At 37.2% G+C, this 877,550-nt stretch overlaps 5 protein-coding genes, 8 long non-coding RNA genes and 1 pseudogene across 20 annotated transcripts in view; 5 read left to right on the plus strand and 9 right to left on the minus strand.

Annotated features, from left to right (window-relative positions):
• Positions 1 to 2,257, plus strand: part of LOC111927915 (uncharacterized) — a 4,508-nt gene extending 2,251 nt beyond the window's left edge. For both annotated transcript variants that reach the window (XR_002863820.2, XR_002863821.2), the window contains exons 3-4: positions 1,656 to 1,742; positions 1,834 to 2,257. This is a non-coding gene — a long non-coding RNA (uncharacterized LOC111927915). The remainder of the gene's footprint in view (positions 1 to 1,655; positions 1,743 to 1,833) is intronic.
• Positions 2,258 to 40,799: 38,542 nt separating this feature from the next.
• SCRG1 (stimulator of chondrogenesis 1) lies at positions 40,800 to 47,396 on the plus strand. The gene is made up of 3 exons (XM_023948455.2): positions 40,800 to 40,888; positions 45,488 to 45,750; positions 47,279 to 47,396. Exons 2-3 carry the CDS (start codon positions 45,515 to 45,517, stop codon positions 47,331 to 47,333), a joined length of 291 nt encoding a protein of 96 aa, XP_023804223.2. The 5' UTR covers positions 40,800 to 40,888; positions 45,488 to 45,514; the 3' UTR covers positions 47,334 to 47,396.
• On the minus strand, positions 46,471 to 57,628 carry SAP30 (Sin3A associated protein 30). Its single transcript, XM_086890285.1, has 4 exons — positions 57,147 to 57,628; positions 55,788 to 55,910; positions 53,055 to 53,153; positions 46,471 to 51,050 (listed from the first exon to the last, which is right to left on the minus strand). Exons 1-4 carry the CDS (start codon positions 57,447 to 57,449, stop codon positions 50,928 to 50,930), a joined length of 648 nt encoding a protein of 215 aa, XP_086746411.1. The 5' UTR covers positions 57,450 to 57,628; the 3' UTR covers positions 46,471 to 50,927.
• A 229-nt stretch (positions 57,629 to 57,857) lies between these two features.
• LOC147653042 (uncharacterized) lies at positions 57,858 to 60,479 on the plus strand. Its single transcript, XR_015287170.1, has 2 exons — positions 57,858 to 59,099; positions 60,096 to 60,479. It is a non-coding gene; the product is annotated as an uncharacterized LOC147653042 (long non-coding RNA).
• Positions 60,480 to 61,337: 858 nt separating this feature from the next.
• On the minus strand, positions 61,338 to 67,090 carry LOC147653043 (uncharacterized). Its single transcript, XR_015287169.1, has 3 exons — positions 65,479 to 67,090; positions 64,241 to 64,281; positions 61,338 to 62,302 (listed from the first exon to the last, which is right to left on the minus strand). It is a non-coding gene; the product is annotated as an uncharacterized LOC147653043 (long non-coding RNA).
• A 40-nt stretch (positions 67,091 to 67,130) lies between these two features.
• Positions 67,131 to 73,224, plus strand: HMGB2 (high mobility group box 2). Of its 2 annotated transcripts, none has more exons than XM_086890287.1 (5): positions 67,131 to 71,007; positions 71,451 to 71,621; positions 71,779 to 71,924; positions 72,018 to 72,192; positions 72,681 to 73,224. In XM_086890287.1, exons 2-5 carry the CDS (start codon positions 71,472 to 71,474, stop codon positions 72,834 to 72,836), a joined length of 627 nt encoding a protein of 208 aa, XP_086746413.1. In that variant the 5' UTR covers positions 67,131 to 71,007; positions 71,451 to 71,471; the 3' UTR covers positions 72,837 to 73,224. The 2 variants fall into 2 exon arrangements, with proteins under 2 accessions (XP_086746413.1, XP_086746412.1); XM_086890286.1 differs by having other exon boundaries at positions 67,131 to 70,929.
• A 7,361-nt stretch (positions 73,225 to 80,585) lies between these two features.
• Positions 80,586 to 150,739, minus strand: GALNT7 (polypeptide N-acetylgalactosaminyltransferase 7). 2 transcript variants are annotated; one of them, XM_086890288.1, is made up of 12 exons: positions 150,554 to 150,739; positions 119,593 to 120,047; positions 104,730 to 104,896; positions 98,803 to 98,933; positions 98,456 to 98,535; positions 96,116 to 96,298; positions 93,035 to 93,152; positions 90,967 to 91,089; positions 88,733 to 88,951; positions 86,773 to 86,871; positions 85,371 to 85,499; positions 80,586 to 82,837 (listed from the first exon to the last, which is right to left on the minus strand). In XM_086890288.1, exons 1-12 carry the CDS (start codon positions 150,677 to 150,679, stop codon positions 82,700 to 82,702), a joined length of 1,968 nt encoding a protein of 655 aa, XP_086746414.1. In that variant the 5' UTR covers positions 150,680 to 150,739; the 3' UTR covers positions 80,586 to 82,699. The 2 variants fall into 2 exon arrangements, with proteins under 2 accessions (XP_086746414.1, XP_086746415.1); XM_086890289.1 differs by lacking the exon at positions 96,116 to 96,298 and adding an exon at positions 96,451 to 96,633.
• On the plus strand, positions 149,370 to 227,492 carry LOC147653044 (uncharacterized). The gene is made up of 4 exons (XR_015287174.1): positions 149,370 to 149,983; positions 182,456 to 182,656; positions 186,470 to 186,581; positions 222,414 to 227,492. It is a non-coding gene; the product is annotated as an uncharacterized LOC147653044 (long non-coding RNA).
• On the minus strand, positions 153,413 to 171,254 carry LOC111927911 (uncharacterized). 2 transcript variants are annotated; one of them, XR_015287171.1, is made up of 6 exons: positions 171,074 to 171,251; positions 170,508 to 170,957; positions 169,646 to 169,774; positions 163,662 to 163,822; positions 162,707 to 162,833; positions 154,124 to 156,409 (listed from the first exon to the last, which is right to left on the minus strand). It is a non-coding gene; the product is annotated as an uncharacterized LOC111927911 (long non-coding RNA). The 2 variants fall into 2 exon arrangements; XR_015287172.1 differs by lacking the exon at positions 170,508 to 170,957 and having other exon boundaries at positions 153,413 to 156,409; positions 163,662 to 163,786; positions 171,074 to 171,254.
• GALNTL6 (polypeptide N-acetylgalactosaminyltransferase like 6) lies at positions 178,732 to 602,958 on the minus strand. Of its 4 annotated transcripts, XM_023924965.2 has the most exons (13): positions 459,407 to 459,734; positions 445,845 to 445,903; positions 442,670 to 442,778; positions 423,260 to 423,398; positions 406,661 to 406,827; positions 258,425 to 258,610; positions 252,098 to 252,281; positions 221,509 to 221,626; positions 214,668 to 214,775; positions 201,351 to 201,572; positions 194,181 to 194,297; positions 187,809 to 187,958; positions 178,732 to 182,055 (listed from the first exon to the last, which is right to left on the minus strand). In XM_023924965.2, the coding sequence occupies exons 2-13, from the start codon at positions 445,881 to 445,883 to the stop codon at positions 181,888 to 181,890; spliced, it is 1,707 nt and encodes a 568-aa protein (XP_023780733.1). In that variant the 5' UTR covers positions 445,884 to 445,903; positions 459,407 to 459,734; the 3' UTR covers positions 178,732 to 181,887. The 4 variants fall into 4 exon arrangements, with proteins under 4 accessions (XP_023780733.1, XP_086746416.1, XP_023780734.1 ...); XM_086890290.1 differs by lacking the exons at positions 445,845 to 445,903; positions 459,407 to 459,734 and adding an exon at positions 602,665 to 602,958; XM_023924966.2 differs by lacking the exon at positions 445,845 to 445,903 and having other exon boundaries at positions 459,407 to 459,730.
• LOC147653045 (uncharacterized) lies at positions 338,182 to 343,984 on the minus strand. The gene is made up of 3 exons (XR_015287173.1): positions 343,178 to 343,984; positions 342,842 to 342,930; positions 338,182 to 340,994 (listed from the first exon to the last, which is right to left on the minus strand). It is a non-coding gene; the product is annotated as an uncharacterized LOC147653045 (long non-coding RNA).
• On the minus strand, positions 549,656 to 565,820 carry LOC147653046 (uncharacterized; annotated as a pseudogene).
• Positions 602,959 to 634,545: 31,587 nt separating the features above from the next.
• On the minus strand, positions 634,546 to 657,088 carry LOC111928373 (uncharacterized). Its single transcript, XR_015287175.1, has 4 exons — positions 656,234 to 657,088; positions 651,235 to 651,370; positions 650,027 to 650,080; positions 634,546 to 636,154 (listed from the first exon to the last, which is right to left on the minus strand). It is a non-coding gene; the product is annotated as an uncharacterized LOC111928373 (long non-coding RNA).
• Positions 657,089 to 770,672: 113,584 nt separating this feature from the next.
• On the minus strand, positions 770,673 to 833,700 carry LOC147653047 (uncharacterized). Its single transcript, XR_015287176.1, has 3 exons — positions 833,407 to 833,700; positions 823,632 to 823,719; positions 770,673 to 773,551 (listed from the first exon to the last, which is right to left on the minus strand). It is a non-coding gene; the product is annotated as an uncharacterized LOC147653047 (long non-coding RNA).
• Between the last annotated feature and the right edge of the window lie 43,850 nt (positions 833,701 to 877,550).

An 877,550-nucleotide genomic window follows, 5' to 3' on the forward strand; every position in this document is an offset into this window, starting at 1 on the left:
TGGGTAGTGCCTTTGAGCCTGTGCTCCAATCTTCTCCCTGTACCTTTGCTCAGAGGGGTTCATATCCAAGAAAAAGCCTTGGGAGGCCCTTTGATAACCTGCATTCAGAGTGTCACAAAATAATTTGGCCCATCTACTCAAAAAAATGTCTTTTTCCCCAAAATTGAAGGGCTGTATTTTCATGGGGCTCACTTGTGCACAGAAAGTCTCATTTATGAATTCACTACATGCAGTGAAAATGTGCCCTTTTTGTGAATAAAGCTCTGACTGTCTGCTAACAGTGCTAACACACTGACATCATTCTGCAAACATTTTCACGTAATACAGTCTCTGACAAGCTTTGTTTCCACTCGGGTCAAATTACTTGGAAAAATCACACTTTTCCCATTAAAGAATCATTTTCTCTTTAAGGAGTTTCCAGTGTACTCCACCCCACCAACTTCCAGTTGGAGCTGGCTCACTTTTCTCGGCCCAGTTCAATGGCCGGAGCCCAAGCAGCTCTCAGTGCCAGGTCAGGTGGAAGCCAGGCAGATGCACTCAGTTCAAATATTAATCAAGATTACAATTGCTTAAGCAATTTCAACTCTGACTACAGTCTCCAGCCAACAGAGGTTAGAAAGCTCAGCACTTTGGCGAACAAGTAACTTGGGGAGACTTACAAGGCAGCAGTTTTACTCCCTACATTTACCCAGAGATTGAGAGTCAGGTGAGTCTTGCACGAGGGTTATTCGAACAAGTAAAAGCATCCTAAGCTACCAAGTAAGGTCCATCTTTGCTGGTACACTCTGGGTACTTCATATTTTCTAACAGTACAAACCCAGCTCACAGAGACCAGTTTGTGACACAAATAAACTGAGAGGAACAATTTTGCCTACAGTAGGAAGTTGTCACAAATATAAGTGGACTAGCAGTGAAGGCTTGATGAGTGCTTTGAAGATGAAGAGTGAAGCTAATTTGTTGTCATATAAATTATCCAGTGGCATATTTTCAGAAGAATGAAAGGTCTTTTTTGTGGCTGTGTGTTAAACTGCACACTAGGTTGCGAAATGGAGCTAAAGGAACAAATTAGCTTATTTCTGTATGTGTCTGCTTGAGAGTATCTGGAAAATCTGAGCTGGAAATCAAGTTCAATTCTAATTTTACCAAACCTGTCCAAATTTTGGGAAGGCAACTTAACCAAAAACATCTCTGCTCAAAATTTCAGAAATTAGTCCTTGTACATTATCTTTTCTACAGGAAAAAAACTTGATTTCAAGAATTTTGGCTTGATTATTTTTGGTGTGGCTAATGACCTCTGTGTCACTTCCCCTATGAAATCTTCACTCTGACACCTTTATACTTGATTCACTTCCTGAATTACTGAAAATGCTAAAGTCTTTTGTAAGTCAAAAGTCAAAGTTCAAGCACCGTCCACATGCAAACTTGTGTCTTTCAAAAAACTGTAAATGTGGACTCTTCAGTCTTCTCACAAAGATATATTTTGGTCCTAGAAATAATTTTCTTCTATTAGCTGTTTTAATCTGAATTACTTTCCTTTTCTTCTTTTTTCTTTTTCTTTTTTCTTTTTCTTTTTTTTTAACACCAAAATACAACACATGTTTTCATAGGGTCTTTGCCAGCTTAAAAAAATGTATTTATTTTTATTACTTTTGCAGAAAATGGGTCATTTTCTGGTTATCCCCAGTCTACAGATGGGAAAATGCAGCACAGATACTGTGAAGTGGGGATGCACTGGACTGATGGTGAGGCAGGGAGAGAACCTACACCTTCAGAATCTCAGTACGATGCTTCAACGTGATCTGAGCAAAGTTGTTCTGCCCAATATTTTTATAGGTCTGATGACAGTGTGAAGAGAGTGGAGTTCCCTTATAAAGTAATTTCTGTAGTCCATGCATCCTATGAAGTGGGAAGAAACATCAACTCAGTATAAACTTCTTCAAGCAAGAAAAATAGCACTGTAGTAAGAGCTCTTTGCCATTCAAACAATTTTTTTATTTTTTTTACTTTGTCTCCATTCCTTTCTGCACATTATTTGTACCTGCATTGCTACTCATATATCATTCTTCTAAATATCCTCTTGGGGAATAGGCATGTGCTTTCTCTGTTTCTTTTTATGTTACCAATGTTTAGAAGTTAGAATGTGCTCTTTTACCTAAAAAAAATATTGTCATAGGGTTGCTTCTACGCTAAGGTTGTTGCTATCCTAAAATGTGCTTTATTTCAATAAAAATTGTCTGTGAAGATGGATGCAATGGTTGCTGCATAGACACATAACTTGCTTCCTTAAGGAAAAACAGAAGCCACACAGCAGGGATGAATGACATAGATACTGCACAGAAGCACAGGGAAAGAACCAGAACCATCCTTTATTTATTTGTTATGAAAAAATCAATACGTTGTTTTCAATTATTTGGGTTATACAGAGACAGGAGGGTGGGAAGAGAAGAAACAGAGGTGGGAGAGAAGAAAGGAGGAAAGTGGGAAGGTGGGAAAGCGGGAAGGAGGAAGAAAGGAGGAAAGTGGGAAGGTGGGAAAGAGGGAAGGAGGAAGAAAGGAAAAGGGAGGAAGGGAAGGAGGGACTACAGTTAGCCACTAAATCTGATCAAGGGGCTGGCTTTCTAGGATGCACAGCAGAGATCTAAGGAGACATGAGGAATGTGATTTTGCCGTGGTGTTAAATGGCTTCCAGAACTGACCCTTGTCAAGTGACTACAACCAAGGGCAAAGCAGGAATGCCACTTCCTTCACACATCTATGGAAACAGGCTGTAAGAACTCTATGTTTGAAGTGAAAAGTTCCTTTGGGCTGTCTGGCTGACTTGTCAGTGATGTGCATTTGATCTTGCATTTTCAGCCTTTATCCAGGCTTGCACTGAGTAATCACATTGTTTTACAGAAAATCACAGATATTCACATGGTGCTTTGCTAGCACACATTGAGGGGTCTTTAGTTAAACAGCTCTGTTTAAATTGAGCAACTGCTTCAGGATTAAATTCTCCATGGATTCCATGCCCCTCAGTGTTAGCATAAGCATGCTCAGCACAGGAAGTCAGAAAAAAACCCCAAACATATACAGATATAAGGTAATCAATTAAGGGTCCTTCCTCTTTGGATGCAAATCTCTGTCATCCATTTGTTTGACTCATTTGGAGAGAAATTAACCACTCCTTAAAAGTGCATATTTCTTTCAAATTGCTCTAAAGGGACTCTAAAAGGATAATTTAGATTTAGAAATTTATATTATAGATGTCTATAACTGAATCAGAGTCTTAACAGAGGCAGCAAAGGTTGTGCTGATAATATCCTTTCTTGACTAAGCTGAGGAGATGTTTGCTAATGTCTTGAAGGTCCTGGCTCTTTAAGCTTACCCTCAGCATGCTTATCATCCCCTGGCAGCAATGAGTTCAGCTCAGGAACTCAGAAGTGTTTGCAGCATCTTGTTTTTTCCTAATGTCCTTCTGGGAACACAGGATCTGGAACTGGGTGATACAGTGCCTGGTCTACCATCAGCCTGAAAGGGCCCACCCTCTTACAAGGATCCCCAAAACACCAGGCTAATGTGACACTCGTCCAACTCTCAGCTAAAACCCAGCTGTTCTGCAGTTTGGGACACCAAACTTCTGCCCAAATTGTCAGGAGTGTGCTGGCATCACCAGTCTGGTGGTAACCAAGGGGAAAGTCAGGTTCCTATCTAGTATCAAATAAATCCATATATACCAACACAGGGGGAAGGAATAAGTTTCCTGTCTCCACCAGCTCACAGCTGGACTGAAAAATTAAGCTCCCATTTGCCTTTTCTTCCCATTCCTCCTTGATGTGCTTGACATGCTTGGCTGCCCCACCTTCTCTGGCTTGAGTTCCTTGCCCAAAGGCAGGACAGGCATTGGGGCACACAACAGCAGCAGTGGCTGGGATGGCTTCTCCAAACCAAACCAACACAAAAAATCTCTATTTCCAGGTGCTGCTGACACCCCTAGAGGATTTGACTCCTGGAGATGCAGCAAAGCTCCAAGAGCCACAGCCTGTCTTTTGGCTGGTTGGGCTTGGCAGCAGCCCTGCAGGGCCGCGCTTGCCAGTCACAGCACACATACCCTACCCAGCCCCAGAAATGTTTGGTTACCTCAGTACCCTGACAACTTTTGCTTTCAGACCCAGCTCCATCTTCCAGTAGAGACCTGTAAAGAACCCTTTCTGCTCTCATGTGACATAACATATGGGTGCTCTTGTGTATCACTCTTTTTCTGATCTGCTGTTGTGGGTATCAGAAAAACCTGTTCTCACCCCTAAGCAAAATCTCCTGGCAATGCTCACAGGCTGGCTGGTGCGTTTGGCTCATAGACATTTCTCACCTATGTTGCTGCAGGACACACCACAAAGTCCCCTGGGATGTGTCAGGCTGAGGTGGTCCACTCCTAGTGAGGCTACACCCCAAATTCACTCAGTTCAGTCAGCACAGATTGTACAACACTCAGAAATATGAGTCTTGCCTGAATTTGCCCTCAATAGACACCAGAGTTAAAGGCATCCTTTCACCTCTCTACTACAACCCTTCCAATTATTTAAGAAGAAACAGAAATCCTTTCTCCGTAAAGAGCCCCAAAAAGGTGTGCAACATGATACAGTCCCATGTGAGCAGGATTTCCTGCCTGACATCTGAACATTGCTTAAGAATTATTTAGCCTATTTTTCCTTCTAGCATGTAACATGAAGTTTTCCATTTGTTACTACTTACAAACAAGTATCATGACTAATTTGACAAATAACTCCAGATTGAATACCTCTGCTGGAATTCTTCTTTAAAGACTACGTCATTCTGGACTAGTTGTTGAAGGAGAAACAACATCCTTGACAACAGATAGAGAGAGGAGCTCCCAGTTCTCACTAGGAATTAACTAGATTTCTTCTATACCTGTATCATGGTTTAATCCTGGCTGGCAACACGGGCACTTCCCCACTTGCCACGCTGGAATGGGGGAGACCTGAGAAGGATAAAAGTGAGAAAGCTCGTGGGTTGCAATAAAGACAATTTAATAAATAAAGCAAAAGCTGTGTAGACAAGCAAAGCCAAACAAGGAATTTATTAACTTCTTCCCATGGGCAGGCAGGTGTTCAGCCCTCTCCAGCAAAGCTGGGCCCCATCACATGTAACAGTGGTTTGGGAAGACAAATGCCGTCGTTGCAAATGTCCCTCCCATCCTCCTTCTTCCCACAGCTTTATCTGCTGAGACACCACATGGTCTGGAATATCCTTTGGTCAGTGCAGGTCAGCTGTCCTGGCTGTGTCCCCTCCAAAGTCCTTACACATCCCCAACCTCCTCCTGTCACGGTACGCTGAGGAGCAGAAAAGGCCTTGACTTTGCAAGCCCTGCTCAACAATAACTAAAACATTGCTGTGTTATCAACATTCTTTCCAGGAAAAATCCGAAACAGCCCTCTACTAACTACCATGAAGAAGATTAAGTCTGCCCCAGCCAAAACCAGCACAACCTGTGCCCCCAGGTTTGCTTATATACATGGATGAAATTTTGTCCCCACAGATCAGAGAAATCAGTGGGAATTCAGTTGCCAAAGTGAAAGGTTTGAGAATCAACCCAAGATGAAAATGATGTTTTTCCAGGGTAATTATAAATTATCAATGGAAGAAGGCAAGCCTGAGATTTGTCTTTGAAGAGAGGCTTTCCTGAAGAAAACTGTCTTAATTTTCCTTTAACTATGTATATCAATAATGAATACAAGACTAGCAGTCTAGTCCCATGATACTGAATAAATTACTACCCACTGGATCATAAATCAAGTGTTTGCATAATTTGGCTATTTACAAATCAAGTCTCAGTCCAGAAACCGCTTTTTCCCAATGCAGTCATTGTAGTTAAGCGAATACTTGGAAAACACACAAGATCTCATCTATTTATCAGTTTCTTTTCAAACAGCTGTTCATATCTGTAGTAAAAGGAAAGATGCAAAATGTTCTTGGACTTTATTCAAAATATGAAAATTATCATAGTAACAGTGGGAACAACAAAAACCTCATGAAGGGGATCCAGCTTTCTTTTCACTGGCTCTCAGGATACAGATGCCATTGAAATAGAGTCTCCCAGGAGGATGTTTTGGTAGCACAAAGCTAGATCACCTTTTCCTGGCCAAAGGATGGCTGCATATGGAGCAGCTGGTACATCTGATGGCTCGTGCCCAGCTCTGTCCTTACCTCCAAAAAACAGCCCTGCAAGTTGCTCTCTACTTCTGGAAGGGCACTAGTAACATATGCTGCTTCCCTCAAAAGCTAATCTAATGAAGGGTTTTGCTGCTAGAAAAAAAGTGTGCTGAGGGATTTATGGAAAGTTGGGCCAGGACTTACTCCAAAGATGGTATTGACCCGAATTCCCTCAAATGTACCTGTTGGAAGACAGGGACAGGTGACTCTGGAGAGTTTCTATCTTTCCTTACAGTCAGTACAGGAGTTTCACTCTGCTCAGATATCCAGTTATGGGCCAGAGTCTGCTCAGAGCGGGCGTGCACCCCACATCCAGAGTGCTGCAGTATGCTGCTTTTCCACCCGCCTAAATGGCAGGGTAAGGACCAAAGCAAAGAGTCAGCTTGCTTGGAAGCCGTGCCTCCAACCTCATTCCAAACAGATATGCAGAGCCATAATATTGTACTTAGAAATACATTTGAGTTTCCGTGGTCATTTTTAGATGCAATAAACTAATGAGAGCCATGAAAGCTGGAATCGGCCACTGTTCTCATTTCCAAGATAAACATCTTAAAATACATTATGAACAAAATAAAGCAGACCAAGTTGCTAGTAAGGTTTCCAAGTGTAGGTGGCTTGTTTTGAAGTTCCATTAATGCTTTTAAATTTGTTTTGGTGCCAGCCTGCAAAGCAAAAATATTCCAAGAGATAACATAAAGGTACATAGTCAAAGGAAGAATAAACCCATTATTCATCTACTGCAAGGCATTTGGCCACAATGAAGTAAGAGATGGAGAATGGAAAGTTGTTGACGTGTCCGGAAGATGGAGATTATTTTGTGGAGTGTAGCACAAAGTTTAGTGCTATCTATAAAAAAAAAAAAGAGAAAAGATTGCTGGGTTGTGGGAGAAGGAAACCAGCTACACATAAGACAAAGGAAGCTCTACAGTCTCAGCAATGTGATCCTGGGTTAATTTATCCAAGTTAACCAGTGTGCAGCCATGCCCTTGGGCAGGATACACAAGATATTTACTTCTCACACCTGCAAACCTCTTTCCATCTCCTCTGGAATAACCATAAAACCCCCAGTAAAAAAAAGAACACCTACAACTATAAGGTACTAGAGGATGTAAATATTCTAATTTTTTAAAAAATTCTGTTCATTAGCAGATAATATCAACTTCCAGAGCAGCCTAGGAAGTGACCCACAACTTGCACTAACATCAGCAATCCATTCAAATCTAACTGAGGAGGAAAAAGAACTGCAAAGCTAAGGCTCAAAATGAAACATATGAACAGGTTATAGGAGTCCCATTGAAAAACATTCAGCATCACAAGGCTCCTGGGAAAAGAGCAGCTGCCAATACTTGAATAATACAGCTACTATTTGCAATTCCTACATCTCAGCTTATCTTTAATTTAACTTAATTTAGTTTTAAGAATAAAGAATTAATCTGCTTAACAAGGAATTCAAATCCAAGACTGCTGGATTATTGACTTATAAAATATAAGCTTTCACAGAAATAAAAGGAAAGGAATGTCTGCCTCTTTGGAATCTAACAAGGGCAAAAACATAAAAAATGGAAAGTTCAAATTTTGTTGAATGACTGTACCTTGTTTTCTTAATTTTATATATATATATAGGTATATATAAAAATACATACATATATATAACAAATTACATATATATATGATTTGTCTATAGCTAAGTCAGCATACATTATAGCAACATTTAAGAAAGGACTAGTATTCATGAAACTTCTTTCTAATTTTATTGTTATTAAAAGCCATGCTCAATAACTGTGTCAGTCCTGCATGAGTGTCACACTGCAAAACACGCTCTACTCTTCTGGCTCACATCTATGGTACTAGACACAATAAACTAACAAATTAAATAATAGATAACAAGAGTTGACCAAATCTGATTTTGCTGTGATTTTTTGATACTGCTAATCTCCAACAGCAGAACAGCATTACAGCTGAAGATCTGTAAATGAGAATGTACTCTCAGTGTTTGCTGGGGGAGCACATCTCCAGTCCCTCCAGAGGTGTTAGCTGGCTCTTGATGCCTGCTGGGAACAGCCAGCTTGCCAAAGGAATCCCTCCACCCCCAGATCCTGCAGAGAATACCTGGAGGAAAACAAAAGGAGGGTTCAAGAAGGGGTCTGAAGGTCTGACACTTATGCTCAAATGGTTCTGTGCAAACTTTTCTGATGATAACAAGTCTCAAGCTTTGGCCAGTTTTAACAAAGCTGAAGGCTCCCTGGCTGAAGGCCTGTGCTCTCAGGGAAGCAAGGAGTGTTCCAGTGCAGCTACACAGCTGATCCCAAAGCAGCAGCTCTCCACAGATTTTCCTTCCTCAAAATTTAGAGCCAGAAGATAAATTTCAGCTGTGCCCTGACAGTGATTCAACACATACATCTAAAACCACTGAGCATCAGGTGTTAGAATTCTAATTTTTGAAAGAGTTCTTGATTAATGCAGTGTTGATAAATAAAATTGTTATGTTAACACAACATGTGGTCACTAACTCATTAGGCTGTAACCCCTCACCTGTGCCTCAGGACTGTGCAGTGAATCAAGCCCCAACCCATCCAGTTTCCTATGGCTTTGGGGCTGTGGGGCTGGATCCTGGAGGCAGCACCACAGGTATTGTCAGATGATGCTCTTCTGCTGAAGCTTTACTGCCTGAGTCATTTACCATTCTGAGAAGCAGGTCTAAGAGGCTTGTTTTACAGACATGGTGGAAAAGACAGCAGTAGAGAAGAGACAGCAGGATTTTCAGAGGCTGTTTTTCCAGAGCTGAGAAAGCGCATGAAAGGGTCCAAAAGTGGCACTTAAGATTTAGAGTAATCCCTCTGCTCTCCAGTGCCCTGAATGGAACTTCGTTTGTGCAGCATGTCTACCAAACAGGTGTCTGAACTAGTTATAGAGTTATATTATTACAATAGTAATACTGATGTTAAAATGGTCAGTGAATGTTAATTTAAATGTTAAAAAGAACATATTTTGAGGTGGATCAGTTTCTGACTTCCAGTGCATTGTGCTATAAATTCCAATACCTAGCTGAGTTATTGCTGGTTTACACCAGTGTAACAGAGCAGATTTTGGTCTGGATACAGCCTGATGAGCAGTAATCACATCCTTCTGCTCCCATAACACAAGCCTCATCACTCCAGCTAATGGGAAATTTTCATCCATTTTGATTAATGTGCAATTCTTGCTCAGGACTAATTTAGACCATGCAGTGCTGAGAAGGTTCTAGCCTGACCTTTCAAACACACCTTGGGGGGCCCTTTGGAGAGGAGCAATTTATTTTATCTGTAGTTACCACAATTCCAATTTTGTGAAAATGTTGTGTCCTCTCACATACAGTTGAACGGAAAATAAGAATTGGAAAAATGAGGTTTTATTTGCCCAAGAAATAGTTCAGCATTTCACGTTCCCTACTTGAATATTTTATATCTGCCATGCATGTGTGTTTTAGCATGCAGAGATTTATATTTCAAACCTGAACCACAAATTCATCTCCAGTAATCATCAATCTTTGGTAAACTCAAATCTGAACTTCCATCTCATTAAAAAAAGCTGAACTCAGGTGGGGTTTTGCCTGGTTTTATGTTCCATTGTAAAAACATTGCATGCCCATACTCAGAACTACTCAGTGAACCAGCCTTTAGCAGGCAAGGCTCTTTCCTAGTGGTCAGGGAAATAAGGTTCTGCTCAGCAGGGATGACAACTGCATGGGTTTCTCTCCTTCTTTAAAATACTTATCCTAGGACTGTCAACATTTATTGTCAAAACTAAAAGTTTTTACTTATCCTAACATCTGAAGATATTGTGGTTTCTAAGCTGACACTTGGCTTACAGGTCTTCTCCATCATTTTCTAGATCACACTTTCAGCTGATAGGCAGGATTTGAGTGCTTAACTCCACTGATCTGCATCTGACATCTCCAGGTGGAGACAGCAGAGTCTCTGCAGCATAACTGCATTACTAAAACTCTCTCAGGGTCAGGGTCTTACTGTTTGCCTCTGGTACTCTCAGATTCTTCCTAATAAAAATTTCCAGGAATATACTCTGGCACAAATTAGAAAATTAACACCCTCCCAAGATATTGATTCCTGATTTTTCTCACTTCTGCACAAGAAATAACATTTTGTTTTGTTGGTTTGCATGTAAAAGCCGAGATTTTAAACTTACTATTAATATTGTTATTTGAAAGGCCAAAGAAGAGAATTTTCAAAATATTTTAGGATTCTAGGACATATAATCCAGTTTATTCAGATTGGTGAAAGATGTTTAAACCGAAGTGGGATATATGACAGCCTTTGCAATCATGGTCAAAAGTGTGTCCTTCTTCAGTACCAGGTTAGAAGCAAGTTAGAGCAGCAAAATCTGCCTTTGCATTTCAAACACAACAAAAGGTACTCAGACCACACCACTGAAAAAGCAGAAGTATCTATGAAGAGTAAGGCTACATTCTGTGTTCTATATGCCTCTTTATAAGTCTGACCATAGGGGAGAAGAAAAAAGAAAAGGATGTTTTAAGTCTTCTTATGCGTGTTAATGTGGATTTTCACTGATACAAAAGTGGAATTTGTCTTTGGCAAAGGGAATAACACTGTCATCTACCTTCTGTGACTGGAGAAGAGAGCTCATCTCTGAAGAGTTTTCCTTAAGAATAATTACCCAAGACCAAGCTCTCTTGCAGGATTGACTTTTGCAGTGCTTTCTAGTCTGTGGTATGGCTGTACCCCATCTGTATCACAGGCTAGCCCACAGAATAAAGAAAATTTAGTTCTAAATAAGGGCATTATTCAATTAGCTGCAAGTTATCAGTGTGCCATAATGCCAATGCTGTAAACCTGACATCCCAGAAAAAGGAACTGTATTCCTTTTGTAGTTCAGGATTAAAGGTGCTTTCTGGGACTTGTTTGCTGACTGGCTCCTGAGACTGTGGTACTCATGAAGAGCAAGATACCATTCATGGAGTATCTGAGCCATTGGCCTGTGAGAAGTTTGCTTTGAAAATACTATGTTTGTAACAATTATAAAGATTTCATTCTACATTTTAGTGGGGCTGTAGCTGCAGCTTAGATAAACTGATTTTAGACCATTTACCAAAGAAAAATATTTGAAACTTGCGTGGCTGATAATAGTCTTTGGCTCAGGCTTTTTGGCCATTGTTACTGACTTCAAGGTCTGACTGCTGAAATCTGGTTTGAGGGGAGGAAAGAAAAGAGGAGACAAAACGCGGCAAAAAGCCTGGCAGGCATAAATTTTGCTTTTCAGAATGTCTGTGCTTGCAATCAGCAGCCTAAAAAGTTCTGCTATGATCATCAAGAGATGATGTCTATCAATCAGTCTTTAAACACTGCCCATTAGGTTCTCTTGTTGAGGATGTAACTGAATCTACAATTCCCTGAAGGCTGCTTTCAGCCCATTTTACAGCCAAAGGAGAAAAAAGGGAAGTTCTTTTGCTTTCCAATACATTAAATGGTGTGGATCAAAGAGATTAATATCATGGCCTAAAAAGTTATTTTTTAGAGATATAATAGAATCTATACTGCTACTTTTTTTTCCCCCCCATAGAATAGTTTAAGATATAAATCAAGTCACATAGTATTGATATATAAGAATATATTTGCAGATGTCACCCCTTAGCATAAAGACTCGATTGCTAAGTGTTTTATATTCTGGTACTGTAGGATTTTATACATTCATGCAAAATGCATTATATTATTCTCTGAGTTTAGATTTTTTCCAGATGACAGGTGTTACTTTTATGATGCCCTGAATGGAATGACAGAGTAAACTGCCGTGATTTATACTCCACCACAACCAGTGATACCGCTGTCACGACTGCTGCTCTTTCTCATTACACAACGTCATGCACTCCCTTGCCTAGCACCGAAATAAGTTGCAGCATTCCCAAATGCCAGCACCACGAGTTGATTCCCATCGTGTGTCTTGCTCATTCACCCTGGGAACTTTTGGGTTTCAGACCTCGGTCTATAGCTCCTCTTACGGATGGTTTCCATTCCGTTGCCTTATCTGGGGTATACACGGTATCTCATTCTTCATTTTAGATGTACTGTTTGGAGACAAGCACCAAAACAATAAATCATGGGGCTAGGTTATTTTTAGGCCACATTTCCGAATCAACATTGAGACTTTTTCTGAAGAACCTGCACAAGGAACTTATTGTGTGCATACACAAATAAATGACACAATTCAATGGTTTAATACTATCTGCCAAGTTAAACTACTGCAGAGCAGCTGTGTACATTTAAAATGATCCCTGGCACTTCTGAAGAGTTCATAAATCAGCAGCAACATACTTTCTTCCAATTAAGAGAGTTAAAGGAAAAATCAGAAATTAATGTGTCTAGGACATAAATGACATCCCTATACACTTGTGAATATGAATCTGAAGAAAAAAAAAAAAAAAAGAAGAAATCACTGCTCTTTACATTACTAGGATTATAATAGTTTTTAAATGCCCATTTCAGTTGTCAGAAGCATTGTTTTAAGGAGGCTTGCTTGAAGCAAGCCAGTGATATTAACCCAAATCTACTGAAGAAATGAACAACAGTCATAAGCCAAGCCCAGAAGTACTACACCAATGCCTCAAACTGAGGCTCCTTCCAATAAGACTAACATGAGAAATACACCCTGTATGGGCAGTAACAAGTCATCTTTTAGAACTCACTCTGAAAGCAATTGCTAAAATACTACTTATTGCTCTAAACAATCACATTGTCTAGTTCCATTCTCTGAACTTTCCTGACAATCTGCTGGCATCATTTGAATGTCCAAAGGGCACAGAGGGGAAGCCATATGAGGAGCAGCTGAGATCACTTGGGTCTGCTCAGCCTGGAGAGGAAGAGAGTGAGGACAGACCTCACTGCAGTTACAACTTCCTTGTGAGGGGAAGAGGAGGGGCAGGCACTGATATCTCCTCTTTGGTGACCAGTGACAGGACGTGAGGGAATGCCCTGAATTTGTGTCAGGGGAGATTTTGCTTGGGTATCAGGAAAAGGTTCTTCATCCAGAGGGTGTTTGGGAGGCCCCAGGGAAGTGGTCACAAGCACCAAGCCTGACAGAGCTCAAGAAGCATTTGGAGAAGGTTCCTAGGCACATGGTGTGACTCTTGGGGCTGTTTTGTGCAGGGCCAGGAGATGGATTCAATGAGTCTTGCAAGTCCCTTCCAACTCAGGATACTCTGTGATTCTGTGGTCAGCAGCAACCACCACACAACTGCTCAGTGACTGTGCCATTGGCTCTTGCACTCTGCTACAGCAAACACTGTAGAAATGCAAAGGAGATAACAAGCAGCACTGAATCTTTACCACCCATGGCAGTCTCTTCTATTTGCACTTCTTGCCACTTCTTGCCTCCTCACCTTGTTCCTGTGTCTTTTCACAACAGTTATTTTGTCTCTTGCTGTAGCTGGATCTTCTTCCCAACCACATTTGACATAGTTTTTGGATACAAGCATCAAAAATATATATTTACTTCTAGTTTAGACCTCACTAAAGGAGGCAGAAGGAAGAATAAGTGCATTAATAAAAATACTTAAAAGTTAAAAAAACCCCTCTCTCTAAAACAATGTTATGCAGAAACCAACACCCATCTGACTACTTGCCCTTCCTTTCCAGGAGATCATTCAGGTATATTTCAGAAAACTCCATTCAAAACAACCTTGATTCACCCCACTCTTCACTGAATGGTGTCAGCAACAATGGTGTCCAGCGCTGCAGGACACACAGCTCTTGCACAGATGTAATTTGAGGAACACGTAGGTTGGAAGGCAACACCTAGAACATCCTCCTGCTCAAAGAAGGCTGTTAGAGCAGGTAGTCAACACCTTTTCCAACCAGGTTTTCAGTATCTCCAAAGACGGGGATTGTACAGCCTGCTCCGGGGTCTGACAACTCCTTATACTGAGCTGGGATTTCCTGTTTTCCAGTTTGTGTCTGCTGCCTGTCCTCCTTTTGCTCTGCACACCCGAGAGAGGACTCCATTTTCTGTATACCTTCCTGTTAGGAAGTGATTCCCAGCAGTGGGCATCACAGAATTGAATTTCATTATTACAGTTAGTTTACTCAAAATCTAGTATTTCCATTTAAATACTTCCTAGGATCCATAATTGTTTCTCTCCACGCTCCAGAGAAAGGATATCTCCTTTCACTCTGTGCTCTGGCAGAGTGGAGAACTGATACATGCCTAATTGCCAGTGTGTCTGGGGCAGGCTTGAATCTGCTTCCTGTTAACTAAACCATCATTGCACATTTGAAACACAGAATCGATGTTAAAGTGTGTCCTCTTGTTTTAAGCTTATAGTAATGCAGACCATTTTTGTGGTAAACCAAGTGTGGAATGGATAAGATTTGGAGGACTGGGAGACAAGTCTGGGTCAATGCTGCTGCATATTGCCATAATGAGTCATAACAAGATTTAGCTGTAACTCTTCAACTAGTGCATAAAAATTTCAGCATAGTATGATGCTAATTTAATAAGAAATAAAAGACTGGCTTTAATACAGATTTGTAAAAGGCTTTGCAAAAATGCTGTATCACTTGATTCTTTCATGGCATTATTTCCTCTGCCAGCTGTCTCTGGTGACAACGATACATTTGACAATTCACACAAGGAGACTTTAGGCCTGGAAAACTCTAGGAACTGAACAACGAGACATTTCCAGCTAACAGCGTAACCCTCTGGAAACCTGACAACCATTCAGGACTGCTATAATTCACTTTGCAGGTTCTTCACGGCTCACATTCATTTGACAACAAATAATTCCCATTCTTCAGGTGAAAGTTGATTTATGCACATAATGTGTGGATGTTATGTATATACACATCAGGGGGCGAGTCAGGTGAATCACACCCACCAGCTGGAAACATGCCAACACATCAGCATGTCCCTCAGGCCTTCTGTGGAGGGGATTCTGCACATTGAAATAAACGGTTTTCATAACTAAGGCTCTCCCCCATCACTGTACTCTTTTCCAGCCTCCCCAGGAGCAGTCAGAGGATTTGCCTCTTCCATGGTTATGTGGACAGACCAGTCATGGTGATATGAAAATGATTGCTATCACCTTTGTGCGGTTTCCCCTCCACCTTGGATCTAGTCAACAGAAGTTTCCAGAGGGAGCATCCTGTGATCAGCAAACCAAACCGGGTAATGATGAGAAAGCTAAGGCACTTTGTAAATTTCCAGCGACAGAGAAGTGGATAGACTCAGTGTGTCAGTAGTACAAAAGCAGTGGACAGGGCTGAGACAAGAAATGGGCTTAGACATCTCAGTCCCCACTGTTAGGTCTCTTTCTCAGCTGCAGCTTGCCCAGAATGTAACACATTAGTACCCTGGTACCCCCTACAACTTCTCAGGCCTGATCTGAACGGCACTGAACTGCTTTGCCTGGCCACAGATAAGCAGTTTTGTACTCAGCTGAGCTTAGCACCTCCTGCACTCTAGCCAAAATCTCACTGAAGTGGTAGGCCAGGTCAGGAAATAGCATGGAAATCAGAGGTCAGGTGATGCATTGTTATTTAGGTACAAAATTGTGATTCTGAAATCTTTGCTCAGCTGAGCCCTGTAGCATCAAGCTCAACAGTCTTCCTGCTTTTTAAAACTTTTTAAAATTCCCTGGCAGCTACATCTGCCAGGATTTCAGGAGGACTCAGCTCACCTGTTAACCAGAGAGAGAAACTAGCATCCAGAGAAATTAGTGCCCAGAGAAGATTCTGCAGCAAGCCCACAAAAACACAAACTAGCCTGTTGCCAGGCTTCGATTCCTCACAAGCAACAGTGCAAATTGCCAGATGGTGACTTTGGGGGCTTCTCTCCTAGGGCAACCCAGCTTTCTCTGTGCACAGCCTGGGAGGATGGAGAGCATGGCAATTGTTCCAGAGAGCAGGCACCTCAAACTTCACCAGCTAGGTCCTCTTCTGGCCCTAACACTTAGGAATCAAATTCCCCCCCTTGGGAACCAAAAAAAAACCAAACAAACACCTACAGTTTAATGTGATAAAATGTTTCATACTTTCCAGTTACTAAATGAGTAGGAAATGGAAGAATTTCCATTCTGGAAAGTTAAGGAATTGTTATTAGTAAATGCAAGTAATGGTGCAGAGTTTAAATTTCTGAGGAAGTCTGTGTTTATCTTGGGGAAGATAGTAGAGCTGATCTGTTTTCTAGATTTTTGTGGCCCTGATGAAGTAATATTTTGCAAATGTTGTTTACAGTTTCTGTCTTACAGTACTATGCTGTACTATGTATATATATGTATATGTATACATGTATCTCCTTAACTAGACATTGTATAAGGAATCCATATAGGATGTGAAAAGCTAAAAATGCTTTTGCAGAATATACATCTTACTTTGCCAGTAAGTATCTGACATAGATAAGAGATTTATATTATGTTTTTATGGTTATTTTTTTACTTTACAGTCACTGCCAGCAGGTTTAAAAGACAAAATTTTAGTTAAAGCACAAAATATGCAGACTTACACATGAAGAGTAGTATGATAAACACAAAATGCTTTCAAATGATCTTAATTTTGCCCAATTTTAAAAAAGGACACACTTCACAGCTGTAGAGCAGCACATGGCTAGATGGAAAGAAAATTCCACCAACTATTTTATCAGCTGGCTGCCATTCTCTGTATGTGAGCCAATAAAAATGGAGAATTTTATTGAGAAGCAATAATTTCCTCTATATCAACTCTTGCAAGCTCTATTACATCAAACCCCAAATGTGCTCACAGAAACAAAACACCCTTTTAAATGTTTTCCCAAGATATGAGGCAGCCATTCCATCTATCATTTGGACCCCACTATTTTAACCAAACATGCTCATATCGAGGAGGCAGAGGTCTGAGCTGCAGATAGCACAGCTATGCAGAAGGACTACAAGCTTTGTAAGGCTTTACATAATTTGTTTGTTTGTTTTTAATTTTGGGGCTCAACATAGTGAGCTATCTTGGATGTGCTGTAACACAGCTCTAAAAGGTAATGGCAGGAAGGGCACAATTTTATTGAGCAGCTCTTGTTACACAGAGAAGGGATGTGAAAAGGTTTTCAACACAGGAAGCCAAAGACACCCTCCTGACCAGAGGCAACACTTCAAACCTAATGAAACACAAGTTAGCTGACTAGAAGAGCACCTGCATATTCCCAGAACCATTAGGCTGTTGGTCTCTGGGACCTGACCATGTGAACCTAAATGGAAGTCAATTTTTGATGGCTTTGGAAGGCATTAGAGCTGGTCTGCAACCATTTATGCCTTTACTGCAAAGCTTTGCTGATGTGCTAAATTTAAATAATCTCCCATTTTGCAGCTGGATGAGATGGGCAAGAGGCTGTCTCTTTGACCTTGGTTTTATATGACTACAATAAATGAATACATTCTTTATTTATATATATTTTTCATCCATACAAAACTGCACTAACTCTGCAGACACTCAAAGGCCTCTGAAACCCTAGTTGAGGAGTTTGGTGGAAGACAAAGCTGTGCTGACTGAAGCTGACTGAACCCATGGAAACCATGAAATGACCCAAGTCAGTGCCAGGCAAATGTTGAGTTATCTCACCTGAAAAACTTCATCCAGCTCTTGTTCTCTAACTGCTTACCACCAAACTACCCATCAGGAAACAGTCCCAAACCCTGACTGGGTCCTGGAACTACATGTCAGTAGCTGCTCAAAAGCCAAGGTGGTGGGAAGTCACACTATGTCCTAATAGGAATGTACCCAGGAAACTGAGCCTAGGCTCAAGAATTTACACTTGCTTTGATTTACCAAAGAGTAAACCCTCACTCAGCACTCTTTCATTGAAGAATAGAGGCAAGGACACACCTTTTTTACAATATTTGTGGTAAAATATCTATCTCCATTAGAAAAGCACCCTCAAACCTGGGAAAATATGCAGCAGGAAAAGATGTCCTTCTTTGTCTTTCAATCAAATGTTTTTAATGCAGCTGAAGCAGTCATCAATAAATGAACATTGATCATAACTGGAGAAAGAAAACAGCTGTGGACACCAATATGAACAGCCCTGCTGTATCACCTCATTTAATGATCCCCTGCTTTTGCACTTGATATTTACCTCTTTGAAGGTGAGTCCCATCCCCCAGTGATACATCTTCCTTTCTTCGTGCAGACTCAATATACATGATATGGTTCATTAGTCAGAGTTTTCCCCAGTTTGTCTGCAGCTGGCATTTCTGTATAACAGAAAATGAAATAAAGCATACAGTAGTCCAATTAAAATTAAACTTCCAGCAGTATATAAGCAGAGAAGTACTTCATTTTCTCAAGGGTGCCTAGCCTGACATTGGGGACAGGGGGATGGAGCCCTATCACTGAATCTCTGATCTGTCTTTACAAAGGTCCCCAGTGATTGATTTTAAGAGGTGCTGGCTCTGTTTTAGCTTGACTTTGAGCCTCTATTTCCTGGTGAAATAGGTCTCTCAAGGAGCACTGGCAGCCTCAGTGCTGTCTCTGCACTGATCATTGTGGGTAAGTGCAGTGCCACTGGCAGGAGAGAGCAAGCAGTGGGAGTGAGAGGAGCTGCCATCCTGCTGTGCATGGGCAGAGAGAAATGAAGAGGAGGTGCTCCAAACACTGGGCTTGGGTGCTGCTTTCTCTTCCCTTGGGACAGATTTAGACACACGGTGTTCTGAAGGAAAAAAGTTCAAAAAATTAAAAATGAAAGGAGTTTCTGCAAAAAAAAAGTTGAAATGAAATATTCTGGCTTTTCAAATGTTTCCGTTATGTTCTTGACTGAAAACATTGCTAGGAATTTAACCTAAAGCCTCAGATAGTTTCAGTCAATCCAAAGCTGCATTTCAGGGAATAGAGATACCTAACATATGTCAGTGCAAGGCTGCTGACCATTTTTCCCAACAGAATACTGGAGCTCTCATATGTCACTGAGAGCTTAGAGTATAACAAATTTCTTTTTGTTTTTAGCAATTTCCTTTAGTGCTCAGTGAATTACCCTGTCACACATTCAACAACTTGTTTTCATATTGCTACAAGCAATTCTGCCAGATGAAATTAATGTAGTAAAGTGTATTCTCAGTTTTTATTAAGCTCTCTTGGCTGAGGAAATATCAATATTTAGTAGGAAGATGGGGGAGGGAATGTAAGCACAAAGGTTTCACTTTTCTCTCTTGTATCTAAAAAAAAAAATAAAAATTTAAAGTATTTAGTTTTATGAATGACAGATCAATTCAGATGACTGGCCAGATTCTGCTGAGTACCAATTGCAATCACAAAGATTTCAGGCTTTTTATGCTTTGAAGTTAACAGAGCTGGCACAGGCAGTACTATAAAAAGAAGCAAATAACCTGAAAGAAACGTAAGGGCCACAAATACTGTTTAATGATGTGACTTTGGAGACGCCTATGTGAACAAAGTAATTAAAACCCAGGCAGTAGGGAGAACAGGAAGAAAACTGAGAAGCAGTAATTAATTTAAAATATTATGATGCTTCTCACTGCAAATTTTGTGATTTTCACAGCACAGCAGAAGCTCGAAGTAGTGCCTTGTACCTTCAAGATGCTGATCTCTGCAGGATATAGACACCTACCCAATAAAGTATATATAATAGATGAATAAAAGAAACAATTGTTTCTACTTCAGCATGATGGTGTGATGGTGAACTTTGATGGCATCCTAGTAAAACACATAACATTTATTGCTGTGATAAACTGCTCTTGAGGGAGTGATTTCCCTGCCCTCCCAGCTGGAGCTGTCGTGCTGCAATGACAGAGTGGGTAAGGAAGGGACGGAACAATAGAGAAGTCAAGGAGCTGGAGCCTGACCTTAACAGAGTGGGTGGCATTTGCTGCAGTCCAGAAAAGCAAATAACTCACTCAAAGGTGATAGATTTTACTGGGGAGTGGAAATAACAAAGCTGAGAAATAAAGTGGAGCAAACATGGTATGAAAGCATATTAAAGTAATTGAAGGAGGGGATTTACTTTTCAATGGATTCAGCTGTTCATGAGAGAGAGAGAGGAAAAGCAAAAGAGGGGTGAGAGAACAGAGGAAAGAGGAACAGAAAAGGGAAAAAGAGAGAAGAATAAAAATGGGGAAAGAAGGAAAAAATGAAAAAAAAAAAAAAAAACCAAAAAAACAAGGCTCACAACTGCAAGGTGTTCTTGATTAAATGCATCACTCAGTGACACGTCCAAAACACACCAACCCACTTCATGGAACACCTCGCCTGACAGCAAGGGTGTAATTGAGTAGTTGGAACTGGAAAATTTGTTTCTGTTTTCCCTTTTTGAGACTAGGGTCTGCAGGGACCTACGGCCTACAGGAGCAACATCCTCCATGGCCTCCATCTCAGTCAAGAACAGGCAGGAGCAAATCCAGGTTTTAAAAGCAGAGGGAAATTTGTTAAAACTTTCTCTTTTTGCACATGCGTGTGTGTAGAGCAACTACCTGTCTGTTTTACTCATTCTTTCCCATTGCCCCATTTTCCTGAGCAGGAAAAAGGCTAGAGTTCTACTCACTGATCTAAAAAATTAAGAGTTGCTGTGGTACTAGTGACTTTGACCCAGTTGCATTTGCTGTGTGCAGACAAAACATGGTTGCAATGTGCACGTTGGGAACTTGAAAAGGTGTCAGCTTTACAAAGCTGAAATAAATCAATGACCTGACTGACTAAAGAGTGGTATTGTTCAAGGATATTCCATCTGCTTAGCAAAATATCACAGATTGATAGGAAAAAGTAATCTGATTGAAAGGAGACATGGAAGTTCCAATAAGTTTTAGATATGCAAAGAGAATGAAAGAAAAAAAAAAGCATCAGTGTAGTCAAGTTATAAATTTATATCTCTCATAACTGATTTAAAAAGGAAGGTAGGAAAATAGATGAAGTATCCATTGTCTATTCTGCAGGGGCTTTATTTCTAAAATGTGTATAATAAAAGATTTTTTTCAATCAGTTTGAGGTACTTTTATGGCTCCTGTTCATATTGCACTAAAGTGCTTCAAAATAGAAAGGTATTTAATTTTACAATGTACATTTGAGAAGCAGATGTCTCTTTTGCCTCCATGTTACAGTGGGGGAAACGCTACAGAAATATTCTGAGTTGATGTCAGATGGGATACGTCCACTGATAAAGCATGATGAAACTGGAAATTTCTGGGTGAGAATGTGATTTGCTGGTCACCCTTTCCCCAGGAACTAAAACAACTGCCTGTTTGAATCCATTATCATTATTATTATTATTATTATTATTATTATTATTGCTATTATTGCTACTACTGCTACTATACAAAGGTGTTGCTGGAGACTACAGATATCCAAATGTCTTTAGACCAGCAGACAGGAGAGAGCTGATGCATAACACATTGATAAGGCATGACAGCTTATACACTAAGACATTCTCAATTCCTAGAGGATAAGGACCATGAAGCAGCTGCTGGCCCCTGCAGAGGCTGTGTAGATTCCAGTGCTTTGTGGCATGAATCAAACCTAAAGACGGACTTCAGGTTGACTGAAAAGAATTCAAAGTACTGTTACACTCGATGACTGGTAAATTGTCATAATTTTCAGATTGTTCCTTAGCTGGGGTGACGAAAACCAGGGGCTGTGCTAATGGTCACTGAAGGAGTCATCAGATTAGATGTTTCTAAGCACATTGAAAAGTTTTAACTTCTTTCTGTTCTAGACAGAATGGTAGGGCAGGGGAATTACTCATTAAGTCACGTAATTAATTAGAAGGATATGGCCATATACCTCTGCTGTATAATAGTGCCATGATTATTATTTTTTTTCTTAAAGCAGTGTCTCTCAAAAAGCTCAGTGGCGACCAGCAGCTTTCTCATCTCACATCCTGTTCCATCCTCTTCCTCCCCGGGCTCTCAGGCAGGAGAACTCAGCCACCAGGATGCTCTGGAACAGGCTGCAGCTCCCCTACCACCAGGCTATGCCACTGTGCCATGGTGCCACCAGGGGTGGTCTCCCCTTCCTCAGTAGCAGACCTGGCCCAAATATCCTGTCTTTAAAGGAGAGAGGGTTAATGTTAGTTGGGACTGGGGGACAGAACATTTGGGGAAGCCCAGTGAAAGCCAAGGCAAACACACCTGAGAGATGCTGCTCCCCAGGATGCCCAGAGGCTCACAGCAAAACTCCTTCTCACACCCTTGTCTCCATCCTCCTTTTCCCTTACCTGCTAGCTTTGAGAATCCCACTTCTCAGAATATTATCCTACCTTTTTTATTGCAATTACCCTTCAGGTCATCAGCAGGCTCCTTGTAAAACTGTAAAACATAGTGTGGTATGAACAACCTCTTCTGTAGAAGGAAAAAGAGGAGAGATGATCACAGCAGCACAGAGATGGGATGTTCAGTTCTGTGCACATCTAAGAGGAGCATGATTTCCAGCTGCAGCAAGACAGCATTTTTATTTTTGCATCTCTAGATTACATTAAGGCATCTTGTGCTGGAGAGGCTGTGCTAGCAAGTTGTTCATTCATTTGTGCAAACTACAGACACCCACCAGGCACAGAGCTCCTGCAAGACTCCTTCCTTTTTGATCCCAACCCCAAATGATGTGCTGCAGTACACAGCATAGCTCTGTAAACACCATCACTCAAATCAGCACTTTTTCTGTCCAGTTCATATAATTTCCTTTTTTTCATAATTTTAAATTCTGTATTTTAAAAATGTATGTGCTTACATATATATACATATTTATTTACCAGAGTAATTTTTATTAATGAATCCTTTATGTCTTACAACTCCTGCAGAGCTGATAATTTGCTAGAAAAATTATAACGGAAGTATCCCATGGAAAGCTTTAAAACCAGTTTCCAATTTGTTCTTTGCCTTTGTACACAGTCATACAAAGACTTTGAGTGTGCCAGTTGTTTGAAGCAAGTTCTTTTAATCTTTTCCTCTGTACCAGAACCAAATCTGCAGTTTGAGCTGCACCAATAGCTGTGACTACTTAGGTAAGTCATATAATACCGTCTTTTCCAGCAAAAAAAGCACTTCTCTGTGGAAGAAAGACATAAATCTCCCCAGAGAGTAAATTTCAAACCTCTGGGATGCTGGATCGCCTGAATGCTTGCTGAAAGCAGACATAAAATAAAGAGTCTGCATTTAGGAATGGCACGGATGGTTGAGGCAGCTCCTTCTTCCCTCCGGCTCAGCTTGCTCCAGGTATTGTTCAGCCTTGGACACACTGACTGTCTCAGGGAACTTGCCTTCTCTGATTTGGGCTGGCAAAGTTGTTCTGGGCTCTGGCCCCTCAGCAGGACCCCCTGGAGCAGGGGGTGCTGCAGGTGAGGTTTCCCACCTGAGTAAGACACAGCCCCTCCTTCTCAGCCACCAACCAACCTGTCTTGCAGGGGAAGGCTCAGCATGGTGGGGTGGTTTTTCCTTCCTGGTGGAAGGTGGACACATTTCTCTGTCAGAACCACTACACTGCAGCCACTTTTAATATTATTTGTGTGCACATGTTCAGTAGGTCCTTGTGAATGCCACAGTGAGACTGCGATAGAAAGTACATATAAACCAAAATACGCAAAATAAGTAATTTTTCATAATTCAATATGACATCCTTCCTTTAATTTAAACCTAATCAGGGAATAAGAAACTAAAACCAGCTGTAAGCATTCACATTACATCTCTCCAGGGAAACGTACATAAAGTTAGGATTTGTTTTCACCCAATGGAAATGTTGCGATTTCACACAGCCACTCTTTTTGTTTAAGCTGCTTCTTTATTACATTTTCCATAACAGAATTTACAGTCTCCACAAAACAAAAAGCAATTCCACGGCATTTTCCTTGCCTTACCTTCTCCTGCTCGAAACATGAAAAGATTAAACACATAAGTGTTTCTAGTAATCTGGCTATCTCAGCCATAAATTCAACAGGCAGCAAAGATTTTTTTTTTTTATCGGTAAGATGTGCCTGAAAACTGTGCATGGCCCAGCATGATACACACATTTCCTTTTCTTTCTTTTCTTTTTTTAACAATTCATACACTAAATAAGCTTTTAGGAAACCACATCCAAAGGCGTTTTAAAGCTCTCTTCTCCCACATACATCAATCCTGGCCGGCAGCGCAGAATTAAAATGCGTGGTGAGCTCAGAAACGAACACTTCCAAAGCTTAAAATGTTCCACCGAGCATTCCAGTAGGGAGAGCACGAGGGAATGCAAGCCCTCCCAGCACAAAAGGACACGGCCCCCAGACCAGAACCCAACAATTCCTCAGCTGTTGAAGGCAGCAGGGAGGGGCCTGGCCGCAGTGTGAGACAAGCAGAAGCCTGTATCCTCTGCACCCAGCGGGAAGCAATAATCTGATTACAGCCCCTCTGAAAGTTGGTCACTAATGAAAGTTTTAAGAAAAGTGCTCTGCTGCTGAAGCTCGCTCAGATAAAGCGCTCAGTATTTGGGAACAGCGATGCCTCATGAGTCCAAAGGTAATGCCAGCAACAACCTCTTAATCTGTACATAATAATCAGGCAGAGCGAAAGGCTGACCCAAGGCAAAGTTTAATGATCAAGGCTGGCAATTAGAGCTATTGGTAACAATTAGTTTTTCTGCAAATGTGCTTTCCATGGTGGGAAGTGTAACTATTAAATTTCCAGACATTTTAAACTACATTTTTTTAAAAAATGTGACATTATCATCTATAAATAGTGCATGAGGCCATTACCTGAAGTTAAATGAAGGAGTACTGGCAAGATCTTGCAGAAAAAGGCAACAGATGCAATTGTGACATTTGGCTATGATCACAGAAAACACAAGTGTTTTCTTCTTTGAGTACGGGAGGAACTTGGGGAAAAATAAATGTCCCTCACAACAAAAGAGTTTGAACATGACCTTGTAGAGGAAGGAAATCACAAAGTTACAAATTGTCTCACCTGAGAGCCAAGAGTGGTGCTGTCCAGGTTTAGAGGAGGACAGACAGGTCTTGCCAGAGTAATCCCCCAGAGCAAATACCTGCTTAAGTTAAGATAAGCACATAAACAGGGTCCACGTGTTGTCCTTTGAGATGTGGGAGCCCAGGAGTGTGACTTCCAATACCTTGGGTGCAAGGCAGGGGGAATTTGCAGCCACTGACTTTCAGGGGGGCGTCAAACATGGCTGGATGCTCCCCTCCACTCCTGAGATGCTGGCTCTTCAGGTTGCAGCCAGATTATACCAAGGCTTTGAATTTCTGACACACTCAGGAGAGAGAGTGGGGGATGAAGATGTCCCTCGCACTTGGCAGCACTAGCAGCACCCCACTGTCCTGTGTCAGTGTGATGAAATCCTCCTGGAAGCCGCTGGAGCAGCACCGTGTACCTCTTACTGTGCACCTGTAATAGTAATGTTGAAACTGAAGTGTTGACGTGTTTTTCATTAGGACAAAAATGTGATTGTTGGTTGGAGTACAAGAAAGTTGTGGGAGGAAGTGGGAATTAGGCAGTAGAAGGAAAACAAGAGAAAGACACCAACTAAGAAAGGCCTGGCTTTGCCCTGTTTTTAACAATTGCCTGCTCAGTATTTTAGGTTTTATATACATGCATCATAAAACTGGTAACCTTTTCCTTTGTGTTTTTGGAACCTTCTTTGTCTTTTTTTTTTGCCTTCTTTTTTTTTGTCTTCTTTTTTTTTTTTTCCCACTAGCAGCAATTACATATTTAATTCTAAAGGAAAATGAAAAAGAAAGAGAAAAAGAGAAATATGAAAAGTAGGCACTCTAAAGCATATTTTCCGAGACCATTAATATATGCCTGAGGTATACAGAATAGCAAATTTGGACCTGAGGCAAGAATTCATGGCCTCCTAAACACACACATTATCATGTCTTAAAGATGTAGTTTGGAAGAGTTAGACTTCTAGTTAGCAAAGACAAAAGCATTTAAAAGTTCTGACAGCACAAATGCATTTTATATATGGTAGTACATAAGCTGAAAAATACATCTGACCTATATAATCAAATTAAATTATTGTTAAATTAATTTGGAACTTATCAAGGTTCCAGAATTGTTCTTAAGAAAAATATTTATACTTGTACATATATATATATATATATATATAAAATAGGCATAATCCTGTGTATGACACACAAACATTTATAAGACTTTTTCAGCCACAACTGATAAATCAAAGTAGCTTTTCTCAAAAATCCTAATATCCATGGATCTAATATCCATGTAGTTCAAATCAGGACAAAGCAAATCAAATACTATTCATGAGCAATCACCTGTACATGCAATTCTTAAGTTTTATCTATTATTTGGACATTCCCTCTCTTGTGGGTGATTGTTTTCTCTGTTTGTGTTTTTTCTTTCTGCCTCTTTTTTTTTTTTTTTTTTTTTAAAGCCTGGAAACTGCCACAGAGAAGTCTGGCAGCTATAACCTCCAGCTAACTACTAGCAAATGCTAACATGCTGTAAAGTGGAACATTTATACAAGATCCATCTGGTGCATACAAGTAGGAATCCAAGATTTAAAGCCGTTACATTGTGCATGTGCATTTACACCTTCACCAAAGCTGGCAAAAAGAGTAGATTTTACCCCATGACTCCAGTAGTAAAAGGAGCGGTGTGAAACATGTGCTGACCTACGCTCCTCCATCCAATTGTAGTTATTATACACCGCTCTTTGGCATGTTACATCCCAGGCTTCATGCCAGGAGTAAATTAGTTCAGTCCTGAACTTGCCTATCAGAAATTAAATAGTACAAGAGTGAAACATGCCTATAAAGGATTAGAGTAGCTGAGCGTTTTCTTTTGATCAGTCGTGCAGATTTAAAAAGGCAGTCCAGCGGGTCTGGTAAACCCAGCAATACTCCCATCAAAAGGACGTCTCAGTTGACTCTTTTTGCCATAACCGAACAGTAAGGAGGAAAAAACGCCTTTGAGCTGTTTGCCATTCTTCGTGAAGCTTAGACTTCCCCAACCATTTGCCTGAGATTTCAGTCTTTTTCCAGTCGGTACATTCCCATCCCCTCAGGCAAAACAGACCTGGGTTTGTTAGCAATATTTTGCTTTTTATTTATACAGGAGGTATATAAAAGAAACGCGCAGAAAATAAAGCATGCAGAAATCAATGACAAACATATCCAGCATCATGCTGAGAAAGAGGGGGAGAAGGTTGAAGGGAAAGGATACATTTACCAGGGAAATTCAGGTTCCCTTCGGAAGCAAGTCCCGATGCTTAAGGCATTCACTCGTGCCCTCTGCCGTCTGTCCCGGCGAATTCCAGCGCAGTGAGCGCCTGTCCCGCAGGAAGGCAGCTGTCCCAAAGCTCTCCGGGCTGGGGGAGATGCCGTGCTGCCAGCGCCTCGGTCCGGCTGCCAGAGCCTCGGTCCGGCCCGCACCGCCTCGGTCCGGCTGGCACCGCTTCGGTCCGGCCGGCACCGCCTCGGTCCGGCCGGCACCGCCTCGGTCCGGCCGGCACCGCCTCGGTCCGGCTGCCAGAGCCTCGGTCCGGCCCGCACCGCCTCGGTCCGGCCCGCACCGCCTCGGTCCGGCCCGCACCGCCTCGGTCCGGCCCGCACCGCCTCGGTCCGGCCGCCGGCGCAGCGCGGCCCCAGCGCAGCGCGCCCTGCCAGGCTCTCCCCGCTCGGGAACACGGCCCTCCTCAGGTCACTTCAACACCAGGTGGCACCAAATAACAAGTTTCAACAGTGTGCCCCGTTTGGTTTGGTTTCTTGTCGTTTTGGGTTTTTTCTGTGAATTGGTGAAAAGGTCTCACAGAAATGTGTGACAACAACACATTAATAGACACAACATAGACACAACAGACAAAAAATCCAGAGAGACAAAGAAAACCCCGCAACCAAACAGGCAAACCCAAACCAAACCCCTAACAAAGCTCAGAATGAATCTGGGGTGAGTTCACCCAGAGCAATACCTTCCTCCAAACGGTGATGGGGAGAGATGGAGGGGCAGACGGGCACTCCCGGCCTTACCTGCCTGTGCCTATGCTCATCCCGGGACCTGACAGCAGTAACTATCTCAGCAGCTCACAACAAAAACACATTTCTCCTGGATAACTGCTACAAAGGCACCACATTTCTGGCTGGGGCTCTCCTTGCCACCACCATCTGATAAAACTGCTCAATCAGACCTTAACGTGCTAACGAGAGCAAGGCCAGTATTTTGAGGAAAGAGAAATCATGTTTTTGGGGCAGGTGCACATGGGACATGCTGGAGAACCAGCAGACGTGGTTTGTACCCTGCACTTTCATTCTTGGCAAAAGCCAAAGTGCAAACTTTACCTGCTGGGCACAAAAATGGGTCATGCACACAGAAAAGGGTGGCGCTTTCTCCCCTGCAGGATATTGCCTAGAAGACCAATGGCACAGGAGGCTGAACAGGTTGGTTTGCTTTTTCATAGAATTATAGAATAAGCTAAGTTGGAAGACCCACGAGGATCATTGAAGTCCAACTCCCCACCCTGCACAGAACAGCCCCAAGAATCACACCATGTCCCCGAGAGCATTGTCCAAACACTCCTCGAACTCTGTCAGGCTTGGTGCTGTGACTTTTCCTCCCTGTGAAGCCTGTTCCACTGCCCAGCCACCCTCTGGGTGAAGAACCTTTCCCAAATATCCAACCTAAACCTCCCCTGGCGCAGCTCCATGCTGTTCCCACAGTACTGCCGTAGGTGACTTTCCAAACTAATGGCAAGGAAAACCTGATTACGCGAGGTTAACACAGTTATTTTAATGATTGTCTTTTACACGTGCAGGTGTTCAATCTGATACCAATTATTTAATTTCATTTCCTTTGCAGGATGCAAAGGGGAGCGATTGGAATTTAAATATTCACATATTCCAAAGGACAGAGGCTGCTCATAAACTCATATGCAGAAACTTAACCCTGAAGCTTTTCCAGGTTCTGACAGTAAAAGAAATTCAAGGTGCTGTTAGAGACTGCCCAACAGATGAAGAATGGATATCCCAGCCGAGAGCTGCTCTCCCACAGGATGAAAACACAATCTGTGGTTACCAGCTCTCACAGGACACACATCCCCATTGCCCCAGGGCAGTGCAACAAGGAGGGCTGGGCAGTGGGAGGCAGAATAAAATACACATTATCTCTAATAATATGGCTGTTTGTACTATACACACACCCTGTATGGCCATTGTGCTATCAAACTAACCCCATGGACAGATTCACATTTATCCAAATGTAAGTTCTCCAGGCAATGAAAAGTTTGGAGTGTGATTGGCACTGTCAGAACAAGCAAAGAACCAGCACAAAGTCACACATGAGCCACCTGTCTGCTCAGTGAAAAAAGTTGTGTTCAAGTCAGGCTTTAACTAAATAATAAAAAAAGTTTCAAATAAGAACTAATTTTGAATTAAGTCAAACAGCCTGTTTAAAAATATCAGTAAGGAAAGTCAGTTCTAGATTTTAATACTTACCACTACATTTTGAAAATGAAGTTGTCCAAAGCTGATTATATAAACCCCATTTACTGCCTTCTCATATAGTAATGAGGTGCAATTTCTACAATGTGCTTCCTGTGATGCCTCTCCTTTCTTATTTATACTGCTGGGGTACACTTTAATCACACCTATCAGAAACTCTGCTAGCTAGATGTCTTCAGACTGTCAACTAGGCCATGAACTTCAAATTTATTTTTTTTTAATCTTAATGAGTAATCAGGCAGGATCACACTTTGAATTTTGTGTTCTTAAGTGGCAGAACTGGCATCCTTCCCAGATTCAGTAACACTGGGGGTGTTCTCTCTCTCCACCACTGGAGAGACAAAGTGCCCTGCTGTAACTTCCTTCCTTTCAGCAGAGATTCAGGAAGGATGGAAGGAGTGATGCAATTCTGCAAATTTTGGGCTTAATACCTGCAGGTCAGGATCGCTGTTCAGGGTGATGATGATGATGATGGGTATAAGAAATTGAACACCAGCTTCACTAAATTATAACCTTTTTTTCCTGTGGCAGTTGTATTTTTCTATGGTGGTCATTTAATATCTAAAGCAAATCATTATTTCGGTTATATTTTTATTTTTCACAGGGTGAAAAAGTTTAAAGAATCTATTTTCCTTACTAGCCCAATCTCCCACTTTCATGCTCTGAAACTGCCTGGCTCACCAACAAATTCAGCTCTTCCTCCATTCACATATAGTTCCATAAAAGATAAATTAAAATAACTAAACATTGCTTACATGGGTAGAAGGTGGCAAGATTGGACACCAATCACACTATATGGAGAACTGGGAATCAGATTCCTCTGATATAAGATCAAGGGCAAGTTCCTAAAAAGTCTGAATGAAAAGTTCAAGCAAATCAAATAAAGAACTTTTCTCAGAGAACTACTTGCATGAACGTGACAAGACCATGTTCTTGCGTATTATGTGAACTTAGATATTTTCAGTGTGTTTGCCTCTGAGAATTAAAGAAATGCTTTATATTCTACAGAACCTTGCTATAACTTCTCATTTTTCTTTATAACCAAACCCAACTAATTTTCAAGAGATGGATGCTTAATAAGATTTGCTTTGAGAGCCCTGAAAACCTCTGATATATTTAATCCATAAGATCTCACATGATGGATACAGACTTTATATTTTCCTGAACTGTACAGTCTTTCTTTACCTTTTAATCTTGTGCAGGAACACCTCCTCCATCATCAGGCAACTACATTACACTTTATAGACTAACCTTTATTCACAACCCCTTTTTGTTAGAAATCTCATTTCCCCGGGAAAGCCATCAAGGAATGAAGTTCCTCAGCATTCTGACCTCCCCTCCCACACATATCTAACATACTTTTAACAATGATAACAGACCAAGGGCAGACAGTTCCAGGGAGCTGGTATGGGGAAGAATTATCCCCCTCATCCATAGCCACCCCAAGCAGAACCAAGCCTTGGGGTTTAAATTTAAGACAGATCCCAGCCTCTGAGCAGCCAGTGTCAAAACAACCTGTAAATGACATATAACCTCCTCAATGCATAAACTGCTAAAATAAAACCCCAAAGGAATATGTGATGCCTACCAACGTGACTTTTTTAGAAAAATCATTACCTAGTGATTAAGTGACCAGCTAGGGATAAGTTGGTCACTCCAAGGCTGATTTATTCCTCCTCAGAATCCACCTTTTCTATGCTCTGTACGGTTAACAGCACTCGTATCTTTACATTTTCAATGCCTTGGGGGGGTCTGGGTGGTGTTCTCTGAGTTTTATATATGATAGGACAGTGATAGAATTGGAACAGCAAATAAAGATAAGAAAAATTAGCAGATCAGCTATGCTTAGGTTTGTTTTCCACACTGAATTAGGCTCACCAGCAAGTAACGTGAGAGCAAAAAGGAATCCTTATCCAACAGGAGAACTTATGAAGTTATTAATTTTGTTAGATCTACCATGTAGAATTTAAGCAAAGAGCATTGCAGTAAATACTGCAGGAGTATTCAAACCACAAGAGTCTTCACACTTTGCATAAAATCCAGCTTCACAGAAATTAACAACAAATTACCTTCTTATTGGATAACTAAAAGCCCTCTAGAACTGGCAGAATGAAGACCAGGATTTAAGTAAGCCTTCCTATGTTTATTAAGTTGGTGAGAAAGCAAACCCAAGAAATTTAGTGCAAAGAGCTTTCAATCATGAATTTCTCATGATGACTTTATAAATGCTGAATACTCACCACATGGAAGTCAATTTGCTGCTTTGCATGCCAGTTATTTTCAGGGACACGTTTGCCAAACTGTAGAAGCTCTTTTAGTGACAGCTTATCTTTCAGGCTACAAAAACAGTCCCTGAATTGTGCTAATGTGCTGATACTGACAAAAAGCAATCCGGTAACACTGACTCGGAATTACACAAGTTCAACAGTGAGGAGCAGCATTGGCAAGAGGGGTTAAAAGGAAGTACAACTCAATCATTTCACTTGAGTTGTGAATCCCAGGGAGATAGTCCCATCACAGCACAACAAAACCAATAAAAAGATGTAGGAAACAGGGACTAGTTTTTTGAACTGGTTAATCAGCTCTCTCCCTAACAAGTGTGCCTCAAGAAGTGTGAAGAATGCTCATGCTTGGGTTGTCACCCTGTGGACAGAAAGGTTTCTCTGCAATTTTTTTGAACTATTAAAATAGAAATCATAAGCCAAAAAGAGCCATGTCAGTCACCTAGTGGGAAATCTGCTGCAAATGTATGTTACACAGACAGTTAAATTTTTATGCTAAGATATATTCACAAAAGCCAGATGAAACTGTTTGTATAATTTACAAAGGTGTCTTGCAAATACAATGATTAAATATTTTAAGGAGAAAGGCAATGTGCTTTTGGATGACCCTGCTTGGGCAGGAAAGTTGGACCAGATGAGCCACTGTGGTTCCTTACAGCCTTACCCAATCTGTAATCCTCTGTAATAAGTCCTGATTAATTTGGTGGTGAACAGGCTTAGGGCAGTATGTAGAATTTATTAATTTTATAGAAACATTTACGTAAGTACACATATGTCAAATTATTTTCTTATTTTCCATGTGCTGGGTATAACTTAAGCTTAACAAATGCCAAGGTTGCTGAAGACAACAGTAAATTGCTTAATTGCTTTAAGCAAAGTTGTCCTTTTTCTTGGGAAACTTACTGTCAAAACATGCTGAACTCTACTAGTTCTGTACTGAAGAGCTGAATAATGTTTACCTAACACTCTCCTGTCAGGTCTTGCTAATACAATCAAGAGGCTGTGCAAAGAATGTAAAGTAATAATTCACTTTTGGATATTCTGAACATGATGCATTTAAGTCTCTGTTGAAGCAGGGAGAGTCTGGAAAGCATTTTTGATGATGCTTTGGATTAAATTCTCAGTCATGCTAGCGACCAATGAAGACTGCATAAGAAGGAGCTGAGGACCTGTATATACACATATATTATATACTGCATAAAATATACCTTGTAAAGATGTATATTATTTTCAAACCTTGGAAAACAGATCTACTGTAAGATGATGTACAAATTTAAATACAAAGTTAAAAGCTCTGCAAATTATTTACAGTGATAACAAGAAACATGTAACAATGATGTAGTCACCTAAGTGCCTTTGAAGGAGCTACCAAGACCATTGGTCATGGAAACCAAAATGTGGTCCTTGTTGACTTGAGGGTCATCAAAAAAAGCATATAAAGACATCATTTATGTCTTGTTTTCCTATTGAATTAGCATGTATAAATATTGAAAAATAAGACAACATCAGAGTAATATACTTAACTGTAGTGACCAAGTGGAATGATGTAAAAAATATTCACTGCAAGCTGTATACCCCAGCGAGAGAATTATTATCATCCCTGTCCAGCTTCTGCTCAGAAATGACAATTGATTAGATGAAATGAATTTTTCCACAAATAACATTCTTTGTAGGTTTTTCTGGATTATGGTGCCAATAAACTACAACAGTAAGTGGTCTCCTTTAGTAATTAAAGCTTGCTAAAAATCAGCTGCACTGACATATGTTACAAATAAGACCATCTTATTTGTATCTGTTGAGTGTCAAGTCTAATATCATTCAAAAAAAGCTTTCAGCTGTGATTTGCAGTTTTGTTACCCAAAAGTCTAGGAAACACTCTTTCTCAATGTCAGTTATGAATGCAATCTGTAGCTCATACACAAAAGACACTGAAGTTTTGTCTTGTTTTGAGTGCAGAATAAAAGTTTGAATTTGAAAGTGATTTCAGTAAAATTCCTCTTAATTAATTACATTAAAGAAACAGAGACAGTATTTTGCCTAGGGCCCACAGCATACTCAACCCAGCCCTTCCAGCAGCAAGGCACGCTGTCTCACTTTGCATGGAGAATGCTGCAGACTGTGGAGATGCTCCTCTCATCATTTCCATCCTCTGACAGAGCTGTGTCTGCCTGGACCTATCTTTTTAACATATGTTTCAAAGGACTGCAGAATGCAGTACCTGCCAGCAGCAAAGTTTGGGTGAAACCTCCAAATTTCTTGTGTGGGGCTTCATTTGGGGTACATACATAGATGTAATTAACAAGTCTTTACAGTCTTAATCTCATGAGACATGAAATACCACAGATACCAATAGCTCTATTAACACCAGTGGATTTGCTAGCTATTTTGTACTGTCCCCAAAGCTGGTATCACTTGCTATCGGTAGCTGTAGGATTCATAAAGACCTGAAAAAAAACCAGCTGCAGTTCTGCTCGGGAGCTACAGCCCTTTACATGTACAAAACCTCTGTAAATCAACTTGAAGTTACCAAGGGACCATGTAATTGAAACTAAAGGTAATAATTCCTTGGATGAAAGAGGCCAGAGGGACAACTTCCCAAAAATAAAGCAAATATTTAAGAACTGTAACTATTACTCTATGTTAGTTATTAGACAAACAAATCCTCTTCCTGTCAATAAACATCTAAAATGGCCTCATTATTAACTATCAACAAATGAAGAGGTTCTGTTGAGATTCAAAGGCAAAAGACTTTTCAGATTTTATACCCCAAAACTATTCCTGGCAGGTAAAGCAAGTGGAAGAACATCACTGTGAAATGAACTGTGACCAAATGCTAAGAGTCATTCAGCTTCTATCACAGCATCTGCAGTTTTCAGAAAGCTTTTGGTAAAAATTCCTCATCAGGGGCTCCAAAGGAAACTAAATTTTCTATTCATACTTACTGTTCAGAAACAAATGGTGGCATACACAATCACTTGCCACAACACAGAGAAGTTGCTGTTCTTCCAGGGCATCTGGGCTGTGACCTGACAAAAAGTGATAGGGACAGACAAGGAGTCTGACAACAAAAGATTTTCTTTGTAAAACCACAATTACACAAGCTCACTCAAGATGGTGCAGTCAGTATGGGTGATTACAGTTTTGAGCCTATGCTGCACTGCTAGCTGATTTTCATTTGAGTGAGGGGCTGAAATCACAGAGTAGATGAGGTTGAAAGAGACCTCTGGAAACCAAGGAATCCAACTCTCCCACAAGCAGGGTCAGCTACAGCAGTTTGGTCTAGCCTGTATTCAGCTGGGGGTTTATATCTCTAAGGAGATCTCTACAGTCTATGTGGTCACTGTTTTACACTCCTCACAGATTCTTTAGATTTTGAGGTGGAATCTCCTGTGTTCAAGCTGATGTCCATTGCCTTTTGTCCTGTCACTGGGTACCACTAAGAAAAGTCTGGCACCTTCTTTTCCCAACCTGCATCAGATCTCTATCTAGAGAGACACACAAGATCTCTCCTTGGCTTCCTCTCTCCAGGATGAAGAGTCACAGCTCTTCCAGACTCTTTGTACGATAGATGCTCTGGTCCCTTAATCACCTTTGTGGCCCTTCACCAGTTTCACTCTAGTTCATCCACATTCCTTTCACACTCAGATCTGGACCCAGAATTCCATGTGTGTCTGAGCAGTGAAGAGAAGAAGGATCACCACCCCAGCTTGCTGACAGCACTCCTCCTCATGCTGGCCAGGATACTGTTGGCTTTTTTTTCTGCAAGGTCCACTGCTGGCTCCTCCAGCTTGGTGCCATCAGATGCTATTCTCCAAAGCTGTGTTCCAACCACAGCCTGTTGCAGTGCATGGGGTCATTTTTCCTCACATACAGAACTTTGCAGCTGCTTTTGTTGAACATCATGGTGTTCCTGACAGCCTATTTCTCCAGGCCCTTTAAATGGCAGCCTAACCATTAGTGGCACAATATCCCTTCTCTCTGCTCCTGATTCTCTTGCAAGTTTCCCGATAACAATAACTTCCTCACTCAGTTGTGGGCTGCCATCTTCTTCCCATCTTGTTCCTTTCTAAGGCTGTCCTCCCTAGGGTGGCCAACCTGGGAAAAGATGCTTTTGCCTCACACTTGAAACTTTTAAGAGCTCTCCTGGCTGTACAGCTGGGGTGAAAGTCTGAAGGCTGGACAAGCCTTTATGGTACCACTGCAACACCCCAGAGCTGAGTGCCCTGCAAACAGCCTTGTGTAGGGTCACAGCTACCCAGGGACAGGCAAAAGGCAGCAGTGTGGTTGAGGGCTTCAAAAGTCAGTGCAGCAACCATAATTTTTTTGGTGGTGGTGATTAAAGAAAACTAAGTCAAATTTTATAATTAAGTTTGCAAGTTTTTTTTTTTGTTTTCATTTTTATTTTCTTTAACTAGACAGAAACTAGCACAGGTGACAAAGGCAGAGGTATTTCTTGGTTTTCTCTCAGACTCCTGGCACCAGGCAACTTCAGCAGCTGCAGGATACTCTGCATCCTCTGGGCCAGGTGCCAGTTATTAAGTGTCAATAGCTAATTCCTAGCTAAAGAGTAAAAAACCAGGCCTGAACAAAACCCAGTAACATCCTGAATCATTAGAGAATCAGAGCAGGCATGGATTTCTAGGTATCGGACAATATCTGTGATAGCTGGGCATAGTGTCTCAATTTCAAATAAATTTTTGAATCTTTCAGACTCATTTGCCAGCTTGAGACACCAAACTTTATATATTCACACTTAAAACATTGACTCATTTGGCCTGTCTGGAACTGATAGTTCATAACATCAGCAGATTCTGAGCATGCTGCATCCTTCTCTGCCTTCAGAGAAAAAGCCAGCAGCAGCCTGAGCATGCCAACAGGCCATGGATCTGAGGAAATGCACTAAAAGATGCCTTTGATTAGCCCAGTACTTTGGGCTCTTTTAACCAAGCACGGACTGCAACCTGCAGAAAAAGTTGTGAAAACTGACAGTAAAACCAGTAAGCCAAAAGTCAGAGAGAGGAAACAAAGGGGCTCTGCAGAAAACACAGCTGGAAGTAAAGCAGTGCCCAGAAACAAAGGCAAGAAACAGAAAAAATGTTGGATTAACAATAACTACTGTGCAGAAGAAACAATGAACAGTGTTCCAAAAAACAGATTAATCCCCAGGCTAATGCAAGTACAAGGTATAAAGCAAATTATCTAATGCAAGAATTGCAAAGGCAAGTTTAGAGTATTTAACAGCACATTTTCTTTAAAAGAAAAAAAATCATGAGAACAAATGAAAAAAAATAAATTACACAAAATAAAAGCACAGAAACTGTTTCCAAATACTTTTTCTGACTGATAGAATAAAATATGAGTGATGAAAAATGTGACATGATGGGTATAACACGAGATATAGTTGTTTCACACTTACGTATATTTGCAAAATGAACACAGAAGATTTTTATCTTTGCTTAAAAGCCCATTGTGCTAATGACTGAATCCAAGGTCCCCTACCCACTGTGATCCTGTAACCAAATGATGACAGCAGTTAATCTTAGCTCTGCTGGCACTGTCACTACTACCGGCATTATGTCTCCAAGGTCTTTATGCATCCCTACAATAGTTACATTCCTTTATAATCTTCAAGTACAGTTTTAGACTGCATCATCTCCCAAAATCAGGTTCTGAGGCTTCTTACGGATCTCCTTATATGAGCTCTACACATGAACGAGCTAGTTAACTCAAAGATAAGGTGGTATCTTTAAAGAAGATTTAATGTGAGTGGAGATGCATCACTACTTCTCACTGTCAGCCTGCAAAGAGCTTAGTGTTGGTATCAAGGATACAAATAAGATGCAAAGTGCTTTTCATTGACAGCAAAAAGCTAAACCTGTGTGGCTCATGTTAAAAATGCAAAGCACATTTTAGAGTGCACTGAGTACTTTAAAAAAAAAAAAAAAAAAGATGAAAAAGATCATTTTCCAAGGGCATGTCACACAAATTAAGTCTAGAATAATGCTATATGTCAGAGGCAGCCATGGTTTTGCAGCTGAATTTCAATGCTGCCTTTTCTTTTTTCCATCTCACCCTACCAGGTGCCGTTCTCCTTTGAAAACTGCTCCTCTCTTGCAGATTGCTGCTGCTACCTTGTCACACCCCCTCCTGCCTCCATCTGCCACTGCCTCCTCATGGGCCATAACTTCTCGCTGACTTCAGCCTGGGGAAGAGAAAAAAATCTGCAAAGTAGCTCTACTTTGCATCTTACTTCTAATAATGCCATACCTCTTCAGACTGAAACAGGGATACGTGTACATCTAAGAATGTCTCCAAATAAAATGAGTCAAACACAGTTCAGGATTATTCTCTCTACACAGATGAAGGAGGCTGAAAAAGCAAAATTTCCTTATGGTTCTCCTGTAGATCCCAGATGCCATGGTAGGGAACAAAAAGGCTCTTGCAATTTTCAATAGCCCTCTGTCACAGCTGGCACCCTGCCAGCCTGTGCCAGACACCGGCTGCTGAGCCCGCTGGGGATGCGGTGCTGGAGCAGAAAGGCCCAAGGAAACCGAAAATGAAGAAAGGGCCATCAGGGCTGGAGACAAGGAGTGAGACAGTCAGTAGAGAAACAGATATTCAGGGCAATGGGTCAGGGGCAACGTGGAGAAAGGGAAAAGAAGGTAAGATCTGGAAGTACTGCAATGCACTTTGCTTTCTCCCAGTGCAGGCTCCCCAGCCCTTCTATGGATTTCCCATACCTCACTTTTAACTCCTTAAAGGGTTGTTTTACAGCAGACTTAGTGTCCCCCTTTTGGGTTGCATTTCGCTGATGAAACTCCTCAAAACTTTTGCTTCCTCCAAATCCCACTTTGCTTCTCAGTCTCTACTCTGTAGAAGCATCACAAGGGAGAAAACTTTGTCTTGTTCCTGAAAGTTTTCAGTGACTGAAAACATCGTACATTGAACTATGGAGAAGAGCAAAAAAAATCCCCAGCCTAACACCAACTTTGTTAGAACTGTCTTTTCCCAAAATGCAGCAAGGCATCTCCTGCAGAAAACTATCCCTCACATACTTCACTTTATATACAAAACTATCAGTGCACTGGACTGCTGTCCACACAGGGCTCTGAAAATGTGTTCTGAAAACATATATGTTCCCTGGAAAACACAAGAAAATTTAAACAGAAAGCAAGGGAATAATCCTAATACACTTTTATTACACCCTCTGATAAAAACTTCAAATTATTCAGACTAAAATTTATTTGCAAGTAACTAAAAAGGTATTCAGATCCACAGAGCTTCAGCACACTGTGCTCTTGCTCCCTTCTCCAAGTTTTATCCCTGCTTATATATAGCCAGTCCCCTGCTGCTGTACATCAGCACCAGGCTCGCAGCCTCCTCCCTGCTCACGGGGAGAGCGCTGCCCTGGAACACCGCGTACTCCCAGCGGCTTTACCATAATCTCATTTAAGGCACGGAACGCTCTGGCCGTGCGCTGCACCAGAAAAGAATTTCTGTAGCAAGGCAGAGGGAGCAGCAGGCATTTTGTCACCCTGAAAAGGCAAGGCTGTCCTGTTCTGACAGCCACTGCCTGCAGCTATCTCCTCCCTCCCCTTTTAAGTAGCTATGTGCTCGTAACCACAGCGGCAAAAAACATCATTCCTCGTGTTTCTAGCCAGGGTTAGAGGCAGAGGTACAGCCACGCACCTTGTTCTCTCCATCCCGGCTGCCCATCTCCAGCACAGAGCAGGGAGCACCCTGCTGGATGGGACCACCATGAGTAGGTAGGCCCAGTTTCCAAAGGTTTGCTCCTAAATAACTGTGCCATTTACCGCCTCTCTTTGCTGAGGCAGCAGAACATGGGATATACACCTTATACAGAGGCCCGAGCTCACTTCTGGCATATAATAAATCAAACTGAACAAGCACCAAGACATCAAATTGTAACTGAACCAGCTGAGTAGGGGCACGTTTTTGTACTCCTAACAAACCTCTGTACTGGAAGCAGCCCAACAGACAGAAAATGAAACTCTTAAAACATATCAGAATCAAAATAATGCACACAAGAAAAAAACAAGAATTACGGCTCAACAACCATCCTTCTCTATTGCCATCGCAAAAGAGGTCCAGGATGGCTACAGTAGAATAAGAATCAAATTGCAACAGAAATATGAGGACATATGCTTCACCCTCAAGACTATTTTCTCATTAGTACATAATATTTCAATTCCATTTAAGATCATTGTTTTGTGTTTTTATGGTACCAGATCGTTTGATTAATCTGGAATTAGTCTAAAATAACTTCCTCTGAAATAGTGTTCAATGTAATGCTTTACCTCTTGATTAAAACACAGTTCAGTAAAGAATATGATGCACGGCATCATTGAGCACGCTGTACTAGAAATCTGGTTAAAATAATTAAGGTTTTGTTTTGGGTTTTTTTATTATGTCAGTTTCAGGAAACTTGAAAGGATCACAAAGTCAAAAATTGAAGCATTTCATGAGATTGTTGAGTAGGACTGCTCTTGTCCACCAAATGCAAAATAAGGCACCTGTCTAGAAACCATGTTTTATTGTCTGCACAACCCCAGAAAAGTGCTCCTTCCCATTTCCCCCAGCCTGCTCACACTCCATAAGCAAGACAACGTTATTCCAAGGATCTTTCCTCTTCTCTTGTTTTGGATGTTATGCTTTGCTCTTTGAGGAGACACCTTTGCATCAGAGCCTGGATGAATGAACTGTTTCCTGCTGGAAGGGACATGTTACATTTTTGCCCCAAGACTGGGCTGGCAAGGGATGGAGAGAGGAGGCTCCTGAAGCCCATCCTCTGACCCGCTGCTGGAGAACAGTGCTCACCACTCACAGGCAGGAGTCAGGACAAACAAAGGGCTGCTTGTACAGCATCTCCCATCAGCCCTCCCTCTTCTCATCCTCGCTAGCTCTAGCTCTCTCTGGGCACATCTAAAAAGATACAGCTGCCAAGAAAGTGGAAGGGAGTGAACCAGAAGATAAAGGTACGTTTTGCTCCTGAAATTATCCTTGTCTACTTGTTCTGCTCCTTCTAGTTACAGAATACAGAATTAGAAATACATATGGGAATACGCAGAACAAGATTTGGGAGAAACTGTTATATTGCAAGCAAGAGGTACCATTCAAGACAGTTGCATGACTGGGATCCTGACCAAAATAATTCTTTTACTTTCTTGCTTTTCTTCGAAGTTGGATACTACATATTAACATCTGAAGTCACTAAATAAACTATATTGCCTTCCAGTGCTCAATATACGTATAGAGAGAGGTGTCTTCACAATGAATTGCTGTCTTAAAGAAAACTAATTGGGGTTTAATGAGAACTCAGTTTCTGGAAAGAATCATGGTATTGATGACAATTACAAAGCAGTAATTCACTGAATTCGTCCTCAGTGGAATAGCTGCTGTACTTACAGTGCACCAACTGTTCAAGCAAAATAGATTTAAGAAATTTTTTTAAGGGAAAAAATTCTTTACAATATTATGTTATACAGTTCTTGTATAATGACTTTTTAGTAATACATTAATAAACCTAACTATCGAGTACTAACACCTAAATATTGAATAATCAGCATCTCACAGGTGATTGTGAAAGGCAAACTTGACAAATAAATAAACACTAAAATACATTTCATTTTGAATAAGAGAAACAATTTTAATATGTATGTGCTTTTTAAGTGGAACTTGTTAACCTGGCACATGCCACTGTAAAGACTGGAGAAGAACATTTGCCAAAAGTGTACCATTTATGTATTTCTTGTTTTTGACGTTAGGCAACTAGAAACACAGCCTACTTAAGGGGAAAATAAGGGTATATTTAATGAAGGATTGATATTTTTAATGGTTGATAGACCAACCTACAAATATTTCTATTTTCCCAACCACGCTCTAGAAGTGCCAAAATGCACATTTTGTGCCATTTCTCAGTTTTCTCTATTTCCAATACCTGAGCTCCTACTGATACTGTGTGACCTTCAAAGGAGATCACTTCTCATGAACTATTATTCTGTCACTCTTGGACAATGAAGCCGAGATTTGGGGTTTTCTCTTCAGTCTGATTTACCTCTGCATCTAGCGGATCCAAAGACTAGATGGTGCCAAATTGCTTGGCAAGATAATTCAAACACTCTTAGCTGAACAAGCAGAGACAGGACTAATTCCTGACTCATCATGCATATTCTCACACTGACCATTTTCCTTTAGGAAAAGCTCCAAACTATTTCAAACACTTGTATTCCCAGGTACATTTGGTCTTAAAACTTACACCACGTCAAAATAATCAAAATTAACTGAAAAGAACTTACGCAAATGCAAGGAACTAATTTTCAGTATTTTTAGACGGCTTTATTCCTGCTAGAATTTGAAATGATAACATCTTGATAGAGCAAGCTGGTCAGGCTTAGCATGCCTGACACTGCTATATTTTCAGAAGGCTCTATAAAATAAAGAACTGTAAGAGGATGCTTGCTGGTAATGAATGAGTCTTTGAGCCACATTAGTGATTGGATTTGTTCATCACATTTTCCTGACTTGTTTTATGAGAAAAGCCTATCTTCTGTGCTCTGCAAAAGCAGACAATGCCTTTGACACCCATTTTGAAATAAACATGCACATACCAGCTCTGTTCTTTACCTAGGCAATCAGTGACACTCCAACATCTGTTCAACTGCACACAGAAAAAGAAGTTGTAGCTGTTTGTCAGACAGAGATGCTGCACCTGAAAGGTCTAATGAATTTACCTGCATTGATCCTGTGCAGGGAGCTGATAAAACACTTCAGCTCCCTGGCAATCTGTCATCTGCAAATAGGGACTGTTCAACCCCAGGAAAGAAATAACCATTTGAAGAAAGGTCCTTTGACAAAAAGTTTCTGTTTGGTTATGATCTTAAAAAAACCCAACAAAACAACAACAAAAATAAAAAAAAAAAACCCTGAGGAAATATTTAAGCAGAAACAAAATTCTAATATTTTTTGTGAATAACAATAATGCTTATCACCAACGCTTATAATTAATGTTTATCACATGTAAGATGCATAACTGGTCAGAGGAGCTGTCTATCCAGCATGTTGACTTTGCTAATAGTGGTTTTGGCACCCACCCATAGAAACCCTCCTGATGACACACTACAGCAATATCCTATTATTTTTCAAGACAAGTAGCGAGTTACAGAATCACCTTAAAAACAGTAGGTCGTGATTTTTGAATCTAGCAATTTGACAGCGCATAAAGAATGTGCCTATTTTCAGGATGAATGTGCCTGTTCCTCAGGAAGTGAATTCCTGCAAATTTTCAGAAGATAGGCAGCTGCCAACAAATTTAAATGAACATTTCAGTTGAACTCCAGGTAGAGGAAGATCACCTGAATTATTAGAAATTAAAAAAAAAGTTCACAAGAGCAAAGTATCATGAATGCCTCATCCTCAGTAGAAGAACACAGAATAATCCAATCACAGGAAATAAAGGCACAAACCCCCGCTTCCCAATTTTCTCTTTCATGGAAATTTTCTTCCATTAAATACTTAAATAATTAAGCTCAACTATTTGAACAGAAGATTAAATTGTACCCCCTGAAGAACTGTACACTGGCATTTTTCTAGGTATAGTATAACCAAATATTTTTCTCTTTAAGCATTAGACTTCTCTGAGCAGAACCCTCATAACTAAAGTGTTTATACTCCTACAAAATAAAACCATAAATATAATAATACAGATTCTTCACTCAAGTCTAAAAAACACCAGGCAAGGTTAGAACAATGTTTACTTTATTTGAGTAGTAGTTTTGAGGTCTAAAACTAATAAAGACAATATGTTATTCAATACTGCACTCTGAGGTAATTAAAAATAGATCCCCAAGGCTCCATTACTAGTAGTTTATAGGAGTCTTCTACTCAAAAGTTCCCATGCAAGTCTGTGGAAACTAAAAGAATTATTCAATGAATTTTGCTTCTACAACAGAAGCCCAAAAAAAAAAATATTACCGAAGAGCTTATTCTCACTTCACTCGTGTTTTTTTAATATATTGGCCACTTTTTAATATTTTATTTGGCTACTGATGTTCAAAAAGCCCAAGTTTATATATAAAAATAAATAACCTAAAAGCTTTGAGGTGTTGTATTTTATCCCTAATATCAATCTAAATTTTCAGGTTTTCTTACATGGCATTTTATTCATTGGCTGTAGAAATGGATGATAGGATAGCTGCAGTGGCAAGAAAACTACCTGAGAAAAATTACTAAAAAATACTGTAGATTTATATATTTAGAAGTTTACTGTTTGTTTTTCAAGGGTGATCTCAAGATTTTTACAAGGCAACCCATATTATAGTCACACGTACAGCTGGCATACCTCATTTTTTTCCTTATCTAGATAATATCTGCATCAAGATATCTTAACTTCACCTTTGATGGTCTTCGATTATGCATTGCCTTGCACCTTGTTATTTTTGGGTTAGCCCATTCTAATCTTCAGCCCCGCAAGGAAGACCAAGGCAGGCCCATAACGTTGTGTCACAATATCAATTCCAAAGTGCCAACAGGATGAAGGACAGCAAATCTTCCTCAAGTCTTACACAAGAAAAATAATGAGCACACAGGGAGAGTGCTGGGCAGAGCTAGTTATTCTTAGGTTCATTTTCAGAGCAGAATTCCTATTTAAATTCAGTTAAGATAACAGATCCATTTTGTTTGAGCATGAGGAAAGGTAAAAAACCCACTCTCTTTCCTAATATCAATAAAAGCTCAGTTGAAATGTTGTTCAAAAGCCTAATTTAAAAGTGAATGCAAGTTCAAGGATCCAAAGCTTTGTGGTATGGTCAGACTGTGCAAAGCAGCACAGAATAGCAGAGCTCATGTTAAACAAAACGATGGAAAGCCTAGTGGCCAGCAGGAGAGTTTTGGAAGGGATAAATTTACCCCACCTTCTAAAATGCATCATTATGGTTTAACTACCATAATGACCTCCAGTGGCAAGACTCAACTAAGCAGTCTGCAGTACTAAAAAAACCCAGTAAAAGAAGATTCTCCATAATGTTGTATCATACCAAAGCCCAGGACAGCACTGCAGACAGCTTTGGCTTCCTCGGCTGCTTAATGCCTCAGTTTCTCACACAGCCCATGACACAGAATTCAATCAGCAAGCAGTTTTTCCACAACTTTGATGGGGAAGGATACTATTTATTTTACGTGGCTAACTCTTGCTTTGACAGGCAAAGTGGCCAGGAAGGCAAGGACACACACCCAGACATTTCCCCCCTGGTTGGTAGCAATCGATACAATCACTTACACCACCAAGAAAACACGACCAGCTCAAAGCAATTTTCTCAAGGTGAGAGGCCAAAGAAACAACAAAATTGCCAGCATCAGAAGCCTCAATTCCCAATGTAAGGATTCCCAAGGTTGTACAGAAAGTAATGAATATCAATTCTGCTGCAATATTATTTACCTCCTAGGAGAAAACACTCTCCAGCACTCAGGCTTAAATGACCATAACTTCACAGGGAAGAAAAATGCAAGGCAGAAAGCAAATCAGGGAAAGAGGTCTGTTCAGCAGCAATATCTGTGTCACATACCTCGTTTCTCTTTAGCACCCTGCTGTGGGAAGCTTGGCAGAAATGAAGATGGTCTCGGTGCTGCTGCTGCTGAGCAGCCTCCTGGGTACCCCCGCCGTGCCTTCCCAGCGCCCTTCTTGTTACAAGAGGGCCCTCAAGGACCACAGCTGTCACACCATCCCTGAAAGCAAGGAGAACCTCCGACACGTCGACGATGGTCTGCAGGATCACTTCTGGGAAGGGAAAGGCTGTGAGGTGATCTGTTACTGCAACTTGAATGAATTGCTCTGCTGCCCAAAGTAAGATGATGCTCATTTCATGTAAACTTGTATAGTTCTTCACAACTGCCCGTTATACTTCCCTCATTTTACAGTTTCCACACGTGGAATAAGCTATCATTTTAAAGCACTTCATCACTTCAGATGGCTTGAAATGATATCAAGATATAGCCAATTTTCTGTTACTATCAGTTTTGAGGATTTCTTTTTCAAGGGCTCACCTAGGACTTCCTTAGCATATCTTGTAAACCTCCCTGTCCTATTAATAGGGACTTCAGCATTTGAATCACCCAACTTTTGACTCCTCTGTTTGATCCAAACTAAGTATAACTACATCAAACCCTTATTCACAGCATTTTGCAATGAAGATGTTTTCAGGACCACAAAAAAAAAATCCTATTTTAATTCTGTTCCACGGAAGAGAACTGTAGTGCTATTCTAAAGTGCATGCACGTATGTCAGTTGAACAAGTAATTCTGTAAAAACAGCTGTTAAAAGCAGAAAAGGAAAGGAGGGGCATAGGAGCTCACACATACTTAAGGCAAGGCAAAGATTGAGCCCAAGAACATCAACACTTCCCCAGTTTGCTCACACTGCTGACAAAGTTGAACAGTGAAATTCTCACTGAACATGAGGGGGTTTGCTGTTGTTACATAGAAAGAACATAACTAAGTTAAATGAATACCATCAGCCTATAATGGTTTTAGGTAATAAAATGTATTAAGAGGTACTATTTCATTCACCTTTTCAGCAACAACTTTTATTCAGTTAATTTTGATTAGAAATATCAACAGTTCAAAACTTACTAATACTTCAGAGGCACCAAAATGTGATGGCATAGTATAGGCAAGCAAAAATGATTTTTTATATGTGCTCCTCTTTACACTCATTTCTCAAATCCCCTAAAATCCAATAAAGGCAACTTTTCAGCACTCCTGTAGGGGACTCAAGTTGAACCAAGTGGGGAAGACTGCTAAAGCTAAAAATCTCACATTCAAACTGAGAGCAGGGTTTAAGTAAGTTCTTCATCCTTAACTTTCCCTAAAGCCAGATATGGTGTCCGCACCCTGAAGCACACTTTGGGTCTCTAGCTTCGACCTTTGAGCAGCATAGTAAAACCTCTTCCTTTGATAAAAATATGGAAGAAAATATTCCTTCCACCATCCTGAGATACACAAGACCTGCTCTGCATCTGTGCTCTCGGGACAAACTGCACCAAACCAGTATGCGTGCACATGCCAAAGTCCTTTATTTTGGTAATATAACCTATTTGGTAAATTTATTTTCTCAAAGTTAAAATACCAGGGTGGAGTTCTGCAACCTCATCAGCCAATGAAAGTTTTGTCATTGTACCCACAGCAGAGGTAGAAACACAGTATCTTCATCCAGACCTGCACTTGCATTTCTGGAAGGACATCCCACAAAGTCAGTAATCACACATATATCATGATACATGCTAAAAAAATATCCACAGTGGGAAATGCATATCACACTAAAGCTCTAATAAACAAATGATCTAATTGTTTAAATATGTGATCCTATCTTTCAGGGATATTTTCTTTGGACCAAAGATATCTTTTGTGATCCCCTGCAACAGTCAATGATTCAAGTCTGCAAGTGAAGATAACAGACATCATTCTACGATCATTTAATAAAGTTTTCAAGGGAAAAAATGGAACTACCAACAAAAAAAAAATCCTTTCTAACCACAAGTCACTGCCTCACTTTACACTGTAGAAAGAATTTCCTTTCTATACCTTTATGGGATATCAAATATTCAAGAAATTTTCTTTTCAAATCCGATAGCTGAGACAATTTCCATAAAACCATTTCCATGGTTTAACAGACTGTACAAGCTCTTAATGTATCCTAATAGGCATTCCCCAGGAAAAAGCATAACTCTTCTTACTTAGCACAATATCCTTAGCTAGTATGGACCAAGAAACTTCAAGCTTAAGCCTTCATGTTGTTAGGAAAATGACTCTCAGAGCAACTTATGGCAGTGAAGCTTCCTATTCCATTACTGCCATCACACTTTTAATGCTGTTTTGACCTGAAGTCACTCGGTCCCTGGCACTTTGGAAGAGAGGTTCACATGTTCTCTTTAGGCATCTTAAAATACATGCACATACAAAACACATCTATTTCCATATTTGAAAGTATTTCACTGGAATAAAAAAAAAATAGTAAAAGTTGACATTAACAGTACTAAAGCATACTTGGGTCTTATGCTTAACTGATCACCTGCCTTGACTATGCAGTCTCTAAACCTTTAAACTGCTTAATCTTCGCATTGAACATCTAAAAATATTAGAAAAACAGATTTTTTAATCAAGCTGTTTGAAATACAGTACCACAAAATTAAGTTAAAATGCTGGCTTTTTTAGGCTAGCCCTGTAAGGCAATAGCTACAGAAAACACAGAGATAATCATCTTAATTTTTAAGAGGTATTGTGAGAGATAGATACGTATCTATGAGATTGTAGATACAAAGAGACATAAATTTTTGACCGTTTTTGTTATATGGCAATCTGTATTGGCAGGTGCTGAGAGGTGACCACATAATTTTAAGCAGAGTAACCTGCACAAGCCAGGCTTACAGGCAGCAAGCCTGACTTGCTGCCTTACACATATGAACTCTTTAGCTATCAAGTCAGTCACATGGAAAGTGTGCAAGTACTGAAGGAACTGTGCAGTCCTGTCTATTCAAAAAATTCAGTGTTCATCTCAATCTTACACACTGAACCAAACTGCTACCACCAGTTTACCACACTTACTTCATGTGTCAGTATAAAGTATCGTGACTGCTTTTCTTCTTGTTAGTAAACAAGGGTTGGATATTGGGTGAGGGGGTGATTATACACAGCCAATAATAAATGTTTCAAGTAAATCTGTGTGTATTATTTTTGCCCTAGTGACTGCTAAACCGTTTGCACCACCAGGCTTTTCAAGCCTCATTTATGTAATTATTCAAGCAAATTAGAGTAATTAGGACTTCTTACCAAATAACCAACCAATAGTAAAACCCCATAAATCTGGCAACCCAGTGAAAATACCTGGTCGGTGCTCTGCAAAAAAAACTTATGCTATGCGCTGTTGTGTAAAGTCCTCTCCAAGCTTTTAGGGTATGCTAACTTCTGTTGTTTGTGCCATCTAGTTTCTACAAGAATCACGTTGCATACGCCTGGCATTCACAGCTTTGTAAAGCAGCCGTAGGAAAAAAAATTAAGGCAGATACAAAGCTGGGTACTGAAGCTAGTGCCTTTCAGTTACCTTTCTTCCGTGACTCCTGGAAAATCCACTCGAGCAAAATTTTGCCACTTTCCACCTGCAGCAAGATAGGGTCACTGAAGTTACACTACTTTTAGACTGACTTTCCATAGAAACTTGCTTTTGTTTCTTTCCCCACTCTACTTCCCTCACACAGCTTCTTCTACAGGTCCTGCCAGACCTAGGTGGGAACATTCAACCCTGTCAGGCACTCAGAAAAAAACTCTCTATCCTTTAGATGTCCTATCCATGACTATGTTCCCTGGCTTTTTATGTGACTTGCACTTTTGAAGGCAAGAAGCTTGAATGTGTGCAAAGGACATTTAGTAAACAAATTGACTGCCCCTGTAGTGAAATGGGCATGAAAACATATTGTAAAAGGAGCACCAATTTTAGCTGTCACTAGCTAGATATCACTGTCTTGAACTTAGGCCAGCACTGCAGAACTGTATTGTGGAAATACATAAAGCAGTACAAGTAAAAGAAATCATAGCACTGAGAGATACTGGGAAAGCAGCCAGTTTGAGGTTAGGGTTTATCATCATTCAGCTCTATGCAAGTGTCACAGGTCAAAAAAAGCAAAGTGAAGCATTTCAGTTGTAGTGACTCCAGCAGAGTAGTAATTTTCAAAAAAACTTGAAAGACTAACATCAGGCAGATTTGATCACAGACATACAGCTTTCTCATTTTTCCCAATTTAAAAAAAAAGCTTATAAACATCTGATAAGGTCAGGAGTTACAATGAATGCTAACTGAACAAGCTGAAGCCATATCCTCCTTAGCTTTAAGATGAAAGCTATTTTCCCTCAGCTTTTTATTCATCCCATGTGCACAGCTTTAAGCAGAAAGAAATCATAATCCATACACCACACACATTTAGACTGGCACAATAGTTGACAATACAAGAAGTCATTCATAATACCATCTTCAACATCAGAATTTTCTAAGACAATCAATTAAAAGCCTAAGTAATGCTGGATATTATTCTCCATAAGTTACCATCAGTTTTGGGTTTATTGAGAGGGGGTTGCTCCTTTTGAACAGGCCTGAGCTAATCCATGCAATGAAAAAGAGACCGTGTGCCTGTCAGAAGAGACTGTATTGACCCCACACAGGCTCCACTCCCATTCTCCAATTAAGCTCTTAGCAGCAGTCCACGCAGACAAATGGAGAAGTCAGCAGGTAAAGGATTTCTTACCGAGTCGAAGGATTTCTCAGCACACTAAGCTGCAGCAGCCTCTTCATCTGTACTTACAGCTTTGAAATTCAAGAGCTGCACTTTTTTCCATTTTAATATAGGAGCAGGAAGGCCTCAGTGCTTGGAAGCATGGATCTCCACAATGACAAAATGAATAAACAAATCAGAAAATCTTCCAGTTCCTGTTTCCAAAGCGGGCGGGGGGGGAAAGTGTTATTCAGACATTTCTGCCCAGCTAAGAACAGAACTGACACTTCAAGCCTTCTATCTTAGGAAAACTAACCTATTGCCAAGTCTGCTACAGCTTTTTCTTTTAAAGGCATTGCATCATGAGCACTTGAGGTACATTTGTAAATATATCCTTGGCACATTTTAATTGAAAAATATTTTAATATTATTACATAGTTCACCAAAGCTTAGCTATTAGGTACAAGTATCATAGAATCATAGAATATGTTGAGCTGGACGAGACCCATCAGGATCATTGAGTCCAACTCATTAAAATTACAGACGCACCCATTTGAGCAACAATATCAGCAATATTTATTTAAAATACTTTTGCTGAGGAAATTTGTTTCATAAGAGATGGTTTTCAAACAAATCAGCAAGGTTATGAAAAATAAAACAGACAAACTCTCTCAGGAGAAAAGTTACAAAGAAAGCTTTTGCATATCAACAAATACGCAGTCTTTTGATTTGCAGCCTGAGTCTCAGTCCCAAACTTTTCTGCCTAATGAACTCCACTATCCATCTTTAGATCTGGTTTGTTCTTGTCATTCTTCACCGAGTAGATGAAGTATGTTAAGGTGTCCTTTTCATTCACTGGAATTGTCCTAAAATGGCAGCCAATTATCTATAAAGGAAGAATGCAAGGAAATTAAATAATCACTCTTACATGTAAAAACTGAAGATTCAAATTTAAATGTACCACATTAAAGTTTAAAAGACTGATTAAGAAGCTTACAAAAAAAGGAAATGTTGCCTCTCTTCAGAAGTCTTTAGTGGTCATAGCAAGGTAAACAGGAACCATTTTATGGATAACTGTGAACTAAATGCAGCAGATTGTACCCCTAACTTCCAAAGTAAAAAGATGAGAAATTTTTCAGGGAAAAAAGCACTCAAAGCTATTAGAACAAGCATGGGACTATCACGACATCTGCTTAGTTAAAGCTTGAATATAACAGTTTAACTACAGAATGACTACAGAATATCAATGACAGCACAGTTACGAGAGGCTACTGCTCTGCACTCAGCTTGGGAGGGGGTGTCTGCATCAAATCACATACAGAAACATCTAACACAACACAAGGACTATCACAGAACTATAACTGAACATTCAGCTCGTCAAAATAGAGCTATCAATGAAAATTCACCCTGCTGTAACCATTAAAATATGACAATCTGTAAGCAGTTCTTGAATCACTTGTCATTCCAGCAGTCTCTTCCTTCATCAAAATGAACACCAGCTTTAAAAGAAAGTTGCAAAATATTGTAACCGAGTCTGCTCTCTGGCTTTTTGCCAGATTAGTAGATGAAAATTATGAAGAGAAAAACATGGGACTGCTCACTTAAGCACCACAGGATTTAAGAATAAATGCTTAGCCTAACTAAAAAGTTAGGAAGCTTTCCAAACTCTACCCCAAAAGCATTCACAGACAAGCTGTTTGACACAGTAATGTGAACTTTCAGTAACAGCTAGAGCAGTGTCCATGGTATGTGAGGACAGATTACAAGGAATCCAATGTACTGTATATTAAGGAAGCTCTGTGGTTATGGCTCACAAGTACCTGCAGGTCAGTCAAATCAAGCATGTGGCAGAAGCAGCTTTGCCCATGCACACCATGCAACATTGGAATAACCTAGTGCAAATATCAGCAGATCCTTTGAAACACCTGTTTTGCAGAACAAAAACTGCTCGTGCTTTTTCAAATCACAGTCCTTCTAATTCAAGAGCTAACCTACATATAAAAAAATGGAAGACTGATTTTGTATTCTTACACTTAGTAGCAGCAGGACTGTTCTTTTACAGTTCAGCCTTGAGATCAACCATACCTTTAAGAGCCTTGCTTTTAATCCACACAGATTAAGGAGAGATAAGTGCAGACACTGTTTTCAAGTACAGCTGAATGTATCACTGATCAAAGTGAAAAATCAGTAGCTATACCTTCCTGTTAAGATCACCAGCTCTTCACTTATTTACATCAATATGCTGTGACTGCACCTTTGCAGCACTAAAGAATTCCTTTAAAATTGCACTCATGTGAAGCAAGGATACTAACATACAGCTGTACTGACATGCAGATCCAGCACTTTTAGAAACAGTAAACACCACAAAATTCCAGTTTTCTGACAGCAGATTCCAGTGGTTTTAACAGAATTAATTATCAACATAAGCACGTTTTTTCAGGTTTCTGTACTTTACAGATACAGAAACCTATGGCTGCAGTAACTAGCTTTTTAAAGCAAAGTCTGTACCTTACCAGAACTTCACTGACACCTCTGTTTCTAGTTATTTTCAGCAGGACATTTCAGGTGAAGCTGTGATTGATGCACAGACAGAATACATCCATGATTCTGTGATACTCAGGGGCATGAAGATCATCTTACTGTTCCAGCTCAACACTGTGTTGAGCACAGCACACATTCCTTCTGGAAGAGTCCCTCCTCTGGAAAGAGCTTTTACTTTTGATTTACTTGGCTCAGGAGCTGTGGCCAATGAAGGAAGCTAGATAAGCAGCTCCCTTTTGTTCTCCTAAAATCCAGATTATACAGGCACTTTATGCAAGGATCACAGTGTATAGAAAACCACATGCCACAGCAAGTTGCATTTTCTATTATGGGAAACACTCATACATACTTCAACAAGCTGTGCTTTGTTAAGTCCTGGTCTCGTCTGTAGCTTGAAGTGTCTTTTGTACCTTCGAAGTGTGTTTACTTGTAACTGATATAAATCAACCTAGAAGAAAAGAGGGGGAAAGGGAAGAAAACAATCTAATATAACTGAAAAAAAATTCAATCATTAATAGTCGCAGAAACATTTTGGAAACTCACAGATACGCAAATGTAAACAGTCAGCTCAGCAGATGTCATTCTGACAAAAAACAAACTCCACCCTGCACCTTCCAGCAGAAAGGAAAATAGCCCAGCTCAGTTTAAGAGTGTTTTGCTATTATTGAGCATGCCTCTACCTTCCTTTAGCTGTGGACAGCATTTTGAACTCGCTACTGTACTTTCATCAGTTCTGGGTTTTTTGCTTGCTTCCCAGTTCCAGCACAGTAACACAAAGCCCAAAAGCAACTTTTATATAGCATCTATGAAGATGCTGATTTAAAAGATGCCCCTATATTGTGATTTCAGCCATTAAATCTTATGTATATTACATACAAGATCACAGCACATCTGCACCGTGAAAGAGCACATATTAGAATCAGGACAAAGTCTGGAGCACAAGCGTTCTTGGCTTCAGTTGAGGAATGAAAACAATTGCTCTCGCTCTCCAAATGTATCCCTGCTACACAAGCAAAATGCAGGAGTTATGTGCATGGGCATAAAGGTCTAAAACTCTTTCTCAATGTCAGTCAACAGTTGAGAGAATTACACAGTCCTCTCAGGGATGCAAATACACAGCCTTAATCCTTAAGTACTGGGTCAGTTTTGAATCCTATGCACTCTGATCAGTCACTTCTCCCAGCAACAGCTTACCCTCATATCCTCCTTGACAACCTAAGAGAGCTTAGATGACTGAGAGGGAGAGCAAGCTCAGAAAGCAACCTGAATGAGAAATTCGATTAGGTCAGTTGCAATTACAAAAGTATTCTCCAAACTCACTGCATTGAAGATTGATGAAGGCATTCACTTTTGCTTTAAATTCACTTAACAGCCTCACTGCAGAGCACTTAATACAGCAGCCCTACAGCACACGTGGCAGCCTGGCCACACTTGAAGTGAGGCCACCTTGCATGATAAAGGATTGTACCCTTTGGCATTTCTAACGTTTACATGGCATTAAATTCGACTTCCCAGTTGAATTTAATGAACTTCACAGTGGGGAAGCCACCCTTGCAGCATCGTGCAAAGGAGGAGCAGCAGCTTTTCACCAAGCTCCAGAAGCTACCAGTACTGCAAGAGTTTCTTTTCCTCCTGTAGGAATCATTTCTAATCAGTAAAGATAGTCATGACTGAGATGGAAGCTGGAGAGCCTTACAATCCTTCAGAAGAATGATACTTTTTTTCCTTAGCAAACTGGATAATAACTGAAAATAAAGGTGGTCTAGGGCAAACAAGTATCTAAGGCATACAGTAATTACAAGGAATGAACATACTGCCCTTGTCCAAACAAGCCAGCTGACACTCCTCAAAAACAGTTCCCAGTTTACTTTTTTGAAATAATACTGTTAAGAAAATAAAGATTGTTTTCTTGTTCTGGAGATACCCATCAGTTGTGAAATGTTTTATAATCCTGGCATAAGTAAACAAAACAGGCTTCCAGGAGAGCTGCAACTACACAGTGTTGGAGAGCTACCTGAAGTCACTCGAAGCACTAGCTTTAGAAAGGACTTTCCAAGAAACAATCCCAGGTATTTAACAGACAACATCACCCAGCATCAAACTACTTTCAATCTACTAAAATCCTCTTAGCCAGAGGCTTCAGACTGGAGCCTTGTGCCTAAAGGCACAGATTCCTGCACAAAATTTCCTCACATACTTGCTGTTATCTGCAGATGCTGACCATAAGGGTGCCATTAAATTAACACTTACAGAGCAATTTATGAAGAATGTTTTAACAATCCCTCTCAGAAGGGACCACATAGGCATAACAGCCTCTGCTCAAAATTAACACACTGCGGAGCACCTGCTAAGAAATGCTGTAGCAGAAATAACCCACAGCACGTGTAAGAGAAAGAGTGCCTTATGTTCATGACTGACTGTTTACACTATGAAAAAAAGTTGAACGCTTTAGTTCCCTTATTTTAATGGGTCAGATTTCACTGGAGTGCAGTAGAGAAAACAGGCTGAAAAGACATGGTATTCCTCTACTCGGCTCCTTCACAGCAGAGTTTCCCAAATGGCTCTTCCCCCCACAGTGGGGCTGAAACAAAGCCAGCATTAAACTCTCAGTGTTTAAAGTGACTACGACAATGGAGTAATTACTGAGAACCACCTGCAATACATTTAGCACAAAATAAAGGTTTGAAGGGACAGGACAGAAAAGCATTTATATCCCAAGCACTATGTGCAATTCCCTTCAAGTTGTCAGGTCCTGCAAAAAGATAAGAGTTTGATGGTATGTGGCAAAGCCCTAAGGAAGAGAGGAAGCACTAAGGAGGAAGAAGCTGAAAACAGCAGATTTCCGAGATAACCATCAGACACTGAAAAATAAACTTGCTCACTGTACTCTGCACCATTTAATCAGAAAACGTGCCACAAAATTCAGTTAAATTCTCTTATATGAAAACAGTGTGAATCAAGAATCTTCCCCCTCCCACACATAAGGTAAACTGTAGAAGTGGGAGAATGGTGTTGGTGCACTCAGTGACATTAAGAAGCTTAACACAGCAACTCAGGAAAAAAAACCCAACTGTTCACCTACCTCTGGAGTGTCGATGTCCTGCACTGGTGAGTCACCATCATCATCGCTGCCTTTCCTCTTTCTTCTATTTCTCACACTCTGAATTAAATTTTTGTGGAAGTCACAAATGTACAGATGTCTTGCCTAGAAGAATAAAACAGCATCCTTCAATCAAATCCGCGTAGCGGATCTCTCCCAGACTAAAGTGCACGACAGACAGACAACCCTTAAGCACTCGCAGCCGCAAAGTCGAGGAAGCTTTTCTACTGGCTTTTTCTAAATGGAGAGCGTGCTGCAGCTCCCTGCCGCCGGCCGGGCCCCGAGCTCGCTGAAATGCTGCAATGGGCCGATGCAGCAGTGCCAGGCTGCGGAGCCACGCAGCACAGCCCTCCCTCCCTCCCTCCCTCCCTCCGGCCGCGCATCGCACGCCGGGGGCCGGCCAGCGCGCAAACAAAAAACAAGCTTTCGCTTGTTCTCTGCACGGCTAAGAGACGGCTCTCATTTCCCCAGCTATATCCTCCCCTCCTTGTTTTACTTCCGCTACCCGGCGCGGTCACGAAACACACTTATTTTTACTTTCTTTCTTTTTAACAAGTTTTCCTTTCATGGGGATCTGCACGCTTTGGGAGATCGCCGCGCGTACCAGCCCGGAATGCCCAGGTCCGGGTGCTTTAAGGGCAAATGAGAGCTCGGGGCAGCGTTAGGGAGCGGGCAGCACAGCCGGGCCGGGGTCCCCCGGGGCGCACGCAGCCCCGGCCCGGGCTCGGGGCGCTCCCGCCGGCAGCCCCACACCGCACCCCTTCTGGCCCTCCCGCGGCACCGGGCGAGGCCGGGCGCTCTCCCGGCTCCCGGGCATCCCACCCCGCTAGAAGGCGGCCGGCCCCTGCCCTGCCCTGCCGTGCGGGGCCCGATGGCTGCCGAGCGGAAGATAAAGCGGCACGGGAGACGTGCGGCGCTGCAACACGAGGCGGGGCAGCGAGCGCGGCCCTCGCCAGCAACACAGACAAACTAACGCGCCGGGAGCCATGCAGGCTCCGCTCCGGCAAGCGGCCGCGCTGATCCCCTCTCCGGCTACAGCGGGGCACACGCAGCCGATGCCCAGGCTCCTAGGGCTAGAGGGGACCCCGGGAGCAGGCAGGAAAGGCGGGCACTGTCCCCCGCCCGGAGGGACTTTCAGGCAGTGCTCCCGTCGCGCCAGCCAAACTCGGCCGTGCTACGGAGAAGAGGTGGGACGGGGGAACGAACACCTCCCTGCCACCGAACACCCCTGCTCCCCAACTAAACTTGTTTAAAAGTCCCCCGAGCAACTAAGACACGGATGCCGCTTTTGTCCGCCCGCCCCGGCGGCTGCCCTGGCGCGTCCTCCCCTCGCGGACTTACGCTCTTGTCCAGCTCGATCTTCACCTTCTTCTGCGAAATGCTCTTCTGGATGCGCTTGCTGAAGCTGGCGTTGCCGGCGGCGCGGCCGCATCGCTCCCCCTCCTCCCGCAGGCAGCACAGCTGCCCGGCCCCGGGGCCGCCCGCGCACCCGCCGCCCGCCGAGCCCGCGGCGGCGGCCGGACCCAGCCCCGGCGGCGCCGGCGGCGGCGGCACCTCCACGGCGGAGCCCGCATTGCCCACCACCGCCGCGGCGGCGGGCTCTGCGCCGCGCTGGGTCACCTCCTCGGGGGCGAAGCCGTTCATACCCGGCGCCACCGCCGCGGCCGGCGGGATCTCGCCCCGCACCAAACTTCCCCGGCGAGGCGCCGCGGCCCGGCGGGGGGCTCCCCCGCTCCCTGCCTGCCTCCCTTCAGCGGCGGTACCGGGGCGCAGGTCCGCCCTCGAGAGCGTTCGGCCCACGCGTTGCGGAAAGGACTCTCCCCGACAGCAGCCGCCGGCCGAGCCCCGCGACTACCGGAGCGGCGGCGGCGGAGCCCCGCGGGCCGCCCCCCTTCCTCCTTCCCCCCCTGTCATGTGGAGACTCTTCAGCTGTTTCCTATGTAACAACAGCAACCTGCCGCCCCGCCCCGCCCCGCCCCGCCCGCCGCGCATGCGGGCTGCGCCGCGCGGCCCCACGGGAAGCGCAGTTCCTGCCCCGGCCGGCGCGGCCGCGGCGCCTGAGGGATCGCGGGAGCGCGGCCGAGGCATCGGCTGGGGACGGCGTGCGCTGCGGCAGCCGCTTCTTTTTAATGCCCCGCGCTCCGCTCACTTTCCCTCCCGTACGGAGGCCGGGCCCGTTGCGCAGGAGCGGCGGCAGTGGCTCATCCCACTTTTAAAAAGCGCCGTGCGTCAGCCTCTGTTTTCCCCCCTTCCCGCGCCTCCGCCGTGGGACGTGCAAGGGCGGCCCCAGAGGGTGTCGAGGGTCGGAGCTGCCGCTGGCACGGCCGAGAGCGCACCCGCGCTCCCAGCGACGCGGGGCCGGCCGCCTCCGCCGCCTCCTCCTCGCTGTGCCGCAGCACCTCCCCCCTGTTCACTTGTTCTCGCTCTCGACCGGCACTGCTCGGGCTGCTCGTTCCAGATCCTCTATCTCCTGCCTTCCGTCTTCGCCTCTTCCCTCCCTGCCCTCGCCTCCTTTCTTTCCCGCTTACTGCCGGCCATGGCTGGCAGCGGCTCCCGCCGGCCGGAGAGGGCGGGCGGGCTGTGCGGGCGCTCCTGCCCCTCCGGCTGCCGGAGGGAGCTGCCCGGGAGCCGCAGCGCAGCCGCCGCCTGTGTGTCTCTCGGCAGAAAACAAACCAAGCTCTGGCCTTTGTTACAGCTGCTTTTACAACACGCGTAGTCAGGGCTCCGTCCTGCTCTCCTGTGGCAAAGCCCTCTGAAGACAAAGGCGATTTAGAGTGCGAGTTTTCAGTTTCGTCATTTAAAAGGACTTCCTTGCTAGTAAAGGTGACTGTAACAACAGAAAAGACTTGAGAACGCAGAATTATTTTCGCTAATGATGAACCAAGACCTTGCTGTGCACACGACTAGGTAAAACAGATACTCTGAAAATACTTGCCGAAAGCAGGTATTTTTAGTTTTGAGGCTTTACAAAGCTACATAAGGGATGCGTTGGCATTAAATCACTTAACAATTCAGCTGTTGACAGCAGAGTGGCAAAAGCAGCAAGCTCTGATCTACTGTCCTTTCAAGCACATTCAAAGGAGGCGCAAGGAAGGGAGAGGTTTTGCTTTCCCTTTGAACTGCCTCAAATATTCCTTTAAATCTCCGAAACGGAATCTGAGCTGAGCGTGCTCAAAGCGCAGTGATTTAATCGCTGGCATATTTGACCGCAGCGCTTGCTGTGCGTTTCCAGCTTGAAGAAGGAGAGGGGTAGCAGGGAGGCTGGTGAATAATTCAAGGAGACACAGATCCTGTGTAAGCCAAAATTCTGCGTGAGCCGGGAACGCGATTATAGAGCAGTTTCAGTTTGTACTGCAGATGGCTCCTTAATCTGCTTGCGTAACCTGGTATTAGAGAATAAGGGTAGGTCCCACTGTCGCAATTGAATGAAGGATACAGTAACTGAAGCTGAACTGAGCATAAAGTCACAGCAGCTCTGCACGAGGCACGTTTTAGCCATTAGTGAGGGCAATAGGAGGAAAGTTGGAAAAAACACTGAACTCTGCTTTGTTATCAGCCAAGCTGAAGACTGTATAATGCCTAGGTTTAATTCCACGCTCTGCTGCTGAGCAATCTTGGGCAGCAAAGGTTTAACTCACTTTTTGAGTTTCTTGTGATTTCAAACTTTCGAAAACTATAGTAATATTAAGATTAAAAAAAGAACAAAAGGCCCAATGACAATCAGCAGACCTTAACATTTGAGAATATAGGAAGCATGATCTGGGAAAAGTGGGACAAGGATGAGTTCCAGGAATTCTTCAGTGGAAATCTGGGTCATGAACAGCAATTTCTAGACTCTCAGACTATGTCTTTTGAGGTCCCTTTGGTTTTTTTTTTCAGATGGATTTTCCCTTGGTGTGAGCATAAAATATGTCAGTCTGGGTCTGGCTGCTGTTTGGTTTGATGGAAAGATCACTTGCGCATTTTAAATGTTTCTGATCCTCTCTGTACAGTTTGTGAGCAGTTAAAAGCCTGATTATGTTACCCAGCCGTGCTTGCCAAGCTGCTAATTTCTATGCAGAATTTCAAGTAAAGTAGTATCATAGTTTCATGATTAGGTCACAAAGGGAGAGTGTTGGGACTTAGAAAGATGGTTCTGCTTCTCATTTTCACACCTGTGCCCTGTGCTTCTTTGTGCCCATAAAAACATTTCTGTGGCAGCACAGCAAACTCTATTGGGTTACAAACTAGACTAGCTACAAGAAAAATTGTTTAGATTTAATCCTGATCTGCTTTACCACTCTGTTGCAGGATGCCCCAGCACACAGGATGGTGCAGTAGAAGAGCAGGACTGTGTGACTGGGGATGACCACCTCATTTGGTATGAACGCCTACTTACAGGAACAAAGAAATCATGTCACTTTAAATCTTGCTTCACATGGGGGATGAAAAATACAAAGAGCTGCAGCTACATGGGCGTATCAGACAGTATGAGGCTTACTACAAAATGGATTTGCAAACTTTCATGAAGCTTGGGCTACATGAAATAAAAAGAGAAATCATTGTGGAGTATGTTGTCTAAAATAACAGTTTTTAAACATAAACTCTGGTACTGGCTACCATAATTATTTGGATATAAATAAAGCATGTATGCAAAGATATTTTAAATAAACATAAAAACATGCAGCACTGCAACCATACACTGATTAAACTACAAAAATTAAATCAGTTCAAAGGAAATAGCAGGTCTAAACCAACTACCCTGTACTCGACATGTCGCTAGTACTCGCAGTGGAGCTGTGTAGTACAGAAGGCAGCAGTAATCTATATCCCTTGGGGGTGCCAGGAACACAGCATGGATGACTTGTAAGTGACATGCAGAAAGAGCAGGAACTACAGCATCCCAAAAGGTCTGTCTGAATTCACAGCTCCCAGGCTCTGAAGTCAGCAGGACTCAGTGGTCCCTCTTGGCACCGATGCAGGCCAGGCACAGGTGGGAGCCCAGCAGCTTGTGCTTCTCTGAGACACCATATGTCCCAGCTCCTGTTAGCTTTTGATTGATGTGTTTTGTAATTTGAGAGAGAAGAATGATAATCAGATACAGCACCTTGGGTATATTGCAAGCACGCTGCAAACACCTTACTAGTAATCAGTCCTGGAAGATAAACGTGGCTTGCAACTTTGTATGCATTTCCATGGCATAAAGTTCAGCTGGGGAGGATGATTCCCTTCCCTAGCAGGTAGCATTCACTTGAAGTCCAAGGGTACATTAGTGCACTTGTGTTAAGCACCTGAAATTATCCTGTTAGCAAAAGGAATAATAAGGAAAATTATTGGTATACATTTTTCTCAGCAAATGCACATTTTATTTGTTATGCACTTTACCTACTTCAGTGAAAAAAGATCCCTTTGAAACACTCGAAAAATTCTGTAAATTCCACCACACACCCTGGTGGTTTTAATAAAAAAGCATCCTACTCGATAAGCATTCATGGGCTGTGATAAAGAACAGTGACAAAACTTCTCCTTCCTTACTAGAATCAAGTGCTAGTCTTTTTATTTTTCCTTTTCTTTTTTTCTGTTTTTTTTTTTTAATATCTCATTTTCCTTTCCCACTCCAGCACTACCTAACCTGCTACTGCCTGTTGCTCTGCTTCCAATTTATTGTTCAGATTTGTTAAAGCATAGACCCAAAGCATGGGAATATTGGAACTTGCCTACAAATGGTTTTGGTGGAGATTTTTTTTTTTTTCTTTTTACTTCTTTACAAGTTTTAGGCTACATTTCTATACAATTTCAGATAATTAATTGTATAATAAAACTTAATCTATATTAGTACACACAGAGCTTTTTGTATATGGTTCAAGAAGTGCAGTAATAGAAAAAAAAAAAAAAATCATACCTTTTACCAGGATTATTTCCAGGTCTGAATCCACCTGAAGCCAGCTTTCTTTTTTAAGCATTCAGCTTTGTACAATGGAAACTCAAGATGAATGAAAGAGTATATATAACAGAGACTTTTTTAAAAAGATTTAAAGCAGTAAAGAAGGTCCAAAGCTACACACATTTTATTTTAAGAATAATTTAGGATTAAAACTGATAAATCCATGTACTGTAAAAGTTTTAAACTTCTGTAATACAGTCCCCTTAATGGTTTGTGCAAATTGTCCTTCACAATAAGCCATTAGTTCCAGGAAGCATCAAAGGACCTTCTCGTAGAAGGCATCGTCCTTATATACAAAAATTATGTTATGTTCTTTGTTAAATGTACTTGACAAATTATTCATTGGTGGACTTAAGCAATGAAGGATGAGTTAGGAAAGAGAGTTCAAACACAATGACCACACAGAAGCAGAGAAGCCAACCTCCAGCTTTGCCTTGGGTACCCCTCAGTTTCAACACCCCTCCTCCTCCTCCTCAGAAGCCTCCACTCAACCCAAGTGCAGCTCCATCTGCTTGTTTCACAGTCACTGATCTCTTGTTCATCCAGGTTGCTTTGATTAACGTTTTGTTTCACACTGTATGAGATCGCACAGTTAGAGTTAGAAAAAGACCCCACTAAATCATCACTTGTACTCTTCAGAAATGAAAAAGTAGCTATCTGGAACCTATTGTGGAAAAGTATCACCCCCAGAGGTTTTGTGTAACACAATAAAAAATTAACTACTAGTAACAGACCAATGTAGTATATTGCTTAAGAATTATTTTTTAATCCCTTGAAATTTAATAAAAAACTTGCTCAGATTTTTTTCTCTGTAAGATAAACTGTCATATCTTTTCAGTAAATTTTGCTGGTCTCTAATGCACTCTTGATCCCACAAAAAGCACTGTACATACTCTGTGCTACAGTCTTGCATTTTGTGAGACACTATTATCTTGTTATAGAAATTCAGATTTGACAATTGCTTTAATCTCGTGCTTTGTATAACGCATACTACACCATCTTCACGGTTTTGTCAGAGGATCCTGGAAACTACAGGGCTCTGTTACACCATCATGTCCTTGTTTGATACAATTTGTTTTACTGAAAGGAAAATAGGAAAGTTTTGTAGCCCTAAAGCCTCTTTGAGTGTTCTTGTCATTGCAGTACAGTTATAACCATCTCTAGGTCTGACTTAGCTCTTGTTGAAATTAACAGCAGGTTTTAAGTGCCTCTTAGGAACAGATGAACACTTCCACCAAACCATCAGTTATTCACTTGGGATTCCCTTAGTAAAAACAAAATAGTCTGATAATAATGCAGACACTTTTATAGAAATAAAATTAATAAAATGACATGAGTGTTTGGGGTTTCAATGCTTTCCTGACCTCCTGCAGAGCTCCTTCTGGGTAAAAGATATAGATAGGCTTATACTCCAACAAACTGAAACATAACAATAATTCTGAACAGCAGCTGGTTTTTGCTGATATTACTTGACAATGAACCCTTAACTGAGAATGATGAGGTTGGAGGAGACCTTCAGATCATCAAGTCCAACCCAGCCCTAACACAAACTAAACCATGGCACCAAGTGCCACATCTAGTCTTTTTTTAAACACATCCAGGGATGATGACTCCACCATCTCCTTAGGCAGACCATTACAGTATTTTATCATCCTTTTTGTAAAATACTTTTTTCTAATATCCAATCTATATTTCCCTTGGCACAGCTTGAGACTGTGTCCTCTCATTCTCTCGGTTGTTGCCTGGAGAAAGAGACCAACCCCCACCTGATCACAACCACCTTTCAGGGTGTTGTAGAGAGCGATAAGGTCACCTCTGAGTCTCCTTTTTTCCAGACTAAACAACCCCAGCTACCTCAGCTGCTCCTCACAGGGTTTGTGTTCCAAGCCTCTCACCAGTCTCGTTGCTCTCCTCTGGACACGCTCAAACGTCTCAATGCCCTTCCTAAACTGAGGGGCTCAGAACTGGACACAGCACTCCAGGTGCGGCCTCACCGGTGCCAGAGAAATATTATGGGAAGAGGATCAGCTAAAATGTTTTGCAAAGTTTGTCACCAAAAATGGCCACCAGGTAGAATGTCCTACATTCCTATATTTGAATAGTACTTACTGCTATTATTCACATTCAATACACAGTAGCTGACCAAAAGCATTGCTTCTTTATTAGATATTGTTGTTCATCTTTAATGCTCTCAAACCTCAACTTCTTTACTTGAAAGATAATATTAGAATCTCAGCTTTCATACTGATAAAGCTACCAGCCTTTACAATTGTGAAGGCATGTCTGACTCTGCTGAAGGACATACCCTAAACCACAGAACACTGAAAGAGACCCTCACCCTCCAGTTTCAACATTAAAGGTTTTGAACAAACATGGGCTTAGAAGTTGGTGTTTTGGTTTTTTTTCTTTTCCCAAGTATTTGGTTATTAATATTTATTAACTTTATAAACACCAGAAATGAGACCAAACTTCGCTATTACAGCTATTTACAGGAACTAAAGAAAATCCTCACCTCTCTCCAGAAATGACTGCTGGAGCAGGATTTTACATCATCTGTAAATTATGTCAGAATTAGGAAAACAATAATACAGATATTTTACCTCATAACTTTCACCTCTTTGTTGTGTGATTATCTGTGTTTCTAGTTATATCATGAAAATCTGTTAATTTAATCCCATCTTTACAAAGTAAACCTTAACTACTAGAAAATGAGAATAAGTTCTCTGCTTTTAGTATTTGTACATATTCCAATAATTTAACATCATATAAATGCTAATTATATATAATATATACACTATATAATATATATTTTATAGTATATATATAGTATAAAGTGTAGTGACAAAAATTGCACAGCATGATCAAGCCTTAGAACTGGAGTCTATTCATCAAGGTGCCTTCTCTCTTAAAGGCTTACATTGAAGTTGAGTTTACAGATACAGATACTTTTGTTTTTCAGCTTTTAAAAAATGGAAAGATGTGTTTTGGGTTGCTATTTAGTTTCTTCATAGCTTTGAATAAACAAACTCATCTTTGACAGGGAACAACTTGAAATTTCTGCATTTATTTCTTCAAATGCAGAACAGTCACTCCCTGATTCTTTTTCATTTGCAGCAGGTGCTTATCCCTACCAGTACTGAGGGAGAGATTCCACTTAACTTCACACATGGTCACACTAAATGATGAGGATTTACCACTGTCCCACAGGTTTATTATCAAACTTCAAGTTTGTTTTGTGTTTTCTTTCATAGGAATTGAGGCTCTGGAGTAGAAGCATTACCTTTTGACTGGTATTATACACAGACACATTTTCTAGTAGCATAATAGCTGTGAAACAACCTCCCCTGTTACTGTAAAGTACTTTAGCTGTATAGAGTAGGGTAAGAAATCAGGTGCTATAAGGAAACAATACATTTATATCAGCAGTTGCTGGAAAATCCCATGAGAACCATGACTAAAAATTAGACTGATGATTCAATGAACAATTTCAAAACTTAATGAACATTTTCTTTCTAGTCTCAGATCACCTATGTATCCTGTGGTCATTTTGATGACACATATCACAGCACTAGTTGCCAGAAGTAAATTACTCTCCCAGCAATATCTACATTAACAACAGCAGCTACACCACAAACACTTGAGACCCATTTAAGTTTAATGAGACCCACTGAATTAATTTAAGCTTTCCCACTATCTGGATGCAAGACAAAGACCAGTGTGCTGATGAATACCACAGTGCTTATGAGGTACCTGGTTGTTAAACCTGGTTGCTTATCTTTGCTGGCTCCTTTCTCTTGCAGCCCATGACACAGAGCCTTGTTCCCACTATTCTTTTTCTCTCCCAGGAGACATTAGAGCTGCAGTGACATAGGAAACAGATTCTCCTGTCAGGTTCAGCCTCATTTTAAGTTTCTAGCCCACATGATCACAGAAGGAATCAGTCCATCAGACAGGACAAAGGTACAAACAAAGCATTCTGGTTTGTTCTGTAGAAATGTATCAATATTTGTAAGTCACCATGGGTTGGCAGGTACTGCATTCTGGCAGCAGCAAGCAACAGCAGCTAGTTTCAAAAGCTGGACTGTGACTACAGCCTCTTTGAATCTCCTCACTGGATGTCACATCTCTAGGGCCAGATGCAGTCCAGCCCTTTACCTTACAGCTTAGAAGGAGAAAAAAAAGTTGTCAAACTATGCTCTCCAATTCACAAAAGATAGAACAAGTTTATTCTTAAGAGTAAGTTGTGTATATGTTTCAGGCAAAGTACCAATGTTTACCAATGCTGGAAGAGTTTAGGGGTGGGGAGAGAAGAACAGAAACTTTTTTTACCCATTTAAACCATATTCCTGCTGTAAATAAGGGCTATCCACATTTCAGAGCCCCTCTAAGCTGCCTGTGAGACTATCCAATACATAAAGACAAATTGCTGCTTTCCTCTCATACATGAAAAAAGGGATTAGCAGTATGGCAAAACAAAGAAAAATTTTAAATATCTTGAGGGGAAAACGTTGCATGAGTATTACTTTGAATGTAAACAAGAAAGTGAGTAAAAGCCAGGTGAATAGAAAAGAAAAAAAAAAGTTAAAAACTTATAAACAATGCAAAAAAAAGGTTACTGTCAAATTAAGACTGAAAAAGTTCAGGTTTTGAACAGTTCAACAATTATTGTGAACAGGAATTGCTATTGTTTCTAATATTATCTGTGTTAGCACCAGAAGATATTTGTTGCATTTATTTCTTAACATATGACCACTGCAGTTGCAGCCTTCGCTCTGCAGCTGTCCTGGAGAGTGTCTCATGCAGGCTGCCTTTGTTTTAGGTATTGGGTACACAGCACAAAGTCAAAATAAGCTTCTGAGCTTTCAGACTAACCCAGCCTGGTGTAACTAACACAGCTGCATTTGCCTATGAGCTGCTTAACTGGTTATGCAGGCTTTACAATGGCCTGCATAATAAAACTCTAATGTTTAAAGGGTAAATATATTTCATTTTTACAACATACATATTATTTACATGTTATACACCACCAGAAAAACTAGGGAACTTCTAATACATTATCTAAAATGTAATTCTTTAAGATATTGACGGAAATACCAGTTTTGTAAACTTTTAGGCAGCAGCAGTTATATGTGTTTTGATCAAAGTACAAAGAAAATAACTGCTTATAGCTGGAGCACTACAACAAAATAAGTTTTGTGTTGAATTTAGGTAAGCAGTAGCTTAAATAGTTTTGATTTTTGCTTTTCATCCTAAAGCTCCCACCATATAGCTAGTGAGAGATGCTCACAAAAAATAGGCCTAAAACACTACTGCCGTCTGTAGACTTTGTAATTCATATTAAAAGGGTTTTCAAAGCAGTGACCTACTTAGATACTTTTTGTGTCTTGAATTTTAATATTTTTTTCTGTAACAAAAAACCCCTGCTGATTAAAGCTAAATTTGCTTTCTTTCAACATCTTCCATTCCTATTAGTGAAGTTTGATTTGATTAAAACCGAGAGCAGTCTTACCTCACTTTCATTATTCATCCACTGACTTTTCAGGACCAGAAGAAGAAAAAGAAATTGCCTATCAATCAAGAGTGATAACTTTCCAAAGCAGAATTTTACTGCCATTAGGCTACATTAAAGCATATTCCATACAGGAATTTGGTTGGTAGGAGATTTTCTGAGAAGTGACAGCAGAGCTTCCTTAACCAATGGACTGAATTAAAACTGACAGCATCGCTACATAAGTACACCAGAATGAAAGTTTGGTCATGCAACTGTAGTTCACAATCTCCTCAGCTGAACAGTATCTGTTGTAATGGATCTGCTGATGATTTAATTCAAATAAAAGGCCTTTGTTCCTTTCTTCCCTTGCTTTGTGCACACTGACACCACTATCCAGAAAAAGCTCTAGAAGCCAAGAGAAAAGCACAGAAGCCAAGAGATATAGTATGACAGAAAGCAGTATCACTCCCATCACACATTTTTGTTGTCCATGACATACTTTTCTTTAAATCCATTTCTCGGCTCTGTAACCTGGTCTCACCCATCTGGTCTTTCCTCTGCCTTCTACCCAGCATTTCTAGCCTCATTGCTTATTCTCTCCTCACTTGCAGTTTACTGAAGATTAGTCTGAGTTAACAATAGCACCCCAAATTGTGGAGCAGATTAGAAACTCAGGAGGGCTCAAAGCCAGGGAGCTATAAAACCTGAGAGTCATTTAATGAGCAGAATTATTCACACTGAAGTAAACTCCATGTCCCGGCATTTATGCTTCTTCCCCACAACTGTCATGCACATGTGGTTAATAAATTAACCATGCATACCGACCAAAGTCAATACTACATAGGTCACTGCTTTAAGAAGAGTAACAGTGACTGAATCTCTGGAGACAGAAACTGTGTTCTTGCCTGAAAAGGAACAGTGTGGCACAATGAAAAACAGTGACAGCTTATTGTGGAAGCAGAGAAACGCTTTTCCAGGCACGAGGGTGCTGGGAGGAAGGTACGGCTTTGGGAATGACAAGTTCCTAACATCAGCATTCTTGTGTGGGGCTTTCAGCATTGGCACTGATGAGGGAAGCTTCCAGTGTCATGTTCAAGCATGGAAAATTCTCAATACTGCCTTCCTTGTTGGAGGACAGACAGATGTTAAGGAGTACAACTCTTTGGTTTCTTATGTGTCCTGTGGTGTATGAGACAGCATGATGTAACACTCTAAAGTGTACAAAAGCTTCCTTTTCCAGGTTAGAAAATTTAGAGATCCTAATTTCTTTCGTAAAACATTTGATTAAATAATTTGCAGGGCAGATCTCATTTTTTTCCCATAGCAACAATTATACTTTCTCACCCCACCTGCTTTTCCACAATAATTTTCTTCATATTCTTAGAGCAGATATAGAAACAGATGCAACAGCACAAACCTTACTGTGATTACATCACAAAATTTCCAAAGACTGTTCCAAAATATTTTTTTTTTCCATGAATGTGCTATATTAATGTTACAAGAGTGAAAATGTTAATAAAACTTACCTAAAGCTTTTTTTCCCCTCCAATAACTGACAGAGAGTGTCTAGGTCAGTCTGGCAAACAAACTTTTACACCACAGATACCAATGGCTGTACTACAATTCACTCAGAACATACTGGCATTGTAAAATTCTACCATCTTTTACGAAATTTTATTTCTTTAATAAAATAAGTGTTTAGGAAAACACTTCACAAGAAGCTATCATACAGAGGTGGTTTACCACCAAGTAAATGAGTGACCCATTTGGCAGCTTAACTCATCAAAGAAAATAGTGCTTTCCATGTAAAATATGAAGTAAAGGCATCTTTAAAGCCACATGACAAAACAACTCTCTGCAAAGTGGCTAGATAGACCTACATAGAACTCAGTACCACGGAACTGAGAACATTAATTTGCTACAGAGAAGCAGTGGAATACAGCAATAACAAGCCCAAACTGGAACATGAAACATTCCCCACATAAATGTTTATTTTAGAAGGTAAGGAAGGCTAAGCTTTATTTGTATGCTAAACACCATCAAAAGTAATAGCCACATAAATGAACTGATTGAAGATTTTGGATAACTGGCTTGTGAAGGGTTTGACACCTGCAGAGGGAATGAGTGTCTGTGGGTTGCTCTGTCAATTTACCTCCATATTACTCTCTTCTGTAGGATTTTGGCTTTTAGGGTTGCAGTTTAAAATGAAACAGGGTTAAAGGAGGCATTTGCTGTCACATTAGTGAACTGTTCCATGTGAACCTGTACTTACTTACTGAAGGGAAAGAAGAAAGGCTTGAAGAACTGTACCTGATGTTCTTATACTGAGCAGCTCTGAACGGGGAACACTGGAAATCAAGACATTGATCACTCTCACATCTGCAGGTACTCAATACTCTCCCATAGCATAGGGATTTATTTTTTCTTACCACTGAGGAATGTTAATGTGATTAAAGCCCTACTGAAGGCATCACATCTTCAGTAAACAAAGTCATAACCTGCTTTTCATCAGGGCTACAAACTATACCTGAAAAAAGTGTTAAAAACCACTTAGACTACTATGAATATTTACCCAAAGTAGAGAACTGGATAAAAATAATCAGAAGAAAACCAATGTTAGTAAAACCTGTGTCGTGTTGTCTGGGGTCACACTGCAGTGTGACTACATGTAAACTTGAGTTTTCTCCCAGAGGGCCAGATTTGCTGCTAGCGGTACACTTGAAAGCATTAATGCAAACCACAGGCGTGGTTTGCTCCAAAACCAGGGTTCGACCTAGATTGGGTCCCAGGCTTTCCACTGCCGCAGCTTGCACTTTACAGAGAGCGCTAAGCTCGGAGGGCCGACACCTTCTCTTCTCAGCGCCGTGCCTCTGCCCCGGCCTGAGGGAACCCACCTCTCGCAAGCAGCCCTAGGCTTTTCCAAACCCCTCCAGCCTGGGAGAAGGGAGCAGGAGATTTCTCAGCTCAGGGATCGCTACAAGCCACAGACTCTCCTTCCGCGGGGCACCCCGGACTGGAGCTGGGGGCGGGCACCACCGCAGCGCCTACCCCGCGGCGGGGCGGGCCGGGCCGGGCCGGGCCGGCTCGGGGGCCCCCAGGAACGGGGCTCGCTTGGGCGCCGACACCCAGCTTTCAGCCCAGTTTCACAGGCAGCAGCTGCTGCCCGCCAGGTCCCCGCTCCACGGAGGGAAGGACGGAAGGAGAGGCGGGCAGAGCTGAGGACCGCGCTCCCAGCACACGCTGCCCAGCCCGCCACCAGCCCCGCTCCCTTTGTATTTTTAAACCACGCTGCGGCCCCCGCGCTCCGCCCAATCAGGTTGGCCGCAGCCCCCGCGCTCCGCCCAATCAGATCGGCCGCAGCGCCCCCGCCGGCCAATGGCAGGGGACCCCGCGGTTTTTTAAACCGTCCCTCTCCCCCAATCGCCGCCCAGCGCGCTCCGCCCAGCCCCGCCTCCCCGCTCTTCTCACCTCAACCGGTTCCAACGGGTATGAGCGCCAACGACCCCCTCGCGCTCGACCTAGCCCGGGAGTAGCCCGGCAGCTGACGTCATAGCGCCAGACAGCCAATCCCGTCCTGTCCCTGAGGCAGGGGGCGGAGCTCCGGGCGGTTTGAACAGGCGCGGCAGCCAATGGGCTGAGGCGGGGGGCGGGTTCTCGGGCGCCGCGGGTCGGGTTGCTGTGGCGGGCAGTGCCGCGGAAAACAAGAGGCGGTAAGTGCGCGGCCGGGCTCCATTCGGCAGCAGCACCTGAGGGAGCAGAGCCCCGCGCCGCCCGCTCCGCTCAGCCAGGCAAGGCCCGCGGAGTGTGAGCGCGCCGGGAGGGACGAAGGGAGAGCGGGAAGGAGCGCAGACCAGCGGCGGTCCTGTGCGCTGAGGCAGCGCGGGGCTCCCGCGGTGGGCGGGCGGCACGCCCGGGGCTGACGGGAGGATTCCTGGCGGGCGGGTCGGGCCGGGAGGGCGGCGGCGGCGGCTCTGGCCCCAGCGGGCAGGGCTGGGGCACGGGCGCGGGGCCGGGCGGGCTGGCCGCTGCAGCCGCCGGCGGGGCGGGGAGAGGCGCCCGTGGCGGAAGGTGCCGCGGCCCCGGCAGGGGGGGCACGGCGAGAGAGGGGCTGCGGCGGGGGCGGGGTCGGGCGCGCTGGGGCGGGAAGGCGCTGGCGGGCGAGAGGCGGGAACGGCCTGAGGGAGCGAGCGGCCCCGCCTCACGCCGCCTCTCCACCCGCCTCCTCCCGCAGGGACCCGTCGCCGACCTCGCCATGGGCAAAGGCGACCCAAATAAGCCGCGGGGCAAGATGTCCTCGTACGCCTACTTCGTGCAGACGTGCCGCGAGGAGCACAAGAAGAAGCACCCGGACTCGTCCGTCAACTTCGCAGAGTTCTCGCGGAAGTGCTCGGAGCGGTGGAAGGTGAGCCGAGCCGTGCTGAGCCCTTGCCGGGCCAGCCCCCGCCCCTGCTGCGGGCTGCTGGGAAAAGATCCCTGGTAGCAGCTGCTGCTTAGGCGTTAGTGGGTCAGTAGCTGCTTTATCTCATCCAGACTCTTCTTTCCCTTCCGTGTGTCCACAGACAATGTCAAGCAAGGAAAAAGGAAAGTTTGAAGAAATGGCTAAAGGAGACAAAGCTCGTTATGACAGGGAGATGAAAAACTATGTTCCTCCCAAAGGCGAGAAGAAGGGAAAGAAAAAGGACCCCAATGCTCCTAAAAGACCACCGTGAGTGTTTCTGTGACTCCCTTCCCCCACACAGAAAAAAGTATTAGTTGTAATAGTTCGATACTTAACTTTAATCACTGTCTCTCGCTGTAGATCTGCGTTCTTTCTTTTCTGTTCTGAACACCGTCCGAAAATAAAAAATGATCATCCTGGCTTGTCTATTGGAGATACAGCAAAGAAATTAGGTGAAATGTGGTCTGAACAGTCGGCAAAAGATAAACAGCCATATGAACAGAAGGCTGCAAAACTAAAGGAGAAGTATGAGAAGGTACAGTAAAAGTAGTAAAACAGAGTTAAAGTTGTGGAGCTTGCTGTAAAGATGTGACTTGTGTCTTACACCCAAACCATATGGAGTTTACAGTTCTCAATGCTTCTGTCAACCTCTGTCAGGCTTTAAAAGACATGGAAAGGTGTGGTGGGGCAAGTATCTGGAACCCTTACAGTGAACCTAATGTGGGTTTTGCATGTCTAGAGATTTTACCAGTAAGATGCCTTACTACCAGAAAGCAGGTCACCTGCTTGCTAAAATAAATATAGTCAGACTCCAAAGCACTGGGGTCATAAAATCCTTCAGACTGTCTGCATTGCATGTTCTTTTGCATAAAGATTTAAGCATGAAAGTCCCAAGGTGGAAATTCTGCTTTTTTGCATGCATTTTACCTGATCTATGCAGTACAGTAGTATTGAAATACCAAATCATTACAAATTTGTCTTCAGTGTTCTATTGCTAGCAACTTAACAACACTTTTCTTGCAGGATATTGCAGCATATCGTGCCAAGAGCAAGAGTGATGCAGGAAAAAAGGGCCCTGGTAGGCCTGCAGGATCTAAGAAGAAAGCAGAACCAGAGGAGGAGGAGGAAGAAGAGGAAGAGGAGGAGGAAGAGGAGGAAGAAGATGAGGATGAAGAATAAATGAATGTCCTGCTGTAAAGATTTATGCTGAGAATCCAATATTTTGATAAGAATGTGAACTCAAGTGCAGCTCATGGTTAACTTCAGTATAAAAATCTGTACAGAATTGTGTATAGGTAATGTGGCTCTTTGTAGGGAGACTTCAATTTATAATGTAAGCAGTAGCCAAGGGCTGCTACAGTTCGGTTTGGAAAAAAAAAAAAGTTGTTGAATGTTTCTGCTGTTTCTGCGTATTTAATGGTTTTGTTGAAATTCAGTGACTGATAGCCAGGTGTTTCTTTTTAGCTAAATAAAACAAAGGTAGCTTAATAGCTGATCTTATATTTTGTAGTATTTTGTTGCATTGTATTACTTTTTTAACAGTTTTGTAATAAAATGTTGTACATGACTCTTTTTGTATTCATGATGTTTCTGAGAGGCTGGGCACCCCCAGAATGCTGGAATCCTGTGTGGGATACAGTGTTCTTAGGCTCTTGCTGTTACTGCAAAACTGGCACGTCCCTTAGGCATTGACTCCTGGAGCTTTTGCTTAAACTGATTTCCTCTCCCACATCCACTACAGTTAGTTAAAAATTATGCTTTCCTTGCAGTAGCTTTTGCCTGTGTTACCTTGTGGGTGAAAAAAAAAAATCTTAAGTAGTGAAGTTTTTGGTAATGACTCCTGGATTATCTTCTTTCCCCAGACTGCTGCAGCACAGGTCTTTGTTTTGGCATGGTAGCTGATAATGAGTGAATGTTTGGAACTTTCTCTTCCAGAGGTCAAGGGTCACTGGCCTTGGCTATAAGACAGATGTGTTAGAGGCATGTCTTCCCAGATGTTGCCTACTCCTTCCTTCTCCCCCTGGCTCCAGTTTTAGTGGCTTCTCATAAAATACACAGCTTGCAGAACAGCATGAAAAATGTTGGAATGTTATCTCCACACATGCCAGTAGAACGCTGCAGAAGGAGAAGGCACTTGTAAGGAACAAGTGCTCCTGATACATTCCTGTTTGTGGTGTTGTAACAGTGTCACCAGTTACGTGACTTGTTTGCTTTCACTTTTTATTTTACTTCAGTATATAAAAAGGCTTAAATCTAGATACCTAGCAATATTTTCAACCGGGGAATTTGAGATCCTACAGCTGAAGTAAATAGCTTAGGTTTAATTTATTGAGCTAAATACCAGGAAATAACTTTTATTAGCCCTTGAAAGCCCAGCCCTGAAATGTGTAATGTCTAAAAAGTTAAGTAATATAAAGGGCAGGCTTCCAAGATTTTGTTTAAAATGCCTCCCTATTGTCCGTTAGCTTATGAAGTAAATTTGTGTCCCATCGTTGTACTATGTGTAAGATGAAAAGTGTTTTCAGGACTTTAATATGGTAAATGCCACTGGTAGGTCGAAGATAACATAGCACATTCTGGAACAAGAGGCCTGAGAAAAACACTTTGTATATTCTTGTAAGCATGGAAATTAAGTAACTGTAAAGGCAATTCAAACATTTTTATACTGGAGTAGGTGTTAATCTTTGAGAGCCTTAGAAACCCGGAGTTGCTTTTTCCTCCCCTGAGATATTTAAGTAGCATCAGAAGGATGAACTGCTGTTTTACATGTTGGACCTGCCAGAGATCACTTGGCACAGGTGAGATCAATGGCTCCATTTTTCAGGCTCAGGTTTCATGAAGCCACAGGCATAAACTAGAAGTAAGGGGCAGTGATTCTGTGCACAGCACCTCCAGAATATTTTTTTGCTGTAGAATTTGGAGTGCTACAGCACCTTGTTTCCTTAACTCAGAAGTTCTTCCATCTAGAGACAATTCCCTGTTATAGTGTATAGAAGCAGCTTCATAATTGAAATAAAATAATAAAATTAATAAATTATACTAAAAAGGAGAATAATAAAAAGAGAAATAAAGTAAATGATGCAAATAAAAAACAACCAAATAATGCCCAGCTAGTTTCCAAAGAGTGTCCTTCAGCCTTTCATCCTAGTTATATGCTGACTCTTATGGTATCAAATACCATAGGATTAAAGGCCAAGTTTGGTCAGTTGTGGGGGTCACCTGTCCCAGGTGTGTCCCCTTCCAGCTTCTTGTGTATCCCCAGCCTCCTCGCTGTCAGGGGAGCATCAGAAGCTGAAAAGTCCTTGATGAAGTGTAAACACTGCTGAGTGACAGCTAAATCATCAGTGTGTTAACATTATCCTCCCCCTAAATGCAATACCCTGCACCATACCAGCCACTAGGAAGAAAATTAACTCATCCAAAGCCTGTGCATCCACAGAACCAAGACGGCTGCCAGACTGTCCTAGGGACAGTGGATGCTCAAGATACAGTAGCAATGCCCAGAAGAAAATTTTTAACCTTGTAGGGGGAGTTTCAGGCAGTTTGCATGACAAAATTTTTTAATGGAAGAAGCATGGTGAAGCATCTGTCTCAAATCCAAGTGTAAAAGAACTTGAAACAAAATGACAGGACAGATGGTATTCATCCAAGAGTTCTAAGGAAATTCAAGCGATGAAATGGCTGAACTTTGAACCATACTTTATTTTTTTTTTTCACTTAAAACTGTCTTAAGTGCTAGATGAATGGAAGGTCAGAAATACAACACTAATTTTTAGAAAACATTCTGTGGAGAAGCAGAGAGCTTCAGACCAGTAATGTCCACATGACAAGTCGGTAGGAGCCGCAGTACAGCTAAGAGCTGCTGGACAAATGGCCAAATAGAACTTGTGATTTCACAAGAGGAAATCCTACTCCATAGAGCTGTAAATATTCCTCAAAGTAATCTGCGAACCTTAAGGTAAAGGAGATCGGGTAGTTTTGTTCTACTTGAGCTTTTTTGGTCTACTTCTTATAAAAGAAATAAGTCACCATGGAAGATCTTGCATGAATAACAAGACCTAACAGTGAAGATCTGCAAAGCCAGCCTGCAGCCTGAAGTGACAGAACAGTAAAACCAACAGGTGAAATATGGTGCTAGTACAAATTGTATCACATGTTAATATGTGTTCCCCTATCACATGTGAAGGGGGAAAAGCAGGCCTAACATTCAAGTTATGGGTAATATGGGGTAATATTACAGTAGTCTGGAGGGGCTGCTGGAGTTGTAACATAATTCTGTGAAGACATAATGAATGTTTGCTAGAAAAGCAAATAGCATGTAAGGTGTTATCAGGTAAAAGAGTTACAAACAAAACACATGTTCAGTATTACCTTATCATTTTCCTAGAGGAATATAAGGTTTCCTTTTTCTTAGGTCATCGAAGAACAAAACCTATTTAGAAAGCTGGTCTTGTTTTTGCAAAGCTAAACCTATGGTCTGGAAAACTGAAATTGTGCACGTGTATGTGTGTGTGTGTGTGTCTTGATTAGAGCAGCTACAGACCTGGGAACTGACTTCAGTAGAGATAGGCTTTAAAACTCCTAGAACACTAATGCAGTTACAAATGATCGTGGAGAGAAAAACAGAAAAAAAATAAAATAGGAGTTCTACCTTTGATTAGCCAATGATGTATGGAACTTTTTCATAACAGTATTGTAGGCATCTGGTGTATAACACTGGTACATAATCTAGTACATATTGTTCAGTGATGGACTGTTTACTGTGGTGGTGACTGTTGCTGATCCCACTTCACTTGCCTTAGCACAGATTTATTTTTGTTTGTTTCCTCATTTTGGCTTCTATTTCTTTACACATCCTGAAACTGCTAAGTGTTTGGCCAGCAAGCTCCACATTTCCAAAAGTTGTTTGGCCTCTTGTATGAGCCTCATCACAACCCGTCTGCTTTTCCGTGATCCTATTTGAATCCAGTGTCAAGAATCCCATAACAGAGCCCAGATGTTGAGCTCACTGCTGCATTCTCCAATGCACACAGCACTTCAGGGATGTATTAAGTCTCCTAACTCTGGAATAACATAAGATTCAGATCTACCTGATAAAAAAGATGACTCCCTACACAAATTCCTCAAATTACTTAATTGTCACAGGCCAGCACTAATTAGTAAGAGAATCTGTACATTGCTCTGATTATCCTGACATCCTGAAATCAACTATCTCCCTTAGCCTCAGTGCTGGAGAAGCTCCTGATGTTCCAGGACTGAATATGAAGTCAACTACCAGAAAAACCTTTATAGCTAAGTGCATCCAGTGTTCCACCTCTAAGTTGTATGGCTATTGTCAGTATTTCCTGGCCTAAACATCTAGTGGTAAAGTTTGTACCCATAAATAATTTCTTCAGCAGAGCTGGAGGGATGATGTTTGTACGGACAAGACCACAACATTCTGAAAGGCTCTTTGAAAAATGAGCCCTTGATGATGTTATTGTCAGTGCTGCTACCTTGAAACCAGCTCCTGGCTGGCTGAACTCTGCACTGACCACTCCTTCAGGAATGAAGACCTTTAACAAGCCTTCATAATTCACTTATATCTCACTGATTTGTCACAGCAGAGGAGTGCACTGCAGAGCCAGCATGCCTCTTTAGAAACCTTAAAACTATTTGCATAAATCAGATGACATGTGACTAAAGTCTGCCTAGATTGAAGCAGCAGTTGGACAAATTCTATACTATTAAATAGAAATACCATCTCTAGACAGAAAGTGCTGGAGTTATATAGTGCCAGAAGCAGAGACAAGGTTAGACAAGCATCTTTGCATCCTTTCACTCTGCCCTGCACTCTGACTGCACTGAGCCTTCTGACCTCTGACCTGAGACAGGCTTCTGTGCTACCTGGGCTTTTGATCCTATCTTGGATGTGCTTAATGTTTTAATGTTACATTCAGTTCTTATCCTAACTCAAAATATTTTTCAGCTTGCCCATGATAATTCTGGAACATGGACACCATTTTTCTCATAATGACTTGGAAGATAATGGGATAATGTTACAGGGAAAAAAAAAAAACCAAAACCCCAGGAGTGTTTCTTATGTCCAAGTGGAAATGGCACATTCAATATTACTTTAATAGTGTTAGTATCAATAGTAACCAGACCCCACTCTGCAACAGTTACAGAATTGTTTTCCTCAGCAACACCCCACACCATCTTACCTTCTCTCCCAGATGGCAGGACAGACAGCTTTCCTCTCCATTGCCAGGTTGATTAGCTGCATCTCTAGAGGTTCCTTGGCATCTTCAAGGCATGTAGGACTTCATTTCTCACTGCAATCAAAAGAGCAGCATGACCAGAAGCCCTTCCAGAGCTGGGCATGCTTTTTCTCCTGGTCAGCTTTTCCCAAATCTCTGCTTATGAACTCACAGGAATCTTCCAGAAGGCTTCTACTTTCATCTGGTTCTACTTTCTTCCACAGTTTCTGCTGTCTCAGAAATAAAACACAAAAACTGCATTTGTAGCTGTCTGTTGGGCAATTGTGATGGCCTTGAGGGCTCTGGCAAGGTGCTGCAGCCTCCCCACAGGCTCAGGCTGGCAAAGCTTGCATTGCCAGGCAGGGCTCGGGGTCTCTGTGCAGAATGACACAGTGGGACAAAGTCCCTGGCTGTATGGAGAAGTGTTTTCATCAGCTTGCAGTGGGGTGTTTTCACCAGCAGCCCTCAGAAGTGCCAGTACCAGTCTCCATGGCTCTGGCCCAGCTGTTTCCCAAAAATGCTAATGTTGTTTCCCATGCCAGGTCTAACTCAGGGAATGTGCACCCCCACACACTGATGATTCAGAAGACATTGTACCCAAAAACCTACTCCTGTCTAATGTCAGGGCTTCTAGAAAGATACTGTCCTACTTTATTTTCCTGGGGAAATCCTCCCACACATTTCAAGGGGAATGGCTGTATTTTGATTCCTATTTCCACCTCAGTGCCTTCACGTGGTTCAGAAAGCCCATTCCAAACTGTGCTGCTTCATCTGAAGGCTGTAGTTTAACAGCAGTCTGGGCATGCTGCCTTAGTTGACTCACACTGCCACCACCAGCCCTTTTCAGGGAAGTAAAATATCACCTCTCCATTCATTTTCCCTTTCCCAGGGACATTCAACCAGAAGGCTGCTATTGCCATCATGCTCATCTCAGGCATTAGTTTGTTTTTTATTATCAGTTAGAGCTGTGCTGCTTCTCTTACCTCTCTGTTTTTGTTTTTTTTTTTTAATGCAGGAGTCATTACTCTTGCACGAGAAACATCACAGAGTTGTTTGGATGTTAGATCACTGGAGGCAGATCAGCTTTCACACTGAACAACTGCATTCACAAGAGCTGCTGGACACATGCAGCTCTCAGCCCTACTTTAGCTGCGCTCCACTTCAGAGAGGACACTGTTCTTGTCCCTGAAACAATTGTGTTTCTTCTCTGTGAAGCATATTAGTAAGAAAAAGTAAGGCTCTAACATGCAAACAAACCTTTTCATCTTGGTGTTTCAGCAGCTCCAACTCCTCCTTACAGCCTTGGATGCGTGTCACCTTCATTGACCCGTTGACTGAAGGAACATGCACTTTTCACCAGCCAGTTCAGACCCACCAGCCACCACAGACCACTGCTTTGCTGGAGAGTCTCTATCCACACTGCTGTTCAGAAAAGCCACAGAGCAGTGCAATGAGGTACAAATTCCAAGGGTTGTGCAGACACCTTAGTTTTAATATTACCAGGCCCCATGTTACGTGGTCATGGAGAACACTCCATTAGTTCCTCCACATAAACAACAGGTTAGAGTTTTAAGATTTAAAAAAACAAAGGTTACTTACCATTACCTGGGTTACAGGGATGTCAAATCCACACAAACATTTCTTCCCACTTCTCTGCAGTTCCCACAGCTGAGGGAGTGGCGAGGGAGACAGCTCACACCAGTGCACACACCTGAGGCAGCAGTGAGTGAGGCTCCCCACGACAGGAGGGCCAAACCGGTGTCAGACTTCAGGGGTCACTTAGAGTTCTTGCTTTGGATATTATTCAAAACCCAAGGGAGCCAAAATCACCTACATTTTTTTTTTGATAACCTATCACTTTTTCTAACCAGATTCATTCTATGTAGAGAGTCCTTTTATATAGGGCCAGCCAAGCTGCACAATTTACTAACTTACTGCATTAACACTGCAGGAGTTCAGAGTAGGCTTGCAGGGTAAGTAAAGTCAATAGTCAGGGGACCAAATGCTGGCAACCAGTTCTGATGTTCCCTGAAAGTACATATTACCCTGGAAGATAACCACTGACACTTCTCAGATTATTCTCATAAAAGTAAGCAGGACAAGAATTCAGAACACAGCAAGGTATTCTCATGCCTTTCATAGCAAGGAGAACAACCAGAAAACAGAAACATTGCTGATTAGTTTTCCCTTGAGAATCCCATTTTTAAAAATACCTGTAGATTTCACCACTTAAGTTCACTCTTAGAACTTGTGTCTTTCATGCCCTGATTTAATGACATCCTCCTTTGCTAAGGAACCTTCCCAGGAAAAAATGAAAAAAAGTTTGATTGAAACATGTTTCTTGGTGGAAACATAAATGAACTAAGATAAGACAGTAAAAAAACTACAAACTACACCTGACCTTTGGTTCTACTTTCAAGTTCATTTTCTATGAGCATATTAAATCTACCAAATTATATCAGGGCAGATGATACAAAAATCCAAGTATGTCCATGTGGCAGTTGTCAGTGGGAATTTAAGTTTTCATTTCACTGGAAAAAAACCTGAGTTCTCACAGGTGCAACAAAAGGTTGTTGCAGATAAAATTTAAATAAATGTAATATTTGTAGGTTTCTAACGCTGAAGTTTTCTAGATTTTGATATATGTGGGTTTCTATAAAGATAATAATCCATTTTTACTCTGTGAAAGTATAGTAAAACAAAAAAATTCAAATATTTTATTTACTTCACCTAAAAAACAAGCAACCCATGAGTAAGATATACATAGGTTTCCCAGATTTATCCCTAATAAATTTTTTAAAGATTTATACAATTTCTACAGAAACATACAGTGTATCAAAATCTGCATAAATCAAATTTATAAAATATGTAGAAATGCATAGTGACATTATCATCAACTTACAAAGCAAGAATATGGGAATTATTTTTTTCCAAGCCGGCTATAGTAGGAAAAAGTCATTACAGCAACAGCTTTTTATGATCTCATGTTTTGTAAGGTTTCAGTCTCACATACAGATTCATATTCACATACAGCATCAGCTTTCAATGAATTGCACATAATACCCATTTAAAATGCACACCCGCACAATTTATGTGCCACCATTCTTTCTCTTATGCATAGTTGTATGATTAAATTAATCTACCCAACACACAAATGGAGTCAGTTTTCACACACACAAGGAACAAGTACTGGCACAAAACCTTCTTTTCCTTTTTTTTTTTTTTTTTTTTTCCCAGTTTCTCCCCCCTTTATTTTCTACTTTTCATAGCTCTGAAAGTATAGATGAGAAGTTTAAAGAAACTAGGAAAGATCCCAAACTAACAGATCAGGGCAGACAGATCTATTAAGATCCAACTCTGTCACCAAATATGATACATAACCCTTGTTAACATCAACGGAAGCTGCATGCAATGCTATTCTAGACTTCAGGGAAGTATTTAGTCATACTTAATCGTGTGATGTGTTATAGGGATAACTGTTATGGAATCAGTACACTGATGTCAACATTTAAATCACAAAATCTGGACAAATGAAGTGAGGATAAGTCATTTCCTCTCCACCTCTCTATTCATTCAGAGTAAATATTTATACTCCTAAGGGATCTCACATCAACTCCTTTCCAGAACATTTTTAGAAACAACTTCTTCACATTCTACTCTGAACACTATAGCACCAAGCAGTTGGGTTTGTAATCCCTCGGGAGAAGTTGTAAATGACAGAAATAACAAGAAAAGTAGTACGAACAACTGTACAAACAGGATTTCCATTTCTCTTTTTGAATCTAAATCTGGTATCCAAACTGGCTGACAGATGTCCTTGTGACAAATTATGCAGATGTGTTAAGTATCTGGATTTTTTTTCCTAATTACAAGTTTTAGTCCACCTCTAAGTGATGTTCATTCAAAATAGCAGTATAAATGAAGTATTTGATTCTTTCCAAGTTCTACATAATTGTGTAGCTCGTTTGTTTTTCTTGTTGGTTTTGTTTATTTTAATTATTTTTATGTAAGGCATGGTTTAAACAAGCAAATTAATGCTTATAAATTCTTAACTGGATTCATGAGGGTGCTTACCTCCATCAAATTGTACCACAATAGCACTAAACTCTACAGTCTTCCTTCCACTGTACCAAGCGTTTGGCTGAAGCAGAGCAGCCAAACTGGCAATAGAAATTTGTCTTTGTTAGCACAGTAATTACATGGGGTGGCACGGTTGGTCCCTACCCCTGGTGACAGCTCAGAACAACCCACTGTAGATTTCCAACAAACGCTTTCCTTGTGAAAGAGAGAAATGAAAGAGGCACTAAATACGTCGAAATTCATCTTCCAAAAAAGCAGCATGACTGTGAGAGAAGGCCACCCTGGCTAATAACCTGTGGCAGTGCTTAGTAAGATGTAAAATTAAATAAAAATATACAACAGGTTGATAATCACCAAGTTCTATGAAAATCTGATTACTCCAACCTTTTCAAGTGTGTGTAAAAAAACTGCCTTCAGACCCCTGAGTGTAATCCCAAAGAAGACGACAACGCTTTTAACTATGTTCCTATGAACCATAGCTAACAGCACATTAATTTACCAACATCTTGAAACAAAATGATGTAAACATCTACAGAGTTTAAGGTAAAGCAGTTTTGTAAACATTAACTGCGGATGATAATGTTATTGTAATAATCACAGTTCCTCTATGTCCTTCATCCAAGCCAGGAGGCTCACAACTGTACAAAGTTAATAACTGCAGCAGTTTTCAGGCTTTTTTCAGTCCTGTACAAATGAATGCGTCAGTAGGTAGGTTTTGTCTGTCTACACACTAAGGATGTTGTTCATTTCCCATTTTTGTGTTGCTTTACTGGAGTCACACTCTGAAATGAAAACTTGATGGAGGACTTCGGAGCGATCCAAGCACTTCCCTGATGGAATGTGAGTAAATCTGTGCAGATTCTGAAAGACAAAACCACCAGGAAAATGTGTTGGGTTTTTGTGTTGGGTTTATTTTTGTTTGATTGGGTTGGTTTTTTTTTTTTAACATTTTCTTTCTCTTAGGCAACAAACTGCTAAGAAAATGAGCAAAACTCTCTCTAAAGTGCTTCTAGCCTTTTCATCTATCCTGTAAGCAAACCAAAAGATTTTGAGGACAGCTCTATGAGGACTTCACTGGGCAGGCCCTCCTCCAGTAAGCCCTCACAGAGAGCAACTGCACAACACCAACATTAACCACACAGGGGTAAAAAAAGTACTAACTTGGCTCCCTGTTTGGCTGGCAGAAGGAAGAGTAAAGAGTTAGTTAAGTGTGGCTTCTGGAGCAACAGGAGGCTGCCTAAGGAAGTGCAAACCTATTGTGCCAAGTGCATCTCTCGCACATCTGTCTCCTTTCACACCCACCATGCCCCTGTGCTCGAGTCTCCAGTGTTTGGTCTGTGGCTCCTCTCCCTCTTGCTGACCTCACGTGCCAGAGGCAGCCCTGGCTGGCTGACTGGCTGCATCCAGTGTGGAGGGGAAGGGAGCAGAAGCAAATCCATGGCACTGGGGCTGTGCCGGGGCTCTGCAGCCCTGCCCCGTGCACACAGATACCCCCGGCATGGGGAGCCTATCCATCACCCCACACACATGTGCACAGCCAAATGTTGGTTCACATCAATACTTGGCTCCTGCCGTGTGGCCAGACATGGAGGACCTCTGGCTGGAGAGAAAATTTATGTCTAACAAAAGCAGCAGGCAGACTGCCACCAGCCCTGGTCTTACAGGCACTGAAGCCATGCTCCTGCTCAGTGATCAAGCAGCACATGTTACAAACTGGCACACTGTGTCAGAGACAGCCAACTGACCAAACAGATAAAATCTCCTTGCAGCCTTCATTTACACAAGGCCACAAGATTTTTCAACAGTCCATAAGGGTCTCATTCCTACACCTTTGCCATTAGAAGAAACAGCTATAGCCTCTGTACTGCACAGCAGTGTGCCCAATTCAGTATTTGGTTACACACCCTTGGTGGTCCTTTCATTCTCACCCTTCTTTTTTTTTCCTTCTAGAAGCCAGTCAGTGTTTTGTTCTACAGCCCAGACTGCGCTTACTGGGCTTCCTTATAACTTGTGGTAATAAGCAAACAATTTCAGAACTGGTGTTAGTGTAGAGGAAATGGATGGTGCATAAATGAGATTCTTAGAGAGAAGCCAAGTAACATGCTGGGACATGCTAGAATGGCTGGAGAGCTAAAAACTGCTGTGTGTTATTCTGCTGAATATTAAAGGTGAAGTTGGCACTTACCTGCCACTGCTTATTGATTTTTACATTTCAGGTTTAAAGAAATTTGTCTGTCTATCCAGCACAGGGAAGCTGAGCTGGATGGAAATGGCATTATGGCACCTGGTATTTCCTAGCTCTATGCAAACACTAGAAATTGTGGAGTGGCTTAAAGGATAACAAATAGATTTCACTGCACTCAACTGTGCCTGTATCTTTTAGACAAACAACAAAGAATCCGGATAGCCAGCTAATGAATTAATAAATATGCAATATGCTAGCTATATAAGCTGAAGAAAAACTGACATGGAATAGCTTCTTAGATGTAGAACCAAGTTATATGTGGCTATATCCAAGGATAACGTCACCCTTAGACTATTCAGTCTCACTTTTTAGAGACAAACAGAAATAGAAACTTAGATATTTTTAAAGTAACACTAACAAAGCTTATATGAATAGAGGACTTACAGATGTAATGACTAAATAGACTGTAGCAGTTCTCACATGTACAACAGCCAAGATTCCAAGTCCTTATTAAAAATTTATAGTTTTTGCAATAGCATTGTAACAGCACCACACCCAGGATTAAGAACAGAGCATGTTACTGTTTCTAGAGAATGTCTAATGAACAGGAAGTGAAATACTGAAGAAGACAAAGACAATACAAAAAGGCATAGTAATCTTATGTTTAACTGCTTCTATGTAGGCTGAAAAATATCTTCAGTCTTTAAACAGAGAAACACTTCAATTTAGACTGCCCAAAATGAGACCCATACTGACCCTAGCTTCTAAATGCACTCCAGGATTTAAGCCATCTTCTCACAGCATATATGAAGTAAAGAGGCTTTCTTGATACAAAGCATACAAGCAGAGAGGGTAAAGGCACTAAAAGCTTTTATAAAGTCTTCTCACTAGTAGTGGACGTGCTTTGCTTCCTCTGAGTCATATGCTAGCTCCTAATATCTCTGTGGCAACAACTGTAGCCTATGGAGTTTTCCTTAAAGAATTTGCTACAGAAGACAGCAGAGTCACTAAATAAAAAGATCTTTCACTAGAGGAAGCTTTTCTAGCAGGCATGTATTTCTGAGAATGTGCCATTAACAATTTACTCGATTTGGTTAACCTTGTCATAGATCCTTATATTCCAGGTATACATAAAACAATCTTTTAAAGGTGCAAAAAACCCAGTATGAAATCTAGAAATTTATTTTCTTCCATATATCTGTTGCATACCTTGAAGAACTGCCACTCCTTGAATTCATTCTGATTACAGTGTGTAATCATAATTTTGGATCCATCTGGTCCTTTAGTTAAGCACTGATCATACTGCATGAGTTGATTTGCTTCGTTGATTCGGAAAAGCTAACAGAAAAGAAAAAGCCATTTTTGTAACAGCTGACTCAATGAGCATTTTAGAAACACTGAAAATACAATGAAATTGCAACATTCAAAACATTTTCTGGTTTTATTACACTCTTTACAACCCTTGAGGAGAGTTCTTTATTTTGCCTAACCACATTTACTATCACAATACTAAATTTCATGGTAAACTTTCCTGTAGACTTAGAAGGGCAAGAAACATAATCAGAAAGACAAAAATGGTAGGGATTCCTATTCAGCAGACTTCTAAAAGTGTTTGATTACAAACCTTCGTATGATTTGATGGCCAAACAACCCATTATCTTTATAAAAGCCTGGTAGCAAGTCCTTGATCCTGGACAGAAATTTCACGTGAAGACACTAAACTTCTGGCATTTTAGCCATGGAGGAAATCAATCTAAGTCATCCAGATACAAAAAGATTATCCTAGCTACTTCTTACAGAATAATTGCTACAGGGTTTTTTGGGTAGCATATGCAGAAAAAGTAGTTTAGGGAACATTTTCATTAAATATCAGAATAAAAGAGACATTTCCAAGGGCTACTAAGAGCTAATCCATATAGGATTTCTAAAAAACATCATCCTGAATGCAATTTTATGATTGCCATGACAAAACTGCCTGGTTTAAATTTACATGGGCTTAAATAAGGACTTTAAATTCTGAAAAATATTCCAACCAGAAAAGAAGATATAAAGACAGAACAGCATGTTTGTGCGGTAGTGTGGGTATGTTTGTGAAAATACAGGTCAGACACAATAAAAGCTTGGGTTGCAACCATCTAATAGTAATTATCTTCTGTCAATTAATTTGTAAATGGAGCAGAGACAAATTTCTGTTCATTTTCTTCTCTCATGTGGTGGAAGATGAGTTACTGCACAAAAGTGTTTTATACTTAGACCAAAACAACTTCATTACAGTGAGTGACTTTTTTTCCCTAAAGGATTATTAAGCAAAGGTAAGTGGTGAAATCAGGAGCAATGCTTAGAGCTGAAGCAGTGATACTGTTGCTTCTTCATGTACCTGTTTCTCTGAAGAATGGATTACGAATTTGCCTTCAATTTCATACCATTTAAGTTTGAAATGCTATTTTCAGACGGCTGTATTTTAGCAATGCCAGTATGCTTATGGAAAACCCTAATTCCCACCTCTGTAGCTGGCACCTAGGTGACTTCATGTACAGGCTTATCATAAAACCTGCCTGTTATCAATCCCTAGCAAGCAATTCTCCTTCAGACTTGCCTCCAAGCTCCTTACCTGATTTCCTCCCATTCTGTGGCACGGCCCAAGCTCAACAAAGCCACCGTTGGTGTGCCCCATGCTGTCGATGCAGTAAGACGTTTCAAAGCCTCTAATCTGGAAAAGAGGTTTTGCACTCAAAGTCAGTCTCAAGGGAAAAATAAGTGCTAAGGAGTTCAGAAAATTCTCACTTATCTCTCAAACCAGAAACAGGTATCTGACAGAGAGATTAGACAAACCTGTGTATGAGATTTAAATACTGGTGTTAACTGTTGTGGGAGATGGAACTTCAACCTGCCTGTGCTAATTTGCAGGCTCTTCCACGAGTCAGTGTGCTGATAAAATCAGAGTTGCAAAGCTCAATTCTAAATTAATAACACCAAAACATAGGACTTTCAAGTATTTTAATTTATCCAATTTCCTATCAGAGCATGTTCCATCTCCCAGGTCTTCATAATTAAGCTTAGGAGCTCAGGTAAGTTGCTTTCATCTTGTGGATGAAGAGAAACAGGATGTAGACAAGTTATGCACGGCAGCAGCAATTACCCACAGCCAGGCACAGCCCCCTGACACAGCTGCTCAGATGGACCTTCTGCAGCAGCAATTACACAGAAAGAAAAAAAAAAGAAATAAAATTGATGATGGGCAGGCACAGGCACAGGGATAAAGAACTGCAGTCCTGTCATAAAGCATGTCTCAACTACTGATTATCTCACTCCCTTCTCAGAAGGGCCAACAAGAAGCTTTATGACACAAATAACATTTTTTCCAGACCTATTTTCTTTGCCAGAGCCTCTTTCCTCTTTGTAATGGTATAAAAAGTCTGGAGGACTAAGCTCAGACTCTTCCAGGGAGCGTTAGGGAAGATGAAGCCCGTACTTTCATACCCTAGAGTTTGGAAATGCAATCAGTGTGGTGTTACAAACGGGGGGAGGTGGGACAGGATTGCTCAGATGTAGGATAACAAGCAGCCTGTGAAGAAGAGCTGAAGAACAGCTTGAAGAGCTGAAGAGTTCAGCATCTCTGAACTTAGAATTCTCCTGGTGCTCCACCAGACCCAATTGCATTTATCCAGGATGATTTCCTGCAAGGTTACCAATATTATTTTATGCTCTTCAGATGCTTTCACTTTGGTGAACAGTAATATTTAGTGTACCTTCCAAACTCTTTATGTAGATTCCAGAGGAAGCCTAAGGCTTGTATAGTAGCTGATGCTTTGTGCTAACTTTTAGGTAAGAAATCAAGGAGGCATTGTTCATCTGGTCCCTCATACAAAAGATTATTTGTACTCCCTTTCACCGTGCACATGCTCTGTCTCTTTATCACTAAAGGTGTGGGTTAAATGCCAGAACCAGAAGGCATTCACCTGTGACATGTCAACTCTCCCTGCCGACCACTTGAAAGTGCAGAATTTGTAACCACATTCTTAATTTAGTCAACTCATAATTGTATACACTAATGCTGGCAATGATGGTTACAGAATTACATCAAATTACTACATGCAGGGAAGGGGCTTGCTGAGGCTGTAAATGTATGAGTACATCCCAGTCTAGCAAACACAGACAGAAATTAACTCCACCTGGATTTCATGATCTCTTCTCTAGGCCTTCACACAAAAGGTATTTTCACCTACTAATTTCCACAAATGCTCCTACATGAAGGATTCACATTTTTTTCTTTTGAGAAAACTTAAATTCCAGTTTTGGAAAAAAAGTGCTTTGGACAGAGCTAGACAAAAATTATCCTTCAAGGACCTGTGGAACTAATGAAAAAAATCACACCTGTAAAGGTAGATATAATTTTTTTCCTGGGTTACATCTCTATAGCTCTCTGATTACTATCCTATAGCTTAGTATAAAAGTAATCATGTTATGAATGAATATCCTGTTCACATGTCAAGTAACAATTGCTTCCTTTTGAATTTACAGTTTTTTAAAAAAAGCTCCTAAAATACATAGGCATTATGTGCTGTACCTACCTCTCCCCAGTCCACGTTTTTGGGTGGTAAGGGATAATATGAAGTTATATCATATGCTATTTCTTCCATAAACCACTTAAAACTTTTGCAGTTGTGATCTTCACGGAACTTTTTCAGCTCAGATATATCTCCATAGGGTAGCGCTTTTGTCTCGGGCCGGCTGGCATAGAAGTAATCTTTGTATTCATCCCACCACACTTCTACAACTCTGACATAGTTCTGTGAAGAATAAAGACACTGCTGTCACCTCAGGGCACACACAAACAGGCCAGAAGTAACTCCTTGTTAATAACAGAAATTTAAGGATTTATCCTCTTAAAAAGTGACAACACAGTATTATTATACAGCACTAATAATTTGTCACTATCAGTACAAGACACGTGAATATTATTTTCAAGTGATAGTTCAGGACTGAAGGCAGAAAATTAAACTGGGCTGTTTAATGAGAGTGCAAAGTCTTTTTCTAAGATTAGAAGTTGTTCATTTGAAAATAAAGACTTTTCAGTTACAGGTGCAATGAAGTGCTGCATTCATTTGCTGCTGTCAGAATTGCAATTCATACTTTCTATTCACCTTCTACAATCTATTAATGAGGAGAATAATATGCATTGGTCCACTAACAGGCAAAAAAATTCAGTCTTACATGGGTCAGCTACTTGGAGAAGGGGGAAAATTTGGTATAGGTCACTTGGCAACAAGCCTCTCCCTCACATATTTCTTCTCATTCTCTTTGATGGCCCCTATCTCCATATTATCTGTACACGTTCTACCTCACTTGGTCCAATTCTTCTAGTGTTAATGACCTGGTGTTAAAACAGTCTTAAAAGATCTGACTAAAGGCACAAATTATTTTACTTTAATCCACATCCAGCATAAATTGAACAAAGCTATACAAAAAGAACATTTACTGTGAGGATGGCAGGGTTAAAAGCTATTTCTACATCCTGCCTCGTACAGAGAAGCAACTTAATATTTAAGAACACTCAGCAGTGCTTTTTATATTCAGTAAGCAGGCCAGCAGACTCATGTAAGGTGTTAATATATGCAGTAAATATTTTTGATCAGCTTTTAAGAAGATTGAAACGATTTTTATCACTTCAGACAAGGCAAACTAGCATCTTGCCTGCGCTGAGCAACAGACTTATCATTTTCTATCTTGTTGCCCATTACTCTATCTCTACCCCCACGTATGTACCCCTGGGCTCCCCTGTACTAGTCCTAGTCCTCATTTCATCAAAATGTTAATAATCCACATTACTAATATGGGACTTTTTCTGGGGAGGAATGCTGGGAGGTGTTGGGGGTGTAAATTAGCCAGATTAGTTTTTTATCATTCAGCTAGGCTGGGACACTGCCTTTGGAATTAACTGTTAGAGAGGCTCAAGCCATATCTATAACCCTACAGGTACTCACTGTCTAGGGAGATTACTCTGGGATTGGAATTTACAAAGAGCTGGGTCTTTGGGAATGCGATTTACCAATGCCAGAACGGAGTGCAACAGAAAGCTTAAACTGGGCAATAGAAAAACTTAACAGGAGGGCTTTCTCTCTTCCTGCTGATATATGAAAATGGATATAAACAGTTTTTCTTGAGCCAGATTGTCTCTTCACATACAGAACTGGCTCATTTGTTTTCTGGAATTTCTGGAATGTCTAATTTTAATCTCAGGGCTTGAGTAATACTTCAAGCACCTGCAGTATACCTCAGCAGTTGCTAATTTATGATGTAAGGCAGAGCATGCCATCTTCCCAGGTGTCACTTACTGCCTCTTAACTAACAAATGCAGGCACAAAAGTCTGAGAGATGCTAGATTCCAGGATTCACTAACTTGGCCTAGGATCATACTCATCTTTATTAAGATAAAGGGGGATTTCAAGCCCATGATCTTCATCTTGAGGAGTGCTATGGTTACTAGAGTTGTTCATACATACTTGGGCACAGTGCAGCAAAGGCTGGAGGTGTTGACATTGAGTAATAGGAAGTGCATTTGTATCTCAAAGATAGTAGGGGAAGGCTTTAGAGCAAGAAGACAGGTTCTAGGATTCTCTACTCTTAATAACAGTGGGATTAACAGGAAGATTATTCTCCTGGGGGGATGATCATCTGAGCTTTAGATACTAAATAGTTTGGATGAAGTGCTCTCTAAATTGCTACTGATAATTTAAACAAATTTATCTAAAACTGTTCTTATCTGAAATCCAAAACCACCTTCAAGGCTGCTTCAAAACTGTACCTTTAAGGTAGGAGAAGACCCAACGTACACAGGGGGTGGATTTCCTTGCCAGCCCTGCAGACGATAGATGTGTCCAACACGAGAACAGGGAACAAACAGCAGTTTTCCACCACACTGCCAGATCTACAAGTTAAAACAAAGGTATTATTAATATATATGCACAGGAATTTAAGACAGCCAAATAGATTATAAATTATGGAAGAAATGTCAGCTAAATTTCTTACTATACTATCATATATTTATGTATTTTTTGCTTCAGATGTAAGCATAGAGAAAATAGTTCTTTGAAATGAAAGGTATACTGAGTACACTTTCAACTCACCCAGGAATTTACTCAACTAAAACAATTTTTTAAAAAGCTTTTTAGAAAGTTGGGCATCTCATTCCATCACTATTTTAGAACAGCAGTAATGAATGAGTGCACAAAATCAGGAACTGGGTAATTTTTATTATGACAGAATTAATGATATTTTGATTTTATTAAAGTAATTCACATGCCATCACTAAGATGGGTTCTGGTTACATGCTGATATAAGGATGTTTTAGGTAACCCATTACTCCAAGTAGAAACAGGTATTTATTTGACTACAGTAGCTGGAAATAAAAAAATGGGTAAAATATATTACTATTCTGAAATTCCCTCACTCCCACATATCTCTGGATAACCCCTTAATGGGGAAAAATAAGCATATTTAAATCAGAATTTAATTGCTCATAGTTTGAAGAAGTTTAATTGTAGCACTAAATCCTAATTCAAGCTAACTTTGTGAATGTTTCAAATTAGTCTTAATTCCAGATCAAAAATGTGATTTACCAGTATTAGGAAAGATGGGCAGAATATCTTACTTTCTTCATTGCATCATGATATTAATGTTCTTAAGTTTAATCAAAAAACCTCCTCAGGTATGCAAGGCCATTAATTTTATTTGCTATCTAGGAGACAGCACTTAAGGCTGATAAACGTTTAGTTCTTCCAAAGATTGGTTGTGATCTGCACAAAACCAGATTGGAGGTCTCTACATAACGAGCATTTCGATTACAGAACTACTGCAAGTAATTTCAATCATGATTTTAATCTAAGCAAGATGAAGAATTATATGGATAAAGACCCTGTGCGTGTAACATCCTCAATAAATACACTTTGCATATGGATTTACAGCTGAGCAAGTGCACTCAGAGCTTTCCTCTAACTCATGAAGAGCAAGAGTAACTAGGAGAGCTCTGAAGGTACTTCCTGTAAAATTCAGCTACAATTTCACAGATCACTGCTGAGGCTATAAGACATATACCTTCACTTTTGTCTGTTAATTGGGACTGATTCCTGCTGTCTGCACTTGTGTCATTACAGACTCTGAAGCTACAAGAAGCTAATGACGATCATCTCAGGTTTCCTGCAAACTGAAGAGCATGCATGTGCCTAGGAGTGAAAATAAAATCCTCCTCGGTGGTTATGAATTATGCAGTTAGTGTTTCAATTATGAAGACCTCTCTTGTAAAGAAGTTCTTGAAATTCTGAAAAGTATATGAAATAATTTTTCACTCACAAAAATGGCGGGGAGGAAGCAGATTACTTTTTGTTGCACCATTTTATACTTTACAAGTGCACATGCATAAACTGAGGACGATGAGGACTACTCATTCTCAATCACTGCTTTCATTAGAAACAACATTTTTCTATACCCACTATGAGAACATACAGTTTCCTCCCATCAAATTTGCCAGTCTGGTTTCATATTGGATATTTGGGCAGTTAAGGGTGCAATCCCGAAGTTTTTACAAAATCCATTTAGATTGATTATCTAAATAATTAATAATTTAGATTGATTATTTTAGATTTGATAATCTAGATTACACATAATTTGGGTTTCAGCACAAAGAGACCTCTCTGAATACTTCTGTCCCAAAGTCCACAAGGAAACACTGAAGAGACACATCTCTGTCACATCTCCTCACAAAAAAACCTGGGCTTCATGAGGAAGAGGTAGGTCTATCTAAACTCCAAACAGAAGTATTTACAGAAAAAAAACCCATCTATTTAATCGAATTAGTTTTCACATATTTGTGTTACCTTGTAAGAAATTTCAAAATTTTCACCACCCCAGATTTGAAGCCCTGGATCATAGAGACCCAGTTCAAAGAAGAAATCACGTTCAATGGCAAACAATCCACCAGCCATTGCAGGGGACCTGAAAGAGGAAGACAGTGTAAATCCTTCTGCCAAAATGATACAACAGCAGTCAAAGAAAGCTTTAGCAAAGAAAGCAATTGAGTTAACATATAGTAGAGATCAGGTAAATGGCAATACACTGAAAAATCATAAAGCTTTGTCATCAGCTTGCAGCAATTTTCTGAAGTGGCATCTATATAAATTTTAGTGAGGTCACAGTTTTTTATTATGTTGAGGGTTTTCTTCTACAGTTGATTTATTTAATTAATGAATTTGATGATAGAAAATCTTGGTCTGAATTTTCCACTCAGCCAGTCAAATAACTTAAATAAAAAATGAGATGAGAATCAGTGTGATGAGATATTTCTCTCTTAAATTTTTTTCTAGTTTTTGAGATAATCTGAAACTGCACACAGGTTTACATTCTGAGGAGCTGCCACATTGGAACACACTGTCTATTACACAAGTAACAGAGTTTTTCTAGCTTTCTAATCTTCTAGTTCTTTTCGTCCTATTAGGAGACACTTTACATTATACTCAGTAAAATTTTTAAGAGGGCCTAGATAAAGTAAGACAAAGTTCCCATTTTGGTTTAGTTTTTTTTTTTTATATTTTTTTTGGTTACCTCTTTTCATGACTTTGTAAATCCCTCCCCATATATTCAATCAGCAAGTTTTAATGTGTCAAAAAGATACCATGGTCTGGATTACAGTTTGTGCAGGTTTTGGCTGGGGTAGAGTTAATTTTTGTCACAGTGGCTGGCATGGGGCTGTGGTTTGGATTTGTGCTGAGCACAGGGTTGATAATATGGGGATGTTTTTGTTATTGCTGAGCAGGGCTTGCACAGAGCCAAGGCCTTTTCTGGTTTCTGTTCTGCCAGGCTGAAGGGGAGACTGGCGGGGGGTGAACACACAGCCAGAACAGGTGACCCAAACTGACCAAAGGGATATTCCAGACCATGTGACATCATGCTCAACATATGAAAACTGGAGGAAAAAGGAGGAATCTTTGGAGTGATGGTGTTCGTCTTCCCAAGTCACCATTACCCACGATGGGGCCCTGCTCCCCTGGAGATGGCTGAACACCTGGCCTGCCCATGGGAGGCAGTGAATTCAGTCCTTGTTTTGCTTTGCTTGTGCGTGTGCTGACTCTAAGAATAATTATCAGTTTAGTTGCTGTCCAAACTGGGATCTGTCATTGAGATCACATGCCAAGGTACTGCTACATGTCCCTTTCTACTTATTGTCTACTCTATTTTCCTCCAACGCTCCTTTTGTGTGCTGGGGGTCCAAAGGTTAAGAAGCCAGAAGACACAGCAGGGGGAAGCACTTTGCACAGCACAGCCCTGTGGCTTTCCAGCACGTTTGGTTTTCCCCAGCACCATGAAGACTTGGCAAGTGTAGAAGCCTCAGCAGTTTCAGTCTTGGGCTCCAAGATGCTGCCAAGTGTATTAAAGAACACAGTAAAACTCACATAAGCTCGGTAGTTAACTTCATAGGATACAAAGAGGTAAGCACAGTTACTGAAAGAAGAATTCAGTCCCGGGGCAATTCTCACGTTACAAAAACGTTGCCTCAGCGCTTTAAGCAGTTGAGGATCTTTTTGTTTTCTTTTTAAGCCAAGCAATCCTGGCTACGGTTTCAGCAAGACTTTTACTTGGTCTTACTTGCCTTGGTATTGCTGAAAGAAAATGCACACAGCCTGGACACAAACAGATGCAGGGCATGTCTCTTTTTAAAGGAAGCATTGTAACTCTGAAGGTATTATTAAAAATAAAGTCATCTTTTAAAACATTCTGAGAACATGTGTTCTGTGTTTCTGGGAACAGTTTAAACGATTTTAAGACCTGTTTGGATGGTAAACACAGAGCACTATAGTAATGTTTGAAATAGTTTATTCCCCTCTAAGTGAATATTAAAGTTCCAATGCGGACAGCTTTGTCAGAAAATGGTATTATTTAAACTGTATACAAAACAGATCAAAGCTTCATAACTTGCTTGCATGTGTTGCCATTTTAGCAAAGAACAATCATGGGTGGGGATAGGGAATTACCAACATCAGTTCTTACAATGTCTAAATCATATATACAAGCAATAGAAGACATTGGATTCCGAAGATGTGAAGATTGCTTTCAATTGTAGTAATATGATTAGTTAAGTGTGAAGGGGAAAGTAATAAAAAACCAGCAGAACCACAGTCTCCCAGTATTGAAAAGCCATCCAGAAACCGTAGTTTCTACGCTAGGGTTTCCAGGCAGTTTTTGTTTTCTGGGAAGAAAACATACCCCACTACAAAGCATAATAAAAAGGCAGAAATTCTGTGGAAATTATTGGAGTTTTCCCACAATAAAAGGTGCTGTTTTTATCTTTCTTCCTTTTTTTTTTTTTTTTAAATGTTATGTGTAGTATATTAAAGTTCTTAGAAAATATCTAGCCAAGATTCTTAAACAGTATGCTTCTTTTTCAGATGTGATCCATTGTGAAGCAAGTAGGAGAAATATGACAAAAGGAATTTTTTTTGATACACATGCATAATCCTCCAGCTGTATGCATGCATCAGGCCATGACAGCAGGCTACAGATTTTATGCATTACCGTCTATCAGAAATACTTCCAGCATGCTCGTTATTTCAAACCAAACGGTTAAACAAGCACTGTTGTTTCTAACGGTACTTTAAAAAAAATATCATGGCTAATTAAAGTTTTCCCTGGCAACACAGTTATACAATTTTTCACTTTGCCAAACGGAACCCAGAAATTCTGATGTGCACTCTATTAACCACACAAGAGCAGGAATGGAGGGGCAACACAAGGTAGCGAAGATATTTTGAGCAAATAGTTGTGGCAAACAGGTCTGACTAAACAAAGCAGCTAGTGTGGTTAGAAATGTGAGGGTGCTCAGGCTAGAAGTACATGCAAGTTTTAGTGGATTAATAGCGACGTCAGGAGAAAAAAAAGAAACGGGTAAGTGATTTAGTGATTACCGATACGGTTCAGTTTTTGTCTTTCTGCTTTCCTTCTCTCTCTTGGTCAAGGGAACCCTCTTCCATAGCATACTCCAATCCCACGCTCCTCTAGCAAACCCATCTTCGTCACCACCCCCTTGCGGCACAATCTTAAAAGTGTTGCCATCTATGACATCTATGAGCGGCACAGTGCATGTGGTTCTGCGGCGCAGGGCAGGTGCGGTTACGGGCACGGGCCCGCGTGGCACGCGTGCGCCGAGCGTGGTTGGTGGGGAGAGAGGGGTGGGGGGAGAAACGACAGGGTTTAGACAATTATTCACTATGATTCACAGTATGTAAACAGCTCGCTTTACCGATAAGGCTCAGTTTTATGTTTTCGTTTGGACTTTTCCTTGTGGCTTAACGGAATTCGTTTCCATAGCAAACTCCAGTCCCAGGCCCCTCTGGCAAAACCATCTTCATCCCCACCTTGTTGTGGCTCAATGGAATAATCATTCCCATCTATGTAATCTATTAGAGGTACAGTACATGTAGTTCTGAAACATTTATAGAAGGGAAAGAAAGAGCAAAATACAATTTCAGAAGAGTAATCTGTCTAATCTGAAATTTACACCATTAATTAAGTTTATAGAAGATTTGTACATATATTATGCAGTGTACATAAAAAGTCACCTGTAAACATACTATTAAAAAAATGAAGCCTCATTAGAAGAAAAAAGAGATGGTCTTTTCTTTACGCTGTTTTAAGATGTTCTGAAAACAGAAAAGTTAGGTCAGAGAACGATAATATATCAATTGGTTTATCAATACGTTTTCCTTTGTGTGGTCATCTAAAAAAGCACTGCTGGAGGCAACGAAGGAACCCTCAGGGGGCTGGGTTTCTCACAGTATTATTATTTCCTGTCATTTCTATTCATATCACATCTTAGCTGTCAACAAGTATGATAAACACTTAGCTTTTACTAGTGTTGGCACAGATTTCCATTATACTGTCCTATTCAAATGCCCTGAAAACCCCAAAAGTTTACTTATCCTTACTTATTCAAGTAAGGATAAAAAAAATCAAACACATTACTAGTGCTCTCCTAGAAGCAGTTTTCAGCAGAATTCTTCCTGTTTGATTTGCAATACACTCCTCATTGTGATCTATCACACACAATATTCACCAAGGAAAAGACATTATCTTGTTTTTCTCCCTACATTTTTCAAATGAGTTTCCCAGTGACCCAGGCTGGAGCACTTTCACCTTTTTAAATGAAACTTCAAGAGACAGAAAAGGCAGGGAAGAAGAGACATGCTAACACCATGCTGTTTTTTGAGGGAGAGGCAGCAGGAGGCTGCCAAGCACTGTCTGCTGGCACCGTGTGCCTCAGCATCTCTGGTCCTCCTGCAGCCTTCACCTCTGTGGGCAGTGCTGGAGGATGCCTCTAAAACCCCCTCTTCTCACCAGTTTTTCTTGTGTAAAACAGTAATACACAATGGGAGCACACAAGCCTTTCCATCTTCCCAAGGATACTTTCTGGCCCAAATAGTGTCTTGGTTGAGTTACAGCCTTTGAAACACACAGAACCCAATTCTTCAAGAGAATTCTGGTAGCACAGCAGGTTAACAAATAGTTTTTAGGATTAAGCAGCTATTTTATGTGATTAAAGAGTCTAAACATGCACATGGTTTCCTAAACACACATACCACTGACCACACAAGCTAGGAGTGCGGTAGCACACACCAACAACAGCATTTCAACAGCTGGAAGAAATGAAAGCCCTGGAGATCTCTCTGCCACCTCTCCAAGACATCCCCTCACAGTGCAGGCACTTCCAGCACAGCCTCAGAGCCTGTGCCTGTGGCAGACACAGGCTCAAGCCTGGCCTCGCTTTGCTACAGACAACGTCCCAGAGCACTTCAGAGGAAACAAATAAGACCAAACATGAGTAAGCTATAAAAGCTCTTGAGATCACAGGGGCTTTAAACTCCCATGAAATCAAAATGTTTATTGCTACTTTTTCTCTACCAAAAGCCACAGTTTTTTTAGTTATTTTGTTCAATCATGCTCCTTATTCAGCTAGAATAGAACATTTCAATATAAGTGCCTCAGCTGTAAAAGATAAGAGTTATATATAATCTACACTAGACAAAATCTTCAGTATGCCTATTAAAATAAACTACCTGAAGATCAATTTGCCTGACTATATTCCTTCCTCGTTATGTATCTTTTATGCTGGAAGAGAATATAATAATCATATGGAAAATATTGATATAGATATAAAACATATTAACTATACTTTGTAAAGTGAAGATTATTACTGTTACTTTTTCTTCCTAAAAGGCCAGACACAGGAAATAACAAGAGAACATTACCTGTCCTTAGATATAGGAGCTATAAGTGGTGCATACCAATTAATTCCCACCTCACAATGGGCATCAAGGTAAACCAAAACCTTTGAAAGAAAAAAAACAAACAAACTTATATTTCTGTATGCAACATCATGATTTAATTAAGCTTATTTATATTGAGATACATTCACATTATAAACAAGAAAATTAAGATAAAATGAGTAAAATTTATCTCTATTTATCAATATTAAATTTTAATTTATCTATTTATCTCTATTTATCAATAATTTCCTCATATCTGTTGAAACCACCACGGCCTTTCCCCCTAAAAGAGAAAAATAAGACAAACTTGTGAATGAACTGGCTCCTACCTGTCCAAGTTTAGCTTTCTGGGCTCCAATGCTTCTAGCTTGGATCAAGCCTTCTCTCCTTTCATTTCGAAATACCTTTACAAGACCATTCCACTGCTTTATATAGTCATCCAGCCTCTCTTGTAAGTGTGCTATCAGATGGCAAAGAAAAAATATTTGGTGAGGTTTAATAATAAAGACTTTTGTGCTCTTAAGGTAACCCCAAAAATACCTACAGACATTTACAAGAACCTTTAGTTCAACCACTCACAAACATTAAAACTGAGGAGATCAAGACCACTGACCTCATGGCACAGGTTTGTGTCTGGCACATCTGAAGAAATGGCAGCTGAAGTGGTTGGCCACACCACAGGGAGCTGGGTGGACTACTCAGTCGCTTCAACCTAGCACATAGTGGCTTTCAGGTTTTCATCTGTATTCCAAGCAGCCAGAGAAGTCTCTACACTTCAGCACACAGCCTTTCCTCATCAGATGATGTCACGTGTACAGCTGAAGACACTTTTCAGTTCAACATTTCCCTTCACTCACTTTCTGCCTCACAGAATTTTCGGTCGGTCTATTAGTAATCTGGAAACTTGCAGCAGAATCCTACCATGCTCAAATTATTGCCCTCCTTCATCTAGACCTGTTCCCTCTTGTGGAGGTATTACAATAATATTTTAATGAAATTAATGAGAATAATTGGAGGGCCAGAAGTGCATCGTGCTGAGGAGACAACAAACCTTTAGCCAAAGGGACTTCTGTCAGTAAAGGGCGAGTGACCACACCAGAACCACAGTGAGCTATGCTTAAATGGTTTCAGATTTGTAGTTGCAGATTTGTATTTGCCTTGGCCAAATTTCTCTGGAAACCACATTCCTACCACACAGTTTGAGAAAAGGATCCTAGTGTTGCTTAACATTTTTGCCCATAACAGATGATGCTGTTGAGAAAACTCACGAAGGCAGAAAGGCTGGTAATCAGGCACCTGCTGCTTGCAGCTATGCTGATCTAGCTATTGGTGTTTGTTAAAAATCTATTTTTGTACTCAAAGGCTCAAAAGAATTGCCTACAGCTTCAGTTTCTCTCAGTCAGGAACCAAAATAAGCCACCTAATCTACAGCTGAGGCATCCTTGCACTGATTTGCTTTGCACCACTGTGAGGGGCTGATAGATGCCATGCCTGTGCTGATCTAACAGGAGAGGGGACATGCAGAGGTGGAAGCAGGAGGATGTCCCTTTCAGCAGCACCATGCCATCAGGTTACTTCAGCAGAAACATTCTCTGCAACCTGAATGGAAATGATGAAGTCTGCAGGCTTCTGCAACTTATGTTTTGGTACGTTGTATATTCTTGTCAGCAGTATTTTAAAAAAATAAATAGCTTGAACAAAAGCTATGTAATTGAAAAGGAAATGGTGTTTCTTGGAAGTGAAGTTTCCAATATTGAAAATGCAGCAATTCTACCAAACAACAATCTTTTGAAATCACTGTCTTTTGATACTCTTATTATCCTTCCTCTCCACCTTTATAAAAGAAAAGGTTTTCTCAGCCAAGTTTTATGTATTCTCCTTTCCCACACACATTTAAAATTTCTTTTGTAAATCCTTGTGCATTAGGAAAATTTCAAGGATACACAAATGTCAAACTAGAGAAATAACAATTTTATCACATATGCTGTATAGAAGAACATGCCATGTAATAAATAAGAATGTATGGTTTGATAGCTGTGATATAAATTTTTACAGGACAAAATCAACTGAATTTTGAGGTCATACTGAAGTGGTACTAAGAGAATCTTTATACCACACCATTATTTATGCTGTAAATTCCAAGCATATGTTACTGAAGGACTGTCAGGAATGTTTTAAAGATTTAAAACCTGAAGTTATTTCCAGCTCTCCTGCCTATGAGGCCAAATGTTTTACTTATCAAATGTTCAGCTATGTAAGGCTCAGAGGGAGCTGTAAAAACCTGTCATATTGATTGTATAAAGCTTTTCCACAGTACAAGTCTCAGGACCTTGCAGTCCATTATCTGAAACCATGCCAGGGTTAGCAGCAAGTGCTATTTCCCACAGGAAAGATGAAATTTTCCTCCTTCCCATCCTACAAAGCCTGCATGACAGTAGTGTAAAAATCCTGATAGTTTTATAGTCAAAAATATTGTTTGGCCAGCATTAAATTTTGTTCACCTAGAATGTGTATTTATGACATCTGTCAACAGCCTTACAACAATCTGGTTTTTGTTCAAAAATGTATATTTTACCTTTCAAAATATTATAATCACCAATCTGGCTTTCCCCTGTTTGAGTTCCTCTCTCATGTCTACGTGCATGATTAAAGCATGAATCAGTGTCTTTTAAAAACACATACTTTCTCCAAAGGACCTTAGGCACTGCAGATTACAAAGGGGGAGGAGGAGGAGGAGGAAAGCAGTTTTTTCCCCCTCAACTCATGGGCAGCAGTCTGAGAACTAGAAAAATAGTATCAGAAGTGCTTCCTAGAGCAGCTGCCTCCTGCCTGAGGAGTAGTCCTGCCCTGTACTGTAATACTCTCAAGGTGGGGCTCTCAGCTCTAACACAAGCACTGATTACTGCTTCAGTTTCCCCATGGCAAGCACCATTACACAGGTTAATAAAAATACTGCTGCCTGCCTATGCTCATTACTTCCCCTTTGGTTATCTCATGGGATGCTGCATCAGTTGGAAATAAGGAACATGTAAGTAAACACAGAAGGTAGACAAAACCTTTAAATGCTACTAGGAACACTGGCATTTTTTACCTCACAGCCACCCTTTACAGATGCACAGGCTACAAAAGCAGTTCCAGCTGAGATGTCACCCTCTATGTTCAGAACACAAGCAAACTGGTGCCCAAATACATAACAAGCATTGGAGACCTATACAAACAACTGTAATTGTAGGAAGCTATAGAAAATACAGTTTTATGAATTCTCATTGCCCTCCAGAACAGCTGTTTCCTTTACACAGCCAGCATTCAGAGAAGAATAAACTGCTTCTATTGAGAATAGAAGAAAAACTGGGGGAAAAAAAACCCTCATGTGTAACAGCCTGGCCTCATTGACACTGTGGCAGGAATTGCTGCAACATTTCTTGGACTCTAACATGAATTAATACAGAGGTCTCCATAGAAAATGGAGATAGAATCATTCCATTAGCTTGGCAATCTTCTTGTTACTGTGCTCTTTGTACTCTGACAAGGGAAAAAACGCCAGAGTAGAATTCAGCACATATCTCTGCACAGTTCTCCACAGTCCAAAGCCTGCTGTTTGCAGGAGAGATTAAGGAAAGAGAGTTATTCAGCAAAAGTACTGCTCCAAACTGACTTTATCCTAATAATTTTAACGAAAAGGACATTTTCCAAGCATTTCAACTGCTCCCCCCATAAGACATGACATATATAAACTTCTATGCAGCTGTAACTCTCTTCTGATGAAAAAGGATTTCTCATAAGGAAAGGGGCTTTTTCTCATAAAAGGCAGGGGCTTTTAGGAGGCAGCCTTTACAAGTGTTTGCAACTGCTGTGCTCCATTTTAATTTCATATCCCCCGAGAGGGTGGCAGCTAAGAAATAAGGACAGTCACACTGAACATGAGCAAACATCTACCCAGTCCAGCACATGGCACTCAGCACTGGGCTCCAAGAGCATAAGGTGGTCTGCTGGGTGGAGAGCAAGACATGAAATGTGCAGTTTGGAAGTAGGTGGGGAAGAAGAAAATCCTGTATCTGTGCTGTCAGCATGACTTTTCTTCTGGCTGAAAAAGCAAAAAGCTACCAGCAGCTCTGCTGTAATTAAGAGTGCTTGTATTTTGCAGCTCTCCTAACAACTGGTGAACTCTTCAGGCAGCTTGGCACACTTTGTAGCTCATACTAGTCCATCCCTCTCTCCAGGGAGAAAGAAGTAGAGCAAGACTCTGCTCTCTTGGCCATTTTTCATCTAGAACATAATTTGGATTAATGAAATTAAGTTAATTATATTTACCAAGTAATAGCCTAAAGGTATTTGAAGAACTATTATAGTGAACTAGTGCGATTGCAGCAAGGTGTTTAGAGATATACTAGTCCATGCTTGTCTTACCAGTCACTCATACCTGAGAGAACTGCACCTCAAGCTTTCTTTATTGAATTTTTTAATTTATGAAAGTTATCTGGAAAATTGAACTGTGAGAAATTCAGAGTCAAGGCTCTGCTGGATCTTAGGTCCAGGCTGTGTCTGCTAACCATTCATTCATGAGAAGAAAGCTAAAAAGTTCTGTATTAAAAAAAAAAACCAACTTAAAAAATACTGCTTTCTTTTAAAATACGTCATATAATGGAAAAATAGTACAAGTTGTTATGCCAGAAGAACTCATTCCATGAACTACATATACGTGGCACAGAGTCAGCTACAAGTCATGTGAAACCCAAGTATTGAAACCTATCATTAATGAAAAATCTGGTAAGTATTCTAGACACAATCAGTGTCACAGTTACTTTATACAGCTAAGTCAGTCCTAGCTAAAAAGCAAAAACACAGCATATGTCTGCTGACTGAATTATTAAAATTATATCCCTTAGGAGAAAGGATATTTTTGGTTTATAGCATGTGTGTATATCTAAGCCAAATTCTCAACAGCTGTTAAAGGATACAGAAGACTATAATTTAGCATTCAGTATCTTTATTAGACTAAGCCAAGTTTATAACACAGGTAACTTTCCCTCTCCTGTTAAAGCAAACAGAAAATGACACCTACCTACAGGTATGATGCAAAAAATAACACACAATAACTATTTTTAATTGTGGCTTATACTCCAAAAAGGCTACCTTAACTATGTGATGAGTTAATTAAGAAAATTCGTAGTGAATACACCCATAGAAAACAACTACCATGAGACTGGAACTGGGAGAAGCCCAGATAACTTAATAAAAAGGAGAGTTTCAGAAGTCATCTGTTTTCTGTGCCACTACACAATTCAGCTATGAAAACAAAGATGAGGGTATCCTGTGCTGCTGACCAAACTTGCCTTTGCTCAAAGCCATCATTAACATTGTCTAGAAGAGACTGTCATGCCACACAGTCAAAATTATGTTTTTATTTATGTGTCTACTCCTTCTCACTGTCAACATCTATTCAAGAACCATGCTACAACAAAATCGGATAGAACGTGCAGCTTTGATGCACTATTTTGAAATTTGTTTAAAGTTTGAAAACACTCTATTTTCCTCTGTCTCAATCAACTTATATCTCTAGGAGACCACTTCTTAGTTCCTCTCTGTATTTGGCCTTCTATTGCATTAATGCTGATGATAACACCATGACAGGAAGAAATAAAAAAACAGTGTATGCTTACATTTATAAGACAAATATATGCAAGTACAAATACATGCATCCTGATTATAAACCAAGATCAGAATGTAAATTATAAAGGAAGAAGAAAATCTCTGGACATATGTTGGCATGCAGGACTCAAAGAAAGGCAGAAATTAAAATATATTTTAATTCTTAAAAGATTCCCCCCTTCAATAAGAAACAATAAGCAGCTTAATGTGATGTTTAATTAAAAAAGGATTTTGGAAATGAAAAAGATTTTGAAAATGAGTCAGAATAATTTGAGTCTAGGTAGATTTCTATTATAGTTAAAAAAATGAGACATCTATAATCCTATATGCAACAAAGGAAACCTGTTACTCCTGACAGGCTTTACCCCTTTGATACTCTTCAAACTACTTGTTTTCACAAGAGCTAAGAGAGATACTAGCTATCCCAGCTTGCTTCTACACACTACCCAAAAACTGTGGTAGAGAGCTCAAATGACTGTGAAGAAACAATCTTTTCTCTCATAGTCAACTGAAATCATGGCAGATAATAAATCAAAAGAAAACTATTTCAGGAAAACAAAAAAATTCTCTTTTTCTACAAAGGAGCGTGTTAATATTCCAAACGTACCTTTGTTGCTAAAATCATCAATCAGAACAATTTCTGCCAAGTATTTTCTTGGTGTTCTCTTGATGACACTGTGGACTGTCCTCATGAGTGTGGACCACCCTTCATTATGGAAGACGATGACAACGCTGGAGGTAAGCAGGTTATCATCATAATGCCAGTATTTGCATCTGTAAAAAGAGCTGATTTCATTAGTTTTCACAGTGTGACCTACAACTGCTTAACAGCTTCCTTGTGCAAATGAAGTCTTCACTGACAGCTATCCTTCAGGTTTAAGAGAGACAGGATATAAAAGGTAATACAGCTGAAGTGCATCAAGATACAGATACAAATAAAAATAAAAAGAAGACTACTGAGGACAAGTTTCAGACCTGGTTCAATTTCAATGAAAATCTTATAAGATATAACACATGGAGAAAAAAAATACAAGAAAAGAGAGAGATAAAAAAACCCAAACAAAAATAGTGTAGACACTAAAATCTTTTTTCCTGAGGCGTTAGAGATGATTTAGAAACAAGCAATGTGAGTACTTCCAATACCTTCCACACTTTCCAATAACTCTAAATCACATTTATCATCAATGGTTTTCATTTCCAATTGTAATGTCCATTTTCTCAACTGCACCAATTATTTCCTTAACTTGAAATTTCCCTACTGATCACTAGCCCCTTGTCCAACTATAGTAATATAGTTCCTATCACCGAACATAGAGACATAGCACTTTTGATTTCAATGGAAAAATCCTTCCTTTTTTCATCTTTCAGCAAATTAAGTCTCTACTAGAGAGATTCTGACTTTTCAAAGACAGCTATCATGTATTAAGAAATTATTAGCAACAAATAAAAACTTCTAAACTTACAGATGCACAAATTTCCCTAGTTATCTTTAGAGATAAAATTCTCTTAGAATAAAAAGCTTAAGTGCACAGAAACATTGCTGCTCCTGAAAAGAATTACCTTAATCATCAGAGATCAACAGAGTTTCTGAAACTACATTCAATTAAACATGGAAATAATTCACATAACAGACCCACAGGTATTTAAAGAGTTTCTCTAGTGAAGGATGCGTTTCACTTCTCAATGCATCAATAAGCATTTCTCACCTCACAAAAAATAAGACATTGCTAGAAATATACTGTTAATTTTATCCCTGTGGGAGAAGAAAATTACAGAATCAAAACAGATTATAACAAAATTTTATTTAATAAGGCATTTAGCTTTTAGGGTCTGCTGTAAGCAACCTCTGAAACAGCACAATCTCTACAAGTACAAATTACTGACTGAAATCCCCCAGCTCGATAGTTTTTACGCCTGAAGTAGCTGCAGCTAATCATAGTTACCAATAAAAAAAGTGCTAGACTGGCTGTTTAAAAGGTTCAGGCCACGGATGCCTTCCTTCCACAGTTCTCTCTCAAAGATTCCAGCTGATTACAGATTGCAGCACTTCCATTTCCAGCACAAGCATTTAAGCTGTCAACAACTTACTTAGCCATCTGCAGAGATAAAATGGATACTCTACCTAGGTGTGCTCAGTAGGCTGTGTAAAAGGAAGATTTAATATGTTTAATAACAGATTTATAACAGAACAGTGTTGCTTCACATACATTCTCAGTACTAATTTTGGTGATATGGTTATGTTAAAAGGTGGAAAACAGGGTGTTATACTTTCAAAAACCAGCATACCAGCTGAATGCCATTCAAGAGGACTGTGTACAAGGGAGCAGAATAGCACCTTTTGTCTCAAAGCAGAAGGCAGGAGCTGATGCAGCTTGCATGGTGCTCCTGCCCTGCACCTGCAGCAGTTTAGCTAGGAAACGTTTTTGCTTATTTCTGAATAAAAAGAGAGGGACAGCTTCAATGTTTCAGACTGCCTTCAAGGAAAAAAACCAAAAAAAAAAACCCTTGGAAAAGAACTCAAATCTTTTGGTTGCTTATTTCTCCCTCTTCCTGCAGTACAGGTTAGTCGTGTTTGTGAACAAAATGGTGAACAGCATAAGAATGAAGGACAGTAAGCAACTCTGCACAATTTAAAAAGGTAAAATCTATTACAAAAGCCTGAATTGACCAATACATCCATGAACAATTTATAAGCATTTTTTGATCTGTATTTAATACATTTTTTATACACAAACCCAGAGGTCTAGACAGGCTTTTTGCTACATAGCCAACTTAAATCTCCTCAAATCAGGTGTTGTTAAATGTGCCGTTTGCAAGCAGTGAAGCACTACATTTATATCTCTAGTAAGATCATGCTTCCAGCTTTTTCCAGACACTTTATTTCCCTTATTAGACAGCCCACAGACCGACTCATCAAGCCCATAAACTCTGACAGGCTGCAGTAACTCCTGTGCACAGCCTTCTTTCTCTACTTGAATTGAGAATTAGGGGTTTGAAGTACAGTAGTTGTTTCAGATATGTGAAATTAATAAATGTTTAATCTGTGGCAGTTTTTTTTCAATAAATGTGAATGTTGCTCAGGTATTTGAGTGACAAAAGCCAATAGCCTCGGCTCTCATTTCCTTCACATCTAACAGGGAAAGAAGCAGGGAAAGCATTCCTCAGTGGAGCCTTTCCTCAGTGGAGCAGCACTGACATCCAGTGGTTGGCAAACCACATACCAAGAAACAATAAATTCACTTTCCTTGTGTTTGAAGCTGAATTTTACAGTACAGATTTCCCTGAGAATTTTAGGCACCGAAAAAGGGAAAAAAATCTGCCTGAATTTCCATGAACGCTCTTGATTTTTAAAAGAGAGGGTGAAGTAGATATGAATGCTCAGGCAAAAGCAGCAAGCCATTGAAAACTGGCACAAGCAGATTCAAAGTACAGAAGGGTCTCTGACAAAGAGGATTTAAATATTTCAAGCTCTAGCTTCATCCCCTGGGTGCTTCATCCCCTGCCCACATTCTAGCACAGTGACCTTTCAGGTGTAGCCTGCAGGCCAGCTGTGGCAATATACTATGCACCAAAGTAGTAAACAAGATCACTTAAAAGAAGGTATTTTTAATTCTTATTGATAGAGCTGAGAGGATGGCACATTGCAGCAGATATGCAGGAATGACAAGGAGCACCCTTAAGCCAGGCTTGCCTCTAGACACTTCACATTACTCTTCCTGAGCCCTGTAAAGAGTTATTGCACAGGAAAAGAGGAGCAAGTGTGCACAGATTTACAAAGGGCTGGCAACACCTTCCCTGGGCAGTGCTGCAGGGAAGAGCTGCTCTGTTTGTGCTCCCTTTCCTTGGGGAACTCATGGGTGAAAGGAAACAACACCTTCAGATCAGTCCACAAATAAAAAGTTTCCATTCTGCAGTCAGCACTGGTACTACTGGGGAAAAACAGGACTGACTCATCACTGAAGCAAGACAAAATCCTTCAGAAGGCACAGTTGTGATCTAATTGAGAAACAGGGTGAGTAATGTTTTTTCTGTCTATTAGCCTGCATACTTAGGATGTGAATTAGTTCTACTCCCTCTCCACCCCTGGAGGCAACAGTGGAGAGGGAGCTTGTGCCACGCCAAAGTCCCTTTTCCCTCAGTCACAAAGCTGTGCAGCAGCCACACAGCGAGGAGTGTTTTTACAGGAGACCCTCTGCACAGGGAGGTGAGCATCTGGGCTGAGTGCTCCTTGACTTGGGGAAATTTCTGCTCTTACAGCTTTGTGCTCTATTCTTTGGTGTGCTCTTAGGATGCCCTGCAGCCCCACAGTCGTGATTGTGGGTGCATGGTCCAAGGCTGGGATGACCATACAGACTTCTCTGTTAGGTACCACTGAAGATGCAGATACAGACTCAAATTTCCTCAGGCTTGAAAAAAGCCAGAAGCGGAGTCTGCTTTTCCTGGAAGAGTAATCCAACCATGAACAAAAATGCAAATGAAAAAGGACAGCACTTTGACAGCAATTTAAGGGTGAGCTCCATCAGATAGATATTTAGAGAGCAATTTAAGATCTTGAGCCAACAGAAGTGTTTCTCCTGTCATGCTGAACCCCTGACTTTGCCAGAATATCAGCACTGAAGCTTCAGAAGAAGTAAGAGGTATCATGTCTCATGATTCTATATCCCAATACTATTTTCCTTGTGTCAGCTCTGTAACCTGCACCTGCACGTACCAAGGACACATCAGTACCCTCTAGATTTTAAAGCACTGTACTCACATGCTAAGACCAAAATGTACCAGCACAGATTCCTCCAAGAAGGCAGGCAGGTGCCATCACATTCCTGTAATCACTCCAATAGCCAAAGAGCTCCTGAGAAGCTAATCAGCTGTTGCAAGATGAGGGACCTGAATCAGTATAAAGCTGAAGGACTCAATTTATTATCTATCCTGAAATTGAAGCCAAAATTTAAAAATGCAATTTCTCTTCTCCATTAATATAGAACTGTTCACAATTTTAAACTGTATTTTAAATTTTATTTCACATGTTAAGTGGTATGAAATCCATAGATGCATTATCACCTATTATAATTGCTTTACAGTGCGTGCATTTTTCTCAACTCTTCGAAAGAGTCCACCACTTTTAGCAAATCCTAAAAATAAGTTAGGAGATCTGTTTTCATTTTCAGTTTCCTTTTTTAGTAAGTCCTGTTCTTATCTTAAAAGGAGACAGGCATCCAGCTGACAGCATGCTGTTTACATACTTTTAATAGGGAATTCAGGGCTCTTTGTTACTTTAAATCCCCAATTTATTATGACTACTGCAGTGAACTGAATCTAACCCCTAGGAAGATGGATGGGAATTTTTTTTTACAGAACACTTTCTGTTTGCTCATCTGTATGGTTGACATCACCAAGGGCATGGCTGCTTAACACCTGCAAAGCAGAGGGATCATTGCCTAAGTCTAGAGTAGACAGAATAGACAGAAACATATCACAGAACTGGGCATTTCTTTGTTAGGATACAACCAAGTAAACCTAATGCTAATGCTGGATTTGTTACCTATGAAGCCTTGAGGGGCATTTTTGTGCACCAGCAACATCAAAACGAGATTATAGCAGTGGACTTACAAAACAGGGGTTCTGGAAGAGAAGTAAACAGACAACCTGAGAAGGACAGATTCATCAACCGAGTGATTTTTTTCCCCTTCAGCAGACAGCAGCAAAACCTCTATTAAACACTACCAAACAGCTTAAACCTACGCTGAAACAGCATTTGCTATTTTTAAAATAGCTACATGCTTTGCCCATTTCCATTCCTGAAGTAACTTGCAAGGCTGTGTGACTACATTTTATTATTAGTGCCCTTGGAAGCAAAATCTGTATCTGCTGTACCTCTGAAAGCATCATTATCCAAATCCAGGGCAAGGTTTGCATAGAAACCCAACATTAGCGATTATAAATGAATGAAAGGAATAACCTTTGCAATTTTTCTAATCACAAGATTCTTGCTCATACTTATCCAACACTGAAAAATCCCCTATCACTTATCCAACACTGAAAAATCCCCTATCACTTATCCAACACTGAAAAAAATCAAAGCAATTAATACCACAGGGCAGGAAAGCTGGGGTACCTAGGTGGCTAAAATAAAATCTTTTCCTTAGGGAAAGGGAAACTCCCATACAGGGAGACAGAGCAAAATGCCTCTGCTTTCCTGTTTTTGTTTAAAGGGAAGAAGACCTCACAATTCGTGAGGCCTTCTGCAGTCTGGTGACACACTGTGGGTATCGTGGGGAGGCTGTGACGAATTTTAGATTTATCAAACTTTTACAGGCTTTACCAAAACTAATATAAACAACTAGAAACAAACTTGAGGCAGTGAGCTCGGTCCCACAGAAATACTGTATTTCCACCATGCCTTGCTCATCAGATATTGAACCTTGAAGTTCCTACCCATGCACATCTGCATGTACTACATGGACTGCAGTATAACTTGTATCATGCACATCTATTTGAATGCCATAGCACAGTACAGTCTGGTTAACAGGAAAAACACAGAGAAAAAGGAAAGCATTTTGTTTTTTAGCTTCACAGTCAGATTACAAAATTTGACTCATTTGACGAAACGATTCCCCCACACGCCCCAGAATTTCCATGCCGCAAGTTGGCACTTGGAGGGTTACACAAACAGCTGCAGGAAATCACTCACACTCTTCTCTGCCCTTCCACTGAAGTTAGAATTTAAATATACTCCAGGTGCTGTGCTAGATATATATTTTTGTTGAGTAAGAGGTCATGTTCAGAGCTTGGTCATCTCATTTCAGATGCACACACACAGAGGTACGTAAATCCAACTACAGATAAGACAGCTGGTGCCTCTGTCAACCTCTTTGTACTCTCTGGGTGAATAATTTCTCCCTCCAAACTTAACATTTGAAATGCTAGCAGCCAACACTAAAGAGACAAAGGATCCATTTTCTCCATAGTTTTCATTACTGAGGCCTGAAATGTTAACAGAAAATGCTAGGTTTTGCTTGAAGGTGAATGCCTGGAATTTAAATCTTTCCTGACCACATGAGATGCTCTCACAATACATGCCTAATTACAATTTAAACACCATTTTTTTCCCCTCCAGGAATCTTGCCAGCAGTACTGCAGTGGAAAGCTAGCCTTCCTGATTTAGTGTGACCACTATAATTCACCTGATTCTCAACTCCAGCTCTCACTGAGGTGCACAAAAATTTATGTGCACATTATAGAACCAGTTTTCTTTGTTAGAGAACAGTTCCAGTGTATTATGTGGCATTGGAATAAAAGATTTTCCCAAGGTACCAAGTGAAATGAAACCGAGTCCCTAATGTTTCATTTCCAATGATATAGATACCAAAAGTAATTACTAAAATCCTTTTTCTTGTAACAGTATCAAATATGTAATTTGCAAAGTGCTATAATTAAGGAACTAATCACATTCCTGAAGAAAGCAGGTTCCACTCCAGAGCCTTTGTATTCAACCTCCTTAGCTACAACAAGATTGACTGGACAAGTAACTACTTACTGTAAGAGGACATACTAAATTCATGTTATTTGCCCAGAGTAATAAGACTGTCCATTTCTAATGAGGAGCCAAGACTCATCTGACTTATTTCATACCCTGAGTAATTTGTTAAAGATTTTGGTGTTTTTTAACTCCAGTCTAGCACTAACAATTTTCTGTACAATTCAATATTTTTAAAAGCTTTTGGACCATAAAAAGGGTCCAAGCTGGCACAATCAAACTATGATAGGAAAAATATATTAGTATACTAACGGCTCTGCCTTACTATCACACAGCTCTGCATGTATGTATTCTTAGTAAAGTTAGAAGTCTGTTTTTGGCAAAAATTCCCTCCTTTTTATATACTATAAATAATTGAAAAATGAAACAAACATCCTTCGAAACTACATGTGCAATTTTAAAAAACAAGCCAATTCTCATTCCCTTTCGTTTTATAAAACGAGCTGCAAAAACAGCTGTCCAAAAATAGACTTCTGTATGCACACAACATTGTACTCAGGCAAGGAAGAGTCACCTTTTTGGATTTTTCAACAAAAGCTCATTGCCAGCTGTTCTGATTGAAGTCAAAGGCGACCTGTGGCAACAGATCCAATTATTCAAGTACAAATTTGTACGGCCCAGGGGTTATGCCCTGTAACAGCAGTAATGTCCTTACAAAGAAAAACTCAAACTGGATAATCCACAGAAGGAAAAAAACACTTAAAAATATTTATTCTGCCACAATCATACTGACAGATGTGTGTGGGTGATGCAGCTGGAATTCTGTCTCACTCTGATGAGTAGACAGCATCTATTTACTTTTTATTATACAGACAAAAAAAATCCAGCAAGAAATTAATTTGTCTCATGCCATAAATATTAATGATGTCTCCTCTCCCAGTCAAACTATTCCAGATAAAATTCCTTCAACACTTGTCAACAGAAGCTGTCAAAAAAATCTAGCTTAAATAAAGTCATAAGACTAAACCCTTCTGGGTCAGTACATATGATTTGTAAGCAAGTCTTCGGTGGGTTGGGTAACAACAGCAAATCAAGCCTGAGCAAAGCATGTTGAGCTCTAATCCTTTTTTTCAGCCAACAGAGTTAATTACCCTGGCATGAAATCTGATCAGTACTACGAACATCCTTGGCTTAAGGGCTCTACACTAGTGCAAGTTTGTTAACAGGAGAATCAGGGAGTTTCACAGTGCATCACTTAAAATATACTGCAAGAAAATGCTTCTTGACTTCAAAAGAGCAATAAGCATGTCTCAAACCTAGCAAAATACAGGAATGGAAATGGCAGGTGTGGACAGACATTTCACAGTGGACTTCAAAAAGGAAAACTTACATTGATTCCTAGAGCTTTTGAGCTTGAAGTATAAAAAGAGGCTACTGCAACTAATGCATCATAGATAAGTATTTTTTAGAAGTACTGAATACAGATTCCTTGGAACATCTTGCACTGCTTTGGTCTTGTCTAACCAGATGCAGCTCCTGTGAGTCATACACTTAACAGCCTCTTCTCAGAGCTCCACATCTGTGGTCATCAACAGTTCTGTCCATCAGGAAGCTTTCTCTCCCTTTTTGACTCCTCCATGCATTATTTACATGTCTCCTTATATCTGCCATAAGAAGTTAATGATTTTGGGCACTACAGCTTTGCCAAAAAGGGCCCAGGAATGGCATCTTTGAGGACAACCTCCCCAAAACACAGGAGCCGTCCATTCCCACATGCAGCAAGTCAAGCAGGCATGGCAGAAAACCCACCTGGCTGCACCAAGAACTCCAGAAGGTAGAGTAGGGAAGGTAGAGGCATGGACTGGCTACCTAGAAGGAGTACAGAAATATTGCCTGAGCCAATGAAGACAACATTAAAGGCAAAGCTTTGTAGAGTTGAAATCCGTAAGATGGAAAGTGCAACGAGAAGAGCTTGTAGGCTAAATAAAGATTAAAGAAAACTTGAGTTTGCTGATAAAAGAGATGAAATTTTGTGTCAAAGGACACATAAAAGACTGAGACACTCAACATCTGATTTCCTTGACTGTTTCCTTGCAAGGTTTGCTGTCACATCTCCCAAGTCCCTGAGTCCAGGGGCAGCCTGCAGAAGAGAAAGAATATCCACTGAAGAGGAGAGTCAGGGACCACTTCCCTGGACATATTACAGCAAATAAACACAGCACAAGTCCATGGGACTGGCTGGATGGCACCAGAGGGCACTGAGGAAGCTTGTCATGTCATTGTGAGATCATGCTCTACCATATCTACAAGGTCCTGGTGCTTGACAGTGGCTCCTGAGGACTGACTGAAACGAATTCTTGCCCACCTTCAAGAAGAAGGATCCAGGAAACTATGACCTTGGATTCACTAGCACCAAGTGAAATTTTTGGAACTGATCAACTTTAGTTAACTTTAGTCCATAAAGGACTGCCTTCTGCTAGAGCAACTCAGAGCCAGTTTACTAGAGTTTAAATGTGCCAGGGATTGTTTAGCCTAAGGACAAGGGGAAGCCATCAATAGAACCACACAGAAGTCCTGGATGTCCAAGGAAGACTCAGGCAGCACCCATGTATGGAAGAATTGTGATGTGAATGAAAGAATCCGAGCACCTCACAGGACAGAAGACACAGGCAGGAGATGCCTCCTTTTGAAAAGGGGAGCTGTGAAGATGGGAAAGACAGCATGATTAAAAACCAGATGCTGCTAGCAGTAAGACACAGATTCTTTAAATGCACAGGGTGGTGTCCAAACAAGGTAAACAGAAATGAGCATTAATTCAAGCTAAGTGCATGTAAATAAAAACATAGAGTTAAAAAAACCAAACCAACTAAACAAACCCAAAACCCCCAAACCCCAAGTTTGAGAAGTAGCTTACTGAAGTATGAAAGCTGCTATTGAAATATTTTTTTCAAACACCAGGATGTCTAGGATGTCTGCCAGAAAGTGTGTTGGGCTGATACATGATCAAAATGAAAAGAGACCACTTCAGAAGCAGGAAAGCTAAATTAAGTACTTCCGTTGAACTCTCAGCAGTGCCCAATGCCAGACACCCTGAGAAAAGAATAAAAAAGAGGGCAACTACACAGTGAAATTTCTTACTAAATAGTCCTATCTTCAGATAATTTGTATGATAGCTTCTACTGGAATTTTCTGCCATGAATAGCCTAATTGCCTTTTCTAAAAATAAACCCAGTATTTCCTAAACAATGCAACACGAATTGACAAACCATGATAATGAACTGCTGACTCTACTCTTGCTATCAAACAGAGGAACACACAACACCAATTTTTATCAAAGGGCTCTGGGGTTCTAAAGAATTGCAGACCACTTAGCCTGACTTCTGTGTTGAATAGAATCTAGTAATAAATAACAAAATTAGTAAGCTATAGACACAGCTTTTGTGGGAAAAAAAAAGCCATGCCACAGAAAAATATTATCATATTTTGAAGAAATCAAAAATTATGGGGACATGAGTGAGACTGTTAATACAGTAACTGAATTTCCAAAGCATTTGGTGAGGTTCTTTTCTTTCTTTGTAGACACAGTTCTTCATCAAAGTATGGCAGATCTCTTAGGCTAATAACTGCTATTAATTCCAAATTGTAAGCGAGTCTGCAACTTTAGCAGCATAAATGACTGTTCTGGGAGCTAAGCAGTCCACCTCCTCTTCCAGGTCATTCCTGAACAATAGGAAAGTTCTTGGTAGTTGCAATTAAAATGACTATAAACAGCTGCAGAATAATTCAAGAACACTATCAAGGAAATGAGCCAGCAGGAGAGCTCAGTGCAAGTACAAATGATTGTATATGGAGTGCTAGACCACTCAGTGCATACACTCAGTGACAGATCCTGAACTCTGCATTACCACTGGGAAAAAAACAATAAAAAAAAATAAAAAAAATTAAAAACATCTTGGAGTCGAATGTGGGTATCAGAATCCTTTCAGAATTTTAGCTCAGAGTTAATGAAAAGGGAAATAAACCAGCAGGAATAATAATGATGGAACATGAAACATTTATATAGCACCTTCATGGAGCTATCTCTGATATTCCCATATCACAAGGCAGCAGAGTCACAGAGGCACATAACAGTATCTGTGTCTGGAAGAAGAGGTTAAAACAAGCACCACATTCTGCAGTCACTGACTCAGGATGTCATTAATTTCAAGGCTATAAATGCATTCAAAAGACAAGTCTGTGCACAGAGAGAGGTCTCTGAAGCATGACAACCCTGTTGCAGTTTTTGGCTCCAGTGTCCCAGTGTACTGGTTGCCAGGAATGACGTTTATCCATTCTTGTGTGTTTTCTCACCAGCATATGTTTTTGGCCAGAGCTAAAGTTGTCAAGAGAAACAATCACTGGTCAGACCTAGTATAGATGCTTTATTTAAAATTAAATTTTACTTTAAAATACTCTGGGCAAGTGGTTCATTATATTGGTTAAACAACTCAATACTTGTTATTCCTAGCAGCAATTCTCCATGGTTATCTCTTGGGGTGTTTTTTGAGAGGATACACCTTGTTACCTGGCAGCATTCACCTTCACACCTTTTTTATTTCCTTAGCATGGTGTATTTATCTTGGATCCAAAATAATCCAGAAAAATTATCACTCTACTTTTATTTCAGCTCTACCTCTGGGCAGACTCTCGAATACAAAAAAATAGAATCCAGGGAGCAATTAAATGAATATCCTTCTTTCCAAAAGCTAACATTAATTTTACTGCAGATCTGATAGGAAGCAGGGATAATGTGTGAAATCCAATATAAATGACTGCTCTTAAGGGGCTGCCACCTATCAGGATGATAAAAATAGATCAAAAAAAGGTAAAAATCACCAGGTTTAAAGAAAAAAAATTTCTTCCAGCTACTGTACAGAGGTTTAGGCAGGGCCTGCTAAGCCTGCTCTACTTCTCTGCTGCTAGAAATAAGGTGGAAAACTGGTATTTCTCTGCCATTATCCAGTTTATGTTCCCCCAGGCCCTCTTGCAGAGTGCTGAAAGACTGCAGTGAGATGAGCCATCTTCTAAATTTTGTACATTGATTTTTACATATCCCCATACATTCTTGATTTTTTTAACCAAACTTATGACTTGTTGCATGTCAACACAAGTGCTGGGCATCAACACTGAAATTTATTGGTTAAAATCCATAAATCAAGATTATATAGTACTGGCAAAATGGAAATATTCTGATGTACCTGACAAAAAACTTCAACACACCATCATTCCTCTCTACAGGATACAGCAACAATTAAGGCTTTTTACAGCAGCTGAGACTGCCCAGAATCACCAGAAAAGTTCCTACTGAATCAATAAAGGCAGCTGGCAAATCATCCTGGCAACATGTTAGACTACAAAGTCAAATCCAAACATAGCAGAATTGAATCTCCTTCTATTGGCATTTCTTTCCTCTTCTCCCTCCAGCAGGGACAAGCCCTGAGGCTACATGGCTTTTAAGCTGAGAGAGACAGTTCTTGCAGCACTATTTCACTCTTGCTAGCACAGCCTGGGAAAGCATTTGGCATACTTCACTGAACAAACCTGACTGCACAGGGTAACGCTTCAAAATTCAGATGCTTAAAGAAAGAGAGGGCTGAAGGGAGGTCTACCTACCTCAGAACAAGTATTTCAGTCTTTACCAGAAAGATCTTCCTCAATTAGAAATGCCAAGATACTATTAACAAAATAACAAACAAAAAAAAACCCAAAAACCCCCACAAAATTACTGTATTGCTCTTTGGTAGGATTAAAGTGAATGTTGAGTGGCCTTACCTGACACTAATGTCTTTTTAAACAGATCAGTGGGAGGAAAATAAATGGTGCATCCAATAGATAGCCTACCTTTAGCTGGATTTCTCTCTGGTATTGGGGAGTGAGCAGGAAAGTGAGCATGTGGGAGCCTGAAAGCATATCAGCTGAAAATATCAGCCAATCTCACACTGCTTCCCCTCTCTTCTGTTCCCAGCAGACATGCAGAAGCTATAAACCTTTAACCTACTTAGGCAACTGCAAGCATCCCAAGTATTCAATGCATAAAGTAAGGGATATAATGTTGCCTGAAAGATACCTTTTGTTCACATTGTTTTTTCGTGCTGTTTTGTTTGCTGCCTCTGAAGGTTAAATCATTAAATACTAAAACCTAACTGATTTGAGCTGCTGGCTTTGACCTTAGGCTTACCTACAGCTGTGCTTGAAGGAAACAGTTTCTAAAATTCATCTTTTCACGGCTGTCCCTCCCCTTCCTCACAGTATTTAATAATTTCTGGGAATATCTATTTATTAATGTCATTCCGAAAAGAAGACAAATTCGGAGATTACACCTAAAATACTTCAGGAAGCTAGAGGTGTGGAACTATTTGGGAGATACCATATGCTCTCTGATGCCCTTCACCTTGATCAAACATGAAGGGGTGGGAGTACTTAAGTTCTGCTGCCAAAGATATGGCAACTCACCTGGGCAGAGGCAGCCCAGTCCCACCTGCATGTGACACGCTGCCACCTCTGCTTTGCTGTCTGTAAGGAGTAAAGAAATGCTGCAGCAGAAGCAGCAGTGTCTAGGGAATAACCTCCTAAAAAGAAAAAGCTCACCTACACAGGTTACCCAGAACATTTCTTCCCTTTCAGAAAAATCTCTTTAGTAAGAAGGACCAACTCCTGAGCACAGCACAGGAAGAAAAACAAAGTGAACCCCCAGGACAGCTGGCACTTCCTCGCCACCAGCAGCAGAAGGGCACGGTCCTCTGCTCTGACTGCCAGCAAGTGGAAACCTTTAGTAAGTCAGCTGAGGAACACGGCACTAAGGAAGAGAAATGCTGCACTCTGCGTGCTTCATTTGCTTCCAGTGAGTGCACACCACACAGCAAATTCAAGCAGCTGCACATGCATGGGTATGAGTCAGACCCACAGCCGGCCAGTTCTCTCCTACCTTGCAAAATAAAAAAAACACTCACCATACAAGCCCAGAGCAGAGCCCCAGTAAGCAGTCAATGAACCACCAACAGATTATTTACCACAGCTGCAAACATACAGCCCAGACTGGCACCCAGTCCAGGGATCAGCATAGCTTCATTGCTGGGGATGAGGGGGGAGAGAAAACTGCAAAGTACTTATCATCATATCTAACTTCATACACTGCCCACAAAACCCCAACCAAAATACAGACTAAAAAATACCCTACCGTTAAATCACTTTGCTCAGAAACCTGTCCCTAGCAGATATTTAACAAAGAAAATAGTATCAAATGCAGATTAACCTGAGAGCAAAATTGGCTTCAACATATATCAAAAGTCAGAATAGACTGTGTAAACTTGTTAGTAATTCTTGAGTAATTCCAGAATTTTCCCAGAACAAATTAGACACCCTTTCAGCACGCAAATAAATGTTTTTTCTAAGACTGCTTTCCTCTTTAGGGCAAATGCTGTAAGAAACTGTTGGAAGACTATTCCAACCATCACTATGGCAGACCCATACTTCTGTTACTGCAGGTAATTAGGCAGTGTTATTTAAAGAGAACAGTATTTGCTTCTGATCTCTATTTATGCTCCATTTTAAAGGCATCAGAGTAAATCAAAACTGAGTAAACTAACTAGCATAGGGATGTCTAATAAAGATAATTCTTCCTTCCTGAAGACAAATCTTAAGAAGTTATGGATTAAGAAAAGATATGACAATGAAGACTATGGCTATCCATGGAACATGCAAATACATGCAATTAGACACTGAAACAGATGACTTCAGAGATCAATCACAAGAGCTTAAGTATTCACAGAAGGAATCACTGCAACAGCATTAAGAAGGATATATGGAAATGTGGTATAGTATAGCACTCATGCCTTCAGTACAGGAAGCCTTAAGTGGCCTAATAAATAATATTTTAAGCATCAATTCAGATATATGGAAAGCAGATAGCTGAATTCCCATATAAACAGAACCAAAAGAACACAAAAGGTTTGCTTACTCTTCTTGACGCAAGTCATTAACGCTCCGATCTAGTGAGATCATATCACTTGCCACCATATTAAACCCAAACTCTTTAATGCTGGCTTGAACGGATTCTTTGTAATCTGGTCCTAAAACATATGGCTTCGCTTCCTCTCCAGGGCCACCAACAACTCCATGAGGCTCGGGCTCTTTGGGTTCAAAATTACCAAGGACTCCAGGTCGTAACACAGGATCTGGGTACACAAATGTCTGAGGTTTAAATGTGAGATACTGCCTCTGGATGATGTTTTGCTGCTTGTTATCAACACCATGATGATTTAGTTCATTTTTGGCCTTATTTTTCCTTCGAATGGATTCCAAGTCCACTTCCACACCTTCAACATGAGGCCAAGGTACCACAGGTTTGAACTTCTCATTTCCTAGTCCGTGGTCTCCTTTGTTTGGCAGGGGTCTGTTGGCTTCTTTGTCATCCTATATACACACACAGAGAAACAGCAGACCATATCAATTGATGATCCTTTATCTATTTACATCCAGTAGCTTAATGCACTAAGAGTTGGTACTAAATACGTGTCGAGCAAGCATGGAAAAGTCTCTGCTGGGGGGCTCAATGAACACTTTTTACTGAAGCTGCTGACTACTGGAGAACATGACCAGCTGTTGTCCACACTTACCTTGGTGAGTTGCTCCTTCAAATGACTGAATGCCCAAAGCATTCCCAAACACCAAACACTCATATAGGACATGCTTGCCCGAATGTAGGTTGAGCTGTAGCTCAAACTGATGTGCAAGGGGCACTGACAGAGCGTTCCATGAAGGAGATGACAGGGAGGCAAAGAGTGCCACAGCATGGAATCCTTGGTCCCACTGTCAGACAGGGGGTGTTTCTGAGGTTTCCATGGCTCAGAGCTCTGCAGGGTCTCAGTGGCTGCTAGAAACAGCCTCAGCTAGGAAAGAGTGCTGTAACTACGAGAAATGTGGCACACTCATCTGTGGCAGCTGTGAGCCACACATAATCCCTGCCCTCCACACACACCCCATCCCCCCAGCTCGCTCCCACCAAACACCTCCCTCTGCTGCAACAGCTTATTTACAGCTGGGAGGTGATGATGATGGCACTGGGGACAGCAGGCAGAAATGAGAGCAGCTGCATGGACACAGGCAGACCTGCCTGGGGGGGCAGTGCTGGGGCTGAAGAGAACTTCCACAGGCACTGGCACCTCCTGCATCCTTGTTTAAAACAATTTTACTGCACTCCTGCCTCTCTCCACATCAAGAGATTTGAAGTTCTCACTGGGAAAAAAGGCTGGCATTTTGAAAACTGCTCAGCATTTTCAGTGATCAGTGAGGCTGGTGGGGTTAGAACAAGGGTGGGTGATTTTGGAAGACACAAGCCAGAAAGGCTTTGAAGTGTCTGAGTGTGAAGTCTCCAGAAAACAACAGCACCACCCATGAAAGCACTCCAAAACACACAATCACAACTTTTTCCAGTACTACTGTCCAAGAGTATTGCAGGGATATATTGCTGAAGGTTCAGATTTCCTGCTAAAAATGTTTATTTGTAAGCAGGACAAATGTTAGATCATTCAGAAATCTGCAGGAAACAACACTCATTTTAGCAATGTCTCAAACACAATTCTGAGATCAAAAGGATGTCACCCATTCAAACCTGCTGAAGGCAGGTTCACAGTGAGATGGGGTTTCTCAGAGGCTTGTCCAGTCACATCTCTTTGTCCAGATTCTCAGGACAACCTGTTCCAGTTGTCTGACTCAGTGAAGGTTTTTTCCCTCATACCTCAGTAGAAGTTTCTCACACTGCATCTTGTCCTTTCACTCTGCACCCTTCAGAAGATTTTATTTCCATTTGCTCTGCAACTTCACTTTTTTAGGGTGAAAAGATGCACTTAGATTCCCCATCAGACTTTTTTCCAGCCAAACCCAGCCTCCCTAGCAGGTCTTTGCTAGGTCCTCTGCATCTGTGAACATCTCTCCTGTGTTGGGGCAGCGTGGGAGAAGGAACCACACAGAGTTCCAGACAGCTAAGCTCTTTTTAAGGTATCCACCCATTATGCACTCTGCTTTTACTGCAACAAGGGTACAATGCTGACTCATGTCCATGTTCAAATAAACCACATAATACTTCCTACTATATCACACTATTTTCTTCATGTCATTCCATGTAGAAAAAACTTCAGAAATGAAGAAGAATGCAGTATATAATACTTCTAGGTTAACATGATAACAATGGGAGTCAGACTGCCTCCAGTTCAAAATAAGGAGTTTATTCAAGAAACTTTCTGAGTTCCTGTTTGTTATAGTTTAAACAGGGAGGGCATACAGCATGCAGAAGTGTTACATTATTCTGTTCTTCCATCATCATTTTTTCAGAAGCTCAAAAGTCAGTGCTAGAAAAGGGAAGTTTAAGGGCATGTGAAAAGGCATATTTTGCAAGAAAGTTGAAGGCTGTCATGGATCTAAATAAAGCCCTGAGAGGACTTTTGAAGAGAGCATGATCTCACACGCTAGTAATCAAAAGGAAGGCTTTGCCACTAGACTGTCAGAACACTGCTGAGCTCCCAGCTCACATCCAATTCCTGCTCTGAGTGCGGAGGCAGCTATAAAAGCCAACAAGCCAGTCAGCATCATTGGGAAGGATGCTTAAAGAAAGCATAATTTTGACTACATAAAATCTGATGCATAAAAAACTGACACATGTATTCAGTAATATTTAGTTCTAGTCTCCACATCTCAAAAGGAGTCAGAGAAAGTGCAGAGTAGGATAACCAAAATCAAGGAGAAGGTAAAAGGTATTTTGAGATGAAAGACCAGAAAGGACATTCATCTTTCATCTCAAAAACCCTGCAGTCTGGAGATGTGATGGCTGAAGGGTATACAACTGAAGTTCAAAAAAATCATGAAAGTCTTGGATAAACCCAATGGAAACCCACTGTTTACTGTGATGGATGACAGGTCCATAGGGGGATTGTAAAAGGGCTGTGAGAAGCCTTCTGAAAATTTGAATTAAACAGCTGTAGATGCTGGAAGAGTCCAAAGGGAAGGCAGCATAGAAAGCAGCCAGGTTTACACACTGCCATTCTCAGTCACCAGCCTGGAGCATCAGTCTCAATCAGACAGGAATTTATCCCCTTGGTTTGTGTGGAATTAAATACCATTTCATTCCACTTCCATTACCTATAAAACAGTTATGAGCTTCCACTTTGCCAATTCTTTGATTGAAGCATCACACTTTTGAAGGAAATTTGTTTATTTTGCTGCCGTCAGAACTATGACTTATCCTTTATTACATTTAGCCTCATTATAACTGTTATGCACAATTTGCTTTATAATGCATTTATCAGTAGTTCCCTTCTACGCACTAAATATATTTCATATTTGCTGGCCTGGAAAAAAAATTCATAAAACAAGGAAATGATACACAGAGACACACTCATTGACCTCATTCCTCCATTCTATGCACAGAGGACAAATGAGATAGAAAGCATTTGTTGTGGGTTAACCCCTGCAAGCAGCTCAGCATGACACAGCTGCTCACTCCTTCCTCCCTACCCCTGGCCACATATCTAAAACACAGCAATCACATGGGATGCTATGAGGAAACTCTACTTAATCTCAGCATTTTATGGACATTTAAAAAAAAAAAAAATATAAGAGGAACTAGCAGTATTTAAGTGCATGGTTATTTCTCCACAGATAAACGAAACAAGGATTTTCCAAATACTCTCTGGAAAAAAAGAAAAATCAAATCACAGTCAAAGAACTACTTCAGTCACATAAACCACAGTGCCTTAGGAACTTCTAGGGCCTCTTCTCTCTTTTATGAATAATGACCCACACCCCCTTTTAAAAGAAAAAAAACTAATGACATATCAAAAATCTGGAAGAATTTTTAATCAGTGTTCCTCACCGATTTCAAGTTCGGCTGAAGTAAAAGTAGCCATACAACAACAGCTAAACTGGAAGGCATGTGTATATAAAAAAAGATAGACCACAACAACCTTTCTAAAGTGGCAAAACAAGATGGTCTGAAAATTATTTTAACAGCTTTGAAAGAGCTAGTAACAGCAAAGTGAAGGGAGGGCTCAAGAAGTGAGCACAACATGCATCTGAATACAGCACTTCTAGGCTGTCCAAAAATGAGGGGAGAGAAGCAAAACTGAATTTTCTCACATCTGAAGACAAATAACAAAACCAACAATATCTCATTCCATCTTTATAAAAAGGACACATAATACAGAAAAAAGCTTTTTCCACAGATCGTTACTTTTTCCCATAGGGTTGGACCTAGGATTTCCTACCAGCTTTCTAGATCCAGCTTGTTGCATGCTCCTTTACTTTTAATTTTTCTTTTACTCTTTAGGGAAATATGTATGAGTAACTGCAATGGGTGTTTCCAAAACAGTGATGTGATATAAATACAGTCACTACCTGACTTGCAAATAAAAAATGGGGGTTATACATTGTCATTTTATTTCACAAATTAGGTGCCTTATTGCAGAAGACAGGAATGCAGTTGAAGGTATAGAAAACATAACTATTTCCCTTTGAAAACATGCCTATAAATTACACAAAGTAAAAGGAAAGACTGTGAGAGGTCTTAATAAGGCTGCAAGATCAGTCATCTGGTAGGAGGGCTGTAGCTGTAGCTGGCAATAAAACTGCCAATGTGAAGGTTGCATAATCTGCTTTTCTTCAGTAACTAGTTCAAGACTGGCAACTCCCTAAAACTCTCTATGAAATAATGTCTGAAAAAAAATTGATGTTATAAAAGTGGGTTTGCTTCAGAATTTTCATTTGAGAACTTCAGAATAAATAAAATAAGCAATGATTCCCTCAACAGAGTTGTCTGACTCTCAAAGGGTTCCATCCCATAAGACTTGACACCTCCCACCCCAGCCATGGTAGCCTCCATCTGAGCAATTAGAAATTATACCTACTGCAGGACCAGCTGCAGACCAAAAGCACAGGCAAATGGAAAAACACCCAGCTTCTCAAGCAAGGATAGAGATCTACGGCACTTCTGCTATCACTTAAAAAAAAAAATATAAAAAATAAAGCCTTTTCAATCACCACAACTTTTTGCACAAAAAAGTCTGTTTTAAGCTCCACATGCAGCACTGCTCCTAAATCATATTTTGCTAAACCTTCCATCAAACCATTTTGTCACAAGACATCTCCGTTGACTCAAATTAAGGCTGAAGTTGGACCATGGGTTGTTTCTTTCATCAGAGATGAGCTATGACGTTCAAGCCATCTGGCTTGAAAGGGCCATTTGCTGTCACTGTGCCTGGGCAAAACAGCCTCTATCCTGCTATGACTCCTCTCAGTGTGTTTCAGAGGCACTCCAAAGGTGATGGAATACATACTTACATGCTCAGTAGTTCCTACAGTGACTTCTAAAACTTGTGGAAAATTAGAGCAGACCATTTATGAGAACTGCAGAAACACAGAGATAAATACAATTGGACACTAAGAGAAAATTTTTAAGTTTAAAAATGCATGTTTGTAAAACCAACAGTTTGCTAAATCCCTCCATTGCATGCTCTGTGCAACCCAAGTGAGAAACCATGCTGTTGATGGTGTTTTTCACCAGCAGTTTCAGGAAAGTATACATCTGTAAGTTATATTCTTATGTTCACAGTTGCCCTCAATTTGGGCATATACTGACAATACAAAAGCCCATTATGCAGTAAGTACTACCTTCTCCATAGTAGATTTCTGCCCCCTTAAATATCCTAGGGGAAAAAGAACAAACTTAAACAAGACCAATTCATATCTACCATCCTGGAATAAATTTTGATACACAGAACTACCACAACTAGAGTTTGTACCACAAACACATTGCTATGATGGCCTCTCCAAAGATCAAGTAATCTAATCCTACAAGACAACAACCATGACTGTTATTTTTTTTGAGTCTTCAGTATGAAACTTGGCCAGAAGCCACTTATGAATCACAAAGTCCAAATGATTAAAAAGAATTTTGATGATATAAACAAACAAGCATTACACTATATGCATATTTACATGTGCATGTGTATATATATGTGTGTGTGTATATATGTATAGATATATATATATGTATATATAAATGTTCTACTCACTAAAAAATATGTAACATCGAAGTGTAAATGAGGTGCAAGGTCCACAAGCAGCTTTGGAGAAATGAGTATTCAACAGTGCTTTTATACTGATGTGTTTTGTACTCCCACCTGTATCTGAGGAATGGCAAATAAAACGTTGTGGGCTGGTTTTTATTTCTTCTTCTTTAGAAACTTAATTAAAAAAAAAAAAACAACAAAATAGGGCAACTTCATCCTTCACCTGTTTTCTAGATTTCACAGCATCTATCAAGCTGATTGGCATGTGATACACTACTCATTGCCCTCCACCATTCTTTATCCAACTTGCTGTTTTTCTTTTAGATCCCAAGTAGCTCTTTGAGAGGAAAGAGTTTTGGCAGGAATAGATGCCCGTAATAAAACTGCTACTCATCAGCATTGAGTGAAATCCCTCCTCATGTCCTGTGTGATAAGGCAGAACTGGACAATCACTAGTACATGTTCTTCTACAGTACAAAAGTTTCCGAGGTTTCAGTAGATATCAGCAGACCACAGCCATTAATACTGGTTCAGCCCACTGAGAGAATAATAAAGTAGCAGCACTTTTGAGACCCCAAATTACCTGTGCTAGCCAAGGCGAAACAATTTAGTGGGGAGTAAGATCAACAATTTTATTCTGTTTGATAGCTGACATTTCTGAGATAGGAGAGCATTGCTTGTGGAAAAGCAGCACATCCAAATAGAAGAAGGGCACATAGTAAAGGAGAGGATCTGTTTGTGGAGATGTGAATTTGGTAACAGCTCAATGTTCTGCTATAATGAAGGAGTTTGACAGAATTTAGCATTCAAGTTCCGAGTGACTTGCATTAATCTACATGAGCCTCTATCACTGATTGCAATTAATGGATAAAAACAACCTCTTGTTATCCAGTAATGAGTCTAAAAATGAACAGTATTCACTAACATCTGAGGTCATCTCTGCTGGTGTTTGAACCCGTGAGTTCAAAAAAGACACTGAGGAAGATAACACTTAGTTCATCAACTTTATTTCATTTTTTGAATGGTTGCTCCAAGAGTTCCCTGGGCAAAAAAAGACCAATTAGCTCTCTGTGTCTTCTTGGTTACCATTTGCTTTGTCATGGCAGAAGCATTCATCTAGGACTGTGACTTCAGACTAATCCTGCATGCTGCCATGGTCTGCAGCCAACATTTCACAAGGTCATTCACAAGGCAAAGAAAATGGTATCAAGCTATGGAAGGCCTCAGATAATAAATCCTATGGAAGAAGGAAGAACACTTATTTTCAGTTTAAAGACCCTGATTCCCTGGTTATTTGCCTAACAGAAGGGAACATAATCAATCCCAAGTTTCACCTGTTTACTTGCAGAATACCTTGTGTTAAGATCTGTCCAAGTGTGGATGTCAGTACAATACTAATCTAAGCATCCCATTTAAATGAAATTGTTCTGTTGTGATATTATCTTTCACTTGCAAGGGGAGCTAACGATACTTCTGTCATTCTCTTTGGCCTTGCTGTGTAAGTATCATTCAAAACTCAGGCAAAGTAATGCAATCCTGCCACATTCAGCTTGCACTGCTTTGCCCCCTGTCCTTGCTCCTCACTCCCTCTTCCAACAACACTGCTCTCCCTGTACCCACTGCTGGATATGTCTCTCCTGGGAGTCTGGATTTTCTACAAATGCAACTGTCACACTCATAAGCTTCTGGTCCAGACTGACCAAGTTCCTTTACTTTGGGAAGTTCAGATACCTTCACTGAAAGCAGAGACTACCCAAAGACTGGCCAGACTGCTTTGTGCCAGATTCAGTTTCTTACAAGGGATGCCACTGGTCACTCAAAACTTACAAACTTCACTCTCTCACCTTCAGAGACATTTAAGAGTACAAAAAAATGACGTTGGAACGTGGTCTGTACCTTAACTATTTTACATGATGCCTCCTTAGGAGAGGTGTGGTACTCCTCAGATTCCTGTGTGACAAGCAGTTTCACAATTAGACTCTGCCTGACAAAGCAAGTAAAAATAAAGACACTGAGTGCTTCAGAACAAATTACTGCAAAAAATAGCAGTCTGAATGTCCTCATTTTCAGTAGCACTCATTGCTTGGGGAATACTGAACCAGCTCTTAAACCTACCAATCTCCTTCCTCATTGCTTGAGATCCAACCCTTACTCAGCTTTTACACATCCCATCCTGCCACTCCTGGTCCTGTCACACTACCCCTGGTGCCATCTGTAGTTGAACAGTCAGAGTGTGTTAAAGAAGCCTTGACAGAGATGTATTTCACTCAAAGCCCCCACTTATGCCCAAGAACTTGACAGAGTTAACCATAAGCAATCATAGACTTATAGAATGGTTTGAGTTGAAAGAGGACCTTGAAGACCACCTAGTGCCAACCCCCCTGCCATGGGCAGGGCACTTTCCACTAGACCAGATTGCCTGGAACTACATCCAACCTGGCCTTGAATACCTCCAGGGATGGGGTGTCCAACTTCCTTGGACAACCTGTTCCAGTGTCTCACCACCTTCACGGGAAAGATCTTTTCCCTAATATCTGATTTAAACCTACTCTCTTTGTTCCTCTCAATGTACCTCTCCTTGTGGCTATGGGGAGTACCATGTAATCTGGATAGAAATTAATGAGACCTAAAATAGAAAGTCTCAGATAAATACCTGAATAAATTGATATCAAAGACATCTGTCCTTGATTTTGCAACTTAAGGCTAGTTTTGAAGCAAGCAAAATAGTCTCTTATCATTAAGATTACAATCACTTCCAAGTAACAGAAATATTCTTAAAGTGAATTGTAAGTCAAACTGCTGCATTACCTAAGGGGATGCATTTAGTCTCTCCCATGCTCTAGAAACGCAAACATGTTGGCACCAGTAACCTGTGCAATAAAAAGAACACAAAACTGTATCTGCAACTTCTTGCTGCAGGATAACAGAAAAATTTTTAGCTGACCCTTGATAAGAAGTATGATCCAAAGCCACTTAAATCCTCTTACAGACAACACACTAAAGATGACAGAAAAACTTTAAACTCACAATAGCAATAGCAAGAATTTATTACAAGTCTATAACAACTAGACTGACCAATATTTCCAGTAGAAGGAAGCTGAAGTAATCATAGAAACAGAGAATGGCTTGGGCTGGAAGGAACTTTAAAGATCTCTCAGTTCCAACCCCCCTGCATCTTCTACTAGACCAGGTTGTTCAAAGTCCCATCCAATCTAGCCTTGATCAAGTAGGACAGAACATAAAGAAGTATAAAAGCAAGTACCTCCCTACACACTGCATCTTTCCAGGTGTGTTTTTGCTCCTTGCTAATTAAATGTTTTTCTTGGTTGCATCCAAGAGCAATTTGTCTGGTCCCCAAGGAAGCAGAGACCACAAGAGACCTGCCTGCACTAATCCTGGCTCTCTTCTCGACACAAACTGAGGAAAGACAAATACTGTACATCACACAAGATAAGTCAGTTTAGGTCAAGCACTTAACACTGGTCTAATAAACCACCAGCCGACCCAGTGACTGTAGAACAGTCTGCCACCAACAGCTTTTCAAACATCCATAACCTTCCTTCTTTCTCTGCCCAACAGACAGATGCATTTCTACATACTGCAGCCTACATTGTCATTAGCATGGATTTAGCATGGTATTTCAACTATGAACTTCTATCACCCACATGAATTCATTCTTAAACAGAGACGGCAGTGACTCAGAGCCCCAAGCCAACAAACAAGCACCTGTTTGCTATATTTACCCCCAAGTACACCATATGGGTTACTATAGCATAGATGAGACTCGACACAGATTTAAAAAAAACAAACTAATTTGTATGCAAGTTGACTAATTTCATGCTAAATCCAGCCATTTGACATTTTATTGTATTTCAATTGTTCAGAATGCTGTTATAATAACAGCCAAGCTCCATGAAGAAGTCAAAGAGGAGGAGAGCAGCAAGCCCTGGGGTACAGTTCTCCTACTGCAGGACCAGGGAGAAAATCTGTCCCAGATAAGCAAAGCCCATCAGACTCTGACCTGTCTTTCCAAGATAAAGTCTAGTTTCTTGTCTAGTCTTGAGAGCAGAGACACTAAGGACCCAATCAATTTCAGTTCTCCTTCTGAAGCCACTCTCCACATCAAGTCTTAGGAGATGACAAGTTGCATCTGTGCACAAAAAAGCCAACACTTATTGCCTAGAAAATTAAACATTTTTTTCACGTAAAAAATGCAATGATAATAATTATTTTTCAACTTCTCAACCTGTAGGGTGGCTTGCTGCACAAGAGGATCAGCAAGATGACTTGCTCCTGAAGCTGGTGTGCCAGCTACTGTAGGTACCACAGGAGGAGTAAAGCAGCAGATGAACAATGCATTTCTAAAATAAAAGTGCATGAAAATGGCTTCTAGGGACACAGCCAACTCCAGAACAATGTTTAAGCAGAAGGCTATGGGGAAATCTCCAAATACTCAGAATTCTGGTGGCTTCTAATCAATATCAAATGCCACCTTCTGTTCTCCTTTCAATTTCACTCAAATTTCCAGTTTTCCATCGATGTTTTGATGAAGATGATGCCATTACTTATCCTATTTGAGAAGGGCAGAAGGTGAGGGCCAGAAATTTTTCCAACTCTTTCTTCCAGGCAAAAGATAAACATCACGAAATCTCTTCTGAAAAATAGACTGCAGAAATGGCGGCACAAAATGCACGATGTTTTTATCCTGTGATAGGAGTACCACATTTGCACAGGGCTATGTGGCTTGGAGGAATACAATCAGATTTTGAAAATAGTATTTAATCAGAAGCATACATGAGCTACAGCAAATTGCTTTGCAATACTTTGAATAACTAATACCTTTCTGGCCCATGATGCAAGAAAAAAAAAAGGAAAGCATACCACAATTAGACAACTGTCCCCAGCTTTTCTTTTTTACTGGGATTTTATGAACAATTAACTGGAAAAATTAGGAGTATTAAGAACAAAATGGACAATTGCATGAGACATCATCTCTATGCTGAGATGACTGCAAGATGTAAAAGAGCCTCTGGATTTCAGTTCTTCATGACTCGTGGAGTATTTCTTACCCTCTTCATTAAAAAATGCATTGAATTTTTTTACTGTCTTTGCACTGTAATGAGAGGCTAGCATAAGAGGGCATTTTCTTAGTAATGTAGATAGGCAACTTTAATGATTAATAAAAATTAAGAGGAAAAATAGCCTTGAAATACCTGAAAATAGCATTGCATTGATGTCTTAGCAATGTAGTATATGCTGATCCATGTAGCCTAACTACTTCTACAGTATTATTCTACTGCTGCAACATGTATACACTGTCAAGTGCTTGGCAAACAATTACTTTTTGCAATCAAATGGAAGAAAAGGGGAGAAAGCAGACATGAGAATGAAATATTGTAATATTGCCACAATCCAGAACACGAACACCTCTGTCACAAGGACTTTCCTCTGGTAATTTCTCACTTCACTCTGTGATCACTCTGTGATCTTCAGCTGCACCACCTTTGTCTCCTGTGCCCGGCAGCTGGTACCACACTTACACTCAGTGCTTTGTTACAACTGCTAAGAACCATATTCCACAGCCCTTAATAGTTCAGCAATAACAAACATCTCCTTCCCATCCCAAAAACCTCCTTCGTCCTTTTTTCCTGGAAAGCTGTGCCCTCCAAGGGGAAAAGGCTTAAAACACAACATCACTCAAGAGCTTCAATACAAGATTTGTTCTCAACATTTCAACATTAAATGAAGCTTGTGACCTTTCTAGTTGAATCATTGTTCCTTCCACGTTCTGTTTCACTCTAGGAATATCCTTCATTTCATGCATATGTTTCAATGAGATTTTAAAAATAGAACTCATGCTTATTCATATGGGCATCAGGAATTTTTAAGAACTGCTAAGATGTCCTCTGTCCAGCTTCATTTCCTTCCAAAAAGGAAAAAATTGTTCTCTATTTCCTGCGTAGCACTATTACACAGTGAACTAGGAAGGCTTTTAATTTTACCAAGACCGAGACCATTTTAGGAATGTTCCCTATAAATTGAAGAAAGAAATAGATAAAACTGTTTCTTTTGGACTGAGACAATCAAAATTTAAGTAATTCAGTTTTAAGCTGTAGAGATAAGCAGGTAAAAACAAGCTGTGCTGGTTTTAGCTGGGGTAGAATTAATTTTCTTCCAACTGGCTGGCATGGGGCTGTGTTTTGGATTTGTGCTGAGCACAGGGTTGATAACGTGGGGATGTTTTTGTTATTGCTGAGCAGGGCTTGCACAGAGCCAAGGCCTTTTCTGGTTTCTGTTCTGCCAGGCTGGGAGGAGACACAGCCAGGACAGGTGACCCAAAGTGACCCCCAGACCATGTGCCATCATGCTCAGTATGTAAAGTGGGGAAGAGGGAGAAAGGGAGGATGCATTTGGAGTGATATTGTTCATCTTCCCAAGTCACTGTTGCATCTGATGGGGCCCTGCTCTCCTGGAGACGGCTGAACACCTGCCTGCCCATGAGAAGCAGTGAATTCAGTCCTTTTTGCTTTGCTTGTGTGCTTGGCTTTTGCTTTCTGCATTAAACAGAAGAATAAGTCTTTACCTCAGCCTGTGAGTTTCTCACTTTTACTGATCCAATTCTCCCCCTGACCCCACTGGTGGGGGAGTGGGCGAGTGGCTGCATGGGGCTTGTCTGCTGGCTGGGCTTAAACCACAACACAAGCATTCCCTTTGAATTAAAACAATTACGATATATAATCCTTAACTTTACTATAGATAAAATCCAGCTTCTATTATTATTCAGAAAAAGCCTCAGAAAGAAACAAAAAACTATCATCAACCATCATATTCTCAGTGGCTGAGGGCAGCTTTTCTGGCACTCCAGGCATCAGCTATCAACACTGAACTGGTTCAGGCCTGCAGAGGAAGTTCATTCTTGTCTCTCAATCATCTGGGACAGATGGATATTTAAAAATTGTGCATTTCTTTTATATAACTCAGCAAGTAAATGACATTTACAATACAATAAATCCATCACCACGCTTGATCAAGGGATGCAGTTTTCTGTGCTGTATCTTGTCTGCCTCAATTTTTAAAGACAGATATGTCAGTCTCATTTCATATTTCTTGCTATTATGGAGAAAACTGCAAGATTAGATTTTCATTTACCTTGAAATATTCAAGTCACCATTCTCAAGCTTTACCACAGTCTATTCCTGTCTTTTTTTAAAATTGCTTTTTAGAATTTGATCAACCCTACCATTTTGAAAGCTTCAATGAAACAGCCAGCTAAAGCAAAAAAATGCATTGTATGCAAATTATACATACAATCTAAAACCCGCTTCTGCACGTTTCCTTTGAACTCCCCAATTATTTCAAAAATTCAGAGTATTTCTGTAATTACCTTGTGTACTGCTTGACTAGACAAGAGAAGGGAAATAACTTGTGATCTCTGTAATTTGATCTCATCTTTCCTTGGCCCTTCATTCCTGGTCTTTCCTGCATAGGAGAATGTGTGTGTTATTTGCCAATAAATTAGTTATAGTCTACTGAACCACTGAGGTAAGATAAGTTCTTATATGCACCAAATACTTAAAAAAAACCCCAAAAAGTCAACACAGTACATGCATTTGAAGCACAAAAAAGAAAAAAAAGCAACACTAAACTAATAAAAACCAATTTATCGAACAGAGAGATGAATCTTGGTAAGTAGACTACTCTTTCTGTGACACATACAGCTAGTGATATTGCTTGTTTTGCTGTGAGGTAAACATGATGAATATAAAAATCTATCATATAGCTTTGCTTTAGAAGCCACATAATGTGCTAGCACAGCTGGGGTATCTGCACCTTTTAGAAAGCCAGCAAGAATGCTATGATATAATCCACAAACTTCTTTAAATGGGCTCCACTAAAGCAGCCTGCTCTCCACTGTGCTTCCAGCATTGCACATTTCTCTGCACTTGCCATGCAGTATCATTTCTTTGGAGCATGGAAGCCACTGTGGGCTCCTTGAGACCACAGCACCAACCAGAAAGGCAGACATGTTGCACCTGAACTTCAAGTAATGGACTGCCCTGACATTTACTTTGTTAGTGCAGATGATCCATGGTGCTGCCACAACGTAGACTTGAAGCTGCATGAGACTAATGATCAAAACTTTACTCTCTAAGTCAGCACTGGAATCTTATATCCCACTGCCTTCTCTTAACATGGTCAACTTCTAGCCATGAACAACTTCTGAGGGACCTCCTAACATCTGGCAGATCCAGAAGAGACTTTCAACATGACCTTTGTGCTTCCAGCTCAGGTACACTATGGCTGGCATTTCTGACCACACATCTGGGGAAGATGCAAGTGAACAGCATTTTCCCATCTGCACTGACTCCTTGGCAATGGGACTGTAGCATTCCACTGTTCAAATTAATGGGTGTACAACACACACAAAGAAAGGCACATGAGGCTCCTTCTCGTGCAGAAAAAATGGCAGTCAGTTTTCTCAGCACGGTGCCTCTGCCTGCAGGATACTTTCACCGTCCAACCAGCATAGCAACAGGCACTTCTCTGAAGCAAGGCAATCTTTCCAACAAATGCTCACTTCTTGTTAACACTTTTGTTATGAAATCTGAAGTTCTGGCAATTCAGACTCTCCATGTAAATACTGAGAATGGAACATTGGCTAAAAATTGATCTCAAAATGACAGCGAGCCTTTCCTCAGGGTATAATCACCCCAGTAATGCTATTTCCATCTGGAGTGACTTCCACAAGCCCTAGGCATGTGCACTACTTGTGGTTTTCAAATGGGGCTGCTAATAACCACATTTATGAAAACTGTGCCCTTCACTTACTGCATCTAACATAGAAGAGACATTACGAAGTCTACTTATGATCTATCCAGTTCATTAAATGGGTATTTAAATTGGAACACAGTTCACTGAATCAAGAGCTTTACGTGCTAGCCTTGCACTTCAACTTCTAACAAAGACAAATTTGTTAAAGCCTGTCAGAAATCTCAATTCAAAAGCCCTCTGCAGTCCCTGGGAAAGAGAGTCTGTTGTCTCTAACACAGCAAAATCTGGTCTGCAGCTGGAAAACAAAGAGTCAGTAAGGCCGTTCATACTTTAGTCTGACTGGGAAGTGAGACAGTGCCTCCCTGGAAGAGGAACTGCAAAAGAAGAAAATTGTCATTATTTCAATCTCCAATATAAGAGAGAAGCTACATACATCAGGCAGCAAATATCACAGAAGGATGAACTGGCAAATGTACCAGGACAGGACAGTAAACAGTACAGAATTGCTTACTGTACATCACAACAGAATCAGTAAAAGAAACAAAAATCCTCAAGGATGATACTCTAATCAAAACACACACACACACACACACACACAAATCCACTGTGCTTTGCTACTGCTCAATAACCTGCAAAACTCTTACCTTGAAAAGAGTAAGGAAAAGCAATATAAAAGAGCCTCTGTAGGAGACCCTACATTCCCATGGTTGTCAACCACGCCAGTATTATTGCTGTCAATAATCAGTCACCTTTTGGGATGACGTGTGAGAAGTTCTTACACTCAAATGAGAACAGCACAACGTAAGAAGTATATGCTCTGTTTAAAAAACTGTCATATGCAAGTTATCCAAACCAACATTTTCTCAGTACATTACTTTATTATCCGATATAGACTTGGACAATTATTGTCAGTTAAGATAGAAAAAAACCAGATTGATTCACTATCGTACCAAACATTTCTAGTAAATTATATAAATAGAACAAAACAAACAATGCAAAAACTCCACCAAAAGTGGAACTTTTTGCTTTTCAATTCACTTCAATTTAAAAATAACAGCTTAAAAATAAGCTACTAGGCAGCTTTCCATTTTTAATAATTTCAACAGAACATGAGCAGCATAATTCTACGCATTAGCTGCTGCTTTAGACATAGTGTTTTACCTGGAAATAGCATATTTGCCTTTTGTTTAGTATAGTACTTCCAGTTCTATAATTCCTGACAGTATGGCAACTGCAGATTTGTAAAGGAGGTCAAATTTATATAAGATGTGGCAAAGGGAAGAAAAAATAAAAATCACTTGCCCATTCTTCCTACAGTGTGAAGAGGCTTTAAGCTAACTTTCCCATTCAATTTAAAAAGCAAAGTTTGGAAGGCTTCTGAATGTCAACACTGATGCATTACAGGGATGTTTATCTTCCCATCACTGCAGATATACAGCAAAAACTGAACAGAATATTTTCCATCTCTGCTGCAATGAGGACTGTGGAGCAGCAGAAATATGAATTACAAGATGCACCTCAGTTCTTGCAGAACTGGTTTATGAAAGCTGTATTTTTTAGCTGCTGCAGACGAGCTGCCTTTACATTTTCGTTTTTGCTAATTTGTTTTGGATTTAAACTTCTGTCTGAGAGGTGCTGGATATTTCAGGCTGATGTTATGGAGCGGGATGGCTACATTTTTGCAGTCATTTTACTTCTTCTACACCATACAGTTTTGTCCTGTCTGCGTGCCAACGTGAGCACCTTTACACCCACACGCTGAGCTGGATCAAGGACTCCCCACAGACAGCTGCACAGCAAGCCAAGTGAATCTGGCATCTGTAAGCAGGGTAAACATTGGTGCTGAGCTAGCTCAAAACAGGAGTGGGGCAGGGGGAAAGCTGCTGGAAGCGAGGGGTAGCTGAAAAACAGAGTATGAAAACACAGAGAAAGCTGCGGCCTCTCCAGCTGCCTTCAACCATTACCTGTGCACAGGAACACAGAGGGCTCAAGGGCTGCCCATCCTCAGAGCCCTCTCAGCACCTCTAAGGGACACCAGGGAGAAGAAGGACGTGCAGAATGGCAGCACAGCACCTGCCTGGCTTGAGAGGATTGGCTTCTTTTGTACTTTTAAAGCAACTCAACACAACTCAACTACAGCACTACTCTGAGTCCACAGCAGGGCCAGAGGGATGGAGCAGCTCTCCTATGAAGGCAAGCCGAGACACTTGGGGCTGCTCAGCCTGGAAAAGAGAAGGCCTTGGGATGGCCCTAGAGCAGCCTTCCAGTACCTAAAGGGGCCTACAGGGAGAGGGACTTCTTACAAGGACAAGGGAAGGGCTTCAAACTGAGGGAGAGTCAGTTTAAATTAGATATGGGGAATTAATTATTTGCTGCAGGGGTGGTGAGGAACCAGAACAGGTTTCCCAGAGAAGCTGTGGATGCCACCCCTGGTAGAGTTGAAGGCCAGGCTGGACGGGGCTTTCAGCAACCTGGTCCTGTGGAAGGTGTCCCTGCCCACAGCGGGGAGGGTGGTACCAGATGATTTTTAAACTCACTTCCAATCCAAACCATTCTATGGTTTTTGTGAACAAAACAAACACCAACAAACCTTCCTCACCAAGTGCTTCTCCTTAAACATTTCTTCTCTTTTGGAGGAGGCCCACTTGCTATGCTGAGAAAGCAGAGGCACAAAAGGCAGCACACTTATGTCCCTATTGCTTGTGAGGTCAGATACTCACTGAGTATTAAGAGCATCAGGAAAAGAAAAAAAAAAGGAAAAAAAAAAAAAAAGGCAGACTTGCCCAGTTGTGTGGTTTACTGAGCCACCACACCCAGATCCTGTATCAGAAATAATCCAAGTGGAAATAATCCAAGTAGGAGAAGCCCACAACAGTAAAACAGATTATTTGGGGTGGGGTGGGTGAGAGGTGCTGTTCATCTTCCCCATAAGCCTGTGACTGCTCTCCCAGGGATTCCTGTGGTATTAATGGTAATGCAGGAACACTGTTATGCTCTACACAACAAAGTATGTTCCTGTTAAATATCCTTAGTGATACAAATCCCCCTTTCTTCTTTCAAACCAAATCTAAAAACAAAGGATTATTTTCTTTCTTACTACAGAACTAAGGAGAGAGCTGCATCTGCGTGTTTTTATATTCCTGGAGGAGAGGAAAGACGTGTATAATCAGTGGTTGCCCTCCACTAGCAGAGGGCACTTCTCACTTTACAGGAAAACTGAGTCTAATAGTTTTTATTAAAATATATATATATATATACCTGGTGACTTTTCACAGTATGATGATTTGAACATAGATTTCTAGGTGCCCAAAGCTACCCTTTCCTTAGAAAGTGTACCCAAATGTCAGGCAGAACTCCCTTCCATGTACTTTCTCACTCTTGTATCCAATCTTTTATGTCTCTACAGCTGGATAAGAAAGGGTATTTATTAGGGAATGTGCCAGCCTAGTGCTGGCATGTCTTCAGTCTGCAGACAAAATAAGTTAAGAAATCAAAACTTTAAAAGCAAACATTAAGGCAAAGGAACATCACGGAGGTTAACATGCAATAGGATAAAATCAGCACCAGTTGTAAAACATTTGAGTGGCCAAAACTGTTCTTTTTCATGCAGTTTAAAGCTTCTTTGAGTGCTGTAGACCGTATAATATAAAATCAGTTAAGGAACATTAAGGCATGACAGAATTAATAAATGCATGCAGGGCAGAAAATGGACTTCTACAGGAAAGTTGTTGGGGTTTGGTGTTAGGTTATGAATAGATCTACTAAATATACACTGCTGAAAAGTTTCCACATGCAAAGCCAAAGTGACTTACAGAATATCAGAAACCTTAACCTCCACATCAGTAGTACTCGGCTTTAAAATAAATGCCCATGCATTACAGTAAATATATAAAAAATATCATGCTCTGCAGTAAAGAAATCTCACATTGGAGAGTAAAATGAAGAAAAAAACCCAAACAATTATTTCTGACATGAAAAAGCATCCTCATCAATGAGCATTTTAAGGCATCAGAGTCAGGATTATTTTGCTAAGCTAATAAAATACATTTTTAAAGCATCACCTAAAAATTATAATGAATTCTGCTTGCAACATTATGGCTTTGGTAACATTAAGTAGTACATTATGGTTGCTAGATAAAACCACATTATAGATAAAAGTTCTGTCTGTTTTTTAGAAATTAACAGCTGTGAAACCATTCCTGAAAAATTATGATTGCTGGGATTAGATTGCAAACAGTATTTTGACAAGTTATCAGTACAGAATAAATTCTTGCGAGTATTGTACAAGATAAAACCTGTTCAAAAACCTGTTCAATCTGCCTCTCCTTTGCAGCAATGCTAACTGGCCAAGTCTATCAGTAAAAACTTTGGTGCTTAATGTTTAAGGCTGTGAATTCTTCTTTAATCATAGACATGAGCTGTAGAGTTTAAAATGAAAACTTATTTTTCGCATAAAACCCTTAGCATGTTAAATCCTGTGACAAACCTGTTGGAAAATACATTGCCCACACTATTATAAAGTCAGGAGGAAAAGTCTGACCATTTGTCTCCCTTACTTCCAGATACCCATGCCACTTAATACCTTACTGCAATGCAAAAAAATTCTTAAGCTGCTGAACAGGGGGTCATGAGAATAAGCCTAATTAACTCCCCAAATTCCTGCACAGAATGAATGATGAAAACCAACATGAGCAGGAAGAAAAGAAATGGAGTAAATGAGGTATTCATCCTTCAGCTGAGGATGAGATTGGAATAAGAACGTGAAATAACCAAGATACAAGCAAGAGCAATGCATCTCAAACATGGACTTGTGCTGGCTGCAGTCAATCAATGACCAACCACACCTTTGTCACCTGATGCAAACATGCAGGATTATTTTTTAAAGTTTATTTTAAAGAAGAAAAAACCACATCATTGTTTCCAGTAAGTATAAATGTTAAGAACTGAGAACCAGTGTCTCACACACCTCACTAAGAGTGGAGCAGCCTCTCTGTTCTTGGCTTAAGAGCAAAATCATAACTGGGCACCCCTGATTACCTGCAGTCCCTGTGTGCATTTCATCACACACACACACACACACGTGAGTTGGCTTTGATTTAGAAGTTATGCACCCCTGGGAAATATTATCAAAACAAATGACTCCCAAAGAGGCACAAGGCATCTCTCAACCACAAGATCTAGGCATATGAGAATCAGAGAAAAGGGGACATAGGATAGATGAAGTGTGCTCAAGGACAACAGATTTCAAAGAATTCTAATTATTTTTAAAGTAGGCCAACCCCCAGGACATATCCATTTCATCCAGAAAAATTAATCCAGCCTGCTCCTGCCATCCTCTTTTCCCAAGGCCCCTCAGGCATACACAAAGATTAAAAGCTACATGAACTATCCTGGCAGTCTGCTCCCTTTTATCACAACAGCTTGACAACTCCCCTGTCATCACCAGTCTTGGTAGAAGATAATAATGGGAGCAAAACTTGTTAACTCTCTGAGAGGTGACTGATGTGCCTATTCATGCAAAAGGTAAACCTGCTCTCTAAGACAGAAACTCTGCATCTTGCAGAGATTTCTCCCCCACTGTTTCTCTACACAAAATAATGGTGACGACTTTGACACTTTGGACTCCTACTCACTGCTCTTTCAATGAGTATTCAAGGGTCTCATCATCCACTGCCAAAGCTGGGCCAGAGTAACCATTTGCCCCAAGTCTGGCATCAAAGTCTTGTCTCAGACTTGATTCCAGCATCATGGATAACTGGTCCCTTTGGGGAAGGTTTTCAGGTGACCCTGAAGGATGACATTTTGCCTGGACTCACTCAAAGAGCTTCACAGCCTCTCTGTCAGGTTAACACTTCTCAGCCTTTCCTAGCTCGAACTTCCCTGTAGTGTTTATATAAATAAAAAAAGAAGCAAGTATTTAAGTAAACACAGTGAGGGACAGACGACTCACCAAGATCACACGTATGCATCCAAGGAATTAATTCACAGTCTTACTTCACCAGGGCTGGAATATCTCTGCAGAAAGTACTCAAGACCACTTTACTAACTTGGTAAATCTCATGCTGTAGCAGTACCTTCCTTACTTCAACTGAAATATCAGAACTTGGAGCTGAAAATCTCCAAAAACCTATCCAAAAGGCAGCAGGAGATTCTTACCACTCACCAACAAGAGCTAAGGCACAGAAAACCCATGCAGCATCCTTCTGTATTTTTGGGCTCCTGGCTACGAACTCTGAGATTAGAAGTGTGTGGTACATTCACTATGGCCAGAATCTCATATTCCATCAAAAGAAGCAAACAACAAAAACCACCTACCACACTTTTCAATCTCTGCTGTTTCCTGAGATACTGTTTTCCTGATATTACTACTGAAGGTCTTGGCTCTGTACAGGTGGAACATACCTCATAGAGGGGAGGGAAATAAAGGTGGAAAACATGGAAGAGGTGAGAAAAAAACCCAGCGTATTTCATAGCTGCAGTTTAAAGCTTCTCATAGACTTTGAAATGCTGGAATAACACTGTGGAACATAGAATAGCAGAGCCAGAGCAGGGGAAGCAGTCCAATAAAAGCAATATATTACAAGCCTTGAAGAGCTGACTTCAAGGCCTCATTTAACTGACAGTGTAGCAAAACTTGTTTCAAGACTAAAGTGTGCAGAGGACAATTAACTTTCTCTGAATAACCCCTTAATACTGTCTTTCTTGATCCTCCTTCCTCAATAGGAAAAAAAGGGAACTTTTTAAAGAGGTAGCTTGGTTACTTGTTTAAGGTTTTGCTTCAAAATGTTATTACAGATGAGACATTTGCTACAGCAAATTTAAAATCGTAACTACTTTCTCTGCCATAGCTAGAATTCTTATTAAATAAATCAAAAGAAAGACAATGCCCCAACATCTCAAAACCATAAAGGCAGGAACTGAGAAATAAAACGAGATGTTATGCTTTGGCCCTTTCTTCATTTATTAATACTTAAAAAGAAAATGTTTTACTGCAGGTTAAAACCAAAGCACATTTTAATCCCCAAACTGTGACAAAAATGCTTGAATATGAAAAAGACTATATTTGATTTCATTAAAAAGATCTTTTTTTCTAAATTTTAATTTTTTTTCTAAACTGCAGTACTTAATACCTTTCTGCCTTATTAAAAAGATCAACTGAAGTCATAACAGTTCTTGCTGAGCCATTCTCATTGCCAACTTCTTAAAAGACAACAAAAATAAGTACAAAACTTTGTGGGCTGAGCACCATCTGCTCATGCTGCAATTTCATTAACAATTGTATTTTGAGACTGTCACCTGTAAAGCAAGTTTTCCCCATGTAAACAGCATGTAAACCAGTACACTGTTTTTGGTTTTTACCTTCCTTCAATTCTCTCCTGCTTCCCAGAGGTTCACACATCAGTGCTGACTGCTGCTATTTGCACCTGAATGTTGCACAGGGAAATGAAAGGAAAAGGCATTGCAGCCTAGGAAAGAAAGGGCAATTCTAAAAAATGTTACCATGTTCAAGGATTAGAATGAGGGATTCAAGAAGACACAGTAAGAGGAACTTAAAAGAAGTACAGGCCACCATAGAGCAGCAAGCAATTAGTTTATTATAATAGAGAGAAAAAATAAAAGAGCAATTTGTTCTCTTGCAAAGAGGCATGCTTATGCAGGGAGAAGCATGCTTAATTCCTGATTAATACAATTCTTTTTAAAGCATCATCTCTTAATTGCAAAAGTAGCCATTTTTGTTTCAGTAATAATGTCTGCATGCAGCTTGATAAGAAAAGTATTTTATTCCCACAAGGGAATCCATGGGTTTTCAGAAAATAGGAATTTTGTGCTATAAAATGCACCTGGAAGGGAAGCACCAATCTATCTCAAAAACAGCTCACACTATTTTGGGTTTTTTCAAATTTCAGACCTGCTAATTCAAATTATATTTCAATGACTAAGCAAACATTCAAAACTATTTGATCCCAAGCAAGGGGAACACAATAAGGATGCTTATTTGAAAAACAAAGGTAGAACACAAGTTCTACAAGACATCAGCTCTCTCCTCCATGTCTTTGTACAAATATTAACAACAAAAAAACTCTTTTCCCACAAAAGCACATATCTTCTCCACAAGCTCCTTCACAGAGGAGGAAGCTAGAATAAGCTGATAAATTGACTGGAAGTTGGTTAACAGTGCTCCAGTTTTCAAAAAGGACAAGAAGGAGGATCCCAGAAACTACCAGCCCATCAGTCTCATTTCAGTGACTGGTACAGTTGTGAGTAGATTATTCTGGGAGGTGTTGAAAAATGCCTGAAAGACAACACAGTCCTCAGTCACAGCCAGCATGGCTTCATGAAAGGAAAACCTGCTTGTCAAATCTGATTTCCTTTAATGACAAGGTAACCCAAGTAGTTGATCAGTGGAAGCCAGTCAATGTAATCTTTTAGGATTTCACTGAAGTTTTTGATATCCTCTCTCAGTATCCACATGCACAAAACATCCATCACACAGCTGGAGAAGCACCTGGGTGGGGCAAACCTGGACGTATGTACAGCCTCCAGCTGTGCCTCCCAGGGTCCCTGGGTTATACACAGGATTGTTTTTATACAATTTGTTATACACAGAATTGAAGTTCCCAGCCTCTTGCCTGGGGCACCTCTGCCACCCAGAGCTCCCTGCACTTTATGCATTCCATAGCACTGTCCAGGGGAGCACCAGGCACACCAAGGGCAAAGGGGGGGACTGTCCCACTCTGCTCTGCCCTAGGGTGGCCTCACCTTGAATATTGTGTCCAGTTTTGAACACTGAAACACAAGAAAGACATTAAACTATTAGAGAAGATCCAAAGGACAGCCATAAAAGTGGTGAAGGGTCTTGAGGGGAAGCTGTATGAGGAGCAGCTGAGGTCACTTGGTCTGCTCAGCCTGGAGGAGACTGAAGGGAGACCTCTGTGCAGTCACAAATTCGTGTGAGAGGCAGAGGAAGGGCAGGCACTGATCTCTGCTCTCTGGTGACCGACAGGACCCGAGGGAACGGCCTGATGCTGTGTTGGGGGAGGTTCAGGCTGGATATCAGGAAAAGGTTTTTCACCCAGAGGGTGGCTGGGAACTGGAGCAGGCTCCCCAGGGAATGGTCACAGCACCAAGCCTGACAGAGTTCAAGAAGAGTTTGGACAGCTCTTGGGCACATGGTGTGACTCCCAGCGATAGTGCTGTGCAGGACTGGGGGCTGGACTCGATCATCCTTGCTTGTCCTTTCCAACTCAGAATATTCTGTGATTCTATGTTGCTAATTTTAAACTAATCCTCCAGAGCAGACATTTGTTTTCCATACTTACAGAGTAAATCTAGTAATTGAATGTAACTGTTGCCAGACTTAAAGTCCTCTCAGATTATATGGCCTAGTTACTGTAAAAAGCATTCTCTCAGCCTCCCCCCCTCCCAAGGTAGAAGTCAAACCTATTAATGTAACAGCTTATCCTGCCCTATTTCCACTTGGCAGTCTCCTGTAATGCTGATTTAATATCTGACAAAAATAGGACAAAGACGCTGTCATTTTTGATTAGAGAACGTCAGCTCAATACAAGCAATTTTAACTCTGCTGAGCTTGGGTTAGGGAAGGTGAATGCTGTTTGGCCATGTGGAGAAAAATCTACATATCTACTTCTGGATAATGCTGTCCTCCTGATGACCCAATGAGTCTTTTGCAATAACGAAATTTACTAGCATCAGAATTTCTGCTACTTCAGCTTAGCCATCCATATTCACCAGCTTTAAAACTGAGAGTTAACTATTACCTAGAATTTTATTTAAAAGAGGAATTTATTACATGCTATTTTCAATGCCCCACTATTTGGCCCCTAAGCAGCACAAATTACCACTTCTGTTTTGTTTTTTTCCCCCAAAACCACAAATTACAGCCTACCCAGTCCATGGTGTTGATCCCAATCTCTGTGGTGTTACAGTTTATTCATTAAAAGTACTGCACCAGACTAATAGTTTTACCTGTGTGATCCCCAAAACAGACACGACTGCTATGTTTTTGCTGCATTATCTTACCTAAGTGTGCAGAGTCACCTTTCAGCCTATGCTGAGGACCCTGCCAAATGTTCCCTGGATACTCTAGATGCCTCTTCTCCTGCAAAATGGGATTCTTGCAAAGCAAATGCCAGTCTCAGCTTAAGATCTTTGATTTTTCAGCTGTTGTGTTCTTTTACATTATTCACAAATGGTAACACTTGGGGCTAAAATGGGACAAAAGGAATCCTGTCACATACATAAAAATGGTGCAAAACTGCTCTTTAAAGAAGAGTAGACATATACATAATTAGAAGTCTTGAGATAATGAGTTTTTTTTCCAAACTTAATACAAAGGTTTTTGAATGATAAGAGGGCTCAAGAAATTTTTAATACAATTTAAATATGTATACTAAATTGGACATATCATATAGGCTTTCTTTTTTTCCCCTATTTCTTCACAGTATTTGCTCTGTGGTCATTGATTCTGCAACATAACTGGAAGCGCTTGTCAAATGATTTTCCTTTTAATATGATAGTGATTGGGGTTTTTATATACTCTCCCAAGGGTTATAGATTTTTACAAGCTTTTACAAAGCAAATTTAGATAAAAGCACACATTAAAAAAATTAGCATTTAATATCTCAAAACATTTTGCCTGTTATTGTTGCTAGCAACACAAAAGATTAAGAAGTGATGGTTACTTTCTACAGCAGCAGTACTTTGGCTATAGCAAACTCATTACCTCGCTGCACACAGTCTTCAAACCAAACTTGTTGAGCAGAAAAGGTTTGCCAAGGTGTTAATTTCTGGTGAATGTCACACATGAAGCAGTGACTTATTACAGCTCTGACTGTAGAAGGCAGTGTGGCCATGTGTAGCCCTGCACCTGTACAGAGCTTTTCAAACCCAGCAGATGAGTGATTGTGTTCAGCTTCCAGATAACACCAGAGTAGCAGAACTGATGCAGTGTCCTTTGTGTTGGTGTCACTCAATTACAGAAAGGCAAACCGGTTAAATAAGTGACCAATGTATAGATAACTATACAAAGCAATTGGAGAGAGATTATTTTGTCATTTAATCACTTAAGTACCACCATGCATTACATTTTTTCCAAGTTCAGAAAACTCGAATCCATTCAGTACTGAACACCACTGTCCCTTTTACATCTGTTTTTTTATCTTATTTCAATTCCTGCCTTTCCTACAGTAATGATATCAACTACAAATTCCTGTGTCTCAGTTTCTGTTCTAAGCACACTTACTCCTTAAGGGAAAGCAAACAATTTCCTCTGGGATTTCCACACAAAGAATCTAATTTAAACCACAATAACACTTCAAGTTCAGTCTGCAACTTGTCATTAAAATCTCAGTGACAATCAGGCCAAGGTATACAGGATATTAGCAGTTCTTAAAGTGGGGGAGAAGCGGTGTCACCAGAAAGCTCAGGAAATGTCCATTCAGCTTTTATTTCTTCTTTATTTTCACCTAAAGCTTCTGCCTCCACATCATAAATTCCCCATCTTCTATTGGCCATGTGGGAATTGTAATGTTTAAACTTGGCAGTTGGTGAAGGCCCACAGCCCCAGCTGCAAGATCATCATCTGGTTTCCTGAACCAGAGGGATGTGCTAGAACTGCCACCTGACCAGGGCACTCAGCAAAGGCTCCTCTCCCTGTCCAAGGGCAACCACTCTTCCCCCACTCTAGCACGGCTGCCGTGACATCTGGCAGCAAAGACAGTGAGCTGTCCTGGCAGGGAGGCGGGAGACTGACCTCACAAGCTCCTGTTAAGCACATCTGGTACCCGACACATGCACAATTTCAGGCGTGGTAGGAGGAAGGGGTTCAAGTACACGTTGAAAAACCCCTGCAACACAGTCGAGGAAGTCTGAGAACTATTGATAAACAAGAAAGGCCTAAACAAAATCCCTGTAAAGTCATGTCACTTACAGAAAATTAAATGCCTTCAATATATGGCAAGTCCATTGGTGGCTCAGGTGTAGTGGCTCTGGAAAATGCTGAATTTACTGTAATGCTTCAAATCTGAAGCACCAGATTCCCAGATACAAGGCCAAGCAGCCTGTGCCAAATTTTCAGGAAGTTCTCCTCATTACACTTGTGAGCAGGATAGACTATGGAATTTATTTTGTGGGTCTAGCAATCTCATCACTACATTTCTTCATTTCTGCCTTGTGCAAGGTCAGGCACACACTTCCAGCAAATCTTTCACTATGTTACTAATCTCCCTCTGGACTCTAGGAACACACTGGACACTCTTCCTTACTGTCCTTCACATAGACAAATGAATAGGGTCATTTGTAATTGGTCACATTTGGAGAGTTAAAGTTGACGTACAGTACATTTACTCCTTTAAATAAGCTTTCAACTTTTCAGTAACTAATCTTTCTTTACTGTTTCAGCCCATTGGTTCTGCCTGCTGTACTACCTACTCCTTGACAACAGCAGCTTTAAGGCTGTACCTCTGAGGCTGATCACTAGCAACCCATCTCGCTGGAGAGCAACAAATACTGTAGCTGGGGTCCCTACAGCAATCTTGTTAGGATGAATGGCCTCAGTGGTGTGATTGGCACATGGTGTGACTCCTGAGGTGCCCTGTGCAGGACCAGGAGCTGGAATTGATGATCCTGATGGGTCCCTTCCAACTCCGCATATTCTGTGATTTTGTGATTCTCAATAATTTCCTGCTGTCTCTAGAACTGTGACCCCTTGATCCAGAAGACCAGAAGGTATCAGAAATCATCCAAAAGACACAACATGGTAATCAAATCAATGATTCTACATAATTTTTTTCTCACAGCCATAGAGATCCTACCTAAATATTTGGTAGTCTTGCAATCCTCACTCTCAAATAGCAGCTATCCTTACTTACATAAAAGCAGACATGCATTTAAGACTCTGAGAACAGACCTTAATATATTTTCATTGTTTCGATTTCATTTAGATCAGAAACTGAAAGTTCTTAAGTGTCAGTTAGTTTATTGTCTTTAGATATTTCTGATAGTGCAAATGAATACTTAAAATCTCACTCCAAACCCCGCAAGCACTTTTTCCTCAAATAGATTCTCAGAGGAAGTTCCAAGCGGGGTTACCCAGAGAACAGTTCTGTCCTCCCAACTTCTGCATGTGCATGAGTGAGAATCTTCTATTGGAAAGAAAGGCATTATCTCCAGCTGTCTGTATTACTGTTATTACCACTTTGTTCTCATTTCCTTCCACGTCTTAAACTACCACTTCTCCACTTTCATTTTTTGTTTTGAAAACTCTCTGTACATTAATCATTTTTACTTTCCAGAAGATCTCTGAAATATTTTAAATCAGTAAAAAGAAAAAAAAGGTAACATGATATTTGAAAGTATTTTTAAAGGTACATATTTATAACACTAAAAGATCTTCTGCATTACCTATTGTCTGATGCTGCAAGCAGGAAAACATTGAAGGTTATAAAAAAGAACAATACAGCAAATCTTTTCATCTTTGCATCTTTAATGCTTTGGTGTTATTAAAAAGTGCCCATGGTTACAATGCAGAGAGGAAAAGGCTACTGCCTGAAGTTAGCTAAAAAAGCTAAATTCTATTTTAAGCTCGTACTGTCTGACAAGGAATTTCGTATTTGTTGGTTAGAGCTTTTAGCACAAGAAAAGGGAGGAGGGTGTTGTATGGGAAGATTTATCTGTCATCTTTATCTTAACAAACTTTTGGGCAACTGACAACAGAGCAAACACACACATTGCTACAACTGAACAAAGAGCACAGCACTGCATTCCTGAGAAGCAGTTAAGATTAAACTCCCACTTTCCTTATGCTGAGGCTGTAGCAAGGCACACGCTGTTCCCAGGTGTTGCAGGGAGCACACTCCAAGATACAAGCTCAGCTCTGGGGTCAGCTCTGCCTCTCCTAACACAATGCAGGGGATGCAGGCCCTAACCTCTGGACATATTCCTGGCCTCTGACAGCTTCTCAGTAATATGCCAGAGCACTGCCAGCAGGAAACACAGTCATATGTTTACTGTTTAACTCATATCCTTTACCTGAGCAGCTTCTGAAGTGGAAAGCACTCCAACCCAAAACATGAATTTAGTAATAACAATAACGTTTCTCAGAAAATGATTGAAGCAGCATGTGTTACTCTCATATATATATATCACAATGGCAAGTAAACAGCTGATCTAGCTAATGAATCAGATATTCTGTTTAGATTTCATCTTTGACAGTGTTTACTCAATATAATTGTATTTGTTCTCAACAAAGACTGAATTATTTCCTGAGATGGCTGTCATGGATATTTCCTCCTCCGGTCAAGACCAGGTAATCAAGACAGAACACTGCTTTATCAGGGGCAGGACTGTAAAAACTCTTGCAATTCCTTTACTGGTACACAAACTCGCTAAAAAAGACTTCTGAATTAGACCTCACATGTGAAGGGAAGTGGATATAAGGGTTCAGCCCAAAGGACTCTGAGCAAAAGCCTTTAGGCTCATGAGAAAGGACCGCATGATGCATTACAGCACCTGAGTAAGCTGATACAGCACAAGCATACCAGGGCTACGGTACTTCAGTGGTCACCCCAGAACAAGCACCTGAAGAGGGTCACTGCCCTACACAACAACCACATTTTTGTTCCCCAATATTGTCCCTTTGAACGTCTGTTCACAGTCTTTTCCTGAGCAGGAAAAGTAATTTGACCGATTTTGATGCAAAATGTCTACTGCCTGACATTTTCTTTGGAGGTATACAAATAAATTCCTGAAGATTTTTCCACACAGAAAATCCCACGTTGTGTCTAGAAGAACAGATTACAGAAATTTCACCACTTAATAAACTGCTTATCTTCAAAAAAACCGCTATGGCCTATTATCTCAGCAGTAACTGCCAAAATACAGCAAACTGTAACAGCTTCAGAAGACAGAGCATCTGCTGAAGGAGTCCAAAGTCATTTCCAGTTTTCAAAAACAAGAGTTCTGTCAGCTCACTTGCCTTACACAATTTTCCAAAGCAGCCCACTAGAGAGGACCAAGATCATTAGTGAACACATAATAAAAGATCCTTCTTTAAGATAATCACTGGAAAATTTTATGACTTTACCAAGATTATTTTAATCTTGGCTAATCTTACTTCAAGCAGATCTCCTTAAGTCCAGTTATGTTCCTGAGCTCTAAAACATCTGGTGAAAACGGAAGAATTACTTTGACTCCTTCTAAGACCCTGGTGTCAAAGGGTCAGATTATTTTCACCTGACTAATACAAGGCCATGGCAAGGCTCATACTGCAGATTTGTCCGTCTGACCGCCTGAAGCATTTCTGGAAGTTAGCTGAACCTCGCATATCACCTGTGCTCCCACCCTTTCGGCATGGGAGACCTGCACCACCAGCTGGGTAAATCCAGCGCCTTTTGGCTTTCCGTGCTCTGCTCTTAAAATACCCGATCTGCTGCTTCTCCTCGGCCAAACCTTCCCTTCGGTCACTAAAGCGTCGGGAAGCCGATCCGCGGCAGCCAGGTGAGTTGGCGAGGGAACACCTGCACCCTTTGTTGAAGCTCTGGGGGACCTTAGCAGGACACTTACGCAGGGAGCACCGGCGCGGTAATTTGGGGACGGAAAGCCCCCAAAGGGAAGACGATCCCACGCGTTTGGGGTGCCCGGGGAGGTCCCGGGGAGGGCAGGCCCCCGGCGGGACGCTGCCCGCAGCACCGCGCCGGTGGCGGATAGCGGCGGCGCGCTCCCGGCGGGCGGGGGGGCTGCGGCGGCCCCGAGCCGGGCGGGGCGGCGCGGACCGGACCTCGGCCGGGCTCGGCCGCCCGGGCACCCTCGGAACGCGGCGCCCCCGGGCCCCGCCGCGGGCAGCCCCGGGACGCGCCGCCGCCCGGGCAGGGACGCCGGCTCCGGGGGCCGGATGGGGCCGGCCCCGCCGCTCCGCGTTCCCCTCTCGGGCCTGCAAGGCTCCGCAGGCCGCAGCCCGGGCAGCCGCCCCCCGCCCGCCCGCAGCCGCCTCCGGTCACATCCCGGGCGGCGGCCCCGCCACCCGCTCCGTCGCGCCCGCCCCGGCGCCCGGCGCGGCCGCGCACTCACCCGCGTCCGTCCCGGGAGATCCGGCTCTTCGGCGCGGGGCGACAGCGAGGACCAGAGCAGCAGCAGCCCCAAGAAGCTGCCCGCCAGCAGCACGGCGCGCAGCAGGAAGCCCAGCTTCAGCCGCATCCTCCCGCCCGCCCTCTGCCTCCCGCCGCCGCGCACGCAGCGCCCGGCCCCGCGCACCGGCCGCCTTCCGCCCCCCGCGGCACCGCACGGCACGGCCCCGCCGCTCCCCCGCCTCCCCCGGCCGCCGCTGCTCTCCGGCAGCCGCCCGCCTGCGGAGGCTGTCCTCTCCCCGCCGCCGCACGTACAAACTTTCTTTCTTTTTTTTTTTTTTTTTTTTCTTTTTCTTCCTTCCCCCCTCTTTTTTTTCTGCCTCCCCCGCGCCGCCCCGGTAGGCTGCGGGCTGCTCGCTTGCCTCCCCGCCGGGCGCCGCGGCCGGGGTGATGCGGAGCAGGAAGTGGGAGCCGCGGTTCCACGTGGCCGCCCCGCACCCGGGCGGGAGCGCCTCGCCCCGGGCCGCCGCTCGCTCCTGCCCCCGCCCCGGGCGTGCGCTCCGTGCACCTGCTCCCGCCCGGAGCGCCGCCAGCAGCCCTCCGGGAAAACGGGGAGCGCTAGGACAGCTCCACTGGGGCTTGGGATTTCCCTGTTGGGTGGGCAGCGCTGCTCGGGCACCGACTTGTAAGGTGCAAACCTTTGACTTCAGGGGTTGTCATGCGGGCGTAGGTTAACGCAGGCCCGTTAATTGTTGTGTGCAGCCTGGGCAGAGTAGAACTGGAAAGTCAACAGATTTTTCTTGGGGATAGCCGATTAAGTACAAGATTACAGAGATGCTATCAGCCCCAAAGCTTGTGTGCTACTTTGTTACTAATTTTCTGCACTAAAAGGCATCCTATTTCCTCCTTTGAAAGAATGGCACACGTGCACGCACACACACACACAGCAAACCTGATAATGTAAGCTCTCCAAAAACCAGAGCGATGCAAAAACAGTATTTCCAATGTAATACTACTTTTGTCTTTTCTGTGTATTCCGTACTGTACCCTTGCTCCGATGTTTTTCTGTTCTATTTCTTATGTGCGCTGGGAAGGTATCAGATCCACGGATTTTAACATTAACGTTCAATGATAAGGACTGAAGAAATGAAACAGGATATTACACCTTGAACAGGATAGCTTTGGAGGAAAAAAACGCCTACACCTGAGTGACCTTTGTAGTTGGACACACCTAGACACAGAAGTCTTTGTTTATTCATATGACTTGTGCTATAGCACTGTGTGATGTCTTTTTTTTTCTTTTTCTTCCCCATTCTGTAAGATCAAGGTATGAGATGTAAACAAATGCAGTGTTTAAGGCATGAGCAACAGCTCTAATCCTTACAAGTGTTTGCACAGCCCTGTGACTTCCACAGGAGCACAGAACTGCTTTCCCCAAAGCCCCCTCCCTGTCTGCAGTTGCAGCAACCACACCAATACCTCAACACAAAGATTTAGGTGACTGTCTTCAGGTAGATAACAACACCTGCACAGGGCTTGGAGGGACAGTTAGGGGTTTTTTTGATGGGAAACACACAGAGCTGAGGTGCCCAGCTCTGAACAGATCCCCTGCCTTGCTGAGCTCAGAAGGAAAAGGCAAGTTTGGGCTGTAAACTGTAAAGGTCAGTAGGCTGTCAGAGAAGAATAGAAGCATCTCCCCAGCTCTTCCTTCATTCCTTAGGGAGACTTTATTGCAGTAAACAGTGCTCTTTCCTCATGTTGTTTCATTCTTCATTTTTGGCATCCCATTTTAATGTCCTATGCTGTTGCTCTCAGCACACTCATGAAAAGTGAGAAAAAAATATTACTTATAGCACTGCATGGAGGGTACAGCCATGGGATGATACTGCTGCTGGTGATACTGCTCTGCTGCTGCTCCTCAGAGCTGAGAGCGGTGGGGACAGCCCTCTGCGTGCAAGTTGATATGATGAGAGCTCACATTTGTAAGGCTGCCTGCCAAAACTAAATTTGGGTTTGAGGATTTTTTTTTTTTTTTATATGGAGGTACAGGTTCTGCATGAAGCCATAGAAAAAGGTAAACCATGCATCTGTGATTTCATAGAAAGCTACATCTTTGGAAGATGATCAAGAGCTTTGTTGTTTTGGTTTGAGATACCCGAAGTCTCGCTGTCAGTGAACTTCCCATTAGCTATCCTAGGACAATGGTTTCTGTGCCAGGAATTTTAAAGCCCCCTGTGTTTTATCCCGAAAGAGAAGTAGCTGATGCCCACTGGGAGGCAGTACGGGCCAGTGGACAGAGTGTTCATGCCAGCCAGCCCCTCTCTCTGCCGGAACCACCAATGACAACAGATTGGAGAAGGTGTCATGTTTCTGTTTGACCATTATACCTGCCAGCCCTCATTCCTCAACAGCGAGCATCATCTACCTTTTTTCTTCTCACGCACAGGTCATGCCGTCTGACTTCAGAAGTATTAGGTTAATACTGACCTTTAAAGCTACTGAAGTAGCTTTATTTCAGTTGTATTCTCATTAAGGATGTGCTGAAGTTTCAAATTCTGCACTTACAGTTCCTCCTATCTAGTAAAGTGCCTAAGAAGACCTACAGAACATATTTTCTCTCTTGTTGAATTTGTATCAGCTAAGACAAAAAATTAAAATTAAATTTGGCATTGGATTGCCTCCAATTCTATTCAAAATTCTCTATTCAAAACCACTTTTCAAAGTCTTTTACAACCTGAAGAGAAAAAGAAGCAGGGTTAAACACAGGCTTTAGTTTCACTCAGTTACAAAATGTAAGTAAATATAAATTTATATATAAAAATATAAGTATATATAAAAGTAAAATAAATACATAATATATAAGTATATATAAACCATGATGCTTTTACTATGCAGGCAGTATTAAAACAAACCACAATTCTGTTATTAGAGAATTAATCAGTTTCTGTTAGATTGATGTTGAGTCATTCAAATATTTCAAACAGGCTGTCACAATGTTTGTATCTGTATGTGGACATCTACTGCTTGTCACACAGAAATCATATGTTCACTTCTCCATGTATGACTCCAGATAAATATGCAATGGCATTTAAGTCATTACAAAGCCTTGCTGCTCTTGAACCAGAGACCTATGGTGACCTGGAGGTGAGGTATCCGATTACCAATCCCCTAAGCCATGCATTTGCCGTGTAGATGGGGATTTGGGGGATGGTGTCTGGAGCAGGGTCACTAACCAATGTCAAAACCTCATGGAGTTGCTTGCATGGGACAAGTGTCTGGATGTGGATCTACCCCTTAACTCTTGTCCTGAGTATCTCACCACAAATACCACTTCGCTTGTTCAGAATGCAAAGTCTGAAAGGAAATTCCTACAGACTTTTGTACCTCTCAAGGTGAAAGTCACGTTTTACAAAGCTCCATAAGCTGCTGTAAAGGCTTCACTGTACATAAAACCTCACATTTTGCTCATTTGAGGGTTTTCTTCTGTCAACACATAGACAATCCTTGTAAAATCTGCAGTTCAGAGACCAAATTTTATTTCTACTTAGTGCAGAGAGCACAAAACACAACAGGGTTTTTTTTTTTTTGTCATGTAAATAGGTTTGAAATTAAATCTTTGAAATTAGCAATGGTGTGCTGGTTTTGGCTGGGGTAGAGTTTATCTTCATAGCTGGTATGGGGCTACATTTTGGTTTGGGGCTGGAAATACCAGGATGTTTTGGTTGTTGTTGCACAGGGCTTGCCCAGAATCAAGGCCTTTTGTGCTTCTTACCCTATCCCTCCAGACAGGAGGCTGAGGGTATGCAATGAACTGGGAGAGGACAGGGCTGCCTGCCACTGATCAAAGGGATATTCCAGACCATATGGCATCATGCTCAGGATAGAAAGCTGGGGAAAGAAGGAGGAAGGGAGAGGGACATTTGGAGTGATGTGTTTTGCCTTCCCTAGTCACCATCAGGTGTGATGGAGCCCCGCTTTCCTGGAGATGGCTGAACACCTGCCTACCCATAGGAAGGGGTGAACGAATTCCTTTTTTTGCTTTGCTTGTGTGCATGGCTATTCCTTTACTTATTTAAATGTCTTTATCTCAACCCAAAAGTATTCCCACTTTTACCCTTCCAGTTCTCGCCTACATCCTGCCGGGGGTGAATGTGTGAGAGGTGGTGTGGTGCTTAGTTGTCAGCTGGGGTTAAACCATGACAAATGGATTCGAGACCTCAGACAGTTACATTTCCCTTGGATGTTTCCAGATATAACTACCAGCACTTCATTAAGTGTAGTATTTCTCTACATGATACACTCGGGGCTTCATGTAACGGCAAACTTGGTCATGCTTTGATTAAAGGAAGTGTTGGAAAGTGCCAGCTGGCAGAAAGTTGCCTTCCTAAACGGAACACACTCAACACAAGCAGCACCAATCAAACTTTCCAGCTCCATATGATCTCTTTTCCCATCCTGACCTTCCATTTAGATGGTCATCTCTGAATAAAGCCTTTGCTGTTTTCTGCACTGTTGCTTTGGATCTGAGGTGAAGCCATTGACACTTAAGAAAAGCTCCTGCAGTGTCTTAGCCCTACAGCAGATTTACTAGTACTGCATATCAGAGTGCTGGGGTGTCCTGGTGGAACCCAAGACACACCTTCTCCAGTTTTCATCTGTGAAGGTGGGAACTCAACGTGTGGCTGAAGATGCCTGACCAGATCTCCCTCACTTTAAGTTAAACTCATACTCCCTTCTGACAGCATTCCCAGCATTTAAGGATTTGAAGAGAGATTTTGGATTAAGGAGGTGGTCACTGCTAGGAATAATCCAAAGGGCACAGTTTGGCATACATTATGATGAATATTAAGTTATGCCCTAAATATTTACAACGCATGAATATTTAACCTCAGAGCTGACAAAAAGGAACTAAAGTACAGGATTTTAAATTCTTCTTAATTTCTGAGATTGTTTTAAAAGTACTTTAATCAAATAAGTGCCTCTAGGGAGTACTTAATATATGCTTTTGCAACTTAGACTATGATTGCTAAATCTTCACTGTTTTGTGTTCATGATCTCCAGTCTTTAGTACCATTCTTCCTGTAATTCTCAATTATCCTTCTTTTTTTTAAGCCAGCAGTTTAGCCATGCATGTCCTACCAAAAATTATCCCTCTTTATTTCAGCATTTGAATAGATGCTTTTGGCAGAGTGCTGTTCGCCTCCTTTGCTTTTCCTGTCACTTTTATGAAGAATGTGTTATGAAGTTCCTGTCATTACACTTAGCCCCCATACTCCTGTCATGCCTACTTAGTCTGTTTTATTCCTGCAGTCTCACCTCTAGCTCCTCTTCTCTTTTCCCACACAGCAACAGTAAGCAAGCTCATTATTTTGCACTGGTCTGGATTCTACCAGTGTCCGGAAGATTGAAATATAAAATGATTTTTTTTCCAGCTACCCTTTCTGATAATGAGTACCAGTCAATGTTTACGAATTATGTTGTATTATTAATACTGCTTTTGTCTAAAAAAAATTAACTTCTTTTGCACCTACAAGTCCTCAAAATATCCACACTGATGAATGTTGACAATCCTTGACAGATTTAGAACTCATTAAAATAGTGGATGGGATGGTCTGTTACGTGGGCGTTTCATTTAAGTATGAGAAGAATTGGAATGATTCTGAGCACGGTTTTGCCATTTAAAAAGTAAAATATATGTTTTTAATCACTTTTCAAAGAAACTCTCACCTGTATTTTGAGTCAGACAAAAGTATGAGTAGTCATATACGTAGACTAGTCTCAGGTCTGGAAAATTTCCTTTTCCAAGGTGCCATATTTCTGAGCATTTCAAACAGAAATTAACTTGCATCATTTCCTGAATCTAGGGCAGAGAAAATTGAAATAGGTTGCTGCAATTTCTGTTATGCTGAAAAAGTGAATGCTGTAAACACCCACAATTTCAGATGCTGAGTTATTTTCTAAAAGAGTTTTCAAGTATTGTAAATTAGTGGAGTTAATTTGATGAAATTGTCAGTCTGAACAAGAACCACAATGCCTTTGAGAGAGAAAAATTGAAAATTTTACAACTGTAAATTAATTAGATTTCTGTACTTCTTAGGAATTTTGTTATTTAGTGATAAACTGTTGACAGTTTAGCAAATAAACAGCAACTTGAGTATTATAAATTCAGTGTCATTTATCAGCTATAAATGTTCAGTAAGTCTGACACAATTCTTCTCAGGATGTATTCTGCCATGTTCAAAATTAAACAAAACCTAACTGCTGCAGATATGAAGCATTTGTAAAGCATTAGAAAAGTTAAATAAAGCCAACGTGTCAAATCTGCACAAGATAAAGCCTTAGGAAGTTTCACAGACAAATAAAAAAAGACACTTAAAATTGGTTACATGGAAAAGTGTGGATGTACAACACTGACTAGATGCTAAAACCAGGATATGTTTTTGTTCCTTAGCTTAGTCACCATTTCAGAAAAAGTGGCCTGACTCATTTTACATAAATGCATAAAAGGTCCATGAATAATTACTGGAAAAGACCAGCCCAATAGATAGATTTATACACTGAATAACATTGCAGCGTTCTGCCAGACTGATTTTCACACTGGGGTCCTGGGGAATGGGAATGCTGTCTGCAACAGAGAATGATAGCAAGACTACTGCTGTTAGCCATATAAAGTATGTGGCATATATCACAAACTGGTAACTGGAAGTTAAGGTTCTTAGCAGCAGTGAATCAGAAAAGCATTTCTAGGCAGCTCCAAGCTTTCTAAATTCTTTGCAGATTTCAAAAACCGTAAGTTCAATGTTATTGGTAGTTGGAAACAAACACCACAATGCTGAGCAGCCTCTTTTCTTAGGAAACTGCCATTTGGAGAGAAATTCTCCAACAGTAGATTATTTCTATTATGTATTGTCTGACACCAGGTTGTATCGATTAGTAATTCAATGAGATGATTCCTTTATAAAAGGCATGTTTTGTGGGAATTGCAGGCAATAGCAGCTGTTGTATCATAACACTGCACACATTCAAGTCTTCTACTAAATATAATCATAATGAAATAGATTTCATAGGGCCTTTAGTGCACCATGTAGATTCAGAATTCTCTGGTAGTTCCCCTTTTCTCACGTCCAAAGCTACAGACAGATATTCTGACTTGGTACAAATTAAATGATTTCTAGCTTTTATTGCTTTAGCTCCAGTATTAACATAGTTAATTATTTCAAATTGATTTTTAGTATGTTTTCCATCTTTTTCCCAAACTGAGAGCTCAACAACAACAACCCAAAAAACCCCCAAACAAACAAGAAAACAAACAAAAAAAACCCAAAAAAGAAACAAACCCCCTAAAAACCAAAAAAAATCCCACCCCCCCCAAAAAAACCCAACAAAACAAACCCCCCCCCCCAAAAAAATCCTGAAAAAACCCAGCTCACCAAAAAAAACCCAAACCCAACCAATTAAAGGGAAAAAATTATTAGACATGTTAAAAAGATATTGAAATGAAAGTGAAGTATTGTAATAAAGTCATCATCTTGGCAAGCCAAACTCCACTGCTTTACAGTCACCCATGACAAGTAAGTGTGATAATGGCAGGATCTCATCCATCTTCAAATACTGCAGGTTTCCAGATCTCTCAACCCTCTTTTTCTGATATATAACAGTGTGCTGGTTTTGGCTGGGGTAGAGTTAATTTTCGTCACAGTGGCTGGCATGGGGCTGTGTTTTGGATTTGTGTTGAGCACAGGGTTGATAATGTGGGGATGTTTTTGTTCTTGCTGAGCAGGGCTTGCACAGAGCCAAGGCCTTTTCTGGTTTCTGTTCTGCCAGGCTGGAGGGGAGACTGGGGGTGCATGGGAGGCTGGGAGGAGACACAGCCAGGACAGGTGACCCAAAGTGACCCCCAGACCATGTGCCATCATGCTCAGTATGTAAAGTGGGGAAGAGGGAGAAAGAGAGGATACATTTGGAGTGATGTTGTTCATCTTCCCAAGTCACTGTTGCATCTGATGGGGCCCTGCTCTCCTGGAGATGGCTGAACACCTGCCTGCCCATGAGAAGCAGTCTGTGCTTGGTGTGCTTGGCTTTTGCTTTCCCCCTCAAATTGTTATCTTTTTATTATTTTGTCCATGAGTTCTCTGGGTTTTACTGTTCTGATTCTCTCCCTGATGCCGCTGGTGGGGAAGTGAGTGAGCAGCTGTGTGGGGCTTGGCTGTTGGCTGGGGTGAATCCATGACAAACTGCAATGATTTAAAAACTAGTTGGCTGAGTAATTGAATTAAAAACTTTTCTAAATTCCCACATGTGTGCAATTAGCAAGAAGCAGATCTCTAGACTGTACTTCTGTTTTTACTCTGGCTTAACTAGATCTTTGTTCTGAGTAGTGTGATTAAATCAGGGATATCCTTTAGGTTTAGATAGAGTTTACAGAATGAGTGGGAAAAGGTTGATGTACAGTTTTGTCCCTAAAAAAAAGTCACTTGTTTCAATTTGAAAAGCATATTTACAGAGCAGAAGACTAATCCAATTAACATTGCTTCAAATTAAACTGAAGAATCAATGATTTACTCTTATTCCCTGATTCTTATTCACTTATTCACTTATTCTTATATTATTATTCCCTTATTCACTGATCCTTTGAGTAATGAAAGCTGCTCCTGTAAACCTTAGCCCAAAGTGAAGTTTATTTAATTCCTGATTTACTATCAACAACTCTGACTTTTGTATATATCCCAAAATGAACACATTGTCTATGTAATTAATTGTTTTTTCTTTTTCCCTGCAAATGGTGCTTTGGGACAAAGCAGCAATGATAGGAAAACTTCAAACTCAATTAAAGCATGGTGATTTACAGCAGGACTTTTGTAGATTGTTGTCTAACTGCTTGAAAAACCTGGAAGACTTCTTACTAACCTCCAGGATACAGTAAGTGAACATGTCTTCAAAACATTTTAGATTTAAATAAGCAGATTTATAATATGACTGAAAATGAGTGTAACAATTTGCCTCTCTTTCAGGTTTATATCCAGTCTCTCCAAACTTGCCCTGCCAAGTCTTTGGTGTCAGGGCTGATTAGAAGAAAGTAGGAGATAGAGGCACTCTTCCTCCCAACATTTAGGTCAGCTCTGATACTCCCTCATGTGTATCTAGGCCACGTCTAATTAATCCCAGAATATTCCATCACTGCTGGATTACCTCTGTCAACTTCTCCCTTAGAAACCTGGCAGCAAGGATTTTACCTTAGGTGAAGATTTTCCCTATTCTAAAGGCAACTGGGAGTGGTTTTTTTCATTGTTTAACTACATAATGTTTATGCAACAACTTACAGAGCCCTTAGGATCTGAAGTATTTAGTAGAGGTGAATAGCTTCACATGAAATTACTGGAACATTGCCAGATTTAAACACAGCCAAGATTTCACCCCCAGTTGTTTTCAGGATGAAATTTACCAGCCCTCTCATCTCCAAGTTTGATGCTGCTATTCAAAAGAATCACATAAGTTTTATTTCCCTAAGCCAAATGTGAATATGAAGTGCTTAATCTAACTAAAATCAGAAAAGACAAAAGATCTAGAAGGCACAATAAAGATTCCACCTAAAAGCCTACTGGAGATTAGCAAAAGTTAAGGAACTAAATTGTATATTTGCGCTTTAAACTGCAGCCTGCAGTCTGCCATTGTCATTATTAGAATTACATAAACAGTTTGCAAAGACATGTAACAGCTCCAGGAGGTGCTTAAATCAAGAAATCCAACACGGTGGAGCAGTGGATATTCAACTGTTGACTGCTGAAAAATAACCCAGAGCACTTACTGACACTGCATCCATGTCCTGTGTATCACAATAGTGAAGCACAGAATCACAGCACTAAAACCAGACCATTAATTAGCAATGCAAAATTTATATGCAATTATGCATGGTGTTGCCTGTCTGAATCTGCACCACATTTGTATACCGAGGGTGAAATATCGTGACTTTTGGAATCAGTGCTCTGTAAACATGCATTCATCTGTGCAAAAAGCCAATGAATTTTTTCTTATTCCTGATGATAAAGACATGACAAGACAATTTACTACTTGCAGAGCAAGAGATACCTGTTATTGGAGACCTATTAATATGCACTCTAAAACACAGGCAAAGAACGGCCCAGGCATTTTTGCAGTGGGTGAGGTATGTTTTTTAACTCCACCCTCCACTTCTCAAATTTTGTCCTTGCAATCTCCTTTAGTTAAACATCAAAAGGATTTTCACTGCATTTTGTACAGGATTGTTGTGAAAACCTTCCTTTAAATACTTCTACTGATACCTTCAGAATTATTTAATGCTAAAAATGTAAATAAGATGCAGTAATTTGTCACATACTCATTCTCTTTTCCTATGTAAGTTGATTACTAAAGCAGGAAATGCTATTCATAAATGCTCATGACTAACACACTAAAAATCCATATAGTAAAACTTTTTTTTTTTTTTAACGTCACGAGAGAAATAGTCAATTCAGTATCAGGCACAAGTTTTGCCTGAGTTAAGATCTCCCTGCCCTCCAGATGTGCAGTTGTGGGTCACTGACATACTTAGCACATGTATTTGAGAAGTCATGTTTTATTTCATATTAGAATAGGAAGGCAGATTTTCTGAGATGTAAGGTGACTGCACCTGCAGCAAAAGGAAAATAGGTGTATTGCAACCACTGCCAATGCAGAGAAAGTGCCAAATCCTGCTGTCTTGCATTTAATGTCTTAGCATGAACACACAGATAGATAAAAAAACAATGTCATTTTGATAAGTGAAAAATGCACACTGACTGGTGATATGCTATTAAAAACACTCCAGCTTAGTGTAAGCCCTCACAATTCATATTTCTCTTCCAACAAGACAAGTCCCTACTATGGTATTGGACTTCACCAGAGGAGAAGGGCTCATCTTTTTTGTCATGGCCCACATTTCTGGCTGTATCTAAGAGTCCTTTAAGCATATGTGGCTCTGCCTGAATTTTGGTCATGTAGCTCAATTCAGAGCAGAAGGATGAACTATGCTTCTCCTGGTATTTTTAACTGTGATAAGCTTCCTGATGCCATGCATTAAGTAAGATACCAAAATAAGCTTGATGGTGTGGGACAGTACCATTACTAAGAGATTATAGCATCTTTGTCTTTTTGCTTTGGAGATTTACCCCTTCTTGTGCTTCATCACTCAGTTCAAACTCTGTACAAATTGTGCTTTAGTGGTGATAGCAACATGAAGACCCAAAAATACTCTCTAATCTCTTGTAATTCCCCATCACGTGCAATGCCCACTAGGCTACTAAATTTTTGCCATCTCTTCTGTGACCAGTATCTCAAACTCATCAGCCTTAAGTAGCAGAGCAAAAGTTACAGTTATTAGAGTTAGCTATAGTCCTCATGAGAGCATCTTGATGAGAAAGGTGTGTTATTTGTCTGGATTCTACAGGCTGTAAAGTTGGAATGTTATTGCTCTGTATGAAGCAGAAAAACATGAAGTTGCTATTCAAAAAGTGTATCAGTCATCTTCATTTAAAAATGCCCTTCATTCAAGAATGTGGATTTTAGACTCAGCTAGGCATAATTTTCCTTGTAACACCTACAGAAGTTAATTAAACTTTACAATCCAGACAGAGATGGACTATTAGCTTAGACAAGAATGATAAATAACTTGCACTCTGAGAGAGTAAGTACATATAGTACATGTAAAATGCATGCTATTATTTTAAAAAGAGCTTTTAAGTTTTTATGAGTGCCTACATGACTTGCATTGTTGTTGAAAAATTAAAATAGTTCACTGTATGCCTTGAATGCTAGAAATTGGTTCACATCATAATAGCGTCCTCTCTGACCATTCAAAGTTTTCACCCTTTCCTTCCTTTCCCTTTACTGCCCTTTTGTTAGTCTGTCATTCTTTCTACTCCCTCAAAAAAAAAAATAAAAAATATTGTTTTATATATTATGAATTCCTCATTAGGCTCCTGATACCAGGGTTCCAGTTTCCTGGTCAATTATCTGGGTACAGTTAGATGATTCTGTCCATTCAATTATGCACAGTAATCACCAGTAGGAAGACACATGTTTCACCGTGCACCATGGTGCATGGAAAGCACCAGCAATAGCATCAGCATTTACACTTGTTACACAGACTAAGATAAAGCCAGACCTTTTCTAAAGCTGGTGTCACAGCCTTCTCCCTGCTACTTGCAGGTGTAGGAGGATCTTCTCACAGTGACCAAACTTGTCTCCAGAACTTTGGGTGATACCAGGCTGTCACTGATGAAACCTGAGACCTGGTATAAAACACAAACAACAGGCAGAGTCACTCAGCAAATGGATGTCATGGTTCAAGAGCTTCTGACAGTCAAAGTCCTTCACAAATACCTGCACCCTGCCTAAGTTTATGACTTTGATGTTCCCCAGCTCTGTGTAAGAGCACATGCCTTCATTACAGCAATCCTTGTATTGTGCACCAAAACCTGAGCTCTAGAGAAGTGGCAGAAATCAAGCTAACTTGATTTCTGTTCTAACCTTCACTGCTACATCTTCACATAGTAGTCTTAACATACCCTACTTTCCACCAAGTCTAAGCTCAGGGGTTCTGGGGATGAGCATCCTGATGAGCTGTGAACCAAGCTAAAAAAAAAGAGCTTCTCTTTTCTTTTGACATAATAAAGGCCTGGTGTCCATTGTTGGTTCCTTCAGATCTGAAGTGCTGTCTTGTCCAACTTCTAAAATAAAGTTAAAGAACATCATTATGTAAATTGATCTGTCCATAAATCCTTAGCAGAAGCATCTGCTTTTCTTCATTCTCTTATGATGTTGTGTTTCAAATTCAATACATTATTTTATGTATCCTGCTGACAATGTTTATTTTAAAGAGCATGAAACTCTCAGTGCTCATCTATTCTTCCTGAATGCTGACAGTGCTCTGAGCACTGCACTGGCTCTCTGAAGCAAGAGAAATTAAACAGTCATATTAGAAATGGTTCTGCTTAACATCAGGACAGAGATTACCTTGCCTTCTTGTTTTGAAATTTCATGTATGCAAAATGCAAAAAGATCCTAGGAGCTCTGTAGGCTTAGCAAGGAGTACAAAGTTTGGGTACTGTTATGCTGACCTGGTTCAGCTCTTTCATTCTCTTCCTCTGTTGTCTTTTTGCTTGGTACGCTGTCTGTTGTGTATCCTTTTCCTGTGTTTGCTCAATTGCCTTGCACTCGCCAGTCCATGCTGTTATTAGAGCACCTACAGGATGGGGCATGTATTTGCAGTCTCTTAATCCTGGAAGAAGTTGAGATCTCAGGCAAGCACACACATGCACACAACAACCTACTTATCCAGGATTTCAGTATGTTTTCTATAGATACAAAAATCCTGCAGGAATTTCAAAAGGTGTATCTGCACTAATTAAAATCCGTATAATTTGCATGCCAGAGCTTTACTCGTCACCTCAAATTGCCCTCATCCACCCCAGTTTTAGCATTCATATCATCCTGCTTTGTTGTGAAGACATTTGAAAATGAGTTTCAAGCTCACAATCCATCTCTAAAGCAGTAATGAATCCTGTGTCAATTTTTGTTTTCAATAAACCAGCTTGCATGGCAAGTCACAGCTTTTATTACTGTCAAGTTTCTTAATTCTGTAAGACTCCTGAGGCTGGAATACCTGCAGCTGTTCAGGATCATTGACTAGGTATTTAACCTCTGAGAGTATAAGAAACTTTTGTGCATCAAATTCTGCATAATGCTTTTTTTGGGTAGTATTTTAATAAGCTTTCATCACTGTTTTTGCCCAATTATTCTTAAGGTCCACAGGCTATATGCTGAGTATGTATAAATCATGCAGCTCAAAATACATCGAAGAAACTGTATTCATCAGTCCCAGGATTTGGCTTCTTACTTCCAGTTTTACCATGCTTTTCTTTAACTAATCTTGTGAATGCCTTAACCACATCCACTTCCTACTGTACTCCTCTCAATCCCTTTCAATTACCTCCTTCACTTATAACATCCCCTCCCCCAATTATTTCCTTATAAATCCTTTTAAATCCTAATTTTTCTTCTCCTTTTTTTTTTTTTTTAATTAGCTAATTGTTAGAAGCATTTGTAACTCTTTTAAATTGTACTTCTGAAAGCATTGTGGTATGTTGACTCTAAGGGCTAAAGTTTCTAAGCAGCTTTCAGAATAATGAGATTTGTGGGCATGACTCCCTTGCACTGCTATAAAGATTTACTCTTTAGCGTTTAAAGAGTTCCAAAAAATCAGTTTTTTTGTGCTGCTGGCTTGTAAACACCGTGCTTGGAGCATGGATCCTTTATGGCAGAGTTATCTTTTTCTTTTTCAAATTACTTATTGCGCTTGAGGAGCTTGTGAACATCGACCCTTAACTTTATAACCCAAGGGTGTGTCATCCTTAGCAGCAGCTGATATATGCTGTAGTTTTTTTCTAATTTGCCTCCACTCTGCACTTAGCATTTGTGTGCATAAAATATTTGCACTACAAATTTCTTTAACAGGCAAGTCATTTTCTTTCTTTGCCTGACCACATTTCCACTGATAAGTAGCAGAAACTTGTAGATACCTTATGGAAAGTCTCAGTCCAATCAAAAATGGTAGACTCAACGGGCCACACTTCTCAAGTTAGCAATGCCCAAAAAGTTAATCTAAAATGTTTGGGTTTTGCAGACAATTGTTCCTGACATTTCATAGTCCATTATGCTCTCTACTGTTATTTCCCATCAGGTTGCATGACAAGTAAGCCTTCCTCACATGGAACTATTGCCTGCAGTACGCCTGAGCTGCTGATTTGGGCCGGGTTTGCTGGGTCTAACCTCAGATACCTCTGTTTGCCTTCGCAGTGCTGCTGTAGCACAGGAATATCAGAGTGCCAAACAGGGTGAGGTGGCTTCACTGATTGCACCGGCTGGTGCTCGAGTATTTGCACTGCCTGAGGCCAGCCCGGCACTCCTCCACCACACCTGCTGCTGTGTGTGCCCTCCCTGCGTGCTGGGGGACATTTGTCAACCTGAAATCCAACTTCCTGATGCAATCCAGGATGCAGCCACGTATTACTGCTTTTTTTTCTTCCTTCACCTCCCCTGGGACAATGAAACCACATCTCATCCTGCTGTTTTCTTCTGAGCTAGTCAAAGCTTGGAAGCCTCTTGCACATCAAAAATGCATATTGTGCTACTGCTTCCTCAAGATATCACCAGGTTTTGAGTGCCACGGTTTTGCCCCATCGGCAGCTTTTTGGTTAGCTGATACCATTAATCATGAGCTATGGGAAACATAATTACAAAGAACTGGAGAATAAGAATGCTATACAAGTCTCCTGGAAGGGAGGGAAGGAGAAAAAAAAAAAAGCAGCTATCTAGTACACGTATAGGTTTTCACACATGGCCTCATTTGCCTTCCACTTTCCTCAGGAATTACGCGATAGTCATTTTACGATGACCCTGTTATCATAAAGTTATACATATGCCTAAGTAATTTGATAACTGTGGTACTAAGGCTTATGCTGTGTCTGTCATGCTGCCCAAAGCTGCATAAGTATATTGACTTTTCCATAATTAAAATAGCAATACCCATTCACTGGAATTAATTGTTTGCTGAAGAAAAACATAACCAGAACTGTTAGCTACGGATTTTCACAGACCCTGGAAAACGTTAAGGTTACAAGAATAACATGCATAGACATGAAAAGCTGAAAGACAGGTAGAAAGGTAAAGAATTGAAAGAGTTAAAAACTGTCAAGTATTTCCACACATTAAAGTGTTTAGAAGGCTTCATTTTTATCTATTCTTTACACCAGCTATGCTTTTATACTTATTTATTAAAGCCTTTACATCTTAGTAATACTACTGTCACACCAAGCATTTGTAGGTATATTAAAGTGTTTTCATTTTGAAGAAAAAAGCCTCCTGCATTCAGAATCACCTCCTTGCTTAGCATGCACTGGGAGTAGAGAAGGTTGCAGTACTGAGGATGTGTCTGCATCCTCAATACATATTCCCATTTATCACCTTTTAACTTCTCCCCTTTAAATACAGAGGCTTTGGGGAGGGGTGTGGTGGTGGCATATTTTTTTTTTTTTTTACTTCATTTTGCTGCCCAGTGATGTGACTTGGCATGGCTGCTTTAGGGGAGGCAAAGGAAAGGCGATTGGAGTCGAGCTTTTTTGTGCCTTGGCCAGCACAATGTCTCAGGTCAGTGAGCTGAGCTGCCTTTGCTGCTGTGCATTCACCTTCTACCCTGTATTAACCCCTGCAGCTTTAATACACCTTTTCCTAGAGAAAAAAATGTTTTTCTTCCCAACATATTTGTTCTCAGATATAGTATTGACAGGTTTAAGGAAGCATTGTAGAAATGCTTTAAGCATGGGAGAGTGAATTCCTGCAATCACATACAGCCTTAAGCATGAAAGGGTGCATCAAGAATTGTAACGCTTTAAAAAGCTTTCCACTCAGAAGGTGATCTTGCCTGGATCTGCTAAATTGATCCAACGGTTCCTACAACACCAGGATGTCACAAGGGGTGGGACCAAGTTGTGTCTGAGAACCCCAGATCTGGTACTGCAACAAGCACTCCCAACAGCAGCGTGCTGTGTTTTATATCTGCTCTGCCAAGTGCTGGACTGGGACAGTGCAGAAAAGAAGCCAAAGACAAGATATTTTCTCCTTTTTGTGCCGGCTCTTGCAACTCTGGGGCTTTTTCCATAAGGCCTCAGTCCTTACAGCCTTGTAAGTACATACTAGCTGTGACAAACCACTGAAGAAAACCACAATCTTCCCATCCTTGCTCCCCAAGCTCTGTCACCCTCCAATCCCCCCTAAAACCATGCAGGATGCTTAAATAGCCCTAAAGGAAATAAAAACACATTAAAAATATGTTTTATGAGATAAACTGGAAATTTTGTGTGCTCGCCCTTGGCAAACTATTTTGTCTTTTCAGCTTCAGACTTGTGCCTTTCCCTTTGAGGATAAAGGGTTTCCCAGGGTTTCTAAAGGACTCCAGTGACCTTTTCTGGACTCAGCTGGCTTTTTCAGCAGGCAGCACTTCTGTTGCCATGGCAGTGGGAGCCAGGGCCCCAGCTCTAGTCAAAAGGGTTGGTGGATTTCTTCTGAGGCATCACTGCCACAAGTAATAGACCAATTAGGTGAGGATATATAGATACTGCCTGGGTTATCTGACATGGCCTATATTTTGCTACAGATAGGTAGCTAAGGCATTTATGGAGCAAATTACTCCTTTGTGAATTTTGTCATGCAAAAGGTCTACTTTGAGACCGCTTCTATACTTAACTTCACTGTGGCCTGAGAACATGTGCTTCAAAACAGTGAGCGGTGGTGCAAACTATAAGGGGAGCATAGCAGCTCCATCTTTTTGGGGAGAAGCCAAATGCCAATAGGCATTCTCCTTGTAAACCATATTTCATTAAGAACTAGCAGACTTCTTGCCCCCTCCACATGAGCAGCTGCTGTTCACAGTCAGTCACAAACCATCCAGCACTGCAGAGCCACACAATTTTCACTGGGGTTTGGCTTTGCAGATGGAACATCTCCACGCAAGTAAGCTCGTATTTGACCCTTGCACCCATCTGTCACCATTACAATCAATAAAGCTTAGAGAGAGGCCTGCAATCCACTTTGTGACCAGATGCACTCTAATGACAGCAGTACAAAATTCCCTTGTGCTAGTTCACTCAGCTCACAAGATACAGAAGGACCAAGAGTCTGCCCCAGGGGTATGCACTGACTGGGCTCTTCCTAGCCCTTCTTTGCTCCCTGCTGATATCTCCCCTCACTTCTCCATAATATTTGGAAAAATAGGTGCTCTGTGCAGGTATTTTTTGATTCTTTTTTTCCTCTTCAGTCAACTGATGAGATCATATGTTTGGGTTTCCTGGTGTTGGGTTTGTTGGGTTTTTTTCAAGAAAACCAGAGAAAAGAGAGGGACCAAGATCCATTCTCAGTGAAAACTTTCTTCTTTGGTGAATGTTAGCAAATGGTGCAAGATTGCTAAACTAACAAAGAGGTTATGTTTTGTACATTGCTTAAAAGTAGAATATTTATGAGCTTATGTTGGTTCTCCCCAGAAAAGCAAATAAAGACTATCTATCTATTTTAAAAAAAAAAAAAAAAATCTAAAAAAAAAATCCACAGGAAGCTAAACACACCTTACATGTCACATGCTATGAAAACTCGGATCTAAATCACTACTGCTTTTCACAGAATATAAATTCAAAGATGCCAGACAAGGTCTAATCCTTTTACTTACAGAAAACTGCTTGGCACACAAATAAAAAAACCTTAGTTAAAAAAAAATTTAATCTTTAAATGCATACATAAACTGCTGTTAAATAGTCTGGAAATTGCTGCTCTTCTGGGCAGAGTAAATATTTTGTGATACACTGTTGTCTCTTCATCTGAAATGCAAACTGTTTTCTTTATTACTGATATAATAACACTTTTTTAAAAGATGAGCTTCAATATTTGCATATATCACCACTGTGCTCAGATACCAAGTAAAGAATATTTCAGTAGGCAAATAATAGAAAAATACTTAGTTCCCCTTCTTCAAACATGTGCTTTAGAAGGGGATTGTTTTGTTTGATGGAAGCTCTCAGGGGAACTGGAAACACAGACCTTATTCATGACTAGATTTTCCTTAATTTCATCACATATGCATTGACAAGACTGTTCTGAGAATCACCACAGCTCCAGCCTTTAGGTGTAAGCTAGCTGAATGTTATCTCAGTAATGGGTCAGGTGAAGATCTAATGCAAGAAAAAGATTTTTTTTTCTCATGAAACAGAAGTTCAGCAATACTCCCTATACCAAAAGTAGCTAGTACACAGGACATGAAGTTTATTGTTCTTGCTTTTCATTTACTGGAAATTAAGATGTGGCAGCTCCTAAACCAACATAGCCATTTCTTAACAGAAAAGCTGTGTCTCACCTCCATCCCCTCCCACAAGCTGCAATCTTAGAAAGAATTAAATAGACAGTTCTTGCTCTCATGTCTACAACCCCAAATGACTTAACAAACTCCCTTCTGATACTGACACTTGACTTGCCAATATCAAGAAGTTTAATCACTGACCTGATTTTTGGTTGGTGTGGTCTCATGTCAGTTGTGTGTCCCAGTCCTTGAAGAGTCGGGGTGATACCATCTTAAAGAGCCACAAATGCAGGTTTCTTGTCACGAACACAGAGAAGGCTCAGCTGGTCACTAAGGAGGAGGTACAAACAAGACCCCAAGTGAATCAGCTGAAAAAACCGCAACCCTGAGCATATACTTGTAAAGGGTTGTAAAGATTTACATAAATCTTTGACATGGTCTATTGCTAAGTGGGATTGATGAGGAGCTGTCAGTTCCTGACTCTGATTGCAGTCTCCTGTGCTGATGGTACCAGCATAGACCCTTCCTGGGTCACCTGAAGTATGTGGGGTGGCCTAAGGAGGCACTTCAGGGGGATGTCCAATGATGACTGGTTTTCTGCTCTCCACTGGAGTTCTGGGAAGCACTGAGGAGATGACAATAACCAAGTAATCCAGACAAAGTGCACATCATCTCCTCTAGTTGAGGCAGTAGCTATAGAGCCATCCTCTGTGGCAAAGAGCTGTGAGGAATTAGTTTGCAGGTGCTACTACCAGGGTTAGTCCCCCACAGCTGCCCTTTCTGAAGCCTTCCCACTTAGGACACACTATCCTTCTTATCAGATTACTTCCCCCTGCCAAAATAAAAGTTTGCCCTGGCATTTCCTTAAAGTAGAAGCTTATCAATTCTAAATTGGAAGGCATGAAATAAAACAGTGGTGAATGTCACTCAAGGATCACTTAGGCAGAAGGAAATAAACACTACTAACTCCTGTGTTTTTTCTTCTTAAAAGCAAAAAATAAAAAGGAGTTAATTAGAGCAATCATCCAAATGCAAACAGACACTCTCTTCTGCATCTACTCACCAAAGCTTCCTGCTGAAGAAGTCACTACAATTTCCCTTCAAAAATCAGAGGGCAGATACTGGTGCTGACCAGGAATGCAGACATATCTCCTTCCCACCTGGCTGTGGCAGCACATTGTCCAGACCTCAAAGCAATTCCCATTGTGCAGACAGGCAACACTCTTCCAACCAGTGCAGGGAATTACCAGTCAGAGAAGCAGGGATGTAAGCACCACCAGTGAGCAGATAATGTTCACAGATGTTCACAGCTATTGCCCAAGCTGGTGGTGCACAGGCATTTCATGGTGGGAATTCAAGGGCAGCTGCCCCATGCAACGCCTAAGGTGGAGCTGTGTTTGCAGGCTGAGATCTTATCACTGACCTCCTCTGTCAGAGATCTCTGCTATCTCTGCAAGAAAGTGCCCAAGGAGCAGGACCACAAAGTGCTCTCACTCTTCCCCATCCACAGACACTGCAGAGGAAGGAGGAAGGCCAGGAGGTAGGAGCCAGGCTTGGATTCTCTCCTTGACTAGCAGGAATACATGAAAGCATCTCAGCCTGGAAGTAAGAGTCAAAGCAGAAACTCACCCAATCTCCCTGTCCCTCTTCCCAAGCTGAGAAGCTGCATTTGGAGTTGATAATCTTGCTCCAGTAACTGTAGTGTAACTCTCATTTCTCACATGCTTGCAACCAGGAACGGGACATTCATTCCAATGCAAGATGCAGTTCTTTCTCTTCTCCCTGCAACAAGTCTTATTACTCTCCTAATACACATGTACCTGCAAGAGCTCTTTAAAGCTTTTTCCTTGGAGGTTTGCACCTGATGTTATCAAAGGTAATTAGATAATTGACACACAATTCACAGAAGGCTCTCTGGTTTCTTTATACATGGTATTTTCCTTGGGCTGTGAACTTTAAATGATGCAAATGGCATTGTTTAACAGCTTTTAACTTTAGGCTATATTAAAACTAATGCCTAATTGATCTTAATGTATCTAAACCACTTTATTGTTCTTTTGGTAATAATTCTGCTTTGTTCCTAGTTGCTCCCTTTCCAAGGGTTGTGCCTGTAATGTTAATGACTCCAGTCTGTTTAGGGACTTGATAGAAGTTTTTGTTATTTGTCATAGCCCCATGACTGACAGTTTGTTTTGCTGCTATAATCACCGTTTCAGGGGGAAGATACTTACCAAGATTTGTTTAATAGAACTGCCTGTAAGAAATTAGTCCCAAACAGTTTAAGAGGAAAGGTTAGGTAGAAAATCACAATTTTTTTCCCTGATTGGGCTGTCTTCAGTTTGTATTTGACTACAGTATCCTTTTAGCTCTCTAGTCAAGGAGGAGTCACATTTTCAATGCATGCTTATGGTTCTTTTAGTTTTGCTAGTTTTGATGCTCAGAGATCCTTGGAAGAAATGTTCACTCTAACTGCTCCCTCAGAAACAAATAAAAATTATATTGTGTCCACTTAAATCTTACCACAACTCTGCCATATGCAGTAAATGTCAGGGATGGATTTAATCAATGATTTCCAACTAGAAAGTTTTAGGATAGATGTACAGAACTGATGAATTGAAGTGTATGGGTATGCATAAAACTAAGTTATAGCACCTAAAGAGGCACAAATTTTTTAAAAAAGAAAAATAATTAATTTCAAGGTAAATAATAATCAACTATTTCTTAGTTTTTGAAGATGATTGATTGACTAATACTATTCATCTATATGACTCAAACTTCTTCAGTTAATCCTATTTATGAAGATATATTTTACGTCTTTATCAGTTGTAGGTAGAAGAAAGACTAGTGGTGCTGGGAATTTCTAGGGATTTTTTTGTTGTTGCTTTTTTTTTTTTTTGGTGTGGAAGTGGGACAAATAAATCTTGACTTACATGACTTTTTATTGGAATCAAGTCCTCACAAACTTTTTCAATGCTTCCTAACTTGTCACTTGAGGACTATTATGTGTATACAACTGTTCTGTCCTCACTCCTTTATTTCTCTTATTTAGGTGGCCATTCAAAACACGATTTATAGTATTGCCAGAGCTAACAGTGCTCTTTGTTAAGGGAGAGGACTTTGTTTTCTCTTTCTGTTGATATTACATGGTTGGCACGGCTGGAGCTGTGGGAATGGCAGCAGCAATATGGCCCTGGGTAGCCCCGCAGCTGGTTGGGCTTGTCCGGTTCTTCACCCACTCGACACAGCAGGTTATTTTAGCAGCAGGAGATGTACAACAAACTGAAAAAATTATGCTGTAGCTTCTGAGAGGTATTTATTAATTCAGATCATGGTAATTTTTTGAAACTGCTGTTTAGCAATCTTTTACTTTGCGTAATACATCCAAATATAAAATAGGACAGGTGCACAATTTTTATTCCATAGTTCAGCTTCTTAATTACAGTCCAGAAATTTACAGGCATGTGCTCTCTGTAAATCCTTTAAGCATGTCCTGAAAACATTATTGTAATGCATCATTAAGTTGGTCAGTTTCTACAGCTGTTGTTTAATACCATCTAAGCCAACTATCTCAGACTAGTCAGCACAGAAGTGTATATTTTAATTTTACTTATTATAATGTATATATTACTAATTGTAGTCTATTGTATAATACTTTAAATGCACACACCTGAAAATATTTTCCCCATTTTTTAGAGAGCTATATTTCCTAAATTACAATAACCAAATATTTTGACCTTGTTTCACAGAAAATTAGAAAACTCTGCCTTGCTTGTTGATTGATCTCTACTAGCTGCCTATCAGCCCAGCTCATTACTGGCTATCTTGCCTACTGGCATTGGACAGGGATTACACAAAGTTGTCTCCAGTTCTTCTTGGCCCTTTATATATAGTTTATAATAGTTGAATTGCCAGGAAATATTTTGTCCTGAACGTTGTTTAACAGCAAGTGAAGGCTGTAATTCCAGACTCTCAGAAAAGTGAGAGAAATGGATATTTTGCAGGATACCTGCAGGAAAGTGTGTTTATTCACAGAGATGCCTGGAAAACACTCTGACCGTCAGAAAGACTAGCTGATAAGTAGAAGCACCTCAGAGGCTCAGAAGGGACCATGTATTTCTATTTTGCTACCTAGCACTTGTTAACAATAGATGTGTGTGCGTGTAGGTGTGTGTGTGTGTGTGTTTGTGTGGGCTGGACTGCTGGAGGTGTTGAGAGATACCAATGAACCACATTACCTGGAGAGCTGGGCAGTATCGAGCTACTTCAATCAACGGAGTTTGAGGTGGAAAACTGCAGGTCAGGCCAAAGTTGGAAGGAATGTACACCTTGCCAGGATAACACCAGTGCAGAACAATCTCCAACCCCAAAGAACAGGTTTGTATAGCCATGCTGCTATGTTTTTTGTATGAAAAACTCCCAGCAGAGGCCTGATGCATCACTATCCTTCCAGGTATAGACTACCATGATATGCTTTGATGTAGAGCATTAGCTGCAACTTGGAGGCTTATGACAGGAACAAAGGAAAACAAACTTCAGAATCATAGCATCATAGAATCATAGAGTGGTTTGGGTTGGAAGGGACCTAAAAAATATTATCATTCCAACTCCCCTGCTGTGGTTAGGGACGTCTCTTCCCTTAGACCAGGTTGTTCAAAGCCCCATTCAACCTGGCCTTCAACACTTCAAGGGATGGGGCATCCATTACTTCTCTGGGCAACCAATGCTAGTATCCCACCATCCTCACAGTAAAGAATTTAGCCCTCTCTTTTCCAGGCTGGAAAATCCTAATTCTCTTAGCCTTTCCTCACAAGAGAGGTGTTCCATCCCTCTAGCTCTGCACTTGCTCCAACAGGTCCATGTCCTTCCTGTGCTGGGACCACAGAGCTGATGCAGCCCTGCAGGTGGGCTCTCAGCAGAGCAGAGGGGCAGAATCCCCTCCCTCCCCTGCTGCCCACACTGCTCCTGGTGCAGCCCAGGACATGTTTGGCTTTCTGCACTGTGAGTGCCCATGGCTGGGTCATGTCCATTTAGGGGGTCTTGTTTTTCTTTTGTATGAAACCCCCATTCCTTGGCTGACAATCCTTTGGACAGTGCATTTGTACAGCCTTTACACTAGTACCCTGCTTTCCTAGGAACTTTTTTAGTGAAAGGACAGGGTATAACTTTTATCCATATGTTCCAGTCACAAATAAATTCTGGAGGTGCATAAAGACATACAGGAAATCAGTGAAATGATTCTCTTCTAGCAGGAAGGAAAAGGCGATGTTTTACTGCCATCTCTGCAATTGTTGCTTTGATAATGGGAATCATTATAGATATTGATTTTGCTGACATGCTGGGGAATAAACAAGAGCCCTGTACATCTGCAAGCAAAAGGCTGCTGCACATTAGACAATCTCTCTCTTTTTGTAAATAAAGCCCCTCTGACTCTCTGCAGCTTGACTAGAGGTAAACTTGTATCATGTACTCAACACAGATTACACATCCACTTCAGATTTGGAAAAATGCCTTCAGTTAAAGTTGTTATAACCCCTTGGTGGCTTATAAAAAAAAAAACCCACTTTAAAAAATATTTGTACTCAGTTTCTTGTATTCATATTAGCTCAGTAGGGATAATCAAATAACAACTTGAAGTCAGGAAGTTCAGCTGCTTCTAAACATTTGTACAAAGGATATCCACTGAATAAGGTGCTTCCTGTTCTTACATACTCCTGTCTCTGGGCAGCACTGAATTTTGAAAATGGATGAGAAAGTAGATCACCAATGCATTTTTTTCCCCTCAAAGTTATTTGTCTGTCTGTGCTCTGATCTATAACTCCTCCATGGACAAAATCTGTAGTGAGACTACAGAATAATAATGATAGAACTTCTCCCTTCTCCTCAGGTGCCTTTCTCCTCCCCATCCCTCTGCTAGAACAAGCCAGGTACCCCGAGGCAGAAGGGCCTAAGGCTCTGCCAAGTCAAGATCAAAGCAGCTTTAGTCAATCTTATCTTGAAGAAGGGATGTGCAACAGCAGAAATACCTTTGGCACAGAGCAGAAAGGTGGGAAGAAAGAAGACCAGGATTCTGGCAGATAGTGAAGGGAAGAAACACAAAATAGAAAAATAGCCATAAAATAACTGAAATGCATAAAAGAGGTGAATGCTGCAAGGAGCCAGGAAGGCAGAACCACAACTTTTTTTTTTTTTTTAAAAAAAAAAGGGGCTTTTTTTCTTTTTTTTTTAAGAGCTGTATGTGATGTCCGAAGAGAAACGCTTGTTATCTTGATCTGTAAAGGGAGTAGGCAGAGCTACTTCACATTGATCCAAGTTGACATTGCCTAGGAAAATTTAGCTAAACACCTTTCTTCTTTCAAAAAAGCTTGAGATACAGAGAAATCTTAAACTGAGGTTAAAAAGTGGACCATAATGTTCTGCTTCTACATACTATCTAAAAAGTATCCTCAGGAACACATACACCTTTGGTGGAAAATGCAGAACAAACTCAAGGGCCCATGTATTTCACAATCAATACATTTCAGATGAGGCCATTCTCCTTATTCTAAATTTAAGTCCTTGCAAAAGGGCTTGATTGCCTTCCAGTTCCTGAATATTTGTGATGGAAATAAACATGCAAGCCCTGCTATGAAGAGGTATCCAAAATTATCAGAGGCTGGCCCTTGTAGGTCATACTTCCTTCATATACGGAATTAAACCCAATTCCAATGTTTTCCATTTTACCACCTATTTCCTCCTTCCTCTCTCAATTAAACTGCCAACTCCTAATCTCACCATTTGGCCTTTCACCTCCTTGAAAGCTCACAATTCTTGATCTTCTTAATCTAGGATCATTACCATCAATCACTCCTTTAGGCTAGTCTTTTTTTTCACAGAGGGATGCCAGAGGCCTACAGATATTTTGGGCTGATTGTTTTAGTTCTGGTTCCAGTTGGGGTTTTTTACTAAACTGTGCCTAGTGGTAAGGTTTGCCAATTAGATGCTTCAGAGTGAATAGCAGAAATTTGCTTGGGCTGTGGTTCCCTCCAGGTTGAGTCATTTAGTGGGTAGATCAAGGATTAACTTAATTAAATCAACTAATACTTTGACAGTGTTAGGGATCCTGACAGTGTTAGGGATCCTGATAAGATTAATGAGGACTAAGGTTAATGAGGACCGAATTTTCCTTTCCTATGTCTTAATATCTTTAAGATAGTACCACTCACCAGACTTGCCTCACTGCAACTCCCCTTACATTCCATTATTCTGTACACTGTCCATGATATCTATCTCTCGTCTTACTCATCTGCTTCTATAAAATGCATCATTCTGAGTTTTTCTACATCTTTTACTGAGTACAGGCTTTTCTGCTGGCCCACTTTGCAAGGCTCCTTCTCATTCATCTATTCCCTGAAGCATCCACTGAAGTGGCTGCACAAAATATACAAACTCCTCTTTATGTATAATTAACCTACAGTGCTGTGGTAAACACACCTTTAGATAGCCACAAATTATAATTGTTTTAACCCATGTCCTCTTTGCTCCTCTGTTGCCTGCATTGTTTTCATAAGGCCCACTGAAGCACCTAATGCACTGCCAGGTTCAGTGGAAAAGAAAAAAATACTGAGATAACAGAAGCCTAAGAAACAAAGAGAATCTTAAGCCATACCAGATTGCAATGTTTGAATGCAATTTTTTCAGAAGCTCTTCCTAGATTTTTTTCTCCTCTGGCACTGTGCTGTCCAAATGCTAGTAACACCAGTTTCAGAAGTCCTGCCCCACTGATATTAATGATAGATGGAAAGAACAGAAAACCAAAGAGGAAATATATTTTCTGAATGCTGCCAAAGCTTTGGAAATGTGATGCATTTCTCTGAATTTCTCTAGCTAAACTTTCTCATTATTTGTTTTTACATATGTTTCTTACCTTTCAGACATTTTTTCATATGTTTGGATTTTCTTAAATCCAGTGCATTCAGAATTATAACAAGGAAATATGAGGAGAGAAATATTTCAGGAGACCTAAGAACAGATTTATGTACTACATGTGGTTAAAAAAACCCAAACAACCTGTCAGCAGCTAATCACACAAATTCACTACATTTTTTTTAATTAAAAATCTTAAATAGAAAGTACTACACACTAAAGCTTTAATAACTCTATTACTTATTCATCTAAAATTTTCCAGTCGAAAAATGCTATCTTAGGAAACATTTAGCAAAGTCTCTCGGTACTCTAGACATAATAAGTATTTTCCTTTGGGTTTTTATGTTACCTTCTCTTATATCTTTCCTAATTTTTTAAAGGCTTTCTAAAACTTTAAGACAGGGCAAGATCCTGAAAATGTTATATAAAAACACTCTTGGACTCTTGTGCTCTTTTTAAGAAAATATGGAACATATTTGGGAGTGGGTTAAACAAAGGAATAAATGAACATTATAATACTAGTACTAGCTATAAAAACACTACTTCTGGTCAGCTTGTGTTGTTTTTAAGGGCTTTGAAATTATTTCCCTAACAACCTTGATGGATTAAAAAAGAAAAATAAAACCATTATCATATTCCTTTCTTTTAACATACATGCTGTGTTCTCTTGAAATGCACTGGGTTATCAGCATCACAGATGCTCTTTAAATAGCAAATGGATGCACCCCTGGTGTCAGCCACACTGAATGCTTGCCAGTACTGCCTTCCTAAAATGATCCATCTCCAATCCATCCAGGTAGGCTAAAAGGGTCTCCCTCACTAAGTCCCTTGCAGAAGTTATCAGAAAAAATGCAAATTAATTGTGATTATGACTTTTTTTTTTAAACAAAGGTAACATCCACTCCTGCAGAAGTGCCACCTATCTAATCAATTTGGTCAAGCTATTTATACACATTTCTATGTGGTATAAGATTTCACTAAGGTCACTGGAGACAATGATGCCTGGTAAATTGCCAGTAATCAAAGGTTGTTAAGTGCTTGTCAGCTTCCATTCAAGCTCAGTCTATCTTTATCATTAGGCAGACTTAGTTCAGCAGCTAGAGACCATTTATTCATAAACAGATTGCACTCAGGAATAATGCATTATATTATTAAAATATCCATATTGTGCAGAAATATTTGTTCTAAAGCAATCTCATTTTTCTGAAATACGACTTTGGCCAATGAAAAGTGAAGCCTTGTCATTTCTCTGCAAGAAGGCTGCTCTCCCACACATGAAAGGCTTTGTTTCCCAGCTCCTCCTCTCTCCTTTGAGCTCTGTACCCCAAGGCCTCTTTAGTTTAGATTCTGGAATAGATGCAGGAAAAAAGCATGTTATTTTAGAGTTTTAGTTGAACTTGAAGTTTATTTCAGTTTTTCCAGTTGCTCTCTCAGGTTGTAGTAGTTTGCTGGCCACAGAAAAAATGGTCAAATGGTCATCTAACCTTAAATGGAAAACATTTAGAGTAGATGAACTCTGAAAGATACAAATATTTTCTTTTCAGACATCTTGATTAAAGCCATAAAATAATCAATTGAAAAAAACTGAAACAAGTCATTAGCTGGGGAAATCAGTATAGCTCCACTGAAATGATGAGCCCACATGACTTAATTCCACCCATCCACTACATTTAAAATATGTTCATACTACATGGTATTTAAAAAAAAAAATCTGTGAAGAAATTTCATAGTCTTTTGAAGAAACGTGTTAGAGTTAAATGCTCCTGGAGAAATATGAGAGGAAGATACATGTCCCTAACCTATCAAACTGTTCAGAAGTTTATTGGCTGGAAAAGATAAGGTTGCAGGAAGAATTAAAGAAATTCTGAATGGTAAATTAGTAATGAAATACTCTTACCAGTGGAAACCTTTGGAGAACACCCAAGACAGACTTGAAGTGAAAGGTAGTGATGATCATTTATTATTAATAAAACTTTTGTTGAAGGAGTCCTGTGCAAGGACTGTTCTCTTTGTCCACAACATCTGACTAGCAGTCACACAGATTGCTTTCTGACAAGAACTGCTAGAATTTACAGTTTCTGATCAGCTACAAGTAAGTGGAAGGCTTCCTTTGGCAGTGTAAGGCATTGTGCAATATGACTCAACAAGGGCTGTAAAAGGAATAGAATTTCTTTGCCCTAAGAGCAGCCTAGCTCCCATCAGACATCTCAAAATCAGACCATTGAGATGCAGTCAGACACTGAACAATATAACCCTACCAATCTGTTCTGGTTTAGCAATCCTCCTTTGCCTCTCTATTTTGGGCATACAGTGTTGCTTCCAAGACTGACAGTTTGGGGCCAGTTACAATCAGCAGCTTGAAGGCTGCATTTATACTTGAGGCAGCCATTTTCTTCTTTTCCCAAACCCTCTTTCCTCATGATCAGGCTGCAAATAAATGACGCTGTGAGCACCCCATCTGGGAAAATGGACAGTTTGCAGAGGCTAGGCTGGTTCTGTGTACTGACAGCTAAACAAAACTGAAGCATCCTCATACTGAAACCTTATTTCTTCTGTTCCTGAGCACACCATATCTTCAAATTAAATTTAAATAATACCTAAACAAACTCACTTATTTTAAAATCATAAGATGACAACTCTATGGACACCCTTTAAATTATTTGAAAGATCGCTTCAATAACTTGCAGCAATTGCTCAATATATTGGAAATTTCACAATTTCCCAAGTGCATGCATCTTGAATGCTATAGGACTTAATTTCCCTCCTAAAACTTTTGTATGACCTGCAACTACAAGATACTGCCATAAAACAGCACACTGGTACTGGTTCTGGTACTGGAACCATCCGCTGGTTGCAATCAATGCTCTTTGTGCATAAACAGAACTTAAGGAGAAATAAACAAAACACAGTCACTCCACTCCCTTAAAATAGGGTAGATTGCACATCAGTATTTTGGTTAGTCAGCCACCTCACCAGCATTCAAAATAAGCAACTTAATTACAAATGCTATTTTTGGAACCTGAAAGGAGTTACAGCACAGAGGATGTGATCTATCTGCATTTATGGTGCTTTCATCTCAAAATTTGTCTTTCAAGCGAAAGCCACATATTTACTTGATATAAATTTATACTCACTCTTACCTTGTACAATCTCAAAGTTATCAGTCACATTCCACACATCACTGTGAACTGAGAAGAACCACAGGCACCCTCCCCAAAATGTTTTAGAGGCTTCTCTCTCCAACAGCTTGATAGGTATGAGGGACCCATCATGATCATCAGTGTGACGGAAGTCTGTGTTAACCTGAATGGTGCCTGTGCCTAAAGTACCAAAATATTGTAATGTGTGACTTGCTTGCACTTCTTGTTTCATCCCTCATGACTTCTACAATACCATTCACTTGCTCACTCTTGAAAGTTAACATGATTTCTATCACAGATTTCAAAAACTCTGAAACCACCTAACTGATTTCCTGTCAATTTTTCTTTCCACTCCTCTGTGTCAAGAGCTCTGCAAGATCTTTTAAACTGCACTGCAGGGAGTCAACATGCTTCTAGGTGATGGCAGCATACCAGTATTAATTTGACTGTCCTGGTTTAGCATGCACTATGCAATTATTTCCCACTTTCCTCCTGATTTTTTCCCCCAGCCTATTTTCAATTTAATTTATACGTTGGTAAAGATTCTACCTTTAAAAAAGACAGATAGACCACAAGCCTTCCATTATGCTGCAGCTGCTGCTGTTATATTTGTCACTAAAAAAAGTCTCACCCTGTGTGACAATGGGATTTGAATCACAATTGCTAAATATATCATATATAGAAATTTGATTGCTTTGCTTTATTTTTCCTGAAGGGGGAAAATGTGAGGGCAAAACCGTACAGTTTATTTCATGCTTCACTACAGTGTAATTCTAGACCCTAAGATTTCTACCATTCCTATTTTGGTAATGAATGGAATGTAAAAGGGAGGTATTTAAAATTAATTGCAGCAGTTCTGAGGGTTAAACCTGCTTAACCCAACCTTTTATTAAGAGAATGTCAACAGAGCACATATCTTGTCTAGGGAGTGCTGGGACATCATTATTCTTCTACCAGCATGTTTAATTCTAAAACCTGGGATTTCTTCAGGTTCCTGTAGGCGTCATGCACACCATAAACCCATCCCAAATCATAGCATCTGTTCTGAGCTATTCACTACAGCAGGATTTGACCTGAGAAACTCTAGAGTTTTGTTTTACTTTATTAACTTGGAGTACTTTTAAACAGTTTTTAAACAAAGTTTTTCCCTTGACCAGCAAGGGAATTTTCAGCCTGAAGTTCTCAGCAGCATCCGGTGAGGCTCTTGGCCAAGTTCTCCAGATACTGTATATCCACAAGGACAGCCTGCTGGCTCTTGCTGTGGCATTTTCTTAATCCTCAGAACAGATTTCCTGGATCTAGGAAATATAATTCCTGACTCCTTTGACCCAGATGCTGGCAAAAATGTAGTCTGCAGTCTGTATGTAAATAGGTGTGTTCATTTTTTCTTTTGTTTTCCTTCTAGGAACTGGCCTTGCTGTTAAATTTCTCTAAAACAGTCATATTAATATGTTCAAAAATCCACTGTTGAGTTTCAGATAAAGGATCACATCTGTTCATGAAAATCTTCTTCTCAGCTGGGTTGCAATCTATGCAGCTGCTGCTTACCGGATGGAACAAAGTTTTGTCCTACAGGAATGAAAAAAAAAAAATAGAATTAAGTAGCAAATGCCAAATCATTGGAAGTGTTCTAATTTTACAGAACATGGATTAACACAGCCCTGTTTGAAACGATTTTGTGGTCTCTGTGCACTAACCCTGTGTAACAACAACAGCTATTATTAGAAAACTGTATTTCTTCCCTTGGGCTATTATCCTTTATGAAAGTGGGGATTCAAGAAAGAGGGAGACATCATCTGGTCTTTGACTAACAACCGCATAATATAATGAAAAAATAGAATGTCTTTTAATACCTTTGCATACCATGTATTTGCTTGGAGCCTATTTAAATGTCTGAACCTGAAAAACGGATTTGTTTGGGTTTTTTTAAGAGAAGTCTTGTTCTCGACAGTGTTGTGTTTCTTGGCAGGGCGAGCTGTAAAATCTTCAACTTGGTGAAGACATTAAAAAAGAAATATTAACTGAAGAGGTGGACAGATGGACACAGGATTGATGTTCTCATCCCATTCAGTGCCTGTGGACTCGCTAGGACCAGCCACTGAAATACACTCTCTCCTAATAAGACGGAAATCCTAACACTGATTTAGCTCCATATGGAGATTTTGAGAGGGTAAGCATAGATTAAGTTGCTTTAAAAAGCATATTTACAATGATTAGTTTTATTAATTTTACTTCATAAAACTGGAGTGAATATTAAGTAACCTGATGTGAATCTTTGTGAAAGCAGTCCGTTTAGCAGGTGGTGAGTTGGGTAGTTTCAATATACTTAGTTTATGTAGGCGAGTGTTTTGAGAAAGACAGATGTGAGAGTCATTAGATGGTTTGAAAGTTTCCAGGGACTATACTGCATCTGTTCAAATAAATTTCAGATTACTCTTGGTAAACCACATTCAGGCTTTTCCCCTCCATGCCGATGATGCCCTGACAGTATTTTAATACTAATCCAGGATGTGCCTGCTTGCCCAATTTGTAAGAAGGAAAAAAAATCTACTTGTCAAATTGCAATTGATTAAAAACTCACAGAAGTACTTTGGGTGCTGAGCAACAACCATAGAAACCTCTCTTTAAAAATACCACACATTAAAAAAAAAAAAAAGTATGAAAACAAACAGAAACAGAAGCTATTTAAAACCACTTAAAAAAATTAAGTTTTTTTTATCTTAATTTAGGAAAGATTAAATCCATTAATTTGTGGTTTGTGGAAACATGGTGAAGTACAATGCCTCTTTTTAAAATTAATATATGAAATAAAAAAAAAAAAGTCAGCTCTGGCTGAGGGGGTTGGTGTTACATCTCCCTTTCACACTGTCTTACCTTCAGCATCAGCCTTTTCCCAAAACCAGTGGATGAACACACACCCCACCCTCCCCACCAGACTGAAAGTCAGAGGGATGCCATCAAAGTTTACAGGACCAAACCAAAAGAGTAGAGGCCCTACTCTCATGTTCTACAAGGAGAGCAGGCAGGATACTTCAGCTTGCAAGAAGGGGGTAACTGTATTGTGTACAAAGGGCTACTGTGTCCCTGCTAGGATGAGGTGGGCCTGCAAGAACTGCCAGGCACCCTATGTGGTGTTGCAAGCACCCATCTGCACTTTGCCATCTCCTCCTGTACTAATAAGAGCTTGATGGAGTGGCACTGCATGAAATCAGGACACAGTGACTGTGCCATGGCCACCCTGCCTGAGGTGGGACCTTGAAGGAAGGGGGCATACCATTTTCCTTGCAGTATAGCTGGGCATGAAGGCCAGCCAAGCTATTAAGAAGCCAAAGTTGGAATACTAGAAGCTTTAATAAGATAGCTGGTACAAGAAGAAAGGAAACAGCTTCAGCACAAAAAGGTTGCTATGAAAAACACTCCAGCCTTCTCAGAAAGCTGAAAGTTTCTTGTAGAAATAGCACAGGCAGGCAATTTTTGAGGGAAGCCTTATTGGTGCTTTTATTTAGAGTGTCTGGTTATTAAGAAAGAAAAGTGTCTTTTAAAAATAGGGACAGAGTTACCACTCTGGAAAAACTTCTGGCTGACTTAGCTATATATAAAGGCCTATTAATTTATCATCTCAAGCTTATGCTGATTTAAGATCAATGCCTGGTGGTCTTATCTTCCACTGGATTTCAGTGGAAACAGGCCCAGGACTTCAAGGGGTAACAGTTGAATGCAGAATAGTTTTTTTTTCTTCTGCATGAAGGCAAGCCTGAAGATTATTTGCTGAAGGAGAAACATCCTCCATACGATAATTGGTCTCGACAGTTCAGGGGGGTTGGTAATGACACACAGAGCTTTTCATTTCTTATAGGTCACTGCTGTAACTACGGCCAATGTCAAGAGCAACTGGAAGTCATTATCAGCTGATGGCTGTGGTAGTTTATCTGAAATTAGTTGGGAGCTCCAGTGCAGTTTTAGCAGGACTGATGTCCACATGATAAAAGCCACTATGACATGTTTTTGTCTGAGGGAATAATCTATGCACCTCCCATGTGACGAGTAAACTGACTCTTACAGTTTGTCCCTGCAGCTGTCAGGACACTATGAGCAAACCCCTGACTTCTGGGCACAGTTTTTGATGCTGTCAGTCTAACATCTATCATAATCACTAGGCTAAGAGTAAAATTACCATATAATGAAATTGATTTTGCACAATTGTTTCTTTTTAGAGACCTACTATATCGGCCCTCTCGTGGATACTTCTGCTCTACAAATAGCAGTAGTGGGCCAGTGGTACATAAATTGAATCATACTTTATCAGAATCAGTGCACTACCTGTCAGCCCAGAATGATGCTAAATTGAAAACCAGAGGCATACTCCTTCACTATGAGGAACATAAATAGGCACTGCTCATCATTGGCTCTGGCATGCTTAGGAATATCAAACAGACTCAAAGAAATGGCTTTAGCTTGGGAAGCTAAAGCCATTCTCCCAAATATCTAATAATTACAGGTTCTTTACATGTATCTAATATCTTACATGGCTCCAATATGGTGCCAATATTTTTTGTCCTGGCATTACTCACATTCTTCTATTTACAACCCACAGCAAAGTTTGGAGTACTGCTTTGATTTATTCTGCTCCATTGCTTCTTACAGGGTTTTCTCAAAGGTATACTTGGCTGTAGAACAGTATTTCAGATTGGTCCTAAGAAAATTGATTACTTAATATTGCAGACTTACAAGACTTTCAAATAGCTGCCCAGATGTAGTTTAAGCAATATGGGAATAAGAGCAGTTTTTTGACACATGTTTATTAGTGGTAGTTTTGGCTTAATTCATCTGAAAAGAATGTGATTTGCACGCTCTGAGACTGCACTGCAATGAGAAGCAAAGTGCATGTAATGGGGATAGGCTGTAAATTTTTTCCAGAAGAGCACTCCTTACCCAAAGTAAAATATTAATGTATTCTACTTGCCACTAAAATATTTAAGCTGTTTTTATTCACCAGGATCCAAATCCAGGTTGTTAGGATTTCTATGATATCAGAGTATGGAATCTCAAAATAGAGCCTGGCTTCAAATTGCATTTGCAGCAGTTTGTAATCACTTCATAGTTGTAACTTTTTATCAGTGGCCCAAGGATGCAAATGGTCATGAGAAGAGACTCATCTTTAAATGAATGAAAACCTCTTCTAGTTTTATAGAAATAATATGGCAGCATGGTAAGAAATGCTTCATATTATGTATCTTATCACACATTGACAAGCGAGGTCATTTCTGCTAAAGCATGAGAAGAATTTTTGGCAGGATGAATACATGACCATTAGGAAGCTACAGTGTCTGTAAGTGGTGCAGAGAACAGAAGACAGTGGCTGACCTACTCTCTGTTTTTTAAAAGGGAATGCTTCCTTCTTAACCACATTATTATTCTTATTTATTTAGGGTGCAGATTCAGTAGCATACCATTCCCTAGGTAAAAGGCTCCCGTACAGATCCAGTACAGTTTTTTGTTTTGTATGGGGGAAATCAATAAAAGATCTATTGCCAAGATGCTTTCAAAACTGGAAAAGGATTATATCACATAGAAGGTTTTTAGAGCTATAGCTGTACTACCAGAAATCTCTAATATAAATCTGCCCTTTATCTGAGGAAACACTACTGGAAACATTGAAAAATACTTACCATGTAGCAACCTAAAACTAAACTTAAAGAAAACCATGTATATATAGCTCTATTGTTCTAGTGCAGTTTCTTAACTTGAAGGTTTATGCAAATTGACCAGTTTGCTGTCAGGTTGGGATTACAGTTAGGAATGTGTCAGTACTTCCATCAAAACAAAACTTTGTGGTGTTTCTTGCTGAGATGGAAATGCCTGTCTCACATTGAGAATTTTTATACGAGCCCTGTCAGCCTTCTGGAAATTAAAAATGAAGCTGTGCAGAGAATTCAATAAAACTTACACCATGTATTTTTTCCAAATGTCATTTTTTTTCTAGGTACCTGCTATATTCTGTCCTCATCAAAGGTGATGAGCTTTACAGATGGTAGCTCCAGACCTGCATTTTGTCTTATGAACCAGCTATATTAAGGAACAATGAAATGCTAAAGGTATGAGCACTTTTTGATTTGCAGCTTGGGTAGGCAAAAAGATAAATAGGAAGGGTTTTGAAGCAGAAGAGATTATTACAGCATTATAAAGTCAGATAGGCAGCAATACAACCACCACAATTTATATCCTCCAAATATCTTCCCCATACATTCTAACTTTCTTACAAGTAATACCTCAGCTTCAAAGGGATTACATTTCTGGAAGATCCTACGGCAGACGTTGATTTGCAATATAAATAAGGTAAAAAGGCACAAACTAATAAGTAGGCACTCAAACCTATTTTTAATGGTTCTGAATTAGTTTTCTACTATACATATTTTCAAACTATAAAACAGTATTGAGGTTTATCTGGCAAAGACCAATTCCTGGTACTTTAGCCTCAGCTTCAATAAGGTGAAGGGCAAGGCAAGTCAACGAAGACTGAAGCATGTATGAGAGAAATCCTCAGCGCTTCAGAGAAATCCTTATTCTGAATGGAACACAGAGCCTATTAGTGAAATCTTTAATCAAGGCAACTTGCTTATAAACTATTAAAAAACCCTAACAACAACGACAACAAATCAGTAGCATTACCAGGACTTTTTACCATAACTGAAGCTCTGACAGTCTCTTACTTGACTTCCTGTTTCCAGTGATTTATAAAAATGGGCTGAAATTCAGCAGATCAAAGTAGTGTCTAAGCTGCTTATCTTTAGTTTATAAACTCCTGCCTCCTTTGGGCTTACAGCAGTGCTTTTAATATTTTTTTTTTGTTTGTTTGTTTGTTTGGTTTTTTGTTTTAGTTTGGTTCCTTTTGTTTGTTTGTTTATTTTGGTTTTTTAAGGCAGATTTTTCTGCCACTTATAATCTTTAAAATGTAGTAAAATACATTTAACTCATGAACACAAGAGTGTCTTGCTGCTGTCACATTGGATGAAAATATTTCCAACAGTGCCTCTGTTAAAATGACACAAGCATCTTGAAGCGCCAGAATGGTAAAACACCTTTCAGGGAACAGATCCAATACAGACACCCTCTGAGCTGGATCAGATCCATTTTCATTTCAATTTGACCTAAATATCTGAATGCTCAAAGGGAACACATTCTAGAGAGATTACCACAAAATTAAATTGGAATAGGATGTGGTGGATTTTGAAACACAGTTTCTTTGATGTGAAAGCACAAGCCTGTGCTAAACTAGACTCAAGATGGTCTGAACCTCCAAGATGCCCCACAGTGACTCTGACCTTCCTATAGCTCCAGTGCTGGTTTCCCTTCATCCCGTGACAGTCATACAGTGTGACAGGGCTGCTGTGTGAGATGGCATCGAAGCAGAACTTCCTGGTGTGTAGTGGCTCCCCAGGGCGGATGTCTTCTCTCCAACCAAAGGTGAAGAGCTGGGAAAACAATCAGACAGTACAATGATAATTAATGATTAATGAAAATTGATTAATGAAAAACATTTAAAATAACACACAAAGCTTAATGCAGAATACCCTTTCTGCACATCCCAGATGCTGGTTGAACAAGGTCCTGCCTTGTGTACGATTCAGTGATGCCAACAGCCTTAACTGAAGTGCATCAGTAGCCATGTGGAATATACCCCAGGAAGGCACAATCCTGATGTCAGGGAAGGATAAAGTCTCTAGTGACACAGTACTGCAGAGACAAGAGGGGACATGCCATATTAAAGCCATTAGTTACCCCAGTTAAAGCAGCACCTGTATGCACTAGGATTTCAGCTACCTAGGAGTCAGAAAGCTGCCAGCAGTGATGTTCCTTTAGCTCTTATTTGGGTCTAAAAAAGCTGCCCAGAGAGATCTTCCCATCACAGTCTCTTTCCTATGTATAGTGAACAGTTTCCTTCTGTTTACAGGGGACACTGTTACCATTGCCTCTCTCAACTGTCTTTTTTCCCCAAACAACACATGCTAAATGATCTTTCTGCTGTGAAACCTGTGAGCTACAGGCAGCTTGTCAAAGACCTTTTTCTCACTGCCTGAGAGGAGTCATGGAGGGTCACAGTTAATAGAGGAATCCTTCTCAATTAGACACCAGCTGTCTGAAATGATGCTGTGACACTGCAGTCTTTCAATCATCAGATGAAGGTGACAGGTCTGACAGCATCAAATTTAAAGAAGTGGAGTGCATTTTCCTTTCCATGGACCAATCCTTGCAGAAAAGAGGTTGCAAGCTGTAAATTATTACCTAGAAGTTCTGTCAAGAGCTGAGAGGTTCTTTTCTTTCTTTTTTTTCTTTTCTTTTTTGAGTGAGTGCTATTCTTTTGCTTTCTGCATGACTTTTGATTTGCCACAGAAAAAAAAAAGAAAAAGAAATGTAACACTGAGAAAGTGAAGCTCTCTTTAAATGAGCAAACTTTGCTAGTAGAAACTGTTCAGCTGAAATGGTTCAAGTGGAACTGCAGGCAGGCTTGTCGTCCAGAGAAGTAGCTCCCCATACTGAGTTCACCTCCCCACACTGAATTGAGACTGTCTCCAACACATCATCTCAGCTTCCTTTTGACCCTTATCTAGCACCCTGCTCCTCTACTGTGTACATTCCCTGATAGAATCAGCTATAAATTGAAGCTTAATAAATATCATGTGGATCTGATCTTGAACAATTCTGCAGTGGTTCCCAGGTTTTAACCTTTTCATTGCTATAGTTACCTTCTTTCCATGGTCTTCCTAAAAGAAACACCTCTTAAAAATACTGTATCTTCAGTGCTGTACCATCCTCTGAATACTGCATCTGAAAGGTGTTAATGTCTCTCTTGGCTTAAAGGTCCTAAATATAAGCAAATATCTGAATATTTACCATTTTTTTCTGTGTCTTATTGTGAGCCCTTGTTCTCTCTGTTAGCTGCTGTTACTCCCTATTTATATCTGCATTATAGGTTTTCTAGGGAATGTTTTCTTAATCTGTCTCTGTGTCCTGGTTATGTCTTCTATCTCCCAGAGTGCATTTTACATTTATCTGCAGTAAAATGCAGTGGACATCTTTAACCTTATTTTCAAAGCAGTTTCTGCTTTTCAAAAGGTTAAGTCTTTTTTCCACTTTTATTCACATTTCTTTGAAGCATCATCATGGTCTCCCTACAATAACTTATCATTTCACAAGCAAAGACATGAGTAAGATTTGGTACAGAAAAAAAACTATACTGCTGTTTCTTCAGGAAAAAAGAAGCCTGAGACAATTTTCCTTTAATGAAAAGCCAACAAAAGCCATTTTCTCCATCTTATCCTTTACCTTTCCACAGACACGTAATAAACCTAGAGTGCGAAGTGATGAATAACAAATACCTAGGGGAATGGTGTGGAACAGTGCTTCTGTGATATTCTCACTCTCATTGCCACTATTGCAGAGAGAGATCCTATTTCAAGACCATCCTCATCTTTCCCAGTGGGTGGCTTGCCAAATTTCTCATTCTGTGCATGAGTGGTGAGCTGAGGGACCAATTCTTGCTGCTCTCTGGACCTTGGCCTGAGAACTACTACCCCACTGAATGAATGCATCGGTACACCTGAAAGAGCTCAAGCCAGCCTTTAAACCAGATCATACTGATCCAGACTTTGCTCTTTCCACTCCTCTGTGGTTTCTGAAGACTGCCAGGGCTGTGTCCTGTTTGCAAGTCAAGACATAGTAACAGTAGGGGGGTTTTATTCCCTTCCACTGAAAACCAGGATCTGTGTAACACTAGATCTCAATGTTTTGACTAGCTTAGATTCTTTTTCCTCCTTCTTTATCCTCCAGTTTTTAAAAAACTGTTTTATTTTTAAATCAACAAGTATGTCTTCTCCCTAGTGATATTATTATAGAATCAACTTTGTTAGGGTCAGGAAGTCAGTTTTAGGACTAAGAGAGAGAAGAGGGGAAAAAAACCCCAAAAACAGAAAAAAAAAGGTTATACTTCTCCATATAACCAATTAGTATTAAGATCTTGCAATTACAGACACAACATGAAGGTGTACAGTATATCCAATCTCATAATTCTAAACTTTCCTCTTTTAAACAGCAATTTTCCTCTAGTTAACACTGAATCTGGCAAACATAAAAATTATCTCTCTACTGCATAATGTCCAACAATGCTGCATGTTATCAGCTGGAGCCCAGAGTACATAATGCTCTGCTTTGCCACCACTTGTCACTTCGGATTTTATTGTTCCTTTGTTAGGAACAAACTATGTCAGATTTTACAAGAAATGGCTGAGCCTTTTTGTACCCTTTTTGTACTTCATTCATTCTGACTACTTCTTGATTTGAAACAAGGCTGCACAAAATTCTCAGACACATTATTAACAAACAGCAGGCTGAATATTCACCTGTAACACATAGGGTTGCTGTTCACTGTTTCCTGCTGGACCCAAGAAACACTCTGTCCTGGCTCTCTCTGGAGGAGAATGAATGTCCTGGACGTTCATTCTCCTCCTTCACCTTTTCTCATACCAGAGTCTGTAAAACATAGCCTCATCCTCTGCATTTGCAAGCAAGCAACCCCTCAGCCCTCGTGCTTTGCCTTTTCATGTAGCCGAGCCCTGTCATGCAGTAACTGGGAAATACAGCTTTCCAGCTTCATTTATAATTGGCACAGGGCCTTGAAGAATGATTGCCTGATAGAGCCATTGGCCTGGGACTGTCTATAGGACAAAGGCCCTTTTGATGCCATTAATGCTTTCCAGCCTGGCAACGTCGCTCAATTACTCGCTGTCTGGCTGGGGTCCGTCAGCTGGCGCTGTGCTTTGACTGTGCCATTACACTTGAGGGGACAACATGTACCCCCATCCAAAGATGAAATAATACATTTCACAGCTGGGCTCTGGCTTGAGCGATATCTCCAAGTAGAGAAGAAAGAGCTGGGCACTTGCTGAGCCATGTTAGAGATGGTGCCTGTTCACCCATTCCCTGGCAAGGCTGGGGAACTTGATAAGAGATAGATGCTATTTTCCTTTGCTGTTGGTTATCTGTCCAGCATAGCCTCAGTTTCTCCTGAAGCTAAAAGCTAGCTTTGTGAAGACAGAGATGGAAGGATGCAGTGCTATTACATATCCTTTGTCCCTTTTCTTCCCCTCTGGTTCTTAATTTTGGGAATGCTTCCAGAAATCACAGCAACACATCCTCACTTCTTACCCATCTCTTGTTTACCAGAAAGCCTGCAATCTCCCCACAAAGCTTTTGACTGCTGCTTGCCCAGCGGGGCTTGCACAGCCCTGAGGTGGAAGGTCGTCTTCTTCTCCTGGGGTCTGCTAAAAGGCTGTGCCCCTCGCACGGTGGCTGAGACTGTCAGCTTTTAATTCCTGCCCTGGTAACATGACATGAATCAAGTGGCACAAAGGATCATCTCTGCCTGGCACCGATGCCTGTCGGACTGGTCACATTAACCTTCTATAGCTCGCCACTGAACTCTCTAAATTTATACCAGATGTTACAAGTTCAGCTCAGCATCAATCCATGCTATACAAAATATGATAACAGAATACTCGATACCTTCATTAATACTGCCAGTTTCTACTAGTGTATGCAGAACTCATGGAGGCAACAAAATCCGTGAGATATAAAGAAGGAAGAAGAGTTCTGTGTGGCTGGCCCGGGGTTTGACGCCCCACAGACGAGCGTGACAGCAGCGCAGGGCTGGCTCTGAGGGGTTCTGGCCGTGAGCGAGGCTGGTCCCGAGGGGCTGTGGCCGTGAGGGGTTTTTGTCCCCCGAGGGGCTCTGGCCGTGAGGAGCTGTGGCCGTGAGCGAGGCTGGTCCCGAGAGGCTGTGGCCGTGAGCGGGGCTGGCCGTGAGCGGCTCTGGTCCCGAGGGGCTGTGGCCGTGAGGGGCTGTGGCCGTGAGCGGCTCTGGTCCCGAGGGGCTGTGGCCGTGAGGGGCTGTGGCCGTGAGCGGGGCCGGCCCTGAGGGCTCTCCCGGGGCTGGCGGCAGGCCCTGAGGGCGGCCGGCCGGTGCGGCGGCGGGCCCGTTCCGCTGGGCCGCGCTGCCCCCTGCCGCCCGGCGCGCCGCACCGCAGCCGCAGGGATGAGTGAGGGGCTCCCGGGAAGTTCGCCACGTTCTCCGGCAATGCGAGAGTATGCGCTGCTCCCCAGCAGCCCCGCGGAGACGATTCGTGTTGTCTCCCTGGGACACGCGTCGAGCACTGAAGTGCTTGAGGCTTCCCAGCTCTGGTTCTGGGATCTGAGGAGCTGGCTGGTTGAACTCCCTTCATGTTAGCTTCACCTACTGATTCCAATGAAGTCACTTTGTGTCCTTAACACAGAGTAAGACTTTTAGATCCAGACTGATCCCAAACGTTGTAGCACCCTGGAGTACGCTGAAATATGGATTCCTCCCTTCTCCCTTTGTACCATTTCCCCCTTGTTCCAGCTTTTACTCTTTCAAAGGATATTTCAAGCTGCCCATTTCTCTGCTAACATTTTTTTCTTCTCTCACCTTTTCATCAAACTTTTTTTCCCTCCTTTATTGTATCTGCCAGCCTCAGCATTCCCCCGTCACTTCTTGAGGAGGGTTTGGAACTCTGCAGATTTTAAAGCCAGAGAACGCTATGATGGGTCTAAGTCTGGACCATAGACCTTCCCTTAGTTAACTGCTTGAATTACTGTATGCCATAAACAGAATTATATTTATCTTGTCTTGGCACCCTATTCCCATGCAGTATCTTTGGTAGCTGTCTGAAGACATCTTCTTTCAGCAACTTCCTTTTTTGCAATGTTGGCACTTACCTAAATTGTGATAATCCTTCAGAGCTTCTCAGTTTCATGCACTTGCAGCTCTCCTGCATTTCTCGGTATCCTCAGAGTATCTTTTTTTGACATCAGCACTTCAAATACCCCTCAGGACTCCTCTCTCCTGAGTTTTTAAGTTTTTACTAAGTGCCATGTGTGACTGCCAGGTCAATTCTTCTCCTCAGCATTAGGAATCTTTTACTAATCTGGGACCTTTTCCTGTGAAAAACTTGCTCCCTAAATTTGCTAATAAATAGCTGAGTTGTACTTTTAATCTGGAGTCTCCTTGCTCACACTGGCAAGACCCATAGCCTGTAAGTCATGATCCTTTTCCTCTGGCACTCAAAATGAGTAAAAATTGAGGTTCTTTTCCTCCAAACGCCTGAGAACTAATAGTTTTCTACCTAACCAACCTAAATAAAAGCTTTTTTTGAGTCTTTATGATTTCTTGTCTTTTGAAATGCTTTTTTGCTTGCTTTTACCCATTTATCTCATTTATGCTTCATATTTGTTTAAAATATAACTGCTTATTGAGATAAAAGAATAAAAATAGACAATGTCTGGAGTTTTAAAAGGCCTGGTACTATAGTTAAAATATTTTCAGGTAACTCAACCAAAATCAAAATATTTTCATGACACAGGAGGAGAGAATGGGACCTCAAAAAGCTCTCTGGGCATTGTAATTCCTTTTGGAAATGAAGACAGCCCAGGTAGCTGTTGGAATTCCTGAGGTTATGTTAAGGAGTACTCTGTAAAAGCCATTAAGGTCAGTGATAATTAAAAAATTATTTTTACACTCTGTTTTACCTTAAGAAAAAGATAAGCCCTCAGAAAATGTTTAAAAACTGGGAAAGAGAAGCAACAATGTTACTCTGTTTTTTCTCTTTCCACCATTAAAATACCTGTTCATGTGACCATGTTCTTTCTGAGCCGTCCTTCACACAGATGTCCAGCCTCAGCTCAGTCCCTGTGGCTCCGTGTTTGCTGTCCACACAGAGGTTGGCTGCCACGTTTCGAATCTGCAAAACCAAGCAGCAATATTTCACATTAAACTGGGCTGCAGAATTGAGCTTTCAACGTAAGGGGGTTGGAGTTTAGCTCTGAAGGACTTGAGACTGATCATCAGTTATGTAAAACTGGCAAGAATTACTTTTAACAGGGTAGAGAGCCATGTCCTGGAATGAACTACTCCTTTTAGGAGCAGCTTCAGAAGAAGCAAAGCTTGAAATATTCTGCTTAACAATGAAAAGTAGGTCTTATGAAATATCTTCATGCAAAAAAACTAAGAGAAAAAGACTCTGAGAAGTTCAAAACTTGTCTGACTGCTTTTTCCATCCTGTGAGAGCAAGAGAGACCAACAGTATTAGAAGGAACAGATTTCTGTATGAGTCTCTCCCAGGCATGGGAGCAGTCCGTATGCATTCAAAATCCAGGCATGCCCTGTTCCAATCCATGCTCTTTCTTTGACACAATAACACCATTGTAAATAAGGTCACACATTACTCCCTGAAGTGCACAAAATTAAAAAGTACTTAACAAATCTGCACTGAAACTTAAGCTTTTAAAAAGTACTTAATAAATCTGTACTGAAACCTATGCTTACCCATGGAGGTTCCTCCTGCATGCCTGCTGCAAACATTGCAGTGTAACTTGTTCTTAAAAGGAAAATCTTGTTCTTGAGGCTGAAGCAACTGAGTAATAATTAATCTGTGACTATCAATTATACCAGTTATGCACTACTGCTGCCATGTAAATTTTCTTTGAAACTTTGGGTTGAAAAGTAGATTTTTGAACAGCCACCAAAATGAGCAAAATCCTAATGGATTCTAAAATCCATGCACATTTCTCCTTGAGTACCTTAGCTGGGCTAGTTAAAAATCCTTTAGACACCCCCATAATGAAAAGGATTTCTTCAAAAAACTTACTCTCTGAATGAGGTAAATAGAAACTGAGTAATCAAAGTGCATGGAAACATGCACAAATTATAAATGTATACTATATAGAAAGCATTTTTTGACATTCTGGATGCTACTTTGATCCTTTTAAAAAAAAAAGCTAGATGCTGAATGGAGAAACAATTGAGTAGCCATTTGTGCTTTTTCCTGAAAAATACTTTAGAAGTCACTGCTGTTGCCATAATATGCTGGACAAATGTACACATTGCCACTGCATACCTCACACACATCCTAAGGATGGAAAACTTCTCAGCATTGCACAAAACATTGCAAGGAAGGGAAATCCTTGTGCTTCTGGCATGCAAGACACATGCCAGAGCTACTCTGCTCTTTTTCTGATTCTGGAGGTGTGGAATCGACTCTATTAACCATATTCAAGAAAGATTTACACAGATGGGAAAGCAACAGGTAGTGAGAAAATGTAAAAACTGTCACTCTCAGGAAAGGTTTCAGGAGGTGCATTTGCTTAGCTTAGAAATTTGTAGACCGGGAAAAAGATGGGGGAGCATCAGTTTGAACAAATACCTCCAGAACCTTTGCTCCTTCACCAGAGCTCAGAGAAGCATTAAAAAAAAATTGGATCAGCCCAGTCCTAGGATATGTTTTTCTTTTTTCAATACAATAAAAGTTGCTAAAGATAAGATAAAACACTAGCTGTTCATACACACAACCAGATACAGAAATCCAGCACTGGGCAGCCCCACAGTAAAAAAGATGAAAGGTAATTAGTTCTCAACAACCTTCATTTTCAACCAGCAAAAGAGGCAGGAAAGAATAATGAAGAGAATAGAATTTAATGTCATATTTTTAAAGTTTCGTGTGAAATACCTTCTCCGAGTATAATTTTTTTGGAGAATGTTCAATCATTTCTCAATGTACTTATATTTCTATTGTATAGATAAAGATTTCTGGTTAATAGAAAATTAAATGATACATCAGTTCAATTCTTACAGCATGCAAGTTAATTAAAATGGAACTGCTAACAATTGCCATTAATAATTGGGGATATTTATGTGATTCAGAATTGTGAAATGACAGTGAATACACTCCACATCCAATTATGCTTATTGCATTAAAAGGCTTTCATAATTTTGTCTTGATGGCATTGCTCCATCCCAATCTGTCATTTGGACTGTGCAGAAAATGTGTTCAGTCCATTTCTGGAAAAGGCTTAAGCTGAAGCTACAGTTAGTTCTTTCACTGCTGGAATCTGTTTCACGTACTTTATTTCCTCCCCTCTTCCCTCTGCTCCTGAAAGGTTTGCTTGAGTTAGCTTTTCCTGTGTTTTTTGCAGCTTACATGCTAGCTCAACCTTTTTTCGTTTCATCCTTTCAGCTGCAGAGGGGTCATGGCTAGTTTTTTGTTTTCTTTTTGTAATAAGGCATTTCAGTTAAGTCTGTGCTTTTGTTCTCTAGCACTTCTGTGTGGCCTTGGCAGTTGCTAGAAACTGAACTGAGCCATCATGCCAGAGACACGGGGAACATTCTGCCAAGCATCAGCACCACACAGCCTGCAAATCCCCTAAGATGCTTCCATGGACAAAGGAAGGAAAGCAGAAGCACAGGGGTTTTTTGGTTTTTTTTTTCTCATTTATACAGGAATATGCTTTTGAACTGCTTTGTCTTCAGTCACACAGCACAATGGATTTAGGATTTTTGAGGTTATGAGTTACAAATAAAAAAACAAATAGCTAGTGTTCCTAACATGTTCCCAACATTCCTATTTGTGCAACTGCAAGACCAGGGATGAACAGGAGGCAGATTTTATCAGCCATACATGTAGGGACATACAAAACATTTTTGCTCAGCCTTAAATGACATCATTTGTACACACAGATAAGCATACAGGAAAATCACACTTCCAAGGACTTTGATGTATGCACTGACAAGGATGGTTAATGGTGATATTAAAGGCTGTTTCAGAATTAAACAAATTCTGACAGAAGCACAGGATGCTATCTGTAAGTCATTATTTATACTTAGTTCTTGAAATGCCATCCTAACTCACTCTGGGCACTGTAGTCCTTACAGGGAGCAGATGAGGTGTAGAAGCATAGAGAATACAGCATCCTAGAGCCCGGCAGTTATATTGACCAATATTCTTTGATAGTTCCAAAACTCTACAACTTTTCCTGGGCAAATGAGTTCCTGCAAGACTTGCTGTTGAGGTAGTAGCTGATGTCCTGGCTCCTGCAGCCTCGCCCCTCCTGCACTGGAGCCAGGCTGTCACTTCAACCTTCATGGAGCCAGGGAGGGGTGAGGTGGAGCGGGAGAGCCAAGCTCCCAGGGGTTCTGGGAGCTGCCCTGCATGCTCATCATGACATGAAACTGTCTCAGCCAAAAGCAGAAAGAGGGAAAGTGTAGCAATCTAAAGACAACTGAAGGTTCAACATGGTCATCTGTGAACAATGACTGTGGAGATGGTGTTAGGACAATCCCTAGGGATACAGCAACAACAGAAGCACCTTGTGCAATCAGTTTGTAGAATACTCTCCCTATATCTGATTTAATGTCTTAAATATGAAAATGGCCTTAACTCTTAGAAGACATTAGCAATATTCATTTATGTTACTTTTTTTTTTTTTGTTTGAGCAGCACTTAGAGACACTTTTAGTGCACTGCTCACATTCTCAGATAACCCTAGGGCCATCAATGTCTATGGATCGAATATGGAAAAATGAGCCACTTCTCCTGTCAACTGATACACAGTAATTTTAGAAGTATATATCCTTTGTGTGAGCCATAAAAAAGAAAAAGTCAAAGGTAAAGAAGTCAAGCACTGCCAAGAACCTCACTGAAGAAACACGGGGCTCTTATTCAGTGTGACACAGATCCTGATAAAAGAATTTGAACAGTCCAGCTGTGCAGCACTTGGTCTGTGCAGGGTGGGGTTATATCCCTTTTGTACAACAGATGTATGACACTTGCTGGGCTCAGATTGACTCATTAAGGATGAGGATGACACATTTTAAAAAAAGAAAAATAACCAAAAGAGAAGTTAGTGAGTTCTTAGGCTTTCATCTTTTTTCAAATGTGCCACTTGACTTTATGTGCGACATTTTCATGTCAGTGCTGTAAAACAGTTCTGTAAAATCCATACGTGTGGGGCTGAGAAAGGAGTATTCTCGGGTTCTACAGCATAGCACTGCTGCAGTGACTGAGACACTTTCTCATTAAATTATTGAAGTTCATGTAACAGCAAGTGAAACCAAGATTGAATTTTGACTTTTGACTGAGTAAAACAACTTTTTTTGCACCACCTTGACTGTAGAACTAGTGAAATCTAAAATAAATGACAATGTCTGATATTATGTGATTTATTTACTGTAAAATGTGTTTTCAAAGATATTGGAAACTGTGATACCTGCACAATATATTCATGCTGGATCACAGATTGTAGATTCATGAGTACTTCCTAAGAAAACACCTCGTGTCCAATTCACACCTATTGTTTTAGGTAGTAGGACTTAAAATACATATTAGAAATAAATTATTCTGTCTTAGAAAGAGCATGGGATGGGTATTACTGCTTTCATCTGGTACCAGACTTCCCACTATATTCAAAAGAATAAGGAAAAAACCCAATTGAAAACTTTCTTCTTTTCCATGGTGGAAAAGAGTACAGTTACCTCACTCAAACACAGAACTGACAGTCTCACTAACCTTAATCTGTCTGGATTTGCTGTTACAATGCTCTATGGCACATATTTCAGATGTTACAAGGCAGAACAGATTATCAAGGGTATGTACACCCTGCCAGCTACAAGGACAGAAGGCACATACACACATAAGAGATAAGGCCATGATGAGTGTAGTAAAAAACATTGCTTTGTGTTTTCCAAATGTCCTTCTTTTCTATCATAAACACATTTTTTCAAGAAATGTAAGAGTCAGATTTTAAATAAATGTGTTTTCAAAAAAAGAGGAGCTGAGCAGAGTCTGTTTATGAGATGTCTGCTTTCACACCACATGCTTTTCCTAGCTAGATATCAAAATACTAGAGCCAAACTTGTCTGCGTACTTCATTGTTTACTTTCTCAGACTAGCACAGGCAAGCAGATGTAAAGTATTTCCAAATGGAAGCAGAGAGGGTACTAAATGACAGTCACTGTTGGCACAGACTTTTGGTGTGTATAATCAGCAAGGTTTCTAGAGCTGCATGATTCTTACAAAGCAGTAACATTACAGTCTGCTTCCCTCTTTCAGCTTCTCACAGCCACTGACCTTCAAGGTTTTTCAAGATCCTCACAAGTGCCAACAAATTAATTAGAACTGCACAGGAATGTGACAGTCTCAGAAAAAAACAAGAGAAGTAGGGCTGAAAGTTCTCTTCCTGTTATTTTAGAGAAAGTGTGTTTTAGACAAAAAAGAAAATCTTTGGTCTTCACGTCCTTCCTAAGAACTTAGTGAATGCTTTTAAGGCACAGATTTCACACTGCTGATATGATTTTGCTTTATAGAAAAATTAAAAAATAGTTGGGTTTATGCAGAGATTATATTAATATTGCTGTGAAAAGAATGAATCACAAGCTCCTCCTCTTAGACCCTTTTGACTGAGTTAAGGATTGTCCAGCTGGCCAGAGAAATTACACATCTCCTGATCCCAGTCCTCCACGGACACCCATATATTAATGTGAAAGATGGTGAAGGAAGATCACAGTAGAAATCACAGCAATCTGATCCAGCCTGACTTCTACTGATAAATTCCTTACCTCTCAGTACACATTAATTTCATAAAGCTTGGGTATCAGGACCAAAAAGAAGAAACTTAAACAACAAAGGAATTAATTACTGCCAAGCAGTAGCAAACAGTAAGACATCTATATTGGAGTTTTTTTGAACGTCTGTAACTGATAGCCTATAAAGAAAAATTAAGGACTGTTAGTACCAGAGAAAGTTATTTTAAAAAGCTCACTATGAGGTAATTTGCCTTTCTATAAAGAAATTATGGAGAACAGTAGAGGTACCTATGTCTAGAAGCCTATGGGAATATACAGACCACTCTATGGATCGAATATACCACTGGGAATATACAGACTTGTGTCTGATCTTACCAAATGTCTTGGTCAAAGTTTCAACTTCATCCTCTGGTTTCAAATATATAAGTTAATTTTCTTATAGCCCCAAGAACATCTCCCAAAAAATCAGTGGAGGCTAGAACTCACAGTACAGATATGACTATGGTTTTTTAAAAAATAGCACAATACACTGGAAGAGTGAAGCCTTCTTTATATATCTTAATGAACTGAGAGGAAAAAGCCCTCTGTTTGTGACCTCTCCATGGCGTGAAGCTGCTGCAGCTCTTGGGGCAAAAGGCCACAGCAATTTTTCAGTGCAAGTAAGGAAGTAATTTCCTCTCCCAGCACTCTGTATGTTCTCATTTCTTCTGCACAAAAACTGTCAAAGCAAGGCTTGCTACAGCTCTGTTCTTCAGAAAGGTCTGACTGCAGAACATCTTTGATCACAGGTCGAAATTTGCAGCCGGCTGTTTGCTCAGTCCCTGCTCTGGAGTTGATGCTCAGATATTGGCTTCTCTTTCGTGGTCTCTCTCTTCCCTCATCCATCAATGAAGATATTGTATTTGTCTGCTACTGGTATTCAGTAATGACAGCACCTACAGCATGTAGTGAACAGCTGAGCAAAATCAGTCGTTTTCAAAGGAAAGTATCCAGGCCTTGCTTGTCACATTTCACACGTGAGCAAACCTAACTCCATGTCCACACAATTGTCCTTGTAAGGACAGAAGGAGATATGCCAGTAGATATACAAAAAACCCAAAGCAGTGGCTTCAGACCTCCTTTTTACTAAGGTGACTTTCTGAATCTAAAATCTTCTGTGACATGCAGTAATGAGTGCTACATACTTTTTTCCTCACTCTTGTCCTCATTTGGCATACATCATATGCCCTGTACACACAAAGTTTTAATGAGCTACAAAACCAACAGTTATAGTTCTAAGACATGACAGTTTCTCATTTTAATGGATAGTTCAGGGATTGTTTCAACCACTGTGAACTTCCTTAATAACACTACTTACCATCAGGTTTCCTCTGATTTAATAATTTTAATTTCCCACAATCTAAAATGTTAGATTCATTTAAATTTGATCTATTCCTTACCTCCCCCCAGGCAGCAGGTGGAGGCTCAACAGGAGGATAATACTTGGGGACATCCCAAGCCACCGCAGCCATGAACCACTTGAAATCTTTACACTTAAGGTGCTTGCGCAGCTCCTTCTGGGCAGAGATGTCACCAGTTGAGAGATGTCTGTACTCAGGCCGTCGCTGGTAAATGTACTCTGCAAACTCATCCATCCACGTCTCAGCCACTCGCTTCAGGTTCTGGGTGGCACACAAAGGGTAAACATTAATTTCTTCATGTTTTGAGTGAATGATATTCGTAACAGGGAAGATTTTAAACAAAACAAAACAAGAAATCAGCATTGCACACTGTTTTTCTGCTTAGCTGGTCGCATTTCTCAGTCTTAAAACCTGGAAAAGTTCCAGTAACCGTACGCTATCTTCATTACAGTGTTGAGTAAACACTACAGAGTATTAAGTACCCTGCTTTCCTGCTGGCTCTGTGAGAGACAGTCTTCTGTCTGTTGAACATCTTATTTTCCTTCTTTCCATTCTTTATGCATATTCCTCATATGGGTTTTTGATTAATGATGGATATTAAAGAGAAATTTCCTTTCAGCTGCTTACATTGGTCCCTGTTTTTTCCCTGTTAGTTCAGATCTGCTAATGTGGAAGAATGGTCCAAATTCTTCTTTCTGATGTATTTCACTTTGCATTTGAAAGGATCTGAATTTCAGTCTGTCATTATACTGCTTAGTCACCAAGAAATTCCTACCTAAATTTTGGGGTCAGGTCTTACAAGTGAATGTTTGGGGGCAAGCAAAGAGGAGTTGATCTGAAGAAAAAGACTTCCTGGGATAGGAGCCACAACAACCTGTGGCTTTCTGCACTCACTTGTCCTGTGAACATATCTAAGACTATTCACATTCCATGAAACCCAGTTCTGGCTGTGTTTCACAAAGTCTATTTTTGTTGGCATTTTATAGGAAACAGAATTACCTGTTTTGCTGCATAAGAATTTATTCAAATTATAATTAATTAAATTAGCTGCCTCAAATTATAAAATAAAACAAATAGCATTGCAAAGAAAAATTCTGGGTAGACTTACGAGATATATTTTATTGTTGTTTACCATGGAGAAGGGGGCATTTTTTTGCTGTATTTTTTGTTCTTAAAATTCCTCCTGCAACTCCATGCACAAAAAATTTATATGCAGATCTTGTAGTGGAGTTTGGGCTTGGTCTAGTCTGTATTGCTATGGCTGCCCAATAACCTTTTATCCCACCAACAAAGCAACATCTCTCTGGATAACATTGAGACACTAGGGTATTCTTGTTGCTTTGTTTGTAAAAACAAGACAATCAAGTTTTATAATATTCTTTTTGTAGAACACTAACTGCAAAATGCTGAGATTCACTCTGTAATAAGCTGGAGGACAACATACATCTGCTTATCATCAACATAAGGTAATGTTTCTTCTCAGAACATTCTCTGCATCTAAGTAAGCTGGATTCATACTCTGCCTTCAAGATTCATTGGAAAATTCTTCTCCTGAATTTTATTAATCCACATAAACTGAATGTCTCTGATCTAATAAGGCTTATCTGAATACAAAGACAGCAAGACACAGAACAAAGAAAGTAGTTTTAGCTGACACTGCAAGATAACTTTCTATGTGCTTTCTCTCTGTGAAGCAAATATGTTAAACCTGCAGGGATAAAGCAAGTAACATTAAAGCAGTGTAGGAATTCACAACACTCATATCCTTATTCAAAAAATGGCTTGTGCCCCACATAAGTTTGGCTTGTGTTGTAATTTCATGAAGACCTAAATAACTTTATCAGAAACTAGAATTCAAGAACAGAAACTGGGTAGGACAAAGAAAACCACAAAAAAAATCAAGAACATCATCTAAATTATAATCTCACCTATCTGGCAGAAAACCTGTAACGCAGAAATTTTCTGACAAGTGAAAATGATATGTGATGAGATTTTGTACATGAGGCAAAAAAAGAATAAATTATTAGAAGCATTAAGAAAAAAGCCAAAATAATGAAAGTATATGTGATTTGTAGCATATCTTTCACTGCAATGCTGCATAACTAATTTGCTACAATGCAAATGCAATTTAGGACTGTTCTATAATATGGTTTTTTGCAATCACTTCATCTACCAGACTATTTTCATATCTAAAAACCATACTATAAAAAGAGCCATACAGTAAAAATACAGTAAAAATAATAAAAAAAATTCTCTTAGGAAAGAAAAATTCAAGTTAAGTCTTGCACCACATCACCAGTATTAAGAGTAGTCTCTGATAGACTTTTTTCTTTAGTTACTTGGCTGCACTAAAAGGACTGCATTCTGCTTTAGATGATTGTTACTGATAAAACATGAGTCCAACAAAAATCTCGATATTACACCTGGTCACTAACTCAAAATTCTTATTCAACAGTCAAGAACTTTTTGTTTTCCAATAACACCTTTATAACTATTTGGGTTTCATGTGTGTTTGTGTGTAAACCCATCTAACACTGTATTAAAAAAAAAGTCAGTTCTTCCCACTATTCCCCAAGTATCAGGCAGGACACTTTGGACAAATCTATTAAAAACTTTGCTTCCCTGCTCTTCCAAGACCACTTTTTCCATCATATGCTAAAGATCACCTGTAATGAACTTGTATATTATCCTTACTATGTTTATTCATTGATATTAGAAGCCAAACCCTTATGAGGCAGCTCTTTGAATTTCAATAAGTTTGTTTTAAAAATGCAAACTCCTGATTTGCTAGCTCTAAATCTCCAGGCTACTTATGATCATGACCAAAAGGAACACTGTGTTCTGGAGTGGTGAGAAGCTGTTTCTGAGGCAAGCACTCAGCATCTAAACAATTTAGTTTTAAAGAGGTTTGTTGATCTCAGTTAGCCTGGGTTAGCATTTCTTATCCTTATTACCACTATGCAAGCTCAGAAATCACCATACTTCCTTTTACCAGAAATGTGTCCAGACTAGTAGAACTCCCCATACTTGAATTGAATGCAGTCAGGAAGAGCTGCTGTACTGAAAGCTGGTTTGGTGCAACATTGCACAGGAAAGGGAAACATCATTTACATTCTTATTTAGAATGCGCTAACCCAGCATGTTCCTGGAGCAAAAACATGGGCTGTCCAAGGTGACATGGGTGAACTAGTAAGCTGAAAATCCTCATTCTGTGGCTGTCTAACAGCATGATGAATTGCAGAGAACCTCTTAGGATCGTAACTCTTCTCTGCAAATTATGGCAGGGAGCTGGAGCACAACCAAAATGAGAGCCCTCATATCTGAGCACTTTAGGCCTACCAATCAAATGACTTACTGCAAGGTAAGGATGTGATTTTGAGTCCAAGTCTTCCAGAGCTGCCATTCCCATAATCTGGGTGGATGTTTGACATAATGGATATAGGAAAGACAATTGTCACTTCCTCCTTGCTTGACCCTTAGGTGAGGCTAGATACAATCTGAGCATGTCATATAAGCCCCATGAGTGGGAATGGTCTTGAATAGCTACCCGATCTTGACAGAGTCTAGCTGTAAACCAGGCTTTAAGCAATTTGACTTTGATATGATTTTACTCTGTGTACACTGCCACAGAACTTGCATGTCAAAGAACTTTAAGAGCCTACTAGATTAGGTTGTGTTTTGTGAACGTCTTACAGCATCATTTAAACACTCATTTAATTTTCATCATAATGAGACAGTTAAATTTCAGTGGAACTAATCTTCAAATAATTTAGAGTCAACAGGAATTAGATTTGAATCTTCTTGATTTCTATCTCCTGTTACTATTTATGTAATCTTCTACAGAAAACTCCTTTAAATGCCTGTTTCTCAAATGGCATCAAATATCACTATAGGAAGAACCAGTTTTGGTATATCTTTGTGGTAGATCGCTCTTGCTTGGATTCAATCTGAAAATCTCATGTAAATGCATGTGGAAAGGAAAAAATGAAAAATAGAATTATAGAATCATTTAGATTCAAACTGACCTCAAAGATCATTGAGTTCAGCTGTTAACCCAGCACTGCCAAGTCCACCACTAAACCATGTCCCTAAGTGCCACATCTACATGTCTTTTAAATACCTCCAGGGACGGTGCCTCAACCACTTCCCCGGGCAGCCTGTTCCAATGCTTGACAACATGTTTCTACAGCTGAAAATGGCGGAGCTTAGCTTGGTTGACAAATTCATTGCAAGGCTACAGATGTCCAGATTGGTTATTCTTCATAGAAAAAAAAAAGGAAAAAAAAATTAAATAAAAACAATTAAATGAAGATCAAGTAATTATTAATTATTTACATGAATTGACACACAAAATAAAGAAGTCATAAGGATTCAAAGTGGACATCTGAGGAGTTTCTCAGGACCTATCCAAGAAGAGCAATGACAATTTGTTCTCTCTTTTGTCATTTTCAGTGAAAAGTTTCTGTATGAGTCAGTCCCAGTGGTATTTTCAGTAGATGCATATTTCTATATGTTAGGTTGTAGCAGCAGTCACAAAAAACCCTGTGAGATGAATACAACAGTGACAGCAACCACACTGAATCATCAGCTGTCATCAGTTGCTCATTTATGCATTCTTGATGTAATTTTAATCACTGTTACAATTTTACTCTCTGGTAAATTCTTTACCACTAGGCTTACATTTAGACAAGTTTTTTTTAAGTTTATATGAAGTCACTGATTTTACTTTGTAGTTTTACCCAATAATAGTCTACAAGACATTAAGTTACAATGTCACTGACACATGGATGTCATGGTTTAACCTCAGCTGACAAGTAAGCACCACACAGCCACATACTCAGTCCTCCTTAAGGGGGTGGGAGAGAGAATCCACAGAATGGAAGTGAGAGAACTCAAGAGTTGAGATAAATAGAATTTAACAGGGAAAGTAAAAACTGTGCACACAAACAAAGCAATTCAACACTTCCCATGGGCAGGCAGGTGTTCAGCCATCTCCAGGAAAGGAGGGCTCCATCACGCCTAATGGTGACTTGAGAGGACAAACACCATCACTCTAAATGCCATCTCTTCCTCCTTCTTCCTCAGATTTATATACTGAGCCTGATATATGGTCTGGAATATCCCTGTGGTCAGTTGGGATCAGCTGTTCTGGCTGTGTCTCTTGCCAGCTCCTCCCCCTGATTGCTGGGGGATGGTGTGAGGAGCAGAAAAGGCCTTGACCTAGTGCAAGCCCTGCTCAGCAATAAGGAAAACATCTCTACACTGATAAGAGTTTCCAGCACTAATCCAAAACACAGCCCCATACTAACTATTCTCAAGAAAATTATCTCGATCCCGGCCAAAGCCAGCACAGCAGACTTCAGTAAAAGAGTTTAAATCAACTTGACTGGAGAGAGACAAATGAGGACTTCTGCACTTGAAAAAAGAAAATTTTTCACGGGCCATTTTGTTCAGTGAGTAAAGCAGATACATCTCTGTGATTGAGTGACTGTCCTTTTTTTAAGTGTGTAAGATCACCTGTCATTTTCAAGAGACGTGATATTACTCAGTGAGAAGAACGCAGACACTGGCCATGAGAATGGAACAGCAGGGTGAGACAGAGACATGTCAAAGCATGGGTCTATAAATATTAGCTTCAAGCAAAGTTTAACTGGATTAGTCCCTTATATGAGAGGGGCAGTTCCTCATTTTGTCACCGTGGCTGGTGTGCTGGCTTGAGATGACAGCACTCCTAAGAGAGCTCCTGAGCTATACTGCAAGTCAGCACACCTCCATTCTCTAGATGCATCTTTTCAAATTAACATTTTGGATGCAGCAGTTGGACCAATACAACAATTTAATTCCTGTTCTTAGTTTCTCCAGATGTTCTAAAGATTTTTATCAAGTGTCACTAAAGGAGCACAATGGTTCTATTTGTTTCATTTCACCTGCATAACCTGTTTTTTCTTCTTTTGTGTCTATCTCACTGAATGAAACTGGCCCTGATCTCAATCAATAGACTTTACTTTTGCCAATATTAAACTACTGTTGGAACATTTGAAACCTGTAATGAGATCCTATTGTCCTGCATTTAATTGGAACATTTTCCAGGAAGCTAGATGTTACCAGTTGGTATTTGTCACATAAGCCAGGACATCAAAATCACTTTCAATTACACCAATCAAATATGAATCTCCACAGCATGTCTGAGGCCCAACTGTATTTTGGTTGTGAAATGCAAGAGGGAATATTACTGTTTACTTGCCAAGAATAACACAACAATCTTGGCAACAACTGACATATTTATCTCTTCTCACTAGTAAAATTCTAGTGGGATTATTTTTACCTCACCTCTATCATTTTACTAATTTAAATTTTTTTATTTTTATTTTGTGAAGCACGGTATTGTTGCTACTTCAAAATGAGTGTCCTGTTTACTTCTAAAAGCAGCTGCATTTAATTTGGCTGGAAATAATATAATACACAGTTTGTTTTGTACAAAATGTATTTAAAAAGTGCATTGGGATCTACTCAGTCAAGACAACTCTATGGTCCTCTGGAATATGGGTAGCATAATGTTACAATGAATCAGCACAGAGAAAAGAACAAAGTATGACTGGAGAAGCTCATCCAATAAGTATGGATTAATATGCCAGAAGCAGCAGGGTACAAAACTCCAGAGCGCTCACGAGGAGAAAAACAATACCCTCAATTTTGTGCAAAGGCCCTTCCATCAGTGTCAGAACACATTTACAATTTCTGTGTATTTCTACAGCAGAAAAACAATAAAACATTTCCTGGACAATAACCACAGTCTAGTGATGTTCAGGTTTCAATACTTTACCCTGCCCACATCAGTTAATCCTCAATGGAGGGTTTCATACCTTTCCCCTTCTTCCCTAACTCCCTTTTAATTTACACAGTGCTACTGTTTGTCAATATTTCCCCTTCTTGGGTATCTTATTTTGGTTCTTTACACATAACTAGGTCTAAAACTTAACTAGGTTTCATATCAGAAATATTTATGTAAAAAACCCCAAGAACGAGCAAAACCCAACCAAACAAAGAGATGTCTGCAGGCATAAAAGAAATGCATCTGCATGGAAGACAGCATTCTAACTAGGTGACAAAGCTGGTGTGGTATATAAATAAATCTACGAGTTAGCACAGCTGGCAGAGAGGCAAGAGCCTATTTATTTTCAGCCAGTTGTCTGCAAATACCTAGAATTGAAATTCTACAGACGTCATCTGAAAACAAAAAGGATTTCATTCTCTCTATAAAAGTCTGCATCTCCACCAGGTACACAAAAATAATAATTTAAGATCCATGCATTGGATCTTGCTCACATGAGGCCAACCTACAAAATTTGGGGGCAGAGATGTTTCTAGTCATAGTGAGGATGCTGCCTGCCCCAGCTCTGTGGCTGTGAGGAAGCCGTGGAACACAGAATGACACTACAGGAACATCTCCACAGATTTGCTGGCTGCTGCCATGCTTGCATACAGACTATAGCCTATCCCTGCAGCTGAGCCGGGAAGAATTCCAGGGTTTGACTCCTAACAGATTTATTTAGCCTTGTAACTTCAGTTCCAGTGCTAGCCTGTGGAGTAAATCCTGACAAGTGGCTACCACCACTTTGATGTAGTTATTGTCCAAGAATATCTAGTTCTCCATCTTCTTTGTGATTTTTTTGGACAGCTAAGCTGTCTATCAATTGCAGTCATTAATGTAAAGCAAAACTTCTATTCAGATTGGAGCAAACATAAAAAAAAAACAAACAAAAAACCAAAAATTAATTTGCCTTTTTTTTAAGATTAGAAGATCAAGGAATCACAAAATGGGTAATACTGGCAGGGACCGCGGTGGGTCATCTGGTCCAGTCTCCCTGCTCATCCCAGAGCACATGGCACAGGGTTGTCTCCAGATGGGTCTTGAACATGTCCAGTGGGGGAGACTCCACAACCTCCCTGGACAATCTGTTCTGTTGCTCATTCAAACAGTAAAGAAGTTCTTCCTCAAATTCTTTACAAGAAGGTGGGACTTCCTGTGCATCAGCTTCTGCCCATTGCCTCTTGTCCTATTGCTTGGCACCACTGAGCAGAGCCTGGCTCCATCCTCTTGGTACCCTCCCTTCAGATACTGACAGACATTGATGAGGTCCCCTCTCAGTTGTCCCTTCTCAAGGCTGAATAGACTCAGCTCCCTCAGCCTTTCCTTGCAAGAGAGATGCTCCAGTTCATTCATCATCTCTATTGCTATCTCCAGAAGCTCCATGTCTCTCTAGTTCTAAGGAGCCCAGAACTGGACACACTGCACTCTATGTGAGGACTCGCCAGGACTGAGTAGAGGGGCAGGATCACCTCCCTTGACTTGCTGGAATGCTCTTCCTAATGCACCCCAGGTCACCATTGGCCTCTTGACCACAAGTCACATTCTGACTTACGGACAGCTTGGTGTCAACCAGAACCCCCAGGTCCTTCTCCACAGAGCTGCTTTCCAGCAGATCAGCCCCAGCCTGTCTGGTGCCTGTGGTTATTCCCTCCATAGGTACAGGACACTTTGCAGTTGCCTTTGCTGAACTTCAGCTGGTTCCTCTCTGCCCACCTCTCCAACCTGCCAAGGTCCCTCTGAAGGGCTGCAGAGCCCTCTGGGCTATCGACCACTCCTCCCAGCTTTGTGTCATCAGTGAACCTGCTGAGGAGACACTCAAGTGCCTCTTCATTCTAGTAATTTTGAATGAATGAATAGCTTAAATAATACTGGGCCCAGTGACAGGTATCCAACTAGACCCTGTGCTACTGATTACAGCCCTCTGGGATCTGCCATGCTTTCTCCAAGAGTCAGCCCTCTATCCAACTCACTGTCCATCCATCTAACCAATTCTCCTTGAGTTTGCCTATGAGGATATTGTGTGAGACCGTGCCAAAAGCCTTATCAAAGTCAAGCATAATAATTTAAATATTTTCTTTGGTAAGTACTATGTTTGAGATCTTAGTTTAATTAATTTTAATGATGAATTTATAAATCTCTTAATGAAAATATTACAGTGGAACATAACTGTATTGTGTAATAATCATAGTTCTCATATATTATAGCAGTGCTGTTCTAAGAAGGTGATTCTTGCTTGATTCCTAAATAATGTGCCTATTCTAAGCTGATGTTGCACCTGCTTACTGTGGCTGGTTGCTGAAACATGACTGACTTTTGGCTACGGTTTTTATGCTACATAGGTGATGACAAAAGTGTCAGCAGTGCTCCCTGAACAGAATGCCACATCTATCCATTCACATCCTGGTCATGAGAAAATGTAGCCATCACCTAACTGATTGTCCTGATTCTTTAATCTGCCTGGAAAAAGAATAAATATAAAACATATAAATATATGTTTATACAAATTTTATATAAATTTTAAATTTTAGGTAAATATAAAACATTCATGGACTACTTTAAGAAACTCCAAAATATTCTTTGCAGATGGAAAAAAATAAACCCAAACAGTCATTATATTAAAGGAAACTGAAAAAATTGCATATGTGGCAAGAGCACCAAATGATATAGTTTAAACAATTTTCTTTGAGGATCCCTTTTAAAGCCAGAGAAAAAGGCTGAGACAATGGTTCAGGTGGGAATCTGAGCCCACCTTTACCAGCTAAAATTCTGAACCCAAATTTGTGCAAGTTCCAATTCAGAGAGTAATGTAATGAGAGAAATGTCATTGTGCTTGTGCCTGATGTGCCAGAGGATCACCGTACTGTGGGATCCCATGTCCTGGCAGGCAGGGAGGAATTCAACTTAAACTTAGGATTCACCACCCTGCTGGGTTAGCATCCAATTAGAATTTCAGTGGGATTGCCCTTCCCTTCAAAAAGGCCTGATGGGATAATGTTCGATAGTTAATCCTAAAATGCTGTGTAAAATACCTGCAAAATGAAGAAATTCTGTAGATATATTTTGAAACTTAGTTCATCTGCATATCCTATGGAACAGTGAGATTTTATTGATATATTTCTTACAGCTTTTTTTTTTTTACATAAAACCACAAATAGAAAATTAAAGAAAGAAAATAATAAATTGAGATACACCTAGAAGAAAATGCTAAGAATATTCTGAAGTCTAATTTCATAGGTAACTGGCTAAAAGTAAATGGCTTAGCTAGAATTGTTAAAAGGGAAGCAACAATCAGAAATACAAAAAGCAACTAAAATAATCCAGTAAAACAATTCAGCAGTTTTTAAGATCTGAGGGTTTTCTTTCTAAACACGCCTTACCTAAAACAAACAGGCAAAATTAGTTATTATTTACTGCAGTTTTGTGCAGAGATTGACAGGTTTGGAATGACTGAATTATGTGTTGGAAATATGAATTATGTGTTGCTTCCAGGTTATAAAGTGGAATCAGTGTTGACGTCTGCATGCCTATTAATATTTCTTTATGTGCAATTGCCTGTAAATTTTACACTGACTGCTTTCAGCAAGCAGCAATATCTTAAGACATCTTCAGACAAAATATATTCAGTCTTTTTATCTACAGTTGATTGTCAGAACTTGTTTATAAATCTATCATGCATGTTTATGGCTTCCTTTAATTTTGCTCTGCATCACCAAGCAATATTACTGACTGTCTTATTTGTGTATGCTTTTCAATTAATGTGGGATGTGGCAGCAACCAATATGCATAAACTTTCCAGATCTTGAGTGATAGATAAGACAGAAAATTGATGTCATAATCCATTCTATTGTGTGTGGTACAATAATGATTATTTAGTGATGGGGAGGTGCAACAAAGTTTTTAATAGGTTTCTGATTTATTAAGGCATACGTGATTTTCAGAGCCGGTTGCAGCTCTCTAAACAGATATTGAGGTTGGTCAAGTGCTGCATTGCTGGCCAAAACTGTGTGTTAAAACTCACTGCTAAAAGATAAAGAGAGGTGAAATCCCAGGAGAAAGTAAAATGCTCACTTTAAAGATTATGTTTTAAGGATAAACATAAGCTGAAACAGCTTGTAAGGAAACCCATGGCATGATTTGGGCTATGTCTGAATTTGTCTGGAAGCTCTGTTCTCTTCCCAATTCCAGTCGCCATTTCCCTTGTGCTGGTGCTGGGGAATAGAACGGGAAAATTTGTCAACCTTTTATGCAGTATCTGCACAAGGGAAAATTCCCCCTTGATTAACGAAGGCCTCTTGTAATCATTTATAGAATTGGAGCTGGGCTTTCTAGAGCTCTTTCCTTTGTGAACTGCATCTCTGGCACGCTCCTTTAAACAGCAGAAAGTGGAAAAGGATTAGTAAAAATCTTCGTAGAAACTACTTAGTAATGAAAAGTACTTCTTTTGGCAGTAGGGATAATATTTCCAGATATTCTTGAGAGTGTAATTCATTATATATTTGAACTGGAAGGAAGTTTTAGATAAAAAACTCATAAAGTATAGATTATAATCTTTGGATAATATAACATTTGGAGGATAAAGCAAAGACAGTTGAAATATCCAGGCCACTCCTGTGAACAGTTGCCTAATATTATCTTGGCTAACAGTTCCATTTGGGGCTGTCACACTGAAGATTAATCTGTCCTGGATTGTCTTTTTCTGGCAAGGATGAGTAAAAGAGAATATTTTCAGATTTAAAATTACACAGAATATGATGGGTCATGGACAAAATTCTCTTCCTTGGCTAGTTATTGAAATAGCCCAAACCACCAAAACATATAGATGCTATTGTGGTCTCGTTAGCCTTGATGCAATGCAAAGAATACTGTACTGGAAAGAAGCTGTGAATCTGAGAATTCATAACTGTGTGTCACAAATTTACCTAAGCATCATGTTTTGGACTGTCACAACACAGAAAAAACGGTCCACTTTTTGAATGGAATGATAAAATCCATCTTTTCCCACAAGTTACAGGGATCAGTCTGTGCGTGGGCAGAGATATCAGTTTTATAACTGGAAATGCTTTTCAGTAATATTTCATGAGTGATTAATTGACATCGAGCTAAAATAAATAGTACAGGGAGGCTGCAGGCCTCCTGGTGTCTACCTGATGGTTGTAGGCATTCACACTGCCACCATAAAAGTCAGTTAAATGCTGAACTGTGCAAGATGCCAGTAGTACAAACAGAAACTACTGTATTTCGCTCCTACAGGTAGTGCACGAGACAGCATATTCTCTAATGAGATACTATGTGCTGTAACAGAAGGAAACAGAGACTGAGATTTGAATTTCTTATTTCCAGTTGTGTATGATTTTTTTGCAGGGAATATCATAAATGAAGCAGTTTCATTCAGGCAGTCCAAAAATCTGGATGGGGCAACTCTGAGAGGACACAGAGCTATGCTTGGGGAAGATATTAATCTGACAATTTAGTCAATATAGGTTTTTCTCCCACCACTAATCCCATTACTGAATTATGTGTCACAGTGTCTACACTGATGCCCTTTTAAGGCAAATTCTTCTTTCTGTCTAGCCAGCTGTCAGGCAGCACAGGCAGCCTTTTTTTTCTGCTGCAGTCAGTACAGCAAGCCTGGTCCTGTGGTGCTGAAACCAAGGGTATCTCTCCCTTAAAGCAATAAATTAATTCTTTTATTCATACCACATTTTCATTATTAAGAAAAAACTATGATTCATAAAATATTACCCTTTGGCAATAGGCAGACTTTAATATTAATGCCATTTTATTAAAAAGAAATAATCCTCTAAACCAGAAAAGATTAAACTCAAGCATGAATAAATACTAGTATCTTCCTGGAAGCTACATCTGTGCCCTTCATCTCCGTTCTTTTGACATCCTGTGAACATCTCCAGAAAGTTACAGAACATTCTCTCTTGAGTGAAAAGCCCCTCATGGATATGAATGTTCAGTAGTCTTTGAGAAATGTCTAGAGGTCTTGCAATTTCTCACTCTCACAGCTCCAAGCTGGCTGTATTTCACAACCAGATTTTACACAATAATCAGACAGTTGCTCAAATAATTGTTACTTAGTCCTTTTGCCTCAGAAAACATCCCTTCCGTGAGATTCTGCCTGTTCTGCTGACTGATAAGAAAATGTGCATTCAAATTGGTCCTGCATATAAAAACTATGACTGACAACACTGTGCAATTTGAGAACCACAAGCCTTAGGTTATTCCTAGGTTCTTTTGAATCAGAATGAAACGTGCTTCTGTGCCGAGACGTCCAGCCCTGTAATTTTAAGCTTCCATTTTATTCTTGGCAATCTTATCTCTGAAAGGCAGAATAACTGCAGTAATTGCACATCTCATTTCAGAAAAATAAAGAAACATTCATTTTCCATTTTAATAGTTTACTGGAAACTGGTTCACAAGGAATGAAGAGACTGATAATGAATGAAAATGAAAAACATTAAGACCCAATTACTCACCCGTGCCAGGCTGGTTCCAGAAGGGACTTTATACGGGACATATTTTCTGTAGATATGCCCAACTCGAGAGCATGGAACATCATACATGCCACCTCCACACATCCACACCTGGAAAGCAGACAGAAAGCAAATGAAAGAATGATTACTGTAAACAAATGAGGCAAAGAAAGCAGTTTAACTAATGGATATGTGAAAATAACGTATCATTCTGTGCTGACCCCTCCTACAGTCATGGTGGCCCTCTTGGCATGCTGCTAACTGGGATATAGTAATGTGGCAGACTCTCCCATCCAAAATCTCACTGTGCAAAAGCAGAGTATGTTCAAAAGAGAATGATAAAATACATAGAAATAGAAATAGAAATAGAATAGTTTGGGTTGGAAGGGAGTTTAAGTTCAGCTGCTTTCATTGTGCTTGGCTGTTTGTGTTAAAGTGGGTATATCTGCCTGGTCCTGGAATTCAGCCCCTGACTGACTGTGCTATTCATACTGTGAATGGAGAAAATAGGGGTTAGAGTGAAGGATTGAATTACAAAGTGATTTAGGTAGCTGCTTCTTATGGATCATTTTTGTGTCAGCGCTTACAGTCCCTTAGCAGTTAGCCATGGCATCCAACTGAGACCAGATAATGAAATGTTTGAGGATCTAACCTCATTACAGAGCAAACTTAAATACACTAATGTAAATGTCTAAGGAAAGCTTGAAACCAGTGAAAGTGAGGCTTTCACTGATGTGCAATCAGGTGGAGTTGAGAGCTACTCAGGAAGCTGCTGCTCACTAGCTCCCATCACAGAATTGACTAAGGTGTAGGAGCTCTGGGTAGGTGCCTCTGGACATGTCATCTGCTCTCCTAGTAAGCACAGTCCTTCCCAGGGAGGAAATTTACTGCATTGGGAATAGTGACCCAAATGAAAGATCTGTCTCCATGCCAAAAGAGCTTATTACCACCCAGAGCAATCTTGCAGGTAGTCATGCCATGAGGACATGAGGATCATTTTCTTTTAAAATAAACACTTCATAAAATCTGCTTCTTAATTAAGCCTTTAAATCCTCACCTGTTTCATCTGACAGCAGGAAATTCACTGGAAAATGTGCATAAACATAGTAAAATACCATAAAAACAAGAGAGTTAAAATAATGTTATTCACTTTTCTAAAAATATTTCCTTTGTATGTTACACCATTTGTACTTCTTTCAAGTGGGAATGTCCTGTCTGTGGCTGTCTTCAAACAACCCAGCACACCAATGAAAGCACAGACCTATGTTTACTATTTGTTCTTGCTTTTTAAATGGAGGTGTCATTTCAAAGCCTAGACAAATTATTAGCATGATTAATCAAAGCTTCTTAGCCTTTGAAGAATGGACAGCGTAGCAGTGTGACTCAAAGGTCAGTCCCAGGACAAATTTAAAAGACAAGAAAGAAGAAATTATATATATATATATAAAATATATATAGTCCAGCATTACTTTAACTGAGGCAATGAGAGCTGCAGTAGATGTATATTGCATTTCCTCTAAAGCAGTAGGGTAACAGTTTTAAAAAAAAGAAACCCCAGTCAGATATGCTGAGGCAATAACAAGCAGGAGGACATAACACTGTGTTAGGCTTATATTTGATAGATATAAAACCTGTAAATGCTTTGCTGCACCTGAGGTATGCAGTGCAGGGTAATTGAAATGAATCTTGGGCTGCCTTGAAGGACACTTAGCAGCTGTTCCTGTTTATCTTTTGGCTTCAGAATGGTATTAAAAGCATTTTTTATATTTTCCTGAGAAGATCAATTCTGGCAACTTTGTCTTTAAAATGTGCATTTTTATGTCACATGCACTAAATACAAGAAATTGGAGAATGACTTCTGCATTAAGTATTACAGACCTCCAGAATGCCATGAAAGAAATTTAGGTGGTGTGGGACATTTGGCAAAATTATATCAGAAGCAATGAAACTCTCAGGATCGTTAATGTCTCCTTCTTAAAAAAGCAATGAATCTGGTCTGCAGCTGAGGTATAAAAAACAAAGATGAAACCAAATAACACAATTCCAGCTTGGAAAGATCAAAAGAGTAGTTTATGTGTCAACTAGAGACTATCTCACAATTTATCTTTATATGGCTCCTTCCAACAGAAGGTTGCAAAACACTTTATAGGGATGGTTGAAAGCAAAAAGCAGGCATTAACACAAGCTGTAAAAGAAATTAAGCTGTTGTTATGTGGCTTTGTTCCTGACTGGAGTTTAGATGCCACAGATGTATTTTTTGGCTCTGCTCTACAGCTCCTGTGGGTTTTTGGGTGAATCACTCTCTTTTCACATTACTTCTTTGTCTTTAAAATTGAATTTTGCCTTCTCTTATGGTTCCCCCACCTTATCTCTCTGGTTTATGAGTAATCCAGCCTGGAAACTACCTGGAAAATGTAAATACTGTGCATGCAAGACTGAGATTCCAATCCATATGCTACACTGCAGTCATAATTACTGTAGTAAGAGACTAATGATTTTTGAGCAGTGGAGGATGTGTCACTGGGAAAAATGAACATAAATATATAGCAAATTATGCAAAGGATTTAGAGGGTACTGAATGGACTTTGGATTAGGTTTCAAAACAAATTGAGAAATATACTGCTGCTGAGTGTCTGTAACAAGAGAGAAAACAGTGAGAGACATTGAAATGAAAGGGAAATACAAACAGTAAACTGGTGGAAGAGGAATATAAAGCATTTCATGCAAAGACGACAACTTGGTGCTCTTCATACTGTGCAAGAGGGATGGACTACAAATAGGAGAACTGCATTACAACAGTGGGGCTGAAAAAGCTGTAGAAAATAAGAATATAAAAATTTTATGAGATTTTTTCAGTCACTCTTCTTGAAACATAAGCCAAAAGAACAGATTTGGCAGTTGTAGAAAAGGAGAAAGAACGGTATTTTCCTGTGAACTTTTACATGCAGTGAGAATGTTCTTCTAAATGAAAAAAAAATTGAAAAATAGGATTACTGACTGCAAATTTTCAGTCAATGGGTTTGCAAATTGCAAAATCATTTACTGGAAGTGCAGTGGGATTTCCTGTCAGGAAATATTAAAACTGTACTATGTAAACTGGGAATTGAAGACTGTGGGTATTTCAACAATACTCACCAGCACCTCTAAAATTCTGAGAAAACTGGCAATATTCCACATTTTTAGTTCTTCATATAGATTACAACTGCACTGACAAGTGGTAATGCTCCTCTACTGCCTATCTCCTGCCAAGATTGACAGCTGTGGAGGGAATTAATGATGATTATGATGATAATGATGATAAAGAAAGGGATTAAGAGACTTGGAGGTGTGTTTTGGAAAACAGGGATAAAGAGAATATGGAAGATGTATTGGTATGGATAAGGATAACACAAGTATAGATACAGATGACTACCTTCAGGAGGCTAAGGAATCACCATTAGCATTTTTGTTAAGGTATGATTTCCAATGCCTAAGGAATGTCTAGTGTAACAGATTGCATTGGGTTTGCATGGCCAGGTTTTGGTAGCAGGGGGGCTACAGAGGTGGCTTCTGTGAGAAGCTGCCAGAAGCTTCCCTCAAGTTCAACAGGGTCAATGGCAGCTCCAGGATGGACATGCCCCTGTCCAAGGCCATCAGTGATGGTGGTAGCGCCTCTGGGATAACAGATTTAAGGAGAGGGAAAAGCTACTGTGCAACTTGAGCCAGACAGAGGAGTAACAGTATGTGAGAGCACCAGCTCTGCAGACATCAAGGTCAGGGAAGGAGGAGGAGGTTCCCCAGGTGCTGGAGCAGAGATTCCCTTCCAGCCTATGGTAAAAAACATGGTGAGGTAGTTGTGCCTTTGCAGCCCATGAAAGGTTCATGGTAGAGCAGAGATCAGAGATCCACTTCCTGCCCTTGGAGGACCTCATGCTGGAGCAGGTGAAGAGTGTGAGGAGTCCTCTCCCTGGGGAAGAAGGAGCAGCAGAGACAACATATGATGAACTGACCATAGCCCTCATTTCCCTGAGAGTGAGGAGGAGGAAAAAATAGAGAGTAAAGTTGACCTTAAGAAGAAAGGAGGTGTGGGGGGAAGGTGTTTTAAAACTTGGGTTTGTTTCTCATTGCCCTACTCTGATTTGATTGATAATAAAATATTTTTTGCCAGTTTTCCCATGATGGTAACTGGTGAGTGATGTCTTCCCTCTCCATATCCTGAGCCACGAACCTTTTGTTTCCTTTTTGTTTTTTTTCCTATACTCACATAAGGAGGGGGTGTTAGAACAGCTTTGCTGGGTATCTGGCATGCAGCCAAGGTGAACCACAAGGGTCTTCAGGAAACACAGGACATTAGTATCTTTTGCCAGTCTGTGCTGTGGTGATTACTACATAAACTGTACCTGTCTAACCAATTTAAATTTAGGATTTCCCAAATAGTTGCTTTCCTTGTTATTGTGAAGACACTATTAATCAGGTGAGTTCCAGTGCTTTGCCAGCTTTCAGAAGTCTAGCACACACCAAAGAGAACTGTCAGCAAGAAGTCAAGCACCTTTTTTATTTAAAAAAATTGATCTTGATGCTGCCAAAAAATAAAATCCCGAACACTTCCTTACATAAAAATTAATCTAAGCAACTACTTAATGGAGAGGTCATATTTTGAGACAGTCTGTGGATGCATCACCATCACCAGAGTACTCCAAATAATTATTTGCCAAGCAAATCAATGTAAGATGTGGCATCAACACAGGGCAGCTGTCTGACAGCACTTCCACAGGCCATAGATGTGGGTGCTCTAAGAAAGAGTAAATTGTCATCTCTAGATTCACTCAAGTGAAGCCAAGGAAGATGAGGTGGTCTAGTCATCTGGCTTTTTCACTGACTTTGGGTCAGCTTGCAAGTCCACCATCTAAGTTGGTGGACTTTACTAAGTTTTGTCAACAGATCTGGTAAATTGGACTGTCTGGCTAACTTGTCCTTATTTAAGTAAGTTTTAAGTTGATTGAATCTATAGCTACAGTAGAATCTGCTGAAGCCGAAACCTTTCCCAAGCTGATAGTGGTGATTCCGACATAATAAACCCCACTCTTTCTGTTTATCTCTTCCACCTCTCTAATTATTCTTCTATTTTTTGTTATTCCAAACCAAACAGCAATCTTCCTCTTAAAACTTATCTTACATGTTCTAAATTCTTCCAACAGGAATTTACTCTTATTTGACAGTAATTTTTAAATATTATATTTTTCTTCTTTTAACACTAGTAAGAAAGGACAAGGACCCTAAGGTCATTATATACTGAGATAGATCCAGAGATATGACTGAAATGAGACCCAGTGTGACACAGCTGCCTCCAAAGAAAACACAACAACAACAAAAAACAACAAACTCTCACTTGAACAAAACAAAACACACTGGGACAATGTGGTGTTTCAATTTCCAGTTGTGTTATCATGGTTTCTATACAAAGTCTAGAGAAAACAACAAGCATATTCTTTGCAAAGATGAATAACGGGAATATTTGAAATAGGATAATAAAATAATGGGTCACCTGTCAGAGACCATTGTGACAGCTACAAGCAGCTACTTATATTTGCCTCTGAAAAAATCTAAATGGACAGAAGATAAATCAATATATTCTAAACATATGGTCTAGCTATTGGGTTTCCCCTGCCTTCCTGTTTTATTTTGCTGAGGTATAGAAATGATTTGAAGAAACACGAGAGTAAGCCAGTTAATGCAAAACATTTTGCAGTTCTTGGAACTCCTGTAAAGACAGCTTGTAACACTGTACATTTCATTCAACAGAATGGACTCAGCACTGTTTTAATTGCAGCTGAAACTCAGATTCAGCAAGATATCTGATATTAGTCATGGCTGACATGCTAAATTTATTTAAAGAGCTTTACACTGACAGAGTTTGGAAGTAGACTGGAAAGATCCTGGAGCTAAATTTGAATTGCAATTTCAGTTCCAAGCTTTATCCAAATATATTTGACTCAAATCATCTGTGTCATGAAACTTGTATCAAGTCCTTGAAAAACTCTGCACGTAGAGACCATGAGGTAAAATTTTTATGTCCTTGGGTATACTGGAAAATAAACTCAGTTTTCAAAATTAGACATGTTAGTCCTCAGCAAAATAATACAAATGCCTGTTTTACATGCAGAAAGAAACAAGACTTTCAGCTCTACATGTAAATGCCAGCTGATTTCGATACACATGTCCACATACAGGATATGAGGGTATAATATAACATGGCTGGTTGTACATAACCTGAACACTTGGAAACTCCCTGTATGTCATTACAATAATTTACATGAGATTTTAAAAGATCTCGTCTGGACCAGTGAGCCTGCAGACAACAGCTCATGGCAGCTGAGCTGCTCCAGTGATCCACTGCTACTGAAAGGAGTCTTTCTTCCTATGACTTTCTCTATTTCCACCCATTTTCTTGAGCTGACTCCAGGGGACCCTGTTCCCAGAGATGATTAAACTTGTTGATCTGGACAGAAAAATTATTCCATTTTCTTTTTTGCTGGATTAATTGTCTGTTGGCTTGTTGAACTGAGTTCAACACTTGGTCACAAACACAGCATCTGAGCGAAGGTAAGTGGAGAAGACTTGATAAAAGGAAAAAAAGTAGAATTTCATTCTTTGACACTGGTAGGCTACCACATTTTCAGAGGGAGCTGCACTCTGTGATTTTTGTATGGCTTCTGGAGCAATTGCTTATGGCACTGTGGAAATTCCTAATGAAAAGAAGTATTGTATTAAATTAATTTTAGTTAAAAGACAGAAGCCTGGGTGAATGAAAGTATCGTGATAACACCAGCAAGGAAGTATTCTGTAAAGTGGCTTGATGACTTACCTTAAAGGAGATTTCATACTGTTCTCCTCCCCATATTTCTAATCCTGGATCATAGCCTCCCAGCTCCCAAAACCATTTCCGGTTAACGGCAAATAGACCTCCAGCCATTACAGGAGACCTGAAGGATGAATAAAGCAACACAAACAATAATGAAGATGTTTGGACTGTGTGTGTGTGCCCCTCTGGGTGTTTTTGTATGAATGTTGTTTGAATTGTGAACCTATGAAAGGCACAGATGAACAGTAGTGTAACCAAAAAATATTTACCTGTATTCATCCAAAAAGGAGCTCTAAATGAGAAACAGGCAATGTGATTGATCTAGAGAATGGTGGACAGTCATGCACAAACTCCTTATTAAAAAAGAAATTCCCAATAAAACCGAGCCAAAAAACCAATACCATTCCCCCCCCCCCCAAAAAAAAAGTTCTGTTTGTTGCTAAGTAACAGAGAAGAAAGGGACTCTGGAAACCTGCCAAAGTATTTAATGAGTTTCAGTACTCCATGTGAAGTAATGTGCATTTGAAAGTGAGCAAAAGTTTTCAATTCATTTAAGTCTCATAGGTGCTGGCTAGAGTAAGGCAGAAAGGTGAAAGAGGATAGCTGAAGAGAAGCTGTTGGGAGTTAAACATCTGCCTTCCTAAGCATTTAAAACTCCTTAAGTGTGCCTCACAGTGGTAATGTGACTTATAGGCAAATAATTTGCTATGCTTCCCATGTTCCCATTTATTCCATTAATAAATATGTGGAATTTTATTCAATTAACTTAGTCTTTTTCACAGACAATATAGAAAACAGATGAGATATTTAAAGTTATTGTTAGAGAATATGACAAAAACATATTGCAACTTTATAAGCAGGAATTTTGTATTGGAAAACAGGCATTTTCTCTTTTCTTTTTCTTTCAGTACCAAGAAGACCATGTTCCTAATGCAGTAAATACGTTGACAGCTCTCAGGATTCAAATGTTGCCCTTCAACTGGTTCCTTAAGTTGTGGTGGAAGGGGAATACCAAGGCACCTATGCTGAACAAGAGGAAAACAACATGTTTTAGAAAGTCCAACCCAACTATGCAATTCCACCAATGCAGATCAACACCAGCCTGATGAGTTTTAGAGCAAGAGTCCAGAAGGAACACATTCACGCTGATGTCTAGCCAGAAAGAGAAGAAAAGACAGAGCCATGGGAGACCTGGATGGCTTCCAGGCAATATTTCCTTAGCAGAGAGCCAACATGAAACTGGGTCCTATGCCCCGTGTCCTGTAACAGTGAAGCCCCAGGGGAAAATTATTCCATCCTGGGGCATTTTTGTTTTGAATTACTGCTGGTGGTTTGTTTGGGGCTATGGAGCAGATGGTATCATCCTGGAAGTCCTGACTGGAAAATAAAAACTTCCCCCTTTGGCACTAGTTTAGGATTTGTCAGTGAACTTGGGACTGGTAAATATTTCAGGAATCCATGCATAAGTTAGAAGTTTATTGAAGAGCACATCATGTTAATGGAATATTCTGCCATATTTTCTCTGCCTTAACACTTTTTTATACTGCTGTCTTTTATCCAAGGCAATAGAGATGATAAAATAGCAAGCAAACAGCTGAGTGGTCTCTGCCACCATCAGGCAGCCAGTGAATCCCCACACATCAATGTTAGAAAATCATCTCCTCATTTGCATTCATGGTAATAAAAGACATTATGGATAATTTTCCTTTCACTTTTATACAGTAGCTTAAAAAAATAACATTAAGCTACCCATTTTCATGACTCTTAAAGACTAATTTCATTTTCCTTTAGAGATTACATTTTTAAAAGCACATAGAAGCTTTGAGAAACAAAGCTCCATGAAAAAAAACCCCAAACTGGCAAGGCTGTGCACTGTAACATACACTGAATGCTAATACTTTTTTACTTTTATTGACATTTCATATTTCAATATTGACTGTATTTCCACATATGAAAAAATTTAGTGGAGATTTTATTAGAAACCTTCCCCTGAGGATTCTGACTACTACAATACATTTTCAATTCTTACCAAAGTAAATCTAATTACAACATGTCCTTTTTGACTTCAGGTTTTAAATAATCAAAACATAATGCCCTTTTATAAAGAAGAACTTACATAGAGAATGCTTACAACTAAATTGCTACTGATAGAAGAATTGTAGTCCCAGAAATCACTGGGAAAATGCAGGATTTCTCTAATTCTCATAGATACTATATCTTTCCTAAGCATTCCTCTCAGCACAGTGAGTGCCTATAAAAAAGGCAATTGCTGCAGGCAAATCAGACGGAAGATAAAAAAATCACAGATTTAAAATTCCAAAATAATTGGCCATACTTACAAATTATATTAGAATTGATAGATTTTTCCAGTGATAAGTATTGAGTAATGAAACCCCTTGTTCTTTAGATGTGGAAGTTCAGAACATTTATTGCAATTAACAAAACTACCTAATGACTGGAACAGTAGAAAACTCATGATTTTTGCATTTGCTTAAAACAAAGAGAATAAATTGAATGCAATGTTGCCCCATTAATTCCTATTCCACAAGATGTTCTGACATTTGTTGTTTTCTAGGAAGAGCAATGAAGGGGAAAAGCAGGATGGCCTTTTGGTTTTCATTAGAGTGGAATTAGTAATAAGCTGTGTGAAACAGAGTGCTTGGCACAGCATGAATTCCACTCCATGCCACAAGCAGCTACTGCTGAACAGGCCTTAAACTGTCTCCAAAATATGAAGACAAAAGTCCAGTCTTGCAGTCATGGCCGATATGAGAAGTCCTTATGTATCAATAGGATCACTTACACAGATAAAAGAACTGCACTGAGGCCAAAGGAGAAGAATTAGTCTCTTGTTTAGTGGCTTCTGTATAGAAAAGTCAAGTACAAAGCTATGTTTGTAGAAGTAATTTTTTCATGAAACGTCCTACTCAGATGCTTAAACAATCAGACTTGAGCTATTCTAGCATAATATTATGTGAGTAATTACAGTGGAAAGCTGTAAAGTGCTTATGGTCAAAACATTAAAAGGACAAAGACTCCTAAAACATCAGAAAAGCTGGAAGGGTAAGGTTGCTAAACTTAAAAATATTTGTAAAAATCCTTCCACATGAGAACTACCGCACAGACTCACTGAATATACATGCAAGAACAATAGTGTAAGTAAAAGCTAGCTAATCAAAAAATGACCAACCTGGACAAAGACTGCTGTGCACCGACAGAGAAAGAATCTGATTTAGTTAGAGTGTAAACTCCGCCCCCACCCCTACAAAATTTGCTTTGCAAAAAGGATCAACCGAGAAAAAGGCAGCAAGTGCTTCATATGAAAAGACAGCTTACAAAAAGAAACTGCACTGAAAGAAGTGTAGCACTAGCTCAAACTGTAGCCAGCAAAAATTTTTATAACTGCTTGCAATTAACATGCAGAGGAAGGAGATAACCTCACCTGTGAATTTTCAAGGTAAGAGAAAAATGACATGAACTTCAAAGGAGTTGAGTGGAAGCTGCTTGCATTAGAAACAAATGTGGTATGTTGCAAACAATCGAGCTGCATAGCAGGGTTTAAGAATCATTACACTGCAAAAGTGATACATGCAGTGGAACTAAAGGATTTGTGAAAAGGGAAGAGAAGCTTTGACAGCCTGTGGAAGGAAAAGGAGGGAAATGAAAGTGGGAAAGCACTTGTGCTGGATGATGTGTACAGCAGGTACACTGATAGGAACCACCTGCCCAAAACAGCTGAAATTTGGCCATTATAATCAAATCCAGGGAATGGCACACATTGCACTCTGCACCTCTCTGTGTAACCCAGACTGATTAAAGGCTCTGTGCTGAACTACTGAACAGAGACGGATGAATGCTGGAGAGAGGAGTCCATCTCATGCAGGATACATCAGACAAACTGACCTTCAGTGCCGAACCCACTGGCACATTATACAAAAACAAGGGAAACAGCCCACAGCAGAAATCAGGAGTGGTCCTGCTGACCTTGTGGTATCAGGGATGTAATGGAAAAGAATGAAAGGGGTCAGAAATGACTGGTGATCTACTGAATGTAGCTTTCAGCTAGGCTTCAGCATTTTTTATAATAAATTTCAATGTCTTGTTAAGCAAAAAATGTCCCTTTCACCCTAGTGATACCACATGAAGGCACCTCAGGAGGGGGGATAAATTCAGGTACCTTGTTTCACTGGTGACTGCTCCAGCTCCTCTCTGCGGGGATTCCTGATACTGTACCAAAGCTTCTTAAAGCAAATGGCAGAAGCTGACACTAATCCTGCATAAAAGTTCTAAAAAACCTGAAAATCAAAATTTATGTATGTGTAATATTAGTGACAGACTTGTCTACTTGGAGGAAGTGAAAGCAGAAGTAAACCAAACTGAAATTAAGATGAGTTGATCAGATGGCTAGAAACTGATGAAAGTTAAGAAAATAAATGACAAAAGAATTTAGTGGTTGCTCCATCTAAAGACAGTTTCTATACTGCACATAGAAAAAGATGTCAAAGTAGTTGAAATGAATATTAATAAATCTTCCTGAATATCCCAAGAAGTAAAAAAAGTGGACTATTTTATGTACTTAATTAATTCTCTAATCAAATATAATTAAAATTTATTAAAAGGCATTGTTTTATCCATCCTAACAACAGAACCCATTTCAATGTTTACAAAATCATCAACATTCAGGAAGTAAAACCTGTCTCTGTGACATTAGCTTAAGGCAGTTACTCTTTCTTTTTTAACTCAAGTGTCCCTTTTTCTGAACAATTTTTACCCTACATAAATGTATGTAAACTACCAGTTCAAATTATCATTGTGCTGAAACATGTTTCAAGCAGCCAAGTTGTATTAAACTTAACTCCCAAGTTTCTCTATTATCACATTTAATTTTTAAATTCCACTTCATTTTTTGGAAATATTAAGATAAAATTCCATTCTCCAAATGGTGAGCCAGAAAGCTGTGGAGAATCAGCTACAAAGAAACCTCTAAAAGTGCTTGACTTCCAGCTTATAGAAGTTTCCACTGTAATTTCATCACACATTCTTATTTTTCTGACCACATTGCTAAACTTCATTAAAAAATTTGTATTGTAAAAAAGCAATGAGTCTTTATGTGGGTGATGAGGCTCTTTTAGCCTTTTCTCTCATATTTAGGAAATTAATGAAAAAGAGGTGAGCTGGGTAGAGATGGAAGACTCTGAAGAAGAGGCTTCCCCTTCCCATAATTACTTCTCATAACCCAAGGGAAATCTGTCTGAGTTATTGTTAGAGGAGATCTACAGCACTCAAACTAAGCAGGTGGGTCAGCACAAATGAGCATTCTGAAGCAAAAAAATAAATGAAAGCTTCTAAAAATGTCCTGCAGGCAACAGTGTTTAGAATGATAAAATCAAGTAGCAAATTAACAGCTGGAAGTTACAGTAAAGAGACAAATCTAATACAAGCAGTCCCACAAGACTGAGGCCTGAGTGCTGCAAAAGCAAGAAAGCAGAGTTGAGAGCAGCACCTCAGCCGAGGCACATTCATGTCATGAGGAGGGATTGATCTTGGACATGTGGAGTTCAGCAGCAGCAAAAAGTCCTTTAATCTATTAGTAGGAAGTAAGAACTGCTAGAGAAAACAAAAATCAACATCTAAACACAATTTGAAACAGCTGTCAGTTTAGCACCTTTTCATATTGATGGGTATTATCTGCATTCGTAGTTGTCCCTTGAAAATATAGTATTTGAAAATTAAATGTAGAAATAAAGATAGATTGGAGGCAAAATTGTATCAACTGTCCCTAAAATAGGAACTTCAGATTTCCTGGATTTTGCTGAGCTTTGATTTGATTCTTTGTTTCTATGAAAAACACCAGTTCATTAAATTCCATCACTACCTCCGAGAAAGTTCTCTGAGAATGTATGGGGGCAGTATCTGAACAGAATTGCTATCTAATGTTTTCTTCCCCTTTTTAGACAGAGAGAAATAAACCAGAGAATTATCTTCCAGAGCTTACTTTTGCTTTATTGATTTAATTAAGCCCAGTATAGCATCATAAGCAAAGTCTAAACTCAAGGGGAAAAAATTTCTATTTCATTAAAGATAATAAATTATTCCTTTTGAAACATAACCCCTGGATTGAAAATAGGCTCTTATTTTCAAAATAATCCTTTAATTCAGACTTTGTCCTCCCAAGGCAGAATCCTAGATCACAAATCCAATCAGTCAGAAGCCTGCTGTCAAAAGTTAAGATGATCTTGACTAAGTTATTTGAGTGACTATAGCTCTATGTTTTCTAGAACTCTAAAACATTATGTACTTATTGCAGATTAAAGAAAATTAAAAAGACATCACAGTCCACCCAAAATAACTTTGTACATAATGTGTACACCCAGCAGCTTGGGTGGTTTTAGGAATGACCAGTGAGAAAAGAAGCCCTTCTGATAAATACTATACACACTACTGTATAGCACTACGTGCATATTTGCAGCAGTTGGGAACTTCGAAAAAAGACCAACAAGGCAGCTGAATTGCAATCACTGCCATAAACTCCACACAAAAGAGAAGCCTTTGCTTGTTCTGCATCTCCTGCAGTATTTCAGGCTCTGGCTTTGTGTGTGCAACACCAAATTGATTCAGGTGGGCAAATAAGTGTTAATATTAAAGCACTGCAAGGAAATGGCACCTACTGTTTCAGTGGTTTTTCTGTTCTATTCCTGCCACTGTTCACACATCAGATCAGACTGAATAGTTAGTGAAGGTCATTTCCAGAACACTTCCAAGTTACAAAGATTTTGAATAAGTGGAAGTATGGTTAAAATAATCTTCTCCTGATTTTTTAGCAAAGTCTCTAAAAATACTGCTGCCTATCATCCTGATGGAATTGGCTTTTCTTCAGGGTTCCACAGACCACCCCTGGTGACTCTGACTCAAGCAGACAGAACTCTCACACTAGGCTAACCAGATGAGACACACAGTTAATGGTATGGCTGTGATCTGCCACGGAGCTGAGGATCTGGATGGATGTTATTCCTTTGATCAGTTCTTCCATAGTTCTGTCAGCAAATGCCCCCACTCTACCCTTATGCACAAACACTACTTCAAATGCAAGAAGAAAGTGGGAACAAAAGGTACTTTTAATATTTCATTTATGTCTGTCCTTGGGGATTAATGCAGAAGCCTGAAAAGATTCCATGCTGACAGGGAGGGAGGCTGGAGCTTGTGTAGCAGTGCCATCACTAAAGAAAGCGGCTCATCCATTTGCCAGTGGTCAAAGATTTCATGAGCATTAAGTTTTAAGAAGACAAAAAAAATTATGCCTGAAGAGGTTAATATGCAGCCAAAGGTATTCTGGGATCCTGGAAATGCTCTCTTAAATGTGTCACTGCCATTTATTAAAGCTCTATAATTTACTGTGTTACCTCATTATGGAGGGTAATGGGGAGCCAGGCATTAGATTTCTCCCAGTCTGCACCAGAGGCACAAGAATATTTTCTTGTAAAAACTGTGAAGCAGTGAAAGCAGTTTTTCAAGTACAGAACTGACAGAAAAAACACTGGAAAGTACTTCACAATGGAGCATGAAGGAGCTGAAAACCGATGAAGTCGAGCACTTGATTGTCCCATGAGAGCATCTACTTTTAATTTGATGTTGTAAGGATGGACAGACTGTGGAAAACCAGAGAAATGAACCTTACTGGTATATTATCAATTGCAGTGAAATTAAGCTAAGTATGTGAACTCTGCACCTGACTTTGAAGGCAAACACAGATAATCAGTTTGCCATGGAGCTCTGCTAATTTGCACAGGCCATAGTGGAAACTGCTGAGCAAACCACTCTGATCTCAGAGCTGGGAACAAGAATCCCTACACAGTGCAAGTGAGACAGCCAGCCTCTGTCATCCAAGGAGCTGCACACTAAAACTCTCTTCTAGCTGGAAGGTAGAGGATACATTTCTAAGAACAGCTAGCAAAAGGGGACCTTTGGGAGTAATTAAAAAGCAGGAAAATGGGGGATGATATGAGCTCAAGCTGGACTGGGTACATTGCTGGCTTTTAGGTGACTCACCAACAGAGACTGCAGCTGCCTTGCAAGCTTTTTCTCTCCTGGGTCCAGAAGCTCACACAGCCCAGATACTCTGGTGCCAGCACTGTCCCACTGCCTGCCATGTAACAGCACATGGAGGGGTCACCCTAACCTATAGAGATCTATAAGGAAAATACTGCAAGAAAAGGTTGAGAACTGAAAAAAATAACATCTAAGCAATGAAACCACATTAACTCAATCCCCAAGACTCCTGTCTCCAGAAAACTTACTTCCAGAAAAAAAATATTCCTTTGCATTTACCTAAATTAATAATATATAAAAAAAAAGAAGGTGTTTTGGTTATTTTAAGAAATATCTCAAGATTTGGAGAAATTGATTTCGGCAATCAATAATGCCCAAGTCATTAAAAAAAAAAAAAAAAGTGCTAGAGATAGTCCTATCACTTCAGAATTACATTAGAAAGCATAAAAAAAGGTGTATCAAATCCTGAACTGGCAGGAAGGTAAGCTGAATAGTAATAAGAGCTCTTGCAAGTGGTGAGAAGATCACAGAATCTTCTGGGTTGGAAGGGATCCACAAGTAAATGGCTTGTACAGAGATCAAACCCACACCTTTGGCATTATTAGCAATGTACTCTAACCAACTGAGCTAATCTAACCTAGACAGGCTTACAAAAAACCTAGACAGGTTACAAAAAACCCACCCCTAAAGCCACCAAAAACCAATACAATAAACACAACAGAAAAAGCAAATCCTTAATCACATACAATCAGAAAAATCTTTGTCAGAAATGGCAGCCACTGACCTCACTGAAACTAATTTAATTTGATCTCCATCATTGGCCACATTCACCACCTCAAACAAATGGGGTCCATATCACCTAGAAAATTACTGACAGAGAGTCTCATTAAGTAGGTGGTATTCATAGGAGGAATTGGTAATACTGTTATCATTTTACAGACTACACAAAGAGTGCTCTGTGCTTCTGATTCAATGGGCTTTTTAGCTCTGAGAAATAATTCAAACACAGATTTAAAGATGACTCAGGGTCCACTTCAAGGCCTTGAGTCCTCACTTTCCCCCAGCTTCTCTGCCTCAAAGGTGGAGGCTGTCCTTGGGGCCATGAATTGAATGTCAGGGGGAGGTTGAGGTGCTGCTTGGTGTCAGCACACAGATGGGTTTCAGGCCTCAGATCACCTGTTTCCCCCAAGGAGGTGAACTACTCCAGCTGTCCAAAAACTTCTCGCCATGGGACATTACTTTAGCCCCACACATCACCTCTGTTTATGCTGCAGTAATTTACTCTTAATCTTTGAGATTATCATCTGTTATTTGGCTGCCAGGGTCAGCACAGATTATGCTGACTGAATAAAATCTGTACACCTCCAAGGGTGTCTATGTGTGTCTATACTGTTACTATAACTTACTTTCTTTTTAATCTCTTGATCTGAATCTCCTGAATGCTTCCACTCTGTCCTACAGCTTGTTTCCCAACTCCCTGTTTGGGAAACTTTGCCATGTTCCCTGCAAAACTCAGAGGATGCTTCTCTCTGCAGCTGGTGAGAACTGGGAGCGTGGATCTCACCTGCAGGTTTCACTCCTGACACTTACTTTCGTAATTAAAAAAAATCCCTCACTACCAACTAAACAGAATGGAGAACTATGATGCCATAAAGACCAAGATAATACATCTGAACATTTTGCTAGAGAAAACATTTTCAAACCACTCATTTCCAGCTAGCAGAAGAGAGCCCATAGAAGGCACAGAGAACAGTAATTAGGTGAGTCTGACATTTGTTGTCCTAGTTTGTGAAAATATTTTCCTAAAAACCTCAGTTGTACAACACAGAACCGACAACAGTAAATTGTTGGCTGTCATTACCCGCAATAAGACAGAATAGTTATGTCTGTAAAGCAGCTACTGTAGCACCCAGCCATGTTCTGGTGGCAAGAGAAAAAAAAAAAGCCTAATGAAAGATTTAAAGGAAGAATGTTATGCATGAACCTTCTTAGACAAGCTATTAAATACAAATTGCAAAACACAAATAAGTACATTATGAAACACAGAACTGCAGGTCAAAGATTGAAATCATTAGCATAGACAGAGTTGCATTTAAAGCTTTCATTCTGAAGCTATACACAGGATGCTATTCTTCTAAATGCTACATTTATAAATGAAGATAAAATGAAACAGAACACTATGAATATTTTCTTCTCATACCTATACTTTAAAAGCAGAACCGTGCTTCTACCCTAATTAAACAGGATGTTATTCCATTAACAATTAATATTAGGAGCAAGTGGGAAAAGAATCAAGCCAAAGGGAAAACATCTGCTTTCAAGTATTGCTAAAAGAACTCCATTCATAACTTAGTTTTTTGATTAGTGATGAGGCTTAATCTCCCCACAGAGGCAGAAAAGTGATATGGTCACAACTAAATGGTGTTTTGGGCTTAGGTGAAGTGGATTCCTGACAACATCTTTCAATCACTTGCAGGTGCAACTATTCCTGGAGGCCGAAACCTGCTCTACCTGGAAGGTACAATTTATTGACAAAGAATAATAGCAAGAAAGAAAGACTAAGTACATTTTCTCAGAAGAAGAATGAGCTTCACAGAGGTCAGCATTTTGTCTTCATTGCTTCTCTTTCCAGAGCAGGGAGAACAGCTTCAAGCAAATCTGACACAGCATGCTCTGCATTAGCAGTTTTCTTCCTCCATACATCACCCTGTCTGTACCAATACCCTTTAGATACCTTCCCATTAATCTAGGAGTGGTTTGTACACCTGTGTTTTCCAAGGAGAAAACTCAGCTAAACTACTCCAAATCCCCATGCAGAAGCAACAGTCCTCCTCCTGCATCACAGGGGAGGAATTCACCTTGAGACTTGATTTCGCTTCCTGGGGGATTTCATAAGTCGGAGGGAAATGGATGCAAGAGATGCACCACCTGTTTGGGGTTTTTAAAGACACACCCTGACTGCTGTAGGACACAGACTCTAATTACAGACAGGTGCCATCTGAAGTGATGACTAGGAAGAAAATTAGGAGACAATGAAAAAAGTCTTCCTATTTTTGTTTCAGTAAATTGAACGACTCTGAAATCACACAGCAGATGCAAGTGCAAGATCCATGTATGCATTTCTGGTAGTTCTTCAAGATCATCACATTATTTACTGTGCACTAATAATAAAGATGGGTGCCAGGCAAAACTCCAAGTGAATAATGTCATTCTCCACAAACTCTCATTGCCATGAGCAATAGTGTCCACATGATGAACACTGTGCAACTGAGCCAATATTCCTTCACCTCTCTGTGGAATAATGAAGTTCACTCCACTGTCAAGATCCATTCAGAGCATGTGTGTATGTATTTCATTATCAAGACAAAAGCCAACAGCCAAGTATGCAGCAAGAAATATGTATCACATTCTTGACAAGTAATGTATGTAATAAAAAGCTCCTGTTTCAGAGAAAGGAATATAATCAAGAACATTTTTTTCCTCGCATGAAAGATTTTGAGTTCAGTTTTCCAGCTACAGTTCCATTGATGAAACACAGCTAATTTGTACTCTAGGCGGAGATTAATGTAACATCTTTTAAATATATTTTCTAGTAAGAAGTCAGCATACGATCTATTGCAGTAAGTAGTAAAACACAGAAATAATCCATTTTCAGGAAGTGCGTGGCTTGTCTGCTGATGTAAATAATCCTTTGAAATACCAATTCTTGCAAAAAAGATGTTTGTTTAGAAACTGATACATGAGGAGGGCTTTCCTCAGTCACTAAACCACTCTAGCTGGGCCTCTATACTGACCTATAATACTGAATAAAATGTTTTTAGGGCTATTATATAGGAAGCTACATTTAAAACAATTCTTTGAAATATTATTTCATACATGGCCCAAACATTAAATCTGAATATATTGTTTGCATTTTTCTTTGAATTGCTTTACAGTATTTTAAATCTTAAAATAAAACATTTTCAAGTTAAACACTCCCTGTTATTGTACGCCTTGCAAACCGACTTTATCACAAAAGATTTCATTATTATGTTATGTTTCCCTCCTAGGAAACAAACACATAAATGAAATACATCAGTGAATTAACAACACTCCTCCCTCTATCTCAGTTACTAAATTAAGTCCCTTGACTGAGCTGGAGAATTCAACAAATCACTAAGCACTTATCTTTGTCTGTGGAAAAACAATTTTCATAGCAAAAAAAAAATAATGGTACACAAGTAAACCACCACTGCCATTGAAATTCTGTACAGTCCTCTGTAAAATATTAAGGGCTGATGAACTTCAGCAAAAGTTTTCTCCTTGATCACGTCACAAACTGCCTTTACCTGATGCAAATTTCAGTAAATAAAGGGGGAATAATGCTACAATTGTGAAAAACCTGCCCTAGTCACCATTGCAACAACTCAATACTATCCTCTTTTTAATGACTTTTGCATATCAGAAGGGTATAATATCCCCCCCCTCTCAGACCTCTCTGTTCTGAAGTTCATCTGGAGTCTAGAAATGACTAGTCCATGGTTCCCAGACATGGTGGTCAAATCTGGACATGGCAACATGTCCATGACAGATAGGCAGACTGGGATATCCACCTGCAAGTTTTATGAATGTTAACACATCACAGGATGAAAATGTAACTTTATTTAACAATTTAACACTTTCATTCTTTCTGTCACAGTACTGACTAACTAGCTATTTGCATTTATGCTTTAAACTTCTCCTCAGCTGTGGCACTCTTTGCTGTTTAGTGCTGAATTTCATGTTATTTCCTTCAAATTATTTCTTCAATTTCCCAGGACCAAACAAAAACTGCATTTTGACTATATTCTCAGAGACTCCCCTGCCAATGCCAGCTTTCTTGGGTTTTGAATATTGTTCATATAATTAATGAAGACACTCAACTGTGTAGTTCTGTAGAGCCATTTCCCTCAGGGACCTGCATCAATATTTGAGACAATCTCACAGTTTAAAATCAAACCATTCAGAGCTACTCTTTGACAGCAACTTCTCAGCTTGTCATGTGGTCAGCTGATGAAAAATACAGATGATAAAGGTGTATCCACACTCTACCAAATTTAGGAGAAAGCAATACTGGCAACACCAAAAACCTTGGAAGGAAGATCACAATCACTGCCTCCCAACTCTTTAAAGTAGCTAAGTTCCTAATACGGCTTCAGGTATCCCTGTTCCCAAAGGAAAAGAACTCCCTGCTCACTCCTCTAACCCTCCCTGCTGTAGCCTGCAGGTGTGTGGTCTTATCCCCATGCAACAACAGCTTTATCTTCCTCAGACTGCTGAATTCACTCAAGCACTAGAAAACTAGATAATTTTCCTGAGTGCAGTAGGTTTCCTTGGGTTTACATGGCTCTTGGAGGTGGGTATTGTAAAGCATGAGAGGCAGCACCAAGCCAGCAGTGTGTCAGTTTTGATTCATGATCAAAAAGAGGGTTATTCAATACTTTATGATTACAAAAATCACAGAATCATCAAGGTAGGAAGAGCCCTTCAAGATGATCTAGTTTAACCATCAACCCAATGCCACCGTCACCACCCCTGAATTAGGTGGTTTAAACACAGATCAAGTATTCCATGCTATCTACCATCCTCCTTTTCTTTTCCCTTCTTCCCTCACCCAGAGTGAGTCAATAAACCTGTCTCTTGCCTGTCCCAAAACTTAGCAAGCATACATAACCTTGCACACCACACAAATCCTCCTCCTCCTGCTCACACTAGATCAGATTTACAAATCACTGGGGTAATCCCTGCATCTGCTGTACCTGTTAGAGTGCTCCTGAAAGCATTCTAAATTTTAAGCTGCTTCTAAGACCCAGAAAAATATATGCCCACCTTTTCCAGTCACGCTGTATCCAATAGTATCATTGGCACCTGCAGTGATGCCCCAGATCTGCAGGTTTCTGGGTGCTTGAAATCAGAGCCACACAATCACTCCAGTTCTGGAAGGATCTGGGGAAGCCACAGACAGCACAACCTTTATCCCAAACAACTTTTCCCTGGCTCACCTCCTCTGCTTACTGTTACTATCAGAGAGTGTAAACCCCAGTTTGAGGACAGGAAAGCATGTCTGCAAGGTGCACTCAGACTGATGACACTCAGTATTTCATTTGGAGAACACCAGCTGGAGTGTCCCTGGAGCCAACTCTGACATCACTCCTGCAGGTAACTAATATGGATGGATGGCTAATTTGGCTTTAAGCCTGTCCTCCAGGATGTTTTAATTTGGCATCAATCTTACTTCTGACAATGATAAAACATAAGAACTCTAACAAAACATTTGACTTCATGCCAGTGTTTCTGATTGTTCTCATTTATTTGCAATAACTGACATTTACATTCAGACATCTCAAATTCATAACCCTTTCCTTGTTGAAACCAGCTTATTTCTTAGGGTTATGAAATATTTGCATGCACTTATCTTTGAGTATCTTTGCCACTCAAAATTATTTCATTAATAATATTTTGAAATTTATCTTCATGGATCAGAAGTTCCATATTTGAACTGTTCTTGTTGTGACTCGTTAACCAAGTATGATACTGCTCTTTATCCTTGCTTTAGTGTAAATATCCTGTTGGCCATTTGCTTTCCTATAAGGCTTGTACACAGAAAGCTGAAATGTATTTTCCATGTGTTTTTAAGACAATAGAACTCCATATCCATCAGCTGAAGACCAAGTGAAAGAGATTCTAGTTTCCATTAAATATTGAAAATTATTTATAAATTTATAAATTTATTTTTGTATTATTTACTTAAATTTATACACATGACAACTATAGATCCAAAAATATTTTACAAAATGCTTGATTTTATTTTTTTAATTTTTTTCTGCCAAAGAGCTAATTGACTAGTTAATTTAAATTACATAAGTTATAATGAAAGCTAACAGCTGGAGAAAATGGGGGGAAAAGGCCTAAGATATGGTAGCAAAATTTGGACTCAACAGTGTCCTCTAAATATTCCTGTTTGAAGGCTCTACAGTAAGTCACTTATCTTTCTGGAAGTATCTAGTATTTCTAGAAGTATCTTTCTACTTCAGTAGGATGCTTTCATAACACTCAAACTTGTGATGCAAATAAAAGCTTTTAAGAAAGACCCTCTTGAAAAGCTCCTCATGAAAGGTCAAAGAAACAAGAAGAAATTTCTTTTAATTAAGTGCACATGGAATTAAAAAAATAATTTTCTTGCTTCATTTCTTAAAATTTTGTTTCAATCCCAAGAAGTGTACACATTGTTTTTTCAGAGACCTTCAAGGGTTTGTTTTAGCCATCAGCTAAACACAAACATCCGTCTCCCAAAGGAAAACCAAAACCAAAGTGGTTGGCACTGACCAAGGACCAGCAGGAAAGCCTATTTCTTCCACCTACCTCAGTCATGGCAAAGACAGAGGTTATGTATTCTGCACACCTCATAGTAACTTTTGCCAAAGAGTAGAGAGTTCCAATCATTGTCAAGAATGACAATGCTTTTCAAATTAAACCAGCCTATTCTTATTGAAAGGAAACCAACTGGGAATTCTCTGAGTGACCAGGACAAAAACATTAAAGCACCTAGACACTTAAACAAAAACTTATCTAGCTCCCAAACCTGAAACATCACCCCCTTTTTAGAAAAAAAACATAGCTCTACCAGTAAGAACAGTAGATCAAACACTAGCCAAATATTCTTATTATTATCTTTGTAAAAACTAAATTAATTTCAATTTCCAAAAAAGGTAAGGCATGGAAAAAGAACAACCAAAGTATTTAACACGTGGAGAAAGGGACAGTCCTTCTGTTTCTCTTAAAAATGAGATAGATGTAGGCTAAGTTATATATCAGCATTATTTTATGTCTGTCTGTTTTTAAATGTCTTGAAAGGTTTAACTTTTGGCCTGTTTCATATCATAGGAGTTTTGGTATTAATTTGACTAAGACTAGGGTATCTTTTCCAGAGTTTTCCAGCCCTGGCTTGCAGGTTCCTGTGAACTATAGTTGGTATTTTAAGCTGCTATTCAAGTACTCACAAAACAATGAATATATAATTGGGACATTTCTTTTTTCCTGTTTTTACTCATTGCTTAGCTAATTATGCTCCAGAGACACTCTCTGGCTAAGCAGCAGCAATGCTGAATAATTCAGAAATGAGGAATATCAATGTGCAGAAAGGAAAGCTGTCATGAAAATCCCCAAGGATCTGCTTCAGCTAACAAATCTCACAGCACGTCAGTGACCAGCCCTGCCTCTGGCACTGTCATGAGCCTCTACTGCTCCAGCTATTGTTTTTATCTACAGATTTTCTGTGTCCCAACAAGAGACTCTCCAAAACACTGCATTCTTCAGACTGAATTACCTAACTTTGAAAAATGGATTTAGGACACCTAAGTTTACTTTTCTAATTACTGTCATATGTCTGGAAGGATGTGTATAGTGTTAACATTACTCTTACAGGGACAAAACCCAGAGAGAGATGAAAAGGTTCAGAAAGGCAAACTTGTCCAATGTAAATATTAACAGACATTGACTTATGGCTAACACCAAGATTATTTACACAAACAGAAAATATACGAGACACAAGAAATTTCAAGGTGCATTTTGAATATCAAAATGCTAGTCATCCCTGTCAGACTCTCTTGCTAAATTTGCTTGCTAAAATCTTGCTCACCAGTAGCATATGCTCATCTGTGGGTTTCAGAAATTTCAGAATAATCAACTGGAATAATTCTTCCCTTAAAATGTAGGGTTTTTTCATGCTATTGCACATGAAAATCACATTATGAAAATTAAACTCACAAAAGAAAATTAGTGCATTTACATCAGCTTTTTAATAAAAGCATATCTCTTAAGGTATGATGACAACAGGGAGTTCAAAATAGGTTTTAACTAAAATTCACATGGGCTGCCTCTCCCCCAGACAAACTGTAGTTTATATGTAGAGGTGTTAAGTGTTAGATATATTGTGACAGACCAAATAACTCAAAACACTTTTCCCAACCTACAGGATTTATTCAAAATACTTTTGACTTCGGCCTCCAGCTTTACAATAACGATTCCTAGGGCTTTGTTACTACTATCATTGATGTTACAAATAAGAAAGGAAACTACAAAGCTATGTTAATTTTAGGCTTCATTAGAAATGGAAGTAAAAAAAAAAAAGACAATGCTTATTGAATGAAAATGGATTCAAGTATTAGAAAAGCAACATAAAAGTTCTCAGGGAATCTTTCAAGTACATCTCACCTTTCTGCTCTTCCATACACCTTGATTCCATTACTTCGTCAGAGCCACGACTGGATCAATAGAAGATTTGCAAGAACAGCTGCCCCAGGTAGCTGAGATATGCAAGGCCAGATTGTTCAGGGATGGAAGAAACCAGCAACAGATAGGCTTTGGAAAGGGCAAACACAACTTTAAGATCTGCTAATACAAGATCTTTCCAGCAGACATCGCTCAAGTGCTGAGGACTGTGTGCAGTATGATGTTGCATGCAAATCTGGCCTGCACTTTTCAAAATGGAGATGTGAACATAAACTTAGAGCTCTGCTGGAACCACCAGATGAATATGGGGCTCGTATTTTCTGAGAAGAGGCTGCAAAAGGCCAAGGAAGTGAAGATTGTTACAGGATGTGAGCTTTCTTTAGCAACAGACCAGGAATTATCTGACAGATCAAATATTTTTAAACATCCTGGTTAGGATGTTTAGGTATGTTCAATTAATTTCCAGAAAGACCAGCATTTTCAGAGAACTGAGGCATCATCTCTGCAGCTGTCAAGTTGCAGGAAGCCCTCCAGTCCTGCTGGTGTTCCTGCTTTATGGTTTGAACTCCACAACTTTCTGCTTTTACCCCTTCTCTTGGGGTATTTTTTGATTTTCTATTATGTTTGGAATGTCAAAACATACAGAAACGTACAAATTCATTTAAGTTTCATAATTATTTCTTCTATTTTTGTCAAAGAAAAGCATTCAAAATTCAGCTAACTTGAAAACTACAGAGATTGTCTCACTAGGTAATTAAGGTTTCTGCTGGTGCCTATTGTTTACAAAGTGCCTTTCAATTTTCATTCAGTTATCTTCCACATTTTTGGAAAATTTCTGTTCCAGCTGGGTAATAGCTACTTTTTCATTCAGAGCATGCTTCTATTTTGTGTTATTATTGTAACTATCTGAAGAAATTGTTTAGAGAAAAAAAACAAAACAAATTCAAAAGAAACCTACATCATCTAGCACCTGAATTCTAGCACTGCTTAACACAAACTTCTACAGAAAAAAGATATTTATTTCTAAGTGGTTCATATGGCTTTTTTGTAGATGCACCTGATGTGGTATCTAGATCTAAACTGATCTAAATAAAATTAACGGGGTGTGTGTGGGAGTTACTGTTACTAAGCCCAAGCAGCAAATTTCTAGTTTCACCGTTCACTGTACTGTATTTATTCTTTATACAATAACTAGGCAGATTGTATACTTAAGGTTCCTCATAATAGTTAAGATTTTACCAATTTGTTTTTAGTAGGAAGCTTTCTGAAGACAAACTTGCCAATGAAATGGAAGTTAAGTAGAAATGTCAGTCAAAAGATTCTAAGGTGGTGGTAGAGAGGACATGACATCAGCTTTCACAGGTGAATGCCCCATCATAAGGAATGAGAAAGCAAAATCTTTGGAGAAAACTAAGGTATGAAAGAACACCCTGTGCTCTAATTTTGTATCTATTTAATGTTCTCACTTTCCCCCACTGGAAATGTGGATGAAGTTGTAGAGTCTCAAAGACAAGAGAAGAACGGACAGAACCCATCTGAGATGCGAGACAGTATCCTGACTTGTGAGGAAAAGGGGTGGGGTCAGCTGGGATTTGAAAATATTTTGTAACCAGGGCCAAAGGCTACAGGAAAAATAAATTCCAGGACTGCATTTGTCCTTTTCACAGCTGTTACCACAGTGGAGATTCGTTATTATCTATCATCATCAGTTCTACAAACAGCTTTTCTCTTCCTCTACTGCTACCAATGGATGACACTATTCTGAGAGAAATTCTCATTGTCAGTCCACCTTGACTTTGAACTTTTTGTTACTGAATTTCAGACTTTTTTTTGCTAACTTCCAAACTGACACTGGGATTTTTTTTTTCTCCTTTTTTTTTCCTTCTGGATGCAGAAATAATACTGATAATCACCTGATGGGTCATCTGAATGCTCTGCTACAAGAGATCTTTATGTTTGTCTTTTTAAAAATTACTTCTCTGACGCTATCATTCTTGTTATGCTATTAACCTTTATTGAGTTACACAGGAATAACTTTTTCTAGGTGTACTGTGTATTTGGCTATTGGATGTTCTCATGCATTCCCACTGAAAGATAGATAGATAGTTTAGATAGATTAGATAGATAGATAGATAGATAGATAGATAGACAGATAGATAGATAGATATCATTTCCTGATTTAAAAATTCTTCTATATTTTCATTATCAAGAGCAAAGCTAATACTCATAGGTCAACGAGTTTAAAATCAGTGGCTTCATTATATAGACGGCCAAACAACTTTTAATAAACCTCACCTGAAAACTGTGACTATAAATGAATAAGAAAAGCTTTTACAGGCAGAAACACTACTTAGATTTCATTTAAACCAACACTTTAAAGGGACTTTGTCCTATCAGCCAGTAGGTGGAGATGTAAGTCCAGTAAAAGCAGAAAACAACTATTTGGCAGTCCTTGATACAATTGAAGGTTTGTATAATACAGCTTAACCAAGGTTAGATTTCTTAATAAGTATTAGATGAGACAGATGAAATCTGTCTGCAGTTAAAGTCCATCTATCAGCCTTCCTTGTCTTACAGCCTAGGGCCAGCTGTGCCTGTGGAGATTAGGAAACTTTCATATCCAACAAACTATTAATGAAAGTAATAAGGCAAAAAGCTAAATAGGTGATGAAAAAACATAATTTTTAATACACAAATATGTAAATTCAAGTAATTTTAGAAACTTTATCAGTATCTTGCAATACCACATTAAAAAAACATGGCAGTATAAAAAAAATATAGTCTCAGGCATTCCAATACCCACATTTTGATAAGTTTTGAACCCTTTCATGCCTACAGACATTATAAGCATGTTATTACCTTCCAGTAAATATATGAATGTTTTTAAAGTATTACCACTTCCATTAAGATAGTCACAATACTCTGTCTTGGCATTAAAAATTTATTAATCTATTAAATTACCATTATAGGAACTCATACTGGAAATTAGCTGCAATAGCAATAATGCCTTTTGATTTACAAAAAAACACATCTCTTAACATCACTCTTCTATAGAATAATAATATCCCTATATGTAGCAGAAATGGAAATACAAGCAAATGCAGTAAGTGTAAAAATTAAGGCATCATAGTTTACATTCAGTGTTTATAATAATTTCTTTGTTTTGGTTATGCTGTTTGGTTTAAGGTCAAATGAAAACACCCCTGAAATAACAGGGCCCATATGATTAAGCCATATCGACTAATAACATGTATATGACTGACAAAGGACTATTCGTCTCCCCTGAATGCCCTTTGAACAAGTCAGGAACAAAGACTGTGCTTTGAACAGTTTTGCTGTTTAAACTGTCATTCTGTCAAAAAAATCACTACATGACGGGCTAGGCATTAAAACCTACTGCAAAGCAGAAAGCTGAGGACTTGAAACATTTCCTGTGGACTGAGAGCTTAGGGCTTGTTCTCCTTCAGGGTGCTCTGGGAGCCTTTTCAAAACCCCTGCCCCATGCTCCCCTGAGGGTGGTCTGAAAACACTCCTCCAAACTACTTTCTTCCCTGCTGTTTACTTTTTCCCTGGGTATTTTGAGAGGTCCTTTGCATGTCTGCAGTGCTTTGAAAAGGAAAATTATTGCTACTGTTCTCCCACTGTGCTCTTCCTGACTTACCACCATCTCTCCACTCCCAATTCACTGCATGTCCACACATCATTTGCACTCATGGGAAAACAGAGTGGTTATTTGCCCTAGAACAAAAAAGCTAGGGAAGTGCTGCAGCATCAGCTAAACTTTCTGCTGGAGAACAAGGAGAGTGGAGGGCATGGGATCTCCTCTCTCCTTGCAGGCATCTCATTCTCTGTAGGGGGCAAATGGACTTCTGTAATTTCACGCCTACAGTGCCTCTCCAGCCCTGAAAAATAACACTGATGCACCGTCTTAAAAACAGAAAACATCACAGGGGTTGATTTTCCAAACAATTCACTTGAAGAGATATTTCTGTGCTGTTTTCCCACAAACAAAAGAGGTACATTTTGAAATGTGTAAAGCTCATACAAGAATCTTGTTCCCTGACAAAGGATACTGTCTTGGCAGTTTATCAAAGAACTAATGTCAACTCTTTTGAGTCTCATTTGTTCCTGGTCTATCAAGAGACATGCATAGCATTTTATAAGTAAACTAACACAGCAAATTTCAGAGTGTTTATCATAATTTTCACTTCACAGGTTGCAGGAGGCATTTACCTTTGCCTCTTGACAAAAAAACTTGTCTTGCAGCTAGAATAATGATATTTTGGTTACTTACATGAAAATGAAACAGATGCTGGTTTGTCTGGGGATAATTCAAATAAGGTAGTCATCAGGTCAATACCCATATTGAACTCTCCTAAGACTGTAAATAAAACACGTATTCACTTTCCTCACTCAAGTCTGAGATAAATGGATTCACAGATAAACTGCCAGGGTTAAAACCTGCAGAAATATTGAAGGCACATAATTGCTGTCACAGAGATGCAAAACCTGCTGATATCCTGTAATCAAAATCAAAGTAGAAATTGTCTTGAGATCATCTGCAGACATTGTCCTGTACCTGATTCAGTTCAGTGTTGCACTAAAATCTGCACAGTGCAATTCAGCAGCTCCATGAGGTGGAGGGCTTTGTGCATAACTGGATCCTATAGGAATTGTGTGTGCCCATGAAGTCCTAGATCTTGATCTTAAGGCTGGAAATGGACCTGAAGAGCAAGCTGCTATTGTGCTGTAAATCAGATGCCATCTACAGGATGTGGAGGAATTATTTGGTGCCATTTTATAAAGGTTTGTTTAGCAGGAAGCTGAGAATTTTTTAAGGGCCACAGTGCAGTACACACTGCATTTCTGGCTGAGAAAATAGATTTTTGGAAAGCCAGGGACTTCACATGTCTCGATTTCTGGCATCTGGACCAAACAGACATTATTATAATCAGGATTTAGAACAGAATTTGCCATTTGCACAAACCTCAAGTAAAGCTCAAGTGACATTGCAATAGGTTGTAAAAAACTGGAGGGTTAAGCAGAATTTAAAAATCTTAACAAATTGGAGAAGTGAAGTAAAGGAAAAAAAAAAATAATTCCAAATGTGCAGATACAAAATATCACACAGATCTGTGGATAATGAAGACAGACCACGTTTGGACATGGCAATTGAAACAGATATGAATTTAAATGCCTTGTCTTTACACATGTAAAATCTGAATTACAAGAGGAGGATGATAAATACTTGCCTAGATACCAGTTCTGCAGAAAATGATGTGGAGTTTACACCACAGCAAAAGCCTGGCATGAATCAACACTGTCCAGAAAACGTAAACAGGAACAGTCTCTGAGAGAGGCAAAGTCACCCATCTATTCTACCAGACTTTGGCTGGTGCTGGTATACTCTCAGGATGGAAAGAGTGTGCAAAGGAGCAAAGACAATCATCTGAGATAAATAAAACATTATTTATTATGGGAGGCTCAAGGAAATGTTATCATTTACTTGAAAATGAACAAAGAACTTATCTGACATGAGTCCTCAAGTACTTAAAAGCTCTGCTCCCACTGTACAGTCTATGTGATTTAAAATTTGAAGGGGTTAAAGGCATGGCAGGAAAGTTTCTGATTTGCAAGAATAGTACTGAAACACTGGGTATATACAAATTTCTTTCCCATCTCCTCCTTTTTCATGCTTCCAGCACACATTGCATTGGCAGTCTAATTTTTTCAGAGCGGAAGCCAGATAAATCTCATTACCTCAGAGCTACACCAAGATAGTTGGATGGACAGAATTATTCCATGCAGAGTCAAAAAAATCAGAAGGTATATATTGTCAAGTGAAGATGCTTCTATGTCATGCTTAGTCAATTACTGCCTCTGAAAAAAGAACCATGGGCATTGGAGGAAGGCCCAGTGATACTGTGGAGCTCCTGCAGACCTCACAGAGCAAGGGGTGAATGACACACACATCCCACCCTGGACAGATGCTAAAGAGTATCAATAAACCTGGGCCAATGAGCATGTGTGGATCTTGCATCAATGTACAGATTTGAAAGTGGTTTGGCACAGAGCAGTCCCATAAAATTAATTGGTTCAGCCTTTGTGCTTTCTTCTGTTGGAAGCAACTGCAGCACTAGATTGAGGTTTTAGACAGCAGTAGATAATTTTTTAAATAAACCACAACAACCAAGCGGATGCAGAGGTTTCTCCCAAATTTATGCTGATAGACACTATAAAAGGTAAGAGAAGGGTGTTGGTTTTCTCTTTCTTAGAACCAATAGGTGTCACCAAATTCTACATGAAAGTTTCAGAGAAAATGGTTTAAAAAAATATGAATAAGAATAGAAAGAATTGCTTTAAAAAGGTGATTTATTTTTCTTTATGGAAAGCTGTTCAGACTTGATTTCATAATTTTGAAAGTGAAGCCATCTGTGTCAACAGTATGGTGATAGTTTTAAATAGCTCACCTGTATGCACTGAGCAATATAGCTCTGTCTCCTTCTTGGCCACCATCCTAGTCTTTTTTTATGTAAAGACGTATTGAAATCATGCCCAGAAGCTACTTCATTTTCTAATTACTGGTAGTATTCATGACCCATTCTATGAATCTGCCCCAGCATATGGGCATATAGACTGTCAAGCTCCAAAGGTGATACTTGTGTGAAATAGCAGGCTAACAACTCTACAAGCATTACACTCAAGATGTTTATATTTTTATGCTAAATATGATGCTCCAAGTATTAAAGAAAATTAGAAATATGAGTTTAGGCATTAGGAATAAAATTAGTACTCTTTTGTCTTGGGTGGCATGAATCACAATGACCATTTCAGTGAAAGGTAGTGTATCAAATCTGAATCAACCCAATTCAACTAGCATGTAGAACTTGATGAGTGATTTATTTCCTTGACTGAAAAATAAAATTAAACCAGCAGCAGTTTTTTATCTTTGAATTTTTTTTTTTTTTCATTCTGACAGACTACACTCTCTGTAGAGCTTTCTCCTCTGTACTGGTCCTCAGAGAAAATGTACAGGTTGTACAGAACCTCTACACTGAAATCCTACCAAAGGCAGGAGGAAATGATTCGATATGAGCATATGCACACTCACAAACTCTGTGTTAGTGTTGGTACCTTTCATTGAAAATAATTCTGATATTTCAAGGGGCCATGGGTGGATGACAGTTTGTAAAAGCTATTTTTATATCCACTATTGTTATCTCTGTATAGCAGTCTTTTACAGACCATAGCTTGTCAAAACAATAAATCAAGACCGTAACTTACACAAACTTGTGCTGGTTGGAGACTGCATCACTGTAGAGTAATGCCTTTGCATAAAACATTCCTATTGCACAGTTCAAAACAGTAGATTATACTCAGGCTTTAAAAAAATAGATGATTGTTTCTGGTTGTGAGAGGTTTTATGAATATGTTTATAGGCAGAAATCAGCCATAAAAGACATAGGCTATAAAGCACTGGAAGCTGTAGAACAGAAATCATTGTCCAAAGCACTTTCTGAACTTCAGAAAACGATAATAAAATTGTAAAAGTACTTGTCAGATTTGAAATGCAGTCTTAGCAAAGACTTTCTTTGCACCAACATGTTGTAAAAAGTATGTATTTAAATACTGAATGTAAGGAGCTGCAGAAAAAGAGTATTTCTGAGAGTATATCAAATTCAAATAAAAGAGCATCCGGATGACAGTTTGCAAAATAATAATGTGATTTCAGGTCTGCTATTCAACAGAAAATGCCAAGTAACCTTCCAATCTTACACACAACTAGCTACATTAGGGTCATAAATTACATTCAAGGTTGAGAGCCTGTGATGCAAGGGAAAAGAAATATGTACTGATCACCCAATTTTATCCCTTGAGCATGTCCAAAATTTTACCCAAAAGTACATCCATTAAACATAAGTGGCTCCTATCACTGTGAGAGCCTTGTGATGGTGGAGTGATTCTGTTTCTATATTATAAATAGGACACTGAGTATAGGAACTAAAATGTCAGGTGTCACAAAGTTGTTTCTACTTGCTTGAATAGCTCAGTATTTGCAAAACCATTGTCCTAGCCCTTTGCTAGAGTTATATGGCTCTTCAGCTCTGTATACCTTCAGGGAGGTCTGGAGATCACAGCTCTACATTAGGAGGCAAAGAACTCTTGGAGAGTAGGGAATGGCCACACACTAAAACACTTCTAACTTCCTCAGATAGGTGCTAGGAGTGCATCCTGTAAATAGCATAACACTTCTCTCATTGGTTAAATTTTCCATCTTGAGCTGCAATTCAATAGCAAATTGTTAGGTTTCACCTTCACCTTTCTGTCCTTCCTCCATCATAAAGTTACACCACTATAAAACTGCTCAAATGAGCTCTGCAGCCCATTCCAAACAGTTTTTTGAGTTGAACTGATGTTTTCTTGTCTGGTTAAAAGTATGTTGCAGCTGGCATGAAACTGATGCCAGTTTTCAGATCAGGCATGTGATAATATGAACTGATGTAATGTAAGTGCTGACAGAAAATAAAGAACAGTCACCCCCAGCAGGCCTGAGCATATCAACCCCCCACTTTGAACTTCCACAGAGCTTTTAGCTCAGACAGGCTATTAAATCATATAAACTGACGTGCTGTATATCACAGTCCATTATAGTAACAAGGTTATCCTATTAGTTTAAGTGGCGATCGCTTGGGTTAGGCAAACTCTGCTGGAGACCAGAGCGTCTGCACCACGGAAAGGAACAGCCAGGAGCGTGCTCCCATGTCCCAAACCTGTGTGTCCTGTAAGGGCATGCTCTCAAACCTCTGCTGTGACAGAGGAACAAACCAGCAGGTGAGCCAAGATGACCCTTGCCACAAAGCAGGTAAACATCTCTGGTCACAAAGCAGGTAAACATCTCTGGTCACAAAGCAGGTAAACATCTCTGGTCCTCCCTGCTTATAGACTAGAAGAAAATGTCCCAAGTGATCTCCAATTCTGCTGAATGATCACTGATCCTGGGATCAAAACATCAAGCATCATAATAACAAGATCATGACTCCACAATTGTCTGACAATTTCCCACCATGCATCAGAGCACCAATTTGAGTTGTTTACACAACCCCACATGCAGCAGAGGAAAATAGCATCAAGCACCCTTCCGAGTCTATTTAGGTAGTTGTACACAAATTGCAGGACAAAAATCAGTACCATCACTGCGGTGACCTGCAACTGTGACAGATCACTTGAATGCAATATGGAACTTCTGTTGTTTCTGTGGCACATGAAAAAGGGAAATCAAGGAGTTCACGGACTTAGAGTCTGGTGGAGAAGGCAACCTTATTAGGGGAGAAGTCCAGTTTCCATGCCTATAAGGATTCGATACATCCTGAAAAACAGTCACACAGATCTTTCAAAAAAAGCACTAATCTTAAAAGCTACAAGAGATCCGTTTATGGAATAGTTGTTAAACTTCCCTATATGCTACAATGAGCATAGAAAAATATCCAATAATTCACATGGGAGCTTTGACTGAAAGAACATTTTATATGGCTGAAGTTTGGTTCAGTGAAACTTACAGAAATTTGGCATACTCAGTGATAAATTATATGTGAACCAAAATGATAAAATTTGTGGATGAATGCTGCCTGATCCAAGTGCAGTAACAGATTTGTCATATGACTCCCCAGTTGGTGCTAGTACATCATCTGTACCTGAAATTGTCTCCAGAAGCTTTTGAGAATGTTTTACAGTCTTAAAGTCAAAAACACCAAGCCAAATCTTGGTGTAAAGCTACTTGTTGTGAACAGCTGCAGAGTGCCTGAGAATGGGTGAGAAGTGTATGTGAGAAGAATCTGAAAGCTGCAGTGAAGCTCCAAGTTCTGTCACAGCAAAGGATGGAGTTTCTGCCCCAAGTGGCACTGCAGGTATGGGAACAATAAATCATGACTACTCTCACACCACAAATGGATGAGAATGTCTCTTCTTCACAAGAGGGATTTTGAGCTGGAAGACCGTGTTGAGATAGATGGCATCCAATGGCAGAGTACCTGGTCAAAACTGAGCACAGTGGAATACAAACAAAAAACCACAAATCTCAGGAAGATATTAATTCCAGAGCACTAGCTGAGCTGGCTGAGCTTAGTAAGCTCTGTGAGCCTGTCATACCAAGAGCCTACCTGCCAACACTTCAGCTGGTTGTGTCAGCTGCAAACACGCTGCTGGTGTCTGCTGCAGCAGTACTTTGATCACGTGCAGATGGAAAGCAAATGTACCATGCAGATAATACAACCACTGCTCTTAGGTCTTCTGGAGTTTGATCTGGTTTTACGTACATTATTTCTAAGGCTGATGTGACCTTTTCTGCTTCACACATATACTTTGTTGGCATTTTAAGTGAGGGGGAAAACTCATCAGCACGCTTTTTGGATCATGTATACATTATCTGCTGGTGTTTTACTAAAAATGCTGGCAATTTTCCAGTTCATTAGGGATCATCTCAGATCTGACTCTGCTGGCAAGAAATAAAACTATTACGATACCAACAGTAAAATATTTAACCTAAATAAAAAAAATAAAAATCCCTACTGCTTACAAAATACTAGCATAATAATTATGGTGCTGGCTGAAGCAATTTCTAGTTTTAGTACATATGTACCTAAAGGAAAACTGTTCCATATCTTTTATTCCACAGAAGTTGTCTTGGTCAATTAAGTTACTGATGAGTAAAATGGTTTGCAATGTTTACTGTATTTGTTGTAAGCAAGGTATTAAAAACCTGAGATCTCAGCAGAGAATGCCCTAGGAGAGAAGCAGAACTGACTTTGAATTAGGAAATAATTTTTCCCCCAAGCAAAAAATCATAGTGATTATTTAAAACATATCTATTCCCATTTGCCATTCTAGGCAGAGGGTACTTTTAAGCAAGCATATTGTCCTAGCTCAGTGAGCCTTCAGTCCTGCTGGCACTGTGGGGACAGACATGATGGTTCCTTGTGCAGTGCTGCTTTTCCAGCAGCCTTGCTCTGATGTGCATCCTGTTATGGGGAAAACAAAGGAAGACTCTCATTGATTTGTGTAAGAACTGGGAAGCTTTTCCACCTGACAACCACTCAGATTACAAGAGATTTGTAGGCTGCATTGTACTGTATGTTGTTCCTTGAGAAGCCATTTATCTGTCTGTGTCTTACGCTGGCAGGGCAAGGTGGGTAACAATTGCTGCCATGCTGAGTGGAACAGCAGCTCATGCAAAACCACCACATCTATTCTATACTGCACAAAACCTCATCTTGCTAGAAAGTTTCCTATGAGAGGCTCCTCTTCATCCTCTCTTGTCTTTGCAGCAAGATTCTGTAAGATGCATACTACAAACAAATGTGAAACAACTGATAAGCAACCCTGGCAATAGAGAAGTTTTTCTTATACACACTGTGACTGCTGAACCAAATTATACAATGGTTACTTTCAGTAAGTGCCAAGAAACCACAACTGCTCAGAGAACCTAGAAGATTCAGAGCAATTTAAGATCTAGCAGCTCTGGAGTGTTATGTGATTGCACTAGCTACATCTATGTTGTGGTGCAGTGTAGCAGGGCACCTTGCCCCTCAGAAGAGCTTATCTGTGTCTTGTTAGCTGGTTTAATAACTCAGGGCATCTTACCCTTCACAGGAGCTTGCTAATTGGTGAAATAACTCAATCAAGACAGCTTGTTTTGCAGTGAATTTTTTTGATGCCATGAAAGTAATGCTTCCAGCTGTCAATAGATATCTTGCTGTGGAAATGAGATCTGGAAAGATAAGCTGGAATTTCTGACTGACAGTTCACTTTACAAACTATAAAAGCTACACCAAACTTTCACAAAGCAGAAGTCTTCTGCATGTTCCCTGGAAATGTGTGGGGCTTTTTCCCCAAATCTGGGACACCTACTTCATGGTTACTCTCCCAGGGGCTGAGTGAAAGAACTGTACACTATCATTATTTTGGTGGTAAATTACATTGCCTCTTAATCTATACTAGCTCTTTGCTAGCTTTAATATAGGTACCTCTACATTGTGCACTGTTCTATGTAATCTACAATTTCTCTCTGTTTTATACTCTGTAATAAGTAACTCTGTTTAAGGCCTTTTTTCTGTTATTGCCTATCTATCCAATAAACAACTCGTTTTATAATAACCTGATCTGCCATCCTTAGAACTTGCAGGCTGGAGTGATTTTAGGTGCAGGCCATACTAAATTCAAACTGCTGCCAAAAATGTAAGGCAGGGCTTGCCTGAATCTCCCACCTGATCAGTAACAAGTTGTCACATTGGCACCTAATGTAAAGAACTTCACTGGCACTTATGCTAATGCAAGATGAAGACTGAAGGGCCTGGATGGAGATAAGTAAAAAGGAACAAGTAGAATAATGAAAATGAGCCCATGAATGTCACAGTCACCTGCTTCTCCCTGCTGGTCATTCCCTGGTTATTAGTCAGAGACACAGTTCTGTTGTTGTTGTTTCCAGGTTTTGTTTTGGGGAGAGGAGTATGCTGAGGTTTCAAACAGCCATAACCTACAGTGTGGAGGCTGAGCCTGGGCTAATGAGTGTCAGCCCTGCTGGGATGTGCCTGTGTGAGAGATCTGGACACTTTCCCACATTAGAACCATTTCTGTCTGTCCTTTCTCTTCTGGTAAATATTAATCCAAACTGATCCTTACTTAAAAATAATTATAAGAAAATATAAGGAAAAAGGACGTACCTTTGTGAAAAGAAGACAATTTCTATGAATGAGCTGATCTCTACAATACTGGGATCAGAGGCTGTCTTATCTAAAATTATTTAGAAATCATCTTGGCAGTGTTCAGGTTTGACAGCTCTGTGTTTAAATTACAGCACTGCATATACAGCAGCGATATAAACAGTTATAAACAAAGCATCTGCTGGGTGTAACGTGGACTCAGCTGCTGATGCATGTATTGCATCAGCCTCCAGCAAATAAAACATTAAATAAATTTTCTGTGAAATAAACAGAATACCTGTCATTGCAATCACTTCTTGTCTGATGCCAATACTTAACTACAAGTATGTGCCTGTCTCTTATGTACAGTCACTGAGCCAGGTTTTGTTTCCAGGCACAGCTTGTGAATTCTGCAAATTGTTGCCTTGATATTTTTTCTAGTTTTCAGGTTTTATAAGCCTGTATAAAACCTGTTTTCTTCTATTACCTTTCATTAGCAGTAAGTGGCCTACATGGAAATGTCTGGGCTTGGATTGTGCTACAGTTACATTTCTTTGCTTACCCTTCTTCATGTTCCCACTCTCCCCTTTATTGCTACTTACTCAAAGGGGTCGCTGGGATCAGCTCTCTGGAGCTCTGGAGGAATCGGTATTCTTTTGTAGTACATTTCCCAGTCAAAAGCTCCTCGCATGGCATCCCCCGCCTGTGCCTCGTAGCCAAAGTGATTGTGGTCAATGACATCGATCATAGGACACACGATGGTTTTGTGGTTAAGTGCAATCTGGTCTGAAAAATGAAAGCAGAAAATAGGAAACGGCATGTCTAGTCAAGCCATCTATCATATTACTGCAAAGTGAATCCCACAGGTTTCTGATGTTTGAAGATTGTTCACTTTGTGCCCTACGGCCCCCCAATAATTCGATTTTTCAAATCTGTATCAAACCTTTATTTAAAGTAGAATTAATGCAGTTGGGCAATGATTAGAAGTATTTATGGTTCTTTAAATAGAAGCACATCCCTGTGAGACCCACAGGAGTCCAGTTATTTGTATCTCTCTCATATTGCTACTCTGAGCTGTCCCCAGTCTGTCAGCTATGGAACAAGCCAGCAAGTAAATGGTAAAAATACTCCTTTATCTGTGGGGATTGTGTATGGGAAGCCACTGAGAGAGAGATTTATTCCTAAATGTGAATCTCAGCCCTTGCAACCATTCAGTCACTGTTCCTGTGGCTGTAGCGTGCATCAGCTTTGAAATCAAATGCTCCAAATTAAAGGCAAACTCCAACACAAAGAGCAAAACAGAGCTTGTGTCCTTCTTTTTGTACCAATCTTTAAGTTATAAAGAAAGCTCCACAGTATTATTCTTACCTGCTTTCTAAAGAAAGGGGTTTAGTTTTGCTTTAAAAAAAAAAATTAGAACTGTGAGGCTAAATCAAATTCCCATCTCTAGCATAAGCTCAGCTGGGCCTGAGTCTGCTTTGGTGAATCTTATTGCTTAATCTTATAGAGCTCCTCTGAAAAGAAAGAAAAGAAAAAAAGATAGGCCAACATCAAGAACTAGGCAGAAGAATAATGGTTTGAAATGAGGAACTGCAGAGAAAACCTATAGCTGTGTCGACAGGAAAGGACAATAAAAAACTACCGATGAACCCTCAAAAAAAACCCCCTAAAATCTTAAAATTCCAAGTATAATAAAATTTTTTCTTTGAATGGCATCTTAGATTCTTTACATGATTTAGTACATTTTAAGGCCTATGTGGAAAAGTTGTTTTATGGATTTTTTTATTTTGTTGTTTAGATTTCACTGATGCTTGATAGTACCCTAAAAATAATCCGAGAGCTGAGTGTGGATTGAACACTTAGATAGGAAGGCAGGTAATACTGATGTAATGATTAATTACACAGATTCTGCTTCCATGCCTCTGAGGGACAGAAGGAAAAAAAAAGATTATTTTCACAAAACATCTGGGTCTTTATATTTATTCTCAGAAGTTGAAGTTTAGAAACACTGTCCAAATCAGGGATCAATGCTGCTAGTGAGAAATTACTGTGACGGGAAGTTCAGCACGCTTTTACATCCTTGTCCTTTAACGGTGAAATAAATTTAAAACACAGGCTCTCACAAAATTCTAGGAAACTCATCTCAGAGATAATGGCTGCATTACTGTTGCTATTGCCAAATATAATTGCATTCACTGGCACACTGTATAGTGCTATCTGTGATCATTATATAAAGTCACTTTTACATAATCTCTTTCCTGTGATGGCCCTCCTAATAGTTATATGGCTTCTAACAATCTGTCTCTGATTTCCCCCTTCTAAATTGATTGGAGTAGAGAAACTAAATGGGATTGATTTGTCTGGAGCAGGTCAAAGGTAGACTCATAGTGCTTTAGCATCCTTCTCTTCATCTTTAAAAGCTGCTGTCTTTAAATACAATGAAGGATTTGAAGTTTCCATGTCACATGCAGAGATAGTCAGGGGGAAATTTATTTGAGCAATGCTCAAGCTCAATCTGTCTTCATTTCTGCAAGTCTCAAGAATTCTGCAAGTATGATAATGCTTACCTGCCCATTTTAGTATGTTTCTCAGAACTTGCTGCTCAGCTTCCAAAACATTTTAGAGATAAGGAAGCACAGGAAAATCTTGACTTTTGATGAAACAGGGCTGTTTGTAATTGTGCAAAAGACAAAGCAACCAAACTTGCAGTCTCAATGTTTCCTTCAGTATGCTTAAAATAATGAATTTTACATACATACTACTTAGGTTTAAATGTAGTTCCAGTATGAATTTAGGAAAAAGAAAGAAAAGGCTGTAGGGCTAACTTATATTTGGTGAGCGTGGTGGTATCACAAACTTAGAGATGCAAACATGCTGCTGCCTTTATCAGCCACTGCTCTTTCCTCCACCTGCTCCTAATGCCAGACACTGAATGTCACAGCTGAAAAGCTTTACAGTTTCTTTTTCACTGCCTTTACTCCTCATCCTCTTACAGATTCTTACTGGTCTGAAAAGATCCATTATTTCACTACATATATGTTTCAGTTAAAGGGAAGAACAAATAGATAAGCATCACTGTACATGCAGAAATCTTGCAGATTTGAGGGAAAGCCTGGGAACAAGAGGGGACATTGCTCAGAGCTTTCTCCCAAGAAATTTTAACCAATACATGCATACATACATACATATTTATATTCAGCATTTTTAGGATCAAACAGAGTAAGCATATATGGCAATAAACAGAAGTTTTCAATATTGGATGAGTCACTATCTCAGAATATAGGTTTTACCTACAGGTTACCTTTTTTATTTCAAACAGGGCTAGATAAAGTAACAATGCCAATTTGACAATAGTCTCATTTTTGCAATTTTTCAATGCAAATATTTTTATTATCATACTTAAGTATGTGATTACAGATAATGACAACAGTTGAGTGACTCAGCAACTGAGTTGCTGTAAGTAGTTGGACCCTCACCTTCTCCTCTGTCAAGCCATATATCATACACATGTTGTGAAGATGGAAAACAAGCAGATGTTTTGAAAACTTGCTAAGAATAATCCGAATGTGATATATTTTTAATTCTTAGACAGGAAAGGAATCTGTTTTAGTAAACCTAGTTCTGGTAGCCTATGTCACTATTGATCTACTGTCCATCTTTCCTCTTACTGCTCCTGTAGGAACATCAGCAGAAGGAAATACATGCCTGAACCTTTCTGGTTTGCCATTCAAATTTCTTACCTGCAATAATTGTGTAACTGTGATTTCACACTGCACTAAACTCTCAACTGCTGGACTCCAAGCCACACCTTTCCTTCTGCTGAGGAGTGACAACAAACAGCTGTGTTTGCCAAACCTTTTACATCACTACACCTGCTTACTCAGTGACCATCAGTCAAAACTCTCTAGTATCTCAGAGTGTCTAACTTAAGCTTAAGAGCCCCTTTAAAGAAAGAAATAATCTAAATAAAGTTTAAAGAAAATAAAGTATTTTACACCCATTTTTAAGAAAACAAAACAAAGGACTGTAACTGAAAACAACTGTGGCTCAGCTCCACAAAGCCATTTAGATACCCTAAAAATACTGAAATAACTCAGTCTTCCTTTGGTCTAAAAGCTGATAGTTAATTCTGAAAAGATAAATTTGATAAAAAAGATAAAATTACTTAAATAGCTCTGAGAACCATCTTTAAGTGATTGCTCTTGGTTCCTCACCCCCTTCTCTAACTTTCAAGGTCTCATTTGGAACAAAACCTGGCTTGCAACAGTGGAAACAGCTGCTCCTCTCAGTAAAGACTGCCAGTCCAGAGCAGGGCTGAACCATGTATTTGCTGAGGATTTTTCACTACTCATGCCAGGTACAATCAGAGCTAAAACACAGCAGCTTCAAAGCAACAAACACTCAACATGTCCTCTGTTGTGGTTTCCCTGAATGACTTTCAGTCACATGCTGTGCTGAGTGAATCACAAAATACAACTTCAGATAAACACTTGAAAACATACATTAACTTTACTATTAATATTACTACTATTGTGCATCATCCGATTTCAGTAGAGTAAGTATTTGCTATCTAAAATTTATAGGAAAATTCTCTTATTCCTTTAGAAAAACAGGGCACAGAGAAAATATAGGTGTGTGTTCATTTTCTATTTGTCCTTTTTGTAATGCTCTACTTTTTCTTTCAAAATAAAACAGATTTGATTCTGGGCTTCAGTATTCCTCAAGACTCATTTCTAGGTCCTCTGGGTGGTTGGTTATCTACAGGTATTCTACTCTATGTGGAAAAATCTCATTCCTCTTGAGAACTGAGGGGTACTGATGCAGTTGCTCTCATCTTTCCAGTTTCTGGTTTGAGGCTGTGGGTTCAATACCCAACTGCAACCTGGCTGCAATTATGAATCCTTTCTCGTCATTTTTCGGTTTTTACAGGGTGAAATCTAGCTAGATGTATGGAACAGATTACCTCATGTGAGATCACACAGGCTAAGGGATCAGACCCAGCCAGAATGGGTTTATGAAAGTCTGGTCTTGCCTGACTAACCATCTTCTATAAGCAGGTAACCTAGTGGATGTAGAGAAAGGCTGTGGATATTGTCTACCTGGACTTCAGTAAAGCTTTTGATACTGTCTCTCACAGCATTAGATGCACTCTTCACTGGATAAAAAAAGTGGCTGGATGGCCAGCCCAGAGAGTCATGGTGAATGAAGTTAAATCCAGCTGGTGGAAGATTGGAAGTGTTTTTCCCCAGGGAATCAGTACTAGGGCCAGTACTTTATAACATCTTTATCAATGATCTAGACGAGGGGATCAAGTGCACCCTCAGTTGCAGATGACACTAAATTGGATGGGAGTGTCAATCTGCTGGAGGGCAGAAAGGCTCTACAGAGAGATCTGGACAGACTGGATCAAGAACTGAGGCCTTTGGGTCCTAGCAACCCCATGCAGCTCCACAGGCTGCACACCTGGGAAGCAGCCCAGAGGAAAAGGGCCTGGGGTGTGGTTGATAGCAGCTGAACATGAGCCAGTGTGTGCCCAGGTGGCCAAGAAGGCAATGGCATCCTGGCCTGTATCAGCAGTAGTGTGGCCAGCAGGAGCAGGGCAGGGACTGTCTCTCTGCACTTGGCACTTGCGAGGCTGCACATCAAGTACTGTGTCCAGTTTTGGGACCCTCAATACAGGAGGGACAATGAGGGGCTGGAACAAGTTCAGACAAGGGCAATGGAGCTGGTGAAGACTCTGGAGCACAAGTCCTGTGAGGAGCAGCTGAGGGAGATGGAGTTGTTCAGCCTGGAGAAAAGGAGGCTCATGGAATACCTTATTGCTCTCTACAACTGATTGAAGAGAGGTTGTGGTGAGGGGGCTGGTCTCTTTTAGTGACAGGACAAACAGAACTGGCCTCAACTTGGATTTCTCTCTGCTCCTTTATGATATTTGTGCTTCACATGAAGACATGGATGTTATTTTTAAAAATGCAGATGTTGTGAATGAGGGTGAGGGGGTAACAAGAGGAATAACTGTATGCATGATTTGATATGGAAGCTAGGAAGGATAAAAATTTGGAATTTTGTACATTTTCTTATTACTGATCTGAAGAGAAACTAGTTAATAGTTTTTTTCTTGGTCTCTACTGATAGCTCATTAGAAGAACGGCACATGTTGCTGCAAATGCTTTATCAGCTTACTGTGTGGCCCCAGAGTCCTAACAACACAATTCAAGGAACAATAACCATTAATTAGTGAGACCATAACCTTCTGTGTACTTACAGAAGACTTTTTTAATGAATACAAATTTCTTTATTAGGCAACTCAGAAATTTTCTTTGTTTATAGTAGCAAAAAGCACTCACTTTGTAAAGTATATGTACTTTGCATGTAGTCAGGTGTGTAGAAAAGAGAACATTGTTTCCTGAAGTGAAATCGTAGACTACAACAATTGATTCTTTCCATTCCTTTAACTAATGGAGCTTTGCTGGCTGCAGCTGGAATCCAGCAAAGCAGTCAATAGCAAATCATTCCTTCTGAGCTTCCCGTTGTGAATGCTATTGCTATTGGATTTAACACTGAGGCCTTGGATATATTTACAGCAAAAACTGTTTTAATGCAATGTGGAAAACTAGGAAGGAGTACAATACCTTCTTAATAAACATTTTCATGTGTATAGTAAGGACATAGCATTATACTAAAAATAAAATAAATTATAAGCTAAAGCAATACTGCAAGATTTTACAAATGCTTTAGTCTCAGGAAACAAAATGCAGCTGCTCACATTTCTTGGAGTTCTCTCTCATCCTGACACTTCAGAAAGATCAGAACTGCAGCAGAACTCCAAACACTTTGATACAGTGCATGTCCTGTTTACTGTGGGACATTGCTTCACTTGCTAGTTGTATGTTCTGATTTTAATGTCTGATGAATGCTCGTGCACTTACTGAGCAAGGGTGGTAGCCAATTCACGTTGACTTCACAGTGGGAATCCAGAAATGTCAAGACTTCTCCTCTAGCCAGCGAGGCTCCAAGCAGTCTGGTCCGAATGAGCCCTTCTCGCTTCTTGGTACGCACGATCCTCACCTTGGCAAAACGGACCATGTATTCCTCCAGCTTCTCTTTTAAATGTTCTAGAAAGAAGGGCAAAGAAAGCGTCAGTGGTGCCAGGCCTGGAGGAGCCAACAGAAGGACAGGTTGGTGTACAGCCTGCAAGTTACTTATCTATTTCCATCCCTAGTCACCTCAAGTCCTCCAAACTCTGCCACAAATCCTCCTGAGATGGTTGAGAAAGTGCAAATACTCTCTCTATTTTATCACACAGAGGAAGACACTGACACTGCTGCAGTTGCTACTGGCAACCTGCCATCCACAGTATAATGGCCAAAACAGCTACAGGATATTCATCCATTCTCTACCTCCTGCAGCCCAAAGCCATATAAACATTCTGGCATGCCATTTTATAAACAGTGTCCTTTCCAAGTCAGTTTCCTATATCAGCTTATTATGAAGAACTATGCATGGAAATAAATTTAAAAAATAAAACTAGCACAATGAGGTTATTTTTGTAATGGGAAGGAAAACAGACATGAAGAAAGATCTTAATAGTTAGATACCAGCATGAAGCACACAGACAGCTAACTTCCTAATAAAATTAGGCTGCAAATGTAAAGTAGTTGATAGGTTCTCTGATCTGTGAAATCTGGTTCTGTTTGTATCGCAAAACATCATCTTTGGGAGCATTTTTTCTTCTGACAAAAAGAAAACAACAAAAAAACACCCTACAGTTTTGCCTCTTCCTAAGTACATCTAAAACACAAGTCCTGATCTTTTGCCTTTGCTATAACACCTCAGCTTAACACTAGTTACTTTGGGAAAATATAATTTCATTCATCAGGGGAAAAGGGAGAGAAAGGTTCAGTCTCTTATAATTAAAACCATTGATAAGCTGCATTAGTGATGCGAAGGATTGCAAGCTAAGTCTCATGGAAATGGCTTTGCCAGGTTATGTTTGTTTCTGATATCAGCTACTAATCCTTTGGACTTTTATGGACAACACAGGCCTTGTTCCTGGTTCTTACATCACTACAAATTGCAAGAAGCTTGCTGTGGACTAGACAAAAGGATTTCCATTCATCAGTACCCTGGAGTATATAATGCTGACACACAAATTTAAGGCAATGAGCAAACAAGTCACAGCAGACAATACAGGCACATCGTGTGTAAAAATAAAATTAAGCTCCAGTGAAAAAGAGCTCCCTCCACATGTTTCTTTTCATCTTGTTTTTTTCCTAGCTGACAAACACATACAACTTTCCAAAGCTACCTGCAGATAAGGAAAAAGTAGAACACTGATGTGTGTTTAGTGAAAGAGTACTACATGGGATGATCCTCCATATTGAGGAATCCTGATGCAGAGTGACACAGAAGAGGGACTGGGAACATCACACTGCAAGGAACATCACACTGCAGTGATTACAGAATAGGTTGGGGCTTCTAGGAGGAGAAACTCAACACTCTGGAGACATCCTGAGTCAACAGAGAGGTTTGTGCTCATACTGCCTGGGAGAAGTATTAGGTCAAGTGAGGAAAGCAAAGTCTGAGACAAAAACAAAATTAATGAATGATATTCAGATAAATACAGAAAGTTTTTGTCTTCTGCTCTGTGGTTGACTGTAGAATACACATTTAATTTCCTAAATAAGAAGGAAAGAAGTACCCATTCTTCCATCCCATTTCGCTATTTACATGCTCACTAAAATCCCAACAGTAACAACTTCAAGAGGTGTTCTGTTTCTTGAATGGTGGTTTTTGTATGACCAATCATATTCACAGGACAAGGCCTGTGTGCTACTCTGCCTCATTTTAGCTACCAGCTACAATTCAGTTTTGTGACTGAACTGAGGTTTATTCAAGCCCTGGATCATTTTGTGCCCACAGGCAAGACTGTTTAAAGTGTATATTTATTGAACTGTTTTCTGTTTTTATGAGCTCCATTGAGACTATTCCCACAGCACAGGAAAATAGAAGAAGGGAAATAGACCTTAAAAACAAAGATACAAAGACCTTGCAGGTAATATAAGAAAGTCTGTTAGGGCTGTCAGTCTGGATTTTTTTTCTATATTGTAAATCGTATCATCTAATAGCCATGAAAAATGAAAAACCTCCAAAGTGACAGGTTGTTACATATTTCCAAAGTAAATCAAATCTAATCAGTTAGGTGCCATAGGTTCTGTTAGTCCTCAGACACCAGAAATTTCCTGTGGTTCTCAAAGGTCACCTAACCCTTCTCCTTTTCCATCCACAAATCTTCAGTTGTTTGTGCTGAATAGTGCATAGGGACCCAGCACCAAAAGCAAGACCACACTGCTGCACATTGTTTTAGACAAGCACTACTAAAAAGAATGGGGTTGCTCAGCCAGAACACACCTTTCCAACTCTAGAAGCAATCACTAAAGGCCTTGGCTATAGTACAAATCCCCCATTATCACCTGCATACCCTCGGAGATGGGTTCACTGATGAGACTCCAGTGACCAGGAGCTACTACACAGCTCTGAGTTTCATTATGTGTCAGACACAATTGCTTTACTCTTCCATGTTTCTAGGCAGTTTTCCTCTTTGTAGGTGAAGGCAGCTACCAGAAAGCATCTAAACCCTCTGATGGAGAGAAGTAGGAGCCTTACTTGGACAATCCAAATTGTTTGTGGTGTTGGTAGGCTCCCTGATGCCTGGAGGCACACATGAATTGGGCCTTCGGTAGCTGGGTGTCACAATGGCTAGGGTAAGACCCTTAGAGCAGGCAGTTTGAATACAGCCACCACTGATGTCTAAATGAACTGGTACAAATGCACTCTTTTCATGATTCTGATTGTTATCACTTGTCTTGAGCCAATTTAATTCACTGAAATTCGGTTTCATACAAAAGAATTAATTTCATTCCTTCCACATCTTTCAGTGAGCAAATTCTGAAAGCTGAGTGCCTATCTTCTCAGGAAAACACTTCAGGGAGAGATGATGTAAACTATCAAATTATGATACATTCTTTTCTGTTATTATATCAATTGCTAAATAACAATAGAGTTGAATAATATGATTTGATTGTCATTAGTTGTATTGGAGCTTGAAATCTATTAAATCAATGGTAGTTCATACTGTTCTTTCATTGCTTCAGATTCCTTGCAAACTCAGGAAAAAGGTCTCTTAAACTTTAAATCTTTTCTTTTCTTTTCTTTGTCAAGGATAATATCGGAAATTCTGTGGAACAAACAAAAGCTATGTACAATCTTCCTTCCTCTCACTCAGATAGCTCTTCACACATTTTAGACAGCATGTCACCTGATTTGTGAAGAACTGCATTAAAACATCCAGCATATCTTTTGATACCAGAAGTACATATCCCAAAATTATTTTCATCTACTCAATTAATCCCATGACCAAATGATTTTATTATTTTCTCCTTGCTGCTTAAGGAACAAAAAATAAATAAAAATAAATAAAGTTTACACATCTTGTTTACACAGAATTCTAAGTGCATCCTCATTTTGATGTATCTGGAAGCAGTAAGGAAGAAAACAAAAGCAATAACTCGTGAATTTTACAGAGCTTAGTTCAAAAAGCGACATTAAAAGATCGGGTCTACATACAAAACAAAGTATATGGATTACTAGAGATATGCAAGGTATCTAAATTTTATAAACTAGTTACATGTTAGAAATATCCTAACAGTAAGTCATGACATAGTCAAATAGAGGCCTGCAACAATACCTATTCTATCATTAGTTTTGAGATATGGCAAGGATGATGGTTTGGGAATTTATTTGGGAAAAAATTGTCTATAACTACAAATAACTAGAAACACATTGCAAAGTATTTAAGTTCAATGACCAACTCCAATATAGTTGTGAGAATGAAGATATCTTATGGTGAAGGAAACAAATCCCCTTTTGGATCCATAAGTAGCGATTTTTAAAACTTAAATCATTACAAAAGTGCTCTCATACTCTAATTTGTCCTGCAATGGCTTGTGGCACTGTTTCTAATTTTACCAATCTTGAAAAGCAAAAATAAACATTGAGTACCAGCCAGAGACAGTAGAACAGTGGTAGTTTTAAAGAAAACTGCAGTATTTTCTACTATTTATATAAATAGTAAAAACGTATCTTTCATTTTTAACCACATTTTTGGTTGACAACCAGTGCTTGTGATTACTAACAAATTTAGGTTTTTAAAATCTTGTCTTTTGCCAAATCTATTGGAATGAACTTCCCCTTTTCACAGAGCTCCATAAATTTCCCTCACAGAGGAGAACACCAAATATTTTATTTCCTAAAGTACAACTGCATTTTCTCACAGACCCAATCTATTTTGTTGCTAATGCTACCTCCAGAAGCATCATCTCACACTCAAATCCTGTATGTTACACATATACATTTACAACTAAACAAACTCAAGTGCACAAGTAAACATGCATTAATCAATGTTGCAAATTGCAACAAAACTGCAATTCTAGAGAAATTATTTGTAAGAAATTATAATGCAGTGTGTAAAATAGAAAGCAACCTTAAATAAAAAGGCATTTAAATGTCCAGAGGACAACACATTCTGTCCATTCATTACCAAAGGAAACAGTTCAAACAGATTTTCCATGACAATAGAACAGGGAGGTAGGGTACTTTATACTCTGTAGTATTATATAAATTATATTTTTTGAGTTGAGCATGAGAGAGAAGTCAGTACTGAAATTCCACAATAAGCTATAAATGGTACTTTTGCATATAAAGAAACTAAAGCCCCTTTCATTAGAGATGGGGAGCAAATATCTAATTTGTAATTTAAAAGTAAATACATCATACTTTTCTTTACAGTGCTGATCAAATGAATCCCTGAATCATAAGTTTGACACATGCCAGGCTAGGGCAAGAGCTGGCACAAGAGGTGACAAATAAAGAATAATGCATGGGCAGGCTGTTTAGAGGCTGTCAATGCTCTGACAAGTGATGATAAAGGGAAGTATTATGTCTCTTCTAGTGACAGCCTGTAAACAAATTCTCCATTGTAATTGTTCTGTATGGACCTCCTCTGTCTTCATTTAAAGTCTGGAGAAGTTTTTCTAAAATAATAGCAGAGACACAATTGCTTGGTCATAATAATTAGAGATCTACACAAGCAGAGTACCCGTTTACTAAATTTGGTGCCCAGAAATAAATTGGAAACCAGGGTTCTGTCTCTTTGACAGAAAAAAAATCATGAAGTAGTAAAAAGCAGGACTGAAATTCTTCTCTCATGTTGGGATGCATACAGATAATGCATTTCATTTTCACATTAGGACCCATGTTACTGTGTGACAAAAAATGTTCCTCCAGGGTTATTGAGAATGCGTTAAGGGAGACTTAGAAGATTGCGTGAAAGCCAGAGCTGGTCTTCAGGATGTGCTTGACTTCAGTATGGATCATGAAAAAGGAAGGAAAATACAGAGAAAATAAAGCATTTTGTTAAGCCCCACTTCTGTTCAGCCAGTCAAGTTCACCCCAAATCTTTGCCTGTAACAGAGCCCTTCTCCACATCTGTAGCACCTCAAATTTCTGCTCAAAAGTACTGACAATTTCTCTTAAGGATCACTGACCAGCAAATTAACAAACAATTAAGAACAGCAACAGTGTCTGCTAAATGCCTGGATAAACAATTTGAACTAAATCTTGTTATTGAACTAAATATTGTTAACCTGAATTAACGGAGAGGTATATAATTCCATGCTCTGCCATTCCCAACATGAACCATATGAAAATGGTGAAAAAAAACCCCTTACTGTAATAGAAAAAGTATATTGGCCTCTCCTGTTAGCACAGGCATATGGGAGGAAGCAACGTGGCCAAAACTGTAGTAATCTGTGGCCTTCGGTCAGTAAAACAATACACAAATTACTATTTCTCTTGGTGAAAATTAAGGCAGTAAAATGGTTATTTTGCCTTGCAACAGCCACAAGGCCAGCTTCTTTAAGGCCAGCTCATGAAAATTTTTCTCTTTTTTTATTCTCTGGCCAGCAACAAAGAGCTTTGTGCCAATATGCACAGACAAACCTGCAAGTACTCTTATGCACCCTCCAAGTCTCTCATAGTGAGAAGAACCTCCATCACCTTATTATGTCCCTTTCTGCAAGATGGGATTATCTTCCCAGGTAAAATTAGCAAGGATATCCCCCTTTCATTTCCTGAAGCCTTGAGCATACCTTTTCCCCAGAACAGCTTAATCTTTTGATGACTGAATTAAGCTTAATAGAAAATACATAAAGGAAAATTGAGTGGCTGATGGTTATTCAGTTATTCCTTGTTTTCTGCTGCTATTGGAAAAAATAGCCCCCTCCAGTGCACTGACATTTTTTTTTACTTTCACTGCCTGTATGTCTGCTACCATAAAAGCAAATCAGTCTGAATAGAGAATACAAGGTGAGGCTATGAATTTGGATACATCATATTCCTTTCTTCTAGTTTCCCTTTAAGTTTCTTATTTGCAGAACATTGATTGGAAGTGCTGGTTAAACACAGAATGGTTGTACAGTCTGTACCAGGTCAGCTGCCACTTTTCATAGCCAAGTCAAAGTCTACAAGAAGGACAAGTCCCCTGGTTATAACTCTGGGTAAGCTAATCCACTGCTGCACTACCCTTCTTGTGAATAAATCTTTTGTAAAGTCCAAACTGAATCTTCCAAGCTGCATCCTGGGGTTGTTGCCTCTTATTATACCATCTGCAAGTATCAGGAAGAATTTAGTTTTGTCATCTCTGCAATTCCCTTTCAAATTACTGTGGGCAGATGTTAGATCACCACTGAGATGCTGCTTTGCCAGACTAAACAAGCTCAGGTTTGTCATCCTCTTTTCAAAGGTCACATACTTTTGGCCCATGACAGTCCTGCCAGTCTTCAGCTAAGCTGACTCCAGCTGTAGTCCTTGAATTGCAGAGCTCAAAACTGGATGCAGAATTACAGCTCTGTGCAGAAACAACATGGTAAAAAGCACAGTTTAATTTTACCTGCTTACTCTCATCCTAGCATATCCCAATCCATTTTGTCTTCCTGGTGATACAAGGCCAACACTCCCTCCTATTCACTTGGTATCCACTATGACCTTTGCAGGTCCTTATATCACACCAGCTAGCCAGTTTGCATCTTTACTGGTACATGGAGTTATTCACCTAGGTGCAGAATCTATCACTCCTTGTTGAACTTAATTGTTGATATTTTTTTTTGCCTGATCCTTGAGCTTCCTGTATTATTTGATGTATCAATTTTTTCATTTTTGTATCATACACATATTTGCTGGGGGCAGACTGTCTCATTATGCAAGTTATCAGTGATTAACATTGACCTCAGCATTTACCTAAGCTATTCTGACAATCCTGACTAAGGAAATCTGGAGGAAGGATAGGGAAGTTTTCTGCCAAACAGATTTTAGCATCTGATCCATAGCCATTCCAGACAACAAGAAGTCCCAGAAACAGACAGGTAGTGTGGAAACTATTTGGTATAGTAAGTTCTGATACAGACTGATAATTAAGAGAAAAATTCAAATCTACTTAACAGCAACTGGCTAAGAGCCATCTTATTTTAGCACTAGGTAGCCCAGTCTTTCAAAACAGTTTTGCACACCAAAGACTAAGGTCACTTGAGATCACCATGTAGTTATTGCTGATCTGGAAGTAGCACTCCTTACAGAGACACTTGTGCTAAACACTTGGAAACTTGTTTTGGCTGTGATGTTTGGGTTAACTGGCTCTAGTCAAGCTAAAATTCAATCCCTTTTTTTTGATATTAATAATGAGTCAAGCTAAAATGCAGTTTCTTTTTTTGATGTAATAATGACTCAAAGTCGTTGCATGATCTACCACAAGGCTGTGGAGAGTACCCTGAATGTTCAACACTTCTGTTCATTTCTTGCACTTCTATGACTATGAACTCCCAGATAGCACCCTCATTTTGATGTTTGATTTCAACTACAGCCTGTTAAAGTTGAAAGAATCTCCAAACTCCATAGTACATCCACATTCTTTTGCCACAACCTGAGAAGGTCAGCATTACTAAGAGCAAGAGGCTGAACAGAGCAGATGAATACAGCTTGATTTCATTCAGGAGAGACTTGAGGTAAACTCTGAACAAATCTGTTTTGTTGTGCATGGACTTTCATACAGTCATGAAAGGAGTGACGGGGACTGCAGAATCTGTGAGGCAAGCTGGATTTGCTGAGACTTCTCCAACTATAGCTCCATTCAATGGAGACATGCAGAGATCCTGGTAACTCTTTGTTCCACTTCCCTGAGCCCAGATAATTGTGACTTACCAGTCATTCTGTCACCAGCAGAGAAGTGCCTTTGTCAACAAGCTGAGTGCTCAGGTAATTGAACACCTAGATATTAGACGCGATGACTGCTTACAGAGATGTCACTGAGGCATCATTAAACTCTTCAGGTAGTTTCTCATTCTAAATTTTTGAGCAGGAAGAGGAGTGAAACACTTCATTTTTAGGTTGCAGTAATGCAGCACAGTAAGTCAAGTATGCCACCTCATAGGCAGCTAGGGCTGGCTTGGTGGTTTGTTGATAGTACTGACACAGCTCCAAGTTTCTCCTCCTTATAAGGAAACAATGAAAGATTTTTAAATGGATTTATTCCAATTGCCAGTTGTATGAGGTAGTTCTCAAAACTTTCAATGGCATTGTAGTATGGTAGCATGTCTTTCCTACAGCTGATAGCAGGCTCCTTCATTTGCAGAACATTTTGCTCCCTGGAATTGCTTTACCACAAGAGCAGCATGGCTGACGGAATAAACTTCAACCAAACTGGGAAGAATTTCTTCCCAGTGTCATCTTGGTAGCCCTGAGCTTCATGTGACCAAACAAGTGTGCTCAGGGACACACTGCTGATCCAGGGGATGAGAAGGAAGGCAGAGGAGGTTGCAAAAGCTTTTTAAATAGATTTTTATTTTTTTTTTTTTACAACAGAGACTTTACTGTGTATGCACTTGTTTTGGCACTTTCTTACACCCCTAATTCAACGGATGTTACTGTGGCTACAGCTCGAACAAGAATTTGGACAACTGGATTACCTGGCAGGGCAACTATTTCAGTATACAGTAAGATAATACAGAAATGTACAGCTGCCTTTATAGGTCTTTCTCTGAACACAATTATCACAGACCTGTCAAAAGCATGACCTTGCTGCACAAAAGTTTGATTATTTTTAACAGGTCTGTTTACTACAGAGGCATTTATACAGTAACTTGTCCCCAAGGGAAGTATATTGTGAGGTTTCTTCCAGGTTGCAAGGCCAATTAGAAGGTTACTTGGAAGTGAATCCATGAAAGAGAAACTTTCCTTGAGATCAATACATTACTCACAAATGCTATCCTCTTTCTTTCACAGACACAATTTTGCATCCTGACAATATTGATTCTTAAAAATTGTAAATGATGACCTGTCAAGTAGCACTTCCTCTTCTAATGTATTTTTAACACTGCAAACAGCCTTGCAGATTTTGAGACCTGTTTTTAGGCGGACATTTTCTCTGTTTTGCCTGACACTATCTTTGACAGATTTTCAGTTCTTCCTCCAAAATATATCACTGACTTTTGCAATAGGTGTTTTCTCCAGAGAACATTTTTCTCTCATTCATTCATTTTTAACCTCTCAAATGCCAAGGACAGATTGTATTGGAGAACTGGTAGAACACCACTGTGAGCATGGCAGTGACCTTATATTTGCAGAGGACCGTGACACTGGTCCTTGGGAGGACTGGAAACAGGAGTCACAGAACACATGCAATTACTTTTTAAGTGGCATCACGTACTGGTACAGCTCCCTACACTGAACACTTATTTCCCAGTGTAATTTTACTGATATTCTAACACATTGCAAACCTTAGGCTTGACTAACCTAAAGGTATTGGAATATAGCCATCTACTCACAGAATCTTTGAATAACCCCCTGACTGACTGAAAGTGCTATATTTCTGTGGTTCTTTTTCCATTCTATGTGCTTACCATCACAGGTGGGTCAGGTCCTAAATAGAGCGTGAATTTAGTCCTTTCTCTCAAGAATTCATTGAGGTTATTTTCCTAGTGCACAGGATTTTTGATATAAATAAGAGAAGCCCTTGAAATATACTTTGAAACTCAGATTTCAAAACACAAATAGATCATGGGCAGTACCTTTTTTATTGTCTTTGAAATTTGATATTCTATCAAGAAGTTGATCTTGTCTTCCAACTTTTGTATTGATATTTTTCTTTTAAAAATGCCCTATCTGACAGAGGAACTGGAGTTCTGAGGTATCAGATCTTTCCTGTGGAGTGATGAATTTAGCTATGCTCTGCATAGTGCAACAGGATAAAACACTTAACTGCTCAATGAGGTTTCTCTGACCTACTGAAAGAGGCCTCAAATTCCTAGCAGTGCAAATGCTAGAAACATGAAGCCATAGACTTCTAATTATCCTTCATATCTCCTGAATTTTATTTTCTATAACAAAGCACCTGGCAATGGTGGACTTTTTTTACAGGTGGAATGCAGGTCTCGATAAGCTTCAAGAACACTTATTGATGAAGCAAGTATCCAGTTACTTCTCTCAATTGTTGCATTTCATCATCCAAACATTTTCGTTTCTTAGCTGTTATTTCAAGAGTTCTTCCTTTTTCAATTTTATCCAGAGTGGAAATACAACCCTTCTTCTGGTACTTCGAAATGAAAAACTTTCTGTTTTTTACTAAGCTAGAACTTTAGCTCTTAAAACTGTTTCAATCATTTAACTGCAGAAGTTAGCCCTGTTAGTCGTGTAACCTTTGCACTCACTGCTATGTCAAGGAGCACAATGAAAGAAGATGCACTTATTATTACTGAAGGGGTTTTCAGAAAGCTGCAGCCCATGGAAATTCTCTGACAATGACTGGCAAAGAAAAGCAATCAATTTAAGTCATGTTTTTCAGATTAGGTCAGGTACCTTGTTTACACCATTTCATTATTTACAAGAAAAAGTTTGCTTCCAAAATTAGGTCTATTGAAATTTTAAAGTGAAGGAGTTTTTTGAGTCACATACTTTTGAAGCATGAGAATTAATTATCAAAAAGGAAACCATTCTCTGTTCACAGACTATCTGCTATGATGATGTTCCTCTACATAATGAGGCAAACACTGATGCATAATTAGGCATCTTCTAACATCACTGTGAGCTATTAATCAAACAAGAACACCATGTTTTATCATGAATATAGGATCAGCTTTTCCCTTTTTATTTAAAACAAGAAAAAGAATCAATAAATGAGCTGCTACATAAATCAAGCTTTGGAAAGGGAGACACATTGAGTTCTTTCTTTTCTTTGTTATGTTTTCTTCCTTTGTTTTAAACATTGAATCAACCTGTCTTTTCCTATCTCTCTCTGTTGTGACAACTGTTCTGCAGTATCACTAATGCTCTTCACATTCTCTTTAGTCTGGCAGGTTGCCTCATTAAGGGTAAGAAAGAGAAAGACATATTGAATATTAAATGAGCATCTAAGACCTAAAGTTTAACTAATTAAATAAATATTATATTAAATATTAACTATCAGATCCAAGCTCCAGGCAGCTTTCATACAATGACAAAGGGTTTAGGCTCAGACTATGCCCGTATGTTTCTACATATCTTATTTTCAGTACCCCTCCACCACTTTCCCTCACCCAAACAGCTGTCTGTCTTGTAGCATCAAAAGACAGAGGACACAACCTAGTGTTTTTTTACTTTACATGGCATCAAAGTTTAGGGTAATACAGTCACTTGTGGGTACAAGGAATCAGGATGGCATGGACTGTTCTTAAATCTCTCTGGAAAACTGAGCCTTAGGCATGTTCCAGCTTCCTACAGATAGCCACATGAATCCAGATTCAAACACAAGGTTTGTTACATCTAGCTATATATTTTACTTGTATAAACACAGTACTGTCCTAGTGATCTTTTCAAATCTTTCATAAGTAAAGGATTAATGGACTAGCCAGTATCAAGTGAGAAATAAATACTTGGCATGAACATATCTTGCTCACAGAAAGTGTAAAGCTATTTCAAAACTGGAATGGTTATAGCTGCTTTACAGCATTTTACTGATCCTTAAAGATGGACAAAATGCTGTCATTCTGAACATAATTTTCACACCTTTACTACTGTTAAAACTGCAGATTATGGATTTAATACAGGACATAGCCTTTTATTTCATAATTCCTCGATATATAAAAATTACCATACCATTTAAATCTACAATAGCAATACCTGAATTTAAGAAATATCTGACTGGAAAAACAAAAGATTGTATCATTTTCATTTTAAAGCACTTTTTACTGATTATTCAGTAGACTGTCAATATCTTGACTGATCTAAGAAGTTCCACTGCTCCTGACCAGAGCTATAGGAATCTTACCCTCATCACTTTTTCAATGAACTGGAAGTGTGGTTCACAAGCTGTGTATCACTTACACTTCTCAGTTTTGTGCTGGTGTGAGGTTTCCCACCTTTAGCAGACCAAGTTGGTTTTTTTTTTTAAAAAAAAAGGTGCAACAAAAGGAGTGGGAAAGTTATGGCCATTCCCTGCAAAGATTTTTTTAATCTATGTGTCCCTTTGCACAGCTGAAAACCAGCCATGTGAAGATTTACTGCGGTAAGCATGCTAAGTGCAATGCAAAAATAAATCAGGGCAGAAAATATTCTCCCTGGAAAAACTTTTCACTGTGTGAGTCACATTTCAAGAGATGTACTGTGCTACCCACAGACAACCTCCTCCAGCTACTCCAAATTACACAAGTAGCAGTATCTTTCCAAATATCAACTTACTCATCTTTGTGGTGGCTCCAGCAAGGACTTTCCTGGGAAAAACACAAGTATTTTTGCATTTAGCTGTAGTTTGATCTATAGAGTTGGTAGGTTTTTCCCATGGAAATGTTGCAATCACATCTCTCTCTTATTTTTTTCCAGGTTTTGTTTAATTTTTTGTAACTTATTACCTAAGGTTTGTTTCTTTTCTGTTTCTTGTGAGGGCATAGCTTAGGCCCAAGTAGAACAATTAGGAAACAAATGGAATAGGTAGAGGCAAAAGCACAGACAAGCAAACAGAGAAACCACCACCACTGATCCATGTACCAGTTCTGTAACTATTTTCATATAGTGAATTTTTTAGAAATTGATGAAAAATTGAAAAAAATGAAACTTGAATAAATTTTCTGATTACCTAAGACATTCCTAGACCTTTTTATCATCATCTGAAGCGGCAGATGCTTATCAGACTCTGGAATGTAAGCTGTGACAACACTTATACACCAAGAAATGTGTTTAGCTTAATTTTAAAACTTCCTGAGAGCTGTAGCCCTGAATTTTTTCTAGAGCAATGTTTCCATGTTCATATTTTCTTGAAAGCAGCTGAAACGAAGTTAGAGCAACAGAAAAATAACAGGGGAGTTAATACAGCTTACAGTGGGCAAAGCTGAATACAGGAACATTATAAAAACCCAAAACAGTGGATAGCACATAAATAAAAAGTAAAATAAAAATAGCCACCAATATTCTGACATGGATATGACTTCTATTCATACCAGACTATTATTCTGCTGTAGGGTTGGGCTTTTAGTTCTGCTTTAAAGAGCACACTGTATTTTAGCAATACATCCTGTAATTTGGTTCACTTTGTGGCTTGGTGCCAAAGGGGAAATACTTAAAACTCAGACAAAAGAACCCAATTTCTAGAAGAACAGCTGGAGACGTTGAGAAGAAAGATACAACATGCTACCTGGTTTCTTTCACTGACACATGTTCAGGTTGCCACAAGGAAATTCTCTCTAGGGTAAGAGACTCCCTTAACTGGAAATTTTCCTTGGTATGAAGGTGATGTGCTTCATTTATGAAGATTTCCAGGCAGCTTTTTTAAAGCAAGAGTTTTACACAAGTGAAAATTTCAGTTACAAGGGAATTAAGGATTGAAAGAATCATTTATGTTGTAGTTCTGTGGACCACTGAGTGTGGCATGGGCAAGTGCTAGCAATAGATCACAGTTTTTATAAAAAAAATTAAACACATCAGGACATGGGACTTGTGCTGTCTTGAACTTATTCTATCTTCATTTGCTGTATCTCTAAAAATACATAAGGAATATAGATCATACCTGCAACTTGCTTAAAGAGCTGATGATTATTGTCCTAGCTGTAATACCACTGTTACTTGTGGGAAACTGGCTGCTGCTCATCCTGTGTTTCTAAACTTTAGCTATACTATCAGGTTTTTGTCTGTTGCATTTTGTTTAGCTGGGTGTAGTTGCATGGTTCTCTCCCTAAAAGGAAACCATTGCATCTACAGGGAAGAATTAAAGCACCTAACTAATCAGGTCTGGGAGGAAGAAAGCTTCGTACTCCTGATGAAAAAAACTCAACTCAGTTAAGCAACTGTTACACCTAAGGAGGGTGAGAATATCACCAGAGAAAAGGGTAGATAATAAGATGCTGGCTTAAAACTACTTTAGTAGTATCATTAACAACCACAAGGAATAATTAGATAATTTACATAAGTATAAATACAATTTAAATTGCACTAAGTTAACTGACTGTGATATCTTGATTAGGCAATTAAACTCTTAGATCAACAGTACATTTTAATTCTTGGATACAAATGTGTGCTCTTTTGTTTACCAAAATTGTATATAAACTGTATATATAACAGCACACTTACACTATGCTTTTGGAAGTATCTCACAGAGTGTGAGAAAATCAAAAGCACTTCAGTTTCCTTTGAACATGTCCTAGAAACTTTTCATAATATCTTGTTTCAATAGCCCTACTGTGTATTTAGTTTAACAACTACTCCAGCAAAACACTGCAGAATATCTTGAAAGCGACTAAGTCAGCAAGGCCAGTATTTCATCTATTCGTCAATGTCAATATTGTTTTTACTTTTAAGGCCCTTCACAGCCTCCAAACACCAGAGCTATCTGTTTCATCAGACAAGAGTTTACCATGGGACTTAGGGCTTGTTAATGTAATGATTCAGTATCTGCCATAAGACTGAGGAAGCTTCACACACACAAGCAATTGCTTTATACATTTATCAAGCTTATGAAAATGCACTTCATTTTAAGTCAAGATCTTCTGAAAAGGACTTTCATATAACACAAATAATTTGTGAACTATGCAGGGAAAACTTCAGCATATACAAAAGAACAGGAGGTAGATATAAAAATATAAAGCCATCTCCATATTTGATGGCTCAGATGAGCTCCACTACAGCTCAGCTAGCCAGGTACAAACTCTGACAGCTGCTGTTCACCAGAGCTGCTAGGGTACTGTGGGACCCCAGCTGAGTCTCTGTCTCATTTCACTTTTCCTGCATCTCATTTCTGGGGAGTGTGAAGGGCTCAAGATCACTACCAAGAGGAGCTTTAAGAACTGCTGGCTAAGCAGGGAAATTTCTGATTCCAACGAGTCAGTGTAGCCTAAGGATGGCACAGGGCAGCACAAAGTCTTTAAGACATTGTCCCCAAGCAGCAGTACAGACATTCTACCCGTGTGTGTATACACATGAGGGCGGGAGGTGACAGCAGGTGGGAAATTCACTCTCTGTGAAGCTCCTGTCTCACTCTGGTGACTGGTTAGACAACAGAAGTGAGCAAATTACCATCTCAGCTGGCTAAAGAGAACAAATACTTCAACACAAACTGAGGGCTATTTATTTGGTAGGAACCAATTTAATACCATTACCAAGTTTTTCTAAATATTTCTGTTCACTTTGAACTTTTCACCAAATTAATATTTAGACTACTTAATTTTTTTTTTTTTTTTTTTTTTTTCAGTGAAGGCAAATTTGCTTGTTTTCCCCAAATTCACCTATGTTTTGAACAATAACTGGAACTCTGAATCTATTGTATGCTTCTGACTAATTTAGTTTTGTTTTTTTCTCTAGGTTTCACATTTCTTCATAGTCTCTCCTCCAGAGCAAAAATGGATTGATTGCAAAAAAAATGGAGAGGGATTTTAGTCAGTTAAATATGTATTCATACACTGTCATACACTCTACATTATTGCCATTATAACTATGTTTACATGAAATTAAAGAATAAGATTAGACTGTGGGCACTGTTTTAGGGAAAAAGGCAACATTTTTATTTTTCATTATTATAAGCTAAAATTAATTTCCTTTTCATATTTCTGAATGAAAAGGTGATTGCCTTAGTAAAACTGGAGAATGGTTATTATCAGTAACTTTGTGAAACACTTAGCTATTCAGCATTGGAATGACATTATATATTTCATGTAATGCAAGACTTACTAAAGTGCCTAAACTAAAAAGACTCTCCAGGACTTTTTTTCCTTTTAATATTTTATAATACTGCCACATGCACTTTTAAACACCCAATTAATTTTTATGAACGTTCTGATTTTTTTCTGAAAACAAACCCAAGGTATGTAGTTTTAAAACCTGTTGCCTTGCACTAAAGTTCTCCTGGAAAACTTCAGCTAATATAGCAAAGTACAAATAGTCATCTGATTCACAGTATCATCTCAGGTTTTTCTGTCATCAGTCATGAAAATTCTGTATCAAGGAATGACTTACTTGTTTTCTTTCTGTTACACATTCCAGTTAGAAACAACACAGCATATGACCAACCATAAATACACGTGCCTAGGCTTTGGATTTATTTTCTTTTTAATTTTATTTTTTTTCTCTATCGCTGATCTATATTTCCTCATTTTTCATGTCATTTAAATGACTTGCCCTCTATCTGGTTGCTGCATTTTCCCCTGTAATTGCCAAAGGAACACCTGCTCTTGAATCCGACCTTTCTGCAAGACAATGTACAGTTGGAAAACTGTGACTGCTGTTACCACAGATCAATACTTACAGGAAACATGGAATGGTATGCCCTGTGGCAGCAATTAAATTACTGCCTTTTGCAACTGAAAATTTCTCCCCAAGTATAATCTAGATCCTATAAATGTTCCTGCTGAGGGAAAGCTGAAAAGACTGCTTTCTAAAAGACCTCACTGAAAGATTCATGTTCTTTTTACTTTGCACAATTTATCCATGCAAGGATAAGTTATGAAGATACGCTTTAGCAACAATTCCTCACATTAAAACCTTCAGTCAGCTATGAATTGCACACATTAGGCAGGAAGATTTTTCTACATAATGTAAAATTTTCACAGTTCAGCCGCGTGTTGCAGAGTACTAGGAAAAGAGCTTCCATTTATTTAATCGCTAAAGATCCCATTGCCTCTTTATCTAAAATGAGAGGAATTTATTGTAGTCAGGTGCTTGTAGAAAAGTTTCTTTGCTTACATTTATAAGTCCATACTAAAAAAATATGGCTAAGCTAAATGCAGAAAATCCTTAAACAAGCAATAACCATGCCAGATAAACTAATTGTTAAGTAATTGCCAGAATTCTAAAGCTCTTCAAGCATTGAGCGGTCCTTGGTAACAATGAGAGGTAAGTATTTAAATACTTTTGAAACTCTCATAAGTAAAAAAAACCAAAAAAACACAAGAGGTAAAAATATTCTGACCTCACTTCTTGCTATTTTTCTTCAGCTAGTTAATTTCTAAAAGGGACCTGAAAGATGGAATTGGATATAATTAGTGAGCAGTATTTATCACTGTACAAGGGCTTAAAACCAGCGTATGAGTACTGACTAGCCAAAGCACTGTTACTCAGATAAGGAGGAAAGTGGTGAGCAAACCCAGAAGTTTGAGTATTGCTATTAATTAGATTGCATTATGTCATCAATATGCATTGATTATTCCAAATAATCTATGCCTAAGAATTATTCTCCTTTATGAACAAAACATTTTGGTCACTGGTAGTAATTAAAAATCTCATGCTCCTTCACATGCAAACTGTTTTTCAGGTTTTTTTAGCTACTTTGTAGGTAACAAGTAGAAATAAAGTTTGCACACCCACAGCTTCAGGCAGATGAAGACCATGATGATATATTAGAAATATTCAGCATGTTCAGAAAAGGCTTTTTAATTTTTTAAGTAAGTTTGCAAATGTTACTGGATAATACAATCCAGTAATACTAATAATATGGAAGCAGATCATCTCTGGCAAAAAATACAAAAAGACAAGTGATCCATGATCTTCACAGATCTCAAAAGGAGAATGTTCATCTGCACATCCCAAGCAAAAATCTTAGAAGATGCTCTTCATAAGAAGTGATAATTATCACTTCATGACTCATGACATTCAGAATTTATCATCAGCTTCCAAGCTAGCTGCATGCGTTATTGAGATTATTATCACTGACTGACACTGTGGAAACCTTTCTCTGGAACTGTTTACAGATTGTTAAAATACCAGCCAGTAAAGCAGATTTTGTTGGCACTTATTCAAAGGCAAAAACAGGGGGAAAGAGGTAGAAAATTAACAGAAATAGTTCCTTTTTCTCCAGCTGACTGTAACCAAGCTGTGGTCACCAAAAACTATCCAGCAAGTTTTGAGACAAATTTCAACAAAAAGGTACATAGCTGCATTTCATATGCCACAGAAAGGATGTTTTTGTAGCCTCTGATATTTAAAGTGCTGGACTAAACATTTTATCTCTGCTTTAATGCACCTTACTGTTAAACTAAAATTACTTTTGTTTAGTTAGTACATGTAAATTACATGTACACATTGAAGAAACTCTTTGGTCAGGAGTAAGTGTACTGTAAGCAAAGTTATTGCAACATCTGCACAAATTAACAATCTGATCCAACAGCTTTAACTCTGACAAAGTTCCTATTGATGTACCTAATGTAGTACAAGGCAATTTAAGTAGAAAAATGACTTTTTGTCATTAGGCACTATTAGACTTGAAAAACCAGTAAGTTCTTCTGGCCAATTTAGCCTTAGTAGAGTAATTACCATATTATATCAGCATTTGTAGCTCACTGATACTCAGGTTGCTGAAAGTCAGATTGTGTGGAGGATGATTCCAGCTCTGGTCTATGCTACTCTCTTCCCTATTTTGAACCAGCCTTCTGCAGCCCCTGCCTGGATAGGTGGAAACCAGAGCCCAGAGAGCAGCAGCTACATGTGTGGGCAGTGAAATCAGGATAAAATTAGCCATGCACTCATATCTTTATGAGTCTAGGGGTGCCTGGAACTCTGAAATTTACTTGACCCTGGCTGGCTGCAAATGCTGAATATAAGATCATACCAAGTCTAGCAGATGAAACTAGTTATAACTAATTTTTTAATAAAAATTCCAGTGGTTATTATTTCTGAACATTGGTCCATGAAGAATTCTAAATGTCAATATGAATTTGAATTTTGCATTTTCCATGCTGGAAAAAAGAAGCAAACAAAAAAAGTAATACTCCAAGTTTGAAATGGACTAAGCTTAATGAACATCGAATCTGTTTCCCAATATGACAGTTTAGACTGGTTTTCCAAATTATTGATCTGTATTGATGAAAACTTGTGAGTCTAATGACTTGAGGCACAACCTTCACTATCATATTATGCCTTATGCATTAGGAAGTCTTTTTGGAAAAAAGAATCAGAATAAGAAAAAAAAAGTGAAATAAAAATAAACCTTGGCACTGATACAGTGCATATAACAAAGGGATTTAAAATAGAGGCTTTATCATTAAAAATTCAATCACGATGCAGCTATTTAAGCACTGAAATGATAGGTACTTATTAATTGTGGGCTCAAATTATGACTTATCTAAAATCTGATTGTGCAAAACCTTTGCTATGTAAGGCTCTTTTGGGTGTGATTTGTAGCTTACTTCAGCCCAAGTCTGCTAAGTTTTCTACAGAGGCTCACTTTTTTTCTCCCCCCACCCTCCCTACACATTTAGTTTTATAATTAAATATTTCCCCGTCCACATTTGCAAAATTAGACTAGTTTGTGGACTGAACAAATGGAGTTCAGAACTTCAGTTATGATATGGGTCTGAAAGGAAAAGGCTTAGACCCTAGAGGACAGAGATCTATGATGTTTGAGCTAGATATAGGAAAAGAAAATGCTGATAATAATGTTAATGCAAGATTATTAAATAGCCACTCCTAGGTTTTAAAGATATAATAACAGTGTATTTTTTATTTCTTAGGTAACACTGTCTTGAAGTGTCCTGTAGAAGATAACTCATGGTTCTTGTATTTAAACAAGGTAATCCTTTCCTTACACTTAGAAAAACCAGAAAAATAATGAATGGAAATTCAGTGTTTGCTAAATCACAATAGCTCAAACATTTATAGATGTGAAAGGCTTTACATGAATATTTCTGTGAATAACTTAAGCAGCACACAAAAATTTCAAGGATTGAATATAGACATATTAGATTAAAACATCTTTTGCTACCAATGTTAGCAAGGGAAGTTCCATCCTTGAGTAAGATAAAATAAACAGAAATATGCAGAAGAAAGCCAGCTTTTGAACAGATTGCAGGTGATCCAAGTTTATGGGCAATCTGCTATAGACATTGGGTTAGCAATATTTTACAGACAAAATAAATACTGTGCAAATTTGTTTCAAGGATGCTCATAAACCACACAATGAACACAAAGAACAAAGTTACTATTTGATACAGTCAGCTCCCAAGAAGGACCTAACCTCTTTTAGTTACACAAGTTACACTCCTTATTCCATGACTTTGAGGCAGCACATCTAAGCTTTCTCTGAACTTGTCATTGTAACAGCTTTCCAGTTATTCCACCTCCCAACAAACTGGAAATGAAAGAAATTCAGCATCTCAGTATATAAACCATGTCTGATATAAATGTTTACACACATTACAAGCTACTGAAATCACTACTTAAATCCTACCCTCGCAGCGTATTTTAAAGAAACAAGACAAAATACAAGGAAATGGCATAATTACAAAAAAAAAAAAAAAAAAAAAAAGAAAGAAAGACAAGTTTGCCTCAAAGCTTAAAGCAATTGGATATTATCAAATGTACTTAAAATTCAAATTGATTTGAAAACCAAATAAGAAGGTGGCTTTTGGGATTCACTTCGAATGCTTAAGATTTACCCATGTGTGAAACTTTGAGGTTTTTCCTCCAGCAATGGATGTCTCATAGAAAACATGAAGTTTCAACAATTTAGTACAAGAATCATAATGTTTTTTAATTAAGGATTTTTTTCTAAAACCACAAAATTATGAAAATTCAGTCATAACTGAATTCTTGGTAAGGCAGGAAGCCCTGGAATAATGCTGATAATGCCTATTCAACAAAAATAAATGTCTTTTCTTTGCTTCAGTAGTACTAGTTGCTCTACAATAATTATTTTTGACTGACCTTTAGGAAAGAGTAAACATTCAGAGCTTTTACTGCAGGCACTAACAATTTGGACTTCCCAGAAATGCTGAAGGAACTCAGCATCTTTGAAATGCTTTGCTTTTTACAGAAAGACAGTTAACATTCAAGATCAATACTACCTACACTTTGCTGTCATAACTAATGCAGGATGTCTTGAAAGACAATAAACTAAAGTTTCCTTTGTTTCCCATTCAATTTTTGTACTATGAATAATTATTTTATGATTTTTAGAAATAAAATGGAAATAAATAATATTATTTAAAATAGCATCACAAATAACTACAATTCAAAAGTGAACTGTTCATAAACCCCTGAAGATTTATATTCAGATTTCTACCATAATTCAGAACATGCTTTATTAGTCAATAGCATTTAGAAAGAGTGAATGCTGCACTCAAAATACTGACTGTTCATTAGAAGTACGTATCATTAGAATATCTCAGGGTTAGATTATCATGTTTTCTGGCAGTCATAATTCTGGGATTCAGAGTAGTAATTTCACCCTCACCAGACACTGTAATAAGTGGAATAGGTTATCATCAACCTGTTGATCTGCTGTAGGGCAGATCAGATCTCCAGAGAGATCTGTACAGACTGGATCAATGGGCTGAGGACAACGGTATGAGGTTCAGTAAGGCCAAGTGCTGCCTCCTGCCCTTGGGTCACAACAACTCCAGGCAGTGCTACAGGCTACAGGGAGAAGGGTGGCTTGAGAGCTGCTCAGCAGTGAGGGTCTTGGGACTGCTGGTCAACATGGATATAAGCCAGCATGTGCCCAGGTGGCCAATGGCACCCTGGTCTGTACCAAGAATCACGTGGTCAACACGACTGGGGCAGTGATTGTCCCAGTATACTTGCTCTGGTGAGGCTGCACGCCAAACCCTGTGCTCAGTTTTGGGCCCTCTGTTTGAAAAGGACATTGAGGTGCTGGAGCATGTCCAGAGAAGGGCAATGGAGCTGGGGTTGTTTAACCTTGGGGAGGCTCAGGGTAGGCCCTGCTGCTCTCTACCGAAAGGAGGTTGTAAGGAGGTGAGGTTCTCTTCTGCCATGTCTCAAGAGAAAGGACAAGATGAAATGGCTTTAAGTTGCACAATGGGAGGTTCAGATTAGATATTTAAAAAAAAAAAAATGTTTACTGAAACAGTGGTTTGGCATTGGAATAAGCTGCTGGGGAGATGGCAGAGTCACTCTCTCGAGGTACTCAAGAGATGTCTGGCATTTGGGGATATGGTTTAGGGGCAATTATAGGGGTGCTGGGTTGGTGGTTGGCCTCAATGATCTTGAAGACCTCTTCCAACTTTGATGATTCTGTAATTCTAAAGCTACTGAAACAACTTGAAAATATGTTGCACTAAGCTACTTTTGGGATGAGTAGCAACAGCAAATGATTTAGACATAATTCCAGCCCAGGAAGTGCACACGCTGGAAATGACCTCCAGCCCAGTCATTTATAATGGAAAAACTCACAAATAACATCTGCTATGAGCTTTTCAAAATGCTATTTAAGTGAGGGAAATTGTCTGAAACTCTCAAATCCCAGGTAAAGTCATTTTACTGAGATCAACAGCAAGCCTCCTAAAGCTCAAGACAAGATTTCTACTTCCTCACTCAAATTTCAGATCTTTTACACAAACATACCCTGCAATGATTCTTATGGGTCAAGGGGGTATATAACTCTACCCTTGGCCATTCCACTAAGTACAGAAGTTAGCATTACAGTTCAGAAATTGATCTTGTCTTGTAAGGCCAAGGCTGTAAAAAAATGCACACATAAGCTCATATACATAATAGGCTAGTAGTATTCTAAAAAAAATATTATTCTTATTATGTAATTAATTGTTTTACTCTGTTGAAATTAGTACTGCCTGCTCTTACTGCCTAGTCTCTTACTGAAGCGCTGTCCTGGGCTCTTCTCAAAAAATCTTCTGCTGAGGTCTGAAAGTACATTTTTGAGCTTTTCACTAATTTGTAAAAAAACTCTCCCATCATACAAACAAAGAAGATGAAAAACCCATTTGTACAAAGCCCCAAACTCCTGTGTCTACTCTGTATGCAGCATGAGGCATCCAAGGACAAATAAAGGAGGCCTTACAGTACACGGGTGTTCTCATGATATAGAAAGTTACACGTATGCACTTGCTCTATCATGATTTCATGCTCTACAGACCTCTCTTGCCAGAACTCACACCAATTAGATGATATCCTGCCTAACCTAAGAAAATACCAGCAGAAGTTGTTAAAACTGTACTGTGGAATCCCTACAGGGAAGAAAAAACCATATATATAAAATTTAAGTCATTTTGCTCTGAAACAAAATCCTATTTACCACTTTAGTATCTTAATGAAGAAATACAAAAATATCATTTCAGCCAAGTGGCTTTTCCATTTCTTATTTACTGCAGATTCAAAACCTAAACACAGTGTCTTGTCAAAACTGAGCAGCAACATTAATCATGAGCTATAAATATGAATACCTGACTAAAAATACAATTTTTTTTCCCACACAACCTATTTGCAGTACTTTTGTTACTAAGCAACAAAATGAATAAAATTCTTCTATTATCCAAAACACTTGCATTATTGCCAGGGTCGCCTTAACACAACTTTATTATCTCAATTGCTTCACTTGCTGAGAATGTGGAGCAGCAGATTAGGGATAATTAGACAAGGAATGAATGAAACTCTGGTGCAGTCACATCCTGAGACACAAATGAAGTATTGATTTTCATGATTCTACTAACAGCCATTTAATATGCATAGCTGCTAAACATTTGAATTGATATGACTTCATTCCCAATATGTTGTTAAATGTATTCCGGGTTCTGGCTGAGCAAACGAAGTTCAGCCTTTATGACACTGCATAGCATTCATGGTTATTAAACACAGTTAAGCAATGCAGAAAAAGTGTGAAGGTTAAAGGAAAGCTCACCAGGGCAGCTTTAAGTATGTCCAGGTTTCTCAGGTAGGATGAATGGGAAAAATGAGATAACATGCCTTTACAACATGAACACTCATGCATGGCATGTAGCGCTTCTCAGCATATTTTCTAGCATAAATCATGTATATGTTTTATTATTGGGGAAGAAAATAGCGTGCAAGCTAGGGAAATTCCATGATGTCCCTATCAGAGCATTGTCTAACACAATTACGTGCCAAAAACTGTGTATAAAGTCGTGTTCTGAGAGAGGTTAAAATTGACTTCTAAAAATGTTTCAGAAACGTTTTTGCCTTTGGTTATATCATTACAGTACAGGTAACAGAAAAATAGTAAAGTTAACCTAGATTTATATTCATGCAACTCCGTGTTGAATTTTCTTCTTAAACTCCAGAGGAATTGCTTCTCAAGATTAAAAACTGGTTTTCTCAAACAGCTTAAGAATTTTTTACAGCACATTACTCAAGGGAGAGGTACAGAGGAGAAAGGGAAAACTGCTATGTATAATTGAGATTACAGAGATTTCTATAAAAAAATCACATGAACTCAAATATTCCCGAGTTAGTAAGGCTAATGCCTGTAATTTTATGACTCCTAAATAAAACAGATCAAATTTTCATACACTGTACTCTAGCATAAATCTAGATCAACCACAGTGCCCGAAGTACTGCCTTGTAATAACGTCTTTGAATCTAAGCCAGAAGATACAGCACTATAAATGAGATCATATCCCATTCTGCTGAGTGGTCAAGACCTCACTGCTCATCCAAAAAACTCAAGGGCAAAACCAAGAAAAATAATGTACTGGGAATCAACAGGAGAGAGCCTGGTTCATTCTCATTCTAGCAGACAGACTTCAAGACCAGCCACTGGAAGTTAACCTGAAAGGCCTAAAAATACAGTGGCTTTTTAAACTGAGATCCACTCAGGTTCATGTGTCTACATGAGAGACTTGGTGTGCATTTGCTTAGGCCACTCTGCAAACAGAACTTACACTATCCAGCTCCAAAACAGACACCATTTCTGCACAACAGAATTGTGCTTTTGTGGACTTAATGCTATGACCACAATTGCTGTACAGCTTTTGGTTCACATTGGATGTATCTGGCCTGCTGAAATCCAAGTGTCTCAAGCATATACCTCAAACCACTGCAGAGTTCAGAAACACTAGAACTCCTCTGTCATTTAAGAATTATAATGAGTTTATGTATTTCTAGGTGAGCATGTTACTTAAGTGCCAAAAGTGGAGATGTCAGCCCACTGCATTACTGGCACACTGTGCTCATTCTCAGGCAATAAGCCTTTCAGCACAAGAGGATGCTCAGTGCACGTCATGATGGGATTTTGGTCTGTGACAGAGGAATGAACTCAAGGGAAGTAGAGGCCCTAGGGAAACTTTCTGATACCCCATCACTACAGACATGTTTCAGACTTACTGTATGTTCTGCAACAGATTAATCAATGGTGCCAAGCAGAGAACACGTGCTCTTTCTGTCACCAACATCCTCAGAAGTAGCAATGAGAAACAATTGTTCAGGTTTGAGAGCACAAGGGCTAGTGCCAGCTGGGGCTATAGGCTTATTTTGATTCTAACAAAAACAAAGTCAGGAAAAGAAACAGAAAAAAGATTCAAAGCAAGGATTTGATAGGTCAGGGAATGAAGGACTTGCAGGGCAGAAAGCTGAGGACAAGTGCCTTTGGTACAGAGTGACAGGGTGTATGCCACAGATCTGTTTGTGTGTTTATCTAAAGGTTAGAAGAGAGAGGTTCTTTGTATGTTAGTTTGGATTGGACTTTTTAGAATGAGGGCAGTATCAGGTATGATTGAGCTCACAGAAACCAGCTCATTGTGAGTCCTGAAGTGGAGAGCCGAAGCCAGTGTTATTCTGGCTGGTATATTTCCAGTGGTGGGCACGCAGGTGACAAAAGCTGTGGCAGATGAAGCAGAGTCAACTGTGGGTTCCTCTGGTGACTCTCTGATACCATCAGTGGTGTAAAAAGAAGGGGCTGGTGTGGTAGGAGAAGCAGTCTGACAGCAGTTTTATATCCAGCAATATTTTTTGCTAGCTAAGGAAATAGCAAGCAGATTTTACTAATTTTCTGTGAAATTATTTGGGTTTTTTTAATAAGGCAAACTTCACCAACACATCTCATCATAATTTGAACTGAAATAACTAATGGGAGTTAAGACAGGGATCTTCTAAACTTTCCTGTGTCTGACACTGCAAAAATGCTAGGCAAAGACTTAGCATAATTTTGAGTTACACTAGGGAAACAATTGTTATTTTGCCAGGAAGAAAGGAAACATCGAACCCTCCTTGTGATGTCTCCTGAGGGAGTTACCCAACACAGAAGTGAAGGTAAGGTTGCAGTTTCCTGTCAAGAGTTCAGCTGCTGATAATTAGGAGATATTTGGGTTATGAACCTAAGAGAAAAAAACAGGATTTCAAAAAGGAAACAAAACCTCAAAAAGTCCAGCTGCCCTCTGGGTGGTGGAAAAGATCTGGTGTTCAGTGCACCTGACTTCAAGAGTAGTGACATAATCTTCATCAGTACAAGCTTCAGACTAATACCTTGTACAGCATGAAGTCTCCTTCCAATAAATAAAATATAAACTGTTGGAAACCATAGACAACAACATTTTGGCTCTAAACAAATGTCATATCTAACACCTCAGTCCAACAAACACACTTAAGTTATCTTTCAAAGCTGTAAACCACACTTGGCCATAAGTTACATTTATAGAGTGTTCAAGAAATTCACCAGACTCATGCCAAGAGGCCTTTCAAAGGGAGAAATATTGGCTTATATCCATTTTGATACTGCAAGAGTAGTGTTTTTGAAAAAAAAAAAAAAGCAAGTCTTTTAATTCATTGCTTTTATGATAGTGATTTGAATTTTAGAATGGTTTAACTGCACAGAAATAATTCTTTAAAAGTACTTATTGAAGAAAAAATGAATTTTGATAGCATGGTCCATAGTAATGTAAACTGGATGGTAGAATTACAAAGATATATCCATTGCTGTCAGACTAAAAAATAATGAATATATGGATACTTCTCAAATATTTCTGTGAGCAACTTACACATAGTAATCCGCTGTCACTTTTAGACAACCGATGTACAAAAAGATCTTCTGTCTTGATGTATAAAAATAAATACTAAGAAGAGACCCACAAAAACTCCTCTGTCAAGTATGTGTGTCTTGGTCTAGGACTGCAGTCCATGGAACCCACCTAAATATTTGCAGCACCTAAGTAGCCAGTAACACATTTTTCAAGGCTCCCAGCACTGTGCATATCTGTGTGCATGTGTGTGAGCTGGCACATGCTATATCCAACTATATGGCAAAGATCCGCTTTGCCTGATAAATGGTCTCTATTTCACACCCTGCTGCCAATATTGCATAATAAAATACCCCTTGGACAAAATATGCAACCAGACTGTGGAATAAAAACTTCCACTTCCACAGGGAAATTACATTACATACTGTAATTCACAAGATTTCCTTTCCTCTGGCAAGTATAATGGCATCATTTTCACTCCCACATTTACCATACTTTAAAAGAATAGTCTTGGCCTTTCCTACCATTTGCAAGAAAGTATGTAACTCCAGAAGACAGATCTGAGCAGTTCTTGCCAAAGGCATGCAAACAAGCACTTGTAGCCTGCCCAGGATAATGAAGGCATATTACATAAATCCCGCCAATAGAAGTTTCCAACCAGAAGCAAAGGGCTGTATGCTGGTTCTTTGGAATGCCACTTAACAGCAGCAGTCCCTAAATGTGCAGACATGCACATGTATAAACACTGCAGTCATTAAATGCCTCAACAGGGAGAGAGAAAGCACTCTCCAGTATCCTAAAAAGGATGCTGACAGAGTCTTTGTGTCTCCATCTATCTTAAAGGCCTTTACCCTCAGGGGGGGATAATTCAGCCATATAGCATGTTTAAAAATTGTCATACTTGCCCCTAGAGAGATCATTTCCTACAGTATGGAATAACTTACATTTCCATTCTGGTTTAGCCTCCCCTCCCCCCAGTATATTATTTATTAATGCATTCTGCAGATATGAGCCAAAGAATCTCTACCAACTTATTTGCTGGGCTGGCTTTGTTTCGAGAAGCAATTCTGCTGAATTGCAATACAATAAATGCTGTTCAGTCATTCAGAGCTGCCTTGGCTTTTCACAGCTAGCAAGAGTGAACAGACAAAAGCATCAGCTATGTGACCACACACAAGAAAGCAGTCTAACAGTTCCATTCTAGATTACAATGACATTTTTTTCTGAATTATTTTATACGGTACTGATTAGACTACACTGTGACAAGAAATAGACATACAGTAACTTGTTATTCTAGCAGCTATTTGCACTCATTGATCAATTAGGTCCATGTTCCACAGCAGTAATTAAAAATTTGTCATGGTGTTTTTAACACTTTCAGTAGTAAACAAACAAATAATTAGCTTGGATAATGTTTCCAGTAGCCCTTTCCCCTGTTTTACCGCTTGCTATTTAGCTGAAAAAATGACTTTTCTGTAACAGTAAAGTCTGTGCTTTTAACAAAATTTTGAGATGCAAAAGGAACACTGTGGAAGCTATCAAGTGGCAGCAGCTCAGAATCTCAGTATAAAGACAATAGGAAAAAGCCTGAGTCAGCTCAGGCTTAACATAATATTTTATTTTGCTAGCCATTTCACTTTGGTCGTCCTTTTCATCTGTAATAGACCACTCCAAAAACAAGTACTTTGTGGTGCTACTGATGTAAGACCAGCAATAGAGAGCAAAACAAAATAAGAAAATGATAGTTCCATAGTACTGTCAAACACATTTTCTGGACATCACTCCCTTAAAATATTCTTCCTGATTCTTCCACAACATATGGATACTAAGTCTATTAAAGGAACTGGCTGTACAAATTCCTACAAAAAGTAATAGTACAGACATTGTACTATGAAATACATGCAAATAAATTATTGAGAATGTCACCTGCTTTAGCTCATAACTTTTACATAAAATCTTTAAAAGGAATTTATTGAAATTCATTACTGGATTGATATGATTTATACATAGATGATAAATACCTGAAAGCTGAAAACTTTGAGGTCTATGTTTTCAATTTTGTACTCTCCCAATGAAATCAAAAGCTCAGACCCTTGCGGTCTGAATGACTACAATAAAAAAATAATCTATGATACAGTTTCTCATAAGTCCAAGAATATATCCCTCTTTTCAGAGTAAAACACACTGCAAGTAAAACTAAGCAATAAGTAGATATTCAAGCTCAGCTAGAGAGATTTGCACAATCTAACGCATCTAATGCAAAAATGTCACTTTGGTGGAATATAATGGACAATGATGAGTTAGGAGACGGTACAATACAATGCATGAATGCTAATTATTTAATCTCAGAACTGAGACAGCAACAGTGGCCAATGGCAAGAAACAGCTTAAATTGTGTCTTGGCCATTGCAAAATCAGAGAATCACAGAGTGGGGAAGGTTGGAAGAGATTACAGGGGTCGTCTGATCCAGCCTCCCTTCTCCAGCAGGGTCATCCCAGAGCACATGGCACAGGGTTGTGTCCAGATGGTTCTTGAACATCTCCAGTGAGGGAGACTCCACAACCTCCCTGGACAATCTGTTCTGGTGCTCAGTCACCCACACAGTAAAGAAGTTCTCCCTCAAGTTCAGGTGTAATTTCCTGTGCATCATCCTCTGCCCATTGCCTCTTGTCCTATTGCTTGGCACCACTGAGCAGAGCCTGGCTCCATCCTCTTAGAACTCTCCCTTTCTGATACTGACAGACATTGATGAGGTCCCCTCTCAGTTGTCCCTTCTCAAGGCTGAACAGGCCCAGCTCCCTCAGTCTGTCTTCATAACAGAGATGTCCCAGTTCCTCAATCATCTTTGTTGCTCTCCACAGGACCGTCTGCAGGAGCTCCCATTGAGGAGCCCAGAACTGGACACAACACTCCTGATATGTTCTCACCAGGGCCGAGTAGAGGTGCAGGATCACCTCCCTTGACCTGCTGGAGTGCTCTTCCTAATGCACCTCAGGTCACCATTGGCCTCTTGGCCACAAGGACGCTGCTGGCTCACAGATAGCTTGGAGTCCACCAGGATCCCCAGGTCCTTCTCCACAGAGCTGCTTCCCAGCACACCAGCCCCAGCCTGACCCGGTGCCCTGGGGTTACTCCTTCCCAGGTGGAGGACCCCACATTTGCTTTTGCTGAACTGCAGACCGCTGCCTGTGTCTCTGTGGTTTTGTTTTGTTTTAATATTTGTTTTGGTTTTTTAAATTTCGGCTTGTTTCAAAGTATACATTTCATCTACAACAAACCTGATACCTCATCCTTAAAATAATCCTGGTCTATGTAATAAGGTATTGCAGGTTCCTGCTCCATGCAGGAGTAACCAGACATTGAGTAAACAGACACAGCTTTTTAGCTGAGTGACTGACTACTGAGCTCATTTCAAAGATATGCTCTTCATGAACAAAAATCTGTTGGTAAAGTCAAGAGTAAAACAGATATAGTAACTGAAGACAGAAAGCATGAAAAAGCTCCCAAACCCATAATCAGTTGAAGTTGTCATTTTTATGTAAGCAATTCCTACAACAGAATTAAACCAAGAAAATATAGTTAAGTCACTAACTGTAGCAGTGGGTGGTAGGTGGGCATGGGGACAGAAGTGGCATGTCAGGTGACTCATAATGCAAATTCAGGTTAGCAGTCCTATTGAAAAACACCAGAATTAGTAACATATATAGCATACAATAAGTATGTCACAATTAGTAACATACATAGCATACAATCAGCACTGAAGAAGACTGCTGGCTTCACTTCTGCCACCACCTGAGTGTCTTGGATTTGCTTCTAAGTGTTCTCTGTTTTAAAAGCAGAATTTCTTTCAAATAGTGTCCCTGTAGTAGCAACTGGTTGGTAAAATTCAGTTCAAAATCACAGTTTTGACTCAAAATTATTCCTCTCCCTCAAAAAACCTCAAACTCCTTAAAAATATTTCAAATTAAAGTGAACCTTTAAACTGCATTTGAAATGCCATCACATCTTGAAAAAGCCACCAAGACTCTGGAATTAACTTTTCCCATATGTATCATGCAGACAGATTAACTGCAGCAAACATTGATTGGCTGCACTTTTAATTTTGCTCATTTTGCTCGTAAACATCACATGTTTAATCTCAATTTTTGATACAGCTCACTTTCCTCTATGTGTATTACAGCACAAATCAAAGTGAAAATATTCCTTAAATTATAGCAAAAACTCAGTTCAAAGTTTTCTGGCAATTTTACAAAAGTCTCATCCATAAAGGTCTCCTAAAGACTTTTCTCCTTGCTAAAGGTGTGATGCATGCAGTGCTGTGTGAACTGCAGGATTTTTTTCAACCAGTTCTCTCCCAAAGTATTTTTTTTTTGGTGTATTATCTTTAACTTGCAAATTGTAGTTGTTTGAGGACAAAATCAGACTGCTGTCAATTCTGCCCCAGCTATTTCTATCATCTATAAAGATTCTTCAACTATTTGAAACAATTTCTTGCTAAAGAGTAAAGATTTTTTTCTGTTGTTGCAGTGAGCTGAAGGTTCATGCTTCTTCATGTGCAACTTTGCAAAAGAAACTAGACTTAATGACAGTGCAGTATTAACTGGGGTGTGACAATTAATTGACAGTGTTTATTAAATGGGGAAACCATTTCTATTTTCATAGAAAATAAAGGAAACATTTGTTGATTTGTGCTTAAATGATACTATGAATTTGCCATTACTGATTCCATAGCACACTTGCTTTTAGCTCTTTCTGATAATTTTGGTCTCAAAGAGAGGTTCAAACACAGGCAAGGAATCTTCAGTGTGATTGAATGCTCAAAGTCCTTCAGTACTCCAGTACGTTGGATTTATCATTCAGAATTTCAACACTGTTGGATGAAATGAAGAAAGCTCTTGTAAAACCTCATAGATCAGAAGAGAAGTGAGCTATACTTCTGGCTGGGAAGGCATTATAGTAATGCAGAAAATTTTTCTTTGGTGATATTTTAAAATACTATATTTTCCTTAAAATTTAATGTTTCACATCTTATTTTTCCAGATGAATTATTTCTGAAAAAGGGTTGATAAATCTACAGATGCTAAAGTTGAAAATCATCTTCCTAAGAGATATTGGCCTGGAACAGAAGAGTGTGCGTGCACTTAGAAAAGATATTCAGCACCCAATATGTGTAAGTCCATTTATGGTTCAATAGTTCATAAAAGAAATGATGCAAGAGCTATTCAAATGGAAGGCTTTACCACTCATAGATATATTATGGTAGTGTGAGAGGAAAGTGAAGCACTGTGAAGAGTGAACCTCAAGCACAAAAGCGTCACTGGTCACCAATAGAGTTGATCTAGAAGTCCTTCCAGAATTTGGCAAAGTTTCAGATGTGTGGAGATTCTTTGAAGGTCATGAGCTGCCTTGGACATCTGCACAGAAGGGAGTGACAAGTCTCTAGGTACATAAAAAGCTGTTTGTAAAGGAAAATATCATCTCAAATCCATGGTAGATGTAATAGAACAAAATGGGCCTAACTCCTTGCAGCAATGTAGATTAACATTAGACTGTAGCAAAACATTTCTCACACAGAGCACTGGAATAGATGGCTAGAGAAGTGAAGACATTCTCTCCATAAAACCAGATTAGACAGAAGTACATCATGAATCATGTCTGTAAAGGTATCTGACAACTTCTCTTGAATGAGTGATTTGCTTTGTGCTTGGTCAGCCTAAAAAAATGTGTAAGGTTTACAGATTTAAGATTTAAAGCTGCTTATCTTCCCAGAAGGCAGCATAAGAAATTTCACAACTACTGTAATTTGATCAGACTGAAAGCAAAAAGCAAGCCTTTTTAAGTCGCCTGCAATAAAAGTGCTCCCGTTTCTTCCAGTTTACAGTGGAAAAGCACTCTAGGGCAGCAAGTGGTGGTCTGGAGCTGCCCTCTTCATGAGCTCAGTGGGATAGAACAAACCCCTTCATCTGTAATCTCCTGATTCTTACCAGTTTTAGGAGACCTTTCTTTGGGCAAGTTTTTGCATTAGAAAACTAATTTGCAGACCAGAACAGTCATTTTCTGTAATCCTCATGAGCCACTATATTAAAATCAAATCCTTCCTGCCATGCACAAGACCTCAGTGGCTCCTCTGCAGCTGAGAAAGCTGTGCAGGCTTCCTCTAGCACACCTGCTTCCACATCCTTCCACTGAATTTAAATGGAATCTCTCCACAACTAACTGAATGCAGGTGAAAAGTCTGTGGTGCAGGGGAAACAGCTGCAGGATATTCCATATACTGACAGTGCCATTTCATATTTATATCTATATATAAATATAAAAAGGCATTTTAACTATCTTATAATGCCAAATATTCATGTTATTTTCTTATTTTTAGATATATGCTTAAGACAGCAATCAGATAAAGCAATCAGTGAGAATACTCCCAACTCTATTTATGGGTATAAAAATATACAGTTGCTGTCTTTACAGAGAAAAACAAGATTTTCTTTATTTGTGAGCTTGTGAATATGTGACAGAATTTGTTGTCCTCAGATGCTTCCTCACAGCCTCAGGAAATGAACAAAATCTGACACTCTTTGGTATCTGATAGCTGCTAGCCAAAGAAAAAAAGCTTCCCCACTCTTTCCATCAGTTTGTCCAGTCTGCAGGAGGAATCACAGATGTAATTATGAGTTCAACAAGTCTATCTATCAGAAGAATGATTCAACTGCTCTGTTCCTGTCTCAGATTGACCAGGTATCACAGCACATAATCAGCTTCAGTGGTAATGGAGTCTTGGGCTAAAGGAACAAATACTTTAAGAGTTCTTTAGCTTTTTATCATGTTTAAACTTGTATCAGGGTTATTAAACTTTGGTTCTCCATGGTTATCATTTGCTTGTTTTCAATATGAGAAATTCACAAGGTTTTCCTTTGAACAGAACTGACTCCAGGATAACACTGGAACATCCTGAAAAAATGCTTTGCAGGGGAAATTAGACTTTCACTTGACTGATTAATAAAGCAGTGCCTTTATCCTATCTAAACTCCTCTGTGTAGCTTTAAAGTCTTCAGATGACTTCATGGTCTGTACACGGTTTCTGATTCTAGAGACCAGAAAGAAGTGTCACTACCTCCTCATTTCTCCCCAGTTTTCAATATACTACTTCTATCGCCTAAAATCATACCTCTGAAAGGAACTGCAATAAAAGATTAAAAAAAATGCAATTGTTCTATCAGGGAGGAATGACAAACTCAGGCTATGTATGAACATTTAACAAATATTGAATTTCAGAGCCAGATACTTGTCATTCATTCCTATCACACCTTTCAAATTCACACAGAACAGTTTGTTTAAGTTAAAGGAGGTTAAGTGAACTCAACTTGAAACACACAGCTTTTACTAATGTGCATCTCAGCCTACTTTTTTTAGCCACTGAAAATTATACATAGTATAAATTCATTTTTTTTTCACTGCCAATCATTCACTTTCTAAAATAGAAAGAAGTATCATATGTGGATTTGACACAATCTGTCCTGAATTTGCTCTATCTTCTTCCATTAAGATCTGGTAAAGATCATACTGTTTATTCAAAAGCATATCAGATAAGTTTTATATGACAGAGACCTAGAAATGTGAAAAAATTATATAGCTACAGGATTAGAATTCAAAACTATCTGGTCAAACTGGAGGGATGATCTGAAGAAAAAGGGATTTCACTCAACAAACACTGAGGGCAAACAAGCAGTTGTACGAAGACTGGACAGGAAACATTTTCCTTCATCTAGTAGATCCTTAAAGCGATTCTGTGATTCCTAGTAGATCAGAAGCTAAATAAAAGTAAAAAAAAAAATTAAATTACTATGAAAAGACAATATTTATAGTGGTAAAAAAAAATCTAAGCAAGTAAGACTTGTATAAATGTTAGCCTTCAAAACAGGGAGATGAAATCCACAAGCTGCCTTCAGCATTGACACAATCTGAGGTAAAATGCTGTGCTCACTCTTGGGCACCACTCATTGTGACCACTATCTGCAACTGGAGTGGCTCCAGAAAACATAAATGAGAACAATTAGGGACCTAGAAAAAATGAGCAAAGATTATATTGAAACTAAAATTGGAAGAGAATACTCTCTCTTTTTACCCACGGCATGTAAGGGAAGAAGGAATGTGTTTAAAGTGCAACAGAGTAAATTCAGTCTAGAACTACTGAATGGGAAATGGGAAATACCAAAATGGGAAGCAAGTAGAGAATAAACAAGCATAATAATTCTGGAAGCACCACACTGGCAAGTTAGCCTAACATCTCTCAGCAGGGACAAGCACACAAGCATCCTGTCTTGAAATGGGAGACAGACAAGGCAGTTTCATGAGGAACCTTCCAATCCTGCTATCCATGATTTGCTATGGGTTTGTATGCTAAAATCTGAGAGAACAGACACACCTGAGTATTTGACTACAACACACCATCACACCAGACATATTACAGTAAGGAACTGAGGTATTTGTATTTGTATCTGCTACGAAAAGTTCAGCTGACTTCCATTTGCAATAACAGCTGCAATCTTATTAAATACTAGTAATCTTTCTAGCCCAGAAAGTTGATTTATAATATATGTGTATTTGTATATCTGTCTACTGCACCTCACAATAGTGAGAAAATGCTTGTTTCTGCTTTGGTAGTTTGGCAGACTCTGTCACTTTCAATAAATCATGTGATCTCTGCTGCTAAATTCCTGTTCTTGAAAGCCAAATTGTTTATATTCAATTCTATTTGATTAGGATGCTGGGTGAATGCATTGATTAATAACTATTAAATATTCCAACATCATGGTGAAGGGACTGCAGAAAAGTTCACATTCAGAGGAATAAAACACCGGTTTTAGAAGTAGAAGAGGTATCTCCTACCATTTAAGAAAACACTTTTCATAATACAGATCACAAATTTTTACTCAGGGATTTCCTCTTCCATGTCTAAAATGATAGGAATGTTCCACTTCCAGGGCAAACTGAACTTGGATATCAAATGTCAATATGCTGGGATGGATACAATCAGAATTGTGCTGATTGTAATGCTATTCAGCTGCAAATTTGCATTTCAGTTCATGGTAATGGACTGACAGAACTGAAAACTAGCAAGATGGAGCCATGGAAGTTTATATGCATTATTCCCACTGACACACAGACTATAGCTAGCACACTTCCTGCTGGAGTTTTTCCCTGATCATCCCTGTCTGGTTTTTGGTTGTCGCCAGAGCTGTCACAACTGCAGAAATCTGGAGTGGGAAGGTAGTGCCAGTGGAACTGCATCCAAGGTGTGACAAAATCACCAGCAGATACAAGTCTGCCTTCACTTTAAAATTGAAAGTGGGGTCTCAGGTGGAGCTTCAAGCACCTGAGGAGGTCTGTTGGTTTATCACAGCACTGGTCTGTTGTACAGGAGCTGAGGCTGTAGGTAGGTAAAACCAGGTAGCCTGTGAAACAAGGATCACTGTGACATACAGCTCACAGTCTGTGTCTATACTAATGAAACACTGCCAAATTTTGCCATCAGGTCAGCTAAGGATTGGTGACAACCATGCTCTTAATTTCTTTCAACCTCTAAAACCATCACAACAACTCTCAAACTTCATAACAGGAATAGTCTTGGTCCCTCCCAAATCATGTCTAGGAACTGTTTCATATGGTTGGTTATCTCAGCCTAAAGCTGTACCAGAAACCCTTCTTCAAATCTGAAGTGTTTATCCATCTAGATCACTGAATTTTAATATTCATACAAGTGTCTGGCACTGTTCAGCTTACAGTTATATTTCTTGCCACAAATACTTCAGGCATCCCTTAAAAAAATAAATGAAAACTGGCATCTACACCAACAGATTTTTTAACATTATTCCCAGTTTTGTTGGGTTTTCTGCCCTGCTTAATACAGAGTGGTATCAATTCCAGAATTTATAGGAGAAAAATCAATTTTTTCCCACATGTAATCAAGCTTCGAGTTAGTAAACGGAAAACACTGTTAGCTGCACATGTTCCTATAAAATCTTTCTTGATCTTCTGAATGTACCCACCTTTTAACAAAAGAAGTTCAATTTATTAATTACATTTATTCTCCTTCTCTTTCAAAATCCAAGGATGAGATTAGTTACAGTTTCTTTGGCTGTGAAATATGGGTACAGAATGTAATTATTTTGTCAATAACTGCCTACAAAAGTAGGCACAAATTCCCTCTACAAAACAGTAAGAAAAGTGAGAGTAGTTTTTCTCCTCATAAAAGGAAAGTACTACACACATTCTATACAAAATGGTATAAGAAAAGCAATGTATCTTAACATAGTCTGGAAGCAAAGCAAACCCATTACGTATCTTTATACCTCCCATTTTTGGACCACAGAAATACAGAACACTTAAGAGAGCTTTTGTAAAGCACACAAGTGTGTAAATATTGCAAAGCAAAGTACTAATGCCCTGTCAGACCACGTTTGGATCTGCTGCAGAATTCAGAGCAAGATAAGGTGCAACAACCTGATCTCACATTCAGACCTTCCATGCAGCTCTCAAGTGTGTAGAGCTGGATTCCTGTCTGACAGATTTCCTAAGTCCCTCTCAGTTTAGTCACCACTACAGCATGAATAACACATTGCAGCTCTCTTAATTTCAACTTAATTGCAGCTCTCAGACTTCTGAACACCCAGCGTGCCACACCTTAATACACTGCAGTGGGACAATTAAAAGAACTTTTCATAATGGGATCTTGGCAAAAGAGATTCAGCACCCGAAGGATTTAACTTGGAATGTTTTAGAAGCAAAAAAAGACTTCCACTCCATTTTGATTCAGGTGACAGAGACAGAAGAAAGTTTGCAATAACAGAACAAGTTAATGTGAGAAATCAATAACTTAATAAATAAATACCAGTTAAATGAACTTCTAAATTCCTATTTAACAAAATCCCTTTTGAATGATTTGTCTCTTCTAAATTCTGCATATTTTACAAGAAATAATACAATGTATTATTTTATTGCAGTTGTTTGGTTTTTTTCCTTGTGAATGAACTATTATTACACTACCGTTTTTAATTATATTTGCATGGTGTTAATTGACACAGAGAATTAATTGCATAAAGGCCAATTCAAGGTTTCCTTCATGGAAACTGTTGTAAACGAGGCCGATCACTTTTTCTTTAAAAAGTAAACTCATTTATTAAAAAAAAAAACCCAGAACAGCTGAAAGTGAGGCCCTGGGATAAGCCCATAAGCCTGCACCAACAAACTGGATAACAAGCAGCCTGGTACACCCCGCACACCACCGCGACTGTGTGCTCCTCAGGACTCGAGTTCCATCAGAAGACCCATGTGCTGGGCACCCAGGGGGTTTTAAAGTCTCTCACGGTGTGGGATTGGTGCATTTTTCAATCTGAATGGTCTTTAAGACCATGCAATCTCCACCAATCATTTTTGAGACTCAATGCTCCATTGGTCCATTCCTTCAGCCAGCAAGGATCTGCAGTGTCATCTGAGGTTGTGACTTCATTGTCGTAGAATGTTCCATTCTGTTCTGCCTTCATTACCCTCACAGCCCAATCTATTGTTCAAAGCCGGCTACCACACGCCTCTGTACACCCGTACAATCACACACAACAAACAAACATCACTGTAACTTTAACTTTCTTAACCAACTAGAGACCTGCATTATTTATAACAGAAACTACTGAACTTTGCTATATCCCCAGAAGTGACAACCTGCTGGCAGGGACATCAGCCCTGGAAAGGGTGTTATTTCCAAACAAGGATGAGGGAACAGACCAGACTATATAAAAAATGATCAGAAGCAATTCTCTAAAATCACTGACTTGAGAAGCTTGGAAAGATTTACCAAGATACATAATTCTTAACACTTGATTGTCAGTGTTGTTTCTGTCAAAGTAGCGTTCCATGGACTCAATACCTGACCACACAGATTACAGGATCTTCACAATTAGAAATACTCGATTACCTTTTGATTCTTAGAGAAGTAAAAAAAAAAACAAACCAAAAAAAATCCAAACTTGCAAATCTGGGAATTGATAGGTACTTGTGAAGTGTTTGTATACTATTAAGCATATTTAAGCCTGAGTTGTATGGCTATGATGGGAAACTAAAGCAATTATATTTTTTCAGATGAGATAAAACCTTGCTTGTTTTGAAGTCATGGTAAGCTTTCCTTTTCAGCTAGAACTGCTCATGCATAACTAAAACAGGCTGTGACTCCTCTTTGTGTGTACAGGGGCCCTAAGATCCATTAAAGATGATGTTCCATAAACACTTGAAGATTGTAGCTCCAAAAGAAGCAATTTGCCCACACTTTCTCCCCACCACTTGATCTTGTTCCTCTCATGCTAGCACAAGCATTTATGCAGCTGTGTTGTAAATCAGATTAGAGAAATCCAGGTCAAAACTATCTTGTTTATTTATTTATATTTATGCCATTTTGCTTTTAAAAACATTAGAGAATTACTCCTAATGGCATGGCTGGAGATCAGGGAAGCTGATGATTTTTTAGCTAAGGAAAAGGAATGATGTACAGACAATCAGAAATGTGCCAAAATTAGGCATGAAAGCTGTTAGAGTCAAGAATTTAATCAGCTGTCCAAATGTCCTCTCTTTTAGTAGTATTTTCTTCACAGAAAAATGTAATTAATTCAGTTATACATTAATTCAATCATTTATTTACAGAATTTAAAAGGTTTTCTGTTCAAGAACTGCCAGATTAATGAATTAAATTGTACTATTTACATTTATGTGATTTCCAGAAGAACATAGTAATACTTGGGAGACAAAAATTTGCTTTAGTCTGTCTTAATAATTAAAAATGAATGGCTTTTTTTTTTTTCCTCTGTGCAGAGGTCAGCTTTTCTCTTTAATCCTGACAAATATTTATTTAAGCCTGAGGGATATTGCATAATTAGATTGATCTCAGTTGATTTTTTTAAACACAAAGCAGTAAACCCACCTGACAGTGGTAAGAACCTGCAAGATACAGTGAGCACAAGATGTGACACATACTATTAGTGAGTTCACAAAATCCTTGCACTTCACTGTTTCAAAAAATAAATAAAATTATTGTAGTGGCTTTGTACCCAAATGCCTTCCAAGCGTGACTACATGTGCGCATACAAAAGCACATTTCTCTGCATGGTGGACAACAATCCCATATCTTTACACCATTGTTTTGATGTCTTGAAAACTTGTTGTCAATCTCCCACAGGCCCACCAAACCCAGTTTACTTAGTAGACTCCTCTCTCACATAGTATGGTCTCAAACTTGAGTGCTTCTCTAAGTAATCATCAAGTTTACTTGGAGTTAATGGAAAAATCATGAAAAAACCATTTGGAGTGCTGATTGATGACTCTTCTCTGGCATTTGCCTGTGCTTTCTGTGCACCTATCTCACTTAATGTCCCTAAGAGTCTTCAATTAACTGACTATAAAGTTATTTGTACACACTTGGTTTAAGTGTATTGGATCACGCCATAATTTTAGCTTTGAATGAACCTACTGGACAAAGGCTAATTAAACTAACTTCTGGGTCATAACATACTCGTTACCACTAAAAACATTATTTTAAATGGAAAACAGTCTAACATGCTCTTAGAGGCTGCAGAAAAAAATTATATGCACAGTACTAGTATTTATCAGAAGAGAGTCAAAGCATACTGTGCTCTGACTGCCCAAAGGACAAATGTCCATTGTAACTCATTCTGGGAAAACTGAGGGAAACAGTAACCCCTGAGAAACAGGACTTGAAATCAAATCAAGGAGTTCAGAATTCCACAGCATTCCCAGCCTGAACCAGTTCCTGGGAAAAAAAGGAGTCCTCTCCCAGTGAAATCCAGAATAGCAGGAACACTCCGACAGCTCTTTGGGGGAATGCTAATTTATTTAACACCTATTCTAATTAATATTTAACACAGCCCAGAAGGGCTCTCCTATGATTGTATACGGCCGACTGGGCTCTGGAGGCCATCTCGGGCAAGCCTCCTGGAGATAATCCAGACCTCCATGGTCTCCTGGGGAACGTTTGTGCCACTGAGCTTGGGCTGTCCCCAGCTGGCTCGGGCACAGCATCCTGGGAGCCCTGGGGTGGACACTAGTGTCTGCAGGACACTTGTGGCTCTGCCACCTGCTCCTGGGAATGCTCCTTTGGCTCCTGCTGGGCTCCCCTTTCTGCTTCACAGCTTTTCCTGGCCGTGTCGATGCCCTGGGACATGCTGGGACTGTCCATGTCCATGGCATGTTGCTGATCTTGAAGGGAGCAGGAAGAGCTGCCCAGGGCTTCCTCAATGTCCATCAGACGGAAGGGCTTCCTGAGAGGCCAGGAGGGATCAAGGCCTCCAGGAGTGACCCCCTGGGAGGGAGGCAGGAACTTGGAGTGAAGGATGGGTCCCTTCAGGCAGAGGATCTTGAAGGGCTGGGGGCCCTCAGCAGAAATGGACCCTCTGGGAAGCTGCTTGGAGGGACACTGCATCTCAGCAACGGCGAGGTTCTCAGAGGGAGGGAGGGAGGCGGTCGACAGCAGGGAGGGGCTGGCAGGCTTGGATGCCGTCACAGGCAGGGGAGGCTCCTGGAATGCTGGATCTCTGATGGCCTGAGCTTCTCAGAGGGATGGTCGGTCTCCGATGGAACCTCCTCACAGGGCTGCAGGTTGTCCCAGGGATTGTCAATCTGGTGGGAGCAACCTCTTGGAGGGATGGAGACCCCGGGAGCAGCAGGACGAGGCACAGCAGGGCAGGTGGCCTTGTTTGCTCAGCCGCTCCAGCTGTGCCCATGGTGCCTGCCACATTCTGGATTACAGCAGTGCTGATTTCCCACACGGAAAGGAGCCACATTCACGCAGGGGCCGCAGCAGCCTGGGGAACTGGCGGGAGCATCCAGATACTTCAGAGGGGTTGTGCGAGGCCTGGGGGCTCTGGGAGCCACAGGGACTCCTGGGCTCCTCCATGGGCCCCTGGTTGCTTGTGAGGCTTCTGAGTCCCAGCCTGCCGCCCCCATGCTGGCCAAGAGCCCACCAGACAGCCACGGTGGCCAGCAGCAGGGCAAGTGCAGCCAGCAGGACACTGACTTAAAGCCATATTCTCATCTTACACATCTATAAATCCAACATCACCTCTTGCAACCACATGAAAAAATATGGACATAGCTCTTCGTAAAAAAAAAGAATGTAAACTGAACTGCCATACTTAAATGGATCGCAGGTTTGATAGCACTGGTTTACAGCAGGTAGCGTGTAGGAAAAAAACCTCACAAATAAATGATTCAGCATACTTTTAAAAACTGACACTATAGACGTAATTAGGATTTTTCTATGCTAAGTCATTTTCATGGATAATTCTTCTATTTTTGCCTAGGGTGCCTAAATAATAGCAAAATCAAGAAGGCTTAATTTTTAGAATTGTCAAAGATGAGCCTTATCTTGCCACATTTAACAGACCACGAGACAAACACAGAGAGGAAAGTGACTTGTTCAACATTAGGCAGCAGCTGCACAAAAGTTCAGAAGCAATATTTTATCCAGAGTCCACTGGACGAAAGTCACTATTTTCTCATCATAAGGCAGCAACATCTCTGAAAAGGTCCTAGTTCATCAAAATAGTTACTATTTAATATTGAATATGTCAGTATTACAGAAATCTTATTAATAACCAAGATGGATTTCAAGCACTCAGATTCTGAGTAAAATAGTTTGAGAACAGTTGTAACAGAAAGGTAAAGAAGCGTCTGAAACAGCAAATGACGTTCTGGTGTAATGTGCAGAAATTATAAAAGACTTCAGTGGAACAGAGGTGAGAGAAGATAAAAAAAATAATAGCAGAATAATGAAGTTATCCTTCAGAGACAGAAAGGGTCATAAACATTGTGTGAACTCTGACATTTAAAGGGGAGATTTAAACAATAATGAAACACTGAACACAGGGCATTGTATTCAATAAAATACATGATACAAAATATGTTATGTCTAGAAATTGTCTAAGAAGCAGAGTAGACAAACCTTGAAAATAATAGTGAGTAAATAATACCATTGACATACATTGAATTTTGTCCAAAAGCAGTACTAAGACACTGCTGTGTTTTTATGTATAGATCAAAATATAATAAATATAATAAAATTTTCAAAGAGAAGCTGTAAGGTGGTGCTGTCAAGTGCCAAAAATGAATGCTGGCTTTTCCCCTTCTTTTTTTACTCTGAATATCCAAAAACCTTTATTATTATAGGTAAGTACAATCTGCTCTCCTCAACTACGTATCGTGTGGCTGAGGGATTCTATCCTTGTGGAAACACTGGGCTACAGTGTCTGTGGGAACACCACCACCTTAGCCAGTACTAGCCAAGTTCATGGAACAAGCCTAAAAGAACTTGATACATTTTAATGTTTTCCATGCAATAACCTATAGCCAAGATACCAAATCCTTGGAAGCAAGAACATTTTCAATGAACCTGAGTGGAGATGCCTTGGCAGACCATCAGTTACCTCCAAATACACTGCCAAGGAAAGATCACAAATATTCATGTTATTTCAGGCATTTTCTGTTGATCATGGGCCTACTCTGCCTTGAGTACAGCAACAAGACCTTCCAACCTTGCACAGACATCTCCCTCTTCACCTGGTGCCAATACTAATATATCTGGTTTCTAATTTATCAAGTGTTTAACTCCTTTTACTGTGTACTTGATGGAAACATAAAAAAAATAACACCCCAGAGTATAAAAAGTGGAATCTTTAAACATGCAATTTTTTTCTACTAAGCTATTATTATCACTTCCATGGATGATTTCATCAAATCCTACAGAAGAGTTTAAAAGACTTTAAAACTGGAAGATTGATTGGTAAACAGGAGTTACCAGCTATGGGCTCATTATTCTTTATATTCCAACCCTGAACTGGCCTTTAAAAGACAAATTTCTACTCGGTTGTGTAGTTTCTGCACCATGGCCCCATGATTAATTATCAGGTGCCACATGCAAAATCCAGTATGATGGATTGTCTGCTCACATCAGCATAATTACTAACCACAGTCATTGACAGTCCTTGCTAGTGGAGCAACCAACCAGTAGGATTGAGAGGTGAATGAAAATACTTTGTAAGAAAGGGCAAAGAAATGCAATCAGATAAAGGTAGACAAAGTGTGGCATAATCCCTCAGCTTCAGGAAACAACTGATAGCTGACAGCAGAGGGAATAATTCACGACAAACTATGTAGGAAATGCAAATGCTGAGTCTGTAGACTCTCTACACTTAAACTTCAATACTTTGAATTTGAGTGTTGCTTAATGATTTCTAAAATTTATGTCTCTTTTTATGATTCTTGATGGAATGAATTATGGTTATAATTGTAAACACTTGAAAATTTTGAAACTTGGAAACTTTTACATGGCTGTTTCTTCTTAGGGTAACAAAGAAAAATTGGATTCTGAACTATGATGCATTGTAAAACTTCTGAGCATTACATTATATTTAGGCTGAAGCTTCACTCTCAGAATTTAAAACTGAAGTCAGCAGGTGAACAATAGGACACCTTCTGATGGGCTTAGACACTCTGTACTATTTCACTCTTCAGTCTAGAACAAATTCAGTCACACAAAACAGGGTTCTCGTAAGTCTGACATCTAAAGGGAATGCTTTATGGAAGAGACAGCCAGGAGCATTCAGCTCTACAATCTGCTATAAACAGAAAACTAAAGTAGGCATATTTGTTTTCACCTAATGAATTGGTCCTTTGAAGCATCACCTTTTATTCTCCTAGAGCAAGAAGGAGAATTGTTTTTTTTAATGGAATTATGAATAATTAAGGACAAATTAAAATTGCTGGGGTTCTAGAAGAAAAATTCTGCTGCATGGAAAGCTGTATATGGATGTTCTTTTGCAATATATAATAGTACAGTCTTCAGTCATAAATTGAAACAATCACATGTGAGTGGCAGGCTAAAATGAGATAGATTTTAAAGAAAAATGATAAAAAAAGATGTCTTCAGGCAGTTTTCTAGTAGCATTAAGAACAACTTGTGCTTGGTTAAAAAGGGGACTTCCCATTCAATGATCCAATTGCTCTCAGCTGATTCAATCAGGAGTAACTCTAAGTGTTCCCCACTTACATCGCAGGTAACATCTTTAGTAGCTATATTACATTCTTGTACTTTTTTACTAATAACTGCAGATGCAAAATTACAAAATGAGATTAAGCATACAGAAATTCGTACAATCTCCTCTAAGGTATTTAGTTGCAATCTAATGAACTGTAAAAAGGAACAAAAAGGGGTTTTCTATTTCTACTGCTGTTTTATAAACTAAAGATGTTTTATTGAAGAGTTTTCCATTTTTATAAAATAAATGACAGCACTGAGTGGTAAATCAGCATGTTAAAGTATGAAGACAGTGCCAGCTTGAAACGGCTCAGAACCATTCTGAATATTGCATTGCAAAAAGCATACATCTCATTCATTCTTAATAAAAGTATACTGTGGAACTTTACTTTGAACCCCCACCTTTTCTTTATCAATATGTACTCAGTAGGCCAGAAAAAAAACTTGTAATTTACTTTACCTACAGTAAAGATGGTGAGGTTGTGCAAGTTCTAAACCAGATGACTATACTGACAGAAACATGCCAGTATTTCTGCAAAACAAGTAACCTGTGGAATGAAGCTTCTAAATACCAGTCATGGGTTTACCTCACAAGAAATGTTAAACTGCAGTAATTAAATAAGCTCTCTTCTAATGACTGAAACTTCTCTGTTATCAATACATCTTTGCCAAAATTTTTCTTGTAAGTAATTTGACATGTTTTACTATGAAGACCTTTGACTTTTAGAGGACTGAATCCTATGTATTTTTTTCTATTCCAAGACTACAAGTTCAGTTTCACAGGCATCAGGCATTGGAGGAAAAATTCCAGAGAAACATGAAAGCACCTTAAAGAAGTAAGTGGGCTGTATGCATCTTTTAAAACAAATTCAGTCACATCACAAACCCACTGACTGAGTATAAGCAGATTCTCCTAAAGATATGTCCATAGCCTTCATTCTTATTATGGAAATCCTTCATAAATGTGCCATGGAACACGTTGTTGAAGATATAATTGCACAAGAAATATGGCATACTATTTTTATATATTATTTCCAATATATTTCACACTATTCTGGTCTATTTAGGAAAGGAAGCAATTTAGGTTTCAAAACCAAAAAAAAATTGACCCAATATTTTTTTTCTTAATAAGCTTAAACACATCAGAGCAAGAAATTCACTAGAACTTATAAAATTAAAAAAGTTACAATTTAATTAATTCATTTATTGTTACTTGAGTTACTGCTCTAATAACATTATAACCAATATGGCCTGATAATTTAGAAAGCAACCATTACCATTAAGGGAGATTTAGTTGATGATGTCAAACTACAGAAGTTTTCTGAGCCTAAGAAGAGCAGTGATCATCTGTGATATGCCCCAGTACAAACTATGCAGAAAACCACAAACACCTACAATTTTAAGTCCTATGTTAACAATGGTATACAGAGTAAGACACCGTATTTATGCTGATTGTCTTCCATTTTCCTGTGTCTGTCCCCTTTCTTTTTACAAGTGGATAAAAATATCTCTCTTTTCTATGTATATAAGGTTCTCTAAAGATTTTTAAAAAGTTTCCTAATAATGTATAAACCAAAGAATTTTACATGTATGAATTCCCATTGAACCTGTGCACTAGCAGAGGGGAAATTCCTAATTATATTTCTAGGCTAAGTGAAAAACCCAGAAACAATGTTCAAAGTTAACTGCTTTATTTGCAGACTGCACCACCTTTCTTTAAAGACTCTTAGAGACTGATTTAAGTCAATAAAAAACTTCTTCAGCCACAAGCATCAAGTCAGAATTTTTTAATCAATATATGATCATATCACCTTACACAGCAGAAATGCCACACAATTTTATTTTAAAAATTATACTCCTACTAAAATTGAACCTTAATCCACTTGAAGTATAAGATTTAATTTTTTTACTCTAAATTGTAGAACCTCAATTATCAGTTTTAAATTACAAGTGGAATGGCTATAAAGCTGCACAGGCTTTACCTGAAGTACAAGGACTTTCCACAATAAAAAGTACCTGCATCCATGTAGAGGAATAAAAAAATCTTAAAATAAATTTTTAATGTAATGATGTAGAAACAATGCCTTTATATTCAGCCTTGGAGGAGACACATGTGACCCATTACCTTAATTTCTATTATATGCTGTCAAGGAAAGCACCTATATCCCTGCGACCACCTGGAAACAATTTTCCATGTAAATCTAGTCAAGGCCCAATTTAGGAACAAAGCACCATATGATGGACAGCCCAGACTAAACAAGAGGCTTTAAGGGAGCCAGCAGTTGACTTCAGGAAGAACAGTGGAGGAAGCTGTTTTTTTTCCCAGACTGAAAGAACTGCCCAGAAGTTTTTCAAATTCCAGCTACATTTGTTGTGAAAACTATTTTAACAATGGTGATCAAATCTCACATTTCAGTATGTATAATGATTACTTAATGATCAGAAGTAACTCCTCTCTCAATCATTCTAATAATAATTGTGGGCTAAAGGAATGTGTTGAAGGACTTGACAGTATTTCTTCTCTATAATTTGAAATAACCTACTTTTTAAATAATGAAAGATAATTTAGATTTGCTTAGAAAAGTGTAGATCCTCTGCATTTTCAGCATACCTGAAATCCTGTGGCTTCATAAGTATGTCCAAATTTTTGAACTTTATATGCAGCAGCTAAACACTGTGGGATTCCTCAGTTTAGTTCTATTAATTTCCTTGCTTGGTATTACAGAAAGATTTTGACAAATACCTTAAGAATAGAAGAATTTGATATTTTAGAAATACAAAGGCAATCAATGCTGTCTTTTCCCCCTGCTCACTATTTTTTTGCCTGTTCTTTTCCCTCTCTCATTTCATATTTTCTCCAAAATTAATCTACAGATAATAAAAAGTGAAAGAAACTTGTCTGCAAAGACACCAGACTGTTATGGGAAAAAAATGCATAGGTTTATGAATTAAAATCTCTTTAAAAACAAATTTTATCAGTTTGACTTGAATGGCACTCACAGTAGAAGTTACTCCATATTGTTTCCTTAAAAAGAAAGAAAAATCAAATTAATAATGTGTTTTATAATTCCTACTTATCTTCCTGTAATTACTAGATAGGGATTAAGGAAAAAAAAAAAAGAAAAAGAAACTCAATGCTGCAGTATTTGAAGTTTGCTTAAAGGCTTTAAAAGTTATATTTATCTATATCTCTCTGTATAGATATAAGTAATAGTTTCCATATTTTTACAACATTATATTAACATTTTTATTATACAGCATCCAAAACTGGAGTTGAGAGAGCTGTTGCAGTTTGCATGGAGTAATGATGAATGTGTGGCTAACAGAAGCAATGTGTTTCCTAATTAAGTACGACAAAGAGGTATTATGGTAATGCTCTATGTATGTCTGGACCTTCACTCGGCAATAAAGTGATCAAAAGAATTTATCAGAGGAGTGCATTCTAAATCAGCAGTAAGGGGGAAAGACACATAGGAAGAAATGGCACAAGTAAGACATTAAACCCAGCTTAGGTCTCTGGTATGGCAGATATTTTTTTTCTCTGGTTCCTAATTTTCAGGGTCTCAAAAGGTCTCAGATTTAGCCTTTATACTTGAATGGGACAGAATTCTAAAACCCAGCATAATAAAAAAGTTGCTTTTTTGTCTATTACATGGCAAGAAAAACCTACTGTGCCACAACAACTTAGAAATTTAAATAAAGATGCACATTCAAATGTAAATGCACAGCCACAAATATATCCTTTTATGGAAGTATGGTTACATACTAAATAATATACACTTATACACCACATGTAATTATTTAATATAAATGTATACTTTTAAATGTGTGCGTGTATACAATTACACGGGGTCTGCAGCAAGGCTAATAAATGCTCACACCCATAAAAGGAGAAGTTCAAGGATTTATTCAGTTTTGTTTTATTGAAAAGACACGGTTTTTGCCTCACTAATGCATCAGACCAGCACAACTACACCACTGTTAGCTCTTGTAAGAAAAGCTATGAAAGCTGCCTACTTTGTGGTAAAGAAAGACTTTAAAACTCTATCTTCAAACTCTCTTATGCAGCTACAAATTGTCAGAGAACACTTCAAAGAACACCTTGGGAATAACAGGCTTCAGTAAGAAATTATGAGAATGTATAGGTGAAGGACACCTCACCAGGACAAATACAGGAAAAGTCAGCGTGTCTCCAGGAAAAGGAAATCCTGCCCTGCTAAAAGTTCAGACTTCTCTGCACTGAGCTAAGGGTGGTCTAGCTGATATAGTCCACTTGGACTTCCATGATGTTTTTGAGTAATATAGCAAGCCACAGCCTAGGATGAAAAACCTGACATGTATAAATAAATGTGCTGTGACTGAAATACATCCTGTTGAGAGCAAAATAAAAACCTTATTTCTTACAGCAGACTGACAGTGAAGTTTTGCTATAGTGTGTCCTAGAGCCTATACCATTCCATATATTAAAAACCAAGGGGCAAAATGCATAGTGACATTAGTTTGCTGATGATAAAGTCAATGGCTAGCCATGAAGAATCCCAGAAGAATCTGTAAGAGGAGTTTGGCCATATTCGGGCCAATGAACCATCACCCAACTGCTGCAGCAAAAGTCTGAAAACCAGTGTTAAATATATTTGAAAAACACCTTTTTAAAAAGTGTCTATGAAAAACCTATCATTTCTTCTCCTGTTACATTACTCTCTCAGAGGTAAATTTAAATGCTCTTTTCACTGCAGTGGCAGTTGGAAGATGGCCCTTTTGCCAAATGAATGGGAGGTTTTCCTTCATCAGGATTTTGCCCCATCTGATTCTCATGTATAAAACTAAGAAAAATATTAAAAGTGATGGTAGCTTAAGTTTATAACAATTTAGATACTAAATTATTAATCTCCAAATGTAAGTCAATAATACAACTTGGCTGAAAAACGAAGATTTCTCATATCCATTAGATTAAGACCTGATGGCTGCTTATGCTTATTTAGGGCTTTCCCTTTGTTCAATCTACATTCTTCTTTTGTAAATCTGACTGTACAATGACTCAATGTCTGCATATGTCAGTGTGTCCATAATCTGTCCACAGTATTTGTCAGTGTGTCCATAATAACTGAACAACTCTGGAAATCCTGTATTGATCCCTATGCTCAGTTTCAAACAGTTTCTTGCATATCTTCCTTTACTGATGTGATTGTGTTTAAGAGAAAATATATTGTTGCTTTTGTTTCATAAGTAGCAGCTGGAGCTGGAAATGGAAGATTTTGTGAAGTCTTTCAATAAAGAAAAGAGTCGTGATAAACACATATAATTACACTGAATTTCATTTGTTAATGAAAGTTAAACTGATTTCTTTAGAGACAACCAGGACGAATGCAGAAAAATTAAGTCAGTAATAAGTTCTTTTTATTAAAGAATTTTGTACAGATCTTTAAGATCTGTAAGCAAGCACATGCTGACTGAGTAATACAAGCTCTGAAAGATGAACACCAAGTTAAGCTTAACTTTACAGGGAAAGCACTAGATGTAGCTGTCAAAATTTTAAAAACAAAAATTGCATAAAAAAATGCAAAACTAGATTGTTTACAAGACAAAATCATGCCTTTGGAACCTAATAAACAGAAAATGACTTGTTATTAATTAAAGAAAATGATACCAAAGTTCCAGAATAAGATCCAGCTACTGCAAACCCAGTACGTGTGTTGGCAGCATTTTTTAGGACAGCAGTAATTTAGAAGATGAAAAGGATGTTATAATAAGGAAATTAAGTCATATTCTATCTCCAGGGACTCATTGCCACCATCAGAAAAGTGAGAGTTATGGATTGGATTTATAAGACACAGACATGTTCTGTATAGATCATAAAACTAATTGTGAATTGCACAGAAATAAAGACAATGAGACTCATTGCTTTCATCTCATGGGGAACTAAGTAGACAGAAATAGCACTTTTAAGCTATAAAACATGCCTAATCTGCACAAACCAATGGACCTGAAGAAGAAAACAGGAGCAACAGAAAAAAAAAAAGCCACTGATAACTAACTTATATTATTACATATGTCTATGTAATTTCTGCTTTACATCATCACTTGAAATAAATGAGCTGTTTGACAAATTTTGAAAAAGAAAGGACTGAAGAGCAAGGGGAGTAGAAAAACATGGAGATGGTTAACAGTTAAAAAATGTTTTCATTTCCACTCTTTCTAAACCACCATAACATCACCAGTTGTAAAGATCACCAATAGCTTCTCTGGCACATAATAAATGTATGCACATAGATAATGGAATGTGAATTGGCTGGATTATCTTCTGCCTGAAATTATGCAGATATAAAAAAAGTCTACACCATCATCTTCATAGCAAAAGAAAGGTAATCAGAAAGATGTGCACTTCTCTGCTTTATTCTAGGTTAAAGAACATAGTAAACAAAGTAGAACCATTATACACTAGATTCTTAGAACTGTCATTTCAGTTTATGATTCTTTACCATGCATACCAACAGTATAAACTTTAACATACTACTTTTAAACAGTGCGGTATAGCATCAAACAGGCAAAACTAAGCTCTTGCAGGCTATCATTATGATAAAAGCCAATTAAATTAATCAGAATCAAAAGAGAAGGCACTTTCCCTCATTCGTAATTTGGAAAGTGAAAAGCCCACTGGGATACACATTTTTCATAATTTCAGATCACGCTTGACCTCACCTCTTTTGTTTAACCAAGCCTATTAATCAAATACATCCCAGAGGTGACTAATGATCTTTCAGAATTCTAATAGAAGCAGAAAGTCAAGGACAGAGCAAATTGATCCACATCACCCACCTTATTAAGTTTACAATGCTGACAAGGCTTACCCCATTTTACTCAGAATTGTAGCCCATATGTTTATTTTAAGACTACTGCTTAAGATTACAACAAGTTTACACTGTGCCTCTCAAAGGACCAGATCACAGATTTTTGTCTCAGTGGAATACATCCTTTAAAATCTATATTGTAGATTCTTTCATTCAGATACAAAGTTAAGAGACAGCTAAAGTTACTTTATAAACTTCCCTGAAACACATAAGCAGCTTTTTACATTGAATGACCATTGCAGATCATCATGTCAACGTACTTTTAAGAAATAATTTACATCAACTTTTCCACATGCTTTTGTTCAAATAAATGAAGGCAAAATTAAGTTTACATCACATTCAATTCTCACTCTTCAAAAGTTTAAGCGGATTTTTGTACTCATATGAGCAATGTGTTGAAAAGATGCTAAAATGTGCAGCTAACAAAAAAAAAAGGTCAAGCAGGACACAGCAATAAACAGTATTACTGTTCTTCATTGGTCTCACAAAACAGCAGATAGATTTTTCCAAAAAAGACAAAAATTGGAAATAATCTTTTGCTTATGGGAATGCTTACTCATATGGGAAGGGGGTTTCCCCAATGCTTTGCAGATCTCTGATTAAGAGGATTAGAACATAATTTGTTGTTTAGATGGGTTAAACCAAACCTACCAATGCAATTTCCCCCCAACACAAACAGCGATAGGAACAGAAGTTCTACCTTGGGGCATCAGTGTTTAAAGAATATTCTACCATCTTACACAAGAAATTTGAAGAAGGAAGAAGAAACATTGTTCTTGTGGATGAATGCCTACCCACGATATCAGATTGATTACTGAGAGTTGAACTGTCCCATTAGTTACCACACATAGTGTGTTTTCCCACTTTAAAAGAAAAAAAAAAGTATATATTCAAGAAAAAGACAGCATTTGGGGCAGAAATGGGATGTGATTCTGCTATTAGAATAAATTGAGAGTATTTCTTCTACCACTGAACAATGTATTGGTCATATTTACTGCACAATTTTCTGATTCAGGAATCTGTGTGCATATCTGCTGTTAAGAATTGTGTCATGTCTGGCAGAAAGGTGATGCCATGAACATAGAAAAATGAAAGATTCAATTCAGTAGGTACTGAAAACCCGTTGTGGAGAAAGATCCATCATTATTCATGTTTTAGATAGCAAGCACAAGAATGGAAAAGCAATAAAACAGAGACCTCTAAAATTCTGTGATTTTTCACAAAAGAAAGAGAAAAAAGACAGAACAGTCAGAGATTTACTGCATGCTTTACTGGTTGTGCAGAAAAAAAATTATTAACAGAGGACAGAAAACTACAAAGAGTACATAAAAAAGGAGTGAGAAGAATATTGCCTCAAGAAAATTACTTTCAAATTACTTCTTTACAAATTATGCCTTTATTTAAATACTGAAGACATGAAAAGTAGTATGAAAGAAAACCTCAAGAACACTATGACTGCACCAAAGGTTAAAGGAAAGTGTGAGATGTTCTTTGTTCAGAGCCCTATTAACCAAAATCTTCTCATGTCTGGGTGTGAATTTCTTTCCTAGTTCCCCATTGCTCCTGGGAAGGGCCTTAATGTCTATATATATAAAAATCACATAATCCCATATTGGAGGTAAAAAAGACTGCTTTGCTAAACACTTAAGAGAACAGTCATAGTTCTACTCCCTGGCCTCCCTCTGCTAAAACCAGAATTGAAACTAGAGCATCAGAGGTTGTTCTTACCCAGCTTTCAAAAATAAACTGAAACATATTAAAACTTTGTCTACAAAATAGCTTAATTCTTTACCACATCATGGATACATCTTTCAAATAGAAAAGCTTACTGTAAAACCATTGGTTTGGTATTGAAATTCAGAAGCATTACATGACCAGAAAGTCTGAAAACTATTGATGAAGTACACATAAGTTACCAGAATTGTAAGTAGTGAGAGGTAGTGGACCCAAATTACTTTTAATTTTAATGAAAGAAAAAAATAAAATTATAATTCTTCTGATCAGACATCAGATGCCTGAAAACTGTTATGACAGAGAAAAAGAATTGTTAAAACTACACATAAAACTTTATCAAATAATCCATTATGGCTGACTATGATTTGAAGAATCATTTTGCTCATCTTGAAGATAAGCTGATTTAAGACAGCCTGCATGGCTTCACCAAGGGCGAGTCCTTGTCTGACCAACTCAGTGGCCTTCTGGGTTGGTGTGACTCCATCAGTGGACAAGGGAAGGGCTACAGATGTCATTGATACGAACTTCTGTAAAGCCACATTCATCCCTACTGTCCTTGTCTCTAGATCTGACACAGAAGAATTCAATGGGTGGGCTGTTTGGTGGACAAGGAATTGGTTGGACAGTTGCATCCAGATCATAGTGGTCAACAGTGCAGAGTCATGACGGACACCAGTGACGAGTGACGTCTCTCCAGCTCCAAACTGGGACCAGTGTTAATTAGAACTTTCATTAATGACATAAATGAAGGGCTCAGGTTTCACTTTATAATAATGATACTATTTTTGCCATAGAACTGGCTACTTATTGAAATTTTTTGCTTTATATACTTCTATTTTGTTGCATTTTGTTCTCCAGTTTCCTCCCACAACAGTCAGCTATTTGTAGTCACTATCTCTGGAGATATTTCAAAGTCATCTGACAGTCTTGGGTAACTTTAGTTGTCCCTGCCTCATTTTGGACAAGATGACCTCCAGCAGAGGTCCCTCCCAACCTCCACCATTCTCTGAGTCTGTGATGGCTTTGCAGAGAGCAAGATTGCAAATGTAAGCAGATTCAGAGCAGGAACATTTCATGATGTGAACCAAGGATGCCGGGGAGATTTTCATTAAAAATGGATACCTGCTTCAATTTAAACAGTATTGAAGAGGCCTCCACAGAACCAAAATGTAGAAAAAGAGTTGATATTTAGTGAGTCATGGCTCATATTTGTCTGAAGTGATTTGCTGATGAGTATGGTGTTTTGCATTACTCTGCAAACTGCTACATTTTCCACCTGCATTGAAAAGAAAGGTTTGTAGTGTAAATTCAGGAGAAAAATATATAGAGCCAGGGCAGATAAAACTAACCACTGTGGTCTGGAAAAATTTAATACTGAATCAAAGTTGTATTTCACTACATTTCATGAGTATGTTCACCGTGCTTATAACAGGGCTAGGGTGCTTGCCTATCTCAGGACAGTGAGAAGAATAAAGATGCCTAGATACTGATGGAGGCAAAGAGGTGAAAACAGAGCTATATCTTGCCTTCTTAGAGCAAATGACTTAACTATCAAATTATGTATAGGGCAATCCACCTGTGGAACCAATCACTGTGCAAGCAATATTAATCTGCCCTAAAATGTTCCAGGTCTGAAAATCACTGTGAAAGGCCATGGGGCCCAGCAAGGTCCCATTGGTTTAAGCTGTGCAACAGCACGGGGATATCTACATGAGCATTTCTGAAGGAGACACACTCTGGGCTGGTCTGTAACACTTCTGTTAGCAACTAAGTTATTGCCACAGTCTGAAGTAAAATTCTGCCTTCTAAAGATTTCATTAGACTTAAAAACTTCAACAGATATTGAATGCATTGACTGGAATCTGCTATATGCCTCTAACTTTGCTATCAGTACAGTAAGTAAAAATCAATGCTGCATCCAGCTTAGAGCTGATCAAATTAAGGTGTACAAATAATCAAATCATTACACATTACAGCAATTATTCCTATGCCAGGTAAGTGACTAAGTAAAAATTTGCAAACTAAGTATAATCCATTAAAAATATTTTCCATAATTAAAAACAAAAAACCAACATCTGGTTCCTCCAACATGATAATACAGTTCTTTCTATATTATTCAAAGCACAGGTAACCCGTATTTAATGATGATAGCCCAGCAGTCCCAGGCTGTTAGTGATTCTTGAAGAATTCCTCCAGAGAATAATGAAATTCAGTATGATTAATGATTTAAATTAACCCAAGTATACTGATAACAAGTATTTAATTTTTGAGAAAATGATGTCAGAAGCTATGCTTTGGTAATTTACTATAATGCAGTTTTTTGAATCAAATGAAAAGTAATCCATTTACAATAAAGACAACTGAATAGGCATGTGTACAGAACTAAAGTAGTGCCATCCCTAATTAATGTCCCCTGGTAGCAAATCTATTAGTTTAGTAACTGGAATTCAGGAGGATGCAAATGAATAAGACTCTGGGAACAGTAACTAGAACTAGCAATATTTATATAACTAGTGTTTTCATTTATATTACTGAACAACAAAGATGCATTAGAAATTCCATTTGGAACTGAAGCCTATAACAAAATCATCAAGCAAATTACAGCACATGTTGTCAGTCAAAGTTCACTAAATAGCATGAAACTAACATGAAGAGTTTACATTGCCTCATCAGGACATCACAGGCTGTCTTCACAAAATATTCTAACCTGCCAATAATAATCATCTTACCACTACTAAGCAGCACGCTCAGCCCTTATAGCCTGCCCTGGCTTTCAGCCTCCACAATTTCCATGAAACCTAACTGAAGTTAACTACATGAATTTTTTCCTGACACTGTTTTTTAACTGTCACATATTTTTATTGTCTGCATATCTACTGATAAAAAGAAAACAACTTTCTTCCTACATCATTTTACTTGTGTATCCTTACATTGTGGGGTTTGTTTTTTTTTGGAGGGGTTTTGGATGTAAAAAGTAAAATTTGTCTGACCTGAATGCTTGGGGGCTTTGGTAGGTTACCTTCACTTACAGAGGCAGAGCAATTATTCATTACAAAAATCCCATTCAAATCCACTGGAATCCATTGAAAAGATCCACTGCTCTAATAGCTATGTAATAAAGTTATAGATTTTTCTTCCCAATGGACTAAATTATATATCATGTTGTAATAGGGTGACATTTTGGTGTTCAAAACACATAAAAGACTTCTGAACTCACAAATGCTTTTCATCTTGCAAGATCAAATGATTTTTATCCTTTATCCTTCATCTCATTTTCTAAGCAGTAGAATTTAATGCTGTTAACCCTAAACAAAGGGGTTTACAAAGCAAAAAGGGAACAAAATAGGAAGTTGATCTGAGGAATTTCTATTATAAATGAAACAACTGTCAAAAGTGAAGGGAAATTGTATAAGTTCTCTATAAAAGTAGGGAAAGTTTAGTAATTTTGTTGTTTAGGTGTAGAAAAAATTAAATGTGCCCATGTCTGTAATTCCCAAATGTAGATACAGTCTCTGTTCACAGCAATAACTACTTTATGAAACAACTGAAAAAGGTAGCTTTTATTTTACCAGGAAAAATTTAGGGACAGAGTTTTCTCCTTCCTTCTCCAGTTCAGTGTGTGCATTAAGGTACTATTTGAAGCTCTGAGGAGAATCTGTCTTTAGTATTTGTGATTTTGTGAAGTGTATCACTGCAGAGAAACACTAGCAATCATGATTGTGCATGTCCAGCACATTCAGAATTTTCAATGAGCTCTGCCCTTCCAAAATCAACTATGGGGCTCACATGTAATAAGTACACATTGTACAGCTCAAGTCTTACTGCTTAGCACCCACATCCTGTGGGCAAACACTTCAACATGGACACATCATTTCATCATTTCAGATGACAACAGTCCAAAATTTTCTGCAAAAATATGATGATGATGATGATTGCAATGAAAATCTATTTCGCAGTATTATTACTGGAATGAGGCTAATACTTTTTCACATGGTTATTGTTATTAGGAGGATCACACATCATATCTATATATGACCAACTCAGTTGTTCATTCTTTTAACCAAAACACTCTTAATCTTAACTGTATAGAAATAACACCATAGAAAATGTTCATTAAATGTAATAAAATGCTTATGATGTCAAGTTTTTCTTGCTTTTAATCACAAAGTTTAACAACAACTACAAAATCCAAATCCAACACTGTATGTAGTGAGAAGGTTTAGCTCTAAGTATGAGTGTCCATTTAATTCCCCTCTGAATTTGGCTGCTGGATGGAAAGGAGTCTAAGCTCCTGCCAATGAAATATCTAGAATCATTGCTATGGTACCTGATAACATAGAAAAGAAAAAAGAGTAAAGCAATTTTCATGACTCTCATGAAGGAGCAAAGTTTTTAAAAAAATGAATCCATACTTTAGAAAGATTAAAGTATTCAATTTCTTATCGGTTCTGCCTTAACTTCCATAGCATGTGTTTCTGACCTAGAGATGGAGGCTAGTTCTGGGAACTCAACTGCTGCTCAGTCCCAAACTGTTCTGCTCACTTTAACCTCTATTCTCCCTACACATTAAAGAATTGATTGGCCTCAGCAAGACTGATACTTGTCCAATCACACATCAATAAATGAAATACCACTTTTGATTTTAGAATTCACAGAAGTTATTATTACATCTCATTGTGAGAATATGACTGATTTTTCCTGAGATGAAATGAGTCTTGTAACTCATAATTTGCCTTTCAGAGGCCTCATTTCAGGGCATCTACTGTACATAAATAAACATTCAGCTTTTAAGTGTAAGTCTGTACAGTGTGGCTTAAAATTTAAACAACTACATTTCCTCACTACAGAATTTTAAAATATATTTTAAAAATCTGTGGAGTTGATCCAACAATTTGTTCAGTTGCAAAGAATCTTATTTAAAAGCATAGTCCTAAAAAAACCCAGAATACTTAATTTTCATTCAATCCTTTTTTAAGTGGTTGGTACAGATTTAATTAATTAATTAAAACAATACAAGTATTAAAGCTCAGCCACAGCACTGAATGAAGTATCTTGAGAAGTCCCCTCCAACCCCAACCACTTTGTGATTCAATTATCACAATTTTTCAGTAATAATAGAACAAAGGATTCAGTAATAAAGTGAATAAAGGATTGGATCACTTTTAAGTGAAAGACTTGTTCAAACAAGTCACTGCAGCATGGATCTGGCCCATCAGTGTTGCAGACTTTGCAAATTTAGGCAAATACATCCCCAAGCTCTTTTGGAACAGACTTCTCTGACACGTTACTGACCTTTTGCATTCTTTTTCTGGAGGGAAATGAATCTTGATATCAAAGGCTCATGAAACAATAACAGTATGGCTCTTTCTTGGTTATTTCAATGGTATGCTGTCAACAGGAGGGTTTATGAGCCTAATAAATGTGCGTTCATGCAGAATAGGGAAAAGGCCACATTTGCATTAAAATTCAATTTTAATTGTCCTTATTCTTTATTGATTCTCTGTGAATTGGATCTATAAAGAACCATTCTTAAGCAGAATGAAATTTGACAAATAGTATAGCTGTGTAAACAATTTCAGTAATTATGGCAGCAATTATTCTCTGTTTTATCTCTTGGTAGCTTTAAAGAGAAAAGAAAGAAAGTGATGAGAGCTTTAGACACCCTGCAGAGATCTCAGCATTGTAAAAGTCAGAGAAGCCAGATATAAAAAAAATATGCAACGTGGGTTTAGCAGAAGATAAACATTGTCCCTCTCCTGATTTTCAGACAGGAAAACCTTTCCTAGTCAGAGGAATCAATAGACTGAAATTAAACAAACACATAGGAAAAATGCCAGCCACACAAAAACTTTAAACAAGAGCCTACAAAGTTATAGCAGTCACAAAATGTAATACATCACCACATTAATTATACAACTACTAAAAATCATACTGGCATTATCCTGTCTCTAAACTCATAGAGAAATCAATCACTGTTCTGGATGATAATGAAGACACACTGGCAGTGAGAGATTAACTCTTCAGACAAGTTCTGTTCTCTTCTGTAGAGGTCTGGCGACACAGCAAATCTCTTAGTCTGAAACTGGCATCTTCAGTGCAGGGTGAGAGGAAATACATTCTAGCTGCACTAGTGTTGCTCAGAGCATGGCTTCTGAAAAACCACAGCTATACTGCATGCAAGTATACAAGAGAGATCCGATTATGATAATATTCATTTCTAGACCCAAATCTCATTAATCATCCAGGATCCAAAGTGTAATAACTGCATCCCAACAGAGCACTACTTGCCAGTTTCTCATTTCACACTACCTACAAGCAGGGCCACTGGGAGTATTATCTTACACTGTGGAAAGCATGGAGACCAAAGCATAGCAGTGAATTCTGCCTCAGAACAGAAAGGTTTAAAATGGTTAGAAACAATACAAAACGGCAGCCATTTACTTTAGGAGTTTAAAATACAATGTAAAAGACACACACAGAGAGAAATCTAGACAATAAAACAACAAAAAGGACCCTGCAAGGAAAAAGAAGTCTATGAATTCAGAAAAAAAACCCCAACTTCAACAGAGGAATAGGAGCAGAACCTTTATGACTAGAAAAGAAAATAGTAATGCACTGCAGAATACATTACTGATGAGAAGCTAAACTAATTTACAAGTTTCTTGGTCTTCCAGCTTTTTTGTTTTTCTGACACTCTGAGATACTTAGGAACTGCAGAGAAAGGAAAAATATTTTCATTATCTGTGCAGGAGAAGCTGCTAGAAAACAAAGATATGTTACTTAGCAAATCATACATAAATAATTCAATTAATTGTTAAACAAAACCTGAAGCAGGTTTATTTACTGCAATATTCCATTGCTCACAGCCTCATACAAAATACTGGAAGTTATGCGTCATTTCTCAAAAAGAATGTGTGTCACGGTATGTGGCCTTCTGTCCTTTCATAGATTAGAGCCAGATTGGAGGACTCTGTCCAAGAGAGTGCATCATGTTTAAAAGCTTTGCTAAGTGAAGCAGAGGTTACTTTTCTGATTATCAACCCTATTATACATTTCTACCCTTCAATGTGCTCTAAAAGCAGAGAAAGGAAGCAAAATGTATGCGAAAGAACATGAATGTATAGGTAGAGTTTCACTGAGACTCAGCTCTAGAAGCACCAGCAAGCATTAGTTGCTGCCAAAGTGCACATAATGCAGCTTAGGGATAAAACAAAAAGGCAACAAGAGAATAATAATGATGGAAACACAGAACTGTTCAGGTTGGAAAAAACCTCTAAGATCATAGAGTTCAACTGTGAACCCAGTGCTCCTAAGTTCAACATCTACCCATCTTTTAAATGCCTCCAGGGATGGTGACTCAAACAATTCCCTGGGCAGCATGTTCCAGTGCTTGACCACCCTTTCAGTGAAATTTATCCTAATCTCCACTCTAAGCCTCCCCTGGCACAATTTGAGGCCATTTCGTCTTGTCATGCCACTTGTTATCTGGGAGAAGATGCTGACCCCTTTCAGGTAGTTTTAGAGAACAACAAGTTCTCCCCTCAGCCTTCTTTTTTCCAGGCTAAACAACCCCAGCTCCCTCAGTCATTTCTCACAGGACTTGTGCTCCACACCCTTCACCAGCTCCGTTGTCCTTCTCTGGACTTGCTCCAGCACCTCAAGGTCCTTCTTGTAGTGAGGGGCCCAGAGCAGGACACATGACTTGAGGTGTGGCCTCACCAGTGCTGAGTTCAGGGGGGACAGTCCCTGCCCTGCTCCTGCTGGCCACACTATTGCTGATCCAAGCCAGGATGCCAGTGGCCTTCTTGGCCACAGCTGGCTTACCTAACTTGAACAATCAAACGATCAATATCACCAGTAGATGAAAGACAGGCATTTTGTAGGGGTCCCAGCACAGTCTTATTTTAGAAGAGATTCACAGCACAAGCAGCTGCAGAGTCAGAGGTGGTCTACCCGCACAGCAAATCCTCACAGCAAGGATACACCACGAAATACAGTGCTTTGCAAGCACTGAACTAACTCACCAAGAACTCCAATACTCCCAGTATTTAGCATCAGACAGCTGACAACCCTGTTGCCTTTCTATATGCTGTAGACTCGTTTTTTCAATTTTTAAAATCCAGAGTGCAGCAGCATTGTTCTCACTTTGTGGGTCAAGAGCTTCCCTCTGTCAGTGGCACCCATCACTGCCTCTGTTAATCCATCAGTGGCAGCCACCCATAAAGCAGTTGTTGCCTCCACCCCCTGTTTGCAACCCCTCCTGTGTTCAAATAATAATTTATTTTCTTGTGTCAATATTATTATTAATTACCTGTCTGGATTAGCAGTGAAGATGTGTTTTATCAGGCCACACAAGTATGGACTACTGCATGACTAAAATATAATTAATCCATTACAACTTTGGAGAGCTGATATATAGGGTAGTCTTGTGCTAGAAAATAAACCTTACTGAAGCACTGCTAAGCACATGAGAATGCTAATATTATCAGAGAATAACAATCAGATTTTAATATTGAGAACATGAGTCTAATTACTATGATTTTGCATTTCTGGTACCAATCAGAAATTTAATCCTATCTTTCCCTCAGAGCATAAGTAATTGGATTTAATTATGTAGCTTTTGTTTTGAGGGATGAAGAACTGTGCTTCTTATTCATGCCCACATTTTATTTCTCAACATTTCATTACAATTGACCTGTTTACTCTGATGCCTTTTGCCTCCCCTCCAAATCCTACAGTACACTGTGAATCAGTTAATTTAAAGACATGAACAGAATTTCCCTGGTCTCTGATTCTCCTGAAATATGTTTTGTTTTATTGTCTTCTGGGGAATACCTTGCTGATAAGGCCCAAATTCTAAAATCAAGATAGCACTCCTGATATGCTGTTTAAAAAATGTATTCCTTTCACGATGCCTCTGGCAATCAGATATATTCATTGCAAGCTGCTGATGTGTGCATTCTTAGAGTGCAAAATATTACACACAACCAAGCACTACAAACCCAAAAAGACAAACAGAAGAGAACTGCTGATAGAATTTAAGTCCTCCCAGCCTATGGAGGGGTCTGCACCTTATTTATACCCAAGAATCTCAACAGATGAGTAACTGAGTAATGAGGTAACATTGCATCAAGCAGTATTTTGAAAATTAGCAAGTTAGGGCTAAAGTCAGTAGAGATTGTTGATGAGAGCAACAATATGGTGTGTGAATGGTTTTGCTACATAGCAGAGTTAAAGGATTGATTGATTAGTCACAGTAAGAGTTGTTTGGATTCTGTGTTTAAGAATTAAGGATGGAAAATTTTGCACAACCAACAAATAAATGAGGAGAAATTGTAGGGAATATGATGGATGGTTAATATTTAAGATGCTAGTAAGATTTTTCAGGTGCTATAACCAGGTCACAACATTAATTTTTGTCCTTAAAACATTGTGTCCTTAAAACAACATTGTCCTTTTGTCCTTTTTTTACCTTTTGGATGGTATTCTGTAACTAAAAAAAACTTCATATAATCACTTTCAATGTGTTGTAAGGTAATCAGATGATTACAATCTGTAGAAGAACATGACTACAGACATGAAAGAATTCTAAAATGGATCAGAAATATCTCACAGCACTGTGGCCCAAAGTAAGGAGACTGATTCCTTGCAGAGGTGAGTATGACAGAAATTTGTATTTTGCTTGCCCTGTAGAAGCAACCTGAGAGCTCTCTAGGTGACAAAGGAAATCTACATAAAAATGGATGAAGACTTTTAAGATAATCAAAGAACTAGGTCTTTGTGGCTTGTTCACCAAAACTGAAATTATGACAGATATCTAGTTAACAGTCTTGTAAAGATGTAGACCAAAACCCAGTTGTTTTGCAGCTAACAAAATAATACATACTACTTGATTTTGTATATATGCTTGTACCACATTAATTATACTCAAATAGAATAGTTTGCTCTGAGAGCATAAAAAATGTCTGGTCACATGAAAACATGCTTTATACAGGCAAAGTTCATGTTAAATAATATGGACTGCAAACCACTAGTATTATAACCAAACAGGTCCTAATAAGCTTTCCCTAGAAAACAGACACTTTTTTTTTTTTTACATATACAGCTTCAGAGATAGGCTGATGAAGAAAAGTTGCAAGACTCAGAACTAGACTGCTTGCTCAAAAAGGAAAAGGACCTAAGCACACCTGCCTGACATCACATGAAAAGTAAAGACTGCTTATACATAAAATAATTCCATTATTATCAGTCATTAGCTGAACAATAAAAAATAAGACCTTCTTGAAACTTATGGTATATGTCTGTAACAAGAAACAGCACTTACTTTCTGATTTAAGACAGAGTTACAAATGTACAAGGTTGCCACACTGACACAGTCCACTAAATATTCCCTCTCCAATGAGAGGAATATTTAATTTCAAGATTAAGAAAAGTGATCCATGGCCTTGTCATCCTAAATAAACTATTATAATAGTAACATTGTTTTAGTGTGGAACATAGCAATATTTTTGGTAAATGAGTCTTCCCTCTCCCTGCCACCAACCACAACACACTCTCCCTGACTGCTTTTTTTCCAAATGCGTTTACTAGCAAAACAACAGACCCACATTTTTAAACAAACTTAGAAATATTATAGTAGTGAACCTCAAATATTTGAAAGAAAAAACAGTGCTATCCAGTTTGTTAGAGGTGCATTTCTTATGTTGCTTTTCAGTTTGAGCGCCAGGCACTAAATTTGGAGGCTGGATCCTTATACAAGTCTCTCAGTAGCTGCCAGAACCACTTCAACATTCCTCAGTTCAACGTGCAGAAAAGAACTTTCTGCTATGGGGATGAGTCCTAGGCCATTTTTCACAAATAAAAAGGCTTCAGGAAACTGGGAGAGGGCTGGAGAGACAGCTTGGACAGTCAGACTCTGCTCATACTTCTATAATAAATACTCTTCATCCTTGAAAGTGCCCCATTGGAATCAGCCTGACACTGTTACATTTTCCCACCCTTTCCCCCCATCAGCTTGTATTCCTGACATTCCAATGCCTTTCTTTTAAAATTTTCCTCTGCTATCAGCAGGTTGTAGCTGCAACATCATCTTGCATCAAATTTTCTGCAGCAAGTATAATGACTACCAGGTCTCTGAGAAATAATATGAAAAAAAATCTACAGAAGCAGGACAGAACAAATTAAGTAAGAATTGATGTTTCAGAAAAAGCCAGAACTCAGACATAATATGCAAAATTTTTGCCTATAAACTATGGGAATAATTGTACATTATCAACCCACAGACTTCCTACATTGACAAGATACCACAGGGAATAACACTAATTTCAAGAATGCAAAACCACTTAAGGGAATCTCTTCAGTGAGTTCATCTGAAGGTTTACTTCCCAATTTCTTAAAATATCCTATGCAGATCAATAAGATTAAGTCAAAGACCATGCACAGAAGCCCCATGTTACTGAAGCCACTGGAAATGTCTAGGATCAATAGAAATTTATTATTATTAATGCACAAAAAATACTGAATTATTAAAACAAAATACAGCTCTTTTGGTTATTTTACTTAATAGTCAGACACCAGGCAATTTTACTAGGCATCTTAAAATGTATCCTTAAAACCAAGTACTGTTAAATTCCTTTTCACCTCCTAAGATTATCAAATATATTAAATATTTAATATTCATAGTCTTCTTCTGGGGTAGATAAATACCATTTTCCTGAAATAAGTATGAAAACTCTCTGGGGTTTGTTTTCTATCCCCGAGACTGCTGATAAAACTGTATATGAAGACCACTAGAGGCTCCTATAATAATTACCTCCTTCAAAAATTATTTCTTTCTTTCCCTTGTATTCTCCACATTCACATCTTTATTTTCTCACATGAAAAACTGGTGTCAACCTAGGTTTCTGTGGGCTTAGACATAAGCGGGTATTCAGAACTCAAAGTCACTTTGACAGTAAAGATTTCATAAGCAGCCCTGCATACACAAAAATTGCAAATCAATGGCCTTTTTTTCTTTGGGGCATGTGAACAAGTAAGTGCCTTTTTGATGCATCTCAGCTATTCAACCTTTAAATCTTTTAAAGATTGGCTTCTAATTTTAAATTAAAAAATATTTTCACAGAACTTTTGAAGCTTTGAAAAGATTGTCAGATGTAAAATTTTTGTATAGCAATAATTAGGATAAATAATTTTTGTTTTTATTCTATTTTTAAACCTCTATAAAAAATATTTTACTGTTATTATAAGATAAAACAGAGGTCAACTTGCATATCCAGACTTTAGAGAACCTTAGATTCTGTGACTCTTGTTGCTTTTAAATAACCTAGCAACATCTCTTTCTCAAGAATTGTGATTAAACACACTTATACAAGTCTAACGTGAAAAATGGAGAAAATAATTAATATACTCTGAGATGTGTAATCTATTGAGAAATTCCTACTGTGTCACTTCTGAATGCATTACTTTTGAACAAGTTATTTTAATTTCTATGTATGGAATTATATGTTCAATTCTGGCATTTATCTTGTAAATGAATTCAGTGCTTATACACAACAACTTATGTACTAGAGCTGCAGTGTTGTTATACCATGAGCTTGTCTACAACACAGATATTATGAGGTATATCTTCTTCCCTCCACCACAAGCACTGAAATTTCAAGTCCAAGTTCCTTGAAATACTCTCTTTTTCCTTCTGATCCAATATTTACTATGGTTACTGCCAGTGCCTGACCCTGAAGGAAGCACGTATCACGTTCGCTCTTTACATCATATATATTAGACTGGGCATGAGAAGTTATCTTCAGCATTTCTCTTTCCTTTTCAGCTAACTTCTAGCTACTTAGGTGTATCTAAAAATATTGAGAGGGTCCAGCTACAAATACAGCTAGGCAATTATTGGCAGGGCAGAGAGTAACTGCTAGACCCTTCTTATTAGCCAAGTTTAAGTAACAATTGCTAAGCAAGCAATTCTCTTGATTAAGCAGTGCTGTCAGTGGAAGATTTAGGTAGAAAAACAAAATACCCATTTCACAAGGAATTTGGACTAAATAATCAGTCATGAAAATGCCAAAACCATTTTGCAGAGTCAGAACACTGACTTCCAGATGACTTTGATCACTCAACAGCGGCACTGTACGCACGGGAAGAGACAGAGAAGAAAAGGAACAGAGACTGTTTTCTTCCCTTCAAAAAAACACTACGAGCTTTTCTACTTTTTAACAAACAACAAAGCTACACATACTCTCGTGCTGAGGAGTACCCTGCACTATACTCCATCACAGAAAAATCCTTTGCAATAAGAAAATGATATTGTATATGTACTAACTATTGAAGGACTTAGAATTTATGAGTTTTACCATCTTGTCTGATTGCAACTTAATCCTTAGCATTCTTAAGCCATGCAAATCAAAAGGGAAAAAAGTTAATTTGCCTGACTTCTTGTATTTAGCGTTTAGTTATTTTTTTAAAACATCATTTTGGAGAGCTTCATAAATTACTCAGAAAATACAGTACTGAAATGTTTCTATATAAAATAAAATAACACAAGAGAACTTCTCCAGGTCCCGTCCCAAAAACATTAATAACTTGTATAACATGAAGAAATGCATACTTGATTATTGAGAAGATATTTCAAATAAACATACATAATAATTGGAAGCTTTTTATCTTCCTTTTTTTGCATCCCTTGAAAAATCATCTGCACTGTAAAGATGTGACCTATTATTTGCAAAGAACTTTGTATCTTCTTCACTGGAAACTTTAATTTCAGAAGATTCAGTCTATGACTCTAGGAAATTTGGATTCTGTATTTAATGAATATTGAGGAAGGATTTAAAAGAAAAAACTTAATTCCAAAAGGAAGGCTAACTAGTAAACAACATTAAGACTTGACATCAAAGCTATCATTAAACATCAGCTGCCCGAATACAACTCCAATTATTGCAGCATTTTTGCTTACTTAGTGGCATTGAAAAACATGAGTAAAATAAGAGGAGACTGGAAGAAAAGCCAGTGAAAAAAGAAGTTTCATACATCTGACTTGAATGTTAATTGTGTATGAGACTGTAATACTCCTTAATGAATCAGTTTAGGTGGTAAGTAGCCTTTAAACACATTTAAAGCACCTGTGTAATGTATGTGAGCCAGAGTCTTTCAGCGTTTAAAACAGTCACTAATAATCTATCAAACTTACAAGAAGGTGAAAAAGGATAAGGTCAAAGATCTTATCCCCAATTAATTAGCATGGAATAGTCAGCAGAAGTGCCTATGCACTTACACATGCAGGGCTTTAGGTTACAGTAATTACTATGAACTGCAGGAGACTTCAGAATCATCTCTGTGGCTTTTCTTCTTTTTACCAATGAATTCATTAATACCCTGTTTTTATCAAAGCACCTTTTCCATGCAAGAGAGAGCAATATATAATAATATTGATATTGATACATTCTGACTATGAAAACAAAGTAAAAATATGTAGTAAAGAAAATAATTGAACTGGAACCAAAGATAATCTAACTTAAATCTTCTGTAGCTCTTGAAGTTTAGTAGTATTTAAGAGGTATAAAATTAGTTTTTAGAAACTGTCTTTCAAAGCAACCACCACTTAGCCATTAAAAACTGGCCACTGGTTGTTCTGGATCATTTGCAAGAGTGGAAACTGCATCTGATTCACAATCACAAATTTACAGGAATGACTTCACAGAATTCTGTAATCTTCCTGCAAGATGTACTAGCTAATAAACAGCAATTAAAATCCTGGAAACCACTAGTTCTTTCTTCCAATAATGAAGATGAAAAATGAAAACAGAAATAATTAGGGCAAAAAAGTGCTTCATATTTTTTTTTTTTCTGTTTGTGTTACAGAAAACATTTAAGCATCTATTTTAGGAAAAAAACCCCAAGAAAATATTAGTTCTGTCAAATCAGCTTTCAAGTTTTGTTCATTAAAAGCATTTTAAAAAAAATTTTGTTAGCAGATATCCTTGCTTCATAACAATAGATGCCTCTGGAAAGATTAGCGGCATCTTTTCATCAGTGAGAGGCACTCATAACTGGAATGGTAAATAATGCAGGACTGACTGCCTTTCATGAGAGAAGGTCTGGGTATTAGCCTGTTTGCAAATCTCTTAATTTACAGTGCCAAAATTAGACTTTTTCTTAAATTATGTACCAAACATCACACTGCCAGCATTTAGAATTCTGAACTCCGTGCATTTTGAAGAATTTGGTACTAATAACCAAAATCTATAGATATTGAGTAACTCATGTCAATGGAATATTCCCCATTTGTGGTGCTGAGTGATTGGAAACAAGAGATGTGAAATCCAGCAAGGAGAAGCAAATACATGCCCTAAGACCCCTTTACAGACCCAGATTCCACTCGATGATGTGTCATGATAGCCTTTGAAATATTTACCAATTAGCAATTTCTAAAAATACTTTATGATGAAGAAGTGAAGACAGAATAATTTTAAACTCCTGGGATTGTAATCTTTGATTTAATTGGAGATGCTAGACATCAGGAGCAGTGTAGAAGGGAAAAGAGATCTTGCATTTTCTTACCTTGACAATACATAAGGAATTCAAACAAGGCAGCTATTGTCAAGCACAATCTACTGGGTGCATGTAAAGCAAAAAAGGGACATAGACCTGCATTTTATTCACCTGACCATGTATATTCACAGTCAAAAAAACACAAACAAACCCTAGGAAACAAAACCAAACCAAAACTCCAGAGGGATATAAGAGAGGAAAATTTTAAGCAATGTTCTTCTGATGTTATTTCTTTTAAATTGGTTAAATCAATTCTTCTGTGAAACATGTTAACATGAAAAATTTGGCATAACAGCTTAATTTGTAACTTAACTTTACAGAACATTATATACAGAATATAAGAGGAAAGCACTGCACAATCAACACTCTTTTTCAGGAGGAAAATTGGGATTTGCATCTTCCCTCCAAAAAATTAGAAACAAAAGTAATTGTTCCAGGGTTGAATTCCTGATTACATTAATTTTCTGTTGTATGAAGGAAGGAGCAAAATGTCACAACAGGTTTTTGCTTTTGGAATAAGTAAATTAACTATTTCCTTCATTAAACTCTGCTTAGTGCATTTTGGATTTTGCACATTAATAAACACCTTTCAACTTATTTTTTTTTGTGTTAAGTAGAATCCCAATGAATAATATCAGAACATTCCAGTGCAGTGGCAAATTGTAAATCCTGGATACTAGGGATTCACTAGCATGCATTACACTAGCAATTATTTTTGTGGAATATTCAGAAAATATCAAACTGTAATTGCCCTTAATATGCTTAAGATGGCAGTTATAGAGTCTGTGAAGACACATCTTTGAGAGCCAGGAAAACAACTTAATATGTGGCAGATTAAAGAGGTACCAAGATAGCAGCTAAAAATTGCTTTTACTGAGTTTAGAAAAATGGAAATTAATCTCCCTAAACAACTTTATCATCTCTGCCAAAAGAATCATTATTGGTGGGGAAGCAGCAAGATACAAGTAAAACACTAGAATCATTGTATTTAGTGCTCTTAGCAATGACCATAATTAGCCAATAATGATGTGGCTATTTTTTGTCTTACATACTGAAGTCACAGAAAAGGTTTAATAACATCCTTTAAGGAATAGCTTTTCTCTTTCATCACTCTAAGGAATCTGAGCCTCTGGAACAATACCTAGCCATTGTGTATATTATAATGATTCAATCTTATAAGCTTGCAAGCTGAAGAGGAATTCACTGTAACAGGACCACAGCTGGAATTAATCCAAATGGATAAGACTGAAATAAACAGAATAATGCTTATTTATGTAAAGTGAGAATTTAATCTCTGATTTAATACAGGTCAGGATATCACTAAACAACAAAGAATAATGATTATGTCTTTCTAGTTTCTTCATGGCAGTACTTCAGTTCACCTTAGAAACTGAAATGATTTTGCTCAAACTATTCTGTCAAGATGCAGAATAAGCTCAAAGATTCAAAGCTGACAGTAAAATAATTTTAGCCTAAATTTATTCAACCAAAGTTAAGAACTGTGGAAATGCTTCCCCATATACCTGGTGATACTATACAGGTGCATAAGTTAAAAAAAATAATTAAAGAATATTAATAATAAATACATATATACACATATATTAACTTATATATTACTAAACATATATTTCTATAGACTAATTTGTTTCAAGGTCTGGTATAATATAAATGAAGTGTTCAGGATAAGTCAGTTCCTTACAAATTCTAAAGGAAAGCTAAGAAATAGTTCTGTAAAGAAAAAACCTACTTTTTAAGTGACAGTTGAAGCACAACAAACATCAAAAGAACACAGAGGTTTACAAAGTTACACTGTCTAGACACTGTAGGGAACCAGAACCAGGGAGAAGAGCAAGGGAAGAGAAACAATTTACTGAAAGGTTAACTGAAAGCAAGTCTTTTCACACAGGAATTACAGACTAGCAAGACCTTTAGGAAAATAAATGTGGAGTATTTTTACATATGCTTTTCTTCTTAAAAGGAATATAAATACTGCTATTTAAAAAGGCATGTCTGACTATTGCATGTGCTTGTGTCCACAGCCAAAAAGAATATCGCATGCACTGACAGAGCTGCTAAACAAAAACAGTTTCTGCATCACAGTATTATCTCCAGTCAGAACTACAATATGAGAAATAAAGGTTCATGTCTAGAAGAACTCCACAGAAGCATTCAGAGATATGCAGAAGGAAACAAAAGCACAGGCAAACTGTGCCTGGTAAAACCTTACATTGCAAGAAATAAAATCCTATTACAACAAACCTAAAAACCTAGCATTGGTGAAATTTTTAAATTATTTTTTAATTTTAATTACTTTATTTATTAGCACTTAAAAAATGTCGATAGGTGATATGGAAATGACATTTTTTATTCTTTTCCAATTTTCAAATATTTAAGAACAAAAATTTACGCTTTGGATTTCATGCAACACAATTTGTGACTTCTTACTCTTTAGTGTCTTTCAACATATCCACCTAAAGCTAAAGAAAACCTTCAAAACATTGAAGAGAATGAAGAAGCTGCTTAGCTCCAAGGTTTTAAACTCTCCTCCAAATACACTATCTGGAAATCATCTCAACTAAACTGAGAACTTGATAATATTTTCTCATTGCACGGTTGGCTAAATAAAGAGGTAACGAGATCTTTTGGTCTGAACACAGCAATGAAAGGCAGAAGGAGGCACAAGTTTAGAATTTCAAGTGAGCTTTTCTCAGTTTTTTTAAGACAGCCCATGGGGATTGCTTTAAAACTAGCAAAACCACTTTTACCAAGTGTTGTGGCTTTTTGCTGGTGTGAAGAACGCGTTAGTCAAGGATGATCACAATAAGCAGTTTTGCTATGCAAAATTTAAATGACCTCTGACTGAAACATGACAGACTTTCTATAAACTTACCAAGATCCTGCAGCTCTTCAAATCAACACAGGATTGACAACCTTGATAACTACTGACACCTGAGCAGCTTGTGCTACAAACTGGAAAAGGCACTCTTACACCTTATCTTCAGAGTTAGCAATATACACCTTTTATCAGAGCAAACACTCAGAGTAACTGCCTTTTCCCTTCTAAAGTGCTGCAGAGAAACACTTTAAAAAGCAAATCATTTGCCCTGTGAAACATCAGCACTGCTGCCATTTGTTCTTCTATGACTGGTTTGCTTCTTTATATTAAAAAAAAAGATGATACACATCCTTGGTTTAGCTCCGCTATTAAGTCAATACTGGAAAATTATTATTAAAATAAAACCTTTAATATTGCACACAATATTACAATATAGATGGAAGAGTCTCATATTTCATATGGGAGGTAATGGTAAAGACCAAAGAAAAAGGCACTTCAAAACACAGTATTTCACAAATTATCAGAACACTACTAATTTTCACTCTTCTAGTCTTAAAACCTGTGAGATATATATCAAGGCATTTCTTAGAAACCCATGAGAAAAGAGTCACTAGAGAATTGTGGGTAATGGGAACAATAATGCCTGCACTAAAAATTCCTTTGCCTTTCAAAAAGAAGATCAAAGAAAAATATTAATCAAAATGAAAAGTTTTTTTTTGTTTTTACTTTTTTTTCTGTTCTTTTATATATAGCATGCTCCAAGGTTTCAGTTAGGTGTTTTAATTTAAAGTTAATGCTGCTCATGAATAGTTATTCTGAAATAATTTAACTTTTTTCTCATTTTTTCCCCTCTTCTGATACTAGAGATTGTATGCTGCTTTCTAAATAGAATGAGAAACAGCAGAAATAAAACCTTGTCTTATTTTGCATTTGTAAATGAATTAGTGTATACGAATTGTCAAGAAAAACAGTGCTCAAGAAAATTGATTCTTTGTTCAATGCATCATCATGACTGTACAGGTAAGCAAAAGTACAAAGAATTGAAAAAAATTGCCCCTTCTCATGGCTATTTTTACATAATCCCTTTGTAGGTAATCCAACAAATTATGTATTTCACAAATTATCTACCTTTAAAAAGGAAAGGTATCATACTAATCCATAGTGGGTCTACAACACTGCTGTTAAGAAATGCTCAGTGCTCACTGGAGGCATTCTGTAATTATTTTATACCAAAAAAATTGTAATGTTAATGATAACAATGTTGATTGAAAATCACCAATATCTTGTTTTAATTCTGTTTTCACTATGTTAACATTCAAAAACTAAATTATTAGTCCTGGAATCTTCCATGTCATGGTCTTAATGAAGAATTATTTTAATTTTCTAATCATCAGATTAACTTCAGAAAATGGCTCAACAGCTTCCGAATAGCTAGAAAAAATTATCTCTTCGGTGAAAAACAATTCTCAGCATCTTTGTTTTGGAAAAAACCAAAAGCAAAAAAAAATCCTGTAGAGAAACTTTGTTTTCAAAACAGATAAATGAAATTTGACAGATGGGGGTGTAGCTTGTGCAGAAGTTTGGGTTTTGTCATTTTTATGGCAGTCTTTTCAGCAAACTTTGCATATATTCCCTAGAGACATAGATTTTAGCTGCTAAATTCCTTGGAGCTTCCCTTCAGTTTTTCTTCTTTATATTCCTTGTGATGACAGTTTTAGCGAATATTCAAGAAATGCTTGTCTTTCTCAAGACAAGCATTTTACAAATATAGTCTGTATCATACATTGTGCTATTTTACAGTTACTAAAACAAAGAATAATATTTGGATTAACTTGTACAGAAGATCACACTTGGATCATTACAGTACTCATCCCTGAGAACTTCTGAAGTGTAAAACCAGTGTTAGGACTCATCTGGATCAGGAATTTTCAGAGAAGATGCGGCACGTACCAAACACGTACATGTGCTTCTTTCCATGACTCATTCTTAGGCAATCTCTTCACAAGGAACTCAGTGACAGCTACATATCCATGTCCAGAGATTTACTGCCCCACCACACATAAACATGTTCTCCATAAACACATATTTATTTGGGAAACAAAATATGAACAGGAAAAGAGAAAGAGAAAACAGACAAATAACCTTTCTGAATTATAAGTAGCTAAAAACTTGTTTTGATTTACGTAAGTAAATCATTCACTTACAGTAAAGATAATATTTCCACTGATAACCTTTATTTACCTGTTTTTCAGATATTGAGAACAGAAAAATAAGTGAGGGGTTTTTTCCTTATTTTAAACAACTCTTTATAAAAAGTACTATTAGTTAAAACTAACATGTGAAATATGTTCTACTTTTGCTTATGAACATAACAGTGCAGATCTACATCTGAGTGCTATCAGTATAACTACTCTGTAATAACTGCAATTCTTTCAGATACTATCATGACTGAAGACATAACAGGCTCATGCAGAGGTATGAATGAAAAGCTAAAAAAGGTCACTTACTGAGGTTGCTCTGCCAAAGACTACGACAATTTCTTGTATATATTTGCATTGCCATGATGTAAAAATAAACAACACACCAGTGATCGTCTTAGCAAGTCCTTCATTATCATTATCCAGTCATTTTGTGGCAACACTCAGGAACAGATGGGGAAATGTATGACATGCACTATCAGATCCCTATCCTGCTGGTAGCAGCCAATTATTCAAGCAATAATTCAAAAACCTTTTTATTTTGCTCTTATCTTTCATAGAATTCTGGGGTCACATTATCAACTACCTTTCCTTTGGAAGAAATAATATACAAATTGAAACTGTGTATATATCTATGTGAAAGACTTAAGTTCCAATCCCTGAATATTTGACTGCCAACCACAAAAATAGTAGTGGCTTGATGTATTCATCTCATAGGTTTTTATTCTACATATTCAGCATCATTGAGGAAGCAAAAAATACTACTTAAATTCCCAAGAGCTTTAATATGAGTAAGTCTTAAAGCATTTCAAACAAATTCATATCTGTAGCTGATACTGAATCATATTAGTGAAATTAATAAGCTTAAACTAGGACTTTTTTTATTAAACTGAATGTGCATTTGCATAATTCATATTCAGATACCCAGTTGCAATTTGCACTTTGAAAAAATAAACAGTAAATTAATCATATAATTTTAGAATCATCTGAAATGTAAAACTGCAATTTAAAGAATAAAAATGAATATTTTAGCAGTACAAAAATACATGAATTGGCAACTTCAATAAAATTAACTTTTACTAGAGTTAGAAGGACAACAAACTTTTATGAATTGAATTGAGATATACATCAGTTACAGAAGCCCAGCAAAAGTGTACATTGAAATGGGCAAAAAGTCTGTGAAGCACGATTTTCACAGGGGATGTAGTATAGTTCAAAAGGTAATGAATGCAACATCAATTTTGAAGTTACATCAAAACCACTTATCTTGCTTCAAAACTCTTCCTCCCATTAACTTCTTAACATAGTAAATTCTCAGATTATAAGAGAGAATTAAGATCTGTGTATTTGGGCCTGGATAACAAAATTGTTTCCTGTTCTGGTCTTCATTTAGATCATACCTACAGAGGGACACTTGCAGGAAACAATGCAAGAAACTGTCTTTTGAACACAGATGCATCAGTTAATAGCTGAGACACTAGCAAAATAAATCAGCACAAAACGCCTATCCTTTGCATTCCATTCTAAAATCTTCTTTCTCAAAATAAATAACATCATGGAAAACTGTCTCTTTTTTTTTTTTTTCTTTTTTTTTAGAGTATAAGATTACTGGGCTAGAGTAGAGAATAATGCAGAAGCCTTTCTGTTCAAAGAGATTTTAGTGGTTCATCTGGCTGTGGACCTTCAAGAAGCTGCTTTCTACAAGAATGTGGCCTAACATGCCTTTAGCTTGGCATAAAACATGAGTTTATCTTTAAAATATAAAGTACTGTTCTGAGACAGAGTTTCTTCAACACACTATTCCCCTACCCCAGAGAGCAGGGTAATATATAATCAATACCATGGAATATACCCCAAAACAACCCCAAACCCTGCCCCACTTTATGCTGGAGCTGGCACACTTATTACAGTAAATCATGCAGAAAACAATTTAAAAATTATTATGCTCAAGCTATTTCATATGCTGGGAGTGAAGCAGAAAGTCCATCTCAATACTAAGTCATCTTTGCTGTACAAATAATATACCTCAGACCCCAAGTTCCTAAAACTGCCTTTTCAGTGAGTATTGAAATGCCATTAACCACAAGGACCCTAAGTGAATGGAAATCTAAATCTATTTATCTACCAGGTTCAACTTAGAGAATAAAAGTTGCCATGTTACCATGTTACCACATTATGTTATTGCTTTAAAATGACACCACTCATAAAGAAAGCTCTAGGGCCAATTCATTGCGAGGAGTTTCATCTATTATATATTTTCTTGATAGCATCTGATATTACCAGTGTCAAAGTTGTAAAATCAAAGCTAGAGGAAACATTTTCAAAATTTATGTTTGCCATGCCTTCCAGACAGCACATCAGGGTGCAGGCTGAACTTCAGTGCATTCTGTAGCACAGACTCTGTGAATCCACACTGCTTCCTGCAAAGTATCTGCTCATTCAGGAGCAGCATGCCTGGGTGGCCCAAGGACAAGCCTGCCACTCTGCAAGCAGGGGAGATAAGGGGTGAGGACACAGCATGCTTGTTCTTTCCCCCTTGGTGTGCTACAAGGCTCCCTTGAATTGGAGGAGCTCAAGAAAAAACCCTATGCCCCTACTGGGAAAGTAACCCAAAATACCACAATAAAAAAAATATTTGCTGAGCACCATTAACCACTATAATTAAGTATAAGTTCAAAAAGACGGAATGTGAAATGTAAAGATGCAACAGAGGATCCATATTGGTTTAAGGAAAAGTATTTTCTGTCATTCTCACTCTTTTTTAGCATTAACATATGACCAGCCATTATCTTTTTGTCACTTCATTATAAGGACTGTAATAAAACACTTAAAAACCCCATTCAAAAACATGATGAGCAAATCCCAGCTTGTTTTAGGAATTTGTGTGTCTGAGCCTGTCATATCATAACAATAAAAACTTTCTAACTTAGATTAGTGAGGCTGGTTGATTTTAGGAAAAATGGATGGTTTGGAAATTATTTTATTTGTTTTGAAATATTTTTAAATTTTTGTTGTAATTAAAAAAAGGATTTAGATCCTCTTTCATTGAACACGTATTCATTTATGGATCAGAACTGTAGCCTCTGGGCACCTGATATTTCACATGTGAAATCTGTAACCTCTTGTATAGTGGACACCACCTCTTTTTTATATTCAAGTAATAACAGTGATTAAGTACTGATTCTTGCCAGTACTCTTTGAATTAATGCAATTAAGTGTGAGTCTTAAGCTAGTCACAAAGACTCAATGTGATTGCCTTCTCATGAAGCTGTAATGAATAAAATCAAACAGCAGGAATTCCTCTGGAAACAATGAATAGTAGCAATCTTCTTCATCTTATATTACACTGACTGCTTCATATAATTTCATTTCATTTCTACATAAAATAGAGAATTCTATTGTCTGCTCTGCTGCCATTTCTTTTGATATTTGGAATATATTTAATTATACAAGGTCACATCTGAAAAGATAAAGCTCTCTGGAGAGAACAAAATTGAACTTTCCCATATCAGATCACTTCTCTCTACAGAAATGAATTCTTTATTACCCCAAAATTACATGGTATTATCCTGAAATGACATGATATGTCTTATTTCTCATATAGCACATTCCTGGAATTAGGCTTGAATATAAAAGAAAACTAATGGTTCTGAGAATTGGCTGCTCCAAAGGCTTCACTCTTTCATTACTCACTCTTGATAATTGGCAGTCCACAGTAAGAGAAGCAGGAAGAAATATGCCAGTTGCATTTAGAGATGGGAGTTATGGCCTTTTCTTTATAATGTTGCATAAAAAATTATGGCAAATTACAACAGCTGTTACAGATGTGCTAAACCTGCCAAAGCTCTGTTTGTGCTAAAAGATTGCTTTTCCCCCCCAGATTCTAAGTGTACAGTTCATCAGCCTTTCAAAGGCCTAAGAAATGTTTGCAATGGGCTGAAAGAAACAGGAAAAGAGTAATTAATGTGAAGGTAAATGCCACCTAAGATTAAACGAGATAATTTCTAAAATTACTTTTAATCCCCATATAAAGTACATTTGAGAAAGAGACCCATCTCATAGCTCTATATTTTAGTCATTAATACAAATGCTGAACTTTCTGAATTGTATCTAGCACTCAATGTGTAAATAATGTGTAATAATTGTATCTAATACTCAAAATGTGTAAATAAAATGAAACATCTCTTCCATTTTTTCTCTAGATTTACTTTTTAGCCACTTACTGTGGTTTTATAAGACAATAACTGCTTTACAAGTCTAAAGGGAGCTGCAGAGCTGTTGGGGTTTGATACCATGTAGGTGAGCTTTAACCAAGCCCCTGGTTACCTTCTGCACCTTGAGGCATTTAGTCTTTTAGGATGCACCCTCAGGACAGCCTGCAATATTCTTTATAAAGTACTGCTTTTGTTGTTAATAGTTCAACATTTTTAGATCTGTAATGGGCTTTAAATAGACTGCAAACTATGAGCAACCTCTGCAGAAAAATGCATTTACAGATTCAAGGTGCTACAAATATATTGAATGTACAGAGGAAATAAGGGACTGCAGCTAAAAGCAGAACATTTTCAGTCTGGGCACAAGATTACAATGCTCTCATTTCAAAAGCCTGTGCTTTTCCAAGATATGCAAAACTGGCAAAATCAAAAGTAAGTTTTATGAAAGCTGTGGGTGCAAGCTCGAAAAGGCTGTGCTCTGCCAACCAAGTCACAATAGCATGCCCTGTCACAGCACACATGCACAGCACAATGCTTACTAAAATTTTCTACATTCATGGAACTTTAATTAGACTTTAAACTTAAATAAACTTAGATTTCAAGCTCCTCTTTCCATTAACATATTATTAAACACCCACAGATTTCCCAAGTCTTAAATTAAAAAAATGGGGCTACTCTTTGATATGTCTTTCTTACAAAATTTTCAAGGCATTATGCTATGTACAAGTGTTTTTTCAGATGTTTCATAATTTATTACTTTCTTATTTATATTTGCCTACTTAGCAAAGCTAAGCCAAGCAACAACAACAAAAAAATGAGATGTAGAAATAATTACAGACTGAGTTTTTTGAACAACTTCAGAACTATTTATCAAAGCTAAAAAAACCTCAAAAATATTTGGACTCCTGAAATCTGAGAATAGGTCAGAATCATTTTCATGTTCAAGAATAAACTATGATGCAAGGGAAAGTGAATATGAAAATGGTTTTGAATTCACTTCTCATATTTTTTTAAATTTATTTTTATTTTTTATTTTCTATTGTTGCACTGTTGAAGTGTTTAATAGAAGCTATGATTCTTCACAGAAGAAATTATTGACTTTCAGAAAAATTTATTTTTCCAAGGGGAAACACTTAACAAAAAAAATTATGAAGACCCTCTATGTTATTTTCACAGCAGAAATTATTTTCCTTTTCTTGGCTAACAAACGTCAAAAATAAATTAGCTGCTTTGTTGCAGAATCTGTAAATGTCAGTCAAGTCATGATCTGAAAGGCAAACAGAAAACTGAGGCAGGAAGAGTCATTCTGTTTTTATAACAATTAACTCTTTCTGCACACAACTACAGTAAAAACCAAAAAGTAGCAATAAATAAATGACAATTGGTCTCAACATTTAACCCTGGCATTGGGGAAATGATGTGGGCTTTGCAGCAGATCCTGGACCAAAAGTAAAAATTACCATGACAATACTGCTAATTTCACATAAGTAGGATATATCCCACATTTTATGGAACTGGAAAGGGACCAGACTTCTGAAGACTAACTTGTCTATAATTTCTGCTGTGGAAATAAAGAGAGAAGGTGGCAATAAAAGACTGAGATATCCCACTACATATGAACTTTTCTATCTTTTAAATAATAAGTTATTATTTTCATTACTTGGGTAGTCTAGAATTCTATTTTTAATTGTTTTATTAATCTCTTTTTCCCAAGGAAAAAAAAGAGGATCAAAAGTGGACCTTGATTACTTTGGAGCACACCTTCAATCATTTGAGACAAGTCTTCAGATTTCTGTTTGGGAACAGCAGAATTCAGTCACAAATAATTAGAGTTCTCACAAAGAATTAATATGATGGCCATTTAAGAGTAAATCTTCATCACAATACCAGAAGCACAGTAGAAAAACACAAAAATGGCTTTCTGTTAAAATCAATCCCTTCCACTTTCCTAAAACAACAGCATCTCTTTTCCCATAAATGTTTCTCTCCCATTAAATACTTACTCACTGATCCATATTCTGTCTACTCGGACCATACCTTTAGAAATTATTTTCCTTGGAAAAATAAACTGTTGAATAACTGTGGTTGTAATCTCAGGAAAATTCCGTTTACTAACACAGCTGTGTGAAATTGTCTAAGCCTGGATTTTTTTGTATATCATTTATATTGTGTTTCATTGTAAAAGGAATTTTAATGTGTGTAATTTCTCAGCTTCACTTTTATCTTGAATCAGTTTGGAGTAGAAGTCCTTTGTGGGTTCAGTTAGCTCAGCATCTTCGGAGAGATTGATAGCAGGTAATTTCTAAAGCATATGAGAAGAGATGAATTTGCCATTTTATCTTCCTATGCCTCTCTCTGCTTCTACAAGTGTGACCCTCAGTGTCCTGAGGTGAAGGGCTTGCCTACATATTTATGAAACCTCAATGAATTTGCCTTAATTTTTTCCAGTCTTGCAAATCAATACAAGCATTTAGCACCCGTGACACTTGCAGCAAAGCAATTTCATATTGTTGGACATTCACACTACTCTTGTACAAAACTATCCCCATTCAGCACTGCCACTTCTGAACTGAGAGCATCCCACACAGGATTCAACTTGCAGCTGGATCAAAGCTACATTAGTGGCATAACAAGGTCTCCATTTTGTTTGTTCAACTCCTTTCCTAATTTACTTTTATGGCCACTATTTCAGAGTTAACCCTTCAGTCAATATTTCCTGCTTTCAGCTGTATCTAAGTTGGCACCAGTGCATTAAACAACACTGAGGAGGGGAAAAAAACAACTTAAAATACATAAACTATAATGTTATAACTCAAGGAATTGAGGGAAACTTCATCCTTATAATAAATACTATGTATATATGAAGACTGGATCAGAATTTTGCACATGCACTAAATCTCTAGGCACTCTGCACAGGACTAATTTTAGTCAGCATAGCTGCCTAAATCTCTTAGTCAGCAACACATCAGAGGGCATTTTTAAAATGCTATCTATTTTCTGAAGCTGGTTCATTTTTTGTATCTAAGAAATAACTACAGTCTCTCTTTGAAGAAGTCACCAAAATCACAGATGACAGAGTCTACATCAGATCTTTGACTACTGTACACTGCCAGTTTTTAAGATAACAATTCTAATCCACTCTTCCTTCTCTCCCTCCCCTTTGAGAAGAGTTATGGAACTTTTCAAAACTTTGTAGAAATTTAATGAGATAATTTACTGCTACATTCCCTTTAAGAAACCTTTAATTTCTGGAACTGTCAGCAGATCTTATCCATGTAATGTAGCTGAAATTGTCTCAATCACTGGTAGTACAGCTTGAGGTGCTATGTCATTCCCATCACCCAGACATCAGCAATTCTCCTGTCCCTTCACCCTCCAGTGCCTGAGCTACTACTCCAGCTTACTTCCAGTTAGTTTTACTAGTAATGAATTTTGTAATTCAGCTTCTATGAACTCCCTCAATTCAGAGGCTTAAGGCATTTTCTGCAGGAAGACCTGCATCCTCTTGATAAACTTTCCTCACTTAATGGGTAATACCAGCATATACCCAGTGCATATCCCAGCTGTCCAAACTAAAAGAAAAAGACCCACAAAATCTTTTTGCCTTGCAGGTATCATATTCCATGGCTATTCTGAAGGTGAAGCAGTGTTATTGTCTTCATGGCTGCTGACAAATCAGTCTAGTTAGTTCCACCAACATCCTTAAAACAGTAATACTGCATCTAGAGGTCATACTTGCATAAACCTAGAAGACATAAATAAAAAAGGAAAGTTGCATCAGCTGGTAGAGTGAGATATGGCATGACCATTGTTACCACCACCAAGACAGAATGATGAAATGATGGAAACAAGAACAAAGAGCCTGAAGGAAGGACATAGAGTGGTGCACCTGAAACCTGAAAATAGTGACTTCCAGTAGAACTTCAGGGGGATGTGTTCCAAGAAAATCCTGTCAGAGATACCTCAGTCTTGGCTACCCATTTAATAAATAAGAACATTTTGCACTGAATACCCTTTCAAAGGGAAGAAGGAAAATACTCTGGATGCTAAAAGATCATATCTCTATAATGCTCCTGGAATCTCATGATAATCAATGGCAAAAGAGTTGAAACTGAAAACTGTCAGACAGATATCACATAGCAAATACCTAAACCTTGCAACAGAGGGCAGGACCACCACATGGAATCAAAAAGAACTACTGCCACACCGTGGTGGACGGTAAAAAAAAAAAAAAAAAAAAAAAAAAAAAAAAAGTAATTTCTTTATCAAAGGAGCCTGCAGGACATCACTGGTTAAAGAGAAGTTTTCGTTCTGTGACCACTCTGCTTTAATATGGTACCAAAAATAAGGAGAGAACTGTGCAGTTACATGAAACATCACAGTTCACCTCCTGGGAAATGGCTGAGCAGTCACAATGCCACGTTCATGTAACAAAGAATAAATCAGACAAAGGAGCTGGTTTGCTGGAAAGATGACAGCTTCTGACTAAACATCTGCATAATAATAGGCAGAAAAGTAAAAAGAATTCAATAGATATTTTTAATAAAATACTACATTTTGTAAACATTGTATGACTGGAGTAAAATCATACATATGCTACCATATGGCAGCTGAAACGCTTGTCTCTTTAAGATGCTAAACCAGCTTAAAAAAGCTAGAGACCTTAAAGGTGTAAACCAGCAATGTATGCAATAAAATAATTAATTTGTCGTTAAAAATTTGCTGAACAATTTTTTCAAGCAACCTGTCATTTCAAGTAGAACATAGCAGTTGATGCTATGAAAAGCAAAGATATAATTCTTAGTTCTACTTTATATCCTCTACAAAAACCAAAAAAAATAGGATTAAAGAATCGTTTAGGTTGGAAAAGGGTTGTAACATCATTGAATTCAACCCAGCAATGCTAAGTCCACCAGTGAACCATATCCCAAAGTGCCACATCAAAATGGCTTTTAAATTCCTCCAGGGATGGAGACTAAACCACTTCACTGGACAATCTGCTCCAGTGCTTGGCAACATTTTCATCAGAAAATTTATTCTTATTATCTAATCTAAATTGTGATTTATATACACATACATGTAAATACAAATTCTTTTACTCAAAAATTCCTCTTGCATGCATAACAGAAAAAAAGAACTTAATCATGCAGTTCTTTTTAAGAAAACCCAAAGAACATTGATTGAGATCAGTACTTACAGATTGCCTTTGCATTTTAAACTTACAGCATTAGAGATTGCTCAAAAGTAGTCCCTAAAAGACCCAAGCAGTTTAGAGAGGGATTTGAGAAAGTGATATCTTTTTGAAATGTGTGCAGACATGTTGAAGAAATGTTGAGGAATACCAGAGGAAACACATTTTTAATGTTTTGTGAAACTTTCAAAGGCTGTATCCAGACTGAAGGAGAATGAAAAAGAAGATGAAAATCAGACTTTTGACAGCTCTGCTTATCACTACAGGCTGCTGAGAAAGCAAGCTCTCCAGAGGCTGAGAGCCAGAACATGAAACAAGCATCTCTCAACTTGGTGGAATACACCAAACCTTGTTTCCTACAAAAAAGGAAAAAGATTAATTTCTCCAGTATTGATACTTACTTTCTCCAAATGGGTCCCATTAGTGAAGTTGTTTAATTTTCAAATCAAGTAGCAGTTTTTGTCATTTTCAATGCTATTGAAGTCCATAACTGAAATAAAATTAGATTTCTTTAATTTTTCCTCCTACTGTTAGAAAAGCTTTTGCTTTTGTAACTTAACTAATAGTTTTATTAGTTGAGTCAAGTACAGCTTTAGAGAAAAGAAACTTGATAAGGTATGATTTTCTGCAAAATGGAGAAAATACATTTCAATTATGTGGAAACAGAGACAACAAAGCAATTAAATTCAACAAATTAGGATAAGAATTATGTTTAATTGATAGTTTCTCAAGTTTACCTGATACTAAAACAAGCACATGATGTTGCAGAGGCAAAGTTTACATCTTTTATGATCAAATGCTGTGCAAAGCCAGTTCTCAGAGATGGAAGGGCAGGGAGCAGAATCAGCTACTACAATGACATGCTAAACCAGGCATACTTTTGTCTCCTATCCTCAGGCATTGCAATGGCACCGTTAAAGTGCCAGCATAAGTAGAAACAAAGGCATTCAAAATGATATGCCATATCGTTTTATTGTGTACTTTTATTTTGGTGCATGCATTTCCATTCCCACATGCAGCTGAATCCAGTCCAACAGTCATTGCAAGAAATGTAACTATATTATAGCAAAGAGTGGAAGGATTCATTCCAGCAGCTTAGGAGACCTGTGCTTTGTGCCTTGAGGGATCAAACATGCCTTATTACTGACTATTTTTACACACTTCTCATTTTAGGGACTTGTTTTGCTGATCCCACAAAGCTTTCATCTTGCTATTAAGCTGCTCAGAAGAAAAGTGGAGTATTTGGCCGCAATCTCTGAGGATGACCAATGGAAAAGGAAAAGAAACGTCTTAGGTACAATCCTCCCTGAGAGGGAGTGCTAAGTCTCTGCATGCAGAAACCAGCAGCTCCCCCACTCCTGACCTGATCCAAGCTAGCACTCTGCCCAGACACTGAATAGTGATTCTTTTATGGGGACCGTTTGCATTCTCTCTGTATTCTTTTATAGCACCCATAGAAGCCAAAGTGCTCCTAAGCTGTTGTATTGCTTTGTGACAGCAGCACTCAGGAGTGCCACCACAGAGACAGGTTATACCTGAATCACATACTGCTGTGCTCTCAGGGATTCCAGTTCAGTTCACCTGCATGTTCTGGATGCATATTAGAAGTCACCAAGATATGCTATTTCCACATAAATCAAGATTTGGTTATTCTAAAGTCTTCAGTTTTCTCAGTTACAATAAAATCAACAAAACACAACCCAACAACACATCATCAGCACCTCCAAAATTCCTTCCATGACTTGTATTTATTCTCTCATAGTGATGGCTATGATATCTTCACTGACTTTGCAATGACTTTGTTGGTCCATTCATTTTTCCTGAGTAATCCTGGCCAGCTCTTAAGGATTTCCATAGCTCAGATGTCAACTAATATTGGACCCTAAGAACTAAGAGCTGAGGAACACATAGGAAAAAAACCCAAAACAATCAGAGACTGACAAATACTCCTTAGGCTATCTTTGTAATGGAAGCAGGAATTAAAAAAAAAAATAATTTTTTTTTGAGGTGACACCTGGAAGCCTTCTCTCTTTATCACCATTTTTCAGTACCTTCCTCCAACATATACCATCATTTTTTTTCCCCTGCTACTCTGTGCAGTCTAAATTCCTTTTCATTTCCATTACTGTGACCAACCAGACTTTTTTCTTGCCTTTTAAACTCTCACAGTAAACTTGGAAGCACCAAGTTTAGCATTATACATTACACTTCAAGGTCAATTGCCTTGAGATGGTTTTCACAAAGAACCAGTAGCCCAGTGCTTCAACTATGACCAGACTAAAGATGATTTGGCACCACTCAGATTAGTTACAATATTCATGACTGAAAAGAGAGGCTACAAATTAAAACAGAGAACTGAAGAGAAATGGCGAATTACTTTTTCAAACATCATCAAAATTAGAGTATCAGCCTGAGAAAGCAATGATGCACATAAAAAACTCAAGTCTGTTCATACAAGTATTCAGGATTTGGAACAGTCAAAGCCAAGTTACTGTTTTAACCTCTATTAAAGTGCAACCTAAACTCTGATATTAGCCAGGTTCAGGTTAGCCTAATACTTAGTCCTGGTAGCTACTTTTGTTTCTCTTTGCAATGTGGGTAGTTTCTCATGGAAGAAAAGCAGGATAATTTACATGCCTTGAACACAGTTTAATATGTAAGTTGACACAACTCTGATTTTTATTGTGGCTCTAGCCCTCTATTGCATAGCAATAATTATTTTACTAATGGTATAGCACTTTCTATTCCTTTGGAGGGCAAACTATATTTAATTTTCTGAAGCTCTAAATATCAAATTGATCAACATAATAAAACACAGAGCTCCCAAAATACATTCTGATCCTTTCCTCCCAGACCATGATTCTACTCCTATCTTTTTCCCTTCAATTTTGATTTCATATAGGGAATTTTGGTGTCATGATCAAACCTGCAAATGTTTCAGTTTATTTACTCACATATGAGAAAAGACTGAGGGAACTGGCACTGTTTAGCCTGGAGAAAACTCAAATGTCTCTGTCAGTATCTGATGGGAGGGTACCAGAGGATGGATCCAGACTGTGCTAGGTAGTACCAAGCAATACAAGAGGCAATGGGCAGAAACTGATGCACAGAAGTTCTGTCTGAATACAAGGAAGAACTTCTTTGCTGTGACAGTAACTGAGCACCAGAACAGATTGCCCAGAGAGGTTGTGGAGTCTCCCTCACTGGAGATATTTGGAAACCATTTGGACACAATCCTGTGCCATGTGTTCTAGCATGACCCTGCTTGAGCAGAGAGGCTGGACCAGATGACCTCCAGTGGTCCCATCCAACCAGACCAGTTTTGTGATTCAGCTGCATATTCAGCTGAAGAGTTATGCTGAAGTTGGTAGGAACATTAGTCTCATAAAGATTACTACCAGAGTTAGAAATTGAGGGCACTGAACTTTCAAATGTACCAAAAATATCTGGTGAAAGTGCTAACTAAAACAGTCATAGCACCAATGACAATATTGGGTTTTTTTCTGGTTGGTTAGTTTGGGGCTCTTTTTGTTGATTTTAATAAAAGCTACCACTCATATTTGTTTTCCTTTGCATAGGTCTCAGTAGTGTTCTTCAGGTAAAGTATTCTTCAGCTCTGAAGTGCCCACTTAGTGAACTTCGACAGGTATCTGTATTGAAACAAACCAGTTGAGAAGAATTTCTATTATAATGAAGAAAAAGAAAAATTTCTTCTCAGATCCAAGTATCTCTGTTCAAATATTTTTATTTCCTTTTCAAATGTATTCTGCTTTCAATTTAAAATTTAAGCAGACAACAAGGATAAAAATTTTAAGGAATATACCATGAGTTGAAAGAGGTTTTTGAATAGTAGTGGATATGCCATTTTGAAACTATTTTTAGTTGTGAAAAGCAAACTGAGTAAACCTAGAGCCAGGCACAACAACAGGTAAGATAAAATATGATTATGGTTCGAGTACAGTAATGCTGAACCTCCATTATAAAATGAATGATTATAAAATGATTAATTTCCACTGCTTTTTCAAAAGGAAATTTAGTTCTTGAAGTAATTGCATAAGCCTTACAGTGTTTTGCTATGGCTTTCAAACAGATGTGTACTAAATTAGAAAAAAGCAAGATTCTAAAATGATAAAGGCTAAAAAAAATTAAAAACATCAGAATTCAGGTAACTAAAACACAATACTCAACTTTGCATGTAAAAGTAAAACTGCTTCATTTTAAATCCTGTGCTATTTCATTTTCAGCTGAACTCCTAAAAGGCTTATTTCCTTCTGATACTGCTCCAGTTGCTCTCTGTGGGAAACTATAGAGTTTATATATTATTCATCCAACTAAAAACCCTGAGGCAGGACCCCTATGGAGACTCTTCAGTAATTGGTCTCCAGATGCTGGTGATATGCAGTGCTCTAAAAGTCCTTAAACATCATGAGAACACAATTCCATCTGCTTTTCAAGCTGCGCATGTTTAAAGGAACAACACAGACTGCTTACCCACATTTTCAGGCATCTCCTACAGTATCTGATTATTCATGAACTCATGTGCATCAAGCTACAAAAATTTATGTGGCTAACATAACAGCTTAAAAATTTTCAAATTAAAAAAAAATCACTGTATTATTTAATAAATATCTGATGCAGCTGAGCAACCTATCCACAAAAACAGTACACAGCAGCAAAATCATCAACTGCTTTAATGTTCCCAGAATACACATAAACAGGAGGTGGAGAGTGAAAAGCTTAGCAGTAATCATTCTGCATTAACATACCCTGACAAGATGCAGGTATGTGCAGTGAAAGTTCATTTAGCATTTGAACTTATATCCTGAAGAAGTAAAAATATAACAACACTTAAATCTTAATTTCAATATGACTCCAACATGGACATTTATGCAATCCACTCAAATAGGACCTTGAAGAAGGCCTATAATTATTTGGTTCTCAACTTGAATGGTCAATCCCTGTATTTTCTTGGATTCTGCAAACTTGGAATAATAAATTTTAGTAATCCTTTTCCAAGAATACTAACACACAAAGGATATTAGTTTTCAGGACATGTCAATTGTGAGCATCATTTAAATGCTCAGCATGCAAATTATCAATGATAACTTAATTAGATCTGCAAAGCATGCTGACATCAGTTCCCTAACAGCCCTTTCTCCTTTCTGTCTGACTTTGACCTATTTTCAGGGTTCCCTACTTCAGCTTGTACAGTATCTGTTCTTTTTTCTAAGTCTCACCTAATACTTCTGTTTCCCTCCACTGCCATATTGTATTAGGCTTGAAAGGCAGCAGTTCAAGGCTGACAAACTAAGTTCACCTAGCCTAAAGCTTCTCTTTGACATCAAGGTCAGCAAGATGCAACTCATACAACTTGTAACCTAGTGCCATAAGTTTGTACTGTAGACACATCTTAGATGCATGAAAGTCCTACATAATATGAAATTAGAGGCTACTCATGCTAGAAGCAGCATGGACTAGGAATCATGGTTGACAGAAACATGTTTCTTCAAGAGTGGTGAAAGTAGAAACTAAACTGGGTAAGCAATGCTACATGTACAAGGGTAGTACACTAAGCAATAAAAAGGAGTAAAATACATAAAACACAACCTACTTGGGAAAAAAATTAATTTTGTCACAAAATGATGAAGCAGCATAACATCATAAGTCGGGTTCAGGTCTTCAGGATGACAAAGAGGGAGACAAGAGAACCAGCTGCTGCTTAGTGATTGCAAGTGAAAACAGATTTCTCAGCAAGTTTAGGCAGCAGCTTAGAGAACATCAAACATTGCTGTCACTGCCCGCAGTAAAGCAACCTTGCAACAAACACATGCGGCAATGGTTTTGTGGTGCTTGCTTATACAAATTCTTACACCTGTAATGAGGCTGCTCTCCAAATCTCTGTACACAAGGACAAATGTACAAGAATAAATCAGTACAGTGCTCTAGTCTGGAGAATGAGTCTAACCTAATTTTTATTTTACTCTTTGGCCAGACATGATTATTCAGAGGATGCTGTCTTGACCCTTAGAGCTGGTAAAAACTTTAGATCCAGAATTTCTTTGCCTCTTACTGTCTCAATGATAATGGTGAGAACATGGCAGTCCAAAAATAAGGTGTGGTAAAAAAATTTTATTTTAGCAAAAAAAAAGCAACTAAAATCTTCAACCATGACATCTTTTATCTTCTACTTTGTTTAAACAAGTAAGAATTTTTAATATTTTTGACTTCCTCTTCTAGAGAACATAGAGTCTTCTGAAACTCCTCTTGAGAGTCTCCATTTCAGATCTTGTGAGAACAAATATATTGTTTTTCTAGCTAAGCTACATACTTGTTTTGTCAATTCACATTTGGAGGCAACACTCAGCAAAATATAATCCTGTATAAATTTACCACCTTAATCACCTTCAAAATATTTATATTCACATGGGATGACAACAAGGTGATGAGAACTCAGTACCTCCTACTCTACAGAGCATTCTCCCTTTGACATAATTGCTCTCACATCTACATACTATTTTCTTACTAACAGAAACCAAATTAACTTAAAGACGCTTAAACTCAATCCAAGAAAAATGAAAACAAGTTATTTTTCTGCACAAGTACAAAAAATATGTCATTCTTAAACACACAAAAACGATACCTGTGTGTTTGTGCCCATGTGTACATTTACCAGCTGCAAGAAATCTTCTCCTTTGCAGAATTTTTATCACTCTGGAAATCATGATTCAGAGTTTTTACAAAGAGCTGGGTAAAAAATCCTTCATGTGCATATAGTGGAAAAAATGAGTGCATATAAATTGTAAATAGCATAATCAGATAATTGAGCTACAAAAAAAAAAGCTACATAGTGTTCAAAAATACAATATTTGTAGCAATTACAAATTAATATTTGAAACACCTGCTATTCAGAGCACTTTAAAGGCATTCATGAAGTACCTGATGAAGTATAGGCAGCAAAATAAATATACATTTTCAGCCTGCTGTTTGTCTTTTGCACTTACAGGCACGCAACACAGCTGTATTTTTCATTAAGATTTGGAAAATTCTCTGATGCACTGAGACTCTCTCTTATACTTTTCCTACATCTTCATTACTAAATTTTATGGTCCAAAAAGCTATCCACAAAGTTACCGAGTTTTTATTTATGAGGTTCTATCAGCAGGTTACGTAGATCTGAACAACACCTCACACTCAGTATTTTAAGTTTCAATTACAAATCTACTGTTTGAATATTTCTCATAAACAGGGCGGAATTCTGTGATTGTTGTACTGAAACACTTAAAAATATTTATTATTTGCACTTATTTTTTACTCTATACCATCAACCCACTGGGAAAATGACACTTCACTGTGAGATGACTTCCACATGGAGCAGCTAGGGAAATGCATTTATAATGCTTGGAACGTAAAACAGCAGTTCAGGGAGTTATGGCTCACAGATGAGAGTTTTGAAAAGATTGTATTAATTTTCTTAGACTAAATCACTGTAGTAGAATAATCAAATTTGTGACTCTGAGGAACAAGGAAAATAGTCTCAGGAGGATTTGGAACATGAAACAATTACAGTAAAAGGCAACTTTATGGATTTCTGTTTACTGTAGTTGTGTCCCAAACCCCTTTGAATGAGGCCTATTTCTGAACAGATTTGTTGAGGGAAAGCTGAAACAAAGAAATCAACATCAAAGCACATGGAATAAATTTATAGAATAGTCCATTTTTATACACAGTTGGCTAAATAACAATAACCTGGGAGGGATTTTCATGTGGACTTGGAATACATTTGGAAGGCAAGACTAAAGCACTTCTTTCCATAATTAATATATCTGGAAATCAATGTTATGAGAAAATAAAAGCAATTGCATTAACATGATAAACAACATGGGAATATTTTTCCTACATCACTTCAAAGGATAAAAATTTACCATCAGTTGGGGCATTATTTTGAATTCAGAATCAAAAAACATATTCTATAGCTTATGGTTGGCTTGCCAGATGTAAAAGGCTCTGCTTACATCACTGTAATATCATTATAGGTTATAGTAAGTAAGTTTATATAGTCTAACAGTATTATTGATTATGAGAAGTTACTATAGCTATACAATATTGATGTCTTTTTGTCTTTTAATTGGGAAAAATGTTTGTGAGAGATGACAGTACAATTACAATCAAAGTTAATGGTCCTCCCGAACACAGTCAAAGAATAACAGTTCTAAGACTGCACTAATGAAATGTCTTACCTATCTTCTGTAGGAAATACTTTTAGAACTAAAGAGTTCTTAATATATAATGTTTTGAAGGCAGCATGACTTCAGCATCAACATGCTGTGTTTGTCCCTCTTTGAGCATTCATGTTTCATTAAAACTAAAAGAAGACTATGCTTTTCTTCCTACAGCGGGCAAAAAGCTCTTTTGCACTATAATAAATGCTAGAGTATGTACAATGTCACCACTAACAACTGTACATTAATTGGGCAGTGGGGGTGGAGGGAAAGCAATAAACATTCTCTAGGCCTATTAGGACATATTTCAAGTGTGGAAGACCATTATATGCCTATAACTAAGCACTTCAAAAAATTTTTTGTCTATTACATGTACAACACCATTTACACAATGTATATTGAAGTTGTCTTTGCAAAGTTTGAATGGAGGTATAAATAAATAAAAGCAGTAGACCTCTTAAAAACAGTATAGAATTATTTAACAGGAAGAATACACTTACCTACATGTCCAACCTTTCTAAACACCAAATAGATCAGTAAAAAAATTATCAGTTTGCTGGAATGCAATCCTTTTATCTCAGCTCCTCTGAATTCAGATTAAGTCTGGTGCAGTTTTAGTGTCCAAGTAGACAGAACAACTATATGATAAAAACAGTTCCTGTTAAGGAAATTTGGATTGCTTCTGTCACATAGCAAATGGATGAATTTGGGTAGAAACACGATACAATCTGACTTTAGAGTTTGGTGTTTCCAAGCCTTTCTGGAGAGTCCAAGAGGTTCCCTGACTGCAGTGCTGCAATGCCAGTCCCGATACCTCAGATGGGTGGGGCCATCTGCCAGGGACCAGATCTGGCTTGCTTTTATCCACTGAAGGCAAAATTACTCCAACCCACAACCAGAGGCAATCATTATGGTGCACTGCCACACTTCCATTGCTCAGTGGCAGAGTATCAAAAGGAAACAGCTGGGTATAAAGCAATCCTTCCACAACAATGCTTTCACAGCTGCGGAGGAACCACAGGCAAAATTGCATCTGGAATATATTTTTTCTCAGTAATCAATAAATCTGATCTACATGACCTCACCAAATGACATTTTTGAACATTCATAGTATCTTGAACAAATGAATTCCATGTTGCAATTACACTTCATAGGATAAAGTGCATTTTTTTTCCTTTCATGCACTCAACCTAGTAACTGTTTATCTCTATTCCTATGTCAAGACAATGAGAAATACCATCAATATGTTGTTTTGCTGTCTTCTTTTGCACATACCTAGCGTAAACCTGGACTACTTAGGTAGTTTTTAATTCTTTACTGTGAGGGTGAGACACTACAACAGGTTTCCCAGAGAAGTTGTGGATGCCCCATCCCTGGTAGTGTTCAAGGCCAGGTTGGATGAAGAATTCAGCAACCTGGTATAGGGGGAGGCGTCCCCATCTATGGCAGAGAGCTTGGAACTAGATGATCTTTAAGGTCCCTTCCAACCCAAACCAGTTCTCAGTAACTCCTTCTAATGATAACTGCAGATTTTGGCTTGTCAGCACCTACTGTTTCCTCCTGCAGACCATTTTCTGCTGTACTGCATTATGAGCTGCAGACTCAGATTGCTCCACTATGCGGGGATTCATTCAAATATCACCAGAGGCAAAAACAGAGCACTGGAGACAGCATCAGGAGAAATATCGTGGCACTGCTTCACAAAACAGGGTTTCTGAGAAAACCACAGACAAGGCAAGGATGAAAATTGCTAGAAAGGAAAATTCCTGAAAAAACTAACCTGATGTGGTGGAAAGACACTGTAGTATTAGGGACATAATGTAACTGCCTTAAGGAGATCTTCATGACTCAAGGAGACTTGAATCAAAAGAGAGTACTTGTAAGAACAATAATGTAGTACTATTACTCAGCTAGATTAATCATAAGGACAAAAGGCCCAGGCCAGCCCAGAGCACTGGATGAAACCCACCCTACACTAAGTAAGCAGCTGAAGCAATCTCTACACCATTATTGTGAACTGAAGGGGGATGAGAATCCCAGAGGGCTGGAAGAGGGCACATGTGGTACCTATCTTTATAAAATGCAAGAACAACTGAGAACCTGAGAATTTACAGACTAGTCCAAATACATTTGATCCAAATACATCATTGCCCCCCCAAAAAAAGACAAAAAGAGCAAATTTTAAAAAGCACCAAACCAAAAAGAAGAGCAAAAAAACATAAGCATCTATAAAATAAAATGAGAAACAACCACAAGTTTTCCAATAGCAAAGTATTACAATTCAGTTTTGTTCTTAAACAGATTAACTGCCAACTGGATAAGACACTGTAGAATAAGTGAATTTCAGCAAGGTTATATGACATGATGTCCTAGGATTTTTGCAATGAGCATTGCCTGATACCCACAAACTTTTCAGAACAAGAAAGCCTTATGATATGATATATCATATATATGATATATCATATCATAATTATATATTATATATAATTATATATATCAATATTATATATCATATACATATATATATGCATAAAAGTAAAAAAACAAGCACACAGCTGTAGCAACATAAAATTAAGAATAAAGGGATTTGGATTCATTCATAGTCAAGGAAGACTGGGTACTTCACAGCTGTTCACGAGTAATAGCACCGTAAGATTTATAAGCATCAAAGAAAGATTTGAAGACAATTGTGAAGAATGTAGAACATGCAAGATCAGACTGATGCTTACTAAGACTCTGCAGCAGGGAATTGGCCAGAATAAAGTTTGGATATGAAAACTAACAAAATTGCCATAAGCAAAGATTTGTGTTGAGGATGAGAAAAAGAGGAAAGAAAAATACAAAATAAGAATGGAATCAGAATAAAAACATTTTGAAAAAATGCTTAATTTCATATGTCAATATTTTAAGGATTGCATAGGCCCTCCTAAAATGTAGGTACATAATCTGAGTAAGAGGCAATGTTTAAACACTCTGTTTTAGTAAATAAAACATGGAATCTGGTGCAAATGGTAGTTACATATCTGCAACTACAGGTAAGAAAACATCAAATAGGAAAACACACACCTTAAAGCTGACTTGCAGCCATGGATTTGATAATATCATAGCAATCATTTTACCTTACCCCCCCCACCCGGATATTAGCATTCAAGAGCAGATGTAAATAATGTAAATACTTGCAGATTCTGATAGATGCTGAAACATATTTGATCTCTGGTTTCATGCAAGAATATAGTTATAGTGAAGGCTGAAATACTAAAAATACAAGAAAAAAGATTATCATAGGAAAAGAATAAAGAACAAAGATGAAAAATTCAGGAAAGCATGCAATAACTTAGAAGCAAGGAGTGAAGAAAAAAAATCTATAAAGGAATAAGAACCTCTCCATAAACACACACAAATACTACAGCAAATATACTATAACGCATATAAAAGGACTTTTACCAAAAAAAGGGTGAAGATACCACAATGAGGTGTAAAACACAGATTGGGGCTCTTGATGGCTAAGCTTCTAGGATGTATATAGAGTATTAATGAAGAATGGTTTAGATCTGGCTGGAAAAGGGCTAAAGCTGCTTACTTGCTGTTTTATGTACACTTGAAGACAAAGCGGTATCAAGCTGTAGGCAATTAAAAGTGAAAACCAAAACCCACTAGAAATAGGGGAATATCACCTCCTGGAACATTGCACTTGTGAAGATGGGAATCCCATGGGAAAGGTGCTGTGGAGAACAGACCACCTTCTTTTGCAGTAGGCAGTGTTAGTCTGAACAGAACATAGACAATATAGGGCAATATGGTAATAGACTCCCAGTGGGAGAGCCATGTGTCTGTTCTGCTTTAGGAGGACATGCGCGCTCACTCCAGGGAGGAGGCAATGCAGGAAAACAGCAGGATGAGCTGTCAGCTCTGACTCCACTGGGGCATGGGAGGATCTTCTGCTCAACAGAACGTATGGTATTTTCTCATTTTCTGTAACAGAAACTGAAAATGGGCCTGCCCTTGATGGCCTGTGGGAAAATGCAAACTATATGGAATCTGACACACAGGTTTATTTGTGGTTTTCTACTTCTCTATTGCTGAATGTTTGGATACTAGAGGTTAGCTTTCAGGGGATGGGAAACAGCAAAAAGCTTCTGGACTGGGACAGCTCAACACAACAGCATGCCTTAACAGCACAAATAAATATTCTAATTTCATACAGAAACTGGTTCTTATTCTTATCTATAAGAATAAGAAGTTACCAGTGTTTTTCATTTTGCTTCAGGATATTTTCTTTCATTTTTGTAGCCACAAATTTTCTTTTAGCTTCTTTGAAGAGCCTCCTTTCATGGTTGGTATGACTTTCTAGACTGTTTCCAACTTCCTTATCCCAAGAAGCAACAGGTGGGATTGTCGAGGTGCCATAGGTCATGGGATTCTGTTACACAGAATAGCAGCAGTAGTGTCTTACTTGTTTTTCCTGTTACTCCAGAAACAAGTAACTGTTTTTCCAGTTACTCCTGAAGCACATTGAGATGGAAGAGAACACTGAAAACATGTGACTAAGGATTTTTGTGCAGTAAGCTGTGCTATGAGCAGTGGTGAGTTTCCAAAGGGAGGTTTGCTGCTGATGCTTTCTGTTTGGCTGCTCGAGGACCTCTTGCAACAAAACACATCAGGCTCTCTCATTCACACACACTGGTAAACACACTTGTCCCATTTGTCAATAGTTCTACAATTCCAAGTGTGGGAGCCTGATTTGCTTCCATTTGCTCTCCCATAGGTGGATTTCTCCAGATCCATCCCTGTGACCTTACAAGCATTGAGGGAAAGCTAATGAAGGAAACATAATAATCTAAGGTGGTTTATTTTTTTAAATCACAAAACTGAAGTTAATATTTATATTCAATTTTTTTTATCTCTTTCACTGACCTCCTTCATTTTTATTTTTATGTACTTCTCTATGTTCACAACCATGTTACTATCTTAATTAACAGTAGGTTGTTTTCTTGTGTGTGTTAGAATTACTTTCATAAGAAGGATAGAAGAGAAATTTTATACCTCAATTATAAAATCTCTGGAAAAATTGTATTTTCCAGTTGAATCTTAGTGAGAAAAAAGTCAAGGTATTTAATTCACATTTAGCAGAGAATTGTCCTCAATAATTAAAAAAATAATGAAAAAATGCAATTTTGTTTGGACATCCACAATAAAAAGGTTGAATTTCATTCTCAGTTGCAATATACTAAATATAGATGAACAATCAATGATGAAATAATTTTAACAAAAAATGGAGAGGAGACATTAGAAGTGCCTTCTCTTGGAACAGAGGAACAACGATTCAAGGCAGGCCTGAACAGCAAAATATATCAAAAACAGATCTTTATTCCCAACATTGCTTTACAATTTCTGTGAACTTACTGGATATTCAGAAAGTACCAGCTAGACATAACCATAACTTATAAGAAATATTTAATACCTGTAAATGTTTTAGGACTGTGATACTGACCATTAGAAAGATGAATGGAACAGTGGTACAGAAATTCTCAGGAAAGGAAGAAGAGCCACTTTATAGTTTATTTAAAGCTGATCTATACATACTGCTGTTACTCCACTGACTCACAGGAATTAAATAGTGTATCAGGTGAGGACCTGCCCTCAGATGTGTTCAATATGGTGTCACAACACAAATTTCACACAGAAACTAGATAGTAAAGCTCTATCCACTATTTTCCTAGAAAAGCAAAACTATATGAAGAGTCAGTGGAAATATTTTACTTCATATTTGAAAAATACTTTAAATGAGTATAGACATACATATGTAAACACACACAAACACACAGACTTGTCAGAATAGAACACTGACAATGCCCTCACAAGATGCAATTATTGGGTGGGTTTTTTTACTGCTTTGTTGTAGAAAAAGACTGCCTTTGACAACATATCAGTTTATACATCTTGGATAAACATTTTCATATAAAAATGTGAATCTGCAGAGATGCATCTACAGTTAGAAATAAATTCCACCTTCCACCATATTCTCATCAAGTTTTGCACGTCAAGAGTATTATCGAGAGAAGAGGAGAAAGTTAGATGTAGAGAAATTGCAGGCATGTTGCTGTGCTCATTTTAAAGCTCCTTTCCTGTCCTGAGCTCCTGTCATAGACTGCACAGGTGTACAGGCATGGATATTTCAGTTCACAAAGGCTGGTTCTTCTGTAAGCTAGTGGGACCACAGAGCACAAATATATTTCCTCTGCATTATTTTTACATCTTTCTCTTTCCCACCACACAGCTACCATATAATTCCAGAGTACCAGAGTTGAAAAACTGAACAAATTAAAGCATGCTCACCCTGCATTGACTATGTCCCAAATTACTGCAAATACACAGACAGAACACTCAAATTCTACGATTTAAAATGTGTGAAATGATAATACATTTGTGAAAGGAATTCCTCACCTTCTCTTTGAATGTATATAACAGATTCAATCAACAAAATAGCTGAAGGTTTTAAAAGACATGTAAAATGCCCCATTTCCCCGTAGAAATGTCACTGTTTTAGTTCATTAGTCCATCATCTAGCTCATTCAAGAGAACCTCAGGCTTGTGCACTGCAGGCTGGGCAAAGCAACTCACCTCCTGATAGCAGACTATGAATGTGCTGAAGGACCAAATATAGAAACACAACAACTGCAGGTTTATCTAGTGTGACAGATGTATCAGGTAACACTTGGCCTGTTGTTCTGACCAGACACCACCAGGACTCCTGAATCAGAGGTCCTTGTCCCTTTACAAGCATGTGCACTGTGCAGAATTTAATTAGCACTTGTATAGCTGTTCACTAGGAATCAAGATAATTAACTGAGGTTATCTTCTGCTTGAAAATACTGTTAAAATGCCTAACCTTTAAGACAATGCTGACCCAATAGTTTTCACTGCCATCTAAAACAGGCTTATCAGGTGCCAAGGAAATCAAAGAAAATCAAGAAATCTGAAAATCAAGAACCTGGCTATGATTATGATGATGCAAAAAAATTCTGAACAGACTTGCTCATGACAAAGGTGTCTGAAAAGTGGCTGAGCAACCAGCATACCCCTCAGGATACAAATCTCTAGGCTGGTATCAGCTGAACAATTCCTGCTGGCCTGCACGCCAACACCTACATATCTCAGAGGTAACTAAAAGCATCAAGAAAGAAAAGACTTTAATGGTGACCATTTCAGGTACTAGCATTATTATCACCTGATGGTTTAAAAGCTATAGAAATCACATACAAGTTTATATAAATGCTTTAGCAATACTTTTTCTCCTTATTTAATTAAAAACTTGAGTTAAAACCAAAGATCTCACTTGAATGACTTTTAATTATATTGATTACATTAGATGAACAGCATTAATTATTAAAACATGAGAAGCTAAAAGAGCATTTCTATGTTCTGCTTTTCTGTGGTACACAGGCTGAATGATTAACATAGGATGAAAAAAAAAAAAAATGACCAAACCCAAAAAATAGGAAGCAAATGAATTTGGAAAGAGAAGTAGAAGGAAAAATACAAACCAAGCACATTCATTGAGAAGAGGTACTTACTCCTTCAATTCATTCTTCAGAGTTTTGTGACTGTTGAATAGAAAATATTTACCAATTTATTTTTGTCCACAGGGAACCACAAGCAGTAAAACTGACAAAATGCACTGTAACGTTCAGTACCCCAAATATCAACTCACCCAATAAAGGAAGAGCAGCCTACCTATTCAGCCAGTTCCATTAGTCTAGAGATATTGATGGTGTCATTTCTTCTGGCTGCTTTCACATCAGTGATGAAAATAAGGGTCTTTCACAGTTTTTCACCCCTACACAATTAAGGTTGAGCCAGAAATGTTCACCAGTAGCATAATTTGTTCTGCAAACTGTGTTAAAAATTGCAAAGCAGTTTTTGCTCAGGTCAGTCCATCAATACATCATATTTCTATACATTTAGCACTGAACAGGAGTTGCAGCAGTGAACTGCCTCTCACCCCTCACTCAGCATGCCAGATGAAAGATCTACTAAGTAAAGATTTTACAAGTCCTGGATATTAATCCAATAAGATAATATTTCTATTCCAGCTTTGGAAGCATTGTCATGTGTAGTAACTATGTGTTTCTGGTCCTGCCAGCATTTTCACACTAACCAAAATCTTGTTTTTGTCCCTAAGATTACACATGCAACTAATAACAGATGAATGCTCACTGTGCAAAATGGAGATATCTGTGCATGAAGCCAGTGAACTCTTTTCATCCTGTCAAGTGAGAGTAGTTTGCAATTGTTTAGTACACACACAGAAGTTCTGAAACCTGAATGCTCACTGCCGGGTGAGCAGTATCTCCTATTCTCCTGTGTAGCACAGTTTAGTGAGTTTCTTGCTTTAAGGAAGAAAACTGCACTTAATTGGAAGACTAAAATTACTCATAGTGTCTCTGGAAGTCTGCCAGATTCTTTTCAGTGACACTTACTGTAATCTTTAAGAGCTAAAAAAATTTAAATAAATGCCAGTGAATGTCCCAAAAATTTAAATGCAACATACTTGCATTTAATATACAGAAATAAATCGGTACATTCCAAAGCTGTTGAGACAGAAATGTTATTATATTTTAAGCATATTTTTTGGAGGGGTGGGGGGGTGGGGAAGGGAAGAGATGTGACAGCTTCCAAATTACCTTTACAAAATCAATGGTGTGTTAATGGAAAATGTATCTTTATGAAAGCCCAAAATCCAGAGTAGTAAACTTGAAAAAATCTGCCAGCTTTAAATAGCAAAAATCCAGAGTATAAAGACTGGCCAGCTAATCGTTTTGTAATTCTAGACTATTGTTATAAATTCCATTGTCCAGACTATTCAGTGTGAGCAATAAAAAAATGAGCATATCAAAGTAAAACCTCCTTATTTCAAACATCATTCTGCCTTGTTGTGTCTTACAGAGAAATAAAAAAAAAGAGAACTGATGACTACAGTAATTGGACCTCTATTTACAAGTAAGAAAAAAAAAGGGAGCTGAGGGACTTTCTTAAAAAAGGCCTTTTTTACCATTGCCTGAAGCTTCATTCTTTTCCATTATGCTTCTACAATATAAGAAAGTGTTTATCTCATACACATCAAAACATTAAAATATAGTCAGATACAAGAAGGACTGTGCTTCAAATGCAGACACATTTTTAAGTGATGCCTTGGATTTTACATAAATGTATAAAGCTTTTGACATTTAAGTTTTAAACAGTCTTTCAGTCACTATATTTAAAGAAAGAACAAATACATAAACACCAGACTGGAGTCACACTCATTCCAAAACAGATCAAATTTTGAGTCAGATGCGGTACAGCAACAAGTTTTTGTGACACTCCTTGCAGTCACTAAGACTCATGAATTCACCACTTTGTCATCCCAGTGAAAAAAAAATCAACTAGAAAAGCAAAAATATATCAATAGACAAAATGTGCATATAGCCCCATGGGTAACAGATCTGCTCTCCTTCCCTCAAAGAGTATGTTTGCACAGGGTCACATTTTAGCGAAACATTGAAATAATACCATGAATATCTGGGTAATCTGCATTTTAAACAATGTAGTGTTTATATATTAGATTAGAAGATGTGTAAATTAGATTTTTTTTTTTTTGCTAACCATTATGCATTCAGTAGTCTGATCTTTTCAGAAAAAGGGTTTTCAAAGACATTAGTTTCCCCAGAAGCAGAACTTGATGGACACTCACAACTATTTTTCTTGCACTATAAGCTTAGTGCATCTCAAAGACTTTTTGTCATCTCTGTCTCCATTATCAGTTTCAGTAAAATGATTTACACTAGGTCCTAGAGAGCAGAGGGAAAAAAGAGAAAAAGAAATAATAATGAACCAATTGCTTATATCTTTGATCATTTCATTGACCCAGAAATCATTCAAGCACAGATGTAATTTCAGGCACACGAATAGCACTATGACTCCATTAGAAATTGCTCCTGGAAGTGTTAGAGTATTAGGCTTTGTCTGGAATAAAGACTAAAAATCTCAAGCACTAAGCAAAATGTAAGGATTTCCCAGTTTTTAAATAAAAGTCTTCAGTTTTTTCTCATATACTCTTTATGCACTTTATAAATACTTTTTTTTAGCTAATGATAGTCTACAACTTCTAACTTTCACTTAGAAAATTTTCTCTGAAGACTGACTAAAATGCCACAAAAACTTAAACTGATGAGGACCTAAACATCCAAACAAGTGTAAGGAAACAAGACATTCATTTCTATATGGCCTAACATTAAATACACCTCAGATGAGGGAAAAATCTCCCAAAAAACACAAAATCACAACCAACAACCAAAACCTAAATTCCAAATTGTAAAACATTCCTTCAGTTTGGAGTGGAACTCATGAATATACTGGGTTGCTGCAGTTAATCTGAAAATGAAACCCCAGACTGAATATACGTACAAATGGAACAATGTCTCATTTACTCCCCCTTCTCCTTCCTGTTTGGGTGGAGGTCAAATAAGCTTGTGACATTAACATCCTCATCCAGTAAAATCACAGGAGGATTCATTAAAATGAACCACACATGAAGGTGGGCCAAGCAATTTTAATCTGCAAGAGATAATGTGTTTTAAGCCTATAACAAGGCTAAAAGATAGACAAACTGGTAAAACAAAATAAAATGAAGGAAAAGTTTTCAAATTGAATGAAAACTGCATTGAAATACTCTCTTGATAATTCATCTGTCAGCCTTTAGAATACAATTCATGCTTCAACACAATCTCAAGAAAGGACAATGCAATAAGAAAATAATAAAAGCCTTCGCATATTATTGGACTTCAGTAATTAGAACTCTGGCCATTCAGATATCAATATTTAAGATATTCTAATATCTTAAAGTTCTGGCCATTCAGCACTTCACATGTTGAGCATGCACTGACCCAGATCAAGTAATGTGTACTTTTGAAATTTTAATAATGAAAAAAATTATACAGCTAAAACATGACCTCCAGGGCTCAAGAACTTGCTGTGCATAGAATTTTATTCTTGCAATCAAATATATTTTGTATACAACCACTGACTTAATAAAATCACCACTTTCATTTATTAGTTTTAGTAGAACATATTTTTAATGTTGTGTCTTAATACAGTTAAACCAACACAATGGTTCAGATTTCATCCTGAGGAACATTACACTGCTAATCTCAAAGATGAAGGACAGCAGCAGTTAATTCTTATGTTTTGAAGCTCTTTTAATACTTCTGTGAAAAAATAAACAAACCCCCCCCAAAAATGTAAGGTGTTTTAAGAATTACATGTAGTTTCTGTTTTCTTTACAGAGTTATTAAAGATTGAATCAAACCTTGCTCCTTTATTATCAAGCTAACCCTATAATTGGTGAATTCTTCACAGAATGTTCTTGCAGAACAGTGCTACACAAAATACCTTTCCCCCAAAGGGAAAGTATTATATATATTATATTAATACAATATTAAACTATTACATATTTTAAGTATTTAATAAAACACTCAATTTAGCCAGGATTTCCTCCCCATCAGAAGTTTCCAGAATCTTACATTTAACCTAATTGTACTTTGGTACTTTACATATTTTCATGGAAGACACAAACATATTTTGTAAGGACAGTTTTAGAAAAAGAGGTGCTTCCTCAACTAGGACCACTGCATATTACTGTGCAAGATTGTTGCTTACATTCTTCTAAACCTCTTGGACTATTACTTGAATGCAGAATATCTGAGATAGTCTTTGACTTTCTAGCCACACCACCAGCACATTTAAAAAGAAAGAACAAGATGAAGAGAGTACAGATCATTTCCACCTAAAATAAAATAGTTATGCATGAAATAGTTTCAGATAGAACATCACAGTCTATAATTAAGAATGTGTCAATGAGGGTACAAGAATATGAGGAAAAATCACTTATCTGATACAATGCTTTGAAGGAATGTCTTTGCTATAGTACCATCAGACCTGGCACACTGTTTTCTTTTGAGACTGACCCTTCCCAGCAGTAGGCAGGATTTTGATTTAGATCATGCATGACAAAAAAACAAACCTGAACTAACCAAGAAAAGGGTGGGCAACCATCACAGAAGGAACAGGCACACTGGAAAAACATTCCATTCTCATAAAGGAGAGTTACAAATATTAGGAGATTGGAGAACCTCTCTTATGAGGAAAAGCTGATAGAGCTGGCCCTGTTTACCTGGAAAGAAGGAGATCCTACCAGTGTATACAACTATCTTAAGAGTGGGTGTGAAGAGACTGGGACAGACTTTTTCAGTGGTGCCCAGCAACAGGATAAAAAGCAATGTGCACAGAGTGAAACACAAGAATTTTTATCTCAATATTAGGAAAACTTTCTTTAGTTTGAGAGTGACATAGCAGTGGAATAGCCTGTCCAGAGATCCTGGACAACCTGTTCTAGATAAACCTGCTTTAGCAGGGGTTGGGACCAGATGATCTCCAGAGGTCCCTTCCAACCCCAAAAATTCTGTGACTGTGATTTTGTTACTGTGAATAAATAGAAAATTTATTTATTCATTAAATATATAATCACAGTCACACTGTGATTTCACACTGATGTAAATAACACCTTTAGCACAAAACAGATTTCCACATACGGAGCGTCAGTTGCAGCCATCATTGACAACTGGAGAATTTTGTGGAACTCAAACACAACTACAGTAATTAATTTACTTACTTTCTCATTTTAAAATCTTTATCAAACAGATGTATGTGGAAATACTCAGACCTTTGAATACATACCTCTGGTACAAATAATCATTACAAAGAGAAAAGATCTACTGAAATGTATAGCTCAGCTTTTTCTTTAAGTGCCAGAAGGACTCTGCAACAGGCACATGCTGGGCTGCCTTGCTCACAGTCCCTGCAGATTAATGGGTGTAGCAGGGGAAGGATTTGTGGAAAGCTACTCACAGCTTCAGCACTGTGGCCAAGTGCTCAGCTGTTAAGGACTGTGTTAAGCCAGCAGGGAACCTTCAATTTCACACGTGAAAGGATGAAAGGGTAATTTCTGTGCCAAACCAAGGCCTTAAATTAAGAGTCTGATGCATCTCTAATTCTATTTGACATGAAACACACTCTCAGAAGGGTTAGGCTGAATAAGTATATTAAACTGAGCTCTATTTACTAGATTATGTATGAGAAACTGGAAACACAGACTCTGTAGGAAAATAAATTTTCTTCTTTGCTCCCAAGGGACTGGGAAACAAAGAATTGCCAGAATTTAGCATTCAGGAAATTTGATTCCAATGGACCAGTTAGTTGTTAACAGATATGCAGAGATCCAAAAACAAGGACTCAGATGGTGGCCTGTCATCAACAAAGGTGTATTGATTTTTAGATGAGAAACTGGCCCCCTGCTTCAATTAAAGGGAATCTGGTAAATACAATGCTCAGCTAGCACATGAAAGTAATATTATAAACCTCTAAACTCTCTGACACGGTGAGTAACAAGTAATGAAAGAAGGAAAAGCATATTTGGGGAAGTTTTCACTAAACCACTCCTGTGAAGTACCTCCTAGCATGGAAGAAATAAAGAAGCTCAATACATACTATATTAAATACTGGGTACACAAATGGCTATTAAAAAAATAAAGAAGCCCCCACTGTTTCAGAAGACCACAAATATTCCCTAGTCAAGTAGTCTAGAAGTTCTGCTTACTTTCATTTTTGTATTTGAAAAAGTATTAATGTAAGTCATCTAAAATCAAATTTTCAAATAAAGGTTCCACAGCTTGTCTTGACAATTAGTTATTATGTAATGCACACCACATGCATGAGAATGTGCATTCTATATTTTCAGACATCCATAGAATCTTTACATGAGAAGGATTCATTTATATATAGAAAAATAAGATTCTTGAGAGACACACTTGATATTTTAACTGGGCCTGCTTACTCAGCAAATATAAAATTAGAGTGCCAGAGAGAAACCTCTTTTAATCTTTCTCCATTTGCCCACAGAGTACAAAACTACCAGTATGTAGAATGAAACCAAACAGTATCAATTCAACTAATCCGAACAGACATAAATAAAGACTTGTCTGCATTGCCAAGTCTGGCACAGGAGGAAAATAGAACCTGAGATTACTATTTTTAAAAAAAAATTAACTTTAAACTAGTAATTTACTAAATTAAACTAGGGAACTGGTAGTTCCCTGTAGGAACTAGCAAACTTTTAAGCTATCCAGGGCTGGAAGCTTTCTTTGTATAGAGCAGCAAAAGGCTGTCACGTAGATCTCCTACTCAAAGCATTTAGAGAGACAACTTTGCAGCTTCTGGTTGCAATTTGTTACCAACAGTGAAACAGCAGTAATAGTTGAGGCTTCCCAGCCACCAGACTTCTAAAAGTCATTATATGGTTGACTGACATGGCAAAGGGTCAAGCAAATGCTCACCTTTACACATTTGCTGTAAGAAATGAACTATTATACCCTTTTCTCTATGGAATGCTCTTTTGTCCTCTTTCCCCACAGCCTGTCACAACCTAGCACTTCTGTCACTTTCTCTTCTGAGCTGTGTGTCATTCAAAAGACCCTAAAATGCAGAAGAAATCCAAGCTTTTAACTCTACTCGTGCCCTGCTATTCTCCAGCCCAGACCCAGAGAAGACAATGCTAGCAGAGCCAAAGCCCTTTTCTACTGTAGCACTATGAAGCAACTAAACCCCACTCTGACTCTTGCAGCAATTAGCAGAGACAGCCTTGAGTGCATCACCATCCTGAGAAGCAGGATCATGCCTTCCTCTGCTTTCCAGCTACTCACTTCATCTGTGCTGACCCTCAAAGAAACTGCTGAAGCACATTAGAAAGACAAGTGCTAGTGCCACAGCAAATGATTAAGAGATGAAGCTACTGCTTCCTTCTTCCCAGGAAACACTTGTATCTTATACAATTACTTATATTGCTAAATCTGCACTAGGAAAAGCTCTTTAAAGATTTACTCAAGCTCAGCAAAAGCACTGGGTATGAAAGCACTGTGAGTGCAGGGTGTATATCTGTAGAGGGACCACGGTCCCATCTTCGGTCGGTGGTATGAGAGTGACTGACAAGAGTCCTGGATGGCCAGAGAGGGAAGTTTCCTTAACACATTACAAAGGAAATCAGTGGTTATTCCAAAAATTATGTTGTTTCTTTTTCCCAGGGGCCACTAATGCCAAAATAATAAAGATGAGGAATTTTTAAAGAACATTTACAGATACGGGAAAACACTAGGAGACTGTTTTTCCAGGTAAATAAGCAGCCTACTGCTACTACTTATGCTACAGCTGAAAAATCAGAATACATACATTGACAGAAAGCAAATTTGTGAGACCTGAAATGTGAAGCAAAATTCCTTCTTCATGCCAGAAAGAAGTTATATGAAGTAGAATTCAGAATCAATACCATGCTGACAAAATGCTTCCTGGTAATACTCTCAGCTCTTTACAATGAGGTTTTGGGTTTTTTTCTTATTTCAGAGATTAGTAAATGTTTTTAAAAGCCATAAAGAGATGTCCAGAGAAAAGTAAAGAAAAAAATAGGGCAAACATAGACAATACTCCACTCAGCAGTCTTTGAGTCTAACCAGTTTTGTTAAAGGTAGTTTGAATTTTCCAGTCTTACCTTGAAGCCACTTACACTGTACCAAACACAGAATTGCTCATTATATTATACAGCTGCATGACTTGTGTTTTGTAAAAAATCTACCCTTCCTTTGGTTTGTTTAGAAACCAGTTTCTACCAGATTCAACTGAAATTCTCTAATATAAAAATAAATAATGTTTATTAAGGAATGGGTGCTAAATATATTCACCTCATACATTAATGTGAGGATGTGCAAGTATATTTAATCAGTGGCAGGCAAACTTGGACTTTGTGATACATACTTATCATCAAGATATGCTTGTAACAGTACATTTGAAACAGAAAAATACCAAATTATATTTCATTACATTAAAAAAAGCATAAGAAATTACAGGAATTCAGACAGAATGAGGAAGGGCAGAGCAGTTGTTCTAAAGAAGAAGTCTATGCACTTACATTGTCATGGTTTAGGAATGGTACTCCCTAATAATGTCCTCACTGAGATTCTTGTTCCCCTTCCTGCTGGGCAGGATGGATTTGAGAATTGGAGACTAGAGGTGAAGATTATGAGCTAAGAACAATTTACTGAAAAGAGCAATGAGGTAAGAAAACAGTAACAGCAACAACATCAATAACAAAAGGTATAAGACAAAGAAATTATTTCCACAGAAAGCCCACACAATAAACACCAACTGGGAATCCCTTTTCCCCAGAAGAAAGAAACCATGACATGAGGTGATGTAGAATAACATCAGAGTCCCAGCCATGCTTCTCCCAGTTACTGCAAAAAAATTAATCCTCTCCTGGCAGAATCCAGAATATATTACCCTGAAATGAAATATGTACTTTGAAAGCTTAAGTGATTTGAACTAAGACAAATATCAAAATTAATTGATATAATTTTGCATATATTCTTAGCAAAAAAAATTAAAAAGTCTTGCTGCTTTTGAAAAATGCCACATCCATTCCTTAAAATGTTGCTGAAGGAAAATAAACCTGTGAGGCTGAAGTACAAGTCTGTGCCATCATCATCATCTATGATTACAGCTCTATAATAACAGCTAAGGAATTTTTATTCCCACTGTATTATCTTGCAGTTGCTGGCTTGGTCAATTAAATTAAAAATTAAGACTAAAACTTTAAAAAAATGAAATAAAAAGAAGAATAAATCTCAGAAACTCATTTCATAAAAGGAAAGTGTGTATATGCTTATAAAAACATAGTAAAAAAATTAAACTTTGAGTATTTGATTTTTCTTTCACATTAATTTAACGTAGCTGTGAACTGATACCACTAAATGATCCACCTCCAAAGTCCACAGTTATAATATGAGTAGTTTTTTTGGCACACATAACTGACAATTATGAGGGCCAGCTCTGTTGTCCAAGAGAGATGCTACTGAACTGTCAGGGAAGCTTGCCAGTGAAAGTGAGACAGAAATAAAGTACTTCAGAGCATTCAATCAAAACACAGGACTGAATGCCCATAGCATTCAGTCACCTCTGTTTTAAAGAATTTAGAACAAACATAAAACTGTCTAAATACACCTAATAAATTATATGCTATAACTATCTGGCAGTTACAGCTTAAACAATGAAAGCCAATTTATATATATACACATATAAAAGGAACAAAAGTTGTATAGTTTTACAAGTGTCATTTATGCTAGATAAATCAGTGATATAAAAGATCCTCCATATGGTTTCCCTTCAAAAAGAAAAAGAAATCCAACATACAACTGGAGGTTTTCTAACACATTTGGCTGTGAACACAGGAACGTGTTTTTATGTTTTTCTCAATTGTTACAAGTCAGAACTAAGTGAAGGAAAAAGTAATTTGCATCTATTTTTGTACTTTTTTTTTTTTTTTTGATTCTTTGTCTGCTTTAGTTTTACTCTCTCACATATACATGTAGGTGAGACACTGAAGATAGCTAAATACATTTTTTGAGCCTTACATAAAAGCAAGATTTCCTTATCCCATATTGATCAAGTTGAGTATTTTTGTTAAAAGAAACAGGAACACATCTGTCCTTTGTGAACTGCCTTGTTGCAAATAACTCATCTTTTTTCCAGGTCATTTCTCCAAATAGGCAAGCTGTTTTAAAACGGAAGTTGAGCAACCAAACCTGTTTAGGTTCCCTCACAACTTTAAACTGTCACCAGATTCAACAGGCACGTGCTCTAACACATTCCAATAGCAAAAATACATCACATGATCCGAGCCAGAGCACAACCACATGGAGCTGCACACACCTTACCATTTTGAATAGGAGTCACTGGGAATCACTGTAAGCACAGCTGCACATACAACAGTACCTTCACCTATGAGTTACTAATTTATGTAACTATCATTTATGGGTTTTTAAACTGAAAACCATATCTTGACATTCCCAGCCAGAGTGGAGATGATTCCTATCTAGAACTCTACTAAAGTGTAGCAAGCAACATGAACTGCAAACTGATCTCAGCTTTTTTGACCAGGAATAAAGTAGAAAAATAAAATAGCTTAATCCCAAGCAAAAGAAAGTAGTGTACAGAAGTTAATTCATATCACTTACAGAAAACACACATGCTTATTTCATCCTTAAACTCATTTATAAGGTCTAAATATTGCAACACTAATCCACTATGGAGAGGAAGGATCAATAGCCTACACCACCAGACATGCCGCTGATGTTGATACAGTGGGACATACATACTGGGTGGCATTCTTCTACACACAGCTCTGAATTTCCTGAAAAATTATATTTGTAAAAAATGGAAGTTTGGAACTTAAATGTATTTGACACACACAAATATTTGCTAAATTGCTGTTTGCTTCCTGTTGGTACATTTCTTCCTTCAGATATTCTACTCAAAGATAAGTTACTCACTACTGGATCAGGCATTTACCCTCCTGTTATAACCAAGCCCATATACACAAGCAAGTTAACTGCACTTCCAAAATAACCCAAATGAAAACTAGAACCATGAAAGAAAAGAGACTGAAGAAAAGGAGAGCCAAAACTGCACGAGTGCTCTGCAGGGTGGCACCAGTTAACATCTCACTTTTTTGTTTCTTTAAACATGACCTTCCTTATCTTTTTTTTTTTTTTTTATATTGTCCTTGTCCTAGCATATTGGCTTGTCAGAGCCTGAAGTGCAGATGATCTGTAGCCCAATGAAATTTGCATGTGATGAATTCCCAGATCTCTAAGACTGATGCATTTTTACGCTTTTAATAATAATAATGTAACTTTATTGGCTCGTACATTTGTGAGGAAACTAATGAACTTTTAAATGTAGTGTCTCCTTGAGGAAAAATAAATGTGTTAGAAACTGAAAAAAAAAATAAAATTATTGCTCAGAGCTGCCAACTATGATGGAATGGTGATGAAACTAATGAGAGTGAAGACAAACAGAAGCAACACAGAGTGAAATTTGGCTTTAATTCTGATCATATACTTAGAGATTCTCAAAGTCTCTATCCATCCTATGAATGACTAGTCCTTTCTGAAAAGGACAAATGTTTTTAACCGTACCAGATTGAAGAATCTACTAAATAGAATGTGGGTAGAGCCACATACATGGACAACATGCCAAACAACACTCTAAAGAAAAAAGAGCCCACAAGTTTAAATATCAGTTTTCGTCATGTCTCATTAATTCCATCTTTAGTGACACTTAGGTGCTCAAATTTTTATTACGCTCATACCACATACTACTAAAAATTGAGTTATACATTTAAAACTAAAACTCAATTTCCAACTTACATGTAAAAGCAGAAGGAAGAAAGAACAGAATCAATGTTTCATAAAATTAATTCTCTAAACTTAAATCCTTGAAAAATGTGGTACCAACACTGGAGAATAATAAAAGTAGCAACAGAAAAAAAAATATTAGTTAGACTTACCAAACTTTTTTTGGTGGGTGCAGGGGTAAGGAGGGTCCATTATAGCAACATCTAAGGTGGAATCAAGTAGAAATGTTATACCAGGTACTGTACAAACAGTCCCTACCCATTAACAATTTCATCCAAAAGAATGGCTACTGAAGAGTTAAAATGTTGCAACCAAAATATACAGATATTTGTATATAGAAATATACAAAAATATACAGGTAGCAGGTCAATGGCAAAAGACACAACTGCCCAGAGCTGCTTGAATTCAAATTTGTGCTGTTTGCAGGGACCACCCTCCTTGAATATCAAATGCTGCTGCAAGAAGCAGTCCACAAGAAACCCATATTTATATAGGTTAAATAAAGGCTTCATTTCTGATTGTGTTTCATAAACAACTACAGCTTCTGCACTCATCACCGGCCTTCTCTAAATAAGATTTGTACCAATTCTACTTGCTGTATTCGAGTAACAAATTGCACTTGGAACTGAGGGCAGAATCTGCTGTATTTAGTCCTAAACACTGAAGACAATACCTTAACTGCATACCAATGCAGAGATGTTCTGTTATTGTTGCTTATATTCCACAGATGGTACAGATTATCCCCTGCAGTTTATGTCACCTAATAGTACTGTTTATATTGCACCATAATCATGTCCCCTGCTGAAAAATAAGAGCAGATCTTGCAACATCAGTATAGTCAAGGTAGAAACATTCACAAAAAATGCAGTTCATTCATTTTTATATTGTAAATTTCACTACTCAAAACTGAACTAATTTGGAAGTGATAATAGATTTTTTTTTTTTCTGTCCAAAATAAAAATGAATTTATTTTTCACTCAGATTTATGAGTAAGTTGCACAAGTTGGATTTTATTTATTCTACCCGTCCCATCATGTGAGTTAGATCATTCTCCTCAGGACAATCAAGTAAGAAAAATTAATCCTTTTTTTCTGGTAATTCAGGCATGGTAAAATGTGCATATGCAGTCAGGAGTAGTAAAATCGTAAGAGAATTATTTATAAAATCTTACATTCTTTTACTATAAAGAAGAAAAACAAGAAAAAGGAAGGAAGTGAAACTCTAATGTAAGACTCATGATGTTACTGCTGCGCTGCACTGAGACTCTATCAATTCAAATGGTATTCTTAAGAGTAACTCCACCTAAGAGAATTTCCAGGTTAAAACTTGCATGAATTTTTATTAAGGTTCTAGAGAGGGAATTAGCGTGAAAAACTTTCTGATGAGATCTGAAATGACAAAATATGCTCAGAAGTATAGATAGGGCTGCTCAAATGTGTTATTTATTAAGCACAATTTGCGAATATTAATCACATCTAGTGTGGGGTTTTGCCTATTTTTAAAAAGATATATATCTATGAGATGAAAACTTCTTCAGAGGTTTCTGTGTGATCACAGTTCAATGTTTAAATATACCTTGTTAGTAAGCTTGTGTACTGAATTGCACTGAAATCTACAACAGATGACACTGAGTAGCTCTTTGAGGCATGTTACAAGGAGAAAGGCGTTTAAAGGAAAAAAAAAATGATAACAAAACACAAAGCAAAAAGTTTCACTTCATCAATTAGATATTTTCCAAAGGTCAAAACTTTTCTGTGCTCAATTAAGAGTCTAATTAAGGTGGCTGTAACACTGATGACTAAGCATCATGAAAGATGGCAAATCTGTAATATCCCTTTTAGTCTAACCAAAACCCAACAATGACAGTCTGTGGGAGGAAGCACTGTTTTCATTTCCAGTTATCAGTGTCTTTGGAAAGTTTTTGAAATTTGTGCCCAGCTCTTTAATTTCCTAATGCACCCTGGAATTAGACTAATAATACAGAATTGCTACTGAAGTTTTGTGCATTAGTTTTCTGACAAATTCTATAGTTCAAGGTCACTCCTACAATTATATTTTCCTTGTGGGCAGGCACAGGTGCCTAGATTCACTGTTCTGAAATATCATCTTTTTCTGGCCTGTTAGTGTCAACAAGTATCACAAAGTGTAAAGATATGCTTGGCAAAGCTGTCACAATGCATGACCTTTCTGTAGCTGAGATAGCATTTGCAATATTGCACAAGATTACCATCTAAGAACATGTTTATTTGGCACCTATTAGAAATGGGCTACATTCCATCTTCACAGATGGCTCTAAGTATTCATCACTAAACTATTATGTAGCTTTAGAAACGTGAGAGTCAAGGGCAGGGTTTCTCATATGAGAACATTCACATGTTGTCACATTTAAGTTAACTGCCATTGTAATTTTGCTGTGAGTTAAATTAACCTTTAAAGTGTGAAACCAAATTTTGCAGACAGGTAAAGGAATACTTGTTAGAGTGACCTACAAGGAAAGAACATGAATTCAAATGCCTTGAGAATTTTCTGCCTACTGCTCACTTTCCCTCCAAGGGCTTCAAAGTAAATATCCTATTGTATGGGTAAGAAAAAAAGTGGAATAGTGTTTCCAAAGATGTAACACAATCTATGGTGAGTATTGGAAACGTGATCCTGACACCCAGTGCTGTTTATCTCCTGTTCTAGACACAAAATTTATCTGCCTCCAGCTGACTTGCACACAAGTTGGATGCTGCAAAAAATTGAAACTTTGCATGTTTCCAGCAACTGCTTGCCAAATCAAGTCTGTTTGCAGATTATTTTTTTTTCCCTGAGACTTTTAAATGGGAATTTCCTAAAGCTCCAATGAACAGAGTTGCATGATGACAGGCATTCAGTAGGACTGGCTAAATGGAAAAACATCTTGCCTAACATACTTATATTAAAATTATGTAACATTTAAGTTCACCTAGATATAAAGGCCTTTAATTTTAATTCTAATATTAAAGAAAATATTAAATTATGTTCACTAATGGTTAAACATTAAATTAGAAATTTTACATTTTTTTACATAATACTGTATCAGAAGAAATAAAAGGATGGTAGGATGATCTCTTATTTGTAGGAAGAGTTTGCCTGTGCTGTAGAATGAGATACCAAGACTTTCAAGCCAGCAATTTGCCATGAGGGGATTCAAAATAATGCAATTTGTAAAATAGGACTGGAGGTTTTTTTGTAAGCTTCAAGAACTAAGAGAATCAGGCTTCTTTTCTTTCTCCTGTTGCTGATATTTAACAATCTCAGACAAACAGTGGCTGTGCTTCCAGTGCCAGTCAGTAGAATTCAGGTAATGCTGGCCTCCCCAGGGAAGCACTTCTCACCAGAAGTTTGAAGTATGCTGTGTTAGAGACAAGTCTTACAAGCACACCACAAAAAGGGTGTGCAAATGCAAACCAGTACTGGGATCTCTTTGACCAACACCACTGCCAACAAGAGAAAAATTCAAAATTTATTTCCATTTTAGAAGCGTAAGCTTCTTTAAAATAAACATTTATGTAGTGTTAAATTGAATAAGGTATTGAATTCCTGTTGAATTGATGTTTGTCAGAAAAAGTTTTTTGCCTGTGATCTGATTCTGGTGTTTGATGAAAAAATAATACATAGTGGTATAAAGTCAAACTCCAAGGCTATACTGAATGACTGAAGATACAAAAGGACAACTAATATATTTTAAAATATGGGCCACTGAATTTTAAAACATTTGACAGCAATCTCTCTGTAACTAAGGAATGAAGAACTTTTCCATGGCTAGAGACACCATTTATTATTTTTATTTATGCCACCAAACTAACATAAAAAATGTTCTTAAAGATTGCTACTGATCTGTTATTTCCCTCAGTGTGTTTATGCAGTATTTGTGAACTAATGAAGACTCCAGCGTATGACTTTCTAATAACAATGGGCCAATTACCTTATGGCATTTCTGTTTGGTAATGGGTTCATTGAAATATTCAAAATCAAGAGTAATAAGCTACAAATCTGTAATGGTGCCAGCTTACAGTTGCCCCAAAGCTTATAGTTTATGCTTATAGCTTATGCTTTTAAAAAAAGAAATCAAGCATACTTTAAAAAAAAATTAATCAGTAAACCAACTTACTAGCAAACAAATGAAAAGCATGCTCAAAATAGATTTGATATGATTCAGACAGTTTCTTACTGAAGTTTAGATATGTTTTAAGGTTTATGCACTGGAGCCAGCATTGAAAACACTATAACAACAAAATTGCATCAGATATTTAACAATGTGGAATTGCAATGAAAAAGTATCACGTTTGTAACACTTGAAAGCCATTGTACTGTTTGTCATATCAGTGATGAGTCCTTGATACAAATCCTATAATAAATTTTCATTCAATTAAAAAAATGCAAACCAGCACCTTCTAGTAAATATTTTCCTACGTGCCTTTTTTCTCCTCTCAGACATTAAGTGAAGAATCTGATATATATGACCTGTGGCCATGAATATATAATTTTTATTCACATTTCAGAAAGGCAACATATTTACATGTCACCACTCTAGCTGTGTTATTTTTATAGCTTTTGTGAAATTCATGCACAGATTGTCTCATGGGAAGCTCTAAGTTCTTTTATATGCTTATCTATGCTTACCCTTTCACTAGTATGTAACTTCCAGTTTTACTTCCGAAACGGTGAACCAAGAGCTTACCCAAAAAGTTCTGGGCCCCTTTGCCCCAGCATCTATCCTTATGGTACTGGTAACACAATACCTTTCTGGTACAGGGATAATACCATAAAAACCTGCAAGTGACATTACAGACAAGTGGGACCCACTTGAATTTTGTTTATAAATATCAGATTTCCTTGGAGAACTCATTTCATTGCAGCTGCAACATAACTGATAATGAAGAACCTAATTTCCCCCTTTCTTCTCTTTGTCAGTTCTAGTTTTCACTAACTGTGAAATCCTAAATTTCCTAAACTGTGCAATTTGGACACTTGGAGATTGTTTTCAGCTGCTCATTTCAGTGATGGTTTTCAGCTGAAACATTTTAGTGTTGAGTGATCCATTACTATTTCTAGGGAAGAAAGGTTTAATACAACTATGATACACATTTCATTAAAAAAAAACCCAAAAAAACCAACTGCAAATGACTATCAGGATATCAAAACTCACGCAACATGCTTTCTCTATGGAGTTGATACATTATTTTTATACTTAAATACTTAAATCTGAAGTAATCTCAAAACCCCCTCTTTTTCCACATTAGGAAGAAAAAACCTTAGAATCTAGGCAAAAGAAAACTTTTGTGATGGACATGGCTATCATTTTCAACCAGATATTGGCACAAATATAAATAACTTTCTCTTCTAAGAGGTTGTATGAACATAGTAACATTTCCAATTATTCTTAATATTCATCTATACAGTTCTAGACAGAGGAAATATATGGACACTTTTAAATAAAGGAGGATGGGAAACAACCTGTTGTCAGGCTACTGCCAGTATCTCTGAAAGATGGGAGTACATGGAGCAAAATCCAGTCATTGTTTCTTTTGAAGATGGCAACTTAAACCGAGTGACAAGCTATTAGTACTTCAATAACACCAAAAGTGCTAAAAACATATTTGTAAGGCCGCAAAAAAGTCTCAAAGCAAAGCAGCCTCTCAAATAAAGTGAAATTTCCTCTCCTTCAAGGCAGACCAGTACAGGTTTTGGTGAATGAAACAGGTAAATCAGTCAGTCTTTAATGACAAAGTCATTACATTAGATCACTTATTCTAAGGGTTTTCAGCTAGCTTCTAAAACTTCAGCACTGGCTGAATTAAGCTGATATTGAAGAGCCAGTACTGCACATTAAAATAATGTTTGCTTTTAACACAACTGTTGGAACTTTCTCCTTTTGTCCTTAATCTGCACTGTCTACAGTCTCAGTTAATAGCTGCCCTCTACCACTTCAGGAGCTTTTTGAAACATGATTGTAAAAAGCTTCAAGAGAACTGTTGCACAAGTGTAATACACTGATACAAAATATCTGGCTGAATTCACATCTGCTGAACTGGGACCGTTATTTTATTAATTCCCAGAAAACTGATTCAGCAAATAATATGGAATAGTGCTAAGTAATACTGAAACAGCACCCTAGTTGCATGAAATAAGTGTAAATGGGATGATTTGGATAGAATTAAGTGGGTTTAATGAGGTGATAAACTAAAATAAATTGTTAATCCTTATCCTTTAATACATCAGTCATCAAATGCACAATAAAAGGATAGACATAGACTTGAAAACATGTAGGTAACAGCTACAGATGGCTTCAGGAGACCTCAAACCAAACAATCCCACAAAGATCATGAGTGCAACATGACTTCAGTCAGAATGATTAGCAGTCTGCTAATTGAAATGAGACACTTCAAGTGAAAATCACTGTTTACATGAAAACACTAAACAAGATAATTCTTATAAAGCCAGTTGGAATTAAATGGTATTATTCAATCTAGGATATGTGTCTTTCAAATACATGCATCATCTGCCCATACATTTATGTCCACATGTAAACCATATCCAAACATAAAACTTCTCTACAATCAGAGTAGAAGTCATATGTTCTACTTCTTATGTCTCAAGTTAACGTCAAAAACTTGCAAAACATGTCTCATGTTATTTTAAGAAACAAACAAAAAAATTTAATTCCCTGATGGAAACATCAGACATAACTGAATATGTGAAGTGCTGCAACGGAAAAAAATAGTATCAGCATTCCTAAAAGAAAATCTGTAATTATCTGTAATCTACATCAATACTTTTAAAGTGGTATAGCTGCCCCAGAAACATGCATGAATAATTCTGCAGCTTACATCTGTTCATCCTCTCCAGTCAACTGAGCCACCATGACTTGGGAATAAATGAATCCTGCTCTGTGGGCCAAATCATTAATCAACCTTGCCACATCACTCCATTTTTCCTCAGTAGCAAACCAAACTGTAGACACCATGTTTGTAAAGTACATCCAGGAGGGTATCATAAGCATAAAAAATTAAGAGCTTTTAAAAGCAAACAATACAAAACAGCAAAGTAAGATATAATACAGATAAAGCACATAAGGAAACCAGAGTACCATAACAGTAATTCTGAATCTCAACAATATTTTCATCCTAACTTCTGCAAGATCAAATTTATCTGAGCTGGTTCATATGAGAATTTCATAATGAAAGTATTTTCTGCTTTTTCTCTATATAATCCCATCTCACCCCATTTAATGATTTTTCACACAGTTCCTAAAGCTACAGGCTTGTGTTTGAATTTGTTTTACATTTGCTCTAACTCAAACCAGTTTTTACTAAATTTACATAGGGAATGGACTTCTATTTGTTGTGGGGATGAGATTTTTTTTGTGTATGTTTTTGTGGTTTGAGTTTGGTTTTGTTGTTTTTTTGTTTGAGTTTTTAGTTTTGCTTGAGAAACAAACAAGCAAACAAAAAACCCAACCAACAACAAAAAACAAAAATAAGAAAACAAACAAAAACCAAAGGGAGTTAAAAAGGGAGAGCAAGATGGAGAGATATTTACCCTTTTAATTTTCCAAAACCAGAAAATTCCAAGATTCTTTCCTCAGAGGACGATCTGGAGTTCATATAACACAATAACAAAAAGTGAAAAATGCAAATGCCAGAGGGAAAAAAGTGATGATACTCTTCCTTTATGAGAAACCAGACAAAAATTCATGCAGATTCCTTAGGAATCAGCCCATTTGGAGGTAGTTTGCTCTTCTGCTCCATTCTCCTACCCCACACAAAAGAATAATTTGTTTTGGACTTTAAAAATTCATATTAATGGGAAATCAAAATAAGAGAATAATTTATGGAAGGTCTCTCTCTAACAAATCTTATTTAAGAAGAAGTAGACAAATAAGTGCTCTCTGAAAGTGTGGCTAAGGAGACTAGCCTGCAAATCCAAAGACAAAACTGGAAGCCACCTCTGTTAGAGACCAGTTTTCATTCAAAAAGCAAGCTTTCCCTAATATAACAGGGTTCTGTTAAAATTATTTTGTATATTAGTCTGAAAAGTGGGAAAACAATTGTGGAAAATAAATTTCATTATATCTTTCTCACCTTCCTTTCCTAGGGAACAAGGAAGTACAAAATAACTTATATTCTTTATATATATATATATATATAACTATATATATAAAACTATATATATAACTATATATTATACATATAGTATATTATACAAATAACTTGTATTCTCTACTGCAGTATTTTTGGCTATGTCTCATGAAAAATGAAAATTTGGGTCCTTTGACCGTCTAACTAACACCTATTGATATATAAGGTTTGAAGCAGAAGATTTGGTTAGTGAAACAGATTTTATGTTAGATTATGGTGTCAAAAAAGAGGGCGTCTATAATATCTCATTGAGAATACATACGTCACAAGACAGAGGCAAACCACCACTTCAAAAAATATCAGCATTTACAAAGTCTTCCCCATGCCTAATAAATGTACAGTAAGATGAAATTTGCATGTATTCATCTCCTTCCTGGAATTTCAAAATATGCATGCCCATATCAATAATTACCAGTGTATTATTCCTACTGGCTTTTTTATAATTTCTCAAAAAAATTCACTACTGACCAAAAAGTGTTGATCTAGAAATTTAGTCTGGACTGTCTTCATGTTACATACGAGCTTCAAAACCAGCCGTAACTCATAGGCATCAGAGCAAACAGCCACTTTGGTACTTGGAGGGGGGGGGAAAAAAACCCATCACTATTTTGGACTTACATATGAAATACTTTTCAAGGAAATCTGCTTCCTATAAACTCAAGTCCATTGCTGTTGATCTAATGAATCCATATTTCTGTATTTGGGATGGTTGTCCAATTCAAACCATTCATTAAGGGTCACCTGTAACTAAACAGAATTAGAGAAGAAATAAAAGGAGGCCACAACTTCATTTTTCTGTGTCACAGGAGAAAGAAGCCAGATGGAGATAGCCAGAGGAAGAAATTTATTCTGTGCTATTCTGCCAAGAGAAAAAGTAATTCAGACAATTTCATAGAAAATCAGTCCCAGTGCACTATTTAATAGATTAGAAGCCTTTGTGTAAAACAGCATTCAATCTACTGTGGGTGTCAGGCTTAAAATCGAACAGGCAATTACACACATCTAATTCAGAAATAAATTATTCCAATTGCTTGAAAGTACCTATAAGAATGTATGCTTCATGGAATGCAAGGAAATTAATAAAGCCAAAAGATTAATGGAAACTTCAGAAAGACTACAGAAGTTATCCTGTGCTGTGAATTTTTACACTGAGTGACCAGTTCATCTTTCCACTTGAGTTAGTTGATCTGACAGTAAACATAACTTAGAATTAAATAAAAGAAGATTAATCAGACCAACACTAATTTTAACTTAAACAGAAAAAATATTAAATTGAAATCAAAAAATCTGTATTTATTTCAAAAACATTTAATCACAGGGCTAACACAAAAATAATTAATCCAAAGTTTTCTTTCAACCTTGTGACTTCCAAGACAATCCTTGATTTCATGCAGCAAAGGTACAAGGGCAGAAGAAAAATTGCAAAAGCACAAACCAGGCCTCCACTTGTCACTGATGCACGGGCTCTAGCCAAATAACATTATCCAAGTCTACATGCCTTTAATGCTAGGAAAAATTCTTTCCAAGTCATTCTGTCTTATGGTGGACTTTTCCAGAAGTGCTATGTAATTCCTTTCAAGAAGGAGTGGCAACAGTGTGGTGCTTTTGTTTGTCCTTTGAAGTAGCAACAATGGAAGGGAGAGAGTTAATCACTCCCATCTCCTGAAATAGGGAACAGTTGCTGTGCTTTGGGCAGAATTCCACTGTTGCTTTTGTAAATGTACTAATGAGCCATTGTCATAGTGGTGCCAACCTGGCATTAGCAGCCACCATAAATTTACTGCAAGAACACTGCTGTTTGTAATTAGCTCTTCATTACACAATCAGGCTGATTTAGAGAAGCTCTCATATGATTTGCTCAGCAAATGAAGCAATATAATTACACCTCAGTTGAAATCAACAAATTAGACTGCTGTTTGCAATTGGCTGTATTATATGCTGTTAGCATGCTAGCAATTGCAGGCCTGCTGTGGCCTTTAGCACTTAAATAAAGTAAGCATAATTAAAGTACTGAATGTTTTTGAATTTGCAAGATCAGCTGTGTAATAGTCAAAATTCCTTGCAATTAAAAAAGGAGCCAAGATTTATATGCCTCAAACCCTCCATAAACTTAAGATTCCATGTTGCTAACACCTAATGATACATATAAAAATCACTTAAAATTGCAGTGAGGAAATAGTCAAGGAGGTCACCCTTTGCTTTGCACCATTTTTGCTTCATCATGATTTATTCTGCAGTCAGCACTGAAGACTTAAGTCGATTCTGATCAAAAGGAGCAGGGAGATATTAACTGACTTTTTTTTTTACATTATTAATAAAAGTAAATATTATTTTTGATTCTTACATTTCATAAAACATTTTAGAAATGTCCCCATTCCAGGTACATGACTTCATGTCGATCTCTTGGATGAGTAAAAGCAACAGAGGATGAATTCAACTGTTCAACTGTTTAAACACCACAAAACTGCCTAAATGGAGTGGTTAATCAACAGGAGTTCTTCCATACCATGATCATTTGGGGCTAGGCTGTAATAGGATACCAAGAAATGCAGTGCTTGGTTTATTATTCAGTTGACACAAACTAACATGAAGAAGCAAAACCATTCAACAAACATTAGCAATGCAGACAGATGATAATGTGTAGAAAAAACCCTTGAAGACAGCATGCTTAGGAGGAAAAGTCTGGTGTAATTATTTATATTATGCTACTCTAATGGATCAGCTAGAAATTGGAATGTCTGGAAGATACTATATTGACAGACACTAAGGAGGCAAACCCCGTAACAAGTCCAGTATTTGCTATTACGAGCCAGCTTGACATATTCACTGCAGCAATGAGGGATAATCAACTTTTCCACTTTGTTTTGACAAAACTTTACCAGCTACCCTTCTTTACATGGCAGGGCTACTACATTCTATGGGGATTTGGCATTTTGTTGGTTTGTCAGAAGTGATGTCAAGTAGCTCGGTATTTGCAGTCCATATGCATAAAGATCCTACTTGAAAAAATATCTCAAACCAAATTATATTGACCAGCAATGATTTGAGATATTGAGCATCACTAAAGCAGGTTTTTCATTATTAAAGAAACAGCCACATTAAGACATTTATCAGTCTAACAGGACAGCTCCAATCCTCTCAGTATTTTTCAATTTAACATCCAACTGTGCAGCAAAAACTCTTTTTTGTTTTGCTGGCTTGGTGAGGTCTTTTGGAATTTTATTTTTATTTATTTTTATTTTTTTTTAGTTTGTTAGTTGGAGCTTTTTTCTGTTTTCTTTTGGGGTTTCTTTGGGCTGAGGGGTTTGGCAGACAGTAAACAGAGTCTGATATTTGTGGTCTGATCAAGGAAAAATAGTACTTTGCTACAATTTAATTTACATCGGTTAGACAAAAAAGAAAAAAAGATGTTGTGGAACAGCTTGCAAAAATATATGTGCCTAATAATAAATTCTCTTCCAAAAATGGAAGCTTGCCAAAAAGTAAGGCTACTTTATAAAACCAATCAGACATGAAAAGAGCAGAAATCTTTGCATGTTCAGTAGCATCTGTATCCACTGTAAAAAAGTTTGTGATGATTTTCACATTACAACTCCCACATAGCACAGAGATGGTGGAAGATCTGTCTAAAAATTAATCACTAGTAGAAGAAGCTATAAAAAATAATACAATCAGTATCATAATGCCAGAAGCAAAGGCTATCCTATGTGGAATTTCAACATAAAATGGTCGAGCTGCAGCTCCAGCCCACAACTATCAATCAGCATTTGGACACTAGAAAAAAAAACAGGGAGCAAATATAGCCTCAGTATTTCAAAAGAGTGTCTTTGCAGGATCTGGGAAACAAGAGCACCTAAAGTCTGACACCAGTATCAAGAAAACTGACAGCAAGTGGAACCAAACACAGAAGCAATGCACATATGGATAACATATCATACTATATGTATGCTGCTTTTACCTAACATAAAAGTAGAAAGCAACTGAAATGTCAGGGAAGGAAAAATCCCTTCATGAAAGAATTACTGCCTAATCACAACATTAATGATAGGCAAATGCTAGTGTTCACATTAGAGCAAAGACAACACAAATTCCACTGCTTTTCAACTTACACATATATCATTCAGAAAGGAGTTAATAGTGAAATTAAAATCCTCTTGCTGGCAAAAAGCCTAGTAAAAAGACTAAATTCTTTCATCAGTAACCGGATGGCAGATGGATTTCAATGCAGATCAACAAAGTAAGTCATATGGGAAAGGAAAGGCTAACTTCAAATACATGTTGGATTGAGCTGAAAACTACTACAGAGAAAAAAAATATTGACAATAGATATAAATAGGCATATCAGTGCAAAAAGCATCATAATGTTCACTGGGAATCAAAATAAGAATCAGAATGCAAAGAATATATAAATCCAAATCAGTTGTGTGCCTGAATCTTTAGTAGTATCTACAGCACTTTCTCTTCTGCCACCCAAGATCCAAAACACATAAAACCAGCAAAAGGTAAAAAAGAGATGTTAGAAATAAGTATTTCTGAAAAATGAATGATAGGAATGGTAAGCAGACCAACACTCTTCAGTGTAGAAAAGAGATGACTGAAGGCAAGACTTATGTGTGAAATCAAGAATGACAGGCAAAAGGTGGAGTGCTAACCCTGCTTTTGTTTACTGATTCTCATTTTGGAAGAACTGGCAAGTAGGAAAGCAAAAGTAACTGAACTAAACAGACACTGGTTTTATACCACATGCATTTAAAAAAAACAGAACTCAGTGCTACAAAGCATTGTTCAAAATAATGACATTAGAAATTTCTAGAAGGAAAAGGAGGTACCATGTTCTGAAAATAAAGAAATTAGTACTTCATCCTCAAAAAGTTACTAAGCCACAGATTGTTGAACAAGTATTTCATTAAACATCATTCCTTTTTTGACTTGTTCTACTCTCTCAAGAATGTATTATCAGCCTAGTAGGAAGGAATGCAGAGCATTGCTCTGATGGTAACATCTATATTCCACCAGAATTAAGAAATCACTGTGCCCCAGATATCCAGTACCACTTCAGTGATAAATAACTTATTTTTGGCCAATGGCATTGCGTCACCTCAAGAACAAAAACAGTATGATGATTGCTGATTTTCTGTGGATATTCAAATGGGGAAAGCATATGTTTTTTTGGTTCTCCAGTTACTTTAGAATAACTGAAAGACCTTCTATAGGTATTAGTACTTTTTGCTACCTATAAATCTGGTTAGTACACTTATTTTTATTATTTTAAGATTAGATAATCACAATAAAATCAAATTGAACATTGCATCTAGCACCGAAGAGAGCCTCATTTATCATGATGTTGTACTGTAAAGGGTACAACAAAGTGGAAAAGTGAACTCACCAGTTGTTTTAATGTTCTCATTTAAGGTCTGATTGCATGACAACCTGTTTTGAGCAAAATTCAAGTTCATATGAGCACAAAATATATGGAACAGCTAATATTGAGAGTGTGATAAAAGGAGCACTTTTTGGGGGGACAAATATTTTACAAAATTCAAAAAAGAATAATGATCAGGATGACAATATAAGCTTACACTGTTTATTTTACACTGGCTGGTGACTATTACATCATTGAGAAAATCTCCTTTTCACTTCATGAGCATTAAGACATTTGATCCTAGATTATTCTAAAGATATTAATTTATTTTTACTAGGTGATTTATATGACTTTAAAATCTGTATTTACATTTGCTATTTTTGTGTGCTTGTCACAAATATAACAGCTCTTGATAAATTTGCTTCACTGCAAGAAGCTGTTATTCCTCAGGCAAGAAGCAAACATTTCAGTACCTTAAAGAGCCCAGTATGAAAAAGAATCAACTTAATACCTCTGTAAGAGTATGCTTTCTTTGAAATCCACCTGTAATAATACTGCGTTTCTGACAAAACTTGTTTTAAAAAGACCCTAAACATTTCATACAAGCAATGTGCTACAAAATTTGTTTTGAAGAAGTACAGTCTAGAGACTTTTGCAAGCAGCTTTGTTAATTAAGCCAGTAATACATCAGAATAGCCACAGTGGAAAGTGGAATGTGTTTAGGCATTCCAACTAGACCTGGCAGATCTTAAATTTGCATATTCAAGATTTAATGAAGATAAAAAAATTGCAAGGGGGGATGTGCAGGATGATAAAGCAGTTAAAAATCAATTTATGCGAGATAAAAAGATTATTTAATATAAACAAAGACATCTAAATTATACAAATAAAATAATTCTGAATACCAATAAAGATACTGCTACTTTCACAATCAGAAATACTTTTAAAAACAGTAAAAAGTATATATGCAATCCTAAAATAACTATTAAAAGAGAACAGTTTTCGCCCCACAGATTTGGTTTATAATATTTAATAAATTTAATAAATTTATTAAATATTACAAATTAAAAAAATTTAATAAATATGAGATCAAGTAGAAACACAAAAACTTCTAAATGGACCTATGGACACACAAAAGGCTGAGAAAAATGTTACATATCTAAGAACTTTGTATAATAAAAATAATGTGTGTACATTGTGTACTTATCATGAAAACACTGTCAGTGCAAGGAGAGATGCAAAAGTAGTAAAAAAAAATTAAAATTCTGGTTTTATTTTTTACTGCATTCTTTATCAAATAAAAGGGATACTAAGTTATAACTGCAGTTCCTAGCAGGTTTTTTTTTGATAGAATTGTAGTTCAGTTTTGCAGAGAGCTGCCTGCTTTCTTCCAATTTTTCCCTTCTGGGTAAATTCACCCAGAAGGTTTAAGATGCATTTACTTTTCAAGCATACACAAGGTTCTCCGAGGTCTCTTGCAAAAATGTCACCAATGTGATACTATGTTTCCACTCTTTATCTCTCACAGTTTCATGTCAGAAATAAAGTAATTCCCTCCCAGTTTCATACCATAAAGAAAGTAATTTGCTTTAGCACTTTTGGTTGTCATCTTCACAGTGCAAACAAAACTGCTAACTAGGGAGGGAGGTGGCATGATGCTTTGATATACACTACTGATTTCACCTCCAAAAATTAAGTTTGACTTGTGTTTCATAACTGGAATAAATTTGGTTGCCTGGGTCATGATGATTTATCCTTGGAAATGACAAGACAAAATGAGCAAAACTCACTAATCTAAGGAGCCCAGGAATTAATGTCTGTACATAGCTGAATGAGGAATTAATTGAAATAAAATGAAGTTTCCAAACCACGATCCAATTCTAACAAAAGTGTTCCAAGAAGTACTGAGGTTGATGGCATACACATTGACATTCATGCTCTGGAAAGAAACTTTAGGAACCAACAAAAGAGAGTGGGATTAATAGCGCACATTAACATCAAACAGGAACAGTTTACTGCTCTAAGTGATCATTACCTACTTGGAATATCATAGTTTTGGGAATATATAATGTTACAAAATTTTGAAAGCTATTTCCATAGAAAATTATAAGCATTTCCAAAAAGGTACCACCTGTTATGCTAAATGAGAAAGGAATTAAATAATTCATGCAAAGAAAAGCATACCTGCCTCATATAATGGCAACCTTCATTCAGACTGAGCCATTGCTTAATATCTGAGGTATTGCTACTAGTTACCTTTAAAAGCTACAATTAATACTAATTGTTTATGAGGCATTTCTTTTTATTTTCAATGTAGTTTGTAATAATTCCTACATGCATCAGTTGAGACAGGAACCATACTAGACATACATAGAAACACATCTCAAAATAGTTCCTGCCTCAGAGAGCCTACAGCTGACTGTAAAATCATATGACAGGATAAAATGATAACTGAAGAAACTCAGCCCTAAAGGGGCCATTGGCATTTCTTTCTTTCATTTTACCTTGCTGCTACAGGATGTGCATCTGTTCTCTTGCTAGGTACTTGAGTGCATTTAAAACATTTTGAAAAAATATTTAAAGTCTAATCTCAGCAATAGTTTAACAGTATGTTTCAAAAATAAAAAAGGTTTTCCTTGTGTCATAATTTCTTAATTCCTGCCTTTTCTGTAGGAACTGAGAGGATTTTGCTGCTGTTATTAATGGGCAGTTAAGAACTACCTAGAACACAAAATGTCTCAAAAAATTTAAGATGAATACAGATACTGTGCTCTGCCTTTCAATAGATAATTTATTTAATTTATAACTTATTTAAAAACCAAATTTGTGTTAATGACTAGAATAAGAATAAATTCTGAGATGCAAGAGCAATTAGGCTTAGCTAAAAGGGTAGGCAAGACACCTGTGCCCATATATGTCTGCTGAAAACAGACTTCTGCTAAAATTATCTGTTTTAATTTTGCCTACACACCCTGTTTAGTTGTCACAACAACCTGTGCACCCAATCTCTAGCATTACCGATGCAGTGTTTAAGGAGCAAATAGGAGCAGAAAGGAATAAAACTTGTATTTTATTCAAAAAACTACTTCTCTAACTTGGTCAGGTCAGAAGCCCTTAGCACTCCATCTCCACATGCACCAATTGTAACATCATTACAGATTAAATTAAAATCAAACAATCACAACTGAAAACAAAAATGAGGATATTCTTGGATATAAGCACAAAGCTTTAGAATAAACTGCACAGAGAACATAACTTTCAAGAAAGGAAGGCAAAACAGGTTTAAAAAGACTCCAGTGTCTGAACAGCTAAAATCAACATTCACCTCCCAAGGCAAATGGGCTGTTCAATGCCAGAGCAACAGTACTCCTGATGTGAGACCACATTTAATGCAGAAATTATACTTGATCTGCATTTTTGAAGTCTGGTAGATGCTGTATAGTTTCTTGATCAGTGTTCAAAAGAGCAGTACATTACAAATTACAGTATAATATGAAGATTAATATAATATGAATATAAAACATACCATGTCATCCAATAAATATAATTAATTACTATAAAAGTATGTGCTTTAAAAGTTAAGATGATGTTTTAAATAACCATAATGGTCTGAGATGAAAGTTAAGCAATGTCAAGAATAGTTCATGCCTTTTTCTACTTAACTTTCACTTTCTTGCTTCAGTCATAATACATAGTCAGCTTAAATCACCCCTGACAGTACTGAGGAAAGGCTGCAAAAGCAGCAATTAGGAACATTGAAAACACACAAATAATTTATTGTCACCTTGGGAACAATTTGTGCCTGATTCTAAAGAATAGTAGAGTCCATCACATCGCAAGACAAGTCCAGACTGACTGTCAGCATCAAGAAACAAAATTGGGGAAGTGCTGGCAAGAAGGGCAGAAGTGAGCAGAACCTGTGGTGAAGCCTTTATTGGGGAAGTAGGAGAGCATTCTGAATAATTGGCTCCCTTTTTCCTACCACAAATAACACCTTCCTGTTAATCTCCACCATATGCATTTTACATTCTAGCTGCAATGCACAACTTTTTATTAGAAACAAACCCAAACAAGAGTTGAGGGGATTTTCATAGTGAGAAAACACTGAAAAAGTTATGATGGGGTTTAATGATCATGTACACCAAATGGAACACCTCTTATTCACTTTCTTTCTTTATAATCTAATTTATGCTATGATGCAATACTGGTATACTGACCAGTATTGTGTGTCATTCTTGGAAGCACCCTTCAATTTATGGAAAGATTAAGCAGTTGAATAATATTGTTGAATAATTCTATTAAAACCAAATTAGGTGCTCAATTACAGTTGTGTGACCAAAATAACTTTACCATTTTAGCTCTTCAGTCATAGTTACTATTTTAATGATTTATCAAATTCCTTTCAAGCCTAACTGTTATGCTGAGGCTAGACATAATCTGGAATAAAGCACTAATATAATGCCAGTAAGGGCAGCCAAGTTAGGGAAGAAACTTGCTCTACAAAGCTGCTGACCTTCCACTTCATGTTAGGATTGTTGACCTTCCATTGATTAATCCTGGTGTTCTTTCTGCATTAAACAGTTGAGGAAAGCCATTTATAAAATTGTTTCCCTTTGGTGTGGGCAGTTTTATCAGTATAAAAGCATTTATACTGTTAATTCTTTTCCAAAACATGGGACTTACATAGCTACTGTAACCCTCAAGGTATAAACTGCAGGCAAAATACCCCTAAATGCTTTAATTGTGCTCAGTTTAGGCTTAAGAAAAACATATGTCTTGCATTAGTTCCTTTAGTGACCTACCTGAGGCATGCCCACCCACAATACATCTCTTAAAGCTTGCAACATCCACAGAACAGAGCTTAAAACAGAAGTTAAAATTCAGTGGCCATTAAAATATAGGGAACAGAGGAATTCTTGGTCATTTGCCTAAGAGCTGTATTCCCAAGACAGTGGGTATTCAACAGTAATAGAATATAAGCACAAGGGGAAGACACTAAACTTCTACAACAAATTGTGCAAAAACAATTTAAACTTTGCTCATTATTCATTGTTTGTATTGTACCACTGGAGTATACCACACTTGACACACGTCTTGTTTTCCTTGCATCCAACAGCCAACAAACATTTGTCTAACTGTTCAAACATTGGAGTTGTTAACATGTGCTTTGAGACACCACAAACTGAATGTATTCAATTGCTGTGTGATAATCTGCTGGCAAGGCAAGAGATCCGACCAAAGCGCCAGGGAACCGCGTACAAGTTTAAAACACAAAACAAGCATAAATGTATGCAAATCTTGAGGCCCACCTGAGAATGTTCCCACAGCAAATCTCTTTTCCCAGCTCATATTATGTTAACAATAAGATGCTAACATAAGATGTTCCGTGCCTGTGGAATATCACTGGATACCAGCAGCAGCGATACTCACTTGGCATGAAGCTTCCCAGATGCATAATCTTATCTGCTGGGTTAGCATTCCAGCTGGCTAGAGGGACTTCTGAGCAAACCAGTGAATGAGATGCTTTCTTTGGTATGAGACTGTCATATAAATCAAAGGGAATTTTAAGGAGGCTAGGTTCATTCTGCTCAATTAGATAAGATACTGTTGGCTTCCTGGTTGAAAAAATTATTTGAAAACAGACCAAAAAAAAGCTAGTTTATTACACTTGCAAGTTTACTCCATGATATCAAAACACCATACAGACAAGAATGACTTTGGACTTAAATATGCTCACAGATGTCCAATATCAAGAGAACAAAATCAAGACAGATCTTAGAGACAATTAAAAAAGCTGGAAACAGGATTAAGGTATAAAAATCCTCTCTCCCTCCAAGACCAATTTAATCCACGACCCAATTAAAAATGTTTCTTATACCAGACTGCTCAACCGAAAAGAGAGAACTTCTAAATCAGTTTCCCAGAAATTACATTTACATTTGTCTTCTACCTCACTTTTTGCTCAATTCTATCATTCCTAAAGCGGCAGAAGCCACAATACTTAGCTATACTGATCAGACAGCAAATATAACTTATCAAAAGCAGCCAGCACTCACTAGCTTTCAGCATAAAATTAAAATACTTTTTGTAACAGAAGCCCACTGACATGAACAGAAACAAACAATGAAATCAACAAAGTAATCAATGAGACATATTATTCTGTATTTTTTTCTTCAAAGATCAAATTTTTCTTTTTCTCTTTTAGCTCCCAAATGCATCTTGGAACACAGCCCTATGAACTCATAGAGCACAAGATGAAAATCTTGATGCTGCATTAGATGTCTTTGCATATATCCAGGTTATATAATCCATATAAATTATTAAATTAGAATTAACGTGGTAAAATACACAACATGAATGTAACAATACCATCTTGATGCTTTTTTCTAGATGCCATCTTATCCAACAGTGTTCCCTACAAGTTGCCCAACAGAAAAGAGACAAGCATGAGATAGATCTATATATAGCTGGAAACACACATTTCTATTGCAATGATTACAAAGACAGTTTATTTCTTCTTGTTTCCACACAATAAATTCCTTACTTATGTTTCACCCTAAGGTTATTTGCTTTTCATTATCATCAGCTGCACAGATTTTTTGTTCCATTTAAGAAGGAAACTGCCTAGATGAATACTATACTCTCTTGGCTAATTCTTCTAGCTTACTCTTTCTCATACATAATCAATCTACCCTAAGCCTTTCCCTGTAAAACAGGCAATACACCACAGAACAACATGCCTTCTGGGATGAAGATTACATCACTGACTTTTTACCTTAACGCATCAATCACTCCACTTCAATTCTCCTTGACAACTACTAGTCCCCTAAAGCCACACGGAAAAACAGTGAAGAATAGCATTTTATATCATCCCAGAGCTGCTTCAGCAGAGATCCAGAAATGAGCCGCTTTGCATCCCTTTGATTTCTCTTAGCTTAATCTAAGTATTTTAATTAGCCCCTGCATTTTCTGAGTCTGACACAAAGAAGGAAAATCAGATTTCCAGGTCATTATTATGAATTGCATCACTCCTTTCCTTCTGCATTCACTATGCTTGGCTACTTCTTGGCACCAGCCAGGCAACCATCGCTTTTGTGACACATGGCAAGGCAGCTGTTGAACTCCTCATCAGAGCTACTGATCTTGGTCCTGAAGCAACTCACTTCTATTTAAAGCATAGTGGGTTGACCCTAGCTGGACACCAGGTGCCCATCAAAGCCTCTCTGTCAGTTCCCTCCTCAGCTGAAAAGGGCAGAGAAAACATCATGAAAAGCTCATGGGTAAAAGTAAGAATCGGGAGAATTCACTCACCAATTACTGTAATGAGGAAAACTCATTCAATTTGAAGAAATTAGTTTAATTTATTACCAAGCAAACCACAGTAGGATAGTGAAAAAATAAAACCAAATTTTAAAACGCCTACTCCCTTTCCAGATTCAACTTCAGTCGTGATTTTCTCTACCTCCTCCCCCTAAATGGCACAGGGAGACAGGGAATGGAGGCTGCACAATCAGCTTTGGCTCAGACACTCACTCCTTCCTGCTCATAAGGATGACTTCTCACACTCTTCCCCTGTTCCACTGTGGGGTCCCTCCCATGGGAGACACTTGTCTACCAACTTCCCCAGCCTGAGCCCTTCTTATAGACTTCAGTTCTTCCGAAACTGCTGTAGCACGAGTCCCTTCCATGGGATGCAGTTCTTTGGGAACAGACTGTACCAGTGTGGGTCCCCCATGGGGTCACTGCCAGAAAACCTGCCCCAGTGTGGGTTTCTCCATGGGTTCTGATAGGACCATGCTCCCCACCGTGTAACAGCACCCTTTGACATTCCCCTGCTGCTCCCCCATGGACTGCAGGGGCACAGCTCCCTCACCATGATCTGCATCATGGGCTGCAAGGAAATCTCAGCTCTGGCACCTGGAGCACCTCTTGCCCTTCTCCTTCCCTGACCTTGATGTCTGCAGATATTCTCATTCTCACATATTCTCATTTCTCTTTTCTCTGCCTGAAATTGCTCTTGTGTCGCTAAAGGACATGGAATGATTCACACAAACACATCTCAGTGGTATGACAGGAAAAGAAGTAACTTTATTTTCTGACTCCCAGTATTTATAGATTCTTGACAATGACCAGGGATTGGATAACTAAGTTACTACCTTCCCAATCACACTGGACATGTGAAACATCCATCAAAGGACGTTTCTTAGAAGGAATGTGCAAACACTTACGTTTATAGTTACTTTCCTGGGAAAGTAACTGAAACTATGAAAACAAGATCAGAAGGCTTAGTTTTCAGGGCAACACTCTTGCAAGTTACTTAAATCTGTTAATCCCACAAGTGCTACTACCAAAACTGATGGGCTTAGGCCTTGGCCTGGTCCATCTTGGACTTGGCTGGCATTGGCTCTGTTGAACCTGGGGGAAACTTCTTCCAGAAGATATCCCTGTAGCCACTCCCACTACCAAAATCTTGCCACTCAGACCCAAATACAAATATGAAAGAGAATGCCAGCTTCAGGACTCTTCAGTAATATTTCCCATGAAGGTGGAAAAAAGCAAGTTCTGAGACAGTTGGGCCTGTGCAGACTCAAGAAGGGACAGCTGAGGAGGCATCTCATCAGCATCTGAAGGGAGGGTGCCAAGAGGATGGAGCCAGGCTCTGATCAGTGGTGCCAAACAATAGGACAAGAGGCAATGGGCAGAAACTCATGCACAGGAAGTTCCACCTGAACTTGAGGATGAACAGTTTTACTGTGTGGGTGAGCAAGCACTGGAACAGATTGTCCATGGAGGTTGTGGCCTCTCCCTCATTGCAGATATTTAAGAGCTAGCTGGATGCAATCCCATGCTCTAGGATGACCCTGCTTGAGCAGGGAGGTTGGACCAGATGACCCACTGCAATCCCATCCCATTTTGTGTTTCTATGAATTGTGTTGCTCAAAGTCTTAATGTGTTTCTTCACACAGTACATTTCTGTAACTCATTTAAAGGAGAGAACTGGCATACCACAGAAGAGGTATGCTCTTTTTAGCAATTTTAGAACAATTCATTCTCTCAAAAAACACACACAAACATCTTAATTTATACATTGACAAACCAAAAAAAAGAATAATTGAATTCAAGAAAAATGTCCAAAAAATTAATATTACTTGTTTCCTTGTGTGTTAATTCTAAAAGCAACAGATCTAAACAGCACATATATCTGACAACAATCCACAACGTTGGATGCGAACATTCAGTAAGAATCTTATTACGGAAAGAATAATTCAAAAAGCATTATACATCACTTTTCACAAAACGGCTTGAATAAAACTGTCAAGCAACAAAGGATGCTACTTTCAGATAATCTACATTGCTCAAAATTCTGGACTTGTTTTTCTGATATATGTCTCTGGGAATACGAAAGTTACTATATTGTTTATTTCTAATATTTAAGTAATTCCATTTATATTCAGTATGTATGTATTTCTAACAGTATGTTAGAAATATTGTATCAACATGTATACACCACGCACTAATTAGAAAACTAGGACAACCATATCATTCCAAAGCTCTGTCCACCTATCTAAAGCAGACAAGAAGAACTGTAGTTAAACTGTATTTGTATACAAATACACTCAGAAAAACTGCAGATGGGAACTTGCTTTTAGATGTGCAATCCGTACTTGATTAATAATAGAATGGTTTGGGCTGGAGGGGACCTTAAGGATCATTCAGTTCCAACCCTCCTGCTATGGGCAGGGACATCTTCCACTAGACCAGGTTGTTCCAAGCCCCATACAACCTGGTCTTCAACACTTACAGGGATGGGACATTGGCAGCTTATCTGGAAAACCTGTTCCAATGTCTTACCACCCTCACACAAGGAATTTCTTCCCAATAGAATATCTAACCCTGCTCTCTTTTGGTTTAAAGCCATTCCTATCACTACCTGCCCTGCCCAACTCTCTTGTAGGCCCCCTTTATTGGAATTTTTCCAATTTATTTTCCAATAAAAAATTCAATATTTATTCCCCTTTACTGGAAAGGCTGTTCTATGGTGTCCCAGAGCCCTCCTTTCTACAGACTGAACAACTCCTCTAAGCCTATCTTCAAGAAAGAGATGTTCCAGCCCTCTGATTCTACAGTGAGAAATTAAGAAAAATACTGCTGATTCATCTTAAAACACAATGTTATGCAGCAAGGTAAAACTTGAGAAGCAAATGCAACCCAAAGTTTAAAATACATATCAGAATTATGTTTCTAGTCTTGATTTTTTTTCTATCATCCTTCTCTGCTATGATTCCCCTCTTTGTTTCCTGCAAAACAAATTCTCATTCTTGTTCCTCAGCTCACTGCAGATTGCACTGATCAAGATCCCATCAATAGACATTTTTTCAAGAATAACTTCACCATCATCCCTATTCTTTTTTCTCAGCTACTGAAACCTGGAATCATTCAGTTTCTCTGGGATTTGGTATCACATTCCAAAGCTGTGAAGGGGTTTACATCTTCAGGGACACATTTTGGAGAAAAACCCTAAAAGAAGCAAGAAGATCATGATGTTAAGAACACAGCCTGAAGGATAAGAGTGAGAACAGGAAACAGAAAATCTCTGGTTTTACTCCAGCACTTGTTGCTTGTATACAAGCAGGAATGTAACTCTGCTTACATGATTCTGCTATCTCTTTTGTATTTTCCCTTCTAAAAATAAGAATGCATATGCATTTAAGCAACTTTACAGAAACACTGCAAGGATGCATTACCAAAACTCACACATGCATCTGAAGTACAACTTACAATAGCAAGATAGGTTAGACAGACACCTTAGAGTTGAGAATTATTTGATATCAAATAGTGTGCAGTTAAATCATTGTACCCCAACCTGCCTCACAGCTCATGCTGCTGCTTCAGTAATGCAGAAGTGCCACACAAGTTACAATTTTCACACCACAGAGAAACTACTTTTATGCAGCTAATATGTTGGAATAGACAGTGACTATTCTATCCTGAAATAAAATATCATCTGCCTGAAGAAAAATTGTTTGGGGAATGAACTGAAAGTGAAATGACTGTGTCACATCTTTTTAAAGATTTCATGGTATGGCATGCAGATCTTTGGGGTAAGGCGGGGAACAAGTTGGCTTTTTGCCAGGGGGAGGGGCAACTGTTCTTGGGCACATGACAGGCTTTTTTTTTACCCAAAGCATGTTGCTAGAGTTAGACTCAGTATATTCCAGCATAATTGGACAGCCTACAAGACATACAAACAACTTAATCACAGATCTTTTTCTGACAACATAACTAATTTATAGTAGGACAAGCTTATCCCTCCTACCATATGAACTCTAAAAGCACCCAAGGACAAACAAAGCCCACAACAGCACAGTGAAATACAAGTGATTGTCTATATGAAAAAGGAAGATGACCATGACCAACAAGCATGCTAAAATAGTTTACCATCTCATAATTGCATACACTTTCCAGAATTTCAGACTCTTTTGAAGGATTCCCAAACTCTATACCATGGAAATAAATGAAATTTGCTTTTAATTTAATTTTTATAACTTTTTATAAATTTTAATAAGTTTAATAATTTTTATTTCATTCATGATTTAGGCATAACATCTAAAAAATATGACATTTGTTCAAACTCCATGCCCTGACCATGAAGGAAACTAAGTTAAAATAGATAGCACTTCAAAAAGTTACAATGAATATGGGACATGAGAAAAAAAAAAGCAGTTAGGTCACAGTTCTTGCTGAAGCTCTAAATTCAGTTACCTGAACCACTTATAACACTCTACAGAAATAATCAATTCAGTTCAAAAGTAATAATCATCAATTTCCTTCAAAATTTAATCACCTCTACCTCCGGAGTACACACAAAAAAAAAGGGCTCCAGGATAATTGGCACCATCAACCTCCTTTACATTTCACACCCTTACATTCACAGCTGGCACAGATTGTCACTCACTAAGAAAATGTTTAACTCTCCTTCAAAGAAAAAAAACACAACCAGGAACTATGTATAAAAAGGATATGTCAGGTCCTGTAAATAACACACTGACTAGATGCATGTATCTGAATTTGGCTCACTGTATACTTCAATGCCGTGTTCATGTATTTATTACATTATTACAGTTTGTAGCACAAGGTTTGTTTTTTATCATTAATATCAAACTGCCACTACAAAAACACAAGAATGAGGTTTGCAGACAAGCAAGAACTTCAGCTAATGTTTTCAAACACATTCAATAACTACAATAGTTTTAGACTCAAATGTAGTAAGGATTATTTTCACTTTTTTCCATTTATTAGCATAATCTGTCATTGCTTTCTACAGTTCTACTGCAATAGGTAAACCACTCAAGAACAAGACTAACATCTGTTCTCGATTGCTTTGTACTGTTAAAGGAGACTGATTTCAAAAATATTACATTTGCTTGTACATAGCACATCTTTCCTTCTTCAAACCAGGAAGTGCTTTATGAAAGACTATGGGAGTAAGACCCTTAAATATACTTTTTCAAATTCTCATAAATTTATCAGTTATACCTGAAATATGTTTTAAAACATCACCACTTTCCACTAGAACTGTAGAACACTTTTAAAAAGAAACTTCATAAAGTTAGAATAGCTACAAACATGAGTGGATTTTATTGACTAGAAATGGTGTACCACAAATAATGAGCAATTAATCTGTGTCTCTTCTGTGATTAAATGAGGCAGAAATGGAGTAAGATAAACTCATGTTTATCCTGCTAAATCTAAAGCACTAGGTTTGCCATTTTGACAGATGTGCATAAACAGCACTTTTTACAAAGAATGTCAATTCTGTTTTCTAAATTCAGTATGTTGCCCTTCAAATGAAGGGGAAGAAGAGGCCTTAGGCAGAAATCATCTTCTACATTTTTCGAGAGATATCTACCTATTAAAGAATTTAGATCCCTAGCAAAAAAAAAAAAAAAAAAAAAATTAAATTAGGAGATATTGTAGAAAAATATCCTGAAGTAACAGTAGGAGAAATTAAATTACTTATGTTAAAAAACCCAAACAAACAAAACGCAAACAACAAAACCCAAAATCTCCCCAGCCCCCACTCTCCTGCTTTGGCAATATCAACACCCAGCTTTGAAAGCCAGAAGTCAGCACAGACTGGAAAGCCTTCATCCCTGAATGCCATACACATGCTTGCAGTACATTTTACCTAGTGGTAAAATGGGTTTTCTATACCATACCATACAAAAGCAAAATCCACAGCAATCACCTGTTCTAAATAGTTAGTGTATTGTGTAGTTCATTCTGCTTTCATGAAATATTTTCTCATTTATCATAATGCATGTTTTCTTGAATTCGTGAGGAGGGCAGATATAAGGGTTCCTACAGCAGGAGAACAAAGGTTGCTAAGTCACTGACCAAAAATGAAATCAACGTATTTGTTTGCCTCTGTGTGCTGGGTGTCTCAATTATGTAGCAACCCTGCAAAGCCACAAAAACCCAAGTGCATACTTGCTCTCATAATGCATAAACATACAACTAGATGAAAAAGGGGGAAAAAAATAAAAATAAATCACCACCCCAAGTAAAATGAGTTTATACCAGTAACTTGAGAAGGCAGAGGAGAATGCTAAAAGCTCTTTGCATGTACCAAATCAAGCTTTGCTTCTGTCATTCTTCACTGAAATTTTCCACTGCACATGGAACTTATTCTAATTTAGAAAACATGGTTTGACCCAGTACTATTAAAATAAATACTTTATATTTGCACAATACAAGTTATTAATGCTTGCTTCACAAATCAGTAGCATTTAAAAAACAAACTGCGCATGACAGAGCCATTAAAGCTTTCAGCCATTTATAAGCTTCATAAAATTGCCCATCTGTCTGAAAGATGCATGAGCTCAATTTGGGAAATTGACACACACAGAAAAGCCCCCAAAGTTGACTGAACGTCTGGATAGTGATTTCTGAGAGCAACAACATTCCTTTTCAAGTTAATCAAAATTATGATTGCATTTTTGTATAAGAAGATTTGTAACTAGACAATTCCATATGTCACAAATGCTTCCTGTGAGACACTGAAGATGCACAGAGCAATGAATAAACATGCATAAGTAGACTTTTGATTTTTGACTGCACAAAACAAAAATCTGCATAAACATATACAACACTAAACAAATAGATGCCTTTGGCAACAGGGCTTCCATTTATTCGGAAAAAATAAATAAAATAAATAAAAATTATGAGGAAACTGTTTGTCATTATCCAGGAAAGAATCATCTGAAAAAAAAATAAAATTATGTACTGGGTTACCTCAAAAGAAAAGCATCAAGATTAAATTAATATAGATGAATTTCAGCTCTCAATAGTCTAAGAAAATATTCTGTAGGCACTTTTTATTTTTTTAGAATTCATTTCAATTCATTTGTTTTCACAGAAATGAAGCTGTTTTACTCCATCAGTGAAGCAAGGTCAGAATACCTATAGAACACTTTATGCATGTCTGATTTTGGCAGGGTTACCAAAAATCATAGGGCAGGACAAACCTTTGTTCTTCATATATGAAACTTTGAAGGGATTCATCTACTAACCTCATCACAGGTTTTTTTCTTCTTTCTTTAGGATGTGTTAAGACTTGTAAACTGAAGACTTGCTAGCAATCCTACGTATAAGAATCAGTCTAGAAAAGAAAGGCATGTAGAAGTTTTGGGAAAAAAACAAACAACAAAAAGGCATTTAATTAGCAACCAAATCAATATTCTCCCACTCATCTCACAGGAAAATACTAGAAAAAAATGTTTAGTCTATATAAAGATAGAAAAATAGAAATATTTTTATATTTAAATATATTTCTATATTTTTATATAAAATTTTTTCTAATATTTATATCCCATATCTGACTGCAAGGACTTTTACAAATCTTTTAGTAAAACACAGTGTTTCCTTACCAGAATTCTGGGTTTAAAACTCTATTGTGAGTGACAATCAATTTCCTGCTTTGATCATTTCACAGCTTTCCTTCTACCACCCACATTCTTTTCCCCTCTTACTTTATGTGAAGTTTAGTACCAGTGAATTAACAGGAAAACAACTTCTCTTATGTTATTGATAATACATTTGGAGTGTTAGTAGGTTTCAGGCCCACCCATGATTTACAAACAGGAAAAAGGACAAAACATAATACATTTATAATACAGCAAAATGAAGTAAAAGGTTTTCTGAAATTATTTTCTTTAAGAGGCATAAAAGGTAGCTAGGGACAATACTATTGCCTATTCCTTAAGGATGTTATTTTGCTTGATGATTACAAGCTTACTTGAAAGTCTACATTCCAGAAAAGTAAAATATGTTTTTAATTTCTACTTAAATGAACTCAAATGTTGCATTTAAGGCAACCTTGACTGTAACAAATGAACATTTTTGCAAAGACTAATAGGATGTTAATTTGAAAGCTTGTCACACTTTATTAAACTGCGATGAACTTTGAAAACTCAAAGTTGCTATCTCTTTCTGTGTACCATGAGAAGATAATGAATTATTTAAAGATAACATTGAAATAACACTCATGCATGACAAGGATCATGAATAAACTTCAATTTTAAATTAAAGGAAATTTTCTAAATAACAAACAACTAATACTTGGCAAGAATCTTTTTGCTTGATACTACAGCAAAACCTAGTTGATTAGCTTATGAAAAACAGTAGTTTGTAAGATCTCAGGCCTGTTCTCCTGATTCCTAGTAACAAAGCACCACCCAGAAAAGAAAACTTGATCAGTTTGGATTTGATTAGATAGAATGTTTGCAAGAAGTCCAAAACAACAGACTCCAGCTTCCATCCTATATTACCTGTCTGCAGGTTTTAATTGTGAATATTCAGGGGATATATAATTTGTATATGTGAAAATTAGTTAATATCTCCATTACACTACTCAGTGAAGTTGTAGAAGTAATATATTTGGAATACTAGTTAAGAATTGCCTAATGCAAATAAGACAATATAAATTCTTAAAGCTTCTAAAGAGAAATAAAAAGTTAAGAAGAAACTTAGACAAGAAGAAATGTATGGAAATGGTAACCTTTTCAAATTTTTCAGAAACTAATGTGCATCTTTTCCATAGCTCATTAACTGAAGCTGAAGAAGATAACTGTGAGCTAATTGTTCAAGTCTCTTGTCAAATTGTTTAGTCTATTACTGCAATGTAATAATGCTTTTTCAAGTGGAAAGTAAATAGTTCATGTTTCAGAGAAAAGCCAATGTAGAGACCAATATTTATGCAGAGTTAGAAATTTTCCTGTTTACAAGATCAAACTTGAGTATTCCACATGAGGAATTTCAAAATAATGTAATTTCAGCCATAATTCAATTTAACCCTAAGGAAATGTAAACCAAAGCTGAGATGCATAGTAGGAAAATTAGCTACATGAATAAATGTGCTTCTATTATTTCAAAATTACTCAGAGTAACTACACTGCTTTAAATCCAGACTTACTTGAGCTAAGTGGTATCAGGAACCACACTTGAAACAAGCATGGCATAACATTTTTGAAGCTGACACCCAGAGAACACAATTTTGCTAATTACAAGCTGCTCATTGGTTCCCATCTCAAGAATTCCTCACATGTTCACATACAGAAGGGATGCATTGTGGAGGCATGATGCACACCCAGCAAACATTTCATAGGGTGGGCAACTAAAGATAGGCTGACCAATATAAAAACAAAAGCTTTGTATTCTGACTCCACATGTACTCAACAGTGAAATTGCTTCTCTATTATAAGCAATCTGATCAACTATGTGAAAAGTAAGAATTTATTCTCATATTAATATTTCATCACTAGAGTTTTAGTTTTTTACAGCCATGTTGTATTTGAGTTCCCTGAGTACAGGCAGCATTGGGATGTGGGAGATACTCCTTAATTTATCCCAATGCAGACACATTCTCAATTCTTGTCTAGGTAAAGTGTAAAACTTCAGTTATTTGAAATTCTTCCCACTTCTCACTTTCTCACAACATGACAATACTTTTACTCCAGCAAACGAAATGCATTTTGAGATGAGCTGCAGTTGCCTTCAAAATGACCATTATTCTTCTAAGCTGAACTCTTGCAAACCTCAGGCCAGCCCTTTCTTTAACCACTGATAAAGCCATTCTGTCAAGTCAAAATGCCTTCAGTAATGAAACTGCTCTTGCAAGGTACATAAAGGAGCTAAAGGTAAAATCTTGTACTCTGTAATTTCAGGAGAAAAACTCCACAACAGAATTTATAATGTTAAATTATCGAAATTGAGAATGTAGAGTGAAGAACAGAAAATTTGGTATTACAGACTCAAATCAGTTTATTTCAACCTATGCACAGATATCTTTTAAGTAGTACTTTTTACAGTAATAATATTTTGACCAGAAGCAAGTCCAAGTTTCATGAAATTCAAGTAACTGAGTGCATTGTAGAGGGAATGAAAGAAGCATTTTATAGCTCAATATCACATATATAAAGATGTAAATTCTGAATTTAGTTAAATCTCTAGTCAATATAGACATCTTGAAACTGAATTTGTTTAATTTTCTATTTGGCCTTTTACTTTTTTTTTAAAAATCACTTTAAAATATGAGACTGACCTTCATAAAGGGTTAAAAGTTCAGATTTATTATTTTTTTTCTATGTAGAGCACATGATGTAGAAAACATGATGACGTTAATATCAAGGTCAACATTACCTTAAACTTTGCTGTATTAAATTTTGCTCCAGGAAAGTTTTGCTTATGCTATCAGTGAAATGAACAGTGCAACTCAAGTTGCTGGGATCACTCTGGGTTCCAGGATGCTGCATTGAGCAAGTGCAAGCCTCCACAAATTCTTTAGCAAGCCGAAAACATCTCTCTTTACTTTTGTATAATTACTTGACTGCAGAAACAGGCTTCCCTGCAGGTAAGGCTGTGTGTTCCAGGTAGAATTATTTATCTAGAAACCTAACACATTTATATGTGGATTCACCCTTACTTTCTCACAAATTATGTCATATATGAGCTATGCCTAGCACTGCAATTTTTGGAGACGTGAGCTTTCATTATACTGAGACTTTCTGTCTATAGCAGAGATTTCTTATGACAAGACAGTCATTTATACCATATAATTGTCACGTTCGTTTCAACAGAAAGTTACATCTAGCCATGATCTGATGCCAAGCATCCATATATTTGAATTTCATGTCACGTTACATAAACCGTCTAAAAACAAAACACAGGGAATTTCAACTTCATGCAATAGCATGTATTCCATGGAAAGTGGTACAGTCTGAAAGTTTGATAGAGTTGCTTTGAGCACAGACTCTCTTCCCTTACTCCACTATTATTGTATAATGTGACCAGTGTAGTCAACAGAACTGCAGCACAAAAAACCCCAGTCACACATCCTGTCACCTTCCATGTCCAGAGGAAAAAAGCATGTTACTGGCACTGAAGTTCACTGGCCAGCTACAGCTCTGATGAAGTCCTCACAGGTTGCTTTTGCACACTGATTTCCATGTTATTAATCAGGGCTATTCAGAGGTCTGACAGAAACCATATGGTACCTGATAGGGGACACCATGATACTCTCCAATGAATGATGCAGAAAACAGACCTAAGCAAGGGGACAGATACAGGAGAACATAATATAGAGAAAAATGTGAAGGGACTGGTTCATCAGCGTGAAGGAAAATTTCCTAGTCCATCATTTTCTACCAAAAAAAGATTTTATTGCCGGTGACAGGAACTAGCTATAGAAGAAGCTGTTTGGTACTAAGTTTTCAAATCCTTTTTTTCCCTTGGCAAATCTGAGGGATTTTTTTTCAAACTAAAATACTACCTAACAATTGTTACTGCTAATAAATTTATTGTTGCCTGTGGCATTGTTCATTTTTTTCTTATAATAGGTGCTGTACTGGTTCAAGAGAATAGAATAGTTCAAGATCTACAGGACAAAGTCAAAAGTCTTGGTAAGTCAACTTTACACTCATGGGCATACACTGCATTAGTAACAGTTTACAGGTCTGACTCTGCTAATAAGGTAAAACACAAAACAAATAAAGGTTGAAGTAGAAATCCATCACATGTTGGCAACCTACATGAGCTATTTAAGTAATTAATTATTCAAATCTATGATTCTCCAAAGTTTTAAAACATTAATTAGAATTTCTAGGGTTCCTCTGTAAATGGAAGCTGTCCCATAACAACCAGTGAAAACTTGGTGCCTTTTTAATTTTGCCCTTTCCTTTAAAACTCCTGCCCACATTCTGCTTCTTGTAGAGAAGCTTCTTGCATCTTCTTTTCAGAGCTCTGTTGGCTGACAGACTGACTTCAGAACAAGCTATGTTAACAAGAAACACCCCATCTTTACAGTCAAACCTGCAAACCAATGCTTCCCACCTTCCATTTCAAACAACCTTCACACAATCCAAAAAACCTTCCCAGAAATAAAAAGTCACTTTCCACAAGGCTCATTTTCCCAGAAACCAGGATCACAAAACTAGAGCTTCACACAAAGCCACTGCAGATAGTGACAGTGGTGTGTTTGTTTATCCAATATAAAGGTTCATTTTCCATATAGGTGACAATGAATCTGATAGGTCTTTAACTTCGAGTTTGAAATGCAGAGCTTTATATGAATCAGATACTGGATTTGCAACCCCAAATCTATCACAAAATCAGAAACACTTTCCATGCTTTAGTATGTAAAATTATGTACATCATTAAAATGATGTACATTTCCACAGCTTTCTAAGGCAAACTAAGTAGAAGCCTTTTACCTTCCTCCCTTTTATAGTGCTTGTTAAGTGAAAATTCATTTTTTTTACATTTATTTGAGCACCTCCGAACTTTCAGTTCAGGTCCCTTTCATCTCACAGTACACCAACATTCTGCCATTTGTGTTTACAGTATAAATCAAAGCTAATATTTTTGCCGAAATGAAGTTCCACTAAATCAGACATTTTTCTCCTACCTGTTGTTTCACCATTTTTAAATACACTCTCTACAAATTACACAAATAAAGAAATCTTTCAACTGTGTAATTTTACTTAAATCTACATTTCCTTCTGTCACAGATAACTTCTAATATTCATGTAGTCTTTTATATTAAATCTGTCCATGACCAAATATTGCACTTTCATGTTTCATAACATTTGCTTATCTCCCTTATAATACCAAGCCTTTAGTCTTCATTATATATTGATATTTAAAGATGTGCAGCTGTCCTTTTACTTTTATAACATCTAAATGTCATAATTTATGGGGAATATTATGCATGAACTATCTAAGGATTTTGGTTTTGATCATAAAAGCCAAAGGAGCGCATATGAATGTGCATACAAACCTGCAGACAAATCAGAAAACACTCGGTATCTAGCTGTTCACTAAAACATTTGTTATCAAAAGTTTTTTTCAGTGCATTTCAGTGTTTATATCTGCATTAGTTAGAAGGAAAAAAAACCTGGAGCCTTTTTTTCTTTCATCTTTTACACAACTTCCAAATTTCTTCTTTTCTCATTTACTGCTTCTAATAGGAACTGACTTTTCATAGCTTTCTAAATGATTTTACAAAGGCACAGCAGGATTAATAGAAAACTTTAGAGAAAAGTGTTTGTCATTTGATCACTACTTTTAAAATACCATTGATTTTGAAATACTTCATTTACACTTTTGGCTATCTGCACATGATGTTTAAATGGCTAAAAAAAACTCCCCCCCTTTAATATGAAGTTATGGAACAAGAATGGTATACACATTACTTTAATAAAATATAACCGATTTCATAGAATAATGACCATTTTCAGCTATATGGCATACAAAACTTCATGAAGAAATTATAAAAACAGGTATGATTTTATCACTAATCACTCTACTGCCTCAACACAGCAGTAAACTTGACTTGCAATGATTCTATGAGTTTTGACAACACCTGAACACACAAACTTAATTTATTTTCTAATCTGGCTTCAATATCTTTTATGCTGCTTTACTTCTCTCAGTCTCAGAAAGGCAAATAAAGGATAAAAAAATGTGCCACTTCTTAAAAACAGGTTATCTTATGAACTGGGAGGGGACATAGATATCAGCCAGCATTTTCCTAGTATAAAATAATCCAACTCTATTACCTGTGACCACCTCATAAAGGAGAATAAAGAGCACAAGAAAACACAATATAGTCTCAGTTAAATAAAGTTTAGAGGATCAAAAATACAATTAAACCAGTGTACCAAAATGATTCATTTGACCTCAAATTCAGATTGGATTCAGAGTAGAGAGTGCAGCAGGTTTTTGTGCTATCTCTCTTCTTAAAACATACAAAATGTTTTATATGTTCATGTTCAAAAGTGGCAACCATTCACAAGCACGTTTCTGAACTTTATTTTAATAACACAAATAAACAGAAGTAAATAATTTTCCTGGTACTGCACTTCAAGGTCCAGCTTCATATAAATCTGCTTCATACATTTCTTTCAGTTTTTCAAACTTATGTTAAACATTTCTATGCTACATGAACCATTTCCAGCAGAAAAATATTCCACTGAACAGATAGCTTCATATAACTGGAAATGAAGAAGACTACAGAGATTTTCACAGTGTTATAGCAATAATATTACTTTCAGCAATCAGCAGAAACTAAAAGCATGCAAGAAAGAGCAAGAGCTTGTTTATTGGCATTAATTCTTTTTCTAATAACCTGGAAGTAGGTAAGTTTTAAAAAACACTAACATATTTTAAGATGTATCAACAATAGTGATTATGATCTTCATTAAAAAATGCTACAGAGTGTTATCATATTGAGCAAGCATGCCTCAATAGTTGCTATTTCAGCCAAAAAGAAAAAAATACCCAAAAAAGGAAACAAAAGAAAAAAAGCTTTTTTTTATTTCTGAAAAAATACCACATAAAACCAACTTACAGACTTCCCCATGAGTTGTTTACTGCTAGGAAATTGTTAGCCTGCAGAAACAGCCTGGTCATGCTGTTTTACAGGTCTGATTTCAAAAACTTTCATCTGCGGTCATTTCATAAACATAGAATAGTGAGAACTGTACTCACTTTACAATTTCACTTAAATTGCATTACAGCTCGAGAGGCAGTTCATCAAAGGACATATTGCACGGAAAACAGCAGATATGAGAGGGCAAGATAGATGTGTGCAGCATTTATCTTTCTAAACTCTGAAATATCAATTTAAAAGAAAAAAACCTTACAAAAATTTTTCTGCTACTGCAGCACTCTACTAATATTTCTCTCACTCATCCAGGGGCTTCTTGAAACAGTAGGTCAGAAATCTACTCCTTTGAGTTCCTAGCTGAGACAAAGGTTTTAATTAAAACATTAGCAAAGGGTACAATTCTCTCTTTTGCTATCAGTCTGCTCAGAACAAAGCTCACATACTCACCAGCAACTGATGTTACAATAGATACAGAAAACTCACCATGCAAAACACTGAAGCCAAAGGTCTTCATGCTTAAACTTCTAAAGGATGAACTGAAATTTGAAAAAAAACCTCAAAACCTACATATTTCCTAGTTCCATATCCATATCACGGAGGAATTTTACCTAAAGAATTGTTTAAATTCACTTCAGGATCTTGAGACATTCATTTTTTTGTGCTGCATTCAAGAAGTGATGATAGCACAAGATATTAAGTGATTGGAGTTTCTTCATTTTACTATATATAAATGATGTAAATTTTGATCAACTAATCCAACACATTTTTTTCATATTCCATTCAAAAGAGCCTCATTTCTCTGTATGGCTATTTTGTACTAGTATGCAAATCTGCCTAGCTCAATAAAATTCCAGGATCAAAAGCTAATGAGTTGCATCCAAAATGGTCAAATCTGATATCTTTTCAGAGTAATACAAAAGTGGAGGGAAAAGACAAGGAAATACTAAAATTTGCAGTATTTCAATAATAACATTCAAAAGACAACATTAATAAAGACTAATGAACAGTTGGCAGTCTCTCTTCCCTTTGACATGAATTTCAGTCTTCATGCCAAGTAAAACAAAAGCATCTTATAAACGTTTATCCCTGCTAACAATCCAACAGTACTTCAAGACTATTTTTGTTTGCCTTCAGTTTCTCTCAGGACCACACTGCATTACAAATTTCAAGTTCCAACAAAACCAGCCTTACCTCTGTCGCTGAAGTCATCCACCAGAATGATCTCTGCGATCAGGCTGTCTGGAGTGCGGTTTATGATGCTGTGGATCGTGCGCAAGAGCGAAGTCCAGCCTTCGTTATGAAACGGGATGATGATGCTAGTGTTTGGTAGTGTTTCCAAATACACCTTGTGCTTACAGCTGCAGAGGCAAGAAAATACTTGTTTAAGCATATTGAAAATCTGAGTTGGCTTATCCTGTCATCCATTTGGGCCATTCAACCAACATGGTTTCCAGCATAAAATTCAACAGTGCAATCAGGCAGTACTTTCATGTGAAAACTGCTGGATTGCTTAAAACACATTGCTTACAACAGTGAATAAATTGGAGCAATGAAAAAATTTAAGTGGAATGAGTGAAAAAAATATAACTGGCTGGGATTCTTTTCCTTCACTGAAAACTTTTTCCTGCAATATGACAGATGACATATCTCCTATGACATCATTTCCAAAAACCAAATCCTCTTATCAAAAAGAATGCTGAAGCATAATATGAGGCTAATCTGAAATGATTGTTTGGTCTAGGAAGAGATAAACTCCGGAAAACAATTCGGTATTATCCTGGGTGATATGTGCTTACAATATGAAAAACAACAACATCCTCACGTACAACTCCAACTTCACATCTACAGATCCAAAATGATTGCTCCTATTATGTATTGAGATAAAACAACACACCATTCTGGAAATTCAGACTTATAAACAAGGAAATGTAAACAAGCTTTCATCTTTGAAAGAAAGCACCGTACATTCAACATCTTAATTGCACAGCAGCTATGTAATATCAGTGCTAAAGCTGTTTTCAACATTGAGCTGTTTACACATTTCAGAAAAGAACTGTAATACTCAAAAATAAATAATGGCCATGCAAATCAGTGTTCCCTAATATCCAAAAGTATTTTATGACAAATGCCTAGATTACTGCAACTGATAGGATTGCATATTTCATGTTTTGTTGAAACAAAAGAAAAAAGGGACACATTCTTCTGTTGTTTACAAAGCCTGGCGTTTTCACCTCTGGGGACAGAGTAACTGAAAAATTTCTCATTCTTCAAAAGAAAGTCACACCCTGATAAAGGTATCCCTAGAGCAGAAACTGTCAGCTTTGCAGTAAACAAACAAAATTAAAAGTTTAGCCCTGTAAATTCTAGGTTTAAAAAAAAAAAAAGTATAGATATCTTTGCTCTTTGTCAGAAAGCTTAACTATGAATATCAAAAGCTGGTATAGGATATAATTTTGATTTACACATATTTGTAGCTTAGTTTGCATTTCCTCTTTATACTTACACTTCGAAATTATTATTTACCAATACACCATACACACCAATGAAACAGTCCAAAGAAATAATAAAAACTCACAGCTACTATAGTTGTATTTGCAAAATATTAACTGTTATGTAGCTATAGACTAACTAACTAGTTTTTAGATACTTTTTAAAAAAAGTTAAATTTGTAGTTCAGACTTATCTTCCTAAAATACATTGAGATTACAAGCCATTTCCTGAAATAATCACTGTAGAAACATTTTAGTAAGCAGCTTGCTGGTAAAACATACATGAAGACTGGAAAAAGGACAGATGCTTTGCAATAATGTGGAGTTCTGGAGAAAACAGTGCTCATTATCTAGAGACAGAAAAGTCTATATTTAGTCTATATGAAAGTGTTTTGTGAGAGAAAGAAAATCTACTGCAGCAAAAGAATTTAGTAGAAATTCTTATTATCTGTAGGAAGAAGTACAACCAATGAAGCCCATTATTAATACATAGTTGTTTCAGTTGGCAAATTAAGAAAGTCATCTACCAAAAGCAACACCTATTGTTGGCAGCTGTTTGTCAACAGTGATGTTTTTTGGACTAGAAGAAATGCAATTAACAGACATACATGGAACTCTGTTTTTGAAAGCAGAAGTTTTTTCTTCAGCATTTTTGAATCCTGGTAAATATTATTTCAAAACTACTAGTTTTCAAGTTTCCACCCAAGCCAAAAAAACAAGCAAAAGAACCTTACATATGTCAGACTAACAACTTCAAAAGGGTAAGAGGAAAAAAAACACCCAAACACATTAAAATGCTATTTCTGTTTTAAAAAGCCACCTCTCCAGTATAACAAGATATCTTTTGAAAGCAGTTGTACTGAAATCTGCATGGTTAATATTGTAACCTTATGCATGAAAGGATGGGGTAGGTCGTGGGATTTGGATATTCTCATTGACAGTTTCAGAGTAATTGCATATGCTAAAGTGTTAAGAAGAAGCAACACTGATGGATTTAGTTTAAAACTATTCCATTATTCCTCCTGAACAGATTAATCTAAAACAGAGCCACACTTAGAAGAAGACAGCATCTTGCACTTAACATTTCTCCATCATTCAAATGAGACTTTAATCCTCATTTACATTTATTTTTGATTGCTATTGCAAAGTTATCTGGCTATATGCAAATTGATTTGTAGTAAGAACCACAAACCACCAAAACGTCCTTTTTCTGCTTTTATCAAAAAACTCTGGCCATATTTCAAATTCATAGAAATGAAACCATAAACTTCATCATTTTCTGCTAGGTTTCATAGCAGTGCTTTACTTGCATTTCTTCAGCAAGTGGAATTCTATTCATTTTTAGCCTCTTGTTCTCTTGACATGAGACTCTAACTGCAACAGAAGATCACTGTTTTAAAAATCATAATATGAAATCCATTTTATTTGAAGTTCTATTAACCAGTGTCCATATCAGAGGGCAGCTAGCTCAGTGCTGTGATGGGCTGCAGGACAGACCTGATGAACAGTTGTAATGCTCAGGAAAGGCCCATGAACTGCAGCAAAGATGCAATTAGACCTCCACAGCTGAGACACTGACATACCATGAGAATAAAGCTATATATTTTCATGAGAATAAACATATATAATGCATGCACCATTTGTTCCAAGTCCAGGAGTGTGCTTCTTTAATATCCTGAGTTTTAGAAGAGATGCCAAATACTCTGGCTGCAAAAAAAACTACTTGAAAGCTACAGACATTGCTTCTTGTTTTAAAAGGGAAATTCTTGAGTCTCCAAAGAAATGAGAAATTGCAATTCAAGGTTCTTTAATACTTCCTGAAGAACACCATCTTACCAAAAGTTACTAAAATAAAAAATAAAGCAAGGTTTGCCGGAGAAAGGAAAATTGTTATGTATAGAAGATTACCAATTATATAAAACTGTCTAAATTATGGCATACATGTTAAATGAAACTGACTACCTACAGAAATACTTAAAATACTACTGAGCAAAATAATATTTTTCCCAGAGCCTAAAAATTTTGGTGGAAAATCCAGTCAAACTTGTATCAATTTAGCAAATTATAGTACTTGCACACATGAACTCCAGTTGTCATCCTCCACATAAAGACACTGACGATTACTTGCACACTAAGTGAACGTAGGCTTTATATGCACAGTAAGTATTATTTAGGTAGTTTGAATGGCAGAATAAAGTGCCCAAAGAGCACACTGACTTTCATTGAGGCTTGAAATAGTAGAAAATCCATAGAGGCCTGGAAATAAATCCTAAAATCAATACTCAAAAAAGGTTAGTAGATTTAAGATGGACAGATAGGCAGCTCAGCCAGTTTCAGTGAAGTAAGGGTTTGCTCCAAACATAACTCAGCACAGAAAAGATTGCAATGTAGCTGATGTCAATCAACATTACTTTAAGCCTTCCTCTTAATTATGAAATCATAGCTCAACTGATAAAGGCAAATATATTACTGTAGAGCTTTAGTGTCACATCATATCCTGATTAAGAAGTTAAAAAAAGAAAAAAAATCAGTGGGAAATTGAAAAATGGATACAAATATGAGGTCTTTGAAAATAATTTTAATAGGAATGTGTTATTTGCTATTTTTAGCTTGTTTCTATCAGGACTAGTTTTTGCCTTAGTGGCACTTTAAACTGGATTAACTTTTAAAATAGCATATGAAAACTCTGCACAAAGAGGACTGATTTGAATGGTAAATGAAGATGAAGACAGGTTATTTGACTCTGTTAACTCATTCCATATATATTATAAAATATCTCATTTTTATGGGATATATATATTAATCTAAACATACACAAAGTTTCAAAAGAAAAATTTGCCATGATATTTTATAATTTTGGGATTGAAGTCAGAAAACCAAATCAGGCTACCTGAAATTAGTATATCAAACTGATTTTTCACTTTGGCTTTGATCACTATAATTTCCATGAAAGTGTTTTCTGTAATCAGCCATGGCTATGTATGTACGCTCATCATTTCCATACTGGTAAGAGGATAAATACTTAAGGATGCAAAGAGCACACTATTTGACTAGTCTTCCACTATTTTCATTATTTTTCTCCTCACTTTTATCCTTACCTCCATACCTGTGTTCCTTCAGATAACCAAATAGCTCAGTCTGGCATTATTTTTAATGTTTAGTGTTTGAGGAACCACTCACTTGGCTCAGAAACCTCACACTGCATCTTCCTCAGCTTACCTTGTGCAGCTACAGGACTCCTGCATTAGTGCCTCAAGGCACTCAAGGCAATGCAGCCTCCTCATTAGTGGCTGATAAGAGGCTTAAGTGCTCAAGGTTTGATGCTGTCTTCCACAAATTATTCCAGGAAATCCTGGTCAGTCGGCTTAGCTCACATCTATGCTGGTATCTCTAGGCATGGGCCATGCTACGCTATCAGCACCCAGTGCAGTGTAGCAGTAAACATCTGCACATCCTGCAGCTCATCCTAACTGAATAGACCCAGGCCTCCAGTCTTCTCCAGAGGGTGAATTTGGGATTGTTCCTAGCTCTACAGACTGCCAGACTAGGCTGGTGAATATAAACAGCTTGCCCATTTCACAGCCAGGACTGGAATCCAGCGACGTATGGGCATGTTATCTCTCTTGTCCTTTCACCACACAGTCTCATCATATGCAAGTAACTTGCCAACTCTTAAGAGCTTTAAAAGACAGTGGCCTTCAGTGTTTAGGACTATGCTGCCTGATCATCTTCATCTTATGAAATCTCTTAGCAATACTTTCCTTATTGGAGACTGGGAATCCACCTTATGGCTGAGTTCACCTTCACTATTGCCAAGTGACACCTTTGGCCACACAAAAAAAGGAAAAAACTAGCTCATCATTATTCCATGCAGCAAGTTAATTATTAAACCAAAATAATTTGCTTCTGCAGTATAATTTTACTGCATGCTGGTCTTGTTATACAGGCAAATTGGGAAGAGGATGTCTATTGTGTTCTCTAGGTGAACACTTTTTTAATTTAAAGAAATTATATAGTTTAAATTTTTACATCCTAGACATGTTAGCAATGCAGAACTCTTCAGAAAGAGTTCAGTCAAGTAATTACCTTTTGGTTGTACTTTTCAAAACAAACAAATGGCTGCCACCAAAAGATATTATTTTAACCCCTATGAAAAACAAGGTTGTTTATTTCTAGAGGTCAGTATCCAAATGCCTGAATCAACAAGTTGGGAGGGGATAAGGGGATGAAGAAGCAAAAGTATATATACATGGGACTCGTGGCAGGAATACTGTTCAGGGGGGTAAAGAACCTGACAACTGAAACTAGAAAAGGGCTCCTACTCAGCAAAAGTGTTTTCTGCATAATCTTAATAGAATACTACAGACTGGCCTTAGTAATGTACAACAGAAGCTTTCCTAAAGATGCCTCTTTTATTGCATTTAAACATATTTTAGTGCAGCACACTAGCACTTATTCATGGAACAATGCTGAATAATAGGCTCAGCACCCAAGGTTGAAAAATTGAAAATTTCATGGAATAATTAATAGATTTCTTCAAGCTTATTTACTGAAGTCTTTAGTCTCAGAGTAACTTCTGTGTTACATCTGAAATCTCTTGGTAGATACTTAGCAAGAAAATAATCATGATAAGCAACAGTTATCTTGGTATTTAAGCAGCTCACAGCTGTATTTTCTTACTGAAATTATGACTACTATTCAGAACAATGGAAGTTTAAAAGAGGACATGCAAGGAGCATTATGTATTGCCACTGCACAAATACTCAGAACTACTAAATAACACAATGTGGACTTTGCCAAAAAATATTTAATAAATGCCAACACTTGTGTAAAAAAGACCCAAAACCCAAAAACTGGCATCAAATGATAAATATGCAGATGACTCAGACACAATGTCATTTTCAAGTTTATAACAAATCAAAAGTTATGAACCTTGAATTATACTTTCAAATATTGCTATACTCCATAAGTTTAGTTTCTCTTTCCAGGATATTTCAGAACTTAATATCTGGTATTTCCCATCAAAGAATATCCTTAAATCATTAAATTAGTCCCGCAGAGACTTCTGGTTGAGATTTTTACAAACAGAGGCCTGGTATACCAGTCCACAAGCTGTTTCTGCATTGTCAAGTTGTACTTACCGCTTTGAAAATCAATCTCTGTCCAAAGAATCTCTTTCCTCTCTCTCTTCTACTAGAAACATAATTAAACACCAATAATACGTATGATTCAATTTTATAACTTATTACTCTTTTCAAAAACTGAACTCAGAAAGCTGCACAATAGTGTTTATTATGCACACCTGCCACAGAGATGGCTACTTATGAAACCCAAATTCTTTACAAAAAAAAATTTTAAATACATGTAACTGACAAAGCAGAAATTTTCACTAGCTTTGCATGTTGCTCCTACAGTTTGGTTTTGGAGCTGGGCACTTGGCTCCAGGAGTTCAAGGCTTATAGAAACAACACACAGTCACACCCTTAAATGTGCTTTAAAACACTCAATGTTTACTTAATTTTTCCTTTGAGATACAGAAGTCTTCTGCAGGGTTGAAACAAGAATCTAAACCAAGTTTCTGAACAAAAGAATTTAAGAGTTGGCTTCAAACTTGCAGGGAGACTTTTAGAAGGTTAAGAAAATAGCAAGAGGTTCCTCTATTCATGAAATATTAACCTGCCTGAGGAATCAAAAAAACTATCCCAGGAACACCATGAAGCTGTCTGCAGCAGGCACCTTTAAAATACAACCTGAAAAACGACTATTCATAAAAAGAAAAGTAGTGAAAAGGAGTTATAATTACACTTCTTATTCACTACTAAGATTCCTAAGACTATTACCATTCCATTTTGTAGGTTAACCTACTCTACTGGGCACAAATAACAGCATTTTTTTACTTCAATGAATAAGAACAGGTCTGTTTGCTTCCCTGATAATTTCATATTTGGGGGGAAAAAATGGCCTCATCACATGAGCTTAAGAGAAGATGCAGAACTTCCAAATCCTCCCTCCTTACAGCTGTACAGTTAACAGAAACATGCAGAAATATACTGCCTCTGTAGAAGACAAACTGCAAGAATATAGGCTTCTGAAATGATGAGAAAGGAGAGCAGGGCTAGCACCGTTCCAGCCACTTGACACCAAAAGCTGATTCATAAAAGCAGCAATTTGCTTGACCCTGCAGACATATCGACAATGTTTTGTTCACATTAAGGGATACCACTAGCAATGCTGTGGTCAGTTACCAGGCTCTGTGCCTTCCAAACACATCAACAACCTTGAAAATTGCCCTGATAGATAATAACATAGGAGAAGTTAAGTGTCTTACAGACATCCCTTTGCTGGATTGAGGAAACAAGGAAGCAGCCTATTACTGCAGTTTCTAGATCATAAAAATACCCCTAATAATTTTCTCCTCTTATAGGAAGTGCTAGAGAAAGTAAAAGCAAAACAGAAAGAGATTTTCAGCCTTTTTCCCTCACTGGCTTTGTCAGCTCTTGCTCTCTTAACTGAGCTGCTTTTTCAGATCTGACCTTTTCTTTCCCTTTATTAAAAGAAACTACAGCACCCACTGGGTCTCCAGGTACTGACGAGACCCCTATAAGCTACCAGAACAAAATATTTCTCAGTGAAATTTACATAGTAATTGTCTTAGCACGTCAAAGTATTCAAATTACAGCAACAAGCTTCAGTCACACCATGTTTCTGTTCCAATCTAGTCTTGTCAGCTGAGCCTGATTAAGTAGTGATAACTAGTAATTTCTCCTGCTATTTGACAAGGCAGTAAAATTAGCTTGGGTGTGAGTTGACAGCAAGGAAAGTAATCTTTATTTTCACAATGACTCACAGCTGGGAAGCAAGCAAGCATTACTGGGTATGGGCCTCCATAAATGTCACAACACTTTACCAGAACAAATAAACCTTCTCCAAAACATTAGTATTATTTTGATGAAAAAGAAGAAAAATAAATTGTACAGTAGAAATTGTTTATGAAATTGCTACATAAATGCATTATCAACATGTTTTGGGAGCTAAGGAGGTAAAGTCCTGTTCTCTGTGTAGACTTCCGTCAGTATGGAAGTCATCAGAACTGATAGAGCTGAATTAGGTGCTTGTTACTTTATGTCAAATTGCCTCATTTTGGCCTGTCATGTACAGTCTCTTCAGCAGCACTCTCTGTCTCTGAAGAAATCAAAGTCTCTGAGTTTGCCTTGCTTTGTCCTTCAAAACAAAAAGTTTCTCTAACCAAGGGATGAGTCTAAGAGTCAGATAAACTATATTGACATAAAGCACGTTTATGTTTACAAAGTTTAGTTTTATAATACAGTGACGTATAAAATTATCATCGCTTATGGAAGATGTTATATTTTTTTTAAAAAATCATTAATATGCTTAAAAAGATTTATCTACTCACCCATATGTATTAAATCTAGGAGGCTTGGGAAATAATACATGTAGTCATTTTATACTATCTCAAAATTCCTCATTATCAAGTGCACATAAGAAGGCATCCTGCTACTCTATTTATATTTTAGCTTAAACCTTACACTTTGTTACCTATGAATTTAAAAATATCAGACCAATTTATTTAATACATGCACAAGCAAACACCCTTGAAACACTTTTTTTTAAATAATTTGAAGATCAGAGAAATAACAATCTAGTTAAGATTTGTTCATTCAACCCTAGCATACTTATCTGATTGTCTCTCACAAGTAAGGCAGACCTCAATACGATCAATAAAAAGCCTCTATTTTGAGTCTAAGGTCATTTTCCTGGCTGAAGAAGAAACAGATTTAGAATTCAGGTTTTTGTCACTTCAAAGTGCATTTTAAAGCACACTATTTCAGGAAGAAACCAACCTGTGACATTCAAGTACCCTTTAACTTCTGTTACAGAATTCTTAGTTATCTTCTTACCACTTGGCCATATATTCCAAAGGTACCCCAAGGCACTCTCTAGAAACTCAGCCACTCCTCCCAGTTTTGTATCAGTCCTCAGGTACTTCTCTTAATTGCAGTGATCATTCAAAGACCATTGAAAGGAGCCTCAAATAGCCATCAGTTTCCTCAGCATTCCTGGGTACATCCCATCAGGCCCATGGACTTACTATGTCCAGTTTGCTTAAGCATAAAATACTTAATTTTCAAAGACAGTCTCTCTGTGATCTACCTCCATCTCTTCACCTCTCCTTTTCTCTGCAATATGTGGTCAAGCTTACACCTCTCAACACCATCACCTGTACAAAACAAGAGAGGTAATGGGCAAGACAGTACTAGGTTTGAGGAGTGTTTATAATACTGAAATCACAGTTGGTAAACAAGGGAGCAACAGCTGTTGGACCACATGTACCAACAAGATCAGTAAATTCTCATACCTGCTACCACATCCTGTGGCCAGCACAGCCTCCAGAAAATTGGAGCTCAAGAAGCTCACTCACAACCAAATCAGGCAAAATAGAAGTTGTTTTTCCATTCCAGTATTGCTGCACATCTGCTGTCCTTATTACATGAGGTACAACAGCTAATTGTGTTGCCATCGAGAATGTACTGCCTCACCCAGGTAAGGTATACTGAGGCTCTCATAAAACTTCTGTATTAACAACATATCACTTTCACCTATGAACTTCAAAGACATAAAACCCCAGAATATCCCACATTCCACACATCTTAGCAAAGCTAGATGCACTTTCCAATTTTACTATTGTATTATTTGACAGTTAGAAGTTCAAACTTTAACCACTGCCAAATGCTAATAGACTCGGCTATCCCAGATGTACAGAAATGGCTGGAGGGTAAATATTCTTCAGAATTCCAGTCCCCATGAAGTTTAGATTTCACAGTTATATTTACTGGAGCTTGCTATTTTCTCAGCAGCGTGGGAGGATTTACTGGAGTCTAAGTAACATGCAAGGCATCTAAACACACAAGAACTACTTTCTCCATGTGTATAAACAGATTATTTCTTTTATCAAATAATTTTCAGTAAACAGGCCCATCAGGCTTGGACTCTCCTCACTGGCCTATTTAACACTGCAGCCTATTTCTCAATAAAAGGAGGAAAGAGGAATCATCAATCTTCAGCCACATTTTTGCTGTTGCTGCCCTAAAAAATAAGGCACACAAGCACCCAGAAAGCACTTTGGGAATTATTCCATGTTATTTGTTCCTTTCAATAGATATCCTGCAGAGAAAGTGACAGCAGGAATGACAGAGACAGAAAGCTATAGGTTTTCTTAAAATATTCCTGATCCTGTTTTGAGGAGCTGCACTTCAAATGTGATGCCCTGAAGCAATTGCAGAGAACAATCTGGTCAGGCTTGGAAATGGGGACATTGCCTATCCTGTTTTGGACCACATGACTTTTCACTTTCACTACATTATTCAGCAGCAACACAAAACAGTTTGAAAAGCGAAGTAATAATCTCCAGCTTTTCCACTACCCACTAAAAGCACACCTTGAGTTTAAACAGGTCACTCTCTGGCCAGGTAAGTTAAAAGGCAGGACAACCTAAGCCTGTTTTTGAGATCATATACTGCAGAGGGAATTAATTGGAATTTATCTAGGAGCATTAAAGACAAACTTCTAAATTTTAGTTTTAGGAACAATATACATAGGCTAAATTGTGACAAATGCACTGTATTTATAAAAAGAAAGTAACTAAATACAATGCAATGACCCCTTTTTATGAGATTCAGGTATGTACTACTGCCTACATATGTATCTAACTATATCCCTTTCCCACGAGTTTAGTAATACCAGAATTTTTGAAAAGTGTACCAAAACAGAGATCAAGAGCAACTCCAACTCTGTTAACTCTGCAACTATTCTGAAGAAACACAAAAATGGAGTCAATCAAAAAACATACTGCCCGGAGAAATCCCATTTAGAAGAGGCTAAAATGAGCCTCTTCTAAAAATACAATGGAAAGCAACCACAATGCATTCAAATGGTTGAGAGAACCATTCATGCATTCTCTCAGCTTCTGCAACTGAAAAGGAGAGTTTCAGTTATGCAGAAGCCATTGAATGAAATTTGGTTTTGTTATTAGAAAGAAATTAAACCTCATTAGTGTTCAGGACATAGAAGATGTAACCAGCCCTTAGCTAAACACTCTTATTTCTTTGATTATGAAAATGCATTTCTTCTGAAGGTTGTGAAAAATTTAATGCCTAAGAAAAATACTTCTGGGAGTGACAGTGAAGGGCCAGCACATCAACAGCAAGACCAGCAGAAAAGGATTGGAAACACTGACTCCAGCCCATACTAAAAAACAGACATTACAAGAATCAGGCTGGACATTTTGAATGCACAACAAGAATGCTAAGAACTTAATTACCAAACAAATCTATCTATGTGCAGAGAAACCTTAGTAGGTTCAGATTTTTTGTGATAGATTACTCAGGCAAGCCAGGGAGTATTTGCACATCTGATCTGACTACCCAAGACATAGAATCATAGAACCATGGAATAGCTTAAGGTGGAAGGGATTCATAAGGATAATTAAGGCCCTGCACATGATAACTCCAAGAATCACCTCATTTGTCTTAGAGCATTTTCCAAACATTTCTTGATCTCTGTCAGACTTGGTGCAGTGACAACTTTCCTGGGGAGCCTGATCCAATGCCTGATCACCCTCTGAGTAAAACACACCTTTGATCTAATATCCAGCCTAAACCTGCCCTGATGCAGCTTCATGCCATCTCTTAGGGTCCTGTCAATAGTAACCACAGAAGAGACATCAGTGCCTACCCTTCTTCTTTCCCTCATGGGGCAGACTGCAATGAGGTCTCCATCTCCTCCAGGCTGAACATAGACTTCCAATTGACCTCAGCCACACCTCATACAGCTTCACCTTTAGGTGCCTCCTCTTCACAATGCTCCTCTGGATGCTCTCCCATAGCTTTTCTATCTCTCTTACTTTGTCGTGCCCAAAACTGTATATGGGACTCAACATGAGGCTGCACCAGGACAGGGGCAATCCCCTCCCTTGCCTGGCTCACAAGGTTATGCTTGATGCACTCCAGGATATTATTATCAGTAATTAGTCTACAAATTTTTTGATAAGAGGAGACCTGCTGTTGAAATTAAGATATACAAACATATAAAACAAGGTATTTTAAATTATAAAACTTGCAAATGTATTTCTAATACCAAATTTATTGGTATTTAATTGGGACTAACTTGAATTGCTTGATTCAATAATGAAAAGCTTAAAAAAGGGATTGTCAAGTATAAAAAAGACTTAGGAGCTTGAAACAGGATAGGTCACAAAATTTATATTTACTGTTCACAATAGAGGATTGCAATCCTTCCCCTAAGCCTCATTAAAATCACATTTAGAGCTATTCAAAATGTGAATCAGATTCAGTTTTGTTTGTTTGAACAAAGCTGGTATGAATAGCAGAATATTTGATAATGTGGAGAAGATAAGAATTAATTTCAACTGGTACATTCAGCATTAGAATACATAGCACTTCTCTTTCTACAATAGAAAATACTGCCAACTTTTTCCCTAGCATTAACAGGTTTGTTGTATTCTAGACTACACAAAGTAGCACAAAGCACTGAGTGAAAACACTCTTCTTGTGAGTTTTAAAATATTTCTTATATTGGTACAGAATTTCTAATCCTTAAATATTAATGCCATTTCTTTTTTCTCATTACTATTCAAAACTCAGTGTTGACTTTCTCTTTGGGTGACCAGAGTTCTTCTTTTCACTAAAAAAGTCCTGAAACCAAATAAACTGAGGTGATAAGTCTCTTTCAGATTGTTATTTAGAATTAGGGGGAAAAAAAAAAAAGTCATTTTGCTTGACTGTTTCTTTGTTTAAACTTAAAGACACAGGTGATTGTGGGCAGAGAACAGAGAATTAGCTAATGTAGCTTGACATCCACTATGCCAAGGCTTTCACACAAGAGTGGAACAGAAGCAGGACATCAAAGACCAGTTAAAAAGAAAAAAACATTCTTTGAGCACAGCTATGAGACACAAAAAAAAAATACTATGGGAGATATTAGAAGGATGCAAAAAAACATATTAAAGATGCAGGAATGGACAATTCCGCCTTAAAACAGAAGTTAACCATTTCACTTCGCTACAGACTTTTTTTTTACAGCCCAAACATTTTGCTGTCTTAGAAAGGGAAGAACAATCAATCATAACATCTTGCTGATGTCATGCTGAAGTATTTAAAATATTACAGGAAAAACAAGAGTATTATTAAACTCATTTGAAAACCTGAATTTCTCAGGGCTCAATCATCTAAATATTTGTTTAGTTCTAACCATCCCCCTACAGAAGGTGTTATTTTCAAGTTCCGAGCCAAATTTCCAAATAAATTCAGAAAAAGAAAGTATATTTGGATTAAAAAGAACAAGTTTTTCCTGCTGTCTTTGCATACTTCCCAGAAAACCAAACACTTGGAAGTGGTTCTTAAAGTTTCTTTGGTTTGACTTTGGAATAAAATATTTTTGAAGTTATTTTAGAAGAATGTAGAAAATACTGCAGCTGCTGTTCTGATATAAAGAAGCTTCTATTCAAATTACAGGATTTACCACTCCATTTTGTTGCATTTGAAGGTTAATTTTTCTGAATTTTCCCTACCGATGGCAATAAAACCATTCGGTTTGGTTCTATAAAACATTTCCTAGACAGTATTTTCAAGAAATCCATCTTTAGCAGAAGAAAACAATTTTCCCTGTGCAAATGGAATACACTAAAAAGAGACAGAGGATCAAAACTCAAAGTGTATAATACTTGCCTCTCCCATAAATTTGCACAGATGACAGCTAAAGGCCTCAAAGCAGTTAGAAGCTCCACAATACCAGACCCTTTATGAGGTTCAAAAACTGGCCAAACTAGTCCTGCCTGCTACACCACACCTGATTTAGCTACTATAATGCTACTGAAGAGCACCCTTTTCTCAGACAGCAATTACATAATTTTCCAATAGTTTGTCTGAAAGCAACTCTATTAGTGGCATAGTTTAGCCCCAGCCTCTAGCACGGATGACAGGCAAATTCGTGAAGAAAATGAACTCTACCTCAGCCAAAACCAGTACAATGACATGTGAACTACTTGGCATTTCATACACGCTTCTGAAGAAAGGAGACATTTCCAAAAGTGAAGTGCAGTTTCAGCCTGGCCATACTTAACACACAGCAGCCAAGAAATGTGTTTGTTTCTAGCAGTAGGTCAGAAAGCATTGCCAGATCTCTGTGTCTCTTGGAAGTTCAAAAAACACACTTGCTTCAAGGTATAGCCATCAGAAGTATTGAGCCCAGCTTTGTCACCTTAATTGATGCACTACTTAGTAGGCAATTATAGCACAAGAACATTTTTTCTCTTTACCTTTAGATGGTAAGTGATACAGTCAATTAACTAATGGGCTACTTGTACTATGAGTGTTTAACATAAGGAAGGTTAGAAGGCCGTGACTCAAGTCAGTTCAGTCAGGAGATTACTAAAATACCCACCACACGCAATTTCACTGAATGCCAGAGGAACCTAGCTGAATCAGAACCTGGGAACAATGCAGGCACCTAAGGATTCAACCTTCCCAAATGAGATGCTTAGGTGCAAGTCAGAAGAAGATTTGTGCTGGGGAAAAGAGGGCAGAGAAAGGCTGGGGTGGCACTGACTCGTTCCTAATGTGCCACTTCTGACAGCACATTGCTTCTGGGAACATGCATGAAAATGTCAAGGGACTGTGAGGACAGCAGCAGGTGAGAAAGAAGTTGCCAAAAGACCAATTTACAAAACCACTAAGGGATGACAAAACTGTCAGATTCCTTTTGTGTTTATTAGTCATTATCCTCGGCAGTTTTGGTAACAGAGGAGGTTACTAAATGAACGTATTTATTATACTGACAACATAACCTACCACAGCTTCAATATTATACAGCTGTACATTAGAATTCAAACTTCTTGGAAGCATTCATTATATAATTTCATGTAATTTGTCAAAGCAGAAAGCAAAGAATGTATATAAAACATACAGTGTGTTATAAAAATTTAACAATTTCTTTTTACTTAATGTTTGCAAACAATACTAATATATTGCTTACAAATAAAAAGTTTTTTCTCAAAACAATGCAACAATTAAATTAGACAATTAACAGTTAAAACTAAATTAGAAACATCTCTAACAAAAGGTTAATTCCTCTGCAGTGAATTTCTTTTTTTAAACTCTTACTATGCAAATATTTATGTACTATTCATTCTTTGAAACAGATAGCACATTTGACAGAAAAGTTGCCATGATGTTTCTCTTCTCCCTGCACTAAGAACTTCTGTCAAGCTCTGAAGTTCAGCTCTGTTCTCTGAGAGCTTTTCATATCAAAATAAGTTAAGAAGTGGGATGATATCTTAACATGAATCTTTGTATAATAGAGAGAATTGTATCTGAAGGAAATTACAAACACAGTCATGGAGACAATTAGTTTTGTCTTTTCCCCATACACTAGCTGCGTAACAACTACATTTCCCCAGTTACAAGAGGGGGAAAATGCCAGGTAAGGACACAAATCAAATCAGCTCCCTCTTCAGAGCTTAGATGTAGAATCACTCTGAAGGACAAGAGCCTGGAGCCAGGAAAAACAAAAGCACCCCTTTTCCTGTAACAGACAGAAAGTTCTATTCTTTCTCTAAAGGAGCCAAATATTAAAGAACACAAAAAGTGAAGTTAGATTTGCTGTAGTTGTTTTCCAGAATAACCTTCATACTCTTTCTCTGTGTTATATTAATGATTTGGGGAACAATACCATCATTCAGTGCCCCCAAATTCTGCCTGTGCATCATGTACATTCCGTTTTTACATAATTCTATAGTGGTTAAAGCTGAATCATCAGCACTTAGTACCTATTGGATTGTTTTAACTTTTAAATAACAAAACAGGAGAAACACTTCACATACACAGCCAAAAACTATATACATGTTGTCACTCAGCTCCACACCCCAAAGAACTGCAGCTATTAACCAAATGAGAACATGAGAAACTATGTGAATGCCTTTCAGCCCAATTCACTACACAGAAATTTAATAAAAATCCTTCTGTAATGAAAAGAGGCCTTTTATAGTCTTAATGCATAACTAATCAAATGAGAAGTCACTTTAAAAGACAGAGCTAACAACAAAAAGACAAATCTAACAACAGTGGTAAATTTTGCACTTCCTATAAAACGAAATGATTGGTTTTTGTTGACTGCTTATGTTTTATCTTCCTGGAAAACAACTTATTTAGAGATATACAAAGATAAAACTCTAAAAATTAATTAGTCCAGGAAACAGTTTACATACTTAGGATGTCGGATGTCTGGCAGGGATCGTTCCAGTGCTATGTTGTTGCTAACAAATATGTTGAAGCCATTTTCCCTATAAGCAGAATCATCATGGTCTTCCTCTGTAAGAGGGTACGGTTTCCCATGTTCACCTTTCCCTATAACAAAACAAAACAATTATTTGCCTCAAACTGACAGCAAAATGTGTACTACAAAGACAAGAGAAAATGTTACACTGAACTTCATTTAGTACACTGTGCCTGGAACACCTCAAAGAAATTTCTTGCAATGTCTTTACCAATACTCCTGTTATTTCCAATACCAAAACAAGAAATAGGTACAAACAACAAGATTCAAATGCTCCTCTGAAGTCATCCAATTCATCTAACTTTCCTCTATAAAGACACACAGTCAGGTTAAAGCCTTTTCATATAGAAAAATTTGATTGTAAATTAAGACCTTTCTTTTCCGTGGCAAAATGATGAACTAATGGATCAACTCCAGCAACATGCCTTTCAATCACTATGAGGAACCTGGTTATTGAGTTAGTTTAGATTAGCACCCACTCATTTTCAGAATTAAACTTTAGCACTGAAGTTTAAGGCATCCAACTTTCCAGAAGAAACAATAAGGAAACCAGATGCTTTGCTCTAGGCTCCTTCAACACCCTTGCATTCCTAGGGACAAGACAGATGTATTCAGTGTTTCTGACGTTACAGCACTGTGGAGTTGTTCAGAAACTGGTCACTTTGTGCTTCCCCAAAGAAATTATCTGCTTGTTCCCTGGCAAAGCACAGACTTTCCATTCCAGCTTTTTATTCCCAAGTTAGTTCTCATCATCAGTCACTTGGCTTGCTTAGTGCCTACCTCAGGCTACTATACCTCTATCTCTTCCAGTAAGAGAGCAGGGAACTAATAAAAGCACTACAAAGAATTTCAGAAAATAAAAGCCTTCAGTTCTTCTCAGCTACATTTATTCTTCCCATTCTTGCAGAGGATGTACTCTTCAGAGTTTCAAAATCTTTCAAACCTATTCAGGTTCTCAAGAACATACGCTTTCCTTTACATCTCATTGATCAGATTATATAACCTCTCTAGCCTTCTTCCACCAGGCTCCCTCTTAAGAAAATACCTCCTTCTACCTGGGCTCTTATAGAGAAATTAATCAGCTGGATTCAATAAGTGATCAAGGGAATGTGATCCCTGGCTAATCAGGAGCAGCTACAGGAGTGGATGAAGAGGAAAGCAACCAGAAGCTGAGAGAAACAGTGGTATTCTTAAAGCCCATAAGCCCTTGTGGGTGCCCTATTTCACACTACACAAGCACAAGACATTAAAATTAAAGGTGCTGTAGTGACTCAATTCTGGAATTTTTTCAGCTAAAATAGTAATTTTTTTATTCTAAAATTTGTGCATATATTTTAAATTTCATTTAAATTCTTAATGAAAACAATTACTGTTACTTACAAGGGGGGAAATCAATTCCCGTCATGAAACTCTCTCTGTCTATGCTACTTCATTACTGACAGGTATCTTGTCATTCTTATCTCCAAATGCATGCAACACACTAACATAATACAAAATCTGAGACTATACTTCTATGTGAATCTTTATGATTTCATACTAATGAAAGTATGAAAGGGAGGAGGCATGATTCTAAAAAAGCAGCTAATGACATACGCATTTTCAAAACAGTTTTCCGTTCTTCCCCATCAAATATGGTGCAATACTACCATGCACAAGCCAGAAGTATAGTTGTTATATGGTTGTTATCTAGAGCAACTCAGGAACAGGCAGAACATTCCCCTGTCATGCTGTGTTAAGTATTGCACCAAAAAGCTTTTGCACTTATGCAGTATAGCTCAGCTATGAGGTGCACTACAAGGTGTGAAGCATGACTCTTTCCTAACACTTCATTGAAATACACATATATAGCACAAAACGAGGCTTATGCGCTTTTTGGAATGTCATGGCTATTTCTCCCAGCTTTTTGTTTGCTTGCTCTCTCACCCTGCAGTTCCTCCTGATTAGCTAGGGATCATTAGCTAGGGGAGCCATCTATCAGATCCAGCTGGAAGCAGTTTGCTAATTTCTCTAAAAGAGCTTTGGTAAAAAGAGACCATTCCTTATGAATAACCTTGGAAGGAGAGAAGTAGGGAGCTCAGAAGATAAGCATTAAAATAAGTACAACTCTTGGGTGATGGTTAGGCTTGAAGGATTCCCTTTGTAGAGAAAAATGCCATGTATAAGCCTTCTCAGCATTAAAAAAACATCATAAGCACAGAAAACTCTCTTGTCACTGATTTTCCTTCCTAGATGTCTCACAGTAATTTCTATCACTGCACAATGGTTTTGAGGTAGACCTATGTGCCAGGATAAAAAGGGGAAATTTCACAATGTAAGAAAAGTAAAATTCTGGTGAAAAGGACCCTGATTAAGTATCATTTTAAGTATAATTATTGGCTACAGAAGACTACTTTAAATCTATTGAAGTATTGATGTATAAAATGTAAGCACTTTTATACTGTCTCTTCTGTCTGAAGGCAAAACAGCAATACAGAAAGTACAAGAAAGCTATAAAGTAGCCTGTAGAAACTGAGAGTAAAAAATCTGATAGTGAATTTTTTTGCCTCTTTACGTCTAAAAGGGGACTCATCCAAATGTGATGGCTAAAACCAACCCAGCACTAAGACTTGTCACTAACTCTCTGAGGATGGTTTACAATTCCAGTAAAAATAACCTCATAAACTAAGGACAATCAGAAGTTTTAGTTCAGGATTTTGATTTGTCACGGAAGTGAAAAACCCAATAGCACAAGAATGACACATATATTCTACCTGGGCCCAAAAATCCCATCAGAATGCTCCACTGCATGGGAAGCCTTACAGCAATGTTTAATTCATACAGTGCTGTCTTACCTTTGTGATTACAGAATTATTAGTCTGATTTTTAACTCAGTAATCAACGTAAGCAAGTACGAAAATATGCGACGTTTTCTTCTAAAGGCATATGACAGTTTTGGAGTTAACGTCTCTACATTGCTTAATACTGTGTTATTTTAAGGGTTAAATGCTTCTCCATAGGTTTTCACATTAAAAAAAAAAAAAAAAGGTGAAGTAAGATATTGGAGGCATCAAGATAAAGTACTAGCTTGACCAAGTATTAGATACTCTATAAGGATATTTCAGCCCTACTCAGGGATGTTACAGTCTCCTAGGAAACCATACACTGTATACCTAGCCCTAAAAATTTTCAGTTCTATTCTTGACAACTTGTGAGAAAAGATAGTTCAAGGACACCTCAGTTAGGCATCTTCTGCTTACATATAATGCAGATACAGCAGGAGGAGAATAAACCCTCTTGTTCAACAGATGGTTCAAAGGGAAGATGGTTAAGATGAAACAAGAATATAAAAACCATTCTGTATACTCAGTACAAAAGTCTAATTGTAGAATAATGGCTCTGGATCAGCTACATTGGTATATTTTCCAGGTACTATAATTATAAAGAGAACAGTGATATTGTTGGCAAAATAGATCAACTGTAAATCAGTTTGAAAATGCAACAGGAATTCTGCACTACTTGCATATGCAGTAGATAGGGGACCTTGCTCAAAACTATAAACAACAAATGGTTGTTTATAGTTTGTGTGCAACAGGTTCTCATTTCAGGGTCTTTTGGGTTTTCTTTTCAGGTTTTTTTTTTTTATCATTCAGATGAACATTATTTATAATTCAGCAGGCCTGGTAAAAAAGATTGGCTTTGCCATATAAGTTCAAGAAGCTAAGCAATTGCTTGACATCTTAACACAGGAAACCAAGTGGATAAAGAACATAAGCCACTCAGTGTCTGTGGGGAAGAACTGTGTACATCTGAATTATTTACTGTTTATACTCACTGCTATTAGATTACTCAGGCATGACTACACAGCCATACCAAGTCAAGACTATAATTCACATAAGTATTTAAGCACAGCCTTTAATTCAAGCATTCAAGCATCCTTTAACTCTAAAACAGTAGTAGGGAATAAGAATTCTCCATGTGCTAATTGCTTTAGTACATACAAGGATTTTATTTTAATACTTAAACCTACAATTAAGTCTTCTTACTTACAGTGCACTATTATTTTATATAAGTTAATTCTGCCATTCTTTAAAATATATATTAGGAATTATCTCTAAATATTCCACCAAGAATTTAGCACAGCTCAGCTAACAAGCTCATCCTCTCTCATGGAAGTTCTCACAGTCTTTCAGTACAGAACTGAAGTCCCATGAGAGGAGACTGATTGTAATTCTTAGCAAAGGTAGACAGAGAAACACAAACTCCAAACGAATGCAGTCACACATCAGCCTCAAAGATAGTGAGAAGTAAAATGGGAAATGAAGATCAGCAACAGAATAAAAACATTTGAGTCAGATATCTTACATCATTTTGACACATAAATTTTCACAAAACAAACCTTTTTGATCCCTGATATGGCAACTAGCCAAGTCAAAGGGCAAAAACTCTGTTTAAAGCAATCTGTGGTATCTTTTACATAATGTCTGAAGTTTTCCTAGTGCACAGTTGTATACAAGTCTCCCATCTTTCACTGTGGAGATCAACTTAATATTATTTAGATAAGTAAAACAGATTAGCAACTCAAACTGTCAGCCCATTCTGCCTTTTTGGAAGTGAATTTCCTTTTGAGTACAAACAGAATCATTGTATTCCTGATTTTTCCTTTTCCTCACAGACAGGAGAGCAGGGTGCAGAATTACATTCTCCTTTCACACTAGAAAAGGAATTGTTTGTTTTGAGCAAATGCTGTTTGTGGTTTTGCATATTTATGTTAATTTCCAGTAAAATGGATGAAAATTTTAATTTAATAAGTGCATGAATGATCTTTGATAATTTGTTACTGAGACAGAAATTAAAACAGCATGTCTCACATTAAAATAATTCCCTTCATATCAAATGGAACTACCCAAATTGAAAAAAAATGTGTAGGTGTATATTTATATGTACATAATACGGCTTTTCAGATTGAAAGTAAACATTTTTCTAACTGTATGACCAGTAAAACAATGGAATAGGCAATCCAGGGAACTTTGGGATCCATGTATACGCATGCAAGAAAGGATAACATGCCTCAGAGAGATGGTTGATACAACTCTGGTCATCTATTGAGGTGGATCCCAACTTTAAATTTCTATAAATGCTATGAGAAATAGGAGGAAAACTGACTATAGGTTTCCTCAGAGTCCATAAAACTTGCATCAGAAACAGAAATACATTTATCTCAAGTTTATTCTACTTTTTCTAAACTCCTCAGAGTATCTCAGTTGTACAATTTCATTACCCTAATTTATATTATAGGGAAAGGAATGTAATTGATTTTAAATCAATGAAAATATGATCAAAAGTATATTTTAAAAAATATTTAATCACTACCTTGTAGGAGCTTAAAAAGGCACTAAGATTTACAACACTTCTAATTATTTATTACACAACTCTGTCAAGGTCTGAGGCAGTATAAAAGGCTTTTTCTTAGCATTAAAGAAGTAATCAAATCTTACTTATGCAAAAGCCTTGTCAAGGAAATCCTGAACAATAAATTTTCACACACAAATAAATTATTTCATTATAAATGTATAATAAAATGTATTTATTACACTTTCAGTATCGAACTATTACAGAAAACAATCAAAAATTCACTCAGTTTTCTGTTAGGAAGCATTAAAATCCCTACTATTTTATCCATCTTCAGATGACAGTAGTACATACAGGTTTTCTTTTCCAAGGATCATGTAGTCCTTGGTAAGTGGTACAGAGATGTTATCAGGAGCAAATATGAGGCTTTGTCCTCTCTGGATTGCTGCTACAGTAATATGATGTCAGCAGGAGAAATATGAACTAAATTGCTTCTCTCTTCAGGAATAGCTTTGTACAAATAGCATAGGTTGGGAGAGAAAGCTAAAAAAAGCATAAAACTTTAAATGTTGTTATTTGCCTGCCTGCTCACATCCAGAACTAAACAAAAATACCTCAACAAGACAATCAAACCACAAGAATAAGAAACCAAGAAAACCTCCAATCAACCAAACAAAAAAAAAAAATCAGAGAAGAACATGCTCCTTAAAAAAACAGGAGAGTACATTCAAATTGTACTGTACTTGGACCTTTGGAGTATTGTTTGCTTATCTATTCAGATAAAAATGAGAGGAACCTGTTACTAATACAGAATGAAATCCCTACTTACAGCAGTGATGTGTTCTGCCATTCCTCAACCCACAGTTGGTAGGAAGTAGGTAAAGGAAGAGCACATCCAAGAAAGGAAATGAGAGGCAAAAAGAGGAACCTCTCAAATATATTTATTTTACAGATGTTTGAGAAGCATTTCTATAAAAAGAATATACAAGTGGGGGAAAAAAAAGGAAAATTACAGCTTCGTAACTTTATTTAATATAATTGCCAGATTTCCACATATTTAACAGGCCTAGGACAACTCTTCATGTTAATTTAAGATCATAACCCCTGTGTCAGACTGCAAGGGAAAAAAATGGCTCAAGATTTTTTTTTAAGACTTCACAAATCGGGAGAAGCAGATTACCAATACTCTGTATACATGAAGGACATGTTAGGATTTCATGCACATTTCTTTAAACTGGAAACAAGAGAAAATGATACTAAATGACAGTAGGTCATGCTGAGAAGCACAAAAATGATAAGTAGTAGTGGCAGTGAGCAGAAGAATGTACCAAGTGGAGCAAGCAACAACAACATCTGGAAGAGTATCAAAAGCCCCAGGTCACAGCACAAAGCTCTGGAAACTTCATCTGGGGCTCGTTGGCTCACAGAACTCCACAGTTCCCACAAGTAAAGCAGAATTTGGCTCAGGAATGGGGGACAATCAGCTGGCCTAGCTGTTGCCTTTACAAAAGGGATTGAAAAATTATTATTGTTATACTTTAGGAATTAGCTTTTATATGTTACCTGTTTATCTGTAATAAAATACTGTTTGTTGAGTTAATTAATTTGCAAGAAGAAAAAATTAGCTCAGTGCTCTTGAGATTAATTCTTGCAGGTATCTAGGCCTTTTACTGGATGTCACTTTAATATGCAACCTGGCTTTTACTGTTGGCAGTGGTATTGTAGCAGAAGGGTATTATACAGGTAACCATTTGAAAAATCCAACTCTGTATCTTTCAAATAACCAATATGAAATGACTGACATAGAAACAAGAAACTGTGGTTATATATGCATTTTTTCAATTAGTCATTTTCAGTTAAGTAATCAATAATTAATTTCTGAATCTGACAGCCTGTACTTTAGGGAACATTAAAGTACCCCTCCCCCTTTTCATTTATTTGAAACATTAAAAATGCAGCCTCTAAATTTCCAACATAGACATTGCAGAGTAAAAATACAATGTGTATGTGTGTGAGGGAAGTGATTGTTTTAAAATATATCATGAGGTAAACCAGTGGGATTGTTTTGTTTTAGCAGAATGACTGCATACGAACCCTGAAAAGTCAACTGCCCAAAGGCTTGAATAAACATTTCACAAAAATAAGAAATAGAATTTTTCTTAAAAGATATGGCTTTTAAAACTTGCTGCAAGTACTACAATGGCTTGCTGGGTGGAAAGACTCATTCTAATCCCCCCATTTCCACTTTAATAAATCTAGCAAAAATAAAAGAAAAAAAATAGACCGTACTATTTGGTTTGTCCAGTGTATTTAGAATGCCACAGTGTACAATGCCTGATAAGCAGCAACACATGCTGTTTTGATATGAGTTGCTCTATCACTGCAGCAGAGAAGCAATATCCTCAGTAGTATTCTGCAGGCTGAGCTGAATCTAATCATAACTCTGTAGCCAAGGGATGCACAGTACATCTTCTATTTAGTCTAACTACTTATCACCAAATGCCGCAGCCAGCAGAATGTTTTTTCATTTAACATTAGAACAGACTGGCTGTAGATCATTAATCAGAGCCAAACATTGAATGAGCAAGCATGTGAGGAACAGAATTCAACCATAAAAAAGGCCTCACATTTTCATTTAGTAACTGAAGGACCTGCTAGGATAAAAAGTATCTACTACGGAACATGACCTGAAAAAAGATCTAATAATGGTAAGGTATTTGTTTCAGTACTTGAATGAATTAATTCATACAAAATGCCTCAAGAATGGCATTCTAACAGTCTCAAATACCAGAAAATCATATCTAATTAATGTGTATGGTCAAACAGATATCTTTAAAAAGCTCAGACTAAAGTGTCCATAACAGGGTTAGATACAACAACCAAAGAAATCCACAAAATTAATGCAAAATTACAGTTTCACAGGTAGTGTTTCAAATGATAGGGTCGTAACAGCTGTAATTAACATAAGAGTTATCCTTGTTCCTCTGTTTTTCTTCATTCTAAGACATATAATAACCATGTACTGTTTACCATATACTATCATAGGAAAACAAATAGGATGTTCCATGGAATAAATTTCTTAATATGGAATATTTCTTTTCCCCCCCCCCCCTTTTTTTTTTTCTTTCTGGAGCTAAACTAGCTCCAGAAGCTGTCTTTGTGGCTGCCATATGAAGAAGATGGAATAACCTGAAAAAATGAGTGTGAGTCAACAGTGTACAACAATGTAGTCACTCTTGTACATGAAGCATTATTCCATGATGTATACCCTCCAGAGAACACAAGAGCTGTCATGGCTCCCAGTAAATTTGGATTTAACCTGTAGGACCCCTACAAAAAAATCCCCAAATTAAATAAACCACAAACATACCCAAAAAACCAGCAACAACAAATATATAAATATACATATACATAGGCATACACATATATATATACACACACATGCAGATATATATAGATATATATAATAACCATTTTTACATATGGAGATAGTAAATATTCACAGTTAAAGCTTGAGGCAGACCCAAGAAGCAGAACTAACCCATCTGATTCCCCACATGTTGACTCAGTGACAAGGACAAACTTATTCCTTCTGCAAGTCTGAGAAGAATGCCAATAAGCAAGCAGTGTTTGCTCACTCAGGGCAAGTTTCTCAGGTAGTACAGAAATGATTTTTTGCTTTTTCAGGTCTGTTCAGATTTATACATTATAAGCTGAGTATGCAAATAATTACCAGGGATAGTATGAAAAACAGGCACCCCTACAAATTCAGAGATACAAGAATTATCATCAAGGCAAGCAATATAAACCCAGATGAATGGCTGAGACGAGTAATGCCATGTTCTTGGGACTGGCCTGTGTAAGTACTTCTTACTTAGAACAAAATGCATTTTGTTCTATCACACCCAAGGTAACACTTTGGATCTCAATGTTCTTCTCTTTTTTGTGTTTTCTTTTGGCAAATCATACACATTTCTCTGGTGAAAACTTTCGATACTACATACACTGCTCCATTTACTCACTATCACTGCACTTGACAGCCACTGCCTTTCCTTCTTCTTATAAAAGACACTAATGCTGCAATTGTTAGTATTGCCTTTTATCACACATCTTTAAATTCATGATAAAAGGCAATACTAACGATTAAATACATGGTAAAAAACCAATGCATGGTTTTTAAAATGGTTTAAAACGCATTCTTTATTTTAAAGAGCTCTACAACTGACTGGCATTCCAGTGGTAAGGAGAGCTAAACTTAATGCTTGACCTGCTCTGAGCATAGTACAGCTCTCCACAGCCCTTTTCCTCCCTTGCCATTGATTCACATCTTTCTGAACAATAAAAGTCTAATTAATGACAACTATTTTTCAAATGCCTGACACAAATTTGAGCAAGATTCCTGTACTAAAGCCAACTGAAATTTCCAGTCAATATATGCTGTCGAATCAGGCAGAGACAGAAATGGAGACTTCGTGAACCACCTTCAGCCAGGATCTGAACATATTTTCAACTAATTAGTTTAAAATATTTTCTATTCAAAAGGACAACTCATCACTTACAGAACACAACTAAATATTTATCCCAAGACCACATTTATGCATAATTCAATTGGAACCCAATAGGTCCATTGGGAACTTCTCTGGAAAAGTTAACTTATGAAACACTGATGTCTGGATTCAGCCAAAAGTATTTTCTGATTTTTTTTTTTTTAATTGTTGATAACTGGTTAAGAGAAGCAAGTAAAAAAAAATTTTGTATGTATTTCTGCATACATTTAATTTAATTTTTCCTGTACTTGCTTAAATAGTATACCAACATCTTTATAATAGTGAGGGAAATTATGAGAAAGGACTTTGGCTGGATTAAGAACTGATGTTCTACTGTGGTGATTTGACCCTGGCTGGATGCCAGGTGCTCACCAAAGCCACTCCATCACTCCCATCCTCAGCTGGACAGGGGAAACAAAATATAATGAAAGGCTTGTGGGTTGAGATAAAGGCAGGGAGAGATCACTCACTAACTGCTGTCATAGGCAAAACAGACTCAAATTGGGGAGAAATTAACTTATTGCCAAGAAATGCTCAGGGTCTCAAAACATCTATGTATGACTTCAGAAGCCTCGAAAAAATAAGAAAAAAAAGATAAAAATATAATCTTTATCACCATTTATTACAGACTTTAAAAAATTGTTCACTATATAGACTGGGGGAAAAAAGTAATTTCAATACTCAGCTGAAGTGGCAGCATGTTAGTAACTTGCTTAACTTACTCATTAACAGCAGCTAATTAAAATGTCAGCCTTCCAGAACTTCAACTACTCACAGCTTTCACTCTTTTTGCGAAGCATATGAAGTTTGGGTGTTTTTCCAGTATTACCATTCTAGTGAAAGCTGGGAACAAAATAAATAGAAAAAAAATCCAAATAAACTAATGCTATTTATTTAGAGGCTTCTTTACTTTTTGTGTGACAATACTAGAAATAGATTAGTCTCTCAATGAAAAAGTCCTTGAAGTATCCAATAACCAGAGTTGCTCAGAAAGGAGATCTGGGAGGACAACAGAATCAGTACCCTTTTAGAAAGGCTGCAACTTGCCCTCTGGGGATTACTCCTTCCCCACTTTACACACCAGTATCCACTGTGTTTTAGATCAGTCTCACCTCTTGTAAACTGGCATGGAATAAAAATGCAAGAAGCAAGTAAAAGTACCAGTAACCTCATATTCATTAACAGTAGTTTCCAAAACACACACAAGCTATCTAAGTACTTAGCATGTAAAACAGAAGTAATGGTCAGGGTAACCTGAAATTACTTCAGCTATCTTTTAAAAATAGAAAAATGTAAACCATTTCATGACAAATTTCAAGAGTAAGACTGTTTCCATGTTTTAAGAATACCTATAATAAACATAAATATGCATCTTGATTTTTTTTTTTAAAAAACTGAGCATTTTTCCACTGAAACTCCTGGCAAATTTTACTATTCACATTTCAAAATCACCTGCAGAACTTTCAATCTAAAACATGTCTTAAAAAAAAAGTAAAAAAGTTTATTTCTACCTTGTAGCTCACAGAACTTGGCAGGTTGGCAGAACAAAATGTCACTCCCAGAAATCTGTTTTATTTTTCTACTTTCTTTATATTAGGAGGAGGATAGATTCCCCCAGACAACACTTCACTGCAAGCATGCAGGGCAGACAACTTTGTATTACACAATCCCATTCAAAAGGTAGCTCTGTTCCCTGAGAAGCAGTGATTACAGGGCATAACTTGATGAGCTAGTGTCTATAAAGTAAATTATAGCAAAACAATCATACATCTCTGCCTTTTCACATATATTCACTGGATGTCAGACAAATGGTTTCACCAGTCCAATAATTTTCCTCTGTCAGCTTATTTAATGAAAACAGGAAGGAAAAGAAAGAAAGTCACCTTACACATATTTCAGTCATAAACTGCATTCAGATAACTATACCAGACTTTTTTACTTGCAAACTTAATTCAAATCCTCAAAAGAAAGAAGCTATGACAGGAAAGTAGGCACTATTTATTGGGTTTTATTCTTTTTTTTTTTCAAGAATCTAAGCATCTTGTTGGCTTTTTGAAGTCAAAAAGGTTAAAACAATACTCCAAAAGTGTTTTTGTGTATGTAGCTATGTCCCCTGCTTCTCTCCTTCTTTTCCATATTTCAGTTTTCACAGCAAACTAAGCAATGTTTCTTTGTTCCACTGAGTCAAGCAATAATTGCCTTGAAGTGACAAACTTGATTGTTTTTACACCCATCACAAGAGCTAATAAGATCAATTTAGATGGTCTATAGAGCTCTCCCCCTCCTTACATACAGACAGGTCTAGCCTGAAGGTCTCTAAGCTTTTTGGTTATTCCAAACTCTCTGTAAATAAGCCCCATGTTTCTGAAGACTATGCAGATAAAATCCCTTTTCCAGAATTACTACAAAACATCTCTCTCTAAAAAAAAAACAACAAACAAACATAAAACCAAACCAGCCAAGTACCTAGCAAGAATTCCTACTAAACATTACTTAGATAGGCCTGAAAATGTTTAAGCACAAAGATGCCAAACAGAGTCCAAATCAGAACCATCATTCTAGAGTGCAAATGCCAAATTAAAAGACCCATTTTAGCTGACACGTCCTCTCATACCCCTCACTCACAAAAAACCCCAAACACAAAACTTCTTAAGTCAAGTTTCCTCTTTTTTTAGGCAGCAACTCTATTAAATCCCCAAGTATTACCCATTAAATACATTCAACAATATCAGCTCTTGATCACTAATACTGATGTAAGTCCATGAAGACAGGTCTTCACCACTTTACTGAACAGGTAATACTAGGGACTACCATAAGCACATGGCATCTGCTTCTTATTGTTTTTATTTTTTAATTTTTTTTTTGCTTTGGTTTGTTTGTATCTTTCTTTTTAAAAATGTGTGAGCACTCAAATCAACATTCAAATACCATGGGAGAAAGTACTAAACAGTAAACTTTGTTTTCTTAGAGATTTGAAACCACATATCCCTGCACAGATGAAAATACAGAAAAAGATGAAAGCCTAGCAACTTTAATAGTTCTTCTAAGAGAGTACTTCTTGAATTTTGGACACTGGTTTCATTTGAGAATATGTATCACTGATACAGTGAGAGTCAATAGCTATTTCTTGCCAAGTTTCTGGAAATACAATTTTCTTCCTGCCTATCAAGGTAAAAATCAACATGCCAATTCCCAGCACAGAAAAGCACACAGAAGATAATTTTCAGTGTTCTAAATAACAGGAGTCATATTACAAAGTCTGCTTCTTCCTCCTTGGTCAACCTGGTAGCTCTTAAAAATTAGCTTTCTAATTACATTTAAATGGTTTAACTGCTGAGTTTCCAAAGTTCATGTGTGTGGTAGGGGCGGGGACAGGAAAGAACAGGGAAAGAATCACATTTACTTCAGCCATAAAAATGGCCTCATATCTGGCCAAGGCAACAGAGGCATTGTGCTTTAAAATAGAAGCTTGGCTCTAACTTACAGCCACCTATAAACTGTTTTTATGGATAGATTTAAGTGGCAAGAGTTAGTCCTGTCATGTACAGTTTTCTGACAGAGACAAATTTTGTGCAACTACAGCCTTATACTTCCTAGCTTCTTCTGCAGCAATGTAATATAAAGTTGTAACTTGAGATCCAGTGAAAATGTGTACCCAAGCTACCACTCAAATAATACTGTGATATTCCATTTCACAATCTGAGGAAGCCACTCTGAAGTTACCCAGAGAAAATCTTAAGGCCTTACAACAAAAAACCAAAACACCAAACCATATTTTCTAGCTATCAGGGTTTAAACTTCTAAAGAAAACACCACTGAAAAAAAAAAAATTCACTTTCCAAACCAGTATTTGAGAGTATAATAGTTTTATTGTTCTTGGCACCCAGCTCCAGGCTGATCTCACTGTTTTCAATTGGACATCCAGACCATTAAGAGTGGTAGAATCAGATCACAGTCTGTAGCCCTTAATTTATGGAGCAAATGCATTTTAATACTTGAAACACTTTATGTAACTGCAGTAGATTGCATCTATCTTTCATATTACACATCCTGTATGTGCTGTCTCCTTGACAAGCCATGATTAACATTACTGCCTAGAATTTTTTAATCGTGTCAGACTTGCATTAAGATAAACTGACAATCATTTTTCTCTTTTATAAACAATACATTGTAAACTGCATGAACCATATTCATGATTAATGCTATGAACAATTAAGTTACGACTGTTTATTGAGACCTTGGCTACCACTACAGTTCCAATTATACTGGAAATTCACCAATTTTTCTAAAGGAATTGCAAGTTCAAAGACTTAAATTAAATTTAGTAAACTTGTTTAATATATAATGCTGACAAAATTCCCAGTGCATAATTCCCTATGAAATATGGCAAAAGTAAATCAGTATTTTAGCATACACTTCTCTTCCTGCACAAATTTTATTAACATTTATCTGTATAAGTATTACAGAACTAATTTTTTTCATAGACAATTGGGAATTACAATTACTTTTGTTTTTTGTATCATGCTGTCTCATATTTTCTAGAAACACACTGGCACTAGGCTTGACCAGTTCTTCTGAATTTAAGAATGACCACTATTCAAAATTATTACAAGGATTAACCAAATATTTTAGCAGAAGTGATAGAAAAGGATCACCAGTGCACAATTTCTTTAAGTGACACTGAAGTAAAATTTCCAGTGTTCACTATTTGTTATTGCTGTACTAAAGTGCTCGTGTCTTTTGCCTCTTTTTGACATTCTACCCCAAGAATACAGAGCTCCAATCTATTTCTACTGTCATCACAAACATGTACAGGTCACTTATTTTTCAATATCTCTGCTTAGCTTGTTTATAAAGCTAATCTGTATAAATGTTTGTTTGTAGAACTATAGAACACACCGTCTGTTTGTTTATAGAACTAATCTCTGTGAAATGCCTTCACTGAGGCATGTAAAGGTCAAGATCTTTAAAATCCCTTTCTCCCAGTCAAGGTAACATTTTAAAGAAGCAGAAAGGTAAAGACAATACTGAATACAGGAAAGAATTATAACCTTAAATCCTTCCCTCATCAAAAGGCTTCCACATGCTATTTAAATATACAAATAGGAGGAATAAAGACTGCAAATGGCTCAGTAACTGCTGGAATAGACACTAGGTGTTACAGTACATTCTAAAAGGTTTTTCCTTTGAGATCTTATTAGCAGACAAGATCAAAATGGCTCAACAGTCAAACATGAAAGTATTGACAGCCATATCTCTGAAGTCACATATTCTATTCCTTAGCCAATTTCTTTTGAAGACAAACGGTTTTCTAAATTTATATTAACACAGCTTCTTATATTTTACCATTCTTTCAGAAGTTAGTTTGTTACACTAAATTTTCAATCCAGCTCATAGAATGCAATCATTTCAGCATACACATGCAATCAGGCAAAAATACCTCCAAAGCATTAGAAAGAAAAAAATGAAAGACTGCATTTAAAGAATAAAAATTGAAACCAAAGACCCCTTGCAATATATACTCCTTCTACTTAATCTTATCAGTTATTAATATCACTGATAGAATTGATTACATGCTTTCAAAAATAAAACCTTATTTTTTTCCCTTTTTCTATTCAATCTGGTACCCTTTTGTAGCACTTTACATTTTAAAAGTTATAGCTTGTAGTTAGAAATAGGCTGTCATGATCAGAAACAGCACCATATCTGAATATAAACATTCAATCTGCACTTCTTTAAAAGCCCAAGAATCACACATATGAATCCTTCCTCTTGCCTGAGAAGGCTTGTAATTCATCATTACTGCTACTACTTGTAATTGATGCTAAAGCTGAGAATTTCTCGAGTGAAATAGATAAAACAACTTTCAGAAATGGCAGAACAATGACATTGACTGATTCTTGAGGACTTTTTATCTCACTACCCAGGACATAAAGTTAGAGGTGAAATCAACATGATGTCTTCTCATGGATGCTTCTGAATTACTACCCTAGGCTTTCATGGCTCTCTCCTGTGAGTCTCATCCCTCATGGGAGCATTGAGGGATCTCAGACTCCTAGTTCTGCACAGAAACCATGGAAAACCAGTGCTATCAGAGCCACAGAAGCTGCCATGCCCTGAAATGAACATCTTGGTAGCAATGTCTTTGGACTCCTCCCTATACAGAGGAGGGAGACTTCCCTATGTATGATGTAGGGAAGTCTCTGATAAAACAAAGAAATGGCAACTACAGTAACTGATTCATGGCAAAGCCAGACGTCTCAGCATCCAGGATTTCTACTCTCTGTAGAGATACAGGTAGATTTACAGTGCCCTGACACAACAGACCTTGTTGTAGCTGGGCTAATCCACTCACCAGGAGCTACCTGGGTCATTGCTACACAGGTTGCATTCATGTAGGCTACACCCACCACTATGAAATACAGAAGACACTGTTTATTACTTACCAAAACAAAAACTGACAGATGTAGGATTTGCATTTGTTTGCAGTTCTCATATTTTTAATGCAAATTAAATATATTATTCATCAAGGCATGTCATCAGTTGTATTCCCAAAGGAAAAGAAATCAATAGAAACAGGTCTTCAAATTCTGTTTTCTTGTCAAAAAGCTGGAGTAAATTATCAACTCCACTAAAGTCAGTTTCTCCAATTAGCTTATTTTGTTCCCTCCCACTCCATTGTAATATCTGATTCACTTAATGGCTCACTTTAGAAAATGGAAGCAATTAAACTTCTTTTTTTTTTTTCCTTCTTTCTTTCCAATGTATTTATCACAATTTTTTAGTTAGGAATTATTTTTTTTTTTTAAAAAAAAGTTATCTTTTGCTTTCCTTTTCCTATATTTCAGTCACTGCTTTTGAGCTAATGACAACAGTAATATTCAGTAAAGAATGGAAGTGATTGGGTTGACGTGGGTTGAATGAACTTAATTTTCATTTCACTACATCTATTCTGTATTGATAAGATTGTAAGAAGTATATTTAAGTCATTATATATTCCTTTCTGACACTGTGTAAATAAGAGCTTGGATAACTGGTAACTAAATGAGTAACTTCCCTGTTCCCCAACAGTATAATAATTAGTACTTCTGCAACACAACAGCATTTCCTTGTCTTCTTGAATTCTATCAAGATTAACCAAGTAATATTGTTAGAACTGGTTTGGAAGTCTTGACAAGCGCTTTTAAATTAAGTTCTGGTTATGTGTAAAGTTTTGCTTCTCCATCCTTCACTTCAAGTACCTTCTCAAGTAGCATCACCATGCTAACACCATGTGAAGTAACAACAGAAGCATCATAAACAGACATTTAAACCTCAGGTGTTCCAACAAAGCCCTGAAAAATCAAAAGCAACACAAGCTCATTTCAGGATTTATATGCAAGATCATTTGTAATTTTAGAGACAAAAAATGATGAGCTAAAGAACTTAAAATAAACAAAAATAATACCTTTTTCTTCTGCATGTCTTGCAAAAGGCTTTACTCTTAACTTCAAGAGGAGACACCATTCAAATTCAGAAACATAGGTTTTAATTGGTGGAATGAAAAGAGATCAAAATATTTATCCATGAAACAGTACTAGTCATGAAGAAACTAGTACCTCTCCTAAATTATGAAATTCACATTCTCAGTGCTTAGGAAATTGTAAGCTATAAACAGCCAGACTGAATTAAAAATATACTTCTTTTCTGTATGACAAGCATCAACTGCCTTTCCTGAAATATTCCAAGAAGCCCTTTCATATTGTGCTTTCAGACAGATTTTTAACTAATAGTGTACTTCAGCTAATGTTATTAGGAAGAGAAATTATATAGTATGTCCTAAAAGAGTGCACTGATGATAAAGCTTTGCATTTGTATTACCATATTGTGATTTTCAAAGAAAAGAGCATAAAAAGGTATTTTAATCTATTGAATAATGATGAAAAATATAAATTATTTAAAATAGATCTCAAAAATGTCAAACTTAGCAAATAGCAAAATTAAAAAAAATAAAATTTTCTTAAAAAATGTAAATAAGAATATCTTATTATTCACATGCTACTACAGTTATCATGTTGGGTTTAGGACTGGGAATTACAAAGCTACTTAACATGATTTTTCACTTTCTCAGCCAATTCCATCCAATGCTTTACACTACACATTGGCAATGCTTTAAGCTATCCATCAGACAATCATAAGTATTACTGCTATTGTCCAAAATATATGGGGTCCACATTACATATTTAGAAACTAAAAGTACATTGACAAAGCACCCATGCATGTCCATTCCAACCAGCAAACATGATATTCCCCACATATATGCAAGCTTCCACATACATGCTGCTTTGTATACATTCTCTCTTACATATTTGTCATTTTACATTTCGCAATTTGGAACACAGCAATTGATCTGACAGCTACCAAATTGCCTAGAACAATTTCCTTCCCCTCCCTCCCTTTTTTACCTTCTAAGCACATGTGGGAGGAAAGGATAATTTCTTTAGTTAGTGATCAAGATTCAAAAGAGGGAAAAATAGCTTACAAAATTAACATACACTTTCAATATTTTACTAGTTCTAGCTCCTGCAAAATTAAGTACGTACCAAGTCTTATGAATCTGTCAACGAGATACAGTTATAGAGATATTTTGGGGGAGGTTTTGGCTGTCTCAAGACAGTGGGATCAAGACAGCATAATTTGTTTTACAATAGTAGATTGGCCTTTGTAAAATAATGACTTTCAAACACTGATTAAGGTGTAATTCAACTGCCACTTCTCTTCCTTCTTTCTAATTTAATTCATCTTTTGTTGAATAGTTGTACATTATGTTGTAAAAGAAGAATTCAAATCTGAACATGCTCTGATGACAGAAGAGGAACACAAACCATACTCTCTGCACGTATGGGATGCAGCACATGAGGGTACATTAAAATTACATTACTCACTGTAACAAAGTGTCCTTCAGTCTATTTGCAACCACAATTTTCTCCCTTTTTCAAATAATTGTAGACTGTCAGAATGAGATGAAGTTGCTTTAGCACACTAAAGGATTGGAGTTTGACAATGGTAAAAGTGTCAAAGGTTCTTGGCAGCTATCGGTATTGAACACAGGTTTTGTTCATTGATTTAAGGACCATTTGGATTTTTTTGTAACATATCCACAGTCCTTTTGTAAACCAACACTCTGTCTGGTCACAGTCTGACAACTGACTTCAACATGAAAAATAATTTGTTGATAACATTTTTGCAGATTTTATAATCATTGAACAGTTACTAGCAGGAAACACATTGTCACTTGGCTGCTTTCAGAGATAAGATATTTGTGCTTGGTCTGACCTCTTAATTCAGAACATAATGTCCTTGTGATATTGCTGCAATCAAAAAAAAGTTGCTAGGAATGCCTCTTAAAGGACTCAAAAGAACAAATAGTCAGAGAAAGAAAGAATGAGTAAACAAACCACTTTAATTTGTTCTGAACTCATGTATACCTGAACGCATAGCATCTTTTTGAATGCTTTCATAATCATGCCAGTCCTTCCTTTTCAGGCCATCAGTCCAGGTAAAGAGCTGTCCATCTCCCAGCCCCAAAGGAAGCGTCTGTGAAAAGAGTAAATAAACAAACAAATAAATATATACATACATATGTGGTTCACGTTATTACAAAGGAACCCTCATAATATGGCAGTAGCCATATCCAGCTTATTTAATGCAAATACCGAAACTTTACTGTGGTAAATGAAGCTATTTTTCTAACTACTGTGAGAAAACAGTGAATTTAGTTCTTGACAAGCAATTATTTGAAGCGTATCAAACATCTGGACCCTAACATTTCTCTTTCCAGCAGTGTTCTGATATGACTGCCTGGCAATAAGCTCATGGAGATTAAACGGACCACTTAAACTGAACAGGTTTCAAAAATACCTATATCCTTCAACACATGAAGGACTTTGATTTTTATTCCTTAAAATATCACTTGTGCAAAATTGGAGTTATATTTACTCTGCACTTTACAATGTTCCCCTTTAATTTTTTTGTAAGGCTTTTTTTAATAGCTGCTACTAAGTTATTGTTATTCATACAAGGTCAAAGGACTGCCTCAAAGGCACAGAGCAAAGAAATTCTCAAAGCACTTTCAAATCCTGTACATCTTCATGATAAGCAATAGGGGGAAAAATACCCCAAAACACACCACCATCCCCACAGAACACCCAGAAAAGAAACCCCCATACAAGGTGTAATTGGTAAGCTGACTTCCCCTTTCCAAACTCCAAATTCCTGGGTAAAGGTAAAAACTGCTTTTTGTTTCTATGCAAGATTATATTCCTAGAGTTGTTTTGTTTTTTTTTTCCCCTCCCCATCTCTTGATTCTCTCTGCTAAAAGCTAGTATTTTTATGAAAATTAAGAATTAGAAGTACATGAAACATGGATTCATTGCTAATAGGAGTAACATGAAAATTCTAGCTCTACTAATTAAAGGTTTAAATCAGTAAGTTGTCCAGAAAAAAAAGGCATATATGATATGCATTCTAGAAATGCTCTCAAAGTTATGAGAAAACACACTCAAAAAGCAGATCCAGGGACACAACATCTGATCAGCCTTCTACTAGGAAACATTGGAAGACCCACAAAAATCTCATGCCTGTGTAGCAGTGAAGCTTTGCACTTCATGTTTGAAGTTTGGAAACCCAAATACTAGACTCACCCATATTCTCTTACTGATTTTATACTACTGGCTGCACAGAACTGGTTGACACTTAGTGACTCCACGTGAAATTGTCCCACCATGGTCAGTCAGGGTTTCTTTTTTCTAGGACAGACAAATATTTGCCAAACTACATGATGCAGATCTGGTTGCTAAGCCATCTTTAAAACTGGGTTTCAAAGGTCTTTTGATTTGTAAGCAAGAAGTGAGGAATGCCAGGCATGACTGGTTACCTTCAAGCAAAGGATGCTAGAAATCCTGGCTGATAAAGATTTATTCTGAAAACATCTGCTTTGGGTCAGCTGAGAATGCTGGATATTCAGGACATAGTGTCCTGAGCTCAGTGCTCTCCAAAAAATCCCTGAAATACTGAGGAAAATCCATCACATTCTGCTAGCATGGCCTACATTTCTAAGTTTTAATATTAAAGGTAACCTATGTTACCTTTGCCATACTGCAATCTAGTTTGTTTATTCTTCTATTACCACTTTTGCAGACATATTCCAAGAAAACACTGCTGTCATATTTTAATATGATAAAAGTCAGAGGTTCACACATAAAAGAACTGAAGAACTTAATACATCCTGATAAAAATATGTCAGGTTATCAAAACATCTAAGTTTTCATGTCATTAAAATGAACTCATTAATTTCAATAATTCTTGAGTTCAAACAAGGCTAATGTTCTAATAGCAATATTAAATTGCTTGGGCTTAAAAGTCAAAACATAAGGTAGAACACAGGCTGCAACAGCATTAATCATGATTCTTAAGCACAAATTTCTAAAATAATCCACTCTGAAGAAGTATCTGGTTCCTTAAAAGTCAGACCCAGACAGATTGACTTCAATTAAACTTGTACCCTTCTCAGTATAGGTACAGCTGGTGTGAATCACTTGGCTCCAAAACTGCAAGACTATTGAAACTACCAGAAGCAGGATAAAGCTTACTTTTGCGAGCTTTTATTCCTGTGCTGTCTTCTTTCCCTAAAAGTAGTTATTTAAATGGAAAGTTTGCAGAAGACTGAAAGAAAGCTGTGTAGTAGAGTTTACAGCTGGTTTCCTGTTATCTATTTGCATTTTGATACCATTACTCTTTAAAAATATTTATTACATGCAGTTACTTTACCTGATAGCATTTACAAGTCTAATGTACCAGGAGACTCTCTTGCAAGCACAATATAGTTAAATAAATATATCCACTAAAATTATTCTATCAAAAGGATAAATATAAATCCAAATATCATATGATAGACAAAAACTAACAGAAGTCTTGCTGTGGCTCATATTTTGGAACAGTAACATTGCTCTAAGAGGAAACAGGAAACAAACCATTGTATTGGTGCCATTGGAAGTTCCTGTTTAATAACTGAGAGTATTGTTTGGATTGTTGGGATTTCTTTTTAATAAATCCCTTAACTCCCTCATGTGCTACCATTGCAATTTTTCAGCTTCAACATCCTTTCAGTGTAAGGGGAATTCAACAGAACGCTCTCGCGTGTCACTTCATAAAACCAGTATTCAGACATCTCAATGCTGACTGAACATTGTGACCCCTACAGGGACTGGACTTCACAAAATTCATTCTGTGTACCCACTAGTTTCACCTGTGCAGTGAGCATGAAACAGGGCTTAGGAAGGGATGTCGAACTGCACAGATAAATTCTTTGGGAAGAGCAAGAGTTTTGCAGTGCAAGTTCTTTAGCTCTGAAGAAATCTGAACTACCTTCAGTCCCTCAAGTAAATATCTCCCTTGTCAGCAACTGAAGGAAGTTGTTTTTTTTCTTTTTTTTTTCAAGTTGTTGTTTAACAAGATACAAAAGCACTTGAGAAAATAGGTTTCTCCATTTCAGTTTTGCCTAAGGGTAAACATATTGCATTCTGTAAGACCTTAAAACACAGTTTTTGGAATTTTTAAAAACTGCTAAAAGGCTCCATTGTGAAACTAAGTATGCTCACAGACCTCTTTTATCCAGATGATAATGACTGGAAAAGCTCTCATTTCTAAAGCATTTCTAGCTGCTGAAGAAGAAAAAGAAAAAAAAAAATTTCAGTATTCTTATTCTAGCATTTGTGTTCTCCCTATATACTTTTCTCTCTCAATTCTCCATCTCTTTTGCTACCTTGATAATTTAAACTGTTTTACATCAAACTAGAAGCAGCCCTGGTTTAGTTATACACAGGCTGACTCTCTGGCTGAATAGTAACAACCACCAAGTGTTGCTACTTGCAAGTACATACAAGAAAGCCCATACAACTCTACATCCCATCTCAGAATGACATGTTCTGAGTAGGTGAATACGACATCACAAGATTGATTGTGCTAATGAATCTGGATTCTGAATTTTTGCTGAACACATATTTAACCATAAACTGATGGACTTGAGTCAAATAAAATTAATGACAACACATAAGTACAAATGCTAAAGAAGGCAACAAAAGGAATTCTTCCTTTTCGGGGTAATGTACAAACAGCTAGACCAAAATATTAAATTTATGCTAGAAAATGCCTAATGAATTCAGCAAAAATTGGTTTAGGAGTTTAAACAACTAAATAAGGTTGGGTTCTAACCCATAAAAGAAAAAAAAAAGTATCAAGGGTAATTAATTTCTGTGTAAGCAAATTATGGAACCATACATCACAGGAGACATGGTATTCTGGAAATACACATTTGCTATTTGCACATCCTGGGTTTTTATGTACGTAAATGGCAGCAACACTCCATGGATAGTGTGAAGTGTTAGTTCCATGTGTGCCTGTAAGAGGACTAGTAGGCTTTTGGTACATGTAAGAGCCTTAGAAATGGAAAGCATGACTTCAGAACATTATGGTTCCTTCCAACACATGTAGGAAGGCTTCTTTCTGGTGGAAACCAAGATGTGAGAAAAGACTCAGGCACACCTGCCTCTGTTTCCCCCCAGGTACCTTATCATAACATAAAAGTAAAGCTTACATGTAGTCTTTACTGACATATCAATACATAATGGTGAGAAAACAGCTCAGCTGAGTAGCTGAAACATACTCAGGGTTTTCCCCTCCAAAACATTTATGTAAGTCACCCACAAAAAGTGCAGTCTACTTCTACAGCCCTTAGTCTCGAACTCATGAACCATTTTCATCATTGCAGAACTACTGCAATAGCAAATATCCCATTGCATACAAAGTGTTGGATTTTGACTGACTGTCAAAAAAATTCTACAACAATTTATCATCCAAAAATTTGCTACTTGTAGTACTTGCCTCTGAGTTACATATTTTTAAGTGTTTCAGTCCAAAAGAGATTACCCACCTACAGGAACGTTACATACAGCATCTGCCTTACTATTTCATTTTCACATTAACCTCAAATCTTTTGGGATGCAAGACTGATACAGTACTACATAAACTGAGTAGACTCTTCTCCTCCAGAGAAGACTTAACATCTGGTTCAATTACAGAGAATATGATAAGCACAAAAAATAGCACAATTACCAAAAACTCACTCATAGACTATTAGATCCCTCAGAGAGGAAAAAAAAAGCTTCTCTACTTTGACATTTGAAAGCTTGAACTAAGGAACAAGTGTCTTCATTGAATAATTCATTTATTTTTAATTTCACTCTGTGGAGGCAAATAATTAGAGGGGACTCAGGCAAGGGAAGAGGATATATCAATGGAAATGCACCTTTTTTTAAAAAAAAAAAAAATTACAGAAATTACAGATTTATTTTGAGCCTGAAGATTTCCTCACTGGCTCTAGGGACGTTTTACTAAACACCAACATACAATTGAATACTGCACTAACAAAACATCGTATAATGATCAGCAAAACCACTTCCAATTGTTTAATGAATTTTAGGAAATAATCTTATTTAGACATAAGCACTTGTACACACTCAGGAAAAGATACACATAGGAAATAAAAGCAGTGAAGAGGTACTTAGACACCTTTGGGGATATTTCAGGAAAAGCATAAAAATAACCACTGTTTGATTCCTCTTTGTTCTTGAAATAAAAGCTTCTGTATAGTGTTTGTAAACAGTTTTGTGTAAAACACATAATTCACTACTTTTTTTGTATCCTAGTATAGATCATTCTCAGGACTCTAAGCTCTGACCAACTACTCTGATCAAAAAAGACAATAACAAAAGAATCAGAACTCACTGAGCAATTAATTCCTTCATCAAAATACAATTAAGGATAACTTTTTAAGAATGGTGTCACTGGGTATAATACCACACGTTCATTATAAATCAGCTGCAAAATCACAATATGCTCATTTACCAAATTTCTCTTCTGGTATTATCAAAAGTATATGAAGGCAGACATTCTCATGAAGCTCCATCCCCAGCAGTTGGGAAAGTCATGAGAACAATTTACTTTGAAAGATTTCCCCTTTTTCTGATTATGGTACATTTTTGCACAAGACCATCAAAGTAAAATCTTAGCACTGTAGCAGCCAAATCTGAAGTGCTCAAGCAAATCCCTTCTGGTGCAGTGACTGGGTGAGCAAATTAAAGATGAATACCAAAATATTATTTCCCTTAATGATGTGATTGATGTTAGGCAGCCTGATCTATGGAAAAGGTGTAAAACCCAAACACCACATTATCTGATGTCTACAACTTTATGCTTAAGCTCTGAACACTGCCTGTGTGGCTCTTCTTTCCTGTATCTCTTCAGTGTTAGACTGAAAAACAAAAAAGGTACCATATCTGAACTGAGATCTGCCTATAAGTACCATGCACAGGGAACAGGTACAATACAGCCCCTTAAGTGTCTGTGAAACTCCCATCACCATAAAATGAAAGTATTAGAGGCAGCAGTTTGGATCAACCACGAATATTCCCTGAAGACAGCAGGAGCAGGCATTGCATGGCTTGAAAATATCAGCTGATAGTTTTGAAGCTCCAGGCTACATGTTTCCTGCTCACACCCTACTCTGGGATTCTGTCCCTCTAGGTGGGGAGCAGTGGCTGAAGTACATGCAGTGGCAGGCTTTGGGGTGGGCAGCAGCTGCCCTGCACAAGGGGAACCCACATCTCGATGCCATCCACAGACAATTCCCATCGGTCCTGCACCCCTGCTGGACAGCTGCTGCCTGCCAAAATTGCTGCCCATTGGAAAGACACCGAGGATGAAGCCAAGGCTGGCCAGTAATATGTAGAGAAGTACTATTTGTTACCAAGAGAAGGTGGTAAAGACTCTAAATCTAGAATATTTCCAAAAAAAAATGAAAAAAATCAAAATATATTGAGATATAATTACTGCCTTTTATTTTTACTCCATTTTATGTACTTTTAAAACACTTAAAAAAATGTGAATCTGAATTGTTTTCCACATCTTTGGCTTGAAGCCATATAATAGAGACTTTAGCACATGATGAATTTCTTCATATGCTCAGATTTCCTGTGCCACTTGTTTGCTATGCCACAGCAAATAAGCATTCATTGCACTGACATTTACATTAGTAGAAATAATTAGCCCAGCACATCAAAAAAAGGGCAGCACTTGATTTAGTCTGCGACATCTGAATGACTCAAGGTTATTTCATTTTCGAAACACTTATATCACACTTTTTGTGCTTGTACACTCTAGATTATCATGGACAACCCAGTAACATCATGCCATCAATTCCAAATCAAAGCTGTTAATAATGTTATTTAGAAAATGCCAAGCTCCCCAAGCATTTCATTACAGAGACTTTTATAGACAGGTATAAAAAGCTGTTACTGCTGTACTATGGTTATATATTTCAGGTCACAAAACTGCAGCAAAAAAGCTGAAGTTAAAACACGGGCATGGAACTCCAGAGAAGTTTGTACTCCATGTCTGTTGGAAGTGAAACATCATGAATTGCCAAAGGTGACCTACAAAGCCTGGCAGTGAACTCTGGCTTTCCAAATGACACAATTTGAACTGACTGTAGGACAGGAGGGAGAGTCTAGACTTAAGGGATCATAAAGAAAAAATAAAATAATAACAACAATAAAAAAATTATCCTCAGACCATGCAACTCCCATCTCTTTCTACCTGCTGACCTAAGGTGCTGATAGATTTGCTCAATAAGTAAAATAACCAAACCTATCTTTTCTTGTTTTATTTTCACCCGTCTCATTTCCAATTCAAGGAAAAGAAGCCAAACTCAAATAACTATCATGGACTTAAAAGAACACATGCTGATCATGGGCTGCTTCTCTAGGTCTTCTTTTCCAACTGAAGATGACTTTGACAGCAAACTTTTTTTTTCAGCTGAAGCCCTTTGACAGCAAAACAGTCAGCTTACAGAAGAGCCTGTATCCATATTGGACTATTCATTTTTAGGAAGTTTAAAACTCATACTTGAAATCGTGTTAATGCTGCATTTTTTTTAACAACTACCTTTTTCAGAAACTATTTTTAACATCAAAATATCTAAAAGGGGTTTGAAGAGACTGAGCAGGATTTTTTGCCAGTACTGGTTGGTTTTGAACCAAAAAAGATCTATAAGACCATTCTGATGAACAATATAAACAATGGCTTCAACTGAGTCCTGGAAGAATTTATTATATGCTAGATTTCTGGGGTGTTTAACTCTACACCACATGGATACAGAAAATTTTGGCTTTTTTATATAAACAGCCTTCTTCTCCTTAAAAAAAACAAAACAAAACTGAAAACCAACACAATACCAGATCACAAAATTCAAAACAGAATCCTATGTTCATGGAAAGAACCACATTGTTAGTAATTTTGTAATTTCCAAAAGGCTGAATAATAATGATATGAGAGTATTTTTTCTTAATAGATTCTCCAGATTTTTCCTGAAGTTTAGAAAAATTTCTTTAAATTTTTACTATGCTAAATGTCACACTGTTTTGCACTGACTACGACACTGAACACAGAAAGTGCTTTTGTAGGATTCAAGTGTCAGGTGTTTTAAGCAGGAATACATTTCTTGCTTTATCTGTTCTGTGGTGATTAAAAATCTTATATCCTTATGTAATTTACCTTTGCATTTCCATTATTAAAAGAGCATTCTCTCTTAGATTTTATAAACAGTAAAGAATGTTCACTACAGTTAGGTTACCCCTAATGAGTAAAATTTAACATATGTGTTGCTTCATGCAACACTTTTTTTTTTAATCTCCTCTGGTGCAGCTCTTATAAAAATACGAATTGCAACATAACTGGAACATTGTTCAAATCTCTATGGTACAACTGATATCATCTTTGCAGCAAACCTGAAACCACTGATCCAGTAGACCCAATAATACTAGAAAAAAAGATATCTACCAATTATTGTTGCCGATCGATATCTTCAACAGAAATAGCTATTTTTTGTTTTTTTCACATTCTGTTATAGGAGAAACACTGTAAGAGAAAGGTCAGATGCAGAAACTAACCTCAGTCAAATTTGCTACCTGGAATGTTTTAGCACAACTTATTTACAAAAAATCATTTTCCATAGCAGTGAGATAGTATATTCTATATTTCCGACTACAGTATAAGGTGGATCTTAATTTGACACCTCCAAGTGTATGTAGAAGCTAACAGTATTCTTGGAGTTTCAAAAAGACAAGTACTAGATTTTTTAACAACTATTTTAATGAGCTTTAAATTACAATCTCTACAGTTACATCACCATACAATGTAACAGCTCAGCATACAGGTGAAATACAGTAACTTTTCATTTTATGTAGTTGCACATTTTTAGAAATAGTAGCGAAATATGTATAGACGGAAAATATGAATTTGTTTGAATAGTATTTTTAAAGTCTCTTGCTGATCTATGCCACAACAAAATTCATGTTCCATAGGTAGCTATTTGCAGAATGCTCAAGCTTTTGGCATTAATAACCAATTTTGTAATTTGCAGTTAATGTTACACTGGATTTAAGAAAAAACCAAAATGTTTAGTTAACTAAAGTAATGAACCCATGTTGGAAAAGAATTATCATCTTGCACTTTAAGGAAGACCTTAAACTAATCTGCCCAAATGATAGAAAACACTCTTATCAGCAGGTTTCTGATGCTGCAGCATATGCATTTTTATTCGATGTCTCAGAATTCTTTTCTTATGTGGGCACTGGATAGTAATTTCCATTGTCTAAGAGATTCTCAAACAAAGTTCAGAGGCTGCTGCAGAAAACAAGCCGATTAAACATGACTGACAGGTTTACATTCTTGTTCAGTCATCTTAACACAAAGCTGATAAGGAGACCTCTTGCAAGGTGTTTGGAAGCATTACAATTTCTGTGCTTTGCGTGAACTCAATGCAGATTTACTGAGACCAAAGACAGTCTTCCTAGTGCTTCCAGCATACTGAAGTTTGCACCCCAAGGCACTAAAACTTTTGGTGGTTGTACATGTTCACCGATCACCGTGGAAGTTTGAGACTCATCTGCTTAAAACAGTTCCTAGGCTCTGAGCTGAAGTCATTGTTTCATTTCTCTATGTAAAGTCAGAGTGCATATATACTGCATTTTTTTCCCATTCTCCACCACACCTCTTTTTACTACTATTAATAGTTCTTAGTTTTTTTGGATTTTCACTTTATTTTTTGTTTAAGTCTAATCCTGCTTTCTCAATCTGACTTAGCTCCATACTTGTTTCATACTCAGGTTCCCAATCATTACCTTTCTTGTAAGAGTTTTTAAGTCAAGCTATTCCCATATTTATTCCTTTTTTATGTGACTCTCGAAAAATGACTTAAATTGAGAGAGATTTTACAAAATAGCACTGTTTAATATATTCCTTTCACGTGAGAAAAAGTTTTTCACTCTTACTTCCTAGCAATGGAACAATAACGAAATGATATAAGAAATATCATATTAAACCAGATTAGATTTTTCTCAACTTTAAATGAATCCAGTCAACTGCAAGAACAGGTAAATTAATAACACCAAAATAAATAGACTATAAAATAAATACAGAAAATTTAAAGGATTTTTCATATGGAGTTCAACAATCAATTGCAGACTCATGAAAATGCTTCTGGAAGTTCCTTTCAGGTATAATCTTACCCCACCTCAAATCCGGACTGGGTATGCCTGAATCACATTTGCCCTTGCCAATTTCCAATAGCAGAGATTGCACAAGCACTCAAGGCAATTTCTTTCAATATTTCATTATTCTTGCAATTAGGGAATTTCCTCTTTCATCTAACCTGTGTTACTTGCCATAATTTAAGCCTTTCATTTCTTTGTTCTTTTCACCAGGGGCAGGAATGACGTATTTCCTTTCTAGCAGCTACATTTTCATGGACATGAAAATTGTTTTCTCTCCTAGATTAAATGTTCTTATTTTTTAAAGTTCTTCTTAGCTGTTGTTGCTGACCCTGAAGTATATGAAACTTTGAGAACAGCATTACTTTGTTAGTAATTGGATAAGGCTAAGAATATCCGATATAAAATGCTTATTAAAAACCCCCAAACAAACCAACAAGAAACATGATTATTAAATGGATGAAGAACTAAGACAAGTACCAGGAGGCTACATTTCCTAAAAATAAGCAAGATTAAGTTATTTACTGTAAAATACTTTTTCTCTCTTTGAGAATAAAATAACCTTGCATACCCATGTTGTGCTTCATGAATACTTCATAGTTCAAATCCAACCTAAAACTATTTTATGAAGCAGCAGTGAATTCCCTTAATTAAAGTGGGCAAATGACTGAAATGTTTATAAATAATTAAGATAGTCAGGATTAAATTATGTTATAAACCTAAAAAGACACTGAAGTTTAACAGGACTCATACACTTAAAATTACCAAGCTACTAGCAATTTTGATCAAACATGTCTTGTACTTCTGGTTGTACCTGAATCAATGCTGAGTTTTCCCCTAGCAGTGAAAGCATATTGAAAGAATTCACATATGCAGAGAAATCCATCCCCATGTGGGAAAATAAGAACGAGTGAAAGGAAGCAAGAATTATGAGAGGTTCAAATCCAAACAACGACCTTTTTTTTTTTTCTCTGAATCAAAAACTTTGATATTGGACAAAACTGATGAGATCCTCTGCCTAATGCTATTTAAGATGACCTTTCCATTTTATGCCAATAGTTTTCAATTAAAAAACCAATCACAGTATATTTCACTAAAAGCAGTGCTGTGATTAGTTAAATCTAATTTTATCAATAGCCAGAATGTGAAAAGCATATTAAAGTATAGGAGAACAGCTTTGATTGATACACCGAGTTTTAATTTCTAGTTCCTCGTCTCCCACTCTTTTGGTAGGAAATGAAGGTTACACATCATTGAGCAGGGTAAGCTACTGAAGCTCAAATGTAGCTTCTAAGATTTGGCTTTCAATTTTGCCCCCCCCCCGTTCTATGGAGACACCAAATTGACAGGTCTGGAACTATGAGCAAAGTTTTGAAACATAAAATCCTTTTTTTTAAAAAAAACAACAAACAACAAAGAAAGATGAGCATTGAATTTAATTATCATAGTTCTTTTGGAAGAAGAATCTACATACCCCTTTGCTATGGACTATTTTTATAGATTTTGAAAAAGTCCTCCTTAAAATGCAAAATAATTATTTTCCAATGTGAGTTTACTTCCTGAGTTAATTAAGATATCCAGTTTTCTAAGAACTAGGACCTATCCCACATCCAAAGCTAGGCGTTTAAATTTGTGTTTACATAAATGAGTGTAGTCATTCTATTTTTCATCAGTATGTACAGCTCCTACAGATGTTACCTTTTAAGTCTGAGAATGCTAATGTTAGTTACTATACCTAAACATCTTGTAGCTCAGACCATCCTGTGGCATTGCACCAAGGAATTCAGCCTAAGACTATGCTCAAGAGCCATTAAATGCTGCAAAAAGACATGGCAACCAGAGAAATGTTACTACACACTCCCCTTTGAGAACAGGTGAAGTGAGGTGTGCCAGACCCTTGCCATGACCCCCTGTCTGAAGGCCAGTTTCCAGCAAACTCCAGGCAGCAGAGCCTTCTGCAGCCTCCTGCTGGGCCACAGCTGTGGTACCAGTTAACCCAGGCCCTGCGGAAGCTTTCATCCCAGCAGGCTCACGTCTGCCTGCAGGCTGGCTTTCACCAGGCCTGCCTGAGAGCTTAGGAGAGTCTCCCTTCTGTCTTTGCAAAGTCTCTATGCATAAACATAAAACACTTTTATTCCCTTCACACTACCTTGGCTGAACTCAGTGTCCTTATGTTCCCCAGCAGAGCTGATAGCCAGCTATGCTTCAGTGGCTCTAAGGCAAACTCCAGGGCTCCCTAAAAGATCAATTCTCTCTACAAGCAGGGCCATTATTACCATGTAGACACAGAGGAAAAATTATATTGTGACAGCTACCACCATGAAGTAGCTGGTCTTTAAAAACTGACTTTTTACTGATGACTAGTTACAATTACGGGGATTAATATTATTAGTCCCCCTTTTCTCTTAGATGGATATTTCAATACCCAAAAAGATCTGAACTTCAAAATTTCTCAGATCAGAAAAGGAGTCAAAAAGGAAACACATTAAATTGTCAGTTTAATATATATTAGAATCCATGGACACATTAAATTTCACTTTTCATCTATGAATATTAAACATTAATGAGGTTTCAGGTACAGAGATATTAAAGTGAAACATCAGAGAGCTATGACTTAGCTCAAATGCAGAGAAAGGAAGGAAGCTAATAAAGGTCAAAACCACAGAACTACCATAAAACAGAACATACAATAGAAGAAAAAGAGTAATTCAAGAAAACTTGATATTAAAGGGGCTATTAAGAACTGTATACACATTTTCACAAGAAGAATTTTCATGTAAAACACAAAGAAATGGGAAGTAATTAAATACATAGTTCCGTTCATGTATAATATTCAAACTGAGACACAACAAATATTTCTTGAGTTACTTGAGAACAACTTGTGGAGGAAACTGAATTCCTAAGCACAAACAAAATCATAGTAATAGCTGCATCCACATCTCCCTTGTTCCTCCCATGACTCCTGTTTATATATAAAAATAATAATGCAAAAACACAGACACACAGGGATTACACAGAAAGGTTAAGTTATATGCCCTGATTGCATGACAGCACACACAAAATACAAAGAAAGAAATATCTAAGAATAAACAGGAAAGCAAAATATCATAGGCCAACCAAGTGACAGCATACTTTTTGTACATTTATAATTGATCTTTCTTCCTCCATCATTTATTCCACACCTCCCTACAGGTATAAAAGCAAATACTCCTTTCCTCCACTCTGAATATAAAAATTTCTAGTTATAAATGAAAAAACAATCTGGGAAATCTTTAAAAGTATTGTGTAGCACATTTGACAGAAATACAGTGAGGCAAAATTCAACACTAGCTGTTCCATAGACAAAAAAACACAACAACCTGAAAGTCACAGATCTCCCTAACTTTATACAGCAACTAGAACTGTTTCTAAGTTGTACTCATGGATGTAACTCTGTAAAATCAGTCACAAACATATGATGCCTAGCACAGCACATTCTGAAGACTGTCAATAGTCAATTTAACTGAAAATTTTCATTTCTAAATGTTCTATTAGCAGTCTGATAGATATCTTTTCTATTATCACTCTGATATATGGTGGCTTGGCACACATACTATACAATAAAATACGAACAGTGCAATAGTAATTTGTACAATATCTCAGAATTACATTTAGAGATAGATATATAATAAGGTATTTTTATTACCTTACAGCATCTATCATTGTATCTGCAGTGACCAATCTATGTGTCTTCAAAAGATAGGTATCAGTATCTGTAACTTTAGATCTTAGATAAAGCCAATTGAAGAAGCCCATCACGTAGGTAAAGTTGATCAGGTCACCGTGAATCCTAGATGAAACAAAGCTGACAGAATTTTCCTCCAAGTAATTTTCTGAACAGCAAAATCTGAGCCTCCAGAAACACCTGTGCATAGCCATGTGCCTCCCTGAGTTTAGACTGGTGAAGCCTGTTAAACCTCTTATTGCAGGTGAATTATCAAACCCAGTCAGGGTGAAGGAGAAGGAATAAATTGAAATTGTGCTCTTTACTGTGCTCAGCATGAACCATGTTAACAGAAGGAAAACAAAAGGATTTAGTTTTCTGTTACTAAATTAAACACCATCACCCCTGCATTCATACTAAGTGCAAATCTACTGAACAGAAGATTTCTTTTTAAACAGAATTTCACAGTGCAAGCAAATCTTAAGTTTTTACCACGGTCAAACTGTCAGAAGTATTATCAACAAGAGTTGCAATTAAAGTTTTATTGTAGATACTTCACTAGGACAGTGTCTAACATCCCTAGTTAAGAATCATAAGCCTACAATGCTCAGCAGCAAAATCTAGTTTTGGCCCAGATGTGTTTACAACTAAAGCAAATGAGAAGAGAAATACAAGCAATGAGACAGTATTATTCAGCATGGAAAATTATGTTTTCAGTACACTATGAACCTAAGTAGTGCTAAATTCAAGAATCCATCATCACAAAACAGGATTTCCTTTTTAATTTAGGAGTAGTTATGTTATTTCATATATCTGTACCCTCTGCTCCTCTGAGGCAACACAAAAGGAAGACCAAGGTTTATACTGAGATCCATGGACTAATGAGAATTAGTATTTGAAGATTTAATAAAAGAGCTGGGGTAATCTCCAAACCACTTGGGGATTAAAATCAAGAAGAGAATGTTTAATGTTTTATATTAGGGACAACAATGAGACATAGTCAAGGCACTAGTCTTTTCATTGTTCTTCGTCATTTCTAAGGAGAAAGAGACAACAGGGACTGAGATGCTAATGCTTGAACAAATAGTCAGCTCTATGGATCAGTAGAAGAGGTTGCATGTCCCTGAAAATATGGGGAAAGAACTTTAAGTTTTTTGATTTGTCTCCAAACAAGATATCATAACACTATCCTTAAATCAGAAATAACTCCTTAGCTTGCTGATTTTTCTTGTAATTGGTCTGGAAATCTTTTAAGGCACAATTTTCTTTACACAAATCATTAAACATGCCTCTTGGGTTTTCAGAGTCAACCAGACCCATGGACTCCTGCCTCCCCAGTACCTCTATGTCACTCATGGCTTTGACGACAAAGGTGATGACACCAAACTACACTGTCAGTAAAGGCCTCATGTCACTCTGCTCTTCCTGGAGAATATGCACGTGCTGCAACTCTTTGTCAGGTCTGTATTTCACTGATTGCCTGTATCAAGCCTGCACATGCAAACCCAACAGAAGGTGCATCACTTGGGCACGACAACATCTTCCCTGTAACATGTCCTGATTTGGTTCAGTCCTTCACCCATTCCATTTTGGAATGTAAACATGCACCAGGCCTGTGTCCACAGTTTCATTTGCATAAGCTGCTCTGTAATCACTACCATTCATTAATGATTAAGGCAGTACTTGCCATCCATCTATGCTGAGGTATTTGTCAGTCAGATGGTCTGTGTTTAGTACCACACATAAATAATTCAAGAACAGCTTCTTTTAATATTTTGGCCACCCAATTCCAGTTCAATATACAATTCTCACTAATAGTGAGACTAGTTCTCCTTAAGCTGACCTGAAGAGGAATTAAGAGCTTTAGGAGAAAGTTATAAACTAGTCTTTCTCATACCACAGGGGACAAAATGCCCTGCAGTTATTGCCAACAGTTTCTTCTGAGATGAAAAATAATCTCTATCTAATATCAGTCTCTGCAGCAAGTGCAACTTAAGGAATTCCTTCAATAAGAAATTCAAATAAAGCAATTAATTTAACTCAAGACTCATTCAATTTCTGCAGCAACTGACTATAACTTGTTTTTCATCCAATTATGTTTTCTACATCTCTTTAAAGGATGGGATCATCCTTTGATCGATCACCAGGTTCCCATAGCTAATGTACATGTGGAAAGAGAAAATTCACTGCAGAAAAATCTTCTGGGAGAATTTAATCTGAATTTTTATTTACATATAGCTTTTATCTTTTTCAATGCTTTTATATTATTTGAAAAACTGTGGTTCTCAAAACATAAATCAGACAACCATAATGTGATTGTTACGATTGCTACACTAAAATGTTTTTCACAAACACTATCTTAGTTACTGTGGTGGCAAATAATCACATTACAGTCATCTTTAAATGTTTCACAGTTGTTAGAATGAATTGATACATTAGGAATCTGCACTATGTAAGGTACTTTTAATACTGAATAGTTTTGTCAGACTCCAACATCTTCCCCTGTAGTGTCTTGTCAGGGAGACGCAGACCTTACCCAAGTGACCACCATGGCCAAAGCAGGCCCATCCATGGGCTTGGGGCCAGTCCCCAACCCACAGGCAGCCGGCTCATCCCTGGCTCATCCCTGTGTTCCAGGATGATACCATCCTGCCATCTCAGCCTGGCTCTCCCCTGATCCTGACCCTCACACCTGTGTGCTGCTGGCCTGGCCTGGCTGTGCCACCAGGACCCCAAAGAGTGGCCTGGGCTGACAGCTGGGCACATGCTGCCCTTCACCACTTCTGCATCAGCAGTATCACTCGCTTTCCCAAGGTCAAAAAGCCTGAGTGTACATTTAAAAATATGTAACTCACCAGAAAGCTGGAGGTACCCTATCCACGGGAATATAAATCGCAAAGTGGGTTGTTATATAAATGGTAGTTAATACGTAGCACAGTAACTACTGAATTAATGAATTGTTACATAATGTGAAGTAAAATCAGCTAAAAAGTTAACAGCTGCCACCACCCTGGATCACCCTGGTGACTGGAAAGTAAGGAAGGTCAGGAGTTCTCTCCAGAAAGGCATTCTTGTGGCCCGGGAGCCATCCATCCGCTCGGGTCTCGGCGGGATAAACCCAACAGGCAGCAGGGCTCAGAGCAGAGCGCCTGCTCGGGTGCCTGTCCAGCGCTGCCTCTGCCAGGCGCCAGGCCCGCGCTGAAACAACAGCAGACGAGACCAGCTTTCTGTGAGGCACCCCAGTTTATGGTGACCCAGAGGCTCCCCCAAAGCACCTCTGGTGAAACCACACAGGCAGCTGACTTCCAGACCCAAAATGAGTCATTTACAAGGGAAACACCGCACTGCTTAGGCCATAACGCGCTCAATTAAATTAATGTTCCTGAAAAGAAATGCCATAAACAGCAGTCTTTCTTTGAGGAAAATACAAGGCTACACTCAAGCAGTGTAGCAACTATGCACTAAAAAGCAAAAGAAAGACCAGACATCACAGAATAAGCTTGCCTTAACACATCTCAGTCATAAAAAGGGAGGAAAATGGTAAAAAAACCCAAACAATAAGGGAAGGGAAAATCATGAAGAAAAATCATTTGCACCGCATATAAGTCTGAAAATCAGTACTGAAAAAAATCCTGTCATCTATCAGAAAGATCCAGATAACTGAGATATTAATAAATGAGGCACTACATGAAAGTGCTGATAAATGATGTAGTTTGTTGCTTTTAAAAGGGTAATAGTCTGACAGAGTGGGTTGCAGATAATGAAAGGTGGCAGGTTATACCTGCAGTAACACTTTTAAAACTGCTTGGGAGTACTTTTGGGCAAGGGAACATGGCCTTTTATAACAGAGAACCATTATCATGCTTTTGTCCCTTACCAGCTAGCCCACATACATTTCTGCAGAAATTATATCTTAATTATCAATTCACCTCCAGTGTTTTCCATCCAGATGTTTTGTTTTGGATACCAGGAGCTGCACTGTTAGGATGCTGGCCACTCTGTAACAGATGGAAGTATCAATAATTTGGGGTATTACATGCAATGTAATTACATTAAAAGCAGTGCTTGGACAAAGTGTTAAAGCAAACCAGTCAAATGTCAGCTGTCAAATTACATCATCCAATTTCTCTGTTCCAAAATACACGTTAAAAAAAAACTGAAAAAAATAGAAAAATATATAACTGTTTCATATCTGCTAAACAGAGTGGACTGACTTAAAGAAAAAAAAAAAAATATAAATACATTACCTGTAACTCTCCTAAATTTTATTTTGAATTTCAAAATCAAACACTCAAATGCCAAGACAAGAGGTATTACTGTAGTGTATAGCTGAGCACTGAGGTGCACACAAATTTTCATTACTGCAGTTAGTTCACAAGGTTTGAATCACCAGTAGGTATATTTCAATTCTGGTACAGTAAATACACATAAGAGACACAGAAATACTATTTAAAATGAATTAAAAGAATTAAATTATAAAAAGAATTAAATCTATAAAACAGTCTTTGCAGACATAGGAATAAAGCCTGCACTGTCTATCATTTATACATAACCACACATAACTACATGGCCTGGATGCGTATTTACTGACAGCAGAGAGAATTTAAATGCCAAAGGTGTTTCCTATACCTTCCTCTTACTTTCCATACCCAATACCAGCACTACAAATACAACAGCAATTCAACCACAAATACTGAAGTACTACAGCTACTATACAGTCAAAAATGTTTGCAGACAGAATAAAACCTTTGTGGTCTCTACTAGATTCTAAATACCATCTTATTGTTTTCAGCATAATTCTCACAACTTAGTGTAATACACACGTTCTGCACAAATCTGTATCAAAGCTGTGACCTTAATTTGACATTAGAGTTGCCTTTGGAAAAATGTGACCTATGTTTCAAGAACATATAACCCGTGAGTAGCTGCCACAGGTAAGGTGTTGACAGGTTATTGGGATGCCTGTCACCTTCTTAGATGGCTTACACAAATGTCAACAGTGGTGAATGTCATCTCAACATAAGGACTTGACCCTTAAAAGAAGGTTTTGCTAAAGAGCATTTCTGAAGTGACACTGTGTAGTGCAAGTTATAAGAATCAAGAAAAAATTATTAAATGAAGTTCTTTTCTTGCTTAGCCAAGATTTTCAAAGAGGATCTGTTCATGTAAGAAAAGATGTGCCTCTGAGTGCATCCTAGACCTTCCTGGTCTAAGGAAGTGAGGACAGAGAACAGACAGAAGACTTACTATGTGTTCTCACTTCTTGTGATGATTTAAAACTTTCATATGCCCTGAGCCCCTGATCTTTTTTTGCGAAGCTCATGCTCCTTATTTTATATAAAAAATAAAGCCATCTGCTCTAAAAAAAGGTGGAAGTTTATGCCACTGAAAAAGTAAATGCATTTTTTTCTACAAAAGAAAGTATATTTTTGTTAATGTTTTAAATTTAATATAATACTTAAGCCAAATTAAGAAGAGGTAGATGTTTATCTTAAAACAATGTCGTTGTTGCAATAAGAATGCCCAAATCTTCTCTTGGCAACAGTAGCACTGGAACACAGGTACTGATGACTCACATACTCTTGAAAGTTTTTTCATGTTTCCTTTGTGGCTCCTCTAAATAACAAATTTCAATCAAGTTTCATAGCAAAACTCTCACAAAAACTTCAACCGCACCCGAGGGACGAATGTTACATCTGTGATACCATCCACATGCTTTCCTTACGCATTTGTTCCTATGACTTTTGACTCTATTCTTGCTCAACAAGCTGAAAAGTACTCTTTTGATCACAAATCTGTCTTGAAACTAATTACTGCTTGGTGCATACTGTGTTTTCCAAGACTGCAAATATTTTTAAAGTCAAATTGAAAGGGATGGATTTCTTATTTTTAGAACAGTTGTCGACTTTGTTTTTCCAGAGCAGATACATAATTAAAAAGCAAAATTAAGGAAAATTATGACCACAAACATAGGTATAGCATTTAGGCAGATATTATGAAATTACAAATGCATCCAGAAAGAGAAATTCTTGTAGGTCAGAACAAAGCCTGATTAATAGCACTGACAACTCCATTTTCTTTTCTTATATGCTGAGTATCTAATAAACTCACATAACAGTCCTTGCTATCTTACACTGCAGAAAAGTACCTACTCAAGGAACGTGACTGACCCAAAATGTGGGGCCCACAGCACAACAAAGTAGAGCCACTGACTCCATCTGTTCCCTAGAGAAGTACATCTTATTTGCACAGATGGGATGAGTGGGACTAAGGAAAGAGAGTTGAATTTCCAGCTGAACTCATGGAAACAGTCCTTTTAAAAGAAGAGGATGTTTTCTACTGACACCATATGTCATGTATTGATGTCATATATTGAAAAATACTGGGCAAAGTGTCCTCTCTGCCCAATCCAAATACTCAGCTTGAACTGTAAGGACACTTTCTCCAAGTGCTTTTAAAATTGGTTCTTGCTGTAAGGTTCCTCTGCTGTGCCTACGTTTGCTATCTGCTGTATCCATGAATGGGTTAAGCTTGGTGCCTGAGTGCTAGCAAATGCTGAGGGAATGTCCAGATGAGTGACAATGGGGCAGAGATACTGGGAGACCCAAGCCATGTATTTCAGAGTTTAAACGTGCCAATCAGATTATTTAAAGAAGAGATGCTGAACCAAAGTCCCAAGACTACAAGAGTGGCCAGAAACTCTGAGTAGAAACAGCTAATGCTTCTCTCCTTAGGCTGAGGGTTTTGGAACAGTTTAGACCAGCAGTGTTGTGATCACATGTATGGACTTGTTTTGAATGACGAATTTCAAATTACATATATTATTGCTGCTTTCTTCACATAATCTCTGGAGTTCTGGTCAAAGTTTGGTTTTTATCACTTTTGTCCTTCCTCAAGTCAGGTTAAGTTTCACCTATGAGAGTACATTTCTTTTACTTAAAATTGGGCAACACTACATTGCATCATATTGCAGAATCCTCTCTTTCTGTTTGAATTAAATTAGAATAACCAGAATTTATTTACAGTTACTTTTCAGATGTGCCAAGAAAGTTAGTAAGTAATAGAGTGGATTTGGAGCTTTTACACAGGAGCCACGTAAATAACTTAGCTGCTAATACCACTTTGGACTGTGACAAGCATAATTATCAAATCTCAGTCTTTCCACCTGTTCTTCCTTCAAATTGTCTTGAACACCTCTGAGTGTCCTACAACAACACAAGGCTCCTGTGCAGGTATCAGGAAAGCTAAACTTGTACTCTCACTTCCTCAGGATCTGGTGAGACAAAGAGAGAATGTACACTGAAACACGACAGTTATAATCAAAAGCTTTATTTGACATGACCATTGTGGGGTTTTTTTAAACAACTTTTTACTTCAAAAAAGTGTATTAATATGTAACAGACCTAAAGTAACAAATTATTTCAGATTTTTGCATAAATATATTATGCACATGCATAATACACCTATGTAAGATATACATAGTGTATCTATAATATTTTTCAAGTTATGTCTGACCTTTGTTTATGGTGATTTACTTATTATACAGTATTGCGTTGCATCTTGGTAGATTTTGTTAAAGGGGTGCATATTTAACTGTAAACTAACAAAAATCTACACATGCTCAATGCTTACGGAATTATAAAATGCACACTACTAAAGCTCTACAAGAAAGATGATGAACCACCACATTTCAAAACTGAAGCACAGCAGCTTGCTTGTGTTATTAAACATCTTACACACTGTGACAAGTACATGACCTTTCAAAGATCATAGAATGTTTTGGGCTGGAAAGGATTTAAGCACCATCTCATTCCAACTCCCCTGCTATGGACAGAGACACCTTCCACTACACCAGGTTGTTCAAAGTCCTACCCAGTCTGGCCCCCAACACTTCCAGGATGAGACAACCACAACTTCTCTGGGCAACAAAGTGCAGTGCATCACCACCCCCACAAGAAGGAATTTCTTCCTAAAACCTTATCTAAACCTACCCTCTGTCACTGTAAAGTCATTACACCTGCCTGTCATTAAAAGCCCTTGTAAAAAGTCTTGGACTGGAAAGATAAAAAGTGTGAATACTGCTGATGGAAAGAACGTGTGTTTCCAGACTAGCAAACAATCGTAAATCTACTCTGTTTCTGTGCTTTTGTCTAAACACACAGGCTAAGGAACACATTCCTTCATTGTGTCACATTTTTAATTTTAATTTGATACAGTGTCAACAGGACACAGTGAATTATTATTGCCAGTATGGTAATGCAGAATGCAGTTCATTGGACATGATCAGGTCTCAGGACTGACATCTGTCAGGTTCTCAGCCTAGCAGCTAACTGTGTGACTGAAAGTGAAGTGATACCTTCAGCAATTCCCCACCTGCTCACAACCATTATTAACTCCTGTAATACAGTGATAAGAGTAGAGACCAGATCAGGTTCCAGAGTGAAGTCCAAATGTAGTGGATGGTCCAGAAATCAAAGTGGAAATGAAAGGGATGAAAATTAAAAAAAAAGAAAGAAGGATCTGCTCTACACATGTTGACAGTACAGAAGACAGAATATATGGAAATGTTGTTTCCAAATGAAATTTTTTTGTCATTGACCTAGAAACTGTTATTCCTACTTCTGCCATCATCCTCAGGAATATTCCAACTGATTTGTGAAAATACATGACTATGCATGCAGACATAATGATCAATTTTTCCTCTGTTCACTACTCAAAACAACACAAAAGAAATTCCAGATTGCTTGAAATGGAAAAAAAAAAAGAAAAAAAATTATAACACAAAACACTTTGAGGTCAGGAGTGTCAAAATGAACCATTTTAAACTTTCAAAACCAATTCTGTTCAGCTCAGTTCTGATGCTGTACATCACATTGCTTATAGTGCCATCTGAAACGTAAAATTGAAATATATTTAATCAAGAGGATTCTAGATTTGAAATAGTCATTCAAAATGTCTTCATTTCATTCATATGATCCCCAGATAAGACCTAGATGACACGATCCTGTCTGTGGCTGGCTAAATCCCCATGGGCTTACACCCAAGAAGATAAATAAATAACAAGAGAAATACATGATACATGGATGATAGAATTTGACCTGTCTGAACAACCTCTAGTATATTTTAAACTGAAAACTTACCAGCTTCATACATCGTAATACTGATACTATTATTTACATGCTCATTAAGGTAAATAATATGCTGCAGTTCAGTTGTAACAAGAACTGCAGACAGAGCAAATACAAATGGTGAGAGTCATTAGTGTCAGGGCAGTAATTTTTATTTTTTTTTGGTAGTGTCTGAAGAATTATAGGAGAAGATAAACTGCACTTGAATTTTTTTTGGTTTAGGTCTTTCAGTCATAATCGTTGTACCAAAAACTCAGTGATGCTGAGACTGAAGCATGTGATATAGAGTACATCCATAATCCTTAAAAAAAAAACCTCCTGGAAGATAAAGAACTGAATAGGCTGTACAGCACATAGGTCAAGCTTTCAATAATGAGTTCAGCTGCTTTAGTGGCTGTTGGGATAGATTAGACAAGCTTTTTCCACAGACTTAAAATCATCAATATATACCACTTTCTTTATCAGAATTCTGCAGATGCCTCATTTCCTTCTCTGATAGCATTACTATACTCTCACAAGAAAATACTTCTAGTCTCAGGTGTCAAATTTCTGAATGACCCACACCATTCCATCTAATGCAGATTTATGAAATGAAAATAAATAATGCCTTTCTGTAATTATTGTGGAAGCCCTACATTTAGCACTTCTTTTGAGTCTTTTGATTTAAAAATTTAATTTGTTTATCTCAAAGTGATTTTATGATCATCAAGATGTTTTTCACATTTCTGTCTAAAAACTTTATATTAAAATTCTGCCTAGTCTGAAAAGTTATATTTGTTAGAATAAGAGCAATGAGAACTACCAAATGCATCAAGACCTCTATATTGAGGAAGAATTACTTATATTAATATTAACAGTTCATGATAGATTCTTTCACTAGGTATCTTCCCTGATCTTTTCAGCCCTGTCCAAAACAGTGGATAAAACACTAGTTTAGACTCTAATACCTAATTCCTATTAACATTAGTAACAAGAAGCATCAGTCTACTAAAGTGAGAAAAAAAAAAGAAAATAAATTTTAGGGATTCTACGCTAAATAAAACTTAAGACGATGATACCATAAAGCTACTGAAAATGGATACTGGACTAGGTTTTCTGTGAGGCACAGGTTTCAAATATTTATTTAATTGTAAACCTTGTTACAGGGACCACTGGTCCTGTAATTTTACTATTACAGAATTACTGGTGTAATTCTTTAAACCTTTCAAAGTTAAGGCTCAGCTCTAAAAGTTTCTCATGCTATAACATTACAACAAAATATACCTTTGGATTTGTATTAGTACTGTAATGACTTACTGCAATAATGATAGTTATAACTTCCATGAACAATACTTACAAGGTATTATGAACAATAATTATATTATATATTCTATAATAATATTAATTTATATTATATTATTTATATTATTATATGATAATAATATTTATATTATGTTTTCTGCAGAAATAACAAAATTACTTAAAATCAGTTATTAATGCCTTGATGAACAACTAAGAATTGGTAGAAACATAGGTAGAAAATAGGATAACATCAGTATTAAAATTGTTTTAGCATTTGTAATGAAGTTGATACAACAGAATACAAGAGCTGCCCTTCAAACCTTCATTTTCCTACCTACAAAAGAAAGAAACGCTTCAAGAATGAGTCTTTTGGGCACTATGGCAAGCCTAAAATAAAAAAATCAAACCCACAAACTATAGAAGAAGAAGTTGCTTTGCTAAAGGCAACCATTTAACTGAGTTCTAAAAATTTAATTTCCTATATCCAAAGAAGCAAAATCTTCATGGGAATTTTCAAGATACCCTGTCTCAAGTTATGAATTTGATTTTAACACGTGAGAGCTATTTATGATCAAAACCCTCTCTGTAAATTATAGTAGCCATCTTGTATCAGAAGCCTGACTACCAGCAGCCATTCTCTGTCTGGGAGTCTGTGACAGGGGAATCAAGAGCTTTCTACACTTAACAGTTTCACTGTACAGGAGTGATATGTTTCCTACCAGCATGGCCATTAACTCTGAACATCCATTTAATCAGGAGCTGATGATAGGGAACTGGGTAAATGTCAGCAGCAGAGCAGCAACAGGGACAGATCCCATTTTCTGTTTTAAATGGCATGTTTCTTTGCAGAATGGAGTCAAAATGGACCACCAGGACCAAAACAAGACCAGTAAGGCCAGAAGTCACTGTGAAAAGTGACCAAATGCAAAGACTGAGGTGTAGAGAAATAAACCTGCTGTTATGGTGAAGTCTGACATTCAAAAGCTGGATTTCAAGGTTCATGAAACACAACATCTGTAGATGACAGTCCAAAGTGCCTCTAAAAAAACAGATCTTCAGCTTCTCTTCAGCATTCTTATTTCAATTTTTAAAAAGTAAAATTCACAACAGCATAAAGTGCTTCTCAGTAAAATACTCAATTGCTAAGTCTGTGCTCTGCTTTGTTTTATTAACATGGAGCCTTTAAAGAATGGAAGTAATTCACAGCTGTGGAAACATAAGAATACGGGCATTGGGCAAATAGTAGCACATACCTCAGTGACAAAGTAATTTAATTTTGAAATGCGCATAACATCTTTTACACATGTGACTCCACCAAAAGGCTATCTTGAAAGGCAGATCAGAAATACTCGTGATGAAAGCAGAAGAAAGAGATATGAGGCACTTGGTAGGTCAACTGTGCTCTGGTAAATGTTAAAAGCAGAAGTGGTCCTCATAATTTTGATACCCATTATAATATTTTATTCTAGCATTCATTCTAAACCAGTAAATTACATTATCTTATCAAAGAAAAGACATATACTACTGGATGAATGCTTCTTTATAGGTGATTTTATCCTTCAGACTTACTTTTCACTTTACACTATTTTCATATTTACAGCTTGGAGGCTATACATAAAAAAATCTGCAACACAGCTGCACTGATTGTGTATACATAAAAGTAATATAAAAAGGAGTTTTATCTCAGAGCTGCTTCTTTGTCTCCCAAAGCCTGATTCCCCATAGCCCAATCTGCATTTCTCAATAGTAATCTTGCTATTACTCATCCTATTTCCACTACCACAAAAACCTGTCTTGCTTTTTATCCTCCCCTGCTTCTGACATTGATTAGGAGAGGACTGTCTGTATGTGTGGGCTTATGTAAGTGTGTGGTTTATGTCTAAAAGTATAGTAACTGCTTTATCTTAATTATGTACTCTTAGTAATCACTGATACAGAGAATTTATTTTAAATTATATAGCAAAGAAATGCCACCAAAATTACTTCCACTGGTTTTGTTTCTTTTTTACTTAATAGAAAACTGTGAGTAGACAGACACCCATAATTACCTGAAGGTGGATGAAGTATTACTGCCACTTTTCAGTTAGTATTTTCTTCAAATCCAATAGTAGAGCCATAATAAAATAATTAAAGCTATCTGGAATGGATTTCACTTCAATGACCCTTTTATAGACATTATTTTGTTGTGTACTGCAACATAAATGAAGCTTACCTGGGGAAGGTATTTCCAACCAGCAATTCCCAGAGATTTCTGTAGTCTAGTTAGGTAAAGAAGAACACTTAACAAGTTTTTCTCAGGGACCTTTTAGCTCTTCGTTCTGCATGGTATTGACTTTCTCTTTTCAAAGCTCAACAATCGCAACATTGTCACACCTTGAGGACTCAAAAGAAAAGCCTTTTCTTTCCAAAGAAATGAACAAACCCTTGAAGAAAATGAAGTGCACCACCTTTTTCTCAGATCTACAATGACTGAATCACAAATATCATACAATATGAGCTCACAAAAAAAAATAAATTCTGAGTAGTTTGCTTTAAATAATCCTTATTTCACTCCTACACACTATATTCAAAATCTGGATAATCATATAGCTGGATAATAGCAGTCAGGAGACAGTACTAGACCGAGAAGCGGATTAATGTTTCTTGCTATGTTGTTACAGACTCAAACTGTTGTAATTCACTTGAGCTCTGTGTATAAAGACTTACATGTTTTGGCAGGTATATGTGATTCCTTCCTTCTATCCCCTAAACGTTGAATGTATCACAGTTGCTGTATTTATTACATAAACATAAGCCCTCTTTGGTGAACACTCTGAGGCAACCTGTACAGACAGAAGTGCTCTGGAGTTCAGGATCCCACCAGGGGAGGGAGGAGAGCTTTCGGAACCAGCAAGATCTCAGCACTAGAAGCGAGAGATGGGGCACAACCCCCTATTCTTGAGCCGGCAGTGGGGAAGCTGTGACCTCTGCTGGGTCAGAGGCAGCTCTGACCCAGCAGCATGGGTGTTGCCAGCAGGGACAATGCCTACCTTCACCTGGAGATAACTCACCCCCACAGAGCAAGAGTGACCAGGAGCAGGCAGTTCACACATGCAGAATATGGATAACCTACCCACTCCAGAGCTCAGCTGGGATCATCGGCCTCTGGGGAGGAGCTCTGGTGTGGTATCCACTCAGTGGGAAGCCAAGCCATCTCTGCTCACCAAAAAGGATGTACTGCCCCAGCCAGAGCTCCTAAAAACACACACAGCCATCCTAGTAAAGGCTGCAGAGGGTACTGATTTCCTTCAGTGGGCTGTAGCAGACAGAGCAATCGTGACAGTGACCAAGTGGATGGCCTGCTTAACCTGGTAGCAGAGTTATGGGATGAGTTAGGTTAAAGAGTACTAGAGAACAAGAAGGGGAGATACACTATTCAAAGCAAGCTCTAGCCTACCTCAGGAGCAGCCACTAGAAATAATTCAAGATCAAGGGGATCCTCTATTGGCCCCTCCGCAAGGAAAAGGCAGCAGTTGTAAAGAAAGGAGCAAATGGCGGGTAGTCCATGCTCAGAGTGGCAAGTGCAATCCTTCACCCACTTCACTTCCCACAGGTGCACAATAACTATGAGGTTTTCTATGTCATGGATGAGTAGGAAACTGCTGGTCAAACTGAAGGGAAAGAAGTAAACAGGCAGAGCTCATGTGCACAGGTGACCTGGAAATAGTATAGAGATGAAGTTTGGTTGTTTAGAGGTGAGGAAGGCCAAGGAGAAGCTGGAATGAAACCTGGCAAGGGATGCAAAGAATAACAAGAAGATCCTTGTTCTACAGATTTGTGAGCCAGAAAAGAAAGGTCAAAGAAGGCTTAACGCCTCAATAAATAAGGATGGTAAACTGGTCACAGTGGATGATGAGAAGACTGACATACAAAGCCTCATAGTTATTGTGCATATATTGTCCACTTCTGTGGGAAGTGAAGTGGGTGAAGGATTGCACTTGTCACTCTGAGCATGGGCTACCCTCCATTTGTTCCTTTCTTTACAACTGCTGCCTTTTCATCAGTTACATGACCACTTGAGGAATGGGAATCTATGTAAGCCTGTGGGACCTGATGATACTCATCCCAGAGTCCCGAGGGAACTGGCTGAGCTAAAAGACTGCCAAGCCACTGTCCATGATGTAGGCATAAATGCTATCATTGAGGGTGAGGAAAAATATTTCATGGAGAAACTTTCAGGAACCCTTGGAATTCTCTTTTGGCAAAGTCCAAAACAAAGCAAACAGTTATCTTGTTTGGACAGCATATATTTGTGGAATCAGCAGTTAAAAACATTTAATACTTATCATACATAAGAGAAGAATTAGCTTGCTTTTTTTTTTCTTTTTTTACACTCAACTGTATTCTGAAAGGTCACAAGATAAGTTGCAATTACCAATTGATTTGATGTATAATATATTACAGTAAAGTTCCCTCCATTAAATCAAGTGTTTACTATGTCTGCATGGGAAAATCTTATGGCTCCTAAAGATGTCAGTGTGTTTCTTAGGATACAAAGGTGAGTACTGAAATGAGTACAGCAGACTTATTCAAACTAAGATGAAAGCATTAGCTGGAGAATTAATGGCTCCATCACAAGCTAAGGAATGAAGTGACAGGTGACAGTGAGTATGTTTGGTTACAGGAGAATGTTGTACTATCTGAAGAGGAGAAAAAATTATTTAGTGGTTTTATGAGCTTTTAAACATCATTTTTCAAACTAAAAAACCCCCAGGTTTTTAAATTCTTCATTCCAAAAATGAACAAACTAAATACAAAATGAGTTTAATTTTTCATGAGCATTTAGTTTAAAAACAACCATTTTTCATATGCTTATGCTCCAACCCAAAATAAAAACTATCTATGTATAACTTGTAAATTATAATCTTTCACTGCTATAAATGCTAAAAAACATGCCACCATTTTATTTTCTAGAAAGGCTGGCAGCAGGAAAGCAGTATAAGCTGGAACTTCAGACACTGGCAAGTAAAAATTAAATTTATACCTTCTCTGTTTGTGAATTATTAGATAGTGTAGGAGAAGTCATGGATATTTGATATCCAGTAAGCTGCCACATCAGCTAGTCTCACATCAGCCATCACAGTATGTATTACTTCAGCAGCCTCATAGTCACATGGAAAACTTATTTTTTTTAACAGATCTCAAAATTCTAAGGAAAATCATGCTCATTCACACCATCTAAGTAAGAAATGTTTCATCCTTTTTTCGATTTTTGCTAATTCAAGAGTTTACTAACTCAAAATTTTTTACAGGATCTAATTATTAAAAAAAATTTTTAAACCTCCAAAAAATCCTTGAAAGAGCAGAAGAAAAAGCAGAAAAGCTCAGAGTATCAATCAGCTTTGTGTGTGCAATTAAACACTGCTAACAACACACTTGCAACTAAATTGTTGCAAAGTGAATTCATTTTTTGTAATAGAAAAAAAATTAAGATAAGCTATTATTAAAGGCATTATTAAAAATTATACATATTTGTTTAGAACTAGTAACACACATTTTTAAAAAAAAAACAAACCCCAGAAACATCTAATTTGGTGGTCCTGAAGCAAACACCTTTATATAGATACACATATATATAGATACAGCATCAGACAGCATCAAAACATACTTATGTTACACACGCAATTCTTCTTTCAAACAGACCAACTGTAAAAGTTCTTGATCTTTCTCTGGAAACTGTCAGCAAAAGCTGATGTTTCCTGAAGTTAAAAACCCAAATTGAAACTATGTGAACTGGACTGAGACCAATCTCATTTCACAAAGCTATTCAGTGACCCAACGAAGAGCCAAAAAAGCTCTGATAACTAATCATGGTGACCTTATTTACACTGGTTATTTCATCATGATAGATTATATATCCTATTGCCATTCTCTTGAGCTACACAATTTCCCAAAATAAATAAATTGTAAAGTAAATTAAATCTTTTTTTAAATAATGCCAAGCTGTATTTGTTTCACTTGGAGGACACTGAGAAAAATCAAAGATTAACCAGAGTAGAGAGATGAATTCCTGATGTGGAATTAGATTCACCTGTGCTCTGAACTCTTGCAAAAGGAAATAAAAACCATGAATACTGGTTAAGCAGTATCATTAAAAATAAAGAAAACAAAATGTGGTGGGTTTTTGCACCTGTTGTTTTCACTTCCAAGGACCTTATGCAGTTAAAAATGTAGCCTCTAAGCAATACAACCTTACCACAGGGTTATCACAGATTCACAGAAGGGCTGTTGGAAGGGACCCCTGGAGGTCACCTCATTCAAACCCCTGTTCGAGAAGGGCCATGGAGAGCAAGGTGCCCAAGATGATGTCCAAAGAGCTTTTCAGTATCTCCAAAGGTGGGTATTTCACAGACTCCCTGGGAAACCTGTAATCCAGGCAGTTTTCTTTCAAAAACTCATTTTTTCTCATCCTTAGTCTAATTTTTCCATAAATTGTCTTCCAGGACCTGAGTTAATGCCCACTGATATGCTGTCCCATCTTTATTGATTTGTGCTATAAAAATCTCTCTAATTTTAGCTCTTAAAAACCCCCTATGACTTGTTAACAAATTAATTTTGTCAACTTTGAAATGCTTCCTTCACATTAAAAAAAAAATCTATCTCATTTTCAAAAGCTCATTTATAAAAACATTATAAAATGTTTCTAGTTTTCAGAACTCAAACACAACGCAGAAAAAGAGAATCTGTCTAAACCTGTAAATTACAAACCAAAGCATTATTACAATTCCTAATGATGAAGTAATTGAAAATTAGCAGTTTAGCATAATTTATCTTTGCAGTATTTTACAATGCAAAAGGGCACCAAATTTGGCCTAATTTTCTACACATGCAAAATGAATATCTTCCAAAGACTTACAGGGAAAGGACAGAAACAGTGAAAAGAAACCATTCTTACCCCTTCTATGGAAAAGAAACTTCTAGGGGAAAAAAAAACCCTTTCCCAACTAAGAATATTATACACTAAACATTCAAAGGTGATTGTGATGTCTTGGCAGGAAACATTATTTAGGGCATTGTAACAAGTCAGTAGTGCTAATTATCAATCATGGTTAAGCCTCCTTGTTAACAACTAGATTTTTATGAAAATATATTTAGTATCTTTATTATTGTACAATATCTACTATTCGAAATACACAAACCTTATTGAGAATGGCTTCAGATACACAATAAATAAAAACAACTTCACCTCTTGAGCTTGGAGGAGGAGGTGAGGAGAGGGGAAGAGGCCCAATTCACACACACCCCTCCATAGCAAGGGAATGTGCAGTTTTGCTTCCAGGTGATGGCAGTATGGGTTTATCAAGGTATTGCCTACCCCCTATCAGGTAAAAATTATGGGATTGAGCATTCCCAAGTAAAGAAGAAAGATGAATTCACATGCCCTCTGAATCCTGTATTTCAAGGAACCATAGTCCCTCAGTTTGAAATATGTAGATTAGATGTGAAATTGTTTGTCAAAGCCTTCACTAGATGTAATGACATAATGAATATTTTTTTATTGATGGACATGGAATTTTACTAGAATTTATTGCTGAAATTAGGCAAGGAAAAGAGATGGTTGCCTCCTCTGGGAAATCATAGAAACTGACAGATGTTATTTCCAATTTTAAACTACTTTGAAATTCCCATAGCATTAAAATTCCAAATAATCATTTTCAAGTGTGTATCTCTACTCCAAAATCAAATAAGAAAATAGACATTTTATCTCTATGAAATTAAAATTCATGATGAAAGAACTCCACCTTGTAGCCATTATCTCTGCCATACAAATACATTTGCAGCTTCATCTGCAACCAAATAAGCCATCAGTTAATAAGGTACCCTCCACACATTTAAATATATACCTAATATTAATGGTCCCTAACTACTCCTGAGACAACAGCAGGACTGATGATAAATTTCATCAAGTTAAAGTAATTTCCCTTCTATCTTTTCCTTTCCATGTCTACTTTTGCCCTGCTTATGAGGTAACGTTATTCTTGAACTTAAACCACATTTTTTCCTATTGTCTGGTATGCAAATTATCTTCACTGCCTAATGACTGTATTTTGGATCAGGTTTTCTAAAGGAGAAAAAGGAATTAAGTCACAATACCTTCCAAATGCAATCTCCAGCAACATAGGTGAAATCAGGACCCTATGAAGTCATTTGCCTCATTTCTATATTAAATCCTGCTTCCACTGTCCTGCTTCCAAAATATCTCACCTAGTGATCACCATCAGATCAAATTGTACCGATTGTCTTCCCACTCTGTTCTTTTGCCTTTTCTTCATAAACCCAGTCCTAGATTCATTCCCCTCATCTCCTAATGTGTACTCATCTCCTAATCTTCTAAGATTTTGTATCCAATTGTCTCCCTTCCTTTTCCCATGTAAGTTATGACGCAGACTTTGTGTGCCATATATTCAATTTTAAGCTTGCCTCCACAGACACCATATGTTTCCAACCTACTAGTCCACAGGACTCTGCTCTGATATTCTATAGAATGACCAAGGTTAATAATGCAAAGTGACAAGCAGACCTTGTTACCTAGGAAGAACTGAAACATTTTCATTGGGAATACTAAAAAGTGGTATTACTAAAAGTTTTAAAACTTGCCCAACTTAGGGCCTATGAAGCAGACAATAAGGATGGATTTGATAAAATCCCCGACTCTGAATAATTTTACCTTCCTGTTTCAAAGTAGGACAGTAAGACTATTAAAGTAAAATAGTATGTATAAATAAGCAAAATACTTTTTTCTCTACTTGAGGTTTCTGAAATATGCATTTTGCCTGAAAAATCTCCAAATATTCAGCCTGATGCAGGTATTTTACATTATGAATTCCTACCATTATGCCTTATACTCAGTAGCGTCGTTAGCCACTTAAAATAAAAAATCCTACTGAGAAATACTGAATAAACCTAACAGACATTTCATCAGTTCTACTTACAGTAATTGAGTGCAAAATTCTACAATCTATTACAGTATAAACTGTTGGACTTAAATCACGGAAGTTCCTAGATTGCTCTATTACAATATTAACGGTCAAAGCTGACAAAAGGAACCTCCTGTCAAAAATACTAAAAATCAAGTCGAGATTTAAAAGTATTTGGCACAGGAACTGCAATTATTTTAACAAAGCAATGCACACTTCTGCCATACAAATTACTTTCAATTATCATTATTTCATTAACTAATTTGCTGGTTTTAATGATATCAAAAATTACATAAAGGGTTTTTGTTTGGGTTTGTTTTTAATGTAGTATTTCAAAACCTGAGGTTTATATAGAAATAATGCATAATTTTTCTTAAAAAAAAACTATCTCAGAATGTACTATTACACCCCTATTTCTAAAGAAGGCTACAAATTTATGCATGTGTACATGAATATATATACACATATATATGAAGTGTGTGTTTAGGAAAGTAGTTTACTACAGTCAGAATACTCAGCACAGAGATAGTCACTACAAAAGGCTGTCAAGAAAGCTGAGTTCTTTCCCTTCCACAGGCAGCACATTGCTGGCAGAAAGCAGATGTTCCCCTAATTTGTCACTCTGAAATTTTCTGAAACAGGGTCCTGAGCTTCCTTCTGAAAACTAAGCAGCATTGACTCTTTCAAAACACATTTGACTGAGTTGCTGTTGTACCTGATCACTCACTGGTTACAATGCATACGTGAGATAACAGAAAGCACAGGTTCAAAACCCCCTCAAATAAAGGGGTGCCTATTCCCATGCCCACTTGATCTCCACTTTCAGAAGACTGACACAGCCAGTTCATGATAACAGACTCTGCACTCATCCTCATGCTCCTGTAGCACACCTCCCTTGCACCACAAGAAATCCCAAGGTTCCCTCTGGATCACAAGTGAGCATGTAGGAATTGACGTACCTCCATGATTAGGCTGTTCATTTGGGAGGATGGAGAACTGGGTTCAAGACCCTGCTATTATGAATGCTTAATTTAGAATACTGAAATGTTCATTGCTGTGGAATCTGAAAGGCTGCTTTCCCATCCCAAAGGGCTGCCTTAATCCCTAGGTTACAGAGTTCCTCTCTCTGGCTTAAAAGACATTTAAGTACTTAATTCTAAATAGAACAGCTCCATCATGAAAGTCTCTGAAAGGACTAGTCAATTGTTTAACGTGAAAACCTGAATGTAAAACCCCTGCAAAAAGGGAGTAAGTGTGACTCCAGTCTCTTAAATATTTCAGCAAAGTATTTTAAGCAAAACCATTTTACACCACCTTTTCTGGAAGCTCATCAGTGAATTTTAGGACATCATATGCATATCACTATGGAAAAGGAGTCGTGAGCATCCATGCCACCCATCCACTGTTTTCACAAATAAGGCCACTGGTGCAAAGGTTCCTTGCAGTTCAACTCACTGGTCACATTTTTTAATGTTAAATTTCTTCTCAGCCATGAAAATGCTGAGAAGCACCAAATTATCAGCTTATACAAATATGGAATTTGAAACTCAAAATCCAAAGGAGTTTTCTTCTCAGTACTTGACAGGTGAGGTATGAATACATTGACATTTAAATGCTTGATTTAGATGCCTGCAGGGACATTTAGGCACCAGCATCCCTCTTGCAAATTTTTCTCTTAAACACTTTAAGATTTGCAGACAAACAATACTTGTAATAATGAATTTGAAGAGTTTAATAATAATGTCATCAACTAATCTGCTTAAATTATCTCTGTTCCTTCAGCTAAACTGAATAAAAATGTTGCTTTTAATTCTCAAAGAATCACAGAATCATAGAATGCTAAGGGATTGGAATGAACCTTAAAGATCGTGTAGTCCCAACACCCCTCCCATGGGCAGGACACCTCCCACTAGACCAGGTTGCTCAAAGCCTTATCCAACCTGCCCTTTAACACTGCAACCTGTTTTAGTGCCTTACCCACTCTCAAAGTAAAGAATTTTTCCTAATATCTAACCTAAATTTCCCCTCTTTCAATTTGTACCCATTACTCCTTGTCCTACCACTACAGTTCCTGATGAAGGGTCTCTGGCTTCCTTCAGATACTGGGAGGTTGCTATGAGGTCTCCACCCAACCTTCTGCAGGCTGAGCAGCCCCAACTCCCCACACCTGTCTTCATAGTGAAGGTGCTTCAGTCCTCTTACCAACTTTGTGGCCCTCCTTTGGATTTGCTCCAATAGCTCCATGTCCTTCCCACGTTGGGGACCCCAGAGCTGGACACAGCACTCCAGGTGGGGTCCCACAAGAGCAGAGCAGAGGGGCAGAATCCCCTCCTTTGATTTGTTGATCACACTGCTTTGGATGATGTTCAGGATACAGTCGGCTATAAGGGCAACAAAACCCCAAAATCCTTAACTTAAAAATCTGGTGAAGATCACTAAGACCCATAAATGGTCCTGCTATATCATTCAGAAATTCACAGTATTTGAAATAAAGGGAGAAAATAATTCACTAAGTCTATCATGTCTTATACTGCTTGCATATAATAAACCTAAAAACAATTTTACAAAGTATAAGCAATTGCTTTCTTTTTGTCACAGGTAAGATTTACTACCTTTCATTTCAGCCTGGGGTTGTATAATACATAATGTAACAGCACACTAAAAGCATGCATGCTTTTTTTTATGTAGAAAACAAAAAAGAAGAAACTCAACCCCCCCCCCAAAAAACAAACTTCAAAGAAGAAAAAGAGCCCTACAGTCCCCATGTAAGATGTTCTGACAGAGTTCAGAACAATGCCTGCTTGAGTGACTGAGCAAACTTCAAAGGACCTGGTCCAGCAGCTTCTAGTGATTACTGCTAGTGCTCTGTAAGCAAGGTTTTAATAAAATTGCTTTATTAACAATTTCCATTCTATTTTTCATTGATTTTTACAAACAAATAGGCTCACACTGCATTAAAGTGCTCTACTTTTCAGCCCGATATGGGTGGATGGGTTTTAGGAGTAAAAATGTATCAATGTCTTGTTCCTACAAGAACAATGTGGTAGTTAGAAGCTGGAATTCAGAGCCCCTCTGCTTCCCTAGTAAGAGACTACAAATAGCACTCATCTGTAACATTTCCTAGCTTAAGAACATCTTAAGAAGCTGATGAGAAATTAAGAGTGTGGTTTTACTAGTCAATTATTCTATTTCTCATATTACAAGGAAAGATTAACTTCAGGAAATCTTTCGTTTGGATGCCATGCTTGGAACTTCCATTTCTTAGCAAAACATAATCAGTTGACTGTTGAAAACCTTAAGAATAAGCTCTTACTTGATGTCTTTCACCATTTCACTTCTCTAACATTTCATATAATTAACCACTTTGCATTTCTTCACTATGAGAATTTATGTAACATTCGCACTGCTGTAAGCATTTTCACAAGATGTGGCAGTAAACAGCTTAACTGTTCTATTCATGATTCATGTGACTTTTGGGGAACAGAAATATCACTAAAAAGCTTGAAAAATCCTGTACGTCCTTCTTATAATGGATTTTATGTGAATCTTTGATTTGCATTATATGGTACATATGTTTTAAGCACCCAGGCTGGACTTATGAACGTAAAAACAAATCACAAGGTGAAGGGATTTCTGCATAAGAACCTTGCTCCCAATACTGGGCACTCACATCAGGTCACTGAACAGGCACCAGCATCTTTAGAGATCAGCACACTGAGAAATAAATGGCAATGAGAATCACTGTGTGAGGCCACTAAAAATAAATTATAAAAACAAAAAAAAAAATTGCCTTTACTTGGTATGTAATTACATTTCTTATATACTCATTTATTATTACTTATTTATTATTCATATTTTTAAAGTAAATAGCTCTAAATGTACTATAATCACATATAGTGCAGAATATAAATCTTTTATGAAAATTCAAGCACTGTCATCCTATGGAAAACAGAGAACTTGTATGAAATTACTGTAAGAAATAAAAGTATGACACAATTTAAAGAAATTGGACAGGACACTAAAAGGCATTTCATAACACTTAGGTTAATTAAATTGTAATATAATTTTCCAAAGGAAGTGATGATATTTTATTAAAACACCAATAAAAGCAAGGAAGGAAAATACGGTATATGCCTATACCTACAACATAGTATTCCTCTGTCTGGGTTACATTTATACAGATTTTGGGGGAGAAATAGGAACTAACTGCCCTGAACTCATAGAACTGAGGTTTCCCAGGTCTTCTACTGGCTCACAGCTAGTCCATGGGACCAGTGTAGAGCTACTTCACCCTCTGGAGCACAGTAAACTAGGCACTGGGTGCTCAGCAACATCTACTGTGCTATCAACCCTGTTTGGTGATGTAAGCTTAGCCACCAATGGCCACCCATAAAGGCCAAAATTACACCATGGCATTCATCAGCTTGCATTCAGCACTCCACAAACACAGCCAAAGAGTTTTCCATTCCTCTCAGCAGCAAAGCCACCCGGATCAGTGTCAATGATTGACAGTCAGCTCACATCGATCTGCAAAAGGTTCCTGTGGTTTCTTTCAGCAGAGTTTGAGCTATCGGCTCTAAAGGCTTCTGTAGCTGCAGAAGTCAACCGGCTGCCGAGGGCTCTCCCAGTTATGGTGCGTTATGCCCAGACAGCCTTGCCTGGCTGTGATGCTGTGGCATGACATGGCACATCAAAGAGACAGTGTACCCAAAGCAGACACAGCCTCAAAGCCGTTCAGTCACTTCAGCACAGTGCTCAAGACTGACGGGTAAGCTCAGCCAGCCTCCACAGTCCTTCGTTATCCAATTTATGGAAATCTTCAAGGACGACTGTGAACACGTTCACACTGCAAACCAGTATTATAGCACCTGAAATAAGAAGCTTACTTAAGTTTTAAACGCAGCATTCTTAACAGTAAACTTCACCAGAATATAAAGAATAGAATACCCTATCCTTCACACTACTTTACTGTATTCTCATCTATTTCAAAGCAGTTTGGAGGGAATCCAAAGAGCTACCAGATGCTGTTTGCTGTTCCCCGATGAGAACCACAGATTAAATCACAATAACAGACTGCAAATTAGAATTAGAAGTGATACATCATAAATCTCTTTCTTTGGTTCCACTCTGGGCTTTGAGGCTTCTAAATATGATTTTTGTATTTTTTAATAAGTGCTTATATTTTCTTTTGTTTTCTACAGCTGGTTTCTTTGGCTACTGTTCATGCTGCCCCAATTGCAAACAGATATTATTCCACATATTGGCCTGTGCAGCACTGCTTGCTGAGAGCATATTTTAATTTACATTTCCAATACTGGCACAGAGAATTGTGCAAGGCTTCTTGCATCCATATTAGTGGAAGGTGCCAATAAGCACACTTGGGATGTGACATTAGACACATCCAGGCCCAGCACAAGTCAAAATTAAGATAATTAATCTCAGTCTCACCCCAAAAGAGACAATGAACATTTCCATCCGATCTATAGACAATCATGTTTTGAGTAGAATAAATGTCTGTATTCTGACTGTAGCAGCAGAAAATCCTAAGCAGTGAGAGATCCATCCTTAAATCTACAAATGCCACGTGGTAACACTTGGTGATACTTTACTGGAAATATTTTTCCATTCATCATACATTTTCTCATCAGTGAGGATTCAGAAACTTACACGTATTTTATATTTTCCCATCAATGGAGAAATATACAAAAACCTTGTAAATTTCTGTCTACTTGGATTTTTTTCCAAATGACACAGAAGACCAGACTTTGAGTGCTGAGATGATCCTTTTTATATTATGCACATGACCCAAACTATTCTTTTTTCTCAGTATGTATTTCTCCTCACTGTGCTTCCTAAGTAAATATACAGAAGCATTGAAACTATATCCAATACCATGCTATTCACCAAAAGCGTCAGACAGCACTTCTGACGCAGATATATTTGAAAAGCATCCAGAGAAACCTTTGAAGCTAGTGGGTCATTTTGCCTCTCCTCTGAAATAACAGAAATAAAGCTCCTTATCATTAAAGGACAATTTCTTATTTAGGAAGCGAAGATTTTTTTATTGTTTGAATTGTGACCCACTACTCACCTCAAAGCATGATACAGGTAGCCCATGCCATTTATCATTTCTGGTCTTAGTTAATATCTCTGTTCACAGAAGCAAAGGTACATAATTAGCAAATAGCACAACTTCTGCACCTCACACATCAGGAGGGCTGCGATGCTGCACTCCTACCATTATTTCAAATGCCAGATTCTCTAAGGCTGATGTGATAATAACACACTTTCAATTCACCAGCAGTAATAGGAGCACTGAATCCTTTGTACAGCAAAATCACAAATGAAACAAAGGAAAACTATGAATGTATTAAGATTAGAGAAGACTCAGATTTAACTTAAATGTCATGATTTTTTTTTTCTAAATGTTAATACTGGAAGACAATACTTAATAATAGCTGTTCTGCCACCCTAGGAGTAAATGCAGATAAATTGGACAAGTACTGAACTTTTAATAAACCAGCCCATTAAGTACTCAGGAACTCTTCTGTATTTATGTTACAGCTTTCTTGCCACTTTCTTTGCATCTGAGAACGCATAGAAGACTTGCATTTAAATTTATCAGCTAAATGCAAAGCTGACAAAAAATTTAAATTAAGAGTAAAGCACAAAAATTCTTTAAAAAGTTGACAGTTTCAAAATTGCCTCCCTCAATCATTCTATTTTATTATTACTTTACTACTGTTTTCTACTGCATTTTACCCTATCCCCTATATTCATTATGTCTTCACCATCCTCTGTATAAAACAATCTGGCCTTCATATTCAAAGTTTTCTATGACATCAAATTGGGCTTTATTCCAGTGGCAAATAAATTCCCACTGTGAAACCTCCCTAAAAGCTTACTTTTAGATTTAGTGTTTCAGGATACCTTTATACCTTGCTTTGGGGAGATGGGATTGTAGGGGTTTGGGTGGCTTTTTTCAGGGGGATGGTAGTGGTGTGGCTCTTCCATGCTATTATTGTAATTTTACACTTCATCATCATATGCTACATTAAAGAAAATATACCCATCTACTACAAATATTTCCAGCATACTCATTAAAAAACAAACAAACAAACCCACAAAAAACCCCAAATCCCCACACTAGGATCAAGATATTTGAAAGTTTAGTTTTTTAGTTCAAGTGAAACACACAGATTACTCTCAAATTCATTAACCTGTCATTTTCAAACTATCCAAACCTGTTTCTTCCAAAATGTTTTGTTTTATGATTTGAACAAATGATTCATAAGTAGTCAAATGTGCCTTTTGCACCAGTACATCATATAGTTTTGGAAAACAATGAGCCAGATCTAAGGTTAAGACAGAGGAGTAATATTATTGGAATAATGATACATAAAGGGATGAGTGGTAAGATGACAGACTTGCTCTTTATAAAAATAAACGTGAGATGATATTTGCTAATTGAAATTTCTATAGTATGCTAGAAAAATCACAGTACAAATTCTTTTGCTTTATCACAAATGCAATAATATTGTGACAGGAAAAGTCTATGACAGATTTCTAGCAAAAATAACCCATTAGCTCCTTATGGTTGGTTACTTTTTTCAGCATTTTCCTTCAAATATGCTACTAGGGCTGCCAGTTGTCATGACATATTATTTATGAAGCATATGTCTTTTCTTAAGCACTGTTCTTTTTATTGATTTTTTGACAGGTTTTACTTACTGCCAGATAATATACTAGAACATTTTACTGGCATTGGTCATGTTAGAACTGTAAATTAAAGCATTGTGATAAGGATCTGGAGCTCATTAACTCAAATTTTAAGTTAGGCCACAGGAAAGTCATGGTATTTGATTTATTAGGAAAATACAACTTCCTGTATTTGAAAACATAGCTGACTATTTGAGGCAAGACATGCCAAAATAATAATGACAAAATGATTCATCTGCATCAAGAACACTATCTTCTCGTAAAACAAGGTAGGATGGCAGTAATTATATCATTATTAGACAATTTTTTGTTTCATTGCTCCCAATACTTCAATTTTAAGTGCATTTACTTAACAGGACACTAAGTACTTATATTAACCTAGAGATATAAAAGAGGGAAATTTTATTTAATCTTTTCTGCTTTATTTAATTATCTACACTACAAGCAGAGTGATATATATCCAGGTGGAGTACTGTGTTAGCTGCTAACTTGCAGCTGTATGCAATTATCTTGTGCTGTCTGAAAGTAGTTCAGCGAGCTTCAGTATCTCTGCTTTGCTGTGTTACCCAAATCTAAACAAATATTATTCAAGAAGCTTCTCATTTTTCAGAGAGTGAATAGGACATGCTATTAACACATTAAATATCTGTTAGAAATCTCTAGATGAAATCAACATACCAGTAATTCATCAGTGGAAGTTTTATCTAATTACTTCACTGATACATGAGTGGTATCATAGGAATATGAAGAGCAATAGCAGTGAATACATACAAATTGATATACAGGTCTAATAAAGACAGTGTAATTCATGTAGAAATCTGTAAAGTCATGACAACAACAATTCAGGTCAGCTCAATTCAAGGCAGAACAGGTGAGCCTAACTAATCTGGCAGTCATATATTCTGATTGCAGTACAGTGGTACCCACAACAGTCAGGAAAAACTAGGCGATACTTTAAATGTTTTCATCAAGCTACCCCACTTCTCACTACTGGGAAAAAACTCCAACACTCAAACCACTAAATTAAAAATGTAGACTTCTCTAGTATTATATTATTATTCCTTTTACTTTTCCCTTTTTTCCTTTTTTTTTTAATCTTTTTGTGTCTGGTGGATACAATTACGCCAGAATTCATTGGATGGAAGAACTGAAGGGATAATAAATCTCTTCACAGTTCTAGCGCAATTACTGCAATTTGGGAAACAGTCTAAGCAGAAGGTTGAGCTAGCTCAAATTCAATCAAATTCAATTTGGGAGCTCCTCCAAGGCCATAAACTGGCTCAATCTCAAGACACTTGTTCTGGCTTTTGGAAGCTCAGTACTGCTTAAAAGTTTTTCATAGTCTGGAAACTGAGCTCACCTCAGAGGTTTCTCTGATGAGCCCATTCACCTGTATATATACATATATATATATATGTATATATATATGTTGAATGTATATGAAATTGCTTATGTTCAGCAAACAAACACCTACTAAGCAGAAAACGACCTATAATTATTACATCGATTTAAAGACTTTCTGGTAATATTTAATTTCAATTAATACAACCATCACGCAATTTCAAGGCAAATCAACAAAATCCCACACTAATGCTACAGCTTCTTCTAGCTACAAGGCAACAGGTGTGCAAGTCCCAAGATGAGTTCTCTGGCTGCAGCTTGGCAGCTGCTATTTATGGGGTCTCAGGAAAGACACTTTCCTTCAGGAAGGTAATATTTACGACTGTGCTGCTGCTTCTGCATCTCTTGCAGAGACTGCCTTTGAAAGACTCAAAGGGGAGGGGATGGCATGCCTCTCAGGCTTTGCAAGATACACCCTGGAAACACCTAGGAATTTCTAGATTGATGAGTTCTTTTAAACAACCTCTTTCAATGTCATGCTTTTGGACTTCCTGCATGCATTTAGTCTAACACCTATGTGAAATTATTTTGTGATTTCCTGATGTGACGCTTGTTTTCATACCTTATATTTTGGTAAAGATAATTGTAAATATTTATTTTCCTGCTCCTCAGCAAGAAGTCTGGAGTTCTAGAAAAAAAGAGACCAAACTGAGCCATTTCACCTAAAATTACAGACCCTCCCAAACTGACATAACTAGGTCAAGTTTTCTGATCTCCTATTTTGTTACCTTCCTTAGCATGATGATAAATAATTAGTAGTTATTAACCAAGCTCCTGGCTTATTCAAAGGAGATCAATAAACTCCTCCAGAAGACAATTCAGCACCTTAAATTAGGCTTTTGCTAAAGAATTGCTCTCTGGAGAAGCCAAGCTCTCTCATACACTTTGAAGAGATTCTAGGGAGATTAGTGAGGTAATTTAGCCTGCTAAATTAGATACTAACAGTCATGCCATATTGATATCTTCTCCTAAGTCTGAATATAGTGCAACTCCACTTACATATTTCAAATATGAATAGGTTGTGTTGCTCATCTGCATTTAAACTGTTCTCCAAGGCAAATAAAATTGTACACATGTTACCTTTACATGGACATCCTGTTAAACATAGTGATTATCATTAGTATATTTTACAATATTGGTACTTTTAAAATGGCTCAAAGCTCCATTTTCCATGAGTAATCTCATAGATCAAGTTTGGTGATATACTCAATGATTCAAATTTTCTTAGGACTGAAAAAAAAATAAATATAAATGACCTTAATAAATGTTCTTATTTAATACTCATTTGATTGATTCACACCTACAGAATTAAAGACAAGAAAGGCTCTTTTTCAAAAATGAAAGAATACAAGGTACAAGTTTCCTAAAGTAAAAAAATTGATTTTTGGTCAAAATATCTAAATCTAAAGATAACTTGTAATGTCACATAAGAACTTGAACCTCAAAAGGGGTAGAGGAAAGAGAAAGAAAATAAGCTAGTAACTGTGTGAGAAGGAAACCACTTGGTCAGTCAAGGACACAAAAAAAACAATTATCAAAAAGTAGTGGGGTAATTCAACCTAAAGTAATTTTTATTCACTGCCTGCAGCTTCTTGGTAAACTACAAATCCATGATTTATTAATAAAATATTTTTTATAATAAAAGTAACTTTATAAGACATGTGATTCCAGATCTGCACTTTCCCTGTCCCAGAAAAGAACACTGGCAATAAAACTGAAGTCACTTTCTAAGGCCTCTCTCTTGCAATGTCAAAAACCATGAGAGAAGCACAGGTGCAATCACCTCAGAAAATGAGTCTGCCTCTCTATTCTTGGCCATCTCTCTCCCTACTGCAACTGTATCATTATTCTAAAATGGTATGTCAGTTTTTCAATTTACATCCTGATCTTGGCCATAAAATGTTTCAAAGCCCATCTAAGGATGTATATGATTTATTGGCCTACTGTAATCTATGTCACATTAAATTAAGTAGTAATATAATTCATTACATTTTTAAGACTAAATACTTCTTCCTATATTATTCTATTGGAAATAACAGAAATAATTGAATCCTTGACATAAACTCTATAAGAAACATGAATATGGGGATTCTGCATCTATATTCTTTACACTTAGCAAACTACAGAGAGAGACTTATTTTACATTTACTTCTGTGCTGTATGGTGTGTGACACATCATATGTGATAGGACAAGAGTGAATAGTTTTAAGCTAAAAGAAGGGAGTTTTAGATAATATATTAGGAAGAAATTCTTCTCTTGGAGGGTGGTGGAACAACAAAACAAGCTGTCCAGAGAAGCTGTGTGTGCCGCATCCCTGGAATTGATCAGGCCAGGTTGGATGGGGCAGCAGGCAATCTGCTCTAATGGGTGGCACCCCTGACCATGGAACCAGATGATCTTTAAGGTTGCATCCAATCCAAACCATTCAATGATGACTCTAAAATGTAACCATCCAAGGAGAGCTGTTACCTTCCCAAATTTTAAAAGAGAAAATAAAATTAATAGTCAGTTAGATGATCAATTTCGCACTATAATAACCTAATGCTTTATTTTTATTCAGAAGATAAATTAAATATTCTGAAGTTTTTCACTAGTTTACATTTTCTTCTTCAAGTTCACGTTGCAATATCATAACTGTCAATTAATGATCCAAGAAAAAATATCTAATACTACACAAATACAGAAATTGTATCCGCATATCACTTCGAAGTGTTTTACAATGCAATGAATCTTTTATTAGCATAATCTTACACCATTATTCAGTCCTGCATACCTCAGTCACTATTTTGCTATCTAGCTGACTTCAGCTGGGATATATTGGGATCTTCCCAGTGGCTGTTGTAAAAACTGTGCATTTGTGTTGGTAAGGCTGAGAAAAAGATTAAGCACTGAAGTGTGTAGAATAGAGTAGCACTTCCAACCACGTCCAGTGATGACACTGTAGCTGCAGACATAAAATAGCCTTATGATTATGTTAATGGACTTCCATTTCCTCCTTCAGAAGATAAACAGCTCTATCTGTTTCTACTGTATTTACAATTGAAATGTCACTGATTACTAGCAAGAGAGCCCAAATTATATTCTTAAACAGACTCAAGAGCTCTCTTACACTGTACTGAAGAGTTGCTGAAGAACAAATAGAGTGACATGAAACAGGTGGCAACACTGCCAGACATCTAACCTAGCTCCGATGCACAGAGCAGCTGAAGAGAAGAGCACACAGAAAGCAAAGCTGATTCAATGTCAAGTGTCAAAGCAGAGTGAAAGCAGAAGATCTTATTTAAATGTTCAGCCCACAAAATCACTGCAACTTGGAACACCTCTGCATGTGCTGTGCTGCTGACACCCTTACCCTAATTAGACTGGCTACTTCAGGATGCCAGCAGCTGCATTCCTTCCTTTCCCCTCTACAGTAAGAGTTTCTATTAATAGGAAGGTTTACAAAGGCATTATAGAGATAAAACATTCTGCAAATCCATACTCTGTACTCTGTCTTATTAAGACCCGAAGATGTGCTTTTTAAACCAAAACCATAGCCACAGAAATCAACAATTGCTACATTTATGGCAATATATATATAGCCGTGATCACATCGCACAATCAGGGAAGCAGCAATCCCTGTATTTGAAAAATAGTACAAAAGAACATCTGAAAAATGCACAAGATTATTACAGATGTGATAAAAAGCAAGTCCTAAACAAGTGTTCTGTCAAATAAGAAGGTGGAGTAAGCAAGGATAAGGTAAAATCAAAATTTTTTTCAAGAATTAGGAAAACATTTTAAAGTGGTTAACATGTTGACAAAATATTACCAGATAAATGCTACAATCATTTGAGTGAGACTTTATTGAGACATACTTAGAGAGGAAAAGCTCTATAGGACCACAGAAAATACTGACTAGGGAATTGTATTGCAGGGAAATATACAAGAAATTAAATATAATATACTGAGTGTGGACTGAGTTACAAAACTAGCACTATATATGCTAGAGATTGTACATGGAGAAGCTGTACTGGCAGTTTTAGTGAGGCAATTGATACAGGTAAACACAGAATACTGTAAATATGCTGCTAATCTCTATGGTTAAATTAGTGTGATAGCATGAATGCAGAGCAGTAAATAGTTATTCTGTAATGCAAGAGTAATAGGCATGACCCAAATTAGAATGAATTAATATACACTAGAAAAAAAAATATTACTGAAAGAGCATAGTAATTTTTTACGTAAGTAAAGGATAAGGATACTTTTCACATAAGTACATAAGGAGAGCTAATGAAAACAATGAAAAGTAGTTACTGTCAGCACATGACAAAATAGCTCTTGAAGTATGAAAAGAAAAACAAGCCTAAATAAATGCAAGCACATTTAGTGAGGCTAATTGGGTTGTTTTGCTGAAAGAAAGGCAACCAGGTCAACATCTTAGAAAGTGTTCACAAAAGACCTGGAGAAAGGCAGAGGGATAATCTAATGAGTATTCTGTAGAAAGCCATAAATAACTTCAAAGCCATTGGAACTGAGTCATTCAACGAGACCTTCCTTCGAACCCCATCATCCACAAATGCAAGTACTGAATTATGGAGGGCGCAACTATTAAGAAAAAGAGGGCTCCTCCAAGACACATGAAGTTGTTGGAAACACAGGGGAAAACAAAACATGGAAAAGAACAAAAGACAGTGTATTATGCAGGGTCAGTCCTGTTTCTATGGAGTACAGCAGTGTGACCAAATGACACCCAGTTAACATTAATCATGCAACTGCTTTCCTTAAAGTGAAATGAAGTAACAAGCTCTATCTAGAAATAAATGCAAATACTCACGTTGATTCTTTTAATTGATTTATAGTAATTTTCACAGCCAAATGTCTGTGACTATTAAAAGTAAATAAAGCATTGGTTAGGAGGTTAGCTGGACTCTTCATCTGGCTTTTATTTAATTTTATGATAGTGGTCATAGTTTGACTAGGCATTTCAGGATTAGAATTCAATCCACAAAGCAGGTGACTAAAGAAGAAAACTTGTTTTCAAGTATCTTTGAGGATCTAGTCCCTCCTCCAGCTCTTTTTGCTCCAACTTAAAATTAACAAAGAGGAAAATGGTGTTATGGACCCATAGTCACTATGACATTACCTCCTGTTGACTTGTATACATGTTTTGGGAAAACAGACACTATTGCATAGTTATAAATCTCAGGTTGCAGCTTTTTACACAAACAGAGATCAAATACAATATGGGATGTTCCACACATCCTGTGCCATAATGCTTGTTTTCATGAAAAAAATGCTTTTTTTCATGTGTTCAAGAGCTCTAAACCCACAAAAAAAGAAATTGTGAACTCTAACAAGAAATTTAAGCTATGTAAGAATGATGAAAAGGAACTCTTACCAAGACCACTTACAAAATGGAAAAAAAAAACACCCCACACTTTTTTTTGTACTAGTCATACAGATAAATAGCAACAACAAAAAGCCTAACTCTGTAGTTTCAGTAACTTAAAAACAAGGAATGGAAGTAGCCTTATAAAAACTTCTGAGACATTCAAGGCAATGTTCTAGCTAAAGAATATTTAAGGTTTTTCTTAGTTACATTTACCAACAGTCACAAACTTACATCTTAAAATCTGAAACGGATCAGTTTGCCAATCAAGACAAGTGGTTTTGGAGTGGATTTATAAGGCAGAAGTGCATGAAATGACTGCATTGACAGAGCATGAATCACAAAGAAACTGCATCTCTCAGGATGGTTATTACAGAATGTGCTGTCGTGCTATTTGAGTCTCAGTGAGCAAACTTACAGTGCAGTCACCACTTCAGTAGTGGAAAGAATATAAGCTCTTGGGGGTTTTTTTTTTTTTTGTTTTTAATTACTCTCACAGTCCATGCACTACAAACATTTTCTATAACACAAAGTCAGATCATAGAAAGATAATCACTTTTACAGATAACAGGAAACTAAAGGTTTACATCACATCCAGCCTCTAGAATTCCAGCCTGTTTCCTTGAGACAGCACTGCTCACAATATAACTGGCTAAGAGACTATAATTACCCCTGAAAACATCTTAGAAGCACAACTAGAAATTTAAGTAATTACTGCGCAGATAATATTAGTAGTAATTTTCTTTTTTTTTCTCAAGTACTGATTTAACTTTTCAATAGAAACTTTTCAAGCCACAATTAAAACTTCTTTGGGAAAGTCAATTTGATACACAGCAAAAAGCACTACAGAATTATCTGGCAAAAATCACGTATACTAAAGTATGTATTTTTATGGTCCTTAAATATGAGAAGTTGAAAAGCAATTTTTTAAAACTCTCTTTGCAATGTCAAGTGGTAACATTAGAATCTGCTTTTTAAAAGTCCCATTTATATAGTCTTACCAATCTCAGAATTGTAATTTTGGCTTTGTTACTATTCCTTTTCACCCCTCAGAAGTCCTCTGCTAGTCACAAATTATCAGAAATTGCTTATTATGTTGAAAATCCTCCTGGCTTGTTGGGACAGAAATTTAATGCAAAACAACAGCAAGCAATTTAAAAAAAACAAAACAACCCAAGCCTAATTGTGATAATCATTCATCTATGATTCCTTGAATCATAAAACAAGAACAAGAAAATAACAAGGACACTTGGTATAGAAAAAAAATGTAGTATGAAGTACAAAGGTGATCCATGTGAAAAGGGTATTGTTTCCTCTTGCATTTGGAATAAAGCTGACAGAGATATTTCTAGATTTCTATGCTTACAACAAGGTTCGATTCAAAAATACAGAATTAATTTGTAACTTCTTTTAAAATTTGTGTCAAAATATAATTGTGGCATGGCACTTGTTCTTTTTAGAGTGTTATTCATTTTGATATTTATTTATACATATTGTTTGGGTTTTTTACTCCAATGAGTAATAAATTAATGTATTTTCTTAGTTTTCTAACAAAAAAAATTGTTTTCTATTTAGTCATCAAGATTTCAGCTGAATATAAATATTCTCTTGGTTTTCAGAATTATAGTAAATTATTTGCACAAGGGTTTTGTTTGTTTTGTTTTGTTTGTTAATTATCAGTCTCACTTGACATCAACAACACTAAATCTAGGTACCAGTTTTCAAGGATTCATCAAAGAAAGGGAAGGGCACCAAGGTATTTATCATGCTGGCAAGCTCAGCGTCTTTCAGCTCTGCACAAAACAAATAAAAATTAATGTCTCCTTAAATTTGCTGGGAGTCAGTTACGTGTGTAACTGTGCCATGGTGTAAGCCCAGCTGGAACTAAGCCCCACACAGCCACTCTCTCGCTCCCCCTGCTCAGTGGGATGGGGGAGAGAATCCAAGGGTAAAAGGGAGAAAACACAGTACATGGTGATGATAGTAAATGATGATGATGATGATGATGATAATCAAAATTCAAATGGAAAGGAAAATAGCAGGAAAAAAAAAAGAGATAAATAAAACCCAAGAAAGACACATAATATAAATGAAAGACAACTGTATACTAGCAACTGACCAATGCAGGGTATACCATATGGTATGGACCCTCCCTCTGGCCAGTTGGGGACAGCTGCCCCAGCTGAGTCCCCTTTGCTACTCCTTGTGCACCCCCAGTCTTCTCACTGGTGGTGTGGGGTGAGGACCAGAAAGGACCTTGATTCTGTGTAAGCCCTGCTCAGCAATAACTAAAACATCCCTCAACTATCAACACTGTTTCCAGCACAAATCCAAAACATAATCCCACACTAGCTACTAAGAAGAAAATTACCCAAGATGAAACCAGTACAATCTGGAAAATATACTTTTCTAAACTAAGTAAATTAATTCTCCTCCCTTTCCCTTTTACAACTGCTTTAACTGCTTATACTGTGTCAAAAAATGATACCTTTTATCTATGGTTAAAAGGGAAAAAATCTGATAAAACAACTGACTGGGCAAGGGGCTGACTTGAAGCATAAAAGAAATATTTAATACAGCTGAATTCATGCCTTTCTTTGGTATATCTAAGCCATTCATATATAATTCATTTGGAAACCTGACATTTGCACAAACCCATCAGATAACCGAATTCACAAACCAGATATAAAAAAAATAACAGTTTTATAAAAAGCAATATTGCTGATCCTACAAATCAAAAAGTAATTATTTGCCTCTCTATTCAATCACAGATATGGCAAAGAAATATAACTTTCTGAAATAAACAAAAATTTGATTTATATTTTCTTTATATTTGAAATAGCACATCAAATGAATGCTTTTTGTCTTTGTGGATCATAGGCTTTGTTTGTTCCTCTCATTAAGCTAAAAACACAGATTCCCAAATGAGGACAGAAAAATGTCTTTCCTTCTCTCCCACTTTACTCCAGCTCCTTCCTACAGAAGCATACAGAAGCTTCCCACAAGCATACTAAATAGTAAAACATTTCAAAAGCACTACAAGAGCTGCCAGAACCAAAAGTATTACCGCTTTAGAGGAATATTCACAAAAGAAGATGTCTGTTGGGGCAGTGAAACAATAGTTAGCAGAAATTATAGCTCTGGTACAGTTTGCACTGTACATTGGCTCTGTACATTGCCTTACTTGCCCCGCTGCCTGCTTAAAAGGAAGATGCAGCACAAATATTGGTTCTTTACTTCCAAAAATAAACTATTGTTGCACAGAAGTAAGAAAACAGAACAGAACAGAAAGTATAGCTTTCCCCCTGTGCAACAGCTATGTTTTGAAGAAGCCTTCTTCAGATTGATAGAATTCTCATATATATGACTTTTTTGAGGAGTGGATATACCAATGCTGAATGGCTCCATCTAATCATTATGTTGTGTGAGATTTTCTAATTTGCCAAACCTAAGAGAGAATAGTGATTGTAATAATTACTTTAAAACAATAAAGAACACAAACTCAATTTCTTTCTCTTCTAAAAGACCATTTTTGAAGAGACTTGGATGAATACAAAAATTTTAAAAGGAGATTTTCTGTCTTCTTTATCCAACATGATCAGCATTCAAAACAAAGATGAGAACTTGCTCAAAAGCTGTGTGCTGTATCTTTGGTTTTGGGTTAGTGATTGAAGGCACAGAGGGATACCACAGATATGATTAATGTATTTGCCTTAACTCCTGGCAGTGAATGTGAGTAGAGAGCACTATTTCATACATTCTATATTTTTAATCTGCATGAATATTTTAGTCTTTGTAGTGTCAGATGTCAGTGTCTCCACTCGATAGTCACTTAGTGAGGTGTAAAGTATTATATCTAACTGTCAGAAAGACTTTAAGCTGGGGTTGAGAGATAAATTGTTCTTTCTTTTGAGACTTCTAAATCTTATGGTCAAGCAAATAGCTCTGCTTTCAGACATGCCCAGGAAAAAGTAACAGAGCAAAGCACAAATTCCAGCTCTGTTGAAGGGTCAAGAAAAGTTAAAGATAGGTAAATTTCTAAGCTATCATGCAATGTAGTAAGTGAATAAAGCATATTAATTTCTGAATTAAAAAGATCCTATTATTCTAATAGGTGCTTTTTTTCTGATCAGCAACAAGCACACATTTTTCCCTCTTGATGCTTTAACCTATTACCTCTTCTACTGAGACATCATAGTTAGCAACTCCTTTGTACTAATTACACTATATTAATACTATATGAATATAATATAACCTAATTTGAAGTAATAGACTGAATAACATGACTGCATAATTTAAAGTATTTCTAATTTCATTTCAACCTTTTAGTATTTAAAATATTTAATGTCATAACATCGAGTCTGGAACATTGTCAAAATGAGTTTCCAGTGATGTCACTAGCAGTGAAGCATGAAGAATTCCTAGCTATCTTGGTCTAAATTTTCTATTTCTGACTATAAGTCTTCAGAAGAAAATTCAGTTGTGACTGATAATTTTCATTTACAAAACCAAAAAATGGGGCAAATGCTGTTCCAGTTCAAAGTAAGGAAAAAGGATAAGGAGATTTCAGTTTTCAGATTCAATCAGGAATTAACTTTGAATGACCTTTTCTCCATAATGGAGATGGTACCTTATAGGTATGTATGTTGGATATAGATCCATACCTTGGAGAGCAGGATTCATAGAGGACCTGGCTACACTTCAACAACTGAATATATCCTTACCTTTGACCACTAAAGAACTCTACATACAGACCACCCCAAAAGAAGCAATGTTCAGCAGAAAATTTGTAATGCAAGACCCCCGTTTTGGTGTTAAAAGCAGGAAGAATGTCCTTCCTTGTTCTCAGTTCATGAAAAACACATTAAGGTTAGAATACTATGGATTACACATTTTAAATGCAGCACTTCGCTGCATGTAATGACTTGAGAATGTTGTAAAAAGCATGTAGCAAGAAATGAATAAAAGAGAATGCTCCTTAGCACTAATTATCTTCTAATTTTTAGAATGTAATTATGGCAGAAAAAGATTATAGTACTTACAATTACATCTTTTTTTTTACCCAGAACAGATTTAAACCTAGTGCTGCTCCTAACTTTCCCATTATTTTCATTAATCTTTTCATATTCATTTCACACTTACACTTATCACACACAATTGCTTTCTAGCTGTGAGCAGTGTACACTTCAGACATCAGGGCTTTTTGCTCTGTTGAGCCAGTAATTCAAAACTATCTAGCTAGTTTTTCAATATTTTCACATGTGCTACGGGCCAGGGAGTCTCCAATCAAAAGATCTGTAGATAATGAAGAATCTTACAAATGCACTACACTTTGAATCTCTAGAGGAGATTCTAGCTTCAAAATCACTCTGCAAAAAAAAGAAGCAACTTTGTGCGTTACTATTTGCAGAATAAAATTTCTGAAATGAAAATCCGAAGTCCAAGCTTCCTGCTCCTACCATGGGCAGAGTTTACAGATGTAGCTTGTTTCTGCCGTGCATTAATTGTTTTCCAAGAGGTTAGATAAAAAACAAGGGCTAATACACCTGGAAGGGAAAAAACAGGCTCAGGGGAATCTTAGCAATACACCAAAGATTGACTGTCACATATATGATGCTAATATGTAAAATATAGATAGTATCTCCATTTCCAGCTGACAGCACTGTGCTGTACATCAACTGGAGGGCAGGATAAGAGCTCCTCCTTCCAGCAGCAAAGAGGATGAAAGAGGATTATTTTGTAACATCCTAATTCTTTTGGGTTTTGAATTTTGCCTTCAACATATTCAGAAATAGGCTACTGGGAAAAACAGATGGGGGTGCAATTAATCGATGTGGAACTCTGTAACAGAATTTATTTGAGCATCATTTACCCAAGGCCATGTCTAGCTCTCCTGTGGCAGCCTGCCACTGAGGGTAAGATTGCTTTACCAGACAAACCATGGAGCAGTCAGGGTGTCAAGAAGTAAAAAGGGAAAACACTGTCATCATGATCAGGGAGACTGAAGTTGCAAGTACTCCTGGGACTGGAACTCAGATGAGGCTGGGAGACCAAAATCCCAAATTTCATTCTGCCAGTGAGCTGGTATTTATATCCACTAAACAGCACACAGCACCCACTGCTGATGACAAAACAGGCTTTAAACACATGATAAGGTAATATAGTGGCTTCATTTACAAGCCTTGAAGTACAAAAAAACCCCAAATGAAACAGAACAAAACAAATAAACTGAAAAAAAGGACAATCGTGATGTGTTAGTATTCTGTTTCTCCATCCAATCTACTACATTTTAAATTAGTATGACATGGTGACTTTTTAAAATCAAAACAGAATTCATAGCAGGTAGTGCACAATAAGAGAGACAAGGAATTCTTTGGTCTAGAATCACTTCCAATGCCAATAGCACAATCTTGTCATACACTCTCTTGTTCACAGAAACTCTTGGCTAGACTCCATCTCTCTATTCAAACAAATACTTTAGTTGTTGCATTTTGTTCTGTTCATTTATTTTGAAATATTACATGCAGCATGCAGTTTTAGAGTTTCAGATAAATAATTCTGTCCTGTTTCTCAGCGCTTTATGCTTGAGAAAGACCAAACTGTTTGACAGGCTTCATAAACTTACATCTTGAAACAATCAAGTGTTTTACATACAGTTACTCTATTAATGCTAGATTACTGTTTGCTTTTATATGCAATTATACTACTGTACCCCATACACACACGAAAAACTCAGCCCAGGAACCAATAAATAGTGTTTCTGTAGGCAGATCTAAAAGACATTTAAGGTGCATATCAGCTGTCAGCAGTAATGTGATGCTGTCACAATTCTCCTGTTCTTTTCCATGCCACGTTCTCTCCAAATGTCTCTACTAAACCTAATTGAATGTGTCCTGATTTAATTTAATCTGGGTTGCCCTCTATCAGTAACTCTACTGCCCTGCTCAGACTCTCTATTGATCTAAAGGCCTAGATACACAACTGATTTCACACCAGGAGATAAGTTGCAATGCTGGTTTGAGAGATCATGTGTTCCAGCCCTGACTAGAATCGAGTGCATGTCAGATGGCAGAGGAAGGTTTTCCACAGATTTGGAATTTTTCAAATCTTCAGCAATTTGAAAAAAAAATTGATGTGGACAGCTAAGGAACACAGTCCCTCACATGTGTAAACAGGACATGCCTAACCCTGAATGCCTTCTTGATCTAGACAAGCAGAGGGGCTAGATACCTGCAAATGGCAAAGTTAGCCATGCACTTTTCCATTCCACACAGAGATAAGGGAAGGTGAACCATTTAACTAATAAAATTAAATCCAACAGTTCAAAATGGTTTTATTTCCTGAAAATATATTATTAATGTTAAGAACTTCCTTTCCCAAGGAATTTACAAACTAATGAAAAATATAATTTCATTTTTGGCTACAAAAGCATCAGGCTACAAATTTCTAAAAATGAAAAAAAATTGAACAATTTATTCTTATGAAAACAACATACAGATTTTTTTTTAAAGGTAATTCATTTAAAAATTCATTCAACAGTTGATTTGCTTTAGAGATTTGAAATTTCTTTTCCAGGTAATGGAGTAAGGAAAAAAGCTAAATAAAATTCCACTAATACACCTTTTTGACACATTTTTTATTAACCCTGTGGGGTATGCACCTTCCTATTGCTTACATAAGAAATGCATACTGTATCTCAATTTTAACTGAGAGAAAATTGTTTTAAGCCACCATAATTATTTAACATATATATATATCTCCCTTGAGAGAGAAGAACACAGTCTTGTCTTGTTTAAACAGACAAATTAAAATTAAATGAAAGAAAAGTCCAAAACTTAAAAGACCAAGCTAGATTCAAGCTCAGCTGTCTCAGTGAACTTTTTTTTTTACCAGAAAAATCAGTAGAGAGGTGCAGGTAACACAGCCACTGAGGAAGAGCAGCTGATGGGTCAGTCAACTAAACAATGACAGTGAGCAGCAGAGGAGGACAGCAGGCACCCTTTCCATGCTTAAACTCAATGTAATGATGTTGTGAAACTGTAAGGGTTTTACAATCACACAAAACCCCTGAGTCATCGTCCCCTCCAAAATTTCCTGACTAGGCTTTCTATTGGAGCTGTTAAAACAATGGACTGTCTCCTGCCACTTTGGAAGGAAAACAGCCCCTGACAAAGACTGAGAGACCAAAATAGAGGAGATGAGTTTAGTATGCACATTAGTACAGCCCTGACATTTAATAGCATATGTGATGAGGCAAAGAGAATATTAAAGTATTGACCTTTCCATTTAATTCTTCAGCATAATGACAGGATCTGGGCTTTATGATAAATTTCTAAATTATATCTCTACTTCTAACTTATTTCTTGCATATCTCTTTGTTTATTACTTGTATGCTTAACTTTTGCCCTGCTAACAAGTACAGCCACTTAGTTATCATGAACAGTCATGGGGAATTAACTGAAAATGCAGAGATACAAACAGGTAAGTAGGTAGATTAGGTAGTGGGCTTCTTCTAGAGATTTACTGTTCAACTACCTACAATGTCAGAACACAACCTGAAAGAAGTAAATTAGAACATACTAATAATTTTTCATACTGCAGTAATTAAAAAACAGTCATGCAGGTATGGCAAGAAAGAAGACATGCTGTAGGATTACAGCTTATTGGGTATTTTTTTCTTTTTTCTACTTGCCAATTGCTATGAATTTGATTTGGTGACAGCCACATAAAAAGTCTCTGCATGTAGGTGACAGAGAGTGTCCTTGCAATAGGGATGACACATCTGCAGTAATGGGAACGTCCCAACAGTTTCAGGGAGATCTGAAATAGCTAGGAAATAGCCAATGTAAGTTTTGGGGAACTAAGGTTAGGAAAGAGGGAGAAGCTGGCAGACTTATTTGAATGACTGTGCAGAGACCCACAGCAACTAATGGGCATTGAAAAGCAATGAATAATCAAAGGGGAGGCTCTGAGGGGATGGAGGACATCAGAGAGGGTGTACAATGGAGACCAGAGATGGCTGATGTGGAGACAAGGACTGCAGAGCAGGTGGAATCAGAGCCAAGAGATGTGGCTTTAAGGAGTCCATCAAGACTGAGGACTTCAATAAATAATTGAAATGGTATAGGATTTTACTGAGTCACAGCACATGTAAACCTGCACATCTTTATAAAGAAGGATGGGCACATACTTCAGATGTGGGCAAATTACCACATAGGCTAAGTATATACAACCAATACTATTACTTACATAGCAAATCTGGAAATTAAAATTCTTTGCTGAGTCTTCAGTGCAGCTTTCTCAAACATCATAAACTGAAACCTCATTATTTTTGTGCAATTCTGTTGAGTCCCTCATCACAATTGATACATTGTCAAATAAAAGGTGTTGGCTTGGATTTCATGTTCAGCCCGCTTCCTAAAGTCCATCTTCTCATCTTCATGGACTTCATACTTACTAACATTTTAGATACTTTGCAAGAACCCTTCCTGATGCTGCCAAGGAATAGAGAGGGAACACATGCAAACTGCAATTTTCTCTTTGTAATCTCACATTCATACAGTTTTAAGAAACTCATCATTATACAAAAGCTCAAAAACTTGACCAAGTCTGTGATGCCGTAGTATAAAGAAAGACAGAAGCTTGATAGAAAATTACAGAGCCATATGGGCAATGTACATCACTGAAAATGATACTGCTGTGATCAACTGCTCTCAAAGTACAGCTTTTTGATATTTTTGTTTCAGAGCTACTGGTGCAGCCTTTTTTCCCCCTTTAATTCACAATTATTGTAACTGATTCTAGTTACAATAAAATTAGCAAGTGAAAATGACTGAAAAGTCCAGTGCATTTTACACTTTTTAGTGTATACATCACAAAACATCAGCAAATTCCATCTTTCCCCTCCTCACTTTTGTGCTGTTTTCTGAACATGTACAAGTACTACACGCTCTAAATGGAACATGTTAGATTATAATTTAAACTTCAAGAGTTTCCACTGAAATATACTACTTCTTTTAACAAAATCACTTGTAAATTCACAAAAAATTCCCAGTTTGCTAAATTTATTCACAAGGGAAATAACTAAGATGAATTACATCAAGGACGGTATGTGTCAACAGGATGCAGATTTTTCCATCCAATATGTTATTGTAATTTGCATGTAACATCATTTTTGACAAAAAACCAAATTCTTGGTGTTCTGAAGGCCAGAGGTGAAATGATCTGTGGCTCAATCAATAAATACAATGAAGGATTTACAGACTGACACCTGAGAAAAGGGACCTTTACTGATGTAACTGACAGACTGATGGCAGATTTACTAGCTGTGCTGTAATACAATAAATTTGACTACAGCTATAGGCAAATCAGATTATGAAATACTGCCATGTCAAAGTATTTCTCAGAGATGTCCCCTGATGTATAATGGCATGTCACCTGAGAATGTTAAATTCTCTAGTGACCTATTCTTCATTCAGATGATGAAAGAGCCCAATTAGTATTCCTTATTTAAAAGTTCCACTGCACTGAAAAATGTCTTCATTATCTCACATCAGACAACAGCAACTACAGAACTGCAATATTTAAAAAAATATATTGCTCTGAAATATGAAATATTACTTATGAAACATAATGCTGTGTTACATGAGAAAGGCAGGGTACTTGTGTACTTGGGATGCAAAGATAAGCACAACCACCTCAGTATCTGTATAATCTCCTTGAATGCCCATCTCTGTGCGTGGCAAAGCTGACCTTGAATACTGCTTATACTGACTAAATCCAAATTTTTATAGTCATCAAATCTAAAAACTTCTAAGAAAAAAAAATAAAAATCCTGTGACATAAATCAGTTCAGTATCACAGAAATCTATGGCTTTATTTCAGCTAAAACCAGGTGGAAGTTAATTCTCTGGTTTCTATCTAGAATATTAATAATCTGAAATGCCACTTCTGCAAAGCTTATGAATATATAATTTTATGAGAACTCTTTTGAAGTTAATGGAAGTTCATTTGAATTTATATACACATGAACAAAAGTATATAGAGGATCAGTATTTAAGTCCAGAAAAAGCCAATAATTATTGATGAATGGAAACAGTAAGTCAGTATAGTAACACTTCATGGCTACCCTCATCATTATTTATCAAACTTCATGTTAATTTCTTAATAAAAACAATTAATCCCCTGCTGTCCTTCTCTCTCAAGATTTAATTATCTGTAGCACTGACAACAATGCATGCATTCAAGTACAAGTTCTCTAATGGTAAAACAGGTGCAACAAATCAAGTGTTTTTCTTCAAAAAGACATTTTTACAGGGATGAAGCATAATAAAAAACCAAAACATTTCCAGAAGCTACAAAAACATATATTAGATTCCTAAAGTAACTAAAAGGGAAATAAATTATCATGGAGCAACTCAGACAACCCTGATTTACTGCACAGATTAATGTCCACTGCCACAGATTTCCCTGCTGATATAATGAAAAGATCAGATTTTTGTTTTGCAGATTTTGCCACTGAAGAGAAAGTTCATGATTGATTCTCTCTTATCAAGCCTAAACCTTGTGTTCAGAATTCAAGACTTAATTCAGATGCCATACCTTTTCCTTGACTACTAAGAAAGCTGGGTCTTTGAAATAATTTTTTAAGTGCCTTCCTGGCCACAGATGGATTTGAAGAAGATGCTATTTATTTTCCAGAAATGAGTATTGCATAAAGTTAGCTCTACAAAGCTCTCAGTGTGGTGAAGCAATTACTCATGAGCACGTGTAACTCCACTGCTCAGGATCTATCATCAAATGAAAATAAATACACAGCAGTAAAGGACAAGAAATGACAAAGAATTCTCTACATAAGAAAGAATTTCAATGTGAATTTAGTGCAGAAAATATTTTTGGTCAAGAACTGATAAGGATGTCCCATTTTGCAATTTGTCTGCAGTATACAGCATCTCCAGTTTATATACATGATTTCACAATGTAAGAATTAATTCTTAAATTAAGAATTCCTTAAATGGGAACCCACAAGTGATATGAAGACCAATTAAGAACTGAATAAAATGCATAGAAAAAAAGCCACCTCTGTACAGGCACCAGTGAAACAGAATCACAACCTCAGCTGAGAACAACTTTAAAATGTATATATCTCCTTATGCAATTTGTATCACAAAATCTGCACTGCCTTGGGACATTAATTCTTATTAAGAACTAAAGCTGAAAAAAAATTCCTCTAACTTGAGGTGCAGATATAGGGAAATTAAGAAATTTCATTAATTGGAACAGTTTTAAGTAGTTAGCTGTTGGTTCGAGCTGGACAGTGGAACTCAAGAAATTCTAGTGATAAATCTCTAAATCCTGTTCATGCTCATATCTAACCTGTTAATTAAATCTAAACTAAGATCTAATTAAAAAACAAAGCAAAACAAAACACAACAAATAAACAGTTTGCCTAAAGTTTTGATAGAACCAGAGCTCCAAGTGCAAAAAAATTGATATAGAATTCAAACATGGAATTTTTTGTTTCATTGAAAGAGAGTTAAGTTACATTAATCATGAGACTACACTTTCCCATCTGGCTGTATACCTTTAAATAAAGTTATATGACAGACCCTAAAGTCTTGCCACTCATGCACCCGTGAAACTCAGGATCCTTCTTAAAATATTTTGTGCCAGAACTGAAAAATAGCTTCTTGCCTGCTTTTTATACTGTTGTTTACAAAATACACTATTTCTGACTTTATCTGATCACTTAATGTTTTCCTTGAAGATGCTTAGATTCTTAACTTCCTACATTTTCATGCTTAATTTATATCAAGTACTTCTGGGGTAATGCAAACAACGCATTTTCTTTAACACAAATGTTCACACCACACTTTTAGTGAGTACTTGACAAACTAGAAGGAGTTGATATTATATATACTTTCCAAATTTTTATACTGACAGTCTTTTTCTTGTTCTTGAAAGTCTGTGTAAAGTTATAAAAAATCCAAACTGCTCAGAGCTTCATCCACTAGGATAAATCTTAGGTCCATTCTGTTTTCTCATCTAAGAACAACATGTTCTGCCACTACATTTGATTTTTCTTACATACTAGTCCAATTAATTTCTGAACCTTTGTTTAGTTTATACTTTTCTGCTGTTAATGATACATGATCATAACCCAGAACTTCTGTTATTTCAAAACACTCTGGCTTCCTCTTTAATCTCTTCAAAAATCTGTTTCTTACACAAATAACTCAGCTGTCTGGAAATGGCTGCCTGTAGTTTTGCCTTCTCCTTGCCTCTTTGATAACATAAATTAATGATAATGCTATTTTAGTCATATTTACAGCTGTAAATAATCAGTTTTAGTGCTGATCAGGATTTTTTACCCCCTGGATTATAGTATATTTTCCTCTAAGGTATTATTCCAACAATTATGATAAATGGAAATGCATTTTTAATCAACATAGTCAAGTGTGATGGGAAAAAAGAACACTAATTTGTGAACTGTATTTCCTGTGGAAGACAAACTTGAAGTTATATGTTGCATGTTTGTCTACGTGGCTGAGTGTGAAGAAGAAATCACAAGTCATACTCCTCCTAATTAAGCCATTTTTCTAGCTGACAACTGTCAAACCCATCCCAGAAATTCATGAATATTAAAGTGCTGTTCACTGGCACATTTGGCATTTTGAAGCTGGGCAAATAAAAGTCATGAAATATGAAAGGAGTGCCCCATGTCATTTTGTAGAAAATGTTGCCATTAAGATGATGCATGGGAAAATTCACACTTTCATCTTCTGGGAGTACTATACTATATTTTCTGTATTACTTTGCTTCAAAAGCATTACTAGTGGCTTACAGACTTGCACCTTTGGCAGAAAGAAATTTATGAAACATATTAAAGTCAAAATTTTAAATGCCTGTTAATATTGATATATATACTTACCTAAGCCAAGTGCATATTTTTATTTATAATGGAATTCTCTGCTGAGAGAGCATTCTAGTGCAGCTCTTTTTCATACCTTTTAACCATGACACTTAGTCATTAAATTAGTCCTGAAAAAATCTGCTGATTTTTTACAATTAAAATCCACCACAGAATACAACAGGAGGAGGGAACTTTTTTAACTTTGTAGTTCAGACACTTCAAAACTTTATCCATGTTTTGGTTCTCACATTTTGGATGAGCACAATTCTCAGAGAATTCAATTCTCATCACAGAACATACTTGCTGGCCTAAATCTGCAAAGAAGATATTTCAGATTTCAAAGTAAGTATTTCAGAAATACTAGATTTCTCCCCCAGCTTTAATAATATAAAAAATATATTAATTGAGTCTGCCTGGTTTATGTATCTAAACAAATCAAACAAATCACCTGATTTATATTAGGAGTTAAATACAATAACAAGACCTGTGGTGTAGTTATCTGATCTATATACTAGCATGCAATTTGCTAACAATCTGAATGTCTGCTCTGTCACTCACACGTTTAAAACATTTTAAATCCCTGTCAAATTCACATTGAGAACTATGCAAGGCACCTACCTGGCCCTGGAAACAGCAGTGCCCTAATGGTCATGCCCATGCAGGCCCAGCAGCTTCTGTGGCCCAAACTCCCTTGCTTAAACTTGAAATACTAAGGAAGACTGACATTATTCCCTGGACTTCACACATGCTTGGAAGTACCCTGGAAAAGAGGAATCCTTTCAAGAAACCTCAGACCATCCCACCAAGGGCCCAAAAGCAGGCTTCAAAGTACCATCTCTAATAATTTTCACCATCTTTGTGCTACTGTTCGTTATTTTGGGTATCTTCATCATTAATTTATTCTCATACCCAAACTGCTTTCATATACAAATAAAAGTTGAAATGCATCCATGAGCCATTCGAAAACATGTAAAGAAAAAGCATATCTGATGAACAGGTCAAGAAGGAAGAGCCTTAAATTGCTGCAAGATGCATGGTTAGACCACGAGAAAAATCTAATAAAGCTTTGACTACACATTGTTGCAAGCTTTCAAATTTAGTGTATTTAGATTCCTTTGAAAGAGGGGTTCCTGAACTAATCCTGAGAGACAAACAAAAGCTCCCTAATGTTTTTGTGTATTTTCCCTCAGAAAAACAGCATTCTCATGTTCCATGCAACACTCTGTACTGTCCTCATTTAGTAAAAAGATTCACTGAAGCCTGTAAAAACTGAAAAAGCTGAAATATTGAACAATTGCAAAAATCCAATTTATAGATGTATAAAATCATTATATAATCTCCTTTTAATGTCTGTATAGTAATGTTTCATTCAGTACTTTTTCTAGGTACAAATAAATTTATTTTCCTGATTTTTCTTCTCAGAGGAAGGTATAGAATAATTTAAATCATGTTTATCCATAAAACGGTTTAGCAACTTATCTGGCAATGCTTAATTGGGTTTTCGGATTAAGACAAAATCTGCACGTTATTATATGCAATATAAGTGTCTGTTTACAGCACCTTATGCATAAATTATCACCTTGAAAAGAAAAATGAGTTTTTCACTTGTTCCAGGGAGAAAAAAACACATGCTGTTCTTGAAAGCATATTTTACATTAGTAGCAATATTCCAGAGAAATAAGCTTTGATTTCACACTGACGACATGAAAAAAGAACCTTCGTAAGTTAGCCAAATACTTAAAGACACCTTAAAAAAGGAACTGAACTTATGAGAGACACTGTACACAACAAACTTTTCAAACTCAAGCTTTACTCTGACACAAAGAAAGCAAAGAGCATCTACGTCTTAGCAGCCACTGTACTGCTAAGTACTATGAATATTCTAATACTATTTTTTCATAGTTCATTTTGAAGATGATATACCTTCTCACTTGCAATCCTCTTATAGACCCAAGCACTGAAATTTCAGATGGCTGAATAAAGCTGGTAACTGTGGCATGAACATTTTTAAAACTTAATTTGCCATGCTACAAGAATACATCTTGGTAGTAGCTTTGTCTTTCAGGCCATATCACTAGTGCATCTTTGTATAAACATCATCTGTGAGTCACTATGCAATTAATTGTTAAGCATATATTGTAAGTTTCAAACCTCTCTGGTTTGACATTGACAAAAAAGGCATTATACACATGTTTTGGGGAACATTTGCATCCCTAAACTAACAACAAGGATGGAATAACAAAGATAGCACCTAATTGCAGAACTGATAGCATTCAACCAACTCAGACTGAAGAATGGATAGTAACAATATAAATCTATCTATATTAATGTTCTTATGCACATATAAAATGTCACCCATAGGCCCTCTGAACATGTTCAGTGGGTACACAAAAGTACATGAGAATGATGTAGTTAGTACTTGCATTCATTTAACTCTTGACTCTTCAGGCTCAAAGAAATAGAAATACTTGAAGTGGCAATGGGTTTCGAAGTTTCTCCACTCTTATCTGTAGGAGTCAATTCACTTCTGTGGTTCCACTCTTTTCTGGAACTTTCTAAAGGAACCTGTCTTCCCTCTGCCCCTCAGTGTAATTTTACTCAAGTCTAATTCTGGAGTACCTGAACAGGCAAATATTCCTCTTCAGACATACAAGAAACAAGACAGCATTTCACAGGAACTCCTGTCAGTCAGTCATGAATTACAATGCTCCACTCTGAATGGCAATAGACGTTGGATGCATCAATTAGTATTTCCAGTTAATGGAATTCTGTAAATTTACTGGAAATTCCTAATTGGTGCATCAAAGTACAGCATCCAGCATTCTCATTAACACCTTCCCCAGGAAAACCCTATCCACCTGCTCAGTGACTTGGGCAGGCATCATTAAGGGGCCACAGTTTGACTGTCTCAGCAGTTCTCCACTATCTATATTTATCTGCCATATAAAAATGATGTATTTCTTATGACTGCTGATTATACTTTTTTATTTTTTTCCTTCTGGCGTTGGTTCAACTAATTAAACCCAACAGAAAGAGAACAATGAGCTTTTTGGGAAAGTAATATTGCTATTCAATTTTCATTTTGTTTTAAAAAAGTATTTTTAGCATTTGAACTTAAAACCTCCGGATCCTGGCATGTCTGTGAGCTATAAATCAGTACATCATTCCATCAATGACGATTTAATTAAGATAAAAAGGCAGCCAAGTATTTGTTTCTTTATATAACAAATAGCCCCTAGGAGTTTGTGATGGCATCCTGTATGCTTCCGAAAATACAGAGGAATAGAAGAACTGCTTAAATATGCAAGGAGTTTCAGATGACATGGTTTGGAGTAAAGGACCCTGAAGATACTTTTGTGAAAGAAGACACTAATATTTAGTAATTGGTTAATCAAATCCTTCTTTAATAGCAGATTGTTTTTGAGCTCATGTATTGTAAAAGCACTCAGAGGCCTGCTGTAAATGAAGACAGGAAAAAACATCCCTTTTGCTGTAGTCCATACAAATGACTGCTGCCCTTTTGGCTTGATAAAATGATCTGCAATAAATACTCCTCATGTTCCTATATCTTTAATAATTCACTTGGAAAAGGCAACAATAGCTGTAGGCACAGTCTGTTATGATTAATGGCAAAAGCAGTGGCCTTTGTGTAACGAAGCCCTACTGGTTCTAGAAGTTTTCAAGGTCAAAATTTCGTTTAGAAAAATTCCATTTATGTTATATGTACTTTAAACATGTCCAAATTTTCATGTGTACTATCTTATAGGAAGGAGGATGTAAAAAGAATATCATGAAACTTCAGATTAATAAAACTCATATTCACTTCAAGGAAAACTGCGGTGGGAAGTCAAAGCTTTTGTCACCCCTCTCTTAATATGTGGTGGAAATACAATCCCCAGCTCAGATAATTCTTCCACATTATCATTTTTTTGCCACACTAATGATCTCCACATAAGGCTGAAGCTAGATAAACTACCTTTAGCACAGGTCTGTTCAGAAAACGAAATACTAATAAAATAATCATGCTGTGAAACTTCAGATGTCATTATAAAGAAGGACTTATTTTTCAGGCTGCCTTAACAAATAGCTGTACCAGAAGAGAATGGCAGCTTTTGATGCAAAAGTTTTGCCCTTAGCCTTTATAAAACCTGAGAGATTTATCACTTAGAAATTGCTATCACTTACATCCTGAAACATTCATCATGCAATATGAAAGATAATTATCGCCAAACTTTTTGCTATAAATATATGATACTGGTGGTTTATGTTCCCATATTATTTTTAATAGTCATGGCCATACATTTAAACAATTTACTACACTTAAATGTCTTCACAAACTAAAAGGGAACAATAAAATTTAATGCAATATTACATCTGTCACAGAGCGCATATGCTAAAATACTTCACAAAATTAAAGTTTATAGCAGTGGTAAAAGGAATATAAAGAAATGTAGAAGATCATGTAACAAATAAAAAACCCCTTCTTTTATACTGTAAGATGATGAAGAAAAGTATGACTACTCATAAATACCTAAGATTAAGCCTAAAACAGAACAAAAACTGTTCAAAATAAAAGAAGCTACATGCAGACTCCATCAGAAGTGATGGAAAAGATTCATAAGTAAGGAAATGGCATAGAAAATTACTAAAATAGAGAGGATTCTTATTTCCAAGGAATGTAATAGAGTTTTTCTGTTAGTCTCTGGTTCTTACAATCACCCAATGTTATGAAAAAACTACAGTTCTAAAACTTACTTTGCTAAATAAATTTATAATTTCTTGAAATTTCTTTAAAAAAAAATTAAAAAAACCAGACAAACAGCAACAACAAAACAGAACCAAAACCCACCCAAAACCTAAAAAAACTGTGATCTGTGGAAACCTAAATGTTTAAACTCTATGTTTGGACATGGTTTAGAAGAGAACACATTACTTTCACAATCTCAGGAAACTGTAAAAGATCTTCAGTACAACAGTTATAGACAGCAAAAATCATCCCAAAATTCAAGCAATTTAGGGATAAAAGAGGATTTACAGCTGCATTTGGGAAAACTAAGCTTTTTAGGAAATTTTTTATGACATTTTGAGCAGTATAATACACAAAGAGCCTCAGAATAGGAGGGGGGAAAGCAGGAAAGAGAGGCAGGGCTTCATATCCTGGTCATCAATATGCTATAGTGCCTGGTACTTATGGATGCACAGCCTTAGGATAATTTGCACAAATTCATCTTTGTCTGTTTAATTTAGGGTAACTGACACACAGCAGAAAGGAATTTGCGTTCTTCCAAGGATGAACTAATGTTTGGCTTACAGTTCTGTTATGGGTCTGGATGGCAGAGAAACTGGTACAGAACTGTTGCTTGCCAGCAGAACTGGTGGGTTGCAGTCTTTAGTGCTGTTGATGCCTCTGCTAGAAGAACCTGATGCACTTCCCAGTGTCTGTGAGAACTCACTTTGCAAGAGTTAATGTAGAACTAACAGAACCAAGTAAAATGTATTTACAACAGAGTGAAACAATAGAAACAACCAGCAAACCACCATCATAAAAATCACATATAACACTGTAAAAAGATATCTTTAGTCAACTGCAGTCATTTATTTAAACAACTTAGATCAACAAGATCTAAAAAGAAAGAAAAAAATTGAAAATTGCATTTCAATCATCCAAGAGCAAGATAGACTTGACGTAAAAAATCATAAAAGAACAACTGAGTTTGTATTCTTATAGTAAGATGAGCTTTAAACTTAACATTTCAGTCAAAATTAAAATGAGGAATCACAAAATCATCACATTTAGAGGCAGAAAAAAATAAAAAAGGGAATAAATGCATATTTTACAGCAGTAAAAATAAACTCCAACTAGCAGAACCAAGCCTGGCTCATGACCTGGTCTATTAAATCAGGCAGTACATCATTTTGGATTAGTGCAAAAAACCTGAAAGATACAGTCCTTGTTTTATAGTTGAGTATTATAAAATAAATTGTAAAGCAGCACATAATGACAAGGTGCAATATAAAGGTCTAAAAGTGAAATAAAAATGGACAAGTAACAGTTGACTATGATTGCTTAAAAGAAACAAGATGTTTAAAAGTGCTCAAAGGTGAGCACATCCATAAGATGTATTGACAGACAAGAGGATGTAAAATGTTCCAGAGCACATGACAACCAATTTAATCACATTTCAAGTATATTTTTGTACATTAAAACTATATTAACAAGTAACAAGATTTAGTTAGGACACCAAGATGTAATAGTAACTGATCTGAAGTACCAAATGTATGATTACATAGGTATCTTAAGACTCTGTAATACAACCACTGAGCATACTGTGTCCATACAGACCATTTATAATTTAACTCCCACAAAATTTTACACTCCTATTGACTTTGGTTAAAAGAAAAAAAAACACATTAACTCTCTGGCTGCACATTTTGATACCTGTTGGATTTTTGTATACAAATGCAACGTAAGAAAGGAGAGCTATGAATGTTAAATTCACTTTCATGGACTGAAGGATGGAGGCTCCTAGTCCCTAAAGACCAGGACACTCATTCAGTAATGTTTCTATTTGTTCACAAAAAATATTTAATGTGACCTTCAATAGGTCAGTGACTAAGATACCACATTATGCATCTTCTCCATTTTTAACAGTCTAAACACAAAAGTTTAATGAAAAACTTCCATATAAGAAAAACACAATGTTCAAAGTAATAATTTTCCAGTGCAAGTCCTCATAGGTATCAGTTGGAGCCCTTAGAGCTTTATAAAAAGAGTTCAAGCTTGTTTTGCAATATATATCTCAAAAAAAAAAATAAAACTTGGTGCTTGTGTCAGTGAAGGGAGTTGTAAAAATGACATTGTGTAAACTGCCTTCCTTCTACTTAAAACCTACTGCATGTGGAATGATGGGCAGGGACTGAGTGCCTGTACACACAGGAGCTGTGCAGTAACACTGCATACTTCTGTCACCTTCAAGAGGCACAGGGGAAGATGGGGCACTGAGCTTGATGATCTACGTGTGTTACTGATTCAGTGATTTTTCCAAGCAATTTACTAAGTGCTACACTGAGTCCATGTCCTCCAATATCCTACTGGTGACCACTGAGAAAAACAGAACCTTCAAACTGGTCTCACTGGCATAAAGGGACACTTAAAATGTAAAATAAATGTAAAATAGGGGCAGATGGAAGTGCAAGAGGGAAGTCTACAGCTCAAAAAAACTTTTTAAAAAAAATTAAGTTAAACACCAATCAAAAAAAAACCACACTAGTTAACTAATTTATATTTTTAAACAGTATAATATTCTATTTAAAAATAATTTATTTGCCTTTAAAAAACAACCCAGATGACTAAACAGCATCTTTCAGATTCAAAATCTGAATCTAGGAAAACAGAAATTCCCACAGATGAGACCCAGAACTCAATCAAGTACTGAGATTCCTCTTGTAAATAAGGAAGGGACACAACCTACAGCAGCAGACATTTGGAAAAGAATTGACAAAAAATAGTTAAATTCACTTCCAGTGTGCCTTCTCATCAGAAAAAAGAGAAAGAAAATGCACATGCACTGTAGGTGAGTTAAAGAAAAAGAGACTTCAGACAGCAGTTAAAAATTTGTGGGACAGACAAAAATAGCCTAAGCACCCTTCTTCCAGAAAAGTTGTCTGTATTATAGCATAATAATTCACCATCAGTAAAAATATTTTATAAAATAAAAGGAACACTACTGTTCATATCTCATGGGATAAGAAGCTGTTAAGATAATTTGATAATCTATATTTAAAACACCTAGAATAAAGGCTTCACCAGGTCAATATTTCATTGGCATTTTAATTAAATAATTGGTTTAAATTCTAAACTGGGAAGTGAATTTATGATCTTATTTAAACAGAATAACTGAGGTCATCAAATGACTTTTAATTAAATTGTTAATTGATTTTTCTTTAATTCTTTAGGATGATTGATGGCCACACACTTAGTTGGTACATTTGTTAATTACCATCATGAGTCAATTCCATACAGTGCACTTGGGTACTACTGCTGTAGTAACCTCTGTAATAATAAAAATAATTTCATAGTTTTGCTATATCATTTTGCGTTACTCATGCATGCTTCTTGAGGCAGTTTATTTTTAAAAAATTGGTAAGGTAGATCAATCTTTTGCATAGGATGTAGTCTACAAAATTAACCTGCAGGTGAATTAGTAGTCCAATCATTTTTTCCAGCAAATCTTGCACCAATTGACTGAATAATCTTTCTTATGACTTCCTTATGTTCATTTCATTTTTTGAAAATTATACAAGACAAGATACCTTAAACTTCCTTTAACAGTTGGTGTAGAGATAGCAATTTTTTTCATATGTTCTCTAGCTTGATTTACAGAGTTCTGTAATCTCCTTACAACAGACCTTCTGTGATTATGCACTAAATAAAGACCTAGAGAAATGACAGCTTGTTTTCACACCTAAGTACTGCTATCTGTCCTTAGTTTGTTGACAGCACAATTCCCATTACCACCAGCAGTGCAAAAAGTAGTGTAACTGCTTCACCTTCTTTCAGTGTAAGATCTGGATTTAAACTTTAGGCTGAGATAAGCAATTATTGCATTTCCTAACACAGTAGGAATAAATAAGTAAACAGTCTCTGCCTTTTTCTTAACAAATTCTATACTAATGAGAATATTGCCAGAAAGATACAAGCTTCCAATGAGCCTTTCTGAATATCTAACAATTTACCAGCAGTAGTTCTTCTTTCATTTACAAAGTCAATTAAAAAAACCCAAACCAAACCAAAAAACAACCCCAACCACTAAAAGAAGTGAGTTCTCCACAGCTGACTGGAGCAGTTATCTCAGCCTATCTCAGTAAAAAGATTTTACCACCATGTTGGTGGTCATGACCATCAGGGAAGGCAGAAAATTATAATTAATTTTTTTAACACTAATACTAGAAAATTGGCAAAGGCTGTATGGAGAATCTAGACTACCACATTTTTGGTCATGTGTTTGACTACTGTATATCCAAGAACCAAACAGAAATTACAAGATCCATTCTGTTGTTTTACCAGTGATTAATGTGCGAAAAACAAACCTTTGACACCCACCATCAAGCAGGAAACACTATATGTTCAGAAGAAATGGGACTGTCTAGGCCACAAATTAAAAAAAAAAACCCCACCAATATTTTTCAAAGTAGGGATAAATTTAGATCTGAAAAAACACAATGTGGACACAGTTAAAAAAAGCCAACCAAAACCAAAACAAATGAAAAAACCCTAAGCCACAGACAAATGCATAGGAAGCTTATTTTCTACAGAGTTCATTTTGACCACAATTACTTTCTTATTGATTTCTTTGGTGTTTTTTGCTGAAAGGCAGAAAGTTTCATTTCTCTTATCAAGTGATTATTAACGCTCTGATGAAGTCCAGTGTTTTACTTGAGTCTCCATTTTTTCAGAAATATCTGGTAATTTTTTTCCACTGTTTATCCACTGTGTTTGAGCAGATAAATGGTTAGTTAGCACCTGTCTCTACTTTGGACTTCATTTGATATTAAGGTTTGCTAAACCAAGATGTTTGAAGTAGATTGGGTTTTAAATCAGGCATTCCATCTGTAGCACATGTAATTCTAGGTTTTCTTTTATAAAAATAAACGTCTTCTGTTGTTACAGCATGTCCAGGAAATTTTAAAATCAGAAATAAGTTAATAAAAAGAATAGCTCTGGAAAAAAGAAACGCAAGAAAATTCAGAACAGGAAGAGATGCAAGCAAAAGATTTTCTTCCTTTTAAACTTTGACACAAGCAGGGGTATGTGAACAGATTTTTTGCTTCATGTGGGCAAGAAAGGGGAAGAAATGGAAACCTTAGAATTATTTGCTGGGTGCAAACAAGCCTTTAGGAGCCAGCAGAGAAAGCAGAGACCACTCAAAATTCTTTTTGAGAAGATAATCTCATTATAGGTCAATGGAAAGTGAGAAAACGTTGAATAAAATGGAACAAGGTTCAGTGTAGTGGATTTAAAACTGTGACTTTATGAAAAGTTTTTGCTTCCATTTTAAAAAATATTTTATCAGTCTTCAAATATGCCTGATTACAAAGAGGGTGGCCATTTTTCCTCCAAGTAGCATTTCCTAAGAACTGAAAATAGCCAGCCTTTATGAAAATGTCTTCAGACATAAGTGTTATGCTTATGTTAGTGAAATAGATCCTCTTTCCTTATTTTCTACATTAGTAGTTCACTAACAGAGGAACTAATTAAAGACACACAGTTTGTCTTCCTACAATGATTTTCAGCACTACAATGTACTCCCTTGTGCTCATTTAGCAAAATGTTCTGAGCCCTTACAAGGGACAGCAAACAGAATCGCCCCTTTTTCAAACTCTTTCAGGACAGCTAAGCTTGGAGATTTGCATGGACAGGATGACTCACAACCCTAACATTTATACAGCCTGGGAAGCAAAATTAATTTCTTTCATTTTTTTACTTTCCTACTTAAAATCATGAAACAAAGGCAATGAAAGCAGTCCCACAGCTTACAGACAGAAGTCAGGAACTCGTAGGGCACCTAGAAACCAGGAAAATACAATACAGGGTTCAGCACAGAAACTTCACAGTCCTTCAGATTGTTGTGATTCTGTTATCTTCCTCCCAATTCTTTCTTTTATTTCCTCTATTTATATTTTTGTTACCTAAAGGCTTACACAAAAGCCTGATATCTACCCCCCAAGGAAACTTTATAAACTACAGACTATGAATTGTAGGGCTTTTTCCTCCATTTACATTCTTGCTTAGCCAGAGGCAGCAATTAACCCTTACAAGCTGTTTTACAACATAGACCATGTCTTCCTATTTTATATTATGCTGTCAGCACTTAACAAATTATCCTAATAGCCATAAGATATACTCCACAAGGAGTATAAACAATTCACACACCATGTTTTGACCCTTCAAGTACAAAATGTGACTCCAGGTATTTTCGCTGCTCTTTAAGAAACTGAATTCCATCTCAACAAAACAGAACTGGATACGCGGAATCAAAAACCCTTATAGTAAAATAACAGTGAAAAATAGAAAACTATGAAGATGACTGCAAGTGAAATTTTAAGGAAATGATGCCTGGGAAGGATGCAAATGAATTAGTCTATGTTGCCTACAGAATTATATTTAAAAGACAGTGCCACACTCCAGGTTCTGATCCCTACGCTCTGTAATTGGTATTTACTATTTTAAGTCAAAAAGCAACTTATTTGTGGTATATTGTGGGATGATCATTATACAACTTACCAGTAAAGACACTCCACATGAAAAATTCATACTTCTAGATTTTGGTGTCAAGAATATTTAGGGCTTTCTGTTAGTGAAACACCGTCCTTGACAAAAGTGCTCTTGGCTTTAAGTAATTGCAAAATCAAATGTCATCTATTTCTGTCAAATGAAAGAAAAGGAAAAATACTAAGAAACTCCTCTTGCTGAATACCCCTCTGCACACCAACTATGGTTATGCTAATGGACCCTGTCCTCAGGTCATCTGTTCAAATTAAAGAAACTGCCTCACAGTAAGAAATCTGCATAGATTGCCAATTGTTCTAGTTCATTACCTGTTAGCAAATGTGAAGAGCCAAAGCCAATTCTGACATCTATGTGTAATGAATTCATTACAATGCCTGGCACATTTAGCTTTGGGAGAAAAAACAAAGGACAACAAAAAGGAACAATGCAGATTAGATTTTTATTAAGAACATTTGTTGAAAGGATAGTTGCTGAATAAATTCTCAAAATCTTATTTCAGCCTTTTCTGAAGTCTCATTTTTTTAGTAGTTTATTACATAATTTGTTTCAGTTTTCAGATGCACATATATAATATTTATAGCAATGTGGGTTAAATAAAACAATGTCTTATCAGTAAACCAACATGTGGCTTTCCATTTAACAGATTATTCTAATATACGACTTTTGATTTGCCTGAATTTCAGGAAAGGTGACTGTAACTTGAACATCCCCTCTACAATACAAAGACATGTTTAATATGAAGTCTTACAAAGAAATAAAAATCATTAGATAAAAGTTTTATTTGGGGATAATTTATAGAGAGAAACTGACATTTTTTCTAACTGTTTGTAGTATTTAGTCTCCAGATGGAACATTGTTTAAATATTCAGAATTTTAATTATTACATTTTCAACAAACTAGTGTTTTTAAAATATAATCTCCAAAGAGCATATTAACTCAAAATGAAATAAACTCTGCGTGTCCTACACATTGCATGTTCATTTTTTTCTATCAAGGCAATTTAATTGCCCACACATACAACAAGATACATTCAATTCATAATAAGGTCCTATATGGATCATCTACAAAAGTAGTATGGGTGAGAGCTTTGTTTGACATGATTAAACAGAAGCATGCAAAATTCCAGACTTAGTGTGAATGGGAAGCTTCAGTACCCTAAGTATGTGTTTGATAAGGGACAGGGCTGAAAATAGCTGCCCAGCAAGTCTTGAGATATGTTGGGAAAAACCTTTAGCAAATGAGGTGGGCAAATAATTAACAAAGTCTTTCATGCAATATGCAGTGTGGGAACTCATTGCAAATGGCTCTTTATGAAATACATCAGAATGTTATTCCGTGTTTTTATTTATGATTTATTAAAATTTGCAGGCAATGTCAAGGCATTTCTAGGGGAGCAACGCTTTGTGATCCAATAGAAGAATACAGAGTATTTTTAAAGAAATAAAGAAAATTAATCAGATGGGATATTAGATCAGTAATGACAACTGCAAGATTTTTAAAAGCCTCCTCTTTTCAATAAATGGGAGAAGGACTACCTTGGCAGTGCTAAGTAGCCTCCTACTCCACTTTGTAGACTATTTCTCCTTGAGAGCTAAGAGTTCCTGAACTGAAACACCATGTATGACCTATCATGAAGTATTAAAATCAACTGACCCTTGGTGCTTCCTGCACAAGGTATTCTGAAATACCTTTGCCTGGAGCATCCCAAGTATCTCAGTGTTTGCATCAGGCTGATGAGCAATACACACCAGCACTGTTCCATCTCTCCTCTTCAAACCCTCTTGCACAGGTAGCTTTTTGATTTTCGTAGCATGGCCATCTCTATGCTGCAGTATCAGAGTGCCTGTCCCCACGGGGGCTGCTTGTCTCTCTGATACAGGAATCCCACATTGCCCAAAGGCAGCCAGTCACATGCTAATAAAACCCTGTCAGGGTCACTGGAGTGCTACCCATGTGCATCAACATGACAGCCACACCCACTCTCCTGAAAATTTACAGGCAAAGGGGTTCTTGATGCAGATTTTCAAAAGGATTGAGCTGTTACTTGATTTCAGTCTTTCAGATGTACCAATGAGAACATTTGGAAAAGAGGCAGGGAGGGAGGCAGGGAGGGAGGCAGGGAGGGAGGCAGGGAGGGAGGCAGGGAGGGAGGCAGGGAGGGAGGCAGGGAGGGAAATCTATGACTGCACATCATCACTTAATCAGATTATTTAACTGCAGTGGTTTGGGGTTTTTTTAAGATAACAGTATCTCTTAGCTTGAAGAATACAATAACAGATTTTTAGTCACTTTAGCTCAACTTCTGACATAATAAAGTAAAATATGGCCTAACTGAACAAACCAGCATTACTGGCCTGTTACGGACTATATATCTCTTCAGGAGGAAAGGCACACTCTGTACACATGCAGAGCCTACCAAAGTAAAGAAACATCAAATTTCACAGGTCCAAGATTAAAAAGTGCCCTGAAAGCTTTTTTGCATCTACACTAGAATAGATTTTAAAACTCCTCTGACTCAACTTGTGGTGCAAGTCACTGAGCTTAATGTGTGTTTATTGTGCTGACATGACGTGTTCTCTGCTTTAGGAATGCAAGTGACAATCTGTTAGTGAAATAAATTAAAATTTAATGCTAAAAGATAATAGTCCCTGTCTTAAAAAAAAAAATATACTGCACATTTTTCCATTTTCTACAGCTGTATGAAACAGAAATTTAATCAGATGATAAAAGGTTAACAAAATCCCTCCAGAAAAACTACAGTCACTGACTAACTGGTTTCCACTTTTGTTTAGCTATTTCATTTTGATAAGCTTTTATCCCCAGGTAAAGCCAAAATGATGCTGCTGTTCTTATCATTACACTTGATCAATCTTCCCCGCTTCTGAGGGGGAATCCTGTAAACCTTCTCTTTTCAGCACATCCATCAGGCAGACAAAACAAAAGGTAAACCTGGCAAATACTGCTTGCTCAAGGTAAGCATTAATCTTAATAGCTGGCTGTAATTAGGAACAAGATGTATAAACTGACAAAAAGCAATAAATAACTTGGAACCAGAAATGTGCTAAGATTTAAACTCAAAGACTGCACTTGGCCTTAATCTGCTTTAGTCACTTTGCTGGTATTCCTCCATGTAGTAGCATTTAAGTCAAAATAATTGTAGAACAATTAATATGTAGAGTTTTAATGTTTCACATTACCAGTTACTGAGAAGTCAGCTCAGGATTTCACATGCTGCACAGCCTGGTGCCCTGCTCATTTAGTAAGCCATCTCTAGACCTTCAAGATCTATCTACCACCTAGAGAGAGCTAGACTAAAGCCTGAAATCCCTTCCTGGGGCTCTGGCTGATCACTTCAGGCTCCTCTCTTACCTTTCTCCTCCACATCTTTGGTTACAGTAAGAACTTCCAGTACATTTAATATAGTTCCTGTGCATGAAGTAGCCTACTTGTTTCCACTCCCAGAGTAAATGGACCATTACCTAAACAGCTTGAGAACTTCCCCATGTGTACAAGGCACCATATGAAGAACTGCACACAGGCAAATCAAAACTGATCAGAACATTTACACACATCCCACAAGTAGAAACGTTTGTTAAAAGGTGACTGCGTCACAAGAAACCAACAAGCCAAAGACATTTCAAGATTCGGCAAGAAGCAAACTAGATTTTTTCAGAGAACTGTTTAAAATCAATGAAACACCAGTACAAGAAGGTTCCTGCCTAATTAAACAAAAACCAAACCAAAACAAAAAAGTGGTGGCTCAGTGGTTATTTATAGCTACCAAAAACTGCTGTCAAAACAAACAGTAATGTTATGTGCTGTTTCCTAGATATAATGGAAATAGGCATTAATGTGCTTTCTTTTAGTCCATTCCTATTGATCAAGAAGAAGAAAGATGAAGCAATTTTCTCAGCCATGCACCAATATAAGCACAAACACCAGAAAGATTTACCACAGTGTGACTGCTACTATACTTTTGCATCACCAAATCCAGCTTCTCCTCAATCAGGAGGCAAAGGCTGACTTCATTCCAAAACACGGAAGTCCATTCCCTATCTGACAGATAATAAATAGCACTAGTAGCATAAAAAGGCTTCCCTGATTTACCATGTTCACTGTGTAACTCAAAAATCAATTTCCTGAAAACACACTGCCCTGAGACAAAGCATTTAATTGTGATACATGTTTTTGAAACACCAGTGACCAAACAGTTGCCAGATAATGGAATCAAAATGGTGTAAGTTAAAAAAAATTAGTCATTATATTTTAATGTTATTCAGTAAAAATAAATTAGCTTAAGAAAAAGCTATTTAAAACATACAAAGCCACTGTTAAGAGAAAAAAAATCCCTTCTTCAGACAGTATGATGTGGGTTAGTTACATACAAATATTATTCAAGCTTCAGGGTTTTAAAACAGATCTGTCTTATACCCTAGCCATACTGTTTCAGACAGTTATTACATTAAAACAGTTATGAATACAGTTCATGTAAAAGTTCCCAACTTTCATGTCTTCAGACTTAACTGACCTCAACAGTATAACCAATTCTATCACCTACATAAAGCTTTCCTAATAAATTCACAAAAAAATACCTTAACCAACATTACCACAAAGTAACAAGGGACATACAGCCTTTTTGTTGTTGTTTGTTTGTCTTCCTAGGAGAAATGTCAGCATAGTCAGAATTATAGAATAAACAAAGCACAAAGATAAAAAAACGAAACACCAAAAAACAAACCTACTATTGATTTTTAAATAAATGTAATATAAAGAGAATGTCAACAAAATAATTCAGCTACTGCTTATGTGATGAAAAAACAGGAAAGCAGAATTAAATGCTGTCAGCTGTGGCACACTCCAACAACTGAACCACAATTTATGTTTATTCTTTAAAATGACTCAGGTAATGAAATCAAAGCATAACAGAAATGGTTCTTTTTCTTCGGGCAGCACAGTAAAAATGTCAAATGCAATGGCTGTCATAAAAAGGTAGGAATACAGAATCATCATAGAATCATTTAGGCTGGAAAAGACCTCCAAGATCATCAAGTCCAACCCTTAAATAATCACTACCCTGTCAACTAGATCACAGCACTAAGTGCCATATCTGGTCATTTCTTGAATGCTTCCAGGGACAGTGACTCCACCATCTCCCTGAGCAGCTTAATGCTTAACAACCCCTTTCCACAAATAAATTCTTCCTGATGTCCAGCCTGAACCTTGCCTGGCTCAGCTTCAGTCCTCACTTCATCTGATCCTGTTGCTGTGTGCTTGGGAGAAGAGGCAGACCTTCACCTGGCTCAGCCTCCTTTCAGGCACTTGTAGAGTGTGATATGGTCTCCTCTGAGCCTCCTTTTCTCCAGGCTGAACAAGCCCAGCTCGCCCAGCTGCTCCTCACAGGGCTTGTGCTTCAGAGCCTTCACCAGCTCCGTTGCCCTTATCCATCAGAAGATGCAATCTACCTCATGTAAAGTTATAGGTGCAAATCTAAATGGGAAACTCTGCACCCACAGAGCTGTGCCAAGGGCACTCTTTGTCTGTGACAAGTAAATTTTTCATACTCTTAATGTCCAAAAGAAGTTAGGAGTAGCTATTTACTGAATTCGTAAACTTAAGTTTACATGCAGAATTGAGTGTTTTTTCCTGTGATGGAGAATCTATTGAAACAACGTTCTGTGAACCAGGAAAACAGATTAGCAAAAATAACAGATCAAAAAGAAAGGTTACTAATATTTTTTGTGATTTACTGTGCTTATATTCAATGGTGTACACTTAGCAGTGCCACTCTTGGCAAAAGAAAAAAGCTTCCCATGATGGACAAATACAGTTTTTCAAGTGGAGCTAAGAGTGACCACATGCTTAAGGACACAGAAAAGCATCACAATTATCTTGAAAAGAACACCTATTATCTGCAGGCTGGACAAAAAAAAAATTAAAAAAATCATTTCATCCATTTTAAACAGCTGAAAATTATTTTGTAGCTTTCCCCGAGACAGAACTCTTCAGACACAGGAGGAGAGAGATACACTACTTGATCTTGCTTATGAATGCTGACAGCTATGGAAATTTTCTAAAAACTTTCATTAAATAGAGTATCAGTCATCACAGACCAATAAAGTCAATAAAGGGTATTTTTTTGCATAAAGACAACTAAAAACAGCTGTATAGTAAACAGAACTGCTTAATTGTGGCCAAACTGAAGACAGAAAAATAGCAAAAGCCCCATTACTTGGATCCTTATATGAAAAATAAATAATCTCTAAAATAAAACCAAATTCAGAAAACATTCAATATCATTAAGAAAGGCATGAAAGCAAAAAATGTTTGCATATAATTAAGTTTATTCAGTCCCTATAATGATGTTGTTCTAGCAAATTATTCATATTTTAATTCAAATAACTTTTCCTAATGTCTAATGGAAAGAACATAAACTGGATGGTGCTGTCTACATATTGAAACTACAGAAATTTAAATAGTAATCTCAATAACCTAAATGCAACATATGTTTTCCTCTACTACTAATTCAATTGTATGCTACGTGGAATAAAAAATATATACACTGTAGCAATCAAAAATTTTATTTCCAATTGGCCGTGAAAAATCCAACATGTAAAAATTCTTTGGTGTACCTATTTTTCCCTAAGTATTTTTAACTAAGCTACCCCTTCCACGTTTCTCTTAAATATTTGTACACTTACTCAAGAATAGTAATATTTAAGCATGTAGTGATTAGTGTTAATAATGATTTAAAACTGGTGTTCTACATATGAGTGTTATTATTGCATTACCAAAAATATTCTAAAAAATTAGTTCCATCTTTTGCTTCAAGAAATAAGCTTGTTTAAACAACTGCATTGAAGACCAACACTTTACTTTGTCTTTGACAGTAGGAAACATGACTCTGATGCCTAGGGTGGAGAACTTCTTCTTGAGATATGGATCTGATGCTGCTTTCCAATCTGATGCAATTTGCTTACTGTAATATCCAAGAGGAACATCTTTCAGAAATACAAGAAAAGATAATCTGGCCTTTTAAGCACAGACAAAAAATTAATGAACAGTAACGATAAATGGATGTGCCATTAGATAAACATAATCTGAATTCGTGGAAGAGTTCTCTCCCTATATATGCTTAAGGATGTTGTTTAAAGGCTAAAAAAGAAGTTCAAGGGTGACAGGACCCTATATATGCTTAAGGATGTTGTTTAAAGGCTAAAAAAGAAGTTCAAGGTGGCAGTCAAAGAAAAAGCTGTCAGCTATGGAATTCATAGGGCAATGTTTTGCACAGGAAAAAGATCCCCATGTGTAGATATTTAGGAATGAACACCTATAAATTACAATAATGCATATGCACAGGTAAGTAGATACTAAAAGAAAAAAAAAACATTCAAAACACAGAAGATGGGATCCAATGATCATATTAAAGAAAAAAAAAGATTCCATTAGTGTACAAGAATTTAGAATGCACATTCTCTATATCCAAAGAAAAGCAATACCCACTTGAGAAGCCAGAGACAACTGTGCCTCTGTGATGAATGAGTAGATATTCCCTTTAGAGCAAAGAATTAGAAGAGAATGAAGAGACTGAATATTCACCAGCACTGGGAAAGCACTGAATTGGAAAGAAAGATAATAAATATATCTAAAAAAAAGCCAAATATGGAGAAATGATAAATATGGGGATGTGGGATCAAATCAAACTAACAGTCAAATAACAAAGAATAATTAGTTTGAATTATTCTCATTTTTGCAGTAGGCAATTCTGAATGAACAGTCCTTTCAGAAATCTAATTCAAGTAACACAAGCTCCCTGGCTGAAGACTGAGATGGGAATTACATTACCTAAGATATCAGGATAGAAATAAATTTATGTGAGACAGATCATTTCCAGGACTAAAATCACACAGTCTTTTCAGTATGGTACACAGAAGTGAACATCATCAGAGAAGGAGGAGTAACAGATATTTCATGCCCCTCTACAGAGATACTGACCCAGAAATCAATCAACTGGGTCACACCTGCATTTTTACCAACTAAGGAAACTTCTACAGAAAAGTCATGACCAGTGAGATCCCTCACAAATACAGTAAATTTGCCTCCCTAAAGTGTGTGTAGACCATACAACTACTATGCTAATTTGGTAGTGGAAAAGCAAGCTTTACTATTTACTATCAAGGCATTCCATTTTTTAAGACCTTTAGGAAAATGTGATGGATCCAACTCAAGCTCTTGAGAAAGCACTTGCTCCTCAGGAAAGCAGATTCTGCAACCTGTTCTTGTTCAAGGGACTGCAATGATCAGCTCTAACCATTGCAGTGACCTTTGGATGATTGCCAGTCCTGAAAAATGTATATTCAGAACTTGACTACACACATCATCAACTATGATCACTGCAGATTGAGAGGATAATCAATCAATTAGTTGCTGAGACATATAGACTGTATTTCTCAATACAGCGATATGAAACTTTATGTGGTATTAGTAAAAATGAGTAAATAGGGCCAGGATACCAAAATATTTCACTGATGGGAAAGAAAATTTCAAGATCCACTTTCCATTTTAGAAATTCACATCCTTTTTAACACATCAAAAGTCACTGAATGTCATCTACGCATTTACTGAATTCCTACTTTGTTTTGAAAGCCTGTCCAAATTTCTGAGAGACTGACACATGAAAAGATGGAAAAAGGAACACACATTTAAAGCAACCCACCCAACAGGCAAAACAATCAGAAACAACACACTACAATTACAGCAGCAGACTTGCTGCTCGTTTCAAGTGTCTAAGCCCTCAGCCAGGTCCTCAGTGCTTGAGGCTTATATTACCATTTCTAAAACAAAAGTGTTGATAACATACCCAGTTTTCAGCATAAAATATATCGATTTCCTTTGGAGGTAGAGTATGTGGCATTGATCTGAGCACTCGTGATAGACAGCATGTTGTGACTGATAAAAGGCATTGTTCTTAAATCCACTTGTCAGGACTAAGAAACCAGATGCAAGGTGACAAATTAGAAAAGGTTGAGAGCTGGGGGGGTAAATTTTGAGGTAGTTGGCTCAACAATTTGAAAACAATTTTGTAGAGATTGCCTCATTCCCTTGCTTCTTAAGAGGGAAAAGCAAGCAATTGCCTAGATATCTGTTGGAACATTTTAACTCTTAAACTATGTATCACTGAACATTCTGTTTCCACTGGCTATCAAAAATCTTCTGCAATTAAATGTGAAAACAGATTATTTCCCCCAGCAGCCAGCTGTGGACAAGAGAAGTAGCGAGGTCAGTGGATTTTTTTGCTACCATGAGATTATACATAGTAAAGGTTTGGTAATCAAAAACAGACCGTAAGCATCAGCTGCTTCTGCTTGAGCCTCACAGATGTTGCTCATTAGTTGTGGGTAAACCATTCAACACTAGAAGAGAATTCCACTCAGTGATCTAAGTGCTGGTGAACTGCACTAGAATAAACAAAACAAATTCACCACTAAATGTAACAAAATATCCAGAACAAGAAAGTACTCAGTACTCTGGGAATCATTTTTACAGATGCAGTTTAGAACACAGGAATGTTGACTAAAAAAAATAGCATTTAATTGAGCATAGATCCAGCTTCCCAAGGGTAAAGATACCTCAGTTCTCCAGCATACACCATCCCTCAGCCCCTTTCTGTTCAGTGAGTGAGCAATGCTTTGTGTTGTTTTTGGAGGAAGGAAACTAGTATGCACTGGATCATAGAAAAAAGCCCATTTCTCTAGACCAAAAAGGTATGAAAAAATAAAAGAAAATGCTTGTTTACTATTATTTTAGCATTACAAAGAGTTGATTGAGGTGCATCACCTTACATTCAGCAGATTTGTGCTCCTTTAGCTATTTTAAAATCATTGATTTCCAGTACACTCAAGAGTTTGAGAAAATTAAGAGAATGTGCTCTTTTTTTACTGACAGTGGAGATGAGAAAAGAGCAAATTCATTTGCCTGATTTAGTCATATTTTCATATTTCTAATAAATCAAGAAACCATAAATTTTAGATGGAAGGCATTATTTGATTTTTGTAGTTCACTGATTTGTCCCATTCAGAACTTTCCAAGATTCTTGAAAGTTTCTATTCACAAAAGGCATTACTGAAGAAAATCAGTGTTATTGATGTTTGACAAGCAGATAAAACTCATTCTCAGTATACATAGTATCTCAATACCAACATTCATCAGATCTCTCAAATGATCTTGGTTTTAAAACCTTCCAAGAAAACAGCATCATCTAAGACCTCTAACAGTCAGCTGGAAGATGAAGTTAAAACATATTGTAGAGAACTGGAAATGTAAGACCTAAGCTTAGGTTTTCCTTTTCTTCACAAGGTTACCTGAAGATATCTTTCACTTACATCTTTGTAGGAATCTATGAGTGTTCTCAGTCTGCAAACTAAATATAAATGTGTGCACAAACTTGGAAGGCAACGTAAGAGTCTATTTGTGCTTTACCTTTAAATTAAAGCACAACAATTAAAACTTGCATTTTGGGGGAATAAAGTTTATGCAATCAGAGGGCACAATCTTTAATGCTGGAACAGCTTGCTTCAAACTGCACAATAAACCTTTATGTTTATTTACCTCTTTACAGTACCTTAGCACTATGTTGCTTCCAGGACACTAGTTTCACAAAAAGATGTATGTATTTAGAAACTTACCCAGTGGCAAGATACAAATACTGAACTTATTTAGAAGGAAAGAGTGAATAATCAGAAAAATCATTAAGAGTGCTGACGTGTTTAAAAACACACAAGTTTTTACAATGTGTTGTCCTGAGCTCTTACAGCACAGATAGTAAGTGAACAATTCTCATTGATTGTCACTAACACTGATTAACAATATTGCTCATTTCTTGATGACCACAATCATATAACTCACTAAAAAACAACAGAAGAAAAATATCTGAATGATAATTGCTTTTTACAGATCAAAATCAACTCAAAGAACAGAGATGGCATCCCCCTGATAAGTTACATTTAGATCCTCACATTACAAGTCCTCTGAATCTCATCCATATCGCCACAGAATTTGTTGTCTATATGAGACAGCTGGCCCTTAACTGAAGAAGCACAAAATGACACAATGATGCATAAAAGTAACAACACTGCTGTATGACCCTTTGTTTTCTGTATTACAGGGATTTTTCAGAAAGGGAAGAAGCAAACACTTTACATCTTCATTTCTCTATACCCATAGGATTATGAACCAGAAATCAGTATCTGACTGGGTGTATTCAGGTTTGTTTGGCAAGGTTTTGGTAGTGAGAGGGCTACAGGAGTGCCTTCTGTGAGAAGTTGCCAGAAGCTTCCCCAAGTCCAAGATGGACCTGCTGCTGTCCAAAGCCACCAGCGATGGTGACAGTGCCTCTGGGTAACAGATGTGGCAAGGGGGAAAAGTTACTGTCCAATTGCAGCCAGAGAGTTGAGCGAGAAAATCTGAGAGCAGACACCAAGGTCAGTAAAGAAGGAGCCAGAGTAGTGCTTCAGGCAGAGAGAGCAGTGATTCCCTCTCAGCCTGTGCTGAAGATCACAGTGAGGCAGCTGTGACCCTGCAGCCCGTGGAGGTCCATGGCAGAACAGGTTTCCACCTGCAGCCCATTGAGAAATCCAGGCCAGAGCAGGATTCATCTGCCCTGCCCAAAGGAGGCTGTGAATCCATGGTAAGCCTGTGCTTGAAGAGGCTTCTGGCAAGGCCTGTGGTCCCATGGACAAAGGATCCCACGCTTGAGCCTTGGAAGGGCTTATTTTAGTAACAAAGTAATTTCTCCAAGATGAGTCTGGTTTCCCCAGAAGGATAACAGGTGAGTGATCTCCCCCTGCCTTATCTTGACACTTGGGTCTTTCACTATGTTTTCTCTCCCCTGAGCAGATGAGGAGAAAGGTGACAGAGAAGCTTGGCTGGGTACCTTGTATTGTACCAGGATCAACCCACCACACTAAGTCAATCAGTTTTTGGACTATTTCAATGCAAAGTACTCCCTCGGTGCAGTGGCTAGAGGCTCTTGCTGATGCTGCTTCTCAAACTTTAACTTCTGAATTCCTTCAACTCCTCAAAACACCCCCTTTAGAAGCAACCAAATTCCTGCCCTGCTCTGAAGCAGCTTCATTTAACTCGATACAAGAATGACTGACTTTTTATAGTTAAAGTCTACTAAGTGATTGGATTTTGGTATTCTTAGGTTTGATAGAACTATTAAGAAAGTCCCTTGCAACAGATGAGCTGTACCCAAAATAAGCCTAATGGATTATCAAAGTCTCAAATCCAGTCTGGTAGATTTTGCCTCAAAGCTTTTCACAAATGCAATGACCCATGTGGCAAGGACAATTTATAATCTTCAGATACAGCTCTTATTTTGTCAACAGCTGGGGTGAGATGATACTGAACAATACCAGATTGGATACTGGCCTTGGTAACCAATCTCTAAAAGCCAGGTAGAAAGTCCAGATATACACAGATACATTTCCCCTGTCCATTTGGCACTTTTTTGGTTTTTGTTTAGTTACAATCAGATGAGCAGTATTCCAGAAGGCACTCCTTATTCACAGCCTAACACATCTTTGAGATTCTTTACCTCTTTTACAACTGATCAAGGGTCTAGATGCACCTGAAAGCACTACTGTTCATGTACATAAACCTAAGGAGCAATTTTTGACTTTTGCAGTCACTTTGGCTGTCTAAGATTTTGCCACTTCACCTGACAGGCAAAGGCTATGACACTGTGCAAAGGCTCAAACAATATAATTGAAAAAAATAGACAGTGTGATAACTTTTGGTAGGCACATCTGGAGCTACATACACATAGTAAAGAACTTAAAAGTCTTTCAATGCATCTGCAAACATACACATCAAGAAAAGTCACTGATATACTCTTTCTTTAAAGAGGAAGTACACTAACATTCTGGTTCTGATGCTCAGTTACCCATTTCAAATACATAATAATGTCCTCAATATTTATGCAGCACAAAAAAAGTACAGAAATACTTTAGGTTTTGTGTTTTGGTGGTTTTTTTTCACCAATACTGTTTGCAGTTCTGTACAAGATATTAGCTAGAGACAAATAACTACAGAATAACTGTATATCATGCAAAAACATTTTCCTAGGAAGATAACGAACATCTTTCCAAGTATAATGCATTTAAATCAGTTTTCATATATACAAAAGTTATCAAAAATATAAATTGTCATGACAAAAAATTGCCATAAACTGAGTAGAAACTTTTGTAATCTTGATGGGTTTGATACTATGCAAATGATGTATCCATTTACTTTATTAATAAAACATCACGGTATTACATAGAGACATATTTTGCACTTGTGTTTTTGAGCTATTTTTAAATTAGGTTAGATTTGACAAGGGACTATTTGTGGTAATGTGGTAATTAAGATTTGAACAGATGTCAGCATTAATAAGGGATTCAAATGAGGTGTAGGGAGATAAATGTACTCTTTTAGCTGCACTGGCACACCAGGCATCATTGAGAGGCAATGACAGCATGGATGCTGCAGTTCTTTTTTCACCAGAGTTTCTGAAAAATTCTCCAGCAACTCAGGTTTTCTGATATTCATTTTGCATAATCTTTCAGAATCTCTTGATTTTAAAATACATTACCCTTCTATCAATATTTATGACATTAAAGAATTTGATTGATATCTTATAATTGCAACAGTCTTTCATAACAGAAATTATTATCTTTTATACCATTGCTCATCCCTTTAAAATATAATCTTATTTTCTTAGTCTCTTTGTTACAATAGGTTGCTTAAGCACATAATGATGTGAGCAACACCTTTCAGAAATTATAAGCTAAATTCAGAGACAAGTCCAAATTTTAAATTCAGTTCAAAGAAACCCATATTTATACTGTGTACACTAAACTAGAATAAGTAGTACATAAATTCACCATTAGCTAATAAAGATGAAGAAAGGTGAGCTGATTATTTGATTTGCAGTCCCTCATTTAACCTGTATCTACACTGGTAAGTAAACTTGGTGAGACATCACTGTCTGCCCCCAAAACTAACTGATACACCAGATGCCAGACTCTCTAAACCCTCAAATCAATACAGCCATCTCCAGACAAATTTGGCAGTGGTGACCATCCATTCTAAGCCCTGAATCTTGTTGATGCACTGGTGGCTGACATAAGCAACACCACATTCTGATTGCCAGTGTTCTAAGCCATGCCTTGGCCCCTTTCTTAACATTAAGTCAGCAAATCCATCTGTCTATTTACTGAAATATTGCAGGTGTCTTCCCTGTCTCACAACACAAGCTAATAAAATTTTTATTTATAAAAAATAAAAAAGGAATTTATAAAATTCCCAACTGATTTCTCCAGTGCTGATCTTTTTCCAAAGGTGACTTCAATGGAGTTCGGATTAAGAGAAGAAACAGTGTAAGAAGCTGTCTTGAAAGGGAAGGTTGGTTGGTTGTTTTTAAAAATGTCTTATTGGATAAAAACTATCTTGTTCTGGTTTTGTTCCATTTCTCATAACACATCTCACAGCTACATTCATAGCATCATATTAAGAACCTCTTTCATTTAGAAAATCTCATTAGAATTTTCATGTCTCATTACAAACTCAGAGAGGAAGATCCCTAAATTTGACCCATAACAGTTTATGCAAATGTATTTCAACCTATCAAGCATTCATTATACTTTTAAAATAGAAAAATAACAGATTAACATACAACAATAAATTGCCTCATTACCATGCAAAAACTGGCATGTGTCTAAGCAACAACCTCTCTGCAAACTAAAACAATTTATACTTCTGTCCCTGTGATCACATACTCAGAATATAAGGCAAGAAAAGTACCATTACAAAGCTTGGGACATTTAAGCTAGCTGTTGGAACTGGTTCCTGTCTTGTGCAGAAATCATGATATGCTGATTAGATTATAGGCACTACTAAGTCAGGCTTCATGACCCTATGCAATTTCTGGAAATAGAGAGAAAGCTGAAACAATGCTCAATAGGAATATTAAATAGAAGTGTCTCTGAAAGAACAGAAATTTCTTGGGGAAAAAAGCAAATTCACATAGCACTTCAAATTACTACTGGACACTAGTAAAAAGATAATGCTTCTTCTCAATGAACACAGAACTGATTCTTATGAACTTTTTCTTTTTTTTTTTTTTTTTTTTTTATGGGAAATTAGGTATCAGTTAACTTAAAAGCAACATGTTAAGAATGTGCCAAATTTCAGAAATACTGTCATTTGCCTAAAAATCTTCCAGACTACCAAGTACATGAAACACGACCGGACTGCTCTGGACCACAACACTCCAAAAGACACAACCTGGCATTAAGTGTCAAAAACTATTAGAATGTATCAGGCAAGTGTGTTGACATTTTCTAATCTTATAAGCAACCTGAGACTCAATGAGATAAGAGAAGGCTACAGGCAAAAGGTTTATAGGATTTGTTAAAAAAAAAAACAACAAACCTGTCCTGGAGTAATAGCATACACATAGGCAAAGCCTGAAACTGTGTCTGGAAAATCACACAAAAATACAATCCACATTACATTCCTTTGCAACTTTACAGCCCCTAGTTCTTGTTTGATGTGGATGAAGAAGTTGACAGAATCCTCACTGTGCTATGGACAATGCTATGGACAGATAATGCAAAATACTGCAAGAAACACTCCTGAGACAGAAAAGCAAATAGGATTAAAAATCTACATTCAAACCAAAAAGACACAAAACCCGGGTCGTGTGTGTCAAGGAACACAAATTGCAGCAAGGGAAACTAAGCATATAAACTGTGCTCAAATTTGGAAGAAAGTGCAACCAATGGCAATATGTTCTTGTCTTTGCAAGGATCAAAAACTGAATGTGAAAACACAGAAAAGCAAGCATGGCACTAGCAAAAAGGATCAGATAAGTAACATTAGTCCAGTGAAGTTCTTCACAGAGGACTGGACAAATATTGAAACAGAAAACACTCAGTTTATCAGTCTGAATGGATTGAGGACTTTATTATTTTCTGGTTACACTGACACAGAGGCCAATATGTGCCAGGTGCAGTAATATTAGGAGGCAATAGCCATGGGCAAGCAGAAGTGTTAATAATCTTACTGATACAACATTTGCTCCAGTCCTGTCTCCAGGAATACAATACTGAAATAATGAAATAATTTCAGAGAAAAATTTAAAGATTTTCTAGATTTCTGCATCTGAAGTTAGTTGTCCTGGTTCCAGAGGACCAAAACCTGAAGTGTTCACCAGGGGAAAAAAAATCTGTGAAAATCTCAAAATAAAAATGCCCCTTCACACACGACCTACTTGTTGGGTGCTTTTCCTTATTTACAGGTGTAGTCTAAAGTATCACACATTGCTATGTCAAATCCTGAAACATGTTCACCTGTTGATACCCAGCACAGCATTCTCTGTTGGGGTCATTTAGATAAACTAGCGGCTCATTATCAAATTGAAATACACCTTTTATATGAGATATTGTACTGCTAAATTTTGGCAACGCTTGAGAAAATAACTGAGAAATCTGTGTGCAGTTCCTTAGTGAGTGCTGCAATACAATTACACTTTTTTCTCAGTCATTTCCAATGGATTATTGCTCACACTCTGGCGAGTTTCTGGACTCCCAACAGATTACTGCTATAACATCTGTTTCCTCAGCGCTCATTTCACTGCCCTTTGCAAGGTAATTACTCTACCAATCACTCTGTTTTCAGCAAGATAAAGAACTTTTTTACATAATTCTTGTTTCTCTGGCCTCCATTACACACGGACAACCAATCTTATGTGGGAAAGGTGGCATTTATACAGTTTTATCTTTTTATTCTCTTTTGCAGTTCAATTCAGGCAGATAGATTTCTATTTTGTACCATTTGGGCTGGCAAAAACTGCCAGCACACTGTAACCCATGCTAATCCTAGTCCTGCTTTCTCCATGTGTTTTTCCCCATGTCACATTATTTTATTTCCAGTTAATGATTAGCAGCAGGAGTGGTTCCCTTCTAGTCCTCTTCCAAGCACAATAGATTATGAATATTGTAGTTTCTTGTAAAGGGGGGGAAAACACCCCACAAAGCAAAAGCTCTATTATTTTTGCATAAACATTTAAAGCACACATATTTAAAATGCCAGTAATGTCAAGATACCCCTAATGCAGAAGTTAATTTCTCATATGGCATTACATTAGCCAGTTCACAAACATACCTTTTGCATTATCCAAGACATGCATAAAATATCCCCACCACCCAAAGAAAAAAAAAGTCCACAAAACACACTTCCTCAACCCCCACACCCAATCACCAAAAAAAAAAAAATCAAAAACCCCAGGTCCTGAAATGTAAAATGACTTAAAAATCATCATAATAATAATAAAAAAAACAACCAAAAAATAATTGGTTTTGTTTTCCCTCTGGCCACAGGTTCAGCATAACATTTTGGAAAATTCCCTCAGTCCTGTGATTTTAAAGAAGTCTGCTAACATCAGCAAAGTATTCCCACACAAATTGTTAAAACTGCTACTTCTCTCAAAAACATAAAGGAAGTTTCTTTGCTTTCCCAAATGTATCTAGATCTGCTAATTTGCCCAAAGACAGTGTGATCCCCTTTGACCTCAAGATTTCTATTGCAGTGCCTGAATTTCTGTACACATCATAGTGATGGGAACCTGGAGATTTCCAGGATCACCATAAACAGGATTTTCTGACTCATCACTTAGTACCTAGGATCCTGAAGCAATATCCATAACAGTATGGACTGGAAAGCACTTTTTCCCAGGTCACAACTTTACTGTCCCTCTATATCCCCAGGTATTGTTTGACCTAATAAACACTCTCTCATACAATGAGCAACAAAAAGTGAAAAGCTCTGTGTGAGCACATGAGTAAAATGCACAGAAGTTAATTAACTTATAAAGGATTTCCAGCTGGTAATGATATATATATTCAACATAGTTTTATATAACATTTTTTGAACTAAGCCAAAAACCAAAAGCTATGAATACAGCAAATGCTCTTAGCAGTGAAAAATGCTGAACTAGAACAATAGCACTAAAATGAGCTTGCAGTTTTAATTACACGTGACTTTTCTTATGAAGAAAATCAGAAATTAAGTGTCAGTGTGACATTTCTACAGGCTAAGTTTTAGCAACTCTACATAGACCAGTTCCAGACATTTCAGGAGGTGCAATATTGTTATGAATTACAAGATTAAAGACAATTCTCACAAATTCTGGCAAACACAAACAATTTCTCTGCTTTGACACACAAGGCACAATGCCTCACTCTGTCTCTATTGATAAAGCTACCTGAACAAGCTAGCAAACCTGCCTTAATCTGCTATCCAAATATGGCATAGTCTGTCTGTAGTTTTGACTAAATGTGGCCCTAAGTGATTAAAGTATCAGACCATCTGTATGTAGAACACTCTCTCAACAAACACATCATACAGGAAAGTTATTTCTTCTGATCTACATATTTATGGTAGATATATATTCAGAATAATAATTTGAATAATATATTTTCAAATATATCCACTAGAAAGTCTTTTCTGTGAAGCTGTCTTTAGCTGTGGGATGCCAGATAAAGCTGAGATGCAATAAAAAAGGAAAAACACCTGCTTTATGTTATATCGATGTTTGATGCTAAAGAATAGTAATGAGCTTCAGAAATTGTGAGCTTCAGGCTATGTCCTTAGTCACACTGGTTTAGAGCTTCTATAAAACAGTTAAAAAAACAGCACTGAGACAGGAGAAAGCTATGCTGAGCACCTTGGATGAAGAGAAATGGAAAAAAAAATCTAGAAAAACTATTGTAATCCTATTTACTCATAAAGAAATAGAAAATATTTTCCTGTTACAGGATGATGACAATCTACAGTTTTCAATTATTCACAGCATTACTTTAATGTTAATGAGAAGGAGATATTAATGTTTTATTGGGTTAAAGGAGTTTATTCCTGCTTACAAATTAACTATGAGCCTGACAATTCCTTATTTATATTCTGTTAAATGTTTTCATGTTTTAAAGGGCATTTTTTTTATCACTCACAGTATTTCATATCCTGTGGAGGCTTTTGTTGTAACGACTGGTTATAACCACTGTCCTTTAATTAACACTGAATAATATAACGAATATATAGACCGAGCTCAAAGTTATTTTAGCAACACCACATCAGGACCATGAAAGGCATCAAATAGTCACACACAGAACCTCTATGACATATATTTTTGCAGGTTAGCTCTGAGAACCTATTTGTCTTCACTGAACTCCTGAAGATGGGAATGATTATATTGGCATTGGTATAATTCACTGGAGACACTGACGGAGTAAGAGACCTCACCACAGCATTTATCTAGAACTGTCAGGTCAGAATGTTGGTTCTTGGCCTTTTAGGCAAATACATGGTCAGCAGACAAAAATGTCTAGAAAGGAGAAATGCACTATCACCTCTATCAATAATTACACTATGTATATTACAAAGCACTATAAAACAATTTACTACGTATCTTCTAAAAAATTTAATAACTTAAAGGTCTGGTAAAGGTAAATTTCATCCACTAGAAAACCATGGTGGATGAATGGTGGTGTTTTATGTAATGGTTCAATGCAAGTATTGGCTTGAAGAAAGTTGTCTTTGACAAATATACTTAGATTATTCAAAGTAGAACAGTACAGAAAGAAAAGGTTTGCCTTATTGAAGAATTCCCAAAATCATTTTATTTTTTCAAAATTTATTAAAGAAACTACCTTACCATGAAATAAAATCAAAAAAATTTTCATGGAAGATTATGTATTAGTGATGGGAAAGCTGAGAGAAGAATCTGTGGTCTTTTCCACAATAAGCAACATTTTATGTTTTATAGTATCTCTCTTGAGCTCTGCATTCTTCAGTAAGTTCAAAAAAGGATATGAAGAACTAAAGTGTAATGTCACATGAAAGTTTAATAATTATTTGAAATTATTCATAATAAAGAAAATTAAAGCTAAATGGATAAGAGGGCTTGACAAAACAAACAAAACTGAGCATTGATAGCATAGTTATGGTAGTTTTATGGTAAGTTGTAAATTTGTTATTATCCCTTAAGAAAAAAACAGATATTGTAATCTCTTTTCAGTAGAAGCCAGAAGGATAAAAAACTTCTGGAACTGTTATAAAGGAAGAGGGAATAAATTATTATGCCACTAGCTATATAATAACTACAGTGGCTGAGCACCTTGAGTACTGTAGATTGTTCATCCCCTTCTCAGAAACATGTGACTAAACTAAAATTAAACTAAAACCTTATATAAAGGAAGGGAACAAAGGTGATCAAAGACAAGCAAAGAGAACAGCTTCAAGATTCTTCTGATTAGTGGGCTACAGAATCATGAATCTTATAAAAAAGCTAATGAGCTCTTTATTGTTTCTCGTAATGCAAACTATAGCAGAGCACCCTTGAAGTAACAGAAAAAAAAACAACCAGCCATCAACAAAATACTTTCTCAGATGTCACACAAACTGTGAAATCCATTCTATTTGGTAGATTCACAGTGTTTCTGGATATCCCAGCTGAAGGACCACTGAACAGACTGAAAAAAGTAGCTTAAGAGTTAAAAGAATGCAGGAGTTGAGTCTTTTCTGCATGTCAAGACATTAATAAATAAACATTACAACTAAAGGACTTCTCAGTAAAAAATATAAATACTATTTCCTTTTTGCCACTGAGCTAAAGATGGTGCCTATTCTTAGAAAGTTTAACTTGAAGGAAAGATTCCTAGAAGGTTCTTAAAGGGTTACTATATACTGGACAGTAGTAAAATTTCATTAAAAGGCCTTCATCTTGTAGAAACTTCTGTTTCTTTCAGATATTCTAAAAAACAAAAGAAAAGCTTTCAGATTACAGAAGGTTACTCAAGAGACCCTCAGATGCAGAACTCCCATGTAAGAAACTTAACTTTACATTCAACTTTTAAGTCTTTCTACAAGTTGCTTTTCTTTCAGTGAAATAAAGAACAACTTCTCATAAAAGTTTTCTGCTACTTTCCCTAGGAGAGAAAGGCATCTTAATGTTTAGAGGGTTAAAGACAATCCACATAAACCAGTGAAGGAAGTATAAGTGAATGCAGAGAAACTTCAAAATTAAATTAGGAAGAGAAAATTTACTGCTTTACAAAAAACAACCCAAAACCCCACCACCACCATCCACACACACAAAATCCATGCAAAAAACTCCAACCATACATAAGAGAAATGAATTTATCCCTTCATGTTAGCAATTGTTCCATTGGAAAAAAGACCCAACACATTTATCACTACACTTAGTAAACAAGAAGTTAAAGCATCAATATAATCTTATATAGCACATTTTAGTCAGGATCGGAGTAACTGCTGACCTGCTGCCATTTAGGTTTGCTAAAACTGCAGGTAAATGAAATAGTCATTGCCCCACCATAAAAAAAATTATGAAATCCAAAAAAGTGTCTCCAAACCAAACATTGCTTTGACAAGGAATTAATCCAAGTTACCAAGTAATCAATGCTGCTTGACATTTTTAAATAGTAATAGTGGTAGATTTTAACCATGATAAGGATGTCATTAAAAAAGCTGACTTTGAAGAATAAATTTTTGACCTACAGCTTTACTTCCATTAGTAAAAGAAATAAGCAAACTACAGCTTCTACAGCAGAACTTGATGTGGAAATATCTGCTTCACTGCACCTCTGCCATCAAAATAGAACAACAAAGAAGCATTTTGAGGTATTTTATTTGAAAGCAAAACAAACAAAATGGAAAAAAAAAAAGGGAAAATTGTTGGTTTCTGTAAAGACTTTCAAACACATCCAGGAAATTAATCCATTCTAAATTATACCTATTTTGTCAGATAAAAGAACATAGGTGAAAAATATCCATAGATATTTTGACAAAGTGTTCCTCATTTTGCAGTACTAGCATGCAAGTGAACAGTAGGTATATGATTTAGTTTATGGTATCTGATATAAAGTTACAGGATTTGCAAAGGTTTGTAAAAAAGAACATACCATAAGATAACATGAACAAGTCCTGAAATCTTCATTCAGAAATTACAATCTAATTTCTTTTTGAAAGGACAATTTTCTTTATCTAAGTTCCCTTCAATAGCTATTTTAAAGGTATTATGACACTTTAGTTCTCAAGAAGCTTTCCCTGAATTATAAATCACAGTAATATAAAATACATATATATATATATATGACTTCTGTCTGTGCCAATGATATTAAATCAGTGTACTTATCGTCAAAGAAAAGACATCTAAGAAACAGACAAAAGTTTGAAATATCAATATGCAAAGAAATAGTTAAAAAAAAAAAAATTATCACAAAATAAATCTTCTGAGCACTCCTAACTTCTAAGATCTAAGAAGTCATTTTACATTACAGGACTGGATCCTACCTCCTTCTATCACCTCTCACACAGACCAGTTTAGAAAACAGCGTAATTAAACTCTCATTTTTATTTAAGGAAAAAATTGCTCCTAAACTCTTGTGTTTGAAAATATGGAGATATTTGGATAGCCTGCCAACCCTGAGATAGTACTGAGTGCCACTCAAGTGACAGACATCATGCAAACAGCAAACATTCACAACACCACGGGCTTGCGGGGTTCTGGTACTGGCAGCAACTCTCATAAAAAAAAAACCACAAAAAACCAAAAAAAACCACCAAACAACAGTAAAAAAAACAAAGCCTTCAAAAGGAAAAGCAGTTTACAGAGAAGTCAAACCAGTTTCTAGTTTACAAGTGTGGGAGAGGAGAATCTTGCTGCTCCAGACACACATTTTGAAATTAGTTCTACTCACAAATTGGATAACTGCTCCCTAGATGCAAAGGAACACACACGCACATATGCACACGCAGGCTTTAATCACTGCTGAGACTCCACTGAGGCAAGCACATTTAGAAACTGAGCGTGTTTTTTAAAAAGTGCATTCCAAAACTAATATTCTCATGCATTCTTCCATGCAAATGAAAGACTCAGGCATTCTGAACTGATATTATCAGCAAATTTAAATGAATTAACATGTTTTAAAACTCTTTTATTCAAAGAAAAAGAAGTCTGTGTTAGCAAAATTATTAAAGAGTCTAACCACTGCTAAATATACTACACATTTTCTGATCTCAGTCACAATTTTTCAATATTTCAGTATTAAATCCACTGGCATATATACTACTTATTTTAGAAGAATTCTGTAATGTCAGAACAAATAAAAAGACTTCATTGAAAAAGTTTTATTTCAGAAGACAAGTATCACAAGGTGATTAAAAGCAAGATTTGTTTATGTCTTCTATTGGTTTGAAAGGAATAAAATATATTTCTAATTTACTGTCACTTTCACAGGAAATTATATTTTATTCTTAACCTTACTTTCTTTGTAATGCCTTCATAAACAAGATGAGGAAAAGGAAATTCTCTTCCTCTTAAGTTTTCTGTGGAGAAACTCCTCTCCCCAGCTTAAAAAGGAGCACCATGAAATAAAATCTGACAGCTCCCCCCTCAACCACACACAAAAAGAAGAAAAAACAATGGCACTTAATTAATTATTAAGTATTAATTGATACAAATTAAAATTAATACAAATTATTAATTAATTAAGCTCAAATCTGGCTACATAGCTTCCCAGAGGTTTCAGATATGCTGTTTTTTAACTGTTCACTAGGTTTCTGCATTAGTACTGGCCATATCTAGGTCAAAACCTCTACAAACACCAAGAATGGCTGGAACATTGGTTTGATTTAGTACGAAAGGAGCTCTACTATAACCCTATTGAACTGTTGATGTAGTGTGTTGGCCACCACCAGTAAAAATAAATAAGGTTTCATTTAAACCTTTCTCTGCCCTACAAAAGAACTGACTTATCTTGACACTGAAATACAAAGCATCTGGGAGATCACAGGGAGCTGAGTAGTGAAAGCTTTACCTCCTCCAGGAGGAACCATGTGGGTGGTACTTTGCTGTCAGCTGGGAGAGACCAGATACCCACCAACAGAGGGGAGCAGGGACAAAAAGGAGTAGTATTTTTGTCATTTCTGAAGACCTTTTTATGGCATGAGTGGTAAGAAATCTGCTACAACCCAAATAGCACTACTTTTAAAAGAGCTGAGCCTTCATCATGAGAAGTGGTGTCTGGGATGTTAGAATGAACCAGAGTTTAGATAGCCATTCAGCAGCCACAGCAGCAAAGGTCAAGAACAAAAATCAACGGGAATTAGATAAAGAAAGCTCATTTGCAGCCACAAACTATAACTAATAATGAAAAATACCCTTATTTGTCATTTGGAAACCACAAACCACACAATTCTGGGGTGTGGGAAGGTGTGAGGAACAAGGGAAACTGATTTCATTTGCCCTCACAGACAATATAGAAATATTTACAAGAAAGCATTTTCAGGATTCAATAGCCCAGCAGACAAGCTCCTCTGCAGTTTTAGGCACATGGAGATTATGCTTTCTCAGCTGTTGGTGAGAGTATGTATGTAATGCAATGTAACATTTGTTCTGTTAATGGTAACTGGATTTCTAGACATGAAAAACGCAGCTCTCTTGAGACAATTTACTAATGCGAGAATAAAACTGTCACGTTGAAGCCAACAAAATTTTTAAAGAGTATTCACACTTGTGCTGCTACACAGCGCACAGCAGTCACTAATGCTTAGGTAATCAATACAGAATTATGAGACTGGTATTTTTCTTTTATGGATATCTTTGTAATCAGTTCCCTGGTGTTCTACCCAATGCCCTGCAAAACGCTTTAGAGGAAAGGCTCTTTACAGAGTGACTAAATGAAAATAAACCTACCTGTTTATTAATTCAGCACTGGAAACTTTTTCCTTGTGGAGAACTGCCAGATGAGACAGGGAAAAAAATTTTTAAAACAAAATGTTGGAATACACAAGAGGTAAAAGAGGGAGAATGACCAACTCACTGCTTTTGAAAAAAATGTGTGTAGCTTAAATCCATTTTGAAATCTGCACACATTGTGATTTATACAGTGTTTAAAAGATTCTTCACTTTAATGTTTTAGAGTGTGTAGACGGCACTGAATTCTGGAGTTTACTTGTTCCTAAATGACGTTCCAAAGTATACATGAGACTTTTATGAATACACATATACATACTTTAACTCCAAGCTGGGATTTGTTAAGACACCTCAGCATCAGATAGGAGTCTTGCTCCTGTCTCTGTCTTGTCTGCCAGATGAGATCATAGCCAAGATGAAAGTAGATTTTGGGACTTATAGTTGCTATAATGACTCTGCATCACTTCATGTAAACTGTTTTGCAATAAAGAACTAATGCTAGTGATAAAAAGACACTGTCATCTGTGATTTGGAAACCAGAATATTACAAGGTCAAGGGGAATGAAAAAGAATTGTAATTCCAACACTCAGAGATTATTGTCTTTGTCAAATGCACAGCATTTCACCAGGAATAACATTACATTTGAAGCTTCCAATAAATTAGTTCTACAACAATAAATCAAGGAATCTCCTGAAGAAAGATATGTTATAGCCTAGGATGCATATATGTGGAAAAAAATAGCTTTTCTTATGTAAGAAAGAAAAAATCAAAATAAATTAAGTTATTTTTACATATTTCTACACCTGTTACTACTCCTCTTAGTCAATAAATGAACTGCATGGAATCATAGAATCACTGTGGGGAGAGCAGAGAGAGCAATAACCATTCACAAAACACAAAGCACATCACGTTTAAAAGAATGCAGCCAAGACATGCACAGAACTCAGCCAAAGTTACAGAAACAAACTTGTTTCCAAAAACTTTATATAACTATAAATATAACCTCAACCATTTACAGAAATCACATGGAAAAATTATTGAATTTTTAAATTAACATTAAATATTTTTTTGTGACTACAGTGAACAGTTTTGATTATATTAAGAAGATTTTTGTAAAAATTTCAAGATATGTCAGTTTCAGAATATAATGACTTCTAGTACCTATGAGGTGGTTTTTTATGTTCAAGTGAACACTTCAAAATCTGTTCACAGATTTGCTGCAAGTAAATTGCTCAAGAGCTATTTCTTAAAAAATATTTTAAAAATTGCCTGCAGTGATTATACATAAATCTTGTAAGCATAGATGTTTATAGTCCACACAAGCCTTTTTATATCAGTATTTTCACATTTTCTTAGTCAATGATTTGTACATAAAGGCCAAAAAAACCCAGGTACTGGAAGAGAAACATATTGGGGAATACATATTTGCATATGCAAAAGGAGAAGAAGGTATTTAGCCCAAGGTGTTCTACACAACTTCTATTCTGATACAGTCCATTTTGATGAAAGTTCCACATCCATCTGTTTTATTACTACTAAACGTGGCATGCTCATTTTTACAAAACAGTGGGATGAAGCTGCCTGAGACAATAAAAACACAAAACCCACAGCAAAACCTTTCAATAACAGTGAGCCACATCTCAGATATTTTGCTTCAATGCTACATAATCTTTCCACAGAGAAAGTCTGATCTTACAACAGTTCTTTCTTCAAATTCTCACTCTCTACAAAGAAAGTTTACTGCATGGAGAATTCACATGGAATGACAGAAATTTCTGACCTAGTTAGGTAGAAGTTTTGAGATACAACAAAAGAACAGGCAGAGGAAGAGACTATATCTAAGCTAGTCAAAATGTTTTAATTCAAATTTTGGCTATTTAAAGTAAAAAAAAAAATGGGAGCATAAAGGTAAAAGGATAGACCTACTTCTTCCCTTTAAAATAGTGTTTGCAATCACTAGACCAATATTATTGGATTTTTCTAGTATGTATGTAGCATTTATTTGTATCACATTTGCAATTTTATAACACAAAACCACACAAGAGTCATATGCAAAAGAAGATAGAAGTTGCAAAGTACATATATTGTCAGGTATTCTCTTTTTTTTTTTCCTTTTAATTCATTGCTATTGTGGAAAAATAATTTGCTCAGAAAACCACTTTTTTTGTGTTTCAGAATAAAAAGCCTGTGAAATAAACATTGACCTATCTACCCAGGCAGGTTGGAGCAGTGAAAGAAAAAAAGTCTTATTTTCTTAGGAAAGACAAACCAGTTTCAGTCAAAGATTAGCTCTAGCTTTGATTCTACATGTAACAGAGACCAGAGTGGTAGGGAAATGGAAAAGAAAGAAAAAAGTAAGGAAGAAAAACAAAAAAACCAAAAAAATCTACAGTTCCTTTTTTTTTTTTTTCAGCAGGGCTTCTACATTTGGGAAGGAAGAAACAACACTAATAACCACCAACAAAAACTATACTTTTCGTTATAACACTAAAGCTAACCAGAATTATAGGCTAGGCTCTTTAAAAATCTAAGTGCAGTGAACAGAGAAAGCACTGCAGTTAGAAGTTCAAATAATAATGGGGAATTAATATGTGTATACATGAAATATATAAGTGCACATGTTTCATAAAATAACTTACTTTTCAGATATAAAAATGTAGCAGTCCAAATTCTGCAGAAAATAAACAACAGAAAAGTCTCACGATTCCTTCCTGAACTGTTAGTAAACATACGTGTTCTTTCAAGGAGAAGAAATACCATGACTTACTACTACCAAGGGTTAAGATAAAACTGAGGTTAATACTGAGAACACCAAATAATTTTATTATAAGTATAATCATTTCATATATCCAGTTGTGCCACACATTTATTTAGCATCCTCTTTTTCCTTTTGAAATTACCTAGTTATCATCAATATTGTTGGCATCTGTCATGGAAGTACTTGGAAGATAAAGGACAAGTGTTTTGCACTGCCTCTCATCCCTAGAACCTCTGTGTGACAACTTAAAACAGGCTTTTTTGGTCTCATTGGGGAGACAACAGTCCTCAAATGTGTAATAATCACACTACTGTACATTATATGGTCCATACCTCTCACCTTTCTCTGCATATACTCTTGTGTTTAGAGTGGATGAGAATTACAGAGCAACAAAACTATGTAACTCACTATTATTAAGCATTGCTGCAATAAAGGTGATTAATTTCATTATTCTAAAATACCTATGCTTTATTGCACATTTAAGAAACATCAAATTTCACATATTACCTTTATAAATATATTATTACTAAAATATTCTTTAAATCTCCTTTTGTTTAATATTAATTTCATTTTCTTCAGCTTTCCATGAGTTTTAACCCACAAACAGTGGGTTAAAAAATTTTCATGGCCATTCTGCCTCCAAAGGATTTACCTGTCTCTGAGAAGCCATATAAAAGGAGATCTTCATACAAACAAGACATTCCATTTACCAGCTGTTTCCCATGCAGGACAGATTTTGCCTTTGAAAGGTTTTAACAAGCCTGCTGACTTTGGGCTGCCTTGTTCTCTGCTCTCCATTGATCATGAACCTTCCCAGGGTGCTCTCTACCTGCCACTAGTTATTGTGGGGTTGCCACACTGAGAGAAGCAAATCCTCTTGTAAAAGCTCCAATTTTATGACTCTTAGCCAGAGCTTCTTTATGAAAGCTGTCACCAGCTGAGAGCACAGACCATGCATCTTTTTGTGGAACAAACTCACTAAAGCAACAAGAACAAAAGACATGAATTTAAATTCCGTATTTGTTCCTTTTTTTTGTTTCAGTTTTTTACCTCTAAGTATAGCCAGTGACTTTGATGAGAAAGACCAGATCCTATATGCAAGCCACTGGAGAAAAAGATTTGTTCTTATTTATCTGTGTAGATTTCCTCTGCATTATGATAGGTCTAGTAATAATACAAGAGAGTGACTGGAAGATCCATATGAAAACACCAAATAGATTACAACTCTCTAGGTTATAACTGTTCAGAAAAACACTTATGCATATCTCCCAAGGACTAGAAAACTCAATCTTCAGAGTCACCAACACTCTGTATTTTGTAGTAACAGCAGCTGCTGATTCACAGCGATTGTCCTGCAGCAGATTTATTTGGAAACAAGTATTCAATAGTAAAATAAAAGCATATGAACAATTTTTCAGCTCTATTCAGTGAGGATGTATTAATAATCCTTTATTGTTAGGAACACTAGAGGCAAAGACAATACATTATAATAGTCAAAAAGATAACGGGAGATTAATAAAGTGAACTTCTCATTATTCCCTTTCCATTTATAGTCAATCATCCAACTGTATTGACAAAGCTGAAATATAACAGCTTGCTATATCATTAGTACTGAGGTATAAGAACAGAATTTGAATAAGTTGGGTACAAAGTGAGATTAGGCAGTTTCTAATTAATACAGCATTTTAGGCATATGTTTCAAAATATTCCATCTTTATTCATATCCTCTGTCTTTGCTTCCATGCCATCAATTCATTGAATTTCTCTTTGGTTATGAACTGTGTTTTAGTTTTTATACTCTTGACTTTTGCTGATCTTACAGCAAAGATCCCCCCTTTTTTACTCTCTTTTTTAACTCCCTTTTATTTCTATCTGGGGCTAAAAGAAATTTCCTGGAAAAAGTCCCCATTCACCTTTGCAAGACAAGGCATGTTTGTTTTCCTGTTACTCTTCTATCAACACACACATAATCTCCTTGTCACATCCTCTACACATGCACCTAGAATTACAGATTACTGCTTGTAAAAAATACAGTAACTCATTTTTATAAGTTGCTTCCCCACATTATCAAGAAACATTCTGTAAAATGAAGCAGGAAGTAAAATTATTTTCTAATGTTGTTACTACTGTTTTAGAGCACCATAGTTTTAAAAATAACAGTATGAAAGCCTTTCATTCATTGTTGTCTCTGGAACAGATTTGTGCATTTGAGACACGGTAAATAAAAGACTTTTTTTTTATGTCAGCAGTTTAATACAGATTAAGACAGTATTTACTGCAAGTACATGAGAAATAAAAACTATTTTTTAGTTTTACCTTTATTCAGTCAAGAAAAATGGGATCCTATCCACTACAAGATAAAGAGAAATTAAATACTACCAAGGAACTGATTTCTGCTTGGCTCTCCTGTAAGGATGCAAGAGGAGAATCCTCAATTTCTCCAGTGCTCCTTTTTCATCTGTCAGGTGATGTAAGACATCACCATCATTTCTCTTTCAAAGGTTACTCCATAGGGGCATTTTCACTGACTGAGCCTGTGGAAAAGGACACAGATAAACTACTGAAACAAAGGGATAGGCACAGAGACCTTATATTTAAAAAAAGATACCACACGGAGTTCTGTTTTATAAGAGTACGGAAAGGGGGGAAAAAAGAGAAATTACCACAGAATCACAAAATTGACAGGGTTGGGAGGCGCCTGTGGAGATTATCTAGTCCAAGCCCCCTGCCAAGGCAGGGTCACCTGGAGCAGGTAACAAAGGAATGCATCCAGGAGGGGTTTGGATGTCACCACTACCTCCTTAGGCAGCCTGTTGCAGTGCTCTGCCAGCCTCAATCTAAAGAAGTTCTTCCTCATGCTGAGATGAAATACCTTGTGGTTTAGTTTATGGCCACTGTTCCTCATCCTGTCAGTGGGCACCATGGAAAAAAATCTGGCACCATCCTCTTGGTATTTCTATACATGTCTACTGTCATATGATAATGTATTATAGTCTACTTCCACCTCACTTGGCTTAACCAGGTCTTCTTCCTGGCTGGTTCAGGCTCTAAAGTTGATTGGTGCAAAATTCTGAACCCAGTAAATTGTTTTCAGACAAAAAGACCTAAGAAAGAAGGTACTTTTTGCAACTGAATTGTCTGCATCAACAGTGTGAAATGAGACCAAAGCAAAGCTGGAACCGTTCTGGCTGTTCCAGAACATTCTGTGACAGGTAACAAAAACCACTGCTAGTATACTATCTCAGGGGAGAGAGGAAAAAAAAAAAATATAAGGAGGCATCTACACCAAAGTTAAATACTAAACCATTTTAACAATAACACAAATGAGCAAAAAATGAGCAGAAACTCTTGTCCATTTCAGTTAAATTTTAATTGACAGGTAAAGAGCCAAAGGGAAGTGTATCTTTTCTTTGATTATGATATTTTTAACCATAGAAGTTCTCATGGGTAAAATAATAATAACAAAAACAGACCATATTGCAATTAAACACTGAATTTAAAATAAGTTTGAAAATTATGTGGTATTCTGCCTTCCATCTTTTTTTCATTTGCCCAGTGAGAGATCATAGAATTGTTTTTAACAAAATATTTTGGAAGGTATGTTCTTTCCCCCCTAAATAGTTTACTCCTGCTGCAAAAGCCAAAGACTGTATACTCCTTTTAAAAAAATCACTGTAAGTTAAAATATAAAACAGAATAACAACTCATCTGCTATGTTCAAGAGAGAATTCACAGGCATGACTGCACAAAATGAATGTGACTTCTTATGCAGGTTATCACAAAATTCTCCACAAAAACAATACATTTTGGGTTAATTAAACTGATGTGTAGATAGATTAGATATCCCAGATTTCCCTATTAAACATACTGTCTGTTTGGGGCACAGCCTCTGTATCTCCTCAGTGATATTTATTTACCAAAAAAAAGTCACATGAGAGTGGACAAAAGCAGAATTATCCCTACTTACTCCATATTTAGCATTGAGCTATTTAAATAAAACCCAAAACTTCAGGATAAAAACCTCTCCTTTAAGAACTGAAGGCACTAATGCATTTTTAAAGGGTGAAATTCCCTTTAAACCTTCCCTTACACTTGAATGTGGAACATCAGTTAGAGGACACAAACACCAATTGGTGCATGCAATGAATCTAATTTTATCGTGAGGACAAAAGCTCAGTTTCACATAGTCTGAATTCTATTTATGTTCCCATGACTTTTGGTTCTGGAGCCTTACAGGCAGTCAATAAAGAGAAAAAGATGAAGTGCAGATCTGGGTAGAATTTAGGTCAGTTGGATTTACACGTAACATCCCACCTCTGCAAGCTGTTGTGAGCCACCTCGCTGACTTTGAGAGTTCTGGCTGAACGGAACAAGCTCAAGGACGAGACTGTTTCAGCAATGTGTAAACAAGTGATCTACCACAGAAATGAAATCTTCCCTAATCAAATACTTTGCATTAATCTCTGGAGAAAGAATGACTGTGTGGTAAAGTTACTTTTAATACACCGGCTGCCTCTCTTTACAACCAGTACCTCTTAAAGATTGCTCAAAGATATAAACAAATTTTATGTAAAATTACCCAACCTCTGCCACACAACCTGCAAGTAGTTTTGACAGGAATTTTGGGGGGGTTTAAGTCTCCAGTTTTGAAATAAGTCATATAATATGCTTTTAAGGTTAAGGCTTAAACCTTAGTGTTTCACAGAACTATTTTTTTTTTAATTGCACAATATAATGCCAGTCTTTTCAAGCCTTAAAAAAAGGCATATCTCTCATTTTTAGCCTAGGGCTTAAAGGAACCACTAACCTAGGAATCAAGACTTCTAATTCTAAATCAAAATTTAACACTGAGGAAATAAATTCCCTATATCAGAAAGGAAACATTCTTGACATGCATATTTATATTGAAATAGAATTACTGTCCAGCACTTAATTGGTCAGGACATTAGTACGGTCTTGATGGATGTAATTCTTCACATGTTGAGCAAGGAAGGAGAACAAAAGAAAACAATTTTTTTTGCCTAACAATTTAATATATTAACACCCCTTTTATTAACAAACAAAAAACAGACAGTACACAAAGGGAACCCTCAGATGTATATTCACAGAGATGGGCAGGAGTGCTTGATCAGAAGAGGCTAGAACAGGCAGACAGGACCTTGGATTCTTCTTGGCAATTTTGGGGCTTCAAAAGACAGTTGACCTCAGCTCAGCTGTGCTTCAAAAGGAAAAGCAGTGAGGCACATCTCCTTTGAAGCTACAAATCACCTTAAGAGAACTGGGTCAGCGCCATGTACTTCTGAATCCCCCCAAGCACTTCGAAAGCTAGAGGGGAAGTCTTTAATACCATCTCTGACTGCTTCCAGCAAGATGAAAGAAACTACCTTAAGTTATACTCAAAATATCGAAAATTCTAATTTTTTGACCCTTTCTTCTAGAGATGTAACAGTGTGACTTCATCAGGTTTAGGAGCTCTGTTCACCAAGTCATTATCCAAGTCAGGAAGAGATCCTGACATTTTAAATCCTGTGTTCCCTCAGATTTTCTATTTGTGAATTAGAAAGGAATGCTTCAAAATTATAATAAAGAATTACTTCTGGTATCAGAAACAGCCATAATTTCAACCCTTTTCAGAAGCAGAATGATACAACTGTTCTGCTCCAGGGAATACCGATGTGAGGATACACAGCACAACCACAGATACAGCAAGTCAAGCGCAAACTATTCTCTTGCTCAATGCCCCCTAGAGATGACATTTAAAATTAGAAGACTGTATAATTCTAAAAACCTTCCAGTGACTGTCAGCTCTGACTAGAACCTCGTTTTCTTTAAAGACACACATTTTTGTGTAGCACAGTGATGCTGATTAGAGTTATCAGATGACTAATGAAATCATATCAAATGCACAGTTTAAATAAAACTAACTATAGGGCCTAACTTCATAAAATATTAATTATTTATCAGAATTAATTAATTAATTATCAGAAATTCCCATACAAATTTCTCAGCTCCATGATCACAGAACTTACTAGAGGGGAATCAATCTACTGCACACCTACTTGTTTGGTTTTTTTTTCCTCTGACATCTGGATAGGACCAAAGGACTAGAACATCTCCCCTCCAGCTTTTTTTACATCCCATCCCACAGGCAACTTAGGGTTTGTCACATCCTCCTCTTTCACTATTATGACATTTAGCTGTATCACTCTTGTGACCATCTCCTTTCAAATATATGCCCAGTTGTGGAAAATTCAAATACCTAGGCCCATTTTCTTCATGCATTAATGCCTCACAAAAAAAAAGACAACCCTATGCCTAACTCATTCAAAGACTGTTTTCTTATGCTGCTTTTGTTATGCAGTCTACCTGGAAATAAAGTTATGTGCACATCTAGAGACAGCATGAGAAACATTTTCCTCATATGGGAAAATTCTTTACTCATCAGAAATACTCACTGTCCTAGACTGACAATTAATTCTTGAAGCCATAAAGCAAACCATTCAACCACATTTTGACATGAGTGAAGACTGAAATACTCCAGGATTTTGCTTTGAAAAGTGTGGAGGTTGACTCTGACCTTTTGGGCTGCCCCTGAGAGCTGAGGTGCTGGCCCATAGGGATGTGAAAGTACCCACTTTCCTCTGTGTTAGAGAGACAGGAGGGCCCCTTCTCTATAACTGATTCATCCATTTGTGGGTAATACACTGCTACCAAGCTGCTGGAATATGATGTGGGGGCACTTGGAACCACTTTCCTCCATGTGGCCATTGAGCAATAGACATCCTCTGGATCTTTAGAGACCTTACCACTTTTTAGATTGCTACAGACGACTTCCAGCGCTGTTGATTCTCTCAAGCACTGGATACCGCCATCTGCAGTGGTCCACTTCCCTAGGGAGTTCACAAGATCTTCCTTAAGCAGGTATCTTGCCCTCACATTTGAGGAGCCATCTCCAGAGACTGCAAATTGCTTCTTCTTTTCTGATTCCTCTTTCAAGATCCCAGATCTCTTTCTGATCCCAGATCTCTAGCAAGGGATCCCAGTTGTTTGGCTTCATGACCTCGTAACAGCTGGCTGTCGGCCCTGTTGTGCCAGCATCGAAACAGCCAGGCAGAAATCCACTCACCTGGTGAGCAACTGTAATCTTTTCACAAGTCTTGAAGTTCTGATGATGTCAGAGACCAGGTAACTGGTTTCCTGTTTGATTTGTTTCACTCTTTTCCATTTCTTTGTTGAAGGACTGGCTTCTCAGTCTGATCCCTCTTCTAATTTCCCTTCTGCTTCTTCTTTTTTCTCCCTTTCTAATGGATGATATGAACATGTAGCTTGCCATATCCTTTTTCTTTTTCTTTTTTTTTTTTTTTCTAAACTACTGGGGCAATTACTGTAGTAATTGTTGTTTGAGTCCCTATCTGAGCCATAGTGTCCATAACAGATCAGCACTCTACAGAATACTACAGTCCCAGTACAGGGTGAGAAGCTGCTGGTTTTCACTGGGGTAGGCAAGGCAGCCTTTTATCAAGTCATGTCTCAGTGTGCCAGGGTTGGTTACCTGTTCAGGTGTAAAGTCCCAGGTAATGGGAGCTGATAACCACTCTGGGAACCTGCCCAAATCCTTCCACACACCCTGCCAGCCAGGAACTGGATGCCTCAGGGCAGATTTCAGTACCTCCTCACCTAAAATTTGTTTTCTCTTACAACAGGATGACACCAGATCTCACAAACCCTATAGTGTGCCAACAGTATTAGTATCATTAACAGTACTAAGCAGCACAAATAAGGACGAGTAATGACCATGGAAGCCTGCATTATAAAAGCATTCACATCAATCTCAGGCAGGGAAGAGGAGGTCCATTCCCTCACTGTCCACACAAGACAGCTCCTCCTGCATAACTAGGCTGTCAGTGTCAGGGCAAAGCACAGAGCCATTGCTTGTTTGAGCACATGTTCCCAAACTCAGCAAAATGAAGAGATAAGCAGTGCAGCTGGCAAACTCCATGTCCCACACAGGAGTAACTGGATAACTGGTTGTGTCCCCTCCCAGGATCTTGCCCAGCCCCAGCCCCTTGATGGGGGAATGTTGAGACACAGCGTTGATGCTCTGCCAGCCCTGCCCAGCAGTACCCAAACACTGGGGATGTTACCAACACCTTTCCAGCTCAGCTAGACCAAACAATAAAAGGAAAAATTCACAATAAGCCATCTCAACTTCCCTTTGATATTCTACAAACATTAAATCAAATATCATTCTAACAGCTCAATTCTGCAAAAAAAGAGCATTTTGCTCACAAAACAAATATGTATGCAACCACTCAAAAGGTTTAAAGTCAGAACATGCAGTCTGCTTTTATTCCCCTCAGAAACTTGTCCAGAGTAAAGAAGATAAAGCCACAACTTACAGAAACATAAGCACATGACTGGGTGTGTGCTAATAGAGAGTCCCAGCATATCCAAGATGAGCTCACTGTGCAGTAAAATTGACACCTGAGCAGTGAATCTAACACCATCACAAGTCCTTAGACTTTCTAGGCTCAGCCTGCAAACCCAGACCACATGGGATCAGCAGCTATGTGCTAGCACACTCACAATAAACCAGGGGCATCAGGCTACACTGATTAGAAATGGGAGAATCCTATGCCAGATTAAGAAATATATGCCAATATGTACAGCAAGGATTGAGGCAGATTCACACTTCACAGCCCAAATTTTCATCCTGTTTGTTAATACTTCACATAAGTATTTGCTGGATTGTCTGGCTACGGAGATCATGGACAGTACCTCTATGGAATTTAGTCAGATAAAATGAACACTGTTTATCAGTCAGGACTCCCCAAATTTACGTGTATTAAAAATATGAGCACCTATCATTCTCACAGAAGACAGAATTCATCAGAGGGCACTCCATTAAGGAAATAGTGTATGAAAAGAGACACTGCTGAAAACAAATAGACTTTGAAACAGCAGAAAACATTAATCCTTTACACAGAAATTCTGAGTTTGCCCCCTCAATTACCAATACCTAGAATGACATGCTTGCTTGAAAACTGACAGTACACAATAACCCAGCCTCCTGTTAAAACTCTCATCATACATACTGTGCTCAAACCAAATAATGAAGAGGATCACACTTTCTCCTGTAATGACATTTAACTTCCTGTGCTTCAGATGGCTTTTAAGCACTGCATTTAAGATCCTTTGCTAGGGTAATCTGGCACTTGAGATCTTTGGACTTTTTTGCTTTAGGAGTATCCACCAAACTATATCCATGCTGCCATTCTCATTATGTCAATTTGGAATGGTGGAATTTCAGTCTGAACATGTAAAACTTACTCTGGACCTGAGAATCTTCTGCTTGCATTTATTTTATTCATTTTTTTTCTACCAGACAATGAAACAGGTAACAACTATAGCTATATCAGCTAAAGGTAAGGATATCACATGATAAAATGTGCAGTTACTCTAATTCATAAACTCTATCATTTTGATACATACATACACATAATTAGGAACACATAATCACATTACAAATAACTAAAATGGCCATTTTTTCCCACCTTATAATTACTACTACTGAAAATTGAGAAGACTGTAAATGAGATACATGCATCTGAAGCCAGAACAGAGAACCCTTCTCTTTTTGCTGTCTCTACATAGTGAAGATTTTGCCACTTAGACAACAAAATCTCAGCTTTAATTTAAGGCACTGCCAATTAAGATTGAACACAATATCCTGTAACTAGAAATGAATGGCAACACCAGTCATGCCCTCATTGTATCTTAGGTTTCATTTGGAAATTATATTCCCTGGATATCAAATCTTGTACACCTACATGTAAGGTAACAGTCATGCTAATCTTGTCATAGTGATAAAAGTTGCCAGCAGTATGAAATCTTTATCACAGTTATTTTTCTGCTTACCTAATATATAAAACCAGTAAGAGACATCACAATGTCATTTCCCTGTTATTTTCCTCAACAATAGGCAACGATGGGAACCCTCTAATTTTAAAGCAGTCCACTTTGCCATATTCCTTTAAAATAATGGGACTGCTCAATATACAAGTTTAAGCAGAGATAAAATAAAATAAACTTGCAAGAAGGAGCGTCAGTACTCTGGAAGAACAGCTGCTTCAAGTGGCATTTAATGTTCCTATGAAATTTATTGCCAGAACCCAGCAATTTGAGAAAATTAATAACGTAAGAAATATATGGTTATAAAAAATCATTTTAGCAATAATTTGTAATCAACTGATGAAATTCATAATTTAAACTCTTACACTGTAAATTGCATGGCTCACTTTTAAACAGCTAGGAGAGAATTATGAGATCTTACAACATGCTGTATTAACCATTATTAGCAAGAACTGCATAAAAAAAAATCATATTAAATGAGTTAACCTGATTTCAGATTTGAAAAGGTATATTTATAAGACAGCAAACATCCTCAGTCTTCCAGTAAATTCTAAGATAAATGCATATTGTTTATAGAAATTATGGAAAAATATTTATAAATACAAATGGAAGGACTCAAAATGGTATGTCCTACTGATTTACATATGATCTTGTTTTCCATTAATCAGATAGAGTTAGGCTCCCAAGCTGAATTTAAAAAATCAAGATTTAGCTCTCTAAGGATGTGGATCTTAGGTGTTTAAATCACCTGTGAATCAGGGAATATATGTTACTTCCATTTAAGCATGGGTAGCTTTTCAAAAATGTAACTTACTTGTGCTCCTAAGGAATACATTATCAGACCATGTTAGAAAACAGTATTTTTACCACTGAATGAAACAGTATTTTTACCATATGTATACATATATACAGATATATGCATATATAAAATACGGTGTTTCATAAAACCTTTTTTTAAAACTTTGCCGGAATTGTGTTTTATCTATAGCTGATAATAAACAAGAAGCATTGTGAATAATTTTAAAGCCTGTATTAGAAAGGACTGTAAAGATCCCTACTTTCTACACTAATCTGTCCCTGGTATTTCAAAGCTGAGGTTCTTGGCACTACATTTTAGGAAGATGGTTGATATGCTATGTACGAATTTACAAACAAAAATGCTAAGTCCATCAATGTTACCTAGTTATAAAAATTACAGATCTAAGAAATTACAAAGATTCTATGTCAGGAAAAGAAGAAATTTTCTTAAGAATAAATCTTGTTTTAAGACATAAGAGTATCCTATTTGAAGAAAGGATTTTAATTGCAGTAGCATTCACTAATAATTAGATATGGTTTTTTTCACACCATTTTTTTTCACTAGAATGAATTAAATTAATTTATAAAGGAATAATTTGGTAACATTTTCATTAGCTAAACTAATGAATTAATTAAACAGTGGTTTAAAATGATGGAGCAATGATTTCCAAAGTTTACTCTGGAATGCTGTAAGATTGTGACAGCACTTTCTTGTTAGAAATTTGCCTTTTGCACTTTGTATTTCCACAGCACGGTCGTGAAACAAACATCTGTTAGGGTTTGGAATACATCTATGCCAAAGGTCACTACCTAGAGAGTGAACAGCTGCACACATCCATCTGGGCAAACCCTGGCCCTTTGGCATGAAGACACATTACATCATCAGCAACATAAGACAGATACTGGAAACTTTAGGAAAATTTGGCTTTATATTTCTAAAATGCTACTAGATAACTGTGCTGTGTATGAGGTTTATTTTTAAATTATATTCAAGTAATACCTCTGAAATAGATTTTCATTTGTCTAGACAAAATTCCTTATGCCACCAACTACTATGTCTGATTAGATCAGATTATTCTATGGTACTTTAGAACCAAAATACCTTCACCAGACTTCACACAATCACTTTTTCTTTTAAAGTACACATATAACAGGGAATTATTGTTTTGGGGTTTTTTTTTGAGAAAAAACACACCAACACTTATGCTATATATTTAATATGCAAGTCCTCCCATACATGAGTAACTTCACTGGTTTTCGTATTTTCACTAGCTCCAATTAACAAGGAATTCCAATGGTCACTGTAGAGAAGTTGGACACATGATTTCTGTGTTGGAAGAGTAACCTCATTATAATGGAAAGACTGGAACTCCATTCATGGAAAACATCCATCCCATTCACGGCATCCAGCAAGTGTTTCCACTATCACAGATCTCCTGTTAAGGAGTTTTTTTCCCTAAAGCCACCTTGGAAACCATACACAGCATATAAATCCTGCTATGACATGACAGACTTACAGACATGCCTGTAAGCAATAGTTTGGTGTGGTGCCTGAAATAATGCTCTCCGTCCTTAAGATCTGTGATCATGGATTTTCATCTGGGGAAGACTTTGGTCTTTGCTGTTTCCACTCAGGTGAGGTTTATACAGGATAGGCCTAAAATACCAGAGTTAGAGCCAAATTAACAAATGGCACCATAAACAAGCAAAGTAGATGGAATTTCAAATCCAGGAGTTTCTGTTACACATCATTACTAATCTCCAATCATCATAACTGATACCAGTTACATTTAGTTACTTGGGCAGTACCAACTCAAGTATCTGGCATTTTAGGTGGGCTGCTGAGGGAAGTCATTCTTAATTTAATCAAGCAGGACATTAATTTGAACTTGTTCAAGTTGTAACTTTACAAACACACAAAAGTTTTTGTTTTCTTTGCAATGCACAGCTAATACAGTTTTGGATCCCTCTCAGCTGCAACAATGGTGCATTGCTCATACCCAGACCAATGCTCTCGAAGGAACCTCTTTCAGAACCTGAAGTAGGTAAGTTCCTTATTTCTACCCCTTTTTTTTTTTAACTTAAAACTTCTCACACCTCATTTTATCAATATTGACACACTGTCCCAATTTTGAAATTGCTGGGTTAAAATCCTGGGCTTAGAGGTAAGTAGGCTTTGAAATGCTTCATCAGATATGAATCCCAAAGAGCTCCTGCTGCCAAATGGCACATACATGGACCAGCTGTATACTAGTGGGTATTTTCTTCAAGTAGAAAAAGTATGCACATCTAGAGAACCTTGTAAGATCTAGTATTCCTAATTATGGTGACAAATAGAAACTTTGAAACACCACATTTGACAAAACTTCTTCAGGTGTTTCTTGCTGCTTTTACCAGTTGCTCTAGCTACAGTTTCTATTTTTAAAGACTCCTTTCAAAATATTCAGGAAAGAGCAGAGACTGCCATTAAAATTTGCTTTAAGACAAATTGCTGATGACTAGAAGATAAGCAGTGTGTCACACTTGTTAGACCTTAATGCACAGAAAACATACTTTTTCAAATTTTAAATGCAGTATTTAATTAACAAATTTAGATAAGCCCAAAATGTGGAATGCAATTCAATAAAGCACAAGATCACTGTACTGATAGTGTTGCATTAGCATGCATGCTATTGTATTCACAGCATGCAAATCTCTTATACTCTTTTGGGATAAAGATTATGGTTTTCAGAGATTTTATTTTTCCTTCTCTCTCCAAACATGAAGGTTGTATTTTTAACTGTTACTGGAAGCTCTGTGCTTCAGCATCCAAATCAGCATCTCAGCAATCAGCATCTCTGCTGATTTTCTCTAAAAACCTATAAAATGGCAGCCACTAGAAATAAGAAATCCAGTTCTTATTGGGACTCCCATCCAAATCTCTCTCACTGACACTCAAGTCAGGCTAGAAGTTTTAAGACACTTTCAACAACCAGGTCAAATTTATGGATTAGGGTTTCAGAACTCTATTCCTTTGCTATAATCATGGAGGCTAGGTGGGGCCTGACTTGGAGTTCTTAATTTGGTTGTACAATCTGTGCAACAATGTAACTTCATAATATCACACAGCTGCAACAGTATCTCCACACACACAAAACAAACCCCTACATGATTCTGCCCCTGCCTATGAATGAGGCAGGCACAGCCCATCTCAAGCTGAAAAATAAACTTTCACTAAAAAAAAAAAAAAAAAAAAAAGTAACCTTTAGCTACTGAGCAGGCTTCAGTAAAGTATTCCATTGGGGGTGGGAGGGGAAGGGGAGAAGAAGAAACTCACACAACAAAAATACCTAAATATTAAGCGCTAATCTTCCAATACTTGAATCTTTCTTAATGACAAGTTCCATTACACCAGATGTCTGTCTCCCCCAGCTGTCCTACACTCCGAAAGAAGTGGCATGAGCATGAAAAGATCAGGAAAAAAGACAGAATGCTACCAACTGCACAAAACTACCGGGATGATATTCAAAATAAAACTGTTGAGGCATCCCAGTTGATGCCTTCATAAAATCAGCAATTAAACCCTAACTCACTGTCCTTGAAAGTAGTGAGTGCAGCCTCAATTAAAAGTCCTACATATGTGCAACAGTGAGTTAGCAATTCTTTTTGCCATTCTCTCTCCTTCAGAGCTCATTAATGCACTGCTGTTACTCCCCCTCCTGCAGATCATCTTTTATTTTCACTGCATCCAAAGTAACTTCCTCGTCTGCAAAGTCGGGATTTTTTTCTTTTATTTCTGACTATTTCTTTAAATAGCTTACAGTTTACAACTATGAGCTGCTTCACTCAGTTCTAAATGTCTACATAGAACATACTTCCTCATGGGCATTCCCATGGAATCCAAATTACAAAGAACAAATGCAATAATCTGCTTATTTCTTCCTTTCTTCTGTTGACTATCAGATTTAATCATTCTTAGAATAAAATAAATCAGTCTAAAAGCTCCAGGGACTATATTGCTTAGCCATCCACTATAAAATTATAAAAATGAACAAGTGCATAAAAAACACTTCATGGAGGCATACAAAGTTTTGTGCTTCTGCTGGACATTCTATCTGTGTGTTTTCACTTGTAAATTTACTTTATTTAATTTTTCTGTGAAGGAAAAAAACCCACTTTATTCTTATTGATGTAGTCCATTTTCCAGCCTGTAAACAGTGCATTTCACTGGCCATTTTCATGTCCCTACTTTGTTTACTGAGTCGTCCACATACAGCATCCTATACCACATGTCACCTATGGCTAATGCTCATTGGGTCTGCTTTCAGTGTAGGAGGATTCACACAAAATATTCCCAGGAAACAAACAGATTTGCTCTAAGTCCACCAACTCTCCTGTTTCTCTCTTTGGAAGGGTGCTATCAGCATCACATATGCCACTTATTGGAATTTCAGGGGAAAAAAAAAGTTCTATCTTGGTATTCATCTTAGGGATTTCACTCAGTGACAGGGTTTACAATCATAGCTTTTTTAATATGGTGTATCAAAAATGATATTGCAACAGCACATGAATCTTTAAAGCTGCTACTGAAAGACCAAACACTGAAGGATTCCTCCAAAGAAGATTCACCATAATCTGCTCAGTGTCTCCTTAAGCAGTTTCAGAAGTCCTTGAGTATTAAAATACAATGCTTTTTCTGTTATATAAACTGAATCAATAAACATTTTCGTTCATGAACATGATGTTAAATGTCATTTATTGTAAACATTCATTTCAATGTTTTTTTTCCACTAGAGTTTTTGCATTTTCTTTCAGCTTTGTAGAATTTAACAGCAATTTTCCCTGAACTCCAGTAGTGTGATAAATTATTGAAGATTCAAAGAGACAAGTTCCTCAACACGTTAGAATTACTCCTGAAGTCAGTAAAATTACAACACTTTATACCACTTAAAATCTGATACAGGTGTTTTAAGTGTTTGTCTGCAATTTTGTATCTCTCTGGAATATTTTTAATTGAAAATGAATCATGTAAACTGTTAGGGCTGTCATAATCTTTTATATGGCTGGAATTTGCAATTCTGCAACCAAACTACAATGAGTAGACTATTACAGCATATTAAAAAGATAAGAATTCAAGATCAGATAGTTTTATAGCATGCCTCGTATTAGTACTTTTCTCTCCATTCTCTTAGCTAAAATAAAATGTACTTATAAACAAAGTAATTACTAGATTTATATACACCAACATTCATATCTAACACAGACATGTTATACATTAAATGTGTCTATCTTTTGAATTTCAATTCCACAGCCATAGAATCAGCCCTGTCTCATTCCTCCCCCTGTGACATTAAACATTACGAACGCTTTTGGTTGGGATGATCACAGCTAAAAAGAATCATACCTAGTACATAAATACAACATCTACCATAGTTTTCTGAAGAAAGATAAATGGAAAAAAAAAGAAGGAGAAACAGAGACCAAAAAGGGAATGAAACACTGCAGTTACTTCTCAATATAAACTGGCAAATGCTGGAAGCGCCACTGAGAGATTTCAGATACACTGAGAATCTAACAAAACAATAAATTTTCAACAATTAGAAAGAATGCCAATAAGAAAAGCATGATCTTGATTGCATAACAAATGTAATTGCAAGCTTGGGTCTCGAAAATACACAATACTGCTCTTTCACACAGGTAAACCTTTTCTCTCTGTTATTACTTGTAGTTAGTTTCCCAATAAGATGTGTCCCTGAATGCACATTTGTATACTTCTGTATTTTCCTACAAAAAGTGACTCTATTTCCTGCCTGCTTCAGTTCTCCTCTGCTTTACAAAATGTCAGATTGTTTTAACTTACACTGTCTGCAGGACTTCTCTGAGCTCGATAGAAACAGATGAAAAATAAAGCTCATCCAGACAGGCACTGCTATCAGCCAAGAGACAGCAGACATTTTACTTGGGCTCTTAGGGAGTGTTGGTAGTTCCCAACTCCATGCTGAACAGCAGCTGTTGGCTTTGAGAACAATTCTCAAAATTGTTGTAAAATCAAACAGATTACATCACAGATTTTTCCGATATGTATCTACCTCATTGCATGTTTCCACACTTGGCAACAGCCTCTGGCAGTAGAACTAAGTGGCTTCTCAGGCCAGGGCGGCTCACAGGCACACTGCTCCCAGAAGGACCTTCCTGGCTGCTGCTTGGCCCCAGCTGGGAGCCTTCTGTGGCCCAAGACATAATTTTGTGCTTTTTAATTCAATATACTTGAAGCAATGTGAAGGCTGTGGTGCAACTCATCTGTGCCTTTATAACACAGTGCTAAGGAGTTCCACTGCATGCCATAGGAGGATGAAGAGAAATTTTAGGACAAAGATGTTTACTTGGATAAGGCTGAAAGACCAGAACATAGAAACAAACTGAATTTGAGAGTACAGAAGCACAATATCATCCCACCTAATACCAATTTCCTAGTTAAAAAAATTAATCCAAAATCTATCCCAACATTTATCAATTATTATTCTCTACAAATCACTACCATTATGCTGTTTCCTGCTAAAATAAATGCATTAATACTGCAGACCCTTTCCTTTTCTCATCTATCTTTACACTGAATAAACTTAAATGCCTTCATACTCCGTATAGTTGACCAGAAATGAAATAGCTCTAAGGATGTATAATTATATAAAGCAACATACTCTAAATGTATTTATGCCTATTCTAAATTAAGCTCCTATATCTATTCTAAATTAAGCTCCTATTATATTCAGACATTGTTGTGAATGTTCCTACAATTTAAAAAAAATCTCAGATTTTTTTAGGAAAGATTGTGCAATCTAGTTTACTTGAGCTGAGGTTAATTAAAAATTACCAATGTGTGATATAATCAATTAAAATAAACTGCCTTGGAAATTATACATGCTTTAACATACTTTGTAAAAATATTTTGTTCCTTAATTCTTAAATGCTTGTTTCTTCCATCACCTTCCCAAACTGGTTAAATAAAAACATATCATAGAAACCTGCCTCTTGGTTTTTGTTGGTTTTAACAAGAATTGTAACAGTGCGATTAGTGTATTTAGTGTGGATTTTAGAACACTAAACAGACACAAAACAAATGAGAGCAAATTCCTTCACCTTCCTTTTGCTTCCTTCTTCCTTGACCACGTCCTGCAATAAAGGTCTTGCAACCTCCTTTGTAGCAGAAAACTCAAAGGTGATGTGATTTTCTTTTTTCACACTCTTGTTCAGTTCCAGGCTTTTAGCTTTTCACTGGTAATAAATGCTTTCCTTTTTAAGGAAGGATTCTTTCCTGCCACTGTCACATCACCTTCCTCCTGAAGTCTCCTGCCCCATCACTTTCATATTTTCTCCCTTCCCACTGCCTCTTTTATGTTTCTAATCCACTGTAACCGCATCAGAAAATGAGTTCAATTCATCAATGTGTTAAATCACAGTAGATAGCCAGCTTATTTTGTATATAAACATATAAACCACACACAATATTATGGAAAGTATTGCCCAGCTCCAAGCAGTTAATTCTTACTAGTTCTCAGATCTGTGGAGAAAGGCAGAGATAAAGGAATAGAGAAACCCATTTGTGCCTCCAGCTAGTTTCAACCAGATTAACTTTTAATATCTCCTATATTTTACTTTTGTAAGTACAGTTCTAAACCTAAGTCCACAAATATCTCTGTTTCTATGCCACACACAAAACAGGTAAATAAATCAGTCCCTTTCCTTGGCCTGGTTTGCTAGCAGCTTCTCTAGTCAGTACTTAAGACAAACTACAAGATTTGCCTTTTCTCTATAGTGCTTGCCACCCATACTCTTTCACATCGTGAGATTAACACTGCAAAGATATCATTAGGTACCTTGAGAAAACAATGCACATTCAGGTAATGTCCCTCCTATAATCTATCTTACATTGGACAATAACACAGTATTTCACGTATAAATCAAACACACTTTAGGTAGACAAAAGAGGTTTTCCATAATACTGACCTATGCCATGGAGAAAAAGAAAGGAGGGCACAAATCAAGATGCCTGCAGGTCACTCATTAACTGAAGCAGAGAAAATCCAAAAGGCTGGCTGCCTTTCAAGTCACATCTCTAAAAATCAGCAACATCAAACTTAGCTCCTGTGCTCTCAACAGTAATTCATAGCTTTTGAAAGGAGGACTTACCTATTTTCTTTTTAGTAGAAAATACGTTTTTCTAATAGCAAAACTGGGAAAGACCAGGTATTAGTCAACCCAGCTTTTCAGTATGAAGCGCTCACTTTACAAAGCTTGCCATCCATCTGGATTTATATCTCAATTACTTTAATTGGATCTCCCAGAAAAAAAGGCACCGAATGGGCACTGTTCAAGTTCTGTTAAGAATCTTTTCAATGTATTTATGAGGTCATCAGCATCCAAAAAAGAATCTTATGAGAATTCAAAGGTGGAGGGCATGGGGAGAGGAATAAAAACTTCAAAGATCAATAACTTCCAAGACCTTCAAAGGGTGCAGGAGATTAGGATTTTTCTAGTTGGCCAGGTCAGAGAAGTGTTTTCCTTCTTCACTGTGACAGTGCATAGCCCTCCTAATAGAGGCATGTCAGTGTAAAATAAACACCTTTTGCTCCAGCCTTATCATTGTTCTGCTCCCTGACTTTTGTATAGCAAAGACCAAAGATGATTCAGCTTCCAGCTCTGAAGTCAGTCCTGTTATTGACTACACTAACAGCAGGAGCAGAACAGAAGTAGATTTCCTCAAGAAAGAAAATTCACTCTATGCTGCTTTTCTTTTCTGGCTTACAGTGATCTGGAGCAGACAACACCAAGTACTCAAGCCTTCCACCTGAGAAATCAGGAAATGAAGCTACTACACCTGAGCTTTACCAAAATAATAATAATAATAATAATAATAATAATAATAATAATAATAGCATTTTTGCAATTGATAATCTTGCCTTCTTGCTACCATTCTTTTGCTTGAGGAAAAGAATTTGCCTAACAAGACCTTATAAGCCACAGCTTGTATTAGGGGTGAATTAATATTCCAAGGGGGAAAAAAACTGCCATGTAATTCCTTCCAAATTAGTCCATTTCTTTCAGTAGCTTTGAGGACACTTTATTAAGGCACTACTGCAGGTGAGTAAGATGAATGCAAATAACCCATCAAGTAGAAAATGCTCTTAGAAGTACCATTGGGTGCTAGATCTGTCTTCTTTTTACCTATATTTCATATAGCAACAGCTGGCACTTGAGACCAAGTCATAGTAGCGCCAAATCACTCTGTCATACAAAGGATTACACTTTTTGCCAAAAGTGACACCATTTGCTCAGATTCTGATTTGAAAAAAATGGTGAGGAAACTTCTATAAACTATGAAAACACTTCTTTCCCTGCAGTCTCTCGTGAGTTTGTGACCTTAGAGTAAGCAGGACACAGCATGCCCTCAGAGCTCCTACTCACGAGATTACTCTGCTGCTGTGTATTTGAACATGGATATCCACTGTGGTAAGTCGCTGTCAAAGGCAGTTAATGCACTTAGAATGTGGAACTGGTGTTACCTTTCTTAACTTGTTTGTACCTGGATAATATTGATCTGTTCTCATTTTTTCATCATCTTTCTTGAAGAGAATCTAAAGGGACCTGAGGAGAAAAATCTCTGTTACTGTGGATTAAGGGATTGACTGTCAGGAATCTCTCATAATAATGCAAGCTCCTTGTGGATGTCTTCATGATGCAGACCCTTGTGGGTCCCTTCCAGCTCATGATATTCTAGGATTATGTGATTCCTTCCCACTGTAGGAATGGTTTTGCTTAACCACCTCTAATGACTGCAACTATTCCACAGACTGCAGGAACACTTCTCACACTGCCGGGACAATGAGAAGTTCACTCAGCTGCCTCCAGTAACTGGAACAAAGCAAGTTTACAGTACAGGTAAACCTCACTCTATCCCTGTTCATATAGAAATTGCTAACTGTAAATTAGCAGAATGAATTACCCATTTAGCTCATTGTGTAAGAGCCTTTTTCTCTCAACAAAAATCCCACCATCATTATATCCTCACACAAATTTTCTGTAATAGCACTCTCTCACTGGAAAGAAGGTAAGACCAGAAAACATGAAAGTTGCCCAAACCAAGAGTGAATGATATCCCAAAATATTAATGTAGTGAATATTTGATATTACTGATGATTTTTTTCTTTTTTCTAAATCAAATGGTGTATTTCACTTAACTTACCTTTGGTGAGTTATATTTAGCAATATTTAAGCTGACTTCTCCTTCATGGTTTTCATGTTCTGAAATTCCAAATCTCCCAATTTAAGACAATGACTAAGGAAAATATAAAATAACCAGATTCATCTTCCTCTCTTACTATATCAAGAAAAACAAAAAAGCTTAACTAAAACTTTTTTTATAAAAACAATGAATTATCAATCACTGTGTCTGACCCAAGTATTCTTTCTGTCTAGAAATTTTTGCTATTATATTGCTTAACATGTTAGAAAACAAACAAAAAATATGAATCATTGTTTCAATACCAGGCAGTAACTATCTTTCAATCCTTGCTAACACATGGGAAATGAATTCATTCTTTACTGAAAGCACTGTCTTACTCCACTGGGGCTGTTTGTCAGTTCCTCCAGGGTGACACTAAATCAAGTTGCAAAGTACTGTAATGTAAATCACAGCCTAATTTACTTGTCACTGTGTTGTGACACTTGGTTAAAAATGCTTTTTAATTGCAAAGATAAATTATACATTAACAATTCTTGGTGGCAGTTTCAATACTGCATCAGATTATTTCACTCTAGAGAAAGGAGCTGAACAACTACACAACCACAAGCTATGACAGAATACTTTTAAATTGTCGGGTTGTTCAGATTGATGTTGTTGGTAGTGTTGTGATGATGAGTTCTGTCCTCCACAAAAACAAAAGACATAATCAGTCTTTTATATTCAGTAACTCATGAAGAAAAAGTACTCTTGTTTTCTTGAACCTTCCAGATCACTCCAGCTTCTTGCTTGCAAATTTGTCAGACTCCCTATAGTAATATGAACTGGTTCTCAGTCATACTGAAAAATAAGCCTTTCTCTATTCTATAATCTAGGACAGGGAAACGATTGAAAATAGAATAAAATATGGTTATTAAAAAAAATAAGGAAGATGTTGAGTAATCTTTAGTGATTTTGACTATCTTCACCTTTGGAATTACAATTCTCTCCGCACAAACTAGGTTTTTCCTGCTGGAAACTAGAGTGGATCTGGCACCACCCTGCAGCTAGTAGCCAGCAAGCAATGATCAGTAGTCAATGTCCTATAGGTAAAACGCTCCACATTGCCATTACTGGCATTGGACCAGAACAAAGCACTCCTCAGAACGTGAAATTCAATCTTACAGCTCACCTCTACCCATTGCATTCCATGCATGCTATTCCTCAGTCATGCAGCTCACATGTATGTCTATTACAGCCTACTAGAGTGTAGGGTGCTCTAAGAGATGTGTCTGTGCCCCCCACAATCACAGAACAGGTCACGCTGGAAGGGACCACAGGGGACCATCTGATCCAGCCTCCCTGCTCAAAAGCAGACTCATCCTAAAGCACATGGCACAGAGTTGCATCCAGACAGCTCCTGAGTATCTCCAGTGAGGGAGACTCCACAACCTCCCTGGACAATCTGTTCTGGTGCTCAGTCACCCACACAGTAAGGAAGTTCTTCCTCAAGTTCAGGTGTAATTTCCTGTGCATCATCCTCTGCCCATTGCCTCTTGTCCTATTGCTTGGCACCATTGAGCAGAGCCTGGCTCCATCCTCTTGGCACCCTCCCTTCAGATACTGACAGACATTGATGAGGTCCCCTCTCAGTTGTTCCTTCTCAGGGCTGCACAGGCCCAGCTCCCGCAGCCTCTCCTCATAAGAGAGATGCTCCAGCCCCTCAGTCATCTTTCTCACCTTTCACTGGATGTGCTCCAGAACCTCCATGTCTCTCTTGTCCTTAGGAGTCCAGAACTGGGCACTGCATTCCACATGAGGACTCACCAGAGATAGGTAAAGGAACAGGATCACCTTCTTTGACCTGCTGGAATGCTCTTCCTAATTTACCTCAGGTCACCATTGGCTTCTTGGCCACAAGGACACTGCTGGCTCAGGGACAGCTTGGTGTCCACCAGGACCCCCTGGTCCTCCACAAGCTGCTTTCCAGCAGATCAGCCCCTAGCCTGGTGCCTGGGGTTATTCCCTCCCCAGGAGCAGGACCCTGCAGTTGCCTTTGTTGAATTTTGCACTTTTTCTGCTACTCTGCAACCCAGAAGTCTGCCAAACACAACTTGCAATATGTGAGCTAAGGATATTCTGTCAGTAAGGTGCAATGTGGATGTATGACAGAGCTTACAGAGACGTGACACTGTCAAATAAGAGACATTACCTGTTCACTTTTAGACCACAGAAGAAAGGTTTTCAAGTGGGTTTCTTTTTTAGACATATCTTCTGATTCCACTGAGCTGATGGTCACCTCAATTTTGATGGTCTCAAGGACAAAGCAGACAGACTGAAAAGAGCTCATCCAGAAGGGGAGAGAGAGTCAAGAGATGGTAGCCCTCTCTCACACTTGCCATCTTGTCCTTATGTCAGACATTTGATTCTGCAGGAAATTGCCACCCTCTGGCCTGCACCACCTGCTGCAAGGCGCTCACCAGGTGTTTCTTTCCCCAGGCACGGAAACTGCCTCACCCCATTGGCTTGGCTAATACTCTAAAAGAAAACCAGCCTTTTCCTAGATGTCCAAGGTGCCCTTCTCATTGCCCATCAGCAGGGCACAGGGTCTTCCTGTGCTCATGCTTTCAAAGCCTTTGCTGTTACCCCAGCCGCTAGGCTGTACATCATCCTCACAGCAAGTGGCACCAGGACACTGTCTGCACAGCAAGTCATCACAATTAGTTGATAATGAGTCTAATAAAAGGCCAGGGCTGGGCCCTGCACTGCTAGCAGAATGCCTCTTCTCACAAGGCACAGTTATCAGCACCGACAACACTGTTTTCACTGGGTACAAAAACGCTTCAACCATTGCAGCAGACAAGGGCATATCAATGGTTAGGGTCAACTGTAGGAGCCCTGCTGGTGCTGCAGTGCCCACACCAGAATGAAGCCTTCCTTCACAGCCACTGCCCAGCCTTTGCTGTAGCTTCCCCTGTGTACAAACACCAGAGGCAGCCAACTTTGGATGCTTTCTGGCACACTCCAAGAGACCTGAAACTTGTATAAGGGATCCTTTCACATAGTACATGTGGAAACATTTTAATGAGATATTTCTGTCAGAATGACATTGGGAGCTTCAGAAAACAAGCTGAATCTTTTATGACAAAAACACCCCAGACTACTTCTTATAAATTAATTTCTGAGATTTAGACTGCTAGCAAACTGCCCTCCTCTTTTCTGACTCTTCTAAATGACAATGAATAGATTTAGAAATCAGGAGGCAGATTTTCCTGTAATAATCAAGTATTTAAACAGCATGTAAGAGCTTAGAAGACTTCTTAAAAAGTACATAACCATCACTGAAATATGCAAGTGCTGACACCTAATTCACTGGCTGTGTCCTGAAACACAGTTGGTTGGCATTAGGTTGTAAATTATTGTTCCCAGTACGCATAATAAATCTGCTTATTAAAATTCCCTTTCTGAATATTTATGCTAAGTCTGCAACCTCCTATGCATAAGAGACCTGTATTATCACACAGAGTAACTTGGCAGTTTCAAAGAAACCTAACGTAATTAAATCAAGCCAAATCAGAAATGAAAGAAAGTACAACCAAGCAAAAGGCTGACACCCTGAACTTCCACAACACTGCAGCATTAGAAGCATCCAGAGCACTAAAACACAAAGCTCCAAAACACTGATTCAGAAAGTCATTCAAGAATTTAACTCTTTTGTACTTTGAGTTGTTGTCCAACTCAAATCTTTATTATTAAATAAATTAGCCCTTTAGAGTTTGTTATCTCTCTACTTTTTGGAGTTTATTTTCAGTGTGTCTTCAACAAAACAGTATTTAAGTGAGAAACAGCAAGAAAAGCCTGAAGACACTGATTCCTGCTGCCTATTACTTCAAAAACTGCTTAGTCTACTTCATAAACTAGTTAAACAGTCTTCAAGGATTCTTCATCCCTTAATTATTGCTCTGACACACTATTTCTGCATGATTTTTATATTTAAAAACCACCTTCACATTTTCAACTTGATCTATTCCTGAGCAATTTTTAATTTTTTGGAGTCTGCAGCTGTGCTGTATGTTTGCAGGTGGGTTGTGGTTTTTTGCTGTAGGTTTGGTTTTGTTTTTTTTCATTTTCCTCAATGACAAAACATGAGAAGCTCTTTTAATTTCCTCTTGTGGGCTCCATCTCCCCTCCTCTGGTCACCCAGGAAGTCTCTCAGCACATATGTTTACACTGATCATTCAGAAATACAGTATTCTCAATATGTAGAAATATCTACAATATAAATATTCTCAATATGTAGAAATACAGTATTCTCCAATGTGTAGGGTTGTGGAAGCACTTCCATTACCCCTTCCTCATAAAACTGCAGTCACACATGTTTTTTCCCTACAGAATCTCATCAGCAGATTGCAATTATTTAATAATCTCATGACACTAGGTTTGTTCTTTTTTCAATTGATACTTCTAGGCAATGAGCTCTTTTTTGAAAAAATTTTTAAACTTGAGATAAAACACATTACGTATCTTTGTAGAATATGATTTGATTTCCATTTCTAGTCCTTACTTTACAAGAAAATTAAGTTCTTCATAGTTATGAAGCATCACAACTTTGCAATGGAATTATTAGCACGATACAGTTCTAGCAGTTTATCAGTGTCATGAATATAAAATTTGTGCATGTAATTTTCATATGCACTTCCATATTATTAATTTTTTGCAAACATTTATGATTACAATGTACAGATGCTATGGAACTTGTGCGTGTGACTATAGGAAAAAAAGGCAGAAAATTAGAACAGTAATAGTAGAATTAATAGTATTTGCAGAAAGTAGGTAACTCTCCCTTCCCACCATAATTCTGATGCCAACAACAAAATCTACACTATAATCAGAATAAGCTACACATAAGCTCTACACACAAGTAAAAGTATCTCACTACCAATTTGACAGTATTAAAGGAGCTTGAAAATGGCTGCATATGCATAGCATTAATGGCTTTGTAAAGATGCATAATGAAACAGATATAAAAAAATATAATTTTAAATTAGAATTTTAAAAATGCTTTGCAAGAAGCTAATTTTTTATCCTTCAGGGAGAATTTTATGTTGATTTTATAGAATGTAGGAAATCTGTGTTATTTTTTCTAAACAATTGTTTTGAACTCAAACCCAAGTATTTCAAATCACAAAGCAACCTGAAACATTTTGCTCGAAGCCACAGCAACTTCAGTCTCCTTCTTGCAGGTCTCAGAATATTGCCAGATGCCACAGAGCATAAGCTGATGCTTTAAACTCACTTTAATTCTCTCCATTTTGAAGGAAAAAGTATCATTTTTCCCATTAAAAAAACTGTGAAAATTTTAAGTACATTATTAAGTATCATTGCCAATCTGCTGCTGCTGCTGCTTTATTTCTCTGCCTCCCATCCTTTGTCTTTTCCTTCTCTTCAGCCTCAGTTTTCAAGGGCATATGTAAAATTCTGTATACAGTAATTCCTGTGATCTGGTAAGAATTTAGCAAGAATTTATAACACAGCCTTGCATCTTTACTCAAAAACATCTATTTCTGCATATAGATGGACAAATTATTTACAAATTCATTGTGACAGTTGTAAGTTTGCAAATGCAAACCATGCAATTTGGGTAAAACACTGCAGTTAGAGGATGCAACTGAATTCAATGTGAAAGAGAAAGAGGCAGAAAACATATGTGCATTTGTGTGTGTATCAAGAAACAGACAAATTATTTAGATTTTACACCTAAAGTGCCTAAATACTATTATTATTCTGAAGTGCTCATCATATTCAGTATTCCCACTGAACAAGTTTTACTTGTTCAGTACAGAAAATCAACTCACACTCTTCTTATTACTGGATGCTGAAAGGACATATTTACAGAATCTAATGCTGTAGATGTACTTAAAAAACTAAGGAGTTTCTCAGCAAGTATAAACTTTTACAGCTCCATTAGCTTGCAGTTACAAATTACACAGTAACTGAAGATCAGTCGTGTTTGGCTTTTTGTATTTTGGTTCTTAACCTCAAACAAAATTCTTCTAACACTAGCAATGTACCAGTAATACAATGGAGTGTTTTTTCATGTTGTTAAATCCCACAAAGTCCAAATTAGCAAAAAAATATTCCATTATTGTAGAGAAAGTTAATATTGGCTGCCACAAACCATGCATCCAATGCCTGCTGGCCTTAAATAACTGGTGAGTTGAGAGTTGATGTTCCCAACACAGAGAGAACTTCTCTCTGTGGTTTTGTGTGAATTGATTCATACGATCTACCACTAAGACAGCAGAGCTCTGTAAGGACCCACATGACACCAAAGGAAAGATAATCTTTCTAGCCTTGTTGCCATGAGTAGGGTCAGGTCACAACAATCCAAAGATCAGCTGCATGTGAGCTCCTGAGTGCTCTTCCAAACTGCCCAGCTTCTCCCAGCACTTCCCTCTGACAAGCAACTCCTTGTGATTCAGAGCAAGGAACGAAAGCTTCCTCCAGACCTGCTGTGAAAAGGTCTGGAAGAGTAGAACACAAAGGTGGGAAAACCTAAAGCTGTCCTGGCTCACACTAACAGTGTTTGTGTAAGCAGCATTTGTCATCATCTGGTGCACCAGCCCTGTTGTGTAGTATACTCCAAACTTACACAGAAGGCACACAAAGTGCTGACTGCTTTGAACACGGTGACAATTATTTATTATGTACAAGAAACCTTTAACAGGAGGTGTGCTGTTAGTGTTTGCCTAGTTCAGTACAGTTTAAAGTTTTGAACTGGCCTGATACATCAGTCTTCTAAACACTCTCATCACAGCAATCTCTAATTCACTATCTGATATACACATATATCAGTAGATATGTGTATGTATCTGTGTATAAAATATATATATATATACTCAAACTAAGTTATAGCAGTCAATTAATTACAGTATTTTACTCAAATTCCATGCTTTGCATTTTTTACCTACCTGAAATTGTCAGTGCACTAACACATTCTCTTCAGTCATTGCCCAGAATAACAAATCATATGTGCCAGGGGAAAGTGAAGTACACACTACAGACAGTGCTCAGCAGGTATTCAAGAAAGCAGAATGCCAAGAATTACTAGAAAGGTAATAAACGAACATTACTTTGCTGCTGTGTAAATCAAGGTCTAACTACATTTTGAAGGAGGCATTAAATTTCATAAACTATAGTAGTACTGGGAACAGATGATCACAAGCACACAATTTGCCTTCTTAGAAGGCAAGATTAGACCGACTGTGATGCTCCAGCTTGGGAAGATAATGACTGAGGAGAAAAGACACAGATGCTGAAAACCTCAAGAAATCATTATTGATACAGAGGATGAGAAGGGTACAGGATTATTCACTATTTTAAAACTCAATTAAATTCCTAGTTTTTCAGTTGGTAACAATCTGTAAAGAATATATTCTCTAGAAAGCCCTCAATACAGCAAATCTCAGTACAATAAAATCAATCTCACCAGCTGAGAGAAATGAAGAGAGCAGAGAAGTCCTCCCACTGCTCCATGGCAAACAGGGATCCAAAGCAAATGTGGTTCTAAAAAGCAGAAGTTCAGATTGTCTTTATCTAACAAAAATGCAAATATAAGAGATAGTGACAATGGAGGCCATGTACTTTTCTGATGAGGATAATTTTGATCAGCCTATCAAGGACCAGCATCACTAAGATTTGTTCATGTGCCTAATCTGTATTGTCCTGAATATCCTTTTTAGTAGTTCCAGAGCATCCTGGAGAGAAGTGACAATAGGAAGAGGAGTAGCTGTAACAAGGTCAGAGCACACAGAGGGAACCAGGGGCAAAGAAATTACTCCAGAACAACAGAGACAGCACTTCCAATGTTCCTTCAGCTCACAGAGGAGATGATGATGATGGTTTTGGGGACAGGGGGAGAAAGAGAACAGTACTTCAGATGGAACTGAAGGGCTAACAAAGATTCCTAGGAGAGAAGTAAAGAGAGAACTTTTCTGTGATTCAGAGAAATGTCATGGAAGCTCTGAAACTGGTAAAACACATAAGGGCACCAAAGCAGGGGGTAAGTTCAGTGGGGGAGAAAATGTGACCCTGAGCTGGCAGGCACAGGAAACTGGGGGGGACAGAGAAATAAAACAAAGGCCAGCAGGGAAGATGGCAACAAAAATCATATGTGTTTTAAAAAAGCATCACAAATACTTTATTTAAGCTGGGGGTGGAGGTGAGATGAATCAGAGCTCTCTTAGAAGAAATAAACCCAGTCTTCCACAGCTTCAGTTCTTGCAAGGAGAACAAAGAAAATCAAATGAGATGTAAATTTGCACCAGATGCAAACCTTCACACAAGACCACTGCAAAATACATGAAATGAAAGCATATTCTCTAATCTGTTTGTTGTTATCTTGGAGTATTGACCATCAGCGGCTGTGTTTTCTTCCCCAACAAGTCCATTGGTATTAAGTGTTCAGATAACTTGCTCTTTCTTTCCAAATCTCCTCTACCAATCCAAATATTGCGTATTTCAAATGGGCACACAGCCTTACATTTAGTTCTTAATTAGAAAATACAATGATTCTGTCTCATTCCTAAGTGAACAGGGATACTTATTAGTCTGATGATTAAACTTAGACAGGTTAATTAAACCTGCTTAAATACAGCTTGCCCTTTAAGCTATAGTTAGAAAAAAAGAAAAGTCATATTTCTGAGTCACAGGAGTTAAATGAGTTCATTAGTCAGGATTTGAGTCAAATTCTGAATTGATGTATAAAGGCACAGGTCTGTTGAAGTCAACTGTGTTGCTACTGTCTGCACAATTGAGGAACTGACTCATTATTCTGACCCAGCTGTATTTGTGTCTTCAAATTTAAGTGCATTATTCTGTTGGCAATGATTAAACCACCACAACTCTCCAGCAGGTGAGGGCCATGCCAGTGATGAGCTCTTAAGTACTGATGTAGAATCAGAGAAAAAAAAAAAAGTTACATGGGTCCAATTAAGACAACTTAAGAACTTCTGTGTGGTGCCAGGATGATTTCAAGCTATAGGCCAGTTAAAGACTTAGTCCTCAACACTGAGTAATTTTCAGGGAAAAAAATTTCTTTAAAAGTAAACGTGCAGTGACAGTACATTCATAGCTGTGAAAAATGCATTTAGTGCTGTCATACTTAAAAAGGAGAAACCTGTAAAAGCTGCAAATTTAACCCACTCAACGCTCATTTAATGAAATGCTTCTGTACAAATATTTATTGTCTTCCAACAGAAGTGCACTTATGGACTAACCCAAGCTCCTGCATTCTAGTTTGTTTTATTTGAAGTAGGGTTTATGTATCACCAACTATTTTATTGCCTGCAGAAAGGCAATTCACATCTTGCTGATTATGGAAGTTGGTATTGATATTTCATACCTGATTTAAATGACCTTGGTTGGTGTGTGTGCCTAACTTCAGATGTTTCTCTTGCTTGGCACACCACTGCACATGGTCCAAACACCCTCATGGATAGCATCAGGTAGAAATCCTGCCCTCCACAAGTTTTCAAGGCTGATGACACGCTGTGGATTAATGCCCCTAAACACCTCTACTCCTTGTCACCCCAACCAGCTGTCAGGGAGAAACAGAGAGGCCACAAGACACACACTCCCTCTGCTTCTCCAGGAGCTGGTCAACAGCCACCAGTTACTGAGTCAGCACTTTCTCATCAAAGCCATGTTCCTGACAGCTGACTTCCTGCTTGTGAAAGACTTTCTATCTTCAGGACAGCCCATAACTACAGGACTGAGTTAGGCTTGCACTGAAACACTGTCAGTACAACTACTGCCATTAGAACAGTATAGGAAATTATCCAAAGCCAGGGTGCACTTAACAAGATTAACACTTAAAAATACTAAAATAATAAAAAGATTACACTGAGTTGTCAGATGCCAACCAAATTAATTAATTCCCAGCTAAACACTAGAAGCTCAGACTGTTAAATCTAGGATTCAACACTGGCAAATCATTTTGTTAAAACATGGAAAAATACAGAAACAAGAGGAGGGATTGTTGAAATCGTGTAGAGATACATCTGTGCAGATCCTATGAAACTCATGTTTCATCACTGAAAGTCAATCTAATTTTAGATTTTTCAATCTATTTTGGATTTTTTTTCTAGAGGCAGTTGTGAAGTACCCTGAATCACCATTTAATAATGTCTTTTGCTACCTGCCCAATATGTATGCAACAAGAAACTTTTTTTCTTTTTATTTTGTTGCAAGCAAAATACATCAATACATGGGCAACTACAGGAAAATTTAACATTCAACACTAAAGCAATAAAAAACCTGTGCAAATTATATAAACCAGTAACTGACTTTAATAAGTTCATAATTTTATCAGCATATTTTCTAAGTATTGCTTACCTGATTTGTGCAACCACAAAATTTGGCCTCATAATCAGTAAAACCCTCAAAATGTGCAATATAGAATAAGCAAACTGTAGTTCACATAGGTTAATTTCAAACTGCCCCATGGAGACCATTCCCAAATGCTTTTCATGTTTCAGGGATCTTTAATGACCACTGAGCCAAGCTGAGCAAACAGAACTCGAGCTGAGAAATTTGGGCTAGATTTAAGGGAAGGACAGAGATGTCTTAATTCCTCATTTTTTAATTATTATTATTATTATTGTTATTATTATCATTATTATTATTTTAAACTCTGAGGAAATGTGAAACAAAATGTCTCTGAATAATTGAATTGGAAATTCCATTCAGCAAGGTTTACAGGTCTTCATGCCCCTTTTGATCAATCTTTCACTCAAGTCATAAATTCAACATAAGAAGTCCTTCAGGCTGATCATATGGAAACCCACGCATATGGTTAGGTGTAGAGGCACTGAATTCCATTTCAGTAGGAATATATATATAGATATGTATGTATATATGTGTGTGTATATATATGTATGTGTATGTATGTATGTATTTATGTACACTTATTTCTATGTATAAACACAGGCTGGGGATGAACAGATGGAGAGCAGCCTTGCCCAGAAGGACTTGGGGGGTGCTGGTGGATGAGAGGCTGGACAAGATCTGGCCATGTGCACCCACAGCCCAGAATGCCAAACGTGTCCTGGGCTGCATCCAGAGGAGTGTGGCCAGCAGGGAGAGGGAGGGGATTCTGCCCCTCTGCTCAGGCCCCACCTGCAGTGCTGCATCCAGTTCTGGGGCTCCAGCACAGCAAGGTCATGGACCCGTTGGAGTGGGTCCAGAGCAGGGTCATCAAGGTGATCAGAGAGATGGAGCACCTCTCCTGTGAGGAAAGGCTGAGAGAACTGGGATTGTTCACTCTGGAAAAAACGAGGCTTCCAGGTGACCTAATTGCAGCCTTCTGTCAGTATCTGAAGGGAACCTACAAGAAAGCTGGGGAGGGACTTTTCACAAGGGTATGTAGCAGTAGGACAAGGGGGAATGGTGTAACTTTCTCTAAAGGTGTCAAATTCATTACAAAATTAGAAGAAAGAAACCACAAAAGAACAGGTACAGAAAATCACTAAGGATAAGCAAAATTTTAGTTACTAACTTTGGCTGCATAAATTCTGACTTTACATTAAAACATGAAATTATAGAACAAGTTAAACTAATGTGTGTGGGATTTTATTTAATATATCTAGCTCAACAAATAATGACTTATTTTTTCACAGGAGAATCCAGTATAATACGCTGCTTTGGCAACAGAGAATTACATTAGAAAATACATTCTAAATAGGTAAATGCAGGGCTAGGACTTTCCTCAGAACTATTTTTGATTAATTTATTGTCTTGCATTGTGCAGTAATACAAAAAGCCAAAAATAATGAATTTTCTGTATCCTTTACATTATTTCTAGTCAATCAGCAATAGCAATGGTGTGAATTTGCTTGGGATTCCTGAAATATATGATTTTGTTTAAATTTCTACAAGTCATGGACTTGCATACAGCTAGATGCTGCCCCCAAAGCAGAAATGGATTATTATATTTTGCTTTACAAGGTCTGTGGGATCATACATTCTTCTTTTCTTTTACAGGGGGTATATTTGGCTGTAGACAGAGACGATATTCCTCCCACCCTTTATTTTTGTTGCAAACTACTGACATGTTAAGGACCAAAATGAAAATCTACTCATGTCTGCTCTTAGCAATTACATCCCCCCACCCCGTTCTGTGCTCTTCTCCACCAGATAGGTTTCTTTATCAGGTAGATTTTTTCATTTCACATTCATCTGGGAATCCCACTTAATCCAACTTGCTATTTTGTTTCCTTTTCACTCCAATACCTGAACAACCTCTTACTTCTGCACAGATGGGTGTAGAGGGATTACTGCTGCAAAGGGGTGTCAGACACTAGAGCAGAAAACTCATGGACTAGCAAATCCCTCTGAAAACAAGAGGCACAATACCTCAGTATGGCAAGAGTCTGTCATAGCCCGTAGGAGAGAAGAAAATACCGGCTGTTGTCTTCCAAAAGGTAACACTGTGAGTAACATTTCAGGGTTAGTCTGTCTATATAGTCAGAAGAAAAGTAATTCCAATACTCCCATATTATCCTCACAGGAGTATTAAGATGATTAAAAGAAAAAAAAGAAAATTAATACTATTGCATGGTGTTCTAACAGCAATTTCTGAATTTATCGAATTCCTCGAATTTGATAAAATTCCTGGGTGTTCAGGGTATACCTGATCTTTAATAGCTCTGCAAACAGACAAAATACCTATCTATCAAACCATGGAATAGAAATGAAGTGCTGATAGCATGCATTGCCAGGTCACGTTAATTTCATCACAGAAACAAACAATAGAAACTATGCCTAGATCAGACTGGATTTTATTTCTTTTTAAAATGCGTGAATTTTCACGTGAGCAAATGCAAAGGCCTACACTATAGTTAAAAACAAGTTAACATTTATCTGGAAACTCCCTGCAGAACTAAACAGAAAAATATTTGAAGTTTCTCTACTTCCCATTAAAAGAGAAAAGAATTCTGGTCAAGAACAAAGAGTAAGACCATACTATGTCCTCTGTGTTGAGATTTATACCTTCTGAACCAGGTGCAAAGAAGATGTGAAACACTGCTGTTCTATTCTGATAACATTTTATTCCCACTTTAAGAGCACAAAAGTGACAACACAAGGTTAAAAACCAAACCAAACCAAAATCCAAACAACACACAGGAAAATTGGTCCCTTATGTTTAAAGGGCGGATTAAAGCAAAAATGAAACAACAACAATGACAAAAAAAGCCCACAGCACACGAATATTGAATCCTTTAGTCCTTGAAAAATAGGTAGAAAAGTTTCAATAATGTAAAATCACCTTGAAAACTGAACTTGAAAGCACCAAGAAAAACCCCAAATCAATCACTTTCTCCGTAATATGCTTACCTCCATTTGCTGGATGAATCTTGTATTTCATTGTTTTCCAAACAACTACACTGCTTTACTGCATGTTATCCAGATTTTAAGCAGAAAATTGTAAGCTTAAACAGTAACCTTGATGACACATTAGCTTTCTGGGCTTGGTCCGAAACTTTTCATTATTATTTCATTTCAATGTATATATCTGTAGAAATTGTAACACTTTAGTGTTGTTCTTTCAAGCACTACCAAAGTAGTTATGTAGAAGATACGAATCATGTTATTCCATTTCTGAAACCAGTCCCATTATAGGTTAATGACAGAAGCAGCAGCAAAGCACAGGGCACTGCTCAGAGATTACCTGGCCTCTGAAGGGAGAGGCAGCCTTAGCTACAGTCAAGTCTTGCAACTCAGCCAGTGATCAGCATCCCCACCAAACCAGGCAGTCCCTCTGAGCCTCCTTTTCTTCAGGTTAAACAACGCCAGCTCCCTCAGTCTCTCCTCATAAGACCTGTGCTCCAGATCCGTCACCAGCTCTGTTGCCCTTTTCTATACACATTCCAGTGCCTCATTATCTTTTTGTAGTGAGGGACCCAAAACTGAACACAGCATTTGAGGTGTGGCCTCACCACCACCCTTCCCATTATCTCCCTGAGTAACCCCACAAAAATCCCGATGGAATTCTAGTTACCAAGGCTTTAGGGGTCATCAGGGTCCTGTCACTGGTCCAGTGGAAGGGAAGCACACCTCATACAAACAAGAGGCGGCAGATTCTGCACAGTTCAGACTGTGTGTTACATCCTGGTAGAATTAAAATAGCTGAGTTACAGAGCTGCATGCTTTCAATTGCCTCACATTATGTTCTTTGCCTCTTTAAGGGATTTTACACATGTAAAATAGAGACCTCCAAGTTTAAAAGTTCTTGAAGCCCTAAAAACATCAGCCTTCATTTTCATAAAGTTCAACTTGTCTTCCTTTAACATGGGTGCATATTGACCTCAGGGAATAATTTTTCTTTGCACCTTTAAAATATCTATCTATAAAAGACAGTCTAAGGACTACATTACAATTTTGTCTAATAACTTAACATCTGACTAAGCTCTTCCCTGTCCCTTACTTATAAACATTTCAGATATTTCTAACTTAATAAAACACATTTTTCCAATTTTTGACTTCACTCTTAGATGCATACACCAAAAAAGTCCAAAGCACAAGTTAGTTATCTCCAAAGTCTTATCAGAGCCGCACTAGTTCTGCCAGTTGTCATGTCCCCAAGAATTAAAAAAAAACAAACTCTGCATTCTTAAATCAACCAAAACAAATTTACATAGTATTTAATGATGAAAAAATATTGCTGTAACAGTTCTCTGCATATGACATGGTTTTACATTTTTTGGCTCAAGTTATTCTTCTTAGCTATAGTGGTATGCCTCTGTTAGCATTAGCGGGGATTACACAGACAAAACAAAGACCAAATTTGGCTAATGATGCTACTCTGCTGGCAGAACACAGAGACTGACTAATCTTCAAATAAATTACTAAATTTATTCCTTTTCTAAACCATGATGACAAGATTTGACAAGCCCTTTTTTGTCAATGAATGGGTCTAAAAAAGCATCTGACAAAATAACTGCAAGGAAGAGAGGTAACCAGGAACTCTTGACGTGTACAACCCAGGGAGGGTGCTTCAGGACAGGCTTTGTTGATACCTACTATTTCACAAAACGCTGAGGGCAAGCTAAATTTTTTTGCTGCTAACCTAAGAGATTTGATACTGTATTTCCAGAATTGATGTGAAATATGCTGACCTCATCTGCAGGCTTCCTTAGCTCAGAAATCCACCTCCCTCTGGACTGCTCAGGAGCTAAGCCAGCTGCACTGAACCTCGCACCCCACACCCAGTGTGGAAGCTGACCAGGAGACCCTGTCTCTTCAACCAGATAGGTAACACGGATACTGAGCAAACTGAAAGTTTAAGCCACTTGAGAGACAAGACAATGAAATAACATACTGTCCCTGGGCGATAACCAACAAACATGAATTCATGTGTACACTCAGAAGGGAGAAAAGTGAGCATTCTTACTGGAAAATTGCCTGAAAATTGGTTGTTTCTATCTCCAGAGAGATGAAAACTGACCCCCAGCTCCCTTCAGGCGAAGGAGGGAACTGAACCTGAATACACACATGCTCTAATTGCTATATTAGTGTCTGAGAGAAAAATGCTAAGGAAAAAAAAAGACAAAATGCCACTATGTCTGATCTAGATAATGGATGTTAAAATACTGTTCTAGGGTAACCATTGAGGAAAGCTGTCAACATCTCCCTCAGCCTGGCTTCTTAAGAAGGATGCCACAAAGGAATCACATGCTGAGCAGCTTTGAGCAGCATTTTTTGCAGCAACTTGCATGTTCATTCCTCTGTCCCTTTAAGTCATCTGGGTCACAAATAAGAATATGATCAAGACATTTAACCCTGAGGGTGAGACAGGCTTCTGGATCACTTTGAACTTGCCTTAAGCACCAAGTGTTGAAAAGCCCAGCACTTTGAACATTCAGACCTCTTTTCAGATCAAGTCTTAATTCAAACAAATCAAAGGACAAACTCACAAATTCCAAAGGTGGATTTCATAGATTGATCATCATAGGTTTCTACAGCATTACCAGAGCCAAGACACCACCCCAGGGCTCCCCAGTTAAAACTCAAGCAAGGTTTCAAAGCTGAATTTTGTGCCCTGAAGTCCCATGTCCTAATTGAGAATTGGAATACCCTATGCATTGTCCCTGCTTACCTCCTTAGATTTTGGAGACATTAAAAAACAAAAATCCTAACAATTCTACAGAGCAGCCCATGTGCTAGGGGTATTAACAGGATTGGGATCACAGTAATTACTGTATCCTTCTACAATAGTTTACTACAGCAAATTTTATAGAGCTTGAATGCAAAATAAAATAAGGAAAGAGAAAAAGAAACAATCTAGATGACAGTTCCAGGAAAATTTGACACCTGACATGCCAGAAAAAAATTCCAGTGGTTGAATTCTGATCGTTTAATTCAGTCAGAAGCAGCGACTGAGTGAGGATGGGGGAAAATGCAAGAAAGACAGACCATTTTTCCATGAAAGCAGCATTTTGCAACACATTTCCTTTTCTTAGTAGCCATGAACACAGTTTTCCATGGCATTTTTTTCCAACCATTAGGTTTCCAACAACAATCTAAAAATACTATGCTCAAAATCAGGAAATTTCACAGACAGCAATTCTTCCTGAATATTGTACTGAATCATCTTTATTTTTTTCATTGACAAATTCCATCCTGTTAATAGGTGTTAATCACAACTTCATCAGTATGCAGAGTGTCTTCTATTGTGTGGATGTTCATTACAGGTAATTTGGCAGCTGTTTTAATGTGTTATCTGTTGCAGCAATGTAGAATATATAATGACAGCTCTACTTTCTGAATTTTTATTTAGTCACGAGTCTCTTTTTCCCTACAAATATTCATTTCGGGTGAAAGCAAGACATGATGCTCTGGTATTAACGAGAAAGAGGAGAAGCCTGGTGTGTTTTACGGGTAAGTAGGATGATGTGTTCTGTGTCACCTGACCAAAAACCAGGAGAAATGAAAGGATTGCAAAGGTGAAGTCACAGTCCCTGAAAACCACAACCCTGTAGTCCATTTAATGTTTACTGCATGGGATAAACCTACAAGGAGCCTGAAAGGAGGAACAAGGCCACTGCAATAGCTAGCACATTTCTCAAACTAGTATTTTTTCTTTGCAAATGAACTACTTATTGAAACACTGAGGAGGACAAAGAAACTGAGGCAAGCACACACAAAATGTGTGGCTTTCCCTGAATCTGTTTACCAATTTGAAAAATACAGGAAACCTGTTGTTTACAATTTGTCTGGTTATACCATATCCTTTTGGCAGTGTATTTAAACATGCTCTAATTGAAACTGGCTGTGTTTTAGTTTTGGACTACGATAAATCCAAAATAATTTGTCATTTTCTTACTGGCTTCTATTAAATTTCTTAAAGAATGAACAGAAACATATTTCAATTCACTTAACCATTTAATCCTGAAAGGATATTTGCCTTTCCAACTGTGAGATTATCATAGAATCTCCAAACAGATGGGTTGGAATGGACCTTAAAGATCACCTTGTTCCAATCCCACTGCCATGAGCAGGGATGCCTCCCTCTAGACCAGGTTGCCCAAAGCCTCATCCCATCTGGCCTTAAACATCTCCAGGGATAGGGAGTCCACAACTTCTCTGGGAAACCTGTTAGAGGGTCTCACCACCCTCACAGGGAAGAGCCTAATGTCTAATATAACTACCCTTCTTCAGTTTGAAGCCATTCCCCCTTGGTCTGTCACTACATACCCTTGTGGAAAGTCCCTCTGCAGCTCTCTTGTAGGCCCCCTCTAGGTACTGGAAGGTGCCATAGTGTCCCTTCTCTTCACCAGGCTTAACAGCTCAAATTCTCACCCTGTCACCATAGGAGAGGTGTCCCAGCCCTCCCTCCAAGTTAGTGACCTCCTCTGGTCTCATTCTGACAAGTCAGCATCTTTTTTTTTGTGTAATACAAGATTAGTTTTGCATAAGTTTGGTACATGAGCCGGATATTGAGTAGCAGACTAGGCCAATTTTGGGGTAAAAAAGTAAACTAACTGAAAGTAGTTTGCTTTTTCAGCACTTCAAAAGAAATGATTAAAATAAGCATGACATGCTGAAGGTCTCAATTACAAATGTTATTATGTTCTTGAGAAAAGGCACACAGGTTTTCAATATGTATGCCCTAAAGCAGCCTCTGATTCCCTTATATTTTGCTGGTTTTTTTTCCCTGCCAAAGTCAAACTTATTTAAAAGAGATATTTCATGAAATAGTCCCTTACTACAACAGAAAATGCAATGTCTTGCTTCTGTAAATTTCTGTTCAAAAGCATTACTGCTTTCCTCAAGTTGTAGAGCAGATTTAAAGAGAACAATAGTCTCTAAAAATAAACATAATATATAACAGTCTTTCAGGCAATGTCAAATGCAATAGGAAAAGAGTGATGAGAGTTCTCCAACATGAGTTTTAATGAATGTTTTTTTCTCTCTTGTGTCAGTGCAAGTATCATTTATTTTTAAAGCAATCGGTCACAGTTTTCTGTTAGAATGATGGCCTCTTGACTGATTTTGTCCAAGTGCAGACAATAAAGAATAATAACATTGCCAAACTAGGAGTCAGTAATGAACAAAATTTGAAGTCAACTAAAATGAAGTACTGTATGAACTAGAATATGGGCTATAAGTCTTCAGACTACAGGAAATAAGCCAACCACTAACTGACAAGGATTAGGAAGAAATAATTTTCCCTGTGAGCATGATATTCCATAACCATCAATCAGAGGAACCAAAAAGAATGAAAACACTACTTTCTAACACCTCTTACTAGACAGGGCTGGAGAGGAGCTGATGAGACAAATATAAAAAAGCCAATTTGTGCAACACAGAAGTTCATATTTTATAAATATAGAACAATATACATAGTGTATATATATACATATACAAGAATGTATTTTGTAAATATACAACAAAGATACTGATTATTCACTGTAAATAAAGTGAAAAGGGCAAAAAGTTACAAATAAAAGCTCATAGTTACAAACAAAAGACAAGCCATATTTACTAAAAAGTTTACATAGTAAAATTAAGTAGTAGTAATTTTTACCTAGTTCCTAATACTGCCCAGATTTTTCAAGTGAGCTTTTACAAGTGGGGAACCTTTCTTGGGAAACCTCTGCTTCAGAGGACCTCTAAGACACAGCACATCACTAAACTATATGAAGAAGCTCATTCAGCTCTCGATATGCTCTCCCATTACCACATGACTTTTTACCACTCCCTGATGACTACATGTACAGTTGATTACCACATCATAGAACCTGCTTGAAATCAGCTGCTTGTGCAGGGAGACTGATTCATGGCTCTTAACTGCTCAGCAGCTGGTCTAAGGAAAGTGATAAAATTATGGAATTGTGCCCCCAAATAAGTATAATGAAAGCCCCCACACTGATAAAATGCACTTCAAGAGACCACTCGGAGACATCCAACAAGTCTGAAGTAACAAGTCTTTCAGGTGCATGTGACAAACTCCCATGCTCTGCTTTATTACAATTTCAAGCAGCACCTTAACCATAAACATTTCACCACCTGGAAAGAAAACCTGATCATATATGTGGTCATTCTACATCGGTTATGACATCACAAGCTCACAGGCCATTTGAATGAGGGCAGTCACCGACCTATGGAATTTGACTCCATTTGACAATTTGGGAGAGGGAGGCAGTTGGGTGACAACAGGAGAGTGGTTGTTCCACAGACTTTAAATTTTTTCCCCTTTTCAGCTAGGAGTGCTTGAATTGAATCAGAAAATTTCCAAGACAGACTGAAAAAAAGTCAAATTAGGACCTTCTGGTTCTTAGGAGTTGTGCCTTGAAAAATATGAGTGTAGTAATCTGTCAGAGCTGCTGAGAGTTGATATACTGCAGCCAGATTTTTCATGCTTTCTCCCACCTACTATTGTTCCACAGAGAGACACCTCAAGTAAATTTGGTGACAAAGTTCAAACGATAATTTTTTTCACCCCCATATCTAGTTTTCTTCTTGGAAGGAAAAACGAAATTAAGGAAACAGACAGTTTTCCACAGCAGAAATAGTTCAGATTGATTGCCTGTGTAACCTTGATAATTTAATGCAAGACTGAAAAATACTTCAGGGTGTCACTAATCTGGATGACAAACCTCTCTAAGGTTTCTGTCAGACTCATTTCTTCACTTTCCTCTAAAGGAGGAACAGTAGAAGAATAACACCATACACGTGGAGATGAAAGATAAACACAACTATCTTATCCTAGGAGAAAAAAAGCTTGCATATAGGCAGCTCTGTGCAACAGCTACCAGAGAGGAAAAAGTCTCCAAGAAATCATTGTGAGGTAAAGCTCAGCAGTAACATCAGTCACACAATAATCACTGTTCATCTGGTTCTTATGTGACACTCTCATCTGCAATTAAGAACCGCTTTCCAGAGGAAGACCTCTTAGGTGGATCTTAAACATAAAGGAAGCTAATGACACAAAGCTGAATAACAAGCTAGACACCACAAACGGAGGGACTGAAGAGTCATGAAGACAGTCTCAGACATCAGGAAACACAACAATATTTGGTCATCCACACTATTTCCCAGCAAGAAATGGATTTCATATTTGGAAAAAAATGAACCTATCTTATGACAGCTTAGCTTCTCAGAACGAATATTGCTTATCATCATTTCAAACATTTAAAAACAAATGGGAGTATCTACAAATACTGCATGTCAATTTTTAATCAAGGTAGTTATACTTTTCTAACACAGTATTCTACTATTAATTTTTATGCAAAATAACCATGAGCAAATACAGCATCATGAGGTGTTGGCAAGGTTGATCCTGTAAAATCTGTTTGAATTATCTGTAACATAATTGTCTGCTGGCACATTTTAAAATAGCCAGGGCTACTCCTCTGAGAATGAATACAATATGAACACATCAGCTGGTTTGTTTCTACCTGTAGGCTATCTATAGGTAGACCACAATGTGAAAGACTTTGGTGGGCGATTTTCTTAGAGGTATAGCTATATAGCTATAGATATATACATACACACTGAAAAAGGCTACCACTATAAAAGTAAGTACTTCTTCTATTTCTTTGTAACTCGAAATCATCCCTGCTTACAGTTCAAATAGAATTCATAAACCAAGAAGAGTACACTGAAATTTTGATTGAAAAATTACAAAACTGAAACTACTTGAAAGAAAGGCTGCTGTTTGGATATATGGACATCTCCTCCACACAAGACTTACACATCTCCCCCATGCATGAATAATATGCATGAATTATATTTAAAATTCATTAATGAAACCACACGGAAACCACTGTTCTTTGTTTTATTAAGAAGATGCAACCCTTATGCAATTACTATTATTTCTAATAGATTCTTTTGTTTTCTCTCTCAAACTGAAAGGTTTTGGGTTCACACTTTTCATTCCATTTGCTTACGAAGTGCCAAATAAATTGTTGGCATTTAACTGTCAGGATGAAAACACTTTGTGCAGGACTGTTAGCAACCATCAGCTCAAAATTATTTTTTTTAAGACTTCATAAATCTGGCTTTACTGAGTAAAAGCTTTTCAAAAACAGTTCTACCATTAGATTAATACTACTTGATCTTATTTTTAAACCTATAAGAGCTGATACTTTTGTAAGCTATTATTAAGTTAACTGTCATACTAACCAATTTCTTTTATCCACAGTAAAGACTCAAAGTAATCAGTGGTTCAAACTTCTCCCTCAGCCACTGCTTTGAAATATCACTTTCAGGGATTAGAAAAGGTTTTGGGATCAATGCCTTCCAAGCCTCAGCCTCCTAACAGATTTTCTTCAGATGATTGTGATGTTGCCCAGGGTTTGGTAATAGACATTATTGCTAGAGTACTTCATTGTGTTCACTGGTGTTCAAAAACATATTTTGAAAACAGCAGGGAGAATGAGGATTTGAGAGGTTGCTTGGAGCACAAAAGAAAACATGAAAGAAGGTATAAAGGTTGATAGTGGATACAAGTCAGAAGAAACTGACTAACAGATGGCATCCCAGAAAAGACGGACTCTCTCTATGGCAAAATTGTGTCAGTCCAGATGGTGACTGACAGCACTGATTACAAAACTCAGTTCCCATTGAAGGCAACAGAAGCTTTACTCTGGCAATGGGGATTATGCCAATGGAGTTCATTTTTTTTCAAAACCCTGTTGATCTTTATTAAATTCTCTACAAGAACTTGTACAGATCTTAAATTCAAGCCTTGGTCAACAGTATAGCTGACTGGATCATATTGCAACTTGCATGTAAGAGCTGGGACTACATAGCAGGCATGTACTTAAGAAAGATAGAAATTAAGACAATTTCTACACCACATATAAAGGGGCAGTCTAGAAGCAGATTTTAACAAGTAAGCAATGATTCTGGACTTGGGCAAAGCATTTCACACTGCCCTGCATGAAATTCTTGTCTCTAAACTGGAGAGATATGGATTTTATGGCTATACCACTCAGTGGATATAGAATTGCATGGATGGATGGACAGACAGATGGAAAGAGTTGTGGTCAAGGGTTCAATGTTCGAACAGAGAGCAGCATTTCTCAGGGGTCAGTATCAAGACAAGGTGCCATTTAACATCTTTGTAGGCTCTCAGCAAGCTTCCCAATACCACCAACTTGTGTGGTGCATCCAGAGGGACCCTGAAAGCAACTCCAAATACAAATACAGGTTGGGCAGAGAATCAGTTGATTGTAGCCCTAGGGAGAAGGATTTGGAGATGTTGGTTGACCAGAAGCTTGCCATGAGCCAGCAGTATGAACCTGTAGTGCAGAAAGCCAACCAAATCCTGGGCTAGATCACTTTCATATCTATCTGTACCCAAGAGTTCAGGTTATAGGGTAATGAATGGACAGCTCTGTAGACATTCCTCAGAGCAATTTGAATATTTTAACGTAATAATCTCCTCTTTGTATGCAATATAGATATTCAAGAAAATATTTCCTTCCAATATTAAACAGAAAACAAATCAAAACCTACAACCCTTCCAAGGTGTTTCACACATATCGAAAAATACAAAGATCTCAGACTGAAGATGTTCCTTATGACATTTTACCATATTCAACATGACCATGTTCAACATTTCAAACTGAGGAGGAAAAATTTAACATTATTTTGAATAGAGAAAAAGTTGCATAAAAATCAAAAGTAAAATAACTATGCAGAACACTCCAGGATCCTACTGCTAGTAAGCAACAGAAGATGGAGATTAGTGCCCCTGAAGTATCCATTAAAGTTTCAAATATTGAAATTGTTTCTTCAGTCTCCCTCAAATCTTAACTCATACACCAAGACATGCATTTATAATAGGAAAATACATATTATTACAGTTATACTTAATCTAGGGTGTGTAGTTTCTCAGTGTTCCATACCTCAAATTCACTGTAGAGCAGCAACATTGAACCTTTCTGGCAATACTACTCTTTCTGGTTTATCAGAACATTCTCTGTCATCATGAAACTCATTCAAAATTACCTGTTCCACAACTTGATTTCCCATCAGCAACTACTATGGACAACTTTAACTTAAACATTATTAGTTTAAGAATGACTGTTGTAAGTTATACAAACAGGTCTATTCAGCTAATTAGCCGTTTCTGGCAGTAAACAACAGCAAATTCTACAGAAAGCTATAAATACATGGCAAACAAACCACTTCCCTAAAATACCCTTCCAGGCTCCAGCAACTGATGGTTCAAGGACACTGCAAGCCAAAGGCACTGTCTTTATCCCCAGTGAATTTTTCCTCCATGAATGTATTCAATTATTTCTTGAAGCCATGTAAGCTTTTAATATCCACAATCCCTGGTTCAGAAAGCTCCACAGGTTAATAATCTATTGTACACAAACCTGCACATCCCATTTGTTTTGATACCAGTACAGTATTTAATTTGATGCTATAATTTCTATTGAAAGAAAGAGTCAATAAAGAGATGACTGCATATCTTTTCCATGTTACTCTTAGGTACCTCTATCATATTACTCAGATCTCCCATCAGTCAGACAATGAAACCTTTACTTAATTTGGTGTCCCTTACTAAGGAGGTTGGGATGGGTTATCTTTTCTATCCAAACTGTGATGATTATGATTGAACAAGAATTGTACAATATTTGAGAGTATACAATGAATTTATGCAGCAGTCATAACGATGTTATTCTCTTTGAAATGAAAGCTAACATTGTCATAAAACTAATACAAGCATCAAGAGCTCCTTCCTGAGCAGCAATTACTGTGTCAAAAGTTATTGCTGCATACGTAAACCTAGGATTATTTACTTCCCCATAAACATTATTTTATAATTCATCCACATTTTTCTTTAGAGGGCTAGACAAAGAAAGAAGATTATATGGAGAGATCCTGAAATATAGCAGCAAAATTCTGCCAATAGTCTGCCTCAAACTTCCCACTCCCTTATTTTCTCTCTATTCCATTAAATAAGCTCTTTTCACTACAATGGATCTTCCAAACACTGGCCATTGAATGCACAGATCATTGTTTTATGCCTCTGTTTCCTAGACATGGAACATCTTAGTTTTCAAGCATTTGGGAATTACCTTAGCCTAATAACAACCCCAAACCATAAAAAGGTTTTTATTTTACTTACTGTGATTCTTCAGAAGCAATTGGAATTAATCTTTTTGGTCTTGTTTGCATTTTGTTTTGCCTTGCAAATGGCTTAATGTTCAAAACCTCTGCTCATTTCAAGGAGCTCAGTCACTGCCAAATCATTGTTCTCCTAAACAAAGCAGGAGTCTTCATTTTAAGAACCAGTTTTAACTCTCTTTAAATAGATAATATGCCACTAAACTATTTGCAAACATTGTTCTGGAGAAGTGTATTATCTGTCTATTTTAAGTAAATTTCTGAAATTTTGGTATAGTTGCAATTTTAGTCCATGATTTGAGCCAATTTTCAGCTCTTCTTCCGGAAGACCTATTTAACAAAAAATAACAGCCACAGCCTAAAGTTACTTGTAAAACTTCATGAGCAAGTCAAGCTTCCCAGGCACTGCCAAACCTGTGAAGTCCAATATCACTGGAGACTGGCCAATACCAGTTTTATTGATATAAAATTGGGTTACTAAAATTTTGCTATATAGAGCTGATTTTTGTTAGTTTTTTAAATTTGCAGCATAAGCTGCTGATCATCTTGTAATCTAGCAGAGCAACTACAGTGCAGTTTTGAACTGAAAAGTAGATTAGGTTAAAACAGAGACATATTTGGGATGAGAAAAAAACATCCCTGCATTTTGAAAATATAAAATAAGCCCTCATTCCAATTCAATTATAAAGCAGAGCACATCAAGTAACACTTTTACACTTCCAAAAAGGAAAATAATTGCAATAATTGCAATAATTAGGGATTTTTACAAGAATTTTACAAGAAAAATTTAAATGCACTGCTTTTACAAATGAAGTGTTGGGAAATAACTAGTATCACAGAATTCTCCCACTGCACCAGAAAAAACATCCTTCAGGCTGCAGAGAAAGCATGAATATAGATGTAGTAGCATGGGCCTGTATAAACCTGGGGGATTGTAGAAGGGGTGATTGCAGTGACTCCTAACATGCCATAAGCAGCACCCACACCTCACTACACCTCCCCTTTATATCAAAAAGATATAAGTGCCCTGTATTCTCAGAGCACTTGCACAAAAACACGACCCCACGTAAAACCAAAGAGTACAAGATAGAATCTTGCCTCAAGAAGGGGAGTTAGTTTTCTCCATGCAAATGCAAAGCATGCTCTATTCATATGTTTCCAATTCACTGTAACATTAAAAGCCCACAGGTCATGCTTGTACAATGCAGTTAACGTAAAACTAAGAGCTTACTGCAATCAAAAGAAAATACACCTCGCTGGCATTACTTCAATAATTGACCTAGCCCAGGGTCATTTTAAAACAGTTTAAATGCATCATTAATCCAGGTATTCCAAAGCAGATTTACTAATATGCTATAACAATTTAAACAGAGAAGCAAGGTTGCAGTCAGCATGCATTTAAAAAATAATAATATAATATCAAAATATGCCAGACATGCAGAAACCAGAACACGAATGCCGTAACACAAAAGAGAAGGTATAGGAAACACAACAGCAACACAACTTAGAAGTTCAGGACATATATTTGATGGGACATATTTTCTTTATTATTTTCCTTGAAGTATATTTGCATTACTTGCATGTTTCCTTCCTATCACTTCCATTCTAACATTCTAGCACCTTCTCCACATTTATTAAAAGATAGTAGCTAGTCTCTTGAACAACCAGATCAGTAAATTGGAGATTAATCTGTGATATGAAGAAGGTTACTAAATGGAAGAGAAGGTCATTTGTTTGATTTCTGATCACACATACCAGGAGACAAGGAGATTAGCAAAGTGTATTATAAGGATGGCAGCCCTGGTCAAGTGTTTTTGAATGATCTTGTCTATGGTTTCCTAAATAAACATACACACAAAAAATCTGTATGTGAGTCCACTGTCTAAACAGCAGACACAACTAACATGAAAGACTGGAAATAATCAAGGGCATAAATTAAATGAGCCGACATCATTATTTACTACAGATTTCAAGACTTCTCAAGTAGAGGAAGAAAAAACATTCAGTAGATAGTTGAAAGTTATGGCTGTTCAAAAGCTGAACATAAAGTCAAGCCCACATGCAATCTGTTTTTAAAGAGGGATGAGAGACAAAAAACTCCAAATTTATTAAAAAAATCCCCAACTTAAAAATGCCAAAGACACTGTAGATTGCGCCCAATTTATACTCATTAACATATGCTTCTCCATGTATTCACATAGTGCTTTTCACAAAATTGTTCCATTCCTCTCAAGATTGTTAGCACGTTACACTAAGAAAAATACATTCCTTCTCCCTGTAGGAAGCAAAGATGGTCTCTTCACCTTCTACCCATAAACAAACATATACAAGTACACATATACATGCATATACATATAAGTAAAAGGAAAAACTCGAAACCCACACTAACAACTATCTCAATTTCTTTAAAATGCATTGAAGAAGAGTTTCAAGTCTCACTGAATTTTAGTTTTAAACTTAATTCAGAAAGACTTTGACAAATCACAGAACAAACATTTCCACAACACAAGAAAGTGGCATATTTTTCCAAAATTTATGTCTTTGAGGGGTTACAAAGTGCACTGACCTGGCCTTGCTCTCTGTCGTTGTCTAACCCTAGCCAACAGCCAAGCCCCATGCAGCCACTTACTTCCCCACCAGTGGGATCAGGTGGAGACTTGGAAGGATAAAAAACAGGGAATGCAATGGGCTGAGATAAAGACAGATCATAGAGAACACAAAAGTCACGCGCCCAAGCAAAGCAAAACAAGGACTGAATTCGCTGCCTCCCATGGGCAGGCCAGGTGTTCAGCCATCTCCAGGGGAGCAGGGCCCCATCGTGGGTAATGGTGACTTGGGAAGACAAACACCATCAATCTTTCTTCCCTCCTCTGTATATACTCAGCATGATGCCATATGGTCTGCAATATCCCTTTGACCAGTGTGACTCACCCGTCCTGGCTGTGTCTCCTCCCAACCTCCCATGAAACTCCACCTTCCTCCCCAGCATGGCCATATGAAAACCAGAAAAGGCCTTGGCTCTCTGCAAGCCCTGCTCAGCAAGAACTAAAAGATTTCTATATTATCAACTCTGTGTTCAGCATAAATCCAAAACACAGCCCCATATCAGAAACTATGAAGAAAATTACTCTAAATTGTCTCAGCTGAGACCAGCAGAATCTCTCATGTTCATTTGTCATTTACATCCATTCCAGATGCAGAAGCAGGTTGCTGCTTAGCATGATGCCATCTCCATTTCCTTGTTCCCAATATAAAATGCATTTTTTCTTCATTGCTTCTGAAGGAGACATCTGTTGTGAGTCCTGAGCATCTGAAGAAAAATGTCTCTCACATGTTCATACTGAAGTTGCTTCAAAGAAAACACCTTTATCTTCAGTGACTGCACTATTGTGGGGTCTGCACACGCACTACAGCACTTAGAATTTTGCTGAGAAACCACCTCAGTTTTACAAAAAGTAAGTCTCACATTAATAACTACTCTTTGTCAAATAGTTTCTTTCAACATTATGTTTAACAATGGTTTAAACAATGTCTCAGCATCTTTACTGCTCTTGGTGCAGCCTCTCCTCAGGGAGCAAGAAAACAGGGAAGGGACGACAGGGAAAAACTACAGAAGGTAATGGACCTTGTTTCTAGGCAAATTTATTATCCATCCCCCTGCAGCTTTGCTGCTTCCCCTGATGGAGCTCCAGAAGTGTTCTGTCCTCCTCTGAAGCACTTCCTGCTCAAATGGCATGTCTGTCTACATTGCTAAAAACGGCAGATTTCAAAATCCATTAGTATAAGCGGTTAGTGGAGGTGATCACAACTTCACTTTCATGTTGGTAAAGCCTAGGCTAACATGTCTGTTCTGGCTGCACTTACATTGGGCTTGTGTTTCTTAAATGGATTACTTTAGGGAAAACAGAGATCTGAAACCACACTCCTCTCAATATAGTTCAAGCAGTATCACTCAAAATAAAATCTGACCTCCATGGAGGCAGGAGCATCTCCATGTACTTGGAGAAATTTCCACTGCTTCACCATTATTGGAAATTATGTCAAGGATGCCCAAGGATGCTGGAAAAGATTCAATCTGATGTGAAACACAGGTTACATATACTGCAGGAATATTTTGCTGCGAGACTTTTGTATGCAGTTTTTTTAGTTTCTTGCTAATTTTTAGAGACATCACAAGTATTTTTTATTCTCATCTGTGTTGTGTCTTTAATGATTCTGTAACTTTAGAGGAGAACTTGCTGTTCAATGTCATAAAAGTTCTGAATTTACATTTTTATACTGCTGTTATAATTATAAAATTTGATCAGCAATTTGAATGTCACTTTAGTTTATATTGAGCAATTTTGCAAAAACAACATCCATTCAAGTCTGTCATTCATTTAGAACTCAGAGCAAATGCAACTCAAAATGTAGTCATTTATCAGAGTCTGAGAAAAATATAAATATACTGCTTGTTGGATGGCATTAATGTGTCTTTTAAGTGCATTCTCCGTGCTAATGTGAAACTACTGCTCCATAGAAAAAGCAATCTAAAAATTTCCACAACTCAGTCCAATACAGTAATTTACCCAGGAACTAAGTGGAATATCAAAAGCATTAAATAATCTGAAATGTGGAGGGTTTCCCCCCAAGAAAAAGCAAATTAAAAAGAAAAAAACTGGCAAGAGATGGAAATGTGCTGCTAGGCTGAAAATAAAAGCGGAAAAAACACACTAGGCATTGTGCTCTCATATTAAAAAAAAAAAATAATTAAAAAAGTCAATTATTGCATTAAACCACGTATTAATTCTGTTCAAGACAGATGATTCAGAACTGGGGAACCACTGAAGCATGGGGCTTCAGCACTGGATTTGGTGTAATTTACAGTCTCTCCTCAAGTTATCTAGTAGCTGTCTCTGGCTAACTACTACCGCATCTGTGTGGGCTTTGCCAGGTACGAGTGAAGTTTTGCCAAGGAGGAAGTTAATCTGCACAGAAGGTTTTCAGTTGCCAGCATCTTCTGGAACTGTCTCTTGTGGGTGGGGACATCACAAACCTCTCTAGTCCATGAGCACTGTTTGTCCTTGCCTCCTTGGACACAACCAAAAAGTTTCAGCAAAGTTACAGAAAGTTCATCCAAAAATTACATTACAACCGCAAATTTTAGACCAGGGACTGGAAGATAAAACAGAAAACTGCCTGTGACAGGAAACTGTTTTATCTAAGGCAAAATTGGGAGACTTTAATCACAGTGAGGCCAAAACACATGGGATAAAATATCTATCTCACTAAAGAGGAGCCGTTAACACTACAGGGCCTGTATTTCCCAGGCATTGGCTCCGAACAGAACACAGGGAGTCCTTCCTCTTCCCCATCTTCATCTATAAACAGAACTTGTCATCTATGAAATGTTCTTTCTTGTCCTAAATATTTGTTTCCCTTCTCCTAGTACTTAACTGATAGAAAACTATTTACAGAGAGCAAAAATAAGTAAACCAGCTGGAATTTTCTAAATAAATGTATCTGTTATTCCAAATACAAGTATGAAAAATTATGCTTCTTTAGGCAAATGAGCACCTTAAGTTAGTCTGATAAATCTACACTTACACACTTCAGTAAGCAATCCAATTTCTAAAGCACCTTGTACTAATACTGGTGTCCTGACAAAATTCTAGTTTAGATAATTACTCTGCCTAGCTAAATCTCTTAGCAGTATCACATGCTGTCATAAACCACTGTGTAGCAAAGAAGAAAACTGCTCAATTGCCATTGCTTCTTAAGCACAGAATCAACGGTTTATCACTGATCAATGAAACATTTAAGTCCTACAGGCCAGATTTTCTAGTCTACTACATCCAATTTACACTGTAAATTTTGCATTACAAAGAAACAAATACAAAACAGCTACTGGCAATGCACAGGAAACTGCACTGGACATGGTAGCTCTCATGTGAAAGAAACATGACAAGTTTCATGGCACTGCACTTTCATGGCACTGCCAATGGCACCAATCTCCAAACTTCTTGTTGCAACAGTTCTCATGGGGGTGGACTGTTCACATGGCTCTGAAGATGACACAAAAATATTCTTCGAGTTATTCAGAGAAAAGTCTGTCATCAGGGTTATACTGTTCTGGAGGTGGTTTCAGATGACCCAATGAAGCATCTGCCAAATACCATTGTGTACTGTCATCAGGGATTTGGCTGAAAATTTCTGGCATGGGAGGGTAACCAATAGCTGGAGGTGATGGTGGGGGAAAGGGATGCTGTAGTTATCTGTTAAATCCACATGTGATGAGAAAGCCTCACATTTCAGCTAGTGACTGCTTCCTAAGGGCAGTGGTGTTCAATAAACAGGATTTGACCAGAGAAAGATATAACAGGAAATTCCTTCCAATAGTATCTGCCAAGAGATCTTAAAATGACACCATAAAGAAACATCGCCCCTGTGAAACATGACAGCTCTGACCCTGTGGAGTACAAGCATCCAGAAGAGAGTGGGATAGTGTGGCCTACATATTTCTATGTTAGCTGGACATACACTTTGTCATTTTTGTTCCTGCAATTCTCTTTGTTACTAGTTTGGTGATTAAATAGCTGACTTGAGTCACTAGGTGTTTGCATAGACTTGGAGTCATGCCATAGAAAAATGTGTGAAAATCATGGAAATGAAGGTAAAGAATTTGAAAAATTAGAAAGATAAGCATGAAGTCCTGTTAAATCCCTGTAACAGATTTTCTTCCTCTTCTTTACCTCTTGAGAAAACCATCACAAGCAGGTCTCTCCCATGGTGGTTCTTATAATTAAAAGGGAAAGGATTTCTCTGTTGAAGCCATATTTTGAATAAGACTATCCGGAAAAGTATATCACATAGTGAAACCCTTGCAAATGTGACAACTGTCAAAATCAGGTTGAAATCAATGAACCATTGCAGAGCTTGACCCCAAAAACCCATTTACATTACATGCTGATTGTGGATGGAATAAAATTAATTTTCCTCACAGCCGTTGGTAGGGGACTGTATTTTGGATTTGTACTGGAAACAGGGATAATGCAGGGATGTTTTTGTTGTTGCTGAGGAGGGCTTACACAGCACCAATGTCTTTTCTGCTTCTTGTAGTGCCCTGACAGTGAGGAGGCTGGGGCTGTACAAGAAGTTGGGAGAAGATACAGCTGAAAACAACTAACCAATGGGATATGCTATACCATATGGCATCAGAGTCACAATAAAACTGAAGGAAGAGGTGACAACAGGAGCGATGGCATTTGTCTTCTCAAGTAACTGTTATGCATAATGGAGCCCGACTTTCCTGGAGAAGGCTGAACACCTGCCTGCCCAGGGGAAATGGTCAATTGATTCTGTGGTTTCTGCTTGCCTGTGGGGCTTTTGCTTTACCTATTAAACTGTCTTTACCTCAACCCACGAGTTTTCTCACTTTAATCCTTTGGATTCTCTCCTCCATCCCACTGAGATAGGAGTGGGAGCGCAGTGGTGTGGTGCTTACTTGCCTGCCAAGGTTAAAACATGACACACTGGAATTCTCAGAAAGAAGTTCAGAAGGCTGCCATCTCCTAAGGAAGCTTCTTCATATTTTAAAGAAACCATTAAAAGACTGTGACTGTTAATTTTTTCAGTCAACACAATTTGACCATGAGGTACATTTACAACACGTGTAGAAATTTTAGTTTGGGATTCCTGAATTGCATTGCATTTAACTTGCTGATCTCTGAATTAATTTTTTCAGACTAATTTAAAGTAGCCAAGATGTCTGCTCCTGGCCCAAATCCATGCAAACAGTCAGTACACACATAGTTTTACTGCAGTCAATTGCTATAAATGTGTGCATCAGCATATTGCTAAACAAAGACCATAAGTTACCTGTCTGAGCATTAAAAACAAGGGAAAAGCTGAATTGTTCTTTCTTCTATACATGAACAGGCACCTGCCTACACACATAGCATACACTGTGCAGTCTGGCTCCTGACCAGGATGTACCTATAGTAACACTGCAGTCCTTTACAGCCAGACACAAGAGAAATTCCTTGCACAGGGAGATGAGGAAGTTCAGGAAAGAACTGAGCATCGTGTCCCAGTGAGGGGGGAAAAACAGGTATTCCCCTCCTAGTAACTGAGCAATTTTGCACCCCACTGCTTCAATAAGGCCATGGAATTCCCTTCATCACAATAGTCTTTCTACAAGTCCAAGTATCGGCATGCACTGAGGTTTCTTGATCTTGTGTTTTGATTTGGATTAAGCCAAAATGACTATGCACAATAAATTAGCTGAAATGCATTACAAATGCTGAGTTAAACAGAAAGCAAATTAAATATAGAAACCAGTCTATTTTATCCTGTAAGACATACTCTACTTAGTAACACTCCTGAAAATTGATAGGTATTAAATTAACCACAGGAGGGCTCCCTCTGGTATACTGAATACAACAGAAGCATACTGTTTTAAGATACAATACTACTTTTGGCAATAAAGTAACAAAGGTTTTAGAACTCATATTATATTTTCCTCTGTAGGCTCCAATATATACAAGGCAATGAAATTATACATGAACAATATTGCTAAAAGAACTGAATTACATGTTAACTGTGTGACTTAAAACACCTAAAAGGCAAACTCAGGTTGCTAATGCTCTGCATTCTAAGGCACTAAGCTCTGTTTTCCCATACCAGGTACAGGAACTCTTATAGCTGACAGACCAGCGCAGCAATCAGCACAGCAAATTAACAGGGCCTTAGAATAAAAGAGTATTGAACACACCAGGTCCCAGCTGCTACTCTGAGGAGAGAAGTGATGGCTTGCTAGGAACAGCACATGCATAGAAGCTGAGCTGAGAAAGTGAAGCTTCATATTATCAGTATTTTTTATGGTCTGACAGGTACTCTCCCAAAATAGTACAAATAAATGTCAGCAACAGTCAAGCAGCTACTTTTGTAGACTTGAGCCTGTTTGTCACTCTATACTTGATTTACTACTCTGCTAAAGAGAAACAAAACTCTCCTGCCTCATAAGTTTACTTTTTTTGTGAAAGCAAAGTAAATAATTGAGACAGTGGAACTAAATACATAAGTACCCAACAGTGCCCTAACAGTGTAATAATAGAAAATAGGTGCGTATTTATGTCCTAACCAAACCATATTTTGTACAAGATTTTGCAGCTGTTGAAATCAACCAGAAAATTAAGGGAAATACAGATGGGGGGACAGAGGAGGCAAAGAAAGTTGTGCTCTCAAGATCTTCTTTTGTGCTCTCAAGATCTTCTTTTATGCACCGGAAGCAGAATTTGCTACCCCAAGCTTTGTACTTTGTTGGCATCAACAGTGAGTAGACAGAGTTAACTGTCCTGGAAAATTTATGATTATCAGAACCTGTGTGCTATACAGTGATAAACATTACATTCCTGGGTAAATTTAAATTTTCACTGCTCTCGCAGACTTGAGAAACTAATGACTGTTTGCAAGACAGGATTCAGGCTGAAGCTCCTTTCTGTATTCAGAAGACAAAGTCAGTACTTTCAGAACCACCAGACTTAGTAAGTCGATTTCGTGCCTGTTTGCCAACTACAATAGAGGCCTAGGACTTGTAAGGACTAAGTTCTTATCCTAAGGAGTTCATTTAAATCCATACCTCGCTATCCCATGAGAAAGGTGTAATCTTGGAGCTAACCAGATGGAAGCACAGGCTTCATAGGACAGTGGAAAGAGAGCTCTATGATTATCCCATGGAACAATGTTTCCCCCTCGCAGCACAGCTTTTGCTCTTTGCTCTGGACACCATGCACAAAAATAACAAAGGGCCAACACCATCGCCAGTTTGTCCAGTGGAAGTGCCTCATTCAGGAGGTTGAAGCAGCACCCCTCACTACACCACAGCATATGTGAAACAAAGCCAGAAATCTACCTTCTTTCCTTACTTTATACCTCATGAGGCATTTCACTAATGCACCTCTAAGTATTACAGAGCTACTGTGACTAAGAGATGCTGCTGTTCAATCCAATTTTAAGTGAGAACACTTGACACCAGGAAGCAGGGATGTGATAAATGAAAGAAAATACAAAATGAAGTTGAAATATATTAGGGGTTACTTCACCAGACTGCTCGCCTTTCAGTCACCACCCACACTTCCATATGAACAGAAAGAAACATATATCATAATACCTATATAATACCTATATAACAGACACTGGAGAACTGCTGCAAGAAATTCAGTACTTTTACTTGAAGTTATGTTTCATATAGTGACAGTGTATGAACAGACAAGGGTAAAGCTCTACTGTAGCCAAACAAAGTAACACTAACTTTAAGTAGCATGAGATAACCAGGTTTGGACCAGGATTACATCCTACTGGTTACACTAAATTGTTGCTTTTCCTTCACAGGGAAAAAAAACAAAACTGAAATTAAAAGTTTTATCAGCATAATTTAGTAACCAAACACCCTGGTCTTGGAATTTTTATTAAAAGATCATTCAAGATACTTGCATCACATACATAGTATCTCAATGACAAAACAAAAAACAACTCCCCCTCCAAAGCTGAACTAACTGTAAAAAATGTAATCAAAACTCAAGGACACCATAATGTTTTAAGGAATTTTTAAGACTTCTTTTTTAGAAAGGCAATAAAAATATCCTATTCAATTTCCCTTAGTCCCACACTATTGCAAGGAAGGCAGTCTTGGAAAGATTAAACTAGAAATAAACTATATTTTTTTTTTCCTCGTGTCTACCATTTATGCCAAACTGTATTTTATAGAAATCAGGTTGCACCACATAACTTGGAACCTTTACATGTACATTTACCCTTGAAGTTCCACCTTAAATAATATGATAAACCAGAAGTAAATAACAATAACCAAATTACAAAAAATCAAGCCTATCAAGTTCTCAAGTGAAAAAATGACAGCTTTAAAAAGTTTATATTAAATGAAGGTTCATAGAGATTAATAATTTTTATAGAATTAATGTAAAGTGATCAAAATCATTAATGTTGTCTGAAATCATAGTTGTATCATTTTCTCATTTTTCAATTTTTCCTAAAGAGCTTCTCTACTCAGAAACAGAACTGGCACAATGAAAAAAAATTCTTATGTAACTTATTGCAGCACTATTTTCATGAAAAAAGTCAACTTAGTTTGTCATATTAGAATTTCTAGATAGCAGTAAAGAACACAAGTGCCTCTTCTAGGCACTGGAAATGACACAGTCCCCAGGGGACACTGTTCTACCATTGATAGAAACAGACTATTTTTGCATTGTGGACTGCTTTTAAACAGCTTCTCTGCTTACTGCTGTCAGGATATCAATACCTCCTCCATCAGACTGCCATCCCTCCTTCACTCCGGTGCTGTGGCAAGCAGCTGAGGTGCTGGGAGAGGCTGACAGAGCCCTCATTCACAGGGAACTTTGGGGATGTTTGTTTCAGCAATGAAAAAAAGCTTAATTTAAAACTAGTCAAAACATCATTTCACCATGCCATCTCCTCAAAATCTCTAATGATCTATAACATGAATTTAATTGTTCTTAAAACAAGACAGCACATTTATAAACACTACTGTCAAGGTCAGAATACCAACTAGACACACTCATTTTACCCACGAAAGCAAAACCAGCCTGTAACTAAGTTATTGAAGTCACATACAGCTCTGCCTCTCTCCCATGGCCAGAACACACCACAACAGTCCAACTGTACATCACTAGCATGATGTGCTGATTGTATACACATACCTTTGTAACCTAACATGATCTTGGGATAGATAAGAAAAATCTGCTGCAATTTCAGTAGGTCTGACCTTTAAACTTGTTTTAAGTCACACTAAGTATCAAGAAATTGAATCCCTCAAGGGCAAAGAATAACTGTGCTGAGTATTTAAATTCTTGCATCTGCTACTAACTTAATAGAGAAAAAGAAGTTGCATTTCTACAAGGATACTAATTCTAACGCAGTCCTTTCTAGTATGACCTCATTTCTAGAGTAGTCACAAAGAAGTCTTACAATTTTCTTTATATTTCAGGGAGTTCAACTCAAACTCGTAATTCAATCCCTGTTCCTTGTAAGTATTTTGGGTTATAATGTGCACATCAAAAGACTTAAGTAACCTATTTGCATTACTTGTCCGTGCTTCAACCTTCCATCCTCACGGAGTAATGACACTGCCAACATGATTTCAATACTTACCATGATAACAGAATTACATTAGAGTCAGCTGTAAGGTTCAAAGTTTCACTGCTCATTTTTATTGTTTTTCCATTAAACAGTCCCATTACTGCTCAATTAGTATTCAGACTGGGAGAAAAGGGAAGGGGGGGAAAAAAAGGAGAGAAAAAAGGAAGCTACTACAAAGACCTTTTCAGAAAACTTAGGATGTAAAAATTTTTGGATCTCATTAGCAAGTCTCACTAGTCCTTGACATATGCTTAGCTGTTTATTTCTTATACCACTTTATCCAGAACCTTTTTTTTTTTTAATAGAAAAGCTCCCTGTGTTATCAAATCATATTCTACCTAGAGTGCACTCATGAACATTAGAAATTTCAAGGCATGTGTGTTCTCAAGAGCCATGCAACACACATGGTAATCATTATTTGCATTGCATACTTTCCTAAGTCACAAAGTAAATTAGAAACTGCAAAGACTGCAGTGTGCACCTTGTAAACTAATGACAGACACTTATGATCATGTATAATTTTCTTTCAGCAGAAATTACTTCCAACTAAATTTTACCACCTGACACCTACTGCATTTTAAAACCCATGGAAACATAAAGTAAGCTTCAAATTAAGAAGCTATCCTTAACTTCCTCCTCTAGTAATATTCAGCATATTTCATTAAAGTTATGATACTTTGGAGGACTAACTTCTGTAATGGATACCCTTATTAACAAAGAATCAAATATGTTATAACGCAATTGAAGCCATTGACCATACATGGGTGATGACCCTTGAAATGAAGGCTACTAATACACTAAAATGATAAATGATGCCATCTAATACACTCTAATGTGAAGGCTATGTTAGTGGTAAACAAGCTAAAAGATCATACGATCCCATAATTTCTTACCAATGATCTATGATACATTCATGTTATATTCAAATTACACTGACAGTTACGGTGTAGGAGCATTGTACTGTTGAACAGAACAAACACAAGCTTTGGTAAATTACAGGCAGGGTTATAAAGAAGTGCATTACAACAACTCCCTAAAACTAAACTTCACTTAACACAGGTCGTACTGTGATTTATGAGCCATACATAAACCCATCAAGCTGTAGAATAACTCAAGCAAAAAACAGTTTATGTCAACTGCTCTTATTAATAGCAGCGATCGAGAAAACCGTAAACTGAAAATATTTGAAAGTTCTTTGTGGCATCACTCTGACAAGCAGTTTAACACAGCGTCGCCACATCAGGTCACAATAGTAATATTCAGAAAAGAAAAAAACAATGCCAATCACTCCTGTCGAATTTACAACAGGAGAGGAAACAAAAAATCTCGGTGGTAAGACATCTACATGGATCCTAAGCAATTTCAGCGGACCTACAGCCACACACCAGTTCGAGAAGTATTGCAGAGAGGCAGGCAAACAAAAGTTGCAGTAAAACCTCCACTTCTTGTAATGAAAATTAGAGCCCAGCATCACGCTCAGCTCACCAACGCAGCACACAAAATCCCACGTCCTCCTAATTTCAGAGACAGCCTCTGTTCCCGCTCACCCCTTGCCCTTCCCGGGGATGCCCAGCCGGGCAGACTGGGATGCTCTCACAACTTTCCTGCGCGGCGGTAGGACAGGCACACGTGCTGCCGCTGCCGCTCCGCGCCCCGGCCGGTGCCGGTGCCGGGCCCCCGCAGCCCCGCCGGGGGCCGGAGCCGGGGCCGTGCCCCGAGGGGCGGCTGCCGCCCTGCGCCCGGCTCCGCTCCCGGGAGGCTTCGCACCTACCTGCGGCTCGGCGGCTTCGGGCGGCTTCACCAGGTGCTTCTCCTTGTAGAGAGACCAGAGGCCGATGTCAGGCAGGAAAATCAGAGCCGCGGTGAAGAGCAGCGTCATTTGCAGAAACCTCTTCTGTTTCCTCTTCATGGCCAAAGCCGGGCTGCTCTGCTGGCGGCGGCGGTGTCAGCTCCCCCAGCACCGCGGGGCCAGGTTCTTCCCTGCCCGCAGTCCCTCGGAGGGGCCCGGCGCGGCGGAGAAACTTCGCCCGCCTCACGCCTGCCCACCCGGAGCCCGGGCGGGGCCGCCCCCCGCAGCGGCGGCGGCGGGGCCGAACCTGGCGGCCGCTCCCCCCGCCCCGGCGCGGCGCTGCGCGGCGGCCGTGCCGCTCTTGGGGGAGTTCATGGACCCACCTGCGAACAGAGCGGCAAACAACCCGCCACGCAGCGGGAGAGGGGCAATAAATAAATATATATATATACAGACATATATATGTATATATATATATATATTAGAAAAAGAAAAAGGATGGAACAGCCTCACAACCCGAGTCCAGTAAACAGCGTGGGACCGAGAGCTCCCCCCTCTCCTCCTGGCCGCGCAGAGCCCCCGCCGCTGGCCGCGCCCGCCCGCCTCACGTCCCCCTGCCTGCCCCAGCCCGGGCGGGGGGGGCGCGGCATCATGAGCTCATCACGCGCAATTTGCTAAGCAAGAGTTCATTAAAAAAAACCCAAAAAAAAAAAAACCCAAAACACAGGAGAAGGAGAAGAGGGCTGCTGCCGGCGCCGCGGCACAGCGCGCCCCTCCGCGCCGTGGAGGCGGGCAGGGAGGGGCGGCCCTCGCCCCCCGCCACCACGTGCGCCGGCCGGGCCGGGGACGGGCGGTGTCGGGCCCGCCCCACCGCGCCTCCTCATCCCGGCCGCTCCATGTGCGCCTTGCGCCCGCTCCGCGCCGTTCCCCCCGGCGGGCGAGGCGCTGAGCGACAGCCCGGCGCGGGGCCCGCGGGCCGGAGCCGGGCGATGCTGCTGCTGCTGCTGCTGGTTCTGCCGCCGCCGCGCATCGGGGACGGGGCTTGCAATTCCCGTTCCGGTCCGTCCTCCTCGGCGCTACGTGAAATGCGGGGGGAACCGCGCGGAGAGCCCGCGGGCGGCTCCCCGCCCGGGGCCCGGCCCGCTGCGCCAGGCGGTGCTGGGGCGCTCACCCGCCGGGGGCTCCCCGGACTCCCCTCGCAGCGCCGCCTCTCTGGAGCCCGCCCGGCCGCAACCTGAGCAGCTCCAGCCTTCCCCGAACCGCGGGGGGCTGAGGTCACCCCCGCACTTCGGTAGCAGCACCGAGGGAAGGAGATGTTCAAAGCGATGTCGATTTGTTCCCAGCGTGTTGCGGTCGGACCCGCCTGGGCTTCTGTTCCGAGTTCAGCTGCTCGTTCTGACTATGCAGTGTAATTACCTTGTCTTTGCAAACTCCTCTCGGCAAAACCGGAGGACACTCGGGTTAAGCTTACTAGGACCTACAGCCCTTTCAGCTTTGTCACATCAAACAGTGGGGAAATGTGTATCAGACTCATGACAATGACACGTCCAGAGCGATTATTGAAAAACAAAGCTGCCTCTGACTTCCTTTCTTTCTGCCCCATGTATAGAAAGCTGTCACTTCAGCTACAGTCTCTGTTCCTGTTGGTGGCTGAAATATTTCTGAATGTCTAGGTCTTAATCCTGCAGTAAGAATTTTCTTTCTGTAACCACAGTACATAGCTATGAATGGTGAGAGTCCTGTCCTTTTTCCATGGATGAGATCGGTATTGTCCATTCACAGAACTCTCTTGTTCAGGAAGCATTTCCTACATATGCATAAAATAGTATAAGAGGCAGTAGAAAGGTTATTTTTTAGGAGAGTAGCTGGAGATAAGGGAAAGCTTGAAGGCAGAACAGGAAAACTCTGAACAATGAAGGTGGGATGGGAGTAAACAGCATAATGCTCTTTACGTAAAAGTAGGACTGGAAAGAATCTTGCCAGGTCAGCTCCTCCGTGGCTCTGCCCCAAGGCACAATCAACTACACATATGTGTCGTTCTTGACAAGTGTTTGTCTAACCCATCCTGAAGTCCTCCAGCAACAGCACCACTCCAGCATCTTCAGGCCATCTGTTTTGACTTGCCATTGCAAACTCTTCCTTGATGTACACCCTGAACCTTCCTTGCTGTGATTTCAGGGTATTACATTAGCCACCAAAGGGACAGCAAGCAGAGTATTCCCCTCAGTCTTAACACAGGTAAAACCTACTTCCAAAAGCTGTTCTTTAGATACTCAGGACATCCCAAGAGCTGATGTATCCTGCTTTCATCAGGACTGTCTTCCACAGATTTGTAGCTTACTTGAAGCCCAAACCTGGAGCTAATAAGCTGCTTGAGGTCTTGTAATTCTTTATAAGAAAAGAAGGATAATTGTGCACATGTCACAGTGTGTACTCTTTTCCCCATGCTTCTGTATGGAATGCAAGCTTTGGTTGTAACAGCACTATCACTTAGTGATAAAATTTAAGCTCTGGTTGGTTTTGTTTCCCTCAAGATCACCTAATCCATTGATCGTATTTCTATAGCTGAATATTTCTCCATTTTGTGCTGTCTCTATTGAATAGAACTACTTTTTCCAAAATATTCATCCAGTTTGTTAAAAACACTTTAAGCCTACCTTCCACTGTCATATATAAGTGTAATAAATTTGTTCAGTTCTGCAATCCAGACTATTAACAAGAACTTTAGCTCCTCACAGAGCTCCGCAAAATGTATGTTCCTACATTTAGGAGAATGCTGTTGATACTTTACTCTCTGTAGTTTCCAGACAATTTGAAATACCTAAGTAAACTAATCTTGCTTAGAAGATTGTTACGTGCAAGGCTTTTCTGTTGTCTTGGTGATAAAGGATGTACTTCATTGGTACCTTTTCACCCCTGCCAGGCTATAAGGATGTCACAGAGGATCACCAAAAAGGATATGCAAGCATTTACACTTTTTTATTTCTGCTGCTAACCAAGTTATTCAGTTCAATTGAATTTTAAAAAGTTGAGTTTATATTCAAGAAATGAATTAATCCAAAGCAAAGATTAAAGTACTCAGAAAACCAAAGGGCATTGATCTTGTCAGAAGAGAAACTTACTTTTTTAGTTCATCATCCAGAGTTAGGAAATTTACCAAGCATATTGGAAATTTTGATTCAGCTGTCTTTTTGTCTGAAGACATTCAGCCCTGATGTTCTTCCACTCAGTGCAAAAAGCATAATAGCTAAAACCATCCAAGTATAGAAATGATTGCTATGAGATCATATAATAATTGTGTAGAAAAAGTAGGACTACTGGCAGGAAAGATTTAGGAGATGTTGCATCTGGAATTCCACAGCTTGCCAGTTATGTCTGCCTTTGGAGGTTGAAGTGAATGCAGACACTGACTCTCAAAGAGATGAAATTCAATTTAGTTTCCTGAATCCTGAGAACAATTTGGTAGTAAGGGTCATAGGCCACAAATGGCTAATTCATGTCTGCTTTGTAAAGAATTAAAGGCATGTTTTTCAGCAAATATTTTTTTCATATAGTCTTGAGCCACCTAGCCTTATTAGGCAGTGCTGAATTTTTAAAGCACTAATCTAGTTTAAAGGAAGGAAGGAAAAAGAAAACATTACTGTTGTGTGAGTTAAAAACTGCAAATATACAAGACATGCAGCAATAACTTACACTTGCCCTAGAAGAACTTGCAGTGGAGCTGCAGAATATACAATTTCTTCAGTGGGAATATGTTCAAACCTTGAGGTATTTGATGTTTGAAATCTCAAGCCATAAATGATAAATAATGAAAGCGCAGCATCATGAAACCATTCACATGTTGGTGCCACAATTTAGTGTATTGGGGAGATATTTTCGTTTCCACTCTCCCATGTTCTCCTAAGACAAAACTTTCACGAAGATTTCTGATATGACCTAGGACAGAAGAGTGTAAAACACCCTAACAGGGATAAGAACTACAAAGCAAGATGCCATGAAAAGCTGTTCAGCCATGTTTCCAACCGAGAAGCTGAAGTCCTCCAATATAAATTTTCTAAGATTATGTGTTTATGTATAGAATTACTCAAAAGGGACCCCAGGTCATGGCTAATCAATTCTACTCATGCAGGAAATCCACTATTCAGTCCCTTTACTGCAGAAGCAACACTCTGCCCTCACATGAAAGACAAAGTACCCACCTTTGCATTCACTGTTACAAACATCAGAGGTTGATGTGCTCTAAGCAGGGGATGAATCTAGTAAAATGATGATTAACCATCTGCAGTATTACCGTATAAAAGAGTGTATAAAGGTAATTGAATGGGAGTTTGCTTTGATTATAGTGTTTACTTCTGAGTAACGCAGGATGTAAAATCACCAGGTCTGTTCCCATGATTTTTTTCAATCTGCTTGGTGGCAGAAAGTGTTGCAAACCACTCTCAAAGGCAGGAAGAAGGGCAAAGAGATCTGTCCTTTTGCTAGTACAACCCTGTTTTGAAACAGAGTTGCAGTCAATGGTTCTGGTATTTAGGGGACTGACGTGCTTTATCACACCTTGTTTTCATCCGCAGCCATCCAAGGGTCTCTCAGAGCAGCTCGCATCCTCTGTGACTTGTCTTATGATCATGTAAACCTCAAGAGAAAGGCATGATGCTAGTAGCAGAGTAGAAGTGGAAATTTGATGTGAAACAAAAATTACTCTTTTACAGAAGTTCAAAATCCAAGACCCCCCAAACTCCCACAGAGAGCCTTTGTTTTCAGCCTTCTGCAGAGAGAAGTTTCAACATATTCACCTCAAGAAATGAAATTAAATACTTTTTTATATGTATACTCGGGCTATAAATAAAAATATATATAACTTTTTTTTATTGACTTTGTAAGTAATTTGGTCCTCCTCTGCCTCCAGTTTTGTCATCAAGTTTCAAATCATCATCACATATTTGTACTGCTGCTGTGGGAATATGTCCTGTAAATCTCATTTGTTGGGGTTTTCTTGGAATCAAACTCTTGTTCTTAAAGTTAACTAAGAAATTCAGCTGAAAGAGAAAGCTAGAGGCCCATCTACACATATAGGAAATCAAGAAATTCAGTTCTCAAACTCGAGAGAAGTTCCTTTTATCAAGGTTTTTGGAATTTGGCTTTCTTTTTTTAAAGTTACTAGTTATGTCAATATTGCATAGAGCCAGTAAATTTACTGAAGTATATCAAAAACATTTATTGAAGTTGATGCATTTGTAAATGTGAAGACCTCTTCTTCTTAGCTAATGGAAATTTTCTAGCCATAGTACTCTTAAAGGTCCATTACCTTAAAAAAAGTTTTATTAAAATGAAAAAGCTTAAATCATATCAATTATTATTGGGGAAGTTGTATGTCCCATCCCACATCCAATTCCCAAGCCTTTGGTATTTAGAAAACAGCATTACTCCTATTCCAGAATTATAAAGTTTGATTAAAATTCAGAAGAGAAACTCCAGAAAAGTCACATAGAACTTGAATGAGTAATGATAACACCATGAATTATTTCCACTTTCAGAACTTTGTTCTGTTTGACTAGCTGGATGATGGATGATTGCTTCTTCATTGTTGCTGTGCCACTACAAACTCAAGAAAGCAAACAAAAATGCTGATGGATCAGACTTTTTGCCAGTTACCTCACAAGCTGCAGATTCACTACTGCACAAAAGAAATCACTGAAATGTAAGGGTAATCAGAAAAGTTTATTTTGAGAGAGAAAATCAGTACAATGTCAAATATTTCTAAATAGCTCAGTAATCATAAAACACTGATGTCAGGAAAAATAGTTGCTCATTCTTCCTTTCACACAAATCCACAGTAATTTGGGCCTAAATATGGTACAGGAACATGGCATTTGCAGAAATTTGGATGAAAAAAGTTATCTTCTTTTAGATCATCTTTTTCAACAAACAGAACCATTGGCTTTGCAAGAACAGAAAAAAACTCAGCTCTGGGACAGCTAGGAAAAGCATTTTGCTTTTCTGAAGATCAGCCCTTCTTTTCAGTCTTCTTGCTGTCCCACTTCAGAAACCTTGCTGTACATTTTCCAAGTATCTAGTAAGGTCTCACATCAACATTACTGTTTTCACATGCAAGAGTCGCCTTTGTCTGATAATGCACAGATCCTTTACACTTTTATCACACAATCTGATGCAGGTTGGATCTAAAATAACTTCATATTACTGGAAATAAAACAGTACATTCTGCAAAGCTTCCTTAACAAGATTGAAAGTCTCATCTCACCAAACTTGTAAAATGTGCAGAATATATCAAAAGGTAGCAGATGTCACCTTCAGTTCCGATTTTTCACTAGAGGCATCGCCAACAAACTTCAGAGATGTCTACAGTGATAAATAGGAGAGCAGAATGGACTAGAGGGAGCTCTGCACTTCTCAGTTGCTCATTTGCCTTCTGTTTTGTTTTGGGCTGATGCTGGGCTGGACTAAGCCTGGGCCCTGCACTGGGAACCATTTATTTCAGTTAAAAAGGACGAATGGGTGAGATGGCACCAGGTCATTCATACTTTGTCACCTCATGCACTCCCATTCTGCTGAGCATCACATACCCCAAACCCCTGCCATGTCCCTGCCATTCCCTAGGGTACATTACATGTCTTTGAGGTCTGACAAAAATTATTTTAGTGGTTTGCACAGAGACCTCAGGTCACCTCAAACACTGTAATGGCTTGCATCTTTTTCTCTCCCTGTTGTGTCAGAGCTCAAGACAGAACTCAACAGCTTGAGAAGTGGGCACACTAAAATGTTAGTTTGCTACTCAGAGTTCAAAATGACATGTAGTATTTCCCTAGCTTACCAATGATTGCCAATTTCTGTGGCAACCTAGGACAACGAATGCTGTATAAATACTTTCTGCATTTGTAGATGAACAAATTGTCAAAGAGAATTTAAATGAAGATCATAATGCTGACAGTTCCAGTTCCATCACTGCAAATTTCTAGTATATATGTATATAAAAACATGAAGCAAATAAGAAGCAGCTCATTTCTGTAACAGTAGTTAATTGAATTCCATCATGTACTGTAGAAAGGCATAATGGATGCCACAGAAAGCAAGATGATGGTCTTTTATTTTGGGTGCAACCCAGCAATTACTTAACCTGTGTTCTAATGACTGCATAGTGCTCCATCATTAAGAAGAAAATTTCATTTTATTTAAAATTATAATCACCAAATCCAGTGATTTCTGATGAGCTGTGTGAATGCGATTTGCAATATTGATTCTACCATATTCAAGTAAGAAAATAAATGCTGAAAGAAACAACGCTCGAGATAAGTATATTAGAAAGTATTTTTGTAAGGAATTAGTAAGCTTTTTCTGTTTTTTATGATTAACATTTGACATGCAAATGCTGAAGAGCAGAGATAAGCCAAGATAGAACATAAAGGACTAGAATGCCACTCAGGAAAAATGCTTACTAGTACCTATATTACCCATAGCTGCTGTCAGGTTGATCTACAGTCTTACTAACCATATATTTCGTATTTCCCATGGAAGATGTTATTCATATTTCAAAACAGCCTTCATAAGAACTGGAAGACTTTTTTGGATATTGCAATTCAGACATCACAAGCTGTCTTTTCAGTCTCAGACTCCATTCAGGCTCATAGGATATTCTGCTGTAGTGGGACTCTGAATACATTAAAGGCTCAACAGAAGACATACAGACATCACCAAATATTATGAAGGTGAAACTAGCCAAAGAGTTTCATCAAAAGCTGATAGAAAATTTCTAAGTGGAATGTTTAATTTCAGTGAGTTTCACATTAACACAAAAGTGAGAAAACAAATAATGACTATCAGATGTAACTAAAAAATGTTACATGTATCTAACTGGTCCTAAATTTAAAGAATCTGAGGGTGGTGTTAATTTTTTGTGGTTTTTTTTTTTTGGTGGGGGGAGTGTTTTTCTGTTCAGACTCTGAACAACAGACTAGCTAATAACTACCAAGAAACTGAGGGCAAAGAAAATTTTTTGACTCCACAAGATCAGGAGCAGCAGCAGCAGCCACTGGAACTACAGTAACTTACTTGAGAACTGAGAGTGCTTAGAGAACGCTGAAATGTACATGGGGAAAGCCAATAACATCCTCTGCTGCTGCAATGTAAATCAATAAGCATTTTGTCCTGTCCTATCACTTCAGAGTTAGAGCTCCTGAACACATTTTCATGGCTTGAGGTTTTTACTAAAAGTAACAACAAGAACCCCTTCATTCTAGCCACAGCAATCAGGAGTAAATGAGAAGTGAATCAGGCTAAAGGTAGTTGTTTGTGTGGCTTGGCAAACATATTTTTTTAAAAAGCTAGTGTTCTGAAAGATAAACATTTCTCCATGGTATTGTCCAATCCTAATAAATGTAATACAGAAAATTTCCCACCTCTTTATTTAGAGGAAACATTTTTTTATAACTAAGATACTGAGGACCCTCCATACCTTGGGGAGGTAATTTTAGTCCTTTAGTACAATATCAAGACAATCATTAGATGTTCAAGAATAAAAAATAGCTAAGAATAGAGCCAAATGGATTTTCAAAAAACATTCATCCTGAAGTTAATGATAAATTTAAGAATAGCTAATGTTAAGAGCTCTTTATAAAGTGATTAATGAAATCTGTCAAGAAGTAAATCCCAAAACCTTTAGAACTTTTTCCTAGTACATGCATCTGCAATTTCATATACAGCAGAGGAAAAAGAAAAATAAAAAAGGAAGAAGCTTTCTGCTGTCATTATAGATTCTACTCAATGGGAAAAAAATTCTGCATTTGAGTTGATGTGGGAGCAAATCGATTGATTAAAAACCAAAACAACAGAAACCCACCCTCACCAAACTGGAAAAAAAAATTAAAAGATGAAAATTGCAAAGGATCTTTTAAAATTGGAAATATCAAACAGCTTTAAGACTTTTATAAACCAAGTTCAAAGAAAGAACTCCATTCCAACATTAAGTACTCAATTTTGATGCATACAAACGGTTAGCCCAAAATTAATGTTCTTTTTCAGTTTTTCCTTTCAGCCATCATCCTCCTTCTCCTGCCCACCTGTGTTCCCACATGCATGCTTAGTTGAGGAGCTTTCACTTACGTTCTTCCCATGCTTTGAATGACCTTGCGTTGAGGACCTTGGCACATTGTGAATGTACATGTGTAATATTGGAGTGCATTGCCCTGATTTGTGTTTTTGACCTGAAGAGTAGACAATAAGCATGGGAAACCATATCATACTAAGGAAGACAAAAAGTCACTACAGTTTGAACACCTCAGCAAAAGGTAAGACTTTTGAAGCTTCTTGTAAAATCTTCAAGCTCATCTTCTCAAGGTTTCACACTTCAGTTAAATACTTTCCAGCTTTGGGAAGCCACTAAAACAGCTTGCATTAGTAGTATTACACCTAGTATAAATGGTTCAAGCTTTTTAAGACTATTTGGCATACAAGGCTATGACTGAAGGCAGCATCAGCCTATATACATAGGAGTTAATATGACAAATCAGGCTACTTCACAATGAAAGGCCTCTCTTCAGATGACGTTTATCTATAAGAACAAGTTAAATTGTCATCTCTCTTTTAGGACTCATACTATGGCATTCTGTTAGCAGAGAACTTCCTTGCCAGGAAAGTGGGCCCCATCTGTCATTCACCCTTCTTGTTTCTCAGCAGAGTTAAGAAGCCTGACAGTTTCCATGAATAACAATGACACATACTCTTCTATCTTGCAGAGAAGCACAAATTTTATTGATGAATACAGGGCGGGGAGGGGGGAAACCCTTCAGTGTTTAAAGAGTTTTCTGAGCCCTGTTTATATCTGGTTTTGAGTAAAGATGTAACTGCCATTGTGTGTGTCAATGAACCCGCTTATTGCTGATCATTGTTGCTGGGCAATTGCTGACCTAGGCTCCTGCAACTAAGGACCTGTTTTCACACAAGTCTTGGTTTTGTAACTAACACGCCCTGCTTTCACAAGGATTCTTCTCTCTTTGGGCTCCAACAGCTTTTAGTATATAGTTCTTGGCCATGCAGGTGCATCTGCACTTAAAAGTTACTTAAGCACAGTTTTAAAAGTATCCAAAACTCATAGCAGAGAGGCATGTTTTGGGGGAGATGCTCACAGACAGCATGTAAAGAAAGTGGTTTTGCTGCTATCAGTGATTTTCTTGGTATGTTTAAGGAACATAATTGTATAAATATGATTATAGAGACACATCTATACTGCCTAATTTTCAGAAAGACTACACCTACCTGTTTGGTAACGGGGTTTTTGTGTCAGTGCAGAAGACAATGGGAAAAAAAATTTCAAGAAAGGGAAGTTTACCCCAAGCTTACTTAGCTTTTGTTATTAATAGTGCAACACTATGTCAATCACTGGTCAGTGTGGTGTTAGTCAACTGTTTATTAAGCTCACCCATATCCTGTATGAAATGTTTTTATGAAAGAAAAAGGGAATCAAACTGCATACAGCCCTCTATTTAGATGCACTTTTTATAGCTGGCATGATTTATTTGGTACTTTGTGGTATTTTGGTTTTTTTCTTAATCTCTATTCTTGAACTTCTGACTGCATTCTTTCAAGTTAACTGAGAAATACACTTACATCTTTAGGGGTATGCACTATTTCAGATTGTAATTTAGATATACATTTATTTTTTATTTTCATAAATCTATCTTCACTGTGTAAAATTCAGCTCTTGTGGAGGCTGATCAAGCATTAGTCTTTGGTAAAAATGCTGCTGAATAATATGTTAAATCTTGGCAAAAAAAGAGGCATATGCAAATGAAATTTTGAGAGCCATCACCAAGAAAGGAGAAACTGAGGAATATAGGAAAAGATAGAATATCTTGAGGACTAGAATAATAAAAGTGAAACAGAGTTGAGAATAGTTTGAAACAATAATGTATATAAAATGTCCAGAAAAAAAAAAATCATGAAAATTTGGAACAAACTTTTGGCTAGTAGACTAAAATTTCATCAAGAATTCGAGGAAAGCAACCTAACTTTTCTTTGAAATTGTTGTATCTGTTTGATTAATGCTACTCCTCCTCCTCCTCCTCCTCTGAAACTCTCCAGATTCTGTATTGCCCTTCTAGTCAAGAGCCAGGAGCACTTTCTTACCTAGTTTTCTAATTGTTCTTTTAAGAATCAGTATTTCTAAACCGGATCCTTTTGAAAATGCTTGCAATTGAAGGTTCTGATGGCTTAATCCCTTTGACAAGTCAGCTGCTAAATGAAAAGAAGGGAAGCAGGCATAGTGTGGAAAGAAATTTTTTCTTTTTCTGTTCAACTGAAATGCTATTGAAACCAAGGGTCAAAATGCCTTTTCAGGGAAGCAATAATGCTTCTTCTTCCTGCTGGATCACTCACTATGTACCAAGTCTCACAAGTTTACTGTATCATCCCTAGCTGATTCAGATCAAAGGCGCAGAATCAGAAGACAAAATAGCTCTTTAGATGTTTGCTTGCTTATTTCTGAAGCAAGAAATCTGTGTCCATGGCCTGAGTAGTTTTGATCAGTGTCACTTTGAGAAGTGCCAAAGTTCCTCAGTGTATATCATGATAAATTCAAATATGAAAATTCTACATTTGGTGGGAATTTGCCTCCTAAATTTGCCTCCTAAAACTAAAGTTCCCAGTCCAACAAGGTCTCAAATACTGTGTTTTTTCATGGCTGGGATGTCAGGTATTTTGCATGGCCAAAGCTTCACTGAAGTTCAGCAAAACATTACTTGGCAGTAAGTTTCAGAAAATTACCTCTCCAAAATTCTACTTTAGAAAGAGGGTGCCTGAAGTGAGATGGAACTAGATTTGACACCCTTTTATTTTATTCATATGGCATAGTCACAAAATTCCAAAAATTTGAACTTCATAATGTAGCTCATGCATGAGTTGCCAATATTTTGGAGCAGAAACTGTTTTGCAATACGGTCTGTCACGGGCAGGCTTGGTTAGTAATACTCCTTGGGTAATACACACCTAAATCTGTATCAGGTAGAACAACTGATGGATCCTTCACACAAAGCGTGTCCTAAAGCTAAGAACTCCTGTTTCAGCTTCCAGTGAGCCTAACAATGTGAAGTGTGTTATGTCCTCATTTGAGGGAATACTAGGAGATGAGTAATGTGCGACATGTCAGTATGTGCAATCATTTTGTTGTATTTCAAACTGCATTAAAGGTTATTTTGAAAGGTATTTTTCTTAAAGAGATGGGAGAAAGGAGTTAGCCCCTTTGTGGAAGACAGCAATAGAATTTAATAGCTGAGGCTAGTTTGGAAGTGACACAGTATGAGACATGAAATTGATGGTATATTACAGCTTTCAAGATGGAATCGACAACAAAAAGCTTCACCAAATCAGTCTACAATTCTGCAGTTTTGATATACATCCTGAGATAGTTCAGTAAGAAAACACATTTTTTATGCCTAGCTAAAGTTCATAAACATAGGAAAGTGATGATGAGGTTAAAGTAGTTTAGAAAGTTAGTGTTGTTCAATGAGTATGAATGTACTAAACCAGCTACTTCACTGATCATGTAAAAGAATTTTCTTTTTGGTCATGTTTGTATTTCTAAATAATGTCTCAAAAATGCATTAATTTGCAAACTTGAATTTTGATAGCTTAGCAGCCTTTCTACTCTTAGTAAGTATTTCTGGATAAAAACATCACGTTCTTTTAAAATTTTGTGACTCTGAAGTCATACTACACATAGGCAGGGTAGAGATATCAATATAAAGACATTTAAGTTTAGGATTCAAGTAGTATGATGAGTGTCAACAGTGCAGTTGCAGTTACAATTGGTAGCTCCATGGTGGAGCCAAAAGCATGAGCTTTACACTTACTGCTGAGAGAGAATAAGAAACGTAATGTGTGAGAGCATTCTTCCTACAGGGTAACTCAGTTCCAGCATGCCCTACAGAGCACTGATTTCTTAAACTGAGCTGCAGCTGAAGTGTGTCAGAAAGTCTGTTTCATTACCTGAAATAGCTAGTTGTTTTTGTAGTGTGCCAGTCATCAAGTTTCATTGCTGCTGAGTGTAGATTATATCATGTCACAGCAAGGGGAAAATTTCCATTTCAAACAAACAAACAAAGCCATTTCACAAAGAGTTCAGACTATAATCAAGTGTCCTGGGGACAATCAGCATTTTTGATTTCAGATAAATACTTTTGTACACCAAAGAAAAACATTGTTCAATATAAAGCATCTTAATTGAGATGAAGTGCATAAGTCATTCATTTACTTAAGTATCATTCCAAAATTAGCTTCATAAAGCAAAGGGTATTTTTTCCTATTCACAAGCATATTTTAAAATATAAAGAACCATTTACATCTGGTTTTAGTGAAGCATTGATCTAATTTCCAAAACTGAAAGCTGTTTTGTTCTTAGAAATTATTACTTTTTAAGTGTTATAAACTTTTATGTTCAGATACATATTAAAGTAATATGAACAAAAATAATGACATAAAATTAAAACAATTCTAGGTTATTTTTGTACTAGCAATGTACAGTTATTTAATGAAAAATAAAAAAGCATCAGATCTAAAGTCATGACTGAAGCTTGAATATGTTCCCCAGTTCAGGACAGATTATCCTTAGAAGGAGAAGAGGTGAGTCCTAATCCATTTCTTCTTGTCACATTGGGGATACCCAAAGGAAAATGCACTACCAGTTTATTACATTGCTAGTGAATTTGTGGAAACAGAGTTCAAATGACAAACTGTGAATCTGGATTAACCACTAAGTGTCTCTAGGTAGATCAGCCTATTTGTTGCACACGTGGGAGAACAGTCTCTTAAACCAGTTCAAAGCAGTTGAGAGAGAGGGCTGCTTGTTGTTGCACAGGACAGTATAGTCTTATGGCTTTGTGAACCTTCACTTTGAAAACTTGTCAGAAGAACTCACTTTTGTCTGATTACAATGGGTTACTTCTTGTTCTAAAGCAAGAAAAGAGTGTACTCAGTTGAGGAGCCCAGGCTCTAATTCCTAGTCACATCTGGAGAAGATTCCTTTGGCATTGCCCAAGTTTTGCCTGCCTGGCTTAAAGAATTAGCAGTATCCTCCAATGTTTCTCTGACAGTGTCCTCATTGATAATTAGCACTCTAGAAATGACATTTCTCATTTAAGTGTAGTAACAGTGTGTCACTTCCACAACTTTCTGGAGACAGAATTTTCAGGACCGTGACCTTTAAAAATACTTATAAAAGCAAATGAGCTATGAAAACGGGTTGTGTTTGTTTGTATGTGTGATAGTCATTCAGTACACTAGCAATTAGGGAGAATATCCAGTTTTAGGTTGCACGTGCAACAGGCACACACATCCTCTACTCATTTGGGAAGGGGCACTTCCATTCAGAGCTAGATAGAGAGTGCTAACAGAGTACATTTTCATATATAGCTGTTGGTCTATCATACCCACTCCATCTCCATTCATTGAAAGCATTAATTTAAGCACTAGATATTGAAACATACATTGCGAGTTGGTGGTGAATTTCCATTTGTCTTAGTGTTAGAGGTTAAGTAAGCTCTGAAGTAAGATCAATCCTGAGAAGCACTGTTTTAACTAAAATATACCCTTCTAATTTGTAAGCTCTTCAGTTAAAAGATGCATGTAGTTACACAGTATTTCAGAGATGGGAGATAAGAAGCTGGAAGCATTACCACAGCTCAGGTGAGAGTGAAGGCTCTTAGAAATAAGCACAAGATACTGTGCTAATTGCCTGGAGCAAAAGTAAAAATGCAACACTAAATTGGATGAAACTCTAAAGCTGTATGCTGCCTCTAATGACATGCTTTCACCAGAGTCTGCTTTAACAGCAGAAGATTTCAGGATATTAGCAAAGTTTTTATTGCAGCTTGATTTGTTATTTTGAGTGCTACAGACATGCTACTGTTTGCATAGCTGGTGCAGAGTGTAAAATCTGTTTTTGCAAAGGAGTGTACCACATCCCTGTAAGGGAGGATGCTAGCCAGTGAGCTCAGGCTGCATTTCCACTGATTATGGTAATGAACTAGCGGTCTCAGGGACTAGCTGGGCGTCAAGGAGGCTGTGTGTTACCAACAGGGAGAGAACGGTGTCGAAATGACAGCTGTCATGCAAACATCTACTCAGCATATTGCAAACAAGTTCAGCTGAGCTGACAAGGAATATAAAACTGCCTGTGTAACCAATGCCAGTTGTTTTGCTAAGGAAGAGAATTGTTATGACTCATGAGAAGAGCAAAGGAGTTGCCTGAAATCTGTGAGAAAAAGTCAGACAAGTGTGATGCTAAGAAGTCACCAATATGCGGCTAACCAAGATAAAGAAGGTGGTATAAAAAAAAATAAAAGGAATCACTCTGTACATGAAAAATCTGTACCTAAATCAAGCACTCATAATGTGAAACCTCAATGCATATGAATCACTAGAGACATAGAGTTTTAAAAAACAAATATAGGAAACTGTGGTAATTAAGAAAGATGATAGAAATAATTGAAAACAGTTATTTAAAATAAAACATTACCAGGATAAGGTAATTTTTAACTAATTTTCCAACATGCATAAAGTAAAGTTAGATTTTGGGAAATACAGATTTATTAAAGCATATAGGGTGCCAAACAGGGGAATTATAGCAATGTTAAATAAAAAGGTAACATTCAAGCTCAAAAGATAATGTTTTTACTGCAATTCTATTTTAATTTGTATTTCCTATTTATTTGTATTCTAATTTAATTCTATTTTAATTGTATTCACTAAAGATTCATAATAACAGAAATGGATATTGTTTCAAACCCTACAGACCAATAGCAATAATGCAGCTGCCCACCCATTTTTCCACAAAGAAAAAGAATATAGTCCCAGACACTAAGAATTGTGTTAATACACAAGATATCTATCCAAAGGGGTGATTTCCTCCAAAACAAGGTCATTATAAGTCAAATGGGATAGAGAAAAATATTTAGAGAGAAAGATGTCAAAAGAAATTTGGAAACTCTTTTGAAAAAATATGGCTAGACAGGAAGAACCATGTGGTAACAATATCAAGGTAACAATGACATCCAAAGCGTGTCCTGGTTCAGCACAATGCAAGGCCAGTACTTAAGAGTATAAGAAAACAGTGGAAGGAAATGAAAAATAAATCAGTAGAAACTTAACATATACAGAATAAAAATATCTGATAAAGGAATTTAAAGGCATTGTGAAAAATGCATGGTAAGATGGGCTTAACTAATCTTAGCAAGAAGATTTAAATGTTGCCACATCAATTTGGTGAGTAATTAGGTGTATTTTCTAGTGCATGTGGCAAACTAGCAATCTGCAGTGAGAGACCTTGCAACTGCTGCTCCTTTCCCATCTGCCCTCTTCCCTCCCCACCTCCAGCAGCCTAATTCAAGTAGTGCCTGAGTATCTTCACAGGGAGAAAACACTGCATGAAACTGAAAAAGGACAAAATTAAGAAACAAGCACAGGAAATCTGAAAGCACAGACACTCATACAAGAAAATGCATGTATTTTTAATAATGAGTAGGATTAAGCATTGCCATGCTTTAGTTAATAGGATGGGTGGGCCCACCTGCTCTATTTATGGAAGACTTACTTTATTCAGGAATATTTTCTCATTCAATACAGTGTCTTGGGGAAAAAGAAGGACCAGTTAATATAAAGGTCAGGCCAAATGTTCCAATAATACCTGCATTCAGTGAAACTTTGAGTAATATCACTGTAATAGCCCCTTCTCATGTCTTACTTATTAGAGGAGATAAATCCCTGGCTGTATGCCCTGGGCCTACTTCATGTTGTTAATCACTTTGTAATTTCCCCTAGAGAACATATTGACTAAATTGCCTCAGTTTCAGAATATTCCTTTCCCCCTTTATATCTCTGTGAAACATCTATAGCTTTTCTCTGTGCTGAGAAAAAAAAAAAAAACTTCACTTCTTTGAATATTTCAAGGTTTCAGACAAATCTCGGTCTTCTCAAATCTGAAAGAGAAGACATATCCTTTGGAGAGAAACTCCAAATTTGTATGAGGCTTCTAAAGCCCTTTCTCTATAGTAACTTGGAAACTGCTTCCCAGAATTCCAGTTCCTTCCAATTCTTCTTTCTTCACCTCTAATAACACTTTAGAGAAAGTTACCTCTATGAAAAATAACTTAATAGAAAAAGGAAATTTCCTTTTCTTGAAATACCTTTCTTCTGTAAGTGCCTCAGTAATCTTTCTAGTTTGGTCAGTTGGAATGGAAAAAAAACCAAACATGCTATTTTAATGCAGTTTTATCTGCTGCTGAATATAGAAAAAAAGCAGGACACAAATAATATTAAAAAAAAAAACAACCCTACAGCTTGTGTCTGAAACATGACATTTCTCTCTGGAATACCATGTCATGAGCTGATATTGCTAAAATTGAATTAAAGGACAATTCTTGGTAAGAAAGCCTAAGGCAGAAATTATATCCTTTGCTGATAATGTGGCGTGAAGCTGGTATAACCAGTCCCAATTTAAGGCCATATGATGGGGGTCACCTGCATCAATATATTTTGAACTTCAAAGCACATGCTTTGGTGATCTTTCACAATGTAGAAGCCTTACCAAGGATTTATAAGATTAATCAAGGCAGAAAAGAACTTAAAGCGTTAACACAACAACAGTAAATGCTAGCATAATTCTTCCTTACTATAAATTCATGTTTGAAGACCAAAATCCACAGTCCCTAAGACTGGGACTCTTAGGAGTGGTGAGCAATAAGGATGAAGGAACACTTCACATCACAGTGCATCCAAAGTGCCTCCATCTAGTGCTGGGATGGAAGAAAAGCTGTGGTGTCAGGCTTGCTGGCAGTCCCTTTCTCAGCTAAGCAGAAGACTGGCCTATAAAATTATGTAAAGCATAGAAAAACCTATGTTAGTTTCTACTTTATGCAACGTATAATTTTTTTTCTGTCTAGTGCTTCAAGGCACAAAACATTTGTTTGATTTTTCTTTGGACTTAAATTTAAACTCTCCTTCAGGGCTATCAGATGAGCTGCCCAGAAGAAGCTCAATGGATCTTGAACCATAGCAGGTGCTGAATGGATGTGCTTCCTTGCCAGTTGCTGTGGCATGTAGCAAACTTGCCTTTATTGCCTTCTAAGGCAGTGAATCTGCCCTAGTTTTTCACCACAGCCCCAGGCATGCTGCTGATCATTTAGATTTAAGCTTATTGGAAGTTCTAAATGTCTCTCACTTCAGCTACCTGTAGATTTTCAAAAAGATGCAGCTGGCAAGTTGACTCAGAAATCTGCCTCTAACTTAATCTTAATAAATTGCATTTAGCTGTTTTATACAAAAGATTTTAGTTAAAAATACATTCACTGGCTTTGAAGCAGAATGTGAATGAACAATGATGAGTGTCAGAAGCTGCTTGTAAAAAAATATTGATTTTCTGTAGATAATAAATCTGAGTATTTAGAATATATTACTACTTTATATAACCTTAGGAAATAAGGTTTTATCATTCAGGGTATATTAATACTTTAATAATATTAAGGTATTTCAAAGTATTTTGGGGTTTGTCCTTTCTCATAATACCTTTGTGAGTGGGACAGATAAAATAGACACTGCAAAACGCACCAGTTTACTTCTGTTTTGCATATAATTTATGAATACAATTATAAAAGTATATTATATACACACACAATTTATATAGACAGTAATATTTTGTGAAGGCTGTTTCAGTTTGTCCTTTATTTATATAGTCCACCTCAAGTGTGAAGCAAAAACTCTAAAATTACCTTAAATGTGACTGTATTTGCTTTCAAAGGAAAGCCAAGCAACTTCAAACACTCCCAGTAACTAATTTTTAAAACATACCCAGTAATTTACATATCTGAAATAATAATCTAAAGCATGACCAAGATAAATAGTTGCAATTTAAAAACTGTGGACCTGACCTAAGCTGCTTTGTAATTTGCTCTTAATAGTGAGGGTTTTATAAATAATTGGTGTAAAGGCAAACAGTTGAACATATGATGATTCATTCTTTAAATTTCAGGATTGATAGGGTTGTTCCTAAGAGTTAACTTTAATTGCAAATAAATATAATAATTTTTTTCATAAAATGGATGGATTTATCCAGAGCATTGGAAAGTAAAGGAAGATTCCACACCAGCAAAATTAGAGATCAAATTAGTCCAACACTGAAGATTCTTGCAGAGTCCAGTCTCACATTTAGAAAAGAAAATCTTTAGTATTCAAAAGTCATTGGCTCAACAAATTTTTATCAAGTTTGAACCTTTTAACTTATTTTACTTATAGGAATACTTTTACTGGTGGAATTTACATTCCTTTAATTCTGTAGCTTTATGTGCCAGTGCACAGATGGGCCTAGGGGAACAACTGAAACATAAAACTGGTAAAGACCAGATAGGCTTCAGAAGCAAGCCTAGTCTGTCTTACTGACAGGGGTCATTTCCATTAATATCATATCTTAATAACTATGCCCTTAGACTGGCACAGAGCCCTGCACATTAGCTTCTCTCATGAACCCTGGGATTGAAAGTTGTTTATAAAAAAGACAAAAGCATGACACATGGTTATAAAAAGGCATACTTCATCTATTAAGATTGATCTTTCACTTCAGTACACACACTCCTAAAACATCCCTGTTACTTTAGGCTGAAGGTGAGGAAGAATTATATCTTGAAGCTAAAATTCACAATTAAACTATTTTTCAATTATTTCTAGAGCAACTTTCTCTGGTGGGTGATGATTATCAAGAAGAGAATATTTAAAAAGTGGATACCATCAACCCTCACTGTTCCATTCTTGTGTTGCAATGACCATAGTAAATAGAAATATGCATGTCTGAGCAATGCTGTTGTCCCACAGCTACTTGGCCCTAAAGTGATCCTTACCACCTTACAAGTTCTAGGATCCAAAACATCCTCTGAGGATCCTCTGAGGAGGCAACTTGTGTTTTGCTTCCACAGTTGTTAGAAATTATATAATAATCACAATTCACTTTAGTTATTTCTACTGACTGTGAGAAATAGGTTGTACTTACCTGTTTGTCCAGAAAATACCTACATATTTAACTTGCATGAATAATCCAAATTGGTTTATCTGGTTCCTGTTGCAGGACAGAATACCAAATGGGCTCATTGGACATGTGATTAAAGGTGTGTGTTTGGTTTTCAAGCCCACAACAGGAATCAAATTAAGTAATTGCATTAATTAATGTAAATTAAGCATTACACTGTAGTGACACTGCTAAGGTGAGCAAAGATTAATAAACTGCTTTTAAAACCAGAGGGGGAATAAGTTTTACAGTTTAAACTTAAGCTTAGCTTTAACAGGAAATAAGTTTTTGAAAAGAAAGGGAAATAAAACAGTGAATGATGCTGACCAACAAATACAGAGATTTCTATGTGAAAATTGAAACATCTGTTTTATTTTGTTTACAGAAGAGTGATGGTAATGGCAGAGAAAAACATTAAGATGGTGGGGAATGAATGATGAGTTGGAGCACAGCATGCCGGTTCTAAGAGAAATGTTTCATTCTATCTAGTATTACAACTGGAAGTCCTCATTTTTCTATATTTTTGTATTTGAAGAGAATGTTTCTATTTCAAGAATTATTGAGAATCTTTGCCTTAGCTCTGACCCTGCAAAATAGCTCAAGACACCTTGGATTCTCAAATCCTTCTATAAGTCAAAATCTAGAATAGACTCATTGTTCCAGTTTTCATCTGTTTAATTTCTTCTATTGCAGTTAACCCTTGTTACAATGTCTTATAAAACACTTATGAGGAAAACAATGGCAAAATATACTTTGAGTATGTCTAGGTTGTTCAATCTTGAATCTGGTTGATCAAGCAATTATTTCACTAGACTGCAAGATATACATGAGAGAAATATTTCGCATACCTTGTAGTGTGGTAAGGATGTTAAGCATGAAAAATCTTCCTACTGTTTTCCAAATACATTTCTCTCCTGAACTCTGAAGCAATTTTGAGTAAGACAATGATGACTTGTGTGTACCCTGACATGGATACTGCTGTTTAAATGGCAACTTTTAAATGGCATTAAGGACTTCTATAATCAAGTATTTTCTATAAACCACCTTTATTACCAATACTTCCACTAATGGATGTTTTCAAATGATACAATTTCACCCATAAACAAGGGAAAAACCCAACTACTTTTGCTGTTATGTGAAATTAATGGAATATGATTCCTTTAAAGCAGTTACTCATTTATTCTACTTTGCAGGAAATCACTTGGGAATGTTTGCTGCTCTTAATTTGCCAGGGTTTTCTCTTATAAAAATCAAATTAGTAACTGAGTCTCTTGTTAGGCAGAACTGTAATGAAACTGGAGTTCATGGGCAGTTAGGCAGAGCTGCCCTAAGCCTTTGTTTCTGCTGGGGTCTGCTGCTTGCTAACAAGATGCCATCATAGGACAAAAGTGCTTAAGGCTTCTGATATGACACAAGAGAGAATTACAGGGGCTACAAAGCTCACTGAGCATCCAAACTCTGTGTTTTATGAGCATACTTGAATCTCAGCCGTGTAGTTTTATTCTTTTGACTGTTTCTTGTTATGCAGCTGTACTAAAATATCAGCAATGCTGAAATCTTGCTCCGATATGGATCATAAAGCACCCATACTTGTCTTTCTATATTATGATTGCCAGGATTTCTTAAGAAAAGGCATGTTTTTTCTCTTTCACAATGATCCTGTAATTTTTTTTTTGTAGTTCATTGTAAACACTTGAGTAGCCCTCAAAGTCTAAGTAAGGCTGACTAGTGTATAGAGCAGCCATAAGGTCTGACACCAGCTTTACAAGAGACTTCCTTTCTGATGGAGCATCTTGGTTGCATTTTTTAGAGGGGTGGGATTATGGCACGTGTATGTTATATATGACACTGCCCTGAGCATGGCATCAAGAGAGTTCTGAGCTACAAATACATCATTAAAAGAAAGGCCCCAAGGGAACTGCTTCACTTTGCAGAGTTTTTTCATAGAAAATGTGCAATTATGCTGTATAGTAAATCAGAATGATGTGATACACTTTCCATTTCTTCCCTGTTCAGTAGTGCCATGCTATTCCCCAGACTTCAACTATTCATTCTAGGATTGTCTGTCAGAGAAGGCTATTTTATCTGAACAGCTATAGGAACATATTTTTCTTGCATTCTTGGAGTTCTGGACTACAAGGATAAGATGCTGAAGACCTTTCTTCACCTGAAGTATTAGGAAATTTTCCCAGAGCAAATAAATGCAACTGCAGAGCTGCCCTTCTTGAGATACAGCTAAAACCTTTAACATGGCACAGCCTGTTTCCTTTTATGGATTGTTGAAAGTAATTTACAGATGACATGGATAGGCAATTCAGAGTGAGTATTTTAGTTTAGCATTTTATTTACAATGGCATTTTGTGTGGAGTACCATGGGTGTGTTTGCCATTTCAGAGAAGAAGTACTAGAGACTAGTACAAATCTAAATTGCAACAAATGCACAGACTCAGCACAACAGAGACATACCTTAGTAATGTGGGAAATTAGTTATTTCTTCTATTTATCTTGAAAGCTTGTCACATGAAATTACAGAATACACTACATGGTGAAAATCTAAATTAAAGCCCAATCTCTAGTTTATATTTTTCCCCATAAAAGCAATTTTCTATCCTGCAGTTTGGGGAGAAAGGGGAGCTTTTGAGTCTTGTGTAACCTTGTAAGTTTTACAATATTCACCATTACTCTCTGTAGGCAACTTTATTTCACTCTTAGAGAGCTCTACAGTTCCTCTGGGGGCTATCCCTATGTCTTCTCTTTGGTGAAATCTGCTTTAAACATCCCTTGGAATCAGAGTCACAGAATATGCTGAGTTGGAGGGGACCCGTCAGGATCATCGAATCCAATTCTTGGCCCTGCACAAGACACCCCAAGAATCACACCATGGGCCTGAAAGTGTTGTCTTGATACCAGATTCTTCACCTTATGGAAGAAATTTCTTCCCTTCCTGTATAAAAACCAGTTTCCTTTCATTCCTTATTTGAGGACTAGATTTCCCATGTCCCTTTTGAAGTTAAGGTTCCCAAAGTAATTCTGGGATGCATTTCAGTAGTATCTACAGTTCACTGCATATAAGTAAACAGGATTAGAAGTTTGATTGATCTATTTTTAGTTCAGAAGAAAGCCCCAGTTAGACTTCTTTATGTATATCTTGTTCCAAATGGTCAATTAAACCATAAATGAAAGCATAATCTGAAGTGGATAAACGACAGATGGTACATATTTTAAAGTACATGTTTTTGATGTCATATATGACTGCTACTACAGCAACTACTTTCAGAACTTGCAAAGAGAGAGGAAAACCACCCTGATTTAGTTCTGGGTGGAGACCATGATTTGGTTCAAAATACTGTTATCAAATAGGGACTTTGTGACAGTCACGTATATCCTTATAGAATTATGAGAAACTATCAACTACTCATAGTTGCTTACCTTCAATTAGCAGTGATACATAAAAATGTGAAGCTTGAAAAAAAGGAAATGAAAAGAGCACCTGACAGGGTAAAATAGATCATGGAAATTAGATAAAGACACCACACTAGGCAATTGGAATAAAAATAACATTACAGCAAAAGGCCCCGTCTCTGAAAAAAAGGGGCCATTTATAATGAAAGAGGAGGATCTTACAGCAAAAATAAATCAGACATAGGAAAGGTACAAATAAATCAGACCAGGAGAATTATCACCTTTCATAACATTAATATGAAACCATTTACAATGCAAGACAAAAAAAAAAAGATTTGAAGAATGTTTTAGTAAACAGTTTAAGGCTATATATAATTTTATAGACTTATCATAAGCATAGAATTTTCCCAATAGCTGTATGGCCTTGCAATCCTGTGCCAAATATCTGTGGCTTTAGGGTGAATGGATCTGTAGGTACAGAAAGGAAAGCTATGGGAATAAAATTTGAGCATTTCAATACAGAGAAGCTAAGGGAAGCTCATACACAGACCATTCTTTACAGGAGATAAGTCTGAGGAATTGTTTCAGTCAGACATGCTAATAAATCATTTTCAATAAGAGATCAATAAATTGAATAGTAATAAATCACACAGATCACATGATATTTGCTCAATGTTTCAATGTGAAATTGCCAGCATGTTAAGTAGATTACTTATAGTTTCAATCAGCTTTACTGCCAGAGGAAAGGAAGATCACTGCTGGAACTTCAGCTTCCTAGAGGAATTTAGGTTATTCTAAAACAATGCACAAAGAAATTTGATAAATTCTGTTACACTTCAATTAGTAATTAAAAAAAAAATTAAAACCCCCTAGACATCAAACAAAGAGTAATGAGGCAAAACATTGAGTAGCTTCTATATAAAAATATATAGGCAGATATATTTTATCCACTTTGAAAAAGGGATTACTTGGAGAGAATCTGATAGAGAGCACTATGGGCTTATGAGGGCTCTGAATTAAGTGGAAAAAAAAAAATCTCTTCACTTTTTTATGCAGAAACACCCGAACTATCTGATACCCTTAAACTATCAAGCAACATATTTAAAGCAAGTGAAGGAAAATAACAATTGTAAATCATGTAACTTTGTCATGGCATTTAGCAGTAACCAAAATGGGATAAGAAATTATTAAAGAAGTAATAAAAAAAACATCCATCAAGAGTTAGTGAATATGATATGGGTGAAACAAATAGTAATAAAATATAAATTATTGACTTTTGGGAGAAATACGGAAGGATCATGCCTCTACTCCAGATATATGTTCAGTGTGTTTTCCTTATGTGTTCCTGTGACAAGCCCCTGTCAGAGGTGGGATTCAGAAGTTAAGGACTGTTGCTCTGACAAGTGGAACCACAAGCACCTGTATTGCTACTATGTACAATAGTACTATGTACAATTTCTAATGTACAATCCTAATTTACATTTCTAATGTACAAAGTGTCACAGCATTCTGGCAGAAGAGGACGCTAAAGCAATCAAATCATACTCAGATAAGCCAGGTCAGTGAAGAGCTTACATCATATATTTGCATTTGGATTTTGAAGTTGGAATCTGTTTGTCAATAACTGGAATAATTCCATTAATATTTTTAATAAATCTAATCATAGCTATATTTTTTATTATGTGGGAAGTGGGTTTTTATTTTGTGGGGGACTAAGGAGAAGCTTTTTTTTTTTAAACAGGACAACTAGCATTTACATAATTTAGATGTTTTTGTTCATTTTATCATGTTACAATTAAAGCCCAGAGTAAGGCAAACAATTTTGGCTAAATCTGAGGGAAAGATTATACAACATTCAGACAAGGTACAGGGTTCATGGCACAGTTACTCAATAGCATAATTCAGATATTAATTTGAACATGATAATCATTATATGTTTTGACATTTGCCAGTTCCATGCCTGACTGTTACTTATTTAAAAGTCTAGTTTTATGTAATTTTTATTCTCATAATGTATCTCTTCTGACATTCCTTTGCCTTCAGTCTTGATGTTATACATTTAAGTATGATAACCATAGAATGTTCAAGCATCTTATAAAAGCACACTAAAATATTATATGACAGTATGTGTGTAACTATCAAAATTTGAAGTAGGTTTTATGAGTTCTTTCTTTAAAAATATTGTTCTTGACATTTATATGTAAGAGCCTAGATGGCCTCTTCAGAAATGCATTCTGAAGAAAATAAATGGGACTGGAAAGAAATATTTTTTAAAATGTGCTGTCACCACATCTACTCTATGCAACATCTAAAGTTAAAGTTCCAGCCAATACTTCTCATGCTTACCTGTGTCCTTTCCTTCAAAGAGGAAAGAAATATTTTTTTATTTGTGTGAGAAAGCTGCAGAACTTCTCTTTAAACTGCTGAAGTTTTTCATAGTGGCAGATACACTTTCAAGCAGGTTTTAAAGGCATACAATAGGTTATAAAGCCCTCTTTTTGTGTGTGTGGCATTTTGTCTGAATGCCATGATACCACACTGAAAATCACATACCTTCTGAAACGTTGCAATGCAAATGTAGTCCCTCTGCAACAGAGACTGCTGCCCTTTAAGAAAACACTTTTACTTTGATAATATTTTGAGATATATCCTGCTGCTGTTCCTTTCAGAGTGCTGCTTTATCTTACTTCCTTGATGCCCTCCTGTAGAGGTAGGCTTCCTTCCCATCAAATCATGCAGTGTGGAGCACATCAGGCTCTGCAGAGCTCCTTAAATATTTGGTTGAAGGTCAGTCCTGCCATCCAGAAGAGAACAAAAACATTGTTTTATGCTTTGCTACACCTGAAGAAACTGGGAATAATAATAAAAAAAGAACACAGGAATCACTTTCCCAGTATGATGGTGTTAATTTGTAACCCCGCACCTCTATAACTTGTGCAAGTGGAGGCTTGCCAGCAGTAACAGCTGGATGCTCAGGTGTGCGTATTTCACTTATTTTACAAAGCAGTAGAAAGCCAAGATGCAGGCAAGTCGTATGTGAAGAAAAGGCTGGGGATTTTCTGCTGCTGACACCGTGCCACTGAATTACGAGCAGTGGGTTGGTGAGAAGTCTTGAACCCATTGAACAATGGCAAAACTCCTGTTGTTATCACTTCATCTGGGTAAATTAATGCAGAGTGTTTGGGGACAAATTAGAGAAAGCTAGAGTCTCAGAGAAGCAAAGCCTTTCCTGCACTTTGGTTCTATTTATGCCAAAAGCCTGAGCGTGGATAGAAAATACTGCTTTAGGAAGATTATTTGGAATTCCAGAAGGAAACAGAGCAGGATGTCAGAGCCACTATTTGCCTAGAAATAACATACTTACAGACATATGCACACAACAGAAACGTCACTTAGAAACACACTTGAGGAAGTTTTCTAGGAAAATTTGACAAAGCTATGGTATAAAATTGTAATTATACAATTAACATTACAACTAAATTTGTAGCATACAATTAAAATTGTAATTATAAATTTCAAACAACTACAGTGTTTGAAAGAAAGCGCTTTGCTCTCACACAGGGAATTTTCACTCCAAGAAACAGTCCTAAACTAGCATCATTAGAGAAATTTTTGGCACATGATGCTTCACTGAACCTGCAATAATTGGAGTCCAAAAAGTCTAAGTTCCCAAAAATACAAGAAGCCTCTCTTTTATAACCTATAAAGAGGTAGGAAACTTGGGATTATTGCAGTAAGACTGAAGCTTTTCATAGAATCATCATAGAGTCATTGAATGGCCTGGGTTAGGAGAGATCTTAAAGATCATCTAGTTCCAATGCTCCTGCCATGGGCACCTTTCACCTCAATTTCAGAGACTTCTAAAGTATATTTATTGTATATTTTGCCTGATATACCAACCATTCAGTCTTTATGATCAATAATAGGTATTAATAAACAAAAAAATTAAGTAGAAATAATTTAAAAGAGTATTTTCTTAACATTTTTTTCTCTAAAATATATAACAACCACGGAACATGCATTGCCAAAGCATGCATGACAAATTGTTTCTTGGCTACAGTGGGAAGGCTTCATATAATTCCTGCTCTTGAGTTGATTCTGGAAATTATTTGTTGCACTATATTAGGAATGGTGAAGTGATGACACAGACTCTCTAGCCTTAGTTGCAAAAGAGAGCAAGTTTTATTCTTCCAGATCTTCTTTTATAGACAGTTCCTAGAAGGTCTGAAAAGGTAAAGCTTACATTGGTCACCAAACCTGCACATCACCATCACTGGACAGTTAGGAACAACACCCCTTAACCATTTCTTGCAAGAAAAAAACAAGGAGGTAAACAACACCTGCAAAGGTTGTTTTTCCTCTCCAAGGACTGTTTTGATTCCTCCTTATGACTTCTCAGGAAACACTTTCTCAGGCCAGTGCGAGAAAGTTATGTGACTTAGTTTCACACAGACACTGTGTGATCTCTCACATTCAGCATCCATAGTTACTCTTTTTAAATTATCTATAAAACTCTTCATTGCATGTCACACCACAACACTGTTTCACTTACATTCTGTGCTTGTCTTTGCTTTGTGCACATCATCCTCCCAGATTTTTTCTGCCTTCTTTTAATTTTCTTTGTGTCTACAAGCAAATACATTTTTCATTTTATTCAAATGAAAAAGTGATTCGTCAGGCTCATAAGTCACTGTTACCATAGCATCTGAGGCCTGCTTTATGATCTTTAGGGTCTCACGCAGATGAAGACCAACGTAATAAGGTGGCAAAAAGTTCTTATTTTCTACATGGAAAACAGAGAAACCACTCTGCTAAAGCATGAAAGAAAAGATGCACTGGGCTGACTTTTCCAATTATAAAACTTCCTTTCTGTCATGAGTTTCTTAGTGATATAGAATCATTGAGGTTGGAAAAAACCTCTAAAACCATTGAGTACAACCATTAACTTAGCATTGCTTAACCTAAACATATATTTTCACTTCTGCCTTAAGGTGCGTAGATTGAGCTTGTGCTGTCTAAGCAAGCAGAAGTATTATTAGAAGCTTATTATATGTAAAAATACATTTGAATTCAGTTTACATTAGTTTCTACCTCAATCTAAATTATATATGCATCACTTTTATTAATTTAATAAGTATTCTTTGCTTGTAATTTCAATGTTAACGGAAGACAATTTAATTGCTTTTAGAAATTTACTGTTACTGTATTTTCTGTGAATTATCAAGTGAATATTATGTGCATCAATCATTGTTTTAGCATTGAAAAAAAATTTCAATTACAAGAATAACTCACATTTTAATAACACTAAATGGTGTTTCACTATGTAAGGGTCCATTGTCAAGATGCATCATATTCAAATTTCCTTTCTTTTAATAACAGAACCAATGAAGAGAAAAAAAAAAGAGATATAACTTTAGTACCTTCATATTTTCATTTCTGTTAAATATCACGCTGGGTATGGTTCACATTTATCAATTTGAGTATGCAGTAGTTATGGGCGGCTTTTGTGTATGTAATTTCTTTTATTAATTTTCCCACAAATCAAATAATATGAGAAGAAAAAGGGGAAATAAAGATAACAGTTTCATAAATATATTATATATATTCATAAGGAAAAATCAAATACTGCATCACAAGTCATTGGTATATTATTCTTTTTGTCTTTCATCAGGAGAGTGAGAAATCAAAAATTCTCACGTAAAGTAACTTTTTTTCTCAAAATAAATCAAACAATGATTAAATGGTTTCCAGCATTGTTTTCACATGCTTCCTTGCTGAATTATATCAGAAAAAAAAAATTAAGGTTTTGGTTTTTGAGGTTCGTTACTTTTTTTGTGAGGAGGTGCAAGTATTTCAAAAGTCACAAAACCATTTACGGAATGGATATCCTATGTTTAAGAAACAGTCATCCTTCCTTTGACAACTAAAATATTAATATTCACTTGTGAATGTTTTTTTTTTTTTTGTCCTGTGCTTTCCAAACTGCCTCTGACCTTGTTCCCTTTTCTTTTGAAAATGCCATATCTTTTTAAGGACAAAAATTGTTACAAATCCTACAAAAATATACAATTAAATCCTTCAAAATCAGGCAGGCTTTGTCCCCTGAATGAGGAGGTGGCCCATGTGCCACAGAGGCTGGGAGGGGAGTGAGGTGAAAAACTGTTCCATGAAACGCTGGCGTATGAACCTGAACCGTAGTGCTGGTGGCAAGTGGCCAGGAGCAGCAACTTTTTAGCCCAGAAGCTGTGTTCCAAGTTTTAGTCTGACCAAGATGAACATCCCATCCCTTGGAGAGACTAAGACAAGCAGTTGTGTCGTTCTCCTGGGGAAAATGTACACATAACCAGAGGTTTCCTCAGCAGTTTCCCTCTCCCTCACTGCTCAGGGAAGTCAGCCTGCACAGCTCCTCCTGATTTATTTCCTCCCATGTTTGGGGATCTGGATTACCTTGTACAACCCAACCCCACTGAGACCCAAACTGTGAATTGCTTGGGTGCTGAACATCAGCATCTTCTCCACCTGTGTGTTTATATACCACACAGGTATGTAAAGTTCTAATAACCGTATCAGCAGCTATGCTTTCTGCAGCTAGGAAATATCTGGTGAGATCTTAAACCTGATTACAAGAAGTGGTTGAGAAAAATGAGCTTACCAGATGTTATGTTTCATACCTCTTTAAATGTAGGTAGCTGAAGCCTGATTTCAAAGCAGGACAGTTGTACACCTCTGAACAGCATTGCCCAATGTCTTTTTGCTTCAAACTCTGCCACAAAACTACTGGTACAAGGTAAATTAATTTCATCTTTCACTGCTTTGTCAATCAGCATAATAAGATATTAAATCACAATAGAAAAGACATTGTTATACAGTGATTATTCTCCAGGGATACCCTAAAACAGGAAGAGCAGTCAAGAGTTTCTTATAGCACAGGACAGTAATTATCTCATGACAAATATGGTCCTTGGAGATCACTTTAGAGCTATTTTAAAGGTATTGTAGAGAATAGTGTGTATATATGTTGTAGCAGAAGATGACAGAGATGGCACTTTACAGTCACAAAAGTGAATTCTAGCTGGCTGTGAGGTACACACTGAGTAATTTAAAGCATTAACAGCCAATTGAACACTTCTTCAGTTGAAGCATATTTATTACACAGTGTAACAACCAGTTAATCACTCTTTGAAACTGTGGCATAAGAAAGAAGTTGGAAAGCGACAACCTTGTGTTTTTTCAGTCAATTATTTATCTTGATCTAAAGCATTTTCATTTTGTCTCTGCCTCTTAAAACTGCTTGGAAAATGCAAGGGCATTTTTCCTTTTAAAAAAAGCCCCTGAACAATACACCATTTTTGAGACAAAGGCAGAATATTGCTCAAGAAGGATTGTTGAAGCCATGGTTTGAGTTGTGGGGAATGTCAATAACTGACCTAAAGTGAAATCAGTTTACAACTCCTGCAATAAGATATTCAATCACTTTGCCATATGCCTTATTCCTATCTTTCAATTCACATTTTCTTACACAGTTCTAAAACTAGGCTATTTTAACAACCCTGGAAAACTGCATATGGTTACTGTTTCTCCTCCTAATGCAAGGACAACAACTGAAGTATTTTTTCTTCAGCCTAAAAATTTCCCTTTCATTCAATATACTTGATTTCTATTTCTATCAGAATAAACTGTGTCATAAACATAGCGTTTGTGCTTGAGTGTGTCTGTAAATGTGTAGGAATTTTTTCCTGAACTATCTGCTCTCCTTGAAAATGTGACCTCCATGAAGCATACAGAGAATTGAATATGCATAGATACTTGCATACACACTTATTATCTGACAGAAAAAAATCTTTAAAAATTACTACCATAGTTGAAAAAGACAGCAAATTATTAAATTATAATACAAAAGCATTGATAGGTCAGTGCTAAGCAGCCTATAAAAGTGAATTCTCTAACTTGATGTTTACGATTACTGTAAAATGACTAAAACTAAATTAATTAAATCAAATTAATGAATAAAATTACTATAAAATACATCCCCATTTGCTGATTTAAGTGAGGATATTATTCTTAGTTTTATCAAGAATCATATGAAGACAAGCTTAGTAAACACCTGTGGATGCAATAGGCATCTCCATGCATAATAAAGTCAGGAGATCAAAGAACTACAGAGCTGCAATATTGATTACTCTTTTTCATAGCATGAAAATAAAAACAGTGGTCATAATATATTTCCAATTTTTGTAAGGTCCCTGGGGCATATGCTGATCTTAAAATGGGTCAGGAAAAAAAAAGAAGGAATATAATTTTGAAGATATTATGTACAAATAATATTTATGAAGTGCCAGTGAATTTGTATTTCCTTCTTCTTCCTTTTCTGCAAACAGTCTCACTAAGATGAAAGAATAGAAAAGACATTTCCTTGTTGCCAGTATTCTTGTCATATTTTTAATAAAGGACAAAAATACATATTAATTTCTAAAGAGCATAAGGACACCTTAACAGAAATAGGGGAACTTTCACAAAGGAAGAAATCAGAAATTCATGCAAAAAAAGGGTAAAATTCATCCTTGGAAAAAGTCCAGCACATAGTCCACATCCCATTAAATTTTACTGTAACAACTTCATTGAATCTCATGTAATGTTGTGCCCAATGTCTGCTCCCAGGATGGATTTCACACAGGATAATGGAATACAGAACAAAGGCCAAAGAAAGCATTAAGAGCTGTAATGTTTACAGGACATATATAAAATATATTCTGCCTAGACATAAATAAAGTTTGAAGCAGCATCAGTAGATGCAGCTGCAGGTTAAGGTTTTGAATGAACCAACAGTTGTTTTTTTCACATCCTAAACTTATCTGAAGAGGAGGCCCTTGCTGTGCCCATGCTATTCTCTTACCACTTATTATTCCCTCTTTAGTATTCTTTTCTTCAAGCCTTCAGTACAAGATCAAGCATTATAACCTACCCCCCATACAATACATCCCCCGTGTCTTTGCAAAATAACTCCCTGCTTACAAAAGGCTAAAGATCACCTGCGACAGACAACTCAGGATCACCTGAGTTTCAACTGCTACACACTTTAACCTTTAGTCAAAAACAGATCTGTAGGAAGAGGGATTACTTTTCCTCCCCCCACCAAATCCCATCGGTAGTTTCTGAAGCCAAATTCATGTGTAAGTGTTCATGTGTAAGTAGAAAACAAGAACCAAAAACCAATGCTAGTTTTAGGAAGTGGAATGTTTTCCATATTTTTTAACAGAATTGAAGCTATTTAAAAAGCAGCACCAAAAAAAAAAAAAATAAGTTTTATGGTAATAAAACTGATATGTTCACAATCACAAGCCATATATTTTAATTTAAATTAAATTTTTTGTAGCTGGGTGGGATGAAACTTTTAAAAACCTCTCAGCTTTACCAGTGGTGGAGTTTCATTTTACCACTGTTTGTAATTATCTACTTACACTAACATAACAAATGTGGTGCCTCCAGCAAAAAGCTAAAGGTTGATGAGAAAGAGAATGAAAAAGCACCTAAATGTTAGACTAGTCAGCAAGATTTTCAAGTTTGTTAAAATTAATACAAGCTATCATTAGAGTACTCTACAGTTCAGTGCTTCATAAATAGGAAAAACAAAGCAGTAATGTTTTCTGTAGCTTTCAGCTTCACTTTTATGGGGTTTCATCTTCCTCTAACAAATCAGGATGCAGAACAGCTCATAAAGCTTCCAGTATAGGCCAACAGTATAATAATTCACTGTGTGCGTCCTGAGCCACTTACAACTTGAATGCATCCGGAATGATTGAAAAAATATATCCTAATTACATAAAATACAACAGCCAAGAGCAAAGAATTATCTCTCTCTGCTCTAGGGTGAAGGTGGAGAGCTCTTCAACACTTTGTCTGCTTCTCTGACTGACCCAGTCTCGGCAGAGAAAAATAAAAAAGCTTCTTCACTTCTGCCTGCTGAGTCCTGGGTACTGAAGAACAGTAGGGTTCCATCCAACTGGTGACTGATATTTTCTAAAATGAAATAAAACATCAAAGTATAACTCAATAATTTATGCAGCAAAAAGCATGGCAAAGTGGTTCAGACTGAGTACTGAGGCTGCTTCAGAAAATGACATTGTAGGAGAATCAGTGCCAACTAACTTCAAATTTTGAAAGCTTATTCACAATGAATGAGTGCATTACTTACCATATGATTTTATCAGGATAGAAGGTAATTCCCACAATGTTTTAAGTCATTCACAGCCTTGATCACTAGTGGTGAAGTTTTCTGGATGTGCCAAGAAATCAAGAGTATCAGAAAGGGTGAAATAATTCTTTGGTAATACACTGAGTTACTCAAATACTGTTTTAAAAATGTTTGAAATTTTGAATGATTAATTTATTTAGAGAATCATAGAGCATTTCTTAATAAAGGTTCTATGCAGGAAATCATACACCTCTTACTCAGATGCCTATAGTACAATCAAATCTTATTACACTAAGAAATATTTGATTGACCTGACTCACAAAAACATCTAAAAAATCATGGAAAATCAAGTGAAAATAAATATTGGGCTACAATCCCAAAAACATAAACCTATGTCTTTGTATATAATCAATTATCAAGAGCTATTAAAAGCCCCTGGTCCAACTAGGGACTGCTGAACAGAGAAGGAAAATATTTGGCCTGCATAGATCTGAAGGTCTTTTGGGCTCTTCAGTGATGCAAGGATTTGACAAAGAAATATATATATATATGTAGAAAACCAAAAGCATATGGTTCTAAAAATGGACATAATAGTTTTAACATTCACAAAATACTTGGAATATGTAGCGTCCAGATACCAGGACTTCTTTATTTTTGAATGAAAGGTGCCAGATTCCAAAACAAAGCAAGAGAGAGATTTTTGGGTTTTTCTGAAGTGCTAGAAGAAGGTAGAAAAATGAGTGTCCTCACTTTTTTATATATAAAATTAAAGAAGGAGAAAAAGCATGGGATCAATCCAAAATCAAATTTTTCAGTGGCAATCTGGGAATTCCCATGCAAGTCAGCAGCACTTCTCTGCTCTGGAACTGCAACACCCAATCACTACTTTTACCATGTTCAAAACCACTGTTTCTAAAAAGCATAAATAAATAATCTTTCTTTCAGGTATGAAATGCATGTTAGAGGAACTGCAAACATGAACTGAAATGTCAGCTTACTATTACCATCATTTTACAAGGTTGCAACACATAAAATAGGGAATTATCTTTCTCTTTTAGGAGAGGAACAACAATAATTATCATTACCCAGGGCTTTTCCAAGTCTAATATTTTTCTCCTTATCCATTACTTAAAAAGGAATTTTTCTACATGCTTTAAGCATGTATTTTTATCTCTCTTTATATTCAGAGGCCATCTGGTAACAGAATCAATCTCAGAAGAACAGAGGCATCAAAAAGAGTTAACAAAGTCCAGATAAGTGTTCCTTACTGGTAAATGTTTCACCATGAATCAGTCAGTGACTCAAAATTTCTGCCACCTTCTGCTCAGCTGTGTGTTATGTTGTAACCATTCATCAAGGAGGAAATCCATAAATTCATGACATATCCACAAAGCAGAATTTTAATAACAGATTATAAGACTGGTGAGAGATTCTGCCAGCATATTCCTGTAAATATTTATAGTTCTCTGACAAGTATGACTGAGATTCAAGACCTGTAAGAAAGTCCTGTCTCCCTGTCTAAGTATGATGGTAGGGCCAGTGAGTTTAACTTGTTACTCAGTTTGGATTTATTAGTATGGAATTCTTTCTTCTCAATCCTGTAGAGCAGAGAGAAGTGACAGACAAATATATGAGGCAGTGAAACAAAAAAAAAAAAAAAGGTATGCCATTTCCACTATAATTAAGTCCATTTGGCTTCAGCTTTAGAAGCAAGCTATTTTAGGCTCTCTAGTGATGCAAGGACTTAACAGACAATGAAATATATATTAAAAACCTGAAAGCAAATATGTGTAAAAATGTCCATAATATTTCATTCATCTATATGCTTTAATCCTGGTGAGGATTATGGAAGGGATTTACAATTTAAATTTTAATATCACACTGCCTTATAAAACCCCCGATTTTTTGCTTTGGTTTGTATAAGTAATTCTAAAAACCCTCACAACAGCAATCACTCCCAAGTTTTCTGATTTTATATCAAAATGAAACAGGAAGCTTCTGCTTGACCCCAAACTGTCTCATCAATGGTTTCTCAGGGTCTGCTCTCTGCACTGCTGGCAGCCTGCCAGGAGCCATGGCCCCCTGCCACCAAAGTGCCACCCGAACCAGGAGTGTCCATCGCCTCCACAAGCAGAGCAAGGGGAAAACCTTGTCTGGACACCAGTCCTGGGCCTCTCCCTTTGACCACTCCTCGGTCACAGTCCCTGAAAAGCTATCCTTGTTTTGACAGGGTGCTGAAATTGGTATGAAAACACGCCCCAGGTATGGTTTGAAGGTTAAAGAAGCTGAAGCATTTCTCCCAGCACAGAAATACCAAGTGCCTCGTGAAGGGATGGCAATAGCTGTCAGGAGTTTCTGTGGAGTGCCATCTTCTCGAACTGTCAGGCACTGGCTTTATTCACAAATCTGTGAATCTCTGAGAATGCTACAGGCAAAAATCCTACCCCTGTGGTGTGTCTCCAGCAGCTTCTCAGGAGCTTTAAAACCTAGGCCTTAGAGTCTTTTCTCATTAATTTTGAGCAGCAGAACACAAAGGGAGAATTCAGTTTGTCTACTTTGTCACTGCTCAATAGATGAAATTCACAGAGGAAATGTCACAGAGCCCAAAGTCCCCAAACAACAATGTTGCAATCTGACTTTTCTTTCATTTGGGAAGATGTGGTTATCTTTGAATAAAGACCTCACATCCCCGGTAGTGATCAGTTCCACAAAATTTTTGTGTCAGTTGTGCTGAATTTGAATATGCTGTAAACTTAGGACAAAATGCTGCCTCAACTTTGTCTGACATCAATACAGCTTTAATGAATCTGACCCTCCAATTCTCAGCTCTCCAAGCCAGCAGCTCTGGTGCAATGAACGGACACATTGTTTAGCATACATTTTTTAAATCTCATTTAATTTTATAGTAGATTTTTTGTCTTAAAACCTTACACTTTTATTGAGCAATTAAGCTGCGTTCTCAGTCAAGGGGAAGAAATTCTCATAAAATAGAAATAAGCTAAGCAGAAATTTCTAGACAGAAGTTGCATTTTTATTTCCTCCACCATAATAGGAACAAGTATTTGCTTTGTAAAATAAGATGCAGAGTCTTCTAAAGAGCTGAAAATGACAATTGATTTATTTTTTTTTTCCCTGAAGTGAGATGAAGGTTAGAGTTCTTGGTATAACAAACTGCTTCTGGCATACTGGCCTTATTAGATCAGTCAAATAAAGTGAACAATAGTTGTTGGAATCTTTTTCTGACTGATGGCTGTTTTCAATGCATCACATGCTGAATTTTTTTCCAGAAAGCACGTTTGTTTTAATGAGAACATTTTAAAGGTAACCTTGCTGCTATCGAACTATACAATTCTGTATCTGTTGTAAAGAGTTCTGGTGTCAAGGCAAGATGACTGGAGACCTCCTTGTGATGGTTCAGTGACTACCAGTGAATTTTTCACATGAGGCTTAAAAGCATAAAATATCTTGCACAGTACCTGAGTATGTCTTCAACTACAATAATTATAAAATTCGGTTTTAACAAATGTGAATTTGAAGGAGATTGCTATTTGTAAGACAGCATCAATGATTTTTATTTCACCTCCATTCTTATTAAGTTTCTCTGGTAGCTTAGCCACCATGAATAAGAAAGGAAAAATGTACACTTAAAATAAACACATGAAACTCCCTAGAATATTAAGACCCTCACCATTATGTATTTCATTTGAAAAAAACATTAAACCACAAAACCAGTGCTAATCTATGGAGACATCCTTTCTTTTTTGCTAACTAAATGCCACTGAACAAGTAAAACAGTTGAACAATATGTCTTCTAGAAGACATTCACAACGTTGTTCAAATATGTCTATATATGTATTATGGATACCTACCCACTAAAGTTACATGTTCAATGAACACAAGTACCTTAAAAATTATTTGCATAGGGAAGACATCCATGCAGCAGTAGAGTGGCCAGAAATATATGACAAGCTGTTCTAAGACTGAACAACAGCTTTATGAATACACATGCAGTTCTGGTGTCCCCAATGTAAGAAGGGCATGGAAGAGTTGGAGCAAGTCCAGGAGAGGCAATGAAGTTAATAAGAGGATTAGAGTAGCTTTGCTGTGAAGATGGGCTGAGACAGTTGGGGCTGCTCAGCCTGGAGAAGAGAAGGTTTGGTGGAGACCTCATAGCAACCTTCCAGTGCCTGAAGGAAGCCAGAGAGAGACCCTTCACAAGGAACTGTACTTATGGGAAAAGAAGGAACGAGGTCAAACTGAAAGGCAAGAAATTTAGGTCAGATGTAAAGAAGAAATTCTTTACAGTGAGGGTGGTGAGACACTGGAACAGGTTGCTTGAGGAGGTTGTGGTGATAGTGAAATCAGCCAGATAGAAACTTTCTAACACAGTTTTGAGCATTAGAAAGCAGGTGTTCTTTATTACATGTGCTGGCCACTCGGGGGAATCCTTCCTCCATTCGTGTGTGACAAGTGTTGGAACAGAGTTTTTATCACTCACACTGATTACATATCCATTAGCTATCCCACTTCCTTGACCTTATTTGACATAGTCACACCCTTACGACAGAAGTCTGACCCATAAGTCAGAAGTCCTGATATGGTTCTTTGGTCTGTCTTCAATGTCCAGTGTCCTTTTTAGGTGTCTGTTCCTTGACCCCTGCTTTTGAGTGATCACAATATTATCATTCTGCATAACTTCTGCTTTATCAGCTCTGCAGAGCTGAGCTGGTATTCTGCTTGTATTTTGCATAATTTCTGTTTGCCTAAGTTGCATACTTTATTTCTCCAAAGTTCTGCTGCTATGTTCTACTGTCCTTGATAAGAGTAAATATTGCTCTGCTCTACTAGCCTTATCAAGTGAGTAAAACACTGTTGTGTTCTGCTGTCCTTATCAGTGGATGCTCCATCCCTGGAAATGTTCAAGCCCAGCTTGGATGGGGCTCTGAGCAACCTGGTACAGTGGGAAGTGTCCCTACCCATGGCAACAAGGTTGGAACTTCATCTTCAAGGTCCCTTCCAACATAAACTATTTTATGATTCTATACTTAAAAACTGTTTGAGGCCTGAATGTAGCAGAGATGTGTTTTGGCATCCACAAGAATCCTGGCACCAATAGCATAAAAATAATAGTATGTAGAGCTCTTTATGTATACGTTGCATAAATGAATTATTATTTCAATAATGCAACTTTCTATGGGATTGTAATCGTAGTCCTTTCTAAGAAAGAATCCTACTGATCCTATCTGAAAAGCAAGGCCACATGAAACTGCTGCACCACAATAGAAAGACATCTATTACATTAATTCTTCTGAAGCATGAATGGAAGTTGCAAGAAAGTGCTTTTATTAATTGTTCTAGTCTAGTTTACAGAAGATTGAAAATTCTCTACCTAAACAGCCTTTAACAACAGATACTGATTTTATCAAATCAAAATATATCATATCATCATACCAGCAAAATCTCTTTACTTCACTCACATATAAGAAAAAAATTGTCAAGAAGTTTCTTTGAAATATAATACATAGTATGAATAATTATATTATTATTATATTATAATAAAAATAATATTACATTAATTCATACTAAATAGGAGTGCAATGTAGTTGCAACTGTGTTATTTGAAGTGTTCCAGTAACTTCAATACTAGGCACTAAAATCTCAACAACAAGGTTTCTTCCAGTATGTACTAAATCCCTGTCCTGGGGTGTCCCCAAACCAGGACAATACCTTGCACTTATCATTTTGGAATGATCGTTTTGAATGTCATTCCAAAGATATTTTGCCTGCATGTTCCAATTTAGGAAAAAAAAATAAAAAATTGCTATACTTATTTCTGATGAAATATTCCAAATTTTGACCAGTCTCAATTGAAGTCATGCTCCAGTTCATGCTTCATCCCTTTTACAGTGCACTGTATTGCACTGTGTGGAAAACTGAAGAGTTATAACTCTGAACTCTAATGACTCTTAGATCAATAAAGCACTGTGACATGATGTAATCCCAGGTGAAAGGAAAATTGAGCTGGCAATTGACATCTCGGATCTGCCAGTTCCTTACATTCACAGAGACATTATTATTTAGTCTGGTTGAAAGAAATATTCTAATATAACCAAAGGTCAGTGTTGAGTAATAAATCTGAAGCTAGAGTCAGTTTATCATAATACTGTCATGTAAAAGTCACAATGTGTAAGTAAAGGTCAATTTTAGCAAGTCATATTCAAGTGTTTTTCACGTGTGGTATGGCACAAAAACCCTATTCTGTGTTATGTGATAAGTAAATACCGAAAGGTATAACAGTCACTAAATAACATAATAAAATTATCTAATTTTAATCCTGTTGTGCATCAGATTTTCAGATTGCACCATCATTCCAGTCATTCTTTTTCATTTTTCAGCACTTCCCCTTTCACCTTACCACACATTCTCCTCCAGTGATAACAAGAAAGAATATTAGCTCATTCTACAGGTGTTTCTGTGGACTTCTGTTTTTTGGTTCACTGAAAGCATCGAGGGATTGCCATACTATTTAAGGAGAGTTTGACCTAGGAATCAAGCTAAAGAAATACTATGTACCTTGCTGTGATTCTTTTTTGTAAACTTTTAAATTGATGTAACAGTACTGTTGAACTTTTCTGTCAGCAGAGTCTAAAGGTTTAAAAGCAGCACTCTTGTCAATCAGCTGAAAATATGAAAGCATTCACATACTGGACTAGTTTCTCTTTAGGACTGCACATTTCAGCTGGAAACCCCTTCTGTGAATCAAGACTTGCTATCCAAACCTGTGGTCTTGAGAAAGTAACATCAATGTGGGAGTTGTTTTACACTGAAAATCATGTCAGTGTTACTGTTTGAATATTACATCTTGATGAGAATTAAAAATACATAGATTACATAACAGGGCATACAATGTAGCCTCATGCTCCCTAATAGAATGCAATTGAATCATTGTAGTGGCTGGGTCAAGAGGTAGGCAAGAACTGTGAGTAATTAGTTTGCAAATGACTAATGCAAACATGATAGGTTTAAAAAAAAAAAAAAAAGAAACAAAACCCTTGTAGGACACAGATTATAATCAATGTCCTTTCTGGACTTCTTACTAATTATATTTACTATCAGAGATCCACTGAACTTTTCCACTGCTGTAGACATTTGTATCATAATTGCCATTATCAAACCTTTTATGAAGGCTTGCCAGACATCGTTACTATTCACCAACTTTTTTCCTTGCCTCTTCCTATGCCTTACCAGAGTGTTTAGTATAGAGATGGTGGACATCAAGAAGAATTCAATTTATGAAAATTATATCCACTCCGATCTTTTATTTCAGGAGCAGAAGAGGTTGTGCAAAATTTAAATGTTTTATCATGGCACATTAATTTACAGAGAAGAAATTTCCAGAACTCTGTCTTTTCCCTTTCATCAATTTAGTCATCGCAACATTTTCTTCCTAGTCTAATCATACATAAATTTTATGCTATTTCTAATTATTTAGTTCTTTAAAATGAGCTGTATACCTCTACCAAGACTCCTAATTTTTTCATGCAACATCCATTAAAGGTACTCATAAAAACAAGCAATAGTAAATACCATCTGTTGTCTTTGCTTCCCTCCCTGTCTCACCATCAGGCATTTGTACACATGGATAAACCTGAGCCTTTTTTCTCTAGGCTGAACAGTCCCAGCTCTCTCAGTATTTCCTCATATAGAAGGTGCTGCAAGCCCTTAATCATCTTCGTGTGCTTTGCTAGACTGGCTGCAGTTTGTCCTAGCGGTGAGACGACCTAGAGAGAGCACTCCAGATTTGTCTCACCAGTAGAGAGGAAAGGAATCATCAATGTTTCCCAGATTATTATTATTATTTAACCCATAGAAACTAGGTAGACCTTTTGCAAAAGGAATTTTCTTTTATCTTTCCAATATCCTTCTATATATGCATAACATACTGGTTTGCACTTCTTGGCAGTTTACTCAAGACCTGTTATTAAAGAACTATTACTTAGATGCTAGTTCCCCTTGGAATTTCAAAAACTAGCTAAGGATTTCGTCTTATCATGTTTATCAAACCAAAGTTTCTTGTCCATACAGTTTGCAAGATGTTTTACCTCCCATGATATCTGTGTTTTACTTACTACATCCTGATTTTGCAGAAGATGCTTTCCCAGTCCTTTCTCCTCACATACATGTGCTACTCTGAAATCTATTACATTAACTAAATATTTTTCACACATCACTTTTCAATCATTAAAATGACCTCAGGGATGAATAGTAGCAAAAGAAAAAAGATGAACACAAGTTTTATAACAAGTTGTTATAATTCGTATTTCAACCATAACTCTTGGATAAAATATGTTAAACCTTCACATACCATAACACACCATCTTTTTATTCCTTTACAATTCCTTGTTTCAGACATAATAGGGACCAATTTAGTTGTAGACATAGTGCGAAAAAATAAAACATCAGTGGGAAAATAAAAGCCATCTCCCACACTAATCAAAGAAAATACAAATATAAAGAAAAGTTTTAGTTAGACTTGATACTCTCTGGTGCGTTTGCGATTTGTATTTCTTACGGTTAAAAAAGAAACAGCTATTCAGACAGCTCTAAATATCCTGTGCAGTAATCTTAGAATTTATGGGTACCTGCTGGTTACAGTTACATAGTATTTTGAATATAATGGCTTAGCTTTATCTTATTGCCATGCTAACCACTGCAGGCTCCATTACCTTTCAAGTACCTATCATAAATGCTGCCATTAGCCATAGCCTCTTTTATGCGATACTGTTCCTAATTTTTCCAGATTTAACAATTAAATCACTGTTCTTCATAATTTTATCTGTCTTACCTGATGAAAAAGTGCCTTTGATTCTAACTAGATCAGGTTAATTTCAGTCTTGCTTTCTTTCTACTTTCTTTTATAACTATGTTGCTTTTGGTTCAGGTTTTGACAGAACTCAACTAGAATGCCAAGTTCTACATTTCTTTGAAGTGAAGGGCATTGAATCAGGTTAAATGTGGAAATACAAGCTTCCTAATTATGTATGTTACCACTCTGCAGAACCATTAATCTTTTAAAAATAACACACTTGTGCTTCAGAAAGCACTGAATGGGTTGTTGGCTCTCAACAGAAAACATGAACAGTAATGCAAATGCACAATCACTCTTGCAGGGGGAACTTTGGAATGATTTGAGCTCCAAGCTTTCTCATTTGTGAGCAAGACCCAGCTACTACTGCTGAAGAGCATGAAATTGAGCTGTCATTACTTACTCATTATATTTTATAGAGCTAGGAATCATTAGGAATCAAGGATGTGAGTAATGAAAAATGGAGAGGTTATTTGTATCAAATTCTTACTGTTATACCTCTCTTTCCAATTTAGTGTTATTCAAATTTGTCCAAAATTATTCAAGTATATTTTATTTTTATAAAATCTTCCTTATATGTCAATATCAGAAAGGTAACTTTCATCCTATTCCCTTCTCACAGTGATCCACCTCTAAGGCATTCCTTAAAGTCTAATTTATCTCTGATTCTTAACTACCATTTTAAGACTGTTCACCTTTTCCAAATATCCTCTGCCTTCAGAAATCAATGGCAAGCTTATGCTGTTTGAGATTAGCCCCTGAAAGTGAAATATGATGAAATATGTCCAGTATGAGGGCAATTTGAGAGAATTGGGGCTGCTCTGCCTGGGGAAGAAAGCTGAAGAACTTCTGACATGGGCAGGGAGTAATAGGACAAGGAGGAGTGGCCTGAAACTGAAAGAGGGCAGGTTTAGATTAGATATTAGGAAGAAATTCTTTTCTGTGAGGTAGTGAGGCTCTAGAATCGCTTGCCCAGAGAAGTGGTTGCCCCATCCTGGAAATGCTGAAGGCCAGGTTGGATGGGGCTTTGAGCAACCTGTGGAAGGTGTCCCTGGCCATGTTGAGGACATTGGAACAAGAGGATCTTGAAGGTCCCTTCCAATCCCAACAATTCTATGAAAAGATGACTCTTACAGCAGCTTGGATAATAAATTAAAGGGTGTCTTCACTGTAATTTTAATGCAACAAGGTAAAAATAAATTCAAAATAGAGTATCATACCAAATACTAGAAAGAAAGTTAACTCTCTTTGGATCAAGTAAGGATGCACGTCATTTTGACAGCAGTGCTCCAAAGCCCTCACAATTGTATATTTGTAATGTGATGGGACATTTTTTTTCTCATCCACAGACCACCTGGCCAAGTAAGACAAATAGGTCTTTCTGAGGAGTGTGGAATCACCTACTGCCTTCACACTACTGATCCTGATATCAAGGTTTGAATAGTAATGCACTGTATTTATAAATTCAAAGTCAAATTGGAATTTTATGGTACTAAATTTAGTGCTCTGGGTCTCTAGTTCCACTAGCACCGCAAGATAAAACATCATTTTTTAGAACTTGAAATCTTGGACTCATTTTAGGTGTAACCATTTAGTTCTAATTGTAGAAAATCCTATGACTACCTATAAAGCCCAACATATTCACATATTTTTCCCTTCACACTGTGAAGAATTTAGTAAATACAGCCTTACTTATAAGTAGCTTTTTCATTGAAGCCTTTGAATGGGCATGGTAGGAGAGCAAAACAAGACACAAAAAATTACTTGACTGTATTTATAAAGTTCATGATAAAGAAAAATAATTTCCAAACTGACCCTGAAAATGCAAGCTAATTCTTAGTGCACCTATTTGACAAGTACTGCTCTGGCAGGCTTACAGAACACTTAGAAATTAAGAGGAAGGCAGGACTGGAAAGAAAGCTAATTAATTAGCACTTTTAGTATCTCATATGCAAAGGACAACGTGGGCTTGTAAACAGCATTACTGTAGTATCCCTAGTGCTAAACAAGATGTGGAAGAATATGGGGGAACACGGAGGGTTCCTTCCACACAAACTTTGCTAAGGGAATAATTAGATGACAGTACTCAAAAAAATCAAGTCAATCTACTTTCAAATGTTCACTCCACTTATGAAACATGGAAATTTAGGAGTCATGGATGTTAAAAACCAGTTTTCAGCATAGCATTTGCCCTAAGCCTTGCTCCAGGCACCTGTATTAGTAGCAGAATGATGTCTAGTTTCATCCAGAGCAGCCACACTCTTCCACCTGAACACAGGCTGACTTACAGATCTTAAACCTTTTGCAAACCTGGTACTGGAACCCCTCCAAGGTTTCAGATTTTCTGCATGGCATTGATCATTTGATGCTGCTGCAGGGACAGAACAAATATACAGTGGCAAACTAAGGCTAGTTACACCTCTGCCTGGCTTCTACAAGCAGGAGTGCTTTTTGGCTCCTGAGCACAAATTTTCCTTACGGCACTGTGAGCACAATTTTGTATTCCAAAATTTTGTATTCCAGTTTGGGCACAGAACAAGATTTGGAGTAAAATACAGCTCTGTAAAGACTTCACAGTGGTATCAGAGTTTCATCTTGTAGAGGTGACTTGATTTTTCCCACAATTCATTAGGCAAATTAAATTTTGTTGTAAGAACTGTCTCACTGTTTTCAATAACAAAAATAAAATAGTTCTGTATATGAATAACTGACACTGAATATGATCCAGACCCTTTCTAGGCATAAAGATATTTTACAAATATACACTACTTAAACCCTTAAATGTAGCATGCCCCCTAATGTAAACATTAAAACTAAAGACTTAATACTCTCTTACAACAACTTATCAGAAAAGGTAGTAGAGTAGCTACATCAAATTTTGCTCTCAACATGTAAAAGATGAATTTTCAATTATTAAAACTAAGACTTATCAGTGTAACTGTTTCAGAATGTGTATGCTGTGACCATAAATTTGCTATTGTAGTACTGCTGCAGGAGTTTATCTACGATGTTAAATAGAAATGGAACACTACATAGACACTGGTGTTGTGTCCACTATGAATTTCTATATATATGACTAATAATGTGTTATGCACATATATTGCCTGTGTCTATACAGTAGATACATGCTTACAGAGATAAATGCTGTGAATAAAAATGGTTTCATACCAACTTGAAAGCTCCCACTCTGTCCTAAAGACCTATTACATAGCGTCAGACTAGACAGCAATGAGAAATGAGATTATAATGGTAAGATGAAAATGAAAAATAGCAAAAGGCAGCACTGGAAGTCCTTTTGGTGTTTTATCAATGCAATTACTGAAAGTGTGAATATTTTTTAAAAGACTGGACAGTATGAAAAAAAATGCTAAATGTGTGAACAGAAAATAACTGAACGTAATTGGACATCCTTTATAACATGTATACCTTATAGGCCTTCTTTCCAGAAAAGGAACACTCTTGTAGATTTTGCAATTATGTCATTAAAATGCATTCAAAAATGTCCTCCATCATTCTTCACACTGTTACATATGCATAGGTCAATACAGTCATAATAAGAGAAATGGAAATTTGCTCAGATAAAGAGTGTCTGATGCATGACAGTAGACTTCCACACAAAATCCAAGAAAAGAGTTGCATATGAACAAGAAATAAATGAACAAGCTTAGTGGCTTCGTTATGGAGGATACAGCTTTGAGCAGAAAATGTCATCTAAACCAGATATTCAGGACCAGAAAACTTCAATGTAAGGTACTGCACTTGTTAAACTCTGTTTACATGAGAACATAGATATCCTGCAGTCTCTACATGACGTCACAGGGAAAATTCACCAACACTTCTAACTTTTCTGCAGTTGAAATCCCTAATACTAGGTCTGAATCAGGACTTGGCTGAGCTTTCCAGCAGTTCAGCTACAGAATTCCAAGCCTTACGCAACAAATTGTCTCAAGTTCCATCTTGTAACACAGTTTAAATACACTGCCTTCTCAGGAAGCTTTTGATCTTGAAGTTTCTCACCAGAGGGCTGTGCATGATCACAGTGTTATAACAGATCCATAGTGCTGCAGCAGCGCAGAACTCTCCCTTTTGGGAGGTGCTTGGGCATTCCCACAAAAACCTGGACTTACAGTAACCCTCTGAACTCTGTGTTTTGTGGATTTCCCCCACCCCTGAAGCAAATTGTTCTAAAATTAAATGCAAACACTGATCATCCAGTGTAGTTTCTAATCTGGCCCAGGGGATCTGTTAAAAAGGCTTGAGTTGCCCTTCAGGGGTGGGCAGTAACATGGGGAAACACCTGCAGTTCTCCCCTCACCTCTGAGGACAGCATCCTAAAAATAAGTGGTCCTCAGGCAGGACACACCTGTAAGGAAAACATGAGTCTAACGACAGATATCAGAAATACAATCAGACCTGATGAAATTAAAATATCTAATTTGTGTTATCGACCTCCTGATCCAATTTTCTTTCTAACAAGCACTAGAATTCTGATGGAGTTTATATATAAATTATTCAAAATACCTTGCTTAAAAATAGCATTTCTCTGAGAACTTCAGTTCTATTGTTTCAGGTGGGTTTTTTATGTTTTTGTTTGTTTTTTAATAAAAACAGCTAGCTCTGTAGAACCTAACTTATAACTGCTTTGATTTATCTGCCAAGGCTCTCTTTAGAATACCGTCTTCTACCCTTGGAGACCTAGTGTCAGAGCTGGGAAGCAGCCTCTCATTATACAGAAAAAGGAAAACAAAATTTCATAAAAGGAGAAAAATTAGGAGACTATTACAATGGGAGAATTAAACAGAACCTGGTAGACAAACTGTAATATACTTACAATATATTGTTTGGATCCAGAAAATTTCGACTTTTCTCGCAGAACCTATAGAAGCTACATAAGAAAGGGAAAATTGTTAATACTTATAAATTACATATGTTATGAAATAATATATATTCTATTCTTTACATCAAGTAAATGAATATATTATTATTTTACTATAGTGGTAGTTTGTTTTTTAAATTGAAGGTATTTTTAAACACTCACTTTTTTGATTTGTAGGTTCTTACATATATAAAAAGAAATGATCATCTTTTAACTAACACTTTTCACTCTTATAGAGGTGAGAAAAGAAACGTGAGAAATAAAAACAAGCTTTTAAAAAAAATCTTTACATTTTCTGGTTTTCATTAACAAATTAAGAGAGTTGAAAAATAAATTTATAGAGAGATAGTAAAGACCTAACAATATTAGTATGTAAATTTTCATTTATTACTTAGGAGAAGCTTTTTGATTTTTTTGAAACGTAGATCAAACTTTTTTTTTTTCCAAATTTTCCCTTACATATACTATTCCTATGAAACTGTGGAATACATTCCATAAAATGTTTTAAATAATCTTAGTTTTGGAGATGTAGATGTTTATGAAAATACCTTGCATACAAACAAATGCCATTTCATAATAAAAGGATGTTACTATAGGGACAGTTCAAGTTGTTATGGTAACAAGGTCAGTGAAAAGGGTAAATGAGCTTACAAAATGTTTGGGTATTTTTCTTTGCAGAATGTTTTATAATCAGTTTTCCCATTAAAAGCCTCTTGAACTGATTCTGAGGATAAAGTATGAAACAAAAGAATTATAGAGTAATCATTAATATTCTGAAATATAACTACCTATTTTGTTTACACTCTTTATATGTTAACACATGTGTAATATTTGTATACTCTGAAAGAAAAGAGAGAAAAAGCTCAATGAGATATCCTATTAGCCAGATGCCCATTTCAGTCTAATTTTAAAATTTGCCTAAAAAAGGAAAAAGGCCAGTCACAGTTAGGCAGTTGAAATAGTGCTTCTACTAAAAGCAGTTTTTAGGGCTCATCAGAATTAGCAACTTGGTTGAATCATGTTGTTCTGCAAACTGACTGTAGTGTTGTGCACGCCCTGGAGACAATGTCTGGGACAGCCGGAGCTCCCCTCCGCGCAGCGCGGTTGTGCTTTCACAGACGGGCTGCTGTGTTTGCCCACACCAAGCCTGGCTGGAACCACACCTGAAGGGGATGCCAGGATGGTGTGGAAGGGCACCAGAAGGAAGAGAGAGGGATGTGGTGGACTTCTGGACCACACAGGTGTGAGGCTCAGAGCAGTTTGAGGGTTGCCTTTCATCTCTGTTTCAACGGAGAGCAGCTGCAAGACAAGATATTGATGCTTTTATTCACTGACTGCTTTGAGGTCCTGACCTGATCTTTTGTGTTGCTGACCAATGTGAAACAGGCCCTATTAATTGTTATAGTGCTCTGCCAAAAAAGAGCAACCCTATTCCCTACTTTGCTGGTTTTCAACAATGGTTCAATTGGCTTTTTGAGCATCCCAGGAAGTAATTTCCACACTGAGAGTCAATCTGCCAGATAGATATCAAGTGGAAATAAATCATACTTATGATACTGAAGCAATAAAACTTCCTCTGACTGTCCAAAAAATGCATAAGAGAAATGACAGAAGTACTCCAGTTTACACACTGCAGATTTTCAATAGATGGTCACATATTTTGACCTAACTTACTCTGACTATTATTATGATGCAACCTATCTGGGGCACTTTCAGAGTAGGGAATTTGATCAAAACAGGGAAGAGCAAATGATTATTTTGCTGAAGATATGTATTATATTTTCCTTCTATTATTTTATTATTCTATAGATTTCTAGAAAATCATTTTATAATTTAATTTCTAATTTAAATGTTCCAGAGAAAAAAAGGAATCACTTCTAATTATTGGGCTGTGGGTAAGATCTAGGATATTTTTATGTAAGTAATTTATATTGGAAAAAACAGCCACTCCAGAAACCAGAATTTTTGATCAAGGGTCCAAAAACTGAGTTTGAGCTGTATTTGAAAATCCAGAGAAAGTTATAAATATATATTCTGGCACCTCATCTGAAATTGAAGAAACTTCAGATTAAATGCACTCCTTATGGAAACTTAGAACCTTAGCTCCATGAAGTAACTTCATCTGGCAACAGAGAATACTGTGACATGACAGAGCTTATTAAATACTTCTCTGTAATTAGTGCAGTGTTTGAACTATCACCTAGTAAAGTCTCAAACTGTACCAGACACCCCCACTGGCAGGTCATTAGTCAACTGGAAAACATCCCTTAATTTGGGGACTCTACTACAATAATTGACACTAAACATGATTTCTGGATGCACAAAAAGGGAATTCGCTAGACTCATGCATTCAGTGTTGATGCATCTACAATGGGTGCTGCTAGTAGAAAGTAACCTGAATTCCATCACTTGGAATACTAGTTATTTGAAAAAAAATAAAAAAAAATAATTTTTTTAAAAAAGTTGGCCAATTTGTATGAACAAAGGATAAAAAAAATAAAACCAAACACATTATGTCTTTCCCATTTCTATTATCCACAAGTCTGTCCAGCTGCTATGTGAAGTGTTTAAACAGTAAACTCTATTTAAACATTCAAAAGTAAAATATTTATTCTGTGTGTAAAACTCCTTTCATAGAATAGCACAGAGTTTCATTCTATAATCTCAGCTACTGTGTGTTTCACTGTATGTGGCAAGAAATGCTGCTATTTATAAAACCTGTAAAAATACTTCATAATTAATACTACAAATACTTGATTTTAATTCTTTGCTTATAAAGTGTGTGCAGTTAGGTGTGTCTCCAGAGACAGAGCAGTAGGTACATCCATTATGCATGGAAAAATAAGTTCATTCAGTTATAGACCAGAATAGGCAGCAGTTATAATCTAAGTTGTCTATAGTTTAATACCAGAATACTCTTGATGATGAATTTGCTGTATACACAGAATTTAACAAAAAAGTTCCAGAGATTAAACAGTTTTCAACTGGCCCAGAAGTGCATGGCTAAAGCCTTTACATAATTCTCTTCTTCAAGATGAGATTGATTAGATGTATTGATTATTCCTTCACCGGAGTGAAGCTGCTCCAGTGTAGTGCTTTTACAACCATTTGTCATAAACCAAGGCTCATTCACCCCTGTGGAAAATATTTCAGTATCTTTTGGAGAGACCTAAAATCAGAAATGTAAGTTTTGATAGTATGATGCTGTGGAGCAGCATAAATTCTCTTGCATGATACAAAAACATCAAGTATTTTATCTAGGAAGAATTGTGGCAATATTCATTGGAGTACCACTTTCTACATAGGCAGAAACCTGAAATTAAATGCAAGGATATAGTTCTTGGATATATTCGCTTTTCTTTTATTTGTTTTTGTTATTTATTGACCAAATTCAATAAAAATGCTACCAAGAAATAGTCATACAGAACCAGATCATAAAATAGCAATTCAGGTACCAACATTATTTTTCTATTAACAAAAACGGTAAATTGTACCTCCGTTTTTATTCTGTTATTCATTACTTTCTGAAAATGTTCTTCATATTGTATATTTTATTGTCCCACGTAATCTGTTCTTCAAATTGCACAGCCCACCTATTAATGTTCAGTATATTTTAACCAAATCATAGTTATGATATAGCTCTCCCAATAAAACTATATATATATATGTGTGTGTGTGTGTGTGTGTAAATAAGGAAAAGACCCCATTTGCATGAAAATCAAAGGCTTTCTATGTAAAGAAGTTAGATATAAGTAAGATTATATTTAATTTTCTTCAGCTCCTGAAATAATCTATGAACTACTCTTCTATGCACGGTTCAGCTAAATATTCAGATTATTTAGGACCTCTATTATTCCTTTCCTGGTCTATTTTTATGTATACACAGAGTGCTTTGTCTGAAAAGTGCAAAATGTATGCAGTGCTATTTTACTGTTCTGAAATCTCTGTTTATATATTCCAAGCTAGCTGGAACTTTTTCAAGGACCTTCATTATCTCAGACATTTTGAGAATATTTTGAAAGCTTGAATAAATTGCCTAACCACCAAATGCCTAGGGCAGCTAGGCAGTGTCTGAAGACTTAGTGAATTGAGTGACTCTTAAATTAGACATTTGCATGGTTATTTTTAATTAATCACCATATAAAATGTAATTAGCATGCACCACTTATCACTTGAATAGCAGTTGGCAATTTTTTTTTATTTTGTAAATTCTTCATAGAGCACAGAGTTCAGGAGAAAAGAGGGAATCCCAGAGGCTGATGTCAGGAATAATCAGGGGTGATTTAGTTGGCTGTAGCCCAGGATATAATATGCAGTTTATTTCATTCTTTATTGGTCAGGGTTTTTTAACTTATATGTATACAACTATCCGCGTTCATCATATTTTCCCTTTGTTTTGGAACAGTAATGCTCTTACTAAAAAAACAAAGCTGTAAGACTTGCAGAGAACCTAATTTTCGAGTGCTGTGGGGTTGGATGCTGACTGAAAAGGCATCAGGTAGTACCTAGTGAAGGGCTCCTACTGTCTTCAATGAACATTTGGTTGTGCTGGTATGGATGAAAACCCCTAACACTGCTTTAAAGTGGAGTGAAGAACACACAAGAAGAGCTGTAAGGCAGGAAACACCCCTAGATGAACATTGGGAAGCTGGTTTCTTCCTGTCTGGAGGCAGCCTGCCCTCAGCTAGGATTCAGAGGTACAGATCCTTCCTAACAAAGAAAGGAGTCGATATCAAAAGTTGTTGCACACCCCCAGCACCTCCCAAGACAACAGCTCTCACTTTCCATGGTGCCCAGAGCTGGTAAGCACTTTCAGAATCACACAGATGCACTTTTAAAGGCCACACAGAGAACATTATCTGTGCATGCTTGAACAAGCCCATCCCCTACAGTTACAAGAGATTGGTTGTCTGATCCTGCGGCACACTGATTGTCTGGGCTCATTAACATCTGTTCCTGATGACATGTCTCAAAAGAGCACTTTGTATTTGTTCTGGAACTGTAAGGATTAGAATAATACAAACATTTCTGGGAGACTGTGTTTTCATTCTAACTACCTCTGTAGACAAACAGATAAGACCCCACATAACATCTACAGCTCTGTTTTATATTCTGGCCAGGACAGATTACTGCTACTGAATAAAGAGAAAAATGTTTTGGGTTTTTTTCTTTCTTTCAGCTAAGTACACAAATCTGTTAAAGCTGACTTGACCTGGGCACTAATTTCAAGTTGATGATGTTTCCAGAAGAGCAGCTAAACTCAGATTTAAAAAAGCAGGATAAGCTGACAGCATTCCCCTGCACTGAGGACCCTTTCCCCCAGGAGTCAGCATATGGACCGCATCCTTCATGCCATGCGTCACCGGTGTGCACTGCACTCAAGAGGGTGCACCTGAAACTTCATTTACAATAAAAAGAATTTTATCTTTAGAAAAGTTTTGAAGAATCACCTAATTTGAGGATGAGTTAATTATTACATTGCATTTGAACACTGGCCAAATTCTAGAAATAAGCTGACAAAGGCTTTCTGAAAGCCTTTTTAACCACAGCTCTCAGTTTATTCTTCACTGCACCCAAGCAATATAGAATTATTACTCTTTTGGATTTATACCACTCCTATCTAAGGTTTAGCAGCCTGATTTAAAATAAGATTTCAGCATCTGAAGCACAACTTTGACAGAAGATGGAGACTTAAGCCAGAATTTATCGTTCTAGAAGTCCCTGTTTATCTACCTCAGCACACTTAGAACACTTCAAATAGTCAGGACACTCCAAATCGTCATTGCTGCCTCCACTTATTTATCCCAATAGGTTCTCAGGAGCTGAAAATTTTTCTTCAGCGTATTTCCAAAAAAACCTCAGTCCTGACACTGCTGAGCAGACAGACCATATGACCTCCCTCTAAACCTAATATCATATAAAAATAGTTTCTTTTTTTCCCTGCCCCTGTGATTCTTACCATTTGAAAATGTTCATAGAATGCCTTCAGAATAAAGCTGCCCATAAAGTCATACTAGAGGTCTCTTAATTCTTCTAAATATTGCTTGGAAAAATATTATCAAGAACTTTCATGTAGCAGCTCAGTTGTTAGAGCATCTAAAAATAGAACAAAAAAAGAGAATATGTACAATTATGGTAGAAAAAGAAAAAAAAAGAACTTACCTGTGAAGGGAAGCTCTAAGGGCCAACATTATTTATATATTTTCATGAAACATTAACTGGGTAAGATATGTAAAATACTACACACTAGACTTCTCACAGTAATCAGCTACAATTGGTATCACAGAATTGTAATTACTGAGTTTGGTTCATCCTGCCTTCCCCCTTTCTCTGTCTTAAATGTTTCTTTTAAAGGAGAACTGCCAACACAATGCTCAACACCAGAGTTCCAAAGCAGAAGAAATTAAAACTTAGAGCCTCTCTGGTAGGTAGGTCTAATAGGTATGCTCTGCAGAGGCAATGAATATAATATAGGTCTCTATACTGAAAAGTTCCTCACAGGTTTTGGTTTCCACTCAGGAGATCCATGACTTAAAAGCAAGGCACTATTTTTTAACAATACATAGCTCTCTTTTTTTGATTTAGCCCTAGTTAATTTTTTTTTTTTATGTTCACAACCATGCAAATTAAAAATAAAATTTTTCCATACTAATATTTAGCTAAATCAAGTAGAATAAACCAAATAGCCAGTCTTGAAAAGTACTTGCTCCTAATCACTCTTTTCCCCAGGAGCCTACACATGCCCCAAGCAGGAGGGAATTACTAATGCCTCACCCAAATCTTGCTACCCAGAAATGTTTTCCCTGAACCTGCACCCTTCCAGCAGGCAACTGCTTCAGATTAATCTTTTCCTTTTCCCTGTGTCTGTCCAGTGGGAATGTTTCCCAATTTATTTTTCCAGCAAATGCTCATCAGCTTTTCATGTACACTTGAGAGTACAACATAGATATTATCCTAATGAAAGTGCCATTTTTTGCTACTTCAGTAGGTGCTAATAAAATGTCTTTTTTCCCTATCAACACCCTTTAACATACCATTTGTTTTAAGCTGCCTATATGCTTGTAAACAGCTAAGATTGCTGTAAATTGATCCACCTGACACCATTCTTTATGGTGTGGATAGTCAGGATAAAGAGAAGGCCAGGTTAATTAAAAAAATGTGTTAATTAGGTAATTAACACACCACACTTCTCTGTATTGGGTAGAAAGGAGGAGAAATATGACGAGGGAATTGAGTGATGTTATAAGAGAGATTGGTTTCTGCAGAAGGGAGAGCCAGGAGCTGGCTTTGATAAGACACCACAGCTGTGTGTAATGCACCCTGTCAAAACCTAAATCTCTAGTAGACTGCATGAATTAGCTCATTCATCTGTCTTCCTGAGAAAGCAAGGAGTAGAAATCATTATAACTTAGTCAGGAGTTTGCCTCAGTTTCTACAAGCCTGAGTCAGTCTATGCCTTTCCTGAACTGCAGAACAGAAGACCTCACTGGGGTCTTAGAAGAAAGCTCTACTTTAAATCCTCACTATTTACATCTTACAGTGGGCAGGAATGTAGAAAGGAGAACCTTAAAGAAATTTGATTACTCACCCCCAGAGAGATGAATTCTTTGCTGCAAAGACCTCTGTTGTATGGGGTTTTTGCTTTTATTTACTGTTTAGTAAGGTCTTGTATCTCATATATTACGAAACTGGCCTTTGAGTAGAAAATCAGTTTGGATCTTACACTTGTAAGAAATGTTCCTGTTAAGTGATGGTCAGTTTGACTCATACCCTCCATGAGTTTCTGTGTCTTCAAGATCACATTCCCTGTACAAACCAAGGTACCAGAAAAAAAATCTAACCAACATAAAATATGAGGTTTAAATGGAATTAAGGCATTTAGGGCATTTGGTGAACATGTGAGTTTTAATTTCATGTCAGTCTTTTCCAGGCAAAAAAGACAACAATTTACAGAACTCTGTTGTGTCATTCAAAATATTTGTAATCTACCCACTGAATGAATTTATTCATGCCATTTAATCTCTGAAATGCATAATGCTGTCTGTCACTCATACCTACTTGCTTTCAAGAGATGCAAAATCACTTTCAGGCAGTGAGGGTGAGGGGCTCAGCTGTCTTACAAGGAATTTCTGGAAACACTGACCTTTTCTGGAATAGGGAGGGAAAATAAAAGCTGCATATTAAAATCTCCCACTCCAAAACAATAGTTTACCTTTTTGGTAATTCATCTGCTCTCTTCTTCCCAGTCTTCTAACTAAATGACTTGCAATTCAACATGTTGTTTTTTTCCCTGTTATAGAAATTACTTTATCAGTTTCAGAGTGAATACTTTGTTTCATACCCCTACAAAAAAAAAATCATTATTGAAAGGCTTGTCACTAATCAAAAGTGAATTTCTTCACCAGCCTTAATGGGTCTGTAATTTCTTAGTTTCTCTAACACCAGCATCTATTACAGGCATTGAAATTCCCAGTTTGCCAAAAAAATTTCTGTAAGCATTGAAACACATATTTGGTTGCTGTTGCCCTATAAATTAGTAATGTCAAATTCTACTTACTCTGATGATAGTACTTTGTCCAATCATTCTTTTATTACTTTAAGTCTTTTTTCACTGCTAGGTTGTGATGGTAGAACAACCATGCTTGTCTGCAAACCACATAATTTCATGCCTGTCAAACAATGCTCTACATTCTAAGCTTTACTTCTGAAACCAGAACTAAGGAAAGAAATTTCAAGGTCTCATCACATGATTACAATGATTAAAAGTTTTGAAATATAAAAAAGCTGCATTTATATGTGCAGTGCCATACTTCTCAAACTATTGCAGCATATGTTTATACTTGGTCTCTGAGACTTAAAAATATTAAGTACATAGATCAAAACCCACTTGGTTTCTTTTAAGTAGAATACTCTTGACCTGTGCATACTGAAGATAGGCTGTAGTTTATGTTATTTTTTTTCTTGCCTATTTCTTTAATTTTATTTCTAATGAATTATTTTGCTTTTATCTTTTTCATTCAAGTTACTTTCTTAGCATTTTCATACTGCTCTCTCCGTGTCATGCTCAGGACTCATAATTTATCTTTTCCACTTCAGCAAAGTAGTTTCAGTGCCTCTGTAAAACTTAGCATGGATTTATACAGACCAATTTTTTTATACTTTAAATCTCTGAAGCTAAATCTGTTAGGTACTCAGGTTTTTATTTTACAACTCTAAGCAAGGTCATAGATCTAAACCTGTATAAAACAAAAAGAACATTATTTCTGCTACTGGATAGATAAGGTGTAAATCTGTGATCACGATTTAAAGGATGTAAATTTATTTGCACCCTAACTTCCCTACAAAAACATATTAAATGATGAACTGAGCAACATCCTGTGTTGGCCTTTAAGAGTATTACTATCACGTAACTGTTTAAAATTTATGTCAACTTTTCTAGTTTTTTCTAGTTTATTTCTAGTTTTCATGATCATACCTTTTCCAGGACAAAATCTATGGCTCATCTTCAAGACTGTTTAGCAGCTCCAGGAATAATTAAATCCATGGATTTTTACAGCTCTATTACTATCTGGATGCCTACTCATTTAAAGAAAGAGCAAGGCACTACCTACTGTCTTACTTGACAGTTTTTAGGTTTAACTACCTATTAACTATTAGGTTTATGATCTTTGTTAGTTTATTCATTATTGAAGATATGGATAACTTTCAGATTTGGAAGTAAAGCCTCTGAGACCTGTCAATTAAGTAACAGTTTGTTAAGTACATTAGATAAAGAATTGTCTTACATAAATTATGCCAAAAAGTCCTGGCATTGTAAGTGCATTATGATTTCTTCATATTGCAAATATGCACTAATCTACCTCCATGGTAAGTATCCATACAACAGGATACAGTGTAGCAGTTGTTAATCCAAAAGATAATGAGCACCAAATATTTCAACAGAAACCCAGCAAAAACCCAACAGTAGAAAGCTGAAAGGAGGTGAGAAGCATTAGCAAAAAAGAAAGACTGAGAAGGACAGAAAAGAAGCCATATAAGAGCAGAAATAAGTGGAAACAATAAAGGAATAGAATTTTATAAAAGATTTTATAAAAGGTGAAATGAAATTGGTTCAAGTTGTCATATCTGATATTCTTTTTTCTGTGTAAAGGTAATGTACTAAATTTTTTTTACTACATTTACTGATTAGTAGAGGCTCAAAATTCTTTTAAAGAATATATGAGTTTTAAAAATGAGATATAGCCTTAATTGTAGGCTTTATGAAGTAGATGGGAATAGCTGAATATATATCCAACCTCAGAAGACACATTAACTGCAGCAAATATGGGAAATGTTATCTGAAATGGAGAAGTTTGCAAGAACAGAAACCAAGTGAATGAAACTACAGAAAACTGGTCTGTGTTGTTCAGTGCTTTTAAGAAATATAAGTTTCATTTTCTTATAGAGGCAAAATAAATAGTATTGAACAATTTTCTTCCTTTTCATTAAATCATTGTCATCTTGAATCACAGAATATGCTGAGTGGGAAGGGACTCTCATGGATCATCGAGTCCAGCTCCTGGTCCTGCACAGGAGCACCCTACACATCACACCGTGTTCCTGAGAACATTTTCCAAACATTTGAACTCTGTCAGGGCTGGTGCTGTGACCATTTCCCTGGGGAGCCTGTTCCAGTTCCCAGTGCTTCACCTCTGGGTGAAAAATCTTGTTTTAATATCCAGCTTAAACCTTCCCTGACTCAGCATCATGCTATTTCCTTGGGTGCCTTCACTGGTTACCACAGAGAAGCGAGCAGCACCTGTCCCTTCTCTTCCCCTCTCAGGAAGCTGCAGACTGCAGTGAGGTCTCCCCTCAGTCTCCTCTTCTGCAGGCTGAACAGACCAAGTGACCTCAGTTGCTGCTTATACAACTTCCCTTCTAGACCCTTCACCATCCTCATTGTCCCCTCTGAACTCTCTCTAATATCTTTATCTCTTATTTTGTGATACATAGGACTTGAGGTGAGGCTGCACCAGCACAGAGCACAGAGGGACAATCATGTCCCTGAACCAGCTGGCAGTGCTGTGCCTTATGCACTCTAAATTTCACAGTGGTTTGCTGATATTATCATTATTTACACAGAGACTCCAATTCTTTTGGAAAATTCTTTTCCAACAGTTTTTGCAGATATTTACTTCCCTTTGCAAGAAAAGTATTTCACATTTCTTGAAATAAGGTCATTTGTGTCACAGGTGTTTAATCAGAAAAGATAGAACCATATAATCTCACTGTATGTGTGTTTTACTTGTATTTTATGAAATATAAACAAAGAATGAAAGTAATAAAATAATAACATTCTCACTTCACAGGGAAAACCTCTGAAGAACAACCTAGGTTCAAAGTCGCTAAATAATTATTCTTTATTAGCCAAAGGTTCTTTCAATAAATGAATAGCAAAGTACATTCATGGTAATGGAGAGAGTTATGGCACCTTGCTGTGGGAACTGTCCCAGTGTATTAATTAAGAAGAACATTGCTTCTACAAATAATCCTGTGTTTTAATTTGTTTTTCTAAACACACTTTAATTATAAGATATTAGCTTCATTGACAACAATCAGAAGCCCAATGAAAATATCTTGAAGTGCAGGTATGCAGTGGCATTTTGCTACTGACACTTTGATAGCACTGAGTGTTATTTGCTGCAGGATGTTTGAAAACAGAGACTTATAAACGGTAGTTTTTCCTAACTGATATTGTCTGTATTTAAAAAAAACCTCCTTTTGAAGTGAAGTGATGGGCACCATCCTGCTTTCACTGAATTGAGAGGTATTTCCTCTCCTGCACCATCTCCCCACCCCATACTGCTCTAAAACATGATAAAAACCTAGGAAACATTGAGCCACAAACATGCTGCAAACAATGCACTTTAAGCTGTGGTGCCAGAAACACTTTTGGCACACATCTCAAGGGTGTCTCTACTAGGCAAAACTGGTGATCCTCTGAGAAATTTTCCCTTCTGTTCTTCAGCCTCAGCACTCGCAGGTCTGCTCTTTGACAGCTCAGTGATTCTGATGTTTCTGCTTTCTCCAGCCTCTTTGAACGGCGATGACATAATGGATTTCATTCGGGCTTATACAAAGGACAGTGCACACATGGAAAGTGAATGCCATGTCCTAGATCTTGAGAAGTTTTCTTAGCTTGTCTCATCTTGTTTGTGCACATTTTCTACAATAGAACAGCATCGGTCAGATACCGTAAAATAATGAAAAATAAGCTCTTGTTGATGCTCCTGTGGAAAAGCATATAATTTGATAGGTATTTGAAACCTGGGTAAATAAATGCCTTTAATGTGACATGTAATTGCCAAACTAAGGAGAGTAAAACCCCAAGTTAACTGCTGGTGTAATCTCTACTGACTTCTTAACAGGTAGATTTATAGACACATTCCATTTCCATCCAGTCAAAAGCTGTAATAGTGCACCAATCATCAACTGACATTTCAGTTCTGCCTGAAGACAGGGGATTTACAGAAATTGGCATAGGTCAGTGTCTAATATCTTGTATATTATGCAAGTGGTACATGAACTCAGATTAAAGAAAAGATTTTAACGTACAAGCAGTTTTCAACCCAATATGTGTGCTCTTCTAAGGTAATTTCTATTGTTTTTCTCATTATATTATTTATTTGTATCTAAAAAAACCCAGACAAACAAACAAACAATTCGATAAGCATGCTTGGAGGATGGAAAAGACATCTCAAATAAAACTTTGAAAGCCTTCAGGGAGATGGTAGCTCAAAACAATAATTCACAGCAAAATTATGACAGTATATAAGTCACAAAAAAACATTGGGCAAAAAAGAAAATAAATCAGTATATAAATGATAATTATTCTGTTGGTTAATTACTGTTTCATATACAATATCACATTAATATTTTCTTGTCAAATAGAAAATACTTGTAATGACTTCTAGGTTTTTAAAATTATAATAAGTATTTGCTTTTAATTGAATGCCTAAAGCCTTTCAGGACCTCTGATGGTTATGTCTCTGGCTGAATGGAATGCTAGAAATTTAGGAACTCTGATTTCTGATTTTTAGAGTTTTCATTTTTGTTTTGACTGCTCAAAGGACTGCAAGCCTGAGATTTTAAAAGAAACAATATTGATAAGTAAAGCCATTCCTTATGTTTGTCTCTTGGGAAGAGTATAAAAGCTTATGTGAAGCTAGAGAAAACCCCTGGTGATTAGTTATTTTCTAGAAATTTCCAACTGTATTTTGCAAACCTGTGGAGAATCATTCCTTCAGGACTTTTTTCTATCCTAGTCAGTTAGGTTTAAGTCTCCAAAGCTGTGGTAATGTTAATTCATTCAACAGATTCTGAAATGTATGTTTCCAGAGAATGTGAAAAGCTATTTGGAAGTATTAATGGCTAGGCAGTAAGTTATTCAGCTCTTTCAGGATTAACAGACATGGATGTTTTAAAAAAATGTGCAGAATAGTTGTGATAATGTAAATATATTTGTATTTGGTATTATAATGCTAATATGTAGGAAGCAATTTTCACTCTATTAGACAGAAGTCATGATAACAGTAAGAGTCTTTCAGTTTTGCCTCTCTTCTGGAATTATCTGTTTATCTAAAAATAAACTAAATGTCTGTATTAGAGAACTAGCTGAATAAACACAGCTGAATTTAGAGTTCTTAACAGATTTTATTTCTTTGTGATTGTCATTTTCTCCTCAAGGCTGGCATGGCATCTGTGTGCTATTGAGCACAACACTAAGCATTTGATTAACACATGAGGTTTTGCAAAACTTTACCTTTCAAAATGAAGTTTCCCTAACTGGATTTCTGATCTAAGTGACCAGCCTTCCCAAGAAGACACATGAAGAATTTTGACCTTAGTGATACAACACCTGAACTACACAGAGGTGAAATATAGAGGGAAATGTCAAACTTGGATACCATCAAAACTATCCACACTAGACAAGTGGGAAGTGTAGTGGTTTATTTCAGGCTCCTGGTCCCCTGGATGCTTCCACTGACAGTGGAATCACACTCTCACCTTTCTCCCAACAAGAATATCGTAAGGCAGGAGTGGAGTCACTCATGTGCCACCACCCAGAGAAGTGGAATGAAGCCAAGAGGTCACTTGTGCCAGAGAACTTGCAGGCTTGGAATGGTTTTCCTGCTGCTCATGAGTGTTAACTTGGGCTAGGAGAGGTTTTTTTCTCTGCTCAAATGCCCAAAACAGAATGCTTAAGTCAGGTTTCACCGTAGAGACAAGGAATTCAGAAAAATCACCAGCCTTCCATATATATACATCTGGATTTTCTGATAGATTAGAGTGCAACTGTGGAGTTGGTGTTAGTGTTCAGGCTGTGAACTAATAGCATAGCTAATTGGTATTAGCTATGCACTAACATAGCATGGACCTGGACTGATGTAAAGAAGAGCTGGTTTTAGTTGCCATATTCAGTGTTTACATATGTAGAAGAAATACAGCCACAATCTTGTGCAAGACATACATGATTAGCCATTTTATATCAGATGATGACAGGACTTGGTTTGGTTGTGATACTAAAAAAGAGTGAAAGAAATTTGGGAGATGAGGGTGACCATATAAATGACAATTTTTGGAAGATTCTTTGCCTTAATGAAATAATTTACAACCAACAAAAAAAGCATGAGGGAATAAAAGGCAATGCTCAGAATAAAATTTATCCAAAACCTCCCAGCAAGCCACACCACACTTTATTATGCTAAATTTACCTGTATTTTTTCATGGCCTATATAATGTTAATAAAAAGAATGTCTTTATTGTTGCACTGAAAGATGGGGTTTGAAATTATGTAAGTAAGTATATGTTATTAGGGGGAATACTGAAAGACTTAAGGATTGTGATGTGATCTGTGAAGAGTTATAGACTAATATTTTATTCCATAATTCTTTCTCTATCTTAAAATGATCACAAATGTCTGGGAAAGAGGTGATGATAAAATATATTTGTGCTACCACTGCTTCTCACATGATGGCTCACTGAGGCTTAGAAATCGACAGAGACCCATGAATTTGTGCTGTAAAAAGGAACAGCCATATATTTTTGTTCAATGGAATTCAACTTTAAAACTCAAACTACAAGAAGCACTTAATTAAGTTACCAGCCCACATTCCATGAATCCTCCGTGAGAAAATAAGAGCAAGTAACAACTCTTCAGGAAGACTTCAGCTACGAACACCACATACAGAATTTTCTTGGGGAGAAAAATAGTTGGGCAAGAGATTCTTTCTTAGATTTGCACCAAATGTACTAGAGTTTGGTTTCAGCCCCCAAATATTTGCCTGCAGGTTTCAAACCTTTAACACTGCAGTCTAAAAAAAACACTGAAATTAATTTTATATTGTTATAGCAAATGACCCCATGCCAGATCAGTGCAAATAAGGAAAAGCTTGGCTAGTCTTAGCCTAGTATGATATAAAGTATGTCAAATGGATGCCTCTCAAATGTGTGATAAAAACGCATCTTTTCTCCCTGCAGCAGTATGGTATCTGACCTAAGAGCATTAGAGAAGAGAGACCATATTGAATGCTTTCATTTCCCCATAAAATGCTGATCATGATAGTTCAGTCATGCCAGATGGAAGTAGTACTGATAAATGGTGTTGATGCCTCAGGAGAAATGAGCTAGTAAAGTTATATTATGTTCAGTTGGGATTTTAAACATGTAATATATTCAAAACTGTTATTCTCCTGCAAAATCATACTCCTAATATTTCGGTGCCATATCATATATGGGAGAAAAAATTCCTGCCACCATTTACTACTATGAAAAGCAGATTTTCCACATCACAACAAAACATCTCTACACACAGAGCACACATAATACTTTTTAATAAATATAAATATATGTATGAAATGATGAATGACAAGTATAGGAAAATCCAAAAACGTTATTCTTCCTTTATTCCTTACGTATAGCAATATATATCTGAGAACAGTGAGATAACACAATTCTAAATGAGATAAGATAACCTCACATTACTAATAGGTCCTTTGTTCCTTTCTAAAACTAATTAGGAATTCTATACTAATCTCTGTCATTTGCAATAAGGGGCTACAAGGCTGTTTTGAATTCCCAGTTTGACCTGGATAGCTGTTGAACTCCAACTAGAAGATGTTTTAAGAAACCTTACTTATCTAGACATTATTTATATCTTCTCCAGAGGCAATTCTATGGAGTTTTCTCTTTCAATGCCAGAGAATTTTAGAGGAAGAAGGTAGATATTTTGTACCCTATAAGTCAGTCTGTTTCAACAAAACCTAAGGAGTCAGAAGGATGCAGGCAATTTGCCAAAGTATCCCATCCTCTAGTTGTATTCCAAGAACTTAGATCACTTTTTTTGTGATAGTCATTCTGTATTGGTTCCTTTTTTCTGAATTGCCTTCTACAAGCAGCATTCTCTTTGTCTTCCATCACAGAGATATGAAACACCAGAGGGAAGAAAGGAAGTTAAAAACCAGCAGAGTTGTTAACAGAGGTATTGTTCAGCTGTTCATTTTAGACTAATAGTCAGAAACACCTTTTCCTAAACATCACCTTTTCCTTTGGTTCACACCTGGACCTACCATTTTTATTTCATGTGTCTGGGTTAAGAACATGCTGCAAAAGCACACAACTAATTTGTTTTTGGAGAAGAGGCACAGTGCTTATAGGGAGACTGTTATATCCAAGTCAGTGAGGACCAACCACACCTTTCTAGAAATCAGTATTGTTGACAAAAAGGAGAACAGGTATCCAGACAATAAATACTTGAAAATTCCCGTGCATATTCATTGTTCATTCTAATGCAGAAAGAAATTTATTTTATAACCTATATTATCTGTAAATTCTTGAAGAACAGAGGTGCAAGAAGTACTCTGATTTGCCATGCTTTTTGTGTATATTGCTCAAAGTTTTTGTCCTTTGGTGACTTGAATATATTTCCCTTTGTCTAACTCTCTTATTTAATTTTATTAATTATCAAGCAGTCAAATTTAGAAGAAGAAATATTAGAGGCATATAAGAAATAAGACAGCAAAAAAGTCTATCACGTAAAGATTAATTTGTCCAATTTCAAAATGTATATTGCAATATTTTATAGCTGACAGGTGATCATGGGCAGATAGTCATTACAATTTATCACAGCAGGAAGCTGTTAAAATGACAATATGGGCAGGTATAAAATTATATGAAGGAGAAGTTGTTGAAGATAATTTTGAAACTCTAGCAAACTTATCCTTTTAAAGTTTCCATCACTAAAAGAGCATGATCCAAAATCTAATAACAATTTTAAAAGACAGAGTTGGAATCAGAATTTCCTGTTGAGGGGGCTGGGGGAAATTATGCAGGAAAATTTCAATTATTGCTTCCTTCTATTAATCAAAATTTATGCTTTGTTACACAGGAATTGTGAAAAAGTTTTTTGCTTCTGCTTGTTTTGAATTTATTGGCCGCTACTCCAAGAAACAGAGAATGGGTGTCCAACCCCAACTTATTCCTTTGCAAATTTCTCTCTGTCTCCACTTTTGCAACCCTATCATTTATCAACAGCAGCCACATGTTATTTTTGAGTGGAAAAGGAATGTTCTTTGGCACTGATCAGCCTTGAGTGAAGTTTTATAGCAGTCTTATAAATTTCTCAATAGCAGGGCTTATAATGAAATTGCATAAAGTACTCTGACCTAGTCTGCTGGTTGGCACTCTAGGCACTGCTGAATGGGGTCCTTGTTATGAACGAACAAAAGGAGCTTGACATTTTTCTTCCTTATTGCTGCTAGCACTACTTATTGCTTTTACAATTCTGTAATCAAAATCCATGAGTATGGATATTATGGGCTTTTCTTTGGGCTTTTCTCTGCTCCATTTGGTTACTGGGATCCATTGCAAGAGTCGGCCCTTAGATCATAAGATCATAAGCTCTTGGAGGAAGGATTGTATTGTACCATGGGGTACAATGTCTAGCACAGAGGAGCCACTGATCAGACACTAGAGAGATGTTGCTGCAATAGCACTAACAGATGGTTAAAGTGAAGTATCAGTTTTATGCTTTATGGTGTGCAGAGTTATCAGGGCTATTATCTCTCTCTCAGATCTGAAATGTCTGTCCTAAAGAAGGTGTATTCATAGAAACCTAATGAAAAAGCTTCTTCTGTCAGGAGCACTTTAATAAGGAAATACTGAAAGGAGGGAGAAAGTGCAACAAATATTCTAACCTTTCCTTTATTTTATTGCCAGATTTTTAAAATTGTCTCCATGATCTGAAACTTTGAAACCAACCATTCAGGCAGGTGATGCTGGGTTTCAGACCACCACTATTTAATAAGCAAATGCTCCTTTTAATAATTTGTTTATATTTTAGCCTTCCATTCAATCAATACAGAAGCCCTTCTGACCCTCACTTAAATTATAGTGAGATAAAGTGAACCGTAACTACTGACCACACTGCATTTCTTTAAGTTCAAGCACACATTATTCTCTATCTCTAGACAAGGGATGGACTAGTCTCACAGTAAAGCACAGCTCATTATCAAGAAAGCTACAATCTAATTGTATTTAGCTAAGCTTTCAAATTAGCTTATTAGAGGAGACTATTGCATGCTATGTATGCAGAAACACAAAATATAACCTTTTCAATTGTAAAACAATATGCCTCAAGATGACACAGTCTTCAGTTAAAAAGTACTGCTAAGTTACATGTATCTTAAAACCTGTTTTGACATGTATGTTAGTGTTTCTTAACGTTTCTACTCAGGTGCCAGGTGGTGAGTGCTGAGATTCACACTAAGCAGCACCACTGCCATAAAAACCATATGAGAGACAAGACAGCCATTCATGTGGATCCCTGTGGAAATTTCCAGATAGGTGAGACCACTCAGCCAGATAAGGGGAGTTGGGCTGAATCTGAAAAGAGAAGCGAGTCCATCTGCGTTTGAAACGGATTCCAAAACACAGTCACAACATTTTTGAATTCCTGTTACTTCAATATATTCACTCAATCCTTCTTAAAGCAGAATTTAGTTCCTGGAACCCAAAATGTCATTATGATGTTCAATACTGAAGGGGTGAAATTTATTTGAGTACAGATCTGGAGAAAGTCCTCTAATACCTTATAATAAGCACCCTATTGAGAAAATAAGTGAAATATCTACAATACTCTGCACTTCATGGGGACAAATTCCCAATTCTGCTGAAGCCAATGGCAAACCTTTCTTCTTTCAATGAAGAAGTACCTCATCAGTGAGATAAAATACAGAGTGAATTTGAAAACCCTTAAGCAAGGATTAAGTAGAGTCCTTTATAATCTTTGTACAATTAATGGATTTTGTATTTTTTCCTCCATTTTCTGAAACCCCCACATTTCACTCACTGATAACGACACAGTAGGAGTATAAATATTTTTTCAAGTTTTTAAACATTACTATAATAATATGTTTTTAAAAACTTAACATTTTGTCACCCATTGTGCCATTTGCATACTCACAAAGTCTAATTATAAATATGCAATGGAACATAAAATGCTGTGTGAAATAAGCAAGAGAAATTGATTTCATGTATTTTTAGCATATCTCACTCATGACTGTTCTACAGAATATAAAAGGAAAAGCATTTTCAACCTTATTTGTCCAATTATAACACATTGCAAAAGCATAATTACTGTTCAGAAACTTTCAATTTTTTCTACATGTAATTTAATGTATCCTACAACAATATAGACTTGTATCCATGTAGGAGATCTTGGTTTATTCATCTATTGTTATGAATAATAAGGTTTTAATTGACTACTCAGGACTACGGTCATGCTATGTAGGCATTGAAAATCATGGATGTCTAGTCCAGAGGCAGAAGTTACCTGGATGAATATTCATGAACTTAACTAAAATTCCTGTTAAAATTCAATTCCATTGCTTTATTAATACTATCTGCTTATATTTAAAGTACTTCTGAGAACAACATCAAACATTATTATCTGAGAAAGATGATTAAGTAGCTTTTTATGCCCAAAATGTTCATGCATGACTGTAACATCCATATGTATAAGTTTAATACATTTCCTTCTGTCACTTTCATACATTATTTAATGGAACAAAATTCAATAAAACACAGGCTCCATAGTTCACTTGTCAACATCAACTACAGTTTGCACAGGCTTTTACAGCTAATCCATCTGAATGTAGTCCTTCTTTGCATTTCTTGAGTCAACTTATTGCCTCTCAGTTTACCCAAATAGGCCAAAGAGTTTAAACATGAAAAACATGAATTTCATATATGTTTTTAGATTTTATGTCTATTGCTCACAAGATGTAACAGCCTGAATGAATTCTATACAATCTCATCCAGTCAGTGCAGTGCTGTCTTTCCTTTTGACATCTCCAAACCGCAAGAGAAAACATTTTCTATTCTTATTGCCTTATATAAAGAAGGAAAACAAGAGACAGGGGAGTACAGAACCAAGTCACTGAGTAAACTGAAAGCAAAGAATTCCCCCTGAAGTTTTTTGTTGGTTCTTTTAGAAGGGACATGGTGGCCTCCAGGTGCAACATCTTTCTTAGTACAGTATACTTTGTATATTTGTAAGTATATTTACATGTATTACAATATATATTTACAAAGGAAAATACATTATATTAAGTATATTTACAAATGAAAATACAAGTTATATAATTTATACATAAGAGTATAATTTTGTGTACCATATGAACTTATCCAAAAGAAAGTAGAGGTTTGTGTGGCTGGGCTGTATTTTGCACAGGATAACCAGGTTTAAGCAACTAGACTTATGAGAAATTTTGCAAAGTCTTTAATGACAGTATGTTAAAAATATTAATATGGTTTTATAACTAATCTCACCATGAAGAAGACCATGAAATCCAGCTCACACTCCAAGCCATCAGCCAGTGTATCACAGTTCAAATGCTCATTAAAATTTCCCAGCTTCAGTAGAACCTTCTAGTTACAGACAGTATTTTATATGAGCAAGGTATTATGCACAAGGACAAAGATAGTGCTTAAAATTACAGAGAACAAGCAACAGTGGATCAAAATAAGAGCTCCACCTCAGATTCAAGCCATGGAATATTTTCACCAAATATGAAAGCGTAAAAGCAAATCACAGACGGAAAATCTCAGCAAGGTAGGTACACATATTAAAAAATAACAACTATTCTCAGATTAAGGACATTTTGAGGCTACAATCACTAATCATAAATCTCAGCAATGCTTTATGATGCCAAATTTGAGAACTTTAACAAGTCCTTTAATGTCATATATAATGTCTCACAAATAAACTTAATCAAAATGCAAAATATATTTCTGTTTTCTTTATGTTACCTCCTCTTCTCATTTCTCTGTAAAGCTGTATGAGTAGTCATCATTCTTGAGCTGGAAGAAGACCAGGTAATATACATTTGAGACCTGATGAAAAACTATCAATTTTTCACCTGCATATCATGTAGAAAAATATTTTGCTGCCAGAAAATATCTCTACATTTCACCATGTTGCACTGAACTCAATTTTTCAGACTGGTTCTTCTTAGTCTACAGAAACGGTACAGTAAATACTTTTATGAGCACCTGACAAAACACAGTATTGGTCAGGACCCCCATGTAGAGTTTTTACTGGAGAGAGACCCAAAACAGTTAAAATGTTTGGAATGGAGAAAGGGTACTTGTGAATGCTCATGTGTATGTGTCTCAGTGTTTGTAGGTTAAAATCCTTTCTCCCAGAGAATTTTAATTGGGTGCTTTTCGTGTTCTTTATTAAAATATGGACTTGCTGATATCTCATATATTTTTCATAATGAATATGGTTAGGAAATTAGAAATCCAGAGGCTATGCCTGGAAGGAGATCATTAACATTCAGACAGGATTCCTTCACAAATTGGAGCATTTGTCATGCTTATTGTGATGATATCATAATCTGTGCACAAAATAACTAAATCTCATTCAGGGATGAGTGCAGAACACTCCTACAGAACTAAATGTGGTTCAAAGCTAGATTAAACTTCCACTGTGGCCCAAAGACCTATTAGGTTTCTTGTCACTTCTCTGTTTTTATATAAAATACCTATAAGAAATTCATATCTATCACAAATAATTGCATCCTGATCCATCACTGGAGCCAACTGAAACCAATCCCACCCCAGATTAAAGCAGTATGGGTTCTTTCTTTGTGTATATATAAGGAAAGATTAAATGTTCCTTTAGGATTGTTTATTCTCTTTCACTATAATATGATTTAGTTATTTTTTACAGTGTTTTCCAAAGTGTCTGCACTGAAAGTTATTTTACTTTCTCGAAAAATCTGATGCCTGAATAAAATCCTTTACTTGTTTAGTATTTTAGAAATATTGTGCTATTTAAAAAAAAATTACTTCAACTGAATTGTCAAATAATTTCATTATTAATTTGGGATCCAAAATATGTTGAATTTTTACATGAAAACTCCAGAATTTCTGGTATTTCCTCTCTACTTGTTAACTTCATCCCACTTCCTCAGTACTGAAACCATGTATTTTTTCACCATTTTCAGAATATTTGGCATATATGAAGCATTTCCAATAATGGAGTTCCCAGTGAAATTCTGAGCAAGCTGGAGTTGACTGCCTAGGTGTCTTCAGCTTGGATGCCTGAAAACACTCTGAAAAGGTATGTGACAGCAAAGTCTGCAATATAGCCAGACACGGTTGGGAGGGATCACGGAGGGAAGATAAACCCTGTGCTACACATTATGGGCTCACAGAGCACAAAGCCAGGACATCCAGGACTAAAGGCCTACATAAAGTACTGAAAACATCTTTCATGACCCTAGGCAGACACTGAACTTGTCAGGCTCTAGAGTTCCTTTTGCTGGGAGCTGCATGAACTTGGATCCTACTGCAGGTGCACTCATCACTCACTGCCTTTCCTGGAGAAAATGGTTTTCTGACCACCAGGAGCATTTTCTGAGCTTTGTCTCATAGCCATTGCTTTCCTGATTCAAAGCAATGGGAGAAAAGCAGAACACGCTGTTCATCCAAACTGTGTTCCCACAGTTATATGTCACTTCAATGTTTGGCAGCTGATCACCAACCAAGAAAGTGACATGACTAATAATAACAACTTCAACTTTATGGAACAGATCACTTTTCACAAAACCAGGTGTTTACCACAGAACGTTTTTAGGTGTACTCACCTGCCAAAATCCACTCTCCTGAGGAAGGTGATATAACTATCTGTGTCTATGCACTGATTCTCATTGGTGATATTGTGTGAGACACAGGAGTCAGGATGGAAATGTTGTGAAATTGATAGCACACTCTTTTCAGTAAAACTACAGGCATAAGAGTGAAGCATTTTTATTTTGGTAGGTGGCAGTTCAAATGCTCCTCTCTTAATTTCACAGTCTAAAACACCTGGTACAATGTTTTCCTGTGTAATTTCTGAATTAAAATCAGCAATTAAAATATCACTTTTACCAATACAGGACTCACAGGATAATCACACTGCTGCAGCATTGCTGAGTTCATACTATGTGAAGTTTCCTAAAATGCTTCCTGAACTGGGGACAGGAGAAGGTATGTGATGTGCATGAGGATCTCAGAAAGGTTTGCACTTCAGGCACATCAAATCCTCAGGCATCCACCTTAGCACACTGTGCACAATGTGCAGGCAGCATCATCCTTTATTGTTCAAATTTTAATGCAAGACATCATGAGATAATCCAGTCTTACCTGAAAGCAAATGAAAAAAATAGACATTTCTATTAGACTCAGCTCTACCTGGATACTTCAGATGAAAGTATTTAACAACTAGATGGCAAGCAAAAAGAAAGGCAGTATTTCTGAAGGTTTTATTTCTGCAGAGGGAAAAAAATGGCTGAGACAGAAACTTTTGTATTTGTTGTGTACAGAGTTGAAAAGGAAGAGTAAGAAGCCTGAAGCTGTTTGGAAGATTTTTTTCTCAGACACTCTAGGGAAAATTTAAAAAAATCATACAGAAAAGGAAGATTTACATTTTCACCAAAAAAAACCCCCCAAAATATAAAGGCCAACCTCCCCAGCACCTGAATTTTAACAGGGCAGTAGAAACACTGTACGACTCTTGAAATACTGAAGTAAATTTTTACTTCAAGGACAAGTGAAGTAGGAGTCTTACTGAAAGCATGAGAGTAAAAGCATAAGACCAAGCTCAGAAAATAAATAAATTCCTGAGAAGTAGTGGTGAACCCAGAGAGGAAATGCACAAGAATGCAGATCTGAGTTGCAGGAAATCATATCAAACTTTTAAATTTAACAGCTGTCACAAGAAACATTATACCCAGGAGCAGCTTGTGACCTCTTCAGCAGCTGTGCTCTTTTTCAGCCAGCAGTGGGTGCAAACTGTTATTATTAGCAAACCAGGTAGAGAGGCCATTTGTATTCATAAGCTGAATTCTGCCACAAAGGATAGTGACAATCTAACTTAAAATATTCCTTCCCCATACTAAAAGAATTTGATGAATGTTTGCAAATGCTTCAAGCACTGCTTTATTGTAAGATTAAATGCCTCTTATTTGGATGCTTACTCTTTTTGAGAGTCATATCTGCTCACACTTAGCAAAATTATTCCTGTCAAGTCCAAGAGTTCCATTTTCTGTTGGACTTCTTTGATCTCATCAGCACCTCCTAAGAAAACTGCATTTCTTTTTGTTTTCATGCACTCCAAAGGCTCATTTTAAAAATTACTTCCTTATACATAACTATTCATTAGGATTTCTGAATCACTTACAGTAATCAACATTGGAAGAATAAAAGTATTCACCTATTAGAAAGGCATTTATTAGCACCCTATGCTGCAGTAGATTATAAAATTTACCATCACGTAACAGCAAAAAGGATCCAGAACACTTTCTGTAAGTGGTGCTGTCCTCAGGACTTTTAAAAAATGGCCCCTGAAACCCACAAAAACATTCCATCTAATCAGTGGGTCTTGGCTTTGGCCTGAAGTTAAAAGCAAACAGAAAAGGACAGGGGAAGGGAAGAAGGGAAGGGAAGGGAAGGGAAGGGAAGGGAAGGGAAGGGAAGGGAAGGGAAGGGAAGGGAAGGGAAGGGAAGGGAAGGGAAGGGAAGGGAAGGGAAGGGAAGGGAAGGGAAGGGAAGGGAAGGGAAGGGAAGGGAAGGGAAGGGAAGGGAAGGGAAGGGAAGGGAAGGGAAGGGAAGGGAAGGGAAGGGAAGGGAAGGGAAGGGAAGGGAAGGGAAGGGAAGGGAAGGGAAGGGAAGGGAAGGGAAGGGAAGGGAAGGGAAGGGAAGGGAAGGGAAGGGAAGGGAAGGGAAGGGAAGGGAAGGGAAGGGAAGGGAAGGGAAGGGAAGGGAAGGGAAGGGAAGGGAAGGGAAGGGAAGGGAAGGGAAGGGAAGGGAAGGGAAGGGAAGGGAAGGGAGTCTTATAAAATATAACAAGGAAGGGAAAAAAAATATCTCATTTTGCAGGGTTCTCATCCGTTCCTAAAACACATATCTGTATATAAAGTGCACAGATGGCTGAGAAAAAAAAATCAATCCTTTTTGAAATGAAACAGCTCAGGGACAACTGTTGTTACTGTGCTTAGAGACCATTTCTTATTTCTCTGTCTCTCCCTGTACAGACAACTGCCTCTGTGAACTTATTGGGATAGCTTTTGCCACCCTCTTGCTCAAACAAGAGATCAGAGCCAAGGGCTGTGACCCTTGGACTCTTCCTCTATTTAATGTATTGAAATCTCTTAGAAATCCAGCTCAGAGCAGTGAGTTTGGGATTGCATTGATGAAATCTTTGCACACAGTGTTGAAAGGACGAGCATCTTTGGACTGTGGCAAATTTCAGTAATTTGCTAAAGCAAACACTGGTCTAACAAGAAAGCCAAGAGCTACACGCCTTTTAAAAACTTCAAAAAATTTCATTTACCTTATTGTATCTTCCCCATTACCCTGGCAACAAGGTCTCTTACTGGATGTGTACTACTTGGCACCCAACCTTTGGTATAATTCTACATTTCCTTTTCACTTAAAGCTGGATTTCCCATAAATTACGCACCAAAGGTCTCCAAGGATGAACACTTGAAGCAGAACAGGTGAGTATGTGTCACAGTAATTTGTTGTCCTGATGACATTTGATCACATAAAAAGTTAATTTCCATTTGGTGCAAGAGGCATAAGTGCTCAAAAATAACCTGGAAGGGTTTCATTACCATATCCAATTTGTTACAGGAAAACTAGCATAGAGAAGAAATATTGTGAGGCCAGCACCATTAAGAATATATAGTTTGATACAGATTTTATATCTAATAACTGCTGAAGCACGTGGTTCTAAAGTGAATGGAAAGTACATGCAGTTTCCTGTATTTTGAATACTATTATTTGATGAAATATTTTGCAGGAACTTTTAATGTCCTTTAGTACCATTAGCAGGATTTTTTAATTATAAGTACATCTTAAATCTGTCTCTGGACAGGGTAAACATTCTTTTTTCTATGAACAAGTTCACATCTAATTATTTTACTGCATGTGTTCACTTTATTTTTCTCTATAATTAATCCTGTACTTAATTTTTTTCATATCAGCACATCTCAGTGTTAAGCTGCTGTTTACAATGAGTTTGAATTATAACTTGACTTGGTTCCTTCAATTTATATGTGCATTCCATATTAAAAACAATATTATGGTAGTTCCAATTTTTGTTATAATTTCTGGCACTGCTTCAAAACAACAATTTATAAAACACTAAATGAATTACACATTTTGAACACAAGTAAATGATACTCAGGAAATATAATTATAAATGCCAAGTGTCCATTTGCTCATATAAAGAAATCCATTACAGCATTCATCACTAACAGAAATAGCTCTTCCAAAGAGAAATCCTGCCCTTACTTGAAGACAGTTGGAGATTTCAGTGTATGCCAAGCTAGCAATTTCTGACAGGCAGTTCTTTGCCTCTTCCACTAAAGTGATGCTGAAAGCAGTGTTTGAAATGTCTTAGCACAGTTGTGTAAGCACTTGGATTCGGTAGGTAAATCCTCCACAAAGCTAACAGAACAAGACTTAGAATTTTGCATTGACAAATTTAGTGTGAGTTTAATCTTCTGCAAAACCCTTTCACTCTAATTCAGAATTGGTTTGATAGTATTTTACAAAAAATTTCTGTATATTTTGCTTTCTTTCTTTTTCTTAAGACAGTCTGGCAAGTATGATATAAAGAGGATGAGCTGGAATTCTGTGACATGCTCAGTAGAAAGAAAAACAAAAAGATTCAAATGTACTGAGCGAGGTCTCATAATAAGAAGTGCCTATGTTTTGTGCTATATTTGCAAAAATACCTGCTGGGTGTTTTTTTCTGGCTCAATTCAAGTCAATGAAAGTTTTATCCTCAAGTATGCTGGAATCAGAAACCTCATCCTTTGCTTTATTATTCCAGATCTTACATCCAGCACTAAGCAGGCATTTAAAATGAAACTCCCTGAAAGGTGGCTGTGGTCAGGTGGGGTTGGTCTCTTTCTCCAGGCAGCAGCTGACAGAATGAGAGGACACAGTCTCAAGCTGTGCCAAGGGAAATATAGATTGGATATTAGGAAAAAGTTTATTATGAAAAGAGTGATCAAGTACTGGAGTTTTCTGCATGGGGAGGTGGTGGAGTCACCATCTCTGGATGTGTTTAAAAAAGATTGGATGTGGTACTTGGTACCATGGTTTAGTTGAGATGTTGGGGCACGGGATGGACTTGATGATCTTGTAGGTCTCTTCCAACCTCATGATTCTGTGAATCACATCACCAAATTTCATGCCAACATCTGATAACTTCATGAACACTAGACAGTTGTCAGTCATGTTTTTGCTCTGCTTTCTGCAGCTTCAGCTTTAACCACATTGACTTCCACTGTGTATGAAGATTTTTCAAGTCACCTTTGTTTACTCTGTGTGACAAGCTCCATGGTTGTTATAGTTTCAACTAAATTCTGAAATCAATAGCATTTATAGTTCCTTAATTTTCTCAGAACAATAGTTATTAATATTAGACACAAATAAAATGGGATCTGCCATCTAAGAACCATCATTTGCATTTACTTGAATTTATTTTCTTGCTCACACCAAAACAAGACAACCACCAGTTGTTCTTAGTGCCACATTTACAAAACCTCTCCTGCACACTTCCAGTGAAGTCTGTGGTTAAGTCAGGCTGTTGTACACCAGTGATCAGCTCCTTTTGTCATTATGAAGCACCATTTCAATGCTGAAAGCAAATAATAATTTATAAAAGGTAAAATCTCTGAGGTTTGAATAAACTTAGATCTACACTTCCTAGATATTTTGTTTACTGGCTTAGAAAGAGAGATTTTTGTGATACTGAATCATAAATAACAGTCTTGTTTGAAGTAGACCTACTATTTTAGGGGAGAACAATAACACTCTGACTAACATGCTAATATATGATTTTACATGTTGGTCCATTGTCCAGTCTCTAAGATAAGGCAACTCACTAAGGTTTTTTTCTGTTCTCAGGAGATTGAAAATAAATCCAGAATGAATGCTAAAAGGAAACTGCTTGTGCTACTAAGATTTGAAATGTAGAAGCAAACACATGGACTTTACATTTTAACGAACTTCCCTTAGAATCGTATTTATCAGGATTCATTTAAATCCTTTATACACTTTTTTGAAGGTATTCTGAAAAGCAAGAAGTCTGGTACTGAATGTCTGACACTAATATAATCAAACCTTATTTAATTAGGTAATTTTATAATACATGAAAAAAACCTAAAATGCACCAAAAAATATAATAAAAAATACCCTCCCCTCCAAAATGCAAGCTTAATCTTATTATAATTTTGAGCTTTAAGTCCTGTCCTGATGTGACATAAAACTTGGACAGAGAAGTGGATAGACACATTCAAAAGCACAAGTAAAGGGAATTTCTTTGCCTTTGGTATTCCATGATGGCTGATAATGGACAGCAGCAACATCCCAGTGAGCTCTGCCTAGTACCAATCACTCTCCCACTTTTGTGGTGTGATTTCAATGCCTCAGCCCTCCTCCTCCTGCCTTCCCCCACTCCCAGTTTCATCTTTTGTACATGGTACACAACCTAGGAAAATTCGTAGTCTACACTGATCTTCCCTGATGCAATGTAAACAAGCAGTATTTTTATCCACTTAGACCAAACTGTACTCTGATATCTAAAGAAAATAAGGACAGACAATCTTTAACAAGCATGAAAGAAACTGTGCCTTTGTATTTCATGGCTGATAAGCAGCTCACAGAAAATAGGAGAGAAGTAGAGGTCAAAGATAATAAATTTAAGGTTTATCTGAAAAGGGTAACTTTGGCCAGCTTGCTATCAGTAATTCAGAAGAGAGATTATACTTCTATATCTGATTAATTATAAAAATTTATTTTAGATTAGATGGGAGTTTTAGGCTTACCTGACATGGGAGTCCTAATGTTTATACACTGTTTTATATGTTTATGTTTATAGGGAGGAGGGCAAGATACATATATTATTTCTCTATTAGTTTTTAAATTCCCTGCTAGATTTGCCAAATGGCTTCACTGTCACTAACACTGACACTAATTTCAGTAAATATTCTTCCAGTGCAAAGCTACATGATAAGCAACTTATTTGCAATAATTTACTGATCTTTATTACACAGCTGTCAGGTGATGCCAAAATTATAGCAGCACCAAAGACATTGCCAGAATGCTCTGAATCTGATATTTTAACTCCTAATAGATAAAATGTATCTTCAACATTTTGAGCCCACTACCATGGTATAAAATTCTGATCATTAAAAATAATTTTGACTATTAGTCTCATTCCACTATAAATGATGGAGTGAAGAATTCAAATTTTCTGATGAATTTTTCCAAATTTCTTGGTCTCCAGCCAAAAATGACAGCAGCCCTTTGATTGCCCATGCCTTTGCCTGTCTCATAAAAGGCATCAGTTTAGAAACCTTTAAAGTCAACTTTCTTTTGAACAGCCAAGCAGCCATGACAGTACAGAGAATATCATCACCACACCAGTGAGCAGATACTACCAGGTTTTGTGTTTGCCTGTTGAAGTACAACCTAATCTATATAACTTTTTGTAATACAGCCATGCTATACACTTACTGGAGTTTGAATCAGGTAAACAAGGTGGAAAATGAGTAGCTTGGGGCTCAGATTTAGAAAAAATAAATTTCATCAACATTTCTGATAGGCATCCTGGAAGGACAAGGTGTTTTAATAAACAAACTAGAGACTTAAATAGAATACAATAGAATACATGAGCATTTACTACTCTGATTCCCATTTCTGTTCTGAACCTATTCTTATTCCTCCAAAACCCCCAACCAATCATCCAAAACAAATCCAAAAAAAACCAACAAAAACCCTAAACCAAACAAACCTTCCAAGCCTGAAGCTCAGAAACACAGGAAATAAGTAGCGACAGGAACTGTTGGATAAGATTGAATTTAAGTGCCTCCGAGATCACCTCTTGCAAGTGCACCTGTCAGACAATTCCTGTCATTAGAAGTCATGTCAGAAGGTAAGGATTAACTGAATCAGCCATTAGCAAGAAACAGGGAAATAACAAATAGTTACAGAAGTATTGTAAGGCCTTAAAGGGCACAGTTTCCTGTCTCAAACACTGTCAAGGCCACAGGAGGAACATGACATAAGATAAGCTCCCAGAATGACACCTTGAGATAAGCACAGAAGGGAGCAATCTGAGACAGGAGGGCACTCATTCCCTGAGCCCTGGCTGAAGTGAGATCTGCTAAGAGCATTATGTTTAACATATCTGGACAAGAATTCTCACTGTGGCAAACTGCTCATACACATGTCACCAATCAAGCAAAGATCACCCCAAGCTGTGGGAATATAGCTCCATGGGTTCCTGGAACCTGGGCTGTATAAAGATGGCACCCTCCAGAATAATGACTCTGTGACCCCCACCACCAAGAAGCCCAGGGGGAAAGAGGACTGACAAGACACAGATAGCTTGATTTCTCTCTCTCCCCCTTTCTCTTCACTACCCTCCCTCCTTCTCTCTCCCTTTCTCTGCCCCCTCCCTTCCTCTCCCTCTCTCTCTCTCTTCACTCTTCCTCCCCGTCCCTCTTTTATTTCTTTCTCTTTCTTCTATTTCTTTCTCTTCAATTTCCTGCTCTCCACCTCACATTTATTGTTAAATAAAACACATATTACTGACTTTGGCATATGGTCTTGTTTGCACCTTAATTTGAGCAGAGGCATCTCTCACTAATTGGATCTTAACTGGTGGCTGAGAATTGAATGTTTACATATTGCAATACTTGTCAATCACATTGCATTCAAGTGCAGCATGGGTTTAATTTATTCACCCTTTGAGCTCTGACTGATCTGTGCATTGCATAAAATTAATCTCTGTAAAAACCCCAAATCTTGTTACAGTGAGCTATAAGCAAGACTTACCATAATGCTCCCCAAACAGATTTCTTCGACCACTGAAACATCTACTATACATTCTGAGAGTTGTGTCATAATTATGAAGGTTGAGATATGCTCATATACATTATTGCATGCAACCTTTGACAAAATGATTGGCCTGTGAGGTTGCCTGATACAGGCAAACATATTATTGTTGGATTTTTATCCTCTATGCTGAGCTTCAATCTTTGGCATTACAAAATGACACCAATTTTTTTTGGATATGAATGAATCTTATGTAACTGTTGGCATTTCTCTTATGGTATTTAACAAAAATAGTTGGGAGTGTTTGTTGACAAAGTGTTAAAGGACGTGATAATGTCAAAAAACCCACTGAATACAGAAAATACTTTCTGTGCACCATACTGGCCATACCCAGCTACTGTAGCCACAGATTGTTGCTAAAAGTGATAAGTTGCTTCTGGTTCACACTGTAGTGACCTACCATGTTACATGTTGTTCTGCAAATATCCTACTAAACCACAGACAAAATATTAATATGAAAATATTTCTACACTGGAAATTCTTCTCTGTCTATAAAATCAAAAAATACCCTATATGTGTTCCATTCCATTTAAGGCATGTCTCAAAGGGTAAAAGAAAAAGTCTAAGTTTTAGTCTGGATATTTTATCACATTTGCTAATTCAAGCCATAGATTTCTGTCAGAAATAAAAAATTCTAATTAAGCTTTGAAAATTATTTCTGCAGAAGTTGCATTTATCTCATGTAATGTTGTGGGTATTTATTTTATAGTTCTGGGGTTCCTCTGAGCTATCAATTTATATAAACGAGTTGCACTTTTTTCCCAAGTGATCCCTGCTAACTGCTATTCCTATATGAAATAATGTTTTTGCAACAATATAATTTCAAAGTTTAGTGCATTTTAAAATAATTTTTATATGATAATATGCAGCTTAAACCAAAATGAGAAGAAGCAATGTATCATCTATGTTGTCATCTTCATTTTAAAATTTTTCCTTTAAATACCTACAAAATAAGGTAGTCATCAAAGAATCTGGAACAATATTTTTTCTTTCAAAAGCAGGGATTTTCAAAAAAAAAAATTGGAAAAAATCTGTCACTTACTTGACCTGTTACTACATATTTAGAGACCTTTCCAATCCCAGGCTAATAAATTTGAAGCTTCTCTTCTTGTAGCCAATAACTGAAAAGAAACTGGGCTGCTTGTCTTTCTTTTTTAGTTTAATCAAAGTAAGCTATTTGCTATTTAAGGTTTGTCAGTTAATGATAGCATAAGAAATATAAAAATTTTTTCTAATAAAATTTTGGGCAAAATTTTGAAGCTTCCCCTTTGCAAAGGATTCTGACATTTTGGCACGATTTGCTGATTTACAAATGTTTTTTAAGAAGCAGAATTAAAAATGTTTGAATTCAAATCACTGACAATGTGTTTACAGATCCTTCTTTACACGAAGAGGTTGCTGATTCCAAGGATGGGTGCATTCCAAGTGTTTACTAGAACATCATGGCAAAAATGCCCTGCACCCTTTTTTTCTCCATGTCACACCCCAGATGAGATACTGCTACAACAATCTTTAGAGATCTTACCAATTTATTCATGAGTTTTCTCTGTTAAACAGTGAGAAAGATGGTAATTCCTTTCTATCTCTCCAAGAAAAATCAAGTTGAGGTGATGGTTAAGACTTTAAAATAAATATGGCAAACATACCTATAGAGTGATAACTGCCTTCCTGAAATGAGCTTATATTCTTCTGAAATGTGACAAACGAAAATTCTACTTGACATGTATGATAATAACATACGATATAAAGATAAATTTTCTTTCCTGCAGTATGAAATGCATGTCAAAATAAAGAACATTTCAATAAATTACAACATATCTGCACACCTTCTTTCAGTATGTGATGAAATACTACATTTTTTTAAACTTGGTTCAATTTTCTTTAGGTTGCTACCAATAAATTTATGAAATAAGCATCTATGCTGTAAATAAAATAGTGCTACTATAGTCAGTGTTGTTTTGTGATGGAAAACAATTTGCTTTACTTCCATTTCTCCACCCCCAGATCAGCATGCAATACAATATTTAGGCTGTCAAAACAAAATCATTGAAGCACATCTTAGTTTTCAGTGCAATCTTAGATCTAAGACACACATTTTTTTAGTCTTTATGCAGGTTTTGGATAACTGAATTAATTGTATTAGTTAAATGTGAACAACATAAACATGACCTCTCTTTCTCAAACTGTAAACAAAGCTCAGCTTGTTTCAACATTAAACTAAACAATAACAGCATGTTGTATTTACCATGTAAGGGTATCTATAATGTTTATACAACATCTATAATAATGAGACTAATTCTGACTAGAGCCTCTAAATGCTACTCAGTAGAAAAAAAAAAAGAATAATGAGTATATTAATTTTCTTTTTAGTAGTCCATGAACCCAGTAATGCAAACAGAACAGCTGGCATTCTTACTTCACATATCAGCAAAAACTGAATAAGCAGAGTGTTATAATGAGATCTCATGATATTAAAACATCATTTAAGTTATGGCAGTTACTGTTATGGGTATGCTGTAAAATAAAACATTTCAAAAGCAAATTATGAACTAAACAATGCTCTGTAAGAATACAGAGTAAAGCAATTTATGTGATACATTGATCAGGTAGTAGTTGTTTTACTCTGAGGCTAGGAATCGTTCTGCCATAAAGGGCACCTTAGGCAACTTTGAAGACTCCACAGCTTTTCTCATCCCTTTTTCCTTTTCTATATGCTCAGGTTGTCTCCAAAAGACTAGAGCAAGTTGTCCTCACTTTTACTGCTGGGATATGAATAGCAAATATGACTTTACCACACTACTGCAGTAACTAAGGAGCACTGGCCTTGGTATATCATCACAGTCTTTAGCATGATCAAAAGGGCTCTCCAGTTTTTTGCTTTTTCATCCAAAGAATGCAAACATTACTTTGTGCACCTCAGCAAAAGATCATTTTGTCCCTGTCATTTATATATTTTATATTCCTGTTTTTTCATTGTCTTTGATAATATAGAAAATCTAAGTGCTACTTTTCCTGAGTTGCTGAACATTTGATCAAACATGATCAAATCATAGGGAGTTTTAATATCAAACACTTCTCTCTGTTTTTTTACCTGATTTTTCATTAGGCTTTTTTTAGAAACCCCATTTGTAAGCCTACAATTTTTCACATTTTCAATAAGAGAAGTTTTGTGTCCAGAATATTTTTTAAAACATTTTGTATTTAAAGCCTGGGAGGTTACTGCCCTCAGACAGCAAACAAATGGTTTCATGTCAGCCTGCATGCTTTTTCTTCATCTTCCCAACATGTCATCAAATTCAAGTAATGTCCAAATGGAGCATGCTGTTAATGTAACTTAAATATTTCAAGTGGAGTAAACAAGATAGTGTTGTATGCTAAATCAATTCTATTTTGTCCATAGTCAATCTTCTCCACTCTTCCCCAAAAAAGCCACGTGACTCGTGTGACTGCCTCTTCAGCTTAGGCTGCAGATACTTGTGAGACTCAAAATTTTGCAATTACACATAAACACAGACAAACATAAAGTTAAAAGTGCTGTAAGGGGAAAAAAAGGAGTTTCTTGATGAACAATATTTTGTTCCAGAGTCCCCAGCAACATTTAACAGTATAGTGCCCTCAGCAGCTATGCTAAAATCATCCCCATCCTTCATCTAAGCATGAATTACATTGAAGGTGATGAATTAACCATCTGCCAGGGTGACTGGGACGCAGTTTGGGGTGGGGCAGGGCAGGAAGAAAAAAATAGCAAGCTGCTATTTTCTTGACTTGCTGCAGTATAATTTACAGAAATCTCAAAAACAGAGAAAGTGAATGCATTTGTGAGTGAATCCTAAGTTTAGGACTTCAGTGACATGGCAAAAGGGGTTTTAAAATGGTAAGAAAGATTAGATTACATTTTCCATCTTCCATTGCTCTCCTTTTGCTTTAATCCCTTATTTAAGCTCATTGCTGGATATACCAACTTCTTGCTGATGACAGAAGAATGATGGCTGAGTAGATAAAATGAAAGGTCCAACTACCAAATAAGAAAGTTAGCATCTTACTACACCTTATGTGAGATAAGCCATGAATATGTTTTTCTCTCTTAGGAACCCCAAATCCTCTTTCCTATTGTTTTTTTTCTCTATATGATGGAAATACTTGGTGTTTCTATATAAAATATTTCAGAGAGTATGTCTATCACATAATTCTACCTGAAACATGACCACAGGAAATTAAAAAGGAATTTTCTTTAACAAAAATCATGAAAACTCTGTAGTAACAGATAAGTACCAATTAAAAAAACCACCCTTGAATCTTCAGGAACCATGAAACCATATTACCAGATTGTCTCTTTTTAAGCATAATCTGTACTTCTGAAAATAATCCTGGGCTGTACCTTTTCTTCCCACCCAGCAGCAGAGGTTGGATACTAGGTGTGGGTAGTAGTGCTGCAGTACATATCCTGGGCCACAGCATTACACCAAAGAAAATATAGAACATCAATATTTGTTCCACTAGACACATCTACTTATTCATTGTTGAGAAAGGATCCTGGGAATTCTGACTACCCACTTTCCAGGAAAAATATACAAATATAGTAAATCTGCAGTTTTGTGTTGATTAAGTAAGAGTATGTAAACAGCTTTACAATCCAGAGCTGGTCAAGGTATTAGACCCTTATTTCATTTTGTCAAAAATTAACGGTGCAGCTTCTTGTTAGAAACTTTGGGAGAAACAGCATAAAAAAGTGTCCCCTTCACAATGTGATTTTATTCTTCAGTATCACACATTCTGTGAAATTTCAGAAGATTTAGAGGATGCACAACCCCCCCACTGCTTATTGCACTGACCAGCACTGTCTCCTTGCCTTATGCTTTCTCTGTGCCTATGCCTCTACCTTGTCTGTCCTATGGAAGGTGTTTCTGTGCTGTGTTTAAAGGACACACCAACCCAACATGTTCCAGTGTCCTATGCCAGAACAAATAAAAAAATCAATATGTAAACTATGACGGGGTCCATTACTTTCTCACAAGCAATGGGGATTAAAGCCCGGATGACCTGGCATTGGTAAAATATTTATTACTTATTGATGGCAAAATAGAATCTCATTACTTTTCTATTTCAATACCAGAACAGGGATGAAAAGCAAATAACATGTATATAAGAGACAATCTGAGGAAATACCACTGAGAGCATCATTTTGAAATACAAATAATAATTCAAAAATACATTACATAGTGGGAAACTTAACTCATGCCCATAAACCTAAATTCTGCTGAAATCTTCTTAATTATGCATCTAGTCTTACTCTAAAAAGCCCCAGACTTTATGTAAAAATTAAAGATAATACATGTAAGCAAAGCTTGTCAGAACTGGAAGTGCTAGCTAGTATAGCCCTTTTAATCTGCAGTAGCAACAGTTTAAGAAGGGTTCTTCTTAATTTGCTTCCCTGGCCCTTATCTGAAATCCAATATGTATTTCCTTGGCCAGAATCATGCAATGAAGAAGTCACAGGAAGGTTCTGTCAGGCTCCTCTGGCTTTTGAAGGACAGAATTTTAGCACAGAAGTTCCATTCAGATTCCTGACTGGCATCTATTCCCTGGTCTCACCCAAGGCTGAAGCTGACTACTAATGCTCTGTGAGCCTTGCTTCGTGATCATTAATTTGACACAGCACTCCTCTGAGTTCTATTCCAATTCAAAACTTTTACTAGGTAAGTTTGTGCTCAGTGTAGTGAGGATTATAGTTAACCTTAGATTATTTATATCATAGCCAATGAGAAACATTAATAGCATTAGTTTGGTTCACTCAAGATTTTTTTTTCATTTTGAAATGTTTCATTTTGAAGAGGTTTAATAAAAATTAGACTGACACATTTATACAAGCAGTATTGAATGTCACAGCATCCCTGATTAAACATTTAGGGTGGCATGTCAAATTCTTGGCAAAGTTTAGAATCACTCCAATTTTCCAGAAGGGATTGGCATATACATAATGACACCATTTATCACAGATCTGCTGAGCTGCATTTTTAATGAAAAAGGAATTTTTTTACCCTAGTTATTCTACTCTGTGTGTATTTACATTGTATTTAAATGTAGACTAAACTTTAAGGGGAACCATAAATTGTGAAAAATATGAGTCTTAGAGTTCTACTTAGCATTAAATTTAATGTGCTAATCCTATAAAATCAAGAACTCAAAAACATAAAGACAACTTATCATTTATAGATCCAAGAATCTTTCGTATTTTTTTCTTTACGACTCTACCAGGCAAAATAGTGACAACCAGAGTAGAGATAGCATTATTTCTTTCATTCAACCTTTGACATCACCAATAACCTTCCAAATTTTTTCTCTCATGGATTCATGTTCGTATATGAAAAATAAAAATTAGAAATTGGCTTAAAAAAACTAGACAAGGAAAAGTAAAAACATTGACAACATTTTAAAGGAAGATCCTCATAATTTCTAATCATACAGTCAGTGAACTTACATTGACCATAAAAATAAATAGCTTGCAGAGAAATATTCATCAGTGAATCAAATTCTTTGGTTGTTAGACAATGCTTCTGGTTCAAAGAAATATTCAGGCAGGTATCTTCTTGAATCTTGCCATTATTGTCTTTATCCAGAGAAAAAGGCATTTTTATAGAGGCCAATGATCTTGTCTTACTCATTTAGATACAGGACTGAACAACAAAAAAGATTCAATCTCCCTTTAAGGCAGAGAGAATAAGGGTATTTACAGACAGTGTGGGCTCTAAAATACTGTGCTTAAAGATACAGTGTAAAGTGAAACAATCTGTATTAGCAACTTTCAATAACATATGGCCAATCTTTCTCACCCATGGCATGAATTCCTAATTACCACTTCTCTGAATAATATTTAAAATGTCATTATGAAAAATTGTATATAGCATAATCTTTCAACAGCATTGAAGTGCTTGTGTTCCTTACTTGGACCTGAAGGTGCTATTTCATACTGGTCATACTCTGGCTTCAAAAGACAGTGACTGCTTTATTCAAGATTACACTGTCAGTTATTGAAATTTATTAATTCATGGAGTTTATAAAAACAGTGCTTTGGAAGGCATTAGTAGAGTATACAGGCATAGATCCTTGCATGAATTTCAATGATTCTGATGTACTCTTGTCTTCAAAATTGTGTTTCTTTTGCTCACCATTCAACTACATACAAATGTAAAGCAGAGTAAAAGGAACATCAAAATGCATCTATCATTTTTAAACTGAATGGAGCATCAGAAATGCACTTGAGATTATCACAAGTTTGGTGGAATATATCTAGATGGCAGAATGCATCCATTGTACACAGCAGCTGATTTGTAGGAGGAAAACCCCCTTTTAGACCACAGCTAATAAGTTTCCAGCTTATGAATGAAAATTCCCAGAGGAGATATCATCTCCTTTCTCACCGTCACCTTTGCTCCTTTCCTCCAACAGTGCATATTGTTTCTATCACCTATAAATGCACTGTGCCAAAGACCCCTGTAAGATGCATTTTTCCTCTGCTAACCATTTCAAAGAAAGGGCTTTTGATTATGATAAAAGATTGAAAATAAAAATGATGATAGTAAAAATATCCCAATTTTTTCAAATGTCCAGTTCTTCTTTAGTATTTATAAGTATTTATACTTTGGAGGCTATGAAAATATCTGTAGACACTTTGGACAAAAATGTAAGAAATGGAATCTCAATTGAGAGAAAAAATTTCATTCTAAAGGAGTTTCTAGTGTTTGCTGAAACAATTTCTTTAATGGACCTTGGAAACTGACTGTTTTTTTGACTACTGACAAGGCTGTGGCAAGCAGAACCTGTTATATACAAAAGGGAAAAAGTCACATTTATTTCCACCTGGATCTACATTAATTCTGGTTTTTAGAGGACTCATTTGTCCTTGTGGTTGATATTTCTTGTGGTGGAATACTGTGGAGTACCTGGAGTTTTAAGTTTCAAAACAGGACTCAGACAGATTTATGCTTAAAATTGACCATTAAACAGGAAATAGAAATAAGAGCAAACAACAGTGGAAAAGAACACACGAGATTTTTCTGGATGAGATGATCAAAGACCTGAAGTGGTAATACTGATTTTATCCTTTCTACCAGTCTTCCAGAGGTATTCCTAATGGAAAGTGAGCTGGATAGTTCTACTTGCTTTGTTTCTCTGCTAAGAGCAATTTGACATCCAAGTGGGAAAAAAAGAGTACAAATAAGAAAACAGGGAACCAGCCCAGTATGAATGCACCCTATTCATAGCCTAGGAATCTGCACTGCATATACCAATCTCAGAATATTACTTTTTTGCATTCCCTTGAGCTTGGAGGCCCCTTTCCTTGGAGCATCTCTTAGGCAATGAATCCCAGGAGTTTCATGTCCACTGTTCATCTCTGAGGTTTAGGTTGCCACAGAGTCTCCCCGCTTACTAAATTATTTCTGTGCTTTCTAAAAATCAGACCTTTGTGGGACATGAAAGAAAATACTGATTTTCTGGGAAGGAGTGATCCCATTGAAAGCAGTGGAAAAAAGTTCATAAAAAATTCTGCTTAATTATGAAGCATAACCACACAAATGTTTCAATTGGAAATTTTGGTGTTTGCTCAACAATTTACTTTTATGACTGAATTTTCAAGGTTAAAACTAACAGCAATATTTACAATCCCCAAAAACAGTAAAAGTTCAGATTTTGATGCACTCTAAAGTGGTATTTGTAATTTGATATTTAGTAGATGAACTTCTTTTCAAGCAAATTGAAAACAGAACTTTTCCTTCATAACCTGCATTTTACCACCACTCTCCAAGAAACCTTCACTGTCAAAACTAAAAAGCATCTTATCAGCATTTTCATCCCAACTGTACTTTCCCTCCCCACAATTCTATTTTATAGTAAGCATAGAGGTTATTTAGTGCAATATACCAGAAAGGGAAATGATGGCTAACGAAGTTGTTCCACCACATAAATGTTTCTAATAATTTATGCATCAAAAGTAGAAAATATTAAACTATAATGTTGTACAGCTGCTGCAAGAATATTTTATCCATCAGATATGATGTGCACAATGATGGCCTAGTGATATAAATAAGAAAATAATTCATGGCAGAAAGTTCATACATTTTCATTTTCTCTTTTAAGAAGATTGCAGTAGAAAAAAACCAAAATCTGTGCTATGAAATAATTCACTTTTCAGCACTATTAATTCAGTTTACTCTGGCATGAATACTGATGCTTTGCAGAGCATACCATATCTAGGACCAATCATTCCAAGGGTGAATATGGGAGGGATTTAATTTATTAGATTTCTCCTGTTTCTTTTAATATCTCTTTTGGTAGGGAAGATCATTTAGGCTTTTTTTTCAGATCAGGGCTTTTTACCCTTAGTCTTCATTAGTGGTAAAAATCTGGAGACCTACTACATATTCATTTAATATAGAATAGAATTATTCATGCCTGAGACAGTAAAGTGAAAAGAAAAAAAGAGAAAGCAAGCGTCCCTACTAAAAAAGGACATTAGTCATTTCTCTCTGTCATTTTTTTGGCAGCTGATGTTTTATGTTTTGTAAACCATTCCATCTAAAACAACTGAAGCTGTAAAACTAATGTAGCAGGTCAGGGAAAACAGCCAAAGCCAGGTCAGGGAATCTGAACCCATGTCACCAGTCCAGTCAGTCTTGTGTCACATCACTTACTCTTCATTTTGCCATGCTAATTTATCAGTACCATTGCTTCTAAGGAATATTATCCTCTACAGGCTTTCAGAAACCATTGCTGCAGATATATAAGAACTGGAAGTTTTGGATACAAAAGGAGTAAGGAATTTTCTCAGAAGAGTTTTTTAGAAAGACTTTGCTCTAATAGGATATAAAAAAACCACTATTCATGTCACAGGAAGCAAGAAGAGCAGCAACAAAAAACAAACCAGCAATGTGAAGCAAGGGAGATAAAGGACAAGAGGCAGTTATTAGTTTGAATATGTGAGTCAAGACCCATTGTTAAAAATGTGGCAAAGGGTTTGAATTTGATTCTGCAAGAGATGAAGGCAAAATCCCCAGAGCTGAGCAGAGAAAGATAAGTGTAGAAGATGATGTATCAAGTATTCACACTTTAGATACAAAGAAAGAGGGGACAAATTGCCCACAAGGACATGAACAGAGAGGAGGAAAGGGTGGATTTTGATAATAAAATGGGAAGAAGGCTTACTGAGCTAAAAAAAAAAAAAAAAAAAAGAAAAGAAAAAAAAAGAGCCAAGAATGACACAGAATGGATTAGCCAGAGCAAAGAAAACAGTGAAGCTCATATATAAAAAATATTAGTCATTGATCTATTCCTACTGTACACCTTTTGTCATCCTTCAACCACAACACCAGAACGGCAGCTGTGCTACTTTCAAATGCAAAAATGTTACCACTGATTTCTTGAATTTGCACTGGCACATATTGAAAAAGGTGCTGCTCACACTGTCTTTAAAGCACTTTAGAGAATAGAAACTTCACATTTTCTGTAACAGCAACTAAGGACGGATAAATGCAACAAGGAAATTTTATGGACTGACTTCCATCTCACAAGCACAAAAACAGGACTTAATAAAGGTGCCTTTCTCCAAATTTACAGAATATTTACACATATCAGAGCTAAATACAAATACTTCTTGAGCAGTCTTACCATGCAACTCTGTGATTCATTGATTTTGTTTGGAATGCATTACCTGGTCTTAAACTAATACAGAATGAAAGAAAAATGCCATCCTAAAGGTCAACTATCCAAACTAAAAGGAAGATTTTTAGAGATGGGAATTAAAACCAGACATATTAAAAAACCCTCTCAACACTATTTATTTTTATGTGACAACTACAGACAGCGTAGAAAACTTGGTCAAAATGAGAGTGAGCTTTAAGAGGTATTAAAGAAGAGTTCATTAAAATAACCAGGAAAAAAATCTTTTGTACGTGAATCTATAAGCCCATTATTTGTAAAACCAATAGCATATTTAGGAGTGTTTCTGACTAAACTATTACTTTTCCTGGGTTCTTCACATTGTATGATTTTCCAATGACATTTTTTTTAAACATATAAAATTCTCATACTCATTTTTGCTGCTAAGCACTAAGATATAAAAATAGGGAGCTCCTAACAGCCAGCTAGTGGCTCTCAGTTGGATCAATACGTCAGAAAAATGATTTTCCTTGAAACAAGGCGAAATAATTAACACTGCATTTTCCAAACAGTTTCTATTTATATTTCCTGGGAAGCATCCAATTCTCTCATGAGATGCATGACTCCTGAGAGTGACTTTAAGTTCAGCACTAGGCTCAGCAGAAAGCTGTTCCTGAACCTGAACATTGACATAAGACTAAAGTGGTATCTACGTCTACACCAGAGCAGTATAATCTCCACAGTCATCTATTTCAGCACAAGTTTCCACTTTTGAAGTAACATGTTAAGAGTAATTCTTCAGAACGTTTCTGAAATAAGATTCTGTTGCTCACAGATGTGGAAGCTGAACTTGTACCTCCAGAAAATGCAGTCTGTATACAGCAATGAATGTGAAATGACCAAAGCCCAGCTGGACAGATACACTTTCTTTATCATTTACTCTCATTCTGTTAGATGATCAAACTTTTAAACTATAAATAGGAATGGGTGCACTTGCTCGATAGATCAGAATCTCCTGTGAATCAGTGTAATGCAGAGCATTTATGGTTTCATCAGCTTTAGAAGATGAGGAGATAATTATTTCTCATTTAAAATGAATATAAAAAGTGAACAGTAAAATTGAAGCTCTACAGATGTTATTTCTGTACCCACATTTCAGCTCTTTGAGGTTCAAAATAATTTAATATTTTATAGGTTTTCGTTGTCCAGGCAAAATCCTGAGAACCCTTAACTGTGATTTATAGCTTTACTTTAAATAAACACAGCAAAAGACTTCTAGAAATGTCCAAATTTCTGAGTTTTCCAAAAGTCTTTTGTTCTACACAGAAAAGATGTCTTGTAAATTCCTCCTATTAATTTTAGGCAAGTAAGAAAAGTTGCCTTTGGGTTTGGGGAAACATCTTGGCATTTTCTTATTAAATATTTCCTAAACATTAAAAGAAGGCAGAATTGCATGCAATGCAGAGACTTAAAGCTTCAAGAGTCTCACTAGACTCTGTGGACATCTACTGTGCAAAAGAAAAGCAGGTAGATAATAACACATGGTAGAATTTAGTAATTAATAATTTACTTGGTATTTCTGACCATTTAATAAAAGACACAAATCCTTATGAAAATCTAAAGTGTAATTAAAAAGAAAGAAAGAAAAAAAAAGCCTTTTCTCATTTCTGAAAACTTAAGGGATTTACTTATCAAGATATGAAAATATAAAAATAAAATAACAAAGAGACTTCCAAAAGCATAACAGCATCAGAATATGATTTCTTAAAAGCTGGACCAATATACCCATCAAAGTACTGCATTCCTAGCTGCATCTTCTCCCTGGAAGCTAAATGTCTAAGCTTACCTGATTGACATTTCCTTAATGTGTCCTCTCAGTCTGTCATATAATTGACATGCTTCTTTCCCTTTAAATTAAACCAGATTTATTCAGCGATGTAAAAGCCTCCCACCCTTCTGTCAATATGTCTCTGCACACAGGAACAGTGATGTAAAGAGTTTCCAGTCTGGTTAGCTATAAGCAGATACAATGGAGTGACAGCTTTTTTCCTTAATATAAAATTCAAACCCTGAATACCTGGGGTCTTTTAGTGTTTATCTCTCTCTATATGTGTGTGTGTGTGCACCTCATATGTAGATATATATATATATCTATATATATGGGGGGTATACACACAAAAATATGTATATATTGTTGTATCTTGTATCAAATATTCAGTCAAAGGAACAATGGAGATCTTACATGAATGATCAAAGTTTTAAACAAACAGAAATATGATATGAGCATTTGTGAGGTGGGAGCTCCAACAACCCATTTGGTGAGACACATATAAAGAAAATTGACTCGCCAATTGACTTAAAATATTATAAAAACTACATCAAAAACCTGAACTGGTGGACAGAATGCCTTGGAATAAAAAGAAACTTTTGCTAACATGCTTTCAAAGTGTAATGTATAGGGATTGGAAAATGTGATGAGAAATTTTGTTATATTTTAGGTCAAATATGGGCTGTTTTTGAAGATCATTTAAAACTAATGACAGTTTCAGTTCACTCCAGGGTTTCAGAGAACTGTGTATTTTGCTGAAAGAGGAGAGATAAAATTCCTTTTTTAATTTCATTCATTTAATATCAAAGAGTATCTGTATCAACCTTAGTGTTTACAAGTTAATATTTTAAGGTAATGATTTTAATTATCTGTAATTTTGACAAAAGAGAATCATCAAAGATTAAATTTTCCATGCAAGTTTACTTTAATTTGTTTTATTGTGATTTTAGCAAAAAAAATTAGAGAAAATAGTTTTTTCCCTAATATGAAAATAAATTCTTATTGATGATAAATTCTCATCAACTATTAATTGGAAAGCTGTAGACATTCTGTGCTTTCAAAGCATTCATTTAAATTATAACAGGGACTGTTCTCATAGAAATCATGAGCTATCTCTGCCTCTGGAAGTTTATCCAAATTGTCTGCTTTTAAAAAGATGTTCAGAGAAGTGTTTATATGTTTATAAAAGACAGCTTTACTGTAACTGATAAATTACATTTGTGTTACAAATGGTCCAGACAGAGGCCATGGGATATTTTCTTAGCAGCATCTGAGGATCATGTGTGATCCAAGTCTGCTTGTTAACACTGATTATAGGAGCCAATCTCAGGCTCAGTTCTTCCTTTCCTCCCCAGCCTCAGCTTCCTTATAATAAACCCGGGGTTATAACAACAGCACAAAACCACACTCACAATAAAAGCAGCTGAAAAGCTGTAGAGCAAAATAATATTCTTTCCTTAGCTACAGAAGTCCTATGTGCTAATGAGCAAGTTATTTGAAATAGACTTCTCATGGATGGCCATTAATAAGGTGATATAATTAGTGATCACCTGATTCCTGGTCCGTGCTCCCGATGTGCAGAGCTACTGAATAGTAAATGCTGCAGCAGGAGGTCAGCAGGGGCTCTGCCTGGAGCTGTGTACCATTGAGCTGCTTGGAATGCTAAGTGGTCTGGAAGGCAGGTCATGGGCAGCCCAGTTTGTCAAGAGAGCTGAGTGGCACTTTGACCTTAATCTCCATGTATGACAGTGTATGACAGCATGTCACCTTCTCATCTTGCAAGGTGATCTAAAAGTAAATATTTTAAAAACAAACAAAGCAGGGATGTTTGCAGTAGAAAAGCAACACAATGCGGTGTTGGAAGTTCTGGAATTGAAATGGATTGATACAATGCAAATGGAAGAAAAGCAAAATTTAAATTCACAACTTCATCTTGATTCCAATCCTGATTTAAGCCTTTGAATCTCTCCAACTAAAGCAAATTAAAAAAAAAAAAAAAAAGAAGAAAAAAAGCATGCCCTGGGCATTAGTGTAATGTGAAGTTGTACTGAATGATTAACATATATATGTCATTTCCTTCATGAAGTTCATAATTAATGCATGACACATCAATGGACTAATCAGAGGACAGAAAAAAAAATATCTCAATCCAACTCACTCTCTTCTAGGATTTTCTAGTATATAGAAGGAGAATTGACTTTTCTTCTTCTACCTATTCTCCCAAATATAATATCTGGAAGAGTTTTAGTCTTTATTCAATTGCTTTTTACTGACTCATATTTTACCCTAGTATAAGAGACTGATGCAAATATGGATATTTAGTCAACTTTGTTAGCTAATTTTGCTTATAGTTGTGGTTATAGAAGTTCAACATGCATCAGATTCAATATGAATCAGATTCAATATGTTACTTGAAATGACATTTTTATTCCTACAGTAATGAAAGTGAATTAAATATATTTTTCCTCAATAATAATTATGCTCATCTTTCCAGTCTAGGCTCTGAGAAAATTTTGTGCATATGCATAAACAGGTTTCCTTTCCTACAAAAGAAAGACTAAATTTTGATTTTCCTGTTGCTTTTATCTTCTGTTCTTGATATATTCAAAACTACCATCCCAATACCCAAGATTTTCAGAGAACTGGGAAATACACACTGCCATTAAATTTTATTATTTCATGACTCAGCTTGCTGAGTTAGCTGTAAAATTACCTGTTACTCTTCACCTGGCAGTTTTTGAAACTGAGAATCTGAGCAGGATAATTTTTTTCACAGTTTGAGCTTCAAAACTTGAAAAACCTGCAGATTCAACATGAATTTTTGTTAACATCAAAAATTCTTTCATATTCTTGTAAAAAAAATATAAGCCATTAATTATTTTCAAAGGTTTTTGACAAAGCAGATGAATCCAAAAATAGATCCATAAATAAATCTGAGATTACTGGAAGTAGTAGAGTATTGCATTTCACAGGAATGATTAGGAAACATTCCAGTTGAGGCAGATGATGGCATTTATGTGATGTGTGCAAACCACTACTTCATGCTCATACTGTGAATTTGCTTCCAAAAAGGATGTATAAAAGGAAAATACATAATTGGCAAGGCTGCAAGTCAAATTTAATCAGGTCATTAGTTCAGCAACCCAATGGAGAACTTAATTAGATATGAGTTATCTAATAATTGTGAGTGTCTCTGAGGAACATTTGTTTGGACATCTATTACTAAGGGTCCCTATCATTGTTCTAACCTTATAGCTAAACTAAGGAACAACCCCTTTGAGTCCTATATTGGCTTCCAGCTATCTACATATTATATCAAATTATTAATGTGAATGTCAACAGAGATTAGTTCTTTGTGAAAATTCTGGCAAATTTTTAGTGGTTGTATTTCCTGTTTTCGTGTATTCTTAATTTGAGTAAGTTTATACTGCATCTTTGGATGTCTTGAAATCCCAGACACTCACTGGTGTCCCTTGCTTTTCACTCTGGCCTGAGATAACACCCTTGACTCATTTGTCTATGCTAAATACACCCAGGCATAGCACAGTTTCACCTTGCTTTTCACCAGCGCTTCTCTGACATAAAATCCATCTTCAAACCTAGAACACTATCAAATTTCAACACAGTAGATAGAGTATAAAATTATAAAATATGTGTTACAGTTTTTGTATATTCAGGTAATACATTTCTGCCTCTCGGGCTCTGTATTCATCTTGTCCAGTATCCACATCCATCAGGACAAGGAAGAACACAGTTATCCTTCTATGAAGAGTAAACAATAGAGGCACACCATGCATTTAGATTAAAAATCTAAATCAGAACTAAAGGTAAAAATCTATTCTCATATTTATGGTAAATATCAAAATAAATGCCTGATATTCTGCTCTCAAAATTGCTGTGTCAGGAAAATATGCTTGTGATACTTACTATCAAATACAGACTTGTGAACGAAAGTATTTGTAAACATCAAATGTAGTATTTTTCTTCCTAAAAGTACCAAGAAATATAATTAAGTTTTTCTCAAAAGACATATTTATGAGTAGATTAGATAAACACTTGTCACTGTAGCAAGTGGTGTGAAAGACCTTTCAGGATGTTCAACAACAATCAGGTCCTCTCCTTCTGACTTTACATATATCTTACTTGGAAAGTTTAGTTTCTGTTTCATGTCCAAGAAAGTTACTGCACTGTAATGAAGTAATCATCTCAGAGAAGGTGCTTGAACAGAAAGCTTCTCATGGTCTGGGTAGCACTGTGGACAGAGGTATCAAAGGCTTGTGTTAGTCCAACACCTTATATTTCCTGCACTGAAAATTAAAAGGAGAAAAAGTTGAGACTGAAAGAAAAAAAAGAGGGCAGTTTCCCTTAAACTCGGATGAGACATTGTGAAGAAATAATCAAGCTGAAACTTATTTAAACTTCTCTGTTTAAATCAATACAGGAGTATTCTGTCTTTGCAGTGATAAGATGGGAAGATTCAGCCTTTCTATTGGGCTCAAGGCAAAAGTCATAGGTTGAAGTGTAATCAAAAATTATCTTCCAGCTCTTTCTAGACTTTTTTTTTTATTCCCCCAACTCCTAGAGATGAATTCTCAGTTGATGGTCTCAGAGCCTCAGATTATCTATCAGACGGAGAAAAGCTGTCTCAAGCAGCGAGGACCTCTAATCAGATACTGACTGATAAGATGTCCTGGGTGATAAAAATAGATTTAAAATCCAAAGTGGCTTCTTTTTTTTTTATTAGAATCATGGCCTAACTGTTAAGGTAATGATATAAGGTAAATTATACAGCCTAAGTCTTCCAATCAATTTATTAGCTTTCCTAAATATAATCAATATAAGTTTTCTACTTAAGCCAAGGTCAAAAACCCATAGATAACAAAATTTTTCATATTTTCCTCTAGACTGATAGAAATACATTTCTTTGAAATATAAACAACTTCTACCTGACTTGAAAAACTGTTAAGTTTCAAAGATATGTGGAAAAAATAGGAAATACTGACAGAAATTATCATCTTCTACCTTTAACAAGTATATCATTCTAACTGAGCCCAGTGTAGTATTTAACAGCTCACTTAAAGAGATTCCTGTAACTAGAAAACACTACTCAGCTTCAAAACTTGGGTAAGGCTTACCTTAAATTAGTGCAGTAAATTATACATCCCACAGAATTGTGTTATGTGGTAGAGAAGAAACCACAAGTTAATAAAAACTAAACTGTCACCAACTAACTGTAAAAAAATTAAATACAAGAGAAAATAATCCTACCCGCTGAGAAACAGATAGTTTCAATATGAATCCAGCTTGAACTGATAGGTAAACAATTCAAAATTCATAGTACAATCCTACTAACAAATGCTATTGGTTGAGGAAGAAGAGGGAGAAGCATGTCTTCAAGCTGACACCCCAAATGACTTCAGTATTAAATCAAAGTAATTTAAATTGATATAAAAATATTATCCTTATGATGATGATGATGACCTTGATGCTGCTTTGTTAGAGCATTCAAGCCTGTACATTAATTATTTTCCTAAAAGCTCAGAACACTTTAAAAGGACAGAAAAAAAATCCCAAATAACAAAAAATATCATATATATATATATATATATTTTCCTCATTTTTGTCTTTGGATTCCAGAGGATAACAATTGCTATCAAAGGGGAGTTCACAAAATCTGCTGCACTGTAGGAGAGAAGGAGAGATAGGAGAGGAAAGCTATAATTTCTGTACAGATACATCACGTATATGCACACAGGGTTTCAGCCCAGGAAACATCCTTCCCAGCAGGATGATGACAAAAGGTCATTGTCTGAATGATGCAGTATCATGCAAGGTTAACAGAGTGCTGTATCAGAGAATGAGTGTTGAAGGAGGTGGGTGGGTTATGCCTGGAATGGGGATGTGGTCAAACTCTGTGATGCAGAGAGCCCAAACCATGAATAAGCAGAGTGTTGGTAACAGATGTGCAGTAATGACAACCAAATAAGAGATGAAAGACATAGAACACAATATCTTGGGTACTATTTGATGTATATCTCAAATACCAGAATACAGGAGAAATGAAAAACGCATAGATTTTTGTGAATGAGTTTAAAAGTATTGCTAAAAAAAGAGAGTACAAAAAAGTAAGCTGTCCTCTGCATTCATGGCAAAAAATTCAATTATACTGAGGCCATATTTACCTGGCCAGTGCTAAGACTAAACTACAGCTATGATTCAGAATAGCTTCTATAAAATATTTTGTTTTTATAGGGAAAGCGTATTACAGAACAATTGGAAATAAATATGAAGTAGAACTTTATGTTGGATTATTGAAATATTTTTAAAGTTCTGTGGTCATGTAATCTAATTCACGTGAGAATGTGAGTCATTGTCATAGGAGAATGTGGCTAGTTATATACTAACTTTCCTCTAACTGTTAAAATTATATGTAAAATAGAGATCTACATTTTCATGCAATGATGTGTTAACTCAAATTCAGTCCCTGTTAAGGTAGGATATGATAAAATAAACTTGACCTTTTAAATTATATTCAAAAAATGTTTTGGTGGAAATATTGTAAAGGCAATCAACAAATTTAATGTTCTGAGCAATTATTAGATAGTTTAAATCAAATGTATAGACCCATATTGCACATGTATAGAAATTGAGGTCATAGCTACAAAAGTGAAAAAGCAAATGAAGTATCCTTTCACTTATTAATATGCAATCAAAACAGTATAATGAAAATCATCAGAGCTACACTAATAATAATAATAGCAACAATAGCAATAATAACAACAACAAAACCAATCCTATTATGAGATTCTAGCCTGTGCCTGTATTTAACAATTCTCAGGAGAAATACATTCAACTCCAGTCTGCTTACAACATCCAAATAAAACCTTATCAAAGTAAAGAAAGCTTTCCAACACAAACACAGAAGACATCTCCCTATTTATGCACTGCATTCCTCAAGAAGATTTTTTTTAAAAGATCAAAATAATTCTGGCAAGGCATGACTTGTAATTTACTGCATTTCCTAAATTTAACTGAGTCTGTGCCTTTTCCCTTACAATACGCACAAAGATTTTATCAGCTTTGACTGTTAATAGGCTTTGTTGATAGAAGAACCTCTTTATAAACAAAGAACACCAATTAATTAAGTCTCAGAACATCCATTTTAAGCAGAAAAATGACATTTACTTTACAGATAGGGAACTTCATGAGTTCACAGAAGTTAAAACAAGGTCATCTATTGTCAGCTGTGGAACAGCCACTGAATTAAAGGTTAATCTCAAACTCTTCAAAGCTCATGTTAAATTGAGAGCAGACAAATTTTACTTCAGTTTCCAAATTCACAGTGCCAAGGACTAACCTGTAATTACAAGCATTTTGAATTAACACTGGCTTGGTCTTTTTTCTCCCAACGTTTCCATGTTCTTTAAAGTTTGCTCTCTTTTTCAGACCAATTATCCCCAAGCATTTGGTTAATGAGTAGATACCTGCTCTGGCTCTCTCTACAAAGCAGTGAACTGTCAAATAAACTGCATAATTGCTACTTCCTGATCCTACCAATGTTATGCTACAGCTCTTATTTTGATAGATTTCCTTTAGCACCTTACATTTACAGTCCAAGGTACACCATTTATAAAATGATATATCATTTAAGCAGGAATGTGCTTTATTTTCATCTGAAAGCACATAAACTTTTTTGAATACATTCAGATTTCAAAGGCAATTGTATAATTGATTTCAATTCACTGAACAGTTTTGATATTTAACTCAAATTTTGATCTTATTAAGAGATATTTTTGAAGCCTTATTTTGTGTTTCTTCCCAAATCACATATGTTTCCTATTTAATTAACAGGTTGCATTTACAAAGATTCATATCTTCAGGTCAATTCTAACAATGTTAATTCCTCTCATGCGTAGAAATTGTCATTTCACTGAACAAAACTCGGATGATATGTGTGGACAGTTTTGTAAGACATGAGCATGGTTTGGAATGCTCTTCAGTAATAACCCCACAAGGGCAGGTTTATTTAGCTCCAAACATTCTCTGTGTCCCAGTCTCACATTATTAGTGTACCATGCACACCAATAAGCTCCAGTGTTTCATTATGTTCATTTGCATGATATTCTATGGCTTCTCGCTGCATAGAGGTGATTGGCAGCCAGTCTGACACCTGTCCTAGCCCTGGATGGCTATTCTCTCCTTATTGACATTATCTGAACCCCCAACAGCAGGTTTCAGCTAGAAAACAATGTTTAGACACTTGTATTTTCCTTTAAGCAGGTGAGCCTATTAACCTATTAACACAGCTCCTTTGTGTAGATTATAAAGATTGAGGTGTGTACTCAAGTCTAGTTAATTGTGCAGTGAAAACATGCTACTAAGCACCAATAACAAAGCCACTTGCAAATCCCAACTTATTTTTTCTCACTGCAGCTAAAGGAACTAGAATTGTTTTAACAGATCCTGACAGACAGCAGAGAGGAGTAAGTAAACAAACAGAAGTAGTTTTTAGCATCCTTTTAAAACCAAAATAAACAAAACAAGCTTTTGAGACTTTCACATCTTCCAAGTTAAAAAAAAAATAAAAATTGAGGTGCTATCTAAATTGACATACACAAATAGCGCAAAAGACAGCAAGTGCATTTACTTAATTAAAAATGAGGCTTAGTTTATAAGCCAGACTTCAATTCAGCTCAAGCGAATCCAAACTAATTAGAATTGGTGTATTTCCTATGTTTATATAAGGCCCTGGATCCATCTAAAAAAACCCTTATTTATGATCTCTGCATATGATGTACTACAGGATACAGCTATTGGCCATATTGTTTTGACAAATTTTAAGCAGATTACCCCCTTAACCATTATAAAATGTTTTATTAAGGAAAAAAAATTGGTTCCGTATGACCAGACCTTTCAAGAAGACTTGGAGAAAATTATTTATTCTCCTTTGGCAACTCCTTATTTTCCACAGCAACTCATGATATCTTCAGCCTCAGTTTATCCTTTTCTGCTAGACAGTGCTATCTTTTGTCTCACCTTCACAGAATACTTACTTGCAGGAAGCAACAAACGAGGCACAGGCATGGTTTAACTTTCCTCAAGTTAATATGGTTAAATTTTTCTCTGTGTAGGCAAAGCTATACAGCATTATTACTCTTCTATGAGCTACTTAAGCTCTTTTTCTTTACACTGGCAATCAAATTTTTTCTTCCCTTTTTTTAAAGAATAACGTTGACAAAAGTCAGAAGTTCAACAAAGACAGTAACGAAATGAAGTTTTCCCACAGTTTTTTTTTTAACATTTGGAAATGCCATTCTCTCAAATGCAGCATGTGTCACAACACCAGGATACCCAGAGCTCCGATTGGCTTACAATGATTTATTATAAGCAATAATTCTGTATCCTAGCAGTTGCTGGAGCAAGGCTGTGCTTGAGGCCTATGCACATACATATTGGAATTAATGAAGCAGCAGTTTATGCTGTTGCAAACAGCTGGGGGTGCTTAACTTGTTTTTCTCTACAGAATTTTTGGATTTCATTTGTTTCTGGCAGTTATGGAATGCAATAAAAGGAAGAATGGTGAGTGAAGAGAAATGGAACTATGTAAAACAGCAAAATCTAGACCTAGGTCAACCAAATATGCTCCTCTGATAATACAGATAAATTTGTTTTCATATTTTATGTTGTTTTATCAGTTCTATTTTCCCCCAAAATGCTGTATTTGATATAAATAAGGTTAAAGATAGCTACACATATATCTGCAAAATACACCAGGCAGCATGATACAGATCTGCCCCCTTTTGCTGATCAAGTCTGCCTGAGAACAAGAAGGAAAATAAAAATAGGATTTTAGCTGGGATGGTATGTTCTTAATACAGTTCTGTTGTTTCTAAACCTGTGCTATTATTGGGTCCAAGGCTCTTAAAAAGCTTGGAACTGCACAGTGCTGTGAGGCTATGACACCTCTGGTTGCACCTTACCTGGAATTTCTTTCCTCTTGGAGCCACTGTTGTACATAAATTGTACTCACAACAGTAATTGGTGATAGTTACTGCTGGCAGCCCCACAGCTCAGCACGTTCTTAGGGCAGCTGGTATAGTCTCACTTTTAAAGTTCTTACCAAAATAAAATTTAAAAGAAGGAATAATGGGGCAGTAAATGTAAAAGAGTGCACCTGAGAATGGATTTTAGTATCCAATTGCTGAAGAACATCCAAACAGTCCTGAGCTGCTGCAGAGCACTCGTTAGGATGAGACTGATGGAGGAAAAGACGAGAGTTTCAGCAGCTGAAGAGAGGTTGAAGGGCAGCTGCAGAAACTGGAACGTATGCGATGCTTCATGCAGAGACTGTGGGTTGTGCAGCTGTTTAATTCTCTATGGAGCATTCCTTTTCTCATGAATATTCCTTTATTCACTGTATCTCCTCCACAGGGTTTGGCAGTGCCACATCACAGGATCCTGTCTAGTACTCTTCAGAGTCTAACTTGCTATCGCTTTTTAAGTCAGCTAAAGCTCTGAAATGATTGCTTATAGCTGGGGCATGTTTTGATTGCTCTCCTGTCTTCCTTAGGCTATTCAAATGAAGGCAGCAGCTGCATTTTGCCATTCACAGTCATTTATGCCTAAAGGCTCATGTTTCCTGTCAAAAGCTGGAACCAGTGATTGTATATGATTTTTGTTCTTTAGTTTAATCGTACATCACCAATGTGTTCTCATAGCATTTTCCATCTAGTAATGACTTTATTGATCCACTCTTCAGTCTTTCATCTTTCCATGCATCGAAGCACATTGTAACAAAACTTCCACTGATCATTTTGTAACTTAAATTACACATAAATACATATTATAGAGCTATTCAATAATCACTCAGTATCAACAGGCTTACTATACCAGGGCCCAAGACAGTCAAACATCCTTGACTGTCACTGGAAATAATCACAGCTGAAAAGGAACAGAGCAAGGTTGCTACCATCTGCTTGGTCTGTTTCCCATTGCAGATTCAAAATGAAAAAAAGAAAGAAATTAGAAATAATAAGCAAACATGAAAGGAAAAGAAACCTATGATCAAAAAAAGCAAACCATAAAAAACTTTCTTTTTTCTTAAAAATAATATTAATTCCTGTGCAGCAATTTTAACTTATAAATTTATTTTGTTTAAAACATATTTTTTTACAATTGAGAACTTTATATTCTTACATTCTAGACATCCTGATCAAGATAAACAGTAATATCTAAAAATACTTACTTAGCTATGCTGCCTTCTTTTTCTCTCATGGTTTTCCAAAGAACCAAATATATCTGTGTTGAAATTAAATCTTCTTCTACTGCATCCTTGCTTACAGTTTCTGTCATATCCTATTGCCTCACAGCCCACAGTGCTGGATTTCTAATATTGCTAATATCACTTCCATAGCAACACACTAAGATATCATAAACTTGGCATTACAGCTTCATTCCTAGATTAGGTCTAAGGTGGAGCTGATTTCAAAAAGCAGCTCTTATTAAAGCATACATACTCCTAATAATCAAAAGTAATTGCCATTGGGATAGGGATAATGGCTTTCAGAGCACTGCAAATCAGTTTCACAAAAAAGTTGCCCCTTTTCAACTCTGACCAGGAAAAAATAACTTGTTTTGTTAGTGATGTTTAGAATTTATTTCCTCAGCCAGCCTTAAAGAGAGAACCATATAATCACAGGGATGCAATTACAGAGAAAGACAGTATTATGTTTTTCACATGCTGGATTCAGTCCATTACACAGTGGGCACAGCACAGTGGAAAATGCGGGGAAAATCTAGGTCCGCCCTTTAGTTACAAATCTTAAAAAAGCACAGATGAATGTACAGAATGAATAAGTGAATGAGAAGGAATTCAACTTCAAATGCTGCCAAAATAATTTTATCAATAAATCTCTTTACTTTTAAGCACAAAACGTAATACTTTAAGTAGAACACATATCATTTGGTCAGCATTCTGGCATGTCTCATGATATATAATGACTAGGGACAAATGGACTACACTTGTTACTTCCTGGCTGGAGTTCTAAGTAAAATTTTAAAAGAGTATAATGCAAGAAACCATATACAGTCTGTCCTGCCACATGCCTTGCAAATGAATATCTCAGAAACAAAGAACATTATTTTAGGAGTAACTAAATCTACAGTGGTTTTACTCTATTCTTTCCATTGGCATCAGGCTTGATCACAGAAGAAAATATTTCTGCTCTATTGGTCTCAACACAGGTTTTCTTTGAGGTTCATCAGGAAAACAGAACATCCAGATCTCTTGACTGAAAAAGCATGTGGAAAAGAAAAATCCACTTGCCCATTTTAAAGATATCCAAAGAGGTTCCTCTTAGTACTTCTAGGTAATGGGGAAGGCTCTGTAAGGATAAACTCAAAGTGGAAAAAAAAAGTAAAAGGAACGAGCAGTTTTCACCAGAGAATACCTCAGGATTCATTTTAGATGTTGCATTTGTCTAGTATATCCACAAACTGTCTGAGAAGGTGAAGTTTCACAATACAAGGTTACTGAGGATAGTGAGGAAGGATTCAAATGTGCACAATTTAATGGAGGAAAAAAGCCTGAACAATTATACTATAAAATGGCAGAAATAGATGTAGAAAGACGGTGACAATATGGAAAAAGTCTCTGAATTTCACATACAAAACAATTAATGCTATGCTTTCTCATGAGTGGTTTTCACTTCTGTGGCTCAAAGCTTAGAAGCAATGACAAAAAAGGAAATTGAATTGAAGAAATGATAAGGAAAAGAACAAAGTGGAATGGATTGTTATGCTGTCAGTGAAATGCATCATGCACTGATGTCTTGAATAGTGCATGCAGTTGGATTTAATCTCACTAAATTTATGGAGTAACTGGGAAAAGTCCACAGAAAAGCAATTGGTATGACTTAAAACTAAGATTCCTCGGTCTGGAAAAAAGACAGTTTACAGGAAGATGAATACCTATGTATTATTAAAAAAAAACAAGAGAGTCAAGAGGAAAGCAGTAATAAACAGCCTTTTCCAAGAAGTATGAAAGACCAAATTAAACAAGAGTGCAGATAGAAAACAATGGTGGTGGGTTTTGGTTAATTTTTGTTGTTTGGTTTGGGTTTTTTTTGGTTTAGCTTTTTTGGGTTTTTTTTTAACAACTGCATGGTCATATGTTTAATTAACCTATGGAACTTCTTGCTGTAAGATCTTGATGGCACTAAAATGAGGACATAAAATCTTATGTGGGTTAAACCTCCCTAGAACTGAACAATCCCAGGACTGTTAAAAAGCTGAGAAAATAACATAGCTTAATGATTATGTGAGGCCCAAACTGTGGGCTGGAAGAAGCATGCTTGGGTGCTCAGGCTAGCACCCTGCCCTTGTCAATCTTTGCTTTTATAACACACTACTGCCAGTGGGCAGAGTGGCTGGCATTTCCAAAGAGATCTAATTTATTTTCCCAAAGGTCACAGGATGTCTTTCTAGGCTCTGGTGAAATTTTTAAGCGCTGTTTCTTCACATATATCCTTAATTTTTTTATTTTTTTTTTTTTATTTTTTTTAATAGCCATATGCCCCTCTACAGTGTTAGAACTCCTTGTATCAAGCTCATGTACTCAGGAAGAATATCAGGCCATGGCCAACAGCCTACACTTTTTCCTAAGGCACAGGAGCAAGCAAATAGAAAACTGAAGAAATACTACAGCTTGTGCTGCCAGAATGGGAGAAAGCACACTTAGGCTTCATGCTAACTGAGAAATGAATTCTTGCCCACAAAACTGAAAATCTAAGTTCTGCCTTACAAATTGTAACCAGAGGAATGAATCAGTAGGCAAGACAGAACCAAGCCACAGCTTCACATTTATTTAGTCTAAAATGTGTCTTTCTTCCAGCATGGATTAAAGGAACTGACAACTCCTCACTTTCAGGAAAAAAAACCAGCAATTTTTCACTGTCAGGAAGAGCATATTAATTAATTAGGAAGTAAAACATGATAAACAAGGATTTTATCAGTTAGAAACCTTCGGTTTAATATTTGAGTATCAGGCAGACGTATATATTGAAACTCACTGAGAAAAAGTATAACCTAGAAAATGCCTATAAAAGTATAACCTAGCAAATTTCCACTTATGCATGTTAATAATCTTAATTGCCTTGGTTTGCAGTTATTATTTTATGTGGAGAAACTAAAAAAAAGTGTTGCGTGGTTGTTTTGGTCAGTGTTCCTTCAAAATAAATATATTTGCATAACAAAGTGAAAACATGAATTATTGAGCAGGATAAAAAGATTTTAATCCCCTGTTTTATATTTCTGCATCTTTCTGATATTCAACCTTTTTCTTTTTGCTTTTCTATGCCTATAATTAAATATGTCTGTTATAATTTAGACTTGCTTTTACAGACATGCAAATGTTTGAGCAGCATGGTAAAGGTGATCTTTGAATTTCAGATGCTACATAAAAAAACCTTATAGCTCGCTTCATTATATATGTTCATTTAAACATGAAATCTTGAAAGATTTTCTCTATCTGCATGGATTAACTTGTTTTTGCAACTGCAAGTATGAAGATACTCTAACTTGATTTAAAAAATAACACTTCTGGGGCTGAACTTCATTCTCCACTGAGACACTATGCCTTATCTTGGTTGTGTTCCAAGGAAGTTCTACTTTTACTTATTTGGGGAATGTATCAAGATCTAAACCTGTTATATTTAGTATTTAGGTTTACCCAGTGGCTCCAGAACCATATCCCTCCAATTTACAAACAAGATTATATACCTAAATATGACAAAATTCCAGAATCTGATAGAAAACAAATCTTTAAAGACACTCAGCAAGGTTCTGAGATCCAAAACTAACACTGCTCTAAAGGTTTACCACTGGTTATCATTTACATCAGGTTCCCAGTAAAACTACATTCCTAGACATTTCTTTTGCAGAAGCAAAAAAATACCAGTAATGTAACTAGTCTTGTGGTTCATTCATCAGAACCACTGTAAAGAATTTAGTGATTCAGAGATAATACTGTACTTGCCAAATCTCCTTCATCTACTGTGAGCTCAATGGTACCCTAAAAAATGCAGGTTTTTTTTCTTAAAACCAAGCAAAAAGGGAGGAAGATCACACATGTCCTTTGTAATTCTATTTCACCTTCAATACAGCTCTTTTCCTGCTAAAGATGTCACATACTGGGCCATATTTGTCACTACTCTTACAGCATATTTAATTTTGTGGATGTTTTACTTTTGAAGATAAAAACATGGTTCTGCTTTGCTGCTGAAAGGAGTTTTAAAATATAGATACATGTTTTTCATGGCTGTCATTTATTTACTTTCAAATGCATGGGAAAAAAAGACTCTTCTGAATTTCACAGAAATCTATGAGCTGTTGTTTCTTGTCCTCCAGTAGAAGTTAGCTACTACAGGGCAGTAGCAGGCTCAATGCCACACAAATTACCATTTCAGATTAACATTTAAAACAATATTTTTCTCACCAAAACTTGTTTAAAACACAATGAAGAAAGTCAGTTTGATTTTTTTTTGTTATTGTTTAAACTCACCTGTATTCTCAGTGACATAATAGGCTCTTTGTCTTTACCTTTTGTCTTTAATAGTTATTTGTTGCTTCTGTAATATTCAAGTGATAAAAGCATGTTTCTAGCATTTATTTGCACCATTCCTCCTAAAATGCTCATGGCACTCCTTTGATTAGTTGAAAAGTTGAAATTAGTTGACTTGTTGAAAATTCCACTACAATAACTTACTTATTGTGGTATTTTTCACAGATACTGAGTCATAAACCTTGATGCATTTGAGGCTTTCTTTTTCCTGAAGCAGTGATCTTCCCCCTCAAATAGCTCGATACCTATTTCTACTCAGTAACAAAGTGAATGAGGAAACAGGTGAGTAGCTGAAATAAAATATCCTGCAAATAAAGAGTATCCTGATGGAACAGCTCATTTAGGCACCACAAGCAGATTTCAAAGCATTCGCTTTAAAAATAGACTCAACAGGATGAATGAGCTAAATATTTCAACTCCTGAAATTTATATTAGGTTTAAATATTTTGACAGAGTTTTTAGTTTAGAATGATTTTTCTCTGTTTCTGTGATAATGGAAATTGTAATGAAATACTTTATCTACCTTAGTGAAAAGGCTCATCTTGTCTGACTGGCTTTTGATAAATAGCAGGAGTACAGACTGGAAAAGGATTGAACTAATAGATAAACCTACTTATAGCTGAAACCTGGCACGAATCTTGTAACTAGAAGCTCTCTTTGATACAGTAGTCAAAAGATCAGGTCACTAAAAATGTCTCCAGTTTTCTTTTGGTCAGAACAATTATTTTTCGATACGTCATAAGAAATTTTTGTCATTTTAACCTAGTGATCCCATACACCCAGACACCAATGTTATTTTCTAACTCAAGTACAGAGTCAACAGATGAAGAGAACCTGCTCATGCAAATAAATATAAACTTAAATTTTATTTTCTTCCTTACACTGAGCTATGAAAGACAGCTCTTGCCAGACTGGATGAAGAAAAAAAAAACACTTTCAGTTTCAACTACTGCAGTCAATATTAAACCTTGATAAAATAGTAATACATTTTAGATATAGCATGTCTCTCATTCCTATGTGTGATACACGTGCCTTAAAATATCTGTGGTTTAGTTTTCTTCAGTACTTTGCATTTTTGTAAGAAATACATTCTTTCTACTAAGCACATTTTATGTGCGGCTTAACTATTACAAAAACTATAAGACTGTAACTAAGCCCATTTAATCATAAAATAGATGTTTTGATGAATGTATGAAAGCATGGAATGAAGAGGATGGAAGAGGAAGCAGCCAGTGTTCTTCTGTTAAAAGTGTTACTGATCACTTTTTTATTTTTTTCACAGAGGTTCTCTTTCCAATATTGAGGTCCAGTCTGTGCTGGATCTGTGTGTGAACTCATAGAATGCCAACATGCCAGGGGTGGCATTAGGGATGCTCATTATAGAGATCAATTCTTCAAAACTGACTGGTCTGATCCCATAATAGCTGGAAACATAGAGGGCTTGTTGTTCAAACAGATATGACTAAATAAGTAAAATTAAAAATATTTCCCCTATTTTCTAAAATATTTGATATTATCATCTATAGACCTTATCAGAAATGGGATATTGGATACAGTATTTTTTTTTTAGTAAATCAAAGTACAAAGTTCTCTGTCTACCATGCTATGCAGTATGTTCAAATGCTACAACCTAAACAGAATAATTGTAAATTGTTCTGTGCTACCTCTACCTTTTTTACTGATACACATGAAACAGGTGTGGTGCACAACACAACAATTCTGAAAAATTTTATAAACTTCAAAAATAGTAGACAGGTCTTCACAATCAATTACTTCTTTTTCCAAACATAGAGGCATATGTATAAAACTTAAGTTATGATATATATTTTATTTTTATTTGTAAAAATACAAAGATTGCTCAATTTTCATTAAATATTCTGATGCTGTCCACATAAACCAACCCAAAGTTAAATAGGAAGATTGTTCTAAATGCACTTGCAACCTTTTGGAAAACAACCAAATAAACCCCACAAGGAGGATAAAAAAATAAAATTAAATTACATATGTTGCTTTATTCTATTAAAAAATAGTATAAGAACTGAAGACTTGATAAAATTGGCTTTGATACAAAAAAAATTAAACTACTGCTCTTCTCAAGTAATTTTCTAGGTTTTTAATATAGCTACATAAATGAAAGAAGTTTCAGTGCCAAATATAATATACGGTAGATGACTCAACATATATCTTTGATGTAATAATATTAATACCTTTGTTTTCAGATTCATTCAATCATCTCCCTGATGAAAGAGTCTGCATGCTAATTTATAATCTGTCAAGAAGATTTATTGATTAAACTGGATTTGTTTCCTGTCTCTTGCCTGTTCAGAAAAAAAAAAATTGCTCTCAGGAGAAAACCTTGTGGCTATTTTACCATCAGTCATGGCTGGCTGTCTTCTACACAGGAAAGACACCAATAGCTCTTTGTGCTGCATATGGAATTTTGTTAATGCCATTAGTTGGAATAACGAAGACATATTTAACTCTGAAATATTTACTACTGTTGTTTGTTTTTTTCAGAAATTCCATCATTTGTGAGCATTTTTATGTGTTAAGAATGGTAATGACCATGGGAAAAGTGGAAACAATAAAAAATATGGATTCTTCAGCTCCAACACAGACAAGCTTTGATTAATTCCCATATATGTTTTCATGTGTCATTGAATTTCTTTACTTAGAAAAATAAATAACAGTAATAGAACACTAAAGAATGGTCTATACTCACTGTACTTTTCATTTGGACAGAAAGATTTTGCCACGAATGCTTGCCAGAACACACGTTCTTGCAAAACTTCTTTAACAGATTGGAAAGGTAAGTAGTTTCACAATGTTAATATCAGAGAATCATCACAGTGTTGGTAGCATTAGATAAAATTCCATGTAAAAGGAGGGACTTAGGACACTTCCAAGCACAAGTTACAAATCTGCAGGCCTATGATCCGGTTCAGTAAATACCCTATAGCAGTGTGCTTAGACATGGGAATATTTACCATGATGATTCCTATGGTTTCAGTAACATCTGCATGACCATGCAAGTCAGTGGCTTAGTAAAAATAGAAATATTCTGTCTGTGAAACTTTTTTTTTTTTACCAGAGGAATATGCCCCATCACAAAATAAATGATGTAGTGAAAATCAATCCATTAATTGACTTTAAAACATCAAACATATAAAGCCATTTAGCTTGATATAATAGACAAAACCTGACAAAATTTTATATTTTGCTATTAATTTGAATCTAATAAAAATGTCTTAGTTATAAAAGTTCTTAAATATTTAGAGAAGTAGAACTTTTCACTTCTCACTCAAAATTTTAGACCAAAATGCTATCTATGAGAGACTATGAAGGTCTGAATATGAACATATTAACTTATTGTTTGTAATTACTCTAAATATTTCAGTGATTGGGAAAAATAAAGTACAAAACTCATATATTTAGCAACAGGATAACTTTCTTCATGATGACTTATTTACTGATGAGCTTGAAATCTTACTGGTCAACAAAATAGAATCCTAACTTAGAGTTATTCTAGGCAGAAGAATTTTAACTTTGATCTCATTGAACTTCAGAGTTTTTGATTATTTGATCTGGTTCCAATAAAACAAATTAGACTTTTTTTTTTTTCAATTTAAACTGAATTTGATTCAACTTAATGATCACAGTAATTCCAAGGCAGTGACAACAACACAACGATGATATGAGCCTTAATTCAATGTAAACCCACTTACAAAGCTATATAGAAAATATAGCTTCTATAAAGTACATTAATACAGAAATATGAAAAGAAAAATCCTGTAGGTTTTATGTTGGGACACTGGAAAGGCTTTCAGGCTGTTGGACCATGTTTCACCAGCCACGAACTGCTGCAGGAGGTTTCAGAGTTTCTGACTAAAAGCCTGCATGTTTCTCCTTCATCCTCTTTCCAAGTTTCCTCTTGATATCGATGACCATATCTATTTCTCTTCCTCTTTTGCTACAAATATGTCCTTCCTCTAGAACCAGAGAAGGCTTGGCTCTGTTTTATTCCTGAATGACAAGTCATCAATGTTACTTGCATCATCTCGATTTAATAAGTAGGGTCACATCAAGTACATTATATCCCCCAGGCAGCAAAAATTTAACAGCTCCATAAATGTGTCAAGATGACAAAAACCTCATAAAGTTGATATAAATTTAATATGAGTGACCACTATTCTAGATTTTCCCGCAGGTATAAGTAAAATTACTTTTGTTTCTTTCTTTCTTTCTTAACAGCTTCCTGAGTTACCACACAGAAGAATGCTTAAATTATAGTACAGTGCATTCCCATTTATTTTAGAAGGCATTTTAAATAAATTGATATCCATATCCTGTAAAACATGCTGTTGGCAGCCTTCTTAGTTTTGTTCAGTAGCTGAGGTAGAAATTTTAAATAATCTGAGCAATATTTCACAGGATATGGATAAAAAAGGTTATTTATTTAGGTGTTGGAAACAAACGGTAAAAATGTTCTATCTTTCAGAACTTCAATATTGCCTTTTCAACTCCACCAGTCCCCCAAGATAAAAAAAAAAAGTCAATATTAGAGAAGAATTAAAAGTTAGACTTGAATTCCAAAGACCTTTTGTCACAGCAAATGCCTGTATGTCAAAGACACAAAGTTGGTTACTTTCTACATTTGTCTTGAACTTATTTTTGGTGAATTTTAAAGACTAATGCTAAAAAGAAATTGGGTAGTCTGATAACATTGTAGAAGTTAAGGTGTCAGAAAACAGCCCAAGATCCTCATTAAAATCAAGAGCTAGTATGGTATGCAATGTTGTTTTCAGTTCCACACCAAATCACAGACTAATTAATAACAGTAAGAGGTAACTTTTGCTTTTTGTCTGTGTCTTTCTTCTTTTTCTTGGAATATGCCCCATGTGGTGAAGAATTGTGACAGTAGCAAAGAATTTTGCTATTTTTGTTCTCTCTGCATTTTATTTCCAGAATCAGGATAATCCAGTAGCATTATAAGAGAACCACAGACTATCCTGAGTTGGAAGGGATCCACAATGAACATCAAGTCCAAATCCTGGCCCTGCGCAGGACAACCTCAAGAATCACAGCATGCAGCTGAGAGCCTTGTCCAAACACTTCTGGAACTCTGGCATGGCTACTTCTCTGGGGAGCCTGTTCCAGTGCCCAGTCACCCTCTTGGTAAAGAACTGCTGTGTGAAAAGCCTTTCCCTTGCCCTGCTGGCAATGCTGTGCCTGATGCACCCCAGGACATCACTGGCCCTTTTGGCTGCCAGGCCACTGCTGACTCATATTGAACTTGCCACCCACCAGGACCCACAGGTCCCTGTTTTTGGTGCTGCTCTCCAGCTCTCCAGCCTTTCATTCCCTGCTCCACCTGTGCATTCAGGGTGGCCCTCTTCCACACACAGAAACTGGCACTTGTCCTAGCAATTTTTATTCAAAAATCTGACCGTGTTATAATTCCATCCTCTTCAAAACAGGTCTCTGTAAATTTCATGAAACCTTGACTGCATGGATCAAATCTAGATTCCCTTAGATGTCAGTAGAACCGTGATTTTACCTATCTACTTTTTTAGTCCAATTCTAATTTTTGTTTTGATGTTATTTAGTTACAATTTTATTTTTAAGCTCCTTTTGCTTCTCTAGTCAATCAACAGAAACACTGATGTTGCCATTTTGATGGATCGGTAAAAAGACTCTTGTCACACGTCTTACCTATATAGAAATACTTATTTCATACAAAGATGTTTTAAATAGACCATTTTTATTTAAATTGCATAAGATTGTAGCTGCTATTGCATTCCATTAATATCCCCATTAGCACATATTGCCCATTATTATTGCTGTTACAGTAAGTATTTTTTGCCGCCAGACAAAACTAAACCAATTTCAATTTACACAATAGTAGATTTGCTGTTCATAGTAAGAACAACATCAAGTTTCTCACAGAAAAATAATGGATACTTCCCACAGGATTACCTGAGTCTTGACAAAACTGTTAATAGGAAAAAATTCAAGTGTAGCATACTGCTTTGATTTAATAGCACCCATCTGAATTGAAAAAGTAGAAGGTAAATTTCTGCTGCACCTGTTTCACACTAGCTCCTGGATCATTCACATTTCTGAGGGCTCCCTATCTCCCCCAAATTTTTTGTCTTCCACTGTAGGCAAGGTCTTCATCTGTCAGCTGCTCATTAGCTAGGGTGTATTGAATGGGTTGCAAAACTAATCCATGTTTTTTGCCATTGCAATGAGTTATGAGTGTTACCATATACCTCCTGAATGCAAATAATTTCTTAAATTTTTATAGAATCCTGCAAATACACCTTCATGCACATACAAAACATTATGTGTATTACCTCAATTAATCCCAATAACTAAAGTGATTTAAGTTATTAAATGCAATTATTACGTGAAATTCACTAAATATGGACTATGTTACCTTAATTATAGTAATATTTTGCTAAGGTTTATGATTAGAGAAAAAGTACACAAAGCCATGGTCTACCCTCTACAAAACTTTTTCTAGACTACAATACATTCATTAAGGTCTTCCATTAGTTCCCAAAGACAATCAACAGAGCAGGAAACAGTATTGTCACATAACTCAGTAGTGACATGGGTCCTGACACTAGTGATCTGTCTGAATTAACACTGAGAATAATGTACCTAGTCATTAACAACATCTCATTTAAATAACTGGGGGAAAAAAATCCCTGAACTAAATCCCTAAAATGAAATAAAATACTAAATAGTTTTTTCATGCTAGCCATTTAAATAGAAATGATAAGAATAAAGATGCCTCAGAAAGCAGCATTTGATTTTTAAAAATATGTTTCTGAATTCTACCCATCCCAGAAAGCAGGTATAAGCTAAATTTATCTCTTATGACATGCAAAATATTTTTTCAATATTGTTCCTTCATAGATTTTTTCATTTACCTCCTTGGTTGTACACTTTCAGCCTCTCAATTTCTTTCCAGAGTGTGCTCTTATAATGAAATATGTAAGCAATCCCTCTTCAATTACAGTGATACATTTAAAAGAATTGGTGAAATAAAATGCTCCCAGTTTTAGTATCGAAAGAGATAAAAAATGGCAGAGGTATTAAAGCATGGATGATAATTTCAGGAGATGATTCTAAGTAGAAGCATAGAGTTAAACTGAATTCTTAGGTCTCTTAAGCTGACTACTTCAGAGGGTGTATCAACTCAATATTTAAATATTAAATAACTCTGACACAGCAACTGAATACCAAGTATTGCATGTGCAATGGTAATGGATACAATAAAAAAACATCAAAAAACTTTAAATGGAAGGTTCCATTTTAAAGAATGGAAAGCACTTTTTTTTTAGTGTATTCAAGTGCATTATAAAGACTTTCAGAATCTACTAATATTAATGTCTTCCTGAGTATATTCTGCAGTTGGTTAATCAGCCCCTCAACCTGTACCTTTTTGCCTCTCATTTGTTGAAACAACAGCTTGTATTGGGATACAGCTTGTATTCCTATCATAAAAATCTTCTGGTCTCATCTTTCAGTTTTGCTCAGCTCCTGTAAGTACCTCAAACCCCAAATCCCTGGAATTTAGTTCTCCTCTAGCCCTTCATAAGTTGAAAGTCAATCCTGAGCTTTTTTTTCTTAATGGGACTGTAACATACACATTTTCTTCCTTACCCTAATTGCCACAATGTCAAGAGAAAATACAAGGAGCACCACAATAAGGACAATGACAAGCTTGCATGCAAACCCCCATGCTTATATCAGTGTTGATTTGATGACCTGTTTACATGAAGCATGTGTGCTTGCCAGCTCTTCAGACAGCAGTAGGAAACCTATTCCAGCCTGCTTCCCCTGACCTTCTGCAAGGACTGTGAAGTTCAAGATAATAATGCATCCCTGCCAGCCAGGTTGTCCTTAAACATATAATAGTTATTCTCTGAAGATAACTTAAAGATAATGAAGTGAGACTAGAAGAGGTACTTCTAGTAGAGTTTCCTTATTCAAGAAAAGAATTTAGGGAAATTGACCCTTATGATCATTCCTCGTATTGCCCTGTAATTATCAGAAGTATGGGAAATTTCAAACCATCAGAAATAAAACTGAGATGAAAATGAGTGACTTAATTTTTATTTATACTAGATGTTTTCCTAAATAATTAGTCTGCTGATGGGAATATTTATTCAATGTATCACAATAAGTGAAATGAAAGAAGGCAAATAATTTTAAATATTAGGAACAAGAAGAAAGTAATCAAAACACAAGCTTGAAGACAATGACTACAGAGGCATGTAAAAGACTGAAGAAGCATGTAAAAGGCAGTTGAATTAATTATATTTTATTTTTAATTCTCCATAGCAATGCATTGAGCTCTTTCATCTAGAAATTTTAGTTCATTCATAAAAAGACATCACAAAAACAAAGGAAGGATGTTGAAGGGTTAAAAAATGAGAATAGCAGCTGATGAGATTTGTTTTACATGAGATGAGAATATGAAAACTGAAAAATACTTACTTGAGTACTTTAACTAACAAGAATAATAGTAATGCAACATCACGGAGATTTAGATAATAACTACAGTAAATACATATGAATTTTAGTCAATGAATTAATGAAATATATTAACTTAGTTTCTAGAACCAAACTCATCAAGCTGGATGAGTCCCAAATTAATTCACATTTTTCCAGATCCAAATCCAGAATTTCATTTCTAAGTTAGACATCTCTATATCTTGTAGCAAACTCACTATTTTTAGTCAGTTTCTCTTTCACTAAATGATTGAGTTTTGCAAGTTAACTTCTGGATACTGGAATTACATACTTATTCAATTAAATGCTACAAGACCTATCTGTCAAGCCCACCAGATGGCCCTTCGCACTTGGCTTGGAATGAGTGACAGTCCACGCTCATCAGCAGGACCTAGGAAAAATAGAAGAGAGCAATACTGTGCAGAGTGGGCGAGAGTTGGAGGTTCTGCAGCTGTGATAGAGGGGAAAAGGACACAGAACTGCAGGCAACCAGAACTCTTTGGCTTTTGTGCTCAGGGAGCATCTTTTCAGCCAAGTTTCGATGATGGTACCCCGATCTTGTCAATAAGCTAGGCAGAAGGAAAAGTTAAAAAAAAAAAAAAGGCAGCAAGATAAATGCAGACATGATGCAAAAGTATAGAGAATTGAAGCATCTGTTTCATTTAAAAGGTATCCACCAGTAATGTTAAATCCTAAAAGAACTCACTTGCCTATATTCACAATAAGTAAACTCCAACTAAATTGCCTAGACCTTGAAAAGTATGCAAAATGAAAAAAAATTAAAAATAAATTCCAAACAACTTCCTTGCCATGACTTAAAAACCCTAGCTCTGAACAGACAGAGAACTATTCTTTTGGATGCAGAAATCTGTCCTTCAATAAAAACTAGGCTTTCACAAGATGAATTTTCTGTCCCATATCATTCAACAAAGGGGCTATACCCTCTTCAGTTTAGCTATTCTTGATTTCTATTAACATGGGAGAGATTAGATCATTAAATATTTGCAAAATATACTGTGCATCTTGTTCATTTTTTAAATAATAAGAAAACATATTAACAATAATAATAGCAATTTTAGTAGACCACAATGATAGTGGATGATAATACAAACATCTTTGAAAAACAGACATTCAAAAAGAAGGGAAACAGAACAAAAAAAGAGGTCTGAGCAGTGGCTTTCAATTGTAATTTACAGAGTTGGGTCAATGTAAGAACTATGAATTATTTTGTTCCTATTTCAAGGTCATAAAATTGCTGTTTCCCAGCACAAAGTACAATAGAGGGCTTTTTGTCTATCTTCAGTCTATTTTTCTCTTTTTTTGAGAATACTCCAATAGAGTAAGGCCCACACCTTCTGTTGTTAAGGCAATCTCAACTCTACTTCCTTTCATCTACAAATGCATCATTTAATCCACTGTAATCAATACAATTGATTACATCAATGTTAAACTGACAGGAACTGAATAAAATGAATGCCATGTCTTATATCAAGGAAAAAGTGCAAACACAGTAAGTTTCAAAAATAATTTACACTGCATTTGTAAAAATAAAGCCAATGCAGTATTAGCAGTTGTGATTTATAAAAATAATAAAATTCTTTCAACACTGAAAAAACCAACAGATTGGTTTATATTGCTATACACAGTGATTGAACTAGGAGGGCACATGCTATACTATACAGGTGTTGCAAAGCTTTCTCTTTCAGTGAACACTTTTGCCTTTTTGGTAGGTAACAAGGTGGTTATATAACTGAAAGAGTCCAACTAATGCTTCCTCTGTAGTTTTTTACTTTCTGTACAGTCTAACCCTCAGACCACAGAGCCCCAAAATACCATGAGACCTAAACAGTAGCTATTTTAGGCCAGTATTTAATTGACTGGAACTCAGAAACTAATTACAGATTTGCATAAAACTACACAGAAAAATCAAGCTTTAATGAAAGACCTTTTGCTCGAAAAATAGGGAAAGGTTTTTTTTCACATGAAACAAAGAAAATGAATTGCTGCTAAGAGTGTAAGAGCAAATGAGGAGCTCCTCATAAGGCTTTCCCTCAAGTCCCTTCACCATCTTTGTGGTTCTCCTTTAGATGCTCTCTAATAGCTTTACAGCCCCCTTGAATTGTAGTTCCCAGAACTGCACAAAGTAATGGAGCTGAGGTTACATCAGTGCAGAGTAGAGCATGGAAATCACACTTGACTCACTAGCAGTTCATCTATTTAACATCAGCAAGGACAATTTCCGTGGCAATATCTAGATTTTTTTTTTCCTAGATGTACAAAAAGGTAGGATGTTTACTGCAATTTGTTTCCTATTTGACTTGACAGAATCACTATTTTCCCCTACCTTCTGTATCACAAACATCTGTCATTCAGCAGTTCCCAGGCACAAGTGCTTTACAAAACATGAATATTATGGGGAGAGCAGGAACCTTGTTCAATACACACCTGGCACCTCTGTAAACATTCACTTTGGCTATATTTGTACTGATGGCATGCCTAGAATATAACTGACAGGTACATGCATTAGGTAAGAGGAGTGTAATAATTATTAGCTCCATGTATGGGTTATTCTAAACATTAACAAGGAAGTAGTTATTTACCAAAAAAAGCAGAATCTCTTTAAAGTGCTAAGAAAAAAAATGCAAAGAATTTTAGGTGGAAGAATTTAAAGCAAAGAAACAAGGAAATAATTTGCAGTTGAGGGATGGAACCTTTGGAAATGAACACTTTTGAAAACAGCATATGTACAGATATTTTCCACTGGAAGATAAGGACATAAGCTCAAGAAGGAAATTAAATGTGTGGCTGATGATAACTGTTGACTACTATTTCAAAGCCTTAATAATATAATGGTGGTTTTTTTCATTTGCCTGTGACCTATGTTTGCATGTGTTTATTTTTACTGTGTATAATTTGTGATGATGGCAATCCTGTAAGAAGAAAAGAGCTAGCCTAGCAGCAAACCTGAAGTTAAAAGATTACTAGTATTGAGTTTAATTTGAAAATCTATGGTTGGAGAATTTAATTTAAATGATAGTAGAGTACAGTTAGGACTTTCAAATATGGTAAACTCCAATACACCTTCAATGAACTTCACAAACCAAAGAGAAGGGCTATCACTTGGTATTTGAAGTTAATTAACAGATAGTATTTTTGATGTTGAAAAATATTTCTGACTTTATTATATATTTTAATTTTATTTCAGTGTATTATCACATATACATTACAGTATCATTATATGGAAATATAAGGAAAAATACATTAAGGAAGAAAGCTCAAGTAATATTATAAAGCACTTCAAAACCAAGAACTGATACTGGCTTTTTATTAGTTTTGCTACAAATATAAACACTACAGAGCCAATCATATATAAACTCTGAGTGGATTTTTCAGTTTTACTTAAATAATTGCTATTTTCTAGAAGTTATATACACATAGATGCTGTAGAATAGCCTAAAAAGAATCAAATTAATGTATCTAAGAAACTGAAATAATGTTCTAAAAAAATCTGCCAATATTGTGATCAGATATCTCTAAAATCAAATATAATCTGACATTCATGGAGAACTATCACAGCTGACTTTATGAATTTACTGCATTTATGAACATTTATTGCATTTTTATTGAGTTTTATATCTGCAATGTTTAGTATCTAGGTGACCAAAGGAATCTGTCAGGCAGTGCTATCACCTGAATATTCCTAGACATACCTAGTGTGTGTTTTCCCACACCACCTTCCCAGTGCTGTGCTTTGCAGGGGCACCTGGAGTGTCATCAACACCCCAGTGTTTGGGTACTGCTGGGCAGGGCTGCCAGAGCACCAGCCCTGTCTCTCAACATCCCCCACCAAGGGGCTGGTGCTGGGCAAGATCCTGGGAGGGAGCACAACTAGGCCAGCTGACACAAAATATCCAGAGGAATAACCCATAGCATATGGCATCAGATATAAAAGCTGAAAAGAAGTGTACTGGGGGACACCTGAAATTTGTAATGTTTGTCTTTTGGAGCAACCTCTCCACATGCTGAAGTCCTGCTTCCCAGGAAGTGTCTGAACATCACTCATGGATGGGAAGTAGAGAACAAAGCCTTTTTCTTTTTTTTCTTTCTTTGTGCATGCACAACTTTTCTCTTTTGCTCTAGTAAACTGCCTCATTTCAACCTACAGATTCTTTCCCATCTCATTTTCTCTCCCCAGGCCAACAGAAGAAGAGGGAGTGACAGAGCAGCTTGGTGGGCACTTGGCATCCAAGACCAGCCCACCAGACCCATTCACATTTTAATCACAATGTATTGACACTGTTCCACAAGTGGTCACAAAAAGACCCGTTTCAAACAGCAGGCTGTGATTGTCTGTTTCAGGAAACAGAACATGGAAAAATAAGAGTCAGCCTCCACTTCCCTGATTAGAAAAGTCACAATATCTACAAAGAAAATTGCCCTGTGAGAGCACACCTTTCAAGTTAAACTACTTAATAAAAATGGAGTCTCCTTTTCCACTATAATTGATATTCAGTTTCCAATATTGTAATTTGTTCAAATTCTTTGAGCCAACCTACGATTTAAAGTCACAGTAAGACATCTGCAGCATGAAAAAAGCCACCTTCTCATTAAAATTTTCATAGTGTGCATGTTTTGTTGTACAGTTAACAGCTTTTTTGAAAGAAAAAAAAAAAAAGGAACAATAATTCATAAAACTTACATCTTTTCAGAAAAAAGTTGCCAAATTCAGGAAAAAATCCAGCACAAAGTCTAAGCAAAACCTTGTCGTTTCTTCTAACTCCATCAGCCATCTAATATGTGGTGTTTCCTCTTGCTATTCATCACAAGTATCCTCTTTATCAAAATTGCTAATCTTCTTCTAGCAGTTTTGCAACACTAAATTCTAAAAGTGCTTGTATGAATTTTAATTAATCTTCAGCATAAATACTCCAAGGCAGGCAGGTATTATTCTTAATTTACAAATGAGACAGACAGCATATAGAGAAGTGACCTTGCACAAGTTTGTACAGAAAAAAATCTGAACAGGAGCCAAGTTTACAGATCAGTTTACAACAATCAAAGTCTAGCAGCCATACTTCCTTTAAGAGTTTCTCGATAATGTTTTCCAAACTAACCATCTATTTGTGCTATTTGCAAAATTATAACAATTTCTGGGCTAGCAGAAAGTAGTACCTTACTACTTTGTAATCAATAAAATTGTTTGGGTTGCATTTCCACCTCATCTCTCTAAAGACATAAATATTTACTTTCCTAATCACTTCTCTGGATCCTCTGAGCTTGGGCATAAAGGAAAATATCACACTGTAGTTTCTGCTAACTGGTGAAGCCATTTTTCTGTGCTGGATTTGTCCATGCAACCCTTTGCTGCATGTTGCTTTCTAAACAATTGAGTTCAGGAATTGATCCAGTATACCTAATGTGTTATCTCGCTGACACAAAGTAAGTTTAGATTTTTTCAATTCAGCAGTAAAATGATCATAAGCAAGTCAGTAGATTTTGAGCTAGTTTTGAGAGAAGAATATATTTCCTCCTCTAGTATGGTGGTCTGTTGGGTGTTTACTGTTTTAGTAGTCAGTACACTCATCAAAATTATATTCTGTGTGGTGACAATCACACACCTTGATTTCTGTCTCCTTTATATTTAAACACACTTCAGTTTCTGAAAAGCAGATTTAATAATGTGTTAATATTACAAATAGTGACAATACCATTCCTACAAAAACTCCATCAATTCTGAGACGTATTTCAGTTACAGTAGTCCTAAAGTTGCATTCATGAGCATTCTGTTATCCAGTTTAGGAAACCTTTTTCTTCTACCCACTCTAGAGTGAAATGATCTTTTTTTAAAAACTCTTTGTTTCCTGCTTTTTTTCTTTGATGAAACCAATTTTTTTCAGGTAGCATCAGGAAAATAATCATCAAAAATACATCAGGACCTCCCCCCCTCCCCACCCAAATCTGCAAGAAGACCACTTTGTGAAGTGAGGTGAAGAGAACAAACATATTAAGGAGAAAGAGAAAAAATTATGTTTAGTGCTCTGAGCATCAAGGTGATGTTCATTTCAGAAAGTGTCTCTCTGGAACTTTCCTTCTTTTTTGCATACAAAATCACTCCCTCATTTCCACTCTTACCTTGTCACAGCAGGTAAACCAGGAAAAGACAATTCTTAAAGAGAGCACCACCAGATGTAGCACTCCAGAACTGAATGAATGCTATAGTCCTAAATGCATTTAGTCAAGGTCTGTCTCAGAGGCTGTAAAACACTTTCCAACACACTGGAGCAACAATCCTCTTATACAAAGGATAAAAAAGCGACCAACAAAACTGCTGTCACTGTAAGGAAGAGTAACTCACATATTTCCAATATGCAGCAAAATCTTCAAGTATTTGTGCTGTAACTGGGACATTACTGCAGCCTCTGCTCTGATAATGTGCTGTTTAGCAACAATTAGCAACAATTGTCACCTGACCCATTTAAGACACTCACAGCAGACCATCTTTCCCAGGTTCAGAACTCGTGTGGAGATGCAGCCATGTAGATTGGCAATGTTTTAATCTGACCATTTTATAAATCAGGCTGGGTTTTTTTCTTGCCTTAGTGAAAGTCAAGTAGCGATTTTGGGTTTGTGTTTTATTAGAAATTAAATCCTCTTTAAACATGCAACTCCTTGTGAACAAGGTAGTTTACTCAATAGCAATGTTACTTAGATAACCCAAGATGAAATGGTAATAAGATGTGTAAACTGAAGCTATTTAGCTAATTTGTTGGCAAGGGAATCACTGCTATTCTCAGCTGTAAGATCAAGGCAATCTTCTGTTTACATTAAAATAAGCTACGCTTTAATATTGGAAGTAATGTCAGAAAAAAATAAGCTAAACACACTTGATTTAGATCTCCCAATCTAGAAGTTTCTTAAGCACATTCCAAAATGGATAGCATATATAGCTCATCAAAACCTTTATGATGAGACAGATTTGCAAGTACATTTTGTTAAATCAGTGTATAATTAAAAAAAATAAAATCAATACAATATTTTTATTTCTCATATCAGAGTATCTAGTATTGTATTCTAGAACCTACTGAGTGATAGTTTTCAGCACGATTCTCTAATTCATTTCCTCAAGCATCCTGATAAAATCCATTCTTGCTATAATCATTTACTGACATTAGTCTTTAACCAAATTCTAATTTTGACATGCCATCAGGAATACAGTGAAAGTGAAATCAGACTGCTGAAGGCCATAAATTATCTGTAGGTCTACCTGTACAAGGCATTTTGTCATTCTGCCCAGACCAGAGAAGTCTGCAACATGTATCAGTTGTAATTCAAGGTGACCTCCATCCCTGCACTGTGTTATTCCCCACTCATGTAAAAATTAGATGCTCCCTTCCCATCTTCATGTCATAACTATTGCCTATGAATATTATACCTACCTGAAAAATTTCATTGATTCCCAGGGGACAAGCATGGACATTAACATTCTTGTCAAAGAGATTATTGGATTTTCAATCTACTAAATACGGAAAGAAATCTCAAGCAGATTGGTTTTGCCTCAGGTATGTATGCTGGTCATGAAGGTCATTTTTTTTTTATGCCTTGCATTTGATTACTGCAATATATCTTAGAATATACAGCAAAAGGGAGAAAAAGAAGTCTGAAGTTGCTCAAACGTCCAGTAACACAACATATACATATAAATATCACTTTTGGGTGCTCAGGATTTACTTCATCTTTTAAAACCCTCAAGTGAACCAAGATTATGTTTTTACTGTAGGCAATAGCATAACTACAATCTTTGTAGACATACCCAATCTAGTCTAAAATTAGCTGACTCCTGTATGCTACCATTGTTGCCATAGCAGCCTAGAGCTCCGGATTTGTTATCGGAGCCTCGACATAGTTTTGCAGCCACTCATGGCTCAGGGAGCCTCATGCACATAAAGCGTGTGTAAGCCAAGAATTTTGATCATAGGTTTAACCACATCACATAATTAAACATAATGTTATACTTTTTTAATAGTTTAGGGTCACTCCTAACTGAATCGCTGTCTGGATTCAGTTCTCACAGTGACATGGCCTACTAAAAAATTTTATAAACTATTCTGAATACCAGAAGTTCATTATTTTAGCCTGAGTTTCTTACAAAAAAATAAAGTTTTCCCCTCTGCTTTTTTTTTTCTTTTCTAGGCTGTTACTATAAAAGATGACTAATTCATAGTTTGTAGTTTAAATGTATTCCTCCACACAAAAAAAGCTTTACTGATTTAAGCTCAAGTAAATGTAGTAGAATAGTAGAATATTAATTCTAATTATAAATAAATAGATGAGTCTATCTGCAGTAGACCAAGAGAGTAGAGTAGAACTATTAAATTTTTTTTAGATCTTTTGATTTCCCAGTTGTTAAGAGTCAATACATTTGGGATAGCTTAGTTTGCTTTGCCCAGGAAATATAAGTACCTTATCAGTAACCAATACTGCAATATAAGAATTTCCAGTCCCATATGCCCTTGGTAGAAACATTATGATTTTTTTTTATTTTTATTTTTTTTTTATCATTCCAAGAAAGGAAGCTCCAATATAACCTTGCTGAAAAAAATTCTTAGTAGTATGAAATCAGGAATGCATAAAGAGTATTAATATGAAATCAGGAATATATAAACAGAATTTTAAAAATTTCCTGATGATTTCAGGAAGTACATAATATTGCCATTTCAGCTTTAAAAGGCTAGTTTGGGAGAAAATACTTCAGCTGATATTCAATAAACAGAGAGATAATAAGACAAATTTTGGATATAGCAATTAAAAGATGTTGCCTTATGTAATAACTACTCTGTCTCCTCCCCTTAACCCTGCAATTTTTGCTGTTGCACAGCCAGCTTTGTAGCAATAAAGCTCTAAAATTTTGAATCATAGGGCAGGAATAAAAAAATGTTAAGGAATAAGAAAACTACATCTACCACATCTCAGAATGCATCCTTGAATCTCAGGTCTAGCAAGACACATAGAAACCTGAAGTTATTGGAAAGATTCACTGATTCTTGAAGAATAATTTGACACATTGTAGTAAGGAATCTGAGTTCCCCAAGGAAGCTTATAATTCACACCTACATTTTTCTTTGCAGACCCATTTCCTCTGAATCCGTCATCTCCCCCTGCATAGAAAGAGCACTTTGATTTTCCATCTAGCAATAGAGAGCTTCACACAAAGGCACCATCCTTCACGTGGCAAGTGAAATACCTAGTGGAATTGCAGACAAAAATTGATGTGGATAAGAAAAAAATAGAGGTTGTCCTGCTATTTCAAGCATTTCTTCCTCCGTTATAGAAAAAAAACAACTGGAATATGGCAAATTCTAAGATAATGTACAAGTCAAAAGGTTTTCCCTGTGCCCTCTGTAGTCCAGCTGTACTAGAAGTTCAAGTAACATTACAAACACATCACAAACATAAAGATGCAATAAGGATGGAAAACCTGAAGAAGTTTGGCATTCAAAGATATAAACAGCCATTTTGATATCCTTATTAACCCAAAAATAAAGAGTAGTTTCTTTTTACTTTTACAAAATTTGTTTTTAAAGTTTTAGGTTATATTAAATAAGTTTCATTGATATTTCATGAAATATCTTGCTTGTGTTATCACTCTTTCATTTCCTGTTTTCCCGAGGGTAGGGTATCTTCTGTCATATGTAACAAAAATTCACTTCTCTCAGGTATTCTATCAAATATTCATTCATTCCTATGGCTTTATCATGGCATTAATCATCTGGCATTCTTTGCTTTGGATTAAAGGAGTTCCCTAAAAAGTATTTCTTGTGTTTTCTTTCCCTTGTTCTTCATATTATGAAAATTTATTTTAATAAATTCAAGTTTGTATCAGGTAGAAGCATTTTGTCTCATGATTTTTACTTATGGATACTATTCATGATCTAGCAAGGATTAATGTGATAAGAGCAATTAACGTAGATAACCATAACGCTGATTATTGAACTAGACAGAACATTTAATGCAACCAATATTAAGCATGCGGTTAGATATCTCCTTTACAATTTCTATTGAGAACTTGACTTATGTCTTAAAGAGCACTTTTATACAACTAATAACTGATTTAAGTTGACAATCTTGAACCAATTAGGAAAAGAAATTACCAAAGAGGACAATCATTTTTGCCATCTTTTACTTCTAACTTTGTGTTTCTCCCTTCCCAGGAAAAAGAAATTTCAGGCTTTTAATCAGCCAGAAATGCATTGCTGTCACTGTATACAGCACAGTCCTTTTTCTTTTTGTCAAAGTGTAGGACCAAATCTTCCTTACTTGACACATGTATTCTTTTAGGGGAAAAGGAAGGACTAAGACATATATATGGATTTCTTATGTGGCATTGAATTTTTTTTTGTGGTTAGTTTCTTATGATTTATTTTCAATACAGATAAGACATGAGAGCTTGATTCAGAGATTTTTAGGGTTTTTTTGGGGAATACAACATAGCGAAGCCAGTAAGTTTTGCTGTAATGTATATTGTGGTTATGGTACTGCAATATACTCCAGCAATCCATAGCAGCAATAATCTGGGGTGGTTTGCCCTTTATATCAGTGTAATTCTCTTTTGGTGAGGATGAAATGAAAGAGTCAAAAAGATTGAACAAAAATGCTCAGCTTTCTGACAGCTTTCCAAGGATGCTGACATTCTCCATCTCTTTCTTAAATCATGTTATTTGCAAAATGCCTGCATACTTTCTATGTACTGTGAGAACAAAGAAACCAATGCAGTACATTATTTCAAATTATATCTTTTTTTAAACAGATACATCAGCAAAGCTTTAAAGGAGAAAGAGTTCTTATATACTCACTAAGACATGGTAGCTGGGCTTTCTGACAAGTATAAACTTTTAGGTAATAACAGGGGTAAGGTTTACTGTCTTTCATGACCTCATTATATTCCATCTTCTGAATATCCACCTGTGCCTAAATATGCAGAAACACTTGGACAATTGACATTTTGATCTGTGCATCAAGGAGAGCAGGAGCAACGATAAGCCAGAAACCAAGAACAGCCATAGAATAGGCAGAGCCCTCATGAACAAGGTCACTGTCCCAAACAAAGCCAAACAGGCTGAAACTGAGTATCTATTCAGGGAGCTCAGCCACAAATAGCATAAGGGGATCAAAAACAGGACTGGAAACAAAACAACCTACAATGTTGTGTATGGTTCATTCTGGAAAACCAGTCAGCAAGCTGAGTCAGATCCAACACAGTTCAGAGAAGATCTCCATGCCCAGGAAATAAATGGAGCTCCTAGAGGATGCATAGGTGGATGCCTCAGTTGAAGCTGGCCAAGGTGGTTAAGATTTAGCAACATGCTAAAGACCATGACACAGTGCCACTCTCACTGGCAGTGATATTGCCAACATTTCAAGAGGCTTGATTTGCCTCTGAAACATTTCCATATGTTGATTTGTATGACAGCAGTTACTGATACGGATTTAAAGTTGAAAATAGTGTCTTCAATTCAAGGTTATGGGGGTGACAATAATATGAAGGAAACCTGTGAAGAGCCCTTGTTTGGTTAGCTCTATTTTTATGGAAGCAGATACCTAAAATTGTGTCCATAAAGAGAGCTTTAGGGATTTTTCTAGTTCTAGTGCACTTCCTCAAGTGAAGAGGCCAGCCCAGCAATACAGACTGTGTAACATCTCACTAGGCTAATGTCCGTGACATCAAAAATCTATGAGAATTAAACTAGTCTAGCTCAGGATTGCATCTTCCATGTCAGTCTGAGAACTTGAACACAGTAAATATGAAAAGATATATGCACAGCTGCCAATGTGTTGCTTGTTACAGGAGTTACTGCTTCTTGCATCATGTAATTTTATATATTGATTTGCTTTTATTTATGAGTTTAGACAACCTTATGCACCCATCAGAAACAGGATTTCTCTTCTGAGACCCAAGGAACTGATGAGATAAACACAAGTCTAAGTGTCTGTTAGAAGAGGTTAACTTGCTGTTTTGAGCCTGAGCAGTAGCTGTGTTTTGCCATTTAGTCACTCTTATTAATTCATTATTCATTTGCAGATTTCTAAAAGAAATACTCCTGCAAGTGTCATTGAAGATTTTCATTGTTTTATTTTTGTTTTTTGTTTTTTTTGTTCTGTCTAATAAACATTTTTTTGTTAAGTAGAGGAAAGAAAGAGTGGATTTGAAAACCATCTCTGGAAAAACCCAAGGCTAATCAATAACAGGGTGAAGTAAGGCAGTTTTTAGGAGGCCTCAGGTCAGTTGAAGTTGCTGTTTGAAAGGCAGCTGACTTGAAAATAAGGTATTCTGTCACCTGATCATTTTGTCTTGGGCTCAAAAGGTTATCAACTGTTAAAAGCTTTCTGTGAAGAGGGGGATATTTTCCATGTTTTTTCAATCCTTCTGTAGATGAAAAAACCGTATCAAATACTATTTGTAATGATTTCAATAGCAGTGATTTTGTAGCCCTCTTCACCTTTCCTGCTAAGGTGACAGGCAAGAATTCACATAGTGGATTTTAAGCCTGCCTTCAAATTATTTCAGATGTTGACCAATATTCATCCACATGAAAGATTCTGCTCAGTTCCCCTTCAATTAAAAACACACACTGTGTTCTACTCTGCTAGTTCCCAGGTTCCAGCTATTTTGTTTCCTGCCTTAACACAGGCAACACCTCTGGCTTATTAAGGAAATAGATGTTCATATTAAACATTTGGGACAAACATTATGATCCTCTGAGCATCATAATGCAGGCCGAATGCAAGGCAGAACATTCTGTTCAAGTAAGAACATGTATTTATTTTTCTTCTGCCTCACAAACTCCATCGAATTATACTCAGGCATAAACACAGTACCAGCAAAAGGTGGAGTTCCTGACTTTATCTGAACTTTTTAGTAGGCAATATCCTCTAAGAAAAAATACCTCAACAAAACCCATAAAGGCTTAATTTTCACTAGAATCAGACTAGAGGGAGAGAAAACAACAGAATAGGAGATTTTGCTGTCTGACAAAATAGACTTGTACCTGTAGAATAAAAATAAGCTGACTACTGTGCAGACAGCTCAGACATGCCAGTTTGGTCAGCGTGATGCACCCTGAGCCACTCAGGAGAGCAGCAGGGGGCTCATGAATTTTCACTGCCTTCCCAAAGTGCTCATCTCAGCTGGACTATTAAATCTATTTTAAACATAATCTCACCGTTGACTATCCACCCACACACCACTGTCTACGGGTTCTCATGTGACATGCACATGGATGAAAAGTAACACTGCCCTTTGCAAGAACAGCTGCTTCTGTCAGTTTTCATTTCCAGCACAGGGTGCTATATGTGGGAGCAGAAAATGTATATATGGTGAAGACTCTAAATATTCTATACACCTTTAAATAAAATAACACTTCTTATAACACAATAATACTTCTATCTTGCACTTAGAGCACCATGTATCCCTTAAACACTTCAAAAGTAGTAATCTCTACGTACATGTCTGTGTTTTGAATTCTTAAAGTATTGTTTATGTATTTTTTATTTAAATGTTGATTTAATGCCACATACTCCTGAAGCGTTTTCTCCCTGACCTCCTGGAATTAATAGATTACAGGGTCAGTGAGGTCTTACACAAGTTTTATTATTTTCTTGGAGAAGCAAAACCTAATTTTGGTAAAAATTCCAACCTCAGATCCATATATACATCTGTCTGTCTGTCTGGAAGAGACAAGAACACTGAAAATAACCCCCACATATACAAATATATATTAAAGATGCCAAACAGAGTATCTAAATCACAGACAGACATAATTTCTCCTTCAATCAAACTGACTAGTTTCCACTCCTCTGTCCCATTTTCTCATTTTCCCACCTTCCATTCCATTCTTCCTTCTCCAACTTTTATCCCCTTCTGACCCAACTTTTCTCACTCCAGGCTTCCAAAGCCACCACCTACTGCTTTTTCTCTAGCCGAAAGTCATTTGAGGCATTTGATTTTTCTGTTGCCTCAGTTACCAGCAGAGGAAACACAGAGTTCTGTCCTCCTTCCGTCTGCACTCCTGTCCAGCTCCTCGGTGGTTACAGAGCACTGTCTTATGTGCTGCAGTGGGAGCTCCAAGAGAACTGAGGGCAGTTACTCCCTGCCAGTAATAGAGCACCTCAAAGTTTGCAGCTTCTAGGCAAAGCACATAGAGTTTTTAGGCTTAGACACATTCGAGTAGATTCCACACAAGCCAAAAGGCTTTTATTCACAGAAATCATTTCACTGTCAAGTCTGGTATTTTCCCTTCAAGTCCACGGATGATAAAATTGTGCTGCATGGGACAATAGTAAATAATCTAGTAAGAATAAAATATATTTTGCATAAAAAATAGGAAATAATAGAGAGAGCTTCAGATTTTTTTTCCTTACGATTGCAAAATAAGATATTTTCAACCCGGCCTTGCAAAGATGACTCTTTTCAGGTTATATTTTTATAAAACAGTTAAACTTTAGGGCAGGTGCATGACATGGAAACCATCAAGCCTAATGTTTAAGCATTTGGCAAAGTTACAAGAGACAAAAGCCTCAGACTGCTTTAACAAGAAATTAATATTAATGGAGAATTGCAGAGCCCACCCTTCCAGTAAGACAGAGGTAGCTTTTATTCCTTGTAATCATTCTTAATTTACTTTAAAGGTTTGAGAAATAATTATGCATAAATTTCTGTCATCTTGCCTGCTGCTTATCAGTAAGTGTCAAAAGATCACACAGGGTTTAGATTTGTAACTATGATTTCACCTGTCATAGTGTGAAGCTGCTAGCCATGTAAGGGCCCTTGTTCACATGAGCTGTATATAAAAATATCCTTAAACTAATTAAAATAGTCAACAAAAAATTTACTAAATCATTATTATTTTATAATTATATTAAATTATATTTTTCTAAAGATGTTATTTGAAGAATAAGATGGAAGAAGTGTAGTGAATTAAAAAGAATTGGACAAAAAAAATACAGCCCACCTGCAAAACATCATCTCTTCTAGATTTTAAACTGATCCATATATGATGTGAGCAATAACATTTTAAAAATGCTGATCTTTTTAAGTAACACTTATGATACCTAAGACAATAAATTATGTCACAAATTATTTGCAAACATCATACAAGAAACCTCAAGATGTAATTTAGCAAAAGGGAGAGAATTTCAAACATGCAATCCCTTCCCATTACTCTCTTCCCAACAAATCCTTGAGGAGAGAAATGAAGAGATGACAAAGGAATAGCAAGAAAACATTGCTGTAAAACAGATGGTTTGGAAGAATAAAGGAACACAGTAAAAAACAGAAGATGGAAAAAGAAAAAAAAACCCTATTTATTAGGAGATAAATAAATGAATTACTTTGAAGATGAGAATTAATATTACAAAACCAGTAGGATGGAGAAATGGCAAAGGGATGGAAAGCGAGGATGAAAGAAAATTCTCATAAGCAGTATTCACTCTGAAGGATTGTTGATTGATGGGGAGACACAGAGGACTAAAACAGATATTAAAAGGTAAATACATAATTCCCCTCACACTGTCTGTTAATAGTAAATGTAAATTGTATTTCAAAATACATATTGGCAATTACTTTGAACATGTATACAATTTATTCTTGGAACATTTTTGTTTGTGCCTATAAATTTACTAGATGAATACTTGTATTGCGAGTATATGGTCTTAAGTTCCCTCTACAGATAATTAAGATTGTAACCATCAATGCACATAGCTGAACTCACAAGCTGCACTTTGTCTTAGCATTGTCATTGAGTGAACCTAAAATAGCCAGTAAGAGTTGAGGGCATTTCATAGAAATTACATGTCTATACTGTTTCATACTGTGTGTAAAACTACTGGACTGAATTTTGAGGAGTTAAAAGGATCATCTTTATGAAGGCTAAATAGATTGGAATTTTCTTTCATCATCTGTCATAGGAGAAATACCTAGAGTAAACCCAGAAGTAGGAATCAAAATGGGTCATTAACATATTCAGAGTCTCCTTTTTGTGGCAAATATTTCAAATTGAAAATGGTATATGTTGCATGCCACTGCACTCTTTGCAAAAGCATTTATCAAAACAAAGAGCTGTGGTAAGATATGACCCAGAAAATCAAGCCAAGCCAGCTTTGGTGAGACCTACCAAACTCAGAGCATCACAACCGCTTTAAGCAAAGTAGTACAATGCTACACCAAAGAGTGTAATTTAAATTTCCATATTCAAGGGGTATTATACTTGTTTCTGGTTGAAAAACATCTTATTGTTTGGCACTTTAAAAAGGACAGTTAAAATCTTGACAGCCCTTTTTTCCCCACCAGTTAATTTCACACAGGAGAATTAAATAAATAGATTGCAATATGTTGACCTGCATGGATTAACACTACTACAAAAAGAAGATGAGTTATTTTGAATCATAATGGTTCACAAAGCAATTATCTTTTTTTTTTTTTTCCTGCATTACAGATCTTTAGGTAATTGATTTGGTCTGTCAATGTATGTGTATCAATTTTTTCCATAATCTCTGGCATACCTATTCTTAAAGGACATGGCTTACCATTCCTGTTTGTTCTGACACTAGATTCATAGGAATACCACACAGCATGTTAGTCTTACATTATTCGTGGGACCACAGACACACAAAATGGACCTGAGATTTTCATGGTGGTATTAAAACTCGTTTTTGTAATTTCTTTCAGTAAAAATGGTGCTCTTTATTCCTTTTCCTTCAGTATCACTGCTGGATTATGAGTGATATGAAAGTCAGTGTTTTTCAGGCAACTGGAGCTTTTCTGGGCTGAAGTAGAAGAACACAAAAGGAAAAGTGGTGACAATAATCTACTGAATTTACAAGATCCACTCTTCAATTTGTAACATGGGTTTGAAGCTTATTTCTTACAGTGTCACATATTTAGCAATTATGCACAAAATTAAATATAAAAAAGGATAAACTAGAATAGTTTAAGAATAGTAACACCATAAGATAAAATCTCAAGGGGGAGAACTCATTAAATCCAAATTTATGGATATAAGTTAATGTTGTTAAACTGATATCTGTTCCACAATATCTAACAATTTCCAAATGTTCCCAGTCCAATTTTTAACAACCTACTGTACAGTAATCTCAGTAGGCTGAGGAAGAAATAAAAAGCTACAACTAAAATTTAAAGAACTTAATTCAATACCAATTTAACCACAAATCTGTTTGCTTAGCCTAAAATTGCCATTATCTACCTATCTATTTTAAATCTGAATTTATGAACTGAAAATACTGAATAAGAATGAAAAGTCCGTCTTTGATAGAATTAAGACTAAATTATTACCTCCTTCAAGCAGAGAATACAAGAGACACATGTTTATACTCCTTTCTATAAAAAGGTGACCTGTTGAGTTTCACACAAGCAGATAAAGGCAAGAAGTGACATTTCCTTTGCAGGCAGGGCTCTCTTTCCTTTAGGATCACTCCATTTCTTTTGCCTTGCTATGGAAGTCAAGCAGAGCTTCCCAGCTCTGTGACCATCCTGATGCACTGCATCTTCCAGGAAACAGCAGTGACACTGGTTCCACTTTCCCTGCAACAGGAAGGGTGTCCAGCTGGGGCTCCTGGCCGCAGGAACAGGAGGTTGCACAAAAGACCCCTCCAAGCCAGGGCAGCATTTTTAACTGTGTCTGCAAATCTCCATGTCAGAAGTGGAAAGAATAGGGATGTACATCTGGTAGTGGTTTTTAATTACCTTCCAGCCTCCAACCAGTACAAGGGTTTCCTGAGCCAGATGTATCTTTTAAAGTATGTAACCACCATTAGCATTTGTCTCCTCCAAAAATCGGCCCAGCTTCCGCTTGAGCCATTGTGAGTTTTAGCACCTTCAGTGAACACAGGATCAGTAAACACAGAAGTATCTCTACAAGCCCCTGAATGAAAAAGCTAATGTGTGCTTCCTAGATCTATACCCCTTCCCCAAGGAAAAGGTTTCAAGGCAAGAAAACAGAAAACTGAACTTGAATAAATAAAAAACTTGATGCTCAGGAAAGAGTACAAGAAGTCTACTTTGAATTCTGAGTGTTAATTTGAAGGAGTTTAGAAACAGGCCTTAAATATTTTATTCTCCAAATGTTGTACCCATAAGGCCTAATAATTTTTTATTATTATTGGTATTCCTTAAAAATTTGACTTCTTAAACACAGAGAACACTAACCTGTCTCTCTTCACAGCAATTTTCAGGATTTTTGGTACTTTAATATTTTCTGCCCATTTTTCACAATATTTAGAATTAGATATATAACTCAAATTAATTGTCCATTTCTTCCTTCCCATTTTATCCATAAAAAAATGCTGTAAATTATGTGACTTTTATCTATTTTCTAAAACATGTTTTTACTACCATAATCTTACTATGGAAAACTTTGTCTTTTTTTTTCCCTTAATAAAATGCCTTTTCCCCTCTCAGGAGACAAGCCTGATGTAGTGATTCACTGCTGATTTGACTGTATTTTCCTTACCCAGAACATGTGTATCATCTCTTTATGGACCTATTTGCCATGCAAAGCAATACATTCTCTCATTTTCCCCACCTTGCAGATGTTTCTGGAGCAAATTATATCCACTAATATTCTAATCATGTGAATTATCCCACTGAGTGTCTCATATGCCAATTGAGACACTGTTGTGATCATTAATTAAGATTTCAGCTCTTCCTGTTTATTTCCCTTCTCAAATTAGTGCAGAAACAATTAAAATGTTTGGTGGATTGACATTCTATTATTGTGTTTGTCCTTCTTATAACCTTCTTAAAATCATGCCTAAACTCAATAATTTTTAAGTCATCTTCCCACTAATCATTGTATATAGATATCTCTGAATATTTGGAATCTCTTTTGATTCTAGTTTAAACATTTTGTTACTAGTGAGTGACCAAGACTGTTTCTCAAAATGTATAGCAGAACTATATTTTACAGGTCAATGTCAATAAAGAAATTACAACAGGTCACAGAATTATTCCATAGCTCAAAATAATTATAATATCAGGTCACTTTCCAGTTTCCTCTTCTCTCCTATCCGTGCACATGCAAGTACAAATACAGTACAAAACTGTGTCAACTATTGATTTGGTAAGGTTTCCTGTATAAACATCGCTTAATTCCTAGGAATTAGGAAATAAGACTTGGGAAATTCCTTTATGTACTAACAACAAGATATCTCTCACTGAATATATCTGCTTGAACTAAATTCAACTTCACTATGTTATGGTGCATATTACTAGTTCTCATATATGCACTTATTTTTTTAAGTGTCAAGCGGCTCTTACTGAAGCTAAGAACTTTTAAACATGTTCCTCCATGAGAAAAGTGAAAATAACTGTAAGAGCAGCCTGAAAAGATAGGAACAATTGAAATCACCGCAGCTGTCCCATCTCAGCTCTGCTTATAGTCCATTGTATGATGTTGCTGGCACAGTTTCTGCCCCAACACTGGGCAGATTTCATCTTGCTTACAAAGGCAAAAATTCAAACTTGGCACTTTGGTTAGGTCTTAAATTTCTACAGATATACACCCAGAGAACCCAAGAAATGTGCAGAGTACTCTTTGATTGTTTAACAACAATCAGTGTCATGGAAAGAGTTAACATGCACCAAGGCTTACTATTAGATTACTACACTGTTTTGTGAGCACTGTCACAATAATGCTATATTAGGCTACAATTTCAGTTATATTTTCAGCAAAAGATTATTTCTTTGTATAAAGCACTGTCTCCTGTATTTCTCCAAGCACAGCTTCAAATATCAGACCTTAGGTGGCAGTTAGCTATTTCATTCAACTGGTTCCAAAGCACAAAGCTTTCAATTGTTGTCTCCACCTAACATCAAGTACATCAATTATTCATTCCCAATCTTTAGCCATACTTCTGCAATTCTAAGGAGTTTTACACAGCATACTGAGGAGCAAGTACTTGAGAATTGGTCCTAAAAAGTATCATCTTCTCAGTCATCTCCAAGGCAAACTCAAGTTCAACCAGCTGTTCATATATTTTGCCCTTTCTCTCAGGTTTGTGTCACAGTGCTCATGTCACATACTTTTGAAATTCATGGCAATTGCAGTTCTCAGGTCTATTGATAAATATGAAACAGAATCAAAGCACTCTTCTCTTCAGCAAATTCTAGGGCCACCTGATGGTTCCCGAGTATTCAGTGCTCTATATTTGCATTCAACATGAAGTAACAATAAATGTATATTTACACTGCATTTGCTCTTAACACTGTCACTGCTTACTACAGCATGTAGTAAACCAAAATAAAAAGCAAGAAGTACTCTAAAATACTTTCTAAAGAAGAAAGTATTCTAAATGGCCTCCACCTCCTATTTTACAGCAAGCTGTACAGTAAAACAGTATGTTGTGTTTAGCACCAGTAACTAGACTCGTAAGAGTTATACTAAAATTACTTAGTTTTCCATTTCCAATCCAGAGTTTTTAAAAAATTGAGTGTTGAATTAAGAAGAGAAAATGTTATCTGACATATCCATCAGCACAGAAATCAATATTGCTATATTTTTTAATTTCACTAGAGCTTATACATTGAAGACCGGGCAGAGGGTGGGGTAGCGGTTGGAACCTCTTCTGTGTAGAGTGCTCTGGGACAAACTCCAGTGTTAAAATACATACAATGCTTATTATTAGATATTTACTATATTATTAAAATAAATACAAAATATATGCAAATAATTTCTGAAACAAGACAAGCAATTTTCAGAGTTACTTTTTTTTAAACAGATGCCACATTTTTCTGGTTTTAATCACACTTGAAATAGGTGGCATTTTGAAGTGTGGCATCATGGTTGAGCATTTCCACTCTATACTAATATTTATTAAAAAGGAAAGCCAAAACCCTACAATATCTGGTATTTTAAAAATATTTGGAAGGCAATTTTAAAAATTCATTTAATTATTTACCTACTCTTTAAGCAATTAAAGTTTTCTTCAGATCACAGTTTCTAGTTGTTAGTGACCAGACACAACAGCATCTGTTTTATTGTGACCAAAACCATCAAGCACTTCTTTATTATCTGTTCCATGCAATTATCTGTCCTGGACATCTCATTGGAATCCATCCAGAGACTAATTTCTGCAAGGTGTTGAATTCTTTGCAAAAAATGCTGAGTGTTCTGAGGTCTTATTAGTGAAACTGAGAGTCCTCAATGCCCTGAAGAATTAGGCCAAAATTCAAATTTTGTTTCATTATCAACCTCACAGCTTTTCAGCTGGTTTACACAGGCTCCAATGGTTATTGCTCTAGTCAAGTCTGGTTTTCCCAGAGCAGTTTTGAGAATTGGAGATGGAACACAGAAATCAACTTTTTTTTTTTTTTTAGAGGGAGGGAATAACCTGCTGTGAAGATGCAAAGATGCCCTTTACCCTCCAGTAATAAACACACATACATTTCTTACTGAATTTGTGACTGGTATCATCAATCCAGAGACTTTGTGCTAATCTACATGGGAGATGCCTGGAAGGTCACACAAAACACCATTTCCTTCTGTGGGAATCTGCCATCACTCTCAATGTTCTTAGCACTGCCAAATGTTTGATCTATAAACCTACATTTATGCCGGCAGTTCACACTCACACTGAAAATCTGCAAATCATTTTTCCCAGCAGTCTTCAGTACATTAATTTGCAACACAGTTGGCAGAACCTATAGTAAACATAGTAGTCATCCAGTTTCCTTCGAAGTTTGTTTCACTGGCAGTGAGCACACTGTTTGCTTTAAATCTGTCTACTTTATTCTCAGAAATAAAAATATGATAATAAAAAAAAAAACATTCACAATTGCTTTCTGTCATTGTCTGCAGAATTTTCAGTCAAAAAAATCAGAGGTTTTTTTTCTCCCTTAATATTAGCCTGTCTCTCCCTTCTAAACCAAGCTTAGTTCTTGACCATAACACTAACAGGTCTGAAAGTAATGGGTAAAAGATATACTGAAAAAGAGCCAAATGGGTAACACAACTTTCAAGAATTCTTTAAAATTAGCAAAAACTATTATAGGGAATGTTTAGAGGAGGAATATTTTTCAAGGAATATTTACATATGCTACTATAAAAGTTAGCATAAGATATGGAGTAGCTAAATATTTGCATTCTGTGTGGATTCTCTACCTTTCACTGCTCCCATCTTCTTCTGAATATGCAGAGATCCTAGCAAGCTCTTTAATCAAATAAGTATTTGATCTTCTGATAGTTTTAATTAAGAGGGTAACAAACCTAAAGTTTGTGTAGGAAGTCCTTGAAATAGTTAGCCCAAAACTAGTGAACAAGCCTGAAACAACTCCAGCAAATACAGGACATTTGGGCAGCAGACCAAGAAAATGAGGGATGTAGAAAAATGTTCTCAGCTATGAAATAAAATCTTCCAAGTAGAATTGAAAATGAAGAAATAAGCAGAAAACAGGTCCAGGTTACTGAGAACAGCAAATGGGGTGAAACAAAGCTTGGAAAACCCTGGAAGACCACTGGGTTTAGTCAAGGAACTGAAAACTACGAACTATTAATTCTGTCATTTGTTGGGAGTGCTCCAGTAAGTCAGCTTCCTCAGGCAAAAAAGAGAGAAAGATGGATCTCTGCATGAGCAGAAGGAAAGCAGGCAGAGGTTGCCAGCTCAGGAAGACCTATCACTTGTGTTTTGTCATTTTGCCAGTTCTTACACAGGACTTAAACTGGAACCAGTTTCAAACAGAATGGGTTTCTTGCTTTCTCTGTCATAATCATGTTATGACAAAGACAGGGAAAACTACATCAAACCACATGTGGGTTTATTTCTGCAAATCACAAGACCTTCTATTGACCTTCGTTCTTCTGAATAATAAACTAAATTTACTCATTTGTATGGAGGTGTTTGCCACAATCTTGTATTTTTGGTCCTCAGTAGGGTATAGCATAGTAAGTTCACAGGAAGGAGACGGGAAAAGAATAATATTTAAATAATTTGGAAAATACTGCAGTCAATAAATTATACTTTTCTTCCCTAGCGAATTTCTCCCACCTTGACATGCTTGACAACTATGCATTAGTTTAAAATTCCAATTTGTAAAACTGGCAGGTTGAAAAAAATTCTAAAACGTGCTTGTTCACTGGGGTAGAAATCTTGAACTGAATGTGCCAGATTCACAGCAGAAGTGGTTTTTGGATGAAAGCTGATCTCTGACCTTGTCATGTAATCTCTGCTGAAATCAGTGAAATGTGCATTTACTAAGATGCAAAGAAATCAGTTAAAACATAGCATCCTTATCAGATATTGGAATTAAAATAGCTGCATCAAATCAAACATACACTCTATTTTTATCTGCCTTAGGTTGTCCTTGATACTTCTGAAGCTCAGTCCAGCTGAGATCACTGGACCCAAAAATTCTTGGTGTTCTTTAAAAGCTCTGTGTCCCCTTACAGATCCTCTCTGAGTCATATGAGGTAGGGAAGATACATTCTTGCCATCACTAAAGCAGTAGAAAATACTACAGTAGAAGGAGGTTGAACACAGACTGTGTCTAATTTAGCAAGTAGCATGGTACAACGGCAGTGAAATTTGTAGTGAATCATTCACTGCAGAAGACCAGAAGTCCATGTTTTATATATATATATATATATATATGTATACATATAAGTATTTGAAAGGATCATAAGTGACTAACTCCCCTTTGCTCCTGTGAGCCAATGCCCATTAGGGGTCAGAGCTCATTAGCTGAGCTCTAACTGCACCTCTTACCAATTCAGGGCCATCAGGAAAGAATTGAGTTAGAGCACTCTGAAAACACTTGGAGGTGAACTGAAATACAATTATAAGAAGACTCCTTATCCAATATTAAACACTACAGTGGACACAGTTTTAGATATCCTAGACACTGTGCTTAAGATCCCTCTGACAAATCATAACTTTTTCATAAAATTCACAATAATAGCACATGATGGCAGGAATGGATTAGGGCAGCTGGACAACAAAAAACCCTGCCCCAAGCCAGCAGGATAATCCACAGAAAAGACAGTCTTATGTCTGTAAAAAACCCTCTGTGATCACACTGTTCATGAATACACAGAGAGAATTTTCTAGAATATAAATCTAAAACCTCTAGAAGCTAAGACCATTCAAAACAACACTATTACACAGCCATAATCATAGACTACTTGCTTCAGAGTTGTAGAGATACAGTTAGTTTTTTTCTTCCATGTCTGCATAAAAGGAAATGTCAAAAATAGAGTGCAATTTGTCCTTTGAATGTGTTTATTATCTTATCTATTGTACTGGCATGTAATCAAATGGAAGCCATATTCAAGTGAAGTTTCAAATGTAATGTTTTACCCATTCTGTTTCAGAAATGCTTTACCCTTTATTAGAGCTTTTTGTGTATTGCCACAATTATTTAGGGGTGGTTTTTCTTTTTGCCTGTTTTAATTTTGTTTGTTTCCCTATATGCTGAATTTGGGGCTTTACCTCAAATTCTTCATCTGCTAGTTCATTTGGGAAAAAGTTGTTTGACCTTTCTCTATGTTAAATATGTATCTAAAAACCTTATGAGATTTATGACTATTAAAAAAGTCAGTTATTACTAAAATCACAAAAACGTTGACTGGAAATACTATTAACAAAAATTGAGCTATAAAAGCTATGCTAATCCTGTCTGGTAAATTCAGAGCATATTATAAACTGCTTTAATTTGAAACATCTGACCTATCACAGAGATGAAACAAGATCCTTTGAAAAATGCATAATTAAAAAAAATCAATATTTATTTTCACGTGGGAAGATACCTTTGGAAAAGATGAAATACTAATGCATAATTTATTAGAAGTATCATTTCTACTCCCACCCTAAAATGCACTTAAGCTGTTCTGAGAGGCTGATTCCACCCTGGCTTACTCATAGCAAGGATGGAAAACAACTTTGGGGTTAAACCATCAGAAGGCTGGAGAGGAGGAAGAAAAAAAATGCAAATAATTGTCTTGCAGATCAAACAGTAACTGAATAAAATCACTAGGAAAAAATCAAACAACCCAAACCCCAACCACCTGAAAGTTTCATAATAATGGCTAATAAAACTTTTATTAAAAAGGTAGGTGGTCTTTACATATTATTAATTTTAACCTCTTTGCTAACATTATGAAGTATAGAAAAATGTTATTTTCATGTAGATGAGATTACTGTGAGGTTTCTGCAATATCAGCAGGTAAAATTTACTTCCATGTAAGCCAAACCATGAAAAACTCAAATCTAAATCTAATGGAAACACTAAAGGATTGTATTTATTTTTCCTGATGAAGTGACTATGAGTCTGCATCTTAAGATAGTCACAAAATTATTAAATTCGAGATCAAATACAACCCAGATTGTTTCTATTTTAAATTGGAATGTGAAGGAGACAAGAGGGGCAGAGATGCTTCTTAAATATTAAATAATTTTTCAGCACCCTCTTAAGAGGCTTCTGATAAAATGCTGCAGATTAAGTCTAGCTATAGATAAGAATCTGGGTTTCTGGATCTACTCTGAGTTACACTTGTTCAATGTATTAACCACTTTCATGAGTACTAATAAAATTCATGGTGATATAAGCAGGTCAGAATACAGAAATCTACAAAAGTGTAGGATTCATTAGAAATACGGATAAAGCAAATTAAGCCATAATATACAGCTATTGATAAAGATATGAAAGACTTCAGAACAAATTTTTAATAAAATAGTAGAAATTAGAACAGCAGCCTTTTATATGCTAGAAATTAAGAAAAAATCAGATTCAAATGAATGGGTATGGAAACAGTGACTTTTCAAGAACTACCATGTCGTCAAACAAGTCTGTACCACAAAACACTGGTGACACCACATCAAAAGCATGTTTTCTATTTCAATTTCTTCTTACCAAAAAAGAAATGGGAGCATGTAGAAAGTAGCCATTATAAGATGGCAAGAAGAGCTTTTTTCTCTGAAGCAGAAAAAATTATTGTATGAAACATAGAGGCAAACTTATCCCCACTGTATACTTGGAGAGGAGACTCCACCTGGAATGAAATACTATCTCAAAGGCTTTCAACTAGTAAGACTTATTAGACTGCAAAACTATCTTGCAGTCCTTAAACTACTTGGATAGATAAAAAGGAGACACAAAAACACAGTATACACTAGAGAAAAGTTCTTTGATGATAAAGAAAGAAACTAGGAAGCAGATTTTGCTCTTATGAATGAAAACTGAATATGACCCAGCTTTTTTGCCTGGCTTGGTTTCTAAAGCAAGTGTTTACTTATAAGTACTTGGGAAAGTAGCTTTCAATCATGTATACAGAGTTTAGGTTCATATATCCAAAATCTAAGTGAAGCAGTCAGCAATGGGAAGTGGTCATCAGTTTTTGCATTTAAACAACCTGAATAGGAATTCAAATTAAATTCAATAGCTGAGAAAAATAAGTGCAGGAGGGTCACCTCTTTGTGTCGATTTGTCTGGCAGTTCATTTATTCCTGGGTCATACTTTATGTGACACACCCAATTTCTGCAAAGAGAAAAGCCTTTAATTATCTGGCAATATAAAAAGTGGAAAAATCTTTCTAAAGCTGGCAAAAAACTCAGTTTTGCAGTGCTTGTAGTACTCCACTCTCCTTGCTGATAAGCGAAAAGGCTTCCAAGCAAACATCATGTAACGTACATAACCGCAATTGTCATTTTCTCTGATAACACATTTAGCTTGTCTTACCTGACAGTTACATCTCATTATTATTTGAGAAAAATGCTGATTTTTGCAAAAAACCCTGGCAAGATTCCACAGGATGTCATTTAGTCATCAAACATCATTCCACAGTATGTCATGTCTCAGCACGTGGGGATTATTTTTCACGACATTTTTCATTTTGCACTCATACAAAATGAAGATTTTTCCTCCCCTTATGGATAGGGAGTGTTTTTTATTGGAACAGGTTTTACAGTTTTCGTATTTTTTTTTTTTTAATTTGGACAGGAAAGGTACGTGCTTTCATTAATAATTTGATTTTATTTTTATTTGACAGATGCAATTCTGAGATGCCTAAAAAGCTGCCCTGTCTGAAAGCATAATCACTGAAAGATGCTTATTCTTCATAATTTGGAAAGCTTACTAAAAGGTCCTATAAATCATCTATTTTAAGAGTTCAAACTTCATTTATTGCAGTGTGTCATTTTGCATCTGTGTGTTATTACTTCCTCTATGGTATACAGCATAAGCCTGATATGTGAAAGATTTCATAACTCTGTATTACTGTAGGATTGATTTTGAAAGAATTTATTAAAATATAGTGTTAAGATTATGTCCTCTACAGATATCTACTGTATATTGATAGAAAAGCAGGCTGTTTTAATATATTATCACAAATTTTACTCTACTAAAATTCAATATTAACAATTTATTTTTTAAAGCTTTATTTTACAGAAATTTCAGAGTCAAACAACAAACACCAGGAGATGGTAGAATCCAGAGTGCCCTCTGCATGCACACAATTTGTAGTTGAAACCTTACTGATGTTATCCATTATAATTTTCCCTGCAGGATCCTGAAGGGTAAATGAACTATTATTCATTAGATCCTGAGATGACATCACAACTCCTTCACCTGGCTCTGCCACTCCTATGGAGTACCCACCACATACAGAAGTCCCCACAGCTCTTACGGCATTCCTCCACCTTCTTCCCTTCTCTGTAGAATGTCATTAATTCAATCCCTCACCTGCTGCAGTGTCTGTTTTGAAGCACAGCAGAAAAAGCTTGGAACTTGTGCCAGTTCCTCCCCTTTCCAGTCTTCATTTTAAACAAGCAACTCTTTTACACACTTGTTAATTGTGTGAACTTGTTACACATCAGTTAATTAACACTGTAAAACCAACGACTGTTCCCTTTCCTTAGACCATGTTTAAGTGTCAAGCCAGCTATATTATTTCTCTTCATTTTGTTGTGTGCCTTTTTGGTCATGCTGGACTCAGTAAAAGGCAGAAAGTTGCTCAGGTGGCTAGAGAACCATTGTTCACATTCAGCCGCTGTATAAAAATCAGTGAAGTACTTTAGGATTAGTGGTTATCTTTCAGTTCAAGTGCAAGCAAACATCTTTTTAGTGTTTTTAAATGTGTTACTGTTTTAATGTTTTTAATGTGTTACTGGCACAAAATGCATATACATTCACTCTTCACTTATTATCCCTGGAGATTACTGCCAATTTTTTCTCTCTAGAAGTCTTCTTCTACTTCATCTTGGAAAACACATGCAGTGATAAGAGGTGCATGGAAAACCCATGCATTTCCAATCCTCACTTCCCTGATGGCAAGCCTCTAGCATGATGATGCATTCTGTTACTAAACACATTAACTTCTCCTATTTTTTATTATCTGCAAAAATGCAGGAGGACCAGTGCCAGACCCAATGATTAAGGCAGCAGATTAAAAAAAAACAACTTCTCCTTAATTCCCATAAATTCTGGTGCCCTTGGTATAGTATAAAAAATTAGAAAAATAAATTCCATTGAAATTCACTCTGAGTGGGTTTCAGACAACTCTCTAATGAACTGATTTAAGCATAAATAAAATCTAATTTAAGCACCATTAAAGAATGGGCATATGTACACCCAAGAGAAATTTGGGGATTTTGTATGGGGAAAAACATCTTATATAGAGAAAAATATTCACTCTGATTGTTCCAAATCCAGATGAACATTTATTATTCAGCATGCTATAGTCAAATTTTCCTATACAAATAATATGTGAGCCCAGTTTTGACTACAACAAAAAACAATGAACAGTGACAGCAACTCTTTTCCCTAATATATAGCCTTCTTTTAGCCATACCTCTAATCCTGACTTGATTTAATTTTTGCTGGTTTTGACACAGCTAGTCTCCCAACCATCCTAATGCAGATCACAATTTTGCTTTTCATTTGTTAGGAGTGACATTTTGTTTTTCATCTACTGCAGATAAAAGATGCTAGAGCAGTGAATTCAGCCTTTACACCTGCCATGACACTAAAATGTCTCACCAAATTACTTCACGTGTCTAAGTGCAGGTTGTTGTGGTCTAACTCCAGCTGGGAACTAAGCACCACATAACCACTTGCTCAGTCCCCCCTGCTGGGACTGGGGAGAGAAATGGAAGAGTAAAACTTGGGGGTTGAATTCACCCCTTCCCATGGGCCGGCAGATGTTCAGCCATCCCCAGGAAAGCAGGATCCCATCATGTGTAACAGCTGCTTAGGAAGACAAACACCATCGCTCCAAACATCCTTCCTTCCTACTTCTTTCCCCTAGTTTATACACTAGGCATAATCCCAAATGCTCTGGAATATCCCTGTGGCCAGCAGTTTTCAGCTGTCCTATCCTGTGTCCCTCCCAACTCCAGGACCAGAGAAACCAGTGAAAGAGAGTTCCCTGTACAAACAGGTAGGAAGGCTAATACAGCAATCTTCACAACTCTGCTAATCATAAATCTGCACCTTGACAATGCGATGACCACAACACCAACAGAGAACGGGGTTAAAAAAGCAGATTGAATCCAACACAATGAACCTTTCCCACAAAAACATGCTCGAAGGTGGTGAAAAGAAAAATGTTCCCCAAGTAGTGCAGCAATAGAACTGCTCAGAACTAAGAATTTTACCCTCTATGTTTTAAGTATCAGCAGGTCCCATCATTTATTGCACATTAATGTCTATTTTGGAGTGGAACTTTATAACTTTATTTAGTCTATGCTAAACAGTAAATGCATATTACTTACTTACTAGCGTAATTACTACTGTAAGTATATTTCACTACTTTTAGCTGCTCAGATGCAAAATATATTCAGGTAATAGTGAACAAGAGAACTTTCTTTTTCATTTAAAGACACAGGAGCCACCATTTCTTTTAACTGCAATCTCGATCATAGACCAGCCATAGCTTTGTCTTTTTGAAAGCAGGTTAAACAAAGCTACCCAGTGAAGCCACTTGGGAGGAGAAACCTGGGGAAAAACCCTATTTCTTTATACACAGACCAGAGTTTCTATAAATTATGGAAATAATCCTGCTCCTTACATCTTCAGTAGCACCATAAAGAAATTAAAGTAGAAGCTGGTCCACTGTAATTATGACTGCTAAGTATAAAAGTAAAAGGATTACACTGCTCAAGTGTATTTAAATTTAGTGATGGTTCTTCGGCTGATGAAAGCTTTTTAATATATATTCATTTTTCAGCACTTATGATTGGAAAAGAAAAAAAAATAATACTAATTACTGGTAAATAATAATACTAATAAAACCAGATAAATACTTTATGTACATTTTCCAGACCAATATCTAGTTCCCTCAGTTTTATTTCCTTGAATACAGAGGGAACAGAGTAAGATTGTCTTCAAACTTTTTGTTATAGAGAAAATCAAACCACAGTACATAGACTAGTCTTAAATACTAAAATTAAAAACAAAAAATATTTCCTCTCATTTACTGTAACAGAGAAGACTGTATGTACTCTCTGTTATTTACACAAGTATAACTCTCGTTGGATTCCACAAAAGCAATTAATCAAAATAAAATAATCCTTCAGGTAAAAAACAATCAATAAATACTTTTTAGATTTCTACACAGATCAGTATAGGGTTTTGTAATTGTGGGATTTGTGAGGTTTTTAATCAATAAAGTTGAGCAGCAGATTAGAATTTTTGTGAGTGTTCTTCTGCATCATGGGACAGTGCTCATTTAATATAGCCCACAAGTAATATTTTTCTTGATTCATTTGGATAAACCTTAGTGAAAAAAAAAAATAAAATAGTTCTAAAAAGAGTTTTCTAAGAAGTCAGACCAATGAGAATTTCCATTTTCTGAACAAGAATCTTGTAAGCATTAATACAAATAAGAACAACCAGAACTTAAGTTTGCTGCATATCAGGCTAATTTCTATTTCTTTTTCATGGCTATAACAGATGAAAAGGATGCAGCTGAGATAGTAGAAATTCCCCTTAGGCCAGGTAACATTCTTATGTATGACTTATGGTAATCTGGAATTTTTCTTATGGAAAAACCTGTAAATTATTTCTAAGAAAAGAGAATGTAATAAAAGTGAAATGAAAAATGCAAAAAGTCAAAGAGAAAAGAAGGGCTCTCTCTTCTAAGTTAAGGCATTCAGGTCTACAATCACTGGCTTTCTTTTTTTCCAGGCAAATAGTCTATACAATGGTTTGTTTCATAAAAATGTTATCCCATACATTCCGCTGAAACAAAATCTCAATTGCTCTATTTCCTGAGAAACAAGAACTTATCTATGTTGAAGAAGTGTAATAATTTGGTCTGAAAAAATTGAAGAGGAGCATCAGCTATTTACTGGATTCTGTTAGGGTTTAAGAAATGCTGAAACTCCTCTCTCTACAACCAAAGAGAAATTTTAAACTAATCAAGAAAGCATCTAAATACTTTAAAATAGCCCTAAGTCACAGTATCAATAAATTTAATATTTCTGAATAGCAATTTTGGACTTGAAAGCCTAAAGCTGACTTTAAAGCACCTAAATTCTTTACTACCTTTTACTTTCAGTCTCACCTGTTGCCAGTGAAATTTAGACTAAGTCAGTCAAACTCTGAAGACCTGAACAAATACCTTTTAATGCTGTAGATCATATGTAGGAAGTCCCTTTTCTAATATTAAATATATTGATATCCTCTTCACCATTTGACTGACTACAGTGGTCTGGCTGGGTCTGGCCATTTTCAAGTGAAAAGTTTCATTTCATTCATTCATTCATCCTTTCATCAATACAGGTTTTATTTATAAACAATCAAAACCAGAAAAAAACAGTGCATGCAACAAATATTGTTTCTATTAACTTCTTTCCAACACTGCAAACAAATATGTTTGAGATCACTGTTTCCCACGCCAATTTACTTCAGATCATGCACCATTTAGATCACATCTTCCTTTTGTAAATGGGAAAGCATTTACTTACACTGTAAATCTATGTGCATACACATTCCAAACCAGCATGGCCAGGCCCTTACCACAATGCACTGAGCTAGAAATGTACTAGAAATATCCCAAAAAGGAAATGCCACTGTTTGAAAGTGACACCTGTCCAGGTTAATATGTGTCATCATTAAGTGTCTGCAGAACTAGTAAGGACAATGATGTGTATCCTCAGTCATTATTCCTTCCCAATTTACAGAGCAGTTTTGACAGAATTTACAATAAAGGTCAAATTATTTCCTCGAACAGAGTCCAAGGAGTTATCTCTGTTCATATATAGTGGAGATTTAGCATTTAACTACTTTTTTCCTTGATGACAGCATAAGTACCAGGAACAATGGAAAATATATGAACAGAATTACTAAAGCGAAGCTAATTATTCCAGGATCTGTCTCAGATTCACAGGTTGAATAATTTTAATGTTGATTATTACAATATTTTTTTTTCATTGTTTTGCCCCTGATGAGTTTAGCAGGAGATAAAATAAAGTCAGCTCAAGAAACTGAGACACTCAAGTCTGGTTCCTTTATATTCTAAAGTGTTAGTGGGACAAGTTAACATTCCATCTCAGAAATAGTATTCACATGTCTGCTGTTCATCTGCTGAGACTCTCATTTGCATCTCCGTAGCCCAGTTTCAAAATGCCACACCAAAAATACTCAATTTACTCATTTTGTAGAATAGTGCATCTCAAGAAGGGAAACTGAATTTAAATTAAGTGAAAGTTGAAGCTGCTTCAGTTAACTAAACAGAATAAATGGCTTGAAAAGAAAGGCCACAGAGCAAACAAACTCTGCATCTTAGGTTTTCCAAGGACTAAGAAAACAGTCATTGGAATGAGATTATATTGATGATTAAAAGGGACAAGATCCAGAAAAAAACGTTGTAAAACCAGGAAGGAATTAATTGTTAAAAGATGGGGTCAAACTTTCCCTACTTTTTAAGGACCATCTAAAGATCCTTAGCACAGATTTTCTCTGCTATTAATAAATTTTTTTCAGAGTAATATATTCTGAAATTTTGGCTGTGCCTTTTAGAGTGAAATATTAACTCTTAAATAATTTTCAAAGAATGCACAAATCATGCCCAAAGAATAAAATGTAGAATTACTGGGGGAAAGAAAACCTCCTCCTGATCAGATCTGGTCTAAGGTAGTAAGGAAACAGAGAAAAATTCCATATTTTCTGCTGTTTAAAACCAGCCTAATAAAGCAAAAGTAAGTGCTCTGTAGGAAACAAACTCACAGCTGCACATGTGACCTGGTACAACTTTCTCATCAATAAAAAAGTGAATTGTTTGTACATGTAATTACTGTCTGTATTAACAAATGCTAGACATCCTTGCATAGCCCAAATGACAGAAAAAAACCATAAAACAACCATTAAACAAGGCACTGTCATCAATCATTATGCAGAGTAATTGAGTGCAATTTACTTATCTTTCATAAAGAGAATAGAAAAAAAAAAATCAGTGACAATTAAGGCAAACAACCAGGCTAGTTTGATCTGTGGCCTTTTAAAGTAAACACTGCAAAAGGTCAGAAAAAAAGAAGGAAATTCATTAAAATAAGGCATTACAAAAAATTGGGACCTGAACATGTGACAGGGACACCATTTAATTTTAATCTCTTCAAGATATTTTCTGAAATAACAACTTTCCAAAGTACCTAAAGTTTCCAATCCATGCACTGTTTCAACTTCTAGTCCCTCATTCTTCTTAATGTGGCTATTTTTCCTTTTAGAATTCTGCTCTTAGATATTTCACTTCAAGTTTTTCCAGTTATAATCTCTGGATTGACTGAGACTATGCTTGAGATCACAGAACAATTCCAAGCAATCACAGTCCAAGGGATAGAGATTAGGAAGGAAAAGTGAAGGTATTCTCAACTGCTCCCTCTCCTCCCCTACAATTCACAAGCTGCCACATACGAGGCGTAGGTTCAACAGAAGCTCTTATTCAGTAATTTTACCATATGTTCTTCAACAGGGGCTGTCCAAACTTGCACTGTCATACATGAAAGTAAGAGACACCAGGGGAATCATCACTTTGCTACTAATATAGAAGCTAAGAATTGGTTCAGTGCTTTGGCAATTGCAGGAAAGACCATTTGAACTCAAGTTGTGTAAACAGACACACTTACATATTGTTCTGACTTCTGAATTGGAATCTTTTAGCTGCCCTTAATAGGGTATCCAGGCTTTTCTCATGGTATTAATAAATGAGATCTATTTCTTTTACTCCTTTTCTAAAAAATTCAGTCCAAAACCCCTACCTTGGTTTCTTCTCTCTTTCATACCTTCAGATATTCTGCATGGTTGTGTAGCAGCTGTCAGACTTCAGGAGTTGGGATGATAGCAAAAAACTAGGACATCATGCTTTGCAGCACGAAGAGCATTGAATCCTGCAGGATGCCAGATGCTTCAGGATCCCATCAGCTCCCAAAGGGTAGCACTTTACAAGTTTGGGCCTCAACAGATTTTACTTCTTACTCATACAAGGAGTGAAAGATCAAGTTTACAGAAGATATATGTTATAAATAGTCCCATTTTATAAAATTATATTTTTTGAAACAAAGTAAAGTTCCTGACTGAGATTTATATAAGATGTCAACATGTTCCATTTATATGGCTTTTATGAAATACATGTTTATTTAAATGGATGAACCTTTAGGTTATTTTCATGTGCTGCCTTAGGTGATGTAAATTGTATTGGTTTCATTGACAGTTCTTTCATGTCTCTCCCTAGAGACTACAAAACTCCCTGTGAAGGAAGAATAGCCCTTTGCTGAGAAAGTTTTTTAATATTTACATTAAGGAAAACAATTTGCAGTAGTGCTGTCATTTTAATTAGGATTATATTTTCATTTGTTTTTATTTCACTTCAGCAACTATTCAATGCTAAAAATAATTATAAATAAATATTTTAAACACATACACTGTCTTCTTGATACTTATACTGTCACTAAAGATGAATGTCAGGAGTCAATGTTTCTGTTGTGAGCAACAGATGAAATATTCCATGCTTGCTTTTTCTTCAGACAAAAAAATACAATAAATTTATTTTATTAAGCATCATCTGCAGCATAGTCAAATATTTATGTGCAATGCTTTGCTTACCTGAGTTTTACACAAGGATACCATATGACCGATGTAATGTTTTAAGTAACCTTTGGTTTTTAAATTCCATAAAAACCTCAGTCTATCTATACATATATAAATTACACAAATTTATGATGAATCCATGGGACAACAAGCTTTTCAGGTCACTTCACTCATAATTAGAACTAATTAAAATGTGCCAAAGAAAGGATAGAAATTTATCACTGCTCATTAAACCTGTAAAGACTGTGTTAATTAGATGTCAGACTCAGTAATTCACATAAATATTTACTGCCAGTTTAAATTTACTTAAAGAAGTAAACACTTTTATAGCCACTGCAACAAAAAGGAGATAGGTACTGTTGAATTGAAAGGGTTAAAAGCTTTCTATACTACAAATCTCATTCTTATATGCCTTTTTATTGTGAAACAATACATGTGAATTCTTCTGCTAATTTCCCCCCAAACTTAAATATTCCTTTGATAAAAGCAAAAGGTTACATCCCAGCATATTTTTTTCTAACTTCCTACTTTCAAATACTGCTTACATGAATTGTCATACATTAGTTTGCAAGAATTAATTGAGAATAAATATTTACTAATTGTTATTACACTACTGCATCACTGTCATGGGGTAGCTTTACCTTTAAGACAGCTTGGAGGGAGAGGAAGTTGAAGCTGCTGGTGGCTGATGGGAGTTTTTCCTCCTGACCAATTATCGGTCATTTCCAAGAATTGACAGCAGATCTGACCATTAAAAAGTGAATTCAACTTGTAAACACCCCCTTAAGAAGTACAGACAGAATTCTCTTGCTCTCTTTAGTTTCCGGCGTTTGAAAAGGTAACAGGATTCTGTCTCGGCCTCCTCCCCCCCCTCCAGGCCTACAAGGCCGCGGGGTGGAGGGGGGGGGAGGGGGAAGGGAAGCAGCGCTGGTCAGCCGAGCTTGGTTTTCAGTTTTTGCTGCTAGACTGAAACTTAACACCATGAACTCTTGCAGTTTTCCTAAAGCTTTTAATTCTTTTACTACCTGAATAAGCATACAGATTACTCCTTTTCTCAGAAAGACAGAGAGAGAGACAATCAACATAGAGAAGACATCATAGAACCACCAAAAACAGTGAAGAAAAGAGTTAAGTTTAAATAAGAAAGAGAGAATAAGGAGATGCTTTACAGCTGAAATATCTTTCTGTTAAAGCTATGAAGATGGACAATAATAGTATAAAAAGACTCCTTTAATTCATGATAAGAGTGTTGAGAGGAACAAGGTATTCAAAGTGTAACTTTTGAGCAAAAGAGAGAGAGTACTTGTGATACTGTGAGTTGCTGGAATTGAGTTGAGTGAAGATTTTGAAGCTTTGGGGGGCAAAGAGAAGACTGTTTTCCAGGAAGGCTCACAGAGACAAATGAAGAAGACTTCTGCCTTTGAATAACTTATCCTTAAAAATAAAATCCCTAAAACTCAGTGACCCATACACACCTCGGAGATGTGAAATGGGAGGAGAAGATCTAATGACAGATTTCCGGGCAGCTGGCATTAGAGAAATAGAAAACTATGATGAAAAATAGTTTTCTCGTGAAAAACTCCGTAAGCTAACAGAAAGAGACTTCTGTTTCTCTACAAAGACTGATGAAAAAGCTCTAGCAAGAATGGAGACTGTTTTTAACCACCAAAGTTCTAAAGTTTCTGTCTCTATGTTGTCATGTGTACAGAGAAATAGTTAAGATGTGGGAGATAAGGAAGTTTTCTGAAAGTTTGTTCTAGTGTTCTTATTCTTGTAGTTTGTTAATAAACTGTCTTTATTCCTTTTAAGTTTTAAGCCTGTTTTGCTCTTGTTCTAATCCATATCTCACAACAAGAAATAAGTAGTTTTTTTAGTTACTGGTTTAAAACCACGACAATCACCTATGTTCTTACTAAAGAACATGATACTGTTTTGTCAGCTGCTACAACCAGGAAAGGATTCCATTGTGCTCCCCAAAATTTATAACTAAAGCCTTTAGTGGCTCAGCTGATCCTTTCCACAGAACATCTCGGAAGTCAATCCATTTTAATATAAGCCACTGAATTAATTAATTGATTAATTTGAAAGCAAATCATGAACTCAACACATAATAATAAATCAGAATGTAATAGCATAGACTGTGCTATTACAGATTAGCTGCATGTAGAACTTGGAACTACAACTTCCCTGGATTTCATAGAGCTGCTGATCACTGAGAAGTGGAATGAATGTATGTTGGAAAAAACTGAGGATATTCACTTGTGGATTTCTAAAGGAGGAAAAAGTGTCTCATCTGGTTCTTTCTCATTTGAATAATTCAACTGGCAAAAAGGGATGTTTAGATAAGCACAACTCCCAGGACCAAGGTCTAGTTACCTTGGTTAACCTCAAGCCTTCATAAAGCAAAAAAAACTACAACTAGTTGTAGTTTCAGGCATTAATTTATAGTATCATAGAGTCATTTAGGTTGGAAAATACCTCCAAGATCATTGAGTCCAGCTGCTAACCCATCACTGTGCTCACCACTAAACCACATCACTAAGTGCCACATTTACAAAAGTTTTAGGTACCTCCAGGGATGGTAACTCAACCACTTTCCCAGGCAGTCTGTTCCAGTGTTGGACAATTCTTTTGGTGAGGAAATTTTTTCCTTATATCCAAGCTAACCTTCCTCTGGTGCAGAATGAAGTCATTTCCACTTGACCTATCACTTGTTACTTGGAAGGAGAGACTGACCCTCACCTTGCTGCAATCTCCTTTCAGGTAGATGTAAAATGCAATAAGGTCTCCCCTCAGCCTCCTCTAATTCAGTCATATTTTCTTCTGCCTACAGGCCCAATTAATACCCCAAAAATCTTCTCATCCTGAAAGAAGCTGATTTAGTTGCCTCCCTTCCCCCACCCTCTCCCAAAATCCCCACCGAATCAAAATACCCAAAACATTGGAGGTTACTTGAAATATCAAGCTGCCACTTCTCAACAAACCAAACCAAAAAGCCAAAAACCACATAAAATTGTGAAGTAATGGTGTCATCAGGTTTAAATAACACATCTGTTCCACTCCCCACCCACAAAGTATACTTGACTTATGTCTTCCCATCCTTTCCACAACTTTTCTCTTCATCTGTGCTGTGACAGTGACAGATGCTTTTTTTTGAGTTGATTTCAGCTGATTGTTTGTGAGAGGCAAAGCACCCACAGATGTCAGCTGTTGTTCTATCAGACTTCCTGAGACAATCAGATAAATTTGGAATAGACAGTGAAAGTTAAACCATGAATACATTTAGAACAAGGCTAGAAATAGTACAAAACTATTCTTTTCAGTGTGAATGCATGATATTTTATCACAGCAGCAGCACAATGACATCCCCAGTCAAAAAGACACACAGACAGCTCTCATTCTGTCTGTCATAGTCTCAGCTTTTGTAAATCAAATGACTGTTTGTAACAAAAACTGAACCTCAGTAAAACTGCTACACTGTGAAACAATGAAAGCAGCCCTTTCTTTGATGATCACCACTCAGAGCTCATGACAGCTGACAAAAGAATTAGGCAGACAAATTCCAGCCCTTGACTGTGCAGAGACACTGATGAAGATACAGGACATAATGCAAATGTCATTTGCATTATGGAAGTGGAAAGCAAGAGCAATAATATTTTTTTTAATGTTTTCCTCTATACCTTAAGCACAGAGAATTTGATAGTCCTTGGCAATTTGTTATATAATGTAAAAGTATAGTCTTTTTATTATTTTACAGTTAATCCTCTACCAACTGATGCTACAGCATTGCAAGTATCATAACCATTTAAAGTATGTGGACCTTGTAAAAATTTAACACAGTAACATTAGTAGTACATGCCCTTATGGCAAACATGAGCACTGGATAACATAGAAATGTCCAGTTAGAGAAGAATAAAACACTACTGTTCACTATGAATTTATCTGTGAAAGATAGACTTCAAAAAAAATAAAAGAGGTATATAGATTGTATGGTTACTAAAATGATTTAAAATCTGAGAAGAATGGACAATGCAAACGCGCAAAAGAGATTAAAATGCTGAATACAGGCAATACTGGAAATTTTTATGACTGTGAACCAGAAAAATCTGCAAGGAACTGCCTGTTGATGATGTTCTTTTCAGAGAGAAAATAGGAGGAGACATTTGTGGAAAAGGATGTAAATCATGAAAGGCTATTGACCTTAATCCCAAAGATATCTTCTAGAGGGCATGGCTTTGTCTATACCTCTTTACATCTCTTATCCAAATTGCAGGGTACTTGTTTTAAGATCTTCAACACACAGAATGTTCAGATACTGTGTCACTGAAATGATGATCTGTAAACTGGTGAACACAGGAAAAGGGGAGTAAAAGCAGAAATAGGGGATAAGTGAGCAGACAGGGAATCATCACTAAAAACTCAAATCAACTTGATTACTAATCATGAAAAAATAGGAGATCAAATGTGCCAGAGGAGTAAAAGATAAAAAACCATTTGCCATAATAAAAACTCAAACAAGATGTCTAAAAGTATTGGAATTTTTCCCCAAAATACTTTGCATGTTATTTTTCAGTCTCTCACTTTCTCCCCCTTCCCCCACTAAAGCCCTCAAATCCTATAACATGGTGGAATTTGAGGGGAAAAAAAAACCCAAAACCCACTGATTTAATTTTATTTTTTTTTTCTTGTTTAGTCAACAGCCTCAAAGTAGTCAAAACTGCCTTTAAACCTTCACTCTTTCATCAAAAGTGTTTTCTTCCAGGAAAATTATCCTGATACTTCTTGCTTGCATCTCTTCATGATCTCTTTGCTTTTTAATTTTGTGCTTTGCCACACAGACAGTCAAGGAGAACCTAGAATCACCGTGCTCAGCTTTCTTGTAAAAAACTATGTCATGAGGTTTAATACACTTTTTGTAACAATGTAAAAACATGCTCTTTACCTTGTGAAGATTTCTTTTTTTAACTGATGATGTTTCAGTCAATCTCTGCGCATCATCTTCTCCCACCACCAAGAATGGGAGAGAAGCACTAATAAAATATGAGTTTAAAACAATAAAATAAATAAAACTAAAACCAAGCTCTGGTCCTAGAAAACAAGAAATGTGTAGATATTGCTTCAAACTTTAAAACTTTTAATAATAATTCATTGTATTTTTTCTGTTTCATTAAAACAGAGCAAATAAATCAGGTGGGGTTTTTTCAGTATTACCTGTAAAATCACTTGCTCTGCTTAGTAAGAACAATAAATTTTCATTATCTCATGAGAGTACTTGAAGTTTATAAAGTGATTTTTCATTATATTTTCACAAGTTGAGTGGTTTAAGTATAAAGCCATTTTTATATGTTTCAGCTAATGCAAGATAGTAGGCTCCAGTATTAAACAAAGAAACAAAACCCCCACAACAGAAACCACAGGAAATCAGTGTGGTTTTTTGAAAACCAGCCTTAGGTGTTAGGGGGTATCCTGCCTACTCTCTCTATCTATTCCATAAAATCGTGGGAGACCCATAATTGAACCACCATATATTCCAGCCCCATGAGGATGTTTCTGGAGCTAGGAATACTGTCTCCCACTAAGTTTTGTCTGGAAATTCTGGCCTCATGATCTGTAGAGATAATGTAGTGCTGCAAGGAGGCACAGGCTGCTCTGTATCTGCTGCTTGGTTGTTTTGCATATGAAGTGCACCTAGAACTACTGGGATGTAACATATTTAATGGGTTTAAACATTGCATACATTATCTAAATACATGTACAGGTAGTCCATCTGATGCTTTTTAAAGTTATCTATCTTCTTAGATAGACATGGCTGTAATATATAGAACTTCCAGATAAACCACATCCTGCTTGGTACCATAAATATTATTAATACTACCAGATATACAGAAACCCCAGATAAATGTAAATCTTTCAGGTAATTCAAGACAACTTTTCCGGGTTGAAAAAAAAAGAGAGAGCGTAAAGAAAAAATTGAATTACACAGTCCAGATAGCAGAGGTCAGACAAAGGGGCTTGGAACTAATTTCACTGCTATGTGGTTTTCTGAGTCCCTGATAGAACTAGAAAATGCAGCTGTTTTGAAATTTCTTCCTAAACCATTCCCCTTCTAGAAACAGATTCTTTAAGATTAAAAGATTAGCTTTACCTCACTGAAATAGTGAAACTGGTGCTCAAGGCTACAATCAAATATCAAATGCTACTCTGCACTAAAGATTAGAAAGTCACTGCAAGAAAGATGAAGTATGCTGATATTTATTAGTGGTCAAGAAGCAAAAAGAGGTTTTCAAATATTTTTCTAAAGTACAGGATAGCTTGCCTGGGAGATCTGCCGGAATCTGATGCAGCTCTACACCTGTCCAAAATGTTCTGCCTGTATTATGTTGTATTTCTTATGAAAATTTTATATAAATAAGAAGCCTAGAAATCACATTAAACTAACTGGAGCACTACTTGTACCCATACATGTCTTATACAACATAAAACTGTAGCTTAACAGAGAAAATATGCCAAGACATACGACATATAAAACTATGATCCTTGTCGTTTACCATAAACTTAAGTAAAAAAAAATATTTATACAAAATTGAAAGCTGTTAGGCTTTTAATCTTTCTGAAGTACAATCTAATTTTGCAGCTGAATCCTATAGTGTAAATATTTAACAAATATTCCAGATTAATAGAGTCTAGAAAAATATTGCTTGTATTTCACAAGAAAAAGTGGCAAAATATAAATTGTTGGAATGTTTTCCTTCTTCTATGTACAATTTGCAAAAATGGTCTCTACTTCTCTACTAATACTTCAAGATAATAATGGTTTTTATTTTTCAGGTTATATGATTTCTTCTGCTTATTGTTTTCTTTGGATAAAAAACCTGCTTTTAACAAAGCAATAATTGGTAGTAAATGGTATATAGTTAAATGCAAATCATAAAATACCCTGCTGTAGAATTTCATCAAATAAGCATTTTCTTAACATCCTAATGTCTGTGCAACTTTTTGCTTCGACCACAAGTGCATAACATGCTTTCACAATCAAGTCAAAATATTTCATTACTCTAAAACAAAATACTGTTTGACGATTTCTTCTTTAGGCCATTTCAAAAACTATATTGAGAGTATTTTACAAGAGTTAGATGACACTGACAATTGTTTAATTCCTTCAAGATTATGGTAAATAGATAGCCTTTGAAAAATCCCACCTAGCCAAGATTATGCATATGACAAAATGCAGAACCAAAACCTTGTTGTCTTTTGCCTTTTCAGGGCGCATTAACAAGAAGGTGAGAGAACTGTGCTATTGCTGAATAAAACCTGGAGTAAGGTGTACAATCATGCTGTTTGTTTACTCCTAATAACTTGTTTGTATGACTACTCATATCAAGAAAGCATCAACATTAAAATTTAATACTTTGACTTTAGTAACAAGTCTTTAGATTTGCAGAAACAGCATGTTTCATTGAATGATTCAAATAACGTTAGCAGAGTGAAAAAGGCAACTGGATACTTAATAGTAATAGAAAACACGCTTTTCTGGACAGTTTTATTTTCCACATCTGACAGTCTGCTATGTTTATCTAAGGAGGCATATATACACTGTAAGTGATGTTACGACCTACTTTTGAACAAAGACACTGCATTAAATCAAGCCCAAGATTAGATTGGATCTGTGTTTTGCAGACTACTTACGATTTCACTGTTTTTTTAAAAAGCAGCCTTGAAGACTGTGAGATGCCGAAGAGCCTGTATACAAATTTTATTATGCACATTAAGTAGTTTGTCTAACCATAGATCTGAAATACGAGATAATTGCTCATAAGAGGAGAAATGAACCTCTTTTGTAAAGATGGCAAGTAAGTCAGCAGCAGCAGCAAAGGTGCTCATTGATCTGCCTGTAGCTCAATATAATTTCTCATCACTCTATGGATAAGAGCAAATTCATGGCATCAGCCATACACAAGTATTTCAAACACTATTCCCATAGAAATGTAAAAAAAATCAGGTAATTGTCATATCCATACTAATTTGTCTACTAGGGAGCTGCACTGTACTTTCCATTACTCATTTGCTGTCAAGTCTTCCATGAACATATGCTTGGAAAATTCGAGGCACCCAGCAAGTGGAAAGAGGGAATGAAGAAATCGAGAAAATGGACAGGATTTTCTCTATGATTGTGGAAGCTTGAGAAAGGCACATTTGGACAGAAACTTAACGCATGTATAAATCTACTATGGTAGATTTGGGTCATAAAGATACTCTTTTTCTTTGTCTTTTTAAGTGCAATCTTGAGAATGCTTTGGTTTAAAAACCAATAATACTATGCTATTTTAAATTACTCCCAGAAGTAACAGGCTATTCAGTTTAAAGCTGACATTAAAGAGCTGGCTATTTTCCAGTGTTTCTGATTGCACAATATCCAAGCCTATCTGTGGATGTAAAGACAAAATGGTACCTTTATGGATCGTTATTCAAGCTGATGTACTCAATATTGCAAAGAAAGATGAAATGTCAAACCTAAAAAATTTTGAGGCTTTTTCAGCAGAACAATTTAACTTGATTTCTGAATGGACCATCTTCCCAAATAAATAGAAAAACCACCACCCTCACTGTTCTTTGAATTAAGACATGAAGACTGTTTGCATCAGTAGCAATTAAATCTAACCTTGATTAAATAATATTATTCCCGGAACAGATACTGCTGACTTTTATCCTTCTAGGATAGCTGGGAAGATAATACAACTTCATTATAGAGAAAAATATGTATCATAAAATTGCTTACTACTGCTTTCTAACAGGTGTACACTTATCAGGACAGGTGGGCAACAACTCTGCAAAAATCTAATTTGTGCTTTCACTAAGAAAATGGAATTTTTTCAATTACTTCTAACATTAATCTGAAGATACAAGCCTCACCATGGCAAACAGATGACTAAGCAGTCACCATTTATCTTAATTAAAGTTTGTCTTAATCAAGGTACTGTCTGTGAGATATAATGTTACTTAAGACTAAGATTCTTAGCCTAGTTGCATGGGTCCCAGAGGGAACATTTATCAAGCTAAATGTATAACTACAGCTTAGTCCTGCTAAAAACATAAAGAAAGGAAACAAAGAAATGCAAAAATCAATGAAAGCCAACATGGATAGTTTCTTATACACTGCTTAACTCCTTCAAATAGCTACTATGCTACATTGCAAAGTTATTTTTTCCTCACTGATATACATATCATTTATTTTCAAGGGCCTTTCCCAAAAACGTTTTCCTAATTTTAATGAAATTATTGCTGAATTCTTCAAAGCATAAAGAATCAAATTTGATCCATTCTAAAGATTTTGGCAAAACTGGAATTTTAAAATGATTTTGAAAAGTTGCTTCTCCATTTATAAGTACATTCAAAACGTAGGAAGCAAGGTTATACTGAAAGAGAAGATATTTCACTTTCTAAAAAGTTCTCTCTTTCATCTGTCTCACTTTGAATCTATAAATTACCTGATTTTAACTTCAGAACTTATGAATCCTGTACCAAGAAAAGAGTTTTTAGATGATCAATAGATCCTTTTTCAGAAGGATGAAAACCAGCTTCATTTGTTCAAGAATTTTTTTAAGTTTCAGAACATCAGCTACTTACTAAGGTAATAACAAGCAAGGGAAAATTATTATTTTCTTTAGTACTTTTAATTTACTTTTGTTTTGCCTTCACTGCAGAAATTTAAACTGGGGTTCAGCTGTAAACTCACCCTTTTCAATGAACTGTGTAGCTCAGCCTGCAGAAAAGTGTCCTTGGCTGCATGAGCCGACACCATGTACCTGGTGTACATTTTTGAGAAGTGTTCCTTTATCTTTACCAGCCCTGGAAACAATGAAGAGAAGAGTAGAATCAGAGAAACACGTTTTTCTTAGCGACAGGGATAGTCGGCAATTCAACAATGAAGAGCTCACCAAACAGCCTGCATGATTCTCAAGAGTTAAAAATAAAATAAACTCTTGGCACTAGAGGAAGTAAACGCCCACAAAGGTCAAAAGAGAAGGAAAATAAGGTGAGCAGCTCAACACTGTATTTGTAAGCAACAGATGTCAAAAGAAAGGTGACAATCAGAAAGCACCTACACCTCCAATAGAACATTTGGGTGTTCTCAGTGGGTTTTAAACTTTTCATTAACTAAAAATTGGAAATCACACTTAAAACTATTAGAGAAGATTGGGGAAGATTAACATGAAACACTAAAGGAATTGATATTGGGGTTGCAGTCTAGAATAAAAAAAATTAAAAATAAGCAGGTGACAGATTACTGTTGTATACACAATTACCCAGGACAAGACAATTGCAATTCAACCTGAAAAAGAACTTTCTACTAGAAAGGAATCTCTGGTCCTAAGCAAAGATTATGACAAACATTACTAAAAATGCCAAAACAAAAGGACACCTAAAGCTGAAAGAAACACAAAGACAGATAAGCAGCTACACCTGTTGGAATAAGTGCAAGCTCATTCTAAATGCTGGCCTGTGACCTCTTGTCATTACTAGAATGTAGGCTGCCCATTTTTCTGTAATTTTCACTATATTACAGGCCTGGGGCCACAATACCAAGCAAAGAATAATCAGTAAATTTGACCTAAGTTATTCTCTTTCCAAAACTGCTCCTCTTTGAAGAATGTACATATCTGGAAATATTTAAAATTATATTTACTCAGATTTGGTCCCTGATTTCCAGAAAGCAGCTAACAGAGACACAGTACGGATAACCTCAGCAATTACAAGGATTTGCAGTTGCCATTGTTATTCCCCGTTACACGTCCATCATTGGCCCACTGTTGCAGATATAAAACCAGCTCAACATTAATTCCTGAAAGAATCATATCCATCTGCTTCTTTTTTCCCCCAATTTTCCTTCATTTAGACTTTACAGACACAGTAGAGAAACCAGTGTCTCCCATTGAACTGGCTGCTGTTTTAAAGCTTTGCAAAGAAAAGAAAGAGGAGCAGCTACAGTCTATTTAGGATGAGAAGACAGAGATCAATACTCATTTTTTTGGCACTAGAAAAATTAATACAAGGATCACTATTTCCTGGGCTTTCATTTCAAGAAGAAAGCAGAAAGACTCAGAGAACTGGATATATCACGATAAAAGTCTATATTGTACTGACTAGCAATCATTCCTTTTTTCTATGGGTCTGCATAGGGAGAGTTAAATTTTATATACTATGAGGATCCTCAGAACTGACAAAAAATTACATTGCCATTAATTATTACAAATTAGTTAAATAAAGGAGGTGAAAAGAGGCAATATTTTATTACTGACTTAGGAGGCAAAACTCAAATTCACAAAGCTATGGCTTTCAACATGAAAATCATATCAGAAAATTAATATTATATTGGGACAAAGTCTCAGCAAACTTTCTGGATTAGCTGTGCCAAGAACAAGACCACACAGATATTTTTTCTGCCCTTCATTATATATTAAATAAATCATGAAGTTTTGGCATGTTTACGTGATTGACTTATTAAAAGACATGCCATTGGGTTTTCCTCATGAATTCCTAAAGGTTATTGTGCTCAGTGAAAATATGAATTCAAAACTGAAATAAACACAGTAGTACCACCAGTAATTTTAAATTAATTATCTTCTTTAAGCCTAAAAAAAATTAATTTGGACCAACCAAATGGTTTAATTTTATCTCATTGCACTAGAATGAGGAAGTTACTGTGGATGTAACTCAATAATATTGAAGCTTCAGGAAGCTGGCAGGACTTGGATTTGTCATGGGAAAAGCAGGCTTGGTGTTCAGCTCTGTGATGCAAACTTAATTTTTACAGCAGGTAAGTGCTGCTATTGCTATGGGGAAGCATAAATAAAAGAGTTTACAAGTTACATGATTTGCAATTCTTCTGAGGCCACAGTAAATATTAAAATAGAGACAGATTTGAGCTTTTTTTATTGCTGGAGATATTGTAGCACTGCTTAGTCTGTAATAACTTCAGCAAGTTTCCCCACAGAGGAGACCATCCTATCATTCAATCTGACTCTCTCTACCGCATCGGTATCACTGAACTTTAATACATGGTCTGTTTCCTTGGCAGGGACTCATAAAGAATTTAAAGAGCTACAAGCTTAACATTTTTTGCATGTTTGACATAGGTATTACTATGCAGATAGACAATAACAATAAAAACTGTTATATCAAAAAAATTCAAGTTGATCTAGCACAGTGAGCAGGCCCACACCCCTTCAGATGAACTTTACCCAGCAGTGAAATTCACACCCATTAAAATATTGGTTGGTCCTTTGCCCTCATTAGCCTGGATCAGAGGTGATAATCTGGAGGAGTAAATAGGATTTCTCTCCTGTTTCTGGGTGCTGGGGTTTCTGCTAATGCAAATCAGTTCTAAGACAACAACACCCAAACTTCACTTTTCAAGGTAGAGGCTGGCAACTGGAAAAATTCCGCCATATCAGTCTCATTGTCTGAGAGTAAAACCAATTTGCTGGATTAAAATCTGGAGCATCCTGGACTCAGCAATTCCTAGAAAACAGATTTGCAATCAATCTCTTTGTTGCCTGTAGAACAAAGGAGGTCTGATTTCTATAATGCACTTCCATACAACTAAGCTTTTGTTAATGTAGCTATGTATATGCAAATATACAAACATGCAAGCACACAAAAAATCATCAGTGCTCTGAAGACAGGGCAGAAAAAACAGTTTTTTTTAAAACTGGATTTCTTAGATTTCTTAAAATTTAATCATCAAATTATGCAACATCTACTAACTTTATCATCTATTGTTTAAAATAGAACAATTACATTTGCATGACAGCCCTTTTTTGATTAAAGTTGTTTATACTTTCATTTCCACCTGAAATACCTTTTAATGTGTAACCAGTCCTTTACTCCACCTCAGTTTTTTCCCAATTTTTTCCAGCAGCAAAAGTGAGTCACACAGAGTAGTAAATTCTAACCTTGTCTCTAAGCTCAGTCTTTCATTCATTAGCCTCCAACAAATCCTTTAATCCTCGCCTGTACCTTATCCATTATCAAAAGCAGTGTTAGAGTTGCTCACAATGTTTACCACAGAAAGGCTTTAATTAGACATCCTCTCTAAGTGCTGTAATCTATTTTTAATGTATAGAAAAGGAAACACACCAATCAGTGATTGAAATTTAAAATAAGTGTGCCCAGGCCTTTGCCCAAGTTTTAGTTCAAGTAGTTTACAAATGCTGTAGAGAAACTCTAGCTGGGTTTCACAGGTACTTTTCTATACAAAGGTGAAATGCTTGGTGATGTGCAACTGGCTTGAAATTGTCAGTCCCAAGGACTAAAAATCATGACCCTATTTTTACAAAATCAGAGGAGTAAACAGAAAAAGAAAGAAATTCAAACTCAGATCATGTCCCTTTTTGACAGCTCTATTTTGCTACAGGTTAGCCTGTAACACCTAAGAATGTCCTCAATGCCTTTAGTACAGTATTACTTCATAATTTTAAACTTTTATATGCAACATATTAAGGTTGAGATTTCTTTTATTATATAACTGAATGCCAAGGATTTTTGTACAACAACATTTCAGCACCTGGAAAATATTAAATTCTTTAATCATGAATATTGCTGAAATCTATACACTACCTCACCAGAGTGGATTGATGCCTGTTTTCTAAACCTCATAGAAAGCATTCCAAAACCCCTTGGAGTCATGGTGGCAGTGCCACGACAGCCTGGAGGTAACATGACAATTGCAGATCTGGGCAGTTTCAGGTCATAGATTTAGACTCAAATATCAGAAGCAGCATCCAGGCAGCTGTAACCGAGTTCCTGCTACATTGTGCAAATTTTGGCTGAAGTTCTGGGCACTGTGGTGATGTTTCTTAGGATATTCCACTTGCATGAGTCTCTTTCATAATTTATATTAATGCTTAAGGCACAGAATGGAAGCAATGAAACTGATTAAAGAGAATTGAGACCTTAGGAGGATGAACAGCAAAGAGAATGCATCTGGAAAAAGACAGAACATGTAACTATGCAAAACCTGAAATCAAGTTTTAAAAATCTATGCAAAAATGGTCAACCTTGAAAATAGAGCAGAAAATGAGCATGAATTAATCTATTATTCTCATAGACCATGGAAATATTTAATGGAAGCCATGGATAAACATTATTGTGAATCATGATGCATTAAAAAATAAACAATAAAACATTAGGAGATTATTATTACAATTATAGCCAATCTTTTTGAGAGATTTTTTCAATGTTATGAAATAGCATGATACTATTATTAAGCTTGTTTCTTTTTAGACATTTTAGGAATATTTATTTTTCTTCAAAAATGAACATTTTTAGTGAACATCAAATTGAACTATTTAATCTTAGTTGTTAGAATGTATCTTAAAGAAGTTTTACACTGCATGTTTCCTATTTTTATAGAAGATGTATGTATATAGGTGATGACAGACCCAAGAACTGGAAAAAAAATAAACAAAATGTGTCAGATCAGATAAATTTGAAAACTCTGTTTTGAGCATGGAGGAACAAACCTTTGATCACAGAAAATTAAGATTTATTTAAAAATTATATTTTGTGTGTCCTTGTATTCATTTCATTCAAAATTCATTCAAAAAGAATGCTCTTTTTCCTCTAGAAAAAAAACATGAGGATGGGCTTTTCTGTTTTTCCCCTGCTACTTGAATCAGGCCCTTCCAAGAAAATCAGGTACATCACAGTGGAAAAGCCAAGAGAAGATCCAGTGCTAAAAGTCTGACTGCTAAAGTTCACTAGCTCAAGAAAAGACAGTGTGGATTAGCTTTAGAGCTGCAAATCTTCCATTTGAATTGTAGTAAAATTTGTTCAAAACCTGAATAACTATTTAAAACATTGTCTTTTAGAAGTAAAGAGCAGGGAATCCTGCCTGCTTCAAAGTGTTTTCAAAAGGTTAAAATATGAAATCCTAATTTAAAACTATTACCATTATAAAAAAAATAAAACAAAAAACAAACTTAAGAAAGTTGGAAAAATTTGTTCTGATTATATTTTACTAATTATCTATAAATGTTTTATTGTATTTCTTAGATGCATAACTATGGCTTTAGAATTGCTTGGGGCATTGCCTTGTTACAACATGAATAAAGTAGGATGTCTCCAAGATTTATAACAAATGTCTTAATGAGTATATCAAAACATAGAACAGTATATCTAGTTCTTTCAAGAGAAAGTTGTGTAGATCAGCAAGAAACTCCATTATAATCAGAGGTATCACCAGACTATGAAACCCAAGAACCAACAGCTAGGCAGTAAAATACTCCATTTGTTGCAGATATTGATCCATTCCACATATATCGGGTCTACTCTAATGTTATTGCTTTGCCAATAGAAGGTCTAGACCAGCAGAAGATGAAACTGCTGGAAATTCCACTTTTGGAAGAGGAAAATGAGCAAAAGCCTCATGTTGACCTAGATCACATGTAGCAGATACAGCAAAGCGAACAAATATGGTTTAAAATAAGCCTGCTGCTAGGGGAAATAAAGAGATCAAAACCCTAATCATTCTCTCATCAAAAACATGTCCCTGCTGAGTCTACTGTAAACTGGATGAACAATTAAATGCAACTCCTCATGCTCTACTTACAAATTTGAAATCTTATTGAAAGCTTACTTTGTTTTGGCTTTTTTCTTTTCTTTTTAAAAATACATATTTTAAGTTAAGAGGTAAATAGCTGCTGCAAATTGATTAGTTAAGCCACATGAAAGTTAAAGTTGATTTTTATAAGGAGGGAGAAAGAGATAAAAGAAGAGAGAGGACTGATAACTAAAAAACATTAGTAACTTGAGGCTGGTGAAATGACCCACTTCAGGATATTGACTTCACTGAGTGTACTGTGCTGGCAACATAAAAATGACAACTGTGTATTTACCAATTTATTTCCTACTGAAAACAAGCACCATCCTTAGCTTTCAAACTCAATCTACCTTAGAGTGTTCATGGAAATATTTCTGCCTGTTCATCCATTTCCTACCTCCCATCCCATAAATTCTGTTATTTGGTTCATTTCAATCAATTTCAAAAGGAGGCAGCGGAAGCACACGAGTTATTGCAACATATTTCATAAAGGAGTAGAGAGGACTTAGGTGTGTTTTTCCCAAGGAGGTGTGTGCTTCAGGTTCAATGTTTCAATATTCTCTTGACCTTTCAGCTAGCCAGCCACAAAACACACTGCTAATTACACTACACGAATTTTGGGGCTAGCCGCAGCATTCACTACCACTTACCAGGGCAACACTCAAGGGGCAAGAGAAATGCATGAGAGTATGATAACAGCATTTAAAGCTGAAAGGATCTGGAAAGGTAATGTTATGGCAGGAGGAGAGGTTTCTGAGATGGTGGTTTTCTGCAGTAGACATAAATAGATGCAAAGTATCAAAAACAATGTTTAAATAGAACACTGTACAGGCTGATGGCACCAGTACAGTATGCACCAGCTTCCCTTTGAAATATTTCCAGTTCACTTCAATATAGTAAAAATTTATATCTTTGACAGAAAATAGGAAAAATATTAATTTCCTCTAAAATATACCATAAATTTAGTGGATTCTGAAAAAGCATAAATCACAAATAAGTCATTGTCCACATCTGATTTTCTTCAGGGTTGACATTCTTTACCCATACCCAGTCACAAAAGATTAGAAGTAATCTTTTCTTATGCTTGTCAAGGGACAGAGTTTGCTGGGAAGCTCCCATCTTCTGTTCAAGCCTAGAGTGGACAATCTTCGTTTTATGGTATTTCCTCCCATATGTGCCAAAATGGTTGTAATCCAGAAGAAAAAGCAGTCATTACAACTTGCCCTTAGAGATGGATGCTTTATAGAGCTGACTTCCACCAGACAAGTATGAAAGAAAAGCCCTTCTTGATAAAAACATAATTAATCTTAAAGTCTCCAGCAATAACCACAATTCACACCTAAATAAAGTTTCCTGCAACATACTCTTTGAAAACAAGAAGCTTTGCATGCATTGTTTTCCCTTCTTTTCCCCTGTATAGCTTTGGCTAATAGCTTTGCCACAGCTTGCAAAGCTATTTCTCCACTAAATATATTTAAACGTGCTCAGGAGCAAGGCACTCAAGGCACTGCCTCTATCCTGGCACTAAACTGCTTTCTCTGCAAACTCTCTTATGCTTTAAGGGAAGGTGACTATTTCCAAACTGCTTTTTGGAAGCAGCCACTGTCAATGCACACTCTCATATGGCACCTGAGCACCATCTGCAAGCCTGTGGGTCAGAACTGAGGCAAGACTCTTCCAACAATTTATCAACATGACAGTCAAGTTCCAGTGCCTGGAATATTTCAATGTTTCATTTCCTCTTGTTTATGTAGACTAAATTTTAAACAGCCTGGCTCAGCTCCACATTCTTTTACAAAGACAAGTTTTATTTCTAAGTTGTTATGTTTAACAGTTAAACAAATATCTTGAGAAATACTTTAAATAAATAAACTTGATGACAGCAGAAATGTCACAAATCCATTTTAAGTAAAAATCAATATACAAAGGGGAAATCTTTCATGCTGCCTTTTCATTTTCTTGTACTGCTTTAGACTTATGCTCTATAATTTCATGTGAATGCATTTCTTTTACTGAAGCCCTCCACTGTAGGTTTCATCCTAGTGATGGCTTATTGATCAATAGCTACTCCTGAATACACTGTTTTACTGAAGTTACTGAGTAATTTCAAGACTAAATACTATACTGCCAAGTGCCAAAGTAATTTCTATTATTCAGTATAGAAAGTTTAGGAAATGAATAGTATAAATATTAAATCTAACTTTCCTACTGTTGGCTGGTGTACTAGCTTTAGAAAGTTGGAACATCAAAGAGGTAGCAAGACTTGAAAGTTTTGCAGGACAAGTGATGCACACTAGATCTTTGGATAATTGAGAAAGTTATTTCCAATTCAATAGAAAAAAGGAAGACAGAGTATATGTGTTCTCTCCACTGTGGTTAGGAAAATGAAACAAACTAAAGATACTAATGACCCACTATTCCATATAAAAATAATGAGTTGAAGGTTTCAGGAAGCTGAAACCTCAAATTATTTTAATATATTATAAAAACAAAATAATTTTATTCTGAAAAAATAAAAATATTCCAAATGGGAAAATACTCAATAGCTAGAGTAAAAAATTAATAAAAAAATTAATTTCAGTAATTTATATTTTGAATACCCCAAAATTTATCAAAACCTCTCAGATTCTAAGTTATTAATATTGTTAATCTATCAAATGCCATATAACAATAGAGCAGTAAAACAAAACTAAAGATTTGGGAAACAATATATTTTACATAATTGAAGAGAGAAAAATATTGAAAGAGATGATTGCATCCATGACCATAAAACTGCAGAAGAATAAGCAAGGAATACTTTCTTAAATACTAATACTCTCAGAAATACTAACACTATTGAAAAAGCCATATCACACACAAAATATTATTCAAATTTTCTAAATAATGATATAGGAACATCTTCTAATTTACAGTATATTCCACTAGGACAATTCTAACAGTAGTTAATCTCATCACAGTCCCCAAATGTACAACTTTTTATATCTTTAGTTCTACTGGTATTGGTTAACCCCAAAATAAATTCACTATACAAATGCTTTTTTTCCCTAGGAAATTGATATTCACCTCATTAAGTGCAAAATCTGTTCATTCTCACTCAATGTGTGGAACAATTCTTAACTGAAATCAATTAAGTTCATCCAGTGTGCAAAGTGGGATAATATGTGTTTTCAAGATTTTGACAAAGTCTTTATCAATCTTTTGGGCTTAACTAATCTTGTCACTGATTTAAGACAATATTTCCTGGTGTGTCTTGTATATTCATCTTCTTCTATTTCTTATAGAACTAATAATATAGATTTTCCTGCCTGTTATGTACAGTGCAAGGCACAAACCAGATCAGAGGTTTGCTTGGCTTGTACCAACCACTTACACATATCAATTGATATTTGTGAATTTATTTTCCTAAAACACAAGTCTCAACAATACAACATTCTGCTTTTTTAAAATAAGCCACATAAAGCCATAAAGTGCTTTGATATAAATCACATTAACTGCCAGGCTATACATAAGGAATGCATTCTAGATCTATGCACATCTACTTTCTTTGGTATGGAAAATATACCACATAAGGGGAAAAGATTAAACAATCTGCATTACCAGAAAACCTTCACCCTGAATCCCAAAAAACTTAAATTTAAAAACCTGCAGATGCCTTATGCCATCATCATGTCTGCAAATGCAATGTCTTCAGTGACAAAGTCAAGATCACAGCTTAACATAACACAAAATACTTCTTGGAAACTTTTGTTTACATTGAATTTAGTGTCTACTTTTGTGCTATCTAATAAATGGGAAAAATAAACAAAAAAACCAAACCTGAAGAATAAAAGTATAAAAGAATATAGTATAGTTGATATGGTATAATATCATTTGCATAGATATAAAAGAGAAACTAATTTTAAAATTGATTTGAATTTGCTCAAATATAATTTTTACTGTGTAGAATATGTTAGAATAACTGTGAAGAATATGTTACAGAATCAGAGTTATGGTTGTAAAAAGAAAGACAAAAAAAATCAATAAAAAACCCCAATATGGTTGCAGTCATCAAATTTTGAGCTTTTACAGCATTACAAAAAAAATTTACATATAGGCACTTTTTATACTCCATTTTTATCTGAGTCCAAGACAAAAAAACCTAAATTCTAAGACTGTTTTAAAAAAAGGAACTGTGACAAAAAGCAGGCAGCCTACATAAAAATCTTCTGATTTGTGCTTAACATACTTTTTGTTTCTCTCTATTGATGCAAACAGAATCCACATTGCATTTCAGAAATGTTCCTGTAGAAAACCATTGAAATTCTATATCCACAGTAAATTTCCACCCTAACAAAATTTATACTTTATGGTTAATCATTTCATCAAATGTGTTTGAGATGGTTTCTAACAATTTTCAAAAACTATGGCATTCCATGAACATTTTATAAACAACATCTGGATTTCATGAGATTTGGAGATGTATCTGCTTTCCTTACTGACAATAAACTAGCTATAACTTCATCTGGCAATGCAAGGACTCCATTCTTCCCATCATCTCACAAAGAGAATCCTCAACCGAGCTCTGATTGTAGAATATGTTATCACTAGCAATGTTGATGCAACTGTGAGGCAGCCTCAAATCCTTGCTGAATTCTATAAATGAGAAAACAACTTGCAGATCTGAAATCTGAGAAAAAAAAAATAATTAAATTACTCTGTTTTCCTCACCTACCTAATCTCTTCATAGAATAAATTTGTAAATGTTACTGCAAATCAGCACAGACTTGAAGGCAATTCCAAACCTGACATACACAAAGAATTAACTTTGAAGTTGTATTTACCAAGACGTTTTGAGGGTGATTTTGGTTACAAAATTTTAGATCATTTTTTACATGCTAGCAAAGTAGAACAAGGTGTATAGAAGTGTAAGCTAATGCAAATCCTCTAGAAATTATTAGTTTCAGTGATCTTTCTTGCTATGAAACCTCTTGACACCATCTCCAATTTCCTTGCTACATCACATATAAATACAGGAACGCTGAGTAGACTGTGTCTATCACATGCAATCTGACATGCTGCCATTGATTTTGGAATGCCACATCAACATGAGTTACAGAAGCCACAGTTTTGCAGCAAAAGTTATACCATTAAACCAGCTGAAAGATAGAAGGGCAGTCATATTGAGAGGATTTTATCATCTGTGGATGTCCTACACACTTTAACATGAGTTTTAGACCTGTAATTAAAACTGGCAAAAAAACCCCCAAGGTCATGAACATGAACCTAGTCTTGAAACAGTATGGTCAAGAGAATCTCAAATTACTCTTACATGACTGTGCCCTTGAAATGCTTCATAAACTTACATTTTAAAATGTGCTAGTATGACTTTCAGAGCCCTGACTGATATTTCTTTGCCATGTAACTTCCTTGTCCAGCAATCCAGGATTCACTCTGGTGGTTGCTCTCATACCACCTGAGAAGGGATGGAAGTCCCCCCACAGCAACACATCCCACACCCACAGTCACATCAGGTGTCATTACAGGCTCAATCCTAGGTTTGCCATAGCAGGGTCTCAGATGCCCAGATCGTTAAAAAAATTTAACTTTGGTCAAATTACTAAGTAATAGAATAATAGCCTGAGGTGGTACCTCCAAGGTGGAGCTCTGAACTGGGCTTTTATACCCTCTCAGTCTAAGGGTGTCAAAGTCTGGGATTCCTGGCTCCTGGTGTGTCCTTGAGTGTCCAGTCACCTGTCTGGCCTACAGGTCCCTTAGCCCTTTGTTGTGTGAAGGGTCAGCACCAGCCTCTGGCCTTGGGGTCTCTTTATGGCCTCTCACCCCCTCGGGGTCACATGCAGGGCTCAGCTGGTGCTGCAGCTGCTGCCTGCACTGCATGGCTTTCTCCACAGCTGCATGATGGGGTGATAGACCCAGGTCTCTGCCTCAGGCCCAAGGCAGGACAGTACTAATTCTCTCAGGACTATAAGTATTTTCAGTTAGCTTTATATTGCCAAGTATGTATGTTGCTATGTAAAATAGGGGTTTCTTAAAATTTTCCTCCATCCTTTTGAACCATAATCCAAGAAGTGTCTCAGCATCAGACAAAACACAAGTAAATGGCACTTTCTCTTCTTGTTCTAATTTATAACAGCTACTATAAAAACACTTATCCACTTTCAGAAGCATTCCAGAAACCTGGCTTCAATGTTTGTGTTATTGAGGCTCAACATGTAGGCTTCTTGCTTTATTTTTGATTCACAATTGTAGTTTCCTGTTGGCATTCTGAAGCAAAGCATTCTCCTTGCTCATTAGTTACATTTCTTTTCCTGATTACATTTCTTTGCAATAAAAATGTGGTCCTTCCCTGCAGTATTAAATTGATCATAACCGCTTTCTATCTACTAGATGTAACCCAAAATTGACCTTTTCCCCTAGCTTTCAGGGCCTAATTAATATTTTGCTACCCTTTTCTTCTTTGGTTTTCCTATTTCACAAAAGCAAAAAACACTGTTTCTTTATGACTGGATAGCTCCTTGCCCTCAGATAGAAGATTCCTCTGTCCCCTAAATGTATCATTACTGAAAGAACCCCAAAACACACTAAGCAATCCTTTGAGGTATATAAAAATGAGTAGCATGTATGATGCATATATTAAACAAAGAAGGATTAAATTCTTCATGTACTGTGTTTTTGTCATATTAATATCATTTCTTTTTGGATCAAAAGGCAAGATGAAAGAAGCACCAGGGTCTTTCTCATCTGTGCTTGTGCTGCAAAGCACAGAGAGGAGGAGCATGACTCTGACAATGAAATAGGCACTTCAAATATGCCTTGTTTGAAGCATATAGTGAAGTGTTGCAATCATACAATTGAATAAAAATAATCAGTCCTACAGCAGCTATGAGATACTCAATCTTCTTCCCTTTCACAGCAGAATAGGACTATACTGATTTTTTTCATCTTCAAAATATAAAATAATAAGTAAATAAATAAATATCCCAAAATCTTTTTGGTAAATCACCCCCACCATCTCTCTTCACCACTTACCGAGGGCCTCAAAAGCTTTCTTGATGAAAATCTGTATCAAAGCAAATATGCTAATATCAGCCCAAATAACATACTTATATCCTACTAAAAAATGTTACCAAAAATGTTTGTGCAGCCGTGATCAAAAACATTCATGCCAGTTAAGTGTGCAAGACCTAAGATTCTAATCCAAGACAGAATATAATCACTAAACATTACATTAACAGTAAGACAGAAAAAAAGTCTGTAACTTATTTCAGTGACAGATGGATTTGCTACCACACAAGAAAGCAGGAATTTCAAGAAAATTAAAATTTTTCATATGATTGCACATATACTTAAGCCTATGTTTAGACTAGCCTAACACTCACTTGTTTGTATTTGCAGCCTCAGCCAAAGGATATTACTAGAGGACTAGTGTGGTTCAAAAACAACTGGACAGGCAGACAAAGCACAGTCTCTTCAAGAGGAAGAAACTACCTTTGGTTCCATAATAGTTGAGCTACAAATCACTAGGAGCTGGGAGAGTGATTTAGAGCAGTACCATTACATGCTTGTTCCCTCGGTATTTGCTATTACCCAAAGGATACAGGCTAGATAACGATTTGTCTGAATCTAAATTGTTAATCTTATGTTCTTATTTTCTGAGGTATGTTTCCTGAAAGCTCAGCCATAAGCCAAGTCCTTAGAGACTATGTATGATACTCTTTGAATAGAAACTGTTCTGGGAAGTACAGTCTGGAAGCAGAAAATCCACATAACTATCCTTGCTTTCAGAACTGAAAGCATTCACACCACATATTCACTGTTCAAATCTTCTTTTGATTCCATAAGTATTAGTAGCATGCTTTAGAAAGTGTTTTATTATAAGATCGAAAATGCTATTTCATGCCCAGGCCATGGGCATGGCAACATTAGAAGATCGGAAAGTTATTCAGGGTAAGAGCTGCTTTTTGGTGTTGCTTTAACTTTCCCATAGAGAACCTAAGAAAGGTTGTTAGTATAGGGGGAAAAAAGGATTCCTTATTCTGTTTTACATAAATGATTCAGAGAGGAGGAACTTAAGCATTCAAATGGAAGTACCTTAGGGTAGCAAAGCTGCATATTTGACATGCTCTAGCAAGATGCTTAAAACTACTGAGAATGACATCATCAACTCTTAGGAACAACTAGGATATACAGAAATAATCACTGAGGTTCCTTCAGACATGGCAGAAAATCACAGGCAATAATGTGTTTCATGCACTGGAATCAGAGATACCTGGGGCAGAGAGAAAAGATCAAACATCAACCCAAATGTATAGACTACAAATTTGACAACATAAACATGTATTACATTTCTATAGTAAGTGTTCTATAATCCATGCAGAAAAGCTCCTGGAGATCATGTGATATTAGTTGTGTGGTAAAGGAGGTCAGGAAAATGATTTGGTTTGATTATCTTAAAGGTCATTTTCAACCTAAATGATTCTGTGTTTTTATGAAAAAATATTAAACAGAAAAAAAAATATCTGTCTACATATTCAGAAGTCACCCGTGATATTTGACAAAACCAAGACCTCTCATCCAGAATGTTTAGGGGAAACAAACAAAAAGCCCAAACACTTTCACTTCCTGTTCTAATACTGAAGTTGTATTTCACAACTTTCTGTCATGTCATTTCAGTACATATTTTTTGAGGACAGAAATCTTTTCTCCATCTTCTCTCCCCATGAAAAGCTACTTAAGCACATTTCACTGAAATTGACAAAAATCCTGTAGGGAAGAAAATGACATTTTTCTGACAGCTCTCGAACACTGCAAAAGGTAAATATCATTAGTGAGACTGTGGAGGGAAACTGCAGACAGTGAGGAGGGAAACTGCAGACAGTGAGAGGTACATTTCATAAAAAGGAGGTACCTTTCATAAAAATAAAATTGAATGTCAATTTATTAATAAAATTATGTCTCTTAAAGAAGACAAGAAATTCACTAAGTTCCTGAAATTTTTCAAGAGATGTTTACTTCTTCCCTGTTTTCCTAAAGCATTAAAGAAACTCCCCACAGTTTCAGTCCTCAGACATGCTGACACACATCATAATCTCAGAGTGTTCCCGGCACTAAAGCCTCAGTCACAGATTTTTGATTGTTTCAGCTGACATTTTGAATAAACTTTCTACTGAAGTTCTTCTTCTTAAAAAAGAGGAAAGGCAAACGTTGATGTGATGGGAAATGACAGAGTTATATAAAAACTGACTGCATATGGTTGCTCTCAACCTGCAAATGGGGGCACCACGCGAGATTGTGGCATGTAAATCTGCTTGAGGAGTAACAGCCAGCTGCTACATTACACTTTCTAGAAAAACACAAATGCTGTTGAGTATGGATGATCAAAAGGAAGCAGGAGTTAGAAACTAAACATTTTCCCAGAAAACACACTGTAGCATCAAGCTACAGAAAGAGTATACATTGGAACTTGTGTCAGAAAAGCAACAGGAATGAGTTTAAACAGAACACAGCAGGAATAAACTCAGAGGAAACAGACCCAGGCAGCAGTGTGCTCTATTCGGATTGCTAAATGCAATTAAATACAGAATAATGGCTCTATTGATCTCTATACCCCTAGATCCCCCACAAAACTGTCATGTCTCTGTCACTCTGCATGGAACTTACACAGTTGATTCTTGTGTCACACTCATTGGTAGCCAAACCTGTATGGAGCCTTTTTCTCCTTTGTAACTCCACTCATTTTACATGATTTAACCCCAGAGAGAAGTTAAATACCCTGCAGCATTTCACTAGCTCCCCCGTCTCAGTGGGATGGGGAGAAGAATCAGAGAAAACCTCATGGGTGGAGATGTAAACAATTTCATATAACTCAGAAAAAGTAATAATGATAATAATGAAAAAACAAATTCGAAGAGGAACAAGTGATGCACAATAAAATTGCAATAAAAAATATGATTTATGAAAATAGTAATGGAATCAGAGAAAAAAACCTTGATATTTCATATAGCATATTCTGTTTAAAGCACTTGCTTTTTTGACTCTCTATGAGGCTAACATAAATGTATATTCTCTGGTTTGGATGTCATGCTTTTATATAATTTATTTTTGCTCTGTCCTTGATTTTGTAGTTCATTTTTCCCTAATTCTTGTTTTTGAGAAGTGCAAGGAAATAGAACTCACTCAGACAATTCCCTTTCGCTTGTCTCTATGCTCTAAGAGTTACTAGGAATTTGCTTCATGTGTGGCATAGCTCGGGTTCATTTTCACATGTTGGGGAGGGGGCATTAGATTTTTATTAGATTATAATTTTATTTTTTTTATTAGATTATGAAGTGTGGACTGGAAAACACCAGAGCATTCAACAGTGACATAAGATACACTACTTACTTCTATCAGTAAATTTAAGTTTTTTAGTAAATGTTCCCAAGACAATAGATGGAACAGAGATGGGGAATAAGGGTATTTATGCTGAATGAAATTATACGAAGTTTGTGCATCTCTAACCCATTATTCTTCCCTATCCCATTAATACTCTTCTTTCAAAAAACGGTACAGACTGTTCACTATCTTTAAATTGCCATTTTCTGAGCAGATCAGTTTATTTGTTGCTCACAATGACACATAGCATATGGAAGCATTAATGTTGCAACTTCAGATATCAGTTTTCCTTGGATGTTTTTCATCCAAGAGCCAACTGTGGCCAGTGTGAATGGAAGAGAGCATTCAGTGAAATGCTACTGCTGAAGGCACTTAGTAATTTTCTCGTTTTATCTATATTTTATTTTGACACAGGAAGCAAAAACAAAGGGATTATATATTTAAAGAAATAAAAGACAACCTTCAGATATACTAAGTCAGAAGGTCTCTAACAAAACCTAGTGAAATTCATTTGGCTTTCAATTTCACAAGAGTGCAATGCAAACAACCATAGGAACCACACAGCCAACTTTCAAATTAAATCCTGCAATGAATAATTTATATTTTCAAACAAGAATTAGAAGTTCCATTCAGTTGCAGAATATCAGGTGTGGCTTTAATAATTTACATGCTTTCCAAAGGTGAATTAAATGCCCTCCTGAACAAAAATCAAAACAATGTAAATATTTTCTTTTTTAAACCACACTGTGATTGACAAAAAAAAAGGCCACTGTCATAAAATTAATGCATATTCTGTGGGAGACAGGCAGAGGAATTCAATAAACTTCAGTGTAGAGGTCTCTGTATACAATTCCTACACTTACCAAGAGGAATTTGGTAAAATAAAACCCATTATCAACAAGCCAAATCTGCATATAACTTTTGACCTTTACCTGAAATCTTGGAGTTCTACTACATAAGTTTTGTGTGTGTGCAGGAGACCACATTGCTCCCCCGCAGCAGCTGAGAAAGAACTCTTGGTCAAATGTTCTCAGTATTATCAGGGTTGTAGGTGATCTTGCAGAAAGATGTTAAATGTAAAATAATATTTATATTAAATATTAAATATAAAAGATATAAGTCTGCAAAGCACAAGGAACACACTCTGACTTGAGAGGACTGATTTAAACTAGAGTCACGTCACTGGAGTTTTTGTAGGTAAACTGGCTGCCTTTGCTGTAAATGCACAGCCTGTGTTCTTTTCAGTCCTAGCAAGTATCCTCCCACTATCTTTATCCTGAACATGCATACCCTGCGAAAAAGGGCAAGAAGTATTGTGCCTGATGAAATAGAGTCCACTTCTCTGGAGAACTCAACACAATCACAGCATGAGAGATCTATACCTTTAATGCTCAGGCAGCATTAAGGTAAAATTTAATGCAAGGCAAATGTCCAGTGCTTCAGATATAGTTCATAAATACACATTCTCCTTTGATTTTCATTCCCTCATGTAATAAAGAAGGCATCTGCCTTCTTCAAACATATAACATTAGAATCATTATTTACAAGGAAATATTCTGGACCAGACAATTGCTGGTAATTTTGGTTTAATGCTTTTAAGAACAGTTAAGCATTCTTAATCTCTGCTCACTCTAATACTGATAGTAGTTTGATCTCACATATATCACCTAAGCAATATATGAATGAAACACAGTTTAACTTCAACAAAATGACAGATTTTTACATAGACCCATTGTAACAGAAAAAAAAAAAGGCAGGAAAAAAATTAAATAATTTCAAAAACTGATGGCAATAAATATCAAAGTGAGTCAAGCCCAAATCCAGTCAAAATAATTTTTTTTTTTTTAGGTTAAAAAATAGTCATCTCCAACTTGAATCTCAAGAGACAATATAAATTGTGTAGAATTCTAAAAATGCAGAAATGCAAGGTAGAAAACAAGTTACTCAGGACAGCACCAGAAAATGAACACAAATACATCGAGTCTGAGCCTGGTTCATTATAAACAACTCCCAGAGCTAAGAGACCCAGTTATGAAGCAGGAATACTTAGCAAGAAATCTCAGGTATAAAGACAATGACTTTTAAATAAGTAACAGGCAAAAGGCTGTCGCACTATTACTTCTGATGGACATGATCTTCAAATTTTGAATGCAATTCTGAAACCAAAAGTAATTTTTTGAGGGTTCAGCTTGATAGTGCGATGGAACACCAAGTCCAGTAGAAAAGGTAATTGTAAAACTTCTAGAGATCTTTCTTGATCTTTCCAGATTTCAGATTAGTATACCTGCTTCTAATTACCTTGGAAGAATTTGTTCTCTTAGGTTGGTCAGGAGACAGGAAAGGGACAGGAAGATTTTGAAATATATTTTATTACCTGTAGATAGATATACATTAATTTCACCAAAGAATTATAGCCCTGATGTTTCTATTGCTTTACTGTCTTCCAGTTTTGTTTATTTCCTAAACACTGCAGGAAAGTTACTTGCTAAATTAGCTGCCAAACCATTGAACTAAGCCATTCTGAAATGCTGTAGGCACCTGCAAGTTTGCTTAGGCATCTAAATAATCTTAGGACTCAGTACTGCAGCATACTGAGGCACTTTGTTCCCACTTATCTTCATCAAGGTCTATAAAATCTTATAATATACAGAAATAACACTTAATTCTCATATCCCCGCACAGAGCTTTTCCTCAGCCCTAAAATGATGGATCAGCATTATGAGAAGTGATGAAGTTCAAGAGTGAAAGAGGGACAATAAAAATCCTGTGGTGTGCCTACACATTGAAGTGACACAGGCAAAAAGGAAACTCCAGTCATCTCCATATCATAGTGTTCAATAATGTTTGATAGGTGGAAGGGTTTTACCACTTTCTTTGCCTTGATTTCACTTTGTCCCCTCTTACTTATGTGTCCTTTAAAACTTCCTCCTGAAGAGCAATTATTTTTAGACAAAAAGGTGTCTGCACCAATGCCAAGAAATTAAATTATAGCAGGATCAAAAATTTCACTTATAGACAGAAAAAAAAATCCAACACAGAACTATTTAGACATTTCACTTTGTACTAGTGTGTGCAACTTGCAGTCTTCCTCAAAAAAGTATATGTCCTTATTTATTCTCATTTTTCACAGAGGTCTTTTCTTTATTCAGTATTAGACCACACTGCTCTGCCCATTAAATTAGGATCCTGTCTTGTGAACTATCAGATAGCCCCTTTTTTATGCTATCCATTTTCCCTCTCATTTCAAGCCCATAGTATATTAATTACTGCAAGTTTTTGCAGTATCTTAAAAAAATCTTAAATAACATTTTACCACTTTTTTACCACACCAAAATATTTAATGGGTTGAATTAATTATACCACAAGTTGTAACATGCGATGAGCTGCAATTTCTGAGATGAAATTCAGGGTATCCTCTACTATTCCCGATATTTTGAAGAAGTTTCACAGCTCTTTTGAAGTAGTGGAATGTGATACAAGTCAAAGTAAAACCAAAATAAATTACATCAATTAATATACAAGATATTAGTTGGGGGTGGGGGGGAACCCCCAAAAATATTATTTTTTTTTATTTCAGTTTGAGTAGCAGAGTCCATTGTATCTTAAACATACCAAGAAATCTCAGCTTTCCGCAGTCTTTCTATGATATGTTTCTGGCTGTCCAGAGTTCTTAAAACATAGAAATATTCTGTGAAAACAGTAATATTACAGTTGTTTTCAATTGGATGAGGAGCAAACAGTTCCCAGAAGTAGTATATTCACTAGTGTAAAAAATTATAGAGGAGGGTGGTCAGACTGAGGGAAGACAAATTCCTTAACTCGCTTTCAGAATCCTCTGCTATGTGGTCAGGGCACAGTACCACTACCAAGTCTTTCAAATACAGTAATTTCATAGGGGAAATATCTGACTGCTGTATTGAAAATGGCAAAATAGAAGGCAGATAAAGCTCAAACGCTTCTACCCAGCACAAAATTTTGTTGAAAAACCTAATTAAACCTGTCCTACCGGACTGCAATTATTTTGAGTAGTCAATCTTCTGTCTGGATCATTTCCAGCTCAATATATATAACATTTACTTAAGTAAAAAGCTCTCATTTCTCCAGGGAAAGTATTCCTCTTTCAAGTTATAAGAGTTTTTATTATTATTTTTAATAGAATAACCATTCTCAGATTTATTTTTTTTTTAACTGCAATAATATACACTGACTGTTAAGTGAAAATGGAAGGGGAAACCTATCCTGTAAAGATCATTCATCCCAGTAAAAGCTTCAGAAAATTGCAGAAGATAAAATATCCTTTCAAGAATAGACTCACTAGGGGATTGTCCAACTTCTCCTTCAGCTCTGAGCTGTGAACAAGCACAGGCAAAGCTGCTATGGGACAAAACATACATTCTTTTGTGCTAGAAGACAGGCTGACCTCCTGCAGTAACTGAAAATTCACCATATTTATCAAATGGTGATAGTAAAAAGAGAATTTCAAATTTATGTTTGTATATGTAATGTAATTTCTATTTCTAAAAAAACATTCTGATCCAATAGGGAAAAATAAGAATCACAACAGGATCCATTTATCAGATTTCATCTAAAGGATATACATGAAAAACTGCTCACAGACAAATTACAACCAATAAATTAGGAAGAAAAAGCCCCATAAATTAATCTTTGTGAGTTACCAGCAAATGCTACATTGCTCAAGCTGATGGTTATCACATTCAAATCCTTAGGCCCACAAGGACAGAGAGGACATTTATCTGGGAACAGGGCAACTTCCAAGCATGCACATCAGAGAATTTGCTAGAGAGAGGAAATAGCAGCACTGAACATTTCTTCATTTGTGAAGAACTGTCAACAAAGCAGCAAACAACTGGTGATCAAGGAAAATGTGCTTGTTACTTTCAAGTTTACCGAGGAAGCAGATAGTACTGACCTGTCACTGCTGAAACCATCCTCTTCCTTTCTCACTTTATTTCTCTTGCTTAATTTATCTTCAGGAGATTAACGAACATTAAGGTGACTATTGCCATAAGATTCATGAATGTACAAGGAGAAAATAGAATACATGAATTTACAGAAGAGGATACAAAGGAAGGTACTTAGTGTAAATACTTCCATTTTCTCTCATCCCTTAAGTGTTCAGCTGGGTGGAGAGAAGAGGAAAGCCTCTGTGTCACGGACCTCATCTGCCTGTGAGATTTGTCCCAGGACATGATTCCAGTAATCTCTCTCTCTTTACTGGTCTAGAGAAGAGGGAACTCAAGCACATGAAACACTGCAAGAGGAATATCAGTCTACCTTTTTTTTAACTAACATTAAAATCAGCTTGAGTCAGAACAATCAATATACCTTCTGATGCCAGAATTCGTTTCACTTTCATTCACCATTGGTTTTCAAATGCATATGATAAAGCGCTGAACACTGGAAGGTAAAATTTGGGAATACAAAGCAGCTTTGTGCATTTTACTGCAGATGAGAACTTGTAAATTTTATTCTGCTTTACAATTTCATGGGGAAAAGATAGACCACAATTTGAAAAAACAAAAAATCAATAAGGGAGATATCTGAATCAGGGATTTTTTTGATTATCCCATAGGTGGGAGGAGGACCATGATGGCATTCAGTTTTTTCCATAAAATATTTATCAAATGTATTTGGTTTTTTTGACTTTGTTAAGAACCAAGCTCCCCAAAGCCTATATTGCTACGGATGCAATTGCTCATCTTTATAATAATTACACAAAACAATTCAGTAAAAATTATAGAATCTGGCCTTTGTTTTTTAGTGACAAATGCAATTTTTATCTCAAGCTAATTTACATGACAACAATTTGCAAACAAATATTCGTATCATCAAGTATTCAACAGATTTGCATGCAAATTATCCCACTTCAGGGCTGCCGACATTATGGCATTATGGAGGTTGCTCCACTGCAAAAATACTTTGCCAGTGTCCAAAGAACATGGCAAACACCTGGTTGCTTATCTTCCTTATTACAAAGAGAATAATTAAGGGAGATATCAATGTCTGCCGTGAAAAGAAAAGGAACCCTTTTGAAGACAGTAATAGGAAAAGAGACTGCTGAAGAACTAATATTTGCTTCACATTAGCACGTGACCAATAATTACTTGTAATTCCACCAACAGGCAGCACCAGATCCTAGTGTTTCACAGCTAATTCCCAAACACTAGAGATATGTGTGACCTTCATTTTACTTCTTTATGCTCCATATAAATGAAATTCAATAATGTAAATGAAGAAGGACTTTCAAAGCTGTTGCCAAGCAGTACATTTTAAACGGTATGTAAAGGCATGGTTTTCTTATGCTGAAGTTCACTAAGAAAAATTCCTTTAGAGCATTGCTTTGCTCTTACTGCTTCACTGAGGTGAAATGAAAGAGAAATTTTCTCTGTAAATTTTAATTTATCACAAGCTGTCTGGAATCTTTAATCTCATGTTAACCTAGATATCTCCTAGGCCCTCATCTTACATTAACCTCATCGGCCTTTATCAGCATTTCAAATATCTTAACTTTCAGAAATGCTGAAACAAGATTTTGGATAAGAATCTTCCAATAAAGTGTTTCATGTCTCGTGTGTTATCAGACGTTCTTGATGAGGAAAAATATTAAGGCCACTGTGCCTGCTTGCTGAGTTTCCCCAAGACCCTAGAAGTTTGAACATCACTTGAAGCAATATGCACTCTGTATTTCCCACTCACTAAATCTTATGATCCCTTTTGATATCCTAGGGAGGGCAAACCACCAATTTCAGATCATTTATCTGAAAATAAAAGCATATGTTGCTGATTTGTTTACTATCTGTATATTTTCTCCCACTAGTCAATCACTCCAGAAGTACTTATTTCTCTTGACAGCTACTTTTGGAAAGGCATTTGACATCAACATACATCTGAAATCCTCGAGGGAAAGGATAATGTTATAAATAAAACACATGGATCGAGGAAGGAAACATATGCAACAGCTATGTTATACACTGGCTGCTCTAGAGATCAAATCTTTGATATTAAACTGGTATAATGGAAATGCAACTCAATGAATATTCAACTTAGAGCATAAGAGAGTCCCAAAGGGTAGGAAAATTAAAGACATGATTCCAGTTAGTTAAAATATATTCTCTCCATGGAAAACTGCTTTTTAAATTACTTATTTCTTTCTCATAATGAGGATCCAGCCCAAAAGTCCACCTTTTCTTACTACTGATGTTAGCTTTTGGTCAGAACTTCTGTTTCTGATTTTGGAGTGATTCTTCTTCACTCTGCTAAACTCTGTGATGCAAAGCTTTCATCATTTTGGCAACACAAGTTCCTTGTTTAATCTGTCATTTTGAAGCTCCTTTGAGTTTTTTAACTTAAATACCGACTTTAGGATTGTACATATTGAATGTGCTCTACATTCTTTTAGAAAATTAAAGTGTAAACAAGTTCAATGCAAATATGGCTGTGAAAAATATTCTCAAAAAAAACTTCTTGAAAATTTTCATATATTTTAAAAGCAAATATAAGAGAAGGAGGCAACCAAAATGACAGAGTCCAAGACAAATCTTACATTTAGTATATTTGTACAAAAACCTATGACTTCTATAACAGTGCTGCAGTGCCCTGATAGTCTTTGCTATATCACATAAATGCCAAAATCTACCTATTTACCAGAGGTAAAATGACACCACTGATATTTATTCCTTGGCTATCACAATTTTAATGAGAACAGATGAATAAGAGCACAAAACCTCCCTGGCCAGAAAATGCCTGGGCAGAATTTTAAACCTTGGCATGCTTAACACTGTTGAGCAAACCACATACTGCACTGCTTAAGCTCCTAACAGCAAGTTCCCAGGAACATTCCATATTTGTTACAAACTGTTCCAACTAATTGCTTTAGAAATCAAAATTTTTTTACACTATGTGATATCAATAAACAAACTGTAGGAATGATAATAAATACTTGAATTCCACAGGTTGCCTGTCAAGGTGGGCCTCATGCATAAACTATTCCTTTAGTTCTGCCATAAGAAATAGTAAAATAGAGCATAGTACTGAGATTCATCCATCTTGGAGGTATATGGATTACATAAAAACTATTCCATAAAGCAAAGAATAAAAGATGTGTCATTGTCCTAGAAGACCCCTTTCTGACAGGAACAATTGTATGAGGATCAACAAGGTGAAGTGCCAAGTCCTTTACTTAAGTCACAGCAACCCCATGATCTTTGGGGCAGAGCTGCCCAGTGGAAAAGTCCCTGGAGGGGCTGGTTGACAGCAGCTGAACAAGAGCCAGTGTGTGTCCAGCAGGCCAAGAAGGGCAATGGCATCCTGGCCTGTATCAGCAATAGTGTGGCCAGCGTAGCAATCATCCTCAGCAGGTCAGCACTGGTGAGGCCTCACCTTGCATCTCGAGTTCAGTTCTGGGCCCCTCACTACCAGAAAGACACTGAGATGCTGGAGCAACTCCAGAGAAGGAGAACGGAGCTGCTGAAGAGTCTGGAGCACAAGTCTGATGAGGAGCATCTAAGGGAGTTGGGGGTGTTTAGCCTGGGGGAAATGAAGTTCAAGGCTGACCTTATCGCTTTCTGTAACTGCCTGAGAGGAGGCACTGTAACAGAGCCTGTAGGTAGGTGGGGATTGGTCGATTGGTCTCTTCTCTCAAGAAACAAGGGACAGGACAAGAGGAAATGGCCTCAAGTTGCACCAGAAATGGTCTAGGTTGGATATCAAGTAAAATTTCTCTATGGAAACGATTGTCAATTTCTGTAATAGGCTGCTTGGGGAAATGGTTGAGTCACCATCCACTAAAACACATGTAGCTGTGGTGCACGGGAACATGGTTTAGAGGTGCAACTAGCATTGTAGTGCTGGGTTAATTGTTGCCCTCGAGGTCTTTTCCAACCTAAATGGTCGTATGACTCTGATTCTATCTGGCTCTCAGAAATGCATTCTTAAGCATCCTAGCCCCTAATTTGCAAAAGGGTATCTATCCATGGATTTGACAGTGCAACATTACTGCTACCTGTGAATAGTTTCAGCCTTATTGTATGGGAGGAAGACATGGAATTTTTGAAGTATACTGTTTTCCTGTAAATTACCTCAAAAAACTTCAAAAATGTCATTCTAAAGCAATAACGAGTGCCAAAGACCCAGTTCTGGCAGTACCTCTATAGTAACACCTTCAGTCTGTTGCAATAGGCAAAACCAGCTCAGTGGCATAGAATATTTTTCTCAAATTACCAAATTTTATTGCAAGGGTTAACATGAAACAAGTATTATCCCATTATGTTGTGAACAATTGATAATATTTTTATCAATATTCTTTTAAGAAAAAGTAACAATTTTTCTGAAAACGTAGTCAAATTTAGCTGAGCTCTCCCCTCAGCTTATGAAAAATGAATGTTTTTCAAAAGGATTCTTTTTCTGCAAAAGATAGTGCAGCACCATATAGTTGATTCTTTTTGTCATAAGCAAATTACCACCATATTACATTTAACTTTTTTATTTTAATCACAAGACTTTCATACATTTGCTTACCAGTTGCACGGATTACTCTCTTGGGCAATATGTTTATATACCACAAGGCTCAGGAGGGGAAAGTTTCTTATCATAAATGGATTACACAGATGGATTTCAACAGAAGTGGAGACTGTAAATATTTTACCAGTTTTGGTTTAGTACTGTCTCTCTTTCAGTTTCTAAGTGTGCTCTGGGAAAAGGAGGCTACAGCATCTCAGGACTGGTCTCCAGACTACTCATTACCTTAAAGAACATCCAAATGGAAGGGCAGAATGCACTGTGTGGAAAACTTCCATCCAGCCTCCAGCACACTGTCAGAAGGATGTTGTCTGTTGCGTACCTAGGTCCCTGAGAATAAAATCAATGATGCGCAGAAATGGTAACTTATACAGGGATGAAAATGCTAAACATGGAGCTCACAAAGGAATTGCAATTTTCTTCCAAATTTTGCCTAGAGAAAGAAAAATCTCACACATTTTTTTTTCAGAACGGAGCATTAGCAGAGGCCCACTAGGAAAAGATTCAACCTGCGTGACTAATACGGGAAGCCAGTAAAGTGGCTAACTAGTGAGCTGGAATATGGACATGATATCATAACTGTCTTCTATAGTGGGGGATAATACTGAAAGACAATACAAAACTGCAGTCAACACCTTCCTAAAAGGAGGTAAAAGAACTTATTATGCAGAAGATATTTAAATTACCACACAAACAGGGTTTTTTTTTTAAGCTAAGTGTGCCTACCTCTCAGGAAGACTTATTGAGAGATTAGTATAGTTATAGAATTTATGGAGCTTCACAGGGGAAAAAAAAAACCCAACAGCAGCAAAGGAACACAAGCTCTTTGAAAACAATTATAGGAAACAGGAACCAATGGCTGAACGATAAAATGGGAAAAAATTAAATGGAAAAGGTATGAAGCTGTATCAGGGAAAGTTCAGACTGGATGTTAGGAAAAGGTTCTTCCCTGAGAGGACGATTGGTCACTGGAATAGGACCCCCAGGGAAATAGTCATGACACCAAACCTGTCAGAGTTCAAGGAGTGTCTGGATGATGCTTTTAGTCATACAGATTTTTAGATAGTCCTCTGAGGAGCAGTGAGGTCAATCCTTACAGATCCCTTCTAACTCAATATATTTGTGATTCTGTGAAATTAAGCAGGTATTTTTTTTTCTCAGAATGACTAGGTTCTGATAAAAATAAGATACTGTTGGCAGTGGAATAATCAGTCTTCTATGTCCTCTCATTTAGATGAGATACATACACAGAGATGTTATGAACCACATAGGATAAGTCAACAGAAATTGTCAGCAGGAAGACTGCATATACAGTGATTCTGGCAGCTTTAAAGGTCTTATTTTTAAAAAAAAAGTTTGACTCACAGTAATGTAATTTTTATATACTCATGGCTCAGACATTGAACAATTCTTAACATTTCTCTTCCTCAGATTTATAGATGAAATCACACTTCTCTGGGTTTATTACTTTCTCTATCTCAGAACAATCAGCAGAAAATTCATAACTTATGTTCTGGTCAGTCTTGGTTTTGAAATAGTTCAAAATACCAAGAAAGATAGATTGTGTTTTATGATACTGTTTTAAAGGAAATGAATTCTTTCAACCTGCATCCTCAGCTACCAAGGCAGTGCGTATCAATTTTATATGATTGCTATCAGTTAGTGACACAGAAGAACACTCAAATGAAATCAAGTAACTTCACACAAATGTATAGAAATAGCAACATAAATAAGCTCAACAGCATGTTCAATTTTCCACCAATTCTGACCACATGGAAGAGCAGTAACCTTTAACTTTTGACATCAAGGGAACAGTCTATTTATAAATCACTGAAACCAGAGATTAACCATCTGGTTTAAGTTAATCCATTCCTGAAAAAACATTCATTTCTTTCTAAACATGGGGGAGGAGGTTCCAGTCCTCTCATTCTTTGTAGCTTGGGAGTTCAAACTCAGAGTGGTTTTATTTCCCTCTTCCTCCTTAGTAACCAGCACAGCTCCCCACTAGTGAAAGTTTCCTTAACTACAATATCCACTAAGATGCAGTAACACATTCAGTCCTTCCTACTGAAGTTATTCAAGTCCCTGCAGAAAACCTGAGGATTATATTAATCCAAGTACAGAAGAATACAAAATCTAACATCCTCCTCTACTGAGTCATCACATATACATGGGTGGATGGGAAGCCTGAGGTATCTGGATCAGATTTTATTACTTATTAATTTATTATTTGTTAAGACCTGTTCAGAAATATTTTTCTCCAGAAGTGTGCTAACTGCCACAAAGTTTGGCAGTATCTCTTGAGACAGAGAACTGGTCACAAATTTATCTCAGCAGCTCTTGACAAGTTCCACCTAAGGTGGAGCTCTCTACGTAAGCCTAACTCAGCGACTAAGCAGATATCCAGCAGGTAACCATTACCCCAGTCTCTTCTATTTTAAATCTAAAACAAAACACACACTATTTAACAGTATATGTGCATGTTTGCTGAAAAAATTATATGAAAAATTAGTTCCTTAAAGAATCAGGGATTAGGCTGTTAATGGAACTAAACCCCCTAAATTAATAAATTACCTCCCATGTCTATAAAATCCAGAATTTAAATATCTGCCTAGAGTAGCCACAGTTGACCCCAATCAATTCTATACATAGCTCAGCATAGATACTGCCACTTATATTCGTTCAAAGACATTATAGAATTTTATCCAAAGGAACTCTAATTTGTATTGCCAATCAGGAATTGATTTCTAATTGAATGATATGTCCAGTGAATTTCATACCAGACATCTGCCTGCACACAATGCAATAAATAGCATCCGTCACATTCAGCATTTCTTGGTTCACTCAGTCTTTTCCATGCATGTCCAAGCCTTGACAGATTTGCATAGGAGTACTTTTACACATCACATCATTTTCATTGCAAACTCTGAAGATGATCAGTGTCTAATATTTAATTATCAACATACTATTCAGAGATCAGCACTGCTTATTAAAATGCAGGCAACTCCCAGTTCAGAACTAGTCTAAGACTAGCCACAACTACGTCACAGCTGATTATCCCATTAGGAAAAGAAATACCATTCTACATAAACTATATGGCCTTCACATATTCCATAGCATTTGTCAGTTCCTTTTCTAAGTTTCAAAATTTCTCTTCCCTTTTAAAACTTCTACCAATTTTTCATAAAGCTTTTACCATTTTTATCATTATTCAATAAATAGAAACAAGCTTATCTATCCACCCTGTGTGATAATCACACAGTTCCTCACCGAGAACATGAATTTGTTGAATGAAAGTATATCATGACAGCACTGAAAAACACACAGGTACTTCTTAAATAAAAGGTACTAACAAAGAGGCAGTCAACAAGAAAGAAAACTGGAATAAAAATGATAGAAGGGATGAAATAATGCACAAAAACCAGAGCACACTGATGTGAAATTTCCACGTTTTGCAAGTCTTGTCTGCGTATGCCAAAGGAGAAGGGTGATAGGAGCAGACCAATAGAGGGCACAGTATTTTATATTTTATATAATATGCGTACATTAGCTCCTTAGGTCATTTACTCATTTTATATGTTTTTCAGTTGCACTACTTTAAAAGTTTGCAGTGCTTTTTTTACCTTTTATTCTATTAATTTAAAGGTATTATTGATATAAAATATAAGAAATAGGAGGAGGACACTCAGCTGTAAGGCAGTGTATTAAAGTTTTGCTGGCCAGATTACCTTCTGCCTGTCACACATCTTTCTTTTTTTCTCACTTCTAAACAGTCTGCATACTAATAAATACAATCCCAACATACCATGAGGTTGAAGTTCCATTTTCTGTATATATCATGCCCCTTTGTACATACTTGTCATTTTAGCACATACTTTACATAGTGTATTTAGAGTAACCTAAGAAGAAAAAACAAGATCATAAAATCTACAGCAAAACTGCTGAAGTCACTCTCACTTAGGAAAGATTATAAGGCACAGCAGGTTTATGCACATTCACAACTTTCAACATGAGCTGAAACAACTTCGATGCGAGTGCAGCTCTGGGAAACTTGTGAAAATCTCAGCTCTAAACAGTCAGAAAGCAAAGTATTAGGTTGCATAAGAGCTACCTATGACTAACGCTAAACACATTAAAATGCCATTATATAAACTAATGAAACAGAAAATCTCTGAAAGTTTTGTTCAGCTTGATTACCTGGTCTCTAAATGGTAATAGCAGAAATAGAGGTTCTAAAGAAAATCCATGAGTCTGGTTAAAGCCTGGGTGAGGTGCAAGCAGTGCTGTCAACACATGCTGCAGCCCTTCTGTGCTCTGCTGCCCATCCCAGGGCAGTATGGGAGCTGTTGGTGCAGGGCAGGCTGGAAGCACCTGGCTTCCTGCTCCCTGCAGAGCTGCAGGTCCAGGTGTACTGAATGCTCTGGTCATTGGTGAGAACAAGACTTGGTAGGATACCTCAGGACCAATCTAGCCCAAATCTATTATCCGCACAACAGGGAAAAGGTGAGTGATCCAGGTGACTGATGAACGGATTAGAAGAGATATTCAATTTTATCTATTTCTCACAAACAAGAAGTGCTGGAAGATGTAAAGGTCAAGGGCAGCCTTGGCACCAGTGATCAAAATACTGTGAAGTTTAAGATCTGAAGAATAGTGAGTGAGATTAACAAGAAATTTGGACTCCAAAAGAGCAGGCTGAGATTTTCAGAAAGCTAAGCAAGCACTGAAGAAGACTAGCATTGATGAATGTGGAGCTCCTGACTTGACCTTAAACACAAAAAGGAAATATACAGGAGGTGAAGGCAGGAATAGTCTATATGGGAGGAATAAGAAAACCTATCACATCAAGAAAAGAGCCAAATCCCAAATCAATCTGAAACTACCAAAAGAGATAAAGGGTAATAAGCAAGATTTTTCTAAGTTGCTCAATAGCAGAAGGAAAGATAAGACAAATGTAAACCCATTGCTCATTGGGGCAGGAAGTCTTATATGACAAGAGATAAGGCTGAGGTATTCACTGCCTTCTTTGACTCAGTTTTCAGAAGCAAATCTTATTCTCAGTCATCCTCCAAGCAGAACCTGAAGGAGTGAAGTTGTACCCACAGCAGAGAAAGAAAGAGTTATGGATTACTTAATCATCCTGTACATATCCAAGTTTTTGGAATTCAGGTTTATGGAGCTGCTTGTATCACTGTGAGACTGTTCTCTATCATCATGGCAATCATCAGAGATTCCTGAGGCTGGGAAAAAAGACAAATGTCATCCATCTTCAAAAAGGGCAAGGAGGATACAGGAACATGCGCATTGGTCAGCCTTGTCTTATCCCAGAAAGGTTATGGAGCAATTTCCCCTAGAAGCTGTTTCTTAAAACAAGAGACAAGAAGGTGACTAGGACAAATGAAAACTATTCTAAGGGCAAATCATGTCTGCCTAACTCTGCTGCTAAGATTAAATGGATGGCATCCTGTCTAGGAACAGGGCACTGAATGCCATGTACCCTGGTTTTTATCAAGTCCTTTGATACAGCCTCCTATAGTCAATTTATCACTAATTCAGTGAGCTCTGAGCAGGATAAATAAATAAGGTAGGTGGAAACCTGAACTGCCAGACTCAAAAGTTATTGTCAGTCTTTCAATTCTCAGCTTGGACCCAGTATTTGGTTGGGTTTCTCAGGGATCAGTACAAATACCAGTGCTGTTTACTGTCATCAACCAGGATGGTGGGACACCAGCTTTACAGAAAGCTCCAATCAGGAGAGCAGACAGAATGCTGAAGGGTGGCAGGCTTGCAGTCCAAAAGGACTTAGGAAAGTCAGAGTCTCAGGGAGGAGTTCCTTCCCTGCCATTTGTCATTTATAAGGCATCATCTGTAGTGGTGTATTCAGTTCAGTGCTTCCCAGCACAAAAGCAATATTGACATTGGAATGAGTCTAACTGAGGACCTCAGTCAGGGGAATATGGTATTCAAGAAGAGACTGAGAAAACTGAATCTGTTCATCTTGGAAAAGAGAAGGCTCAGAAGTGAACCTCATGGCTGTCTACAACCACCAGAGAGGAAAATACAAAGATGTTCTCAGAAGTTCACAGAGATAAGAGGAGAGACAACAGAGTCAAGTTGCAATATTTTACCTGGAAAGGTGGTTAAATACTTGAACAGGTATCCTATCCTTGGAGGTGTTCCAGACTTGACTCAAGATGCCCCTAAGCAAATTCATCTAATTAAACTTGTTGAGCACATGTAGCTGGACTAGATGATCCCTAGAGGATTCTTCTGGCATAAAAGATGGTTCTATACTTTCCAGAAGGGTTGCAGTCAGTGACTCAATACTGATATCTTAGATGTAAGACGTAACCAAAAGCATGTATTCTATTATCATCTCATAGGCTGTTAAAGCAGGTGAAGCAGTGCTCCTTATCTCCTTCATGACTCATTCCCAATAACTCCCTCCAGGGCTATCTGCTGCTAATGGGCCATCGAGTCTCACTGCATGACTCATAAATCCATCACCATCTCTTTGTGAGATGCTCTGCCAGGGGTAGGAACCAAGTATCCTACCTGGATATAAAAATTGCCAAAATTACTTCATTAAAATCCTGGAATCAGGGAAGAAATGTAAATAAAGATTCAGGAGAAGATATTGAGGAAATCAAATGCTAAAAAAGAGAAAGTTCTGAAAGCTTGGGAATTCTTGATGCTTTTCACTCACCCTCATTTCATCTTGGTCCATTGGTTGCAGTTACTCCTTTTCCAAATTTTCTGATTTTTTCCAATTGCATTTTATTTTGATCATATCGCCCTTCCTGAATGTTATAGTGCTTCTTTCTTGTGGAATCCTTCCAGAGGATTTGTAACACTTTCTTCCCTGTTTTCAAGGTTTCATTTCCCTTCATGAAAAAAATTCTTCATTACATTAATGGGAATTAAACCTTGCAATTTTAATGAGGATTAATTCCTCAAGGTCTGGTCTGTATCCTTGCAGTTCATGTTATCCAATGCCATTTGACTCTTTTCCCTTTTGGTGCATAAATTTTTTTTAAAGCATTTCACTTCATCAATTTCTTTTCCTCTCTTTTAGTTTGGCTTTGTTCCCTAATTTTGAGATTTCAGAAAAAATATTTTGTTTAGTCTAGGTCCTTTTCAATGTACCTCCTCTTTTCGCAATCCATTCTGTTGTAGTCACTGCATTTCCAAATTTTCTTCTTTTTTTTTTTAATTGCCTTTGATTAGATCATATCTCCTTTCCAGAGTGTTTGTGACACTTTCTTCTCTGTTTTCAGTATTTCATTTCCTTTCATGAAAGAAAATTCTTCTTGGTACTGCCCCAACATTACTCCTTCCTCATCAATCTTCTTGGCACCAGCCTCAGCCAAATGTTGTTTTTACTTCTGCACCTTGTGTTAGGGTTCTGCTTATGGTTAAGGTCCAGAAATCCACAGCTCCCAGAGCTCCAGGGACACTGCAATTGCATAGGCGTGCCAAGGGGAGCATGGCACTGCCCCAACATTGCTCCCTCCTAGTCTTTCTACTTAGCACCAGTGTTGGGCAGATGCTCCTTTTACTGCTCTGCCAAGGATTAGGGTTATGCTTAGGGTTAGGTTTGAGAAAACCACAAAGCCCTGAGCTCCAGGGAGGCTGCAACCACGGTGTCAAGTGTCTGCAAAAACACTTATCTTCTAAGGTAGGGAGTGCTCTAAAATTTTTTCTTTTCCTTGGGGTTTAAGTCCTTCCTACTCCTCTTAGTAATTTTCCTTCATGATCCACTCCTCTCTACAGATATTCTATATAACACCAAAACCAGACTAAATATAATTAAACACAACTCCCACTTCTGAAGATCTAGTTTTGCAGCCACTTAGGCAAAAGAGGTTTTTTTTTCCGAAAATCAGCAATCTGAAAAGGATTTAGAATAAGATTACTCATCCTTGCCATAACAGCAACATATAATTAGTTTCCTTGCAAGTGCTGGTTGTTAAGAAATTAAAAAATAAAGAACTCTGTTCTTAAAACCTGACTTCCACCCAAGTCAAGCTGGAGATGTGATGATTGCAAGGTACTCTAGCTATGTTTGTCTTCTTCCAGACCTCTCAAATTTCTCTATGAATAAATAAGATTATTGCACAATAGTTAAGACATCTATGAAAATTTTTAATTATACGAAACACAAGACTTTTAACACAGAATAGTGTTAATTCTATTGCATATCTTCAGGTATTGACAGATCACTAAAAAATGAAACTGCTTGGTTTGAGAAGATGCTTGAAGCCAAGAGTTAACTTCAAATTGTTTCAGTATAAACCAAAATGTATCTGCATGTTATAGTAAAATTTGGTCACATGATAAATATGAAAGGTAGCCCTACTTTTTCAACAAATACAAAAAGTCAGTCAGTATTGTTTTCCATTTTCAAACCTTTATCTAGCCATCAATTTCCTCTAAATTTACTTCATATTACCTCCCCAACATAAACAGATTGAATTTTAGCCACAGAGGGACTAGAAAAAGCTAAGATTTCAAACAAGGTTTAGATACATTCCTAGCAGAAAAAAAAAAAAAAAAAAATACCAGATCAAGCATCCCACCATTTTTCAGACAGTTATGAGAGAATTAAGAACTTGACCATGGCTGTGACATTAGTTCTCAAAAAAAAAATGAGGGAGACAGTCAACCACTGAAAAAGCAGGTCATCGTTTGTCTTAATTTATATGAAGTGATAACAGTATATTAAAGAAATCTTATATAACATCTAACATGAGTTTCCTTAGAAGGAATATTTGAACGGAAGAAAAAAAATAGCACTCAAAATGGCAAAGATAAGATAAACAGAAGTGTATAGATAATGACCAATTTGAATTTGAAGTGATATTCTAAACAGAATAAAAAAAAAAAATCAACATTTCAGCAAAGCAGACCTTTCATTGTTACCATTTAATTTTTCTTGTAGAGAAACAATCATACAATAACTCAAGACAGTTAAAGTAAATTGTGATTTTTCATTGTTTTTCTGCTCTTTGAAGAAAATAACAGATTTCTTCCTCTGGAAGTCCTAATGATCCCCAATACTCCATTTCTGTTGAATTTTTTAATGGTCAAACTCTACACTAGTAAAATCTAATGTGCTCTAGCCAAAGAGAGGGGTTTTTATTAAGAAAAGCACATGCAAGGAGACAGCATGAGTAGCATAAATGCAATTATTAACAATGTTGCTGAGTGTGAAAGGAAATGAAGATCTTAGATAAACTCCATTGTAAAATGCAGATTATGTAAAAAGCAGTGGTGCGCAAGGGTATGTCACATCTGACTAACGTCATGTCTATGTGACATATGAAAAAGCAATCTTCTCCACCTCCAACTAATGCATAGAAGAAAAAGCTGATTTCCATTTCAAATACCTGGAGCTCCTCTCCAGAATTTTCAATTCCCATTTGGCCATCTCTCAGTCAGATAATTATATATAACTTGACAATTTGGGTGATGGGGGAGAAGAAAGCAGCTATTCATAGTGACGGTGAATGAGGACACGTGACACCTTTCTTTTCTTATTGTAATCATTCAGTGCTTGCTGGCTTATTGCTCTGTTCCTGATAACTTGATTAATATTACTTACCTGCTTTATGTTTTATCTCCTGTATTTTTTTTACATCTGTACACTCATCTTTGGCTTTATTTTCCAGTTTCTTGAACATACTTTTATGCTGTTCCAAGGAGTTCTTTATTTATGCTCCCTGACTTCTGGATCTGTTTGAATGGTTAATGCATTTGTCATGTAATTATTTTTTGTTGTTTTGTTTTCTATGTTTTTCTTACTGTGCTGAATGTTTTAGTTCTGGACAGTATTTGAGACAAAGTTTACAGAACAAGAAAAGTGCTTTGCACTGTAATTTTGATTTAGTTAAGTGTAAAATTACATCTACAGTAAAGCCAAAGGGGGGAAATGAAGATACTGTATTTCAGAATAACAGAGTTTAGGGGAAAAAATTCAGCAGGTTGAGTGAAATCGAGTGCAATGAAATGGCAGAGAGGAAACAGCAGAGAGAAACTGAAACGTGTATAATGAGATTAAAGTGTGCCCAAAGGATGTGGAATACATAACATACAGCAATAGAATGAGGAGTTTAAAAAGCCAATATGGACAAAGGATGGAAAATAGGAAAAAAACAACAACCCACACAGTAAGGAAAAGCAATACATATGGAACCTCACTGAAATTTAGTATGAAAAGATTTGTGTGGACATCTTGACCCACAGGTTTTGATAATATTGAAAATGTTAAATACAGAGAAAGATTTGAAGGAATAGAAAGAGAAGCTGTGAGTACTAAAACTAATTAAAAAACAATCCTGCAGTGTAAGACAGCTGTACCAAAAATAGTTTGAGCAAAACTATTTCAAGGAACTGATGTAAGAAATTGGGAGGATCTTTATTTTTCCTGCCCACACATTTTCCTATTGCCCATTAAACCACAGGAACTGAGAAATTACAGATGTTCATGGCAACAGCAATCAGTACAGGAGGAGGCCTCAGGCTTGAACTGGAAGTGAAAAAAACAAAAACCAAAATCTGTGAGCAACAGCAATTTCTGACATTTAAAAAAGTACTTTTTTTCAAAATTCTAATTTGGAGTGAGATAGGTAGGCATAAATTTTGAGTGTATTTTTGTACGAGAAAATCCCAGTTAGGATATTTAACTTGCACGTTTAAAGAATCGGCATTTCAAATATCTCATGCATTCTTTGAACAGTTAGGATTATTTAGATTTTACAGTTTTCAGCATCAAACATTACTTTTTCCATATTAATCCACTGTACTGTGAAGACAGTTTTGCTTGTTATCTGCACCACCCAATGAGCTGGTCCTCTTATAGGTGTCATGCAGAAGGTTGCTGAGGAAGTAATTTTCTCCTCTTAAAAAAGCTACAATACTCAGGAAGACCAGAAAATATCATGGCAAAACTTGATCTATAAACTCTTACAGAGACTGACAGCTCAAATAAGTTTTGAAACTATATTTTACTAGACCTTAAAAAACTGTTATTTCTAATGTTGTTTTTTTTGTATGGGGTTTTGGTTTTGATTTTTTTTTTGCAAAAAGCTAGCAGAAATCAGACCATTTTAGTTACAGAAAGTAAAAGATTCTTTGGGGAAAAAAGGAAGATTTTCAATTTTATTGAAAAGTATTTTCTGTTATAAACCAGTCCTGAAATATTAACTTCACAAATACTATCACAATTATAAAGCACTCAACAAAAACACACCCTACCTCCCTCAAAAAAGTGGTTTCCATCTGAAAAATTCAAAGACAGTCTGCCTATTATACTGTGCATCATTACCTTCCTCTCCACTTCTTTCTCTTTGCCTCTCTGGCTTTCTCAGTCTGAATTTAGTTCAAGTTCTTTCACTACATGGGTGACTCGCAGAGATATTCTCACAAATTAAAGGCTACCACTTGATCCTGTAGCCTTTGTAAGTAAATATGGTGGGTTTCTGGAAAGGTAGTTCAGAAAATATAAGTTGTGATCCATCTTTTGAGAACCTTAGTGTTTATGAGTCTAGAGGGAGCCTGAGGCGATTAACTGAAGAAGACAGATTCATGAAGTTGAACAGGTTAACAGTGTTTTGTTTTCCTTGTGCAGTCACCTATCAAACAAGCAGCTTATCAGTAAACTTCAGGAACAAATATTTCATGCTGGAAGGTATGCATCAAACCATTAATATAGCTGTGAGTTACATATTGAGACAAGATTTAGTAATTTTTTCCAAATAATTAAACAAGACCTTTTCATACATAGTAATAATCAAGTACTGAAGCAAGTGATTGGTAGTGAGAGAAGCTTGGTTTTAGTAGGATACTGATTCATACAATTTTTCCTGACTGACCGCTGACAGAATGAGACTAGTGAGCTACCTGACCCAAGAGGAAAGCTAAGAAAGAAAAAAAATAACAAAACAAACAAACAAACAACAAAACAAACAAAAAAAGACCCCACAATTAAATTAGAGCACAAGAAAAAAAGGACTGAATCGTTTGGGGGACTTACAGTTCAAGTGCCATTTAATTTTATCTGTTTCTGGGGATAATTTATCACTTGTTGCTACCAGCAAGAAACTTTATAACTGTATCTGTACACCTCTCCAGTCATGAGATGATACTGTTGAGATTCTTGTGCAATAAAGAAACTATATTAATTTTTATAATAATTGCACAGTCCCTGCCACTGTTTTCTGGCACTGTAGCACCATTGCCATGAAAGGGAACTGACCCTTAGCTACCTAGAACTATGCTCCAGAAAACTTAAGAGGTAATTTAACAAAATTAACCTGGAAAATTTCCCCATGGGAGGAAAATAGGGGTTTCTTGTAATTAAGAACAAATTAGAAATATGATTTTAACAATGCTGATTTGGGAAGGGGGGGAGCTGACAAACAGAATACAAGCTAAACTAAATTTTTAAAGCTTAGGTTGAAACCAGGTTAGTTTGGGTTTTTTTTTAGGCATACTACTAATTCCCAAGTTTATGCCTGTTACTTGTCTTTATTTAAATGAGAGCCTGATTGAAGATTGAATTTCAAAGGTAGCTGATCACTAAATAAACTGTTACCAAAGTTGTTCCCCAACTTCTTAATTTCTCGGCAAATGTTCTCTTTAGACATGTAATCATAGATTTCTATGAAGCAGAATAACTGAAAGTGAATTTTAAGGATATGGCCACATACTTTGTTTCCCTCCTTTTATGCCATCAATTAGGTCATCAGAGCAGCAAACTGATCCTTCTTGTTTTGATCATCTGGGATTTTGTATCATAAAGGAGCATAGAGTCTAAGCTGAAAACTGTCCATTTTGAAAGAGAAACAAGAATCCAGACAGCTAAGTGAAAAATGCATCTTTTACCAACTGCACATTGAGAGTTTTTGGGGTATTATTTACCGCAGAAAAAAAGCAGAAATAAACAAAGATTCAAAAGCTGATCTCTTATATAAGATGCCCTGACTAACGCAATAATTTAATACTAACTCTATACAAAACAGGTTATGGTAGTGAACAAAATCGATTGTAGTAAATCAAATACAATGATTAGCAATAACAAAAATAAGCAGTCACTATAAACATTGCCTCTAATACATAAGTAAGCTGGTATACATGGACTTCAGTGATCATACGCATGAATATTTCTCTTGCTTAGTTGCACCCCAGCCTAAAGAACTCTTAGCAACTGCTGCAGATTTAAGCCCTCCTCAGTGCCAAATATTTCTGTGAAGGGTCAGTATTCTTAAAGCACATACAAAAACTACAGTAGAATTTGAAGATTTATCTGGAAGCTCTTTAGAAAGAGGAACACAAGAAATGAAAAATCCCCTGAAGTTTTCTATGAATGTTCTAATTCTATTCTGTTATTAGCACAGGGTGAGATTATTCAACGTCAAACACGCCTCAACTCCATGACTTGCTCAAGACCTGGGAGCTGTCAGAGTTGCCTGATAATTTACTCTGATGGAGATCCTAGATGTACTAAAGGCAATGGGAGAAATATGTCCAAGACACAGATTTTATTATTCTGACACATTATTGCCTTACTATTGAGCCTTCCATTAGTTCAGTGATACTCTGATATAAAACTAAATATGCTCAGAATCCTCACTATTATGGTGTAAATTTAAAAGTCATGAATTTTACTGTGACCCTTTCCTATCAAAAATGAGAGATGGTGTTCTGCTCTCATGACCTAAAAGCTTTTTGGAAACAAGAATTATATAACCAAAAAAAAAAACCCCAAAACCCCCAAGAAAAACACACAAAAAAATCCTCAAAAACAACAACAAAAAAAACAACCTCAACAAACAAAACCAAAACAGGACAAACATCAAACAACAAAAAAAATCCCTCCAGAAACAAAAACAACAAAAACCCCACAAACCAAAAAAATCCAAATATTTCTTCTTAATAAAGAAAATGATGACAAAGAAAAAAAAAAAATCAAGTTGATGCCACAGAGCATCAGCATGCCTCAAAAACTTTTAGGATTTTTAGTACTGTCAAATCATATATGTTCTTTTCCATTTCACTCAGTTGTGCTTCTATTGGAGTTGACAGAGCTTCACTTTTACATCTGCCAGAGGTATTGCTACTGTAACCTTACCTAGAACCTACTATGCTGTATCCAAGTTGCCAGTCTTACACTTGCAATTCACGTTGCCTTGAGCTGAACACAAACCTGATCTCAGAGTAGCAAAAAATAAATAATCCAAAGCAAACCCAACCAAAAAAAAGTTGTTTTACTTTGATCCTCAGCTGCCAGTACTGCAACCTGAGCTTTTGGTTCTGCATTCTCTAGTTGAGAGCCCAAACCACACTGTTGTCCATAAGTTCTGCACAGGAATCTGGAAGCACTGAGAAATACTGAAAAAAGAACTGTGAAACAGGCAATTTTGTTGCTTCCATTTAATCCACAAACAAGTGATTTATCATCCAAAATTTATGTTGATTTATATTTGACTAAAGTCTGATTGCAGGTGGGAGGAAAATGTGAAAGCAGGCACCAGAATGGGAACTGATATACCCAGTACACACAGAAATATTCTGTATCCTTGCATATAGAGACTTGATTTTTGGTGTCTCACTTCCAAACACCCCATGAAGAAGTGGCCAACACATTTGTTAGATAAATCAATTAATACAAGTAATTATGTTCATCAGCTGAGCACAGAATAATAATCTGTTAATTTAAGAGGAAACTGTCAGGGTTTGGTCTTGCAGTTCATATTAGAATTCTTGAGACTGGTAAAGTAGTTCAACAGTAGCCAGGATGAGACTCTTACTGAAGGAAGGCTGAAGAGGACATGAACAGCAGCATGCAAGGCTATTGCAAAAAGTATATAAATAAAAAGGCAAGATGTGGACATGGCAGGCAGGCAGACCTTGTCTAATATTAGAATAACCAGCATAGTTACAGAAACACTGGATGAAGTGAAAAGCTGAATTCCTGTTGGAAAATTGGGAAAACGTGAGAAGTATTGAATGAGTTGAACTAGTACAGATGCACTTCTTTTTTCCTGAGGGAAAATATGTGCTGTTCTGTTAAGACTAGTTCTAAAGTGCAGAGGAGGTTAGGTTTATAAATTTTGCCAGCAGAACGGCAGACAAAGCATTTTCTCTACACCTGTACAAGGGAGTGTGCTTTGGAATGAACATAACCTACTTGTACACACAGAGGTGGGTAGATAATTCAGAGCCTTTTCACAGGAGAGATTCAAATGTCCATGTGGACTCTATAAAGTGGCTGCTTGGTCTGAATAGACTAAGATAGGTCTTGAGAACAACATGGAAAGTTATCAACAATATCTGAAATAAACATCTCAGCAGAAACCAGTCTACAAACTCACTCATTACATATGTCCATCAGACTTCACATCACAAAAGAAAAGACTGTTACCCTCAGACTCAATGTAGAAATTGCAGAATTTTCTATCTGTATGTTGGAGGACGGTTTTTACCATTAAAGACAAAAGGACCAGGTCTACCAGAATAATAATTCTGGGTCATGTCTCTATGGACTATTTCTCTTTGGGTTTTTTGGGGGTTTTTTTGTTGTTGTTGTTTTATATGTGCTTGTGTTTGCGAAAAGAGCACCAAAGCAGACAACACTAATGTACATTGGAGTTTGTGGTATTTTTCTGCTGGTCAGTGTAAGTAGATGTATCCAGATACAAGGTTTTGAAAGAATCACTGAAATTATTTCTCTTTTACAATTTATAGTGAAAGTTAAATTGTCTTGTTACTAGGAATTTAGTAGGCATACAGCAATTTAGTTTGCATTATTTTGTTTTGTTTAAAAAGCCTATCTTTGTACTAAACCCAGGTTGAGTTTACCATTCCATCAGACTTACTGCCGAATACAAAGATGACTTCCTGACTGGAAGACAAGGGGGAAGGAGAGGTGTGATGTTTTCATTTGTCTGGAGCCATGCAATCATGTCCAGTTATAAATCTGTTGTCAGTTCCACTGATCAATAATGGTTAGCAATAAGCACCACTAGTCTCCAGCTTGACACTGATGAATGGTATAACCAAGAATGGGATAAATCTCCTGATAACAGCATCTAGATTCAAAGAAGTCATCCATCATCATCTTCCTTTCTCCTGTCCTTCATCCCAAGAACTTATTGCTCTCAATGAGTACTGCTCCCTTTTTCCCCTCTCTCAAGATATGCTTAGCCCTAATTCTGCTTCAGTGCTGTCTTGCACATATACATCTTCCTATGCAACTCACTAATTACTCTATTCTTCCATAGCAATTTCTAAAATTGAGAGCAGGAGCTTTAAGTACTTCTGTTTTACTATAATGAAATTCAAAAGAGAGAAACAGAGACATCATGCAACAAAGATGCCTTTCCATGAATAAAAGCCTAGCAATCTTTAAGTCTAGCTTATTATTAAATTGAAAAATTTATTTTATTTGTTCCTGGGAGAAGAGCCTTAGGTTTCTACACATGTACATATATGTGACTGTACATTTATTTAATTTCAAGTAGCTTTAACTTTAGGTTCCCAAGTCCACATGAACAACACAGTTCACTACTGGTAGTATTAACTTATGTCAGTGTGACTAAGACAACCGAGTTTGGCTTGTACATTTATGCAGCACAGATGGCATCTACTCACCCAACACATTTTAGAATAATTTTGTTGAATTTCTTTTAGTTTTAAGGCTAATATATTATTAGTGCACATCCCACTGGATTTCAAAAGGTGCTTCACAGAAAGAATTAAGACATCTTGACAGTGGAAAATTTAAATTCTGCCCAATTTCACCTGGAATAACACTTAAATTCTTCTTTACTTGTACAAACACTTTTAAGCCGGAATCATAATAATGCAGAATTTTCATGGGATTTGCAGAATTTGATGATGATATCCGGTTTTATTTGAATGGAAGATATTTTTTCCATTCAAATGAAATTTTGTGCAAAGAAATGCCTTTTGCAGATTAACGATTGAAGTCAGGTGTCCACAAAACTGAAGACCCCTTTCCTATCTGAGAAAATATAAATTTGAAACATATTATTTTGCTCTCAGTATAATTTGGGTTTAGTTTTCTTTTTTTGTTATCAAAGAATTCTTTTTAAAAAGCTTAGAATTATTTTTAGATTTTTTTACTGATTTTAGTTCAAAACAGAAAACAGCAAAACACATTGATGTACAATCATGGAATTTTCTTCACCTACAATGGGCTGGAAAATTTGATCCTCCAGATCACCTGGGGAAGTGCCACCTGACAAGGAAGGCAAAACACAAACACGCTGAATTACTAAGGGACAAAGTAACACTACAAGTGTTTAAAGAGAAGGGCACCTGTATCCTTTCATTGTTCATTTCTTAAGAAGTGAATCATGTAAGTACACATCCATTTCATGCCATCTCACTGACATTGCAATGCAACTTTTCAATTTATCTCACATTTGCTGAACACCCAGGAAAACTTCTCAATGATACCCTCTGAAACCTATGTTGATTATTGTTCTCTAAAATTCTTCTAAAGTAGAATTATTGTAGTCCCAAATGGACCTCGTAGGAAAGGGGAAAATGTAGTTTAGAGGACAAATCACATCACAATAGCCTGTTATTATGGCTAAAACCTGCTTATAGAAAGGGTACTACCAACTAAAGCCTTCTGTCTGATTTAAAATGCACAATCAAGCCCTAGTTCAGCTTACCTAATTTTAACACAGCAGTACACATCTCAGTGTTCTTAACATACCAAGCAGCCCTTAAATTCTGTGGCTATATACCACTCATACACAGATCATTTTGTGGCCAATCTGCATTTTATATCACCTAATTATCTATTCAACCAATGAAACACAGCTGTCAATCAATTTCAGAGTAGACTAGATATGTAACTGGGGAGAACTAAAGCAAAAATGAGACTATCAGGACTGAGGTTATACCACTAAAGTCTTGCACAGAAAATAATGAAGGAAAAATTCAGCTAGAGGTGTTAAATGCTCAGATAAATCTTGCTGTCAATAGTCATGATGACAATGTAAAGAAGTGCAAAGATGACACTGAATCAGTACAAGAAATAAGTGCATGTTTGCTGCTTTTTTATTTTTATATATTTTTTTATAAAATGTTTGGCCTCTTACCTTTTTTTTTTATGAGAAATCTGAAGTGATAAATATTAAATCTATAACCATCCTTCAAAACAGTCTGAAAAAGTGAATTAATTTGTTAGCAGTACATTTCTCAGTAATCATGGTGCTGTCATGAAATCAGGCTTTCTAAATTCATTTTTATGTTACACTTCCTCACCTTCCTTTAGTCTTCTATGCAGCATTCTGGTGCAATAGCAATTATTTCTCTAGCTTTCTCACCTGTATTCTCTATATCTTAGGAGGGTATTATGCATTTCCTCTGGACAGTCAGATGGAATAACACTGCAAAAAGCAACATTTCTATATGCATTTTTCTTATTGTAACACTCAAACAATATGAGGACATTGATATATGGTCAAATTTAACTTGCTGCTTAATATGCTAGAATGCAGATGATTATCAACATAAAAAGGTATCTTACTATTACACAATAGACACATGAGTAGTACCTTTATTACCATACAAAGTTGAAGGAAAATACTCTGGCCCCTATTTCCATTTTTGAAACATCCTTATTTGGTATTATTTGTATTTATGTAATTAGCAGTAGTAACTAATAGTAGTAATTAGTAGGAAAATGCAGCACTTTGGTAAAGGGATGTAAAGCCACTCTTGTGGGCACCGGGACTGTCATCCATGGTGCCAGGCAGGGACTGAAGAGCCCGGAAGGCTCACCAGGGTGTTGGTTTTCCCAGAGCCCTGCTTGCAGCTGCTGCCTGTTCTGTCCTGCAACACCGACAACACCCACCTGGCAGATCTGTCTTTCCAAGCCCTGGGAGAGGCATGGGGTGAGGCTCTTATCCATACATTGACCAGAACCTCTCCAGAGCATCCCTTTTCCAGTCCATGAGATGCTTGGTGAGACAAGGGAAGAGGCCAATTATTCCTATGGGTGAGGTTCTGCAGGGCTCCCATCAGGATTCTTTGAGCTCATCCTCTAGCCACCTCTCAAGAGACAGGGGGTCTCCTGTAGGTTCCCTGGCATATTCTTTATCCTAAACCAAGGTCTCATGCCTCAGGATGTGCTTGCAGGGCATGTTTCCCTCCCACTGGCATGGGCTGAAGTTCAATGAAACCCTCTGGGAAATCTGGAGCTTATCCAACCTGTTTATTGGAATCACATTGCTTTGCAGTCCATGGGTGGTGTTCCTTAGTGGCAGCTGAGGACATGAGATGACCTTGTTTGGAGGCTGACCTCTTTCTCTGCAAGCAAAGCTTTGACCTTTGCCATCTCCCACCTGGTATTGCCACTCTCATGTTACACCTGTCCTACAGTCTCCAGTGTCTCTCTCACAGCTAGAGTGACACAGTACTAAAGAAAGAGTCAATGTTTAGGTCTCTAGTTTTTGCACCACCACATCAAAGTGCAGTTGGACAGCTGATGAGGAAGCTGAAATTAAGGTCAAGGTCTCCAATTTCTTGAGGAGGAGTCCTTCCAAAAGTTCCCAAAAGAGGACAAGTTGAAATTCTCATAAGCAGAGACCGAAGGTAGGCATACTTCAGCAGCCAGAAAAGAAATCCCAGTGGGATTGTGGGTGTATGGGTCTTACCAAGAAATAGAGTCAGAAAGCACTGATCAACTCACAAAGGCAGGATTTAAATTTAGGTACTTAAAACATCTTTTTTATGTTTGGTAAAATGCACTGATTATCAACCAGTATATCCACCAATATTAGATTCCTGCAAAGTCATGTCAAATGATGACTGTTTTGGCAGTAAGAACTAGGCAGTCCAGTTTTCCATTACTGGTTAAAAATTGCAATCTGTGCTTTAAATTAATACTAAATAAATCTTGGACTTGTCAGCGACTTTGATTTGGAAATTAAAATACTTTCTCAAATAGTTTCTTTGTTAAAGCACATACAAAAATGAAGTCCAGACTCTGCACTCTACAAGTGTCATGCTACTTCATGAAGCAAATATGAATATTAATTCAAAATCTAAGAACAGTGTATTTCTGACACAAACATCCAAACCTAAAATAGGCAGCCTTCACATGCTACATCCCACTAGTTGATTCCTTGTCCCTTTTCCATGGAATAAGATTAAACCTCCTGCAAAGGTTCATACTACAGTTACTACACATATACAAAACTGCAGAGTTTCTAAAAATAATATTATAGTTTAAGATCTTATTAACTTTAAGAATTTCATGCCTAGGGTCAGATAATAAAAATAAGTAAAAAACCAACCAAACAAAAACCCCAAAGCAAAAACACATAAACCATACTACACCCCCTTCTAGAAAAAGGAAACACAAACCCAAGACATTTGTCTATGCAAAACTTCTTGTGACAGCATTTATGTACTTGGGTGAAATCACTACAGGCTTAGTTCATTACCTCTCTGTTCTATTTTGCTCCTCTGGTGCCATTGCTTTTCTACAACTGTAGAACTTGGTATGTGTACCATTTTTTTTCTGAACCCCTTTTTTTTCTTATATACCAAATACTGTACTCTATTTCTCTTTTGTCAATCCCTTGATGTACTATGATTGTATTCTGTCTTCTCTTTTCCTCTTACTATAACCTAAAGCCTGAGCTCAACAGATGTTAATGTCTTCAAATTCCTACTTCTTTCTCCCTTAATCTCTCATTTCTTCTTTAATTTTTTTAATGGAATGTTACAGAAGCATTTTAATGGAGTTCAAGAGCTGAGGCTAATGAGCAGTTATGAACAATTCATAGCTACTCTTCCTGAAGACAAACCATAAAAGAAGGTTTTCATCAGATTTTCAGTTTTCTGAGTGCCTGAGGATAGCAAAGGACAGTGGGGACAGCTATAAAGGGAATTAAATGTATTCCCTATTATTATAATGTTTCTTCCTGCTAATTAAATTCACCCAGGGGTAAAGATCTTCCAGAACCATTGCATCTTAAACTCTTCCATACCCTGTGTAAGCATGATGCACCTTGGAACCACAAATTCCTTCCTACCTGCACCAACACAACCCTGTATACTCATATACTTACTGTGGATTTTATTGTCTATCTGGAAAAAATTTAGAGCTGATAACAAACTTAAAGGGTCTTAAAGAGACAATAACAAGATTTATGAAAAAATTAATGCAAAAAGTCAGGACCCAGGTTTCTATAGAGCCTACTTACAATACAAAGCAGCGATCCTTTGAAGTTTCTTCAGCAAAGCAGAGCTGGTTCCTACACTAAATTCACTTTTAAAAGTAAAAATCAATTAGAGCAAAATCCATTTTAAAAGATCCCATTTTCTACTCTCTCGATTGCTTTGCATATATTCAATATTTCTGACAACATTTAAAACCTAACAATTTTGAGTATATTAAAAAGTTCATGTAGCTGGTTTTCTCAGTATGCAATGTCAGCTGAGCTACATAACAATGCAACAGGAGAGAGTGATTTGTACAGAAAAAAGGAGATTTATAAAACACTGAAGTAAAAGTTTTCCTTTAAGTATTGTTTATCAGTATACTTGTGTCAGATTATGGTCCAAGTAGATGCAATTCCCACCTCCTGTTGCCTGAAAAATTAATTACATTGTTGTATATTTCCTCAGTTAATATGGGAAAGAACACCTTCAAAATGAGCAGAATTTAGCCTTGAATAAAAGGGTCATACTGTCTTCTTAATTAGCCATTTCTTGAAAGCAGTAAATATAGATAACAGTCTTATGTCTCAAAAATTATTGAAATTGCAATTATGCTATAGAAAAAAAGCATTTTTATTAAACACAAATTGGCTGAATATTATCAATAGTGAGTCTTCCATCTCCATTAAACTCCTCATGCTATCACAAATGCAGGTGTGAGTACTTTCCCATCCATATTCCCTTTCATTACCGATATTACATTTTTCATTATATGAAACAGCAAGGAAAAGGACATATGGGGACAGGGGGAAATCAGTCACCATCTTTTCATTCAATTGAAGTGATGAGAAAATAGCGGCTATTTATCTTAATGGTCATCTGAATCAAATTCCAGCCTTCTGAAAGTAATACAAAGGTTCTCCAACCTGAAGGAAAAATTCCTTGTTTTGTTAAAGGATACAAGGAAGTGATAGGAGACAATTATATTTTTAATTAGCCATATGATCCTTGACATGCAGGTTTTAGACTAAGCTAAGACTGATAAGAAAAAAAAAAAAAGATGCCAAGCAACAAACAAGTGACAAAGAAAATGGTATATCAATACTCTAGCAGTTTCAGACCTAATACCAAAGGCATTAAGACAGATGGATAAAGCAAAGCAGAAAAAATATATATGGCCATAATGAAAGAAAGTAAAGTATCTGCACTTAGCAGTAAACAGAAAGGATTTTGATTCACTTCAGACTTTGGGAGGTATCTAGCCCAGAGCAGTCCCTACTCTGCAGTCTAAGAGCTCTTACAGACATAGAGAGATGCATATATGGGAACTGGGGGGGAAGTAAAGAGACCTGGATCACAGACTTGATCTCCTCTGCAACCACCTCCTGCCTGATGACCAGGAAGAAGCTGAAAAACAGCTTTTACTTGGAGAACTCTCAAAAAAAAAAAAAAGTTTCTAGAATACCAAGGTTTTGGAAACTGAAAATGCTGCAATAATCATAATTTCCCTATATTTTTAAGATACAAGTAATTTCCAGTGATGTGTTTATGATGAAAAAACCTAAGGACTTCTAGAAGTTCATCTTTCCTTCTGGCTCCTCCTGATAGACCTCTATGGGGAGAAAACCTCAATTTGCCTTACTGGAATCTGATTGTTTTAGTGCTGTCCTATGACACCAGAGAGAAGTCAGTGCTCTTGTTCCAAAATGGCTCCCAAAAAGGGAGTTTCAGACTTTCCCATATTTCATGCTTTTGTATAACTCTAAAGGAAATCAATTACAAAACTCTTTGTTTCTCTAGAAGTGCTCAAAACACCTAAAATCCTTCCTCTATAATACTTTATTTTAAGAAAGGGAAACATCAGGTCAAGTAGAACCTTGCATCTTGGCATGTTCTGATATCTTTAGATATCTTTTGGGACAAGCTGGAGCCTGGCCTTTCTATTTTGCCACATTATTGAGTACCACTTGTGATCTTCAATCTAGCTACAGCAGATTCAACTTGTCAATTAGTCCGACCCCTCACTTGCCCTTCGGCCACTTTAGAACACGAGGCTTAAGAAACTCAGTGTTAAAATATATTGTCAAATGAGTATCATTAATCTTCATTGTATAAGAACGAGAAAAGTTCTTCAGCACTCTTCTGTAATGGGGTAGGACACTAGTAACAACAGGCTCAGGATATTACATACAATCTGTAGGATTTTTTATGTTCATTTTTGGCTTAAGCTCAAGCTGTTGCTTCTTACTGTTGCCTCAGTTGTGTCTCTTCATCATATGTATTCAAGCTGTTCTACTATCAATACCTCTGCAGCTTTTTATTATCTAGGAATATTCATATTATCTTCTAGTCTTTGCTCTCTGTTAATTGCCTGTTTTATTCAGGGTTTTGCTTTTAGTATGGCAGTTTAGAGTTGAACCCCAGGGAGAGCATTCTGGAATACAATTATACCTTTTTGATTTGTGATCTTTTTGCCTTCTGTTACAACAGAAACCATGCAGACAGATCAAAACGAAGTAAGGTATTCATGTCAATGTGTGAAATTATATGCAGAAGTCCCAGATCAAAAATACCTTTTGATGTTTGTTGACTTCTTGCTACTTTACCACACATTGGAAAAACTCTCTGCATCATGCATTCTAGCTTCCCATACCACAGTGAGACTGATAGCGAAATTAATATCGTAAATTAAATACTTATTTATGTTACTTCAGTAACCTTAAGAAATTCTGAAGCACATTGTAACTAACTACCCTGAGGCAATCCCTGAACAGCAAAGTACCATACTTTATGAATCATAGCGTGTATTATACTAAGGCAGATCGGTTTTTTTACTATAGTCTGGAAAAACAAGGATCAACAGATTCAAATTCACTCTGCAGCTGGGCTTTGTTATCTCACAACAGAAATAACAAACAATAAGTTTAATCATCACCTGTGGGTAGCTAGGGGCCAGCGGTCAGAAGATATTGCAATGTACGGAAAGACAGAATCACCTCCCCTCTCAATAGTTTATGGTAATTACCCCTGTAATTAGCCAATGGCACCTAGCTGTGAAGAAAGTAGATGGGAGTGACATTGTAAACTTAGGTTATAAAGTGTCAAATTCTTCACCAATAAAGGCCATTTTGCCGTCTACCACATTGGTGTCAGCGTGCATATGGACTGAGTGGCCTGGAGTTGGTCACCGCGCCTTTCGAAGGCGACAATCGCCTTTAAGTATGATGTCTTAAAAGCACAAATATTTTCCACTCATTTGTCTGTGAGATTCCACTTTTCTCTCCAGGTTCTAAAAAAGGAAAAAAATCCTAACAATATGAAGACTAATATGCCAAGAAAAGATGAGAAGAGATCATCAAGAGAAGAAAACAGGAACCTTTTCCCTCCAATGACTCCAGAGTGAGAAGACAAGTTAGAACCAGAGCAGCAAAGAATGTGAACATTTCAATAGGATAAGGACATTTTTCATAAGAAAGTTTCAGATATACTGCATATCACAGTGCTTAAAATTCAAAGCTGCTCAGATTGTATTCCATCCGATGTACTTGTTGGTAGTATTTCTTGGGTATGTAATTTACTTGACAGCAAAGCTTAAATGCTTTAAAATAAGCCATTGTACCAAGAACAGATGCAGTGTAGTAACAGAGCTTTAAGTTTTACTGGGCTTTCAAATGCAACCAATTTGTTAGGGTGAAATCTTTAGAAGTGAACCCTGGAAGCTGTAAGTAGAAGAATCCATTTGCATTGCCTTCTTTCCCCCCTCACTGAGCCACTCAAACCTTTTCCATTATTCATATGCAAGGATCCTGTAAGTTATTATCTGTAGTGCAGAAGACAGCCTGCTACTGTGACTGCAGCACCTATGGCTAATCTAAATCTGGGGTGAGCACTGATGAAAGCCACAGTCAGCAAAATATTCTGCTGAATGCATCAAAACAGATTAAAACATTACACTGTCTTTTCATACATTCTTATCCCACCCTCTATTTTTTCTCATGTTTGGTAATCTAAAGTGTTTTGTGTCTGTTGTTATTTTGATTTTTATTTCACAAGTACTTTAAAAACAATTAAGTATCCTCCAAACTGTGATGAAGGTTGCCTCACTTAAAGTTCTATAAATATATTCTTAAAATGAAAATCCACACTAGCCAAACATGAGCTCAATTCTTCTAAGCCATATAAACACCCTAAAACACATTATCAGTCAACTATTTCATATTGAAAATGGCATATCCCATTCCACATTTCAAATATTCCAACAGGGTAAGTTATGTGAAACAGCTGATGATTAAAATAAACATATTAATTCTGAAACTGCAAAGGAAAAACAAAAAGGGAGACTAAAGTCAAGGTGTTGAAATTAAAAATTTCCATGGCTATTTTGTTATTGCACAAAAGAGATACACAAGTAAAAAGATTAAACAACATCCCGGTTAAGTGTCCTAATTTTGGATATCAAGTGCAACAAAAGATGGCAGTATCAATTAAATCTTAGATGTCTTTAATATCTACTTTATCCTCTAAAATATTTCCTTCTTCTTGACTTTTCTCAGAACAGCTTTATAATTTTTTTTCCATTTGTATTTCAATTGCGTAGACAATGATTGTCAAAGTTACCTATTTCCCTTTTATTGATTAAGAGCTTCTATTGATTAAGCAGCCACTCAATTTTATTGCCAGATGAAATTGTGGAATTTTGCATGCTTTTATTTTTTTTAATCTCAGAAGCTTGATACTTACAGACAACTTTTCTTGAAAGCCTATGTAGGAGCTAAAAACCTAAACAGAAATAGTATGAAACAAATCAATATTTTTAAGTACCAAGCAATAATTTATGAGGGAAGAGTCAGCTATTTATTTGTAACACAAATATGTGGAAGCCATACAGAAATGAACAGAACTGATTATATGCAAAGGTTTCTGGTCCCTTGTGGAAAAGTCTCTGGATTAAATAAAAGACCTCAGAGGCAGACTGTGAGTAGAGAAGGTGAATGTGTTATTCAGTTCTCAGCCCTCGTTCCAATGAGACAGTCAGGTCCTGCAAAAACTTCTAGTATTTTATGGAAGCACAGGTTTAGACCAACTCTAACATTTAACTTCGGTAGCCACAGTGCAAGTATAGAGTTTCATGAATATATTGAAAAATATTGAGATTAAATTATTACCTGGAAAGAAATTGTTATTTTAAACTAATAAAGTTTTACTGCAACATCATGATCTTAATACAGAAGCATTTTCTAGTAAATATATGTTCTCATGTAAAAAGTTAGACCTATTATGAACTCTAGGTCTAAGTCAGATGAGTTAAGCATTCTTTGCCAAGCAAACAGCCCTTCTACTCACAAGCTGTGGAAATTGTCTAGGAATATCTTCAAACTTTTAATTATCCTATTTAATTATTCAGCAAGTTCTAGTGTAAACATCAATCTGTAGAATTTACATCAGGAATTGATGTAGTCTCTAAGAAAAAGGAAATTTCTCCATCTGTTTTGGATGGAATAATGTACCATTTCCAGCAACATCCTGAAACCCAGAATTCCTTATCCTGGTGGAACGGATTTCTGGTGTCCTCACTCAAGTTAGTAAATACAACAGCATACAGCAATGAACTCCTTATTTCCAGTTAAGCATACACAATCCTGTATGAAGTTTAATCCTCTCTAATAATCATACTGGCCATAAAGCCTAGTACATGCTCTATTAAGAGCTCACATTTCTTATGCTGATCCAATCTAGCAAGTCTTCCTTGTATTGAGAAGGTGCAAGTGTGTTCTACATTGTACCTTGCACTTCTCTTTGCCTTGCCTCACACATCACCGTCTGAAGAACTCTGCAACTTCTTAGTAGCCACAAGACATTGCAACTCATTCTTTACCTTCTCTCATGTTACATTCCATCTGTGACTCTATAATAAAAGATAAGCTCAGATCCAAATATTTAAAACTAGTTATGGGTACAGAAAAACACCAGTTGGTTCTTAGACAAACACTTGGAAGGTTGTTTTAGTGCAATCAATATTGCTTTACAGGAGGCATAAGAAACCTGAAAATTATCATATCCCAGTCTCAAGCTGGAAATAGATCAAGACCTGTTACTTTTCTGTCAGTAATGGTGGTCTACAAGAGCTAAGCTATGCATCATTCATCTAATGGAAAAGGAGTACATGGTACATAGCTTTTGTGAGATATCACCCTTATATCCTATTAATTTTTCTTTAGCAGTATGAAGTACTAAGCTGGTCTTTAATTAAGAAGCACTCAGCTAAAAAAGAATACATGAAGGAACCCCATAAAGAGTCAATAAATATTTGATTTAGAGGAATTACATTTTTATTAACAGAGTTCAAATTTCTACAGAACTGGTATATCAAAATGATTTGTAAAATGTGCTCACAAGATACACACACATGCCTGTGCATGCACACTTTGCAGCAGCACTACTCTGCCTTATCAGTGAATGCTACAATGAAGTAAAATTCAGGGATTCTCCAAACTACTACCACACAGAGGAAGACTTGACTGTTATCTAGTAATAGTCTGAAGTACTGATGTGTACTTTCAAAACTATCTGTACTTTTTAAGTTAAAACATACATCTCCATCTATCTATATTACCTATCTATATATTGTCTATCTGTACAGATAACTAGCACTTTCTCTCAGAGGACTTGAAGGAAACTAATGTTGATTATCAAAGAATGTTAGTGAGAAAAACTTTGGTAGATTCTGAATTAACTGCTGTATGCATTTAGTTTATTTTACAAACTATGTAACTTTTAAACTTGAGCGAGCACATCTCCTACTCCACTATGTCAGTGTTGCTAGTTCCAAAACCAGTATCTGTAATGTCAAAGGAATGAGACATTTAGGATGCTGAGATCCATTTCAAATCTAAAAGTCTAACCTTGATCCTAGCTATCATTTATAACATAACACAACCTAGGATGGTATCACTTTGTATATTTTTATGTTATGGAGTAAGTTAAAGTTGGAAGAGACCCACAAATACCATTGAGTCCAACTCTCTACCCCATGCAGCACCATCCCCAAAAGTTACAACACTTACCCAAGAGTATTGTCCAAACCTTTCTGTCTGTCTCCTTCCCCCAGCATATCCCCACCCCCACATCAAGAGAGAAAGGCAGTGGTTTATGCCATATCAGCTAGGAAGAAAAGTGTACTACCCGTCTTCAAATAAATTTAATAATCTTGTAATAGCTTTTTCTTTCCTTCTCTTCCTCTCGAGGATCAAGCACGGCCAAAAAACTCCAAATCACTTCAAAAAAGGAGTTAGAGGGTTTGCTCTTTCACAGTTCATCAAACCAATCAAGAACTGAAGATCATGTACCTGTGATTGAAAATAAGATTTTAACAAGCAGGGAAATGAATAATTAATTTTCAATGTGATCTTTGGACTGCTGTCCCCTGGTTCTTCTCGAATTCACTACTTCAGAAGAATTACTCTGAAGAGATTCCACATGACACAGGGATTTCTTTGTACTTGTCAGAGAGTCAAGGTGGCCTCCCATCAACAATATGGCTTCAGGTTGATTTTCTTTCTCCTTTTCAGAGTCCATTTCCCTCTCCTGAATACTGATTAGGGCCAATATCTGATGTGTTCTTGTGACTTTTAACAGAATCAAACAAATTCAACTTTGTGAAGACATTGACCAGAAACTGTTTGAGGCAGGACTATGTGAGCTCTCTAAGAGAGGATTTTCTACTCCCCCACAGGCATTTTCACTGCAATGACCCTCAAAACTGTTATTAATAAAGATGCATTTTTGCCCTTCCCTTTTGTATACAACATTTGTGACAAGAGCAACAAAATATTTTTTATTACAAAATTATTTTCTTATCATTGCAATATAAGTGGAAAGCAAAGTCAAAATAATATATTGTGGAGCATAAATTACAGATTTGAAATTAAATATTTTGAAAAAGTGAAATTCATGGACATCAAGACATACTGCCATTTCAAAATATGTCCTTGACATGCTTCTGTATCATTCCTATCTGAACATCAGTTGCTTTTTTCAGAAGGAAATATAATTTGGCAAGTATTTCTTCTACTTATTTTAAAAACCTTATACTTCATTTTCAGATCAGTAACAAGGTCTTCTAGGAACCCAGACTTACCTGTTTTCTTATCAAATGTGCAGTTTTGTGCTAATCACTGTCAGAATGATAATATTTAGGAGAGGCTGTATTACCTATATTTTCTATGTAGGACATGAGCAAGATTTGGGGTTAGAACACCTGGAGGAAAGGCAAGCTTTTCCTTTGTGAACAAAAGCTTTCCAATATTCCCATCATTGGCCCAACACAAGGAAGAAAGGAATGCAGATTTTTTTTTTTTACTTCTTTTGCCCTGGGCATTGATTTAAGGGATTTACCTTGCATATCAAAATAAATCCATGGCAGAAAAGATTTAACTAGGAAAGAACCCATCTCTCCTGGAGCAAGTATTTACTTTTTTTAAAAAAAACTGGAAATGCTCTTAAATTTTGGGAAAAGTGAGCTCAGAGAAATTAAGAGAGATGACTCTGTATTTAATAGGCACTAGAATATCTGACTGGAGAATCAGGAAACTGTTTGTAGAACAGGCATGTTCCTTCATTACTGAGATTTTGTTAGTATCAGAGAGAGCTTAACCTGAAAAGCTGGCTACTGAAGGGGAACAAAAACTATCAAGGCATAACAGACCATGATTCATTGATAATTTTATGTTTTAGCAGGATTTCAGAATCATTATGATTATTAAACAAGTACAGGCCCCTCTACATCAAGACAGAATCCACATTAGTTGAACCTTTTAAGGTTAGCTTGAAGCAAATAACAGTCTAAACAAAAATACCTGTACTCCTACACACATTTCTTATAAGACCTTGACATGAAAACAGCTAAGACACCACAAGAGCAGGTATTTTTTCTCCCGAAAAATCTGTATAAATTGATAGCACATCTTAATACAAAGATGAATGTTACCAGAAATGCCATAAGATCAGAGGCACTCTACAAGTATAAAATTAGGCATAAATATTTTCAGACATTTTCAGTTCTCTGAACAGAAAAGAAAGTTTAATTCTAAAATAGTCAAATTACTGCAAATTATGTTACTAAAGAGAAGTTCATACAGGCAATCACTTCTACCTCAGACTCCAATGGTACCTAGGACTAGCAAAATGATTAAAATATCCTTCAGTTTGATAACACCTATCCATTTCCAGATTTGTATAGAGAGGAAAAGACAACAATCATAGAGGGCACAGAGAAAGTGGGCTATTAGCGCTAGTTTTCTGCAGGACTACCAAAAAGTGTAATTTTGCAATTTCTTCTCTGCACAAAACAAATACTCCCCTCTATTCCTGAGACCATTCTGCACTGTCAGCAGTGAAGTGAAAAGCAGGATCTCTTGGCTCTCCTTCAGTCAATGTTTTCTACTACACACTAGATTTTCCTAAAACAAAAAAAAACCCAAACAAACAATCCCCTAAAAAACCCCAAACACAAAAAAAAAAAAAGCAAAAGAAATGCAAAACAAAATAAAACAACAAAAAACTAAACAAAACCAAAAACACACACCAAAAACAAACAAAAAAAAACCCCAAAAAACCCAAACAACAACAATAAAAAAATAAAAAAGGCCAAATATTATAATAAAATCCAGGGGTTTCAAAATACCATATATATATAAAATATGCACACAGGCATATGGATGTTTATTTCTTCCACAGCACATTATGGGAAGGTGATCAAAAGAAATCAATTCAGTTTTTTAGTTCACAGAAACTGCTACTGTGTAACAATACAAAATAAACTGTCCAGCTTCCTACATGCATCTTCAACCAGCACATCTGAGCGGGAGAACAAATCAGCCTTTGCAATGCAATTGGTTAGACAGTGTTTGTTCTTCCAGTCCCTAAAGGACTGCAGACCCATTTCCACATCAGTAGATTCAGTGGGAGCTTACCTGCTGACACAAAAACTCAAACTGGGACACTGGCAGGCACACTGCAGGCTACAGCCTGACTCTAGGCAGGGTTGAGAGACACTGATAGTATTATAGCTGCTGCTCTTACTAGCCAAGAGATATTTATACCAGGAGACGTGCTAGTCCAGAAAGGCATGTCAATATCAATTGTTCTCTTCTGTTTTCTTTTTCTTCAGGATAAGCTTTGTTGTTTTAGAAAGGACTCTTGGTAATCTACCATTTACTCCATCCAATCTCAAGCCAATCTGGCCAGGAAGCAGGATGAGAGGCAGTAAAATAAGTATTAGAAAAGGACCCAAGTTGGAATAATTCCAATTATGGTGTGATATGGTAGGTTTAGGCATTGGCTACACGAGGACTTGAAGTGGTATAAACCCATCGTGGAGAAAGACTGCAGGAGCCACATTATGCTGGGTGTATGGACATGAATGTTGGGTAAACTCAGACTCTGTCCCCTGTATTTCACGTCTCCAGAGATATCTCATGCCCTGAAGAAGTGTAACAACTACTCTGTTATTTTGTTTTCTTAGGGTTCTTCTCTTATTTTTCTCCAGAGGAAAGTTAATTACAAATGTACTATCATACAAAATTACCCAAGTTAAGTAATTCAACTACTTGAAGAAAAAATGATCCAGCTGTAATTCAAATGGAAGAAACTCTGCTCTTGAGCCACACAAGAAGGTTTTGGGTCACCTGCATGTTGATACCTAAAATGACCCCAAAAGTCACTCATCCTAAAGTAAATTTAAGGAGTGGACATGTGATGTGAGATGATCCTCACCTGGGCTATCAAAGCCAGAGTCACGGGCTCACACCCCAGGAGAAAGAATGCAGGCAGTGCTATGCTGCTCCATTACAGAGGATGGAATAATACTTTAAGTGAAAGGCAATGTTAATTTTTCTGCAAGCAGAACATAAAGACAGAATGAGACAACAGCTCATACAGCTGTGAGGAGCTGGCCTTCAGTCAGGGTCTGTCTTGTGTCATGGTCTGTCTGTCTGTCTTCTGGTGTTATTATTCTGTGTGCCACCCTCCCCAGTGAAGCCTTCACCTCTTGTTTCTGAGGCTGCAGAACAGGTTGTTCAGCATGAGGATCATCAGGGTGTATGGCCACTTTGTTTTCATCCACCAGGGAATGGGATCTGGGATGCACGTAAATAAAGACAATAGTCCTGCAGAAACAGCTGATGATGGTCAGGTGGGAAGCACATGTGCTGAAATCTTTCAGCCAGGCATCAACAGAGTAGATGGCAGCAAAGTTGATCAGCAGCAGCTGATGACTAAGTTTAGGGGATGAAGACAGTGATGGTGTTCAGGATGCTGAGCACAAAGGACAGGGTGAAAAGAGAAAAGCAGAGTCCCTATCACCACTTCTAGGGCTCTCTAATCTTTCTGCTCCTCAGCATGCTCCTGGCTGCATCACCAGTGCCCACAAACAACAGAAGTGGTTAATGGTTCCTTTGAGAAGCTTGAAGATTCTGCTTGAGAATAGCTTTTGAAATCAAACACTGAATTCACTTTTTAGCACTTAGGTTTTGCACCTAACAAACACTAAGGATAAAAATAGTAACTGCACTTCTCTGAGCATGCAATTTTTCTTCAAAGTACCTTAAAAACCCCACAACTCTTTTTCACTGCTATTAATCTGAATCACCCTTTAGTGCTTCCAAGTAACTGACATTGTTTTATGTCCTTTGCTCAATGTTCTTTCCATCATTTTGAAGAGATAGGTAATCACTAAATAGCCAGAGGTTGCATCAAGGTCAGGGTCTTTGAGTGACCTGGTCTAGCGGGAGATGTCTCGGCCTCTGGCAGGGGCTTGAAATCAGATGATCTTGAGGGCTCTTTCTAATCCAAGGTGTTCTATGACTCTGAATGCTTTTTGAAGAGTAATACGAGTAGCAACAACCTGGGTTAGGGAAGAACCTCCATCACAATTTTCTAACATTTATTTTCCAACAGATAAGTAATAGGATATACACTGTATGCTGTTACACCATGGGCTTTCGAGTACCCCACTAACAAGCACAGGGTAACTGTGAATTCATACAGCTAACAGTAGGTTGTTACCAAATAAATTTAGTTCACATTTGGATTTTGTTTCAGAAGATGGCAAATAATATCTTCTATTGGCAAACATAAGCAGAGTATAAATATCTATGTTCAAGATTTACTCTTAAATATGCTTTTTAAAATTCCTGACACAATTTTCCTATTCTTTAAGTGTAAATTAAAGAAATGTAATTATACTCCAGGAGAAGTATAGAGCTGTTCTGATGGATCACAGACAAGGTTAGACAATCCCAGTTTGATCTGGAGTCAATAGCAAGAAATTTTAAGGACAATAAGAAAGGATTCTAAAAATACATAAGCAGCCAAAGGAAGGGCATGGAAAAGACTGAGATACTCAAAGTCTTATCAGCCTGTCCCTACTAGAAAAATCATCTTTTGGGAATCCCAGGCCCCAGAGACCAGAGGGAAAGTATGGAGCATTCCACAAATATAATTTATGCCCAGAGAAACATACCCTAAAGCATTTTGTGAGGAGAAGTCCTTTGGAAAACTCTATACCACTTCATTTTCACTCCAGGCATTTTCAAAGAGTGACATCTAATTCCCCCTCCCCTTGTAATTTAATTATTAAGTCAATTAGTTAAAAATTTTATTTGTTGCATTAATCTTCACTAGTCAGGAAAAGAATCCTGTTTGTCAGTAGGAAAAATATCTATAAGGCTCTCTAGGTGTAAATCAGAGGTTAAAATAAAAGGATGTATTTTATTAGAATGTTTTGTGTTTAACTTGAGCAAACTAGAAATGGAGAGAACAGAAATGTGAGTGATTCTGACCACTACTGCACCCACTCAATGCCATTGAAAAGTTGTGAGACACACACTGAGAGAAGTTCCAAAAAACAGTAACACTCAAAAAAGGGTTAGAGATTTTATGTATAATGAAAACATCTATAGATGTGAGTTAAGATATATATACCAATCATTAGAAAAAGCTCTTTGAAGTCCCCTTCATTAAGTGCTTGAAAAGGTAGTTATGAAATTTCCAGTATCAAATGAAATAATTTTCCCTGAAACAGTTATTAATCCTATTCTAAGCAAAGAAGGATGGTCCTACACTCATTGTGGCTTATTCGCTTAATTTATAGGATTCATCTGGATTTACAGCTACAAGAGGGAAATAGCTTGTCTGGTGCAGACTACAGAACTATAACTATGGATTTATCAATTTATGTAACTGAAAAGGATTGTAAGTGTCAATATAGCATAATGGTAGCAGCAGCAACTTTTCTTCCAGTACAGTCCTCTAAGTTATCTTACAAATATACCATACATTAGGGCAAAATAACATCTGTGAGGGTTTTATTAGCTTTAACAGTTAGTATTTACATTTGCACTTAGAGATGTCCCATCTGAAGTATGAAGACCTAAAGTTAGAAGCTTACACATACCATGTCCCTCAAGAATTCCTGCATCAATAATGTAGAAAATGAACCGTGGGTAAATGCATATTAAGCATTTCTTTTTTAGTTTTCCCTTTATTTCTTCAGATGGAATCAGACACAATAGTCAGAGCCTATCCAAACATATTTTACCAAAGGGAATCCAGCAAGCTACATTTCTTACCTGCAATATCAAAACACTTTGTGAAAGGTAATCAAGCAGCAAGTTATTGCATGGCACTGGCAGGATGGGCTGGAATTTCTGGTCATTTCTGAAGAAGGAAGTCGTGCAAAGGAAAAAAAAATGAAACCTAAGACTCAGCTGAAAAGAGTTTGGGCAATTTGGATTCAAAGAAACATTCAAAAGCATTATTTTCATTCTATGGTGGAATGAATAGTAATGGCAAAACTTTGCATGTTAACACAGATACATTCACTGTCCTTAGGCAGGCAGAAGTCAGAGCCTGGGGGAGCTTCAACTCTTGCCTCCCACATCCTTGTCAATCTCTGGCTCTGAAAGGGGAATGAGGGGATCCCTTACAGGAAAACACTGATTTACTGGATCACATAAATAATGTTTAAAAAAGAAAAAAAAACAAGGTTGAACAATTTAAGTTCATAAATTATGAACAAAGTACCTATAATAAAAAATTAAACAAAATTTACATCTAATCACAGTAAATATATTTAAGTAGCTTTTATAGGAACATATGACCAGCTATATCTAACAGCAAAGAAGTGTTAATAAAACAGGATGGATTTTTTTTCCCTTGAAGTATGCTGTAAATAAGCAGCAGCATTCCCACAGCTGAGAGGAGAATTGAGCATGAATTATTTATACTGCCTGGAATAGATTTAGATTCTTTCAGACATTCTGTGAGTTTTGCAGTCAAGATGCAATCTTTCAATAATTCAAATGTCATCAGAAAAGAATAAGAAGTTGTGTTTGGAAACATCATAGTAAATAAGTTTGAAGTGTTGAAAATATACAATGCAAGGACAAAATAAAGTTATTGTTTAGCTGGCATTTGAATTAAATTGTTTATATTATTAGGTTGACTATGAGCTACAAAATAAGGGATTTTAAAATGACGTCCTGTGGAGATGTAGGATGAGCTAGAAACGTTTATGAGCTCAGATAGAGATATCCTGAATGTAAATGTTAATATTGAGAGAATAAAACCAACTAACATCACTGAATTTGTGATCACATTTTTGGTTTTATTCTAATCAGTTCAAGAGACTTTTTTGAAGTTAGATGTTGTTTTTCAAAGCTCAGAAAGGTTGATTATTAAATGGTTACTGTAAAGTTTGAGTATATGAAATTATTTGCTGATTTTTCACAGTAAATAGCAATATTTTTTTTACTAACAGGGTAATTCTCGCTCATACTTTCCTATTTCCAGTAATTCTCAATCTTCCCTCAACAAGCATGACTTTGAGGTAGAATTGTATCATATTGTCCTTAACAGGAGTTTAAACTACCTTAGGTGTTCTTACTCTAAAGATGACTCGTGTCTCAGGGAAAGTGAAACAAGAGCCCTCTCAACAACAAAGATAAGAACTCATTGATGAAGCAGATAAAAATGTCTTCTCTGTCCAGTACTGCCTAGGACCCTTTCTTCCAGTTCTATTTTCTAGTGTTGATACTTTCAGTGCCTCTAATGGCTGAATTCTGAGTCCTCCTGAATCCTCATGAATGTTTCATTTCTTCTGCCCTGTAGCAGCTTAGCTCTTGGTGTGCCCAGAGCCCTGTTTTCTCTATCCCCCTCTGCATGCTCAAATCCACACTTTGGGAATTGCCCAATCTTAGTACTCACAGCCAAGAGCCTCCTTCTAAAAAACCCAAAGTAGGAGACAAGCAAAAGCAGCCTCATTCATTTTAAAGGTACAGTTACTATTTTTCAAAAATTACAACAAAAAAACATGCTGTAGCCTATTGAACAAGGTGAGAAGTCATCCATTTGCTACACATGCACTTTTATAATCAAATTTCATTACAATTGACCTTTATATATTTCTGTAGTGTATATATGTATTACAGGAACTTTGGAAAGAAACAAACTGCTCTGCTCCACAGAAAGAATAGTCTAACCAGGCATCACCCTCCATCCTCCCCTTCCAGTTAGCAGGACTGGAGTCTGTGATGGATCCAGGATACAAATAGATCACTGCTGAAATGATGGTCAAGGTCATATTTTATCCTCACAGAACAGAATAGGGAAGTTTGTCTTTTTATATTTGGTCCATTTATACTTAAATGATATCCTTGTTTCCCTCACTCTTGCACGGCATTTACTGGCTGATGCTGTAAAAATTTCAGTCTCAATGGCAATGCAGTACTTCCAAGTGGCAGACAGAGTGGGCACATTACAGAGGTTGTTTTCACCTCTGCCTCAGGCATCATTAACAGGAGTGAACATCTGCTGGGTTCCAGAAATAGTAATTCTTATAAGCCCCTGCCACTCACAAGATTAGAAAATGTCTAAAAGGTTTTTAGAGAGATTCAGCTGACAGCACCAGTCACAGCAGAATGTTTTATCTCATCAGAGACCCTTGATTTCTGGTCTGCTATACTCATAAGAGGTGGGAGGAGAATTTGATTCAAAGCTAGCCTGACAACAGAACTGCTAGAACTGCCTCTAAGCAGTGTTACACACAAACACACACATTTTCACAAATAAAGGCTAGAAAACACAGTCCATTCCTCACCTCAACTGTTAGTAATGTCCATTTTTTTACCTCAGCTGAGAATATGCTTTAGTAAGTCCTGAGCTAAAGAACTCCAAGTGTAACACAGAGGTGAATGTACAGGGAAGGGAACTAAATTGTGGCATTGAAAAGCAGGCACCTCCAGTGTCAGATGTGTTTGCTTTGGGTAATCTTTCTGTCCTTGCACACCAAGGCCCTTTGAGTTTCATGTATCAGTTTTTTCCCTCCAAAAATAAACTGCTTATCACTGATGTAATCGCAGTAAGAACAAACTCTACAAAATATGTAGCAATTTCAACCCAACAGTTGCGGGATTTTTTTTCCGTAACTCAGTAAAAGTAAATTGAAATATGTTAAAATAAATTATCATACAGTCCTCAGGTATAGGGAGTGCTAAATGGGAACATTAACTGAATACTGACAGCTTGGAAAAATATTCATTACATGGTGTCACAACAGTTTCTGGAGCACAGTAGTGGAAAGATACATGCTAATAATATCCCAAGGTCCTTGTAACCTCCTGCTGGTATGGGGCAGATTTCATCAGCAGATGCAAAGAGCAGTTATTAGGAGACTATGCCTTAATACAGAAATAACAGAGAAACACTTCTGCTTTTCTTCAGGAAAAATTTGTGTTAGAAATCTGCTGTAAAAGAGAAATTACAGAAAGGGTACACACAACTACTCCAACATAGAGGAAAAAGTGACATCTCAAGTTTTACCAGAGACAGCAGTTTCTTTCAACACCAAAACTTTCTTGAGAAAAGTAATGTAATCTGAGCAACATGTGCAGTGTTTCTCTTCCTGTCAGCTCACATAATGATATATGACACTCCTCTGAAGGTATAGATTTCAGTCTGGTCAGGTACCTCAAAGCATCTTCCTCCATCAGAAAACCATCAGGATTTTGCTCTAAAATATAAGGCCCAAAAGAATGTGCCACACAACATTCCTTTAAGACAACATTCAATTCTGATTTTGCAAAGCAAAGTCTAAAATTTTTAATCCTCATCACCACCTCTGGTTGACCCGAGTTTCAGGTTCTTTCTGCTTTTCTGTTGGACTATATCCTAAAGATATTTTTCTAACCTAAATGATTCTATGGGTGTTTTTGCCAAAATTTAAATTTTACTATTTTAAAGCAATTTCTCCTCAAGGAAACAGATTTAGGAAAAAAAAAAAAAAAAAAACAACCAAAAAACCCACAAAACCCAAAAGTTATCTGATTTTTTTTTTTTCTGAATTAGGTACACCTCTGTAAATATAAATTTTGAAGACAAAGTATTTGATGTTTGACACCTGTGCTTCTTAAAAAAATCTTGGCGTGCAATTTATTTATATCTTTGCTCCTTTTACTTGTGATTCCTTTCATTATTTCTGTGTGCCCAAGATATTTGCAGAAAAGATAGAGCCATGATCACCCCAAAAATAATTTGGATAACTGCTAAGTGGGCAAAAGGCTTCCAGAAGTACATTTATTTTAGCATGAGAATTGCTTCTATTCTCTGTAATAAATTAATGTCGTTACTTTCAAGTGCAATTTCATAAAAGGATAGGCACCATTTCACCCATTTTCATTTTCCCTAAGGGACAAAAGTAGGAAGGAAGTGGAGGAAAGACAAAACCATGTTAAAGAAGTTTACAAAGACCAAGGCTGAGAGGTTGGGTTTGAAGGGTACTTCAAAATACTGAAATGCACAGTAAAAATCCTATTGTTACAAGTGCAAACATAAGCATCTCTGCAGCACTCACTGTAAGTACATTCCTGTGTGTTGATCAAGAATATTAATCCTTTTGTCAAGAGCTTTACCAAGGCTCTCTAGGCAGTTACTTAATTTTCAACAAAATTTGCTATAAGAAGCATTTCTGCATTTTTTATTTTTGTAGTTCTTACTTTTGTTCTGTTGCATATTAGCATGGAAACAAATTCTTTTCATTAGAAGCATATTCTTTACCTGGAGCTATAACATTTCCACTGAAAAATGACAATGATGTCACAGAGGCAAATCAGAAGAGATTATTCTGTTTAAAAACTGGTGATTACAGCGCTGTTCTAAGACTGAGAAACAGGAGGTATCTCAGTGATGGTTTCAGAATGGAGTTTCCCATGTCCTAATTTTCTTTTAAGTAAAAGACAGATCAGAATGATAAAATTCTTTCCTTTGCTCTGTATACACACCATATCTGTAGTGTTACCCACTGCATAGACTCTGTAATTCCTACAGATTTATGAGGCAGGGAAGCCCACCAACTCCTTTTTATCCATGTTATTGAAAATAACCCTTTCTGAACAGGACTTCAACACCTCCCTGTATCAGGAACACAGACTGAACTGTTTCTTCAAGGTTATTCAGGAGAATCAGCAACTGAGCAGTGAGCAAAGAGCAAAATAACCATCACTGCCATGTAAATTAGCCAAATGCTGAGACTAAACAGTACAATCATGACAAATAACAAAGGAAATCACAGAGTCAAAGAAAATAATATTTCTGGACTTTTGAAATTTCATTAATTTAAAAGTATTTTCTTTCATAAGCCAATGTGCATGAAATAGCTATATAATAGGGAGGAATTATGTTTGAAGTCAGATTGTTTCATAATTACTTTTTTTAGTCCCTCCAAAGAAACAGAGAACAGTTGCAGTAGCCACGTTGAAGAAGGCTTGGACAAGAGCTGGTGAATAAAGGAAAGGGAAACTACTCAAAGCTGCTACATCAATAAAATAGTAATGATAAGTTTCTAGAACAAAGAAGGCTGAAAGAAGCATGCATACCAACTTCCACAGCACAAGGGAGTTCATCTAGGTCAGAAGAACAAAGCAAACTTCGATATAAGCAGATACCTTAAAATCACTGAGGTTCAAATTATAATCTGCACTTTGTTCCACAAAAGTAGCATTGTGAGGCTCTAAAACATTCTTTTCATGAACAGAACCTGAAGACCAATTCATATTTTTAACCTTAGTACATCACATCCACCACATCAGGCTAATAAAGGCAACTTGAATAGATAAAAGAAAACAATTGGGCAAGTATAGCAAAAATTCAAAACTAAGCTTATTTTAGAGTCTATTCATATGTTTAAATCAAAGATGTGTCTTGGCATAGTAATAAACTCAGAAAAAAATCATATCCAGACAGTGTTGGAATAGTCAAATTAGGCTATCCCTATGGCTATCTGGAAATACTCAGAGCAAAGAGAATCTTGGCAGGAAAATCTTATGAAGAATTGCATCCTCTCTTCTGAAAGAATCAGTCTTTTTGAAGTATTTCAAGATTATGATCCACCCCATCACTTTTTCTTCCCCATATTCTTACAACAAGCCATTAGGCAAAAAAAACCCAAACAAAAAAAAAACAACCTAAAAAACAGCAGCCAAACCAATTAAATAACCCCCACAAAACAGAATTAATCAAGATTTTGAAGATGTCTTCCTTGAGAGAAGGCGTGGAGCTGAGCACTGTGTGGGCATGGCCAAGTTGCTGTTTTAGCCCATGTACCTGATCATCAGGAGGGGGTGGTTTTGGGAGGAAAAGCTATCTGCCACTCTAGAATTGAGATCTGATTTGGAGTTTAATTTCTGGCTGGCAGAAGTGGAAAAAAAAGCAACACAGAAGTGAATCTCTTCTGTCCTCTGAAGTCAATATACACAAAGCATCACAGCTTACCTCTCTAGTGACTCGGCCTTAATAAGTAAGATAACAATCTAACCACAAATTTAAGGCAACAGGTACCTGTGAGCCCCTTCTCCAATACCACCAAGCTATATTCAGCCTTCTTACACGAAGGGTAACAGTCTCTACATCATCCAAATATGCTGTCTTTCTTTCTAACAAGAATGCAGAACAAAGTACAATACCTTATCTTTATGGACAGCTATGTCTGTACATAAGGGGAAAATATAGTAAGCAGTAACATAAAAGTCCTGAAAACATCACTTTATGCTATTTCTTATTGTGCTGCAAGTTGTGAGAAGTGGATAAACAAGGGCTAAATGGGATCCAATTCTATTTCCTACATTGCAGGAAGGTTTGCAGGGAGCATAAGATAAATTGGGTTGACCTAGTCATGGGTCATTCTTAATGTTTATAGAGTACTTTCCTTGTGAATGATCACAGAGTGAATCATGAATGTTATAAACAAATTACATTCACATGCACAGCAGCTTGCACTTGACAGAAATACCAATAAAGGAATTCAGTATGCAAGTAATACAGTTTCTTGGCTAAATAAGAATTTTTCTTTCATAGACTGAAAAATTACTTTACAAAATCTTAAATGGCCAAAATTTTATCATTCTCTACCATCTCAAACAGAAGTTAATATCAATCCAAAAGAGTCTGTGGCTCCTAGCCAAGGGTCACTATCTCTTTCCTTTCTAGCCTTCAGCAGAAGCTGTCCAGATACAAACCTTGAATTACTAGCAAACACCCTGGTTATTCATACTAGAATTTTCAGCTAGTTACTGCAAGTTGGGGTTTGTGTTCCTCTGTTTCATTTGTTGTGGTGTGGTGTGTTGTGTTATGTGTCGCCCCTCTCCCAGTTTCACCAACTTCTACCACATAACTATCACAGAGATACACCAGACAATATTGACTTGGGGGTGTGGCACCTGGTGGGGTACATGATATGGTACAAGGCACACTCTTGGGAGAAAAACATTTCTATCCCCTCTATTCTGAAAACAAATTTTACAATTGTATGAGTCAGAATGGATGAGGAATGAGGAAATTGTATGAGTCAGAATACGGCTTCACTTCTCATGGCTGGGTTTCCTGGCATGCATGAAAGAAGACAGTGGGAATTTACCTGGGAGCATGCTAAACCTGGTTTAGGAAACAACTGACCATACATAGACATGTGTCCAAGTTCATTAATGAAATTCTATATTTCATAAACGCAGCTCCATTTCATGTTGCAGCTTGGATACCACATGCTCATTGAAACAGATTTCTGCTATTCTGCTACTGAAAGAGAGATCACTGCCACAAGAAAACTTTTTCTTTGGAGAACTACTGTGGAAGAATGAAGTCTGGACTTGAAATCATGTAATTTCCAGAACAATTCCTGATTTTAGTGCAACCACACAAAAGAAGGGAAAACCAGAGTTCTCCTATGCCACTCCTCTCAGATGCATAAAGGAAATGCTTTCATTCAACAGCTTTTACATTACAATAAGACAGTGTTAAATGCCATTCTACAAAGTAGGCAAAAGTCAGTTTTAGCAGATTTTTGTCAGTTGTAGTGCTTTGAGCTTATTATAGCTTAGAAAGATTAAAAAAAAAAAAAAACAACTAAAAACCGGGGCCAAAAGAAAGAGGGGACAAAAAAGGTCATTTCCATTCCTGCTTTTCACTATAAAATTTCAGACATTCATTTCAAGTTGAGGATAATTCAAAACAAGTAAATTGTGGAATATTACTGCTTTTTTTATCAAAGTTTTTTGCTCTCATCTACCATAACATAAACATCTTGCATAGCATTCCCTTGTGCCTGGCCAGTCAGAGTTCACTCATAACTACAGATTCAGTGCTTTTCCTTTTATTTTCCCCACCATTTCTTCTTCAAAGATCTCTGCTGGTTGCCTTAAAAATCATCAACATTAGTCTAAAAGAGCAGTAAGGAATGTCAGAGATGAGAAAGGAAGTTGATACAAAACTCTCTGCATTTGTATTCCTCTGCCTGCAGTGCACACTGCATTAAGTTTTCACCCATATGAATACAGCATAGAAACACTTTTCTTCATGAAAACATGACAAAATAAAAGCAGAACTATGCTGTATTCATAAAAATACTTCAGTGCACACGAAGTATTTTGAATTACTACTAGCCTAAATTGTTATTTCACTGTAGAATAAAAAACTCTCTACTTGTTAGTACAAATTATAAACAAGCAAACAAAATAGCCTGTGTACCCTTAATGCATAATACCTATGCAATTCCTATAGGTAATTCTTATAGTCCATGCAAAATTGTTTCTAAAAATTTCCAGCGCAAATAATTTTATTCAACATCTGCTATTATATTTGCATCATCGTTATTTACTGAAATCCAGGAACTACCACCTGCTAAAAGTAGATTCTTTTCTGAGTACAGCAGTGTTTTTATCATCTTGGAATTAGAGGATTTGCACATATCGAAAAAAATTCTGATACTAATTTGAAATAAGTTAAAATATGCATAGCTCAAAGCAAACCTGATTTTTATAAGTATTTGACTTTCTGATTGCTCGGAACGCAAGTAAAAAATGTTTGTTTCCATTTCTCAAATGAAACAAACACTTCTGGGTTCATTTTGCTAGGTAGTATCACTCACAAAAAGAAACCTCTCCTAATTAATATATGGAGTATATCTGGAGATCATACTTCTCCAGAACACCAATTAATTGTACCATAAGATAATGCCAACAGCAACATTTCCTGATTTCAAAACATTTTAACTGCAACAGCATGTTTATTCTATATCATTGCATATTACCTCTCCTCACAGTTTCAGGTGCATAAAAGATCTAGAAACCCAATTTTAAAAACCAAAAAAAAAACCCATGAAAAACCTGCAAAGAAATTTATCTATTCCCAATCTGAAATTAATCACTTTTGCTTGTCATGAGAAACTAATCTTGTAGCATGGTGACTAGAAAAAAAAAAAAAATCAAAAACATAACAATATTACCTAAAATTACACCTCCAGCAAGAAAATGAAGTGATCCAAAGGCAACAAACAGGTAGAAGATCAGTTATCAGGGCAAAACACATGGAGAGCAGGAACAAAGTCTATATTCAAGAACAACTTATAGCCACCAAAAGGAACACATTCAAAGTAGCAATTAAATCCATTAAACCCAACAGAAGCACTCTTTAAAACCTCAGTCACTACTTAACCAAATAGCACTACAAGCTCCCCCACTAAAATACATTCCCATCCTTGAAGAGAAACTCTAAATTCAAAATTTGTGTTTATTTTAATGCAAACTAGAAAAATAACCCCTTAAACTAATACTAATCAAATAAATACTTTTTTTCACTTCTTCAGATGCCCATAGCAACAAATCAAATGGCCAGCAGGCCCTACGAAAGCATTCCAAAAAGCAATGAGTTTTTAGACAATGAAAATAAAAAAGAAACAAACAAGAACTCACTAAATTAACATAAGATGATGCAAAAGCAAAGAAAAAACAAACCCCACAGCTACAAGTCCACAAACATATATTAAACAAGAAGTAGAGCCCTCTTGTTTCTGTTTCTTACCTCTCTTAACCATTCTGAAGGTGCAGTCCAAATTCTCATGAGTATTTTGCTTTGGCTTCTTCTCCAAGCCTCAAAAGCACTCCTGCTAGCTTTAGAGCACTTATTAGTGGTTTTACTTTCTTTAAAGTAATAAAAAAAAAAACCAAAACAAATCTTTCTGTTAAGAGATTTAATAATAAATTAGCAAGTCAAAACTCTGAACTTGAAACAGTAAAAAAAAGCCCCAAAAAGCAAAACAACAAAAAAATATATAAATCTGTCCTTTCACATCCCTAGATCTTATCCTGCTAAGGCAGAAGATTAAAGGAAAGTACACTTTTTAAATCCCTATTTACATTGGCACATTAACCTAGCAACAAACACAAAATAATTTGAGCAAGAAAAAGACAATTTAAGCAATAGGTAACTGAAAAACGTTGGGCAACTTCTCAAATGTTTTATGGTTGCTCTAGCAGTGCTAAGAATTACCTGACTCCTGACAGCTGAAAGTTATCTGAGGTTATCAGAAGTTATCAGGACAGCTGGTCAGCAGGGAAGATACTCAGCTGGTGCTAACCAGAGATCAATGGATCACTTAAGGCCCAGGGAATTGCTTCATAGCATTACCAATATGGCAGATAAAGGTCCCAAAAGTTTATTTATATAATTTTATCAAGGATCCAGAAACAGATGTATACTGACTTTTTGTAAGTATTTTAGGATACTTCTGCAAAAATTGGATTTATTCTTAGTTACACCAATTCCCTTTTATTCTTTTGTAGATACATTAAAGGGAATAAAGATCTTGAGGTGAAATTCAATAAAACAGAGTAGGAAGTCTATGTACTTCATGAATTAGATTACTAATGTGCTACTAGACTGCAGGTGCTACTAAGAGATTCAGACTAACAGCAAGGAAATCAGATGTGTAATCTATTTAGAGTTTCTGGAATCCACTTTCCATGAATGTATTTGAAAACTAGAATACTAAAAGTAGCATTGATCACTATTGCCCTCAATAACATTTTTCTGAGTTTCCCATGTAGCTCAGTGGGTGGAGTTTTAAGGTCTTTTTTCTCTACTGCCAAAGTCACAGACGTACCCTGTAAACAGTGGGCTTTTGCTAAAAACACCATTATCAGAAGGACTTTATGTAGTATGATAAGCTATGATATTCATATTTTTACTATATGTATATAGCCATCAAATCACAAGGATGGACACAAATGCAAGAATGTATTCATTAATTAAATCTTCATTAAAAAAGCTCCAATGTTCCTACAGGAATCAGTAAGCATCTGAAAGAATATAAGGTTTTGAAAAGGAGAGTGAGCAAAAAAACCATTTTTTTTTGTAAAAAAAGTAAGAATTAATTTTAATCTGCCATTTCATTCTAACAAATATTCTATGCAGGCTCAGCAAACCAATATAGCTTACTGACTAATTAAAGAATCAGGTCATCAATGTAGTCAAGGTTTACCTGTAAAAGTGTGATATGATAGCTGAGCAGCCAACTATTTTAGTCATGGACAGATGACAAATGATAGCATAGGAAGTATCCAAACCTGATAGTTAAATGGGATAAAAAGCATGATTGCTGCCCACTGCAAGCCCAAAGAGATGCTTACACGACAGCCATGGTGCCATTCACTGCTACAGGTAGGAAAATCAGGCTCCATCGGCAGCATTACACTCTTTTTCCTGGAATAATTCCCTGAATAATGATTTTTTTGGATGGCCAAACTTTTCCAAACTTATTGTTAACCAGAAAGTAAATTCACAAGGAACTTATAGAGGAAGTGGTTTGGTTCAAAGCACCTCTCAGGAAAAAGATGCATTTCTACAAACTGAAAAGCATGACAAAGGGAATTCAAGTCTTGAGGGACACGGTAATAGTTGCTCTTTTTCAGTATGGCTGGAAGAATTATGCCTTTTAGCTTTATAAACAATAAATTTCATCTCTCCAGGACAGGAAACAGACCATATAATTGATAATGTTTGTATTACAGTGAATAGAACATTTGTCTTAATAGAATAGAAGCATGTAAGTAAGATGTTTTGACTCTGGTACATATTTAAATAAAGGTTGTCCTCACCTTTGTGTGCAAAACCAATTTTCACAGCAAAATAAAATGTCCTGTGGATAAACAAGATCAGCATACCCTGACAATAATAAAACATGATGAAAAGTAAGCTTTTGTGCAAGCTGACCTACTCATGAGTACAAATACATGTAAAGCTGCTGTGTTAGTTGAAAATGTATCAACTAAACAGCTTATAGCAATAGATAAAAGTGAACTAAACAGTTAATGCTACGTGTCATCTCTTCCTTGAGCAAGCCAAGTCTCAGGATATTTTAAGAACAGAAGGCTTATTTTGGTCTGCTTAGAAAGTAATATACAGACACAGAAACTCATGCTTCTTGAGCAGTACATAAAGAACACAACTATGAAATTCCAGTTCTGAGAAAAGGGAATGCAAACTGCATCAAATTTGATCTTTTTTTCAGCCTGCTGTACAACTGGCTGGATTTGAAATCTTTGTAACATCCCGCTTGAGATAAGGAGGAAAAATGGTCAAGCTGAGGGTTTGTTTTTTCGTAAGTTTGGGGTGTATATATATATTTTGATTGTTTAAAAATCTTATACCCATTTTTCTAATACAGATATGTTAATTAGAAATGCCAGTATGCCTCTCCTTAAATGTAGGCACATGATAATGACCTGTTCCTTTGTTTTCTGCATCTCTGGGAAATAGAGATTAATACAAAAACAGTTTCTCCAGCAGAAACAGCACAAGGTACTTTGAAACATTTTAAATTCAGCTTAATTACGGACAGGAAAGTCTTACGCTCTTGAAAGAAAAACTTGAATCAGATAATGTTACTGTAGTGTTTACTTTAACCTTTGCTAATGTCCAATGCCTAACAATCAGATCTGTAAGGATCTAATAATGGAAGTAAGAAGGCTGGTGTTCTCTGATGATGATTTCTCTTCATGGTTCAAAATGGTTTCTATGGTTCAAAAACCGTAGAATAACCAATGAAAGTCCTGATTTTTATTTGCATGGTGGGCAGTACACAGGAGTCTTCTCATATTTATTCTCTGACTCTAATCCATAAGCATTTTAGGAGTTTAGTGACTTTAGTGACTTTAACCACCAACAGTGTCATTAGTATAAAATGTTGTCAACCCATCATCTCTCATGCCCTTTTGAGGTGAATTTTATTCAGGTGAGGAGGAATTGTCATCCCTAATACACATCAAAAACATACATATCATTTCTTCCCTCTCTTTTTCTCCTTCTGACTATATATATACATAAACCTAATTGGATTTCAAACCCAGGAGAACATATCTGACAAAACTCTGGGCTCTGAGGGAGTTAGTTCTTCCATAGACTTCTCATTAGATGACCTTAAAGTAATAAAAAGCCAACCTGAACTGAAAAACAGATCTAGAAGAATGTTTCATTCCAAATCTTCATGCACATTTTTGTGAGAGCAGGAAAGGACACTTGGAGAATTGGTTACATAAGGCATGAGTGCTTGGAAGTATCCAAAAATAAGATAAATAGTGAGAGAAATATAGAACAACAAATCTTAACACTCACATAGCTAGTAATTTTCATTGACTATAGGAGACCTTCTTTTATGATGTAGAAATCTCAACCAGCTAACTGGGAAGAATTTGCATTTTTGTGAAAAGGAACTGGCTGCTTTTAATAGAAATTTACCCACAAATTCTAAATAAATAAATCACACATGCATCCTAGCATATATGATGCAAAAAATAACCTCAGAAAACATTCTTTCCATTTCATAGCATTCTTAGGACTCTTCAGTGAGCAATCTTTTCACAAAAACTACACAGCATCATTTGTCAGATGTGCTGGCTATGTGATAGAACAGCAAAATTACCTAATTTCAAAGAAGGAAAAACAATACCTATCTCAATAATCCCAGTAATTTGCAAAGATCTGGATTTTCTCCTATTTGGTCTTCACATGGATGCAACCCAAAAAAATAATATCCAAAATCCATTGGAGTAATAGAAGAATACAGCTAATAGCAAAACAACCTATAATAGCAAAACAACCATGGGCCTTTGTTTAAGAAAATAGCTGTGGTACATTTTTACTACAGAAAACAAATTATGCACACCAAAGGAAATCATAGTTTCACTCTGACTTAAAGGACAATTGCTAAAACCAAGCTCTACTTATGGCCTACTCGTGGTCTGCTCATACTCAGAAAATGCAAAACTTAAAGAAAGAAGAATTTGTATCTGGAGAATGGAAGCATTTCAGAGAAAGATTCTGAATTAATTTCACTTGTATCTGACAAGATAACATCCAGCAGTAACATCTTAGAATATTATATATTTCAGCTAAAAAAATTTCTACCAAAAATGCTAGTAGTTTAATCAAAGTAAGACTCAAGTTTCTTCCTCTTTATTGCCTGTGCATTTTCTTTTTCAGTTTCCAGCTTCTGATATCTCATAGGCTTGTGCATCTCTGGATTTTAGAATTAATAAAAGTTATACTTTAAACCATATTTACTTTTAGGGTAATATTTCTTTATTTTTCCAGTGCAACATTGTCTATTTTTCCTGTCATGTATGATTCATTTCCTCACACTAGTTGTATATTTTGTCCACATAAACTACTATAATTTTTTTACTCACTGGCATATTACATTCAGCTGGAGACATCTAGAAAAATAATTTTGTTGCTTGGTGTATTTTCCCTGTCGATCTGGCAGCAACTTGACCAATATATTTATTTACATTTTGTTCAGTCCTTGGATGGGTGATGGTCCATTTGTGAAAGTAAGGCATTTTTTGCAGATTTAAGAAACTCTGTGCTTCATTCCTTCATTCTTGAAAAGGCAAATAAAATTGCTACCATAAAATCATGAACTCAGTATCTACTTTAATATGATGCTAAGAATACCGACAGTCAGAAGTTCTGAAAATAAATAGTTAAAAGTTTCAAAGATAAACTCCTACATGCTCTGAGCACAAGTGTAATTTTAGGGTAAGCAATTAGCAGTGTAGACACTCCTTCTGCAAACCATCCCCCCACTGTCCCAGAAGGAAAACTTCTCTATGTTCCCCACCTTTATGTTTGAACATAAACTTCAAACAACAAAGTTTTTAAGGCACATGCTTATGGGAGAACAATACAGAATAGAAGAAAGATGTTCTTACGTTTACATGAGCCTGTTCTCATTGGATAATCACAGATTTTAATTGTTTTCAGGTATGTAAAGATAGATAAGAAAATTAATGTGTGCAATGCATTTAGAGGAATTATTTATTCACTTGAACTGTCCATGGAGGGACCTGCAGCAGTAACACTGATGTGCTTTGAGCTATTTTCTTTTAAATTATTAAAATTAAAAATGGACTCATATTAGCTGGTATGCATCTGCAAAGTTTAAGAGAGTAGCTCCATGAGACACTGAAAATGAGATAGCCAGGAACTACACCAGGGTGTGGCTCCCATTAACACAAAAATGAGGTGCTATTCCTATGGCAACTGGCTTTGGTTATGAGTGGAGGTGATTTGACATTTTTCTTCGCTGCAATACCCCTACAGGCCATGTTAGAACTGAGGAAAATACACCTTTTCTGGAGGTACAGATTTGTGCTTCAAACCCCACAGAGCAATTTTATCCATCATGCAGCACTGTTGTCCCCAACTGGAAACCCAGGACCTACACAGTGTTCACTCACGAGGGTGGCAGGATGCCCCCCACTTGGAAGACTTGCATTCATTTTCACCGTGAATCCCAGACAATCTCTGTCGTTATTGCAAATCAGAGGGTAGGCATGAGACCCTAAGCTACAATTAATTTCTTGCTGATTTGTCTTTTCAGCCTCATTTCCGTATGGAATAGGCCTTCTCCCCTTCTCCTTTTATTTTTCCCTGCACTTCATGGAAGGAACTCAATACCACTGAAATAGCTGGTAAACACTTTCCTGCAACAAAGGCACAGGCACACATTTATCTATTCTTTCTTTCTTGGACAGAGTTAAATGCCCTATGAGGTATATTGGTTTTATCATCATGAAAATGGGTTTATTGGCATCTTAGCCAGAACAGTAAGAATGAGTTATTACAGAAGGTACTACTATGTAATTTATGAACTTCTCCTTCTTAAATGCATTCACATCCCAGAGACAAAGTTTGAGAAATTACATAAATTTTCACAGAGAACAGAGGACCCCCAAAATAGTGCTATATTTTTGAACACAGCTTTGTTATTGAGTAAAGCTGATTTTAAGTGTGAATGTTGGTTTTCCACTTATACAATCAATTCAGATCCCCTATATTAATATAGTAATACATATACATTTCCTCAAATAGATTAATTGCTCATTAAAAAATGGGTTCTGCATGATCCAGGCTAAAGACTGGGAAAAGAGTGTTTTAAGTTTTCATTAATAATATAACATTTCAGTTTACTACGTTTTTCAGGAAGACATGCATAACAAAAAATAACAGTTTTTAAAGGAAAAAAAAATTAAACTTAGCACAAGTAGTTACTGAGAAATGAAATCCAAAATTTCCTTTGTGAGAAATGTTTTTTTATTTTGCTGTAGTTTTCCTTTAACATTTCTGCTAGCATTGAAGTATTTCCCATGGATGAAGACTCTAAATGTAAGACTTAATTCCTTTGTTCTTTGGTTGGTCCAATTGCTAGATAGCTAAATGTAAAGTAATCTTCAGGGTTTTCTCCATTGTTTTTCATTTGGCAATTCTTCTTTTATAAGGGTCATAAAGGCAACAGTCTGTAAAACCTGTTTCAGGTTTTCTTGCTCAGTTGTACAAATCTTGGTATCTTATTCTTTTTATCAGAGGCTTCTGTCTTTCTTTTTTCAATTAGAATTCACTGAATGATTCTTCATGATGTGGAAAGTCTTCATCTCTTCAAGGAATCTGATTCAGTTAACCTAAAGTGACCTCAATTTTGAACACAATAGAAATAATTTGTTTTCTTTACCTCTACTTTTTAACACAGTCATGCTTAGATGATCTTTTCTGGTAACCTCAGTAAGAACTTAAAAAGAGGATTTAGGTAAAACATTACGGGAAGAGAAAAGCTAATTGAAATTTCAATAAAAAATTAATTGCCACATCCCACTACAATGAAGAGGTCAAATCATCCTCTTACGCTCATTGTGCACATTGTCAGAAATACTTTGATGCAGAAAAAAGACCAGTAATGGTACCATTGATCTCGCATTCATGTGCAGTTGGAAGAAGGGTAAAACAAAGCATTTATTAACCCTGTTCTCATCCCAGCACTGTGAACTTACTCAGAGCTATGTGGAACATCCAGTTGTAAGCTATCAGATGTACAGTGTTGTGTATACATTTATAAAGTCACATAAAATGTAATTCTGGGATATGTCACAATATGAATTTCTATCAACTAAGAATGGTCTGGAAAACTCCTTGGAAATTTGTCCTGTATTTCCATATCTTTTAGACATAGTATGACGGGTCCTTTCTTCCTGGATGTAGTTTCTCCTGCTACAATTCATGTTTGTTCACTGCAGAGGATACTTTTGGGAATATCTCCACAGTGTTTTCTGTTTTTCCTGACCTAAACTAATCCTACTCCCATGATAATGTCATATCCTTGACACTGCTGCTGCCTGTTGCTGTCAGGATTTCTGATGGATCTTGGTATATTTTTCATATAGCATACATAGAAGTGAAGTGTGATCTCTCTGTAATACTAATGGTCTACTTCTGCTACAACCTTAATGTAAAACATTTGTGACCCATTTCTCATAACTTGACAAAATACCTTTTTATTTTGTGCTAACAATAGAGTTCTATCTTTCATGCTTGATTAACCTGCTTACAATAAAGGAACAACTGTGTAATCAGTTATTTTCACCCAAGAACAAACTTTTCTTGAATCTTAATGATATCAAATTTGTTGATGACAGATACAGTTCTTGTGAAATAGGTTTTCTTTAAGATCCTTTCTATCCAAATGTTAAGGTCTAAATTGAACTAAATGAAGTATTTACTCATTTTCCAAAAATGTTTTAAGAATTGTCACAAATAGACTTGCATTTCACCTGAATGGTCTCCATCCACTACAAATATAAACTTCACTTTGTTGTTAAATGGAAAAGAAATAAGTTTCAGAAGTCATACTCAAATTCTTGTATTATATATGAAGACACACTCCAATATATCAAAAAAATCCCTAAAAACACTGAATTCAAAAACATGCCAACTTTATTCTATACCATTACTTTATTGTTTCACATGACTTCATGCTGCATTTATGTAAGATACATTTTGAATTAGTTTGTTAAATGTTTGGGTTTAAAATAGCCATTTTCTTTTTTATTTTCATTTTATGTAAATTAGTATGTAATGTTCCTCTAGAATTTTTTATTCCATGATGTTAGAAAACATTTAAAATTGCAGTATCTGTAATTGTTTTTTTGCAGGGAACGTTTGAAAAGCACTGCCTAGCCACAAGCATCATGAATGCATCATTGACTAGAGTTTCATGTCCTTGAACTTTCAATTTCCTTTCAGAATCTTACAGAACTGGCAAATATGAATCTCATGCACAAAAAAAAAAAATAGATCTGAACCATTAAGGTAACAGAAACTTATTCTGATTTTAACTGATGCTGAAAATTACAATAAGATTATATTTTTAGTGTCTTAGAAACTTTGCCCAAGTACCTTTGGAAGCTGGACTGCGTTTAGACTGTGGCATAAAGATGGTCTAGAAACATCCTCTTGAAAAATATTGTACTTTTGGAAGCATGGGGTTTTTTAAGCCAACTGAGTACTTTCAAACTTATTTATTTGTACAGTCAGTGTTTATGTAATGTACAGAAAATCACATGCAGTTCCTAAATCAAACAGATAAGATCAGTGAGTTGTGGCTTAATGACAAAGGACCCCTCTCAGGAGTCAAGCAGACCTAATTAAGAAAAGTATTTTCTTTATTCCTTTTGAAGAAAGCCTAACGAGATTTGAAAAGGGTTGAGCTGAACAGCATTGAATTTCTACTGAAATGGTATTGAAATCATCATGTCATTTCCAGCTTGGCATTCAAGACTGGATCAGCAGCTGATTGCCTGGTGTACCAGCCCCCCATGGGGAGGGCAATACTGTGCTTTGTGGGTAAGAACTTCTCCAGAGCTAAACCGGGGCAGAAGGCCGGCTGTTTGAATTAGCACATGTTTATCTCAGTAACAAAGGGAATAGGGAATAACAGTGATTTTGCTGTAATCACTGGAAACACACTTTCCTGCTCTTTTTTCCTTCCATTGCCTTCCCTCCCTTGAACAAAACTTTTAGACAGACAATTTAACCTCATTCTGCATTGAAAAACAGGATCAGGCACTGAAAAGACAATGACTCTTGCTCCACTACCTTATGTTTAGGAAAAGTGTTTAGAACTAAAAACAGCAACAAAAAAACCCAGAAAACCCCACCAAAACCTCTTGAAAAGCCCAAACTGAACGGAACTCAGCAAATTTTCTTCACAATTTGATAAAAGTAGTTAATCTTCACGTATTTCAAGTTTTAAGCCACAACATCTTCCACAGCTAATAAGCCCATTTTAAGGAAAGGAATGTGGAATTCTGCTTAAACTTTAATTACAGTTCCCCAGAAGGAAAATCTGTCTACTGGATACATATTAGTATCTTTATCAACGTAGAAGGAAGTTTTTAACAGATCTCTAATAGATTTCTAGATAGTGAGTGTATGAATACTAGGCCATTGCTGATTTCACTGGGAGCAGCACTAAAACAAGGCAGAAAATCATACCAAATTTCAGATTCAGAGAATCAGAGTAACAATGTTGAGAAACACAAAGAAAGTGAGGAAACAAGAAGGGATATATTAGAAGACTTTTAAAATCTCTTAATAACTTAAATCTGTTTATGATCACAGGATGACATGAATTAAGAATGGCTTTAAGAGAGTGTCTCATACTGTGTTATGGTTTATCATGTAGCCAGGGATGGCCGGTGACTTTCCAGATGTAAGAATTATTGCAAGAAACATTATTCACCATGCAAGATACAATGAGCTGATTCACTTTTCTATTGATCAATCACATTTAGAAAGCCAAAGAAGTTTTAAAAAATTGTTTTATTTATACTTAAACATTCTTCAGAAATGATCTGGGTGTCAATACTTACCCTTAAAGAATATATATACAAAGTGAAATTATAAGCAAGGTGACAAAGTGAGAACATGAAATATATTTCCAGTCCCTTTCTATTAAAAAACTATTTTTTGCTGTCATCTCTGGCAATTCAATGGAAAAGTATCATAACACGCTATCAAATGCAATCAATGGTATTTGCTGACATGAACATTTTAATTATGCATTACAGAAATACAGTCAATTCTGGAGGATCTTTATGCTTGTATTCTCAGCTCATAATTATTTCAACAGTTCCATATGTCATCATTTGATCAATGGAAGGGCACAGGAAGCCCTCATGTACACATTACAATGATACAGTATCTGTAATAAAAACGCAGCACACAGTAATCTTCCTCACTGCTGCTTGCAATATCATTTAGCCTTTGATATTAGAACAGACATTATCTGCCTGGTGATAATGGCAGGCCCTGCCATCACTCCCTTGCAAGGACTAACTGAGCACAATGACCAAGAAATAAAACTATGAGCTGTCTAGAAGCATCAATGGTCCCAAAAAACCTGTGCTTGAATGAAATAATTTCCTCAATAGCATAGCACTTGGATTTCCACTACGGGATCCTGAAATCAGCAGTGCTTTTCACAGACAAAGGGTCTTTCCATCTTGACTGTTCAACTTGAAACTTCCTGTGTAGTGCAACTGAACCTTGACTACGTATTTTGCAGGTTCTTCAGCAGGAAAGAAAAAAACTGTCATTGTTCTTGCAGTACTGGCTGTGTGTTTATCATTGAAAGGGATGGAGGAGAGGTAATCTGCCACTCAAATCACATTTCACTGGAGATGTGCAGGGCTTTGGAGCATAAACATGAGTTTGCCAGTCTGAATTTGAGTTGGCAGCAGCACAGCAGTGACAGAAAGCAGACTGACAGCCAAAGGTGAAGTGCAATGTGAAGATCTAGAAGGTGTCAGTTCAGGGGTGGTATTTAGTGATACCATCTGTAAATGGGAGCAGATGAGGTGGCCTGAGGACAATCTGTAGGAGATAGAGGAGTGAGAATGAATCTCAGAGCTCTAATGGAAACTGAAAGTAGAGAGAAGCTGAAAATAAAAGTTGCCTGGATAATAAGAATAGAAAGAAAGCTATCAGGATGTACAATACTAGTCCAGATATAAGAGCAGGGACTTGTGGATTATAGTATTTGAAAGAAAGACTAAGGCCATGATACCTGAGAAATTTTCCCAACATTGTACTGCTGTCTTCATGTAAACTGATACAATTTCTTAGGGGAAAACAATGAAGAATTTTTAAAAGAAAATTGAAAAATCATAATTGAATACAGCTTTGCAATGAAAAAAGGCAAACTGCCCATCTATGCATAGCCCTTCACCTTCTCAGTGAAGATCAGCTTGATATGGGCCTTTGTACATCAGACACTGATGATGAATGATGTTTTACTAGCAACACTTAGTATTTGTTACTATGTAACTCATTAACAGAGTTAGTGTGATTATCTCTCCCAAGAACTACAATTCTGCATTGCCTTTCCAACACTGCATGTGAGCAGGTATTCTGGGTCCTCTCCCAAAAGGCCTAGGATGTGAATTTCCATCCATTTCTGAGAAAGGAGGTATTAAATTTGTCTCACTCATATTCTAGGCAAATGTACTAATTAACAAATTAACATGGAAGTTTAAGTTATGCAATCCTGTACACCAATGTACAAAGACCTTTTCAGTCTAACACAAGACATACAAGTTTTTTTTGTTGCTGGATTTTAAACTGAAACCAAATAAACAAAATCAAAAGTGAATTCTGCATTATTTTTTAAACTGATTCTTCAGAGTGTTAACAAATACTGTTTGATCTAGGAGGTCTTCCTGTACTCTTATGACCTAAAAATGTTGGATCAAAACCCAAAGGTGTTCATGTGTATGCTGGAAATGAAGCACATTTCATTATCCCTTTTTTGTCATTGATGAATATTTTTCCATTAGAAACGCCACTGAAAATTAACAGTTTTGGGTGAGTTGTCTCATAGAATTATTAACATGGAAAAGAGAATGAAACCACACACTGAAAGGCAAATTAAACTATCCACTAAGCATTGTGAGGCAGGGTTGTACTATTGCTTTTCTCCTGAGAAAAATATTATTTCACCCTTGTCATAGAGCTTTTACCTCTGTCATTTCAGTTCACTGACATCTTGATATGGAAGACCTATAGCAGGAGCTAAAAATAAAATGTACTGTTATTTATTTGGATCAGCTGAACCTTTGTCCTATGAACTAATATGGATGGGAGGGGATAGGGAATGCATATTGCATTCAGACAACATCTGACTGAAAGCAATACTAAATTTAAAAACTCTTATATTTAACAGTAGCAAAATATATTATGTACATCACCAAACTATTACTGCCTTGGACAGTGATAGAAAAACATCATGGCTACTATTTTTAGCTAAAAATATGCTAACATAGTCTTGCTGAAAGGATAAAATAAATATAGCACTGTATGTAAGTATCTAGTAATAACTAAGTCTTAACAAGCTTTGTTAAGCATTGAGATGCTCATAAAACATTTTGCAAATCACTTTGGCTTAAGTACCAGAATGAAATAATAATAATCATTTAAAAATAGAATTTTTCAGCTCTTCCTGGACATCAGTATGACAGAAGAAACATAGCAAGCTCTCCTCTGTGCACACAGCACTTTTCATGCCCACTCTCAACAGGCTTTGGAACATAGGGCACGGCCTGGCTGGCTCTGCCATCAGCACACTCCAAACACAAGCGGAGGGAGAAGTCACAGGGGCTGTTTTGCAGCCATGCCCAAGAGAGACTGGAAGGGTGCCCTCCCTCTGGTCTCATTTGGTTGGTTTTCTGACTGGATCTGAGGCAGGCAGGAGCTGTGATTCCTCTGCTCTGTGGGGAGCAGAACCATACCCAGGATCCCAGCACTGCCTGACAGCGCTCTGAGCACTGACACAGTTGTGTGTCCGAGTCTCAGCCGCTGCTGATGCATGGTTTCCTCTTAGGCACACACAAAGCTCCCTCTGAAGTCTGGATGGTCTCTGGTTCTGCCCTCTTCCTGATCCTGCATATGGATGGAGCACTGCTGTGCTTTCAGGAAGCTATTCTTGAAAACTTTCAGCATTTCAAGCTCCTTTGCCGTCCATGAATGCTTGCCAAGGAGTCCCTCACATTCCCTCTGAATTCAGAGCATGCTCAAGTTGGTTCTTCTAAAATCCAGGGATGCTCAGGAAGACTTTTAACTCCAAAATGTTGTGGAAAGGAACCTTCAGCACAGGGACATTTCCAGCCTGATCTGTGCTCATTCCTCTGTGTATCTGCACAAAACACAGTGCAGAAGAGAATGGCAGGAGGGGCCTGTGTGTCCCAGGGCTCCCGATTTGAGCCATATCAGCTCCACAGAGATGCAGGAAAAGTGAAGAAGCCAAACTGTTTATTGATGGAAGGCAAAGCAAAGGGATGAGCTGGAAGGGAGAAAAGGGGATGGGCAGTGTCTGAGGGCTGGACGGAGGGAGTTATCAACAGGCAGGGAGAGAGCCGAATCTACATGAGCATCCCACAGGCTCAGATGTGTCCATCATCAGCTGTGCCTGGAGCTCCAGCAGCACTGGGAGGTGGTGCTCTCTTCAATGCCTCGTGGTGCTGTTCTTGGGACAATGGTTCACTGGATCCTGAAGATGAAACTGATTCTTCAGCTCTTCTTGCAAATTGTGCTTGAATATTCAGGTTACAGTGGGATGGACTAGTGCCTTTCCTCGGGGCTTGAATAGCTGGAACAGTGAGGAACAGAGCCACAGTTAGGGCCTGCATCAGCAGGAATCCTAGGAGACCCTCCTGCCAGGGCCACCCCACCCAGCTCTTGCCATGGCCACAAGAGAGGAGAGGCCAGTGGGATCATCCACAAGGTGCTGTCCGTGAATCCCCTTCCCACAGCCCTGAAACCTCTCTGTGCTCTGCCCACACCACCCCGGTCTTTCTACATTGAATGGGGACAGATTTCTGGAACATCTTCAGGAGAACAAAGGGCAGGGAAGAGAGGCATGTTCCATGGAGTGCTCCTAGTGAGGTGCTCGGCTGAGCAGTGACAGCAGGCCCAGCCCAGGTGGGGATGGCTGCAGGTACCTTCAGTGTTCTGTGGAAGAGGTCTTGGGTGGGGTCCTGCCCTTGTCCATGGCTGCATCTGGCAAAGAGTGAGCACATCCAGAGCTGAGGGGCTGTGAGATAGGCTGGAGAACACAGCCCAGCCCTGTGCTCCTCAGGCAGGAACAGCCCCAGGATCCCCCAGGGGATGGAGCGTGACCAAATTCATGTTGCTATGAAATTATGTTTGGATTTTATAATAAATATTCTCTCCGTTCCTCCTAATATCTTTAGCAATACAAAAGATCCTAAAACTTTTTGAGTATAAAGAAATGTAGGGCACTGCACTGTAGAGTGGGATTTACTTTGCCTCAAAGTATTCCATTTTTAATTTTGTTTTAAACATAACCCTAGTATTTTATACTGGTCTGCACAGACAAAATCCCAGAAGATGTTTAGCTATTCCTCCTTGACAACATTTTTAACAATTAAGTTATTCATCCTGCAGTGGATTATAACTACCTTGCAGTTATTTTTCTTTTTTTTCTTTTGTTTTTTTTTTTAGTTATTTTTTGGTTTGGTGGGGTTTTTTTTACCTTTGTGAGGCTAAAGAAGGAAGAAAAAGAGTAAAAAATGCTAAAATAGTATTTGAATATGTAAGAAAGGGTAAAGTAAGACATCAGCTGTGCTGGGGCAACTATGGAAGAGTATTCACATGCAATTGCAATGCAGATTTGAGGCAGAGTTCAAATACATGCCAAGCTCCACCCAAATCCATGTTTTACTGCCAGAAGAAACAACACTAGGCAACCAAAAAAAAAAAAAAAAAAAAAAAAAAAAAAGAGCTGGAGCATAAACCATTACATTACAAACAGAATTAATGATCCAGATTTGGATGGAAGCAATCCAAGTAGTTCAAATTTCATTGAGACACAAAGTGATAGAAAAGACAAATCACAGGAAATTTAATAGTACATTTTGTATAACTGTAAATTACTCATCGTTACCTAAGGATTCAGAATGTGCCTACTGTGAAATGTCCCTTATTGCCACAGATATAAGTTTGAAGATATTAAAAATCACCCCATTTTCCAGAGCTGGGGTTCCAGATTTTAAGGGATTTATTAAATTTTGTTCTACACTAGAAGACCTTAAGATACTCTTTTATCACAAAATCATTGAATCAATGAGGTTGGAAAAGGCCTCTGAGATCACTGAGTCCAAACTACAACCAAACACCACCATGTCAATTAGGGCATGACACTGAGTGCCCATCCAGTCTTTAAACACCTCCTGGACTCCACTACCTCCCAGGGTGTGTACTCCAATGTCTAATCATGCTTTCTGTGAAGAACTTCTTCTTAATGTCTAACTTAAACCTCTTCTGGCACAGGTTAAGACTGTGTCCTCTCATCCTGTCATTGGTTCCCTGGGAGAAGAGATCTATCCCCACCTGGCTGCCCCCTCCTTTCAGGCAGTTATTGAGCATGACCAGGTGTCCCCCGAGCCTCCTCTCTGGGCTGAACAGCCCCAGCTCCCTCAGATGTTCCTTATAGGATTTGTGCTCCAGACCCTTCACAAGCTTGGTTGCTTTTCTCTGGACATGCTTCAGCACCTCAATGTCCTTCCTGAATTGAGGAGCCCAGAACTGGACACAGTACTCAAGGTGTGGCCTTACCTTTGTTGAGCACTGTGGAAGAATCCCTGCCCTGGTCCTGCTGTGGTCCTGGCCACACTATTCCTGACACAGGCCAGGATATAATTTGAAGATTGAAGAGGCCCCATGTAGGAAAGAAATTTTCAGGTACGAGGGGACAATCTAAGAATTTGTGTGTACAACTGCAAAGACAAGTCCCAGTGATGAGTCCAAAAGATAGTTTTGGCCAAACTCCTTTTCCTCATGTGGCAACTGCACAAAAAAGAATGAAGGCTGTTTCTGGTTTGACACTGACTGGAAAGATCCCAGTTATGTATGGGGAAGAAAACTTCTACTTAGTCTCATTTTCTGCTCTTCTGCCATCCCTGAACGTATATCCTCAAACTTCTTGCCGCTAAATACATGTTGTCTAAAATTACTTTGAACTCTATGGTTCCTTGAAGGGAAAAAAAACCAAACAAACAGCATGAGTGAAAAAGAAATAACTTTCAATCAACATATAACAAATCACCTTTAAATTTCCACCTCAGCCTCCAAGTAAAACAAAGATCTGCCTATGTTTCTTGTCCTGTTGGCTTCTATCACATCATGTTTCATGCCTTTGTTTTGTGCCTCTCCCCAGCTCTTTGGGCAGCAGAAGCTCCTGCTCCCCATTGATCAACTCCTAGACTTCTTTCTTGAAAAAATTTTGCTCTAAATAGCTACTCTCCTGGACAGTAATACATTTTGTCACTAAATTGCTACTGACTTTCTCCCATTCACACAGAAAGTCACAGACATTTCCTACATCTTTCTAAGCACTTTTGTCTGTCCATTTTCCCAGGAGCTTCCCAGAATAAATGAATCTATTTTTGTCTCATTTATTACTAATCTGTTTATATTTAAACTATGAATTATCTTGAAGTTTTTCATTCCTCTATACTATAATGTCTATAAGTAGATTATTTGCCAGAGAAACAAAATGCATTTAAAAAATGCATAGTAAGCAGGGAAAATTGAAATCTCTAGATTTAGGTCTTGTGCTTGCTTTGTTCTGTGCAACCAGAAAACAACAGCCACAAAACAGCACAACAGTACTGATTGTAAAGCACTGTGCTTTAGACTGACCAAAGAAATTTTTTTAATCATTGTTTAGATATTTCAATTTGAGGAAATCAATATAATTGGCACTAACTTTTCATGTAAAACAAAAAGTAAATAATAGAGTTTTTAAAATATTCTAACATGAAATAAAAGTGTTAAAAATAAAAAAAAAAAAAACCCTGCATTGCAAATTCTCAAAACATTTCAAATATTTTGAAAAATGCATTTTAAAGCTTTATCTTCAGGGTATAATCTAAGGCAATGTGTATCTTGTCTTTTCCCTTTGAAATTGATTTATCCTCCCTTATAAAGCTACCCATGACTTGACACTCACTGCAGTATCACTTTTGCAGGACAAAGGACGAGAAAACATAAGATCTTTTCTAAAAAACCCTCAACTTTGCAAGTCATAGTAAGATAATATAAAAAAGCAACTCTAATGAAAGTTTTCAAGTGCACAAATATGGCTATATGCACACATGATAAAGGATTTATACAATTTTTATAAGGTTATTTAATTAACATACCTGGCAGGTACCTCCAATGTGAGATAAGTTGCTCCAGTAACTCACCCTTGGGTCAGTCCCTCAGCGTTAGTCCAGGGTTCTCTTTGCCCCATTTCTTGTTATGTCTCTTAAGTTCTGGTGCAAAACTAAATGTCCTTGTCAAAAATTCTTTTCTTAGAAAAGGGTAATACTAACATAATTTAAAAATTGTGTTAGTAAGGATTTGCTTATTGTAGGAAAGGTCAGGAAAAGGAAATACTTTAGGTCACCTATTAGGCTTAATATGGCCAGACTCGTGGCTGTAATGGCTGTTTGTTCATTTTCTATTCTTATTCTATCAGGGAGAGAGAGAAACACATAACTAAGTCAGGCTTTTAGTCATTTCCCCTTAAGAGGAAAAAAAAAATGAGAGAAGCTCTGTGGGAGCTTGACTAGAGAGTAAATAAAATAAAACATTGGTTTTTCTGTGGTTCAGTTGCAATTAATTATTTCAGTTTAGCTAGATCAAAATTAGAAAATTATCACTTAAGTGCTTAATTTTCAAAAGAGAACTCAAATCCTAAGATAGCCACAAACAATGGTGCCTCTTTACTCCAAATTTTCATGAATGTATTTTCTTACTCTGCTTTTACATTGGTCTTAGTACTTTCCACATTACCTTCCCTTCCATTTTAAATCCATTCAAAGATTTTTATATAGATTTCTGAAGAAAGTCTTATGTGAGTTTTGATGCCATCTATTTGTTGAAAAGAGAAATGCATTAAATAATTAAACATGCCTAAACAAAGGACAGAAAAAAATATAAAACCTGTTAATGTAAGGAGTTTCCAGGAATGTATGGAGATCTGAAAATGGCAGTGCCTTTTCTAACATTTCTATCTGTTTTAAGTCTGTCCTTTCTCAGAGACTTTGTTTATATATATGTAAATAGTAAATAAATTTTATATCTACTTCAAAACATTCTAAGCTAGGAAGAAACATTCAAATATTTTCTGTATTTACTAGCTGCAGTTTCAGCCTCTGCTACTGCTTGTTACTCAGTCCACATTTTCAGTATTCTTCATTATGCATTGATCAATGCACTGAATTGTGCCACGGGTCACACACAATTTTGTATTTAAATTACAAAGAAATATGCCTGCTAGCTGAATAACTAGCATTCATAGAATATTTGTGATCCATACATTTTCACAGATTTCACATTGATGACTGACACCATGCAACAACAATTGAAACAAGGAAACAGCATGACAGAGAATGACAGATTTATTTTGACATAATTTATCTTGCTTAATGTTGAAGTTTTCCATATAAGCAAATTCTGAGCAAGTAGAATCCTAAATGCTGATAGTAAATTTATATTGTTCATTTCAAACACCTATTTTCATAGTTGTTTTCATCTTTCTGTACATTTAATGTCTTCTAAGCATACTCCAAAAAGTCAAAGTAATTTTTAAATATTTTAAATATTGAACATTTAAACACAACCTAAGTACAAGTACCAAATAAATTTATCCAACAAGATTGCGACTAGACAAGTCACAACTTCTCCAGAGCCAAAACTCTGGTTTTTCTTTCTAAATGATAAGGGTTTTAACATCCTTTAGAATCTAAAATAGCACTTTCCTTGTACAAAACCTATGATCTTATTCGCTACTACTACAGCTATGACAGAAACCATGATTGAACCAACACAGAACGTACTCAATTTGGAGTTGTCAGAAAATGCTTATATATGCAGACATTATAGAAGTGTCAATAAAGAAGATACCAATGAATAGATACATAGTTTTCCAACTTCTCTTTTTCTTGTCAAACTGTTGTTTGTTTTGTTTTTTTTTCTCATAAGCACACAACTGTGAATTACATGTGGCATCTAAAACCATAAGAGCTTCCATTCTTTTCTGGCAAAATTTCAGATTTTGTCCTATAAGTGAAAGATTCCTTTAGCTATTGAAGTTTTTGTCCCCATTCCTGTGCATATGAATAGCTTGCATCTTTGTCTGGAAAAATATAGCCTCTGAATCTCAGGCAAAAATTATTTTATTTCTGTGCAACACTGAAACTATATAGACAGCAGTGTCACTAATTATGTGCCTTTTTAAAGTGCAATAAAAAAGTTGAGCCAGTTGATAAAAATCTGACATAAAATACACAATAGAATGCCACTTAATTCTTGTTAAGGTTTGTGATTTTATGTACTGCTTACTCATTATTCCTAGTATGTTTTAAATGCATCAAATTAACTCAATCAGGAATGGCTTCAGCTTACTGATAAGACATGCATAAAAATTCACGAAGAAATTTAGAGGTACCTATGTGTAACTTCTTCAAGATTCATTAGGATGATTAGATGTTAAAAATACAAAGGCAGTATTAAAGTGAAAAGGGAGTTCATATCTTTACAGTCTGAAGAAAATTTTAATAGTACTGATTGATAGCATGTATTTCCTCACCACTTACTCTGATGCTTCCTAAAACATACATGACCATCAAAGGCTAACACTTATTTTTTTGAACAGCACTTGAAGACCTAAAATTATGCATTAAGAGTATTGCAAACAAAATTAAACCATTAGGTCAATGTAATAGTAAAACCCAAGGTGGCAAGCAAGACCTTCGCTGATGCTCATTCACTCACCCCTGAGAGTGAATGGGGCAGGCAGAGAATTGAAAGAGTAAAAGGAGGAAAATTTGTGGGTGGAGGTAAGGACAGTTTGATAGGTAAAGCAAAAGCTACATTCACAAGCAAAACAGAACAAGGAATTCATTCACCCTGTCTCACTGATGGGCACCCAGGTGTCCAGCAATCCCCAGGAAATGTCCCTCTGTCCTTCTCTTCCCTCAGCTTTATGTACTGACCAATGCACCATATGCTATGGAATATCACTTTGGTCAGTGGACATCAGCTGTTCCAGCTGGGTCCCTCCCACCTCCTTGTGCACCTCTAGCCTCCTCGCTGGTGGGACAGTGTCAGAAGAAGCTCTTCACTCTGTGCACTGCTCAGCAGTAATATCTCTGTGTTATCAATACTGTGTACAGCACATATTCAAAACTTTGGTTCATACCAAATCCTGTGAAGAAAAGCAACTTTATCCTAGCTGAAAGCAGCACAGCCAGGAACAGATTTTAGCTCCGTGCTGGTAAAAAGATCCACTATCTGTGTATTTCTATGACACACAACTCTAATGGAGAGGTGATCCTGTGAGAGGTTCAATATCCTTTTCAGGAAAATCTTCAAAATGCTCTCGCCAGAATTTGCTTCTAATTGTACTGATAAAATCCTTTCCTTCGAGGAACATTTGGAACTGTTACCTCTGGTACATACAACCACTCTATACTCAGGGGATTTTAGGCCTTGAGATATTAGATAGTGTGGGACTGAACTAAGAATAGATAGATAAAAGTGTTCGAGTCATCATGACTAATGGAGCTCTAAGCAACATAGGCCCAATTTTGACAGTTGTTATGTTAAGCTGAGCTAAAAAGAATAACTTACTCTGAAGAAGCACTGGAGATAAAAAAATCTATCTGAGCTTTGCATGACCCATGGTTATTTATTAACAGTATCAGAAAAACTGGCTTTACTGAAGGTAGGTGTCTCTGCTCATTACACAAAGAAGGTGTTAGTTTAAGTAGATGAAAAAAATTATAAAACTGGGCACAAAAAATTCAAACCATGACAGTGTTTCTCCAGTACTATACATATGTTCACACAGAAGTACCTGTTTGTAGACACATCCCTAAAACGTAGGTTGTTGAGAAAGATTTTTTTCCTCAAAGATGAGTCAGTTGTCAGTGCTTTGTGATACATTTTTTAAAATGCAGAAATGTAGCCTTATGAAATCCCAGTCAGCTCCAAACAAAGTATCAGCCCACTAGCTAAAAAAGTCACTTTCTGAAGCTTCCATTATAAATGAGGAGCTTTGCTTGGTTAGTTTTTCAAGGATTTAAATGTGTTTGTGTTAAACAGCACATAAACATTACATGGACACCATTTAACACGATGAGCAGTTTTGCTCTTTATAGACATGGGTGCTGTTCCCATGACTGTCAAGTGTTTCTCTTGAAGATTTTATTCACTTAAAAGCTGGTATCACTGCTATCAGGTTCATCAGGTTTCTCTTGAAAAGTGAGAGATTAGAGGTGAGAATGTGACCTGATCTTAACCTCTTTAAAATAGCCACATCCTGAGGCAATCAAAAACTGGTGTTTCAGAAAGCCTCACATGATTTTTCTTATAACTGAGGATTTCATGTCTGAAAGGTGCATGGTACATACCTTGTATTTACAGCTTCTCTTCAGTCTGGGCTATAGAGGAGGTAATTAGCAATTCTGGGCCAAATCTTTAGAGATTTTAAGCATCTGCTAATTAGCCCAAGAGCTGTTAACAGCAGGAGACACTATAAAGTCTCAGCACATCCATAAAACATTGAATGAAAAGCCAGCATTGCAGTTTATCATTTTATTGTAGCTTGTCATTTTGTAGTTCAGTATTTTCTTGCTTATTGTACTTTTTACTGATTGTTTTATGTAATATTTTATTTTTAACTTAACTTTTAAACCAAATATTCCATAATTTCAAAAAACTCACGTCCATAGGAAAAGAGGGGGGAATGAATAATATGACACAATCAGGATGCTGACAATCATCAACTCTACCATATTTGTCTATGTACAAGTTCTCAGCTACTTTATAACTAGAAGTTACTATAACTTTGAGTCATTTTTCTAGTATAGATAACAGTTGAGGAGAACATTCCCAAAAAAATGTACCTAAGTGCATAAACAAGGAACATCTTAGTCACCAGCCAGATCTCAGCCCACACATTGAAATGAATGACTCGTATGGTCATCTGACACCATTTGCAAAACCCTTTCTGATACTAAGATCCTCTTGTAAAAAACATGTTGATTATTGCTCATGTAAGTTTGTCTAATTTTATTTGCTTTTCCCTAATATCTTTACTTATTTGTTTTATTGATTAAGCTTCAAACAGGAAGTACCTTCAAGCATTTGATAAAATTCTATTCACAGAGGAATTTTGGAGAAAATGTCATGCAATAAGATCAGTCCATTTTTAAAAGTCTAATTAAAGACATCAGAAAGAAATTACCTGAGGGTAGGAAGAGCAGTTAATGGATGTTTCTTGTCAGAAGTTGTGAAATGTGTTTTGCCAAAGGGATTAAACATACCCATTGAATTCATCATGTCATACCAACATTCATTATTTGTCAGTTCAAACTGTGAGAAGGAGAAATACTTCCCCATATCTTGTAGTTATGAAGTTGCTAATCCTATGGTGACATGAGATGTCATTACCGTTTTGAGAAAGAAGCCCCTCTAAATTAGGAGAGGATTTTATGTATCCCCTAAAGTCTGTAAACTAACCTCCTCTTTTCTCACCTCCAGCCTTTCTGGGAAAATCTCACTGGCTTCCTTGTAACCCCAGCAAGGAAAACATGATGAGAAGCTCTTTCTGATGGCTTATAATGATAGCTTAATCATTATAATAATAATAATAATATATAATTATATATATAATTATATATATATATATATATTTAGATATAATTATATATATATATATATAAGCTTAATATGATGGCTTAAGATACTGCACCCACCTGCTGTACATGCCTACCATGCTATGCCACAAACCTGGAAGATAACTAGGTCTTCTGAAGATGGAAGGCACTAACCCACTTGCTATGTGTAACTTACTATGTTTAAAGCACAGGCCAACATTTAAAAATGTTGGCTTGCTACTATCATATTTTGAAAGAAAATAATTACTCAAGGTTTGTTTTCAAAAAATATTTCAGGTCTGTGTATGCTAAACACAGACAGCTCCTCACTCAAATTTCTGCATCACTTGTTTATGCTCAAAGTTTTGGGTAAGATATAAATAACTGAATTGTCATACTGGATGTTTCTCTTCATCTCTCAGGAGTTCGGGTTCATTGCAAGGTGCTTTCCATCATAGGACACACAACTGGTTTCTGCATTGGTCTCTTGAAGACAGAACCCTGAGTGCTGTTAGAGGAACTTCCCTGTTCAGCTATCCAGGAGCCATTCTGGCAGTCACACTCACACCTGAGCTGAGACCACACACACACTCAGACCAGGTTTCCTTACTAACTCAGTCCTGGATTTCCCATAACAGAGTCTCAGGTGTCTTGATCCTTTAATCTTGGTGGTTAATTGAGTAACAAAGAGCTTGTGTTGTTGTCTCTGAGACAGAAGCCCAAAAAAAGAAAACCCCCAGGATTTTATACCTTCAGTCTAAGGGGCCAAAAGTCTGGTGTCCTTGGCTGCTGTTGTGTCCCTGGGTGTCCAGTCACCTGGCTGGGCCACAGGTCCCTGAGCCTTTTGTTATGCAAAATGTCAGCACTTCAGCTCCCACCATCTGGAGCTGAACCTGCAGCTCCCACTGCAGCTGCTCACTGAGCTGCCCACACTGAATGTGTCCCAACTGCGTTTCCCATCATTGTCACGCTCAGCACCAGTGTGCTCTCATGACTCCAGCAGCATTTAGTGACTGCCTTTCTCAACAGGATTACACTCAGAAGTGGTGGGACTCTGAACCCTCAGGAAAGAGCTGGGTGGAGTGAAGCAGACAAACCCATATGGGACCTCATCGGGTTCCTGGCTTCTCCTTGAGAGAGAAGCAAGGTGTGAGAATGTTGCAGGCCAAGCTCATCACAAAGCAGCACTGAGCACTGCGTGTTCGTGGTTCTTGAGGCTGTCAAGACAACTCTGCACAAATGGGACTTCATTTAAAGCTATGGCAAAAATGGAAATTCTGCAGAATAGAAACACTAAAGTGATAATAATCCAAGTATTTAAATAATAATCCAAGTCTCATGAGGAAACTTTATGTTTAATTGTATGTGCAACATGGAGACTGGGTTTTTTACTGGGTACCGATTAATCTTTCTGCAAGATTTGTTAATTTTTTTTGCAATGCCCACTGGACAATGATAAATCATTGCAATTAAGATTGGGCTAAATTAATCTTGTGGCTTCATTTTAGGTCTGTTCTATCTCACTTGGTTTCGATGATCAGCTTTTAAATTTGAGGTGATGGCAGCAAATAGGTAATGTCACAGCACAGCTAGAAATCTTGTATAATTATGTATTGCTTTTAATGTCATTTGAAATGTGTGAATTTGTTATGTTTGATTTCTTTTGCCTGATGATTCATCCCAAAAGCTACATTTAGGCACACCAGAGCTTTCTGAAACTTCATGACACTGATTTACTACTGATCCCTAGGAATCACTGACATTCAAGTAGAACTACCAGCCATTAATTCAGGGAGAGCTAATCATACTGGCCATGGTACTGCTTCTGAGTATGTTTCTAGTCTATTCCAGGGTCTCCATTCATGCACTTATGTCTCTTCCTCGGGTAATATTAGTCTGCAGCTTATTAAAGGGTATAATGTCAGAGTTACCAGCATAAAGACCTGGATACAAATCTTTTAATTGGCACCTTGTATATAAAATTGTGCATTTACTTAATTTTTAGACTGTTGGATCTTCTCTCCAGTATGTGTATATGTGAACTATGCATCCATCTTCAAAGGTGTCACAGACACTTCAGTATTTACAAGCATTTAGAAGCAAATATTCCCAAACAACATTACAGTTCAAAAATAGTCCAAGTTAAGAATAATGCATTACATATCTGGAACACATCATCTGTAATGCATTTTATTACATATTATGTGCTATGCTTGGTTCTTATATAAAAACACCTTCTGGTCAATATGTAACACTCTCACACTAGAAACAACTTCAACCCAAATTGTATTAAACTGAAAATTAATAGAAATAGAAGCCTCAAGAAAATCAGTTTTGTACAAGGTCCATTGCTATCAAATCCTTTCTGCCTTGATGGCCAGAAAAAAACCACTCACTCCAAATCTCCCCTCAGTCAACGCTTTAGTAAACTATCAATACAGATACTCAAAATCTTGCATGCCTACTGGTGATGTTCTTTTGAGGCTGTCACAGACCTGCAGAACAAGAAGACCAAGAAATGAGTTTTAGAAGAGGCTGGCAACATAAGTCCTGAAAAAGCAAGTGTGGGCATAAAATGACACCAAAAAAACCAAACCAAACCAAAACAAAAACCACAAAAAACAAACAAACAAAAAAAAAACCACAAAAAAAAGGGTGGTTTCTTTTCAGATTCTGAAGTGTTTCAGAATTTTTCAGGCTGCCCATTAACTTTTTTCTAAAGGGTCTGTAACTAAACACACACAAAATCAAAGTCCAGTATGCCCATCAGTATCAGCAGATATCCCAGAACCAAGTGGTGTGAATGGACAAAGTGGATGAGTAATTGTACACATTATACCTTTTGAAGACAGGATATGAAAAATGAATAATAAAATGCTAAATAATACATGGACCAGCATATGGCTTAGTGATTTTGTAGCTTCTGGTGCATGTGTGTTTATGCATGTGTATACATAAACATATCTGCTGCTATTTTAGTTATGCTCATATAGGCAATAGCATCTTGACAGCTTATTAGTAGCAGGTTATGTGTTTTTGCCTTCCTAAATGTCACCATTTGGTATTTAATATATACCAAGAAATCTTTCCAGGTGTTAAGTGTGCTGAGGGGTAACTTTGCACCAGCTCTTTAACATATAACCCCTACTCTTTTGACTCTTGTCTAACCAACACATTATCTATTTTTGATAAATTAAAAGAATGGTTGTCAAACTACAGAAAGGAGTGACATGTCTAGACCACTCTGATATTAAGCAATGACTTACATCCTTACTGAAAAATGGTCTACTGACTGAGAAAGCCTAATTTCTTAACCAACTCAGCCATCTGTTTAGAGAAAGTATCCTAAAATGGAGTTCTCACAAAATTTTAGGGCTAGCTTCTCTGTAAAACATGACCTAAATCTAAATCAAATTTATGCACCAAACAATGATCATGTTGAAGTATAGAGCTTAAAGAACTAAACTGTTTGAGTTAGTAGTTTTACCCTTTGAACAAAAATGCAGCAGGAGGTCCCAGAACAACTGAGGGCTATTCTGTGGGAGTGTCCAATTTAAAAGAGTAGAATTTGATTTTAACTTAATTTCATTTTCTTTAACTGGAAGTGTCGGTCTTGTCTAGACCGACAATTCTAAAGTACCAGAGACTGGACAGATTACTCATGGAAAGGTTATTAACATTTACAGTTTCAAAGAACCTCTTTCTGATGCTCCAGACTAGTGGATCACAAAACAAAAGCCTGCAAAATGGGTAATTTGGCTTGCAGCTCCCTGTGCAATGAATAAAAATATTAACACTTGGAGTTCATCAATGTGATTATGTCATACAGTTAGAAGCGTTCTGAAGAGTTAGTAAGAGTTCCATTTTTCTAAATCAGGAAAAAGGTGTATGACTTTTTTTTGGATTATTGCTCCTCTATACAATAGTGAAAAAGAAAAAAATCTTGTAAATATTAGAATTTAGTATTCTGCAGGCTTTGATTCTATTTATTCTGCTAGGAATGTAAAAGAAACACAAAACCAAAGAAATAACAGATCGATTAACCAGTCTGTTTCATTTATTATTGAGCAAGAGGCCATTTTCATTTGCATCTTTGTTAGAAGAAGGAATCTATCTGCTTAGAGTACTCTGAGGAAGTCTCAACTCCTTCAAGGCAATTGTACTCATATTTGTTTAATTTACGTGAGCATTAAAAATGTTGCATTACTCGCCAGTTTTGTACAATATCATGCAACGTGCTTCAAACTTATTGTTCTGTTATTTAAAGGAAACAAGTATATTATTTTTTATGTAATTGCAAGAATGCACAAGCACATGATGTGTATTTTGTGACTGTTTCCTCATACATTTCTCAAGTTGCCTAGGATACATTTGGCCTTCTAGGATGACTTGTTTTCCCTCTTTTAATTGCTACTTTTGTTGCAGTAGGGAGAAGATCCCTGAGTATCAGTCTTGGGCTGGAACTTGAAGTGATAATTGTCAGGATTTTTTCTGTGTCTTCTCTGAGGATTTTCAAAGTAAATATGCTCTTGTATTGAAGTTCATATTCAAAGCTGGGGGCCAGTTTCCAGTGTTGGCCATTCACATGTGTCAGATGCTAGTGCTGGCCAGATACTGGAGATAAAATCACTTAAAAGCCGATGAGAATTTCCACATTTAGAATCTTTGCCAGCAATTGTGATCCATATTTTTTCTGTCTAATATCATTAGGACAAGTTTTCCTTTCTTGGCTATGGTTCTTTACTTCAAGGGAAATTTATTAGCATACATTAATCTCTTACATCTCTTCTGCATAGTTTAGCTGTAGCCTTATCTCCTCACTTATATTTATTACCTTCTTTATTTATATAAGGTGAAGTATTGTGTTCATGCTGTCCTCTCCTAGAATACTAATTGCTTCCTATATTTTAGGTACTAATGCTTTTGAGTATGTAATTTAAAATAACTAAGAAAAGTGTTTTGTTGTTTCATCACTGGCAGAAGGATGCTCTGTGTGGATGCTCTGTGTTGAGCTGAGGGAAAACTGTAAGGTCATTCAAATTCCAAGGTGACTCTTCCTTCCGTGGAGGCAGAAAACAAGCCAAAAGAGGAAAAGACCTGGAAAACCTTCTCCTGGGATCTGTGTACACTTATTAACCTAATGTCAGAGAGTAATAATTTATGATACTCCAGTTGCAAACAGAAGGTGATCTATGAATTTCATGCCATTATCCTTATTATTCTGCATTATTGATGAGAATTGTTTCAACCTCTCCCATGGGCAGGGTTAAATCTTGTACACCTATACCACTAGAAGTTGTAATAACTTTTCTCTTATTCCCACTTCAGATAAGCATTTCTCATTAAACTTTAAATTCTCTTTCGTTCTACCAGTGAAATTAACATTTTATATAGCTGACCCTCACTTCTGATACATTTCAAAACTCTGCAGTCAATTAATAACAAATCTAGAAACCATATTTTATGCCACTGTAAAATTTAACTAACCAAATGTAAGTCTGCTGCAAATGAGCATTCCTTTCTTTACTCTGCTTAAAGAAACACTGCACTTCTTTCCTTTCTTTCCACTTCATTGGTGAAAGTTAGTTAATCTGTAAGTGTATCTTCCAAGAGAGGCTATTGTAGCTAGGAGATCTTCTTCAATGACTAATTACTCCACCTGGAAACTTGTCTTTAACAGATTCCTACCGCACAGAATAAAGAGCCCTTGATTAAGTTCATCCAGGCTGGTTACTTGCATAAAGCATACAAACAGTAGAACCGACTTCAAAGGAGACCCTTTCTCAACTTCCCTAGGGAAAAGTGATGGCATACAACTACCACATTATAAATAAAGATAAAATGTCTTTGTAGTAATATATGCTGATTTGCTGTGAGAATTTTAATTGTATTGTCTCCCTGAAAATTAAGCCTTCTGATCTTGTTTTCATAGTTTCAGTTACTTTCCCAGGGAAGTAACTATAAATGTAAGTGTTTACATATTCCTTCTAAGAAACGTCCTTTGATGGATGTTTCACATGTCCAGTGTGATTGGGAAGGTGGTCACTTAGTTATCCAGTCCCTGGTCATTGTCAAGAATCTATAAATACTGGAGTCAGAAAATAAAGTTACTTCTTTTCCTGTCTTACCACTGAGACGTGTCCATGGGAATCATTCTGTGTCCTTTAGCGACATTGTAAGAGTTAATAAAATTTGAAATTGTCATGTATAATAGCAGAAGCTTCTTTTCAAAATGTATCTGCAGCTCTTGTTGCTACTTATCTCACAGGTTTTTCTTTTATAGTCTTTCCTACAGACCCTTCCCATGTTGATCATAGCAAGTTGCTCAGCATTCATACCCAGCAAATTTCAGCATTGCAGGCAGTTTTTAATTAATAATCTCAGGTATTCCCACTGTACAAAGTGTAACTGGTTCCATGATCTCCTGCATGAGAGGAATGAGGAGTTCTGTCCCACAAGGAACATCTTGAGCTACGTGAGGAAATAAGGAACATCCATGAAATTTTCCTTGCACTAGACCTTCCTGGTGTTTTCCATGAAGAGGCTCCATCTCCATGGAAAGGAAAACAGTATCTCCTTTTCACTCTTTATTTATATCAGATGAGTGTCTTTTTCTCAAGATATCAACTTCCCTGGGCAAATTTCCATTCCTCTTTTGGGAGAAGCATGGGCTAAAGTAGCTTTGTGGTTACTGGTTCTGCAATGAGAATGGACTCAGAGGTGATGGGATGGATGTGGAACAGATGTGTCCAAAGGCAGCAGCTGCCATGAGACAGCAGCCAGAGATGCCTTTCTTGCCACGTTGATGGTAGGCTGACAATGAATGAATGATATGGACACAAGTTGTCAAGAGGGGTGCAAATAGACAGAGTATTGATTAAATAATGGTGGTACTTACAGCACCCTGCAGTGAGTCATCATATAGACAAATGACCAGATATGGGGGTTGACAGATGGTGAATGACTCTTATATAATTGGAAAGTACATTTGAAACCTGCTGAGGATGTTCCAGCAGCAATTTTATGAATTCATTCATAAATGAATGAATGAATGTTTTGAGAAACAATGAATGACTAGGGGTTTTCATAAATTTCACATTTGCTTGTGCATTTTTCACATAAATATTATAAATGTCACTGTGTATAATTCACAGTTGCTTTTTCCTAAAATAATTTTCAAATGTTTTAAAGGGAACTATTAAATCTGTTTTTTGGAAATCTCATCACTATATTTTGTGAGAGCATAAATCTTTGCAACCATCACACTTCTAAACATAGCATGAAAATAAAATTTAAAAAAAGCCCTAATATTGCAGTTTTCAAAAGATACTTCAGTTTCCCCCAAACATTCTGCCAACCGTTTGAAAAATAAAGTCAGAAAAAACAGAGCATTTACTAATCAACAGCAAGAGAAATTGTACTATCCATTTTTTTAGGGCAGTTAAAGGAATCAATATCAGTTTATCAAGATACTTGGATCTAACTGACTTTAGATTAAATGTATTATAAATATTAAAATATCTGCTTAAATAAGCTCTGAAAATTATACACTAGCTTTTTCCCAAAGAAATTATTTATGTAATTGCAGTATGCAAGCAAAAATGTGTACTACAGAATCAGAGGGCATTTGATGTTAACAAAAGATCAGAAAAGGTTCATAATATTCAAGGATGATGGAGGAATTTTTTTTATAAGCATTAATATTTTTCAGTATATGAGTAGAGAAAGAGAACCTAGCAGTCACCCTGTAATGAAGGGATTACACAAGGCTAATGCAATAACCAGGGGCAAAGCAACTTACTAAGAATTGGTTTTACTTGGGTAGTTACCATTCTGTTGTAATGACCCTTAATTAGTTTTGTTTAATCTTGGATCTTCAGTCTGTGCAGACCTGATCTATCTGCCAAAAGTCTTTCTATTGCTCTACAGGAGGTTTGGAATTACTATTCTTACACCACTTCTCATTCAGCAATAAAAATGTCCCTGACATGGCTCAGAACAGCACTCTTCCTCTCCCCCATTCATGCATTAAATTTACACAGTTGTATTTTTCATTAACAGCTTCTCATGCACTAAACATGTGAGCAGCTTGTCTAAGAATCCTTTGGCAAACATCTTAAATATGTAAATAAAAAAATAACTTTCATACACTTATATTATTGTTGAGTGTATCTGTCCATCTTTATCTAATGAGAAATATGTTTTCCAGTCTCCAGGACTGACTTAGTTACTGTGCCTGTCTGTGAATTTCTAGGCATTGCTGAATAAATCTTTCAAGCCAGACTTCACTAAGAATGTGCTAAATATACTATCCAAAAGACCACTTTTAATCGTATATTTTCCCAAAATGATGGGGCTGGGCATAAAGTCAACTAAGGGACAGGTCCTGGCAACAGAAGTCAGGACCTTCCTCCTTGTGAGAAAAGATGATGGAATAAAATAAACAATCAAACCAGCAGAATTTAAAGAGTATAACACTGTAAGAAAGCACATTTAAGATCATCAGTGATTTTATGATGGTGTTTTGATCAGATTGAGTGGAGCATAGTGATAAACAAGAATAGAAACCCATACAAAAAATGTTTTATATAGAGCAGATTGTGCTTCCAGCAGATATCTGAAGGGGGTATCTGATTTATAATCAGAGTTCTATACCTTGCCAAGCAGCAAAATATGATTCAATTGAATTATATAGTTGTAAACTGAATAAAAAAATTAATGATAATGATATTAGCAGGCAAGAAATCAATGTCCATCTCTGTAGCCATTCATAGAGTATTTACACATTTTTGCACATGCATCTGAGAAGGACAGTATATACAGTTGTGCTAATGAAAGAAAACCAATCACCCTCAGATAAGCAAGTACACTGGAGGTATGTGAAATAGGATTATTGATATTTGAGGTGTATGCTTACTTGCCTCAACACATCATGCCAATTTCTTCTTTGCCATGGGATGACAATCACTTTAGAAATTTAAAAAAAAATTATAGAACAGAAAATATTAGACAGGACTTTGTGAGAAATTATTTATGGTTGATAATTCATGAATGTAGACTAATCGATGAAGATTTTGTAATTTACTTGTCCAAGTTGTAGACAACTGTATAAATGGTTCAGAACCAACCTCAGTGTTTCTTTATATCAAATTAGTAAAAAGAAATACAGCAATTTGGTGTCTTGTGGATTAGTTTCTAATACTCTATCAACTGTGCTTAGAAAGAATGACAAATGAAGAAAAGCAATGCAACATGTAATGACATAAAAATAAATGCACCTGGCTCATGGATGGCAAAGGCAGATAAATGCAGATTAATGAGTTTGGATCAAAAAAAAGAGACAGTGTATAGCTGCTAAATGGAAAATGAATATTGGGGCATTGACCTAAATAGAGATTTGGGAACTATTAGAGACAAATTCTTAAATTCTGTAGCCCATTAAGTGACTAAACCAAGAAATATAAATGACATACTGGGATGCAGCTAAAAATGTACAATATAAATCAATATAAATCAAAGTCTAAATTTAGATCTATTTTAGTTAATGAAGCAACAATCACAATGCTGTATACACTAATTATCATTAACAGACAGGATTTCATATCAATTCCCAGACAGGATAACCTTTAAAGATGGGGGACAAGATTAGGTATGTGTATTTAGATCAAAGGCCAAGAGACTTAAGATCCAGAGTCATGACCACTTGGCAGCATCCAGTCAAGTAAGTTTAGATGCCTAATCCCATGCCCTGTACAGACAATGCACACAAATAAATTAAATTCCCCAGTATTTCCAGGCAGAGATTAAGGCTTCATGAGGAGAAGTAGTTGAAGGGCAGATTTGGAGTAATTAACATGACTTTGTATGAAACAGTAGCAGATTTCTTGAGGTGACTGTGAGCAAGGAAAGCTGCTCAGGTATTACTGTAATGTGATCACCATAAAGCAGCACCTCAAATTCAACATAACTTCCCATTACATGTTCCATGGCAGTTGTTTTAGATATGTATTTGTATACATAAGCATGCATAGACACAGCATATGTTACGCTATATAAAAAGATATCTGTATACTAAGTTCTAACAAGATTTATGAGTTTAGAATAATGGTTTTGAGGAAACTATTACTTTTTACAATGTATCTATTCCCCAAATATTCTGAAAAAACTTTTTTCATAAGAACATTAGCGAGCATAAACTAATTGCTTGTGTTATGTAACTGGCCTTTAATATATTTCTAACCTAATGTTTTAATATCTTAACCATTTTTAACAAAATATATGTGAGGAAAATAGCAGGATTTTGTTATTAACAACTAAAATGTGAATGTTATTTCTTTCTCATTGGGCCAATAAGCATTTAGATTACAACTGCCAGAACTTCCATGAGTATTTGTAGAGAGGAAGAGAAATCAAAGAACTGTAAAGAGTGCCTTGCTCCTTAAGAACCTCACAAAAACAAACTTTTCTCTCTATCCTAGATGTCAGACCACTTACGGGAAAGATAGTGATGACTTTCAGCCATAAAATTGCTGAATCTTACCTAACAGTAACAACTTTACAAATACAACTTTACCCAAGACCAGTCTGAAGAGGAAATGCCAAAGGAGGGCACAAAGATGGTGAAAGGGCCTTGAAAGGAAACTGTGTGAGGAGCAGCTGAGGTCACTTGGTGTGTTCAGCCTGGAGAAGAGGAGACTGGTGAGACCTCATCTGAGGGGAAGAGGAGGGACAGGCACTGATCTCTCCTCTGTGGTGACTGGTGACAGAACCAGGGGAAAGAGTGTGAAGCTGAGTTGGGCATCAGGGAAAGGTTCTTCACCCAGAGGGTGTTCGGGCACTGGAACGGGCTCCCCAGGGAAGTGGTCACAGCACCAAGCCTGAGAGACCAAGGAGTGTTTGGAAAAACGCTGCCAGGCAAATGGTGTCATTCCTGGGGTGTCCTGCACCAGGAATTGGAACTCAGTGATCTTGATGTATTCCTTCCAATTCATCATATTCTGTGATTTTTATGATTTGTTCAACTAAACCAATCTCTGCTCCCAAAATAATTTTTTTTTGCAAAGCAGCTCAGTCCTAAATTCACAAGTCCAGCATGTATCTTACATTCTCCTCTCCACAGGAATCTCTTTAAGGATAGAGGGATGCATTCATTGCGCTGTCTTTTATGTCTCACTTTTGAACTTTCCATTCTACTTTTCTCAGTCACCTTACCCATTTGTTTCTTTTATCTGAGAAGGCATGTTTTTCAGTTAACCACCTTACTTTCTACTGTGATGCTGGGTATGTGATATGATCTGCTTGGAGATCTGCAGCTTCCCCACTCAAACAATACTTCAGATCCCATTAAACTTCTGTTTAATGATTTTGGGAGATTGAGCAAAATCTTGCTCAATAACGCAAAATAACGCACTTATTTAAGTAGCCAGGGTTCACATCTCTCATTTTCTATAGCCATGATAAAAATGTTAATTTCTTGTGACATGGGAAAAAGTACTTTCCTTCAAACCTGTAAGTCCTCATTCATGGATTGGAGGCTTCCAGCAGCTTTCCATTTCAGTGAAATGTAGGATGAAATGTAGGAATATAGATGGTATTCAGAAGGCTAGCAGGATCCTGAAGGCAGGATCCTCTAGACATTAGTCTAGAGGAAAATTACTATGTGTAAAAACAAGACAGGTTTAAAATATTTCTAATTATAATTAAATTTTTGCCAAATTGATAGAAGTCCATTTACCTCAGCTAGAATTTCATTTACATCTGCATATGTAAAAGGTACATGTGCATGTATATGGAGAGATAGATGCATATCCTAAATTACCAGACAATATTCTGTAACATAGAATCATCTTCAATTCCCATCCATCTATAGATGTCACAGTATATTAATCACTGAGATTGAAAAGAGCTATCATATCTCTAATGGGACACCTGGCATACTAGACAGGCAGGCGTATTTTCATTCAGCCACTGAGGCCTCAGCAAATTATATCTGAAGCTTTGGATTTTGAAAGTACTTTTGTTTAAATGGAGCCCGTTTTGGTAATGATTATATGTTAAAGCATAATAAAAGAGTGTCTTTATAGTTCCAATAGGGAAGCAAAGTACACTATGTGGAAACATTAGAAGTATTCATCTCTAAATGTCACTCAGCTACAAAGTTCGACAATTGCACAGACTAGCCCTAATGGGAACTTGGGGAGCAATATGAAATCCTGATATTGGACAGATTTTGAAAGGCATGTGGGGACAACAAAACCACATAGTAAGTACTGTCTGAGTCTCATCACACAGTAATTGTTGAGATCTCTGGAACAGTAAAAGAAAATTAAAATATGATGCATTTGTTCAAACAAAAACGAGTTCAGAAAAGCACAAATGGTAGGCTGTTTCTCCAAAACATACATTTTTACAGATCCCCAGTCACATGGAAAAAAAGATAAAGATTTCAAAGGACATTTGCATTAAATATTTGGATAATTACATATTTTGTATATTTCAACTGATCAAGCAAGAAGTTTCTTTACACATCCTTAGGTTTATAATTGAATGAATGATCATTTGACTTCTGCTGACTTTACTAATAAAACTGAAGTTAAGGATACACAGAGATGCTTTCCTGGATTCTTTATTCAAATCCTGATCCTTATCATAGACCTCTGTATGTCAACTGATTTTTTTCAATTGGATTTAAACCAGGCAACTAATGTAGCAAAGTAACAGCCTCATCATTATAGCTGCCATTGTTATCAGTTGTTTCTCCCATTTTTCATGCAAATGTGTCTTATTGATGCTTAGTATCAATATTCCATGATCATGCATTATTGAGATTTAATGTGAATTCTGCTATTGATTTCAGCAAGGGAAGACCCCTGGTGAGAAAGGAAAAGAAAAAGAGTGTTCTGCAGGTACCAGACCAAATTTCATTCTGAAATCAATAAGTTTATAGGTAGTGTAATGCCAATACAGAATTTAGACTGAATAATCTTGAGCAATTAGATGTACCCAGACTTGTATGGCTTCAGTCTTCTATTGATTTTGTCATTGCCTTGCAATGTGTTTTTTAGTAGCAATTATATTTTCTGGCAAACTTTTTTTTCTCTCTCAGCATCTAAATTGTTGCTACTTGATTAATCAACAGGAAAAATCAATGCTCTACCCATTGCACTTCCAAGCTTTAATTTAATTACCATCTGTGAACTAATCAAACATTGATCCAGCTATATCAATAGGCAGAAGGCAAATTTTTTATACCACTATATTTCCTTGTCATTAAAGGTTACGTTTTAGTTCATTCATCACAAATCTAAATATTTAGTGTAGGTTAAAAAAAAAAAATCTCTTCTCAACTTTAATTTCATTTAATTAAAAACTCATAAGACCTTTTATGTCTTTTTGCCTATTTTCTGCCATTCATTCTATACTAGTGAAGGGTTATTTTGCAAACACAGCTCCAAAGTACTTTTTCCAGGGTGATTTTAATAGACTGAAACAAGAAAGAACAATTCCTTTTTCCTTGTTGTCGGAAATTACTGTCCATCATTTCAATTCTATTGCCACTGACTTCCTCCTCCCTTAACAGCTGTTCTGTCTATTCATGTAAGGAAAGCTCTAGGTTTTTGTTAATGAGTAAATTTAATGAGTAGCTTTTCCCTGTCACTGCTTATACAATTTTGCTTACTATATGTCTCTAGCTAAATGTCAAACAATTTTATCTGAAAAACAGCTACCAGCAGTTTTGAGAAAAGGTGGGGTTAAGCTTTTATTTACTGTCTCTGTGGAAGCAATTACCAAATGGTAGCTCAGCTATTTTTATTGCCCAGCCCTAGGGCTATCATGGTTGAAAGAAGTAAAATAATCATTATGATCAACATTAGCACTAGTTATATTACATTAAAAAGTAAAAAATTAAAATAAAAAAGAGAAAAACAAAAACAAAAACCCACAAAACAAGCAAAGATTTCCAGGCCCCTTTCATACCTTGAATTAAAAGACTTTTAAAAAACACAGAAGTGTCTGCCCTAAGGGGAGAGGGACCTGACTGTCTTGCCTGCCATATAAACAATCACTAAAAATAGCTAGAGCAAGAAGCAAATAGCTAAATCTCCTTTATGTCAGTGAGCTTTGCTTTAGGGAGACCAGACACCCTTAATATCTTTTAACAGGTCTAGGGGTTGCAGTCTAAAAATAATTTTTAAAAACCCAAAGATAGTAGTCAAGTAAATTACCTAGAAAAGGCACATAAGGCACACAAGAAGTTAAGGCAAGTCTTTGAAGAGCAGGAGTCCTGAATTATCTTGTCCCTTTCTTTCCACCACAGCCTCTGCTCTTAGCACACGTGATCGCTGAACAACCTGGTGTTTCACAGGAATTGCTGTCACTGCTGTGCTACATCTTCAGTAATCAATGCCACCTTTACCTAGCTTTATAAAAGTAATCTTTAAGGAGTGATTAAAACTTTTTTCCTGCAAAATTCCAGATGTCTTTTAAATATTAGCTACTTTTTTTTTTTCTTTTACTCATTTAATATTCTGTGTAAACAGTCTCATCTTGCTATCTCATCTAATTTGGGTTTAACAAGTGCTTATTTTTCTTGTATTTCAAGAAAAAACCTATTATATTGTGATATAAATCCTCTCAAATTCTGAAACAGTAATAACATCCTCTGGAAAGAGTTCTCTGGCCTTGCTGTGCTTGGACAGAATTTGCTTAAGTGTTGCCAGGTAATTACTTTCCCCAGTTGGTATCAATATTCTTATATTAATAACGAGTTGTGTTATCAAATGACCTCAATATATTTTTCATAAATTGTGTAATTATTCATCTACGAGAGTATTAAGAAATTATTACATGAAGGTTATATAAAGATACAGAGCATTTACAACGTGTCTTAAAAGGCACTTGTCGTCCTAGCCATAAAGAAGAGCCAAAATTTATTATACTGAGAGGAAATATGAGTCAAATAAAAGCTAACCAATGCTTTTTCTATGTTCTTATATTGAAAATACTTTTCTATGAATCATAGGTCTTCACTTGTAAAAGGAATGGAAGCAAGTTAATTTTGTAGCAACATTTGCAACTCTAATGAGAATCTCAATACCATTATGTTCACATGTTCCTCAGTAGAATACCCTTACACTGTTCTTCACTAAGGACATTTCAAAATAGATCTCAACCTGAGTTTTCCAGCTAAAAATAATTTCAGTATTCCAATTCAATTCTCCTAAATGGTCCAGTTTCTGAGAAAACCTTTCTTACTAAATGGCTTCTAAGTTTTTGACTATTTATGACTTGCAATTACAGAAAACTCACAATAATCAATATTTATTATTCAATGGACTATAAAATAATATTGAGAATTAAAGGGGCATGTAAATGATGAAAATCTACAGTTTGAGGTCTATAAAAGGTATGGTGTTTTATGATCTTGAATTATACCTTCTGGACATTGCTTTAGCTATATACTGGGACTCCAGAAAACTACTGGTGTGTTCTAAACAAGTGATAACATTAACAGCTGAAACAAAAATCAACACCAGTATATCTGAGTATAATTTCCAGATAATAGGAATATACAGATCTATCTCTCTTAAACATTAAAAATACTCAGAGAAGATTGAAATTACCTAATTACACAATAAATACTAGTAATTATATTAAAAATCCAGTCTCATATTTCAAGATAGCTCCATGCTACTTTCATACTTCAAAATAGCTCTTTGCTGTGAAATTTAGAATATCTTCAGAAAATTAAAAGGTACTGAAACTCCAGTACCTTTCTGTGTCACTTTCTTCAGTACCTCACCAATCTCATAAAGAAAAATATTTTTCGTATGTAAAAGTACAAACTTGCCATCTTGCTTCTGTTGTGACTGTGATTATTTATTTCACTGTACTTGTCTGAAAAGCCTGGTCACAGCTCTTCCTTAGCTCCTAAGTACTGGAGGAAAACAATTAGCTGTTACTACAGACATTTTTTTTTCTAGGCTAAACAAATCCCTGTCTAGAATCAAGCAGCCCAAAACAGAACAAGGTACACTGGGTGTAGCATAAAGAAAACCAAGCAAAAAGCAATATTCATGGCACTTAACCTCTGTCTACTGTCTTTCTAAAACAGCTCAACTGCTGTTTGCATTTCTCCACCCCAAAGGAGCATGGCTGACTCATTTGTGAGATGCTATTCTACATTTTACACCTTCATCCACAAAAAGCCCCACCTGCAGCAGGCTGTGGGATAAAGTGAGCAGAAGAGAGCACTTACACAGGTGGAGTAACTAAGCTCAAAGGTTAGTACATGCTTAAATGCCTCTTGGAATGGGACTATGGTTAAACATTGCTGTGTCTGAGCCAGCATCTCCAGGCATTAATAGTCGAGGCAGGTTCAATTAAATATTAACCTACCTGACCCTTCGTTCAAAAGAATTGAGCATATTTCTACTTCTTACACTGGGAAAAAATTCTGAGAGTACTCTGTTATTCTCTGATCTATTTATGTAACTATGTAACTGAGCATAAGTAACTATGGGACCGAGCCGAGTGGCACTGCCAGCAACCAGAGCTCTAGCCTGCATTTGCTGCTCAATCCTGACTGCTTACCCAAATGCAATCCCATTAAAATCACTGTGCAGAAAGAAGCCCAGCATGATCATGTCCCTATATGACACTTAATAAATTTCAATGCAATTCCTACAGAATTTGCAGTCATAGGATATAAGTCTCTCTTTTAGATTTTTCAGTTAGGATTCAATTGAAATTTTGTTTTATAATTCTGTTGAATCAGCAAAAATTACTCAAATCAACATTGTGTTATTCATTTTATGACTTTTTCGGAGCATACAGTGTTCCACCTTTATTCTATTTCTTGATCATTGATTAATATGATCAATTACTCCAGTCACTGAGTCACAGGATAATGCTGTTTTTAGTTCTTGAGCTTAAAATTTTTATTTACAATGCTAACCTTTTTGCTTAGTTGCTCTTTCTTAAAGCACGTTTTGTGGGAAAAATTTACAGACTTCCTTTCATGCCAGCTACAAATAATGAGAATTTTCCTGTTATAATTTTTGTAATAGTGCAGCACACTCACCTCCCGCCAGGCAGCTTATACAAATTACTACAAACATAACGGTAAATGTTATTTTAACACTTGTTTTGGACTCCAACATAGAAGTATATTACATATTTTATTAGCTCATTTACCACCTACTAAGTTATATTATTAGCTAATTCATTGAACGTGATATGTGTTGGGTAGATTTGGTTACCACTTTAAAGTGACTCTTCTCTGAGTTTGGTCTGTGCTTTTCTGAATCCACAGAATTTACTATGTCTGTGTATTTATAAGTGAAAAATACACCTGAGAGGTGTAGGAAGGCATAAAATGAAAGGGTAGGATCTGCCTCTGTCTCACTCACCATACCTTATTATAATAAGTAATTGATTTCTCATTGCCATTGTTCAATAGCCCATTAAGGTTAATGAAAGAAAAAGACTTGTGAGTGAAACCTGAACTTCATTTAAGTACTTGTTAACACTCACTGTGGCTCTATAGGATTGGGAATATGGTAAATGTCAAAGTGGCAGAATCTCAGACAAATCCCTTTGGTCCTAAATTTTGGCGGGTCCAAAATTCCCAAGTTCTATTGAAAATCCTCATCATAAAAGAGATATTAACTAGGGCCTTTAATAGCCTAATCCTACTGAGCATTATTAAAGCCTTGTGTTTGTATAAGCTGGCAACAGTTCAGGTTGTCAGCAATAAATGAGTCATGCATGGTACACTTAATGCATAGAGATCTTAGGGATTGTCACCTTTGAAAGCAAGTTCTGTCTTAATATAAGACCTCATTCTATTAATGAACTACATATGTTACATGTCATGTGAAAGAATTTGGGGTGAGTTTTTTTGATGTATTTTAGATAAAGATTTTTTCTTATAATTTGACATAGCTTTTCTCATGATATATAGCAAATATGTTTTTAATAGCATTTTAGTCCACAAACACATCAGACACTTCATGGCTCTAACCAGAATGTAGAAACCTCCTGAGGATCTTAATGCTATTAAAAATGTGCAGCAAAAAGCCATAGTGACTGGAGCGAGAATAGAAAATGAGGAGCATTAGTTAGGGTAGGAATGAACAAAAAACATATCAGAGAGAAATGTTGCAATAGTCATCATCCAGCAGAAGGATTCTACAGTTTTACAGCAAAAGGTAAAGACAATCCCATGCCATAAAGGGGAATCAGATTAATGAATGACAGCAGGTTAAAAATAATAAAAAAAACCCACATAAGTAAAAGAAAAAAAAATAATTTGAAAGCAGAAGGCTGAGGAACCAAACTTTGACAAGTCCCATAGCATCTAGAAAGAAGGTAATTTGTTGATAAAGTGGAAAGAGAGGTTGAAGAGATGGTAAGTAAAAAGCATTAATGACCTAATATAAGAAAAAAGGGATCATACCTCTGAATGCATGAAGTGTCTCTTACAGTAGGCAAAACTAAGGAATGAAGAAATAAAAGAATGGGAATCACACTTCAATCAGAGACAGAAGGGGAGGAATTTGCAAACAGAAAAATAAAAATAGGAAATACAAGAATGGACTGAGAAGCAATAGGAGAAATATTCTGACTGTCCCACTCACCCACCACCACCTTGCCCCAACCCTGTGGTAATGAGACATAAAAAAAAACAAAACAGAAAAGCAAAGAATTCCAATCTATGATTCTATTTCTCATATCTGAACTTTGTCTCATATGGAGAACTGAAACTAGGCTTAAGAACTCCAGATAAACTCCTATGTGACACAGCAGCATCCTTTTCTTTTTCAAAGCACAGATAATTAGTTATTTTTTAGCATTTTCAACTCTCCTATGAATTTAGCAAAGGTTTGGAGGAAAGCAGAGGTCCTGTGGAGATTATTTTTTCTAAAAACAATGCTAATCAATACTTAAGGAAAATAAGGAAAACAGAGAAACAATATTTGAGAAGATAACTCAGCCCTAGAGTTCACCCATCTATACTTGAAGGGTGGCCAGTTGTAGTCCATGGAATAAAATCTGCTTCTAAAACTGTCTTGTAGTATGGTTGACAGCCCCCAGCTTCCCTGAATAATTCATATATCATGACTATCCTGCATATTAAAATCTAAAAAATCAACATGAAAGAGGGAGACACTCAGGAGTTTTATCTGCAAGCTGGACTCTTGTACTTCCAATACTGCCCTAAGAGGCTGAAGGTTTGCCAGCTATGTTGCTCAAAATTTCTCATTAGAAAGTTTTTGAGCCTTCAGTATAGGCTGTGGCTACAGAGAAACCCAAATTCTTCACGGTGGATGTTCAACAAACATACTTGGAACTAACTAAAGAGGGCTGGACTAACCTTTCCTTAATTAGCAGCTTATATTTAATATCAATTGTAGTAATAGCATGCAATAATAGCCATTATATAGGAGCAACCTGATGTTTACTCAGCTGATTTTTGTTCATCTAACAACATTCCAGACCTAGCACTGACTTGGTTTTTTTTGACAGAACTGGGTCAGGGATAGGGACTAAGAGAGCCAATGGGTATACTTCAAAGCTTTCTTCATGCCAAAGAATTAATTCCTGTATTTGCTTGAATTTACCCATTTGTCTTGTGGAACAGAGCAGAGTGTATTAGTGTGACCTGTTATGCTATCAGTGCCAAGAAAGCTTTACTTTTCTGTTTGGCCTCTCTTGGCATGCAATCAAGGCCAATTGCATTTTTGCCTCATAGCTTTTTCTGCGGAGATGAAAGCGAAGCCTTACTGACACACACAGGATGGCAGTGTGATCACTGAAACAGCTTCAGTCTATTGGTACAGGCATGATTAAGCTTCTCTCTTGTCATTTCCCTTAATGCATGCCAATTTGGCCTTGTCAGTCATTTTATTGAGTTTGACAGGAGCTTTCATCCAAAGAATATCTCCAGGAGCAATCAAAAAGCACTATGAGTAGGGCTGGACGGGAAGAACTTTTTCTGTACTGAGCGCTCGTTTTGTTCAATTAAAAAAAAAATTAAGCATTCTCTATTACTGAACTGTAAAATCAGTCTTAAATTTTAGAAGTGATCAGTATGTCCAGAGTAGAGTAAAAATAATAAAAAAATATAATAAAAGCAGCAGTACCAGAGCTAGTCTCTTAGTCTTAAAAAGAAACATAGATTTCCTTTAACTTCCAGGTGCAAAAAGAAAATTATTGGATTTTTTTGGCCAACAAGTTGATCAGAAGTGTTCACATTGCTTCTGCAACAGCCAGTCCCTGATCATTCTCTGCAGTGCAGCACTATACGTCTGTGAAGTATTTTTGCTATATTGTTAACTGATCTTCAGTGCATTCTGCTGGATGCCACTTTGACAAAGATATAACTTGATTGCTGTACCATCAGGCAAATCTGTCTTTAGGTCTGTCCCTTCATTCCTCTTCATCAAAGCTTTATGTATAGAGGGGAAAGTAAAAGTAGGAAAAAACACCAAAAAGGCAGTTAAGAATGAGAGTGCTTTTTGGGTCAGTTTTTCTGATGTTTAATATTGCACAGCCAATCTGCAAAAACTGTCCTTTTTGCTGTTCTTTTTCAAGGGGCTTAAGTTGGAAGACTCTATAATTTTTATCCGTTCATCCAAATGTTTTCCATCCATGAAGGAAACTTTTGAGAGTCCAGGTTATGGAGCATCAGGGAATCCTGGCTTACATCCCTTCTAGATGGAAAATGCCTTTAATGCTTTTTTAAAATTAATTTCTAGTTTAATTCCAATAGGATTAACAAAGGTTGTGAAAAAATTTAGGACTTTTTTAATATTGGGAATATCATGCTGCCATACATTTTCTCTTTCCATTTTTCTGTATTTAAAAAAATGAGAAGTTATTGAAAGGATAAGTATCATGGCTGAATCTTTGAATTGAAGCTGATCTTTGTCTCCTAATGCTTTCATGGGACACATAGGCTGAAGACTTAAAGAGACTTTCAGTTGTCTGGACCTGTTGCACTGCACAAGGCAACTGAAGATATATTTCAGGGTTAATGACTTCCTCTGCTTGAAAGAGAAAGAAAAACAACTCATGGATCAGAAAGTGGCCCCTCCAGGG

The sequence above is a fragment of the Cyanistes caeruleus genome, chromosome 5, assembly GCF_971803275.1.
Source record: "Cyanistes caeruleus chromosome 5, bCyaCae1.hap1.1, whole genome shotgun sequence".
Taxonomy (NCBI): domain Eukaryota; kingdom Metazoa; phylum Chordata; class Aves; order Passeriformes; family Paridae; genus Cyanistes; species Cyanistes caeruleus.

Excerpts from the sequence above, each read along its gene's own strand:
- SCRG1 (XM_023948455.2), top strand. The coding sequence starts at position 45,515 with ATGAAGATGGTCTCGGTGCTGCTGCTGCTGAGCAGCCTCCTGGGTACC. Across the intron at positions 45,751-47,278 it reads GAATTGCTCTGCTGCCCAAA|GGATATTTTCTTTGGACCAA; the intron begins GTAAGATGATGC and ends CCTATCTTTCAG.
- SAP30 (XM_086890285.1), bottom strand. The coding sequence starts at position 57,449 with ATGAACGGCTTCGCCCCCGAGGAGGTGACCCAGCGCGGCGCAGAGCCC. Across the intron at positions 55,911-57,146 it reads AGATCGAGCTGGACAAGAGC|GCAAGACATCTGTACATTTG; the intron begins GTAAGTCCGCGA and ends TTATTCTTCTAG. Across the intron at positions 51,051-53,054 it reads ACAAAGCACAGCTTGTTGAA|ATAATTGGCTGCCATTTTAG; the intron begins GTATGTATGAGT and ends CTTCCTTTATAG.
- HMGB2 (XM_086890287.1), top strand. The coding sequence starts at position 71,472 with ATGGGCAAAGGCGACCCAAATAAGCCGCGGGGCAAGATGTCCTCGTAC. Across the intron at positions 71,622-71,778 it reads AGTGCTCGGAGCGGTGGAAG|ACAATGTCAAGCAAGGAAAA; the intron begins GTGAGCCGAGCC and ends GTGTGTCCACAG. Across the intron at positions 71,925-72,017 it reads AATGCTCCTAAAAGACCACC|ATCTGCGTTCTTTCTTTTCT; the intron begins GTGAGTGTTTCT and ends CTCTCGCTGTAG.
- GALNT7 (XM_086890288.1), bottom strand. The coding sequence starts at position 150,679 with ATGCGGCTGAAGCTGGGCTTCCTGCTGCGCGCCGTGCTGCTGGCGGGC. Across the intron at positions 98,934-104,729 it reads TGATGATTTTAGCAACAAAG|CACACTTACAAGAGAGGCTG; the intron begins GTACGTTTGGAA and ends GCCATCTGATAG. Across the intron at positions 85,500-86,772 it reads ACAGAATGGGAGGAAATCAG|CTTTTCCGAATCAACGAAGC; the intron begins GTAAGGAGCTTG and ends CTTTTCTGTTAG.
- GALNTL6 (XM_086890290.1), bottom strand. The coding sequence starts at position 602,802 with ATGAAGAGGAAACAGAAGAGGTTTCTGCAAATGACGCTGCTCTTCACC. Across the intron at positions 194,298-201,350 it reads CACCTGCTGCCTGGGGGGAG|ATTCGAAACGTGGCAGCCAA; the intron begins GTAAGGAATAGA and ends TTGGTTTTGCAG. Across the intron at positions 187,959-194,180 it reads GAACATGGTCACATGAACAG|CTCTTCACCTTTGGTTGGAG; the intron begins GTATTTTAATGG and ends TTGTTTTCCCAG.